The sequence below is a fragment of the Schistocerca cancellata genome, chromosome 9, assembly GCF_023864275.1.
Source record: "Schistocerca cancellata isolate TAMUIC-IGC-003103 chromosome 9, iqSchCanc2.1, whole genome shotgun sequence".
Lineage (NCBI taxonomy): Eukaryota > Metazoa > Arthropoda > Insecta > Orthoptera > Acrididae > Schistocerca > Schistocerca cancellata.
In genome coordinates, this window is record NC_064634.1 from 416,289,940 (window position 1) to 417,443,372 (window position 1,153,433).

At 43.3% G+C, this 1,153,433-nt stretch overlaps 2 protein-coding genes, 1 non-coding gene and 1 pseudogene across 3 annotated transcripts; 2 read left to right on the forward strand and 2 right to left on the reverse strand.

Annotated features, from left to right (window-relative positions):
• The first annotated feature begins 78,763 nt into the window (after positions 1-78,763).
• On the forward strand, positions 78,764-574,898 carry LOC126101459 (hemicentin-2-like). The gene is made up of 13 exons (XM_049912112.1): positions 78,764-78,867; positions 122,212-122,420; positions 249,695-249,805; positions 403,809-404,012; positions 431,781-431,926; positions 434,850-434,994; positions 443,857-443,987; positions 454,940-455,099; positions 517,293-517,586; positions 529,179-529,472; positions 561,688-561,804; positions 568,140-568,270; positions 574,387-574,898. Exons 1-13 carry the CDS (start codon positions 78,764-78,766, stop codon positions 574,579-574,581), a joined length of 2,241 nt encoding a protein of 746 aa, XP_049768069.1. The 3' UTR covers positions 574,582-574,898.
• Positions 376,272-376,389, reverse strand: LOC126102436 (5S ribosomal RNA; annotated as a pseudogene).
• A 130,462-nt stretch (positions 574,899-705,360) lies between the features above and the next one.
• LOC126101461 (basic proline-rich protein-like) lies at positions 705,361-866,166 on the forward strand. The gene is made up of 3 exons (XM_049912113.1): positions 705,361-705,430; positions 784,656-784,866; positions 865,920-866,166. The coding sequence occupies exons 1-3, from the start codon at positions 705,361-705,363 to the stop codon at positions 866,164-866,166; spliced, it is 528 nt and encodes a 175-aa protein (XP_049768070.1).
• Positions 866,167-1,064,416: 198,250 nt separating this feature from the next.
• Positions 1,064,417-1,064,489, reverse strand: Trnaa-cgc (transfer RNA alanine (anticodon CGC)). Its single transcript has one exon. It is a non-coding gene; the product is annotated as a tRNA-Ala (tRNA).
• Between the last annotated feature and the right edge of the window lie 88,944 nt (positions 1,064,490-1,153,433).

The following is a 1,153,433-nucleotide window of genomic DNA, read 5'->3' on the forward strand; positions in this document are numbered from 1 at the left end:
CCCACAAGACCAGAATTGCTACAGAATGGCTCCAGGAAAATTCTTACGATTTTAAACATTCCGCTGGCCACCAAACTCCCCAGCCAGACACGAACATTATTGAGGACATCTGAGATGCCTTGCAACGTGCTGGTCAGAAGAGATCTCCAACCCCTCTTACTCTTACGGATTTATGGATAGCCCTGTAGCTTTCATGGTGTCAATTCCCTCCTGCACTATGTGAGACATTAGTCGAGTCCATGCCAAGTCGTGTTGGGGACTTCTGCATGCTCGTGGGAGCCCTAAACGATCTTAGGCAGGTGAACCAGTTTCTTTGGCTCTCCATTGTATATTAAAAGCTCTTGGAAAGACGAGTATAGTGATAACACTGGTTAATGTTGGAGTTAAATATTTTCTCAAAAGCATCCTAGAAATGTGCTGAAAGTGAAAGGCAAGCTGGCCACAATCGCCTATTGGAGTAGCTCCCGCAGGTTAATTTATGTACACTATACTAGATTTGTGAAAAGGCGACTTCACTGTTTTAGTGTTCTGAACTACTTTGTTTTTTATTTTGTTGGTTGTGTGGTAATTTGTCATGAGCTTGTGTGTTTTAAACAGTTTTGCTAGTTGATATGAGATGTTACATAGAAATGGCACGGAGATGTATTTAGATTTATCTGCTTTTGACGGCTGCGCTGTTGATACTGTTTGGTTGGTTTTTATCTTTACATCTAATTTGTCAACTATGGACAAGGTATTAATCATCCTGATTTATCTTTGTGATGTGGTATGTCCTTTTTTGAAGGAAAAGTGATAGGTGTAAAGTACCTAGCCATGTTGTAGAAACGAACTTTACCAGCAGTTCACCAACAGTACCAAGATGAAGATTGTTTCCTTTTCTCTCTTTCTTTCAACAAGTCGGTGCACTGTCACATTACCAACGAGACGTGCGCTAATTCCTGGATGAGGTGGATAGGGCGCCGAGGAAGTGTTGAGTTTCCACCCACATCTGCGACCTAACGCCGTTCGACTTCTACCTGCGGGGAACTCTGGAAGACATCGTCTACGCCACAAAGCACGTGCGCTTGATCACATGAGAGAGGCGACACTGATTGCCTGTGAATCCATTCCAATGGCAACCATAATATGTGTGTGTGTCTGTTCCGCAGAGCTGCAGGCGCTGTACTGCTGCCGATGAAGGACATTTTGAACATTTTCAAGACTAAAATGTCATCAGTAATGCCGTGACCAACCACGGGACTTAAAAATTTAAAGTTTTTGTTATTTTTGTTCGAGTAATTGAAGTTCAAATAGCGTAAATCCCTTTGTGGGCACCCTGCATTCATACACACACACACACACACACACACACACACACACACACACACACACACGTGCCCTGCCCGACAAAGAAAGGAAACCACCGAGAAGGCAATGAGCGAACGAAATGAAACTTCGCGGATTGGGGGTCTATGCAGGGTGAGTCACGAACTATTGCCACCTAGAATAACTCCGAAAGTACGATAGGAGCTGAAACGTTTGTTGGACAAAAGTTGCATAGGACAACGGGGACCATAATATGACGTTGGTTTTTTGTTGCTGGGTGGGGTCACTTCAGAGATATGAAGGTCGACTTTGTTTTTTTTTCTGTTTTTTTTTAATGGGATGCTATGGTTTGGTATTTATTTTCTGATAACGGCTATCGAAACGAATCCAATGATGCGTAACAGTAAGGTCTTTGAAGGTCAACAAAGGTCAAATAGGTGGCATGAACATCCATTTACTGAATGTGTTCGAAGTGATGACCATTGGTATCAATACAGTGCTGAAATCTTCTTATCATGGATTGAGTGGTATTCCTTATCACTTCGGCACTTATCGAAGCAGATGCTCTGACAATTCTCTCTCGTATGTCGTGCAAATAGTAAACATTCGCCGAATACGTCGTATCCATCTAACGTGTCATTGACATGTAAACACCATTCGGTTTCACAAGGCAACACTAATAGGAACGGTAAGACTAGTACCGTCGAATCAAGCGAATGTGAATGATGTATTCCTTCGAAGAACATGTCTAAATGCTTCTCATTCACAGAGAATGCCAACGAAATTCAGTGAGAGCTATAGACTTATACGCTGAAATATATCCTCAACGTACTCACCCTACACGTCGTACATTTAAATATGTGTATGATAAATGAAGAACAACTGGATCTTTAACGCATCGGAAACATATCCGGCAAAGGAAAGTAACTAACGAGGAAACGGAAATTGGTACTCTTGCCACTGTGATTCGAGATCCTTGTGTTGGTTCGCGTCAAATCGCAAAGGAATCCGGTATGAGCCAGAGTAATGTTGTTCGTGTTCTGCATCGCCATAAATATTATGCTTACCGTATCAGTCTCCACCAGCATTTAGCTGATAGGGATTGTATGCGTCGCACTGACTTCTGCCGATGGGCTCAACTTCAGATTCATAGGGATGACACATTTATTAATTTGCCCGTACCTCGTGGTCGAGCGGTTGCCGGCACGGTACCTCAGCGTGTTCGGTCAGAGGGTTAGCTGCCCTTTGTAATAAAAAAACTGAGTTAACCGATCAACAACGAACTTAAAGCGATGACTTTCGACGTCCGCCTCGAGCAGATGCAACTAACAAAAGAGAAAAAAAAAGCGGTAGCGTTCTCGCTTCCCACGCCCGGGTTCCCGGGTTCGATTCCCAGCGGGTCAGGGATTTTCTCTGCCTCGTGATGGCTGGGTGTTGTCTGCTGTCCTTAGGTTAGTTAGGTTTAAGTAGTTCTAAGTTCTAGGGGACTGATGACCATAGATGTTAAGTCCCATAGTCCTCAGAGCCATTTGAACTATTTATTAATTTGATTTTATTTACTGACAAGGCTACATCACGAAACATGGAAATGTTGATTTGCATAACATGCATTACTGGGTGACTAAAAATCCATGTTGGCTGCGGCAAGTTGCACACCAAAAACCGTGGTCGGTGAATGTATGGTGTGGGATTCTGGAGGACAGGATTATAGGCCCCTATTTCATTGGAGGAAATCTCAATGTTAGGAAGTACACCACATTCCTGCAAGAAACATTAGGTCTGTTATTGGAAGAAATACCTTTAGGAACAAGGAACAGAAAGTGGTATCAACACGATGGGCGTCCGGCACATTTTTCGCTGATTGCTAGAAATGAGTTGCAGAGATTATAGCATCCCATTTAAAAAAAAAAAAAAAACTGACCTTCATATCCTCGAAGCGACCCCACCTAGCAACCAAAAACCAACATCATATTATGGACCCCGTTGTCAAAAAAAAAAAAAAAAAAAAAAAAAAAGGGTTCAAACGACTCCGAGCACTATGAGGCTTAACATCTGAGGCCATCAGTCCCCTAGAACTTAGAACTACTTAAACCTAACTAACCTAAGGACATCACACACATCCATGCCCGAGGCAGGATTCGAACCTGCGACCGTAGCAGCAGCGCGGTTCTGGGCTGAAGCGGCTAGAATCGCTCGGCCACAATAGTTGTGAGTTGATTCACATATGTATTTAACAGTTTCTATACGTACTAGAGAGCATTAACAGTTTGGTGAAAGAACTGTATTACGATGCATACACCCGATATTACGCATCAAACACCAGTTTCGAGATTATGCAACAGCTCTTCAAAATACTGATGAAGTTTTTCTGATACATGATTACGCATGTTCTATGAGTTCAAAAAAAAAAAAAAAATAACAGACATAACTAGACCACATCAGAAAAAATTTGAAACTGAGAACCCATAATTCCTGATTTCGCTTCACTCCAATACCACTCACAGAATTTCTTCTGGACGCTTCAACTCACGCACAACTCTAAAAGTTGTAGATACGGGTGCAGTACCTTTGTCATAATATTTCAACAAGACGATGGAAAATGCACATATAAATAGAAGTGAACTTACGTCAGAATTTGTTCCAGACTTTTCTTCACTCATTTTATTATCGTGAAAATCTTTTCGGATAGTTCTAGCTTTTACTCACTACGAAGCTCCTTTCACGCCACTTCGGCACTAAATTTTGCGCTGCAGACTTTTCGTGAAATTTTGAAAAACACTACTAGTAAAACTCTTGCAAAAGCAGTCCTGCACACGTATTCCGGGAATTGTGTTCCGCATAACACTCGACAGTTTTACTGTGAGAAACATCTTTGTAACATTCAACTGGGCGTCTGCTTTTGTCTGCCACTAAAACATAATTACACAGTGAAGTGCTCGGAACAGCCCACGCAGGAGATGTTAATTTCGTAGATGTCTGACAGCAATTGATTGGTGCATCGTAATCACCGTTTACAGCATTCTCTGTGAACGGCATTTCTCCTGTTCATTAACAACCATCAGTGTCATGTCAGTGTTATAAATACACTCCTGGAAATGGAAAAAAGAACACATTGACACCGGTGTGTCAGACCCACCATACTTGCTCCGGACACTGCGAGAGGGCTGTACAAGCAATGATCACACGCACGGCACAGCGGACACACCAGGAACCGCGGTGTTGGCCGTCGAATGGCGCTAGCTGCGCAGCATTTGTGCACCGCCGCCGTCAGTGTCAGCCAGTTTGCCGTGGCATACGGAGCTCCATCGCAGTCTTTAACACTGGTAGCATGCCGCGACAGCGTGGACGTTAACCGTATGTGCAGTTGACGGACTTTGAGCGAGGGCGTATAATGGGCATGCGGGAGGCCGGGTGGACGTACCGCCGAATTGCTCAACACGTGGGGTGTGAGGTCTCCACAGTACATCGATGTTGTCGCCAGTGGTCGGCGGAAGGTGCACGTGCCCGTCGACCTGGGACCGGACCGCAGCGACGCACGGATGCACGCCAAGACCGTAGGATCCTACGCAGTGCCGTAGGGGACCGCACCGCCACTTCCCAGCAAATTAGGGACACTGTTGCTCCTGGGGTGTCGGCGAGGACCATTCGCAACCGTCTCCATGAAGCTGGGCTACGGTCCCGCACACCGTTAGGCCGTCTCACGCTCACGCCCCAACATCGTGCAGCCCGCCTCCAGTGGTGTCACGACAGGCGTGAATGGAGGGACGAATGGAGACGTGTCGTCTTCAGCGATGAGAGTCGCTTCTGCCTTGGTGCCAATGATGGTCGTATGCGTGTTTGGCGCCGTGCAGGTGAGCGCCACAATCAGGACTGCATACGACCGAGGCACACAGGGCCAACACCCGGCATCATGGTGTGGGGAGCGATCTCCTACACTGGCCGTACACCACTGGTGATCGTCGAGGGGACACTGAATAGTGCACGGTACATCCAAACCGTCATCGAACCCATCGTTCTACCATTCCTAGACCGGCAAGGGAACTTGCTGTTCCAACAGGACAATGCACGTCCGCATGTATCCCGTGCCACCCAACGTGCTCTAGAAGGTGTAAGTCAACTACCCCGGCCAGCAAGATCTCCGGATCTGTCCCCCATTGAGCATGTTTGGGACTGGATGAAGCGTCGTCTCACGCGGTCTGCACGTCCAGCACGAACGCTGGTCCAACTGAGGCGCCAGGTGGAAATGGCATGGCAAGCCGTTCCACAGGACTACATCCAGCATCTCTACGATCGTCTCCATGGGAGAATAGCAGCCTGCATTGCTGCGAAAGGTGGATATACACTGTACTAGTGCCGACATTGTGCATGCTCTGTTGCCTGTGTCTATGTGCCTGTGGTTCTGTCAGTGTGATCATGTGATGTATCTGACCCCAGGAATGTGTCAATAAAGTTTTCCCTTCCTGGGACAATGAATTCACGGTGTTCTTATTTCAATTTGCAGGAGTGTATTTCCTGGGCGAGTTCTATTTGGCCCAGCTTGTATATACACGGGGCGTTCGCAAAGGTATGTCCGATCGAGCGCAAAATGGGAATCACTGCGAAAATACGGTGAGTTTTGCACGGATGTTTTGGGCGGTGTTTTAGGTAGGTGCGTCGATCGAGTCACGTCACTCTTCTGAGCGCACAGTGAGCGTACAAAAATGCCTAGAAAAAAAGTGTCTCCCTCCAAGTATGGGTGCATGTCGTGATATTTCGCCTGATCTCATGCAGTCTGTATTACGTGTCATGTATTCCCTTCTTCATGACAATTCTCGACAGCACACTGTAGGGGCAACGAAGGCGCTCCTGCAGCGTTTTCGTTTGAAGCTCTTTGATCGCCCTCAATAAAGCGCTGTCGTGGCTACCTCTGATTTTCATCTGTGCTCACATGAACCACTGACTACGTAGACAACATTTTGTTACAGACATTGAGATACAGAATAGCGTGGAACATCAGCGGCACGCACAGGCGGCTGCCTTCTGTGATGAGGGTATTGGGAAGTTGGTACATCGCTATGTGTATGTCCGAGCGGCGGCTATTTACAGGGTGGTCCATTGATCGTGACCGGGCCAAATATCTCGCGAAATAAGCGTCAAAAGAGAAAAATACAAAGAAAGAAACTTGTCTAGCTTGAAGGGAGAAACCAGATGGCGCTATGGTTGGCCCGCTAGATGGCGCTGCCATAGGTCAATCGGATATCAACTGCGTTTTTTAAATAGGAAGCCCCATTTTTTATTACATATTCGTGTAGTACGTAAAGAAATATGAATGTTTTAGTTGGACAACGTTTTCGCTTTGTGAAAGATGGCTCTGTAATAGTCACAAATATATGGCTCACAATTTTTGTCGAACAGTTGGTAACAGGTAGGTTCTTTAAATTAAAATACAGAACGTAAGTACGTTTGAACATTTTATTTCGGTTGTTCCAGTGTTATACATGTACCTTTGTGAACTTATCATTTCTGAGAACGCATGCAGTTACAGAGTGATTACCTGTAAATACCATATTAATGCAATAAATGCTCAAAATTATGTCCGTCAACCTCAATGCATTTGGCAATACGCGTAACGACATTCCTCTCAACAGCGAGTAGTTCGCCTTCCGTAATGTTCGCATATGCATTGACAATGCGTTCACGCATGTTGTCAGGCGTTGTCGGTGAATCACGATAGTAAATATTCTTCAACTTTCCTCACAGAAGGAAATTCGTGGACGTCAGATCCGGTGAACGTGCGGGCCATGGTATGGTGCTTCGACGACCAATCCACATGTCATGAAATATGCTATTCTACACCACTTCAAGCGCTATGTGCCGGACATCCATCATGTTCTGTCATGCAGTGAAACATCTTGTAGTAACATCGGCAGAACATTACGTAGGAAATCAGCATACATTACACCATTTATATTCCCATCGATAAAATGGGGGCCAATTATCCTTCCTCCCATAATGCCGCACCATACAATAACCCGCCAAGGTCGCAGATGTTCCTCTTGTCGCCGCCATCGTGGATTTTCCGTTGCCCAATAGTGCATATTATGCCAGTTTTTCCCACGCCCGGGTTCCCGGGTTCGATTCCCAGCGGGGTCAGGGATTTTCTCTGCCTCGTGATGACTGGGTGTTATGTGATGTCCTTAGGTTAGTTAGGTTTTAGTAGTTCTAAGTTCTAGGGGACTGATGACCATAGATGTTAAGTCCCATAGTGCTCAGAGCCATTTGAACCTCTTTATGCCGGTTTACTTTACCGCTGTTGGTGAATGACGTTTCGAACGCGTGCAAAAAATCTGTCATCGTTCAGTAATTTCTATTGTGCCCAGTGGCAGAACTGTACACGACGTTCAAAGTCGTCACCATGCAATTCGTGCTGCATAGAAATATGGTACGGGTGCAGTCGATGTTGATGTAGCATTCTTAACTCCGGCGTTTTTGAGATTCCCGTGCAGTTTGTCTGCTACTGATGTGTGGATTAGCCGCGACAGCAGCTAAAACACCCACTTGGGCATCATCATTTGTTGCAGGTCGTGGGTGACGTTTCACATGTGTCTGAACACTTCCTGTTTCCTTAAATAACGTACCTATCCGTCAACGACCCGGACACTTGGATGATGTCGTCCAGGATACCGAACAGCATACATAGCACACGCCCGTTGGGCATATTGATCACAATAACCATACATCAACACGATATCGACCTTTGCCGCAATTGGTAAACGGTCTATTTTAAGACGGGTAATGTATCGCGAAGCAAATACCGTCCGCACTGGTGGAATGTTACGTGATACCACATACTTATACGTTTGTGACTATTACAGCGTCATCTATCACAAAGCGAAAAAAGTGGTCCAACTAAAACATTCATATTTCTTTACGTACTACACGAATATGTAATAAAAATGGGGGTTCCTATTTAAAAGGAAAACGCAGTTGATATTCGTTTGACCTATGGCAGCGCCATCTAGCCGGTCAACCATAGCGCCATCTGGTTCCCCCTTCAAGCTAGACGAGTTTCGTTCTTTGTAGTTTTTTCATTTGATGCTTATTTCGTGAAATATTTGGCCCGGTCACTATCAATGGACCACCCTGTAGAGAAGTAACTGGAAGGTGTAGGTAATTGTTGAAAATGAAACATTTTTGGTTTCTATATTGGCTTCCATTTCGCGATCGACCGGACCTTCTTTCCAACTAGCCCTGGTATATTGACTTGTGGATAACGTTCGATGTTTCGCCGGACTCGCACACGTTAAGTGGACATTCGCGCGCCGGAGATCGTCGCCTAGTGTTTGTGTGTGGCGTCGTGTTAGTGTTCCAGTGTTTATTCGTTTGTGCTCCAACGTTCGCGTGTGCCATCTATCTTCTCTGTGCGTGTGCACGTGTCTGAACATTCTTATCTTGGACTCTGCTCCCGTGAACGGGTCCGTGTGTTTTCATTTTGTATTAGAGATAAGCAAACTCGTTCATCCTTGGGAACTAGTTCACTGATGATCGTTCTTTTTTGGGAACCGTTCATTTTTACTCGTTCACCGTTCATTTGTGCTTGGTATATGGTTCTTATGAAAAACTGAAAACTAGTAGTGTAAGTGACTGAAGGATGGAGGGCACCAAGAGGGGGCATTTGCCTCCCCCTGGAGTATAGAGTTTTTATTCATTACAGAATTCTTATACACTTTTAGAAGTAATTTCTGTGATTCTGCAGAACCTCTCGTTTAGCCAACCGTAGCCTTGTGTGGCTGATCGCAGGGAAATAATATAGGGTGGCGCACGGAAAACCGGCCCCGAGTACAGACTGCTCGCCAATTACGGACGATGTGTTGCACGTTACGAGCAGATACAACAAACAGACAAACATGTAATAATTAGGCAGTGAAGAAATAACAAGATAATGCTAGCAACAGTGGCGAAACAATCGATGACGATGCGTAGAGAGCTGGAGAAGAGAACATGAAAATCTCACGCGACGCGCATGGGCTATAGCTCATGTATTCTTGTAAACCTGTTGGTGGTTGTTTCCCAACTTAATAGACCAAAAGTGTCTTGTATAAAATTGTTCGTTTCGACTTCCACTACGTAGCTATGCTACGTTGTAAACAATAATCGTTTACACCCTATATATACTTCACGTTGTCTCTGAGTTCGTAGGCGAAGTAGAGACTTTATGGAAGCATAAAATAAAATGTGGTTTTCTCATGCTTGCGTCACACGCTTAGTAAAAATTTGGTTTTTATGTTGCATTATTAAAGATAATACAGCAATAATAATAATAATTAAGTCCGGAGTAATAAAGTTTTTGGTTTGAAAGCTCCTTCTGAGCAAATGTTTTTGACATAATAAGTAAATACGATTTTATGGCAATCTATGTCTTTTCAAATGGAGAGGCACCGCTTTTACTACTGAGCCAAAATGACCAACAAAACACTTTTTTTCCCAAAGATACCTAATTAGCAGGTAATGGAAATCGGAAACACCCAAACTTAAAAATAATTAGAGCCTTCCTAAATGGAATGTTTTGTATATGAAAGATACACGAAAATCGTTTTATATGAGTTTTCTTGCACTACAAACTAAGCAAATTATTGAAAGTTAGCTGCTAAATCAAGTCGATGAAACCAAAAAATGTATATATAACAAAAAAACTTGCCTTATTATAAGTATGTCTTCTGCTGTTCATCGATATAATGAAGTGAGCTGATATGCCCTTTTGTTACCTGAAAAGACGTACCTATTAGATACAACGTAATTTTTATGTAATTTACGTAACTATAAAATACTTTTTGATTACCGGTCGTGGACGCTGAATAGCCAGAACCAAGTGCAAGAACAGTTTGGAACACATGTAAAATAGGCGAGCGCAGTGAACGAAACGAACAACTGGATACTGAACTAACTAGGAGCAGTCGGCAGTGGAACTGAGACAGGTGGACTGATGTGTTGGCAGAAGAGTCAACATCGTATAGCTAGAGGAGGCCGAAATGCACGCGTTAAACTCACGCAGACTGGCGTGAGGTCTGGAACAGTAAAGTAGTTCAGTCTAGTAAGGAAAGAACGTAGTTGCTGGAATACTTAACTTTAATCCGTAACTGGTGTACATCGCTCTTGATGATACATAAGTGCAATCTCAATATACTGGTAATGGTGCCTTGCTAGGTCGTAGCAATTGACGTAGCTAAAGGCTATGCTAACTATCGTCTCGGCAAATGAGAGCGTATTTGTCAGTGTAGCTTCGCTAGCAAAGTCGGCTGTACAACTGGGGCGAGTGCTAGGATCTCTCTAGACCTGCCGTGTGGCGGCGCTCGGTCTGCTATCACTGACAGTGGCGACACGCGGGTCCGACGTATACTAGCGGACCGCGGCCGATTTAAAGGCTACCACCTAGCAAGTGTGGTGTCTGGCGGTGACACCACATGGACATGCGAAGAACGATAAGTGCGGCCGAGGGAGACCGAGACTGAGACGAGCCCGCGACCGAGGCTGGAACGAGAACTGCCGAAGTGACCGCCGCGACCGAAGTGAACTATGAACCGATCGTTCCTTGGAATTCGTTCCTCGGTCCTTTTGTTCATCTTGGTGAACCGTCCTTTGCACTCGTTCGTTCGCGAACTACCCATCTCTATTTTGTATGTCTGCGTCTGTATATCCATCCTGTCTGTTCTGCGATTGTCTTATTTTGTATCATTACTTTTATCTGTGGCCGAAGAGCGGCGTAATCTGCCGCTGCTGGCCTACGTGTATCAGGTTTGAAATTAACAATAAAGGAAAAAAAAAGTTCGATGTTTCGCTAGGCTGTTCGCGAATTATGCTGTTATGTATTTAGCAAAGATGCAAGAAATCTGTAGCGAAATACATGAAGAGCTCCAGGGCGTATGGACTGAAAATTGGCACTCAACGAAATTAAACCCAATGTAATACGCTTAAATAGGCGGTAGGATCAATTACACTGAATTACACTATTGCCGATACACAGATGGAGACAGTAACATACCTAAAATTTCTGGGTGTAACCATCAGGGCACTCCTAAAGCGGAACAACCACAAAACTAATTGTACGAAAAGCATATCCGAAGATTCCGAAATAATGAGCGTTATTGTCCATAGAACCGCAAACCCATATAACAATTGAGTGATGAATGCTTAACTTTTGGTCGTGAGGCTGAGATCCTTACAAGGTAAGAGTAATAGAGTAGCGTTATTTATGTTTTAGATTTCTACTAAATTTTGTATAAAATCTACAGAGACAAAGAGTTAAAAACAGTAGTTCCAAGTAGGAAATATGAGGAATTGTGAAAAGTAGGGTGTCGAAGAATAGGCGGCGATGGTGAGAACGGACGAATCGACATCAGAAATTTGTCCGGAAAACAACAGGTGGTTTGTTATCTGTTACATCAATGTACAGTATTCATCAACAATGAGCACTACTGCAACATACTTCGTTCTGAACTGTCGCGGAACAAGAATGAAATGATGTAAAAATAACAGGAATAAAATAAACGAATAAATCATTAGCAGAATATGTGATGAGGAAGAAATTTAACGCCGCACGAAACATTCTTAACTATAGCGCGAGTGAAGATTCTGAAACACTATATTTCGAATGTGCGTTTGCTGTGGCTTATCACAGGTAGGTGAATGTTACACTTAACGTCAGAATACTAGAATTGTGGGTATTGGAAGTGTTAGTAAAAACGTCAGAGTGCTAGAATTGTTGGTATTGGAATTATTAGTAAAGTGTGAATCTCATAATTCCTTCATCAGCTTTATTACCAACAATATGGTTCTCAAGCTGCCGAAGAAAAGTATCTCATCAAGAGTACTGATTTTCACACCCTGCAGTACGTCCTTCGAGATTATGTCGATGAATAACGAGATCCTGTAAGAAATTTTAGAAACTGTCACCAGAGAAGATCAAAATACAGTCACAATCGAGTCTCTTGTACGGTTTCAGTTTTAGAAATAGGTAATTCTTTTTTTATACGAAAATATGTAAATATTCTTTTATGTATGCATTGTAAAAATGAGTCCAGTTACACAACAATGTACATGTGGGTTTGGGATGAGCTGCTACTGTCTGTGGTAGATCACGCAACGGCACGTGATTTTGGCAGCGGCTGTTTCGAAAGGTTGTTACTGAGTCTCTGACGTCAAGTAACTTTGTCATTGATCTTTGAACTTCTCTGTCGGTGGGTATACCTGGAACGATTCAAGGTCTACTGAATTATAAAACATGGGTGAATTCGCGCACAGGCAACAGGAATAAACGTCTTACAACACGTAGCGAATAGAGGACAATCCCATGGTGAACGTCACAGTAGGCGCATCTCTGAATGAATCACCTCACAATTTATCGTATTTGGACTTTGATCTCTCGTGCACTCGTTGAATCAATACCGAAATAACATGGAGTATGTGTCAGTGGCACACTATTCAGCTCAAAACATGTAAAAAAAGTGTCATATTTCTTTGCTCTCGGTCAATAGCGCGTAAATACATAGATCATGCAACACTAGTTGGAAGCGACTTTAACCTGCCGAGTATAGACTGGGAATGTCTAATATCTTAGACCTTTTAGCCAGAAACAGACCGGAACTTACCCATCGACAATGTCAGTATAGAAACGGGGATTAGCGACCATGATGTCATTATAGCAACTATTATTACGAAAGTTAATAAATGGCTCTGAGCACTATGGGATTAACATCTGAGGTCATCAGTTCCCTAAAACTTAGAACTACTTAAACCTAACTAACCTAAGGACATCGCACACATCATGCCCGACGCAGGATTCGAACCTGCGACCAGCTGGCGAAAGTTAATAAATCGTCAAACAAGGTAGGAGAGTGTTTCTGGTAAATAGAGCAGATAAGCAGTTATTAACATATCACTTAGTCAGTGAATTGGCATCACTTAGTTCCAATAAGAGGGATGTACAGGAATTATGGGAAAAAGCAGATCGTTATGTGCGTAGTAAGTGGATAAAGGATGGCAAAGAGACACGATTGTTTAATAACGAAATTCGACGGATGCTGAGGAATCAGAGGCTGTTGCACTCTCGGTTGACAAGGGAACGCATAAACGACGACACGCGAAGGTTAGTAGAGATTTGTGCGTTTGTATAACAATCTACGCGAAACGCACACATCTACTACCGTCCCTCTTTAGCAAAAGAACTGGCAGAGAAACCGAGAAAATTCTGTTCGTATGTGAAATCGCTAAGCAGATTTAATACTTCCTTTCAGTCCCTTTTTGAAAAGTCTGCTGTGGCAGTTGAAGACAGCAACACGACAACCGAAGTTTTAAATTTCACGTCCAAGAACTCGGTCAAACAGGAGAATCGTACAAAACATACCGTCATTTGACCATCGAACAGACTCCCGCATGGACGACATAGAAATAAGCACACCTGGCGTAGAGAAACAACTGAAAGAGTTGAAAGCAAATAAATCACCAGGTCCGGATTGAATCCCAGTTCTATTTTACAAAGAGCTCTCTACGGCGTTGGTCCCTTACCTAGTTTTCATTTATCGTGAATCTCTCGCCCAGCAAAATGTCTCAAGCAGCTGGAAAAAAGCGCACGTGACTCTAGTATATAAGAACGGACCCGCAAAATTACAGACCAATATCCATAACTTCGGTTTGCTGCAGAATCCTTGAAAATATTCTCAGGTCGAATATAATAAACTTTCTTGAGACTGAGAAGCTTATGTCCACGAGTCAATATGGTTCTAGAAAGCATCGCTCGTGCACTTATCTCACTTGGCATACAGAGAACTGCGGAGTACGGGGAACAGGCAGATCCCTTACTTCTACATTTCAGGAATGCCTTTGACACGGTGCCCCACTGCAGGCTGATAACGAAGGTATGAGCATATGGAATAAATTTACAGATATGTCAGTGGCTCCAAGGCTTCTGATGCAACAGAACCCAGTATGTTGCTCTCGACGGCGAGAGTGAGAGACAAGGATATCATCCGGACTGCCCCAGGAAAGTATGATAGGACCCCTGTTGTTCTCTATATACGTCAATGATTTGGCAGATAGAGTGGGCACCTGTCTGCGGTTGGTTGCGGATGATGCTGTGGTGTGTGGTAAGGTATCGACATTAAGTGACTGTAGGAAGATAACAGACGACAAAATTTTCAGTTGGTGTGATGAGTGGCAGTTAGTCCTCAATGTCGTAAAATGTAAGTTAATGCGGATGAGTAGGAAGATCAAACCTGTAATATTCGGATACAATGTTACCAGTTTCCTGCTTGATACAGCCAAGTCGTTTAAATACCTGGGCGTAACGAAGGAAAGCGATGTGAAGTGGAACGAGCATGTGAGAACTGTGGTAGGGAAGGGGAATGGTAGAGTTAGGTTTATTGGGAGAATTTTCGGAAAGAGCGGTTCACCAATAAAGGGGACGGCATATAGGGCGATGGTGGGATCTATTCTTGAGTACTGCTTGAGATTTTGGGATACTTACCAGCTCTGATTGAAGGAGCACATCGAAGCAGTTCAGAGGCGGGCTGCTTCTGATCGTATGTAAAATCGCTAAGCAGGTTTAATACTTCCTTTCAGTCCCTTTTTGAAAAGTCTGCTGTGGCAGTTGAAGATAGCAAAACGACAACCGAAGTTTTAAATTTCACGTCCAAGAACTTGTTCAAGCAGGAGAATCGTACAAAACATACCGTCATTTGACAATCGGACAGACTCCCGCATGGACGACATAGAAATAAACACACATGGCGCAGAGAAACAACTGAAAGAGTTGGCACTGTACACGCTGGAAGATGACTTTCACCGGTAAGTTCGAACAATACGTAAGCGTTACGGAGATGCTTCAGGAACTCGAATGGGAATCCCTGGAGGGAAGACGACGTTCTTTCGAGAAACGCTATTCAGAAAATTTAGAGAATCAGCATTTGAAGCCGCCTGCCGAACGATTCCACTGTCGCCAACATACACTGCTAGTAAGGACCACTGGCCGTGCGGTTCTAAGCACTACAGTTTGGAGCCGAGCGACCGCTACGGTCGCAGGTTCGAATCCTGCCTCGGGCATGGATGTATGTGATGTCCTTAGGTTAGTTAGGTTTAATTAGTTCTAAGTTCTAGGCGACTGATGACCTCAGAAGTTAAGTCTCATAGTGCTCAGAGCCATTTAGTAACGACCACGAAGATAAGATTGAGAAATTAGGGCTCATACGGAGACGTAGACACTGCATGCGAGTCGTACAGAAAGGGAAATGGGGAGCGCCACGTACCGTACGGTCGCTTGGGGAGTATCTATGTACTACAGATGTATTAAGAGCTCAGAACAAAGTCTATTACTAAGTAAAGACTTAATTCCCGTCCTGCAGCCATAATCACGTCGGCAACCTTTTCACTTGAATCTTCTGAGTACAAACGACAACTTCGCCAATTCACTGCCCTTTTAAACGTCGTGAACGATATACTTCCGCCATCGATATACACTATGTGATCAAAAATATCCGGACACCCCCAAGAACGTACGTTTTTCATATTAGGTGCTGTGTGCTGCCACCTACTGCTAGGTACTCAATGTCAGCGACCTCAGTAGTCATTAGACATCGCGAGAGAGCAAAATGGGGCTCTCCGTGGAACTCACGGACTTCGAACGTGATCAGATGATTGAGTGTCACTTGTCATACGTCTGTACGCGAGATTTCCACACTCCTAAACATACCTAGGCCCACTGTTTCCGATGTGATAGTGAAGTGGAAACCTGAAGGGGCACGTACAGCACAAAAGCGTACAGGTCGACTTTGTTTACTGACAAAGACTGCCGACAGTTGAAGAGGGTCGTAATGTGCAATAGGCAGACATGTATCCAGACCACCGCACAGGAATTCCACACAGTATCAGGATCCACTGCAAGTACTATGACAGTTATGCGGGAGGCGAGAAAACTTGAATTTCATGGTCTAGCGGCTGCTCATAATTCACACGTTACGCCGGTAACTGCTAAACGACGCCTCGCTTGGTGTAAGGAGCGTAAACATTGGACGATTGAATTGCGGAAAAACGTTGTGTTGAGTGACGAATCACGGTACACAATGTGGCAATCCAATGGCAGGTTGTGGCTAAGGCGAATGCCTGGTGAAAGTCATCTTCCAGCGTGTACAGTGCCAACAGTAAAATTCGGAGGAGGTCGTGTTGTGGTGCGGTCGTGTTTCTCGTGGAGGGGGCTATTTTCCCTTGTTGTTTTGCGTGGCACTATCACAGCACAGGCCTACATTGATGTTTTAAGCGCCTTGTTGCTTCCTTCTGTTGAAGAGCATTTCGGGAATGGCGATTGCATCTTTCAACATTATCGAACACCTGTTCATAATGCACGATCTGTGGCGGAGTGGTTTCACGACAATAACATCCCTGTAATCGACTGGCCTGCACAGAGTCCTCACCTGAATCCTACAGAACATCTTTGGGATGTTTTGGAACGCCGACTTCGTGCCAGGCCTCAACGACTGGCATCGATACCTCTCCTCAGTGCAGCACTCCATGAAGAATGAGCTGCCATTCCCCAAGGAACTTTCCAGCACCTGTTTGAACGTATGCCTACGAGTGTGGAAGCTGTTATCAAGGCTAATGGCGGGCCAACACCATATTGAATTCCATCAGTACCGATGGAGGGCGCCACGTAAGTCATTTACATCCTGGTCTCCGATGCTTTTGGTCACATAGTGTAGTGTATCTGTACGTGCATACCACTGTCCCATGACATTTCTTTTTTTTTTTCACCTTGGTTTACTTTCCACTTCTGCACCAACCTTCACGTCATTAGCGAGCGCAACCTCTGGACCTAATAATAAACTTGTTGTGCTCGTAGACATGTGCTGCTTTCCATCACTAGGGCTGGAGGATGAGCGTGACGGGCGGAGAGGGAGAGGGAGAGGGAGAGAGAGAGAGAGAGAGAGTGAGTGAGTGAAGTGAGTGAGAGAGAGAACTGCACTGACAAAATCTCTGCTGCCTCGCTGTCTTCGGTACTATGGGAAGGCAGAAAAGCCACAACACGCGAGCCCTGCGCCGTCTGTTGTGGTCGATACGTGCTATCTGTCCGTCTGTCTGCGTGGCGGCCTGTGGGCGCTGCACACCTGTCAGCGGTCTCTGCACCGCCCCATTAGACACTGACACTTTTCCGCCCACTACTGGGGCGCTGGCGTGCCTGACTTTCCCGCACAATGGGCCCATTGGCGGTCACGAGGACGGCCAGCAATTACACTGTCACCCTAACGAGGCATTCACAAATGATCCACAGCGGCCTTTCCGCTTGTTGACTCATCAAGCAGTGTTTTTTCATCTTGTTCCGTCATCAGGCGGCGATAAATAGGTAATCAAACGCCTACAGAGTCTTGCTCTGTCACCATGCTGTAAAAATCTTTTTTGTTCCTTTGATGGACGTAATGGTCAAAGCAATTTGGGTAATGCGTCCCCTGCTTTTTACCCACACTGGCTCAACATTTTCACTTAGTATTAGCACCTACAGTTTGTATTCTCTTCTTATTATCTGTCAGTTTTTTTGTCGTTGATCTTCTGAAGAGTTTGACGTTTCCCTCATGATTTTCCCTCCTATGCCAACCTCTTCATGTCAGAGCAGCACTTGGCCCTTACGTCTTAAGTTATTTGATAGATGTATTCCTATTTCTGTCTTACCCTGCAGTAGTTATAGTACCCTCTACAGCCTCATCTAGTATCACGGAAGTTACTGCTTTATGTCGTAACACATACCCTATCAGGCGGTCCCTTCGTCTTGACAGTGTTGGCCACATGTTCATCTCCTCGCCAAATCTGCGGAGAACCGCCTCCCTTTTAACTTCATCAGTCCACCTAATTTTCAACATCCCTCTATACTTCCGCACTTCAAACTATGGTCCACTTCTTTTTCGGTTTTCCGGCAGTCCTGTATAAGAATGATTTACCCGGACACCTTATATGTGCATGATGCATTAACCTTAGAACGGTTCACCAATGATATTTACAGTCCTCTTTTTCTTGTGATTTTGGCTCACATCAACGTAGGGTCGGCCGGATGTCCTTCCTGTCGCCACACCGTTATTCACCTCCCGCTCCCCATCCCCGGCACGGAATATATGTACCACAATTTTCCGTCTGTAGTGCTATTTATGTGAAAGTGAGCGAAACCTTTCTAAATGTTTGCGAATCATGTAAGTGAGGCGGGATTTGGAAACCAGTCCCATTATTCACCTAGTGGGATGTAGGAAAATGCCTGAAAACCACGTTTAAGCTAGTCAGTACACCGACCCTCGCCGTTAATCTACTGGGTGGATTCGATCCAGGACTGGTGAATCTCTCTATCCGTATTCTCCGTTATGAAGAAAAATTTTGAGCTGTAAAGAAATTTATGGAATTTTTAGATGTCAAGTATGAAAGCCATTACTTCCTTTTGGATTTGTTAGTAAGCAATCTACACTTATGTGAGAATTTAGACACGTGAGTGATGGATTGTTCATGGACATCATCAACTTTATGAGAAAGAACGGCCCCATTGTCAAACTGAGGCACATTTGTGGTCAGGATAATGTGTGCTGATGGGTCATGGGTCGTCAGACAAACCACGGATTTTCGATATGTTCTAGCTTACAAAAAATCTCCTAATACTGCTGCGACCATTCATATTTTGAGCCTTTCTTGCGTAAATTATTAAGGGATGTGGCGATCTTGGTGACATTTCTGATAAATCTCTGTTGATCCATCATGGACAGGGGACATCAGCTGGTTAATTAATTGTCAATACCAATTAAATTATCCAATGGCTCTGCAACTAATGTGTTATTTTATTTTATTTTGACGACCATTAGTTTCGGCATGCCACTATGTCATCTGCAGCCCCTTATGCAACTCTAAAAATAAACGATAATGCCATACAACTCCATATCTACCTGTATTTCGTGAATTCAAATCATTTTACAAGTGCTTCGTTAGAAGAATGCACTTGTGAAACGGTTTGAATTCACGAAATCCATGAAGACTGAGTCAAATACGTGTCGCTGCAGGTTTGTTGTCTGGGCTTCATCCCCAGTGATCGGTGTTCGAATCCTGAGGCGGATGACGAAAATGATTTCATAATTTCTGATCGCACTTACAATGAACAAGAACGCTGCTTTATGGAATCCACATCACTTTAATCAAAACAGAATATGCACTCCTTTCCTCGAAATACTGCTGTGCTGCATCTGAAATTTCTAAGGTTTTTCCTATTGTAGCACCTTTTCGAGAACACGATTTATTAACTCAATGCCTGTACACAAACTTCTTTATCGGTTGCATATGTTATTATTACACCACACACTAACGATTTAGCAAATGATTGTTTACAGTTTTCATTTTCACACAAAATTAGATACGAGCTCAACTGCCCGTGCAGCGTATGACTCATGTGACTTTTTGCGACAACAAAAAATTTCGAGCCTAGCTGCAACAATATGTGTTCCTGGAAATGCTTAGAGAGCAAACTATGGAGTTCAGAAAAATCTAATCGCTCATGTATACCGAAAGGACGTAGTTTCTGCAGAATATGAAGTACTTGGGGGCCAGCAGATAGCAGAAATACTTTCTGTTTAACAATGACGGTTATGATACTCACCTGAAAATAGAACTGCAGATGTCTTAGTCTTATGTATAAAATGGCCTGAATGGCGGGGATGCATGTGGCTTGATGACTTGCTGTACTATAAGCTGCTGCTTTTGCATAATTTGTGCCGTAGCATTTGAAGTCACAGCTGTTGTTGCCAGTTTCATAAACTCCGACACCATGATCACTGAACGTCTTCTATGATCCTTGCACACAAAACAGTAAAATCTGCTACGGTGCAAAACACTATTTATTTCTCAGAAAAGATGAATACCCTGTAATCACCTGACTGTTAACAATTTCAGTAGATTTTGGGTCGTCATAAACTGTAGACCACATCGAGAGAACACTCCATATAGTCCACTTCCAGAACGAATCCGTTAGTAATTCGAAGAACAGCAATTTAACAGCTGCATTCGAAATCCAGAAAGGCCGCGAAAGTACTAGGTAAGCGAAGTAGACATATGAGGTGTCTTGCAGCCATCTGGCGTCCACGTTTCATGTGCAGCTTAACGCCAGTGGCCAAGGCCATGCGACAGTTCACTGCTGCTTCTTACTGCCTGCTGGAGGAGTCACTGATAACGGACATCGCAAGGTATCGACCTTGCTGTCCCATGAAATATAAATTCTCCTAATATTTGCAGCATACGTCTGAATATTTTCCTTCATTCACAAATCTTGTGTGCAGTCAGTCCCATGTAATAGCACACAAGTTTTACTTATATTAAACATCAACATCCATATTGAACTGTATTGTACAGACTAAGTGGGAAGCTATACTTTTCTGCAGGGTCTGTGTTTTCATAGTTTACTATGCAGAATTCTTTAGATATTTATACCCGTCTGAAGGACATTGCATGATTCACTCTAAACACAGAGACTCTGCTAAATAGTATTACATGCATATGCAGGCCGTGACAATAATAAGATTCTCCCTGTGTAGGAATCACAGAAATTATACACATGCAGGATGTAGACACACAATGGCATATGAAGGTTTGGGCTAGTCCAAGTGGTTAAGGCAAATAAAGTAGGAAAATCTGACCGAGTCCAGTTCTGACACTAATTTTCATATGTCACCAATAAATTGTGCAGCCAAAGTATAATCGCATTCATAACCGTCAATACGTTTTTGCTATTCTTCTGAATGGAATGAGCTACATTTGACGTACAGAACTATTGCTCGCAGCTGAGGAAGGGGGCGAGAATGACATGCTTGCTGACATTATCAGGAGAATGCTGGGAAAAACTTCTTAAATGAATGCGTGTCCTTGTGTGATAAAAGGCAGCGTCATGTAACTTCGTCCGCACCTCGTGGTCTTGCACCAAGCGTTCTCACTTCCCGCGCACGGGGTCGCGGGTTCGATTCCCGGTGGGGTCAGGGATTTTTCCTGCCTCGTGATGACTGGGTGTTGTTGTGTCGTCTTCATCATCATCATTCATCCCTATTACGGTCGGAGGACGGCAATGACAAACCACCTCCACTAGGACCTTGCCTAGTACAGCGCTGCGGGTCTCTCGCATCGTCTCCTACCCTCCTCGGAATATGGGACCTCATCATCATGTAACTTCAATGAGAGTCGCCACGAAATAATTTGACTGGTCAGACAAAGGATCCAAGCTAACCAAGGAAATTATAAAGTGGGTGCTTTATGCTACCCTGGCAGGCTGAGCCTAGTATAATGTCTCCTTTCGTTATAGCTGCTTATTCTCAAAGCCAGGTATAACATGTCTCGTATCGTCCAATGGCACAGGCCGACAAGTGTAATATGATTATTGTTATACAGCTGTTAAATGTTTATGTGCAACAGAAAGTATATGACTGTCTAAATTATTGAATCTTACTGAATTCATGAAAGGAAGCTGACTGTAAGGAAATATATTTGCCTATTCTGCAACATGCGAACTACTTATGTTCCTGAGTCGCTTTCTTTGTCTGAAGAACTATGCTGCAGCTGCTATAAAACAAGTAAGTTCTTTGTTACCTTGAGATGAGCTTCAATGGATTGTGTCGATCCTTTTTTGAGATACGTTTTAGGGCAAATGATTATTGAACTAGGAGAGACCTATACTTATTCCCTTTGATTATCACTTGTTATTCCCTCTGTTGTATTGCGGCACCAACTATTACCAAATGTTTCTTTTTATCTATTACAGAACACGTTTTCTCTATGTTGCACTATGTCAAAGGTAAACTTCTGCGAGTAATTCTGTATTCAAAATTCAGCACTATCTTCTGTCCTCAGAACTGTGTCTGAAAACTGTTAATTATCTCACTATCTCTTACATAATTCGATCTTCCTCGCCACTGTTCAGTCTGACATCCAGATTTTCTCTCGTCCCAAACTCTAATCCACCATTTCCCTCTTGTCACAATTGCCTTGCTTGCTGTAGCTCTACAGGGATACATCTTCTCTGGACACGCCAGTGGATGAAGTCCTTACGTCACATGCAGTATTTTCCTTTATGTTATGTTATGTTAACCAGTGACCTAGAAACGACGGAGAGGCTCCGTCCCCGCCGCAGTCGCAGTGGTCCACAACTCCACTACGGCTACCGCAGTCCACTGTACCCCTCCGCCGCCCCACACCGAACCCAGGGTTATTGTCCCGGCGGACGCCCCAGGGAACGTCTCACACCAGACGAGTACAACCTCTATGTTTGCGTATTAGAGTAATGGTCGTGTGCGCTTACGTGGAGAACTTGTTTGCGCAGCAATCGCCGACATAATGTAGCTGAGGCGGAATAAGGGGAACCAGCCCGCATTTGCCGAGGCAGATGGAAAACCGCATAAAAACGATCCACACACTGGCCAGTTCACCGGACCTCGACACAAATCTGCCGAGCGGATTCGTGCCGGGGACCGGCGCTCCTTCCTGTCCGGAAAGCCGTGCGTTAGACAGCACGGCCAACCGGGCGGGCCAATATTTTCCCTTACTACGACATATGTCTTCACATGATTTAGAGATGAATATAATACTCTTCAAATAATTTCGTTTTCTGAGTGGTACCTTCTTCTAATCGATCTCCTACGCTCTTTTGGGTTTTACTTTGGAGTTCATTACTGTGATCCTCTACCTATACAAAGTTTACCTGTTCGTCATTGGATGAAACGGAAGATGACGTCGGAGGCTATTGCAGACATCGTCACCTTACAAGATGTGTGGGCACACCAATACAAACTACTGTATGTAGAATCTTAGACGAGACATTCTCGTAGTGGGGAAGACAGTGCTACATCTACATCTACATCTACATGCATACTCCGCAATCTACCATACGGTGCGTGGCGGTGAGTACCTCGTACCACAACTAGCATCTTCTCTCCCTGTTCCACTCCCAAACAGAACGAGGGAAAAATGACTGCCTATGTGCCTCTGTATTTTATCTTTGTGGTCTTTCCGCGAAATATAAGTTGGCGGCAGTAAAATTGTACTGCAGTCAGCCTCAAATGCACGAAAAGAACGCCTCCTTTCCTCCTGAGACTCCCACCCGAGTTCTTGAAGCATTTCGATAACACTCACGTGATGATCAAACCTACCAGTAACAAATCTAAAAGCCCGCCTCTGAATTTCTTCTATGTGCCCCCTCAATCCGACCTGATAGGGATCCCAAACGCACGAGCAATACTCAAGAATTGGTCGTATTAATGTTTTATAAGCGGTCTCCTTTACAGATGAAGCACATCTTCCCAAAATTCTACCAATGAACCGAAGACGACTATTCGCCTTCGCCACAACTGCCATAACATACTTGTTCCACTTTACCTTGCTCTGCAATGTTACGCCCAAATATTTAATCGACGTGACTGTGTCTAGCGCTACACTACTAATGGAGTGTTCAAACATTACGGGATTCTTTTTCCTATTCATCTACATTAATTTACATTTATCTATATTTAAAGTTAGCTACCATTCTTTACACCGATCACAAATCCTGTCTAAGTCACCTTGTATCCTCCTACAGTCACTCAACGACGACACCTTCCCGTACTCCAACTCTTCAAAGGAGATAATTTGGCTGATGTGCCAGAAGATAGGCACTGCTGCTTGGCCGGTTGTAAAACATTTCAAAGTCATGTGGTCCACTGCAGCCCAGCCTCAACTGCAACGTGCGATTTTCAAAACTTAGACGGGCTGCCTTTCTCTGAGGTGCAGCACAAAATTGTGCTACTGCTGTGAGATTGACAAACAGACCACCTGGTAATGACATGAATTTAAGTGCGTGTGTTATTTCGTTTCACGATGCAAGGTTCCTTTGCACATGCGTACACCAGGCGAGCGACTTTCAGGTAAAATATCTCTTCTGTAACGGAATATACACGGTGGATGTACGAGTACAGGTTATAGACGCATGGTTGACAATGTATGGAAGTGTGTGTCTGGCTGTGAGACGTGCATTGATTGCGAAATGGTAAGGCGACCATTCGATATAAGCGGGAAATCCTTGTTCGAGTCAGGGTCCGGCATAAATTGTCGTTGTCGTCACTCCATTCTGCAGCTGATGGTTGTTTATTTTCACAATGGCGAATACATTTAACGCATTAAAGTGTTCCAATAACAATCTGGGTGCCGATGATATACTTACCTCAAAACACTACCTAAAATGTAGTAAAAGTAACTCTTGAAACACAAACTCCAGATATCAGATACTCAGCAGGTGCCAAAAGTTATATGTAGGTAGAATATCAACCAAAACGCCGATTTAGTTCGTGCTCTGTGGTATCGCCCAGTAGAACATGCGTAAACGGTAATTATGTAAGGATGGAGTTTTGTTTCTGCTTATTCTAGAATTGAGAACAAATGAGTAAGGTGAAATGACAAGTTTAGTGTCGCACTATTTCTCACCAAATTACAGCTTTTCACATAGTTTTCATCTCGCCAGCATAAAAACAGCGCAATGGATAACCCATCTTGCCAACATCAAAAAGTGGAATAAGTTTATATACTACGATGTTAAATATTAACTCTCTGAAAGAACATTAGTTCTAAACACAATATTATGAAAGTTTAATGGGAAGTATCTTTCCATTAATCCTACGCACAATAATATGAACGTTTAATTGGAAGTTTCTTTACAAAATTCCTCCTACACATACGTTACGATGTTGGTCAGTACTACGAAAATAGTCCGATTCCGGTTCAAAGTTCGGTACTATTTAGGACGATAATCAAATCTACGGTGGATGGTTAACCATATGACAAATTTGAGTGGAAGATTACCCAAGGCCGCTCGAGTTTACAGTGGACGCAAGCTGGTGAACCAACAAAGTTTACGTCTCTGCACACGGTATTTACCTTATGCTGTGATGTGCTGCTGTCTGCAAGGCCGCTCTCTCCCAGTGAAATTCCTACATAACCAATCTGGCCTTTGCTGAACTTTCCAGCAGAAACTTTCCCTGTGTTTCTTGTTATGCGAGAAAACATATACTCAGCCCTAATCTTATTATGTGGCGATATATAGGTGCGTGGTTGGAGCAGCATGCATATTATAGTGCCCTCTCAGTTCTCGCAAGAACAATTAATTAATTTGCCTGGTTCGTTTTTCCACAGTTGGAGCTACAGCTAATTCTTTAGCTGGAGAGCAGCCGCTGTGAATGCAGTGTCCACACGAACTTCTTCTGTGCATTTGAAACGTCCCCTTAGGAAAATTATACATAACTGAGCTTAAACTGACACACAATATTTTTAGCGCAACGCAATCTGATTTTCAAAAATCTCTACTAAAGAATGGCCCTGACTAACATTAACCTATACCTTTCACAAATCACTTAACTCACAAAAATCTTCGTTACTCGAACTACTGCAATACAGCGAGCGCCACTACTGCCAGCGAAATAAAAGATTCAAACTACGGAAGGCACTACCTACTAGTAGGCATAGTTAGCAAATGAAAGATTTTAATAGAGAACAAACAATGTATTTACCTTAACAGTCATAATGTATACAGCAGTTCATGACATCCATTTTGACAAATATCAAACCTCCGCCATTTCTCTCCCCACATCCACCACTGCTGGCGGCTCACCTCCAACTGCGCAACGCTACGCGCTGTTCGCATCCAGCTGCCGCTGCCAAACACTACAATGGCAGACAACAGTGCAAACTAGCCACAGACTGCACACAGCACAGCCAGTGATTTTCATACAGAGCGCTACGTAACGTTGCCAATAAGAAAACATAAACAGCCTACTTACATAAAGAAAACATAAACAGCCTACTTACATAGCCCCCATGCTCCCCACAAAAAATTTTACAAATTGTTTTGGGCAGTGGCCAATAATGATTTGAAAAAATTTTTCATAATTACAATAACAAAGATATCAAATGCACACACTTATTTATACAATGTTGGTCAAAAGCTAAATTTTTCTCACAGTCCATAAAGACAGTCCAGATTGTTCATCACAGTAAAATTTCAGTTTTTTTTTTTCAAAGTCTGAGCAGTAAAAGACAATGCACACGGAAGTAGTGGATTTCCATCCAGTCTTGAAGAAGTAGTGTTATCCTTCCAACTGAGAGACAGTGCTGACTCTTGACATGCTGACAGGTAATGGGCCACAACAGAGCAAACCCACAGCAGAGTCATTCGACGTTTTGAAGAAGATTGGTAGGTAGGTCATCACACAGCAGACCCACTGTAGTCCTGGTAGAGAGTATGGTAATGGTGGGCCACCAGAGGTGCAGACCCACTGTAGTCCTTGTAGAGACGGTCAGCAGCCATCTGTTGCGACTGTGCAGGTGCACAATCACCATTGAAGAGTCTTGCAGATAATATAGCAAGTCCATAAACCACCACTCGTGCACTCACAAAGTTTTTTTTTTCTAATTCTCCTTAGAACCAGCAATGCTGTTAACCGGTCCCTTGCTGAATTATTAACGCACGTGCAAACACAATCAGTCCCTACTTCTCACATGTTGTCCGTGTACTATGACCAACAGAAACGTGTGCAGTGAAATGTAACTTACAAGTTACTTAATTTGAGGAACTGCTGTCAATTACAATTTTATAACATAAGAATACAATAACAAAGGTACAAAATACATCATTAAAAACATAATAATACAGCTAACATTTGTAGTAATACAGGCTTTACAAAAGAATAGAAATAACATATACATCAGTGTTACAGGAATTATGACATGAGTACATACATAAAAGATCAGAATAACTTTCGAAACATCAACTTCACACATGAGCATTAAAACAAACCAGAATAAATAATGTCTAAGCATATTTACAAGGTAAATAACATATTATTAATGCCAATTATATTTGAGGATAACAGTCTTCCTCATCGTAGTGAATGTAGCTTAGTATTAGAAGAAAAAAAATTCTATGAAACTACACAGAGACAGGAAGAACATAAATACACAAGGGTACACAAACGTATAGCGGAATAATACAAGGAAAGGACAGGGTTTGTTTTACTGCAGTATTTTGCCAACAAAACTTTCTTTACTTCTCGGAGATCTCCCTTCGTTCTTCATTATTTCCAAAAGTCCTATCTATACCTGCTTTCTGTACTTTTCTCGTATAGCCCGTCAGTGCATTTCTTCAAATTCATCGCAACTCATTCTCTTATAGGCTACCCCCTCTTAAGCTAACTTAAATCTACTGAGCTCAGTGCTGAACTAAGGGACGAGGCAATGCAGCAGCACATAACAATTTAACACAAACAGCAAGGACAAAAAAATACAAATTGGCAAAGTAAGCAACAATATTACAACTAATATGCAATGAGCAGCAAACAAGAAAAATAAATCAGTAATAAACTGGCTTAGCAGAGTAACATAAAGTCAAATTCAGTAACACTATGCCTGGCAAACAGCAGTAACTTATACCTAAACATGACATAGCTCAAGCAGAAAAAATATTACAGTAAAAACAACAATGCAGATAAGGGAAATGTATATTCAAATCTTAATGTCTATGTAATTAAAGTGGTGCACCACAACTTATTCTACGAAAAATATTACCAAGGGAAATGTCTTTTTGTGCTCCTTCGTTTTTTTTTTTTAGTTATTGTTTACTGGATCTGTAGGCATAAAATATCTATATTAGTACATTCATAAAATTTTATTTTAAACAATTCTGCAGTGCAGCTAGAAACTAGATATTAAAGAAAATGAGCAAATAAATACATAAAGCAAGCCATATGACATTTCTCTCAACTAGAAAGACAGTAGTCATAATCAGGTGTATAGACATAAAAATATTTGTCATTTCATTAGGCATTGCAGTAAATATCATAAATTAGGAGCTCCACAGTGATATCATGTTTTCAAGTTTGAGGGTGTCGTATTTAGAATGCTTTCTGCAAAGGAATGTTAACAGCGAGGATAATGGCCTCCCTTTTTTTTCTACCTGTGCCTCTGGAAAGGCACACCCTAATGGCTTTTTCTCCAGGCGTCTGACACAGCTGGGTGCCCACGACGCATTACATGCAGGTGGTCACTTAACTTTCTTACGGAAATATTTACGACAGCAGTTTCCGCTACAGTGACAATCTCTTATAAAAATATTTCACAGGTCAAGAATTTGCGTTGCAAATGTGTAGAAACAAAATCCTATGAATATAACAGTGTCCAAAAAAATTTCGCCGGCATTGTGATACATTCACGCATATACACACACATTTCATAACTCTTAAAGTACGATTCTTGGTTTCCAACATCCTTTATCACAAGTCAGAGTCCCTAACCACTACTCATTATTCCTTACCTTATTCGTCGACATTTCTTCAATATTTCATCATAACAGATATGTAGCATAATCAAATAACTCATATAGCATCAGCCTATTAATCATGAACATACCTCAGCAGCATAATACACATCGTCGTCGTAATAATAACATCAAAACACCTCAGTCAAATCTCAAAATCGTCGTAGCTTTCTGCAATAATTTCAAAACCTAAAGAAAATTCTCTGCTCATTTCAATAGTGTCATATACCTCAAACATACTTTAAAAATCATGATCCCATACCAAATACATCATTCAAAGCTCTCATAGTATCACAATGGTTCCGAAAAAATATGAACAGTTCACAAAGTACAGACAAAATACAATTTCATAAGTGTGAAGTTATCCAACTGTGTAATTACGTAAACATCTGGCACTGATGTCGTAAAATAAATGTTTCTCTCAGTTAAATGATCAGATAGCTGTGTAATTATGTGTTAGAGAAATATGGTACCGATGGGTAAAGTTGTATAAGCAAATACCATAGTAGCTAGGGCTTCTTGTGCTTGCCAAACACATGGTACACAAAGTAAGCGTGTACCCCTCTGAGGATTATTGTAATTATACCCTCAGGTGTTACAGATTACAGCAATGGAATGAAATGTATCACGGAAAACTTTCTTTGTAATTCAAAAATCTTTAAAAATAAATGTTTTAAGTACAAAATTAATCACTCAAATACGTGTCCTGTAGCGCTAAATGTGCGTCTTGCTGTAAGATAATCTCTGTGGAAGTGTCGTAGTTATTGTCCTCCAAAAGCAAAGTTCTGCAGAAGTCAATGTACTTACCTCATGATAAACAAAAGTGAAATGCTTTGCATATAGATATCTTAGTTATTACGCTTATTGTTGTGATGAAGAAATTACTGTGCTGTAACGTATTGTTGTGCTACGGAAAAGGCTGTCTCATTGTAGTTATACCACAAAAGTTACTATTAAACATGTTTTACTTTCCAGAAGAATTCAGAAAAACTGTGCAGATATAAAACAGATACACCGCAAAAGCAACATTGTAAATTGTCACTCATTAGTAGCGTCATGATAATATCGTGTAGCTGTCACATAAACTAACCACTGTCTCATCTGGTATCTCACAGAAAGTACCTTAAATCCAGAATGTATTTTCAAGTAAACCAAAATGTTGCATTAGAATCTCATTAGCAGTACCAGTATATGTTCTAAGTATGTGAGCCTTATAGTCGTTACATAATCGTGCAACTAACAAGCAAGAATGTACACACACAATAACACTGTGTTGTCTGTTCGCAATAACAATGCATTCGTAATTTCTGTTTAAATAAGTTCTCTTGGTTCTTGACTGGATATTTAACTTCAAGCATTGTTGCATGTTAATAGATTCTAAGTCTGACAATGCATACTAGAAATGTGAAGTGAAAAACTTTATGGCAAAGACTAAGTTATAAAGCAGATTATCTTTCAATAAACGGTTTCACATGTGAAATGTTGTGTAAACCTTTACTCTTCCTAGCACGGAGTATTTCAACTTCGACGCAATTATCATGTGGTATACGTCGGATTCTGTAAGGTCCATTGTAAACTAGAAAGAATTTATGACTCAAGTGTTTCTTCTTATGTGACAATGAATGAGCTTTAATGAGAACTTTCTGACCAATACATAATTTCTTTGCATTTGCTTTACCGTGTAGTTTTCTCCTTTTGCCTGCTGCTGATTTTATATTTTTAAGAGCCAAATCAATTATGTCTTTGTGTCGAAGTTTACGTGTATTCGGGAAAGGTACAAGCTCTCTGATTCTGTTCGGTGGTTCTACATTCTTCAGTACAAGAGTAGGTGGTAAAGCAGTGGAGTCATGAGGCATTTCATTCAGCACGTTTTGAAATAAGTGTAAATATCTGTCCCAATGCTGATGCTTTCTGTGACAAAGTCTGCAAAGCTTATTGATTTCTTTCATAATCCGTTCGGAGGGGTTACAATGTGGTGAGTACAATGAAATAAAAACAGGTTTGATTTTATGATTCCGAAGCATGCGTGACCAAACAGCAGATCTGAATTGCGGTCCATTATCTGAAATGACTTTTGCAACGTGGCCAACTTCACGTAAGAAATTTTTAACAAAGGCGTTGGATACGTAACGGAGTGAAAGAAACAAATTTTGAAGTAAGTTCAACAGCGACTAGAACGTACGAAAATCCATTCGATGTTCTGACAAGGGGTCCCAAGACATCAACAGCAGCAAATTCTTTTAATTTAGAAGGAATGATAGGAAACAACGGAGCACGATGTGAGATAGTAGATGGTTTCGCCTTTTGGCAAAGATTACAAATAGACAAGACCCTTCGAATTCGCTTTTCCATATTGTTAAAATAACAAGTCGTTCGAAGAATATGATAACATTTTCGTGGGCCAAAATGTGCATAGCTGAAATGAATGTACCAAATGAGCTTATTAACAAAATCGTCAGGAAAGCAAAGTACCCATAGCTTGTCATCAACAGTGCAGCGTTTGAACAGTATGTTGTTTCTAACCAGATAATAATGCCGATCTGTGTTTGTGTCTTTTCATGCCATTTGCTCGTGATGTCTTTCCAAATCGGATCTTTATCTTGTTCATGAGCAATGTCCTTTAAAGATGTGGTGATGAAGTTTTCAAAGGCGACTTTCTGAATGTAAAGAATACTGAAATTTTTCTCGAGATTGCCTTCTGTGTTACTTTTCTCAAACCCAGCCGGTGCGCGTGACAGTGCGTCCACAACAATGTTCTCCTTGCCGGGAATGTAGACTATTGTGAAGCGGAATTCTTGCAGAAACAATGCCCAACGTTTTAACCTGTCATGATTTAATTTTAAAGACATAAGAAATAGTAATGCACGATGATCACTGTATACTTTTACGTGCTTACCAGAAAGAAAGAAACGGAATTTGTTAAATGCCCAAACGATAGCTAAAGCTTCTAATTCAGTAACGGAATAATTTTTTTCAGATTTTGTTAGCACTCAGCTAGCAAAAGCAATGGTTTTATGAACAGTAGTGTCATTTTCTATGGCTTCTTGAAATAAATGGGCACCAAGACCGACTTTAGAAGAATCCGTGCTTAGGCAGAAATCTTGTGACAGATCTGGATGAGCTAGTATTGGCGCATTAAGTAGCGATTCTTGCAAAGAATTGAATTCCAACTGTGCTTTTTCGTCGCAGTTCCAAATAGTATTTTTTCCAGTGAGAGAACAAAGTTTTGGTGTAACTAGAATTTGCATATTCAGAAAACGACAGTAAAAATTTACGAGATCTAGAAAACTGCGGACTTGTCTTTTTGTGGATGGAACTGGAATGGCTCTGATTGCTTCTAACTTTTCAGGATCCGGCTGAATGCCTTCAGAAGAAATAATATGTCCCAAAAACCTCACCTTTGACCTACCGAATTCAGACTTTTCCAAGTTAACTGTAATTCCAGATTCTGCAAAAATTCGTAACAAACTGTTGAGGATGCGATTATGTTGTTCCCATGAAGCTTCTGCTATTAGAATATCGTCCACATATAAGGTGATGTGACGTTTTAAGAACTCAGGTAGTATGGAATTTAGCCCGCGAATGAATGCTGCCGAAGAAATGTTCAAACCAAAAAACGCCGAAACAAAGGAAAGCTGTGTATTTTCTACATTCTGGATGAAGTTCGATCTGACAGAAGCTGGATCTGAGATCAATGGAAGACAACACTTTTACACCATTAAAATTTTGAAGAAGTTCTTCCAACGTTTGCGGCCTGTCTGTTTCAGGAATAATGATAGTATTGATTTGTCTCGAATCTAAGACAAGCCTGATCGATCCATTTTTCTTCTCAACAACATGTAACGGATTGTTGTTTGACCTTACTGCAGGCTCAATAATGCCCTCATCAAGCATAGATTGTATTTCTGTTCTAACACGGTCCCTATAATGTGCTGGAATTACGTATGATCTAACACAAAATTTAGTATGCTCACGAAAACGAAATTGGTATTGAAATCCCTTGATTGTTCCTGTTTTGTGAGTAAAAACTGTGGAATGAGCTTGTAAAATCTCAAAAAGGTCCTGCCTATCAGTGTCATTACAATTCTCAATTGTTTGAATTTTATCCTGAATTAACTCATTAGTTTCAAATATGCCATCGATATCATCCCTATCAGTACTTGCAGATTGATTATTAGTGTCTAGTTCCCTAGAAAATTCCGAACTGTTGTCTAATAGAAGGTAAAGCCGATTAATTTCCTCGTCATGGTTTGAGAGCCAGTCTTCAAATTTCAAAGCTATTGACTTACCTTCTTTCTCTAAACTTATTTCAGCATAGTGAAAGTTTAAGATTGCTTTGTATTCATTCAAAAAGTCTATTCCCAGTATAATTTCCGTCGACAATAGTGGAACAATAAGAAAGTTCATAGAGAAGCTGTGGCTTTGACAAAATAATTCTAAGTTGGTTTGTTGGCATACATCTACACTTTTTCCAATGATTGCACCTTGTAATTTAATCTTCCGTAACGGAAGTGTGGGGCAATCATTCGATTTGTTGCACTTGCTAAAAGCTGTTTCACTAATTATTGAAATGGGACTGCCAGAGTCAAGTACTGCCGTAAATTTTACGTCATTTACAGTAATGTGAATCACAGGATATGCAATGTTGTTAAGTTTTACGTCGTGTTCCTGGAGTAAGATGTCCCTAATGTCTTCCATTTTTACGTAATTACTAGCTACGGCAGCTGCGTCGTCAGTTTCATAAGTACGTTTTGTGGCTGCCAGCGGTGTGAGTCATTGCCTATTGTCTCTTTGTTGGCGCACGTCGTTATTGGGATTTGGAGACCTAACTTCTACAAATTCACCATGACGAGACGGGCCTGCCCTGTTTAAATCCCGCCAGTTCTGATGCAGTTCAGGTCTGTCGTTACGATCATATTGTCTGTCGTCATGTCGTTAGATTCCATAGTTTCTTTCTTGTCGGTCACGTGGTGGAGAATTTCTCCCTGAGTCGTAACTGCGCGCTGGACCGTTGCGTCTAAAGTTATTCTGTCTCCCTTGATAATAATTATTTTGGTTCCCATATTGTCTGTTTCTCTGATTGTCTCTGTGATAGTCATTACCGCAGAGAGGTGATCTTTCCCTGTAATTATTACTACTCTGCCATCGGGTGTCATACGGGTGGTGTCTGTTTTGGTCACGATTTACGTTGTAAGAATAGCCTTGTTGTGTCCATTTATTACTTCTGTCATCACGGAATTGTTACGGATGTGACCTGTAATTGTTGTACTCCTGTTTTCGCGTTCCGCGATTGTCAGTGTCAATTTCCAGTTCTTGTAACAGTCCCTGAAAAGCTTCAATGTCGTCTTTGCAACGTCCTGCTAAAATAATATGTCTCAAATGTTCAGGCAGTTTGATTAAGCAAATGCGGATGAGTTCTGAGGGGCTGTATGGGTTTGACAGGTACTGATTCTTGTGCAACATGTCTTCAAAATATTTCACAAGACTGGAAAATTCAGATTGTTCGAAATGTTTCATTATTATGATGCTATGTTTTACTCGGTCTTGTGTACCTTGAGACCAATATGCTGAGAGGAACGCATGATAAAATTCTCCTTCACTGTGGCAATCATGGATGACCGATCACATTCTTACAGCTGGTTCATTCTCCAAGTAGCCACACATAAATTCTAACCTGTGCTCCAATGACCAGTTGGGAGGAAAACAATGAGAGAATTGATGGAGCCACGCTTGTGGATGAATGTCGTTGGCAGAATTCTTAAACGTTTTGAATTTGCGTGTAGTAATGAACAGCTTATAGTCAAAATCATCGTGTCGGCGAGTAGCATATCGGTCATTGTTACGTCGAGTCGTCGGTTCCATCTCAAAATTCGGTGCACCTTGCCAATTTCTTTCATAATTTCCGAAATGCCCTATGTTATTATTTTGTGGCTTTTCCATATTTCTAAGTTCCTCTTCCTGTGTTGGAGCGCGAGTGTCCTCTAAAATATGAAATTTTTGTATTACCTGCGTCAACTGATCCCGGATTTCTCTTTTATACTGTGCGTTGATTTGATTTTGATTTTGTTTGAATTTTCTATTTCGTTCATACTCTTCTGTGTCAGTGAAGGCTACGGGCCTTGTGTCATTCAGATCATCATCTACCTTTGTAGATAAGTTAGTGACCTGATCCGAATGTTCGGCTACTTTCTCCGATAGTGAACACATTTCCCAGTGTGTTTTTCTGAATTAAGTTTCAGAGTGTCCATTTGTGTTGAAATCGAATCAACTGTGTCCTTTAAGGTTTCCTGAGTTTTTGCAAGTTGCGTAACCGAATCGGTAGATGCAACTGAGTCAATTTTACCCCACAAGGTCTCATGATTTTGAGGAGCAATGGTTTGCAGTTCTTTTATGGCTGCTTCGTGATTCTGTAATGCGTTTTCATGCCGCGAAAAAATAGGTTGAAAATGCTCACAAATTTGTGTTTTTACGTCATTACAGACTTTTTGACATTTGGATTCAATGTTATGTAACTCAGTAGTTAAATCTTCACGTGTTTGTTCAAGTGTGGTGTCTAACTTCCGAAGATTCTGTTCCATTGTGTCTAACTTTTGAAGATTCTGTTCCATTGTGTCTAACTTTTGAAGATTTTGTCCAATTTGTTGCATTAATTGTAATAACAATGCATTAGTGTCTGGAATCTGTTCCTCTATGCTTTTCGGCAGTGCATTTGCACCAGCAACATTCACATTTTGACAAGCAGAAAATGTATCTTGACTTATTTGAGAAAACGGTGAGGATGCAAAACCTGAATGTACAGTATTTGCAAAATTGTGTCCTATCATTTCGGATTCCTGAGGCGAGCTATTGCCGAGCGTTCGATCGATAATGCTTCCCTGTTCACTAATTGTTTCACTGCCTACGCCATTGTTAGCCGCCCGCTCCATTTCCCTGTGCACAGTTACCAAATTACTATTTTGAACATTAGTTAATTCATTACATGGTGGCGCTTACACACTGCTTTCGTCTTCACTGTCATTTCTCAGTTTACTTTGGAGCCTAGTATTACGTTTTTCACATGCCATTATTGTCACAATATTTCACAAGACAACACAGAAAAACACAATTTGAAGAGCCAAAATAGGGGAACACATTAACATAGCACTGAAAATAATATCTAGTTAATTGCAAGCGCAGCTGCGAAATACTTGGTGCAAATCTACATGCATGCCACAACTGTCTTACTGTACAAGAATGAAAAACTACAACTACAAAGGAAATTCTCTCTACAATTACGTGCTAGCAATAAACAAAAGCTACACTAATTACACAAACTAGAAGAAAATATCAGAAGATTCCAGTGAAGTATCCTCGGCTAAGGGTCGTCATATGAAACGTCCCCTTAGGAAAATTATACATAACTGTGGTTAAACTGCCACACAATACTTTTAGCGCAACGCAATCTGATTTTCAAAAATTTCTACTAAAGAATGGCCCTGACTAACATTAACCTATACCTTTCACAAATCACTTAACTCACAAAAATCTTCGTTACTCGAACTACTGCAATACAGCGAGCGCCACTACTGCCAGCTAAATAAAAGATTCAAACTACGGAAGGCACTAACTACTAGTAGGCATAGTTAGCAAATGAAAGATTTTAATAGAGAACAAACAATGTATTTACCTTAACAGTCATAATGTATACAGCAGTTCATGACATCCATTTTGACAAATATCAAACCTCCGCCATTTCTCTCCCCACATCCACCACTGCTGGCGGCTCACCTCCAACTGCGCAACGCTACGCGCTGTTCACATCCAGCTGCCGCTGCCAAACACTACAATGGCAGACAACAGTGCAAACTAGCCACAGACTGCACACAGCACAGCCAGTGATTTTCATATAGAGCGCTACGTAACGTTGCCAATAAGAAAACATAAACAGCCTACTTACATAAAGAAAACATAAACAACCTACTTACACATTGTACGGAGCGTTAAGCGCTCTGTTCTGCACTTGACGCCAGTTCAGAGTAGAGCCCGCCTGAAAAATTTCTCTCTTGTCCTACTCATGGCAGAACTGCCTCCCTCCACTTGCGTTCCTTTTTCATGTCATAGATTTTTTCGACCAATAGGAGCGTTCCTCTTGTTTTATAGAAACACACTCTACCAATTGCAATGTCCCTTCTATCAAACTGCGTCGAATCTTCGGTATTTTTCTCCTTCGTAGCGCGTTTACGCCAATCGGACGTGTTGTGCCCGTTCTAGACGCCTTAAGTACATTGACCTTTTCATGTGTCACACTCGCTGGACGAAAATGCGTCACACTTTTGTTCACATCCCGTTGGAGTTCCGAAACGCAGTTTTCTAATGCTTCGTCTCTGCCCCTGTGCAGATGCCCCTCTACAGGCAGTCCTCCGGCTTTAATCACCTGGCTCGGGGACGGTATCCTCCTTCCTGCCATCCATTTGTTTCCGGCGTAACTCCCTCAGCACGGCTTCGCTACGCGGTTGTTGAGCTGGCTTTTCAAAACTAAAAGCGACTCGACTCACGTTCCCTGTTCTACCTTCCGCTCAAAGATATTCTTTGTATAGGAATGGTTTGTTAATTAGCGTTGATTGACCATCATCCCTTTTTGCATTACATATTGATTGGCAAATGTTCTCATAACTGTCGATTTACGTTAGGTGTCATCTTGTAACCTCCCCACAAAAAAATATAATATAATAATTCCTTTATTTGTACTGTTCTGTTATTTCTTCCTGACGTATTAGGTTCGGGATGATACCGACTGTCTGGTTCATTCATGATAATCTGTTGCGGATGATTCTGCTGCTAATAGGACCGACTGTTACACTGAAAACTGTGCTCATTACTTTTACGTCTGTCATGATAATCATTGCTATACGGCGCATTGCGATAGGAATTGAAATGATGTGTTTTCTGTACGTAGTGATTTCCTTGTTGCTGTGCGTTACTATTTGGCGGAGCCGACGCTATACGTGTAGGCGGCGAAACATTAAAGCTTGGTTCACCTTGCAGACTGCATTGTTGACTAGGTATGCTAACCGACTGGTTTTGTTGCTGTTGTGGGGAAAACCCTCTATTGTTGCCAAAGTGTGTCTACGATTGCTGATAATTTTGTATATACTGATGATTAAAATTTTGTCAGTTATTAAACTTATGCTGGTAGTTCTTGTCATTTCACGAGTATCTAATGAAAACTGTCACTTTCGGTAAAACTTGTCATATCAGGTTTTCTTTACACGTTTCTAATCCTAGATAGATCGACAGTTGAAGAGTTGTTTTGATAGATATAAAGGATAGTAAAGAAGAAGGCAGCAGTGCAGAAAACTAAAGATGAAATAGCACTACTACGGCTCGGGGCCCTGTGCACGCTATGGCACATATTCATCGAAGTGTAATGAATCCCCTGAGGTCTCTTACGCGCTGCAAATAAATTTTAGTTTCTGCGTTACAGGCAATGCCGGTGAAAATTCAAAAACAAATTGTTGTATCCAGGCCAATTCTAGTTTCTGCATTACAGGCCAAGCTGATGAAAATACAAAAGCAAATTGTCGTATCCAGTTCAAAGGATGTATTTGTGTTCTGTCACTTTTAAATACCTTAGATTTTTTTACGGATAAAAATTGCTTATAATCAAAATTATCGTCTCTGTATGTATGAACCGGTTCAGGGTTGTATGATAATCTGTTTGTCTGTGACTGTTCGGAATCTAACTCACGTACTCTCTGTAAATTACCTAAATTATACTGGCTGTGTGAGTCTGACAAATGTTCGGAAAGTGGCGTATGCTGTGATGTGTTAAAGGCTGAAATATTTTTCATCTCCGTCAATTCGTGCTGTAAAGATGACAATTTTCTACGTAATGTATTATTGGACGAACCTATCTCACTGATCGTCTGCTGTAAATTTTGGAATTCGGGTCTAGTGACGTATCGTCTGATTTGGTGTCATTATTATTTTCAATAACATCAATACGACTGGCCAATTCATCATATTTTTCAGTCAGTGCTTTTACCTGATCATGATTTTTAGTGTCACAAGCATTAATTTGTTTTTTTGATTTTACGTGTGGTTTTGGTTAATTTCTTAACGTCTGCTTTGATGGCATTTGGGTCCTGTATTAATTTTAATTGTTCAAGTCTGTTGGTCACTGTTTGAAAGTCTGCTGTGTGTGTGTCTGTTTTTGTTTTAAGATCGGAGATTTCATCATGCAATTCGGTGTTCAGCTGTTTGATTTCATCTGATACTGTAGCAATATACGTATGTTTTTGCCTTCGTAAACATTTGACGCTTATCTTCCTGTCTCTGTGCAGTAATTGTTTCCATAACTTGTTTCTTCACTTTGTACTGTTCCTGTATAAATCTACGGTAACGCGTTTCACTGCTTTGTATGTGGTGATTAAAACGTTCGTCAATGTGGCTGGTTTGTTGTTCAAATTTCGTGTCTACTTTCGCATCAAGTGTGCGTGAAAGTTCTGACGACATTAATTTAAACTCGTCGCGTAACTGTGTTGCGTTTTCAGAACATTGTTTAGCGACTGCACTAATTTCATCTCTAAGTTATTTAGTTGTGGCTGCATGTGTATTACTTAATTCTTGTGTCACAGATCTAATTTCTTCACTACTGTTCCTAGCACAAGCCTTAATTTCCTCACGTAATTGTTCTTTAGTATCATGACATTGCACGGCAACGGCTGTAATCTGTTCACTAAGTTGTTTCTTCTGTTCATTAAGTTGTTTGAAATTGTTGTCTTGTTTTTCATTCAACTGTTTGGAATTGTTGTCTAGTTTTTCATTCAACTGTTTGAGATTTTCATTATTTTAATTAAGTTGTTTGAAACTTTCATTAATTGTAGCAATAATTCCATAACTCGATCCATGCCAAAATTAGCTGCTGTATTCTCTGTGCTGTGTGATGGTGTATCTGCATGTGTCACGTTTTGTGTAACCATTTGGTCATTGTCTGATTCACAAAAAGGTTTGCCAATCGGATGTGCACTGTTGGTCATTAGATCGGAATCAAATAAGCTTGACATGTTTTGTGAATATTGTTCATCTTCGTTAAAAACATTTGTCTGTTCCCTGTGTAAACGTTGCAAATCAGGTGTTTCAAAATGGGCAGCGTTCATTGTAACGGAACGTGCCGCGTCATCAATTGTCGTTAAATTAAGTGTGCACATAACTGAATGTGTTTGTTCACCATCTGGAATAAAATCATTACTAGTAATCGGAACGCACTGGTTATCTGTAATTAGAGGATTATCACTATTACACTGACTGTCGCTAGTATTATCGGTCAAATTATTCGAGTCAGCTATTTCACTCATTGCACATCGCGATGTACTGTTAACAGTTTTTCGCGGCATTTTCACAAATCAAAATTAAGCACAAAATGAAACAAAGACAAAGCAAAAATGCAACAAATTCAATTACAACAAAGAGCAATAAATTGCCGATGATCTGTGAAAGAAAGAGTGACAAATTAGTAAATGCGTTGCGCCAGATGCTAATTACATTTAATATTAAGTAAATAAGAGCAAATATATAACTGACTACCTCTCAGAAATTCACAAAAATACGATCCTGGCCGGTTGTCGACAAGTGTAACCTCCCCACACAAAAATATAATATAATAATATGAATAATATTCACGCTTGGTGTAACTACCCAACAGTGAAAATATGTATAGCATTGACATTTACCGTAACCTCTCAACAGTAAAAGTTCCGAAACCTACCAATAATAAAATGTGACTAATCTCTCAATAATAAAAAAAGTGACTCACTTATAGCCTTTCAATAACTGACTATGAATTTAAACTGGTGAATTTTGGACGTCAGCAGTCCTGCGTCATGGCCCTGAAAAATTAATTCTGAATAAAAAAGAGAAAATTCTTACCTCAATGAAGTCGCCGGATAACGCATATATATCTGCTCTTACAATAAATTTTTCTGGCACAGCCCTGTGCAATGCTGGCCGAGAGATTTGTCATTTATGAAAGGAAACAACTGATTTTTCTTTTGCAATAATCGGGATGATCATGGATTGGAGAAATTAGTAAATTCTTTAAATTGAAATGAATAGTTGTTAAAAGTTACTTTTTTATGACAAAGATTATTATTAGGAGATTTTTAAAACATTTACATGGGACTTGAGATAACAATACTACATATGCGCGAGGCTGCTTTTTTACCTTATACAATAATGCTCAGGCTCCGGCATCGCTGCACCAAGACCGGCTCAGCCAACACGATACACCAGACCAGACTGCTCGCTAGCATCTACTTACTGCTACAACTACACAGTTCCTACTGCAGTCAACACTGCTCTCTGGTCTGAGATTCTCTTATACCTTACATATCGCAGACAGCGCGTGAGCAATACATCGAAATTACATCTGTTCGGACCTCTTACAATCTTCACCTTTTCATTGGGATTTGTAGAGGTCTCATGTAAGGTGCAAATCTGACCATTTATTCTGCCACCTTACAATTAATAGTATCAGTAGAAGTACGAAGCACAGGGAAAGTGGAAAATCGTGTCTGTGAGAACGACAGTTTCGTAGACCTCGCGTTGGTGAATTGCTAGAGCGTGAGGTCGTTCCACCAAGAGTCCCGCGTTCAAACCCCACTGGTTGCAAAAATGTTAAAATATGTGTGAATTCCTAAGGGACCAAACTGCTGAACCATCGGTGTCTAGACTTACACACTACTTAAACAAACTTATGCTTATAGCAACACACACACCCATGCCCAAGAGACGACTCGAGCCTCCGGCGGGAGGGGGCCGCGCAGTCTGTGACATGGCGCCTCTAACCGCGCGGCCCCTCCGCGCGGCCCACTGATTACAATTTCCTTTAACTGCTTACAAGCGAAACTGTTATAAGGGCGAAATTTTCCTGACATGTAAAAGCATTTTTCGGAGTTTGTAGCAATGATGCTTTGTCAGTCTGCTGTCGCTTCGTCAGTTGAAAATAGCGAACCTAGAGTACATTTTTACGGATAAGTGTTGTGTTCTGTCGGAAATGTGCTGCAGAATAGACGCCACTCGCGATGAAGCAGCTAGTGCATTTGTAGTTTCACAGAATAAACATAAACAATCGGAAAAATAGAATAAATAAACAATTCCATCACACATGTGGAGATATTAATAGTCCCATACAACACTTTCACGCGTAGTACAGTAAAAAAAATTGTCATCATTGGGGTATGAATCCAGTACCCTGGGTACGACGATGTAACAGTCTACCAACTTCCCCAAGGAAGCTATACGGATTAGTTACTCACAGTTATGCTTTCTCTGTGCTTCGTAGTTCCGGTGTTACTTTCAATAGACGTTAAGCTCGTTCTGCTGGACGACATTCTAAATCGGAGTTCTGTTTGATTGTCGACCTACAACGTTTGGTACCTTTCTCAGTGTCTGACATCTTAAGATTTGGGGGTGAGATATTAACTGATATAGTGTATAAATTACAGACTTTTTTAAAAATTCTTCTGAGTGATGGAGGAATATAAGTTGTAACACAATGTTTACAGTAAAAGGCGCAAGGTGGCCTCTGAAAATTTGTGTAAGAACTGCATTAATTGCAGTACTTCCACTAATAGGTAACAGGGGATTGCTTGCATCGAACTACGAATGCACAATAAGTGCATATAAATCTGCAGTAAATGATGTAGGAAAGTAGAAATAAATTCACAGTAAAAGCAAGAGAAAGGTCGAAATTCTACATCTACATCTACATCTACGTGATTACTCTGCTATTCACAATAAAGTGCGTGGCAGAGGGTTCAATGAACCACCTTCAAGCTGTCCCTCTACCGTTTCACTCTCGAACGGCAAGCGGGCAAAACGAGCACTTAAATTTTTCTGTGCGAGCCCTGATTTCTCTTATTTTATCGTGATGATCATTTCTCCCTATATAGGTCGAGCCAACAGAAAGTTTTCGCAATCGGAGGAGAAAACTGTTGATTGAAATTTCATGAGAAGATCCCGTCGCAATGAAAAACGCCTTTGTTTCAATGATTGCCACTCCAGGTATCATGTCTGTGACACTATCTCCTCTATTTCGCGATAACACAATGCGAGCTGCCCTTCTTTGTACTTTTACAATGTCATCCGTCAGTCCCACCTGATGCGGATCCCACACCGCACAGCAATACTTCAAAATAGGACTGACAAGCGTGGTGTAAGCAGTCTCCTTAGTAAATCTGTTGCACCTTCTAAGTGTTATGCCAATGAATTGCAGTCTTTAGTTTGCTCTACCCACATTATTATCCAGAGATCTCAATTATCCACGGTTTGGATCTTGATTTCCACGAAACATAGAGCAAATTAAGTTGCTAGAGAAAATGGTGAAAACGAGTGCATAATACTTCGGACTGAAAGACAACAATGTGATTCAGTAACCACCTTACAGTTTTAGCAGAACACGTAGACTCTGAACCTCTGTAATATAAGGGGCGAGCAGAACGCATCTGTTCCAGGGCGTTGTTGCAGCGTATATACAACGTATCGCCACACCGATGTGGATATATAAGTACAGATATGTATGCAAGGGATTAGTGTGGTCTACGTGTCTATCTACCGTGCGTGCTTTAAATGCGGTAAAGTGAACTATGGCGCCGTTACTATCAAATATGTCCAAACACGACTAACACGCTGTTACTCTTTTCTTTACTGCCGAATCGGAGAATGAAGAATTTATATGGGGAAAAATGTCTGCCGAAAATCACCGTTGTGGAATGTTGCGACAAAGGGTGCTGTTGCCTCATGATAACGCACGTTTCCGTATTGCAAATGTCGTAAGGCAGAAGTTACACAAACTCAAGTGGGACACACTCGGCCACCAGTACTCCAGACCTAGTCTCTGTGCATGCGATTATCACGCCTCCAGTCCGCTTAAAAAAAGGCCTTGGAAGGTCGACGATTCATACGAAGATGTGCAGCAGGCAGTTACGAATTTGTGCAAGCAGCAGTACGGCAGTACACCATGTTTTACCAAACGGGGTTCAAACTAGTGCGTCGGTGGGATGTTACCTCAATGTTTGTGGCTACATTGCTTGACTGACGTACCAATTCTGGACTGTATGAACTTCGAACGGAAAATTTTTGGTCGCCCCATTATATATCGAGTCAGAATATAAGTTCACTCTCGTAATTCATCGCAAATTGAGCACGCGAAATGACTGTAAAATCAACCGTGAAATACGAATATCACACGTCAGAAGTGTCTCAGAACCTTTCGTATTTGCAGTCATTGCAAATAACTGGAACGATCCCACCAGATACTTCAGCAGCAGCCGCCACCTCCAACTGCTACAGCTCATCGCTCTAAGTGACAGAACAAAAGAGTTTTCAAGTTACCCGTAAGCATTATCCAAACTAACTGCCAGTTTTGCTATGGGATGGAAACGTGCAGAACGCATCAAAGGTAGGCATGCTACCTTGCAGTGACTCACATAAACACCACACTAAGAGACTACACTGGATTTCAATGCTGGTTACCGAAGGTCCTTGTGAAAGTTTCCGTAGGTCAGATTGCAAGTTAACGAAAATAAAATTGTAGCAAAAATTTGGAGCACTATTGAACACACTACTTAAAAGGGCAGCATCTGCCACTCTAAAACTTATATTTTGTGGAAGTAAAACGCTTGTAATGATCAGAATAACATCCCTGCAGCTGGTGCACCTTTATGTGTTGTTCAAGTGTCGCACAGATCTGCAATTATGATACAATCAATAAAAATACTTCGAATTATTTGACCTTTAACATGAGAACCAAAAAAATTCATTACTATAATGTCAAAGGAAATTTGGTGTATACGAAGCAAATGAATAGCGACATTGGAGCATAATGGTTTGTATATGACAGCTACGGTCGCAGCTTCTAATCCTGCCTCGGGTATGAATGTGTGTGATGTCCTTAGGTTAGTCAGGTTTAAGTAGTTCTAAGTTCTAGGGGACTGATGACCTCAGATGTTAAGTCCCATAGTGCTCAGAGACATTTGAACCATTTTTGAACAGATAGTAAATTAGCTGTGATCCTGTAGAACCATCCATCATGATATTTAGGGATAATAATCAATAGACAGCATTTGGCGAGATAAACCTAAATGTGCTTAAAATAAAAAAAAATCAATGAACAGACTCATAATTTGGAAATTATAGTAACAAGTATGTCCTGAGTCATCGTAATTGCTGAGTCTTCTTCCTAAGATGATCTTATCAAAATATACTAAAGTTTCTTCACTAAGTAAAATCAATAACTATGTATTCTTCTGCTACGAAAATGAAAAATAATTTTGCATTACACGACATCATCGTCATCTTCGCGATTGTGTCTATTTCCCATTTATTGCGTGCCTTTGTCCATTAGGCGTTTGTGAAAGAGAACATCCTTTCGACGTTGATACAATGGCCTCTACTTGCAGAATAATATTCTGCCAATCTCAATAATTCGGAATAAAATTATTCATTTTGCTGTGATTTGAAGTAATCTGCCCACTCTTCTTGGACCAAACGCTTTTTAAAGACAGAGTCTTCATTCTTTGCTGCATGAATTACGTGAAATTTTACTACTGATGGAAGAATTTACTGTCAATAAACTTTGCATTTCTTCTACACAAAGTATATACGGTATCTGCTGCATGTTCCCAGGTAGAAACATCAACTAACCTTATCCACTGAAAGTGCTTTAATTGAGTGCTATATTCAGATGTCCCGGATTTCAGGTAACCTTTGCAATTACCTGCGTATTTTTCATGTCTGCATAAATTTTTCCACCTATTTATGAAGTCTCTCTCATGTTCGCCATGAAATTCCTACAACTTTGACTGGAGAGAACGTTTGCTCCAGTCTTTTAGTTATGATATCCATGATCTGTGCGCACAGGTCGATTACTTCACTGCGTGTCTCATCACGGGAAGGAACGTCGCGCGATTGTGGTGGGGAGGATCAGTTTAGCATCGACTCACCGCCACTTTTTACAGTACTTTGCATCGCTCGTCCTGCGCGTATCGTGCCTGTGATACTGAGTTTTAGGTTCGTTCGGTCTACGAAGAAAATAAAGGAAACACAGGTATAACATTAGTTAGTGTAACTACCTTGTACATCCTTATGATATGTAGCCTTATTCTTCATTATACTTACTCCCCGCTCTTACGCATTTAGTGTAGAACATACCTTAGTTATGCGTTGTCTGTTTCATCACTTAAAAGCCAAGCAAAAGCCCAACAGGTAGGACTTGAATATAATTGTCTGAAAGCGAAAGTAAAGAGCAGGATATATGCAATCAAATCCGGACGCCAGGCAATCCCACACCCACACCCACACCCACTCTAACTTCCTATACGTCTTTCTCTACAGGCGACAAAAGCTCATCCCACTCCCTAATGGACGGGACATGTCCGCACCACCTGTGATTTTGGGTCCATACATCGTAGCGATATTGATATCTGAACCCTTACAGCCTTAAGCTACAATTGCAACTTGACACACTGACTGCAAACAAACCCGATAGTATAGGCAGTGCACACTTGCACGTTGGTGTCCGCCCCGGTAGCTGAGTGGTCAGCGTGACAGACTGTCAATCCTAAGGGTCCGGGTTCGATTCCCGGCTGGGTTGGAGATTTTCTCTGCTCAAGGATTGGGTGTTGTGTTGTCCTCATCATCATCATTTCATCCCCATCGACGCGCAGGTCGCCGAAGTGACGTCAAATCGAAAGACGTGCACCAGGCGAACGGTCTACCCGACGGGAGGCCTTAGCCACACCACATTTCCATTTTGCACCTTGGTGCTCGACTTTGGGGTAGCCAGTAAAAATTATTGCGACGGAAGAAATTTTCACTTCCAGTATTTGGACAAAGGAACAAAAGGTGGTAGGGTAAGGTTCCTGATCACCCATTTTTGGAGGACTGCCATGGATTCAGTTTCAAACCTGTTTCCTCATTAGGTGAACATGTGAGACATGGCTAGTGATGACCTACCCATCAGATGGGGACCTCCTATTCGATAGGAGTAGAGCGAGTGAGACCACTGTATCTCAGTCACGTAAGCTGACTCCTGACAGTTGCAATGGGCTGTGCTGCAGTATCGTGCGTCTGCCTCAACCAATAACCTAAAGCAATTTTGCAAACGTCTCTATGACAACGGCTCAGTCACATCTCTATAGACTGCTACTGTTTTCGCCTAAAGCCGTCTGCCCTTCACAGCTGAACGCTGGCCAAAGCACTGTGAGCTGTCAGGCATCTTCGTACACCTACTCGGCTATGGGTTTCATCCTCTTGCTTCTCTCATCCTTATGCATCACAGTACACGCAAACGAAATACAGTCACCTACACTTAACACATACAGTTAAGAAACGAATGTGAAAGTTGTATTGTGCATAGACGAAAAAGCTGATTTCGACCAAGTGGCCAACAGAGTGCATTATGATTGTTTCGTTGCTTCTGTCTTGTTCTTTTTAAGTCCAAATCTGTGTCAATGGGTGGTGACATCTCTTCACTGTGTAGTTTTATACTGCCATACCTGGCTTCACTGGCGAACAAAATAAACGATTCAAACCTCCTTACAGTACTGCCAATTTGACTTCACAAGTGGCAGAAAGCAACCTTCGGGTGACAATGACACTTACATAACCACATTTCTCTTGCAGGTGATGTGGATACAAATGCAGGTGCTAGGGGCACAAATAGAGGTAGTATACATAGCGAAGACGAGGGAGTCACGGCTTGAGAGCCACGACACTATTGCGTGCTGGACTTGCCTGGCTATCGGGTACCGCTCCTTGGTAACGGAGATGCCAGTTCTTTTACTGGCTGATAGTGGTAAAAGGTACCACGGACCGACAGATGCTGTTGCTTTCGTTAGGCAACTACTTTAAAAACTCGTGATGTTCCGAACTGGTGACACTCACGAGAATCAAGGAATGGACTGGAAAAGCGGCAGTTGACAAATTTTTATACATTGTATAGAAAAGAATGCTCCCTCAAATGGTGATCTACGCATGCTTGGGTTAGGTGTCACTTCCGAGGTACAACAGCCCAAAATACAATAACTTTTACAGGAAATCTCCCCCCAGTTAAATATAATTCTAAATGAAAATTGTCGTCTAAATCTGGGTATGAACCCACAATCGTTTTACCGTTGTGGCTCTCCATGACACAAACTGCTGGTTCGAAGATCCATAACTAACTACTGGCCATTAAAATTGCTACACCAAGAAGAAATGCAGATGATAAACTGGTATTCATTGGACAAATATATTATACTAGAACTGACATGTGATTACATTTTCACGCAATTTGGGTTCATAGATCCTTAGAATTCCGTATCCAGAACAACCATCTCTGGCCGTAATAACGGCCTTAATACGCCTTTTCATTGAGTCAAACAGAGCTTGGATGGCGTGTACAGGTGCAGCTGTCTATGCAGCTTCAACATACCACAGTTCATCAAGAATAGTGACTGGCGTATTGTGACGAGCCAGTTGCTCAGTCACCATTGACCAGACGTTTTCAATTGCTGAGAGATCTGGAGAATGTGCTGGCCAGGGCAGCAGTCGAACATTTTCTGCATCCAGAAAGGCCCGTACAGGAACTGCAACATGCCATCGTGCATTATCCTGCTGAAATGTAGGTTTTCGCAGGGATCGAATGAAGGGTAGAGCCACGGGTCGTAACACATCTGAAATGTAATGTCCACTGTTCAAATTGCCGTCAATGCGAACAAGAGGTGGCCGAGACGTGTAACCAATGGCACCCCATACCATCACGCCGGGTGATACGCCAGTATGGCGATGAAGAATACACGCTTCCAATGTGCGTTCACCGCGATGTCGGCAAACACGGATGCGACCATGATGATGTTATAAACGGAACCTGGATTCATCCGAAAAAATGACGTTTTGCCATTCGTGTACCCAGGTTCGTCGTTCAGTACACCATCGCAGGCGTCAAGGGTAACCGCAGCCACGGTCCCCAAGCTGATAGTCCATGCTACTGCAAACGTCGTCGAAGTATTTGTGCAGATAGTTGTTATCTTGCAAACGTCCCCATCTGTTGACTTAGGGATCGAGACGGGGCTGCACGATCAGTTACAGCCATGCAGGTAAGATGCCTGTCATCTCGACTGCTAGTGATACGAGGCCGTTGGGATCCAGCACGGCGTTCCGTATTACCCTCCTGAACCCATTGATTCTAATTTCTGCTAACAGTCATTGGATCTCGACTAACGCGATCAGCAATGTCGCGATACGAAAAAGCGCAATCGCGATAGGCTACAATCCGATCTTTATAAAAGTCGGAAACGTGATGGTACACATTTCTCCTCCTTACAGGAGGCATCACAACAACGTTTCACCAGGCAACGCGGGTCAACTGCTGTTCGTGTATGAGAAACCGGTTGGAAACTTTTCTCATGGCAGCACGTTGTAGGTGTCGCCAACGGCGCCAATCTTGTGTGAATGCTCTGAAAAGCTAATCATTTGCGTATCACAGAATCTTCTTCCTGTTGGTTAAATGTCGCGTCTGTAACACGTCATCTTTGTGGTGTAGCAATTTTCAAATAGTTCAAATGGCTCTGAGCACTATGGGACTTAACTTCTGAGGTCATCAGTCCCATAGAACTTAGAACTACTTAAACCTAACCAACCTAAGGACATCACACACATCCATGCCCGAGACAGGATTCGAACCTGCCACCGTAGCGGTCACGCGGTTCCTAACTGAAGCGTTTAGAACCGCACGGGCACAGCGGCCGGCGTAGCAATTTTAATGGCCAGTAGTGTATCATTATTAGTCACATAACTTCTTCCTGTACAGCAATTGTTTTCTTACAGTTAGTTATGAAGATATAAAATAAGTCATAATGGCTGTCTTGCATATTATGTGGACTATCAAGTCTCAGTATCAGGCCGCGCCTTGAGTACTAGTTCCGCTCGCCGCCTGGTTCTTGCATTGGATTACACAACACTGGCCAAGTGCACCAACTTCACTTGAAAGTTAATCACGGGTGAGTTGGCATTTAATCCTGTTCAGTGCAAAATTCTGGTGCACCGACCTCGATCAAAGTTTGAAACGTCCCCTTAGAACAATTATACACGACTGTGCTGATAAACCTCTTACATTATTTGCTTTTCAAACAGCTGAGCAAAACTGAACGTACTCAAACATTCACTAAAGTGACACACAATATTTTTAGCGCAACGCAATCTGACTATCAAAGATCCCTGCAAAAGAACGGCCCTGAGTAACATTAAACTATACCTTTCAGAAATCACTTACCTCACAAAAATCTTCATTACTCGAACTACTGCAATACAGCGAGCGCCACTACTGCCAGCTAAATAAAAGATTCAAACTACGGAAGGCACTAACTACTGATAGGGATAGTTAGCAAATGAAAGATATTAATAGAGAACAAACAATGTATTTACCTTAATAGTCATAATATATATAGCAGTTCATGACAAATTACAAAACTCCGCCATCTCTCTCCCCACATCCACCACTGCTGGCGGCTCACCTCCAACTGCGCAACGCTACGCGCTGTTCACATCCAGCTGCCGCTGCCCAACACTACAATGGCAGACAACAATGCAAACTAGCCACAGACTGCACACAGCACAGGCAGTGATTTTCATACAGAGCGCTACGTAACGTTGCCAATAAGAAAACATGAACAGCCTACTTACAAGTTAAACAAGGGAGATAATCGCAGCTAAATTTGGTCGTGCGTCATGCCCGGTTTTCTCCAGATGACAAGGTGTTATAAGCACAGTATAAAATGTCTGTGCTTTTCGATGTTATGGATAGCAATAAGGAAGAATTGTTATACCTCGCCCTTTACAACGTGCCCGAAACCGTACTGGATGATTGAGGAGAGGGGAAGTCCTATTGAAGATAATAGTGAAGTCTCATGACAATTTCGTCTGTCGAAACAAAACAGTGTAGTGGTTGTTAAATTAAATTAATGATGTTTTAGAATTTACTGCTGATCTGAATAATCCTATAGACTTTTCATTACCTCGAATTAACTGCCTCTCTCGGCTGCAGGAACAATTATCACTGCTAGATCTATGATAAGGAGAATTTTTACATATCGAGAACACGAAAAACCACTTCGCTAATCTGTACTGTACATAACAGTGGTACACACGTGTTGACGCTTGAGCCAACGATCCAGAAATATCACACATTGTACAAATAGCCAAGCATATGTGTGACTAAAAAGTATCAACAAGAACATCTTCAAAAACTTTATAAGCCGAGATCACATTAATAAATATTTATTATTGACGACTGGTTTCGACAGTTGAAACTGTCATCTTCTGATCTCTAAATAATTTTTGCTTATGAATTGTGTTCCATTATGATTTTATCACTCGCGCCATGTCGTTGTTACCGCATTATGGTGGAGAACATAACGGCGTCGCATGACTGATAAACTCGTAATGGAACACGACTTATAACCAAAAATTTGTCTGAAAGAAGACACGACATCCATATAAGTATATAGTTCTGGCAATACCAGCCATGACTATCTTCTTCTGTGCGGATGTACACATATTCCCCGAACTCTTACGGGACTTGATAAAAATGTCTTCCACGAGTAATGAGTGTGTTGAGGTGGGACACTACGAGTGTAATGTGTGGACATACAAGGTGAGAATGTAGGTCTCACAGGGGGCGTGCGCGAGATAGTCCCTGCAGTCGCACTGTGCTCTGTGCCGTCGGTGGCTCAGAGGGATACAACGTCTTCCATGTAAGCAGGAGATCCCGGGTTCGAGTCCCGGTCGGGGCACACATTTTCACCTCTCCCCGTTGGTATATATCAACGCCCGTTATCAGCTGCAGGTATTAATATAATTCTAATTTCGTTCTAGGCGGCTGCAGGTCAACATGTTCGAAAGAACAGACACCATATCCATATAAACAAAATTGTTAGGTGTTGAGGAATATGGCTATCGTAATAAGAAAATCAAGCATAAAATATATCATGCTGCTCACGCATGAAATTTATGTTTATATTATCTTGGTTTCAGTGAAGTAAACTAGAGTTACACAAAAATTTGTAAGTATTATTTCGTGAATAAGTTGTATCTTAAGTCACCGAATCAGTGGCATTCAACTGTTTTTAGATTTATTTCACGATCATTCGTGTCCCTTGATAATGTAGTAATGCTTGGAGCGAACACTATAATAACTGTTTCTTTAATTAAAACCATACGGCTGGCTTTCTCGCCGCTACGGACGCTAATGTCGATCCAATTGTCAGGCACTAATAATTTTCAAAGGAGTGAGTGTCGCGACCGTATATGTTAGACTTTGCAGTATCCGATCCATATCCGTTAGTCATTTTCAAATAATATCTCAGTTCTCAAAGTCGCTATGCTTTCATATGGTCGCAAGACGTTGCATAGACAACGTGACAGGCATTGTCCAGAACGGGTTAGCTGTGCTGTGTCCGACGATCCCATGGCACCCGTGCTTGAGCGTTAGGTTAGAATGCCTTGCGGCTTGCCAGGGACGTGGCACTATGTCCACTGTTCCCACTCTTCCGCCGAAGACCCTTACCCAGGGAGATATTTTCCTTAAGGTCAAGGAAGCAGGATATCAACATGCCCCCTTCCGACTACTACTGACATGTATGGAACTTACACACTTCTTTAAATGGGCCATCACACGATCTGTGAAATTTTACAGAAGCATGTTTCACCATAACAAACAGGTTACTGATTGGAGCGTCTGATCATTTCAAAAGTGTCTGGGGTACAAGTTTTATTTGTTGGTTCACCTCTACAGTGCACTTCAAATGTCTGCTTATGAGCTATGTTAGAGCTAACTGACTAACGTCCTCTTGTAGAGAAGAGACGTTATGAAAAATGTGGCTGTAGTAAAATTGCGAAGTTTATAATCTGAAACATCAACCAGCGAGCAACATGGTCTGAAAAAGATTATTTATATCAAATCATTGGCGGATTTGAATTATTACAAAGCCTTCTTCTGACGGTTCTTTTGATTTCCAGTTGGGACCGCGTTTTGTGCCTGTTATTTGTTTAATCATAGCCATTCAGTAGAATGCCATATTAGAATTTGTTGTACATAATTTAACTTTTCTTTCCGAACTTTAAATTAATTTCGTCAAAGAGCAATTTATCCGTACCCATGTAGTCTTTCAAGCGATTGTTTCTGTACTTACGTCAAGCTAAGCCACGTTTCGTGAATGTTGAGTGTGCTTGATGCCTTAAAACAGAATGGCGCGTGTTAAAGAAGTTTCTATAAAATTTAATTACACTCACACTGTGTGGATGCAAAAATGTTCGCACAAACACAGGACGAATTCGTCACACAGACTACCTAAGTTTTCACCATATATAATGCTTTATTAACTTCAAAATCATTTCGTATATGTTTCTGTGAAGGACAGGAAAGGAAAAACAAGATCTGCAGTAAGTTTTACATACTTTGAAGCAAAAACGGTTTCTTTATTTTAGCACTCGGACCACTAAACTACAAAACTAAACACGAAGGAAGCTCAGAGGTTGAAGTCCTACAAAACGAGAGCTCACTGGGAAAGTAAAGACATCTTTAAGGCCGGCCGGAGTGGCCGAGCGGTTCTAGGCGCTACAGTCTCGAACCGCGCGACCACTACGGTCGCAGGTTCGAATCCTGCCTCGGGCATGGATGTGTGTGGTGTCCTTAGGATAGTTAGGTTTAATTAGTTCTAAGTTCTAAGGGACCGACGACCTCAGTAGTTAAGTCCCATAGTGCTCAGAGCCATTTAAACCATTTTGAACATCTTTAAGAGGCATCTCAAGACGCATTTGTAACAAATCCGAAACTGGTGATAGTTTGAGTTAAAAGAAATTTTTCAACCATATTTTGGTTGGTTGCTGTTTAAATTGTAAAGCTTACAACGAACTACAATCGAACAGCGATAGAGATGCCATTTTTATTGTGAAGACGTCACAACAGTTCCCAGGAGACTCTCGGCAGGCGCTGCATGAGAGGGTGGAGCAGCAAAGAGCAAGGGGACATAATTGAGCGGCGAGGAGCAGATACATCAGTCTCCTGTGGGGCACCTGGGGGCTTTGTGGGGCAGAGGGACAGAACGGCAGTTACACGGCCGGCGATTCATTACGTCAAGTGGTCCCCAGGGACGGGCCGCGACCTGCGGCCCGGGACACAACACGAGCGGCTTGTGCCGCGCGGCAGAGCGGGACGCAAGTCGGCGCTGCCGCACGCTGCTCCTCCCGGAAGTCGCCTGAGACGAAGACCCCTCCCGGCTCGGAAGCTGAGGCGGCCCAGTCGATCGCGGGGTCGATGAGATTTGCACCAGGGTGGTCGGGCTGCGCCGGTTGACCCGCTGGCAGCGGGCATTAATAATTCATGCGGTGCCTCCGCCGGCCGAGTCGCCGCTCTTTATTTGGCAACGACGGACAATAAAAACAGCGCTGCCGCTGGGCGCCCCAGTGAACACAATTACTGCGCTCTCCGGCCGCAGCCGCGCAAAGAACTTACTCGGGCCCGCCTCTCGTTGACTCAGCCACTCCCTTCCCTACAGCCAACTCGTTGCTATGAAATGAGAGCGGCATGCGGCCGCATCGCATCGCTGGCACGAACAGTGGCTCATCGTTGCGGAAACTCAGTGCCGCCCCTCTGTGCCGTAAGAATAATCTCCGGCTGAAGCGAGAAAGCTTCCGTACCTCTCCGCTCAATATCACTCTTTCATGGTCTGTGAAATCCTGTTCCATACCATCTCTCTGTGCATCCACATCTACGTATGCAAAATATTACGTGACCGTTTCTTCCAAAACTGTCCCGCAACTAATATAAAATGATGACATGTAGAACCACCAGATCGAAATAATTAATCATCACCGAGAAATGAAACGCATATCAGTGACAGCGATTCTCAGTAGTTACTTAACGTAATTTACATTTTCATTTCCGATTTCATTGTTTATATACGTATGCAGCCAGTCTGAAAGCACATTGGGATGAGCTGCTAGCGCTTAGGCGCGCAGTGGGATCACGCAGCCCAACAGGGAGGCCAACCATACCTCCCCCCCCCCCCAAACACTCACACACACACACGCACACACACACACACACACAGGGGAAATCTAAGAAAGGTCGCGCCAGCAGAGATGCAGGTCAATGCCACTCGACTGAGTGGTGACGGGTGCCCGACAGGCAACATAGATTTGTTCTCCCCTGGCGTAAGGCCTCAAGCAGCGACTGACTTCACATTAGGATGTAAGAGGGAAAAGGCTGTCCGTCCGGAGTGGCCGAGCGGTTACAGGCGCTTCAGTCTGGAACCGCGCGACCACTACGGTCGCAGGTTCGAATCTTGCCTCGAGCATGGATGTGTGTGATGTCTTTCGGTTGGTTAGGTTTAAGTAGTTCTACGTTCTAGGGGACTGATGATCACCGATGTTAAGTCCCATAGTGCTCAGAGCCATTTGAACCATTTTGAACCAGGGAAAAGGCTGTTTTTAGCAAGGAGAGGAAAAGAACTATTGTCAACAAAATGTAGAAATCTGTTTCTTTGGAATGCAATGGACGCCATAGATATCATCTAGAAAATGGAGTGAGGGCCTGTAGTTTGCGACATCTTTGTAAATGTGGCACACCGATGAATGCTGGTTCCACAAAACCTGGATGCTTACGCAGTACAAGAACTGCCAGTAAATGAAATGGAAATTAGAGAGAGAAATTCTACTGCGCTGCCGAAGTTCCACTTCATTGGCCACAGAAAGAAACAGAAAGGGAGTGAAATGCCTTTTTTCATCACGAAATGGTAAGAAGTGCATTGCTGGTTAACCGCCTTAAGCAAAACTTGGGGAGGGGGACCAACAACTTTTAAAGAATCTTTTCAGTTGTTGGCGCTCAGGATATCCGTATCCCTGTCAATCTGATTTAACCGAAGAACGCAAAATACAGAAATACGAGTCGTTCTTTTTGCAAGCAGCTAGTACAAGATCACATCTCTGGGAGTCTTCTCCAACAGATTGTAGCTCTGGAAATTTTTGCCACTGGGATCCTTCACCGTTAGACATTCCTCCACTAGCCTTTATTGTCCCCATCTGAGAGGAGATGAGATGCGGGTCTTCAGGCTAACTTGATCTAAGTCGCCAGCATTAGTCTTTGATGGGCCGCCAATGACGGATTCTGTAATAGTTCCATCTACAGATGGATACCGTGAGATCGAGTTGTGATAGCGAGATGGTCTGTAGCGACAGTAAAGTCATTTTATACAATTTCAACAAATTCAAACTTCTCTCTGAAGATATGCTTTCAGATTTGTATGAGCAATAAATCTTCAACTCGCACCATAGATGCAATACATTCAGTTCACTAGTGCTATCTGTCTTCTGTACTAACATTACGAAAATCATGGTACAACTTCGCGAATGTAATGGTTTGATTTTGATACGTGAAGGTTAGAATCTTACCCCCGAGCCGTAAGTGAGCTGTGCCAAGGTTTTATATACGCTGAAGAGCCCAAGAAAGTGGTACTCCTGCCTAACATCGTGTAGGTCCCCGCGAGCGCAAACGTGGAATGGACTCGACTAATGTCTGAAGTAGTGCTGGAGGGAATTGACGCCAGGAATACTGCAGGACTCTCTATATATCCGTAAGAGTTCGAGGGGATGGAGATCTCTTCTGAACAGCACGTTGCAAGGCATCAATAATGTTCATAGTATGAAGGCTTTCACGACCGGATGACACATCTTCTGGTAAACCTTCCGGGATGTAAGGTCGTGGTCCATGAAACTTTTCAGCTCCTAACGTTTCGTCCAGAGCTGCGCTGGACATCTTCAGAGGGGTGTTTCTCCTCCGGTGAGTCTTGCCGACTGATATTTGGACAGTAGCACTACTAGACAGTTTTATCCGTGACGAGATCACGATCGATAGTTAAGTTTTATCTCTGACAAAGATTATCTCTGCATATCACGTGTAACTCTGGCCACGCCCACTTTCTACGATATATAAGTCGCTCTCAGACGTCCGACCCGTCAGTCGGAAAGACTCACCGGAGGAGAAACACCCCTCTGAAGATGTCCAGCGCAGCTCTGGAAGAAACGTTAGGAGCTGAAGAGTTTAATGGACCACGACCTTACATCCCGGAAGGTTTACCAGAAGATATATCAATAATGTTCATGTTTGGTAGCTTGGTGGCCAGCGGAAGTGTTTAAACTAAGAAGAGTGTTGCTGGAACCATTTTGTATCAATTCTGGGCTTGTGCGTTGTCGCATTGTCCTTCTGGAATTCCCAAGTCCATCGGAATGCACAATGGACATGATTGGATGCAGGCGATCAGACGTACGTGTCGTCAGTCAGAGTCGTATCTAGACGTATCAGAAGGCCCATGCCACTCCAACTGCACAAGCCTCACATCATTACAGAGCCTCCAGTAGCTTGAACAGTCCCCTGCTGACATATAGGGTCCATGGATTCATGAGGTTGTCTCCATAATCGTACACATCCATCCGCTCGATACAATTTGAAACGAGACTCGTCCGACCAGGCAACATGTTTCTAATCATCAACAGTCCAATGCCGGTGATGACTGGACCAGGCGAGGCGTAAAGTTTTGTGTCGTGCATTTATCAAGGGTACACGAGTGGGCCTCCGTCTACGAAAGCCCATATCGATGATGTTTCGTTGAATGGTTCACACTCTGACCCTTGTTGATGACCGAGCACTGAAATCTGCAGCAATTTTCGGAAAGGTTGCACTTCTGTCACGTTGAGAGATTCTCTTCAGTCGTCGTTGGTCCCTTTCCAGCAAGATCTTTTTCCGGCGGCAGCGATCTCGGATATTTGACGTCTTACCGGATTCCTGATATTCTCGGTACATTTGTGCAATGATCTTACAGGAAAATCTCCACTTCATCTCGACCTCGGAGATGCTGTGACCCATTGCTCGTGCGCCGCCTATAGCACCACGCTGAAACTCACTTAAATCTTGATAACCTGCCATTGTAGCAGCAGTAACTGGTCTAATAACTGCGCCAGACACTTGTCTAATATAGGCATTGCCAATCGCAGCACCGTATTCTGCCGGTTTACATGTCTTTATTTGAATACGCCTGTCTATACTAGTTTCTTTGGCGCTTCAGTGTAGAAGCACTGTTGCTTGTCAGACGACCTAAGAGGTACTTTACTGTATTACAGCTAATTTCTTGTGATACTTGTTTCATGTAGTACTCTTTGAATTGTTAATTCATTATTTGGGAGGGAGTCTAATTGGTTTATGTCCAATAGCAGGGCTAGTTAGCAAACATATAGACACCCAACCTTTGTCAACCTACAATGACTGTTCTGTAGCTCACACCTAATTGTTTGGCAGAGGACCCATAGAACCCCTTTCAGACTATTTCTCCACAATTGTGCTCTCGAACAGCACATGGAAGAGATCAACACCTAAACCTTTTCGTGCGAGATCTGATTTTTCTCATTTTATTAGGATTGTCATTCCTCCTTTTGTCAGTCGTAGCCAAAAAATATTTTCCTATTCGCAATGCAAAGTTGTTGATCGAAATTCGTGAAAAGATCTCGCAGCACCGAGAAAGCGTTTGTTTTAGTCATTGTCGCCCCAGTAGTAAGGATCCCTTATTGTGCTGCAATACTCCAGAAGCGGACAGACAAGTGTAGTTTATGCAATTTCTTTAGTAGATGAAAAGCATGTTTTAAGAATTGTGCCAATAAAATGTAGTCTTTAGGTCACTTTCCATACAAAATTTTCTGCGTGATAGTTCCAGTTTAATAGAACTTGTTGGTATATGTAATACCGAGATCCGTAACTCAATTGAGAACCTTTTAAGTTGTGTGTTTTATCGTGTCGCCCTTCGACGCGAAGCGATTATTTGGGGTTTAAATTAGTCCCCGCGGTGACACGAATTTGTCTGCTTGTGTCTGACTCTCCAACTTTCGTGAAGTAATATGCTTGTATTACTCATCAATGCCGCCGACTGCGAAAAATCGAAGTTGCAAGTTCACGCAATATCTGCAAAAATAATTCTCTGTTTTACAGAAGTGTTCAACACATTCAGCAGTATTGTGAAACATATCCAAAGGCATGTTTTCCGTAATTCACGGCGGCAAACACGATAAATAATGGCATTTGACAAGTACCGAAAAGCGCTGACAGCTGCTGGTACATCGTCGTCACTGTCAACTTATTCGCGACAGCAAAAATACGGCGATCAAGAACCTGCATGAGGCTGAGATTTGTGAGCCTCCCTCTCGGTATGTCGCAATCAGTGATTTCGATTGGTGGAGCACATTGCTAAATTAATTCAAAAAGTATTCCAAAAAAAGTTTGAGTATGCGAAAACTAAATGCGAGGCAACTGTAAAGAGTGGGTGATTGCGCCGTATTTTTTAGACAGCCTGATGAAAGAACTCAATGGTGTCCCATTTATCTGTGTAGGCGAAGTACGGATGTTTCAAACCATAAAAACGTCGAAAAATTTCCCATGCTAGTGCAGTACTTTCATCCTACAACTGGAATTAACATGAAAATATTAGAGTTACCTGGCTAAATTGCACGCGTTATATGTTGTTGTTGTGGTCTTCAGTCCAGAGAATGGTTTGATGCAGCTCCCAAAGCTACTCTATCCTGTACAAGCTTCTTCATCTCCAAATAACTACTGCAACCTTCAGCCTTCTAAATCTGCTTAGTGTATTCATTTCTTTGTCTCCCTCTACGATTTTTACCCTCCACGCTGCCCTCCAATACTATATTGGTGATCCCTCGATGCCTCAGAACATGACCTGCCAACAGATCCCTTCTTCTAGTCAAGTTGTGCCACAAATTTCTCTTCTACTCAGTCCTATTCAATACCTCCTCATTAGTTATGTGGTCTACCCATATAATCTTTAGCATTCTTCTGTAGCACCACATTTCGAAAGCTTCTATTCTCTTCTTGCCAAACTCTTCATCGTCCATTATTTCACTTCCATACGTGGGTGCACTCCACACTAATACTTTCAGAAACGACTTCCTGATATTTAAATCCATACTCGATGTTTACAAATTCATCTTCTTCAGAAACGCTTTCCTTCCCATTGACAGTCTACATTTTATATCCTCTTTACTTCGACCTTCATCAGTCATTTTGCTCCCCATACAGCAAAACACATTTCCTAATCTAATTCCCTCAGCATCATCCGATTTAATTACACTACATTTCATTATCCTCGTTTTGCTTTTGTTGATGTTTATCTTATATCCTCCTTTCTAGACACTGTCCATTCCGTTCAACTGCTCTTCCGTGTTCTTTGCTGTCTGTAACAGAATATACGTAACTTATTTCACAGCTACATCTAGTACCTAAAGGAATATTCATCAGTACAGTGAATTCGAAACATGTAATTGTTTTGAGCTAAAAGAATGCCTGAAAGAGCTGACGTAGAGCAGACTTACCAAAATAATACAGAAGGTAACTTATTCGATGAAGTAAACTACGTCTCAAATTTCGTGGACCAATGTTCTAAAGATATGGGAAGGGATGAAAAGCAGTACGGAGCAACGGTGGCTAGAGGTGTTCGAAAAATTTAACGAACGGCAAATAAATTGTCTGGTCATCGTCAGTTTAGCAGGGACGAAAGCACCTACCGAACGAGTAATTTCGTTGTTGAATACCGTATGGACATTGAAAAAATCGTCAATTAAAACTGAAGCGCTAATGCATAGCTCAAAGTAACTTTTAATATGGAAACTAGTGAAAAATTTTATGAAATTCAAAATCAGTGCCCAGAATTAATAAAAAATGTCACTTATGTCAAAATTATGAACTTAAAAAGAAATGACCACATTCGTAACTTCGAGATACTCAATGACTTACCCTCTGTCCCCACCCACATCCACAAAATGTCCCGCACTGAGTGTTTGTAAAGTTGATCATTTACCTAACTGTACACTTCTCCCTGTCCTTACTGGATGAAGCTCATGGTCAGAAATACTGTTTCCACGACAGTCTACATCAATGCTTCCTTCTGTTTATTTTATTGCAATTCAGGCGAAACATCTGCTTCACTGTGAGAACTGCTGTTGAACCGCATTATTAGATAAAATAAATATACAAAAGTTCAGGGCGGAATTACAGATGGCCTACTCGTTAGTTTTCGACTTTCCATCCTTCTAGTTATCATAATATTTTTTGTTCTACAAAATTATAGATTACGCATCAATTATGGAAATAAATAATGGAAGTGAATAATGTAATCAATAATCAATGGTCAATAATGGAAATACTTAAGAGAGAAATGTCACGGACTCCCCACTTAGAAGCGATGTTTTTGTTTACACCTATCTTTCTGGTTTGAAAAAAAGAACTATATCGGAGATAAGTAAGCAACAACATGGTGCAACGTTTTCGACGAGAAAGGGTGATACAGTATGTTTCTATTGCAAATTTCCAGAAACAAATTAAAAAGATGACGTTTATTCACAGGAAGGGAAGAAATTATTTGAATGTACTGTAATGTGAGATCATGAACTCTCAACGTGGCGGGTATAGGCCTACTACGTTTAAAGCACGAAATGTACGTAACAATCGCAGTGGCAACAAATGGTAACCAGAGCAATGTCAACCAGTACAAAATTGTTACGGAACGCTGTTATACATATGTTGCAACAAGTACCTTCAACAATCGCCCTCCAGCTGTACTCAACAATGAAACAAATGCTACACACAGTTCTTTTGTGAGCAAGACTACCACACATACAAACGGCGATCGGGGTTTCTCGGAGCCCTATTACTTTTTGGCGAAGTACGTCCAGATCTCCATGGCCGATTATCGCTGAAATAACCGGTTTTAGGTTGTATCTTTTTTTCAACGCTGGTTTAAAACCGCATAAAATAGACGGTTTCTAAAAAAAAATTTCGGTATTTTATTCCTTTTATTTCCTATAATAATCGTAGAAATTGAACGAAGATTGAAAAATTTCGACTCCTCCAGTTTCCAGATATATAGAATCAAAAAATTAAATTACATAGGCAAATAAAAGTTAACTTAGTCCGCCCACTGTTCGCTGCTTTTCTTAAAATGTAGTAAGTGATTGAATGCTACAAGAAATCAGCAGTATTCATCTTTTGATTTTTTTAACGCGGTTCTAAAATCATGTAGTACTCGAGGATCATACCGCTATTTAGGCATTATGTATAGTTTGTGCTAGAGAGTGAAAACTGAGGTGGAAGAACTATTTTTTTATGTTAATTTGTCCGTTTTCAAGGGCTACAGTCAGAAAAGGCATATTATGTATATCAGGCAACAGATACTCTACTTTCGATTATTATTGTAAACTGTGAATGTATATTTAAATTTTATATTTTCACATTAATATGTTGTGGCTCCTTCCGTTCTTAATCTCTTAAAGCAAATAGGGCATTGTACTTCATTGATAGCGCACTCCGTAAAATATTTTCAGACTGGGGATGGTGCCATTCTGTAATACAACTGGTGTCCGACGACAACTACGAGAAACCACTGTACAGGCTAGATGGTGCAAGTATCGCATACTGCATGTACGTGCGTATCATTCAAGAGGCCATGCGACATGGTGACATGTGCTAAAACTGCACCGATCACTCTTCCCTTTGTCTATAATAGTGCAGTATTTCAATATGCAAATTTTAACAACGAAAATTTCTCGTATTTTAAAAAAGGTTTATTGAAACACGGAAAATTTTAGGCCTGTTGCTATGGATAATTGATATTTTGGTTTTTTACCCAGTTATTAATAAAATAAAAAAATCACCAAAAAAAACGGAAAATGCCGATTATTCAAAACTGAACAATCGGTATCGGTTTCAACTGGTTTACATTGGTCTACTCGTAAATCTGGCTCTGTGGAGGGGCAAATGAAAACATAAAATACCGCAGAACAGTACCGCGCACAACGCTTCCGTCGCAATTGAAGCTGACTACAATGTATAAACTGTAAGGTGGGTGATTTTGGAAGGGGGTGGGGGTAGCGGATGGAGAAGGCTCGACGTCCACATGTACAGCCACGGGGTGGGGAGCTGCGTGGAAGGAACAAGCCACGAAACTGAAATCGTCATACCTATTGACTTTTTTTTTAATAAGGATGCTAACAGCAGCAATCGTACACAATTACAGCAAGGAAAGGAAACAGTACTAAATACAGTAAACTGCAAAAAGTAACACAGTATACAACAATGGCGATCACGATTAGCGGTCTGCCAACTAAAAGTTGACACACACTGCTTCCAATACGTAACATACTGCGGTGTTACTTCGTCGTGTCACAAACATGCGTTTGATATCGACCTTCAGTCAATGGCTTGAGACATGCGACAGAGCCCTAATTTTCTTAGGTAATGCAAAACATTTAAAAAATAAATGCGGTTAAAAATGAAAAAAATATTTTACCCTTCAAACAAGACCTCTTTCTTTCCTGTAAATTTTAAACAGGTCGCCAGGACCGTATTTAACCATGCGATTCTAGCCTTTGGCGGTGCACTGTTCACACGTTGAAAGCCTGTCACTACTTCAGATTTTATCACGTAAGTTCATAATATACCATGACCCCGCTTTCATTGGCCTGAAACTTACCCCTATATATAAAATCTGATCCACAAATGAAGAAAGGACGATATGACTAACTTTAGTTTTTATACCCTGTAGCTACTAGGAACTTTCTTATAGTACAATGGAGTAATTAAGGTGTTTTAAAGTAAATTAAACCATGATAACTGAAACCTTATCTTTACGACTGATCCCATGTTGCTACTCCATATCTGTGTTACTGAATCACTCCTTGTAGCGGTAATTCATGCAATGCAAATAGGCTTACATTCTGTATCTTAAAACACGCAATAAATCGAAATCAGCTCTTTTAATATCAAAACATCGGAATCTTCGTCGCTGTAACCACGTTCCTTGAAGCTCCACGGCAACACGCACATAAATTGTCGACAGTAAATTTCGTTTAACTTAAGGAAGTACCTTAACTGCGGAAGATAGTTTATTCTCAGACATCTTTAGATACAATGGAACCGAACGTAGTTCGTTAGTGCACGAATTGTTAAGTGAACGAAAGTGAGGATTTGAATAAAGATCACAGAAGTGAAACTAGCTTTGTAACAATCCCAAATTATACTAATACTGAATATTCTCTAGAAAATGAATACCAAATATTATGTCTTACATATAAATACCCATCAAAATGATATGTCCTCTAGTATTACGGGTAACTCTAAAATATTCCTTTTTGTTGACGATGCAAAGGTAGTAAAGGATGTTGTGTGCAACATTTGCTCGGTTTCAAATAGTGCAGTTCGTGACCTAAGCTCATGGGTTGCTGAAAATAAACTAACGCAAAATCAAAGTAAGACTAAGTTTTTACAGTTTCTAACACACAATTCAACAAAACCTGACGTTTTAATTTCACAGAATGGTCGTATGAGTAGTGAAACTGAACACTTTAAATTTCTAGGTATTCAGATAGAAGGTAAGCTGCCGTGGAAAGCTCACGTTCAGGATCTTGTTCAAAGACTTAATACTGCCATTTTTACTATTCGAACGGTATCTGAAGTGAATGATCGTTCGACACGAAAATTAGTTTACTTCGCTTATATTCATTCGCTTATGTCGTATGGTATTATATTTCAGGGTAACTCTCCCCATTCTAAAAGAATTTTTTTTTTTACTCAGAATCGTACGGTTCGGGCAATAAGTGGTGTAAGTTCACGAACCTCTTGTCGACCCCTATTCACGAGTCTGGGTATTTTGACATTGGCCTCTCAATACATATATTCCTTACTGTCATTTCTTGTTAACAGTATTAGCTTTTTCCCAAGAATAAGCAGCTTTCACTCAGTTAATATTCGGCAGTAATCAAACCTGCATTTGGATCGGACTTCCTTAGCTCTTGTGCAGAAAGATGTGCAATACAGTGCTGCATCCATTTTCAGTAAGCTGCCACTCGAATCCAAAAATCGTAGCAGTAATCCACGCGCTTTCAAATCGAAACTGAAGAGTTTCCTCATGCGTCTCTCCTTCTATTCTTTCCAGGAGTTCCTTGAAAAATTAAGGTGATTCTTGTTGCGTTATTGATTGGTTTTACTTAAACTTATGGACTGACATTTTTCGGGTTCATAAACATTTATTTTTATCTGTTATTACTTTTATGTTGTAATTTCATGTACTGACACGTTCCATGACATTGTAGATTTGTTCCTCAATTAGGTCCTACGGAACTTGACGTGTAAATAAATAAATAAATCAACGGAGCATGTGGCTTGACATGGTAATTCACTTACAAAAGACACTAAAAGTAGTCCCTTATTCATATTAGGGCCCACAATACTACTTAATGAGTGGAAGAGCAGCGAGATAACCATCTAGTAGACACAAATGACTGATTAGAAAGTGGATATTAATTCCAAAGTGTGCTAATGGAAACGTTAACTTGAACAAAGGGCTGTCATTGCGAATATGAAATACAACTGCAAAGTTTCTCACTTAACTGATCTGGTGTGCCTCGTAATTATGATTACGCAAAGGCAGCTCAAGCAAGCAGCCATCTCACTTTAATCCAGCACACTGTTGTTTTAGTTTACCCATTCCTTTTATCTCATGACAAAGCGTCCATACCAAACAGGTTGCCAACGGCTGCAGGCATGAAAACAGGGCGTGTTCCTTAGTCCACAATCAATACTGGCCTTGCTAAGTGGTTCTCCGTGCAAAGCAATACGACAGTCCAGTTAACCTTAGAGTTTAAGCGGCTTCCTTAAGACATGTCTTTGCAGTTCCTAAACAAAGATAAGAGGTACTATAGCACACAGAAAAGTGACTACACGTTCTTTAAGGCACACAAGCGCTTATCGAAAAGCATAGGAATGTATACAGTACCATGAGACGTGTCTACAGAAAACGACTTGCTAGGTGTTACAAAACTAGATGTATGGTCGAAACAGGACGGTTGGTAAAACAGCTTACAAGAGACACCACATAAAGCCTTGTTTAGACGCAGACGACAGGTTGTGAAACTCGTGTCTTGAAACAACCGTCATTAATGACTGTTTACACGCGACTTCGGCATATATTTTTACTTTGACAGTCTGTAAACGCTGGAGTGCCACTGTCCTATCATAAATGAAAATTTTGTTGTTATATCAGTGGTGCGAAGTTCATGTTTGTCTGCTTGGAGTCAGTAAAAAAAGAAAAAGAGCAAACATGTTTAGCTTCGCGATTGGATTAAGAGAAGACATCAGCTCAAATGATAATCGATTTTGTTGGAAGAAACTGTAGTGGAAGGATCCAGATGCTACTTCAAACCCTAAGAATGACGTCAGAAGAATTCACGGGTCTTGTTAACGGTGTTCAAGATGCATTTACGAATTACGGTACTGAATCGTTGAAGCTGATATTGTCGTTCATGTAGCGTTTGTTTTTGCTAGTGGAGAATATCATTCGTCTCTATACTATTCATATCGCGTCGCAAGCACTACAATTGGACGATGTGTTCCTGATATCTCTGATGGTACCTGTTTCGGAAGTCTGTTCCTGCAACATTTAAACATAAAAAAAATTGTTCAAACGTGTGTGAAATCTTACGGGACTTAACTGCTAAGGTCATCAGTCCCTAAGCTTACACACTACTTAACCTAAATTATCCTAAGGGCAAACACGCACACCCATGCCCGAGGGAGGACTCGAACTTCCGCCGGGACCAGCCGCACAGTAGACATCAAAGCTTTTCGCTTTGTGTACACTAAGTTTTGTATTTCCATCATTAACTCAACATTGTATTCCGTGAGTAACTTCCGTATTTGTGCAGCTGCGCTTTTATCGAAACTGGTTTTTCGTCAGTATCTTTAGGGCGACTTCATATTGATCTCAGGCAAGCTATAGCATTTTCCGATTGCATGTAGCGGGCTTTATTTAAGGGATTTATTTTGCTTACTGACATCGACACCCTCAATCCGCTGATGTTAGTATTACGAACAACTATTCAACTAGTTCTTGTAATGATTATCATTAACGTTCCACTAGCACCTCCGCACAGCGTAAATCCGTAAGCCAATAATTTTCTCACTTTCCCACTTCGTGTCGGATTTATTGAAATGCCACCTTAGACAAGCGCAACTGACAGTTTATTGTCGTAAACGTTTGAGTGCCACACAACTGAACAGTTTCATCAACGACTTTCGCCACTGCGTGGCTCATCCCCACTGCGTGGCAGCAGTTTCGAAACTTAGCTTCGCAACGCATTGTCTGCCTGTAAACCAGATCTCAAGGTACTATTCGACTGTAACTGCTCACTGTAGTGGCTGGCAGTTACGGCTGGCAGTTGAGCACTGAAGATTTCATCTGTCAAAACCCGAATGAATGCACGAGGAGAGGGAAGTCCTAACGAAAAACATCAGCGGTCTCAGAGTGGTTTACGTGGAGCAATGTTGGTTGCTTAGGCAATAATGTAGGCACCAGCTGACATGTCTACAAGCTGCTGATGCTTTTTCTGGAATATAGGATAGTGGTGGGTGTTGTCCGTTAAAGTGACGAAATAACTGTCTCTGTAATTACTCGATAGTCATTGTTCACAATACCATCGATTCCCTCTCGAATTGCTGCGGTTCGATGTCTGCCCGTCGAATCTTACGTTCGTTATAACGCCGAAGATTATTTCGACATTAATGGCGATGGATATGACCACAAACATAAAGACTGCACAATTATGGTTAGAAACGATAATGAGTGGAAGGATTTGGAATACGATGTTAGCGTTAGCTCTCGTTAGCGTTGCCTCTTCAAACTAAAAAGCCTGAATGGCATTACAACCCATGTACCGAACTTACACACGTATTCCTTCCACTGAGGTTAATTAAACGTTCGGCATTTACTGCAGGCGGTGACTTTCGGATGCCGCGAGGTAAGGCACAAAGAAACAGTACCTTAAACGGCCCCGAGACGGTCAATATATCTGCACAATAAAAGATATCATGCTTTGTTGGTGACGTTATCACTGGTCTACTCAGTAAAAACATGCAATAATTCTGTGCGATATTTAGTCTGATTCAAAGTGTTGGACGATGAAGATTCTGCTGCTGTAGTAACTAAAAATAGCTCTGAGCACTATGGGACTTAACAGCTATGGTCATCAGTCCCCTAGAACTTAGAACTACTTAAACCTAACGAACCTAAGGACATCACACACATCCATGCCCGAGGCAGGATTCGAACTTGCGACCGTAGCAGTCGCGCGGTTCCGGACTGCGCGCCTAGAACCGCGAGACCACCGCGGCCGGCGCTGTAGTAACTGCTCAGCTCTGTTGCAAGCAGAAGAAAAAAAGTGAAGGAGAAACTGGAATACCTAGCGTTAAAAATTTTACGCGTACAAACATTTTAGGGAACTAGAGGTTAAACGACAGAAATGATTATCAAAATCTTTTACACGTTGATGGTCGAACATTGATACATCAAGAGAAATTGTCGCCACTGTGATAAAAAAAAACTGCTTTCTCTGAGGGTTTTATTGGATTAGTTTCTTTCCTGAAGAATGTTATTAGATACTTTTCTTTTAAGTGGTTTCCCTGTGTATTTAGTAAGCAACAACCTGTAAGAATCCTTCGTGATTTTCCGATTGTGGTCTGACCTTACTTCTTGTTTTGATCTCATTTTAGTAGATAAACACGACTACGGAGACAACGAAGCCCAGAGACATAAGCGACGGGCAAAGATATTGTCAATAGTGCACACGGACGCCACTCAGTAAGTGCCCCGTTGTTTAATTTTTTTGGGGTGATTAGCATCCACATAAAATGCGGAAGGAAAGTGAAACAGAGTAAATAAATAAATAAAACAGAAAGATTGGGGGAAAAACCTAAGCTGTCAGTTCTGCCAATTTTGACGTCGCATGACCTAGCGTCTCTCAGTCATCCAGAAATGACTAGTGCTCAGCGCTACACTCGCGGAAACGTCACGAAAGTTTTCGAACGTTCCGGCCAACGGGCAACGGCTGGCAGAGATTTAAACCACTTGCTTTGCGTCGATAGATATTCACTTACTCATTACCGCTCTTGGCGCAGCGTTAAGTTTTAATTTATATTTAATTTATTGCGCAACAAAGTATCGTTCATAATCATTTACAATTATAATTTATTTAGTTTATTTATTGTACAGTAGATAGCTTTTGTAATGGATGAATTCATTGTTTTCGTCAACGAAGAAAAGTAATTCGACTAGGACACAAGCAGATATTGCTTCAGGTGGTCCCGATTCAGCTGCGGTGTCGCATGTAACAGAGAAAACTGGTCAAAAAAATGAATATGAACAGTCACAACTGCAATAAACATTTTTATATGAGGTTACCGGATGCGGTCTGTTTTCGACCACCTTCAGACCTTGCACCATGATGGTAGATGGTGTCTGTGATCGGAGCAGGCACCACGCCTCCTAGAACGCAAACTGCTCAGTTAGCATTAGCGGAGTTGTAGCGCCCGATCCTATCACATATATCGGCTACCAGTATGGTGCAAGGTCTTAAGAGAATCTGAAACAGACCGAAACTGGTAAATTCATATAGAAAAATTATTGAGGTTGTAATTTTTCATATTAATTTTTAAGTCATAAATACACCCCCGAACTCCAGGAAGTACCAAAACCGGCCATGCTGGTGGTGACCGTTCTTTTCAAAAACAGTGAAAAGACATTTATGAGTCAATGCTATACGATGAGACGTGTGATGACATATGTAAGCAAATGAGTTCCCCTAGTGTGCCTTTTGTGAAGAAAACTCAACAAGAGAAAGATGTGATAAAGACATTCTTTCAATTCGAGTTTTCTTCTTGGAACAAAGCGTTAGATAGGTTTGCTTGTCATGAAAAGCCGAATTGTGCTGTGTATTGCTGTAGTAATGAAAGCGCAGTTGATAAATGTGTGAACGTGTAGTGTTTAATGTCTAAGGGTAACGAGGCAGAAATGAAGTCTGCAGGAGAAACTCTGTTGAGAATGTTATCTCCATTGCGTCATCTCATCGTACAAGGGTTAGCGTTCCGTGGTCACAGAGACAAAAAACCAAATTGTAATGCAGTGTTAGGATTAGCTGCAGAACCTGACTCCGAAATGACCTCCTGGCTTCGGAGTACAAAGTATAGATGGCTTTTACAACACCATCACCACCTGCACGACATGGCAGTAGCTCACTCAATCGAAACACTCCGAAATAATGTACCAACTACCGTGTCAATACTTGTCACACCACAGAAATCCGCAAAGAAATCCATAAGAGGAAAGGAGGCTCTGCACCCGGTCTTAAAAAAATTACACACATGCATATCAAAAACGTGCCCAGGAAAGCGATGGTTCTGCTAACCAGAATCATCGACAGATGCATGCAGTTAAGCTACTTTCCCTCAGCTTGGAAGCTAGCCAAACTGACCACAATTCCCGAATCCGGAAAAGATCCAAACATTCCCGCCAATAATCGACCCATGAGCTTACTATCAACCATGCCCACACTATTTGAAACGATAATCCCGGAAAGAATGCAAACCGCCCTTCTGGAAGACGGAGCCCTGCGAACAGACCTATTCGGCTTTCAGCAAAAAGTCGCAGCCGAAGTACAGATACTTAGACCGACTTAGCATATCACTTACAACATGAGCATAAAAAACTCCACCCCAGCCATCTTCCTGGACTGGGAAAAAGCCTTCGACAACATGTGGCAAACAACCTAACCTGGAAAATAATGCAACAAACTACTGTTCCAGATACCTACGCCGAACTCCTTGATTTCCTCTCCAGCAGGCAATTCGTGGCCGAAATAGACGGCAAACGCTCTTCTCGCAGAATACTCCACGCAGGGATACCGCAAGGAACAGTCCTCTCCCAAACGCTATTCAACATTCATGCCAACGATATCCTTACCATCGAAGGCATAATATCGCCCAATTCGCGGACGATACTGCGTTTTACACAAGCGGCAAAAGACACCGGCTAATACCAGGAAGCTTCAACGTAAACTCGATACAGTGGAAAACTGGTGCCGCCTAAGCAAGACGACCCTCAAGACAGCAAAGAGGATAGTCGTCTATCTCAATAGAAAACGACCCACTCACCTAGAACCGCTACACCTCAACGCACAAGAAACTTCCCTGAAGGAAAGAAGTCAAATACCTAGGCGTTACAGTAGACAGAAAGTTAACTTACCATCAACACATCAACGAGTAGAAAACCAAAGCGCTCAACCATCCTAAAGCCCCATTTCCACTCTGAAAGAGTTAAAACATGAGACAAGAAACCCAAGAGGACTCTTTATAAAACACATGTCCTCCCCACCATGACCTACGGCTGCACATCATGGAGAACAGCCAGCAAAACGATAAAATACTATCTCCAGACAGTCCAGAGTAAAGTCCTTCGATGGATTTTAGACGCTCCCATATGAACAAAAATAACAACCCTTCACAAAACCGTGGAGATGGACCAGTAGAAACCAGTGAAGAAGTTGGCCACAGCGGTCTACAAAAAGGTAGACGTCTAAAGAGGAAATAGCAGACACCTAAGAAAAATTGACGCAAGCAAATCCAAGACGTGCCACAAACAACGAGTCCCACACAGCATCATACAGCCACCAACCTAAAAGCAGGCTCACTAAGAGCAGAAGATACCACACTATTACATATAATCATCCAGGATAGGCTATTTGCTATTTCATGTTAGAAGAATGAGGCGCCAGACAAATTAATGTTTATACAACCACCTAGAATAAGATATTCACTAACTCATGTTAGAAGATTAGGACATCAGGCTAAGTCATGTTGGATCATAAGCACAAGCCAAGAAAACTAGGGAACATTGACCTAGTGACAACAAAGCCGGAAAGTGGATGGAAACGTACAAAACCAAAGACTCATCCCAACGAGGCATAGACCGCCACCTATGGCGGTGAACTAGCGAACTTTTAAGTTCGAAAATTCACGATTCTGTCCCCAAAAGTTTAAATAAAGAGTGTCACCACAGCACTAAAACCGAGTCACACCACAACAAACACGTCAAAAGAACGAAGCCGGTGGGACTGATCTCCAACAAAATGACACGTAAAATAAATGACGCAAGAGAAATTGAACGATAATGTTACCATGCATGTTCATAAAAAGTAAGATATAAACTTGAACATTTACACTGTGGCGAACATTTACATGAAACGATGCACTGTTCGTAGGATCACGTTCTTAATGAATGAGAGAAATAATACAAAGACCTGAAAAAATGAAAAAAACATTATGTGGAGTATGGATTCATTTTTGTAATAACTAAGAAGTGTGAAAAAAGAACCTAATAAACATTAGTTTGTTTATCTTTAACAAGCGTTGCTCATTCTTAAATGCTTACAACTGTATTTTCAGAAGGTTAGTTTTCAACATCTATGAACAGTGATTTAGAACATCCACAATGGTTATCAAATGCCGGTGTCCCGGACACAATACTCTGCAGGTTGCACAATATATGTGTTTTGCACGCTCAATAGTATTCCACAACCTCTCATCCCAACGCCCAGTCGATCAATATTATTTCAAATTCTGAAAAATCCTAAGATCCGCTTTAAGCTGTCAACTGTCCGTTGTTAGTTTAGTATTGTTGTAAAGCTCCTTCCTTACCACTGTCGCCAATAATACCATCATATGCACCGCGCGAACAGCTGGATATATCCGTATGTACTACGCTTCAAAGTTGGTTATTTGTGCAGAGGAAACATTTACATTTACAGATCAATATCACAAGCGGTTCTGGGGTACGAGGTATCGACCCACACTGAAATACTCGTATTAGCACATGGCGCAGCCTCCACGAGCATCATTGCAGGCTCTAACTGGCAGCCAGTCGATCGTACAGGCAGCGAATACTGTACTCGGATACGATATTCCACATCCGCTCGACCTATTTACGTAATTGTCTAAGAGTTGTTGGTTGATGAGCCGCACAAGTCACTTCTCGTCCCTTCATATCCCACACTTGCTCGATTGTAAACAAGCCAGAGATAGGCCAGGTAAGTTGGTGCACGTCTTGCAGAGCACGTAGAATTTCACGCGCAGTGTCTGGGCGAGCTTTATCCTGTTGGAACAACGAATCTCCTTCCTGTTACAATAATGCCAAAAGAACGGGTTTAACAACATTCTGCAAGTACCGAGAGCTAGTGTCTGTTCGAGAAACACCAAAGGTGAACGAGAGTTGTAGCTTATCGTACCCAACGCCAGAAGGCCTGGAGTGGGACCAACATGTCTTCGACGAATGCACTCTACGAGACGGTGCTGACCAGGTGTATGTCGTACGCGCGAACGGTCATCACATGTCTGCAGGAAAAATCTGCTTTCATCGCTGAACACCATTTGGTGCCATTCCATCTTCCAATTGATCCTCTGATGCCACCAGTTGACCCGTGCAGGTCGATGCTGTGGAGTGAGTGGAAGACGGGCTAGAGGTGTTCCTGCCCACACCACTCGGAAGGCTACAATATGATCCATTTTAAGTTCGCTCGGTTGGCTGTCAGCTTGTGTCAGCATGTGCGCGTCTCTGCGCCATGGTTGCCTGCTTACCTCACACGTTTGCACCGTACAGAGTCTTCTGGCTACATTCGCTATTAAAAGGTAGACGCAGATGACGCTATGGTAGCTATGCCATTATGCTATTCGTTGGCGGACGACGCTGAAAGTCGTATCAGTACATTTACTACGTCCCAGGAGGCATATGCCGTCATCAGATGAAAATCGACGTGGTCTTTCCAGATGTATCAATTTTTTTCGGCAGTGTATGATAATAACACGTACCAAAAATCACAGACATATTATAAAGGCTGAGATCGGTGCAACCAGTTTCTTCTCTCATTGCTGTTCGTTCCAGTTCCATGTAATTGTCAAATCCTATCCTCTTCTCGATGCCTTCCAAGTAATTCATTCTAGGCCGTCCTCTTCCTTTCTTCCCCAAGAATATTAATGACTAAGATGTGCCTGATGACATATCCAATAAATTTTCCTTTTTTCTTTTCAGTTTCCTTTGATAATCTTCTCTCTTCGTTGACATTTTCCGCCATGTCCATATTTCAGAAACTTCAATTCGATTCCTTTTCAATGTACGCAGAGCCCAACTTCCACTTCCATAGACCAGTGTACCCCATACAGACGATTCTGCAAAGGATTTTATGAAATTCATAAGTTCGCAGATTAAAACGTTTTCCTTCATAACAAACGCATGCTTTGCCAATGCTATCCTTCTCTTCACTTCCATTAAGTAACTATTGTCCTCTGATTATACTACTGAGATAACAAATTTGTTTCAACTGGCCCGTTCGGTCATATTGGGCTCAATTTTTCCCTTACTTTTCTGTGCTGTCGCCTGCACAATATATACCGAAATGATATTGGACGATTAAATTTACAGGCTTGTTTCTTATATGGCTACATGCTGGCCATTCGCAGTACTCCAAATACTAAAGGGGCTTTAAATTTAATAGAAATGAAGATATTAGTTTCGACGGTACCTAAGTGTTACAGCTAAGTGCAGTTGCTCATCCAAACAGCAGCCAATACGAGCAAACCAGTTACGTGTCTATTTGCGGTTACTGTAATTCAGGTGCTTGGACTACGAACGGCTCTGTTTATAAAGAACAGCTCGATGTAGTCATAGGGTCGAGAAGCTCACGTTTCCTTCATGCCCTGCATCTAATTCTATGCAAATAACAACGTGTACCTGTGATGCTACAGTCAAACAGTCTATGCTTAAGCTAGAATCGCGAATTAATAAATTACACAGAAATAAATAATGAATGATAAATGATTAATTTAGTAACAAGAGTTCTATTTTAACGTCTGTAATTGATAATGACGGCAGCGAACTACGTTTAATAATGTTTATTCAAGAAAGAAAATCTCAAAGGGTTCAAATGCCTCTGAGCACTATGAGACTTAACTTCTGAGGTCATCAGTCCCCTAGAACTTAGAACTACTTAAACCTAACAATCCTAAAGACATCACACACATTCATGCCCGAGGCAGGATTCGAACATGCGACCGTAGCGGGCCCGCGGTTCCAGACTCACGGGCCTAGAACCGTTCGGCGACACCGGCCGGCAGAAATTTCACATAAACGAGATGTGGTCCTACGATATTCAGTTAAAATACATACAGAAAATACACTTATCAAATGCCAGTTGCGTTGTTAGCGATACGTGAGTGGAAGTAAAATTCCCACAGTAAACAGTCATCAAAGACTAGCAAAAACTAGGTCCATTTCGTGATCACAATACACGAAAGATTCGCCAGTTCTAAATAGTTCGTTCAACAAGGTGATTCATAAATTAACATACGCGATACGAAGAGTAGTAATCCATACTCTGTCAAATCTCAGTTCCGTAAGGCAAGCGCCAAAAGTGAGAGTCCTGTTCTGGAGCACATGCAGACCTCTCGAAACATGAAGTCCTTTCAGAAGCTAAGGTACGGTAGCGGCCCTTCACCACCCAGAATCAGTCACTTATACGACTGAATCCCGGATGTTATCTCAGACAGGTCTGCCTTCTTCAAGAGCTCGACATAAAGAGCGTGAAAGTCTGTATCATAATGGTCATCCACTGCCCAGAACCACACTTCTATTACTGAATAAAGCACTGTATCACAGGCAGGTCTACCTGCTTTAAGAACTCCCTACAAAGTGCCCTTAATCGCGCCCTCGAAGTTTTCTCTCGAAAAGTGCCGGTCTACATCCACATAGATACAGCGCAAGCCACCATACGGTGCGAGGTGGAGGGTGCACTATACCAGTACTAGTCAATTCCTTTCCCGTTCTACTCGCAAACAGAGCGTGGGGAAAACGACTACAAGTCTCCGCATGAACTCTAATTTCTCGAATCTTATCTTCATGGTCCTTACGCGCAATGTATATTAGCAGCAGTAGAATCGTTCGTCAGCTTCGAATGCAGTTTCTAAAAAAATTCTCGAAAAGAACGTCGCCTTCCCTCCGGGATTCTCATTTAAGTTGCCGAAGCATCTGCGTAACACTTAGGTGTTATTCGAATTCTGACCCACCGGTAATAAATCTTGCAGCCCTCTCTGAATTGCTTCGCTGTCTTTCTCAATCGGACCTGGTACGGATCCCAAAATTCTAGCACCACTCAATAATAGATCGCACCAGCGTCCTATATGCGGTCTTCTTTACATGTAAACCACTCTTTCCTAAAGTCTCCCAATAAACCGAAGTGAACCGTTCACCTTCCCTAACACAGTTCTCAAGTGCTCGTTCCACATGAAAGTAATGTGTTATAGAATACGTAAGCATTTTGATATCTTAACGTGTAATTATCATCTCGGAGCGACAGAACTATGTGAAAATTTAATTTTGAATGGAAATATGTCGTGTTCACGCTACACGACGCGAAATCCACATTAGTCAATACATCTAAGAGTTCATCTGTGAGAAAGCAATCCATTTTCAGTGAAATTTACATACGTCATCTTACTACAAAAGATTCAGATTAAAATGTTTGCCCTGAATATTGTTAATCTTCATCTTTTGTCTTGCAAACAATCACTGCATCAGAACTGTTATTGTAATTATACAACAAATCAATGTAAAAATTAACGCAGCTGACTTTCTAATCAAACTACTTGAAATTTCACAAGACAGAGCTTGACTGAAACCTAAGCGTCAGAAAGGATACTGATATTTTCACAAAAACGCTCTGACAATCACTGTGTTTTACAATGGACATGAGCTTTGATGGTAAATAGCTTCAATGGCGTTCCTGTGCGCACGGAATGCTCGACTGCTTTGCAACCAGTCACTATTACGAATATTGATGTGGCTGCTCGACACCAGATTTTATTTACCGTGCTTGCGATGTGCAATGAAAGACGGTACCTTAAAAGTTTTCACAAAAATGCTTCGCGATACGCAATGCGATTGTGCAAACACAGCTACGGAACTAAATGACAATAGGGAACTAATCTTAACGACTCATAACTCCAATTTTAACTAATCTTCATTAAGCCGTGACAACAATAAACTCCGTGGCGACAATAAACTTTTTCATAAATTTCTCACACCTAGACAAGTTAGCAACTTATTTCTAAATAACTTTTCTCTGTACAAGTACTTTCCTTGGCACTTGTTTCAGCTACAAGACAAAACCATATGTTTCATCATAAGATTTTGTACTAACAATTAATAAAATCTATTTAATCTCATTTTCTTTCCTCAAAACATAGTCTAAAATCATTTTAAACAATGCTGCGTCCACTGCATTGCAGGCCAGCTTCCATTCTTTTAAAACCAAGTACACAGCCGGACTATCCACCACACACTACTGCTCTCTTCAAAATGCAGTCTCTTAGATAGAATATAATATTACAGAGGTTGAAGACATTTATCAAATTCGAAACTTCAAACTACATTGCAGGCCAGCTTCCATCCTTTTAAAACCAAGTACACAGCCGGACTATCCACCACACACTACTGCTCTCTTCAAAATGCATTCTCTTAGATAGAATAAAATATTACAGAGGTTGAAGACATTTATCAAATTCGAAACTTCAGTCACATTTATGGTCAGGAGTTCCTCGAAACCGTCGTGACAAACAGGTCGGCCCCTTGTGTATTTCATGTTTTGCAAATCAAATGTTCAAATGGCTCTGAGCACTATGAGACTTAACATCAGAGGTCATCAGTCCCCTAGAACTTAGATCTACTTAAACCTAACTAACCTAAGGACATCACACACATCCATGCCCGAGGCAGGATTCGAACCTGCGACCGTATTGGTCGCGCGGTTCCAGACTGAAGCACCTAGAACCGCTCGGCCACAACGGCCGGCTCATGTTTTGCAGCGTTAACCGAACAGTTCTTCCTACTCATCCGAATTAACTTATATTTTTCCACATTTAAAGCAAGTTGCCATTCATCACACCAACTAGAAACTACGTAGGCCGCCTTCTATCTTCCGACAGTTAACTTCGACACCTTACCGCACACCCGACACCCCCGGGATAACAAGGCCGCCCAGCAGTGTTAGTGACGTCACACTAAGCGGCCCATATCCGACGCAGCAGTCCACGGACACCTCCGTACAGACGCGCCTGATGCTAACGATCTTCTGTCCGTCATACAGAAAGGAGCGAACTATAATTCGAACCAAAGACCAGATTATATACAGTATATTCTTGTAAACAGCATAAAGGTTCTTTTCGAAATACCGATTACATATACGGGCAGGAATAGGTTCTAGAACTCCTCTGAAAAGGGTTTGTCTTCAGTACCAGAATGAACATCAAATTGTCAGGTTTTCTAAATAGAAAAGCACTTTGTTAGTAACAGACAGCAATAATGAGACTTGCAGTTGGTGATTTCTACGTGGAAAAGGAAATAAGCTGTAGGGAGATTGAAAATGGTAAGTAAAGAGAGCCTTAGCCTTTTGCTCACATTCTTACATGTAATGCACTTGGTTGTTTTTCATTTCCTTACGTTTCATAACATTTTTAATATTGTTTCAAGAAGTGTATCTTCAATAGCAGAGTGAACTTCAAATTGTCAGGCTTTTTTTAAAGGAAAGAGCAGTCCCTTAGTATCACAGTGCAAGACAGAATCTTGTGTTCAGTGATGTCTATGTTAAAAGGAGATTATTTGATATCTATCTTTTGTTTCCATTCTTTATTACTGGGGATACACTCGTAAAAATTCTTGAAAAGAGCTGTCACCATGAACATATGAGTAAATTCACAATAGTCATGTGTTTTATGAGATAAAGCGAACTCTTGTTACCTTTTTGTAAACGAAAGTTGTGTAGGTTTTGCTATGTATGACAGTGTTTAAGATAATTTACTTTCAGTGTAATAGCTTGAAAATGTTAAGTCCTGCTGTCAGTTGGCATTTGTCACCACCTGTATGTGAGTGTTCTGACAATTATTAAATAGTGGCAAAGTTCCTCAATCGATTAAACTTATTCCTGCCCGTATATGTAATCGGTATTTCGTTATGAATCTTTATGCTGTTCACAAGAATATATATAGTTTGGTATTTGGTTCGAATTATAGTTCGCTCCTTTCTGTATGACGGACAGAAGATCGTTAGCATGAGGCGCGTCTGTACGGAGGTGTCCGTGGACTGCTGCGTCGGCTATGGGCCGCTTAGTGTGACGTCACTAACACTGTTGGGCGGCCTTGTTATCCCGGGGGTGTCGGCACACCACACCATCATCAGCAAACAACCACCGATTGCTGCCCACCTTGTCCGCCAGATCATTTATGTACACAAAGAATAACAACGGTCCTATCACACGTCCCTGGGGCATTACTGACGATACCCTTGACTGATGTACGTTCGCCGTCGAGGACGACATACTGGGTTCTATTACTTAAGAAGTCTTCGAGGCATTTACATGACTGTGAACTTATCCCATACGCTGCAATGAGGCACCTTGTCAAATGCTCTCCGGAATTCTGGAAATATAGAATCTTCTTGGTGCCCTTGATCCATAGTTCGCAGTATACCATGTGAGAAAGGGCAATCTGAGTTTCGCACGTGCGATGCTTTCTAAAACCATGATCATTCGTGAAGACGCTTCTCGGTCTCAAGAAAGTTTATGATATTCCAACTGAGAATGTATTCAATGATTCTGCAGCAAACCGAAGTTAGAGATATTGGTCTATGATTTTGCGGGTCCGTTCTTGTTTGTACCCTTCGTATTTACTGGAGTCATCTGCCTTTTTTTCCAGTCGCTAAAGCATCCACTCGAGTCCTGCCCTGATCCGCCACGGTCCAACTCTTACTGGCTGAAGGTCATCCCCACCAAGAATAGGATATTGTCCTTAAGCTGTACGGATCTGATTCAAATGCTTTCTGGAAAACTGAAATCTGCCCTCTGCCCTTGACCCATAGCTCGCAGTATATCATGTGAGAAAAGGGCAATCTGATAGCACTTCCCGGATTAAAATGATATATTATACTAATATTTAAATAAAGAAATGTCATAAGCATTCCATTATACTCAGATATAAGTAACAGTGGTTCATAAATGAGTAAGCCAGCATTATTGCGCAACTGTTCTTGCGATAAATGGCAAACAGATTGTTCTTAAGTATTGTTTAAAACAATTGGTTATGCCTGCTTGACAGAAGCGTCTTTCGACACTCCTTACAACAATGGTATCAGCTAACACAACCGATTGACCAATTTTAAATTACTATGTTTTTAATAGCACTTGGGGTCAACGTTTAAATAAAATGACTGGAAAAACAGTAAATTTTCATCTAATAGCGACAAATGTATGACAATGTGTGAGGTATTCAAGCTGTATACATTGGCTGTGGGAATGTGAGGAATACGATGTACATACATGACGTCATAGTCAATAAATAGAATAGATACAGGCACGTAGCTTTCAGGGACAATAATTATAGTACTGTCATCTGAGCTATTCTTTGTTGAAAACGCATGAAGCAATTAAAAGTTATTAGAGGGCACTGTGAAAATATTTATTTGCTATGAAATACTAACGTAGATAGTTCTAAAGATATTGATACATTGTTGTGTCACTGAATGCTCCTCATTTATCTGAGATAGCCGATGTATTCAGATTTCAGTTAGTATTTGATATGAGTTATTGTCGAATCACAAAGATCTGTAACTTAATCATCTTTAAGAGTGCCTGACACTCCGACATTTCCTGAAGCATATTCTGCACAAAGGCTAGGCTAGCTTCCGCCATCCAAATCTCAGCTTAGGGATTTTCTTCACATCCGTTAACCCAAGTGGCTCTTCCTGTAGCGGCCGTGGCGGCCCGGCCGGCCGCGTTGCTATCGGCCCTGGGACTGCATGAATGCTTAAATAGAGTCAAGTTACCTAGTACCAATTTTAGGTCACCAACTAATCTTATAAAGACTGAAGAATCTGATGTTAGATAAGAATGACAGCAAGAAAAACACGGCTGGAACGACAGTAAATTTCAGCAAACTTACGTCAGCCGGGTAAGCTACAGATTATCTGATATGTCTGACAAGAAAAACAAATAAGCAGAGGTAGCAGATGGTTATCCTAGATGTTCATTATAGTGAAATGAAATATTTGAACGAATTCCTGCATTCATATAAAATTCAATCTAAAAATTACAGTAACGTGGAAAGGGCTCTATGCATCTTAAATTAACTCCCCCTAAAGGTAATAGAAGCTGTAATTCAAGAATCTACCCTCTTTCACGTTAATCTCTTACAGTGTAGTATAGGCAATTCTCAACTGACCCCTGGTAGCAAGTGTCTGTTATGGCAGTATGGCTGAGGTTAATTGGGCGTGTGACACAGTGCAAGGTTCTACTGCATCCTGTTAACTGGGCTAACTGAATTTAACGGGGCTCACTTACCGGCCTCGCGTATCAGTCAAAAATATTCAGGTAATTTCTCTTTCATACAAATTGCCTTTCTCCAGTCTTCTTTTCAAATCCGAGTCACCGTAGATGGCCTTCAGGTATCTCTGCAGGTAACTAGTAAAAGAAAGATTTGTCGTTAACAAAACAGGAATGCCACCTACACATTTCAACAGATACTAATTACGTAATATCGGCACATATTTTTTAACTCGCGACTGACTGCAATTGTTTCCAATCATTTTTGCGTTGGGGTTCAAGAAATGGACAAACAAAAATTTCATAGTTGTCTACACTTCCAAATAATTTACTATTCATTTAAATATCTCCTAGCTAGATTGGAAACTATTATTAATTCTATAGATTGTTAATACAAGTGCATATAAGCTTCTATTAACGTTTGTTCTCGCGATGTGAAAACCTGCTCTATTGCACTTACTCTGTTACTTGAGAATTTTTTTGAACCGCACCTCTTTTCCGAAGTCCGTTAACAGCATTTCACCAATGAAACTACTAGGGATTCAACATTTATCTTCGGATTCGAAATATTTGTCGTCCTTAACGTGTGATTCATACATGCCTTTTTTTCTGTTAACCACAAACAACTAACTTCGCTGTCGGTCAGAGATATAACTTCATGTATGCTATACAGAGGTTATCATTCCCTACTGTTGTAGAACAAGAAAATCTGTGAAGAGATCATATAGCGGGTAACACTCATTTCACAGTTCCCGCAAACGTGACGTCATTTTGACGCCATACAAAATATCGACCATCACATAATCGGCCACGTCTGTTAGCATTCGATACTGGCGGTACCAGAGATTTACAAAAACACCTCGTTCTTGGAATTATTTATTATAAATAATGCTGTAATAAAATTATCACGTAATGTTTTATCGACAGTTAATGACTTCATAGAATAATTCTGTCTTAAAAGTGTGTTATTATCTTCAATGATCTGCAAATTAAAAATGAAACATACTTCTTTTATAATTTGTAGTATGCCATTTCAATGTAATGGAACATGGAACATTTATCACCAACGCCTCACCATTATCATTAAATGGCACTTAATAACGTATTAACGATACAAGCTTTCAAGATCGAATGATAAACAAGCCCGCAGTTAAACAACACATGAATGAGTGCTAGCCTAATAAATAAGGTCGTGGTTTCTGAAGTCGAAATGTTGTTGCTTCGCATCCCGTTATATGATTTTTTTTCTTAGCGTTGCGAAACTGTTATGTTTTTTTTTCTTACGAGTGTAATATAAGTATGTTCTGCAATATTTGATGCTATTTACATTCAGTCTGATCTGAGAACGAAAGATGAAATAAATATTTAGCGACTTCGGAGTATGTAGTTAGGCAGGAACCTAAGAGGACAGCCTAAATTTCTGCGACTGAAACTGGTAACAATAGAATTAATATTCTTCCTTCTCACAAATATTTGGATCTTTATCTCCGATTATCTCCGCCTTTCGAATGTGTAGTTATGAGAGAGCCTAAGAGGACAGCGGGTGAAAAGGGGATCATTAACATTCATGTTCTTACTTGTCACAAATATTTCACTGTTTATTTGCGAATGTGTGGCGATTTCCGAGGGGTGTGGTTAGGCACGAACCTAAGAGGACACCTGTAATTGCTGCGTCTGAAACGAACAGCAATAAAATTCATATTCTGCCTTTTCGCTAATAATTGGACCTTTATTTCAGAATTATGGAGATTTCCGAATGTGTGGTTAGCCTGGAACCTAAGAGTACAGCTTTAAATGGTGCAAATAAAACGAGCTGCAGTAAGATTTTATTTTTCTTATCTTAAATGTCTGTCTCCTTTACTTCCGAATATGCAGCGACTTCCGAGTGTATGGTTAGGTACGAAACTAAGAGGACATTTTAAACTGCTGTGAGTGAATCGAGGAGAAATAATATTCATATTCTTCCTTGTCATAAATTCGATAGCCGATCTTGCGGTCGTCGATATTGCGCGTGACGTCAAAGTGACGTCACATTTGCGGAAATTGTTGTGGAACGTACATTACCCGCATATCGCCTACATGAAACGACAAATATCTCGTACAATGCTGTTTACGCAGTGCGCTAAGTCCGAGTATGTTACTGTTATTTGTCCTGGTCGTGGGTATTGGATTATTATTAAAAGGAGTGGTGAATAACAGTTAATTCTGCAGACGCAAATCGTAGTACTTGCAAAGAGAAACAGTTATTTTTCATAGATAACTAACGCAGCCTCAGGAGACATTGGAGGTAATGCAGCTTGGCGACATAAATTGTGTTCTGCGAATGTAAATAATCACTTCATAGCCATTCCTACCTACGACTGGTACCACAGGTTCCACTCAAATGACTGAAATCTTATAGTGATACATTAAGTGTGTCATTAGAAATATTCACGTCAAAGAACGTGAACACTGAGTGGGTATGGTGAAAATCACAGCTTAGGAGGACATGGTGCAAAGTAAAGCCTCCGAATTTTTAATGTGAAAACTCTTAAAGATATTTACATAAAAGAAAGTTTATTAGCAGTACACATCTTTATTTTTCATACATACAAATTTATTTCTGAACCTAGTCACGCCGGCGACGAACACATTTCTGCCAACGAAAGAAGAGTTTGTTCATGCTGTTGCTGCAGAATGTTTGGTAATGTAGCCACAAACGCACCTTTGCATGCAACGGTTCATCACTGTGAAAATGAAGCCCTCGAAGAAGTTCTTAACGTTTTGGAAGCACTTTGAGCTCTGATACAGACGCTGGATTAACTGCAACATAGCACATTACAGGTGTGGATAGACTCAACTTTTAACCTTCTATGCAAGTTTTCTGCGGTTATAAACACGATTACAGCATGCTGTTTGTGACGCACTGACATAGTTGCGTTACACATCGCCATCTTACACACTACAATTCAGAGTGCTATAGCGGCAGAACGTTGCAATTTGAGTTACTGAAGGGAGAAAGTCGACCGTCTAATATACATGGAGGAATTAATTTTTAGCATGACCTCGTACATTCATACTGTTCCTATGTCTTGTAGGTTACTACTTTTATACAGATTACCATTCCAGATGTAGAGGTGAGTTTGAGGACATATGTTTGTTGGTACATACATTGGACAGATGTTATTAAAAAAATTGATTCACTACGTTGCTTACTCGATAACATTAAAAATTAGCCATCTCAAGCAGGGATGAAATGTTCTCTGTGAATCCGGGCAGGAATGTGCCGATTACATGTTCTATATTATCTGTGGCTTCTTTTGATAAGAGTCAAACTATCTTTTACTGGGGAATGCATAAGAAGCACCAACGTGGAGTTTCGAGAATATTATAATAGAGCACATGGGGGCATTTCATTTAGTTCGTAGGCTTTGCCTGGCTTCTGATTCTAAGTTTCATGAATATCACTACCAGGTGTTACAGCTCAGAACATATTTCTTCCAAAGCGTTAGAAATTGGTGACAAGATCAGTCACAATTTCTTTTACAATTTACATCTGTTTTTCAATACTGGACCTGGATTATAGGATGGGTGAGGCAATGGTTTCCAACCGAAATTGACGACAAATTCCATTGGCAAAACATCCACGACAATGACATCAACGCGATCATGACTTGCCGGAAGAGTCTACCACTTTGATTTTTTTTTTTTGTGTGTGTTACTGGTGGTGGCTGCCATTTTGTTTTCTCCACATAAAATGATACGTGACAGAAAGGCCACCCCATTTACACAAAACTGTTTGAGCAGTTCTAATCAAATGGCTTGACTTTGAATTTTGTCGTCTGTTATAGGCATTAGTGGAACCTATCTTGAGCAGACCTTGTAGTATTCAGTGAGTCTCGGTTATACCACACGCACATCTAATTCTCACCGATAGCCCTAGAGCCATCCGCTTGCTTAGTTGAGTGGTAACGTGCTTGCCTTCCATGCAGCGGGCACGGGTTCGATTATCGGCCGGGTTGGAGATTTTCTTCTCCCGTGGACTGGGTGTTGTGTTGTGCTCATCATCATCTCATCAACGACGCAGAAGTCGCCCAATGCGACGTCATGTGAAATAAGACTTGCAACACGGCGGCCGACTTCCCCGGACGGACCTCCCGGCCAATAATACATTACGATCATTTCATCTGAGCCCTAGAGCCAACGGTCAGATTACTATGTGGTGGCCCGAACGAATAATGACATCCGTGCGATTCACTGTTTCGAGCAGTGGTTGTGATAGAACGTTCCGAACTTGACAGATCATAGAGCTCAATTTCTGCACTTTTCTGACGCTTTAACTCCGATTAAAAATTGCCCAACAATACTTCCGTCAATTGTTCATTGCCATATGCTCCACACAAACTTTCAGAGACGTTCGGTATGATTCGTTTTTCCGCAACAAAGAATGAAATTACAGCACGTTGCTTCTAATGAGTGTCTAGCATAGACCACATTTTGATGGTTCACAATGGCTCTGTTAACCGTAGGAATTGTTCTAAAACTCGCACATCAGATATGAAACACTTAAAATGATTATTCTCGTGCGTACTTAAAAGTACTCAGCTCACCACCTCAATACCTCAATAATTTGTGCACGATGCCATATTCAGGAAATTTATCTCTAAATGAGGTCAGAAAGCTCAAATCCAGGAGCTTTAAGACATAATGTTATGTACAAAGCTTTGTTGGTCACTTTTTTCCCAATGCTGAAGACAGCACTCCAGCACTTGAAAAAAGTGGACTATACAAAATCACTTGCAATTGTGGCAAACTCTATACAGATCATTCTAGCAGTACAATACACACCTGTTTTTTGGCAACACACTAGAAGTTAGAAACTTACCAAGCAGACTCTACATTCGCAGACCATCTGCTTAAAGAAGGACGGAGTTTGCAACATGATATCCTGCAACATATACATAAGGGGAGGAAGATGAAATGCCTTGGAGTAATGGAAATTAATAAACGTATCTTAGTTTCCCAAGCTTAGTACTGAATGATCAGACACAGTTCTCTTACTCGCCACTTCTAACTGCTGATACCACCCATAATCCCATCCAGACCTCGCTGTAAATTACCCATTATATTCACATGTCCATTTTTCCTTTACGCCATTCATTACAATTGCATTTTCCCTATTAAAAATTCTTACTTTGCGTAATCACACATGTTTCACTCACTCGTTTAATCTTATTTTTATATATTACCTGATTGTAATATTGGAACCACTAAAAACAAGATTATTTTCCCTGCCATTACCGTGGAACGTGTCGCCGAAGTTCCTTGCTCAACTTATTTCCTTCTCAGAACAGTTGTCATAATCTTTATACAGTTCATTATTTTATGTGTCACGTATTTTGTCTTAGTTCAATGATTTTACACATTTTAACTGAAATAATTCCTTTCCTTTTCTGTCCAAAACCAAACATTAAGAACAGTTGTCTTTGGAAACAAAATGCGATATTCTAAAATGCACTAGTTTACAATCTTTGATCCTACAATATTTCACAGCCACCTTTCTGCCTGGTGACTGCGTAGCAACCGAAAACCGGTTTGTAGCATAATAAATAATGTAGGAAATTACACCAGTGTCGCGGCGAGCTTCATTCGTAAGGTAATCTAACTGTTTGCGACCGACAGCTCATAGGATTTCTTTTTAGTATCATCAGCTCATAGGACGTATGAAAAACTACAAATGCCCTCGTATTGCTTCTATACATCCTGAACTAGTCTGGTCATGGATTGTCACTTTCTTTCATGAACAATCAACCGTCTCCAAATAAAGTGGAAAAGTTTCCCAAGGTTCCGTAACACGATAGTCAAGCGTATCGGTAAATAAAAAGTCAGTTGCTAAAAAATAATTATTTTGGTCCCATCAGAAATAAAAACGTGAAAGCCGAAGCCACGCGAACAAGACAGCATTCAAACGATTCCTCGACGTCTTACACTCCTGGTATGGAAGACATAGACGACTTTCATCACCAGGCTAAACCACTGTGGCGAAAATGTGCTGGGTCCCCATCAGGACACTGCACGTAACTCCCGGGTGACTTTCCATGTAGTTTAACTTTCATAGGTGATAATACATAGCTTGTTATTCTAACTGTAACTCAGAAACTGGGCATATCATAATAGCCGTTTAATTGACATTTCATAGAACAAATGAAAAACTACAAATGACCTGCTATTTCTTCTGTTTCTTTGTGAAGGTCTTAGCAAAAAATTGTCCGTATATTACTCCACCTAAAACTTTACCAAAAATGACCCATATTTGGTATCAGATACATTTATCATGGATATTACTTTTAATTCTGAGCCTTGTTCTTAACTTTAATGTTGCATGACACGACATCCACTCTAGTTCTAAAACCAAGCGAAAGTCTGCCTTAGAAATTCATGCATCCCTGCTAGTGCATAAATGGTGGGGAGGAGAACAGCACTTCTAAGCACTTACCTTGAAAATTTTTGTCCTGACAAACAGCTGACTATTGATCAGTTTCGTCTACCTCTTATGCTATTGATGCAGTGATTGTGAGAGTTGTAGTTCTCTCCTCGCTCGCCTTTTTACAGTATCAACAGCTGCTTAATTATCCATTGAACTGTTTATTACCCCAAAATTTGCTACATGTGCAGGACATGCCTCTTCTTGCATTTCTCCCTGGTTATTATCGTATCACGCCTCTCCTCCAGCCTTTCCCTTAGTTTCCTAAATCTTTCATAAATTATACGAGAGGACTTCAAAAAGTAAGCTACACAATATCGTGGCATGATAAGTAACTTTTTATCGAGCATTGCACTACTCTTCAAAGTCGTCACGGAGCCAACAGTCACCCATGGTGTGTGGACGTGTTCGTATAAAAAATCTGTGATTGTTGCAGTTGAGTTCCTGAACGTTGTTGTCTATGATGCAGCGCCATTTCACTCATACGATGTGATGCACATATTCAATATCCTGCAGCAGAGGTTTGTCTGCAGGAGAACCAGAACATGTACTCTCTTCTGACTGAGTGCCACTACTTTTGTGCAATGGTGTTAGCGTCGCATGACATGTATAACTTACTCTTTGAAGTATTCTTGTATAAGTTGCTACTTGATGTTCTAACTTTATTTATAGGATGTGTGTTCCGCCTTTTGGAAACACTTATTTATCTTTTTAGCGAAACATGTTTCAGCACCCTTCTGCCATTATCAGTGCGTTTTTTTGTCTATTGAAAATCTGTAAAAAGTGGAAATATTTTAGGTTATAATTGACTTTACAATTGAGGCCTAAAGAAAGTTTTTGTTATTTTTGCTTCTTACCGTGATTTTACATTATGTGGTTATGCAAGATCAACTCTGTAGTTTCCTGCACTGATAGCTTGTTATCTGCAAACCAAACGATGTAAATGTAAGTTTCATCGGCGATTTAACACATCCCTTGATTTTTCAAAAACGTGAATTTTTGCGTGTCAAAATGTTTACGTGTATATTTGTTACTATTCACATTTTCTTGTGACTGATCCTTCTTCTTTTGGATTCCGTGGACACTGCACACACGTATTAATGTAATTTATTTCTTTATAAACGCCTTTTTACTTCGCGAGATGCGGTGAGCACTATGTTGTTTTTCCTAACCCCGCAGGCGTTCATTTGATCCCGAGAGAGTTTAGCGCCCAAATTGAATTTTGTTTACCTTTCTCTCTCTTGTGCGTCTGTGTGTGCCTTAGCTGTTTCTGTAAAGTACCTTTAATGTGTTAAATAATGTGCCTTTACAGAGCGTAGTGTTTTCATTTAAAACGTGTTTGCTTCCTGCTATTACCTTCTGTGTGTGGAAGTTCTCTTCTATTGTCAGCTAGTGGTATAGGCTGTGTCTGGTTTTCAGTATTTATAAATCTGTTTGGATGGTGGTTACGGGCTGTTAGGTCGTCAGCAAATGTGTTATACGTGCTGTTACGTTTTAGGGCTCTGAGGTGTTCTGAGTATCTTTTTTGAAGTTTCTGAATATTTTTCCTGTATGTAGTGATTGACAAGTGTGGCATGTGAATTCATATTTGGAAGAAAGGGGGAACCCGTACCCTATAATTCAACTGCAAATGTGGAAAGAAAGGACAAGAGCTACAGATCCAAAAGATGATTAGTTATTTACGTATTTTACGTGTTCAGGACGTGAGATTATTACAATAGTGGTAGTACGTTAATAACATACAGAGTTTAGTTACATACAAAGTATCCATTACAGAGAAAACTGAATAAAGTAAAACAGAAAGCAATACAAACGAAAATACAAGAATTAATATGTTCATCTAGAACTTATGAAATACAGACAAAAAATAAAAAAACAATAAAACAAAATACGTCATTCTCCTCACATTGGGTGCAGGGCCCAGTATTCGGCGGCCTTGACTGCTATTTCATCCGCAGCTCAGCGGCAGTACTTTTACCCGGCAGATTTCTGCAAAATAGTAGATTTTGTTCGTCCTATAGGTCACCACACAGCCAAATATCACCACCACTGCATAAAGCTCCACTTCCTGAGGTTGATCCTGCATCTTTGCACCACAGCTCTCCGTATGTTCAGCGTCTTCTATGTCACATATAGCGGACGTGAGCCTGCTGCTGTTCCCTGTTTATCATAAGAGTAAATGGATGCAAACAAACACCAACGCGATGGTTTGTCAGTAGCCGTAGCATACGTACACTGGTGGAGTTACGCTCTTTGTCCTACTTACGTATTAGATATCTTATTACTAAGTCACGTGAAATAGAACTTTAAGATAGTCTAAATTTTGCACAGAGCATAACGTAATCATAGCCAACACTTGGTTCAAGAATCATGAGAGAAGGTTGTATACATGGAAGAACCCTGGAGATACTAAAAGGTATCAGATAGTTTATATAATGGTAAGACACAGATTTAGGAACCAGGTTTTAAATTGTAAGACATTTCCAGGGGCAGATGTAGACTCTGACCACAATCTATTGGTTATGAACTGTAGATTAAAACTGAAGAAACTGCAAAAAGGTGGGAATTTAAGGAGATGGGACCTGGATAAACTGACTAAACTAGAGGTTGTACAGAGCATAAGGGAACAATTGACAAGAATGGCGGAAAGAAATACAGTAGAAGAAGAATGGGTAGCTTTGAGGGATGAAATAGTGAAGGCAGCAGAGGATCAAATAGGTAAAAAGACGAGGGCTAGTAGAAACCCTTGGGTAACAGAAGAAATATTGAATTTAATTGATGAAAGGAGAAAACATAAAAATTCAGTAAATGAAGCAGGCAAAAAGGAATACAACCGTCTCAAAAATGAGATCGACAGGAAATGCAAAATGGCTTAGCAGGGATGGCTAGAGAACAAAGGATGTAGAGGCTTATCTCACTAGGGGTAAGATTGATACTGCCTACAGGAAAATTAAAGAGACCTTTGGAGAAAGGAGAACCACTTGCATGAACATCAAGAGCTTTGATGGAAACCCAGTTCTAAGCAAAGAAGGGAAAGCAGAAAGATGGAAGGAGTATATAGAGGGTCTATACAAGGGCGATGTACTTGAGGACAATATTTTGGAAATGGAAGAGGATGTAGGTGAAGATGAAATGGGAGATATGATACTGCGTGAAGAGTTTGACAGAGCACTGAAAGACCTGAGTCGAAACAAGGCCCCCGGAGTAAACAGCATTCCATTAGAACTACTGACAGCCTTGGGAGAGCCAGTCCTGACAAAACTCTACCATCTGGTGAGCAAGATGTGTGAGAGAGGCGAAATAACCTCAGACTTCAAGAAGAATATAATAATTCCAATCTCAAAGAAAGCAGGTGTTGACAGATGTGAAAATTACTGAACTATCAGTTTAATAAATCACAGCCGCAAAGTACTAACGAGAATTCCTTACAGACGAATGGAAAAACTGATAAAAGCCAACCTCTGGGAAGATCAATTTGGATTCCGTAGAAATGTTGGAACACGTGAGGCAATACAGACCCTACAACTTATCTTAGAAAATAGATTAAGGAAAGGCAAACCTACATTTCTAGCATTTGTAGACTTAGAGAAATCTTTTGACAGTGTTGATTGGAATACTCTCTTTCAAATTCTGAAGGTGGCAGGGGTAAAATACAGGGAGCGAAAGGCTATTTACAATTTGTACAGAAAGCAGATGGTAGTTATAAGAGTCGAGGGGTATGAAAGGGAAGCAGTGGTTGGTAATGGAGTGAGACAGGGTTGTAGCCTATCCCCGGTGTTATTCAATCTGGTATATTGAGCAAGCAGTAAAGGAAACAAAAGAAAAATTAGGAGTGGGAATTAAAATCGATGGAGGCGAAATAAAAACTTTGAGGTTCGCCGATGACTAATTCTGTCAGAGACAGCATAGGACCTGGAAGAGCAGCTGAACGGAATGGACAGTGTCTTGAAAGGAGGGTACAAGATTAACATCAACAAAAGCAAAACGAGGATAATGGAATGTAGTCGAGTTAAGTCGGGCGATGACGAGGGAAATAAAATAGGAAATGAGATACTTAAAGTAGTAAAAGAGTTTTGGTATTTGGGGAGCAAAATAACTGATGATGGTCGAAGTAGAGAGGATATAAAATGTAGACTGGCAATGGCAAGGAAAGCGTTTCTGAAGAAGAAAAATTTGTTAACATTGAGTATAGATTTAAATGTCAGGAAGTCGTTTCTGAAACTATTTGTACGGAGTGTAGCCATATATGGAAGTGGAACATGGACGATAAATAGTTTTGACAAGAGAGAATAGAAGCTTTCGAAATGTGGTGCTAGAGAAGAATGCTGAAGATTAGATGGGTAGATCACATAACTAATGAGGAGGTATTGAATAGAATTGGGGAGAAGAGGGGCTTGTATCACAACTTGACTAGAAGAAGGGATCGGTTGGTAGCACATGTTCTGAGACATCGAGGGATCACCAATTTAGTATTGTAGGGCAGCGTGGAGGGTAAAAATCGTAGAGGGAGACCAAGAGATGAATACACTAAGCAGATTCAGAAGGATGTAGGCTGCAGTAGGTACTGGGAGATGAAGAAGCTTGCACAGGAGAGAGTAGCATGGAGAGCTGCATCAAACCAGTCTTAGGACTGAAGACCACAACAACAATGTATTAACAGTCATAAACGTTTTTCTGAATCACGCTTTATCCATGTAGTTTTTATTTCTAAAATCGTGTACGGTCAAAGACTCTGAACTGATTGAGGCTGCTTCCTGCTCCGTAGTGAGACACGCGTGCCAAGATATAGGTTGTTGTTAATGTTTTTCATAAATTTACAGAAATAAAATGGGCTTTGAAGTTTTCCGAGGGACTGTATTTGACACATTTGAGATACAAATACATATTGTAATCGGTAGCGTAGTAGATTGATAATTTGATGCAGCTCATGGATCGCTGGTTGAAGTATCGCTTTGGTTATCAGTTTTTATTGTCGTTTAATTTGAAATACCAACATTTCGTAATTGTAAAATTTATCATAGTTTTTTATGAATAATGCGCGTCTTCTTGTTCCTAATTACATATTTCACGCAAAATCCATTTTCATTTCAAATTTAGAAGTTTAATTATCAATATTTTATGAAAGATTCTTAACGAAGGTTGCTTAAATTAAGAAAATGTAATAATTTAATTTTTGACAAAAATGAAAAACCTAATACTCTTTAATTAGAGTGTGTCCAATGTTTTTTTACCATAGATATAGTGATATGTGTCGTAGAAACTTGGGAAAAAAATATTTTCGCAGCATCGAGCACAGAATAATACTTTTGGATTTTTACATTTGCCACTGAGCCATTACAATATGAACCCAACACAACTCATCTGGAGCCAAGTTAAGGGAGTTATTGCGAGAAATAACAAGACTATTTAGCTGGCAGACGTACTGGAACGAGCGCACGCAGCTTTTCCACTCGGCACTGCCGAACGCTGGCGTGATACAGAACGGCACGTCATAAAAGAAGAGGAGAAAATGCGGCGCCTGAGTAGTTTCGTAGATTCAGTTGTTGATCGACTCGTCATCAACGTAGCAGATGACAGTCCCAGGACTGAAATGTATTTTTCGGATTTGGATAAGGGAGTAACTAACAGATCACCAGACGACTGACTGTAATTAATACGTTCAATGGTTTCATTGTTTAACAGTACGGTGAAATCCCTGTAGTATGCGTTTGCATCACACCTAGGCCGCTCAGAAAAATTGCCCTGTGCTCAAGCTAGGGATTTTCATCACTTTTATTTATAATTAAGAGTACTATGTTAGGTGGCAACGAGAGCATTTTATGCTTTCCGTCAGGTCGTCTAAGAAGCGTCCCGTAGTGCTGGAGTTCTGCGGAATATTTATTTATTTATTTAGCGTATGGCTCATAACATCACAGTAAAAATTACAGAAACAACACGATTTGAAAAAAAATCACATATGTATAAACAGAGCAATAAATAACAGTTTGTATATAAGGACACCGTCAATTGTAAAGTTACACTCACAGAAGACCAGTCACAAGCAGACGTCCAGCTTAGATAGTAAATAGTCGATTGCCTCTTGGGTCGCCATTAGGAAATCTTGTGGGTCGCCCTCGTATGCCCTTAGTGGGCATTCCTGCACGATGTGTTTGACCGTCTGTCTCTCAGCGCCACAGTCGCAAGCGGCCGAAGGAAGTTTACCCCATCTGTGTAAGGAGTCGGCACATCTCCCACAGTTGGTTCTGATGCGATTAAGAGTTGACCAAACTTTGCGAGGGCAATCAAATCCTTTTGGTTTACTAAAGATGCAGACGTACTGGAACGAGCGCACGCAGCTTTTCCACTCGGCACTGCCGAACGCTGGCGTGATACAGAACGGCACGTCATAAAAGAAGAGGAGAAAATGCGGCGCCTGAGTAGTGCCACTGTGGCAGTTTACTACTGTTCTGCTCTCCCATTCCTCTTTCCATCGGTCATTTATTTTGAAGTTAGTTTGGTGCAGAGCCTGTGCGGTCTTAGGTGGAGGATGCCTAGACCGGAGTCGGTTTCCTTGGATGTCGTGAGTATCTTCATGGATTTGTAATTGAGGGTTGGTCATGATTTTTTGAAATTCTCTAACCAGAGCGTGTTCACGGCGCAGGTTAGGAGGGGCTATGTTACTGAGAACGGGCAGCCACACTGTAGGAGTTGGCCTGATTGTGCCTGATATAATACGCATTGTTGCATTAAGTTGGCTATCTACCATGTGTGTGTGTCTGCTGTTGAGCCACACTGGGGCACAGTATTCTGCCACTGGATACACCAAGCCAAGTGCGGATGTTCTTAAGGTAGATGCTGTGGAGCCCCAAGTGGTGCCACAGAGCTTCTGTAATATGTTGTTGCGTGTTTTAAGTTTCGCTGCAGTTTTCGTCAGGTGTTCTTTGAATGTTAGTGTCCTATCTAGGGTAACCCCAAGGTACTTTGGGTGTTTGTTGTGATTTAGTAATTTCCCGTCTAGATAGACTTGTAGTTCTCTGTTGGCCATTTTGTTGTTCAAATGGAAGGCAGATACTTCCGTCTTTGTAGCACTAGGTTGTAGCCTCCATTTTTTAAAGTAGTCGCTGAGAATCCCTAGGTCACTCGTAAGGATATCTTCGGCAGTTTCTATATTTCTGTGGGCTGTTGCTAGAGCCCAGTCATCAGCATAACCAAATTTGCGCGATCTGGTTGCAGGCATGTCAGCGATGTAAAGGCTGAAAAGAAGGGGCGCAAGGACAGAGCCTTGTGGGAGTCCATTATTGAGTTTTATCTGTTTACTTCTCTCATTCCCCATTATTACTTGGAAGGTTCTATTTGACAACATATCATCAATGAGGTTGGTTAACTTCTTGCAGGGGACGGCACAGATTAATTTGTACATGAGCCCCTGTTTCCAAACTGTATCATAGGCTGCTGTTAGGTCTATGAATGCTGCAGCTACTTTATTTTTCTTCTGGAACCCCGCCTCTATATATGTTGTCAGTGATAGGACTTGATCTGTACAGCAGCGATATGGACGGAATCCTGCTTGTTCGATAGGGATTTTTTTGAGTATAGTCTGGCCTATTCTGTTGAGGAGCAGTCTTTCTAGTAATTTATATACCATACTGCCGAATATTATTTCATTCTCTTTAAAAATTACATTCGAAGGTATATTGTTTCTCTGCTCGTCCCTTTTTTACGTCTGAACTGCAACAGCTCACATCACTGCAGATTAGTATGACCAGATAGCTGGCCAGAGCTGTTCGCGTTAGACGCGCTGGTAACGGTGTTGTCCCTTATTATCGCTCTGTGTGCGTGTATAGTCCGAGCCACGAAGGATGGCGGTTTTGCAGGCGGAGAAGCGGACTGCGGTTGCGTTAATGCTGGTTCCAAGCGACAGTCGCACACACTTGCTTTGCGCTTGGTGTATGTATCCCGCAATTAGGTCTTCCCTTTCTTGTGTAGAATTTGGCGCTTAACGTCAGCATCAACCATGACAATTTACAAGAAATGTAATAAAAATTCACTAACTAACTCGCTACTATCGCTCTTGAAGCTTGCATTGGGTATGAAATTTAAACCATAGCCCTGAGAACACTGCTTAACACTCACTGGCTGTCAGAGAATGCGTGACGTGGGTGCGTAGAACGAGCCTAAACTCGACTGCCCGTCGTTTGTGACTCCAACTATAACACAGCATAAAACGTATCCTTATGATCATACTTCACTGTAATGGAAACAGCTTCGCTTCCGCTCCACGTGAAACGAAATCTAATGAGATTGAAGCAAACGCGGAAGAATACATGGTGTAAAGTTTATCAGATTTAATCTTGTGATGAACATAGCATAGTTCCATTTTGACTTTAGTTCCGTGGGCTTCGAACAGAGAAAGACGCTAATGTTCCACTCGGCGAGTTACGGGAGATGAAGGGATTGCACTAGTTTTCTGCGAGATAATCGTTCTTGATTTGCGTCTTGGCCGTTGAGGCTCGTGCCCAAACGGAGGAGTTCTCTAGTCACTCTCCAGTTTATTCTTCTCCACTTACTGAGCTTATTTCGTACCGGTGGTGCTATAATCACAATTTGATGTGGTTTGCTGACAGGAGCTGGTAGTAGACGTTCAAAATGCCTCCAATCCCGGTCATAGCTGTATCAACCGTTTGATATTCATAGAATTTTGCCAGACTTGCGCAGAACATTCTACTGCGGGGATACATAACGCCAGGTCAGATGTTCGATTTAGGTTGGAGCACTAGGCGGTTCAAATGGTTCAAATGGCTCTACGCTCTATGGGACTTAACATCTGAGGTCGTCAGTCCCCTAGACTTAGAACCACTTAAGCCTAACTAACCTGAGGACATCACACACATCTATGCCCGAGGCAGGATTCGAACTTGCGACCGTAGCAGCAGCGCGGTTCCGGACTGAATACTAGGCGGTTGCTGTAAGTTTACGGATGATGTTGTTCCTTGCAGGCACTTCGAACTTTATTTTGTTGAAGTGGGCTTTGAATGTAAGGGAATAGCCAGTCTCGACTCCTAGGTATCTAGGTATTTGTGAATGTCGCAGTGTAATAGTCGTTCTGCTGTCCAAGTGAGGTTCATTTGTCTTTTAGCTTCCCTATTAGGTGAAATGAACAAACCTGTGTCTTTCTGAGCACTGGCTTCAGATGGTTATCATCACAGAACTTAGCCAGGTCTTCGAGATATCTTACCACTGTTATATCCACGCCATCAAATATTTTGCCTCGGTTAGCAATTGTTATATCATCTGCATAGATAAATGACGGAAATGTACTGGCGGCTGGTGATATGGACATCCATCAGTTGTAAAAGATAATGCAGACAATAAAAATTTGTTTCCGACCAGGATTTCCCGCTTTATGCGAGCGGTTTTTGTTTTGTTTTTGATATCATTTTTTTTATTGTTCGTTGCATTTATTCGGGGCGGACGTCTCACAACACCCGTTCAGATCCAGCATTGATCCGTTCACTCAGTCTTTTATTACAGAGGGTAGCTAACCCTCTGACCGAACACGCTGAGCTATCGAGCCGGGAACCGCTTCAGCTATTCGTACACGGTTCACGGCCTGACCCAAATTTCCATATGTCGTCATTCCTGCGTCACAACCTGTACCCGTGCACGCATCATGATGTAATTCCCATACGGAGGAGAGCATTTTAATCGGAAGTTGTTGTCAGGTATCGGCGGAGAGATACGATATTGCACTGCCTGTGTTGTTAACAAGAACGATGTAATGTTCCTTCGGATATTCATACAACACAGGCTCTGCAATATCGAATAAATAAATGCTTTAGTTACAAAGCTAAGTGTTCGGTCATTTGTGTACATGTTATACAACTGCGGGGAGAATACACTCCCTGAGGGAGAACTCTCTACCGACTCTTCATGTTTTGCAGTGTGTTAAAATCTCCTTTTTTCAGCCAAAATGGATGAACTGTGTCAGGTAGTTGTGTGATCAATGAAAGCCGTATCTCTAACTTGACCTGTTTCATAAACATCCTCGATATGTTAGATCAAATTAACAATTTGTCCACAGTAAAATCTTCCTGGACTAAGCATGATAGCTCTTTTTAGAATCAGTCTCTCTAGTACCTTATGCAAATTCCAGAGAAGTGAAAATGGGCGAAAGGTTTGTTTGAGTCTGTTTTCTCTTTCCCAGTATTTGGAAGTGCTACTAATTTGGTTTTGCGCCAAATCTAAGGAATTTCCAATTTTGAAGTTCAGCTGTTCATAAAATTTAATGTCCACTGTTTTGTAGCAGGTCCAAATGTTTTAAATTGTTCTGTTCGTAGTTCCTCTTGGCTTTCAGATTTATTGTTTTTCATAGAACTTAATATCATGTGCAGTTCTTTTAAGATGAAAGGATTTCCGAGGTAATCTTTCTCATCAGCATACCTCAGGAGACTAGTGTTTATAGTTTTTCCATTAGTCTTACCATTGAGAGGTAACTGACAAGCTAATTGGTCAGAAGCCATCCTCTAGAGATCAGGAGAGACAGTTGGTGGCTCATTGAAAGAAAATCGAAACAAAATTTAGACAAATTACAAAACTAAGGATTATCTGCGCCCTTAAACTATTAATACTTGGTCAAGTGCTGTCGCTGTGCGCTAGAGCTTACTTTAATCCCTTCTGCTGGTGTTCTGCCTGTGCGACGATTGTGAAACTGGCAGCCACCTTCCGCACGTAGGACGTACCATCGTGTAGACTCTGCTGCGATAATTGCTGACGGAAGTCACATTTCCACCTTCATCACGATCCACACATTTCCAGTGCAAAGTCCTTTCCATCACGTACCCTCCTTTCTTCATTTCCGCTCAGAGCCTTTTTCTCTCGTCCTTCTTCCTTCCACAGCTTCTTCAGTACGCGTCTTTTAACTCTGTATACCACTTTCTGCACCCACAAGTCACCTGTAGGCGTACAGTAGCGCTGTAAATCTGGCACAGCCTTCACTAATAAGCAATCACGCTTTATAGCTGTTGACAGAACTAAACACACGTATTCCAAACCCAAAGTTGCGGCAAGTCTCAAAACATTTTCTCGGGAAAGAGTACTACTTGTCAAAAATTTCTCCACCCCATTGCAAGCCTGTCAACTCTTTTGAAATTGTACCTAGGTGTTCATACAAGACTATGCTATCCGGTTTCTGCCCTCAAAACTACCCTGGACAGTGAATACCACCCATTAATAAAGCAATGTGATTTCAAAGTTACAGTTTCCGATATGGCATCGCTAACGAAAAACAGGGGACAGGGGAAGGGGGAGGAGAATGTAATGTAACTGAGTTTTGAACTATAACATGGGCCACATACTTTGTAATGTACTGCGTCAAAGTGTATTAAAACTGGGTCTCCTAGACCCTGTTTGTGCCAGACAAACATTTTGTCACCTGTGCCCTAGACTGCCTGATGAACTGGAAACAGAGCTGAGAGCATGTATGATGGAAGCAATGTAAATTATATATATTTATATAATCGTGTGGCTAGGACCCCTCGTCGGGCAGGCTGTTCGCCGGGTGCCGGTCTTTCAATTTGACGGCACTTCGGCGACCTGCAGTCGATGAGGATGACAGGATAATGATGAGGACAGCACAACATCCAGTCCCTCTGCGGAGAAAATTCTCCGGCCCAGCCTGGATTCGAACACGGGCCCAGAGGATTGACAATCCGTGACGCTGAACATTTGGCTACCGCGGTGCGGACGTAAATTATATGGGACAATCAGTTGAAAACCGAACACTTGCCACAACGGGACCAAAAAAATAGTTCCATTGAAAAGAAATCAAAACACGCGTTAAGACATTTTTCCCACTGGGGGACGAGACGATCAATTCCTGTTTTGTAGAAAACGGTACGCCGCTCATGTATCCATAACTGCGCCCAATTCCCCGAACGACTGAAATGTCTTTCTTCAGGTCGCCAAAGATGGCAAAATCACACGGTGAAAGATCCAGGCTGCACGGAGTGTTCCCCAACCGAATCACTGAAGCGTTGCTTCCGTCAGATTGGCAGGGCGGTGGCATTGTCGCTTAACAGGATGATACCGTCCGACAGCATTGCTGGAAGTTTCGACTTCATTGCGCGCCGCAGTTGCTCCACACTGTCTTCATAGCGCCGCATACTGACTGGTTGCACGCTCGAGGAAATCGACGAGCAGATGGCCCCTGCAGTCGAAGAAGGACCTTGACCGTACCGGAATTTGTGCGAACAGTTTCGGATTCCTTTGGCGGGGGACACGTGGAATTTTTCCAGTATTGGCTTTGCCGTTTGCTCGGGATGACGGAATGTTGTCGGGCGGAATTATCCTGTTGCACGATGTCCACGCACTCGCTCACTGCCTATCGGACGAACGATACGCATCAGATATTTGGTTAGAAAATACGGGAACAGCCTTCTAACAGCCAGGATCGTGCACCCTGTGATTTTCACGTCTTTGGCGACCTGAAGAAAAACATTCACGGACGTTGGTTTCCGTCGGACGAGGAAGCGCAAGAGTTGGTGTGGATGTGAATCTGTCAATCTGTCAGCCACCGACCGCTTTCTACGAAACAGGAATTGATCGTCTCATCTACCAGTGGCATAAATATCTTAATCACGTGGTGGTTACTTCTGAATGGAACCATTTCATGGTCCCGTTGTGGCGGGTGTTCGGTTTTCATTCGATTGCCCCTTATACTAAGCGACTAGCCTGGAAATCGGATCCCGGCACCAGCCGCAGATTCCCGATTTAACGGCTTCCAGGGGCAACAAAAGCTTGATTTTCAATATTTCGCCTGATTATTGGTCGAATTTAAAAATTTAAATTGCACACATAATCTGCTTAATACGGTGTATAATCTAATGTTACAAGTTTAACGCAATAAACATGTATTACACTATGTCTTGAAGCACCCTAACTGACGGCGTGGAAATACCCGGACTTCATTCACTTGAGAATGATAGCACTTGGCAGAAAGCACATCTGTAGAAACATTTTATCGCAGACTCCATAAAACGTGAAGGGAGAAAATTTTATCGCTTTATACACTACTCGCCATTAAAATTGCTACACCACGAAGATGACGTGCTACAGACATCAAATTTAACCGACAGGAAGAAGATGCTGTGATATGCAACTGATTAGCTCTTCGGAGCATTCACACAAGGTTGGCGCCGGTGGCGACACCTACAACGTGCTGACATGACGAAAGTTTCCAACGGACTTCTCATACACAAACAGCAGTTGACCGGCGTTGCCTGGTGAAACGTTGTTGTGATCCCTCGTGTAAGGCGGAGAAATGCTTATCATCACGTTTCCGACTTTGATAAAGGTCGGATTATAGCCTATCGCGATTGCGGTCTATCGTATCGCGCCATTGCTGCTCGTGTTGGTCGCGATCCATGACTGATAGCAGGATATGGACTCGGTGGGTTCAGGAGGGTAATACGGACCACCGTGCTGGATCCCAACGGCCTTGTATCACTAGCAGTCGAGATGACAGGCATCTTATCCGCATGGCTGTAACGGATCGTGCAGCCACGTCTCGATCCCTGAGTCAACAGATGGGGACGTTTGCAAGACAACAACTATTTGCACGAACAGTTCGACGACGTTTGCAGCAGCATGGAGTATCAGCTCGGAGACCATGGCAGTAGTTACCCTTGACTCTGCATCACAGACAGGAGCGCCTGCGATGGTGTACTCAACGACGAACCTAGGTGCACGAATGGTAAAACGTCATTTCCTCGGATGAATCCAGGTTCTGTTTACAGCATGGTCGCATCCGTGTCTGGCGACATCACGGTGAACGCACATTGGAAGCGTGCATTCGTCATCGCCATATTGGCGTATCACCCGGCGTGATGGTATGGGGTGCCATTGGTTACACGTCTCGGTCACCTCTTGTTCGCACTGACGGCACTCTGAGCAGAGAACGTTACATTTCAGATGTGTTACGACCCGTGGCTCTACCCGTCATTCGATCCCTGCGAAACCGTACATTTCAGCAGGATAATGCACGACCGCATTTTGCAGATCCTGCACGGGTCTTTCTGGATATAGATAATGTTCGACTGCTGCCCTGGCCAGCACATTCTCCAGATCTCTCACCAATTGAAAACTTCTGGTCAATGGTGGCCGAGCAACTGGCTCGTCACAATACGCCAGTCACTACTCTTGATGAACTGTGGTATCGTGTTGAAGCTGCATGGGCAGCTGTACCTGTACACGCCATTCAAGATCTGTTTGACTCAATGCCCAGGCGTATCAAGGCCGTGATTACGGCAAGAGGTGGTTGTTCTGGGTACTGATTTCTCAGGATCTATGCACTCAAATTGCGTGAAAATGTAATCACATGTCATTTCTAGTATAGTATATTTGTCCAATGAATACCCGTTTATCACCTGCATTTCTTCTTGGTGTATCAGTTTTAATGGCCAGTGATGTGCCTTTTTCTTGCGCATGCAGTAAAACTTCAGCATCAGATATGACGTTTTAATTTATTACTTTACTACCGATTCTGTTCGCAGTACAGTTTGCAGGCAGTGCCCACATACACCTCTGCAGCACGAGAGCTATTCGGAAACCACAATGAAAATAAATAGTTTTATGTGCACCAGCTAGCTACATCTTCCAGCTACTTCTCTACATAGTCGCCCCTTCGCCTGAGACATTTGTCGTAGGCATTTTACTAGCATTCCTATACCCTATCAGAAAAGGCAGCCGCCTGTTTTTACTTCCAACTCTCTATCTGTCTAGTTGTCTGTGCCAAAATGTTGTGTTCGTAGCTTGCGGCTCATGTGACCAGAGACTTCCCATCAAAGACGCTGCATGTGCGTCCTCTTGCCCTTGCAGAGAGTGGTAGGCAACTGTCATGAAGAAGAAAATGAATGACAGTCTCGTTGTGTGTGCTGTATGAAATGGGAGGAAATTTCTCACAGACACACACACTTAGCGGGAGACATTATTTTCTAGGCATATTTACGTGCTCACTGGGCACTTAGGCCTGAAAAGAGCATCGTGACGCGATCTACTGGCATACTAGAGGCACTGTGGCTTACATTACGCGACCGATCGTACCTTACTTTCCAAATACCTGTAAAGTTATGTCATTGTAAGACACATAGTTCAGGAGATTTTATGTCAAAACTTTGAGATGCGTGGAAAACTAGCTCTTGCTTAATATGGAGCGCAAATCACCCAAATTTCACCAGGTGTTTCATAATGAGAGCAGTTAGCGTGAGAGGCACCCACATGCCTTACTCATACTGTGGCATCAAGCAGTCAGGCCTGCAAGATGAGTGGTCTGCCAAACGGGTGGATTTATTCTTATTTATCGAGTAACATCAATGACTGATTATGAGCTCTAGTACTCACAATTAAGCTACAAATTGTTCTCCTGTTTGAATATTACGCAACGGAAACGGATAACGCACGTCTGACTATTGGGAATTTACACAACTCTGATTGTTCACTACGCTCTGGCAATACCACATTTTCTTTCTTACCTAACGGTTTTGATCAACACGTGGCCATCGCACTGAATATGAATGACGCACACATTATAAATCCTGGTTATCATGACTACCCACTATTCGAATAACAAGGCCACCAATCTTTTTCTTTTCACTATCTTTTTTATTCCGATAAATTCTATTATGATTCAAAGATAACCTAAACACACCATTACATTTTATACAACAATTACGCATGAGAAACTCCGCCCAGTGGGCATGGCTTTGCATTGGTGATTCTCTATCTTATGGTCTCGTAATTATTTAACGCTACAGTGCACTTTATGGATAGGATGGTGGATCTTTTACTATATCTCACACTTCGACTCTCACACCCATCATCATGAAAATTTACTCCAGAGGGAGCAGTACAAAATGGAACATGCATAACCCACTGCCTCTGAACCTATCTTGCTATTCTCCCATGCAAACCACAAATACTTAAATTACATGAAATACATCACACTGGCAACATACAACACATCACAAAGAATAGTCACAACGTTAGAATCACTTCACTTTCAGCTTTCCCACTTCAATTAGTATTCATCCCAGTTTCACACTGCACTGCCCCACTTCGTAACTTTTCTTTCCTACTACCAACTCTGGAGGATATATGCACGTCTTCCTGTGCAATGCAAGCCAAGTGGCGTTGCTAGATAGACGGCTGACTCACCTTGCTTCTCTTTTAGAGTATTAGAGTTTGAATCTAGCGTCACACGGAAACATAACACGCAAAGTAAGACTAAGATCATATTCGTCACACACGCGAGTCCTCAACTGATACCTTGGACGAGTACTTCTCTTTATCCTTTGTCTCATACCCAGATTGAGGCTCACACAGTACTCACCACGTGGAAGCACTCGTCTCCAATTTCAAGCCCTGCACACGCCATTTCTTAAATATTTCCAACTTATAGCACACACGCCAGTAATCAACTTAGTACTAGCACTCGCAAGTATTTCACCTTAGTACTAGCATTCGCAAGTATTTCAACTTATTGCTACAGTGGTTTCACTGCGACTGTTGGTCACTTCCGAAGATTACTACGATCCCCTTAATATTACCTGCCTGTCATTTAATTCTTCCCCCAAAAGTTCCTGAAACAGAGAAATAATTATTCCAAACTACTCTTAAGTATTTCACATGCATACCATTTCCTTCCACTCTTTTGTCTTTACGGAGCACACCTAAGACAGGTCTTACCAACACAAGATCCAGCGTCAGAGTGCTGAAACATTGCCGTTCTTCAGGCAATCCGCACCTCCGCCGAGGTGGGAGAGCACCGTATTGGTCAGCCACATTTCAGGCGCTCAAAGCTCAGGTAAATTTCATCTCTTTGGTTCCACCAAAGGTGACCAAAAGACCGTCTCAAAGATGATCATATATTGCACATTCACTCTCTGCTGTTAACAGACGACCATACATTCATTCATTTCACAGATCTCACCAAATTGGATGTTGGGATTTATTTTGTGGGAGTGCACATGTGATCAATTAAATAAATAAATTGTCATTCTTTCCTACACTGGTATCCGGCTTCGGTGTATTAAGTGAAATTGAGTTATAACTACAAAAAATATGTTGTTCTGACAAGAATAACGAAGAATGTTGTACCTATTTTCAATGTCGGGCGGTACTGTACCATTTCAAGCGACTTCCAACGAACTTTAAACATAATGTCAAACTTTTCTAAATTTTTTCTCGCTTCGATGCTTAAAAGCAATCAGATGTTTGAAGCTCTTTTATGCTTGGGATTTCGATTCTGTAAAGAACCTGAGGTCTAGTGGTAATTTACGAAGATGCGGGCTCTCCCATGGTATAACTCGAAGTACTGCATTACCGATGCCCTATTCGAATACTTTGAAACTTCGTAAGATAAATGCAAGCGCTGTTAACATACGTTACGTAGCCCCTGAGAAAATTGCTATAAAGGTGAATGGAGCAGTTTTATACGATATAAATATTAACACGTGGAGGTAATGTGCGCGTGGTGAATTTGTGAACGAAGAAACGGTGTAAGATAATGAATTCGTGAAGACCAAATGTATAATTACTATAGTTTAATGTATAAAAGATCAGCGGCTGTCAATAAAGAACGTAATGATATTTAAAATCCTTCTACACAAGTACACGAAGTGAAGGAATTCTATTACTTTCGAAGCAAAATATGGGTGACGGATGAATCAAGGAGGATGTAAGAAGCACATTACCGTAGCTTAAGAGGTCATTCCTCATTAAAAGAAAGTTATTAGTGTCAAACATGGTCCTTACTTTGAGGAAGATAATCCTGATAATGTAGGTTCACAGAATAGCATTGTATGCAAGTAAATAATGACTGTGGGATAGCCGGAAAAGGAGCATGGTCCTAAACATGGATGTTGAAAATTACTTGGACAGATAAGAAATGTGGTTCTCTGCAGAATCGGCGGGGAAATGATGTAGAAAACATTGAGAAGAAGAGAGGACACGATAAAGCAAACCTTCGCTGCTTGTCGAATCCGCGACTGTCGCTTTCTTACCCACCCGCATAAAAAAAGGATCCTTACCTTCCAGAGAAGTGCCTCTTTTACAATGACGGTGATAACGTCGGATTTCTTCTCGTACTGGAGATGTTTCTGCCGATCTTGATGTATGAATATAATGCGACGCCTGCTACAAAATGAGGAAAGAAAAGAGTTTATCACTTACTACGTTTACAGTGTTCATGCAGTGAAACTGCCACATCAGCCATGACTTTTAGGAAAAAAACGGATACAATTTCAATGTAAATTGAATGCATTATTCAACAAAAATAAAATTTCGTGTAGTCTTTCCACTACGTTAGCCACTAATCCATAATGCAGGACTATCAGTGGAAACAGACTTGTTAGGCACAGTGGAAATTATTTCAGTTCACGAAGTGTTAAAGACACTGAAAAGCAACTGAACTTACCGCATCAGTTAACACAGAGCAAGGTATCAGTGACCATAAGGCTGTGATAGGTACTATGACTATGGTTGTTACAAGGAATGTTAAGAATGGTAGGAAAATAGTTTCGCTTAGCAAGAGTGACAGGATACAAATTGCAGAGTATCTGAGTAGGCAACACTAAATAGTGCTGAGGACAAACATATGGGGCACAGATGGAAGAAATTCCAAATAATCTTTCAACATATCTTAGACAAGTATGTTCCGAGAAGTGTCTTAAGGGATGGGAAAAACCCATCGTGGTTTAATAGCCGTGAAAACAAAGAGTGCTTCATCACAATTTCAAGAGTAGTGAAAACCTAGCTGACAAATAAAAGCTGACGAAGCGAAAATGAACGTAAGGAGAACAGTGAGAGAAGGATGCAACGACTTTGAAAGTAACATTTTGTCAACCGATCTGACTAACTCATAAGAGGTTTTGGTCTTACGTAAAATCAGTAAGAAATTCGGAATCATCTACTCAGTCACTCACTGAGCATACAGGCACTGAAACGGAAGATACAAAGAGAAAGCCAATATACTGAATTCGGTCTTCCGAAATCGTTTCACCGTGAAACATCTTAATACGGTCCCTCCTTTCAAACTAACGTCGAAATGGCATATACTGAGGTAACCAATTGCGAAACAAAAGGGAACTACAATCGCTTAATAGCAGGAAGTCCTCAGGATGCTATGAGGTACCTGTAAGATTCTACAGATATTATGCAGCAGTACATCGTAGTTTGCTGGAGCAACGGAGCTTATTTATCGACTGGAAATAGGAGCATGTCATTCAAGTTTTCAATAAGGGCCTTAGGACAGTTGCACATTATTATGGACCTCTATCGTTGACTTCAATCTGTGTAGATTTATGGAACTTGTTTTATGCTCAAGGATTATGACTTTTCTGGGGGACAAGAATCTCCTATTTAAAAATCGACATGGATTCCGCAAACAGAGATCTTGCGAAACTCAGTCTTCATGAGATCCATAGCGCTGCTAACAACGGCACTCAGGTAGATGCCGTATTCCTAGTATCCAGGAAGATATTTGTCATCGTCCCGCACTGCTGTTTAGTGGCACATCTTGCTGAAATGCTGAAATGTGAGCCCAGGATAGCTTGCCATAGCAACAGAACGGGGCGTAGAACATCGTTGACATACCGCTGTGCTGTAAGGGTGTCACTGAAGACAACCAAAGCAGTCCTGCTATGAAATTAAATGGTACCCAGACCATCAGTCCTGTTTGTCGGGCGTTATGGGCGACAGTCAGGTTGCTATTGCATCACTGTCAGGGGCACTTCTCGACGATCATCGGGGCTCAGTTCGAAGCGAGACTCATTACGGAAGTCAATTCTACTCAAGCCACTGAGATTCCAGGCCGGATGTGCTCGACACCAGTGCTAACGGGGCGCCGTGAGCTCAGACCCTGTTCTAGGAGCCACCTACTAATGGTCCTTGTGTTCAATGAAGCACCAGTTGCACGTCGGATCGATGATAATGACGAATCAGGGGCTCTGGGTGCCTCTGTGGTCAGTGCTCGTTCCTTACGTTCTGTCGCTTCTCCAGATCGACCTCTTCCTTCTTGACGTTGCGTCGGGCGATGTTTCACCCATTCTTGCCAATATCGAAGAATAGTGTCTCCAGTGAAATGTCGAAAGATTCGCCCATTACTCTAAACGGCTCCTTCGAGCACAACTACACGTCCTCTCAAAAGCCGAATCTGCTTGTATTGTTCACGCACCTCTCTGAGAGCCATATTTCTGTACGATCGAGCACATGGAAGAAAATTCACATAGATTTTATGGCCTGCCATCGACATGTCCCCTGTTTACTATCGTTGCCAACTGCACGGTGAAACTGTGCTGCAGCGCCACACATTCAACCATCGGCCGTCAAAGTTTTCAATGATGCATATTTCGGCGGTAAGGACATGAATATTTGTTTTTTCGAATTTGTATAACTCCTTCGTGGTGCGACCTTATTTTTTTTTTCGTCTTGGAGTGTGTAACACAGGCAGTGTGCTTCCACGATTACAAACACAGCCCTGGCATACCCTTATCACGCCTTTATAGCTGCGGCGAGGACATTTTAAGCTCTTTTGATACCCTCTCCACGTGGCGTCAAAGCAAAGATACGGAAATAAACATCTACCTCTGCAACCGCGTGGCCCACGAACAAAATTTGCACGAAAACCGTTTTTCCTAACAGCCACCGCATTTTTGGCACCCACACATATTATTCACTACTGGCCATTAAAATTGCTACACCAAGAAGAAATGCAGATGATAAACGGGTATTCATTGGACAAATATATTATACTAGAACTGATATGTGATTACATTTTCACGCAATTCGGGTGCATAGATCATGAGAAATCAGTACCCAGGAAAACCACCTCTGGCTGTAATAACGGTCTTGATACGCCTGGGCATTGAGTCAAACAGTGCTTGGATGTTGTCGTGCATTATTTTGCTGAAATGTAGGGTTTCGCAGGGATCGAATGAAGGGTAAAGCCATGGGTCGTAACACATTTGAAATGTAACATCCACTGTTCAAAGTGTCGTCAATGCAAACAAGAGGTGACCGAGACGTGTAACCAATGACACCCCATACCATCACGCCAAGTGATACGCCAGTACGGCGATGACGAATACACGCTTCCAATGTGCGTTCGACGCGATGTCGCCTAACACGGACGCGACCATCATGATGCTGTAAACAGATACCACAGTTCATCAAGAGTAGTGACTGGCGTGTTGTAACGAGCCAGTTGCTAGGCCACCATAGACCAGACGTATTCAATTGGTGAGAGATCTGGAGAATGTGCTGGCCAGGGCAGGAGTCGAACACTTTCTGTATCCAGAAAGGCCCGTACAGGACCTGCAACATGTTGTCGTGCATTATTTTGCTGAAATGTAGGGTTTCGCAGGGATCGAATGAAGGGTAAAGCCATGGGTCGTAACACATTTGAAATGTAACATCCACTGTTCAAAGTGTCGTCAATGCAAACAAGAGGTGACCGAGACGTGTAACCAATGACACCCCATACCATCACGCCAAGTGATACGCCAGTACGGCGATGACGAATACACGCTTCCAATGTGCGTTCGACGCGATGTCGCCTAACACGGACGCGACCATCATGATGCTGTAAACAGAACCTGGATTCATCCGAAAAAATGCACGTTTTGCCATTCGTGCACGCAAGTTCGTCGTTGAGTACACCATCGCAGGCGCTCCTGTCTGTGAAGCAGCGTCAAGGGTAACCGCAGAAACGGTCTCCGAGCTGATAGTCCATGCTGCTGCAAACGTCGTCGAACTGTTCGTGCAGATGGTTGTTGTCTTGCAAACGTCCGCATCTGTTGACTCAGGGATCGAGACGAGGTTGCACGATTCGTTACAAACATGCACATAAGATGCCTGTCATCTCGACTGCTAGTGATACGAGGCCGTTGGGATCCAGCACTACGTGCAGTATTACACTCCTGAACCCACCGATCTCATATTCTGCTAACAGTCATTGGATCTCGACCAACGCGAGCAGCAATGTTGCGATACGATAAACCGCAATCGCGATAGGCTACAATCCGCAACTAGTCGGAAACGTGGTGGTACGCGTTTCTCCTCGTTACACGAGGCTTTACAACAACGTTTCACCAGGCAACGCCGGTCAACTGTTGTGCGTGTGTATGAGATATCGGTTGGAAACTTTCCTCGTGTCAGCACGTTGTAGGTGTCGCCACCGGCGCCAGACTTGCGTGAATGCTCTGAAAAGTTAATCATTTGTATATCACAGCATCTTCTTCCTGTCAGTTACATTTCGCGTCTCTAGCACGTCATCTTCGTGGTGTAGCGATTTTAATGGCCAGTAGTGTAAAAAAGAATGAACATCCATCCCTACCGCTCCCTCTTCCTTTTACACCTGCCCACTACAACTCTACACCTTCCACTTGCTACATGCATTTCCCCCGCCTCCCGTAGGAGGTTATAAACCCCACAGTGCTCTATGTGTGCACGCGCTGAACGTTCCATGTCTTCTGAACCACTGGACGATTTCAACCGAACACATACCAATTAATCGCTGAGGGATAATAACCACCCACTTATTAAGCGGAGAGGGTGCAGATAAAAAAGGAATGTAACCCAGTAGGAGTGAATTCCCAGACTTTATTCATCGAGTATTTGAGAATGAGAGCACTTACTTACCTGAAACAAACTTTACACATAATTTCAAACCTTTCTCGCTAACAGTCTCCACAAAATGATGAAGGAAAAAAGTTTATCGCTTACCACGTTTACTTTGTTCATGCAGTGAAACTGCCACATCAGGCATGTCTTTAATGTTTACGACCTTACTACTAATTATATTCACAACACACTTTGCAGACAATATTCAAACATAGTACTGAATGTACCGGCATAATTACATCACAGTATGACGGATAGCTCAGGAGATACAACGTCATCAACACTGAGAGGCGTGAAACTTGCCACATCGTGCATTACGTTTAAATTAATGACTTCTTTGCTAGTGACTCTATTCACAATTCATCATGTAGATAGTATTCACACATGCCGATGAATGTACCTACAAAATTATGTCATTGTGCACACATAGCTCAGGAGATATGACGTCATAAACATTGTGCTGCGTGGAAATGGAACTGTAGCGTGGAATTACATAGAGATACTGGTGAAACATGGCAAATATATGTGAAAAATGCGTGACATGCGTGAATGCCAGCGAAGTCGTGGATAAAAACCTCCTCCTAAGGCCCTGGATCGATTTCAACCGGTTGGTATGCGTATTATTTGCTAACTGGATATAAAAACTGTGAGGGTAAGAAACAGCTACCTCCTACTGGATTGCTCTAGGCTGATAACGTGGAGTGGGAGGGAGAAAATATCGACAGGTACAGTGGGGAATGGAGGAGATGGACACAGATATGGCGGAGGCGGAGGAAATGGATAGAGAAAGAGGGCTATATAGACCGTGTGAAGGGTGAGGAGGGGATAATTGGAGGAGAAAAGAGTAGGCGGTGGACACAGAGACAGACGAGAAGGAAACAGACACAGCTGTAGGAGCATATTGTCAGAGGGAGAAGGAGTGGGGGGACAGAGAGAGGTGGGAGAAGGAGTCGGACGGGGGAGGGGGGTGTCGGGAAAGAGGAGACGGACACAGCTGGAAAAAGGAGGTTCAAATGGCTCTTAGCACTATGGGACTTAACACATGAGGTCATCAGTACCCTAGAACCTAGACCCACTTAAACTTAACTAACTTAAGGACATCACACACAGCCACGCCCGAGGCAGGATTCGAACCTGCGACAGTAGCAGGCGCGCGGTTCTGGACTGAAGTGCCTAGAACCACCCGGCCACATGGGCTTGCCCGGAATAAGAAGGATATGGACAGATAGAAGTGGATGGAATACATATCTGTGCAATGTCAGGTACTCAACTACATTTAATAAAGGTGATTTATGGTTATAATTATTCGGACATCATTGCCTGATAGTCCAATCCTTCCTCAAGGCATTGATTGTTGGAATATCGCGCATAACTGATTTACTGGATGAGTTTTACATATAAAGATTGTATACATTCTTAGTATACAAGTAGTCTGCCCGTGACTGTTATCATTCGGTTTACAGTTTCGCCAGCAGTCAGAATTCGTGATCTGAATTTAACTGTCGAGATTTATAACTTACTCCTTCTTTGCATGGTCTGGATGTAGTGTTTGCCTTGCCCTCACCAAAGTCTGTGAATAGTCCTTGGAAAATCTGTGACATCCCATCGCTAAGAGGTTAAGGAATAACTTCAAAGCCCTTGAGAGATCCATAGAGGGTAGAGTCTGTAGGGGAAGACAGAGATTGGAATGTAGCCGTCAAATAATTGAGGATATACACTCCTGGAAATTGAAATAAGAACACCGTGAATTCATTGTCCCAGGAAGGGGAAACTTTATTGACACATTCCTGGGGTCAGATACATCACATGGTCACACTGACAGAACCACAGGCACATAGACACAGGCAACAGAGCATGCACAATGTCGGCACTAGTACAGTGTATATCCACCTTTCGCAGCAATTCAGGCTGCTATTCTCCCATGGAGACGATCGTAGAGATGCTGGATGTAGTCCTGTGGAACGGCTTGCCATGCCATTTCCACCTGGCGCCTCAGTTGGACCAGCGTTCGTGCTGGACGTGCAGACCGCGTGAGACGACGCTTCATCCAGTCCCAAACATGCTCAATGGGGGACAGATCCGGAGATCTTGCTGGCCAGGGTAGTTGACTTACACCTTCTAGAGCACGTTGGGTGGCACGGGATACATGCGGACGTGCATTGTCCTGTTGGAACAGCAAGTTCCCTTGCCGGTCTAGGAATGGTAGAACGATGGGTTCGATGACGGTTTGGATGTACCGTGCACTATTCAGTGTCCCCTCGACGATCACCAGTGGTGTACGGCCAGTGTAGGAGATCGCTCGCCACACCATGATGCCGGGTGTTGGCCCTGTGTGCCTCGGTTGTATGCAGTCCTGATTGTGGCGCTCACCTGCACGGCGCCAAACACGCATACGACCATCATTGGCACCAAGGCAGAAGCGACTCTCATCGCTGAAGACGACACGTCTCCATTCGTCCCTCCATTCACGCCTGTCGCGACACCACTGGAGGCGGGCTGCACGATGTTGGGGCGTGAGCGGAAGACGGCCTAACGGTGTGCGGAACCGTAGCCCAGCTTCATGGAGACGGTTGCGAATGGTCCTCGCCGATACCCCAGGAGCAACAGTGTCCCTAATTTGCTAGGAAGTGGCGGTGCGGTCCCCTACGGCACTGCGTAGGATCCTACGGTCTTGGCGTGCATCCGTGCGTCGCTGCGGTCCGGTCCCAGGTCGACGGGCACGTGCACCTTCCGCCGACCACTGGCGACAACATCGATGTACTGTGGAGACCTCACGCCCCACGTGTTGAGCAATTCGGCGGTACGTCCACCCGGCCTCCCGCATGCCCACTATACGCCGTCGCTCAAAGTCCGTCAACTGCACATACGGTTCACGTCCACGCTGTCGCGGCATGCTACCAGTGTTAAAGACTGCGATGGAGCTCCGTATGCCACGGCAAACTGGCTGACACTGACGGCGGCGGTGCACAAATGCTGCGCAGCTAGCGCCATTCGACGGCCAACACCGCGGTTCCTGGTGTGTCCGCTGTGCCGTGCGTGTGATCATTGCTTGTACAGCCCTCTCGCAGTGTCCGGAGCAAGTATGGTGAGTCTGACACACCGGTGTCAATGTGTTCTTTTTTCCATTTCCAGGAGTGTAGGATGCAAATGCTGAAGAGGTTGTCACAGGAGAGAAAGTCTTGATGGCCTCATGAAACCAGCCAGAAGACTGATGTCACAACAACAACAAAAAGTTGTACCATAGTCAGACTTCAGTGAAGTAGGGTCTATAGTTATTCACATCCTTGCAATCCTGCGAACGGGGCCGGCCGTTGCGACCGAGCGGTTCTAGGCGCTTCAGTCCGGAACCGCGCTGCTGCTCGAGTCCTGCCTCGGGCGTGGATATGTGTGATGTTCTTAGGTTAGTTAGGTTTAAGTAGTTCCAAGTTCTAGGGGACTGATGACAATAGATGTTAAGTCCCGTAGTGCTCAGAGCCATTAATCACACATGTCTCGTGAGACACAGGTGTTCGCGCCTCAATAGCTCATGGAACCATCAGCAGAAAAACCAAAACTTCTCTCCAAGTGTTTGCACTATTCAATTAACTTACCTTTTACAATATTTACGTAGAATATTATCGTAGAAAATGGTTACTCTTCCTGAATATTGTTACGTCATACACACCACCGCGAAGACAGTGCCGCTCCTATTAATTTATTCAGGGGAGGCTCGGCTAAGTCTGCAATCTTTAACGACGCCTACGAGCGCGGCCCGGGCCCTGGAAGCTGTCTCCTCAGGGTGCTTCGGAGCGCCTTTTATCTCCGTTCTTTATTCTTCAACTTTTAATGTCCACCCGCGAAACTTTTGCTGCAATTCGGTAAGCCCCTTAGCGCGACTTGGAAGGTAAGCTGCTTCCTCCGCGCCGTCGCATTCGCGTCTCGACTTTCTGGGCGGCGTGGCGAATGTTGCGGTTCTCGGCCACCCTTCTCTTGCCTATTAGCCAGCAGCTGCGGCACGTCAGCACAGAAGCCTGTCGGACATTGCAAATGTTGCATTAATCCGACGTAATGGCGACCGCATCTGAAACCATATAATCTGGGGTGGCAAACATCTGCACAGTGCGCATCTGTACCCTCATGATGTGGTTGTTTGGGGCTGAGGGAAGGAAACTTATCTACATCTACATCTACATCTACATCTATACTCCGCGAGCCACCTTACGGTGTGTGGCGGAGGGTACTTATTGTACCACTATCTGATCCCCCCTTCCCTGTTCCATTCACGAATTGTGCGTGGGAAGAACGACTTCTTGTAAGTCTCCGTATTTGCTCTAATTTCTCGGATCTTTTCGTTGTGATCATTACGCGAGATATATGTGGGCGGTAGTAATATGTTGTCCATCTCTTCCCGGAATGTGCTCTCTCGTAATTTCGATAATAAACCTCTCCGTATTGCGTAACGCCTTTCTTGAAGTGTCCGCCACTGGAGCTTGTTCAGCATCTCTGTAACGCTCTCGCGCTGACTAAATGTCCCCATGACGAATCGCGCTGCTTTTCGCTGGATCATGTCTATCTCTTCTATTAACCCAACCTGGTAAGGGTCCCATACTGATGAGCAATACTCAAGAATCGGACGAACAAGCGTTTTGTAAGCTACTTCTTTCGTCGATGAGTCACATTTTCTTAGAATTCTTCCTATGAATCTCAACCTGGCGCCTGCTTTTCCCACTATTTGTTTTATGTGATCATTCCACTTCAGATCGCTCCGGATAGTAACTCCTAAGTATTTTACGGTCGTTACCGCTTCCAATGATTTACCACCTATGGCATAATCGTACTGTAATGGATTTCTGCCCCTATGTATGCGCATTATATTACATTTATCTACGTTTAGGGAAAGCTGCCAGCTGTCGCACCATGCATTAATCCTCTGCAGGTCTTCCTGGAGTACGTACGAGTCTTCTGATGTTGCTACTTTCTTGTAGACAACCGTGTCATCTGCAAATAGCCTCACGGAGCTACCGATGTTGTCAACTAAGTCATTTATGTATATTTTAAACAATAAAGGTCCTATCACGCTTCCTTGCGGTACTCCCGAAATTACCTCTACATCTGCAGATTTTGAACCGTTAAGAATGACATGTTGTGTTCTTTCTTCTAGGAAATCCTGAATCCAATCACAAACTACGTAAGACCCTAAAAATGTAAGCGAATGAAGTAAGACCCCCTACCTTGATGCATCTCGACCACAGGGCACTTGTTTTATGTGCTTTATGTAGAGGTTAAATTCGGGCATGCTACAGTGATATGTATTGCGATCATCGCTGTTCTGGTTATACACTGATAACTTTGCAGGCAATATTAATAATAACATGAGCCATTTCGCAGATGATTAAATGTTCTATAACAAAATGCTATCCGAAACAAGCTGCATGAATGTCCAGACAGATCATCATACGAGGGTTGGAACTTTAATAATGGCAACTATTTATTTATAGTTCGTACAAAATGGATACGTGTTTCAAAGTTTCACTGACCTTCAAAGTAGTCACCAGTATTGTGTATAACCCGTTGCCAGCGATGTGCAAGTCGTACGATACTCTTAGCAGTGCCAGTAGTGTTGACAGTTCGAGCGGCACGGTCTGTTGCCCGACGAGTTTGTAGCAGTTCTGAAGTGAATGCCGTGAAGTGTTTCTTTCAGTTTAGAAATCGAGTTGAACTTAATAGGGCTTAAGTCAGGGGAGTGCAGTAGGTGGTATAGCACTTAGCAGCCCAATCAGTCAAACAAATCAGTAACAGCTCGCACTGTACGTGCTTGAGCATTGTCCTGCAAAATGATGGTCAGATCCTGCAGAAAGTGTCATCACTTCTGTGTCAATGCTGTTCATTTCTTGAACACAACCTGCGAACATCTTAGAAACAGAAGTAATGACACTTTCCGCAGAACCTGGCCATCATTTAGCAGGACAATGCTCAAGCACATGCAGTGAAAGCCGTTACTGATTTGTTTGACTGATGGGGCTGCTAAGTGCTATACCACCTACTGCACTCACATGACTAGAGCCCTCGTAAGTTCAACTCAGTTTCTAAACTGAAGAAAACGCTTCACGACATTCACTTCAGAACTGCTACAAATTCGTCGGGCAATAGAAGGCACCGCTCGAACTATCAACACAACTAGAACTGCTAAGAGTATCCTACGACTTTCACATCCACCGCAGCGTTCATCACAATCTTCTGAGGTTTTGGCTCGTGAAGAAGAATTCCTCCACAGGCATTCAGAGAACGCCCTGAACGCGTCCCCAGCAAAGTGCAAGCCGTCGTAAAGGTGTAGGGTGGACGTACCTCTTATTAATATCCATTAGTGTTTGTCCTGCTAATTTAGGTCAGAAACCGTGTAGATAGAAGGACAGCACTAATGTTGACAAGTTCATTTGACCCACGCGGAAGCGTCATGGAGTTGCTGAATACATGAACTAGCAAATGCTTGAAGATAGAGGCGAACTATCCTGTGATGACGTACGTAGTAAGTTTCAAAACAAACTTTAAGTGATGGTTCTAGGTATACCCTACAGTACGCTACGTATTACTACCGTAAGGTTCACGAAGGCAAGATTGGACTTACTACAGTGTGCTCCATACATCAAAAGAGCGGAAAGCCATAATAACTGGTAAAATTGGAAGTATCATCTGCCACAAATTTTTAAGTGAACGCACCGCCATTTGACTGTATTGCTGTTTACTTAAATACGACTAAGACTTCGGCCTTTTGTGGCATTTTCAAGTGACTGAGTTTATGTCATTAACATATATTGCACGACGTCAATCTCAAAATTGGCCATCAATTAAAAAATATTCTCTCCCTAGCGATTAGTTGTAATTCGATGTAAAACATCCCATTCCAGGATCATACCAGCCCACCTGAACAATTATAGAACTGTATATCATAAGCAAAATATTTTTTGTTTATTTAACCAGAACTTACTAACGTTAGCAGGCTCTCTCTTATGTCGGACCAGGGTTTCACACATTATCTTTTCCTCATCGCACCTACCTATGAAAGAAAAATTTTAGTATGACATATAGTATTAAAATCAACTGACTGTCTGAAGTGTCTGTGTGACAAAACAGTACTGAATATGAAAGAATAAAGTTATAGTAACAATAATTGTACTACTGCAGCTTGTGCCACTAATGCTGATAATAGCTATAATAATAATAATAACAATGAGAATAATAACGTTAATGATAGCAGCAGATATAAAAAGTATTGAAAGTTGGACAAAATAGATCATTTTTTTATTAGCCTGTTCTGGGTAAAATTGAAGGAGACTCCCACATCTGAGAAAACTAGCATACGAGGAAGATTGGGTTGGAAAGAAAGATGTAGAAGGATAACGGTTTCCTACAGGGACAATAGTAATCCTTATTTTTCCTTAGTAGATATGTCATTAACTGTCTACTGAAGCTAGGGATGTTATTCAGTAGTCTTGTGTAATGCTAGATATTATTGCAGAGCAGGATTCCCGTTGGGAGAAGGACTTCGAGAAATTGTCTGAACGATGCATTGGGACAGAAGGGATCTTGCTCTGATGGGAACAGGTGTTTCTACCGTGTTGCTCTGGCAAAAGTGATAAGGTCGAGGAGAGGTATGAGGATATTCGTTGGCAAGACAGTAGAGAAGACGGACCTTATCGAAATCTCTGTGCTTGTCTGCACACAATCAGGATAGCTGTGCATACGATGCTGAAATATGATCAAAGACTCGAACATTCTAGTCTCCTGAGCTTTCCTGGGAAAGGTCTTGCACGACAACATCGTCGTTATCAATAAATCGAGATATAAGTGTTCGAAGAAGTTTCATTTTCAGATCAAGAAGGAATGGTTTTTTGTATTTTAATGGGGCATGAGGAAAATGCTGATGCCTTCTTGCACATTGCAATTATGTGCTCAGTCCAATTTAGATCATTATCTATTACTATTCTTAGACTCTTTGCTAAAGGAGACAAGCTGATATTTATCACATTTAGGGATAAAGGTGGCAAGGATTCGCGATATTTCGGGCTAATGAGCCTAGAATGACTATCAGTACCGCTTGGGTTTTGGACTGGTTGAACTTTATATCCTTCGCCCATTCTGATCGAGCACACAGGTCGGTGTTGAGATTTTAGATAACTGTCTTTAGTTTTGTTGACTTGCGCTTAGATACGACTGGAAGTCATCAGCGTGCATGTGGTATTTACTGTAGGACGAAAAAGATGACGCTTCATTTACGTACTATGTAAAGAGTATAGGACATAAACACCGAAAACCGTGGAACGCCTGATCCTACCTGCCTGCCTGTATTGTGACTCTATGATGCTGGGCATGGTGCACTGCTAGCGAAACTTGGGGAGAAATTTAAGCTGATACGTTTGGCAAATAAAAATTTCGAAGTCGAAGGTGTCAGAGGCTTTGATGAAGTGTAAGAAGCACACGATAGTCGCCTCTTGCGCATCCATGGGAAGCTACAGGGCATCTGTTACCTTTGTCATGGTAGATGGTGTGCCGCGATTTTTACGGTAAACTGATTAGTGTTCATTGGCTCAAAATGACTCTGAGCACTATGGGACTTAACTTCTGAGGTCATCAGTCCCCTAGAACTTAGAACTACTTAAACCTAAGTAACCTAAGGACATCACACACATCCATGCCCGAGGCAGGATTCGAACCTGCGACCGTAGCGGTCTCGCAGTTCCAGACTGTAGCGCCTAGAACCGCTCGGTCATCCCGGCCGGCGATTAGTGTTCATTTAGTAAGCTATTTGTAGGTAGGTAATTTGTTAGCTGGTAGTGTACTATATATTCTAATGCATTGGATAGTACAGGAAGAATACAAATAGAACGGTAATCAGAGGGCGTTATGTAACTTCCTTTTTTGGTACTCCTTTTGTGATAGTGGCTTAACTAGTCCCTGTTTCCAGGCATTAGGGGAAACACTTGCGGTTAAGGGGTGGGTGAGTGTATCTTTTATGGTCGGCGATAGTGGGTTAATAATAACCTTCATAACTTTAACTGTGATGTCGTCATGTCTAGTAGATGCTGATCTGATATCAATGACGGCAGTTTTGACGGTACTGCAAGTAAAACGCTTTACAGAGAATTTTTCGTAACTACTGTTGTGTACCCTCCACGAAGTAATCAGTGAACCTCTGTTCCGTTTGTGATTCAGTTATGGTAGTAAGTAATGTGAAATACCAGTTCAGTTCTTTCGCTATGACAAGTGGGTTCGGCTCCAGTCTCTATTTGGCCTATACGAAGACATCCCCGATTTTTCCATACGACACCCTGTCGGTTTCTGTTGTTCGTTAATGTGTGGGCATGCTTGATTTTTACATTTCTCACAACTTAACTGTCTGTGTACCGCTTTTGTTTGTGAGCAATGTGATTTCCAGGCAAGGACCGTAGTTTGTGTGCCCCATGTGCAGCGTCTCTGACAGTCATGAGCTGTTTCAGTTCTTCAGTTAGCCAAGATGAAGGTTTACTTTTTATTATTCCGGTCTTAAGGGGAGCATATTTGGCATATACTAGTGTAAGTTTTTTTGTTAACCCATGAAGTTTTTCGTTTTTATACCAGAAGGAAATAAAAGGCGTCTCCCAAACCATTTCTTACGCCTCAGTTGCAAGTTCAGATAAATTAACGCGTTTGAAGTCTCGGCAGGTAGTCAGTTGCGGTTTCTTTCTGGGACTTACTAGCGATGAAACTTATGTGGAGGCCAGACTTGCCTGGTGCAGATATTTGAGAGATACAAATTATTCTGCTTGAGGATTTCGGTGCAAATATATCTATGAGAGTGTGACTGCTGCTCATGTGTTGGGTATGAGAAAGCTTAAGTAGCGACACATTTGAGGAAGAAAGCATGCACTTGAATTTCACACTGGAAGGACTATTGTAAAAATTTATTTTAGTTTCACCAGATATATGTTCGTATATAAATTCGAGACTTGAAACAGCAGTTAAGAAGCAGGCGAACCTGCCTACTTCAGGTAGGCGAACCTGCCTACTTCAGCCAACTAGGACCGCCAGGCACTGCTGCGAGGATGTTCAAATGGCTCTGAGCACTATGGGACTTAACATCTATGGTCATCAGTCCCCTAGAACTTAGTACTACTTAAACCTAACTAACCTAAGGACATCACACAATACCCAGTCATCACGAGGCAGAAAAAATCCCTGACCCCGCCGCGAATCGAACCCGGGAACCCGGGCGTGGGAAGCGAGAACGCTACCGCACGACCACGAGCTGCGGACTGCGAGGATGTCGCGCTCCTCGCGTCCACAATAAGAGCGAAGGGGGGGGGGGGGAGGAGGAATGGTTATTTAAGGCCAATGTGTTCGTCGAGTCGACTACCAGTAGTATTCGAGGGATAATGTAGGGAATTTATTAAAACGACATACACTGAAGCGCCAAAGAAACTGGTATAGGAATGCGTATTCAAATCCGGAGATATGTAAACAGGTAGAATAGGCGCCGCGGTCGGGAGCGCCTATGGAAGACAACAGGTGTCTGGCGCAGTTGTTAGATCGGTTACTGCTGCTGCAATTTCAGATTATCAAGATTTAAGTGAGTTTGAACGTGGTGTTATAGTCGGCTCACGAACAACGGGACACAGCATCTCCGATGTAGTGGGGATTTTCCAGTTCGACCATTTCACGAATGTGCTGTTAATATCAGGAATCCGACATCGCTGTGGCCGGAAAAAAGATCCTGCAACAATGGGACCAGCGACGAATGAAGAGAATCGTTCAACGTGACAGAAGTCCAACCCTTCCGCAGATTGCTACAGATTTCAGTGATGAGCCATCAACAAGTTTCAGCGTGCGAACCATTCAACGAAACATCATGGATATGGCTTTCGGAGCCGAAGACCAACTCGTGTACCCTTGATGAGTGCACGATACAAAGCTTTACCCCTCGCCTGGGTCCGTCAACGCCGACATTGGACTGTTGATGACTGGAAACATGTTTCCTCGTCAGTCTCGTTTGAAAGTGTATCGAGCAGATGGACGTGTACTGGTATGAAGACAACTCATGAATCTATGGACCTTGTATGTCAGCAGGGGACCGTCCAAACTGGTGGAAGTTCTGTAATTGTGTAGGGCGTGTGCAGTCAGAGTGATATTGGTCCCCTGATACGTCCAGATAAGACACTAACAGGTGACACATACGTAAGCATCCTGTCTACCTAAATCCATTCGTGTCCACTGTACGTTCCAATGGAATTGGGCAGTTCCAGGAGGACAATGCGACACCCCACTAGTCCAGAATTGCTACAGAATGGCTCCAGAAACCCTCTTCTGACTTTAAACACTTCCACTGGCCACCTAACTCCTCAGACATGAACAATATTGAGCATATCTGGGATGCCTTGTAACGCGCTGTTCAGAACAGATCCCAACCGCCTCGTACTCCTACGGATTTATGCACAGTCCTGCAAGATTCACGATGTCAGTTCCCTTCAGCGCTACTTCAGACATTAGTCGAGTACATTCCACGTCGAGTTGCGGCACTTGCGTGTGCTCGCGGAGGCCCTACACGGTATTAGGCAGGTGTACCAGTTTCTTTGGCTCTTCATTGTATTTTCAGAACGAAAAAACGTCAAGAATTATTGTGGGTCAAAATGGACGCAAATGTCTTAATAAGGTTAAATAAGTGTCTGTTGAGCAGTTGTGTTTGATAGCCGCTGAATGTCCGCCCCGATAGCTGAGTGATCAGCGTGACGGATTGCCGTTCTACGGGCCCGGGTCGATTCCGGCTGGGTCGGGGATTTTCTCCGCTCAGGGACTGGGTGTTGTGTTGTCTTCATCATCCCCATTCGGAGAGCAGGTCGCCCAATGTGGAATCGAATGTAATAAGACCTGCACCAAAGCGGCCGGACCTTCCCCGCAAGGGGCCTCTCGGCCAATGACGCCAAACGCTCATTTCTATTTCCATAGCTACTGAATCGTGAATCGTACTGATTGGACGGCAAGGTGGCGGCTCGTGCACCTACTTCCGCTCAGTGTTGGAGCCCTGTAGTGAGTGTGCTGTGTGTTTTTGGTGTTGCAGCTTCGACGTGCGCGGCAAGCCGCTTGGCCAGGCGACGCACTGGTCGGATCCCGAGGTGTTCGGCTCGCGCGCCTTCTTCCGCACCGTGTCCGAGCCGGCCGTGCTGCGGCTCGAGGACGTGCACCTGCGCGACGAGGGCGTCTACCGCTGCCGCGTCGACTTCCGCAACACGCCGACGCGCTCCGCCAAGTTCAACCTCTCCGTCATCGGTGAGTAACTGCCGCCGAGGTCACGCACACTTGGACTGCTCTTACACTACTGGCCTAGCCGTGTGGCTGACCCACTGGAATGCGAGACTATTATCAGCTCACTAGCGAGGTCGAAACCCAATGCATCCGACTCAAACTTCTAGCTGAATCTCAGGGACGTACTGTCCGTCCCGGTATCTGAGTGGTGAGCGCCACCAATCCTAAGGGCCCAGGTTCGATTCACGGATGGGTCAGAGATTTTCTCCGGTCAGGGACTGGGTGTTGTGTTCTCCTAATCATTATCATTTCATCCCCATGAACGCACAAGTCGCCGAAGTAGCGTCAAATTGAAAGACTTGCACCCAGCGAACTGTCTACCCGACGGGAGGCGCTAGCCACACGACATAAAAATATGAATAACGCCGGTATTACACTATGAAACTTCTTTGTCCAATATCTTTGTCAAAGAAATTTGATGGTGTAATAGAGAACTTTGTCAAATGTCGTCAAATATTTGATCAAATCTAGGGCTTCGCTGTAGATTTGATCAAAGAAGTCGCTTGTCTTCTGTTCACTGCGATGTGACAGTTACCACGTGGAGCGCTAGCATCGATGCAGCGTCCTGTCATCTGTAGTGTTTTATAAACATTGCCGGTAAATACAATTGCTGTGTACCGACAGCTAAAAAATTGACGGAAATGTATGAACCTGATGAGGCGCTTTACAACGTGAAGCACCCTGAATACAAAAACAGATTAAGAAGATTGGAGACCTGATCTAACCTAACCTAACTCTCTCCTGTAGCAAGGAATCGGAGTGTTACAGTGAGCCTGTCTTCAGCAGATAAAGCAGTTCTTAAGTGAGTATTGTGCTCTGTTATATGAGGATAGACTTCACTGAGCACATACAGAAATACATGCTCATCCATTCTTAAGTAATTGATGCACGACTTGACGTTCTCAACTATAAGCTCACGAACAAGTTTTGTTGAACGCTTTCATCGTGTCGTTGTAAAACCCACGGCTTCACCCGGGTACGTTTCCTTTTTTCCCCCTGCTTCTCTTCCGCATGTTCACACAGTGAACTGCTGCGGTTAATAACAAGTTGTTGTAGTCAGCCATCTTGAACTTTGACGAAAAATATGATGACAGTGTGATACCCATTTTTAGCGCGACGTCAAAGATCTTTGTCAAATATATTTGACGAATATTTGATCACATCTTTGGTCAGATCTTTGATCAAATCGTTGACAAAGAAATGTGATCTTGTAATACCGGCCTAATTGACGAGAGATGTGTACAATGGCGCGAGCCGGTTGCGAAACGTATTTTAGAGATGAAATGCTCCTTTTTGCTATATGATTGAAAAGAAAATACAGCTAGCTACTTATTATCGTGGTGGATATTATTCGGCTTACGGACTGTCTGTATGCAGATCTACATGGTTCGGACAGTAAGAAAATTTCGAATCCTGAAAAACATTACGTAGTCAGAGTCACCAGGTTGAAAATTGTGGGGTTGTAACTACTCTCTCCTAGGGAAAACATCTTTATTTCGTAAAGAAATTTGAACTATTGCCATAACTCCTTTATACATTACAGATGTCCTGGTATTACTTTACAGCAATAATAAAGATGCAAGTAGCATACGATCATAGACAAAGGCCACAAAGTAATTAAAGAACTAATGTAGGTAATGTGTCATGTCACTAAATTCAACAAGGAATATGACCCAAAGGCACTATAAAAGGATATAATGGAACTAAGATACATAATCATTTAATACGTTGAGATTTGCGCAGTTACGGTGTCTGTCAACTGCCTGATACTATGCTCTTTCGCTGTTTTGTGTAGCAGGTTCTACTACACAGAATTTGTCAGTTTATTGCGCTTGAAAGAGGGGTCTTTTTCCTATGGAAACATAGAGTTACACCAGTGACTGTTTTTTTATACTGAAATGAAAATATGATGTTTTCTCTACTACAAATATTTTCGTTTGTATTTCTCTTCCAAACTGGAGATAGAATTAGAAACTATTGGTGCTAAAATTGAAATTCTCCATGAATTTTAATTACTTACGTTTACCTTAGTATGAAATTTTCGAAGCCTTATGGAAAATTATGTCCTATATCACGTTGTTGACAATTAACACGTCATACATTTTCTTGCACTGTTGCAGACTTTGTCTTGTTTCGTCCTGCGGAAACCTTGTATATTCTTTGTGACCATTTGGACATATCTGCAGCCTGAATCAATTCAGGAACATGTTTCCACTGAGTCTTTTTACAGCTGTTTACTGCTGTACTATATTGGGTGGATGTTCATCCAGTCTAGCCTCCCTTGTTCACCAAAGAGCCGACCTGTTGAGAAATGATATCAACAAGGTGTGTGCTCTCGACATTTTACATAAAAGAAATGAATTTACAATCATCATCGCGAAAATGTGGAAAGAAACTTTATTCCAAAATGTCATTTTCTTCCTGTCAAAAGGGAAGAAGTCCATTAGCTGGTCGGTGTGAGCCACACCACCCTTGTTTTGTAACGCAAAACAAAGTAAGGTTTCACCGTCTTTGACATTGCTAATTTAGTTCTGATATAGTTATTGGATGCAGTCTTTTGTCGTCAAAAGGACATTCCTAGTCCCCCCATTTCACAAAGAACAGTCTCGTCTGATAAGAGAAAGTTCATTTTATTTTTTCAGCTTCTGGATAATTAAATCTTTAGCTATTCCTTTTTTTTTTGTTTTTGAGTACTGCACTGTAAGGAAGTCTTGAAATTGAAAACGAAGCGTATAGCAGACAATAATGAATGCCTTTTCCATTGTGTGTGAGACTGTGAGGCTCGGCGTGCGGCAAGAAGATGAACCTCAACATCACAGAGCAAGTAACAAACAATGCCGTCCGTATTGCTACTCCGGCAAAAGGAGTGTAAGTTTTTTTTGCTTTTGTATGTTTTCACGGAACTATAAGCACACAGAATACCTTTATAAGGACGATAAACATAGAACAAATATACTTTTAGAAAGCTGAGAAACGACCAACGTAGGTCCTACGTCTCTCGCCTTCTTGCAGCGTAATCTATGGGGCGTAAGAGGTACGTTGGTCATCTCAAAAATGTTATCACCAGTCAATGCCAGAGTGCAGGAATGTTTCACTTGGAAATTTGAAACAAGAGGCACTGTCCAAAAAGCACAGACACCGATTATGCACACCAACGTAGGAATTATGCAGAAAAATAGGCGATGGTGCACTCCCGTTGACTCGGCTGTGAAGCTGGCTCCATTTTCTCTATGTTGTCCTCCCGCTCGATGGCTATCGGATTGTCCGACCGCTTGTACGCCTTCACGATATACCACCAAAGTGCCAACCGTCTTCCTCAAACCAATCTCCCTAGCGTAGCTCCACTCGTTGCCCACGTCTCCACTGCTCCCTGACAGACTTCACTTTGTCGCTCTTGCTTTTAGCTCGTGGGCACTGGTGGTGCTAGTTCCGGATCCGTCGATGTTTGCGGCGATCTTTCGCTCACAGCGATAAAACTGCCTGCTGATATTGGCGCCATCTCCTAGGCGAGCCGAGACCTCTATTGCGCCAATATTATTGAAGCACAAAGTATGCTGATTGATAAAATAAGTATAAACCCAAGAATGGCAGAAGGAAACGAAATACCCTGAAGGGCCAAAGAAACTGGTACACCTGCCTAATATGGTGTAGGGCCCCCGCGAGCATGCATAGGTGCGCAACACGACGTGGCATGGACTCGACTGGTGTCTGAAGTAATACAGGAGGGAAATGACAGCATGAATCCTGCAGGGCTGTCCATAAATCCATAAGAGTACGAGGGGGTAGAGATTGCTTCTGAACAGCACGTTGCAAGGCATCCCATATAAGCTCAATAATGTTCATGGTTCAAATGGCTCTAAGCACTATGGGACTTAACATCTGAGGTCATCAGTCCTCTAGAACTTAGAACTACTTAAACCTAACTAACCTAAGGACATCACACACATGCCCGAGACAGGATTCGAACCTGCGACCGTAGCGGTCGCGCGGTTCCAGACTGCAGCGCCTAGAACCGCTCGACACCCCGGCCGGCGCAATAATGTTCACGTCTGAGGAGTTTCGTAGCCAGCGGAAGTGTTCAAACTCAGAAGATTGACCCTAGAGCCACTATGGACGTGTGGAGTTTTGCATTGTCCTGCTGGAATTGCTCAAGTCTGTCGGAATGCACATTGGACATGAATGGATGTGATCAGGCAGGTTGCTTACGTATGTATCACCTGTCAGAGTCGTATCTAGAGGTATCAGGGGTCCATATCACTGTAACTGCACACACCCCACAACATTACAGAGCCTCTAATAGCTTGAAGAGTCCTCTGCTGACATCAAGAGTATACGAGTGGGCCTTCGGCTCTGAAAGCCCATATCGATGATGTTTCGTAGAATGATTCGCCCGCGGACACTTGTTGATGGCCCAGCATTGAAATCTTCAGCTATTTGCGGAAGGCTTGCACTTCTGTCATGTTGAACGATTCTCTTCAGGCGTCGTTGGTCCCCTTCTTGTAGAATCTTTTTCTGGCCGCAGCGATCTCGGATGTTAGATGTTTTACCGGATTCCTGATATTCACTGAAACGGTCGTACGCATAAGTCCTCACTTCATCGCTATCTGGGAGATGCTGTGTCCCATCGCTCGTGCGCCGACTATGACACCACGTTCAAACTCACTAAAACCTTGAAGACTTGCCATTGCATCAGCAGTAACCGATCTAACAACAGAGCCAGAAGCTTGTTGTGTTATATTGGCGTTGCCGACCGCAGCGCTCTATTCTGCCTGTTTACATGTCTTTGTATTTGAATGCGCATCCCTGTACCAGTTTCTTTGGAAATTGAGTGTGCAGCTTCACGGATTTAGAGGATGTAACATTAGCTGAATCATAACAGACTTGAATACAATTTACATAAAAGGTGGCAGTATAAGGCCACTAAAAGTACGATGTCACACTTCCTCTGGCCTAGATGTATGATGATTCCTTTGGGTAGGATGTTGTAAGGCCTCTGTATCTTCTCCCGAGTCTAGCTGGTTCATGACTGCTGTAACTGTCTTTGATATCCTGTGTGCTAGCACTGTAATGGAATTAATGTCCGAGCTGTTGCAACATTTTCCATCGATGACAGATCGGTGGATATTGCTGCTGATGGAAATACCTCAACATCACGCACACTGTTCATATAGACGCTTGTCATCTACGGACGAACAAAGTCGTGTTGAAAAATGTCACCACCATATTGTCGTGTGATGTCCTTGATGTACCACTGTGCTTTCAGAGTTTCCGCAGTCACTAATATCATTACCATTATCTGAAGACATACTCAATGGAACACACATCATGACGTCAGGCGTAACAACGCTGTATCTCTCCACAGCACTCGTACAATGTGACCTGACACCAACTCACCGCCATACTCGACGACAGTGGTCGTCCAGGGTAGCGAAGAACCGTAGTTCATCGTTGAACACGACGCGACGCCTTTCATCACCAGTTCATCGTTGTCACTTAAGGTGCTTCTGCAAACGCAGCAGTTAGTGTTATGATGTAAATGGTATCCTACACATGGGCCGGTAATTCTACAATACGGTTGCTGCTAGTCTCCAACCAATAGTGGAGGATAACACAGAATGTTGGAGGGAGTCATTACTTGTTCGCAGATGGCAGGTGTCGATGTGAATGGGATACAATGTGTTCGGTGCACTACATGGCGACCTTGTCTTGCGCTGGTCAGACGTCGTCGACAGGAATCTTGACGAAGAGTATGGTTCAAATGGCTCTGAGCACTATGGGACTTAACATCTGAGACCATCAGTCCCCTAGTTAAACCTAACCAACCTAAGGACATCACACACATCCATCCCCGACGCAGGATTCGAACCTGCGACCGTAGCGGTAGCGCGGTTTCCAGACTGAAGAGCCTAGAACCGCGCGGCCACACCGGCCGGCGACGAGTATGTATGCCCTCACACTGCCATGTGGTCCAATACCGGGTCATTGTCATACCTGAACTCCCCACAAATCTGGATATTGCAGACTTCGACCAACCGGCCGAATGGAGTTCCTCAGTGAGGTCCCTTTCAAACTGTGTCAGGTGATGAGAAGGCTGCCACGCGCGAGTATGCGGCATATCAGTGACCACTCAATATTCTACCAGACCTAATAAGAATATTGTACGCGAAAAACGCCAATGCACTCTGGTGCCCGGTCTACATATCATAGAGAAGTACGAATCTAATACTTTTCAAACCCGGCTATGATGTGTACGTGTACGGTGTTACATTAAGGTCCCCCCAAATCTTCTAGGCGCTTCAGTAGTTTTATGTCAACCAGTACACAACTAATTCGTTTAGAATACAACTTATCTGGTTGTTATGAATCATATGATAAAAATATGCGGGAATAGTTAAACTGCAACGCCAATGAACAAGAATCTGAGCAGCTGCAGGGCGTGGGTGTATGGAATGAAGTGTGTTCGGTAGAGCAAAAGAGTGAAAACGAGGCGATCGAGGGATCTGCTATCGTCCACAGTGAAGCACTGAAACAAGTTGATGCGTTATCAGACACGCACTGTGAGGCTCTGAAACACGTTGAATTGTTGTCAGACCACGTAGGGTGAAGTTCGTTCGACTGCACCGATAATTTTGCACTCGGGAAAAAGAGAAACTACGTTTGGAAATAGTAAACATGGTTATTTCCCGTAAGTTAACTGACAGCTAGTGATACGGAATACAGCAAATTTGTAAATAGGTAATTAGTTTCCGGCTAGTAATGTGCAAGTAATCAGTGGGTTTCCAGATGTTGGATTTAGAGTTTTTTGTAGATACAGTAAATAGTAATTTCCAGAATAAACCGTGTGTATTTGGGACTATCGCTGTTTTTCGCTTTCCCATGCACCGTCTAGTCCGCGTTAACCCGGATAATCGGGACTTATTGAAGCGATCCACTCCATCCGTGTAACTAGGATAATTAGCTCATGGGCAAAGGTCGATTACTTTTCATACCCCACCCCCACCCCCCACTCCTCCTCCACCCATCACCCACCCCACAATCACTACCTAGTCCTCCAAACGCATTCTTTCGTCTGATTATCATCGCTGATTACTCTGTTTGTTCATTCATTGAGATGAGCACGACTTTAGAATCAGAGAAAGATACACGTTTCATTAATTATTCTTTTTCGTGTCACGATATTCAAAACAATACGAATACAGAATCTATCTCTTGCTGTGTATCCGTATTTCGCAGGATATCTGTTTGAAAAAGGCGAACTGTCGTTTGGAGGACCGATGCTTCCTAAGCTCATGTTGATTCATGGGCAGACGGTTTCCTCTGGCATATTCATTGTATTCGAGCTTACTATACGGTGGTGGTGGTTAGTGTTTAACGTCCCGTCGACAACGAGGTCATTAGAGACGGAGCGCAAGCTCGGGTTAGGGAAGGATTGGGAAGGAAATCGGCCGTGCCCTTTCAAAGGAACCATCCCGGCATTTGCCTGACTTACTATACGCTCAAGGATCCTGCAGCTGATCAAAGTAAAAGATGTTGATCTACAGTTTTGCGCATACATAATTTCGCCGTTCCTATATACAGTAATAAACTGCGCATGTTTCCACTCTCTTTGGACTTAACATGGACTATGTAACGGATCAACGCTTGCAATACAGAATTGTAATGAAATTTGGGTCCAGCGCCTTGTTCGTTTCCCATTGACTCCTTGTGGTCTTTGGCTCTTTGATACCAGCGATGGCATCCATTGAATAGTTTATGTAGCAGCTGAACGATGCTAATTTTCAATAATATTCTCACTTCAATAATTTTCGTTTAAATGCTAGATCTGCGACTTCAGTTATACATTTTCTGTCATCTGTTGATGCTTCAGACTGAGTAATAATTGTCTTCGCAATTTTACGTGGAACATTATATTTTTACTAGGGTACAATGCTGGAAAAAGATAATATGTGTTGTCCATAGCTCTCGACATAGATGCACGAATTTTTAACAAATTTTGTTTATCGTCACTGCACCTAGCAGGCATGATGTAAAGTCTGCTTGGAGAGAAGGTGTGTAAGTAATGTCACCTGGTAATGAAAGGCACTAGATCACTCTTATGAATTTCTCGCTTATACCCTTTCGTTTTCTCAAATTTCCAGGAAAGTAACAACGAGATTTTCATTAATGTAGGGGCTTGTTATCTTCCTCATGTTCTACATCTACATTTACATGTACACGATTACTCTGCAATTCGCAATTAAGTGCCTGACAGAGGAGTCATAGAACGTCCTTAAGCTACTTCTACCGTTGCACTCTCGAACAGCGCGCGGGAAAAGATAACACTACAATCTTTGCTTGTAAGCTCCGATTTCTTTTATTTTATTGTGATGATCATTTCTTCCCATGTAGATGGGCTCCAACAAAAGGTTTTCTCACTCTGAAGAGGAAGTTAGAGATTGAAATTTCATGAGAAGAATCTGCAGAAGGGAAAAACCGCCTTTGGTTTTATGACTGCCACCCCAATTCGTGTGTTATGCCCGTGGTACTTTTTCCCCTATTTCTATTTCGGGAAAATACAAAACAAGCTGCCCTTTTTTGAACTTTTTCGACCTCCTTCGTTAGTCGTAACTGATGCTGATCCCAGCCCGTACAGCACTACTCCAGAAAAGGGCGAACAGGCGTAGTGTAATCAGTCTCTTTAGTAGACCTGTTACATTTTCTAAGTGTTCTGCCAATAAGTTACAATCTTTGGTTTGCTCTCCCCACAACATTATCTATGTTATTGTTTCATTTTAAGTCAATCGTAATACTAATTCCTTAATATTTAGTTGAGTTTTCAGCTTTTAGATTTGTGTGATTTATCGTGCAACTGAAATTTAGCGGATTATTTTTAGAGCTCATGAGGATAATTATACACTTTTCATGACTTATAGACAATTGCCACTTTTGCAATTTGTTTTGATCATCTGATGACTTTACTTTGCGGTAAATAACAGCAACAGCAAGGAGCAACTTCTGCAAAAAATCTAAGAATATTCCTCAGATTGCCTCCTGAATCGTGTTTGTAGATCAGGAACAACGAAGGCCTGTAACACTTCGTTAGGGAACGCCAGTAATTATCTATTTTTTACTCGACAACTTTCCCTGAATTACTTCAAAATGTGACCTGTCTGACAGGAAATCAATAATCCAGTCACATAACTGAGACGCTACTTCAGAGGCACCCAATTTAATTATGTTGTTGTTGTTGTGGTCTTCAGTCCCGAGACTGGTTTGATGCAGCTCTCCATGAAAATTCTATCCTGTGCAAGATTCTTCATCTCCCAGTACCTACTGCAACCTACATCCTTCTGAATCTGCTTAGTGTATTCATCTCTTGGTCTCCCCCTACGACTTTTACCCTCCACGCTGCCCTCCAATACTAAATTGGTGATCCCTTGATGCCTCAGAACATGTCCTACCAACCGATCCCTTCTCCTGGTCAAGTTGTGCCACAAACTTCTCGTCTCCCCAGTCCTATTCAATACTTCCTCATTAGTTATGTGGTCTACCCATCTAATCTTCAGCATTCTTCTGTAGCACCACATTTCGAAAGCATCTATTCTCTTCTTGTCCAAACTACACTCCTGGAAACTGAAATAAGAACACCGTGAATTCATTGTCCCAGGAAGGGGAAACTTTAATGACACATTCCTGGGGTCAGATACATCACATGATCACACTGACAGAACCACAGGCACATAGACACAGGCAACAGAGCATGCACAATGTCGGCACTAGTACAGTGTATATCCACCTTTCGCAGCAATGCAGGCTGCTATTCTCCCATGGAGACGATCGTAGAGATGCTGGATGTAGTCCTGTGGAACGGCTTGCCATGCCATTTCCACCTGGCGCCTCAGTTGGACCAGCGTTCGTGCTGGACGTGCAGACCGCGTGAGACGACGCTTCATCCAGTCCCAAACATGCTCAATGGGGGACAGATCCGGAGATTTGCTGGCCAGGGTAGTTGACTTACACCTTGGGTGGCACGGGATACATGCGGACGTGCATTGTCCTGTTGGAACAGCAAGTTCCCTTGCCGGTCTAGGAATGGTAGCACGATGGGTTCGATGACGGTTTGGATGTACCGTGCACTATTCAGTGTCCCCTCGACGATCACCAGTAGTGTACGGCCAGTGTAGGAGATCGCTCCCCACACCATGATGCCGGGTGTTGGCCCTGTGTGCCTCGGTCGTATGCAGTCCTGATTGTGGGGCTCACCTGCACGGCGCCAAACACGCATACGACCATCATTGGCACCAAGGCAGAAGCGACTCTCATCGCTGAAGACGACACGTCTCCATTCGTCCCTCCATTCACGCCTGTCGTGACACCACTAGAGGCGGGCTGCACGATGTTGGGGCGTGAGTGGAAGACGGCATAACGGTGTGCGGGACCGTAGCCCAGCTTCATGGAGACGGTTGCGAATGGTCCTCGCCGATACCCCAGGAGCAACAGTGTTCCTAATTTGCTGGGAAGTGGCGGTGCGGTCCCCTACGGCACTGCGTAGGATCCTACGGTCTTGGCGTGCATCCGTGCGTCGCTGCGGTCCGGTCCCAGGTCGACGGGCACGTGCACCTTCCGCCGACCACTGGCGACAACATCGATGTACTGTGGAGACCTCACGCCCCACGTGTTGAGCAATTCGGCGGTACGTCCACCCGGCCTCCCGCATGCCCACTATACGCCCTCGCTCAAAGTCCGTCAACTGCACATACGGTTCACGTCCACGCTGTCGCGGCATGCTACCAGTGTTAAAGACTGCGATGGAGCTCCGTATGCCACGGCATACTGGCAGACACTGACGGCGGCGATGCACAAATGCTGCGCAGCTAGCGCCATTCGACGGCCAACACCGCGGTTCCTGGTGTGTCCGCTGTGCCGTGCGTGTGATCATTGTTTGTACAGCCCTCTCGCAGTGTCCGGAGCAAGTATGGTGGGTCTGACACACCGGTGTCAATGTGTTCTTTTTTCCATTTCCAGGAGTGTATTTACCGTCCATGTTTCACTTTCATACATGGCTACACTCCATACAAAAATTTTCAGAAACGACTTCCTGACACTTAAATCTATACTCGATGTTAGCAAATTCCTCATCTTCAGAAACGCTTTCCTTGCCATTGCCAGTCTACATTTTATATCCTATCTACTTCGACCATCATCAGTTATTTTGCTCCCCAAATAGCAAAACTCCTTTACTACTTTAAGTGTCTCATTTCCTAATCTAATACCCTCAACATCACCCGACTTAATTCGACTACATTCCATTATCCTCGTTTTGCTTTTGTTGATGTTCATCTTATATCCTCCCTTCAAGACACCATCCATTCCGTTCAACTGCTCTTCCAAGTCCTTTGCTTTCTCTGATAGAATTACAATGTCTTCGGCGAACATCACAGTTTTTATTTCTTCTCCATGGATTTTAATACCTACTCCGAATTTTTCTTTCGTTTCCTTTACTGGTTGCTCAATATGCAGATTGAGTAACATCGGGGATAGGCTACAACCCTGTCTTACTCCATTCCCAACCACTGCTTCCCTTTCATGTCCCTCGACTCTTATAACTGCCATCTGGTTTCTGTACAAATTGTAAATAGCCTTTCGCTCCCTGTATTTTACCCCTGCCACCTTTAGAATTTGAAAGAGAGTATTCCAGTCAACATTGTCAAAAGCTTTCTCTAAGTCTACAAATGCTAGAAACGTAGGTTTGCCTTTCCTTAATCTTTCTTCTAAGATAAGTCGTAAGGTCAGTATTGCCTTACGTGTTCCAGTATTTCTACGGAATCCAAACTGATCTTCCCCGAGGTCGGCTTCTACTAGTTTTTCCATTCGTCTGTAAAGAATTCGTGTTAGTATTTTGCAGCTGTGGCTTATTAAACTGATTGTTCGGTAATTTTCACATCTGTCAACACCTGCTTTCTTTGGGATTGGAATTATTACATTCTTCTTGAAGTCTGAGGGTATTTCGCCTGTTTCATACATCTTGCTCACCAGATGGTAGAGTTTTGTCAGGACTGGCTCTCTCAAGGCCGTCAGTAGTTCCAATGGAATTTTGTCTACTCCGGGGGCCTTGTTTCGACTCAGGTCTTTCAGTGCTCTGTCAAACTCTTCACGCAGTATCGTATCTCCCATTTCATCTTCATCTACATCTTCTTCCATTTCCATAATATTGTCCTCAAGTACATCACCCTTGTATAGACCCTCTATATACTCCTTCCACCTTTCTGCTTTCCCTTCTTTGCTTAGAACTGGGTTTCCATCTGAGCTCTTGATGTTCATACAAGTGGTTCTCTTATCTCCAGAGATCTCTTTAATTTTCCTGTAGGCAGTATCTATCTTACCCCTAGTGAGATAAGCCTCTACATCCTTACATTTGTCCTCTAGCCATCCCTGCTTAGCCATTTTGCACTTCCTGTCGATCTCATTTTTGAGACGTTTGTATTCCTTTATGCCTGCTTCATTTACTGCATTTTTATATTTTCTCCTTTCATCAATTAAATTCAATATTTCTTCTGTTACCCAAGGATTTCTACTAGCCCTCGTCTTTTTACCTACTTGATCCTCTGCTGCCTTCACTACTTCATCCCTCTAAGCTACCCAGCTACCCATTCTTCTTCTAATGTATTTCTTTCCCCCATTCCTGTCAATTGTTCCCTTATGCTCTCCCTGAAACTCTGTACAACCTCTGGTTCTTTCAGTTTATCCAGGTCCCATCTCCTTAAATTCCCACCGTTTTGCAGTTTCTTCAGTTTTGATCTACTGGTCATAATCAATAGATTGTGGTCAGAGTCCACATCTGCCCCTGGAAATGTCTTACAATTTAAAACCTGGTTCCTAAATCTCTGTCATACCATTGTATAATCTATCTGATACCTTTTAGTATCTCCAGGGTCCTTCCATGTATACAACCTTCTATCATGATTCATAAACCAAGTGTTAGCTATGATTAAGTTGTGCTCTGAGCAAAATTCTACCAGGCGGCTTCCTCTTTCATTTCTTAGCCCCCATCCATATCCACCTTTTATGTTTCCTTCTCTCCCTTTTCCTACACTCGAATTCCAGTCACCCATCACTATTAAATTTTCGTCTCCCTTCACTATCTGAATAATTTCTTTTATTTCATCATACATTTCTTCAATTTCTTCGTCATCTGCAGAGCTAGTTGGCATATAAACTTGTACTACTGTAGTAGGTGTGGGCTTCGTATCTATCTTGGCCACAATAATGCGTTCACTATGCTGATTTTAGTAGCTTACCCGCATTCCTATTTATTATTAAACCTACTCCTGCATTACCCCTATTTGACTTTGTGTTTATAACCCTGTAGTCACCTGAGCAGAAGTCTTGTTCCTCCTGCCACCGAACTTCACTAATTCCCACTATATGTAACTTTAACCTATCCATTTCCATTTTTAAATTTTCTAACCTACCTGCCCGATTAAGGGATCTGACATTCCACACTCCGATACGTAGAACGCCAGTTTTCTTTCTCCTGATAACGACATCCTCTTGAGTAGTCCCCGCCTGGAGATCCGAATGGGGGACTATTTTACCTCCGGAATATTTTACCCAAGAGGAGGCCATCATCATTTAATCATACAGTAAAGCTGCATGCCCTCGGAAAAAATTACGGCCGTAGTTTCCCCTTGCTTTCAGCCGTTCGCAGTACCAGCACAGCAAGGCCGTTTTGGTTATTGTTACATGGCCAGATCAGTCAATCATCCAGACTGTTGCCCCTGCAACTACTGAAAAGGCTGCTGCCCCTCTTCAGGAACCACACGTTTGTCTGGCCTCTCAACAGATACCCCTCCGTTGTGGTTGTACCTACGGTACGGCTATCTGTATCGCTGAGGCACGCAAGCCTCCCCACCAACGGCAATGTCCATGGTTCATGGTGGGGAATTTAATTATAAGTCGCTTAAAAGCCTGCAAATCCAAAAATATGGAATCAATTTAACGTTCCTTGCCGATAGCATTCATTACTTCGTGAGAATAAAGAGCTAGTTGTGACGGTATTTTCTGAATCCGTGTTGGCTGTTTCATCTAAATCACATCCATACAGATACTCCGCAAGCCACCGTAGGGTGCGTGGCGGATGGTACACTGTATCACTACTTGTCATTTCCTTTCCTGTTCCACTCTTAAACAGAGTGAGAGAAAAACCGCGGTCTGTATGCCTCCTCAGCTTCAAATGTCGGTTCTCTAAATTTTCTCAACAGTGTTTCTCGAAAAGAACGTCGCCTTCCCTCCAGGGATTCCCATTTGAGTTTCCGAATCATCTCCGCAAATCTTACGTGTTGTTCGAACCTAGCGGTAAATAGCAGCCCGCCTCTGAATTGCTTCGACCTTTTCTTTCTTTCCGACCTGGTACGGATCCCAAAACTCGAGCAGTACTCATGTATATGTCGCAGCAGCGCCTAAATGCGGTCTCCTTAACAGGTGAACCACAATCGTTCTCATCGAGGTGATTCATAGTGTTCGAGCACTTTATGTGTTCCAAAATCCTACTGCAAATCGACGTTAGTGGTATGGAGTTGTAATTCAGTCGATTACTCCTGTTTCCTTTCTTGGGTAGCGGTGCAACTTGTGCTACTTTCCAATCTTTGGGTACGGATCTTTCTACTAGCGAACGGCTATATATGATAGCTTAGTATGAAATATTGTATCAGCATACTCTAATAAAAGGAACCTGACTGGTATAAAATGTGGACCGTAAGTCTTACCTTTAGGCTGCTTCACTAAATTACTTATGTTGCCAGTTATTCTTGATTTCAATTATGGAGTATTTACTTCTTCTCGTTTTATGAAAGCATTTCGGAAAACCTTGTTTAACAACTCCGCTTTAGTGGCGCTGTCATCAGTAACATCGTCATTGTTATCGCACAGTGAAGGTATTGATCGCGTCTTACCACTGCTGTATTTTAAATGCGACCTGAATTTCTTTGGATTTTCGACCAAATTTCGAGATAGAGTTAGTTTTGCTATGGAAACTGTTAAAAGCATCTCGCATTGAAGTTAGCGTTAATTTTCAAGCTTTTGTAAAACTTCGCCAATCTTGGGTATTTCTCTTATTAATTTATAGATCTGTCAATTACTGTTGATACTATTTCTTTGAGAAAAGAGTCAAAGGATACCATCGACTGTAATTGACAGATCTTCACCAAATAAATTAATAAGAGATGATACTGTTCCCCCATGGTTCATAAAACAGGTTGTAACCTCCCCCTTACTAATTGACCTACCCTGCTTGCGATATAAAATATGACCGTGGATCGCGTGTATACCTAATGGAATTTTTATACTTGGATAAGGCTATCTTTGCCGAAGAAGTGATACCGATAAGTAGAGGGAAAGTGTACAACCGATCATTCTGATAGAAAAGTCTACTAAAAATTAAAAAAATAATTAAACCGAACAGGGCTACAATTTGGAAAAATGAAAGTTATTTTGTGCATTCACTCACGAACAACACTGGACAGAAAGGGATACCACTGATCATGAGTTCAAAAGTTACAATAATGAACGAAAAGGAAATAATTACGTTCGCCAGCTCACTAGGGCGATTTACATCCAAAATCCTCTACAAGAAGATGGGAAAGAAAAACATTTATTATTAAACACTGACGTGGCAACTGAAGTTGTCACATTTTTTGGCACTAATTTTAAGGGAGTATGTAATGATAAAGAAAACTGAGAAGTCACTTTTACGTTAAGTTTGGCATTAAATTTTGAAAAAGGCAATCGAGTAATGATTTGAAAATATCCACTTAAACTGTATGTTAGTATTGAACGTCGTTACGCGTACAATGACTTTCAGACACCTCAATATAACGTCATCAAAGAAATTTAGAGAAAAGCAAGCACTTTTTACTTTGCAGTTACTTAATTTTCAAATTGGATTTCATATTATTGTCTGAACAACTGAGCCTTTTTTTACTGAATTGAACAGAAATAAATACTAGAATACGTACTAAACCAAACAGTCATGTGCTCCAAGCTATATGTAAAATAAATAAAACTTCCGCACTCTCAATTTGTGCATTTTCATTAGATTTGGATTTTTTCCGTTGATAGATTCTCAAACTTCGGTTAGCATATAAGGAAAAAAGGGAACAAGGACCCTGCTTGGTAACAATGTCTGGGGGCAATGAGGACACAATCGCCCTGAATTTAACTAATTATTATTTAAATAAAGTTCATTAATCAAATCACATTCAGCTGTGCTGCTGGGTTAGCCGCTAATACTTCTACCAATGAACAGTCATACTTTAGTTCTGTGCGTGCGACGGAACTCGGAACCGACGACGAATCTGTGTTGCTGGAACTGCTGCTGTTGTTGAAGACGGTAGCATCTTGTGGAGCCACGGCTAGTTACAGGAACGGGCAGTCGTAATTAATACAGCCTCTTCCGCCCTTCCACTGTCCTTCCTCCTGCTACTAGTCATCTGGCCGGTGCGCGTACATGATGCCGCCGAAATGCTACTCTCCACTGCGAGAGCGTTAACACCACACACCGCACACTACAAGCGCTGGAACCCGTCTCTCGCTCTCTCCGCGCACTCTGCCCAACAACAAGATTTTACAACGCACAAGCACTGCTATTATCGTTGCTGGTCGATGCAAATAACAATTCCTTTGGCTTTTTCCCAGAGCATATAAGTTTCACAGTAAAACACAGATAAATACTATGAAACGTCAACAGACTTTTACCTAAATGTACACATACAGCGAAGCAATGTCCTTACTTACTAAAAGAAAGCATTCAAATCACAAATATTTACATACAATTAAGAAAAAAATTGTATATCGGTAGCAGGTGCCACGCATCCTGAATTTTCGGTGTTACAAGGTCAGAACACTATTGCAGAAGCAACGAAAAAAGCATGTCATTTTTACAAGAACTCAAAATCCCCAAAATTGGCGTAGTATTGCACAAGCTTGAAATTTAGCGCGAACCTCATTGCGAGAAGCTTTTAACAGTTTCCATAACGAAACCAACTCTATCTTCAAATTTGGTCGAAAATCCAAGGAAATTCTGGTCGTATTTAAAATACAACAGTGGTAAGAGGCGATCAATACCTTCCCCCTCTCTCCGCCCCCCCTTCCCCCCCCCCCCCCCCCCAGCCACCGATCCCGCAGAACATACATCTAAACGCCACACACACATCACCCAACAAAAATTTTACCGCCTATCTTTTCCTGTATGACTATTTGCATAGTTAGAGTGAGGCCGCTATTTGCCGACGGCAACTAGCGGCGCAACTAGCTGTGTAACCAGTCGCCCCGGAGACTCACAGGCCGTTGTATTGCACTGCCGGCCTCAGACATTGCCATGGCAACTTTCAGTGTTTAAAAAGCGCTACGAGGAGGCAATTAGCCGTGGACGACTGGTTGCGCCGCTACGCAACCTATGAGCTAGAGTTAGCGTACGGTACGTCAATCTAGTACAGGGCCGGCCGCAAATTCGGCACACATGTGGAGCTGCGGCACATGTGCAACTTCCTGGTCACAGTGTGCAGTGTTGCCAGACGTGTGAACAGGGGAATGGAACCGTCACCGCTCGTTCAGTGAATGTCTCTAAGCACAGATGCTACGCTTCGCTTTACCCACCAGTTGGGATACACTCTACCTGGATCACTCTCGTGCTCTTTGCGCAGTATCCAGTGCAATCAAGGGAAGGTATCGCGTTATTCAGTAGCCCTATCAAAAAACGTCGTGGTTCTGAAACAAAACAAAAAATATCCCGGTTTGGTTTAGCGTCCACATAAAATACCTAAACGCCTTTCATGGCAAAGGTATCAAACATGCCTTTTAATAATTAATAAAGGATAATTTTAAAGCCAGTAAGTGTACCTTGAACGACAGATTTAACACCAAAATTTTTCAGATGACAATGTTCGTCTATGTAACGTGGAGCAGTACGAGGAACAGTTAGTAAACAAAAATTTTATATTAGAAGAAGAAAACCGAAACATGTTTATCATTGATGATGAGAAACGATTAACTTAAAGCCGGACACAAAATCACGGCACATCGATGAAAGAAAGCAGTTGCGAAGATTTTCGGCACTAATATCGATCGAAACCTTGAGTTATTCATTTTCATTATGGAGGAAAATCTTTTACACACGTAGGGAGATGCCAACATGGACATCACTCTCGCAGTATAGTGATGCAACCGTGGAAATTCTTGGCGTGGAGAGTTTTCGTAGAATTCTTTCGTACTTCGCACTGCAAATAACTTGTCATTGAGCCATGTACTGCACTGCAGGTCGCTCAGTTCCATGTGTAGATGATTCTGTGCGCCTTCGACTGATGCTGCGAACGGTCGTGCAAAGCAGCGAATGATCGGAGACACATTCATATCGTCTACAAACTGCTCCGTAACTATCACTATTATTGATACTTATTCTTCAAGTCTAGCCCTTCTGTGGACCAAATGAAGGGTAGAAAGATGTGCAGTGTTTTCAGACAGTATTTGGGTCTCCCAAAGAGTAAGCTTCCTTTCGAAAGCATATACTTTTTCCAACATGTCAGAAAATAAATTATTTTCTCCTTGCAAAGTGATGTTGATGTGAGGCAAAATGTCCACGAGAAATGCAGGGTCTAATATCCAGCAATCGTCTTCTAATTTCTGTTAACTCTTTCATTTCTCATTTAAAAAATGCACTGCGGCCAAACGTAGATCAAAAAGTCTTTTTATTATTTTACCTCGACTGAGCCAGCGTACTTCGGTATAGTAAGTTATGTCGCTGTACTCCTCTTCAAGAACTACCGAAAATGGTGATGCGTAAGCCCTTGTGTGTTTCAGGTAGTTTATAGTACACACAGCAAATTGCACGACTTTTTCTAACGTTACTGATTTTGCAGGAAGCACCTCTCGATGTAGAATGCACTGACTTCCACACAACGTCTGCTCTGTGCGCCCTAGCTTTTGGCGCATCAGTGCTATGAGTCCTCTCTGATTCCCTCGCATTACCGGTATTCCAGCCATGGTCACTGAAAGTAACCGATTCCAATTCATACCGGCACCATCAATCGCTTGCTCGGCAGCTTGGAGGAAGTCTACACCTAGTCCGTTTCAAAGGCGATATGTCCAAACGGCTTCCGTTACACGCATAGCGTTATCGACAGGTCGTGTGTATGTATCACTGCTGGAGCTGTGTCTGCAAGATCTCTTGCTTCATCCAGCGCAACAGGGAAAGCAACAAAAGTCCTTAGTTTTATTTATTAAATGCCTGTGAACATCGCCGGCCATAACACTTACATGTCCTGTTAATGTTTGTTTGGAAAGGCCGATTTCTTGAAACCTGTTAACGTTCTGGGGGCACAAAAGTTCTGCAGCATCAGTAAGGCAGTCTAACTTCCCTTCGGAAAACAGTTTCCCGAATCTTGCTATTCATAACGTAATTTTGAAACAAGCTCGCAGTGCAGATGTACTGTGATTGAAAACAGTAAAATAGATACGAATGTAACACAGGAAACGACGAATTCAAGAAGTTTCACTTATTATGACTTACATTAAGGAGCTGTTGATGTGCCTCATCCATTTTCTTAAGCGCACTTAATGTGGCTTGTCCTTGTTCACTGTACAGTACACTACACATGTCTTTATGAAATGAGTAGTAGTGTCTTTCATTCGTGCACTTGCGCTGACCGCCTGTTATTCGACGGCACAGAAAACACTGTTTTCACCTACTGCTGAAAAGAAGAATTGCAGGTCGCAGTCGTGTTTAACTAACAGAACACAGACCTCCCGTCCTTTGCTCTTTTACAGAGCTCGGCATTTCTCAGTACGTCTCGCGTTATTCTACAGTCGCCAGAGCGAAGTAAGAGTGAATGTGCTTTGGTCCTCCTGGTACCGCGCAAACAAAGAAACGGAATCGTCTCCGTTCATGTGGTGGACGTGTCTGATCACATATGTCATTGTTCAGCTTTGTCCGCTGGCTGGGATGTGTATACCTGTGGCGCGCTTACATCCTTTCGTAGAGTATGCATCATTTACCCAGCCCTGCCGTTGCGTGTGTCCTCAGTCTCTTAAACCTTCAGTAAATTGTTCAAATGGTTCAAATCGCTCCGAGCACTATGGGACTTAACATCTGAGGTCATCAGTCCCCTAGAACTTAGAACTACTTAAATCTAACTAACCTAAGGACACCATACACATCCATGCCGGAGGCAGAATTCGAACCTGCGACCGCAGCGATCGCGTGGTTCCAGACTGACGCGCCTAGAACCGCTCGGCCACACCGGCTGGCTCAGTAAATTGCCTATTAAAATGCAGACTGCATTGTACTTGCAGATGTGCCATACGATAAGATCAATTTTTAAGAAGTAGTGAAGTACAGCATCAAGTAATATTGTGCGATTTAACATATGAAAGTGCACTGTTTGTTATTTTATAAGTATTCTTGTGTAAATAAATGCTCAGATGTTTGTTTTCATCTATATTATTTACTACTAGTCAAGCGCGAAATATAAATTGAGAGAAACAAAGACTATGTTTCGAGTTACTTTAGCGTGAAGACCAATTGTTGTTTTAGAATGAGATTTTCACTCTGCAGCGGAGTGTCCGCTGATATGAAACTTTCTGGTATGGCACAGGCTGTGGCAAGTCATGTCTCCGCAATATCCTTTCTTCCAGCAGTGAGAGTACTGCAAGTTTCGCAGGAGAGCCTCTATGAAGTTGGGAAGGTAAGGGACAAGGTATTGGCAGAAGTGAAGCTGTGAGGACAGGGCGTGAGTCGTGCTTGGGTAGCTCAGGTGGTAGAGCACATAACCGCGAAAGGATAAGGTCCCGAGTTCGAGTCTCGGACCGGCACACACTTTGAATCTGCCAGGAAGTTTCAATTGTTGTTATGCTGAACAGCCTTTATTTAGTAGTCGCATAAGGAAATTCTGAGAAGGGTTCAAAGGGGGATAGGGGATATGATGAGTGAAGATCAGTTGGGATTCAGGAGCGGATTTGAAACAAGAGAGACGATTGTGGCAGTTACATTGACAGCAGTAATCTAATCGAACTCTTGCAACCTTTTTAGATTTAAAAAAAGTTTTTGAAAATGTTATCTGGAAGAGACGTTGAAAGTGCTGAAGAAAGTGGACCTGAAATACAAAGTTATACAAGTGAAACTATGCCAGTATAGGAACTAAGTGGACGTGACTAACAATTTCCATAAGGAACAAGAAACAAAATTTAAAAAAAAAGCTGAGACAAGGATGTGCTCTATCTCCTCTTACATGCATTGCTTACAGCAGTAATCAATAAATCAAATTCGCAAGACAACTGAGCAGATGATACTGCTGTCGTCGCGGAGATGAAGGTTGATCTAGGGACTGTCCTCAGCGCATCAGCGTAACGTATTTTCCTACACCAGTACCGTATTAGAGTAAAGAAGGGAAAAATTATATTAAGGGTTTGTTTGAGACGAGTGTCATTCAATAAATATTACCTCATATATATATATATATATATATATATATATATATATATATATATATTAACGATAGTTAGTCCCAGATACCGCAGAAGCCGAAATGTTTGCCTGAGCAGAACAGTAAGGGGGACCCCACACGACTGGTTCTATAGCTCGTCAATAGAAAATTTGTTTGCTCTAGGAGGGGTGCCAGGTTCGATTCCTGGACACGAAAAAGATGTCTGTGTATAAGAATGATTATCTCTGACCAAAAAATACTCACAAGAGCTAAAGCCTATCAATTATCTGTTTCAAGGGATGTCTATATATGACAGCTAATTTATTAACGACACATAATGCACCAATTCGTTCTTTGCGTTTGGCAGTATTACACAAATGCTACCATATCCTCGATTGCAGTAAAGAACAATGAATATGATGAATATTATAAATGATGTTCCTTTGAACCCTTGTTATAGACTGAATATCTCTAAAATGCATTTTTCATAATGCAAATGTTCAAGTGCCTGTCCGCCTTGGATGCATTGATGTAAGCGCTTCTCGGTATTAGCATGGGCACCTCTCAACATTTCTGCAAGTACTGAAGCTAAAACATGACGTATTATTCCTTTTAACAGTTCTTTACCAGTTCGGTTTCGTAAACCCTGGCTTTAAGTCAGGCGATCTCCGTCTAAGTTTCAACTCATTCTGTAAGAATCGTCTGAGAGCCAATTACACTGGTCCAATGATGTGGTTCCCTAGAATACCCCATCATATGTTAACATATCAGTGCGCTTCGTAGCCAGTGAGGATTTTCAGGAGCCCGGTAATGTAGTTTGTGTCTGTTGACAGTGGCATCATTGGCGAAATAGCATTCATCTCCCCATTAAAACATGAAACGGTCGTGTGGCATTGATGACCGGGAGGCCCCATCCGGGGAAATTCGGCCGCCGGGTTGCAAGTCTTTTTCAGGTGACGCCACATTGGGCGAATTGCACGACGATGGTGATGAAAGGATGATAAGAACAACACAACATCCAGTCCACGAGCGGAGAAAATCTCCAAGCCGGGTGAGGGGGTCGAACCCGGGCCCGCTGCATGGTTGGCGAGCCAGTTATCACTCAGTTAAGCAAGCGGATGTCTCCCCATAAAATCTGCTTGATGAAATCCGGATTTACGGCTATTTGATTTACGAGATCTTTGCAGGACGATAACATATTTTCGAAACGATTTCCATATAGCTGTTGGTGTAGGTGCAGCATAAAGGGATACCATTTTGATTGCTTCAGAATCCTTCGTACCAAAGACCTTGATATCACCAGGTCTGCTGCAGCTCTTTTTTGTCATTATGACGATGAGAAACAGGTATTATTGGGCGAGATGTAATTATTATTATTATTATTATTATTATAGGTACAAATAATAGCACAACCTAAATGCAATAGCACGATAATACTTTCGTTTATACTGCATTGTATTCACGCGTTATTTTCATTTGGATGTGCTACAAAATACTCAAAAACATTTCGGGCAACATTGGGTGCGTCGCCGATTGGTGTTTCCACGACACGTTGTACCTGGAAGGCTCGTTTCTTAAACCGGTCTCTGTACCTCTAAAAACAAGTGCAGAAGATGGATATGACCCTGAAAAACGTTGTGAATACAGCCTTCGAGCCTCAGTTACCCTGTGGTGCGTCTTCCCGTAGGTCAGTATCATATCAGTGTAGTCTTCGCTAGAGTACATGGCAGTTACTACCTGTTTGACTGTAAGACTTGTCTAACTACAAACAGACGGACACGCGGCCTCATCAGAGTGGAACCAAGAGGAAAACTCACAAATGGCGGCACAGATCGGTGAAGGTTCGCTTGTACGTGCTCTTCCCCTCTGGACTTGAGTGAGGAGGCAACCCTCCTTGCACTAACGTATGAGGTAAACATAAATCTACAGAGGACGGTTTGCATGGGCCACCTCGGGTATACAGAGTGTTACAAAAAGGTACGGCCAAACTTTCAGGAAACATTCCTCACACACAAATAAAGAAAAGATGTTATATGGACATGTGTCCGGAAACGCTTAATTTCCATGTTAGAGCTCATTTTAGTTTCGTCAGTATGTACTGTACTTTCTCGATTCACCGCCATGATTTCATACGGTATACTCTACCTGTGCTGCTAGAAAGTGTGTCTTTACAAGTACGACACAACATGTGGTTCATGCACGATGGAGCTCCTGCACATTTCAGTCGAAGTGTTCGTACGCTTCTCAACAACAGATTCGGTGACCGATGGATTGGTAGAGGCGGACCAATTCCATGGCCTCCATGCTCTCCTGACCTCAACCCTCTTGACTTTCATTTATGGGGGCATTTGAAAGCTGTTGTCTACGCAAGCCCGGTACCAAATGTAGAGACTCTTTGTGCTCGTATTGTGGACGGCTGTGATACAATACGCCATTCTCCAGGGCTACATCAATGCATCAGGGATTCCATGCGACGGAGGGTGGATGCATGTATCCTCGCTAACGGAGGACATTTTGAACATTTCCTGTAACAAAGTGTTTGAAGTCACGCTGGTACGTTCTGTTGCTGTGTGTTTCCATTTCATGATTAATGTGATTTGAAGACAAGTAATAAAATGAGCTCTAACATGGAAAGTAAGCGTTTCCGGACACATGACCACTTAACATATTTTCTTTCATTGTGTGTGAGGAATGTTTCCTGAAAGTTTGGCCGTACCTTTTTGTAACACCCTGTATACACCGGAATCGCGGTGTAATTTCCGGATGCTTACGCAAGGATTGTGGTGCATTGCCACTAGTACAACTGTTTCGTTAGCTTCTCCTGGAACACGTTTACTTTGTTTTCTTTTTGCAATCTGTACATTGTCATCAGACACAAAGGCGTTCACAACTTTATAAAAGAACGAATGAGAGCGAGCTTTCTCTGGAAAACGCTCGGTGTACAAGGCAACAGTAGCTTCCACGTTTCTCCCGCATTCTCTATAAATCAACATCATTTCAATTCAATATTTTAAACATAGCTCACAACAGCAACGGTTTCACGTAGTAAAGTTATAAACAGCCGACCAGTTGCAATGGGTAAAGAAATTCTTTACCTACGTTTCGACAATTATTCTTCTGAAGAAGACAAATTTATATTTGTCGAAGCCTAGGTAAGGAATTTCTTTATCCTTTGCAACTGGTCGGCTGTTTATAATTTTATCATTTCAATTGTTTCTTCTGTGGTTGCAACATTCAACTTCCACTTGCACGTCTGTTGTGCAGATGATAGGTAGGTGAGCAGGCGATAAACACTGCATTAGTATTCTAATGTTTGGCCGGCCGGGGTGGCCGAGCGGTTCTAGGCGCTACAGTCTGGAGCCGCACGACCGCTATGGTCGCAGGTTCGAATTCTGCCTCGGGCATGGATGTGTGTGATGTCCTTAGGTTAGTTAGGTTTAAGTAGTTCTAAGTTCTAGGGGACTGATGACCTCAGAAGTTAAGTCCCATAGTGCTCAGAGCCATTTGAAACATTCTATTCTAATGTTTCGATCGCTATGTGTTCTACATCTGCACGATACGTGAGCTCTAGTCTCAGTGCAACGCCTGTGATGATACTCTTCGTTCGCTACATGGCACCGGTGACGCGTCGAATGTTTGCCTGCTCGATATATCGGAGGAATCCAAAGTTGTGAATGGGGTTTCCAATTTGAAGTTATGAAATAGTACCCTCGCGACATCGAGGTTGGGCCACTAAGGAGAAAGGCATAAATCACGATTGTGTTCCTATTTCTATTCCTCAGATTATAGCGCCTTCCCTGGCGAAATGAAGAAAATGCTACAGACAAAACGTATGTAGATTTTGACGTAGAATCGTAATCTGCAGCATAAAACGGGAGTTCCCATTGAAGGTTTCAAAGTTTCCCCTCATTACCTACGTATGGGGTGGTGTGGGGATCGACTGTGATCCCTTCCGAGACAAACAAATTGGGCCTATAATTTTTTTGATTCGCTGTGAAGTTTTCGAGGTATTTCAATGTCTTCAATTGAAATGAAATATGAAAATTCTCTTCAGGTTGACGTCACTTTTGCATGTGTGTGAAGTTTGTAAGAATTCGAGAGATGGCAAGCCGTTGTGACCCATCAAAATTGCATTTAGGCAAGACACTTGTTGCAAGCAACATACTGTAATTGAATTCTTGGTTCTAAATAAGGAAACCGTGATGAACAACAATTAACATTTGTGATGATGCACCTGATGGGAGCGCCGGCCAGAGTGGCCGAGTGGTTCTAGGCGCTACAGTCTGGAACCGCGCGGCCGCTACGATCGCAGGTTCGAATCCTGCTTCGGGCATGGATGTATGTGATGTCCTTAGGTTAGTTAGGTTTAAGTGCTTCTAAGTTCCAGGGGACTGATGACCTCAGAAGTGCCATAGTGCTCAGAGACATTTGAATCATTTTGAACCTGATGGGAGCACTCTAGGGCGATGGGTAAAGTGAATTACAGCGTCAGGAGCTGCAGAACTGATTCAATGAGCGGAAACGTTCGGGATGCCCATTCACTGCCAGTTATCCAGAAAACTATTCGTTAGGGACAGCTCGGTCCGAAACAAGAATAATTAATGACATTTCAAGATAGCAAAAGTCAATGGCATTGTCTTGTTTCGGATGGGCCTGTATGCGGTCTGGCACACACATTTTGACCACTGATGTCTGTGGGCGCTGTGGCAGACATTACTAAAGCAGTATGTTGATGTTTGAAATGTTGCTGAAACAACTGGACAGCAAATGGAACAGTGTATTTTGTCACTGGAGCTATTATTATGAGAAAGGTCAGGGAAATAAAATCTGGTCCACATTTTCAATACGTGTTTCTGGCTTTTTGGAAATTCAAATATCGTAAAGAGCCACAGAAAACATCTTTGTAATTTGTAGTATTGTATTCAGTATTTGTCTTGGTGAATAATGTTCCTTGCCACAATTTAGTGTATATTTGATCATTTATGTAAGTAACGCGTGAAGTATGGAAATTACAGTATAAATCACAGTTGAACACCATAATCTCAATATCCATTCTCTATCTTGCACTAAGTTCATTATCACTCGCTATCTGGTGTGATATTTGCCTCGACAGCTCAATTTGCGGAAGTGTTATCAACGATTCGATCGCAGCTAGGTATACAGGGTGAGTCACCTAACGTTACCGCTGGATATATTTCGTAATCCACATCAAATACTGACGAACCGATTCCACAGACCGAACGTGAGGAGAGGGGGTAGTGTAATTGTTCAATACAAACCATACAAATATGCACGGAAGTATGTTTTTTAACACAAACCTACGTTTTTTTAAAAAGGAACCACGTTAGTTTTGTTAGCACATTTGAACATATAAACAAATACGTAATCAGTGCCGTTTGTTGCATTGTAAAATGTTAATTACATCCGGAGATATTGTAACCTAAAGTTGACGCTTGAGTACCACTCCTCCGCTGTTCGATCGTGTGTATCGGAGAGCACCGAATTACGTAGGGATCCAAAGGGAACGGTGATGGACCTTAGGTACAGAAGAGACTGGAACAACACATTACGTTCACATGCTAACACCTTTTTATTGGTCTTTTTCACTGACGCACATGTACATTACCATGAGGGGTGAGGTACACGTACACACATGGTTTCCGTTTTCAATTACGGAGTGGAATAGAGTGTGTCCCGACATGTCAGGCCAAAAGATGTTCAATGTGGTGGCCATCATTGGCTGCACACAATTGCAATCTCTGGCGCAATGAATGTCGTACACGCCGCAGTACATCTGGTGTAATGTCGCCGCAGGCTGCCACAGTACGTTGTTTCGTATCCTCTGGGGTTGTAGGCACATCACGGTACACATTCTCCTTTAACGTACCCCACAGAAAGAAGTCCAGATGTGTAAGATCAGGAGGGCTCGCCGACCGTGGCGCGTGTTTGTTACAACACGCAACTGAACGTCGGAGGTTTCAAGCGTCAACTTTAGGTTACAATATCTCCGGATGTAATTAACATTTTACAATGCAAGAAACGGCACTGATTACGTATTTGTTTATATGTTCAGATGTGCTAACAAAACTGACGTGGTTCCATTTAAAAAAACGTAGGTTTGTGTTAAAAAACATACTTCCGTGCATTTTTGTATGGTTTGTATTAACCAATTACACTAGCCCCACTCCTCACGTTCGGTCTGTGGAATCGATTCGTCAGTATTTGATGTGGTTTACGAAATATATCCAGCGGTAACGTTAGGTGACTCACCCTGTATATGATAAGCAAGGGTATAAATGCCATTGCTGCTCGTATCACCCGCAGCAGTTTAAGCTGACCTCTTAGCTTCTTGCCTATTCACACTCTAGAAAATTTCGGCATATTGGGAATAAACAGCAAAATATTCGCAACAAGCAGAGAGTCTTTTACCGCAGGATCATACCATTCACATACAGTTCACTGTATTAGAAGCGTTTACCTTAGAATTTCCCAGAGGGTTTTTACGGACGATGAGTCGTTAACTGCCATTTAATATTAACAATTTGAACCACGAGTGACGTTTCTGGCAAATCTTCAGTGCGCCATTGCCTCGAAAAGGCGTTCTGTCATAATACGATCGTTGTAATACAGAAACAAAGAAATACGATGAATTCCAATGTGACATCTCCAAAGTAGCAAGCGAGGGGCGCCACGGGACCTAGCCCGAATGCCGTGAAATGCTATCGATTACTCTCTCGTGCGGCTGACCTGTCCCTAACGATAAGTCTCCCGAGATGGAAAGCGGTGAAACACAGCTCGACAATACTAGGCTCTGCATCTCTGATGAAAACTGGAAGTGCGTGTGCAACGATTAGATCTCTTGGATATTCAAAAATGAGCCTAAGGTGTGCTCCACGAATGCTCACAACGGACCACAAGATTCATAGAGGAGTCTTTTTATCTGGACTGTTGGTCTGGTTTAAGGACAATAGAGGCGCCTTTATCACAGACCGATGTAGGTGACGAAAACATATTTAACTGAAAAACAAAACAGTCACTGCAGTGGTATCACCGGTAATCACAAGGAAAGAAAAAGTTCAAGGCAGCTCCCTCTGTTGTCAGGATAATAATGATGTCATTCTCATGGATGTATTACCAATAGGATCAAGCATTATTCACAGGTATTTGTGTAGACTCTAAATACTCTCAAGAACCGTTTCTAACGTGTTCAGTCTGACAAGGATCCAAAAGAAAATTTGTTCGAGCAATACAGTGAACACCCACATGCGATTCACAGAACCCGGAAACACATCACCAAGCTTGGTGGCGCCTCATCCACCCTACAGCCCAAACCTGGCGCCATCGATTTTCCGTCTGTTCGAAGCACTTTCCACGTGGGAGACACTTTGAAGATGATAAGAGCGTAATACTCTCTTTCAAATTCTGAAGGTGGTAGGGGTCACATACAGGGAGCGAAAGGCTATTTCCAATTTATACAGAAACCAGATGGCAGTTATAAGAGTCGAGGAGCATGAAAGGGAAACAGTGGTTGCGAAGAGGGTGAGCCAGGGTTGTAGCCTATCCCCGATGTTATTCAATCTCTATATTGAGCAAGCAGTAAATGAAACAAAACAAAAAAAAGAAAATTCGGAGTAGGACTTAAAATCCATGGAGAACAAATAAAAACTTTGAGGTTCGTACAATGACATTGTAATTCTATCAGAGACAACAGAGGACCTGGAAGAGCAGTTGAACCGAATGGACAGTGTCTGGAAAGGAGAATATAAGATGAACATCAACAAAAGCAAAACAAGGATAATGGAATGTAGTCGAATTAAGTCATGTAATGCTGAGGGAATTAGATGAGGAAACGAGACTCTTAAAGTAGTAAATGAGTTTTTCTATTTGAGGAAAAAATTAACTGATGATAGTCGAAGTAGAGAGGATATAAAATGTAGACTGGCAATGGCAAGGAAAACGTTTCTGAAGAAAAGAAATTTGTTAACATTGAGTATAGATTTAAATGTCAAGAAGTCGTTTCTGAAAGTACTTGTATGGAGTGTAGCCATGTATGGAAGTGAAACATGGACGATAAATAGTTTGGATAAGAAGAGAACAGAAACTTTCGAAATGTGGTGCTACAGAAGAACGCTGAAGATTAGATGTGCAGATCACATAACTAATGCCAAAGTACTGAATAGAATTCAGGAGAAGAGAAATTTGTGGCACAACTTGACTAGAAGAAGGGATCGGATGGTAGGACATGTTCTGGGGCATCAAGGGATCGTCAATTTAGTATTGGAGCGAGGCGTGGAGGTTAAAATCGTAGAGGGAGACCAAGACAGTAAGCATATTCAGAAGGATTTAGGTTGCAGTAGGTACTGAGAGGTGTAGAAGCTTGCACAGGATAGAGTAGCATGGAGAGCTGCATCAATCCAGTCTTTGGACTCAAGACCACAACAAGAAGAAGAGCGTAATTCGTGTAGTGAAAATATGGCCACGAGCTCAAGACAAGAGCTTTTACCAGCAGGGAAGACATGCTCTTGCACAGCGCTGGTGGAGGGCCACAGAAGATACACTCCTGGAAATTGAAATAAGAACACCGTGAATTCATTGTCCCAGGAAGGGGAAACTTTATTGACACATTCCTGGGGTCAGATACATCACATGATCACACTGACAGAACCACACGCACATAGACACAGGCAACAGAGCATGCACAATGTCGGCACTAGTACAGTGTATATCCACCTTTCGCAGCAATGCAGGCTGCTATTCTCCCATGGAGACGATCGTAGAGATGCTGGATGTAGTCCTGAGGAACGGCTTGCCATGCCATTTCCACCTGGCGCGTCAGTTGGACCAGCGTTCGTGCTGGACGTGCAGACCGCGTGAGACGACGCTTCATCCAGTCCCAAACATGCTCAATGGGGGACAGATCCGGAGATCTTGCTGGCCAGGGTAGTTGACTTACACCTTCTAGAGCACGTTGGGTGGCACGGGATACATGCGGACGTGCATTGTCCTGTTGGAACAGCAAGTTCCCTTGCCGGTCTAGGAATGGTAGAACGATGGGTTCGATGACGGTTTGGATGTACCGTGCACTATTCAGTGTCCCCTCGACGATCACCAGTGGTGTACGGCCAGTGTAGGAGATCTCTCCCCACACCATGATGCCGGGTGTTGGCCCTGTGTACCTCGGTCGTATGCAGTCCTGATTGTGGCGCTCACCTGCACGGCGCCAAACACGCATACGACCATCATTGGCACCAAGGCAGAAGCGACTCTCATCGCTGAAAACGACACGTCTCCATTCGTCCGTCCATTCACGCCTGTCGCAACACCACTGGAGGCGGGCTGCACGATGTTGGGGCGTGAGCGGAAGACGGCCTAACGGTGTGCGGGACCGTAGCCCAGCTTCATGGAGACGGTAGCGAATGGTCGTCGCCGATACCCCAGGAGCAACAGTGTCCCTAATTTGCTGGGAAGTGGCGGTGCGGTCCCCTACGGCACTGCGTAGGATCCTACGGTCTTGGCGTGCATCTGTGCGTCGCTGCGGTCCGGTCCCAGGTCGACGGGCACGTGCACCTTCCGCCGACACTGGCGACAACATCGATGTACTGTGGAGACCTCACGCCCCACGTGTTGAGCAATTCGGCGGTACATCCACCCGGCCTCCCGCATGCCCACTATACGCCCTCGCTCAAAGTCCGTCAACTGCACATATGGTTCACGTCCACGCTGTCGCGGCATGCTACCAGTGTTAATGACTGCGATGGAGCTCCGTATGCCACGGCAAACCGGCTGACACTGACGGCGGCGGTGCACAAATGCTGCGCAGCTAGCGCCATTCGACGGCCAACACGACGGTTCCTGGTGTGTCCGCTCTGCCGTGCGTGTGATCATTGCTTGTACAGCCCTCTCGCAGTGTCCGGAGCAAGTATGGTGGGTCTGACACACCGGTGTCAATGTGTTCTTTTTTCCATTTCCAGGAGTGTATTTGAGACTGTGTGTAAAAAAAAAAATATTCATTGACGTTGCCACCAAATTCTAACTCTTAAGAATAAATAAAGTATGAGAAACAATTGTGGTGCTTTATTTACTGAAATACTGTCATAGTATTGAAGAAGAATATCAGACTCTAAAAATGAGAATTAGAAGAGAGGAGTCAGAGCTGATATAGAAGTTTATCTATCTGGGAAGGAGGGTCATAAGATGTAGTAGAAGGCATAAAGAATTTATCAGTTAATTACAATGGCCCAAAATTGTTTTTAATTTGGGAAATAACTTATTCACCAGTGATTACATCAGTCTGCAAGTAAAGGAACAAATCATGACAGTATATGTTTGGCAAGTTGTCCTATTTGAGGACAGTAGGTAAACGAGCCAGTGAAGTGGTTAATAAATAAAGAAAAGAGAGAAGAAAAGAATAAGAAAAAAGGTTGAAAATGTGGGAAGAAATCGTAAGTGAAAATGTTTTTTTTTTAATCGTTAATGACCGTGAAAAAAAGGGAAAGAAAGAAAGAAATGCAGATCGGACTTCGTATTACAGAAAAGCTATAGTTGGGGTGCTCCTTGTGGCGTTTTTGAGCAAAAGTTAAACCAATTTCCACTACAAAAATTATTGAAAAGAAACAGAGAATAACAAAATGTAACTGACAGGGGGAAGTGGCGTAGATAAGAGTTCATCCTTTACCAGTTTAATTTGTCTTCTTTCGTGCGGCGTCCAGGTCTACAAAAATCTCCTTCATTTCGGCGTGAAAAGTCTGCTCCGAAATCTTGCAATCGTCCAGGAATCACTAATGTATACCAATTAAAATCATCTTGATACTGTATGCAATTTAATTTACTTTGCTACATCCATCCTCCGAATTTCTTAACAACTTCCACAATATGTCTACACATTAAAATCAGATCAAGACTAGCTAATAAGTTTTTTTAACTTCGGCTATCAAGAGACAATCAAGAAACGAATAGAAAACAAAAAAAGAGTTACAATTTTAGTATTTTCTCTGCCGTCGAGCGCTCATACCGCTGCGACGGGATATTTTTTATCTGAGGGAACGAGTGTAGCGCGGCGGAATTCAAAGTCCCGCTACACCAGAATACGGCTAGAAGCCTTGCAGATGTGGTGCTACGCATGGATTTTGACAATCAGAGTTAACAGTGGAGGTGCTGAAACGAATACTGGATATCAGATCTCTGGATGCCCAAGCAAACAAAAAGAGACAAATTCTAAGGACACAACAACATCAATGAAGTAATAGTAGAAGTAGCAATTGAGGGAAAGAATCGCCGGGACGCCCAGGAATGTCATACATTATGCAGATTGCGAGTGATGTATGGAGAAATGAAGAGGAATGCAGACAGAAGAGTAGAAAGGCATTCTGCAGCAAAGCAACCTCTGAGTTAAAGAATAAAGAGGAAGAAGAAATTTTGTGTGAATTCCCTTTAAATATCCTTTATGCACATATGAAACTAGATTGATCACAATTCTGACGTTAGAAATTAACTGCAAATTTTGCTGTCGTTCTCACTTTTATCGATAATCACTTTTCAACAAATGACGTCACAAGTGGCGCCACAGTTTATATCTGCTTATAGTGGTCTTGCAGATTTGGGCACCCAACATCCAGTGTATTTCGTCTTTCTTTTATTTATAGAACCTACTTTTTTTAAAAAAAGGCTTTAGAGTGTACTCGTCGCTGACGACGTGGCGGTGGTAGCGGAATCCAGAAAGGCTACTGATAAAATTGCGGAAGACTGAAATAGCGAAAACGAAGAATTCGGAATGAAGGAAAGGAATGAAACGAACCATACTCGACGGGAAAAGACCGAAGGCCTAACACACAATAGAAGGCCAACAACTTTAGCAGGACGCAAAGTTCAAGTATTTGGGAAATATTTTAAAAGAAGACTTAAATAGGGAGTATCATGTACCACTTCATACACAACAAGATGGTACTTTGGGACACAGTGTTCACCGAAATCCGACGCACACAGGTCGGTATCTGCATTCTATGAGTTGTCATCCACCACACCAACGCAGAGGCATCCTTAGGACCTTGGTATGCAGAGCATATGCCATTTCTGACGCGGACAGCTTAACCCAAGAACTTGCTCATTTGATGGCTGATTTTAAGGAGAATGGATACTCCGAGTAGCAGATTCGTCAGGCTATGGAGTTTGGACCATCTCTAGAGGTACATGAAGAGGAAAATAGATCGGTGGCCTTTTTTCCTTATGCTGGAGGCATATCGTTTAAGATTGGACGAATTTTGAGGAACTTTAACACCAAGAGCGTGTTCCGCCCACTTTCTAAGATTAGGGCACTGAGAAAGATGATTTGGGGCTTACGAAACCGGTGTATACAAAATTCTGTGTCAATTTGGCAAGGCTTACATTGGCCGTTCGATTCGCACAGTTCATGACAGGTGTTGGAGCATCACCGTCATACGAGGCTACAACAGCCGGAAAAATCGGCAGTAGCAGAACACTGCTTACATGGGGGACACGGTATGAAATTTGATGAAACTGTGGTAGTTGCCAACATTTCCGGTTTTTGGAACAGTGTCTATAAAGAGGCGATTGAAATTAGGTTGGCGGATAATTTAATCAACAGAGACAACGGGTTACCCCTTAGCAAGACTTGGAATGCTGTATTATCTCGCATCAAAATTGAACGTTCTTCGGTGCGGTCCTGAGTGCGATATATCGTTGCCGCCAGTGTTCTACTAAGGGCGGCGCCACCTCCATGTCTTGGAGGGCAGCAACTGTGATGCGCGACGCATGTGCCGAGTACTGAACGGTGGCCTTTATTGGATGTAGATTTGCAGCCTGGCGTCAGTTCTCAGCGGGACTCATCAGCAGAAGCAGCATTCTCCATGAAGATGGCGACCAGTTGGATCACCGAAATATCGAGCCAGGTTGATTTTAGGATCCGGCAGCAAACCCGAAGAAACTTTCAAAATTTTTTAGGGCGGGAAAGCCTACGAAGTCACTTCATACACAACGGTACGAAAAGGTGGGCCATGGGGCGACAGGTGTCGTTGTAGGAAAGCTGAACAGGAGCAGAAATGATAAGCAAAAAAACTTAAAACAGTAAACAGAAGATTTACATTACTTGTATGCCTCCAGCTGTACGAAGACTCATTACAGACAATGCAATAAGAGAGTCCGGTTCACACAACAGGAACAAGGATGAGGCTCTCTGTACTCAAGCACGATCGATTGTGTCGGAGCCACGACTAGGCGGCTTCACTTGGCCTAGTGTCAGGTAGCGAAATGGCTCTAAGTGTGAGTGCGACTGAGTGGCTGTCGCTGGCCGTCCTACACTGCAGCGGTAGCGGGCGCTCGTAGTACCGAGCCACTGGAGACGTGGCTCAGCGGAAGTGCGCCATTGGGCCCACCAGATCCTGCGCAACAGCTATGGTGTCGGAACGAAACTTGCAATTCCATTACCACTAGCAATGCACCGGTATTGTGGTGTTGATGCATGATACCACAGTGACAGAGCATTGAGCCTGAGAAAGGAGACATCCAGAGAAGAGTTGAATAAAAAGAGTAAAATGCCATATGGGACAATATTGGCCAGATGCTACGTAAGGAGCGTTATTTAGTACGATGCAGAGACCTGCACGCTGCGAAAAGGTGAAGGAAGTGGGCTAGTTGTTCCCGAAATATGTGTATGGAGGAAACTAGAGGGTATGTCTTGAGAAGACAGGGTGAAGTATCAGGAGGTTTCGAGATGAGTTGCGCATAAGAGAGACTTTGTAGACACAACAATGAAAAGAATGAAAATTTGACTAAGCCACATACTGAGACACTATTGCGTACTCCAGCAAGGAATTGAAGGGATGGTAGAGAGAAATAAGAAGATATCAACTAACAGGCAGCAACAGAGAGGAAAGCGTTAGATACATTTAACTAGAGAACTACTGATGCTAATGATGATGACTGTCCTTATCACTATCTGTATTTCAAAACAAACACGCACATCGCGAAGGCTACTTTTAAATTAAGACAGTTAAACGCGATCTGTAAGGAAACCACCGGTGGTAAACGCTTACAATTTTTCACCCTCGCTACATTCATGGATGCCTGTACTGTATGTGTGTTTTTTTTTTCTTTTTACTTCGAAAACCGATCTCAGCCGGCGACTCTGTTTGTTAGACTTCTTCAATTACTGGTATATCGAGTATTCCTGTTTGAGTGTTGAGTTCAACTGAACGGACTAGGTAAATAAGAATCGTTGTACTGTTATAGTTATTTATATTTATGTGTTGCTCGGTTCCTAAAGGGTTAGACCTCTACGTGACGTGGGAGCGATATGACTAAGTCTCTCTGTTTCATCTACCTAAAAATTTAGGTTGTAGCTATAGAGTTGTTAAAACCCACAGCTTTCGTGAAAGTGAAAGAATAGACTTTCTATTATTTCTAGCCAGAAATCTAAGGGATCAGTCCAAAACTGTGCTTGTTAAAGCTTTAGCATAATACAAAGTTCTCTTGGTGTCATTATACAAAGGTTGTCCGGAAGGTAAGTTCCAATCGGTCGCGAAATGGAAACCACTGGGAAAATCCGGTAAAGCTTTGCACAGGTGTGTTGGGCAGTGTCTCTAGTATGCCCGTTGATCGTGTCGCGTCGCTCTTTTCAGTTTTGAGTGAACAGTGCGCACGTAAATATGAGTAAGGAATAGCGTCTCCGCCAAGTATGAGGGCCTGGTTGGAGATTTAGCCTGTGTCATGCAGCCCACATAAAACAACTGTCGAGCAGTTCCTTCTTCATGCCAATTCTCGTCGTCACACTGCAGGGGCAATGAAGACGCTTCTGCAGCGTTTCCGATGAGAAGTGTTTGATCACCCATAATACAGTCCGTAATTGGCTCCCCCTCTCATTTCTGCTCAATAGAACCACTGTCTATGAAGACAAAATTTTTACACAGACAACCAGCTGCAGACCAGTGCATATAACTGGCCGAAAGCACAGGATATAGCTGTAAGTTATCAGGAGAAAGAAAACTGGCATTCTACGGATCGGAGTGTGGAATGTCAGATCCCTTAATCGGGCAGGTAGGTTAGAAAATTTAAAAAGGGAAATGGATAGGTTAAAGTTAGATATAGTGGGAATTAGTGAAGTTCGGTGGCAGGAGGAACAAGACTTCTGGTCAGGTGAATACATGGTTATAAATACAAAATCAAATAGGGGTAATGCGGGAGTAGGTTTAATAATGTGCGGGTAAGCTACTACAAACAGCATAGTAAACGTATTATAGTGGCCAAGATAGAGACGAAGCCCATGCCTACTACAGTAGTACAAGTTTACATGCCAACTAGCTCTGCAGATGACGAAGAAATCGAAGAAATGTATGATGAGATAAAAGAAAATATTCAGATAGTGAAGGGAGACGAAAATTTAGTAGTCATGGGTGACTGGAATTCGACAGTAGGAAAAGGGAGAGAAGGAAACGTAGTAGGTGAATATGGATTGGGGCGAAGAAATGAAAGAGGAAGCCGTATGTTAGAATTTTGCACAGAGCATAACTTAATCATAGCTAACACTTGGTTCAAGAATCATAAAAGAAGGTTGTGTACATGGAAGAATCCTGGAGATATTAAAAGGTATCACGTACATTATATAATGGTAAGACAGAGATTTATGCACCAGGTCTTAAATTGTAGGATATTTCCAGGGGCAGATGTGGACTCTGACCACAATCTATTGGTTATGAACTGTAGATTAAATCTGAAGAAATTGCAAAAAGATGGGAATTTAAGGAGATGGGACCTGGATAACTGAGTAAACCAGAGGTTGTACAGAGTTTCAGGGACAGCATAACATCAATGAGTCATTGCTGGAGTTGGCCAACTCATACAAATACCTGGGTGTAACACTTTGTAGGGATGTGAAATGGAATGATCACATATGTTCATTAGTGAGTAAAGCAGGTAGTAGCCTTCCGTTCATTGGTAGAATGCTGGGGAAGTGGAATCTGTCTACAAAGGTGATTGATTACAAATCACTCGTGCAACCGATTATAGAATATTGCTCAAGTGTACGGGACCCATAGCAGATAGGACTAACAGCGTTTACTGAACGTATACGAAGACTGGCGATGCGAATGGTCACAGGTTTGTTTAATCTTTGGGAGAGTGTCACAGAGATACTGAAGGAAGAGAATTAGAAAACTCTTGAAGATAGACCTATACTATCAGGAGACAGTCAGTTAACACAGTTTCAAGAACCGGCCTTATAAGATTACGCTAGGGATATACTACAGACTCCTACATACCACTCACATAGGGGTCGTGAGGATAAGATTAGAATAATTACTCCAAGCACAGAGGCATTGAAACAAGCATTCTTTCTACACTCCGTACGTGAATGGAACAGGACGATACCTTAATAATTGGTACCATGGGACGTTCCCTCGTCATGCACTCACATTGATTTGTGGAGTATAGACGTAGATGTAGAAGTGAAATTAAATTGAAAGAAGTATCATTATAACCAGTTACAAGCTAATACATTTTGAAATAGGAGCTATTGACACTAACATAGATTTCTGTTTTGAAGACGGGAAACATTGTTAAAACTGTAAAGAAACTCAGGTCTTCTGCATTCCTCTTGTCTTCCATGATAGACCATCCGTTTTAACGTACAAGATGGTGCACAACTGATGACTTATGGCTTCATTGTCCACACATACGTAACTAGTTTTAACAATGTACAAAAACTCCATAACTGAAGAATTAAAAATATCAGAGCATTAAATACGAGATGTGATTGGAAAGTTTTCAGAATGAATCCGCTAGTGCTTACTGGTTTGGTGGGCAGGTACACGGAAGGTGGAGAATGAGTCATTGCCTTGTCGTTGAACGCCCTCTGACGGAAACTGCATTTCCTTTGTTCAGTTCGTTGTGGCAGTTGGTCGAGTGCATGTCTCTTAGGGCTTCTTGCCGAAGTCTGTATGTGTCAAAATGGACGTAAAAACAGAGGAACGAGTTTGTATGAAATTTTGTTTTAAAACCGGGAAATCAGCTTCTGAGACTTATGAACTATTAAAAACAGCTTTTGGAGATAATTGTATGAGCCAGTCAAATGTTTTTGTCTGGTACAACAGATTTAAAGATGGCCGCGAATAATTTGAAGATGAACCAGGGTCCGGCCGTCCTTACACCTCAAAAACGGATGGAAATGTGAAAGTTAGCGACTTAGTGCACTCTGATCATAGACTTACAATTAGGGTGATTGCTGATGAACTTAATTTAAGTTTCTATGCAGTTCAGTCAATTTTAACTGAAGATCTGAACATGCATCGAGTGTCCGCAGAATTCATTCTAGAAGTGTTGTTAAGTGACCAGAGACAATACCGACTTGAAGTGTGCGAAGAACTGATTAATTGGACTAAAAATGACGCAGATTTGTTAAATAGGGTAAGTACAGGTTACGAATCGTTGGTATAAGGAATGATCCAAAAGCCAAAGTGCAGTCAGTCAGTAGTGGAAGACGCCAGGTTCACTATGACTGAAAAAAGCTCTGCAAAGTCGGTCGAGGGTGAAGACAATGGTGTTGATTTTTTCGGTTCTACCGGTATTGTGCATCATGAATTTACCCCTGGAGGACAGACAGTATTAACCCGTAATACTTAAAATGTGTCGTTGAGTGTCTGCGCGAAAAGGTGTGGATGAAAAGGCCTGCATTGTGGAAAGACAGGAGTTGGGTGCTACACCATGACAATTGTCAGGCTCATAGTGCCTTCTCCATCGTTGAATTTTTGACCAAATTCAAAATTCCTCTGCTTCCACAACGGCCATATTCCCCTGATTTGGCCCCTGCGGACTTCTACCAGTTTCCTAAATTGAAATTTTCACTGAGAGGGAAGCGATTTTACTCGATTGAGGACATCCAGCCAAATACGGAGAGTGTCCTTAACAAATTTCAGGAACAAAATTTCCAGCAATATTTCTGAAAGTGGAAACACCGTTGGAGTCGGTGTGTTCAGTCAGAAGCGGATTATTTTCAAGGAGATGCATCAGAGTAGCATGTAAGTACCACCTTTATACAATTACAAGCCCATTCTTAAAACTTTCCAATCACACTTCGTATTGTACCTCACTTAAAAATGCAGAACCAGACTTTCAAAAATACCGTTGGCTATTGTAAGTTAACGTCGATTACGGTAGTTTTCCTGGTAGCTTTTATCATTTAAGATGGTAACGACGTCACCAGTACATTATGTGTGTTGCATGCCTAATGGACGCTATCTCATTTCGATCGTTTTGTCTGCGTATGCGATCAGTGTCTTAGTAGACTCCCCAAGAACACCGGAAGCGGTGAACCGTCTAAAAATTGAGTGTGGACATATAAAAGGCCGCGTAATTGAAGAAACCCTTTTGTTCTGCACAGTTATCTACCTGACTGTTAGTTATAAATTGTCATTGTTTGATTCAGGCTTGATTCGAAAATTGCTGAATTGTAACGTAGAGAGATGTTGGAGTAAATACAAATACAAAATTTTGATTTAGCATATGGAGTTAGAAAACGCAGTTTCCTCCAAAAAAAGTTAAAATAATGAAATGCTAAACAAAAACGTATCAAACATCGCTTCAGTATTTCGTCGACCTTATATAAATATGTTTCTCTCTCTGCTAAATAATTTTCGCATTTTTCAGTAACAGTAAACCCTTGTCTTTGATCATGGTGAAGAACGTTCTATTGAGTTTTGTTGTGTTTGTGCATATCAACTGGACTGGCATCATAAGCAATTGTTTTAGTTGCATGCATTACGAGAGAAACTATTTTTTTTACTTGTATAATGCATAATGAAACATATTGTAACGATGTGAAATACACAATGGGTAACAATGAACGATGTGCAGCTCTAATTGTGTGGAACCAAAAAAAAATGAAAACAAACGAAAAGCAGTTCTCTTCTCGCATATTTATTTGTTTCTTTCCCTACCGATGTTGCTACACTACGGTTAATCCTACCATCTACTATGTCATTTATGTGCTGTACCAGAACTACCGAAACGTAGGTTTGGTAGAACAGAGCTCTATTTAGAACTCGTAGTATTTACAGACTCTCAACAAAGTACAACCTTATATCTCGTAACAACAATATAAAATGCCAGAACCTGGTTATGGTGGTCTAGTGCGTGGTCCTTCACGTGATTCTAAAATCGGTCACTCGAGTGAAACATGGACCAGGAAACATCCTGTGTTCCTAGGTACACTATCCTTCAGGTAAAAAAAAACCTTCACTGCTTGAGGCGTAATGAGAGTTAGTGCGATACATGCAGGCAACACGGCTATCTTCCACCGCACTCAAAGCTACATATTCTTCCCTGGCACAACTGGATGTATCGCTTATAATGTCTAGCAAATAATTTACTCGCTGAAGCCCACGAGTGTAGTGAGCTATGCTGTCATATCACCGTGCGCGGGTTTTTTCAGCTCAAACGCGCCAGAAAAACATAGCCGCTGCTCTGAACAACATTTCTGGAGTGGAAGTTTTTTCTCGCGTCTCCTGCCTACGTTGAACAGTTCGTGGGTGCCAACATGTGAGTGTTTGCCGCCAGTTTCTCCATCCCACTCCGGACACACCCTTAAACGCACCGTCGTGTTTTCACTGCTGCTGGAGGCTTGTTATCACTGGCAGAGGGTGCTACGAATGCGGGCGAACGCACTACTGCGTTCCGGTGGCGTTCCCCCGTTTTTCAGCTCTTCTTTTTTTACGGGCGCCCTCTCGCGGGCATTCATCATGCATGACTTTTCTGTATTCAAACATTGTTCCGACCGCGCCCGGGCCGCCTACGCGAGTGCCATCGGTTTTCGATTAAAATGTCCGCCGCGGAAGTTCCCGGCGACAGGTAACAGGGCGAAAATGCGGCGCAGCCGTCCGTTCTGCTGGCGGATACCTACGATGCGTCCATCGCAGTTATTTGTTTTGTGCTGTTCATTTGAGCAGTGCGATCAAATTTCTGAGCCCGTGCAGCTCACATATCGTACTCCACACATCGCATACACGAAACTCAATATCCTACAGACTTCCAGCGGTAGCGTTCGTTTCTGGAAATGCAGAAATCGTTTTCTTTCTTTTTGTTTTTATTTGCTCCATAGTCAGAGGTTAGGCTTGGCCTAATCCAGAGATCCTTTTTCACATTAGCACCTCCATTCCTATTGCTCCTGGTAGCAGGCATCATAATTACTGAAACCTGTTTTTATTATGTGTCACATGCTATAATATACGAGGGTTGACTGAAAAGTAATGCCTCCACCTTCGTAAATCTTTAATACACTACTGGCCATTAAAATTGCTACACCACGAAGATGACGTGCTACAGACGCGAAATTTAAACGACAGGAAGCAGATGCTGTGAAATGCAAATGATTAGCTTCTAAGAGCATTCACACAAGGTTGGCGCCGGTGGCGACACCTACAACGTGCTGACATGAGGAAAGTTTCCAACCGATTTCTCATACACAAACAGCAGTTGACCAGCGTTGCCTGGTGAAACGTTGTTGTGATGCGTCGTGTAAGGAGGAGAAATGCGTACCATCACGTTTCCGACTTTGATAAAGGTCGGATTGTCACCTATCGTGATTGCGGTTTATCGTTGCTGCTCGCGTTGGTCGAGATCCAATGACTGTTAGCAGAATATGGAATCGGCGGGTTCAGCAGGGTAATACGGAACGTCGTGCTGGATCCCAACGGCCTCGGATAGCTAGCAGTCGATATGACAGGCATCTTATCCGCATGGCTGTAACAGATCGTGCAGCCACGTCTCGATCCCTGAGTCAACAGATGGGGACGTTTGCAAGACAACGACCATCTGCACCAACAGTTCGACGACGTTTGCAGCAGCATGGACTATCAGCTCGGAGACCATGACCCTTGAAGCTGCATCACAGACAGGAGCGCCTGCGATGGTGTACTTAACGACGAGCCTGGGTGCACGAATGGCAAAAACGTTTTTCGGATGAATCCAGGTTCTGTTTACAGCATCATGATGGTCGCATCCGTGTTTGGCGACATCGCGGTGAACGCACATTGGAAGCGTGTATTCCTCATCGCCATACTGGCGTATCACCCGGAGTGATGGTATGAGGTGCCATTGGTTACACGTCTCTGTCACCTCTTGTTCGGATTGACGGCACCTTGAACACTGGACGTTACATTTCAGATGTGTTACGACCCGTGGCTCTACCCTTCACTCGATCCCTGTGAAACCGTACATTTCAGCAGGATAATGCACGACCGCATATTGCAGGTCCTGTACGGGCCTTTCTGGATACAGAAAGGCCCGTTCGACTGCTGCGCTGGCCAACAGATTGTCCAGATCTCTCACCAACTGAAAACATCTGGTCAGTGGTGGCCGAACAACTGGCTCATCACAATACGCTAGTCACTACTCTTGATGAACTGAGGTATCGAGTTGAAGCTACATGGGCAGCTGTACCTGTACCCACCATCCAAGCTCTGTTTAGCGTATCAAAGCCGTTATTATTTCCAGAGGTGGCTGTTCTGGGTACTGATTTCTCAGGATCTATGCACCCAAAATGCGTGAAAATGTAATCACATGTCAGTTCCAGTATAATTTATTTGTCCAATGTATACCCGTTTATCATCTGCATTTCTTCTTGGTGTAGCAATTTTAATGACCAGTAGTGTAGCTGGCAGCATAGGTATGTGGCAGGTACTGGTTTTTTTCTGTAGCCTCTTCTCTACAGCTCCAGTTGGCGGGAAGCCTTAGCATTAAACGGTTGTGTTGTTACAGTGTAAAGTATGGAACCCTGCGTAGACGGTCTGTCAGTTTGTTTTAAGCAACGTGCAGTCACTGAATTCTTGACAGCAGAATGTGTGTACCCCAAAGAAGATTCATCAGAGACTGAAAGTAGTTTATGGTGATTGTGTTGATGTGAAAGGAAAAGGGAAATGTTTTCCTGCAGCATGATAACGCCAAACCACCCACTTCACGTGCCACCACAACAGAACTCCAGAGACTGAATCTCACCACCGTACAGCATCCTCCATACAGTCCAGATTTAGCACCGTCTGACTTCCATCTGCTCCCGAGTGTGAAAGACAATCTGCGGGTACATCATTATGCTTCTGATGAAGACGTTGAGAGAACTGCGAGACTGTGGTTGCGGAAACAGTGTGTCGACTTCTTCCGTGACGGCTTCAGAAAACTTTTTCAACGTTGGCAAAAATGTATCCAACTGGCTGGTGATTATGTGGAAAAGTGAATGTTGGTAATTAAACATCACGTTCTAAGGATTATTTCTACGTTTGATTTATTAAAATATTCCCACCCAAACTCAGTTAACGAAGGTGGAGGTATTAGTTTTCATATATATATATATATATATATATATATATAGTGGCGCACGTAAAACTGGCGCCTGCGCTGAAAGGAATATGAAAGAGAAAATCAACGTACATCATTGCTTTCTTGTACAGCGTTATTGTACAGTTTCATTATTAACAATGTAATTAACAGTTTATGTAATAGATTTACTTTTATTAATTTAATAAGCATATTTTAGAAAGGAATTTAAAGTCTGTGTTCAAAACGTTCTCCGCCAACATCCAAGCAAAGCTGTGCACGTCGAAGCATGTTAAGGAAAACGCTTTTCAGTACTCTTTAAGGAATGTTCGAAATTTCTTCACATATGTTAATTTTTTAATGTGTCAGGTGTTCTGGGATTGTTGCGGTAGACTCTAGCCTTTAGAAATCTCCAGAGGTAAAAGTCACATGGTGACAAGTCGGGGGAAGGAGATGGCCACAAGCCCTTACTAATGCTCCTCTCTTCTCTAAAATCAGTATATATACGAGCTAAGGATAAATCCGAGGTCTGAGAAGTTACCCCATATTGCTGGAAATATACAGAACGTTTTTCGTTTGGAGTTAACAGCCAAAAATTCATTTTAGAGTTGCAAGTAAATATGTGTATTGACAGTTTCGTTGAAAAGCAATGGCCCTATAATTCTATTACCAGATACAGCACACCATACACCAATTTTTAAATCGTATAACGGCTTTTGCATCATGCCATGGGGATTCTCTGTAGCCCAGTGTCTTGTGTTTTGTGAGTTAACGTAACCCGACAGATGGAACCGAGCTTCATCCGTCGAAAAAGGAGGAACGGATCAAGAAGTCCCCCCCTAGCGACATTTTCCAGCAACCAATTACAGTAATGTGTACGCTTACCCTTGTCCTCTTCTTTTATTTACTGAACAACACTCACACGGTAAGGTTTCATTTTTAAGCCAAGAATGATGCGTTGACATGACCTGCGAGGTATTCCACATTGCTGTTATAATCGTCATGTTGACTTGTAGGGACTTCTTTCAATGTTTGTCGTCACGTTTGCCACAACTTCAGGTGTACGTACAGTCGGTGCCTTGTTTCTCGCTAGATCCTGACTCGTTGATTTTGCAGGAATATTACTTTCATAAAATGTTTCATGAAAAATGTCACGAACAACTTTAATGGATTCAGATCGCACATATTCTTCAACAATGAACACACGTTATTCATTGGAGTAAGGCATGACAATGAAGTACACGGTTTATATCGATTACTTTCCGCATGAACTACTCACATGCTACTACTGAAGGTGGCAAAGAAACTGACAAGCTAGTAATCCTACTCACGCACGTTCGCATCCTGGTTCGGGCCGGTTTTATGTGGACCACTATATATAATTAGAGCTATTAGAAGCAGTATGTTTGTAAGATGTTTTTAGGTGGGTCAGTACCTTCCGGTACATGTGGCAAGAGCAAGCTACTAATGCTTCTTTCTCCCTCGACAGACGGTGAGGGGTAGAAAAGTGACACGTAGATGCAAAACGAGTAGTCTATAGTGACGGGCGTAGTCCACTTAGTGGTGCAGTTACAGCTGTGCAGAAAACATCAGGTAGTAAATTCAGTGATGTGTTTGCGGGAAAGCAAAGAAAAACAACCAACATATCAAAACACCGACCACATTTTACTGATTTTTGTGTCTAACGCTACCCTTGTTTGCTCTGTTCTCTGGTTGTGCTGTGTTCGGTATTGTAGTTGTTGAGATGTGAGCATTTGATGTGGTTGGCATCGCACGGGAGTGGTGATCAGGACACCTTACATGTCTTTAGCACCAATGTACTTTTCAAAATAAATCTCGAAATTATTCTGTAACTTTCTCGAGCGTTTACGAAAATTCTGGGATCTTAACAAATGATCTGGAATAAAATTTGCAAACATCACATATCCTACTGATCCGCACGTTGGCAAAACCGTCTTAACTGAAGATTTTAGCAACGTAGTGTAGACAGAAGAATAACTCATCCCAAAAGTGTGTCTGTATGTAGAGAAAAACCAAGTAAACATCAGATGGTTGTGTGAGCGAAGAATTTTAGTAGCAAAGATTGACTTCGTTCGACAAACGAATTGGTGAATATTGGAAAGGATGTCAAAGGAAAATAATATATTTAAGTCGATTGATACAATGATGAGGCAAGACGAAAGTGTATAGTTTCCAACTAAATTCCTATATTCACTCAATTTTCCAATGAGGCCCTAGCAAAAATGCTTCCAAACGGTATCATACAAGCAAAAACATCAACCGAAATAAAGACAGAACGGTATTCATACCACAGATTCCTTCACAGTGCCACTGCCCATGCCGACATGTTGAAACCTGCCATGAAATTTTTTGTACAGGAAGAATACACCGAAAGAAAAATAATGTCAAAATTTTAGTCGCTAAGCCACAATGTAAGTTGTTTTTTTTTAATGTTGAAATTTGCCACATTCGTAGCTTGCCAAGCAGCTGGCGAAATGTATACTATTGCCACGGCTGTAGCAGTCAGAACAAACGCAACACGGCGGACACGTAGCCTTGATTGACGACATATCGGTAAAACATAACACGCCTCGACCCGACCATAATTTGTAAAGCGAATTTCAGTTTCGGTTGATAGCGTCTCTGACACAATTGTTCACAGACGCCATTCTCTGTGATTCGCAGCTAATTTAATAGATAGATAGATAGATATTCAGCGATCACAGGCCATGCAGACCACGCGCTGCTTTCACAAACTGCCTCCATTCCTTCCTGTTTTTTGCCCGGTTACTCCAGGTGTCTTTAATTCCCAGGGCTGCTAGATCCTTCGCCAGGTCGTCCATTCAGCGCTGTCTTGGTCGTCCAATGGGGCGTTTGGTGTTTGGTTTCCCCGCTAGTGCCATCTTCGCCTGTCTTCCATCTGGCATAGGGGCTACATGGCCCACCCATTGTGTTCTTTTGTTCTTTATCTCCTGTAGGATAGTTGTTTGTCGCATCAGAAGGTAGATTTCCTCGTTTTTCCTCATCCTCCATTCTCCGTTATCTAATACTCATTACTGTCCTTTCAGATATTAATAGTTTTTCCCTACCTCGCTTATTCATGCTCCATGTTTCTGAACCGTACTTTACTGATGGGCATATCACTGTGTTGTAGATTTTCATCTTAGTGTTCACTGAGATCGATTTAGAACAAAGCGTCTCTCTGAGGGAATGCATGCATTTCGTTCCTACTGCTAATCTTTCCTTGATGTCCATTTTTGTGTTGTTGTCCGTGATAAACCAAGATCCCAAGTATTTGAACTGGTCTACTCTCTTGAACCTCTTGCCATCTGTCTCAAGAAATTCTACCTGCTCTTGTTTTCTTCCTAATTGCATGAACTATGTTTTGTCTCGATTCACTTTGAGCCCTACCTTCTGTGCATTATTGTCCATTTTCTGGTACATTTCTTTCAACTTGAGCTTTGATTCACTTAATGTACTATGTCATCTGCATATGCGAGACAGTTGAAGTTATCGCCCATCTCTTCTCCAGCCCACTTCTGTGCCTACACTCTTTTGTTATTTTCTCTAAGATGACATTGAACAGAACACATGAAAGAGCATCCCGTTGTCTGAGGCCTGTCTCAATCTCGAATGTTTCTGATGTGACTCCTCGGAAACTTACTGCTGCCTTTTACCCTTCCATACAAACTTGCACTATTCTCACTAGCTCCTCGGGGACTCTGAAGTCCCGCATTGCATTGTATATTCCTGTTGATACTGTCATATGCACGTTGAAAATCGACGAACAGGCTGTAGATATGTTTAGCATATTCCCAATGTTTTTTAAAAAATTGTCTTAGTTTGAAAATGTGATCTATTGTCGATCGGTTTGGTCGAAAGCCAGCTTGGTACTTCTGTATGTTGTTCTATATGAATGGGTGTAATTTTTTGAGGATAATGATGGACGGCACCTTATACGTTACATTCAACAAGCTGATTCCTCTGTAGTTACCGCATCCCATTTTGCTTCCCTTCTTGTATATTGGGCATATTAAAGCCAAATTTCATTCTTCTGGAAGTGTCTCCTTCTCCCATATCAACTGGATCAGTTTATATATCTCTAACTGTAAGCTCTCACCTCCCTCCGTGATTAATTCTGATCTTATTCCGTCCTCCCCTGGGGCTTTGTTGTTTCTGAGTCTTTTGATTGCGATTTTCACCTCTTCTTCACTAACTTCCCATTCGTCTTCGTCTTACCTTTCCTCCGTCGTGTTTGCAGGTAATATCCCATCTTGGTCTGGGCGATTCAACAACTCTGAGAAGTATTCTTTCCATCTTTCTACAGTTCTTTCCTCGTTATGTATCAGGTTGCCGTTCGTATCTCTATTGAGAAAAGTTGGGCTCTGAAATTCACGTTTTCGATTTTTTTATGTATTGGAAGAATTGCCTTGAGTTCTTGTTTTGGTTCTCTGCCTCAACTTGTTCTAGCAAACTTGTTAGATATGTTCTCTTCTCTGCTCTTAGGATTCGCTTTATCTCCCTTCTGATGTTGATAAAATGTTCCCTTTTCTGCTCGTTCTCCCTGTCAGCTAGCCACTTCTCTCTCATCTCCCTTCTCTTTTCTGTAGCCTTCTGCCATGTCTCGTTGAACCATTTCCTCTTCTCCGTTAGCTTCTTTCTTCCCAATATGTCCTCCGCTACACTTAGTACCGTGGGCTTTATTTCTTTCCACTTTTCCTCCACGTTATCTATTGGTTCTAGGGTCTCTAAGACCTCAAAAAAGTTTTTTTTTTTCTATAGCATGTTGTTCTTTAATGGCACTTTCTCGTAGTTTCTCAACATTCAAAGCAGGTCCTAGTGTCCCCTTCTTCTTCTTCATGCAGGGGAACATGAGTTTAAGTCTGCGCACAATGAGGAAGTGGTCTGACGCACAGTCGGCTCCTCTATACGACCTGACGTCCATGACTGTATTGGCTATAGCGGCGGTCTACCAAGATGTGATCTATCTGGTTCGTGGTTCTTCCATCCGGTAAACACCATGTTCCCTTATGTATTCTGTTGTGTTCAAAGTAAGTCGAACTTACTCTCAGGTTCTTTGAGATGGCTAAGTTGACCATCCTCTGACCAGTCTCATTGGTCTCATCATGCAAACTGTGCCTTCCTATAGCTGGTATGTAGAATTCTTCTTTTCCTGCTTTTCCATTAAAATCTCCCAGCACTATCCTGATATTTCTAGTTGATGTGCTCTCAATTTTTAGTTCTAGTTGGTCATAGAACTCTTCCTTTTCCTCATCTGTTTTATCCTCAGTTGGGGCATGATGATGATGATGATGAGCGTTTGGCGTCATTGGCCGGGAGGCCCCTCGCGGGGCAGGTCCGGCCGCCTTGGCGCAGGTCTTATTACAGTCGGCGCCACATTGGGCGACCTGCACGCCGGATGGGGATGAAATGATGATGAACACAACACAACACCCAGTCCCTGAGCGGAGAAAATCTCCGACCCAGCCGGGAATCGAACCCGGGCCCGGAGGACGGCAATCCGTCACGCTGACCACTCAGCTACTGGGGCGGACAGTTGGGGCATGAACTTTGATGAATGTGATGTCTGACACTTGGTTTGCAAGTACTGTGTAGGATATTCTCTTGTTAACAGCTTTGAATTCCTTCACCGAACTTGCTGCTTTGTTGTGTATTACAAAACCGGTGCCGAATTCGTGTTTATCTACACATCCGCCGTAGAACAGTGTGTATCCATCCTCTTTGTGAGTTCCTTCTCCTAGCCATCTTGTCTGTTGTACCGCCACCAGGTGCAGTTTATATATGTCAATTTCTGAGACCATAGGTCGGGATGGTTCCTGGTCTATACAGGCTCTGGACATTCCAAGATCCAAAATTAAAATTTCTAAATCGTGTCCCGTTTGTCCTTTGCAGTATTCGTATTCCATTGTATCGATCCACGTCCGAGCAAGTTTGTTTTTCATAACAAAGTGTATTTTACAGGATTGGGGTGTTAGCCCAATGCCCAACCCTCCTCCTTTATCCCGGCTTGGGACCTTCAGTGGCTGTTGCAAGGCAACTGACCCCAGGCGGATTTCAGCTAATTTAATATCTATAATAATTAGTCGTTCCAGAATGAGATTTTGACTCTGCAGCGGAGTGTGCGCTGATATGAAACTTCCTGGCAGATTAAAACTGTGTGCCCGACCGAGACTCGAACTCGGGACCTTTGCCTTTCGCGGGCAAGTGCTCTACCATCAGAAGTGCTAGTTCTGCAAGGTTCGCACGAGAGCTTCTGTGAAGTTTGGAAGGTAGGAGACGAGATACTGGCAGAAGTAAAGCTGTGAGGACGGGGCGTGAGTCGTGCTTGGGTAGCTCAGATGGTAGAGCACTTGCCTGCAAAAGGCAAAGGTCCCGAGTTCGAGTCTCAGTAGGGCACACAGTTTTAATCTGCCAGGAAGTTTCATAATTAGTCGTTGTCGTTGCGGTATCACTAAGTGTTAAGAACGGAAATAATTTTTTTTTGTGATTCTTGCAAATAGCATTTGCCTTTGTGCAGGTTCCAGGGCTTCACAGTAATGTGGAATCCAATTAATGTTTTCAACCTTGGAAAGATGAAATACGCAGAACGTGGTATGCAGTCGAAATCGCCTTCCTCTCCTGAAGACCGAAATATGTGTTATTTACTAGTTAATTTTTTGGCCATTAATTCGAATGAAGCCGACATTTCGTTAGAAATTGCGTAAACGTCAGAAGAAACAATGTATATCTCGGACAATTCTGTCAATTGCGGTTCGAACGGTGATTGCTGTGCTAATTAAAGTCCACAACAAAAATAGAGTACCTTCCAAGTCTAAGGAGAACATGTATAATAACAGCTTTCAGTGACAAGGAAAAGGCTGTAAATTTGTTGATTAAACGAAGGGGGGGGGGGGGGGGAGAAAACGCTTAAACTTAAGCAGTGGGCTTAGCCGTTTACGCTCCCCAAAATCTGAACATGAGTTGCATAAGTGGAAGAAAGGGTAACAGAAACTGTGTAATATGCTCCAAAAAGGAACTCGCCGAAGTGTGAAACAAAAACTATCCGAAAGATTTACACCTTCTCGTGACACATAGTGCACCATTGCCGATGGAGATCTATGAGAATGAGCACTCTTTGAATTACAAGGGAGATGAACATTACTTATTTCCAGGCTTGTTCGACCTGGTCAAACAGGTTCAGGAAATTAGGAATCCGCAAAATAACGAAGTTTACTTGAAGTACACGTGTAGAGGAGATAACTTTAGTAGGAAGTATTATAGAGAAATCGGTAGCTGACGTGAAGACGAAGCTTCTTTCTATCCGATAAAAGCTGCGTACAAAATCTAATCAATCACGTTTTGCAAGCCACAGTGTAACATTTAGATAAAAAAAGTCAGTGTTTCATGTGCAGTCATTGAATGCAATGACAGTTTCATTTCAAATAATGCCATTGATTCTTATCAGTAGATTACTCTTTTCGCAGATCTATCTCTGTTTTCAGGAACTTCAAGCCAAATTAGGACTAAAAATAAATAAAGGACTTTTTATTTGCAAAAGTCTTGTAATTGATATAGCAAAATCTCGAACAGTGAGAACCAATAATTTTCAATGTAGCATGCGAAACGTCTTCTTACCTTTTGCAGAAAATAATGCATTGTTTTTCTTGGCCTCTTGGGCTAGATATAACGACACGTCTTTAGGAGGACGATGAAAAGACTTGATTCGAATTGCACACGGAACTAATAGTGTATTCAGCTTCGCAATAAAATGTTTCAGTAGACTAAGGCATTTTTCAGAAAACTGTCGAGACATTATAATTTCAGGCATCACTTTCTCATTTCAGGGTTACCAGCAGAACATTATTATTAGTCATTTCTGTATTGCCACATTTTACGAATTTAATAAAGCAAGCCGGGTACAGAACACAACGTGCAGAACAACAGCCACAACTATTTCTTACCCCATTCTGTCTAGATAAAACCAGCAATTTCTATGAAATGCCTGAATGCATTAATGTTTCTTTTAAGTAGTGTACATGGTGTATGAAAAATATTTGGTTACGTCATCGAATAGACACTTCACATATTTGTGATGGCTGATACAGGAATTATTATAAAATGTTTAATGTCAAGAAACAAAAGTCCCGTTTAATGGACGTCATGTGTCATGTATATAATGTACACTACTAGCCATTAAATTGCTACACCTAGAAGAAATGCAGATGATAAACAGGTATTCATTGGACAAATATATTATACTAGAACTGACATGTATTTACATTTTCACGCAATTTGGGTGCATAGATCATGAGAAATCAGTACCCAGAACAACCACCTCTGGCCGTAATAACGCCGTTGATATGCCTGGGCATTGAGTCAAACAGAGTTCGGATGGTGTATACAGGTACAGCTGCCCATGCAGCTTCAACACGATACCACAGTTCATCAAGAGTAGTGAGTGGCGTATTGTGACGAGCCAGTTGCTCGGCAACCATTGACCAGACGTTTTCAGTCGGTGAGAGATCTGGACAATGTGCTAACCAGGGCAGCAGTCGAGCATTTTTGTATCCAGAAAGGCCCGTACAGGACCTGCAATATGCGGTCGTGCATTATCCTGCTGAAATGTAGGGTTTCACAGGGATCGAATGAAGGGTAGAGCCACGGGTCGTAACACATCTGAAACGTAACGTCCACTGTTCAAAGTGCCGTCAATGTGAACAAGAGGTGGCCGAGACGTGTAACCAATGGCACCCCATACCATCACGTCGGTTGATACGCCAGTATGGCGATGACGAATAAACGCTTCCAATGTGTGTTCACCGCGATGTCGCCAAACACGGATACGACGATCATGTTGCTGTAAACAGAACCTGGATTAATCCGAAAAAATGACGTTTTGCCATTCGTGCACCCAGGTTCGTCGTTGAGTACACCATCGCAGGCGCTCCTGTCTGTGATGCAGCGTCAAGGGTAACCGCAGCCATGGTCTCCGCGCTGATAGTCCATGCTGCTGCAAACGTCGTCGAACTGTTGGTACAGATGGTTGTTGTCTTGCAAACGTCCCCATCTGTTGACTCAGGGATCGAGACGTGGCTGCACGATCCGTTACAGCCATGCGGGTAAAATGCCTGTCATCTCGACTGCTAGTGATATGAGGCCGTTGGGATCCAGCACGGGGACCCGTATTACCCTCCTGAACCCACCGATTCCATATTCTGGTAACAGTCATTGGACCTCGACTAACGCGAGCAGCAATGTCGCGATACGATAAACCGCAATCGCGATAGGCTACAATCCGACCTTTATCAAAGTCGGAAACGTGATAGTACGCATTTCCCTTCCTTAGACGAGGCATCACAACAACGTTTCACGAGGCAACGCCGGTCAACTGCTGTTTATGTATGAGAAATCGATTGGAAACTTTCCTCATGGAAGCACGTTGTAGGTGTCGCCACCGGCGCCAACCTTGTGTGAATGCTTTGAGAAGCTAATCATTTGCATTTCACAGCATCTTATTCCTGTCGGTTAAATTCCGCTTCTGTAGCTCGTCATCTTCGTGGTGTAGCAATTTTAATGGCCAGTAGTGTATATAATACAGTGCATTGATTTACTTTCCTCTGTTGGTCGTTTGTGTAACATTTTCATCAACAACAGTTTAACTGTCGATATGAACTGCTTTTACCGCTTGCCGCCCTTATCTTATGACCCACCATCTAATTGCTAACGGTGAGTCTTTATTGACAGCCGCTGCGACCGGCGTATGGGCCCTGACGGAGTTGTAACTTCCACACCAGTACCCACATCCGGTCACACCGTTGCCCGTGTCCCGCCACGTTGAGGCGGTTCTTATTTTGATCTTCTTTTGTGTGTATCTTTTTATTACTTTGATTTTATTTTCATTTTAATTTCTTTTGTTTCTCTTAGTTTTCCTTCTTTGGCAGCTTACCCAAAACCATTTAAGAAAAAATTAATAAAGTGTTTTGAAATTCGGAAGTGAAATATAAATAAATAGTTATGAATGAAGAAGAATAGAAAGAAGATAGAAAAGGAAGAAGTTCTAAGTCCCTCCAACGTGGGGCACTGAGGATGAAAGCCTTGTAATTACGCGTCAAGCCGTTAATCCTCTGACTCCAATACCCTTTAATTCAACATACCAGGAAGATCTATGCTATACTAGGGCTACTTCTAAACTAATTACACTACTTACAGGTTTAACGTGACGGTGCTCCGGCACTGTTTATGTATATGTATAATTTTAGATCTATTCCAGTATTGTCCACTTTGTTGGCAACTGCAAGTTACTCAAAAAATTAATGCTTTGAGACATTTTTGTTTCGTTTACGTGTTTAAACTTCACGTGTGAGCACTTTGACCTTCGGCCAATGCGGCGGTACGTCCTCTTTTCACGGCTGCATCTGTTTATTTACCGTGTCGCGCGTTAGTAGTGCAAAAACAAATGCAACAAACAGTCCTTAGTCCGGACAAAAGGGTAACATTTTTTAAAATACTTACATTGCGCTTTAGCAGCTAAAATTCTGAGGGTGCACTTTTTTGGTGTGTTCCTCCGGCGTGAAAACTTCCAGATTAAGTGTCGACATATCGGGTTGGACAATTACCAATATTAGTGGACAGTATGACTATTAATGTTACACGGGAGCAAAAATTCCAATGATACAGTGTGATTTAAAAGACGTGCTGCTTGCAGAGGCAACTATTATATACGGAGTTCATGTTTTGGACAACACAAAAATTATTCTGTTTTGCATACGAAAGAAAAACACAAAACGTGGCTTATAATATTATAATAATAAACTTTGAATACGTTACGTCAAATGCAAATGATGTGATGATTAAGACATTTTTTTCTATTTGAGACAAAAATTAAAAAGCAAAGACCAAGTGAAGGAAGTCATTTTCAGGTAGAGTAAATAACTATTTTTTTATGTAATATGCCCCAGTTACTAGCACTACCAGCTGTCGATTTAGCTAGAAATCATTCGCAGGTGCCTAATGTGACCGTTTCACATTCACCAAAAGCATTCGTAACCGTATATAAAGCCCACGTGCGAGCGAAATTACAACCTAACTGGCAAATGAAGCGCATTATTTCAAGAAACATCCAACAAATGCTAGGTAACTCCTACCTTTTAAGGCATAGAATATTAAACCTGTCGCACGAATAAGACAATAAAATTCCTGACCGATTCTGAACTTTTAAAAAATGTGTTCATGATAAAACCGAGGATCCAAATAGTCTCTAAATGCACTCATTTGGAAACGATGCTCTAAACCACATTTTAATCGGTTTCAGGTATCAGAATTGCGAATTATCTTTCAGTTCTTGTGTTCAATGATGAGAACATAGGGAGGGTGAAGATATTAGAGAGAATGGGCTTTAAGATAGGGAATTTCACTCGAGAAATCGAGAAAAAAGTATTTACAGTGCCTCTCTGCAGCTGGAAAATCAGTTGAAGACCTATTAAAGAAAAGAAGGACAAAACAAGGAACCTGAAGAGAAGCCTTGAAGGGAAAGGGAATTCTGAGTACAGATCTGGGCGTTCTGAAGAGGTGACATAAGGGAAAAAGATAGCTGAGCTTTAAATTGCTCTTCCTGAAAAGTATGTTTCTTAAAGTATTTGTGCTTTTCTCAAAATATCTGTGAAGGCTAGAATAATCAATTTTGTAGACGTATTTCTATAAACCCAATAGATGTTGTCTCAAGAATGGATTTTGAACTTCTGATTGTAATCTGAGATATGATCAAAGTGCTTGAAACTTTTCATGAATTTTGCATTATACTTAAAAAATTATAATAAAAAATTATTAAAATTATCCTATTCAATTTATCGAAAAAACTCTCATGAGAGAAGCTTACTGTATACAAGGAGATTAAACTAGGGTATTTCTGAAGAAATTTCTTGAATAGGTTCTGAGAAAAGGTACATATACCATTTTTTGAAAATAAAATTTTTATAATTAGGTAAGAAAGTTAAATATGTGTAATCCAAAGAACTTAACAGTAAATGTTTAATTTCTTTCAAAGCATAGTAAAAGATTTCTTTGCCGCATCTTCAAAACTGTGGCTTGTTGCATCTTTCAAGCAGTGTGCGCTTTTCACGGACGTCCACACTTTAGAGTAGGATTATTCCTGTGGTATGTTCTGAAGTCTTCATCTGGCTTTACACTGTACAGTAGACTCTTGCATACTTTCCCAGTCACTTTGGGGAAGGGGTCTCAGGTTGTCATTTTCTCTTAAAAGAAGAACGAAAATTATACTTTTACGTTTAGTCGAAGACGAGGTTATTAGAGACAGTGCAAGTACTGGGATTAGACAAGAACGTTGGAGGAAATGGACCCTGACCTCTCTCGAGGACCATTTTGGCAGTTACCTTAAGTGACTCAGGAAAACCACGAAGAAACTACATCTGCATCATCGGACAGCTATTTGAACACCGTTACTCCTGCCAGTTCCTTCTTGACTGCTCACGTTTCTCATAGACACATTTCTTTGTCACTGTGGGGCTTCTATGAAACCTCAATCTTCATATAGTGTCAATTGTTTCTTTTTGACCTCTCAGTGCGGTGCTACATTTTTGACTACGGCACGCTACTGATTTATAGTTGTGCACTTTTGTTGAAAATGCTTCACCAGTGTTTTTCTTTAATTTACGTGAATCTTTTCCTCCTTGTTTGTTTTAACCTTTTTGTTTCAAGCTTCGTTTGCCGCTACCTGCATTTTATTTTTACTGCAAAATATGAATGTTTTTTGTGTGTGTTATTAGTCTTTCCTGAAACTTTATTTGCAGGTACATATTATATTCCGCTGTTTTTTTACGTAATATTGTTTACCGACAGAGAAACATTATTTTTCTTTGTTCGTGTACTCGTTTGAACACTTACACAAACTTACGAATTATACAGGCTACCATCGCTGATTTGACGTTAACGTTATTGACAATATTCCGGAGACCACATGGACCGTGTAAAAAAAATCCTTGATTTTCGTTCCGTTTCCTTTCAATTATTTATTACTCCTCATTAAATACCAGTTGACTGTAACAAGCGATAGCAGTATATTTAAGTCTCATCGTGGTATTAGATAGATATTTATATTAAAAGAATTTCACTCTAGTAGTATATCGTTAAAGATCATTAGTGTCTTCATCGCTCTTTAGTTCCTTAGAATCTAAAGAAAGTAAGTTTGTATCGCTTAGATTTCACACATACCAAATTAATATTTCTTTAAAATAAGTCAGATGATTACTTTATTTCTTTGACTTGTTTCTTAGTATGATTCTTACTTGAGTCCTAATCAATTTAGATTTGTTACGTAAGTCCTGATTAGTTTAGTTTTGTGAGATTCTGCTCAAAATTGCTAGATTATCACGAAGCCACGTTTTTGTGATTTGTGTTGGTATAATACGTAAACAGTCACTTTTAATATTCTGAAACGATTAATTTTCTATACCAGTAACTAATTTTCAAGTTACTGAGAGGTCATCATCAGATAAAGATGTTACAGAAACATTATTTGGGCCTTGAGTAGCTAGACGTTGTGTTCATGGTGATTGATCTGCCTGATAGTGTGTATGACAGATTCATTCTGATGATGTACATACATATACACTCGCGTACAATATTTTCATGGAATTAGTTTCACACTCATTCACGATAATGGACTGTGAAACAAAACACCTGTAAATACAGTAAATGTGTATAAACCGCAAAACGTACATTACCTGAACGAATCTGTTGTAGATACCACGAAGCTTGGGAATCACCACGACCACAGATAAGAGGTAAATGAACGTCGTGTGGTGCCACGGAATGGTGCAAGTCTGTCAGTTGCACGTAACTTCGTCAACTCGCGTGTCCTTAATACCAACAGCACCCGGGTTTCCTCGAAGTTCTGACCGGGCCCAACGATGTTTAACTTCATTGGTCGGGTTACCAATATGACAAGGCCATTGGCATGGTCCAGAAACTGTTCTTATGGTATTTTTATCTGATGATGAGCCTGCAGTAGTTTGGAACCTAGTTAGTGATACAGAAAAGAAGTCATATCAGACTTTAAGAAAAGTGAGTGGTTGCACATTATACCATTGTAAATGGTCAGTTTGAATCACAGTTGCAATTCGCCATCGACAATCGATACAAAAAAGACATGGTTTTCTCTTCTCCATGTTGGGAACGAATATTGAGTTGTTTTCCACTTATTTGTATTCACTATAAGAGCAATTAGCTATATTCGCGTGCTATTACGTGTTATTATTGCTTCCTACATTAATTTGAACCAGTTTAGTATGGTCAAGCCTTGGTTCCCTATAGAATTACTTCCCCCCCCCCCCCTCAGGCTTCCCTTCATTGCCAAAATAACTGTTCCTTGATCGTGAAGGATATATCTTGCCAACCTATCACTTATGTTAGTCAAATTTGTGCCACAAAGCTCTTTTCTCCCCAGTTTGGTTCAGTTACTTTTCACTGTTTACTCGATCTCATTTCCAGTACTTATTGAAGTACTACATTCCAAAAGTTTCTATGCTTCTATTTCCTTCACTGTGAATCGTACATGTTTCACTTTCATACAACACTGCCCGCAACAAGAAATATTTTAGGGAAATACTTAATAGTGAAATTCATGTTATATGTTCACATACTTCTTTGAAATGACACATTGCGTTCCTTTCGCTTAGGCACTTTCGTCAACGAAGGCTCCGCCAACTCGGAGATTAATTTTCACCCTATATATAAACTATGAATTATCCGTACACCTCAAAAAACATACGTTTTCCATATTAGGTACATTGTGCTACCACCTACTGCAAGATACTCCATATCAGCGACCTCAGTAACCATTAGACATCGTGAGAGAGCAGAGTGGCGCGCTCCGTGGAAGTGATTGGGTGTCACTTGTGTCATACGTTTGTATGCTAGATTTTCACACTCCCAAACATCCCTAGGTCCATTGTTTCCTGTCTGATAGTGAAGTGGAAACGTGAAGGAACACGTACAGGCCGACCTCGTCTGTTGACTGATAGAGACCTCCGACAGCTGAAGACGGTCGTAATATGTAATAGGCAGCCATATATCCAGACCATCACACAGGAACTCCAAACTGCCTCAGGATACAATCCAAGTACTATGACAGTTAGGCAGGAGGTGAGTAAACTTGGATTTCGTGATCGAGTGGTGGCTTATAAGTCACACATGACGGTGGTAAATACCAAACGACACCTCGTTTGGTGTAAGGACCGTAAACATTGGACGATTGAACAGTGGAAAAACGTTGTGTTGAGTGACGAATCATGGTAGACAATGTGGCGATGCGATGGCATGGTGTGGCTATGGCGAATGCCCGATGAACGTCATCTTCCAGGATGTGTAGTGCCATCAGTAAAATTCGGAGGCGGTGGTGTTATGGTGTGGTCGTGTTTTTCATGGAGAGGGCTTGCACCCCTTATTGTATTGCATGTCACTGTCACACCAGCGGCCTACATTTATGTTTTAAGCAGCTTTTTGCTTCCCACAATTGAGGAGCAATTCGGGGATGGCGATTGCATCTTTCAGTATAATCGAGCACCTGTTCATAATGCACGGCCTGTTGCGGAGTGCCAGCCGCGGTGGCCACGCGGTTCTAGGCGCTTCAGTCTGGAACCTCGTGACTGCTACGGTCGCAGGTTCGAGTCCTGCCTCGGGCATGGATGTGTGTGATGTTCTTAGGTTAGTTAGGTTTAAGTAGTTCTAAGTTCTAGGGGACTGATGACCACAGATGTTAAGTCCCATAGTACTCAGAGCCATTTGAACAATTTTTTTGTGGCGGAGTGGTTACACCACAATAACACCCCTGTAATGGACTGGCCTGCACAGAGCCCTCACCTAAACCTTACAAAACACCTCTGGGACGTTTTGGAACGCCGACTTTGTGCCAGGTCTCACCGACCGACATCGATACCTCTCCTCAGTGCAGCACTCTGTGAAGAATGTGCTGCCATTCCCCAAGAAACCTTCCAGTACGTGATTGAACGTACGCCTACAAGAGTGGAAGTTGTCTCAAGCACCATACTGAATTACCGATGGAGGGCGTGACGAACTTGTAAGTCATTTTCGGTCAGTTGTCCGGATACTTTGATGATATAGTGCGTGCACCAGTCAGAGTTCTCCATTGATAGGCAGTCCAATTAGAAATCTTTAATGTTGGAGGTAGTTCCTAGTCTCTCTCCTGTCTGCGACGTCAGGAAAGAATGCATTGCTTCACTGATAAGACGAGAACGCAGGAGCTACACATGGTGACAGAGACTCTAATGAAAGGCGCAAAGGCAATGGAGTAAGGCGGGGGAAATGAGCAAGCTGGAAGAGGAAAAGGCTTCCAAGAAGTTCTGCTGTGTGATGCAATTAATTCGCATGCAACGATAGTGAAGATGAGCGGTCCTTGCACAAGCAATCGTGTTCCTTGCCTTCTTGCGTGAGATGTTCGGTTCTGTACTTGTTATTACAATGTTTGTGCTGTTTACCGTGACTTGCAGGGGATAGGGTGTTACCACAAAAGGCATATTTACAAGGAAATGTGGAAAGGGAGTTTAGTAACGCCATATTACCTGTCCATGGAGTAAAGATGTTTAAAAATTTAAACAACATAGCAATTGGGAACACATACAAATTTTAACTAAACAAAGCGTTGTTATTGAATAAGGGTCTAATCAAAATTGACAGCATGGTGTTTGCTCGAAGCAAAACAATGACGAGCAAGGCTCCCTTCATATACAACAACTGTCCACATGTTGGCGCGGCTTTTCTCCAACATTCAGCAGCGGCACCTATCGAAACGGACAGGAGATGACTGAGCAGCGGCTCTATCGATGTCGAGACACTGGCCGCTGTAAAGCTTCCCCGTTCACATTCGTTCGTTGTGTAGCTCACCCACCACGGGGCTCTGGCTACCAACACGAATTGAGAAGACCTCAGGTACTTACTCCACACAGTGCGAATGGTGCGCAGGCTAAGCGCAAGGACCTATCACAGTGTGCAAGGCGCGGCCACATAGTGCGCACACAGCGGACACGCCTCGTGTGGTCTGCCCTTGGTGTCGGACTCACGGAAAACCTGGTACCTCTATAGGTAACAGTCACAGTTTGCGTCCTCTCCTGCTGCCAGGACTTTTCGAAGCAGCTTTCTTGTATTTATTTCCAACATTACTTTAGACTTAAATGAATGTGCTGTGGACGTCTGTCAAAACTGGACGAAATTGAAAGTGGGCAGTGTTTTACTAAGATTTCTGGCTGTACTGGTAGTTTACAAATATTATGCTGAGTTGACCGATAAAAGTTTGGTATTCTAAGGATAATCAACTTTTAGTTAACCTTTCTCATTAAGTGATTCTGAAATCCATCCGTCTTTTCAAGCAGCAATCCTATGGTAATTCGGGAGGAAAGGTTAACTGCAGAACCTCGAACCCATATTAGATACTAAGAGCTACAGCAAATCAAGGCCTTGACAAAGTGATGTTTTCTATATCATTTAGGAAACACTTAACAATGAAATGTCGTAGGCATTTTGTTGGCTGAGATATCTCAATGGGTTTGCCCAGCCGCCACGTGGAAAAGGGGTTCTTTATCTGCTCACAGTTGCAGCTTTCCTTGTGGACGTCGGAGTTGTGTCGTATGTGCAGCTCCAGAGTGAGGCTGAGTATAGCAGATGCGTGTAGACTGTATTACTATGTTTATGTTATATATGCTTTTGAGACAAGGGAGAGGAGGGAACCTAGTGGCGACACAGCTCACTACTCTGGAATAGCACCAAGCCGACAGTGGAGCTTAACCCTCTGACTACCAGAAAATCTGTACAGAATTGCCTACGAGGCCTCTCAGGTCAGTTTCGTTTAAACTACGTAAATTGTCACTATTTTGACTACTTATGATGTGAACGACTCTTGAGGTATAAATACTTTTAAAATAATTTTATTTATTTAAAGTTAGCATTTAAAAAAACACAATTTTTATGCTTTTACTGGTGGCCTTCATTGTTATTGCAACTTTTCGCAGGGTTTACTGACAACAGCTGACTGTTCCGAGCATACAGGTTCGGCGACGTTATAACATATAATCTGGTTATTTATATCTTTCTTCTCAACACTATACGCAGATCTCCTTTCTGTTAGTTGCTTTCCCAAATTGATGATGAAAGTCCATCGTCTCATTTTTATTGGTAGCCAGATCATCCAAATTACGTGTGCTTTCACTACACTTACATAGACCATGTTGAAGAAAACCACCAATGGCTAGTGCTTCTTTTTTTTTTCTTCACATTTTATCATCGTGTCTTCTTGTACCCTTTGTGGCACTGCATGTTACGGCAAGTAGAAAAAGAGAGGGAGAGAGACGGTGATATATACGTGCGTATGATAAACCTTTTCCCTTGAAAATTTCTCTCCTTTATAAACAAAATGGCTCGGAGCACTATGCGACTAAACTTCTGAGGTCATCAGTCGCCTAGAACTTAGAACTAATTAAACCTAACTAACCTAAGGACATCACACACATCCATGCCCGAGGCAGGATTCGAACCTGCGACCGTAGCGGTCGCTCGGCTCCAGACTGTAGCGCCTAGAACCGCACGGCCACTCCGGCCGGCTCTCTCCTTTATAACTTACATTTTTTCCACAATTATGACTAACTTGATAAATTAGGAAGAGTCACAAAGTTTCATTAAAATAAAACGTGTAGCTACTAACAGAAATGCCCGCATCTCGTGGTCGTGCGGTAGCGTTCTCGCTTCCCACGCCCGGGTTCCCGGGTTCGATTCTCGGCGGGGTCAGGGATTTTCTCTGCCTCGTGATGGCTGGGTGTTGTGTGCTGTCCTTAGGTTAGTTAGGTTTAAGTAGTTCTAAGTTCTAGGGGACTGCTGACCATAGATGTTAAGTCCCATAGTGCTCAGAGCCATTTGAACCATTTGAACAGAAAAGATGCTGAACATCACGGACGGGCCTCCTTGGCCTGATGGTAGGTAAAGAGTTAATACCCCAATCCGACGACGTATCACCATGAACAGTGACCCGTCATAAGACATTGGAGAGAGGTTTGGTATTTAACCCAGGACTTTGGCGCAAAGGCTGGTGGTCAGGATCTATACGTTACCACTTCTCCTCTCCTTACCGGGCAATTACTGCCACTAAAAGTTTCATCCAGCGCCAAGATTTGAACTACCTTACCCCTAGTTGAGCGACACCGCACAGGCGCGCGGATATAAGTTCATTTGAATTGCAGTGTCACGAAAATTAGTACGTAGTTTCCCTCGGGGTTTCCTTGCCATCTGAGAAAACATTAGAAGCGTAACTCTCAGACTGCAGACTCTCTCTAGAACGACAACTTACGTCATACCAGTCAGTTCAGATACAATGCTGTAACGGATGAATCAAATTCATTTCGTCTAATAAACGCTGGATGTAGAGTAATTTCTGGGATCGTTATCAGTAGCAACCCTCCGGAAACTGAACGAACTTTTGCTTTTATAATTTGTACACCAATAATTCATCCCTTGGTCTACCCTTGTAATTGAAAACCACAGAGCATGACTGTGTCGTTGATTTTAATCTGAACCTTTTCACGGGTGACGGGAATCTGTAGTGTGGTGTAGCAGTTTTGCAAGCTTTAGCTCGTGTAAGGAGAGAAGCAGAGAGGTTGTGCCACATTGACAGGCCACATGGGTTTTGTCATAAGGTTCCTGTGAAGTTGGCGTCTTCCCGCCTCATTGTTTCAAACCGCGGATGCTGGGCACCATTCAGTCCGAGTCACTCTTGGCGCAGTAGTAGGCAAAGTCAGGTGCCTCCTTCAGACGCTGTGTTCTGGTACAGATCCAGACAAGTCAGTATTTTACGTGTAAGCCATAGTGATGTTTAACATTTATACTTGTGTATGTTAAAGGGCGTTTGTGGTAAATATACCCAACGAGGTAGCGCAGTGGTTAGCACATTGGACTCGCACTCGGACGGTTCAAACGCGCGTCCAGCCATCCTGATTTAGGTTACCCGTCATTTCCCTAAATCGCTTAAGGTAAATGCCGGGATGGTTCCTTTGAAAGGCCTGGGACGATTTCCTTCTCCAACCTGCCTTAATCCGAGCTTGTGCTCTGTCTCTCGTGACTTTCTTGGCTACAGGACGTTAAACGCTGAAGTCCTTCTTGGGGAAAATACTTTCGCCTGGGTTTTTCGTGTGCACTAATTTTTCCGGTATATGTGGGGGATCGTTTGTTTCCAGCCGAAATATTGCCACGTGGTGTGGCAACACGTTCAATAATTAATGCAATGCAGTCCCTAGATGATGGGAAGGTTACTGCTACAGCAGTACATTGGTTCCGACTTTGACCAGTAGAAGATGCCATATGAGCGTACAGACCCTCTCAATGAGATGCTATAAGGCCGTCGCATTAAACGTATATTATGTTGAAAACACAGTTTTGTAGACAAAGTATTGGGGAATAGTATGTTTGGTTGGAATCCTGAATAAAACCAACCCACTTTCAGAAAAAAAATGAGTTGCATTACTTTCTAAAGCCCTTCCTCAACCGATAGCAAAGTTGATTCATCGGAAATTTTTAAAGATAATTCATGGTATATATTTGTAGTTCGTGCCACATAAATTCATTTTACCGTTCTATCAATTTATAGCATGTTACGTACTAGTGGCTTCGTTTCGGTAACACACTACATGGCCATTTGTAGGGACTGAGCCTTCAGGTTTGCTAATAGATATTAAATTCTTGTCCCTTCAACACCTGGTAGTCAAGCATGTGAATTTGCTAGGATTCTTTTTTAATAGGGCAATTTTCCTTTGCCCATATGACTATCATCCACGAGTCTTTCAGAATGTGGACATGTTCATGTAGCGTGTTAACCAAAGTATTACATGGATAATGAAACGGAAACTTAAATAAATTAGTAATTTCCGCTCAGTTAATTAAAGACCAATTTAACGCATTTTTATGAATTTGTGCCTGTCTACAGATGAGGACCCATCCTCTCTGCTGACTTGACGGTAATTGATCAGGTGTTTTCCTATGGAGGGGAATGTATTTTTCTTTCGTTATTGTGTATTAGAGCGAATGTAGGAATGATTTCCATTGCATATCAACCCACTGCATTGAGGCAAGCATTTCCAAAGCTTTCGTGTACCACGTTATAATGTGAAGAGTCATAAACGAGTAGACAATTAGACGTGTATTAATTTCTCTGCATTAGTTGGCGAATAAGATATTTATAGTATGAGATGGGACCGTTACATTGACTATGTCCATCCCTTGTGCTAGCAGTGACTCGTTTTACATTGTTAATAAATCCATGAGTAAAAGATTAATTAGCCCAGTCTCCAACACTAGAGATGAATCACAAATCCTCATTTCAATTCCATGATTTTTAACAATTACGTTACCCATTGTATAGCAGAATAGTTTCATCCATTAACCTCAGCTAGCATTAATTCCTATGTAATTCTGATACTAGCTGAGGTAAGGATTGCTTCAGCTTAATGAAGTATGAAAGAGAAATAGGCAGCTTCCAGTTAATGATAAAAGTAACCGTCTTACAGCCGACGATCCAGCCCCAAAAAGAGTAGGTAACTTACAGTGTGACAGAATTAGATGCAAAATGAGGATGCGAAAAGCAGGTTTTTCGTACCACAAGACGTCAACACACATGGGTTAAACAAAGTCACAAGTGCCGCAACGAGGTGATTTCACAGTCTGGTGATTTCACAGTCTGGATTTTTGGAAAGTTATCGATGTTTTAAATAATCAATAATAATTTAAAAGTTGTCCTTTAGTAAAACTAGTTTTTAGAACTGAGGTATTTGACATTGAGCTTCGACTGAAGTATATCAGTTGATGCAAAAGATCTTTTCTAGAAGAGCAGTCAGAATTAAGACGAGCAATCTGGCTTCGTGGAATTAGTTGCTGGAGGTTTTCTCCATATAACTTACTACGTCACTGTGAACAAGGGGTTGTTCTGACTTTCACAAGATGTTATTGCAGCTAGGGGAAATTTCTAGAACAGAGACCAAATCGGCAAGGTACTGAAACCTTCCAGTCTCCTCTATATCTCTTTTGTTACGCAACCTTCCCTTCTACAATAACCTATGAAACTTTCCCTTGCTTAATAATAACAAATGAAATCTTCCCTTTGAAATGAATTCCCTTTCTCAATAATAATCAGTGCAATCTTCGCATACAAATTTAAATGCTGCATATTAAAAGTGATTTGCTGATTATTTCGAGGAAACATAGTATGCGTCATCGTCGTGGCCCTCAGTTGTTACGTGCAATAACCCAATACTGTTCCTTACCTTTTTTTTTACTTTTACTGGATCGCCGTCTGACTGCTACATCGAACTGAGATACGAATATACTTACTCTGTTTTACTATACTCTATTAGCTGCTGGTTGGCTGTCATAATAAGTGGCTGTATTTATTACCAAAGCTGACGTTATTCTTTAACAGCAAAGCTGGCGTTATTCTTTAATTAATTTGACTGAAGTTACGCATTTCATAGTTAAACTTTTCTTGACAACAATAAAATTTTGCAAAGTTTTACGTTGATGGTTTTTGAGATGGATTATAATCAGTAACGCAATATTGCTGGCAAAAATCAATTACATTCTGAAAACGATTCTTCAAATATTTACTGTTAGTAATGAAATGATTTTACATACGTTCAAATGGGACTTACTTTTTACAATAATCTTACAACTAGCATTGCGCAAACATAGCTTCAGTTGTTTTGAGTTTCTCAAAAAACAATTAATTCAATAATATTAGTTACTCTTGTGATAATAGTTAGCTGATGTCTCTGTACATGCGCTTATCATCTCTTGTAAATCACAGCTGGTGGCTGGAAGGCACACCGCTCCTCTCAACCTCTCGCTTCAGACCTGCTATCGACTCGCTCCACATCTCACTTACTTCTGACTTCCTACGAACGCAAAAGTGCGGTCTCTCCCGCCAACAATTCTTTCTGGTGCAGACAATCCCTGCTACCATTACAAAATGTATTAATGCGCGGTCTTTCCCGCTCTTTTCTTAAAATGTATCCATACGCGGTCTCTCCCGCCCTTTTTAAAATTATATCAATGTGCGGTCTCTCCCGCCAACAACACTTTGGTGCAGATATTCCCTGCTACCACAATTATTTCCAAAATGACAAATATTAATTATTCCTACTTAATCATATTAATAAAATATAAACCACTTTCATAAATTGTGATTTGACAACAGATAATAGAAATATACAAGTCTTACAGTACATAAGAGATTTTTTGTAACAATATATATCGTTTCAAAAAATCTCGTATGTACCTTTCCGATTTACTTCAAATTCTTCCATGTTAAAGTAAAAACGTTACTTTTTAATAGATATGTAAAATTGCGAAATGTTGTTAGCAAACGGAAAGTTGTGATTATAACTTATTGATTTATGATTAAAGTACTACTACGGAATCTGAATTTGCAACAACAATAAACAAGGCTCAAGGTCAGAGAGAGAGAGAGAGAGAGGGGAAAAGGAGATGGACAGATGAGTCGGAGGATATGAACACAGATAGCTAGAAGGAGATGGACAATAATGGACTGAGAGAGATAAAAGAGGGGACAGGAGGAGATTGAGAGAAAAGGAGGAGATGGACAGAGAGAGGAGAAGAAAGTGATGGATAGAAAGGAGGAGAAGGTGATGAACGGAGACATGGCAGAGAAGGAGATTAGGACGTATATCCAATTCCCATTGATATTAGAAACGTGTGCCTTCTCTTTTCTTTCTTTAACATTTAAGCAGACGGAGCCACAGCAAAGCGTGGACTGGAACAACAAGTGTTGAATAAACTATCTTTTTCTGATAAAAAGCATCCCATTCACGAAAAATCATCTGTTTCAATGAACCCTTTTCATTCGACAGCAATAAACTACAGAATAAATGAACTGAAGTACAGTTTTCCGCACACACAAAACAAAGCGCGCAACAGTCACTCTTCTCTTAATTCAGTAATGGAATTTCGCTTGCAGTCAGCTTCCATTTGTAAAAAAGAAACGAAAGGAGGTGCAGTAAATTTGTTCAGTACCCGCTCCAGCTATGAAGGTAGCCCCTGATTAGTTTGCGCTGGCGATGAACTTTCGCGCCGCGGATGGATTAAGACTATGAGGCGGTTCTTCCGCTCAGGACGAGTGCTCCCATGATTAATGTCCTCCGGTAACAAGTGAGACACCCCTCCCAGTCTCTGCCCTTTTATTGCGTCAGCGTCCCACTGCAAAATATACACTGCGCCAGGGAACTAATTCGCGGCGAGTACTCTGCCGACAGCTGCTCTGTCCACTCATTAAATGAGGCGGTCGCACTGCAGTTCCTAACGTCTCTAGAAAATATTGGACTGGCGGATAATAAAAAGTGGACGTAAGGAAGGGCGGGAGGGGTAGCCTGTCCTGCCGCCTGCTAGGACCAGCGCCATCTCTCAGCAGAGCCACTCGTATATTTTCCCTATCTGGCCCTCCCACCCCGTCCCTGAAACCCCAGCGGGTCACAACAATCGCGCCATAATCCTGTCGGGACGCACGCACGCGACGCATTCTGCAGCATAATCTGCCGTTCCCATTCCGGGCCGCTTCCCGGCCGGATCCAATTTGGTGGTGATCCCTTCGTAAGTGCTGCTAGGGGACCCCTCCTGCGAGCGCAGAAGTGCACAGGTCTGCCCCGCAAAGGAGGGAAAGAACCGGCAAGTTATCTTTCCTGCTGTGAAATGTACTTAACTTTCCCTTGCGCAGCACTGCTTGTAGGAAATGTCCATCTTTCCGTAGATATCTTTCATATCAGATCGAGTTTTTCGAGGCTTTAAGACTGATTACAGTAATCCACACATCAGCTGTAGCTGGTCATCCCCAACGGAAGGCAAAAACTGCCGAGAAGAAGGAGAGAAATAGGTGTTGGAAATGAAAACGATTTGCCTAGATCTATGGCAAACCGGCATAGCGACGAGCTGTAGTAATGAATGTTTTCTTTCTTTCTGGGTATATATATATATATATATATATATATATATATATATACTCCTGGATATGGAAAAAAGAACACATTGACACCGGAGTGTCAGACCCACCATACTTGCTCCGGACACTGCGAGAGGGCTGTACAAGCAAAGATCACACGCACGGCACAGCGGACACACCAGGAACCGCGGTGTTGGCCGTCGAATGGCGCTAGCTGCGCAGCATTTGTGCACCGCCGCCGTCAGTGTCAGCCAGTTTGCATACGGAGCTCCATCGCAGTCTTTAACACTGGTAGCATGCCGCGACAGCGTGGACGTGAACCGTATGTGCAGTTGACGGGCTTTGAGCGAGGGCGTGTAGTGGGCATGCGGGAGGCCGGGTGGACGTACCGCCGAAATGGTCAACACGTGGGGCGTGAGATCTCCACAGTACATCGATGTTGTCGCCAGTGGTCGGCGGAAGGTGCACGTGCCCGTCGACCTGGGACCGGACCGCAGCGACGCACGGATGCACGCCAAGACCGTAGGATCCTACGCAGTGCCGTAGGGGACCGCACCGCCACTTCCCAGCAAATTAGGGACACTGTTGCTCCTGGGGTATCGGCGAGGACCATTCGCAACCGTCTCCATGAAGCTGGGCTACGGTCCCGCACACCGTTAGGCCGTCTTCCGCTCACGCCCCAACATCGTGCAGCCCGCCTCCAGTGGTGTCACGACAGGCGTGAATGGAGGGACGAATGGAGACGTGTCGTCTTCAGCGATGAGAGTCGCTTCTACCTTGGTGCCAATGATGGTCGTATGCGTGTTTGGCGCCGTGCAGGTGAGCGGCACAATCAGGACTGCATACGACCGAGGCACACAGGGCCAACACCCGGCATCATGGTGTGGGGAGCGATCTCCTACACTGGCCGTACACCACTGGTGATCGTCGAGGGGACACTGAATAGTGCACGGTACATCCAAACCGTCATCGAACCCATCGTTCTACCATTCCTAGACCGGCAAGGGAACTTGCTGTTCCAACAGGACAATGCACGTCCGCGTGTATCCCGTGCCACCCAACGTGCTCTAGAAGGTGTAAGTCAACTACCCTGGCCAGCAAGATCTCCGGATCTGTCCCCCATTGAGCATGTTTGGGACTGGATGAAGCGTCGTCTCACGCGGTCTGCACGTCCAGCACGAACGCTGGTCCAACTGAGGCGCCAGCTGGAAATGGCATGGCAAGCCGTTCCACAGGACTACATCCAGCATCTCTACGATCGTCTCCATGGGAGAATAGCAGCCTGCATTGCTGCGAAAGGTGGATATACACTGTACTAGTGCCGACATTGTGCATGCTCTGTTGCCTGTGTCTATGTGCCTGTGGTTCTGTCAGTGTGACCATGTGATGTATCTGACCCCAGGAATGTGTCAATAAAGTTTCCCCTTCCTGGGACAATGAATTCACGGTGTTCTTATTTCAATTTCCAGGAGTGTATATATATATATATATATATATATATATATATATATATATATATGTGTGTGTGTGTGTTTGTGTGTGTGTGTGTGTGTACGTGCGGGGGAGGGTGGGGCGGGGGTGCATGAAGTAAATCTCCGTGGTACAGTACTGTAGCACACGGCCAAAGGAGCCACAATAGACCGGCAGTTTGCCAGCGCACTGCGCCGCTTCGCGGTTGTTTGCAGAGTACTGATTAAGATTTAAGTCTCGTAGACATTGCATAAAAAATTTTGTGCAGCAATTTATTTGTAAGTCAATGCGATATCACATCAAACATAATGTAGAGAAATGTACACTTAACAACGCTCAATGTCCAGCGGCGAAGTGATGCTGTGCAGTTTCATGTATGGGGTTCGGGTCCTTAAGTGGCCCAGTTTAGAATCAGAGAGACGATTTTGCTCCGGAACATTCCAGAACACAGAATAAATCAAAATATTAAGACAAATTCCTGTTCTAAGGTTATATATCACATTTAGTTTATACAATGTCACTTGGAGATACGTAATTACGTTAAGATTTTTAATAACAATATCTGACGACAAAGGTTACAAAATTGGAAACGTACAGTTATGTTGTAATATCAATTAGGTGTAGATAGTGAAATAAATAAATAGAAATATATTATATCTCAGCATTTGAAACTGATTGGTAAAAATAGTAAGAATAATAGTTCAGAGTATTTGCTGTTAATTATTTGTCAGCCAATAGTAAGAATAAGGTTAAGAGTATTTACTGTTAATTATTTGTCAACAAGTTTTCATTGTGTGAGACGGTAGTATGAGAATATATCGATATATAAGCGGAAAATTATATTTGGTGAAAAATTGTACCTGCTGACTGGCAAACTCTGTGAACATTCACACTCTGAAATTTATAAATAACAATGAATACCATTTCACATTTGTCCAGAATATAGGTCGTAACGTATGGTTCGTTAATTGAGCAAAAGTTCCGATAGGACTGAAGTTGTAGATTGAGCGCAAATCTCATGGGATAGTTTTGTTCAAATGAGGTTGTAAAGAACTTGTAGTACACATTGACTTCGCAAACTTGTTTCGAATTTGTAATGCAAACTTGTGACACTATTTTAGTACCCTAAAATGGTGTGAAAGATCTACATTGATTTTATGGTAAACGAAATTCCTCTAGAGGCTTTCGATGTGTCTACAATTTACAACTTTCATACGGTCCACATGATGATGTGTTCTAAGACAAGATTTCGCGAATGGTTCCATATGTGCTACGTTATGCTCCGTAACTCAGTACCGCACAAAAATTTAATATATACCCGCTTAGTGCAACGATAGCTTTTAGGCAGAACGGCTACCGAAGTGCATTAATATTGGTTGTGTTTAATGTAGTTACCAGGACTAGTAGCGTATTCAACGGGCTTCAATAGCATCGGGTGTTGCGGAATCACGGATACACCGATTGATGCTGTGAAACACAGTTATCAGCACCTGGCACAGTTTGAAAGTGGCTCCACGGTGGGCCTCCATTTGGCATAATTTTTGAATCCTGCAAGATCAATATTTTTGGAGCATTCGGGTGCAACAGTGTCCCTGTTTGGACTGCATGGGAACGTCACGGCAGGCATGCCCTAGTCATGCTCTGGTCGACCGCGTCCGACCACCGTAGTGGGAGGATCTTCGTATCCTCACCAAGCAAATCTCTTCATGCCATCCTGGAACCCGTAATGGATACTCTCCATCTTTCTGTGTAATCCAAAACTATTGGTCAGAGACTAACAGCAGCCGGAATAGGCAATTTCCTTCCACACCTGGGCTACCATTAATATCACGGGTGGCTGCCTTTGGAGAGAACGTATTCAGCGATGAACCTCACTTCTCCGTCATCTCGGATGACCATCGTCGACGATTATGGCGGCGACCTGATGTACGTTCAACTTTTACAATGTTTTGGAGAGACACAGTAACTGCGTCAGGGCGTGGGGGCCATCTGCTATGGCTTGATGTCGCGGCTAGTAGTGACTGGTGCAACTCTGACGGCAGAACGATACATCACGGACATCTTCCGACAGTATCATGGTGCCAGTTTTGAACTGTAGAATTCTCGTCTACACATGGCACGTGTATGTGTGATCTGTGTGTTTGATGCTGAGATTCTCGTATGGCCAGCGAGATCCTCACAACTCTCCCCGATAGATGTGGAGGACCAGCTCGGACTTAAAATTTGTCCTAGGGCCAGTGTCCAGGATATGGTCCGCCGCTCGTGGTCTCGCGGTAGCGTTCTCGCTTCCCGAGCACGGAGTCCCGGGTTCGATTCCCGGCGGGGTCAGGGATTTTTACCTGCCTCGAGATGACTGGGTGATCGTGTTGTCCTCATCATTTCATCATCATCCAGGAAAGTGGCGAAATTGGACTGTGCAAAGATTGGGTAATTGTACGGGCGCTGATAACCACGCAGTTGAGCGCCCCACAAACCAAATATCATCATCATCATCATCATCCAGGATATGAAGCAACCGTTACAACAGCAGTGAGCCAATTTGCCTCGGAGGAGGATACAATTGCTTTATGGCAGCTTTTCCAACCGAATTATTGGTACTACTTGGCCAGAGTGGGTACGACGTCAAGCTGATAATTGGAATCGTAGTGACAAGTTCTTTGTAAATATGACTTGACCTTGAAATCACTCAAATAACATCACATACTGTATCAAGTTTCGTTTTCGTATCGCCTCCTCTTTTCGGTGCTTCACTATTTTTGCCAGTAAGTATACATTCCCGTGTTTGCGAAAAGGTCGACTACTGTTGGATGAACCTCTTTTTTATTTCAGACACAATCATATTCGATGACACAATCACAATCGGTTTCGGCGTGCACTGCCTATTTGCAGATGCTATTGGTCATAGGCTATATTGATGTCTGACAACGCACGTCATCAACTTTCTTGACCAAATGCCACCACGACCAGTATCATTTTTAGGTGCCCAATTTAGGCCGAAACTAGCTATGATTGTGTTATAGAACGTGATTAAGTCCGAAATAAAAGATCGCTCACAATACGTCAATGATGGATCGCCATCTACGAAATGTCGTTTTCCCGTTGACAATGCTCTTGGTCTGTTGCGTGCTGCAGCAAGCTTTAGAGTTCAACAGTCCTGTCAGTAAAGTTGCCTACACCTGTCCATAATAACGTCCTTAACCGCAAGTCTGCCCACGTAAAACCCCTCTGGTATAGTCAGCCGAATTACCGAAGACGTGGAGTCCAAATCATTTTAATTTTTTTTTTTTGAACTTTAGTCTTCCGACTAGTTTTATGTGGTCCACCACGAATTTCTCTCCTGTATCAACCTTTCAGTGTCAGAGTAGCGCTTACAACCTACGTCCTTAATTGTTTGCTGGATGTATCTCAATCTCTGTCTTCCCCTGAAGTTCTTATTCTCTGCAGCTCCCTCTAGTAGCATCGAAATTATTCCTTGCTGTCTTAGCAAATGTGCTATTGTCCTGTCCCTTCTTCTTGTCAATGTTTTCCATATATTCCTTTCCTCGTGGATTCTGCGGAAAAGCTCCTCTTTCCTTATTAGTCCACCTACTTTTCAAAACGTTCTTCTGTAGCACCACTTCTCAGAGGCTGTGATTGCCTTCTGCTCCGGTTTTCCCGAGGTACATGTCTCACTGCCATACAATTCTGTGCTCCAAACGTACATTCTTAGAAATTTCTTCATCCAGTTACCACCAATGTTTGATATTGGTAGACTTCCTCTGACCAAGAATGCCCCTTTTTCCAGCGCTAGTCTGCTTTTTATGTCCACTTGCTCCGCCTGTAATGGGTTACTTTGCTGCTTAAGTCGGAGAATTCCTTAACTTCATCTACTTGGTGATCACCAATTGTGTTGTTAAGTTTCTCTTGTTCTCGTTTCTGCTACTTCTTATTATTTCCGCCTTTTTGCGGTTTATTCTCAGTTCATACTGTGTAGTCGTTCATTTCATTCCACATATCCTACAATCCTTCTTCACATTCACTCAGGACAGGAATGTCATCAGCTGATCTTAACATTGTTACCCTTTCATCTTGAATTTTAATCCCACCCTTGACCCTTTCTTTTATTTCCGTCACTGGTTCTTTGACGTGTAGACTGAACAGCAGGGGCGAAAGATTGTATCCCTGTCTTACATCTTTCATACTTCGCGAGCTTCTTTCTTGTTCTTTAGTTCTTACCGTTCCCTTTTGGTTCTTGTTCATATTGTATATTACCCGTCTTTCCCCACAGCTTACTCCTATTTCTTTCTGGATTTAGAACACCTTGCGCCATTTCACATAGTCGAACACTTTCTCTAGGTCGACAAATCCTATCAACGTGGCTTGATTGTTCTTCAGTCTTGCTACCGTTAACGACGGCAACGTCAGAACTGCCTCTCTGGTGCCTTTTGCTTTCCTAAAGCCAAAATTATCGTCATCTAGTAGCTCTTCAGTTTTCTTTTCCATTCTCCTGTATATTCTTCTTGTCAACAACGTGGATGTGTGAGCTGTTACACTAATTGTGCAATAATTTTCGCACTTGTCAGCTCTTGCATTATTGGGAATTGTGTGGATAAAGTTTTTCTGGAAGTCTGATGGTATACCACCTGTCTCATACGTCATACACACCAACGCGAATAACCGTTTCGTTACCACTTCCTGTAACGATTTTACAAATTCCGATAGAAGGTTTTCTATCCCTTATGCCTGCTTTGATTTTAAGCCTTCCAAAGCACTTCTACGTAAAATCTGATTCTAATATCTCTTCCCTATTCTGTTAAGTCTTCTTTCACATCATCACATAGGTCCTGCCCCGAAAACACTCTAGCAGTATTAAATGATATGTCACACAACTGTTCTGTACGTGTCGTTCTTGCACAAGCTACCGTTTCCCAGAATCCTCGCAATAAACCGAAGTCGACCATTCGCCTTTCCTACTACCAGCCTTACATGCTTGTTACAGTTCACGTCGCTTTGAATCGTTACGCCTAGATATTTAGGCGATGTGACTGTGTCTAGCACCACACAACTAGTACTGTGACACTGAATTAGATCTTTGCGCATTCAGACCAAGCGAGGGCTATTCGGAAAGTAAGGAACGATCGGTCGCTAAATGAAAACCACAGTGAAAATCCGATAAATTTTTGCACAGATGTGTTGGGCAGTATCTCTAGCATATTTCTAGATAGCGTCACGTTGCCATTCTCGGTACTAAGCGCACAGTGAGCGTGTGAAAACATCTAGAAAATAGTGTCTCCAGCGAAATGTAGGTGCCTGTCGAGAGATTTCATTCAACTGCAGATAAAGTAACTGTCATGCAGTTCTTTCTTCATGACAGTTCTCAGCCTCACAATTCAGGAGCAATGAGAATAGCGCTTTCGACGGGAGGTGTTTGATCACCCGTCATACGCCCCGGACTTGGCTCTCTCTGATTTTCATCTCCGCTCAGATGAACCACTGGCCATTAAGACAACATTTTTGCACACAGAACAAGCTGCAGTGCAGCGTAGAAAATTGTCAGAAAGCAAAGTGTCCTGTCGTCTACTACGGGCGTACTGGAAAGTTGATAAACGCTACGACAGAAGTCGAAGTCGGAGCGGCAACTAGGTACAGAAGTAACAGGTAGGTGTAGCAAAATGTTGCAAATAGAACTATTCTGATTTTAACTGTTGTTCTCAGCTCCTTTCTTTCCGAAGAGCCCACGTAGGTATTGTGTATGAATCGTCCGGTATCCTCCTACAGTCTCTCAGCGACAGCAATTTGCCGTACACCACAGCGTCATCAGCAAATAGTCGTAGTCTGGCGCTCACTGTAGACTATCCGTCAGTTCGTATATGCGCATAGAGAAAAGGAGCGGTTCTATCAGATTTCCATGGGCGACTCCTGAAAATACCCTTCTCTCTGATTAATGTTCGTCGTACATGACAACAAACTGTATTCTATGAATTAAAATTTTTTCGAGCTGCTCTGATATCTGAGTAAGTATTCGTTACGGTAGGGCCTTCGTTAACATTTATAGTGGGCCATTGTGTTAAATGCTTTCCGGAAAAGAATGATTGCGAAATCTACCTGTTGCTCTTCTCCATGGTTCGTAGAAAGTCGCGCTAGAAAAGAGCAGGCTGATTTTCGCACGAGCGATTTTTTGTAAATCTGTCATGATCTGTGGTCAAAAGCTTTTCTGTGTCCATAAAATTTCTTAAAATTTGAATTACAATATGCTGAAGAAACCTTCATCACACCTACGTTAACAATAATGCTCTGTACTTTAGCGGGTCCGTTCTTTTGGCCTTTTTATGTACGAGAGATACCTACACTTTCTTGCAGTTGCTCAGAACTTGTGCTTGGTGAGAGATTCGCGATGAATGCAAGCTAAGTAAGAATTTGAGACGTAAGGATGCGGCATGTTACTTCTTTTTAGAGCAACACACCTACCGACAAAGGTTCTTTGGTGTAGGAAGTAACGACTGTGGAGAAATATTAACGTAGATGGCTAACGACTTATTTCCAAGGAAACGGATTCTGATGTGTGAATACCAATGCCGAAGAGTGCTCTCTGTAAAACCGAACTGGGTTTCCATCCGTATTTTCCGACGTATTTGTTTTCAAGTAGGTTTTGATGTGCGGACTATGGAAGTGAGACATTTTTCCGCTGAGAAACACTCATTTACACCCACTTACTGCTGCGTCATGTATGTTCTACGATTGTACACCAATAGGCAGTTCCAGAAGACAAATGAAGATATATAGAGATTCGCTACAGTGTAAACCAAACGTGTACTAGGCGTCGGCCTGGTGAAAGTTTTATTCGTCACCTCGAGAAAATAAAAAATAAGTATTTAATTATTTATTTACCTGCAAGGGCAGGTAGTCATGCGTGGTGAAAACTGAAATCTCCGCTACACAGTACCGTAGCGCCGCTACATTGGCCGAAACTAATGATGTACCGCAGTTCTACTTTATCAATGGGCTTGAGGCACATATCTGCCTGGGACGTAACTATGCTGGTGAAACCAGGAGAATAACCGGGGCCCCGAAAACAAAGCGCTTCAGACTCACAGAGGAAAACAGAAGAAGTTGTAAGAATTAAAAGGAAAAGGAAGAATTAAAAAGCAGAACACACATCTTTTCTGTTGAAGAAAGTACGGAGCACGTCGATGAACTAGCCGGCCAGGGTGGCCGAGCGGTTCTAGGCGCTACAGTCTGGAACCGCGCGACCACTACCGTCGCAGGTTCGAATCCTGCCTCGGGCATGGATATTTGTGATGTCTTTAGGTTAGTTAGGTTTAAATAGTTCTACGTACTAGGGGACTGATGACCTCATGCGTTAAGTCCCATAGTGCTCAGAGCCATTTGAACCATTTTTGAACGTCGATGAAATGGACTGTAGAAGTGGGCTCTCAATACCAGGTGGAGAGCTTTCAGCCGCTTTGGATAGTACCAACAGGATGCATACAGATGACAAGTATAGTACGAGCACTTAGCTTCCGCTAAGTTCAGTAAGCAATGTCCTCTGAAGAGTAAGAGCGATCTAGTAACATCAATGTGAACACCGCCTGCGTTCGGCGTCAAAGAGCATTAATCTCTCATAGACGGCAGATGGGAGCACTAGCAATGGAGGGCATATAAAGCGTGTCGGAAGGGGGGGGGGGAGGGAGATGCGAGGAATAGTTGAGTCATTGCCGTAATTTATTTGGCGTAAGAATGGCCATAAACATTGGCCAACGGTGGAAGCATTTCCGAAACGGCTAACTTTGTAAACTGTACCCATGAAGCTGTGGTTAAAGCAAATTTACGTTGGGAAATGACTCTACTCAAAACCGGCAGCGGGGCAGCCGTGGTGCACCACGGGATTGGGAAACAGGGATGCACGATGGCTGTGGAGATGCGGAAGCATGTGAGCGCCGAGATGAACCAAGGGACCACCAACAGCGTCTCGTAAACGTTTGTTAAGGAACGTTCTGTGTTCGGGCCACTGCAGCAGGTGCTTGGTTCATACACCCAGGCTCACTAGAGTGCATCTGCGGAAAAGGTTGGAATTTACAACCCAAAACCATAACTTTACGTCCAGTGAGTCCAGGTGGCCTTTTCAGACGAATCACATTTTATACTCCATTTGACAGAAAGTAAGTACCTTCAACAATCGGCAGCAGCGTCGAGGCTGGAGAAGGGAACGTTATGGTCTGGCGACTGTTTTCGTGGAATTCCCGGGGAAGGCACAATGGATCAACACAAGTATGCATGTGTCCTTGGGGACAATCCACGCTTACATACAGTGTGTTACGTCTACCAGCAGGACACAACTTTCAGCGTGCGCGCGAGCACCAGGATGCGTTTACAGTGGACCCTCGGTCACCAAACGTTCCACATTCAAACCCAGAAGGGAATCTATGGGATCAGCTTCATTGCCAACGCCAAGCTTCCACAACCGAAAAACCTAGCGCATCTGGCTACGGCACTGGATCCGACATGGATTCTCATCCCTGTCCGTAATTACAAAAAACCTCATTGACTGTCCCTGCACTTACGGCCTGCAAAAGGTGGTTATTCAGGCTTTTTACAGATGGTATCATTAATGTGACTGGTCCGTGTAGTACGCGTGTTTTCTCAGTATCCTATCAAATGTCTGCCGGCTGTCTCGTAACGGTTAACTGCATCATCCGCAAGGGTTCTCAGGTTGCTATTAAAACTGTCTGCCAGATCATAAACATTCAACGTCAATATAAAGGATCAAATCTGATAACACATTTTGTAAGCAAGCTGTTTAGTTTGTTATGTTCGTAACGCCACGTAGCGTTCTGTATGAAAATCGCTAACTGCACTGTGTGCAGTCTGAGGCTGGTTGGACTCTGTTGGAATATTCGCTAGTGTAGTGTTAGGCAGTTGCATGTGAACAGCGCGTAGCTTTGGGCAGTTGGATATATATATATATATATATAAATATATATATATATATATAATGACTTTTGAACACTATTAATCTTTCATTTGCTAACTATGCCTATCAATAGTTAGTGCCTTCAGTAGTTATAATCTTTTAGTTAGCTGGCAGTATTGGTGCTCGCTGTATTGCGGTAGTTCGAGTAATGAAGTTTTTGTTGAGGTAAGTGTTTCATGAAAGGTATAGGTTATTGTAAGTCAGGGCCATTCTTTTGTAGGGATTATTAAAAGTCAGATTGCGTTGCGCTAAAATATTGCGTGTGGCTTTACACATGATCAGAATAAGTAAAGATAAAACTATCTGAATACGTTCACTCTTATTCAGCTGTTTCAGTATCAGATAACGTAAGAGTTTTTTCCAGCACTGTCATTCTTCATTTTCAAAGTGGATGTTTGCAATTGTCTACGGGCGGCTTGATGTTGCGTGTTCATGTTATGACGACTTTCCATCCAAGATATGAGGTGACCTCCCTACCAAGAAATCTTTGAATTTCGTTTGATACATCATACGACTGTAGTTTCTTTAAAAGCTTCAAGGGCTGTGGGTTGTAGTAGCTACGCAGAAATGAAGTGACTTGTATAGAAAACACAAGCTTGTAGCGCTGCATGAAACAAATGATTGGCCAGATGCCACAACTCCAGGCAATTTTTGATATGTGTAATGATGTGCGAATGAATCGCTATTTCAAGTGTTGACATATCAGGTAGAATAATGAGACGGTTATATTCTGTTTTGCGCTACACCGCTTTCATAAAAATCTTGTTACTTAATTTACACTTTGATCCAAGTAGTGAGAGATTAGCTTGAACAGTGACAGAGATGCCAGCGGAGGGGAGTGAGTGCTGAGACAGTGATAGAGAAAATGTGGGCTATGGTTTCCGGGAGTTGAGCAAGTGGGGGGGGGGGGGGAGGAGGGGGCTGGAATCATATGTTAGGCGTGAATGACTGCATGATTCCCGCCATAGGTACATGCCACCATGTAGGCCAAACAGACAGTAGTTACGTCCCAGGTATCCACATACAAACAAAAATTTAAGTTCCTAACTTTGTTTGTACTAAGTTGTAAGTAAAACTCTATGCTGAACCCTATTAGCTTAACGGTTACATGTAAGATCATAAGCGGAAACGGACTGTTAGTAATTTTTGTATCAAAATTGTATCCGACAACTCAGCAATTGAGAAGGTTTCAATATTGGAAATTTCTAAGGTACGTGTACAACGTTTGCTTTTAGTGAGACTATTATAAACATCAGCTGATTTACATTACCCTTAGTTATTAACTTCGGGAAAGGACGGAAAAGAATTTTTCTTTTTTCTCTGAAATTAAAATTTTTCTTTCAACAATGTGGGCCTCTGAAAACCATGAAACGATGATCTAACAATAAAACATTACAGAAAAATTTCAAAAAGTACAGCTACTGTACAGAGAGTCCCAGGAGTAATGCTCATTATTTACGGATGTGACAGGAACGACCATTCGAAGCAAAAGGGTGTAGTACATAATGGCTTCAAAACGCATATCATAAGAACTGTGAACACTTCTTGAGCTTAGATACTGTGGAACAGGTTAATTTTACTTTAGGCCCTCTGCTTTCCGTCTTTTGGGAGGAAATTATGGTGTCACCGACAGACACCACACTTGCTAGGTGGTAGCCTTTAAATCGGCCGCGGTCCGTTAGTATAAGTCGGACCCGCGTGTCGCCACTATCAGTGATTGGAGACCGAGAGCCGCCACAAGGCAGGTCTAGTCTAGAGAGACTCGCTAGCACTCGCCCAGTTGCACAGTCGACTTCGCTAGCGTTGGTTCACTGTCTGCACACGCTCTCATTTGCAGAGACGACAGTTTAGCATAGCTTTCAGCTACGTCATTTGCTACGACCTAGCAAGGCGCTATATTCAGTAATTAGAGTGAATTCTGAACAGACAATATTGTGAATCATGTACCGTCAAGAGCGACGTTAATCGTTAATGGATTAAAGTTAAGTATCAAACTAATTACGTCCGCTTTCTGAATTCTAATTCCTTGTCATGTTCCAGACCTCACGTCAGTATAGTTCTTCCCTCCTCACGCCAGCCTGCGTGAACTAAAATTCGTGCATTTCGGCCTCCACTAGTAACACGGTGTTGGCTCTTCTACCAACACAACAGACACAATATTAACCAAAACAAGAAAAAAAGTCTAGTAAACAAAGTATCTAAAATACATTCCAGAGGAACTATGAGCAGTTGTTCAGTAGGAGAGATAGTGTTTCACGGTAGCGCGTAGCGATGAGTACCAAGTCCTCATAGCTCTTAAGGTGTGCATTTTAGAGCCCATGTTTACTAGACTCTTTTGCTTCGAATCATCGTTCCTCTCATATCCCTAAACATTTAACATTCCTTCTGGACCTTTCTGTATATTGTGAAATAGCAGCAAAAATAGGAATCTGCTTCCCCACTTCAGACGCTGTCCGTTTACGTAACTTCTTTATAAAGACAGCTCCTTATTTTTTTTAGCTGGGTAGGCAACAAATGCTTAGCAACACATAGGACAATTTCGCTAAGAGCGACTTGCAAACAAGGAACGGTTCAAAACACACAGATAGTATAATCACTTCTGAAGATGGCAATACTGAATGGCGGAGAAATAGTGATTACACATAAAGTCCCTTTAAGGACGTGATATTTCCTCGTAGTGAAACAGATCAGTACACTATAAACAATACAAAGCGCACCTCTTCGTTCTGTGTTCCTGGGAAACGAATGACCTCACAGATTTGTAGCGCCACCCTCCCCCCCCCCCCCCTCCCCCTCCAACAGGCACATACCCACTGAGATATGAATTTCTACCCAGTAATAAAACCAAATTATTTTCCGTTCGAATACCGTCCTACTTTTATCTTCAGTCCTCTGTACGCTCCTCTCTTGGCTATGGTATCTGAGAGGCTTATAATGGGACCAGAATCAACCTGCATTGAACTCATAAACCCATACTACATTTTTCCTATTCGCCAATTCCAAATCATTGGGCTCCATCGTCCAGATGAAAAATAAACTGACAGCTATAGAATCTGCTTCGCATATATCGTGTACGGATTGAAAAATGAAAAGAAAGACAGCAGACATCTCACACTCGAAATTTACCTTTAACACTAGTTTCGAAATATCTCCAAATATTCGCTGCTATGAAAGTTTAATTCAATCTGTCAGGACGATCGGCACGGAAAAACCAGCTGCGTAAGATGGCACAAAAGAAAAAAGGAACACAATCGTATTGACTCAGAGAAACTGTCAAGGAATATACGACTCGAGAAGACTCCACATTAAAACTGAATATTTAACACAGGATAAATGGGAACAGTTCTTGCAAAAGGAAGAGCAAAGCAAGAAATGGAACTTGGAGATATTTAAGCTGCCCCGCTTTTAAACTATAAGTGCTTTTAAACTTCATCGGCCGTCGGCTGCAGCAGTTCGGCTGTTATCGCCTATCAGCTCTACGATGCAAATGAAAGTGTGGCTCTCTTTGCTTTACTCTCCCAATGCTAAAGAGTCGAAGTCGAAATGATCCGTAAGTAACAATCTATACCGGCCAAAATAACTTTTGAATTGGTCCTACCATTAGATGCATGCTTTATTACACAACTGTGCTTCTTTTAGCATAAAACTAGAACTTATCTAAATGAAAATGTTGTAAGGTTACGTGGGAGTGTACAAAACAAAATCCCTCGTACGGTAACGAAAATCTGAAAAGTATTATCTCTCTTAGCTGGAACAGTAAACCCTAAAGATTCGTTAGGCTGCAAAGAATTTCAATTCATGCCATGGGTCAGTTAATAGTCTTCATAAGCATAAAATTAATCTATGTGAGCCGTTGTACATACGAATACGCAAAACATCTAGTGTATAGAACAAAAACCCAGTGTTACCACCATCTGGAGTCTGCAACGTACATTTTCCCCTTCTTTTCGTCTATTAAATTAGCAAATTCCATTCACACATTATGTGGTAGCTGACTACAACCGTTAACATGGTATCGACAGCGGGGTTTTCGAGTATCGGTCAAATGTGTATGTGAATGTGTGTACTCATTTTTACTTGTAATTTTCGTAGAACATAGTGTTATGAAATTTTACGTTTATTTGCTTTATACAGTACATAGCTTTCACTACGTCGCTCATGCCATTCTCTGTGTTTTTACATTATTTATATCAACACTACGTTGATTTTAGTTAGCAGCATTCTTCAAGTACATTTGTTATGTTCCTCTTAACAGACTTTTAGTGATTTTCTAAAAATGGATGTTTCGTATGTTCCCTAGCGTTTAGTTAAGTTCACACGACTGACAGACAAATCTGGTGTTCAATTTTGCTATGTCAGGGTTTTTGAGCTATATGTATCTTTGGATCTTTGAGACCGTAAGTTATATGTGAGCTTCGGCATAAGCATCTGCAGAGCGACTATAATATTAATTTTTAGGCAAATTTGCTTGTGGACCCTGTCCTGTGTGAAATGACGTGTACCACCACTCGGTACTTAATAAGTCTCTAAAATGTTTCAAAATGATTCTGCTGTTCTATATTTATCTAATCTACGAATTCTATACGGTATAAGTTACTTTTCCCCCAATTCAAGTAATATATTCGTAAAGTTATAAATTCGTATATGTAATCTGCTCGGTACTAAATATTGTATCCTGATATAAATTCCAGCCGACGTTTTGGCGCTGCCCTCCTTGTTATGACGTCATTGTATTCCAATACTCCTGCTGTTAAACCGAGCTGTTTTTGCTAAAATTTTGAAGTATTCTTTTTCAACTGCGTTCTCTATTAATTTCTTCTGTGTGTGTTGGAAAACGATCTTTGAACGAAACCAGACACTTATTAAGAAATACATTTAACAACAGGTTACTGTTAGGCAATGTCATTTTTGAACTACTTTTTAGATTAGTTTGAATTTGATAGCGAGTGGGTTACACTGCTAACTCCACCGATATATCAGTAGGAGCATGGAATTGCTGGCTGCCACTGTGTTGCGCTACGTGGAATATGTTGCCAGTGAAGATCGTAAAAGCATGTCAACATGCAGTATTGCGTTTTAATATAATCCATTATGGAGTCGAGGTAGCAGTTGTCGTTATACTGGTTATCACTGTTAGCATTCAACCGCTATGTCATGACATAGATTTTACAACCTGATGATGGGAGCATTGTCTCTTGAAACGCGTTGTTAAAATATATGTATAAGAATCGCGGTTGAATGCTAACAGTGATAACCAGTATTGCGTTATCTTGTTGAAAGATTCCGTCACGGAGTCCTTGAAGGTAGGCCGTAGCCACCGGTTGAAAACGTCGGAAATGTAACAGCTGCTGTCCAGACTACCACTTACGCGAACGGAGATTGATCATGCTGTGTACCCAGTTTCACCGCATACCATGATGCCAGATGTTGAGCTCGTGTGACGATTACGACATCAGTACTGCAACGATAAATGTCCACACAAAGACACATCGATCATGATGCTGTACCCAGAACCGAGCCGTGGTGCCATCTCTGTGCCAATGTTGTCGAAGGGCGAACGACTTTGAGTGCGCCTCTCTATACTACTGCGTCAAGGGAAGCAACAACAATGGCCGTTGTGCAGAGAGTCCATGGCAGTCAGGCGTTGTCGTACTTTCCAAATGATACTTGTCTTGTAGCAAAGAATCCCATTTCCTGTCTCAATCTACAGGGTGGCGCACGAAATGTGTTACCATTTTGTTTTTGAATATAAACTTTATTGTCAATACACTCTTGAAGGAACATATACTACAATAAAGAGCCTCCACAGAGATTTGTTCTAACTAAGCACATGCTCAATATGTCCATCATTTCGTTTCCTAACTTCCTTCAAACGAACACTGAAGTTACTGATTACCGAACGGCACATGTCTTCCGTAATTTCACTGCAAGCTTGAAGAATAAGTCTTCTGAGCTCCATTAAATCACGTGGACGTTTCGGGAACCCCCAAAGAAAAAAGTCACATGGATTGAGATCTGGACTATTGGGGGGGGGGGTCAATTTTGTCCATTGAAGTGACCTGGAAACCTGAGTGAAATGTCCCGCATGTCGAAATGCTCGTGTAAAAACTCCAACACAGTGTTTGCTGTATGTGGCCTTGCTCCATCTTGCATGAACCACTGCGTGGTGAATGGCAAGGCAGTAACAAGAAGCTGTGGGATGAAGCTATTGCGAAGCATGCTCAAATAACGCTCGCTGTTCACAGTTTCTTCAAAGAAAAAGGGGCCAATAAGTCCGTGACTGGAAATTGTTGCCCACACTGTAGTCCTCGGAGCATAATGTTGTCATTCATGAAGCACTTGTGGGTTTTCAGTGGCCCAAAAGCGTACATTTTGTTTGTTAACCACAACGTCTAAATGAAAATGCTCCTCGTCTGAAAACCAAACGTCGTTGAGAGTTTCTTCCCTATCCTCTGCCCACTGAGCAAACAGTAGTCTCTGCTGCTTGTGTTCTTCAGTGAGCTTCTGTGCACAGGTCATCTTGTATGGGTACATGTGGAGGTGACTTTTAAGAATTCGCTGAACGGAGCGTCTGGATATTCCCAGTTGCACTACTGCCTTTCTACACGATTTCCCGGGATTTCTCTGTACAGCAACTCGTACCGCTTCAATATTCTCCGGCGAACAAACAGGCTTAGGCCGAGGTCGCTTCGCTTCCAATACTGTTCCTTCCTGTACAAATTTATCGTACAACCTGTGGGTGGGTTTCTTGCAAGGGACCCATCGTGTGGTCAACTGTTGTCGAAAACGCCTCTGAGTCACAACAAGGCTTTTCGTTCCATGAAAAAGTAACACAATTGCCGATCGTTGCTGTGTCGTGCTTACTGGTCTCCTAGGGGCAGTATTATGAATTACACGTCATTTCGTAACTCATTTGTTTTTCAAGCTCTGCTGGTACTGCTGTAGAGATCCCAGCGGGATATCTAATGTGCGTCGTAAATTGTAAAAAAAACAATTGGTAACACATTTCGTGCGCCGCCCTGTACATGAGGTGGCTGTAGAATCCTTTATGACCAAGTGAACAATATGGTAGTCCTCTCGGGCGCCAGTCGCGTGGGTGGTAGAGATTCACTGCATAGAGCATGGTCTTATGAATCAATCTAGTCCGTATTCACATAACAGTCGTGAGATCTCGACCGACGTAGTCAGCAATATCGTGAAATGATATCCACATTTTCGATAGAGCACTGTCAATTCTGAACACGGTGGTGAACGTTTAGCCGTCTTGCATCTTCTCGGAATCAAGCAACATTTGAATCCGATTTCTGAATGAGAATTCCGCTCGGTAATATTTTCTTATATACGGAAAGTAGGCGCCGATACTCCGAACGGCAAGGGGCGTTCAGTAAGCAATGCGACAATTCTCTTAAAGGAGGTTGGTTTCATTCGTGATTCCAATACACGACACTATTCTTCCCTCTTTTGGATACAAAACTCTGATTTTCAATATAATCTCCGTTCCATGCGACGTCCTCACGCCACATTACGCGAAGGGCCTTTATGACGCGCAGTGCGCCTCTACTGGTCGACGTCGGACCCAACGTCTTGCTGCAGCGTCAGTAACTCTCGATCGTCCACTGCTTCCCGCGGAGTGCATCTTTTAGGTGGGCCGAACAGACTGAGATCCGGGCTGTAGGGTGCGCAGACTTGTATGAGGCCTTGCCTTGTCACGGAGAAGGAGAAGTTCGTTTGTCGTCTGTCACCTCTAATGAGAATGTCTGCACGTCGCAACATTGCAGGAGTGTCTGTGCGGCCAGCTGGCAAGCGGGAGATCGGACATGTTTGCATGATCTTGTTGCGGTGATGACAGACGCCTCGCCCAACACACACCGAGCGTTTGTTCTCTGCCAGATCGCCGTAACATTTTCCAAACCCATATTAATATATGCGGTATTCTGGTTGCATATCTATGTTTGGAATCCACCTCTGTTACAGACGCTATTTTGTGGGCTAAGTACACTCCTGGAAATTGAAATAAGAACACCGTGAATTCATTGTCCCAGGAAGGGGAAACTTTACTGACACATTCCTGGGGTCAGATACATCACATGATCACACTGACAGAACCACAGGCACATAGACACAGGCAACAGAACATGCACAATGTCGGCACTAGTACAGTGTATATCCACCTTTCGCAGCAATGCAGGCTGCTATTCTCCCATAGATACGATCGTAGAGATGCTGGATGTAGTCCTGTGGAACGGCTTGCCATGCCATTTCCACCTGGCGCCTCAGTTGGACCAGCGTTCGTGCTGGACGTGCAGACCGCGTGAGACGACGCTTCATCCAGTCCCAAACATGCTCAATGGGGGACAGATCCGGAGATCTTGCTGGCCAGGGTAGTTGACTTACACCTTCTAGAGCACGTTGGGTGGCACGGGATACATGCGGACGTGCATTGTCCTGTTGGAACAGCAAGTTCCCTTGCCGGTCTAGGAATGGTAGAACGATGGGTTCGATGACGGTTTGGATGTACCGTGCACTATTCAGTGTCCCCTCGACGATCACCAGTGGTGTACGGCCAGTGTAGGAGATCGCTCCCCACACCATGATGCCGGGTGTTGGCCCTGTGTGCCTCGGTCGTATGCAGTCCTGATTGTGGCGCTCACCTGCACGGCGCCAAACACGCATACGACCATCATTGGCACCAAGGCAGAAGCGACTCTCATCGCTGAAGACGACACGTCTCCATTCGTCCCTCCATTCACGCCTGTCGCGGCACCACTAGAGGCGGGCTGCACGATGTTGGGGCGTGAGCGGAAGACGGCCTAACGGTGTGCGGGACCGTAGCCCAGCTTCATGGAGACGGTTGCGAATGGTCCTCGCCGATACCCCAGGAGCAACAGTGTCCCTAATTTGCTGGGAAGTGGCGGTGCGGTCCCCTACGGCACTGCGTAGGATCCTACGGTCTTGGCGTGCATCCGTGCGTCGCTGCGGTCCGGTCCCAGGTCGACGGGCACGTGCACCTTCCGCCGACCACTGGCGACAACATCGATGTACTGTGGAGACCTCACGCCCCACGTGTTGAGCAATTCGGCGGTACGTCCACCCGGCCTCCCGCATGCCCACTACACGCCCTCGCTCAAAGCCCGTCAACTGCACATACGGTTCACGTCCACGCTGTCGCGGCATGCTACCAGTGTTAAAGACTGCGATGGAGCTCCGTATGCAAACTGGCTGACACTGACGGCGGCGGTGCACAAATGCTGCGCAGCTAGCGCCATTCGACGGCCAACACCGCGGTTCCTGGTGTGTCCGCTGTGCCGTGCGTGTGATCATTGCTTGTACAGCCCTCTCGCATTGTCCGGAGCAAGTATGGTGGGTCTGACACACCGGTGTCAATGTGTTCTTTTTTCCATTTCCAGGAGTGTATATAGGGTGTTACAAAAAGGTACGGCCAAACTTTCAGGAAACATTGCTCACACACAAAGAGAGAAAATATGTTTTGTGGACATGTGTCCGGAAACGCTTAATTTCATTGTTAGAGATCATTTTAGTTTCGTCAGTATGTACTGTACTTCCTCGATTCACCGACAGTTGGCCCAATTGACGGAAAGTAATGTTGACTTCGGTGCTTGTGTTGACATGCGACTCATTCCTCTACAGTACTAGCATCAAGCATATCAGTACGTAGCATCAACAGGTTAGTGTTCATCACGAACGTGGTTTTGCAGTCAGTGCAGTGTTTACAAACGCGGAGTTGGCAGATGCCCATTTGATGTATGGATTAGCACGGGGCAATAGCCGTGGCGCGGTACGTTTGTATCGAGGCAGATTTCCAGAACGAAGGTGTACGACAGGAAGACGTTCGAAGCAATTGATCGGCGTCTTAGGGAGCACGGAACATTCCAGCCTATGACTCGCGACTGCGGGAAACCTAGAACGACGAGGACACCTGCAATGGACGAGGCAATTCTTCGTGCAGTTGACGATACCCCAATGTCAGCGTCAGAGAAGTTACTACTGTACAAGGTAACGTTGACCACGTCACTGTATGGAGAGTGCTACGGGAGAACCAGTTGTTTCCGTACCATGTACAGCGTGTGCAGGCACTATCAGCAGCTGATTGGCCTCCACGGGTACACTTCTGCGAATCGTTCATTCGACAATGTGTCAATCCTCATTTCAGTGCAAATGTTCTCTTTACGGATGAGGCTTCATTCCAACGTGATCAAATTGTAAATTTTCACAATCAACATGTGTGGGCTGACGAGAATCCGCACGCAATTGTGCAATCACGTCATCAACACACATTATCTATGAACGTTTGGGCAGGCATTGTTGGTGATGACTCGATTGGGCCCCATGTTCTTCCACCTACGCTCAATGGATCACGTTGTCATGATTTCATACTGTGCTGCTAGAACATGTGCCTTTAGAAGTACGACGCATGTGGTTCATGCACGATGGAGCTCCTGCACATTACAGTCGAAGTGTTCGTAAGCTTCTCAACAACAGATTCGGTGACCGATGGATTGGTAGAGGCGGACCAATTCCGTGACCTCCACGCTCTCCTGACCTCAACCCTCTTGACTTTCATCTATGGTGGAATTTGAAAGCTCTAGTCTACGCAAACCCGGTACCAAATGTAGAGACTCTTTGTGCTCGTATTGTGGACGGCTGTGATACAATACGCCATTCTCCAGGGCTGCATCAGCGCATCAGGGATTCCATGCGACGGAGGGTGGATGCATGTATCCTCGCTAACGGAGGACATTTTGAACATTTCGTGTAACAAAGTGTTTGAAGTCACGCTGGTACGTTCTGTTGCTGTGTGTTTCCATTCCATGATTAATGTGATTTGAAGAGAAGTAATAAAATGAGCTCTCACATGGAAAGTGAGCTTTTCCGGACACATGTCTACGTAACATATTTTCTTTCTTTGTGTGTGAGGAATGTTTCCTGAAAGTTTGGCCGTACCTTTCTGTAACACCCTGTAGAGCCGCCACTCATCGTAACTTGAAATGTTCCTTCCGTTTAGTTGTGCATCGTTACCTTTTTGTATCTCTCTTCCTCTGTTTCCCTCTAACTTTGCTAGAGCGTGCCGCACGTGTATGTGGCCAAGTCGCCTCACTGAGACGTGCTTGCCCTCCTGATACATTGCTCGGAAGGATTGAATTTAAGGGGCCGGCCCGACGTTTAGTTAAGTGATCATTATGTTAATATTGCGCAACGGAAAACGCGGGGGAGGGCTCAAACAACGAAGTGGGCAAGTCAGTAAAGGCCACGCTCTATCATGATCTATAAGGACACCACTTTGTTGGTAACATTGCTCTCTACACGGGACTGGGGCTTGTAATGATAATTAAATTCATGACATCCAGTTTATAGGTCATTTATTGTCTACATCCCAGAAATTTTACAAACTTAATAAGACATCTATTATCTATATTCCCCAAAACTTTACAAATTTAATAACTGCAGCAAACAAAGTCAAGTCAATATCTTCTAGTTTTGTCTCGCACTGAAGGTGCTTAAACTAACAGGTATCTCGTTTCTACTTAAGCACTGGGGAAGAGGATGGGACTACCTTGCTGTCCCTGTGGTTCGTCTGCTGGGACAGTGATCTGCTGGGACCGAATAACAAAAATTCTCTTTGGCGGAATAACGCGGGAACAAAGGAGACACAAACATCTCCCATATTCACAAAAGAAAGCAAATTCTAATAAAATGAAACATCCTGTGAAATACGGCACACGCAAATAATCAAGTAACAGCTCACGTAAGCATCCTCACCTTAACTAATTTCCAAGAACGAACTGGTAGCTCGCTGGTAGTGCAATTCGGCACCACTTGGGTGACCGACACCAACAGCTAATTTCTTTGTACTCAGCCTTCTGTTCGTTCTTGCTTTCTATACTATACAATCAATCACACACTCAACCTATTCTTTATCAAAGTAGTCAGGACGTGCTGCTTGCAAATGGGGGTTAAAAACTAACCGTGAACAAAATGTATTAGATGGCCTGGAAAAATTTTACGTCACACACTTAGAACCTTAAGTATGCATCTCCTACTAGGTTCCACACGAAATCGTCATCCAAATTACTCGTCAGCCGTTACGACCACGTGTTAACTAGGCGGGGTGAGGCCCCAGGTTACTTTAACATCGCAAAAGAAAAAAAAAAAGAAAAAATGCTGCTTCTAAAAGTGAAAGTATACAGTTTTTTAAGAGCTATTGCTGCTCTCTTGTGCTGAAGGCACCAAGTGATTGCAGCACTATAGAGGGATAACGCGAGCCCCCATGCTCGCCTCTGAAAAAGAAACCCTAACTGAAAATTTTAATTGTAAAGGCAAAATTTCTAAAAAAACGAATGAATGGCCGTGACGATACGCTAACTATTTCAATCCTGAAAAACAGTAACAGTGTAAAACATAATACCTCATCCCACGATGAAATTGGCGGCAAAGACGGAGATTGTCCTCGATTCCGTCCGCTGAGTTCAGCCGCTACCCCAAGAGTGACTATCATGGGAGCCCTCAACGGCCGTTTCCTTACATGGAGGGGAGGGGGACCTGTTACCAACCCCGGACTACCCCCTGGCAAACAGGTGCATCATCTCTGTCTTTACTCCAGGCTTATGTTGGCATTAACCGACCTACAGGGTGACCACATCTCTCCCTTGGCCCTACCAGCAAACGAACTCTTGATACAAACCCCAAACTTAATCAACCCAAGGCAACGTAGTGGGATTAGGGAAAGGAAGTGCTTTTATGTAATTATGAACTGAATTAAATAAACAGGTAGTCCACTTCTTCACTCGAGATATCACACTATTCAAACTAAAAAAATGTTGAACTTATATTCAATATAATGCAGCAAAAACTAATTGTAATGAAATGGAACAAACTGTTCCCTCTCAAACTGCATGAAACTATAGAGGCTGAAGCGGGAATATTCCACGGTGTCCCACAACAAATTTCGAAATTGCATTACTTATCGAGCATCCTTCGTACTTGTGCGGTTGCGGTGAGAAGCTAATCATGTCCATATCTAAGCACGTAGTGCACTACATGCCACTTTGACGATTGTTGCATTCTGCCTCTATGGTGTTGCTATTTTAATGGCCAGCACTTTAAAAGCTGCATTCCGTACTGTATCAGTAGTTAGCAGGCGAGAATGTTGCGTGATGCAGCAAGAGTACGATTGAGGAAATTAAGAAAAGCAGCAATGCGTGCAGCTACGGGCGGCCTAAGCGTGAAATGAGGCTCGCGCACGTCGAAGGACGCGTGTGGAGTGTCGGGTGACGGAGTCTGAACGAGCGCAGTCGCGCGCGAACTGTGCGCGCTCGGTTCGTCACCAGGGTGCGGGAGGTCAGAACAAATCCGGAACGGGCTAAGCTTGGCGTGCGCGCGCGTGAAACTTTGAGCAGCGCCGTGATTATTTCGACGTGCGCGGCTATCGGCAGCGCTGGCTGGCTTCCTCTGCCGTATTCCGGGCGCGTAGCGCGGCTGCGACACGCGAACAGCCGCCCGGCCGGGCCATAAATCTTTAAACAGCCGTCGCGCCGCCGCCGGCTTTCCGCTCGCATCTTCGTCTGTCTGTCTGTCTGTCTGCCAAGCCAGCCCCCTCCCCCTACCCAGCCACCCCTCCCCCCCCGCCCCGAAAAAAACCCTTTCCAACAGGTCCCTCTTTCTTCCAAGGCCTCCACCTCTTCCTTCACCCTTTTACATCCAACATTCTGCATAACATGTGACAGAGCCGTGGGGAATAAAAGAATGCATTTCTGTCGGCGGGCGCCTCTCTGCTTCGGAAGACAAATTGCACTTTTCAAGAGCACACACACCCACCCACCCATCCACACACACACTCACACACACACACACACACACACGCGCGCGCGCGCGCCAGCTGAACTATTTCCGATGGTCCCAATTCCCAGAAAGAAGCGGAATAAAACATGCAAAATGGCCCACAGACGATTCATGTCAAATACGACTCCAGAAATGTAAGCGAAACTTTTTATTCGGAGTTAACAGGTTACCAACTTCCGCACGATCGTGAAAGCACTCCACTAAAGCGGAGCTATGGTTAGATTTAAATATCGCAGAACACAACACTTCCCTACGGGCGCGTTCTTCTTGTCGTATGTGCACCGTCGTATAATGCATTATCTCGCGTTAATGTCACTCATACATGACTTCCATACAGCAAAGGACTTGGAAGAGCAGTTGAACGGAATGGATAGTGTCTTGAAGGTAGGATATAAGATGAATATCAACAAAAGCAAAACGAGGATAATGGAATGTAATCGAATTAAATCAGGTGATGCTGAGGGAATTAGATTAGGAAATGAAACATTTAAAGTAGTAAAGGAGTTTTGCTATTTGGGGAGCAAAATAACTAATGACGGTCGAAGTAGAGAGGATATAAAATGTAGACTGGCAATGGCAAGGAAAGCGTTTCTGAAACAGAGAAATTTGTTAACATCGAGTATAGATTTAAGTGTCAGGAAGTCGTTTCTGAAAGTATTTGTACTCGTATGGAGTGTAGCCTTTGTATGGATGTGAAACATGGACGATAAATAGTTTGGACAAGAAGAGAATAGAAACTTTCGAAATGTGGTGCTACAGATGAATGTTGAAGATTAGGTGGGTAGATCACGTAACTAATGAGGAGGTATTGAATAGGATAGGGGAGAAGACAAGTTTGTGGCACAACTTGACTAGGACATGTTCTGAGGCATCAAGGGATCACCAATTTAGTTCTGGAGGGCAGCGTGGAGGGTAAAAATCGTAGAGGGAGAGCAAGAGATGAATACACTAAGCAGATTCAAAAGGATGTAGGTTGCAGTAGGTACTGGGAGATGAAGAAGCTTGCACAGGATAGAGTAGCATGGAGAGCTGCATCAAACCAGTCTCAGGACTGAAGACCACAACAACAACAACATGACTTCCATAGCAAGAGTGACACAAACCATTGAGTTCAGAACTGTACAGATGGTAGGGAATTCGGAACTGAGTAATTTGAGATAGGACACTAAAGATCATAAAAGAATTTCAAATTTTTTATAGGCCTGAAAGTTCTTCACCTTCCTTGGTGGTGGTCTTAAATACGAAAATGTATTCGATAATTGTAAGCTTTCTATCTTATTTTTGTATATGATGAGACTTATGTGAGTTCTCTTTTTATTGAATGGGTCGTTCTTCATACCTGTACACTCGACGTTTTTCAAACAGTAGTCTTTAAAAGTCCATACGTTGCTTTTCATTGGATACCTCTTGGGCAATATTTTATTTAGCTAGTTTCCTGTTCAGTACGTTCTAACATTCATCACTTTCGAGCAGTATCTGGTTTCTGTTGCCACAAGGTAAGTCACGAAAGTCTGTTAGGGCAAGTTTAGCACAAGCGTAAGCACACAGCAAGATTATCTGCAGACAAACATTGCATTTGAAATTATCAGCAGTGTAAGTTCAATTAAAAGTTTATTTCAGTACTCAGTTCTTTCTTCACACATTCCGACTATCAAATTGCTGTGTTACATGTAGCGCTTGTGTCATTCAATATTCGGAGCATTATTCTTTCAGAGTTCGACCTGTAATTTTACGCAGCATTGTTACTCTGTTAATTTGTGTTTTGGAATCACAATACAGGTACTGTGACGTCACGCTACATCTACATCTACATTTACATGGTTACTCTTCAATTCACGCTTAAGTGGCTGGCACAGGGTTCATCGAATCATTTTCATTCTACACTACTGGCCATTAAAATTGCTACACCAAGAAGAAATGCAGATGATAAACGGGTAATCATTGGACAAATATATTATACTAGAACTTACGTGTGATTACATTTTCACGCAATTTGGGTGCATAGATCCTGACAAATCAGTACCCAGAACAACCACATCTGGTCGTAATAACGGAGTTGATACGCCTGGGCATTGAGTCAAACAGAGCTTGGATCTCGTGTGCAGGTACAGCTGCCCATACGGGTTAAACACGATACCACAGTTCATCAGGAGTAGTGATTGGCTTATTGTGACGAGCCAGTTGCTCAGCCACCATTGACCAGACGTTTTCAAAGGTGAGAGATCTGAAGAATGTGCTGGCCAGGGCAGCAGTCGAACATTTTCTCTATCCAGAAAGGTCCGTACAGGACCTGCAACATGCGGTCGTGCATTATCCTGCTGAAGTGTAGGGTTTCGCCGGCCGGGGTGGCCAAGCGGTTCAAGGCGCTACAGTCTGGAACTGCGTGACCGCTACGGTCGCAGGTTCGAATCCTGCCTCGGGCATGGATGGGTGTGATGTCCTTAGGTTAGTTAGGTTTAAGTAGTTCTAGGTTATAGGCGACTGATGGTCTCAGATGTTAAGTCCCATAGTGCTTAGAGCCATTTGAACCATTTGAAATGGAGGGTTTCGCAGGGATCGAATGAAGGGGTCCGCCGCTCGTGGTCTCGCGGTAGCGTTCTCGCTTCCCGAGCACGGGGTCCCGGGTTCGATTCCCGGCGGGGTCAGGGATTTTCACCTGCCTCGAGATGACTGGGTGTTTGTGTTGTCCTCATCATTTCATCATCATCCAGGAAAGTGGCGAAATTGGACTGAGCAAAGGTTGGGAAATTGTACGGGCGCTGATAACCACGCAGTTGAGCGCCCCTCAAACTAAACATCATCATCATCATCGAATGAAGGGTAGAGCTACAGGTCGTAACACATCTGAAATTTAACGTCCACTGTTCAAAGTGCCGTCAATGCGAACAAGAGGTGACCGAGACGTGTAACCAAAGGCACCCCATACCATCACGCCGGGTGATACGCCAGTATGGCGATGACGAATACACGCTTCCAATGTGCGTTCGACGCGATGTCGCCAAACAGGGATGCGAGCATCATGATGCTGTAAGCAGAACCTGGATTCATCCGAAATCATGACGTTTTGCACAGTCGTGCACCCAGGTTCGTCGTTGAGTACACCATCGCAGGCGCTCCTGTCTGTGATGCAGCGTCAAGGATAACCGCAGCCATGGTCTCCGAGCTGATAGTCCATGCTGCTGCAAACGTCATCGAACTGTTCGTGCAGATGGTTGTTGTCTTGCAAAAGTCCCCATCAGTTAACTCAGGGATCGAGACGTGGCTGCGCGATCCGTTACAGCCATGCGGATAAGATGCCTGTCATCTCGACTGCTAGTGATACGAGGCCGTTGGGATCCAGCACGGCGTTCCGTATTACCCTCCTGAACCCACCGATTCCATATTCTGCTAACAGTCATTGCATCTCGACCAACGCGAGCAGCAATGTCGCGATACGATAAACCGCAATCGCGATAGGCTACAATCCGACCTCTACCAAAGTCGGAAACGTGATGGTACGCATCTCTCTTCCTTGCACGAGGCATCACAACAACGTTTCACCAGGCAGCGCCGGTAAACTGCTGTTTGTGTATGAGAAATTGGTTGGAAACTTTCCTCATGTCAGCACGTTGTAGGTGTCGCCACCGGCGCCAACCTTGTGTGAATGCTCTGAAAAGCTAATCATTTGCAAATGACAGCATCTTCTTCCTGTCGGATAAATTTCGCGTCTGTAGCACGTCATCTTCGTGATGTAGCAATTTTAATGGGCAGTAGTGTACTTCTCTACCATTCCACTCTCGAATGGCGCGTGGGAAAAAGAATCACCTAAATCTTTACGTTCGAGTTCTGATTTCTCTTATTTTATTATGATGATCATTCCTCTCTACGTAGCTGGGTGGCCACAAGATATTTACGCATTGGGAAGAGACAGTTGGTGATTGAAATTTCGTAAATAGATCTCGCCGCAAAGAAAACCGCCTTTGTTTTGTGTGACAGGCATCCCAGCTCGCGTATAATATCAGTGACACTCTCACCCCTATTGCGCGATAACACGAAACGAGCTGCCCTTCTTTGCTCTTATTCGATGTTCTCCGTCAATTCTTCCTGGTAAGGATCCCATAAGGCGCAGCAATATTCCAGCAGAGGACGGACAAGTGTAATGTAGGCTGTCTCTTTAGTGGCGATTCTTTTTATCAGTTAGCGTTTACCTCAGCACACCACATGCAGTGTTCAGTTGACAGAACTTCACATTACAACACAAGCACGCTTGAATGTGAAGAATACAACACAAGTATACAAACAAAACAAACAAAACAAACGAAACAGTTACAAGTTCTCCGTTTTCTATGCGAGTCTCTTCATCTCTTGGCAACTACTCTAAATTATATCCCATTAGGCTTGCTTTGGTCTCGCTCTACAATTCCACCCCAGTCTCCTCCCCAACTCTTCCCTTCATTTCCAAGTTGACTGATTTCCTATGCCCCCTTAATCTGTTGGCAACATGCTCCCTTACAGTGTTTGTAATACTACATGTACGTATTTTGCGTGTGTGTGTGTTTGTGTGTGTGTGTGTGTGAAGTGGAGTGGAGTGGAGTGTAATGTCTGTGTTGTATGATGACAATGATGATGATTACGATGATGAAATGGAATGCAACGATCGTGTGGCGCTGATGACTTGGAGTCCCCACCTGGGGAAGTTCGGCCGCCGCTACATTGGGCGACTTGCGTGTCAATGACGAAAAAAGCATGAGGAAGACAAGACAACATCCAATCCCCGAGCGGAGAAAAATCACCGAGCCGGACGGGAATCGAACGCGGTCCTGCTGCATGGCAGTGAGATGAGCTGACTATTCAGGTAAGAAAGTGGACGACGACGATAATAATGATGATGATGATGAGAAGCGACGGGGTTAAATCCTGTGCCGACGCATAGCCTACTTCTCGCGAATACCGCCAAGGTGGCCGTGAAGCTCAGCGTCCCCTTCCGACTGACGGATCACCATCTAAAGTGTCACTTGCCTTCAGTTCATGAGACACTGTGGAGAGGTTAGGAATTTAAATCAGGGCATTGGTGCAATGTGATCAGGAGCTTTACGTTATCACCTCTCCTCCCCTTGCCAGTCAAATACTGGCAGCGAAAATTTTTTCCACCTCCAGGATTCGAACCGGCTTACCTCATCTCTGCTTGCACCGCATCAACACTGTCAAAATGAAGTCCTCCAAGGTGTTTTATAAATTTTGAAAGCGGATGGGTCCACGTTGAGACTGCGAGGCGGATGATAAATTACAGCGAACCGAAGGCGTCTGATTGTTGTAGGTATTGCAGAATTCATGTGTGGTTTGTGCATTGTCATGCTGAAGGGTTCTATATGTGTGGATGAACTCTTCGCTTAGAAACACTATTACAGCACACTGTTTCTCACGCACTGACGCCAAACTCAAGAAGAATGCAAAATCCCCAAGACTGGCTAAGAATCACGGATGATCGAAATTTAGTGCGGACGTTAATGCGAGATGCTTTTAATAGTTTCCACAATGAGACATTGTCTCAAAATATGGTAGGAACCTCAAAGAGACTCTGGTCGTATATAAAGTACACCAGTGGCAAAAAAACAGTCAATACCGTCACTGCACGATAGCGGTGGAAATGTTACCAATGGTGGTGCCACTAAAGTGCAGTTACTAAATACAATTTTCCGTAATTCCTTCACGAAAGAAGACAAAATAAATGTTTCAGAATTCGAAACCAGAACAGCTGTTAGCATGAGTGACATAAAAATAAATATCTTAGGTGTTGCGAAACAACTCAAATCACTTAAGAAAGGCAAGTCTTCCGGTCCAAATGGTATACCAATCTGGTTCCTTTCAGAGTATGCAGACCAAATAGGCCTTTCTTAGCAATCATATACAACCGCTCACTTGATGAAAGGTCTGTTTCTAAAGACTGGAAAATAGCACAGGTCACACCAATATCCAAGAAAGGATATAGGAGTAACCAGTGAATTACAGACCCATATCACTGACCTCAATTTGGAGTAGGATTTTGTAGCATATACTGTACTCGAACATTATGAATCACCTTGAAGAAAATGACTTATTGATACATAACCGACACGGCTTCAGAAAATATCGTTCTTGTGCAACACAGCTAGCTCTTTATTCCCACGAAGTAATGAGTGCTGTCGACAATGGATCTCAGATCGATTCCTTATTTCTGGATTTCCAGAAGGCTTTTGATACCATTCCTCACAAGCGACTATTAATCAAATTGCGTCTATTTCCTCTCAGATAGGTCACAGTTCGTAGTGATAGACGGTAGATCATCGAGTAGAACAGAAATGACATCTGGCGTTCCGCAAGGTAGTGTCATAGCCCTCTGCTGTTCCTGATTTACATAAATGATCTAGGTGATAACTGAGCAGCCCCCTTGGATTGTTTGCACATGACGCAGTAATTTACCGTCTAGTAAAATCATCAGTCGATCAGTTCCAATTACAAAATGACCTAGAGAGAATTTCGGTATGGTGCGAAAAGTGGCAACTGGCACTAAACAAAGAAAAGTGCGAGGCCATCCACATGGGTACTAAAAGAAATCCGCTAAATTTTGGGTAAAATCGCACCCATCTAAGGGCTGTCAATTCGACTAAATACCTAAATATTACAATTACGAGCAACTTAACTTGGAAAGACCACGTAGATAATATTGTGGGTAAGGCGAAACAAAGACTGCCCTTTGTTGGCAGAACACTTGTAACCTCCCCACAAAAATGTATGACAATTATTAAATATAAATGGAGCCAAGTGTTACCTCCCCGTGAAAATTTCTAATGACAGTACTAATGAAAACGTGTGCCAAATGTTGACTTCCAACAAAATTAACGCTAAAATGAACCTGATAAATTTTATAAGGGCAGCTGCGCTGTCCCTCGTGTTTCATAACCCTCCACTGGGGGGGGCAAAAATTTGGCAGCGATGGTGAGTCATTTGGACTTGCCATGAGCAACAAATTTTTTCTTAACTAATTAACTTTACCATTACGGAGAATATACCGATGTAGAACATGAAGTAAATATGGTGCACATGCACCAAGTACAAAATATATCAGACAAAGACAAATGTATACACAATGAGTACAAAACATATTCACAAACGGCAAAGGTGCACACGCACAGTAGTACAGAATATATCAGCAAATGACGAAATGTATATACAATGAGTAACAAATGACATAAGTGCATACGCACTGAAGTGTTGAACATATCAGGAAATCTCAAATGTATAGGCAACGAGTACAAATCATATTAAAAAATGAGAAAAGTGCACAGGCACTGAAGTTCAGTAGAAAACATATTAACACATGAAATACGTGCACATGCACTGAAAAATTCTTCAAAGTTTTCACAACAAATCTCATTGACAAATGACATAGGTGCACATGTACTGTAGTTTAGAACATATCAGCAAATCAAAAAAAATATGTACATACAATGAGTAGTAATCATGTTATAAAATGACAAAAGTTCACACGCACTGAAATTCAAAATATATCAGCAAATCACAAATAGTATATACAATAAGTAGAAATCATGTTAGAAAAATGACAAAAGTGCACACGCACTGAAATTCAGAATATATCAGCAAATTAACAAAAAATGTATAGGTCATGAATAGAAATCATGTTAGCAAAAAACGATTTTCACTATGTTACAAGATTTAGGATAGGAAAGGGAAGGATTGCATCGTAGTTGTAGCACTTTAGGTTGCACGCAGCTGCACTGAAAGTCCATGCCTTTCCACAGAAGTACAACACCAAGTGAGACCACCTGAAGTTCTTTTCCCATAAGTGTTTATCAGCGTAGCCAAGACACTGAAATGTCGTAGTAATATTCCATGTTATCATTTTGGCAGTACATCAGGTACACCAAACAGTGGGACCATAATAACGTATCCATCGCTCACGGTGGTGGACAGCAATTTCGTGTCAACACCACACTTTTACAAGGCACACCAACGTAGAATTAGTCCAAAACCTTCCGTCATCCTACTATGCAATATAACACCTGCTGTCAAAGCAAATTGCAACAAATACTTAAATAACTACATAGCACAAACACATAACTTCAACAATATCCTCATCTGTAAAGAAAAAACTTCATTATCATAACTCCATTATTATCACCACCTGTAAAGAAAAACTTCATTATCCATAGTATCATATTCTTCATAATTATTCATCAGCATTCATTATCATCTGCAAAAAATCACTTCATTACTCATTACATAACTATTCCTTATCTCTAGCATATTTCATCACTAAAACTAAGATGTGTAGTTCTGTCTGACAGCTCGCATCAGTCGCCTTGTATTCTGAAAGAAAAAAATAGTTAAGAGTGCTATTCTACGATGTGTATAGTATATTCTTGTTAATGCTTGTCAATCCTGATCCATTTAGTCTTCATCACAAGGTATTGCATTCTCTTTCGTTTATTCCGTAGGTGAAATTCCCATTTCTGTTTAATTTATTTCCTTTACACGTTATTTCTTTCTGAAAATGATGAACAAAGATTAATGTCTTGCTTTTAAATCATATACCCATTAGATAAAAACTGGTTTATAGTAACATAACTGAGCATACAGCATAACATGACAGAAAACGTAATATGTCAGAAACATAGATAGTGTTCAGAGGCAAAAATGTACACAGAATAGCACCAAAAATGTAAAAATAGTCACGATGTTGAGATATCTTAAGGCAAAATTGTCAAAGTCAACTGGTGTGTTTTGTATCTGAGCTATTTCATAGTGCATACAAAAAAAATGGAAAATGTGCACGGTCTGATGTGCAACGACAAGAAGAGCGACCTGCTAACCTTACCTTGCCGGGCACTTGCCAAGAAAAAATACGATAATCATCAGTAAGTGTTCATGTGAGTATAATTGCATACGTGATCATAAAAATTAGCAAATGGCATTACAGCACATCAAATCATAAAGTATCTTCATTCAATAAAGGGTTTAATGTTGGATAAGTGGTGGTTTCCTTTGGATTTTCTGGTTCTCAAAGTTTCGACGTGCACAACATTGGGGTGCGGAATGCTGCGAATCCGATATGGACCTGCGTATAGAAGTTCAAATTTACTGCACCTACCTTTTATTTTGTTGGATAAATAGTGTGTACGTACTAATATCTTCTGTCCAATGTGAAAGTCACAGCGTATACAAACCTGTTTTTGTTGTCTTCTCCGGCGCTCTGCGGCACGTTTGATGTTGTTCAGCGCAATGTCAATTATTTTATGGTGTCGTAGTCGACGAGATGTAGGAAAGTTTACTAATTCTTTAATTTTGTTAGGTAGTTCAACATTTTTCAGTATAACAGACGGAGATAGCATAGTGGATTCATTTGAAATGGAGTTAATTACATCCTGGAATGAGTGTATGTGTGTGTCCCAATCAATATGTCTTTTATGGCAGTAAATTCTACACAGTTTACCAATTTCTTTCATTAATCGTTCACAGGGGTTCGAAGAAGCATGGTACCTGGATATATAGATCGGAGAAATTTTTCTAGTTCGTAACATACGTGTCCATATACCAGAACGAAATTGTGATCCATTATCGAAAATTACTTTCATCACATGCCCTACATGAAATAAAAAATGTTTTATAAATGCTTTCGAAACGGTTTTAGCAGTGGCTTTGCGTAACGGAGTGAAGGTAACAAATTTTGAAGTGAGTGCAACAGCGACAAAGATGTAGGAAAAACCTCTATTAGTTCTAGGAATCGGACCAAAAATATCTACAGCGGCCATGTGTCTTAGTTTAACAGGTACAATGGGATATAATGGAGGAATATGTGAAGTTGTGTCTGACTTAGCTCTCTGGCAAATTTTACATGTCGCTAAAACTCGTAGAATACGTTTCCCCATGTTCGTAAAATAACAGTTCTGTCTCAGTATAAGAAAACATTTTCTTGCTCCGTAATGTGCGTAGCTTAAATGAGTGTACCAGATTAATTTGTTAACAAGTTCATCAGGAATGCATAATAACCAATTGTTGCTGTCAGGGTGAGAGCGGCGAAACAGAATGTTATTGCGTACAGTGTAATGGTTTCTAATCGTAACATTATTCCTATATTGCCAAAGGTGTTTAATTTCTTTCCACACGTTGTCTTTGCTCTGCTCTTGCGCTATGTCTCGTAATGTAGATGAAATGAATTTTTCAAGTGCGACTTGTTGAATATACATAACGCTAGAATTTGCTTGGCAGAGGTTCGTTGCGTTGTCTTGCTGATAGTTGCTGAGAGAACGAGATAGTGCGTCTGCTATAACATTTTGTGTTCCGGGAATGTGAACAATTGTAAAATTAAATTCCTGTAAATAAAGCTTCCATCTGCTTAATTTGTCGTGAGTGAATTTAGCTGAAAGTAAAAATTGTATCGCTCTGTGGTCTGTGTAGACGGTGGTATGTCTTCCATAAAGAAAGTACCGAAATCTCGTGAAAGCCCAAACAACACATAGTGTTTCAAGTTCAGTAACGGAATAATTTCGTTCAGCAGGTGACAAAATGCGACTTGCAAATGCGATGTTTTTAATTACTGTAGAACCATCTTCTTCAATATCCTGACAAATATGTACTCCTAAAGCGGTGTTAGAACTGTCGGTGGCAATGGAAAAATTTCTGGTAAGATCTGGGTGCGATAAAAGTGGAGCATTCAACAAAGCGTGTTTCAAATAACATTTTCGTGAACAAGATTCTGCGTGTCAAAATTATTGCTTGCGTTACTGGAATATGCAACCTGTGCTGTATCTAGTCAAATTCTATCTGGCGTGTTATTATTTTCGGGAGGATGCTGTGGCATTTCCGCTATTTGAACTGTTCTGTTATTTCTTCCAGACGTATTACGCTCTGGATGATACCTACTGTCTGGTTCATTCATGATAATATTTTGTTGCTGATGTTCTTGCTGCTGAAAAGGTCGACTGTTATTAAATGTACGCTAAAAATTGTGCTCATTATTTTTACGTCTGTCATGATAGTCACTTCTATACGGTGCATTTGCGATAGGAATTGAAATAGTGTGTTTTCTGTACGTAGTCGTTTCTTTGCTGCCGTGCGTTACTATTTGTTGGGGCTGAGACTATACGTGCACGCGGCGAAACATTAGAGTTTGGTCGACCTTGTAGACTGCATTGTTGGTTAGGTATGCTAACCGGCTGGCTTTGATGCTGTTGCTGAGAAAAACCTGTATTGTTGCCAAAGTGCGTTTGCTATTGCTGATAATTTTACACATACTGGTGATTACGATTTTATCTGTTATTATAATTACGGCGGTAGTTCTTGTCATTTTAGGAGTGTCTAATGAAACTGTCTCTTTCGGTAAAACTTTTCACATCGGGTTTTCATTACTCATTTTTCTTAATTCTAAGTAGAGCAATAGTTAAAGAGCTGTTTTGATAGATGTAAAGGATAGTAGAAGAGAAGGCAGCAGTGCAGAAAACTAAAGATGAAACAGCACTACTACAGCTCGGGGCCCTATGCACGCTACGGCACATATTCATTAAAGCGTAATGAATCCCCTGAGGTCAATTACGCGCTACAAATAAATTTCAGCTTTTGTGTTACAGGCAATGGCGGTAAAAATTCAGAAATAAACTGCTGTATCCATACTAATGCCAGTTTCTGCATTATAGGTAACAGCGGTGAAAGTACAAAAATAAATTGTCGTATCCAGTTCAAAGCGTGTACCTGTGCTCTGTCATTATTAAATTCCTTAGATTTTCTTACGGATAAAAATTGCTCGTAATCTACGTTATCGTCTCTGAATTTGAGAACACGTTCAGGTTTGTGTGAGAATCTGTTTGTCTGTGTCATTTCGGATTTCAAGTTGCGTAGCTTTTCAGATTTTAAGTCGCATACCTTTTCAGATTTTAAGTCGCGTAGTCTCTGTAAATTGCAACTTCTTCATTACTGTTACTAACACAAGCCTTAGTATCCTCACGTAATTGTACTTTAGTGTCATGACATTGCACGGTAACCGCTGTAATCTGTTCACTAACTTGTTTGTTCTGTTCGTTAAGGTTGTATTGTTTTTCGTTCGGCTGTTTACTACTTTCATACAACTGTATGAGTATTTCACCAAGTTGTGTGAAATACTTGTCTATTATTTCATTCATCTTTTCGGAAAAGTTGTCAGGTTTTTCATTAAGTGATTTATTCGATTCATTAAAGTTATCTTGTTTTTCATTTACCAATAATGCCTCAACTCGTTCCGTGCCAAAATTACCTACTCTATTCTCTGTGCTATTTAATGGTGAATCTGCAATTGTCACGTTTTGTGTATCCATTTGGATATTTTGTAATTCTTGAAAATGTCTGCCAATCGGATGTGCATTTTTAGTCACTGTACCGGAATTAAACAAATCTGTTGTACTCTGATTACCCTGTTCATTTTCATTAGAAAAATTTGTCTGTACGTTACTTGAATTTTCCAAACCGTGTGTGTTAAGGTGGGCTGCGCTCATTACAATAGAGCGCCCCGCGTCATCAAATGTCGTCAAATTAACAGAGGACACAATTGAGTTCGTTTGTTCATTAAAATAAAAACCATCATTAATGGTTGGAACGCACTGATTGTTAGTGAACGGAGGATTGTCATCAACACATTGTGTGTCACAAGTACTATCGGTGAAGTTATTTAAATCGGTTATTTCATTCATTATACTTTGCGATGCACTATTCACAGTCTTTCGCGGCATTTTTACAATAGTCACAATTATTCACAAAAGAAATAAACACAATGCAAAAAAAGCAACAAACACAAATACAACAGAGCAACGAATTGCCGATGATCTGAAGAAAGAAAGTCATAAAATTAGTAAAAGCGTTGCGCCAAATGATAATTATATTAAGTAGATAAGAGCAGATATCTGGCTACTTTTCAGAAGATTCTCAAAGAAATACGATCCTGGACCGGATGTCGCCAAGTGTAACCTCCCCACAAAAATGTATGACAATTATTAAATATAAATGGAGCCAAGTGTTACCTCCCCGTGAAAATTTCTAATGACAATACTAATGAAAACGTGTGCCAAATGTTGACTTCCAACAAAATTAACACTAAAATGAACCTGATAAATTTTATAAGGGCAGCTGCGCAGTCCCTCGGCCCTGTGCGCGGAAATGTGAACAAAAAAACCAAAATTCTTACATCAGTAAACTCCCTGAATATCTGCTCTTGTTTTGCGGCACAGCTCCGTGCAATGCTGGCGTATATTTAATTCTGATTCTTGGAGGAAATGATAGGAAAAATTCTTTAAAATGGAAATGATTGCCTTTCTTTAGAAGATTTACTTTATAAAAAAATTATTATTGGGTCATTTCTTGAACAAGTTAATTACAATTACAATACATTATTAGCTGAGCGCAATGCTGCTTCATTACCTTATTTAACAATATACCTCGTCCTGAATCGTGACCAGAGACCCATGTCGACCCGCGCCGACTCCTCACACACTACTGTACTGACTGAATACTTGCTCTCGCGACTCGATACGTACAACAACTGCCCCGTAACTCGGAACTGCACACTCGCGCGGTCAAGCGCAGACTAGCAACGATAAATAACTCTCTGGTCAGAGATTCTGTCATGCCTCGCCATCGCTGTATTGAATACACTGAACACATACGTGTTTCACACTTAGAAATCCACGAAACAGGCAGCCCACATTACACTTGTCCGTTGCTGGAATATTGCTGCGCGGTGTGTGATCCTTATCGGGTGGGATTGACGGAGGACATCGAAAAAGTGCAAACAAGGGCAGCTCGTTTCGTGTTATCGCGCAATAGGGGCGAGTTGGGGTGGCAGTCACAGAAACAAAGGTGGTTTTCTTTGCGGCGATATCTATTTACGAAATTTCGATCACCCACTTTCTTTTCCGAATGCGAAAATATTTGTTGACACCCACCTACGTAGGGAGAAATGATCATCATAATAAAGTAAGAGAAATCAGAGCTCGAACGGAAACATTTAGGTGTTCCCTTTTCCCACAAGCGATTCGAGAGTGGAATGGTGGAGAAGTAATATGAAAATGATTCGATGGACCCTCTGCCAGGTACTTAAGTGTGGATTGCAGAGTAACCATTTAGATTTAGATGTAGCGCAGTTACACGCTATGTTACACGCTACAGTTCCTAGTCCTCTACTGCCAGACTGTTGCGACTTGTGACACCGAAACGGCGCAGTCGACCGAGTAATACGCGTGTCATGTAATACATCAGCAGGTTTTGAGAACAGAATGAAAATTAAAAGGTATTACTTTTCAGCACGGTTTTTGCTTTGGGCACAGGGTTATTATACGCTGCTTATAAGAATTAGAGGAACGTGACTTTGAAAGTCTACTGTTCTTCAATGATCAATAACTGAGGACTGTGTGTGTTATCAGATTATACATTTATTTTCCACAAGTAAACATCATTTCATCAAATGCCAAACAGCTGTCAAAAACAAAATGGAAGCAATCGTTTATACTATCGTTCTGCGTACTTTTGATTGGACTTTGACAGCATCAGAAACGTGTGTGCCCGCGATGAGCGTTTATCACCTCATGACACTCACGTGGCCTGCTCCTCATAGGTCTATGGAGGTCACCCTTTGGTACCCGTTCCATTTCTTCGACGAGAGCTCCTGAAACTTATTCGGGGGTCTGTGATGGAAGAGGAGACCACGAACACGTCTGTTAAGCAAGTCCCATACATGCTCGATGGAGTTTAGTTTGGACTCACACAATTGACATTTCTATTACTTCAGTTTCCAGGCTTCCCAAAACATCCCTTTCACGTAACCTGTTCCTTAGAGTCTCATCTGACACTGTGGCTTCAGTGGTCCATGTGAGATGGTCTTGCACTGCTATGGCGGTAGCCGTACAACGCCGAAACGCAGAGATGGCCAGATATCGGTCTTCATTTGGGGTTGTCATGCGTCGGCGGTCTTGTGCAACTTGTCATGTCTACAGACCTGCCTCAGTGTAGCGTGTCCACAATCTGTGGATGACAGACAGTGAGACGTTGGCATCTGCAGCAAAACGACGAAAATTCTATCGCTTTTGGATAAAATCAGACTGTCCTCTTAACTTGCATTGGAGTAAGACGTCGCACAGCATGTATTTGCTTGAATACAACTTCCAAAAATGCCAACTGCCGTTTGTGTATGTCACAAGAGAAAAATGGCTCTAAGCACTACGGGACTTAACATCGGAGGTCATCAGTCCCCTAGACTCAGAAATACTTAAACCTAACTAACATAAGGACATCACACACATTCACCCCGAGGCAGGATTCGTACCTGCGACGGTAGCAGCATCGCGGTTCCCGACTGAAGCGCCTAGTACCGCTCGGCCACATTAGAACAAGGTAACATAGGTAATCACTTTCTTCAGCGGGATCACTTGATAATGTAATGCATAACACATCGAATAGATGGCGAATGACCTCAGTTGCTGCATGCATTGAAAGCTAAGATCCCAAGCTATGCATTGAAACCACAGCTACCGCCTGTACCATGATAAATTTTACGTACCAGTCATTGAGAGACGTGTTCCCTTACGTCTTTTGAGAGCCAGCGAGGTCATCGGTCTCATCGGATTAGGGAAGGATAGGGAAGGAAGTCGGCCGTGCCCTTTCAGAGGAACCATCCCGGCATTTGCCTGGAGTGATTGATGGAAATCACGGAAAACCTAAATCAGGATGGCCGGACGCATTGATTGAACCGTCGTCCTCCCGAATGCGAGTCCAGTGTCTAACCACTGCGCCACTTTGCGCTGTGTATTTTTCCTGAAGTCTGAGGGTACTTAACCTACCTTGCATACCAGGTGGAATAGTTTTACCATCGTTTGTTCTCCCGAGGCTCTCAGTAAATTCAGAGAAAAATGCACTCAAGTCCAAGGGCCTTGCTTTGACTTGTGTCTTTCAGTGTTCTATCAAATTCTTCTCCCAGTAAACACTCCCTCCCTCCCCCCCCACGTCCCATCTCATCTGCATCCACTTTTTCTCACTCAATAATACAGCAACAGCATATGCTCTAAAAAACTATTCAAACTGATAACCTCCAGTGTCAGTACTTGCACTGGAACATAATGCATTGATAGAATGGGACATTCGGTTCAGAATCCTGTGACCACATGTCTGGAAAAGGGTATCTTTGTCCCACCAATACTCTCCAATGTACGTTGCTTGATGACTTTAAATGACCAGTTTGTGGTTACTCGGACATGAATCTTTCCCCTCACGATTCAATGCCGTCTCCTTAAATTCTACTGTACGAAACTTTCTTTCTCGAGATTCGTGGTGGGTTACTTTCTTTGATCCAATTTCCGTCAATTCTCTATTCACAATGATAATAATTTCCCTAATTAGAACGCCTCTTGTTGCTAATCTACGTTCTGAAGATTCAGTTGGCACCAACAAGGGGATCTTACAGTCTCCGAAATTCAGTTCGGGATGAGACTTCGCAGGTTAGTAGTATACCTCAAGCATGCCCGTTCATAAGAGTTGTAAAGCGCATTAACTAGGAGATTATGAAAAATTGGGCTCTAAAGTTTTACGCGTAGCTCATATATCGGTCAATTTACACGCTAGAACGCAAAATGAAATGGCTTTGCTAGTAGCGGACTCATTTGCGAAGCGGCCAGTCCAGGTTCGAGCCTATATTTACGTAATTTTTTATTTTGTTCTTTTAACTGTTTTAAAAATTGTGACAGTTTTTAAACAAAGTTAATAACCTAAATTATCATTAATTAAATTACAACGAATTCTATTTTATTTATGAAATGACTTGACAGCCAATTAACAAAACACGAGTAACAGTTAATATTTTCTTTTTAAAAAGTTGTATAATTTCAAATGAATTTTAATGGAGATAAATTAAAGCTTTAATTACTGTAGTCATTAAAATGTTATTAAAAATATTACGGTATTATAAGCTGTGGCGAGGTTAAAATATTCGTTGTAAATCTGACGAATAGGTTTCTACGTGGAAGAGTAGACTATAGCTGTTGCCCTATTGCACATACAAATAGGCAGATGGTCAGGAAGTTTCATGACCCTCACAGAACAAATCGACCAATGCTCCTTACCTGCTACAGTACGCCATATATTGTTATACCCAACGTTATTCCTCTGGACACTCGAACTACCATGACAGTTCATTTTTTACTTTCGCAGAGACTGGAGCGTTCTTGTGCTGTAAAATATTTTCGGAACTTTTACCATATTGCTAATTAAAAATGTCTGTCAATGATGACATCGCGAATGTATCAGAGGTTGCAGAAGCTTTAATTTATCGCCATTAAAAACGGATTTGAAAGTATTCATCTTTTCAGCAAAAGAGTATTAACTATAATTCACATCTTATGTTAATTAGCTGTAACATTCATTTTGTAACTTAAAATTTTTTAAGGCAATTAAAACACAGACCCAAACTTTGATCGCTTTCATTAAGAGCAAGTTCTCTACAAGTGCAGCCATCATAGTGTATAAATTAATACGCATATGAGCTGCGCGTAAGAGGTTACAGCCGTTTTTCTCGTAATCTTCTGACAAATGCGGTTTACAAATTTTATTCGTGAAGACTGCTGAGCTATACTAACCTGCGAAGTATCATCCTGAACCAAATTTCCGTGATCTTAAGGTTCCCTTGTAAGTTCAGCTACCCTGAACATTAAGTGCTTGTCTGTACGCTCTCGTACAACATCTTTGACGACCATGTAAACATTAATACCTTCAAAATGGAGAAATCATAGGCGAGATTGTCTGTTTCTTTAGTTTTCTCAGGCCGGGAGAGACGCGATTTCTACGATGCCTGACAAGAAAAAATGAAGCACCCCAGGAAACGATCGGATGTCAATGTCCACGTTCGTTGGCGCATATGAAAAAAAGACTAGAGTTCCTATTCTCTGTGACAGGTATAACGACTAACAGAGTACATTAGTGTTGTTCGTGTTCAGCTTCGTTGTCTTGTTAGCAGGCCTCGCAGGGAATATAAGGAGGGTGAACAGAGTCAGATGCATGACAACGACAGCGATACCCAAAACTAGCAACCACCCAACTTTCTATGAACTGTCGCAGATGCCAAGAAATTGCCTACTACTCTTACTACCTGACCAGACAATCGCAGAGGTTTTTTTTCCCTTGGCGCTTGCCTTGGCACTCACACTCCCTTCCACCCTCCGCCCCACCCCTCTTCCCTTGAAACCACAACCCTTCGTTCGCTTTTCGTGCTCTACCTATCTCCTCGACGCGATCGTGTAAGGGGGTAATCCCACCCAGGTGCACGGATAGCAATACGGCATCACATCCCATGAAGTCTTCGATTAGTAACTAACAAATACGGAGGTGACAGTAGGTCTTTTGAGATGGTCACCATGTCGGTGTGGGCGTGGAGTGTCTGCAGCCTTTAAAAAGTCAGATGTTGTGCGATCACTGATAAGGACACGGATAAGCCGTGTACTCATGTGAGACAGCAGTTTCAGCATCTGACAGAGCCTGAAAATAGTCTCATATGACCGGCTGGATGAGTCGTGTGATATCCTCATTTGTGTGACATTCTGATGTGACACGGGCCAGATATTGGATTGCAGGAGAAAATGAGAGCATAGATACTGATCGTCAAGCGTGCAACCGATCCCAACCTACCACCACAACAGAGGATAGCCATATTGCGCAACAGGCACATCATAAAACTTCACATCTGCGCCATTTACCCAAGAGGACGTAATGGTCTCCTTGCAACTTTCTGTGACGTACAGCACAGTTTGTCGCAGACTAGCAGCAGTAGGAGTAGGAAATTACCTTCCCATGCCTAGACTGTCGTCAACCACACGACACAAAAGTTACATTTGGTGTTGCGCCGTGACCGGGAACCATGGACTGCTGATGAATGGCATCGGCTACAAATCACGGTTCTGAACTACCCCGATGATTATCGCCAGGGAGGTCCAATTCTATCAATGTTCTGGAGAGGGATCGCGATGTTACTTTTGGCCTAATGGTGTGGAGAGCCATCAGGTATGACCTCAAGACACGGCTGGTAGTGACTGAGGGAACTCCGACACCGTAAAGGTATGTTAGAGGCATCCTGCGTACTTACCTGTTACATCTCATGCGACAGTGTCATGGTGCCAAATTTTCAACAGAACAACGCTCCTCAATACATGGCATGTGTTGTCTCTGTGAACTGTCCGCATGATGTTGAGATACTGCCATTGCCAGCGAGATACCCAGATGTGTCTCCAATAGGACACCCGAGTAACCAGCTTGGACGTCCTTTCCACCCCAGAGCCAGTATCCAGGATATCAACGACCAGTTACAACACTTGCGCGCCAGCTTGCACCAGGAGGGGATACGACGCCTTTGTGAGATTCATCCCAACCGAATCAGTACATGCATCCTTGCCACAGAGGGTACAATGTCACACTGATATGTGGGTTCATACTGCCAAAGTGTTTGTAAATCTGGCTCGAGTTGGTAATCACTGAAATACATATCATCTCAAACCATGAAGTTATCTTTCGTTTACTCCTCCTCTTAGAGTGCTTCACTTTTTTGTGAGGTGGTATAGTTCAGCCACAATTTTCATACAGGATGTCAATTATTGAACTATATGTAATAAAATCGTCATAACTTCTGAACGGTTTGCGTTAGGACGTTCAGACTGCACGGTTGGCCGCGAGGCATCATGGGAATTAGTATGGTTTTATCTAGCATCGAAACACACTTTCATTTGGATGGGTTCGTCAATAAGAACAATTGGCGCGTTTGGATGACTGAGAATTCGGATTTCGCTATCGAGTTGTCTCTTCACCGTCAACGGGTGACACTGTGGTGTGCAATAACCAGTCACGAAATAATCTGTGCGATATTCATTGATGTTAAGTGACTAAAGGGTGGTACATGCCAGTTTTGGAAGACATTTTCATCCCCATTATCCTAAACGACCACGATTCCGACAAGATATGGTTCATGCAAGACGGAGCTCTACCCCATAGAGTCAGGAGTGTTTGATGACCCCTAGAAGCACTTTGGGGACCCCATTCTGGCTCTGGGGTGTCCAGAGGCCACTGTCATGGGCCCCGATTGGCCGCCATATTCTCCGGATCTGAATACATGGGACTCCTTTTGGTGGTTCTATATTAAAGACAAGGCGAGCAACAATAACACCAAAACCATTGCTGAGCTGAAAACAGCCATTCAGGAAGTCATCAGTAGCACCGATATTCCAACTCTTCAGCGGCTCATGCAGGATTTTGCTATTCGTCTGCGCCACATCATTGCCAATGATGGCAGATACATCGAACTTGTCATAACCTAAACCCGAGTATCTGTGTTGATGTTTACACGTTGAACAAAGTGCGTATCTAATTATCGTTGTTTTCACGTACTTGTCACCCTGTAGATTGATAGTTGTTTTGTTCTGGTAGAAATTTGCCTGGATATACGCCACATTACGCGTAATATTTGATGGCTCTCTCAAATTTAAGAAGCATTTTGTAATGAACAGACCAAAAATTATAATTACCGGGTGGTTATAATTAAATGTTCTCTATTTAACGGTTTATAATATGGAAACTAATTGCCGTATGAGTACCAAACTTGGCAGCATTAATTTCCAGAGTATGGGGTGCATGATTTCCATGCATCACAGCGCCACTGTCCATTTATAGCTATTGCCCCCAGGTGCCGTGATCAGTCATCCTGATTCACAGTCTTACACACTTGAGCAGTCACAGTGCGCTTGTTGACGTGTGAACGTGAGCTTGGACGAAAGGAGCAGGGCATTACTGGTGAATAATAACAAACCCACAGTAATGCTGCAGCTGCAAATCTAGGATATCGCCAGCTGAAAGGAGCATGATAAAGAAGTTCGAACCAACTGGAAAACTGGGCGTCGCATTGGGAAGAGACCGACGACCGATTGCACCACATGTGATTGATTAAATCGCTATTGCTACGGCGGACAACGCTGCGCGCAATTCCCGATTGTCAGGCAGTGCGTGTACTGTATCACTGCAGTTCAACATCCCGTGGTCCACTGTACGGAAAGTGCTTCGAACCATTCTCAAATGGTATCCACACAAGATTCGTATCGTATAGCAGCTTGCACCACATGACGCACAACGACGTGTTGACTTCGCTCTCCAATTCCTCGCAAGGATTGAAGTTGATGATGGCTAGCCCTGGACCATGCAATGCACAGACGAAGCTCATTTTTCTCTGAAAGGTGAGGTGAATAATCAGAATTGCCGAGTATGAGGACCTACAGCTCCAGTTACTGTGCATGAAGTTTCTTCTGTATGGTAAACGTGTGGCTTCACGACTACGTTCAACATTGGCCCATTCTTTTTTGTACAGTTGGCGCTCAAGGATCAACGACGTGCTGTTTGATTGGCCAGCATTTCTGCGATATGCTCCGCCAGCATGTCATGCCCGCTCTACAGGAGAGAGACGCATTGAACTCAACAGTTTTTTGCAAGATGGAGCCCTACCGCACATCACTCGTGAAGTTCACCTGCTTCTCCGAAACACATCTGGAAACGATCGAATTATCAGCCGATCATTTCCAAATGCTTGGCCGGCACGATCACCTGATCTCACTCCCTGTGATTTCTGGTTGTGGGCCTACCTAAGGGACAGGGTTTACCAGGGGAAGATTACAACGTGTGCTGACCTGAAGCGCAGAGGTAGTCAGCATACCTACGGACATGATCGTTCTGCTGTGCAGAATGCAACCCTGCACTTTCAGACTCTTCTGGACGCTGATGGGCGCCATATTCAGCGTATGTTCAACATCAACGTATAACAACCACTTACAGACGGCTGGCGACAGCACGAGCAGAAAAAATCGTGTCTGGGAGGCTCAGAAAACCAGACATTATTACAGATGCGAAATGGAACGATTTATCTCACGTTGGCTTTCGCGCCAAGGGTGGAAGCATTTCTGAAACAGCTAAATTTGTAAACTGTTTGCATGCCGCCGTGTTTAAAGTATAGTGTACATGGCAAAATGGGGCTATTCAAAACGATCGACAAGGCATATATGGTGCATCTTGGTCTGAGATATTTCTACGAAAAGGTTTCCTTTTTCTATGGTTGTCAAATGATCTTTGTTATACTATTTACATCTTTTTCAAATGAGTGTTGCTATGAACTCAGTCATCGAACTGCTTAGTTTGTTTTTCAGTATAATTGAGCTTGTTTACTGCACTTATACTGTGGTAAAACTTTTTAAAGGAAATTTCCACCTTCTCAATGTAGATCATGTAAGGCATCCGGATTTTATAGACCTTACATGAGCTTCATCCATAACAACAGTACGATACAGTATGAGATCCTCAGAAAATATAATAATTCCACTATATCAACAAAAGGCAATTGCAGTTAATCTCATGAACCAAAAACTAACAAAACAATATCTACCAATATATGGACTGGCATGAACAAACAAGTTAAAGTGAAATGCATTTTGGAGACGAATTGAGCTGGTGGTTAATGATATCGTAAAACTCCCATGTAGCAAGAGAATGGCGAGCTTCAGCGCAGCAAGGTATAAGGCCAGAACAATACATTATTTCTTTTAACGTAAATAAGACCGGGACCGAGGGTAAGTGGCTGCACGTCATTAACAGGACTGGGCTGCGACCCAGAAAAATGTTTATTCACCTCTAGCGAGACGGTGACTGGCTAAAGCCATACATGGCGACACAGACACGACACGGTGGGGAGGTCCCCATTATATCAAATCATTTTGAGATCTAAAATTTTCTATCTATCTCTCTCCTCTTGTGGTGGACCACACAATTGTGTGCAAATAAGTGAGGGCATGAAGAGCTTTGCTTTCTGCTAAGTGAAGACGATATGCTTCACGAATCGTGGTGAAAGATAGCAAATTGGTACCGGTAGTTAATTATTCTTGTGGGAATTTTTATGGGCGAAGAAATTTTGCACGTCGCTCCACCCTAGTGTGCAATAGCCTTTATTTCTACTAGGGAAAGATTAACGTTCTACGGCATGCAGGAAAATTACGACTGAGTGAATTCAGTCAAGGCCAGGATTGGGAATTAGCGTTTCAGATCCAGCACGGAGACAACGCAGTTGTAGATGTTGCTTGGTAAATTACTATTGCGCATTAGGCCACTGTAAATGTTGAGTCTAGATTTTGCTCACTCCAACTTGTGTATGCTTTGACCATTTAATATCAAAAAGTAGGATACTAACCAAGTCTCACACTGAGTACATGAGAGTTTTTCATTGGTTCAAAAAGTAATTTTATTCTCCAACAACTCATTTCATTGACCAGCTATGACCACGTAGATTTAAATGAGCTGATGAGGATTTTTAATAATCATTGTTTCCTGTGATAAAAATTTTCATGTGTAGAGGTAAGGATTTTAATAATCGTCTTTTCAATATGTCCAAGTAGTAAATACTTAGTTATTGAGGTCAAAAGTAATTGAACATGATTGCCGTTTATCACTTGACCCCTGAAAGCACAGTTGATAAATTACATGTAGAGTAAAAACGGGAATAGCTGTGTTCTCTTTTTAGAATAGACCCCAAACATTCCCTTTATTAATTCATGCAATCTGTGTATGTGACAGCAGAATTTCTAATGGTTTTTGTTACAATCCGCACCTGATGTTAGCTGCCTTACGGGGCCAAGGTCATATCTGTTTAGAATGTCTGTTTGACAGCCTAGGCTTGAGAAGACACGTCAGATGTTTTGTCCATTTGCGAACTAATTGGTAAGCTAAGTTTACACACATTATTGCACTCACTGTGCAGATACAAAGGTCGGACGTATGACAATCTGTATTCATTTACTTCACGTAAAGATTATTTTGGCTTCCTAGCTATACTCAAGTGCAATTTTGAATCTCAAAAATTGTCCTACACGTCTAAATGACGTGTAATCCACGAAATAAGGTTTATTTGGTCTTATGAACATGTTGTCATATTAAAAGGATGTGAACAGATATCAAAGACACATAATATGGCTGAAACTAAATATATCAAATAAACGATATCAGATTTTAATGCTTGTCTGACAGCCAATAGGTGAGTTGATGTATGAACGAGGTTAATGCAGGTCCCAGGAGTGCATTCGCTCCCAGAAACTAATTACAATGTCTTAATGTTTGATTGCTATGCACAATCTCAGCAATATTACGTGTTTTTGATATATATTCACATCATTTATTACGACGATTTGTTCATGAGATCAAATACATGTTATTACGACGGTGAAATATCCTGACAAGTCGGACATTTTCTCAGGTTTAAAATTGCCCTTGAAAATGTCTATAACACTTAAATCATAACTAAGCAGAATAAATTACTTCAAATTTCTAATCAAATGGTGGAATTTATTTTAAAAAGTTCTACATAACTGTGGTCCCCCAAGAAGGAAAAGTCATTAACTGTGATGAAACCTGCTTTTCTACAGTGACCTGTCTTTGATATCGTCAACTTCTGGTACTTTTTTCAGCTTTCATCTTTCTTCCACTATCCTAGATGTGTTGTGATCTCGTCTTGTTTCCAATCCAAAACAATAGCAACGATCTGCGTTCACATCCTTCCGACGCTGTGGATGTTTACAGTACTTACTTTATAATACGACGTCTCGGATTTCAAGCATTAGCCGGAGTAACTACTCTGTAATAGCCTGCATAATTACTTCTCGATCGTATCTTACTCCGTCGGAATGAGATACTCAGATAGGAGCTATCTCGATAACTGGATCGGCGGAAGTTAGCACACTCCAGGAATTAGAGGTGGAGGAATATCTCCTTACCTCAAGGGTGGGGATATACGAACTATGGCGTCCAGACCTATAATTTACTAGTTCTCTGTCAAGTGGAGCCAGTGCGCTAAGAAACAGAGCTGAGAATATCGTACGTTACTTCATCACTCCCTTAAGTCACGTCCGCGTGTATTTTGTCCTTTTCATTTATGCATAATTTAAAATATGGGTTAACGAAATCATACAGACAACTCATATGAGACTGCCATCGAGAGCCCTTCATCTCTAACACATGTGCCTAAAACAATAAAACGTCATAGTTAAATACGTATCGTGGGCGACTAAAGGCTGTTCGTCATTAATGGTTTATTACATTTGTGGACACTTAAGTAGGAGCAAAATCATAATTTTCGTACAGTCGAACTTCATTCTAAGAGTGCGAAAGTCGACCACTCTCTAATATACGACCAAATATTTATGAACGTTACGACACTGGTGTAACTCAAGTACACGTTCTTGGACGTTTCTATCTTTTGCAGCCTACCCATTACATTAATGTCACCTATGGAACGCCTGCTGAGTTACGTAGTCGAAACCCTTCCCAATAGCCACACTGAGATGCATGCAATCGTAGTTTTACGAATGTGTGTGGACGTACGAGGGCTTACTGAGAAGTAATGACTCTGAATTTTATATATATATATATATATATATATATATATATATATATATATATATATATATATATATTTCTCAACAGTCACTATGATGACGAACACATTTTTCCCAGCGAGGGACCATTAACACCATCATCTTAGAATGTTTGACATTGTTATGGGAGCCCAAACCTCACCTCTGATTGCATCGTTTCAAAGTGAAGTCTTCGAAGATGTTCTTCAAGATTGGGAAAGAGATAAAAATCGGATGAGACCAAGTCAGGCCTGTATTGTGGATGGTCGATGGTAGTGAACACAGGGCGTGGGATTGCTTCAGATGTCGTAGGGCTGGTGTGTGCTTTAGCACTATAATGTTGAAGCAGAGGGTTGATGACCTCTTCGAACTCGAAACCTGATTACAACACGCTGCTCCTTACGCACCGACATACAGTTTACGGCAATAAATATTTCTACAATGCCTTCAAGCCCAGCCTTACAGCACGTCACCTGCAGAACCTTCGTCTGAAAAATAAAATGAATAACTTGCATTAAATGTTTAAAAGTTCTTGTGGTAGAGCGTCCCATTCCTCCGCCGACGAGGCTGACGACTGCTGACTGTCGTTGGTGCATGCAGGCATGCTGCAATACGTCTGCTCAATGCATCTCACACGTGACCGACGGGATTTGAACCAGGTGGGAGGTGGGGGGGGGGTGGGGGGGAACAAACAAGCCAGTAGGTCCGCCGAATATTTTCTCGCCCCAAGAGCTCCTGCGTTGAGTTGATGCATTTGCACACTGTCGTCTACAGAAATGAAGTCAGTACCGAGTGTTCCCAATAAAAGACGCACATGGGGAAGGATGATGATGATGATGATGTTTGGTTTGTTGGGCGCTCAACTGCGTGGTCATCAACGCCCGTACGCATTCCCAATCTGAACACAGTCCAATCTCGCCACTTTCTTCGAGTGATGATGGAATGATGAGGACAACACAGATATCCAGTGCCCGGGCAGAGAAAATCCCCGACCCGGCCGGGAATCGAACCCGGGACCCTGTGAATGGGGAAGGAGTTTAGTACCACAATAACATTGACCAGCAAGTATATCATGTGCAGAGATTTGGAATTCAGTATGTCCATGCAACTCTACGCTTCCCCATACTATAACAGCTTGATCATGAAAACGGTCATGTTGGACACTGTTCCTGGATGTGTTATGTGTTCCCCCTCTCGCAATATTAGTGTACGTATTTCACGCCTGAACACTGTCGAACATCATGTTTACGTGATACAGGTGTTATGGTGTGGGGAGGCATAATGTTGCATGCACCAACGACTTTCCAGCATTTATCGTGAGCATGTTGGAGAGTATGCACAGTCGTTCGTGGCGATCGCCATTTCATTAAGAACCACGTCTCGCGTTTTGCAACATACAAGGGACCGTCATAAATCGCGGTGACTTCAGTGTACTTATTTTTATTTGAATAATAGTGTCATTTCTGTTTATCTCATTGCATATTTCTATGTGTTACCTGTACTGTACTGTAGCAGTTATTTCTATATTTCATACAATTTCCATTTATCTGTATCATTTGCTGGTGACACATTACGCAAATGTTGCGTTCGTCCTTAAGTGTTGCACACAAGTATACTTGAACCAACATCAGTTATAACTAAGAAGTAACAAAGAAAGGAACAGTACATTCACAGCGACGTTGTAAAAGTAGATCATGAGAGTAGAATAAAGTAGAATTGGGTTTGTATTGTTATTATTACTTGGCCCCTCGCCGTTCTGATACGCTTCTGCATCTGTAAAAAAACGGTATCAGTTCTTTATAGTTTAAGTGATTTAGCTCAAGTATCCCAAATTACCTTCTTAGAGTTTACCATCTCGCGCAGCATTTTAGCGTTCTGTAGACGTTTCGGATAGCCCCCACTGTGTGACGTCAGTGTCAGTATAACAGTATTGGGGTTTAATGATAATGACCAGCCATCTTGACGGTTACTTCATTTGTATAGACAATATTCGGGCAAGTGACGTAGCCTTGTTCGCCAAGTGCAGTGAGGAACTGTCGACTTGGACGTGCTCGCTCTCTGTCTCAGCTCCAAGCAGACTGAAAGGTTTTTTCTGCCAAGCGCCTCTATTTATACCCGCGTTCGATTCCAGCCACCAGCCACGCCCCTTGTTGCGCATTCGTTTCCCTGCGGCAGAACGTCTCGAGGTGTTAGTTAAGAGATGATTCCTTGACGCTGTGTGCACAAAAACGATGGAATGCACGGATAGCTACTACGTACCACTGTCAGCTACCTCCACGGCAACCATTTGTTGATACTGTGCGTGACACTACTTCCTCATTCTGAAGGATGCAAGAAGAATTACCACAGAGGTCGATATTTGAACTTCGCGAGGGGTTCTGTTTATGCTCCTGATTTTACTACGGCACCTACAGTCAAAAAATGGTTCAAATGGCTCTGAGCACTATGGGACTCAACATCTGTGGTCATAAGTCCCCTAGAACTTAGAACTACTTAAACCTAACTAACCTAAGGACATCACACACATCCATGACCGAGGCAGGATTCGAACCTGCGACCGTAGCGGTCGCGCGGTTCCGGACTGAGCGCCTAGAACCGCTAGACCACCGCGGCCGGCGGCACCTACAGTCAAAAATGCCATACATTGGTATGGCACAGCCCGCACAAGAAAAGTAGATTTCCACACGTAGTACATCTCTGGTTATAAGACACACCTCACACTCTCGCAGCCTGGGCAGCTCATCGTTGAAGCCAAGTAATGCCGTTGACAAAACGCCGGAATACCAGAACTATCTCAGATATCTTTCTTTGAAGCACCAATCCAGTGGAGTATAATGGGGCTGTACTCGATAGTGAACTAACCTGTTGGCACCACATCAGAGGAATATCATCTATCAAGACGTCACAGCAACTTGGCGCACTCTATGCACTCATCATTGTCAACTCGGGATTACCGACTTTTCGTCCTAACCATGCTTGCAGAGTATGGGAAAAATGTGAATGTGAATCTGAAAAAGCTGCAAACACGGCAAAACATTTACCGCAAAAAAAAGAAGTTTTCGAGCGAAATATATACATGTGGTTGCGGAATAGTTGAGAGACCTGGAAGGATTAGACGAGAGCGATAAACAGCTGTACGAACAGGCAACAGAGTCTGCGAATCGATTCGTAAAACGACTGGGCGGATGAGACGACGGCTGAGATTGCTACAAGTACTCAGTAGCCTTGCTGGACATGGAATGAGGCTACAAGATGGCGACATTAGTGTCACGTGAAGAAATGCTGTAAACATGCCACACAAAAACACGAGAACAAGACAGCAACAATCAGTGCTGTGAGGAAGTGCTGCAAGGTGCTATTGATACAAGTGAAATTTCTGAAGGAACTGCGTCAGGTCCTCTCAATGCGCAGTTTAAGGGAAGACACTGATCCCTAGATGATAGTGCTAGCAACATCGATGCTATATAAGAAAACATTAAGAACGGCTGATGAAGAAAAGGATGCCGAGAAAAAATAAGCAACCAATCGTACTTCTGCCCAATGCTGTTGTACTGACTGGAGAAGCATGTGTGTTGGTGAAGGCAGTGAACTCGCAATTGGAGATCGCCGTGGGCCAGCTACACCTAACTGCAATGGCCATAGCTGCATACAAGTCGCAAAAGAGCGTATATCTTATGTATCTAACCATTTAATATTCGGAATGCACATACAACACACCTGATCTAATTTGTTCTTTGTTTACTACTACACTGTAACATTTACATGAAGCGCTGAAAACGATAATGTTATATCCTTGCCATCGACTGGTGTGAGCTGTTGAATTCTACGAAATCGACATCATTACAATGTAAACTTTCTGACAATATATCCTCTCTAAGAAGTCCAGGAAATTTGTAGTACACAATGAGAGCAAAACAATTGTAGGATGCGATCCTTCACAAGGAAACAAATTAGTAAGATCTGAAGAACATTGGAAAAAGAGCTGCTAAAGACGGGTTGGAATACAAGTGGCTTTTATTAACACCATTTGTTACAAAGTTATGGTGTACAGAAATGAGAGTTACTCGGTACGTGAAAGTGATATACAGTAGCTGCAAGTGAAGGAAATATGGATGGATAGAAAGCTTACGATAACTATTGGGCCCAGGGAAAACGAATCAGGAGGTCTTGAATAGAATAGTTGAACATGGATAACTCATTGGTCGCATCACATAGACGGCTGGGACGTAAAACATTTTGGTCATGTAATGAGAGGTGTTAGATATTTATGAGGTAAAGAGAGCAGGATAAACCCCACAAATAATTCTTTACAGATATTAAAACAACAATGTGATATTAAATTTAACGAGCAGTAATAAGGAGGGGGGGTGGAGGGGGGGGAGACCGAACCCAAATCTTGTGTTGCCAAAGATTGACCTATGGAACGTGAGAACTATGATACTGAACATCAGGGGCGGTTCAATAAATAACCTTGTTTATAATGATGTGTCCTAAATTTTATGAGACACATTATTGACGTTTCGAAATAGTTTCATATAGGAACACTCTGTTTTTCAATTGTTCCGCCTGTGTTTCAGGCCCGCTCCCTCTCCCAGTAAATAGGAACTTTCGCTCTCTCTAAATTGCGCTTCTATTTCCATTATAACTTCGAAATTTGCGTAGGCTTTTTTTACGCTTGAGCAGTTTCTTTATTTTTGTAGACAGGAAGAAGTCACAGAGAACTAGATCGGGTGAATACGACATTTTGGGCACTATTCCTAATGAAATTCGTTCAGTTTTGTGGTGCTGGCGTCCTGTCTTGGTGAACCAGCACGTTATTCTCCTGGAAATGAAAAAGCTTCCTTTAATTTCTTGTAGAATCTGTCGAATATCACACTTTAGTATTTTTAAGTGCTCATTTCTCTCCTTTCTAGATCTATACGATGCGTTTCGCATCAGAAGCTGGCCACCATAACATTGCTGGACGATGGGACCGTCTTGCATGTCTTCGCCCCACAGTATCACGGGAAGTAACATGTCTTCAACAGTGTTGAAACGACTTTCTATTCCGCTTAAATCGTTCCAAACAGTGCTTCAAAGTGGAAAAACCCAACCGATTGTTGTTCACCTTCACCCGTCACGTCACCCTCAGAACTCACAGATGTGTCGTCGACAACCTTCTTCTTCCTGAGTCCGGTCTGTTGCAAGATGCACGGACATCACATAAGCGCGTCGTCTGCACAGCGATTAAAAGTTTTTTAAGAAGTGTGAATCTGGCTTTAAATTATGAAAGTTTCATTTGACGGCTCGAACAATATCCTCTTCTCTCTTGGAAAGTACCGAAAAAGGGTAACACTAGGCACTCGAGAACAGAGGGCGGACTTCTGCCGTTTGTCAGTCGTTCTCCATTCCATATTACTGAGATTGCTGCCGTGCCACGGAAGAAAGGAAAGCAAAAAGAAAGACGCCCTTCTGTCCCGTGCCGACTTCCTTTATTGCTTTCTTCGATATACGGTTGTAAAAGTGGCTGTAGGGCGCATAATAAAATTCTTCTTTCATAATTACACTTGGACGGTCAGTTAAACTTTAATGACACAATTGACACATTTAGTAACACAAAAAACAAGGGAGTATTATTTACGAGCGTCGCATTCCCTTGTGTGCTAGGGTGTGCGGAAAAATAATACTTCCGAATTTTTTTATGTGAAAACTCCTCAAGCTTCTTAAATAACGCCATTAACATTCTACATCTTTTTCCTTCATGTCTACATATTTGGGACCATATGCTGCCAGAGAACACCGAATTGTAGCGTGTAACATGGCGGTGTCCATTGTAACTATACTGAAAAGTGCGAAACAGCTTTCTGTAATCGAGTTTCGAATTCTAAGAGTTCGTCCACACATGGAGCATCCTCTGCTTCATCATAACAATGCCTGACCGCACACGAGCGCTGCGATATCTGCAACAATCCGACGCTTGAGTTCACTGTCGTCGATCACGCTTCATACGGTCACAAACTGGTCCCATCCGATTTTAATGTGTTTCCAAAACTTAAAGAGCACCTTAGAGAACCTCACTTTCATAGTGATGAAGCAGTGCAAGTAGAGGTGTGGTTGCAGATCCGTCAACACAGTCAAACATTCTACAGTGGCAATCAAAGAATTGACCTCTCATTGGGAGAACATCGTCGGGCACCTACGTTGAGAAATAAATACGTAGAAATGAAGAATAAATTAGGAGAATGTTAATAACGTTTGTTTTATTTTAAATCCTCTCAGAGTTTTCACATGAAAATGCAGAGGCGTTACTTTTCAGTACGCCTTCGTACATACAGAGTGGTCACAAATAGCCTGAATGGCTTGTCAGGACTTGCAGGATAAATTGTGTTTGGAAATAATTGTTTGAAAAATAGATATGCTTCACCGTTTCCGGGTTAATTGTCTTTGAAGATGGCCGATCAGGCCGTTGAGTGCGAAAATTCAAGCGGCCCACCAGAGACGGTGTCGCCCAATCTTTTTGTCGTGTTGATTTGCCAAGACCGAACATGGTTCAAATGGCTCTGAGCACTATGTGACTTAACTTCTGAGGGCATCAGTCCCCTAGAACTTAGAACTACTTAAACCGAACTAACCTAAGGACATCACATACATCCATGCCCGAGGCAGGATTCGAACCTGCGACCGTGGCGGTCGTGCGGTTCCAGACTGAAGCGGCTAGAACCGCTCGGCCACACCGGCCGACGACCGGATGGAAAAATTGTACGTGGGACGATAGTAATGATCGATCTAGGGCCAGAAGCTGAGCAGTCCCAAGCCCTGTAATCTACGTTGTGAGTACAACTGACATTAACAGAATCTGGTTGGCAGCTTGAATACGGCCTGACTGATTAATTTTAATGTTAGTTAAGTCCGAAACGGCGCAAAGCATCGAATTTTTTCTTCATTATTACGTCTCAGCACGAACTACCCTGAACATCTTTACAAGCTTTTGGGACCGCTTCAGGCTACCCAGTACAAGGGACGGTATAAATATTTTCATTTGAGCGCTTTGCTGCAGCGTATATGAGACGCAGCGCCACTCAGATGCGAGTATGTAAGCACCGACATGTAGGAAAGGCATTCGCGTCTTTACGACGCGCATGAAATAAATGCGAAAATGTGAACTATGGTGAATTTGTTACCAATTGCGCCCAAACAATACCTACGTGCTGCTATTCTTTTTCTGGCTGTATAAGGAAACATACCGGTAGACAGCCTTCGGAGAATGAAGAATAGGGCACAATACAGGTATGTTTGTAACACTATGCACTAATGTGATAGAATATATGAGGAACTGAATATCGGTCGCTGCTTCCGACATGAGCTCTCAATGTGTGCATTGTTTGCTGTTCGCGTAATTTTATACAAATGTGGCAAGCTACGTAGTAAAACTCAACTTTTTTTTGCCAAAGTTACTGTTTAACAGCCTACAAAGGAATTTAACTAAGGTATCAAGTCTTTTCTGTAGTTAAATTAGAGAGCCCAACGAGATTCTCCGCGGGCCTACTTACAAATCTTTATTCAATATCATCATGCTTTCCCTTCAGCCTACTGATGGTATAACACAGCAGCGTCGGAATTGCACGTTCTGCGAGTGCAGCATCTGTATCTACATCTACAACTATGCTACGAAGGTCGTCCTTCTGTGTGTGGCGAGGGGGGGGGGGGGAGGGAGGGGATATCTGATACTGCTATCGTTTCCTCCCCTTTCTTATTTCAATCGTGAATGTTGTGTGGGAAGAGGAAGTGTCGAGTCGATAAACTTTGCAGGAGTTCTAACTCCTGTGACTTTCAGGTCCTAGTCATATTGGAAGACATGTCTCCCAGGTGTTCCCATGTTGATCCAGTAACATCGTTAATTACGATTGCAGTGGCAACAGGATTATCGTTCCCAGAAAGAAATTTTCACTCTGCAGCGGAATGTGCGCTTATATGAAGTTTTCTTGCAGAGTGAAACTGTGTGCCGGATCAAGAATCGAACTTGGGACCTTTGCCTTTCGCGGGCAAGTGCTCTATCGACTTACCTGCCCAGGCACGGCTCTCGACCCGCCCTCACATCTTTAATTTCGCAGTACCCAATCTCCCGGTTTACAGACTTACCTGGAGCTCCTCGGCTTCACATATTGTGGAGATATGACTTAGCCACAGCCTGGGGAATGTTCCCAGAATGAAATTTTTATTCTGCAGCGGAATGTCCGATGATATGCTTTTATTTTTTTATGCAAAACATGAGTTGCAAAGACAGAAGTTTTAGGGAAACGTATTTTCAGACATCACGTTACCATTGCACCCGATTAACAGACGGCAAAACTATCATTGAAGATGTCTTAACTGAAGAGAAGTGAAGATGCGGCACGACAAAACAAACAGTTCCAGTGTACGTAACTTCTTTGAACAGCGGATACTGATCGATAGCCACAAAACAGACGACTTTTACCGACATTACTGTGGAATAATGGATACCCTCAACAAATACTACTCCAGTTCGCTCGGTATTGCAGATCTTGAGCTTGGGCCGTTCACTGTTTCGATTTTGGTTCTTTCTTCACAGTTTAGTACATCTTCTATGTTCAGTTTCTGACGGGCGGTCCGCTGGACCATCTTACCACTAAATCTGGGGGCGGGGTGCGGGAGGAGTCTCCCTTGTCAGGAGTGGACAGTGGCGTTACGGCCAGTGCTAACGCTGCCCTGTGTCTTGTGTGTTGCAGTGCTTCCGGAGAGACCGCAGCTTCTCGACCGCTGGGGGCGCAGCCTGGGGTCGACCCTGGGACCGTTGCTCGAGGGGGACCCTCTGATACTCACGTGCAGGGTCCAGGGAGGTACGTGACTCTGCTCATAAGTGCATGCTGAGTATGTCAGAGTGGCACCTGCGCCGATGCGTTTTAAGGACCATCAGTAATAATATATTGTGCCTTTGCATCTCCGTAAGTGCTGAAGGCATCATGGTAAGACTGAACCCATTGAAGATGACGTTTTCTTAATTTACTAAAATTTAAAGACTGGATTAAGTCCATATCGATATCATTCTACTTGTGTCGCTGAAGGTCCGCAATGTGAGCCTACCAGGAACTAATTTACCATAAAATGCAGACTTTCTCGACCCCAATTTACGTAATAGGTCATACCGGATTTATTGACTTTGTGTCGTATTGTAAGAAAAGTTTCGTGCCTAGCGTCATGTTTGGAATGGAGATTGCTCAGATCGAAGAAAGACGTAGGTTCTTCATTCTCAAACGTACAATTTATAAGGTAGTCTAAAGTGCCGAACTGATAATGACGTCATCCGACTGCTTCCAACGATTGCAGAGTCTCACCGACCGTGTACTACAAAGCTTCTTCAACAGCATATTCTACACTGTTGGCTTTAGTTCGTATATGAAGAAAGAGCAAGATCAAATAATAATTACAGAAGTGGCTAATAGCACGAAATGACAAATACACTGTCTGATGGAAAATATGAAGCACCCATAAGGAATGAACGAAAGTTTACATGTTGAGGGTGGTTACAAAGTCGAGTCAGATTTAAAATAATTTGACAGTATGAGCTCATTTGCCAGTAAAATACAGTGAAGTTCATGTGACTTTGATTAGCTTGGTATCGTAAAGTCATTGTATTCTCTCTTGAGTCAAGCTGCCCCACAACTGTTATTGCTCAAATGTTGAAATGTGTGTGTGCATTCTTAAGGGACCAAACTGCTGAGGTCATCGGTCCGTACACTTACAAACTACTTAAACTAACTTATGCTAAGACCAAAACACTCACCCATGCCCGAGGGAGGACTCGAACCACCAGCGGGAGGGGCCGCACAGTCCGTGACATGGCACCTCAAACCGCTCGGCCACTCCGCGCGGCTGTTATTGCTGGTTCTTGACATCCTGATAATGTAACTGAAACGTAGATGACGATCAATTTGGGTATTTTACTAGCTACCGGAGTCCTCATTATCATGCAGAAAGTTTATACAGACATGCGCAGTGTGGACGAGCATTGTCCTGCTGAAAAATAGCACCGCAGTACCGTGGCATGAGAAGTAAAACGTGAGGACCGAGGATGTCCGTGACATACAGTTGGGCTGTGACAGTCCCTACAACCACTACCAGCGTTGAGCAAACGTCAGACTCAATGGGTTCCCACACTATGACGTCTGGAACAACAAAACAATGCTAGTACCGGTTTCTTCCCAGTTCACCACCATACTCAATGGCATAAAATGTTGTGCATAACAGCGATTCGTCGCTGAACACAGTGTGGCACCACTCACCAACAGTCCATGCACCTCGGTCACAGCATCACTCCAGACGCAGTCATTTGTGGTATTGTGTTAAACACAGCATACGCACGGGGCGGTAAGTCTCTAGTCCAGCTACTGCTAGTATCCGAATAGCTGTGCGAGGTGCACAAAATACTGCAGTGAGTCCATTACAAGGCGCAGAAGTTAAGGGATTACAATCCTTGGTTATGCCACTTTGTCATTGTTAGACGTGTAATGTTGACGAGTACATCTGATCTCATATTCCCATGCAGTCCAACACTGGGGCTCTGTGAAATGTGAATGCCACCACAAATCTGTGTATTATACAGTTCGACCAGTTTGTCAATTGGAGACACACAATGAAGACAAGAAATATGACGCGGCCTAATAACCCAGAAGATTTTAACTTCAGTGACAACGGCCACGAAATCCTATAGACTTAATTAGTCTTAACTTGTAAACAGGGCAACTGGATTACCGACATTTTTTGTAAGTGGTCAGCCAGTCACATTTTCCGCTATCTTTCCAAGTCCAAAATAAATCTACATTCTTGAAAAATTTTTAAAAACAGAATTTTTTAAACTTTAGGGATAAATATCTTGGGTGGGGCTAAGCAGCAAAAAACAGATTTTGTACACAGCTTGCATCTATGTGTTAGTAAACTACAGTAAAAATTTCAGTGTTGGTATTTGATGCTGAAGCAAATTATAATTTTTTTAAATGTTATATTAATAACGGGACTTTGAAAGTAAAACGACCTTGAGTGCATTACATTTTGTCACTGTAGTTAAGTTATAGCAATTACAGGCATACTTTCGTAAGTCTGATGAAGGTAGGTTGTTTATAACAATACATCGTAATTTTCAATTTCAAAATTGTATACTGTATACCTTTTATTTTATAAATTTAAATGATCATTTACTAGCACACTCCCTTCCTCTGAGGATTTTCCTGGGTTAGAATGTGAACTTACTGTTGCTGTAGTAATTTCAAGAACCGTTATTTTTTGTAAAATATTTCCGAACGGAATCGAAACTCTATCACAGGTTGACGTCTCAAAAGATGTACGGGGTCGTGGTGGATGGTAAAAGCGCTCATGAACATTGTAATGTCCCAAGGTTATTTGTTCTGTCTGATCTTATTACCACTGTCCATAAATACATGCAAGTGTGTCATTATTTTCTGAAGTTCGGGGAACAATTTTACTTGTGCTATGATCCTCATAGTTTTCAGTTTAGATGTCTTGTAGCACCGTATTGTATTTTCTCCAAAAGTGTGACATTTGTGGAAATTTCTTGTACGCCACTTCTCAAGTTTTAAGTTTCCCAATGTAAGTAAGAATTTCTTTTCTGACAGAAAATATATGATACCTTTGATATTTTGCCGGCCGCGGTGGTCTAGTGGTTCTAGGCGCGCAGTCCGGAACCGCGGGACTGCTACGGTCACAGGTTCGAATCCTGACTCGGGCATGGATGTGTGTGATGTCCTTAGGTTAGTTAGGTTTAAGTAGTTCTAAGTTCTAGGGGACTGATGACCACAGAAGTTAAGTCCCATAGTGCTCAGAGCCATTTGAACCATTTGAACCTTTGATATTTTCTTTACAATACGTGTACATTTGATCAATATTCAGAATGTTATCTGTTGATCTGATTTAGTTCTCTCTAAACTGCTCTTACTTACTTCACACTTGGTTGTGTGACCCACTCCATCAAAGGCATTTTTTTCGGCGACGAGAAGTAAAGAAGTGCACTTCGGCCTGTAATTGAAAATACTCTTTGTCATTACAAATATTAGTAAAATTTTTCCTATTCTTATATTGGTTGCCATGTACATCAAAAAATTAAATTAGTTTCTCAACTGTAGATAAGTTTTCTTTGGTATAATTTATCACTTGAGACTGAAAGGCATGTACAACTGTTGTGTTGGGCTGTATATAGTCACTTAACATAGGGATTGAGCTACTTGTGAATTTTCCGTCCTCACTCTTAAATATAATACAAATGTATGAATGTTGCTTGGTCATTGGTCCAATGCTATCCTTGAATTGCATCTTGTAAAATGTCTGTAAAATTTTCTACAAAGTCAACCAAGATTACACATTCAGTATCAGCAAGTCTCACTTTCTTTTCTCTAAAGAACCGTCTTGGAATATTTGAAACAAAGTAATGACATTTTAGATTTATAGCTTTTCAACAAGTGATTCATAATATTCTTCTTGATTTTTTATAACTGTGACCATTTCAGTCCTGTCTGTGGGGGCCCATTGCTTATACTCTACACTGCCTGGAAGTTCCTCAGCTGAGTCGTTTAGCATTTCAAGCAGGAGTCGTTTTCCAGGAAAAATTTTACATAAGCCCATCATACAACCATATTTGTTAATGTCACATTACGTCGAAATAAGTAATTATTTATAGTTATCATTGAATCAGAGGATCATCGGTTTGATTTTCTGATGATGAATACAGACACATGCAGAGTGTGTACCTGACGATCCACCCAAAATGCACCATCTAGGGGGCAGTTCACAAAACTTGGGTCTACCTATTTGACATTTTAGATGAGGTGTTTTAAAAGCCAAGTATAGTTCATTTAAATTGTACAGTACTAAGTGCTTTTGTTTACATCTATAACCCACTGGATATACGGTTTTTTTATCTACTAAGATACTACTGTTTGCATAGCTTGGAAAGAACTGTTTATCTTTCTCTGCAGTCTCTTCACTAACACCTGCCCCTTTTCTACTCCTTGATGTGACTAAAATACCTTTTCCTTTCATTACGTCTCGAGTACGTCCTATCAAATGGTCGGACACTTTAAATTCTGTAGCAAATTTTTCTTCTGACCATGAATCAGGGAGCAAGCTTTATATTTTCACTTTTTCTTCTTTAGATGACACTGAACATTTTTCTTAGTTTTTAGTTTTTTGATTAAATCAAAACACTCTGTGTCTTAATCGCCTTTTTTGTTGTATAGTAGTGCTGTTACTAAGTGTCAAAACATGTTTGTAAACTTTCCCTTAATCTATCACTAGATTTATGAATTTTACATTCAATGTGTTTGCCTCTTCCTTGAACTCAATTTTCTAATTTTAGAAGCAGGATACATCCCAAAAATAAAGGAAGCAGAATCCATGTGTTGTAGAACTTGGTTTTAAGGAATATAGCCATCATCCTGACAGTTTTTGCGATTTAAAACACAGAATTTCACAGCATAAATCTGCCAAAGAGGCTACCCAGGAATTAATTTCTCATTGCAATGACTGATTTTCAACAAAGAAAAGTGTTCAAATTTTTTCTCTCAGATCTGTACCGATTCGTTTCTTGTGTGTTCTCAATGGGTCTAAGCAGTATTTTCCAAAAAGATGGTTATACTAAAGTACATTCTAAGTTTCAAGAACATGTAAATAAATGTCTAAGAAGCCGACTTTGCCTAGGATATTGGACGGGTCACAGGTGGCGGATATTGATGTTCCATCAGATATGGTGGACAGCTGTGAATACAGGATAAGTAATCTCGGACGCTGAAGCAAGTTATAATTTTTTAAATGTTATATTAATAACGGGAATTTGAAAGTAAAACGACCTTGAACGGAAAAAGCATGCGAAATTCAGAAGAACGCGAAATCCCGAATATTGGCTAAAATTTACAGACGCGCGAAATTTGGCACGGACTTCAATGCGAGATGTCTTTAATAGGTTCCACAACGAAACATTGTCTCGAAATTTGGTAGAAAATCCGAAGAAATTCGGGTCGTATGTAAAGTACACAAGCGGCAAGACGCAGTCAGTACCTTCGCTGCTCAGTGCCGATGGTACTGTTACCGACGACTGTGCCGCTATAGCGGAGATATCGAACGCAGTTTTCCGAAATTCCTTCACCAGGGAAGACAAATGGAATACACCATAATTTGAAATACGAACAGCTGCTAGCATGAGTTTCTTAGAAGTAGATACCTTAGGGGTTGAAAATCAACTCAAATCGCTTGATACGGGCAAGTCTTCAGGTCCAGATTGTATACCAATTAGGTTCCTTTCAAATTACGCTGATACAATAGCTCCCTACTTAGCAATCATATACAACCGCTCGTTCACCGATAGATCTGTACCTACAGATTGTAAAATTGCGCAGGCCGCTCCAGTGTTTAAGAAGGGTAGTAGGAGTAATCCATCGAACTACAGACCTATATCATTGCCGTCGGTTTGCAGTATGGTTTTTGAGCATACACTGTATTCAAACATTATGAATCACCTCGAAGGGAACGATCTATTGATACGTAATCAGCATGGTTTCAGAAAACATCGTTCTTGTGCAACGCAGCTAGCTCATTATTCGCACGAAGTAATGGCCGCTATCGACTGGGGATCTCAAGTTGATTCCGTATTTCTAGATTTCCGGAAAGCTTTTGACACCGTTCCTCACAAGCGATTTCTAGTCAAGCTGCGGGCCTATGGGGTACCGTCTCAGTTGTGCGACTGGATTCGTGATTTCCTGTCAGGAAGGTCGCAGTTCGTAGTAATAGACGGCAAATCTTCGAGCTAAACTGAAGTGATATCCGGTGTTCCCCAGGGAAGCGTCCTGGGGCCTCTGCTGTTCCTGATCTATATAAATGACCTGGGTGACAATCTGAGCAGTTCCCTTAGGTTGTTCGCGGATGATGCTGTAATTTACCGTCTAGTAAGGTCATCCGAAGACCAGTATCAGTTGCAAAGCGGTTTATAAAAGATTGCTGTATGGTGTGGCAGGTGGCAATTGACGCTAAATAACGAAAAGTGTTAGGTGATCCACATTAGTTCCAAAAGAAATCCGTTGGAATTCGATTACTCGATAAGTAGTACAATTCTCAAGGCTGTCAATTCAACTAAGTACCTGGGTGTTAAAATTACGAACAACTTCAGTTGGAAAGACCACATAGATAATATTGTGGGGAAGGCGAGCCAAAGGTTGTGTTTCATTGGCAGGACACTAAGAAGATGAAACGAGTCCACTAAAGAGACAGCTGACACTATACTCGTTCGTCCTCTGTTAGAATATTGCTGCGCCGTGTGGGATCCTTACCAGTTGGGATTGACGTAGGACATCGAAAGGGTGCAGAAAAGGGCAGCTCGTTTTGTATTATCACGTAATAGGGGAGAGAGTGTGGCAGATATGATATGCGAGTTGGGATGGAAGTCATTAAAGCAAAGACGTTTTTCGTCGCGGCGAGATATACACTCCTGGAAATTGAAATAAGAACACCGTGAATTCATTGTCCCAGGAAGGGGAAACTTTATTGACACATTCCTGGGGTCAGATACATCACATGATCACACTGACAGAACCACAGGCACATAGACACAGGCAACAGAGCATGCACAATGTCGGCACTAGTACAGTGTATATCCACCTTTCGCAGCAATGCAGGCTGCTATTCTCCCATGGAGACGATCGTAGAGATGCTGGATGTAGTCCTGTGGAACGGCTTGCCATGCCATTTCCACCTGGCGCCTCAGTTGGACCAGCGTTCGTGCTGGACGTGCAGACCGCGTGAGACGACGCTTCATCCAGTCCCAAACATGCTCAATGGGGGACAGATCCGGAGATCTTGCTGGCCAGGGTAGTTGACTTACACCTTCTAGAGCACGTTGGGTGGCACGGGATACATGCGGACGTGCATTGTCCTGTTGGAACAGCAAGTTGCCTTGCCGGTCTAGGAATGGTAGAACGATGGGTTCGATGACGGTTTGGATGTACCGTGCACTATTCAGTGTCCCCTCGACTATCACCAGTGGTGTACGGCCAGTGTAGGAGATCGCTCCCCACACCATGATGCCGGGTGTTGGCCCTGTGTGCCTCGGTCGTATGCAGTCCTGATTGTGGCGCTCACCTGCACGGCGCCAAACACGCATACGACCATCATTGGCACCAAGGCAGAAGCGACTCTCATCGCTGAAGACGACACGTCTCCATTCGTCCCTCCATTCACGCCTGTCGCGACACCACTGGAGGCGAGCTGCACGATGTTGGGGCGTGAGCGGAAGACGGCCTAACGGTGTGCGGGACCGTAGCCCAGCGTCATGGAGACGGTTGCGAATGGTCCTCGCCGATACCCCAGGAGCAACAGTGTCCCTAATTTGCTGGGAAGTGGCGGTGCGGTCCCCTATGGCACTGCGTAGGATCCTACGGTCTTGGCGTGCATCCGTGCGTCGCTGCGGTCCGGTCCCAGGTCGACGGGCACGTGCACCTTCCGCCGACCACTGGCGACAACATCGATGTACTGTGGAGACCTCACGCCCCACGTGTTGAGCAATTCGGCGGTACGTCCACCCGGCCTCCCGCATGCCCACTATACGCGCTCGCTCAAAGTCCGTCAACTGCACATACGGTTCACGTCCACGCTGTCGCGGCATGCTACCAGTGTTAAAGACTGTGATGGAGCTCCGTATGCCACGGCAAACTGGCTGACACTGACGGCGGCGGTGCACAAATGCTGCGCAGCTAGCGCCATTCGACGGCCAACACCGCGGTTCCTGGTGTGTCCGCTGTGCCGTGCGTGTGATCATTGCTTGTACAGCCCTCTCGCAGTGTCCGGAGCAAGTATGGTGGGTCTGACACACCGGTGTCAATGTGTTCTTTTTTCCATTTCCAGGAGTATATTTACGAAATTTCAGTCACCAACTTTCTCTTCCGAATGCGAAAGTATTTTGTTGAGCCCAACCTACATAGGTAGGAATGATAATCAAAATAAAATTAGAGAAATCAGAGCTCGAACAGTCAGGTTTAGGTGTTCGTTTTTCCCGCGCGATTTTCGGGAGTGGCCCGCATCTCGTGGTCGTGCGGTAGCGTTCTCGCTTCCCACGCCCGGGTTCCTGGGTTCGATTCCGGGCGGGGTCAGGGATTTTCTCTGCCTCGTGATGGCTGGGTGTTGTTTGATGTCCTTAGGTTAGTTAGGTTTAAGTAGTTCTAAGTTCTAAGGGACTGGTGACCTAAGATGTTAAGTCCCATAGTGCTCAGAGCCATTTGAACCATTTTTTTGTTCGGGAGTGGAATGGTAGGGAGATAGTACGATTGTTGTTCGATGAACCCTCTGCCAAGCACTTACATGTGAATTGCAGAGTAATCATGTAGATGTAGATGTAGACCAAGGCAAAACAAAAGCAAATCCATTATGCGTCTGTTTTGCAGCGAGCGGAACGGTATCAGTGTCTGTTCACCAGTAATGCAGCTGGAATTTATACCAATATTCTGTAAATAACCCTTCCAGTCTTATCACTCTGAGTTTATTCAGTGATTCTGCTCAACCCCACCTGATTCCAAGTACAGCCAAGTACAGCATTTTAATATTTACAATATTATCCCAGTTGGTTCAAATGGCTCTGAGCACTATGGGACTTAACTGCTGTGATCATTAGTCCGCTAGAACTTAGAACTACTTAAACCTAACTAACCTAAAGACATCACAAACATCCATGCCCGAGGCAGGATTCGCAGATGCGACCGTAGCAGTCGCGCGGTTCCGGACTGCGCGCCTAGAACCGCTAGACCATCCCAGTTGGTTAATCAACCGCCATTATTACTGGCGCAACTGGTCTTCCAGATTCTGGGCGGCCAGGTTAAAATGCAATGTGATTCAGCAGAGGAAGTGCGAGTCCTCTGGCCAACTTAAAGCCAAAACAAATACATTGTTTACAGGCCTAAACATACCAACACTTTTGCAAACAAGTAAGCCTTATAAATTGGTAGATACATTAAAAGAACAGAAGAATCAAATTTTGGCATTTAAAGAAACATAAATGACGGAGTAACACTACGGACTTCGGCAATTAACGTCTATTTAAAAGGAAAATTGTTAAAAGAATACTTAATAATACACCGGACTTGGGAGCTGCTCAAAAATATTTTAAATCCAATGATAGACTAATGGCAATTTCTTTTAAAATGTGCAAATAAAGCTTATACCTTAATTAATGCCTATATGCCAGTCAATGTGGATAACTTTAAAACGCCTGAATAAGTTAATGAAGCTTGGGAAATGTTAGAAAGCATCATCTCGGAAATTCCCTCAAACCACGTTAAAATTTTAAGGGGCGATTTTAATGCTCAATTAGGTATAGAGAAAAAATGTAAGAAAAAATGTTGGGTGGTTTCCTGCGCATAAATTGCCTAACCAAAATTGTCAAAGACTTGTTGATACTTGCAAAAGTTTTAACCTTAAAATCATGCCAACACATTTTAAAAAGAACCCCTCTAAACAAATTATTTGGCAGGTTCCCAATACATTTGTTGGGGAATTTCAAATCGACCATGTAGCAAATTCATACCCTAACTAGAAAGAAATGTTAAATGTCCAATTTAGGAAAGGGGCTAATATTGACTCTGACCATTATTTAACACGAATAAATGTAAAACTTCAATCTCAAAATCTTTTCAAAACAAAAAATGTTTTCCCAAATGTGACGCTGCTAAATTAACCCATACCTTAACAAGCAAACTTGAGAAAAACAATACAACAATTGGCTAAGCCTAATAGAAAAGTTCATCAAAACAGCACAAAATATCATTCCGCTTCAAGAGAAACAAAAACATCCTTGCAAATTAGCAGTTAACTCTAGACATGATGCATTCGAAAACTGAAATAGTAACAAAACTGAAAATACGTGTAACACCTTTCTAACTGTAAGAAAAGAAACATCTAAATTAATCCAACAGACTAAAGGAAACTACAAAAATGCCCAACTTTTAGAAAATGAGAAAGACTTCCATAAAAACAGTACAAGAAACTTTTATAAAGCATTTAAAGCAAAATTAACCAGTTACCAACCTCAAAGACTTTCCTTTGGAAATTTAAATGGCAGTTTGGCTCTTAACAACTAGGAAAATTGTAAGACACTTGCTAATTATTTTGAAAACCTATTAAAATATCCAGAACCAGAGAATAAATTCCAACCACAGCAAACTAATAGCACCAACCCTAATTCTACAGATCCTGATGAATTCGAAATAACTACACAAATTAAGAGACTTAAATACAATAAAGCGTCTGCAGAAGATGATATAATTACAGAACTACTAAACCCAGCTGGACCTAACCATGTAAAGGAGATCGCTCTACTAAAAGGACATATCTGGCAAACTGAGAAAGTACCTGCGAACTGGAAAACTGTCCTATTTCATCTGTTGCATGAAGAAGGGGATATAACCGATGTTAATGGTTACGGAGGAATCTCCCTTCTCCTGCTCACATACAAAATTTTGTCGCAATGATTAGTTGATCGACCCCATGAACAGTTACAATCTAAAACTAGTGAATACCAAGCAGGCCTTAGACCAAACAGATCGTGTTCGGAACGAATTCCTAATTTAAAAGTAATCCTTAGGCACGAAAAAGATTTCCGGTAACGGTGTTATACGTACATTTGTGGATTTTCAAAAGGCCTAAGACTCAGTATATCGTGAATGTCTTTTGAAAATTTTAAAGGAAGAAGGGCTAGATAATAAAATTCTAACACTAATTAAGGAAACGTTAACCGGCACTAGCTCTAACGATAAGCTCATGCGAAAAATTCCTGAACCATTTCATACAAAGAGTGGTGTTATACAGGGACATGGACTCTCCCCGTTACTGTTTAACTGCGTTTTGGAAAAGGCAATTACAGAATGGCGAGAGGAAAAGTCGAGCCGAAATGTAGACCGATCAATCAAGTTAAGTATATATTAGAGTGGATTGCCTTGCCTTCCCAGATGATCTGACCGTTTTAACCAGGAATGTTACCACAGCTCAAAATCAAATTGAAATTCCTAAAGAAGTTGCGGAAATAGTAGGACTACAAATACCATTCGAAAAAACGGAATATATGACATGCAACAAACAAGCACTGAAGTTTTTGAACACGTAATATGGAAAAACAAAGGATTTTTCACTTTAAATACTTGGAGGAAATCATACAAGAAAACGCTCTGGAAAATGCTACAAACGAAGTTCTCTGTCAAAATATAATAACTGCATTGAGATTAACACAAAGTATTTATAATGAAAAACACATTCTAAATTCTGTAAACTTAGGCATTACAGTTCTACAACCATAAGCGAATGTCTTTATGTAGCAGAAACTTTAATTTTAAATAGAGAGAGGGATATTGAAGAAATTTTAAAAACATAAGGTTATTAGGAAAGTATTAGGCCCCAAAATTACTGATGGAGAAACTTACAGGCTGAGAAGTAATAACGAAACAGATGAATACAAAGACATATATGGTATCATAACAAAAGAAAAGCTTAAATTTTATGGGTTCATTAAAAGAATGACACTCACTAGGTTGACAATAAAAATAGTAGACTTCTATGGAAATAGAAGCAAGGCCAAAACTGATTCAATTAAATAATCGATGAGAGTAAGGAGGATCTTAAAGTAGCCGGAATAATTCAGGCGGACGTTACAGATTGGAAAACATCAGACAAAAGATATTTCATTCGAAAGCTGGTCAGAGGGAAATTAGAAAACTGACTGGAACACTGCGGTCTGATAAAAGAAAGAGACTTCATTCTGAAAGGATGAAAGAAATTTGCAAGCAAAGGAAGGCCAACCATCAAAAGCGACATCTATTGATTGTACCTCGTGTGGTCCTACTGGGCTCATACATGAATAATAACAACAATAATAGTAATAAAGTTAAGTACGTATTCTTTTCGCGGTACTCACAGATCGGGAAGACTCGATTCCTCACTCTTAGCTTAAAAAGTTGTAGTACACTATCATCAATCTCATTCAAATGTTTAAGTTCGTTTGAAATCAAATCATAACGAGATATTGGCACACTTCATTAACTAAATGTCCAACAGTACTCCGTTAATCTCTTTAAAAAATAAGTTGCAGAATAATAATGATTGTTCCAGAATTAGATTATGAAGATCATCACACCACAGAATATCATGTTTTAGCTGCATACATTTTCCTTGTAAGGGCCTTCAAGACTTACTCTGTTAATGACTGGGGTGAGGACATTCCGACTGTCAGCAAAATGGTCCTTTCCTCAAGAGCACTAAGCCTGGAGAGATATGAAGTTCTTCTTCGATCCTGTAGTAATTTATAAGAAATTTCAGTTTTAATATTGAAATCATTCTTTTTCTACAGTTGAATTAAAGCTAAATATATACAAATCAAAACCATATAATGAGAAGAAATGAAATAAGTTAAATACTAATGATAGCTAATTTCTGTATTAGCTAAGTAGCAAAATACAAAAAAATATGTAACTTGATTCATAAATAGCAACAACGTAATTTTTGCTGTAATCTACTAACACCTCAATGCAAGATCTGAGGAAAAATCAGATTCTTTTATTTAGCTCCAACAAAGTTATTAAGCCCCCAACCTTTTTTTAAAAAAAGTTTTGCTTTTAATTTTTTAAAGAAAAAGATTTGTTTTGGTCTTGGTACTCAGTCAACGTTATATTGCATATCAGACGTAATAGTGTTAAGAAAATTGGCTGTGCTATTTTATTCCTCCATTGAAATTTTAATCCTTGAAAACAGTATGTTATTCAATTGTGATTGATAGCCATATTTTCTTACTAGGATTAGTTTTAGACTCTTGTTTTCGGATTTGAATTATAGAAGAGACTCTTTTGGACAAAATGGTTTGTGTTTCATTCCTGTAGCATTACCCACTCTGAAGATATTTATCGCAAATGTCTGTATAGTCTCAAATATGCCCGTGCAGGTCAACAAAAGTGGCCGCCTCTCTGAAACGGCTCATGATAAAAAAAATTTTAAGACCTTATTTGAACTCTTTATTTACTATACATTAACATATAAAAATTCATAGAAATCGAAAATGTTCAAGCAACCTGTATTATTTTTTTATCACTTTACATGGATTGATACAGAAATACATTAACGGCCTATTGTTCCTTCCGTGTGTGTAAATTTATTTGTCAGACAATGTAAGACACTAGATGCTGGGAGACATCGAGTTTCTGGTAAAAAAAAAAAACGAGTTGCTATACCAAAACTTCCTCTCACATTCGTAAAAGTATACGTCATAAGCTGTAACAGTAGAGTGCCAAAATGACACGGTATTGACACAGTATTTAAGCAGATAACAAACGTGCATGAATGTTTGAACCTGTTAAGCACATACACCCTCCATTTGGTATGGCACGAGAATACAAAATCCGTTGCACATTCAGTCAAGTGTACATAAGAACTACTAAATGGAGCAAACTGTGGTCTGTGCAGCAGGTATAAATCGGCATTTAGTAGGACCAGCGAAATTTCGAGATCAGTTTTCTGACACTTAAGTTTTGGCAAAGTCCAATCATTACTGATCTAGAACATACAGAGAGACTGTAGAAATTCAGACACACAAACACAACTTTCACAGAAGGAGCGAATGTTGTGAGGTTATAGGTCTTCGTACAAAATACACTAATAAGCCAAAACATTATGACTATTCCCACAGCGACGTTGCATGCTGCTTGGTGGCTTTGCCGGCAGGTAACGTGGTAACAGACGTATGTAAGCAGAGCAGACACTGACGGGGGATCACCCTAGCGAAGATATGGGCTGCAAATGGGGATATCCATTGAGGGAAGTGACTTCGAGAAAGGGCAGATTATTATTACGCAGAGCCTGAGGAACCATATGTTGGAAATGGCAAAGTTAGTCGGATGTTCATTTGCTACTGTTGTGTGCATCTACGGAAAGAGGTAGAAGGAACGACTCTTCACAGAACGTGGGGTTCGGAGGCTTGTCTGCGCTCTAAAGTAGGATAGATGATGATCTGTGGCATCTCTGCCGAAAGAGCACAATGCTGGTGCACACATATGTGTTTCGGAACACACTTTCATCGTACGGTGTTGAACATGAAGCTCCGAAGCAAACCCCTTCTACGCAGGCCCGAACATAAGGGGTAGGGGAGGGGGGGAGGGAGATGAAGTGCAAACCGGGGTATCTTCCCCGCCAAATTCATGTTCATGAAGATAAACAAACCTTGTTTCACAAAACGCCTAGCACCCAGCGCACGTTGATCTCCCGATTAGTCATATGATTTTGAAACGTATCTCTTTTAGATTTTGAACATTATTGAACAAATTATATGTTGATTTCTGAAGTAATCATCAGTTCATTTTGAATGCATGCATAGTGTACGTGATTCTCTGCCAGGGGAACCTCCGTCGCATCAAGAAATAAAAAGTTTTCCAGCAGACAAAAAAGGACAGGGCCATACAAGCTGAGCCGAATAAACCCGAACGGGTGACTGTCAATCGTTGTTTGTTTATATGGTTGATTAGGTCTGCGAATGATAAGCGTTGTTGTAATTACTAGCGGAAACCATAGATTCGCACTACCGGAGACAAAATAAACAACTAATAGGAATAAAAGGTAACAAAGATTACCTGTTATCTTCTCGGTGGCACCACGAAAATGAAATTTTGAAGAAAATTTTTGCCAGAACGCTACGCTACTGAGGGCCAGTTGTAGAGCCCACGGTCAGCAGCCGCTTGAGTTATATTCTCGGAATAGCACGGAAAACGCATTTTATGAAGGCGCAATAACGCCTAGCAGGAGAATAAATGTGGAATAACTGAGCCGGTGATTCCGGCAGCGAAGTTAACCGGAGAATAAGTTTTGACAATGGCAGGAATAGTTACAGAATTAGTGATCAGAGCACCGTTTGTTAGAACGGGGAAGGAGACGAAATGGGGACATCACACAAATTATATGGAAGAACATGACGACTCTTAACACATATAAAAATTTCGTACTGCTACTACTTCTCGATCTCTTGCTCGAGAAACTGGAACATATTCTTGACGTATGAAGCTATTTCCTAAAATAAAACTTTTTGCTTTTGATAGTCCTAACAGGCATTTGATATTGGTACTTCGTGAACTATATTCTGTCTTGTTATTTACGTAAATGAGGTAGATAAAATAACCATTTGTGCCACAACAGTCTCGCTTATTTGGCGCGTATTACAGTTGCTGCAATATTGGAAGGGCTTATTTCGTTTAAATCTAGCAGACAGTGACAAAATATACGTAATCAAATGAAGAAAACACATGAGTATTGGGTAGTATTCGTATTAGCAACTTTTTCAGTATTAGACGGCGTCATTTTGATTTTTCATGTTGCAAAACGTTAGACGAACTTTGATGTTGTAATAGATCTTTCTCAGAAAGGAAAGCACGCCGCGTAAAACGTTAACTAGATTGCAGAAAACAATATGCCAGGACCTAAGGACTGAATAATCGTGGACCGTCTTGCTTGTCGCTTGTCTTTATTGGTTTTATGTTTCCTATTTTTAATTTTTATGTCACACAAAAGAGAAAGTTCCAGAATGAGATTTCCACTCTGCAGCGGAGTGTGCTGATATGAAACTTCGTGGCAGATTAAAACTGTGTGCCCGACCGAGACTCTAACTCCGGACCTTTGCCTTTCGCGGGCAAGTGCTCTACCAACTGAGCTACCGAAGCTGTGAGGACCGGGCGTGGGTCGTGCTTCGGTCGCTCAGATTGTAAAGCACTTGCCCGCGAGAGGCAAAGGTCCTGAGTTCGAGTCTCGGTCGGGCACACAGTTTTAGTCTGCCAGGAAGTTTCAAAAGAGAAAGTTCTTGCCTAATAGGTCATAAAGTGTCAAAATTTTCTGAAGAGTTCTTAATCGCGAGGTCACAAATAATCCCACCCAGTGTTAATTGTAAGTTTTTTTTAAGGGAGTTAGGATGTCAAACCGATCGACTTGGAGTATGGGAGGCACCACACGACATTTTAATTTCCACTGTCATGAATATGGGTTTGATGGCTTCCATTACAAAATACACACGTTTGAATTCCACAGAGTAGAATACAGTGATGTGCGATAGAAGAATGCTGTGTAAAGAGACGTGGCAGTGAACTTTGGCACACTTAAGACCAAATAACATGTCTTACATTCTCTCGAACATAAACGTTTTATATTTTAATCTCTTCAGAACGATGTGCGCTACAAAGTGAACATATATTTGAAAAATCGTTCTTTTTAAAATTTTTGACGTACTATCTCAAACGCTCGAGTGGGAGGGGGATCATTCGGTTTTTGCCCCCGTTTGGAAATATCATAGATCCGGGGTTTGCCCCTACCTGTTCATATGTTGACGCAACGACATCGTCAGTTACGGTTGCAGTGAGCACGGGACCATCGACATTCGTTCGCTGATCAATGGAAACGTGTCGGCTCATCGGATGAACCAGTTTGTGCTACACTAGCTCAATGATCGTCTCCGTATCAATGTGAACGACGTCTCGAAATGTGCAGCCCGGCACAGACGCAGGTTGGTGGGAGACGTATTACGCTACGAGAGACATTCTCTTGTGCCTGCATAGGACCTGCGGTAGAAACAGAAGACACACTGTCAGCGTGAACCACCTGCATCCCTCCCTGCTTGTTATGTTCCCCGACGACGATCTCTTTCAGCAGTATTATTGTCACTGTCTCGGAACCAGAATCGTGCTACAGTGGCTTGAGGAGAATTATAGTCAAACATGTTGATGCCTCGGCAACCAAATTCGCCTGATGTAACTCCTATCGAACCCACCTTGGTGGCTATCGGGCGCCATCACAGCGTACGCCCGTTATTTACGCGAATTATGGGAATTGTGCGTAGACATCTAATGCCACATACCTCCACAAACCTATCAACCAACTTTTGGATCCCTGATACGCAGAATCAGTGACGTATTTCGTTCCGAAGAGGGGCTCACAAGCTGATAAGCAGGTGGTCATAGTGTTCTGGCTCATCAGTGTAAAGCAAATAGTTAAGCTTTTCTACCGTGCTAGCTCGTTTAATGTATACCGATGTGACGATGGACGGATGGGATCAGGAGTCAACCGTTGGATGTCTACATATAAAAAGTTGGGCAGTTTTTGCTAGGAGGATAGGTTTATGTTTGAAAACTAAGTAGCTTCGTCTTTGTAGCCTATATGAATTTGCACTGCAGTACAAGACGAAACGTGTCTTGGACCACGGCCAGAAGCCCACAAAACTGATATCACCAATGAAGCAAGTATAGTATCATAACAAAGAATCTGTACAAGAAATCAGTACAGGAACTACGTTGACAATTCGTAGTTTCTAATTAACCATAACATTACCGGTTTTTTTCTGAAAATCTAGATGTCACGGTGGTCATCCTTAAACGTTTGTATTTAAAAACACTATCGCGACTGAATGTGACGTAAGTCAGTCATCAGAGCGATTGCGTTCGTATTACCACAGATGGTAGGTAATTGTCTCCATAGTTGTGTCTTACGACGTCAAAGCAAAACAAAGGTATTCTAAAAGTCTTCACCAACACGCCGCCTCAAAGTAATGTTTTTGTCCCAGCACAGAAGTAGCACGTGAGTGGGCTGTCCAAGCTGTGTGGCTGCAATGGCACTATTAATAAAGTGGTCAAGGTTCATTTTTAATGAAATGGTAGGTTCTGAATTTTACTGTGATGTCATCTTTTTTTATAATTCACATTAAAGCACACATAACAGAAACTGATCACAAACATGTGCATAAAGCATACACCTACGGTAATCACATTCTAAGATGCTTATCATCCTTACTATGCGCAAATCAATCCTTGTACTCTAATAACACTATGTAAGTAATTGTTTCGCCAATCAGATTATATTTCCTCAGCTCATTTGTATTTTGCATAGTTCTCAGAGTCGTGATTTTCGACGCGCAACGAAATTCATTCATCCTTAGTGTTCAGGACCTCCGCAAAAGACTGAGTTGTTTCGTGCGTCACTTGAAACTGAATTCTGTAGCGCCCAGCTCATCGCTAGGCGGTCATTCGGTGCGAGTCCAACGACAGTGGTTTCTTCTCTGTCTCGTTACTCAAATATTTTCCAAAAATTGATTATAAAATGAAGTTTTGACTACCTGGTAACAGTTTAGTTATAAGAGATTTTCCCCTACTGTTGTAAACAAAATACGAATCGTACTTTAGCAATAATACAAATTATACTTTAGCATTAATAAACTCCTGGAAATGGAAAAAAGAACACATTGACACCGGGGTGTCAGACCCACCATACTTGCTCCGGACACTGCGAGAGGGCTGTACAAGCAATGATCACACGCACGGCACAGCGGACACACCAGGAACCGCGGTGTTGGCCGTCGAATGGCGCTAGCTGCGCAGCATTTGTGCACCGCCGCCGTCAGTGTCAGCCAGTTTGCCGTGGCATACGGAGCTCCATCGCAGTCTTTAACACTGGTAGCATGCCGCGACAGCGTGGACGTGAACCGTATGTGCAGTTGACGGACTTTGAGCGAGGGCGTATAGTGGGCATGCGGGAGGCCGGGTGGATGTACCGCCGAATTGCTCAACACGTGGGGCGTGAGGTCTCCACAGTACATCGATGTTGTCGCCAGTGGTCGGCGGAAGGTGCACGTGCCCGTCGACCTGGGACCGGACCGCAGCGACGCACGGATGCACGCCAAGACCGTAGGATCCTACGCAGTGCCGTAGGGGACCGCATCGCCACTTCCCAGCAAATTAGGGACACTGTTGCTCCTAGGGTATCGGCGAGGACCATTCGCAACCGTCTCCATGAAGCTGGGCTACGGTCCCGCACACCGTTAGGCCGTCTTCCGCTCACGCCCCAACATCGTGCAGCCCGCCTCCAGTTGTGTCGTGACAGGCGTGAATGGAGGGACGAATGGAGACGTGTCGTCTTCAGCGATGAGAGTCGCTTCTGCCTCGGTGCCAATGATGGTCGTATGCGTGTTTGGCGCCGTGCAGGTGAGCGCCACAATCAGGACTGCATACGACCGAGGCACACAGGGCCAACACCCGGCATCATGGTGTGGGGAGCGATCTCCTACACTGGCCGTACACCACTGGTGATCGTCGAGGGGACACTGAATAGTGCACGGTACATCCAAACCGTCATCGAACCCATCGTTCTACCATTCCTAGACCGGCAAGGGAACTTGCTGTTCCAACAGGACAATGCACGTCCGCATGTATCCCGTGCCACCCAACGTGCTCTAGAAGGTGTAAGTCAACCTGGCCAGCAAGATCTCCGGATCTGTCCCCCATTGAGCATGTTTGGGACTGGATGAAGCGTCGTCTCACGCGGTCTGCACGTCCAGCACGAATGCTGGTCCAACTGAGGCGCCAGGTGGAAATGGCATGGCAAGCCGTTCCACAGGACTACATCCAGCATCTCTACGATCGTCTCCATGGGAGAATAGCAGCCTGCATTGCTGCGAAAGGTGGATATACACTGTACTAGTGCCGACATTGTGCATGCTCTGTTGCCTGTGTCTATGTGCCTGTGGTTCTGTCAGTGTGATCATGTGATGTATCTGACCCCAGGAATGTGTCAATAAAGTTTCCCCTTCCTGGGACAATGAATTCACGGTGTTCTTATTTCAATTTCCAGGAGTGTATATGAGTTAAGGCGCGCTGTTCAGATGGTAATCCATCCATCTTCTACCATAGCAACCGATCAGATAACACCACCGTCCAGCTGGCGCAGTTTCTCACAATAGGTGTAGCTGTAATACCATTTGTTTTTCGTACTTCATTCCAGTCTATGGCGGCATGCGTCATTTACTGGGTCTTCGATAATATTAGATGCGCAGCATGGAAATAAAGCTTATGGCTCCCAGATCTAGAAATGTTACAACATCTAAAGCGTGATTCTCAATTTGGTTCCTATCAACTGAGCTTTTCTCTGTATCTTTATACTGGTTTATATCGACTACATCTCGACTAGCTTCCCTGCAATTAAAGTGTGTGACGATTTGCGTCTCTGTTTAGAAAACAGTGTCCCTTGATCGATGAATATGTTTACTTTTTTGTAGCCCTAATCTACAACATCCCAAATTGTAAGTAATTTATCAATTTTCTTAAGCTGTTTTAGTTATGGCCGTCTATCCAGCCTTAGAGTAACGTTGTTGGTAAATACCTACATTCTACGTTCTATTATTTCAGAGTCATTGCTTATGGTCATCGGTTGGATCTCCCTACAAGCAATTACTTCACACCTAAAACTGGTCACCATCATCGTGATCTACAACGCTAAACGTCAGTGACAACCAAGACTCTTATTTGTATAATCACAAGAAGTATATTGTTTCCTGTTAAGAAAAATTCGAGAAAATAACCGATATTTAACATTGTCAACCTGGCGTAATTTAATACCTCCTAATGTTTCTTTTGACCTGTTTTAGGTATTTTTTACCTCTCTGTGGTTGAATAACGGATCCTTTACTGCTGACAACTCAATGCATCCAGGGGGGGGGGGGGGACGAGGGGTGATGAAAAAACAAAGCAAATTACTACAGACTCGCATCAAGTTTAAGTATTACAAAATTTCTTTCAGTAGACAGAAGCCGGCATTAAAATATCTGGGCAGGTGTCGTCATTTAGAACCAAAATAAATGAAGCAGGTTAGTTTGGGCACACGAGTCTTTGTTCATTAATATGTCTGATCCGACTTCGATATACAGAATTTAGAGATACGTTAGCTGTAATTACCACTATGATTCGGTCTTTTTACGTGCAGTGGTGGCTGCTCATACATCGGTACGCTTTACGCAAAAGTGTATTCACAGAGCGTGATTAAAATACGGAGTTTATAATGCACGAACTGGGCCCCACTGCAGTCTGCTGGCATCTACGCGTACCCGAAAATTCTCTCTTTGAACTCATCGAGATGGGTTTTACATTACTCTTTTTTAAAAGCTGTGCTGTATGATATCTTCCACTCCAGTAGCGTTTATGACACCTGAACGGCTTTCCATTAATCTAACGATCCGAAAATTTAATTCAACTATTCGCTCCACTGCTCGTGTAAGCATGTTTTTGGGTAACTGACCAATTATTAGACATCAGTGTAGCGCTCCTAAACAATACACGCTGCAGAGCTTGTTGTACACCCGCCATGCCGATTTTTGTTCGTTTTGTGGTATGCTTTTCCCTTATGCAGTGTGTTCTCTGGGAAGCTAGAAAGTGTCAAGATCATTTTTAACAATACACGTTTTGGTCCTGGGAAAAAGTCCCTTGTTTTTACAGAAAGGGTACTTCCGGCATTAGACGCTAGCGAAAAATCAGAAGCAAGGAGTAACTACGGGTGTTCCGACACCATCAAATTATCGTTACCTACTCAGAAGAGTAGTACTTAAATGGTTCTGCGATACTGCCTATGTGAGTACTTAAAAAAAATCGGCATTTACTCATGTCGGCACATTTTTAATTTTTTATACAAATAAGGTAATGCTGAGTAAGTATGTGAAACAGTAGGGAGCTGGAGAGGGACTGGTAAGGTGCTGGGCAAATTAAATGTGTTACCTCTGAAACAAAACAATCTATAAACAGTAGAGGATATCGATTAAGATGAAAGAGTCGATGACCCTTAACCAAAAAATTCAACTCATAAAAGAATTATGTACAATTTTCTAAATTTTAAAAGTGCAGAACAATTGCACAAGTACGGCAGTGCCTAAAATAAATTACAAAAGCGAGTCAAGGCAACGTTAGCATTTGCGGCCAAGAGCTTCAGGTGAAGTGATAATAATAGTAACAATAATAAAAATCTGAAGGAACTGCTTTAGCGGCTTAGACCCAATCACGTTGTTACAGAAAATTTCACTAAAATGCGAGAAGGTCCACCAAAAGTATGTCTCTTATGTTAATTCATTGCCGGCGGATATGATATAAGAAATACGAGCATAATAAACACCAAGAAAGTTTTAGAGCATTTACTCGAGCATACATATCCCTAGTCTATATAAACACGCAGAGCTTGTAGAGCGTCTAACAAGCCATGTGACACATAGTATGACAACAGAACGCCAGAAGTACAAATGGCAAATTTAATGGTTACTGCAGATTCGCCGCAATTCACGGAACATACTCAAAGAGGCTAGAGATGACACAGTATAGAAACGACCAATGAAAATCACTCGAAAGCTATAAAGGTAACCCAAATGCCTGGGACTACAGCAGTTGTTTATCAAATTCAGAGTTGCTGATCGTAGTTGGAAATGGACTCTCACTAAATATCCACAGTGCTGAAGTGAGGCAGGTTCCGAAGCCAAGTTTGCTTCTTCCAAATGGTTAAAGGGCTGACAGTTTGATTCCCAACCGGTGTTTTGATGCGAACAACATACACCACCAGAAAGGCTGCTGATTCCACGCGATGTTTAGCCCACAGTGATGTCAACACAACAACGGCAGTCACGGGCACTACATAAGTACGTTTCCGTCGAGAAGACAACACTTCTCATGTAAACGACACACGTCCATACATTGCTGCTTGCCCCCCCCCCCCCTCCCGCCGTTGGAATCCTGCCTCGGGCATGGATATGTGTGATGTCCTTAGGTTAGTTAGGTTTAAGTAGTTCTAAGTTCTAGGGGACTGATGACCTCAGCTGTTAAGTCCCATAGTGCTCAGGGCTATTTTTGACTACTATTGATATAAGCGAGCGGTTCCGATACGGAACGCGTACGGCTCATTACGATATTTCACTTAACTGTTTATTTTATGTAGTCTAATAGTTTAATTCATTTAATAACGATTACTCTTAAACAAAAATGTCACCATTGGGGAGCTATACCAAGAAGTACAGTTGCTGCTGTTACAATGACAATAAGGTATTACTGAGCAGATTCGTAAAAACACGGCCACATTTCTTTCATGTTTTCCCATTCAGCAAATGGGATGTTTGTAAAGATATTACAGGTTTTGGCACATAAAGAGATACTTGGTCCTTTGCTGTGTTTCCTATTGCTTTTTGAGTCTTCGCTCTAGCTGTCTATGATGTTTCCAAAAGACATATTCCCGTGTGACAGTAGACGAAGCAGCATCTTCGTCCGATTCATTTGGACCACTTTGTTCCGCATTAACCAACTTTCGAGTTACTGTGCGGCTAACCCGCATGCGGCTGGATCCTGGAAATGCAGGTCTCTATACTTTTCATTTAAGTCAACTGAAGCATATCTTTTCTTCACGTCTCTCTATAAAACTTCCTTGCTTGCTTTGACAGTTGATGAGACTGGTGTAGTAGCATAAAGTTCTGTTAAATATTTTTTAAGTAAAACCTTTTAGTGCCTACATCCCAATTTTCCTGTCACAACTAAAGCTCGAATACTAGTTGCTATCTGCAACCACCTTCAGAGCGTTCGTGCTGGACGTGCAGACCGCGTGAGACGATGCTTCATCCAGTCCCAAACATGCTCAATAGGGGACAGATCCGGAGATCTTGCTGGCCAGGGTAGTTGACTTACACCTTCTAGAGCACGTTGGGTGGCACGGGATACATGCGGACGTGCATTGTCCTGTTGGAACAGCAAGTTCCCTTGCCGGTCTAGTAATGGTAGAACGATGGGTTCGATGACGGTTTGGATGTACCGTGCAATATTCAGTGTCCCCTCGACGATCACCAGTGGTGTACGGCCAGTGTAGGAGATCGCTCCCCACACCATGATGCCGGGTGTTGGCCCTGTGTGCCTCGGTCGTATGCAGTCCTGATTGTGGCGCTCACCTGCATGGCGCCAAACACGCATACGACCATCATTGGCACCAAGGCAGAAGCGACTCTCATCGCTGAAGACGACACGTCTCCATTCGTCCCTCCATTCACGCCTGTCGTGACACCACTGGAGGCGGGCTGCACGATGTTGGAGCGTGAGCGGAAGACGGCCTAAGGGTGTGCGGGACCGTAGCCCAACTTCATGGAGACGGTTGCGAATGGTCCTCGCCGATACCCCAGGAGCAACAGTGTCCCTAATTTGCTGGGAAGTGGCGGTGCGGTCCCCTACGGCACTGCGTAGGATCCTACGGTCTTGGCGTGCATCCGTGCGTCGCTGCGGTCCGGTCCCAGGTCGACGGGCACGTGCACCTTCCGCCGACCACTGGCGACAACATCGATGTACTGTGGAGACCTCACGCCCCACGTGTTGAGCAATTCGGCGGTACGTCCACCCGGCCTCCCGCATGCCCACTATACGCCCTCGCTCGAAGTCCGTCAACTGCACATACGGTTCACGTCCACGCTGTCGCGGCATGCTACCAGTGTTAAAGACTGCGATGGAGCTCCGTATGCCACGGCAAACTGGCTGACACTGACGGCGGCGGTGCACAAATGCTGCGCAGCTAGCGCCATTCGACGGCCAACACCGCGGTTCCTGGTGTGTCCGCTGTGCCGTGCGTGTGATAATTGCTTGTACAGTCCTCTCGCAGTGTCCGGAGCAAGTATGGTGGGTCTGACACACCTGTGTCAATGTGTTCTTTTTTCCATTTCCAGGAGTGTATATCGTCATTGACTGATGAATAGTTCTCAATTTCCAAGTCGAATACTTCCAGATCGTTAGCCTACCTTCAGACCTCCACTTTCGATGAATGCCAACTTCTCACATTTAACGTCCATCACTGCTGGCTGTTCACCTCCAACTGCCCAACAGTACTTCCATCACTGCTGGCGACTAACTTCCAACTGCCCAACACAACTGGCGATTAACTTTCAACTACGAGTCCAACCAGCCACAGAGCCTCTTACAAAGAAAGCGCAGTCAGATATACAATGCAAAGCGCTACACAGCGCTGTCAACACAGAAGCAACCCACTTACAGTTTCTCCGTCCCTCGCAAGGGAATGATCAGACTTGTCACGTTGAAACCTGTGTTGCTTTTTTACCATTGTGAGGTAACGTTGACATCCGTAATCAGTATTTTTATCTGCTGACATGACCTATAAGTCTGCAAAAAGTCTTCATGAAGTAAGATATTTGTCGTATGGTTTCCGCGCTACCTTGTGCCAACACCATACAGGAACAAGGTGCCGTCAGGTACGTGCAGCTCTCTTTGCCACAGCAATGAGACAGCTGATTCACGCTGTGAGATTCGTTAGAAGGAACAATTGATATATTACCAACAACATTCTCTCAAAATTGCTATGTAATAGACACAAATAAATACACGGTTAAGAATACGTCAAAATTTTATTTCTTTTAAGTACCGCAGAAATGCGAAATTTGGATGCTATGTTCCAAACATACATTTTTGGTGCACCAAGAACATACTAGTAAAATCGACTTACATACGACAGTCCTGCGAGTTTCAGATATTAGATTTCCTTATGCAAAACTGGGCCGGTGTTACAAATGACTAAGACCTAATAACGGTATATTTCGATGAGTGCCACGCATATTTCATCAGATTTTGAAGCCGCAGGGACGAAAACTAATAATGTAATACTGACTGAAATTTGAGAACGTTGCCACAGTGATAGACTGGAAACTGCAGTGATGTGTAGACAATAATTTCCTCTCTTAGTTTTCTAGAAAAATGCCCACCAGTGACGGAAAAATTCTCTGGCTAACGGTTCATTTTAATTCGTCTTGCCGAATGGAATCTGAAGTATCTCTGCTTGTTTGAAGGATGAGCTCGAAATAAAGCTTTTAATTAATCAGAGGTTTTACGAACTGCCCTCGAATGTACACTCCTGGAAATTGAAATAAGAACACCGTGAATTCATTGTCCCAGGAAGGGGAAACTTTATTGACACATTCCTGGGGTCAGATACATCACATGATCATACTGACAGAACCACAGGCACATAGACACAGGCAACAGAGCATGCACAATGTCGGCACTAGTACAGTGTATATCCACCTTTCGCAGCAATGCAGGCTGCTATTCTCCCATGGAGACGATCGTAGAGATGCTGGATGTAGTCCTGTGGAACGGCTTGCCATGCCATTTCCACCTGGCGCCTCAGTTGGACCAGCGTTCGTGCTGGACGTGCAGACCGCGTGAGACGACGCTTCATCCAGACCCAAACATGCTCAATGGGGGACAGATCCGGAGATCTTGCTGGACAGGGTAGTTGACTTACACCTTCTAGAGCACGTTGGGTGGCACGGGATACATGCGGACGTGCATTGTCCTGTTGGAACAGCAAGTTACCTTGCCGGTCTAGGAATGGTTTGGATGTACCGTGCACTATTCAGTGTCCCCTCGACGATCACCAGTGGTGTACGGCCAGTGTAGGAGATCGCTCCCCACCCCATGAAGCTGGGTGTTGGCCCTGTGTGCCTCGGTCGTATGCAGTCCTGATTGTGGCGCTCACCTGCACGGCGCCAAACACGCATACGACCATCATTGGCACCGAGGCAGAAGCGACTCTCATCGCTGAAGACGACACGTCTCCATTCGTCCCTCCATTCACGCCTGTCGCGACACCACTGGAGGCGGGCTGCACGATGTTGGGGCGTGAGCGGAAGACGGCCTAACAGTGTGCGGGGCCGTAGCCCAGCTTCATGGAGACGGTTGCGAATGGTCCTCGCCGATACCCCAGGAGCAACAGTGTCCCTAATTTGCTGGGAAGTGGCGGTGCGGTCCCCTACAGCACTGCGTAGGATCCTACGGTCTTGGCGTGCATCCGTGCGTCGCTGCGGTCCGGTCCCAGGTCGACGGGCACGTGCACCTTCCGCCGACCACTGGCGACAACATCGATGTACTGTGGAGACCTCACGCCCCACGTGTTGAGCAATTCGGCGGTACGTCCACCCGGCCTCCCGCATGCCCACTATACGCACTCGCTCAAAGTCCGTCAACTGCACATATGGTTCACGTACACGCTGTCGCGGCATGCTACCAGTGTTAAAGACTGCGATGGAGCTCCGTATGCCACGGCAAACTGGCTGACACTGACGGCGGCGGTGAACAAATGCTGCGCAGCTAGCGCCATTCGACGGCCAACACCGCGGTTCCTGGTGTGTCCGCTGTGCCGTGCGTGTGATAATTGCTTGTACAGCCCTCTCGCAGTGTCCGGAGCAAGTATGGTGGGTCTGACACACCGGTGTCAATGTGTTCTTTTTTCCATTTCCAGGAGTGTAGTTGAAAAAGGGACTTGTTCCCGTACAACAGAAGAGAAACATGATGTGTGAAGACTGTTACTTTTTCATTTCCCATTTTTCCCAAATTCGATGCGTCTACCACAAGAGTGTATGCGTAGAACACAGTTCTTTTGACTCGTGGTTAAAAACGTCTGCTTGATTCTTGAAGAGATACATATATTTTAGGCACCAATGGATCATCCAGACTAATTACGGGCATTATAGTGTACTAATTGTGAGTGCAGTTGTGGATTGCGTAGTTGTCTCTGTATGTTTTTCCCCTTTGCGTTACAGTGTTCCTTTAGTACTTTTTTTTTTTATAATGAGACTGATCTGTATTCTAAACGAAAAATTCAATAAAACGAGCGATCTTTTGCTTTGCGTTCGTAATAAAAACTTCTCTCATTTTGGTTCGAATCACTTCATTTTCCGACCTCCTTCTCGGTATAAATTTTGTGATTTTCCATTCCCCAATTGCATATGATCTTTTGAAGCGATAATCTAATTTTGTGAAGCCGGTAATTATTTAGTGCCTATCGCGTTGGCAATATCTAACGCTCAAGTCACGTAAAGTAGTACCGCTGAGACTTAAATGACTTCTGTCTGGTTTCGGTAAATAGTTCGAAAAGTAGTGCTTTTCAATCTGTCGCAATTTCCAGTCCACTCCTACAGTGTCCAGCGACTTCTTTTTCCATCAATACAATTCACATTCAGACCTTACCGACATGTAGGCGTTTCTTACGACTCTTATTCAACCAATACATCACCCTTCTTCTTCGTCTGATGCGGTAATTTTAGTTCCTGTCGTTATTTTCGGATATAATTGATTGTTATACGTGGCACTGTCACTCGAAGAATCTTCATGAGTATAACTTTCTTCAGTTTCTTCGCAGTATAAGGGTTCGCAGTATACAGTATCAAATATTTCAGGCGTTTCTAGCCACATGTCTGCGCTATTTACATGCTCACTAGAAGTTAAACTACCATTTCGCCCATCACATAGTCTTCACGCATGTTTTCCGTTGACGGCTTCATCTGGCGTCTGTTGTATATCCTGATAGCAAACAGAAAAACATTTGCAGGGTTCACCATCGCCTGTGAGGGTAGACTGAATGTTCAGAGTAAAGTGGCTTATGGAGTATAGATGTGGATGTAAAAAATGTCTTTCACAATTCGAACTATCGTCAGGTCGATATGTTTCGAAATATGAACCAGAAATTAAACGAATATCCATCCCAAGGAAACGAATATTAGTTTCCCTTTTTCACTGAAACCTAGCTGCGATATTCCTGTTTAGTGAACCCTGCGATAGGACGGCCGCACTTCCCGACCACACGTGCAGCGCTCACCACACCAACAGCTCGGGACTCGCGGTTTCCAGACATAGCCAGCACTCACTGCAAGCGCCATCCAAAGGAAAACAGCTGCTTTGCGATTTTGCTTGGTGACTTCCAGTTCATGTCAGTAGCTGCAATCTTGCGTGCAGACCTTTTACGCAGCTAACTAAAGTGGTAAAAATTATCAATACATGTTTCGGTATGACAAAGCTGACCATTCCTTTATAGAGCCTCTGCATGTCCATCTTTATATTGATGGATTCGGGACCTCGACTGTTCAGTAGAGAATGACGAATCAACAAATTCAGAACAAATAAACACACTCAGTTTAACTTGTTCAGATTCCCACAGATGAACAAAATTTAACTTCTTGGACTTCAGCAACTATAGTACTGATTAAGGAATTGTCTCAAAATAACCATTTTAATGTATTAACGGCTGCAACCAGGTGATTATTTAACCTCTGTGACAATCTCAGTCACCACTGCGCTCAGTACTCTTCAATTACTTCTCCAGTATCTGGAGAAATTTTATCACAGGCAGGATAACTACACGCAACTCGTTATTTTATTCCTTTGCTGCATTTCGATCCCCCCCGAGTGGGAGGCGGGCTGGCAGCAGCGTAATATGCCGCTCTATAGCCTACAGAAAAGTTGAAAAACATAATGAGAATATAAACAAAGAATAAAAACGTGTGATAAAACGGTGACATTGTAAAAAACCTTAAAATGGCCGACGGTTGTCGACTTTAAACACGGCGTTGACGATGCAGATGAAGACACACAGTAAGTAGACAGGGAAAATCAAAAGTACACGGCGACAGTCTGGTATCTGTTCGCACGAGATAAAAAACACAACTAGCAACAGTATAGTGGCTGTTTGCCACACTGACATGGAGCACTTTAAACAGCATTATATAGGCGACACAGCGGCAGATGGGGGCGGGGGGAGGACCCAGACCGATGAGGGGGAAAATAGTGGGGGAGGCGAGGAAAAGGGTTGGATGAAGCTGATGGAAAGAGAGGACATAGGAAAGAATTGGGGGCAGGGTGGATGCAGAAGGAGTGAGGAAGGCAGTGGAGGGGAAAGCAAAAGGGGGAGAGAAGGGAGTCAGAGAGAGGGTAGGCAGGGAAGAAACAGGATAGAAAGGGGAGGCAGGAGGAGCCCCAGAAAAGGACAGAGGGAGGGAGGGGAAAGGTGAGGTTCAGAGCTGATAGGAGGGATAAATGGAGGGAAGGGGGGGATTAATGGAAGCCACCTTGGGAAAGCAGATGAAGGGTGTAGAGGTGGAGGGTAAAGGGGACACAACGAAGAAGGTGTGGCAGATGGTGGGGGTTAGAGAGGAGAGGACAACCAGGGGATGAGGGGGATCATGCCAGTGGAAGGCATAGAGGATGCGAATATGTTCGAGGAAATGGAGCAGATGGGGGAAAGGAATCATGTCATAGAGGATTCGCGTGGGGTATGGGAGGCATATACGTAGGGCTAGGCAGAGTGCATGGCACTCAAGGATATGGAGGGACTTATAGAATTTTGGAGGGAGGGATATCCAGGCAGGACTGGCATAACATAGGATGAGATGGATTAAGGATTTGTAGGTGTGGAGAATGGTAGATGGGTACAGCCCCCATGTCTGGCCTGAAAGGAGTTTAAGGAGTGGGCTTTGGATTGGATAAAGAGGGAGCCAGGTGTGGTGTCAGTCAATGGTGAGTGCTAAGTAGGTGATGGTGGCTCAACTCGTTCTCAGACACTCTTCCGTTTTCTTCTTCACCCTCTCGGTGGCAGACAATGAGAGTGCGGTAAGGCTGGTATGCAGGGGCGGCTTCTAAGGTAGTGCTGCTGTGCCGTGGCACCACTTACAGGGTTATTACAAATGATTGAAGAGATTTCATAAATTCACTGTAGCTCCATTCATTGACATATGGTCACGACACACTACGGATACGTAGAAAAACTCATAAAGTTTTGTTCGGCTGAAGCCGCACTTCAGGTTTCTGCCGTCAGAGCGCTCGAGAGCGCAGTGAGACAAAATGGCGACAGGAGCCGAGAAAGCGTATGTCGTGCTTGAAATGCACTCACATCAGTCAGTCATAACAGTGCAACGACACTTCAGGACGAAGTTCAACAAAGATCCACCAACTGCTAACTCCATTCGGCGATGGTATGCGCAGTTTAAAGCTTCTGGATGCCTCTGTAAGGGGAAATCAACGGGTCGGCCTGCAGTGAGTGAAGAAACGGTTGAACTTCTGACACATTCGACGAACTCCAAAGTTTTGAAACTGCTAATCACGACGGGTATCTCGACATCAGAAGCTGAGCGGTGCTTTTCAGTTCTCAAGAGAATTAAAGCGTTCCTACGAAACACCATGAAATAAGAAGTGTCTTAGGGACGTAATAATGGTCACATGGATCGCTGATTCCATCTGGTGCCCTGTGACAGTGCAAGAATGGTCTCTGCACTCATTTCTAAATAAGAAAACGAAACAACCAGCAAGCACAGCTCAACGCAAAGCGGAGCGCACAAATCATTTGGTAACGGCTAGAGAGCAATTGTTCGCTCAGGTTGGTGGTGTCGTTACCTGGTAGTTCAGGCCCGACCTCCATCGGTATCTTAAGCTACTTTACTTCAATCATCCCATCCTTACGACCGCCACGTTAAAGTCACCGAACATACCCAGTGATAAGTGAAGAATTGTGCTATTGATATGTGTGCGTGCGTGTGCAGTTGTGTGTGCGAAAGAGATTTTCGGAGTTAGTGATACGTTTTATATTTCATGCAGACTTGCGAAAAAGACAGGTAAAGCATCTTCTGTCTCTCTCTCTCTCCCTCTCTTATACAAACACTTGCTATAATGTTCTCCCAGAATATATCAATCTCTTACTGTGCAAAAGAAGGGCGCTGTTGTCATAAGTGTTTATTTACGTTTATCAAAAATGGTTCAAATGGCTCTGAGCACTATGGGACTCAAAATCTTAGGTCATAAGTCCCCTAGAACTTAGAACTACTTAAACCTAACTAACCTAAGGACACCACACACACCCATGCCCGAGGCAGGATTCGAACCTGCGACCGTAGCAGTCCCGCGGTTCCGGACTGCAGCGCCAGAACCGCTAGACCACCGCGGCCGGCATTTCTGTTTATCTATACGTTTCCCTTCATATAGTATCTTATGAAATACATGAATTATCGACAAAATTCTGTAATACTTTCGATGCTACTAAACTATTTTTTGGCACTTCCAGTGGAATGTCTCAGCAGTCGCCACTGCTTGTACGTTTTCACATAAGAATCAGAATTTCCCATGGAAATTTAGCAGAGCTCACCATTAAATGAAGGAAGCTCCCAACAAGCGGATTAATGAAGCCGCGTGCGCAGGATGGTCACGATCCAGGCGAGAAGTCATCATAGCACTGCCGTATCGCAACAGCTATGGCTCTCCCATGGCGTGCGTTAGGGGATTCCGCCCGCTGTATCCCACTCCAGCGAATCCTCTCGCGGCTACGCGCTTCAGAAACATCACGTCCATACAGGCGTGCGCTGTCTGTTCGCCACTCATGTCCGTAGCAAGTGCACATCCACCACTAGGGGCGCATAGAGCTGACGCTGTCTCAACGAACGACATCCACTCTTTTTTTTTTTTTCTCTGCTGGTTGCTCACCAAGCCGTATCCGTTAGTCTCCATCATACCTACTGGTTGCAACCAGAGAGCTGATCACTATCGATATGAGGCAAAGAAGATATTGGCGCAAAAGTAAATCGAAGAGCCGTCCTCGGCTCGAAACCCTTTAGAATTACGTTCTTGAATTTACATTTAGGTGTCTCTTCGATGATGTCATAAGAGTATAATTGTCCCAGAACAAAAAATCGAAGTGAATTGTGAAGCAGCCAGGTGATAAAACTACAGATCTTGCTACATTCTTTGAAATATTTGAAATTATTTAAATGAAAGTGTAGCGTTCTTTAAAAAAGGTTTCTTTGTAATACATTGAAGGAAAGCTGAACTGAGAATATAAACAAAACTGGAGTTACCATGTAGCGTGTTGTAACTGCAAGTGGTGTGCCTACTCTGTGTTTTTGTTAGCAAATGGGCAATGCAACTCCCAATACCAATAAAGAAATACAGTCACTGCAAAATACATTCAGCCCCTTAGGTACTGAATCCTCTCGCCCTGTTCAAAACTGATAACTTTGGTCCCTGTACACATAACAAATAAATAAAATTGTCTTACCTCTGAAACAGCAACGGTGGATCGCGATATATTCTGGTCTCTCATGAAGAAGAATACATTTTCTAGCTACAGGCTGAGGGGTGTGTAATTCTGGCAGTAATACTTAGAAATTTACATGAAATTCTCTTGGCTGATAAATAAAACATTTAAGAAAAATTCTATGTCTTTGAAAAACATATGAGCTGGACAGGGAGGCGGTAGTGATTTAGGTGAATTACTAACACTGACTTTTTCATTAGTGAAATTGTATTCGAAGTTGAGTTTGGCTTTTCAAAACTTCTGCCAACTGAAATTACCTGCCGCGCGGGATCAGCCGAGCGGTCTTAGGCGCTGCAGTCATGGACTGTGCGGCTGGTCCCGGCGGATGTTCGAGTCCTTCCTCGGGCATGGGTGTGTGTGTTTGTCCCTAGGATAATTTAGGTTAAGTAGTGTGTAAGCTTAGGGACTGATGACCTTAGCAGTTAAGTCCCATAAGATTTCACACACATTTGAACATTTTTGAAATTACCTTACTCAGAAAAATTACATCCATTTTACTACTTGAGTCACGAACAATGAGATTTATACAGCAAGCCTTATCTAACCTCACTTGAAAAGCATAAACGCAACAACTCTTAGAAACATTACAAGAGGTGAAGGTGTAACTACCCTATACATCAAATCTGTTTACATACATTCTCGGGTTATTCAACAAAGAACTCATTGTTACCAATTATCAGCCAACTCATTTTCACTAAATTTCTGGCAAAACGAAAGTTATAAAAAATTTAACTTGTTTACCTTACTTGCGAGAAGACTTCTGCTTTCCTCATTCATATTTCCAATAATACACGTAATCGTAATTACTGCATTATAATCTAACACTTGGTAGCTTTATAGAGCACGGCACAAAAACTGCCTACTCCATCATCTTTCGCTTACAGACAGCTACCCGCTGCCGTGGTGCGCCAATCGCCCTCTTACTCCAAGACTACAATCTCAGACCAGAAGCTGTATCTTTGGATTTGCAGTCGTGCACAGTCAGCGATCCACTTTATAGAGCACATCAGAGACATACATCGTTTATAATATAATAGCTTCATTTTAGTGTACATTACTATCATTACAACATTCGGGTGCCACATATAAGTATACCCCAGTAGACTCAATTGTAGTGTCCCTTCCTACGTTCGGCGTCAGAACTCAAGTTAAATAGACGATTCGGAGAAGGGTAATAGCCTGGTAACGAAATTTACTTGACAAAATGCACTCAAATAAGCAGAAGTTCCTTTTGGAAAGAGGGAAAATCGGAAATAGGGTCTGTTGACTAGGCAGAAACTTCGTCACTCTGGATACTAGGGCAGCGCAGTTACGTTGTTGATGAGGTTTTATCAGGATTTGCATTTCATATACGACTTCGATCTAAAGAAGATCGCAGTGATGGCCCTCGGCGTTAATCCTTTTTAGCCGGAATACCATTTAACCGCTTGAATACGTGAACATTTCCTTTATCAACCCAATGAGCAAGAATTGGGGCGGAAACGGGAAGGCTCCTATTGCGGGCTAAACTCTGCAAGTTGAACAGAGAGGTGCTAAGAGCGACCAGAAAAGAAGTGTCGCCGGGACAATTAAATAAATGAAATGGCCGGTATTTAGCGACCGGAGATTTTCCGGAAATCGGATTATGGCTCGCGGCGGAAACTTCCGGGGAACAAGCGCAGTGGACTTGGGACGGCGGGAAGCGTTCTGGCGTGGGTGGCTCGAAGGCAGACGTAGGAAAGGGAAGATGGTGGTGGGGGGAGGGAGAGTAGCGGCGGGAGGGACGGAGGGAGCGAACGAGAGGGGGAGAGGGGGTGTACTGACTGCAGGGTGGCTGTAATCCTCTTACGCGGGCTGCGGTGCGCCGCGGTGCTTGGCCCGTCTTAAGCTCAAATAGTTGACCGGCTCGAACGACGCAAACTCGCTACTTTGTCGCGCTTTATTTACCATTCGTCTGGCTCCGATATTATGACTGCGTCGGTGGCGCGTACTTGCTGCTGACAGGCCCCGAAAGTACCGAGCTGTGTCGAAAGAGAGGGAAATGAGACACACGTCTCCGAGGTAATGTGCAGCCATTCTGCCATGCCTCAGAGATCTTGATTCGGCCCAAACAGTGTCTGTGAAACTGCATATCGTTGGTAACGTCAGAGAACTGTTTACAGAATTTTTTTACAATACACACAAAATATATATTTTACAATTCTGTGTGTCTATGGCAATTCGGAAGTCTATAAGTCGAAGTCAACTATAGCTGAGCTTCTTATAAGGTGGCGTTTTACAAATTTGACTACTATCACAGTTAGTATCTGTAAGCCATGATTTAATGGAACTGTTGTCTTGTTATAAACAAATTAATGTCCCAGCAAACAATTCTGTAACGCTATCTGCTTTCGAGAACGCATAAGAAATTAATAGAGTAGCTCACAGGTGTAGAATGTAAAATTGAACATCAGACACTTAAAAATCACTCTGAAGATTCTATAAAAATTACAGGAGTCTGATAGTGACCTATGTATAGTTGAAAAGGGGTTCGTGCCGGTCTTCCTAACAGTACTTATTTGCGAACTACCGTCCGCTGGTAATGCTGCAAATCATTGGTGTAATGATGCGGTTTGAAAGAGCTGAATGTGCTGTGTGCATGTCGATGGAGTATGGCAATCACACTCTAGGAAATCTACCATATAAATTCCGCACTCAGCAGCCGACTACAAAACTTACCTCCACAACTGATATTTGCGTGCGGACCAGGGGACCCTTGTCACTATCAATGGCAATAAACTATGTGGGAACTGAATTATCTCACTATCTGTACTGTTTGCGAGTGACAGTGACTGCACAATGAATCTACACTGCACGTCAGTACTTGGAACAGAATGTCTTTGCAAAAAGTTAGCAAAGACCAATTCATATTTCATTGAAAGCTAGACTGTTGACAAATCGAAAGTGCCGTTTATCACGTAACTTAGAACTTTACCAGGATACATTATGAGACATAAAACTCATAACTGATTTAGGATTGAATTCGGAGACAGTCAATCCCTCAAGGAATAATAAAACTCTAGATTCCACTCGAGCGCTTTGACCATTTCGTAGCGCTCTAAATGAGTTAATTGACAACGATAATAGAATAATATAATATAAAAGTGCACATGATGTGGAATATTTACTGTTCTGTCGGTATACGCCTGTAAAACAAAAATATCATCAAGTATTTTGGTCTTCTTATAGCTGGCTACTTATGGAACGTGTAAAGAAACAACGAGTTCATGGAGGGGTGTGTGTTGGGGTTGAAGGGCATGTTCTCCCATCGCCAAAGAGATCGCATGAACTCGCCGGAAAATGGCAGCACAAAAATTATTTCTCAACAGAAGTAAGGTAGTGAACCATTCTCTTATTTCGTCTTCTGGTGACTGCGCAATACACAACGCAGGCGCCAGTGTTAGAACCTTATAAGATTTGTTACACATCAGCACATATAACCATCAGATGTTAACAGATATCGGCCAGTTGTCTGTTCTTCATGAGTAGAATGCTTATTAAAACATCTTTTAATGATAGGTAGTTCTAGTAGGAAAGGCGAGCGCTACGTAACAGCAGCGATAAATGATATCAAATTATTTAGCTGAAGAGACAATGAATCTGAGCTTGTTGATCTGACATAAGAACGTATTCAGAAAGAATTTTGTGGAACGTCCACGGAGAGAGGAGATGGATGAAACCTCCTGCTGTGGACAATCTGGTAAAATGCAGTATGTGATGCAATTTAACATACGCATGGACGTCGATGACGATGACAATTCTTTGTGACTTTTTATGTCAAACACGTGGCTGCATACTCAACCAGCAACACTTGCAGAGGCGGTATACATTCAGGGCGCTGCACAAGCGCCTCTCAATTGCCGACGCAGTCTACAGACAGATTGCTGCCTGGTACTCAAATACGCTAAGACTACTACGTAGAAGTTCACTTGGCAATGTCCTGTTTGTCAACACGTCGTCACTAGCATCCTGAGAAGCAACATTAGGACTCTTATTGATATTATTATTATGAATTATTAATAAAACGGGCATTTTTAAGATAGTTGCAGATAATTTTCTTTTTGTATTCGGTAACTGCCATCAATTAGAATGTGGTCCGTAACAGATATATCATGCGGAAATAAAGATACTGGTAAATTTCTTTCCTAAACTCCTTCAGTTGGCGCACTCGGTCCGTGTAATTGCTATTGTATGTAAGATTTTGAAGTTAATAACTATTATATAATTTACATTTATTAGCTTCTCATATGACACAGTACCTTAGTTTCACCACCACTTGATTATCTTCTCCATAGGGAGTCAAACAATTTTTGAATTACACACAATGTAGATGTCCCACATGCAATAAGCTTAGCAGTAATTTACTGCACACTCAATCAATTACCCTGGTGCAACACAGACTTGCTGAAGCAGTAAAAGGAAAAGCTGATATAGTTTCTTTGAGCATTCTAGCAACTTCCTCCAAAAAGCTAACATAATGCTGATTTATCTTGAAACTTCCTGGCAGATTAAAACTGTGTGCCCGACCGAGACTCGAACTCGGGGCCTTTGCCTTTCGCGGGCAAGTGCTCTACCAACTGAGCTACCGAAGCACGACTCACGCCCGGTCTCACAGCTTCACTTCTGCCAGTATCTCGTCTCCTACCTTCCAAACTTTACAGAAGCTCTTCTGCGAACCTTGCAGAACTAGCACTCCTGAAAGAAAGGATATTGCGGAGACATGGCTTAGCCACAGCCTGGGGGATGTTTCCAGAATGAGATTTTCACTCTGCAGCGGAGTGTGCGCTGATATGAAACTTCCTGGCAGATTAAAACTGTGTGCCCGACCGAGACTCGAACTCGGGACCTTTGCCTTTCGCGGGCAAGTGCTCTACCAACTTTTTGGAGTTTCTTTCAGGAGTGCTAGTTCTGCAAGGTTCGCAGAAGAGCTTCTGTAAAGTTTGGAAGGTAGGAGACGAGATACTGGCAGAAGTGAAGCTGTGAGAGCGGGCGTGAGTCGTGCTACGGTAGCTCAGTTGGTAGAGCACTTGCCCGCGAGAGGCAAAGGTCCCGAGATCGAGTCTCGGTCGGGCACACAGTTTTAATCTGCCAGGAAGTTTCATATCAGCGCACACTCCGCTGCAGAGTGAAAATCTCATTCTGATTTATCTTGTTCGATACTAAGGTTAATACTCACTTATTCTTCAGTTACTCTTCCTTTCTTTCTCCTTTCCTCTCCTCTCTTCATTAGTTCATTTGTGTTCTAGTGCATTGTTATCTTCTTTCATCTATTATTTCTTTCTTTACCTCGATTGTTGCTACAGTAAACTATGCTTACTCGTGTGAAAAATTTCTGTCATTCTTCTGTTCGCAGTTAAATATCAAACTACAGATATTTCTAATGTTTCTATGTTACGCATCCACAGTCTTAATGTGTAAGAGGCGGCAAGAATGTTTCCGTTTGAAGACATTGCTACAGCGTATAAGCAACACAGCACGGCTCTAATGCGGCTGTATAAGTACCGACATGTAGGCAAGGTATTAGTGTAGGACATACGTGCGGTAATTGCAACTACGTGAACCATCTCGACGTTGTTAGCAGATGCGTCCAAACAGAACGAACGAGCTATTATTCTTTTCTTAGCTGCCGAAGGAGAAGCCGGCTGACATGCATCAGAAGATGAAGAATGTGTGCAGGGCAGCATCTCTGTCGAAAACCGCAGTTGCTGCTGCTCCAAAGTAGCACTCGTCCCCATATTGCAAATGCCGTAAAGTACAACTTACGCCATATTAAGTGGAAGCCACTCGAACACCTACCCTATATCCTGATCACTCCCCATGCCGTATCACTCCTTCAGTGCCTTACAGAAGACCTGAAATGGTCGACAATTCCTGCCGGATGAGCATGTGCAGCATTCAATTACGGACTTCTTCACACAGCATGACAGGGTGTTTCAGCAGACGAGTATCTTCATACTGTTGCGGCGGTTGGATAATCACTTCCATGTTCACGGCGATTTTGCCTGATTGGCATACCGCTATGCGGCCTTCTGTCGGAAGATGGACAAGCACTGAATATACCAAAAGTGACAGTGAAGAAAAGAGACCGCAAATATGCACGAAAATTCTGTTCTTGTGACGTATGAAAAGTTAAAGGAATGGGTCGTGCTGCCTGATAGACATATTTATAGCTTTTGACAAAAATCAATCAGATACAGAAAGTTTCTGTGATCATAATACAAACTATAAGGCATGTTGCAGAAACCAGCTGAATACATTTGAAGAGCCTCTGGGCCAAAAAAGACCGAGTCGAAAGTTACGAAGGCATATGTTTTGCGGAGTAACTCTGCTAGCGGATTGTGAGAACCTAGAGCGATGGAATAAATTACTTTGTTATGTATATAGGAGCTAGCTTTACAGAGTAGGCTGGCTCAGGCAGTATGTAGGCATATTTCATGACATCTTCACTAATGGTCTGTAGGTGACATGAACTTTGTGCATATCGTAGTGGATCCCCAGATAACTCTGCACCACTTGATCTCGAACGCCTTTGCAGAGTTTGTTCGAATGTTCAGATGTGTGTGAAATCTTATTGGACTTAACTGCTAAGGTCATCAGTCCCTAAGCTTACACACTACTTAACCTAAATTATCCTAAGGACAAACACACACACCCATGCCCGAGGGAGGACTCGAATCTCCGACGGGACCAGCCGCCCTTGCAGAGTTTCCTTGAAAGATAAGGAGGAGAAGTTCCAGGTTGGTAGCCAGCTCATTCGAATGACATGATCCCTTTTATTTCCTCTAGTGATGTCACGTGAAAAGTCTTTTTTTTACAAGAGATAAGCAATGAATGAAGAGAATTTCCTGGGAAGAGCACTCGTTGCAAATGACACTGTTCGAACAACATCCAGAGAGAACTTTGTGCAACGGTGTCATGACTCCATAGAAGTTTGAGGAATGCTACTGAGAACAATTGTAGTGAATGTAGGACATTGCGCAAGTTGAGAGAATAAGTAGAATCACCGAATGAATATCACAACTATCCAATGGTAAATTTGAAAAAATTCTCATGTTCACACACAATATTCGGTTCAGTCGTGTCCAGACCAAGTTTCCCTGTCGCAAAGTGATACATTACCATCTTTCCCACTATCCCTCAAGACTTGTGTGATTATCGCAAAATATTCTGTATACGCTTACGACAACATACGAGTTCAACATACTACCAACCGCTCAACATCGGAATACTATCGGTTCTCAGGCTGCTTAACACACCTTTACAGTGTTTTAAGAAATGTTTTACCAGAAGTAAAAAGTCCAATAAGAAAAAGCTATCAGCAGAATACTGAAAATTAGCACCTTGAAGATGTTCCGAGATACTAAATGTGCATGCAGTATGGTTTGATGAAACGTGGGGTAATTTGTATCGTACAAAATTTGCAAAGTGGACGGACGATATGTGCCACTGGTCAGTCTAATCCTAACAAGGGTATGCGGTCACCTTAGTGTTGAACTTGTATACCTAATTAACAGGATAATGCACTATACTATGTTGATATTTGAATTAAAAATAAATTGAAACAATTAATTTAAATTTTCCCTCCGTTATTGTCAAAAGTCAATCCTGAAAGTGATCTTGAAATCGGTAGTGCATCTACTACTACATATTTCTGTATGGTGGACCGAAATTCCATAGCCAAATTATCGCTGTTAAGGTAAATTTTCAGAGTATTTCATCACATGGGGCCCGTAGTCTCTGGTGGCTTGATACAGTATAATTTCATTTCATTTCATTTTTTTATCGCAGTTTATCTTTATATCTGTACTGCACTGCAAATATCTGTGCTTAAACCTGCTACTCATAATACTTCCTTTCTGTTCGGAAAAAAAGGTCAGAGGTATTCATCGAAGCACTTCTAGCATCAATTTATCAAGGGAAAACGAAAAGTACGGACGCCTTTCTCTCTCTCTTCATTACTGTTGTACCTACAGACACTGTTAGTAGCAACATCAGTGTTTCCACTTCTCTGGCATTAAGTGAATTTTATGGCACGCAGTGCATTATCTTCTTCTTCGCCATGTCGTCCACGCTATACGATGGATGTTTTTACTGCTTCAGAATTGCTTCATTACGTAGTCTTTCCTCGAGCGCTTGTACATTAAATGAAAGCAATATTCCTCTTTCGCCGTCTACCACTAATGGTAAATCCGCTCACAGACACACTCGCACACTCGTTCACAGACGCTTGTGTACGGCTGCGACAAAAGAAAGAGGAACTCACTCAACGGGCAGAAGTTCGTTAGGTCACGAATCGTTGTCGTGAAAGTTGTCCGCGCAGTTCTGATGACGCTTAACGACTGTTTTATTACCCGCGCGTCGTTAAGTTATCATCGGGGCCTTCCTTGACGCTCACAGGGCTGCTCGCTCGGGTGGACATGGCATAAAATTCGATCCGGCCTGAGGCTTTGTAGCGCTGTTCGCCCCTAGTCGCCTTGTGTTGGCAGTTCCGGCGTCCTTCCCCGCCGGCCTAAACGGACCCTTAAATGTTTTCGGTTCATATCGCCCACAGTAGGAAAAGACCTTCGGTTTCTTTGGGCGACTATTGCTGTGGATAACGACCACATCGCAGAATGGCTGTCAGAATTTTGCCTCTGACTCACTCAGAATGCTGCAGGTGCGCCGGCGGGAGAAATCTCTGCGTTTTAAGTATGGTGATATAGACCTGAAGAACATCTTTTGGTGCTAATAAAACGCTATTACGGTGTTAGCATTTATTGGTTCAGACGTACCGTACAGCGACTTCTAGCCAGTCTCGGCTCCCGCCTCGTACTAATGACAGGGTGGAATTTCACTGACTCGTTTTGTTACCGAGGTCGCATCTCCAGCAGTTTGGCTGAAGTCTTGCATCTGGCAGACTGCAGGCGAAGCTGTAGTGTGAGAGTATGTCCACACTGTTTGGAGCATCCTTGTTTCCGCTTCAGAAGATGACGATGACTCGCGATGCACCACTGGGATGTACCGCACTGTTGGAATTTACGTAGTTTCCTGACCCCAACCCCACTGGACTGGCAGACTCTGGCATCCAGAAGTGCCTGCTGTGATAATCAACAACGGAGGCACCAGACAGTACCTGCTGGTGATGATGTTAGCACGATATGCACTGCAATATGTACACCCATTGTAAGACCCTTAGTCTCTTCATCGTCAACGTAAAAGGCGGCGACCAATGCTAAGTCCCATGAGTGGCAAGTCATGGTTATTTGGATATTAGCATCTTGTGACTTACGAAGTGTGTTCACAAGAAGATCTGGAATGTCTAATATATGTTCGTCACTACACCATAATGACTGAATTGAGTGCTTTCGGTATGAACGCCCCCATCCTAATGACCAACTGAACTCAGAGCCAAAGATATTTATGGAGACTGGCGTGAGGTAATGACGTAAGGCTCTGTTCGTTATGACCAAATGAGGTCTGCTGCTGTACCAGTTCTCAGCCGTTCTTGTTCTGCTTGATTTGCTAAACAGTTTGTTATGGGCTCTTAACTTCACCGTCAGGCCTCTGAAGGTAATCCTTGTTGCTTCATGTCAGAAGAGCCGCCCCTCTCTCTCAGTTGACACTTTGCTGTACATGTAATTTTTACTTGGCTGTTGGTGCCGATGCAGCAAGGTGTGCTCATGTATTCGACTGACTTACAGTGCTGATTCTTTCTGCTGTTTAGCTGTATCAGCACCTTTGCCTGGCAACACCTGCGACTGCGCTGGTGCGAACTTACGAAAACTTTTATTACTTACTTTTTTTCTTTGGGACGAAACAGTGCAAAGTCGAAGGAAACATTCATCTCATGTAACAGGCAGTTCGTATTTGACGAATATTCCTTAATCTTGGAAGGTTCCTATTATCAGCAATTTTCAGACTGAAATAAAGTAGATTTCAAAGAGGAACTCTCTGTTCCTCATTTTTCATCAGCTTTACAAAGACATTTATACACTGAGGCTTATTGGGAAAGTGAGGAACGTTGGACCATAATAAAACCTACAATATTACAAATACTTTGTGTTGGCAGTTGCTGGTTCCTACACCTCTACATACGTTCACTTTTCATAGCGTTACACTAGTTTCTTCAACTTCTTTGCATAGAATATTCTTTTCTGGGACTTCAAACAGTAGCTTTAGTTACTTTTCCTCTTCAAACCGTTTTAAACCAAAAACAATTACATCATGTAGCAGAAGCAGTAATAGTCACTGCAAATTTTATTTCAGTTAAAGTTCACAAAATTATTTAGTCGTTAGAATCCTCTAGTAGAGGTTAACTGCCAATACGTTTTGATGCATACATGGGCTAACAATGTATGTTTCCATCTACATGTACATACATACTCTGCAAGCCATCAACCAGTGCATGGTGGAGGGCACCACATACCACTACTAGTCATTTTCTTTCCTGTGACAGTCCCAGATTGAGCGAGGAAGTAACGATTATCTGTAGCCTAATTTCTCTTACCCTATTTACCTGGTTCTTACGCAAAATATACGTTGGTGTCAGCAGAATCATTCTGCAATCGACCCAAATGCCGGTTCTCTTAAAGTTTCTCGCTGCTGCCACGTGAAAAGAACAAAAGAACGTCGTCTTCCCTCCAGGGATTCCCATTTTGGTCCACAAAGCAATTGGTCGAAGTTGCCGTAACAAATCTTGAAGCATGCCTCTGAATTGCTTCGCTGTCTTTCTTTAATACGACCTTGCAGAGATCCCAAACACTGGAGCAGTACTAATGAGTGTATCGCACTAGCTTTCTATAGGCCGTCTCCTTTATAGGGCGGTCGCACTTCACGAAATCCTTCTAATAAAACGAAGCAGCTCATTATTGTATTGGAATGTTACAGGACTGTTTTTCCTACTCATCTGCATTGCTTTACAGTTTTCTAAATTGAGTCCGAGCTTCCATTCATCAAACCAACTAGAAATTCTGTGTAACTAGTATCCTTCTAGTAACTCAAGGACATCATCCCGTACACCACAGCGTCATCAGACGTAAATTGCTGCTCACCCTGTTCTTCAGATCATTTCTGTCTATAGAGTATAAGAGTGATCCTATCACACTTCCTTCCGGTCCTACCACACTTCTCTGGGGCACTCAACACGATATCCTAGTCCGTGATGAACACCCGAACTCTGAGACAGCGTACTGTGTTCTATTAAGTGACAAGTGTTCTAGCTACTCATATATCTGGGAACCTTATCCGTATGCTCGAACTTTTGAACATTCTGCAGTGGGGCGCCATGTCAAACGCTTTTCGGAAATCTAGGAATACGGAATCAGCGTGTTGCCCTTCATTCATAGTTCGCAGGATATTATGTGAGAAAAGAGCAAGCCGAGTTTCACACAAGCAATGCTAATTTTGTGGACAGAAGCTTCTTCCGTCTCAAAGAAATTTATTATATTTGAAATGAAAATTTGTTCAAGTATTCTGCAGCGAAGCGAAATTAAGGATACCTAATCTTGTCTTGGGTACGGTAAATGGTAAATAGATATGGTTTGTCGTGCTAGATAAGCAGTTTCATTACCCACTTTGTACACAAATTGCGATAACCCAGCTTTTCCGTTAGAAAAATGTAAATATATTACAGACAGTAAACAGTGGTGCGCCCAACACTATGAAGTGCATCAGCCACAGCATGAATCTTCAATCGCCGTTCCGACTGTAGTCTTTGCTCCACTCGTTGCACGAATCCCTCTGTCTCAATACTAGGGCTGCCATTACCTTCGTAATTATGAGAATATGTACGCTCATTTTCGACGTTTCTACACCTTTCCTCTGCTACTTATTGTAAGGTCACAAATTAGACTCGACTTTGATGAACTGAAAATGATTCTGCACATAAAAATGTAAATCCATCATGCACTTCGGAACTTCGTACAGCGCTTTTCGAAGAAGCTGTTACTTTTTTTCACAGGTAGCGTTGCATTCTTGCATTCTTCTGGGTTTGCTGTGAGCTGCTAACAATCACATCGCTTAAATAAGGTCACCGGGGAAAATATTAGTCATCCCTTTAACAGTTAGAGCGCTGTAGATGGTGTAGAAATGACATTGGGTTGTCATGTGACTCTCCACCATTGGCCTTAGTCATGGCTGTGAACTGACGCGTACTTTTCTGTTGGTTGTATCGAATCAGTTTAGGAGGATGGTTGGACATACAGACGAGACATAACAAAAAGGACCTATTGTGTTAGGAGAAGGCTGTGACTACCCCGTATAGAAGTTCCCTGTTGTTGGCTTATCAGTGTGGGCTGTCCAAGGTTCCTACAAGAAATGGCGTACTACTGGCACTCATGTACCACGGCGGAAGAACAGTGGTTCCAAAAAGATCCTATCTGACTGAGAGGTGACGCGGGGTTCCACATTGATAATAACAATCGGTTTCAAACTAGATAGAAATTGCTGCTGCTATGAATACTGGTCTTTCTCAAGCAGTTTCCGAGCGAACATTGCAAAGGGATCTTGTATGTTATAGATGTAATGAGTCGAGTACCTGGAGAGGCTAAATAAGCACTAAGTAAATAAGACCATTCCTCACATCGGTAAATGAAGCTTCTCTGAGCCAAACACAATAGAAACTGCGCAGTAGCTGAGTGGAGGCGTATCGAGTTCTTAAAAGTCACGAGTTTTCCTCTTTTCAAATGAAGCAAGGCATCATGTTCATCAACCGAGCGAGGTGGCGTAGTGGTTAAACACTGGACTCGCATTCTGGAGGACAACGGTTCAATCCCGCGTCCGGCCATCCTGATTTAGGTTTTCCGTAATTTCCCTAAATCGCTCCAGGCAAATGCCGGGATGGTTCCTTTGAAAGGGCACGGCCGACTTCCTTCCCCGTCCTTCCCTAATCCGATGAGACCGATGACCTCGCTGTCTGGTCTCCTTCCCCAAAACAACCCAACCCATCATGTTCCTCGACAGTCCAAAAAGACGTTTATCCAAGAACGTGTGTGTGGTGGGCGAAGTTCACGATGAGAAAGATTTACGATTTGTTTCTCATACCATGACTTTCTCCTTCTCATAAAGGTTAATGTGGGTATGAAAAAGGATGTTTATTTCAACATTCTTAGAGACTGTGTTTTCCTTTCTTGTACCTCGTATTTATCTTTCGAGCGGTACTGAGACACTTTCTCTGAAGAACTTGGAAAGGCTCATTGTAAATTTTTTTACGTATGTGGGTTGAACATCAGCTTGATCTCTGAATATTCAGGGACGCGCGTAGTAGCCGCGCGGTTAGAGGCGCCATGTCATGGATTGCGCGGGCACTGCCGCGGAAGTTTCCAGTCCTCCCTCGGGCATGGGTGTGTATGTTGGTCTTAGTATAAATAGTATGTAGGTCTAGGGGCCCATGGCTTTAGCAGTTTGGTCTCTTACGAATTCACACAAGTTTGAAATTTTTCTGAACATGTTGTACGTGGCTGCAACAACTGTAGGCAACTTCTTTTGATGACTTCAATCACTAAGTACCGTTCTCCGGGAATGTTAGATCTTGTTAAAGACAATTTTTCCTCTGCAGGTCCAAAATCCTTGTTCACGCTAATACTGCGAAATATTGTGAAACTTTCCACTAACGGTAACGTTAAACACGAACGGCTATTGCTAGGAGTATCCTTCGTCATTTGCCTGTGTTGGCACCCTTGGTAGATTTCCAAGGCTAGGTATGCTTAGTATCCTGCTCAACGTGGGTAATAAAAGTATCACTATGCACGCAGTGGCTTTCTGACCGCTGAAACAAACGGCAGTTCCAAGTGGTCAGTTAAAACTGCAGGGAGTGGTTAAAAATCTGGGAACACAGTAAACATAACACAATCATACGTAATTCAGTGTAGGAAAACCGTTGGCATCCAAAACAGCTTCCATTCGTCTCGGAATGGACAGATACAGGTTCTGTATGGCATGTTCACATAACGATGATGCAAGTGAACCATAAAGCCTCGAAAGTAACGGGATCTGGTGACTGGGAATCAGAGGAGAGGGGACAATTCATCGTCGTGCTGATAAAATCAATCCTGGACGATGTGATCTGTTTGAAAAAGGACCCTGTCATCTTCGATCGCAGCACCACCATTGGGAAACAAACATTGTACCATGGGATGGACCTGATTAGACAAAAGGGACATATAATCCTTGACAGTAATGTGATCCCACAGAGTCACCATGAGGTCCATGGTATAAGACTATGCTGCTGGCCAGATCATTACCGAATCCCCAGCATGTTTCACTTTTGAGATTTAAACTCGGCCAGAAGTTGGAAACAGAGTGAAACAAGACTCATCAGACCAAATTAGTTTCTTCTATTACCCCATTGTCCAGGTTTTCTGACTTCAATTATTCTCCCAGTTCAGGGCGTTCACATCATTGATCAGTGGCTTTGGAGTTCCAGCTCTCAAGTTAATTGCAGTCTTACGGAACTCGCTTTGTGTTTTTGGTGCTGACAGGGTGTGACAATGATACAATCGGTTTCTGCAGTAACTTTAGCAGATGTATACTATGTGATCAGAAGTATCCGGACACCACCAAAAACATACGTTTTTCATATTAGTTGCATTGTGCTGCCACTTACTGCCAGGTACTCCATATCAGCGACCTCAGTAGTCATTAGACATCGTGAGAGAGCGGAATGGGGCCCTCCGCGGAACTCACGGACTTCGAACGTGGTCAGGTAATTGGGTGTCACTTGTGTCATACGTCTGTACGCGATATTTCCACACTCGTAAACATCGCTGGGACCACTGTTTCTGATGTCATAGCAAAGTGGAAACGTGCAGCACAAAAGCGTACAGGCCAACTCGTCTGTTGACTGACAGAGACCGGCGACAGTTGTAGAGGATCGTAATGTGTAATAGGCAGGCATCTATCCAGACCATCACACAGGAATTCCAAACTGTATCAAGACCCACTGCAAGCACTTTGACAGTTAGGCGGGAGGTGAGACAACGTGGATTTCGTGGTCGATCGACTGCTCATAAGCCACACATCACTCCAGTAAATCCAAACGACGCCACGCTTGCTGTAAGTAGCGTAAACAATGGACGATTGAACAGTGGAAAAACGTTGTGTGGAGTGACGAATCACGGTACACAATGTGGCGATCCAATGGCGGAGTGTGGTATGGCGAACGGCCGGTGAAAGTCATCTGCCAGCGTGTGTAGTGCCAACAGTAAAATTCGGAGGCGGTGGTGTTGTGGTGTGGTCGTGTTTCTCATGGAGTGGGCTTGCACCCCTTGTTGTTTTGCGTGCCACTATCACAGCAAAGTCCTACATTGATGTTTTAAGCACCTTCTTCCTTCCCACTGTTGAAGAGCAATTCCGGGATCGTGATTGCATCTTTCAACACGATCGAGCACCTGTTCATAATGCACAACCTGTGGCGGAGTGGTTACACAACAATAACGTCCTTGTAATGGCCTGTCCTGCACAGAGTCCTGACATTCCTACAGAACACCTCTGGGATGTTTTGGAACGCTGACTTCGTACCTGGCCTCTGTGACCGACATCGATACTTCTCCTCAGTGCAGCACTCCGTGAAGAATGGGCTGCCATTCCCCAAGAAAGCTTCCAGCACCTGCCTGAACGTATGCCTGCGTGAGTGGAAGCTGTCATCAAGGCTAAGAGTGGGCCAACATGCTATTGAATTCCAGCACTACCGATGGAGGGCGGCACGAACTTGCAATCATTTTCAGCCAGGTATCCGGATACTTTTGATCACATAGTGTATAATTTTATTTCTCGGCCCAGTCATCTTAAATATCCGTCTGTCACAATCGCTCAAAATACACTTCCGTCCGCGTCGTGACTTAACGGATGATATTTTCCGGCGTTTCCTGAATGCGGTGTGAGCCGTCGGTGCTCCTAGGAACAACAGCCAGTTCAGATACCTTAGTTACGGGAACATCCACTATAAGAGTAGTACCAATTTGTCCACGTTCGAATTAACGTAGCTCCCACATAATTCACTCACAACTACACAGAACTCTGTTCTGACGACAGCTGGCACTTACCGCGTATTGAAAATGCCGCACTGGTGCGGACATGTTCAAATACAACAGCGCATCTTGCAGATTTGGCTGATGTCTACATTTATGTTCAAGCACTCATTTCTCACTGTGTTTTCATATTTTTGTGAAAGCTACAGATGTTACTTAGAAACGGATGTTACTTAGAAACAGACTCGGAGTCACAGCAGGGTTGTCGCAGGCATACAACCTTCGTCTAGAACGAACATCGAAAGGGAGGAAATCGGAAAAAACTCACAGACGAGCACTATCAGATCGCTTGAGGTGACATGGGGCAAGTGGATAGTAAATGATCGCACACGCATTTAAGCACAGAACTACACCAGAGGGCGCTCCCGCTATGCTTTCGGCTTGCTTTCCTCTGTGAAGCAAGGAGGAACCATGTCTGCTTACCGGACGCAGTACTGGAACTCCATATCGATGCTTCGGCTGTTCCGGGAATACAGATCACTGTCACAGCCACTCACTAACTCCTATGTACACTTATTGGTCTGCTTCTGGTTGAAGATCGCGTTTTAAGTAACAACTAAATAAGTTTAAAACTTACCCGATTCTTGTCCTCGATAAGATATGTGTGGTACTGTTTTATAGTTCCTCTTAGAGACTTGTAGGGGCTGTAGGGGGGAATGAGTAAATAAAGATTTCATAAGGAATGCATGTCCGTAAGTGTAACGTTTGGCTATAAAATAAGTTTCATTAGCGGGTCACTTTCTAATCTCCCAACTCACGACACGCACACGGTGGAAACAATGACATCTGACCTGGGTGTCCTAGACGAGCCAGTTGCATGGGAAAAAGTTTGAGTAATCTTGGTTGGGTTCCCGTCTACGTGACGAAGAAAGTAAAACCATCAATTTTTGCAAATCGTTTTTGACGCTTGGGTTCAACGAAGGCACAAACGTAGACAGATGCATGGTGACTGTCTTGAATGGTATTGTTTTGTAGAGAATAGTTTCCGGTATATTACGAAATTTTATTCGCAAATTGAGAATCTAAATTGACTTATTTATTGGTGGCACACGAGAATTTGTGACTCGAACCTGAAATTCAAGCTTATTGCGAATGGTCGCCTTAACCCCCTCGGCTGTCAGAGTATGCCTTCCGGACCGGCCCAAGCTTCCATATGTGTCGCTCGTGAACACTTCTTAATGGTCGCACTCTCATTATTTGATTCCCACAATAGGTGGGACATTCGTTGCGATTGTTGTTTTAACACGTAATACTTACTTTTTTTGTACAGTGTCTGTGTTTACAATTCACAGTATACAATGCACAAAACATTATTATTATTACATGCTCCGACGAATTAAAACAACAACCACAAAGTATGTCCCTCCTTGTCTCAGGTATCAGAAAATGTGTGTGCGAGTCTTAGGAAAGGTGGACAAGTGTAACTGGTAAGCCGACAATGCGGCGCGTGCATGGAGCACGGCAGTTAACTCTTCACGATGCGAATGTGTGGCTTTCTCGCAGTGGGTTGTAGTAGGTCGAAAGTGTTTGTGACATCATATTTACCATCATCTTATCATTGCGTGTGTAACGTGAAGCTGGAGATTTGGAAGTGATTCAACCTTCAAACTTATCTAATCCCTAAATAGTATAAGGGGGGATCTAAAAGCTTCCGTTCGAAGACCGTACAGTCCAGAAACAGGCAAAATCACGGTGAGCAATAAGGCAATCATCGCACGGACGCATCAGACTGAAGATACCCGTTTAGTAAAACACCGTGTCCTCTTACTTTAAGAAGTCCGTCACTACCTGCTGCACATCGTCGTCCAATAGGAATCGTCGACTCTTCAAGGCTCTTTTTAAGGGACCGAAGGTGTGATAATCACATGGAGAGAAATCAGTACCATACGGCGGGTGTTCGAATGTATCGCACTTGAGTTGGCGCAGCTTCTGCCATACAACGTTTGCGATATGTGGACGTGCGTAATCATGAAGCGGCAGCATCCCTTATCGCGGTGGGTTTTCGAGAGACATGATGCCCCATATACACTGCTCATTCTGCGATGGATGTGTATCGGTGTTGATACTTGGGCAGCCAAGAAAAGAATAACAGCACTGTCCTCCTGTATGAACGCAATTGGTAACAACGTCGCCGTAGTTCACGTTTCCGAATTTGCTGCACGCGAGTCGGAAAAACGGGGATAACACACTAATCACTTTCCTACATATCCATGCTTACATACTCGCATCGGAGCCACGCTACATTGTACAGGGTGTTTCAAAAATGACCGGTATATTTGAAACGGCAATACAAACTAAACGAGCAGCGATAGAAATACACCGTTTGTTGCAATATGCTTGGGACAACAGCACATTTTCAGGCAGACAAACTTTCGAAATTACAGTAGTTACAATTGTCAACAACAGATGGCGCTGCGGCCTGGGAAACTCTATAGTACGATATTTACCACATATCCACCATGCGTAGCAATAATATGGCGTAGTCTCTGAATGAAATTACCCGAAACCTTTGACAACGTGTCTGGCGGAATGGCTTCACATGCAAATGAGATGTACTGCTTCAGCTGTTCAATTGTTTCTGGATTCTGGCGGTACACCTGGTCTTTCAAGTGTCCCCACAGAAAGAAGTCACAAGGGTTCATGTCTGGCGAATAGGGAGGCCAATCCACGCCGCCTCCTGTATGTTTCGGATAGCCCAAAGCATTCACACGATCATCGAAATATTCATTCAGGAAATTAAAGGCGTCGGCCGTGCGATATGGCCGGGCACCATCTTGCATAAACCACGAGGTGTTCGCAGTGTCGTCTAAGGCAGTTTGTACCTCCACAAATTCACGAAGAATGTCCAGATAGCGAGATGCAGTAATTGTTTAGGATCTGACAAATGGGCCAATGATTCCTTTTGAAGAAATGGCGGCCCAGAGCAGTACTTTTTGAGGATGCAGGGACGATGGGACTGCAACATGGGGCTTTTCGGTTCCCCATATGCGCCAGTTCTGTTTATTGACGAAGCCGTCCAGCTAAAAATAAGCTTCGTCAGTAAACCAAATGCTGCCCACATGCATATCGCCGTCATCAATCCTGTGCACTAAAACGTTAGCGAATGTCTCTCGTGCAGCAATGGTAGCGGCGCTGAGGGGTTGCCGCGTTTGAATTTTGTATGGATAGAGGTGTAAACTCTGGCGCATGAGACGATACGTGGACGTTGGCGTCATTTGGACCGCAGCTGCAACACGGCGAACGGAAACCCGAGGCCGCTGTTGGATCACCTGCTGCACTAGCTGCGCGTTGCCCTCTGTGGTTGCCGTACGCGGTCGCCCTACCTTTCCAGCACGTTCATCCGTCACGTTCCCAGTCCATTGAAATTTTTCAAACAGATCCTTTATTGTATCGCTTTTCGGTCCTTTGGTTACATTAAACCTCCGTTGAAAACTTCGTCTTGTTGCAACAACACTGTGTTCCAGGCGGTGGAATTCCAACACCAGAAAAATCCTCTGTTCTAAGGAATAAACCATGTTGTCCACAGCACACTTGCACGTTGTGAACAGCACACGCTTACAACAGAAAGACGAGGTACAGAATGGCGCACCCACAGACTGCGTTGTCTTCTATATCTTTCACATCACTTGCAGCGCCATCTGTTGCTGAAAATTGTAACTACTGTAATTTCGAAAGTTTGTCCGCCTGAAAATGTACTGTTGTCCCAAGCATATTGCAACAAACGGTGTATTTCTATGGCTGCTCGTTTAGTTTTTATTGCCGTTTCAAATATACCGGTCATTTTTGAAACACCCTGTATATACGCTGCGGCTACGCCCTCAAATGGAAACCTTATGAACGCCCATTGTATGTTGTTCATGGACTCAGCTAAAGTGTGCAGTGTTCCAATTCTAACATACCTGTGTTCAGACGGATTTGGTAAAGAAATAACAGTAGCGAAGAATAACAGAATAGTTAGCACATAATAAAATGATAATAACACGCGAGTGTGGGACGGTGAGGGCTGCTGTGTCACTGTTTTCTCAGGGAACGACAGACGTAGGAGCTTCAAAACAATGGACAAACGTTAGGGGAAACATCTACTGAAGGCGAACCCGACGTCGCCGGTAGTCCGTCCGAGATAGAAGGGAATGGACACCATCGGGCGAACGGGGATGGACGTCAATCTTGTGCAATAGCAAGCGATCGAGGCCGGCGGAAAAATTTCCCGCTGCACCGTCCAGCGATATACACTGGGGCCCGTTGCGCCTTATTCTCGGTAACAGCGCCCTCGGCACAACAGGCACGTAGCCGAGCGTCTGATGGGTGATTGCCGATAAGAGGAGGAGGCCGCCTCCGGTGATCGGGCGCGGCTGGGGGCGGCGGAGCGTAGCGCTGCGGGGGCAGTCCGCCCCCGCGTCCCCGATAACCGCCCCCATTCCGGGTAATTGGATCCCAGCCCCTGGCCCGACTACGGCGGCGCTCGCCAGCAACAATTTTTGGCCTTAATCTTATTACGCGACTCTTCCGTAATCCGAGGTGGCCGGTGTCATCATCGGCCTCTTGTTGTGCGGCACAGCTGTTGGCGTCGTCGACAGCGGGGTCAGTGTGCCGCTCGTGCATAAAGTGTGAGGGTGCAACGAAACGTAGTTTTTCCTGTGCCATAAAAAGACTTAATAATGAGCATATAACAGCAAAAATGTACCCGTGGTGTAGGGGTAGCGTCTTTGATTCATAATCGAAACGCCTTCCGTCCCGGGTTCGATCCCCGCCATTGCCTAAATTTTGATAAATAATCAGCATTGGTGGCCGAAGACTTTCGGTATAAGTAGTCAGCCTCATTCTGCCAATGGTCTTGTAAAAGAGGGCGGAGGAACGGATAGAGGTTCAGGGCACTCTCTTGTCCTAGGGGTGGGAAATTGCCCCTAAACGCAGAAGAATCAGCAATGATCAACGACATGAGGATGCAGAAGGCAATGGAAACCACTGCATTAAAGACATGTAACGTGTATCCACAGGACATGTGGCCCGTATGTGAAGAAATGTCATGATCTCTGGCAAAAGATTCCGGAATAGTCCCCCATTCGGATCTCCGGGAGGGGACTGCCCAAACGCAATGGAAACCACTGCATTAATGACACGTAACGTGTATCCACAAGACATGTGGCCTGTATTTGAAGAAGTGTCATGATGATCTCTCCATTGGCAAAAGATTCCGGAATAGTCCCCCATTCGGATCTCCGGGAGGGGACTGCCAAGGGGGAGGTTACCATGAGAAAAAGATTGAATAATCAACGAAAGGATAACGTTCTACGAGTCGGGGCGTGGAATGTCAGAAGCTTGAACGTGGTAGGGAAACCAGAAAATCTGAAAAGGGAAATGCAAAGGCTCAATATGGATATAGTAGGGGTCAGTGAAGTGAAGTGGAAGGAAGAGAAGGATTTCTGGTCGGATGAGTATCGCGTAATATCAACAGCAGCAGAAAATTGTATAACAGGTGTAGGATTCGTTATGAATAGGCAGAGGGTGTGTTACTGTGAATAGTTCAGTGACCGGGTTGTTCTAATCAGAATCGACAGCAGACCAACACCGACAACGATAGTTCAGGTATACATGCCGACGTCGCAAGCTGAAGATGAACAGATAGAGAAAGTGTATGAGGATATTGAAAGGGTAATGCAGTATGTAAAGGGGGACGAAAATCTAATAGTCATGGGCGACTGGAATGCAGTTGTAGGGGAAGGAGTAGAAGAAAAGTTTACAGGAGAATATGGGCTTTGGACTAGGAATGAAAGAGGAGAAAGACTAATTGAGTTCTGTAACAAGTTTCAGCTAGTAATAGCGAATACCCTGTTCAAGAATCACAAGAGGAGGATTATACTTGAAAAAGGCCGGGAGATACGGGAAGATTTCAATTAGATTACACCATGGTCAGACAGAGATTCCGAAATCAGATACCGGATTGTAATTACTGGATTGTAAGGCGTACCCAGGAGCAGATATAGACTCAGATCACAATATAGTAGTGATGAAGAGTAGGCTGAAGTTCAAGACATTAGTCAGGAAGAATCAATACGCAAAGAAGTGGGATACGGAAGTACTAAGGAATGGCGAGATACGTTTGAAGTTCTCTAACGCTATAGATACAGCAATAAGGAATAGCGCAGTAGGCAGTACAGTTGAAGAGGAATGGACGTCTCTAAAAAGGGCCATCACAGAAGCTGGGAAGGAAAACATAGATACAAAGAAGGTAGCTGCGAAGAAACCATGGGTAACAGAAGAAATACTTCAGTTGATTGATGAAAGGAGGAAGTACAAAAATGTTCCGGGAAAATCAGAAATACAGAAATACAAGTCGCTGAGGAATGAAATAAATAGGAAGTGCAGGGAAGCTAAGACGAAATGGCTGCAGGAAAAATGTGAAGACATCGAAAAAGATATGATTGTCGGAAGGACAGACTCAGCATACAGGAAAGCCACAACAACCTTTGGTGACATTAAAAGCAACGGTGGTAACATTAAGAGTGCAACAGGAATTCCACTGTTAAATGCAGAGGAGAGAGCAGATAAGTGGAAAGAATACATTGAAAGCCTCTATGAGGGTGAAGATTTGTCTGATGTGATAGAAGAAGAAACAAGAGTCGATTTAGAAGAGATAGGGCATCCAGTATTAAAATCGGAATTTAAAAGAGCTTTGGAGGACTTACGGTCAAATAAGGCAGAAGGGATAGATAACATTCCATCAGAATTTCTAAAATCATCGGGAGAAGTGGCAACAAAACGACTATTCACGTTGGTGTGTAGAATATATGAGTCTGGCGATATACCATCTGACTTTCGGAAAAGCATCATCCACACAATTCCGAAGCCGGCAACAGCTGACAAGTGCGAGAATTATCGCACAATCAGCTTAACAGCTCATGCATCCAAGCTGCTTACAAGACTAATATACAGAAGAATGGGAAAGAAAATTGAGAATGCGCTAGGTGACGATCAGTTTGGCTTTAGGAAAAGTAAAGGGACGAGAGAGGCAATTCTGACATTACGGCTAATAATGGAAGCAAGGCTAAAGAAAATCGAGACACTTTCATAGGATTTGTCGACCTGGAAAAAGCGTTCGACAATATAAAATGGTGCAAGCTATTCGAGATTCTGAAAAAAGTAGGGGTAAGCTATAGGGAGAGACGGGTCATATACAATATGTACAACAACCAAGAGGGAATAATAAGAGTGGACGATCAAGAACGAAGTGCTCGTATTAAGAAGGGTGTAAGACAAGGCTGTAGTCTTTCGCCCCTACTCTTCAATCTGTACGTCGAGGAAGCAATGATGGAAATAAAAGAAAGGTTCAGGAGTGGAATTAAAATACATGGTGAAAGGATATCAGTGATACGATTCGCTGATGACCTTGCTATCCTGAGTGAAAGTGAAGAAGAATTAAATGATCTGCTGAACGTAATGAACAGTCTAATGAGTACACAGTATGGTTTGAGAGTAAATCGGAGAAAGACCTTCGAAGGTAATGAGAAGTAGTAGAAATGAGAACAGCGAGAAACTCAACATCAGGATTGATGGTCACGAAGTCAATGAAGTTAAGGAATTCTGCTACCTAGGCAGTAAATAACCAATGACGGACGGAGCAAGGAGGACATCAAAAGCAGACTCGCTATGGCAAAAAAGGCATTTCTGGCCAACAGAAGTCTACTAATGTCAAATACCGGCTATAATTTGAGGAAGAAATTTCTGAGGATGTACGTCTGGAGTACAGCATTGTATGGTAATGAAACATGGACTGTCGGAAAACCGGAACAGAAGAGAATCGAAGCATTTGAGATGTGGTGTTATAGACGAATGTTGAAAATTAGGTGGACTGATAAGGTAAGGAATGAGGAGGTTCTACGCAGAATCGGAGAGGAAAGGAATATGTGGAAAACACTGATAAGGAGAAGGGACAGGATGACTTCCATCATACTATACGGAGCTGTAGAGGGCAAAAACTGTAGAGGAAGACAGAGATTGGAATACGTCAAGCAAATAATTGAGGACGTAGGTTGCAAGTGCTACTCTGAGATGTTAGCACAGGAAAGGAATTCGTGGCGGGCCGCATCAGACCAGTCAGTAGACTGATGAAAAAAAAAAAAAAAAAAAAAAAAAAGCAGCAGAACTGGTAAATATAAAAGCCTTTTATATAGTCCTCTGTCTGTATTTACAGTTCACATTGTACAAGATTCTTTCAAACATGTATGCCTGACTGAAGGAAGTGACACTGCTTGACGGTATACAGCTGCTTTTTAAATATTATGAAATGTAATTCAAAAATTTCGAATATAAATCGTGTCCAATTGTACTATTTACTGACGACACGCGAAAATTGGTGTCTGACGGGGATTCGAACTAGGACTTGCTTATAGCATGCTGCATCGGCCCTCTACAGCTCCCTCTAGTACCATCGAAGTCATTCCCTCCTTTCTTAGCAGATGACCTATCATCCTGTCCCTTCTCCTTATCATTGTTTTCCACATATTCCTTTCCTCTCCGATTCTGCGTAGAACCTTCCGGACCGACCCAAACCTCTGTATGTTACACTTGTCCACCTTTCCTAATACTCGCACACTGAGACATGGAGGGACATACGTTGTGGTTGTTGTTTTAACTCGTCGGAGCATGTAATAATAATAATGTTTTGTGCATTGTATACTTTGAATTGTAAACACAGACACTGTACAAAAAACGTAAGTATTACGTGTTAAAACAACAATCGCAACGAATGTCCCACCTATTGTGGGAATCAAATAATGAGAGTGCGACCATTAAGAACTGTGCACGAGCGACACATATGGAAGCTTGGGCCGGTCCGGAAGACATACTCTGACAGCCGAGGGGGTTAAGACGACCATTCGCAATAAGCTTGAATTTCAGGTTCGAGTCACAAAATCTCATGTGCCACCAGTAAATAAGTCAATTTAGATTCTCAATTTGCGAATAAAATTTCGTAATATACCCGAAACTATTCTCTACAGAACGATACCATTCAAGACAGTCACCATGCATCTGTATACGGTTGTGCCTTCGTTGAACCCAAGCGTCAAAAACGATTTGCAAAAATTGAGGGTTTTACTTCGTGAACTCTGACTTTAAAGCTGATTTGCCTCATTCATGAAGGAAGTATACCGGGACACTAATGGACAGCACAAATGTGTGTTGATGGCTGAAGAAGTCTGACAATGGAGAAACGGACACTCCAAATAAACTGCACACCGTCCAGTCGACATCTGTCACAGATGTCAATCGAGGACGTCCTGATGAGTGATTGAAGGAGAGAGACGCATTAGAGCTCACAACGAACAGCGAAACCTGTCTAAGGAACCTTAAGAAACTGAAAGAGATCGTGGTGCGTGCCTCTAGACGTTATTTTTCACCACCCAAGCGGTTGCAAAAGGGGGTTAGTCGGCGATGCCTCTTGCACCCTACAGCACTGATTTGACCTCGTTTGACTTCTACCTGTTTGTACCTATGAAAGACAACCTACATACTTGCAGACTCAATCACATAGTTGAGGTTATAGCAGCTTGAAAATCTTGGTCAAAAAACAAAATCGTGGATTTTTCCAAATTGGTTTCCATACCTGGGTGCAACGACGACAAAAATGTGTACAAGTGCATGATGACAGTGTTGAACGATACTGTTACGTACAGGAAACCTCAGGCTGCAATCTGTTTACTCCGCTGTTATTTGTTCATTATTAAATGACGTAGGAGGCGTAACGTAACGCTTTCAACCACACTCATATTCAGCTAAAAAATGTCGCCATAAGTACAATAAAAAACAACAATTCTCACTCCTTTCAAGAAGTAAGCAGTTGAGAGTACCTTGTCATAAATGTTTCATTATACCCGCAAATCAGTTTTTCAGATCAGCTTAAAAATTGTATTATCGACTATAGATTGTGTTACCGAAATGGAAAATGACGGAGATACGACAGAAATACTGAATTCATCTTCTGAAATTGTTTCACCGTGGAATATGAACACGGTCCCCCAGCTAAATCATTGTACGAGTTTCGAAACAGCAGATACTGAGTTAACTGGCCGCGGAATAGGCAAACAACTACAGTCGCTTTGTAGTGGAAAGGCACCAGGACCAGATGAGATACCTGCAAGATTCTACGGAGGTGACGTGAACAGCTCTTCCCCCCACCCCCCCCTTTCACCAGCACTTTATCGTTGGTCGCTGGAGCAAAGAAGGCTGCCTAGCGACTGCAAAAAAGCTCAGGCCCGGAATTAATGAAGCTCAGGTCGTCTCTGTTTCCAAGAACGGTCATAGAACAGATGCACGTAGTTATAGGCCTACACAGTTGACATCAGTCTATTGTAGAATTATGGAACATGCTTTATGCTCATGTATTACGAAGTTATTGGAGAAATCAGTATGGGTTCCGCAAAGAGAGATCTTGCGAAACTTCGATGGCCCTGTTCCTCTGTGAGCTCCACAGCTCTGTAGACATCGGCGGTAAGATTGAAGCCGTGTTCCACGACTTCTGGGAGGCATTTGACACCACCCTGAACGGCCGTTTAGTGAAAAAAAAAACTAGCTTACCGAGTAACAGATTTGCAATTGAACTCAAGACTTCCTTGCAGACAAAACTCAACACGTCGCTTTATCGGAACAAAATCGACAAATGTAAAAGTCATTTCCTCGGTACCCCAAGGAAGTGTGGCAGGACAGTTACTGTTCATAATGCATCTAAATGATCTAGTGGACAGCATCAGACAGTAGTCGTGCAGCTCCTCATAAGACAGACATTTCCGTAGTCAACGCTAAGCGATGCTTGAGGTGGAGTAAAGGGAGACGCCACTGGGCAGTTGACGCCTGGAAGCCAGCAATTTGGAGTCATGAGTCACAAGTGACAGCGCGAGGGTATGGTCTGTATTTGGCGAATCCCTGTCTTCATGGGCTTTGCCAACAGTGAAATACGGAGGAGATGGTGTTGGGGTGTGGGGGTGTTTCTCGTGGTTCGGGTGTGGTCCTATTGTTGCGCTTAAGGAAACGCTAAACGCATAAGGATATCAATACATTTTCCAGCTCTGTGTACTGCGTGCAGTACGCAGACGATGATTCTTTGTATCAGCATGACAATGTACCCTATCATTCAGCTCCATCTGTGAGGCAATGGTTTGTCGACGGTAGCATTTGTGAAATGGACTGGCCTGTCCAGATTCTCGTCGTGAACACAGTGGGTCGCCCTTGGGGTGAGTCAGAACGTCGTCTTTGCTCGAGACCTCAGCGTACATCACTATCTTCTCTACTTTCGGCTCGTGAGATAGAATGGGCTGCCATTCTTCCACAGACATTCCGGTAAATCATTGAGAGTGTCCCCAGCGGAGTTCAAGACGTCGTAAGCGCGAAGGGTGGGCACACCCAATGAGAATGTCCACTAATCGGTGTCCGGATACTTTTGGTAAGATGCTGTACATTCAAAACCACTCATTTTGAACTAAAGAAAATTGATGGCAGATTTTTTTAGGAGTTTTTATGAAATTTGCTCAGAATAATTAGCAGCACAACCACATCACACGTCAACGTTATTAGATATATTACAACGTCGTGCAAAGCAATCTACATAAAATATTCGCTTCTGTGAATCCCTTATTTGTACTTCAACGTACGACGCGATGCCACTTACCCATAATTCGTAGAAGCTTCTACGCGTTCTGTTTTGTAATGCAGGCACATGCTGGAAGTAATTTTGTTTGGACAGTGAGAACACAACGAAGCTAAACACACACTGAATTATTTCCGGAAAGTAGTCGGCGAAATGACTCGGTCGTTATTTGTGGGATTGTATCAGGGCTATATCGCACGGAATAATTCATAAGAGGAGGTTGAGAGGTTCTGTGAAATCAGGCTTCGGCAACACTCTGCAGTAACAGTCGATATATCGACTGTTTCTGTGTCACGTAACGTGAGAAAATAGGCCTTGTGGCATTCATACTAACAATTTCGTTATGAGACGAATATATTGTTTTTATAGAACTTCCTTATGTACGGTATGTTGCAGAATTTCATTTGTACTGTATTTTCTGTTAGGAGTTTCTGAGAGTAAAAATGGTAATAAGCGATTCTCATTTCTTAGACTACAAGGGAATAATGACCCTTATGTCTACAGTTTCACCTTTAGAACTGCGCAGCTGCCTTCTGCGAACGTACTGCGGTACCATTGTGTTTTTGGCTTGATATTTTGATTGCTGTGATACTATTCGTCTTCGTGGTGACACAGTGTAAAATGAGTTCCCTGCCACCTGAGTGCGTCAAGAAAAAACAACAAGTTATGTAATGCCGTAAAGAAGCAAAGTTCTTAGCCCCTGAAGTAAGTATTGGGAGATAGCTACGCAACGACAGGGCAGCCTAAAGTGATGCTGGAAGAGGAATCACGATACTGCTGAAGGTAGACCATTGTCAAGAAGGTTTAGTACCGTCTCTTAGGTGACAGTGGTCGTTGGTGAGTTAGAACTTGGCCCTATCCATCAACCCACGCAGAAAGAGTTTTCTTTTTATTAACTGCGTTCAGAACTGTAAATACATAAAACTGCAACCAGTCACTTTTTCGAATAGTTATTTATTATTCCATGAATCGGTTTTCCAACCTTTTCAGGTTCATCTTGAGATGGTTTTATGGAAGTTACATCACTATTTCTAGCATAATGCTGGTTGGTGGCTTCCGACAGTAAGGGCGGTTTTTTTCGTTAGTTTCCATCTTTCTGCTTTCATTTTGATGGACAGTCGGCTCATCACTTCACACACTTTTACACAATCTGTACTTATTTACACTGTGACATGGAAACTTTACCAGCATCCAGCATATGCTATACAATTGTTGCCTGTAACAAAGATCTATGAAACAGCTATTCAAAAATGGAAGTGGTCGCAGTTTTATGTTACGTGGGGGAGTTGGAAGAAAGTTTCCCCTGACGACTGTGGTCAGAGTTATGTGTGAAAGGGAAAAAAAAGAGAATGAGACATTAAAGATAAGACATTATTTTTCTACATAATTTCCAAGTACATTGAGACATTTGTCATACCGCTTTATAAGCTTCAAAAAGCATTCCAGGAAAAAATCAGAGCGTTGCACACGGAAGAAGCGTTGAACGGCTTGTTTGACGTCAGCATTGCTGCCAAAGCGCCTTCTGCCGAGAGTCTGCTTCCAAGCAGGAAACAGATGGAAGTCACTTGGTGCGAGATCCCGACTGTAAGGCGGATGGTGTAGGCGATCCCAACCAAGAGTTGCAATATGGTTTTGCGTTGCCATCGCCGTGTGTGGTCTCGCATTGTCATCCAACAGCAGAACGCCGGATCTGAGAAGGCCAGGCCGCTTTTCCCGAATCACCTCTTTCAATTTCGACAGAGTGGCACAGTACCGAGTACCACTGATGGTTGCATCCTCCAGAAAGTCCAGCAGCAAAATTCCTTTGGCGTCCCAGGAAACGGAGAGTAGCACTTTACCTGCAGACGGAGCGCTTTTGAACTTCTTTCGGACAGGTGATGGCGGATGTTTGCACTCCATGGATGCGGCCTTCGATTCGGGTGTGTAATGGTGGATCCACACGTATCATCCTCCGTCACAATCGGGTCATTGCCAGATTCATGGTGACGTACGAGCTGTTCCAGCCTGAACGCCATGCGTTGATCCATGAGTGTCGGGGTCAGTTGTCGGGGCACTCATCGTGCGGACACATTCCTGTATGATGATCTTGTGAGCTCGCTCATGTCCGCTTCCAATTTCTTCCGCTACTCCATCGATGGTGATACGCCGATTCGCTTTAATCATGTCATCCACCTTTCTGACATTAGCATCTGTGGTGGCCGTGCGCGTCCGTCCAGGTTTCGGTATGTCCTGCACTTGCTGACGTCCATCACTGGATTGCTGGCACCATGTCCGCACCATTTGCCTCGAAATCACACCGGACCCATACACCTCAACAAGGCGGTTATGAATTTCTGTGCCTGACACTCCACGAGCCCATTCATAGCGGATAACAGCTCTCACTTCCACCTTTGACCACGACTCCAAAACGCACCTTCTCTACATAGCTCCGGGAGAAGACTGCAGAGACTGCGACAGCACCATCTGCTTGATCGCGGTCGACCTCTACCCAATGGTGTATCGGTGTCTTGCACGTGCGCGCTCACCTGCCGTGTCGCCTTGCACCCACATCGCGCAACTCTTCCCACATTCGACAGGGGAAACTTGTTTTCCAACTCCTCCTCGTATTTACATTCAGTTAACAGTCACGGCTTATAAAATATCCGTAATGTATAAGCTTAAGGGGCTCCGGAAAGGCTCAAAATCATGAAAGTTCAATTTTTACTTTTTTGAGTTTTCTGAATCTGCAGACTATTACCTTTTAATAGATATATAATTTATTCAATTCCGAAGACTACAACTATTTTTAAATTTTTTTTGAAATGTGTTCTACATGGGCGTGACCCACTGTGCCGCTGTTAAACTGCTGTCAAATGGTGTTATTATTAACGTCCGTGTTCATCAGGTACATTTTAGTGATGTGAGATAAAGTATGTGTTGTGACTAACCTGTGATGGTTCAATATATATCGCTGGTGTGATTGTCCATTGTTTCATGTTTATTTACTCTGTCGCTATCTCGAAAATATTCGTAATTAATTCTGTTTCTTGAGTCTCTGTTTTGTTGAAGTATAATAATGAGTAAAAGTAAAGTTGCTGTTGCGACTTTCAATGATGGCAACATTGTAAGGTGCAAGGTATTTAGAAATATGGGAATGAAGATAGGTTCTAACATGGTACGAGCGATGCTTGCTTTAGACAAGGAACGCCTTCGGGCTGCAGACAGGGCTGTAAAGAGTCTAAAAATACAAGCAAGAGTAAACAGGAGGAGGAACAAGAGGAAGCTGGAGGAGGAGTTTGCAGAGGATGAAGATAATCCATCCTATGGACCTGGAATGCACTAAAAAGTTAATCCAATCTTTGTCGCTCGATTCCCAAAACTTTTATTTTCTCATACTAATTACATGTTTTCTAAGGATCTTCCAAACATATTTGTTTCAAACTTTCAGTAAATGTTACACAGTACCTTCTGCATAATTTAACACAGCCTTTTTCCAAAAAACTGTATATTTTTGAATATATAAATAAAAAATTGCAAAAAATGTTGTGAATTTTCATTACAATTGAAAAAAAATCATCTTTAATCACTGAACTAAAATTTGGTAAAATCCCTGTGTTAAGTTGTAGCCCATATTCCAATAAATAATCTGTAAAAAGTTCAACTTCCTACCTCAAATACTTTGTGAGGAAAGATGTAATTTATAAGCGTTATTTTAACATTGCAAGTATAGGGCGTTCCGGAGCCCCTTAATTAATGTGCAAAACTGTTCAGGGCTACACAAAGGGGAAGGGAGGGAAGCAGGGCGTGGAGAAGGTTGCTGTCAGATTAACAACGTTACGCACTGTTGAGCTTGGCCAGCACTGGGATGGGTGACCGCCCACGTCTGCCGAGTGCTGTTGGCAAACGGGCTGCACTTTTCAGGCCCAGTAAAGGAGCTTGTTGACTGTAAACCAGTGGCTCAGGTCACGAAAACGGACAACGGACGGGAGGGTGGTGTGCTGACCATAAGGCTAATGTCCCCATGCAGGACGCTTATCGGTTGTAGGTAACACGCCGGTCGGTCGGTACAGTTGGGCCTCACGCGGCTTGTTCGGACGGAGAGTATCGCGCCTGGATGTTTTGTGAGCGATGTCTTCTCCACTGACCTTTCTCACCAGGCACGCCGTGCAAACTTGTTTAACTCTTACATAATTGTGACTATGTTCATGATACTTCATGTTGTAGTCTGTTATTACTATTAACGTAGTTATCAGGTAAATAAATAAATACAGTTGCCTTTATTTAAAAGCTTTATGTGTACTAAGCTTTGTATGAAAAAATTTAGAGCAATGTTTTCTAAAAGTTATGTAGGCTATTTTTTCTGCTGTAGGCGAAATATATACATGTTATAAACTATGGTGAATTTAAGTTCTCTCTTGCGTCTTTCTGACAGCATGTGAAAGCTAATATCAGGAACTACTGTAGAAATTTTTATATTGTTTCCACTAATTGGGTGACTGATGCAGGAGCAGGGCTAATGTATACAATTTATGGATGTTACATAAAATAAAAGATGTGAAAGCTAATCTCAGGGACGACACTAAGGCTTTTAATCCCATTTTCAGTAATAGACAGATTAAAGGGGAAGGCTTGTTTATATAAAATATGTGCTATGCCAATCTGAGCGTCCCGCTATAGATACCTTGTGCTGCCGGCCGCGGTGGCCAAGCGGTTCTAGGCGCTTCAGTCCGGAACCGCGCGACTGCTACGAGCGCAGGTTCGAATCCTGCCTCGGGCATGGATGTGTGTGATGTCCTTGGGTTAGTTAGGTTTAAGTAGTTCTAAGTTCTAGGGGACTGATGACCTCAGATGTTAAGTCCCATAGTGCTCAGAGCCATTTGAACCATTTGAACATCTTGTGCTACACTTGCGAAGGCGTCGCAGACCGGTGGTACTAGTATGAGGCTTGAGGAGGACATCAGCGTCTTTCACCATGTAAAGGGACCGTATCGTCGGAAACCTACGATTCACTTCAGATTTTGACTAAGGTTCAAATGGTTCAAATGGCTCTGAGCACTATGGGACTCAACTTCTGAGGTAATTAGTCCCATAGAACTTAGAACTAGTTAAACCTAACTAACCTAAGGACATCACAAACATCCATGCCCAACGCAGGATTCGAACCTGCGACCATAGCGGTCTTGCGGTTCCAGACTGCAGCCACTTCGGCCGGCTTTTGACTAATGGACAAGTAACTAAAACTGTTACATAGATAAATAAATCCACCCAGATATCAACCTTATTTCTATGTAGAAGTTTGATGGAAAAAACGCCTATAGGAAAAGGAAATTGTTTGAAAGCGTATTGTAATCACGGGTAATTTTGTATCCCGCCTGGAAGGCGGCTCATGGGTCTGCTCCTGAAATCTGACAAAGGGGCCGAATGAAAGGAAGCGAGTACTAGCAGGGAACGTAAAGCTTTCGGTACAGCAAGTAAAGTAAAATTGGTTGTACTATAGTGCAAAAAATTGCAAACATATTACATAACTTTAGGTGATGAGCACGTAGGTGTGCAGCCAAAGTCCAGATAAGAAAGTCTCAACAGCAAGCTAAACTAAAGCGATGATTCTGGGCCGTCTGCTCCTCATGAACTGGGCGCAAGTGGAGCGGCGATCGTTGAGCTGCACAGCGTCGCCTAGAGGGTGCTGTGGTCGGCGAAGATCTTCCGCTCCCGTAGTGCCCACCTACGCTGTGGCATCAGAACTACCGATACCACAGGTAAATCGCATCAAGTTATGCTGCAGAAGTCGGTGAGAAGGATACATGCGACGCCAGGACACTAAAGTGCTGGAGAGGGGACGCAAGCGTAGCGTAGAACACAACGCAAAGGCGTCATTAGGTGAAGTGAGAGTGACAATGGTGAAATATACACGACTGCTTTGCATGTATTTAGGTAATTAATAATTTGAAGAGAATATTAAGGGCACAAGGTAGGTGAAGCGTACAAATAAGATTATTATCGAACAAATTGTCTTTTAAAAGTGATCAGTCGAGTGAAAAAATGTGGGGCAGTCAATGGTGAAGTTCATACGATAGCAATTAGTGCCGAAAACAGTGGCAAACGGTAAGTGATAACACAAAAGAAATAACTGAATGTCCGTTACTTCATTTAATAACTTAGCTACGAATCAGTATCAAGAAACGGTCGAAGCCCTTACATTGAGCTGATAATCAGATGTAACACAGAACAGATTGGACGCATGCATATGAGAACACTGTGTCAGCAGCCTGTCTGTATGTAGGCAGCGCTATAGACTGTGTTAATATCGCTGAAAGCCCTTTGCGCCCTCGGCAAGAGATTCTGTAGTTGGACGGACTAGCAGTTAGCGAATGGGTAGGGAAGTGTACGGACTAGCAGTTAGACAGTGGATAGTGTATGGACATGATATTCTTAGTGGAGAGTCTGTGTAGGTAGGACATGCATTGTAAAGTGAGATAAAATGATGTGTCTGTAAGAAAATACCAACGAAATTTATGAGGATGGATGTATGATTGATATTGCTTGGGCAGTGGAATTATTGATAACTATGTAACTTTTGGAACTGGATGCCGCGTGAAAAAGGTAAAATTTTCTAAATTCATTGTTTGTTCTTAAACAAAATCTTTCTTTTTGCTAACCATATGCCTCCTAGTGTCGTCGTAACTGCCGTCTGCGTCACGTCTGCTGTGCAGCGAACTACGTTAATTTAAGTATTAACTGTATTTATCTTACTTGTCACTTCTTCTTCCATGTGTTTTGGCTTTTAGGAAGCTTTAATTGTCGAGTGCTAGTAATAGTGTTCCATAGATTTAGTGTTTGTTTTGAGTACAGTCAGAGAGAGTCCCTTTAGTCAACCATAGTGCCAGTAGTGCTAGTGTGTTTTGAATACAGTCCAGAGACAGGTAGTGCTATTTTCATTCTTTTCTACAAGAAGTGTCTAGTAACCACAATTTAGTCAACTATAAGTCGCCTTCAGTGAATTAGCAGTCTAGTTAAAAGAACATTAACTCTCTACAGTAAATTGATTTCTTAGGATGGACAGGATGTGTGACTGCTGTGCACGGACGCAGGAGGAGCTGGCCACTGTTCGCGAACAGATGAACATGTTGATGGCCGCGGTCAGCCGTCTTCAGGCTGCTGACTCGGAGTGTAGCGGCAGTGGGGAGTCTGGTGCGTCGCATGGTACACCTCAGGTGTTACATGCTTCACCCACTGTCCCTGCTGTCGAGACATCTTCGCGGGTGCTGGGCGCGGTTGGGCCACCCTCTCCCCAAGGGGAGTGGCAGGTTCAGCAGCGTTCGCGGCGCACGAAGCGGAGGGTCAATGTGGAGGCTTCTGTGTGGCATTGCCCGCTCTGCCTGTGAGTGGACATACGGCCGCTCCTTCAGCAAGGTCCGAGCAGCACACCGGGGGGGGGGGGGGGGGTTAATTGGGTGCTCCAGCGTTAGGCGGGTGATGGAGCCCCTTAGGGAAATAGCAGAAAGGTCGGCGAAGAAGGCCAGTGTTTGTCTGATTGCCGGAGGGTCTTATCCGAGATGTGGAGGAGGCCCTGCCGGCGGCGATAGAGAGCACTGGGTGCACACGACTGCAAATTGTTGCTCATGTCGGCACCAATGACTCCTGCCGTCTGCGTTCAGAGGTCACCCTCAGTTCATACAGGCGGTTGGCGGAGTTGGTGAGGGCGGTAAGCCTCGCTCGCGGGGTGGAATCTGAGCTAACTATTTGAAGTATCGTTCATAGAACCGATCGCGGTCCTCTGGTTTGGAGCCGAGTGGAAGGCTTAAACCAGAGGCTCAGACGATTCTGCGGAGATCTGGGATGCAAATTTCTCGACCTCCGCTATCGAGTGGAGAAATGTAGGGTCCCCCTGAATAGGTCGGGCGTGCACTACACGCCGGAAGCGGCTACAAGGGTAGCGGAGTATGTGTGGAGTGTAATTGTGGGTTTTTATGTTAGAGAAGTCGCTCCCTAGGCCCGACAAGACATCTCCTGAGACGCGGCAAGGTAGGAGTAGGCAAAATGCAACAGGGAATAACAATATTAATCTGCTAATAGTAAACTGCAGGAGCGCCTATAGAAAGGCCCCAGAACTGCTCTCATTAATAAACGGTCACAATCCCCACATAGTACTAGGGACAGAAAGTTGGCTGAAACCAGACGTAAACAGTAATGAAATTCTAAACTCAGATTGGAACGTATACCACAGAGACAGGCTGGACAGTGAAGGGGGAGGCGTGTTTATAGCGATAAGAAGTGCAATAGTATCGAAGGAATTTGACGGAGATCCGAAATGTGAAATAATCTGGGTGAAGGTCACGGTTAAAGCAGGCTCAGACATGGTAATTGGATGTCTCTATAGGCCCCCTGGCTCAGCAGCTGTTGTGGCTGAGCACTTGAAGGATAATTTGGAAAATATTTCGAGTAGAGTTCCCCACCATGTTACAGGTCTGGGTGGAGATTTTAATTTGCCGGATATAGTCTGGGAGACTCAAAGGTTCATAACAGGTGGCAGAGACAAAGAATCCAGTGAAATTTTTTAAAGTGCTTTATCTGAAAACTACCTTGAGCGGTTAAACAGAGAACCGACTCGTTGCGATAACATATTAGACTTTCTGGTGACAAACAGACCCGAACTATTTGAAACAGTTAACGCAGAACAGGGAATCAGCGATCATAAAGCGGTTACTGCATCGATGATTTCAGCCGTAAATAGAAATATTAAAAAATGTAGGAAGATTTTTCTGTTTAGCAAAAGTGACAAAAAGCAGATTTCAGAGTACCTGACGGCTCAACACAAAAGTTTTGTCTCAAGTACAGATAGTGTTGAGGATCAGTGGACAAAGTTCAAAACCATCGTACAATATGCATTAGATGGGTATGTGCCAAGCAAGATCGTAAGAGATGGAAAAGAACCACCGTGGTACAACAACAGAGTTAGAAAACTGCTGCGGAAGCAAAGGGAACTTCACAGCAAACATAAACATAGCCAAAGCCTTGCATACAAAAAAAAAATTTTGCGAAGCGAAATGTAGTGTGAGGAGGGCTATGCGAGAGGCGTTCAGTGAATTCGAAAGTAAAGTTCTATGCACTGACTTGGCAGAAAATCCTAAGAAATTTAGGTCTTATTTCAAAGCGGTAGGTGGATCAAAACAAAATGTCCAGACACTCTGTGACCAAAATGGCACTGAAACAGAGGATGACAGACTAAAGGCCGAAATACTAAATGTCTTTTTCCAAAGCTGTTTCACAGAGGGAAGACTGCACTGTAGTTCCTTCCCTAGATTGTCGCACAGATGACAAAATGGTAGATATCGAAATAGATGACAGAGCGATAGAGAAACAATTAAAATCGCTCAAAAGAGGAAAGGCCGCTGGATCTGATGCGATACCAGTTCGATTTTACACAGAGTACGCGAAGGAACTTGCCCCCTTCTTGCAGCGGTATACCGTAGGTCTCTAGAAGAGCGTTGCGTTCCAAAGGATTGGAAAAGGGCACAGGTCATCCCCCTTTTCAAGAAGGACGTCGGACAGAAGTGCAGAACTATAGACCTGTATCTCTAACGTCGATCAGTTGTAGAATTTTGGAACACGTATTATGTTAGAGTATAATGACTTTTCTGGAGACTAGAAATCTACTCTGTAGGAATCAGCACGGGTTTCGAAAAAGACGATCGTGTGAAACCCAGCTCGCGCTATTCGTCCACGAGACTCAGAGGGCCATAGATGCTGTGTTTCCTGACTTCCGCAAGGCGTTCGATACAGTTCCACACAGTTTTTTAATGAACTAAGTAAGAGCATATGGACTATCAGACCAATTGTGCTATTGGATTGAAGAGTTCCTAGATAACAGAACGCAGCATGTCATTCTCAGTAGAGAGAAGTCTTCCGAAGTAAGATTGATTTCAGGTGAGCCGCAGGGGACTGTCGTAGGACCGTTGCTATTCACAGTATACATAGATGACCTTGTGGATGACATCGGAAGTTCACTGAGGCTTTTTGTGGGTGATGCTGTGGTATATCGAGAGGTTGTAACAATGGAAAATTGTACTGAAATGCAGGAGGATCTGCAGCGAATTGACGCATGGTGCAGGGAATGGCAGTTGAATCTAAATGTAGACAAGTGTAATGTGCTGCGAATACATAGAAAGAAAGATCCTTTATCATTTAGCTACAATATAGCAGGTCAGCAACTGGAAGCAGTTAATTCCATAAATTATCTGGGAGTGCGCATTAGGAGTGATTTAAAATGGAATGATCATACAAAATTAATCGTCGGTAAAGCAGATGCCAGACTGAGATTCATTGGAAGAATCCTAAGGAAATGCAATCCGAAAACAAAGGAAAAGGTTACAGTACGCTAGTTCGCCCACTGCTTGCATACTGCTCAGCAGTGTGGGATCCGTACCAGATAGGGTTGATAGAAGGGACAGAGAACATCCAACGGAGGGCAGCGCGCTTCGTTACAGGATCATTTGGTAATCGCGAAAGCGTTACGGAGATGATAGATAAACTCCAGTGGAAGACTCTGCAGGAGAGACGCTCAGTATCTCGATAGGGGCTTTTGTTGAAGTTTCGAGAACATACCTTCACCGAGGAGTCAAGCAGCATATTGCTCCTTCCTACGCATATCTTGCGAAGAGACCATGAGGATAAATTCAGAGTGATTAGATCCCACACAGAGGCATACCGACAATCCTTCTTTCCACGAACAATACGAGACTGGAATAGAAGGGATAACCGGTAGAGGTACTCAAGGTACCCTCCGCCACACACCGTCAGGTGGCTTGCGGAGTATGGATGTAAATGTAGATGTAGATGTGGTAGTTAGAGGCTACAATAGTTTGTACGTAGCAAATTCTTTCGTGAAGATTACATAGCAGTTTGATTTTATCTTACTAACAGATAAAAAACCCATTGCGCAAATAAACATTTAAAAACTAACACTAAAAAGACAAAAAATAGTTAAAGTCCAGTAGCAGGCACGTTACACCTGACTTCCCGCGCATAGAATTTAACATACAGAAACTGTAAAAACAAATTGCAACGAGAGATTACGTTATAACCAGCTCCTAGGGTTTTCACGCTAAAAACGCTTACATCACTAAACCTCCTGGAACGCTAAACTACCTCCGTTGTTGTTTAGCACTGACTACACTGGGAAGGTATTTCAACAGACCCCTGACAAAACGTAGCACTTTGTAAAATGTAAACGTAAAGTCGCATCCTTGCATTGTTTTCACGTCACCAGTTAGCACAGCGTCCGTTCATAAACAGTAACTTTTCACACTCATAAAAAACCTCTCAGCCACTTTTTGGAAATGCATTATTTGAAGTAACTCAGAATTATACAACAGAGGCGATGATGTAAATCTGTGTTCCTTTGTTTCTAAATATTAGCGCAAACATGTATTGTCGCTGTTACTGCAGTTTCAGTTTTTGTATAAAAAGTTTTCTCGCCTATCAGGCTAAATTAGTTTGTAAAATATTTTGCCTGTAAAATTCTGTTCTACTTCTTTCCGGCAACTTCTCTTTTGTGCTTAAATTTTTCTCTCATTTTTAAGAGCACTGCTGCCGCCTGAGTAAACTCGGGAGAACAGGGAAAAATTTATAGCGGGAACAGCACAGGGTGTCAACTGGAGTTTCGGAATATGTTTAAGCAGGTTAGTTGTCAAATCCCTTTCATAACCCCAGTCAGCAAAACGTATTGATCACACTCAAATACTAGTGACCTAACACATATCGGCACATTTACAAGCAGCTGTCCATTTTTGTTAAGTTTCGTTTACTTAGGAAGTAAGTGATTGTTATTGTTTTTTGTTGTCTGGAAGGATTAGTCTAACTCACGATCGCAGAGCATATTATTATTTTCCACTGAAAACAATCCAGAACAAGCTGTCAGAAACGCTCAATACACTAACATCTATAGTCTAAATCTGCACTTAATCGCCAATTAGCAGGAAGAAGTGACGCTCACGTAAACAACTTGGGGTCCGCTTAAGAACGCAGCGATAACGCAGCAAGTTACTACAGAGAAAATTTTATGACTTAGCTTCTTTGGGCGTTGAAATAATTTGTGACCAGACCGGAACTCGAACCTGGAATCCACGTTTCTCACCTTTTTTGTGGAAGGCTTGATGTTGTTTATTTATTTTAATTTTGTTGTTGTTGTGATTTTCAGTATCATTGTGAAATTATGCGGAACATATGTCATCCACAAAGAAAAAAAATAAACTGGGTAATGGAAAAGAAAAAGAAATAAATAACAACCCCGCATTTACGGTTCGCCCTCCTATTCGCGGAGGTCGGAAGTAGAATAGATCATAGGCGGCTTAAACTCAGACACCAATGGTGGAGGGGTAGGTACCCTCAATTCCACACACTCCCCAGCGTCGTGGAGGTGTAACAAAGACCCCTCGAAGATATTTGACAGTGTCCGGTAATGTGGTGTGTGTTCGAGCGCTGCATGGGCTGTTTGTAAACAGGTCCAGAAGTCGAGGCGAGATTTAGTTCCGTCGCGGAATAGGTAACCGACCGCCCATTGCTTGACCCCCGTAATGGCATGATATTTGGCGGTTGGAAAATGTTAGTCCTCTGGGTACAGAAGCATTCGCGGTTCGATCGTGTTCGGCTCGTATATAGCAGCCTCAGCCATCGGGACACGCTTCCAGTCCGACTTAAACATCCGAGTGCCTGCTCACCATTGATGCCGTGACCATTTACCGCTTTGCTCGCAGCCTCGCTGTATTCCAGCAACGGAATCAGCGTTGGTGTGTATCCGTATTGAAACACTCATATAGCCGTCGAGGATTATCTATACAATTATATGGCCGATGTCTGTTCTTCCGGTCATGTCCGAAAGAACAGATAGTGCGGACGGTGCGCTGTTGAGCTTCCGAAGGGTAGGCTGTGAAATCAGCGTCACATCTGGCTACTGCACTCCTACCCATGATCACTACCGTTTATTCTAGTAGTATTGATGGCAAAAACAGTCTGATTAAAAACAGAGATCGGTATTTTAGTCCTGAGTAACTGGGGTTTTTCTGTAACAGGTCGGGTTTATAAGAGGTAATTTTCTTCTTTACTGAAAATAAATATAAAACGATACACAAATTTGCCATAGCAGTGGTGCTAGAGTGATTGGTTTTAGATAAATCTTTTTTTTAAAAAACAAGTTTGGTCAGACATGTTATGACTTTTGAAAGATTGATATCGTCCTTAAACGATATTTTTCCTGTTGAAAGGAGTCTAGTTATAAATAGAAACATGATACATCGAATATTTATGAAGAGAACGAACAGTAAATTTCGATATTAGGTTAAGTAATTTTTTGAAAGAATATTTTTGTCTTGCCAGCAAAAGAGCAATAATATTGAAATTCCCACTTAATATTGAAGATATACATTTGAATAAGACACGGGTTTTTCATTCGAAATAGCTAAAGAAAAAGAACGCTACAAATTTTACACATTTCTATGAAATAATAAAACACAAAAGAAATTATGCCAACAGCAACAAATTAAAAAGTTAACAATTCATTCACAGTTTATAATAAAAATAGAAAGTAACTGACCAGCAGGCTGTGTCTACATACTATGCCTTTATCTGCTTGTAGCCCTAAGAAACAGACAACTGAAGACGAAAGACAGAGTTGTCCAACCTAAGTTTTCACCCTTTGGCACGGACTGTTCGTAAGGCCCAAACAGTGGTGCGATTCTCGATTACGACTTCGCTTTTAACATAGATTTAAAGAACAAAAAATTATTTTGCCTTCTGGTTGTCTTGGTAGTCATCGCAAGTAATTTGCATAAATGTATTACACGCCAGATATTTACGGGCGTGCGATACGACAATACTGAGCAGGCTGGAAACAATTTCGCCAGTTGCCACGTTTTTGTTTCAGAATGTGATACGAGTGATCCAAAACCACGTTCTTCCTGTCATGTAATCATATTTGCTAACTCCCCCCTTCCCCCCGCCCCCCCTCTTCCCCCCCCGTCTCTACGCTTGGTAAAGCCCATTTTGCTTTTGTAACGCTTTAGCCGGAAGATTGCTCAAATATCAGTTAGCCTTTTCGCGAACATATTTTGAATCGCAGTGTCTCTAGTTACTGACTGAAGATGTAACTAACACACTTTTCGGATATTCAAGTGAATAATTTTGTTAATGCCATTCTTTTTCCTCTGTATTCATTCTTAGGCGTATTCAATTCAGTCACTTGTAATCTCAATTTACAGTTTCAAAATTTTCATTTACTTAATTTATCACTCTGGTCCGTGACGTGATTGGTCACAACTTTTATTTTAATTCTTAACCTCATTGGTAAAATGATATTTTTAGACTTCATGTATAGCTAATTTACTGCAAATGTGGCAGATGTGGCATAGCGTTTTGAGTTCTGAAGTCGGAACAAAATTTCTTGGGGGACAGATTCCAATGAATAAAATAATAGTAAAAAAATATCAACTTTTCGATAGCCTCAATTTCTTCTTACCAACAAAAAAATTATTCCTCTTCCCTTCAGTCTTGATATGTCTACTCTGTAGTCATCCCAAAGATACAAAGTACTTCTTTACTAATTAAGAAACTCGGTATCATCTGTCAAAGATGTAGTCTGTAATCGTTTACGGCACTACGCGTAAAATGCATCTCCTCTCTCAACTAGTGTAAACACACACACACACACACAGAAAATTATATCTTGTGGATGCTAACAGCACAGATGCATTTCGATTCCAGATTTAGGCGTAAAGTTTTTATTTTCCTACTACTAACTGGTTCCGAGGTCGTTATACATAAATTACAGCAGGTGTTATATAAAACACTTGCAACTATTTAGTATTAACACAATATAAAAGTGAAATAGCTTTCAAAATTCTACTTTCAAAGACGTATTATGGCTTTCAACATTTACTTTGTTCTCTTCCTCTCACTGCACTCCTCCATCTCCTTGCCACGGTTCGCGCGGCTCCCCCCGTCGGAGGTTCGAGTCCTCCCTCGGCTATGGGTGTGTGTGTTTGTTGAGCTTAGCGGAAGTTAGTTTAAGTTATATTAAGCAGTGTGTAAGCCTAGGGATCGATGACCTCAGCAGTTTGGCCTCATAGGACCTTACAACAAATTTCCAAAATACCCCTCCATTTTTTCCGTTCTATTGTCATCGTTGTTTCCTTGCACTGATAACGCTTACCCATAGTAAAGAAAGAAAAATCATCTTCGCCTTTTTCTTTCTTGATCTGTTAATGCTTCCTTTTTCCTAGGTAGTTTCTCTGTAGTTAAAAGACGTTACTTCGAGACATCGCATGCCAGACTTCTTTTGAAAATACGCTTAACGACAACTTCACATGGGAGTGTAGATTCTTCTTATAGTGCTCACTTGTATGAGCTTTCATAAGCATATGTTATCTGACCAGGATTATTCAGAATGGGTCATTAATGACAAGTCTGAATGGTCGCGTACTTCAAAAATGGATGACTTCATCAGTTAAATGGACTAAATTCAGCATAATAACACACAGAGAAACTGAAAATACAGTAATGGTTCAATAGGACAAAAATGAAGGTGGGTGCGGCCTTTTACTAGGCTGTTAATGAAAGATATACAGAGTTAAGGAAAGATAAATCCAGGTATATGCAGCGAGCAGGAGGTTTCAACAGGCAAAAAGCTGGCCTATTCTGTGCCATACTATATGAGCTTACGGACAAGATTATAGTCATTTACGATACAGTTGTATATTTTTCTTAAGAAGAGTAGATCGGGAGCACTTGCGCAATAGCGATCTCGTATTTCTTTCGCATTTAATGCGTGCTTTCAGTTTATGATTACAGTCGCCTTGTATAAAATTGATGCAAACACAGTATTAGATTAAACTAATGTCAGTGCACTAAACGTCTACCGGAACGTATCCATGGATGAATCTCTTGTAGCAATCAGTTATTTGCGATCTAGGTTGACAAACTTCGTAAAACCAGAGTCTGGGTGGGATTACTGGCAGAACGCGCATAAATATGTATCCCTGGATAGTTTAGATGCATTTTGATCATCTTGCCACCTTTGTAAATCATTCTCGGTGACAATACAACACAGTTCCGATGGTGAATATTTAATGATGATTGAGGAACCAGTTTTGTGGCTTCCTTAGTAGGAAGATCGACTTCTTCAAATACATTTTTGTAAACTTTAAGCATTACTCAAGCCCTAGGCATTTTCGTTTCAATGTTGACTACAACTGACTCAAAAAGACACTTGATGCGTTTTACAAAAGATTAAAAATTTAAAAAATAAAAGTGAGAGGTTACAAACTGGGAATACCATGCTGAAGGTTGGTTCGCCGGCCGGTGTTGCCAAGCGGTTCTAGGCGCTATAGTCTGGAACTGCGCGACCGCTACGGTCGCAGGTTCGAATCCTGCCTTGGGCATAGGTGTGTGTGATGTCCTTAGGTTAGTTAGGTTTAAGTAGTTCTAAGTTCTAGGGGACTGATGACCTCAGAAGTTAAGTCCCTTAGTGCTCAGAGCCATTTGAACCATTTGAAGGTTGATTCAAATGGCTCTGAGCACTATGGGACTTAACATCTGAGGTCAGCAGTCCCCTAGACCTTAGAACTACTTAAACCTAACTAACCCAAGGACATCACACACATCCATACCCGCGGCAGGATTCGAACCTGCGACCGTAGCAGTCGCACGTTTCCAGGCTGGAGTGCCTGGAACCGCTCGGCCACAACGGCCGGCTGCTGAAGGATGACTTGCTGAGTGTTGATGTAAAAGTTGGCTCAGCGGTAGTGCTCTTTTTCGGCGACCAGCTAGCTGTCTCTTTTGCACTGACTTTTACCGATTGCGTGCCCCATGTGGTGGTGGTGCGTGTGAAGGCGTGGTTGTGAGAAAGCCATAGATCGGTATGGGAGGCGCAGGCCGGGCCGGGCGCGCTTTTAACGCCTTCCCCTGTCAGCCGGTAACCGAATCAAGAAAGCACTCAGGGCAGCGAGCGGCGCCGGCTGAGACTGGGGGGCGTGGCCCTGTGCCACCACTGTCAACCAGTGCCGCGCAGACTGCGGGAACCGCAGCACAGCGGGTGCGTCGTGTTTACTCGGCTGCGGTGGTGTGCGGTCCAGCTCGGTCAGCGAAGACCTACGACGGTGGGACGGAGTGCCATGAACAACACGTTAAAAACCCCCAAAATTGGAATTTGAGCGTGATGGTGAGGGGCGGGAGGTAGAGGGAGGGTGGTGGTTGGCAGGGTGCGGTCTTAGGGCGTTCATAGAAAACGTTTTATATTTTGAATACCTCAGAAAACTGCAGTTCCCAGTGAAAGTATTTACCAGTACAAAATTAAACTACGTTAAATTTCAACAAGATGCCGGCACGGTACCTCAGCGTGTTCGGCCAGAGAGCTGGTTGGCCTCTGTAATAAAAAACTGAGTGGAACGATGAACAAAACGAACTTTAACGGATGTCGTGTGACGTCCGCAACGACCAAACACAACGATCAACAACGAACAAAATGAAAAAAACAAGTGGTCAGGGTGACGGATTGCCGTCCTGCGGGACCGGGTCGGGGATTTTCTCCCCTCAGGGACTGGGTGTTGTGTTGTCTGCCTCCCGGCCAGTGACGCCAAACGCTCATTTCCATTTCATTTCCAAAGGATACATTGTGTTATGAGCGTATTACACGATGAAGGGGACGGGGATGGAGTGTAGAAGCGCGGGGCAAAAGTAAATCACCGGATTGTGGCCATGAAGTTCCCTCGTCCATACACTGAAGCACCAAAGAAACTGGTATAGGCATGCGTATTCAAACACAGAGATACGTAAACAGGCAGAATACGGCGCTGCCGTCGGCAACGCCTATATAAGACAACCAGTGAGAGTTGTTAGAACGGTCACTATTGCTACAGTGGCAGGTTATCAAGATTTAAGTGAGTTTGACGGCGCACGAGCAAAGTGTACCGTGAATATCAGAAATCCGGTAAAACATCAAATCTCCGACACCGCTGCGGCGAGAAAAAGATCTTGCAAGAACGGGACGAACGACGACTGAAGAGAATCGTTCAACGTGACAGAGTTAGCGTGACAAGTGTTAGCGTGCGAACCATCAACGAAACATCAATGATAATGGCCGGCCTCTGTGACCGAGCGATTTAGGCACTTCCTTCCGGAACCGCGCTGCTGCTACTGTAGCAGGATAGAATCCTGCCTCGGGCATGGCCCTGTGTGACATCCTTAAGTTAGTTAGGTTTAAGTAGTGCTAAGTGTAGGGGACCGATGACCTCAGATGTTAAGTCCAATAGTGCTTAGAGCCATTTGAACCATCAATGATAATGGCTTCCTCAGCCTAAGGCCCATTGGTGTACCCTTGAAAACTGCACGACACAAAGCTTAAAGCGTCGCCTGGGCCCGTCAACACCGACACTGGACTGTTGATGATTAGAAACATGTTGCCTGGTCGGACTAGTCTCGTTTCAAATTGTATCGAACTTCATGAATCCAAGAACCCTGCATGTCAGCAGGGGGCTGTTGAAACTGCTGGAGATTCTGTAATGGTGTGGGGCGTGTGCAGTTGGAGTGATATGGGACCCCTGATACGTCTAGTTACGTCTCTGACAGGTGACACGTACGTCAGCGTCCTGTCTGATCGTCTGCATCCATTCATGTCCACTGTGCATTCCGACGGACTTGGACCATTCCATGAGGAAAATGCGACATCCCACACGTTCAGAATTGCTACTGAGTGGCTCCAGGAACACTCTTCTGAGCTTAAATACCTACGCTGGGCACCAAACTTCCTAGACATGAACATTACTGAACATATCTGGAATGCCTTGCAATGTGCTATTCAGGAGAGGTCCACCCCCTCGTACCCTTGAGGATTAATGGAAAGTCCTACAGGATTCATGCTGTTAATTCCCTTCAGCACTACTTTAGTTCATGCCACGTCGTGTTGCGGTACTTCTACGTGCTCACGGGGGCTCTATACGATATTACGTAGGTGTACCAATTCCTTTGTTTCATCAGTGTAGGTCGACGAACTGAAGAGCATGTAGATGATTCACCACTCCATATACATTAGTACGACACAAAATTATACCGACCCTTCGCAGAGCTTGTTTTGAATGACTGATGACGCAAGCAGGCCTCGGGAAGGCCTGCGCAGAGCGAAGATACCGGAGTACTTCACTGGGGCCAGCGTCTACTACAAGCAGCAGGCAGACATTCCGTCGGTCGGTTGGCAACATTCGTGTCGGACGGCTGCTCGTGGCCTGGCCGCCCTCTTCTACCTGGTTTTCATCAGCATCACTCAGTAACCACTGCGACGCAACGTGGATCCATGGTACTACTTGGTGATAAAGGGGAACAGCATTCTGTAATCCTCGTGGCGATTTTTTTCCTTGTCTACCTGCCCTTCTTATTATTTTCTGCTTTGTACCCGACCTTAGAGTTTTACTCGGTCGGCTGTTTGGTAGTAAATATAGGCAGTAGTATTGTACTAAGACACTAGCTGTCGTTTAAAAATTTTGTCTCACTATTATATTGCCTTTCCTTTCTGGTTTGTAAAATTCAGACCACGGTCTCTTTCCACGTTATTTAGGCCGTTCTTCGACGTCCGACTCGTCAGTCGGCAAGACTCAGCACAACCAGGTGCACCTCCGAAAATGTCCAACGTAGTTTTGGACGAAACGTCAGGGATAGAAGAGTTCCATGGACCAAGGCCATACAACCTGGAAGAATTCTCGGCAGCTGAAACATCCGGTCGTGAAAGCCTTCATTAAATGAAAAAAATCGCCGCCCTGACCTACGAGGGCAGTTCAATAAGTAATGCAACACATTTTTTTCTGAAACAGGGGTTGTTTTATTCAGCATTGAAATACACCAGGTTATTCCCTAATCTTTTAGCTACACAACACTATTTTTCAACGTAATCTCCATTCAATGCTACGGCCTTACGCCACCTTGAAATGAGGGCCTGTATGCCTGCACGGTACCATTCCACTGGTCGATGTCGGAGCCAACGTCGTACTGCATCAATAACTTCTTCATCATCCGCGTAGTGCCTCCCACGGATTGCGTCCTTCATTGGGCCAAACATATGGAAATCCGACGGTGCTAGATCGGGGCTGTAGGGTGCATGAGGAAGAACAGTCCACTGAAGTTTTGTGAGCTCCTCTCGGGTGCGAAGACTTGTGTGAGGTCTTGCGTTATCATGAAGAAGGAGAAGTTCGTTCAGATTTTTGTGAACAATTGTGACAGCACTACCAACAGAGATGTCAAGTTGAGCACTGAGTTGTTTGATGATGATCCGTCGATCATCTCGAACGAGTGTGTTCGCACGCTCCGCCATTGCAGGAGTCACAGCTGTGCACGGCCGGCCCGCACGCGGGAGATCAGACGGTCTTGCTTGACCTTGCGGCGATGATGACACACGCTTTGCCCAACGACTCACCGTGCTTTTGTCCACTGCCAGATCACCGTAGACATTCTGCAAGCGCCTATGAATATCTGAGATGCCCTGGTTTTCCGCCAAAAGAAACTCGATCACTGCCCGTTGTTTGCAACGCATATCCGTTACAGACGCCATTTTAACAGCTCCGTACAGCGCTGCCACCTGTCGGAAGTCAATGAAACTATACGAGACGAAGCGGGAATGTTTGAAAATATTCCACAAGAAATTTCCGGTTTTTTCAACCAAAATTGGCAGAGAAAAAAAATGTGTTGCATTACTTATTGAACTGCCCTCGTACAATGAGCTCCCGCCTGACACCACCGAAGTCGCAAATCGCGGTGGTTCGGAGGCAGTGGAATGAACGCAGGAGGGCGTCTGGCTCGGAGCTGTCTCTGAAGTAACAGATTCGTAACATTTCACTGTATCACTGTAGTGCCAAGTGCGACTCACGTTGCTGCTGCAGATGCGGTACGATGTGCCACAGCCGTACACCAAACACGATGGTCTTCCCTCTCGGTAGTACCACGTGGCCGTCCGGAGCCCGGTCTTTTTGCGACCGTACAGTCTCGTGACCGCCGTTGCAGCAATCATGTACAGTGATCACTTTCCTGTCAAGTGTTTCCGAAATATCGCAGAAGGAACACCCATCTTCTCAGAGACCTATAGTTCAATACTTTTATCTTGGCGGTTCGCGCATGCCCGCCCAGACGCGGGAGACTGCTGCGTTGCCAGTTGCACGCGCCAAGAGAAGCAGCGCCATAGTACAGTATAGTTCAGCAAACTTACGTTTAGGGGGGAGCGCGCAATTTATGAAGTAAAGCCACCACGGCTGCATTAACTCTTTCGCTGCTACAGAGAGGTGCTCCCCGCATTCCGCGCTGTTCGCCATTTTGTCATCACTGCACTGCTCGCCTGTGCAGACACATGGTGTTCCGACTGCTTTGACACACTTATCATTCGATTTCACAAAAACTATTTGGTCCAAAAATTTGATTTTTACACATCTTCTTGACTGATACCTTCCCCCCGTAAATGACTTAATTTTGTTTCGATGTTCAACGCAGATATTGTGCAGCATTAAATGTAGTAAATCACGGCATGAAATTTTGAAGAGTTTGCAGAGGTAAAAGTCCTTAGCGTATACTTTCCTCATGGTCGATTTTGGTTGCCACTAGAAATTTCAAAAAATTACATTCGAACGAATAAAATTCATGAAGTAAGACACTTCGATATTGTTTTTAAATAAAGGAAATAGTAATCACCAAACGAGGTTTGAACTCCGAACTTTTCGCTTAGCAGCCAAACACTTTTTTCTTATCTTATTTTGTTCGTTGCATCTGCTCGGTGCGGACGTCGCAAGACACCAGTTTCAGTTCGTCGTTGACCCATTAACTCAGTTTTTTTTATTGCACAGGGCCATCTAACCCTCTGACCGAACACGCTGAGTTACCGTGCCGGCGTAAGTTTAGAATGCAGGAGGATTACCACTAGACCACGGGATCACACAAAATGATGAGTTTCGAACCACAGCACATCTTCCAAGAGCAGCTCACTAATCACAGACGTTACCACTACGCTACGGACGCCACAACATTTTAACCATTACGCTAACGCAGCTCGTCGCGTAACAGATTTCCTGGAGTACTTAACATATCACGCAAAATACAGACAAACACTGTTGGTATGACTATGAATTACTCACGTTTCGTCAAAGAACAATAGGAAATAAACAATTACCACTGTTTTCTATTGCGAAAAAGCGGTTAGTGAGAATTATACAAACACCTTTACTTGCTATCGCCTGAATTAGGAGGCTTATTGCTTGTTTGGTTTAATTAATTAATAGAAAATGAAGTAACTGGTATAAAGAATGCTTTTTCGAAACTTTCTATAAAAGAAATTCTGCTATCAAGACATTGCTTTTGTTCAATTACTTTATTTATGCCTGAACGTTTCTAAAACTGAAGACACTCGTCCGTGCCCTGCACTGCAGTCGAGCTCTGGCAACGTCGTTCTCTGTTCATTGGCTGACTGTGTTTTGTGATGTCAGATGCGCAGAACGAACCTAAACTCGGCAGATGTCGTAAATGACGCGTACTTTAGTATACGACCTCGTTCAAACACAGTGGGGTACTGATAATGGCGTCTTTGTCGCCCTAAAGGCATATTGCCTTACATCAACTAAAAGGAAACTAACGTTCACGACCGTTATTCGTTGTATTTAAACCTGCTTTATGTCCTAGTAGTGAAGCTACTAGCTCGACTCTTACGTGACTGACTAACTAACTCGCCTACCAACTGTAGTTTATGTCGCAAGGCTCCTTTCAGGTGTTGCGACTTTTATCCGTCAGTGTATAAATGGTTCAAATGGCTCTGAGCACTATGGGACTCAACTGCTGAGGTCATCAGTCCCCTAGAACTTAGAACTACTTAAACCTAACTAACCTAAGGATATGACACACATCCATGCCCGAGGCAGGATTCGAACCTGCGACCGTAGCGGTCGCGCGGTTCCAGACTGAAGCGCCTAGAACCGCTCGACCACGCTGGCCGGCCGTCAGTGTATAACATACGCACTTACTTAGTAAACAAACGTTTGTTAAAATGCATATACTTACAGCAACACAAACGGAAGATGACCGAAAACAGGTGTCGACTCTTACCAACAATACGTACACTAAACACTAAGAACCGAAACACCATTTTAATTAAGCAAACAGTGAAAGTTAGTGTTCACAAACGCCGAAAATCGGATATCGTGGTTTCAGCGGAATAACGCGGTACAGTACCAAGGCGAACATATATGTGATAACAAGATCCTAAAATAAAACGAAAGCATGAACAAAGAGTAATTTCACTTTCAGCAACTTGCGCTCCAGAAAATACACTACTGGCCATTAAAACTGCTACACCACGACGATGACGTGCTACAGACGCGAAATTTAACGGACAGGAAGAAGATGCTGCGATATGCAAATGATAAGCTTTTCAGAGCATTCACACAAGGTTGGCACCGGTGGCGACACCTACAACATGCTGACATGAGGAAAGTTTCCAACCGATTTGTCATTCACAAAAAGCAGCTGACCGGCGTTGCCTGGTGAAACTTTGTCGTGATGCCTCGTATAAGGAGGAGGAATGCGTACCATCACGTTTCCGACTTTGATAAAGGTCGGATTGTAGCCTATCGCGATTGCAGTTTACCGTATCGCGACACTGCTGCTCGCGATGGTCGAGATGCAATGACTGTTAGCAGAATATGGAATCGATGGATTCAGGAGGGTAATACGGAACGCCGTGCTGGATCCCAACGGCCTCGTATCACTAGCAGTCGAGATGACAGGCATCTTATCCGCATGGCTGTAACGGATCGTGTAGCCACGTCTCGATCCCTCAGTCAGCAGATGGGGACCTTTGCAAGACAACAACCATCTGCACGAACAGTACGATGATGTTTGCAGCAGCATGGACTATCAGCTCGGAGGCCATGGCTGCGGTTACCGTTGACGTTGCATCACAGACAGGAGCGCCTACGATGGTGTACTCAACGACGAACCTGGGTGCACGAATGGCAAAACGTCGTGTTTTCGGAAGAATCCAGGTTCTGTTTACAGCATCATGATGGTCGCATCCGTGTTTGGCGACATCGCGGTGAACGCACATTGGAAGCGTGTATTCGTCATCGCCATACTAGCGTATCACCTGGCGTGATGGTATGGGGTGCCATTGGTTACACGTCTCGGTTACCTCCTGTTCGCATTGACGGCACTTTGAACAGTAGACGTTACATTTCAGATGTGTTACGACCCGTGGCTCTACCCTTCATTCGATCCCTGCGGAACCTACATTTCAGCAGGATAATGCACGACTGCATGTTGCATGTTGCAGGTCCTGTACGGGCCTTTCTGGGTACAGAAAATATTCGACTGCTGCCTTTGCCAGCACATTCTCTAGATCTCTCACCAATTGAAAACGTGTGGTTAATGGTGGCCGAGCAACTGGCTCGTCACAATACGCCAGTCACTACTCTTGATGAACTGTGGTATCGTGTTGAAGCTGCATGGGCAGCTGTACCTGTACACGCCATCCAAGCTCTGACTCAATGCCCAGGCGTATCGAGGTCGTTATTACGGCCAGAGGTGGTTGTTCTGGGTACTGATTTCTCAGGATCTATGCACTCAAATTGGGTGAAAATGTAATCACATGTCAGTTCTAATATAATATATTCGTCCAATGAATACCCGTTTATCATCTGCATTTCTTCTTGTTGTACCAATTTTCATGGCCAGTAGTGTAATTACTTACCTAACAATTAGGGAATAACGAAAAGATTGTAATATACAATTACATCCCGGGGTCTACTGTCGCGATGTCGCGATCAGGATTCGGACGTGTGTACCGGAAAAACGGAATATTTTTCGATAAGATGTGCCCGCAACATGCCTGATTCAGTTGGGATTCTGAGTGCATCTACCCCCAAATTTGCTGCGCGCGGATGTCATATTTTTTGTTTCCCTGGGAGGGCGTTTTACTGAAAGGTGGACTTATTATGTAGGTGGACTGAACATCTTTTTGAGGATGGTTTCAGAAAGAGTGAAATTTCTTGTTACAAGAGCGAAGCAGTCGTATATGATATCTGTGGAATAGCCCACTTACAGCAGTGATACTAGTATCTCTGAACTCGTGTATCCTTGGCTCATTTGTAGAGTGGAGTAGTAGTCGAGTGTTGTACAGTGCGTAAGCTGGCAGAAATTTCAGCATAGTGCATATCGGAGGAGGATTTTGCTGAAGAAAATCGTTAGGAGTTCATAATCTGATGGAAGGACTTACAGACACAACACTGATGGAACAGAGAGAATGGGCTTGCATTGTGGATGTGTTTTAGGATTTTATTCTTTTGCTGGCGCATACTGATAATGTTAGCGATTCTTGAAACAGAACAGTCCACCTCGTCATATCAGTTCAATTCATTTTAATTTGCATAATTGTAGAAACATTACCTCGTAAGACTTTTGTAAATAAAGTGTGGTTTTTGGTTTTATGCTAGCTCTATGTTCTTTTAAATAAGAGTTTAAAATATAGCACAGTCACTGTAAGGAAGAGGTAGTATTTTCATTTCGACTAAGAGTGTTTTTTATTATGAGAAAATTATCCCAATCTTTCTCGCAGTGGTTTAGTTATGCTTTAGCTTTTTATTTGGCGCGATTTTTTCATCTTGATGTTGTTGGTAGTTACATTCCATACATCTTTGGGTGATCCTGAGATTTTTTTAAAATGTGTTTGGCTGAGCAATCGTTATCATATCATGTTCCCTTTGCACAAATTGGATACTGTTCTCTGTAGTTCACACTTAGAATGGGACAGTGGAAACTGTGTGCTTCATAGTGTTGCTGTGTAAAATTCAGGCAAACATTAAATGCTTATGAACGAACGATCGGGTCACTTCCATTTTTGTTCCGTTTGTTATTAATATTAATTTTGGCCTGGAAGGCGTTCAATAACAGCTTGTTATTTTAGCGATGACTACACAAAATGTGTGAAACCGCTCGCGTTACAGTCTGGAACCGCACGACCGCTACGGTCGCAGGTTCGAATCCTGCCTCGGGCATGGATGTGTGTGATGTCCTTAGCTTAGTTAGGTTTAAGTAGTTCTAAGTTCTAGGGGACTTATGACCACAGCAGTTGAGTCCCATAGTGCTGAGAGCCATTTGAACCAAACCGCTCGCGAAAAAAAAAATAGCGTGAAACGAACCGAGAATCTTTTTATTTCTTAAAAAAAATTATAATAATGCAAAGATTGGTTTAGGCAACCGTTCCTCAGAGAACCGGAGCCGCATTGCCCTGTGGGACTGCAAGTCATTATTTCTTGCCTCCCTCTTTCCATCTTCCTTTTCATTCTTTCATCCCAATCATTCATGTGCATGTGGCAATCTGTTTAATGTGCGCATCTCCGTACAAGAGACAGTACATATGGTTTGACAAATACATTCCAGAAACGTTTAGCCGTCTGAGTACTTCCGAACGTATTCGTACAACGAATTTTGAACAGAATTTAACTGTTCAAGGACAAATTCGAAATCTGTTGACGTACAGACGCCCATATCGTCACACCATTTTACAGTGTCTGTGTTTTGATGTGTGCTATGCAACGTTCTTCAGACTTGCATGCATATCTGAAAAAACAGACACTGCTACGATCTAGAGCTGTATGAAATAGCAGAAATATATTCGCAATTATGAATACCATTAAACTTATTTATTATTGTCTAGAAAAGCACAACTATCGACATAAAAGTTTTCTGGGTTTGGTACCACGTCATAACGTAAAACTACTGCTGCTATAGAAAAGCTAACGTTTCGGCCACGATTGCAGCGGCCTTCTTTTGGGTCTAATGGTGCGTTCTAGCTATGCAGTGTCCTTTATATTTTGTTGTTAGTGTTCACTGCGCATGCCATTACGTCATAATTTTAAAAGGTAGTTACTTTATTAGTCAGTTAAGGAAGAACGAGAGGGATCTTTATTTTAATAGGTTATTGCGGTGGAGGGAGAACCTGACCTCTGTTGTCCATTGGCTCTTGTGTTATGTACCATGATTGGTGGCCACCGTCGAATGAGAAGTTGGCTGCTGTTTACCAACTGCTGGACGTCGGCCGCGCGGCGGCAGTTACTCGCCGGTGGTGCTCGTGCCTCGTGTTGACAGTGCGGTCTGTTGGGCTCTGATTGTTGGCAGCCAAGATGGGGCAAGCCTGAGTCCATCCCCCCTGTTCATGTTGTTATGGTGTTTAAGTATTTCGATGGCCTCTCTGATTTTGCGTTTCGTCATAATTGGCTGCTTGGCCAACACACAGGCTTCGCTGAATTTTATTTCTTTTCCGCAGTCATGGTGGTGTTCTGCCACTGCGGATTTGTTGTGTTGCCCTAGACGAATATAACGCTCGTGCTCCCGAATGCGCGTTGCTATTGGCCTACCAGTCTCGCCGATGTACGCCTCTCCACATTCGCATTCCACCTTGTAAACGCCTGCATTGTGTAATGCATCCACCTTGTTCCTAGCACGTCCTGGATCCTATGACCACTATTGAAGACAGGCTGCGACCCAACGCGGCGAAGGTGTTTGCCAATTCGGTCAGTGACGTTTTTCACATAGGGTAAGCGTACTGTTGGCTGCAGTTTGTCTATTTCCTGCTTATCTTTCTTGCTTTTGTTCGTCGACAAGGCTGTGTTTATCGACTTATGGCTGTAGCCATTGGCTAAAAACGTTGTGCGTAACCTTTTAAGCTCAGGTGTGATGTTTTGAGCAGCACTTAGGAGCTGCGCACGGCTTGCCAAAGAGCGGATCATGCGCTGGGCGGTGGTAGGATTGGGCGTGCAGATACCTGTCAGTATGTGTAGGCTTACGATATACGCTGTGCCCCAGTGTGCCCTCCGTTCTCTTGTACATTTCGACGTCTAGAAATGGGATAGCACCATTCTTTTCTACTTCCAGCGTGAACTGTATCTTCCCGTGCATACTGTTCAGATATTCGTGGAACTTGTGTAGCTTCGTTTCACCATGAGGCCATATAGCGAACGTGTCGTCCACGTATCTAAACCAGCAACGTGGTCGTAAAGGAGCTGAACCGAGGGCCGTTGCTTCAAAGGCTTCCATGAATATGTCGGCTGCCAGCGGAGATAGGGGAGACCCCATTGCTACGCCGTCTGTCTGCTCGTAGTGTTTCCCTTGCCATTTGAAGTACGTTGAAGTCACGCACAACTCAACAAGGTCGCATATGTCTGGCGGGACATGAAGGATGGGGATAGTTTCTTCTACTAGCACGTTCGTAAATAGTGATTTCACGTCAAAGCTGACCATGATGTCCGTAGGCAAAATTGTTTCTCCCTTTAGGCGTTCTATAAAGTGTGTCTTCACATAAGAGTCCGTCTTGCCAACTAGACGTCTTAGTTTGCAGGCTAGGTACTTTGCCAAATTGTAAGTAGGCGAATTGATCCCATTCACTATTGGACTCAGAGGACAAGTTTCCTTGTGTATCTTTGGAACACCGTAAATTCTAGGAGAGACTGGTACTCTGGGAATAAGACCCTTGACTGTGTCAGCTTCAATTCTCGAGTCCTTAATCGCGGCCTGCGTCTTTCCAATTATATTTTTCGTAGGGTCCGCCCTTAGTTCTTTGTAGATGGCATCATTTAATAATTCTTTCATCTTGTCTTCATACTGCAAGGTGTCTAAGATGACAATAGTATTGCCTTTGTCTGCTGTTAGCATCACAATTCCGTCGTTGTTCTTCAGTTCCCTGATAGCTGCTCTTTCCTCTCTGTTAAGATGTGTGCCGGAGTGCTGTTTCCACGGATTCGATTATTTCTTCCGTGGGAATCCGCTCAGGTGTGACGGCATAGTATAGTCCTTTAGCTAGTGCTTCTGTAGCTGCGTTGCTGATGGGATGAGAAGAAAGGTTAACCACTGTTCGAGATGTATCCAGTCGAGGCGTAGTGTTCCGTGTTGTCTTTGCTAGCTGCTCACATTCCTTCTTCTGGCGAATGGCGGCGGTATCAGTAGCTGCATACGCTTGCAGGTGAGTGATTCTCTCGACATTATTCCAGTCGGTGGATGATAACGTAGATGATAGCAGAAGATGTATTTGCAGCAACTGTTTGTTGTTGAAGTCAAGTTCTCTCCGCACCTGCTGAATACGCTTCTTCAGAAGAGATTTACTCGCTCGCCTGTAGATGCTTCTTGCTTTGTGAGTGTCGATGTTAAATTTAAGCTGAAGAAATTTAGGTACAATGTCCTGATCCCAACACCTCTTCAAGTAGATGAGATCGTTGAGAAGTTTCCCTTTCTTCTTCCTGAATGTTTCCAGTTTGCGGATGTTGCTGTGGTTTCCTGCCCATACAAGTTGCTAATATAATTGCGTAGGCTTCCATGGCCAGAGTCAGTCGACATAGAAGTTTTCTGGGTATGGTACCGCGTCGTAACGTAAAACTACTGCTGAACAGTATGCACGGGAAGATACAGTTCACGCTGGAAGCAGAAAAGAATGGTGCTATCCCATTTCTAGACGTCGAAGTCTACAGGAGAACGGAGGGCACACTGGGGCACAGAGTATATCGTAAGCCTACACATACAGACAGGTATCTACAGGCCCAATCCTACCACCACCCAGCGCAGAAGAACTCTGCCATCCGCTCTTTGGCAAGCCGTGCGCAGCGCCTAAGTGATGCTCAAAACATCACACCGGAGCTTAAAAGGTTACGCACAACGTTTTTAGCCAATGGCTACAGCCATAAGTCGATAAACACAGCCTTGTCGACGAACAAAAGCAAGAAAGATAAGCAGGAAATAGACAAACTGAAGCCAACAGTACGCTTACCCTATGTAAAAAACGTTACTGACCGAATTGGCAAACACCTTCGCCGCGTTGGGCTACAGCCTGTGTTCTATAGTGGTCGTAGGATCCAGGACGTGCTACGCTCCACCAAGAACAAGGTGGATGCATTACACACTGCTGGCGTTTACAAGGTGGAATGCGAATGTGGAGAGGCATACATCGGCGAGACTGGTAGGCCAATAGCAACGCGCATTCGGGAGCACGAGCGTTATATTCGTCTAGGGCAACACAACAAATCCGCAGTGGCAGAACACCACCATGAAAAAAAGAAATAAAATTCAGCGAAGCCTGTGTGTTGGCCAAGCAGCCAATTATGACGAAACGCAAAATCAGAGAGGCCATCGAAATACTTAAACACCCTAACAACATGAACAGGGAGGATGGACTCAGGCTTGCCCCATCTTGGCTGCCAACAATCAGAGCCCAACAGACCGCACTGTCAACACGAGGCACGAGCACTACTGGCGGGTAACTGCCGCCGCGCGGCCGACGTCCAGCAGTTGGTAAACAGCAGCAAACTTCTCATTCGACGGTGGCCACCAATCATAGTACATAACACAAGAGCCAATGGACAACAGAGGTCAGGTTCTCCCTCCACCGCAATAACCTATTAAAATAAAGTTCCCTCTCGTTCTTCCTTAACTGACTAATAACGTAACTACCTTTTAAAATTATGACGTAATGGCATGCGCAGTGAACACTAACAACAAAATATAAAGGACACTGCATAGCTAGAACGCCGCTGCAATCGTGGCCGATACGTCAGCTTTTCCATAGCAGCAGTAGTTTTACGTTATGACGGTACCAAACCTAGAAAACTTTTATGTCGACTGAATGTGGCCGCGGAAGCCTACGCAATTATATAAGCACAACTATGTTGCAATGTCTGTGTTTTACGGTGTAATAGGCACGGAAACCACAAAACCTGTGGGGGAGCAGGTTGTGGACACCCGGTGATATATGGAAGTTTGGAAGGTCTGGGGGCCTTGTTTGGACAGCCGATGCCGTTTCCTTTTTTCTTTTTTTATAGGTAAAGAAAAGAGAGGAAAGAAGAAGAAAAAACATTGGTATGATACAAATTCTCAGTGATTTGATCTTTTAGCTTTTATTTTTTTCTTCTTACTTACAGCCTGTCTGTACTTGCACAAATCATGTATCACTATCTGGCATAATTTTATGTACCAGCTTCAAAAAGTATGCGGGTAGAAGAAGCAAAACACGAAATACAATAATGACTGAACACTACCCACATCAAAAAAAGTTTTGTATCAACTCGGTTCCGAGAGTTCCGGAGCCTGTACAGAAAATGGAAATAGAGATCAACATAAACATCATTTCCCCCCTTTTTATTGCTCATGAAAACCACAAATTCCATGTTATACCACCATACACGAGACCTTGCGAGGTGGTGGTCCAGATTGCTGTACACACCCGTACCTCTAATACCCAGTAGCACGTCCTCATGCATTGATGCATGTCTGTATTCGTCGTGGCATACTATCTACAATTTCATCGAGGCATTGTTGGTCCAGATGGTTCCACTCCTTAACGGCGATTCGGCGTAGATCCCTGAGAGTGGTTGGTGGGTCACGTCGTCTATAAACAGCCCTTTTGAATCTATCCCAGGCATGTTCGATAGGGTTCATATCTGGAGAAACTGCTGACCATTCTAGTCGAGCGGTGTCGATATCCTGAAGGAAGTATTCACAAGATGTGCACGATAGGATTGCGAATTGTCGTACATGAAGACGAATGCCCCGCCAATATGCTGCCGATATGGTTGCAATATCGGTCGATGGGTGGCATTCACGTATCGTACAGCCGTTACGCGCGCCTTTCATGACCACCAGCGGCGGACGTCGCCCCACATAATGCCACCCCAAAACAGCAGGGAGCCTCCACTCACTGGGCAGTGTGTCTAAGGTGTTCAGCCTGACCGGGTTGCCTCCAAACACGTCACCCACAATTGTCTGGTTGAAGGCATATGCGATACTTATCGGTGAAGCGAACATTATGCCTATTCGGGCCGTCCATTCAGCATGTTGTTGGGCCCATCTGTACCCATCTGTAACGTCCTGTGGCTGCACGAAAAGCATTATTCAACGTGGTGGCGTTGCTGTCAGGGTTCCTCCGAGCCATAATCCGTAGGTAGCGGTCACCCACTGCAGTAGTAGCCCTTGGGCGGCCTAAGCGAGACATGTCATCGACAGCTCCTATCCCTCTGAATCTCCTCCATGTCCGAACAACATCACTTTGGTTCACTCCGAGACGTCTCGACACTTCCCTTGTTGAGAGCCCTTCCTGGCACAAAGTAACAATGTGGACACGATCCAACCGCGGTATTGACTGTATAGACATGGTTGAACTACAGACAACACGAGTCGTGTACCTCCTTCCTGGTGGAATGACTGGAACTGTTCGGCTGTTGGACCCCCACCGTCTAATAGGCGGTCCTCATGCGTGGTTGTTTACAGATTTGGACTGGTTTAGTGACATCTCTGAACAGTCAAAAGGGACTGTGTCTGTGATACAATATCCACAGTCAACGTCTGTCTTCAGGAGTTGAAGGAACCGGGGTGATGCAATACTTTTTTGATGTGTGTGTTACTTTCGGTATTCTGATGTGACCTACTCAGCGTAATTTCAATGCATGACATGCTACAAATTTAGTGAGTAACACTTATTTTAGCAAATAAAAGGCATTTAAGGCATCTATGATTCGCAGTCGAGGCACATCGTTATAGTGCGGGAGTGCTGTTAGAAGTATATACATTAACGAGCCAAAACATTATGACCACCTGCTCAATAACTTTTTTTCCGTCATTTGAACGAAATATGTCACTGATTCTGCGCATCGCGGTTTTTTTTTTTTTGGTAGGTGGTGGTGGCGGGGGGGGGGGGGGGGGGACTTGGTGTCTCTCTGTTCGGATCCTATTGGAGATGAGAACATGGGGTAAAATTTTTTGATTTAGTCCATATCATTGACATTTTGTAAAGCCATTGAAACATCTGCCGGACAATATGTTACAGCACATAATGTGACGTCCCCTCTCCCCTTTTTGTTGTGGCTGTTGATGTTGAGCCGCTACTGCTACAGCTCGGTCGGTGAAATGGAGACGCGACGTGCAGTGATGGTTGTCCCCATCGGATAACGTGGAACAGCACCTGAAAATCTCTAAAGAAAATTGTTCATCACGTAATGTATGAAAGTCCGTTTTCGAGTCCGCACAGCCTTCTCAGCGATGCGAACTGCTGATTTTAATTGTCTGTTATGGTTTTATGATGATTTGCTATGCCCACTTAGTTATTGCAGTATTGAGTGAATCATTCATCACCGGCGTCGTTTCACACCACTGAAGCGAGAAAAAATTCATTTGCGGTTCAGTATCAGTAGTTGTTGTTACGTTGCTAGGCAGAATTGTTCACTACGGTACGACGCAGATCCAGAGATAATCTATAATGCTATCTTGCTTTCGTGCGTCGTAATATTATTACGACAAAGCACTCCATTCAGTGCTCAATGTTCCTCAAGAATTGATAAATACCTTTGGGTTAAAGTTATTCTTTTCACTAGAGAAAACTGGGAATTGTCTGCTCTTGAAAATGCTGTGTTCTACTTTTAATGAAGAAATACAACTACGTTGTACATAGGAATCATCCTCTATATCCGATTGCGTGTTTATTTCCCGCGGTTCGTTGGTATACGCGCTATCTTGTGTTCGCGGACGTTTCCTCTCGCAGTTACATTTTGACTGGCTACATATATACTCATTTTCTGGTTTTCAGTCATTGGTATGTTATTGCTCGGATGTTTAAACAAATCTTGTTCCTTTCAAGTTGTGTTTCTGGACACAATCTTCAAAAGTTTAGTATTTAATTTGTTGAAATTCATTACAAAAGTATTTATTAACTCGTTGCCATTCTGGGCCTGCTCTTCCACTATTTTCTGTGCGGTTCGAAGTGAGGATCGCACCTTATCGTCAACCTCTACGGTTTTAAGCTCTATCCACTCAGAGAGCTCTTCTTCGAACTTTTTGCTTTGACGTAATAGGTTATTATCTATGTGCTTAGCTGAGTTGGTCTCTGTTTCACTTAGACGATCTGTAATATTACTATTAGCTTCTACCAATGAATTAATTCTTTCTGATACTACTCCAAATTGCTCTGACACTTTCCTGTATTTTATCTACACGGTCATTAATTTTTACTGCCTCCTTTTCCCGTTTACTTAGTCTAGATTCCACATCCTCAATTTTATTATCTACATTACCCTGCTGTTCGGCAAATTTATTTTCAAAGATTTGTAGTTGTTCCCTAATATTGACTTCAATCGTAGCTTATTGCTGCATTTTCTTAGTTTCTAAATTTGCTTATTGTTCAGTTAACCTTTTATCTACGTCAGAAAATTTACTATTTAATATTGCTTGCTGTTCATATCACCCAATATGGCTTGCTGTGCTGTTTATTGATTTTAGCATTCATATCACCCAGATGGCAGTTATAAGAGTCGAGGGACACGAAAGGGAAGCAGTGGTTGGGAAGGGAGTGAGACAGGGTTGTAGCCTCTCCCCGATGTTTCACACCACTGAAGCGAGGAAAAATTCATTTGCGGTTCAGTATCAGTAGTTGTTGTTACGTTGCTAGGCACGACGCAAATCCAGAGATAATCTATAATGCTATCTTGCTTTCGTACGTCGTGATATTATTTCGGCAAAACACCTCTTTCAATGCGCAATGTTCATCAAGTTGCTCTTTAAATTAAAATGTTCACAGTTAATTAATTTTGATTATCAACTGTCACACAGTTCAATTAATGATGGAGCTAACACGTGAAATTTCCATTACTGACGAACAATTTTATTGTTCCTTCTTAGCACTTAGTTTATAATCATCACACCACACGCGCACCGATGGATCAGATAAAATACGATTCTTTTCAATTCGGTGATCGTGACAATTACAACTTTTACAATCGGCGTATTTATATTATCTTCGTGTGGTCGTTTTAATGTTTCCTACCCCAGGCTAACCAGGTACTTCAGTCTTCGATACTATGTCCATTCTTCGTTATAACTGTTCACTTTGATGAATCTCCAATATTTAAAGTTCATTAACTCGTCGTACACTATCAGAATATCACTTCATTTGCCCACATCTCGTGGTCGTGCGGTAGCGTTCTCGCTTCCCACGCCCGGGTTCGATTCCCGGCGGGGTCAGGGATTTTCTCTGCCTCGTGATGGCTGGGTGTTGTGTGCCGTCCTTAGGTTAGTTAGGTTTAAGTAGTTCTAAGTTCTAGGGGACTGATGACTATAGATGTTAAGTCCCATAGTGCTCAGAGCCATTTGAACCATCACTTCATTTCAAGATCTCAGCTCAGAATAACTGAGAACAAAGTCCTCGCATATCTATCACACAATCATTTCTTTTCCTTTTTTTTCTTTTTTTTGAAAAGAAACAATCTCGTAGCGTTCCGTCTGTAGTATTATAACAAACGGTGCTCTCTCTTGACTTCATAGCAAGCAATCTAGCAAGCGACTAACTTATCCATGATCGAGCATTGTAGACGCATGGAATTTCCTTTTCGCCCCGTTTACAACTCTCTTTGACAATAAATGTTATCTCTGTCCGACATATTCTTTGGACTTAACTTTTGTCGTACTGATTTGCAGTTATTACTGAGATGTTTATAGCTAATTAAAAATAACCATTCTTTCTTTCTAGCTTTATATCATGACATACTCAGTAATTATTGAAATTGATGTTCATCAAAACTTTAAGGTGCTATATTATTGTCAAAGTTGTGATACCTGTCAGGATAACACTGTTGCATACTTTAAATTATCATGGCACTCTTATTTGGGTTTTAGGGTTTCTTGGGGTGTTACAATAAGCATTGTTTGAACGACGAATCGGAGCTAGGGCCCAGTTTAACTGTGGGAATCGATGGATTCGTGTTGGCGGCGCGCCAGTGGGACGCGCATACCTACAGCTCCTAGTATGCGCGTCCGGCATAACGTTCCACTGGCCACTGCTAAAATTCTAAGTCCTTATCTAAGGTCAAAGTTCTCTCACAGTATACGAGGTGCATTCTAGTTCTAAAGCCTCCGATTTTTTTTCTCCGGACTGAAAAGAGATAGAAACATGCGCATTGTTTTAAAATGAGGCCGCGTTCATTGTCAATACGTCCCAGAGATGGCAGCACCGTACGGGAGATGGAATTTTACCGCCATCGGCGAGAATGAGAACTGTTTTAAATACTTAAAATGGTGACGTTTTCCTTACTTGAACAGCATGCAATCATTCGTTTTCTGAATTTGCGTGGTGTGAAACCAATTGAAATTCATCGACAGTTGAAGGAGACATGTGGTGATGGAAGTATGGCTGTGTCAAAAGTGCGTTCGTGGGTGCGACAGTTTAATGAAGACAGAACATCGTGTGACAACAAACCGAAACAACCTCGGGCTCGCACAAGCCGGTCTGACGACATGATCGAGAAAGTGGAGAGAATTGTTTTGGGGGATCGCCGAATGACTGTTGAACAGAATGCCTCCAGAGTTGGCATTTCTGTGGGTTCTGTGCACACAATCCTGCATGACGACCTGAAAATGCGAAAAGTGTCATCCAGGTGGGTGCCACGAATGCTGACGGACGACCACATGGCTGCCCGTGTGGCATGTTGTCAATCAATGTTGACGCGTAACGACAGCATGAATGGGACTTTCTTTTCGTCGGTTGTGACAATGGATGAGACGTGGATGCCATTTTTCAATCCAGAAACAAAGCGCCAGTCAGCTCAATGGAAGCACACAGATTCACCGCCACCAAAAACATTTCGGGTAACCGCCAGTGCTGAAAAAATGATGGTGTCCATGTTCTGGGACAGCGAGAGCGTAATCCTTACCCATTGCGTTCCAAAGGGCTCTACGGTAACAGGTGCATCCTACGAAAATGTTTTGAAGAACAAATTCCTTCCTGCACTGCAACAAAAACGTCCGGGAAGGGCTGTGCGTGTGCTGTTTCACCAAGACAACGCACCCGCATATCGAGCTAACGTTACGCAACAGTTTCTTCGTGATAACAACTTTGAAGTGATTCCTCATGCTCCCTACTCACCTAACCTGGCTCCTAGTGACTTTTGGCTTTTTCCAACAATGAAAGACACTCTCCGTGGCTGCACATTCACCAGCCGTGCTGCTATTGCCTCAGCGATTTTCCAGTGGTCAAAACAGACTCCTAAAAAAGCCTTCGCCGCTGCCATGGAATCATGGCGTCAGCGTTGTGAAAAATGTGTACGTCTGCAGGGCGATTACGTCGAGAAGTTACGCCAGTTTCATCGATTTCGGGTGAGTAGTTAATTAGAAAAAAAATCGGAGGCCTTAGAACTTGAATGCACCTCGTATAAGCGAGCGCGCTCTCGCGGTACGCACAGTCTGTGTCTTGCTGCTGCACAGGCAACTGCATTGAACGCCGCCACCATCCGTACAGGAGGTATCGTCGTACCCGCACAACAAAACCATAGAAAACATTGAACTTACAACAACATCAGCAGACAAGATAAATCGCATTCCAGTGAAGAGTGTTGCAGCCCACGCTCTTGTCGTTGGACCTTGTGTATTTCTTGGATGTTCTCTTAATTTTAGCCTCGATATAGCGACACCTTCTCGCATGGAAATGGATGGTTCACCGTTGCCATAGTAAGAGGTGGTAGCGGAGTTTCTAGTGTACCTGGACTTCAAAGTTTTAATGATAGAGATGTAATTGCAATTGGTGTGAAATTAATGCTTAGCTAATCGCACTATTTGTATGTGTACCGTACGGATGTTATGCTGAAAAACATGCAACAAGCACCTTTGTCTGAGAGGTTTTTGAAATCCGCAACTTCTTTTTCTTTCAGTACAAACGAAAACAAATTTTTGATTTCCAGTTGGGAGTGGTTGATTTTTTTTTCCCCGAGGAGGTCGTTTGTCTCGTAGACCCACCGCTTGTTACCATATGGTGAAGGGTGTAAGAACAAATAGACACAAATTTACGTGCCTCTAGAGAGTGTTATGCATCAGTAATGGGAATTATCCGAATTTGGGGATGAATTTGTAATATTAAGAATCCTGGAGTGGGGATGCGTCCTAAACTTTAACGACATGTTCGGTCATATTGCATGACACGACAAATGGACAAATGCCATGTTAACGTGATGGCATATGTTATGTTATAAGGGATGACACCAAGTGTCATGTCACTTTGCTTGACACTACCAGCGTATAGCATGACGTATGTACTAATACTAACAAGTAACAATGCCTGAATGTGTCAGGATGTTTTGAGTTTCTCTTTTAAGCTGCCAGATAAGTCAAAAAGGTCGTTCCCTCAATTTACATCCCTTGCTCTGCCAGGACGCATCTGCCTTTTTTGCACTATGATAGTAGTATTTTTCATTCTGGTGAAAGAATGTTTACATTAAGCTGATCCCACTATTTTTTTTAATTCATCTTTTATTCTACATGTTTGAAAGTTTTACAGTGTGTTGATACGTCCTTTAGGAACAATATTTTCATGTGTCCACATAATTTCCATCCCTCTCAACTGCCTTACGCGGTCTTGGAACCAGCGCGTCTATACCCGCACGGTAAAATTCTGGATCAACCTGTTGGAGTCACTGTTTGTCAATGTGCACAAGGGTGTCATCATCTTCAAAGCTTGTTCCACGTGGAGGGTCTTTCAGTTTCACAAAGCGATGAAAGTCACATGGAGCCATGTGAGGACTGTAATGTGGGTGTTTCAGCGTTGTCCATCCGAATTTTGTGATTGCTTCCATGGTTTTTTGACTGACATGTGGCCGTGCATTGTCGTGCAACAACAAAACATCCTGCTTTTGCCGATGTGGCCGAACACGACTCAGTCCAGCTTGAAGTTTCTTCAGTGTCGTCACATATGCATCAGAATTTACCGTGGTTTCACTTGGCACGGTGTCCACAAGCAAGAGTCCTTCGGAATCGAAGAACACCGTAGCCATAACTTTTCCAGCAGAAGGTGTGGTTTTGAATCTTTTTTCTTGGGTGAATTTGCATGATGCCACTCCATTGATTGCCTCTTCGTTTCTGGTGAAAAATGATGGAGCCATTTTTGTTCACCAGTCACAATTCTACCAAGAAATTTATCTCCACCATTCTCGTACTGTTCCAAGAGTTCGCTGCATACCCTTTTTCTTGTTTCTTTGTGAGCCACTGTCATCCTGGGAACCCACCTGGCATAAACCTTTTTTAACGCCAACACTTTCAGTATTCTGCAGCCACTTCCTTCCTCTATCACAACGTAGTGTGACAATTCGTTGTCTGTGATGCCTCTGTCAGCAATCACCAATTCGTTAACTCTCTGCACATTGTCTGGAGTGTGTGCTGTACGAGGTCTGCCTCTGCAAGGAAAATCCTCAATATTGCCATTCCTGCTTCCATCATGTAACCTGCTTGCCCACCGACAAACAGTGCTGCGATCGACAGCAGCAGCTCCATACACCATTTTCAACCTCTTGTGGATGTTTCCCACTGTCTAGTTTTCAAAGCACAGGAATTCTGTGACAGCACGTTGCTTCTGACGAACGTCAAGTGTAGCAGCCATCTTGAAGACATGCTATGACGGTGCCAGTCACGGGAACAGGTTGAACTAAGTTTGAAAAAGACGCGGGAAGGATGTATCTACACACTGTAAAACTTTCACACATACAGAATGAAAACTGTATTTTTACTGAAATAGTGTGCATTTCTTTCGGAGTGGCCCTCGTACATGTGCCACCGAGAAAGTTCTGATCTACCTCTCCACAATTTGGAGAAGTTCTGTGTAAGGAATATGTTTATATGTCTTTGTCCCATGGCGAGCGTCGATAATTTGATTGCACTGAAACCATGGTGTCCCTTTATTCACAGCGTGGTTATTTTCTTGTTAGAGTGCTGTAAATCTGCAATCCGATCTACAAACTGATACATGAAGTCATTGTTGATAACACTGAACAGATGATTCCGTACTAGAAACAATGCCGATCGCAACTTCTGTCATAATCAAAGAGTTACATGAAGAATAACGTTCAGTGAATATCCTTCACGTAAAGTGGTTTAATGTAATTGAATATCCTGTTTGTGATTTGGACAGCTACTGAAAGTTACCAGCATGAGACAATGGCTCAGATACTTTCCGCATCTGATATGTACCAGGATCGCCCGTTATGAATGTGACTATAAGTCACTGAAATGCACGCTGGTAAAAGTTAGTGATTGTTTGTACAGTTTTAAGATGTTGTTGTTGTTGTTGTTGTTGTTGTCTCCAGTCCTGAGACTGGTTTGATGCAGCTCTCCATGCTACTCTATCCTGTGCAAGCTTCTTCATCTCCCAGTACCTACTGCAACCTACATCCTTCTGAATCTGCTTAGTGTATTCATCTCTTGGTCTCCCCCTACGATTTTTACCCTCCACGCTGCCCTCCAATACTAAATTGGTGATCCATTGATGCCTCTGAACATGTCCTACTAACCGATCCCTTCTTCTGGTCAAGTTGTGCCACAAACTTCTCTTCTCCCCAATCCTATTCAATACTTCCTCATGAGTTATGTGATCTACCCATCTAATCTTCAGCATTCTTCTGTAGCACCACATTTCGAAAGCTTCTATTCTCTTCTTGTCCAAACTATTTACCGTCCATGTTTCACTTCCACACATGACTACACTCCATACAAATACTTCCAGAAATGACTTCCTGACACTTAAATCTATACTCGATGTTAACAAATTTCTCTTCTTCAGAAACGCTTTCCTTGCCATTGCCAGTCTACATTTTATATCCTCTCTACTTCGACCATAATCGGATATTTTGCTCCAAAAATAGCAAAACTCCTTTACTACTTTAAGTGTCTCATTTCCTAATCTAATACCCTCAACATCACCCGACTTAATTCGACTACATTCCATTATCCTCCTTTTGCTTTTGTTGATGTTCATCTTATATCCTCCCTTCAAGACACTATCCATTCCGTTCAACTGCTCTTCCAAGTCCTTTGCTGTCTCTGACAGAATTACAATGTCATCAGCGAACCTCAACGTTTTTATTTCTTCTCCATGGTTTTTAATACCTACTCCGAATTTTTCTTTTGTTTCCTTTACTGCTTGCTCAATATACAGATTGAATAAAATCGGGGAGAGGCTACAACCCTGTCTTACTCCCTTCCCAACCACTGCTTCCCTTTCATGTCCCTCGACTCTTATAACTGCCATCTGGTTTCTGTACAATTTGTAAATAGCCTTTCGCTCCCTGTATTTTACCCCTGACACCTTTAGAATTTGAAAGAGAGTATTCCAGTCAACATTGTCAAAAGCTTTCTCTAAGTCTACAAATGCTAGAAACGTAGGTTTGCCTTTCCTTAATCTTTCTTCTAAGATAAGTCGTAAGGTCAGTATTGCCTCACGTGTTCCAGTATTTCTACGGAATCCAAACTGATCTTCCCCGCGGTCGGCTTGTACTAGTTTTTCCATTCGTCTGTAAAGAATTCGTGTTAGTATTTTGCAGCTGTGGCTTATTAAACTGATTGTTCGGTAATTTTCACATCTGTCAACACCTGATTTCTTTGGGATTGGAATTATTATATTCTTCTTGAAGTCTGAGGGTATATCGCCTGTTTCATACATCTTGCTCACCAGATGGTAGAGTTTTGTCAGGACTGGCTCTCCCAAGGCCGTCAGTAATTCCAATGGAATGTTGTCTACTCCGGGGGCCTTGTTTCGACTCAGGCCTTTCAGTGCTCTGTCAAATTCTTCACGCAGTATCGTATCTCCCATTTCATCTTCATCTACATCCTCTTCCATTTCCATAATATTGTCCTAAAGTGCATCGCCCTTGTATAGACCCTCTATATACTCCTTCGACCTTTCTGCTTTCCCTTCTTTGCTTAGAACTGGGTTTCCATCTGAGCTCTTGATGTTCATACAAGTGGTTCTCTTATCTCCAAAGGTTTCTTTAATTTTCCTGTAGGCAGTATCTATCTTACCCCTAGTGAGATAAGCCTCTACATCCTTACATTTGTCCACTAGCCATCCCTGCTTAGCCATTTTGCACTTCCTGTCGATCTCATTTTTGAGACGTTTGTATTCCTTTTTGCCTGCTTCATTTACTGCATTTTTATATTTTCTCCTTTCATCAATTAAAGTCAATATTTCTTCTGTTACCCAAGGATTTCTACTAGCCCTCGTCTTTTTACCTACTTGATCCTCTGCTGCCTTCACTTCTTCATCCCTCTAAGCTACCCATTCGTCTTCTACTGTATTTCTTTCCCCCATTCCTGTCAATTGTTCCCTTATGCTCTCCCTGAAACTCTGTACAACCTCTGGTTCTTTCAGTTTATCCAGGTCCCATCTCCTTAAATTCCCACCTTTCTGCAGTTTCTTCAGTTTTAATCTACAGGTCATAACCAATAGATTGTGGTCAGAGTCCACATCTGCCCCTGGAAATGTCTTACAATTTAAAACCTGGTTCCTAAATGTCTGTCTTACCATTATATAATCTATCTGATACCTTTTAGTATCTCCAGGGTTCTTCCATGTATACAACCTTCTATCATGATTCTTAAACCAAGTGTTAGCTATGATTAAGTTGTGCTCTGTGCAAAATTCTACCAGGTGGCTTCCTCTTTCATTTCTTAGCCCCAATCCATATTCACCTACTACGTTTCCTTCTCTCCCTTTTCCTGCACTCGAATTCCAGTCACCCATGACTATTAAATTTTCATCTCCCTTCACTATCTGAATTATTTCTTTTATTTCATCATACATTTCTTCAATTTCTTCGTCATCTGCAGAGCTAGTTGGCATATAAACTTGTACTACTGTAGTAGGTGTGGGCTTCGTATCTATCTTGGCCACAATAATGCGTTCACTATGCTGTTTGTAGTAGCTTACCCGCATTCCTATTTTCCTATTCATTATTAAACCTACTCCTGCATTACCCCTATTTGACTTTGTGTTTATAACCCTGTAGTCACCTGAGCAGAAGTCTTGTTCTTCTTACCACCGAACTTCACTAATTCCCACTATATCTAACTTTAACCTATCCATTTCCCTTTTTATATTTTCTAACCTACCTGCCCGATTAAGGGATCTGACATTCCACGCTCCCATCCGTAGAACGCCAGTTTTCTTTCTCCTGATAACGACATCCTCTTGAGTAGTCCCCGCCCGGAGATCCGAATGGGGGACTATTTTACCTCCGGAATATTTTACCCAAGAAGACGCCATCATCATTTAATCATACAGTAAAGCTGCATACCCTCGGGAAAAATTACGGCCGTAGTTTCCCCTTGCTTTCAGCCGTTCGCAGTACCAGCACAGCAAGGCCGTTTTGGTTATTGTTACAAGGTCAGATCAATCAATCATCCAGACTGTTGCCCTTGCAACTACTGAAAAGGCTGCTGCCCCTCTTCAGGAACCACACGTTTGTCTGGCCTCTCAACAGATACCCCTCCGTTGTGGTTGTACCTACGGTACGGCTATCTGTATCGCTGAGGCACGCAAGCCTCCCCACCAACGGCAATGTCCATGGTTCATGGGGGGGGGGGGGAGTTTTAAGATAGCTGTTTAAAATTACTCTAGTAAACTATTAATAACAAAGAAAGGGAAAGTGCTTCAGGTGGGCGTTATCGTATGTAAGGACAAATGAGGTACCGTAATAGCGTCTTAAAGTCAGAATCCTCCTTCCTGATATAAATAATTCCTCATCTGTTCGCTCTATGCAGGAGGTTTCGTTATTTCGAGAAATGGTTTTCTTTTGTTTTCTTATGAGGGTTAATTTTTCTCAACCCAAAGGTAATGTCTATTACGTTTAACTTATGATCTGACGTGAATTGCTAATTATTAATGTTATAATTCCAAGCCTTCTCTAATATGTTCGTCCCGTGGAGGCATTTATTTCGAACCTTCATTCTTATTGTGTTCATTTGTCCACTTTTCTCCGTTGTTCAAGTAGAAAAACAACCATTTATTAAAACTGCATATGAAAAAAAGTGATATCACCTCGAGTGTTGTCGTTCACATAAAATGTTCAGTCACTGAGTCCTCCCACAGTTCTTCAGGTATACCGTTGACTTTGTATTTGTTGTCGGGCTTCACTTTCTGTTCACCAAGTCGCTGGTGTACGGTGGAGGGAGGCAGAGGGGAAAGTAATTTCAGTTAAAATAACCGAGAAACATCACAGAGAGAGCCAGGCTTAAACATAGTTGAAATTTCTGTTTGCTTCGGTGACAAACCATTAGCTCGGTTGATAGAAAAGCGTTGGCATGACGGCCGGCGGTAATGGAGTGGGAAAGTTTCTTGTTAGATGTGTGGCGCAGGATATGGGTGGGAGTTTAGTTTGCCTGGTGTTGCGCAAGCGTCACTTTTAATCAATATTGGCTTCATCAAACAATAGTTTACAATACCAGAACAGATGCGAACACGCCAAACTCTTGCACTCAACCTCTTGCAAGGCACATGGACATAATATACAGAGAAAACAATTTTGCCTCTGCCTGCAAGAGGACACAAAATTAAAGCAGCAACGAACAGGAAGACTAAGTAGAATGTTCTACAGGCCGCTACTACCAACACCTCCAGCGTATTCCAGACAGATAGTAGACAGGACAACATCATCTACAATATGGAACATACTGTATAATATACAGTACAAGGACAGTTCGTAAACAAATAAAACAGCCAGTGAGATATTTTTAGTAGACACTTATTTTGCAATAGTCTGGCCGTATTTTCAATGTTTAAACAATAACCGTATAGTAATATAGTACTACAGCAATTTCTTGTAATTACACTGAATCACGGTTATAGCACAATTTAATTCTCACTGCGTCGCCGTGCTTCTCCACAAAAAAACTAACTATACCACGCCAACTTCACTGGTCCTGACGCACAGCGCCACTTTGTACTTTGCTCGGTCAGAACTCTGACAACTACCATTGCCCCTGTTTTCTTCTGGACGCTGGAAGGAAGATAACGTCTTCCAGCCCAATTCAACCATTCGTATGTTACACTGACTGTGGCTGTCCACTGCTGCTGCTCCCACACTGGTCTCACCTCCACGGCACTCTACTGCTCCAGAGTCTGTTTTCATTGATTACTCTCCACGAACTCCTGGCGCTTCTCCAAACAGGCACTACAAATAAAACAATGGTTACAAACACGACAAGAGATAAAAACATTATCTGCTGCCGGGGCACCAATTAGAACAGTACTACAGAGAATAGCGGGACCGGTGATTGGCATTACCTTGCCATTGCCTACAACAGTGACCAAACAAACACTCAGTACCGCACCCTCGTCGGATGACAAATAATCTACCACAGACAGAAGCAAAGCCACTTTACTGTACAGTGACTCAGTGAAGCTTGCAACCAATTCGTTGCCAATAATGGTGTGCGGTATTCTTTGCCCTAATTGCCCCTTCCCTGTAAGTATGACAGCTGGAATACTTCCACGTCACTCAATCCGAACACCCGTTTTCTTATGTTTAAAGCGACCACGTAGTACAGAGATTCACCGTTTCTGGTATTTAATCTACAGAGAACTCACGATTGTTCATCAATGGTTACTTGTGAGTATAGTAATCTAGAAAGCTGTTAACCCTACCTTCTATTTTCCAATTCTGGTTCTTACAGATCTTCTGCATGATTAACATTGTCACTCTGTATTAAATTCCGATTCCTGCTACTGCTCAGCACAAACGACCTTGATCATATATCCGTGTAATAACATCTACCCCCACTATGTTATGTTTCAATTGATTTAAGATCTCCTTACTCCTTTCCTCTTTAGTAAGAAATTTTGAATCATTTACCCTGTTTACTTATTGTGTAGCCGTAGCATGTAATCTAGGAAACTGAACAAAATAGGACACGTCGCTCTCGAAAAATTTCAGCACCAGCTCTTTCTCACACAGATCTGCTGAATACTCTTTATTTCTTTACTCGCATGCGGCAGCTCCATCAGAGTCGCTTCTAACAGATCTCTCACCACCCGGCGAAGCGATTTGGTTAACTCGGCTGCACTGTTTTTATACAAGAGTAAGCAACAGTCCACTGCTACTAACATCTGAACCACATCCCACATGGTTCAAATGGCTCTAAGCACTATGGGACTTAACAGCTGAGGTCATCAGTCCCCTAAACTTAGAACTACTTAAACCTAACTAACCGAAGTACATCACACACGTCCATGCCCGAAGCAGGATTCGAACCTGTGACCACAGCAGCCGTGTGGTTGCGAACTGAAGCGCCTAGAACCGGCCGGCCACCGCGGCCGGCAACCATATCCTGGATAGACAACACAGTCTAACGCATAAGCAACCTACAGTAGAATCCAAAAGGTAAGTGCAAAACAGGAAAACATAGAATGGTTTATTGCTAGCGATGTCTCACAAAGGCCCTGCCATATTTTCAAATTCAGACAATAATAGTCCACTCATACAACACCACTGGCATGCCGCGCAAGTACAATGAATCACAGCTATGACACAACGTAGTCGTCAAACCTTGGCCGTGCTTGTTCATAAAAAAACCGTATCAGGTGAGCTTCACTAATCCTGACACACACCGCCACGCTTGTATTTTAGTCTGCCATTTCTCTGACAACTACCAATGCACGCCAACCGCAGTTATGGCTCACACATAAGCACATATTACTTTATGCTCTCCTCTGTATGGTAATAGCCAGAACTTTTCACCCTAATTTCTCTTTGTCTAGGTTCCGCTGTCTTCTTCTGGATGCTGGATGGAAGATACCTTATGCTACCCTCACATGTCGTTGTCCGTGTTTCAGATGGTCATGCCCCGCATTGAGAGTTGCATTCCTCCACCGCTGCTTCCTCTCGAATATCTGCTTTTCCCAGCTTCTACTCGTCTTGTTGGCCGTCCACAAACTCCCTGCACTGCACCGAACTGTGGCTCCCAGGAAATCCTTGGACCAGCCATGCGGCCAGTGTGCTATGCAAAGGCCTGTCGCTGCACTGTGGGTTGTTAGCTGGTGTGCACAGCCGCCTGGGGCACAGCCTACGGTCAAAATAGTTGCTTGTGCTCATTGCTGCAGACTCGCTCTGACCTAGCACATGCTTCTTCAGCCTAACGGTTTCAAACAGCCTTGGCCGAAGTGAAATGCTTGTCCCCAGCAATGCACTCCAAAATTAGCAGCTGCTTCCACACTTTGGTCCCAGCACTGGCTACCAGATGATGTCCCCCATTCAGCTCCATGCTTCCAACTGGCAACCACTGTATCGTGCCAACCTACCACTTAGGTTCGGTGTTGCACTGCCTCTGCCCTCTCGCTGCCATATGCATCCTCTGGCTAGTTGAGCCCCTGACCCATGCAGTGGCGATTGACTGGTGAGCAGGAAGAGAAAGCTGCTGCATAATTTCGATTTCATGCCGCAAATGCTGGATTAAAAATCGAATTCTCCTTGCTTTTGGTGTCCACACTATGGTAATGCAAGAGTCATGAAATTAACACAGGGACCGCCAAATGCTGTACACTGTACACTATGCTAAAGCGCGGAAGTGAGACACAGGAGCCCACACCTCAGCCAGCGGGGAAAGCGGAACAGCGACATCTGTCACTAGACACATATACCAAATGAGCTTATTCGCTTCCGCTTTCTGTGGTTTACGCGGTACCAGGAGAACCGCAGCTCGCCCATTTTTGGTTCCCTCTGGTGACAGCAGCCTTACGTGAGACCTACGGACAAATCGCGAGTACTGCAAAAAAGCAAAGAAAGGGAGGTCTGCGTTCTCAGTCATTTAAACAAGATTGCGAACTGCGATTCTTCTTTACAGCAGCAGGTGAAAACTCACAGTGTTTGCTGGTCGCCGAATAATAGGCAGCCAGCGCAACTTCACGACTGAAAGACAAGAAAACTCACTTTACAATCGATTCTTGTGTGGCATTCATATCTGTTTTACTGTACAACGTAATATTTTCAATTTCCTAGGATGGGAATCACAGTATGTCTGTACTGCGAGCAAGTTTCAAAGTTGAATTAAGAATATCGTGATCCGGGAAATTGTTTTCCGATGGGGTGTTTGTAAAAGACTATCTCACTGACGTTGCAGAGCTCTTGTGTCCCATGAACTTTAGGAGCTATCAATAAATCGTTCTTTCCAATCAAACAGTGACACGAACGTATAAGTGTTATGGCCGTTGACGTGCACAGGCATTTACTAAATAAGGCCAAGAACTTCGATCCCTTCTCTGTTGAGTTGGATAAAGCCACAGTTCTTACAGATACAGCTCGGTTACGACCTGTCGATAACGCTCTGTGTGTGACAGAGGATGTTTTGGACTTAGTACCTTTGAAAGGGACTACGACAGGCGTAGACTTACTCCAAGCTGTTGAGCAAGCGATTGATAGTGTTGACATGGACTGGAATCGGTTAATGTGAGTGACCGCAGATAAAGTACCGGCAATGCGAGTCCATCACAGAGGACTCATGCCACTGATGCGCAAAAACCTAGGACGCGCAGAGGATGCATTGTTTGGAATTCACTACATTCTGCGTCGAGAAGCGCTGTGTCCAAAACCAGTGACATTAGAAAACGCAAATTGTTGTGCCTACTGTAAACTACCTGAAGCCACATGGCGTACGTATCACCACTTTCGGCAGTTCTTGGAGGAATTTGGGAAAGGAGTGCGGTGACATATCGCACTATACCGAAGTACGCTGGCCCAGACGACGTAAAATGCAGAAAAGATTTTTTGATTTATGTTTGGCCGTAGTACATTAGTTACATGAGAAGGGAAAGAATAAACCGAAATTAGAAGACCCTTGCTGGATATCACATCTTGCATTTCTCGTGAACATTTCGTCTGACATGAACCAAAATTGTTCAAATGTGTGTGAAATCTTATGGGACTTAACTGCTAAGGTCATCAGTCCCTAAGCTTACACATTACTTAACCTAAATTATTCTAAGGACAAACACACACACCCATGCCCGACGGAGGACTCGTACTTCCGCCGGAATCAGCCGCACAGTCCATGACTGCAGCGCCTGAGACCGCTCGGCTAATCCCGCGCGGCTGACATGAACCGTCTGAGCGTCAGTTTGCAGGGTGAAAATAATTTAATTTCTGACAAATTAGAAAAAGTAAATGCTTTCGAAAGGAAGCTTGCTCTTGGGAGAGCCAACTATTGTCTGTTAATACTCCGCATTTCCCTACCCTTGGATTGGTCCTTGAAAGAGGTAGGTATCAAGAATACGTGTCAATATCTGTAAAATTTAAGAGGCAATTCTGAGCACGATTCATAATGCTACGAATGTGTCACTCGTTGCTTTGCACCGACGTTTTCAGCAGAAGGGCACTTGCATACAAAACTGAGGTATTTGTCTGGTTGGCTGTTTCTCCCACTTTTGTCATATTAAGGATGTATATTACCTTACATTTATTAGTATTGTCTTAAAACATTTCTAGAGAATGTGTTAGTGGTTTTAGCGCTCGCTCGCCCACGAAACTTCCTTACGGGCACGCAGACCCGAAAAAGAACAACAACAACGTCAACGGTAAATTTCTAATTGAAATTAAACCCACTTAGCCAGCTATCTGTGTTTATCACTAACTACATATCATTACACACAACGTTTTACAAATTATGCTAAAGTATGGGAGTAACGATGATATGTAGTATATAATGCTGTGTAAGAATACACAGTTTTCTCGTAGATTACTTAGTGTACTCAGTAGGTACTGTTGTTTTTGTGGTTTTTTATAATGTATTAAAAAGATTAGTCAACGGACTAATCGCAATGGTCTCATCAGTTCCCGTCAGATCACCGAAATTATGGTTGTGGGGCTTGCCTAGCACTGGGATGGGTGACCGTCCAGATCTTCCAAGGGCTGTTGGCAAGCGGAGTGCACTCAGCCCTCGTGACGCCAATATGGAGCTCCGTGACTAAAAAGTAATGGCTCCGGTCACGAAAACTGACAACTGCCGAGAAAGCGGTGTCCTGACCACATGCTCGTCCATATCCGTACCAGTGGCGTTCTGAGGACGATACGGCGGTCGCTCGTTATGGTTTGGCATTCAAGGCCTGTTCGGAGGGAGTATTGCTGAAACAATGCGGGAATTGAAGGAAAAGTGTGACCTGTGAGAACAATTGTAACATATTTCCGAATCGTTTTGTGTATTTTTAAACTTCTGCTCATTAAGAAAAGCTCATATATTGAGGCAATGTCGCACAAGTGCAAGGTTCATCTGTACTGTAATTTTCCACCTGTGGTAGGGTCATTAGTTGAATAAAAATATTGTCTGATGCTGGACAGTATCCTTTATCTCGCTTAACGTCCTTGTTTTAAGGTACTTTTTGTACCAGTAACCAAAGTATAAACAAAATATAGCGACTGCCAAGATAAACTACTGCACTGTGGAACCACAAGCAAACGTTCTCGTGCTACCGTTGCTGCCTTGGAAAAACAGGTCTGCCGCAATGCACTCTGAACGCAGATTTGTTTATTTCGGCATCTACGCTAGACAGGTGACTGCCTTAAGGATGCGTATGTTTCAAAGGTAAATCGTTAGCGACGATATAAAGAAACAGTCCATCATGTAAAATCAAAGATATGCAAATGCTTTAAAATGATAGTAAAAAAATGACTTGCTAATTCGTATGTTTAGAAATATATGTATATTTAATTTATTTGAAACATTATATATTCATTATGGTGCTAAACTTCATGAACGATAAAATACAGGCGTGGCGAATTCCATGATACTTTGCAGTAGATAGCCATTACCGTTACCATTACCGTTACCATCAATTTCCTGGTAAGTAATACAAGCAGTTTACAATTCCGTTTTAATCCACCCTCGTTACATTTTCATTTTTTTATTTTTATGTTCCCCAAAATTTTGTATTTGAGAAAAAACATGACCCTTTTGTAGCACTTTTAATGTCCATACAGACCACATGTCTAATTATATACTGAAGACTTAAAAAGACTGGTACACATACCTAACACCGTTTAGGGCCCCCGCGAGCACGCAGAAGTGTCACAACACGACGTGGCATGGAGTTGACTAACGTCTGAAGAAGTGCTGAAGTGAATTGACACCATGAATCCTGCAAGGCTGTCTATAAATCCGAGAGAGTACGAGGAGGTGGAGATCTCTTCTGAACAGCACTTTTCAAGGCATCCGAGAGATGCTCAATAATGTTCATGTCTGGAGAGTACGATGGCCAGCGAAAGCATTTAAATTCAGAAGAGGGTCCCTGGAGCCACTCGGTAGCAATTCTGGACGTGTGGGGTGTCGCATTGTCCTGCTATAATTGCACAGGTATGTCAGTATGCACAATGGATATGAATGGATGCAAGTGACCACACAGGTTGCTTACGCACGTGTCACCTGTCAGAGTCGTATCCAAATGTATCAGCGGTCCCATCTCACTGTAACTGCACACGCCACACACCATTACAGAGCGTCCACCGGCTTGAACAGTTCCCTGCTGATATGTAGGGTCCATGGAATCATGAGGTTGTCTCCATACCCTTACACGTCATTCCGCTCGTTGATACGAGGCCGATCCGACCGGTCAAAACATGTTGCAGTTATCAACAATCCATTGTCAGTGTTGACGGGCCCAGGCGAGGCGTAAAGCTTTGTGTCGTGCATGATCAAAGGTACACGAATGGGCCTTCGGCTTCGAAAGCCCACATCGATGATTTTCTTTGAATTGTTCACACAGTGACACTTGTTGATGGTGCAACATTGAAATCTACAGCCATTTGCATAAGGGTTGCACTTCTGTCACACTGAACGATTCTCTTCAGTCGTCGTTGGTCCCGTTCTTGCAAGATCTTTTTCCGGCAGCAGCGATGTAGGACGTTTGATGTTTTACCGGGTTCTTGATATTCACAGAACACTCGTGAAATTGTCGTACGGGAAAATCCCCTCTTCATCGCTGCCTCTAAAATGATGTGTCCCATCGCTCTTGCGCCGACTGTAACACCACGTTCAAACTCACTTAAATCTTGATAACCTACTATTGTAGCAGCAGTAACCGATCTGGCAACAGCGCTTATTGCCTTATACAGGCGTTGCCGACCGCAGCGCTGTATTCTGCCTGTTTAAAGGTCTCTGTGTTCGGATACGCAGGCCTATACAAGTTTTTTTGCCGCTTCAGTGAAATATCTTGTACTAACCATCTAGTTCCTACTTCTCACTATCACGCAACACTGGTGGAACCACATCGTTCTGTAAAACTCAGTATTGTGTTTAGGGACTCTCTTGTTCTCTTCTTGCCACGTGTTCCTTCGCACATTCTACAGTACACCACTCACACATCCTGTTATATTTTTTGGGCGACGTTGTAGCCAAAAAACCTAACTCTTGTTATCTGTACTACAGTCGCACAGTCACACTAATCGTCTATCGAATGCAATGAAACCTCTCCTTCACCGTGGCACAGTTTTATTTTCCACAGTTCATATTTCACAGTTGTGTTGTGCCTTTAAGAATGATTCGTAGCAGATGGACAAACTTCTACAAGACATCCTCTGAATCAGGCAGGGAATAGAAAGATATTTATTGCCCTGCTCTGAGATGCATGAATTAATCCCCCATTCCACACGTATCTCCATGAACGCATAAGCATAAGTAGTAGCTAATGGGACGGCGTTGTGATGTTAATTATGTACTAGCCCCCTGTTCCAACCATCACTTCCCTACGATCCCACCAACATTTATTTATCAGCTCTGTATTTGTGCACGTGACTGTAGTAAAATGGATGAATTATTATTAAAATATCATGGTAAATAATTTATTGCGCTTTCAGTCCCTTCTAGGCATTTCTGCCGAGTTCTATTTAAAAAAAAATTTCAATTAAACATAGACTTGAGTGACATCTAAAATTTCACCAGTCACTCTGTCAACCGCTAATACTGCTGATTTGACACTGCACATGTTCGATTTCCATTATTTTTACATGTTACCTACTCATCATTCCCTACACCAGAACCTAGAATTTTTGGATTAAAGCTATTTTGGTAGTAGATTCTAGGGTAGCCTTAGTTCGTGCTATTTCTATTCAGGTAGTAACAAATACTTGTGCAAATTTCGGATAAAGTTTCACCAGGCGTTACAGAGAAACCAGACCCACCCGACCCCCTGTCGTAGGGGTGGAAAGGTTACCTCTCCACAGTTCAGTCTTCCATATAGTTAATAAAAGATGTACTAAATTTAGCTGAATTTTCTCTTGACTTGCTTGATTTATCGTTAATTTTACAGATCACTTTTTGCAACCCCTCACTACATTTCCAAAATCCTGTTGATGTTTGACAAGTAAGGTACTGAGGTATAAGTGTACAAGTTTGTAATTGTAATATGCGTTCGAGAGTTCTAATCTGCTTCCGTCCTCCCCACTTATTTCTCTCCCTCCTGTTAGGGGAGATGGTGGTGTATTATCACGACAGTTATTTTCCAAACTGTACTGCATGTCGCCTGTGCAGCATGTATAGTTGAGTTTACTGCAGGCCTTCCAGAACGACACCTATTCTCAAACTCTTTTTGTTTCCCACATCCTAGATTGCTATGAATGTTAGTTTTCGAAACAAATATTTACGGAAATTAAATCATACTTCCACTAATGTTGGTCGCAATTACTCTGGATGCACAGAGTTGACTGATGTTATGAGGTACCTCCTAGTATCGTGTTGGACATCCTTTTTCCCGGCATAGTACAGCAGCTAGACGTGGCAGGGACTCATCAAGTCGTTGAAAGTCCCTTGCAGAAATACTGATCCCTTATGCCTTTATAGGTCTACATCTACATCTACATTTATACTCCGCAAGCCACCCAACGGTGTTTGGCGGAGGGCACTTTACGTGCCACTGTCATTACCTCCCTTTCCTGTTCCAGTCGCGTATGGTTCGCGGGAAGAACGACTGTCTGAAAGCCTCTGTGCGCGCTCTAATCTCTCTAATTTTACATTCGTGATCTCCTCGGGAGGTATAAGTAGGGGGAAGCAATATATTCGATACCTCATCCAGAAACGCACCCTCTCGAAACCTGGCGAGCAAGCTACACCGCGATGCAGAGCGCCTCTAGGTGCTGATAATTGCGAAACTGTGCCGTTTCAAGAGTTTGTGCACGAACTGAAGTCTCGATTACGTCCCATAAATGTGCGATGGGATTCCAGTCGCTCGATAATTCGCTCGAAGTGCCCACACTGTTCTTCAAACCAAACAACAATTGTGGACCGATGACATGGTGTACTCAAATGGTTCAAATGGCTCTGAGAACTATGGGACTTAACATCTGTGGTCATCAGTCCCCTAGAACTTAGAACTACTTAAACCTAACTGACCTAAGGAAATCACACACATCCATGCCCGAGGCAGGATTCGAACCTGCGACCGTAGCAGCCGCGCGGCTCCGGACTGAGCGCCTAGAACCGCTAGACCACCGCGGCCGGACTCATGGCGTACTGTCATCCATAAAAAGTTCATCGTTGTTTGGGAACATGACGTCCATGAATGGCTGCAAACAGTTTCGAAGTTGCCGAACATAACCATTCCCAGCCTATTATCCGTTCAGCTGGACTAGGGGATGTTGTCCATTCACTGTAAGGACAGCCCACACCGTTATTGAGACACCATCAGCTTGCACAGTGCCTTGTTGATTATTTGATTCTATGGCTTAGTGCGGTCTGCCCCACACTAGAACGCTGCCATCAGTTCTTACCAACTGAAATCGGGACTAACGTGACCATGCCACGGTTTTCCAGTAGTGTAGTGTACTACGGATGTGGTCACGATTCCAGAAGAGCCGCATCAGACGATGTACTATTAGCAAAGGCACACGCGTCGGTCGTCTGCTACCCACTGACACCAAACGGAAACGTTCGCCGTTCGACCCACATTGATTTCTGTGACTATTTCAAGCAGTGTTGCTTGTCTGTTAGCACTAACAACTCTACCGAAACGTCGCTGCACTCGGTCGCTAAGTGAAGGTCACTGGCTACTGCTTTGTCTATGCTGAGAGGTAAAGCCTGTAATTTGGTATTCGTGGTTCACTATTGTCACTGTGGATATTCCCTAACGATTTCCGAAATGAAATGCATCTGTTAATTCCAGTAGTTCGGTCATAATCACGTTGGAAACCTTTTCACATAAACCACCAGAATATAAATAAGAGCTCTGCCACTGCACTGCCTTCTTATACCTTGTGTGCACGATACTACAGCAATCTGTAAATACGGATATCGCTATCGCATGATTATTTCCACCCCAGTGTATAGTATAGTGATTTATGTTACATTACTATTATCATTCAATTGTTCTGTTTCTATTCATTGTATTTAGTGGCATATTTCATTAATGTTGGCATGGATGCATGAAACCCTTATGGGATAGTTTTTCCAACACTCTATAACCCTATTAATGAACCATGATCTCATGGGGAGCAATTTGCTCATTGTATAGATCGTACAGTTCAGATCTCGCATCTAGGGGGTATGCTAAATGCTGAAGCGACACGCATAAAAAATAATGAGAATACCCTCTGCCCACCAAAAGTGAAACACTGTCAACAGTGCGGGCAGCAAACGTGGAATTGACATGGGGTGTACTTTGGAATGTGATATGCAAATGATAAGCATTCTGTAATAAGGTAAAGTGTGCAGTGAGTTTCTCATTCAGGAACCACATTTGAATGATTCTTGTTTGTGATGGCGTAGTGTATTATAAGTAGAAGCGTGTACCAGCAGGTGTCAGAATTCGGGAGTGTAAGGATCGAGGCATATCATGACTGCGGTTTATGGCTGACAGTTGGTCAAATCCAGACGGCTGTGGACTTGGAATCAATGAATTCAGGAGGATTTTATTTCAAAGTCATGCAGGATATTAAGAGCCACATCAGCGTCTGAGATGACCAACAAATTATTCACTCACATATGCAGCCCCGTCAAGAGGGTCTGGAAGTGAACTTGTTTACAGCAAGACAAATATCGTTACCGACAGTGTCACGAAGCCTATAATACTACGGATGATCATTGTTGCGACTTTTCTTGCCGTTGTAGCGGAGAGGCGCGCCGACAACAATGCACTGGAGTGGCAATACATTATCGTTTCAGACGTGTTCGTTCTGTGCACAAAATCACTATTGGGTTACTGCTTGGGTCTTGGTATAGGGAGGCATATAGCATGTCTTCAGTTAGGGCTGGCAGTCATTGAGGTAATTCTAACGGCACTTGATACGTCGAGGACATCCTCATGTGCTAGCTTTCCGCAGATAACAAAAGATGCAAGAGCGCATTTTCGATCGTCGTACGATGCAGGGCCTGATGGCGTGGCGGTAAAGCACGTACTGGGGACCAGAGAGGTCGTGCGATCAAATCCTAGTTGGATCACGGAAATTTTCATTCTCCCTTTAATCTACACTTCACCTCTCAACGATGCGAGGAGTCACTACGGGCGGCACGTGGCTAGGGCTTCAAGTTAATCTCTAGGCCCACCTTATCCGTTTGGATGAGTGGGATAAAAGTGGGGTCCAATTGAAAGACTTGCATCTAATTTACTGGTATCATCGTCATACGGACCCAGTACTGTGCGCATTGGCAAGTATTGCCATTGGGTACACAACAAGATCACTTATCCTTCGCATAGTACGCAATTTGGGCAGGATGAGTTACGTTTCTGAGGTGTTAAGGGCGGTGGCTGTGACCTACCTTTCAGGTCTCACAAGGGAACCTCCCCATCGCACCCCCTTCAGATTTAATTATAATTTGGCACCGTGGATAGGCCTTGAAATCTGAACACAGATCAATCGAGAAAACAGGAAGAAGTTGTGTGGAAGTATGAAAAAATAAGCAAAATATACAAACTGAGAAGTCCATGTCCAACATATGCAACATCAAGGAGAGGGTGAGCTCCGGAGCGCCGTGGCCCCGTGGTTAGCGTGAGGAGATGCGGAACGATAGGTCATTGGTTCAAATCTTCCCACGGGTGAAAAGTTTAAATTTTTATTTACAGTTTATGTCACAAACCCTTATGTTTTCATCATTTTTTTGGGGGGTGATTATCACATCTACAAGAAAACCTAAATCGGGCAAGGTAGAAGAATCTTTTAACCCATTCGCCAGGTGTACAAGTTAGGTGGGTCGACAACATATTCCTGTCATGTGACGCACATGCCGTCACCTGTGTCGTATAGAATATATCAGACATGCTTTCCTGTGGAGGAATCGGTTGACCTATGACCTTGCGATCAAATGTTTTCGGTTCCCATTGAAGAGGCACGTCCTTTCGTCTATCAATCGCACGGTTTTGCGGTGCGGACGCAAAACACAGACACTAAACTTATTACAGTGAACAGAGACGTCAATAAACGAGCGGACAGATCATAACTTTGCGAAAATAATGTAAACTTCTCATTCCAGGGAAGACTTGAACCAAGGACCTCTCGTTCCGCAGCTGCTCACGCTAACCACGGGAACACGGCGCTCTTGAGCTCTCAGTGTCCTGGATGTTGCCTATCTTGCGCATGGACTACTCATTTTGTATATTTTGCTTATTTTTTCATAGTTTCGCACAACTTCTTCCTGTTTTCTCGATTGATCTGTTTTCAGTTTTTCAAGGCCTATCCACTGTGCCAACTTATAACTGAATCTGAGGGGGGTGCGGTGGGGAGGTTCCTCTGTCAGTGACATTACCTTTCAAGACGATAACGCAACAACACATACTTTCGATGCTGACCTGATCTACGTTGATGCAGAGAGTGTTCGACTGTTGCCCAGGCTAGAAAGTTCTCCAGATATCTCACAAGAGAAGTGACTGTGTACGGAATGCTGCAGAAAGCAAGAAGCATAGACTTCTGTTGAATGGCGCCACATTGTGTTCAGTGGTGAACCATGGTTCTTAAATACCCAGGATAACCATCGTATGATGGTGACTCGGGTAGAGGTCCAATTCTTTCGATATTTTGGAGAAACACAGCACTATTACTGCTTGGGTCATGGCATGAGGAGCCATCGGGTATGACTTTAGTTGCGGCTGGTTGTCATTGAGGGAACTGTGGCGACACTTGGTACGTCAACGACATCCTCACGTGCTACCTCTCATGTTGCACTATCGTGGTGCCATTTTTCGACAGGACAATTCTCGTCCAGTCGACATAGCTTTACTTGGTGTTGCGGTACTGACGAAGATAGCAATATGCCTACATCGGTCCCTGAGAGAGCATGTGAAGGATCAACTCCTATGTGAACTCTGTCCTGTCCCAATATCCAGGACATGAAAGACCTGTTAAGATTAGTTGTGGGCCGACTTGCCTCAGAGGAGGATAAAATGGACTTTGGCACTATTCCCACCGCATCATTGCATGCATTGAGGCCAGAGAAGGTGTCACGTCCTACTGTTAAGTGGACTTGTAATACTAACTTTTTTTTGTAAATATGTCTCGAGCCTTTAATGACCGAAATAATGTCAATACCTGTCAAACCGTGAAGTATTGTTTCGTTTTCTCCTCCAGTTCTAGGTGCTTCGCAACTTTTGCCAGGCGGCGAACAGTACTCATCGTGTGTACAAATTTAAATCATGTATTCTTCTTACCATATTATAGTCACACAATAAATAATATGTTGTCATCAGTTAACTTTCTTGATGTTGCAATTTTAATGCCCAGATATGCGAGGAAAATGCGCGTAACGAAATTTCACGAGTATGAAGTGGCATGATGACCGACAGAACGCGTTACCCTGACGAAGTTGTTCCGTCTGCCTGTACTGGGAGAGTGAGTTACGAGGAGAGCCGGCAGGGAGTGAGACGCCTGACCTCGCCGGCACGCCGTAAATCAGGGCTTCGCTGCCGCAGCCGCAGCCGCAGCAGGTACGTGCGTGGCGCGCGGCGGGCCTGCCTCGCCTGCTGCGGAAGGGGACTCGCGCCGCACAAAAAGCACAATTTGGCGCCGCGCTGGCGCCAGCTCCGGCGCCCGAGTATCGCCGACGTCACGGCTCGCGCGTCGGAGATTTCCCGATCCAATTCTGGAGTCGCCGCGCCGTGAGAGCGGCGAACTGGGACTGCTCTCCTGCGGAAGACGCGCTAAGCGGATATATCACCCCTCCCCTCCCCTCCTTTCATCGCAAGCAGTTGATTCGCAGCCGAAAGGCGCGGAGAATTCTTGGTGTTGCTATTGTCCTCCTCACACAATGTGACGTACGGGTGCGGCGATAATCTCAGTTATACAAAATCTAAGGGTATTAGACAAATGAGGAAATCTTTTCTGAACAAGTGAAAACTAACCACGTATTTGAAACTAAACCTGAGTGTTTGTATAAGATTGTGAACTTGGTTTCTGTCCTGAAACCTACCCCAATACGTGACCCATTAATAACGCAATATTGTGAAACCTCCTGCAGTTTCCCAGACTCAGAAAACTAATTCTGAGCCCGCGACATCTCTAAGATCTGGGCTATAAATTTTAACGTACACAATTTGAGTGAATAACACGATTTTTACGTCCCTGGCAGCAGATACTAAAGTAGACATTTACACAAAGAATATTTTAATATGAATGGAAGGTGTCTAACAGAACAATCTTTCAGCTAGCAGATCAGTTTATTCAATAAACATCTTCATACCGAATAAATCATGTAAGTGTGGAAGGTTTACCAACTCTATAGGTATACAAATCTAATTAGTGTGTTTATATCAGCAAAATTTCTTGACTCAGTAATAAAAGTATGCTCTCGTAACGAACTTATCAGTCTGAACGTAAATCTCAGAGTTCGTCAACCCTAAATGAAAACAGTGAGTGTCAACCTACTGGTTAATCAATAAGTCCAAACACTCAATATATCAGTTATGGACCTGATAAAGACCGTAGTACAGACGTCTGAAGTGAGGACCAAGAAATGCCCTATCATTCCGAAACATCTACCTACACTTACCGTAATAATTCATGGATATTTGTGGTGAACGCCGCTGTTGTACGAATGGCTCTGTAATAGAGAAACCAAGGGCGCTTGCTGCTCTCGCAACTCTGGATCACATTTTTCTCTTAGTATGTGCGCTGCTGTCCAACGTACGTGGCTGATATGCACAAGATGTGCACAGCTCCACTTCTCTTCCGATGTACTCTCTAATGCACGTAAAAATCAACTCCACCAATTTTCAGTGATTCTTATGTCCTGTTATCATTTACCACGAAATATTGCAGGTCGCAAATAGAGAAAAATGCGCAAACCATGGCCCAATATTGTGGATAAAAAAAGGCCGCCATAGCTCCACACTTTGACGTCACTGACCAATTTATCAAACGTACAATCTTGTATCCATCAGTTTCCTTGCATCGTAGGTCCTCTGAATAAGGAAAGCAGATCAGAGGCTAGGCCAGTATTTTATGCAAGCCGCGTTTCCTTTCGAAAGTGAGCAAAAATTATCTACAGGCAGCGGTGACGGCAAAGAATCGCTTTTCAGTAACATTCTCTGTTCCAGTTGTCTCTAATCCGTGCTGTGGTTTCCTAAGCACAGAAAAATCATCTCGAAAAAAAGTCATCCCAGCACGATGTTACGTGAAAGGAAATGAAAACATAAAGAGTACACTAGGTCCAGTCTCTGTCATTCGGCATACTTATAGTAAAAACATTGCCCAAGGAATCCAGATTGTTTTCTCCCTCTAATTACCTAATCAATATCTAACTGAATTAACAAGGCTTGTGAAATTGCTTACTGTGGGTTAATGTGACAACTACTGTTTGATGAAGTTTTGGAGATGGCAAAAGTTTCGCAAACTGCAAAGGAATGGGAGGCCTCATTAGAAGTACCACTGCTGGGATTTGAATTTGACTTCAAGCATCGTACTGTACTACCTCAAGGGTAATAGGCTGATCCTTATAGGGTTAACTTGTGAAGGATATATATCTACGTCATTGATAAACTATACTGCATAGGGACTGTTAATCTATGAGTTCGTGTGGTGGAAGAGGTAAGTTCCGATGATGCCATCTGCACTACCTAGTGCATCGAAATCTGGCGTTATGTAATCTTACTTGTGGTGCTGCAAAATCCTCACAGAAGATAATTGTGAGCACTGCACATTCATGCTTCGTTATGATTGGATTAATTGCAAAGAAAGTGAATGGAGTTATCAAACAAATTTTAAATATTCACATAGGAAATGGCGATCATTATGGGGCACTTCATCCAAAATTGGTATAAAGATTTGTTGCTGTTTTGGAGTAAGTCATAATTATAAAAGCTCTGTACTTGGATATTTGCTTTGGTGTAAATGGAGTAAAAAGATTTCTAACCAAAAATAGATATAGAAATAAAAGGTTTTTGTAAGATGTACAATTCGGGGTTTTAAGAAAAGTGTAGGCTGGAGTGGGCTATACAACAAGACAGGCTTTTAAATAAAAAGTTGTTAGTGCGGTTCACAAGCAAATTAATATGTTTATATATCAAAACTGCTAGATAATTATAAAAGAGCTGATTAAATTTCAGCTTGGGGTTTACTGAAAGTGTCAGAATGGATTAAGCTTGTGTAATGAGATTTTCTGTAAGATAGTTTTCGGTGTTCTTAATAAATTTCCCATATAAAACTTTACCCGCCAGTGTTAAATCTAAGACACAGCTTTACAATTTCTGCCACTAAGCTAATTTTCGAAACTCAGTCTTAGCTCGTGGCATCAACCTAGAATGCAATTCTCTCATGTTCGCTGTAAGGAATTTTCCTCAAAAGCTGCTTTGGGAAACCTCTTATTGGATGTTATGGAAGTCAGCTGATCACTTAGAACGATTTAATCTTCTCCGCAGTGAAGTTTTAGGAACATTAGCATGATAGACAACTGTCCTTTCGGTCATTTAGCCTTCCACATTATAAACCGCTTGCTTCACTGCGGTCTTGGATCATTCCTATTGCACATTAAAACGTGGTGAGAAAAGCATTCGACTTGGGTGAGCGGCGTTTCATTATTACGACACAATCTACATTATGCTACTCAAATATTAATATCGGTGCCAGTGTGGCAACATTACTTCTTATCTTTGCTTGTATAAAACTTACAGTGTTCATCATCTTGGATTCTCAATAACAAATAAAATTAGTTAGTGACAAAAACTCAACTGCTATATCACTCAAGTTCTAACTAATGGCGGAGTGACGTATGCGCTTTATTCCAAGCACTTCATGTGTCCACTGTTTTCGAGCAAAACCGAGAAACACCAAGTCGCCCATGCTACTCACTGGTCCGTACTAAATGGCATTTCGCAATAGGGATTTGCGAGAAGTGGTGGAAGTCGTGAACAAAGGAACAGATACGAAATAATAAATTCGTGAAGACCAAACGTATGAAAAATTCAATGCAATTTTTGAAAAAGACAACAGAAATTAAATTACTCGCCACAGGCAAACACAAGTTTCAGATCAAACCGTTAAATATTCCCACTGGACATCATAGCAGAAGCAAAATTCTAAATTAACTTACAAACTTCTGAAACATGATGAAATTAAAAACAAATATCAGTTAACATGTGTTTTCGTTAAATGGAAAGAGTGAAGAAATGCTTAAGAGAATCATATGAAACAAAATGCAACGCGCAAAGACACACAATTCAGCCTGACCTAAGGACGCGTGCATTACCATCAACTAAATGCAAACACTATTACGTTTCTTGCTGCAATCTCACCGTTTGGGGGAAAGTTCTCTCTTGAATGGGCCCTGCTCGCAAACGGAAGACAAGTGTGTAAAGCGTGACCTTTCAACGTACTGACCAGAATAAGAGTGCTTTGTGCTAGCTCCAAGAGGAATCAAAACTGAAATATATGTTGAACAGGCATGGTGTCGATTCGCCACCGTATATACACCGCTGGCCATTAAAATTGCTACACCAAAAAGAAATGCAGAGGATAAAGGGGTATTCATCGGAAAATATATATTTACTAGAACTGACATGTGATTACATTTTCACGCAATGTGGGTGCATAGATCCTGAGAAATCAGTACCCAGAACAACCACCTCTGGCCGTATTAACTGGCTTGATACGCCTGGGTATTGAGTAAAACAGATTTTGGATGGGATGTACAGTTACAAAAAAATGGATCTTAGCACTATGGGACAACATTTGAGGTCATCAGTCCCCTAGAACTTAGAACTACTTAAAACTAACCAACCTATGGACATCACACAAATCCATGCACGAGGCAGGATTCAAACCTGCGACCGTAGCGGTCGCGCGTTTCCAGAGTGAAGCGCCTAGAACCGCTTGGCAACACCGGCCGGCGTACAGGTACAACTGCCTATGCAGCGTCAACTCGATACCACAGTTCATCAAGAGTAGTGACTGGCTTATTGTGACGAGCCACCATTGACCAGACGTTTTCAATTGGTGAGAGATCTGGAGAATATGCTGGCCAGGACAGCAGTCGAACATTTGCTGTATCCAGAAATGCCCGTACAGGACCTGCAACATGCGGTCGTGCATTATCCTGCTGAAATGTAGGGTTTTGCAGGGCTCGAATGAAGGGTCGTAACACATCTGAAATGTAACGTCCATTGTTCAAAGTGCCGTCAGTGCGAACAAAAGGTGATTCAGACGTGTAACCAATGGCACCCCATACCATCGCGCCGGGTGATACGCCAGTATGGCGATGACGAATACACGCTTCCAATTTGCGTACACCGCGATGTCACCAAATACGCATGCGACCATCATGATGCTGTACACAGAACCTGGATTCATCCGAAAAAATGACGTTTTGCCATTCGTGCACCCAGGTTCGTCGTTGAGTACACCATCGCAGGCCCTCCTGTCTGTGATGCAGCGTCAAGGATAACTGCAGCCATGGTCTCCGAGCTAATAGTCCATGCTGTTGCAAATGTCGTCGAACTGTTCGTGCATATGGTTATTGTCTTGCAAAGGTCCCCATCTGCTGACTCAGGGATTGAGACGTGGCTGCACGATCCGTTACAGCCATGCGGATAAGATGCCTGTCATCTCGACTGCTAGTGACACTAGGCTGTTGGGATCCAGCACGGCGTTCCGTATTACCCTCCTGAACCCACCGATTCCACATTCTGCTAACAGTCATTCGAATTCGGCCAACGCGAGAAGCAATGTCGCGATACGGTAAACCGCAATCGCGATAGGCTACAATCCGACCTTTACCAAAGTCGGAAGCGTGATGGTACGCATCTGTCTTCCTTGCACGAGGCTTCACAACAACGTTTCAGCAAGCATCGCCGGACAACTGCAGTTTGTGTAAGAGAAATCGGTCAGAAACTTTCCTCATGTAAGCACGTTGCAGGTGTCGCCACCGGCGCCAACCTTGTGTGAATGCTCTGAAAAGCTGATCATTTGCATATCACAGCATCGTCTTCCTGTCAGTTAAATTTCGCGTCTGTAGCACGTCATCTTCTTGGTGCAGCAATTTTAATGGCCAGTGGTGTATGTACTTTGCGTATTAGAGCTTTGAAGTAACTGTGTCGCCAGACGAAATTTTTCATCGGATCGAGACTCGAACCCGGAATTCCCACATTACGCGAGCGTTCGCCTTAACATAGTTTTATTTTATTTTATTTTATTTTCAGAGGAACCTGCATGGCGCCTTAACAGAGGGTAGAGACAAAGTGGGTGGGGGTCACAATCCGAATCCTGGACGCCATGTCCCGTTCCCAATCCCAGAAACCAAGGAAAGCGTCGGGGACGTGGACTAGAGGTACATCTACGATTTATTTATTTACTTTACTTTTTTATATTCATTTTTTGTCAGTTTTTAAGGTATCATTAATACTACCGAGAATAGGAGGGTAGAGACGTATCTAGGAGGAGGGCGCGGCAAGATGCTAGACAGAGTAAGATTATTGACAAATAGTTTTTCGGAGAAGAAAATTCTGATGATCAGAGAATGTACCGGTTCTAAGAGAGGAAGAGGCTGGGATCAATTACTCCTGGCAGGAACGCCCCAGCTTTGGGGTTGGTTAAGGAAGACATCACAAAAGGAACTGAAGCTAAACTGTCTGTGTGGTTGGGGGTTTGGGACAGCTGCACAATGGTGTTCATTAAGGAAGTGCCAAAAATCAAGAATATTTTTGTCGTCGCAACAAACAAGCAGTAAACTGTCGACACCTTCGGCTATCCGAACACGTCTCTCGTCCGGCCTAAACCTCTATATGTCGCACACTACAGATTAGTGTCCCATGTCCATTATTCGTTAACGGCCCTCTTTTATTCTCTCGGAAGGTCGGACATCAATGCGCATCTGTAGTGAAAACTCGATGTGCCCTCAGGACCATGTTGTATAGGTATGGTGTCTGATCTTTCGGACATGTAGGGTACATGGGCACGGGACACTGTTATGTGCGGCAACAGCATCTTGAGATTTCGGTCGGTGGGATACGTGCTCGGATACCTGAACGGTTAACACGACCGATCACGTAAAGCGCCCCTTCCGGTATAAATTTTCATGTTACTTGGATGTCCCATTGCAAAAAGTTAGAAATCTCTTTCGTCAAGTATGAAATACGTGTGCCCTGCACTATAACTGGCCTGCACGGGTCAAAGCTTCCGCGAGCCTCTAAGACATACCTGCCAAATCCTTTTCAGAAACTGGACCGCTGTGGTCGGACCGCCCTTTGAGTTGACAACTGGCTTCTGCATGGCGCAAGAGTACGCAATCTGAAAGACGTTGTAGTGAAAGAGGAAGTGTTTGACAGAATGTCGTAATAATTAAGCAGACAGTGTAAAGCTGTATTCTTACAAATGCAGCACATCTTACAAGTCTGTACCCCAATTCAAAGTATAACGATTAACATTGACCAGCACTTATGTTCGATTATATACGTACTTCACATGCATAGTTTCACGGAACTTTGAAGCAGTATAATTAGCACTCCGTCTTCAAGCCACAACTGGCCCATCGGGACCATCCGACCGCCGTGTCATCCTCAGATGACGGTGCGGATAGGAGGGGCGTGTGGTCAGCACGCCGCTCTCCCGGCAGTTATGACGGTTTTCTTTGACCGGAACCGCTACTATTCGGTCGAGTAGCTCCTCATCACGAGGCTGTGTGCACCCCGAAAAATGGCAACAGTCCATTGCGGCCCGGATGGTCACCCATCCAAGTGCCGGCCACGTCCGACAGTGCTTACCTTCGGTGATCTGATGGGAACCGGTGGATCCACTGCGGCAAGGCCGTTGCCCCAAGAAGTATTAGATGTTAAAATGAATAAAACTGATGAATATATAGCTGAATGGAAGTTCGTTAACCCAATATAATTGTAATTACTGACGTCTTTGTTGACTTGCGTTGTTGGTGTCGCAACGTTTTTACTTGTACCTTCTGGTTCATCTCGGTATAAAAGTTATCACTACTGTTATTACAGAGAAAAAGTAATTACCTAGTCGGAATTACGTGTGGATTGCATAATGTTTTGAAAAATATGAAAATGGAATTGGATTGACCGGAGTATAAATCTGCTTAACCTTAAATGTAAAGCCATCTTACAAGCGCTAGTATTTCATAATTATTCTAAACATATACTGACGTGTTGCAGACTTACTTACATTGCTGTTACATATAGCTGTTGTAGTTTACGGCTGACAAGGTGTAATGGTCGCAGCATCCTCAGCAATTACAGAAATTAAAATCTGCGTGACCACCGTCGGTGTATGTCGTACCGACAGAAATCCCTACAAAAGTGATAAAGTTAACGTACGTTGAGGTACAAACTTACTTATTATTACTGTTGTAACTTTTAAATGTTTCATCCTGATAGCATGAGTGGGCCTGTAATAAAACCTCTGTTGCAAGATGGTGTCTATCACGGATAGTGACTTAGATCAGAATTAACATCGCAACAACTTTACATAGGCCTACTTTCAACATCCCTGTGACAGCATTACTTCACAGTATAATGTGTTTGTATCCGCATTTCGTACGAATAAACTGCTGGTCGCTTTAATTCTGGCGGTTAGAATTCTCGAAAAAAACTAACATAGTACGCCTATTTTCTGAACTATGTCGACTTATTAGTACCAATACCCACAGGCAGAAAAACCTTGACGCGTAGTTGTGTGTGACAAGAGCTGTGAGGGTTTCGCGTAGTTTGTTGTTATTTGTAGTGTGACTTAGGGACAATGGTAGAACGAACTTGTATTCTGGAGGACGATGATTTCATTTTGTATCTAGGCATCCAGATTGTAAATTCCGTTGAAATGTGTAAGTCGCTTAACGCGAATGCCAGGATAAATCCTTTGAAAGGGCTGCGGCCAATATCTTTCCTTCTCTCTCTACAGTCATAGCCTGTGGCCCTTCTCAAATGACCTTGTAACGGAATGTTTCAGTATGGTGGATACACGAAACTGAGTACCAACTTCCGTCACTCCGAAGTTAACCAATAATCATGAAGCCAGCTGACAGTAAAGCAATTCGGTTTGTTTTGTTAGAATATTCCATTGCAGCCAGCATATGGGGCCCGTCAATGTTTGTACCATCCATCAAGAAATATAAAAAATAAAATATCACACATTTATTCAGAGAAATAAACAATGAAATATGACACAGTACAAAAAAAAGTATTTTATATGATGAAAAGTATGTGCCAGCTCCCTAAAAATTATTTAGTTACGTCAGTGTACCCCATGAAAGTTTGACCAACGCTCAATATACGTCGCCAACTGTATGCAAGCCACTAAATTCGTAAATGGTTTTATTTGTTCTGTCATTTCGCTTGTGAGTCTGATGAAATAATAATTTGATTTACAACTTACAAGAAGCCGTTGTACGTCATCACGAGATATATGATTACGGATAAATTACTGAGAGTGTGATTTTATTTTGTTGTAATTGTATCACCAAAAAGGAGTAGGCTACCTAATGATAATCAACAATGATATTCCATTTTCGTAATTTTATCATTCTGGCAGTTCCATAAATTTGAACGCTATATGAAATATTCAACAGCTAAATTTAGTTCCAGTTTAACCCCTTCAAAAACATAACCAAGTCCAGCAGAAGGAACCAAAATTATGATAAATAAATCAAAATCCTTTGCGATTCATGCATTATATAGAGTTCTCAAGTGTATTGTATTTCCATATTTAAACCGTAAACAGTATATATTTTGTAGGTGGATTTATTTTCACAAAATTTGGCAGCTATTTCACTTTAATTGTATGAATATTTATGAATTATTTGGCTGTTACAAAGGTAAATACAATTATTTATGGAAAACTAAAAAGATACTCTAAATCTGGGACGACCCCGTAATTATAACTTGGTATCTACTGCTTCTGTTTCTTTATTTGTTTAATTTTTTAAAATTTGTTTAAAGAGCTTTTAGAGAGTGGTTACTAAAACGCACGGAGTTTGACATCTACTGAAGACAAATCGTTACAGTGTGGTTATATTATCCGTCAGGAAAGGACAGATGCTGTTTTCTTGAAGCAAAAGGTATGGTGTTTTCTTTCTTGTGAGGTAGTCGTACTTATTTCTTTTAAACATGCTGTTCACAGTAGTAGCTACAAGCCGCTCCAACTGATCTACGATTGAGTTTACTGTATCTCCTGTGACAGGCGAGTAGCTGGACTACATTCACACGCCCACTTCCCAGCTGTGCCGCTTTTGCTTTAACGGCAGTGCTTCACACTAGCGGCAAGCTGTCAATAGATAGGAGCTCCGCCTCGCTACCATTGTGGAACTCTCAGGGCACACAGACTGTCGCTGATATCGGAGGGCGCCGTATTGCCCAGTTCAGCATCGACACCCACATTTTGTTCGCTAAAAGAGGACACTCGCTGTCCACTGCACGGAACATCTCTCTCTGCCAATTATTAATGAATATCCGGCAAAATTTGGACAGCTGTTTCGTTGGTGTCAGAGTTTTACATTTTTCTCGCTTTAATTGGTGATATGTCGTGTAACGTCTTCATATTACAATGTAGGAGCGTGGACGAGAGCATTCCACCAATGTATTTCTCTTGGCCTTCCTCCTTAAAAGTTTACCCTCATGTTTCACCTCATAACTACTCAATTTGTCATTCTGTATGAGGTATGCTTTTCCAAGTGTTACGTATGCAAAGCAATATGGGTTCATTTAAGCAGTTATTTCGTTTATTACTTATAGATGCATGTATTGCTTGTTCGAGGGTCACTCTAAAAGCAATGCAGCATATTATTTTAAAACACCAGCATTGTTCTACAACTTCGCTATTCACGAAGATCACAGAAAAAATCTTACTGCTCGTGTTCAGATTCAATTCGACCTGTTCCCGCAGGTTGAGCTGTTGTATGATCATGTCAGTCGCAGCTGCTCCAATTGGCGTGGACTCATAAAGTCGTTGGAGGTCCCATGCAGAAATATTGTGCCATACTGCCACTATAGCCATCCACAGTAAACTCTCTCAAGTTGGTTCTTATTTGTCTGGAGCAACGTGCTGCAATGCACTTCCTGGGATGTGAGACCGAGACAGTGGCAGATGTTCTCTGCAAACTGAATGAAGTGTATGGGGATGACGCTGTCGATCGTAGTAAAGTTTTGCAAGCAAATTACCTGGTGAAGGTGGACACGTCAGTACCAGGGACCTCCTGCACAGCTGTAGCTCGTGCACCACACAGATTCCTGACAATGTGCAGCGTGTTCACAGAGTATACACTTGTTGTAGCTGGGATTCACAGTCGTAACAATTTTTTTGAAGGACATCATCCTTACGCCAGTGACTGTTATAAGTTTTTATTGCACAGTCTGATTTTGACTGACAAACGCACAGCAGTGACGAACTGCCAATCCAAGTGGAAGCATGAGAAGCGGTTATGTTTAGAATATTGAGACAGTTGAAGATAAAAAAGAGCTGGGCTGACGAATGCTCACAAAGAAACCTGCGGAGAGCTTTCGGGTCAGTACGAAAATTGTGGAGGTGACTACCTTGTGGGGTCTGTAAGGAGGGGGGGGGGGGGGGGGCGAGACCTGGCTGCATCACTTTGAAAATCAGAGAAAAAGGAGTCGATGGGATGGTATCTCGATAACTCGCCAAACAAGGAGAAATTCAAAACGGCGCCTTCAGCAGTAAAATGACGGCTTAGAACCGGATACGAAAAGGCAATCGACGTAATGGCATCTTGAAAAATCGCCAAAGAAGAAGAAATTCAAAACTGGGCCTTCAGCGATAAAATGATGGCTAGTGTGTTTTACTTGTAAAGCTCATGCCGCACGGAACCATTATCAATTCTGCTACATATATGCGTTCTACAAGACTTGCGAAAACAGTGTTTTGATGTTGCATGACAACACCCGGCCACATTTAAGCTAGAAAGCCACTATCGGGAACAGAAACCTTGGGTGCACAATGAGAACTCCCAGTTGGCTTCTTGCCGTTTGTATGTGTATGTGTGTGTGTGCGTGTGTGTGTGTGTGTGTGTGTGTGTGTGTGTGTGTGTGTGTGCTTGCGTTCTTGCGTCTGTGTGTTTGCGGTCACAAGGGATTCAGAGAGGTCAGTGCAGTCTGCATACAACACTCGCGAACGCAAAGCGCAATTAACTTTACCAGCAAATTAGCATGTAATAAATTAAATAGTGAAACGTGTGAGACAGTCGGGGTTCAACAGTAATTAGTGCAATCTGCTTGCACACGGAATACGATTAATTTCACCAGCATATTAGTACCTTGCGAAATTATAACGACGAAGATTGATTCTGAAAAACCCGAACAATCTCTCTGCTACGTGCAGCAGCAGGAGAATTTCTGTTTGCCAATAAGAAAAATTAATAAAATTATACAACCCAGAAATGAAGGAACTGTCTTCTACTGCTTAACCAATAACGTTACAGGTAGTGGCACCTGTTTAGCTCTGGAACACCAGCACACTGAACATACAGTTCGGAGATATAAAACAATCTGACCATATTTGTTTCAAATGAAGGAAGTGTCGCTCATCAAATTAGCTGTAGGACAGCTCGAATGAAAATAATCATTCAAATGAACGTGATTTTTTCTTTAATGCACAGTGTCTGTTTCTTTGAAAGATCAGATACCGGGCAGATATACAAACTGAAGGGTGATAACTGCGATCAGTTGCAGCCGGGCATTAAGAGGAATCAGAGGCGACGAACGAAAATGGGAACTCCTGCTTACTGGGCAGGTGCGGTAACCACTGCGCCATCCGCGACATAGCGTTATCGCAACTGTATGGACTATTTCGGTACGCCTCCCGGCCTATAGAGTCACACATTTTCGGTGCGAATTTTTGTTCGTGGTCGCTGATTCCGATTACTGTTTCACCAGAGCTGATATCAGTGATTCCCATTCAATGTACACAGAACGTGAATTTATTGAGTCAAATTAATTTGATTCACACATCAAGCGTTGGCAAATTCAAGATCTTTTCTCAACCAACTACACTCCTGGAAATGGAAAAAAGAACACATTGACACCGGTGTGGTCAGACCCACCATACTTGCTCCGGACACTGCGAGAGGGCTGTACAAGCAATGATCACACGCACGGCACAGCGGACACACCAGGAACCGCGGTGTTGGCCGTCGAATGGCGCTAGCTGCGCAGCATTTGTGCACCGCCGCCGTCAGTGTCAGCCAGTTTGCCGTGGCATACGGAGCTCCATCGCAGTCTTTAACACTGGTAGCATGCCGCGACAGCGTGGACGTGAACCGTATATGCAGTTGACGGACTTTGAGCGAGGGCGTATAGTGGGCATGCGGGAGGCCGGGTGGACGTACCGCCGAATTGCTCAACACGTGGGGCGTGAGGTCTCCACAGTACATCGATGTTGTCGCCAGTGGTCGGCGGAAGGTGCACGTGCCCGTCGATCTGGGACCGGACCGCAGCGACGCACGGATGCACGCCAAGACCGTAGGATCCTACGCAGTGCCGTAGGGGACCGCACTGCCACTTCCCAGCAAATTAGGGACACTGTTGCTCCTGGGGTATCGGCGAGGACCATTCGCAACCGTCTCCATGAAGCTGGGCTACGGTCCCGCACACCGTTAGGCCGTCTTCCGCTCACGCCCCAACATCGTGCAGCCCGCCTCCAGTGGTGTCGCGACAGGCGTGAATGGAGGGACGAATGGAGACGTGTCGTCTTCAGCGATGAGAGTCGCTTCTGCCTTGGTGCCAATGATGGTCGTATGCGTGTTTGGCGCCGTGCAGGTGAGCGCCACAATCAGGACTGCATACGACCGAGGCACACAGGGCCAACACCCGGCATCATGGTGTGGGGAGCGATCTCCTACACTGGCCGTACACCACTGGTGATCGTCGAGGGGACACTGAATAGTGCACGGTACATCCAAACCGTCATCGAACCCATCGTTCTACCATTCCTAGACCGGCAAGGGAACTTGCTGTTCCAACAGGACAATGCACGTCCGCATGTATCCCGTGCCACCCAACGTGCTCTAGAAGGTGTAAGTCAACTACCCTGGCCCGCAAGATCTCCGGATCTGTCCCCCATTGAGCATGTTTGGGACTGGATGAAGCGTCGTCTCACGCGGTCTGCACGTCCAGCACGAACGCTGGTCCAACTGAGGCGCCAGGTGGAAATGGCATGGCAAGCCGTTCCACAGGACTACATCCAGCATCTCTACGATCGTCTCCATGGGAGAATAGCAGCCTGCATTGCTGCGAAAGGTGGATATACACTGTACTAGTGCCGACATTGTGCATGCTCTGTTGCCTGTGTCTATGTGCCTGTGGTTCTGTCAGTGTGATCATGTGATGTATCTGACCCCAGGAATGTGTCAATAAAGTTTCCCCTTCCTGAGACAATGAATTCACGGTGTTCTTATTTCAATTTCCAGGAGTGTATGTCGGTGGCTTTCCCTCTGCTATGATTCCAGGAAACGCCCAAACCTTTCTCTCAAGATCTTCAGGAGCCGCCCGAAGAATGGCCCAGCACGCAGCAGAAAGGTATCTAGAAGTCCCGACGGCCCAGAGAACAGCCCTCTCGGCTGGCTGTTCTCATGCTGCTTAGACCTCGCATGCGAAAAATTATGGGAAGCAACACTGTTCGACCACAGGAAGCTTCAAGCATGTGGGCGCGCACGCACTTCTCGTCCCACCAGCGCGGAATTTTAGTGCACACAGGATTTCGCCTACACCTGCTTATCCTACCTCCAGAAAGGCCCGGTCAATACAACACACAATGCAGTTATTAAAGCTCGCGTAGTGACATGGTTCAAATGGTTCAAATGGGTCTGAGCACTATGGAACTTAACATCTGTGGTCATCAGTCCCCTAGAACTTAGAACTACTTAAACCTAACTAAGCTAAGGACATCACACACATCCATGCCCGAGGCAGGATTCGAACCTGCGACTGTAGCAGTCGCGCGGTTGCGGACTGAGCGCCTAGAACCGCTAGACCACCGCGGCCGGCGTAGTGACATGTGAGAAATCAGTATCGTCACAATAGCACTGAGACATTCACCTTAACAGGCCTGATTTGGCGCTGAGTGACTCCTACCTCTTCTGTAAACTGAACGAATTTCTTCATGGAATGAGATTTAAAAACGATGGCTCCTTTGTGGAGGCTATTCAAAAGTGGCTTAGGCGTACTGGTCCTGACTTCTGTCACGCTTGTGTACGGGCGTAGTTTCATGGTACGTGAGAGAATTGAGAGGGACGAAGAGTGTGTAGCACAATGACATTTCGACTGTATCAACGTTCTGTAAATACATCAAAAGTATGGAAAATAAATTGGATGTTTAAAAACTTTTGGCTATTTCTTTTCAAATGACTCCTGTATATTGATCATACTCTATGTACATACTAAACAAGCGAAGAGTGCCCAGTATTAACGACATTCTTTCCTGTTCCATTCCAGTAAAGACAGCATGCCTCCCGTACACATTAGATCGAAGCGAAATATGTGATGGATCCAGTCACATTGTTGTCGAGTTTTCCTCCAGTACCACTTCTTTATAAGCTGTTATTCATATTTACCTGGAAGGGTGCAAAAGGTTGAAATAAACAGCTCACATAATGCGCAAAAATCAGCATGTGCCTCAAACTGGGAAGGTATCAAGAACGGCGTCCCACATGTACCAATCTTCTGTTCATTATTGTTCTTGAAACACTCTGTTAACAAAAGTATCCGGAAACCGGGCAGAAAATGACTTACAAGTTCGTGACGCCCCCCATCGGTAATGCTCGAATTTAGTATGGTGTTGGTCCACCCTTAGCCATGATGACAGCTTCCACTCTCTCAGGTATACGTTCAATCATATGTTGGAAGGTTTCATGGGGAATGGCAGCCCATTCTTCACGGAGTACTGCATTGAGGACAGGTATCGATGTCGGTCGGTGAGGCCTGGCACAAAGTCGGTATTTTATTTATTATTTATTGCCAAATTATAGACCTGTTACCTGATGTTTAAAACAGGTCGTACATCTTACAATTTTCGTTTTTCACTTTTTACAGTTTTCTTTCGTTTTCTTATCTACAACATTTACAATGAATGATACCTTTCAAAATAACAATAATTTAAGGTAGAAATATAAATAAAATTTTGTTGTTTTTAGGAAGAATATAAATAGAAGATAGGATAGATGAGAGATTTGTTAGTACTATCACCGAATGTGACTGACGGTGAATACCTCGGAATTGTTTCTTCGAGCCGTTGACCGCCAGTCACACACACACACACACACACACAAATGGTTATTAGTAGAGAAATAATGTTGCTTATCCTATTTGTTACTAATCCTATGTATTAACTACTTTAGGTGCCCATCCATGTACAGCATTTGGTGTTTTCTTGGCTAGATTGCCAGCAATTTGCTTATTTACTGTCACATCTCAGCTTCCTCCTCCTGTTCCTCCTCATTGTCACTATTTTCGTTGTCACTGTGGGTATCGCTGTCCATTCTCTGGAGATTTCTGTTACGCTGCACATAGGCATGTCTGTGATGTCGTGTCCGCATACGCTCTTCATGTGTTGTTTTTCAAATACTGTTTGTCAGTGCGTTTAATTGTGCCCATTGTTCTTCGTTTCTTATTGCTGTGTATATATCTATGTCTGTATCTGTGTAATCTAAGTGTAGTGTATGTCTATTGTTCGCGTATTGCCCGCAGAAAAAGACAGTGTATTCTGGGGAACCTTCTTCCCCGCATGTGCATGTAGGTGTCTGCCTCAGACTCACGCGGTTTAAGTGCGTGGGATAAGGTCCGCGCCCGGTTAAGAAATGTACCATACCGCGGCTGGGATCGATATGTCTCATTCTCAACCGCTCCCTTATGTCAGGAAAGAAGTCGTGCAGTCTCCGTCCCTTATCACTTACAACCCACTCACCTTGCCAAGTCGGTATTCCAAAACATCCCATAGGTGTTCTGTAGAAATCAGACCAGGATTCTGTGCAAGGATGTTATTGTCGCGTAACCACTCCGCCACAGGCCGTGCATTATGAACAGGTCTTCGATCGTGTTGAAAGATGCAATCGCCATCCCCGAATTGCTCTTAAACAGTGCGAAGCAAGAAGGTGCTTTAAACATCAGTTTAGCCCTGTGCTGTGATAGTGCCACGCAAAAAAACCAGGGGTGCAAGCCCTTCTGCATGAAAAACACGGCCACGTCATAACACCACCGCTTCCGAAATTTACTGTTGTCACTACACACGACGGCAGATGACTTTCACAGGGCATCGCCATATAGACACCCTGAAGTGTGTACTGAGAATAATAGTTGTAGCCGAAACTTTCGTATGGCATCATATTTTGGGGTAATTCATCACTATGGTGGTAAGACACAAAAAAGCGTAATCAGAATAATAGTTGCAGCTGAAGCAAGATCAATTTGCCGACTTTTATTCAAGAAACTAGGCATATTGACAGAAGTTTCACAGTATACATATTCACTTATGAAACAGTTATTAATAACCCATCCAAGTTTAAAAGGTATAGCAATGCGCACAGCTTCAACACGAGCAAAGAGGCTGATCTTCGCCATTTTGGGTTAAACCTAACTTTACCTCAGAATGGGGTGAATTATGCTGCCACAAAAGTCTTTAGTCACTTACCAAATAGCATGAAAAGTCTGACGGATAGCCAACCAATATTTAAATACAAATTAAAGGACTTTCTTATTGACAACTCCTTCTGCTCAATAGAAGAATTTTTGGGTATAAATAAGCACTCTTTGTTTTAATGCTTGAATTATAGCATGCACAGAAACCTTTTTGTTAAACTGCCACGTTCCACATTATTACGAAGTGTCGTATTCATGCTCTGTGGAACAAGTCTGTGGCTCCTGCAAGATGCAATTTCCGCACCCACACTACTACAGAAGTCAGACAGACGCTCCTAACGTTCTAAAGAGAAATGCCTGAAAAACTTTCAGCAATAAATATCTGCTGGGGTCGTCCGCTGCAAGGAAATGACACAAAAATTCACAAAATTTCTTAAGTAACTAGTGGGATACTTGGGTACTGGAGTAGTACTAGTTAGTGAAAGAAAAACATGAAACTAACGAAAATTATTATTTTTTTGCAAAAAATCTGAGAAATCGCAATGGCACTTTTAGTTATGAACTGAACAAGTTATTTCCGGTTTCTTATCGGAATGTGAAGTTACCTCTTAATGATAAGATTCGCTAATGAAATTTCTATACGAAGTTTAAGGTTGTCATTGACTTGGCAGAATGGCTGAGAGCCGCGCCTACTCAAAGTGAATAATTATTTGTTAGAATGTTGCTAGGTATGGTCAAGGCTGTTGCATGTGAAATGCAGTGAAGTGTACTGTTGTGGAGGAAATATGGGGCTCGCAAGAGCTGTAGTGCACAATACCGTAATCTGCGATGAGTGCTGTCAGCGCCGCTCGCTGCTGACAAATAAGATAATTCTCGTTCTATGTGGATTGACCTTCACCAATCAAACTCTCCCTACGACCTTGATGAAGTCAAGGACTCCTATTCGCCCCTAGTCTAACTATTGGCGTGGTACACCGGTCAGATAGCCAGTCCACCGCGATGCCACTCAAAAATTCGCTCGCATATGTTTAACTATAACTCTGTCCGTTCACACCGCACAATAAGTGTGGCGCCCAACACAGTGGACAACGCTTAATCGCAAGCACAATATAGAGTCGATTTGCTCTCGACAGAGGTGCTCTCCCAGTGAAGTACTGAGGAGAGACTTGTTCCTCGCTCTTTGAGGACACGTACGAGCGCGCACGCTCTCGTTACATGTTATCGCTCCAAGAATGACAATGGAACGGCCTCTCTCCATGCCAGACGTGAAGGGGTATATCTATTGGTCTCTTCCATTACTTCTTCAGCTCAAGGTGTCAGGAATATCGTCGGCCATTTAGCATTGCTCTTCTAAAACGGGAGAATGACGTTTCGTTTAAGGCGACCAATCCGGAAATCTGTAGCATCAGCGTTTGGCGTTTGCTGTCTCCCTGTGAAAACCTCTGAAACTGCATGCTATGTATGCGTTGGCGGGGCGCTCCCAAACAATGTAGGGGAATTTGCTTTTTAGCCGAACATGGGGTCGTTCTCCCTTTCACTTGGGCGAACGCTTTCTGCTCTACGGGCGGTCGCTGGCCGATGTAGATAGGTTGACTCGTCCTCTGAAGGAACCGGCCTCCTGGCGTGCGGTTTGCCCCTCCCGAACTAAAAGCTGTTGTGACCATCATGTATTGAATGTGTGTGTGTACACCAGCCTCGAGTATTTCAACCTTGGTGCACACTTGCGATTTATTTGTTATTTGCATATCATTTACATGAATTCATACAACATTGACTTTATGCTATCGAGTTTGGGTTCGAATGAAGCGTCTTGATGTGCGGAATATGATTGTGAGGGCGGAATATGTAAGCAATGAGGGTCAGGAGACCACGATGTCTTACACAAGTATTAATCTAATGTAATATGATAAAGCCTTCAGTGTTTCAGGAAAACACTGTAGCTCTTTATCCACATAATCTACATCATTTTCCGCAAGCTACCGAAGGGTGTGTGGTGGAGTGTACTTTTTGTACCACTAGCTGAGCCCTTCAACCGTGGGAGGAATGATTGCTGGTAAGCCTCTGTATTGAATTTTCTACTCACGGTCATTACGCGAGACGTGTGTGGGGAGAAGTAATATGTTGTCCGACTCTTTCCGGAAAGCACTGTCTTGAAATTTTAGTAGTAATTCGCTCCGTGATGCACAACGCCTCCCTTGTAATACCTGCCACTGGACTCTATTGAGAATCTCTCGTGCCGACTACATGCTCCCATGACGAAACGTTGCGCCCTTCGTAGGATTGTCTCTTTATCAGTCCTGTCTGGTAGGGATCCCATGTAGATGAACAATACTCAAGAATCGGTCGCATGAGCGAGTCCTCCTCGACCATCATCAAGTCACCTTTTGACAATGGCCGAGGAGAACTCGGCCGATAGGTCGTGGATTTTAAACCAATGGGCGCTGCTGGAAGCCCGAGAGAAATTTTATCAGTATATATCGCCGCGAAACTTTGCATTCGTATAATGAGTTACATTTCCTTAAGATTCTTTCTATGAATCTGAGTCTCGCATCTGCCTTTCTCACTATTTTACGTCTGCCAGAGCCTGCAGCGTTCATCAATACCCTGCAGGTTGTTCTGCAAATCGTTACTGTCCTTTGGCGTAGCTACTTTGACACATCCGCATCGTCTGTGAAAAGTCTTAGAGAGCATCCGACACTTCCTACTAGATCATTTATATAGGTTATAAACAGTAACGATCCTATAATACTTACTTGGAGTACGCCGGAAATTACCTTTACATCTGTCGATTTTGTTCCGTTAAGAGCCACGTGTTGAGTTCTGTCTGGAAGGAAGTTTTGAATCCAGTCGCAATTCTGCTCAGATACTCGATAAACCAGTATTTTTTTTTTTTACTAAAAGACAGTGCGGAACGGTGTAAAATACCTTCCGGAAGTTTCGGAACGCGGCATCAATATGAGCGCCACCGTCTACGGTGCTAACAAACAGAACTAGCTGATTTTCGAAAGTTTGCCGAATCCATGTTGATTTTTTATAGAGGACATTTTCCTTCTCCAAGAAATTCATAATTTTTTAGCGCAAAGCATATTCCATAATTCTACAACAGATTGGAATCAACGACAAAGGCCTATAATTGTGTGCAACTGTCCTACGACCATTCTTAAAAAAGGGAAATGACCAGCGCTTTCTTCCAGTCGCTAGGTACCCTTTGTTGCTCAAGCGATCTACGATAAATTACTGCTGGTAGGGGAGCAAGTTCTTTCGCATAAACTTTGTAGAATCTAATAGGTAGCTCATCTGGTCCTGGCGCCTTTCGACTACTAAGCGACTCTATTTAAGATTCCAGAGGCACTCAGGTCTCTACAAGACTACTGTGTGTACTTGAAACGAACTCCAAACTCAGCTCCAGTACGGCACATTTGTTCACAGAAAGGCAAAGAATGCTATTTTAGTAACAAATTTAGCAAACATTCCAAAATTCCTCCCATAAAAAGTCTATGTCTCCCGTCTGACTTCCTTGTCATTAATTTCTTAAATTCAGCCAGTTTCATAACGTCTCGTACTAGCATCCCGGATAGTTGAACTAGACGAAAGACTGCACGAATTTATCATTTCTTTATCTTTATTTTGCGTTTATCTATATTTTAGGAGAGCTTTCGTTTGGTACAACTCCAGGAAATACTGCCGGAGATACTGTACATTTTTTGAAATGAACTGACGACATTTTCTTCTAGATATTTTTAATGGCTCTCTCTGGATACACTGGAGCATAGAGTGGTATCAAAAGTATGAAAATAAAAGTACATCATAGGGAAAGAACTGATTTATTGGAACGGATAGTGGTGTTTATCATTTCTCATTGATGGTTGCGGCATAAATAGATTGTGCTCGTGATGAATTTTTCATATATTGATTTTTTATGGAATTGTGAGAGTGCTGTCACAAAAGGTTATCTATGCTGGAGAAAATGAGTGGATTAAGTTCTGAGACTAAGTGACAGTGATACTTAAATGGCACATAGGACGAGCATCCAGTGCGATCTGAAATGATACCGGGCCGCTCGAAAGGTTGGGTATTTTGAAAGACAATTTGAAACGTCCCCTTAGAAAAATTATAAATGGCTGTGCTGAAACTGACACACAATATTTTTAGCGCAACGCAATCTGACTTTCAAAAATCCCTACAAAAGAATGGCCCTGACTAACAATAATCTATACCTTTCATCAATCACTTACGTAACAAAAATCTTCGTTACTCGAACTACTGCAATACAGCGAGCGCCACTACTGCCAACTAAATAAAAGATTCAAACTACTAAAGGCACTAACCACTGATGGGCATAGTTAGCAAATGAAAGATTTTGATAGAGAACAAACAATGTATTTACCTTAATAGTGTTCAAAAGTCATAATATGACAGTCTTACAAATTTACTGTCTCTGATGGACACACGTCCATATCATCCTCTCTCAAAACCGCCATTTCTCTCCCCACATCCACCACTGCTGGCGGTTCACCTCCAACTGCGCAGCGCTACGCGCTGTTAACAGCCAAACTGCCCAACACTACAATACCAAATTCCAACAATGCAGACCAACCACAGCCTTTACACAGCACAGTCAGTGATTTTCACATAGAGCGCTTCGTGGCGTAACCAACATAAAAACCTAAACAGCCTACTTACAAATTTAATCTTATTGAATTATTTGTGGTTGGGGTGTGACATAAGGAGTTGTTAAAACTGAATGATGTGTCTGTGCGGCGGATTGGAGTTTTGCCTTGGTACAGAGTTTGAAAGCTTCGGGAATATAAAATTCGTTGCCCTGCTTTCCTAACAAAAATCATTAGTTCGAAATGAGTTATTGCGGATCAACTTACTGTCAGGGCTTTGACAATGCGATGAGCAACCCGTGAAAGAACACCCGAACTGCCGACAGCGAAAAATGTTGAGAGGCAAAATAAATAAAGGAATTTGATTGTAAGGTTCTTTCGACCGAAACATCAAGCGACACGTGGCCCAGACGCTACAAAGCGATCCTGGAAATTACAGAAGGGACATAGAGGCGGCAAAAGCACGGGGCTGGCGTACGGAGTACCACAGTGGCGAAAGAATCCTTAGATGCGAAATGTAACGGAGGCCCGTCAAAGGCATATTCAATAAATGTCGCTCGTCAGACGGCGGGCAGATCGTCTGCGAGCAGAAAGGAAACGGCTCTGCGACCCCTCCCACTGAGAACTTCTCGTTTCCTTTTTGTGAAGCCAGACCGATAAGCAAGCGTATGGGACACGAAGGTGAGAACGGACATTTTGAAAAAAAAACAAAACCACTCGTTAACCTCCCACACGTGCCCCACAGGACAGATTGTGCCCTCTTTAATTAGGATTGCCGTCCAGTTATACTGCCGAACAGCCGTTATCTTAGATACAAGTGAAACCGAGAATAAGGCTGCGGAATTACCAAGCGCTCAGGAAGGAAAACTCTTGTCACAGTCTTTGTAAGCTTCTGCTCACCAATCACTTTTTTCGTCTTTCTTATCTAGACTCTGCGACGCAAATCTGAGAAGAAAACATATTTGGGTAACACTGAAGGAGAATAATGGCGGTATCGGTGATTAACGTTTTACTGAACACACAAGGAAACACTTTAAAAAGTCTGTTAACAAGTCCACATCTGTTCTACCTTTGTGATAGACTAGAAACATAATTTAAATGTGTAATTCAAGCTATAGTACTTGTCCTCTATCAACTGAGGAAGTACACATTAGATACTTCTGTCCCAGTGTCATGTAAAGTCGATTTGGAGCGTGAGCTGTTTTAAAACTGAATGGCAGTTAAAAGCTGTTGCCTTAAACCGGACTAGAAACTTTGCCTTTCGTGGTCATTGCACTCGCTGATCCAACTAGCCTTCTTTTAAGGGTCGGCCGCTGTGGCCGTGCGGTTCTGGGCACTTCAGTCCGGAACCGCGCGAGTGCTACGGTTGGAGGTTCGAATCCAGCCTCGGGCATTGATGTGAGTGATATCCTTAGGTTTAAGTAGTTCTCAGAGTCATTTGAACCTTCTTTTGAAGTATGTTTCATTGTGCTGAAATACAATAAGCTACAGTTTTCAGATGTGAATGTAAAGCTTAATTATGTATACTAAATTGATGACGCATTATTAAAAAAGCACTTACACCAATTTACATTTCGTATAAAGAGAAATATAATTTCTCAAAGAACAATATACATGCGTTTTAATTTATATTTGCATAACATTTGTTTTATGTTTCCTTTATACAGGCTGTAAGGGGTATAATCGCAGATATTTTTATATGCGGTGCCTGAATATTGTGATGTGTTGGTTGTTTGCTTAACACAAATTTTACTATCTGCTGATTCCTACACTGTCATTCTGCACTACTGAGCGGGCCACGACTGTTAATATAGACTAACAGTTCTGCGTCTATAAGTCCACACTTCAACAACTGACCTGCCCCTGCCACATATACTTTGAGTCATTAGCCAACCTAAAAAGATACAAGTTGTAATGGCTATAATTATTAGGCTGCAAATGACGTAAATACTGATGTAATGTTGTTCAGTACACCGTCGTCCATCGTCAATAGAAATATCTGTGCTTATACCTATTACACCCTGTACAGATACAGAACTGCTTTTAGATATAACTTGATCGTTTTAAACGGTAGAATTGTAACAGTTGCCACAAAATACATATAACCATTCTACGGAATGTCTCCCTACAGTTCCAAGCGACACAGTTTTTCATCATAATCGCCAAGTAACTATAAACAGTGGTCGGACGTTCTATTTATCATTCAGTTCATCTCCTTGATCACAAGGCCTTTCAGAAACGCTGTGTGAGCGTCTTCATGGTTGGAAAATCTGTGGTAGCCGAAAAGATGAAAAGCGCATTGTACAAGATGTGGACCTCCCGTTCATCCCGGAGACATTGTTCCAATGTTTTTATTTACACTGTGTTTTCATGATATGAAACTACCTGAGGTCAGTATATTAAACTGCTCAGGACGGAATTCTTCTGAGGCGGTTGGTGCTGTGCTAACAGCGCTTAATTTGGCTGAGATCTGTGCTTATTGACCAGAGTTTATGATGAATGGTTTTCGTCTGGTCTAATAAATGATGTAGGACGTCTACTCCGTTAGGAAATGATTAATCACGTTTTGTCCACATACCCATAAGAAAGGTTTCAACGGGAGGGAGCAGAGCCCGAAGGTTGCTCTTCAAAATTATCCACGGCGTTACAAATCACTGGTCATAACTGCAGACCCAGGGCAATACTGTCGTTATGTTCGTAATGTTTCCCCCTTTACAGAAAGTAAGCAGTCATCAAAACGGACTGATAATGCCAGTTGTAAAGAGGCCACATAAAAGACGCAACATGTCAGATACGGGTGCATTCGGAAACAAGGAGACAAAGGCATACAGTTTGAAGCTCTTCGCAGTCTAGAAAACAAGCTGAGTCCACAGGGAACGGGAAATTAGGCTAATTTCTTTTAATGCAGGAAATTCTCAAACCACAAAATCACCAGTAGTAGTGGATTTTCGTGTTTATTGTTCCTCCACTCCTCCACAAACACTGAATTTACTTGAATCTTATGCCGTATCTGTTACTGAACTACTATTGGACTAATACTGTGTATCACACATAAGTAACATTTTGTTTTCTACCAACAAACTCGGACGCAGGCGACATGTGTCTTCCCTACTCCGTGGTCAAACGGGCTGTGCTCGTCCCACTCACTGACAATACACAGCTGTTGTCTGTTTACATAAATTAGCTCAGCTGTCGCATGTTTTTTTTGGTCATCAGTCTACTGACTGGTTTGATGCGGCCCGCCACGAATTCCCTTCCTGTGCTAACCTCTTCATCTCAGAGTAGCACTTGCAACCTACGTCCTCAATTATTTGCTTGACGTATTCCAATCTCTGTCTTCCTCTACAGTTTTTGCCCTCTACAGCTCCCTCTAGTATCATGGAAGTCATTCCCTCATGTCTTAGCAGATGTCCTATCATCGTGTCCCTTCTCCTTATCAGTGTTTTCCACATATTCCTTTCCTCTCCGGTTCTGCATAGAACCTCCTCATTCCTTACCTTATCAGTCCACCTAATTTTCAACATTCGTCTATAGCACCACATCTCAAATGCTTCGATTCTCTTCTGTTCCGGTTTTCCCACAGTCCATGTTTCACTACCATACAATGCTGTACTCCAGACGTACATCCTCAGAAATTTCTTCCTCAAATTAAGGACGGTATTTGATATTAGTAGACTTCTGTTGGCCAGAAATGCCTTTTTTGCCATAGCGAGTCTGCTTTTGATGTCCTCCTTGCTCCGTCCGTCATTGGTTATTTTACTGCCTAGGTAGCAGAATTCCTTCACTTCACTGACTTCGTGACCATCAATCCTGATGTTAAGTTTCTCGCTGTTCTCATTTCTACTACTTCTCATTACCTTCGTCTTTCTCCGATTTACTCTCAAACCATACTGTGTACTCATTAGACTGTTCATTCCGTTCAGCAGATCATTTAATTCTTCTTCACTTTCACTCAGGATAGCAATGTCAACAGCGAATCGTATCATTGATATCCTTTCACCTTGTATTTTAATTCCACTCCTGAATCTTTCTTTTATGTCCATCATTGCTCCCTCGATGTACAGATTGAAGAGTAGGGGCGAAAGGCTACAGCCTTGTCTTACACCCTCCTTAATACGAGCACCTCGTTCTTGATCGTCCACTCTTATTATTCCCTCTTGGTTGTTGTACATATTGTATATGACCCGTCTCTCCCTATAGCTTACCCCAACTTTTTTCAGAATCTCGAACAGCTTGCACCATTTTATATTGTCGAACGCTTTTTCCAGGTCGACAAATCCTATGAAAGTGTCTTGATTTTTCTTTAGCCTTGCTTCCATTATTAGCCGTAACGTCAGAATTGCCTCTCTCGTCCCTTTACTTTTCCTAAAGCCAAACTGATTGTCACCTAGCGCATTCTCAATTTTCTTTTCCATTCTTCTGTATATTATTCTTGTAAGCAGCTTCGATGCATGAGCTGTTAAGCTGATCGTGCGATAATTCTCGCACTTGTCAGCAAGTTAACTGTTCCAATCAAAGTAGTCCCACACTCAGGCAATGAGCGGAGGCAAGATTCTAGGGGAAGTAGTTTGGAATTGCGCTCCTCCCCCTTGTTTCGAAGTGTGAAGTGTGTACCTGCATCGTATGGGTGACGGTAATGGCACTCGTACAGTGCGTAGATTTGGGTTTATATTGTAATGGATGAAGGAATGGAACAGGGCGAAATCTGATGGCTGCACATAGCCCACTCCACTTGAATAGCGTCAAGGGAGCCGCTGAACTTAACATCCCCAACGCCGAGGACGGATCACCATCGACAGCGTCACATACCTTCACTTCAAGAGACAATGAGGAGAGACTGCAATTTAAACCAGGACATTGGAGCAAAGACTGGTGATCAAGAACTGTAGGTCATCAGCTCCTTTCCCCTTTTCACCCAAATACTGCCAGTGAGATGTTTTTAGCACTAGGATTCGAGAGTTAGCGATCTCGGCTGTGAAGATGTGTACGTTAACTACTACGTTGAAACGTTTCAAGTTTAACTAACAGCATCCACTGTATTATTTAATGCCAGTAGATGGCAGCGGTTTTCCTCAAAAGTGTTCTGTGAACAACATTTTAGTGATCCTAGATATGGTATCTTAATTTACTGAAGTTTAACACTGACACAACTGTATACAGAAGGAAACAGGGAGTATTTTCATTGTCATATACTTTGCTTTCCGTAGGCTTTAGAGTTGTGACATATATACTGCTATGAAAAGCACTGAAACAACTCCATGTTCGATATAAGAGTTCTTCTTTGATGCTATTTTGTCTGCTTGCGTGACTCTGTCGCTACTTAATTATTCAAAACACCTCCGATTAACCTCCTATGGCAGAGTGGATGCCGTTCGCTGCCTATACAGGGTGATTCTTTCTACCACGTAAAAACCCTCCGGATTGATCGATGAGAGGATAAGGAACAAAAAAAGATCTTATGAACTTATGTCCGGAAATGCATGGTTTCCATGACAGAGACCATTTATTCAAACTTAGATTGTTACATACACTGCGGTCTAATACGCGCTGTGCCATGCAGCCACAGTTACAGTATATGTTGAAAATGGTTTCCATGCTCCTCGACGCATGCGTGTATACGCCGTAGCACATTTTGCCTGAAATGTTGACATCGGCCGGGCTGCATCCGAACAGTGTCAGAGGCAGCATGAATTCCCTGGTCCAGTGTCTCCACGTCAGGAATGTGCTCTGCATACACGATGCTTTTGAGATGGCCCCATAACCAGAAATCGCACGAGTTGATCCCGCGGACGAGCAGACCATGCAACTGGACAACGTCTGAAACGTCCCCTTAGAAAAATTATAGATGACTGTCCTTAAACTGACACACAATATTTTTAGCGCAACGCAAACTGAGTTTCAAAAATCCCTACAAACGAATGGCCCTGACTAACATTAACCTATATCTTTCACAAATCACTTACCTCACCAAAAATCTTCGTTACTCGAACTACTGCAATACAGCGAGCGCCACTACTGCCAGCCAAATAAAAGATTCAAACTACTGAAGGCACTAACTACTGATAGGGATAGTTAGCAAATGAAAGATTTTGATAGAGAACAAACAATGTATTTACCTTAATAGTGTTGAAAAGTCATAATATACATACAGTTCATGACATCCAGTCTTACAAAATTCAAAACTCCGCCATTTCTCTCCCCACATCCACCGCTGCTGACGGCTCACCTCCAACTGCGCAACGCTACGCGCTGTTCACATCCAGCTGCCCAACACTACAATGGCAGACAACAATGCAAACTAGCCACAGACTGCACACAGCACACCCATTGATTTTCATACAGAGCGCTACGTAACGTTGCCAATAAGAAAACATAAACAACCTACTTACACGTCGTCCGACGCATCGACCAGGGAAGGCACGACTGAGATGCGTCCGGACGTTAAGGGCGAAGTGTTTCAAATGGTTCAAATGGCTCTGAGCACTATGGGACTCAACATCTTAGGTCATAAGTCCCCTAGAACTACTTAAACCTAACTAACCTAAGGACATCATGCCCGAGGCATGATTCGAACCTGCGATCGTAGCAGTCCCGCGGTTCCGGACTCAAGCGCCAGAAGGGCGAAGTGGGCTGGAGTACCATCGCATATCAGCCATATAACCCTTAGAATCGTCAGTGGCACTTCTTCCAGCAGGGGATGCAAAGACAGCTGCAAGAAACGCCGATAGTTCCGGCCTGTTAGGCGACGTGAAAGAAAGACTGGCCCCAAAATATAGTCGCAAATTATCCCGTCCCACACATTCCGGCTGCACCGACGGTGATGATTCACCGTCACCGTAATATCCTACAGCAGACTATGTTACAGATGGCTGTTATGAAAGTTGAAGTTACCACTCCACATAAAGGATGGGTGACACAAATCCCGGAATCGTGGCTGCCTGGTGAAGAAACAAGTGACAAAACTCCGCCTGATGTGGAATGTCTGTCGCTAGTAAGCTCTGCACACGCTGATAAGTGTGATAAGGGTAGTCATAACTGTCATGGAGAATGTTCCCCACGGTCGTCTGGGTTATTCTGTTTTGGCGAACCAATTGCCTGGTACTGACACGGCGGTCACCTTCCACGGTGTTAATAGCATTTTCCTCAAACTCTGGTGTCTGAAGATTTCGGCTGCGTCCCTCATTATGTCCTACGTCCTGAAACGATCCTGTCTCGGATAAACACTGTTGACTGTTGTCAACACTGACTGCTGTGATTATTGTCGGCGGGGATGGGTCTCCTGATACAAACTTGGTGCCCACCGCCCGTTGCCATCTACCTTCCGTAAGTAGACACCATGCTGACAAGCTCTCGATTCTAATATGTAACCATTTTTGCGGAACGCAGCATCACATCCACTACAAGGTGATTCAGGAAGAGAAGTGAATCGGACACAACACTACCAATTACTATGGCAGGAGAGCGCGCCAAGGCATGGAGTACGAGGAGCAGTACCACCCTCTAGGAAATGTGGCTGCATGTTACAGCGCCTATTAGACCGCAGTCTCCGAAACAAACTATGATTGAATAAATGGTCTCTAGCATGGAAACCATGCATTTTCGGACAAACTTCAGTAGACCTTTTTTTGTTCCGCATCCTCTCATCGTTCAGTCCCTAGAGTTTGTACACGGTTCAAAAAATCACCCTATATATTTCAAAGAAATCCGTGCTGGTTATGAAAAATCAAATACAGTTGCCTCTGCATTAAATATCGACAAACTTTAATAATTAAACCACAGAGTCAGCGTTGGCATGATTATTCCACTTGTTCGCAACCTCACTTATTTTGCTGCGATAAGAATACGGAGGATGGAATAAAGTACTATAAATTCATTATTGTAATTAAGTTTTTTCATCATGCATGTGACTAGTTTCGAACTACAAAGTTCATTTTCAAGGCGGGCCTATTGAAGCTAAAATACAAAACCTAAAAGAAAAATAGAAACTAGAAAACATAAAAATGCAATTCTTAAAATTTCATTAATTATTCACTGGATTGTAATATACCGGCCTAACTATGCTTGGTTAGGCGCTAGTCAATTTATTTCATGGCCGGATGCGCTGTCAATTGTCTTAGAACTGTTGCTCTACTGTACGTAGTACGCCATGCTGCAGAATGTGTTACTATCTTCCCGCTTTTAACGTTCTCGTAAGCGCAATAAGGGACCGCGTCCTAATCACGAAGAACACTCTCATACCGTAATACCACGTTCCCTGTCTTTCCGTGGAGGCACTACACATGTTGTGAAGTAATGTTGTTCACACATTTGCAAAACCCAGAATCATCCATTAACTCGTCACTTGGTACTGTGTGAAACATCACTTCAAATCACTTGTTTCCACTCATCCACGGTACAATGACGTGTCTCTGTAGATCATCTCAAGCGTCACGTAGCATTGACTACAGAAGTGTCCTGCTCGACCTCTGCAACACTAATACTAACAGTGTTTAACAGTGGTTGGTCCTGCACGTTTTCTCTTCACTGTCACATCACCAGTAATCGACTTGGATAGCTGTGTCACAGTTGAAATGTTCCTGTGCTCTCTGACTTTCCTCACTCAGTACCAGTCGCGACCATACGTCCAACGCTATGGCTTCTCTCACCATGACGCCAGTTGTAACACAGTTGTGCCTCTTTAAAACATTGGAAGAATGCTATCTTTTCCAACGTCCCCGTCATTCTCGCCGACGGTGGCCACCCTAGCTGGTGGAGAACCGAGAGTCATAGCTGAACGCTTCCAAGTGATGACACCACTGCAAAAGCAGCTATTTGTGTCGTGGTGTTAACGGTAGCCTATGCATGGAACGGTAATTCCATAATCTGGCTGTTGTAGCTCCTCTCCGACCAATGGTGTGGGGAGATGCAGATTATGGCAGGGGGTCGTTGGTTCTTACATCACGGCAGGTGCAGATACGGAGGGTTATTATGTGTTTGGTGTACTATACGGCAATCACCCCTTGTAATGCTCAGACATAGTCAGCCGGAAGTAAAATATGGTTGAAATGGCTCTAAGCACTATGGGACTTACAATCTGAGGTCATCAGTCCCCTAGACATAGAACTACTTAAACCTAACTAACCTAAGGACATCACACACATCCATGCCCTAGGCAGGATTCGAACCTGCGACCGTAGCAGCAGCGCGGTTCCGGACTGAAGCGTCTAGAACCGCACGGCCACAGCGTCCGGCCAACCGGAAGCTTGGTGACGAGTACCCCTATGTAGGTGACCGGAAACTTGATGATGTGTACGCCAGTTCTCACTTACTCATTGAATCACAATCATAACCAAGTGCCCAAGAAATCTGGATATTGCAGGATTCAGCCAACCGGCCAAATGGAAACCCAAAATGAAGCCTTTTTAAAACTATGGCAGGTACTGACAGTGATGTTTCACACAAGTATGTAGCATCTCCGTGGTCTTCACTGGTGATGAACCATTATCTGACCCTGTTCAAGCCGCTTGTATATAAGCCACGCACAAAACTAATGCAGTCTGGAAGCCATCAGGTAACTGCAACTCTAATCATTTACATAACTGCTGCTGGCTTGTACGCGTACGAAGTTACATTGACATCCGACCATTTCGTCTGAGTGACTCACTTTTCTCGTCAGGTGGTGTAGTTAAATAAAACTTTGGTGTAAACATTTTTTTATAAAAAAAAGCAAGATTTGTGCTGTCTCCTGCAACATGATGTCGGCTTTCTGTTAATATATTTAAATTTGTGGTAAGTTCCTATGGGACCAAACTGCTGAGGTCATCGGTCTCTAGGCTTACACACTACTTAATCTAACTTGAATTAATTTACTCTGAAGACAACACACACACCGATGCCCGAGGGAAGACTCGAATCTCCGACGGTGGGAGCCGCGGTGTATTGTTATTCCTTGATATGTCAATGGTACAATGTTATCATTTAGACAAAGGTGGGTCAGATGTTTGTCCACATGTGTGTGCGAGTACTGTTTACATCTAGGGCTTTTCCGGGGTAACGAGAGTTGCAGCCGTTCTCAGTTCCCAGCACATCTGATGCAGTAGCGGCGACAGGTGGAAAGTCCGCAATACTTGGATGCGTGAAGGATGAAATGTACGACCACGTTCGCGAAATCGTGGCCCTGTGTACATGAACGATCTAATGGACAGGGTGAGCAGCGAGACTGTTTGTGATGATGCTGTAGTTAATGGGACCATGTAGTCGCTGAATAACGCTAGGAGGTCGATTTGAAGAATTTTTCTTCCGTGTAATGAATGGCAGCTAGCCCCGATGTAGAAAAATATTAGTGAATGAAGATTAGCAGGAAAATCAATCCTATGCACTGGACCAATTAACCCTCATCGGTAGAGTGGTGGTTCCTTTGGTTCACTCCTGGCGGATACCCAGTTGACATTACAAAACATAAGACGGTAGGTCACTTTATTATAACCCGAACAACATAAATGACTCAACATTGTAAGTATCCATGTGAACAGTAACGTCATGAATATTTGTTTCTGTCTCTAAACATCAACGTATCACTTGATACAGAACCAGATACTAGTCTCTTCTTACAGAGGACAGTTGACGATAAACATTTATTCAGAGTCCTCTCTAATACAACTATCGCACTGCTGGCTGGGCAGAGAGTTGAAGCTGTCGTTTTCGGCGACGATTGTAGACTGGGATGAGTGGAGGCGCGCTCAGACGTAAGCAAGCGAGCTGTTGCGGTGGCGTGTGGGAACCCCTACTGGACTGTCTATGCTGACTCCACTCACTTGTCGTTGCGTCTGGCAGCGACTATGCTTACTTTCGGTCTCGTCGAGAGGTACCGACCATGTTTTAGCACCTCGCTCTTCAGACGACACCACAATGTACAGTATCAGTGGTGTGTTACTTGACAGTCATCTCGATTGAATATTCAGGCGTAACATTGTAAAGCTATATATGAAATCGAACGAACACTTAAGGTCGACTGAGGGGAGGGGACTTCAGTTTACTGCGAGAATTCAATGGAAAGTGTAGCTCATCTATATAGGAGGCCGCGTATGGGACATTTGTGCTGCCCATTCGTGAGTCCAGCTCGAGTGTTTAGGATCCTAACCAGGTTGGTTTAAAGGAAGACATCAGAACGATTAAGAGAACTACTGCTAGACTTGTTATCTGTAGATCTGATATACGTGCGAATGTTATGAGAACGCTCCGTGAAGTAAAATGGGACTCCCTTATGAACGAGACCTTCTTTCCCGCGAAACATTATAGACGAAGTTCATAGATCAGGCATTTAAGGCGCTGCAGTCATGGACTGTGCGGCTGGTCCCGGCAGAGGTCCGAGTGCTCCCTCGGGCATGGGTGTGTGTGTTGGTCCTTAGGATAATTTAGGTCAAGTAGTGTGTAAGCTTAGGGACTGATGACCTTAGCAGTTAAGTCCCATAAGATTTCACACACACAGGCATTTAATACTGTCTACAAGAAAATTCTGCTGCCACTAACTTACATATCGTAGAATGAAATTTTCACTCTACAGCGGAGTGTGCGCTGATATGCAACTTCCTGGCAGATTAAAACTGTGTGCCAGACCGCGACTCGAACTCGGGACCTTTGCCTTCTGCGGGCAAGTGCTCTACCAACTGAAGAACCCAAGCACGACTCATGCTCCCTCCTCACAGCTTCAGCTCAGTGGGTAGAACATTTGCCCGCGAAAGGCAGAGGTCTCGAGTTCGAGTCTCGGTGCGGCACACAGTTTTAATCTGACAGGAAGTTTCGTATCAGCGCACACTCCGCTGCAGAGTGAAAATCTCATTCTGGAAACATACCTCAGGCTGTGGCTAAGGCATGTCTCCGCAGTATCCTTTCTTTCAGGAGTGCTAGTTCTGCAAAGTTCGCAGGATAGCTTCTGTAAAGTTTGGAAGGTAGGAGACGAGCTACCGGCAGAAGTGAAGCTGTGAGCACGGGGCCTGAGTCGTGCTTGGGTAGCTCAGATGGTAGAGCACTTGCCCGTGAAAGTCAAAGGTCCCGAGTTCGAGTCTCGGTCTGGCACACAGTTTTAATCTGCCGGGAAGTTTCATATCAGCGCAGAGTGAAAATCTCATTTTGGAGATATAGTTTTGATGTTATTCTATTATATTACAACCAGTTTCAATGTCTCAGTACACAGTCTTCAGGCCTTAATCGACACCGAGGTGGTGAGCTCCAGTCGTATACACGATCCCATCAGTGGGCAACATCTATGAACCGGCTTCTGCAGAATACTGTAACAACGATGTTGTGTCTGTAGGTGGTAGTTAAGGGTTGCAGACACAACATCACTGTTACAGTATTCTGCGGAAGCCAGTTTATAGATGTTGGCCACTGATGGCAACTTGTATACGATGGATTTCACCCCCTCGGCGTCAGTTAAGGCCTGAAGATGGTGTACCGAGTCACTGACATTGATTGCAATATAATAAAAGAACATTAAAATGACGGCACTAGGTGTTTTACTTTATTGCGCAACTGAACGGGTTAAGTCCAAAAAATGGTTCAAATGGCTCTGAGCACTATGGGACTCAACTGCTGTGGTCATAAGTCCCCTAGAACTTAGAACTACTTAAACCTAACTAACCTAAGGACAGCACACAACACCCAGCCATCACGAGGCAGAGAAAATCCCTGACCCCGCCGGGAATCGAACCCGGGAACCCTGGCGTGGGAAGCGAGAACGCTACCGCACGACCACGAGATGCGGGCTAGGTTAAGTCCCACACACCATCAGTTAGAAGGATAGACACACAAAAACGAAAGAGAATGACGAGCAGAACACCTTCTGACGTAAACCGTATGGTGACTTGAGTGGTATATGTGTTAAATATGGGTGCAGAACTACCTAGCTTATTATGTGGAGAAGAAATTGTTTGTTTAACAAGTTGTATCAGACGCTACGAGGTGGAAAGTTGCTCACTTTAGGTTATAAAGTGAAATTGCAGGTGATGTTTAGCTCAGGATCAAAGAAGAATGACGGGCGTGTGTTTTATGTGGCAGGCAAGCCGGAGCCGAGGGTGCGCTGGCTGCTGGACGGCGAGGTGCTGGACGAGGAGTGCGAGAAGAACGCGGGTGACGTCATCGAGAACAGGCTGACGTTCCGCGCGGTGGCGCGCAGCGACCTGGGCGCCGCCTTCACCTGCCAGGCGACCAACACGCGGCTGGCTGAGCCGCGAGAGGCCACCATCCGTCTCGATCTACACCGTGAGTACCGCAAGCCTTCTGCAATGATCTCAAAAAACTGCACGGGGTTTAAAGTCCTGCTGGGAACTCTGAGGAGAGCAATAACGCACAGCCTCAACATTGAGGTCTTTGAAAAAGCCATGGCCAGTGAGCAGTCTGGTCGCGTCTCATAGAAATTGGGGAGGGCTTGTCCACCGAAGTAGGAGGGCTGAAAGTTTTTGAAATACTTCGGAACTCTGTAAGGGCAACAATACAGCACTGCCTAAACGATCAGGCCTCTGCCTGGGCCATGGCACTAAGCAGTCAGGATGTGTGTCACAGAAACTGGGTAAGGTTTGCCCACCTAAGTGAGAGGGGTAGATATTGTTGGGAAGAAATTGCTGGAAACTTTGACTATAAAGGGAACAATGCAGCACAGCCTCAGCTATGGGGTATACACTCAGTCTGGATGTGTCTCACAGCAAGTGGGTTCTCCTTGTCCAACTAAGTAGAACGGTTGATCCTTTTTGGAATTAAGAACACCTAGGCACTGTGGCTATGAGGTAACCATGCAGTGCTACCCAAACCATCATGCCTGTGCAAGACCACATTCAATAAGCACTCTGGACATGACTCGCAGAAACTGGGTGAAGTTCATCCACATATTTTTGGAAAGAAACTGCTGAGAACTAACTGTGCCTATAATGGAACAATGCGGCACTGCGTTTTCTGTCAGGGAGAGAGGCGTCAGTCCATTCGCTGCTTGACACATCTCATTTTATTACCTAAATTACATTAATCAGAGTTACAGTCATGTTTTTGACCCTAGATTTATAGTGGTTGCTAATCACAGTAATGAAGTCAGTGATTGTAAACATCAAGCCATATCAGATAGGAGACGAGGTACTGGCAGAAGTGAAGCTGTGAGGAGGGGGCGTGAGTCGTGCGTTGGTAGCTCAAATGGTAGAGCACTTGCCCGCGAAAGGCAAAGGTCCCGAGTTTGAGTCTCCGTCAGGCACACAGTTTTAATCTGCCAGTAAGTTTCATCAAGACATATTTTCTATAGATCGGCCTCTATGTTATGATTGGGAACTCTCATGCGGAATAGTAAATATCGCTTGTGAGCCTTGGTTTCCTGCGTCATCGTTATGCCACAGCAGGAGCTGTGGGCTGAGGTCCTAGCAGACAGGTTCAAAATGACGGGTGGTGACACCTGAGACTCTTTCCAATAGCGGGAGGGTTATGCCCCTAGTCGGCCTGGGCGCAGGTACTCTGCAAATCAGCATTGCTCTGCTGCGTACTTCTAGTGAATTTTTTTTCCTTTGGAGTGGGTGAATATCTGTCTGAAACTGCGAGAATGAGAAACAATGACAAGAGTCACCCAAAGTAAGTAAATGGCTGTGTTACAACCAGAGCCCACGTCGGTCAAAGTACGCTTCGCAGAGGGTATTCCACTTAGTCCAGTGACTTCCGGGAATGTAGGTAAGCAGATTTCCATTTCTTGCTACAGAGAGAATCGACGCTACTCATATTCGTTTACTGTGTATTCTGTCCCCCACAGAAAGCAAATTCCGTCAGTCTGACGCCATAAACAGTGGTGAGACGATTTCCTCCACCAAAAGGCGGGACGTGTTCTTATTGGACGTTCTTAAAAAACACTCGAGGGTAGGAGACTAGGAGCTGACTTTCTGGCAATCTTGTACGCGGAAAAACCAGGGATTGGCGAAATGAAATAAATTGTATAGGATAGTCAGACAGATCATTCAAGAAATGGTATCGGTGGGAAATCTATTGATAGGAGAACTTTTTACACCAATTGCTCGGTTGTAGAACAGGTAGCGCCTTAATAGTTACATCATTGGCCAGAACCTGGTACACCCTCTTCTATTGGACTGTTGTGTTTCGTGGTGAGCACTCAGCTCAGAGCAGGACCAGGGGACGCGGTGGAGACTTACTTAGGGCTACGACTGCGAGTAGAAGACTCAGTGCTAAGATTTCGAAGAGGACTCGAGCCTTACGGGCTTTAGCGACGAAACGTGGCAGTATGCGGAACTTCTGCTCTGAGAGGCAGCCTGAGCATTGTCTGACGAGTGTAGGTGGCAGCCGTTGATTATGGTTTGGCAACATCGACTGATTACGGAGGAGTAAAGTTAGGTGCTTTTCATTACTCAATTAAATACATCCGGGCTCCTCTGTGACTAGGCGAGGGGATGTAGTTAAATGCCTAGTTTCCTGTCTCTGTTACGATCAGTATGTAAACATTAGTGACCATGTTTCCTAAGTTGTTAGGATATTAATTGTTTTTTCCTACATTTTGGCGGATTTATTGATGATTGTTCAATATAATTAATTAGTTCTAATTAGTTGTTCGATTTGTCGTGTGCCCAATAAAGATCTACGTTAAAGTTTGACGTGTGCACACTGATAACGATTGTAATACAGTCTAAGCAAAAAAATAAAGAAAGAAAAAAAAGAAAAAATCACCGCGAGGGAGTCATTCGAATGGGAAGGACATCGGTAGATGCCATGTTCATGTACAGACCAACAAATCATGAAATATCGGAAAAATTGGTTGATTTATACAAGAGAACAGTTTTACAAATTGAGCAAGTCAATAGCGCATTGGTCCACCTTTGGCCATTACGCAAGGAGTTATTCGGCTTGGCACTGATTGAGAGAGTTGTTTGACGTCCTCCTGAGTGACATGGTACCAAATAGAGTCCAACTGGAACATTAGATGGTCAAAATCCTGAGATCGTTGGAGGGTCCTGCCCAAAATGCTCCAAACCTTCTCAATTGGGGGGTTGATCCGGCGACGTCACTGGTCAAGACAGGGTCTGGCAAGCAGGAAGACAAGCAGTAGAAACTCCAGCCGTATGGAGGAGGGCATTATATTACTGAAATGTAAGTCCAGGATGGCTTGCTATAAAGGGCAACAAACAGAATAGTAGAATAAAATCGACGTACCGCTGCGTTGTGAGGATGCCGCGGATGAGAACTGAAGAGGTCCTGCTATGAAATGAAATGACACCTCAGATCATCATACCTGCTTGCCGGGCTGTATGGCGGGCAACAGTGACGTTGGTAACCCACCACGGAGTCTCCAGACACGCCTTTACTGATCATCATGACTCTTTTGGAAGTGAGACTTACCACTGAAGACAATTCAGACACTGAGATGCCTGGGCGAATGTGTGTCTGAAAACTCTTCGGAGAGTGCTGGGACACCAACTTGACTGTCGCCTGCCATACTACCGAGAATCAGGAGTGATGATCTAGGGTGTCATTTCTTTTCATAGCGTGACCACTTGGGTTGTCATCCTTGATACCCTGAAAGTACAGTGGTACGTCGACGATATTCTATGTCCCTTTCTGGTGCCCTTCATGCCAAGCCAGCCTAGGCTTACACTTCACCCAGATAATGCTCCCTGTACGCAGCGAGAGTTTCTACTGCTTATGTTCGCGCTTGCAAAAACCTAATTTGGCCAGAAAGGTCGCCGGATCTCTCCCCAACTGTGAATTTTTGGAGAATTAGGGGCAGGGCCTTCTAACCATCTCGAGATTTTGACAATTTAACTCGCCAACTGGACAGAATTTGCGAAGTATCACCTAGGAGGGGCCAGCCGCTGTGGCGGAGCGGTTCTAGGCGCTTCCGTCTGGAACCGAGCGAACGCTCCGGTCGCAGGTTCGAATCCTGCCTCAGGCATGGATGTGTTTGATGTCCTTAGGTTAGTTAGGTTTAAGTAGTTCTAAGTTCTAGGAGACTGATGACCTCAGATGTTAAGTCCCATAGTGCTCAGAGCTATTTGAACCTTTTGAACCTAGGAGGGCATCCAGCAAATCTCTCAATAAATGCCAATGCGAAATTGCTTGCATAAGTGCCAGATGTGGATCAACGTGTCATTGACTTTTTCGGTTTGTGAAGCACTTTCTATTGAATAAATCATCGTTTTTTTCTGAAATTGTAATAATTTGTTTGTCTGTACAAGTACATCACATCTACCGATTTCTGTCCCATTCGGATAACTCCTTCGTAGTGTGCCCTCTTTTTGTCTTGGAGTGTAAATTTCGATTTATTTGGGCCAAGGTTTTAAATCAGTAGTTATTGAATCCCTTTTTCTCAGCAGAGTGCCTTTCTTGATATAGCCAAGCGCAACATCGAAGACTGTTTCCTCGGAGCCTTCATCAAATCGGTTACCAATGGTTCTTAACTCAATACGTGAGCTCCTTGGGCAGCGATCTGTTTCTCAGTGACTCGGCTGATGCAGATCCCTGTAGCAGTCGAAAGGCTTGGTTCATAGTTATCGCTTGTAAAGTCTGTGCAAGAGCCGCGCCCAAAAATGTCTGGACGTATATCTCGGAAACTAGGAGCTGTTCTTCCATTGAGTGGGAACGCTGAATGCTTTTGGCAGTTAGGTATTCCTGGAAAATGTAATAGTGTAAGAAGAATGTAAAGCCTTAGATTTATAGCCGAAGACTTACTTTTCATCCCTCACAACATCTGGTCCTGAGGACCACTTTCTGTATCCTACAGCTGCCGCAGCACATGATGGCAGTATGTAACGCAATTGCTACACATATTAAACAGACAGATATTTTTAATAATATGATACAGTTCTCTTTCGCTTCCGGATATTTATTTCACTGTATAGTACTTGGTAATTATGACGAAACGAAGATATTTGACAAATCGGTGTACCTGTAAATCGTTTATTGCCTAAACAAGTGCTTTATGAGCAATTGACCCACAAATATAACTGTTTCTGGACACTGAATGAAGAAGACCATGTCCCAAATTTAATTTTGGTATGCAAACGACTCAGCTGAAGGTTTTGAGTCCACTCATTACAACAACTTGCGGTTCGTCTTTTTTTTCCGATCTAGTAAGTAACCGATTTATTAAGTATAGCTATGTAAGGAAGAGAAACGGGAACATCAGCCACATATCTACCACTACTAGAAAGTGCAAACCTTGACGGCTACTTATTTTTGGAACCATCGGTTCGTAGCTAAGGTATTAAAACTACAGTTTCCTGTCAGAGGTGTTATCTAGAAAACATTCGTACAGTCATACGAGACTACTACTCAAGTTTATAGGGCCCATTCTTCTGACGGTCCATCCATAAACGAAACAGAAAGAAACCATTCATATACGGCGCAGTGAAAACTTCTCGTTACCATAAACTTCACGGGGACTCGTAATGACGTGTGTATGTGGGTGTAGACGATGTCACGTCTCGCACTGTTAGAGGCCTTCGGTACTCTTTGTGAAACATGTACAGAACTACTGAATGCCTACACGCGGGCTCCGCTACACGGATCCCAATAGTGGGTCCCTTTACTCGATAACAATACTGTTTACTTTACTGTAGCTATTGGCAGTACAGTAACAACAGTAACAGTTCTTGTCATCGGACGAGATTACGGCGGAGTATATTCCTGTTTAGGTATGTCAGTAATACGGAATTCCTATCATATCATATGAATAATGTCAACATTTTTGTACACGGTCATATGCAACTTGTACGAATAAGTATAAATTTAAGAAAAATTACTGCGGAATATAAGATTATTCGTTAACGAGCGTCAAATCCAGCTGTTAACGAACATTCACGAATCCAGGTCTTGTTGCGCGTTTGTATTTTGCATTTAGAACCATCAGAAAGCACATATCTCATGCTCTGTTATTGCTATGTGTTTAGTCAAGCTTATAATTCATAAAAATTTAGTTTCTGGATTCATTAAGAATCAGAAATTATAAATATTTAGGAATTACATAAAAATGTAGCTTAGAATAGTTGTTTGGTGAACCTTTTGATTGTTTGTTGGACATATCCCGATCCCCGACTTCGTCTACAATTTTAACCCTTACTTTAACGAATAATCTTATATTCCGCAGAAAATTTTCTTGAATTTATGCTTATTCGTACAAATTGCATATGACCGTGTACAAAAGTGTTGACATCATTCATACAATATGTCAAGAATTTCATATTACAACTTTTACTCTTACGACTCCCTCCGGGACCACGGAACTTATTGTCTGGCGTCCTAACACATGTCTTAATACAGTGTGCTTACTTCTTGTCAGTGTTTACCATATTTCCGTTTCCATGCGGATACTGCAGAGATCCTCTACATTGTTATAATTCCACTTATTTTTCAACATCGTTCTATAACTCTCCGACTCGAACGCTTCGATTTTTCTCCAATTTTCCCTCAGGTCATGATTCAGTACCATACAACGATGTAATCCACACAAACAACCTCTGAAATGTATTCGTCAAAGTAAGTGCTATGTCTGATGCTAATAGACTATTTTTGCCAGGAAGGCCTTCTTTAGCTGTACTATGGACGAGCCAGCCTAAGTTGATCCCTGATAGTTTTGGTGATCTGCGGGCGGCAGCTTCGCGGGCCTACCTCAGCAAGTAACCTATTGCAGTTTCCTAAACGTCCGTATGGCAACGCTTCAGTGTTCCCACAGCTCTATAGAAGACTACAGTTTTCGCCTGCAGACGTCAGCGCTCCGCATCTGAAAGCTGAGAGCAGTGCTGCTAGCTGTCAGCATATCATTATCATCAGCAGATCTTATCATTGAAATCCTTTCACTGTGAATATTAATTGCACTCTTGAACCTTTCTTTTATTTCCATCATTGCTTCTCCTGTCTATACACTGATCACTAGGGGCGAAAAACTGGATCTCTGTATAACACATTTTTAATCCGAGCGCTTTGTCTCCGATTCATATTGACATCCGTTGGTTCTTGTATATAGTATTAAACCTTACTCGTCTGTGGGAGACCCTATTCTTATTTTTATGAGAATTTTGGACATCAAGCAACATTTTTCACCGTCGAATACTTTTATTATGTCGACAACTCGTATGAAGGTGTCTTGATTTTTTTTAAAGTTTTGCTTCCATTACGGTGCGCAATGCCAGAAGTGCCTCCCACATGCCACTTCGTTTCTGAAACCCAAACTGGTCATTATCTAACATATGAAACCAACCCTTAGAAAAATTTATGAATCATTGAGCTCATAAATCTCTAATTTATTTGATTTTCAAACAGCTGAGCAAAACTGAACGTACTGAGACATTTCTCTCTTTACTTATTCTGATCGTCACTAAACTGACACACAATATTTTTAGCGCAACGCAATATGACTTTCAATAATCCCTACAAAAGAATGGCCCTGACTAACAATAACCTATACCTTTCGTGAATCACTTACCTCACAAAAGTCTTCGTTACTCGAACTACTTCAATACAGCGAGCGCCAATATTGCCAGCTAAATATAAGATTCTAACTACTGAAGTCACTAACTACTGATAGGTTTAGTTAGAAAATGAAAGATTTTGATAGAGAACAAACAATGTATTTACCTTAATAGTGTTCAAAAGTCATTATATATATATCAGTTCATGACATCCAGGCTTACAAATTTACTGTCTCTGATGGACACACGTCCAGATCATCCGCTCTCAAAACTCTGCCATCTCTCTCCCCACATCCACCACTGCTGGCGGCTCACCTCCAACTGCGCAACGCTGTCCAGATCATCCGCTCTCAAAACTCTGCCATCTCTCTCCCCACATCCACCACTGCTGGCGGCTCACCTCCAACTGCGCAACGCTACGCGCTGTTCACATCCAATTGCCCAGCGCTACAATAGCGAATATTATAAGAAAGCCACCCAGCCACACACTGCACTCAGCACAGCCAGTGATTTTCATACAGAGCGTTACCTGACGTTACCAATATAAAAACCTAAACAGCCTACTTACACAGAGACTCAATTTTTTCTCATTCTTCTCTATATTATGGTTGTCTGCAATCAGGATATACACTGACGAGCCAAAACATTGTGACCACATGCTTACCGGTCGGTGCGGCCGAGCGGTTCTAGGCGCTTTAGTCTGGAACCGCGCGACCGTTACGGTCGCAGGTTCGAATCCTGCCTCGGGCATGGATGTGTATGATGTCCTCAGGTTAGTTAGATTTAATTAGTTCTACGTTCTAGCGGACTGATGACCTCAGATATTAAGTCTCATACTGCTCAGAGCCATTTGCACAATTGTTTGAACCACATGCTTAATAGCTTGTCTGTCCGTCTTTGGAACGAAATACATCACTGATTATGCGTATCGTAGATCCGAAAGTTTGTTGGCAGTTTTGTAGAAGTTATTGCCATTAGATGTCTATGAACAGGTCATGTAATTCGCATAAGTAACAAGCGGCTTACATGCGAAAGTGGAGGTGGAGTCCGCTAGCAACTTGGGTAGATTCCATCCGTTTACATCAGGCGAATTTGGACGCCGAGACATTAACATGAGGTCACTGTATTGCTCCTCGAACACCTGTAGCACGGTTCTGGCTACGAGACAGGGACAATTATATTGCTGAAACATGAAATCACCGTCGGGGAAGACATCAAGCATGAAGGGATGCTGACGGTTCGCAGTTGTCAGTGGGCCTTATATAACTGCCACAGATACCAGGTAAGCGCAAGAAATGTCTCCCACAGCATAATACTCTCACGCCAGAATATGTCTGTGGGCTGCTGCCCGTTTAGAGCCACCGTCCATCTCGATGAGACGTTTGTGGAGACGACCATCCATTTAGTGTACCAAAAATGTGATTCATTCGAAGAGCTGACATGTTCCCTTTGATTTACGGTCGAATACCGATGGTCTCGTGCCCATTTCAGTCCTAATAGACGAGTCGTTGGGTCAGTATGTGAACACGTAGGTGTGGTGTGCTGCGGAGCTCCGTGGTGGACAGCATACGATGAACAGTATAGGACGAGCGGTGTGCATGCATCAGCATTGTGCTCTTTTGGCAGAGATGTCACAGATCGCCATCTATCGTACTTTGCAGAGCAGACAAGCCACCGAACCCCACATTCTGTGAAGAGCCGTGGACATCCAACCATTTAGCGCCTAGTGGTAGTCCTCCGATCTCTTTCCGTAGATGCCCACGACATGAGTACGTGAACAGTCATGATCCAGTCGTGATCCACCGTCCGTGTCTGCTCCGGTTAAATAACTTTTATTTACCAGGTCACGGGCCCGAAATGCCACTAGGCGGTATCCATGTCGCGGTAGGCAGTGGTCATAATGTTCTGTCTCGTCAGTGTATAAGCTGTTAGGCTGATTGTGCGATAGTTCTAACGGTTACCTGTCTTTCCATCTTCGGGATTGTGTAGGCGATATTTACCCGATTGTCTGTTAATGTTGTGACTTGGCAAGACAGCCAAGCCACTATGACCGATAGCCGAAAGGCACGCGTTTAAGCTCACGCAGGCTGGCGTGAGGTCTGGAACAGGACAATGTAATTAATATAGCCAATAAGGTACGTTGCTGCTGGAATACTTAACTTTTAATCCATAATTGGTGTACATCGGTCTGACGGTACATGCGTCACAAGATAAATAACAATTGATAATGGCGCCTTGCTAGGTCGTAGCAAATGACGTAGCTGACGGCTATGCTAACTATTGTCTCGGCAAATGAGAGCGTAATTTGTCAGTGAACCATCTCTAGCAAAGTCGGCTGTACAACTGGGGCGAGTGCTAGGAAGACGCTCTAGACCTGCCGTGTGGCGGCGCTCGGTCTGCAATCACTGACAGTGGCGACACGCGGGTCCGATGTATACTAACGGACCGCGGCCGATTTAAAGGCTACCACCTAGCAAGTGTGGTGTCTGGCGGTGACACCACAGATAATAGTTGTCAAGTTTCACACCAGTTTGTACAGTCGCTTGGTTGCTACTTCCTGCAATGATTTTAGAAGAAGAGGCAACAGTACATAAAAATTAAGCGGACAGATAAAGAACGAAATTAAAAAGTAGAAAAATAATAAGTAGAGAAAGAAATCTGTGGGAGACCTTAAAACAAAACGTGTGTTTATCCAGCGAACTGTCGGGGATCTCACATCGCGAGCTGACTTTTGTTTGCGGAAAAACGTTGACAGTTGTTAGTTTTGAAATGAAAATAACAGTGCAGTATTACGTGCAAATTCTAGTGCAGTCGTTTTAATGTTCTAGTAATAAAGGGCTTTACCACATAGGAGTGCATTTATAACTTTTGTACAATACTGGCGATGTATTTCTGTTTCATTAAATTTCATTTATCGTGTTACAAATTAAGCCAAGTGTTCCATTATAGTCCGCTTTGCAGTATTACGAACAATTTTGCCCATAGAGATAACTTATTCTCGTTGTTAACAAAATCACCTAAAACCAGTTTGTTGATAGCACTCAATCCGATAAGCGAAACCGGTACTCTTCTGAAGTCTGGCAGCTATTAGTTGTAATTAATGTTAGTGATAATGTGGCCGACTTACTACTGCTTATAATGATCCTGCTTCACGTTTTTGTCACGCATATTTTAAATTTACGGCATTCAAATACACAGTTCTCTTCATTCTCTCCCGATGAAAAGTGCAGTGTTTGATTTCCAACTACCTTGATTAAGTAAAAGGTAGATTAAGCTTTCCCAATCTATGAACAGTGACTTTTTACTGTGTAACATAGAACTATGGAGTGAGCAGCGAAACTTCATTAGACCTAGGGTCTAAGCTTTGTAAGTTTATACTACTACACAGTTCACCATTTAAGGTAGCTGTGATAATATACACTACTGGCCATTAAAATTGCTGCACCACGAAGATGACGTGCTACAGACGCGAAATTTAACCGACAGGAAGAAGATGCTGTGATATGCAAATGATTAGCTTTCCCGAGCATTCACACAAGGTTGGCGCCGGTGGCGACGCTTAAACGTGCTGACACGAGGAAAGTTTCCAACCGATTTCTCATACACAAACAGCAGTTATCCGGCGTTGCCTGGTGAAACGTTGTTGTGATGCCTCGTCTAAGGAGGAGAAATGCGTACCATCACGTTTACGACTTTGATAAAGGTCAGATTGTAGCCTATCGCGATTGCGGTTTACCGTATCACGACATTGCTGCTAGCGTTGGTCGAGATCCAATGACTGTTAGCAGAATATGAATTCGGTGGGTTCAGGAGGGTAATACGGAACGCCGTGCTGGATCCCAACGGCCTCGTATCACTAGCAGTCGAGATGACATGCATCTTATCCGCATGGCTGTAACGGATCGTGCAGCCATTTCTCGATCCCTGATTCATCACATGGGGACGTTTGCTAGACAACAACCATCTTCACGAACAATCCGACGACGTTTGCAGCAGCATGGACTATCAGCTCGTAGACCATGGCTGCGGTGACCCTTGACGCTGCATCACAGACAGGAGCGCCTGCGATGGTGTACTCAACGACTAACATTGGTGCATGAATGGCAAAACGTCATTTTCTCGGATGAATCCAGGTTCTGTTTACAGCATCATGATTGTCGCATCTGTGTTTGGCGACGCCATTGGTTACACGTCTCGGTCACCTCTTGTTCTCATTGACAGCACTTTGAACAGTGGACTGCTGTTCTAGCAGTAGCAAAAATTTGAAACGGCAGTTACATTCCAAATCGAAGAAACAGGAGTAAAGTTACGATGGTCACAGTAGTTGAATAACTTTATTTCTTGTCATGATGGTGAGGTCTTTTTAGACAGTGGTTTCTCTTGGTGCTTGAAGGGAGATGATTGGAGATACTTCGTCTTTGCAGCTGAGCGGTCATCGTAGATGGCTGCCATGCAAAGGTCCGGGATTCGATTTCTGGAACTGCCACTGAACTTTCCTTTGGGGAAGGATCATATGGGGTCCACTCTGCCTCGTGATGCTATTGAAGGAGCTAATTGAATAAGAAACAGCGGCTCCACCGTCACCAAAATGGCCGGGAGCGAGGTGTGGTGACCACATGCATCCGCATGACACCACTAAACACAGGATGAGACTGCGGCTGGTCGGAGTACCTTGAGCCCTCAGGGCCTGAACGAGGAGCTCGTATAATAACAGCCAACTGTGATGGGGTGTTTGAGTGGATTGAGTTATGTCGACAATGTTGTCCAGCGTGACATGTTCTCGTGTTCACTTTTTTGAAATAATTATTTTTAAGAATTCATTATTTATGCTGAAGTAAAATGGTACATATGACGAAAAGAAATACGATACAGATTGCTGAATAGTTCAACAGTTCTACGTCATCTTGGCATTCTTAAATCGGACACGGATAGCTTAGTGGAACTTACGATATGGCACGCAGGTTTACTCAGCTCTGGAAGGAGACGGAGAGGGGTAAATTAGTAGAAGCACATAAAGACCAAGAAATGTAATCAAACTATAGAGATATTGGGTGTAGAGATGAAAGGAGTAGTACCATGCAGGGAGAGATGGAGGTCAGCATAAAAAAAGTTAGTAGCCTGTAAATTTAAAGAAGAGATAGAGAGTGAGAGACGGAGAGATAGCTGGCTCATCATATGCTGCCATACAGAAGCTTTTCGAGAAGAACATAATTAACGTAAGAGTGTTATGTTGCTGTTGTTGTTGTCTTCAAACCGAAGGCAGATCTGACGCTGCTCATCATACGAGCCTCTCCTGTTCAATCATGTTCCTCTGTCTTAACCTGCTTTCTGTAGCAGCGCACTGATCTGCCTCTATACATTTTACCTCACGCACCTGCCTGAGATACTGAAGTAACAATTCCCTGATACTGCTGGATGTATCCACTCAACCGATCCTTTGTTTTAATCAATCTGTGCGATAAACTTCGTTTCGCCCCAATCTGGTGCCGTACCTCCTCATTAGTTAGGCAGTCCTCCTAACAAATCTTCAGTATTACGACTGTGAAACTTGTAATCGTCTTCTTCCAAGCAATAGGTGTCCTAGTCGCCTGTTCCGGTCTCTATCATTCATTCGTTGTTCTATTACGTCGTCGACTAAGTTCTCTTTTTCCAATCGAGAGATAATTCATTATCCTCTTTGGAAGCCTATTTTCTGCAATGCTATCAACGTGATCCTCCTTCAAAATCGTTCAAATGGTTCAAATGGTTCTGAGCACTATGGGACTTAACATCTGAGGTCATCAGTCCCCTAGAATTTAGAACTACTTCAACCTAACTAACCTAAGGACATTACACATGTGGTGTCACCGCCAGACACCACACTTGCTAGGTGGTAGCTTAAATCGGCCGCGGTCCATTAGTACATGTCGGACCCGCGTGTCGCCACTGTCAGTACTTGCAGACCTAGCGCCACCACATGGCAGGTCTAGAAAGACGGACTAGCACTCGCCCCAGTTGTACGGACGACATTGCTAGCGACTAGACGTACGAAGCCTTCCTCTCATTTGCCGAGAGACAGTTAGAATAGCCTTCAGCTAAGTCCATAGCTACGACCTAGCAAGGCGCAGTTAACCATATCTGGAGAGAGTCTTACTTGTATTCACCATAGAGATGTACCACACAAGAGAATAAAGTTAAGTATATGAGACGCTCCGTTCTGTTCTTTATAGCATTTATGAAGTATCCTGTTTCAGACTTAACGCAAGACGGCGTGAGTTGACGCGTGCCCTATCGGCTACTTCATTGTGGACTGGCTGCTCTTGTCAGTCCACAAAAACACACATCCATGCCCGATGCAGGATTCGAACCTGCGACCGTAGCGGTCGCGCGTTCCAGACTGAAACGCCTAGAACCGCTCGGCCACACCGGCTGGCGATCCTTCTTCCATTGAATTCTATTCTTTTCTATGTTATCATTAACTGGGAAGGTTTCTAAATGTGATGTTATTGTTTCTTTCCTTATTTGACCATTTATTGCATTCCCTGACATATTTCATGAACTTCATTTCTGCTGCTTGCATATATGATTTTTCGTTTTTTCTTGTTTTCCACGATTCGGAACCGTGCATAAGAACAGATAGAGCAATTACTTTACAGAATTTTATTGGTGTACATTTTCTTGTTTTAAATTCCAAGGTTTTTCCAATTGTTTTGCAGATAGCTTAATTGTTATTAACCTTCTTCTGAATATCTTTGCCATAATTAAAACTAATATCATATCCTCGATAATTTAAAGGGGATACTTGTTGTAAGATTCTCTCGTTTATTATTATTTGAGGTCTGACAGGATTCTTTCTTTCGAAAGCCATTATCTACGTCTCTCTTGCAGGTATAGTTAAGTTGTAACATATCGCGTTTCAGTTGAAACTATATATACTGCTCTTGTAGTGTGCCAGTGAAAATAAATTCATTACACGTTTTCTGTGTTGTTCCTGTCTCCACCACAGATAATTCTAAAACCGACGACTACGAAGTTTGTGAGAGGCTCTTTGCCGCGACAGGTGCCACACTTCCTGAGCTGAGGAAAGGCACCTCGTGAGTTCAGTTCCAAACAGAATGGCAGTTACGTAAATTCCCCCGGTGTTAGGAGGCCCCTGGGAGAAACTTTTGTGGCGTCAGCTGTCTCACGTTAAACTGCCTTCGCTGCTGACACGACGTGGCGAATGTAAGGTGGACCTGCTGCCTCGCCATCTGCTGTGATGAGCAAAGTAGTCTCGCGGGCGCAACGCTCCAAACATTTCGGCGTAGGCGTAAAGAGCTGGCATGACTATTACACGACTGCAGTCGCTGACGAAAGCCACGGCACGCGACTGGAGTGAGGCAGCGTCGGGCTCTGGCGTGACGGAGTTGGAGGCTTGTTGAGGATCAGCCTACCCCGCGTTGCCTGGTGGTGTTCGCAAAACGGCGAGGCCCGCAGGCAGTGATGGACTGGGCTGTGGCACGGAACCATGCTGCGCTCGCAAACACCCACTCGAGTTTTGCCTCAGGAGATCACAACACGTTCCGTTAAAATTTTTTCTGTAACCACGTCTGTGGATGTTCCATGTGCTGTACTTTTCAGTCGCTTTCTCCTGCAACAACATTTCCGCTACTGCCGAGAGCGAATCCCGAACGATATTTTTCAGCGCCATTTTGTGATGGCTCTCCAAGCCGACGTACTACGGTACTGTGGCGCGGCTATTTTAATGAACACCGGCACTACGGACGTGTATCTACAAAGAAACAAAAAATTAATGACCGCCCCTTGCATACAGGGTGTTTCAAACTCTTTGCGTCGTAATATGTGACTTCATGAGGAACAATTTTGTTAAAGAAAAAAGCTTCGCTGACGCTTCCCAGCGACACCAAAGTCGAATTTTATTTGTTATTCCCATCACAGGTGGTACGCCGTAGGCACTCGTCGGCGGGCGTATGAAGACTGAAGTTCCTGATTCGCTTCTAAAATGTATTTCTCCAATTAGAGAAATTCATTCTTAAAGTTTTCTCTCCGGATATCACTCTTTCGGTTTACTGGTGTAGCTATCAAGCAGCACACGTGGTTAGTAGAGCCTGCCAGTTAAGTGAAATCTCGTCGTCCTGAAACAGGGAACACGAAAGAATACCTAACGTGTCCGGGAATCGTCAGCGTATATTTTGTTTCTGACACAAGTTGTTCCCCATGGCGTAGTCATGAACCTTAGATGATTGATGCAATGACTTTGAAACACCCTGTGGACACGATTCCCGACTGACCCTAATTCTCAAGTGCTGGTTGCCACTGATGTTGTGACCCCATTGCTTTTCCACTTTGCCCGCAGCCACACAGTATTCTCGCTAATGCACAAACAATAGCATGCATCGACATCCAGACAGTGGTACCGCCTGTCGTGGCTTATTTATACAGATGCATACCATCGTTTGTCCCCTTGCAGGAGTGCAGTGAGGCTGCGAGCAGAGGGGAAAATGAAAGGGGTCACAACATCGGTGATGAGCAGCAAGTGGAGATTTGAGTCAGACGGAAAGCGTGTCCGGATGGCCGAGGTGATCAAGAGAAGTGTAAAGTCCTGGCCCCAGTCCCGATCTGGTCACAAATTTTCAAATGAAACTGTTGAATTATTTCAACGGCCAAAGCAAGTAGGTCATATTAATTTCCCTTTAGTTACTGATATCTGGTATACTTACGGCGATTGTTCGTGTCTCTTCCTTCGAACATTTCTGAAAGAAGACACCATACATAGACAATACACTCCTGGCAATGGAAAAAAGAACACATTGACACCGGTGTGTCAGACCCACCATACTTGCTCCGGACACTGCGAGAGGGCTGTACAAGCAATGATCACACGCACGGCACAGCGGACACACCAGGAACCGCGGTGTTGGCTGTCGAATGGCGCTAGCTGCGCACCATTTGTGCACCGCCGCCGTCAGTGTCAGCCATTTTGCCGTGGCATACGGAGCTCCATCGCAGTCTTTAACACCGGTAGCATGCCGCGACAGCGTGGACGTGAACCGTATGTGCAGTTGACGGACTTTGAGCGAGGGCGTGTAGTGGGCATGCGGGAGGCCGGGTGGACGTACCGCCGAATTGCTCAACACGTGGGGCGTGAGGTCTCCACAGTACATCGATGTTGTCGCCAGTGGTCGGCGGAAGGTGCACGTGCCCGTCGACCTGGGACCGGACCGCAGCGACGCACGGATGCACGCCAAGACCGTAGGATCCTACGCAGTGCCGTAGGGGACCGCACCGCCACTTCCCAGCAAATTAGGGACACTGTTGCACCGGGGGTATCGGCGAGGACCATTCGCAACCGTCTCCATGAAGCTGGGCTACGGTCCCGCACACCGTTAGGCCGTCTTCCGCTCGCGCCCCAACATCGTGCAGCCCGCCTCCAGTGGTGTCGCGACAGGCGTGAATGGAGGGACGAATGGAGACGTGTCGTCTTCAGCGATGAGAGTCGCTTCTGCCTTGTTGCCAATGATGGTCGTATGCGTGTTTGGCGCCGTGCAGGTGAGCGCCACAATCAGGACTGCATACGACCGAGGCACACAGGGCCAACACCCGGCATCATGGTGTGGCGAGCGATCTCCTACACTGGCCGTACACCACTGGTGATCGTCGAGGGGACACTGAATAGTGCACGGTACATCCAAACCGTCATCGAACCCATCGTTGTACCATTCCTAGACCGGCAAGGGAACTTGCTGTTCCAACAGGACAATGCACGTCCGCATGTATCCCGTGCCACCCAACGTGCTCTAGAAGGTGTAAGTCAACTACCCTGGCCAGCAAGATCTCCGGATCTGTCCCCCATTGAGCATGTTAGGGACTGGATGAAGCGTCATCTCACGCGGTCTGCACGTCCAGCACGAACGCTGGTCCAACTGAGGCGCCAGGTGGAAATGGCATGGCAAGCCGTTCCACAGGACTACATCCAGCATCTCTACGATCGTCTCCATGGGAGAATAGCAGCCTGCATTGCTGCGAAAGGTGGATATACACTGTACTAGTGCCGACATTGTGCATGCTCTGTTGCCTGTGTCTATGTGCCTGTGGTTCTGTCAGTGTGATCATGTGATGCATCTGACCCCAGGAATGTGTCAATAAAGTTTCCCCTTCCTGGGACAATGAATTCACGGTGTTCTTATTTCAATTTCCAGGAGTGTAGTAATGATATGCCTCGGAGGACATTACATCTACTTCAATGTGGGTGCATTCCGTCGTTCGTCGCCTTGCAGGAATACTGTGAGGCTGCGAACAAAGGGTAAAATGAATGGGTGAACAAAATCAGTGGTGAGCATAACTTTGCAGTTTGAGTTGGACGGGCAGCGTGTAAGGATGGACAAGACGGTACAAGTGACTGTACGCAAGGAGTGGAGTATCCGGATTCGAGTACCAGTCTGGTAACAAATATTCTCGGGGAGCATTTACATGATTCGGCATGAAAATTAACTAAATCAACTGATTTATCAAGGAACCTATGCACTGTTAAGTCATAGTGGGAGGGGGCTCCATCTTGCTACAAGTAGGAACCTTCATTATACTGCTGTAGACGTAATTGTGTAATAACAGTACCCTGCAGCATGTTAATATAAAAATTGTCCGTAGTTAACGGTCCTATGGTAGACATAAAAGGCACGCCTATGCTGTAACCGCTGACTGATTCAGCTTAAAACTATCCTCGTCAGACGAACAAAGTTTTCGCCTTGCACGATCATTTTATATTTCTTGGTTCAGAAGACTCTAAACGCGATATCGGTAACCCTCTAGTAGTCAATGATGTAATCTTAACCGATACACTTACAAACCTAAACGTTGAATTAGACAACTCACCACAGGTTCTCCTTTTGGATTTATCTGGGCTTTGGATAAAAGCCTATGCAACTACCATTTCACCACTCGTTGGCGCATTACAGACACACTCAGTTCGATCACTCTGTTACACGACCTATAAATCTATAGCCTACTTGATGGAGGCTGATGACATTCTTCTGCAAATTTCTATCGAACCTTTTCAACATTCTCTTTTTCCCCAGTATTGTTTAATAACACAGTTCCGTTTCTCGTTGTTTAAATTACCAGCCACGATTATCAGAATATCTGAAAAAAGTAGAAAAGCAATCTTAGAGCAGAAACAAATAGCATACCTGTTTCATACGTACATATTCATCCCCAGGTATACTTCTGAGTGTACTATTCTGTCTATGTGAGGTTGTTAACATATTGCTCATTCAACTGTGCGCATTTTTATCGCGGCTGGGTTCTCTCTTTAAGCTACACTCCAACTATGATCCCTGATGAAGCACGAATTCCATACCGTGGAGAAATTGCACGAGTAATTTGAAAATTCATATATCTTTCGTTGTTGGTAGATGTATGAAATTACTTGACAACCTGGCTCTACAGTTGCCTTAAAATACTCTAAGTGGACATACAAAAACAAAATATTTAATGGCTATTACTTCTCTAAATTAACAGTCGTGGATTTACATCCCTTATTTTGTGCTAATGCTTTCTAAGACATTTCTGGACCAAAATCGTTGTATATAATCCAGTTGAAACTTTCCTCTTCGGAGCCAATCCGAGAAGGTAACGCTTTCAAGACTCGATAAAATAAAAACTGAGGCCGGTATATGTTTTGAGTCATTTAACGATTTCACTTTCAGTCCGTTCAACACCGCAAATATAGAGATTGGAAGCAGTCAGTTTTTCCGACTTCCTGCAGTGACAATCATCTCCTTGTGCGTAAACTAGAAGCAATCGGATGGCGCATTGCTGCTTGAGCTGCTGACACGGAAACTGGGTTATGCAAGTGACGGCCTGATAACGAATTTGAACAGTGAACGAATGTATCTAATGAGGGCCGATAAGCAAGATGTATAACACTCTGGTTTTTTACTTCACTGTTTACTTATAGCGCTTTCAAACTGACGAATGAGAATATTAAGCAATGGAAAATCCAAGATGGAAATAATGCCAATATTATGAGAAAGACATATTGCTACTCAGCATCTTGAGTTGAGGGCAGGGACAACAAAAAGACACCAAAACAAGTAAGGTCTCAGACAAAATTCTTTCTTCTGAAGCAGACAACAGACACACACACACACACACACACACACACACACACACACACACACAAATTCGCGCAAGTACAGCTATGCACACACGTGATCACTGTCTCTGGCTGCCGAGTCAGGCTGTCAAGGAAGGATATGCATCTGTTGTCTACATCAGAAAAAGGAGTTTTGGCCGAAAGCTTGCTTGTTTAGCGGTCTTTTTGTTGCGCCTTTCTGCAATTCAACATGTCTACTGTAGAATGGAAACATGAACTGTCTCAGAATATATCTGAGATAAAAATACAAGTAAGATACGTTAAAGTGGGATAAATATGCATACAAAAAATATTCACGTTCAGTGCTTAACGTAAGAGAGAAGAGAAGTAGACGATCGCTCTCCCTTTCCATTGGCCTCATTGGGCACTGACTAGCATTTTCGCATCAATCGAAAATGGTCTCCCCCCGAAGTATCTACGACCCTAGATCGAGGCAATTGTCGTTATGACTGTACGTAATATACAATTTGTAAACAATATCCCCACCTCTCTTACAGCGATGAACAGACAGGAACGACTTGGATGTGCTAAATGGTATCGAATTTATGCTACTATTTTTTTCCTGTTACCACATAGCGTTTTCAAACTGACCAGTAAAAGCAGTAAGTATTTCACAATATACCTGAGATAATGAACCAAATATGCTACGATCCGTGAACTTTGACCGGTAAGTCCTAACCATCCACCTGAAATAAACGACATTCCCTCAGAATTATTAAGATTAAAGTACCCTCACACTACAAGAATTTCCAAAAACCAAAGAAAGGATGTTATTGACCAGTGCGAGCATTACTGAAACACGAATTTAATAAGTTATAGTTACAAAATACTGAAACTAATTACCTACAACGTATTGAAAGACTGTTGAAACTGATTTCGTGATAGATCAGTTTGGTTTCCAGAGAAGTGAAGAAACATGTCAAACAAACGGTTTTTGAAACTCTTGGTAGTAATACATTCTTTGGAATTCTGAAGTTATCAGGCAGAAAATACAGTGAGCGAAAGGTTGTCTTCAGATTACGCAGAAACCAGTGTGCAGTTGGGACATGTAAAGGAAATCAGATGGAGTCAGTAATTAAGAAAGGGATGTAATAGGGTTTAATTATATTGTATGACATAACGTATTTGTAGTGAGAATAAACCCAGTTCCACAGTTCCACTGTAATACAATCTAAGACAAAAAACAAAGAAAGACGATGCATCACGAAGAAATTATTCGAATTAGACGGAAACTGGTATATATGGTTTACAGGAGCAGACAGGCAAATGATTACAATTTCAGAAGAAGTGGGTGATTTATTGAAGAGAAAGACCCTCACAAACTGAGCAAATCAAGAATGTGTCTGTCTACCTCTGACCGTTATGGGAGCAGCTTTTCGGCTTGGTATTGGTTGATAGAGTTCTCCTGAGGATATCGTGCCAACTTTCATCTAACTGGCGCGTTAGATGGTCAAAATCCCTAGGTAGTCGCTCTGCTCATAATCCTACTAACGTTCTCAGTTAGAGTGAGATCCGGCGACCCTGATAGCCAAGATACTGTTTGACAAGCATGAAGATATGCAATAGAAACTCTTGCCGTGTGCCGTCGGGCGTTATCTTGCCGAAATGTAAGTCCAGGATGGCTTACCATGAAGGAATACAAAATGGGGGTAGAATATCGTCGACGTACTGCTGTGCTATGTGGATGACGCGGTTGACGACCAAACGGGTCCTCGTATGAAATGAAATGGCACCTGACATCGTTTACCTGGTTGTCGAGCTATATGGCGGACGACAATCAGGTCGGTTTCATGTTACTCTCCAGGAATTCACCAGACCGTCTTCGACCTGGAATCCCATTTCCTGGAGTACAACTGTCTTCACGGATGAGCTCCGCTTCGATCTGAGCCCCGGTGATGAGCGACAGAGTGTCTGGAGGCCCACCGGACAGCGGTTGTATACCAACCTGACTGTCTTGGCTAGCAAGGTGGCTGAATCCCTCCCAAATTCAGAACGTTTAGAGCGTTATGGCCAGGACAGTCCAACCATCTGGGTATTTTGACGACCTAAGTAGCCAATAGGACATAATATTGCCAGTTATACCTTAGGATAACCTGCAATAACACTATCAATGCGAAGCCGAATAAATTTTTGCATAAAGACCAGAGGTGGACCAACACGTTGTTAACATGGTCAGTTTGAGAAGCTCTTTCTCTTGAATAAATCATACATTTCTTTGTTCGTTTTTACATGCACAGTACACCTACCGAGTTTTGTTCCATTCTGATAACTCCTTCGTGGTATGTCGCTGAGTGTTATTGTTCTTTTAGTAGAGTGTGTATATTTAAAACGCAGTTGTATGTTCTCCATACACATTACAACTGAGAAACATTCTGACTGATAGAACTAACAGCACGTGCAGAGGCTCTTTATTAATACACTCCTGGAAATGGAAAAAAGAACACATTGACACCGATGTGTCAGACCCACCATACTTGCTCCGGACACTGCGAGAGGGCTGTACAAGCAATGATCACACGCACGGCACAGCGGACACACCAGGAACCGCGGTGTTGGGCATGCGGGAGGCCGGGTGGACGTACCGCCGAATTGCTCAACACGTGGGGCGTGAGGTCTCCACAGTACATCGATGTTGTCGCCAGTGGTCGGCGGAAGGTGCACGTGCCCGTCGACCTGGGACCGGACCGCAGCGACGCACGGATGCACGCCAAGACCGTAGGATCCTACGCAGTGCCGTAGGGGACCGCACCGCCACTTCCCAGCAAATTAGGGACACTGTTGCTCCTGGGGTATCGGCGAGGACCATTCGCAACCGTCTCCACGAAGCTGGGCTACGGTCCCGCACACCGTTAGGCCGTCTTCCGCTCACACCCCAACATCGTGCAGCCCGCCTCCAGTGGTGTCGCGACAGGCGTGAATGCAGGGACGAATGGAAACCTGTCGTCTTCAGCGATGAGAGTCGCTTCTGCCTTGGTGCCAATGATGGTCGTATGCGTGTTTGGCGCCGTGCAGGTGAGCGCCACAATCAGGACTGCATACGACCGAGGCACACAGGGCCAACACCCGGCATCATGGTGTGGGGAGCGATCTCCTACACTGGCCGTACACCACTGGTGATCGTCGAGGGGTCGCTGAATAGTGCACGGTACATCCAAACCGTCATCGTACCCATCGTTCTACCATTCCTAGACCGGCAAGGGAACTTGCTGTTCCAACAGGACAATGCACGTCCGCATGTATCCCGTGCCACCCAACGTGCTCTAGAAGCTGTAAGTCAACTACCCTGGCCAGCAAGATCTCCGGATCTGTCCCCCATTGAGCATGTTTGGGTCTGGATGAAGCGTCGTCTCACGCGGTCTGCACGTCCAGCACGAACGCTGGTCCAACTGAGGCGCCAGGTGGAAATGGCATGGCAAGCCGTTCCACAGGACTACATCCAGCATCTCTACGATCGTCTCCATGGGAGAATAGCAGCCTGCATTGCTGCGAAAGGTGGATATACACTGTACTAGTGCCGACATTGTGCATGCTCTGTTGCCTGTGTCTATGTGCCTGTGGTTCTGTCAGTGTGATCATGTGATGTATCTGACCCCAGGAATGTGTCAATAAAGTTTCCCCTTCCTGGGACAATGAGTTTACGGTGTTCTTATTTCAATTTCCAGGAGTGTACAACATGGTTTCCATGCTCCAGTAAAAAAGCTTGAAATTGTACTATGGACAGCATAAATCTTGTTTTTAGTGTATATGAAGATGAAACTGATAGAGTTTCCTTAGGACGAGTTACTGTGTTTTCAAATATGGTATGTCATATAACCTTTTTTTGTAAATATTTGACAAACCATTTCGCTTTTTAGTAACATACTTAATCTCTAAAAGGGCGCCAAACTTTCAATTGCTTTGATATTTTCTTACGTATGAGAAACTGGTAATCTGGAAATAATAAACAGCGACTGACGGTCTGAAAATAACTGTAATTCTCATTTTAAGTTACATTAATGATTAGCCATATTAGCAGATTACTTTATCTGAACTCTGTTGTAATGAAATCTATACGTATGTACCAAAACCAGTCACAATGTTTAATATCGTTGTTATTATGACGTTAATTTGTGTGCAACGCGTTTCGAAACACTAGTGCCCATCAGTACATAATAACACCAAGTTACGATGTGTAAAATGCTACGTGAGCGTCACTTTTGGATTACATTATGAAAATAGCAAATCGGACGTTATTGGTGCTAAAATAATGCTACAGGAATGAGATGCGAGATCCGCAGCAACAAGTGGAGGTACATACAGTAAGTGTCCTTACTTGACAGCACGTCTTTTGTCAAAAAATGCGCCGTATATTTTTTCCATTTTTATAGAGGGAAGCATGTGCTTTAGATCTAATAAATGCTCTTAAAAATGAAGAAATTAATGACATTAGTAGCTTAAGTGATGTATAACTGACCAATAAGCCTTGATGCCTGATGATGAGCTCTAGTGGGTCGGGTTGCTACGCGAATAAATTAACATCGTATGAATAACAACCTTAAACATACGTCAATTGAAGACACCAAGTCTTTGCAGAAGATTAAGCTCACGACGAACTTACACACAACTTTTTCTGTCTAGATCACCCTATATATCGTGTAATTATGTTACAGCAGACAATTATCATCATATCGATCAGATCAGCAATTTGAATAAACGATACAACGTATTATGGAAAATAGTAAATGATTTTCGTTTTGTTTTAGTCATCAGTTCACTGACTGGTTTGGTACGGTCTCCCACGAATTGTGGCCGAGCGGTTCTAGGCGCTTCAGTCTGGAACCGCGTGACCGCTACGGTCGAAGGTTCGAATTCTGCCTCGCGCATGGATGCGTGTGATGTCCTTAGATTAGTTAGGTATAAGTAGTTCTAAGTTATAGGGGGCTGATGACCTCAGATGTTAAATTCCATAGTGCTCAGAGTCATTTAAACCATCTACCACCTTCAAGTTTATGACAGTGCACGCCTCTACTCGTAGAATATTACCTTTTAATTCACTATTGCATCTTTTCCTCATGGTCACTTCCCCATTGCCAATTATCTCCAGGAGTGGGGGTCTAATTCAAAATTTCTTGGCAATGAACAGATCATCATGACACTTTTCCCATTACAGGGCATATGTCGTGTGAATATACCTTTTGTGTCTTCAACGGAGTGGTTTCCCATGCTTTCTTCATCCTTAGGCAGATTCAGTCGACTCTGAGAATCAGTTTGCCACTACAAAGGAGAGAGTGTCTCCTGGAACTCAGTTTGTTCCTCCACCGTTTTAGACAAGGTCACTGGCAGAACTAGGGTGACTTCTTCTGTCGAAAGTCTTCCACCGCCGCTGCTGATTTTTATTCGGAATTTAAGCAGTTGCTATGTTCGAATTCGGGTTCGATTAGCAGTAAAAGACGTTACCGCTACACTTCAGTTAAGTTGTGGAACCATGTAAAAGCAGGTACTCGGTAGGAAGGAGTTAGCGCTTATATTCGGTAATATATACCACTTGCTGAGTGCGCGCTTTGCCCGGGTATGTATGTATTCCACTTTCCTATTGGTCCTGCTCTCTGTCCATCTCCAACATCATCCTTTCTCTCTGTCCATTTCCTGAAACCTCTCTCATTCTCCTCCTGTCCCTCTCCCTGTCCATTTTCTCCTCCTCCTCTCTCTGCCTATCTCTTCCTCCTCTTTCCTTTCTTTGTCGGAATCCTCCTTCCCCTCCGTCCCACGTTATCACGCTCATCCCAATAGGAAGATGTTGGGACTCACCCTCACAGTATTACTTTCCAAGTCCTAACTAATATGTGTACCAAATTTGATTGGAATCGTTCCAGGGGTTTAGGATGAGCTTCTTACCCTTGCCCTTGGCAGCTTACGCACATGTTAAATATTCCACACATATTTGTACACTTGTCTCTCCGATATCTCTAGCGAGTTTCGTCCTGCGGCTCAATGTTTATGACGTATCTCCTGAACTACCAATCGCACAGTAGTCTATTTTTCGAGGTATATTCAGATGCATATGTGGATACAGTCTGCGGAATTTCTTGTGTAAAGAAATAATAAATCAAACGTAATGCTTGATGCGGGTTTTTTCACATATAGGTACATATGTGGATATAGTCTGCGGAATGTGTTGCGAATACAGGTAGTTGAAAAGAAGTAGTTTTTTATGCATCGCAGTATTTGACGTCATATCTCCTGATCATTGTGTCATATAGTCACACAGTTTTTTCTATATCCGCCACATGTGGATACTGTCAGCGGAAAGTGTTGCTGATAGAGTCAAAAGCGACAGACTAAAATGTTTAAATATTTTACAAGATGCGGTGGTTTGTCACGTATCTAAATGTTTATGACGTCGTATATCCTGAACTATGTGTCAAGCAATGATGCGATTTTTCTAGTACATTCACTATGTCAATACTGTCTGCAAAATATAACGAGAAGGAAGTTAGTAGTAAAGAAGTAATACACTACTGGCCATTAAAATTGCTACACCAAGGAGAAATGCAGATAATAAACGGGTATTCATTGGACAAATATATTATACTAGAACTGACATGTGATACGCCTGGGCATTGAGTCAAACAGAGCTTGGATGGCGTGTACAGGTACAGCTGCACATGCAGCTTCAACACGATACCACAGTTCATCAAGAGAAGTGACTGGTGTATCGTGACGAGCCAGTTGCTCGGCCTCCATTGACTAGTCGTTTTCAATTGGTGAAAGATCTGGAGAATGTGCTGGCCAGGGCAGCAGTCGAACATTTTCTGTATCCAGAAAGGCCTGTACATGACCTGCAACATGCGGTCGTGCATAATCCTGCTGAAATGTAGGGTTTCGCAGGGATCCAATGAGGGGTAGGGCCACGGGTCGTAACACATCTGAAATATAACGTCCACTGTTCAAAGTTCCGTCAATGCGAACAAGAGGTGACCCAGACGTGTAACCAATGGCACTGCATACCATCACGCCGGATGATACGCCAGTATGGCGATAACGAATACACGCTCACAATGTGTGTACACCGCGATGTCGCCAGTCACGGATGCGACCATCATGATGCTGTAAACAGAACCTGGATTCATCCGAAAAAATGACGTTATTCCATTCGTGCACCCAGGTTCGTTGTTGAGTACACCATGGCAGGCGATCCTGTCTGTGATGCAGCGTCAAGGGTAACCGCAGCCATGGTCTCCGAGCAGATAGTCCATGCTGCTGCAAACGTCGTCGAATTGTTCGTGCAGATGGTTGTTGTCTTGCATAGGTCCCCATCTGTTGACTAAGGGATCGAACGTGGCTGCACGATCCGTTACAGACATGCGGATAAGATGCCTGTCATCTCGACTGCTAGTGATACGAGGCCGTTGGGAACCAGTACTGCGTTCCGTATTACCCTCCTGAACCCACCGATTCCATATTCTGCTAACAGTCATTGGATCTCGACCAACGCGAGCAGCAATGTCGCGATACGATAAACCGCAATCGCGATAGGCTACAATCCTACCTTTATCGAAGTCGTAAACGTGATGGTACGCATTTCTTCTCCTCACATGAGGCATCACAACAAAGTTTCACCAGGCAACGGTGGTCAACTGCTGTTTGTGTATGAGAAATCGGTTGGAAACTTTCCTCGTGTCAGCACGTTGTAGGTGTCGCCACCGGCGCCAACCTTGTATGGACGCTCTGAAAAGCTAATCATTTGCATATCACAGCATCTTCTTTTGTCGGTTAAATTTAGCGTCTGTAACACGTCATCTTCGTGGTGCAGCAATTTTAATGGTCTGTAGTGTAAATTAAAACGTCAAGCTTCATGCGGCACTATTACTGCATGAAGAGCGAAAATTTTACAAGAGATAAAATTTTTTCCTTGCGTCATTTGGTGCGAGTTGTCAGTGGGAAAATGTTTCGCAAAGGTTGAAATTATGTGTTAAGTTCGTTGCAAGTCACTATGTGCTGTCATTCTCAAGTACTGGATGACTAAAGTATGGACATATGAACGTCGTGGGCTACACTGCTTTTTCACCTTCACACCTTTGATAGGTAGGTTTTTCCTACCTCCACACAGCTGATTTTCAGACAGTAAGTGATTTGAGTACCAAGTTTGGTTGAAATCGGTCCATTGGTTTAAGTATACAGCCATTTTTATAATATATATGGGTTGGCGTAACCTGTTGTAATGATCTCCTGATGGCAACCTGCCGAAACGCGTTAGTAGATTAAATAAAGGGCAATCTGGACAGAAAACAAAAACTGTGATCAAACTTCATTTTGGAGGTACATTGATATATCATTTATGTTGCATTGCTGGAAAACAATATACTAGTGCTGCAGAGAGACATAGTGACCAGCAGTAGATGGAACGATGCATCCACCCATCCTAGGAAGGTAGTTTCAGACGCAGCTGGAGTGACGCCGTTGGCGTGTTGTGTGCAGTTCGGCCCCTGGAGGTGCGGCTGACGGAGCGGCCGGACCAGCTGGAAGCGGGCCAGCGCTACAAGGTGGCGTGCGAGTCGACGGGGTCCCGGCCGCCGGCGGTCATCACCTGGTACAAGGGCAACCGTCCACTCAAGAGGTTCCGGGTACGTACTCGCAGGTGCATCCTCGCACAGTGTGTGTTGCCCACGCCAGTAGCTGACGACAAACAGGGGGCTCTTTTGGGGAAACTGTCAGACATTGTTAATACCAAAAAAAAAGCACAGTTGCGCCACCAGATATCCGCTGTGGTGTCCTGTGAGCGGCTACCAGCGAAGTTTGTATCCCGGAAAGTCCATTAATATTCCGAATTCCACAATTTGTTCACAGGTAGGAGAGCGAAGGGTTCTTTCGTGACGTTTTACTTTCTAATACATACTGGTGAAGTTCACTGGAGTTGCTTGAACAAGACCTGCAATGCCAAAAGTTCTTTATTCGAAGGTGATCATAATTTTCTATGTACCTCAATCACACAATGTTTACTCGTCGCCATTTCGTCAGAAACTAGAAAGGGTAACATAAAATCCACATTACAAACACGAAAATCGTATCTCTTCTAGATGATAGTGCTTACTTTAAAATAAACGTGGAATAAAACATGGTCCATACCAGGCGATCAACATATTCTGGTTGATGACGCATGCTTTAAAATAAACATGGAATGAAACACGGTCCATACCAGTCTATCAGCACATGTATATAGGATGTACTGTCATTGTATCTAAAAGTCCTGGGATCTGAACGTATGTAGGTCACGCAAGTTGTACACAGCTGCTCATCCCACTCCTAGCGCTACATGCGCGTCGTCTATATGTGACTCCAAAAAGTGAAAATTATTTTTTTATAACTATACTTCTGTATGTAATTGTTAGCATTGCCAAGTGGAATATACAGGGTGTTACAGAAAGTTACGGCCAAACTTTCAGGAAACATTCCTCACACACAAATAAAGAAAAGATGTTATGTGGATATGTGTCCGGAAACGCTTAATTTCCATGTTAGAGCTCATTTTAGTTTCTTCCACCTACGCTCAATGGAGCACGTTATCATGATTTCATACGGGATACTCTACCTGTGCTGCTAGAACATGTGCCTTTACAAGTACGACACAACATGTGGTTCATGAACGATGGAGCTCCTGCACATTTCAGTCGAAGTGTTCGTACGCTTCTTAACGACAGATTCGGTGACCGGTAGGTTGGTAGAGGCGGACCAATTCCATGGCCTCCACGCTCTCCTGACCTCAACCCTCTTGACTTTCATTTGTGGGGGCATTTGAAAGCTCTCGTCTACACAACCCCGGTACCAAGTGTAGAGACTCTTCGTGCTCGTATTGTGGACGGCTGTGATACAATACGCCATTCTCCAGGGCTGCATCAGCGCATCAGGGATTCCATGCGACGGAGGGTGGATGCATGTATCCTCGCTAACGGAGGACATTTTGAACATTTCCTGTAACAAAGTGTTTGAAGTCACGCTGGTACGTTCTGTTGCTGTGTTTTTCCATTCCATGATTAATGTGATTTGAAGAGAAGTATTAAAATGAGCTCTAATATGAAAAGTAAGCGTTTCCGGACACATGTCCACATAAAATATTTTCTTTGTTTGTGTGTGAGGAATTTTTCCTGAAAGTTTGGCCGTACCCTTTTGTAACACCCTGTATACGAGCATTGTAAAATTATATAGCAAGTGAAAAATATTTTAAGAGCACACTTGTTACGATCGTCGTCCGTAGCTCCCCCTTAAAGTTTCTCTACTTCAGCGCTCAAAACAGCTACAATCCTTGTCCCGCCCACTTTGGTACTCTTTATGATATTCGAGTAACTTACATACTGTCCAAATGGCTTAGCCCCGATTGTTCCATATTGAACCTTTAAGCGCACACGCAGGCTAGGCGCACGCAGTCGACACTGTGGAAATTAGAGCCGTACTACAGGTAGCGATTCAAGCGGCCAGGACGGGAAATGTGGACAATGCATATTTTTTTGAACTGAACCGTACTGCTACCTGCCTAGAAGTGGTTACACTAGATCTGTCATACTCCGTCAGTGTTGTCAGCTGCTCCATTATTTTTCAGTTAAGCCTTATCTAATTGTCAGTCGAGTGTTGTAACAAAACCCATTTATATTGTTATTGTTACCTCAGTTACAGATACTGTAATACTTCTTGCCGATATTGATGTTTAAACATCTAGTTTTTTCCTGCAAATTTAGGTCTTTGTTATATTTTTTCGTTTGATCGTTTCACCTGTGGTCCACTAATGCCCACATTCGGTCCCATAGAGGAAAGTGCCTCTCCCCAATAAGAGTTAGACATCTTCATACGGTACATCGGACGCATAATGCTACAGATGAGATTGATTTCTAAGCAGTTTTGTACGTAAAGCTTTCATAAAAATTCCATCTCTTTTGATTATTTCGAATTAATTAATTTATATTTTTTTAAAAACGTCTGTATCCCGTTACATTTAGCCTAATACAAAAATACAGTTCAAAACTGTCTGCTGCAGCCACCTGGTATTGTTTCAGATACTGGAGCGTTCAAGATGTCTAGAAATTATGTACAAAAATCAGAAAAATACGTATAGTTCGTATATATTATTTTATTATTCACTTAAAAAAGTGCTAAGGCTTCAGGGCCATGTTCATTCAACCTCAGTAGCCGATGCTACGAAAAGGAAAAATAGTTGTGCGTCACGAAGTGGTTTACTGGTAAAATTCCGAGGGCGTAAGTTTTTAAGGGAATCAACCAACATACTACATTTTCCTACGTATATCTCGCGAAAAGACTGCGAAAAGGCAGAGATTCGATCTTACACAGAGACTTACCAATAACCGTCCCGCGCATAGCTGGTGTGTGTCAAAAAATGACTGTAGTACACATAGTGCCCTCTGCTGTACACCATATAGTAGCTGGCTGATTATACGATATGTATCTCTTGTAAGAATACGAACCACACATTTTTAAAACACACTGTGTACGTTCTGTGAGCAGCTATTAAGCGCCTCACTCACTGTCTCTTGCTTACAGGAGGAGACTCTCGACAACTCGACGCTGAGCGAGCTCATTTTCGTGCCGTCCACGGAGGACGACGGCAAGGTGCTGACGTGCCGCGCCGAGAACCCCAACATCACCGGCGCCTACCTCGAGACCAGTTGGACGCTCAGCGTGTTGTGTGAGTACCACACGCCGCAGGCACGTCACGAGAAGAGAGAGTGGCACCGCAACTACTCGCGGCTTATCACGAGAAATGGAATCCGATTCTAAATTTAGCTCCTCACACGACACTTTAACTACTTGTTTCTTCTGTATTACGATAGAAGCGGAGAGAATCACCGTACTTCATTAAGGACTATGATTTTTGCCCGCGTTGAATATGTAATAACGTTTTTGATGTTCCTGAGCGACAGTCACATAGTATTTTTTAAAGCAATGAGACAGTATTGTGGACTCGTGCAACACGTGAACTTGCAGTTTGTTTGGTCATTCGTGTGCCACTATTACGAGTCTCTTCACTGTACTGCCCATGCCTATAAAGTTGCATGAGCTGTCGTTGCTTAATTCCACGTGGCCATATCAAATGGTTGTAAAACGGACTGGCAAATACTCGATGTATAACTTTATTGTATTACTCCTAAGTGACATGTTATTGGCAGAGAGCAACAGTGAGAACAGTACGTGTAATTGCGTAATTTATTTGATTTGAACAATCAGTTAAACTGATCAGTGCCCAAACCAGTTACGACATACTAAGCATTAGCAGTACTTGGTAGATAATTTTCATCCTGTGGAAGCGTCATGCCACGTCAAAAGTCAACATTTCCATAATGTTCATATTAGAGGGGTCAGTTATGACGCATTTTCTGTTTCGAGCTAAGCAATTCATTCGTTGATTTCAGTGTTGGTTACAATGATAGTCGTAACACGTAAAGATGAGATAAAAACAAAAATCCAGAAAATCGGCAGCATTCATCATTACATAACCCCATCCAATATATATGAGATTGTTGCCTGGCAATTAACTCTCATAGCAGTGGCAGCACATGGTTGAAAATATTATTAGGATGCAGTCGACGCAATGACCACATATGAGGGCACAGCTCACAACAAGACTTTAGCAACCGGAATCAGACACGACCAGGACGACCAGCGTGAACGATGGGTCTCTGAAAACCACGGAAAAACAGCAGCGATGGATGGACAACGAAGGCAGGCAGAATGACAAGTACGGATATTGAGCCAAATCGAGAATCTATACATAGCAGTGTCTGGAAATAAACAACGGCGAGTACAACGAACCAAGCGAAAGGGTAGTCGGAATACGACTGAGGTCCGGGCCATTTTTTTTCCTTTATTGGTATTTTAATACCTAAACAACAGGTAGGCTGTCAGCGGCATGCTACGCCGCTCTTCAGCCATAGTGTTGACAATAACAGAACACAGAATGGAGAATCAGAATGAACATAGTGACGTGCAAAAAAAAGTGGTCACAGATACACAAAAAACACGGAGCCGTTCACACTCGACGATAACGACACTTAAAACACGCTGACACGGCGCACAGAACACTGGAGAATCCGACGGCACAAGTGAACGTAGAAGCGTGACGGCGGACACGAAAAAACACAAAACGACGTCACACACAAGAGACACTGATGGCGATGATCTGCGGCGCGCGAATGTTCACTGAACGTGTGCGAGTCCGGGGACCTGCCAAGAGAGGAGGAAGGGAGGCGGTGGGAGAGGGAGAGGTGAGAGCAGAGATGCCACGGGCAGGGGAGATAGGGGGAGGGAGGAAGGGGGAGGGGAAGCCCGGGGGAAGAGGGGTGGAGGGAGGGGACAGGGGAAAAGGAAAGAGAAGGGAAGGGAAGAAAGGGGAGGGAGGGTGCCTAAAGGAAAGGACACCGGAAGTGTGGGGTGGGGCAGGGTCAAAGTTGATAGGAGGGGTAGATGGAGGGGAGGAGGACATCATCAGGGAGGGGGAGCTGACGGAAGCCACCTTGGGAGAGGGTAAGGAGGGTGGAGAGATGGAGACCGGGTGGGATGTGGGAATCCAGGCGCGGCAGCGGGCGGGGCTGGGAGAGGATCGGGGAGACTAGTGGGTGAGGAGGATAGAGTTTACGGGAGGTGTACAGGATCCGTATCCTTTCAAGGAAAAGGAGGAGGTGGGGTAAGGGGATGAGATCGTAGTCCGGGCCACTGCGTTGCTGGCTCTATACCGTGGCTACGAGCACTCATAGGCTGACACGTGGGGCGTGGCCTAACCCTAGAGCTGAGGCGGCGACAGCGGCGCTCGCAAATACTAGGAGCGCCACCTAGCGATTGTTGACTAGGTCCAGGCTTTCTGACTCTTTAGATCTCGATGAAAGAACACTAGCAAAGGAATTCATGAAAATATTGGGCGGGTTAAGACAACACGTTGACAGAACAAAATGAAATTTTTACTATCTTTCACAATGGTATACGAATTGCAGAAAACTTCAGATTTTTCGTTCGAGAGGAAAAAGCTCTCCTGTATCACTGGTGCCACATGATAAATTATAAGAATGGTACACCTATATTTCACTGCCGAGTATATGTAGAGAGCTGTGATACAAAATAGTGATGGTAGTACGGAGGTCGTTTCCCTTCCAGAGTTTAAACATGAAAGACGCTATTATTACAATAAAAATTTCTCAAGATATGGTGAATCTATGTCAAAAATTATGGTAAAAAGTCATGGAAAGTTACCATTAAGATGTTCTCAGTGAGGGAGAAATTGCTAATAATGTACATCTGGAACACACAATTGAGTGGTAGTGACTCATGGAATGTGAGAAAACAGAAACAGAAAAGAATCAAAGCAATTGAGATATAGAGCTATAGAAGATTGTTGAAAATAATTAAGAAGAGGAGGTGCTCCACAGAATCTGCAACGCTAGGAACATGTGGAACACGCTGTCAAGAAGAAGGGACAGAATGATATATGTGTTAAGACATCGAAGAATAATTTCCATAATACTTGAATGAGCTGTGGACGGTAAAAACTGTAGAGAAAGACAGAGATAGGAATACATTCCAGAAATAATTAATGACAGAGGTTAGAAGTGCTATTCTCAGATGAAGTGATTAATACAGGAGTGGAATCCATGGCACGCCACATCAGACCAGTCAGAAGACTGACAGAAAGAGTCAGAAATTTCATAATTTCAACACTTATAGTCGATGGCATTCAATGACAAGTGGATAGGATGTCTAACCAACATACATAATAATTGGGATTTATAAGTAGTTATATTGCATAAAGTCTAATGCATCGCAAAAATGCAGAAAACTTGGGGATGATTTGCAATATTATGCAAACTCTGAAGGTGGCAGGGGTAAAATACAGGGAGCGAAAGGCTATTTACAATTTGTACAGAAACCAGATGGCAGTTATAAGGGTCGAGGGGTATGAAAGGGAAGCAGTGGTTGGAAAGGGAGTGAGACAGTGTTGTAGCCTCTCCCCGATGTTATTCAATCTGTATATTGAGCAAGCAGTAAAGGAAACAAAAGAAAAGTTCGGAGTAGGTATTAAAATCCATGGAGAAGAAATAAAAACTTTGAGGTTTGCCGAAGACATTGTGATCCTATTAGTGACAGCAAAGGACTTGGAAGAGCAGTTGAACGGAATGGACAGTGTCTTGAAAGGAGGGTATAAGATGAGCATCAACAAAAGCAAAACGAGGATAATGGAATGTAGTCGAATTAAGTCGGGTGATGCTGAGGGAATTAGATTAGGAAATTAGACATTTAAAGTAGTAAAGGAGTTTTGCTATTTGGGGAGCAAAATAACTTATGATGGTCGAAGTAGAGAGGATATATAATGTAGAGTGGGAACGGCAAGGAAAGCGTTTCTGAAGAAGAAAAATTTGTTAACATCGGGTATAGGTTTAAATGACAGGAAGTCGTTTCTGAAAATATTTGTATGGAGTGTAGCCATGTATGGAAGTGAAACGTGGACGATAAATAGTTTAGACAAGAAGAGAAGCTTTCGAAATGTGGTACTACAGAAGAATGCTGAAGATTAGATGGGTAGATCACACAACTAATGAGGAGGTATTGAGTAGAATTGGGGAGAAGAGGAGCTTGTGGCACAAATTGACTAGAAGAAGGGATCGGTTGGTAGTACATGTTCTGAGACATCAATAGATCACCAATTTAGTATTGGAGGGCAGCGTGGAGCGTAGAGGGAGACCAAGAGATGAATACACTGAGCAGTTTCAGAAGGATGTAGGTTGCAGTAGGTACTGGGAGATGAAGAAGCTTGCACAGGATAGAGTAGCATGGAGAGCTGCATCAAACCAGTCTTAGGACTGAAGACCACAACAACAACAACAGCAACAACAACATGGAGTTGGCCCACAGATTAAGGTTTCCATTCAGATCCTTTGTGGAAGCCACACTCGAGCCCGGCTCCTATTTCTTAAATGAGCTGAATTATGCACCGGAAATCTAATGCACTGGAGTGAACAGGCCAGGAGGTAATGCTGCTCACATGTGAGTAGTTTAGTCTTCCTTCGTTACGTTATTGCTGTTGTAAGTCACTGAAATGCACTGGGAAGTAGTCAGGTTCAAGACATTTGGCTTTTTCATTGTTTTCCCAAACACACTGCGGTTCATGATGAAATGTTATTAATAAGTTAAAATAAACACTTTCCTATTTTTTTTTCTAAAGTAAAATTTGTGTAACGAAGGCAATTATAGTACTGACGGGCCATTATTGTTTCATCCAGTGTATTTTTAATTATGAAACTTCATATTTCTGTGTTGTATTACTCTATTATGTTTGATTCTAACAGTTCTGGCTCTCCAGGCGATGCAGATATCGGACGCAATGAAAATAACGGAAGGAATGTCCTCCAGGGAACTGTTATATTACAAATCCAAAATCAGAACGTACCACTTTTTTATAACCCCGCAGTTGGCTCCAATGCGACACGTAAGTTTGCAGTTTTTCTCAAACGTAACCTTCCTCTTTAATGGAGCAACTTCACCCTCGGGCTCGTATGAGCAACAGGCCGACGCTCTTCACAACGATGGATGCTGCTGACACTCCCCACCCCCACCCCCTTCCCTCCTCCGACACGACGATTAGAATCTGCTCTATGGATAGCGTGGGGCCACAATCCAACTGATATGATCCCTTTGGAGTGTAGTGCGACATCAGTGTTTGCTCTGGTACACAGAGTATAACTGCTAGGCACCGTTCAAAGCCATTCGATGAAATCTGAACGTGATCTGTAGCAGCAAAAGGTGTTTATCCTGTTTTATCTCTCCTGTTTCGCGCTCTCTTATAGCGTGGCCACAGAGGAGTGCAAATTTGCCATGTATGTAAGTAAAATGCAAAGAGTCCCTGCAAGACTCCACACACGAACGTTTGCTGAGAACGTTAATATGTTCATTTCACATTAAAAATTGTGGGCCATTGCTGGATCCAACCACCATAACGTAGCTGTGTCGCAGGTCCGCTAAACGCTGAAACCCTGTAAGGTGCAGTCGTTTGACTATACACAATGGTTACCACAGGAGACCACTAGAGAACTCTGCTCATTATGGCTGTCAGTACACAAGTAAATTAATACTGCGATACAACAAATTTAAGAAAACACATTATTACACATAGGCAGCTTATAAATTAAACTTCATTACAGTAAGTGAACTTCAAAAGTCTTATCACACCCATTAAACGACATGACGGGATTTTGTTCATGATCTGAATTTGAACTCATTGTTCACTGACGTGCACGGTTTGGTCCCAGGCAGCACAGAACTATTAGTTTCATTACCTCTAGCCGAATATGAGCACATCTCGCTGCTGGTGAAGAAACAATGAATATTTCGTAGCTGTAAGTCAATAGCAAAAGCTACCAAGTTCGAATCCTTGCTAGGCAAAACTGATTCTTACAGTCGCTTTAGTTTCTGATATCACGCTATTGGTGAACATAACTAATATCTGACATTTGATTGTGCTTCATATGAGTACTCGGTTCTGCTCTCCATCATACCACCCCTTCGAGGCGTTTCATACTTCTTCATTGCACTTAATTACATACCTTTCGTGGTTACTTCTCAGGAGCAATATAATCGTCAGGGGGTTCCCAGTGCAATGCTAAGCGTGTCGTCATTTATTTCTAGGTTCGGACATTCAGCCTTATGAACTGACACTGGTGACCACTTAGATATTTTATGTCTCTTTACGTCTAGTCGAGTCTCGATCAGGCGCAAGCTTTGTTTGGTTAACAGTGGGTTCAAATTCAGATGATGAATTAAAACTCGTCACAGCATTTAATGGGCGCAGTAAGACTTCTGAAGTGTCACTTGTTGCAATGAAGTTTAATTTACAAGCGTTAGTGACTGTGTCATCTCTAATAAAGTACATCTGGAATGTCTACCATAAAGATCAGTGTTCTCTTGTAATCTCTTGTGGTACCGACTGTGTATGGTAGAACGACTGTACTGCAGTTGGTTTGGGGGACCTTCGAGACAGCTATGGTAAGCTGGTTGCTTATAGTCAGATGTGGCCTACACATTGAAATTCAGAGGTCGCCCACTTCCTGTGCTGTCGAATGTACCTCTCAGAGACTTTGACACCCATTCAGGCGTGTGTTGGCTTGTCACTGCTAGGGCGCCAGAGGGCGCGAAGCACCACCTATGGCATGTCGAACTGGTTGCCTGCTCTACAGTGCAGTGTGTGGGAGTCGATGCCCAAAGGGAAGGCGTTGTTTCATTGACGCCCAATATCGTGAGGGCTTGTCGCGTTGATTCTGAGTGGCGTATGAAATGCTTTCCTGTTACCCACAACAAAGCTGCATGATTCCACGGTTGGTTGTCGCAGTTCCGACATCATCGCAGAGGCGTCAAAGGAAGAGGTGAAATGTGGGTAAGGGAGGATGGGACGACCTTCTCATAGTATGACACGTCCAAAGTGGCTTTGTGCGGAAATATGGTGTAATTTAGTGCCAATGGGACATCACTAACCCACCTTAAGCCCTCGCGAACTTGTGAACTGTCGCCTGTTTTTTCATCTTGTTGTTTGAAGTGTTGCTGAGCCCGGGGTTGACGTCGCAGGGCGCCTCGACTTTGCACCATTGCAGAGGAGAGTTGTAAGGAACTTTGAGATAAATTTCAAACTTATGACTCACAATGGGAGACAATTCCAGGGTTTCGAAGAAAGCGACACAGTCTTCTGCAATGTATTTTATTTTATAAAACATTACCATTAACAGTTTCGACACACTGGCAAACGATATTGTTATATTGGGCGTGAAAACGCTACGCAATCAAGAATATATATATATATATATATATATATATATATATATATATATATATATATATATATCGAAACTATATGGCAAAAACTTACAGAACGGAGTCAAATTGGCTAACAATAATAAGTCCCTGTCGTCATGTGCCATCGGTAGTGAAACATTACAACCATTGTACGCATGGCTAGATGCAAAATCATAATGGTTAAAATTAAGCATTTAAACAAACCTTTCCGTTCTAAGCAAGTAGAAGATACATCATGTACACTAATTGTACTAGTGGAGAAAAAATTAATCTCTTTATCAAAAATGAAACAGTTGTTGAATTAAATGAGCTGATGTGGAAATTAGATGAAACTGAATATTTAACGTAGTACATAAGTTTCAGTGTCTGGGCAGCAAAGTAACTGTCGAGGGAGCTGCTTTGAACAGCAAGGGAAATGTTCCTGAAGAAGTCTTTCGTGATAGTGGAGTGTAGCATTGTACGGAATTGAGACGTGGTCTATTAACAGTACACAAGAAGAGAGCAGAAGTTATTGAAATGTGGTATAGGAGAAGAATACTAAACGTTTCATTTGTAGGTCCCATAACTACTGAGGAGGTTCTGGGTCAAACTGTGGAGAAACTAAGCATGTGCCGCAATGTAGCTCAAAGAGTAGATAGATTGACAGCACACAACCGTAAATGTCAAGGAATACTAAAATTGATAATGTAACGAAGCGTTTGACGGGGCGTAAAGAATATTAAGGGAGACCAAGGCTTGAGTACAGCAAGAAAACTGAAGTGAATGTAAAGATGAAACGTTCTTGCACAACATAGATTTAGCATAGAGATTTGAATCAAACAGGTCTTCGGACCGAAGATTGTAACAAACATAATCTTTCAAATATTTGAAAAAAAATGTTGAAATGTATGTGAATTACTAAGTGACCAAACTGCTGAGGTCATCGGCTCTAGACTTACAAACTACTTAAACTTATGCTAAGAACAACACACACCCATGCCCGAGGGAGGAATCGAACCTCCGGTGGGAGGTCAAATTTTTTAACATTCCAATACGGAGGAGAGTGTTCAAGTAATACGCATACATAATCTGCAGTGTATATGTATTATATACGCTGTCTGGCGCGACACCGAAAACTACCATATAGCTCAAAATATGTGTTCACATTTTGCTATGCTACATCAACCAAACTGCTTTGCATAATTGTATCTACCATTGTACAAGCGAAAGATTACCGTATTTCTCCGAGATACAGGCAGAAAACATCACGACTAGACCGTACACCGCACTCGATCAGAAAAAAACCAAAGCGAAAATTTGGTCACAACTTATCACAAGAGTTTTGCTCACATACATATGCCTTAACTCCAATGAATGATCCATATGAATCAATGCTAACATGAAGAGTATGCACTGAAGATCAAACCGCACTCTGGAGAGAAAAACATCAACTCGAAAGTAGCCTAGGTTTAAACTTAATTATTAACGATGTTGTAAAACACTGTGACTATATGTTGATTGAGGTATAAATACAGATGGCAGCGACGAGACACGTAGAAATTGTTTATTTGTTCCCATTAACTAGTTTTCGAGCGTCTTCAGGCGCCTTTTAAGCTGAAGAATGCAGAGTCTTCGCAGTTATCTGTACTTTCATTTAAAGAAAGCCACGAGTCCGTCGCCTGGGGGCGGACCGCGGCAGCGCAGAGATGAGAATGTAGCGGCGGCCTCGCCTCGTGTGTTGCAGTCGCCCCCATCGTGTCGCTGCGGCTGGGGCCCACGCTCAACCCTGACGACATCAAGGAGGGCGACGACGTCTACTTCGAGTGCCACGTCAGGGCCAACCCGCCGTGGAGGCGTCTCTCCTGGCTGCACGACGTAAGTACCTTTTGAGGCTGACAGGGGGCAGCACCGCTTGTCGTATCGTCGAAACCGTGATTCGTATCAACTGGAGGAGAGAAAAGTACCGAAAAAACAGTTCAACGTTTTGTAAAAGGTTGGTCGAAAATTGAGAAATGTAACAGAGCAGTGAATCGTTTGACACGTCTTTGAATAATGCTCGAAATTATGTACAACAAACGTTTCTCTGATCTTTTGCATTTCTTACCTGTAGACAAATCATTTCACAAAACAGTTGAGCGTATTTTTGTTTCCAGTTTTTTTCGTTTTCAAGTTTTGTTTAGAAAGCATGAAAAATACTTTTTTTGCAAGACTAAACCTCACGTTACTTAACTTGATACCCGTTTTCCCATGTTACCATGCTATGAAAATTCGGACTAAAATAGTTCCTCATACCGCTAATTAAGTTTTTCTTAATTACATTCAAATAACCATACGCTGGTCCATTTTATATTCAACCTGTTTGCTTTCCACTCTTCATTTTGCTATGCTAATTACGTTTTCCTTAATTATCCTGGAATCTTACCAGAAATCTTCTTCGTGAATCTAGACTACGTCTGGTTAATGAGATACCTTATTAGTCCATTCCCCCCCCCTTTCGCTTGGCTATAATAATTAGCTGTAAAATTCGCCAGTAATTTATAGGGGTTCCTATTTTCGCTGCGGCACACAAAAGGACGTATCGAAAATGAATGCTATTTCTCTTGTGAATCTAAGATGAGTTACGATATGTAATAGATGAAGGCTGCATTTGTCCACTTAGGTTGTATTTATTTAAATATTTTACTCACTACAGAATTAGTGTCGTTTTCAAGCCATTATCCAGAAAATACACATTAAACAACAAAAAGTACTAAACAAAAACAGTGCGCCCTATGCTTTGCTAATTTTTGGACTCCATCCCTCTCTTTCAGTCCTTCTTTTGTCTTTCTTGATGCAATAATTTACCAACAGCCGTATGTACTGTAGAAATTCATTTTATGAATTCCTTATGTACTACCAGTTTCGCCATTACATAGATGCCATCTTCAGGCCCCACACGTCATAGTCGTAAAATCGCTATACACGGATCCGTGAATCAAATCACTATGCAACAGCTCTTGGTGGCCAGGCGACACAGACTTGGCCTGTCCCCATCGTTGCTACCCAACCACAGAACCCCTGTTTTCCTACCAATCATTCTCCCACATTATACCCATCCCCACAATCAACCCATATGAACCACATATCTTAATAAAAATTTAACCACCCCAAAAGACTGGTCCTCGTTCCCTTTTCTAATTACTCCCAATAAATGCAAATTCTCCCAGGGGCAGTGTAATATAGTACAGTATTTGTTCTCTCTTTCTCGCAGCCATTTGTTTTTAAACTTCATACTACATTTGTTTATGCGTTACCTCATAAATCACCGAAGATACTATCGTTTTCATATGCATTCTTTCTTTCTTTTGCTACTGACTTTATACCGCATTGTGCGCAGGGCCGGCAGGGTTAAGTACGGATTTGGCATGGTGAATGTCAAGGGGTGGCCAGATGCCCTTCCTGCCGCCACCCCATACCCCCTGGGACAGAATTAGTTTACCCCAGCTGTCTGCGTCTAGTGTAAATCGTGAAAGAATGCGAATGTGTTTCAAATGTCTGCGAGTCGTGTAACTGAGGCGGGACGTGGAGACAAGCCCGGTATTCACCTAGGAGGATGTGGGAAACCGCCTAAAAACCACATCCAGGCTGGCCGGTACACCGGCCGTCGTCGTTAAACCACCGGGTGGATTAGATCCGGGGCCGGCGCGCCTACCCGAGTCCAGGAAGCAGAGCATTAGCGCTGTCGGCTATCCTGGCAGGTTGGTCTCATATACACTCCTGGAAATGGAAAAAAGAACACATTGACACCGGTGTGTCAGACCCACCATACTTGCTCCGGACACTGCGAGAGGGCTGTACAAGCAATGATCACACGCACGGCCCAGCGGACACACCAGGAACCGCGGTGTTGGCCGCCGAATGGCGCTAGCTGCGCAGCATTTGTGCACCGCCGCCGTCAGTGTCAGCCAGTTTGCCGTGGCATACGGAGCTCCATCGCAGTCTTTAACACTGGTAGCATGCCGCGACAGCGTGGACGTGAACCGTATGTGCAGTTGACGGACTTTGAGCGAGGGCGTATAGTGGGCATGCGGGAGGCCGGGTGGACGTACCGCCGAATTGCTCAACACGTGGGGCGTGAGGTCTCCACAGTACGTGGATGTTGTCGACAGTGGTCGGCGGAAGGTGCACGTGCCCGTCGACCTGGGACCGGACCGCAGCGACGCACGGATGCACGCCAAGACCGTAGGATCCTACGCAGTGCCGTAGGGGACCGCACCGCCACTTCCCAGCAAATTAGGGACACTGTTGCTCCTGGGGTATCGGCGAGGACCATTCGCAACAGTCTCCATGAAGCTGGGCTACGGTCCCGCACACCGTTAGGCCGTCTTCCGCTCACGCCCCAACATCGTGCAGCCCGCCTCCAGTGGTGTCGCGACAGGCGTGAATGGAGGGACGAATGGAGACGTGTCGTCTTCAGCGATTAGAGTCGCTTCTGCCTTGGTGCCAATGATGGTCGTATGCGTGTTTGGCGCCGTGCAGGTGAGCGCCACAATCAGGACTGCATACGACCGAGGCACACAGGGCCAACACCCGGCATCATGGTGTGAGGAGCGATCTCCTACACTGGCCGTACACCACTGGTGATCGTCGAGGGGACACTGAATAGTGCACGGTACATTCAAACCGTCATCGAACCCATCGTTCTACCATTCCTAGACCGGCAAGGGAACTTGCTGTTCCAACAGGACAATGCACGTCCGCATGTATCCCGTGCCACCCAACGTGCTCTAGAAGGTGTAAGTCAACTACCCTGGCCAGCAAGATCTCCGGATCTGTCCCCCATTGAGCATGTTTGGGACTGGATGAAGCGTCGTCTCACGCGGTCTGCACGTCCAGCACGAACGCTGGTCCAACTGAGGCGCCAGGTGGAAATGGCATGGCAAGCTGTTCCACAGGACTACATCCAGCATCTCTACGATCGTCTCCATGGGAGAATAGCAGCCTGCATTGCTGCGAAAGGTGGATATACACTGTACTAGTGCCGACATTGTGCATGCTCTGTTGCCTGTGTCTATGTGCCTGTGGTTCTGTCAGTGTGATCATGTGATGTATCTGACCCCAGGAATGTGTCAATAAAGTTTCCCCTTCCTGGGACAATGAATTCACGGTGTTCTTATTTCAATTTCCAGGAGTGTACATTGCCTGACCGTAAAGTGAAACATCCAGATGGGAGGGAGACGTTATTTTAGTGATGACAGATTGTAGGTAAATTTACAAAGAATGTGGCACTTTTTTGAGCCCAGTTATCATAGTGATGTTGTATCCACTCTGACTTCAATGTATGCCTTGGTTGGATTGAGACTGGTATCATAACCGTTGCATCCCCTGCCGAGATGAGCTAACCCCCAACTGTTGCAACCAGTCCTTGATTTCCAGGATACTTGCACTGGGATTGAACTGACATCCAAGCTTCTTCCACACATGTTCACATGTTCATGGGGACAAGTGTCATGTGCCGATGAGGACTGTTCTGTTGAATAATACACTCCTGGAAATTGAAATAAGAACACCATGAATTCATTGTCCCAGGAAGGGGAAACTTTATTGACACATTCCTGGGGTCAGATACATCACATGATCACACTGACAGAACCACAGGCACATAGACACAGGCAACAGAGCATGCACAATGTCGGCACTAGTACAGTGTATATCCACCTTTCGCAGCAATGCAGGCTGCTATTCTCCCATGGAGACGATCGTAGAGATGCTGGATGTAGTCCTGTGGAACGGCTTGCCATGCCATTTCCACCTGACGCCTCAGTTGGACCAGCGTTCGTGCTGGACGTGCAGACCGCGTGAGACGACGCTTCATCCAGTCCCAAACATGCTCAATGGGGGACAGATCCGGAGATCTTGCTGGCCAGGGTAGTTGACTTACACCTTCTAGAGCACGTTGGGTGGCACGGGATACATGCGGACGTGCATTGTCCTGTTGGAACAGCAAGTTCCCTTGCCGGTCTAGGAATGGTAGAACGATGGGTTCGATGACGGTTTGAATGTACCGTGCACTATTCAGTGTCCCCTCGACGATCACCAGTGGTGTACGGCCAGTGTAGGAGATCGCTCCTCACACCATGATGCCGGGTGTTGGCCCTGTGTGCCTCGGTCGTATGCAGTCCTGATTGTGGCGCTCACCTGCACGGCGCCAAACACGCATACGACCATCATTGGCACCAAGGCAGAAGCGACTCTAATCGCTGAAGACGACACGTCTCCATTCGTCCCTCCATTCACGCCTGTCGCGACACCACTGGAGGCGGGCTGCACGATGTTGGGGCGTGAGCGGAAGACGGCCTAACGGTGTGCGGGACCGTAGCCCAGCTTCATGGAGACTGTTGCGAATGGTCCTCGCCGATACCCCAGGAGCAACAGTGTCCCTAATTTGCTGGGAAGTGGCGGTGCGGTCCCCTACGGCACTGCGTAGGATCCTACGGTCTTGGCGTGCATCCGTGCGTCGCTGCGGTCAGGTCCCAGGTCGACGGGCACGTGCACCTTCCGCCGACCACTGGCGACAACATCGATGTACTGTGGAGACCTCACGCCCCACGTGTTGAGCAATTCGGCGGTACGTCCACCCGGCCTCCCGCATGCCCACTATACGCCCTCGCTCAAAGTCCGTCAACTGCACATACGGTTCACGTCCACGCTGTCGCGGCATGCTACCAGTGTTAAAGACTGCGATGGAGCTCCGTATGCCACGGCAAACTGGCTGACACTGACGGCGGCGGTGCACAAATGCTGCGCAGCTAGCGCCATTCGACGGCCAACACCGCGGTTCCTGGTGTGTCCGCTGTGCCGTGCGTGTGATCATTGCTTGTACAGCCCTCTTGCAGTGTCCGGAGCAAGTATGGTGGGTCTGACACACCGGTGTCAATGTGTTCTTTTTTCCATTTCCAGGAGTGTACCACTACGATACTGTCGCAAACGAGGCAACTCATGAGGACGTGAGATGTCTGTGACATCCATTGTGCCATCAGATTTTTCTAAATGACTAGCCGTTACCTGATGTCATACTTGATGGCCCCTACACCATGACACCAGTGACACCGCTTTTCCTCTCCACAGCTTTGTGAGAATGAGACCTCTCATCAGATTATCGGCATATTCACTGACGATGGTCATCCGGGGTAGTGCTGGACCGTGACTCTTTGCTGAGCGTAAGGCTACGCGCAAATTGAGACGCGTATAGCGCCTGTGGCGCGACGCAGCGCAGTGCGCATTTTTTTAACTTCACTGATTCGTATGGGACCGTGTAAACTGCGACGAGAAGCGACTGGGACGCGACTCGCGCCAGCGCCAGGTCGCGCGGCGTTGTGGTTGTGGCACGGTTTATCGCGCCGCGCGAGTATTGCGGGAGGGGTGAAGCGGGGAGCGGGAAGGCACTCTTGCGGTATGTTCACTTCGGCATGGCGCATATGGGCAGTGAAAGTATTCCCCATTTGAAAAATACGGTCTTACTGTATACTGAATTTTATTATCACTAAGTAATGTTTCGTTTGTCGCCGTTTAAGCGCTCCATCTCTTTTCGTTAGTACATAAAAGTTTTCAGTTACATATATCTGTTTTGTTTATTCTTTTGTCAATAACAATCCACAGTTCAATAACTAGTGTGCCATTAGCCACTGCAATGATATCTTCTGCCTCCATAATGTTTTCAGATCTTAAGAACGGACAGTTGGTTCATCGTGAAGGTAGTGAATAAGGAAGTAAAGAATATTATAAAATCAATGACTTAGAAGCAAGGCAGAAAAACAAAACAAGGTTATCAACTTGTTGCCTGTTATGCTGACGTATCTCTACGGCCTGTTCACTGATACGACCCCTTTGTGCATATGGAAAAAATCGTCCAAGGAATGAAGTACATAGTTTCACTGTCGTTACTTGAATATGGATGTAATAAGAGACATTATACACTACTGGCCATTAAAATTGCTGCACCACGAAGATGACGTGCTACAGAACCGGAATTTAACCGACAGGAATAAGATGCTGTGATATGCAAATTAATAGCTTTTCACAGCATTCACACAAGGTTGGCGCCGGTGGCGACACCTACATCGTGCTGACATGATGAAAGTTTCCAAACGATTTCTCATACAAAAACGCGGTTGACTGGCGTTGCCTGGTGAAACGTTGTTGTGATGCCTCATGTGAGGAGGAGAAATGCGTACCATCACGTTTCCGACTTCGATAAAGGTCGGATTGTAGCCTATCGCGATTGCGGTTCATCGTATCACGACGTTACTGCTCGCGTTGGTCGTGATCGAATATGGAATCGGCGTGATGGTATGGGATGCCATTGGTTACACGTCTCGGTCAGCTCTTGTTCGCATTGACGACACTTTGGACGTTACATTTCAGATGTGTTACAACCAGTGGCTCTACCCTTCATTCGATCCCTGCGAAACCCTACATTTCAGCAGGATAATGCACGACCGCATGTTGCAGGTCCTGTACGGGCCTTTCTGGATACAGAAAATGTTGGACTGCTGCCCTGGCTAGCACATTCGCCAGATCTCTCACCAATTGAAAACGTCTGGTCAATGGTGGCCTAGTAACTGGCTCGTCACAATACGCCAGTCACTACTCTTGATGAACTGTGGTATCGTGTTGAAGCTGCATGGGCAGCTGTACCTGTACACCCCATCCAAGCCCTGTTTTACTCAATGCCCAGGCGTATCAAGGCCGTTATTACGGCAGGAGGTGGTTGCTCAGGGTACTGATTTTTCATGGTCTATGCACCCAAATTGAGTGAAAATGTAATCACGTGTCAGTTCTAGTATAATATATTTGTCCAATGAATACCCGTTTATCATCTGTATATCTTCCTGGTGTAGCAATTTTAATGGCCAGTAGTGTACTATGTACAAGTGGACATCACTGCAAGCTAGAAATAGTCGAAAAGCAGTCACAGATAACAATGTTTTAATTGGCTGACCGTGATGAGAAAAAGCATTTCAATTGTTGCATATACATTATCAGCATTAATAAAGTAAGTATACAAGAGGCTACAGAAATGAAAAAAATGTTCCGTATTATTACGGAAGTAGGAGTATTCTGAAACAGTGTGGTGATTAGATATATTTGATTTGTTGAAATGTATTGCTGACAAAGGCAGCTCTACCTTCATGACAATGTTTTTCGAACTCCCGCTCATACGGCACAAATGGCTAGCTTCCGCATTCCTTTCACGCGCATTATGCTCAGCTGCTGAATATGCACTGACCATTGTGTTGTGCGACAGATCAATTGTTTATTTTTCTCAGTAACAACTATTTTATTCGTGAATCACACATTGTCATTTTGCAAGCTGTAGGTGAGAAACCAACGTCTGGCATGTGGCATATCATTCCACCTGAAGGGTATGGTCGTCATTATTTTAATACTGCTCAGATCAGGAGAAGGAATAAAACCCTTTGCTAAGATTCCATTCTAGTCATTCAGAGTTACAAATACGATAGGTTAGGGGGATTCAATCAAAATCCAACAGAATTGGAAATTTTGTGTGAATTTATAACCTATTCTCACTCGAAGAAGCATCACCATTCATGAGTAACGGCCACATTTCTCTTGTTGACATGTTTAATTGTACTTCCTTTGCCAAAACACAGTGTAATTTGCCCAGACTCATCTCACAGCAGCTATTGCGACATAATCTGAAAGAATGTCTCACTAAACAAGTATTAGGCAGTCAAAGAGCTCAATAGCGTACGAAAAACCTCGTACTGTCGGTTTGCAGTAACATAAGAGAAGAAATTTCATGTTTATTTTCATACTAGGAGACTCTTGTTTCACTGGCTGTCGATAATTCTAAAAAATTACAGTGACTGGAGTGAAAACATTAAAAAGGGAAGTATAACTAATGATATGTCACCATACATAAGAAAGTTTCGTGTGTTTATGAAGTGACAAAATATTCTCCTCCTTGTGTACTATCAAACTCTCGTTCCGATGTCTCAGGCGGTTTAGGAGATATGAGAGATAGTTTGAATACTTCATTCTCGCGGGTGTCAGACCAGGAGTGAGCACGCTACATAGGATCCATTTTCTCGAGATTGGAGGCAGATAGAGATTTCCTCCCAAGTCTAAAGAAATATTCAACATGTTAGCTAAATTTCATACGCAGCAAGATATTGTGTGATACGCACCAAACGTAAATCATAGCGCCCCCTATTTTTCATTGCAAATTTTTCGAATTTTCCTTAGCATCTTACTAAAATGTATATACCACAATAAGTATAGCCATTAGTGAGATTATGGGCACTTTGCCACGAAGCTGACATACAGGGTGAAAAGTATTTAAACCGACAAACTCTGGGAGGTTGTAGGCGACATCAAAACAAATATTTTTCCCTAATGTCATTTTTTTCTATGGGGATTATGTAAACCAATGGAGGCCTATTACGCTCTTCAGTTGCTAGAGGGCGTATTACTCTCTTCAGTTGTAGGCAACTGCTGTACATCAGTGTAGTAGTGCATTGTCTCTGTTTACTAATGGAGCGATACACCTGGACTGAGTACACTGATATGGTTGGTGAGTACTACGTAGCGCGCCACAACCGACGAGCTGCACAGCGGGTTTATCAACAACAATATCCTAATCGCCGTATCCCGCATCATATGACCTTTGCTGCTGTGTACCAACATCTGCGTGAGACCGGGTCATTTAGGAGATTACCTCGACAGGGACGCCGTCGCACGGTAAGAATGCTGCAATTTGAGGAAGCTGTCTTGCAGCATGTGGAGCGGGATCCTTCAATCAGCACTCGTGCAATTGCACGTAACATGGGGACGAATCAGACGAATGTAAGAACAGTCCTTCGAGAGCAATTATAACGTCCATTTCACTTACAGCATGTACACAACCTGGAACCAGTTGATTATCCACCCAGAGCACAGTTTTCGCAGTGGTACCTGAAACAGTGTGAAATGCGTCCTACATTTCCATCCTCTTTGTTACTTATCGATGAATCAACGTTCGGCCGTGATGGAGTCTTGAACATGCACAATTCGCATGTTTGGAGTGAGGATAACCCACATGCCACAGTTACTAGCGCTCATCAAGTGCTGTTCTTCGTTAATGTGTTGGTCGGTGTTGTTGGGGACTGTTTAATGGGGCCGTATCTGCTACCTAGGCCATTAAATAGCAGGCACTATTACAATTTTCTCGCCAGAAGCATTGCCAGACTTGCTGGAAGACGTCCCACTCCCTACAAGACAACACATGTGGTTCCAACATGACGGGACGCCGGCACATTTCAGTCGTCGTCTGCGTCTATCCCTGGGCCGACGGTTCCCAGAAACGTGGATTTGCAGAGGTGGTCCTGTACCATGGCCTGTTCGATCCGCAGATATGTCCCCTCTGCACTTTTTTGTGTGGGGAGAGATGCGCAACCTTGTTTACGCAACTCCTGTTGCATCAAATGAGGATCTGGTTGCCCGGATAGTAACAGCAGCAGGAACAATTCAGGATACTCCTGGGGTTTTTGCCCGTGTCAGACAGAACGTGATCCGACGGTGGAAACCTTGTTTACGTGTCAATGGAGGCATTTTTGAAAATCTACTGTAATTGAAATACGGTTGTGTTAATGTGTTGTCTCTTGGTCATAAAATAATGGAAAAGTATTTGTTGGTTTAGTTAATTTGCCGCCAGAGAAATCTTCCTCTACCGGTTTAAATACTCCTCATAGGAAAAGATGACATTAGGGAAAAATATTTGTTTTGATGTCCTCTACAACCTCCCAGAGTTTGTCGGTTTAAATACTTTTCACCCTGTATAACGCTACAAGCAAGGCAAAAATGAAATATTTTTTACTCAATAGTTTCTGTAAAATCGTTTGAGAAAGATTACAGTGTGCTCGCGCTTCGTCGCTGTCAGCCCAGAGCGTCGCCAACCGGCACGTGCAAAGTACGTGTACCTTTCTCAATATGTGTTGGACCCGCGCGACACGTGCGGAACGTGCGCGTCGCGCTGCGTGTCGTGTCACGTCACATATACTATACGTGTCTCGATTTTCGCGTAGGCTAAGGCGATGCCATGTTTTCCCGAGACGGCATTACTTCAAACGCATTTACTAGTTTTGTGGTGATAATTCTAGTACGCCTTGGATGGCTATTCCCTAGTCTGCTGCTTCAGCGGTGGTGCAAGATGACACAGACTGTTGCCTGGTGTCCATAACTCGTTCTCGGAAGCAGGGAAAAATTTGAAGGGGGTATACTGTGCTTCGTATACGACATAAGGATCCTCCATTGTTGTGGTCAGACGTGGTCAACGGAAACCTTGACGACAAGTATATCTAGCCTCTCGTTTCCATTGAATCCAGATTGGGCAGCTGTCACACAAAAATCCATAACAAATCTGGAAATTGCACGATTCGACCAGCCAGCCAAATAAAGATCCACAATGCGGCCTCTTTCAATCTCTGTCAAGCAATGACAACGTTGTTTGACTCAAGTGTGCAACAACTCCGTGTCTTACTGAACGTCTGACGCTGTTCGTTTTCCTTAAATATACTACCAGGCCTGGTAATAACCCTGAAGACGAACAATGCTAACGCACTCTCGTAGAAGTTCTGCCTTTCACAGAGAATTGCAACTCCAACAACTGACATAGCCGCCGGTGGTGTGTACTAGATGACATTGACATCCGACCATGTGTTCTGGCTGCTTCGCTTTTCTATTCAGGCAATATTGTATTGCGTAACTTTTTCTGATTATCTGAACTGTGGTTGTCTTTGTCTGCTGTGAGAACTGCACAGAGTGTAAATCCCGTTGCTGGTCCACAGGACGCGCCGCTGAGCCACAATCAGAGCGCGCACGTCATCCACAGCAACCAGAGCCTGGTGCTGCAGAAGGTGTCTCGCCAGGGTGCCGGCCGCTACGTCTGCGTCGCCGCCAACGAACAGGGAGAAGCCGCCTCCAACGAGCTCGACTTCCGGGTCAAGTGTGAGTACAGCGTTCTACTCTAATCTGCTCTACCCTGCTTTACCGCTGCGCCACGACTGGACATTGCGATATCTCACCTACTTTTCCTTTAAACCAGGCAAAGGTCTTGCCGCAGTGGTTACACCGGTTCCCGTGAGATCACCGAAATTGAGCGCTGTCGGGCGTGGTCGGCACTTGGATGGGTGACCATCCAGGCCGCCATGCTCTGTTGCCATTTTTCGGGGTGCACTCAGCCTCGTGATGCCAATTGAGGAGCTACTCGACCGAATAGTAGCGGCTTCGGTCGAGAATACCACCATAACGACCGGGAGAGCGGTGTGCTGACCCCACGCCCCTCCTTTCCGCATCCTCCAAGGAGGATGACGCGGCGGTCGGATGGTCACGGTGGACCACTCGTGGCCTGAAGGCGGAGTGCTTTTCCTTTAAACCTGTTATTTAGGTTCTAGGACAGACCACAAGATACACATACACTAATGTGACAGAAGAATTGGGACACCTCCCAATATCGTGTCGGATCTCCTTTTATCGGGCGTAGTGCAGCAGCTAGACCTGACATGGACTCGACGTGTCGATGGAAGTACCCTGTAGATATATTGAGCTGTGCTGCCTCTAAAACGGTCATAACTGCTAAAGCGTTGCCATTTGAGAAGTTTGTGCACGAACTGATCTCTCGATCACGTCCCGTACATGTTCGACGGGATTCTTGTCGGGAAATCTGGGTGGCCAAGTCATTCGCTCGAGTTGTCCAGGATGTTCGTCAAACGATTGTGCTCCAGTGACATGTCGCATTGTCCACGCATAAAAATTCTATCGTTGTTTAGAACACGAAATCCATTAATGGATGTGAAAGGACTCTGAATAGTAAAATATAACCATTTCCACACAACGATAGGTTCCGTTGGACCAGCAGACCCAGTTCATTCTATGAAAACACAGCCCACGCCATTGTCAGCCACCGCAAGCTTGCGCAGTGCTTTCTTGATCCTTACGTTCGTGGGCTCATGGGTTCCGTAGCACACTCGAATCCTATCATTAGCTCTTACCGAATAAAATCGGGACTTATCAGACCAGGCCATGGTTTTACAGTCTAGGGTACAACCAATATGGTCGCAAGCCAAGGAGACGTTGCAGGCTTTTTTGTGGTGTTCGCAAAGGCACTCGCGTCCGACGTCTGCTGCCATAGCCTATTAACACCAAATTTCACAATATTAGCCTGATAGGTTCGACGTACGTCTCACATTGGTTTCTGCGGTTATTTACACTGTGATGTTTGTTTGTTCGCACTGATAACTTTACGCAAACGCCGCTGCTCTCGGTCGTCAAGTGAAGGACGTCGGCAACTGCGTTGTCCGTGGTGAAAGTTAATGCCTGAAATTTGATATTCTCGTCGGCAACTATTGACGCTGCGGATGGCAAAATATTTAATTCCCGTCGGTTTCCGAAATGGAATGTCGCATGCATCTGTCTTTCCCCAATGTAAAGTTGTATATTGAGTGTGTCAATAAGTACTTTCCAACTATTCCCGAACACCCATCGTCGTCGCGACTCGCGACTCGCGACAGCACAGATATCGCTTCGCCGTCCCTTCCCCCCCTCCCCTCCCTATTTTTACTAATTTGTTTCCCTGAGTAATTTGATTTAGTTACTTTAGCAGTCTGTATGCATTCGTTGAATCCTATTAAATCTGTTTGTAAAAAGGTTTATCAGCTTCCTTCAATAACTCTTCAATGTTCACAGATATTATTGTCTATGTAATTGCTGATTGTGGAATTTAGTAAATAGTGGGAATGTCTCCTATATTTCTGTTTCACTGACACAATTAAGTTAATGAAAGATGGCACTGGGGGATCAATGAAAGGAGAGTTGATCCTAGTGTGTATTGTTTCTGTATGATAACAGTCAGTCAGTACTACATTCCTTCGTGTACCTATAACCAAAGATATGCTTTCCCATGAAACTGTCCTTTGCCATTAATGTCCAATAGATTATAAATATGTCTCCGGGCCTTACAATGTATAAGCTTCTCAATCCTCACGACACGATGTTAATTATGATTTTGAATTCTTTCAATGTCTGTTCAGCACGAAGTTAGTATTTTAATGGGCGCTATTTTTCACTTCTCGTTTATTAGCGGAATCACCTTGACAACGAGCGGCAAGGATACTAGTGTGCCGGCCGTTGTGGCCGTGCGGTTAAAGGCGCTTCAGTCTGGAACCGCGTGACCGCTACGGTCGCAGGTTCGAATCCTGCCTCGGGCATGGATGTGTGTGATGTCCTTAGGTTTAATTAGTCTAAGTTCTAGGCGACTGATGACCTCAGAAGTTAAGTCGCATAGTGCTCAGAGCCATTTGAATCATTTTTTGATACTAGTGGGATAAGGTCAAAACTATATTCGGTACTGTTTAGTAATTCACATACAGCGAATAAACTCCTAATTCAACATAAAAGTTTCTGTATTGTCAATACATCTCTTCACAACCGTAAGTATACGATCATAGCGTTTCGTCTAACACATACAATCACCATTCACTTGAATATCAATGCTCGTACACCCAATCACTTCCAATTGACTGCGTCTGTGAATTTATCCCAAAATAATCTATTCTCCACCTCTCCAATGTCAAACCCAGTTGTAAGAATGCAATTTAATTAGGCTTCTAATCCCAAAATTCCGACTACCTCGGAAAAACTGCGAACCCACTCGCCACCGCTGAAAACAAAAACTCAAGAGACCTAACAATGCTGCGCATTGGTTTATATATTACGTTCAAAACAAAACGCGGCTCTGTTATGTCTTCCTTGGATTCCCTTTGTACTACTTTGCGTTACTCTAATTATAATATCTACTCCTTGTAAAATTTTAACTAACTGTTACTTCGAAATACAACTACCGTTTTTTGGCTCTTAGGTCATTTCGTATTACAAAATTTAATCTGATACTCGTTTCTGTATAACCACTCTCTAAAAAGCGGTTACACAACCTCAAAAATTCGTGCAAACTTATTAATACAACTTACAAACATGGTTCTAGTGCCATCTTGAGGGAAAAATAAATCAGGTTTTGACTCACGTGGTACACTAGTACAAGATCGCGCCACTTCTGACGCTAGCGGCAATTGCAGCGAAGATGGATGGCTTTACTGGTCCCAAACATGTTGGCTTTGTGTTTTAGTTTGAAGGGTCGCGTCATTGACAAGTGTGATATGTTACTTTCGCCCAGTAGGCCCGTTTTTCACAAATCGCGTAAACGTTTCACTGAAACTAGCTGTTTGGCTAAGACATATTAAAACCTCAGGTCGTCCATACGCATACGACGATGCCCTAGAGCAAGCGAGACAAAGCCTTACGAACAGTCCCACAAAATCGATCCAGTTTGTTTCTAGAGAGCTGGACGTCCGACACATGATTATTTGGCGTGTATTAAGAAATCAGTTGAATCTCTGATGTCTGGGATTTTCTAAATGTCTGCTTTCCAGGTAAGTGGACTTGTCGAGGCGCGCCAATTGCACGACTCTCACATTCACCGGGCCTGACATCTATCTCTTCTTTTCAGGATTCATAAATGATATTTGTTCCATCCTTGACTGGCTTCCTTACGGCAGCTCAGAGCTAGAATTTAAAACGCAATTGAGCAAGTCACACCTGACATGTTGCATTACGTATGGCAAGAAATAGAGTTCAGATGAGATGAGTACTGCATGAAGTCACACTTAACTTGTTTGTGTTGCGTACACCTTCGTAGACAAGGGCAAGGAGACGTGGGATACAGCGCAACTGTCATCATAGGAAAGCTGGACAGGAGCTGAAATGACCAGTGTGCAAGTGACACAGCAAACAGAACATTTACTTAACTTGTATTTCTCAAAACGTATGAAGATTCATTGCAAACGTTGCGACAAGGCGTAGAGTCCGGTTCATACAATAGCAACAACAGTGAAGTTGAAGCCGTGAGGAGGTGTCATCTGCATGGCGTCCCGTAACGAAGTGGCTCCGAAAGTGAGTGGCATGAAACGCCACCGCTGGCCTTCCTGTATTGCGCCGGCAGAGGCCTCTCGGTGTACCGAGCTGCTGGAAGTGTATTCAAAAAAGGGTACTGAAGCTGAAAAGGCCATTGGAGGACAGTGGATATAACAACGCAAGAAACAACACAGCGAATTCGTGAACAGACTTTGGGAAGAGTACGATAAGACCAGGCTAACAAGTTCAATCGGGCTTTTTAAATGTGCATAATTGAGAACGGAAAATAAAAAGAAATTGGTGCAGAAATTTAATTAAGTACGTCGTTAACTCTTTTATTTCTTCAAAACTGGCGAAATTTTTGGGTAGTTGCCCATTACAGAGCCAGTCAGTAACTTATCCTAAGGTTTGAATAACTTCTCATGGTTGGGATCGAGTCATATATTTCTTAAAAGACACAATAGTCGACGTTGACTGTATGAAATGTTTATTATTACGATTGCAATTTCAGCCTTACGGCCATTTCCAAGTAACACTGCAAAAGTTACCTGAACGTAACAAACATACAAAAATGAAGCACAGGGTGTATATATATAAATCAAACAAACAATGCATTAAGATACTAGCGAAATTATTAGAATTGGTGAGAAACATACATAACTTACATTCTCTCAAAATTAATGACTGTCTAACATGAGTACATATCACGTCGAAATGTAGCGTTTTGACTGCGAGAATCCCACAAGATCCGATGGGTACGACACTTATTACATCGTAAAATGTTGTTAAATGTGTGCTGTATTGTCAATGTTACCATCGGTCTAATAATCTATCACAAATAAAAGCTCAGGTGCACTGCCGGCCGTGGTGGCCGAGCGGTTCTAGGCGCTTCAGTTTGGAGTCGCGTGACTGCTACGGTCGCAGGTTCGAATCCTGCCTCGGGGATGGATGTGTGTGATGTCCTTAGGTTAGTTAGGTTTAAGTAGTTCTAAGTTCTAGGGGACTGATGACCTCAGATGTTAAGTCCCATAGTGCTCAGAGCCATTTGAACCATTCTTCAGGTGCACTGAGAACATGAGGAGCTACGTCTGTTGGCGCGAAAATACATTTACTAAAGAAAAAGTCTTTTCGTCTGTCGACATCATACAGCTTTTTTAAATAGTGCTATGATTTTAAGGGTCAGTAGGACAGAATCGGAATATTTATTTATAACATAATAGATGATAACACATGTCTTATCTGTTAAAAAGCTTTCACATTGACTTAAGTGCTCGTAAATGAGATGAAGACAGAGCTCTGATATACACTCCTGGAAATGGAAAAAAGAACACATTGACACCGGTGTGTCAGACCCACCATACTTGCTCCGGACACTGCGAGAGGGCTGTACAAGCAATGATCACACGCACGGCACAGCGGACACACCAGGAACCGCGGTGTTGGCCGTAGAATGGCGCTAGCTGCGCAGCATTTGTGCACCGCCGCCGTCAGTGTCAGCCAGTTTGCCGTGGCATACGGAGCTCCATCGCAGTCTTTAACACTGGTAGCATGCCGCGACAGCGTGGACGTGAACCGTATGTGCAGTTGACGGACTTTGAGCGAGGGCGTATAGTGGGCATGCGGGAGGCCGGGTGCACGTACCGCCGAATTGCTCAACACGTGGGGCGTGAGGTCTCCACAGTACATCGATGTTGTCGCCAGTGGTCGGCGGAAGGTGCACGTGCCCGTCGACCTGGGACCGGACCGCAGCGACGCACGGATGCACGCCAAGACCGTAGGATCCTACGCAGTGCCGTAGGGGACCGCACCGCCACTTCCCAGCAAATTAGGGACACTGTTGCTCCTGGGGTATCGGCGAGGACCATTCGCAACCGTCTCCATGAAGCTGGGCTACGGTCCCGCACACCGTTAGGCCGTCTTCTGCTCACGCCCCAACATCGTGCAGCCCGCCTCCAGTGGTGTCGCGACAGGCGTGAATGGAGGGACGAATGGAGACGTGTCGTCTTCAGCGATGAGAGTCGCTTCTGCCTTGGTGCCAATGATGGTCGTATGCGTGTTTGGCGCCGTGCAGGCGAGCGCCACAATCAGGACTGCATACGACCGAGGCACACAGGGCCAACACCCGGCATCATGGTGTGGGGAGCGATCTCCTACACTGGCCGTACACCACTGGTGATCGTCGAGGGGGCACTGAATAGTGCACGGTACATCCAAACCGTCATCGAACCCATCGTTCTACCATTCCTAGACCGGCAAGGGAACTTGCTGTTCCAACAGGACAATGCACGTCCGCATGTATCCCGTGCCACCCAACGTGCTGTAGAAGGTGTAAGTCAACTACCCTGGCCAGCAAGATCTCCGGATCTGTCCCCCATTGAGCATGTTTGGGACTGGATGAAGCGTCGTCTCACGCGGTCTGCACGTCCAGCACGAACGCTGGTCCAACTGAGGCGCCAGGTGGAAATGGCATGGCAAGCCGTTCCACAGGACTACATCCAGCATCTCTACGATCGTCTCCATGGGAGAATAGCAGCCTGCATTGCTGCGAAAGGTGGATATACACTGTACTAGTGCCGACATTGTGCATGCTCTGTTGCCTGTGTCTATGTGCCTGTGGTTCTGTCAGTGTGATCATGTGATGTATCTGACCCCAGCAATGTGTCAATAAAGTTTCCCCTTCCTGGGACAATGAATTCACGGTGTTCTTATATCAATTTCCAGGAGTGTATAATACTTTGTGTGCGTATGCATTTTACGAATATGAATGGCGCAAAACGCTCGACAGCATTCCAATTCACAGCATAGCACCACAACCTATGTATTTACTTAGTCTTGTTTGCTATAATAGAGCCTGGTTGAAGTTATGTATATTTCTCGCCAATTTTTATAATTACGCTACTATCTTAATGAAATGTTTGTTTAATTATGTACAGGGTGTTTCAAAAATGACCGGTATATTTGAAACGGCAATAAAAACTAAACGAGCAGCGATAGAAATACACCATTTGTTGCAATATGCTTGGGACAACAGTACATTTTCAGGCGGACAAACTTTCGAAATTACAGTAGTTACAATTTTCAACAACAGATGGCGCTGCAAGTGATGTGAAAGATATAGAAGACAACGCAGTCTGTGGGTGCGCCATTCTGTACGTCGTCTTTCTGCTGTAAGCGTATGCTGTTCACAACGTGCAAGTGTGCTGTAGACAACATGGTTTATTCCTTAGAACAGAGGATTTTTCTGGTGTTGGAATTCCACCGCCTAGAACACAGTGTTGTTGCAACAAGACGAAGTTTTCAACGGAGGTTTAATGTAACCAAAGGACCGAAAAGCGATACAATAAAGGATCTGTTTGAAAAATTTCAACGGACTGGGAACGTGACGGATGAACGTGCTGGAAAGGTAGGGCGACCGTATATGGCAACCACAGAGGGCAACGCGCAGCTAGTGCAGCAGATGATCCAACAGCGGCCTCGGGTTTCCGTTCGCCATGTTGCAGCTGCGGTCCAAATGACGCCAACGTCCACGTATCGTCTCATGCGCCAGAGTTTACACCTCTATCCATACAAAATTCAAACGCGGCAACCCCTCAGCGCCGCTACCATTGCTGCACGAGAGACATTCGCTAACGATATAGTGCACAGGATTGATGACGGCGATATGCATGTGGGCAGCATTTGGTTTACTGACGAAGCTTATTTTTACCTGGACGGCTTCGTCAATAAACAGAACTGGCGCATATGGGGAACCGAAAAGCCCCATGTTGCAGTCCCATCGTCCATGCATCCTCAAAAAGTACTGGTCTGGGCCGCCATTTCTTCCAAAGGAATCATTGGCCCATTTTTCAGATCCGAAACGATTACTGCATCACGCTATCTGGACATTCTTCGTGAATTTGTGGCGGTACAAACTGCCTTAGACGACACTGCGAACACCTCGTGGTTTATGCAAGATGGTGCCCGGTCACATCGCACGGCCGACGTCTTTAATTTCCTGAATTAATATTTCGATGATCGTGTGATTGCTTTGGGCTATCCGAAACATACAAGAGGCGGCGTGGATTGGCCTCCCTATTCGCCAGACATGAACCCCTGTGACTTCTTTCTGTGGGGACACTTGAAAGACCAGGTGTACCGCCAGAATCGAGAAACAATTGAACAGCTGAAGCAGTACATCTCATCTGCATGTGAAGCCATTCCGCCAGACACGTTGTCAAAGGTTTCGGGTAATTTCATTCAGAGACTACGCCATATTATTGCTACGCATGGTGGATATGTGGAAAATATGGTACTATAGAGTTTCCCAGACCGCAGCGCCATCTGTTGTTGAAAATTGTAACTACTGTAATTTCGAAAGTTTGTCTGCCTGAAATTGTACTGTTATCCCAAGCATATTGCAACAAACGGTGTATTTCTATCGCTGCTCGTTTAGTTTTTATTGCCGTTTCAAATATACCGGTCATTTTTGAAACACCCTGTATATACACCCTGTGCTTCATTTTTGTGGTTTTTGGTCGACCGGAGTGGCCGTGCCGTTCTAGGCGCTACAGTGTGGAGCCGAGCGACCGCTACGGTCGCAGGTTCGAATCCTGCCTCGGGCATGGATGTGTGTGATGTCCTTAGGTTAGTTAGGTTTAATTCGTTCTAAGTTCTAGGCGACTGATGACCTCAGAAGTTAAGTCGCATAGTGCTCAGAGCCATTTGAACCATTTGTGGTTATCAATGTGTTAAGGTAACTTTTGCAGTGTTCCTTGAAAATGGCCCTAAGGCCGAAATTGCAATCGTAATAATAAATATTTCATACAGTCAACGGCGACTATGATGTCTTTTAAGGAAGATTTTCCTAAAGTGTCAGAAACAAAATGTTTAACATAAAAATTCCAGACACAAAGATTTACAATAACATGCATCCTACTGCTGGTAATAAGTACCTGTTGCGTCTTGATTATTAGTCTTTTTTTGCCGCAGAGACGACAGTGACAGGTGACCCTTTAGTAGTACGTCATTAGACGGTATATGACCTTTGTTGCTAGTCGATCTATTCATCTATTTGTACTATACGAGTGAGACAGCGCCACTTCCAGGCTCCCGCTGACGCTATTTGCCGTGTCTGTGTTTTTGGTGTAGTATGCAAATGGTAAAGTAATGCTTAGACAGAATAATAATAATAAAATCAATCCGTATGTGTGAATCACAGCAACTGTATGCGTGCCGGACTTGGCCACTCAGTGACATGTGAAGTTTTGGGTCGGTCCTGGAGGAGTACTCGGGTAACTGAAGTTGTTTCGGTGACCGCTTGCGTACAGCAGGAAATCCAGGGAGTTCCGGTCGGGCAAAGAGTTTCAGTTGTCACCAGTAAATTGTATGGCTGTAGTCTAATCGTATTTGCAATTCTGAATACATTTGTTTGTGTAACTGTGGCTGGATCAGAAGGCGCCAGGTATTGAACAAAAATGATCCTAATCCATGTCACCGATGTTCTTTGCCAAACACTTAAGAGATACGCTAAACCAAGCGTGGTACATAGGATATAGCAGATACTGTCCCTCAGTGCAATAGACCAAACTATCTTTCCTTAGTGACAGTCTGCAAAACTCGCTGTAAGTATCTCCTTTCTTTTGATCAGTTAGGCCTGGCTGATCGTTCCACCAGTCAAATTATTTGTTAATTACCTTCTTTGCTTTTCTGTGACACTCTTTTTTCCATTTCACGACAAAATCTAGTTGCCCTAATTTTTACGGATGGTTTCTCAGACTTAGTCAGTGGTCATGTCCAGAGATGGACACCAAACAAGTCAGAGTATCCTCCTCGAACGACAACGGCGCTTGGGTTTTCTTATGTGGCATGTCGCAGCGTGACTAGATTGTTTTTGTTCCACCTCCAAAGCTGACGATGTTCTCTAGCGTTTAGTTTGCAATATTTATTGTTTACCTCAAAAGTACATATGGTCATTGCTTATCATTTCCGTAGAGGAGGGAAGACACAGTGAGCTGCTTGTTACCATGCTCAGTTTATTACAATTCTGGGGATAGCACATACAGCATATTAATCCTTAGTGTGGATAACTTGAGTGCTGCTACAATTAAGGGCACGGTTGCTTTGCGAGGACCAAGCGTTGCAGCGACAAAAAGGTGGGACTGCCTTGTTACCCTGCCTGCTGTCATATAGTCCAGGTAACACAGTTTATACCCTGACATGTTTTCTCTCCATTTTCTTACACCGCTAGAAAACCTAAGAGACAAGCAAACGATAAAAAGAGAGGAAACGAACGGCTTCCGTACAAAAAGTGTTGCAGGAAATAGTGCTCCATCGATCGTAGCAAATTTCCGCTGCGCAGCTTCAAGTAAGAGAAACGAGATGCGGACAGCTTCTGGAGAAATTTAATTTGTGTGTAGCACGGCACTGTTCCATTTATCACACCATCTGGTGCAGCCGTATTTCCACTTTTCTCATTTCTTAAATACGCAAGAAATGCTCCATCTAAAGTTTCCTTACCTCTGATTTTCCTTCAACCTACCGCAAGCATATGGCAGCGGAAAGCTCTGCTCAACATTGTTTAAGTATATCACAGTGGTTCAGACCTATTCGTTGAAACGACCCCTTTAGTATTACATGAAAAGGAGTACATATACTGCACACATATCTAATGTTAGCCTTGTTTGCGTACCTCACTGTCTATGAAGAACACACTGTTTCGAAGCGTATAAATATGGACAGCTAGAAAGACACAACACAAAATACTTGCGTGACCTAGTCTCGAGAACATAGTACTATACATTTTGCTGAAAACCATGCAGTGATGTTAGGGATAGGACGAGGCCTCAGTTATACTCATCCATGTACAAAAATTATTGTATTTAGGAGAGTTCTTCAAATTATGTGAGTTCCATCAGTAGCAGGAAACGGACGTCTTTGCGTCTTTATCGATTCTGCACAGACCAATATGAGTGCTCGCCGTTTTCATTTCTTGGGTATCGCCATCCAGTAAAGCCAGTGCATTCCTGGCCAGAAGTCTTTGGGTAACACAATGAAAGCAGTTTGGGTGACACGAAGAAATTAACCTTAGTTGCAGTGTGATGACGTTATACATGTGCTGTCAGTCACAGTCAGACGAAAGCTGTGCGGGTTGGAATGTGTCGGAGTTCGAATGGGACAAAATCGCCCGGGTGCAAATATATATTTGACTGACAGGAATTTGAAGCAGTTAGATGTGGACTAAATCAATAAACTTCCATTGCAGAAACTTTTGTAGTTACTAGAAGAGTCGCAGTCATATAACAGAACATGTCTTTACGAACGCACGGTCACTGGAATGTCTTTCCTTTAATTATTTTATACTTTCACTCCTGTCAGTTTTCCGTAACGATTATTCCAATGTCTTTATAACTTACTACTTTAGGACGTTTTGTTACACTAGGCATCGTTAAAATGCAAGAGAGTGTGGTTTGATGTAAAGTGTATAGAATTCCCGTTCAGTACTAGATCTCAGTAACAGAATCGTACTACTACTGAACATTAATCATTTGGAAACTAGTCATCCACCTGAATGTATTAATATCAAATTTAATGTACGTCTTCGCCTAACTAGATGGGAATTCCGCCTCTTATATTGCAGAAGATTTAACAGAATGCGTAAGCTTCCGCTGCGAGAGTCAACTGACATAAAAGTTTTCTGATTATGGCACCACTCACATATTGTAAGAAGCCAACGTCTTCGTCACTGATTTCTCCAGTATAGCTTTTTATACTGTGACGCGGTGCAGTACACCTGTCCGCAGCTCGTGGTCGTGCGGTAGCGTTCTCGCTTCCCGCGCCTGGGTCCCCGGGTTCGATTTCCGGCGGGGTCAGGGATTTTCTCTGCCTCGTGATGACTGGGTGTTGTGTGATGTCCTTAGGTTAGTTAGGTTTAAGTAGTTCTAAGTTCTAGGGGACTGATGACCATAGATGTTAAATCCCATAGTGCTCAGAGCCATTTGAACCCTTTTTTTATCTAATTGACTAAATGTGATTTCAGCAACCTGTTTCAACTGAACAGCTGCATGCATTCAGTGAAAACAAATAAGATTGACACATTCTGTGTATGAAGAACATGTTGATGCACACCATTCAGTGTAGTATGAGTTGATAAACTGCATGTCTTCCGCAAGACATTTTTACTATCAATGTTTATTACTCCTTTTACTATTTTGTACAGTGAATTTATGTCTTAATTTTGTACATATTCAACGAAAATTTTATGTTCTGGGTCATAGCTCATCACTTGAAAGTCTCTCTCTCTCTCTCTCTCTCTCTGTCTCTCTCTCGCTCGCTCTCTGTCTCTCTCTTACACACACACACACACACACACACACACGCACGCACACGCGTACACTCACACATTAACTTATAATTCTACATCTGTATCTAACTATACAGGGTGGTCCATTGATAGTGACCGGGCTAAATATGTCACGAAATAAGCGTCAAACGAAAAACTACAAACGACTAAACTTGTCTAACTTCAACGGGGAAACCAGATGGCGCTATGCTTGGCAAGCTAGATCGCGGTGCCATAGGTCAAACGGAATAGGAACCCCCATTTTTTATTACATATTCGTGTAGTACGTAAAGAAATATGAATGTTTTAGTTGACCACTTCATTCGCTTTGTGATAGATGGCGCTGTAATAGTCACAAACATATGGCTCACAATTTTGGACGAACTGTTGGTAACAGGTAGGATTTTTAAATTAAAATACAGAATGTAGGTTTTGAACATTTTATTTCGGTTGTTCCAACGTGATACATGTACCTTTGTGGACTTATCATTTCTGAGAACGCACGCTGTTACAGCGTGATTACCTGTAAATACCACATTTATGCAATAAGTGCTCAAAATGACGGTCGTCAATCTCAATGCATTTGGCAATACGTGCAACGACATTCCTCTCAACAGCGAGTAGTTCACCTTCCGTAATGTTCGCACATACATTGACAATGCGCTGACGCATGTTGTCAGGCGTTGTCGGTGGATCACGATAGCAAATATTCTTCAACTTTCCCCACAGAAAGATATCCGGGGACGTCAGATATGGTGACCGTGTGGGCCATGGTATGATACTTTGACGTCCAATCCACTTGTCATGAAATATGCTAGTCAATATCACTTCAACCGCACGCGAGCTATGTGCCGGACATCCATCATGTTGGAAGTAGATCGCCATTCTGTCATGCAGTGAAACGTAGTAACATCGGTAGAAAATTACGTAGGAAATCAGCATACATTGCACCATTTAGATTGCCATCGCTAAAATAAGGGCCAGTTATCCTTCCTCTCATAATGCCGCACTATACATTAACCCGCCAAGGTCGCTGATGTTCCACTTGTCGCAGCCATTGTGGATTTTCCGTTGCCCAATAGTGCATATTATGCCTGTTTACATTGCCGCTGTTGGTGAATGATGCTTGCGTCGCTAAATAGAACGCGTGCAAAAGATCTGTCATCGTCCCGTAATTTCTCTTGTGCCCAGTGGCAGAACTGTCCACGACGTTCAAAGTCGTCACCATGCAATTCCTGGTGGATAGAAATATGGTACGGGTGCAATCGATGTTGATGTAGCATTCTCAACGCCGACGTTTTCGAGATTCCCGAATCTCGCGCATTTTGTCTGCTACTGATGTGCGGATTAGCCGCGACAGCAGCTAAAACACCTACTTAGGCATCATCATTTGTTGCAGGTAGTGGTTGATGTTTCAGATGTGGCTGAACACTTCCTGGCCAAGATGTTCTAGCCGCTACAGTCAGGAACCGCGCGACCGATACGGTCACAGGTTCGAATCCTGCCTCGGGCATGGATGTGTGTGATGTCCTTAGGTTAGGTTGGTTTAATTAGTTCTAAGTTCTAGGGGACTAATCTCAGAAGTTGTCCCATAGTGCTCAGAGCCATTTGAACCATTTTTTTTTTAAATTCCTCTGTCAGTTGTATCTGGTACACATCCCAGTTGGCGTAAGAGGAGATGAGGATGTTTCATTTCGAAGGCCATTCAGTCGACAACCGCTATGCCAATCAAGCAAAATCACTGTGAGAATTGAGGCAATCTTTCCACACCGTGCCATGCTGCGTCAAGAAGTCTGTAACTACTGCTGCTCACCGTCGTCTGATTGGAATCGTCGACCACTGAAAGCCTTTTTTAACCGATAATCGCATGGATATAGTGGGTGAGGCTGATCTTCCAGATCGACTAGTATCTTGTGCTGACTGCAACCAGCACCGAACTTGGCGCATCACCCCCAGCAGCCATTTTCGGCAGACCTGCTGCCTCATATGCATTCTTCATTCTCCGATGAGTGTCTGCTGGCGTTTGTGCTTCGGCAGCCAATAAAAGAGTAACAGCACGTTTCGCTGTTTGGACTCAAATTGTAATAACGTCACAATTGTTCACGTTTCTACCTATTCTTTCCTACATGTCGGTGCTTATATATCTGCACTGGAATCGTGCTATGTTACATATACGTTGTAGTAACGGACTCAGACAGAAACTTGTTGAGCGCCCTTTATATTATTCGTGATTTTCGCCAAGATTACTTCACTCATTTTCTGATTACCGATTACAGTTTGATCATCCTTATCTTCGTCTTCTTAACCTGCGGCGTCTTCGTTTCCATTATTTTCGCTGCTTCACTGCCGTAGCGTATTGGTATCCTCAGTTTTTTGTCGGCAGTCTCTTTTAATTTTTCACGTTGCATGAGATAAATTGTAAGAACATTTTCCCTTGCCCTCTTTTCAAAGTCAGTAAATGACTGCTCTTAAATATTAGTGTACTGTGTATGCGGTAAAAATAAATTAATTTAGGCAAGTCATCAGGCACCTATGATGCTTTATTTTCGTTCCCCGGAGAACTTGTTGCGGATAACCACCAGCAGCAGCCAACCAGACTAAAACTGCAGGAGCCGCATTCATAGGTCTAGCCGTACTTTTCGTATTAGTATTCCAGCTGAGATACACTTTGCTTACTTGCTGGTGCATTTAGCATCTTGAGTTGAGCTTGAGTTACTACACTACTGGACATTAAAATTTCTACGCCACGAAGATGACGTGCTACAGACGCGAAATTTAAAAATGGTTCAAATGGCTCTGAGCACTATGGGACTTAACATCTATGGTCATCAGTCCGCGAAATTTAACCGACAGGAAGAAGATGCTGTGATATGCAAATGATTAGCTTTTCAGAGCATTCACACAAAGTTGGCACTGGTGACGAACCCTACAACGTGCTGACATAAGGAAAGTTTCCAACCGATTTCTCATACACAAACAGCAGTTGACCGGCGTTGCCTGGTGAAACGTTGTTGTGATGCCTCGTGTAAGGAGGAGAAATGCATACCATCACGTTTCCGACTTTGATAAAGGTCGGATTGTAGCCTATCGCGATTGCGGTTTATCGTATCACGACATTGCTGCTCGCGTTAGTCGAGATCCAATGACTGTTAGCAGAATATGGAATCGGTGGGTTCAGGATGGTAATACGAAACGCAGTGCTGGATCCCAACGGCCTCGTCGACATGACAGGCATCTTATCCGTATGGCTGTAACGGATCGTGCAGCCACGTCTCGATCCCAGAGTCAACAGATGGGGACGTTTGCAAGAGAGCAACCATCTGCACGAACAGTTCGACGACGTCTGCAGCAGCACGGACTATCAGTTCGGAGACCATGGCTGCGGTTGCCCTTGACGCTGCATCACAGACAGGAGCGCCTGCGATGGTGTTCTCAACGACAAACCTGGGTGTACGAATGGCAAAACGTCATTTTTTCGGACGAGTTCAGGTTCTGTTTACAGCATCATGATGGTCGCATCCGTGTTTGGCGACATCGCGGTGAACGCACATTGAAAGCGTGTATTCGTCATCGCCATACTGGCATATCACCCGGCGCGATGGTATGGGGTGCCATTGGTTACACGTCTCGGTCGTCTCTTGTTCGCATTGACGGCACTTTGAACAGTGCACGTTACATTTCGATGTGTTACGACCCGTGGCTCTACCCTTCATTCGATCCCTGCAAAACCCTACATTTCAGCAGGATAATGCACGACTGCATGTTGCAGGTCCTGTACGGGCCTTTCTCGTTACAGAAAATGTTCGACTGCTGCCCTAGCCAACACATTCTCCAGATCTCTCACCAATTGAAAATGTCTGGTCCATGGTGGCCGAGCAACTGGCTCGTCGCAATAAGCCAGTCACTACTCCTGATGGACTGTGGTGTCGTGTTGAAGCTGCGTGGGCAGCTGCACCTGTACACGCCATCCAAGATCTGTTTGACTCAATGCCCAGGCGTATCAAGGCCGTTATTACGGCCACAGGTGGTTGTTCTGAGTACTGATTTCTCATGATCTATGCAACCAAATTGCATGAAAATGTAATCACATGTCAGTTCTAGTATAATGTATTTGTCCAATGAATACCCGTTTACCATCTGCATTTCTTCTTAGTGTAGCAATTTTAATGGCCAGTAGTGTATGTACACTCCTGGAAATTGAAATAAGAACACCGTGAATTCATTGCCCCAGGAAGGGGAAACTTTATTGACACATTCCTGGGGTCAGATACATCACATGATCACACTGACAGAACCACAGGCACATAGACACAGGCAACAGAGCATGCACAATGTCGGCACTAGTACAGTGTATATCCACCTTTCGCAGCAATGCAGGCTGCTATTCTCCCATGGAGACGATCGTAGAGATGCTGGATGTAGTCCTGTGGAACAGCTTGCCATGCCATTTCCACCTGGCGCCTCAGTTGGACCAGCGTTCGTGCTGGACGTGCAGACCGCGTGAGACGACGCTTCATCCAGTCGCAAACATGCTCAATGGGGGACAGATCCGTAGATCTTGCTAGCCAGGGTAGTTGACTTACACCTTCTAGAGCACGTTGGGTGGCACGGGATACATGCGGACGTGCATTGTCCTGTTGGAACAGCTAGTTCCCTTGACGGTCTAGGAATGGTAGAACGATGGGTTCGATGACGGTTTGGATGTACCGTGCACTATTCAGTGTCCCCTCGACGATCACCAGTGGTGTACGGCCAGTGTAGGAGATCGCTCCCCACACCATGATGCCGGGTGTTGGCCCTGTGTGCCTCGGTCGTATGCAGTCCTGATTGTGGCGCTCACCTGCACGGCGCCAAACACGCATACGACCATCATTGGCACCAAGGCAGAAGCGACTCTCATCGCTGAAGACGACACGTCTCCATTCGTCCCTCCATTCACGCCGGTCGCGACACCACTGGAGGCGGGCTGCACGATGTTGGGGCGTGAGCGGAAGACGGCCTAACGGTGTGCGGGACCGTAGCCCAGCTTCATGGAGACGGTTGCGAATGGTCCTCGCCGATACCCCAGGAGCAACAGTGTCCCTAATTTGCTGGGAAGTGGCGGTGCGGTCCCCTACGGCACTGCGTAGGATCCTACGGTCTTGGCGTGCATCCGTGCGTCGCTGCGGTCCGGTCCCAGGTCGACGGGCACGTGCATCTTCCGCCGACCACTGGCGACAACATCGATGTATTGTGGAGACCTCACGCCCCACGTGTTGAGCAATTCGGCGGTACGTCCACTCGGCCTCCCGCATGCCCACTATACGCCGTCGCTCAAAGTCCGTCAACTGCACATACGGTTCACGTCCACGCTGTTGCGGCATGCTACCAGTGTTAAAGACTGCGATGGAGCTCCGTATGCCACGGCAAACTGGCTGACACTGACGGCGGCGGTGCACAAATGCTGCGCAGCTAGCGCCATTCGACGGCCAACACCGCGGTTCCTGGTGTGTCCGCTGTGCCGTGCGTGTGATCATTGCTTGTACAGCCCTCTCGCAGTGTCCGGAGCAAGTATGGTGGGTCTGACACACCGGTGTCAATGTGTTCTTTTTTCCATTTCCAGGAGTGTATTATACTGTACACATTGTAGCCATGAGTTTAGATTTCATTAACACAAAAGATTTTATAAGTTAAGAAGAAGGTCCCCCTCTATTTGACCGAGCGAGGTGGCGCAGTGGTTAGCACACTGGACTTGCATTCGGGAGGACGACGGTTCAATCCCGTCTCCGGCCATCCTGATTTAGGTTTTCCGTGATTTCCCTAAATCGCTTCAGGCAAATGCCGGGATGGTTCCTTTGAAAGGGCACGGCCTATTTCCTTCCCCATCCTTCCCTCACCCGAGCTTGCGCTCCGTCTCTAATGACCTCGTTGTCGACGGGACATTAAACACTAATATCCTCCTCCTCCCCCTCTATTTGGGATGTCAAAAGCGATGACTATAGCAACAAAGTGGTGGCTAGGAGGGTAATAACCTTCAATCACATTTGCATCCCTCACCCCCTTTTCTTCTGCGTCTCAAGCCGTTCCGCCTTATGGTTCAAAAAATAGACTTAAAATATTATTCTTAATTACAATTATTTACGCGTATGTGGCTACTACAATAATGAAATTTATTTATTTATTATAATATTATTGAGATACAAGTTCCTGACACAATATAATTTTAATTGTAAGTTCCAGTCAGTTCAGTGAATACAATAATGTGACTTCTTATAGTTAACGTGGTAGTAATTGCACAATGCCCATCAAAAATACAATGCCAGATGAACTATGAGGTCTAACGACATTAACGTTCACGTATCATTTCTAGCAATTACTTTTTTTGCAGCTGCCAAGCCACCTCACTTTCAGAGCTAACGAAGTAGCTTGCAAAGTCATCTCTGATACTGTTCGCAATATTTCCTCCACGAAATAAACGAGGTGTCATGTCCTACAATCCCTGAGTAGTTAACGTATTCTCAAACGACATAAAGAATATAAAACAATCCTTTATCCAGCTGATTATGTAGCTGTGGATGTACGTCTAATAAAAGTTTTTTCTTCATTCTTCTCCTCATTCTCCTCCTGCTTAAAAGTACCAACAAAAGTTCCTCCCCGCTCGAGTCCATTTCATTAACTAATCAGTTGACAATACCTGCGGTGTCGGACACCGATGATCCAGGAGTGCTCACCACAATTACCGGTGACCGTCATTGGCGACCGTCACCAGTGTCCCAGTGTGAAACGGGCCTTAGGTTGCCCTCTCTGCAGACATATCTCTGTGGTATGGTGTCGATAAGGCTACACTCTCTACATTTTTAAGAGTTCGACAAATCTATTCTGTGAAATTTTTCTTTCGTTGGTATTGTTACATTAACTTATTTGTACTAAGTGATCTTACGACTGTTCCTAATACTTTGTCCCAGATTGTACTCTAGTCCTTAGAGGGGCCCTTACTTCTGTTGTTCCTTAGCTGGTATAATTGAGCATGGTTCGATTTCGCAGTGTGCGCGGTTTCGCCGGGCGGTAGCTTATTTCCAGCAGAAATATCCTGATATGGTTCACCTTGGGATGTATTTCCCCCTGTTTTGTTGGCAGTTGGATATTGTCCAGCTTATATGTCTCTACAGCGTCACTCATCGCAGTGCCGGGGTATTTGTTGCCGGACATTAAGGCGATTAGTATCAATCTCAGTATTTCTTCTCAAACTGAATGGCTTTCATTTCTGAAGCTACAGTTTCTCTTTATTTGAGTAAAAGAAGGTACATACAAATGTGAGTGTGTTTGTACTGTTCCGTGTCTCCACCCGGGTGCGATCGTTTTGAAACCACGATATTTCGACAGCGTTCGTTGCCGTCATCTTCAGGTGATACCTGCAGACTGAGCGTCTCTGCTGAACCGTTTATACTCTGATCGCTCCCCACCCCTTTTCCTGCGTCCTGTCACATGCGGATTCGTGGAGTGGTGGTGGGGAGAGGCGGGCTGCTGGATGCGAACTGTGGAGCATCAGATGTTCTGTGGCGTTCGTCGGGCGCGGAAGTCGCTTTGGGGAAGCTATACATCGAGCAAACTGTACGGACAATAGAAGAAGGATGCCGGGAACACAGAAGGCGCACTGAACTAAAGCAGCCTACCAAATCTCCGGTTGCGGAACATTACATGGATACTGGAGATACTATGGAGTACGCGAAAACGGAAGTTTTACGGCAGGCCTCGTCTTTTTGGGACTCTTCTGAGGGAGGCGATTGAAATACGTGTAGCTGATGAACAGAGACGCCGGGTTCAAACTCAGCAAAGCCTGGGACCCAGCAGTCAGCCAAGTAAAAGCACAGCGCCCACCCAAAGCGACTCCGCGGTCGACGATGGCCACAGGACATCTGGTGGTCCACAGTTCGCATCCAGCAGCCAGCAGCCCGCCCCTCCCCGCTACCCCTTTACGCAGCACCGCGTGTGGCAGGACGCAGGGGAAGGGGTGAGTAGCGATCAGAGTATAAAGGGGAGGAGATTCAGTCTGCAAGTATCACATGAAGATGACGGCAGGGAACGCTGTCGAAATATTGTTGTTTGAAAACGACTGCACCCGGCTGGAGACCCGAGAACAGTACAAACAGGTAATGCGCCGGGAAAGCCTAAGATCACAAATGTGAATGTGCTTATTGCATCATAGTGAAATGGTCGTTTTAGCAAGTCTTGTCGTTGTTACGAGAACTAGGACTCCTGCCTACTTCAACTATCCCGAACTGTATTCTGTGTAGTTTCCTCAGACGTTTCTAGGTGAATGCAGGGATGGTTGCTAACAAAAAACACAGGCCGTGACACGCCCCTTTAGCATCTGCGTGAGTTGTATTTTGTGGCTCCAGGCGCTCTGTTTCCTGTACCTTCTCATTGAACCGTTACTTAGCTTTGACATTCGTAAACCATTGGTTAGAGCCAGAAAAAAATGGTTCAAATGGCTCTGAGCACTATGGGACTTAACATCTGAGGTCATCAGTCCCCTAGAACTTAGAACTACTTAAACTTAACTAACCTAAGGACATCACACACATCCATGCCCGAGGCAGGATTCGAACCTGCGACCGTAGTAGTCACGCGGTTCCGGACTGAAGTGCCTAGAACCGCTCGGCCACAGCGGCCGGCGGTTGGAGCCAGAAGTAATTTCCAGATATATAGCTTGAGTCAGGGGGAAAGGTACTTTTATTAAGGGGTGATAGTGCTTCTGAACAAATATCTACATATGGACATATGCCCTGTACTGAACACTCTTCAAAATAGAACACGTGTAATGTAAATTATGATTTGTTTTCTGTAAAATTCAGACGTTGTCATGATTTACAACGAACCACACTATTGTTGAGGAAGTCGAGACGAACAGTTTCGTAAAGCATACTTGTGGTCTATCAAGTCAGGAAACTGTCTAAAAATGGCCCACAAAAACTTCTTGCGACACAGCAAATACGATTTTCGGTATTCCTGCGCTCTCTTCACGCAAACTATTAGACCTAGAGATAAACTGAATAGGACCTTCTTTTAAGAAAATTTAATGTAGTTTAATTTTTTAGTGTGACACGTATTCGCTGGCTGATGCAGTTTGCGAGTTATTCAACGAAAAGTGACGAAAGTGGTACGGAGTATGTTCTGTCTCGCTAACCATTCGGAATAGACCAATGTCTGTATAAAGTTATAGATTAGAATCAGTAGCGCTGTCACTCCTCAAAGCCTATACATTTTCTCCTTGTGGCATCACGTATCAATACCATCCCATGGCATATCAAGGTTGGTAACCGAATGGGAAGATTCTGTCTGTTGCCCGTAGTGGTCGCATAGGATCTGGAGGATCCAATGGTGTGGCCCCGCTGAGCCACCCCTCCAGCGGCTTCGCACTAGGAACGCCCACTGCCGCCGCGATATAGAACAGCCGGCAGCAACCACTTGCGCCACTTGCACCCGGAGCGTCTACGCTACGACACCAACAAAATAGTTCAAATGGCTCTAAACACTATGGGACTTAACATCTGAGGTCATCAGTCCCCTAGACTTAAACCTAACTAACCTAAGGACATCACACACATCCATGCCCGAGGCAGGATTCGAGCCTGCGACCGTAGCAGCAGCTCGGTTCCGGACTGAAGCTACGACACCATCGTTCGTGCTTAGTACAGCGAGCATCTTCCTAGTTGCTGTTGTATGAGATGGAATCTAATTCTTGCTGCATTATCTGTGATGAGACTTCGTACGCTTGGAGTAATACAAGTTAAGTAACTCTTCTGTTTGCTGTGTTAACTTGTTCGCTAATTATATCTGCTCTTTTCCAGCTTTCCTACGACGATAGTTGCCGTTCCACTCTGTAGCCCACCTCTCCTTACCACTGTGTACGAAGGCATAAGCAACGCTCATGACTCACCTGTAATATAAGTCGGAACATAAGGTGGAAGCGTCACTATCAGCGTCGCTTTGCTCATTGCATATACTTATTTTAGGACATAGAGCTCATCAAAGATGTAGACATCAATTGTATGCTTTTGACGATATATACTGACCAGCCAGAACATTATGACATCAAACCTACTGTTGATTTAAGGGACTCCGGAAAAGCTCAAAATCATGAAAAGTTCAATTTTTACTTTTTTGCGTTTTCTGAATCTGCAGACTATTACCTTTTAATAGAAATATAATTTATTCAATTCCGAAGACTACAACTATTTTTAAATTTTTTTTGAAATGTGTTCTACATGGGCGTGACCCACTGTGGCGCTGTTAAACTGCTGTCAAATGATGTTATTATTAACGTCCGTGTTCATCAGGTACATTTTAGTGATGTGAGATAAAGTATGTGTTGTGGCTAACCTGTGATGGTTCAATATATATCGCTGGTGTGATTGTGGATTGTTTCATGTTTATTTACTCTGTCGTTATCTCGAAAATATTCGTAATTAATTCTGTTTCTTGAGTCTCTGTTTTGTTGAAGTATAATAATGAGTAAAAGTAAAGTTGCTCTTGCGACTTTTAATGATGGCAACATTGTAAGGTGCAAGGTATTTAGAAATATGGGAATGAAGATAGGTTCTAACATGGTACGAGCGATGCTTGCTTTAGACAAGGAACGCCTTCGGGCTGCAGACAGGGCTGTAAAGAGTCTAGAAATACAAGCAAGAGTAAACAGGAGGAGGAACAAGAGGAAGCTGGAAGAGGAGTTTGCAGAGGATGAAGATAATCCATCCTATGGACCTGGAATGCACTCAAAAGTTAATCCAATCTTTGTCGCTCGATTCCCAAAACTTTTATTTTCTCATACTAATTACATGTTTTCTAAGGATCTTCCAAACATATTTGTTTCAAACTTTCAGTAAATGTTACACAGTACCTTCTGCATAATTTAACACAGCCTTTTTCCAAAAAAACTGTATATTTTTGAATATATAAATAAAAAATTGCAAAAAAATGTTGTGAATTTTCATTACAATTGAAAAAAATCATATTTAATAACTGAACTAAAATTTTGTAAAATCCCTGTGTTAAGTTGTAGCCAATATTCCAGTAAATAATCTGTAAAAAGTTCAACTTCCTACCTCAAATACTTTGTGAGGAAAGATGTAATTTATAAGCGTTATTTTAACATTGCAAGTATAGGGCGTTCCGGAGCCCCTTAAGCCCGTCCTGGTGATAGCAGCGTCATCTGGGAGGAATAACTACTAGCCAAACATACGCAAGCTGCATGTAGTATGAGCAAGTGTGCTGTCTATGTGTATAACGGGAAAGGCGCGCGATCTATCTGAGTTTCACCGGGGGCAGATTGTGATGTCCCCGAAGCTAGGCACAAGCATTTCGGAAACTGCAAGACTTGTTAGATATTCGAGGGGTTCTGTGGTCTCTTCAACACGTGGAGGAGCGAAGATGAAAACATGTCCAGATGCCGTGGGTTTGGGCGGCCATCCCTCCTTGCACATGTGAGATGTCGTAGGCTGGGCAGGACATGGGGCAAACTGTGGGTGAACTGACATCAGGCTTCAAAGATGGGTGAAGGTTTTTTGAACGCACCGTGCACCGAATACTCCTATGGGCCTCCGCAGCTGATGACCCTTCATGTGCCAATGTTAACACCACGACATCAGCAACTACAACTGAAATGGGCACACGAGCATCACCGCTGGACCTTGGTGCAATGGCAGAGTATTGCACGATCTGATGATTTGCGATACCTTCTCCATCATGCCGATGGGAGAGTGCGAATCCGTCGTCTTCCAGGGCTATAGCTTCTTCACACCTGAACTGTGGGAAGGTGACATGTTGAGGGTGGTTCCACCGTGCACTGGGGAACGTTCACTTGAACATCGATGAGTTCATTGGATTTCATGCAAGTCACCGCAACGGCCAATGAGTATCGTACACTGGTTGCAGGCCAGGTGCACCCCTTCAAGACGATCATGTTTCCCGACAGTAGTTGCATTTTTCACCAAGGTGCTGCGTCATGCTACAAGGCCAAGAATGCGATGGGGTGCCTCGGGGAACACAGTGGCGCGTTCCAATAGTTGTGCTGGCCTCTGACTCACCAGATCTGATCCCGATAGATGTAACTGAACGTGGCGTCAGATATCGTCGCCCTCCAGTCCGGAATTTACGGGAATTATGTGACGTGTGTGCTTATGTGGTGCCAGCTTCATCCAGCGATCTACTAATGCCTCATTCCTTCCACGCCACGGCGCGTCGCCGCTGCTACCGTCTGGACGGGCTTATGTCGCAGTAGCTCGGTGGTCATAATACTATGGCCGATCAATGTATGTTTCATTGGACTGAGCTGTCGATTATAAGCTAATCTTAGAGAGCCCAAGACCATGGTAAAATGTTAATGTAGCCTGTGGTGTTCCAAGGGTTGGATTCAACCGCCTGGAAAAGTGGTGTTCAAAATGGTTCAAATTGCTCTGAGCACTATGGGACTTAACGTCTGAGGTCATCAGTCCCCTAGAACTTAGAACTAGTTAAACCTAACTAACCTAAGGACAGCACACACATCCATGCCCGAGGCAGGATTCGAACCAGCGACCGTAGCGGTCACGCGGTTCCAGACTGCAGCGCCTAGAACCGCTCGGCCATTCCGGCCGGAGCAAAGTGGTGTTCATCGTCCATGTACACAAGCTCCTGTCGTTTTGGATATGTAAGAGTTTTGTCGGATGTGTATTTGCGGAGTGTAGATGAGTGTAACGAGTGCGTCTATAGTGTATTGTTTGAGTTGTATGATGATGAATGAGGGAGGGCACACATCACACTTCCCTGGAATACGATCAAGGAGACTACCGAGTTTATTATCACCATCAATATTGTCACGTACGGTCACTTCGTGGGACACTACGGAGAGTTTTGGTATTTAATCCAGAACATTGGTGCAAACTCGTGATCAAGAAATTTACATCGCAATCTCTATTTCCCTTTCTGACCAAATACTGATGTTGAAAATTTCGTCCACTGTCAGAATTCTAATCGGCGTCCTTAAAAGTCGAGCATTGCAGCAAAAACTTGCGTTACCGACCTCCGCTACGGAGGCGAGTTAAGTCTACAGCGAATTGATGTAATCTTGCCCTAGCGCTAGGAATCGAACTTGCAGTTAATTACGCGATGTAACGATCCTTTCTCACACCTTACCAACCACGCTCTATACCATCCCGTCATTACTTGCAGACCTATTTCCTTGGTCAGTTCTTCATGAAGTGAGCGAGCCTGCAACGGTGTGTACGTTCCCTCGCTCCTGTATTGGATGATCAATTCTCAGGGTAGTCCTCTGGCAGTCGTTCAAATATCAGTAATAGTGGATATTGATGAGCACTGAATTCGCACACTTCGATCTACATCTACGTCATACTCCTCAAGCAACCTAATGGTGTGTGGTGGACGGTACTTTCCGTATCACTATCTGATCCCTCCAAGCCTGTTCTACTCGCGCATAGTGCGTGGGAAAATCATTGTCGGTAAGCATCTGTAATGGCCCTAATTTCTCCAATTTTCTCCTCGTAGTCAATACGCGAGACTCCTGTAAAATGCTGACCCGGAATTTCAGTAGTAAATCTCTCCGTGATGCACAACGCCTCTCTTGTAACGTGTGCTAGTGGAGTTTTTTAGCACCTCTGTAACGCTCTCTCACAAGCTACGCGATCCCGTAACGAAACGCGCCGATCTTCGTTGGATCTTCTCTATCTCATCTATCAGTCCTATCTGACAGGGATCCCAGATATATGAACAATACTCAAGAATCGGGCGAATAAACGCATTATAAACCACTTCTTTCGTGGATGAGTTACATTTTCTTAAGATTCTTCCGATGAATCTGAGTCTGGTGTCTGCTCTTCCCACTATCTGTTTTATCTGTTGAGATATTTTCACAATGCTTTGCACAAACATACAAAAACTCAAAAAGTTTTTTTAGTCATTCACAAATGTTCGATATGTGCCCCCTTAGTGATTCGGCAGACATCAAGCCGATAATCAAGTTCCTCCCACACTCGGCGCAGCATGTCCCCATCAATGAGTTCGAAAGCATCGTTGATGCGAGCTCGCAGTTCTGGCACGTTTCTTGGTAGAGGAGGTTTAAACACTGAATCTTTCACATAACCCCACAGAAAGAAATCGCATGGGGTTAAGTCGGGAAAGCGTGGAGGCCATGACATGAATTGCTGATCATGATCTCCACCACGACCGATCCATCGGTTTTCCAATCTCCTGTTTAAGAAATGCCGAACATCATGATGGAAGTGAGGTGGAGCACCATCCTGTTGAAAGATGAAGTCGGCGCTGTCGGTCTCCAGTTGTGGCATGAGCCAAGTTTCCAGCATGTCCAGATACACGCATGAAACTTGCCCGCACGCGTTCAACTGTTTCCTCGCTCACTGCAGGCCGACCTGTTGATTTCCCCTTACAGAGGCATCCAGAAGCTTTAAACTGCGCATACCATCGCCGAATGGAGTTAGCAGTTGGTGGATCTTTGTTGAACTTCGACCTGAAGTGTCGTTGCACTGTTATGACTGACTGATGTGAGTGCATTTCAAGCACGACGTACGCTTTCTCGGCTCCTGTCGCCATTTTGTCTCACTGCGCTCTCGAGCGCTCTGACGGCAGAAACCTGAAGTGCGGCTTCAGCCGAACAAAACTTTATGAGTTTTTCTACGTATCTGTAGTGTGTCGTGACCATATGTCAATGAATGGAGCTACAGTGAATTTATGAAATCGCTTCAATCATTTGTAATAGCCCTGTATAATCAGTGCAGAGAGGTCATCGATAACTTTGCGCTACTTACAGCAACACCGAATGTTATACGAATCCGTACATTGATTCAAACACGTCCTCAACCGAATCTAGTGGGAGACACACTAGAAAACTATGAATTTTGCTCTGCTGTTGCATAGGGAACTAACTCAACTGCAGATCACAGACGATCAACGCGTAGCCAACACGCCTTTATAAGGCGATGTATATCCTCTTACATAGTGTCACCAGCATTAATTATATTTGCCTTATTAAATACATGGCTTCGAGGAATTATTCTTTAGGAAGATATTTACCAATTCTTTCATATTTGTCGGTTCTTTTATTAAACGACATTTGCAGCGACTGTTTTGCAGATAATTTTTAATAATGTGACAGTATCTGTATAATATACCACGGACTACTTGGTGTGTGGGTAAAGGGCCAGCTGGCCACGTGAAAGAGCACACAACTATGCTACTCTGTTAAAAAACGTTCCATGATCGCCTGACAACATTACAAGGGGCCACAAAGAAACTGATAAATAAATGGCAACATTAGCCACATGTAAATTTATGTGTGATTTATCATTGGTTCTTCATCGTGTTGTAATCTTTCACTCTTATCGGCGTTGTGCATCACATACTAAACCTCTTGAAGTTGAATGAGTGTAATTAAACCTCAAGTGTCCACCAGTTCCACGCAGAAATGTCTTAAATGTGCTACGCGAAATTATTAGTGATTTACAGTGAGCAGCTCACATTTGATATGCTGTTGCTTTTCTGTAAAGAAATGTTAAGTACAGCTGTCAGTCACAGTAACAACGTTTTTATTCACTGCAAAGGCACAATTTCCAAACTACGTCGCTGAAAGCGTTTTGGAACCGGTGTGGAAGGTGCGTAGCACAAAGCGAGTTAATTCATACGGCAAATTCCCCCATCCCCCAGCACATTCAGTTCCGGCGGCTGCAGTACTGTGCCCTGCGGAAAGCCACTCCATTACGGCGGTCGCGCTTATTCCCGGCTGCAAGGCGCCGGAATGAGCCACGCAACAGATTGCCATTAATCCGCTTAGGCGCTGATCTCCAAGTGCACCAAAGCCTGCCATTCACTGGCTGCCCTAACGTTTCAAAAGGCGATTTACTCGCCGAATCTGCAATTACTAACTCAGACTTGGACAGAAGTTACGAGCAATTTGCGACTGTAGGTGTTATCCTGGATGTAAACCTGTAACTCGCGTACATTTCTGTCCTTTATACATCCTTTGGAAATATTTCACCTTCTCTGCCATGTTCAGTTACATATTATTTCATTTGAATGAGCGAAATAGTATAAATTTTCTTGAACATATTCGTCCAACACGAAGGTCAACGCCGTTAATCAACGTTAAAGAACTGACAAGACCTAAGAAACCATAACGGAATATGGTACATGCGACTGTTACTGAGCCACTTTATTTAGAAATGGCGGTCAGTTAACCTGGAAATTTTTAGCAGCTTTATTTTTGTGTATTAAATTCCTGATAAATACAAATCACAACTGTTACTTCAGTGTGAATTTAGTAACATGGAAATCATACTCTAATTCTCCTGCTTTCGAAATATTTGTGGTGTATCCCTCAGCTGTCAACTATTATACTGTTCTCATTCAACACCTCTAGAGATTAACATTTAGTTGCAGCCAGAACTCTAAATCAGGTAGAGCTGAGAGTCAAATGGTTCAAATGGCTCTAAGCACTATGGAACTTAACAGCTATGGTCATCAGTCCCCTAGAACTTAGAACTACTTAAACCTAACTAACCTAAGGTCTGCACACAACACCCAGCCATCACGAGGCAGAGAAAATCCCTGACCCCGCCGGGAATCGAACCCGGGAATCCGGGCGTGGGAAGCGAGAACGCTACCGCACGACCACGAGATGCGGGCAGAGCTGAGAGTCGCCCGTGATAGTGTTGTAAGGCCTGTCTCAGCATAGGTATGTATAAATTTAGGGAAAACGAGGGAAATATGACTGTGAATTAGTGAATTTGGGGAATTAGAGCTGCGTTTTTTCCGAATGGAAGTCTGATCACCTCTTATCACCTTCATCTCTGCATGTAAAAGTAACCTTTTGCAACAATTTGACTCCAGTTTCAACAGCGATCGATAAAAACGCCGTGACTACTGTAAATTTAGCACGCAATTAGTAATATAATGTAGGCTTTCAAGGCCTGTGTCCCTGACATTTCGTTCCTGGCTGTGGGAGGCATCTTCGGAATTAAAGCGACAACTGCATGAATTGCAATATATAGACGCATAGAGGCACCTCCATTCTACACATGAGGCCGACTGCTTGGCTATCTCTGACTGGCACCATCGTTGCCACTTGAAAGTTGTAAATTATCGTTCTGAAACTTCCTGCCGGCCGGGGTGGCCGAGCGGTTCTAGGCACTACAGTCTGGAACCGCATGACCGCTACGGTCGCAGGTTCGAAACCTGCCTCGGGCATGGATGTGTGTGATGTCCTTAGGTTAGTTAGGTTTAAGTAGTTCTAAGTTCTAGGGGACTGATGACCTTAGAAGTTAAGTCCCATAGTGCTCAGAGCCATTTGAACCATTTATTTTTGAAACATCCTTAGAGGTTAAAACTGTGTGCTGGACCGAGACACGAACTCGCTTCTGTAAAGTTTGGAAGGTAGAAGATGAGGTTCTGGCAGAACTGAAGCAGTGAGGACGGGTCGGGAGCTCGGATGGTAGAGCACTTGCCTGGAAAAGCCAAAAGTCCCGAGTTCGAGTCTCGGTTCGGCAGACAGTTTTAATCTGCCAGGAAGTTTCATATCAGTGCACACTTCGCTGCAGAGTGAAAATCTCATTCTGTTTTATCGTTCTGTTGACGCAAAGTCGACATCCATATTTCATGTAACCTAACACTTCCCTTTCTGTGCAAATTATTTTGATGTCTACAAATCTCTATGACCATTCAATTAGGCGCGATGCACAAAAATTAGCGACTGGCAGTAAAGACTTATTTATGAATGGACTAACTTATCTCTGATCTACTGTGTCTGAAATATCTGATAGAATCAGTATGTAGTCACCCATATGTTATATCTTGACTTGTACAGAAAGAATGAAAAGTGCTTTTGTTAGTGGCAGACTATTTACTGAGAATCACTCAGTAAAACTTTTGGGTGTTTCATTTATTGCTGTTTCGTGTTGTTTCAGCTCTGGACTGGACAATGATCCCTACATCATTATCAGGGAGCACTATTCTGTTTTATTAGAAATATGGACTTTCCTTTATGTTAAGTGAGAATATTGCCCTACGTTGTTGACTGGTCAGCACAGCTGACTGCCATGTGGGTGATCCAGTTTCGATTCCCGGTACTGTCAGCGATTTTCTCCTAGTTGATAGGCCTGGCACAGGGTGCTCTCAGCCTCATGAGGCCAAGTGAAGAACTCCTCGACCGAGTAGTACTGGTTACAAGGTCAACAAACATGACAACAACTGGGAGAGCAGTGTGCTGAACAGCGATGAGCAAAACTGCTCTTTTCAGGGATCTGATCAGAACTGCTCACTCACTGAATCGAACTAGCTCTTTCTCATGAGTCATCAGTCACCATTCAGTCAGTAAAGTAAATGAAAGACACGCACTATCCCTTTTTAATTTTACATGATAAGTCATTCAAATCTAAGGACCATAAGTTCAACTAAATACCTAGGAATTAAAATTACAAACGACTTAAATTGGAAAGAACACGTCGGAAATGTTGCGGGGAAGACAAAGCAACACTGCGTTTTACTGTCGGAACACTTAGAAAATGTAACAGATCTGCTAAAGAGACTGCCTACACTACGCTTGTGCGTCCTCTTTTGGAGTACTGCTGCGTGGTCTGGGATCCTTACCAGACAGCATGAATGGAGTACATCGAGAAAGTTCATGGAAGACCCGTATGTTTTGTATTATTGCGAAATAGTGGGTCTCATTAAAAGAGAGGCGTTTTTTGTTGTGGGACGATCTCACAAAATTTCTCCCAAAATTTCAATTGACAACTCTCTCCTCCGAGTGCGGAAATATTTTGTTGACGCCGATCTACATAGGAAGAAACGGTCATCATAATACAATAAGGGTAATCAGAGCTCGTCTGGGAATATATATATGTTGTTTTTTCCGCGTACTTTTCGAGCTTCGTCTAATAGAAAATTATTGTGCAGATAGTTCGATGAACCCTCTGCCAGGAACGTAAGTGTGATTTATGTAGTATCTATGTAGATGTAGATGCAAATGTAATTCAGGGTCACTGTCCCTATAATTTTACCTTATTGTAATCGATTTGGAAACAATATAAGAAGAAAAATTACAGTTTTCCATTATGTCCCTTTTATTCTTAAGACTTTCGAAAAGTCTTACATTTTTCCCTTGTGTAAAAATTAAAAATATCACAATAAAATTCGGTATTAGGATTTGGGAAAATATAAAAATAACTCGTTCTCGTTACATTTCGATAATTTTATCGAAAAAGATGTAATATTGAAAATTAAAATGAATATCAACAACATTTTTACTTCTTGAAATTCTGCAGAATTGTGATTTACATACTGCAGGTTCTGGGTGGTGGCTTCCTTGGAGCAGACCGATTGTATCACCGGACATTTTCGAGACTGAACATTTCCCACCTTTTACGCCTGTAACCAGTCGCTGATTGGTCTTAATTTTAATTTGCTTGTAATTCAGCAAATTTTGGAAATTGGAAATGAGTGGTAAGCCCCTGTGGGACCAAACTGCTGAGGTCATCGGTCCTGGGCTTACACACTACTTAATCTAACTTAAACTAACCTACGTTAAGGGCATCACGCACACCCATGCCCCAGGGAGGACTCGAACGTCCGACGGTGGGAGCCGCGCGAACCGAGGCAAGGCGCCTAAGACCGCTTGGCTACCCCGCGCGGCAGCAAATTTTCTTAAGGGAAAAAGTCTCTTACTGCAAAACTAACTGCACTTTCTACCTTGTTAAAATTTTTCGCTATTCATTTTTGTATTGCGTCTTGAACAGTGCAATGTAAAGAATGTGAAAAACATGAGACATATGGTGTACCCAGAGGCCATTGGCGTGGGCCTCGATTGGCCGCCATATTCTCTGGATCTGAACACATGCGACTCCTTTTCGAGAGCCACATTAAACACTAGAAGTACAGTAATAGCCCCAAACCATTGCTGAGTTGAAAGCAGCCATTCAGGAGGTCATCGACAGCATAATGTTCCGACACTTTAGCGGGTCATGCAGAATTTCGCTATTCGTCTGCATTACATCATCGTCAATGATGCCAAGCATATCAAACATGTCATAACCTAAATTTGAGTACCTATAGTGATGTTTACATGTTGAATAGAGTGTGTGCACGCCGTTGCTTGTAACTAATTCACGTTTCTTTCATTCAGTTCGACAGTTGCCACACCATAACATCTAGCCATCAAAACCTGTAAGAATTTGAATGTTAAGAAACTACAAAAATTGGTTGTACATCCTCTTGATCGCATTTTGAGAAAATGCATTACTCAAATAAAAAAAACTGTGCCACATAAAAACGAATATGACGCATTTGAAAAAAGTTATAGATGTTGGCCTATAATGCATGAAATTAATAGTTTCGTTGAATGTGATTGGCAGTGCAGCATTGACAGATTTCATTACGTGTTGTTGCAAGTTGCAAAGGAAAATTGGTCGGAAGTGAGGGTGTCACAAAAATATACTAAATCAGGGCCTTCCTGGGAACCAAATGACAATGGCAGGCTGCAAACAGATTAGAGACTCTCTTTGATTTCTGGGATTCAGAGTTGAATCTGAAGTGGAATCAGATATTGGTAAAGATAATTCGTGAGAAACAATTTCTTTAATTTCTGCAGAAGGATCCCTGACTGATTAAGATCTTGATAGGCTTTCTAAGCAACACCGTTCCAGAGATAACTTTGGATGCTTGAACTTGCTGGTAGTCACCACATTTTCCTTCTTTTATCCAGTTTGGTAAAATCATATCTTATATTACTTAAAACTCTTGTATGTGGAGACGAAAAGGTTGACTTGCGTCCTGCCGCTTTGAAAATACATCATATGGAAAAATTAAATTTCTTATTATGCGGATGCATTTCTCAAATAGTGAAAATCTAAAATGACAACAAGTGCATATGTACCACATTTTATAATCTATAAATGCATTAATATGTATATAAAATGCAATTTTGTAATATACATACCATTAAAGTTACAATGAACAATGTCCAGTGGCACTCTAATGGAGAGCAGAGAATCGAAGTCAAACTGCAAGCTGAATCAGAGAACGAACCAAGAGAACTACGAGTCAAATCAGTGAATGAGCCAAAGGGCAAAGAGCAGGGTGACACCTGAATTGCCTTGTGATCCACACCACTCCAACTCAGCAGCTCCTTGCACGATGATTTTTCAAACCAAAACTAGAAATAAAAGGTGACAAACTGTTTTCTGTATTATTGCAGTGTCTGAGGGCGATACTTTTCTTTGCTTTATATTCTTTTCATGACTGACATAAGCTGTTCACGGTACTAAGATATACAAAAACACACATAACACACTGTGTGTAATATATTTTTTTCAGTATAGTCTATGTCATAGGGACTAATTCATCATGATGGGTTTCTGCAGCTCATGGTCTAGTGGCTAGTGTTGTTGCCTCTGGATCACAGGGTCCCAGGTTCGATTCCCGGCCGGTTGGGGATTATCTGTGCCTGGAGACTGGATGTTTGTGTTGTCCTTATCATTTCATCATCATAATCATCATTCGTGACAGTCGCTTGATTGGATTGTATAAAACTTGGACTGTGTAAAAAATGGAACTGTGTATTGACACTGATGACTGTGCAGTTGAGCACACCAGACCAAAACATCATCATCATCATCATCATCATGGTAGTTGTAGTACTGTTGCAACAGCTTGCCCTAGAATCTTCGTTCCACAAACTGATGTCACTGGAGAGCGTTTATGTATCCGAAGAGATACTCTCCTTTGTTAGGAGCCAGTGATCTCTCACCCCTTGAAAGAATGTAGCTCTTTGAATCAGTTCAGGAATGGATCGCCCATCTCTAATGCTGACCACAGGTCCCTCCATACTGCATCCAGTGATGGCATTGGCAGAGGATGATACGGCAATCAGTTGCGGCCGATTTGCCTGTCTAGGTTTGGATTGCAGATGTTTGCCTCACACTGTTTAGCAAAAGTAGAACTGTTTCAAGGGTTGAACCCTGTAGAGTACCAGTAATAATTTGTCTCCATACAGAAGATAATTCATCATGCTAATTACATGAACTATTGAGAAAGAATCTACGTCCCTTATGAGTTAAATTGAACAACTTTTTACTCCATAAAAACGATAAAATAAGGGTTTCCTAAACAAGATGTGATTTGCAGACTTACATGCCTTAGATAGCCCACAAAGAATTTTTGTAGGTGAAATCGTATCATTCGGAAATGTCAACACGTAGTGACTGAAATGGTAGAGCCGGCCACGGTGGCCGAGCGGTTCTAGGCTCTTCAGTAAGGAACCGCGCGACTGCTACGGTCGCTGGTTCGAATCCTGCCTCGGGCATGGATGTGTGTGATGTCCTTAGGTTAGTTATGCTTAAGTAGTTCTAAGTTCTAGGGGACTGATGACCTAAGATGTTAAGTCCCATAGTGCTCAGAGCCATTTGAGCCATTTTGAAGTGGTAGATGACATGTTGAACGATATTGTGTATGACAAACAACGAGTGCACCACAGTTCCTGACATGAGGCGCTCCTTGTCATGGGTGTTCCAAGACGTTAATGACACTACTGATAAAAATTAACATCCACAATGAACACAGACAGAAGCGACTGGCAATTAACACACAAAATGGTGACACGGTGATTAAATGTCTCTTCGATATAACTAAAAATTTAATGCCACCAGCGTAGATAGGCTTATGTAATCACAGTTTTTTGTTTAATATGAAGGGCAACAATAATACATGATATCGTGTTTTCGCACTGAAACATCGCTACCATTTAACGAATACTGGAGAAAATACAATTTCAGCCCCTCATATGAACTGCAATAAGTCGCTTCAAATGCGGCTATATTTCTAGATTCCAATAGGATACAACTAGGAACTAAAGATCACGAAAAGCACAAGACAATAACTTGATAACTAATAATTTGGTCACTGATATAACAGAACATATCCTTCGATAACGCTTATGCTCTGTTCTGGAAACAATACCAAAACAATCAGCAGTTTGACTTCTAAAATACCGTAGTACCGTTACACACTTTCAATAAGTGTCTCAAGGAACTTGATAATTAATGAAAACGGCTAAAAGTTCCAGAATATTTAGTAAATGCATTCCATTCCCATACATTCGTCTGTGTGGCGTTTTTAACTTTTAAATTTCGTGTATCTTTGAATATGATGAAGTAAAACGGAAGATATTCGCATGTCAAACTGAAAAAAAAATACATACATTCCGTGATATACCATAATAGCAAGGGTCAAATAGGAAGAGGACGTCCTCTCGCAGACGATTCGCTGTTCACAAATCTGAAGCTAAGCGTTGAAGTCAAAAACAAATGTTTCCTGAGATTCAGCTTGTACCCAAGGCGGAGAAAGAAACTGTAGCTCTAACTGCATAACAAGCAATTTTTTGGCCTTTATCTAGTTCTTGCAGAAACGCTCTCCACATTTTTCTTGACGAGTAAGTAGAGCGGGAAATTAAAGGAAGTGGTCTGACTTACGAAACAAGCTTGCAATAAAAGAACACCGGACTTTGTAAAGTAGTGAATGGAGGAAAGAGATAAGGAAATGAAGGTGCATTTTAATGTCTCTGAAAGCTGTGTTTTTGTCTGCCTGTGCCAAAGCAGTTTAGTACATCAGGGGAAGCTAACAGCAAATTCTGGCGGCCTTATGAACTACGGAGTATAGCTAGGTATAAATAGTTATGTATTACTTACGTTTGAGTGTATTAATCTAACAACAAGAAGCATAATGTTGCTTTGTAAACTTGTCCCCAACAGTAATTGCATCATCACGTATCACTCAGTGTTCCTGGGTTCCTACATAAAGTTATCGGAGGTGACAAGGAACAATTTTATATACGCCCTGCTTCGACGATTTGTGGCGTGAAGTTCGGAAAACTGAGATCAACAAACTGAAGCTTCCAGTAGGCCATTTGTGTATAGTTTCATCTGAAGCGAATACAGATTTTTTACGTTTAGTCAAAAGAAACTCACAGGAAAATGAATATAACGCAAAGGTCCGTAAATGCTGGATTGAAACAGAATGAAAAGAAACTGGAAAGGAAAATAAACGAAAACATCTATGACTTTACAATGAAAGGAAAAGAATGGGAAAAAATTAAAGTGTAGCAGAAATCGACGTAATTAAACTTAGGGAAATGAGAGAAGGATGCTTTAAGGCATGTAACTACGTTAAAGAGGAATAACAACAGCATAACCAACCGTAATTTTCGTTGGACGTATCTTACCCAGATGTGCATTACCGTTTTCACATTCAGCAGGACGCCGTGCAAAAGTATTAGCAATGCCATATGTTTCGCCTGCCTCCATCCTAAACAGTACAGTCCCAATAATTTGATCAACACCTGTATTCATCTGCAACCTGCAATAACCAATGGCAGCACTAGCAGTGGAGGTGATATAAAGCGTGTCGAGGGACAAGTAAAACAGTGCAAGCGTCGTCGTAAAGCGGAAACGGAGCGATTTCTTTGACGCCCAAAATGGAAATGTATTTTATGCGTGGTGCTGTTCAGAACCGGCACAGAAGCACCTTTGGTGCACCAAAGTTCAAAATGGTTCAAATGGCTCTGAGCAATATGGGACTTAACAGCAGTGGTCATCAGTCCCCTAGAACTTAGAACTACTTAAACCTAACTAACGTAAGGACATCACACAACACCCAGTCATCACGAGGCAGAGAAAATCTCTGACCCCACCGGGAATCGAACCCGGGAACCCGGGCGCGGGAAGTGAGAACGCTACCGCACGACCACGAGCTGCGGACGGTGCACCAAAGGCCATGTTGTTGTTGTTCTTGTTGTGGTCTTCAGTCCTGAGACTGGTTTGATGCAGCTCTCCATGCTACTCTATCCTGTGCAAGCCCCTTCATCTCCAAGTACCTACTGCAGCCTACACCCTTCTGAATCTGCTTAGTGTATTCATCTCTTGGTCTCCCTCTACGATTTTTACCCTCCACGCTGCCCTCCAGTACTAAATTGGTGATCCCTTGATGCGTCAGAACCTGTCCTACCAACCGATCCCTTCTTCTAGTCAAGTTGTGCCACAAACTCCTCTTCTCCGCAATTCTATTCAGTACCTTCTCATTAGTTATGTGATCTACCCCTCTAATCTTCAGCATTCTTCTGTAGCACCACATTTGAAAAGCTTCTTTTCTCTTCTTGTCTAAACTATTTATTGTCCATGTTTCACTTCCATACATGGCTACACTCCATACAAATACTTTCAGAAACGACTACCTGACACTTAAATCATTACTCGATGTTAACAAATTTCTCTTCTTCAGAAACGCTGTCCTTGCCATTGCCAGTTTACATTTTATATCCTCTCTACTTCGACCACCATCAGTTATTTTGCTCCCCAAATGACAAAACTCCTTTACTACGTTAAGTGTCTCATTTCCTAATCTAATTCCCTCAACATCACCCGACTTGACTACATTCCATTATCCTCGTTTTGCTTTTGTTGATGTTCATCTTATACCCTCCTTTCAAGACACTGTCCATTCCGTTCAACTGCTCTTCCAAGTCCTTTGCTGTCTAGGACAGAATTACGTCATCGGCGAACCTTAAAGTTTTTATTTCTTCTCCATGGATTTTAATACCTACTCCGAACTTTTCTTTCGTTTCCTTTACTGCTTGCTCAATATAAAGATTGAATAGCATCGGGGAGAGGCTACAACCCTGTCTCACTCTCTTCCCAACCACTGCTTCCCTTTCATGTCCCTCGACTCGTATAACTGCCATCTGCTTTCTGTACAAATTGTAAATAGCCTTTCGCTCCCTGTATTTTACTCCTGCCACCTTAAGAATTTGAAAGAGAGTATTCCAGTCAACTTTGTCAAAAGCTTTCTCCAAGTCTACAAATGCTAGAAACGTAGGTTTGCCTATCCTTAGGGCCATAGATGACATGAATCAACGACAGCTGCGGAGATGTGTATGGGAGAACAGACGTGCAACTGTTGAGCAAACGACCGCCCAGATGAACCACAGTGCTACCAACAGCGTCTCCTCAATGATCGCTCAGCAAACAGTGGTGCATTTGGGCCTCCACAGCAGGTGCCTGGCTCCTACATCCACGCTGACTGCTGTTCGTCGGGGACGAATGTTGGAATTTGCACGTCAGTATCGCAACTGCACGTCCACTGAGGGGTGACAGGTGGTCTTTTCAGATGAGTCACGTTTTATGCTCCATCTGACAGGTACCTCACGTAATTATGAACGTCTCATCACATTAATATAAATAGGTGGGTCTTGTGTAACACGTCGACATATTGGGATTCTGTGAATAGCAGTCGCTCACAGTAGGGGAGAGAGTTGTTACAAAAATTTTTCAACAAGATATTTTTCTGAACTAGTTAGGCATGTGGTCGACCTTCAATCATGGTATTTTACAATCCTGGCGGGGTCGCCATTCTCTAACATTCTGCGTGGTGTCTGTTTGTTCTAAGTCGTGTCTCCCTACCACTTTCGCGCAACGACGCTCTGAGCGTGTTTTTTAGGGAATTGACTAGTTTGAACCTGAGACCTCTTGCTGGTAAGGAGACGCCAGACCACCCGACATGTAGAGTTCAGAAGAGTTCAGTGAGATTTGCGATGATATAATCAAATACTTAATTATTTCACTGAACTCCCTCTAAAAGAATCTTAATACTAACTAAATTTAGTGGAAGGGGTTCAAGGCTCTCCTATTTTTAGTTATCTGGTAAAATAATGTCGAAAAAGCAGTCAAGTTTACCAGTGGAAATATTATTCTACTTACAAAACATTGTTTATAAATTGCACTATTGATAAAAGGAAATGTTTTAATACAGGATGATAAAAACCAACTGCGTTCAACAAAAATGTGAACGAATATTCCCTGAATGGGTTTCCAAGTTCTACAATGGATCGAAGGACGACCAATGCCATATCAAATCTATAATCTAGGTTTAAATTAAGTTTCACAAGAGAGAAAACTATAAAAATGGTCTACAGTGACCCTCAATTATCTTTAATTACTTATCTAACTTGTCGTAAATTACAGTGGCTGATGTGGCTTCTCGGTAATTATATAACAGAAAAATCAACGCGTTCCAGATTTTTACTTCAAATAGCAAATTTGAACACCATGAGATTTAATTGACGATCGAAACTAGTATTACGTAAAAAGGGGATGTAACAGATGAGACTTCTGCAGTTCTGAGTGAAGCCTTATGCGCTTAAAAAGGCAGCATCGCGTGCGTTCATTACCTAATCGGTGTTTAGGCAGGTCAGGGGGCGGTGGGCGGCACAGCTCCATGCACCTCACCATTTCGGAAACAACTCCCTCATACCATCTCCTTACTACAATTTACCGAAGTTGGTTTAAAAAAAGCTATCTGGCTGTGTTTTCAACTGACTAATCAGGGTATCAATGTTAACCTTAAGCTCCGCCTACAAAATTCTGTCTATCCAATGAGAAACGTTATACTTTTCGTCGTGAGGCAATGTTTTTAACATTTGCAACGTAACAGAGATGCGAAAAAGTCTCACGCTAAAACTTGCAGCTGGTGTGGCCCTTTTAATGTTATCGTAAGATCTATACTGTTCTTCTGGAGGGCTCTATTTTGTAACATGGACTGGGGGATGGTTTTGGCTGTCAGCTGGCGACGTGGGTGTCCGTCCCTTATCGTAGGGCCTCCTAGCCTACACAATTCTGCTCTCGGCTTCTGTTCTCGTTTCTCCCCTCGAAACTGCGTCTGTTTCACGGTGGGAAGGTATGACATGCATTTAGGCGTTCTTGTGTTAGTCTGTGGTATTCCATTTGCTCACTCGTTGATCGTATTACTTTGGTTAATTTAATGTCAGGATTTATTTGGAGCTATGTTACATACTGCCGGATTTGCTATCATGTCAAGGTTTTCATGGATGGTGTTGGATTTGCCTGACACCTTACAGTACTTCGGACACTTTTTAGACTTTTGCCTCTAAGCAGACCTGAAGTAAGTTTGATACATTTTGTTATTACACTTTGATACGACAGATTTCATTTTGTGTGTGCCGCAGTATCTTTCTGAAATAAAAAAAGTTACTCTGGAAGATTTTTTTCCAAATGTGAAAACTGTTTCAGGCTACAACATATCATTTAGATGGGAGCAAACATAGCGTTCAGATTTAAATGTGATGCGATTGATAAAATCATGAAATACTGTACTTAACAGTCTCTGTGTTACATTATTACACTCTTATACACCAATAAGTAGTATAGATAACGAAATTAGAAAGAAGTATTATCAGAAACAAGTTGCAAGTTGAAAACATTTGACAATATAAATTACTGTCAAGGAACACAAATTTCTGTTTTAAGGGCAGTGAATATTGTTAAAATGTTAAATAAACTCAGGCCACTTACAAATATCGCGTGTTCGGTGGTAGGAGACCTATTTCAGTTTTCAAGAACAAGATGGTTTACGATTGACGATGTATAGCTTGATCGTCCATGCATCAAGTGCTTAGTTTTAAAAATAAGCATAATTTTACTCGCTATAAAACTTTTTAACCGAAGAATCAACAGTATCCTCGAAATAGCTTTAATATACACTGAAGAGCGAAAGAAAATGGTTCACGTTCCTAATATCGTACAGGCACCAAGAGAACGCTGAGGTGCCGCAGTACGACGTGATATGGACTCGACTAATACCTGAAGTAGTGCTAGAGGGAACTGACACCATGAATCTGGCTGATTGCCCATAAATCCCCAAGGATACGCGGGGTTGAGATCTCTCCTCAACAGCACGTTGCGTGGCATCTCAAATATGCTCAATATAATTCCTTTCCTAGGGACTCTTGTGACCAGCGGAAGTGTTTAAACTCAAAAAAAATGTTCCTGAAGTCACTCTGTACCAATTATGGACGTGTGGGGTTTCGCAATGTCCTGCTGGAATTGCCCAAGTCCGTCTGAATCCACAATGAACATGAATGGATCCAGATGATCAGACAGGATGTTTACGAACGTGTCACCTCATGGGTCCTCAGTCGTTACTGAACCTATCAGGGGTCTCGTATCACTCCATCCGCACACGTTCCACTGTCCATTTTCGGTGTTGACGGTCGCAAGTGAGGCGAAAAGCTTTGTGGCATGCAGTAAACAAGGGCACACGAGAAGGCCTTCGGCTTCGAAAGCCCGTATCAATAGTTACGTTGAATGTTTCGCACGCTGACACTTGTTGATGTCCCAGAATTGAAATCTGGTGCAATTTGCCAAAGGGTTGCACATTTGTCACGCTGAACAATTCTCTTCAGTCGTCATTGATACCGTTCTTGCAGGATCTTTTTCTGGCGGCAGCGATGTCGGAGACGTGATGTTTTACCGGATTCCTGATCTTCACGGTTCACTCGTGAAATAGTGGTACAGGAAAAATCCCCACTTCATCGCTACTTCGGAGATGCTGTGTCCCATCTCTCGTGCGTCGATTATAACACCACGTTCAAACGCATTTAAATCTTGATAACTCGCCATTGCAGCAGCAGTAACCGTTCTGAGAACTGCGCCAGACACTTGTCTTGTAAAGGCGTTGCCGACTGCAGGGCGGTTTTCTGCTGTTTACATACCTCTGAATTTGAATGCGCATGCCTATACCAGTTTCTTTGGCACTTCCGTGAAACAATTACAAACGCTGCACAGAAACACAACCTCGTGCTTCACAACAAAAATAGTAGATAGGACGAAAACGGGATATGGTGGTTTCCAGAGCGCATTTATTTGTGCTATTCTAAAAGCACTCACTAAATAATTATCGCCCACAAAAGCGAATACATCCGTAAAACGGAAATGTTTTTTGAGGAAAATGGCATCGTGCCAATCGAGGTGGACCCCACACCCGTGATCCAAAAAGAGATAAGGTCGGCTCTTAGCGGTACAAAAAAGTTAATCGGCGAGTTTTATAAAAAAATGCCTTATAAACATGAATCCGAAATCACCTATTTTGAGGAGCCAGTTTAAGGGTCATAAAATTTCCCATCCCATCCGGCAGATCGTTGACAGTACCAAAAGTGCATACCACAAACTAGCTACGTTCCTGCACCGTAAATTGAAAGAGAATTTTGTGTTTGAAAAAAATTTCTCCGCCAAAAATTCGGTAGACGTGGCCAGCAAACTTAAAACTTTAGCCTGTTCTGACATCACAAAACTCGTATCATTTGATATTAAAAATTTATACACTAATGTACCTGTTGAACAGACGATGGACATTATAGAAACCAATTTGCGATACCATAAAAAATTATCGGCCCCTGAGATAGATGAACTAATGGTTCTGTTACGCACCACCCTCAAGTACAATTATTTCTCTTTCAATAATAAAATATATTCGCAACCCTGTGGTCTAGCTATGGGCAGCCCGTTAGCTGGTATCATGTCAGATATTTTTATAAACTCAATGGAGCAGATGTTTTTTCGGAATTATCCAGATTTGGCAAATAATATAATATTCTATGCAAGATATGTAGATGACTTGCTGTTTGTGTTTGAAGGTTCCCATGAAGAGCTAGAACTGTTATTTACCACTTTCAATAACCTACATGAAAAAATCAGTTTCACGCAAGAAAATCAGACAGCTGATAGGACCTTAGACTATCTCGATCTGACTCTATCCATTATTGGCAACAAAATAGATTTCAAAATTTTTCGGAAAGCAACCTATCCGACATCATCATCCCAGCTGATTCCACCCATCTTCAGGCCCAAAAAATGGCCTTTTTTCACTCGAGTATCCATCGAGCTCTTTCCATTCCGCTTTCGCCAATCAACTTACAGAACGAATTAAAAGTCCTCGAAAACATCGCTCAGAATAATGGATATAATCCCAGTATAGTGAGACAGTTGTTCAATAAAAAAACACGAAGAAGACTACCACCCTTTCCAGTTCAGATACTCACAATCAACACCAGGCAACGAAATACATATCAGTTCCCTTTATAGGTAACATATCCTATAAGGAAGGTCGTTTATTAAAAAACCTAGGGTGTAAAGTTTCATACTCTACCACCAACAACCTCCAAAAGAACCTAGTTCATTCTCTGGATAAAGGTAATGATAAATCATCGCTGTCAGGTGTATATAAAATCACGTGTGCTGAATGTCCTTCTTATTACATTGCACAGACAGGAAGGGCCCTGTCTGTTAGGTTTAAAGAGCACCTGCCGACAAAAAGCGGTGATGGAACTCGAGGATCTACATTTGCTGAACATCTGGTCCAAAAGGCGCATGCTCCCAAGCCTCTAAAAGACGCAGAGCTTTTGCATAATGAAGTAAAGGGATGTAGGCTAGACACCCTCGAAGAATTGCAAATTTTTAAACATCTTAGTATTGATAGGGACAACTTACTTAATGATCAGCTGCAATTAAAAAATAGAAGTTATTTCGAAGGATTTCAACCTTTACTTCAGTGGAGATGACCCACAGTCCGCCTCGAATGGCCGATGCTGTTTCCCTATCTGCTTTGACCCTTTATTATAATGTGATTGTACATGTGTGTCTTTGTATTTCGTTATATGCTTGGTAATGACACATAGTTGCTAAGGCCTTTTTATGTTAAAGACATTTTATGCTTAGCAGGCATGGTTTTGACACTAATTTTTAGTTACTGTAGCGGGGCTACGCCCTCTTACTATAATATTTAAAGGGAAAAAAATAATTTATACCTTGGCTTTGTAGTTTGTTCTCAGGTAAATTGTTTAATGTTGCTATACCAATAGATAGGTTTGTCCAATTGTAGGACAGCTTTCAGTCACATTTTGTTTATATGTATATTTGCTCTAAGTAATTTTGAGACAGTTTATCTCTCGCCCCTGCGCTTGCGCTTGCGCATGCGCTTGGCCGCGGCCGAGCCTCGCCGCGTAACTGCTCACGACGCCTAGTTTTCGAGCCGCATACGTGTGGTCCTGATTTATGGCCGGCGCAGCTCCGTCTACGTTCGCCCTAATGGTTTTAAGTTTGACTGACATAATCTTATGATTATGCGTCTTTAATGTTTTAATTTTTAATCTGTGACATGGCCAGTGTTTGGCTCACAAAATAATTTTATTTTTTGTAAGTATCACAATTTCTTCATTATTCAATCATTAGACTGATAATGCATTTTAGTGAGTAATATATGTCCGTATGTGGTTTAATTTATAGGTTCTGAAGAAGATTCCATTACTGGAATCGAAACCTAGGTAAACGAGTAAAATTACCTTGCAACTGAAGGCTGAAAAAAATTGTTTATTTGCTGTACATTTCACAGCTGCTGACAGCTGCAATATGTTAAAGATTTGTAAACTAAATAGAAACACCGACGAGGAAATGTCATGTCTTAATAGATACACTATTCTCCAGGTACAACCACATCCCTTACTGTACGAAAACAATCATTCGAAATGCGCTCAAGGACGAAAAGAGACAACTATCTATGGTCCGATTTTAACTATCTGGTATCTGACAGTTATAGGATGGGCTGCTCCTGCCAACAATACAACATTATGAGAATACATTGCAGTCTCTCGGCCGGTCGGAGTGGCCATGCGCTTCTAGGCGCTACAGTCCGGAACCGCGGGACTGCTACGGTCGCAGGTTCGAATCCCGCCTCGGGCATGGATGTGTGTGATGTTCTTAGGTTGGTTAGGTTTAAGTAGTTCTAAGTTCTAGGGGACTGATGACCTAAGATGTTACGTCCCATAGTGCTCAGAGGCATTTGAACCATTTTTTTAACCATTTTTTGTCGTCTGTCGCTGTGTTGCCACTGCCTCTGCTCAAAGCAACTTCGTGTATTATGATGTGCGGCGAAAGTACTCGAAAGAGTGGCACAAGGGAAACAGACAGAAATTTATACCACGCGTGAATATCAGACATGTTACATAATTTTGGTAGAAGACAGAGGTTTTGTAATCTTTATAACTTGTTGCGAGTTAAATACCAACAGGAGTTCTAGAAAAATAAGGTTATACTCATGAAATCCAACATTGTAAAAATCTGTGGCCAAGTAAGTTTTGTATTTATTAAAGAAGAAGAAAGTATTTCATTGACGCCGTTAGTTTTATAGGTGTGGCATAAAATGTATGGGAGCACAAACGTGACCACGATACCTTGGCACGCTGGATCGAACGTCGAATATTAGTTGGGAAGTTAATGCCTCCGTGCAAAATCTCGGCTTGACTACGGCCGTGTAGAGAGTCAGTTTATACGAAGGTAGTAAGTGTCCGGGGCTTGCTGAATTGGGTACTTCTGAATGTTCGAAGTTCTGGGCAGCTGTGCAATATTGTTCGACGCAGGATGAAAAGCAGTGGTCAGATGTGTTATGCCATCGCCTTTGAAAACACGGGGCCAATATCGGATATGATGTTTTGTAGTGCTATCTCTATGCCGTTGTTAGACTCCATTTTAGCAGCTGACGTCGCTGAGGTCATCAGGGTGACGTTTGGGTAGGGAGCGTTTCAAGTGGATGGGCTTGGAAAGTCAATGTAGACGCGGTAACATGACCAACTGAGAGTAGCCTAGGAGCAAACATTATGGGTGACTGCGACTAGTTTCTCGCACATACTAGACTGGTGTAGACCGCACTTCCAGTATTGTCGTCAATGTCCGACCAATTCACTGTAGTGACAAAATCCAAAGATCATCGTCTAACATCATGTCGGACCTCTTTCGCCTGGCGTAGTGCAGCAACTCGACTTAGGATGGTGTCATCAAGTCGTTGGAAGTCCCCTGCAGAGATATTAAGCCATGTTGCCGTCTATAATTGCGGAAATGTAGCCGGTGCAGCGTTTAGGGCAAAACCTGAAATGGTTCAAATGGCTCTGAGCACTATGGGACTTAACATCTGTGGTCATCAGTCCCCTAGAACTTAGAACTACTTAAACCTAACTAACCTAAGGACATCACACATATCCATGCCCGAGGCAGGATTCGAACCTGCGGCCGTAGCAGTCGCGCGGTTCCGGACTGCGCGCCAGGAACCGCTAGACCACCGCGGCCGGCGGCAAAAACTGACTCTTCGATTACGTTCCGCAAAATTTGCGATGGGATTCATGTCGGGCGATACGTTGGAACTGTCCAGAGTGTTCTTCAAACAGACCGCGAACAACTGCGGTCAGGTGGTGCATTGTCATCCATAATATTCCATCGCTGTTTGGGAACATCACGTCCACGAATGGCTGAAAACGGACTCCAAGCACCGAAACATCCAAAGGACCTAGTCAATTCCATATAGAGATAGACCACACCATTATGAGGCGCCACAAGCTTGTACTTGGGTCCACTGCTTTATTGGGTCTGCGCCACACTCGACCCGTAGCATCAGCTCTTACTGTTTGAAGTGGCATGGTGCCTAGTGCACGGTTTTCCAATAGTCTATGTTTCAACCGGTATGATTCAACCTGTATGGCGCTGCAGGCCACGTCATGTGTTAGCAAACGCACTCGCGTCAGTCGTCTGCTGCCAGAGTCCATTAACGCCAAATTTTGCCTGACTGTACTAACGAATCGTTCGTAGTACGTTCCACGTTGATATCTGGGGTTATTTCACGCGGTGATCCTTGTCTGTTAGCACTGACAGCTGTACCCAAACCCTGCTGCTCTCGGCCGTTAAATGAAGACTGTCGGCCACTGCACTATCCTTGGCGAGAGGTAATGCCTGAAATGTGGTATTCTCAGCACACTGTCGATACTATGGACCTCGGAATATTGAATTCCGTAACGATTTCCGAAATTGTTTGTCCCGTGCGTTCAGCTACAACTAACATTCCGCGTTCAAAGCCTGTTAATTCCCGTCATGCAACTACAATTACGTCGGAAACCTTTTCCCCGCCAATGTACTACCCTCTTATGTCTCGTGTACGGTACACTAACACCATCTGTATATGTGCGTATCGCTAGCCCATGATTTTTGTATAAATGTTATACGCGATGCCTTGCCAACTCCTTCATCCTCTCGTGTAATAGCTTGATGATGTGATGCTGGGAATCACAATCTCATACCTGGACTTCCCTGTACCCAACGGGAGTACCCACTTGTTCAGTGTTACGTTTGTGGCTCGCCTGTAATTAGGGTCATATTGCCGTTTCCATTGCTTTGGACAGGTTTTCTGGTCGATCGATGCAAGCTCAGCGTAGTTACTATTTTCTGTACAGTTGGGTCTATTATTATAGTTATCTTCCAGGCCGTCAGAGGGAGTTTCTGCAGCGTGTTCCTGATGTTTTCACAAAACTGCAAACAAAGTGTCTCTTGCCTGTTATATTATGTGTCATTTTGGATAACCATTCTTTCCACCAACCTGTCGTCTTCTAAGGTTGTGTCCCCAGCGCAGAAGACAGCTTGTCAGTCGGCGATGGCTGCTATTCTGTCATCTTGAACTTGTGTTTGTGCTTTTTATGGGATGCCACTTGCCCTGGTTAGTTTCTGTGTCTACAGAGGGCAAGATATCTAGTACTGACAATGATGGTAGGCTACACTTCCCATTAATGTGTCCTGTTTGGTTGTTACTTAAATATTCACACATTTTACGCTGTCTTTTACAACACTCGACATAACTTTCTTAATAGTACGTGCAGTCGAAATACTTAGTCTCCGAGGCGCGCCAAGGCGACCCGTAGGCGTCCGAAGCACTTCTTTTGCAATATCGTTAGTCTTATGTTCCTCAAAACTAGTGAATTTAATAAACGAAAACTATAGACTCGTAGGGTAAACATGAGAGATTGTCTACTGAAAACTGGGTTAAATACAATGAAAATTATATAAATAATTAATAAGAGAAGTTATGCGTTTTGGCGCCTAGCACCCGAATGTACCGACCGATCAGAAGCAAGTTCAGTACAACTGGCGGACTCCCCCGCGGGACTGGTACATACTGTATCATCTGTCGCTTGTATCTCACTCCACTGTTGGAAAATTTGGAAATTTGTTGTAAGGTATTATGGGACCAAACTTCTGAGGTTCGATCCCTAAGCCTACACACTACTTAATCTGACTTAAACTAACTTGCGCTATGGACTACACACACATCCATGTCCGAGGGAGGAGTCGAACCTCCAACGGGGGGCATCTACACGGATCGTGACAGTGCGCCCTAGATCGCGCGGCTACCACGCGAGGCTCTACTGTTGTACCATATACTACTTGGCGTGTATCAAGCTGCATCAGGGCGAGCTTCTAGCAAAATAAAATACTGGCGGCCACAGCCAGGAATATCACACTATCCAACTCCTGATGATAATGCACACGACAGCCCTTCGACACTTGCGTTTTGAGCAGCGGAGTGGCCGTGGGTTTCTGTATGTCTTTTAACAGTTGTGGTGTCTTACCGTGTTGGTTCGCTCGACCGTCAACCGCGAAATTTGTACATTGTGGACAATGGCCAAGCGGGGTTCAGTTCCTTCTAAGAAAACATTAATTTTTATATCGTAAATAATAGCCAATGCGGCCTTTTCCATTTGCCTGTTATTCACCTACGTCACTGTTACTGAAAGATTTCCTATTGTTGTCGCGATTGCACCACAGCGAAAAAAAAGGATCAAATGGATCTGAGCACTAAGGGACTTAACATCTGAGGTAATCAGTCCCCTAGAACTACTTAAACCTAACGAACCTAAGGACATCACACACATCCATACCTGAGGCAGGATTCGAACCTGCGACTGTAGCGGTCGCGCGGCTCCAGACTGAAGCGCCTAGAAACGCTCGGCCACGCCGGCCGGCGCACCACAGCGGTCCCTGATAAAGCAATAACCATTGCACTCATGATATCCCATTAAGATAGAATGGTTTGCGTTCATCGTCTTCTCTTTTGTGTACTGGCCTGAAAGACTAGGCAGGTTACGTCCGCGATTCACGTAGCGGATGGATACCAAGATCAGTCCTAAGCTGACCACCGCAAACACGATACAGAGCGATCATTATGACTGCAAGTAACGTGCGCCAAAATCAATACCGGTGAACAAAGCCAGAATCGCTTAAGAACTCACTATCAGACAGAGTTCCCACTCAGAGGTAGAGAAAGACTAGGTTAAATTTGTCTAGTAAATTGCCATTAAGAAGACTTCAGTTAGGAGGTAAAACGTGATGATTTATCCTCTGGGCCGTGTATATATTTCCATCTCTATCTGACGTTTTTGTCGCAATCCGCAGCTGCCGAAAGTAAAGCTACCTGCAGTGTAAATATTATCGCTGCCACTGACCACGTGTGGCTCTATATCACTGGGCTGCTGGAATATTAGATCAGCCAACAGAAGGCCATGCACTTCATCATCTCCGTTATCAACCCATTACATTATTGTTCAAATGTTTCAAATGGCTCTAAGCACTATGTGACTTAACATCTGAAGTCATCGGTCCCCTAGACTTACAACTACTTAAACCTAACCAGCCTAAGGACATCACACACATCCATGCTCGAGGTAGGATTCGAACCTGCGACCGTAGGAGCCGCGTGGTTCCGGACGGCAGCGCCTAGAACCGCTCGGCCACAGCGGCCGGCTACATTACTATTCCTTGTAGTCTTTTTTATAAATCAATTTCAATATTTACTTATTTTAAGAATACACTACATGACTCCAATATGGTCCTATAGCAAAACGAGCAAATAAATAAATTTAAGGGCTAATAGGAGAGTAATTGGTGGTGTGTATGCCTGCTTTGCGGAATGAATGACAGTAGAAGTATAACTAAGTAATTTTGCGCTTAAGATCTTGGAATACAATTTTATAGATGCAGGGTTTTCGTTCACCGGATGACGTTCTCGAGTTAACAGTAAAGATGGAGACATGATGGGTGTAGCTACCCACTAGAGTCAGCATAGAACTAGCAATTTCAGGCAAATGGCGGTGAAATAGGACTTTTACAGTGGCATATAGCAACAAAGATTGCTTTTATGGTTTACTGCTTTAGTTATTTTCCACGTAAAATTTATTAAACGTACGGCTAACTCGTTTCTCTGCATGCTGCAATTTCAGGCAAATGGCGGTGAAATAGGACTTTTACAGTGGCATATAGCAACAAAGATTGCTTTTATGGTTTACTGCTTTAGTTATTTTCCACGTAAAATTTATTAAACGTACGGCTAACTCGTTTCTTTGCATGCTAACTCTTTGGATATACAGAAGTGTCAGTATTCGTTCTCCTTTGAAGGGCAACAGACAATCACTCAGAATTAGTATGGAGCTCATTCGCCGGCCAGTCAGTAAGTTCCTAGCTCTGGTTCTGTCAGCAGTGGCTCCGTGTGCAGAGCTGCCGTGGTGAGTGGCAATTAACCTGAGCCAGCCGAGTCTGCTCGCAGCGCAACATTACCACTCGTCTCACAATGAGGGTTGTCTGAAGTGGCGGCTAAATTCCCGCTGATTCGTCGGCTCTCTTGTTCCCGTTATAGCAGGCCTTCTCGTACTCCTGCTTCCAGGTAAGGGCGTTCCGTGATTTGGTTGCCCTGCGAAGTACTTTGCATTCATACTCCGGCTATAAAATACACAAGTTCGTACGTAAAGTTCCCGGAATAGATGAATAAAAACGCACACATGGCCGTACAATTTTTTTTATTAAATCTCTGTATTTCATAATCACTAACCATATTAGGATTTGCTTTAGCTGGTTCGAGAGGTACTTGGAACTGGCCGGAGTTTGTTAAGATGGTGGGTCACTGCTTTGTGTGTGCCTGCAATTCTGTTTATAGGTTCCTTTCGTCATTGATAAATAGACATCCGTGTACGTACCAAAAGGGTTAATCGTGGAAATTCGGAGAGGACTGTCAACTAATGTTTCACTAGCGACGTGACGCCGATTCTCGAGGACAGATGACAAAATGGTAGATATCGAAATAGACGACAGAGGGATAGAGAAACAATTAAAATCGCTCAAAAGACGAAAGGCCGCTGGACTTGATGGGATACCAGTTCGATTTTACACAGAATACGCGAAGAAACTTGCCCCCCTTCTTCCAGCGGTGTACCGTAGTTCTATAGAAGAGCGTGGCGTTCCAAAGGATTGCAAAAGTGCACAGGTCATCCCCGTTTTCAAGAAGGGACGTCGAACAGATGTGCAGACCTCATGCAACTACAACCTCTATCAGTTGTAGAATTTTGAAACACGTATTATGTTCGAGTATAATGACTGAAACGTCCCCTTTGAACAATTATACATGACTGTGCTTAAACTGACACACAATATTTTTAGCGCAACGCAATCTGACTTTCAAAAATCCCTACAAAAGAATGGCCCTGACTAACATTAACCTAACAGAAGGTAAAGCCGATTAATTTCCGATTGGTTTGAGAGCCAATCTTCAAATTTCAAAGCTATTGACTTACCTTCTTTCTCTAAACTTATTTCAGCATCGTGAAAGTTTAAGATTGCTTTGTATTCATTCAAAAAGTCTACTCCCAATATAATTTCCGTCGACAATTATGGAACAACAAGAATTGTTCATAGAGAAGCTGTGGCTTTGACAAAAGAATTCTAAGCTGGTTTGTTGGCGTACATCTACACTTTTTCCAACGATTGCACCTTGTAATTTAATCTTACGTAACGGAAGTATGGGGCAACCATTCGAGTTGTTACATTTGCTAAAGGCTGTTTCACTAATAGCTGAAATGGGACTGCCAGAGTGAACTACTGCCATAAGTTTTACGTCATTTACTGTAATGTGAATCACAGGATATGCAGTGTTGTTATGTTTTATGTCGTGTTCCTTTAGTAAGATGTCCCTAAGGTCTTCCACTTTTACGTAACTACTAGTTACGGAAACTGCGTCGTCAGTTTCGTAAGTATGTTTTGTGGCTGCCAGCGGTATAAGTCATTGCCTATTGTCTCTTTGTTGGTGTGCGTCATTATTGGGATTTGGAGACTTAACTTCTACAAATTCACCTTGTCGAGAGGGCCCTGCCCTGTTTGAATCCCGCCAGTTCTGATGCAATTCGGGTCTGTCGTTACGATCATATCGTCTGTCGTCATGTCGGTAGATTCCATAGTTTCTTTCTTGTCGTAACATCGCTGTGGACCGTTGCATCTGAAGTTATTCTGCCTCCCCTGATAATAATTATTTTGGCTCCCATATTGTCTGTTTCTCTGATTGTCTCTGTGATAGTCACTAACATGGAGAGGTGATCTTTCCCTGTAATTATTACTACTGTGCCAACGGTTGTCATACGGGTGGTGTCTGTTTTTGTCACGATTTGTGTTGTGAGGATAGCCTTGTCGTGTCCAGTTATTATTTCTTTCATTGCGGAATTGTGATGGATGTGACCTGTAATTGTTGTGTTCCTGTTTTCGCGTCCCGCGATTGTAAGTATCAATTTCTGATTCTTGTAAGAGTCCCTGAAAAGCTTCAATGTCGTCTTTGCAACGTCCTGCCAAAATAATATGTCGTAAATGTTCCGGCAATTTGATTAAGCAAATGCGGATGAATTCTGAGGGGCTGTATGGGTTTGAAAGATACTGATTCTTATGCAACATGTCTTCAAAATATTTCATGAGACTGGAAAATTCAGATTGTTCGAAACGTTTCATCATTATGATGCTATGTTTTACTCGGTCTTGTGTAGCTTGAGAGCAATACGCTGAGAGGAAGGCATGATAAAATTCTCCTTCCTGTGACAATCGTGAATGACCGATCGCATTCTTACAGCTGGTTCATTCTCCAAGTAGCCACACATAAATTCTAATCTGTGCTCCAATGACCAATTGGGAGGAAAACAATGAGAGAATTCATGAAGCCATGCTTGTGGATGAATGTCGTTGTCAGAATTCTTAAATGTTTTGAATTTACGTGTAGTAAAGAACAGCTTATAGTCAAATTCATCGTGTCGGCGAGTAGCATATCGGTCATTGTTACGTCGTGTCGGCGGTTCCATCTCAAAATTCGGTGCACCTTGCCAATTTCTTTCATAATTTCCGAAATGCCCTGTGTTATTATTTTGTGGCTTTTCCGTATTTCTAAGTCCCTCTTCCCATGTTGGAGCGCGAGTGTCCTCTGAAATACGTAATTTTTGTATTACTTGTGCCAACTGATTTTGTACTTCCCGGATTCTCTTTGATTCTGATTTTGTTTGAATTTCTTAATTTGTTCATACTCTTCTGTGTCAGTGATGGCTACAGGTCTTGTGTCATTCAGATCATCATCTACCTTTGCAGATAAGTTAGTGAACTGATCCGAAAGTTCGGCTTCTTTCTCCGATAGTGTACTTATTTCCTCAGTGTGTTTTTCTGAACCAAGTTTCAGAGTGTCCATTTGTGTTGAAATCGTATCTACTGTGTCCTTTAAGTTTTCTTGAGTTTTTGCAAGTTGCGTAACCGAATCGATAGATGCACCTGAGTCAATTTTAGCTTGCAAGGTCTCATGACTTTCATCAACAGTAGTTTGCAGTTCTTTTATGGCTGCTTCGTGAGTCTGTAGTGTATTTTCATGCCGCGAAAAAATTGGTTGGAAATACAAATTAGTGTTTTTACTTCATTACAGACTTTTTGACATTTCGATTCGATTTTATGTAACTCAGTAGTTAAATCTTCACGTGTTTGTTCAAGCGTATGTTCCACTGAATCTACCTTTTGAAGCTTTTGTTCCATTGCGTCTAACTGTTGCTGTGTTTGTCTCTGGTGTTGTTCCATTGTGTCTAACTTTTGAAGATTTTGTTCCATTGTGTCTAACTTTTGAAGATTTTGTTCCATTGTGTCTAACTTTTGTAGCCTTTGTCCCATTTGTTGCATTAACTGTAATAACAATGGACTGGTGTCTGAAACATGTTCCTCAGTGCTTTTCGGCAGTGAAGTTGAATCGGCAACATTCACATTTTGACAAGACTTAATTGAGACTTATTTGAGAAAACGGTGAGGACCCAAAACCTGAATCTGCAGTATTTGCAAGATTGTGTCATGTCATTCCCGATTCCTGAGGCGCGCTTTTGCTGACCGCTCGGTCGATAATGCTTCCCTGTTCACTAATTGTTTCACTGTCTACACCATTGTTTGCCGCCGCTCTATTTCCCAATGCCCAGTTACCAAATTACTATGTTGTACTTTAGTTATTTCATTACACGGTGGCGCTAACACACTGCTTTCGTCTTCACTGTCATTTCTCAGTTTACTTTGGAGCCTAGTATTACGTTTTTCACACGCCATAATTGTCACAATATTTTACACGATAACACAGAAAAGCACAATTTGAAGAGCAAAAATAAGAAAACACATTAACATAGCACTGAAAATAATATCTAGTTAATCTCAAGCGCAGCTGCGAAATACTTGGTGCAAATCTACATGCATGCCACAACTGTTTTACTGTACAACAATGAAAGATTGCAACTACAAAGGAGATTCTCTATACAATTATGCGCTAGCAATAAACAAAAGCTACACTAATTACATGAACTACAAGAAAAATCCGAAGATTCCAGGTCCGAATCCTGGCAAGATCGCCATATGAAATGTCCCCTTTGAACAATTATACATGACTGTGCTTAAACTGACACACAATATTTTTAGCGCAACGCAATCTGACTTTCAAATATCCCTACAAAAGAATGGCCCTGACTAACATTAACCTATATGTTTCACAAATCACTTACCTCACAAAGATCTTCGTTACTCTAACTACTGCAATACAGCGAGGGCCACTACTGCCAGCTAAATAAAAGATTCGAACTACTGAAGGCACTAACTACTGATAGGCACACTTAGCAAAAGAAAGACTTTGATAGAGAACAAACAATGTACACTCCTGGAAATTGAAATAAGAACACCGTGAATTCATTGTCCCAGGAAGGGGTAACTTTATTGATACATTCCTGGGGTCAGATACATCACATGGTCACACTGACAGAACCACAGGCACATAGACACAGGCAACAGAGCATGCACAATGTCGGCACTAGTACAGTGTATATCCACCTTTCGCAGCAATGTAGGCTGCTATTCTCCCATGGAGACGATCGTAGAGATGCTGGATGTAGTCCTGTGGAACAGCTTGCCATGCCATTTCCACCTGGCGCCTCAGTTGGACCAGCGTTCGTGCTGGACGTGCAGACCGCGTGAGACGACGCTTCATCCAGTCCCAAACATGCTCAATGGGGGACAGATCCGGAGATCTTGCTGGCCAGAGTAGTTGACTTACACCTTCTAGAGCATGTTGGGTGGCACGGGATACATGCGGACGTGCATTGTCCTGTTGGAACAGCAAGTTCCCTTGCCGGTCTAGGAATGGTAGAACGATGGGTTCGATGACGGTTTGGATATACCGTGCACTATTCAGTGTCTTCTCGACGATCACCAGTGGTGTACGGCCAGTGTAGGAGATCGCTCCCCACACCATGATGCCGGGTGTTGGCCCTGTGTGCCTCGGTCGTATGCAGTCCTGATTGTGGCGCTCACCTGTACGGCGCCAAACACGCATACGACCATCATTGGCACCAAGGCAGAAGCGACTCTCATCGCTGAAGACGACACGTCTCCATTCGTCCCTCCATTCACGCCTGTCGCGACACCACTGGAGGCGGGCTGCACGATGTTGGGGCGTGAGCGGAAGACGGCCTAACGGTGTGCGGGACCGTAGCCCAGCTTCATGGAGACGGATGCGAATGGTCCTCGCATATACCCCAGGAGCAACAGTGTCCCTAATTTGCTGGGAAGTGGCGGTGCGGTCCCCTACGGCACTGCGTAGGATCCTACGGTCTTGGCGTGCATCCGTGCGTCGCTGCAGTCCGGTCCCAGGTCGACGGGCACGTGCACCTTCCGCCGACCACTGGCGACAACATCGATGTACTGTGGAGACCTCACGCCCCACGTGTTGAGCAATTCGGCGGTACGTCCACCCGGCCTCCCGCATGCCCACTATACGCCCTCGCTCAAAGTCCGTGAACTGCACATACGGTTCACATCCACGCTGTCGCGGCATGCTACCAGTGTTAAAGACGGCGATGGAGCTCCGTATGCCACGGCAAACTGGCTGACACTGACGGCGGCGGTGCACAAATGCTGCGCAGCTAGCGCCATTCGACGGCCAACACCGCGGTTCCTGGTGTGTCCGCTGTGCCGTGCGTGTGATCATTGCTTGTACAGCCCTCTCGCAGTGTCGGGAGCAAGTATGGTGGGTCTGACACACCAGTGTCAATGTGTTCTTTTTTCCATTTCCAGGAGTGTATTTACCTTCATATTGTTCAAAAGTCATATTATATATAGCAGCTCATGACATCCAGTCTTACAAACATACTCTTTCTTAATGAGACACGTCCAGATCGTCCGCTCTCAAAACTCCGCCATCTCTCTCCCCACAACCACCACTGCTGGCGGCTCACCTCCAACTGCGCAACGCTAGGCGCTGTTAACATCCAGCTGTCCAGCACTACAATGGCAGACAACAATGCAAACTAGCCACAGACTGCACACAGCACAGCCAGTGATTTCATACAGAGCGCTAAGTGGCGTTACCAATAAGAAAACCACCTAAACGGCCTACTTACATGACTTTTCTGGAGACTAGAAATCTACTCTGTAGAATCAGCATGGGTTTAGAAAAAGACGATCGTGTGAAAACCAGCACGCGCTATTCGTCCACGAGACTCAGAGGGCCATAGACACGGGTTCCCAGGTAGATGCCGTGTTTCTTGACTTCCGCAAGGCGTTCGATACAGTTCTCCACAGTTGTTTAATGAACAAAGTAAGAGCATATGGACTATCAGACCAATTGTGTGATTGGATTGAAGAGTTCCTAGATAACAGAACGCAGCATGTCATTCTAAATGGAGAGAAGTACTCCGAAGTAAGAGTGAATTCAGGTGTGCCGCAGGGGAGTGTCGTAGGGCCGTTGCTATTCACAATATACATAAATGACCTTGTGGATGAGATCGGAAGTTGACTGAGGCTTTTTGCAGATGATGCTGTGGTATATTGAGAGATTGTAACAATGGAAAATTGTACTGAAATGCAAGAGTATGTGCAGCGAATTGACGCATGGTGCAGGGAATGGCAATTGAATCTCAATGTAGACAAGTTTAATGTGCTGCGAACACATAGAAAGAAAGATCCCTTATCATTTAGCTACAATATAGCAGGTCAGCAACTGGAAGCAGTTAATTCCATAAATTATCTGGGAGTACGCATTAGGAGTGATTTAAAATGGAATGATCATATAAAGTTGATCGTCGGTAAGGCAGATGCCAGACTGAGATTCATTGGAAGAATGCTAAGGAAATGCAATCCAAACCAAAGGAAGTAGGTTACAGTACCCTTGTTCGCCCACTGCTTACATATTGCTCAGCAGTGTGGGACCCGTACCAGATGGGGTTGATGGAGGAGATAGAGAAGATCCAACGGAGAGCAGCGCGCTTCGTTTCAGGATCATTTCGTAATCGCGAAAGCGTTACGGAGATGATAAACTCCAGTGGAAGGCTCTGCAGGAGAGACGCTCAGTAGCTCGGTACGGGATTTTGTTGAAGTTTCGAGAACATACCTTCGCCGAGGAGTCAAGCAGTATTTGCTCCCTCCTACGTATGTCTCGCGAAGAGACCATGAGGATAAAATCAGAGAGATTAGAGCCGACACAGAGGCATACCGACAATCCTTCTTTCCACGAACAATACGAGACTGGAACAGAAGGGAGAACCGATAGGGGTACTCAAGGTACCCTCCGCCACACATCGTCAGGTGGCTTGCGGAGTATGGATGTAGATGTAGATGTAGATGTAGAATGCACTCAGAAATATATCATACAGAAACCACAGGAGAGGGGGCGCGATCGCCGAACGCTGGGCGCCAACTCCGGTGCCTTAGAGCTAATGCATTCCTCGTAGTGCGCGAAAGTCGCCCTCGGCCGACGTTGTGAGTTTGTGGACCACTGGGTCCCTATTTGTACTGAGTATGAATGCATTGTACTACTCAGGCCGCGGGCCACTTATATTGTAGCAGCCTTCCTTAGAGCGCAATACCGAAACTACGATGTATGTCGTCACTGATCTGTTCACATTTCACAAAGTCCTCTGCAGCTATGCAGCGTTCCGCAACGGCAGATTTTTGTTGTTTGCTTCGGTTCGGAGTGTCTCCTATGCCCCTGGCACCTTCCTTCGACTGCCCAGGCAGTGTGTTTGCTGTAAACCTTATTGTATTATCACGGAATACGTTAGACATCTGATTTACAGAGCCGTAACTTAGCTTACACTGTACCTGATAGGGCACACGATTTCACATGTGACTGGAAAATCCATTTAATATTACGCCGAGTCAAGTTTCTACCGATTTGGTTCGATATTATGCCGGCATACTGTAATTATACCATTGTCTTATCCCTCTCATGTTCTGTCTGTTGGATCTGTAGCTTCTGCCTGAAAGCATGTCACATTTTTCGATCCCAAACAGTTTTCAGGAGGCACACCTTGCGGAGACAAAGTTCACTATCACCCTGTTTGACAACTGATTCAAGGTACGTTTCCGTAGGCACATAAAAATAGAAGAAAATCTCAATTCAGATTATCTGTACGACTGATTCAAGATAGTTTGCCGTATCTACAACTAGGTTCGATCCCCAGTTGATCCTAGGATTTTTATATGTCACCACATCTTTCATCTCTGACCATGTCTGTTGGCCGAGATGCACCATGGTTCGGAATCTATGTTAAATCGTAGGTGCCTCTATAACTGGATGAGTACGTCAGTTCAAAAGTTGGAGGAAGGAAATACAACACCGTCTCCAACAAGACTATGCATAGTAAAGCACTGTGATGTCAGAGGCTATCTTAGATTTGATGAGGGCCATCTTAGGGACACGTAATGGAAGAAAAGCTCTCTACCGCCATTGGACAACTAATTCCAAACAGTTTGCAGTATGCGCACTGTGACGAAAAGTTAGGATGTACCGGGATCTTTTATGGCAGTATCTCGGTTGGAGATCCACATATGAACTAATGAAGTACAAAGCTGTGAAATACTAATGCTAGTTCGTGCAGAATTCCTTCACCTTAGGAATCCAAGAGACCGAGATGGACTTCTGTCTCCGACCCAACACTCGAAACTGTCATCTGTGTGCCCTGCTGCACAACGGACAATCACAAAACTCTGCATATTGTCGTGCACATCTTCAGAAGGAATTGCTGAAAATCCAGGGTTGCCACTGGATAACCAGCTGCAAACGAGTATATGAAAGTCATCTTAATTAGGTACTTATTGCTACAACCGCCCTTAGGCAGTCACACAGAAATATCTGCTTATTCGAGACGCATACGTCAAGTACAGTGTTTATCACTGAACAGAAATACGCTTTTGATTGTCTATTACGAAGCGCATGTTGTATCCTAGGCTAATATATTCTTCTATAATTAACTAGGCCACGAACTGATGGTTGAGGGAAAGACACAAATGCCAAACGAGCAAAGTGTTTGGTGTACCACACTTCATCAACGAAGTAAATCACTCAAACTTGGAGACGTATTTCTGCCCTTCTTCTCCTCTCGAGGCCCCTTTATCTAACAACTTCGCAGCCTTCGTCTGCTGGCATGCTCATCCAGCCAGTAGCTGTGTTGGCCAATCACAATCCGTCACATGTCCCAGCTGCCTCAAGTCTTTATTATTGATTTTTATATCAAATGTCAGTTGTAATCTAATTTGACAGTTCGCATCTAGGCCCTCAGTAGCGTACTTTAGGCCAAAAGAGAGAGCAGGCTGCGTTGCAAGCCGCTGCAGCTGACTCCACTGTGTTTAGGCGTCTTGAGAACGAAGGCATTTATGTCCCCAATGTCGCCTTTGAGGACAGCTTTCACATGGCTACATAAGTGGCGGTGGCCAGTTTTCCCTCCCACAACATGTACTGGATACTTCTCTTCACGAAAAGAGCTCATAACGTTACACCACAGTGGAAAAACATCTCGCTAAGCTGAACAACTTCTCCCAAACAGTTTACGGTAGTCATACTTAGTGGACGGAATACCAGGGACCACTGCTTAGTTGGACAACTCACTCAAAGCAGTGTACAGTGTGCTTTAGACACACATAGCGGAAGAACACAAATCTTCCACAATTCCGTTCGTGTGTACCTTGAAATTGATCTTTTTTGTACACAGCCGGAAAAAAAAATTGGACGTCCTCAACACCTCGATCATTTTGTTCACACGCGAGGTGACAGGTAGATCATCATTGTAGGGGTATTTTATAATCAATTCAGACCACCTGAAACACACATGTCACAGCAGAGGATACCCAAACTGTCGCATCAATACACAGTGTTCCCCCATCTGTTGATAACGCATGCGTGTTTTCTTGAATGGCACCGATGATAAACGTCCTCCGACAGACTGTCCCAAGCAACTTGCACCTTTTGTTGCAGATCGGCAATGGCTCTTGCCGGACCTGCAGAACGAGTAAGTTCCCGCTTCATCGTGTCCCGTGCGTGTTCAGTTCGCTAGAGATTTGATGATCCTGTTGGTCAGGGCAGTCGCTGTCCACCAAAGAAGACCACATTGCGTCGCGGCAGCTGTGTGTGGACGTACATTGTCCTGCTGTAAAAGCACATCGTCTTCCTGTCCAGGAAGTGGTAGTAGCACGGGGATAATAGTCTGTGCAATTTAGTTGGCGCTCGTTACTTTACCTGTAGAAAACCAGATTAGCCGTGAGTTCGTCACTGATGCCACTCCCCCTCGCCCCTCTACATCATATATCCTGTGGTGGGATTTGTTTGCCCTGGGCGAATGCGCTCTTCGGTAGGTAGCTCATCAGAAGAACCTCACAAGCATGTAAGTTCATCACTCGCATACAGAAACAACATAGCCTCCTCACTGGAAACAACAGGGTGCAATTCCACTGTGTGTGTGTGTGTGTGTGTGTGTGACTGGCGGTCAACGGCTCGAAGAAACCATTTCGAGGTATTCACCGTCAGTCACATTCGGTGATGGTAGTAAGAAATTTATCCTATCATCTTTTTATATTCTTCTTAAAAACAACAAAATTTGTAAGTGTTACACATGAAACAAGAGAAAAGAATACTGTAAAAAGATGAAAAACGAAAACTGTAAGATGCACGACCTGTTTTAAACATCAGCTAACAGGTCTATGATTTGGCAATAAATAATAAATAAATTCCACTCTCCAGTCAAAAAAATAGTTCAAATGGCTCTGAGCACTATGGGACTTAACAGCTGTGGTCATCAGTCCCCTAGAACGTAGAACTACTTAAACCTAACTAACCTAAGGACATCACACACACCCATGCCCGAGGCAGGATTCGAACCTGCGACCGTAGCAGTCGCACGGTTCCGGACTGCGCGCCTAGAACCGCGAGACGACCTCGGCCGGCACTCTCCAGTCAACTCTTTCACGAAACGAGAGTAGCCGTGTTTGTCGGTGTTGTGTTATCAGCGACAGCCTGGCCAGAGGCACATGTGACCTTAATCCAGCTGTAAGCAGACTGTTCCCAATGGTCCTGATAACACAGTAGACGCAACATGTGTCCGGATTTCTTCCCTGGATGACGTTCGGTAGACCATTCCTGCTCATAATATACATCGATCTTGGCGCCCGTCTGTGCTACGCAGACAGTAAGAATGTGGTCTACGGATGTGAGTAATGTTCCATAGACGCCGATCCAGCTTCCCGCAGACTCACAATGCGACCTCGTTCAAATGGGCGCAGCTGTTTAGCTCGAGTCACTACACGTCGGTTGGGCGTGCTTTGTACTCAAGAAGGAGTTCACCTTTAACTCAGCACAGCTGCTGGCTGCAGAGTCAAAACAAATGGTGTAGAGTCCGGCCTTCTGAGAGCAGTCTGATCGCGGATGAGCGTGACAAATGAATTGAATCACTAACACTGCAGTTCAATAGTATGCAAATACCTGGAGCTTTTTGCCCTCTAAATGGCGTTGCATTGGAAACCACAGCGTAAGATAAGTTTCTGTACCTGACCTGTGAGGTTAATGCGACCTGTGGCGGTGTGGCGGTGTTGCAGATGCGCCGACGTGCCAGCAGGAGCGCATCATGGTGGTGGGCGCGTCACGCTCGGAGACGCTGGACATCGCGTGCCACGTGGACGCCGATCCGCCGGCGCGCGCCTTCCGCTGGAAGTTCAACAACTCCGGCGAGACGATGGAGGTGTCGGCCGAGCGCTTCTCCAGCAACGGCTCGGAGTCCGTGCTGCGCTACACGGTGCAGTCCGACCTGGACTACGGCTCGCTGTCCTGCTGGGCCGACAACGCCGTGGGCGTGCAGCAGGCGCCTTGTGTCTTTCAGGTAGTGGCAGCAGGTACAACCGGCTGGCCGCTTCACTTCCTACTCTACTGTACTAATAGTTTACTTACTAACTACTCCTAGAACCTAAGTCTACTGCAGCAACACTGCAGCCGCAAAACCACTGGAATCTTTAATGTCCTACGACGAGATGGCAAGGACATTACTAGTCTCCAAGTCGAATACATTAAGACGTCGTGAGCACGAGGCGAGAGCAAGTAGGAGGGGTCTGTGACGTTACTGGAACAGGAAAGAGACTGCTCTGGTGGTTTGTCGTGAATTTTGTAACTGAATGCTGCTATTGCTACAGCCCAAACGTCCATTGTGGCAGAAAAGTGTTTTACTGCAGTAGTTCTTTAAAGGTGGCAGATTGTACTCTTACGAATTTAACCCTTGTTTGACAGTGCATCACTGAAACAGAAATGTGACACCTCAGTAATACAGGGTGTTTCAAAAATGACCGGTATATTTGAAACGGCAATAAAAACTAAACGATCAGCGATAGAAATACACCGTTTGTTGCAATATGCTTGGGACAACAGTACATTTTCAGGCGGACGAACTTTCGAAATGACAGTAGTTACAATTTTCAACAACAGATGGCGCTGCAAGTGATGTTAAAGATATAGAAGACAACGCAGTCTGTGAGTGCGCCATTCTGTACGTCGTCTTTCTGCTGTAAGCGTGTGCTGTTCACAACGTGCAAGTGTGCTGTGGACAACATGGCTTATTCCTTAGAACAGAGGATTTTTCTAGTGTTGGAATTCCACCGCCTAGAACACAGTGTTGTTGCAACAAGACGAAGTTTTCAACGGAGGTTTAATGTAACCAAAGGACCGAAAAGCGATACAATAAAGGATCTGTTTGAAAAATTTCAACGGACTGGGAATGTGACGGATGAACGTGCTGGAAAGGTAGGGCGACCGCTTACGGCAACCACAGAGGGCAACGCGCAGCTAGAGCAGCAGGTGATCCAACAGCGGCCTCGGGTTTCCGTTCGCCGTGTTGCAGCTGCGGTCCAAATGACGCCAACGTCCACGTATCGTCTCATGCGCCAGAGTTTACACCGCTATCCATACAAAATTCAAACGCGGCAACCCCTCAGCGCCGCTACCATTGCTGCACGAGAGACATTCGCTAACGATATAGTGCACAGGATTGATGACGGCGATATGCATGTGGGCACCATTTGGTTTACTGACGAAGCTTATTTTTACCTGGACGGCTTCGTCAATAAACAGAACTGGCGCATATGGGGAACCGAAAAGCCCCATGTTGCAGTCCCATCGTCCCTGCATCCTCAAAAAGTACTGGTCTGTGCCGCCATTTCTTCCAAAGGAATCATTGGCCCATTTTTCAGATCCGAAACGATTACTGCATCACGTTATCTGGACATTCTTCGTGAATTTGTGGCGGTACAAAGTGCCTTAGACGACACTGCGAACACCTCGTGGTTTATGCAAGATGGTGCCCGGCCACATCGCACGGCCGACGCCTTTAATTTCCTGAATGAATATTTCGATGATCGTGTGATTGCTTTGGGCTATCCGAAACATACAGGAGGCGGCGTGGATTGGCCTCCCTATTCGCCAGACATGAACCCCTGTGATGTCTTTCTGTGGGGACACTTGAAAGACCAAGTGTACCGCCAGAATCCAGAAACAATTGAACAGCTGAAGCAGTACATCTCATCTGCATGTGAAGCCATTCCGCCAGACACGTTGTCAAAGGTTTCGGGTAATTTCATTCAGAGACTACGCCATATTATTGCTACGCATGGTGGATATGTGGAAAATATCGTACTATAGAGTTTCCCAGACCGCAGCGCCATCTGTTGTTGACAATTGTAACTACTGTAGTTTCGAAAGTTTGTCTGCCTGAAAATGTACTGTTGTCCCAAGCATATTGCAACAAACGGTGTATTTCTATCGCTGCTCATTTAGTTTTTATTACCGTTTCAAACATACCGGTCATTTTTGAAACACCCTGTAAATACTCAATAACATCTATTAAGAGTACGTTACAATATAGTACCTTCGTGCGGTTTGGTACATGGCACTTGATGTTCTCTACACAAAAACCAATAGAATCTAATTTACACTCGAAGACAACAACAACAATGCACCACGAAGGAATTGTCCACTGCTGTCAGGGGCGTCTCAGGACGCGTTTTCGGTCTGGAATCTCATTGACTTCAGCATAATTGTCTTGAGTGATCCGTCCCGCTTCGAACTAAGCCCCGTTGACCAAGGAAGCCGTGTCTAGGCCCCCTGGACAGCAGTGGGATACTAGCCTGACTGTTGTCCGCCATACGGTCCGACAACCTGCAGTGATGGTCACATTTATTTCTATAGCCAGAGACCTCCTTGACGGACAAACACCGCATCCTTACAGCACAGCAGTTAAATCGACAATTTTCTACGCCCTCTTTGATTGCCCTTCGTAGCAGGCCATCCTGGACTTACGTTTCAGCAAGAGAGTTCCATCCCGCACGCGGCGTTTCTACTGCTTGTCTTCGTGCTCACCAAATCCTACTTTGGCCAGCAAGGTCGCTAGATCTCTTCACAATTAAGAACATTTGGAGCCTTATGGGCAAGGTCCTGCTAGTATCGCAGCATCTTCACGAACTAACGTGCCAATTGGATAAAACTTGGGACGATACTCTTCAGGAGAACACCCAACAACTCTATCAATCAACACCAAACCAAATAGCTGCTTGTATAAGGGGCGGAGGTGGACGAACGAGTTATTGACGCGCTCAGTTTGTGAAACTCTTTCTCTTAAATAACTCATTCAGTTGTTTTAATACTGTAATCAAATGGTTCAACTGGCTCTGAGCGTTATTGGACTTAACTTCTCAGGTCATCAGTCCCCTAGAACTTAGAAGTACTTAAACCGAATTAACCTAAGGACATCACACACATCCATGCCCGAGGCAGGATTCGAACCTGCGACCATAGCGGTTGCGCGGTTCCAGACTGTAGCGCCTAGAACCGCTCTGCCACCCCGGCCGGCGATATTGTAATCCTTTGTTTGTTTGTACACGTACATCGTATCGACGGATTTCAGTCTCACTCGGATAATTCCTTCGTGGCGCGTCTCTTTTATATGTTATATTCCACTTCGCTGCCTCATGGCACTCTGAAATATTTACTGTGACCGAAAATTATATTGCAGACCTTTAATGATCTTAGTTCTCTGCAACTAATGACTGCTAAGCCGGAATGCTGGCTTCAGGCACTGAACTAAACTGTCTAACTGCTGGTTCGGAACTATAAGACCGTCCACGGCGTGTCTTGTTTTGTGGCTGTCTGCTGAAGAGTTTACATGACCGCTAGTACGAGGTAGAAGTTGCGCAGTCTATAATTCACAGCGTTCTCTTTGTCTGCTGTTCCATCAGTTTATTTTTTTCATGAATGAGATAGTACCTCTTAACAAGTTGAACGAGTTTACTGTCTCTTTTTCTGATCATTTATTATTATTTGGCTCGGAATTGGCTCCCGATCACGAAAAATCGTTTCGTTGAGAATACTACAGATTGTATAACTTAATTTCTGGGCATAAAATATCGGTAGAGGTTTGGAGAGTGTTCTCGCTACCAGCAATCATAGTTATATCATCAGCAAACAGATATGTAATAGAGTGAATCCAAGTCATATGTATAAAAATTTAATATACTTACCCATTGCCTCGACATGTCGTATACATAATTTAAAAATATTTCAATACAAACTGTATTCTTGTCTTACCTGCAAATTTTTCCTGCTCTTCAATTTTCCATTTCCTGCAATGGCGAGTTACCATCCTTTGTACATGCTTGTTCCTCTTTCGTTCGTTGTCTCCCATACTTTTCCTCTAGTTTATTGAAAAGTTTCACGTAGTTTATGAATAGTAAATGTGTCTTTTTCTGTTGAAATCTGTTGCTTAATTATTTACCTAATAGCAAAGTTAAGAAGGTAAAATTAGGACATTTATAATAATATGGCGTGCTGTACATTTTATTTAAATACAAAGACAATTAGATGGGATCTTCTGGTTGTTGTAGGGAAGGATTGGGATGTGTGAAGTACCGGAAACAATGTTATAAGGAAAAAGATGTGGGCTGTATATGAGTGAAGGGACTGATGAGCAGGATATGTTAAATGAGTGAGATGCCAACTGGTACGTAAAGGGTAACAATTAGCCTTCCTTCCCCGTGGAGGGGGGGGGGGGGAGAGTAAGGCAATTTGAGATTAGCATGAAGGGAAAATCAAACGGGGTGCTTCATGGTCAGATAGGCAGAATAAGGTTTAAATAACTGTGAGTGCGAACATGGCGATCTCAAGGATGGAGGAGAAGATAGTGTGTTGGGACTGCAGTCTGCCGGACAGCAGGAAAAGCGAAAATGTTGTACAGATGTGTTGCTACTCCTATGCTTGAATATTTACCCAATTCCACTACCTTCAGACTTCGAACATCCTTGCTATAAAAATCTTAAGCTTGAGCATGCATTATTTCCATGAGGAGACTTTAAACAGAAAGTTGCACATTACACTGAGAAGAGAAAAGTGATGGGAGATACCTACTAATACCATGTAGGAGCTCCTTTTTCCCGGTATAGGGCAACAACTCAACGTGGCATGGACTCAACAAATAGCCACTGTACAAATATTGAGCCATAGTACCAGTATAGCCATCCCTAATTGCGAAATTGTTGCCAGTCCTGGATATAGCGCACGACCTGTGATATCGATTATGTCCCATAAATGTTCGATGGGTCACCAAATCATTCGCTCATATTATCCAGAATTTTACCCAACCCAACCGAGAGGAATTGTGACGCATTGCCATCCATACAAATTACGTCGTTGTTTTGGAACATGATATCCTTAAATGGTTGCAAATGGTCTCCAGGTAGTCGAACATAACCATTTCCAGTCAATGTTCAGTTCATTTGGACCAGAGGACCCATTCCACTCCATATAAACACAGCCCACACCATTGTGGAACCACTACTAGCTTGCACGGAGCCATGTTGACAACATGGGTGATGGCTTCGCCGGGAGTGCGCTGCACTCGAACCGCACCATCAACTCTAAGTAACTGAAATCGGGGCTCTCCTGACCAGACCATTGTTTTCCAGTCCTATAGGGTCCTCCCGGTAGGGACAAGGGCCTAGGAGAAGCCCTGCAGGCGATGTCACCCTGTTAGCAAAGGCACTCGAGTCGGTCAACTGCTGCCATAGCCTATTAACGCCAAATTCTGCAGTAGTGTCCAAAGAGGTACGTTCGTTGTACATTTCACATTGATTTCTGCCGTTATTTCACTCAGTGGTGCTTGTTGGTTAGCACTGTTCACTCTATCCTAACGACGCTGTGTTGTCCTTTGTGAGAAGTAGTGTCTGAAATTTGATATTCTCGGCATACTCTTGACACCGTGGATCTCGGAATGTTGAATTCCCTAACGATTTCTGAAATGGAACGTCCCATGCGTCTAGCTTCAATTACCGTTCTGCGCACAAAGTCTGTGAATTCCCATCGTGCGGCCATAATTACGTCGGAAACCTTTTCACGTGAATCACCTGAGTATAAATGATAGCCCCGCCAATGCAGTGCCCTTTTATACCTTGAGTACGCTGTACTACTTCCATACGTAATGTTCATATCTGTGTCCCATAACTTTATAGCCGACCGTAGTGGCCGAGCGGTTCTAGGCGCTACAGTCTGGAACCGCACGTACGCCACGGTCGCAGGTCCGAATCCTGCCTCGGGCATGGATGTGTGTGATGTCCCTAGGTTGGTTAGGTTTAAGTAGTTCTACGTTCTAGGGGACTGATGACCTCAGCAATTAAGTCCCATAGCGCTCAGAGCCATTTGAACCATTTTTTTGACTTTATTCGCCTTCGTGTATTATGATAGACTAAGTAAATTTTGCTAAATGCTACACCACTACATTTCAAAATGACACTATTTTTCAACAGTCTCCAAGTGTATGGAAACAACGGCCGGATCATTATACCAACTGTTCAGTTATTCGATGGCAGAAATGTGCTTCTTGTTCTCCGAGGCATTCGAGAAGTGGCGTGTGGACGCCCTAATCGTTGAAAAATTTCTTTCCCCCAGATTTCCTTTCAGTTTTCCCAACAAATGTAAATCTTACGGTGCAGGAACTGCTCTGTATTATGGACGATTGTGAATCTTGCAGCAGAAACGCCGAAGTAAAACATGTGTCGTCAGTATCATGTGTTTCACTGTCACAGAGGAGAACAATGGCTTATCATCCTGTTCCAAGGCTGATCGGTGTGGGAAGTCACAACTAACGTGGCAAATTTCTGCCGTGACTCATAACAGCAAAGTGGCATGTATGTGGTGGTCGGTGTATGAAATCAGCATAGAAAGATAGGTTGGCATCGAGACACGATGTATGTAAACCTCTGTCATGAGTCATGGCACTGAAGTGGTAATTATACGCAGGTCAGCGTATGGAAACAGCAAAATAAGAAAGGTTGATGTGGTGCCTGGCTTCACGACTGCAACCTGGGAGTCCAAACACTCGCTGCATGTCATACCGCTGACGCTGATATATACTGGTGTGATAAAAGTCACGTACAGATCTTGGTAATATCGCAAACACGAGGTATAAAGCACTGGCGCTGTCAGAGCTGTCATTTGTACTCCGGCGACTCGTGTGAATAGATTTACGATGTGAATATGGTCCCACGACGGGAAATAACACCCTTTGAAAGTGAATTCCATTTTGAAAATCGTTAGGGAATTCAATATTTCGCGAGCTACTGTGTCAAGAGTGTGGCGAGAATACCAAATTCCAGTCATTACACCTCGATACGGGAAACGCAGTGGCCCACGGCCTTCACCTAACGACCGAGAGCAGCGGCGTGTACGTAGATCTGTTAGTGTTAACAGATAAGCAACGCTGCGTGAAATACAGCAGAAATCAGTGTGTCAGTGTGAGACGCCCAGTGCACATATCCTTAGGACAGTGTGGCGTAATTTGGCGTTAATGGCATATGTCAGCAGAAGACCGACGCGAGTGTCTTTAATAGTAGCACGACATCGAGTTAAACGCCTCTCCTGGGCTCGTGACCATGTCGGTTGGAACACAGACGACTGGAAAACCGTGGCCTAGTCGCTTGAGTCACAATTTCGGTTGGTAAGAGCTGATGAGTTCAAGTGTGGCGCACCCCCTACGAAGCCATGGACCCGGGTAGTCAACAAGCTGTTGATATCTCCTTAACGGTATGGGCTGTGTTTACATGGAATAGATTGGGTCCTCTGGTCCAGCTGAGCCGATCATTGTTTGGGTATGGTTACGTTCGGCTAATTGAAGACCATTTGTAGCCATGTACTGGGTCACAGTTGTTAGCTGTTGTTATGAAGAACATTCTGGACAATTCGAGCGAATGATTTGGTCACCTAGGTCACAGGACGTGAATCACGTCGACCATTTATGGGATGTAATCAAAAGGACCGTTCGTGCACAATATCCTGCACCTTAACACTTTCTTAATTATGGACAGCAAGGCCCAAATCAAAGGGGGGGGGGGGGACAAGCAGGGGTGCCTGCTCCAGGCGGCAATTTCAGGGGGCAGCGAAATTCATATTCTTGAAGAAAAAACCTTAGTATCACACAGTGCCTATCGTCCAGCACACGTTGGACTATCGATTATTAATCCTGGTTGGTTTTTGAACATTTTTAAACACATTCCAAGTTGATTTCTGACCGAATCGTAAGCTGATTTTTGAATGCATGCATAGTGTACGTGATGTCTCTGCTAGCGAAATCCCCGTTGCATCTAGAAATAAAAAAAAAAAAAAAAAAAAAAAAACTTTCCCGCAGGTAAAAGGGGACGGGATTATACAAACTGAGCGGAATAAATCCGAACGGGTGAATGACAATCGCTGTTTGTTTTTGTGGTTAATTGTGTGCACGAATGAGCAGCAGTGTTGTAATTACTAGCGAAATCCACAGATTCAGACTACTAGATTGGAAACAAGCGACTAACAGGAATAACTCGGTGTATCCAAGAAAATGAAATTTTGCCAGAAAATATTTGCCAGATAGCCACAGTAGTAAGAGCTAGTTGTGCAGTGCCAGGTTAACAGCCGTTGGAGTTCTATTCTCGGAATAGCGCGGAAAACATCTTGTACGAACACGTAATAACGCCTAACCGGATAATAAACGCGGAATAACATAACCGGTGAGTCTGGCAGGGTTAGTCAACCGGAGAATAAGTTTTCGGAGTGGCAGGAACAGTTATAGAATTAGTGGTGACAAGATTGTTTGTTAGAACGAGGAAGGACAAGAAACGGCCGCATCACACAAATTATGGAATAATATGACGATTCCAAATCTGTATGAAAATTTCTTACTGCTGAGTTCGATCTCACGCTTGAGAAATTGGAGCTTATGAATGAAGTGTGAAACTGTTTCCTAACATAAAACGTTTTGCTTGTGATAGGACTAATAGGGATTTGATATTGGTACTTCGTGAATTATATTCTGTCGTGTTGTAAAAAATGTCCGTTTGTAACAAAACAGTCTGGCTTGTTTGGCCCGTGTTACAATTGCTGCCGTATTAGAAAGACCTATTCCGTTCTATCTAGCAGACAGTGACAGAATAGACATACTGAGATCGAGAAACCGCACCACTCTTGGGTACTATCCGTATTAACAGCTTTTCGGTATTAGACAAAAACATTTTGATTTTTCATGTAGCAAAACGAACTTTGACGAAGCAGTAGATTCTTTCGCAGGAAGGAAGGCACGCCATGTAGAGCTGTAGCACTATTGGAGAGAAAAAAGTGCTGGGACGTAAGGACTGAACAAATGTGTACTGTCTTGCTTGTGTCTTGTATTTACTGGTTTTCTGTTTCCAATATTTAATTTTATGTTACGCAAAAGAGAGAGTTATTAGCTAATAGGCAATAAAGAGTCCAAATTTTCTAAAGTGTTCTTATTCTTCCGGTTACAAATAATCCCATCCTGTATTAATTGTGAGTTTTTTTTTTTAAGTGGGGAAGACGTCAAACCGGCCGACTGGGCGCAGGAGGGGTACCACAGGACTTTTTGATTTTCACAGTCCTCCAAAAAGTTTTAATGCCTTCCACTACAAAATATACACCTTTTAAATCCACAGAGCGAAATACAGTGACGTGCGGCCCGCATCTCGTGGTCGTGCGGTAGCGTTCTCGCTTCCCACGCCCGGGTTCCCGGGTTCGATTCCCGGCGGGGTCAGGGATTTTCTCTGCCTCGTGATGGCTGGGTGTTGTGTGCTGTCCTTAGATTAAATAGGTTTAGGTAGTTCTAAGTTCTAGGGGACTAATGACCACAGCAGTTGAGTCCCATAGTGCTCAGAGCCATTTTTGAGTGACGTGCGACAAAATTTTTATGAATGCTGTTCAAATGGTTCAAATGGCTCTGAGCACTATGCGACTTAACTTCTGAGGTCATCAGTCGCCTAGAACTTAGAACTAATTAAACCTAAATAACCTAAGGACATCACACACATCCATGCCCGAGGCAGGATTCGATCCTGCGACCGTAGCGGTCGCTCGGTTCCAGACTGTAGCGCCTAGAACCGCACGGCCACTCCGGCCGGCAAAGAATGCTGTGTGAAGCGGCGTGGCACTGCACTTTGACACACTCGAGACCAAATAACATGTCTTACATTTCCTCGAACATGCATGATTTATACAGGGTGTAAATTTTAAGGTGACAAACCATAATAACTCGAAAAATAAGCTTCACACAAAAAAAAAGTGTAGTATCCAAAGTTGATTATTTCCGAGGGAGACATCTGCTAGTGCTTACATTAGCTCGCCACCCCAGCCCTCCATAGGGTGGGGCTGAGAGAGAGGAATTAGAGTTTAACAAATTTTGACCCGAATTTCAATTTCTTCCGCAGATTCGAATTTTGGTCAACATTTGTAAAACTCTAATTCCTCTCCCTACGGGGAGAGAGGGAGAGTTTTAGTTTTAGAGAATCAAAATTTACGAAGTAAATAAATATTCTTTATTTATCCGTAACCATTTTTGTCGCAAAAATGAGAACATGGATTTTCTTGAATTACAGCGCCAACTACCAAGAATCAAAACAAATATTTAAGACAAAATGTACGTAGGTTTTTTTATGTAGAATCTGGTTATGCGATAAAAATTGGGGGTTCTCATTTGAAATTTTAAAGTTGCCTCCAATACCACTACCAGGGGGTGGTGGGATAATTTTAGCACTAGCCTCGAAAATAATCAACTGCATTCTACACATTTTTTCGTGTGAAGCTTATTTTTCGAGTTATTTTGGTTTGTCAACTTTAAATTTACACTCTATACATCAAACTCCTCAGGAAGATGCGCGCTACAGAATGAACATATTTTTGAAAATTCGATTTTTTAAAACATTGACGTCCCATCTCTAAATTACGGAGAGGGTGGAGGGGGAGGCGCTACTATCTAGTTCTTGCGCTGGTTCGGAAATGCCGTAGATCCTGGGGTGTGGATGGCTACAGAGGCAGCACGGCACAACATTTCTGCGGAGGACTTCCAGCGGGATGTTGAGATCATGCCACGTTGAGATGCTGCACTGAGACGGGAAAAAGAATGTCCGGCACGATATTAGGAGGTATTCCATGACTTTTGTCACTTCAGTGCAGACTGGTGGTAGACTGGTGGTATACTGTGATAATTTTCAGGGGAACCCGAAAGTGCATATTTGCAGTGATTAAAATTTTGTACAACACCAGTGTACCTATTTCGGCTGCGTGGGTACCGGCCACGTGCAGTAATTAGCCGTTAAAGTGAAGTGGGTAACAGCGCGCACGTAGCTACAGTAGTCGCTGTGAGTTCGGAAATGCCGTAGATCCTGGGCTGTGGATGGCTACAGAGGCAGCAATGCACAATATTTCTGCGGAGGACTTCCAGCGGGATGTTGAGATCATGCCACGTTGAGATGCTGCACTGAGACGGGAAAAAGAATGTCCGGCACGATATTAGGAGGTATTCCATGACTTTTGTCACTTCAGTGTAGACTGGTGGTAGACTGGTGGTATACTGTGATAGTTTTCAGGGGAACCCGGAAGTGCATATTTGCAGTGATTAAAATTTTGTACAACACCAGTGTACCTATTTCGGCTGCGTGGGTACCGGCCACGTGCAGTAATTAGCCGTTAAAGTGAAGTGGGTAACAGCGCGTACGTAGCTACAGTAGTCGATGTGAGTTCGGAAATGCCGTAGATCCTGGGCTGTGGATGGCTACAGAGGCAGCAATGCACAATATTTCTGCGGAGGACTTCCAGCGGGACGTTGAGATCATGCCACGTCGAGATGCTGCACTGAGACGGGAAAAAGAATGTCCGGCACGATATTAGGTGGTATTCCATGACTTTTATCACTTCAGTGCAGACTGGTGGTAGACTGGTGGTATACTGTGATAATTTTCAGGGGATCCCGAAAGTGCATATTTGCAGTGATTAAAATCTTGTACAACACCAGTGTACCTATTTCGGCTGCGTGGGTACCGGCCACGTGCAGTAATTAGCCGTTGCTGTGAGCCGCTCGCTCGCCGCCCCTGGAGACGCTGCGGCGAGCCTGCAGAGTGCGCCGGTGTCCGCAGGCAAGCCGTTCCCGGTGCGCAACTGCTCGCTGAGCAACCAGACGGCCAGTTCGGTGGAGGTGTGGTGCCAGGCGGGCTTCGACGGCGGCCTGCCGCAGACGTTCGTGCTGGAGCTGTTCTCGGGCTCCGCGCCGCGCTACAACCTGACGGCGGCCGACGCGCCCGTCTTCCTGCTGGCCGACCTCGAGCCGGAGGTCACCTTCCGGGTCGCCGTCTTCGCCGTCAACGCCAAAGGACGCAGCCCCGCCGTCCTCATCGAGGAGATCACCTTCCGGGACGCCGAGCGACGCACCGGTCGGTAGCCTGAGTCTTTTCTGTTCCCTCATTAAGTTCGATCTGGTTTGTTATGACATCCTCTTGTAACAGAACATATTAAAAGCTTTACTGTACCGAAGTATGCGATACCCTCCAAATTCAACCAGTTTAACGAGTATTTATGATTATAGAAAAGTTATTGTGTATGTTAACAATGATTGCATAACATGTCTCCATAAACAGTCAACCCATTAAATTATACTGAATAACTGACCCACACAAAAGTTTATATTACTTGATCACTGATACAGCAAATGTCATCATGTAAAAACACTAAGTTCATCTTAAATAATTAATATGAAGTACGAAAAATAGTGGCCAACTTAGGTGTTGTTGGATCTCCTTAAATAAAAATCACCCAGTGAAACCTATTTGTTCACTAGGAGCGTTTTCACTCAGTATTCACGTAAGCAATCCGATTTTAGTCGAAAACCAATGTAATTCTTAATAATTCATGTTATTTACTTATTTATGCAAATTAGAGAAGTCAATTGACAAACTTCTAAAAAGCGGCCTTTTTGTAACAAATAAGTATTCTGTCAAGTCAACAAATCTGTCTGTCATTTTAATAACATGTTAAATTATGTCACTCGATGCAAATTAATAACTTTTCTGCACAAATTATGATAACAGATGTACATGTGACTTATAAACTATATCTCTTTTTAGTAGTTCTTTGACAATGTTATAAATACGAGCAGGAAGAAGGGTCGAGAGGCAGTCGGAATGTCACTTTGGTAAAGTGTGTTTGTGTGTTATTGTTTGAGGTGGATAAACAATGCAAAGAACATGTAACGGAAGTTCTACTTTGTGTTGTCATGGTCTATGGTGGACAGTGGAATTAAGATGGCCACCAGAATAGTAAATATTTGAAGTTTACATATTTGTTGGTTTCGCTCGTTCTTTATCATCAAAAGCACATAAAAATCACGGGACCTCATGTTTTTAACCCTAGACAACCAGATGTAGAGCCAGCATCAGCATCGAGAGACAGCAGCGATCCAGCAAGTAGCAGCGATTACTACAACACAATGCATTTTAATGGCGCCAACCTAACATCAAGTGCTAACAAGCTCCGTAAATGGGAGTGAAATAGTGCGATTATGGCAATTAGCAATATCTACGACCAGGCGACCATTAAACTCTCCTGTTCGAACATCCTACATCGTTTCTAGCTTATATTCCAATCGTTGCCTTTTTTAACATTTTTCAAATGTTAAGGATAATAAGTTGCCGTCTCTTTATCTAAGAATAGATGATGAATGGAGCTAGCCGCTACTTTGTGTAATGTCTTGTATGTATAGACGTGTATCTGTGGCCTTTAAGATCCCTCCACCTTCACACAAATCTATACAGTAAAGTAAGGGCCTCCCATTTCTCGGCTGATCCGTGATAAGACAGGCGAAAAGTTAGACTAATGGAGGATTATTAGTATTATCTCTATTTTCATTCGCTCTCTCTCTTTCTCTCCTTTATCTACACTCCTGGAAATGGAAAAAAGAACACATTGACACCGGTGTGTCAGACCCACCATACTTGCTCCGGACGCTGCGAGAGGGCTGTACAAGCAATGATCACACGCACGGCACAGCGGACACACCAGGAACCGCGGTGTTGGCCGTCGAATGGCGCTAGCTGCGCAGCATTTGTGCACCGCCGCCGTCAGTGTCAGCCAGTTTGCCGTGGCATACGGAGCTCCATCGCAGTCTTTAACACTGGTAGCATGCCGCGACAGCGTGGACGTGAACCGTATGTGCAGTTGACGGACTTTGAGCGAGGGAGTATAGTGGGCATGCGGGAGGCCGGGTGGACGTACCGCTGAATTGCTCAACACGTGGGGCGTGAGGTCTCCAAAGTACATCGATGTTGTCACCAGTGGTCGGCGGAAGGTGCACGTGCCCGTCGACCTGGGACCGGACCGCAGCGACGCACGGATGCACGCCAAGACCGTAGGATCCTACGCAGTGCCGTAGGGGACCGCACCGCCACTTCCCAGCAAATTAGGGACACTGTTGCTCCTGGGGTATCGGCGAGGACCATTCGCAACCGTCTCCATGAAGCTGGGCTACGGTCCCGCACACCGTTAGGCCGTCTTCCGCTCACGCCCCAACATCGTGCAGCCCGCCTCCAGTGGTGTCGCGACAGGCGTGAATGGAGGGACGAATGGAGACGTGTGTCTTCAGCGATGAGAGTCGCTTCTGACTTGGTGCCAATGATGGTCGTATGCGTGTTTGGCGCCGTGCAGGTGAGCGCCACAATCAGGACTGCATACGACCGAGGCACACAGGGCCAACACCCGGCATCATGGTGTGGGGAGCGATCTCCTACACTGGCCGTACACCACTGGTGATCGTCGAGGGGACACTGAATAGTGCACGGTACATCCAAACCGTCATCGAACCCATCGTTCTACCATTCCTAGACCGGCAAGGGAACTTGCTGTTCCAACAGGACAATACACGTCCGCATGTATCCCGTGCAACCCAACGTGCTGTAGAAGGTGTAAGTCAACTACCCTGGCCAGCAAGATCTCCGGATCTGTCCCCCATTGAGCATGTTTGGGACTGGATGAAGCGTCGTCTCACGCGGTCTGCACGTCCAGCACGAACGCTGGTCCAACTGAGGCGCCAGGTGGAAATGGCATGGCAAGCCGTTCCACAGGACTACATCCAGCATCTCTACGATCGTCTCCATGGGAGAATAGCAGCCTGCATTGCTGCGAAAGGTGGATATACACTGTATTAGTGCCGACATTGTGCATGCTCTGTTGCCTGTGTCTATGTGCCTGTGGTTCTGTCAGTGCGATCATGTGATGTATCTGACCCCAGGAATGTGTCAATAAAGTTTCCCCTTCCTGGGACAATGAATTCACGGTGTTCTTATTTCAATTTCCAGGAGTGTATGTACAGTTTTCAATATAATATTTCATTACGTGAAATCAGCCAAATAGGATCTTTGGTGGAGTCCTTCGCCTCGGTAATCAGCGGCTGGCTTGCTGTAAGAGATCTTTACATTTATTATTACTGTTAAACACTGCATTCAGTCGGGAGAATCAATCGTGTGGACAATTTGTTCCTTTTACGAAAGATTGCGAATTCCAGATGTGTACGAAGCCTTTTTGGACGATTTAACACAGACTCAGTGATTGCAGGCTCTCTTCGACACTGCTGAAACTTCCCCACTAATTACAGGGCCAACGTGATCTTCAAATGATTCAGCAAAAACTCATTAGTTCATTCACTCCAGAACAAAAAAGTCTCAAACCTTATTTATGAAGGAAATTGTGTATTAAATCCATCTCCATTACATAGCCAGATCTCCGGTGATTCCACGTCTTAATTATTTTCCGTTTACAGTCTCTTTCTCTTCAAACAAACCGCTAGTGGCACAAATGTTAATTGGCTCGCTTTAGCGAGAAGAAAAGCAGAATATGTATCTCTCAGAAACCCGTCAATCCCTCAACAGATACTACAGAAGCTGTCCTAGTTACCACTCTAACAACCATGGAGAATGCATATATGCATCTCTGTTATTTCAAAGAATAAACGCACTAGAAAATACTTTGGCGTCGTCGAGCTGTCGCCGCATATGTTACGAGAAAATCAGATCAGATACTTTTCCAAAGTGAATGAATGTGGATGGTTTGATTGACAATGATTAATTGGTGTGTGGCAGAGGGTATTTTCTGTGGGGACGTTACACCTTCCCCTACAAGATTGCCCTCTGTTACTCCCACTCGTACCACGGAAGGTGTGAGTAAAGCACCACGTCAGCTCCTGTTAAGGAATACGCCGAAGGAAAAAATCGCAAAGCCAAAAATTTATTAACGTAAAAAAATGAAATATCGGAAATACATCTGTTTTGGAAACTAATGCAAGTGATAAACATTCCAAGCTTAAAGGTTAATGTAAGCGTGAAATAACCCATTGCAAACGTGAAATGCTGATACATTAATAAAGGACTTAATGCCAGAATGTTCAATGACATGCATTGTGCAATGTGGATGCATTGTGTTGTACAGCCGATCGCGATGGCCTAACGGTTCTAGGAGCTTCAGTACGGAACCGCGGGACTGCTCCGGTCGCAGGTTCGAATCCTGACTCGGACAGGATGTGTGTCATCTCCTTAGGTTAGTTAGATTTAAGTAGCTCTAAGTTCTAGGGGACTGATGACATCAGATGTTAAGTCCCATAGTACTCAGAGCCATTTGAACCATTTTTTGTGTTGTACAGCTGCCGGAAGTGAGTTCGTGGGATGGAGTTCCATGCCTGTTGCACTTGGTCGGTCAGTACGGCACTATTAATACTGTTTGTGGTTGAACCTGGAGCTGTTGTCCGATGAGCCCCATACTTGCTCGATAGGAGAGAGATATGGTGATCGATGAGGGAAAGGCTACTTGTCTGTAGTCTGTACAGCATGTTGGGTTAACACAGCGGTATCTTGTTGGAAAACGACCGAGGAATGATGTTGATGAATGGCAGCACGACAGCTCGATCACCAGACTGGCGTACAAGTTTGCAGTCACAGTGCGTGGGATAACCACGGCAGTGATTCTGCTGTTATACGAAATCGCATCTCAGACCATAACTGCAGGAGGAGGTCCACTGTGTCTAGCACACAGACATGGTTGCATGCCCTCAACTTACTTCCTTCTAACCAACACACGGCCTTCACAAAACCCAACAGTCTTCTACTCTGCCCTCCAATGCTTGACACCACTGAAGCCGCAAACGGCAGTGCTTTGGGGTCAGTGGAATGCGCCCTACAGCTACAGTTGAAGTATCGACTTGTAAGAGTACTTTTGTGGCTACTGCTGCTCAAATTGCTGCTGTAGTAGCAATACAGTGCCACAGAGCCATGAGCCGAACACGAATTCGCGTGACCAAAACAGCCAACAGTCATGCACAACGACCGTCTTGCTGTCGAGACTTTCCGCAATACCGGGCGGGGTAGCTGTGCGGTCTCAGGCGTCTTGTCACGGTTCGCCCTGCTCCCCTTGTCGGAGGTTCGAGTCCTCCATCGGGAATGAGTGTGAGTGTTGTCCTTAGTGTAAGCTAGTTTAAGTTAGATTAAATAGTGCGTATGCCTAGGGACCGAAGACCTCAGCAGTTTGGTCCACAAATTTCCAAAATTTCTTTCCATAATATAGCAGAGGGAACATCCAGTTTCTCGTAGCGCTATAACATGACCTCATTCAAACTCAGTGGGGCGCTGATAATTGAGTCATTGTCACCTTAAAGACATCCTTAATTAATATCAACTGACCACGTCCAATGTCAAAGGTATTTAACGCTCGCGACCGTTATAGCGTGTAGGTAAAGTAAACATGATTTGCATCGTCATAGTGGCGCTGCTAGGGCGAAACTTAAGCGATGGTTGCGAACCTTGAATGTATATCATCTGTCACATGTAGAAACACGCCAACCAAGTTTATGTCACACAGCTCCATCTTGATGCTGCGATTTATTTTTCCGACAGCGTACTTTGATTTCAACTGCTAGTTATTTATTTTATTTATTTATTTAACCAGATCCGATTGGGGACATAAAACTCTCTCTTATATCGCACCAGGGTTTCCAATGCATATCTTTTGTCCTCATAGTTATCTAAGAAATAACGTTTTTAATATCACAGTATTAAAATGATCTGAGTGTCTGTAGTGACACTGTGAGCCAATTATTCTGACAATGAATGATTTAAGTTAATACTGCTAGCATTGCTCCTACTACTGCTGCTGCCGCTGGTGCCACTAGTAATGGCAACAGTAAGAATGACTGTGATAATGAAATAATTGTAAAAACGGTTGAAGTGGGAGACACAAAGAGAATTTTTAGGTATACAGGATAGATGCTGTCTGGCTTAGCGAGTTATGGGGAAAGGAAATTTAAGAAGACTGCACCAGGTAAGTCTTCTGGGAAATGAGAAAGATCGGATTGGAAATTATGTACAGGGACAATGGTAATCATTATTTTACTGCAGTGGGTTTTTCGCTAACTGTCTCCTAAAGCTGGAGATGTTATTCACTTCTCTAATATAATGCGGGAGGTTATTCCAGAAAAGGGTTCCTGCTACTGAGAAGTACTTCGAGAAAATGGCTGAACGATGTAGTGGGACAGAACGGATTTTGCTCTGATGGGAGCGCGTATTTCTCCCATGTTGTTAAGGGGGTTAAGATCGATGAGAGACATGAGGGCAGTGTACGTCAATAAGACTGTAGAAAAGTTAGAGGGTAGGGAAATCCCTGCTCTTGTCTGCACTCAGCCAGGATGCTGTGCATAGGATGCTGAAATATACATTTGTAATAGTAGTTATATTTAAAAGCAACAACGTTTAAAAACCGTTACGTTGCAGTATACACTGTTTCATCAAAGTCGAACAGATACAACCAGCTTCCCTAAAAAAGAAATTTGAGGATAATATCACTGTAATCATTAATCGGAAATATGAGATGCTGTAAAAGTTGTTTCAGGTCAAGAGGAAAAAGCTATTTCCATTTTTACAGAGTATGGAAGATGGTAATGCCTTCTTGCACATTACAGTTATGTGCTCGGTAAAATTTACAGTTTGGTCTATTTTTACTCCTAAGCTCTTTTCTAAGGAAGAGAAATAGATATTTGTCGCATTTAGGGTTATAGATAGTATGGTTTCCCGATATTTCTGGCTCATGAGCGCAGAATGACTAACAAATATTGCTTGGGTTTTGGATGTTTTGAGCTTTAACCCTACGCTCATTCTGATAGTGCACACAGATCGGTATTAGGTTACGTTCACCGATTCCACAGCAAGATAACAGAGATACACATTTGTAAAAGTTGTTATCTTTACAAGACAAAAAAATTGTTATCTTAAAATGTATACTGTTTGATCGAAAGTATCCGAACACTCCTATATAATTCTGGATTGACCACTAGATTTCAAGGAAGGGGGATCCGCCAGTGTTAAAGGAAGTGGGGAGTATTGCGTTGTCAGTGGAGAAGCAGTGACACCAGAATGGGGCGGCCAGTGGGGCCCAGCGACTTCGAACGTGGACTAGTCACTGGCTGTTACCTGAGTAACAGATCCATCAGAGCATTTCAACTGTACTGAAGTTACCCAAGTCGACTGTTACTGATATGAATGTGAGGCAGAAACGCATGTAAAGAACAACAAGTGAAGACTAATGTACTGACGGAAAGGGATAGTCGAACAAATCGTATTAAAACCGTGGAAGTGTTTAGTCGTATGTTTCGAAGTACTCCCAGCATTCTAACCAGCACCATGTTGGTGCGTAGCGAGCTAAAAAGAAAGGAGCAGTTCCTCGTAGGCCACAAATTTTTGCAGTGACCGCTAATCAGTGTTTGACATGGTGTAAAGAGCTTCGGTATTGTTCAACGGATGACTGGAAACGAATGATCTAGAATCACGCTATGCCCTGTGGCAATCTAATGGAAAAATTTGGGTTAGGAGTATGTCTACAGAAGTTTACCTGCCATCATGTGCAGTGCCAACAGTGAAATAGAGGAGACGTGGTGTAGAGGTATAGTTTTTTTTTTTCGTGTGTAGGTGGTGGTCCTCTTACTCTGCTTACAAAAACCCTAAATGAGGAAGCATGCGAGGGTTGGAACTTTAATACTGGCAAATATTTATTTACAGCTCGTAGAACATAGATACGTGTTTCAAAGTTGTACTGGCCTTCAATGTAGTCACCAGCATTGCTTATAACCCGTTGCCAGCGATGTGGACGTCGTAGGTTACTCTTAGCAGTGCCAGTTGTGTTGACAGTTCGAGCGACGCAGTGTGTTGCCCGACGAATTTGTAGTAGTTTTGAAGCTAATGCCGTGATTCAAACAAATCAGTAATAGCTTGCACTGTACGTGCTTGAGCATTGTTCTGCAAAATATGGTCACGTCCTGCAGAAAGTGTCATCGCTTCTGTCTCTAAGCTGGTCGTAGGTTGTGTTCCAAAAATGAGCAGCACAGAGACGGAAGTGATGACACTTTTTGCAGGACCTGACCATCATTTTGCAGAACAATGCTCAAGCACGTACAGTGCAGTCTGTTACTGATTTGATTGACCGATGGTGCTGCTAAGTGCTATACTAACTACCGCACTCCCCTGACTTAAGCCCTCGTAAGTTCAACTCAATTTCCAAATTGAAGGTAACACTTCACGGAATTCGCTTCAGAACTGCTAAAACTTCGTCGGGCAATACACCGCTCCACTCGAACTTCAACACAATTGGCATTGCTAAGAGCATCCTACGACTTCCACATCGCTGGCAACGGGTTATACACAATGCTGGTGACTACTTTGACTGTCAGTAAAACTTTGAAACACGTATCTATTTTGTACGAGCTGTCAATAAATAGTTGCCACTATTAAAGTTCCAACCCTCGTATCAACAGATTCTACGGCGTTGTGTACAACGTACAGTAGCGAAACAGTTTGGAAACTATGATCGAATCATCACAGCAGTGCTGCCGCTAATACTGATTTGTAGACAATATCTTCTCTGAAATGCAGGGGCTCACCCAGTGTCCAAACCTGAGACCAATGGAACATCTCAGGATAGCTTATACACTCAACCGTCAAAGAAACTGTTATAGGCATGCGTACTCAAATACAGAGGTATGTAAACAGGCAGCATACTTCGCTGCGGTTGGCAACGCCTACATAAGACAAGTGCCCGGGGCAGTTGTTAGATCGGTTACTGCTGCTGCATCGACAGGTTATCAGGAGTGGGTTTAAACGCTCGAGCGATGGGACACAGCATATTCGAGGTAGCGATGAAGTGGGGATTTTCCTGTGCATCCGTTTCACGACTGTACCGTGAATATCGAGAATCCGGTAAATAAGCAAATCCCCGACACCCATCCGCAAATTGCTGCAGAGTTCAATGCTGGGTCATCAACAAGTGCCAGCGTGTGAACCATTCAACGAAACTTAATCGACGTGAGTTTTCGGAGCTGATGGCCCACTTGTATACCCTTGATGACTGCACGACACAAAGCTTTAGGCCTCGCCTGGGCCCATTAACACCGATTTTGGACTGTTGATGACTGGAAACATGTTGCCTGGTCAGATGAGTCTCGTTTCTACTCGTTTCTAATTGTTTCCTGCTGATGGACGTGTACGGGGAAGGAGACAACCTCATGAATCCATGGATCCCGCATGTCAGCAAGGGACTGTACAAGCCGGTGGAGGCTCTGTAATGGTGTGGGTCGTGTGTGTTGGAGTGATATGGATTCCCTGATACGTCTAGATACGTCTCCGAGTGGTGATACGTACGTTAAGAATCCTGTCTGACCACCTGCATCCATTCATGTCCATTATGCATTCCGTCGGACTTGGAAAATTCCAGCAGGACAATTGCGAAAACCCATACGTCCAGCATTAATACAGAGTGGCTCCAGGAACACTCTTATGAGTTTAAACATTTCCACTGATCACCAGACTCCACAGGCATGAACATTATTGAGCACGTCTTTGACACATTACAACGTGCTGTTCAGAAGAGATCTGCACCCTGTCGTACTCTTACGGTTTTATGGACAGTCGTGTAGTATTCATGGCGCTAGTTTCCTCCTGCACTACTTCAGACATTAGTCAAGTCGATGCCGCGTCGTTTTGCAGCACTTCTGCGTTCTCGCGGGGGCCCGACGAGATGTTAACCAGGTGTACCAGTTCCTTTGGCTCCTCAATTTACAACCTCGGCTTAGCACCAGACGCAATATCTGAGGAAACTACCTTCTCTGGTTTCGGATTTGGAGGGAGCAATGGCCGTCACTCGTTGACGGACATTCAGATACCGCATTCAAAGTGTCCCCAACATAATCCAAGTTGTTATAAGGGCGAAGGGTAAACACACTACATATTAATTTCCACTGATAAGTGCCTGGATACTTATGGTCAGATAGTGTATGTATTAAAACGTATTAAGGAACTCTTTAAAGTTCTCAATACCTCTCATGAAATTCAGCTTCTATTTGTCTCTGTAAGTATACGTATACTCCTTCTCTTCTAACACTTTCTACCTCTATCCTTTGTAATGTTATGGAGGGTAATAAGCTTGTTGAAATGGTTCAAATGGCTCTGAGCACTATGGGAATTAACATCTGTGGTCATCAGTCCCCTAGAACTTAGAACTACTTAAACCTAACTAACCTAAGGACATCACACACATCCATGCCCGAGGCAGGATTCTAACCTGCGACCGTAGCAGTCGCGCGGTTCCGGACTGCGCGCCTAGAAACGCTAGACCACCGCGGCCGGCTAAGCTTGTTCTCTGTATCATTAACGGTACGACATTCTGAAATATTACGAGTTATCTTCTGTCAAATTAACATGTTCCCGGGGCCTTCTGTTAAATCTCCGTCCCGTCTCTGCAATATAACGAAATTCACAATCATTGCATTTGATCCTGTACATCTACACTGATCGAAATTACGCATGTTATGTATGCTATGCACGAGCTGCGAAATCAATGTATGTATTATCAATTAAGAAACTTATATTAACTTTAGTCCTGCGGAAGGCGTATGATATTATACCCGACACGTCGCGCATGAGAGGGTTTATAGCGCGCTTCGTTTTGCTTTTGCGCCCCATAATTTCTTTTACGTCCTTTCGTTCTTACGTCCTTTCTAATATATGATTTTTCTTATTATGCGTTTTATCGACTAATGCAGGATTACATGTGTTGGAACACGCTATCTTCCTTAAAATCTGCAGTACTTCTCGCGTATCATCATCTTACAAAGGAAGTCGTGTGGTTTCTTCTGTCATAGGCTTAAAGTAAGAATTTTTTTGTGCAAGCCTGTGGCAGGAAAACCATAAGTTGTAGTTTATTTTTCTGCAGATATGATTAAGTCTATGTGTGGCATTATTATTACATATACCTAAATCCAAGTAATTTGTACTATTTGTGGAGCCAAACTCAAGAACAAAATTCAAATTATTGTTCTTAATATTTGCTATCAGTCTTTCTCGGTTGCTTTTTCAGTTACATTAATTGTGTAGATAAGAACCAATTCTATCCATCTTATGATGGTGAGACATTTCAAATTTTACCTACCTTAACTTCCCTTTAAACCACAACTGTTTGTATATCTTTTGCATTCAGGATGTTCTCTAGCTTTGTTTACCTTCACACAGGTTAGCTATCAGACTTTGAAGAGTTTTCTGCCGCTTCAACGATTCTTACAGACACAAGCCATTACATTTACTCCATAATGATATTCGAGGTTAATAACGAGACTGAACATAGGATGAATTCATCAACTGACAACCACAATTCCAGATATGGAACTAATTTCCCATGTTTATCATACACACATGTTTTGAAATCATAGTGGAGATTTACATTCTGGTGCAAAAGCGTACCACTGGATATGAGCCGGGAAATCGAGTTACCGAAATAAACTGACGGAAGGGAAAAAATAACAAAACCTAACATTAATTAGTGTAGGGCTATGAGTTTCCGTATACGTTTTCCAAATCCCCCTAGGAGAATACTGGGCTGGTCCCCATTTTCCGACTCAGTTACCCGAGTTGCAGACATTTGAAACACTTTCGCACTATTTCACGATCTACACTAGACACCGACAATTGTGGTACACTGATTCCGTCCTGCTGGGTACGGGGTGGCGGCAAGAACGTCAACCGGCCACCCCTAAAACCAACATTGCCAAATCCGTTGTAACCACGCCGACCCTGCGATCACTGCGGGACTTAGGCGTAAGCAGAAGAAGAACGAGTTTTCGTAAATATACACTCCTGGAAATGGAAAAAACAACACATTGACACCGGTGTGTCAGACCCACCATACTTGCTCCGGACACTGCGAGAGGGCTGTACAAGCAATGATCACACGCACGGCACAGCGGACACACCAGGAACCGCGGTGTTGGCCGTCGAATGGCGCTAGCTGCGCAGCATTTGTGCACCGCCGCCGTCGGTGTCAGCCAGTTTGCCGTGGCATACGGAGCTCCATCGCAGTCTTTAACACTGGTAGCACGCCGCGACAGCGTGGACGTGAACCGTATGTGCAGTTGACGGATTTTGAGCGATGGCGTATAGTGGGCATGCGGGAGGCCGAGTGGACGTACCGCCGAATTGCTCAACACGTGGGGCGTGAGGTCTCCACAGTACATCGATGTTGTCGCCAGTGGTCGGCGGAAGGTGCACGTGCCCGTCGACCTGGGACCGGACCGCAGCGACGCACGGATGCACGCCAAGACCGTAGGATCCTACGCAGTGCCGTAGGGGACCGCACCGCCACTTCCCAGCAAATTAGGGACACTGTTGCTCCTGGGGTATCGGCGAGGACCATTCGCAACCGTCTCCATGAAGCTGGGCTACGGTCCCGCACACCGTTAGGCCGTCTTCCGCTCACGCCCCAACATCGTGCAGCCCGCCTCCAGTGGTGTCGCGACAGGCGTGAATGGAGGGACGAATGGAGACGTGTCGTCTTCAGCGATGAGAGTCGCTTCTGCCTTGGTGCCAATGATGGTCGTATGCGTGTTTGGCGCCGTGCAGGTGAGCGCCACAATCAGGACTGCATACGACCGAGGCACACAGGGCCAACACCCGGCATCATGGTGTGGGGAGCGATCTCCTACACTGGCCGTACACCACTGGTGATCGTCGAGGGGACACTGAATAGTGCACGGTACATCCAAACCGTCATCGAACCCATCGTTCTATCATTCCTAGACCGGCAAGGGAACTTGCTGTTCCAACAGGACAATGCACGTCCGCATGTATCCCGTGCCACCCAACGTGCTCTAGAAGGTGTAAGTCAACTACCCTGGCCAGCAAGATCTCCGGATCTGTCCCCCATTGAGCATGTTTGGGACTGGATGAAGCGTCGTCTCACGCGGTCTGCACGTCCAGCACGAACGCTGGTCCAACTGAGGCGCCAGGTGGAAATGACATGGCAAGCCGTTCCACAGGACTACATCCAGCATCTCTACGATCGTCTCCATGGGAGAATAGCAACCTGCATTGCTGCGAAAGGTGGATATACACTGTACTAGTGCCGACATTGTGCATGCTCTGTTGTCTGTGTCTATGTGCCTGTGGTTCTGTCAGTGTGATCATGTGATGTATCTGACCCCAGGAATGTGTCAATAAAGTTTCCCCTTCCTGGGACAATGAATTCACGGTGTTCTTATTTCAATTTCCAGGAGTGTATTTCCCTAGTTAACATATATAAGTTATTAACGTTGGAAGATCGCACGTTAATGTTAGCGGCAGATAAGCCATTGCGAATGTGCAGTCAGGGTGAGCGGGATAACCACAAGAGTTCTCCTGCTGCCATACGCAATCGCACCCTGGACCAAAACTCCAGGTGTAGGTCCGGCGTGTCTAGTACGCAGACAGGTTGGGTGCAGTCTCCCAGTTTACCTCCTTCTAACCAACGCACGGCCATAACTGACACCGAGACAGAACCAGCTTTTATCAGAAAATACGAGAGATCTTAACAACGCCCTCTAATGACCTCTCGCTTGAAACCACTGACGTCGCAAATGGCGGTGGCTTGGGATCAGTGGAATCCATGCTACATGGCGTCTGTCTCGGAGCTGTCCGTGAAGTAACAGATTTGTAACAGTTTGTTGTGTCACTGTGGTGCCAACAACTGCTCAGATTGTTGCTGCACATGCAGTACGATGCGACAGAGCTATACACTAAACACGATGGTCTTCCCCCTCGGTAGTACCACTTGGCCGTCTAGAGCCCGTTCTCCTTGCAGCCGTACATTCTCGAAGTCACCACTGCCAGCCATTATGTAAAGTGGCTACATTCCTATCAAGTCTGTCTGTAGTATCGTGCAAGGAACATCCAGCTTCTCTTACTCATATTAAACGATCTCGTTTAAACTCGTGGAGGTGTTGATAATGTTATGTCACCTTAAAGGAATTCTTGGCGAACATCAACTCACCACGTCCAATCTCAAAGGAAAATAACGCTCACGACCATTACAGCGTGTACTTAAAGGGAAACCTGATTTGCATCCTTCTAGTGACGCTACTACGCCACTATTATCCGACTGGTGCGAAATTTGAATAGACATCGTCTTCCAGATGCAGAAATATGCCTACCAAATGTCGTTTATGGCGCACAACTCCTCCTTGGTCGTGCGTATCTCTTTTCCGTCAGTGCATTTACAACAAAAAAAGAGAAGACCTCATTAGCCACATGCTCCACAATTTATTAGAAACTTGTACAGGTGATTGTGGTCTGCTGAATAATTTGGGAAATACACTCTTTTTTAAAGTAGCTCAGTACATTAACACTAGCCATAAGTTCTTGTGTGTATACTTTCTAGCATGCTTTACAGAGGTACGCAGCAGTGGTTGCTTCAGCCTGTTAATAGCCTGATTCCTCGCCTACCTTTGAAAACGCTTCTCCATCGTAACATTTACCAAACACGATGTGCGAATGAATAGTCAATGAATGAGTTGGAGACATCCGCGATAACAGTAATGGCATTTCCATTTGTTCATTTGTCAACCTGTATCTTCGCTTCGACAAGTGAAAGCTAAAAGGGCTGAACGTGTTCGCGTGAACGAATGGCTGTGCAGGAAGTTTGTAGTTTCCCACGAGAGGCTGACTCACGGGGCTGGCCGCAGCAGAAGGAGAGGTGGGGGCAGGCGGTCTCGGAAGAAGTTGGCCGCAGCCGCCCCGCCGCTCTCGCGATGCGGGCATTGTTCGTACTAGAGTAGCGCACCCTCCCCCTGAATATGCGATCCGCAAAAGTCATAAATAAACAGAACCAGCGCGGCGAAACTTTTACAGATCAATTGCCGGAAACTCCAGATCCGTACCGCAACGCAGCGGCACGGTTGTCGAAAAATTCTGGGGGATATACTTCCTCTACAGACGTCTGATGGACAGAGCAGGAAGCCCCGGCAATCTTACCGTGCAGCATCTATTACTCCGCTTTTATAATATTACAAAATTACTGTTTGAGTTTATCGATTAATGCGGATACGAGTGAAGCCGGTGCATTGACTTTCCGTCAATGTGACTTTCTATCTGACAGAAGTAGTCGAGTACCCGCTTTTCCTCGGGTGTACATTTGTCCCATTCTTCTATTAGTCCACCTCCTCTTCCCTCTCCTCTATCTGCTCCTACTCCGTCTCTCTGTCTTCCTTCTTTCTCTGTCCATTTCATCCTTCTCTCTCCCTCTGTCTATCTCTCCTCGTCTCTCCATCTACCTACATCCACCTCATACTCCGCCCTCTCTCCGTCCATATCCTCCTCCTTGTTTCACGGTACTCCTACTCCACCCCCCTAGCTGCCTTCTCCTCCATCTCCTCTATCTGCCATATCTCCCTCTCATTTGTTGACCTTTTGCTCCCCCTTCACGTGTAATTCTCATCCTTCTCTTTGCTCTCTTTCGATCTACCTTCTCGTCTTCCTCTCTCGGTCCATCTCCTCCTCCCCTGTGTTCATCTTCCCCTCACATTCTCCATCTCTTCCTCACATATCTCAATGGTTATGATGTTATATGACCTGAACTATGTGTCGTACAATAATTTCGATCCATTAATCTTCTAACTAGTTTAATCTGGTTCGCCACGAATTCCTCTCCTGTGCCAACCTTTTCATCTCAGAGAAGCGCTTGCGTCCCACATCCTCAGTTTGTTGGATTATTCAAATCTCCGTCTTCCTCTACAGTTTTTACCTCTACACCTCCCTCTAGTACCACGGAAGTTATTCCATGATGTCTTACCCGAAGTCCTATCATCCGTCCCTTTTTCTTGTCATTGTTATCATATATTCCTTGCCTCGCTTTTTTGGCGGAGAACCTCCTCATTAACTTTCCTCATCAGTTCACCTAATTTTCGACATTTATCTCACACACTTCCATTCTCTTCTGCTTAGGTTTTCCCACAGTCAATGTTTCATTGCGAGTCATGCAGGGTGTTTCAGCTGTACTGCATGAACAGGGAAAATATAGTAAGCGGTAAACTTGTTTCCTTTCGTCAGTTTGTTTAGGATGCCTGCGAGGAAAAGGTTAGCAAAAGTTTGAAATTATGTGTAAAGTTTGCTGCAAGTGATTAAGTGCTCTCGTTTTCAAATTCTGGATGAATAAAATCTGAATACTAATGGTTGATGGGCTACACTTCTTTGTCACTCCCATCCGCTCCCCTTTCATAGCTACATAGCTACGTAGTTCTTACACCCGTAGCGCTTCTTTCGAAACGGTAAGTGGTATGTGTACGAAGTTTGGTTCCAATCGATTCTGTACTTTAGGGGGAGATGTGTAATATACATTCATACATACATTTTCATAGTCTGTATGGATAATATATACACATTAACCCGAGGCTTACGTAATCTCACATCACCTGTGTAGTTCGTGCTATATGGTGCGATAGCTGCAGTAGCTTTAGTTCGTGAAATGTACGTATGGCAGTTGTGGCTGGGAGAGCCCTCCTGGGACGTTCGAACGCCTGGTGCAATTCTTTTGTTTGACGCCACGTCGGCAACATGCACTTCTATGATGATGAAATAATGGTGAGGACTGCACACACATACACATACACACAAACACACACTAAATGTAAATAATAGATTTCAACTATCAGTCGTCCTTTTGAAATTTTTATTGGCAGATCTAGATTTCAGCAAATGAATTAGCCATTCTCAATGCACTAACATTTTTGATCAATGCATGTAATGCCTGTTGGTCGGGCTTCATTCACAGTTCATTGAATGCGGCAGCCACGAGTGCTGAACGAAGTTCCAGTAAAGCACTCGTGGCGGTCGTGAAGTGGGGCCGAGGCAGTTTCAGATAAGTTTTTACAGTCTGACGATAATTTATGGATTTGTAGTTTTAGCTTGGCGATGTCCACTATGGACAAACGGTAGTTACTTTTATTCTGAAGAAGGTTTGGTTATCCCGACTGAAACGTAGGTAAATTCTAGGCAAACGGTGCAACTGAAGCTGTTAGTTATTAAAATTATAATTAACCTCGAAATCTGTTTTACCTATTTCCGAAAGACATCAGTTGATTTCTTCTACTTCCTCATTTTCATCTTTTCCCGACAACTGATTTTTACCGAACAATTTTTTGGTATTAATAATCTGTTAATGATCTGCAACCGCGGACGTCCATGTAAATTTATGTATCTCTCTATGTTTGAAACGTCATTTTCTATTCGGAATGAATTTCAGTTCATAAAGTCTCATAACATTTGTCCATTCTGACTATGTGCTGAGTCTCCACTTATTCCGATTACACCCCTACTGGCTGCTTATCTGTTCTAACATTCATATCCCCTCTACGAAAATATGGAATGAAGGACACTTCACAAGCTCTTGTAAAATTTATCAGTTACACTATTTCTTGCCTTTTGGGGCATGTACTGATATAATGTTCATCTGCCCTCTATCTATTATACACTGTTCAACCAGAACATTATGACCACCGACCTGCTATCGATATAAACCAGTCCAGGCGACAGCAGCGTCATCTGGCGGGCAATGACCGCTATTGGGACACACGCACTGTGCATGAAGTATCAGTGAGCTCGCTGTCCGCGTGTAGAATGGGGAAGGCGTTAGATCTGAGTTTGATGGCCCGGAGGCTCGGCACGGCATTTCGGAAACTGCACGACTCGTCGAGTGTCCGAGGAGTGTTGAGGTGGGTGTCTTCAACACGTGGCGAAACCAAGGTGAAACAACGTCTAGACGTTGTGTGGTTGGGTGACCACCCATCATAACAGACGTCGGACGTCATAGGCAGGACAGACTGGTAAAACGGGACATGCGGCGAATTGTGGCTGAATCAACATCAGACTTTAATGTTGGGTAGAGAAGAAGCGTGTCTACCGAGCACTCCTAACAATGAGCCACCGCAGTGACTTTGGCAGCTTGCACGTCCACGTATGGTTGTCATCATAGTTCCCCAGAGGAAGGATGAGAGGGTTGTTAGAGTGTCTCGAGTTCCTGTATAGCCGTGTGGCGGTATTCATTGTGAAGATCCACGGTGCGGGTGTAGCGTGAAGCGTTACTACTCATGGGTAGCATTTTGTTCTGTATGATCTGCAGCAGAGGGAACAGGCGTGTAGGAGCTGCATATCCGCAGCTTCGTACGTCATCAGAGGACCAAGCAGTGTCATGTATATGAACTTCAACATCCTCCTATTTAGTGGCTTTCACTGTTGAACATTGGGTAGAGTTGTTTGAGCTTCATCCACACTCTATTGGCAGCGTATTCTATGTGATGCCCCCTCCATGTAAGTTTCCGGTCCAGGCAGACACCGAGGTATCTGACTTTCTCTCGGAATCTCGGAAAAGTATTGCGCACGCATGTAGTGTTATCTGTATACAGTGCTGATGTTTGCGCAGTAGCTTCCGTCTGCGTGTAAACAGAACTGCTTCCCACTTGTCGACGTTATGGGAAACCATTAACGTAGAGGTTGAACAAGATGGACCCCAGAATGCTTCCCTGGGGTACTCCATTTTGGATACCGTGTTGTGTCTATTATTTACCCTGACCGTCAGTGTTGAAACATGTTTGCGAGATATGAGTCCGTTGGGGAAACCAGCATAGCTTAGTCTGCGTATGGGGCCGTTTTGCCAGAGGCTGTCGAAAGCTTTTTCGATCTCCAGGAACTACGCCCTTGTAGCTTTGTTCATTTTGTAACCGTATTTTATATGTTCGACACGTGGAGGAGTTGTGTTGTTAAGTGGTGATTCCTGAAGCCGAATTGCAACGGTCTTAGAATGTCATTGGCGATGCAGTGCCTAGTGATGCGTTTTAGTATTATCTTCTCAACAGTGTTGCTGAGTGAGCACAGCAGACTTGTGGGTCTGTCATTTTGTGGGAGGGAGTGGTCTTTCCCTGGCTTCCTGAACATTGGAACTTTGGCCGCCTTCCAAAAATCAGGGAGGTCTTGATGTTTTAAGACGGTATTCGTTATGTGTTCTAGATATTCTACGGCTCTATCCGTGAACTCCTGGAGGACACGGTTTTGAATGCCATCGTGACCACGGGCTTTCCTAGCATTGGTATGCTTGATAGACGAAGCAATTTCATTTGTATCTGTACGTCTGATTTCGTCGCACGTGGGCTGGGCTACAAGTCGTGTAACCTCCTCGACCGTTTCAAGTGTGAATACTGGATCTAAAGGAGTCAGATTCTGCATGAAGGACGCAGCAAGTATTGTGGCTATAAGCTCTGCCTTCTCCTTCGCGAAATATGCAGGGCACTCAGGTCCTTGTGGAATAGCAATGTAATGTCTCTCCATGGTGAAGTGTCACTCCAGGACATGTGGTATCCTTCGTGTTTCTGACCCCATTGATCGTTACTAAACGTTTGTATCTTCTGCTGTATTTGTTCCTGGAGTATTTTAACGCGCATTTTATAGAACGGACGCCCGGTAAGCTGCGAGTATCACCTGAGGAGGTTGCTCGTGTTGCACAAGGAGGTCCTTATGACGTGCAGATGTCACTATCCACCTAACAAGGCCACTAAGCGTCACCTCCTCGAAGAAAAACGGATCAAGAATAAAGGAACGTGTGTGCTAACACCACACAGTGACATAAGCTGAATGCATTGGAGATTCCCGCAAAACATGTGGCAGAGTAAACCTCATATGCCATAATTCTGTGCGCTCACGGCACCATGCAGAGTAAGTACCTCCTGCATCGAAGGAACGTTCCCCGACCACATAACATCCATTACTGTGCGTGCCATAAAACGAATGGCAAAGTCACGGCGATGTAATCTATCTGAGGCTTCACTTCATGGATGTTCTGGATCTTGTAGGGATACCAGTGTACAATGCTCAGCAAAATCTTTTGAACCGAACACCAGAGAGACAATTCCCTCACAAAGCTCAAATGCTGGCTCTAGAACATGAGGCACGTGCTTCACAGCCGCCTGTTGCTTCGGAAACTTTATGAACAGCTGCCATGGGAAGAGCTCATTCCCCTGTCCCTGCTGCAGTACCTAATTGACGTTTTTATTCTAATTTCTTGATCAAGCACTACTATACCGTCGAAATTCATGCTGTCGAAAATGTATGTGATCATTTGACGACGACACTTCAGGACTACAGAATGGTTCAGGGGAAACACTTTGGCCTCCATCTCCTCCAATGCTCGATCTACTATGTTTATGGTTATGGAAAAACTTGAAGGAATTGCTCGACATTACTCCAGTCAACAACTTCATGATGCTAGAGGTTTGGACCTTCATTTCATGCCAGCATGCATAAAATAGTGGTGTCAACTTCAACGACTACTTAGATCAAAGAGCAAAAGAATGGATAGCCGTGGATGTACACAACAGTCCAGTGATGTTGATGTTCGAAAGTAATAGTGTATGGACCTGTGATTTTTGGATTTATTTTTCTTGTTTCGTCGAGTAATAACACCTCTGAAATTATTCGATACTTTTTAATACGTTGTGTAAGTGGTCTGGTAAATACCGTTCAGAACCCTTTGAGGCTGCTCACGTATTTTACAGATGTGTGTAGAAAGTTCGCAACACAGGGAAGCTGTAGCGTGGTTTTGTAAGTGAACGATACTTGATGGAGGTCGGGGAGTTGATCTTCAAGGTAAGTAAACGCATCGCATCGCACTGTAGTTGGACGAAATGAACCAGTATTGTTGGATTAAAAATGTTTTGTCATGTCTGTTAACACAGTCACATCAGTAAAATATCTAGCAGTATACATTCGTAGTAACTTAACGGCAACGTAATACTTTCTTCGACGTAAGCCTCGAGACAAGAGAACTGTAATAAAACGGGAGAAATCACAGCTGATACGAGGTCTGCTTGCTGTCATTCTTTCGGGGCACTATTTCTTAATGGCACGACGGAAGTTATGATGGTAACCGAAGGACTCTCCAGTGCAGTACGTAAGGTGTCTTACGTTGTTCGTGACTGATGTGGTTCTAGTTAACCACGAGAGTGTTTGTTATGTGCTACCCGATTAACTGTTAGCACAAGCATCGCCGATCCTGGATTTCAAAAGAGAATGTTTGGTGGCAGCTGAAGCTCACCGAGTGTACCCATTCTTTGTTTGTAAGTAAAGATGTAGCAACGGTCGTTGCGTCATAGTCAATTTTATGTTGCTGAATGGGTGATTACTTCTCTTGTTGGTAGGTAACTTCAGCCAGGTATCGCTTTTTGACGACTGTGTTAGTACTTTTCATTAATTTTATTTTTCATTTGATTTCGTTGATTTCTACTGTAGCATTAGTTAGATTAATTCGGTTATCTGTGAAACATTTTGGTTAGGACTGTTACGCAGGGTGAGTCATAAATGATGAAAAATATATCGAGGACCGCATGCTGCTATGTGTAACACGTGACGCACCGTTGTTGATTTCGTTTTCCTCAGTGTACTGCGTACGTAAAACAAAAACACGTATTAACCATTGAACGAGATACCGACGAGCCTCACGATCACGACATGTCATTCACCCATAGATCAACACACGACACACCAATGAGCTGATATCTATTCGTCAGCGTTTCAAAAATACGAGAAAGAACAAATCCCATCGCAGTGTATGGGAGCTTGTATGAGAACTTGTGAATTACACGTTGCCGGCGCTAACAGAGTGTAGAGTCCCATGTTGGGGAATGTGTGTCCTCTAAGCGGAAAGAGTGGTCAACGGCGGAAGTAAAACCGCGGCGTGCATGACGTGTTTACATCACCTCTGCTCTGCTCACTCTGCCCGATACTCGCCGTGTCGACAGCTGCTAACGGCCGCGTCGCAGTGTTACTACCGTACCATCGCAAGTTTCACAAACGAGGAATACGCCGACATCCACCTCATCTACGGGCTTGCAGATGGAAGAGCTGACATTGCAAGGCAACTGTATCACGAAACGTTTTCTAGCCAGCGCCTTCCATCCGCAAAAACGTTTTGCTCTGTGGACAGGCGCTTGAGGGAGTATGGTGCATGTGTAGCGCCTCCAGGATTTAGTGGTCGTGGCCGACCGTCGACGTACAGTGCGGATAACGACGAAAAAGTGTTACAAACTGTTGAAGATGACCGAACAACGAGCACCAAGTGTCTCGCCACTGCGGTCGGAATGGTTCAAATGACTCTGAGCATTATGGGACTTAACATCTAAGGTCATCGGTCCCCTAGAACGTAGAACTACTTAAACCTAAGAAACATCACACACAACCATCCCCGAGGCACGGTCGAACCTGCGACCGTAGCTGTCACGCGGTTCCGGACTGAAGCGCCTAGAACCGGTCGGCCATCGCGGCCGGTGCGGTTGGAATGTCACAATCTATTGTTATGCGAGTACTCCATGGATATCATTACCACCCCTTTCGCATGCAAATGGTACAGGCATTATTTCCGGAAGACTACCAGAGAAGGATGGACTTCTGCAACTTTATCCTACGGCGTCAGACCCACGACCAGCATTTTTCACGAACAATACTGTTCACTGACGAAGCCTATTTCACGAAGGACGGTATAGTGAATTCGTATGATTGGCACGGTACGAGTGGGGGAAAGTACTTATAAACCGCCACTGCAGCTTCTGGTCATGTGTTTCTGTGTTAGTTTCGATTTGTACAGCTGTACTGTATTCGTTTGTATTAACTGCCATTTACCTGTAGTTGTATTTTGTATTCTGCATCTTTGTACTTGTTTCTTAAAACAAAGTCTGGGACACAAAAACCAAATTATATATATACATACAGCAGTGTAGCCGCTCTTCACGTTCCCTTCCCTATGCCAGCGTAACCGGTATGAAACACATGTTGGCGCTGTCACTGCTCGCAGTATCACACAGACCGTCGTCTGACGCCGCATATCTCGCCTGCTCGAGAGCGGCTAGACTACCAACAACACTCGCATGATGCGCCCTGTTGCCGATCTGTCCCCTTGGCCAATGTCGGCGCACAGTAACACCCAAAAGTCCACTTCATACACTCCTGGAAATGGAAAAAAGAACACATTGACACCGGTGTGTCAGACCCACCATACTTGCTCCGGACACTGCGAGAGGGCTGTACAAGCAATGATCACACGCACGGCACAGCGGACACACCAGGAACCGCGGTGTTGGCCGTCGAATGGCGCTAGCTGCGCAGCATTTGTGCACCGCCGCCGTCAGTGTCAGCCAGTTTGCCGTGGCATACGGAGGTCCATCGCAGTCTTTAACACTGGTAGCATGCCGCGACAGCGTGGACGTGAACCGTATGTGCAGTTGACGGACTTTGAGCGAGGGCGTATAGTGGGCATGCGGGAGGCCGGGTGGACGTACCGCCGAATTGCTCAACACGTGGGGCGTGAGGTCTCCACAGTACATCGATTTTGTCGCCAGTGGTCGGCGGAAGGTGCACGTGCCCGTCGACCTGGGACCGGACCGCAGCGACACACGGATGCACGCCAAGACCGTAGGATCCTACGCAGTGCCGTAGGGGACCGCACCGCCACTTCCCAGCAAATTAGGGACACTGTTGCTCCTGGGGTATCGGCGAGGACCATTCGCAACCGTCTCCATGAAGCTGGGCTACGGTCCCGCACACCGTTAGGCCGTCTTCCGCTCACGCCCCAACATCGTGCAGCCCGCCTCCAGTTGTGACGCGACAGGCGTGAATGGAGGGACGAATGGAGACGTCTCGTCTTCAGCGATGAGAGTCGCTTCTGCCTTGGTGCCAATGATGGTCGTATGCGTGTTTGGCGCCGTGCAGGTGAGCGCCACACTCAGGACTGTATACGACCGAGGCACACAGGGCCAACACCCGGCATCATGGTGTGGGGAGCGATCTCCTACACTGGCCGTACACCACTGGTGATCGTCGAGGGGACACTGAATAGTGCACGGTACATCCAAACCGTCATCGAACCCATCGTTCTACCATTCCTAGACCGGCAAGGAAACTTGCTGTTCCAACAGGACAATGCACGTCCGCATGTATCCTGTGCCACCCAACGTGCTCTAGAAGGTGTAAGTCAACTACCCTGGCCAGCAAGATCTCCGGATCTGTCCCCCATTGAGCATGTTTGGGACTGGATGAAGCGTCGTCTCACGCGGTCTGCACGTCCAGCACGAACGCTGGTCCAACTGAGGCGCCAGGTGGAAATGGCATGGCAAGCCGTTCCACAGGACTACATCCAGCACCTCTACGATCGTCTCCATGGGAGAATAGCAGCCTGCATTGCTGCGAAAGGTGGATATACACTGTACTAGTGCCGACATTGTGCATGCTCTGTTGCCTGTGTCTATGTGCCTGTGGTTCTGTCAGTGTGATCATGTGATGTGTCTGACCCCAGGAATGTGTCAATAAAGTTTCCCCTTCCTGGGACAATGAATTCACGGTGTTCTTATTTCAATTTCCAGGAGTGTATTTACAGATTTTTACCATTCGATTGCATTGTCATTTATTGACATAGGAACATGCGGAAAACGAATTTATGTTTGTAGCTCACTGTGTGACAATTTGCACGACATATGTTTTTTCATTTATGACTCACCCTGTACTTAACGCAGTAGTACAACTTGTTTTCTTCTTAATTAAGGATGGACTATCTATTTTTTATTCAGTCTAAATTACGGTTTCTGTCTTATTCAAAAAACCATTTACATCTGCGGATTTTAGTTATCGACACTCGTTCTAGTTTACCATAATGTCAGGCTCAATATTGTCTGCTATCAATAGCACATTTCACAGAATCGATAGCTGAGAAGCACTGAAACGCTTTTTTATGTCCGCATCTCGATGCTTCGAAAGCATCGCTCTAAATCACACTGGCGACTGTGGCCTGAATCCACGCACACTTGATGTCGTATGGCACGCAAGGGAGAGTATAGTATTTAGATCTATATACGTATTCCGCAAACCACCAACAGTGCGTGACGGATTGTACCCCGTACCTCTACTACTAGTTTGCTCTCCTGTTCCATTCGCAAACAAAGCGAACGAAAAACGACTACCTATATGCATCCGAAGGAGCTCTAATTTCTCTTTTTTTGTCATCGTGGTTCTCACGCAAAATTTACGTTGGCGGAAGTACAATCGTTCGACAAGCAGCTTTAGATGTCGGTTCTCTAAATTTTCTCAATAGTGTTTCTCGAAAAGAACGCCGCTTTCCCTGTAGTACTCCCATGTGAGTTCGAGAAGCATCTTCGTAATACTTTGTTAGAACTTATCGGCAACAGATCTGGCAGCCCGCCACTGAACTGCTTCGATGTATTCTTTTCATCCTATATTGTGAAGGTCCAAACCACTCGGTCAGTACTCAAGAATAGGTCACACTGTTGTCGTATATGTGGTACCTTTACAGATGGAACAAACTTTCTTAACAATCTCCCAATAAACCGAAGTCTAACATTTTCCTCACCTACTACAATCCTCACGTGCTCGTTCTATTTCATATTGCTTTGCAACGTTACGCCCAGTGTATAGCAGACACTACTGATGCTTTATTCCAACATTAGGTGTTAGTTTTTCCTATTCATCTACTTTTTTCTACGTTTACAGCTAGCTGACATCCATCGCACAATCAGAAATTTTTATCTTTATCGTCCGCAGCTCGTGGTCGTGCGGTAGCGTTCTCGCTTCCAACGTCCGGGTTCCCGGGTTCGATTCCCGGCGGGATCAGGGATTTTCTCTGCTTCGTGATGACTGGGTGTCTTGTGATGTCCTTAGGTTAGTTAGGTTTAAGTAGTTCTAAGTTCTAGGGGACTGATGACCATAGATGTGGAGTCCCATAGTGTTCAGAGCCATTTGAACCATTTTATCTTTATCATCTGTATCCTGCTGCAGTTTCTCAACGACGTCACCTTCCCGTACGCCACAGCAACATGAGCAACCCACCGCAGATTGCTACTCACCCTATGCGCCAGAATATTCACGTATATACATAATAACTGTAGTCCTACCACACTTCCCTGGAGTATTTACAACGATAACATTGTCTCTGATGAACACCCGTCCAGTATAACGACAGGGCTGTGTTACTTAAGAAGTCTTAGAGCCAATCACATAACTGGTAGGATATTCTGTATGTTCATACCTTCGTTAATAGTCTGTAGTAGTGCACCGTGTCAAATGATTTTTGGAGATCTGGTAATATGGAATCTGCCTGTCGCCCTTCACCCATAGTTCCCAGGATATCATGTGAGAAAATGGGAAGCTCAGTTTCACGCAAGTGATGTTTTCCAAGCCGTGCATTTAGTGAGAAACTTTTATCTGCGGAGTCGGACTTATTTGCTCACCTACGCCATCAGACCAATGTAAAAAAGGATCGACAACTTCACTTTGACCAGCACGACTGGACAAAACGTCTTACAACTCCAAAGTCAACCATTAAAAGCCCCACAGCTATCTAGCTACTCTCAGAAATATTCCAAAATCCTACCACTAGTAGTTTACTATACGGCCATCTAGTTGGCTACTAGCAAAAAAAAAAAAGTTCAAATGTGTGTGAAATCTTATGGGACTTAACTGACAAGGTCATCAGTCCCTAAGCTTACACAATACATAACCTAAATTATCCTAAGGACAAACACACACACACACACGCCCATGCCCGAGGGAGGACTCGTACCTCCGCCGGGACCAGCCGCACAGGCTACTAGCAACTTTCGTCGATAATCTCCATGACAGCGTGACAGCAATACAGTAGGTAAAAGTCACATAAAAGCACCTTATTCCAATTTCGATGGGAAGGAAGCTCGTAAAGTCCATCTCATTCCCTAAACACCAACGTCCAGCCGGCTACTTGCCTCCACCACCTTAGCTCTCTACCTATTGAGCGTCTGTACTTTCGCCACATCCACATGATCACTCGTTAATTCACAATTAAGTGCCTGGCAGAGGGTTCATTGAATCATCTAATTATTTTCCAACATATCGAATTTTGAACAGCGTGAGGGAAAAACCAACAATTAAATATTTCCATGCGATATCTGATTTCTCTTATTTTATTGTGATAATTTCTCCCATGGCAGGTGGGAGCCAACAATATATTTTCGGATCCAGAGGAGGAAGTTGGTGACTGGAATTTCATTAAGAGATCCATTTTAATAACTGCCACCCCAGATCTCGAAGCGGTAACACTCGCCCACAAAGACCAGAATGACTCAACCCGAAATCAGCTGTCAGAATTTTGGGCTTCTCTTAAATTCGGCAAACCGCAAGGACTAACTCGGTTAATAACGAAGTATCCTCTCCTCCCGACTTCGGAAGTACGCTATGAAAGACTCACCTCCGCACACTGGACTCACGGCCTCAACACGCCGTATGTGCTGCCGGCCAAGTCTCGACTTTGCTAGATGCAAACCACTTCACTACGGTATTTAACGTGCAGACGATTCAGACAGTCTGATTCAGGAGCAGAACTTAGGCGTTTTCAGTGGCGTTTCCTGCTCTCCCTAATAGATATTCTGTAAGTTGCTGCTTTCTGGTTGGGCTTTCAGATCTTTTTCAACATCAGGCGTCGTAGAACACCGGCCCTCAATTCACATAGCTTTAAGCCAGCCATTTAGACTCCAGCTACAACCCATTTAGGAGGATTAGGGAAAGACCAGGCCATTACCCGCTCGCTGGAGAACATCTCCCCCCCCCCCCCTCTTAGCCCACCTGGCTAACAGCGATACTGGCTCTGGCGATAACCACCCGACGAGGACTCAGACGTGGGCAGGAAATGATGTGTTACAACACGAGAAGAAAATCTTGTTGGCACATTAATACTGTGTGTTGATCTGTGTGTCCAACTGTTAATTTTTCACAAGCAACGCTTTTACCATCCGTTCTATACACATACCTCTTACAACCCGAACTCACAACTCCAACTGTCTCGGTACCTCTTTCCTAGTTTCTAAATTTTTGTTCCTTTCTTTCATGGATCCTAGTCCAGAGAGACATGCCAGAGGATTTCTCTGAAAAATCACCGGGGAAGGCGATGAGATTCGGTCCAGCAGACAGTATTAATCTATCACACTCCACTGCACAGTGAAAAAATCATTCTAGAGCAAAAAAAAAAATTCAGTTGCACTATATTGTGAATCAATATCTTGTCGTTGGCATAAAATAGTGCCGATGATGTGTACTGCAATTGGGCTGGATCTGAGCGTTACTGACGACCATATATATTACTCCTCAAGTTAACTTCCCTTTTACTCAACACGTGCTGATCGTACGGGTATGAATGACGTATCGTCAGAAAGGTTTTCTAACAAGGTTCTGACATTTCATACAGATTTTGCGCTAAGACGCACTATTTGTGGAAAATTTTAAGGTAAAAGAGTCTTTTAAGTATCATAGGCAGAAAGATGTAACGGGTGATCAGCTTCATACCTATATTTTACGAAGCTACCTCATTCATCACCAATAAGAGATTCCCGTTTCATATTATCTAATTACAAATACAATTTTATTTTTTGAAGTATTTATTAATTGGATGATTTGCGTATCGCAATGTTACAAATAACAACCGTGACGGCTGCAGTAGTCCATTATCTCTGCCCGTCGTACAAGCTGATTTTTCCAAACGAGTATACTTTTTCAAACGACAAACATATTTTTCAGTGGCCACTGGAATTGTGATTTACTTATTGCTAATATTATTGACAGCAATATAATTGCCTATTAAAATTGTTTTTGCTATGACTATAAATGAGGGGCAGGGATAAACAAAAAAATGGTTCTAATGGCTCTGAGCACTATGGGACTCAACTGCTGAGGTCATTAGTCCCCTAGGACTTAGAACTAGTTAAACCTAACTAACCTAAGGACATCACACATATCCATGCCCGAGGCAGGATTCGAACCTGCGACCGTAGCGGTCTCGCGGTTCCACACTGCAGCGCCAGAACCGCGCGGCCACTTCGGCCGGCGACAGGGATAAACGCATCAGAGAGCAGGAGTGTGTTTATAAAATCCCGTCGTTGCTTGTGGACAATTGTTTGCAGCCTTTTCAAGTGTACCTAAATGAACTAACAATTTTTATCTCTAAAAATAAAATTAAAAATGAAAAGTACACGAAGGTTAGCCTTACGTCAAACATTGTTTAAAGCGAGGTATTGCAATGCTCTGTTTCGTTCAAAGTTATGTGCATGGAAATGTATATACAAGAATGTATCATAAATTCACCTTTTCGTTCGGCTCGGTTTTAAAGATGTTTCCACTACATTCCCACAACTGATTTTAACCCATCGACTACAGTTATTCCAAATATCGTCATTATGTGAAACTATACAAGTGCGAAAGCTTCGCACGAGTGCCCTTCTATTAAAATAATTTATACCCGACTTTGTAGAGAAGCAGCATCCAAAGTAGTCACGCCAGACCTAAACTCACACAAGCAACAGAACTGTTGCAAGTAGGTACGAGGAGAGTTCGTACTCATACAGCCCCGAAAAAGTCAAGTGCCGACCGTGAAAGTTGCTGATAGTTTTAGACCTTCCCTACAAGTTGACCCTTCAGTCTTCGACGTGACACGTTTATCTCAACCTTTTAAAACATGGCGAAGACCTAAGCTGAGAAATCTTTATTTTGGCTCGTGAGGAAACGTTCTGCTTAGAAAAAGCACCGCGTCATCGTTCTGCAAATGCCTCCATCGCAAATTTTTTCTGCACTCGATGAAAGAGGAAGAGAGCCAAGTCAGAAGAATACGGACCGAGGGGCTAAATTTCATAGACCAGAAAAGCAGCATCTTCCAATGTGGCCTGTACAGCATTAGAAAGGCTGTTGTCATGACGACAATACACTTTTGGGAAGTTTACCGCGACGCTTCGTCTCGATATCCACCCTTATCCTCGTCCGAAGACGTTAGCAGTTTCCTCCTGCGGCGGTGTGCCCCTTACAAGCAAATTCCGTTAGCAACAAGTTGTGAAAATCCCCCTCCCCCAGAAAAGTCAGTATCAACTTGCTCGATAGCGGATGGGCGTTCGTCTTTCTCAGTGATGGTCAAACCATATACGATTGACGTTCTTGCTCTGCTTCCTTATTTCGGGGTCATACCCAGCACTCAACATTGACGATTAGGCAGCTAAGAAAGTCGTATACATTGGTCTGACGCAGCAGGCATTTTCCTACTGCTTCGATTCCGTAGCTTTTGATGGGGATCCAGCTGGCGACGACCTCTGTCGCTGTCACTATGTCGTGCAACATGTTGAAAGGTAATCTATGATTTTCAGTTTTTCCAGTACCGCTTCGTTTGTGACACGTCCGTCTTAAGGCGTCGTGGCCTCCACTTCTCATGCGAATGTAGCTTCTTCACAGACGGCTTGCGTGCCACGTCGTTCTAATTCACGCACGTTAGTCTAACCACACTGGAAGCGTCCGTGCGGCCTAACCACCATATTGCACAATTATATGTCATAGCTGCACAGCTCCGTTAAATCAGCACTGTGTAGTAACAAAGCGATCCTATGCAGGCACGTCATGCGTTGGGACAAGTACATGTGGATTTGTGAGAGACTACTAACAAAGAAAGAAATCCTGAATAATTAAGGATCAATACCTCTTATATCAGATTCCGGCCACATGTTTAACCACCGACATTCTGATGACATCATTGTTGCGTTACCAACGTTTAGAGGTTCCCCAAACATTAAATGCAAATCAACTCCTTATTAAAACTTCAGATTCATTCCATACTGTATTCACAAACCAGACTTCGGATGCGATCGTTTTCGGAGACATTAGTTATTTTCTCAAGACGGTGGTAACCGTTTTATTGAGATAACCATTCAAAAGCGTGTTTCTCTTTGAGGAGGTGCAGTGATACAAAGAAGACCTGTTTTCGACGTTAGGAATAAAGATAGGATGTGAAAGGTCTGTGGACAGAGAACGTTGTCGTTTCTCTAATTCCCAGCTGTTGGTGCAAGGGCTATTTTAGGTCGGAAACTCACTGTAATGTGGTCTCTCTGAGGTCATAGAACCTCAGGGCGCCGCCGTCCCTGTCCCTGTTCACCAGCTTCTCTTCAGACAAGTGGTACCAGCCTCCGTTAGACTGCTGTATGATCTTGGCAATTGCAACCGTAAGTCACATTACTGCTTGCCTGTTCATTAACTGAGCAGATAGTTTTTCTCACGTAGGGTGTCACCGTTTGCTATCAACGTTCACATACGTCACACTACGACCGTGAGTCGACCCTTAGCCATGTGCTAAGTAGCCACGACAACCAACCGCTTTCTCTCCTCGATTGCTGTCTCATTGCCTCGGCTCTCTCTCACTATGATTCTCGCACGAATAAAATTCTCTTCAACACGTTAATAGTCCAGGTTTTGTTGAACTCCATTTAATAGTAATAAAGGATATTTGGCTATTATAGTTACAAACGAAAAGGGCCAATAGATAACAGTGAAACATGCAAATAACCCAAGACATAGGTTATGCACTGATACGACGTCTTATGACCGAGTGCATGAATACCTAATAACAGAGTCCCCGAGGATCCAAACTGTTTTTATATCCCTTTGGGGCTATTTGGCGAAGTTAGGTAAGAGGTCAGTTGGCGTAGCTATACCTAATAGATCAAATCGAACAAAGCCATCAACGAATCTGTCTCAATGACCTCCTGATCAATTTGAATATATTTAAAAGCATTTGTTTTAGTTAAGTACTACGGCCGTTAAATTTCTGTAAAGATGTCCAAACCGATGGCAAAGACATTCACTTGTCTACCATGGTCAGAAAGGAGAATACAGGAGATGGCCAGACGAGGAAGATTCAGTAAAGTAAAGGTGTCCGAAAATTGGACTCACTCGTTTAAATAAAACCTGGACCTAATTCTGTCTGCGTAACTGCAGGTAGCTATTTTTTCCTTGAAGAGTACATTGTTTCTTCTTACATTTCCGTTCATATTATTGTTAATATATCCAAGCAGAAGTTACTTTTGTTGGTGTATTCTTTCTTCGCAAGGAATTTATTATTTAAAGATTTGTTGTTTGAAAAGGAAGTTACCCCTAGTTTTGAAAAAAAAAAGTTTTCCTCGGAAACTTCTGTGGTTATGCCAACTAACCCTACATCTGAGGTTAGTTGGCATAGTTGCAGGCCTTTAGGAAAAGAATTTAAATATGTATTTAATAAATGAGTTCTACATGATTTGGATTGAAACAGTTAAGCTATCCGCTGCATTCAGCAGAATCACTCCAAGTATTGCACAAAAAATATAAAAATCAAATACCAAAAACTGTGTGAACTAGCTCCAGTAACTTAATGTTTTCGAGGTGATAACTAACTACCGCAACGTGTGTGCAGCCTCAGAGGGCGTGTCGATGTCGCTGCCGCCGCTGCTGGGGGCGGTGGCGGGGGCGGCGCTGTCGCTGCTAGCGGCGGCGCTACTGGTGGCGGTCCGCCTCCGCCGGTCGTCGAGACGCCGTGCCGCCGCCGCCCCCGACAAGCCGCCTCTGGCCGCCGCCGCCCCCAACGCCTCCGCACATGCCGCCTCCGGCACCACCGCCACCGCAGTTGCGGCTGGACATCCCGTCTCCGTCAAACCGCCGCCGACACACCCCACGCTCGACGAGAAAGACCCTGACGTCATCCCCGCCAAATTCGGCGACGTCAGAGGCGAGTACTTACTCCATTCATTTCTATGGTCTTTGTGGTATGCTGACGACCGCTTTTATTCTACTATTTACTTATCCAGACACGATTAGGGGTTACGTAAATTGAGAGTAGAGGAGGATGAAAGGAAGGAAAGTAACTGATAGTATCAGCTGCATATGAAATTTATGAGGAATCAGTGGCGACGAATGAAAATGTGTCGCACACTGGGACTCGACCCCGGGATCTCTTGGTTACTACGCAGTTGCCTTAACTACTGCGCCAGCTAGATACAGTGTTTATCGCAAATGCGTGGACTATCTCGGTACGATCCCCAGCTGATAGACATTCCACCTATCTCCACCTATCCACAGTCCCCATGCATGTCCTCCATCCTAGCTAATTTTAGATTCCCGCTGGTGGTCGAACGTAAATATGCATCTTCAATGAAGGTTGTGCCCATCGAGGTGAATCAGTTATGTGGTCTGTTCTTTATGTGGTGTCTGTTCTTTCTGACATGTCCGAAAGAGCAGACATTGCGCATTCATATAGAAGATCATGTATATTAACTCATGAGCATGTCCCCTTCCTGACTTCCAATCGCCGCCTGTTTAAGGAGAAAGTGACACAAGCCGCCGTTTTGACGATATAAGATTTCCGTAGGGGGAGTGCACAATTAGTAGCGGTCACTGGGGGTGCCAAGCTGACAGGGGCTCCAGGTGAGCACAAGTGCAGTATCTGTGGGTGGTACATACCACGCTAACTGAAACATGTGAGAGTATAAAAGAGGGGAGAGGACGGAAGGGGGACGCCAAATGATAAGTCGCTAATTTCTAAAAACGTTACGGTGTTGCAATGCTGTATTATTCTGATTACATTGCAAAGGTCCTTTGGACCTGCATGCTTGTCCAGACGAAGAGCTAGGCAAAACTGATTTCCACGTGTTTATCAAACACATGTCCTCTTGAAAATAATTTGAGGTAGGCACGGCGGCAACCACAGCCGTTATGAAACACATCAAATGAATTCGCAATTGCGAGTAAGGACTACCATCAGCTGTAGTCGTGCACGGATAGCCAAATGGTGAGGCGTATGACCGCTATATGCGCAAAATCTGGATTCGAGTCCCAGGCCGGCACAAATTTTCATCGTCGTCATTCCATTCTACAGTAAATGGTAGTCCTTATTCGCAACTGTGAATTCATTTGATCAATTTATTAAAATGTCCTCGAACCTGTCCTGCCCCGTCTTCCCCGCCGCCCACTTGCATTTAAGCAGGCATTCTATATAATCTAGATTACATTCATTTCGATGTATGTGTTTTAAGAGCCCTCACACCAGTAGTAGCTACATCAATGTGCTGATATATGGGATGTAACAATACGGTGTGACATATCTTTCAAGGAACATTCCTCACACATAGAAAAATAAAGTATGTTGTATGGACATGGGTTAGGAAACGTTTTATTTCCACGTCACTCCTTATTTTCTGCTTCTCTTCATAACCACATTAATCATGGGAAATACAAAGAAATAGAGCATGCCACGGTTACAAGAAGAGTCGTCTTACATTAAATATTTCTCTTTCAACGTTTGACGCCCAGGGACATGAGGAAAGAAAGAAAGCAAGCAAGATTAAGAATTTAACGTTCAATCGACAATGATGTCATTGGAGATGAACCACGATCTTAGATTTCGAAACGATGGGGAATGAATGCGGTCACGTTCTTTTTCTTTCTAAGGAACCTGGAGGAATTTAGGGAAATAGCGGAAAATCTAAATCTGGATGGTCACACCAGAACTTGAACTGTAGTACTCTCCATTCCCTGGGCTCTACATCGTATCTAATCCCACGAGCCTTTTATATGTGGGGGCATTTGAAAGACCTTGTGTGCGGTATTGAGGTTTGCAACCGGAGTGTATAATCGCTCGAATTTCTCGGTGCATGTACTTTCGCGTTAGTCCGCCAGCTGTCAACACATTTTCTTTGGCTGCGGGTAGCAACTGCACTCGACTTCCATGACGCTCGTTTGAGCATCTGAAGGCGGAACAGCACGACCGTCTACTACAGTTAGCCGAGTGCCTCTCACTTGTCCACTCGATGACCATGATGCGTGAAAGTGAGATATGAGGGAGAGTGCGTAAGCGAAAATTTATACGAAAGACTATATTATGACGGTGGTAGCAAAAATCTTTGAATGACAGGTTTTCGTTATTGACTAATACAGATGTCGGCTACAAGTACTGTGACAACTGCTCCGCTCTGTTATCTTGTAGCCCGCCCTACTGGTTTCATAGTTCTGAAGGTACATGTTTACAGATCACGAAAATGTGTAAGTTATGTAGCATTACCAATTTAAGTGACAACTACGGCAATAAAAAGAAACTGCTTAGAAGTGTGTGCCAGAGGTCTTCTTCCATTTACATTAATATTAGGTATAGGATTGCGTGCGTTACGTCAGGAGGTTGTAACCGCAGGTTCAGAAGTGAGTCATGAAGAAGTCCCTAACGACTTGCCTGATCCTACGACAGTCGCACGAAGCAAAAGACACGCCGATGAAATACGAGCGAGTAAGATGTCCAGCATTATTCCGGCCATAGACGCGAGTGCAAGTGGGTGTTCACCTTGACATGACCAAAGTATGGCATACCTCCTAATATCGAGTCACGCCTTCTTTTTCCCGACGTAGTGCAGCAACTCGACGTGGAATCGACTCAAGAACGTGTTGGGAGTTCTCTTCAGAAATATTGAACCATGCTGCCTCTATAGCCGTTCATAATTGCGAAAGTGTTGCCGGTGCAACACTCTGTGCGTCAGCTGACCTTGTTTTGGTCCAAACTGCCACCTCTCAAAATAGGGAAAGCGAAGAGCTCGCTGTAGAAGAGCTTTAGCTTCACAGAATCGAAGATGAACAACTGTTCATAGCTCTTAAGGTATGCATGTGTACCAGACATTTTTGCTTCGAATGATCATTCCTGTCACGTCCCTGAATGTTGAAGATTCCTTCTGGGACATGCAGTGTAAAATCAGACCGAATTTTCAGTACTACCAAAACGGGTACAGGAACACAAAACGTCTGCACGCGTGAACCACTGCAGCCTAGTACAATTAGTTAATTGGCTGCGGCCCACACTACAATTGGATGAGGTATCCAGTGACAATTTACTTGATGTAGCAGACTCGAAAATCTTTGTATCACGTATCCGTAATTAAAAAAGAAAGAAGCTATGTCGGTGAAACACCAAGTTAGTGTTCGTCAAATCTGTACTAATAACGTCTTCCAGTTTCGTCGATTACGCCAAGTACGAGTCTTAAGCCGGTCGAGTCGACATAGGACGCCGATCGTGCTATGTCGTTGCTCCTCGTGTTTTCGCCTCCTGATCCGCTCAGCTGTCAGCCATCAGATTCTCTTCTCGTTGTAGACCGCTCTCCCCAAATTGTACATCCGACGAGTTCCTTCCTTTTTTTCAATATCTCTGAGCTTTCACATTTACTTTGTTGCTCTGAGTGTGTGACTTTAAATCTGTATGCTAACTATTTTGTTTGTAGATCTTCATGTATTTCTGTACTCCACAAACGATAGTAAATATGTGGCAGAGGGTACATTCCATATTAGTGTCACTTGCTCCCTTTCATGTTCCAGTGGCTCACGATTCGCAGAAAGAAAGACTTGTGAAGCCCCCCCTGAGGGGTCTGATCTCTAATTTTACCTTCATGGTCTTTCGGCGAGATATATGTAGGAGGAAGCATTATATTGGTTAACTCTTCCAGGACTGAACACTCTCTGAACTTTACCAGTAAGCTACAAAGTGATGCAAAACGCCTCTCCTGTAGCGTCCGCCATTTTCCGAGCATCTCCGTGATGCTTTCGCACTTGCTAAATGAACCCGTAGCTGTAGTATCTAATCTATGAACTGACATGCTGTTATGAAAAATGGGTATGTTATTAAGTACCTTAATTACTTCTTCTGCCTCTTCATATTTTTAAAGGAAACCCAGAAGATTATATATGCTCTACACGATTATAAACCTAAACTACAGAACGTAATATCGTAGTACATTCAAATTTTTTGTTCTCCTTTATTAGATATATTATTTATGACAAATTTTATTACCTAATGAGCATATCTGGGAATGAATAATATTTCCAATTCGTTGAACAGGACATTACAGCACATTCTTGTATATGGACAAAAGAATCTTGCCTGGAAAATGCAGAGTTGTTGAAATTATGGACACCATTTCAGCTGGCTATATGTCTTGAATGTGTGTTGTATTTTAATTCTGTAAATTACATTTGATTGTACATGCATGGAAATTTGTAGATGTTCTATATGATCCCTTCGGCTACACAGATAAAATATAGACGTTAGCTTAATTTATCTCGCACTCGATGACGAATGGCTCGCATCACTGAGTGAGTTCACTGCAGCTGTCTTTCATTTTCGTAGGTCACTGAAATATGTGGGAAAATGTGGTATGTAAACGGTGTATTTTACGTACGCTAAAGAGGAATAATCTCAGGATTTGGGATCAGGATACCTCGCCAGATAGAAGAAAATTGTTAAGTCTTCATTCTCTATGCGACTTATCCGTCGTTTAAGTAGCGATTCATTCAGGAAATATCGAAAATTCAAATGCCAAAGGGGTGGAGCTTCGTTCTGTTCGAAAATGTAGTATCTTGAATCTTCATTCTTTTGAGGAACAAATCAGTTTTGAAGTATTCTGAGATATGTTACTTCAGTAACAGTAAAACAGTAATGCCGTAAAGAAAAGGGTATATAAACCGTTGTCAACGATATTGTCGTAACTGTGTTACAGGAGTATTTTGTAGCCCCCATATCCGAACCTAGTGCCTATTGACCTTCCCATTTAGATGAAATCTAGGTTCATCACTAAAAATTACACCAGATTTAAATAATTCATCTTCTTCCATGATTCGGAGCATACGGTAACAAAATTATATGTGCATGACAATTGTTTGCCGTAGTCCATATTCCTACTCGCTCTGGAGGTTGATTTCATTGGGCTACGTTCAAAGCTCAACCGAATGCTCTCCGCGTACTTCTCCGATACATTCGGTTAGCCTAGGCGGTTACCGTCACACAGAGGGCTATTTTTGTCAAAGTCTTGTCGAAGGTTCAACGTTAAACGTACGTCAAAATGCACACTCCACAGCAGTCGCAGACAAGCTGAAGTGCTATTGCATAGTAGCCATCTCGCTTACAACTGACCTGATATGCGCTCCAGGCAGTGCGATATCGGAACAATGTAGCGGTAGCATTTGAAACTTTACATCATTCTCTTTCAAATATACCTGACGGAATTAAAATACAATGTGTAGTATAGGAAACATGATAGCCGGTGTGGTCGATCGGTTCTAGGCGCTACAGTCAACCGCGCTACCGCTACGGTCACAGGTTCAAATCCTGCCTCGGCCATGGGTGTGTGTGATGTCCTTAGGTTAGTTAGGTTTCAGTAGAATGAGATTTTCACTCTGCAGCGGAGTGTGCGCTTATATGAAACTTCCTGGCAGAATGAAACTGTGTGCCGGACCGAGACTCAAACTCGGGACTTTTTGACTTTCGCGGGCACGTGCTCTACCAACTGAGCTACCCAAGCACGACTCTCGCCCCGTCCTCACAGCTTTACATCTGCCAGTACCTCGTCTCCTACCTTCCAAACTTTACAGAAGCTCTCCTGCGAACCTTGGTAGAGCACTTGACCGCGAAAGGCAAAGGTCCCAAGTTCGAGTCTCGGCCCGGCACACAGTTTTATGTTTCAGTAGTTCTAAGTTCTAGGGGAATCATGACCTCAGAAGTTAAGTGCCATAATGCTCAGAGCCTTTTGAACCAGTTTTTGTAGGAAACATAGCCAACTAAAAGTGTCCATCTTTTTGAATCACGCTGTGTTTCATTCATCTTAAGGTAGGCAAACCAGCTTAAATTATCTGCCCCAGTTGTGGATGATGTAAGTGTGGTTACCTATCTCAAGGTGCGCAAAATATTTTCTCAGACCAGTTTCATTTTGTCCACTCCGCATAGACATTCGTATTACACGCTTATGGGCCAGAAAGAGTGTTCGTGTAGCGCTGAATTTCGCTATACATCGTGAGAAACCGAAGGGTGGCGAGAAGTAAGGAGTGAGTGTTTCGTGTTGTCAGACTGCACGGCGGGCAGCGACCAGCTGGTGGTGCGTCGCGTCTCGCCGCCCGCGCGCCCCACGCCGCCGTCCAGCGGGTCTCCAGCGCCGGGTCAGCCGCTCTGGCCGCAGCCGCGCACCTCCTCGCCCCTGGTACGTAACGCTGCTTCTGTCCAGCACCTCACTGGAATCACGGCCATCTCCGGTGCAAGGCCGCATTTACGCACGCTCAAGTTAGGCTGCATCGCAGAAACTAACGCTACAAACCGGTCTGCAGCAGAGCACTGCATTCAAGGGGTGAAGCCACATGAACAGCACCTGTTCCCCGTTAGTCGCTTTGCATGCGGTAAGAACGAAAGCTGCCGGCAGTTTCCTCATCCGCCATAACGCAGGTGCGCTCTCGCTGCGCGTGGGGCTATAAGAGTTACATACTCCTACTGGAGGCAGTACTGGAGAAAGCTAGAAGAAAAGTTCATATAACTGTAAGTCCAGGCACCAGTGCTATTGAGATAGTAGCCTGGAAGAGGTTTCACTCATTTATGCGTTCTATACTGAACGTCATTCTCCTTACCCCTCTCTGTCCCCACTTCATCCTCCCTCTGCCTGACACCTCATCCCCCCACCTCTGTCTCCTCCTCCAAATTCTCAATGTCTCTCCATCTCCTCCTCCTCCACCCTTTGTCCATTTCCTCCAACCCCCTCTCTTACCATACTTTCCTCTCTCTCCCCATATCCTCCTTCCCCTTCTCCTTCCCATTTTCACCTCCCCCTCTTCCTTGCCATTACCCCACCACCTCTCTAAATCTTCCACCTGCAACATGCATCCCTCATCTCCTCCCTTCCTGCCCGTTTCCTCCTCCTCCTCACTCTGTCCATCTCCTTCTATATCCATCTCAACCTGTCCATATCTATGTCACCAGTTCAGTAAAGCCGATACTACTTACACAACACACCTGTCATGCAGGGCAGTCTAAACATCAGGGACTTGATAATCATTTATTTGTATCTGGCACAGAGGCCATCATGCAAAGGAGGTTGATACTACTCCAACAGAACAGGCCTGTCATGCTGATTATCCTATGGGTCTGGGGCCCAGAGAAACCATTTCATTCTCCTGACTACAGGCTACCCTGCAAAGCAGGTTGATTTTGTTCTCACACAACATGCCTGTCATAGAAAAAACATATTTCTCCCTCTCTCTCTACTCCTATTGGAGCCAGGAGTCGAGTTCTGATGCTCGTGAGGCACGCTGTTCCTGTGCTAAATTGGACTGAAATCTACTGATGTGTTCCAGAGAAGATACCAGGCTCACATACACACACGCACACACACACACACACACACACACACACACACACACACACACATATATATATATATATATATATATATATATATATATATATATATATAAAATCAGTCTTATAAAAGGTGAGCCATTTTCCTCGTGATGGGCAACATGTATTACAGCAGCATAGTGAATTACTACAACTCACACATCATGTAGTCAGATGCACTTCTTTGTGTAGTCATGGAAGTAAAGCCACAGGATCGCTTCAGTATCAATGTATGGGCAGGAATTGTAGCTGACAGAGTAATAGAGCTATACACTAGCAAGCAGTCAATGTTGGCTGTGAATCATTGATCGCTGTGTGATGATTTATCCATATTGTTGCAGAATGTTACCCTTGCAGAAAGTCGGCACTACTCCACTTTGTTTGGATCGTGTGGCAGAACTTCACAGCAACGTTTTTTATATGACAGCCTGGTCAAGAAGGCCCGGTTCACTGGGCCTAAATGCTTTACATTGCCGGCTATTGAGACATTTAAACCCATCGTTATATGTCCAATGATATGAAGATACTATGACATGAGCCGCCAGATAAAAGAAAGCCTGAAGTGCTTGCAAGGGTGCTCCACGGTAGGTTCTGGTGAGATATAATAATTTCTTAAGGAAAAAAAAGATGTGTATGATGTGCCGTTTCTGAGTTAATTAGCATTGTATTTAACCAATCAAGTCATTGTGCACCCAACTTCAAGTGGTACGGCAGAGAGGGTGTCGTCAAACGTGTTCTTCTTTTGGTTCCTTAGAACAGCCTGATTGGTTAACTTCAGTAAATTGATTACGAAACACGATTTTTTAAACAGTTTTATCCCAGCTCAATCTACCCTGCCACACGCTCAGAACTTTTGAAACTTCTTCTGACCAACCTGTATAATTGTTCATAGCTATCACTGATGCATGAAATAACCTCAACAGTGATTGCTACGGAAAAATGGAGGAGATACCATTTTTATCGACACACCTGGAAAGATTTTGGTTCCCGTGGCTTGCCTTGTAGGCGATTGAATCTTTCAATGTTTTTGCAATGGTCGCATTGAATCTTGACTGGTTAAAATGAAACTTTTAAGTTCTAGTCTTTTGTAACTGAACGCACAGAAAGTAAATGTACACGTAAAAACCACTAAGATCTGATGTGACCATGCAGTGACGAATTTATCATCTCTATTTCATTGCACAATCTCGTTGATGGGCTACAGACACCACACAGATCCTCTTTGAAGGAAAGGGAAATGTAGTATATCTAATAAGAATTAACTTGCACTGAGAAACCTTATCATTTATCACTGAATTTAATCATCAGATGCAATATGGCCGACATTTACCATCTTACGCTACTTTTAACCTTTACGTATCAATATGGGGAATCCGTATCGATTAGCAACAGCAGAAATGTAATTCTATTCCGACAGACATTAGTGGAGCAATGAAAGTTGGCACTCGTTGAACTCACTAGCGTGAGCTTTGACTAAGCATGCGACTAATCAAATGGTGGCGGGCTGCGACAACATGTCGTCCTATACCATGTTTTTTAATCAGCACTGTTCCTAGAATACTGGAAATTAATTATTCGTATCGCTAGCTAAGCATGATAACCTAAAGGAGTGTGCTCAGGTGATTGGGTGTCACTTGCGTGATGTGTCTGTACGAGAGTTTTACACTCTCCTAAACATCCCTAGGTCCACCGTTCCCGATCTGATAGTGAAGTGGAAACGTGAAGGGACACGTACAACACAAAAGTGTATAGGCCGACCTCGTCTGATGACTGACACAGCCCGCCGACAGTTGAAAAGGGTGGTAATGTGTAATAGGCAGACATCTATCCAGACCATCACACAGGAATTCCAAACTGCATTAGGATCCACTGCAAGTGCTATGACATTTAGGCTGGAGGTGAGAAAACTTGGATTTCATGCTCATAAACCACACATGACGCTGGTAAATGCCAAACGGCGCCTCGCTTGGTGTAAGGAGCGTAAACATTGGACGATCTAACAGTGGAAAAAAGTTGTGTGGAGTCATGGATGACGGTACACAATGTGGCGATCCGATAGCGGGGTGTGGGTATGGCGAATGCCCGGTGAGCGTCATCTACCAGCGTGTATAGTGCCAACACTAAAATTTAGAGGTGGTGGTGTTGTGGTGTCGTCGTGTTTTTCATGGAGGGGGTTTGCACCCATTGTTATTTTGCGTGGCACTATCACAGCCAGGCGTACATTGATGTTTTAAGCACCTTCTTGCATCTCGCTGTTGAAGAGCAGTTCGGGGATGGTGATTGCATCTTTCAACACGATCGAGCTCTTCATAATGCACGTCCTGTGGCGGAATGTTTATACGACAATAACATCCCTGTAATGGACATGTCTGCACAGAGTCCTGACCTGAATCCGACAGAACCCTTTTGGGATGTTTTGGAACGCCGACTTCGTGCCAGGCCTCACCGACCGATATCGATACCTCTCCTCAGTGCAGCACTCCGTGAAGAATGGGCAGCCATTCCCCAAGAAATGTTCCAGCATCTGATTCAACATATGCTTCCGAGAGTGGAAGCTGTCATCAAGGCTAAAGGTGGGCCAATACCATACTGAATACCATACTGAATATCAGCGTTACCGATGGAGGGCACCACGAACTTGTAAGTCTTTTTCATCTGGGTGTCCGGATACTTTTGATTATATAGTGTAGAAAGAAAGGAAGTTTCTGGCTCTGTCTTGTAGCTAAGTCACGATGCCCCTTGTTCATTGAGGTGGACACCCATGGGCTTGAGAATGAGGCTGCTGATCTCCACAGCAGAGTAAGAAAGTAAAATAAAACAAAATGGCCAACAGAATTCCTTTCCCATGCGTCAGCATGTGACAGAAAATATATATATTTAAATAGTAGTATTAAATGAGCTCATAATAAATTTGGGCAACAGGAAATTATGAATGCGGTATTGATCGAGAAGATACTGTAGCATGACTTCGTTCGCCGTATCTGAATGCCTTGAATTTTTGGCTGTGGGGAATTCAAAGACACCGTTCTAGAGTAAACGCATTGACAGTGTACAGACGTTACAAGAATAGGAACGTGTGACCATTGCACGCGACGCATTTCGAATGCGCCCAAGTTTATTTGAAAGAGTGTGTGATTCACTGCGAAAGAAGGTTGAAGGATTTAACGGGAAGGTTGGCAAACGTATGCAGCGTTGCCTATGTAACAAACAAACTTGAATGAGAGATCAGATTGGCTCATACTTTAACAGGCGTTAGTTTCCGGACATGCTTTTTTTTCTAGTTTTGACCAATATTAACTCTTGTAGGAATACGTGGTTTTTAAAATTACTCTGTACAGATGTGTATCAACTGGACGTTTCATACCCTTAAGATATTTATCAGATGTTTACATTTTGATTGCTTGTCGTAATTATTTCATAAAATAACTTTATTCCACATCAAGACGGTTCTATAAAATTTCAGGCGAAACTACGCGGTTTCTCGGTTGTCGAAAAGTAGCTCTCAAACTATTACGCTGCTCCTTACATATTTGGTTACAGTTCTCGTAATTAACACCATGTTCTTCAATAGTATAAAAAATTGAAGATATGAGAGACTTTACCATATTGGTAAATATTCGTCAGTCGTTTTGTATGTCTTACGAATTAAATGAGCGTCATATCAGATTCTGATTGCACTGTACGTCATTCACAGTCTCAAAGGGGGAACGTACCATCCAGTATCTTCAGCATTGGCGAAGTATTTTGTTGTTGAGATTAACATCATAAACGAAGTACTTATATCACTGTTTTATATGTAAAGGACGATAAAGTTTTGGTTTGAGGATATATAAGCACTGACATGTAGGAAAGGGATTAGTAGGGCATTAGTATCTTTCACAACGTCAATTGTGGCGACGTTATTACCAAGTGCACCCAAACAGAACCAACGTGATGTTATTATATTTTTAGCTGCAGGCAGAAATCCATCAAACAACGAAGAATATGTATGGGGCAGCATGTCTGTTGGAAACAAGCCTTGCGGAATGTTGAGCCATGTTCCATACATATCGCGATTCGAGACAGGACGCACGTCTATCTGGATGGCCGACATCAACTGGGAGACAGAAGTGGGAGACAGTGAAGCAACCACTCTATAGCCATGATATCTTCCTTTCCGATCATCACGCTTTCGGCCCCTTAGAAAAGGCCTTGGAAAGTCGATGATAATTGTAGGAAGAGGGCGTGCAGCAGGCAGTGACGGACTTCTCCACGTAGCAGGACACGGGATTTTACCAAACGGGTATCTTCAACCTGGTCCATCGTGGGACGATTGCCTGAATGTTCTTGGCTATTTTGCCTGATTGACATATCGATTCTGGTTTGAATGACCTTAGAACCGAAATTTTATGATAGCCCCTTGTACGAGTATTCGTATGCTTAAGTGTATTTATATTTTTCTGTTTCTGCCTTCATCCTTATATGCATATATGCACATAGGATACATACATGTCACAGAAACTTTCTTGCTGCTGAGACTTGCTTGTATTTGCTGCTTGGACTATATGAATACGTTTTATGCAGAGAATGACACAGTCTCTGGTTCAGGGATCTGAAAACCGCGTAGAAGGACGCGTTCTGATCACAGGAGTTCTGTGAAGCCTGTTTCCATAAGGAAATATTTTTAACGTTGGTTATTAACTCGATAGCTCACAAAAAAGAGGTAATGGAGTTTTCATCGGCCAATTCTCTGAACATTTTGCAGGTCACGCTTCCCTATTTTAGTGTATAGTTTTTTGACAAAGTAAAAATAAATTATACTCTTATGACATTTTCTTGGAAATGCAATGTAGTGATCTCGAAAACAAAGGATATCAACTGAGGAGGCATGCTGTTGGTCAGCGCACACCTTGCTAGAAATGCCAAATGTCGATCGTGTGATCTACTTTGCAGATGACGTCACCGACGGAGCAGGCGACGTCCTCGGCCAGCTCGGAGAGCGGCGGCGCCCCGCGGCCCCGGGACCTGCGCCTCAGCAGGCACTCGCCGCCCCCGCAGCCCACCACCCCCGCGCCGGACCTCGAGCTCAACGGTCACGCCATCAAGGAGCGCCTCATGACGTCACGAATCCCTGAGAGTTGCGTATGATGGGACGGCGCCGGCGGCCGCGCGCCGCTGGTCCGCAGGATGATGGCCGCAGACGCCACCGGCCACTACCTGGCCACGGATGTCTAACAGTCTGCGAGGTGCTGACTGCAGACATCACTGGACGCTGCCTGGCTATAAATCCTGGAAGTCCAGTCTGCAGCCGCTGAGCTGCAGGGAATTGGCTGCTGGCGCCATTGGTTACTAGCTGCTCATGGATGTCTAACTGAGTCGTGTGGGGCTGACTTCGGACACCAATGATGGCTGCTTGGCTGCAGGAGTCCAGTCAGTCCTCACTAAACTCCAGGCTGTCGACTGCTGACGCCTAAAGGTGACTGTCTATCTGGTCTTTATGGTGGTGGAATCAAACATCATTGGAAACTGTCTGGTTATGTTAGTACACAACGACGTTGGCAGAAGATGTCAGTGGTTACTAGACACGTATATTTACCCTGTCTGTGTGCAGCTGGTTTCAGAGACGTCTGGATACTATATAATCACGGAAGTGCAACCTGAAGTTGTTGAAGAGAGTATGGCTACAGGTACCATATGCGACCACTGGACCCAGCAGTGCCCTCTGCAGACGCTGTCATCAGCCGTCCTCGAACGCCTAGTATGTCGTCATGTCGTCTGAAAGATTATTACTGTGGACAGCCAAAGACTGAGTTATATGGGACCCAGAGAAAATCTGCCCCTGACGATGTACGTCGTATATGCGCAGAAGCATTTATCATCCACGGACATAGCCAGTTGGAGCAAGGTTTCCATATTGGTTGCAATGGAGAAGTCGGAACTGTCTGAGTGATTATAGCTATTAACGTCTCATATACATTAGGAGGATTTGTATTCTGACATGCTTCAACCGAAATATCGTATTACGTGCTGGTGTCGTCCTATGTTATGAAGCATGAAAGGCACTACAAGAAAGCGACTACGGCTGATCTTCGAGTTGCCAGAAATGTTTTAATGCAATTCCGTAAAGTAACTATTAAAAGTGAAAGACTACTTGTCGTTAGAACACGGCAAGCATCAAGATTTAATAAGCCCGTCGTTTCTTGTAACTTCATCCTGAACGTACCGACTGTGTTGCCATGATCTGTAGTTAGTGAGCGATTCCTCACGAAGTAGGCACCACCATGGGCCATTACAGAACATGTACTACTCACTGGCAGTGACTGTACCAGATGTGTATCACTCGGTGCACCAGATATGGCTTGACGTCATTTTCAACGGATTTTGTAGAAGCTAATAGGGCGCCCTTTGATTCTTTTTTGTCTCAACATTTGCGCTAAAGCTATTGTTTGAATTACTCTACTCTTCTCACATTTATCAACACGAGAGTGTTTCCCTGAGCCTATTGGTTTTTTATCGTCAGACCGATAATGCTGGCCTTTTTCACTACTTTCTCCTAACAAGAAACTGAAGAGAGCATTATGTTACGTTAATTTCATAAAATAGCCTACAGATCGTGCTAAAATACAAGAAATTCGTTTATGTTATGTGCTTTGTAGTGATAAGAAATGTTTTCCAGTTGTGAAGAAAGGAAGTCTAAATCATATTCAACATTCGTAAAATTTGAAAGTGAAAAATTTAATGTTTTTGTGTGCAGCGCCATAGTACACATTTTTTATTTATACGTTATCATGCAGTTTTCTTTCCTTTCATTGTGCTCAGGCATTGAAACTTGTGGTGTATTACTGACTATAATTACTGGCGGAACTATGGTTAAATTTGTCTATACAGGGTGTTTTTAAACAAATGAACAGTGAGAAAGTTTTCGGGGAAATAAGCAGCTCTTCTAGGTGTGGATCAAGTTGTCGTTAGTTAAATGAAATTATTGTTTTGACGACCTTCAGACGACACTTTTCAAACAGTGAAACGCTGATATCCTATAACCTTAATTCTGAAGAAAGCTGACTGTCCATACTGTAATAAATAAAAAGTACCGAAGTAGCTACCTGGCGTTTATCATTAAATTGGTGCTGTGTATCGAACGATCAAATAACGATGCTGTAACGGAGGGAATAAAGATAAAGGCGTATGTGAGTTCAAATATGAGTGCAAATTACGAGATCAAAACTATATCATTGTATTCTTTGTGTGTGATACTCGGACATTTAACTTATACGTTTCCTGTCGTGCTGTCGATTCATTTATAGTCTGAACTGTGCGCGTGACGAATGATTTGGCAGATAAAAGAAGACGCAGGGAATCGATGATCTCATAGCAACGAACAACAAGACTCTTAATTGGTGAGACTCTATTGATGTTTTATGTGTGTAGTGTTTTATACGTATAATAAAAGACTTGCGCGGCGTTTCCGTAAAAAGAATGTTTTATGTGTTATCACTGTATGAAATGTTCGACAAATGTATATATTATTGACTAATGAAATCGTTAAAACTGATGTGGACAATTTTTGTGTCTAGTTCAGAACTCAAACAATATAAACTTGTGATTCTGATCGAAAATGTGTTTTCCTAATGTATACCCATTACCCAATGTTATGATCCTGACCGGTGTATCAATTTTCTTGGAATGTTCTGTGTAGAAATTACGTGCAAGGTTGAATGAGAGTAAAACGTAAGTCAACAGGAGGCATTTCCTTCATCTCTGCCAAACACTGTTTACACTAAGGTTTCCTCGCACACCAAATAAAGTTTGTTCAGCAAACTTAGGAAGAAACCATTCGAACTTACGATAACTTTTCATTTAGAAGTACACTTTACACATCAGTTTATATTACAGAGGAGCAAAGAATTCAATACAAAATATTTGAAAAATCAGTCTTATATAAAGACATGCTTTCTAAGGTTAAATATGAGATCAAACAATGAGGCAAGCTTACGCACTGCTAAATTAACCCTGGCATCACACACGGTAATTTTAATGTAACTCAAATGTAGGTCACCATGAGAAATTAACGTGTGGTATCAAGGAAATGGAGAGTACTCCAACTTATGATTTTCGTGTATCTCCTTTCGTATTGCACTTTCCCCCGAAAGAAATTAACACATATTCGTGCAGTGATGCAATCTCTCTAAACAATCAATTTTACTTTCATAATGGTTGAATATTCTAGAATACACTCTTATTATGGAAAGTGACTTCATCTATACAAAGAAAATCGTAAGTAGTATTGGTTAAAATAAGTCTTGGTCGCAACTTTAGTTTTTTCATTTTTCAACGACGCGTTTCGCCTTATTTAGGCATCTTCAGGTTATCTTTTCTAGATGGACGCGAGAGTCACCAAGATCTTCATAACCCGCTCCCGTTCACAGGAGCGAGTAACAGAGTAAGATGGGGGCTCAGGTAATAAGCATAATGCACCACAGCCAACCAGTAGGTAAATGTACGTTTGTTTAAGTCGCATATCTCCGGAATTTCTTCACCAGTTGATATGAAGTTCTGTCACAACATTGCATTACAATATGGACGTGTTTTCATATACCTACTGGAGAGCCATTTGGTATTTGAGACGCTGAGAACCAGTAGGGTCTGAAGCACTCCTTAGTCGTATCCATATGAAAGTGAATACGAGAGAAATCAGAGAGACACCTTTTCGTGAACGTTCATAGAAGCAGCTATGGCCTAAGGTACGGATGAACTCACCATAAAATCAAGAGGAGTCAAGAAAATGCATACATGCTACAATCTCAAAATACACGTGGTGTGCTTTAGGCTCTAATGGACCTCACATCCGTTTGTTCAAAATCTTAAATATCCGAAAGTTTTACACCGATTTCTTTGTGACTTTGGCCGTGCGTTGTAATTGAATATACGGGTGTTTCTACACACATCTTTCGCATCACCTCGCTTCCGAGAGTTCCGCAGCCTGTAAAGAAAATTGGAATAGAGATCAACATAAACATCATTTAGGCCCTCTTTATTGCTCATTGAAACCATACACCGCATGTTGTACCACCATAAACGAGACCTTCAGAACTGATGGTCCATATTGTTGTACAAATCGGTACCTCTAATATCCAGTAGCACGTGCTCTTGATTGATGCACACCTGTATTAGTCGTGGCATACTATCCACAAGTTCATCAAGGCACTGTTGGTCCAGATTGTACCACTCCTTAATGGTGATTCGGCGTAGATCCCTCAGAGTGGTTGGTGGGCCACGTCGTCCATAAATAGCCCTTTTCAATCTATCCTATGCATGTTCAATGGGATTCATGTCTGGAGAACATGCTGGCCACTCTAGGCGAGCGATGTCGTTATCCTGAAGGAAGTCATTCACAAGATGTGCACGATGGGGGTGCGAATTGGTGTCGATGAAGACGAATGCCTCGCCAATATGCTGCCAATATGGTTGCACTATCGGTCGGAGGATGGCATTCACGTATCGTACAGCCTTTACGGCGTCTTTCCTGACCACCAGCGGCGTACGTCGGTCCCACGAAATGCCACGCCAAAACAGCAGGGAACCTTCACTTAGCTTCGCTGGCTGGACAGTTTGTCTAAGGCGTTCAGCCTGAACGGGTTGCCTCCAAACACGTCTCCGACGATTGTCTGGTTGAAGGTATATGCCAATCCTGAGCTGTCCATTCGGCATTTTGTTGGGCCCATCTGTACCGCGCTGTATGGTGTCGTGGTTGAAAAGACGGATCTCGCCATGGACGTCGGGAGTGAAGTTACGCATCATGCAGCCTCTTGAACACAGTTTTAGTCATAACACAACGTTCTGTTGCTGCACGAAAAGCATTATTCAACATGGTGGCTTTGCTGTCAAGGTTCGTCCGAGCCATAATTCTCAGGTAGCAGTCACCCATTGCAGTAGTACCCCTTGGGCGGCCTGAGCGAGGCATGTCATCGACAGTTCCTGTCCTTCTGTATCTCCTCCATGTCCGAACATCGATTTGGTTCATCCGAGACGCTTGAACACTTCCCTTCCTGGCATGAAGTAACGTGAACGCTGTCGGACCGCGGTATTGACCATCCAGGCATGGTTGAACTACAGACAACACGAGCCGTGTACCTCTTTTCTGATGGAATGACTGGAAATCGTCGGATTTTGGACACCCTTCGTCTAATAGGCGCGGCTCATGCTTGGTTGTTTACATCTTTGGGCGGTTTTAGTTACATCTCTGAACAGTCAAAGGGACCGTGTCTGTGATACAATATCCATAGTCAACGTCTGTCTTTAGTTCTGGGATCCGAGGTGATGCAAAACTTTTTTGTTGTGTGTATACACCGATTGGAGGTCCGAATGATGTAATCAAATTGTGATATACATGTATCATATATAAATTTATATACCATATAACGCACCCATACGTACGTAAAAACACTCACGTATTCGAATGCAACGTTGTTTCATAATTTCAAACAAGTCGGTGAAAAACTTTCGGAGATTTAAGATCACAAACACTAATACTTACATAAATAAGTGAAATTTTCGTTTATTCAGAATCGTAAATCTCCGTAAGTTCTTCACTGTGAAATTTTGAAACGACGTTGCATTCGAATACGTGATAATTTTTATAGACCTGCTTTTAATATATGTAATATATCGATGAATATGTAATATTTTGGGAGAAAACGTTAATACCAAAAATGTCCAGACGTTCTTGACAGATTTACTTCAAACGTTCATACTGTACCGTAAAGCACATTTGACGGACTTAGGCTACATATTTTAATATTGTTACCTGTAGTGAATGCTGTAATATATATATATATATATATATATATATATATATATATATATATATATATATAGAGAGAGAGAGAGAGAGAGAGAGAGAGAGAGAGAGAGAGAGAGAGAGAGAAAGTTGTTTAGCAAACAAGAAAGTTGGTATTTATGGCTTATTATTACAATATTATTACACAATTTGAATCTGCAGAAAAAATAAACAACGCTAAAGTTCAGAGAGAGAGGAGGAGACCCGACAGAGAAAGGGGGATGTGATGGTGGATTAGGAGACAGGGTAGGAGGAGATAAAGAGAAGCGAAGAGAAGTTGGATAGAGAAAAGGGGGCAGGAGGTAAAGTACAGAGAGATGTGGAAGGAGGGGGAGATGGACAGAGACAGGATCATGATAGGGTGCGAACATCGGCCTTACCTCGTCAGAAAAACTAAATTAGCGTCTGCGTGAACGGGGAGTGATCATATTATGTACACAACGGCACCTGGACATCATGACGTCAGAACCTGGCCCGCGACACGATTACGAATGCGATCCGGCAATGTCAGATATCCTCGGAGCATTCACACGCGGAGTGTCCGCCGTGATACGACTTGGTGCCACTCCGGTATCGACTGGGCGTATCACTATCTACCGTGTTAAAGAAAGCCGCACTTATGATAAACATTCAGAGAGTCGGCGGTGCTTCAGATGTCATCAAACTATTTGCGTCGACAGTTGTTATCCCGCAAAGAGGCTATTTCGTGGCTCGAGACACGTGACGTGGCTGCTCGAACCTGCACGTCCTAGCAAACAACGTCAGTCCTCTAGGACGCTAGTCGAATCGGGTTGCAGACAACCTACATGGCGTGATGTAAGGCCCTTCTGAGCCTAGATACCATTTTCGCGCGACAATCATTTGACTGCGACGAATGCGAGGAACAATATCTCTGCTATGGTGTTCCGACACCTAGTCGTTGATGTTTCACCTTCTCACACGATGTACATCTGATCCTCTCACTACCAAACAACATTCAAATTCGATTGCTGACTGAGAAAGCCTCTGCGTAATTTTACTTGTATACAAAAACAAGATGGCTTTACTGTTACCTCCCTTTTGCTATCATTAGTATACCCAAGAACACAATACACATTTTGCCAGTTTGTTACACGCCGGCTTAATCGCGATACATTTTTAATGAACAGCAGTGTGAGTAATCTTCATAAACTGCTGTAGTCCAAGATTACAGATTGCTGTTCTTCCTGAGGAAAATGACAAGCCAACGACTCTTCAGCACATTTAAACGAGTGTGTAAGTAATTCTCGAAGTTGTGACGGAAACTTTTTTGTCAGCTGGACAATTACTATATTTGCCATCAGTGCACCTAAGTGAATATATAATTTTTCCGCATGTTTTGGAATCACTAACAAATACATGTGATTTAATTGGCATTAGAGATATTTAAAATCTTAGTCACCATGGAGAGCCAACCATAACCCAAGCCCCTCATACAAACCGTTGTGCGAAGTCTTCAAGATAGCCACTGACTGATGAAATTCACCGTTTCGATTGAATCATATACTCAATTGACGTTTAAACATGCAGTCTCGAACCCTTCCAAATATTTTCAATAATACCTATTTTTCACGATAGAAAAATATAATTTTATTTAAAATCAGAAATTACTTGTAAAATTTTCGAAAACTGCAAAGGTTTCAAAATTGCTACATATGTTAAAATTGTGCATATTTGTTCCCGAAACTTCATTTAGTGTACTCTTAGCTTTGACATAGATTGTTTCAGCACCCGAACTTAATTTTGCTTCGAATCGGCCAAACATTTTCAGACCATTTTCGTAAGCTTTCCGAGTCATAAGCAGAGAAGTTCGGCAACTAGGAGTCACGAAGCTTTGCGTATCGTGCATTCTTTTGTGAAGGTTTCAGGATACACGGCAGACTTGCTGCACGTATCTGCTGGAAGAAGCTGTCTTACCTTCGTTGTTCCTTTACCTGGGATAAGACATTCTCGAAAATTTGAAGACAAACGTCTGTACTGACAGTGTTATAAAGAACAAAGGACGGGCAATTTTACTACCAAATCCTGCCCATCATACTGCAGTCTTTTTTAATAAAAAGAAAGAGTAATGTGATGTACGATGTGGGATTATGTACCGGAACAGTAGCGACTGGTCTGGCAGTCTCGGACATGATGGTCTAATAATAAAGCGCATGTGTGGAATCAGAACGACACCTGGTTCGAATTCCACGTTAAACTCTAGCTTCGCTTTGTCCGGAAGTACTATTCGGCTACGCTAGCGAAGTGCAAACAGCTGAAGTAGCACACAATTTAAAGATTTGCACTGGCCTGTTGACCTAAATGGAATCAGATTAATTTGGCTATTTGTATCGCCATAAAAATAAAACCAAGCTTCATCACACATAAAATACAGTGTTGGATCAAGATCGACAACATTTTTGATCAAGCTCTCGCAATTCTTAATCGTCGTTTCTTTATCAGCTAGAACCAATTTACGAACACTTGGAACGAGGTAAGGTTTCAGATATGATGTTTTAATTACAGAACGACAAGATGAACATTTAATACCCAAGTTTGTTGATCTGTCAGTAGCTTTCTACGAGATGTTTCCAATTTCCGATGACGTTAAGAATTAACTGTCGACCAGCCTCAACTTCGTATGTGTGGCCAGGCTACTTGTCTTGCGTAGCGGTAACGTGATGTGCATAAACTTCCATCGTGAGTCAGTCTATCGGTTAGCGAAAACCGCGTGCCAAATCCTACAGTAGCTTCACATATAAACCGAAAAAAAGAGGGGCACTTTGATTTGTAGAGTTTCGGACATAGGAATGCACCTCCGTACCTAAACAGTCAAAGTGAATGGCTGCCCTGTAGAGGACCCGAGTTCTACTCCCGGTGATTCCTAGGTCTTTTCTGTAGAGGAAGGTCTGGTACGGGGTACAATTAGCCTTGTGACGGCAATTGAGGAACTGCTGCATTAAAATTTTCAAAGTCTGGAAAATGGGCAAGACATCTGGGATAGCAGTGCTCTATCCCTCATCGCATGATGCTGCATGGCAGAGGATGACACGGCGGCCGGTTGACACCCCTTGTGCCTTCGAGGCCTGGACAGTGTAATATGTATTTAGTTACATGCGATAAAAGTAGATTCTGGTCAAGCTTCCGTGATCTCTGAACTACGACGGGTGTGTACTGCTTTTACCGCCAGATACCACCTCCTCTGAATCCGACTAGCTCGTACTTCAATCATTGTCAAGAGGTGTCACTCCGAACGCTATAAATTTCAATGATTGGCTTAAATGATCATACGGATATAAGTGTCAAATGCACACTCACTTACTTTCACAAAATGTGACAATACTGGAATAATACAGGGATCGACAACAAAATCTTACAATAACTACAAGCAACAACGAAACCCGCGGCAATTAGCCATACTGATTAGTTTATCGGGCAACGGGAAAACAATATCTATGTGTTGCTTACGAAGCGGTACCCCCTTTGTCTTGGACACAATGTATACGGCGATTCTCCTCCGCCCAAACATACTTGAACGGTCTCCCTCCAACTGCCCCACACTGAGGAGTTCCCCTTAGATGCCTAGGACTGCTCCCAGTACCTATTAATGCTGCTACTGCACCTTATTTCCTCAATCGGACTCTTCCCAATACTCACCTTAGAGTCTCCCATCAACACCCCATACCACAGAGTTAGTTCCCTATTCTACAACTTAAATTCTTCCTTCCCCTTAAATATCCTATTCTACTCATACACTTGCCCAGGATATTTAAACGTTGTGGTAACACTACAATATAAAAACACAAAACGTCAAATCGGAACATCTTCAACAGTCTAAATTCCCAGTTTCATTTGATTTGTGCTACCAGTTTCAGCGTTACATTACGCCGTCTTCCGGTCTCCTGACCGGTATGTAGGAAAAATCCCAAGTCTTGTATAATCGAAATAGGAGACAGCACGCAGTCACTGGTAGCTGTAGATCTGGTCTTAACACAGCGATCTTCCATGACGATCGAAGTGATTGCTTCGAATACAGTGAATGTATGCAGGCCTCAACATTAATTGTACAAGAGATGGGATTCTTCCTACACGTCGGTCAGGGGGCCTAAAATTTGAGTGATGTGACGCTGAAAATGATAGCACAAATAAAAGTAGTGGAAATTTAGACGACTGAAGATGTTTTGATTTGATATTTTATGTTCAACAGCCGAGGTTCCGCAATCATCTTGCATAATTATGGGCCTACGGAAAAATACAAAATATTATAAAATGCTATGAAACAGCTGTCTCTCTGCTTTCAGTCCGTAATTATTCTGGAGGAATTCCAATAGAAGTAAGGAAATGTTTACTGAGTTATACCCAAATATATGATCCACATACTGGAACCGTGGTCTTCAGTAAGATTGCCTATAAGCATCACAATGTTCAAATGTTTAATGAATAGGAAGGGTTTGGAACGTTATCCGACTAGCCTTTTGATGAAAATGAGTATATGCTTAATAAGCAACGAAAGATGTCAAAGAGGAAAATAAATAATCAATGCTATAGGAAATTGCATAAGAAAAGATAAAATAAAACACGACTGCTGTTATAAAAGATCAAAAATGTTGATGTTTTACCATGGTGATCGGAGTATTCGCTCGTTTCCAGATGAGCTATAATTTCTTTATTTGCTTTAATTGCAGGAATGTAAACACTAACAGCAATGATTGACAATGCCGTGTACATGGAATACACATGCATCCGCTTATATCGTTAATTTCACGGAGAGGATCTACGAATGACGTACTGTATGGATTCAGAAAACGCCGGAATTTACTCACTCTTATGTGAAAGAAATTAGGACATAGAGAACTTATGGCTTTGAGGTGATGTAAGTAATGACACAAAGCTAACATATTTTTCGCTATATCGTTCGCATTCAGGAGGTTTAGCACTTTCACAAAATTTCGTACACGAGTCAAATGCTGTCTGATTATAACCATTCTACTTCCCGAGCGCACGGAGGCAACAATTAATTTGCAAAATAATAAAACTGCTGCTCTGACGTTATTCACGTACAAGGGAACCATAATTAATTTTCCGGTTTCGTTCGTAATTATGACGGTGTACTGACTATAAATATCTAATGGAGGGCGGCGGAATTCGCTAAAAGCGGAACATTGGTGAGTGGAATACTCACAAGTCTCTCATCAAATGCGTAGTGAGCACATTCTGCTCTACTTTCTTTCTCTTTAATTAGTGAACGCTGTTGAAAGTAATGCACCAATATATGTATGAAAGAAATAATGTTCGTGAAATCCAGTCGCTACCAATCGAACATAATACTTCCTCTCTCCAGCATATTATAGAAAAACAAGAGTAAAACTTTTGTTTATTACGATGTGAGTGAAGCTCTATAGTATATATCTACACTCCTGGAAATGGAAAAAAGAACACATTGACACCGGTGTGTCAGACCCACCATACTTGCTCCGGACACTGCGAGAGGGCTGTACAAGCAATGATCACACGCACGGCACAGCGGACACACCAGGAACCGCGGTGTTGGCCGTCGAATGGCGCTAGCTGCGCAGCATTTGGGCACCGCCGCCTTAAGTGTCAGCCAGTTTGCCGTGGCATACGGAGCTCCATCGCAGTCTTTAACACTGGTAGCATGCCGCGACAGCGTGGACGTGAACCGTATGTGCAGTTGACGGACTTTGAGCGAGGGCGTATAGTGGGCATGCGGGAGGCCGGGTGGACGTACCGCCGAATTGCTCAACACGTGGGGTGTGAGGTCTCCACATTACATCGATGTTGTCGCCAGTGGTCGGCGGAAGGTGCACGTGCCCGTCGACCTGGGACCGGACCGCAGCGACGCACGGATGCACGCCAAGACCGTAGGATCCTACGCAGTGCCGTAGGGGACCGCACCGCCACTTCCCAGCAAATTAGGGATACTGTTGCTCCTGGGGTATCGGCGAGGACCATTCGCAACCGTCTCCATGAAGCTGGGCTACGGTCCCGCACACCGTTAGGCCGTCTTCCGCTCACGCCCCAACATCGTGCAGCCCGCCTCCAGTGGTGTCGCGACAGGCGTGAATGGAGGGACGAATGGAGACGTGTCGTCTTCAGCGATGAGAGTCGCTTCTGCCTTGGTGCCAATGATGGTCGTATGCGTGTTTGGCGCCGTGGAGGTGAGCGCCACAATCAGGACTGCATACGACCGAGGCACACGGGGCCAACACCCGGCATCATGGTGTGGGGAGCGATCCTACACTGGCCGTACACCACTGGTGATCGTCGAGGGGACACTGAATAGTGCACGGTACATCCAAACCGTCATCGAACCCATCGTTCTACCATTCCTAGACCGGCAAGGGAACTTACTGTTCCAACAGGACAATGCACGCCCGAATGTATCCCGTGCCACCCAACGTGCTCTAGAAGGTGTAAGTCAATTACCCTGGCCAGCAAGATCTCCGGATCTGTCCCCCATTGAGCATGTTTGGGACTGGATGAAGCGTCGTCTCACGCGGTCTGCACGTCCAGCACGAACGCTGGTCCAACTGAGGCGCCAGGTGGAAATGGCATGGCAAGCCGTTCCACAGGAGTACATCCAGCATCTCTACGATCGTCTCCATGGGAGAATAGCAGCCTGAATTGCTGCGAAAGGTGGATATACACTGTACTAGTGCCGACATTGTGCATGCTCTGTTGCCTGTGTCTATGTGCCTGTGGTTCTGTCAGTGTGATCATGTGATATATCTGACCCCAGGAATGTGTCAATAAAGTTTCCCTTTCCTGGGACAATGAATTCACGGTGTTCTTATTTCAATTTCCAGGAGTGTAAATTACTGGCTGGGGTAAATAAAAGTGGCCCTGATGAGTGGATACGATTGAGCGTGGATGTACGTATACAACTACACGTGACGCGTACAGCACGTATACGTCCGCTATGTGATCCACACCGGTTGAGAGCATAGTGAAAAAAAAAAAAAGAAAAAAGAAAAAAAGAAAGGTGAAATGGCTCAGAGCACTATGGGATTTAACTTCAGAGGTCCTCAGTCCCCTATCCCCTAGAACTTAGAACTACACCAATATATGTATGAAAGAAATAATGTTCGTGAAATCCAGTCGCTACCAATCGAACGTAATACTTCCTCTCTCCAGCATATTATAGAAAAACAAGAGTAAAATTTTTGTTTGTTACGATGTGAGTGAAGCTCTATAGTATATATCTAAATTACTGGATGGGGTAAATAAAAGTGGCCCTTAGTTAACCTAAGGGCATCACACACATCCATGCCCGAGGCAGGATTCGAACCCGCCACCGTAGCGGTCGCGCGGTTGCAGACTGTAGCGCCTAGAATCGCTCGGCCACCCGAGCGTAGTGAAGGCTGTGTCAGTGTGAGTGGAGCAGTGCGAAGAGGACGATGGTACTCACAGTCTAGCAACAGGTGTTTGGTGTGAAAACAGAGCCGTGGATATAGCATGGCAAGTTGTTAAACTGCCAGAAAAGAGGGCCACGCAACGCTTAGTCAGAGAATGATGTCAGACAGGATCTGTTTTGAACAAGTCAAAAAACATTCCCAAACGTACCCGCACACCAAAAAATGTAGCTGCAATTCATCAGAGTGCTACCAAATCAACAAGATGCCTGTCGCAACAGGCCGGAATATCACGTGACCATATGGGCGAGTACTCCACCTGGACCTGCGCATGCATCCCTGCCGATTGCCTGTTGTCCATGCAGGAGCTCCTTTGCGCCTCTAGTCTTGTGAGTGGCAGTTCACTGAGATAACAATGAACGTCTTGGATATGGATCTGTTAGTTATGTCTGGTGAAGCCTGGTTTCACCTGGACAGTTATGTCAACTCACAGAATCATGTGTTCGGGGCAGCAGAGAGTCCGCTTAACTTTCATGAAACACCATTGCACGGTCAGACCTCGGTGTATTACATTGTCAACATTTTGAAACCATTTGTGGCAGCAGGCAGAAAGGCTTACAGAATGGAGCAACTGCCCATATTTCCGGCCGAACCTTAGAGCACATTTACACGGTCTTCACTGCTGGCAGAACTGTTAGCAGAGGTTAGTCTGGTCATGGCCTTACTTGGCTATACAGGTCTCCTGATCGGTCAGGGTGTGATTACTATGTCTGGAGAGCCCTCTAGTCTAAGGTATGTGTCAACGGCGCTCACAGTCTTCTGGAACTGCAGCTGAACTTTTCGGATGAGATAGCAGGAATTCCAGCAGTCCAGCTTCTATCCGCCTTCGGAAACTTGCTCACTAGCCACCAAAAGTGCCAAAAAATGAAGCGTGGTCGCTTTCAACATCTTATAGAGTCAAGTTTGTACAGCATTTCCTATCTTCTGCTGTGTTTTTTTTTTATCCTGAAACTCTGTTACCCGTGTCATTTTTATCTGCAGCACTCTATATATCTGTTCACCCCATATAAAAATTTAATTGTAACATTAGGTGTTTACAGTGAAAGCTTTCCACACTCTTCCTCTTTAGAGGAAAGAAATATCAAAAGACTTCAGTACTCGTTGTTCACGTGAGAATATTATTACCTGACCACTCTATGCAAAGCAAATTTGAACAAAAGGACACTGCAGTGATTCAGCACAAGAGCGAGTGAAACTCACACCACATGCCCGTATAAAATCTACTTTTTCATTGTATAGGTTGTATACTTTACGTCAACTCAGCGGTTTCTATAAATTTCGATTCAATGTACTTTACTTTAAATACATACGACATTAACGTCGCCATGCACTATATAACTTTTAACAGTGCTAATGTCTGATACTTCGATATACAAAGTGCCTAGCGCTGATACTGTTCCACTTACGTTCATCCAGTATACTCATGACAGCGCTGACAGCGATCCCAGGGCGTTTGAAACAACGCGAATGGAAGAAAGTTTAGGAATCAAAATGAAGTCTTGCTGACTTCTCTTGACTGCCAAATCTACATCGTTATAAGCGTTTGTCCAGATTTCACGAATTAGTAATTCACCAGGAAGGAAACAGGCAGGTAAATAAAATGACGCGGAGTTTATAAAGATATAACGAACTCTCTATCTCTCTGTTCCATCGCATGGGGTGGACGTGGTGCCCTGCTTGCAAATGTCTGAAAATCTTGTCATTTTTCTAAAACTATCACAGTGTATAAATTGACTTACTGAAGTATTGTAGATGTAAATTCTATGTACCACGCGCACAGACTCCAAGCGATATCTCGGTAGTTTTCTTCACCCAGGGCAGGTCCCTAAGGGAAAACAATTTCGGAGAATGATCTCGCATTCGCTTTCAACTTCATCTGTTGAAATTTGTCCCTACATCTTTGTGGAATGTATAAATGCTTTACATTTCCATGTTCTGTGTTGCCAGGTACCTCGTAGGGTGGTCGTAGTTCAGATGACAGCTGCTGCATTGGGCCGTTGTGTGCCGTTGATTCTACAGTACCATGAGTATCAAGGCCCATATCAGTACACACTGAAAAGAATAATACACTCCTGAAAATTGAAATAAGAACACCGTGAATTCATTGTCCCAGGAAGGGGAAACTTTATTGACATATTCCTGGGGTCAGATACATCACATGATCACACTGACAGAACCACAGGCACATAGACACAGGCAACAGAGCATGCACAATGTCGGCACTAGTACAGTGTATATCCACCTTTCGCAGCAATGCAGGCTGCTATTCTCCCATGGAGACGATCGTAGAGATGCTGGATGTAGTCCTGTGGAACGGCTTGCCACGCCATTTCCACCTGGCGCCTCAGTTGGACCAGCGTTCGTGCTGGACGTGCAGACAGCGTGAGACGACGCTTCATCCAGTCCCAAACATGCTCAATGGGGGACAGATCCGCAGATCTTGCTGGCCAGGGTAGTTGACTTACACCTTCTAGAGCACGTTGGGTGGCACGGGATACATGCGGACGTGCATTGTCCTGTTGGAACAGCAAGTTCCCTTGTCGGTCTAGGAATGGTAGAACGATGGGTTCGATGACGGTTTGGATGTACCGTGCACTATTCAGTGTCCCCTCGACGATCACCAGTGGTGTACGGCCAGTGTAGGAGATCGCTCCCCACACCATAATGCCGGGTGTTGGCCCTGTGTGCCTCGGTCGTATGCAGTCCTGATTGTGGCGCTCACCTGCACGGCGCCAAACACGCATACGACCATCATTGGCACCAAGGCAGAAGCGACTCTCATCGCTGAAGACGACACGTCTCCATTCGTCCCTCCATTCACGCCTGTCGCGACACCACTGGAGGCGGGCTGCACGATGTTGGGGCGTGAGCGGAAGACGGCCTAACGGTGTGCGGGACCGTAGCCCAGCTTCATGGAGACGGTTGCGAATGGTCCTCGCCGATACCCCAGGAGCAACAGTGTCCCTAATTTGCTGGGAAGTGGCGGTGCGGTCCCCTACGGCACTGCGTAGGATCCTACGGTCTTGGCGTGCATCCGTGCTCCGCTGCGGTCCGGTCCCAGGTCGACGGGCACGTGCACCTTCCGCCGACCACTGGCGACAACATCGATGTACTATGGAGACCTCACGCCCCTCGTGTTGAGCATTTCGGCGGTACGTCCACCCGGCCTCCCGCATGCCCACTATACGCCCTCGCTCAAGTTCCAGGAGTGTAATACGCTGACTAAAGTGGAGAACGCTAGACCATGAAAACCTTAAATAAATGCTGCCAACGTAATACCTCTATTTTTAGATTCTTGCGGGACATGTTGATTTTAATTTCATGTTTTTGCGAGCTTATGTTCTGTGCAGAAAAAGCCACTTCTACGGTTGATAAATGTTGGGAGTATTTGATAGCTCCTGGACGTGTATAACATTAATCAATCCTATCAGTTGGAGATCACTTTGCAGCACGCTCAGAGGACTTGCACGTGTTACTGACCGCCAGCTTTCGGTCTAAATAGTTGCGTGAGGGGCATGGTTTCACCGTACGGAAAGATCGGACAGACAACTGGCTGTAGTGAAATGAGTACAGAACGAATGTTTACGTGGTGTACTCAGGAAGATAGAGTGGAAAGGGTAGTAGGCACAGTTCCTTCCAGGAGCCCCAACCTCGCGAAGTATTGTTCGAGTGACTCCAGTGAGTAGACGGATAAATACAGCTGAAATACGGATAGAGGTTACAGGCAGAGAGACACGACGAACCGTCAAGGAAAGGTTAATGGGAGATAGTAGAGATCTCGTGTTGCCGTCCGCCTTTCACAGCAGACACATAACACAGACAACCCGGAGTTTCTGGGTGTAGGGCCAGAGTCATCTAGGACATGGTGATATGTGACGCGTATGTTTTCCAGTTTTTTTGTGTCCATCCTTTTGGCAGCAGGTCTTTGGGACGACGACTCTTTACTATTGTGAGGAGAGGAAACCCCTATAGTCGGACTTATAATTTTATTTATTTTGTAACTACCAGTCCCTGTTGTCAGAGCTGGTGAAACGTTACAGGAAGCAGTGATTCTCGATACCCACACCATTTTAACTCTTGGGAGTATCGTGTAGGTAGGTGTTGGATACGACAACAGAACTAATCTGACAACTGTTGAGGACTGACTGGATGCCGCCAGTTTGAAGCAAGAACCTTAAACATGGTTGATTAGGGCGCCAATGGCGTATTCCAGAAGGATAATGGAAGACCCCATACTGCACTGCTGACAGCGAACGGCTTGAAAAAGACACGGATCCTCGCCTTGTAGGTAGGATCTGCGAAATTGACCACACAGCACGTCAGGGATTACTCCCACAGCGAACGACTTGAATAACCTACGGATCCTTGCCTGGTAGGTAAGGTCGCCTATTTTGACAACCATGCCGTCAGTTAGCAATCATCACAAACGCAAATAGCATGCATTTCAGACAGGCCATGAAATTTCTCAAGATGATTTTCGGAGGCTATTTGTCTCCATGCCACAATGAATACAAAATTCGTCTCAGGGGGTCTCACCTCGCACCGATGTCGATGAATGATATCAATTCCTAATGTAATGAAAGTTCAACCAATTAATACCTGTTATATGATATACGAGGGCAGTTCAATAAGTAATGCAACACATTTTTTTTCTGAAACAGGGGTTGTTTTATTCAGCATTAAAATACACCAGGTTATTCCCCAATCTTTTAGCTACACAACACTATTTTTCAACGTAATCTCCATTCAATGCTACGGCCTTACGCCACCTTGAAATGAGGGCCTGTATGCCTGCACGGTACCATTCCACTGGTCGATGTCGGAGCTATCGTCGTACTGCATCAATAACTTCTTCATCATCCACGTAGTGCCTCCCACGGATTGCGAACTTCATTTGGCCAAACATATGGAAATCCGACGGGGCGAGATCGGGGCTGTAGGGTGCATGAGGAAGAACAGTCCACTGAAGTTTTGTGAGCTCCTCTCGGGTGCGAAGACTTGTGTGAGGTCTTGCGTTGTCATGAAGAAGGAGAAGTTCGTTCAGATTTTTGTGCCTACGAACACGCTGAAGTCGTTTCTTCAATTTCTGAAGAGTAGCACAATACACTTCAGAGTTGATCGTTTGACCATGGGGAAGGACATCGAACAGAATAACCCCTTCAGCGTCCCAGAAGACTGTAACCACGACTTTACCGGCTGAGGGTATGGCTTTAAACTTTTTCTTGGTAGGGGAGTGGGTGTGGCGCCACTCCATTGATTGCCGTTTTGTTTCAGGTTCGAAGTGATGAACCCATGTTGCATCGCCTGTAACAATCTTTGACAAGAAATTGTCACCCTCAGCCACATGACGAGCAAGCAATTCCGCACAGATGGTTCTCCTTTGCTCTTTATGGTGTTCGGTTAGACAACGAGGGACCCAGCGGGAACAAACCTTTGAATAACCCAACTGGTGAACAATTGTGACAGCACTACCAACAGAGATGTCAAGTTGAGCACTGAGTTGTTTGATGGTGATCAGTCGATCATCTCGAACGAGTGTGTTCGCACGCTCCGTCATTGCAGGAGTCACAGCTGTGCACGGCCGGCCCGCACGCGGGAGATCAGACAGTCTTGCATGACATGGCGGGATGATGACACACGCTTTGCCCAACGACTCACCGTGCTTTTGTCCACTGCCTGATCACCGTAGACATTCTGCAAGCGAATATGAATATCTGAGATGCCCTGGTTTTCCGCCAAAAGAAACTCGATCACTGCCCGTTGTTTGCAACGCACATCCGTTACAGGCGCCATTTTAACAGCTCCGTACAGCGCTGCCACCAGTTGGAAGTCAATGAAACTATACGAGACGAAGCGGGAATGTTTGAAAATATTCCACAAGAAATTTCCGGTTTTTTCAACCAAAATTGGCGAGAAAAAATGTGTGTTGCATTACTTATTGAACTGCCCTCGTATATCAGCACAAATTCTGATAAACATCGGACTGGCATCTCAAGGTGCAAAGCTTATCATTTCCGCCAGTGTATAGGTATATTATTCCTAACGTTCTGGAAAATGTGTCCAAACTCATTGACGGCCTCCAAGTGTTGAGAACTGATGAGTCCAATTCATTTTGCGTATAAAGTACAACGATGATAGTCCACAGCAAAAAAGATGAATACAGGTAAGCAGTGTTTATTGTAGCACACTTATATGATTACACAAAATTGTGGAATCTAAGATATGATTAGAAAGACCGATAACAGGAAAGATTTGAAGATGAGATATCTGAGGTACAATGACGGTCCCATTTATATTTTCATCAACAAAATTGCTCAATGTGAGACGCGGTGCGACCTTAACAGCATTAATACATGCTCTTTGCATTTGATATCTTTCTTACGTTACGAATCGATCAAAAACATTTTATCGCTTTTTTCATCCATATTTTATCTTCGTTATCAATACATTCCCGTACTGAGGAGTGATAAGACGCTTTAAAGGCTGAGTTATAATATCGTTGGATGGTATCCTTCCATCTAAAAACAACAGAAATGTCTGTCCTGTGACACTACCTATTATGTGTCTATATGACTAAAGCTAAGAGTCGTGATAGGCAGTGACCCGGAACTTAACCGGTGTGGTACTGCCAGTATGGGCAGTATGGAGCACTGAGACGAAAACGTTGGTACTGCCCTCTTGTAGCACTGGAAGGGGCCGTACGGAACTGCTGGTACTACTGACCTGAGGCGTAGGGCGTTATTTACTTAGCAGGGTCTAGCAGTGGCCTAAACAGAACGGCATGGCGTCGCGAGGGCACGTGACCTAGCGTAAAAAAATAGTGACCTGCCGACAGCGATCTCTGTTGCGTCAGGCAAGCTGCCTGTCGGCAAGGCTGGTGCCCCCCATACGCTGTGGAGGTGACGTGTAACTCTGTGTTAAACAGCCCAAGCCATACAAGAAAAATATCTCTGTTTTGATGAGAGCCGTTTACGCACATCCACCTGCTGAGGCTGTTAACCGCACAGTTTGCTGGTGTGCGGATGAATACACCACCAAGTGGATACAACACTGCTGAAACGGGTACTGTCTCGTGATCAATTACGCTCAACTTTCCTAACAAGATCAACCAGTTACGTGGATTCCAAAAATTCTTAACAAACCCAAACTCTTACTTCCTGTAAATACGGGTAATACAATCTGATAATGTCGACTAAAGCCAAATTTTTCTATAATAAGCTGGTGGTTAAAGCTTCATTTGCTGGCCGGTGTGGCCGATCGGTTATAGGCGCTTCATCCTGGTACTGCGCGACCGCTATGGTCGCAGGTTCGAATCCTGCCTCGGGCATGGATGTGTTGATGTCCTTAGGTTAGCTAGGTTTAAATAGTTCTAGGGGACTGATGACATCAGAAATTAAGTCCCATAGTGCTCAGAGCCAGTTGAACCATTTGAAAGCTTGATGTGTTATTATAGACTACACGTACGCTAGTGCAGCAATTGTAGCTACATCGACCTGCTGTGACTCTTTAACATGATGCAGTCCAACCAGAAAAGTACTTGTAATTAACAGGTAATCTGTAGTGAAACTGCTCACTGTTCGCCCTCCTCCCACTTCACTTCAGAACGTGGAATGTAAAGCGCTCTTACATTCCAAAATAACAACTACATTACTATGGACAAATGTATTTATTACGTCTGACGTCGTATGAAGCTATGAGTAAGAAAACTAAACGTACATTATTACTGTATATTGTTTGGTCAATACCTGCAAGATCTTGTGACTGCAGTTCATACAGTACTGGCCATTAAAATTGCTACACCAAGAAGAAATGCAGATGATAAACGGGTATTCATTGGACAAATATATTATACTAGAACTGGCATGTGATTACATTTTCACGCAATTTGGGAGCATAGATCCTGAGAAATCAAAACCCAGAACAACCATCTCTGGCCGTAATTACGGCCTTGATACGCCTGGGCATTGAGTCAAACAGACCTTGGATAGCCTGTACAGGTACAGCTACCCATGCAGCTTCAACACGATACCACAGTTCATCAGGAGTAGTGACTGGCGTATTGTGACGAGCCATATGTTCGGCCACCATTGACCAGACGTTTTCAATTGGTGAGAGATCTGGAGAATGTGCTGGCCAGGGCAGCAGTCGAACATTTTCTGTATCCAGAAAGGCCCGTACAGGACCTGCAACATGCGGTCGTGCATTATCCTGCTGAAATGTAGGGTTTCGCAGGGATCGAATGAAGGGTAGAGCCACGGGTCGTAACACATCTGAAATGTAACGTCCACTGTTCAGAGTGCCGTCAATGCGAACAAGAGGTGACCGAGACGTGTAACCAATGGCACTCCATACCATCACACCGGGTGATACGCCAGTATGGCGATGACGAATACACGCTTCCAATGTGCGTTCACCGCGATGTCGCCAAACACGGATGCGACCATCATGATGCTGGAAACAGAACCTGGATTCATCCAAATAATGACGTTTTGCCATTCTTGCACACAGGTTCTTCGTTGAGTACACCATCGCAGGTGCTCCTGTCTGTGATGCAGCGTCAAGGGTAACCGCAGCCATGGTGTCCGAGCTGACAGTCCATGCTGGTGCAAACGTCGTCGAACTGTTCGTGCAGATGGTTGCTGTCTTGCTAACGTCCCCATCTATTGACTCAGGGATCGAGACGTGGCTGCGCGATCCGTTACAGCCATGCGGATAAGATGACTGTCATCTCGCCTGCTAGTGATACGAGGCTGTTGGGATCCAGCTCGGCGTTCCGTATTACCTTCCTGAACCCACCGATTCCATATGCTGCTAACAGTCATTGGATCTCGACCAACGTGAGCAGCAATGTCGCGATACGATAAACCGCAATCGCGATCGGCTACAATCCGACCTTTATCAAAGTCGGAAACGTGATGGTACGCATTTTTCCTCCTTACACGAGGCATCACAACAACGTTTCATCACGCAACGCCGGTCAACTGCTGTTTGTGTATGAGAAATCGGTTGGAAACCTTCCTCATGTCAACACGTTGTAGGTGTCGCCACCGGCGCCAACCTTGTGTGAATTCGCAGAAAAGCTGATCATTCGCATATCACAGCATCTTTCTCTTTCGCGACTGTAGCACGTCATATTCGTGATGTAGCAATTTTAATGGCCAGTAGTGTAGTAAACACGATTCTTAAAATACTAGCGAGCATGAAACTACAAAGCTTCACAAGAAAATATGCTACCGTAGTCTAAACTGACACTTTTGCTGCAACTTTTTAAGATCACTTCCGATAAATTCTGAGACTAAGAAATAACAGTAATGTAAAAGGTACAATTTGCTATTTCTGGCCGGTCGGGGTGGCCGAGCAGTTCTAGGCGCTACAGTCTGGAACCGCGCGATCGCTACGGTTGGACTGGAGTCCTGCCTCGGGCATGGAAGTGTGTGATGTCCTTAGGTTAGTTCGGTGCAAGTAGTTCTACGGTCTAGGGGGCTGATGATCTCAGACGTTAAGTCCCATAGTGCTCAGAGCCATTTGTACTTTGCTATTTCTGTTAAATGCTGTGACGTGTTGTATCTTCCATCGTGTCCTTGCCAAGGAAATGTTAATCTATTACTTTTTTTTAGCACTCAAACGTGGTTAGAGGGAATAAGCATCACAATAATTACAGAGTTATGTTAGTTAATAACAGACACTGTTTTCATGTAAGTAATGATGTCTCACAGTCTCTTTTAAATGGTGTGATTACAGATTCTAGATGTGGGAAAGTTTTGAGCTAATAACAAAGTAATAACTCTCATTTTGCAGTTTTTGTGCTCTTATATGCGCGTACGTGGTAGTCTATTATGATGCCGTCTTCACACATTGCAAAACAAAGCTTTCTTCTGTTTATAAATCTCTGGAATATTCACTTGGCTCCACTAGCGTCGTCATTGTGGAGTTAGCGTGTTGACTGGTGTGAGTGCACCCACGGAAGTAAAAGTAAGGGGACATGCGCCGTACTTCGTTCTGAATCTCGTGAACAGGGCCCGCCGCCAGCTTAGATACCCCAAAACATTAACGGACTATGGTTTACAACTGCTTCTTGTTCTTGATTTCTGCCGTGTGCACGTAAAAGTTGTTTTAAATACTGTAGCTTGTTGGGTTTCGTGACACTAGATATTGAGCGTCAGTGACTGAGGTGAGCAAAACCCATTATTCTGTCAGGGATGGCGGGAAGGAAAGCGACCATTTGTGGCCGTGGAATTGGTTCTTTGCTTCGGCTCAGCGGGTGAGTGTGAATGAACCATTGGTGTAGTTAACTGTAGTTAGAAATTATACGCTCGCTGAAGATATCTGCGGGTGACATTCTTGTTAGCTTCGATGTGACATCGTTATTTACTAAAGTCCCACTATCAGATACAATGGAGATCATAAGGGAGGGTGTTGCCCCAGATGTTTGCGACTCAATTGAATTATGTCTCCGTTCGAGCTATTTTAAATACAATGGTGAATTCTGTGAGCAGGCTGACGGCCTTGCTATGGGCTCACCCATTTCGTCAGTTGCAGCTGACCTTTTTATGGAACATTTTGAGCAACAGGCATTAAGTAGTGCTCCTTTGAAGCCTTCTTGCTGGCTCCGCTATGTTGACGATACATTTGTTATATGGCCACACAGCGAAGAACTTCATGCGTTCCACAATTTCGTAAATGGAATTAACCCCAAAATTAAATTTAGCTTGGAGTTTGAGAGTGAGGTCCGTCTCTCGTTCCTAAATGTGTTGGTATACAGAGTGTACAGAAAAACGACTAACACAAACAGGTATTTAGATGCCACTTCAAATGGCTCTGAGCACTATGGGACCTAACATCTATGGTCATCAGTCCCCTAGAACTTAGAACTACTTAAACCTAACTAACCTAAGGACAGCATACAACACTCAGCCATCACGAGGCAGAGAAAATCCCTGACCCCGCCGGGAATCGAACCCGGGAACCCGGGCGTGGGAAGCGAGAACGCTACCGCACGACCACGAGATGCGGGCCGGATGCCACTTCGCACCACCACCCAGCCCAGAAGCAAGCAGTACTCAACACTCTGTCTTCACGTGCCTTCCGTATCAGCGATGATGACAACTTGGAGTTGAATTTTTTAAAGAGGACATTGAAGGCAAATAGGTCTGATAGATATTCAATCGACAGGGCTTTTAGGCGGAATATTTGTAACTCTAGTAATAATGACGAGGAAGTGATTGAAATTTCCAAGAATGCATGTAATTTCAATAGAGAGGGCGGCTATAGGCTTCCGGCATCGTGGCTCCCTGCCATCAATGAAGTGAATACGCGGCCGCTGCAAGTCACCTCGGCGGATAATAATATTTTGGCTAAACATTCCCCCTCTCTTACTTTGTCCTTTTCGAATCCAGCCAATGATGACGACAAACCAATAGCAGCAGCAGGAATTTCAACCATTACCCCTTCTCCAGTGTAAGTGTGGAATAGTGCCATTCTATCCAATGACGACGGGCCGCCAGTGGTATCCACAGATTAGCCAACAACGCCCCTGCTTCTGCATCAGAGCGGGAGTATTAACCTATGACTATGGCCCACCAACGGTAGCCATATGAATTTTAACCAATACTGTCACTTCTCCAGCACGAACGCGAGAAAACTCTCCTTCGTAAGAGGACGCGACACTCGTCTCTGACAGTGATCTAGCAGTAGTGGATACCAGAAGATCATGAGGAAGTACCCAACAGAGGGGTCGAAACGTAGAGCATTTTAGTAGGAATATGACGCGGCATAGTAACGCAGAACATTTTAACTACAGTCACAACGGCCACGAAAGCCTGCAGAATTACATGAAACATTGGTGATTCCACTATCCGTAATTTATTGACACGTAAGTGTCAGAGAGAGAGAGAGTAATACATTGTATTTTAACGTGATCAATTCCTAGCTGCAGCTGTGCGGCGAGGAGTGGCAGCGCGCAAGTCTAGTGACCGCTGGTGCGGTTCGTCTTGCAGCGGAGCGCCAGTGGGCCCATTCTTCCTTTCAGTACCGTACCCGTGAACCTCTGTGGCGGCGGCGCGGTGTTCTCCTTGTGAATTCGCTCGTTGCGTTATTAACAAGAGGATACAGCATGGCGCGGAGTGCTCCGTCCTGGAACCGAACCAGCGACCTTTAGGTTCCGCGTCTTCTGGCGGAGTTCATCAACCTCTAGGTTCACTGGTGACCCATTTGTTGAGGCAGCAGCCAGTTTGCCCTCACCAGCCACCTGGGTAAGTACCACACGAACTTCTTTCTGGTAACATCTGGGATGGCATTTTATTCATTGACCTATTGCCGCGGTACCGACATCTTCTTCTGTCGAACAGCGTAGCAGCTAAGTCGCTGCAGCAAAGTATGACGTCCGCTGATTAACCATCGATCCACCTGTCCAGGCAACGTTTCTCTGTCTCTTCTTTCTCCCCTCAAAGGACCACCACATGCCCATTTGACGGAAGTATTTATTCGGTGTTTTCACCAATATCGCGAAGTTTCTAGGATGGCGACTGACTCTCCGGTCACTGATTTATGCTTCTCGTTTTGGGCAGAAACGTGATCAATGTCGACACACGTGCCAGCTTTCCGTGTTTTACCTCTATGCTGGCGCGGTCGGGCGTTGCCCTATCGTCCTCGTCTGCATCGCCAGATATGTCATGTATGTGAGTTCAGTATGATGACAGTTCTTGGAGCATTGGCCGCAGATGTGTGAACTGCGCTGGTCGTTGTTCTCCTTGGAAGCATTGCCCATCTGCTCGGTCGTTGATCAGTCCAAGTGTTGACTGCTTCTGCGCAAACTCCACTGGTCATTGGTCTTGATCGACTGCTGCTATTCACTTAACCTATAATAAGTCATTAGGTATTTTTTGGCGGATCTCTGCTTTGAAGAACCATAAATAATACATAATTATTATAAATGATTATTAAACACTACAATATTAAGTATTTCAGAGCTTATGTGAATAAGTGTCAGGAATGCAATCTCCAGCGCTTTGTGGCTTTAATATGTGTTTAATCCAGCAATACGACACATTTGGCCTCATTAGTGTAACTGATTTCGTTTCTACATGTAGAATATTCAAGAAGAAAAGTATGTGATACGAAAAGGATACTGTCTAAACCCACTAGGATCCTCTTTTTCTTTACTTGCGCCGATAGCTGATGAAGCTACAATTCCGAATGCAATGCTTGTTTGCCTACTGGTACTGATTCTTATTCGTTTTATTTTCAGCTTTCAACTCATATACACAACATTCTTAATGTTTACATTTGCATAGGACTTCCCTACGTTTTCCTTGTTAGCCTACAAGTGTGTGCAGTGGGGACAGAAGCAAAGCATGCTACCATATCTTGTGCATGTAAAAAAGAGAAAGATTCTTGATAAGTCAACGGCACAGAAATGGATCTAAACATATCACCATGCAGAACAGAGTTCTTGGTTTATTAGACTGTCAGTGCATCAGTACCTCAGAAGTTTACACATCTTCGCACTTCGAAATCTTAGCAGTGAAGTGTCACTCAGTGTGTACCCAGTAATAACAATTAACAGGGAACAACGGATTTATTCTCTATTGAAAAAGTTTCAGCACTGAGCAATTGCTATAAGCCTCACCAGTTGGCAGTTGCGCTTGTATTAATGAACTTTTAAACTAATATCTTCTATTTTAATTAGAACAAAAGACAGCCTTGTGAATAAAGTAATGGTATTAATTTGGAAATTGGAAATTGAGGTAAGTTCCTATGGGACCAAACTGCTGAGGTCATCGGTCCCTAGGCTTACACACTACTTAGTCTAACTTAAACTAACTTAGGCTAAGGACAACACACAACACTCATCCAAGTCTTCACCTTAGGAGAAAGATTTTATGTCGTAATATTATGGGAACTGAATTCAAAATTTATATTCCTCTCGTAGATACTTAACATATGTTTTATGTACCTTTTGCGAGGATGAAAAACAGAAAAAATGAAGGCACAGCATTTTTCCTAATACGCACTGTTGAAAATGATGTGTTACCTGTATCCTCGTCCTTATGATTATGAGAACATACACTCCTGGAAATGGAAAAAAGAACACATTGACACCGGTGTGTCAGACCCACCATACTTGCTCCGGACACTGCGAGAGGGCTGTACAAGCAATGATCACACGCATGGCACAGCGGACACACCAGGAACCGCGGTGTTGCCCGTCGAATGGCGCTAGCTGCGCAGCATTTGTGCACCGCCGCCGTCAGTGTCAGCCAGTTTGCCGTGGCATACGGAGCTCCATCGCAGTCTTTAACACTGGTAGCATGCCGCGACAGCGTGGACGTGAACCGTATGTGCAGTTGACGGACTTTGAGCAAGGGCGTATTGTGGGCATGCGGGAGGCCGCGTGGACTTACCGCCGAATTGCTCAACACGTGGGGCGTGAGGTCTCCACAGTACATCGATGTTGTCGCCAGTGGTCGGCGGAAGGTGCACGTGCCCGTCGACCTGGGACCAGACCGCAGCGACGCACGGATGCACGCCAAGACCGTAGGATCCTACGCAGTGCCGTAGGGGACCGCACCGCCACTTCCCAGCAAATTAGGGATACTGTTGCTCCTGGGGTATCGGCGAGGACCATTCGCAACCGTCTCCATGAAGCTGGGCTACGGTCCCGCACACCGTTAGGCCGTCTTCCGCTCACGCCCCAACATCATGCAGCCCGCCTCCAGTGGTGTCGCGACAGGCGTGAATGGAGGGACGAATGGAGACGTGTCGTCTTCAGCGATGAGAGTCGATTCTGCCTTGGTGCCAATGATGGTCGTATGCGTGTTTGGCGCCGTGCAGGTGAGCGCCACAATCAGGACTGCATACGACCGAGGCACACAGGGCCAACACCCGGCTCATGGTGTGGGGAGCGATCTCCTACACTGGCCGTACACCACTGGTGATCGTCGAGGGGACACTTAATAGTGCACGGTACATCCAAACCGTCATCGAACCCATCGTTCTACCATTCCTAGACCGGCAAAGGAACTTGCTGTTCCAACAGGACAATGCACGTCCGCATGTATCCCGTGCCACCCAACGTGCTCTAGAAGGTGTAAGTCAACTACCCTGCCGAGCAAGATCTCCGGATCTGTCCCCCATTGAGCATGTTTGGGACTGGATGAAGCGTCGTCTCACGCGGTCTGCACGTCCAGCACGAACGCTGGTCCAACTGAGGCGCCAGGTGGAAATGGCATGGCAGGCCGTTCCACAGGACTACATCCAGCATCTCTACGATCGTCTCCATGGGAGAATAGCAGCCTGCATTGCTGCGAAAGGTGGATATACACTGTACTAGTGCCGACATTGTGCATGCTCTGTTGCCTGTGTCTATGTGCCTGTGGTTCTGTCAGTGTGATCATGTGATGTATCTGACCCCAGGAATGTGTCAATAAAGTTTCCCCTTCCTGGGACAATGAATTCACGGTGTTCTTATTTCAATTTCCAGGAGTGTATTTTGCTAAGTTTGTTTACTTTCCAATTTTTCTTGCCCTCAACATCCTCCCAGAGTAATTTCCGATTTGCACTGATAGGAACTCTAAAGACAAATGACAGAAAAAAAACCACTGCCGCAAAAGTAAACAGCACAGTCATGTACAAATAAGAAAATATCGCTTGAACGATTCAATTTACGAATGAAATGCTATTCCATTAAACTTTATATTACGAACACAACTATCAGTACACCCGTAAACGACACAAATTGGCATATTTTATCAATCAACTACGAGTCCACAATTCAAACCACTAAAAGCTAATGTTTTGGGGTAAATAAGATGTCGGATTCAGGTTCGTGACGTCATGACAACTCCCTTTACTTTTACCTCCGTAGGTGCGCCACATATTATTGGCAATCACTGTAACCGCACAAATTGGCGGATGCCACCTTCTGAACCCGAAACTGATAAAATTCAAAGTAAATTCCCTTAATATCTCCGGTGCGTTGACTCAGCGTAGAATTCACACTGTATAATTTCGAGATCATTTCTGAATAGGATGCGAGATTTGATTGTACCTTGTTGAAATGTACAAGACGTTTTGCATACAACAATAGACGAACATACCGTGATATATTTTTCAGGTGTTGCGTCACTCTTATCGACATGTCATATTTAGAAACCCCTTGACCCTCAAAATGATTCAGCCAACTTTTTGTAAACTGGTTCACATTTCAGTACACAAAAACTGCTCTCAGTCCCTACTCGTAGCACAATCTTTACAATGGGCAAAATTAACAGTTTCTACTCTACCAAAATAAGATGGAAACAGTTCGGTATACTTCCGAGGAGAAATATGTATTTACATTCCCTAGATGAAACTGCAACTGGTTCTACGATTCTCTGTGTATTGTGAGCTTCAACCTTCCGTTGTTTTCTGCGCTGAATCGTGAAACTCTTGTTTCTTGCCTTTCTTCTCTCTTCAAAATCTGCAGCTCTTGTGATTCCAATTATGCGTCTAAATATGGAATCACACTTTTTCTCGAAATTTCGGTGTACTATAGTAACAATGGCGATGCAATAGTTTTCTAATCTGTTCTGTGTTCTTCTCGTCGCCACATCTTAATACTACGTTCTTTGTTTCAACGGAACGTTTCTCGGGTTTTTAGAGTTTTTCCAGCAAAAGCTACCACAAAAACTTCTGACCTTTCCTCCAAAATTAATCGATTTTCCATCACTTAACTCCATGTCTGCATCCGTCCATCCACACGCCTCAAGGGACTGATCAAGTTTAACTGTACTTCAAATATTCACATTCTTCACGTTCTTCCTGTGATTCTTTGCTCTAAGAAAAACACCTTTCCCTTGAAAAAGCTAACAGAGTTTTCTACCAGTAATCAGACATCCAACTTCCATCCTCTTAACACTTGTGACTGTCCGTCTTCATTTGTCGCTCTCTCTCCGCAACATTTTACAAAGATAACATTTTCTAATGGACTAAAGCGTTATTACTTGTAGGGTGCATAGCAATTACACACTGCTAAATTTACGAAACAATAATACAACATATTCACACGTATAGAAACACTTTGTAGTCCATTTTTATTGTCTGTCTGTCTGTCAGACTGTTAAGGCCCCTTTTGCTCTGGAAGGGGTGGACGTATCAAGTTGAAATTTTTGTCACGTACTAAGCTTTGCGGCCTCTTGGCGGGGTAACAAATTTAAGCTTCTACGTTAGTGCAGTGAAAAAATACTACCATTTATGTCACTTATTTTGATACTCGCAACCTCACTCATCATAAACTCTAGGGTATGAAATTTGGCAAGAATCAAGACTTCGCAGAATAATTAAGGAAAAAATTTGATATTTATTAATTTGTAGTAATGTCAAACGAAAAAAGGAAATGTTTCTGTCATTTGTTCTCCTACTGTCTGTCCTGTTAAGATCCCTTTTTCTTACGAACAGGACAGCATATCAAGTTAAAATTTTTGGTACATACTATGGTCTACGGTCCTTTTGCCAGACAACATCATAAATTCTGTCATTGTTTCATCCAATTCCGCAATATTTGTTGGAAACTAAAGATGTCGTAGCGACACTTTTAATCTTTCTGTGCATGACCAATAGTTTTTGCACACTTACATACCCTAGACCCATTGGACCCGTTATGTCTAATTAGAGAATTTTGTGGATATTAACATGCACAAATATTTTGTTTTAAGGGTTATCAGTATAATATAAGACAACAGTGATCATTTTAAACACTTTTGTTAAATTAAAATGGGTACATTTTTAATCCTGAATAATTTTCATTAAATAAATTACATTATAAACACTGAAACATAAGCCACCAATATTAGCAGAAACTCAGATTGGCGGTTGTGGTATTCACAAAGAACAAATCACTAAGCGAACGAGGATGAAATCAGTTTTCACACAACACTGCTATGGTCCTGGCACTGTCTTTGTTTTTCTGTCCTTTGAAGCAGGACGCAATGAACACCTTCTCTTCTGTAGACTCACTGTGCTGTTGTTGTTACTACTAATGTTTTGTGTTTTAGGAATAGTAATGAACTTCTCCATATCTAGGTATATGGATTTCTGAAAAAAGGTATTAGACGATCTTCTGATCAATAACGGTTGGATCACCTCCTTGATGAAAAGTCTCCTCTTGTGCAAAAGCCCTTTGTGATACGTGGATGTTGTGTTTTCTTAAGAATAAAGGCATTTAGAGTACATAAATCCTTAAAATTGCACCACAGAGCCATTGACCACAGTTTAGTGAGTCTTTTGCATGTATAATTACGCACTAGTTGATCCATAACATCCACACCACCCTTCGTTTGGTTATAAAATTTCAAAATCTCTGGTTTCCACGTTTAATGATGTTCATCTATAGATTTATCATGATGCATGTTACTTAAGACGATTACACACATGTATTTCTCTGGCGAAAAAGTGACCATCGTCATTTGATTTGTAAATGCAAATAGACATGAATTTGCTACTCTGCTCCTACTTGGCTTCATGTCTTTTAGAATTTCTCTTTTATTCTACCTCATTGTTCCCACAGCAGTGAGGTTTCTACTCAACAGATGTTCTGCGCAGTAGTACACTTGTAAGATAATTATCTATGGTAACCTTTCTGGCTGGACCACCAATATGGTCTCCAAGGTCCTTCACGGTGGCAACGCCCAAATTTTTCGGAGGTGATTCACCTGGTTCTCTTCCCTTGTACACTATCCTGTCAATGGCATAAGCAATTTCAGCTTCGCACATCCAGAGTATTTTCATTCCATACATTTGGCATGTACTGCACAAACCCACAACGGCTCCTAAAAGGAATTAGCTGTTCAATCACTGTAACATTACTTTTAGGTATCATTATTTTCTTCCACTGTCCTGCAATCATGTTCCATACATAGGATTCAGCAGCAAGCTTATCAGCTTATAACCTAGCCACTCTTCTTGTTTTGTAATCGAATCTTATGGACCTTCTTACTGCCTCAAACCGACTCACAGTCATTGTAGCTCTATACAACGTATTGGAGAACTTTCCCAGAAATAGTTCCCTGATTGGAACATCCCGACCCTTATCCTCTCCAATATGAAGTAAAATTCCCCAGAAGGCGAACATTTCGTCTTTGGATACATCATTCTATTTCCCTTGGTACACAAACTGTCCTTACTTTTAGGTTTGTGCTTCTCACAATTTCATCCACAATAGCTAGAGGAATAAATAAATCCCAAGCCTCTTTTGGGATGTAAGTGATTATGCCCCTTGCTGGTCCTGCAATAAATTTCGCCAAATTGTGTGCAGTCATTTTATTTTGCACTGGGAGTCACTTTCTCCTTTGCATATTATTTGGAGCAATTTGTCCAGAGGAATTATTACCTACGTACTCGTCTTCATGATCATCATGATCATCATCATCATCATAATCATCACTGTCATCATCATCATCATAATCATCACTATCATCATCATCATCATCACCACCACCACTACTTTGTTCTTCACTCAAAGAGTTGCACGCCGCTGCCTGAGGAACAACTTCATGGTTTTCATCTGAAGCAGTACTTATATCTGAAAGGAAATCATCATCCTCAGCTACCCATCGACTAATAAATGATTAAAAATTTGTGTTTGATAAGCGTATGCTATGTTCTTTCCTGATCGTTCTTTTACATGTAAATTCTGACATTCTATTTGAAAAAAAATGCGTGAATAAATAATCTCATTACTCTCTTCTTTTGCCGACTGTAGGAATGTAACTGCTGTTCATTTTATTGTTCAGTGTTACAAATGAAAGTTCCTCTCTTCCGAGTTCGTATTGAATATCAAACACAATACTGCCATGCAGTAACCTCCTAAATCACTATATTGATTCACATACTCGTAATAATCCACTACATTATTTCATTCTGTTAAGCACCACACGGGTACGCTATCTGACGGTTGAACAGAGTTGCGAATCGTAACAACACATTTTTTGCAGTGCAACAATGTGCAGGTGTACCAATAATACTTCTCTGAATTCCAACAAAATGTAATTGATTAGAGTCCAACCTAATCTGATGACACAACAACATAAACCAAAGGGTCCATCGGACCCAGGTTATGTAAATTTATGTTATAAGGACGAAAATGTAAGTGACACTTAAAACGGATTTCTAATGGTGTGTGTTACTGAATACTGCAAGAGAGCATACTTGATGAGTTCGGCCACCGTTTTAAGTCTTTCAATTAAAAGTTAAAACACCTGCGTGTCCATTGGAACAAGGGTATGGGTATTAGGATTTAACATGATAGCTCTTATGAAGTGTGCAGAGTAGACGGTCCAACAATAACTAGCCCAAGTCCAGGTTGGGGCTCAGCTGAGTATGTATGCATTAGTTTACTACATCCACTCTTTTGCCAATTAAGCTATAAATAGAACTTTGATGTAATGTTATAAACAACACACAGTGCATCAGGTCGTTATTACATATCTAAACCGCGAATTATGAACAAATGATGTATTATATTTTACAACACTTATTCATTCATAATTGTAAATATTATGTACCAAAAGTTTCTCTAAGTGTTAATATGAGACAATTTTACAGTTAGAAAATAAAAAATAATCCACTGAAAATAGCACAAAAGGTGCTGAAACATGTCTGCGTGAAACAAAACAGAAAAAAAGGTGTCTTTCATAAGGTGGAATTCCTCATCCTAATTTAATTTAATTTTCTATTTTCATACAAACTAATAAAGCTGCGTTTGACCACAGTGTTGCCCGGTCATGAGTGAAGATAAGGCCGAAAACGCTTCAGTCTTCTAAATACCTTATCGCTCTCACCTTAAAAATACCTGTGTCGGTGCTATACGCTCCGGGGCTATTTATTTTCGGGGAAATGTTTATTAATAAAATATCTACTTCCAGTTTCAAGGCCATTTATGTCAGTGGACCAAATTTCATAATTACTTGTGGTTTGAAGTGAAGTATCAGCTTTCACTGTCTATTAGACACTTTGTATTGCACTTACATTACTTTAATTACAATAAATTAAAAATTTAAATGCTTCCTGGGGCCATAGTTCCACAAAAGATTACGCTCACTGCCCTTTAAACTTTGATTTCGCTAACTTAGACATTATTCAATAACGAATTTTAGAAAAAGGTTTAAATAATTTGTGTTGCTAATTAGGAAAACATGTTAATGTATCTCCAGCATTAATAAATTAAGTGAAAAACTACTACAGCATATGTGAAATACACAATAAATTTAGAATTGCGATTAAACCTTTCGCGAAAGTCTTGAAATTACCGGGACTGGTATTTAGCCAGTATCGACATCGCTAACGTGCAAAAATCATCGAAATTTTCGATATTTGGTACGGATGAACTACCTATGTGCATAATTACGTTTTCACGCAATCTTCAGACAGAAAGTTCTACTAGCGCTTGGCCAATTCTTTTATTGTACATTTAACTCAACACCGAATTGGCGTCGCACTCGCTAATGACACAAGAATTGCCGAAAACAACTCCTTTAAACTAAGATGACAGTTTTAACGAGATTAATATTAGGAATTTTAAAGTGATTCAGAACCATTTTACTATCTAAATGTTATGAAAACGGATTACATCAAAGAGTAGGATGTGGAATCTCCTGTCACTTTCAGATAGGTTGATTTGCTTTTACTCACTGGACCGAACTGCTCCAGAATTTTATTTCTAGAATACAAACACGGATGGCTTAGCTCTTCAGGGGAAAATATATTAATTCTCTCAACCAATAAAGTTAGCTGAAACTATTTTCATGACGTGCAACGGAGGATAGATATTTGCTTGTGTGGTATCGAAATCAGATATCTGCAATGAAATCTCATAAATTGTAAAGGGGAAATTTCCAATTTGAGAAACATTCCCACTGCGTTTCTTTGCGGTCAGCCTGCATTCGTAAATCTGGCCTGTGTTGTATTTGGCGAAATTACTAGTTTCGTAGTTCTGTTGCAGCGAAACAGCGAAAGATATAGAAACTTTCTGACAGACTGAAAATTTTTGCCGAACATTCGGGGCGATACTAACAAGCGCTATGGCGTAAGATGTAGACGTAATATCAGTATTAGAGAAGACGAATGAGGTTCTTTAAATTTTGGGAAGGCTTTTCAGAACGGGTAGCGCATATGTAATGGAAAATGGATACAAGGCGTCACTGCGATTTATCACCTTGCACTTTCACTGTCGTTTTCGATGTATACGCGTGGATATGGATCGGGATTTGAGCCGTTTCAGTACGCTAGGGAATTTCTTTACAGAATTTATGTTGTTCAAGTGTGAAAGTGAGCACCTGTATTTCCTATCCCAAGAAAACTGCGTTTCTTTGACGCGTTACACATTTCACACCGTATCAGCAATGACATACACCCACAATTTTGTAATGGGTTGAACTGATTTCGCTGGTAGAGAACGAGATTATCAGCGCCCATTTCAAGTGTAGTGGCACGGGTACCTGAAATCTCGAAATTAAAAGTAAAAAATCAAGCCTACGTACCTGTAAAACCAAACATTAATATGCAATACAATCACTTACAATCATTCTGATCGACTGGAATCCATTTATTTTTTGCATGGTAAATGCAGGGAGTTCTCAGTGTTAGTATCCCCGTAATACAATTCTGGTGTACCAACGTATCTACAGTAATAGGTGACCATACTTCTTACTCTTTGAAGGTATTCGTTTAAATGGCAGGCGAGGAAAATGCATGGGATTCGGTCATTGTAATCTTGAATTCGGACTATCACGTTAAAATTCTACATCTACATCTACATACATACTCCGCGATCCACCATACTGTGCGTGGCGGAGAATACCTCGTACCACAACTAGCATCGTCTCTCCATGTTCCACTCCCAAACAGAACGAGGGAAAAATGACTGCCTATATGCCTCTGTACGAGCCCTAATCTCTCTTATCTTATCTTTGTGGTCTTTCCGCGAAATTTAAGTTGGCGGCAGTAAAACTGTGCTGCAGTCAGCCACAAATGCTGGTTCTCTAAATTTCCTCAGCAGCGAATCGCGAAAAGAACCCCTCCTTTCCTCCAGAGACTCCCACCCGAGTTCCTGAAGCATTTCCGTAACACTCGCGTGATGATCAAACCTAACAGTAACAAATCTATCAGCTCGCCTCTGAATTGCTTCTATGTCCTCCCGCAATCCGACCTGATAGGGATCCAAAACGCTCGAGCAGTACTCAAGAGTAGATCGTATTACTGTTTTATAAGCGGTCTCCTTTACAGATGAACCGCATCTTCCCCAAAATTCTACCAATAAACCGAAGACGACTATCCGCCTTCCCCACAGCTGCCTTTACATGCTTGTCCCACCTCATATCGCTCTGCAATGTTACGCCCAAATATTTAATCGACGTGACTGTGTCAAGCGCTAAACTACTATTGGAGTATTCAAACATTACGTGATTATTTTTCCTATTCATCTGCATTAATTTACATTTATCTATATTTAGAGTTAGCTGCCATTCTTTACACCAATCAAAAATCCTGTCCAAGTCATCTTGTATCGTCCTACAGTCACTCAACGACGACATCTTCCCGTACACCACAGCATCATCAGCAAACAGCCGCACATTGCTGTCCACCCTATCCAAAAGATCATTTATGTAGATAGAAAACAACAGCGGACCTACCACACTTCCCTGGGGCACTCCAGATGGTACCCTCACCTCCGATTAAGACTCACCATCGAGGAAAACGTACTGGGTTCTATTACTTAAGAAGTCTTCGAGCCACTCACATACTTGGGAACCAATCCAATATGCTCGTACCTTACTTAGGAGTCTGCAGTGGGGAACCGAGTCAAACGCTTTCTGGAAGTCAAGGAATATGGCATCCGTCTGATACCCTTCATCCATGGTTCGCAAGATATCATGTGAAAAAAGGGCGAGTTGCGTTTCGCAGGAGCGATGCTTTCTAAAGCCGTGCTTATGCATGGACAGCAACTTCCCTGTCTCAAGGAAATTCATTATATTCGAACTGAGAATATGTTGAAGAATCCTGCAACAAACCGATGTTAAGGATATTGGTCTATAATTTTGAGGATCCGTCCTTCTACCCTTATTATGTACAGGCGTCACCTGCGCTTTTTCTCAGTCGTCCGGGACTTTACGTTGGGCAAGAGATTTGCGATAAATGCAAGCTAAGTAAGGAGCCAATGCAGTAGAGTACCCTCTGTAAAACCGAATTGGAATCCTATGAGGACCGGGCGATTTATTTATTTTAAACCCATTCGTAAAATTAGTTTTGTTAAAACTGCCTATTCCATGAAAATATCAAATTATGAAAATATACACTACAGAGGTCGATAATCAACCCATAAAGCAAGAAGAGCATTATGTTCAAGGAGTGTGTTCACTGCCTCACAAAGAAAGTGGTGCACCCAGATGGGGAGGAGGAAATAAAATGAAACCTCACGGATTGGAAGGACGCTGCAACGGATCTGAACTGGATCCTTGCTCAGATTCGGTTGGGCAGTATGGCATGTAGCAGTTCTATCCTCTCGTGATGAAAGCTGGCCCCCAACTGTTTTGACTGGTCCTTGATATCACTGATACTAGCACTGGGACGGGGTTGACATTCGCGCTGATTGGGGACTGATCTGGGCATATCTAGACCGCAAGAGTACCTCAGCATCATGCACAAAGTTCACACACTCGCCATTTGAGGACGAGTACTGTGCTGCTGAGAAACGGCACCACGATACTGTCGAATGAGATGTTACACATGAGGATGACGTCCCACTGTGCTGTCAGAGTACCCTCAATAACTATCACACGTGATATGAAATCATACCTGATGGTTCCCCACATTATGGCGCCAGGTCGAACACCGCAGCGCCTCTCCAAAACTCTGGATTATCACTGAACACACTGCGACCCAATTCATCCGCAGTCCACGCTTCCCAGCCACGGCACTGCTCGAAACGCAGTGGTTCCTGTTACCTTGTTAACGGTAGGCTGCGCTTGGGACAATAATTCTCTAGTCCGACTGCTCACTAGTCTTCGGCCAATAGTGCGAGATGATGCAGAATGTTGCAGGGTGCAATTATTTGTTCTTTCTAACAGGTGGGAAGGGGTTACATGTGCCTGGTATACAGTCCGGCGATCTTTCCCTATGTTGGTCAGACGTGATCAATTGGAACCCTGAAGAGGGGTATGCCTGCCCTCACCTACCCACGCAGCCCCACATAGCAACCTCGCAAATGCAGTTGCCAAGAGCGGCACGCAAAGGAATATGTATTCAATGGGACAAACCACAAGGAAACTGAATAGAAAGTGGATGGTGTAGAGTTGTCAAATGATTCAAGGTGTCGAGTGCTTTGACGATCGAATATGGCGGTTCATTCACAGTGTGCGAAGGGTTTAGTCCAGGCTGCTGGTGCTTCATTAATTTTGGGGGAGGGGGTTGGGGGAGATGTTTCTTACCATCACTTGAGCCCTTCCATTCCGACTACATAATGAGTGACCTGTCATTGCCTTCTTTTCTGCTTGATCACGATGAGTATGCTGAAGACTCTTCTGTTCTCTCAGATGACGATGACCTTGTTTACAGAGATGCACATAGAGGTTTCTTATTTTCGCGAACAGTCAGGCACCCAACTACACCCAAAATAGCCCGCTTAATCGCCCAATTTCAATTGCAAAGAAAATGTGAGTGACTATCTAGAACCGGTGATTAAAGTAGCAGTGACAATCTCAACAATTTGGTAGCATTGCGGGATAAAGTCAAGAACAAGTGGGTTCAATTGGATACGGCTCACCTGAAGAAACTTGTGGACTCTATTCCACACCGAAGTTGGCCCATTGTGAAAGCTAGAGGCTGTGTTACACGCACAGTATGCTGTGTTTCAAGGACGACTGTTTTCTTTGTCTGACTACCAGTTAGGTCATCCATATTGTGAAGAGCAAACCCTTGCCTCAGAGGATTATTTGCACCCTATCCCTCGGGATGGGAAATACACATAGACTTCCCATGAAATTTCCCCGGATATGTTCTATTACGATTCAGATTTACTGAAGGTTGGGAAGTATTTAAAAAATTCGACTTATTCGTCGGACATTCCAGAGTCCTAGATGGAAGTTGAAGACACCAAGGAAAGGGGCAGGTGGACTTGGCGGTTAGCCCAAACATATTTCTAATTTTATTCAATACTCTTCCGTATCAGACGACACTGAAGACCTGTGTTCGGACGATTTGGCCTCTTGCTTATGTCTGTCTTTTTTGTTCAAGGCATTCCCATTTTGTTGGGAGGTACGCAGACAAGTAGACAGAAATATCCTATTTCCTGAAACAGTCAAGGGTCACCTATTTTTGTTTTACTTATCGGTGTTTTGGCAGCCATACTAACAACAACTCTAGCAGCACCTTCACATACACAAATAGATGTCATAGCACCAGCAGAGGCCATCTTCAGTGAGATACCTGACTTGGTGGCTGACGTATTAATGATTTTAGAGAACGATATGGCAAACAATGGAAGTTGTATAGCCTTGAAAAACTTTTCTGCCCTGTCTATAGTAGCATTCTTGTGATCCATAGCTCCTGGATCTTCTGTTCAGACAAACCGTCAGTTCCTTTGACCATACTGGATGTCTGATACATTCCATGCGATGAAGTGTGTGATGTGCTTTGACCATGAGCTTCTAAATCATGCCTCACACAGCTTGATCACCTTTGCATGAAAGGACTGTAACCCCAAACGCTGGCCACTGAAACTAGCGCACCGGGTTTGGGACATGTGGGCAGATCCTGAGACGTAAGGAGCCAGTTTCTATGTGTTTACGTGATGTGAATGAATTAAAAGGTGAGTATTGAGGCAGGTTCACGATTCACTCTTTCCATTATGTTCTGCATGTCGGTTACAGTTTCTTTTATGTCGTTCCTCTTGAAATCCACTACTAGATATGACACTTTGCAAATTACCTTCACGTATTTGAACCACCATAAATGTTTCTCAGTTCAATTACAATTCCGTGGTAATTGACGTATGTGATATGCAGTATCCCATCAAACGATTTCACGGGAGGCTATACTGGGTAAAGTGGTCCTTTCTTGGATGACCTTCGCGAATAGGAAAGTAGGAATTCCTCCAACCTGTGTTCTGTGAAGCTGTTCTAGAAGATGTCCCCAAAAGGTAGAGCACTGGATTCTTCGGAAGATGGAAGCAGGTGACTTGTGTGACCAGCAAATTTCTATGAAATAATTCCCGGGATACGATTTCAGAGCGTTTATTTCCCAACATCATAAAAGAGTAGCAGTTTGTTATCTTGAAACGATTCCTTCTACAAAGTTAGTAAGTTCCGAGCCGAACAGTATAAATTAACGATATTCGAATACCATTCTACCGCCTGGTATCACATATGAAGAGTCGCGAGTGCGTCCTACCGCTGTCTGGAAAGATTGCCTCGCTGCCAGAATCTCTTGCTTACACTTATTAGCCCCTCGTACATCTTCGTATATCTGTGATACAATATCCACAGTCGACGTCTGTCTTCAGTACTTCTGGGAACTCATTCGTTTACTGAATTTACGGGTTTCCTGCATAGTGTTATAATTGTAGTTAATCCCAGATGACCGGTATGCTCTTCCCAGTACCAGTTAAGCCAAAAGATGGCTTACAGACATTAATACACACACCAAAAAAGTTTTGCATCATTCCTGTTCCCAGAAGTACTGAAGACAGACGTCGACTGTGGATATTGTATCACAGATATAGTCCCTTTGACTGTTCAGAGATGTCATTAAACCCGCCCAAACATGTAAACAACCATGCGTGAGCAGCACCTATTAGACGGAGGGGATCCGACAGCCAATCAGTTCCAGCCATTCCACCATGAAGGAGGTACACGGTTCGTGTTGTCGGAAGTTCAACCTTGCCTAGACGGTCAATACCGCGGTTCTATCGCGTCCGCATTGTTACTTTGTGCCAGGAAGGGCTCTCAACAGGGGATGTGTCCAGGCGTCTCGGAGTGAACCAAAGCGATGTTGTTCGGACTTGGAAGAGATACAGAGAGACAGGAACTGTCGATAACATGCCTCGCTAAGGGGCTACTACTGCAGTTGATGACCGCTACCTACGGATTATGGCTCGGAGGAACTCTGACAGCAACGCCATCATGTTTAATAATGCTTTTCATGCAGCCACAGGACGTCGTGTGACGACTCAAACTGTGAGCAGTAGGCTGCATGATGAGCTTCAGTCCCGACGTCCATGTCGAAGTTCACCTTTGCAACCACGACACCATGCAGCGCGGTACAGAGGGGCCCAACAACATGCTGAATGGACCGCTCAGAATTGGCGTCACGTTCTCTAAACCGATGAGTGCCGCATATGCCTTCAACCAGACAATTGTTGGAGACGTGTTTGGAGGCAAAGCGGTCAGGCTGAACACCTTAGACACACTGTCCATCGAGTGCAGCAAAGTGGAGGTTTCCTGCTGTTTTGGGGTGGCATTTTGTGGCGCTGATGTACACCGCTGTTGGTCATGGAAGGCGCCGTAACGGCTGTACGATACGTGAATGTCATCCTTCCACTGATAGTGCAACCGTATCGGCAGCATATTGGCGAGACATTCTGCATGGACGACAAATCGCGCCCCCATCATGCACATCTTGTGAATGACTTCATTCAGGATAACGACATCGCTCGAATAGAGTGGCCAGCATGTCCTCCAGACATAACCGCTTTCTAACAAGCCTGGGATAAATTGAAAAGTGGTGTTTATGGACGACGTGATCCACCAACCACTCTGAGGGATCTACGCCTAATCGCCGTTGAGAAGTGGGATAAACTGGACCAACAATGCCTTGCTTAACTTGTGAATAGCATGCCACGAAGAATAAAGGCATGCATCAATGCAAGAGGATGTGCTACTGGGTATTAGAGGTACCGGTGTGTACAGCAATCTGGACCACCAGCTCTGATGGTCTCACTGTGTGATGGTACAACTTGCAATGCGTGGTTTTCGTGAGCAATAAAACGGGCGGATGTGATGTTTATGTTGATGTCTGTGCCAGTTTTCTGTACAGGTTCCGGACTTCTCGGAACTGAGGTGATGTGTGTATTTAGTAAAGTATATCTTTGCTGTCGAGTAAGGTCCATTCTCAAAGCTCGGGTTTCCTCCCCGCTCGTATAACTCACCTTCGCGCCATATCTTCCTGCTGCTACGTCTGTCTCCGTCGAAATCAGCACATTCTTGTTTCCAAAGATGGAACAGTGGGTACTCGTTCCTCTAGGTAGGCATTTCGAAAAGAGGTATGTCAAACGACCCAACAGCCACCTGCTGTCTTAATAGAAGAGGGAGCACTAACTGGTTTCTCGTTTCACATCTGTCGGACATGTAACTCATAGTAGATGATTTACTCTACAACTGCGATTGTTGTGGTTATGTATTTGAGGAGAATGCAAAAATGTCTTATTTGTACAATGTTCGCTCTCCCTCATTGTTTAAATATACTGGAAAGGATCCGTCGACAGCTGTTTTGTAGATGACATACTGTTCAACTCCACGGTAGACCCCAGAGGCCAATCCTGTAAGAAAAGACGCACTGAGGCGAGCAAAAAGAATAAATATAGACTAAACATACAGATCATGCCTGCAATCAGTTTACTAGTCTTTTGAGTAAAACGTAGGCAGCTTCAGTATCTTCCTGAACAGTTGTCAGTTGGTACAGTCATTTTTGTAAGGACCTTACTCCAAAATCTCAGGTTTTCAGGAACTGAGGTAAACATTCTGCAGATAAGCATACGGAAGGTAACAGGATGGGCTTTTAATTGTTTGAAGAACAGAATCACATGGATGTTTTTCGTTACTGCGTTACTGCGTTTTGCATTCTCTTTGAACAATGTAAGTGTTAAATCTTGGAATAACGTTCTTTTCTCCAGGTAGTAATTCGTACCCATGGCCAAACTACGTTTTTAATAGGGTTTCTTACTCATACGTTTCCTCAGTATTGTAACTCTAGTCTAAGTACGTACAATATTGTTTCACTAATCGTCATCATCAGCAGCGTTGTTACGTACAGACCATTTCATTAGATCATCATAGAAATACCTGTATTCGTACAGAATATAATCAAGTAAATATTGTATATCTTGCATTTTGTTCCTGGTCCAGTGTAAGCCGTTTCAGAATTAAAAACCATAGACACTTCTGGAAATAAAAGATTTTTGCTACTTTCTCTATTTTACAAACCAATACTTAACGCTATTTTATATCTCAGAACACTGTTCAAAAATAACAACAGTTGAACTGTGAAACATAATGCATAGTGCATTAGGTTGAGAGGTGGTGTTTAAAAACATTGCCAGTTATAAGAAAATTCACATTTTAGATCACAATCTCGGTATTCCCCAGTACTACATTTCGTATATGTGGTTTATGAGTTTTTTATATGGGGAAATTGTGGGCTGAATGTTCTTATAACTGCATGTGTAACCTGTAGAGCACTTGTGCCCGGCGGGCCACAGTGGAGGCGACGGAGAACAGGGAGAGAGACGAACTGGGAGTCATGAATGCTGTGTGAGTGATTCTGGGAAGCAGCACTCTGTGGATCGTACTTGCAGAGGGGCTTCTGAACGAATTCCTCTCCTCCTGCCGCTTTGGGTCGGACAGAAGGCTGCCGGTTCGCAAAACCCTTTTAGCGGGGCCATCCGGCAGTTCATCGCGAAGGTGCCTAGCTGGCGGAAAGAGGCTGGAGGAAACCGTTTAAGATAGGCTGCTGTAAACTGAGCTTTTGTGCAAATGCTGGTAAGGTCATAAAACTCCATGTAAGAGGCTGGGACGATAAAAGCAGAGCGGCTGGTTTAGTGCAACACCCCCCCCCCCTCCCCCCCTCCCCTCCCGATACCAGGAAGTAGCGAGGTTCTTTAAAAAAAAAAAAATGGTTCAAATGGCTCTGAGCACTATGGGACTCAACTGCTGAGGTCATTAGTCCCCTAGAACTCAGAACTAGTTAAACCTAACTAACCTAATGACATCACAAACATCCATGTCCGAGGCAGGATTCGAACCTGCGACCGTAGCGGTCCTGCGGTTCCAGACTGCAGCGCCTTTAACCGCACGGCCACTTCGGCCGGCGAGGTTCTTTCAGCGAGCAGCATAAACATATATTTCACAGGGGAAGCTTAACAGCCTTACTCCAGAAATTGGAAATGGTCGGCCCGGAAAAATTAGGTCTCTCCGTAAAAGAGGGACTGTGGTCCCGTCTACGTAGATGCCTTTTTGCCAAACCACGGCCATGCTCACCCCGTGAGAACAACGCCTCTCTAGTCTAAAACCTTCATTTTTCAGACAAGAGAGATTTGGAGCCACTAATTGGCACCTCTCAGGAATGCAAAGTGGAAGATTGCTCCCCCATAATGGGAGTGTTGTGTCTGGATTGACTACCAGAAGAGACATTCAATGACTAGAGTATAGTTCGATTGGTTTGTGCAATGTGGAGGTTTCGCTAATTCGGCTCCCATGTCGAGGCTGGGTGGAAAGTGGTTGTAATTCTTTGCCTTCTTCTCCTTCCTGGAGAACTCCAGGTTTTTGCCTAAGGGGTGAGACTTCTTGTCTGTGTGTCTTTTGCTGGACTAATAGGCAGTGGCAGTTTCAAACTGTACCGACAGTGGAACTACATATTATCATCTCCGACATATCTTGTGTCACGAGGGTGAAATTATTCGTCCTGAGTTGGCCGAATGACGTTTGGCAATTCCAGCTCGCAACGGCGTGCCTATAATTGGAATTGGTTTGGTCAGACCAGCGAACGGAGGCACCTCATAAAGAAATCTAATTCGGGGCTCTGACAGAGAAGTTTCCCGCGTTCTGTTAATCAGAATGCCAGACCGCGTAGTTTGCAAATTTTCGTGGACGCGTCAGAACATTACAGCTGCAACAGCGCACCGCTTCTTGCCCACAGTACGCCGTTTTCTGCTTCCGCCTGAATCAAAGTGAAAGGGTAAAATACTACTGCACCGGCGTAGGGTTGTTAAACGATATTCACAGCTCCCTGTTCTCAGGTGAAACATAGTTTGTATTGCAGTTGGTCGTAGTTTGTTGGTTTGGGTTGTTTGGGGGAGGAGACCAGACAGCGAGGTCATCGATCTCATCGGATTAGGGAAGGACGGGGAAGGAAGTCGGCCGTGCCCTTTCAAAGGAACCATCCCGGAATTTGCATGGTGTGATTTAGGGAAATCACCGAAAACCTAAATGGCCAGGAGCGGGATTGAACCGTTGTCCTCCCGAATGCGAGTCCAGTGTTCTACCCACTGAGCCACCTCGCTCGGAGGTCATAGTTGATTCCATTTTAATAGAACTTGGCTTCACAACGGATTCATGTAGACGTCAACAAAGTAAGACTGCATTGTAAAAGCGATTAATTCAGGGCAGACGTTGTATTGCTTCCACCCCATTGTACGCTTTGCCAGTCAGACACCATTCCTTTTCGGATTTCTGTTTGTCTGTTTGTCATTTTTATGATTTATCAGCTAGTTGTAGTTACAAAAATGTTTCACTGTTTTTATTTTATTTTGGTGGTACGTGGTTACACCAGAAATTTAAGGTTCAATTTTATTAAATTAACTAATTTTATTATTAATTTGTGTACTAGAAGTGATCACAGGCATAGACAACAGAAGTGCGACGAGTAAATTCACTAATTCAAACACAAAAATTAGCGGTGTGGCTGAGCGGTTCTAGGCGGTTCAGTCCGGAAGCGCGCTGCTGCTACGGTCGCAAGTTCGAATCCTGCCTCGGGCCTTAGGTTAGTTAGGTTTAAGTACTTCTACGTCTAGGGGACTGATTACCTCCGATGTTAAGTCCCATAGTGCTCAGAGCCATTTGAACCATTCGAACAAAAATTAAGGCTGTACATCACGATTAGGAGGTTACTAAGGAGGTAATACTTTTCTTTATGTAAAAATTATAACATTTAGCATCACTGAGACTTATATTTACGATTAAAGCAAGCGACGGCTTGCATAGTCGATTAATGGAATGCGAAGATGATCACCATTTAAGGGTCGTAACCCAGGAGAAAAGCCCTTTCCAAAAAGACGTCTCTCTAATGAGATCGGAAAAACACATTACATTTTCAGATATGACTGCATCAGCTGCCTATAATATGACAGTGTAACTGTACGGGAGAGTGATGTAACTGCACAGGACACGTTGAATTCAAGTGCCAAGTAGACTACGTAATGCAAGTGCATCGTGCATAAAATCAGATGTAGGTCATGCAAATCTCGAAGCAGGTACGTTATACAGGTTTCGTGATAGAAAGTGTAAGAACTAGTGCAATCGTCAGGTACCAGCTATGGATGGGGAGCAACGTTCTGAACATAGCACTGTGCACTGGTGTGCCCAGTTGCGGAGTCGCCGACAGATTACGGCGGACCACAATTACACTGTGCAGATCCGTACTGTTGATGCCGTAGCAACTTCTCGGGTGAGTGCGTATATTCTTAATTTCTGCGAACATTAGCGTGAGGTACGTACGCACAGCCTTGTACAAAGAAACTAGGTATTGGATAACCTTTGTTGCTTGCAGAAGTGTCATGCATTTAGATGGGACCTCTCTGCACATCACTCTAGCGTGCCTTCTATAAATACTTAAGTACTTCTACGAAACTACCTTTAGGAAATTGTTGTGGACCTGCTGACCGTGGCCGTTGTGATCCAGAGTGTGGAACACTAGCCTGCGGTCATGGAGGTCGTGGGTTCGATCCCAGATGGTCCTCCTATTAAATGAATACCAGGAAATGAAAGGTGGTGTCAGAGATGCCCCACTCCTCCCCGCCCCTATATAGCTTCGGCGAACAAAGGCTGCACTCTACCTTCTCAGGCCAATAGACCGGCCCCGGGCTTGCACCACAAAATTCTATTTTACTTTGATGTGCTGGTTAAGCGCTGAGCACCAGATCCCATGTAATGGCGTCATTAAGTTGATCCTTCCCTGAAACAAAAATGCGTGCATTAAACCAATAAACATACATTGTGCTGTTGGTGGCCACAAGGATATTCTGTATGGCAAGAAGAATAATGACTTATGTTTCTGAATTTTTCTCTGACTAAATTAACAGCCATTTAATCGATATGAGTTTTTTTCACACAATTAACATGTAAAGAAACTGACATTGCTTAAATGTGAAATTACCTACGACATTAAATAACTTAACGTCCAACATGACTTTTCCTGAGTGTCTATCGAGGGTGGTACGGCTGAGCAAATTGCTGTTGTCAGGGGTCAGAATTAACTGGTCCTCTTCTGTTGTGCCTGTTAAACACACGCTTCACGCCTCTTGGCGTGTTTGCTTGCCTCTCGCCATCCCAGATCCATACTATTCTCTCCCTCCGCGCCTTCCGCTGCTCGCGATGTACGTGGTCGCAGGTCACAAGATATGAAATCCACTTTTCACTTCCACATTCCTCCACAGAATGCCGAAATCATATCTCACTAGCCCACAGGAACGTATGCCCCCTTTATAGTCACTTTGCTTGCAGAAGACAGCCATACTCCATCTTTCCTTAAGCGATTAGTGGAGAAGACATTTCATGTGGCCACGGTGTGACTTTATATTTGGTGATTGTGGCGTCACCAGTGACTGTTTGTCTTTAGCAGTATTTCACCACGATTCCCGTGAATTTCATGGCACATCCCACAAGCGCACAGAAATTTCCAACGGTCGCTGCTGATCTCTGCGCAGGGCAGCTGCAAGTAGCGACTTTCGCTGTCGTGACCAATCTCCCGCTTGTGATGCCAAACTAATGCACTCTAAATGGAACGCTTTCGTGGTGTTCCAGCCGTCCTGGATAGAAACGAACTGGTGGATCCGTGTGGCTTCAGAAAGGTTAGGGCCGCCCCAACTCTCGCTTGCCGTCAGAAATTAATGCAACTTAGGATTCCCATTCTGGTGGTTCTTAAGAACATGTGATCTGATATCAGAACGACAGGAGAGAATACTTAGTGGGCACTGTGGTTATGGATGGAACATGGTGTTATCATTTCCAGTCAGTAACAAAAAGGATGATCTAGTGGTGAACTTCATCGTTTCCCGCTTATTCACCTGCTGTGGATGCTGAGTTTTATTTTGCTCTATTAGGTCTACGACTTCGCTTCCACCGTTTTTTCCCGAATTACGAGACACTATTGTGAAAAGTTTATACAAAATTAACGATTCAAAGTACTTATGATCTCCCATCTTTCGGGCAGTATGGGAACCCATCGGCAGAATAAGTGGTAGTCTTTTGAGGAGATCCATGAATCGATCCAAGTTAGCACTTCTTATTATGATCAGAAGTGCTGCTCAGCCAGGCGATTTGTCATTCACGGAAAAAAAAGTGGTAGTAACAGAGAACAATGTCTGGAGAATCCGGCGGGTGGGGTGTGACTCCCCGTTTCAATGTCTCCAAGTATGTTTTGATCGGTTTTGCAACTTGTCATCGAGCATTTTCATGGTCCAAAATTATTTTTTCACATCCATCGCTGTGTTGTAGATGTTTGTCTTTCAGTACACAGCTAAGACGGATCAGTTGCTTTCAATAACGATCTCTCGTGAATGTTTCCGCCGGTTTAGTAGCTTCGAAAACCTACTCTCTTCCTCCGTCATGCCGTTCTTCGACGTGAAAATCACCTTTCTTGAAGAATTGAAACCATTCTCTGCACTTTATTTTACTAATAAGTGCCTCACCATAGGCCTCACACCGCATTTAATGAGCCTCAGCCGCAGGTTCCCTCATGCCGAGGCATAAAATTAAAACTTTCCGGAACTGATGAGAATTGGAATCGTAAGTTGACATAGTTAGTGGTGAATAATTTTATGACACAGTCAGTAATCGATATTTACAAATGCTAAGCGTATTGTACGGCATTTACGACCTACCAGCTGCACCACCAATCGCCGCTGCTGCCATCTACTGCAAAATGGCGGAAGCAAAGTTGTAGACTAGTACGTGAAGACATCACAAATGATGAAACAGGTACCCGTCAGGATTGAACTCGACGATCAACACTAAAGAGAAACTTTATCTTCAAATGGCCGCAAGAAGCTACCGGTCAGGAAAAGTCAAAATGTGCGATTCATCTTCACGATTATACAAGGTAGAACATTGCTGATACAATACAGGGTATACTGCCTGTTTCCTCATGGATCATTCACCTCGCACTGCGGATTTATCATCTTGAAAACACGTGTTTAGGCGTTCAAAGATTTCCTTGAATTTCTTGTCATGCGTGACTGCATGGAAATCAGAAATTTGTGGTAAGGTCTTATGGGACCAAACTGCTGCGGTCATCATTCCTTAAGCTTACACACTACTTAATCTAACTTAAACTGACATACGCAAAGGACAACACACACGCCCATGTCCGACAGGGTGACTGTATGGAAAGGTAATTCTACTGTTATCCACTATCCTGCTTCATGGAAGTTGCAGAAAAACCTGTAGGGGAGACCGAAGTGACATGCGGGGTAAGACAACTAACCACTCAGTTTGTCTATCCTTCCATGTAGCATGGACAGAGGGTTAATATCAACGTCTCCCAAGTTGGAATCACTAAGAACTGGCACAGCGAATCCTCTGCCGTTAGTTCGGTTTGCGTTTGCTACGATATCTGATTAAAATCATCGAGACACGTTAGTGGAGATTATTATGGGGTGTGCCTTTATGAAAGGCTTCATTTTTCCGCAAGAGCCGGAATCAGTAAAGGTAATGAATTTGGACGCTGGGTTGTGGAGGGAAATTGACGTTGTAACTCATCCCAAAGGGGTTCCATTGGGTTTACGTAGGGACTCTGAGAAGGCCAGTCGACTTCCGGAATGTTATTGTCCACACACTGTTGGCTCGCAGATGTGCTTTATGACAGGATAGAATGTCATTCGTGTAGAAAGAATAATAGTCTAGAAATCCTTCCTCCCGCCACTAACCTTTTCTTAAGCACAATAAGGGGATCACATCCTATCCAAGAAAAACACAACCATCGGGCACACAGCACTTCCTTCGTATTTACTGTTGGCTGTTGGCAGTCGACACGATTGCAGGGAATTTTCTCCAGGCATTCCCCGAACTTAAACCCTCCAGTTGGATTGCTGCAGAGTGCAGAGTTATTCATCACTCAAACATTCTACTTCCCAGTCATATCTACATCTACATCTACATCTACATCTACATCTACATCTACATGATTACTCTGCAATTCACATTTAAGTGCTTGGCAGAGGGTTCATCGAACCACAATCATACAATCTCCCTACCATTCCACTCCCGAACAGCGCGTGGGAAAAACGAACACCTAAACCTTTCTGTTCGAGCTCTGATTTCTCTTATATAATTTTGATGATCATTCCTACCTATGTAGATTGAGCTCAACAAAATAGTTTCGCATTCGGAAGAGAAAGTTGGTGACTGAAATTTCGTAAATAGATCTCGCCGCGACGAAAAACGTCTTTGCTTTAATGACTTCCATCCCAACTCGCGTATCATATCTGCCACACTCTCTCTCCTATTACGCGATAATACAGAACGAGCTGCCCTTTTTTGCACCCTTTCGATGTCCTCGGTCAATCCCACCTGGTAAGGATCCCAAACTGCGCAGCAATATTCTAACAGAGGACGAACGAGTGTAGTGTAAGCCGTCTCTTTGGAGGACTTGTTGCATCTTCTAAGTGTCCTGCCAATGAAACGCAACCTTTGGCTCGCCTTCCTCACAATATTATCTGTGTGGTCTTTCCAACAGAAGTTGTTCGTAATTTTTACACCCAGGTACTTAGTTGAATTGACAGCCTTGAGAATTGTACTATTTATCGAGTAGTCGAATTCCAACGGATTTCTTTTGGAACTCATGTGCATCACCTCACACTTATCGTTATTTAGCGTCAACTGCCACCTGCCACACCATACAGAAATCTTTTCTAAATCACTTTGCAACTGATACTGGTCTTCGGTTGACCTTACTAGACGGTAAATTACAGCCTCATCTACGAACAACCTAAGAGAACTGCTCAGTTTGTCACCCACGTCATTTATATAGATCAGGAACAGCAGAGGTCCCAGGACGCTTCCCTGGGGAACACCTGATATCACTTCAGTTTTACTCGATGATTTGCCGTCTATTACTACGGACTGCGACCTTCCTGACAGGAAATCACGAATCCAGTCGCACAACTGAGACGATACCCCATAGGCCCGCAGCTTGATTAGAAGTCGCTTGTGAGGCACGGTGTCAAAAGCTTTCCGGAAATCTAGAAACACGGAATCAACTTGAGATCCCCTGTCGATAGCGGCCATTACTTCGTGCGAATAAAGAGCCAACTTCCAGTGTGATGGCTCTTGACACAACCTGAAGCTTTGCTTAGCACTGACTGCAGAAATGTGTGGTTTATTGGGAGCTGCTCGACCATAGTATCTCATTCACCTTAACTCTCTAGGCACAGTTACTGTGCTAACTGGACTGCTGGCAGCACTTTGGAAGTGACGAATGGTTCCTTCTGCTGGTATCGTGCGATATTTTAAAACCACCTTTCTCAACACTGGACGGTCCCTGTCTGTCAGTGCACGAGATCTGTCTGGTATTGGTTTAGCTTTGGTTGTTCCTTCACGTTTCCACTTCAAAGTCACATCACCAGCCGTCGGGTAGCTTTATAAGAGCCTGAAAGTCTCTCACGGGTTTGTTACTCAGGTGACATCCAATGACCAGTCCATTGTCTGAGTCACTGAGCTCATCTGACAGACTCATTCTGCTGTCACTGCGTCTCCACTGACAACTCAATACTACCCGCCACCTTTCATACTGGCGGGTCTGCATCTCACCATTTCTATTGGTCACTTCTGCGTTACATAGAGTGTCCGGATATTTTTATCATACATCATAATTGTCATGTACATTGCTTGAGGTGTTGTAATTTTCAAGACGTTCAACGTAAGCGCTTCTGAAAGAATCGGTTAGATATTTGGTCGTACTTTCCTACACATGGCTGCCCTAGTCCTGGGTTTAACAGCATCTATTTAGTCATGTCCTATTATTGTTAAAAATACTAGATACATCACATTTCAGATAGCCCACTGGGACAAGCTGACTGTGGAAAGTTGACGACCAAGTCACCTATTGAGTACTAGCACTTTTTATTTCAAAGCAGCTACAGTCGATAATGCAGGTAGTTGGTTCAAAGGATATGGTAGCAAGACATACGATTCCGTTGTGTTTAATGCTCACCATTTTGATACAGCGATAACCACTGATCGCGGTCTTGTTAGGGAGGTTGGCGAAACTGAAAATGCTCCTTCTGGGCTTGCAGCACTGGAAGGTTCAAACTTGAGTTCCTCATAACTTATACGTTGTTCGAACAGCTTACGGTAATGCAGCGGGCTGATGGATTTCGTACCCGCCGATTTTTCGGCAGGTGCATACCCCGTTGTTTCCAGTGCACAAATACAACGAGAGGAATAAAAAATGGAAGAATATTTGTCCCGTCGACAGCGAGGTCATTAACGAGCGAACACAAGTTCAGATTACGAAGCAGTGGGGAAAGAAATCGGCCTTACCCGTTTCGTAGGACCCATACTTGCATTTGACTGAAGCATTGTAGGTGAGACGCCGTTCTAATCCCGCAGGACAAGACAGGTAGTTTAAATTGTGGAAAGGGCCCAAAATAAGCGGCTGTCAGTTACACTCGAACATACAACTTTGTTTATTTGACCAAACATTTCAAGAGACAAGAAATTTAAAAAAACCACAGCATTAATTTTTAGAAGTTAATAGCCGGCTGAATACGCCCTACAATCTCATGCCTTAAGGGTAAGACCACTTTAATTAAAGGTCGGCTGAAAGCCAATAACTTAAAACGCGAACCAAAGTCAGTAATTTAAAAGCCAGAAGACCTTATCTTAAACCAGTTCTTTAATTAGGCTGAAGGCCCAAACAATCTGACACCGTAAGAGCAAAACAACTTTAATACAAAATCGGCTGAAGGTCCATCACTTAAGACTCGAAAAAATTAAATTTTTAAAAAGGCCAAAGGCCTCAATTAAAACAGTTCTTTAAATTAGGCTGAAGGCCGAAACAATCTTACAGCTTCAGTGCAAAACAACCTTAATTTAAAAATCGGCTAAAAGCCATACAAATACAAACAACAAGAACAAATAAGAAAAGACAGCACACGCAACGGCGCTCAGAAGTTTTCAAGGGTCGGCCTGGAATTCAAACACTAACGCTCGCTTGAGGTGAGACAGGCATTCGGCCCAGCCATTCTCGAACTGACGACAATCCAACCGACAGACAGCCAACGTACCCACCGACAATATAACTTCCGCTCCACCCAACCAGCACAGAACAGGGAGTTCAATGGAACAACTTAGAAAGTATTGGCGCCCACAAACAATTATACACTGAGCTGTCAGACTACACACCGTGCTGGACTGCAACAACACCATGAGGAAAATACACTGCCTCAATTTACGTCAACGGTCAGGGCAGGTAACCGGCACGTTAACGGCCAAAAGGCAGAAGATTCCTCTGGTGCACTTCCATTCAAAATTACGAAATACAGCTAAACTCCACCAGAGGGTGGCTAAAATTTGCCAGCTTGAAAACACACGTTGTTGCTCGCGGGAATGTCCCAACAGCAGACAACGAAATCCAAACGCCACAATGTGAACAGTACTGACTTGCTGGTAGATTATGTCAAAGCTCAACTTTCGTGTCCAGGATCGGTGAGCCACGGACCTCGTAGCATTGGGAACCAGCACCACACAATCCGAGCGCGCTTGGACCCCTCGAGCGGCCTCTGCCAAACTACGCGCCGTGGAGATTTCCTCGCTGCTTCACGCCAACCGACCAACTGCCCAGGCCCGGAAACGGTTCGTGTGACTAGCGCCTCCCGTCAGGTAGACCGTTCGCCGGGTGCAAGTCTTTCGATTTGACGCCACTTCGGCGACTTGCGCTTCGATGGGGATGAAATGATGATGATTAGGACAACACAACACCCAGTCCCTGAGCGGAGAAAATCTCCGACCCAGCCGGGAATCGAACCCAGGCCCGTAGGATTGACATTCCGTCGCTATGACCACTCAGCTACCGGGGGCGGACCCCGGAAACGGTGAAAGGGCCAAATGTACGTCGGCCGATGAATAGACCAACCGAACGACCAACCACCGGTCGTTCCGCTCCAATCACCGTCCGTCGGACAGCTGATGTGTGTGGCCAGCGGTCGGCGAGCACTGGCTGTCGGCGCCTCACCGGCGCTCCCTCCCCGACTTCACTGCTGCTGCGTCCCGACTGCACTGCTGATCCGTCTCGAACTGACTGCCAGACACACGACGACCCGGAAATACTATCGATCGCTCCAAAGACGGTACGACAGTGCACTTATCGATACGCGCTGCTGCTGCCGCTCACTGGCGAGTAAGGCAGGAAATTAGTGACGCCAGTAAATGGAATAAGAAAACGAGGCGGCGGGACCGTAATAGATGATGACAAATAATAAATGGCATGAACACGAGTCGTGCACGGCTCAGAAGGGAAATCACGGAAGAACTAAATGTGGATGGCCGGACGGGGATTAGAACTGTCGTTCTTCCAAATATGATTTCATTGTCCAACCCCTGCGCTGCCTAGGTTGGTGCAAAGAGAACGCGCTGTGGAAGAATTTTGAAACGCCGGTATATGCAGAAGGATGCCTTCACCGTAATGAACCTGCGCCGCGACAAAAAGGTGACCAACATCAGAAGTTATCGACAGTAAATATTAATGAGTGTGAGCAAGAAGTATTAACTTTCTCTCTTTGTTATTGGATGAGGGAGAGAGCGGGATTCTATCCAGAATTTAAGCAAAAAATGCCATCACTATTTATAGCGTCAGCCGCTAATTTAATGTCAAGTGCTACAGCAACGACAATATCCTAATAGCTGGAAGTGCACGTCATACTCTGTGTTGCTATATTCCATAGGCCGACTAATGCCAAGAACAATTTTCTATTAAAGGTATATGCTTGGCTGTTGAAAGTACGCATGACGCCCATGCTCAACACACTAGTACCACTCGATCCTGATACACTGGTCAGAGGATCAGAATCGGTTGCGGCAGATACCCACCTAACGTAAGCCAAGATCGTCTTTTACACATCCTCAAAGGGCACTTATCCTAGATGGTGGTCGAAAAGCGCGCTCCACACCGTGTTTCCGCTAAATATGACCAGTCATATTGGAAACACTATCTGTTTAAAGCATACAGATTGTAGACTTAGGTGCCACGTCGTTATTTTCATCTCAAACTTTGTTATGTGTTTCAATACAACCACTCTATCGAACTAACTTCCGGATAAGACAACTCAGCTGACGAACTTCGAGAATCTGACATGACGTGGTGCGCATGAATCAGTACTTCTTCACACTGAGCCGCTTGCTGACAACTATGAGCCTGAAGATACAAACCAGTGAGCAATGGCTTCCTGTAAATGGCGTGTCCCAACATACCGTCAAATGGTTAACTCACAGCCACTCCTAATTAATTTCCTTAAGAACAAAATATTGAGCATTATTAAAACTAAAATTTCCTGAAGTAAGTTTCGACTTTGAACCATTGGCTAAAGGAAGGTTGTTTCTGATAAACCGAAAAGACACAGTACCTATTGTTTTAATACCCTCAAATATAATACCGATGGTGACTGATAATAAAGCATACAATGTGGAACAAAATTATTTAAAATAAGAACAACGTACTTTCCAAAACAAGTATAGTACATTGTCCTCTATATGATGAGCTCTATGACGATTCTTACCGGGAGACCGGATAGATAGTTCCAAATACTAGATGTCCTGCGATAAGTGCAGCACAAAATTTGAAGTAGGAACATTATTTTTTGATCTCTGTTAGTGAAAAACACTGTTCTACAATTATATTAATTTCCAAGACAATGTCCTTTTATAAAATGTTGCTCAATAAGAACTTCATGGCAGTTGTTAATGAATTAATGTAATGTCATATTTTCTGAAAATAAAAGAAATATTAAGCCTCTTTTAGGGTTGTTATCTTCCTTGTGGTCAAACTCACCATTCCTCAGCACTGGGGCAAGTTGTGATTTTTGCATTGACTTTTAAAATAGGCTAAATAATTGTGATTATGAAACTTCCTGGCAGATTAAAACTGTGTGCCGGACCGAGACTCGAACTCGGGACCTTTGCCTTTCGTGGGCAAGTGCTCTGGCGGAATTAAAGCTGTGAGGACGGGGCGTAAATCGTGCTCTGGCGAAATTAAAGCTGTGAGGACGGGGCGCGAGTCGTGCTTGGGTAGCTCAGTTGGTAGAGCACTTGCCAGCGAAAGGCAAAGGTCCCGAGTTCGAGTCTCGGGCCGGCTCACAGTTTTAATCTTCCAGGAAGGTTCATATCAGCGCACACTCCGCTGTAGAGTGAAAATTTCATTCTAATTGTGATTATACTAAAAGAAAAATTTATTTACTGAGTTAAAGTGCAGTAAAAGAACATTCCATTGATACACGCGAAAAAAAAATAATTCCAAAACTGGAATTATTAAAACTGCTTAACCGCTAGTATTGCCAACTTAGCCTGTCTCATCTCTCAAGTTGGAAACTGGCTCTTAAGTGGGTGCAATTATGTGTAGCTGGTCCCGGCGGAGGTTCGAGTCCTCTCTCGGGCTTGGGTGTGTGTGTTTGTCCTTAGAATAATTTAGGTTAAGTAGTGTGTTGGCTTCGGGACTCCTGACATTAGCAGTTAAGTCCCGTAAGATTTCACACACATTTTGAGCTATTATGTGTAGACTCTCCCTGGGCCTCGTTGCTATGGTTCTCGATTACAGTTGTGCTCGTTTCTCAACAAATCGCCTGTAATCTCTCAAACCCCATGTACTATTTGAAGGACCCAGACCACACTGAAAATAGTCTAAAATTATCAAACGAGGTGGCGCAGTGGCTAGCACAATGGACTCGCATTCGCGAGGACGACGGTCCAATCCCGCGTCCGGCCGTCATTTTTTATGTTTGCCGTTATTCACTTAAATCGCTTCAGGCAATGGTGAGTGGTTCCTTTGAAAGGACACGGCTGACTTCCTTCCCCATCCTTCCCTAATCCAATAGGACCGATGATCTCGCTTTTTGGTCCCCTCTCCCAAATTAACCAACCAACGTCTAAAATCAGACTTCGTAATTTCATATGTTATAGAAGCTCACGGAAAGTGTCTTCTGTGTTACAAAACATGTCTGGGTGTGAAAAACAAGACATAAACATTATTTAACAGAAGGTTTTTTTTAAACAGGAAGTCACGGGGAAAGACTTGATTGAGCTAAATGTAATATCTTAAAATTAATTCTGGATACGGGAAAATTAAGGATAACCCAGGAATAAGTCGACACATTTCCCTCGACATTGCGCAGAAAAGGGCTCCAACTAGCTATCACTCTCGCTGGCGAGCGCATTCAGGCTCAGGGAATGGAACTGAATCGAATCGTATGTCAACTATTCCAGGAGTTCGTAAAGCTCATGGACAAAGAAATTGGCTTTAGCAGATCAAAGCGCTTCCACTGCTGTGTGTTTTGCGGCGAGACAAACAGCGAAGGATTTCGGCGAAATCGGCCTATGACCGTGTTTAATGCCAGATGTGACACAGTATTTGCCATGGCTGCCGGGGCGGAGCCCTCGCGTCCCTGGGGGCGAACTTTGGAGATACGACAAGAACTCTATCTCTACGTTCCTCCCCGGCTGACTACAAAGTATTTGCTTTTATGTCGGTTTGCTGACTTTTGCTAAACTTCAACACCACTTCATGAAGAGGGAACGGTAGTGAAATAAAGCCATCAGTATGATTATAGGAAACGCAGCAAAGTGTATATTAAGGGGACGGAGCGTTTCGATGAAATTTGTTGTCTGTCTCTGTATTTAATTTTTAATTAGTCTTTTATACTCCACTGCTCTTAAAATTTTACTTTTTGACGTTTCTCTTAGTAATCATTGATGTTAATAGCAGCAGCAGTAAATGACAGTTTAATGGAAGTAAAGTAATCCAATAATGTAGAACACTTCTGAATCTGTCCAAACTCTTTGGAATGCAAGACTGTCACAATAGGTTTGTACCGCATTGTGATTTTCCGTAAAGAAAGTGTGTCACTGATGGTTTGCGAGTGTGTCATTTTCTGCTCAGTGACGGAGGCACAATACCTTTGCAAGAATATACACAAGAAATACTATTTTCTAACATTAGCGTCTAAAAGTTTCCAAGGTTTATATTCTCAGATTGCAGGAATACATTCAACACACTACTGCAGGAAAGGATACGAGAAGCAAAATAATATGAACACTTCACATGCAACACAAATGTAAATAGCAGCACTTTAAGATTGTAATTTATTCCAGGAACACTACGCGTAATGAATTAAAAATGTAACTGGTGAGGTGTTTCAACATACAAAATAATTACTTTCACTGCTCTGTTTGTTTTATTTTTTTTCCTTCCATCCAGCTGTTGCCTTCAAGTGCCCCAAACACGTAATTAGCATTACTACATCCATGATTCTTTCTTAATTTGTACCGTTTCCACTTTGATATATTAGTTGCAAATTACTCCAGTCTTACAACTTATTCTTAGCCTTAAATTCCAACTTGCACTATTATGTAGTTTCATTACGTTTTGAAATTTTCCTGCGCTAGTTGTTACTAGTAAAGATAACGTTAACCATATAACGACGACTGTTCAGATACGTTGCTTTAACATGTAGTAGTTTTTAAATGCGTAGTCTAAGCGTCTGAAATCTTTCTGTAGGACAGCTGACAAGAATTGTTAATATGAAATATCCTTGTCTGCCTGCTTTAAATTACGCATTTCTCAGTGCTCTGATGGAGTCTGGTGCAAACTGAAGAAAATAGTCACGTTACGGTATATCAATAATTTTTACTTATGGACCGTCTGACAGCAACTGAATAAAACACAATTTCAGTGTGCACTAAAATTGTGTTGTATTCAGTTGCTGTCAGACGGTCCATAAGTAAAAATTATTGATATATCGTAATATTGCGCTCAACTGAGGAGGACAGGACTATAAAAGTTGAAAATAGTCACGTATTTGTAAAGGAATTAAGAAATTCATGGACTGCATCTCTACTAGGTGTACTGAAGTGAAATTTCTCATATTCAGAATAAATGCAACACAATGTGTATAAGCAAGAGGAAAAACCTACCAGCCCCAAACTAGGAAATTAGACATACTCTGATGAGCCAAAATATTACGACGACCTGTTAGTAGCTTGTTTGCCCGTCTCTAGAATAAAATACAACACTGATTTTGCGTGTCATTGATCCGACAGTATACTGATAAGTTTGTGGAGGTATGTGGCATGAGATGTCTACGCACAGGTCATTTAGTTTGCTTAAATAGCGAGCCGTAGGCGGCGATGGGGCCCGTTAGTGACCCAGGTGGGTTCCATAGGATTTACGTCTGGTGAAGTTGGTCACCGAGACATAACTTGAGTTCACTTTAATCCTCCTCAAACCAGGGTAGCACGATTCTGCCTCCGAGCCACGGATAATTTTTCTGCTGTAAGATCACGTCGCCATCGGGAAAGACATGAGGTGTAATGGGATACAGGTTGTTCGCCGGGGTGTGTCTTCCATTACTACCACAGATCCCATGTGAGAGCAGGAGAATGTCTCCCATGGCATAATACTACTTGCACCAGCCTGCGTCCGCGGTGCACTGCACATTTCGAGCCGACGTTCGCCTAGATCAGGGCCGGCCAAACGCTGCACAGTGTGCAGACGTGCGGAAGTGCTGCACATGTGCGCACGAGTGCGACCGCGAGCGACAGCGACATCTGTTATTAGACATGTGTCCTAAATGAACGGGGGCGGCTCCACTTCCCTGTTTATGTGGTACAAGCAAGAGCGCAACGTACCCAGTCTCGTTTACCCCTGGTGACCGAAACCTTAACAGAGAAGTACTGAGAAATGGCACGTGCTGTGAAAAAGCAAAGGACGGGAGATCTATGTTCTCAGTCGTTTCGGTCAAGCATCAGCGATGAAAATCTCCCGCAACTGCTTGCGTTTGTCAATGAGCCGTGATTATGTGCCCGATATTAACTATATCATTACCCATGACCAGTGATAAACGTGTTTGGATTTAGTCCTTTCATAATTAAAAATTATTGTTTACTAACTGTGCATTATTGCCTCATTCTGCTCCATGTTACATTATTATCAGGAAAATTGGCCATTAAACCGATTGTTGTATACTTAGATTTAGGGTTTTTTCTTTTAAATGTGTGAAGGGCTACGCTCAGCTGAAGTCGATAAAACATAACATTCATCTAATTGTCGGTTACGATGCAGATTTCAGACGGAACTGATGAAAGATACAGCAATAATGGTACAGGTGATCATCGAGAGGTCTGCGGTTGTCATTCTGTTCAGAGGTCAGTGAGACAGAAATTATGTGGGTGTAACTGAGGGCACCGAGAATTAGTTATAGGAAACCTTGCATTGGTAATGTTATTTGAAATCATGGCTAAGGTTCGTTGGAAGTCGCTAAGTGCTCTATTTCTTCAATACTAGATCAAAAACATTACGCGTATTTACGTGCCGTCAGTCAAGCTGCCTTAATAAAAACCCATGGTTGTTAACTGTATTAATTGTCTTACTGGGTTAAACTGTTAACATAAAAGTAGACGTCACAATGAGTAGACTGTGACAGTATTTTAAATGTTTAATACGCGAAATACCTTCCCATGGTTGGCTTTCAAACTGTGGAAGGAGCACTAGAATGCGCCGGTACAGAGTATCCCAGCAAGTGGATAAAGCGACATCTGTGCGTAGAAACATGCACTACATGAACGCTGACGGCAGCGGCGTGCACGCTGTGACGCGGAAGTTGCACATGTGCAGGAGCACCGCACGCGTGGAGAATTTCTGGCCGGCCCTGGCCTAGATGATAGCTCTTGTACAGACGAACAGCCACCAACTGCAGCAAAAATGTGAACCACCCGAAGAGACTATACGTTTCTATTGATGGACAGTTGAATACCGATGGTTCCATGCGCACTAAAATCGTAACTGACGATGTGGTTGGGTGAACATGAGAACACGGAGGGCTGGTCTGCTGCGGAGCTCCATGTTCAACAACGTACGATGAACTGGGTGCTCCGAAGCACTTGTGCGTGAACCAGCGTTGTGCTTTTGCGCAGAGATGCCGCAGATTACCATCTGTCCTACTTTACAGAACAGACAAGCCTCCGAACCGCACGTTCTGTGATGAGTCGTGGACGTTCAACCATTTAGTGCTTAGTGGTAATTTCACTGTCGTTCTACTACTTTCCGTAGACGCTCACGACAGTAGAACGTGAATATTCGACCAGCTTCGCCATTTTCGAGGTACCCGTCCGTAGGATCTGCGTAATAATAATATGCTCTTTGTAAATAGCGCTTATCTCAATGGATGTCCACAACTGCAGCTCGTATCTTGGCTAGGATAATTCCCGAACGATCCTGCTCCTCTTACACAATATTGTTACCGCCTCACGTGCCCTCTACGCCACCAGATGGCATCCAATGTCGTGAACGTCAGTGCTCATAATGTTTTGCCTTATTAGTGTAAACATTATGGAGGTGGTCTGTACTAAACTGCTCGCCTGTAGAGCTCTCGAAGACATTGTCAAGTACTGTCATAATAACAGTCTAAAGCCAAATTATGGAAGGACACTACTTTTCTCAATTTATCCAAGAAATGGGGAGCCTATTAGGGAGAGTCACATGAAAACCGAATGTTCCCGATAACACACAGTCCGCGTGACGGATGACCCCACTCTTGTTACGTTTCCATACGGTCATTGCTGCTTTAAGGGAACGGCGTAAAGGCACATCAGATGTGCACGCAGTGGCCTTGCTTGTTGGCTTGTTTGTCCAGTGCGTTCTTACAGATCTTGACATGGAGCAATCAAAGACGAGCTGGTGGATGAGGATGCATGTACTGTGAACACTGCATGTCTCTGACGTATGTACACCAGTGGCAGAGCAGATTCCAGGAAGGGCGCTCATCACTGAAAGAAGATCCGCTGTCAAGACAGGCCGTTAGGACGGATGGATGGCATTATCTGCATCTACATCTACATGGTTCAAATGGTTCAAATGGCTCTGAGCACTATGGGACTTAACATCTGTGTTCATCAGTCCCCTAGAACTTAAAACTACTTAAACCTAACTAACCTAAGGACATCACACATCCATGCCCGAGGCAGGATTCGAACCTGCGACCGTAGCAGTCTCTCGGTTCCGGACCGAGCGCCTAGAACCGCTAGACCACCGCTCCCGGCATCTACATGGTTACTCTGCAATTCACACCTCATTGACTGGCAGAGGGTTCATCGAACCATTTCCATACTACTTCTCTATCATTCCACTCTCGAATGGCGCGTGGGAAAAAGAAACACCTAAATCTTTCCGTTCGAGCTCTGATTTCTCTTATTTTATTATGATGATCATTTCTCCCTATGTAGGTGGGTAATCGGAAGATAAATTTCGTAAATAGTTTCAGTGACTGCCAGCGCAGCTCGCGTATCGTATCAGTGACACTCTCACCCCTGTTGCGCGATAACAGGAAACTAGCTGCCCTTCTTTGCACTTTTTCGATGTCCTCCGTCAATCCTACCTGGTAAGGATCTCACACCGCGCAGCAATATTCCAGCAGAGGACGGACAAGTGTAATGTACGCTGTCTGTTTAGTGGGTTTCTCGGATCGTCTAAATGTTCTGCCAACGAAGCGGAGTCTTTGTTTCGCCTTCCCCATGCCTTATCTATGTGGTCTTTCCAATTTAAGTTGCTCGTAATTGTAATTCCTAGGGATTTAGTCGAGTTGACATCCCTTAGATTTGTGCGATTTATCGTATACCCAAAATTCATCGGATTTCTTTCAGTACCCATGTAGATGACCTCGCACTTGAGTGCCAACTGCCACTTTTCGCACCGTACAGAAATTCCCTCTAGGTGATTTTGTAATTGGAATTGATCGTCTGATGACTTTACTAAACGGTAAATTACAGCGTCATCTGCAAACAGTCGAAGGGGGCTGCTCAGATTATCACCTAAATCATTTATGTAATTCAGGAACAGCAAAGGTTGTATGACACTACCTTGCGGAACGACAGATATCACTTTTGTTCTCGATGATTTACCGTCTGTCACTACGAACTGTGACCTCTCTGAGAAGAAATCAAGAATCCAGTAACACAACTGAGACGATACGCCATATGCACTGAATTTGGTTAATAGTCGCTTGTGAGGAACGGTATCAAAAGCCTAGCTAGGAGAACCGAAGAATAATGGCGGATGAAGTTCATGTTGGTATTAGCCATTTCTCAGCGCATGAAATAATCGAAGACCACTCGCATTTCCGCAAATTATGCTCTTAGAGGGTGCCGCTTCACATGACAGAGGGACAAAAGATGGACAGAGTGGTGTCAAGTCTGAGTCATCTACTACGATACCACATCACACTTCTCCCTCGCCAGAGAAATCAAATGCTGTTCACATAAATTCCAGCAAGGTCATGATGACTTCCTTGTTTGACTGCAGAGGCCCTCTGGTCGTCGACTTCCTAGAGTGTGGAATGTCAATCAATGCCCTGTGCAATAAAGAAACTTTGTAGAAATGAAGCCACGCCATAAAGTCAAAATATGAGGAAATGCAGTCGGATGGAATCATCCTGTTGCACGATAACGCCGTGCGCACACTACCAATCGGACAGGGGCTAAGATTCGGAGACTTGCTTGGAAATCTCTGTAATACCCTCCGTACCACACTCATACTTCACCGTGTGATTTTCACATCTTTGCCGACCTGAAGAAAGACATGCGTGGACGTCCGTTCCAGTCCGACCAGGAAGTGCAAGAGTTCATCCGTTAGCGGCCTACAGCGTTCTACGGAACTGGATCTGATCTTCTAGCCTCTCAGCGGAATAAATGTCTTAACGCGTGTGGTGGTTACTTTTGAATGGAGACATTCCAGTTGAGGCGGGTGTTCGAATTCATTTGGGTGCCCCTCTAAAAGGAAATTGTACATCACATGGATACACATAGATAGCTTGTAGTAAAGATGAGGACCCACAAACTTACAAGTACCACCAGAGACGCTTGAAAATCTGCCCTGCAAATATGTTTCTGCACAGCAGAATATTCTGCACCAGTGTCACTAAGTTCTGTAAGTGCCAAACAAATTGATACAGCGTTTAATGAGAGTGAACGCACTGTGCCAGGGTGTTATTAACAGTTCCTGTCAGTAAACTGTACTAAATTATGCGAAGATCACCATCAAGTATTCGCAGAAAAGAAATCGCTTGTTTGGGTATGAACCTCTACAACTGAGACTCAGGTAATGGAAGAGCTTTATGCGGAAAACTACGATAATTCCTTTGATCTCCAGGAGCTCATCGAGTAGAATTTACGCGAGATACAACGAACGAAAGTCAAAGAGAGTTCTGCCAAGTGTTCACACTTGTCTTATCTTACATGAGAGACGCTAAATGCCGGCCGCTGTGACCGAGCGGTTCTAGGCGCTTCAGCCTGGAACCGCGTGACCACTACGGTCGCAGGTTCGAGTCCTGCCTCGGGCATGGATGTGTGTGATGTCCGTAGGTTAGTTAGGTTTAAGTAGTTCTATGGGACTGATGACCTCAGATGTTAAGTCCCATTGTGCTCAGAGCCATTTGAATTTTTTGAGACGCTAAATACATTGAGAACTGGTCACGACGTCGCAGTGTCAACGTTAGGAAAGAGAGATTCGGTTGTGATGGTGAAATCTGGCAAGGACCAACAATACTTGCTAGCCTTCAGAATCCTGCTGGCTACATGTAGCCTTGCTGCAGCTTACAACACAACAACCAAAACCGCCGAATACCGGGCTCTTCACAAAATACGTTGAGCATTATCTTATTATTTATTTGCAGTTTCCCTGTCCACCTGTCTGTATTTTATAATTCTTGTTGTATTTATCAGTCTATTTTTATTGTGGTTATTTCTCCATTTTTCTATTGTCTCAGTAATTAATTCTTCGTAGTTAATTCATCTCTTTGTGCATGTTATTAATGCTGTTACCAGTAATGTAATATTGTCATGCCCTGGACACGTAAACTAAATAAATTTCGCAGGCCTATGATTTCAGCCTTTGTATACATAAATCCTGAGCCAGTAGCACGAAATGATTCACTGCACTGCAAATATCTCCACTCAAATGATAAAATATAAAACAAAATATTTAACACATATTTCACCTTTGAGATGACTAATGTCAAGAAACTCAATGCATTCTTCTGTAGGCGGAGTTTGTCCGCCTGAAATGTGCGTTAGCTCGCTGCAGTGTCTCCAACTAACGTATTGAGGCGATATGAAGGCTTAGACATACGTCCATTCGCGGCGCTGTGTCTACCAGATCGCTGTGAACAGAGGCGCCAGATGCTCGAATCAAGCCTACCGTGCACTCTTGGGTTAGGAACAATGGAAGTAAAGGAAATTAGTTCCCGCATAGACACGATGGGGTGCATATGCAGCTAATTAGGTCTGAAGATGATTGAGTGTGTGTGAAATTAGTCGTATTAAAAAAAATAACAACTGAGACGGAAAAGCAAATGATATGTGAAGTTTTCAAAGAAAAAAATACACACAAGATTCCAGAAGAGGACGGAAGAAATAAGTCTGGTCTGCTCTCTTACGATTCCCGAGGATTTATAAATCGTGCTTCTCTAACTTCGAGAATGACAAGATAGCCGACGTTCTTTGCACTGCCTCATATCATGTAGAAGATGATAGTGTAGAGAGTTTCGGCGAGTTGCCGCCCCCAAAGTCAGAGAAGCTCAGCTCACAAATCCTCGAGAAGCCGAATGAAGAATAAATGATGATACCCTCAGGCATTAGAAGCCAGTTGATAGATACGCTGCTATATTTACGACTGTATCCGTTTCTCACTTTGCTTTGTTTTCTTCCCTACTAATGTCTTCCCTTATTCCAGTGGAAAAACTGCATCCACAACACACAACTAAATACATATCACCAACAACAATGGGGGGATATCTGCGGAGAGGTCAGATAAGAATGTGGTTCCTGAAGACAGGTAGCAGTCATTTCAGTAGTAGGAAGAATTGACTGATCTGTCCTTGTAATACCAGCTAACACGCCCTTATGCTGCTGGTACTGCGACTGGCTGAAACAAAGGGAAAACTACAGCCGTTATTGTACTGAGAACATGCAGCTCTACTGTTTTCTTAAACGACGATACCACTCTCTTGGGTAAAACGTTCTTTTCGGTTCTTTGGGTGGAGACTACTGAGGACAATGTCGTCATCTGGAAAAACTAAACTGGCATTCTACAGGCCGGAGCTTGGAATCAAAGGAAGGAGAATTGGATTAAACGTCTCGTCGAAATAGAGGTCTTTAGAGGCGGAGCGCAAGCTAAGATAGTGTCAAGGTTGGATAAGTATTAGGGCCACGCTAATTCAAAGGAACCATCCTGGCATTTGAGTGGAACGATTTAGGGAAATCACGGAAAACCTAAATCTGGATGGCCAGAAACGGGTTTGAACCATCGTGCTCCCGAATGCGAGTCCAGTGTGTTAACCACAGCGCCACCTCACTCTTTTTGGAGAGTACGAAGTTACAACGTTTAATCGATGAAGCCAGGTAGAAAATTTAAAAAGGGAATTAGATCGATTGAAGTTAGATATAGTGGGGATACGTGATGTTCGGTGGCAGGATGAACAGGACTTCTCGTGAGTTGAGTAAAGAGTTATAAAAATAAAATGAAGTGGAGATTATTGTAGGAGTGGGCCTAATAATGATTAAGAAAACAGGAATGAGAGTAAGGCGCTGTGAGTTGCATAGTGAACGCATTATCACAGCAGAGATAGACACACAGCCAGGATCCACCAAATTAGAACAAGTTTCTGCGTCGACTAAGTCCGCGCTTAGTTTAGGGGATCGTTTCAGACTAATAATCAAAACGTCTTGGTTCTTGGGTTACAACCTAGTCACTGCTTAAATTTTCATTAAAAATCGACAGCAATGGCGGCCGAGGACTTCACCCGCGTTCTGCCAACGGCTTTGTTAAAGAAGACGGAGGAGCGGACAGAAGTTCAGGGCACCATCTTACAGTTGGGGTCGGAAACTAACCCTAAAAGGAGCTTGAATCGGCAATGGTCAAGCAGCAGGAAACTAGTGGAGTAAAGACACACAAGGTGTGTCCACACTAATGTGGCCAGTAACCTAAAGATTTTCATAGTGCTCTCCCAATTGGTAAAGGATACCGGATAAGTCGGGGCGTGGAATGTCGAAGTTTAAACGAGGCAGCGAAGCGAGAAATTATGAAAAGCGCTCAATCTGAATATATTGGGGATAAGTGAAGTGAAATTTAAAGAAGACAAGGATCTGTGATCAAACATAGGGTAATATTAACATCAGCAGAAAATGGTATAACGCAGCAGGATTCGTAATGAAATTAGCGGTTTGACAGAAGAGTGATTTAATACGAACATTTTCGTGATAGGTCTATTCCCATCAAAATTGAGATCAAAACAATACCGACAACAATAGTTCAAGCATGCATATACTGATTAGCCAAAACATCAGAACCACTGCCCACCACGACGTCGGATGCCACGTGGTGGCATGGCGGACACGTCACGCGGTAACAAAAATATGTAAAGAAACCCTAGCGAAGATATGGGCAGCAAATGGGGAAATCCATTGACGTAAGTGACTTTGACAAACGGCAGGAGATTATTACAACATGGGCATGTTTTTATGGGCGCACGACAGCAAGGTATTTAGCGCCCGGATTATTACGCCGACCCTGTGAATGAGTATCTCGAAAACGGCGATGTCGAATGTTCCCGTGCTGTTGTCGTGAGCATCTACGAAAAGAGGTAGAAGGACAGTGAAACTAATACTAGGGGCTAAATGATTGGACGTTCACGACTCTTCACAGAACGTGCGGTTCAGAAGCTTGTCTGCTCTGTAAAATAGGGTAGATGGTGATCTGTGGCATCTCTGCCGAGAGAGCACAAATCTGGTGCATGCACAAGTGTTTCGGAGCTCACCGCTCATCTACATTGATGAACATGAAGCTCGGTAGCAGATCATCCCTACGTGTCCACATGTTGACCCAGGACATCGTAAACTACGATTCCGGAACCATCAGAATTAGACCGTAGATCAATGGAAATGTATCAGCTCTGCGGGTGAACTATATTTTTGCCGCACTAGGTAGCTGGTCGTCGCCACCAACGTCGTTATCGAGGTGAACGGCGGCTCGAAACGTGCACCGCACTACGGACGCAGTCTGATGAGTGCGGTATTACGCCGTGGAAGACATTCTCCTACGCTTGCATGGGATCTGTGGTAGTAATGCAAGATATCATGACAGCTGGGAAACACCTGCGCCCCTTCATACATGATGTCTTCCCCGACGACGTTGACATCTTACAGCAGAATAATTGTCCGTGGCTCGGAGCAGGAATCGTGTCACATTGTTTTGAGCAGGATTATACTGAACTCACGTTATGTCTGGGCGACTAAATTCGCCTGGTGTAAATCCTATAGAACCCATATGGGTCGCTATCGGGCGCCATCACCGCGTACGCAAATCATCCGCCATTTATTTACGGGGATTACACGACAATGCGTAGAGATCTAATGCCACATACCTCCACAGATCTACCAATAAACATTCGGATCCCTGATACGCAGAATCAGTTATGTATTTCGTTCAAAATCCGGAAAAACAGCTATTAAGCAGGTGTTCATAATGTTTTAGCTCGTCAGTGTACCTACCTCTGACAAGATAGAGAAAGTTTATGAGGATGCTGAACACGTAATACAGTACGTCAAGGGAGATGAAAATCTAAAAATGGTGGAGGCTTGTAATGCGGATGTCGTGGGATGGGTGGAATAAAGAGTTACGGGAGAGTATGGGCTTCGTAGTATGAAAGAGAAATCAGAGTCCTGCAATAAATTTCAGCTAGTAACAGTGAACACTCTGTTCTGGAATAGCTAGAGGAACGGTGACACGGTCAGATTCCAGCTCAATTACATCGTAATCAGACAGAGATTCCTTAACCAGATTTGGACTGTAAGGCGCACGCAGGAGTATTTACAGACACACATCAAAATTTAGTGATGATGAAGAGTAAAGTGAAGTTTAAGGGTTGTAGGACGTCAAACGGCCCGACTTGGAACAGAAGAGCCACCACAGGACATTTTAATTTCCCCTATGTATACCTTTCCAAATAAACTCATAAACTTTTGTCAGCATGACCAGGAGGGAGTCAGGATTCACACTCATAGCAGTAGAAGCTCAAAAACACAACAAAATAATTTTTTACGTGTGAAATTTCATCATTTTTTCACTTACTATTGGCTGTATTTGTTGCTATAAGTACACTTTTCTTCATAAGCAAGAGAGATTCTTCGATGAATTTTACACGACATATAAACCATACTTACAGGTGTATGAACCTAGAATTTTCCTAATCTATAAAAAACTGTGGTGAAAACTGAGATACTTAACTATAAAATTTGAGTTTTTTCTAAACATGACGTTTAAAATGTAACAGTTCATTCAGTTTTTCATATATTAAATAAATTCTGGAATTTGTTTGTAAAAGTATAGGCAATGGGCATTAGAAAGGTTTGTGGTGCCTCTCATGCTCCAAGTCGGCCCGTCTGACGTCCTACCCCCCTTAAGTGAATCTTACGGAATAATTATTACAGAAGGAGGTGGGTTACTGAGGTACTGAGCAAGCATGAGACACGCTTGAAGTTCGCTAAAGATGTGGATAGAACTACTGGGAATAATTTTGTAAGTAGTTCAGATGAAGGAAGCAGACATCCTTAAAAACAGCAGTCACAGATATTTATAAAGATCAACATACGTAGTGGAACGGTAACAGCAAAGATATCTTTGAAAACGGAAGAAATAATTGAATTAACCTACGAAAGAAGGAAATAAAAAAGTCCCAATAATGACTGTGGGGACGATGTGGCGTATTCTACACCTTATTTTAGATCTATGTGACGATGCTGTGCTGATTATATTTAAATGTTTTGACGGTGCCATTATGGCCTTATCATTTTAGTACTTGGTGTAGAAAAGATCTGAGGATGGTCATTACGGACTGAAAGAATTGATATTGTGATCAAAGACTGGAATAAAAAACATTTGACAGTATTGAATCACTGTTCGTATACGCGACGATGTCGCACCTGGTGAAATAAAAAACGCTCACGGAATGACAGAAATACAGCAATGTAAGTCACGTAGCAATGGAACAAATAGGAAGTGCAATGATTCCAAAGTGAAGTGGCTGCCATAACATGTAGAAAAGTTAAATTAACCGTCGGTGAAATTAAAGACAACGGCTGCAGCATTAATAGCGTAGTGGGAATTTTGCTGTTAATGCAGAACAGAGAGTAGAAAGGTGGAAAAAGTACGCTGGAGGTTTCTACGAAGGAAAAATTTGTCTGATGATATGATAGAGAAATAAAGTGGAGTCGATATGTTAGAAATAGGGGACACGGTACAAGAATTACTATGGAATAGAGCTTTTGAAAACTTACGATCAAATAAGGCGGAAAAGATACAAAATGTTCCATTGGAATTTCTAAAAGCATTGAGGGATGTGGCAGTCAAATGACTACTCAAGTTGGTGAATACAACCTATGAGGCTGGCGATATAATATATGACTTTCGGAAAAACCTCATACACACTGTCCCGAAAATAGCAAGAGCCGATAAGTACCACAACTATCGCATAATCTGCTTAATAACTCAAGCATCAAAGTTGCTGATAAGAGTAATGCTTAGAAAAACGGAAATTATATTTGTGGATCTGCCACAAGTCGATAAATTGGATTTATGGAAGGAAAAGGCACCAGAGAGGTAGTCCTGATTTTGCGCCTGAGAATGGAAGCAAGACTGAAGAGCCTTCACGAGGCGTTCACAGGATCTGTCGATCTGGAAAGAGCGTTTGCCAGTGTAGGATTGTGCAAGGTGTTCAAAATTTCCGAGAAAAAAGGAGGACTAAGCTATGGGAATGTACGGGAATAACGAATACGGGAATAAGAACCAAGAGAGAGCAAGAACTGAACACTCAGATTATAAACGGTGTAAAACAAAGATACAGTCTTTCGTCTCTACTGTTCAGTCTACAGCGAGATTACAATTCAGAGTGAAAGGATATCAATGATGAGTTTCGCTGATGACATTTATGTTCTCACTGAAGGTGTAAAAGAAATACAGAATGTATTGAATGGAATGTACAGCGTAATGAGTTCTGAATACGCATTGCCGGTAAACCGGAAGAAACACGAGAGTAAAGAGAAGTAGCAGAAATAAGAACTGCCAGGAAGCGAAACAGAGGAAGTTAACGATTTCTGCTATCATGGTAGCAATTTAGCTGACGAGGGACAAAGCAAAGAGAACATAAAATGGTGACTAGCTCAGACAAAAAGGGCGTTCCAGACCAAGAGAAGTCTACTAGTATCGAACATAGGCGTTAACAAGGGGCAGAAAATCTTGAGGATCTACATTTGGAATACATCACTGTATGGTTGTGAACCGTGGTCTGTGTGAAAATCTGAACAGAAAAGGATAGAAATGTTTGAGATGTGGTGCTAAAGAAGCATGTAGATAATTAGGTGGACTGATAAGCCCAGGAATGAGAATCCATGAAGAAAGGAATATATGGAAAACATTGACACGAAGAAGGGACAGGATGAATGGGCCTGTGGTGAGAAATGAGTAACTTTCGTGGTAGTAGAGGAAGTTGAGGAAGGTGAAAACTGTAGAGGAAGGCAGAGACTGCAACACATTCATGCATGTATGCATGTCTAAAGAAACTTTGCTTCATAATTCAGAACAACACAGGCAACACAGTGCAAACGACTTTCAAGTAAATCGTCTCACATGTACGGGAATAAACATAATGGATGTACGAGAACAGGTTGTAGACTCGTGGTTGACGGCGTATGGCAGTTTGGGTCTAGCCGTGAGTCGTGCACGGATATCCAAATGTTAAGGCGACCGCTAGCGATAAGCGGGAAATCCGGGTCCGAGTCACGCTCCGAAGTAAATCTTCTTTCTCGTCATCCCATTCCACAGCTGATGCTTGTCCATATTTGCAATTACGAATGCATGTAATATATTTAATGTAAATGGATGAAAGTTGCAGTAGTTATTCGGAGATGAAGAGACATTCACATGATCGTTTAGCGTGGAGAGGTGCACGAAAATCAGTCATCGGATTGAAAACAAAAAAAGAACATAACATAAAAGAAGGATACATGCAAATCTAATTCTGCTATGGTTATATAGACGTGCTATTTTGTTCGCTTTTGATACCAATGTTTATAGAGGCAAAAAATTAGACGCAAAAATGTCCCTCCTAGAATGAGATTTTCACTCTGCAGCGGGGTGTGCGCTGACATGAAACTTCCCGGCAGATTAAAACTGTGTGCCGGACCGAGACTCGAACTCGAGACCTTTGCCTTTCGCGGGCAAGTGCTCTACCAACTGATACACCCAAGCACGACACACGCCCTGTCCTCACAGCTTTACTTCTGACAGTACCTCGTCTCTTACCTTCCAAACCTTACAGAAGCTCTCCTGCGAAACTTGCAGAAATACCACTCCCCAAGGAAGAGATATTGCGGAGACATGGCTTAACCACAGTCTGGGGGATATTTCCAGAATGATATTTTCACTCTGCAGCGGAGTGTGCGCTGACGTGAAACTTCCTGGCAGATTAAAATTGTGTGCCGGACTCGAACTCGGGTCGTCTGCCTCTCACGGGCAAGTGCAGGAACAACTCAGGTACCCAATTATTACTCAGGAGCTGTCCTCACAGCTTTACTACTTTTAGTACCTCGTCTCCTACCTTCCAATCTTTATAGATGCTCTCCTGCAAGACTTGCAGTACTACCATTCCTAAAGAAAAGGATGTTATGGAGACATGGCTTCGCCACAGCCTTGGTGATGTTTCTGGAATGAGATTTTCACCCTGCAGCGGAGTGTGCACTGCTATGAAACTTCCTAGCAGATTAATACTGTGTGCCGGATCGAGACTCGAAATCGAGACCTTTGCCTTTTGCGGCCAAATGCTCTACCAACTGAGCTAACCAAGCACGACTCCCGCCCTGTATTCACAGCTGTACTTCTGGCAGTACCTCGTCTCCCCCTTCCAATCTTTACAGAAGCACTCCTGCGAACCTTGCAAAACTAGTACTCCTGAATGAAATGCACACTCCACTGCAGAGTGAACATCTCATTCTGGAAACATCCCCCGGCTGTGGCTAAGCGATGTTTCCGCAATATCCTTTCTTTCAGGAATGCTAGTTCTGCAAAGTTCGGAGGAGAACTTCTGTAAAGATTGGAAGGTGGGAGACGACGTACTGGTAAAAGTACAGCTAGGAGGACAGGGCGGGAGTCGTCCTTGGTTAGTTGGTAGAGCACTTGCCCGCAGGAGGCAAAGGTCCCGCACACAGTTTTAATCTGCCAGGAAGTTTCATGTCCCTCCTATCTCTTGACGTATGATGATGGCAGACGATGCAGCACTTCGGCCTTTGCTGGTTTTGCTAAGATGGCGCTGACACTTTCTTGATTTTGCACGAATATAACCCCAATGTGGTTACCGACTAGGTAAATATGGCTGACTCGGACAATTATTATGAAAAGTACAAGTAAGTCCTGAACGATGTATGAGGGAATACCCGCATGGTACCAATACTTTCAGTTCACTCACAATTGCCGATATTTAACATTTGATCGTAATGCCTGATCAATGCCGGATACACAGTCTGTGCCATAAGTTTTGCGGCAAATTTCGATGGGCTGCAGAGCGCGTCTTGAGCAACAAATTGAGGGTAGTATCCCGTGTCCGGAAACGTCATCCAATGCCGCTTCAGAGCGTCGAAGTCATAGGCTTGGCGCCTGCTGCTAAGCCACCCCTTCGGCTGCGAACTCAACTTTTTACTCTGACCGGCCATAGGAGGAACGTCTCGCAATTTTGTTTGCTATTCAGTGATCATGACTGATTTCCACAACCGCCAGTGGAGAAGACGCAGCTACCTGCTGCGCTGACAGGTCTTGTTACCTATGAATGCAATGCTCTGTTGTCATGGTGGATGACGGTTTCGGGCACCTCCATCTTCAGTTTACGTTTCTCATCATACCGAGAACACTGGAGATTTTAGAGGGTACCAGGAGACAAATAAGCTGTGTCTGAAACCACCATCCACCGAGGTAACAGAGGATCGGAATCACTGGAGGCAAGGCCTTTCTATGGAGCTAGCTCCATCTCCTTCACTGGGGATCGTAGCAATCAGTGACGATGACTGAATAGCTAACAACGTTGAGAGACTTTCAGCTTACCTCCTGTCAGCGTACAAAGTCACATTTGCTGCTGAAGGGGTGGCCTAATGGTAGGCGTTGGTATCCTTAACTTTGGTGCTCTTAAGGGTTTCGATCCTTGGTTTCTGTTGTCGTGATATTCAGTCCGAGGTCTGATATGACGCTGGTTTCCAAGGTGATGTATCCTGTGCGAGCGTCTTAACAACTGTATAGCTATCACAACCTACATCCGTTTCAGTCTGTGTATGGCATTCAAATCTTGGACTCCCTCTACAAAGAGATCCTACATAAAACGGAAAAGAAACATGAGACAGTTATATGTACTGTGCCTTCACAAAACTGTTATTTAGTAATCATTAATTTGCATAATTAAGTAAAAAGACAACTCCTCCGTGCCCATGAAACTCTTGCAGAATCTCAAAACCTTTTGTCCCTTGGATGGTTCAAATGGCTCTAAGCACTATGGGACGTAACATCTGAGGTCATCAGTCCCCTACACTTAGAACTACTTAAACCTAACTAACCTAAGGACATCACACACATCCATGCCCGAGGGAGGATTCGAATCTGCGATCGGATCAGCCGCGTGGTTCTGGACTAAAGCGCATAGAATCGCTCGGCCACAGCGGCCGGCGGTCCCTTTGAAGCCCGCTTCTTCACACTAAGTTCATACACCTTTTGACTAACTGTTGGTTCTTGACTCATTTAAATTCATATTTTCATACATTCAACGTGCAGAAAATTCACACCAGTTTTTCTTGTCACTCCGTACGCCAAGGTTCCTTCAACTGTCCGTTATCTCGATTTAACACAGAGTTAAAGTCTCTGAGAATGACACATATGCAACAGAAAACATTCGTGTACCATATTTTCTATGTAAGTCTACACATTTCATACATTCAGATGGCTTAAATGAAAGGAAAATAAATAATGAAAAAAAAATTAGTCAGTTGCTCGTTTGAGAAAAACATTCAGAGTGTCAGTCATTGGTCAGCAGCGATAGCGTGAGATCGTGCTCTAGTTGAGAGATAGATCTCATGTTAGAGAGGAGCATGGCTCAGATCCTCGCACGTCCACTGATATTTACATTTTACTCGAATCATAGCACGTGAATAACAGGATGAATCATTCAAACTTGCCAAACTCGATTTTGTTCCCTGTTTGTGAGCAAACGAACATGTAAGGTGTCGTTGAAGCATCGTTGACCCTTAACATTCGCTTCTTTTTGTTTTCATGAAACAGTTTGCCCAAAATACCATTACAATCCAATAGTGTCTTTGATTCTCTCTGTAATAGTGTTTTCTCTTACAGATCCACGTGATTTAAAATTCTCTAATAAGTTACAAAAAATAAGATTAAAATAAAAATCTACGTGTAATATCGAGTATACAAAGTGGTCTGGCGTTGTCTGCCAATGTCGGTCCCTAAGTAACTTTTGATGTACTCCACAAAGCACTGCTCCTTTTAGCTTTTATTTCCTATTACCTCTGAGCAGGAATTTCCTAGGGCCGCTCGTCTGTTAGATAACTGGGCTATATAACCCCAGAGAGCTATACTGCTTGACTCTCGTAACTTCAACCATTCCGTTTTCAGAAGTTTCTTGTGTTCCTCTTGAGGGCACTGTAGTTCTACTACTATCTACTTCTGAAGCATTAACAGCAGAGAATTTTGCTGTAGTCTAAACGCATCTACTCACGAGAGCATGACAAAAATAATAATATTTGATAGCTCATCAGTAATCTTATCTTACTTTCCCTGGGAATTGTTATGCGGAGCCCCACCGTACGAATAAGATGGAGTTCGTGCAGTTGTTTACATGAGTGTTTATATGACTTACACTGTGACATGTTTATATCATGCATTTTGTAACAAAGAACGAACTAGATAATTACGACGCAGAAACTCTAGAAGAAACACGAAATAAAAATTCGGAATTTAAATTTATGCAGAAAAAAGAGTAATCGGTATTAATTTGATGCGATGTAAAAGCAAATAAACCTAATAACTACCATTGTTTTCATCAGTTTAAGGTAATGCCTATCAACATAGTTGGAAATGAAAGCGTTAGCTATGTTCCCCTATGAACAATTAATGACGTACATCTGATTCACTTAGGTTATTAGTCGCACTGAGATCAAACAAGATCTCGTTTTTGTAGATGCCAGTCAGGGCCCTGGTTTCCCCTTAGTGGTGTCGTATAAAGCAGAATAGTTTCTAATCTCAGATATTTCACAGTGTTCAGGAACTGACACTATTCGACAACATTTCTATAGAAGCTAACAAATTATCTGCTTGAATTATTGTATTACAGAAAGGCAAGATCAGTAATATTAAAACGAAACTGCGACGTGAATAATGCATTTCTACGGTGAATACAGGTTCGTCTGGCTTGGTTAACTACACTGTCGCATTTGATGGTATTATCCAGAGTCTGTCTCATGTACAACGTTTATCATGCATCACAGGAGCTTTGGAAAAGTTTGGAAATTTGTGGTAAGGTTTTAAGGGACCAAACAGGTGCCGTCATCTGTCTTGCCCAAGGTAGGACTCGAACCTCCGACGGTAGGGGAGAAGGGGGGCGGGGGGGGGGGGAGCCGGCGGACGGTGACAACGTGACAAGGTGCCTCAGACCGCGCGGCAAGAGCTTAACATAATTCATTATAGAGCACATTGCGTCTGCACGTTCCATCAGTCGGATCGTAAAAGGAGCCCGTCACCTCAGCCGTAAGATATGCCTGTCAGTTCGCACCGCCTTGACGCATACTCGTGGGCACGAACTTCAGTGGGACAGCAGGTAATGACAGACGTGTCTCACAGGTCCTGCCTGTTCCTTCGGTGCTCGTAAGAGTCGTGGCAGGAGGTACCCGTGGTCTAGGGGTTGCCAGCACGGTAGCTCAGCGTGGTCGGTCAGAGGGTTAGCAGCCCTATGTAATAAAAAAAACTGAGTTAATGGACCAACGACGAACTTAAACGGATGTCTTACGACGTCCGCCCCGAGCAGATGCAACGAACAAAAGGGAACAAAATGAGAGAAAAAAAAGGGGGTAGCGTCTTTGATTCATAATCAAAACGTTTTCGGTCCCGGGTTCGATCCCCGGCACTGCCTAAATTTTGATAAATAATCAGCATTGGCGGCCGATGACTTCCGGCATAAGAAGTCAGCCTCATTCTGCCAACGGCCTTGTCAAAGAGGGCGGAGGAGCGGATAGAGGTTCAGGGCACTCTCTTGTCCTAGGGGTGGGAAATTGCCTCTAAAGGCGGAAGAATCAGCAATGATCAACGACATGAGGATGCAGAAGGCAATGGAAACCACTGCATTAAAGACACGTAACGTGTATCCACAGGACATGAGGCCTGTAATTGAAGAAGTGTCATGATGATCTCTCCATGGCAAAAGATTCCGGAATAGTCCTCCATTCGGATCTCCGGGAGGGGACTGCCAAGGGGGAGGTTACCATGAGAAAAATATTGAATAATCAACGAAAGGATAACGTTCTACTAGTCGGGGCGTGGAATGTCAGAGGCTTGAACGTGGTAGGGAAACTAGAAAATCTGAAAAGGGAAATGCAAAGGCCCATCTAGATATTGTAGGGGTCAGTGAAGTGGAAGGAAGACAAGGATTTCTGGTCAGATGAGTATCGGTAATATCAACAGCAGCACAAAATGGTATAACAGGTGTAGGATTCGTTATGATGAGGAAGGTAGGGCAGAGGGTGTGTTACTGTGAACAGTTCAGTGACCGGGTTGTTCTAATCAGAATCGACAGCAGACCAACATCGACAACGATAGTTCAGGTATACATGCCGACGTCGCAAGCTGAAGATGAACAGATAGAGAAAGTGTATGAGGATATTGAAAGGGTAATGCAGTATGTAAAGGAGGGCGAAAATCTAATAGTTATGGGCGACTGGAATGCAGTTGTAGGGGAAGGAGTAGAAGAAAAGGTTACAGGAGAATATGGGCTTGGGACAAGGAATGAAAGAGGAGAAAGACTAATTGAGTTCTGTAACAAGTTTCAGCTAGTAATAGCGAATACTCTGTTCAAGAATCACAAGAGAAGGAGGTATATTTGGAAAAGGCCGGAAGATACGGGAAGATTTCAATTAGATTACATCATGGTCAGACAGAGATTGCGAAATCAGATACTGGATTGTAAGGCGTACCCAGGAGCAGATATAGGCTGAAGTTCAAGACATTAATCAGGAAGTATCAATCCGCAAAGAAGTGGGATACGGAAGTACTAAGGAAAGACGAGATACGTTTGAAGTTCTCTAACGCTATAGATACAGCAATAAGGAATAGCGCAGTAGGCAGTACAGTTGAAGAGGAATGGACATCTCTAAAAAGGGCCATCACAGAAGTTGGGAAGGAAAATATAGGTACAAAGAAGGTAGCTGCGAAGAAACCATGGGTAACAGAAGAAATACTACAGTTGATTGATGAAAGGAGGAAGTACAAACATGTTCCGGGAAAATCAGGAATACAGAAATACAAGTCGCTGAGGAATGAAATAAAGAGGAATTGCAGGGAAGTTAAGACGAAATGGCTCCAGGAAAAATGTGAAGACATCGAAAAAGATATGATTGTCGGAAGGACAGACTCAGCTTACAGGAAAGTCAAAACATCCTTTGGTGACATTAATAGCAACGGTGGTAACATTAAGAGTGCAACAGGAATTCCACTGTTAAATGCAGAGGAGAGAGCAGATAGGTGGAAAGAATACATTGAAAGCCTCTATGAGGGTGAAGATTTGTCTGATGTGATAGAAGAAGAAACAGGAGTCGATTTAGAAGAGATAGGGGATCCAGTATTAGAATCGGATTTTAAAAGAGCTTTGGAGGACTTACGGTCAAATAAGGCAGAAGGGATAGATAACATTCCATCAGAATTTCTGAAATCATTGGGGGAAGTGGCAACAAAACAACTATTCACGTTGGTGTGTAGAATATATGAGTCTGGCGATATACCATCTGACTTTCGTAAAAGCATCATCCACACAATTCCGAAGACGGCAAGAGCTGACAAGTGCGAGAACTATCGCACAATCAGCTTAACAGGTCATGCATCGAAGCTGCTTACAAGAATAATATACAGAAGAATGGAAATGAAAATTGAGAATGCGCTAGGTGACGATCAGTTTGGCTTTAGGAAAAGTAAAGGGACGATAGAGGTAATTCTGACGTTACGGCTAATAATGGAAGCAAGGCTAAAGAAAAATCAAGATACATTCATAGGATTTGTCGACCTGGAAAAAGCGTTCGACAATATAAAATGGTGCAAGCTGTTCGAGATTCTGAAAAAAGTAGGGGTAAGCTATAGGGAGAGACGGGTCATATACAATATGTACAACAACCAAGAGGGAATAATAAGAGTGGACGATCAAGAACGAAGTGCTCGTATTAAGAAGGGTGTAAGACAAGGCTGTAGCCTTCCGCCCCTACTCTTCGATCTGTACATCGAGGAAGCAATGATGGAAATAAAAGGAAGGTTCAGGAGTGGAATTAAAATACAAGGTGAAAGGATATCAATGATACGATTCGCTGATGACATTGCTATCCTGAGTGAAAGTGAAGAAGAATTAAATGATCTGCTGAACGGAATGAACAGTCTAATGAGTACAGAGTATGGTTCGAGAGTAAATCGGAGAAAGACGAAGGTAATGAGAAATAGTACAAATGAGAACAGGGAGAAACTTAACATTAGGATTGATGTCACGAAGTCAATGAAGTTAAGGAATTCTGCTACCTAGGCAGTAAAATAACCTATGACGGACGGAGCAAGGAGGACATCAAAAGCAGACTCGCTATGGCAAAAAAGGCATTTCTGGCCAAGAGAAGTCTACTAATATCAAATACCGGCCTTAATTTGAGGAAGAAATTTCTGAGGATGTACGTCTGGAGTACAGCATTGTATGGTAGTGAAACATGGACTGTGGGAAAACCGGAACAGAAGAGAATCGAAGCATTTGAGATGTGGTGCTATAGACGAATGTTGAAAATTAGGTGGACTGATAAGGTAAGGAATGAGGAGGTTCTACGCAGAATCGGAGAGGAAAGGAATATGTGGAAAACACTGTTAAGGAGAAGGGACAGGATGATAGGGCATCTGCTAAGACATGAGGGAATTACTTCCATGGTACTAGAGGGAGCTGTAGAGGGCAAACACTGTAGAGGAAGACAGAGATTGGAATACGTCAAGCGAATAATTGAGGACGTAGGTTGCAAGTGCTACTCTGAGATGAAGAGGTTAGCACAGGAAACGAATTCGTGGCGGGCCGCATCAAACCTGTCAGTAGACTGATGACGAAAAAAAAAAAAAAGAGTCGTGGACACTCTAGTGCCCTTTGTACCATTGCTCTGGTTTAGCGCGTAGATAATTATGAAGTTATATTGGAGGGTACTTGAAAGTCTCAATGGAGAACTAAATTTGAAATAAAAGGCTGCCAGACACTACCCTGGGAAACGGGTTGGGCAGATAAGAGACCATTGCACGGCTATGTTACAACAAATATCTGTAATTTTGTCTTGAATAAAAACTGAAATAAACATAAATTTCTCAAATTGTTTGATACTCAATTTGTGAAATATTAAATAATAAGAAATACTAAAAGATTAAATTGTAGCATAATTACAATGTTTGTGGTGCAGAGTGCTCAGCAGGAAAGGAGTGTTCATTTTCATAGCTCACAATTACTGAACTGCTACACAAAATTTGAGAAACAATATAAGGAAATTAATCTCAGCAACTAAAGTCACATTCATTACAATACTACTTTATGGACTCAGTTTAAATGAGCAACAGAATAGTGGGAGGAGCTCTACTCTTACTCTCGGGAGATTTTCGACAAATACTTCCAGCTATTCCCAAGTCAACACCAGCTTAGAAGATCAATGCATGCTTAAAAAAAAAAAAAGTATCTCTGGCCACAAGTACAAATACTGTGACTAACAAAAAACATGAGAGTTGAACTATCGAAAGACGAAACAACTGCACACTTGGCTGAACAACTTTTACAAATAGGCGAAGATACATATGTTACTGGCCAGACGAACGGGCTCAATTAATTCAGAAGTTATTTCTGTATCATATCTCCTACAGAAAACGAACTCACATCGTTCACAATTATACCAGTCCTGATTGGCTGTTTGTACAGGAACTTTGACAATCAAAAATAATATTTTCGACGGTGCGAACTTTAATATTAAAAAGAAATTCCCCGTGAAGAGAGAACATACAGATCGATCAACACGATGGTAAACGTTGAAGTAAGTGTGAATTTCCCTACAGAATTTCTAGTCTTTACAAGTACCAGGAATGACATTATATTGCCTTCCACTTAAAATTGGATCACCGATCATACTACTCAGAAATCTCAACTCACCAAGATTCTGTAATGGAACAAGGATAGCATCAAGCACCTATCGAAGTTATGACTGGGAAGTACAAAGGACAAACACAATTTTTCCCTTGAATACCACTGATCTCTATTGCACAGCCATTTCAACGCAAAAGACTGCAATCTCCAATCAAATTAGACTACAGGTTTACAATTAACAAAGCATAAGACAAACTTTAAAATATTGCTGCATCAGCCTCAAAGACTCCTGCTTCTCTCACGGCGAACTACAAGTAGTTTGCTCTCGATGAGAAAATTATAGAAATTTGTACATATATATCTCAGATAATAATACACAAAATGTGGTCTAAGAACAAGTATTGTAAATAGCTAGTATATATTTTTAATAAAATGTTTTTACCTCTTATACTCTGAAGTTTATCCTTATATTCCAACTACCACACAATCTCATAACAAGTCCCTGAGGTAGTTTACACATATTCAGAAGAGAAATTACAGCAGGTTGAAACAGATCCCTTGTACTGCTCTAGGCGGAAAAGAAATTTTGCAAAAAAAAAGAAAAATAAATAAATAAAAAAATAAATAAAAAAATAGTAAAATTAGAAAAATTCATACGATTTAACTAACAAAGTAAATAAATTGGATATGACAATGAACGAAAATATCATGGCAGGGTAATTTTCACCATTTCGGCGCTTCAAGTGTTCAATGACACCTTCTATGCACCATGAACTACACTGGAAATGTTTATTTACCAAACCCATCCCCAGTAGCACATTGTGCTCCTCTGTGGCGGTGACATGCACCTCACTTATTACGATAGGATCTTAAATATTCCACACAAAATACACACCGATTATGTGGGAATGAAAAGCTCCCTCTTACTGGGAGAGCAACAGGGAGGGCACTAGTGGAAGCTACGACTGTGTAGGTGCGATGCCTCTGTGATCTTGAATGTAAAAAGCAAGGCAGGGAAGCCGATGCGTGCACTACCTTTCTTCGGCAGATAGCGTCAGTGACACAGAAGGGAGGTAAGAAACAAATAGGAGACGGCCCAAAAATTGCTTGTGTAGAATCCGATGGCAACCGCTTGTCGATATTAATTCACAAAGAAGATCGGCCCTACAGACGATTATGGCCGTTCGTCTTCAGCAGGATAAGAAACCGTGTCACATAAAGAACGTCCGAACTAGTCCCGGTCTGTAGTGGATGCAAATCAACACCCTCACAATGCTTAACTACTAAGGAAAGAACGCTGAATATAAGTGGGCACGGATCTTGAAGTAAATACACAAATCCTACATTTATGTCAAAATTGATTCAATGTTGCAATGTTGCTTGATCTTGAGTACATCACTGGAAGAAAAGGCCATTGTAGAAAAATACTAGCGAAAACAACAGTATACCAGTTGGTGTTATACATGTGAACAGTCAGCAAATATTGTAAATCAACTGTTAACAATCCAGCTCGCATAATATTAATGTCAAATGAAAACTTTCATAGAAATTATAAAACAATTTCTTTATTCCATCATAGGATATTTGTAAAAATATTAAGCTGCAAAGTGGTCAGTACTTAAAAACCGCAACAGACCCAATAAAAAATAAGGGTAACACAAATCAGTACAATTATTGTGTAAACAAGTAACTATAAGTTTAAAGAAACTGATAGAACATGTAACGCAAGTGTTTTCAAAATGTCTGTGACTATTATACACTCCTGGAAATGGAAAAAAGAACACATTGACACCGGTGTGTCAGACCCACCATACTTGCTCCGGACACTGCGAGAGGGCTGTACAAGCAATGATCACACGCACGGCACAGCGGACACACCAGGAACCGCGGTGTTGGCCGTCGAATGGCGCTAGCTGCGCAGCATTTGTGCACCGCCGCCGTCAGTGTCAGCCAGTTTGCCGTGGCATACGGAGCTCCATCGCAGTCTTTAACACTGGTAGCATGCCGCGACAGCGTGGACGTGAACCGTATGTGCAGTTGACGGACTTTGAGCGAGGGCGTATAGTGGGCATGCGGGAGGCCGGGTGGACGTACCGCCGAATTGCTCAACACGTGGGGCGTGAGGTCTCTACAGTACATCGATGTTGTCGCCAGTGGTCGGCGGAAGGTGCACGTGCCCGTCGACCTGGGACCGGACCGCAGCGACGCACGGATGCACGCCAAGACCGTAGGATCCTACGCAGTGCCGTAGGGGACCGCACCGCCACTTCCCAGCAAATTAGGGACACTGTTGCTCCTGGGGTATCGGCGAGGACCATTCGCAACCGTCTCCATGAAGCTGGGCTACGGTCCCGCACACCGTTAGGCCGTCTTCCGCTCACGCCCCAACATCGTGCAGCCCGCCTCCAGTGGTGTCGCCACAGGCGTGAATGGAGGGACGAATGGAGACGTGTCGTCTTCAGCGATGAGAGTCGCTTCTGCCTTGGTGCCAATGATGGTCGTATGCGTGTTTGGCGCCGTGCAGGTGAGCGCCACAATCAGGACTGCATACGACCGAGGCACACAGGGCCAACACCCGGCATCATGGTGTTGGGAGCGATCTCCTACACTGGCCGTACACCACTGGGAATCGTCGAGGGGACACTGAATAGTGCACGGTACATACAAACCGTCATCGAACCCATCGTTCTACCATTCCTAGACCGGCAAGGGAACTTGCTGTTCCAACAGGACAATGCACGTCCGCATGTATCCCGCGCGACCCAACGTGCTCTAGAAGGTGTAAGTCAACTACCCTGGCCAGCAAGATCTCCGGATCTGTCCCCCATTGAGCATGTTTGGGACTGGATGAAGCGTCGTCTCACGCGGTCTGCACGTCCAGCACGAACGCTGGTCCAACTGAGGCGCCAGGTGGAAATGGCATGGCAAGCCGTTCCACAGGACTACATCCAGCATCTCTACGATCGTCTCCATGGGAGAATAGCAGCCTGCATTGCTGCGAAAGGTGAATATACACTGTACTAGTGCCGACATTGTGCATGCTCTGTTGCCTGTGTCTATGTGCCTGTGGTTCTGTCAGTGTGATCATGTGATGTATCTGACCCCAGGAATGTGTCAATAAAGTTCCCCCTTCCTGGGACAATGAATTCACGGTGTTCTTATTTCAATTTCCAGGAGTGTATTTCCATTTATCACATCCACTCAATTTTAAACGATCGAAACAAATATGGGTGTAATGTGAATAGAATACCCCACTGCGAGAGCTACAGTAAAAATCATAGACACCGGTTTACCTTTAGCAAACAATAAAAAGTTCCACTGACACTTTCAACATTGATTCAAATCAAATCAAACACTCCTATGTCGCATCAAAATAACTGGTATGGCTGAATGGAAAGTACAACCGAGGGATCAGACACCAATGTCTGACTAAACACTGAACAGTAATGTTTAGCTTCCAAAACTTTTAAATGCGTTTATTTCCTTCACTGGAAATTCACGTTACAACGGCAGTAACAGTCCAACTTAAGTGACAGCTCGCAAAAATTAGTGAAAGGTAAATATTTATTACTTTGTATACCAATAAGAAGGGCAAAATAGCACTACAAACGTTGTATAGAGACCAGGAAAGAACGTATCCATTTCAGAAGCTGTACTAAATACATTATGTTCAAAACATGACATCGCACGATGCGAGAATTCGTGAGTCTCCAGGAACTATCAAACGTCGTGTGTCAACAAAGATTACTCGAAGATAAGGATCAGAGGGCTGTGATAGGCCAATGAATTGTGATGGCTGCCAGAAAGGTGAGAAGAGCTGTCACCTCTTGTAGCAGTCGCTACGTCTCTTCTGGAGGAGGAGAGCAGGCACCACATGGGATGCATAGGGAAGGGGGGAAGAGGTGGAGGAAAGCTCCGTAGGAGAGAAGCACGCGGCTCATGCCACGGTGATTCTCGCAGCATCAGGTGCGTGATCGCTGCCGAGATGACTATGGAAACTGTGTACAATCTGAAGTGCAGCTGGCAACATATGTAAAAAAGGCTTCTACTTATGCGACCATTACAAAGAAAAATATGAGTGATGGCGTCATCCTTTGGTAAGTCACAGCGAACATAAAAACCAAAAGCATTGGGCTCTATTTTCAATCCTTGAGAATAACACGTTGAATGAAGAACAGCAATACGTCAAGACAAAAAGCATATTGAATTTATTTCACAGCAACGCCATATTGAGCTTTGACACATCACTGCGAATTTGAGGTGTAAGTACCCAAGTGAAATATCAGAAATGTAGTCCAAGAAAGTAGATTCTGCGGTAAGATGGATCTGCAGTTCAGCACTTAGCAAATTTATCAATTTGAAATGTATCTCGGCAGTAAAACGTCAGAATCCCTCTGGTAGACACAGTTATGTTTCAGACAAAAATTGTTCAAATGGCTCTGAGCACTATGGGACTCAACATCTTAGGTCATAAGTCCCCTAGAACTTAGAACTACTTAAACCTAACTAACCTAAGGACATCACACACACCTATGCCCGAGACAGGATTCGAACCTGCGACCGTAGCAGTCCCGCGGTTCCGGACTGCAGCGCCAGAACCGCACGGCCACCGCGGCCGGCTATGTTTCAGACAGTTTATATTCTTTGAGACTTCTCGCAAGAAGGTAGTAGACTGCAAACATGAGATTGAATGGGCGCAAACTTTCTGTATTTTTCGGTGATTAGGAATACAAAATACATAGAATACACAAACCCGAAAAAATGGACAAACTAATATTCTGACACGATAGTGACTTCAGAAAATACTGATAATTACAACAATAGAGTTTACGATTTTTTGAATTATAGTTAAAAGAACTGATTCAGACGCGTGGAAGCTGTCTAAAAATCAACTTAAATACTGTATCTCTCGGTATGCGTCCATACACCTACTTTCATACGTCGTTGTTTTCATTAGGCTCTTGTTCGCGCAACGTGTTCTATACAACTGGTTTTGAAGTTGGCGGCCCTGTTAGAGGATGTGCTTTGCGATACTCTTATGTTTCCCTGGTATATCTTAGGTTTCAAGGTTTTGTTTTCTTATAAACTTTGCTATGGTTTGCGCGGCTTCTATTTTGTCGTTCTCGAAAGCTATTGTGCGTGTAATGTGCTTAAATGTGGAGCCGTTAGCAGGTATAAAGTTCTAGGAATATATTCTGGGATTAGCACGAGACAGTTGCTGTTGGCAATTGGTACCCTGAGAATGGCCAGAGCTGAAGAATTCGTCCTTGAGGCAACTAAAGACACCGAAATAGAAAGGACAAAGAAAAAAAGGAGAAAAGAAGAGGAGGAACACATAAATCAAGAAGATTATGCTAAGGGAATGTATCAAGAATAACTGAGGTGAATTATAGATAAAATATAGCTTTGAATTGAACTTTCCGAGAGTTAAAGACGTAGCTGTTTAATGCATTTGCGCTAGAGGTCGGATATTTTTTGGAATGTTTCAGGGTACTGTTTAAAAAAATAGACTACAGACAGTAACGTACTATCAACAGGAAGGAAAATACGTATTAATTAATTATACGAAAAGAAACCTTAATTTGATCAGATAAAATATTTCTAAAATAAAAACTTGTACGTAAAATCAGATGGCCATAGTCTACTTTTCAGCTGCACATATTGTTAATGTGTAAGTACATTTTCAACCATGTAAATGTGTAAGTACAATTTCAACCATGTAAGTACGATAGTTAATCAGTGCATAGATTCGAAGTATGGGCCAGCATATAAGAATGTAATCTAATCTTCACAAAACAACTGTAATGAAATTAGTGTGATTAATTGTACATCAAAATATACAGCAAGAAACATTTCTATTTTCCTACAATTTTCACCTTACTAAGGTTTTACGGTTTTTAAAAAGAACCGTGGAAACTGTATGAAAACTCTCAGTATTTTTTCAGGCGTTTACAGGCAAGTTAACTTAATTGAACACAACAATCATTATATTCACAAGGTCACACACTGCTTGCAAAAAGTTCGTCTTCAAAAGCAAGTTAAAAATAAATGATTTGTATGTTGTGGTCCAGCTACTTAAGTCACTTTACTAAAACTCTGTTTTGATATTGACTTCAGTGGCGTGCTCAAGGTACAAGTTCGCCATTACTTTGTCAATAAACAAATTTCATGAACACATTTATCAATATAAAACCCTTGAGACATCAGAAAACCATCCTAAAGTCCTTGACGAGCAACTTTCATGGTAACTGAAAGTATGGTAGTGGAGGCACGTCTCTTGGCAAATGTTGTATTCAAACTTAACATATGCTTCTTTAAAATTTCAGAGTAGTATGTTACTCCAGAAACCATGATTAAACTCCGACGCACTTCAGGTAACATTAGACCGAATGTGGTGTTTTGTGCTTCGTATCCGGCTCCTGGCTCATTATACGGCTACATCGTCTTATTTATATTGCCATAATGATCATCACTAAACTCTGAAAACGTCATAGAGTCATAATGCACATCTCTCATCACAGCTGGAAGCAATACAGAAGCACATCGCGCATTTGCGCTGCAAACCGAGATTTCGTATTTCGACAATACATGCTTCAGTTCATGTATTATCAGAAATTATCGCTAAAGGGGCTTTGAGTAACGGACAGTTTTATACATGAACGACTCCGACAGATATTAAGTACACAAGTACCTGTATGCAGATACTTTTTTCCTTTTGTAGGCGCTTGCATTGTGTCCGTTCTAGTCTTGAAATGAAACCCTGTTTCCCGAAATGCTCAGGCAATTAGGACCACTTCTCGTTGCACTGATGGTTTTAGTTGCATACTAGTGTTGATGTAGTAGGAAAAAAACGGTGTGCACAAATCTTTAAATTTCTCACGTACTTATTGGTCATGTACAAGGTGGAATTGTACTCCCATCTGTGGTGCAAGGAAAAATCTTGTGTCGATGAGTGGAGAACAACAAATAACAGCAGGTGTGAGTAGACAACAAGTTTATTCTGTCACAAGAGAAAGTCTCGAAGAGGATAATACTATACATTAGAGGACGATCTAGAGCGGCCACTGGGACGGCTATTAGCAGGGATCGTGGATGACACCGAGATTAGGGTGCCGTAAAGCGGAATCACTTGGGTAGTCCAGTTCCAGAGTGGGGCTGACATCCTGATGATGGCGATCAGAATAGTGTGGCATCACCAAGACGAAACGGCTGGAGTGAGGTGCTGCATGCGATTATAAAGTCCCTGGCAGCATAGGGATACGCCTGCTTCGATGAGTCTCCTGCATAGTGTGATTGGCGCAGTACCGTAGTGTAGGTATTTAATGTGGGTATGCTGTTCTGGAGTTGTTATGTTACACCGGAGGCAGCTGCTGCATAGACTGCGCCCGCACTGTCCAACTCGCCAGCACAGCTCCGGTGCCAAGAACGGCTGACTGTGGTCTGTCTGACACGTGACCTGTGTTCATGTGGTGGCTGACACCATGGTGTAGGCATTGATGATACCACACTCTTCCCCCCATCCCTCCCCCAATGTGTTCAAAAATGGTTCAAATGGCTCTGAGCACTATGGGACAACTTCTGAGGTCATCAGCCCCCTAGAACTTAGAACTACTTAAAACTAACTAACCTAAGGACATCACACACATCCATGCCCGAGGCAGGATTCGAACCTGCGATCGTCGCGGTCGCACGGTTCCAGACTGTAGCGCCTAGAACCGCTCGGCCACTCCGGCCGGCCCGCAATGTGTCTCTCCGTGGTGTTGTACTGTGATGGACCACGGTGATGATAGGGAAATCTGGGCCAGAGGCAGGGCAATGAGGTCGGACCACAAAAAGGTCTAGATGGCCAACCCATATTCCAGCATCCACTACACAAACTCCTGGAAAAACCAGAAAAAAAACTGAAAGCAGAATTCGCCTCCTACATGTCTGGGTGAAAGCACTCCTGCAATGCTCATGGATGTTGCCGCAGAAGACGCTGAGGAGGAAGGCAGCTACAGCTAGGATGGCAGATAGGGTGGCAGCGACAGGAGTACTGAGACTGGCAGGGTTTGTGATGACAGAGGCTGTGATCCAGGGCTTGCGGCAACTGGTTGCTGCAGTGGAGGCAGCAGCGCCTATGGCTGAGGCGACTCAGGCTCCACTCGTCCTAAAGAAGGATTTAAGCCATTTGACTCAAAAGTTAAATTCAAAAATGTATTAAGAGACAGTTGATTTCTCGTCAAGCCAAGACTGCAGCTGAAGCTACGATAGTTGCGACACAGGAGCTGCTGGAAAAGACAGTCAGCTTGTATGAAACCTGCCGACTGTGACTGCTACTGGACACGCGATCCACTGGAGCATGCTCTAAAACAGAAAGATCTCCAGCAGGACCAGGAATAGTACGAGAGCCCAGCTGATTGTGGAATCTGTGATGATGACATCCCGAACTGTCCTGAATGTCATAGGCTGCTCTGCCCACAGATAGAACTATAGTCCCAGGTTCCCATAAATGACCATTGTCGAAAACGTTGAAGAACACCTTAAGAGTGGCCCGGAATTCTGAGGAGGATGGAGTAGCATCTGATGAATCTGGAGTATGGAGGAGATGCAGTGTAGTCCTGTGCGACCTGCCACATAGAAGTTCAGCTGGTTACTAATCACTCTGAGGTGTAGTACAGTACATCGAAAAGAAGATAAGCAGAGGATTTTCCTTGGAGTGGGACTGTCTTAATTTCGACATTTGAACCTTTAAGGTATGTATGAATAGTTCCGCCTGCCCATTGTAATGTGGGGAGGATGGTGCTGAGCTGACATGTGTAACGCTGTTGGCTTTACAGAAAGACACAAACTCTGCTGAAGCAAAATGAGGCCCATTATCAGATGCAATGGTAGCTGGTAATCCATGTAGGCAGAATATAGTCGCTAAAGCTCGAATACTGCTGGATGATGTCGTGGGATTCAGAGGAACCACAAAAGAAAACTTGAAAAAAAAAAAAAAAAAGTCCACCAAAATAAGCCACCATGAACCCGAAAACGGCCGTGTGAAATCGATGTCAATTCATTGACAGAGGGGCCTCTGGTCGTGGCCGGTCGAAAAATTGACAGGGAGGGTCTCAGTGCATTCCTTGGAGTAAAAATCATTTATTCAGTGTCCTTGTCCATCCAAAGCCTCATGCCATTTGCCTGGCTCACTGCTTCTTACAGACGATACCCCAATGTCTTTTATGAATTAAAGCCAACACCTGCTGCTGCGGAGATGTGGGGACCAACACCTGGGTTTGTTGTTTTGATGTGTGTAAAAGCCTAACTCCATTTCAGACCAAAGAAACATCCCACTGGAAAAACCAACGCTGAAGAGGCTCATTGGGCAGTGACTTTCTATCAGATTTCCAGCCTGACCAAATAAACTGATGGAGATGGAGAATAAAATCTTGCTTTGTGGCCATGGGATTTTATGGAGTTCAATCAGAAACGTAATCAATGTGGCTTCCTTGATCTGGTCAATGCGAAAGCAAGCTTCCTCAGAAGAATCAAACTCCGCATGTGATCTGGCAGGGAGATGAGGGAAATGCATCTACCTAGGCGTGATATTCTGTGACACTATGGAGAATCTCATAACTGACAACGATAAGCATCCAACGTTGGCGGTTTTGTGCTGTCTGGATGCGCACAGATTTAGTAAAAATGGTGCAAATGGCTCTGAGCACTATGGGACTTAACTTCTGAGGTCATCAGTCCCCTAGAACTTAGAACTACTCAAACCTAACTAACCTAAGGACATCACACACATCCATGCCCGAGGCAGGATTCGAACCTGCGACCGTAGCGGTCACGCGGTTCCAGACTGTAGCTCCTAGAACCGCACGGCCACCCCGGCCGGCACAGATTTAGTAGAATCAAATAAATTTGTGAGTGGCTTGTGGCCTGTAAGCAGAAAAAATTTGCGGTCATAAAGGTACTGATGAAACTTGCAAACGCCGTGGACGATTGCAAAGGCTTCCTTCTCTAGCTGACCGTAATTAACCTGAGCTTTTTAAAGTAGTTTTGATGTCAAAGCGTTTGGGCAGTTCGTGGCGTCGATCTTGAGGGACAGAACTGCCCCAAAGCCATAGCAGGACGCATCCACCATGAAGACCACTGGTTCCTTAGGATCAAAGTGGACTAAACACCTGTGGCTAACCGACATTTTTAATGCCTTGAAAGTTGTTTCTTGCTCACGGGATCTACATCTACATCTACATTTATACTCCGCAAGCCACCCAACGGTGTGTGGCGGAGTGCACTTTACGTGCCACTGTCATTACCTCCCTTTCCTGTTCCAGTCGCGTACGGTTCGCGGGAAGAACGACTGTCTGAAAGCCTGCGTGCGCGCTCTAATCTCTCTAATTTTACATTCGTGATCTCCTCGGGTGGTATAAGTAGGGGGAAGCAATATATTCGATACCTCATCCAGAAACGCACCCTCTCGAAACCTTACGAGCAAGCTACACCGCGATGCAGAGCGCCTCTCTTGCAGAGTCTGCCACTTGAGTTTGTTAAACATCTCCGTAACGCTATCACGGTTACCAAATAACCCTGTGACGAAACGCGCCGCTCTTCTTTGGAACTTCTCTACCTCCTCTGTCAACCCGATCTGGTACGGATCCCACACTGATGAGCAATACTCAAGTATAGGTCGAACGAGTGTTTTGTAAGCCGCCCCCTTTGTTGATGGACTACATTTTCTAAGGACTCTCCCAATGAATCTCAACCTGGTACCCGCCTTACCTGGTACCCAACTGACACTTAACATAGACAAATGTAATGTATTGCGAATACATAGAAAGAAGGATCCTTTATTCTATGATTATATGATAGCGGAACAAACACTGGTAGCAGTTACTTCTGTAAAATATTTGGGAGTATGCGTGCGGAACGATTTGAAGTGGAATGTTAAGGGTCAGTTGCCACTCCCTGCACCAAGTGCCTATCCGCTGCAGATCTTCCTGCATTTCGCTACAATTTTCTAATGCTGCAACTTCTCTGTATACTACACCATCATCCGCGAAAAGCCGCATGGAACTTCCAACACTATCTACTAGGTCATTTATATATATTGTGAAAAGCAATGGTCCCATAACACTCCCCTGTGGCACGCCAGAGGTTACTTTAACGTCTGTAGACGTCTCTCCATTGATAACAACATGCTGTGTTCTGTTTGCTAAAAACTCTTCAATCCAGCCACACAGCTGGTCTGATATTCCGTAGGCTCTTATTTTGTTTATCAGGCGACAGTGCGGAACTGTATCGAACGCCTTCCGGAAGTCAAGAAAAATAGCATCTACCTGGGAGCCTGTATCTAATATTTTCTGGGTCTCATGAAAAAATAAAGCGAGTTGGGTCTCACACGATCGCTGTTTCCGGGTCCATGTTGATTCCTACATAGTAGATTCTGGGTTTCGAAAAATGACATGATACTCGATCAAAAAACATGTTCTAAAATTCTACAACAGATCGACGTCAGAGATATAGGTCTATAGTTTTGCGCATCTGCTCGACGACCCTTCTTGAAGACTGGGACTACCTGTGCTCTTTTCCAATCATTTGGAACCTTCCGTTCCTCTAGAGACTTGCGGTACACGGCTGTTAGAAGGGGGGCAAGTTCTGTCGCGTACTCTGTGTAGAATCGAATTGGTATCCCGTCAGGTCCAGTGGACTTTCCTCTGTTGAGTGATTCCAGTTGCTTTTCTATTCCTTGGACACTTATTTCGATGTCAGCCATTTTTTCGTTTGTGCGAGGATTTAGAGAAGGAACTGAAGTGCGGTCTTCCTCTGTGAAACAGCTTTGGAAGAAGGTGTTAAGTATTTCAGCTTTACGCTTGTCATCCTCTGTTTCAATGTCATCATCATCCCGGAGTGTCTGGACATGCTGTTTCGAGCCACTTACTGATTTAACGTAAGACCAGAACTTCCTAGGATTTTGTGTCAAGTCGGTACATAGAATTTTACTTTCGAATTCACTGAACGCTTCACGCTTACGCTAACTTTGACATCGTTTAGCTTCTGTTTGTCTGAGAGGTTTTGGCTGCGTTTAAACTTGGAGTGAAGCTCTCTTTGCTTTCGCAGTAGCTTCCTAACTTTATTGTTGTACCACGGTGGGTTTTTCCCGTCCCTCACAGTTTTAATCGGCACGTACCTGTCTAAAACGCATTTTACGATTGCCTTGAACTTTTTCCATAAACACTCAACATTGTAAGTGTCGGAACAGAAATTTTCGCTTTTATCTGTTAGGTAGTCTGAAATCTGCCTTCTATTACTCTTGCTAAACAGATAAACCTTCCTCCCTTTTTTTATATCCCTATTAACTTCCATATTCAGGGATCCTGCAACGGCCTTATGATCACTGATTCCCTGCTCTGCACATACAGAGTCGAAAAGTTCGCGTCTGTTTGTTATCAGCAGGTCCAAGATGTTATCTCCACGAGTCGGTTCTCTGTTTAATTGCTCGAGGTAATTTTCGGATAGTGCACTCAGTATAATGTCACTCGATGCTCTGTCCCTCCCACCCGTCCTAAACATCTGAGTGTCCCAATCTATATCTGGTAAATTGAAATCTCCACCTAAGACTATAACAAGCTGAGAAAATTTATGTGAAATGTATTCCAAATTTTCTCTCAGTTGTTCTGCCACTAATGCTGCTGAGTCGGGAGGTCGGTAAAAGGAGCCAATTATTAACCTAGCTCGGTTGTTGAGTGTAACCTCCACCCATAATAATTCACAGGAACTATCCACTTCTACTTCACTACAGGATAAACTACAACTAACAGCGACGAACACTCCACCACCGGTTGCATGCAATCTATCCTTTCTAAACACCGTCTGTACCTTTGTAAAAATTTCGGCAGAATTTATCTCTGGCTTCAGCCAGCTTTCTGTACCTATAACGATTTCAGCTTCGGTGCTTTCTATCAGCGCTTGGTCCCTGCATGTCCTGACTTTGCCCCGCACCCGTTGAGGCTGTTGCCCTTTCTGTACTTGCCCAAGGCCATCTAACCTAAAAAACCGCCCAGCCCACGCCACACAACCCCTGCTACCCGTGTAGCCGCTTGTTGCGTGTAGTGGACTCCTGACCTATCCAGCGGAACCCGTAACCCCACCACCCTATGGCACAAGTCGAGGAATCTGCAGCCCACACCGTCGCTGAACCATCTCAACCTCTGATTCAGACCCTCCACTCGGCTCTGTACCAAAGGTCCGCAGTCAGTCCTGTCGACGATGCTGCAGATGGTGAGCTCTGCTTTCATCCCGCTAGCGAGACTGGCAGTCTTCACCAAATCAGATAGCCGCCGGAAGCCAGAGAGGATTTCCTCCGATCCATAGCGACACACACCATTGGTGCCGACATGAGCGACCACCTGCAGATGGGTGCAACCCATGCGTTCAGCCCTCTGGAATGTCTTTCGCCCCCTGCCACACCTTAAGATGACCTCCCACTCTACCACAGGTGAGGGATCAGCCTCAATGTGGGCAGTATCTCGGGCAACCACAGTCGTAGTCCGATCGGGGGATGCGTGGGACGAGCTGGCCGTCCCAGACAAACCCCCATCCGGACCCCCACAGTGTTGCCCATTGGCAACAGCCTCAAGCTGTGTGACCGAAGCCAACACTGCCTGAAGCTGCGAGCGAAGGGATGCCAACTCAGCCTGCATCCGAACACAGCAGTTGTAGTCCCTATCCATGCTAAAAACTGTTGTGCAAAGAACGTCTGAACTAATCTACAGAGAGCGCAAACGAATCGACACAAAATTTAAACGGTTATTAAAATACAAGATTGCCTAGTAAATGCAGTAAATGCTGCTACATGCGCACTGCTGACACACTGATCGGCGGCGGAAGGAGACTACGCGATTTTACACTATTCAGGTACTAAAACGCGATGCTACAACTCTCAAATACTATAATACGTCCGAAATTTATGAATTAAACAGTGCAAGTACCAAAAACACGCAAAGAAATTAAGAATTAAACTATGTAACCAATGAGTGAGCTGGGAGTATACGACTTGCTGCTGCAGCTGCTCGTCCAACGGCGGCAGGGAGCAGGGATCAGAAGAAAGAGACATTTTTCTGCCGGAGTGCATATAAGGTTGCCATGGCCTGAGCTGCATTTGGTATGAAGCGAAGATAATATGATATCTAGCTGAGAGCAGCCTGAAGTTCACTGAGATTTTCTGGGGAAGGGAGCTTCTGAATAGCCTCCAAGTGTTTGGCAGAGCGGCGAACACCATGGGAATCTAAGACGTGACTGAGGCATTCAATTTTGGTGCAGAGAAATTCTTATTTCTCCCAACTACACCTGAGACTCGCATTCAGGTTCCGGAGGTGATCATCTGGAGTACTGCCAGTAATGATGATGTCGTCCAGATAATTGGATCAGGAAGGCACCTTAGTCGTTAGTTCCTCCAAAAGTAACTGGAAGTTGGTCGGAGGGAAGACACTGATGTTCGAACAGCCAAATGTGAGCGGTGGTGAAGAGGAAAGAGTTCGTTGCGTCATCCAATGGTAGTTGCAAATAAACGTAGTTCGAATCGATCTTCGAGAAGATCATGCCTGCTTGCAACTTGTCCATTAACTTTTCAGGGCAAAGAAGAGGGTACAAATCAGTGACAGACTGGACTAACGGTGGATTTAAAATCCGCGCAAAGGCAGAAGTGCCTGTTAGCTTTCTTGACTATGACAGTGGATGACGCCCACAGACTGGGAGACATGGATAACCGCAGATCGTGCATACGTCTCAACTCTCCCGCAACAACGTCTTTATTGGGATGGGGATCTTTAGTACTTTGAAAAATCGCGGCTGGGTGGTATCTTTCAAGGTATGTCAGGAGAACAGACTTTTGACGTACCCAGAGAAACTTCAGAAACCAGACAGATATTTTTGTCACAGATATTCGTGATGCTTGTAGCGTTTCGTGATGCAAAATCCCAGAAAAATTGAGCAACGGACTATTAATACAACAATAAATATAAAATACATGCGCGAAAGATAAATAATCTGTAGAATTTAAGCATCTGTGTGCGAACTGGAGAAAAAGATATACAGACTATATTAAGCTACGGCAAGGAGATAATTATTCTATGTTGGAAATTCGAAGAGAGATTGCTCTATGTCGGATTGAGAGGAGATTGTTGGAAGCCGCCATCAAGGCAGTAATATATGTTTTATGGCATTGAAGAAAATAAATACATGTAAAACCACAAAAGGAGTATCAGGTGTGTAGAGTTCATAGCCCTTAACCATTTGCGGGAAAAGAAATGTTCAGTGATTATAAAGAAGCAATTCGCTCCGATCTGTTGTGTGGTTTGATGGTGCGAACCTGCAATTTTACACGGTTTTGGGATTTGTCGAGAATATTTCTCCGAAGACCTAAATGATTTCATAAACTAAAGTTAGACGCCACATTCCATACACATGACTCAGCATAGCACTTGACTGTACTGATCGATTTCCGTAGAGCGATAAATTATCTTTAGCGATTTCAGGTGGAGAATAAGTACCGTCTCAAAACATCCTGCTGTCTGGCGAGTTTCCCTGGTAAGCAATGACATCCTGTCCGTCAGTTGAGCGAAATGTGTCGACTAAAATTTAAGAAGTTCGTGGAACAACACAAGTTCCACTTTGTAGGTGGTCGTCATGGAGAGAATGAATAAGTAAGACTAGCACAAAAACAAAGAGAATCTTTCGCAAATTTGAGAGCTCTCTCTCGGAAAAAGAAAACGTACGAAGGTCCCCCGTCGGAGGTGATGAAACGAACACGGAATGCATAGTCGTGCCACTAGGACAGAAAACGGAAATAATACTGGAACCAGTCTCTATCACACTACTTGTTGTATCCATGAATGAAGAACAACAAATAACAGCAGGCGTGAGTAGACAACAGTTTATCCCACAACGGGGGAAAAGCCGAAAGAGAATAATACTATGCATCAATGAATGATCTAGACCAACCACTGGGACGGCTATAAGAAGAGTCCTTGGATGAGACTGAGGTCGAAGTGTCATGAAACAGAATCCCTGGGCACTAAAGTACCAGAGCGGGGTTGAAATATTGATGATGGCAAACCTAACGACCTGGCGCCGTGGTATCAGTGGTAGCGAAGTCCCAGACGAGACTGCTCAAGCGGGGGCAGCGTAGGAATGGTCGATGAGTCTCCCGCGGTGTGGTACAGCGTAATTGGCGCGGTACCGTCATGCAGCTGTTTAACGTGGGTACGCCGACCGGGCGTTGTTGTGCTACCGCGGTGGCGGCTATGTACGTGGGCCACGCCTGCGTTGTCCATCTCGCCGCTACTGCGCCTCCGCTAAGAACGGCTAGCGGTGGCGGCCGGCACCATGTTATAGGAACTGATGGTACCACAAAAAATATTACCCAAATCACGAGAAACAAAGATTTTGATCTACGTTACTCACACTAATCTGGAATTTTTTCTGTCTCCAGGAATTTTCTGTTTCGTCAGTGCTTGACACTGTTTTGCAGGAGCTTAAATGTAGACCAATGAAATCGGACGTTTTGCTATGGGTTTTTCTTCTTCCTATTATTATTTTTTTGAAAAGCGTCGGTTTTATGAAGCAAATTTTTAATTCTGCTTTACTTCATTTCTCTGTTATTTTATGTCTGTGGAGCTACTTTCCAAACTTTGTAATTGGTACCTGAAAGCATAATTGCATGAAACGGAAAAAGAGAGAAAAGAAGTACATAGGATTAAATTTGATGCGGGAAGGGATGAAAATAAAAAACGAGAAATGTAAAAGCCAGAGATCTCGATATACACATTGAAAGTTCTTCTCTTAAAGATTTGCAGCCACTTAAAACCTACGCAAAATATGACAGCCTGTTGTATAAGGGCACACACGGAATGAATGACTTAGGAGTATAAAAATCTAACAGATGAGTTGACCAACATTACTGCTAGTTTCTGGTATTCCAAACCATAAAATACTGAACAGAGAATTAACTTCCTACAAATATAAACTGTCAAGGATAATCGCAATCAATAAAATTCTTCTGGGTTTGAGAACGCATTGTCAGCTGTAAAATTCCGACGTTTCGATGACTGTTGGAAGGCGCCTTAGCAATACACTCTGAGGAAGGCGCCTTGCAACAGTCATCGAAACGTCGGAATTTTACAGCTGACAATGCGTTCTCAAACCCAGAAGAATTTTATTGACTGTCACAACGGCCCCGGAAGCCTACGTTTACATGTCAACAATAAATTGAAATTAACTAAGAAGTAGCCGGCCGTGGTGGCCGAGCGATTCTAGGCGTTTCAGTCCGGAACCGCGCGACTTCTGCTGTCGCAGGTTCGAATCCTGCCTCGGGCATGGATGTGTGTGATGTCCTTAGGTTAATTAGGTTTAAGTAGTTCTAAGTTCTAGGGGAATGATGACAGATGTTAAGTCCCATAGTGCTCAGAGGCATTTGAACAATTTTTTTAACTAAGAAGTGGTCATTTTCAAATTCTGAATACAGTATTTCCTGATGTGTCTCTCATCATAGTGAACAAAGAAGTAAAATACAATGGTTGAAATGGCTGGGAGATCCCGAAAGACAGATTCAGCTGCGTAGTTCGGGCTCACCCGCGCCCGTAGGCACCCATCCTTTGCAAAGTATGAGAGCTGTGTGTGCATATGTAGCTGTTAATTGTAGACGACTGTAGGGACGTGTGTGTAGTGAAATATCTCGTTCGTTTTAGAGATAACGAGAGAGAGGCACATTGCATACTCCTCTTCTCTAAAAACACCAAGATGGCTGCCGAACTTAAGATCACCATCGGATGGACGGATCACCTTCAACAGTACCACACGCCCTCACTACATGAGACACTGCGGAGAGATTTGTAATCGAATCCGGAATATTGGCGCAAATACTGATGATCAGGAATTTCACGCCAACGGATTCCTGAAACCCTGTAATAAACGCGAAGGGAAAATTGCTGCAAGGCGCCTTAGCAATACACCCTGGACGGTCACAAACCGAAGTACTGGCCACGCCAGGTGTTGCTTAACTTCGGTGATCTGGAGGGAACCGCTGTCTCCATCCCGGCACAGTTTCCACAGCGCAATATGAATATAAAACATAAAGTGAGTCTCTTAGCATTTTCAGTTATTGCATACTACATAACAATTTAATCTTCCACAACCTTTTTGTCAGTTCTTTAAAACTCTGGCATTCTTTAGGCAATAAGAAGAGAGTAATAGAGGTATCACACCATTGCGAAGAAAAAGGCGTCAGCTGAATACTGAAATGGAGAAGGAGAAAGAAACTAAAATGAAAAAGGAGAATGAAACTATGACAGAGAAGCCAAACAGGAGAAAATTCAACTGTTTAATCTCACAACCTGGTAGTTCGCACAGCATCCTAGTGCTTTCTGCGAACATGATGCTAAACATATATCATGACTGTTTATGCACCAGATGGGCAATGTCGCATAATAACCTCAGCAATCCTACAGACAGAACTGAAATTGAAACCTCATGGTTTGTGTCTTACCTTCACAGGCCTAGATGGCGGCGTAACATCTGTACGTGAACTTAGAACAATAACTCACTCCCACAAATATTTAAAAATTAGAGTGATTGTGTGCGCTTACAGACAACATCGATTGTGCTCCGACGCAGTGTAGTGAGAGAGGGACGGAGAGGCACTAACCCTTCAAACTCCAAAGTTTTTTCGAGAGTGTGTGTGAGGCAAGGGGAGGGACGAATTTACAGTTATCAGGTACAGAAAAGGTGGTTACAGAAATAGTGACAGGAAACAGGTTTATCATAGCACGAAAGAGAAAGGCAAAAAATGCCATTGTGAACTCGCCTTGTGACCTCTAAGCTATGTCTTGCCTGCTGCAGAGTCCTGGAGATTAGTTGAAAACTTCTTTTACTGGTGCCTTGTACCGCAGTTTTCGCAGGGTCGGTATTGTTACAGTCGGATTTGACGTGGTTAGTTTGAAGGGTTGGCAGGATGCCCTTCCTGCCGCAACTCCATACCCCCCAGCATGGAATCAGTGTACCTCAGCTATCTGCGTCTAGTGTAAATGATGAAATAATGCCAGCGTGGTTCATATGTCAGCGAGTCCTGTAACTGAGGCGGGATGTGGGGACCAGCCCGTTATTCACCTAGTGGGATGTGGAAAACCACCTAAAAACTACATGCAGGCTAGCCGGCACACCAGCTCACGTGGTTAATCCGCCGAGCGGATTCGATCCGGGGCCAGCGAGCCTACCCGAGTCCAGGAAGCAGCGCATTAGCGCTCTCGGCCAACCTGGCGGGCAATTGTCTTACAATGTATCATCTAAACAAAATAATAGTAAGCGGCTAACAAAAGACTGCAAAACCTCGTAACGAGGTGCTCCCTTCTTCCATCACATAACAATAGTAATTGTAGCCAAATTGATGGTGAACCCATTTGTTTCGAAAGTACCAGAAGTAATCTCAAAAATTAATGTTTACAGAGGAATCATCTATAGCTAATGCTTTAAAAGGCAGTGTGAAATATCGGAGGTCTTTGGAAAAGTGATCGGCAACTGTTCGGGCACGCGTGCAGTCTATGTGGCCTCAGCACGCCTCGGCGTCGCAGTAACAGACAACAGTAGCAGCGTTAGCAGAGGCCGCCACTTTCAAGCAAGGCAGCTATTCGCGTCCGCCTCTGGGTGTTACACATCCTTGTTTTTTTTTTTTGTTTTTGTTTTTTTTTTTGTTCATCAGTCTGGTCTGATGCGGCCGGCCACGAAATCCTTTCCTGTGCTAACCTCTTCATCTCAGAGTAGTACTTGCAACCTACGACCTCAGTTATTTGCTTGACGTATTCCAATCTCTGTCTTCCTCTACAGTTTTGCCCTCTACAGCTCCCTCTAGTACCATGGATGTCATTCCCTCATGTCTTAGCAGATGACCTATCATCCTTTCCCTTCTCCTTATCAGTGTTTTCCACATATTCCTTTCCTCTCCGATTCTGGGTGGAACCTCCTCATTTCCTACCTTATCAGTCCACCCAATTTTCAGCATTCGTCTATAGCACCACATCTCAAATGCTTCGAGTCTCTTCTGTTCCGGTTTCCCCACAGTCAGTGTTTCACCACCATACAAAGCTGTAATCCAGACGTACATCCTCAGAAAATTCTTCCTCAAGTTAAGGACGGTATTTCATATTAGTAAACTTCTCTTGGCCAGAAATGCCTTTTTTGCCATAGCGAGTCTGCTTTTGATGTCCTCCTTGATCCGCCCGTCATTGGTTATTTTACTGCCTAGGTAGCAGAATTCCTTAACTTCATTGACTTCGTGACCATCAGTCGTAATGTTAAGTTTCTCCCTGTTCTCATTTCTACTATTTCTCATTACCTTCGTCTTTCTCCGATTTACTCTCAAACCATACTGTGTACTCATTAGACCGTTCATTCCGTTCAGCAGATCATTTAATTCTTCTTCACTTTCACTCAGGATAGCAATGTCATCAGCGAATCGTATCATTGATATCCTTTCACCTTGTATTTTAGTTCCACTCCTGAACCTTTCTTTTATTTCCATCATTGCTTCCTCGATGTACAGATTGAAGAGTAGGGGCGAAAGGCTACAGCCTTGTCTTACACCCTTCTTAATACGAGCACTTCGTTCTTGATCGTCCACTCTTATTATTCCCTCTTGGTTGTTGTACATATTGTACATGACCCGTCTCTCCCTATAGCTTACCCCTACTTTTTTTCTGAATCTCGAACAGCTTGCGCCATTTTATATTGTCGAACGCATTTTCCAGGTCGACAAATCCTATGAAAGTGTCTTGATTTTTCTTTAGCCTTGCTTCCATTATTAGCCGTAACGTCAGAATTGCCTCTCTCGTCCCTTTACTTTTCCTAAAGCCAAACATCGTCACCTAGCGTATTCTCAATTTTCTTTTCCATTCTTCTGTATATTATTCTTGTAAGCAGCTTCGATGCATGAGCTGTTAAGCTGATTGTGCGATAATTCTCGCACTTGTCAGCTCTTGCCGTCTTCGGAATTGTGTGGATGATGCTTTTCCGAAAGTCAGACGGTATATCGCCAGACTCATATATTCTAGAACCAACGTGAATAGTCGTTTTGTTGCCACACACACCCCACCGTCTCAATACGCTCTCCACGTCCATTGCAGGCTCTGATGCTGCAATATTCAGCATTCATCGTCGGTCCTAATAGTGCAATCAGACTGTGTTCACGATAGTTTTTTTTTATTTCCATTCAGCTGTTACTCAGGACAGCTTCATTGCACTTTGAATATTTTCCATACAAGTGTGTTTGTCTATGAAAATCCTAATTCTGTTACTTTGTCGGACTCCAGCATCGCCATACTCTCAAATCCCCATACCTGTGAGACACTGTGATTGTGATTATGTTATTATCGTCGAAGCAGTCGTTTCCTTTCTTGGTCAACATACTTTGTAAAATTTGATCACTGTTTTCCCTGTGTCGGTGTGAGCGACACATCACAGCGCTCTTCCCACTGTTCCTCACTCTGATTAACCAGAGCAGTGTGATAAATGCCGTAGACTCTGCAAAAGGCAAAATAAATATTCATTCTTAACTATGAACCTTATAATGTAATGCTTGTGTTATTCAAATATCTTTTCCAAGCACATTCCAAACACGTTCACTCAACAGGTAAAATATATATTTTCTTAACCTTCCTACGCACATACTGCTGCCCACATCTGATCCACCTATCGAAATAGCACACCAGTTAGAACGACTGAAATTCATAATACAAAGTGCGTTGTGTTTTCGATGCAGTGGCTCACTGGCGGAGGCCCAAAATGGGTACAACACTCACAGCTTCAACAGCTCGACACGATGCGATGGAACGCGGCACGGTACAGTGCAGGGCCCGTGCGGCAGCTGGGTGGCAGGAACGTGTCACCCGCGACACCTTCTGACGGATGCAGAGTGGCGAGGAGGAGACACAGCATTTTGAAAGCACCACCCTTAGGTTGAGCAGGTGGGCTGCTTCGACTGACACCATTCGCGCCATTCACTGCTGAGCGTTGTGCGCTGTGAAACTGGGTGGCAGAAGGGCCAGCAGCCGGCGGAAAGTAAGCTGCAGCTGCAGCTCACTACTGAATTGATACGTTCCCCCCAACGGCGACGTACACAGCTACAACTGGTGGACAACATGGCTACACGTCACATTGGGCTCGGGAGGCCCAGGCGGGGGCAGCAGGCGGGACTCAGCATGAAGTTTGTAGCATCAAATGAGCCGTGTGTCCCAGCAGCAGTAAGCACGGAGAAGCAGTGTAAGGTGTCAGGCAAATCCAACACCTTCCATGAAAACCCTGACATGATAAGCAAATCCAGTAGTATGTCACATAGCTCTGAATAAATCGGGACATTAAATTAACCAAAGTAATACGAGTAACGAGTGAGCAAATGGAATGCCACAGACTAATACAAGAATGCCTAAATGCATGTCATACCTTCCCACAGTGAGACAGACGCAGTTTCGAGGGGAGAAACGAGAACAGAAGCCGAGAGCAGAACCGTGCTAACCGTGCTAACCAGGACCACCCCCCAGCCCATGTTAAAAGATAGAGTTCTCCAGAAGAACACTATAGATCTTAGGATAACACTAAAAGGGCCACACCAGCTGCAAGTTTTAGCGTGAGACTTTTTAGCGTCCCTGTTACGTTGCAAACGTGAAAAACATTGCCCCACCACGAAAAGTATAACGTTTCTCATTGGATAGACAGAATTTTTGTAGGCGGAGCTTAAGGTTAACATTGAGACCCTGATTGGTCAGATGAAAACACAGCCAGATAGTTTTTTTTAACCAACTTCGGTAAATTGTAGTAAGGAGAAGTTAGGAGTAGAGTTGCTTCCGAGACAGCGAGGTGCGCGGAGCTGTGCTGCACGCCGCCCCCTGACGAACACCGACAAGGTAATGAACGCACGCAAAGCCCGCATTTTTGAGCGCATAAGGCTTCACTCAGAACTGCAGAAGTCTCATCTGTTACATCCCCTTTTTGCGTAATACTAGTGTCGATCGTCAATTAAAGCTCATGGTATTCACATTTGCTACGTAAGTTAAAATCTGAAACACGATGATTTTTCTGTTATATAATTATTGAGAAGCCACATCAGCCACTGTAATTTACGACAAGTTAGATAAGTAATTAATGATAATTGAGGGTCACTGTAGACCATTTTGATAGTTTTCTCTTTTGTGAAACTTAATTTAAACCTAGATTATAGATGTGATATGGCATAGGTCATCCTTCGATCCATTGTAGAACTTGGAAACCCATTCAGGGAATATTTGTTCACATTTTTGTTGAACGCAGTTGGTTTTTATCATCCCGTATTAAAACATTTCCTTTTATCAATAGTGCAATTTATAAACAATGTTTTGTGAGTAGAATAAAATTTCCAATGGTAAACGTAACTGCTTTTTCGACGTCATTTTACCAGCTAACTAAAAATAGGAAAGCCTTGAACCCCTTCCACTAAATTTAGTTAGTATTAAGATTCTTTTACAGGGAGTGCAGTGGAGCTGACGCTGAAATCATTAAGTATTTCGTTAAATCATCGCTAGTCTCACTGAACTCTACATGTCACATGTGGTCTGGCGTCTCCTTACCAGCAACAGGTCCCAGGTTCCAACTAGTCAATTCCCTAAAGAACACGCTCAGAGCGTCGTTGCGCGAAAGTAGTAGGGAGACACGACTTAGAACAAACAGAAACCACGCAGAATGTTAGAGCAGCATAGCACAGTACCTGCCACCAAACACGGAGACCACCCGGAAATATGATTTTTGAATTTTTTTCTATGTATGGTACGTGAAGTTCTGAGGTCGAGTATCAATAAATCAAACCAATTCGATGTAACTCTCAAAAGCTCTCAAGCTACTAGGGTTTTGTTCGAAGTTTTTCGCCTGTATTTAATATGCTAAAGAAATGCTCTACGAGCATTTGCGGGAAGGGTGAAGTTCGTAAAGATGAAAAACATTAAGTGAACAATTTTAAATGTGAACAGTCTTCATTAACTATCTTTTATAAGAGACAGATAATTAAGGATTTATAGTTCCAATGGAAACTAGAGTTTAGTATGGCGTATGCAAAAAGAAATAAGAAAAAGCTCGTTTTTCATAAAAAAATAACTATTATGTATATGTTAATTAGCATAATTTTGATTATCTCATATTTAAATGACACAGGTGTTTAAAAAGCTGAATCTGCCGGGAAACCAAACGAGACCCCCAAGAGACAAAAATGCGAAATACGACAGAGACCCTCTGCCTGTCGCAAACTCGACCTCAATTAGCTTATAAGAGATGACAGGAAAACTTCAAAGTGGATTTTATTGAGAATTTTTTGAGCTGGATCGAAATGCTTTCTGCATTTGATATTAGATTTCTAAAGTTCATGTACCATAAATATGAAACATTACACAGATCCGTTTGGCGGGAAGGGTTTGTAAGTCATGCCACAATGAATCATGCAACAATGAAAGGCAGCTCCACAGAACTGATGTTGCTCATGATTTTTTTTTCCGAAAACCATCACACGTAGCAGGAAACCGACATTGGAGGAGGAGACAGCGCCACTTCACACACTCAGTGGAACTATCGACGCATATTTTCTTTTTTGGAAGACAACACTCCAATGTCCAGAGGAGAGTGGGTACCAAGAATGGAAAACGTGGATCAGCTGCTCATTGTAGTAATACCCCAACTCTGGGGTGGGTTAAGGAAAGAACTACAAAGAAAATTAGAGAAAAATTGTCAGTATTTGGGACTGTAGATAACTGCGCAATGTCGGTCATTAACGAAATGGCAAAACTCAAGACCATCTTTCACGAACAAGTAGTGAACTGCGTATCCACAAATCCACGGAGTTCCTCTTCGTTTGTGGGAAGCATCCCAAGTCCGGAAAGAGGAACGTTTGAGGAGATCCTGATGAGGAGTTGTTTGGTTGTTAAAGGCCTTCGCACCAGAACTCCACACCGGGCTATGCTCGACAATGTCCAGGACATCACAGACGACACACATTGGGGCGTCTCCAAGGTGAATCCTGTGAAGCCGTGACTACCGTACTTGCTTCCCATTGACTGTGACGTACCATGTAGACTGGATGTCAGTGGCAACAGGAGGAGCGCACACTGATTCCCAGACGGAGCTCCAGCAGATGTGGGGATGTTTCGCCTCAACCACATTCGTTTTGATTAACTAAACAATAAATCCCCTTCTTGGACAACAAGGGGGTTTACAAGACAGCATTACCGACATATAGAGGGAAAAAAAGTGGAAGTAAAAGACGTGCAACAGGACATCTGAAAGCTGGAAAGGGACTGAGAGAGTGTCTGCAGCAACTGGCTGGTGAGCATGGTGGGACAACGGTGCCACAGCACTAGGGAGTGACGAAACGGGCTATTGCTCTGTCAGGGAGATGATACAGGCCTAAATCGCCCCTGAGCCGCAGGAGGGTGAGAGTCTCGTACGGAATCTTGAACAACAAGCCATGGCAAATGAATCAGCCGAATGCCGCTAGAATGTGGCTGGCCATGGTGCAAACGAGAACGTCTGTGCCATGCAGGGGGCACATGAAACCAAGTATACATTAACATATTGAGCCTGATGAAGAAGATCAGGGGCACGTAATCTATGATCTAGGCACCCAGATCGTAATTGGGCCAGTAGGTGGTGGGGGGTGACGACAATCGTGCATCGCGCATCGCTTGTGAAATCTCATCCCGATTTCGTGGCGAAAGCAAACAACAATGCTGATAGCAGATAGGGGGCAGCCTTGATGTATCAAACGACGGGTCAAGATGGAAGGACTGAGATAGTCATTTAATACACAGAATGTCACTCTGTAAGGAAGAAGCGTAACGACGTTGTCGACGGTATTCAGGATATCCCATACGGTGAAGCACCCTTTATACATAGTCATGATTAACCTGATCGAAAGCCTCGCTGAAGGCAAGTGCGACCAGAAGCCCAAGCACGCGATGAGCTTGAACAAGAGCAATTACCTCTCGCTAGCGACAGAGAACTGTGTAGATGTTATTGGTACTATGAAAGAGGTTTGATCAGGGGAAACCACATACAAGACTATCCATTCAAACTGTGCAGCCAAGAACTAAGTAAAGATCTTCGTATAGCTGTTGAGCAAAGTCAAGGGGTGATAATTGCAATTTATGAAGTACCACAACGCTTGTGGATGGGAGTGTAGATACCATCGAGAAAACCGTTGGGGATTGGAACGATAGGCGAAATAAGATCTCAACAACTTTCCGACCATGCCGCCACCAGCAGGGTAAGAAATGTCTGGGTTCCTATCACAGCCAAGTGACTTGTTCGTAGGACCAGCCTTGATAGCATCATGGACATAATCCTCTATGACATTGGCTAACAGATCCAGCTTTGCATATCCAGGAATAGAGCCAAAGGAGAGTCGAGAAACCGTCAGAATTTTGGCATGGTGGTAGCATTTTACATAGTAAAGAGTAACATAATATTTATTTAGGGCATATGTAATGTTGCATTGGGTATATAAGCTCCGTCCATCAGCACACGTAAGGACATTAATTAATGTCCTCCAACGGTGACGCCATTGCACTATTATGTGGGGCATAGACTGAAGCTCCTGTGCTAACGTGCCACATATGCATGCCTTGACCACCAAGGTAGCGTCGACAGAGGGCAGTAAGCTGCACCTGGCATGATTCGCTATAAACTGTAATTCCCAGGGAATGGAGAAGTAGAAATCCTGGGGTTTTCACTGCCGTATTGTGAACTCTTCAGTAACCAATGAAGGTCTTGTGAAGGGGAGGCTTTTACAGAGGATCCACCATGACAGGGCAGACTGATATGCATCACAGCATTGCTGACAGGCTGTCCATGTGGTCCCGATTAGCAGCCAGCAATTTGGTGATGTAATATGGATTGTGTTCAGTTTTCAAATTCCCTGGCCACACCACACCTTTTGTTGGTAGAGACTCATGGTACAGATAGAGCCATCATGGTCAGAGAATTCTACAGGCCAGACTTCAGCAGCCTGCGCCCCATTGACAATATTGTGGCAGATATAAACGCGACTGAGGCTACTGGAAGAGTGGCTAGTGGAAAGGGTAAACCCTGGATGAGCACCATGAACATTCTTTCAAGAGCCAACGAGGTTGAGGCGCTGGACATTTTCTGCTACTGCCGTACATGGAGTGTGATGTGACAGCTGGTCTCTGGGCACCTGGATGGAGTCGAAGTCGCCTTCTGTGATCAATGCATCCTGCCGACCAAGGTTGAGAGATATGACTGTCTCGGAGAAGAAATTTGAAAATTTCCTGCAGCGACCTGAACTAGATGGCGCTTAGATGTTCATGATTCTGACGCCAGCTAATGCGAGAGCCATATCTCGAGCATCCAGGAGAGAGGCAAATGCATCAGCGAGGATACAGTCATGTAACAGAATCGCTACCCCACTACCGGTAAGGGAAGCATGGGAAACGTGTGCCATAAACCCATGGGGAGCACAAAAAAATGCGACATGCACTTCCTGTTTGAGGCCAACGAGAATATCTGCAGCATGTAACATTTCATGGAGTAATGCTAGTTTATGGCGCACATAAATCACATTGACAATAACTATGGTTGCGCAACAAGTGTGAAAAGCTGCCTTTTCCAGATTAGCAGGCGATGCAAACACAGAAGAAGCACAGGGAATTCCCTGCCAGGCCTCCATGAAAGTGCATATCACTGTGAAAGGGGGGGGGGGGGCGACCCATTGGGTTCCATCGCCCTGTACATTTCCAGAACGTCCACCACCAGCATCGACGTCGTCTCCCGAGGAGACAGACATCAGACTGGGTCGATTCAGTGAAACAAAACACATTTAGTTCACAGGTAGCGTCAGGCGCAGAGAGGTAGGCAACCGCATTAGGTGAGGGAAGGTTGGTGTCTGTAGATGGATTCTGACTGGTCACAGTGGCAGGGAGAGGCCTCACTTCGTCCAGCGCTAGGGCATCGGACGACAGCGCATCATCAGTTGAAGGGTCATCATCCGATACACGCATCTGATGAAGGCAGTCATCAGCAGGGCTTTTACTATTGCTTCTTGACATTATGTTCCATAGTTGATGGTGGACAACTGTCGTCTGACATATGGCCAGCCGGCAGGAAAGCGACGTTCGGTACAGCTCCATGGTTAACAACCACGGCGTCGAGACAGACGTCTTGTCGCTGTCGACAGGCGCCGGTGGTGCTGTAGGAGGTACAGTAAAAACATATCCTACGTCGTCAAGAGGAGGCGAAACCGGTGCCGACTGATTCAGAGTGTGGGCAGTAGACAAACTCGCTGCAGACGCGTATGACAGAGGTAACACTGTGGGCCCCACAGGGAGTGCGACGTTTGCGATCGGCGTCTGAACGGACATGGTTTTCCCGGCCATAACCAGAACACGTGCGCATATGGCCATCGTACATGACTAGAGATCTACAGCCGACAATAACCAAGTAAGAAGTTAGTTCAGTTTTGATCTGATTGACACCACTGACGACACAGTTGATTTCGAACGTCGGGAATGACGACATTGCGGTAAGATTTAAAGGAATCTATCAAAACTTCTGATGCCATCTCAAATGGGAATTCGAAAACGCTCAACGTTTGGAGGCTAAAAGCAGCGTGATCAACCACGACAGCCCATACATGGCCGTCATAGTATCGCTATCTTGATATAGACGGTGCTAACAGATATCGAAAATGATTCCCTAGAACATCTTGTGATGGGAGACACATCTCGTCCCATATAAAACTTTCGACTTTATATGCTTTTGGTCTTGCATGATGCAAAGGAATAGATAACGTAATAATAGTGGGGCTTATAGCTAAACGCTATTATGGTCGATGAATACTGAGACAAAGGCAAGCCTCTACGAGGAAGTGAATAAGCGCACGTTCTCTCACAGGCAGCACAACAGTCGAAACACAACCAAGACGGGCTCGCCTCACCTGCCGAACGTAGATTGATGCACTGGTCGGCATGCAGGTAAGTGTGACGATGGCTACGGTGGACTCGCGCGCTCTGCCCTCCATGGCAGCGTCTGACAATCACACGACACGCATGTTGTTAGCACGCTGTTGGACAGCGCGGCCTGGTGCCCTGTGACAAGACTCCGCCCCATGCAGGCAGTAGGCAGCGAGCGGCATGGTGGGCTGTCCCGTGCGCCGTGGAATGTGCGCGTGTGCTACTCAGGCTGGGCGGCCAAGTGCTGGTACAGCTCCCGGCCTGATACAACGGCAAATTTTCTAATTGGGCACACAGCGTTTATTGCAAGCCATAATTCTGCCGTCACCTTTCAGACTGAACACTGGGTTATATCACTATCCTGACATCAATCGAATAGGATGCGGAGCGGGGACGGCGAGCTTTCAGACGGAGGTGGCGAAATGAAAGAGTGAAGTTTGTTGAAACCGGATTACATTCCTGGTATACGGAATAAAGAAAGGGATCCCCCTAGGGCAGAGGAAATGGTTGATTGTCATTCTAGGAGTCTGGTCAAAAATAACAAATGTTTAGGGGACCTGACAGAAGGCGGTTCATGTCCATATGGCTGGCATTGGTTCTGGTGGACAGGGTTAGAGGCAGATGGTGGAAGCCGTTCACTCTGGATGAGTGGTAGAGTGTCTGCTCTGTTTCCAAGATGGAAATGAAAGTGGCATAAGTGAACTCTGCCCTCTAAAACCGTTACGGTAGCAGGTTCGAATCCTGCTTCGGGCATGGATGTGTGTCATGTCCTTAGGTTAGTCAGGTTTAAGTAGTTCTAAGTTCTAGGGGACTGATGACCTCAGATGTTAAGTCCCATAGTGCTCAGAACCATTTAATTGCTCCTACCCAGGAGGCAGTGTTATGGAAAATATAACAAAAATAAACAGAAAACTAATTCTAAAAACGTATATTAAAGAGAAAAGCAGTACTTACTCTGCCTACAGCCTTACCATTGTGGTAGTATCGGTTCCCGACAGATCAATGAAGTTAAATGCTGACGGACTTTGCTAGCACTTAGATGGGAGACGGTATGGGTCTGCCGTGCGCTGTTGGCAAGCAGGATACACTCGGTCCTTGTGCGGTCGATTGAGGAGCTACTTGAAAAACAGCGCCTCCGGTCGCGGAAACTACGAACGGCTGGGAGAGTGGTGTGCTGACCACATGCCTGAAGGTGACACGGCAGCCAGCTGGCACCGCTGGGCCTTTCGACGCCTGTTTGGATGTAAAGTAGTACTCACTCAAGGATGAAATACGGCGCCCATACGTCGCTGTTTTCTGCTGCAGAACTTACCTGTAACTTTGGAGTTGAAACCCTCAATATTGATTATCACATTCTTCTTAATTCTTCTGCCTCAGCGCACTCTCTGAATTCATGACATATTTTGTCGAAATGGCCAAATACTTGTGACAAGGAAGAATATATGTGGCATAGGTAATCCCAGAATCCGATACAATAACGTAGAAGAAAAATGAACAGTATTAGCATCCTATAGGGTGCAAACCTACTTCCTTCGTTTCCAAAATTCGTAATCTCTAACCACACAGCCACAATGAACACAGTAAACATTTAACAATATTATTATTCATCTTACGATCTCCTGAAGGCTTTTATCACCAATCTGCCATTAACTGAAATTTGATTATACGAAATTGTACCAAATATGTGATACATCTTCAGTAGGCTAAAATGTAATTAGGCTAAGTAGCGTAAACCAGCATGAGGGTGAAACATAACACTTATCAGTTGGAATTACAGTTCTGACTTATTATTGACCACTTAGACAGAGCTCTGACAGTGTGTTGGGAAGATTGTTAGAACCCTTGTTATGTCCATTCTTGCCTCTACTGACATGCTATTGAGAGGATTGCAGCAGACGGCACAACAGAGCATGCACAGTCGAATTCAAAAAATCTGTGGCTCTTCTCATAGTGGACTATATCAGAGCTGAAATCATTTCAGCACTCAACAGTGTGATTTCTATTTATCACGAAGAGAGCGCAACAAAACACGTTTTCTTCCATTTGTTTTCATACTAGTACACATTCGAAGAGGAATGGCACAATGTTAGTACGAGTTTCGGCTCGCATCTGAAGAAAAACAGCATTATTTTAGTGGAATATTTACAGTGTGCTGTTATCACCGGCCACAAGTTTCGGGGGCAGGCTAGCTTAGTGCGATAGCGCTGATGAAGTTAAGTTTTGGTGGGAAAGGGGAGGGGGGGGGTGTGAGAGATGGTACGTGTTACATGCTGTTGCGGGTTTGGGGGTCGAACCTGGGACTCCAGATGGCCGAGCTGACGCCGGGACCCACCGCACTGTATGTCGTCAGGAGGGCCAGCAATTTCAAGAGTGTCGAGGGACAGTGCAGAGAGATAACAGCGGTATGTGGTAGCATCTCTTTATTCGGCTAATTTACAGTATGGCTAATGGGCTAATGGGCGCAGCGTAGTGTTGGCGTGCCGCCAGCAGCTGTGCCGTGAGTCCAGCCGACTCAGAAGACTCCTGGTATGCCGACGCCACTGCTCCGTCATCAACGCCACTCAGCTGGAAGTCGGCCGCGCCCTTCCTGGTGACCGCCCGCCATTGCGTCGCTTCTTGCGCCGTGCTGCTCGCGATTCCGGAGACTGCTACAGTCCCTCGTCGTTGCCGCTCTCCGGCCCGTTTGGCCTGCTCTGACCATGGGACGCAGGTGGATGTACTGGTCACCCTTGGCCCTCGGGCCGCCGCTGCTCCCAGGACAGGACCGGACGCGAACGCCCGCCCTCCTGGACGCTGTGCCGCATCTTGCCGCTAGTGGTACTTACCGGGTGGCAACACCCGCCGCCGTCTCTGGCGCTCTCGCAGCACTGCTGCGCCTCTCGCAGCATATGCCTAGCCAGGACCCTGGTACGCCAGGTGGGAAGCGAACGTCGCCCGTACAGTGGAGTGGAACCGTGCCCCTCATGGACCCTCTGCAGACCGCTGTCACTGTCGTCTTTTAGGCAGACCGTGTGATCTCTAAATTCCAGGCTGCCGCTCAGTCCCGACCCAGTGTTGTGTCCGCGGGGGCGGAACATAGCCCGAACAAGTACATATAAACAAAGTACGAGTTTATACCGAACACTTATAGCACTGCTGCCAGTCTGGCCCCTATAAGCGTAGACCAGCACAGGTCCGCCCCGATGCTCAACTGACCCAGCACACTCTTGTCTCTAGCTAAAACTGCCTGTCTATTTATATGGGTTTTCCCCTCGCTTCTGACGTAGTGTCAGAGAGAGACAGAAAGTATGACAGGGATAAATTCCCACACGTCAGCCACTTGCAAATCGCCCTCTTGGCTCTGGATTAGTGCCCCGCTGCATACATCGCAGTAACTTCAAGCAATGTTGCGGCTTCCTGCCTCAATGTTGCACCACTCAAACCAAATCGTGCGTGCAATACTGCTGTCCCAGCTCCGCGCCCACAAGTGTCCTGTTTATTTTGGCAGGCCTGCTGGCTGTAGTCTGTTACCACACTCTGCCGCCGGCCGGAGTGGCCGTGCGGTTCTAGGCGCTGCAGTCTGGAGCCGAGCGACTGCTACGGTCGCAGGTTCGAATCCTGCCTCGGGCATGGATGTGTGTGATGTTCTTAGGTTAGTAAGGTTTAATTAGTTCTAAGTTCTAGGCGACTGATGAACTCAGAAGTTAAGTCGCATAGTGCTCAGAGCCATTTCAACCACACTCTGCCACTGGCCCCAGATATCATGGCCCAACCGCGCCTTCATTGAATTTTGTTGAATTTCGCTTTCCCTCAAGTAGGATTGACACTAACACAGCAATACAAAGGAAAAAGGCCTGAAATAAAGTTTTAAATAAATTTCTAGATTTCATCTACATCTAAATTCTACATTTATACTCCGCAAGCCACCTAACGGTGTGTGGCGGAGGGCACTTTACGTGCCACTGTCATTACCTCCCTTTCCTGTTCCAGTCGCGTATGGTTCGCGGGAAGAACGACTGTCTGAAAGCCTCCGTGCGCGCTCTAATCTCTCTAATTTTGCATTCGTGATCTCCTCGGGAGGTATAAGTAGGGGTAAGCAATATATTCGATACCTCATCCAGAAACGCACCCTCTCGAAACCTGGCGAGCAAGCTACACCGCGATGCAGGGCGCCTCTCTTGCAGAGTCTGCCACTTGAGTTTGTTAAACATCTCCGTAACGCTATCACGGTTACCAGATAACCCTGTGACGAAACGCGCCGCTCTTCTTCGGATCTTCTCTATCTTCTCCGTCAACCCGACCTGTCTGTCTAGCCATCATGTACACATTATACGAGCTGCGGTCGAAAAATTTTCGTCTTCGATTTTTTCTTGCTCTCTATTTCAGCACAGTTTGGTTCATCGATGAGGAGAGAGTAAGATATAGGGACTGCATTCTGGAGAAAAATATGTATATTAATACAATTTTTTATTTCTGGTAGTTACAGAAATTAATACTTGAGTTTCCGTGGGCTACGTGCAGTGGGATTCAAATCATTAAAATGTCAATCATATCACAAAGAATTTTCCCTCGCACAGTGATGAAACAGCTAGATAAAAGAAGTGTGATCGCAGTAGACAAATATTTCCCTCTTAGCTACATGCCCAACAAAGAAAATTTGTGGCTATTTCTGAATAGTGTGTTAGCAAGTTGCCAAAAGGACTAAAATTAACTGCCTGACCAAAAACGTGAAACACCCAGAAGGGGAGGAGGAATCGAAATGAAACTTAATGGTTTGAGAGTAAATCATATGATTTCAGTACAGTTGCAAATTTATGAAGTACTTGGCAGTACGAGGAAAGTTATCAGTATGACGTCACAGGCCATCTAGACTAGATAGGCACGCTTATTCCGTCGGCAAGCGTGTCCTCTGCTGAGGTAAGCAGGGCTGCAACTGTTGTAACTGGTCCTTCATATCATGGGTACTGCCACTGAGACCGAATAGACGTCCGAGATTGCCGGACACATGTTCTACCGGCAGCAGATCTGGAGATCTTGGTGGGCATGGGAGTACCTCAGCAGCACGTAGACGGTTCATAACAACACATTTAATGTGTGGACAAGCATTATCACAATTGAAAAATTGCATCGTGTTGGTGACACAAGACAGGTTACATATGACGACGCAGGATGCCCGTGATGTTCTGTTGAGTTCTCAGAGTTGCCTTATTCACTACGAGCGGTGACCTGAAGTCATACCAGATGGCTCCCCAAACCGTGACACCAGGGGAACACCACTGTGCCCAGTACCCAATTCGAAAGTTTTAGGTTCCAGAACGCATCTCTTCAACCATACAACGTAGCTGCCGCCCCCCTCCCCCGCCCCCGCTCCCTGCCGTAATAAACCCACTGCTGTAGAGTTATCACTGTTAATTTTATAACAGGTTTTTAATCATACTTTTACAGAATACTTTTGTGAAATTCGACTTTTTCAAACACGATTTCTTATAACCAAAACAATAAAACCACATGGTTTAATACAAACAACAGCTGCTACCGTCTGTCTCGGTAGCAGTGTCGCTTTTCTTCCTAGTTCTGTTTCATACATGTCGGTGCAAGCGGGTAATCTTCGTGAAAGCACATTATACAGACACTTGTGTTAAAAGCTGTGTACTTTATTTATGTTTCATTGATACACGTAACACGAAACGTAGCCACGCTATTAGATCGCTGTCAGTAGTAAACAGTTGACACGAAGGTTACCCATATGAACGGATCGCAATCTCTTAACGAAGCTCTCAACGTATCTTGAACACACATACTCCTGGCGATCGCATCAAGTTGGTCACCCATCGTCATATTCACTGGTGATAGTTCCGTTTCGATTTATTACACGTGTACCATTTTAAATCTCTTGTGCTGACTTCTTCCAGTGACTTTCACCAATGTTCTGGCACGCTCCGGCCAAAATTAAGCCCTTTCTCCAAAAGATTTGACGAATGGGACATATCCCCAGGTCGCCGCCACACTCGCTGATGAAGGTCATCATTTATGCGGGGTACAGCAGATCCATGATTAATGGCTGAAAACAATGTGTCGCATTTCATTAGTATCCCTAAGTTAGAGGCGACGGCACCAATCCAAACGCTGCTGTTTATGATGTGCTCTTGTGCTCTTGCCGTTAGCCTACGCATTGGGTGGTAATTCCCTGTTAATGTTGCTACCAGCCTCTTACCAGTGGTGCAGGATGACTCATGATGTTACAGGAATTCCGTTGTTTGTTCCTCCAGTGACAAGCATGGACGTGTAATGTTTACCAACTGCTTGGTGAACAACATCGACCTCCACCCTTATGGTGGTCGGACATGCTTGACTCGTACCTTGACGACGAGTGTTCCTGGCCTTGTTCAAATGGCACTAAGCACTATGGGACTTAACATCTGACGTCATCAGTCCCATATACTTAGAACTGCTTAAACCTAACTAACACATCCATGCCCGAGGCAGGATTCGAACCTGCGACAGTAGCAGCAACGCGATTCCGGACTGAAGCGCCTAGAACCACTCGGTCACAACGGCCAGCTGCCTTGTGTTGCTATGCTGTTTAACACTGGGAAGACCACTGTTACATCCGGTTGACCCATAAATGGACACGCACAATGAGGCCCCTCTCAATTGCCAATGGTGCCGACGTAAGTGTCTCACACGAATACGCATCATTTTCGTCTTCTTCAAAGTGATCAATGAACATTTCAAGTTCTTCGCGCCTCACACATGACTTATGAGGCCTGTAACAATACTATAGTTGAGTTGACGTACAATTGATACCTGACAATTGCAGCGGGCTGCGCGTGGCTTTGCGGACATCAACCAAAGAGTTTCTAATCGTCTGTATGGCAACGCCTCAGTATTGTCACAGTTCTGTAGACGGGTACTGCTTGTGCTTGCAGCCGTTACCGCTTCTCAGACGGAAGCTGGCAACAGTGCTACGATCTGTCAGGGAACATACTGCGTCGTCTCGACTGAATGCATGTATTCTGGTGACCTTTTACCTGTTACTGAGAACTGCTGCTATTAAATCATTTACTTACCCGGCTCTGGTGTGTACAAGTAGATAGTAACATTCACATCTGATCATACCTTCTGGATGATTCAATGTCACAGAGAGTGTTAGGATAGTGAAATAATGGGGCTTAAGGTTGGGTTGTTTGGGGGAGGAGGCCGAACAGCGAGGTCAACGGTCTTATCGGGTTAGGGATGGGAAAGGATGTCCGCCGTGCCCTTTCAAAGGAACCATCCCGACATTTGCCTGGAGCGATTTAGGAAAATCACGTGTAAGACGTATGCGTTGCCGGCGATGGGCGAGGCATGGCAGAGTCTGACCAGAGAGTAGTATGTAGTTAGTTGTTGCTTGTCGCTAGTCGGCATTAGTCGATAGTAGTCTTCAGTAGTCTGCTGTAGTCTGCAATAGTCGGCACGTGCCAGCGTGTGTCGGCAGTCTGCTCTGGTCGGGACTCTGGAGGATGAGTATTATTGTAGAAGGTAAAGAAGCAGCCTCGCGCATATCTAGTAATGTATATTAACTGTCATTAATTTCTTTTAAAAAAATGCCCTCAGTAATAATTTTTATAATATAAAGTAATTTTTTTAAAGACAAGCATTCATTTCAATTTAAAGAAAATTTCCAATGCATGATCATTCCTTCCAAGAATAAAAAAAAAAAATATATAGGCCAGCATTGCACGAAGCTGTGCCAAAAAAAAAAAATAAATTATTCTACATAATAGCAGATATATTCGCAGTTTTATTGAGATAAGAATTTTTTCCTTTTTTTATTCAAAATACAGGGGCGAGGCGCAGCGCTGCTGTCGTCATAAAATTTACCAGGTTACTGAATTTTTTTATTATTTCCGGGTTTAGGAATTGAATTTTGTGGTTACATTACATGTGAATGCATTTCTGCACAGAGATTATAAATGGGAGCCAATTTTGTTCAGAGGTTACATTAAAATTAATTTTGTTCAGAGGTTACAATATTAAAAAATTTATTTTATCATTATTTCCGTGGGAGGTTACATCATTGTTCATCATTTAATTTAAATATTTTCTGTGGAGAGGTTACACTTGGCGACCCTGCCAGGATCGTATTTCTTTGTGAATCTTCTGATAAGTAGTCATATATCTGCTCTTATTTACTTAAACGTAGTTTGCAGCTGGCGCAACGCATTTACTAATTTGTCACTCTTTCTTTCACAGATCATCGGCAATTTGTTGCTCTTTGTTGTAATTGTGTTTGTTGCATTTTTGCATTGTCCTTGTTTTATCGCGCTTAATTTTTGTTTTGTGAAAAATGCCGCGAAAAACTGTTAACAGTACATCGCGATGTGTAATGAGTGAAATAGCAGACTCTAATAATTTGACCGATAATATTTGCGACACTCAGTGTAATGATAGCAATCCTCCATTTACAGACAATCAGTACGTGCCGACCACTAATATTGGTTTTTATCCTAGTGATGAGCAAACAAATTCAATTGTGTCATCTGTTAATTTAACAACAATTGATGACGCGGCACGTTCTGTTACAATGAACGCTGCCCAGTTTAACACACCCGATTTGCAAAATTTGAATTGTGAACAAATAAATTTTTGTAACGAAAATGAACAGTTTACTCAAAGTACGACAAATTTATTTGATTCTGAGGTAGTGACTAACAGTGCACATCCGTTTGGCAAACCCTTTCAAGAATTACAGAATGACCAAATGGTTACAGAAAACGTGACAAATGCACATACACCATCACATAGCACAGAGAATACAGTAGCTAATTTTGGCATGGATCGAGTCATAGCATTAATGATACAACTTAACGAGAATCTCAAACAAAAATTTGGTGAAAATGTTAAACAACTACTTAATGAAAATTCCAAACAACATAATTAAAGACAAGACAACAATCACAAACAACTTAGTGAAAATCTCAAACAACTTAATGAAAATAATGAAAATCTCAAACAACAACTTAATGAAAAACTAGATAACAATTCCAAACAGCTTAGTGAACAGATTACAGCCGTGGCCGCGCAATGTCATGATACTAAAGAACAATTACGTGAAGAAATTAAGGCTTGTGCTAGGAAAAGTAGTGAAGAAATTAGATCTGTTGCACAAGAATTAAGTAATACACAAGCAACCACAACAGAATCACTTAGAGACGAAATTAATGCAGTCGGTAAACAATGCTCTGAAAACGCAACACAGTTACGCGAAGAGTTTAAATTAATGTCAGCAGAACTTTCACGCATACTGGATGCGAAAGTAGAAGCGAAATTTGACCAACGGAACAGTCAAATAGACGAACGCTTTATTCACCACCTACAAAACAGTGAAACGCGTTACCGTAAATTCATACAGGAACAAAATAAAGTAAAACGACAAGTCATGGAAACAATTACCGCACAGAGACAGGAAGATAAACGTAAATTGTTTACGAAAGCAAAAACATACGTAGACAACAATATTGCTACAGTATCAGACGAAATTTATACTGTCAAACAGTTGAACACCGAATTTCGTGATGAAATTTCCGATCTTAAAACAAAAACAGATACACATACAGTAGACTTTCAGACAGTGACCGACAGACTTGAACAATTAGAATTAATACAGGATCCCGATGCCATCAAAGCAGACGTTAAAAGATTGAACGAAACCACACGTAAAATACAAAAACAAATTAATGCTTGTGACACTAAAAACGATGATCAGGTAAAAATACTGACTGAAAAATATGATGAATTGGCCAGTCGTATTGACGTTATTGAAAGTAATAATGACAGCAAATCAGACGATACTTCACCGATTTCGTTTAATCAAACACCTGAATTTCAAAATTTACAGCAGACGATCAATGAGATAGATTCGACCAATAATACATTACGTAGAAAATTGTCAACTTTACAGCAAGAAGTGAAAAATATTTCAGTCAATAACACGTCACAGCATACGGCACATTCCGAACATTTTTCACGCTCACACAGCCAGGTAATTTGCAGAGACCACGCGACTTAGAATCTGAAGAGACACAGATAAATAGATTCTCACGCAATTCTGAACCTGCTAAAACATACAGAGACGATAACGCTGATTACAGGCAATTTTTATCCGTAAAGAAATCTAAGGTAGTTAAAACTGACAGAACACAGATTCACTCTTTCGACTGGATACGACAATGTGCTTATGAATTTTCATCGGCATTGCCTGTAATGCAGAAACTAGCTTTGGACTGGATACAACAATTTTCTTTTGAATTTTCACCGGCATTGCCTGTAACGCAGAAGCTAAAATTTATTTGCAGCGCGTAATAGACCTCAGGGGATTCATTACGCTTTAATGAATATGTGCCGTAGCGTGCACAGGGCCCCGAGCCATAGTAGTGCTATTTCATCTTTAGTTTTCTGCACTGCTGCCTTCTCTTCTACTATCCTTTATATCTATCAAAACAGCTCTTCAACTATCGAACTATTTAGAATTAAGAATAAGTAAAGAAAACCTGATACGACAAGTTTTTTCCGAAAGTGACAATTTTTCATTAGACGCTCCAGAAATGACAACCACGAGAACTTTAATAACTGACAAAAATTTAATCATCAGTATGTGTAAAATTATCAGCAACAGCGAACGCATTTTGGTAACAATAGAGGTTTTTCACCGCAATAGCAACAAAACCAGCCGGTTAGCACACCTAACCAACAATGTAATGTACAAGGTCAACCAAGCTTTAATGTTTCGCCGCCTACGCGTATAGCGTCGGCCCCAACAAATAGTAACGCACAGCAACAAGGGAATCAGTACGTACAGAAAACACACCATTTCAATTCCTATCGCAATGCACCGTATAGAAATGATTATCATGACAGACGTAAAAGAAATGGGCATAATTTTCAGCGTACATTTAATAACAGTCGGTCTTATCAGCAACAAAATCATCCGCAACAACATATTATCATGAATGAACCAGACAGTAGATATCATCCCGAACGTAATACGTCAGGAAGAAATAACAGAACAGTACAAATAGTTGAAATGCCACAGCATCCTCCCGAAAATAATAGCACATCAGATAGAATTTGACTAGATACAGTACAGGTTGCGTCTTCCAGTAACGCAAGCAATACTTTTGACACAGAGAATCTTGTTCACGAAAATGTTATTACTTTTGACGACATCAGAGACACTCTTTTGCAGGAAAGACCAGTTATTCAAAAAACCATTTCACACCCTGTCATCGAAGTAAAAATTGGATCATCCAAATTTTCAGCAGTAATCGATTCTGGATCTCCTATGTCAGTCATAAATGAGGAAACTTTCAACGAATGTAACAAAGAGAATACCTATCCTACATTACCATTAGGCAAAACGAAAGTAAAAGGAGCAGTATCTGGTAAAGGAGTAGATGTTAAATTAAAGACACATTTATCATTTTCTATTGCAGGTCAAACATTTCACTCAAATTTTTGCATTGTTCCCTTATTGACAACAGACGTTATTTTAGGTACAAATTTTCTGGTACAACACGACGCAATTATTGACTTTCAAAACTCCTATTTAATGTTGAAGGATGAAAATGTACAACTGGGTGTAGAATTTCAGCACTCGTTATCTGCAGAAGAACAAACAATTAATCGTACAGAGGTCATTTCCGCATCACGTAACATAGACTGTCATTCCACATTGTTCACAGATACGTACGTATACAACTATAATACTCCAGACGAAGCCGACTATGACGTTATACAGATGATTTCTGATAAAGTTAAACAGAGCAGTGCAAATACAGACGACGAACGCACGCAACTACGCAAAATTATTTTACAGCAAGCTCCAGTTTTTGACAATGTTCCTGGTACTATGTCCGGTTTTATGTATGAATTTAAAGTTAAACAGCACGACACATTTAAACCGAAACATTATCGCATTCCGTATATTCACAGAGAACAAGTTAAGAAAGAATTGCAAGCTATGCTTGACCAAGGAATTATTGAATCGGCAGTTAGTCCGTACATAAACCCGCTCCATATTGTTAAGAAAAAGGATGGTTCTCTTCGCCTCGTACTTGATTCGCGGCACATCAATGATATTATTATTAATGAAACGGATCGCCCTCAAACGCTAGAAGAACTTCTACAGAAATTTCATGGTACTGCTATTTATTCCACATCAGATATGAAATCAGGATTTTGGCAAATTCAACTCCATCCGAACTGCAGAAAGTACACGGCTTTTCTTTGTTTTGGTGACTGTTATCAATTTTGTAAATTACCGTTCGGTTTAACTATTTCTTCAGCAGCATTTATTCGCGATTTGAATACAATACTTCCGACAGAACTTAAAGACAGAATCACAACGTACGTAGACAACATTCTTATTGCAGAAGCTAACAGGTCTGAGCACCATCTGATTCTTGAACTACTGTAGCAAACTTTTCGTGCACAAGGACTCACAATTAATCTCAGTAAATCGCACTATGGCAAAACTTCTATAACATTTCTTGGACATGTAATTTCAGCAGAAGGCATTGCGCCTGACCCGGAAAAACTTCAAGCTTTACGTGACATTACTGTTCCTACGACGAAGAAACAACTACGCAGCTTTTTGGGTTTAATTAACTTTTTTCGTAAATTTATTCATTACTCTGCTTTAGACACCCCTAGATTATGTCAGATGACAGGTAAAAACACTATTTGGTCCTGGGATAAGCAAGCACATTCTGAATTTATGAACCTGAAACATGCTTTGTTGAATGCACCACTTTTATCGCACTGAGATCTTACTAGAAATGTTTCCATTGCCACCGACAGTTCTAACACTGCTATAGGCGTACACATTTTCCAGGAAATTGAAGAAGATGGTTCTACAGTAATTAAAAACATAGCCTTTGCGAGTCGCATTCTGTCACCTACTGAACGTAATTATTCTGTTACAGAACTTGAAACATTATGTGTTGTATGGGCATTTACGAGATTTCGGCATTTCCTTTATGGAAGACATACGACCGTTTATACAGACCATAGAGCGATACAGTTGTTACTTTCCGCTATATTTACACACGACAGATTGAGTAGATGGAAACTTTATTTGCAGGAATTTAATTTTACAATTGTTCACATTCCCGGTACACAAAATATTGTAGCAGACGCACTATCCCGTTCTCTCAGCAACAATCAGCAAGACATCGCAACAAACTTCTGCAAAGCAAATTTCAGCGTCATGTATATTCAACAAGATGCATTTGAAAATTTCATTTCGGCATCATTACAAGACATAGCACAAGAGCAGAGTAAAGACAACGTATGGAAAGAGATTAAACACCTTTGGCAAGATAGGAATAATGTTACCATTAGAAACCATTACACTGTACGCAATAATATTCTGTTTCGCCGCTCTCACCCTGACAGCAACAATTAGCTATTGTGCATTCCTGACGAACTTGTTAACAAATTAGTTTGGTATACTCATTTAAGTTACGCACATTACGGAGCCAGAAAATGTTTTCTTATACTAAGACAGAACTATTATTTTACCAACATGGAGAAACGTATTCGACGAGTTTTAGCGTCATGTAAAATCAGCCAGAAAGCGAAGTCAGATACGACTTCACATATTCCTCCATTACATCCCATTTTACCTGTTAAATTGGGACACATGGCCGCTGTAGACGTTTTTGGTCCGATTACCAGAACTAATAGAGGTTTTTGCTACATCTTTGTCGCTGTTGAACTCACTTCAAAATTTGTTACCTTCGCTCCGTTACGCAAAGCTACTGCTAAAACTGTTTCGAAAGCATTTGTAAAACATTTTCTATTTCAAGTAGGGCATGTGTTGAAAGTAATTTCCGACAATGGACCACAGTTTCGATCTGCTATATGGACACGTATGTTACGAGCTAGAAACATTTCTCCGATCTATATATCCAGGTACCATGCTTCTTCGAACCCTTGTGAACGATTAATGAAAGAAATTGGTAAACTGTGTAGAATATACTGTCATAAAAAACATATTGATTGGGACACATACATACTCTCATTCCAGGATGTAATTAATTCCATACCAAATGAATCTACTATGCAATCTCCGTCTGTTATACTGAAAAATGTTGAACCACCTAACTAAATTAAAGAATTAATAACCTTTCCTACGTCTCGTCGACTACGACACCATGAAATAATTGACATTGCGCTGAACAACATCAAACGTGCTGCAGAGCGCCGGAGAAGACAGCAAAAACAGGTTTATACACGCCGTGACTTTCACATTGGACAGAAGATACACACTATTTATCCAACAGAGGAAAGAATATATGCAATAAATTTGAGCTTCTATATGCAGGTCCATATCGAATTCGCAGCATTCCTCACCCCAATGTAGTACACGTTGAAACTTTGAGAATCAGAAAAAGCAAGGGCAATCACCATGTCTCCAACATCAAACCCTTTATTGAATGAACATACTTTATGATTTATCACACTGTAATGCCATTTCCTAATTTTTATGACCTCTTATGCAATTATATTCACATGAACACTTACTGATGATTATCGTATTTTTATTGGCAAGTGCACAGTTTCCATTTTTTATGTATGTATGATTGTTTTCCTGTTTGTTTGTATGCACTATAAAATATTTAAGATATAACAAACACCAGCTGACTTTAACATTTTGCCTTATGATATCTCAATATCGTGACTACTTTACTTTTTTTGCTGCTACATTGTGATACTCTGTGTACATTTTTGCACCTGCACACTGTCTGTGTTTTTGACATATTACGTTTTCTGTCATGTTATGCTGTATGCTCAGTTATGTTACTATAAACCAGTTTTTATTTAATGGGTATATGATTTAAATGCAAGACATTAATCTTTGTTCGCCATTTTCAGAAAGAAATAACGTGTAAAAGAAATAAATTAAACAGAAATGGGAATTTCACCTTCGGAATGAACGAAAGAAGATGCAATACCTCGTCACGAAGAGTAAATGGATCAGAATTAACAAGGATTAACAAGAATATACTATACACATCGTATGATAGCAGTCTTAATTAATTTTTTCTTTCAGAATACGAGGCGATTGATGCAGGCTGTCAGACAGAACTAAACATCTTAGATTTAGTGATGAAATATGGTAGAAATAAGGAATAGTTGTATAATGAATAATGAAGTGACTTTTTTGCAGATGATAATGAATGGTGATGAATAATGATGAAGAATATGTTAATATGGATAATTAAGTTTTTCTATACAGGTGATGATAATAATAGAGTTATGATGATATAGATAATTAAGTTTTTCTTTGCAGGTGATGATAGAAATGATAGTGAAGTTTTTCTTTCAGATGAAAATAATGATGATGTTTATATATTTACTGTTAGTTAAGAAATGCTATGTAGTTATTTAGGTATTTGTTGCAGTTCGTTTTGACAGTATGTCTTATGTCGCATGGTATGATGACTGAAGGTTTTGGAAAGGACAGCTAGAGAACATATATATTTTATACACATTTCACTACCTGTTAATTCGAAGTTCACTACTTTTCAGCATAATATGCGTTTCTTCTTTCAGTTTAATAATCCATTTTGTATATTTTACAGGAGAAATTATTCATGAAATTAATGTGCTATAAGCAGTTGGTCATTAAACCTGTGTCATTTATGAATGTGATCACATATACTCTACTTGTTTCATAACCTTGCTACAGCTGACTCATGACGAATGACGTTAATAATCTTTATTTGCAGCAATAAGTCAAATGCAAACATTGTTATGTCCCAGCAATCAATTATCGATCACAACGCAATGCATTGCTAGCATAAAAAAAAATGTATTACCACTCCCAAATAATGCTACCAGTTTAAGAGAGTTCTGAATAATTCTGAGTAACAGACCTTGAATAATAGTTACAGTATGTTACATTATCAATATGTCCTATGTCACTGGAATGATCAGTTCTGAGTAATATGTCATTTGAATGATGAATTCTGACTAATACTGAATGATGTTTTCTAGTCACAGACGTTGAATAATAGTTACAGTATGTTACATTTTCACTATGTCCTATGTCACTTGAATGATGAGTTCTGCGTAATGTTTTTTAACCACAGACCTTGAGTAATAGTTACAGTGTGTTACATTTTCAATATGTCCTATGTCACTGGAATGATCAGTTCTGAGTAATACTAAATGATGCTTTGTAATAATGCATAAATACTATGACAATAATTTCTGTAAATAATATTTTGTTATACACTATAAATGCTATGCCAATAATTGACTCTCATTTTGAATGATAACTTCTGAATAATACTGAATAATGTGTTATAAAAACATAAGAATATTTTGTAACTGGCCAATGAGTGCCAATAATTACTATAACTAAGTGAATTATGTTAATACTATGCCATCTCCTGTTTTCAATGATGACTTCTGATGTTTTGTAACTGGCCAATGAGTGCCAATGATTACTATAACAAAGTGAATTATGTTAATACTATGCCATTCATTAGCTCCTGTTTTCAATGATGACTTCTGATGTTTTGTAACTGGCCAATGAGTGCCAATGATTACTATAACTAAGTGAATTATGTTAATACTATGCCATTCATTAGCTCCTGTTTTCAATGATGACTTCTGATGTTTTGTAACTGGCCAATGAGTGCCAATGATTACTATAACTAAGTGAATTATGTTAATACTATGCCATTCATTAGCTCCTGTTTTCAATGATGACGTCTGATGGTTTGTAACTGGCCAATGAGTGCCTATGTTAACTGTAATCAGATGATTTATGAACATTATTCTGTAATACTTCATACATGGTACAGAAATGTTCAGTAACTGGGCGATGAGTGCCACCAATTACTCAAATCAGTTGTGAGACTAGTGTAATTCTCAATGAAGACTAGTATGTGACTTAATGTCCTTCACCTTCTGACCTAATTACCAGAAATTACTGCAATATCCGTTTGTCCTGTCTATCCTCATGACCATGGAGCACTATATTTGGTTTTTGCACTAATTCTACGTTGGTGTACCTTACAAGAACGTGGTGTTGACACGACATGCTGTCCACCACCTTGAGCGATGGAGATGTTATTATGGTACCACTGTTTGGTATACCTAATGTACTACCAAAATGATAACATGGAATATTACTACGAAATTTCAGTGTCTTGGCTACTCTGATTAACTTCAAGGAAAAGAACTTCAGATTGTCTCACTTGGTGTTGTGCTTCTGTAGAAAGATATGGACTTTCAGTGCAGCTGTGTGCAACCTAAAGTGCTACAACCATGATGCAATCCTTCCCTTTCCTATCCTAGTTCTTGTAAAATAGTAAAAAAGTATATACAGTGCGTGTGCACTTATGTCATTTGTTAATATGATTTTATTCATTGTGTATACATTTTGTCTTTGCCTGATGTGTTCTGTACTACAGTGCATGTGCACTTTTGTCATTTTGTTAACATGATTTGTATTCATTGCATATACATTTTGTGATTTGCTGATATGTTCTGAACTACAGTGCGTGTGCACTTTTTGTCATTTGTTAATATGATTTGTACTCATTCCGTATACATTTTGTGATTTGCTGATTTCCTGATATGTTCAGTACTACAGTGCGTGTGCACTTTATGTCATTTGTTAATATGATTTGTACTCATTGTGTATACATTTTGTCTTTGCTTGATGTGTTCTGTACTCAGTGCATGTGCACTATATTTTATTTCATGTTCTGCACGTATATATATGTATATATTCTGTGATTTTAAACTTAGTTAATTAAGAAAAATTTGTTGCTCATAGCAAGTCCAATTGACTCACCATCGCTGCCAAATTTTTGCCCCCCCAGTGGAGGGTTATGTAAGACATATGCGTTGCTGGCGATGGGCGAGGCATGGCAGAGTCTGACCAGAGAGTAGTATGTAGACTGTTGCTTGTCGCTAGTTGGCATTAGTCGACAGTAGTCTTCAGTAGTCTGCTGTAGTCTGCAGTAGTCGGCGCGTGCCAGCGCGTGTCGGCAGTCTGCTCTGGCCGGGACTCTGGAAGATGAGTATTGTTGTAGAAGGTAAAGAAGCAGCCTTGCGCATAACTAGTAATGTATATTAACTGTTATTAATTTCTTTTAAAAAATGCCCCCAATAATAATTTTTATAATATAAAGTAATTTTTTTAAAGAAAAGCATTCATTTCAATTTAAAGAAAATTTCCAATGCATTATCATTCCTTCCAAGAATAAAAAAAATATAGGCCAGCATTGCACGAAGCTGTGCCGAAAAAAAAAATTCTACATAAGAGCGGATATATTCGCAGTTTTTATTGAGATAAGAATTTTTTCCTTTTTTTTATTCAGAATACAGGGGCGAGGCGCAGCGCTGCTGTCGTCATAAAATTTACCAGGTTACTGAATTTTTTTATTATTTCCGGGTTTAGGAATTGAATTTTATGGTTACATTAAATGTGAATGCATTTCTGCACAGAGATTATAAATGGGAGCCAATTTTGTTCAGAAGTTACATTAAAATTAATTTTGTTCAGAGGTTACAATATTAAAAAATTCATTTTATTATTATTTACGTGGGAGGTTACATCATTGTTCATCATTTAATTTAAATATTTTCTGTGGAGAGGTTACATACGGAAAACTTAAATCTGGATCGTCGGACGCGGGATTTAAACGCTGTCCTCCCGAATGCTTCCAGTGTGCTAACCACTGCGGCACATCGCTGTGTTGACGTAATAATCGATTAATTAATTTGTTATGTGTGTGCTAGTAATGCACGCGGCTTTCGTTATCATCGATTTCCCATCCGCTAGCCGGCCGCGGTGCGCGAGTGGTTCTAGGCGCTTCAGTCTGGAACCGCGCGACCACTACGGTCTCAGGTTCGAATCCTGCCTCGGGCATGGATGTGTGTGATGTCCTTAGGTTAGTTAGTTTTAAGTAGTTCTAAGTTCTAGGGGACTGATGACCTCAGATGTTAAGTCCCATAGTACTCAGAGCCATTTGAACCATTTTGAACCAATCCGCTAGGAGTATACTGGTGTCGCGGTATTTACAATCTCTTGTGTTCCAGCCACGAGTTTCCCATTACCCTATCCAAGGTCCGCCGCCGAGGTCACGTACAGCCGCGACCTTGATGCGCATGCTGACCGCCTCTCGGTCGAGTGCTTCACAAATACACATATAATTACATCTGTTGGCCTATTAGCCTGCACGACAGCGTAGGATTGACACATGTACTGCTCCATAGCTGATTAGAAGGAGAAAGACTTTTATCGCGATCCGCGCTAATGACAGCTTGGCTGCTGCTGTGATGTTAAAACTCCAGAGGTGGTGTGAACGTCTCAGACAGATTGAAACGTCCCCTTAGAACAATTATGCAAGACTATGCTTAAACTGGCACACAATATTTTTAGCGCAACGCAATCTGACTATCAAAGATCCCTGCAAAAGAATGGCCCTGAGTAACATTAGACTATACCTTTCACAAATAACTTACCTCACAAAAATCTTCATTACTCGAACTACTGCAATACAGCGAGCGCCACTATTGCCAGCTAAATAAAAGATTCAAACTACGGAAGGCACTAACTACTGATAGGGATAGTTTGCAAATGAAAGATTTTAATAGAGAACAAACAATGTATTTACCTTAATAGTCATAATATATATAGCAGTTCATGACAAATTACAAAACTCCGCCATCTCTCTCCTCACATCCACCACTGCTGGCGGCTCACCTCCAACTGCGCAACGCTACGCACTGTTCACATCCAGCTGCCGCTGCCCAACACTACAATGGCAGACAACAATGCAAACTAGCCACAGACTGCACACAGCACAGCCAGTGATTTTCATATTGAGCGCTACGTAACGTTGCCAATAAGAAAACATAAACATCCTACTTACAAGATGAGACGCAGTATAACATACAAATATGAACTACCTAGGAGAAGTTTCTGCTACTGGAAAGCAACGAGGTAAACCTGAACCAGAATCTGCAGAAGGTGGGTACGTAAGTCCGTTCCTCCAACTAAAGGCGCAATCAGTACTGACGAACTGCCTTCTGGAAAACAATCCGTATACCGTGGGGAGGGTTCACAGAGTTGTTGACCGACAAGCAGGAACCATTCTACAACCAGACCTTATATTAGGAGATAATCGGACGCTTTGTTTCATTGCTAGGCACTATCTGATGGAAAGCACCAGCAGCCGCTGGAAATTGACATATACCGTGCCCCAAGTTCATTTTCGTAAGTGGTTATTATTCGAGTTACAGTATCCGACCAAGGTTTTGTTCATTTTCACGACAGAAAATATGACGAAAGACATCATTCGCTGAAACTTCGTATTATAGCAGAAAATGTGCACGTCCTGGGATCTAACAGCAAACGGCCACGAGAACTGGTGTAAACGGACATGACAGAATGTCATTGTAAAGGATGCGGATATTTTTCCTCTCTACCCAGAAAACGCAAGTGCATGATAAAACTGGCATTAAAAAAAAAAAAAAAAAAGAAAGGTTCAAATGGCTCTGAGCACTATGGAACTTAATATCTGAGATCATCAGTCCCCTAGAACGTAGAACTACTTAAACCGAACTAGCCTAAGGACATCACACACATCCATGCCCGAGGTAGGATTCGAACCTGCCAGCGTAGCGGTCACACGGTTCCAGACTGGGCGCATAGAACCGCTCAATCACAGCAGCCGGCTATTTACTTGCAACGTGTTCTATTACAGTGTTTGTAATAACACATATAGGCCTATGTTATGTGTGTGTTGGGTGCGTGTGGAGTGAAGTGTAATGTATGTGTTGTATGATAATGACGATGTGAGAAGGGAGGGGGGAAAAGCTGTTGCCGACATAGAGCCTGCCCCTCGCGGAGAGCACAAAGGGGGTCGCTGGGCTTAACGTCCCCATCCGTCCCCAACAGCTGTGTCACATACTCTCACTTAACGAGACACTGCGAATAAGTTTGGTATTTAAACCAGGACAGTGGTCAGCAACTTAACGCCACCATCTCTCCTCCTCTTCAAGAATGAGATTTTCACTCTGCAGCGGAGTGTGCGCTGATATGAAACTTTCTGGCAGGTTAAAAGTGTGTGCCGGACCGAGACTCGAACTCGGGACCTTTACCTTTCGCGGGCAAGTGCTCTACCAGCTGAGCTACCCAAGCACGACTCGCAAGAGAGCTTCTGTAAAGTTTGGAAGGTAGGAGACGAGGGTCTGGCAGAAGTAAAGCTGTGAGGACAGGGCATGGGTCTAGCTTGGGTAGCTCAGTTGGTAGAGCAGTTTCCCGCGCAAGGCAAAGGTCCCGAGTTCGAATCTCGGTCCGGCACACAGTTTTAATCTGCCAGGAAGTTTCTCCTCCTCTTTCTGATCAAATACTCGCAGTGAAAAATTGTTCCACCGCCGGCGTGCGCCCGGGTCGAGCGCCACCACACAACCGTGTGTTGGTGACCTCGGCCACGGAGGCGGGTGAGTAGACTGGAATGAAAAATGTGAGTGTGAATACTCAGCGGCTTAACATCTACATGGGTCATTCGGAACACCACGCAAAAGCCGGTGTAACTATCAGTCGTTATTTGTTACACTACTGGCACTATATTTTATGCTTTTTTCCTGGAAACGTACGCATATTTCGTTTTTTTTTACACACACACACACAACCCCCTTCTCCCCAATAGAGGCACTCGCACACACAGGCACACACACATTATACAAAACGTTACGTGTCAGGATATTTATATCGCAACTGCCGACAAGCAACGAGAGGAACAGGCTAGAAACATAACAATTACATTAAAATTTGTCTTATGGGTGGATCATCAAGAGTGCGAGCACTCCGGTGAAACATATGCTACATGCATTAAAGTTATTATACATGTATTATCAAGGCCTTTAGAAAGGAGGTAGCGGAGTATTACGAGTGTTAGAATGTCTCTAGTCGGATACACCAACGATGGCGGTTCGCTCAGGTCAAGAAACGGGCGGGGACTGCATTGTTGCCGGTTCCAAGTGACAGCTGTGGTACGCGTATACTCGTGCTTTGCACTTGATATAAGCGTGTATCCTGCAAATAATGTCTCTCACTCGATTGTGTAAAATTTGTCGCTTACCACTACCATCAGCCCACGGCAACTCGCTACAAACGGAATAAAAATTCTCTAAATAAGTCTCCTACGACTACGTTTAATTCCCACATTGTCTGTGACATCCACAGCAGAGTCCTCGGAAAAGTAGTGAAACGTCATTGGCTATAAAAGAATGTGTGACGTAGGTGCGCAGTTGTTGTTGTTGTGGTCTTCAGTCCTGAGACTGGTTTGATGCAGCTCTCCATGCTACTCTATCCTGTGCAAACTTCTTCATCTCTCAGTACCTACTGCAACCTACATCCTTCTGAATCTGCTTAGTGTATTCATCTCTTGGTCTCCCCTACGATTTTTACCCTCCACGCTGCCCTCCAATACTAAATTAGTGATCCCTTGATGTCTCAGAACATGTCCTACCAACCGATCCCTTCTTCTGGTCAAGTTGTGCCACAAACTTCTCTTCTCCCCAATCCTATTCAATACTTCCTCATTAGTTATGTGATCTATCCATCTAATCTTCAGCATTCTTCTGTAGCACCACATTTCGAAAGCTTCTATTCTCTTCTTGTCCAAACTATTTACCGTCCATGTTTCACTTCCATACATGGCTACACTCAATACAAATACTTTCAGAAATGACTTCCTGACACTTAAATCTATACTCGATGTTAACAAATTTCTCTTCTTCAGAAACGCTTTCCTTGCAATTGCCAGTCTACATTTTATATCCTCTCTACTTCGACCATCATCAGTTATTTTGCTCCCCAAATAGCAAAACTCCTTTACTACTTTAAGTGTCTCATTTCCTAATCTAATTCCCTCAGCATCACCCGACTTAATTCGACTACATTCCATTATCCTCGTTTTGCTTTTGTTGATGTTCATCTTATATCCTCCTTTCAAGACACTGTCCATTCCGTTCAACTGCTCTTCCAGGTCCTTTGCTGTCTCTGACAGAATTACAATGTCATCGGCAAACCTCAAGGTTTTTATTTCTTCTCCATGGATTTTAATACCTACTCCGAATTTTTCTTTTGTTTCCTTTACTGCTTGCTCAATATACAGATTGAATAACATCGGGGAGAGGCTACAACCCTGTCTTAGTCCCTTCTCAACAACTGCTTCCCTTTCATGTCCCTCGACTCTTATAACTGCCATCTGGTTTCTGTACAAATTGTAAATAGCCTTTCGCTCCCTGTATTTTACCCCTGCCACCTTTAGAATTTGAAAGAGAGTATTCCAGTCAACATTGTCAAAAGCTTTCTCCAAGTCTACAAATGCTAGAAACGTAGGTTTGCCTTTCCTTAATCTTTCTTCTAAGATAAGTCGTAAGGTCAGTATTGCCTCACGTGTTCCAGTATTTCTACGGAATCCAAACTGATCTTCCCCGAGGTCGGCTTCTACTAGTTTTTCCATTTGTCTGTAAAGAACCATGAACCATGAACCATGCGCAGAACGAGCCTAAACTCGATCGCCATCGTTTGTGACTCCAACTATAATACGCTCCTGGTTTCAACATTGTTCACCAAAAGCTTACAATTGTAGCAAGTAGATAAGTGTCTCTCATATTTAACGGACAGAAACGAGTTTCAGCGGCACTAACAACTACCAAGACGGTATGCCGCTCACCCTCCTGCCGTACACTCAGCCTACATGAGAAGTCGAAGTCCGCCGCTCATTATCTAGCGGTTTGCGGTCTGGGGTCATGGAGTATCGGTTTCGATTTCCCTGCTGGATTGGGGATTTTCTCTGACTGCGGATTGGGTGTTCGTTTTGTCTTCATCATTTCATCATGATTCGAGACAATGGCGAGACTGGACATTGGAGAGTTTGTGAATTAGTACGGGCGCTGACGAACACATCGTTGAGCTCCCCACAAATCAAACATAATCATCACGAGAAGTAAAAGGCACTAAATCTCCGCTAGCTGTGAACTTTACCCCGTATACCAGGGAAGTGAGACAGAATTGAAAGCAGATGATAAACTGTGCTTTATCAGCACTTATTAAGAGGCACCACAAACTCACGAGGCGGTTATCCCCAACTTCTTAAAATTCGCATATGTTCCAATTGTTTATCTCAATCTGGCCGGCCGGAGTGACCGAGCGGCTCTAGGCGCTACAGTCTGGAACCGCGCGACCACTACGGTCGCAGGTTCAAATCCTGCCTCGGGCATGGATGTGTGTGATGTCCTTAGGTTAGTTAGGTTTTTCTAGGGGACTTATGACCTCAGCACTTGAGTCCCATAGTGCTCAAAGTCATTTGAACCATTTTTTATCTCAATCTGACTTGTCTCTACCGTATGCTACAAGGTCTCTCTTCTAACGTAAGTTTTAATTATTGGTTTTCTGATCTAATTTTGTATTGCATCTGTTGAGACAATATTTGTTGCGCATCCTTCGCTAGTACCCACCTAGGGGGACAGTTAGGTGTGTTTGCAGCTCACACAGACCCACTTGAGCCATTGTTATGACCTGCAGGGTGGTCATTTCCTATTATCTGCGGTGGTATTGATCTGCAAATGGCACAGATAGATGCTCTAGGCTGTCGCTCTGCCCTTACAGAAAACCCAACGGACAGAAACAAAATGTTTTGATGTATTAAAACGGTTGGGAGGGACTTCTGTATCGTTACATCGTGCGCGCACACACCTACACACACACACACACACACACACACACACACACACACACACACACACACAAACACACACAACCTAGACACGTATGCAGCAACTAACAGCACGTAACAGTGCGCTAAGCACTGACATCGACAACACAATCACGTACCGCACGTAATGAAGCATATGCATTGAGCATAAAAGGCTCTGAACCATAACTATTTGTAGCTTAAAAGTCTAGTAGCGCGTAGTGTAAGTTACAAGTGCAGCAGTTAACTGACAATGTATGTTTATTCCAGCCGCTGAAGATAATACAGTTAATTAAGGAGAAACGCATGGGACGAAAACTGTTTATCGGGCAGAGATATATCTGAAAATCAGAGAACAATGTCAGTTCACTGAAAATAGTAACTTTCACCTACATTAAACGATTTATGCAACACACGCCACGTGTCCGCGAACTACAGCGCCTAACGGGACGTGTATTAGTTAGTTGAGGTTTTTTTAAATTTAGACCTCCTCCCTCTTGGTTGGATTTGGAAAGATGTGGTGGGAGCCCACTGCGCTCTAGTAAGGTTTAACCAATAGTAGCGCAAAAATATGTGAAAGCGATTTGTTTTAACTTTGTTTTAATCATTGATTAAAACACTTGAATCAAATAATGTTTTATTTAGAGAGTGTATAAAAAACGCTAGTATTAAACGTTTTCCAGGATCCCTAAGAAATCGACCTTTTATTGATATGTAAAATCGATGTCATTGAACCATTCGTTACTTTGTTGATGAAACACAACATTCTTAGTACTTACCTTTGTACTGTGTGATCTTCAGTCTCTTGAGTTATACGTTAAGTAAAAGAATTCTTGTCACTGAACTTCATCTTAGCTTCCGTCCACAAACGATTACTTGCATTTGTGTATCGACTTGTCGCCGTTTCACATACGTATTGTAAAAGTTTTGATACAATTTCATGCTGAATACAGGAACATCGACTTTATATGCGTTGCAGAATACCACAAGTGACTAACTGACACACACTGATTTCAGCCGACGGGCAGGGAACCCCCCATATGAAATCTGACACTTCTGTGGCACCTGTTTCAAGTAGAGGATCCCGGGTATGCACACGTTTCAGACATTCAGTTCACTTCAGAATGACAGTAAATACTGGTGGACACTTTAATACTGTCTATGCTCGGTATTAATTTTGTGGAACAAAATGTTATCCATTATAATATTGTATATTCTCTGAATCAAAAATTAGACGTGAGACTTTCATAGCCGTCCCCCCCTCCCCCTCCTACCACTCCATCATTTAAATGTCATGTCGTGAGATTTTGCCGGATGCTTTCCCCGCCCTCCCCCACAGCATTTGGAGCTCAGGTAATTAATGGGCTGCCCTGCAGCAAGCTGTTAAAATTTGAGCCGGGCGCCAAAGGCGCCACTCTCGTTTGTCGGAGGAGTGGTTGCGACAGTCCACGCTATAATATGAAGTATGAAAATCCCAGCAGTAGTTCGTGCGAGTAGCCTTCACACACAGACAGATCAAGCTGGGCAGGGGACTGTTATCATAGTTCAACCAATTTGCTACAAATATTTATAAATTATAGACACGAACCTTCCTCGTGCAGCTATGTGATCAAAAGTATCCAGACACCCCGAAAAACATAAGTATTTCAAACAACTTACGGGAATTCAGCCAGGTAAAATTTACAGCGACCGCCGATATTTCGGGGGCAGTACACCCTGCCATTTTCAAGGCACAAACTGCAACGGACAGGCGATGTACAGGCAAATTTAAAACCTCTGTTATCGGAGTAATTCAGGAAAGACAACAAACACACTGAACGCTAGTGCCCCCAAAGGTGACCAAAGTCAGAGATATCGATAGTGAGACTACGAACTAGCAGGTGAGTTAACATTAATTCTGTCCCTCTGTTTTTTTTGACAAGGGTCAGTGCAGGATTCCAGGCAGAGTTTAAGCAAAAACCTGTATCTCTGTTTACAAGGTTACCCGCAAATTCCATCTCAACTTCCTCCTTAATAACACTGACCCAATGGCTGGACGTGTATGCCAATATCTCGGTATTGTGATATAATACCGGGTGACCAGTATCCAAGCAATGTTCGGCAAGAGCAGATCTACTTGGCTGCTGTATTCGCGTGTGCCGTTTATGCTCAGTACATCGGTCCTTCACAGTGCTGCGTCTCACCAATATATACCATGCCACAGCTACAAGAAATGCGATATACATCCGCCTTACGCAAACCAAAAAATGGTTCAAATGGCTCTGAGCACTATGGGACTTAACATCTATGGTCATCAGTCCCCTAGAACTTAACTACTTAAACCTAACTAACCTAAGGACAGCACACAACACCCAGCCATCACGAGGCAGAGAAAATCCCTGACCCCGCCGGGAATCGAACCCGGGAACCCGGGCGTGGGAAGCGAGAACGCTACCGCACGACCACGAGATGCGGGCTTACGCAATCCAAGATCATCTTTAACTGAACCCCAAAGCACTCTAATTTTAGATGGAGGTCGGAAAACACATCTCATCTCGTATTTCCGTAAAATACGACCGATCTTTTTTGAAGTGCTTCCTACGTAAGGCAAAAAGGCTGTAGACGTAGGTGTCGACTCAGTATTATCATCAGTCACCCGATGCACAGTTATTCGATAGCGCAACGCACGTCCAATTTGTCTTTCACTGCATCCATTTTGACGAAACGTAGTTTCAAGATGGGACAGCTCAGCTGGGAAGGTCTCAGTATCATAAACGACATGTGCCCTGTGTACCAACGTACGAAGTACCCCTTCACGATGAGTTGGATGCTGACAACTATTAGCCTTAAATACAAGTCGGTGTGAGTACGTTTGCTGTAACCTGCATGTCCTAATGATCCATCATCCTTTCTCCTAACCAAAACGACAAGAAAGTGAAGGCAACCATCCTTCTCCACCTCCATCGTAAAAGGAATGTTCGGATGGATCTAACTCAGATGTGCTAAAAAGGCATACAAATTCTCCCTGCCATGATGGCAAACAACAAAAGTATCATCAACATATCTGAAGAAACAGACGGGTTACCAAGGTTCCGACTCCAATACACGTTCCTCGAAGTCTTCCATAAACAAATTTGCGATCACAGGAGACAACGGACTACCCATCGCCACTCCACCTGTCTACTCGTAATACTGGCCATTGAATAAAAAGTAAGTAGATGTTGCCAGCTAGTTCGTAGTCTCATCTACCTAGCTGACTTCCCGTAAGTTGTATGAAAATTGTATACGCCGGGAGAAACTCAGGTCTCACATAAGTTTTTCATTTTAGGTGTACTGTGCTGCCACCTTCTGCCAGGTACTCCATGTCAGCGAACTCAGTATTCATTAGACATCGTGAGACAGTAGAATGGGGCGCTCCGCAGAACTCACGTACTTCTAACGTAATCAGGTGATTGGGTGTCACTTGTGTGATACGTCTGTACGCGAGATTTCCACACTCATAAACATTACTAGGTACACTGTTACCGATGTGATAGTGAAGAGGAAACATGAAGGGACAAAAACAGCACAAAAGCGTACAGGCTGACCTAGTCTGTTGATTGACAAAGACCGCCGACTGCTGAAGAGGGTCGTAATGTGTAATAGGCAGACATCTAGCCAGACCATCACACAGGAATTCCAAACTGCATCAGCATCCACTGCAAGTACTATGACGGTTAGGTGGGAGGTGAGAAAACTTGGATTTCTAGGTCGAGCGTCTGCTCATAAGCCACACAATACAGCGGTAAATGCCAAACGACGCCTTGCTTGGTGTGAGGAGCGTAAACATTGGACAACTGAACAGTGGAAAAACTTTGTTTGGAGTGACGAATCACCGTATACAAAGCGGCGATCCGATGGCAGAGTGTGGATATGGCGATTGCCGGGTGAACGTCATCTGTCAGTGTGTGTAGTGCCTACAGTAAAATTCGGAGGCGGAGGTGTTATGGTGTGGTCGTGTTTTTCATGGAGGGGGCTTGCACCCCTTGTTGTTTTGCGTGGCACTATCACAGCACAGGACTACATTGATGTTTTAAGCACCTTCTTGCTTCCCACTGTTGCAGAGCAATTCGGGGCTCTATCTTTCAACTCGATCGAACACCTGTTCATAATGCACGGCCTGTGGCGGAGTGGTTACACAACAATAACATCCCTGTAATTCACTCCCCTGCACACAGTCCTGACCTGAATCATACGGAAGAGCTTTGGGATGTTTTGGAACGCCGAATTCGTGCCAGGCCTCAGCGACCGACATCGGTACCTCTCCTCAGTGAAGCACTCCGTGAAAAATGGGCTGCCATTCCCCAAGAAACTTTCCAGCACTTGATTGAGTTTATGCCTGCGAGAGTGGGAGCTGTCATCCAGACTAAGGGTGGGCCAACACAATATCGAGTTCCAGTATTATCGATGGAGGGTGCCATGAACTTATAAGTCATTTTCAGTCAGGTGTCCGGTTACTTTTGATCACATAGTGTATTTTTGTATTTCAATACGCATGCGCATACCAGTTTATTTGGTGCTTCAGTGTATATGTGCGTATGATAAACTATTTTCTCTCGTTTGTACCACTTCTTTGTTACCACAGCTCCTCGGATTTTCCATCAGAAAAAAGATGTGATGTGTAACATGTATGGAAGCACAATTTAAGTGTATGTTGATACACGGAAGTGCCAAAAGTTATGGTATACCTCCTTACATCGTGACGGTCATCCTTTTGCACGGCGTATTTCGTCATCTCCACGTGACTTGAAATGTTGCTTTAATTCAGATTGCTCAGCGCTGAATGGTGACACAGAAATTACTGGGAGTGACATGAAAAAAAGGAATTGACCATGGAAGAGATATGATTGTATGCATTATTATGAAAATTCTGAAAATGAAATAGAGATTGACATGAGAGGCAGCTACCTGAACAGGGTGGAAAACTCTGCAAGGAAATTATGTGCTGCATTCCAAGAGATAAGAAAGACTGGTACGTTGTATCCTATATCACCGTAATATAGCCTGGTGTCCCAGGTTTTCCTGATTGGTAGACGCCGAGTCGATGGATGTTAGCTGCAGAAGTATTGAGCCACGCTGCCTCCATAGCCGTACATAATTGCGAAAGTGTTGACGGTGTAGGATTTTGTGCACTAACTGACCTCTCGATTATGTCCCATAACTCTTCCATGGGATTCATGTCAGGCGATCGTGGTGGCCGAATCCTTCTCTCTATTCGTCCACAATGGTATTCAAATCAATCAATCAATCACCAAAAGCTATAGTCTGGTGACAGCGCATTGTCCCATAACCATTTCCAGTCAATGGTCGGTTCACCTGGACCAGAAAGCCCAGTCCATTCCATGTAAACACAGCCCACAACATTACGGATCAACTACCAGTTTACACAGTGCCTTGTTGACAACATGAGTCGAGGGTATTGTGGGGTCTGCACCGCACTCGAACCTCACCAACACCTCCTTCCAGATGAAATCGGGACTCTTCAGACCACGCCATGGTCTTCCAGTCATCTAGGGTACAACCGTTTGTCCATGATCCCAGGAGAGGCGCTGCAGGTGGAATTGTGCTGTCAGCAAAGGCATTCGCATCAGTCGTCTGCTGTCGTAGCCCATTAACGCCACATTTGTCCGCACTGCCCTGACAGTTCTTGTACGTACGTCCCACACTGATTTCTGCGGTTATTTCAGGCAGTGTTACTTCTCTGTTAGCTCTGATAACTCTACGAAACCGCCGCTGCATCCCGCCGTTTTGTAAATGCCGTCAGCCACTGCGTTGTCCGTAATGAGAAGTAATGCCTAAATTTTGGTGCTCTTGTCTGACTCGCGGCACTATGGATCTCGAAATATTGAATTCCCTAATGATTTCTGAAACGGAACGTCCCATGAGTCTAGCTCCAACTACCATTCCGCGTTAAAAGTCTGTTAACTCTAGTCATGTGGCCATAATCACGGTGTAAACCTTTTCATGTGTATGAGCTGAGTAGAAATAACATGTGAACGCGATACTACCACCATCTTTATATGTGCATATCGATATGCAATGAATTTTGCCACCTCAGTTTAAATTGTGGCAATAATACACGCGTCAAGAAAAGCTTTCCACCACCTTGGCTCCGAGAGTTTCGGAACGTCTTCAGAAAATTGGAATAGAGCTCAACATAAACATTATTTAAGCCCGTTTTATTGCACACAAAAACTACACATTGCAAGTTGGTGGTCCAGACTGTCGCACACACCGATACCTGTAATATCCAGTAGCACCTCCTCTTGCATTGATGAATGCAAGAGGAGTTCATCAGGGCACTGTTGGTCCAGATTGTCGCACTCCTCAACGGCGATTCGGCGTAGATCTCTCAGAGTGGTTGGTTGCTCACGTCGTCCGTAAACAGCCCTTTTCAATCTATCCCAGGCTTGTTCGATAGGGTTCATGTCTGGAGAATATGCTGGCCACTCTAGTCGAGAGATGTTATCCTGAAGGTCAGTCACAAGATGTGCACGATGGGGGCGAGAATTGTCGTCCATGAAGAAGAATTCCTCGCCAATATGCTGCCGATATGGTTGCACTATAGGTTAGAGAATGGCATTCACGTATCGTAGAGCCGTTATGGCGCCTTCCGCGACCACCAGCGGCGTCCGTCTACGCCACATAATGCCACCCCATAACACCAGCGGACCTCTACCTTGCTGCGCTCGCTGGACAGGGTGTCTAGGTCGTTGAGCCTGACCGGGTTTCCAGACACGTGTCCTACGATTGTGCCTTTGAAGGCATATGCGACAGCGGTGAAGAGAACGTGATGCCAATCCCGAGAGGCCCATGTTGCGCTGCATGGTATAGTGGTTGCAAATATGGACCTCGCCATGGATGTCGAGAGTAAGTTGCTCATCATGCATCCTATTGCACACAGTTTGAGTCGTAACACGACGTCCTGTGGCTGTACGAAAAGCGTTATTCAGCATGGTGGCGTGGCAGTCAGGATTATCTGAACCATAACCCATACGTAGCGGTCATGCACTACAGTAGTAGCCCTTGGATGGCCTCAGCGAGGCATGTCATTGACACTCCTAATTCTCTGTACCTCCTCCATATCTGAACGACATCGCTTTGGTTAACTCCGGGACGTCTGGGCACTTCCCTGGTTGAGAGCCCTTCCTGGCACAAAGTAACAATGCGGACGCGATCGAACCGCGGTACTGGCCGTCTAGGCATGGTTGAACTACAGACAACATGAGCCGTGTACCTCCTTCCTGGTGGAATGACTGGAACTGATCGGCTATCGGACCCCCTCCGACTAATAGGCGCTGCTCATACATGATTGTTTACATCTTTGGACTGGTTTAGTGACAGTCTAAGGCACTGTGTCTGTGATACAATATCCACCGTTCAGGAGTTCTGGGAACTGGGGTGATGGAAAACTGATTTTGATGTGTGTAGTTTCGCGTGGCCTGAACGTCCTGCTGCAAGTCTCCTAGTTGGATGTCACTTCGGCGACTTGCTCCTCCCTAGACAATTATTCAAGCTCTAGAAGGCGACCTACAGTTTAACATGGACACAGGAACGTAGTTCGTTTCTGGCGAATGTCGACTTCATTTAGCGGTGAGTGCTGCGTCAAAAAGCAGACAAAAGTTCGTAATCCAACCAGCAAGAGAACGTAAATATAGTAATTGAAAAATTTTTCCTTTCATCATTTGGTGATGATTGTCAGCGACAAAAATTTAGTAAATGTTTTAAGATATGTGTAAAGTTTGTTGCAAGTCTCTCTATTCTCAAATCCTGGATGACGAAATTATGAGTATTCTCGCGTCTTGGGCTACACTACCTTTCCATTTTCACCCTTACCTATACCCCTTTTGTTGGCGGTTGGTTCTTAATACCACAGCGATTCATTCCATATACCTGAAATCGGTTCAGTGGTTTAGCAGGTGATGTGAAACATACATACATACATTAATACATAAATGTGTAAGTATGACATTCTAGTACATTCTTTTAACAGGCGACACTACGGTTCGGCACGCTCGACTCTGGAGTAGGATGGCTGACCCAAAGAAAAAAGCAACAGCATCGTTCACAATTCAATAACAATCACAACGACTTATTTAATAAACTATTCAGCAAAACATGAAAGGTAAACTTCTTTATTAACAAAGGAAAATAGCAGTCAACTTACTGAGGCATTTAAAACTACAGAAGGAGAAATGGTTCGCTGATGCCTTATATACTGTTATTATCACAGCAAATTATGATGGTTTGATATCAGTTAAGAGTTAAATATATTACCTTTACGGTTAGTGGTCAATGACCTACCTGTGGCTTTCAACATAACGACCTGTAGTTGGATCATGTGATCTATGTTTATCGTTTTTAATGCTTTCTTTATTATGTTACCGTTTTGTCATTAGCACCTCGGTCTACCGCCTCCAGGTTCACGACCTTCGCATGGAACTTCGCGACAGTACCTTTGTCTACACTGACGGCTCTCGGACTCACCGTGGAGTCGGATGTGCATTCGTCATTGGCACCCGTGTCTTTCGATATCGGCTTCCGGTACACTCCTCAGTATTTACAGCAGAGCTCTTCGCCTTGTATCAGGCCACGGAGTACATCTGACGACACAGCCTTTCCAATTGTGTCCTCTGCTCAGACTCACACAGTGCCCTCTAAAGTCTATGTGCACTATACGCTGCTCATCCCTTAGTGCACCGGGTCCAGGAAAACTGTCACTTGCTCACTCTTCGTGGAGCCAGTGTCACGTTCCTGTGGGTCCCTGGTCATGTCGGTCTGCCAAGCAACGAAGCTGCTGACGATGCTGTCAAGGCTGCAGTCCCCGGACCGCAGCCCGCGAGTACCTGTATTCCCTCCGATGATCTCTGCGTTTCCGTCTGTCAGAAGGTGATGTCCCTTTGGCATCGCCAACGGTCCTACCTTCATCGGAATAAGCTTCGGCTCATTAAGCCTCTCCCAGCGCCTTTGACGTCCTCCTCTCGGCCCTCCCGCCAGGAGGAGATTATTTAACTCGGCTGGGTATTGGGCACTGCGTTTTTAGCTATCGTCATTTGCTAAGAGGCGCTACCGCACCACTATGTTCACACTTCGCCCAGAATATAACTTCGCCATTTTTTAACAATTTACGTTCCAGCTTGGGTATGCCGTCTGAGCCCGCATCTCGTGGTCGTGCGGTAGCGTTCTCGCTTCCCACGCCCGGGTTCCCGGGTTCGATTCCCGGCGGGGTCAGGAATTTTCTCTGCCTCGTGATGGCTGGGTGTTGTGTGCTGTCCTTAGGTTAGTTAGGTTTAAGTAGTTCTAAGTTCTAGGGGACTTATGACCACAGCAGTTGAGTCCCATAGTGCTCAGAGCCATTATTATTATGCCGTCTGATTTATCAGCCGTTTTAGCGAATGGCGCGCGGGCTGACGACAACGTTTTACTTTTTATCCGCCGAAGCAATATGACGAAGGCCATTTAATTTTTAGTTTTGGACCGCCATTTCTGTATGGTTTTTGTGTTTTTAGCCCTTTTTTCACGTGCCTGTTATTAGCTGTCTCGTTCTGCCCATTGGGACTGACGTGTAGTCGTTTAACTCCTCTCTGTGTGCGTGTTCTGTAGTTTTGACTTGGGCGCGTATGGCCCCCAGCTGTTTTTTGCGCTCGAAAGCAAAATAAAACAAAACAAAACATTTGATTTTGCCAGTTTATGTAATTTATTATCATAGTACATATGTGACACAATGCCACCATGTTTACTCTAATACTAGCTAGTAGCAATTTTGTCTTCCTCCCCTGGTTTTATGGGAACATGTCTTAGTAGTCCGTCATCTTATGTTACGAACACATCAGGTTACGCTCCTGTTGTTGCGCTACCTTTGCATCTGGATACTCAGGAATGATGGTTTACAATTTCGTTTAAAGCTGATTAGTTATTGCTACCTAAATTACTATGTATTTTGTATACCAGGTTGTTTGTTATATTCATACACTATGTGACTAAAATTATCCGGACACCTGGCTGAAAATAACTTACAAATTCGTGGTGCCCTCCATCGGTAAAGCTGGAATTCGATATGGTGTTGGCCCACCCTTAGTCTTGATGACAGCTTCCACTCTCGCAGGCATACATTGAGTCAGGTGCTGGAAGGTTTCTTGGGAAATGGCAGCCCATTCTTCACCGAGTGCTGCACTGAGGAGAGGTATAGATGTCGGTCAATGAGGCCTGGCACGAAGTCTGCGCTCCAAAATATCCCACACGTGTTCTATAGGATTCGGGTCAGGACTCTGTGTAGGCTAGTCCATTACAGGGATGTTATTGTCGTGTAACCACTCTGCCACAGGCCGTGCATTATGAACAGGTGCTTGATCGTGTTGAAAGATGCAATCGCCATCCCCGAATTGCTCTTCAACAGTGGGAAGCAAGAAGGTGCTTAAAACATCAATGTATGTCTGTGGTGTGATAGTGCCACGCAAAAGAGCAAGGGGTGCAAGCCCCTCCATGAAAAACACGACCACACCGTAACACCAGCGCCTCGAAATTTTACTGTAGGCACTACACACGCTGACAGATGACGTTCACCGGGCAGTCGCCATACCCACACGTGGCCATTGGATCGCCACATTGTGTACCGTGATTCTCAACTCCACATAACGCTTTTCCAATGTTCGATAGCAAAATGTTTACGCTCCTTATACCAAGCGAAGCGTCGGTTGGCATTTACCAGCGTCATGCGTGGCTTAAGAGCAGCCACTCGACCATGAAATCTCAGTTTTCTCACCTTCCGCCTAACTGTCATAGTATTTGCAGTGGATTCTCATACAGTATGGAATTCCTGTGTGATGGTCTGGCTAGATGTCTGACTTTTACACATTACGACCCTCTTCAACTGTCGGTGGTCAGCAGACGAGATCAGCCTCGACGCTTTTGTGCAGTACGTGTCCCTTCACGTTTTCACTTCACCATCACATCGGAAACAGTGGACCTAGGGATGTTTAGGTAGTGTGGAAATCTCGCGTACAGGCGATTGACGCAAGTGACACCCAATCACCTGACCACGTTCGAAGTCAGTGAGGTCGCTGATATGGAGTACCTGGCAGTAGGAGGCGGCACAATGCACCTAATATGATAAACGTATGTTTTTGGGGGTGTCCGGATACTTTTGATCACATAGTGTATTTTAGATCTCTGAAGATGGAAATAATAATTAACTGCGACGCTGTGACCAGTAAAGTCATTCTTCACCCGCTGAATGACTTTTAATGCAATCTAGCCAGCCTAACGACAGATTTATGCGTTATTACCGAAACATCTCCGTAGAGATTCTATTCATTACGTTACACTAATTCAGCCAGACGGGTGTGCCTTCATGTCAAGGTCATTATTTTATTTCAAAACTGTGATGTTCATTGATTCGACAAATGAAAAGAATTAAAATAATAAACTTAGATTTAAATAACATGATAGAAGAATCGAGATATTAAAATTTTAACATCTTGAAAACTGGGAATTATATGCTATAGCAAAAGAATTATTAAAACAGGAAACATTACCAGCTGAGGTGAGCGCAGTCACGCAGCGAGTATATTAGGTGGTCAAACTATACAAAGCTTGTTTGCCGCCAGGACGGACGGCGACACACGGCTCGAGGAACAAAGGCGGTGCCGCCCGCGAATGGAAGCTAACAAAGGCCTAGGCGATACAGAGCATTACATAAGATACAACAAACTGAAACTAAAACTAGCTTACACCGTTCCTGGTGGGATGAAGCACAAATCAACGTACAGGCACAAAGAAACGTCTAACAAGAGTTCTGTGGTAGTAAGAGAAACCATGCTCGAACGAACCAAGGCCAATTGTAATAGTTGTTTTGCTATACACTTTTCAATACCAGATACCTAAAGTTTCCTCAAGTATTACTATAGATCGAAAAAACTTTTGTTTACTTTTAATTCATTAAGTAAAACCTATACATTATTTTATAATATATCAGGCTATTAAATAGCCACTCTAAAAGATTGACAGAAAGCGCCAAACTTATACAGGCATAAAAAAATGTTTGCATCAACCCTAGAACCCCTGAAGATAGACGTTGACTGTAGATATTGTATCACAGACGCAGTGCCTTTGACTGTTCAGAGGGCCGGCCGAAGTGGCAGTGCGGTTCTAGGCTCGGCAGTCTGGAACCGTGAGACCGCTCTGGTCGCAGGTTCGAATCCTGCCTCGGGCATGGATGTGTGTGATGCCCTAAGGTTAGTTAGGTTTAACTAGTTATAAGTTCTAGGGGACTAATGACCTCAGAAGTTGAGTCCCATAGTGCTCAGAGCCATTTGAACCAACTGTTCGGAGATGTCACTAAACCCGCCCAAAGACGTAAAGAACCATGCATGAGCAGCGCCTATTGGACGGAGGGGGTCCGACAGACGATTATTTCCACCAGGAATGTTGTCTGTAGTCCAGCCATGCCTAGACTATCAATACCGCGGTTCGATCGCGTCCGTATTGTTACTTTATGTCACGATGGGCTCTCAACAAGGGAAGTGACCAGGCGTCTCGGAATGAACCAAAGCGGTGTTCTTCGGATATGGAGGAGATACAGAGAAACAGGAGTGTCGATGACATGCCTCACTCAGGCCGCCGAAGGGCTACTACTGCAGTTGATGAGCGCTACCTACGGATTATGGCTCGGAGGAACACTGACAGTAACGCCACCATGTTGAATAATGCTTTTCATGCAGCCACAGGAAGTCGTCTTACGACTCAAACTGTGCGCAATAGGCTGTCCCGACGTCCATGGCGAGGTCCACCTTTGCAACCACGACACTATGCAGCACGGTACAGATGGGCCCAGCAATATGCAGAATGCACCGCTCAGGATTGGCATCACGTTCTCTTCACAGATGAGTGTCGCATACGCCTTCAACCACACAATCGTTGGAGACGTGTTTAGAGGCAACCCGGTCAGGCTCAACACCTTAGACACACTGTCCAGCGAGCGCAGCAAGGTGCAGGTTCCCTGCTGCTTTGGGATGGCATTATGTGGGGCAGACGTACGACCCTGGTGGTCATGGAAGTCGTTGCGGCTGTACTATAAGGGAATGCCATCCTCAAACCGATAGTGCAACCATATCTGCAGCATACTGGCGACGCATTCGTCTTCATTGATGACAATTCGCACCCCCATCGTGCACATCTTGTTAATGACTTCCTTCAGGATAACGACATCGCTCGAATAGGGTGGCCAGCATGTTCTTCAGAGGTGAAACCTATCGAACATGACTGGGATGGATTGAAAAGGGCTGTTTATGGACGACGTGACCCACCAACCACTCTGAGGGATCTACGCCGAATTGTCGTTGAGGAGTGGAACAATCTGGACCAACAGTGCCTTGATGAACTTGTGAGTAAGACGAATACAGCCGTGCATCAATGCAAGAGGACGTGCTACTGGGTATTGGAGGTACCAGTGTGTACAGCATTCTAGACCACCAGCTCTGAAGGTCTCGCTGTATGGTACAATATGCGATGTGCGGTTTCATGAGCAATAAAAAGGGCGGAAATGATGTTTATGTTGATCATTATTCCAATTTTCTGTACTGGTTCCGGAACCAAGGTGATTCAAAACTTTTTCTGAGGCGAAATTTCAGAAAGCCGCCAGTACTAAGGGAAATAGGCTACAATAACGCGGCCTGCAAATTAATGGCCATTATAGCAAACGAAATAGTAGAGAGCAGGAAGTTCAACTTCCGATCAAGCTTGCAATTAGGGAGGCAATCCATTTGCACCTCTGACGTCACAATGTAACAGGCGTATGGGGACCTTAATCACTATGATTACAGTTGCCAGTTTACACAGTTCGCGAAATAGGGAGCTCCAATTCAGGAATTTCAAAATCATTATGTTCAGCTCGCTGGAATATGGCAACTACGGTCCTTATAGCTGTACTAACTTAAATAGTAGGCAATAGAAATTCAAGCTCACGACGAATTTCACAACTAGTTGCTTCTAGCCTCAAGTTTAAACTGAGACAAAACTCTCTCTTCTTTTGCTTCTTGGAGAGAATCTGGGAGCATATCTAACTGGCTAGTACAGCTCAATTATAAACAACAGTCGAAGAAACTTCGGACACATTCTGGTAGGACGCTTCTCGGGGAGAGAGACAATGATTGTGCAAAAATTAACGACCGCAAGCACTCGTGCAAAACACAACAGTCAACCTGTATCAAAAGCACTGCAGGAAAATTCAGACTTTACCTCTACGGTAAGGCTCCAGAGTCCACAACGTAAAACAGAGTCTAAAAGTCCTCACAAATTTCGTAATAACGTGAACCGGTCGCCCGCTTCCGGCACGGAACATCGGCAAATGCAAGGTCCGTGTTGTTTCTCATATGCTTGTTTCCCAGGACGTAGGTTGCCTGAGACATATAGCTAACACGCATCATGTTCCTGTCACGGCCTGTTGTTTGGAGCGTGCTCCTACTCCCCGCCCATTCGTTAAGCGGGCAATCAAGAGGTCGAAGCGAGCCGTACGGCTATACGTACATTCATTTTTATACTATATATGCGTTCTTTGCCCAGTGGCTCAATACATGGTTTGCGAATGTAGCAACATATCGTGTCCCACCGGAAATGTTATGGAATATACTATTTTCTGAGCAGTCACTCTATACCGTCCAAAAGTGTCCTTTTGCTATCGACAATGCGTGCTAGCAATGGGTTTCACGTTTCCTCTTCAACAGACTACGCTCTGCCGTCTCATATCGGAAGATACAGACCTTCCCCACACTTACATTCAAACGTAGTCATTGATGGTAATGCACTTTCAATGTCGTCGAGTAAGATCACATCTCACTATTCCAGTTTTATAGTAATTATTGTGTTGTAGTTGGGCACAAGGAAAAAAAGGGATTTGCAGTCTGAAAAAGTCGATGAGTATTATTGGTCTGGAAAGGAAAAACTCGTGCTGATTCTCCCATCAGTTTCCCGGCGATCCATCGATATCCTCACTAATTAAGCGTTGAGATAGGAGTGGTGGTACTCAATTTCAGGCGAGACGCTGGCTAATTAGCAGAACGGCTAAACTTACGGCAACGACGAAAAGTTCTGCAGCACAACTAAAAGAGAAGAAATAGTAGCATGTTTCAGTTACGTTACATCCACTTTCCAGGTGGTTTCATGTTTCCCTATGTCTCATCTTTGCAGTGGTTGAAGAGAAGAAATACGACACTGGAGTTAAATATTAATTACCGGAAAATCAGAATAGTGTACACTCAGTATGCTGTTAGGAAAATATACAGGGTGGTCCATTGATAGTGACCAGGTCAAATATCTCACGAAATAAGCGTCAAACGAAAAAACTGCGAAAAACGAAACTTGTCTAGCTTGAAGGGGGAAACCTGATGGCACTATGGTTGGCCCGCTAGATGGCGCTGCCATAGGTCAAAGAGATACCAACTGCGTTTATTTTAAATAGCAACCCCATTTTTTATTACATATTCGTGTAGTACGTAAAAAAATATGAATGTTTTAATTGGACCACTTTTTCACTTTGTGATAGATGGCGCTGTAATAGTCACAAATGTATGGCTCACAATTTTTGACGAACAATTGGTAACGGGTATGTTTTTTAAATTGAAATACAGAACGTAGGTACGTTTGAACATTTTATTTCGGTTGTTCCAATGTGATGCATGTACCTTTGTGAACTCATCATTTCTGAGAACGCATGCTGTTACAGCGTGATTACCTGTAATTCCCACATTAATGCAATAAATGTTCAAAATGATGTCCGTCAGCCTCAATGCCTTTGACAATACGTGTAACGACATTCCTCTCAACAGTGAGTAGTTCGCCTTCCGTGATGTTCGCACATGCATTGACAATGCGCTGACGCATGTTGTCAGGCGTTGTTGGTGGATCACGATAGCTAATATCTTTCAACGTTCCCCACAGAAAGAAATCCGGGGACGTCAGATCCCGTGAACGTGTAGGCCATGGTATGGTGCTTCGACGACCAATCCATCTGTCATGAAATATGCTATTCAATACCGGTTCAACCCCACGCGAGCTATGTGCCGGACATCCATCATGTTGGAAGTACATGGCCATTCCGTCATACAGTGAAACTTCTTGTAGTAACGTCGGTAGAACATTATGTAGGAAATCAGCATACATTGCACCATTTAGATTGCCAAATGGGGGCCAATTATCCTTCCTCCGATAATACCGCACCATACATTAACCCGCCAAGGTCGCTGATGTTCCACTTGTCGCAACCATCGTGGATTTTCCGATGCCCACTAGTGCATATTATGCCGGTTTACGTTACCGCTGTTGGTGAATGACGCTTCGTCGCTAAATAGAACTCGTGCAAAAAATCTGTCGTCGTCCCGTAATTTCTCTTGTGCCCAGTGGCAGAACTGTACACGACGTACAAAGTCGTCGCCATGCAATTCCTGGTGCATACAAATATGGTACGGGTGCTATCGATGTTGAAGTATCATTCTCAACACTGAAGTTTTTGAGATTCCCGATTCTCGCGCAATTTATCTGCTACTGATGTGCGGATTAGCCGCGACAGCAGCTAAATCACCTACTTGGCATCATCATTTGTTGCAGGTCGTGGTTGACTATTCACATGTGGCTGAATACTTCCTGTTTCCTTAAATAACGTAACTATCCGGCGAACGGTCCGGACACTTGGATGATGTCGTCCAGGATACCGAGCAGCATACATAGCACATGCCTGTTGGACATTTTGATCACAATAGCCATACATCAACATGATATCGACCTTTTCCGCAATTGGTAAACTGTCCATTTTAACACGGGTAATGTACCACGAACCAAATACCGTCCGCATAGACGGAATGTTAAAAAAAAAAAAAAAAGAAGGCTCTGAGGACTATGGGACCCAACTTCTGAGGTCATTAGTCCCCTAGAACTTAGAACTAGTTAAACCTAAGTAACCTAAGGACATCACACACATCCATGTCCGAGGCAGGATTCGAACCTGCGACCGTATCGGTCTCGCGGTTCCAGACTGCAGCGCCAGAACCGTACGGCCACTTCGGGCGGCACGGAATGTTAGGTGATACTACGCGCTTATACGTTTATGACTATTACAGCGTCATCTATCACAAAGCAAAAAAAAAAGTGGTCCAACTAATTCATTCATATTTCTTTACGTACAACACGAATATGTAATAAAAATGAGGGTTCCTATTTAAAAAATCGCAGTTGATATCCGTTTGACCTATGGCAGCGCCATCTAGCGGGGTAACCATAGCGCCATCTGGTTTCCCCCTTCAAGCTAGACGAGTTTCGTTCTTTGTAGTTTTTTCGTTTGATGTTTATTTCGTGAGATATCAATGGACCACCCTGTATACTTACAGGATACCTTAAACAGAAAGTGTACATTATCTGATCAAAAGTATCTGAACACCACTATCAAATGTGGAATTGACACTAGATGTCACCTGAGGTGCAACTGCCAGAATAAAGGAGGCGTGGGGGTGTTACACCGTCACTATAGAAGTAGAAGCTGCAGAATGGGTCGTTTTGGAGAGCTAAGTGACTACGGATGGGGACTTGTCAGTGGCGTCATCTGAGTTACAAAGCCGTCGAACATTGTGGAGGGTGGTGGTAATGAAAAGCTAGTTAGAGTGTGCTACCAGTAGTCCTGTTTGCACACAGAGCTTAAAAGAATGTGGTACAATGGTCGGGCAGGTCCTAATAAACGACGCTGTTCTGTAATGAGTGCTAAGCGAAGCTTGAAATGGCGTTAAGTGCAACGTCACTGGACAAAATGTTGAAATGTGTGTGAAATCTTATGGGACTTAACTGCTAAGGTCATCAGTCCCTAAGCTTACACACTACTTAACCTAAATTATCCTAACGATAAACACACACACCCATGCCCGAGGGAGGACTCGAACCTCCGTGGGACCAGCCTCACAGTCCATGACTGCAGCCCCTTAGACCGCTCGACTAATCCCGCGCGGCGTCACTGGACAATGGGTGTCTGGAAACGAGTAACGTGGAGTGACGATTCCGGCTAACTTCTGTGGCAAATCGAAGGAATGTTTTGTGTTTGACGACAGCCAGGAGAACATTAACTGCCATCACGTGTAGTGCCAACAGTGAAGCATAGAGGAGGAGGTGCTACGGTATGGGTGTGTTTATCTCCATTAAGACGTGGTCCCCTTATTGCAGTCAAGATATCGCTAAATGCGGTAGGATATGACCACATTTTACAACATTGTGCACATAATAGAGGAACAGTTCAGAGGCGAGTGAATCAGCACGACATTGCACTCATATTGAGACTATGTACTACTTACGACGGGTTTAAGGCTTCGCACCTACGTGCTCATCGTTACCAAAATGTATGTGTCATTGGCTAATATTCTCTATTAAACGTACTTTTAAGTAAAACGTTGTACCGAGAGATTATCACCTTTTCCTGGTCCTACTCACTTCCTACATTCGGCCTACCCTTCAGTTTACAGGAGCAGACCCACGCGCCTCCTTCCAGGCGGGATACAAACCAGATTGTCTTCTATGTCGTTAATATACACTCCTGGAAATTGAAATAAGAACACCGTGAATTCATTGCCCCAGGAAGGGGAAACTTTATTGACACATTCCTGGGGTCAGATACATCACATGATCACACTGACAGAACCACAGGCACATAGACACAGGCAACAGAGCATGCACAATGTCGGCACTAGTACAGTGTATATCCACCTTTCGCAGCAATGCAGGCTGCTATTTTCCCATGGAGACGATCGTAGAGATGCTGGATGTAGTCCTGTGGAACGGCTTGCCATGACATTTCCACCTGGCGCCTCAGTTGGACCAGCGTTCGTGCTGGACGTGCAGAACGAGTGAGACGACGCTTTATCCAGTCCCAAACATGCTCAATGAGGGACAGATCCGGAGATCTTGCTGGCCAGCGTAGTTGACTTACACCTTCTAGAGCACGTTGGGTGGCACGGGATACATGCGGACGTGCATTGTCCTGTTGGAACAGCAAGTTCCCTTGCCGGTCTAGGAATGGTAGAACGATGGGTTCGATGACGGTTTGGATGTACCGTGCACTATTCAGTGTCCCCTCGACGATCACCAGTGGTGTACGGCCAGTGTAGGAGATCGCTCCCCACACCATGATGCTGGGTGTTGGCCCTGTGTGCCTCAGTCGTATGCAGTTCTGATTGTGGCGCTCACCTGCACGGCGCCAAACACGCATACGACCATCATTGGCACCAAGGCAGAAGCGACTCTCACCGCTGAAGACGACACGTCTCCATTCGTCCCTCCATTCACGCCTGTCGCGACACCACTGGAGGTGGGCTGCACGATGTTGGGGCGTGAGCGGAAGACGGCCTAACGGTGTGCGGGACCGTAGCCCAGCTTCATGGAGACGGTTGCGAATGGTCCTCGCCGATACCCCAGGAGCAACAGTGTCCCTAATTTGCTGGGAAGTGGCGGTGCGGTCCCCTACGGCACTGCGTAGGATTCTACGGTCTTGGCGTGCATCCGTGCGTCGCTGCGGTCCGGTCCCAGGTCGACGGGCACGTGCACCTTCCACCGACCACTGGCGACAACATCGATGTACTGTGGAGACCTCACGCCCCACGTGTTGAGCAATTCGGTGGTACGTTCACCCGGCCTCCCGCATGCCCACTATACGCCCTCGCTCAAAGTCCGTCAACTGCACATACGGTTCACGTCCACGCTGTCGCGGCATGCTACCAGTGTTAAAGACTGCGATGGAGCTCCGTATGCCACGGCAAACTGGCTGACACTGACGGCGGCGGTGCACAAATGCTGCGCAGCTAGCGCCATTCGACGGCCAACTCCGCGGTTCCTGGTGTGTCCGCTGTGCCGTGCGTGTGATCATTGCTTGTACAGCCCTCTCGCAGTGTCCGGAGCAAGTATGGTGGGTCTGACACACCGGTGTCAATGTGTTCTTTTTTCCATTTCCAGGAGTGTAAATCAGGAACAATAGAGGGCCTATAACACATCCGTGGGGAACGTCGGATATTACTTCTGTTTTACTCGATGACTTCCCGTCTGTCACTGTTGACTGTGACCTTTCTGAAAGGAAATCACGAATCCAGCGAATCCAGTCGCACAACTGAGGCGGTATTGCATAGACACGCAGTTTGGTTAGAAGACGCTTGTGAGGAACGGTGTCTAGAGCCTTCTGGAAATCTAAAAATTTTGGAATAGATTTGACTTCCCCTGTCGATAGCACTCGTTACTTCATGAGTATAAAGAGCTATTTGTGTTTCGCAAGAACGATATTTTCTGAATCCGTACTAACTATTCGTCAATAAATCGTTTTCTTCGAGGTGCTTCATAATGTTCGAACACAGTATATGTTCCAAAACCCTACTCCAAATCGACATTAGTGATATGGGCATTTAATACAGAGGGTTCTTACCTCCCGTTTTGGGTATTGGTGTAAACTCTGCAATTTTCCCGTCTTTAGGTGCGGATCATTCTGTGTGTGAGTGGTTGTAACTAGGCTAATTATTTATCAAGAGAGAAGAAGAGGTATATTGACAGTTGTAGATTATTGTAGGCAAGACAGACAAAAAGCCCACGCCTACCACAATAGTAGAAATTTATATGCCAACTAGCTGCGCATATGATGAAGTTATTGAAGAAATGTATGAGATAAAATACATTAACCAGAAGTTAAGTGAGACGAAAATTTAGTAGTCACGGGGAAATGGAATTCGATAACAGGGAAAGGCAGAGAAGGAAAAGTAGTAAGTGATTATGGAGTGGGGGTAGGGAATGAAAGAGAAAGCCGTCTGTTATAAGTTTGCACAGAGCGTAACATAATCATCGCTAACACTTGGTTTAAGAGTCGTGAAAGAAAACTGTATACGTGGAAGAAACCTGGAGACTACAGAAGATTTCACATTGATTATATAATTGTAAGTCAGATTTAGGAACCGGGTTTTAAATTGTAAGACATTTTCAGGGGAAGCTGACCACAATTTTTTTGTTATGAACTGTAGATTAGAACTGAAGAAACTGCAAAAAAGGTTGGAACTTAAAAGGGATGGGGCCTGGATAAACGGAAAGAAGCAGAGGTCGTATTGGGTTTCAGAGGAAGCATTAGGGAACGGTTGACAACAAAGGGGGAAAGTAATACAGTTGAGAAAGAAGAATGGATAGCTTTGAGATGCGAAGTACTGAAGGCAGAAGAGGATCAAGTAGATAAAAAGACAAGGATTAGTAGAAATCCATGGGTAACACATGTGATATTGAATTTCGTATATGAAAGTAGAAAATATAAAAATGCAGTAAGTGAAGCAATCCAATAGGAATCCAAACGTCTCAAAAATGGTATCAACAGGAAGAGGAAAAAGGCCCAATGGAAATGTCTAGAAGGCAAATGTAATGATGTAGAAGCATATATCACTAGCGGTAAGATAGATGCCGCCTACAGGAAAATTAAAGAGAACTTTGGAGAAAAGAGAACCACCTGAATAACAAGAGCTTAGATGGAAAACCAGTTCTAATCAAAGAAGGGAAAGCAGAAAGATGGAATTAGTATATAGAGGGTCAGAGGCTCTATACAAGGGCGATGTACTTGAGGACAATATTATGGAAATGGAAGAGGATGTAGAAGAAGATGAAATGGGAGATACGTTACTGCGTGAAGAATTTGACAGAGCACTGAAAGACCTAAGTCAGGATTAGACAACATTCCATTTAACTATTGATAGCTTTTGGAGAGCCAGCCGTGACAAAACTCTTCCATCTGGTGAGCAAGACGTATGAGACAGGCGACATAGCCTCAGACTTGTAAAAGAATGTAATAATTCCAATTCCAAGGAAAGCAGGTGTTGACAGGTGTGAAAATGACAGAGCTACCGGTTTAATAATTTACGGTTACAAAATACGAATTCTGTACAGACGAATGTGAATGTGGTAGAAGCCGACCTCGGGGAAGTTCAGTTTGGATTCCGTAGAAATGTAGGAACACGCCAGGCGATACTGATCCGACGATTTCTGATAAAAGGTTAAGGAGAGGGAAACCTACGTTTACAGTATTTGTAGACCTAGAGAAATCTTTCATAATGTTGACTGGAATACTCTCTTTCAAATTCTGAAGATGCCAAGGATAAAATACAGGGAGCGAAAGGTTATTTACAATTAGGACGGAGCCAGATGTCTGTTATAAGAATCGAGGGAGACGAAAGGGAAGCAGTGGTTGAGAAGCGAGTGAAATATGGTTGTAGCCTACTCTCTTGTTATTCTATCCCTACATTATGCAATCAGTAAAGGAAAGAAAAGAAAAATTTGAAGTAAGATTTAAAATCGAGGGAGAAGAAATAAAAGCCTTGGGGTCTGCCAATGACATTGTAATTCTGTCAGAGGCTGAAAAGGACTTGGGAGAACAGTTGAACGAAGGATATAAGATGGAAATCAACGAAAACAAAACGAAGATAATGGAGTGAAGTCGAATGAAATCAGGTGATACTGAGGGGATTAGAAAATTAGACATTGAAAGTAGTAGAGCAGCTTTGCTGTCGGGGCAGAAAAATAACTGATGATGGTGGAAGTAGAGAGGATATAAGATGTAGACTGCCGATGACAATGAAATTGTTTTCTAAGGAAAGAAGTTTGTTCATCATTTCTGTAAGTATTTCTATGGAGTGTAGTCTTGTATGGAAGTGAAATATGGAGGATAAATAGTGGAGAGAAACAGAAAATATAAGTTTTTGAAATATGATGCTACAGACTAATGCTGAAGATTGGATGGGTAGATCGCATAACTAATGAGGAGGTACGGAATATGATTGGGGGGATGAGGAATTTGCGGTACAGCTTGACTAGGAGAAGAAATCGGTTGGTAGCACACGTTCTGAGGCATCAAGGGACCACCAATTCAATATTGGAGGGAAGAATGGAGGTTGAAAACAGCATATGGGGACCAAGAGATGAATACATTAAGAAGATGCAGAAGGATGTAGGCTGCATCAGACCAGTCTTTTGACTGAAGACCACGACAATAACAACAATTAGTTTTTAGTCACGAAATAATTAGGTCTATGATTACATAAGTTAATTAATAATCTGATAATTAAAAATGCAAAGCAGCTTAAAGTTTTGAAACACAATAACGATCACAGTTATAGTGGATCAGCAAGTCTCTTAAGAGCTGATAGCAAAAAAAAAACTATAAAAATTTCAATCATAATAGGCTTATTTCCAAAATTGAATTTTGTCTGCGAGAACATCCCAATTTTTCAAGCTCTCGATAGAAAGGGATGTGTAATATTTATGGGTTGGCAGTTATTATATTCAAGTACTAGGAGCTCTTCTTAGAGTAACTGAGCAAGCACCAGCGGGAAGAGGATCTAACGTAGTGTGAGGTAGAGATGACTGATGATTTGCTCGCTGCGGGTGACGTGAGAAAGGCCGCCTAAATTGTCGTCCTTTTCCGCGATTGGATGAAATGATAATTAATCTTATGTTATTAATGTTAGAAAAATTAAACAGTGTATTTACTTTCAGTCCATGTAAAAGTAACTCCCAATAGAAGACTATCATTTCATTATTTCAGAATTGTTAACTACCAGCAGAGTAGTAAACAGTTGCTTGACGAAAAGGGAACCGATCCATTTCGTAAATCTTCGGATCACGCCTAACTTTGATGACGGACGAAGAGGTTCGACTCTAAGATCAGACCTGGTTCGGCAGTCTCGGAGGACAGACATGCTGTACGCAACTGTCGGTAGCAGTTAAGATTTAATATGCAATGTGAATTTTGTAGACCAGAGCTGGTTCGGCAGTCTGGAGAGATCTCTGGTTGTTTGGATATGAAATTGGGGACAGTCTGATAGTAATTAGCAAGTACTCAGTTCATTGTTTTGATTCTTTTTATGAAAGCGTGAAGATCGGAAATTATTTGTGATTCATAAAGTGATATATAATTGCACCATTTACCGTATTCTGCGAGCAAAAAGCGAGTGGCATCCAATGTAAGAAACTCAATTGAAGATGTAGTTCTTTATACAATATCAGTTCCTCACCGTCCGCCTCTTGCAGCTGAGTGGTCAGCGTGACGGGATGTCATACCTAACAGCACGGATTCGATTCCCGGCTGGGTCGGAGATTTTCTCCACTCAGGGACTTGGTGTTGTGTTGCCCTTATCATAGTCATTTCATCCCCATCGACACGGAAATCGCCGATGTGGCGTCAGCTCAAAAGACTTGCAACAGGCGAACTGTCTACCCGACGGGAGGCCCTGTCTACACGGGATTTCCATTTTAGTTCCTCACTAAGAGTTTATTACAGCCTCAAGATACGGACTCACGGTCTAAGTGCTGTTTTCGGCACAGGGGACAAAATTATAGAAGATTTCAGGTTGATGAACATTAATTAGAACTTAACATTCCTCTCACGACGGTGGAAGCAAAAGGCACCTCGCGTGTACTGCCATCTTAATACAAATGAGATCAGTGACACGTCATCTGCCGTAACACAGATGAAGTACGAAGGAGAGGTACGAAGCAGAGAAAGGTTTATCATCTGCACATATAAACTTAAGCACCAAAGAAACTGGAATAGGCATGCGTATTGAAATACAGAAATATGTAAAGAGGCTGAATATGGCACTGCGGTCATCACCGCCTCTACAAGACAACAAGTGTCTGATGCAGTTCTTAGATCGGTTACAGCATTTGCGACATAGCGATGAAGGGGGGGATTTTCCCGTCCTACCATTTCACGAGTGTACAGTGAATATCAGGAATCCGGTGCGGCCGGAAAAAGATCCTACAAGAACGGGACCAACGACGACTGAATAGAATCGTTCAACGTGACAGAAGTGCAAAACTTCAGCAAACTGCTGCATATTTCAGTGCTGAGCCATCGACATGTGTCAGAGTGCGAACCACTCAACGAAATATCATCGATATAGGCTTTCGGAGCCAAAGGCCCTCTTGTGTACTGTCGATGATTGCACGACACGAAGTTTAACTGGGCCCATTACCACCGACACTGGACTGTTGATGGCTGGAGATATGTTGCCTGGTCGGACGATTCTCGTTTCAAATTGTATCGAACGGATGGACGTGTATGGTATGAAGGCAAATTCATGAACCCGTGGACGCTGAATGTCAACAGGGGATTGTTCAAGCTGGCGGAGGCTCTATGATGGCGGGGGGCATGCTCAGTCGGAGTAATGTGCGACCCCTGATACGTCTAGATACGACTTTCACATGTTACACGTACGTAAGCACCCTGTTTGATCACCTGCATCCACCCGTGTCCACCGTGCATTCCGACAGACCTGGGCAATTCCAGTAGGACAATGCGTCACCCCACACGTCTAGAATTGCTACGGAGTGGCTCCAGGAACACTCTTCGAAGTTTAAACACTTCCAGCAGACCCTCCAGACACGAACATTATCGAGCATATTTGGGATGCCTTGCAACGTGCTGTTCAGAAGACATATCCACCCCGTCATACTCTTACGGATTTATGGACAGCCCAGCAGGGCTCATGTTGTCAGTCTCCTCCAGAACCACTTCAGACGTTAGTTGAGTCCATGGCACGTCATGTTGCGGCACATCTGCGTGCTAGCGGGGGCCCTACAAGATATTAGGCAGGTGTACCAGTTTCTTTGGGTCTTTAGTGTATATCTCCCTCTTCATCCCTCTCTTTTTCAACTTGCCATATTATGCATCAATATTTTTACAACAAAAAAGTTCCTGGATGTCATCGAAAGCCCCTGGATTTCATTGACAAAAATTTTTACTTAGAAAAGTATTTTATCCTGTTATGCTCTAGTGTTGCAATCGTTTAGTCCGCAAAGTCAGTGTTTTAATTACCGCTACAAACATTTTTTTTTTACTTTCATTTAATTGAAAGTTTATGCCCGGTTGCTGTGGCCGAGCGGTTCTAGGGGCTGCAGGCGTATTTCCAATCGTGCCTCATACATGAATGTATGTGATGTCCTTAGGTAAATTAGACTCAAGTAGTTCTAAGCCTAGGGGACTGATGACCTCAGATGTAAAGTCTCATAGGGCTTAGAGCTATTTGAACCATTTGAATATTTATGAAACAAATATGGAATTGCATTCTTTCACCAAATCACATTTCTTTCCTGATTACTGGTCACATGAAAATTATATTACTTATAATAAAAATGGTAAAAAATCGGAAAAGACTTATTGTTAATGGAAAAATAGAAAATAAAAATAAAGCCAGTAATAACGACGAAAAGAGCGTGATACAAGTTTGGTAAATCTGTGCACGGCACTGACCATCTTCAAAACCTTTCTGTTATTAAATCATGAATCCTCTGGCGGGTTAGGTGCGGCCCGCCGCGCAGTTCTACTAATAGAAAATTGAGGAGGATGATTCAGTCTTGTGACAGGAATTACATTATTTCAAGACAGCAGGCAGTTGTGTCGGAATTGCGTCTGGAGTTATTCCACATCTACACAGTGGGATAGCGACAGTTGTTACATCTAGGCGCTACAGTCTGGAACCGCGCGACCGCTACGGTCGCAGGTTCGAATCCTGCCTCGGGCATGGATGTGTTTGATGTCCTTAGGTCAGTTAGGTTTAAGTAGTTCTAAGTTCTAGGGGACTGATGACCACTGCAGTTAAGTCCCATAGTGCTCAGAGCCATTTGAACCATTTTTTGATCTGTTGTTACAAATTATATAATTTAAAAAAAAAAGAGTTGATCAGTGTCCACTGATTAACAGTTTCTCGCTGCCAGTGGTGCAATTACGTCGCGTCCGAAAGGCAAAGTGAGCTGGGAAGCTGTGCGGATAATTCTCCTCCGCTTTCCACATTGATGTAGTGAGAAAGAGGATTGGAACACACGGAGCCATTCAAACAGCTCTTCGACAGAAAGCGGCTACAGGATCTACGGTATTAAGTCACCCTAGAGAAAAGACGACTGCTGTAAAAGAGCCCAGCAGACGCAGTGACGCAGCACCTGCTGTGTACCTGGTCCCCGCGACGGTGGCGTATTAATTAGTCGTAATGGCCAAGTTGGCCGCCGTGTAATTCACACGCCGCGCTGCAACCAAAATATATCTCACCCGAAATTAACTGGTCCGGCCGACCGCGGTGGCGAGTATGAAACTTTTACCGGGCGACACCGCGGACTGTGGCGGCAGTCTGCGCACTTTAATTAAAAGCGTCTCTCCTCACCTGGCGGTCGCGAGTAATCCGGGCAGCCAGCAAACACAACCAGAAACTCCGCACCAAGTTGGTAGCACTGCGCGCCGTGGGAGGGGAGACCCCGCCGCGACAGTTAGTGCCGCAGTGGGCTACGTGTTTCAGTTAATGCCGGCGCGCGGCCCAAAGATTATCTCGACAGAGAAAGACGGCGCTCGAGCCCTGCCTTCCCAGGCGTACCAACGCTCACTGTGCTACAAGGCAGTTGGTCAATGGAGCTAGCTAAAAGGTGGGTCCGCAGGAAGGCTGTACTTTTTCTGGTTACCCGGGTGAATTAATCTTGAATGTTTAATAATTTTTTGCGTTTTTTCCCCATACTCTCTAGTTAAATATTCAAACACTTATTTTTTGTATAGGAACGTGGGCATAGATCACTGGACATATTGTTCTTCCCGATAGCTGAGTGGTCAGCGTGACGGATTGCCCATCCTACGGGCCCAGGTTCGATTCCCGGCTGGGTCGGGGATTTTCTCCTTTGAGGGACTGGGTGTTGTCTTCATCATCATTTCATCCCCATCCTGCACCCAGGTCGCCCAATGTGACGTCGAATGTAATAAGACCTGCACCAAGGCTGCCAGACCTGCCCCGTAAGAGGCCTCCCGGCCAATGTCGCCAAACGCTCATTTCAGTGGACATATTCGCTAACTCACAAGCAATTACAATTCAGTCTAGAACGCGACCTACACTGCATATCAGACTGTCAATACAATGTCTGAATGAACACACCGTCATTTGACTGTATTGTTTATACTTAACTACGACCGTTTCGGTCTTTTATGCCATTTTCAAGTAAATGAGTTTTGTCAATTACATACGTCACTTGAAAATGGCATAAAAGGCCGAAACGTGAGTCGTAATTAAATAAAAGAACAGTACAATCAAATGGCGGTGTGTTCATTTAAAGATTATTGTATGATTGTAGCTAAGCAACAGCAAAAACTGTCAGTACAATCTGCATTCTAAAAACTTATACAGGATCAAAATAAGCGTTACACGTGTTCAGTTCTCTTTCCTTTTTCTCACATCTAACGTATACACTACATCATCATTATGTGACAAAGCGGACATCAGGTATCGGTAGGTTCAATTGAACCTAGTCATTGCCCTCCGCAAGAATTTTTGAAAATTGGGGCAGAATTATTTAATTGCCTCTTTCGATATAATGGACAGGGTAGAGAATCTTCAAATACGCGATCCTGAGGAACGACTTGGAATTGAAGTAACTAAACTTTCTAAAAACTTTACCAAAATACAGTAGCTAAAGAAAACATAAGAATATGGTAAATATATGCAAACACTGGTTTGCAAATGGACTGAGAAATGTTTGGTTGGTAGAATATAGCATATACTCCTACGTAACAGAACATATTGGGTTTTGGTGAAACCTGCATTGCTGTCATACCCCCTCCTCTGCCCGTCCTCTGTCCCCCTTGACTTCCCTTTTTTTGATGAGCTGTAAATAACGGGAAATTAAAAAGGGGGAATAGGATGATATCCCGTTGCTTGCGAGAGTTGTCACAGCCCACATGGTTGCCACATTTCCCATGTGTATTTAGGTCGAATTTATTACCCAGTTACGTTAATGGCTATAACTTTTAACCCAAGACGGTCTCCTTATTTTAGTTAGTGTTATTTATATCCAAATATGTATACAACTATCAAACATGGCTGCCTCTATAATTACAGCTTCATTATCTTGATTACTGTAATTTACGATACAATGTGTCCGACTCACTATTATGTCACTATCAGGCTGCCCAGCTTAAGTCAGACACTGTGACATTATAGTGGACGTCTAAAACGTTGAGAAATTAAAAATATTCAAGTAATTATTACGTTAGAACACACACATTGCAGTTCATACACAGAAGGAAACGACTCACTGTACAGCTCTAGTCTACATTTTTAGCAAGTACCACTGGTATTTCTTTCACGTGTGTCCATCATTACCAACACACCACTCTCCCGGTGTTTATCGCGTTTCGTGACCTTTGGACTGCTCCTAATACGTCGAGTAGCTGCTTAGATGATCTCGTGAGGCTGTGTGCACACTGTACCAGTCTTCCCACCAAGAAAAATACCGGAAATCGACCCCAGATCCTCCATGTGGCACGCAACTGTGTAGACTACTCAGTTACGGAGGTGGACTGTGGAAAGAATGATTGGCAGTAAATCTCTGTATTAAATCTATTTTCTCGTTTTCGTCTTTTCGTGAGACATGTGAAAGGGAAAGTGATACGGCGCCGAGAACAATACTCTCGGAATCTCAGTAGTAAACCTCATCTTGCACTGGCTAAATGACAGATGCGTGACACGCTGCACTGGATCTTGTCTCCCTGCTTTAGTAATTAATCCTGATATGGGTGTGAGACTACGAATAATTCTCAAAAGTTGGTCAAATAAATGTTTTGCAATACACATCTTTAGTAGATAAATTTCCTTATGTAGTCGTTATACTTTAGGTTGGTCTGGAAGATTAGTCCCAAGCACTTTGCGGATGTTACCATTTTTGTGGACTGGAAATAACTGCAGTTTGATTGGTTTGCCCTTCACAAAGGACAAATATTGTTACAGTACATCACTGGGTGCAGTTTTCCTCATGTGGAACAACGTCCCTCCAGAATTATACTGTCTATCATTAAGTTTAGAATAATGATTAAACCGAAAACACAACCCTAGGATTACATAGCATCTGTCACTTACATGGAAAAACAACATGTATATTCTCCCAGAAAATCCCATCCCCATCTGGAAACTCAATGATAATAAACTTTAAGGCACCATAAGACTGCCCTTACTCCACATAACATAATGAGAGAGGTTCAACAGCTTTTAACCCAAGATCTCCAGAGTCACCAATGACATATTCACCACTGTGTCCAATAAAAATGTGAGTTTCTTATAATTTATAACATCTACTAAAAAACATTCCACCTCGGCATACTTCGATGCGGCATTTAAGCTTTCTGAGTATGCCCAGCAGCGGAATGGAGTTCCTGTTGTTGGTTAACACTTGATTATGCCACATGCCTTCATTTCGTTTTACATCCCTGCAGTCGTCCTGCTGCTGCGAAATTGCACCAAATTTCCTATGCTGTGGTTTATGACACTGCCTCTGGATGTAACCTAAATTTCCCCATGTATAATACCTTACATCATTAGAGAAGGCGCCTCTTTTATCCAACAGTCACCATGTCTATCGCCTCAAACGTCTTAGCAGACCAGATGGCAGGAGCCAAATCCTTGAGGATTTGTGTCTGTACTTTAACAAACTAGATGGCGGTCCCCCTTAGGAAAGTATATAATACCCTGCGTCCAACCTGCTGGAGAATAACATTCCTTACTTTGACATTCTCCACAAACGCGTATGAATGTGCTTTAATTTTTCTTACAATGTCGACAGAACTTTCACTGTCTCGTAGTGCCACTATGATACCGCACTCAGCTGTTCCCAATAGGATCTTGACCCATTCTGCTTTTTATGGCGCTGTACAAGACCCTCCTTTACTTAGCAGAATGTAAGCGTATTGTATATAACATGTTCCTTTGCTCTCCCTCCCATCACCTCCTCTTTCTTGTAGTGAAGCCTTTGCATTCAGTTTTGTTTTTATATGTAGTCATACTACATTAGGTCGCTACATTTGGTAACTTCCAATTATTTTACGACTATTCTGTTTCTAGAGATTTGTCATCAATATTATAATCATGCCACATTGTGTCTGTTTTCCTATTAATGTGCAGTATTTTACATTACATGTGTCCAACTCTAAGTTAAGTCCTACTCCAGGGACGGCCAAGAATTCGACCTGCAGACACTGCCTTCCCCGTGAGTACCACTGCGATTTGGTCAAGCTGCCCATTTCCTGCACCGCTACACCACGCTGTGTGAGTGATTGACCTGGGATGGTGGGGTACAACAAATTTTCAGAATTACGTAAATAACTGAGTACTTATACAATTTCTATTTGGTACAAACTGTAAGCGTGCCGATCGACGCAGACAATTGCACAAATTTTCGCTCTCAGGTTGCCACGTAATCCAGGATTATTTACTTTCAAAGTCGAAAGAACTTTTTCACACATATGTTGACCGAAATATTGTAGAACTATAGCCGAGGGAAAAATGTAGACGTCCTGTACAATTTTAACGCAAAGGGATTTGTGTTTGAAACGGAAAACACACTGCAGATCAATCACTTATTTCCGCACGTGCACAGCTGCACTTTTCACTGAAACAGCAAATGGCCTCGAAATCAGCTCTAAAACATATGTGTTTAAGCCGACAAACTCTGGAAGGTTGTAGGGGACATCAAAACAAATATTTTCCCTATGTCATTTCTTCCTATGAGGAGTATTTAAACCGGTAGAGGAAGATTTCTCTGGCGGCAAATAAATTAAACCAACAAACACTTCTCCATTTTTATGACCAAGAGACATTAACACAACCCAATTTCAATTACAATAGATTTTCAAAACTGCCTCCATTGACACGTAAACAAAGGTTACACCGTCGGATCATGTTCGGTCTGACACTGGCAAAAACCCCAGGAGTATCCTGAATTGTTCCTGCTGCTGCTACTATCCAGGCAACCAGATCCGCTTATGATGCAACAGCAGTTGCGTAAACAAGGTTGCGCATCTCTCCCCAGATAAATAAAGGCCAGAGGGGATCGAGCAGGCCATGGTACAGGACCACCTCTGCCAATCCACGTTTCTGGGAATCGTCGGTCCTGGAATCGACGCACACGACGACTGAAACGTGCCGGTAATCTGCTAAATGACCCGGTCTCATGCAGACGTTGGTACACAGCAGCAAAGGTCGTATGATGCGGGATACGGCGATTAGGACGTATTGCGCACCAACCATATCAGTGTACTCACTCCAGGTGTATCGCTCCATTAGTAAACAAAGACAATGCACTTCTACACTGGTGGCGAGCAGTTGCCTACAACTGAATATTGTAATACGCCCTCTAACAACTAAACATCATAATACGGCCTCTAACAAGTGAAGAGCGTAATACGGTCTCCATCCGTTTGAATAATCCTCATAGGAAAAAATGGCATAAAGGAAAAGTATTTGTTTTGATGTCCCCTACAATCTCCCAGAGTTTGTCGGTTTAAATACTTTTCACCCTGTAGATACGTTAACAGATACACATACCATCCGTGTTTCATACTTACCTTTCACCGCACTGCTTCATGAAACAACAACAACACCGAAGCGCTAGCACGTTGCGCACCACCTAGCATTGTCGTTTTTACCTGTTTTCATCTGTCAGTAACCTAGTTTTTTCAACCGCCTCATAACAGATACTCGCCTCGTGTGCTTTTCGTACTGAACAAACAGAATGTGAAAAAGTGTTTACCACACTCAAAAACAAGCTGTTAGCACACTGCTTACATAGCGCCACCGAAAAGTTCGATGATCTGTTTGCGTTACACATAGTTACATAAAGTCGTTCACAAAATCTAGTAAAGTCGGAAAACTAATCTGCTGTACCCTTCGGCAAACATCCATGAACCGACAAAATTAAATTCGTCTTTACAGGTCGTTTTCAAAGGGTCTATAGACGTAGTATTACTAGTTGGTAATGATGTGTAAATTCGAAAACAAACTGAGGTCTTTAAAAACTGGCGTCGTATTGGGATGCACAGATATTTGATTTTACAGTATATCATGAAGACTGGATCCCTTTCACGGACCATCTGAATGGCGAAGAAGAGTGTGCATCAAAAACCGTTTAGGTCAAAATCAAACCTATTGTCTGCATGGGCGACATCCTAACGTTACTATAGCTTATAGCAGTTCACGTGCTCGAAAGAAACAGCAGAGTGATCAGCAACAAATTATCTACGTTCACAATACAAACAAAATATTAGGCAGAGATTCTATTCTAATTTTCAGCAACTATGTTCAACACTTAAACACATGCATTACCTCTAGGACGTTTTTCTTCCATGGTGACGATTGTTTGTTACTGCAAACTTGATACGAATCAGTTAGTGTCACCTTGTGGGAAACAATTTGTCTGGGTTGGAGGAACTAGGAGATAATAGTTATAATCGCTTTACTAGGGATGCTGTAAGTATCAGCTGGTTCTGTAGAATGTACAACTTTCGTAATAAAATGAAAGCATCATGGGAAATAGAGATGCCAGCTTCAGGCCATCGAAAGGATCGCATCATCACTGTGTCAATTCAAGCGTTCCTTTTTATAATCTTGACACTTTTATCATATTTATACTTCAAGATTTTGTTTTTAAATGTGATATTTATAAATCATAAATCTCTCACACCATACTGATGCCAATAAAGTATTACTAGTCACTTGTCCAGCCAAAAGAAGCGAATCCTCTCATTTTATAGCACCTTACAGGTCCCTGTGACAGCACTGCATTATTGTAGTTTTAATCAACTGATAGTACCAGAGTACAAAAGGCCTAACAAGTCTGGAACGTAAATAACCATTCATTTGTAACAAGTAAAACATATGATTTTTTTAATTACATGCATATTTAGCAGCCTCAAACGTGACTGTGTTCAGTACACTGAAACTATAAATTCAAAAACGCCTTCAGTCACACCTTCTCGTGCTTTATTAAATACGCGAAGCATTTCGGACCCTGTGGCTTAATCATCAGGTGACGTTTGTCTTAGCATATGCTTTATTTTTTTTCTCTTGAATGAGGTGAAATGTATATTCCTTCCATGGAAAGGTTTGATGTTAAGTTATGACTTTCGTAAGTAAATCGCGGAAAATATGAACGAAACAGTGGAAAAAGTGATCAGTGTTAGCTTACTACACAATCCAAGAAAAGTATTTTTAACTTTTTATCACCATCATACATACTTTTCTCCATCCTTTTGTACATGTCACTTCGTTCAAGGGCACATTAGCACACACATGTTTGTAAACACTTCACAGATGTTTTTGTACATGGTGTTATCGAAGATTAATTTATTCGTAGTGCCAGAGATGTAATTATTAAACAATTGAGATATGCAGGGAATAACTTTAGAACAGGCCTTCAAAATTTAACTGTGGCTTATGAAATCTGTTTGTTCTCTTAACATAGATTCTGGTGTTTTTGATTTTGTGAACGTATATCCCAAGTTCTTCTGACAGATTTAGGGTTTTATCATTATATTCTAGAACCCAAATGTTTTCTAGATCTCGATGACACATTTCGTTTCCAACCTTTGTTTTGCAATAATCGATTTTTCGGAGTGCTTGTGTATGAAAGCATTTACGTACTCTTGAAAACGGGGTTTCGAAGTTTCTGCTTGTTTTTCCTACATAGTTGGCAGGACAACTGTGGCATAATAATTCGTACACTTCACTGTTGTTGTATTTTTGTGTATTTCATTTTATGTTATGCAAACGTAAGTTTCCTAAATTATTAATAGTTGAGAATGCAACTGTTAGATTTGTTCTTTTGGATAAGTTAGCGATTTTTTGTGATATGGGCCCCTTTTCTGAAAACAACGTAACAGAGCTTAAACAAGATCTAACTGTAAAATTCAAAACAAAATCATAGAAAAGGTTAATAAATCCGATTTTGTCTTCACAGAAAAGCAAGCAAAAACATGCACTTTAATGAATCTCACCGCCCCAAGACTGAGAGCTCAGCCTAAGACCCATAAATCCCATGTTGCATTGAGTCCTATCGTTAACTCTAAGAATACCTATCTCCAAAGTCACCCAGTTACTAGACGAAATTTTGAGGCAGTACGATACTTTTGGTAACTCACACCCAGTTAAGAAGACAAATGAATTACCAACTAATATTGAAGATATAAATACTCCTGCAGGTGCTAGGCACTATAGTACTGGATTTTAACTACAGAATTTGCGTTACTGGTTGGTCATGTTCTGTAGCATTAATATCCTCCGCTGACATCAGTTATCTGTATAAATATTGCCTGTATCCACGTATCTAGGCAATTACATTCACTTGCTAAGTGCCTATATACGAGGGCTATCCACAAAGTACATTACGTTTTGGAATTAAAAATAAATAAAGTATTGAAAATTTTTTTATTATATACAAATGAAAGCCACACTTAAATACTACTTTTCTACATAGTTGCCATTTAAATTAAGGCACTTATCGTAGCGATGGACGAGCTTGGTAATTCCTTCGTCGTAAAATTCGGCCGCCTGCGCCTTCAACCACGTGGTTACCTCTGCTTGAAGCTGTGCGTCGTCATCAAAACGCTGCATAGCCAACCACTTCTTCATTGCTGGGAATAAGTGAAAGTCGCTCGGTGCCAGGTCGGGACTGTACGGCGGATGAGGAAAGAACTCCCACTTAAAATATTCGAGAACTTCACGAGTGGCATTTGCCGTGTGGGCCCGGGCGTTGTCGTGAATCAGCAAGATCTTTGAGCCCAACTTTCCCCTGCGCTTGTTTTGTATTCCTCTTCTGAGGTTGTGCAGAGTTTGGAAATACCTTTGAGAGTTTATTGTAGTGCCTCTTTCCAGGAAATCCACAAAAATCACACCTTTTCTGTCCCAAACGAAGAGGTAACCACGTGGTTGAAGGCACAGGCGGCCAAATTTTACGACGAAGAAATTTCCAAGCTCGTCCATCGCTACGATAAGTGCCTTAATTTAAATGGCAACATGTAGAAAAGTAGTATTTAAAGTGTGGCTTTCATCTGTATATAATAAAAAACATTTCCAATACTTTATTTATTTTTAATTCCAAATCGTAATGTACTTTGTGGATAGTCCTCGTATATAGATTTTGACGTTGCTAATTACATCAGAATAGTTTGATGGTACGTCCAGCTGGACCACTGATTCCCATTAGATCACCGAAATTAAGCACTGTCGGCCTTGACTAGCACTTGCATGGGTGACCGTCCAGGTCTGCCAAGGACTGTAGACAAGTGGGGTGCACTCAGTCCTTGTGAGAACAACTGAGGAGCTGCGTGGTTCAGACGTCACGAGAACTGACATCGACTGGGAGAGTGGTGTACTGACCACGTGCCACTCCATACCCGCATCAAGTGACGCCTGTGGTCTGAGGGTGACACGGGAGTCGGTCGGTACCGCTGGGCTTCCCGAGGCTCTTTTGGACGGAGTATGTATGCCTGGTATACATGGCGGTTAATGATGTTAATATTTTTATGTTCTGATATATCACGAGGCTTGTTGAAGATTTTTCTTCAGCTAATTGAACATAGTTTGTTATACCACGCTAATTCTCTTTATAACAGATCTGCAGATAGCAGTGGCCGAAACTTGCAATTATGAATTTTACAATTTATGAGATCTAGACGGAGCTTTACAAATAAAGTGTCATAATATGCTCGCAGATTCTTTTACGGACTTCGTATCTCCAATCGATAAAAGTGATTCATTTGCCACCGTTATCGGCGATCAGATGTCCGCGCACCGTCCGTTTCGCCTTTACTGGCAGTAGCTATGCTAAGTTTAGAAGTGAACAGAGTCTGCTACATTAGCTTTAGGGTACAGCCGCGCCCTACAAACGACAACGTATTCTTGGAGAAGAGATTCAGCCACTTAAAAGGGTCGCATTGTGGGACTTTGGGAAGCTGGGAGTTTGCTGGGAGTTTGCTGTGAGTTTGCTACACATGCTGAGTACAGTGGATTAGTAGTGTGTTACCGATTTCAGCAGTAATCTCTTTAATCTCCCTACACCTGTAGATAACGTTCTGAACGTCTGCGTATTAGAGATGTACGACAGGATAGACGCTTTGCCAGAGCAGCTACAGCCAACCAGATATCAAGAAGGGACTTAATCCGGGCGTATGTATCACCTGCTATGTCAGCAAGAGGCATTGGGTACCGTCTGCATGCAACAAGATTCACATCACATGAGCCTCTAGCCAGACTTCTACTGGCTTCATAGCAACGTCTATTCTGGTGTCGTGAAACGAATGGTTAGTGGAATGGCGCTAAGTTGTTATTAGTGATGGGAATAAGTTCTGTGTGTGTGCGAGTGATGGTCGTACACGTATATACCCGGCAGACTAGCTATTCCAGACCGCCCATGACATTCCTGAATGAGATTTTCACTGTGCAGCGGAGTGTGCGCTGATATGAAGCTTCCTGACAAATTAAAACTTTGTGCCGGACCGAGAGTCGAACTCGGGACCTTTGCGTTTCGCGGGCAAGTGCTCTTCCATCTGAGCTACCTAAGCACGACTCACGACCCGTCCTCACAGCTTCAGTTCTGCCAGTACCTCGTCTCCTACCTCCCAAACTTCACAGAAGCTCTTCTGCATACCTGCATGCAGAAGTTGGGAAGGTAGAAGACGAGGTACTGGCAGAATTGAAGCTGTGAGGACATGTCGTGAGTCGTGCTTGGGTAGCTCAGATGTTAGAGCACTTGCCCGCGAAACGCAAAGGTCCCGAGTTCGAGCCTCTGTCCGGCACACAGTTTTAATTTGCCAGGAAGTTTCACGACACTCCTATCTCACCCCAGGTATCATGGTAGGGATGGGGCGACGGTGACATCAGTTGCAAGTCGCGGTCACATGTGATGTCTCTGCAGTGTAAAGCAACAATTTTTATTGCCATGCTACTGACGTTTCGTGGACGAGAAGGTGATGTGGTTTTGCAGCAGGACAATGCACGTCCACATACGGCTGATGCGACTCAGCGGGAAGCCTATTGTGTGCAGCAACTGGCCTGGCCAGCAAGATCAGCAGATCGTTCGCCAATTGTACACTTACAGGACGTCATTGTCCAGGACCTGCAAGATGCGTCGCCGAATTGGACCTGAAATATTTTATAATTACAAATCTTGAGAATTATAACCCTAAAAATTTTCTCAGATAACGGAGATAAACAAACAAGTAAATTAAGTCTAGTAAATCATGAAAGGCGCAAGGTGCGTGGGACAGTGTAACGCAGGATGCTATTCGGTACCTTTGTGTTCGTTTGCATGCGAGAATACACGTCTGTGTTGCCGCCTACAAAGTGGGATACGGGCGTTGCTTCCCCCTTTACTGTAACATGTGTGTTTCACTTAGTTCGAATTTCTTATCACATACTCTTAAAACTATGAACTACCTGTTATTTCAGTTATCAATCAAACGACATTGCGCTTTAGGGTGTTGCATTTTTTGCCAACAGTATGCTTAAAACAAACGTATTGAAGGCCGCTCAAGACGCTACACAAATATGAAGAAGCGAATTGCGCATGGCAATAAAAGAAACAGCATCTCGTTTAGTTATGTATACTGACCACAACTCCAAGAATACAGACGAAAGTAAGAAACGACGTAAGACATAAACAAACGACGCGGACAAGTATTTGAGGTTCGTGATTGTAGCAAGTCTACCGGTCTTCCACAGCTAGAAACTAGATAAAGCACATTGCCAGCCGGGTAGCATATTACAGCCCTAGGAGGGAGGGGTCGCCGTCACGGAAGCCCGGGCAGGGCATATCGCTGCCCGCCATCTCCTCGTCTCCCGCGAAACGGCCGCTCGTTCTGGGCCGGGCTGGGCTACGTCTGCCGCCGAATTATTGTTTTATCGGCGCAGAGTCTTTTATTAGATTGCCGGCTGACTGGGCGGCCCGGCGGGGCCGATCAATGACGTCGGAAGCCCCAGCAGTAACCCGCTCCCAAAGAACTGCGCGGGTCTGCCAGTGAAGAGCGCTATTGAGTCCGCCTCTAAGGTACAGGCCGGCAACGAAGTCTGCCCTCTCCGAGTGTAGAAGGACCGCGCGACGCTACGTTAACCGTTTGCCCCACACCGTAATATATTCAGCACCACACACAGGCAGATTCTGTATTCCTAGATTTCCCCAGTGCACACTGTTAACGAAGGTCTGAGTATAAGGAATAGTCTCCAGCATATGTCAGTGGCTTGGAGACATCTTGAGTAATAGCATCCTTAACTTGGCCCACGATGCCAAGAAAGTGTGCTGGGACTGTTGTTATTCTCTACTAGCGGACCTATGCCCGTCTGAACGTTTATTGGAGTAACGTGTAAAAATTTGGAGTAGGTCGGTCAAGAATTTTTCGAACGTTTTGCTAACATTACATAAAAAAGTACCTCCGAATGATCATTAGAGTATCGTGTAAAAAATTGAAGTAAATAGATAAATAATACATGGTGTGGCTAGAAAAAAAACCGGACTAGTACTGGTGAAACAATAAAACGAATGCAATAAGGCTGAAAGTCGCGTGGCCTGTCAAGTGACTCTCGCTCCGCCTACTGCTCGAGTTTCATCTGCCTCCTGCACTCAGTCTGCCCGTGGCGTCTGTTTCAAGTAGCTGACGTTTTGTTTGTGCGTCGGAAAATGTTGAGTGTACAGAAAGAACAGCGTGTTAACATCAAATTTTGTTTCAAACTAGGAAAATCTGCAAGTGAAACGTTTGTAATGTTACAACATGTGTACGGCGATGATTGTTTATCGCGAACACAAGTGTTTGAGTGGTTTAAACGATTTAAAGATGGCCGCGAAGACACCAGTGATGACACTCGCACTGGCAGACCATTGTCAGCAAAAACTGATGCAAACATTGAAAAAATCGGTAAACTTGTTCGACAAGATCGCCGTTTAACAATCAGATCAGTGTCTCAGTTGACAGGAGTTGACAAGGAAAGTGTTAGGCAGATTCTTCATGAAAGTTTCAACATGAACAAAGTGTGCGAGTGTCATCACTGGTGTCTTCGCGGCCATCTTTAAATCGTTTAAACCACTCAAACACTTGTGTTCGCGATAAACAATCATCGCCGTACACTTGTTGTAACATTACAAACGTTTCACTTGCAGATTTTCCTAGTTTGAAACAAAATTTGATGTTAACACGCTGTTCTTTCTGTACACTCAACATTTTCCGACGCACAGACAAAACGTCAACTACTTAAAACAGACGCCACGGGCAGACTGAGTGCAGGAGGCAGATGAAACTCGAGCAGTAGGCGGAGCGAGAGTCACTTGACAGGCCACGCGACTTTCAGCCTTATTGCATTCGTTTTATTGTTTCACCAGTACTAGTCCGGTTTTTTTCTAGCCACACCTCGTATATCAAGATTTTTGGTAACAAGCTTTCTCCATTATGCGCTACAAAATGCTAATACATGCGAATGTTAAAAAAATATACAAATGTAGCCTATATCAGTTCGAATGCTCATTACAATATCGTGTAAAAATGTAAATTAAATCGGAGGAGACCTTTTCGAGCTTTTTGATGAAATCGTTAAACAGTGACTTGTCTTCACATATTAGTATAAATACAGATGTACAGTGCATACATGACATGACGGACAGGGTAAACAGCATCTGCCGGTATTTGCTGATGACGCTGTGGCCTACGGAAAGGACTCGTCTTTGATTGACAGTGGGAGGGTACAAGATGACTGAGACATACTTTCTAATTCGTGTAATGAATGGCAGCTACCTGTACATATAGAGAAATGTAAATTAATGCAAATGACTAGGAGGAACAGTCCCATTATGTTTCAATACAGCATTAGTAATGCGCTTCCTGACAGTCACCTAGGTGTAACGTTGTAAAACGAAATGAAACGAAATGGGCGTGTAAGGGTCGTAGCGGGGAAGCTGAATGGTGGATTTCGGTTTGTTGGGAAAGTGTGATTTATCTGTAAAGGACACCATATCTGGAACATTAGTGCGACTCATTATTAAGTAGTACTCGAGTGTCAGAGATCCCCACCAGGACGTAGTAAATGAAGACACCGAGGCAATGTTGGGGCGTGCTGCTAGATTTGTTACAGTTAGGTTCCAACTCCACAGTAGTGTTAGCGGAGATGCTTCGTGGAGTCAAATGGGAATCCCTAAGGTGGAAAACGACGTTCTTTTCGCGGAGAACTTTTAGTTGTTCGTGGCATAAAGGACTCAGATATGATGTTGAATCTGTTTCACTAGAGGAAGAGTGTTAATGTAGTTTTCTATTTTCCTGAAAATTATTATGCAAAGCCCTTGTGAATACGTAGTAATACTGTACTTGGTAATACCAAACTAGTTTTTCCATTTTTATTTTACAGCAAAAATCTTTCATATTTCAGTTTTTATTTATTAAATGAAGGCAAGTTCTGAAAGTTGTTTTAATAGCAGTAGGACTCAAATATTGTAAATTGCATGTACTTGTTAAATTCGAACTGTCTTACGAAATGTACATATTGGAGTAAAAATTTAAGACGTGCAATTTGCTTTGAGACTGTTCTCCAGATTGCATTTATGTTTTACTTTACAGCACATAATAAATACTGAAATGTATCAGGTTAACGTCTTGTACAGTTTTATAACACTACTAATTATTTTTAATTTATAATGGAAGAGATTATGCTGTATCAGAAGACTAGCCAATGACTTGTAGACATGATGACGTGACTGACTATACAAATTTTCCCAACTGTATCCTTTGTCATTTTTCGTTTCTTTTGTGTCATTCGTACGACTGCTGATAGACTGCACCTTGTGGCGCCAGGTATTCATGGGCTTCATGATATTTTGATATTATCTGGGCTACCTTTTATGCTACTGTTTGTAATAGTACACTTTTGCTATTTTAATTTTGTCGTCTGTTTTTACTTTTCCAACTTAGATTTGAAGATGGTCGGCAGAGTAGACCGAAACTAGAGAAACTAGAGAAAGAAACATTGAGCCACACCATGTTTCTTCATTTATTGTAATAATAGAGATTACAGGTAATGAAACGAGTAATGGCAACTAACCAAAGGACATATCCGAATATCTCTCTCTCTCTCTCTCTCTCTCTCTCTCTCTCTCTCTCTCTCTCTCTCTCTCTCTGACAACTGACGCTGCATCTTTAACAATTGTAATTCTCTCTCTCTCTCTCTCTCTCTCTTTCTCTTTCTCGAAAGAGAGAGAGAGAGAGAGAAAGAGAAAGAGAGAGAGAGAGAGAGATATTCGGATATGTTCTTTGGTTAGTTGCCATTATTAGTTTCATTACCTATAGAGAGAGAGAATTACAAATGCTAAAGATGCAGCATCAATTGTCAGTTATGAAGAAGGTCACAGACTAACTTTTAAAGTTCCGATGACAGCTGAGAAAGACATGATTATATAAATATATTTCACTGGTGGAAATCTTCTAGTTTAGTTTCGTTGCCCTGAACCTGAAGACGGGAGCTTGTTCTCTCGAAGTCCCCGAAGCGCCCAGTTCAACAACAACAACAACAACAATAACTTGTGGTTCGAAACCACAATTTGAAGTATTTGCGTTCTCTCAGAACCTTTTCTTCACGTCCATGAAGATAGACAGTGATAAAATCTTAAGAAACTCTCATAGTATGCAGCTTCCTCAGCTGATAATTAAGGAAATCTATCTAGTTTCGTGGTTTTCAGAAGTTTATCTTTTGTAAAAGATTAGGATTTAGCCAGAGCGAAATATTTCTATGACACCGAGTCATTAATAGTACTTACCAACGAAAGAAAAACAAAGGAGCGTAGAGAAATTGTACTATCTTCCGCTGGGAATCTTAAGAGCACGCACAAATCTAGAATCACGCTCGTATTTGCAAAATATTGGAAGAGTGTGAGGTGAATTTATCTTGTATTTGCGTCGCCTACATTAATTTGAAACTGCCATTCAACCGTACCTCTGTTTAAAGCACAAGAATATGAGCCAGTTCATCAGCCAAGGAGGCGGAAGGAAGTGTGTCACAATGTCCCACCGTTCTGCCATTCAACCGTACCTCTGTTTAAAGCACAAGAATATGAGCCAGTTCATGAGCCTAGGAGGCGGAAGGAAGTGTGTCACAATGTCCCACCGTTATTTCCGTCCCTCACCTTACTCTCGCTGCTTCTTTTACGTATTGAGAAGATGGGTGTGACTGTGAGATTATTTATTTTCATTGAATTACAAGTGTGAACTTTCTTTTTTATCAGTAAATGCTAGGTGAAACTGGGAGCGTTGTGTATTGCTAGAACTGACTCTACATTTATTATTCACACCGAGCGACGGTACTTAATTGTAATGGAAGTTGAAACTATCGAAGGGCCCCTAAATCACATATTTTGTGCTGCTACATTTATTAAATGAGGGGACTTTCTCGTTAGCCTACAATAGACAGCTTCACCACAAGACTGAGTACCATAACATACAGATCAACCAAATATACAAGCAAAAATATCTTCCAGAATGAGATTTTCACTCTGCAGCGGTGTGTGCCGCTGATATGATATGGAAGGTAGGAGACGAGATACTGGCAGAAGTAAAGCTGTGAGTACCGGGCGTGAGTCGTGCTTCGGTAGCTCAGATGGTAGAGCACTTGCCCGCGAAAGGCAAAGGTCCCGAGTTCGAGTCTCGGTCGGGCACACAGTTTTAATTTGCCAGGAAGTTTCAAAAATATCTTCATTTAAAAAACCAGATAACAGTTATCTTGATGGATTCGCGAGAGTCTCCACGTCTTCACACTGACTAAGCTTAGACTAGATGTGGCTTAAATTAAAAGAAATAGTATCGACGGAAACTGAGAGACAAACACGAAATACATTAACAAGGGATAATACTGATCACCCGTGGTACACAAAACAGATCGAAACACTGTTCCAGAAGCAACGTGTAACTAGGCTGTTTATGTTTTCTTATCGGCAACGTTACGTAGCGCTCGGTATGAAAATCACTGGCTGTGCTGTGTGCAGTCTGTGGCTAGTTTGCATTGTTGTCTGCCATTGTAATGTTGGGCAGCGGCAGCTTGATGTGAACAGCGCGTAGCGTTGCGCAGTTAGAGGTGAGCCGCCAGCAGTGATGGATGTGTGGAAGGAAATGGCGGAGTTTAGAAATTACACATATTATGACTTTTGATGATATTAAGGTAAATACATTGTTTGTTCTCTATTAAAATCTTTCATTTGCCAACTATCCCTATCAGTAGTTAGTGCCTTCCGTAGTTTGAATCTTTTATTTAGCTAGCAGTAGTGGCGCTCGCTGTATTGCAGTAGTTCGAGTAATGAAGATTTTTGTGAGGTAAGTGATTTCTGAAAGGTACAGTTTAATGTTACTCGTGTTTTCACGTGTGTCAATAAATCAGCAAGGGACTGGATAACAGCATTGCTGGTTCTAAGGACAATTCCAAAAACTTTGTGCGTGCACAAGTGGTGGTTTATGGACTTGCTATATTCTCCGCAAGACTCTTCGATGGTGATTGTGCACCTGCACAGTCGCAGCAGATGGCTGCTGGCCATCTCTACAAGGACTACAGTGGGTCTGCATCTTTGATGACCCACCAATACCATTATTTCTACCAGGACTACAGTGGGCCTGTCTACAATCTCTACATGGACTACAGTGGGTCTGCACCTCTGGTGGCCCACCAACACCAATACCACAATCTCTACCAGGACTACAGTGGGTCTACTCTGTGATGACCTACCTACCAATATTCTTCAAAACGTCGAATGACTCTGCTGTGGGTTTGCTCTGTTGTGGCCCATTACCTGTCAGCATGTCAAGAGTCAGCACTGTCTTTCCGTTGGAAGGACAACACTACTTCTTCAAGACTGCATGGAAAACTACTTCCGTGTGCATTGTCTTTTACTGCTCAGACTTTGAGAAAAACACTGCAATTTTACTGTAATGAACAATCTGGACTGTCTTTATGGACTGTGAGAATATTTTAGCTTTTGACCAACATTGTATCAATAAGTGTGTGCATTTGATATCTTTGTTATTGTAATTATGAAAAATTTTATCAAATCATTATTGGCCACTGCCCAAAACTATTTGTAAAATTTTTTGTGGGGAGCATGGGGGCTATGTAACTAGGCTGTTTATGTTTTCTTATCGGCAACGTTACGTAGCGCTCGGTATGAAAATCACTGGCTGTGCTGTGTGCAGTCTGTGGCTAGTTTGCATTGTTGTCTGCCATTGTAGTGTTAGGCAGCGGCAGCTGGATGTGAACAGCGCGTAGCGTTGCGCAGTTAGAGGTGAGCCGCCAGCAGTGGTGGATGTGTGGAAGGAAATGGTGGAGTTTTGAAATTACACATATTATGACTTTTGATGATATTAAGGTAAATACATTGTTTGTTCTCTATTAAAATCTTTCATTTGTCAACTATCCCTATCAGTAGTTAGTGCCTTCCGTAGTTTGAATCTTTTATTTAGCTGGCAGTAGTGGCGCTCGCTGTATTGCAGTAGTTCGAGTAATGAAGATTTTTGTGAGGTAAGTGATTTCTGAAAGGTATAGTTTAATGTTACTCAGGGCCATTCTTTTGCAGGGATCTTTGATAGATTGCGTTGCGCTAAAAATATTGTGTGTCAGTTTAAGCATAGTCTTGTATAATTTTTCTAAGGGCACGTTTCAAACGAAAAAGCTTGAAAATTTAAAAGAACCAAAAATCTCTAAGACTGATGATGGTTTACTCAAGGGCGAAAATTAGTGGGCACCTCAATGCGAAATGCTTTTAATACCGAGTGGTTTTTAAGTAAAGTGTAGCTACTCACAGAGGTCCTGTGTGGCTGTAGTTATCGTATCGTAATGCACCTTGGTAGATATGCTAATGTGCTGATGTGGAACTGACTTACGCTGGAACACAAATTAGTTCAAATTGTGGCCACCAGTTCCAAATCTTGCGCTGTACGCTGTTTGTATGGTGGTACGATATCCACGCTGTCATTTGACAAGCCATGACGTGTGTGAACAGTGTGGCTATCGACAAGAGAGACCGTGCGCTGTTAGTGGAACTGTTTTATGTGAACGGCAGCTATTACAGCGCTACATTGACAGAGTATCGCCGCCTGGAAGGTCTGAGGAGAAGCCTGATATCATAAATGGTTTATAGAAGACCATAATGAAATTTGAAAACGCGGGTGAGCTTCGTATGGCACCTGGAAGCGGAAGTCGTCCTTTCCCGCTCAAAGTTATATATTATGTTGCTGTTGCTGTAACTGACCGTTAGCACGTACTTCGCGTAGTGCTAATAGTCGGGCGGTGTCACGAAAATGGTTCATCCCGTGGTCAACAGTATTGAAAGTTTTTCGGTCTAAGTAGTACTAGATCCTGACGGAGCAGCAATTGGAACCTCACGATCTGCAGCAGCGTTCTGAAATTGCTCTTTGGTTTCTGGAAAAGATCGCAGTTGACGATATATCATCGGGGAATATTCTATGGAGTGACGAGCCACGCTTTACACAAGAAGATGAAATGAATTCACAGAACTGCCGAATTTGGAACACTGTTAAATCATGTGTTGTACACGAAGAGTCACTGTGGTGTGGATTCACAAGCACCTTTATTCTCGGTCCGTTCTTCTTTGAAGACAGTACACTCAGAGAGCGTTTCAGGTGTATCGTGACGTCGGCACGTTATCGAGATCTCCTCGTACAGCATGTGACTCCTACTTTGGTGCCTTGGAAGAGCACAGCTGTGCGGATACCACGGGCAGCACCTCACGTCACTCGCCCAGTGGAAGACCTGTTTAATGCAGCCTTTCACGAACGTGTTATCTCCAGAGGTTTTCCAATTGCATGGCCCGCAAAATCACCTGATCTGAATCCATCTGACTTTCGGCTCACGGTATATCTAAGAGAACGTGTTTAGCAGGGACATGTTTGGTTTCCACCTGATGAAAAGCCAAGTATACAGGAATAAGTTCCACCGGAACGCCTGCGAGCAACTGTTGTTACGTCTTTTTACTGATGCAACATCTCGTCGACATCTCCGGTGCTCATACTGCACAAATTGCGTAAGATAGGTGAAAAATAAGATCAACATTATTATGCCTTTCTCACAATCCATGGTTTCGGTGTGGGGCGGTGGTGGAGCGAGTGGACTGCTGTAGCCTGTTGTGGGGTTGTGAACCACTGATGGCTACGGCAGGGACGAAGCCTCTTCGTCCTTTCTAGGTCCCCGGTTCAGTACAATACAATACAATGCCTTTCTCTTTTGCTTGACCTTCTCTGCCCAAGTCCCGTTCCTCTGTTACATACGGAAACATTTCAGTGGATCTTTCTTCCATTTACAGCGCCAGGTCAGCGCCTTGTGGCCAAAACTGGAACTAACTTCTTTACAGCTTAATCGCTTCTGCATTAACTCAACAGCATATCTATTAAGTGCCGGTCGCGGTGGTCTAGCGGTTCTAGGCGCTCAGTCCGGAGGCGCGCGACCGCTACGGTCGCAGGTTCGAATCCTGCCTCGGGCATGGATGTGTGTGATGTCCTTAGGTTAGTTAGGTTTAAGTAGTTCTAAGTTCTAGGGGACTAATGACCACAGATGTTAAGTCCCATAGTGCTCAGAGCCATTTGAACCATATCTATTAAGTTCCCTTACTACACTGGACTTCCGTGTGTAGTTGCAGTTTAATTATAATCACCCAGTAGTTTCCACAATGAAACTATGTCTCGAACTTTGACAGAAAATGCAAACAGATTCTGGTCGTATCTAAAGTATTCAAGCGGGAAGACACAGTCAATACCTTCACTGTGCGATAGAAGTGGTAATGCTACAGACGACAGCGTCGATAACGTTGAGTTATTAAACATGGCTTTCCCAAAGTCGTTCACCAAAGAAGATGAACTAAATGTTCGAGAAATCAAATCGAGAACAGCTGCGAACGTAAGTTAGAAGTAGATATCCTCAGCGTAGCGTAGTGGTTTAAATTAAGTTTAAAGGGAAGGCTTCGGTACAAATTGTATACCAGTTGGGTTCTTTCAGAGTACGCTGATATAAAACTCCTTACTTAGCAATCATATTCACAAAACGTCCATACCTATGGACTAGGAAGTTGGACAGTTCAAAACAATACTCCGCAAACGAAACAGGAGTAATCCGCATATCACTAACGTCAATTTGCAGTATGATTTTGGAACATATACTGTGTTCGAACATTATGGACTACTTTCGAAGAATACGATCTATTGGCAATCTGTTAGCACGGATACAAAAATTATCATTATTGTCAAATACAACTTTCTCAACACGAAGTAGTGAATCCTTCGACAGAAAAATTTAGACTGATTCCGTACTTCTAGATTTCCAGAAGGCTTTTAACACAATTCCTCACAAGCGTCAACTAATCAGAAATACGTGCCTATCGTCTCAATTTGTGCGATCAGATTCGTGATTTCCTGTCAGAAGTGTAACCGTTCGTAGTAACTGACGAAAAGTAAGCGGGAAAAACAGAAGTATCATCTGGAGGTACCAAAGGAAGCGTTACAGGCGCTCTGCCGCTCCTAATCTATGCAAGTGGTGTAGGAGAAACCTGAGCAGCGTTCTTAGATGGCATGCTAATGACACGTTGATTTACTGTCTGGTAAAGTTATGAGAAGATCAAACTCAGTTACAAAATTATTTACACAAGACATCTGTATGGTGCGAAAAGTGGCAATTTACCAAAATGTAAACTTTCACGGCCGGAAATATCATGTCCATTATAATTATCCGGGCTGTTATGCCGTGGTCGGTTGATGAATTCTATGGTGATTCCCAACGTTTCGTCTCCGACTGCGGGAGACATTTCGTCCGCCGAAATAAAACGTGCGTTGAGGCAGCCACGCAGAAATCATACTGACGTACAGGCTACTGCAAAATCTAAGGTTTTCCTGCCGTTTGTTAAAAATGTAACGGAAAGAATAGGGAGGATCTTGACGAAGCGGAATATTACCGTAATTTACAAGCCCACCAGGAAGATACAGGAATACCTTAGGCCTGCCAAGGACGCTCGCAAACCATTGGAAAAATCTGGAGTGTATAGGATTCCATGCAGCTGTGGTGATGTTTATGTCGGTACCACCAAAAGAACTGTTTCTACACGTTTGGAAGAGCACAAGGGAAATTGTAGAAGAGGAGAAACGGAACGATCAGCTGTTGCGGAGCATGCTTTCCAGCCAGGGAACCACAATATTCGTTTCGAGGAGACGCAAGTACTAGCGGCCACGAGCGGATACTACGAAAGGGAGCCAATCGAAATCGCTAAACACCCAAATAATTTCAACCGAAAGGAGGAGGGCGTCAAATTAAACGGTATATGGATGCCGGTGTTAAAGAAGATGTGTACCACTCGTCCACTACTGGGTGATGGTAACGGCGATCGACGGCGACGGACAGCGGCCAATTGCACTGACGTTTTCAAAACACGTGACGTCACGCCGCGGCGCGGGGGCGCGCGGACACGGAATTTAGCGGCAGTCAGTAGCGAGCCAGTGTGTGTGTTGGACCTTCCATCAAGCTACGGACCCCCTTGAAGATGTCTCCCGCAGTCGGAGACGAAACGTTGGGAATCACCATAGAATTCATCAACCGACCACGGCATAACAGCCCGGATAATTATAATGGACATGGCAATTTACCGTTAATAATGAAAAGTGTCAAGTCCTCCACATCGGTATAAAGAGGAATCCGTCAAATTTCGATTACAGCATAAATTATAAAAGTACATCGGATCAACTAAATACCTAATCATTACAATTAAATGGTTTTTCACATAGATATTGTTCTGCGGAATGCGAATCAAAGACCGCGTTTCATTGTCAGAATACTGCTTACATTACGCTTTTCCGTCGTCTTATGTGGTATTTCTGCGCGGTGAGGGATCCGCAACAGAAGATTGAGGGAGTATTTCAATAAAGTTCAAATGACGTCCGCTCGAATTTACTATCGCGAGACAGTAGAGACAGTGTGAAGCATGTGATACGCGAGGTGCTTTAGCAGTCATTTCTTTGCTGTGGCAGTATCTCTTCCTGAAAATTCAAGTAACAACTTTTTCCTCCGATTCTAAAAACATTTTGTTGGTGTCCATCCACACAGGGAAAAATAGTCATCACAGTAAAATAACAGAAATCAGAGAACGCACGGAAACATTTAAGCGTTCGTTTTTACCACGTGCTCTTCGAGATTAGAATGGTAGAGAAATAGCTTGGATCAACCTTCTGCCGCGCACTCCATTGTAAGTTCCGCGGTAGGTATGTAGATGTAGAATGTAGAACGGAAAGAAACTGTTAAACCTTGATGATACATTCGGGGAAAGGTGTTTGGGATTCTTGTAATTAAAGTAAATCATTCAGTACCATAGCAGAACCGCCAGAACGTCGGGACCGGACGGCAAACACAACGTCATCAGAATTTCATCTCTTCTGCTGACACACAATCAATGATAGGCCATTTACTCCACTTTCAACTCCAGACAAATATGGGAGGAAGTAATTTGTCACCCGACTCTCCTTCAAACAGTGTGCGCCTTAGGAATCTTAACAGTAACCATATCTGTGATACGTGACGTCTCCCTTGTGGCGCCTGAACAGGTTTCTTGTGTCAGCCTCCCCAGAAACAGCGCGCAGACTCTTCTGTGTACGTGATACCGTTGACGCTAAACTAATGGTTCCTCACGTTATAATGAGATCCTTAGTGGGAACGGCGCTAAGCTACAGAGAATCATTCGATGCGTCGCACTTCCGTTCGGTCCACGCTGATTGTGCACAGGTAAACCAAAACGTTATGACCACTTGCTTAGCAATGCGTCTGTCCACCAATGCAACGGAAAACAGAAGCGATTCTATGCGTCACGAATTCGACAAGCTCCTCGTAGAATTCCGGAGGCGTGTTGGCACCACATACCTGTGACACGTCTCGCAGTTCTCGTATATTACGAGCCAGCTTTCTGTACGCCTGGCACTGCCACTTCTCCTCCCCCCCCCCCCCCCCCACAACCCTCTGCCGCTTCACCCCTCTCCATCCCCCCTCCACTAGCGTCCCAAATCTATTCCATGGGGCTCATATCGCGTAATTTAATAGCCAAGGTATTGACTTGAGTTCACTACCATTCTTCTCAAATGTCTGTAGCACAATTATAGCGCTGTGATATGGACAGTTATCCTGCTGGAAGATATCTTCTTCGCCGGATAAGACATTGAGAGTTGGCAATACTCTCTTAGGATTTAAAGGTTGGCTACAGCGCGCATACACAAGCTCTGGAATCTAGGATATTTTTGTCGCTTTTTGCAGCGGACGGATTAATTAGTCGCAGCTTGGAAGCCAGTGTAGGAGCCCGCCTGCTGTGGTGCGCACGTGTGTTGGGCGAGGGGTCGTCGCCGAGCTGCCGTACTGCCGTGTCCGCCAGCAGCGACACAGGATTTGGTATTGAGCTGATTTTTTTTTATAATTTCCAGCGCGCTTATTAATTTAGAGAAAAGGGATTGTGTATGTGCGTAGCAGCAGACGGTAATTTTGATAATAATAGGAGTTGAATTCTTAAGGGAAACCATTGTCAGACGAATAGATTAAGTACTGGTTTTTATCATTGATTTGTTTTGTAATTGTCAGGGAATTGTTTCACTATGTATATAATTGAGAAGTATTTCAGTCTGTTTCAAGAGTTTGATTAATTTGTAATATTGTTTTAATGCCACTGGAGGCAGACTTACATACGAAGCGATTGTTCAAAGAGCCTCTAGCGTTTTGTTAAATGAATGAGAAAGAATCGCTGTCAGATTATAGTTTTTGAAAAAAGGAATTATTTGTTTGGGTTATCATTTATCGAGTTTAGATTTGACAAAACCCCTTCTCTTGAATCATACACTCCTGGAAATTGAAATAAGAACACCGTGAATTCATTGTCCCAGGAAGGGGACTTTATTGACACATTCCTCGGGTCAGATACATCACATGATCACACTGACAGAACCACAGGCACATAGACACAGGCAACAGAGCATGCACAATGTCGCCACTAGTACAGTGTATATCCACCTTTCGCAGCAATGCAGACTGCTATTCTCCCATGGAGACGATCGTAGAGATGCTGGATGTAGTCCTGTGGAACGGATTGCCATGCCATTTCCACCTGGCGCCTCAGTTGGACCAGCGTTCGTGCTGGACGTGCAGACCGCGTGAGACGACGCTTCATCCAGTCCCAAACATGCTCAATGGGGGACAGATCCGGAGATCTTGCTGGCCAGGGTAGTTGACTTACACCTTGTAGAGCACGTTGGGTGGCTCGGGATACATGCGGACGTGCATTGTCCTGTTGGAACAGCAAGTTCCCTTGCAAGTCTAGGAATGGTAGAACGATGGGTTCGACGACGGTTTGGATGTACCGTGCACTATTCAGTGTCCCCTCGACGATCACCAGTGGTGTACGGCCAGTGTAGGAGATCGCTCCCCACACCATGATGCCGGATGTTGGCCCTGTGTGCCTCGGTCGTATGCAGTCCTGATTGTGGCGCTCACCTGCACGGCGCCAAACACGTATACGACCATCATTGGCACCAAGGCAGAAGCGACTCTCATCGCTGAAGACGACACGTCTCCATTCGTCCCTCCATTCACGCCTGTCGCGACACCACTGGAGGCGGGCTGCACGATGTTGGTGCGTGAGCGGAAGACGGCCTAACGGTGAGCGGGACCGTAGCCCAGCTTCATGGAGACGGTTGCGAATGGTCCTCGCCGATACCCCAGGAGCAACAGTGTCCCTAATTTGCTGGGAAGTGGCGGTGCGGTCCCCTACGGCACTGCGTAGGATCCTACGGTCTTGGCGTGCATCCGTGCGTCGCTGCGGTCCGGTCCCAGGTCGACGGGCACGTGCACCTTCCGCCGACCACTGGCGACAACATCGATGTACTGTGGAGACCTCACGCCCCACGTGTTGAGCAATTCGGCGGTACGTCCACCCGGCCTCCCGCATGCCCACTATACGCCCTCGCTCAAAGTCCGTCAACTGCACATACGGTTCACGTCCACGCTGTCGCGGCATGCTACCAGTGTTAAAGACTGCGATGGAGCTCCGTATGCCACGGCAAACTGGCTGACACTGACGGCGGCGGTGCACAAATGCTGCGCAGCTAGCGCCATTCGACGGCCAACACCGCGGTTCCTGGTGTGTCCGCTGTGCCGTGCGTGTGATCATTGCTTGTACAGCCCTCTCGCAGTGTCCGGAGCAAGTATGGTGGGTCTGACACACCGGTGTCAATGTGTTCCTTTTTCCATTTCCAGGAGTGTATGTGGTTGTAGTAAGCAGCAGCAGCCGCAGCAACAGCAGGAGCCGCCATACAGAACATGCATTGCACTCAGCATGAATAATAGGTTTTTTATGTTTTTGCTAAATAATGGAATGCAGCAGATCAAGCAGTGGCATCAGGAAGACCAAGTAAGTTATTTGTTGCGCACAGGACCAATTTAAAAAAAAATAAGTGTAGGCGATCTCTGTAATAGTAAAGTTAACAAGAGTACAAGCACGAGATTTTCAGTAAAAAACACGAGATAAGCTCGCGACTTTCAACATCAGACACGATGGGATGCACGTAACCTACAAAACTGTTCACTTAGTACACAGCTGTAATGGCGCCTTCGACTACTGCTGCAAGTCCTATGCAAGCTCAGGCGTATGTTACGCATAGGAAAACACTGCCACTACCGGTGTGTGCTCAGGGCGCAGCAGCCGTTCGTCTGAATGGCGGCATTTCTGGGCGCCACTATCGGCCTAGTGTAACTAGAAACGTGGTTCATCCAACCAGGCGGAACGTTTCGAATGGTTCACGTTCCAGTCTCTAGCGATACCGCGTCCATTGCAATCGTGACCGACGATGTCGTTGTGTCAACATAGGAACATGTAGTGGCCGTTTGCTGCGGACATAATTCTTCAGCAACGTGCGGTGAACGGTGGGCTCCGAATCACTTGTGGTTGCACCAACACTGTACGTCAGAAGTGGCGCAGTTCATTCTCTACAATCCTTTATAGAGCGGACAACTCCATGTTCTGTGACAAGGTGAGGACGTGGACGTTGTGGCTTTCTCTTCGTTCGCACTCCTTCAGTCACTTTCCATAGAATGTCACGATAGTAGCGCATGGACAACTGACCACCATCACCGTTTTGGAGACACTTGTTCTCGGGTGCCGGACAATAACAAACTGCCGTTTGTCAAATTCGCTTAATTCAATGGATTTCTCCATTTGCCGTCAATACTGTCGATGCAATAATTTCTCATTCGTCTGTGCTCCGGTTGTCCCTCCCTATGAGCTCTATGTAACGTGCAACGCCTTCAAAAACCACACGCAAGGTTTTCACAGTCTGTCGCGTGCTACACGCAATCTATTAGTACTGTAGAAAAAAGCGAACACGACCTTTAAGTGTGAAATTTAGTGTAATTAAATTCTGTACTGCAATACGTTTTCGTAGGAGGCCGTAGTTTCCGAATTATTCAAGAAAAATTAACAAGAGTGACCTTCGAACGCGTTTCTCTTCAATAACTCGAAAATCTTGGTGTCCTATGGAAACGTATCCCAGTACAAAGTTGAACTACATTAAATTTCCTACAAAAACTGTTCATGTTTTCTGTAGGACTAACAGTTTGTGAGTAGCGAGGGGAAGAAAATGAAAACCTCGCACATGATTTTTGAAAGCTTTGCGCGTTGCGTAAAATCCATAGGTATGGGATCTGAATTAAACTGTTTTCTTTATTCCGTCACTTCAACAGGTGGCAATAGATCTCGCGTTGGGTAGCGGTCACAGTGGTCTATGTATGTAGCTTATGAGACGTCATACAGAGAACAATTCGCCGACAGGCTAGATGAACGCCTAGAGGTAGGGAGAAAGGTGCGACTGGTTAGCATGCCTGATCGAAGCTATGTGGAAACAGATGTACTACCAATTGCTACCACTAAATCAGCAGAGCTATTATGGACAACGTACAAGTCGGGTAAAATGAACATTTGCTTTATGACTGATGTTGAATTGACTCTTTGATCATGAACACCTGTGAGCTCACGTTTGTTGACTGGCTGAACTAAACCTTTCTGACAAAAATGAAAAACTAAAGTTACAAAAGTTCTGGTTCCTCTTCATTAAAAAACCACCACAAGAACCCAAAACGCGAGTGTTCGTCTAAGCAGTAGTAAATATGCAAGGCTACAGATGATGAACATTTCTGATAACGATTCGACACGACGATCTTTTGTATCCTCACTTGCACACATCACTGGCGTTGATATTTCGTCGGACTTCGCTCCTTGCTTTCCTACACTCAAGCAACGTTTTCTGGTGTTCGTTTCAGATAGTTACGCCACTTACTCTCAAGTGAATCCACATCGGGCCACGTTGCCACTAAGTTTTGCATTGTGGACTTCCCTGGAGATTTTGCTTGAACACTACCTGGCTTCTTAAAGGTCACCAATAGCGGTTCGCATAACACTCGACAATCAGTACTTATTTTAGCGTGAGCACCATTTGTTGTTGCTAAACACATCTTCTCCTCCTGCTGACTCAAACGTAATGATACAGTGAAATATTCTGGTCAGAGCTTCCCGGAGATGTGCATGCTCAGATATGTGAGAGCAACAGACTGGTTCCACGGTTTCTGTAGTTTTCTGAGATGCTGAGTTCTTCTCTTCATTAACATGAGTTCCCCGTCAATCTTATAGGCAATATCGGGGCCTTTTTTTAACTCATCCTGTAGTTCTCTTCTACTGAAGCTATCGGGTAGTTGTGACAAGCCAACAGCTCTTCACTTGTGCACACGCCAAGACTGCAGAACAAACTCATCTTAACATGTTAAGTGACTCAAAATTATTCAGTACGCACTTGTATTAAAAATGTCTGTCATCATCATCTTCTTCTTCTTCTTCGTATATACCTTTTCCCTTTTCTCTATACGTTCGGCATTGCTATATGTAATTGGAAGGTGGGAGGGGAGGAAAAAGAAAGGAAAGGAAGAGCTACTGATATCAGCTGCATAGGGACTATGCGGGGTCGGCTACGATTATTGAAAATGTGTGCCGGACGAGGCTTCGAACATGGGATCTCGTACTTACTTGGCAGTAGCGTTAAACATGCACCATCCGGATTCAGTGCTTCTTCGCAGATGCACTGACTGTCTCATGTGCGAAAGTACACAAACCAGAAATTCTTCTAATTGATTCGTCTCGATGAGCAATAAGTCCACAACCTTCAACACCGATGCACAATATAGTTCGGCCTCCAGCGTGAATCTAAAATTAGCGAGCATCGAGGCCATCGACGGGGACTGTGGATGGGCGGCTCTAGGTGGGCATCGTACCGAGTAGTGGGTGCATTTGCGATGAAACACTGTGTCCAGATGGAGGAGTGGTTAAGGTAACTGCCTAGTGAGTAGGCGATCCTGGGTTCGACTCCAGAGCACATTTTCACTCATTGCCACCGATTCCGAATAAAGTCCCGATGCAGGTGACATCAATAACTCCTTCCTCTCCTTTCTCGTCACGTCCCTTCAATTTACAAAATATGTATACCAGCTGCGGATTCCGTGTTGTGTTGTTCTCTTGAATACACCCAAAAGAATAGCACCATGAGTTCATATAATTGCTATATGTGTTAAAGCAATGTCAGTTGGTGGACGGATGATCTTGTTGACACCACAACTCCCCCTGGGACAGAATTCATGCACCCCATATGTTTGTTTCTAGAGTGAATCTCATGTTTAAGTGTGAGGACTTTTATAAATGCTTCCTTAGCGTACGTAAGTACCAGTCGGCTTTCACCTAATGGGATGTGGAACACTGCCAAAAAATTACAGCGAAGCTGACCGACCCATAGCCCTCGTCGGTAATTCGCGAGGCGAACGCGATCCGATGCACGCTGGCGTACCCGTATCCAGGAACGACGCATTAACGCTCCCGTTTTTGTTTTGTTTTTACTTGAGTCATCAGTCTTCAGACTGGTTTGATGCAGCCCACTTGAATTCCTCTCCTGTGCTATCTTTTCTACTTCAAAGTAGCAGTTGCATCTTACGTCCTCATTACTGGTTGGATGTATTCCAATCTCTGCCTTCCTCTACAGATCGCATCCTCTACAGCTTCCTCTAACATCATGGAAGTTATCTCCTGATGCCTCAACTGATGTCCTACCATCCTACCATCCAGTCGCGTATGGTTCGCGGGAAGAACCACTGCCGGAAAGCCTCCGTGCGCACTCGAATCTCTCTAATTTTACATTCGTGATCTCCTCGGGAGGTAAAAGTAGGAGGAAGCAATATATTAGATACCTCATCCAGAAACGCACCCTCTCTGCGGAGAACCACATCATTCCTTATCTTATCAAGTCACCATAATTTTCAACATTCTTCTGTTGCACCCCAACTCAAGGCTTCGATACTCTTCTGTTCTGATCCCCCACAGTCCATGTCTCACTACCATACAATACTGTACTCTAAACGTATATTCTCAGAAATTTATTCCTCAGATTAAGGTCAACGTATGATACCGTTAGATTTATCTTGGCGAGGGACGTTCTCTTTGCTGTGTTAGTCTGCCTTTTATGACCTCCTTGCTTCGTTTGTCGTGTGTTGTTTTGCTTCCGTGGTAGTAGAATTCCTCAACCTCTTCCACTGTGTGATCACCAACTTTGATGTTAAGCTTCTCGATATTCTCATTCTTGATATTTTTCATTATCTTCGTCTTTTTCCAGTTTACCCTCAATCCATATCCTGTACTTATTAGAGTTTTCATTCCATTCATCACATCCTGTAGCTCTTCAGCACTTTCACTAAGGATAAAAATTTCATCGGCGAATTTTATAATTGATATCATTTTACTGTTAATTTTAATCTAGGTCTTGAATTTTTCTTAGCTGTCAGTGCGTCTGCGTTGTATATACTGAACAGTAGAGTCAAAAGACTGCACCCCTATCATAGACCACTTTTGATCAACGCACTTGGTTCGTGGTCTTTCATTCTTATTGTTCCCTCATGATTTGTGTACATTTTGCGTTCCAACCATCTTCACTTTAGCTTACTCTCATTTTTCGTTGAATCTCGAACGTATTGCACGATTTCGCATTGTCGAACACTCTTTATACTTCGACATAGTCAATGAACGTGTCTGTATAGTTCTTCAGTCTCGCTTCCATTATCAACCGCAACGTCAGAGCTTCCTGACTTGTGCCTGTACCTTTCCTAAGGCTAAACTGATCGTCATCCAAATGCTCCTCAGTTTTGAAACTTCCTGGCGGATTAAAACTGTACGCCGGACCAAGTCTCGAACTCGGGACCTATGTCTTTCGTGGGCAAGTGCTCTCCCGACTTGCACTTGCCCACGAAAGGTGAAAGTCCCGTGTCCGAGTCTTGGTCCAGCACAGTTTTAATCCGCCAGGAAGTTGCGTATCAGTGCACACTCCACTGCAGAGTGATATTTTCATTCTGAAAACCTCCTCAGTATTGTTTTCATCTCTTCTGTATATTATTCTATTTACCAACTTGGATGCATGAGATGTGAAGCTAAGTGCCCGATCCCTTTTACACATACGTGCCCTTGCTATCTGCGCAATTCTGTGGATGAAATTTTTCCGAAGTCTGATGGTGCGTCATCAATCTGACACATTCAACACACCAAATTGAATAGCCGTTTGGTTGGCTTTTACCCAATGATTTTAGAAATCCAGATGGATTGTTACCTCTCCCTTCTGCTTTATTTCATCTAAAGTCTTCCAGAGCTCTTCTAAAATCTTTTTGTAACACTGGATCTCGTCTCCAGTTCTTTCTTCTGTCAAGTCTTCATACAAGTTGCCCCCCGCTCTTTCCTTTGCGTTTAGCAGTGCAATGTCCGTTGGACTGTTAGTGTTTCCACTCTCGATTTCACTGAAAGCTGTTTTGACTTTTCTATTCGCTGTGTCAGTCTTCTCTATGATCATTTCTTTTCGATTTGTTCAAATTATTCTTGCAGCCATTTCACCTTGGCTGCCCTGAACTTTTTTTTTTACTTCATTGTGAAGTCATTTAATAGCTGCATTCCTGTCTCTCCGTAAACATATTTTGTTTACTTTTTTTTTCTTTCTTCGTTCTTTCGTCAATTGAAATATTTCTTCTATTAGCCAAGACTTCCTCTGAGCTGCCGTTCTTGTACCTATATCTGACTGTAAAGTATCTATTGTTTCCCCTTTTAGAGCTGTCCACTCTTCTTCAAAAGTCCTTATTGCAGGATCTACGTCCTCAGCGAACGTCAAGCGCGGCTTATCTTTCCTCGGTAATTCAGTATTCCACTTTCTTTCACACTGATTCTTCCGTAAGATTCCCTTAAACTTCAACCTACTATCCATTGTTGATCTCAGTCAGTATGTACTCTTGGGTACGACTTAGAATCCAATCTCTGTATGACCATAATGTAATCCGGTTGGAATCTTCCTGTGTGTTTGTGTCTTTTCCAAGTATACCTTTTCCTATTCTAATTCTTCAACAGAGTTTTGGCTGTCACCATCTGAAATTTTACGTCGTCTTGTTTTCAGGCTTGCAAGAAGCTCTAAACGAGCGCAGAACAGCGAACTGAAGGTCTCCGGTATGGCGGCACTCTGCATTTCCGGCTATGAGAGGCGACGTCACTGACGTGCGACAGACCCATTCGTGACGTTTCCGAGGCAGTACAGCAGTGCGCTGTCCTTAAACACACTCGTGACGGCGACTGAGTCGCACTCGGACACTGACATTGATACTGTGACAAAATGAATAATTCACAATAACAGAATCACCTTCATCGTTGTAGTCGGAATCGCGTACCGCTCTAATGACGTCACTATCCTAGGAATCGTCATCAGAAGCATATAAAGAATCTTTCGCAGAGTCGTTAGAATCTCCGTTCTCACTAGATAAATATGAATAATCATCATCAAAAACCTCCGAAAATAATTCAGATTCGTTCATTTCCCACCGTTTGCTAAACAGGGCCGTCTCTAAAGGCAGGACGCACTTCATGACAAAGATACACAGTTAACGTGACCACCGCCTATGGTCGAGATCAAGTCCAATAACCACTCACAGTCGACAGGTGGCAGCACTAGCAGTGGATGATGTATGGAGCATGTTAGAGGACCGCTAAAAACAGTGTAGTCGTAGTCGTGATAAGGAAACGTAGCGAGTTATCTGACGTTCCAAAGGACATGAGCATTGGCTCTCGGGAAAAGCGTGGAGGCGTTTCCGAAGCGTCTGAGTTTATAAACTGTTCAAGTGCTCCGCGGATAAAATATACAGTGCATGGCAAAATGGCGCTATCCAAAACAGGAGTCGAGGTGACAGTGGTGTACCACGAGTCATAGGGGTGAACGACGGCAGTGGAGATGTGTACTGGCGAGCAAACGTGCAACTTTTGAGCGACTGCCTGCAGAGAAGCAACAAGGCACTACCAACATGGGCTTCCGCAGCAAACGCCTCGTTCGTGCACCCATGCTGACTGCTTTTGATTGGAGACAAACGCTGGAATTAGCTCGCCAGTACCGCAACTGGACGTCCACCGAGTATCGACAGGTGGCCTCCTCAGATGAATCACGTTTCACGCTCCTTCGGACAGCTGGCTATTGGCGTGTACGGCATGCAACAATCGTCATATGCGTCCAGGCCTGAGGAGGAAGCATTATGGTCTGCGGAATGTTTGCAAAGACACAATGGATCAGAACAAGAATGCGTCTATCTTCGAGGACCATATGCAACGCTACATTAGGTTTTTTTTCGTTAGCATGATGTTATCTACCAGTAGGACAATCGAACGTGTCACGCATCTCATCTCTACTTGCGTGGTTCAGAAAGCACCAGGCTTAGTTCACCATACTACTCTTCCCACCAAACTCATCAGATTTAAACACAATCAAGTATCTGTCGGACCACTTCGGTCGGACTGTTCGTAACATGGATCTTTAACTGACAAACCTAGCGCAGCTAACCATGGCACTGGAGTTGGAAAAACTCCACATCTCTATAGGTACCTTCCAGAACCTACTGACTCTCTTCATGCACGTCCACGCCACAACAGGTGGTCACTGAGGCATCTCAAAAGTGTCCACATTAATGTGACTGGTCCGTGCAGTAACTATTTGAAGGATCAAAATACAGTCAAAATGTTAAATAAGCAATACGTGAAGGCAATCAAGCCTGATACATTGATTACTGGTGGAAACACCTACATAGGCGAAATAGTAAAAATGTATCACAGCGGATGATATTTCGAGACAGCATACAGGATACACCAGTTATCTCGATGTCTGTCCGTAACGTATGGACCGCGGAATAAGAGTAAACTCGGGATGCATCCGCAATTTTTTAAATATCGATCGACAGTTGCAAATTACGGTGTAACATAGAATAGGCGGGATGGGAGGCAAGCAAGGTGTACAAACCTTCTGAATGTGTCCCCTGCCACCTCGCAGTACGATATTCTGTTTGCAACGTTGTGCAATCACCAACACTTGCGTCACTGCGGAGGAAATGACATTCAGTATATGAGGACATCCCACAAATGAGAAACAGAAACGAATTTGTCTATTGTGGCAACCACATGGTTATGCTACTCTCTGCGAGGTATCCAGGATAACTTTTGTGTCCAAGCAGACCACGACGTGTCCTGTGTCCAAGAAGACCATCAAGTGGCATCGCCTAATTTTGCTGGCAGCATCGACAGAGCGGCATTATTGATAGAATCGGTTCAGCAACTGTCCCAGCAGACTGTTAGCAATAAAATTAATGCGTACTGGGACATGTTATAGTTTAGAGAGCTATAGAATTACAATCAGTCAAGTATTGGCTGCAAATAACAAGTTCTCATTGAACTCAATTAATTTATCGAACGATAATCAATTTTAACATACAGGTATGTATAACAGGCCTATACGAGGTGCATTCAAGTTCTAAGGCCTCCGATTTTTTTTTTAATAATTAACTACTCACCCGAAATCGATGAAACTGGCGTTACTTCTCGACGTAATCGCCCTGCAGACGTACACATTTTTCACAACGCTGACGCCATGATTCCATGGCAGCGGCGAAGGCTTCTTTAGGAGTCTGTTTTGACCACTGTAAAATCGCTGAGGCAATAGCAGCACGGCTGGTGAATGTGCGACCAAGGAGAGTGTCTTTCATTGTTGGAAAAATCCAAAAGTCCCTAGGAGCCAGGTCAGGTGAGTAGGGAGCATGAGGAATCACTTCAAAGAAACTGTTGCGTAACGTTAGCTCGATGTGCGGGTGCGTTGTCTTGGTGAAACAGCACACGCGCAGCCCTTCCCGGACGTTTTTGTTGCAGTGCAGGACGGAATTCGTTCTTCAAATATTTTTGTAGGATGCACCTGTTACCGTAGTGCCCTTTGGAACGCAATGGGTAAGGATTACGCCCTCGCTGTCCCAGAACATGGACACCATGATTTTTTCAGCGCTGTCGGTTACCCGAAATTTTTTTGGTGGCAGTGAATCTGTGTGCTTCCATTGAGCTGACTGGCGCTTTGTTTCTGGATTGAAAAATGGCATCCACGTCTCATCCATTGTCACAACCGACGAAAAGAAAGTCCCATTCATGCTGTCGTTGCGCGTCAACATTGCTTGGCAACATGCCACACGGGCAGCCATGTGGTCGTCCGTCAGAATTCGTGGCACCCACCTGGATGACACTTTTCGCATTTTCAGGTCGTCATGCAGGATTGTGTGCACAGAACCCACAGAAATGCCAACTCTGGAGGCGATCTGTTCAACAGTCATTCGGCGATCCCCCAAAACAGTTCTCTCCACTTTCTCGATCATGTCGTCAGACCGGCTTGTGCGAGCCCGAGGTTGTTTCGGTTTGTTGTCACACGACGTTCTGCCTTCATTAAACTGTCGCACCCACGAACGCACTTTCGACACATCCATAACTCCATCACCACATGTCTCCTTCAACTGTCGATGAATTTCAATTGGTTTTACACCACGCAAATTCAGAAAACGAATGATTGCACGCTGTTCAAGTAAGGAAAACGTCGCCATTTTAAGTACTTAAAACAGTTCTCATTCTCGCCGCTGGCGGTAAAATTCCATCTGCCGTACGGTGATGCCATCTCTGGGACGTGTTGACAATGAACGCGGCCTCATTTTAAAACAATGCGCGTGTTTCTATCTCTTTCCAGTCCGGAGAAAAAAATCGGAGGCCTTAGAACTTGAATGCACCTCGTATAAATACAAAACAGACCGCTTAAAGGAATGGACGTCATTACAGGCGTTTATATCCGATGTAGCACAAAGACCATATTTACTCAGAAACGCGGAATATGGGATGCAGTTTGCAGGAGCGTGAGCCGTAGACAAGCGTACGTGTTATGCCGTCACAATGTTGCGAGGCGAGCTGGCCTGGCGAAGTGTGGGAACACTTGACACAGCACTATCTATGCAGAGGAGGGCAGAAGCCTTTCCGCACTGGTAGCTGCCACAAGTTTAGCATACAAGTCACGGAAAAGTTCAACCAAGTGCAGCTCAGAAGCATTTAAAAACCTAGCCATTTTATAGTGAAGTCCGTGTCAGGGAAGTTCACCCTGAAACTATATGACGGTCAACCGACCAGCAGCTTTTCATAATACCAAGACACGTAATTTTGTTCGTTAGCTCTTGCACTTAAGTCGGTTCATCAGACCACACATCATTGTTTTGAAAAAGTTAGGATTATGTTCACTACTGATCACATACCTCTTACAGAATTCCAGCTTTAGGTCAGATTCTTCCTTGTTTAGGACGTGTAGTAATGTAGGATTCAGGTGTTTGTAATATTTCTGACATTTTCTTCAAACTTCTTCTTTGGAAACTCCTTTTACAGAATTCTTGGTTGATTGAACGGATGTCTGTGCAACGAGTTACGGATTTTCCTCAGTAGTTACTAATTTTAAGTGGCCATGGTAAGTCAGCTACAGTATTTGTTACCTCGAACCTTCGATTTAATCTCTACACATAAAAGGCAGTGTCCAGACTAACTGTCTGAGTGATTCATCATCACCCAGGCAAATCCGCTAAGGAGAGAAACTTGAAATTTGGAGAAAGTGTGGATCTTATACTGTAGACGTCGTGTAAGAAGGAGTTTTTCAAAATTGCAACCCTAAGAGGGTGAAATAGAGGATGAATGGTTTTTGGAGAAATGTCCCTCTTAAGGCAGTTTTGAAGCTAGACTTTTTGGTTTCTCGGTCAGAAATAAAGAAATGACCGGCCGCTGTGATTGAGCGGTTCTAGGCGCTTCAGTTCGGAACCACGCGGCTGCTACGGTCGCAGGTTCGAATCCTACCTCGGGAATGGATGCGTGTGATGTCCTTGGGTTAGGTTTAAGTAGTTCTAAGTCTAGAGGACTGATGACCTCAGATGTTAAGTCCCATAGTGCTTAGAGCCGTTTGAGTAAAGAAATATATTTTTCAGCAGTTTTTGGAATTTGATCCTACAGGAGTGAAACTGTGGATGAAAGCTTTTTTTTGAAAATATATCATTACTAAAGAACTTCTATATTAACTTCAATGCTACACCTATGAACGCTTATATTTGACTTCTCGGTTACCATTAAAAAATTACGTGTTTCAGTGTTTATGGAAACAGAACTTCTGTGGGGTTATATAGGGGATGGGATTTCTTATGAAAATATTTTATTATGAAAGCAGTTTTAAAAGCAAAATGTATGAAAATTTAAATTTGGTTTCTCAGCTAGAAATAAAAAAAAATAACACATGTTTCACTGTTTTTGGAAATTCGATCCCTATGGGGCAGAAACGGAGAATGAAAATTTTTATGGATACATTTCACTCTGCAAGCATTTTTGAATTTGAATCTATGACAATTTGTATTTGGCTTCTTTCTTAGAAATATAGCATACATATGTCACTGTTTCTGGAAGTTCAACCCCTAAGGAGGTGAAATAGGGGGAGAGGGCTTGGAAAGTTTTGTGAAAATACTTCATTGCGAAAGCATTTTTAAAGCTAAATCTTTCAAAACTGATGACTGGGTTTTCGGTGAGATGTAAAAATACCCGTTCCACTGTTTTGGGAAATTCATCTCCTAAGGGGCTGAAGTACGGTTAGACGCATTCACTGATTCGCCATCGCCTAGCCAAAATCGCTAAGGATAGAAACATTAATTTTGGAGAGTTGTGCATCTTATATTGTGGGCACAGCTCCAGAAGGGATTGTCTGAAATTCCACTCCTAAGGGAGTGAACAGGATATGAATGGCTTTCTGAAAATATGTCGCTAAAAGTGCATTTTGAAGCTACAACAGAGAAAACTGAGGTTTGGTTCCTCAGTCAGAAAAAAATAGGTGTTTCAGCATTTTTCGAAATTCAACCACTAAAGCGCTAAAATAGTGGGTGAAGGTTTATTGAAACTAAATAATTACTAAACAACTACGAAAGGATTTTAATGCTACATCTATGACAACTGGTATTTGAGTTCTCCGTTAGAAATAAAGTAATACGTGTTTCAGAGTTTTTGGAAATTCATCCTACAAGGAAGCGTAAAAGGGGATGAAAATAGTTAAGAAAATATTTCGTTCCATAAAAAAATATTTTAAAGATAAATTTATGAAAATTTCTATTTCACTTATCGGTTAGATACAAAGAAATATTTGTTAGGGGATGAGAGTTGCCATGGAAATACACTCCTGGAAATTGAAATAAGAACACCGTGAATTCATTGTCCCAGGAAGGGGAAACTTTATTGACACATTCCTGGGGTCAGATACATCACATGATCACACTGACAGAACCACAGGCACATAGACACAGGTAACAGAGCATGCACAATGTCGGCACTAGTACAGTGTATATCCACCTTTCGCAGCAATGCAGGCTGCTATTCTCACATGGAGACGATCGTAGAGATGCTGGATGTAGTCCTGTGGAACGGCTTGCCATGCCATTTCCACCTGGCGCCTCAGTTGGACCATCGTTCGTGCTGGACGTGCAGACCGCGTGAGACGACGCTTCATCCAGTCCCAAACATGCTCAATGGGGGACAGATCCGGAGATCTTGCTGGCCAGGGTAGTTGACTTACACCTTCTAGAGCACGTTGGGTGGCACGGGATACATGCGGACGTGCATTGTCCTGTTGGAACAGCAAGTTCCCTTGCCGGTCTAGGAATGGTAGAACGATGGGTTCGATGACGGTTTGGATGTACCGTGCACTATTCAGTGTCCCCTCGACGATCACCAGTGGTGTACGGCCAGTGTAGGAGATCGCTCCCCACACCATGATGCCGGGTGTTGGCCCTGTGTGCCTCGGTCGTATGCAGTCCTGATTGTGGCGCTCACCTTCACGGCGCCAAACACGCATACGACCATCATTGGCACCAAGGCAGAAGCGACTCTCATCGCTGAAGACGACACGTCTCCATTCGTCCCTCCATTCACGCCTGACGCGACACCACTGGAGGCGGGCTGCACGATGTTGGGGCGTGAGCGGAAGACGGCCTAACGGTGTGCGGGACCGTAGCCCAGCTTCATGCAGACGGTTGCGAATGGTCCTCGCCGATACCCCAGGAGCAACAGTGTCCCTAATTTGCTGGGAAGTGGCGGTGCGGTCCCCTACGGCACTGCGTAGGATCCTACGATCTTGGCGTGCATCCGTGCGTCGCTGCGGTCCGGTCCCAGGTCGACGGGCACGTGCACCTTCCGCCGACCACTGGCGACAACATCGATGTACTGTGGAGACCTCACGCCCCACGTGTTGAGCAATTCGGCGGTACGTCCACCCGGCCTCCCGCATGCCCACTATACGCCCTCGCTCAAAGTCCGTCAACTGCACATTCGGTTCACGTCCACGCTGTCGCGGCATGCTACCAGTGTTAAAGACTGCGATGGAGCTCCGTATGCCACGGCAAACTGGCTGACACTGACGGCGGCGGTGCACAAATGCTGCGCAGCTAGCGCCATTCGACGGCCAACACTGCGGTTCCTGGTGTGTCCGCTGTGCCGTGCGTGTGATCATTGCTTGTACAGTCCTCTCGCAGTGTCCGGAGCAAGTATGGTGGGTCTGACACACCGGTGTCAATGTGTTCTTTTTTCCATTTCCAGGAGTGTATCTCCACAAGAACGCAGAAGGAACAACAAGAACTTTGGACTACCAGAATCGCTTTTTGGTCAGAATCACATTCGGAAAAGATCATATTTACATGGCCTTAATTAGCGTGAAAAGCATAGAAGGTGTCACAATTTGTGAACAATATAAAAATAATAGAAAATACTCTCTGCAGCCCATGTAGTCTGCGCTAGAAAATCGCTAAGCTACTTACAGGTAACTTGTCTGCATGGTGCCTGTGTATGCGGGAACACTACAAAGAAAGATCGCCTTACATATGCATAATTTCTATCAAATTTCCACCGCAAATGTGAAACAAACACGCTCTGACATGTAGACAATTTTTTGTTCAAAAAGTACCCTTTTCACCCATACAGTGAATGCACAAATGCCGTCACCGCTCACACTGTCGCTGCTAGTAACAAACCAGTTCCTTCCATGACTCTTTACTCAAATTTCAATCCTAACAAGTTTCGCGATTTTATTAATGTGGGGGATATGAATTGCCTAGCTAAATTTGACCATCGCCGGATATTCGCAACGGCTAACTGTGTTATGTAGCACCTTGAACATTGACGGTAGCAGAAATGTCAGACAGTCTTCTTCAATTTTATGTTCCTTAAGTATAGCCAACAGAGTCTCTTACACTTTCATGTATGCTAGAAGTAAGCTGTAATCCCTTTTCCTTAAATTAAGGAACATTTTTCTAGTTGCTTCAAAATCTATTCCAAAAGTCATATTTAACTTCATTGTAAAATATAGATGCGATTGAAGGCGTAGGGTAGTCTCTTCCCAAAGAGCCATCGTAACACCGAGAGCACACTGACATTATTTACTTTTGCTGTTTTTACGACGTAGCGTTCGATCTGCAACTTCACATGAGAGACAACTTAGGCTGTTAGAGTGTTTAGATGCGGTAATATATCGCGGTAGTAAGAGTCACTGTCGATCTTTTCCAACAGAAAATACTGTCAAATTTTTGTGGAGAATCGCTACAGTCTGGTTCAGGAAATACAAGCTGTATTTTTGCCTGCACTTCAAACAACATTCATTAAGATATTTATAGTCGATCAGGTTGTAGTACAGCAGAACGGTTGTGCTCAGTGAGTTTGAAAATTTTACGATAAGGGTCATCGGCAGTAATCAGTCGCATATAAATCCGTATTTTATTGCAGAACTAGCTATATTTCAAGTTCAGTGTAGCCATCACGAGTGCTAAAAGGAAAAAGAAATATATTTATGAGACATTTGAACTGGATACATCAAGAAGCGTTTTAGCATCTGTGCAGCTTGAATATTACAAGACCAAACACACCGTTTGTAAGCGAGCCTAGTAGACATGTTGTTAAAACGTCTTAAACTTGTCTATAGAGTTCATGTTGTGATTATTTATATTTTATGAGGATATGATGTGTATTGCCACTTGTAACTAAGTGCCAACTAGTATAATGAATGCATGGTGCTATGTATGACGTGCACTGTGGCTGGCTGTGCAGGATTTTAAATAGCAGCCACAATGTTAATTTATCTGTAGGCAGATTTAATTCGTTGTAACATGTTCATTTTCAAGCTATCTTAGTCTACATGACTCACAAGTACACGGCACGTTTCGTCTTGTCATGTAATATCCAAGTTGATCAACTCCTAAAACGCTTCTTGATGTATCCCGTTAAAATGTCTGATCTCTGTGATTCTTATGGTTTCTTGAACTGGTGATGACTATACTGTAGCTAAAATCTGGCTAGAAGTGCAATAAAATACAGATGTGTATGTGACTGACTGCTGTGTTCGTCTATGATGATATACCGTACAGTCGAGTTCGACCCCAGTACACTTACGCCCTTTGATGCTCATTTGTTTTCTGCATCCAGTACTGTTATTCCATAAAACGCTCAATTCCTCGGCGTTTTCCAGTCCTGAAGGATGAGACGGCCGCCGAGATCATAAACTGAGTTACGAACTACAAGCCTGGTTTAAATTGAGAAGTCCGTCAAAGTTTATTAAGTTTTCCGACATACTTATTTCTATATACACTTCAATTACGTTGTCCAAGGAATTTGGCGTTTGCGTAACTGTATGATCTTGCTGTACTTTATTTGAAGCTCGTATTCGGGACAGTTTCGGCGACAGTAGACCATCTCGGTTGTTTTAGTCAAGTGTGTCGCTGTTGTTAGTTGCACACCTTCTTGAGTGTTTTGATGGACCACATAACTTGCACTATACTCTATTCTAGATAGAAACATGTTGTCACGGCCGATTCAACTTTTTTTACATCTGTTAACCGAAAATATACGGTTGCGTGATTATTCGTCAATATTATGGGTTATACTTAGGCGTAGAGTTCGGAATGTAACAGGGCGAGGAAAGTTGTGTAACACTTTTTGAAAATCGGACTGGACTTATAACATTTGAAGGAGATAAAACAAAAGCTGTAGTTTTAAACGGAGTGAGACGGGACTATAGTTTATCTCCGGTGCTTTTCTATCTCTACACTGAGGAAGAAGTAAATGAAACCAAAAAGACATTTGAGAAGGCAACTAAAGTTCAGCGAGAATAAATAAACGCTTTGAGTTATGCCGATGAGATTTTAATTCTGTCAGTGACGACAGAGGACTGCGTTATCAGTTAAACGGTAGGGGTAGTAACCTCAGAAGAAGTTGTACGACGAATATCAACGGAAATTAAACCTTGGGAATGAGATTTAGTTAATCTTCAAAATTCCAAGGGGGTGGGGTAAGGCCCGAACTATTGAAACTATTTTAATCTAATCAGTAACTCCACATTTTAAAAATTCTGAGAAAGTATTTACTGTTTTTAAAGACTTCTTCTATTAACTTCAGTAAATGTTTTAAAGTTTTCATCTAAATCTAACCCAAAGACTTAAGTCTTTGAATAGATGTCACTTTCCACAATGAATGTCATAATCAATATTTTCAGGTGCAGAATCTTACTTACAAATCAGTATCAATTTAAAGAGTAAGTTGTGAGCGAAAGTCAACTACAATGAACAGAATTTGCATTACTTAAAATTCTTTTTAGGGTGGGCTTAAATTATCCCCTTTCGATACCATTCTGGACCCTACTTACACATCGGCATAGGTTTGAAAAGCGTGATGTTAATATAAGTCAACAAGAACTAAAGAATTTTGATTTCTTCATTTTTTATGGGGTAGGCATGAAGTAGTCACCAATTGGACGTTATGGGCGTTACGGAAAATGAACTGATATTGCTGTGGTTAAATCAGACGAAGCGGAGTAAATTATATTAGGAAATGATACAGTAAAAGTAGTAAATTAGTGTCGCCATTCGGGTACGAAAATAATTAACTGATGATGGTCGAAGTAGTACAATTGCAAATGGGAAGAAAGGCGTTTAGAGTAAGACAAGTGACTACATCTACTATAAGTGTTACTGTGACTACCTCTTTTACAGAGGTATGTGTCAGGAACGTAGTCTTGTACGGAAGTGAAAAGCATAAGGTTAACCGTTTAGACGAGAGGAGAATATAAATTTAGTAATGTGGGCCTAAGGATTAGATGGGTATATGGGAGAAGCAAAGCAGAAATACTGAGCAGAATAGAGTGCTGGAAGAAAGTGTGGGTAGGTAATGATGGATAGGGAGGTCAAGACTTGAGAACAGTCACTACATTCTGTAATTTTCAGCATTTATGTAGAGATGAAGGGACTTGGACAGGGTAGATTAGCACAGAGGGATGATTATACCTGTACTCTGACCAAAGACTGCAAAAACAGTAACAATATTTAGGAAGCGAGATAAAACGGGACGTTCAAAAATGGTTCAAATGGCTTTGAGCGCTATGGGACTTAACTTCTGAGGTCCTCAGTCCCATAGAACTTAGAACTACTTAAACCTAACTAAGGACATCACACACATCCATGCCCGAGGCAGGATTCGAACCTGCGACCGTAGCGGGCGCGCGGTTCCAGACTGTAGCGCCTAGAGCCGCTCGGCCAATCCGGCCGGCCGAAATGGGACGTACACGTAAAATCAATGCGATGAAAGACAAAAGGAAAATACAGATTTATTTTTCTATGAAAATAAGGATTATTTGTCTCTGCCAATCCAACTCAATCATACCTGTGCGAGAGCTATTCCTAATTCGTAAATAAATGTATCGACTTACAGGTCTGATCGTATCATTTTGAGCACGTTTGATATTAAATATAAGTACGCCCGAGTCTGCCAAGATAAAAATAATGATTTCGGAGTCAAGATGATCATTTATAGCACATACACTTAAATGATCCTGGCAAGTGATACGTGTTCGCATCATCGACACTGACTACAGACGTGTGCAAAATTAGTTGTAGACTCTATTTCCCCCCTGCTCGAACAGGGCGCTCTTTCCTCATAGTTCCGACATACCTGTTGACATCCGTATTCATGATCTAATCCATTTGTTAACATTTGCGGTTGAACTTTTAACGAATGAAAATGCGTTGTAAATGTAGTTGTATGGATAAAAACTACAGAATTTTTGTATTGCATTATCAATAAGTCAAACATTTACGATGAGAGGTGATTGGTCACCTTGCAGATAACAGCGATCGAAAGACAATATGTAAAAACCACACAGTAAGCTAACGATGGCACTATATTACGGGCCATGAATGGTTGCCATAATATTAATATTTTTCATCCCATTAACGATGACAATCATGACTATATTGTACTTTACTTGTCATGACTATATTGTACTTTACTTGTCTCTTTGGTAATTGCGATTGAAACCGGCCATGGAGTGAAACAAATTCCTGTGGTAATAGACCGTTGTTGTTTTTACATATTGTCAAACATTAACGTCATACATGTTGGTGTCGAGTCTGATGCGAAAGATCCTTTTATGTTTCGTCGGCTAAGGAGCAAGTTCCCTACTATCAGAATTTTCCCACATTCCCACTTCATGTGTATTGACCAACTGCCATTGTGGAGCTGGTAATATACTCCTGGAAATGGAAAAAAGAACACATTGACACCGGTGTGTCAGACCCACCATACTTGCTCCGGACACTGCGAGAGGGCTGTACAAGCAATGATCACACGCACGGCACAGCGGACACACCAGGAACCGCGGTCTTGGCCGTCGAATGGCGCTAGCTGCGCAGCATTTGTGCACCGCCGCCGTCAGTGTCAGCCAGTTTGCCGTGGCATACGGAGCTCCATCGCAGTCTTTAACACTGGTAGCATGCCGCGACAGCGTGGACGTGAACCGTATGTGCAGTTGACGGACTTTGAGCGAGGGCGTATAGTGGGCATGCGGGAGGCCGGGTGGACGTACCGCCGAATTGCTCAACACGTGGGGCGTGAGGTCTTCACAGTACATCGATGTTGTCGCCAGTGGTCGGCGGAAGGTGCACGTGACCGTCGACCTGGGACCGGACCGCAGCGACGCACGGATGCACGCCAAGACCGTAGGATCCTACGCAGTGCCGTAGGGGACCGCACCGCCACTTCCCAGCAAATTAGGGACACTGTTGCTCCTGGGGTATCGGCGAGGACCATTCGCAACCGTCTCCATGAAGCTGGGCTACGGTTCCGCAAACCGTTAGGCCGTCTTCCGCTCACGCCCCAACATCGTGCAGCCCGCCTCCAGTGGTGTCGCGACAGGCGTGAATGGAGGGACGAATGGAGACGCGTCGTCTTCAGCGATGAGAGTCGCTTCTGCCTTGGTGCCAATGATGGTCGTATGCGTGTTTGGCGCCGTGCAGGTGAGCGCCACAATCAGGACTGCATACGACCGAGGCACACAGCGCCAACACCCGGCATCCTACACTGGCCGTACACCACTGGTGATCGTCGAGGGGACACTGAATAGTGCACGGTACATCCAAACCGTCATCGAACCCATCGTTCTACCATTCCTAGACCGGCAAGGGAACTTGCTGTTCCAACAGGACAATGCACGTCCGCATGTATCCCGTGCCACCCAACGTGCTCTAGAAGGTGTAAGTCAACTACCCTGGCCAGCAAGATCTCCGGATCTGTCCCCCATTGAGCATGTTTGGGACTGGATGAAGCGTCGTCTCACGCGGTCTGCACGTCCAGCACGAACGCTGGTCCAACTGAGGCGCCAGGTGGAAATGGCATGGCAAGCCGTTCCACAGGACTACATCCAGCATCTCTACGATCGTCTCCATGGGAGAATAGCAGCCTGCATTGCTGCGAAAGGTGGATATACACTGTACTAGTGCCGACATTGTGCATGCTCTGTTGCCTGTGTCTATGTGCCTGTGGTTCTGTCAGTGTGATCATGTGATGTATCTGACCCCAGGAATGTGTCAATAAAGTTTCCCCTTCCTGGGACAATGAATTCACGGTGTTCTTATTTCAATTTCCAGGAGTGTATATCTCCCTACCGGCTCGGAGAACTAAAGTAGCGAATTTAGTTCTAGTATAGACGTTCAATAAGTAGTACATCATGTATTTTCTCAGACAGTTTGGGTTGATAAAATGCAGAATTTGTCGTGGGACACCGTGGAAATTTCTGCTTCAGCCCCTATGGTTTCGCGAAGTTGCGCTGGGTGGCGACGCTTTATGTAGCCTTGAACATGGTGTCTGTAACGGAGGTATGTTCCAAGCAGGGAACTGTCATTGAATTTACTCTGGTGGAAAATCAGAGCATCGTAGATATTTATAGATCCTTGTAGAATGTCTACGGAGACTTGGCAATGAACAAAAGCACGGTGAGTCGGTGGGCGAGGCGTCTGTCACCGGGGCAACATTGTTGCGCAACCCTGTCGGATCTGTCGCATGCCTGTCGACTACTCACGGCTGTGACTCCTGCGCTGTTGGAATGTGCGCTCATTCTCATTTGAGGTTATCGACGGATCACAATCAAACACCTCGCTGCACAACTGGACGTCTCTGTTGCTGACACACTCGTCACTGTACTGTTGGTCCTGATCCATCCACACATCTCGCATCTCGCACCTTCCGACTTCCATCGGTTTTGCTTAATAAAGGCACTCCGTGAGAAGCAGAACGCGGATGATGGGGAGATTGTTAGCGCAGCAAGACGTTGCCTCCGACATCGACCAGCAGAACGGTATTATGTGGGGGGGTACAGGACCTCCCAACAAGCAGGAGCAAGGGCGTTACACTGAAAGGCAATTACATTGAAAAATAGAGGTATATAGCCAAAAGGGGTGGGGAATAATGTGGTCTGTTGGAATCCTGAATAAAACCAACGTGCTTTCAGAAAAGAGATGTTGCCTTATTTACTGAACGCCCATCGTGTATACGCAATAGTTCACGATCCGCAGTGTGATGTAAACACCATTAGACGATATGACCAGTCCTGAAATACTGCACATAAAATGGAACCGACAAATCGGCTGTACGCATTGCAGCACACCCATTTATCGTGGAAGCGGACTTAATGTGGAACCGCTGTACCAGAGGTGCCGCTGAGGCCGTTCGTTTATCGTTTGACTTGGCCAGCAGGAGTTGCCCGACTGCTCGTCTCGACCGACAGCAGCGCCTGCCGAGCGTCTGGCGTGTGAGCGGCTGCAGTCCCGGTTGGGACAGAAGCGACGCCCGGCGTCGCGACGCCAGCGCCGGCGGCGTCAACCGGCCCCGCCCCTCCTCGCCTCGCCGGCCACGGCCTCCGGTCGCGGCCCACGCGGACGCGGGTCGATAAGTCCGGCGGCGGCGACGCGGGGGCGGCTGTGGGCTGTGGCCCTCAGGCCCGAGCGCTAAGGCTGTCGCCCTCCGAGAGGCGAGCCCCCGGAGGCGCAGTGTGACGGTGGCGGAGCGGCGGAATGCGTCTAGTGTGATGCCACCGGCTAGCCCCTCTCGATCGCCAAAAAATTAGTAACATTAAGGAAACATCACACTAATACCTGCCCCTAGCCTTTATAACGGTCTCCACCCGACGCTTAGGCGAGTCCATAATTTTCTTTACGTACTACTTATTTATACTAAAATTTAGACTTTCACGGCCGGAAATTTCATGTCCATTATACTTATCTAGGCTGTTATGCCGTGGTCGGTTGATGAATTCTGTGTCACTCCCCATTGACACGGAATTCATCAACCGACCACGGCATAACAACCTGGATAATTATAATGGACACTATATATTTAGTTATTTGTTTAAATTGCCTACTATTTCGACAATTTCGCCACCTGCTGCCGGGAATCCGGTTTAGTAAACAGCGCAATAGCCTCTGATCGCAAATATCTTTTTATTCAGTTAATGGCTTCAGTCATTATGATCATCATCAGATTGATCAGAGAAAATGTGCATATTCATGAAAGAAGTACATAAAATTAGGCTGTCAAATATCACAAACAATATCATAATATACATAGTCTGGAAGGTTGGCAAACATACACCAAAGTCACAACAAAGTGAACCTGTCAAAGCCACTGTGAGACGTGCAGGAACAGAGTTGATGAAGCTATGGAAGGTACCGACAGGAATGTAGAGTCATGCCGAGTCCAGTTGAGCGGCCACCTGTGCTAGATTATTCGACTGAGGACCCATGGCGCAAACAACCCGATCTAGGTGGTGACGTAGGTGCTAACCTCCGGTAGTTTGGTGGCCAGGAGAGAGCGGTAAACTGGTGGTCTGCAGACCGCTCGCATACACTGTGAGCTGGGAGATACGTTCAGCTGTCCTTACGGCAGAAGCCATCCTGACGAGGAAAAACGAACTGCATATGGTCATCAAGGACAGATGATACATACGTTGATCCAGTGTGCCTTCCGGAACGACGAGAGTACCCAGGGAATGCTATAAAAACTTTTCCCAGTCCACAACACTACCTTCTGCGGCCTGGACCCTTCCAACGATTGTTACAAGGTGTTTGCTTTCTCTCCGATGAAGAGATTACCTGTCGCCCTTCAGTGGATTCCAGCTGCGGTATTGGTGAGCAAATTCTAGCCTTCGTTGCCGATGAACAACAATCAGCAAGATAGCATCAACATGGCACCTGCAGCTGTTGATTACTCTTGTCACCTATGCTCTGCGGTGCACCACACTTGTGTCGGCGCCGTTTTTTGATGACGCCATTCTACTATGCACGGTTTATTTTAACCACGGCGGCATGCAAATGTTTACAAACAGCTGTTTGCTCAATGTTTCCTCCCTTGACCCCAAAATGACATTATGACCCCAATAACGGATCCACCACACCAACCACTCACAGCCTGCTCTAGCTGGAAGACCCACGTGAGTCGCCTTATAAGTTCCCATTCTATCGATTCTGCCATAGCTGCAAAAAAAAAAAAAAAATAGTTTAAATGGCTCTGAACAATATGGGACTTAACATCTGAGGTCATCAGTCCCCTAGAACCTAGAACGACTTAAACCTAACTAATAAGGACATCACACACATCCATGCCCGAGGCAGGATACGAACCTGCTACCGTAGCAGTCGCGCGGTTCCGGACTGAAGCGCCTAGAACCACTCGGCCACAACGGCAGGCTATCTGGCACATTGTTGGTGACATACCCACTGCTTTTGGTTGTCCTCTGTGTGGGAATTAATTCCAGCGACGGGGAAACCTCGGTCATGTTCACTCGCTCACGCACAGTTCACTTCAGCTTCATCACTTACAATTTGGTAGCTTCTATAGATCAAATGTTTTCTTGTCCCTTTCAGATACCTTATTTACCGATTCGTTCGTCAAGTGCAGTGCCTTTAACAATGTCCCTTAGGATACCAGTGCCATTTATTACACTGGACAGATGTTTGTAGTGTGGGCACTGTAGTGCCATGTGATCTGGTATACCAATGTCGCTGTATGCACGCATAGCTGTCGGGCGTTCTTTATCTTGTATAAATACTCATGGTATGGTCAACGATCTGTCACGCAGCGAAGCATGCCTTTAGATGGATTCATGACCACTCTCTTGTGAATGTTTTGGAATATGCCTCACACCCTGCCACCTGTTGTATTGTCATCGTCTCTTTGCCACTCAAACACTTTCCGTAAGTTAAGATCTCGCTCGTTGTTATTTACTCGTGCGTTATTTGTCTCATATTGAAAACAATCAATTTGTGAAGCCAGTAGAGACATCCTCTGAATCTGACATGATACCTGTTGGGCACATGCCTAGTTTAACAGCGCCTCCACCTGTCTTCGCCCAAAGGCTCCTGTAGGTCTCAGTAACACATTCCTCTATGTAAGCATTAGGAATAATATACTACTCGTATCGCAGTTTGTATGTCTAGACGCTGACTGACGTTGTCACTAAGAAATGCATAATGATAGAGTATAAGCAGTCGCAATGGGACCATAAAATGAATCATTCCCAGTCTTGCCAATTTGCGCAGAACTGTAGTGACTTTCTCACACATCTGAGAGATAGATACAGTGAGGTGACAAAAGTCATGGGATACCTCCTAAGATCCGGTCGGACCTCCGTTTGCCCACTGCAATGCACCAACTCGTCATACATGGACCCAATGAATCGACAGAAGTACCACGCGGATATATTGAACCATTCTGACTCTATAGCCCTTCATAAATACGAAAGAGTAACTCGAACAAGAATTTGTGCAGGCGGTCGATTTGGGTGGCCAGAACGTTCATCAAACCAATCGCGAACGTCTGTGGCCGGGTGAAACTTCCATCTTTGTTTGGGAACATAAACTCCATGAACGGCTGCAAAATGTCCTTAAACTGTCAATTACAACCAATCACAGTCAATTACCGGTTTAATTTGACCACAGGATCCTGCCCATCCCATGCAGACATAGCCCACGCAATTGTGGCGCCATCACCCGCTTACACAGTGCTCTGTTGACAACTTGGGCCCATGGCTTCATGGTGCCTGAGCCACACTCGAACCATAACATCATTTCTTACCAACCCCCATCGGGACTCATTGGACTGGGTAAGGTATTCCAGTCGTCTAAGGGCCTACCGATATGGTCACGAGCCCAGAAGAGGCGCTACAGGCGATGTCATGCGGTTAGCAAAAGCACTCGCGTCGGTCGTTTGCTGTCGTAGCCCATTACCGCCACATATCGCCGTACTGTCCTAATGGATAATCTTGTCATATGTCACACATTGATTTCTTCTGTTATTTCATCAAGTGTGGGCCGGCCGCTGTGGCCGAACGGTTCTAGGCGCTTCAGTCCGGAAGCGCGCTGCTGCTACGGTCGCAGGTGTGATGTCCTTAGGTTACTTAGGTTTATGTAGTTCTAAGCCCAGGGGACTGATGACCTCAGATGTTAAGTCTCATAGTGCTTAGCGCCATTTGAACCATTTTGAACCAAGAGTGGCCTGCCTGTTAAAACTGACAACTCTACGCAAACGCCGTTGCTCTCAGTTGTTAAGTGAAGGTCGTGGTGGTCTGTAATGCCTGAAATTTGGTAGACTCATCACACTCTTGATACTGTGGATCTCGGAATACTGATTTCCCTAACGATTCCCGAAGTGGGATTTTCCAAGCATCTAGCTTCAACTACCATTCCGCTTTCAAAGTCTGTTAGTTCCCATAGTGTGGTCATAATCATGTCGGGAACCTCGTCACATGAATCACATTGCAAAAGAGAGCTCTGCAAACGCACTGCCCTTTTATACCTCGCGTAAGCGGTATGACCGCCATCTATATATGTGCATATCGCTATCCCATGACGTGTCACTTCAGTGTATGTGTTTGAAGGTCACGCTTCTTGTCCAAATGTACGCTCAAATACATCCATACATCAATCCATAGCACAAGCGAGTGAGGTTGCCTGTAAGTGTACCACATCCAGCTGAATTCTCTCACCAATGTTTAGATTCCTTTTTTGGGGGGGTTTTCAGTAAATCGACTAGTTTGATGAGGTCAGTCGCTATTTCCACCCCTTTTCCAACTTCTGCATCCCTGAATAGCACTTGCACTAAGGTCCTGAGTTATTTGGTGGATGTTTTCCAATCTCTGACTTCCCCTACAGGTTTTGTCGTCCAGAGCTCCACATAGGTCAATGTGAATTATGCCTGATATCTTATCCATGTCTCTTCTTCTTGTCAGTGTTCCCCGTAAGTTTCTTTTTTTTCCACTAATTATACGGAGAATCTAATAATTCTATATGTCACCGCTCTTCTGTCTGTAGCTCTCCATCTCAAACTCATTCTGTTCTTTCCCAATTTTCTTGCAGTCCATTATTCACTATATAAAACTGTGCCCAAAATTAAGAGAACGTTTGGTACTAGTAGATGACTGTTGCGCAACAGCCTCCTCTTTCCCTGTGCTAGATTGCATTTTAATTTCTCCTTGTTGCATGCGTTACGTAATATTTTTCTTTCCAGGTAGCAGAGTGTCATCGCTTCATATACTTTGTGTTCAATTTTGATTTTAAGTTTACCGCTAACCCAAAATCTCCTGCTCTTCAATCTGCTCTCATTTTAATCTGAACACTTCGTTTCGGCAATCCTACTCTTACGGTTGATAGTGTTCATTCACCGTCTTTCCCTATAGCTTGCACATGTTTTTTTGAGAAGTTTGACTATGTTAAAAAAGTGCACTGTTGGATGATTTTCTCGGACGGAAAATCTTATTAACGTGTCTTTATTTTTCTTAACTCTTGCTACTGCTGTCAGCTGCAACATCAAAACGGTCTCTCTGATGCTATCACCTTTCCTAAGGCTAAAGTGAATGTCGCTAAGGGATGCTTATTTCCTTTTCTATTCTGCCGTGCATTATTCTAGTCAGTAACTTGGATTATAAGTAGTTAAGCTACAGGCATGATAAATTTCGCATTTATCTGTCCTTGTTATCTTCTTGATTGTGTGAAAGATATTCTTGCTAAAGCCACACGGTGTATCTCCAGTCTCAACATTTCTTCACATCAACATGAACAGCCGTTTAGGTACCATTTGCTGCAATCATTTCAAACATTCTGAAGAACTGTAATAGTTGTCTTCCTCTCCCCCCACCATCCCGCACCATTTGATGGCAAGAGTTCCAATTCTATGTTAAAATCTGATACTGGGTCACTTATGTCTTCCATATCGACTCTCATTTATCTTCTACCACTTCGTCACTTCCTGTAGAAGGCTTCAGTTTACAGTTGCAGGGCAGAATAATGTTGCTGAGCAGGTACAAAATTTTGTTAAATTTGTACCAGACGAGCTCGTAAGTGAGTAGGTGGGCGCTGCACTGATGGGCTAATCGTTACGACACCAAGGCATATCGCCAATGCACTAGCCCTCGGAATGGGGCAGATAGAAACGCAACCACTGACGTCCTACTTCAAAAGGCACTGTGAAGTAACGCCATTTAACTTCATCGCCCGAGCACCGCTACAAAATCAAATGTGGGCATAGGGGACAGACATCAGCGATCCAGAATCCTTATTAAAATCACCAGAGTGAGGCAAGCCGTGTTAACACGACTGGTAACTAAGGAAAAACGCACTCATACATCCAGAGCTAATACCACATAGCCACGGGCTCGTCTTGTTAAAGACAAAGGCTTTTGGAGCAAGAACACATTCTGTCATGCTCCCATTCCGTCTATGTCACTAGAACCAAAGAGAATGACAGAGTTTCAGTGAAACCACGATAGGCTGATCGATGATGACCAGCCTGCTATTTGCTTGTTGACTCCAACATCGAGAAATAGGCCCCATGCGACCCAGCCATTCGGAATACGTGCTGCTGAGTGTCTCAGGGATCTGAATCTATCAGACCTGCTAATACACAGAGGGGGATGGAACGTGTTGCCGCCTCGGTATCTTCAGAGGCTCAAAGTGACTTGAAGATTGACGTGATACAAGAGAACTTGTACTCCAGAATCCTTTTTTAAACCTTTGTTTTCTTCCATTTTATGTATGTACCACAGTTCATCGTTGTTTGTGCAGACAGACACCATCAAGAGAATGTCCTCGGTTTTTCCGTTGTTTTCCCTAATAGGTTTTTCAAAGTGTTAGACCTGAGTTTCTCCTGGCATATACAATTCAGCTGACGGGAATTCAGCCAGGTTATACGAGGGTTGGAACTTACACTCCTGGAAATGGAAAAAAGAACACATTGACACCGGTGTGTCAGACCCACCATACTTGCTCCGGACACTGCGAGAGGGCTGTACAAGCAATGATCACACGCATGGCACAGCGGACACACCAGGAACCGCGGTGTTGGCCGTCGAATGGCGCTAGCTGCGCAGCATTTGTGCACCGCCGCCGTCAGTGTCAGCCAGTTTGCCGTGGCATACGGAGCTCCATCGCAGTCTTTAACACTGGTAGCATGCCGCGACAGCGTGGACATGAACCGTATGTGCAGTTGACGGACTTAGAGCGAGGGCGTATAGTGGGCATGCGGGAGGCCGGGTGGACGTACCGCCGAATTGCTCAACACGTGGGGCGTGAGGTCTCCACAGTACATCGATGTTGTCGCCAGTGGTCGGCGGAAGGTGCACGTGCCCGTCGACCTGGGACCGGACCGCAGCGACGCACGTATGCACGCCAAGACCGTAGGATCCTACGCAGTGCCGTAGGGGACCGCACCGCCACTTCCCAGCAAATTAGGGACACTGTTGCTCCTGGGGTATCGGCGAGGACCATTCGCAACCGTCTCCATGAAGCTGGGCTACGGTCCCGCACACCGTTAGGCCGTCTTCCGCTCACGCCCCAACATCGTGCAGCCCGCCACCAGTGGTGTCGCGACAGGCGTGAATGGAGGGACGAATGGAGACGTGTCGTCTTCAGCGATGAGAGTCGCTTCTGCCTTGGTGCCAATGATGGTCGTATGCGTGTTTGGCGCCGTGCAGGTGAGCGCCACAATCAGGACTGCATACGACCGAGGCACACAGGGCCAACACCCGCATCATGGTGTGGGGAGCGATCTCCTACACTGGCCGTACACCACTGGTGATCGTCGAGGGGACACTGAATAGTGCACGGTACATCCCAACCGTCATCGAACCCATCGTTCTACCATTCCTAGACCGGCAAGGGAACTTGCTGTTCCAACAGGACAATGCACGTCCGCATGTATCCCGTGCCACCCAACGTGCTCTAGAAGGTGTAAGTCAACTACCCTGGCCAGCAAGATCTCCGGATCTGTCCTCCATTGAGCATGTTTGGGACTGGATGAAGCGTCGTCTCACGCGGTCTGCACGTCCAGCACGAACGCTGGTCCAACTGAGGCGCCAGGTGGAAATGGCATGGCAAGCCGTTCCACAGGACTACATCCAGCATCTCTACGATCGTCTCCATGGGAGAATAGCAGCCTGCATTGCTGCAAAAGGTGGATATACACTGTACTAGTGCCGACATTGTGCATGCTCTGTTGCCTGTGTCTATGTGCCTGTGGTTCTGTCAGTGTGATCATGTGATGTATCTGACCCCAGGAATGTGTCAATAAAGTTTCCCCTTCCTGGGACAATGAATTCACGGTGTTCTTATTTCAATTTCCAGGAGTGTAAATAGTGGCAACTATTTATTCACAACCGATACAAAAGAGTTACATGTTTGCACCTGTTGTCCGCAGCTCGTGGTCGTGCGGTAGCGTTCTCGCTTCCCCCGCTCGGGTTCCCGGGTTCGATTCCCGGTGGGGTCAGGGATTTTCTCTGCCTCGTGATGACTGGGTGTTGTGTGATGTCCTTAGGTTAGTTAGGTTTAAGTAGTTCTAAGTTCAAGGGGACTGATGACCATAGATGTTAAGTCCCATAGTGCTCAGAGCCATTTGAACCATTTTTTTGCACCCGTTACTGTCCTCCTGTTGTGTAAAACCCGCGATGTGGAAGGCGTAGTATACCGTTAGCAGAGCCTGTTTGTTGATGGTGCGAATGCAACAGTCTACTGCCTGTCGAATCTCTGGAACAGTTCTGAAGCGAATGCCTCGAAATCGTTTCTTCATCTTTGGAATCAAATCAAAGTCACAAGGACTTAATTCCGCGGAGTATGGTGGGTGGTATAGTACTTCCATGGACAGAACAGAGCAGCCACAGCTTGCACTGTATGCGCCTGCACATTTTCGTGCAAAATGATGGGTGGGTTGCACAGAAACTGTTGCCGCATCTTAAGCAAAGTTGGTCGCAGGTAATGCTCCAAAAACGAACAGTAATACTGTACATTGAAGGTCTGCCGTAGAGGAACGTGATGCGTTAGGATAACACCATCACAGTTGTACACGATAATTACCATAACTTTCACCATACTGGGTCTCTGACGTACTTTCGAATTTCGCGGCGAACCATAATGACACCATTCGTTGGATTGGCGTTTCAGTTTTGGCTCGTACGATGTGGCCAATGTCTCATCCAGTTTTACGATACGGCGTAAGAAAGCCTCTTCTTCGCGCTAAGCGTTCTCGCTTCCCGAGCACGGGGTCCCGGGTTCGATTCCCGGCGGCGTCAGGGATTTTCACCTGCCTCGAGATGACTGGGTGTTTGTGTTGTCCTCATCATTTCATCATCATCCAGGAAAGTGGCGAAATTGGACTGAGCAAAGATTGGGAAATTGTACGGGCGCTGATAACCACGCAGTTGAGCGCCCCACAAACCAAACATCATCATCATCATCCTTCGCGCTCATAGCGCTCCAGTTGCGTCTGAGCAGCGTCGTAACGCATTCATTTCTGCATTCCGTCAAGTCACGCGGAACCCATTGTAATGCAATTTTTCGCATTCCCAGGCGTTCCGTCAGGAAGCGAAGCACAGTCGTGTGCGTTAATCCTGTTTCGTGGGTGAGCTCACGAATCGTATGGCGTCGATCACCGTCCCCTAACGCGGCATCAGCATGCAATTTTTCTTCAGAGACGCTATGATTACCTGCGCGATGCATGTCTGCCACAGTTTGACAACCTTCTTTGAAGGCTTTTACCCAACGTGCAACTGTTGAAGGTGACAGAAAACAAACTGCAGTTACTCAAATCGACCACACATGGCGGACTTCATGTCAGCTCGTTGCTGGAAGAAGGTTCTCCGTATCACGCTGCACATGAGATGTAGCCCTTTAACACATGGCATCCTCCTCCAGATGGACGATCCACCACTCAGTGAGGTTTGTGGTGTACCATTCAGCATGTTTTCACAAAGTGTGTTTTATATACTGATATTAGGGCAGCCTTCAGTCTCGTTAAGATTTGCCCGCCAGCCTCGCCGATACTGATTCCAGTGTTACAAGAGGGGTGACAGTTTGTGAACTGTAAGTCCTTATCCTTAAACTGGTGTGGAAGGGAGGCAGACTTTAATGCATTACACACCATTCCGGGTATGGGGACAGTCTTCGTCCCTCCTCCCATCCCCCTCATGAGATTGGCATGCTAACTTTCGTCAGGGCGTTGACGACCATAATGTTGATTTACCCTCACCTAAAATCATCATCATCATCATCCAAAACCGAGAGGCAGACAACCTGATGCATACCACAAGCTGCCTTCTGATGTGAAGACTGGTGAACAGCCAGCCCTCCTCCATTACTGAGTCATCGTGGACGAGCCGCAAGCTGCCCTCTTTGTACTGACCAGGTGAGGCTTGTCCACACAGCCTCCTGTCCGACATCTGCTGCAGTATTGGTCGATCCATGATGGGTGACCAGAGACTAGCCTCCAAGGCAACCGGCATCCTGGAGCGTAGTCGGCTGTCTCCAACTGAGCACACGATCACCTGTCTTCGAGAGCGCAAAGGTGGAAGCCGTACTGTTCATCACGAAACGTCTGTGTGGGCAGCACCTCCCTCACCCCACCACCGACTCCAGTTCGGCATGCGGCCATAGCACCGACCTATGGTGGAGACGTCATGACCCGCTGGCGAGGCATCACCACCACTCTTTTGCTGCATACACTGATGAGCCAAAACATTATGGCCTTTGCCCACCTCGTGTTTGAATGTCTCCTGGTGGTGTTGTGGGCATGTGACCCAGCAAGGAAAGAATGTAAGCGGAAGAGAGACGAGTTTTCAGTCATTACAGCGAAGATACAGGCAGCAGATGCCTGAATCCAGGACACGTTGTTGTGGCGCTGGAGAGGGAAACGAGAATTTCTCAAACGGCGAAGCTGTTCGCCTGTTGGCGTACTACTTCTTGAGCATCTATGGAAAGTGGTTGGAGGGTGGCGAAATAACGAGTAGACCACATGCTGTTGGACGACCATGTCTGAGCACAAAACGTATAAGTTGCGGGATACTGTACGATATAAACGAGGATAGATAGAGACTGTGGCAGATCTGACGGCAAAGTCCAGTGCTGATGCAGGCACAAGTGTTTGAGATCACGCCGTTCAAAGAGCATTATTAAACATGGAGCTCCACATTACACGACTCCTACATGTTCCTGTTTTGAACCAACGACTCATCAGTTATAATTACAGTGAGCACATTATCACTGAGTTTTCACTGTGGATCAATAGAACTTTTTCGCCTGTCAAATGAATAGCATTTCATGTTACGCCAGATTGATGGTTGAGTCCTTGTACTCCGTCATCAGGCGGATGACTGAGGACACATGCACTGTGCCTCAGATGCAGGTCAGCAAGGACAGATTTATTCAGTGGGATGCCCTGAGTTGGGCTTACATGAGACCTGTGGTGGTAAAAGAAGGCATGAGCAGTGAACTACAAGAACATTATTGCGGATCACCCCCATGCTTGAAGTCCCCCCCTCCCCCCCCCCCCTACGGAGATGACATCTCTCAGCATGATAACTGTCAGTGTTGCAAGGTCGGAATCCTGCTACATTGGTTTGAGAGGCGATATAGTGATCTTAAATTGATGTCTTGGCTAGTAAATGTGTCTGATCTGTACCCACTGCATCCCGTAATTTGAGGTAAATTGCTTGACCTGTGCGTAGACATCTGATACCACATACAGGTACGTCTGGAATCCTATCAAGGACATGAAGAATCAATACAGAGCAGAATCAGTGCTGTATTATGTTTGCATAGTAGACCAACACGCTGTTAAACTGGTGGCCATTATGTATTGCTTTAGCCCAGCCACTAGTTGCAGCTTTGAAGACATGTAAGTATTTGTAGACTCTGCTCGAACAGATATCACTGAATCACTGATGTCTCCGGGTGTACACTGGAACATTCATGCTCATTATGCATTGGAACTACTGACCACAACGCTACCCCAGCACTTTGACGCAACAACATTGGTGCCAAAGTGTGACAGCGTCAATGTTTCTATTCGCTGTCTCTAGATCCCGTACAGCTATCAAATTACGAGGATGTTGGTCGCTACGTTTCGCCGTCTATGCTGAATAAAGGCAGACATTTTCTATGGGATTCATATCATTTGATCTAGCGGGGCAGTCGGGGTGCGATAGGATTCCTTCAGCTCTGTTAACAACCCTGCTGTCTTCGTGGAAGGCGGGAGTGCCCACAGCATGAAGTAGTGCGTACAAGAGACGGGAACTTTGTCACAGAGGATGCTGAAATAGACACCCTGGTTCATATTAACAGTAATTAGAATGGTACCAAAACCTCTTCGGAAACATCACGGAACCATATCTGACTGGAACTACAGTCTCAACACACCGCGGCTTAAGCGCCACATTGGACACTCGGCATACTCGACATCAAATGTGTAGTGCATGGAGCTCCTTTCGCCATGCTCGCTTGGGAATTGGCTGAGAGCGATCTGCATTCAATAATTCAGTGCCAATTCCTGTCTGGTCTCAAACTGATTGTCATTCACAATGTGCCACACTCGTCTACGCCCCTGAGCGTCAGAATCGTTCTACGCTCACTGGTTACATGGGAGAAAATGGAAACTATTCTTTCTAGACATTTTGGACAGTCCTCGATGATACACCAACAAATCGATTAGTTTCATTGAAGTTGTGGTCACGGACACGTCCATACACCATACCACGTTTATGTATGTTAGGTCTCCACGTCGACCTATCTTACAGCTCTTCTTCCATACAATAAACTACCGACGCACACGGGTACATAACTTCACTGTTATCACATACGTCATCGGTGGAGGCTCACCTGACTGCATGGTACCAGTAACTGCAAATCCACTGAAGATGTTGCTACTCTAGATTTATAGTCATTGAGCAAAATTCGAAAAACTCGTAGAAAAATTAGCATTTGTTTTTTTAGTCCCTTCTCTCTCCGTACTTTCAATTAACAAAATATATAAAATAATTGAAATCGTCAACAAAATTCTTCTGGATTTGAAGCCGCATTGCCATCTGTAAAATTCCGACGTTCCGGCGACTGTTGCAAGGCGCTTTCCTCAGGGTGTATAGCTAACTGCAGTACACCCTAGAGGAACAGTCTTGCAACAGTCGCCGAAACGTCGAAATTTTACAGATGACAATGCGGCCTCAAACCCAGAAGAATTTTATTGACTGTGACAACGTAAACGTAACTGGCCACGGTAAGACACCTGTATGATTCTATGTAGTCTGTATGAAAAGCTCCCCCACCCTAGTAGCCGTTTATCATAGGCTACAGAACAACAGAGGGTTCCAAGCGAGTAATAAAGGCGCAGGACCCCGTTTTCGAGAATGGAAAACGGATAGACGCTCATAATTACAGGTCTACATCATTAATGTTAATTTGTTGCTGTGTTACGAAATGCAGTTTGAGCTCACTTGCTACGACCTTTCTGGAGCTCGTAGACCACGTATGTGATAATAGATAGCAGTCACGCGGTTACGGACTTAAGCTCCTAAAACCGCTCGGCCACAACGGACGGCTCCTGAATATCGTCCATAAGACCAAGAACGAGACATACAACCAAGTTCAAATAGACACCGCGGTATATGTGTTCTGAAAGACATTCTATAAAATTCCCCATTTTTGACTAGTGATAAGACGTGAGCCCACACAGTTTAAGGGCAGCTTTGTGACAGGATTAATACCAGTAACAATTAATTACGTCGTCGTTAGCCACGCTAAATCGTTAGCAAATAACTTCAGGGAGATTCCGACATTGTGTGTCAGAATACTAACATATGTAGTGAAAAATAAAGGGCTCATCATTTTTCCGTAGTATACCAGTGAAATTAAGCCCATCCCTGCACGGAGCATCTCCAGAACATCTCCGCTGGTCATAGAGATTCAATTCGAAGCGGAATAATTCTACTCTAGTCAATGAGATCCCAGGCCGAAGACATGTCTGGGGACGCCCAGGACGGTGGTGGGATGCCAGCCTGACTGTTACCCGTCATACACTTCAACAATTAAGAGTATCATTTCTTTGCATAGCAGGATCCCTTTGGTGGTCAACTGCGCCACCCTTCTAGCACAGCTATTCGTCGATGATATGGGTACGCCCCGTTTGGTTGCCCTTCATGGCAAACCGTCATGGGCTTATATTTCAGCAAGATAACGCTCGCCTACACACGGCGAGAGTCTCCTGTGTTTGTCTTCGTGCTTGCAAAACCCTGCCTTGGGTAGCACGATTGTCGGATCTCTCACAATTTGAGAACGTTTGGAGCATTATCGGTGGGGCCTCCAGACAACTCTGGATTTTTACGATCTGAAAAAGACATCAAATTTTTCTGAAGATTTAATTAAATTTACCTCTTTCCGTCCGATGTGGAAAAGTCCTTCTTTTTGTGTGTCTTAGAGTGTATTCTGGCGTTTGGAGAAGAAATTCGTTGATTAAAACTTCTTCAACAGCTCTCGCCGTAAAGTAAAACGTTTTTGTTCTAATGACATCCACACTAGCTTGCTTGTCATGTTTATGCCACTCTCTTCCCTATTTCTTGGAAATACAAAACAAGGTGCCTTTCTTTGCAGTTTCTCGCTGTCCTCCGTCAATCTTTCCTGGTAAGCAACCCACACCACTTAGCAATACTTCAGAAGAGGGCGGACAAGCGTAGTATAGTCAGTCTGTAGACAGCAGGTTTGCTACATCTTCGAAGTATTTTGCCAATAAAAGGCAATCTTTTGTTCGACAATTTATACGAAGTTTTCTGTGTTGTGTTTTAAATTTAAGTACCTAACTGTAACCCCTCGATTTATGTGATTTATAGAATAACCGAAATTTTACGGCTTTTTAGTACTGATGTGGAGTACGTCACACTTTATATTGTTCACGAAAAACTGCCTTTTTTTTACCATACAAGTGTCTTGTCTAAATCTTTTGTAATTCTTTATGATATGCTGTTGTATTAAGTATTCGCAAAACGACAGTATCATCTGCAAACTGAAGGGGCTGCTCAGATTTTCTCCTAATTCCTTTATGTACTTGAAGAATAGCAGAGGCCCATAACTCCTCCTTGGGGAACGTTAAATATGACTTCGGTTTCGCTGGCTAACTTCCGTCAATTTTTACGCACTGTAACCTACTTTACCGGAAATTACGAATGATTCACGAAACAGAGGCAAAATCCCATGCTCACATAATTTGAATATAAACTTCTTGTGAACAACGGCAATGGAAGTGATCTGGAAATTCTGAAATATGGAGTGAACTTGAGAAGCACTGTCAGTGTGACTCATTACTTGTTGTGAGTGAAGAATCAGTTGCGTTTCATAACACCGCTGTAGTCTGAATACATGCTGGCTATGTGCCAAGGATTGTTTCTGCAAGTTACATCATATTATTGGAATACAGTATATATTTCAAAGTGCAATTGCAAACCTGTGTCAATAATGTGCTCTATAATTCGGCGGATCAATTCTGTTTCCTCTTCTATTTACTGGTGTGACCCGTGAAAATTTTTTAGTCGTTAGGTACAGATCTACCATAGCATGAGCAGTTGTTATAATTGCTAAAAATGGAATTGTCTCAACATATTCTGAAAGAAACGTAAATGGTATATATTCTGGACAGAAAGAATTTCCTCTGCCTCACTAAGGCGCGTATCTACTTCCAAATTACCGATGTGGCACGTATTGTAGATACAAATTCTGGAACATGTGCTGCGTCTTCTTTGGTGCAATAATTTTGTGATACTGTACTTAGTAACTCCTCTCTAGTGGCGTTTCGTGCAAGTGTAACCACTCGTGCCACAGAAACATCCGAGAGTCCTACCTAGAACGTTAGTAAGCTGACACTATTAGCGGCAGTAAATCACCTGCCAACAAGGGACACCAGCAGAGGTAGGGCGCATTGCTGTACGGCACTAGCCGCTTTTAGGTTCCTATTAGAGAATCTTCTGTGTGACATAGAAACACAGCAATACGACTTCTATCGCATATTCAGGTCCAGACAGCGGTGTTTAAAACCCCTGGGGCCAGCCTGTTGTCGTCGAAAAGTTGGGCTATGTTACGACGTCAAGCCTCTCCCAGACGACGCCTTGCTGACTAAGTGGCCATCGGCGGGACTCGTACCTTCGACCATTGCCTGACAAGTCGTGTACTTGGCCCCTCAGAAGATCTACGACACCAGGATACAGGCATCTTCGCATGTACCTTGGATCCAACTAAGGACCCCTTTGTCAATTGCCACTGTGGCAAGACTCAGCTTGCCGTACTCTGTGACAGCAGCCGACGCCGTTGCCGGCCTATTGCGGCTGGTTGCTCGAGACGTCTCCTGTCTGTAGACAGGCGTGATCAGTAGGCGCTCGCTACTGCTGATTATGCCTGGGCTGGTAGATCAACGCACCGCGAGCTTCCGCGTCGATGTATTTGCCCGCACTCGCCAGCGCTCACCACTAGAAACATCGAAGACTGAATGACTGTAAACAAACAAAAATACACTGAGGCAACAGACGTCATGGGATATCGACATGCACATTTACAGATGGCGGTAGCATCTGCTTTACAACATGTAATATGCCAGTGCATTGCCAGAGATGTCATTTGTACTTAGTTTATTCACGCGAAAACGTTTCGGCCGTGGTTATCGCCGCACGACGGCAGTTAGCAGACTGAGAGTGGAATGGTAGTTGGCTTTAGACTCATGAAACATTCCATTTCGGAAATTTTCAAGGAATTCAATATTCCGAGATCCACAGTATCAAGAGCGCACCGAGAATATCAACTTTCAGGCGTTGCCACTCACCGCGGAAAAAGAAGTGGCCGACGATCGTTACTTAACGACCTAGAGCGGCAGCGTTTGCGCAGGGTTGTCAGTACTAACACACAAGCATTCCAGCGTGAAATAACCGTAGGGATCAATACGGGATGTACAACGATCATATCTCTTATCACAGTGCGGCGAAATTTGTCGTTAGTGCCACTCGGGGTAGCCACGCGATCTAAGGGCAGCTTGCCACGGTTTTCGCGGCTTCCCCCGTCGAGGATCGAGTCCTCCCTTCGGCATGAATGTGTGTCTTGTCCTTAGCGTAATTCTCGGAACTGATGACCTCAGAAGTTTGGACCCATAGTCCTTCCCACAATTTATTTATTTATTTATTTATTTATTTTTTTTTTTTTTTTTTGCAGTGGCTAAAGACGACCGACGCAAGTGCTTTTCCTAAAAGCACGATATCGCCTGCAGCGCCTATGCTGGGTCTCGACCATAACGGCTGGATCCTAGACGACAGGAAAACAATTCTTTGGTTGGCAAGAGATGATGGTACGGTTCGAGCATGGCCCAGATCCCCTGAAGTTACGGACCCAGTTTATCAACTAGGTCTGTATAAGATGGTGGAGAGTCCATAATGGTGTGGGCCGTCTTTAAACGGAATGAACTGGACTCTCTGGTCCAACTGAACTGATCACTGATTGGAAATTATTATGTTCGTTCCCAAACAACGATGGAATTTTTGTGGATGACAATTCGTCCTGTCACCGAGCCGCCATAGTTCACGATTGGTGTGAACAACATTCTGGACAATTCGAGATAATGATTTGGCCACCCACACAACCCGACGTGAATCTCATCGAACATTTATAGACCATAATCCGGAGGTCATTTCGTGCATAAAATGCCGAACCAGCAATACCCTGTTACACAAGGAACTGGGGTTGAAGTACACCATAAATAAAGTAGAGTGTGAGGCGGCCTTGCAGACCAAGCTACAGCTTCGGCGAGAACGCAACAGCCACCTATTAAACTGGAGGAGGCCTACTGAAAAACTTTCTCCCTTATGCGAAGAGACATGGTCGACGTGGACATAGGATGAACTTCTCACATGAGTGGTTATATCTAGAGTTGAAAGAACAATCTGAAGTTTTCTGTGCTAAAAAGGTATGCGTTAATGCGTAGAAGGACAAACAGTGCTTGTAATCAGAATGAGATTTTCACTCTGCAGCGGAGTGTGCGCTGATATTGAACTTCCTGGAAGATTAAAACTGTGTGCCCGACCGAGACTCGAACTCGGGACCTTTGCCTTTCGCGGGCAAGTGCTCTGCCATCTGAGCTACCGAAGCACGACTCAGGCCCGGTACTCACAGCTGTACTTCTGCCGGTATATCGTCTCCTACCTTCCAAACTTTACAGAAGCTCTCCTGCGAACCTTCTGTTTGCAGGAGAGCTTCTGTAAAGTTTGGAAGGTAGGAGACGATATACTGGCAGAAGTAGAGCTGTGAGTACCGGGCGGGAGTCGTGCTTCGGTAGCTCAGATGGTAGAGCACTTGCCCGCGAAAGGCAAAGGTCCCGAGTTCGAGTCTCGGTCGGGCACACAGTTTTAATCTGCCAGGAAGTTTCAGTGCTTGTAATATCTACCCTTCGTCCCGCTTCTCTCCTGGACAAGTGAGCAAAGTTATGTAAGTTCGTGTTTTATTATGTAAGGACTGGCAGACCTATGATTACTGCATTTCTAGACTTAGGGAAAACCTTTGAAGATTTTGGCTGGAATACTCTCTTTGAAATTCTGAAGGTAACAGGGGTACAATACAGGGATCTGAAAAGCTATTTACAACACAAACAGAAACACGACGGCAGTTATAAGACCTGAGGATCGTAAAAGGGAAACAGGGATTGAAGAGGGAATGGGACGGGATTGTAGCCTCTTCCCGATGTTATTCAGTCTGTGCACTGAAGAAGCAGTAAAGGAAACTAAAGGAAATATGGAATAGGTATTAAAGTTCATGGAGAAGAAATAAAAACTTTGAAACTTCCTGGCCGATTCAAACTGTGTGCCGGACCGAGAATCGAACTCGGGATCTGTGCCTTTCGCGGGCAAGTGTTCTATCATCTAAGCTAGCCACGGACGACTCACAACCCGTCCTCACAGCTTAAATTCTGGAAGTACCTCGTCTCCAAACTTCAGAGAAGCTCTCCTGCGAACCTTGCAGAACTAGCACTCCTGAAAGAAAGGATATTGCGGGGACACGGCTTAGCCACAGCCTGGGGGATGTTTCCAGAATGAGATTTTCACTCTGCAGTGAAGTGTGCCCGCGAAAGGCAAAGTTCTCGAGTCTCGATCCGGCACACAGTTTTAATCTTCCAGGAAGTTTCATATCAGCGCACACTCCGCTGCCGAGTGAAAGTCTCATTCTGGAAATAAAAACTTTGTTTTACGATGACATTATGGTTCTGCCAGAGGCAGCAAAGAACTTGGAGACGCAGTTTGACGGAATGGACAGTGTCTTCATAGGAGGATATAAGTCTAACAACAACAAAAGCAAAACAAGTATAATGAAATGTAGCGTAATTATGTCAGGTGCAGCTGAGTAAATTAGATTAGGAAACGAGACATTTATCAGTGTTTTTATTTGAGCAACAACATAACTGACGGGACCCTGAAATAGAGAGGTTACGAAATGTAGACCAGTAATGGCAAGAAAAGCGTTTCTGAAGAATGAAATTTGTTAATGTAGAACTTAAACCTAACTGTTACGAATTCTTTTCTGAAACTATTTGTGTGGGGTATAGCCACGTATGGAAGTGAAACGTGAGCGATAAACGGTTAAGACAAGAAACGAATAGAAGCTTTTGAAATGTGGTGCTACAGAAGAATGCTGAAGATTATTTGGGTAGATCACATAACTAATGAGTAGGTTTTGAACAAAATTGAAGAGAAAAGATATTTGTGGCACATCCTGAGTAGAAGAATGTGTCGGGTGGTAGTATTCATTCTGGGACATCAAGGAATCTCCAATTTAGTGCTGGAGGAAAGTGTGGAGGATAAAAATCGTAGAGGGAGAGCGAGAGATGAATACAGTAATCAGGTTCAGAAGAGTGTAGGTTGCAGGTGATATTCGGAGACAAAGAGTCTTACACAGGATAGAGTAGCATGGTGAATTGCGTCAAGTCAGTCTTCAGACTGAAGACCACCACAACAATAGCAATGCGGACAAATCAGCAAACGGGAATTACTCGTAACTCACGAGGTGTGGTCTCTCTGACCGTTCGAAAATTTTCGAAATCGCTCCTCAAAGCCAGTTGTTGTGGAATGCTTTTATACTCCCCCCTACCCTCCTTAAATTTCCAAACCTACAATGTTTTGTTTTCGGTTGCGTTATCACTTTCTGTGTATATTGTTCACACGTGTTATTGATAGGTGTTGGGGTCTTCCAGGCCACGCCTCGTGAACTACTTACCTGTTTTCTTCAGAACGGTACCGTATAGCTCAAAATGTGTTTGCACGGAAGTATCAGTTTTAATTTTTCCGAGTTTGATGAAGCTGTTAGTCGGCCTATGGAGGAAGGTGTCAGTGATATAGATCAAGAAAAGAACGAAAAAGACGACGAATTTACACTAGCCATTGATCACAGATCTGCTATCGAAAAAGATTATCATTCAGAGGAAGAACTTCAGGAAAGTTCTGATGGGGATCTGTCTATTTCTTCAACGAAATTCTTGAAGTTTCTGTTAAAACAGAATGTGTTCTGAGTAGTGATAAAAACCTAGGTCCCAGAAATGAATGTCAATTTGACAGACTTCCTTTTTGTAGCTATCGGGTGGAATTTTTATGCTCAAATTTAAACCCTGGAATTTAGTTTTATTTGAAACTTTATTTGCTGCAGAGATTGTACAATTTTTCAGAATGTAAATTTCAGTACTATAACAGTCTATTTAGGCCTAGTATTTAAAAGAACCACAAAAAATTACGTGCTTTTGTCTGATAAATTGTAAAATGCTGCAGGCTTTGTTTAGTGCAATAAAGTAAACTAAAAACATTTAAATAATTGTTATATAGCATAAATTAAAAATTTCAAATGATTTTTGCCTTAAATATCGGTTTAAACATAGGGGTTCCAGAGACCTCACCTCGTGATATACGTTACAGAAAAGTCACCTCGCGATTTAAAGTATAATGCTGTTTATTTTGTTTGTTGTACGTCGCCAAGCGAGAGCGGAGGAGACCAACGGTGTGCACATACTTCTTCACGGAAAACCTGGAAGCCGCTGGCCAACTAAGAGAAGATGCTGCTGGAATTATTTGCGGAGCTGTTATTTAATTACTTTACATCGTTAAAGAAAAATTTATAAAGTGTTAGGACACCGTAAATCATTCAGTTTACGGAGATTCGTTGAAATATTAAGGCTGCTTTATACTCCAGGCTCCTAACTATGCTGAAAGCAATACAGCTCATTATGGCAGAGGGATTCTGTATATTGTATATGATTAATGCTGAAGTATATAATAAAGTTGTTTCAAAAGACTTTTCTCCTGCTAAATCATGTTACAAAACTTTCGAAAATACCAATAAACGGCCGTAAACTATTCAGTGAAGTAGCTTTGCAGCGATTTAATGAATTTTTACCAAGGATAGGAAGTGAATGGTCCAAATTATGCATTCTTACCAATTTAATTTTATGAAGATACAAAGTCTATAATCAGCAACGAAATTCGTGTAACGCAATATTCAGTAATAGCACATCGGCTGAAATACATCAACTTATCGATTACTTTGGAGCAGCAAAGTCAGAAATCATTTTACGTTTCCATAACTAGGGAAACATAAATGGGATGCAAAGAACACTTTTATCGACAAGATTCTTCTCTCATTACGGTAATCCTTTCCGACGTAAATTTCTTCTGGAGGAGGGAAAATTTTTCTTTATGTGGTAACGCCCTTATTCTATTTTTCAATCATTTTAGATGCAAGATTTATACAAAATATGTACCGTTTTCAAAACATGCATTGTTCTCTTGGTTTCGTTCTATGGACTAAAATAATTAATTACGAAATATTCTCTACTGTAATAATTAATAAAATGATGATCCAAATATTACCATGGAAAATAACTATACCAATATTCACTTACACAGTGGAATGTAGGGAACCAACCACATCCGTGTATTACGGTGGAGATGAGATGCTGCGCACCGCTACGCACTTTCATAGTGTTGCCCAAGAGCTGGCAGGACTTAGGCATAAAAAAAAGTGAACAGTCACAATTATCTACCTCAGGTTTCCATTGGGAAAAAATACTTCTGCTGTACACAGGGACTAGAGGGTTAATTCTGCTACAACCAACAAACAAGCTGTGATAATGGTTGAAAGAACAGGTCACAAAGTGCGTTACTTAACCGTATCACCACTAAGTTGGAATCTGTCACAAGAATGTCTAAGGGTGGGGGAGAGGCAAAAATTGCCTTTCACTTTTTAATATTTTTGTTTCTTTTGTTTCGATTATTCAATGAATTATGAATTTCTTTGCTAGGCTGCAACACACTTTCCATAGTTATCAGGAACATTATAACATATACAATTACAAGAAATAAAGTAATGCATATGAGAAATATTTTTATATTTTTATCAAGAAACACTTTCATATACATCAGACTTATATTAAGAAATCATAAAAGAATGTCCAATAGCAAACCACAAACAAAAAAACAGTAAATTAAAGTCAGAAATTACAACTGAGTTTTTCCTTCCTACTCACTTTGCCATTCAATTTCACAACCTTTGCATATGATTGTTTTTGCAGAATGAGTGGAACACGCATAACTTCACCAAACTATAGATCCTTTGTCGTCTTGTCTTTTTCCTTTTTAGAGCTTTTACTCTTCAAACAGATGTGACATCTTCCTCTTGAATAAAATTCAACAGATTGAACAGTTGCAGTAATGATGGGCAGCGTTTTCCCTAGAACACTTTCCACTGCAGAGATGACAGTCTTTTGTGAACCCATGATATTCTTTGCTCTCTCTTCCACAGCTGGCCTAAAGAGCTGTTGACCTAATTCAGCAAATACTACCTTCTTACATTATGCTTCTTCTTAATCCAGTTTGGGTTGTTTATCATGAAATGTATGACGAGATAAAAGAAATTATTCAGGTAGTGAAAGGAGACGAAAATTTAATAGTCATGGGTGACTGGAATTCGTCAGTAGGAAAAGGGAGAGAAGGAAACATAGTAGGTCAATATGGATTGGGGGGAAGGAATGAAAGAGGAAGCCGCCTTGTAGAATTTTGCACAGAGCATAACTTAATAATAGCCAACACTTGGTTCAAGAATCATAAAAGAAGGTTGTATACCTGGAAGAATCCTGGAGATACTAGTAGGTATCAGATAGATTATATAATGGTAAGACAGAGATTTAGGAACCAGGTTTTAAATTGTAAGACATTTCCTGGGGCAGATGTGGATTCTGACCACAATCTATTGGTTATGAACTGCAGATTGAAACTGAAGAAACTGCAAAAAGGTGGGAATTTAAGGAGATGGGACCTGGATAAACTGAAAGAACCAGAGGTTGTAGAGAGTTTCAGGGAGAGCATAAGGGAACAATTGACAGGAATGGGGGAAAGAAATTCAGTAGAAGAAGAATGGGTAGCTCTGAGGGATGAAGTAGTGAAGGCAGCAGAGGATCAAGTAGGTAAAAAGACGAGGGCTAATAGAAATCCTTTGGTAACAGAAGAAATATTGAATTTAATTGATGAAAGGAGAAAATACAAAAGTGCAGTAAATGAAGCAGGCAAAAAGGAATACAGACGTCTCAAAAATGATATCGACAGGAAGTGCAAAATGGCTAAGCAGGGATGGCTAGAGGACAAATGTAAGGATGTAGAGGCTTGTCTCACTAGGGGTAAGATAGATACTGCCTACAGGAAAATTAAAGAGACCTTTGGAGAGAAGAGAACCACTTGTATGAATATCAAGAGCTCAGATGGCAACCCAGTTCTAAGCAAAGAAGGGAAGGCAGAAAGGTGGAAGGAGTATATAGAGGGTTTATACAAGGGCGATGTACTTGAGGACAATATTATGGAAATGGAAGAGGATGTAGATGAAGACGAAATGGGAGATAAGATACTGCGTGGAGAGTTTGACAAAGCACTGAAAGACCTCAGTCGAAACAAGGCCCCGGGAGTAGACAACATTCCATTAGAACTACTGATGGCCTCGGGAGAGCCAGTCATGACAAAACTCTACCATCTGGTGAGCACGATGTATGAGACAGGCGAAATACCCTCAGACTTCAAGAAGAATATAATAATTCCAATCCCAAAGAAAACAGGTGTTGACAGATGTGAAAATTACCGAACTATCAGTTTAATAAGTCACAGCTGCAAAATACTAACGCGAATTCTTTACAGACGAATGGAAAAACTGGTAGAAGCCGACCTCGGGGAAGATCAGTTTGGATTTCGTAGAAATGTTGGAACACGTGAGGCAATACTGACCTTACGACTTATCTTAGAAGAAAGATTAAGAAAAGGCAAACCTACGTTTCTAGCATTTGTAGACTTAGAGAAAGCTTTTGACAATGTTAACTGGAATACTCTCTTTCAAATTCTGAAGGTGGCAGGGGTAAAATACAGGGAGCGAAAGGCTATTTACAGTTTGTACAGAAACCAGATGGCAGTTATAAGAGTCGAGGGGCATGAAAGGGAAGCAGTGGTTGGGAAAGGAGTAAGACAGGGTTGTAGCCTCTCCCCGATGTTATTCAATCTGTATATTGAGCAAGCAGTAAAGAAAACAAAAGAAAAATTCGGAGTAGGTGTTAAAATTCATGGAGAAGAAGTAAAAACTTTGAGGTTCGCCGATGACATTGTGATTCTGTCAGAGACAGCAAAGGACTTGGAAGAGCAGTTGAATGGAATGGATAGTGTCTTGAAAGGAGGATATAAGATGAACATCAACAAAAGCAAAACGAGGATAATGGAATGTAGTCAAATTAAGTCGGGTGATGCTGAGGGAATTAGATTAGGAAATGAGACACTTAAAGTAGTAAAGGAGTTTTGCTATTTAGGGAGTAAAATAACCGATGATGGTCGAAGTAGAGAGGATATAAAATGTAGACTGGCAATGGCAAGGAAAGCGTTTCTCAAGAAGAGGAATTTGTTAACATCGAGTATAGATTTAAGTGTCAGGAAGTCGTTTCTGAAAGTATTTGTATGGAGTGTAGCCATGTATGGAAGTGAAACATGGACAATAAATAGTTTGGACAAGAAGAGAATAGAAGCTTTCGAAATGTGGTGCTACAGAAGAATGCTGAAGATAAGGTGGGTAGATCACGTAACTAATGAGGAGGTATTGAATAGGATTGGGGAGAAGAGAAGTTTGTGGCACAACTTGACTAGAAGAAGGGATCGGTTGGTAGGACATGTTTTGAGGCATCAAGGGATCACAAATTTAGCATTGGAGGGCAGTGTAGAGGGTAAAAATCGTAGAGGGAGACCAAGAGATGAATACACTAAGCAGATTCAGAAGGATGTAGGTTGCAGTAGATACTGGGAGATGAAGAAGCTTGCACAGGATAGAGTAGCATGGAGAGCTGCATCAAACCAGTCTCAGGACTGAAGACCACAACAACATCATGACAATTGTTCCAGCACTGAGGCAGGCAATATCTATGAAGGAGAAAAGAGAGACGATGGCCACCTTCTCGTCCCTCGTTTTATTGAATGATGTCGCGTCATTTGATCAAAGCTGCTTATGTCCCCTCTGCTTTCAATCTAGTGGAGAAAGCTGTTTGTCTTTTTCTTCTCTGTCGACTCATCCACCTTGTCATCATTGTGTTGTGTGGAAAGGAGTAGGAGATTCTTAGTAGGCTTCAATTTGGAGATGTATGAAACCAAGCTAACTGGTGCATTGCCTGTTTTCGGATCTGTGAATTAGAACGTAGAGGAAAATAGCTCTCGACCCTGTGTCTTCTTTATCTGTTCTTGTTTTTTTTCTGTTATTCAAAATTTTCCCACCAAAGTTAACTTGTCATCATTGTAAATCTCCTTGTCTAGGTCTATGGATGTATAATAACGATCTGTTTTTATATTTCTTCAACTTCCTACCAGCGAGTTCACTAATCGTCTAACAACTGCCCTTCCCTGCGTTTCACGGCAGGTCGTTCATCCTCCATTTTTACAACATACCGGGAGTGTGCCTCAGTAACATCCTAATCAATATGCCATACTTCCCAGGCTTGTCTTTCATAAAGACCTTAAATGGACATCTTCCTCGAAATAGGGAGAGCATTTCATCGAGCGTTAGATCTGCACTTGGTACGTAATATTTCACAAACATTTCATCAATTTTGTGGAAGGTATCCCGTTTTCGTCTTTCAGTTCATGCTTCTTTATCATCACAACTAATGAGGGACAGAAGTTCTCCACATAGCTCATTGTAGCTATGTAGATATTCTTTCCCAGTAGTTTCCCCCATAAGTCCTCAAGAGACAGTCTAGTGTCATTATTTGTGGCCATGAGTTTCAAAACACCAGTGAAAGCGTAGATTTCTTCTATGGTTGTAAGTTTTAAGTTCTTATTACGAGCATCCTGCTTTGTATATTCCACGATAATCTTAATTGTTTCGGGAGTTATAAAATTTCTGAAAGATTCTGACACACTAGAGATCAAGCCTTCATGAGTTAAACCTTCACGACAATTCACTATATTTTGTACTTACTTCCGTACTTGCCTTGGAGGTGCAGTAATATATTCCCTACTGCTTTTTGCTGTAAAAATGATGCTGGAAGCAGCTGCATGCTGCTCATCAGAGGATGAACTTTATGGTCTTCACTCATTTTCAATTGCTGTGTCACTTTCGTATGTCACAACTGTATCAATTTCTTCTGGATCACTTTCATCACCTTCACTTGCTTCATTTATTATAGCTGACACCTATTCATCTGTGAGAAACCTCTAATACTGGCGAGAAATGTTATTAGAACGGCGAGTAATGTACAACTTCTCGAACAAAAAAGGAGATTTATTTCAAAACAACAATGGCACCACCATACAGCGGTACCAACAGTCGGGAACGTCATTTCTTTCTGCCATATTGAGAAATGTTTTAATGAGAAAAGTTCTCACACCGATGGCTAAGGGGAACCAAGAACTATCCACACTTAAATTAAACATAACAGGCAGATTTAAATAATTCACAAAAATTATAAAATCATGACAGCACATACTCTAGATATTTTTCTACAACAACCTAAATTCTTGCTTCTTCACTCCAACAAATAGATATATTACACAAATAAAACTATACTGCGGGCAATTTTTGCCCCCCCCCCCCCCAAGTGGGGCTAGGGTTATTATGCTTACGAAATAAATACCTCTAAATAGTGACTACCCCGAGCCAACATTGTGAACGTAACAACGATGTTTTGCTTCCACCCCCATTAGCCTTGTCCGTATATTGCTGCTGCACCTGAAACGAAGGGTATACGTTACATCTCATTAACTGTTCGTTACGTTCGGCAAAATGGTCATTCGAGTACCTTTCGCTAGTAGTGCCAACTGGTGTAGCCACCTTATGGGCGAAAAATATAGGAATTGCTGACAACTATGTTGTTGTTTGGCCTTTGAGATGATTCTGATACGAATAGACTAAATGTAGTATGAATTGTAGAAAGGTAGGAAGGACCATTGCCATATAATAGCAAGATTCGTGATCATTCAATGAACGCAATATAAATTGTAGAATAGTATGGAAAACCCATACGGAGCGACAAAAAATGAAAAATTAGTAGCGGGAGAAGACTAAGCTGCATAATAATTTCAGTGCCCTCTAGCTGCGTGGTGTAACTGCCAGTATTGAGATACACATTTTGCAATAACAATTTTTTGTTAATATGAATAAACTGTATGCATCTTCTGAGAAAGTATCTTCACATAACGTGATAACAGAAATTTCAACCCTTGACAGCGTCTGTCACATGTCGGGCACCAGCAGCAGCAGGTGTTAGTCCCGTATCTGGGGGTTGTTGGGGCTTGTGGTTGGTCAGAACATAGAGCGTAACTGGCCATTGATAAGTGGAGCACAGACTGAATACACGTATGTGGAGGAGTACATGTGAGGACACGTGACCGCGCAGACGCGACTGCAGAGCTGTGTACCGCGAACCGCACGCCACGTATCGGCTCTGGTACCTCCCTCAGGCACTGTGGCGGTTGCAGGAGGCTTGATGATAAACAGCTCAGTAACTCTTCTATTGACGAACATACTCGGGGATGAGACAGGAGCCGTGCCTGGCCCACGAAGCATGTGCATAAATGTGGTCGTCGAATATGCAGGGCCGCAGTTCTGCATCCACTGTAGGAACACTCGTGCTCCACTCACAAAAGAGGAAGGAAGCTTACGAAAAACTCATGAGTGTTGAGAACTGCTCGTTGAATTACTTCTACTGCTCAGCTGCTATGTATTCTGTTGTTAGGAACCGTTCGGTAGTATTCTTGGGCCTAGTGTTACTGTTGTAATAGTACCTTACTAGTAGCGTTTGTAATCGGTTCGTAATTTAGTTTTGTACATTTTTTGAGTCTCATCATCCGACTTGTTTGATGTGGTCCACCACGAATTCCTCTCCTGTGCCAACCTTTTCATCTCAGACAAGCAGCAAACATTCTCAATCGGTTGCTGGATATATTCTTATGTCTGTCTTCCTCTACAGTTTTGCCCTCTAGCATTTCAGATGTGGTGCTACAGACGACGGTTGATAATAAGGTGGACTAATAAAGTAAGGAATGACGAGGTTTTGCGCAGAATCGGAGAGGAAAGGATCATGTGAAAACACTGATAAGGAGAAGGGACGGGACGATAGGACGTCTGTTAAGAGATGAGGAAATGACTTCAATGGTACTCTCACACCATATTCTGTACTCGTTAGTCTATTCATTCCATTCAAGAGATCTTGTAATTCTTCTTCAGTTTTATCACTAATGATAGAAATGTCATCAGCGCATCATAATTGAAATACTTTGGCCTTGAATTTCACTTCTACCTTTCCCGACATTTTAGTCATTTCTTCACTATATGGAGTGGCGAAAGACTACATCCCTGTCTTACACCCTTTTCAATCCGTGCCCTTCGTTCTGGTTCTTCCACTCTTATTGTTCCTTCATGGTTCCTGTACATATTGTATGTTACCCCTCTGTCGCTATAATTGACCCTTATTTTTCTCAGAATTTCGAACATCTTGCATCAGCCGGACACTTTTTCTAGGTCCACAAATCATGTTGTTATTGTTGTTGTGGTCCTCAGTCCTGAGACTGGTTTGATGCAGCTCTCCATGCTAATCTATCCTGTGCTAGTTTCTTCATCTCCCAGTACCTACTGCAACCTACATCCTTCTGAATCTGCTTAGTGTATTCACCTCTTGGTCTCCCTCTACGATTTTTACTCTGCACGCTGCCCTACAATGCTAAATTTGTGATCCCTTGATGTCTCAGGACATGTCCTACCAACCGATCCCTTCTAGTCAAGTTGTGCCACAAACTTCCCTTCTCCCCAATCCTATTCAATTCCTCCTCATTAGTTACGTGATCTACCCACCTAATCTTCAACATTCTTCTGTAGCACAACATTTCGAAAGCTTCTATTGTCTACTTGTCCAAACTACTTATTGTCCATGTTTCACTTCCATACATGGCTACACTCTATACAAATACTTTCAGAAACGACTTCCTGACACTTCAATCTATACTCGATGGTAGCAAATTTCTTTTCTTCAGAAACGTTTTCCTTGCCATTGCCAGTCTATATTTTATATCCTCTCTACTTCGACCATCATCAGTTATTTTGCTCCCCAAATAGCAAAACTCATTTACTACTTTAAGTGTCTCACATCCTAATCTAATTCCCATAGCATCACCCAACTTAATTCGACTACATTCCATTATCCTCGTTTTGCTTTTGTTGATGTTCATCTTATATCCTCCTTTCAAGATACTGTCCATTCCGATCAACTGCTCTTCAAAGTCCTTTGCTCTCTCTGACAGAATTACAATGTCATCGGCGAACCTCAATGTTTTTATTTTTTTCTCCCTGGATTTTAATACCTACTCCAAATTTTTCTTTTGTTTCCTTTACTGCTTGCTCAATATATAGATTGAATAACATCGGGGAGAGGCTACAACCCTGTCTCACTTCCTTCCCAACCACTGCTTCTCTTTCTTGCCTTCGACTCTTATAACTGCCATCTGGTTTCTGTACAAATTGTAAATAGCCTTTCGCTTCCTGTATTTTACCCCTGCCGCCTTTAGAATTTCAAAGAGAGTGTTCCAGTCAACATTGTCAAAAGCTTTTTCTAAGTCTACAAATGTAAGAAACGTAGGTTTTCCTTTCCTTAATCTTCCTTCTAAGATAAGTCGTAAGGTCAGTATTGCCTCACGTGTTCCAACATTTCTACGGAATCCAAACTGATTTTCCCGGAGGTCAGCTTCTACTAGTTTTTCCATTCGTCTGTAAATAATTCGCGTTAGTATTTTGCAGCTGTCATTTATTAAACTGATAGTTCAGTAATTTTCACATCTGTCAACACCTGATTTCTCTGGGATTGTAATTATTATATTCTTCTTGAAGTCTGAGGGTATTTCGCCTATCTCGTACATCTTGCTCACCAGCTGGTAGAGTTTTGTCAGGACTGGCTCTCCCAAGGCCGTCTGTAGTTCTAATGGAATGTTGTCTACTCCCGCGGCCTTGTTTCGACTCAGGTGTTTCAGTGCTCTGTCAAAGTCTTCACGCAGTATCGTATCTCCCATTTCATCTTCATCTACATCATCTTCCATTTCCATAATATTGTCCTCAAGTACATCGCCCTTATATAGACCCTCTATATACTCCTTCCACCTTTCTGCTTTCCCCTCTTTGCTTAGAACTGGGTTTCCATCTGAGCTCTTGATATTCTTACAAGTGGCTCTCTTTTCTCCAAAGGTCTTTTTAATTTTCCTGTAGGCAGTATCTATCTTACCCCTAATGAGATAAGCCTCTACATCCTTACACTTGTCCTCTAGCCATCCCTGCTTAGCCATTTTGCACTTCCTGTCGATCTCATTTTTGAGACGTTTGTATTCCTTTTTGCCTGCTTCATTTACTGCGTTTTTATATTTTCTCCTTTCATCAATTAAATTCAGTATTTCGTCTGTTAGCCAAGGATTTCTACTAGCCCTCGTCTTTTTACCTACTTGATCCTCTGCTGCCTTCACTACTTCATCCCTCAGAGCTACCCATTCGTCTTCTACTGTATTTCTTTCCCCCATTCCTGTCAATTGTTTCCTTATGCTCTCGCTGAAACTCTGTACAACCTGTGGTTCTTTCAGTTTATCCAGGTCCTATCTCCTTAAATTCCCACCTTTTTGCAATTTCTTCAGTTTTAATCTACAGTTCATAACCAATAGATTGTGGTCCGAGTCCACATCTGCCCCTGGAAATGTCCTACAATTTATAACCTGGTTCCTAAATCTCTGTCTTACCATTATATAATCCATCTGATACCTTCTAGTATCTCCAGGATACTTCCATGTATACAACCTTCTTTTATGATTCTTGAACCAAGCGTTAGCTATGATTAAGTTACGCTCTGTTGAAAATTCTACCAGACGGCTTCCTCTTTCATTTCTTAGCTCCAATTCATATTCACCTACTATGTTCACTACCTGAATAATTTCTTTTATCTCATCATACATTTCTTCAATTTCTTCCTCATCTGCAGAGCTAGTTGGTATAAAAACTTGTACTACTGTAGTAGGCATGGGCTTCGTGTCTATCTTCCACAAATCATATGAAAGTGTACTAATTTTTCTTTACTCTTGCTTCCATTAGCAACCGCAACGTTAGAATTGCCTCTTTTGCCTTTACTTTTCCTAAAGCCAAACTGATCATGGTCCTTCACATTGTCAATTTTCTTTTCCATTCTTCTGTATATTATTCTTGTCAGAGCTGTCAAGCTCGTTGTGTGATAATTTTTGCACTTGTCAGCTCTTGAAAACTTGAGAATTATGTGGATCATGTTTTACCGAAAGATGTGTAGTATTTCGCCAGCCACACATGTTCTACACAGCAATGTGAATAACCGCTTTGTTGCCATTTTCACCGATTATTTTAGAAATTCTGAAGGAATTTTAAGAATCCCTTCTTCCTTATTTAATGTTAAGTCTTCCAAAGCACTTTTAAATGCTGATTATAGTACTGAATCTCCTATGTCTTCTATATTAAACCCTTTTTCTTCTATTACGTTCTAAGACAAGTCCTCCAATCATAGAGTCCTGCAGTGTATTTCTTCCACCTATGCGTTTTCTGCTCTGAATTTAACACTGAAATTTCCATTGCACTCTTAATGCTATTACCCTTGCTTGTACTGTTCTTGAAAGTTGTTTATCTACCGGCGTCGCCTAATGCTGAGGAGGCAAAGGCGGGTGCACCCTCAATTCAAAGAAGAACGCGTTAATGACGACAGGCAAAAGTTAGTAGAAATTTGTGCTTTATTAAAAGATATCGATGTGTGCAGCGTACAACAACTTCCACAACCATTAGCTTAGCAAAAAAATCTTGTCGAGAACCCGAGAAAATTCTGGACCTACATAAAATCGCTTGTAGCCTCTCACTCGTTGATCAGTCTGATGAAGGAATAGAAGACAGCAAAAGGAAGTCTACCTTTTAAATTTCGCGTTTAAAAAACTGTTCATATAAAAAGACCGCGAAAACATTCCACCTTTCGATCGTTGCATATTATTCCCTACGGAGGACATAGTAATGGGCATCTCTTTGGTAGAGGACTAACTGAAGCAGTTGAAAACAGGTGAGCCGCCACGGCCGGACACAGGTTTTACAGAGAATACGGCACTTTTCTCCTCCTTAGCTCGAATTTATCGCAAATCTCTTGTCCAGCGCAAGGTTAGAAGCGAATGGAAGAAAGCGGAGGTGACTCTGTTATATAAGAAGCGTTAGAGAACGAACTTTGTTGGAGACCAAAATCCTTAACATTAATTTGCTGCATAATTATACAATGTATTCTGAGTCTGAACATAACGAATGCCCGTGAGACGGAAAAGCTTCTGTCCACTAACCAGCAAGTATTTAGAAAGTATCGATTGTGCAGAACTCTGCTTGACCTTTTCTCGAGAGACAGCCTGCGAACCATTGCTGAAAGACGACAGATGGATACGACATTCAGAGATTCACAGATTTCTGGAAACCGTTTGACACGGTGCATCGCTACACGCTGCTTATGAGCACACGTAATAGATTCCCTCCAATAGAGCGGCTCGAAGACTTCTTAAGTAATAGAACAATAAGTAAGAACATAACGGAGTACGTTGTCCTCAAAGGTGAAATCATCATAGTGAAGAGTATCGTGAGGTGTGCCCCAGAGACGCGTGAAAGGCCTTCACTTGTTCTGTATGAACTTAAATGATCTGAACGATCGGGTGAGCAGTAATCTACAACTGTCTGCTGAGAACGCAGTAATATACGAGGGAGTATCATAATTGAGTTTACGATGCATGATGACTTAGAAAGAATTTCTACACTCATAAATTTCTACACTTATAAATTAAGGATATTTGCAGAATGTGGTGCCACAAAACGTGGCACTACACAAAAGTGGCGATAATAGCATCGGCACATAGGGAACACATACGGCACAGATCTGTAAGTCCATGGTACTGGTGAGAAAACTGTCCCGAAACACAAGTGCTACAAAACGCCACTGTTTCCCGCGCATGTACCCCGACATCAGTATGGGATATGATCACCATGCACACGTACATAGGCCGCACAGCGGGTTGGCATACTCTGGATCAGGTGGTCGAGCAGCTGCTGGTGTATAGCCTCCCATTCTTGCACCAGTGCCTGTCGGAACTCCTGGAATGTGCTAGGGGCTTGAAGACGTGCAGAGATACGTTGACCGAGAGCATCCCAGACGAGCTCAATGGCGTTTAGGTCTGGAAAACAGGCAGGACACTCCATTCGCCTGACATAACATGTTTCAAGGTACTCCTGCATGATGGCAGCTCGTTGGGGCCATGTGTTACCATGCATCGGGAGGAAGGTGGGACCCACTGCACCCCTGAAAAGGCGGACATACTGGTGCAAAATGACCTCCCGATACACCTGGCCTGTTACAGTTCCCCTGTCAAAGACATGCAGGCGTGTACATGCACCAGTCATAGTCCCATGCCACACCATCAAACCACGACAGGTCCCTTTCAAGGACATTAAGGGGTTGGTATCTGGTTACTGGTTCATACCAGATGAAAACCCTTCGAGAATCACTGTTCATACTATACCTGGACTCGTCTGGGACCACTGTTCCAGTGACCATGTACTTTGTTCTTGACACCAGGCTTTACGGGCTCTCCTGTGACCAGGGCTCAGTAGAAGGCACCTTGCAGGTCTCCCGGCAAATAAACCATGTCTTTTCAGTCGTCTGTTGACTGTGTGTCTGGAGACAACTGTTCAAGCGGCTGCGGTAAGGTCCCGAGTAAGGCTACCTGCTGTACTCCGTGGCCGTCTGCGGGCACTGATGGTGAGATATCGGTCTTCTTGTGGTGTTGTACACTGTGGACGTCCCGTACTGTAGCGCCTGGACACTTTTCCTGTCTGCTGGAATCGTTGCCATGATCTTGAGATCACACTTTGTGGCACACGGAGGGACCGTGCTACGACCTATTGTGTTTGACCAGCCTCCGGTCGCCCTAATATTCTACCCCTCATAACGTCATCAAAATGTGTTCTTTGAGACATTTTCAACATACAGTGATTATTAGCACATCAGAAAACGTCTGCACACTTAATCGCTGCACCGTACTCTGACATGCACCTACACACCTCTGGGTATGTGGACTACTGCCAGCGCCACCGTGCGACGACCGCAGGTCAGATGCACCGCATGGTCAGACCCGAAAACCGCCCACCAGAGCGTTGTTTCCCCATAAAACAGCATTATCCATAATTTATGAGTATGAGTTTAGTTGGAGTGATGAATGGAAGCTTGCTGTAAATGCATAAAAAAATGTGAATTAATATAGATGAGTGGGTGAAACAACCGCATTCTGATCTAATACAGCCTTAGTAGTGTGCTGCTTACAGGCGTAACGTTGCCATAGCGATCTGACATGGAACGAGCACGCAACGGCGGTAATAAGGAAAATGAATTTCAGTTGTTAGGGAGAACTTAAGGAGAGCATACCTCATCTACATAGGAAACCGCATATAGAACAATTGTGTTACAAATTCTTGAATCTCACTCGAGCGTTTAGAGGTTCACTTGGTCGTATTAAATGATGACATCGAAGCGATTCAGAGGCGAGCTGCTAGATTTGTTATAGGTTGTTTTGATCAACACGCAAATGTTATGGAGATGTTATTGAAAAACTTGGAGAACTGGCATACGAAGCTGACTGTAGAACGGGTCTAGTGCCGGCAACGTACATTTCGCGTAAGGACCACGAAGATAAAATAGGAGAAATTAGGGGTCGTACAGAGGTTTTGTCTGGGAGTGGAATGTGACTTGAAATAATTATTAATGAGGAGTAGCAACTGATTCAAATTCGGAATCCACTAGTTACCTCCTGTGTTTCCTTCATCGTACAATAATATGCACGAAAAGCAATAATATCATGAGACGAAAAACATGAATACAAGTGCTACAAATAGTTGTTATGTTCTACTGTCCAGCCTCCTTATGTGGTCAATGCTTGACGGCGTAATCATGAAAAACTCGTTTGGATCGCCCTGGTAGATTCTCAATTTACACCCCTCGAGAACGTGCCAGTTGGTCTCGTTCAGTGCTCCACAACCACAACTTGGGCTGGTCTGCTTACGCTACTTGTGCCGGTTGTCAGCGGTTCTAGGCGCTTCAGTTTGGAACCGCTCGAGCACTACGGTCGCAGGTTCGCATCCTGCCTCGGGCATGGATGTGTGTGATGTCCTTAGGTTAGTTAGGTTTAAGTAGTTCTAAGTTCTAGGGGACTGATGACCTCAGATGTTATGTCCCATAGTGTTCAGAGCCATTTGAACCCTTTGTGCCGTTTGTATTGTCATACTTTACGTCTTGTCAGAACACGCTTCCTGTTTTGCCACTCATGACGTGAGATATCAGAGTCCTTCGGTCTCTGTAGTGAGTCAATAAGGTGTCGCACTACAGATGAAGCATTAGAAGTCCAGATTACAATCCCTTTTCTGTAAGTAGTGAGGTATTTGTCAATAATCTGTTGTACCAAATGCAGTGGTATATCTCTTGAACGAAGTCGGTTTGTTGTCAACGTGGGAATACCTCAATGGATGGGATGCTGAAAAGACTATTCATTGTTTTGGAATATTTTTTAGTAGAACTTCTTCTCAACACAGGAGGGCTGTGTAGTCGAGTGTTGATAATCAGTACAGTGGAGTAGTCCTCATTCACCAAGACTTGATTCTCATGACTATATCGAGCTGAATGCGCATCTTACTTACATGTTAGCTGTTCACTAGACAGGAGTAAAATATTCATCCATAGGAAAAATTAAACACAACGCAGCAGTTAGAAGCGTATACTTATAATGGTGCTCCCATACAGTACAGTACAGTAATATTTCTAAGTAAGGTTATTTCCTGTGTTTATTTTCCAGTGTTTCTTTCGAGATGCTTCCTGGATTCCCGGATTCAATGGGAGACTGTTAATGAACCAACGTCTCGTCCATGATGCTCTGTTGTTTAAGTGGAAAGTCGTGACCTTGTGTTTAGAAAGACTGAGTGTGAGTCTCCACATGGTGCTTCTTTGAATTAATAGTTACACTGTTTCTAGCACTTTTGAACTCTTTGTGCAGGAGCGCAAGTGCTAGATCGTTAAATACCATACATGTGATCCTTGGTTGGTACTAAACGAGAAAAAGTGATATGGTAGTTAGAACTATTTTCTCAATTTAAAGCTAACGAGCTCTCCTCAGAGCCACCAGACAAAGAATACTGGGCCTATCATCTGAATGTACCAGCTCAGTATAGAAGGGCCTCCCACACTGTTCTCAGGAATCCCACATCATACTCATTACTGCCTGCACTAACTATAGGGGGGGATTATATTAAATTCTTTTAAGGCTGCCATTGTCCTGCCAATTTCGTCTCAGATAATGGGGAATTGTAGAGCCGTGCATCGGTCTTATACAGGATGTATAAAAAGTACCAAAAAGGCGTCTATGACGAACGGAGCGGCAAAAGGTAACTTGTATTCGGGTATGCATGGCTTTGGCGTTGCAGAATTCGAATTTTGAGGGCGATGGTGTCGACGTCGCTAACTGAGAGACGTGGCACAGAATTATGCGCTGGAATCTTTTCAGATGAGCCGCGGTTCAAATCCACTTCTGTCCATCCCGAATTATTCTTCTGCGATTTCCATTATTCGCTTAGGGTGAATTCTGAGATGTTTCCTTCAAAACACAGTAGCCGTGAGGCAGGATAGCGCAAGCAGAAATCTTAGTATGTTTTATAGTTTGGTACTGTGGTAGAAGCTCGCTACGAAACGATTCGCTAATAGGTCGGTATTCTGTATTTGTTAAAGAAAATCAGTAACAGTTTCACGCTGTACTTCGTGCTACAAAAGAAAACTCAAAAGTTTGGCTATCTCAAGTGCAGAATTTACATTGGTGGTGCAAAAAAGTGAGTCGACTCTGTGGTTACCACACTGGACTTCCATTGTGCTGGTTGACGATTCACATCGCTATACTACCATCCAGGCCTAGGTTTTCCGTAATTTCCCTGAATCGGTCCAGGGCAATTTCAGGATAGTTCCCTTCAGAAGGTCTCGGGGTCACTTTACTTTCCTATCCTTTCGTTATCCGAGCTTGTGCTCCAACTCTAATTGCGCTGTCGACGGGACTAACCAACCTATAGACATATTACTCGTAGTGTCTATAATTATCAGTCAGAAAATAATGCAAATGTTGATGTACTGTGGCGCAGTATACTGTCCCAGCTGGCCTTTGTGGCCGAGCGGTTCTAGGCGCTTCAGTCTGGAACCGCGCGACCGCTACGCTCGCAGGTACTATGTGTGTGATGTCCTTAGGATAGTTAGGTTTAAGTAGTTCTACGTCCTAGGGGACTGATAACCTCAGGCGTTAAGTCCCATAGTGCTTAGAGCCATTTGAACCACTGTCCCAGCTATCGGTAGAAAATCTGCGTTTATACCCGAAACACCCCGCATATACATGAGATTTGACAATTCTATTACAGTCTTCAAGTTATCGTACAGGGACTTAGTGGCTAAAAGTTTGACAAAGAACCCACGTCTGGAAATATACCGTTCGGATGTAAAATAAGTAAGAAGTTCGAATCACTCTCAAATCTCCCGCTCCATGGTATGCTTCAGTGGAGACAAAAAGCTCTGAGCTGGAAAGTCTGCAGGAGCCCTACCACGGACAATGTTTCGAGTACTCGTCCTTGTGTTCTCTTCTAAGTGGTGAAGAAAGTTCTCTTCAAAGTCGAGAAAGCAGTGCGTCCTTGGACCAAAATCAACTCTTCTGGTTGCAAACACACTGGTTTATCGCAGCTATTGTTGCAGTCGAAGAAAATTGTGATGTCGTAGTTTTAACGGAAAGTGGATGTCTGTGCCCTCTATTCATTTTCTTTAAGTACCTCTTGAAGTAAGTCACAGTTTTCCTCCCACGCTAAGACCATTACTCAATAAGAATGGCCCGTTGTCAGGCGAGAGTACATGCTCGCCTGCTGACACAGTTCTCCTGCAGTACAGACAATAGATCATAGTGTGCGACTGTAGTGGTATGGGTATTCCCAAGTTGCAGTACGTGGGACACCACGATTCTTGTGTTAAAAAATTCTTCAGTTGCAAACAGACTCCCCATGAAAGTCTGACTGTACTTGGATCAAATGCAACTGCGCTTCCAGCCTTGGTGAAATGGTGCCAAAAGGCCGTACAGTTGTGATTGATGCTAATCCCGAAGTAAGGCCCTTGTCATCGACCACAGGCTATAACGTCCGGGCAGTCGAGGAACCGATTCTCAGCAATCGCACGTTTTCCAACGATGAGGGCGTTCGGACAGCGGATTTCTATCATGGACGAACTGAACTACTGGCAGACCACAGTTGAAATGTGGTACAGGGTCAAGAAAAGTCCGTTCAGTGAATAAAAACACATAGTACGTATCAAAGGTGAGGAAAATAATAAAAAGAGTTTCCCTGTTACTTACTGGAATGCCTTGGCAATGGAGCCTTATCAGACTTTGGTTTCAGCAGCGAGCCAGTCTTCGCCTTTTTCCGGAGACGTGAGTTGACTCCGTCTGGCTACGCCCTCACCTGCCTAGCGGCTGTCCGTGCCTTAACCCCCCCCTCCCCTCATCGCTCCACCCCAGTCCTGCCTCAGGGAGTTCACTCTGGAGTTGATGCAGCGATATGCAATAAAGTGGAAAAGCCATTTCCATTTCCTCGGGCGCGCAGCCAGCCAATCTGGGCCAGGAAGGAAAAGGGAAGGCCGCACATCCGCTGCTAAGTGAATGAGAACTGTTATGCACGCCACCGCATAGCCCCGCCTCTCTGCTAGCGGGCGCCTCTTTCCGGACCGCCGACGTTCGATATCTTCGCTGATCGCCAGGTGATCGGTCCGACAGTTTTTCATTGGCATGACACCCATATAAGCGTGCATCACAAGCCTTCTCTTTGTGGATTATGGTTGTTCGTCACGATAAAATCGCATTTGCTACAAAACCCACTAGCGCACAGTAGAGTATAAGGTGCAACGTCTTGTAGTGCCGGCTGAGACACAATCGTCTTGAAAGGTCTAAAAACTGTTTTAGGATCTTCTTGCCTGGACTCAGAATCGTAATTTGCTATCAGATATGTCGAGAACAAACCATTGCTTTCTCTGCGTAGTACTCGTTGCAAGTGAAAGGAAGTAACTTCCTCGCTGCAGGTAAAAGGAAGTTCTATTTTGTCAAAATCAGACATTCTGAGCCCGTGGCTGTGTACAAAATGTAGGTTGACTCTTACAGAGAAAACAACAGCAACCAGCCAATTTTTACAGTGCTATTTATTAACTTAAATAGCGCCCTTACCGGTTTCGAACCGAAACGTTCATCTTCAGACGGCCGGTTCGCTTTAAGATATACTTTACATTAGGTTTCACTTTTTGTTTTTCCAAATGATGAAATTTCCTTGGTGTAGTGGTATCCTACAACCAACTGTAATTGTGCCCCATAGCGATCTTAAATAATGCAAACGAATTATTGAAGTGGAGATGTTTAGGTTACTTACGTTAGTAATACATCATCTTAAGTAAGACGTTTTGTTTACATCATTTAAAATCGCTATGAGGCACAGTTAGAGTTGAAAAGACATTGTCTGACATCTTGTTTTGTTTGTATCTTAACGTGAACTAACCGTCTGAAGTTGGTTCGAAACCAGTAACGACGCTATAGATGTAAATAAATAACTCTCTAAAAAGTGGCTGGTTGCCATATTTTCCCCTGTAAGAGTCAACCTATACTGAAAGGAAGCTACTTCCAAAAAGGATCACGCTAATGTTAACCCTGTTTTAACAGTTTTCCCGGTTAGTCTCTTCCATTATGGTCCAGAATAACACAACTTAATGGTCTTACAATACACGAACTCTTTACTTCATTCAATACATCGTTACGCAGCATCATCTCTCATCAGCTACACACATCGTTCAGGTCGTCAGAGTAGTCTATGGATAACACTCAATTAAAAGCCATCAATTAAAATATTTACAGGATCCAAGGATAAGCATGCGTCACTGCTGTTTGACATTTTATGTAAGCGAACACAGACCAGAAACAATGTCGCCAAGTACTGTACTGAAATACTGTTGCCTGTTACCACAGCAATCATTTTATTCTACTTTGAACTACACAAGACGTCATTTCAGTTTAATTTTCACATCGTGTGTGGTACCGGGTGCTTCAGAAATGATTCATCCGATTTCACAACACTACATGTCCTGCACGAATGAAGATAGAAACTTCGGGTCGATTTTAACTTACGCCACGAAACCAAGAATTTAGTAACTGTTAACTGATTAGATTGCTGGTAGGGGTTTACCATGGGCAGCCAGTTCGCTCGTCCAACCACTTATTTTTGAACGTTCGTCGAGTCAACAAATTCTGAAGTAAGAACGTACAAATACACGAATCAGAAAGTTGTCTACAGCTTTTTTGCAAGTACAAGACTGCCATTTTAAGAGCTGAGGGCTTACCTACAACTTGTGGAGAAACAAGGCAGCAGTTATAACAATCGAGGGACATGAGAGACGAAGGTAGCATGAGAAAGAATTTGAGACGCGTGTTGTGCTGTCCCTCATGTTTCCCGATACATTCATTAAGCAAGAAGTAAGCAGAGTTGTGGGGCGGGGGGGGGGGGGGGGGGCGCGTGGCGGAGAGAAACTGAGAAAGTGAATTAAACATAAAGGAGAAGAAGCAGACATTTTCAAACGTAGCTGATGACACTTTAATTCTGTCTGAGATAGCAAAGTACCTTGAAGATAAGTTGAACGTAGTGGTCGTTGCTATGGTAAAAGAGGTTATCACATGAATATCGACGAAAGTGAAACAAGATTAACGAAATGTAGTTCAGTCCAATCAGGCGACGGTGATGAAATTAGATTTGGAAATGAGACTCTGACTCACTGGATGCTCTAGACGAATTTGCTATTACGGGAGCAAAATGACACAACGGAGAAGTAGAGAAGATTTAAACGCAAAATGTCAACTCTAAGAGAAGCTTTTCAGGAGAAGAGCATGATTGTAACATCAAACATAAATTTAAGTTTTAGGAAGTATTTGCTGTAAGTATTTGGACAGAGTCTAGCCTTGCATATAGTAAAATGTAAGTACATACAAGAGTGGAACAGAAGCTTCTGAAATGCGATCTACAGATGAACGTTGAAGGTTGGATGGGTTGATGGAATAACTAATGAAGACTTAAGGACTCGAACTAGTAAGGAAAGGTACTTCCGGCACAACTTTATTAGTAGAAGGGATCGGTTGATAAGACACACCAGAAGACTTCAAAGAATAATTCGTCTGGTAATGATGGGTGCGTGGGGAGTAAGTACTGTAGAGGGAGACGAAGATTTCACTACAGTAAGCAATTTCAGTTCGATGAAGGCAGAAGTTGCTGTACATTGATGAAGAGAATTGTATAGGATAGTTAAGCGAGCAGAAATGTGTTAAACCATTCATGAACCAAAGACCACAACAACAACAACGAATTCAGTTTTTACGTTCACTGAAAGATGTCTTTTCGTGTGCAGCCTGAAATTTAATGCTACGGTCAATGCTGCTACCCTGAGCCACGATGTCTGCTCTTACTCGTGTTCCACCCTGTGTTACCTGATCTACTTTGTGCATATGTAAGTTTCTCTGTTGTATTTCTCATTTTTACAGTACAGGGAGTATAATTAATTGTTCCATACGACACGATTTATGATGCAAGCATCCATTGTTAAGACTATGTTTGCTGTTTTTATCCTAATTAAAATCTGGGATACATTTTCAATGTGTAAGGTATCCTGGCAAATGGTATCATTTGTAGGATTACTGTGTCAGTGCGTCTTAGACGTTGTCAGTTTGCGAGACTGCAGTTTTTACTCGAATTAAACTCTCATTTTGGAAGTTACCTGTAGTGAGAGCTGATGTAATGACTGAATTAGCCTGACAGTAGGCAAAGTAAACGGTCAATAAAATAAAGACACAAAGGAATACTGAATATTACCCGCCAGTGGGCAGTGATTTATATCAATGGGTCAAGTTGAAAATTTGTACCACAGCAGGATTTGACTCTAGGTGGCCCTCTTACTAGGCAGAAGCGCTGACTAACACACCAGTCCGGACACAGTGGTCATCACAACCACACGGACTACCCTAGCATGCTTCCCATCAGACCCAAACTCTCAACTTATGCTACACCCCACTGTGTCCCTGTGTCTCCGTTCATTAGCCTCATTGCTTGCTGCATCTCGCCGATTCCCGTAAGATTTCGAGCCTGGTGTACACCTGCACTGAAAAGATCACTGCCGGCATCGCCGCAATTAGTTAAAATATGTAGTGAATAAAGTAATTAATTCACATTTTTAAGCCCTGGAAGCATATATTACATGACCACAACATTAATACATGTGGGTCATTTCATATCGGGACCACCCGTTCGTGCTCTCCATACCACGCCAAAATAAGACAAATAAGTAACTCAGTAAATATACACTCATCTGGTGCATTTCTGCTGGTGTACCTATAAGCCTGTATACCTTGATGTACGGACCAAATACCCCTCCTATCTGCCTCCTGAGCTGAGGATGACACGGCAGTCAGATGGAGTGCTTTTTAATGCTGTATACCTTGAAGCATTTAAACACTTTTGCCTGCGTCCACAGGAGTCATCAAAATCCCACTCCTCACTAAGACGTTAAGTTCGGTGAACTTACTTTAACGAAGCTGCAAATACAAAAAATGATTAACACAACAGAGAGAGGATTGCATAGTAAATTACATTTCATGGAATAATTATACCCTAACATACGCTGATGATGGTCTCTGTCAAAAGAGAAGGAGATATTACAATTTTTCTAGTGATACCATTCTTGAGGCCTAAATGAATGTATGCACACTTGTTTATTTGAACGTGTCGCTATATGTGTGAGCGTTTTTGGTGGTCTCGGCATGAAAATAATGTTAACTACAGAAGGGTCCCCAGGTCATAAATCCTGTCTCTTTTCGATATATGACAAGAAAAAAATAATGAATATCGCTTCTACAATAATTTCCTACTGACACAACCAAGAAAATACATGGAAGTGGTGTAAAAAGAGAAAATTAACTTGAAATTCACATGAAACAAAAGAAAATAACGAATAACTCTGCTGTGAAATTTACAAGCTGTCCTCACAAAATATTGTCTGCAAACGAGGGTTTATTACAATTTTCATTTGAACGGAGCTGATTACGTCTGGTATAAATACAGATGAGCAAATTGCGAATGGATACAGCTGCCCTTTAGGCTACCTACTGCAAAACCGTTCACAGGATCGGCAAGTCCCTATTCTATATACAACTGCCATTAATACTAAATCATGTGTAATGAGAAATCGGGCAAAGCTTCTGGATTAAAGTAGCTCTGTGAACTAACTGCTAAAATGAATTTAAACACAAAGCATGGCTAGATCTCACAAAATAAAAATCCTTCCATTACAGTCAGCGCAACGGAAATTTTATCTGTATGTGTTTTTCACTCTTGCTACCAGTTTTCACCGGGGTCGTACAAACAACTCTCGAATCTATTACTAGCGACCACGCACGTGCCGAGGAAAACAGCAGTGTATTCAGTCGGCTAGGCAACGACTATTCCGCTCACTTTGGAGATTCCGTTGGCCAGTACATGCCTGCATGGAACTATTTTGCCGCAATAATGAAGCGAGGCTAACCGTCACGTATCGAGATGAAAAGTAGATCCACAAACGGCTCACGTACACGGTAGTTCGAATACATTATCATTCATATAAATCCGTATACAGTAAGAAACTGTGGCTATCGTCTTAGGTGCTACAACAGTGATGTCTGATTAAGCTACTCCACATCACTCTTCAACTAGTAACGTGTAGTTCAAATTGGGAGGCCACTCCTCCAGGTGAAGAGATAGTATCCTAGGACACTGATCAGACTTTCAGCTGAGGATATACTGGTATCATTGGTAGTAAACTTAAAAAAATGTTTATTTGATAGCAGTGAAACGTCTTAGCGAAACCCGGCAGGTTAGCCGAGAGCGCTAACGCGCTGCTTCCTGGACTCGGGTAGGCGCGCCGGCCCCGGATCGAATCCACCCGGCGGATTAACGACGTGGGCCGGTGTGTCGGACAGCTTGGATGTGGTTATTAGGCGGTTTTCCACATCCCGCTAGGTGAATACCGGGCTTGTCCCCACATCCCACCTCAATTCCACGACACGCAGACATTTATAACACTTCCTCACTGTTTCATAGTTTACACTAGACGCAGACAGCTGGGTACACTGATTCCGTCCTTGGGGATATGGGGTGGCGGCAGGAAGGGCATCCGGCCATCCCTAACACTGCCAAATCCGTAATAGCCACGCTGACTCTGCGAACATTGCGGGACGCAGGCGCAAGTGAAAGAAAGAAAGTAACGTCTTAGCGAATGTCAAGTCGGCAGAAGACCCAGATTTTAACTGTTCTGCACATCTAAACTGGCAGCCAATGAGATCATGTCTCCGTATGAGCACCTAACAGTTAGTAACGCTGGATGGTTAAATCTGTTCTCCTCCGGACTGTTCCTTCGCTGCTCGTCAGTGTTTACATTGTTTCATTCATTGGCGCTCGCAGCAATAATGTGTAATGTTTGACTGATTAGATGGTGTGTTCCTCTAATGTTCATGTGACCTAAAATTCCGCTACCCAAAGTAAATGTCCTGTTGCCCCAGCCCCCTCCACACCACCCCACTCTCTCTCCCTCCCTCCCACCCCCACTCCTCCCCACCTCCCTCTTTCTTTATGCTATCCACCTACTAACTAGGTACTGAATCAACACTGGATGAAGACACTTTCTGAGCAGCCAGCTAAAAAATCCGAAGTTACTAAGCAGTCGCAATAATCTAATTAAATTCTGGTATACGTATCAGATTTAATATAGAGCTACAACTGTGTCACTATACGTCAACACTGACATAAAGTAAGGGACTGTGGAATAGGCTTAACAGTTTGGAACGTTTTCCTTCACTCCAGCTACCTACGTTCGTAGAGTAATGTATATATTGTTAATAGTATTACTTCAATCTGGAGTCCACTGTTTATTAGAATAACCATTTTCACTGTACAGTATTGAACATGGCATCGTCTGTTGTCGGATCTTCCCTACAACAAAGTTTCCCAAAGTTTTGCTTTGACAGTTTAGTCGGGGGAGGTGCGGGACAAGGCCTCTCTGTTGGTCAGATACCGTCGAAAATAATTGAACTGCTAAGTTTAAATCCCCAACGGCTCAACAGGTATGCAAGAAATTTTTGCCATATGACATATTCGTTACAGTTCACCATGGCCAATACACGTATAGTGCAAAGTGGTGATTATATTTTAGATCACGACAACACTTAGAAAACTGCCGGCATTGCAAAGATGATTGGCATCTATATCCATGTCGTCCTCATCTAATAGCTCTAAACTGCCTCTCAGAATACTACATGACAGCTTCACTTGCTCGGAATTAGCCGGTCGGAGTGCCCGGTCGGTCCTAGACGCTACAGTCTGGAACCGGGCGACCGCTACGGTCGCAGGTTCGAATCCTGCCTCGGGCATGGATGTGTGTGATGTCCTTAGGTTAGTTAGGTTTAATTAGTTTGAAGTTCTAGGCGACTGATGACCTCAGAAGTTAAGTCGCATAGTGTTCGGAGCCATTTGAACCATTTTTGCTCGGAATTAAAGTTATCGGTGTTGACTGGTCCGACTAAGTTTCCATCACTTCCCAATACATTGGCGCAACTACATCTAGGGGAACACTGTACATTAACTAGCTCTTCAGTCAAAGGCTCAACCATACACAAGGACCTACCCAACACTTCAGTTCCTACATCGACCCACATTAATTTTCCTGTATCTTTCGGTATGGTAACTTGCGAATTCACTTTAAAGGTTTTTGTGCTCAATATCGATTGCTTCTCCTAGTGAAGGGGTGATCCTTGCGAAAGTAATGGTTTCCTGACCATAAAACCGACATGAAATGGTTCCATCCATCTCTACTAAATGTCATTCTGGGTCACGTTTCTACTAGGAAAACCATTCAAAAAGGATACGTCCTTGTTAATAAGAAGACTTATGTTTCTTCCATTTGTCACAATATTTGATGTACATTGACAAATATGGACGATGTCCGATTAATAGATAAGGGAGGTATGGCATCCACACTCTTCAGGGCTCAGTTCTTTGGGTTGTTATCGCTGTGACTACTTCAAGTGCCTACGGCCTTGTCACAATGGTAACGTCGTTTCAAGTCAGATAACTGAAGTAAAGCGGTGTCGAGCTTGACTAGCAACTGGATGGGTGACCGTCCGGATCTGTCGGACGCTGTTGGCAAGCGGGGCGCTCTCAGCCTTTGTGAGACGAACTGAGCAGCTACTTAACTGAGAAATAGCTCTGATCTCAAAAACCGACAACGGCCGGAAGAGCAGAGTGCTGATCAAATGCCACTTCATATCCGCAACCAGTGATGCCTATCAGCTAAGGATGGCAAGGCGGTCGGTTGGTACCCTTGGGTCTTCCGGGGTCTGTTCGGAAGTAGTTTAATTTTAGTTTATAGTACCTCCAGCAGTTGTTTTGTGAAATAAACCTTCCTAATTCGGTACCGTTTCATTAACATATAATGGAATTCTGCGAAACCATTTGACAGTATTCAAAGGTGTCTGCAACGGTGCGAAAGTTCATCGATTTTAGAATGCATGCATGTACGAAGGAAGAAGAGACATTTGATGCTGTTATTGGAAAAATTTGTGGTAAGATCTTATGGATCCAAACTGCTGAGGTCATCAGTCCCTAAGCTTACACGCTACTTAATCTAACTTAAACTTACGCTAAGGACACACCCATGCCCGAGAGAGGACTCGAACCTCTGTCAGAGGGAGCTGCGCAGATATTGTGAGTTACTGATTTCAGAACTTTTTGAAACATTCCAGAGTGAGATTTTCAATCTGCAGCGGAGTATACACTGATATGAAACTTTCTAGCATATTAAAACTGTGTGCCAGACCTATACTCGAAATCGGGACCTTTGCATTTCGCGGGAAAGTTCTCGGTAGAGCAGTAGTGCGGTAGAGCACTTACCCACGTAAGGCAAAGGTCCCGAGTTTGAGTCTCGGTCCGGCCCACAGTTTAATGTTGTGCATCATTCTCTCATTAATAACTAAAAAGGTATTTTTGGTAACTTCTTAAGCGAAAGTTTGTCTTGGTTTTTCATAAGAAATTCGCTCTAAGAAGGTGAAAAAATTGTTTACTACGACTATATCTGCATCCACATCTACGCTCTACAAGTTACGTTATGGTGTATGGTAGTGAGTATTTTGTGTACTGCTGTCAGTACCACAATTCCACGTTGCAGTGTCGAATAATGTGCGGTAAGAACGGTTACAAGTAACTCTGGGAGTGAACTCGAACACTCCAGTCACGCATCTGCGGTCTTTCCAGGAGCCATGCATGGGAGGAAGCAATACGCAGATTGGTTAACGTTCCTGGGGACTTACGGCCTCCGAATTTTGAGCACCATTGTGATTGAGATCTCAACTCTTGTGGTGTCTGCCATTGGAGTTACACGAACACAGCTGTAAGGATTTCTTGCTTAGGACTACTATTGTGGATACACGAAAAACAAATAAATTACATTAATCCAAAGTTAGTGGACCTGGTGACTTTCTACACCCATGACGATGACCGAATAAAGCAAGAAATGCAATAAAAACACCACAGGTATTAGAAGATTTACTGTAATGTTCTCGGGGGTTCGGAACCCAAAGAACCTCAAAGAAAGGAGACCACTCATGAAAATAAAAATGAGTGTTGAGTTGAACGTTGTTTTATGCTTAGTTTCCCACTGCTAATTACCAACCCATCTCATCGAAAACATACACTACCTATTCCAGAGGATGAATCCCATAAATTATGTGCATTAAGAATCCATATTGTTGACTATAGCACTGAAATGAATCAACAGTCAATAAAAATTTGAACAATGGCACCTCTGTGTGTATCTGTCCCGCAACTTGTACACTCAAGCAATATGCAGAATTAAAAAGAAAATTATGTACTTTGCTGCGTAGAATGTACGTAGATCAGTTTGTTATGAAAGGCGAGACTACGAACATGGGAGTTAACTTCAACGATTTCGAATAAATCTCTTCAACACAATGGTAGTTTAAATCACAATTTATGCATATAAGGGGTAAATACCAAAGGCATACAACGCATAAGCACGTGCACCGTAAGTGCTAACCTCGAATTCTTATATCAATTATAAGAACGCATTGAAGAACACAACGTCGTAGGAGAAAGCAAATAAAGAATATGGCAAGGAAAAATGTCAAGGTGGATTAGAATACAAGGTACCCTGCGCCATACACCGTCTGGTGGCTTGGGTAATGTGTACGCATATGGACATGTACATCAGGGTCGAATTACTGGATGGCCAGTACGCAAGTTAAGATTCGCGAAAATCAACTAATGGAAATTCTGCGACAGTAAGACGGCCAGAATGTGGCACTGATTTTGACTGCTAACACAGATAATAGGACTGATCGAAGGCGTCTCGCGAAATATATATAAGAAAGGTTTCATTACACGCAGCTTGCAGCGGAATCTGTCCGGGAGGATACAAAAAGCTTGCGTCATAGTGATGTCATACTGCAGTCATTTTAAGAATATCCAATAATGTAACAGGACAAATCTCAACCCTTATTTGTTGAGAAGTTGAGGAACAAAATGTCATTCCTATTTTCTACTAGACAATGAACCGCAGAAGGTCTGAGAGGGATCGCAAATTCTGTATTAATGACGTCCGAACCCCATGGCTAAATTTTTATATTGCAAGTATGACTGAAGCACTGTAAAATGATTTGCATAGTGTCACGAAGTTTTTAATAACTGAACTGTAAAGGAGATAATGCTCTTTATATGGAGGCCATATCGGTCTTAGCATAAGTGAGCCTTTTGGAGACACCATCTCATGCTGTGAGACGAAACGCGTCGACACAGAAGATACTCTCATTGTCAGTGGATAACACGTGCCGGGTGTCCATCTTTTCGGCGATAAGAATTCGCGTGTATGCTTAGCGGGCGCCACCCTTCGGGCTGCTGGTCGGCAACTAGACGTTACGGGATTGCAGTCGGATCATGATGAGTTATTACCACAATATTTCGGCTGTAAACCGTTCAGCCATCTTGAGGTGTCCGCCATTGGTGTCCGGACACCTTAAGGCGGTTGAACGGCTGCCAGCCGAAATATTATGCCAAGAAGTCAACATGATGCGGCTGCAATCCCGATACCCAAAAGAATGTTCAGTACTCCGGCAAAACCTCAAATATCAGAGCTTCTAGGCTGTCGAGGAAATTTCCTCTGAGGCGAGTATTTGGTGCATGGCCGAGATGAAGGACTGTTGTCGGCTCTGTGACTTGCTGCGATTGACAAGGTAAGGAATGATGAGATTCTTCGCAGAAGCGGGGAGAAAAGCAATACATGGAAAACACTGGCGGGTCGCATCTAGCAAGTCAGAAGACTTATGACTCAAAAAACAAAGCAAATGTGTAGGTCGGGACCGATTCTTCTACTTGCCTCAGTTACAGGAAGCGGTCTGTGGCCTTTACTGGGCGATAGGTGATGCTTGACGTCACCTCCCAAGCTGTTGATCCCGCAGCCACGACGAAATCTCCACTGTAGCTTCCGAGATTACCGTCGCAAATGGATCAACCACTAAAAGATTAGTTCAACAGCCAATAGTAGGGGTTAATAAAACTGACAGATGAACTAGAACAAGTCACTTAGTGCGACACTGGTTACGTTTTGTGAACGTTGTAATTAATAATCGATCTCGACATAGTATATTATTCTAGTGACATTGCACATATCTACAGAGATCTCAGGAGATTATCGAAATATTAACAATACGTGAATTTTCTTTTAGACAGACTTTTACACTTGACGATTGTTTCTCATCCAATTTACGTTCCTACTCGCTCGCGATTTCTTGCATACCAAATTAGGGCTACCCGCCCATCGTAAATTGAAGCTCGTAGCTGCGTTTTAGCTCTCCGAATTACTCCAGTAGTGCGCCGTTTACCTTAATCTCCAGTTCTGGGTGACTCATCCCGCCGCTAGATTTCACACATTAAAATATTTCACTAGAACTGCCATAAATACTGGCCGGTTTCTCTTTTTACGCGTTCTGGAACTGCACGAGACTAATTTAAATGCCAGTATTTCAGCCGGCGGACCCATTTCCCAGACAATGAACGTGTTCACCAACTGGAAATGCTGCACTCGCCGGTTAGGAGTCCGAGTTTTATTATCCCCGTTGAACTTAAAGTAAGATCTATTTAACGTTTCTTAACGTATTTCAGAAACTTCCTCCTCTCTTGTATTTGCATTAAACTGCTATACATTATTGTCTCACTACTTGATAAAAATTCGTTAGAAATTTTCAGAAATAAATGTTGTAAACGTAAATCTTCATCTACATCTACATCTACATGATTACTCTGCAATTCACATTAAAGTGCATGGCAGAGGGTTCATCGATCAATCATACTATCTCCCTACCATTCCACTTGCGAACAGCGCGCTGGAAAAACGAACACCTACACCTTTCTGTTCGAGCTCTGATTTCTCTTATTTTATTTTGATGATCATTCCTACCTATGTATGTTGGGCTCAACAAAATATTTTCGTATTCGGAAGAGAAAGTTGGTGACTGAAATTTCGTAAATATATCTCGCCCCGACTAAAACCGTCTTTGCTTTAATGACTTCCATCCCAACTCGCGTATCATATCTGCCACACTCTCTCCCATATTACGTGATAATACAAAACGAGCTGCCCTTTTTTGCACCATTTCGATGTCCTCCGTCAATCCCAGCTGGTAAGGATCCCACACCGCGCAGCAATATTCTAACACAGGACGAACGAGTGTAGTGTAAGCTGTCTCTTTAGTGGACTTGTTGCATCTTCTAAGTGTCCTGCCAATGAAACGCAACCTTTGACTCGCCTTCCCTACAATATTATCTATGTGGTCTTTCCAACTGAAATTGTTTGTAATTTTTACACCCAGGTACTTAGTTGTATTGACAGCCTTGAGAATTGTATTATTTATCGAGTAATCGAATTTCAACGGATTTCTTTTGGAACTCATGTGGATTACTTCACACTTTTCGTTATTTAGCGTCAACCGCCACCTGCCACACCATACAGCAATCTTTTCTAAATCGCTTTGCAACTGATACTGGTCTTCGGATGACCTTACTAGACGGTAAATTACAGCATCATCTGCGAACAACCTAAGAGAACTGCTAAGATTGTCACCCAGGTCATTTATATAAATCAGGAACAGCAGAGGTCCCAGGACGCTTCCCTGGGGATCACCTGCTATCACTTCAGTTTTACTCGATGATTTGCCGTCTATTACTACGAACTGCGACCTTCCTGACGGAGAAATGAAATAAGGAAAGTGATTGCTACACTGGGGTGAGGGAGGCGGATACATTTTCTCCAAATAGACTTACATCTAAAACGCACGACATGTGGTGAGACGCTGCTCCCACGAAATTGAAGTAATTTCACTATTTTTGTAGAAATAACCACCATTGTGAGGCGAGAGGTAACTTATGCCAATCAAAGTTAGGTCTGCAGTGAAGAAATACATTCCAGTTGTTCCTCTATTTCATAGTCAACCAAAAAGTCATTCCTAAACCGATTTAGAATTCTTGAATAACATGTGCTCAGAGAACAACGCAACAATTCTATTGGATTGTCCTCTGAAACAGTGCCCAGTTTGTAGAAATAGAGGTTCCCGTACTGTGACCTCTCAGGGGATGTTATTGAAATTAGGACTTCTTAAAACGCTATTTTCATGCTTTTATGAGATTTAAAAGTGTAAATACAACATTTCTTTTGCATTACTTCAACCACAGCAGCAGTTCCATCGTGCCACACCGCAAAATCGGCACTTCTGTTTTTTTTCCGTCAGAGGTATCCATACGGCGCACTCGTACGTACTGTCACATATCAAGCACTGCTTTTAGATTTACTAGCAGTGATGATGATATTGATTTATAAACACGATCCTTTTTGCTTTCTTTTGTAGACGACTTTCCACTGGATATTTTAGTATTTCTTAAAAAAGACCTGCTGGGAAGGACGAACCCTAACGCATCAAAGCTGTGTTAAACGCCTCATTTCCTTTCCAATAGCAGCCCGATCTCCTGTTACTGCCTTAGAAAAGCATAATGACACATATTTATATAACTGGTGTTTTTCAGGAAGTTTCAATTAAGTTCATTAAAAGTAGATTAACAAAGATCTCGCAAACGTAAGTAATGACATTTCAGGGAATTAACATTTTCTCCATTCTGCTGGTCCGCAGAAAATGGATGCGACTAATACCGTATTCCTAGTTCAGTGTAACCTAATTGCAAGAACAATGTGTTACTTTTCCTGGGCCCTAACACTACTGTATTTTAATTGATGTATAATCCAGTCGGCTCTTTGTAGACATTGAAACAATTCCAATACCTTTACATTTATCCTCCGCGCCGGCTGCATATTCCTGCACTGAAGGTGTTCTACCAAACTCAGAGGAAATCAGCTTCCATAAAATGTAATGAAAGTGTGCGATGGGCGGGATTTAGGCGGGATACGGATTCTGCTTGGGGGTTGTACAGACGTAGGCTCAGTTTAATGAAAATGTAATTAAACATGGCAGGTATCAATACACTGTATATAAATTACTCTGCTTAAACAATGAAATTCTTTGTAATCCGAATAAAACTTTGTAGAGCGTGAAGAGCAATGTCCTCTTTAAAATAACAATAAAAATAAATAATAAATAGTCTGTCATTTGAATGTCAATCAATACAACATAGCAATAAAAAATAAATGGCCCTTGCCCTTCAGAAGTTGGGCCCTTATTAAGTCCTTTTACTGGAATATATTCACTTACGTAGGATAGAAGTTAATAATACAGCCACCACCTTTTCTAACTCTAGTACTTCTAATTACACACGATCACCAACACATTAACTATGAACAACGATTATCACAACACTACTCAGCTCGCCTGCGTGGGGCTAAATTACCAGGAATACAATTACAATACGACGAAGCAATCACTTAAGACAATAGAATGGATTTTCAGTACACTGAAGTGAAGATGTGGCTCGATAAGAACAAAATCATAGGACAGCTCAAAGTGGCTGTTTAATTCTCAATTAACAACCACGTTCTCACGTGCAGCTTATACTGATATCACAGGACTGCTCTCTGCCCTAAGACTTAACATGCACTGCCACATGACTGCATGTAATCCACAATCAAGTTATTAAAAAACCCTCACTAATTTCCATGTTGTTGTTGTTGTTGTAGTCTTCAGTCCTGAGACTGGTTTGATGCAGCTCTCCATGCTACTCTATCCTGTGCAAGGTTCTTCATCGCCCATTACCTACTGTAACATACATCCTTCTGAATCTTCTTGGTGTATTCATCTCTTGGTCTCCCTCTACGATTTTTACCCTCCACGCTGCCCTCCAATACTAAATTGGTGATCCCATGATGCCTCAGAACATGTCCTACCAATCGATCCCTTCTTCTGGTCAAGTTGTGCCACAAACTCAACTTCTCCCCAATCCTATTCAATACCTCCACATTAGTTATGTGATCTACCCATCTAATCTTCAGCATTGTTCTGTAGCACCAAATTTCGAAAGCTTCTATTCTCTTCTTGTCCAAATTATTTCCATACATGGCTACACTCCATACAAATACTTTCAGAAGCGACTTCCTGACACTTTAATCTATACTCGATGTTAACAAATTTATCTTCTTCAGAAACGCTTTCCTTGCCATTGCCAGTCTACATTTTATATCCTCTCTACTTCGACCATCATCAGTTATTTTGCTCGCCAAATAACAAAACTCCTTTACTACTTTAAGTGTCTCATTTCCTAATCTAATACCCTCAGCATCACCCTACTTAATTCGACTACATTCCATTATCCTCGTTTTGCTATTGTTGATGTTCATCTTATATCCTCCTTTCAAGACACTGTCCATTCTGTTCAACTGCTCTTCAAAGTCCTTTGCTCTCTCTGACAGAATTACAATGTCATCGGTGAACCTCAAAGTTTTTATTTCTTCTCCGTGGATTTTAATACCTACTCAGAACTTTTGTTTCCTTTACTGCTTGCTCAATATACAGATTTAATAATATCGGGGAGAGGCTACAACCCTGTCTCACTCCCTTCCCAACCACTGCTTCCCTTTCATGCCACTCAACTCTTATAACTGCCATTTGGTTTCTATACAAATTGCAAATAGTCTTTCGCTCCCTGTATTTTACCCCTGCCACCTTCAGAATTTGAAAGAGAATATTCCAGTCAACATTGTGAAAAGCTTTCACTAAGTCTACAAATGCTAGAAACGTAGGTTCTCCTTTCCTTAATCTAGTTTCTAAGATAATTCGTAGGGTCAGTATTGCCTCACGTGTTCCAATATTTCTACGGAATCCAAACTGATCTTCCCCGAGGTCGGCTTCTACTAGTTTTTCCATTCGTCTGTAAATAATTCGCGTTAGTATTTTGCATCCGTGACTTATTAAACTGATAGTTCGATACTTTTCACATCTGTCAACACCTGCTTTCTTTGGGATTGGAATTATTACATTCTTCTTGAAGTCTGAGGGTATTTCGCCTGTCTCATACATCTTGCTCACCAGGTGGAAGAGTTTTGTCAGGACTGGCTCTCCCAAGGCTGTCAGTAATTCTAATGGAATGTTATCTACTCCCGGGGCCTTGTTAAGCCTTTGGTCTTTCAGTGCTCTGTCAAACTCTTCACGCAGTATCATATCTCCCATTTCATCTTCTTCTACATCCTCTTCCATTTCCATAATATTGTCCTCAAGTACATCGCCCTTTTATAGACCCTATACATACTCCTTCCACCTTTCTGCCTTCCGTTCTTTGCTTAGAATTGGGTTTCCATCTGAGCTCTTGATATTCATGCAAGTGGTTCTCTTTTCTCCAAAGGTCTCTTTAATTTTCCTGTAGGCAGTATCTATCTTACCCCTAGTGAGATAAGCCTCTACATCCTTACATTTGTCCTCTAGCCATCCCTACTTAGCCATTTTGCACTTCCTGTCGATATCATTTTTGAGACATTTGTATTCCTTTTTGCCTGCTTCATTTACTGAATTTTTATATTTTCTCCTTTCATCAATTAAATTCAATATTTCTTCTGTTACCCAAGGATTTCTACTAGCCCTCGTCTTTTTACCTACTTGATCCTCTGCTGCTGCCTTCACTACTTCATCCCTCAAAGCTACCCATTCTTCTTCTACTGTATTTCTTTCCCCCATTCCTGTCAATTGTTCCCTTATTCACTGCCTGAAACTCTGTACACCCTCTGGTTTAGTCAGTTTATTGAAGTCCCATCTCCTTAAATTCCCACCTTTTTGCAGTTTCTTCAGTTTTAGTCTACAGTTCATAACCAATAGATTGTGGTCAGAGTCCACATCTGTCCCTGGAAATGTCTTACAATTTAAAACGTGGTTCCTAAATCTCTGTCTTACCATTATATAAACTGTCTGAAACCTGTCAGTATCTCCAGGCTTCCATGTATACAACCTTCTTTTATGATTCGTGAACCAAGCGTTAGCTATGATTAAGTCGTGCTCTGTGCAAATTTCTACCTGGTGGCTTTCATTTAATCTTTTACCCCCAATCCATATTCACCTACTACGTTTCCTTCTTTCCCTTTTCCTACTACCGAATTCCAGTCACCCATGACTATTAAATTTTCGTCTACCTTCACTACCTGAATAATTTCTTTTATTTCATCATACATTTCTTCAATTTCTTCATCATCTCTGGAGATAGTTGGAATATAAACTTGTACTACTGCAGTAGGCGTGGGCTTCGTGTCTTACTTGTCCACAATAATGCGTTCACTATGCTGTTTGTAGTAGCTTACCTGCATACCTATTTTTTTATTCATTATTGAACGTACTCCTGCATTACTCCTATTTGTCTTTGTATTTATAACCCTGTATTCGCCTGACCGAAAATCTTGTTCCTCCTGCCACCGAACTTCACTAATTCCCACTATATCTAATTTTAACCTATCCATTTCCCTTTTCAAATTTCCTAACCTACCTGCCCGATTAAGGGATCTGACATTCCACGCTCCGTTCCGTAGAACGCCAGTTTTCGTTCTCCTGATAACGACGTCCTCCTGAGTAGTCCCCGCCCAGAGATCCGAATGGGGGACTATTTTACCCAAGAGGACGCTATCATCATTAAGCATACAGCAAAGCTGGATGCCTTCGGGAAAAATTACGGCTGTAGTTTCCCCTTGCTTTCAACCGTTCGCAGTACCAGCACAGCAAGGCCGTTTTGGTTAGTGTTACAAGGCCAGATCAGTCAATCATCCAGACTGTTGCCCCTGCAACTACTGAAAAGGAACCACACGTTTCTCTGGCCTCTCAACAGATACCCCTCCGTTGTGGTTGCACCTACGGTACGGCTATCTGTATCGCTGAGGCACACAAGCCTCCCCACCAACGGCAAGGTCCATGGTTCGTGGGGGGTACAAATTTCCATAACACATCGAATTCCAACTGACAGCACTTAATGTACCTTCACACAATTGTACTTAAAACTGTACCTCAACTTCAACCCACTGACATCAGGATACGAACAGTAATTGTAAGAGCACCCTGATTGTGACGTTTACTGCTGTATTGTTAGTGTGACCGTAGAAGACAGCATCCAGGTTGGTGTCCACATGACAGTCGCCCTTACTGACCATTGTGCGTCCGATATCGATCCGCACGATCTCCGTGAGACCCGTTGGACTTTGGTCTTTGCAGATCAGCCTTGTACGCGTCTCTTCAGTAACTGACTGCTTTCCTTGTTACTCCTTCTACCAGCCACGCAATTGTTTCCCGTGAGTCAAGCAATGCCCGAGCGCCGACTCACGACTAGTTAGCCTCTGCCCAGAGCGTGCTGTGGCGCTGGCTGAAGGTGAAGTTGCGGTTTCCTCTCGGTACAGAAGACTGATCACCCAACTGCAACACCCTAGGCCCAGCCCGGAGAACAGAGAATTTCGGCCATCGTGCTAATATTTGGCCCCTGATGGACCACTGCAGGAATGCCATCCCCTTCCACTAAGGAAACTCTGGCCTCCACAAGAGGTTGTCAGTTCCTTATTACTCTGCAGACCCACCACTGCCGTCCATGCTCTCTCCTGGCAGCAGTGCTAACGGTGACCACGAGTTGGTTCAAATGGTTCAAATGGCTCTGAGCACTATGGGACTTAACATCTGAGGTCATCAGTCCCCTAGAACTTAGAACTACTTAAACCTAACTAACCTAAGGACATTACACACATCCATGCCCGAGTCAGGATTCGAACCTGCGACCGTAGCAGTCGCGCGGTTCCGGACTGAAGCGCGTAGAACCGCTCGGTCACCGCGGCCGGCAAGTGACCACGAGTCCCACATCATCTGTACACTGGCGGCACTAGTGCCCCATACTAAAGAACACGATCACTGGTGCCAGGAAAAACAGCGGTGCTGTTTCACATGGCACATGGCTAAATGGGTACTATATTTACTGTTCAAAATGTACATCACCTGCGACTGATACTCATTCACGAGTTGGTTAAACTATCCTGCCATGAGATAGTGACACAGAATTTTTGTGTAACCCTAGTTTAAGTCTTAAAGTTTCCCAGCATTAATATTAACGCACCATTTCCTGTTACTCTATTAAGTTATACGAGCCTGTGCAACAAACAAATTTCAATCAATAATCACGCATTCTTATATTCCTGCTTCCCTTTGTTTTTCTTGAAAAAGTGGAAGTTGAAAGTAAGTTGAACGAAACAAAAAGTGAAAATTTCGTTCTTCTTTGAAGAGTTCCTCATAAAGCAAATGTCAGACCACCCCACAGTAACTGACATGTGTTATTCATGTAGTCCCGTGCTCTCAGGCACCCTGTCAGCTTGGAGTTTATGCAGCACTGCAATTTATTGTGTGCATCTTCGTAGCTTCGAAGAACAAATTTGTCGTAGTTTTGCATAATTTTCTTACATTTTATGTGTTACAAATTGTAAAATAATGTTGTCGACAGGTATTGTATACGCTAAATGGTTAATAAATAAATTTTTATATACTCTATCTCTGAAAGAAGTAGGCTGCTGGCGAAACAATAGAATATCAATAAAACATTTCAATTAAGTTTAGGGGTAATCTACCTTACTTAATATGCTGTATGTCCGGGCCTCTTTTACGTTCGTCTAATTTTTAGTTCATCCCTCGTGTGTCCTTACAGTATATGTTTCTGCCATGTTTCAAAGCATTTCTGTAATTTTTTCATGCATGCTTTAATATTTAACACGTTCAGATACATCAGTGTACACATTCTCAACCGCCTAATACAGCAGTGTTAGGATTACGCACTATAATTCTACGCAAATTGTGCATAAATGGTTTAGTTCCTTGGAACTTGTGATGAAATTTTGTTCTGTCTGTAGCTACAGTCACTCCAAGACAAAAAACAGGTGCACAATTTACATTTCAGAAGATAATGCCCGCCCGAACAAGGCAAGGGTATTTTGCTTTTTTCTTCGTGCTTGCCAATCCCTACCTTAGCCTACAAGTTCCCAGTTGAGAACCGTTGGAACATTATGGGCAGGGTCCTCCAACCTTCCCGGGATGTTGACGACCCGACGAGGCATTTAGACAGAATTTGGCACGATATATCTCGGGAAGAAATCCAGTACCTCTATTAATCAATGCCAAGCCGAATAACTCCGAATAAATGTTTGCATAAGACCTAGTCGTGGACCAGCGCATGACCTACTTGTTCAGTTTGTGAAGCTCGCCCTCGTGAAAAATTCATCCAATTTTTCTGACATTTCAATCATTTGTTTGTCTGCATATTTTCATCCTATGTATCAATTTCAGTCTCATTCAGATAATTCGTTTTGTGGTATGTCGTTTCTTTCTTTCACTTAAAGAGTATTTTATAAATTCAGAATATCACGAATTTAACTTGTTCAGGCGAGGTGTATCAATTTATAATTAACTTCAGTGGGGTAGAAGTAGGCGCATGCAACAGTGGGCAACTGTCAGATCCACTTGCCAATAATTCCAGTGGTTGTGAAAAACCTGGGGAAATGATTATCTTACTCTGATCACATTTTGAAGATACTGTATGTTGCAAGATAATTTTTTTGTTTTGCTTGTTTTTTCCTTATTTTTGGTACCAAAGAGGACTGCAAAGGTGTAGGATTTATATTTCTTTCTACATATAAGGCTTGTAACTCCTCTCTGAGGAACTTTTAGTTTTCATTTTCTGCTTCTCCGCGATGATAACGTTTATACATATATAAAACTGTAATTTCGCGTTGAAGATATTAAAACTGTAATCTGTTTCTGTTTATTTACTTTTTAACCACAAAGAGAGTTGCAGCAGTGTAGTTTTGTGTTTATTTCCACATAAGTTTTGAAACTATCGTGTACGGAATTGTTATATTTCATTTTCTGCCTTCGATTGCTAAAAACATTTCTACGAATATAAAATAGTAATTTCGCGTGGAAGTTATAAATATGTATGGAGAGTTCGCTAAGGGAATTGGTAACAAAGAAACATTGGGAAAACCAGATACTGATCATTGTCGAACATGATCGACGAAATATACTCGCAGAAGCAGTTTTAAACTGTGTTTCCACCGTACAACTCGGACTGTTTCGGTGCATATCGTGGACTGTGAAGTTAAAAGATAAATATAATACAGCGCCTACCATTGCTATCATCTCACAAAGTAAACTTCAAAATTATAATGTGCGTACAGTGGGGTAACACAACACAACAATGACACAACTCACTCATCTTGAAAAAGCCCCACCTCACCTAGACGAAAGACCATAACAAAAGCCCATGACATGATGTATAACGCACCAAAACCCACATCCAAAACACCGCAATGGCTACACACCGCACAAAACACACAAGTATCACACAGAAAAACACAACATCAACACACACAAAACACAACAAAAGAGAACAAGAACAATCATGGACTAAGGAAAATATTGTAATACCCAACTCCGAGTACTGTAGTAACAGGAAAGGAGAACCTGTAACGTAGAAGTAAGTGAAAACACAAAAGTACATAACACTCCTGCACAAGCAAGCATGGAAAAAAACAATGTAAACCATTACTCAATGACACATCACTTATCTATTTTTATTTCTATTTCAATTATTTTAACTTATAATGTTACCAATCACCTATTTCAATTATTTTAATTTATAATGTTACCAATCAAGATGACAGCACCGCTGTTTTTCCTGGCACCAGTGATCGTGCTCTTTAGTATGGGGCACTAGTGCCGCCAGTGTCACGATAATTTGTTGATTGTAACTGCGTGTCTGTAGTACAACTAGCCAGAATCGAACTATCGATTGTGTGATTTTGCAAGTGCACTGAAAAGTGACTTAGATCCACTATTAGCGAACTATTGGTAATCTTATGTCTCTCACTGAATATTTTCATTATAATTTTTTTGGATATTATTATTAATGTCGATTCAGAACCATTAACATTTATATTTTATACTTCTGTATTTAAACATGTCTTCACAAATGCCCAGTCACTTCCTTTCTACAGCCTATTTTGCTGCTAAATTTTAGTTATTACATCACAGCAGTCAACAAAGTATAAAGCAGAGAGTAACTGTGGTGATAGTTGTGATGATATTGAGTATTAAAGTCTCAAAAGTGACTATAAATTTTGTCGATCTAATTGTGGGTGATAATAACTAACTGAAACATCTCAAGCAATAGAAACTGATTTTGGAGGTTTAGAAATGAACTTAGCACCAAGTGTTTAATGGACAGGGATTACGCGACTTTCATAAAGAAAAACAGAGAGAAGTTTTATGGGTAAATAGGGAGTCATTTTCCAACAGACCAGGTAAAGTTACGAATTCTGGATGAAAATTGTACATTAAAGGGCCATGATCCATTATCAACGAAAGCTTACTGTATGCTCTTTGTGCAAAGAGAGATATTGTACAAAGAAATGGAAAGGATGGTGAAATATGGAGTTATGGACAGAAATAAAGGTGAATACAATAACTGTGGATTGTTGTGGGTACAAAAAATGATGAAGTAAGATTCGTGATAAAACCTCGAAAGACTTGGGATCCAGTAGAACGAATGACCAACAGTTTTCCTTTTTTTCTTTTTGAGTTTTCAAAAAGTTTGTAAGGGTATTCAAGGCTTGTCTTATCATATCGTATGTTTACTACATCAGTATTTCATAAATGTGTTTAGAATATGAGAATAGAGGAATAATATTTGAAAAATAGTAGTGCAGGAAAATAGTTTGTATAGTAAATAAAATTAGGTTTAGTAACGATCTCTAATATGGAGTTAATTATGTTCGCGATAAGGAGGTACCAAATAAAAGTGGCGCAAACAGACTAGAAGAAAGGACCGGTTGGTAGGACACGCTCTGAGACATCAAAAGATCTCCATTGTAGTAATGGAGGGAAGTGTGTACGGCGACGTCAGTTTGGGGGGGGGGGGGGGTTGTTTCCGTAGAGAGAGCCCAAGTGATGAATACAGCAAGCAGCAGAATGTAGGTTGCAGTAGTTATTCGGAGATGAAGGGGCTTGCACAGTACAGAGTAGCACGGAGAGCTGCCTAGAACCGCTCGGCCTCTGCGGCCGGCCATTGGCAACAGAAACGCGTGGTTTGTGAAGAGCTGCTCGAGCACTGTACCCCATTCACCTTAACGCCCTAGGCATAGTCACTATGCCATTTGGACTGCTGGCAGTAACTGGAACTATCAAGTGACTGCTGCCTCCGATTTCATGTGATTTATTACTGTCACTTTGTGCAACACTCGACCATTCCTGTCCATCAGTACATGAAATCTGCTTGGTCTTCACTCAGCTGTGTTTGTTCCTTCGCGTTTTCACCACACAGTCACATCGCCAGCAATCAATGTGTGCAGATATGGAGGGGATGAAATGTCCGCTATGAATTTGTTACTCAGGTGACATCCAAAGATTCCATGTTCGAAATCACCAAGCTGTCCTAACCGACGCATTCCTCTGTTACCGCTGCTGTACCGAGAAAACAATACTTCTCGTCTCCTTCTATACTGGCGGATCTGTTTCTCGTGACATCTAGTAGTTAAGTCCGCATTACGTGGGCGTCTTCGGATAATATCAGTCAGATAGTTTGTGGTCCATATTTCAGAATTAGTGAAGTAATTCCGTAAGTCACAGTTTATTCGGCAAGCATTTCAACTCTAACAACTCAAAATGCACCTCCGCTCTTTACTGTTATTATAATACAGCTTCCATACAGTTAGTGATATTCATGATTGTTCCTCACGATATTTAACAGTTCTTTTTCATTTAAACAGGTACTATGGATCTTACGAAATTTAGGTAAGTCTCATGAATAACAAACGACTGGTCTTATAACTTACACACGACTTTTAATATTCATGACTTGGGTCAATCTTAATCGCAATACTACTTCTGTAACTATTTTATACCACCTATTTTATTACTTACTTTCCCATCTGTTGGTCTTCTTACCCTTTTTAACCCCCTGTCTACATTATTCTCATATCTTATATCGATTAAATACACTATATCATTGTAATCGACTGAAAAACTGACTCCACTTGATTCAAATGAAACGCTCACAACGAACTCCTTGGCATTCTACCACTCATAACTTCACTCGTTTATGTCTTTGCCTTAATCAGTCAATAAATCGGCGTTTATTTGTTGAATTTATGCAGCTGTCCGCCTGTCTTTTATATTTTGTGAAACATTCATTTTCCGTTCCCACTATGCCAATATTTTAATTAATCAACTAATCATCGTTTTATATTTTAATGTATGCGGATTCCTATCTGTCTTTTTATTGTACAAAACAATCATTTTGTCAACCACCATGTCCAGTTTTATACTACACTTCAAAATTTTTACCTTCACATGGCTGAAGAGCTGTGACGTGTATCTGCTGACAACGCACCACCCACCCATATGGGCGACAGGGATGAAATGACAATAAAGGAAAAGTACCAGTATTGGTGTGCCAGGATATGTTATTGTCAGTAAATACCCACTATCAATTCCATATACATTATTTTTCCTTCCTCTTGTGGTGAATTTTAGTAGCTTAGTACTTGGACATTAACTTTTTTTTTTGTAGACCCAGCATACAATTTCGAGCATCAGGAAGACGAATATATATCTCCTGATTTTTCAGTTTCCATGCAGAACTTATGTGTTGGTTATAACCATTTTCACCTTACCACAGTTTAAAATCCCTGTCATCTGGGTTGAAGCACAAGTGTTATGGCTGAAATTCTCATGTTTCCCATCATTTGAACTCGGAACTCATGCGTCTTATATGGTACGGCTTTACTGGTGGCTGATGGTTTGATCCCGCTCATCTTCCGATGGCAGTAGTGGTGCGCAGTGATTTGGCTCTCAGCTGATTACTGCGGACAGGAAGGTGGCGGACATCTCGACCAGTCTGGCGATCATGAACTTTGCGGCTGCAGAAGTGGAGCCCTCCATGCCAAGGTAGTTGTTTAAATAAAGACAAAATTGTTCGTACTACGCAGCATACAGCTTGGATTTTAACTAAGGAAGTAAGTAGGATTACGTTAGCAGAACGGGCCTGGATCGGAGCGGAGACTGGTAGCTCCACGTCAGGTAATGCCGCGGGCATAGTCTGGATAGATGTCTGCCTATTACACATTACGACCCTCTTCAACTGTCAGCGGTTTCTGTCAGTCAGCAGACGAAGTCGGCCTGTACGCTTTTGTGCTGTACGTGTACCTTCACTTTTCCACTTCACTATCACATCGGAAACAGTGGACCTAGGAATGTTTAGAAGTGTGGAAATATCGCGTACAGACATATGACACAAGTGACACACAATCACCCGACCACGTCGGTCTATCACACCTACACGTCTGATTACAACACTTTCAAACATTGTGTATGTGTTAGAGCGAGTGGTATCGAGCAACTACTAAAGTCGCTAAAATGGAAAATAGAGTCATGACCCGATAGAATCCCCATCAGATGGAATTAGCGGCTTCGTTAGCCTCTCTTCCAACCAAAATCTGCCGTAAATCCTTGGAACAAAAACCCGTGACCGACAGCTGGAAAAAAACATTGATCAAAGCTGTCTACACGAAGGAGAGCAAAAGGAATCCACAAAACTGGTGTGCACTATCATTGACATCAACTTCTTCATGACAGCCATCACTGATTCCAGAAACATCGATCATTCTAAACTCAATTCACCCTTTTTTTATATGAATCCCGAAACCTATGGATCAGGTAGATGCAGCATTTCTCAATTTGCGAGTACCATTTGGCTCTCTACCACACCTATGCTCATTATCAAAAGCATGATCGTGTGAAGTATCATAATAAATTTTATTGGTAGGAAGGACGCAGCCTGTTATTTTAATAGATGTCGAGTTATCGACAGATGTAGAATTAACATTGGCTGTGCCCCAGAGAAGTGTTTTGGGACTCTTTCTGCTCATACTTTACATTAATGACCTTGCAGACAATATTAATAGTAACCTCAGGCTTCACACAGATGATGCAGTTACCTATAAAGAAGGACGTATTGTGTGGAAAAAAGCTGCACAAATATTTAGTCAGATAGGATCCCAGAGAGGTGCAACGATTCGCAGTTTGCTTGGGTCTTCAGAAATATGTAATTTTTCGTGTAAGAAAACGAAAAACATAGCTCCCTTTGCGAAAGGCAAGGGTCCCGAGTTCGGGTGTCGGTCGGGCACACAGTTTTAATCCGCGAGAAAGTTTCTTTAGTGTTCTATGACCACAATATCAACGAGTCGCAACTGGAATCGATCAACTGATACAAGAACCTGTGTATGAAATTTCATGTGGATTTGAAATGGATCAGTCACGTAGGCTCACTTGTAGATAAAGCAGATGACAATAAAACTACAACGGAGACTGCTTAGAAATCACTAGTACGTCGCATCCTAGAATATTGCTCGCGTTCTGGTACTAGTACCAGAGAGGACTAACAGGGGTTACTGGAGATATACAGAGTAGGGCAATACAAATGATAGTGTTTTGATTGACCAGTGGTAGAGTGTCACGCAGACGCTGGAGAAAAGAATTGGCAGAAACGTGAAAACAAACGCATACTATCCCGATAAGGGCTACTTACAAAGTTCGTAAAATCTTCTTTAAATGATAAATCTATGAACATACTGTAAGGTGTTACTCCAGCAGCGAAGGTGATTACAATATTACAATGGTGCGCTCAAAAGTAATGCCTCAGAATTTCTTATGTGAAAACTCCTAGAGATTTTTAAATAAAACAAAAGTTATTGACATGCTACATCTTTATTCTTCATCTCTACACATCTGGCGATGAACGAATTTCTACCAACGAGTGACCAATTTGTTGATACCGTCACCGTAGAATGTTTGTCTTTCTTGACGGGCCCACCGCTTAATCACTAGCAAACCGAAGTCTTCGAAGATAGTCTTTAACTTCTTCACACAGATGGATATACAAATATAATGCTGCCAAATCGGAACTGTATTGTGGATGTCGATGACAGTGAGCCCAAAGCAGATGTAGCGCTCGTGTGCTGTGCGGAATTGTCATGTTGAAGGAGAGAATTCTCCTTGTGTGCACAAACTCTTCAATTCGAAATACAACTGCAGCACTCTGTTTCTCACCCATAGAAATGCTTAAGTTATATGAGGTGTGTGACAAAAGTAATGAGATGACAACAGCGCGAGCGATCTGGCAAAATGGTGTAGTTTACTTGTGTAGTCCAGTGTATTCACCTCTTCTAGATGCTCAGTCCACGTTTCAGCTCCTTACAGGCTCAGTTGACGCCACACTGAGTGATTTGCGTGTTGATGTTGATGAGGAGAACTCAACACCCAGTCCCTGATCCGAGAAAATCTCCAAACAGACCGAGAGTTGCTTGGCATCGGACGTGCGACCACTCAGCTAAGGAGACAGACACATTCGAGAAGAACGGCCAAAATGGTGAGGAAAAATCCCACAACTGAGTAGTACAATCGAAGAAGAGTGTTCGTTGGTTTTCTTGAGAGGATTGCCAATGAACGGGAATAGTTCAGTCGTGTGGTCACAGTTCTGGATTTTTGAGTATGATTCTGAGACAAAGCGGCAAAGTAAGGAGTGTGACACTGAAACGTCTCCTCGACCTAAAAGAGCTCGCATGAGCAAATCAAAGATCAAAACAATGCTGGTTTGCTTTTTTGACAGCAGGGGTATCGTGCACAAAGAATGTCTTCCTCCAAGACAAACTGTCAACCATGTGTTTTACGCTGAAGGCTTGAGAAAACGACGAATCGAGTAAGACCTCACACTACAGGAAAACGGATGCTGCCCCAAGTCACACGGCCAGTTCCATCACGGAATTTTTGACTTCAAAAAGCCTTCCTGATCTTTGTCCTTATAACATTTGTCTTCTCCCGAAATGGAAAAATGTCTTAAAAGGGGTGTCAGTTTGAGACTCTGTAGATCAGTCAAAAGAATATAACCGACGTGTTATAGGCCCTACCAATTTAAGCAATTTAGCATAGCTATCAAGACTGGGAACAACGATTTCGGCTGTGTATACGTGCCGAAGGGAACTATCTTGAAGGGGATAATATTGTTGTTTGAAAAAATAAATTAATTAATTATATAAAATAAAAAATTTAAAAGATAAAAAATAAGTCTCATTACTTTTCTGGCAAACTTTGTACATCGCCATCTCTCGGAACTCTCTAGCGACAAAAGACTGCAAATATATATACATGTTTTGTTCAAAAAGTTTAAAGAGTTTTCACAAAAATTTCGGAGTTATTACTTTTCATCACGCGCTCGTAGATGAATTACAGTGCGCACAGAGGAATTTAAACGGTGGTTCTTTCAGCTCTGTATAGTGAATGGAATGGGAAGAAGTCCTAATAACTGGCACAATGGGAACTACGCTCCGTGATGCACTTCACAGTGTATCGATGAGAATAGATGTAGATGTATAAGCAGATTCAAAGCGACTGTCGAACCGAGCCGACAGGAGAAATGTAACACGTGTATCGTGCCAATAAAATTGTTTCTCTTAGCCGTCTAATTACCGGGGCCAAATGGTGTGTGTATCACGATGAGTTCTAGGTGCAAGAACAGAGTAGTCAGTGGAAGCAAAAGGATTCACTACAGCCGGAATTGTGTGTGTGTGTCTGTGTGTGTGTGCGTGTGTGTGTGTGTGTGTGTGTGTGTGTGTTTAGCTAACGGCGAGGTTATCAGCGCTCTTACAGGAAACGAATGTGGATAAAATGGGAAAATTTGTTGTCACAGAGTGAGGAGAAAACCGAGAAAAGGACACGAGCAAACAAACTTGTTAAGTGGACACTCACTCACTCACTCCAAACTCGCTCGTGGTAATCTACACAATCACTCTATCTGTCAGGTGTTATGGCAATGTAGAAAGGGACAACGGTTCTATTACTGGGATTAAAACATAAGTAAAACGAAATATGAGCTAAAATTATGGCACAGGGTAATGTGACTGGCTGACCACTTACAAAAATCGTGAGTGAACTAATTACTCTGTTAACATTAAAAACATCTCTCTAACAGTTTAGGCAACAAATTGGACGTATCACAAAACTTTACATCTCTCACCCTGCCGAAAAAGCGAAGACCCAACATCACAGGGCAGGGTAATTATGAGTGTCTTTTGGGATAGCCTTGATGGGATGGTCACAGGAGCATACTGCCGAAATCTGACAATATTGCGAAACGCTGTCAAGCGTCCAGTGATTTAAAAAGATTACGAAATGTATTCGAATATGCGAATTTGGACTGACGTTAGCTGTTTGCGATGTATGAGAATTTCTGACGGGCAGGGACTCGAACCGGGACCGAGTGCTTATCGCGAGCTGTCACCTTAACTGCCTTGGTTATCCGAGCATGCATACAGGACCGATAAAAATTTACACATTTCATGGAGTCCACAACCCTTAGGCATACGCAGAGACAAGTATTTTATCGTCATTTTATCCCATCCAGGTATGGATACATTATTGATGGTTGCAATGTCTGTGTTATTCAGTGTGTGTATCTTCACATTACAGGCATTCGTTCATGCACGTCGGAATGACATTGTAATGTTAAGATAAAGGCTATGCATAAACACACACATCGTAACCATGATGGGATTATTAAAGGAAGTGGTTATTGTAATCATTATATGTTACAGTACAAACGACTGGCTGTGAGTCGTTTAGATCTGCCTTACTTTTTTGTTAACTTAATAGTCACAACAGTAAGAAAGAACGGATGTACACTCCTGGAAATGGAAAAAAGAACACATTGACACCGGTGTGTCAGACCCACCATACTTGCTCCGGACACTGCGAGAGGGCTGTACAAACAATGATCACACGCACGGCACAGCGGACACACCAGGAACCGCGGTGTTGGCCGTCGAATGGCGCTAGCTGCGCAGCATTTGTGCACCGCCGCCGTCAGTGTCAGCCAGTTTGCCGTGGCATACGGAGCTCCATCGCAGTCTTTAACACTGGTAGCATGCCGAGACAGCGTGGACGTGAACCGTATGTGCAGTTGACGGACTTTGAGCGAGGGCGTATAGTGGGCATGCGGGAGGCCGGGTGGACGTACCGCCGAATTGCTCAACACGTGGGGCGTGAGGTCTCCACAGTACATCGATGTTGTCGCCAGTGGTCGGCGGACGGTGCACGTGCCCGTCGACCTGGGACCGGACCGCAGCGACGAACGGATGCACGCCAAGACCGTAGGATCCTACGCAGTGCCGTAGGGGACCGCACCGCCACTTCCCAGCAAATTAGGGACACTGTTGCTCCTGGGGTATCGGCGAGTACCATTCGCAACCGTCTCCATGAAGCTGGGCTACGGTCCCGCACACCGTTAGGCCGTCTTCCGCTCACGCCCCAACATCGTGCAGCCCGCCTCCAGTGGTGTCGCAACAGGCGTGAATGGAGGGACGAATGGAGACGTGTCGTCTTCAGCGATGAGAGTCGCTTCTGCCTTGGTGCCAATGATGGTCGTATGCGTGTTTGGCGCCGTGCAGGTGAGCGCCACAATCAGGACTGCATACGACCGAGGCACACAGGGCCAACACCCGGCATCGTGGTGTGGGGAGCGATCTTCTACACTGGCCGTACACCACTGGTGATCGTCGAGGGGACACTGAATAGTGCACGGTACATCCAAACCGTCATCGAACCCATCGTTCTACCATTCCTAGACCGGCAAGGGAACTAGCTGTTCCAACAGGACAATGCACGTCCGCATGTATCCCGTGCCACCCAACGTGCTCTAGAAGGTGTAAGTCAACTACCCTGGCCAGCAAGATCTCCGGATCTGTCCCCCATTGACCATGTTTGGGACTGGATGAAGCGTCGTCTCACGCGGCCTGCACGTCCAGCACGAACGCTGGTCAAACTGAGGCACCAGGTGGAAATGGCATGGCAAGCCGTTCCACAGGACTACATCCAGCATCTCTACGATCGTCTCCATGGGAGAATAGCAGCCTGCATTGCTGCGAAAGGTGGATATACACTGTACTAGTGCCGACATTGTGCATGCTCTGTTGCCTGTGTCTATGTGCCTGTGGTTCTGTCAGTGTGATCATGTGATGTATCTGACCCCAGGAATGTGTCAATAAAGTTTCCCCTTCCTGGGACAATGAATTCACGGTGTTCTTATTTAAATTTCCAGGAGTGTAGATTGAGTAATTACATAGCCTCTTCAACAAATTTTTCTCGGCTTAAACTTCTTTACATTACAGTGTCGCTGAATGGCCTTTCACAAGACAGATTTTTCTGAAGTGAATTTACGACTAACTGATGAATCACGGCAATTTAAAAACTGGGGAGGATAGCAGCACTGTGCTGACAGGGGAGTTGTGTGATAGTGGGTGTATACTTGGACTAAGTTCGTGAAAGTGTGTTGTGATAACCAAGTCTGTCGTGCCCTATCGTGATAGTACATGTGTGGATTCGGCGAGCTACGGAAATCAGCACACCTAGATCGGCTTTATATTACACAAACACTATCGGCACCATCTACACTATAGCGGAATGGCAAGGATTGTTGGATGTGATTGGCTGTAAGCTGCAGAAGATAGATTCAGCTGAAGAAGGAATTTTGTAGTTACAAGGACTACTTTGTTACTGTTTGTTTACAAGAGTTGGACCTTCAAGCTACTGTCGTCGATAGCGAACAAAGGGAATACAATGTTCAGCGTCACCCAGTGTGCCGAACAGAGAGTCGATGTGGAGAAAATACACATCTACACCGGCTTCTACATGATTACTGTAGAGTCCACGATTAAATGCCTAGCTGCGATCTTGCCGAACCACCCTCAAGCTATTTCTCTAACGTTCCACTCTCAACAGCGTACAGGAAAAACGAAGACTTCAATCTTTACATACAAGCTTTGGTTATGTGGTTATTTCTCCCGATGTACGTCGGCACCAAAAATATTTTCAGACTCTAAGGAAAAATTTGGTGACTAAAATTTCATGAGAAGTTCCTGCGCAAGGAAAGACTCTTTTGTTCGCGTACATATCGGTGGCACTCTCTTCCCTGTTTCACGATAACACAGAACGAGCCACCCTTCTTTAAACTTTTGCAACGTCCTTTAACAGGCCTATCTGATGCAGATCCCACACTGCACAGAAATGCTCCAGAATAAGGCGGACAAGTGCAGTGTACGCAGTCTCCTTATTAGACCCGTCGCGTTTTGTAAATGTTCTCCAAATAAATTGCCGTCTTAGGTTTGCTTTTCCCACAACATTTTCTGCATGATCGTTCTAAAGTAAGTTATTCATAACAATAATCTCTAAATATTTAGTTGAATTTACAGCCTTTTGTGTGTTTTCTCGTGACCGAATTTTACCAGATTCCTATTAGTACTTTTGTGGATGAGTTCAAAATTTTCGTTATTTCGAATCAGTTGCCACTTTTCGTGCGAAACAGATATACTCTCTATATCATTTTACAATTTGTTTTGATTATATGATGATTTTACAAGGCGGTAAATGACAGCACCATCTGCAAACAGTCTAAGAGGGCTGCTCGGGCTGCCTCCCAAATCGTTTATGAAGGTCAGGAACGCCAGGAGGCCTCTGACACTTCCTTAGGAAACGCCAGATATTACTTCCGTTTTACTTGATGACTTTCCTGGCAGTTGTTGTGAACTGTGATCTTCCTGACAGGAAATAACGAATCCAGTCAACACAATTGACGCAATACTCCACAGGCACGCAATTTAACTAGTAGTCGCTTGTGAGGAATGGTGTCAAAAGCCTTCTGGAAATGTAAAAATGTGGAATCAATCTGACGTCCCCTGTGGATAGTACTCACTACTTCATGTGAATAAAGAGATAATTGTGTTTCCAAAGACTGATATTTTCTGAAACAGTGTTTACTATTTGTCAAGCGTTTCCTTCGAGGTGATTCATAATGTTTGAACACGGTATATGGTCCATAATGCTACGGCATATAGACGTTAGTCATATGTGACTGTAATTCAGCAGTTTATTCCTATTTCCATTATGGCGTACGACATGCATGACATGTGAAACCTTCCAGTCCTTACTTACGGATATTTTAGACGAGCGAATCTTTGAATATTGTTACTAACTGTATTCTAGGGTCAGTTGCGCCTCGAGTGCCGAGCGGGAAGATTCTTGTTTATCTCACTTGCCGCAGCGTCGCTTGTGTGAACTAACCTCGTTAGTGTAGTTGTGTGTGTATAGTGAGTCGTGGCGCTTCCGCCCCGCCTTAGTTATCTATTGTGTTCGTCTTCTTACAGGGGCGTCGGCCACTCTGCTGTAACTACCATGATTTCCACGTATATTCCACGAAAAGGCACTGTGAGCTTTACTTTCGATAAAACAACGCGACACGTGCTGCCCGGGTCTAGAAAACCACGACTGGCTTGTCGATACAATTCATGTGAACTCAGATTAGGCTGACACCGCCTATTTTGACGCAGACGGGTACGTGCTTTGCGTGAAATTTATGGATCCCCTTCGCGTTCAAATATTACTGTTGCGACCTAGTTCTCAATTCCCGTTCAAGCATTGCTGTAATTCCCTTAGAATGGTGTCACTCGCAGATGATGGTATTTGTTATACCTCTGAAGGTTCAAATGGATCTAAGCAGTATGGGACTTAACATCTAAGGTCATCAGTCCCCTACACCTAGAACTACTTAAACCTAACTAGCCTAAGGACACCACACACATCCTGCGACCGTAGCAGTAGCGCGGTTCCACACCGAGGCGCCTAGAACCGCTCGGCAACGACGGCCGGTGGCTATACCTCTATTCGAGTGCTCCAGAGCTCCAGAGACAGATGAAAACTTTCTAAACGACATATTAACTCCTTATTGTAAGGTGTAAAACGTACGTGGTGAACGCTGGTCCATTCAACACAAATTATAGTGTTATAGTGGAATACGTTCTGTGGAAATGCATGCCAAACGCAATATTCCCAATATTTACAAGTATGTGGTACCGCACTCATTTCTGTATACTGGTCAAGAGGGAACTCGGTCGTAATTACTGCAGTGACGCAAATTAACGGTTGCCTGTCTTCTTCTTTCCAATCCGGAAGTCGGATGTCCTACTTCGGATCGTAATGAACGAAAAGACAGTTCTGATAATCTCGTAAATGAATTTCCGCCTTTACCTCCGCGACAGGATCAGGATTGCCGCAGCATAGAACCTGCAACAGTGACAAACAAGCCACCCTCTTACGATGGTGAGGGTGAGGATTTGGCTGTGTTTTCTTCTGCTCCAACCTCGTCCGCATCGATTTTGTCCACTGCTCCTCTCGATGAAACGGTATCTCCGGTCCGTAGTACGGCGAATGACGAAGTTGTCTCCAGCATCCCTTTTGCTCGCTTCTGAACTGCCTTTGTATGGGGAGTTAGCGGCGTCACCCGCTTCGTCTTTGTGTTCCCCTTACAGTCTGGGACGTTGCAACGTTCTAGTGCTCCTTCGCCTTCAGCCGCTGTCGATTTCCTGAATTTGCTGCCTACAGTGAGAATAAAATTAGCGATAAAGTGTCGCCTGTTGCATTGGTGGCTCCACAGAATGCTTTCGCCTTAGTGACTAGACCTGCATTATATGTTCCTCGTTCAAAGGGGCAGGAAGCTGTGCCTATGACTCCTCCCCCACATTCGTCAGCTGAGGTCGCCATGCCACATAACCGACACAGACAGCTTACGTAATCTGGCCGTGCGGTGGCGCGAAAAGAGGTTTCGTTGATCGGGGATTCTGGTACCCCGATGTCTGATTCATGCGTGGACTCCGCAATGGGTCTTGATGCTCAGGTGTCTACGTAAGTCTGCTCGGTACGTTCGGTACATCGCTATTGAGCTGTGGTCAACGACTGAAGCCTACACATTCATTTGCTTAAAGGTTGACCGTGCGGAATCAGAATTGCAACTGTCTTCGCTGCGTCAATTCATCTATGTTCTATGTGCAGACATAGTACTCTTACAGGAGGTGTTACTTAGGTGTTTCTCCTTGCCTGGTTTTCGTATGATCTTTAATATAGCGTCCGAGTATTCTATGGGGACCACCGTATTCTTCCTGTTGCTCAGGTGGGAATACTGGATTCTGGCAGAGCCATATGTTGTCAACTTTTTAAACTTACCTTGGTTCTTTTATGTGGTCTTTCTGGCTCTGGTCGCTCAGTGAATCGTTCGCGTTTATATAAAGAGGAAACTGTTTATCTGTTTCTTAAGAGTCCACCGGATATTCTTTTGGGTCTTGCGCCCTGCGGATCTGGCTCCAAATTTTAATTACTCTCGTGAATTACATGAATTGTTCCGGTCCTTACGCCTTAAAGACTTCTGGATATGTAAACAGCCAATGTTAATTAAGTTTACCCAGTTTACTGCGACTTCTGGTAGCAGATTAGTTAGGCATTTTTGTCAAACTGCGCACGCGATAGCATTCTTAATGTTGATATAACCCCAGGTTCCTTTATGGATTACTGCGCTGTGTCTATAACTCTCAATCTTTAACGGAAACCAATCAAATTGTTTCGCAGTCCGTGGATATCAAACGTCGCTCACCTAGCTGACCCTTCTCTCACTGACGCGATGCGAACCGTGTGGGAGCGTAATATCCGGTCCGTTGCGAAGTTCTGCTCCATCCTTGACTGATGGACACAACTGGAAAAACCGAGGTTCAGGCACGCTTCGATAATTTTTTGTACTGCCAACGCGCGAGACTTTCGGAATAGTTACGAATACTACTATTCCATCCTGCGTAAACTCTATGATTCTGCGGATCACGCTCCTTTACGAATTGCGGATGTTAGACGAGTAAGGGCCTCGAAGAGGATAAAAATGGAAGGTTTAAAATGCGATCCAAGCCACGTTCATTGGTGACGGAAGAACTGAATTCTTATGTCATTTTCCTCGGCATCAGACACGTCGCCGGCACACGTGTATTCATTGTGTCACGAAAAATAATGGAAGCACCGTAATGGCGCAAGCTGATAAAATACCTGTCTTACGCTGATCCTATATAGACACCTACGACGTTAATGAGTCCAGTGGTACCTAGTACCCCTCCCGCCGGAATTTCGAGTCCTCCCTCGGACATGGGTGTGAGTGTTGTCCTTAGCGTTAAGTTAGTTTAAGTAGTGTGTAAGTCTAGGGACCGATGACCTCAGCAGTTTGGTCCCTTAGAAACTGACACACATTTGTACATTTTTTGTACCTAGTACGACCCACTAGTCAGCACTTTGGATACTAAAATTACACTTCAAACATAATGAAACGCTCTTAGCTGCCTTTCAGCCGGAAGTTTAGAAACTTATTGCGGTATTGCCTTCTCAAAAGTCCACGGATCTGGGTGGACTTCCCTAGGAATTTTACTTGCGCTTTTGTCCGCTGTTAAGTGCCATCTTTACTTCCCTTCTGAATGAAGTGTTACACCGAAGGGTTGTGGGAAAATTGTTTCTGAAACGCCCTGGACCAGCTGCCCTTGATAGCATTCGCTCAGCTACTTTGTTGAACTTCTATTTTAAGACTGTGGCGAGGGCACTTGATAGTAGGATGTCGGCTCTGATCGAAACGATTGTTACAATACCTCGAAGTTGCTTACCCCTTCTTATTATTCTCACCCGTCTAGACGAGTGTAGTGATGGGATATCGGTCGCTGCTGTAACGTCCGTCTCTAGGGCCCTTGCTTTTGTAGATTTTGATACGGCACTTGACCATGTTAACCATGACTTTTTGCTTCGGATTCTGGGGACACTTGGCATTACTGCTGACTCGCGGCGAGTGTTCTCAGATTTGTTTGTATATATTTCAGCTTCGATGGTCGTTAATGGCCAACTGACGTCCGCAATAACTATCCGTCGGGGAGCGCCTCAAGGAAGTTCGCTGTCAATAACTTTCTTTGTGTTGTCTATCGAGACCATATTTCGGATGCTGGCATCCCAGCTGAAAGGTTGTACGCTTTCCGGAGAGACTATAGCTGCTCGTCCATAGGCGAATCACGTGTTGGTTCTACTTCGCAATCCTGTGGATATGCCTCGACTGAAGGCTGTAATCGATGATTATTGTCGAACTTCAGGTGCACTACGAAATGAAGGTGAATAAATGCAGACTTTTTACTTTGCAAGGTTTTGGCGAAGTGGTTGTTCCATGGCCTAGTGCCGTGGATCAGCATACTGGTCTCGGTATCATCATTGGTCGTTGGCCATTCTAAATGGCGACGCTCAACTGGAAGTCTCTTACGGACTACATTCAGGGAGCGATACTAGAACATGAAAGGCGTTCTCTCACTCTGCTCCATAAAGTCCTAATACTGGACACATATGTCTTATGTTAAACTTATTACTTGGCCGAAGTTTATCCGCTTCCCTCTATGATGGCGAAGAAACTGCAACAGTTGTTTGGTCGTTTCTTAAGGAAATGCCATGTCTTTTACTTACGGTACGAGGTGGTTGCAAGCTGCCTTGGTGGAAGAGATTGTATCTCTTTAATTCTGACGAATTTTGCATGTGAACGAGACAGGCACTCGACCCCTTCCTTACCTACCACCTAATTAATTATGCACACAACGGAAACGAAAGGATATGATGGTGGATCCTGCTAGTTGGTAAGATAGGGAGTGCACATTCACTATAATTTAAGAAAAATCATAATCTACTCAGAGAAAGAAAAGGGAACTTTATAATAATAAACAAAAGGAAATGGAATTCTGCATATATCTACGAAATGATATGCGGATTAAATATTACAATGAAATTTGTTATACATCAGTAGATAAAGGCACATGATTATCGACACAGACAGTAGGTTAAAGAATAGGGTATACTTAACTATTATGAGAATAAGAGTGGGCTCGAGAACAAGGGGCTCCTACTCTCTGTGATGCAATAGATTGATGATAATGAATCAAATATTACTCTCCCGACTATATTGCAGTATCGCGATTAGTAGTGACAGCTCACATGGGATCACACGGAGAAACATGCAAGGTGGACTTGTAGCAAAGCGAGCGCGCATGATGTTGAGGACTTCAGTATAACATTAGTAGGTTCTACAAATCTGGAACCGCAAAGTACTTTACCAGTCCTGAAATCTGTAGCATGCCGTCGGTAAGCAGCGTTCTGATGATGTAGGCGCCGACTTCTGCTGTGCAGCAACTCTCTTTCAACCCCTGGCCTCGAAGGCTGTCCGAGAATTCTAAGTTCTGCCGAAAAACTGCGACTAAGTCGCAAGGCCGTCCGACTCCAACGAATATCAGATACCGAATGCACTGCGCCAGCACAAGGCTAGAGTGAAGCCAACATCGCTCAACTCCCTACTATCCTCGAAACCCGCGAATCAACATTCAGTGTTGATTCCAAAATTCCCCCAACACTGTCTCAGAACATCATTCGCGCCAATAGCGACCGTTCCCTCCAATTTCGAGTAGGGCTTTATGACGTCAACTAGCCTCCGTTTAAGTTGACCAATCATGCCTCTGCTATTCAGCGGAGGGTCGTTTGACCGGCTATGAAAACAACATGCCTAGACCACCGGCCATCCGGCGCCAGAAAGTCGTGCCTAGCAGGGCACGGCCCACAAGTATTCTCAGAAAAAATGGTACAAATGGCTCTGAGCACTATGGGACTTAACATCTGAGGTCATCAGTCCCCTAGAACTTAGAAATACTTAAACCTAACTGACCTAAGGACATCACACACATCCATGCCCGAGGGAGGATTCGAACATGCGACCGTAGCAGTCGCGCGGTTCCGGACTGCGCGCCTAGAACCGCGAGACCACCGCGGCCGGCTATTCTCAGAGTCGTGCAGACAATGCAGTCAGTCGTCGCCAGCAGTCTTCGTTCCAGACCCACACACATAAAGTGCGGTGACAGACGTCTCACAGGTCGTTCCGCTCTGCATACAATAGGCGAAACTCGACCGACATCAGTCGTTCCGCCAGGCGCTTAAGCCCACTGATGTACGATCCTCTCAGTATCCGCATAAGTGCATCCCCCAACCGGAAACGTAGTGTGCTGCGTCCTCCAGCTCTCGCCTCGCACAGGCCACCCAGGGAAGGAACCCAACATGAATAGGAATCAAGAGAAAAGTATATTGAGCTCTCAGTACAAATACTTTCATTATAATAACCTTATTCGGCCAGTTATCACCGTACAAAGACATAAAACATTGAGCAAATTGATGAAAATTAGAGGCGACATGCAAAATAGGGCATGGAACCTCTCATGGTAAAGAAGCCTCATTTCTCTGGGGAGTTGGGCCTGACTGATATACAAAGGAAGACGGACGCAGATGCTATATCTGCGACGTACTGTTTTGGTGAACACTGAAGAAACTCACACATTCATGTCTCGTTTATTTCTCTGTGTCTGTCCTGCTAGTATATAACCCCCAACTAATGTTGGTCGCATAAGTTATAAGTTAAAACACATTAATGACTCCTATCTTACAGTTAGCTGTTTAGTGGCTGATACTTTATGGAGACCAGTCCTCACCGTGGAAATCCTACAGTCATTGGGAAGGAATGCCTTTCCCGATTCTCGTTGAAAGGAATCGCCGCAAACAGCCTATTTTGCTGATGAGCGTAGCGTCCTCGGGGTGTAAGGTAGTAAATAACTTGACTCCAACGAATGAGCGACTTTCCCCTATTGGTCTTAGCGACACAGATAGGTCGCAGGTTCGAATCCTGCCTCGGGCATGGATGTGTGTGACGTCCTTAGGTTAGTTAGGTTTAAGTAGTTCTGGGGGACTGATGAACTCAGTAGTTAAGTCCCATAGTGCTCAGAGCCATTTGAATCATTCTTTTGGACACAGATTTATGTATTCGTTGTACGATACGACATCGTTTTATTTGTGGAGATAATATGGAAAACTGGCCTTGGGTCAGGACACAATTGGCCCTCCTTACTCGATCTTCTGAGGGTGTACATTACGGACATGAAACTGCACCTATACCGTAATGTCGTTGCTGGGACACTTCGTTCATTATGTCGTAGAAGACGAGGGAAAAGATCACATACTCTTGAGGCAGTCCATGATCACTGCTTACTGGTCATGCTTGCTACTGTCTCGATACCGAGAGCTCTTCGCCAACATGATGAATCTTGTTTTTCGTCTTCAAGGTCTTGGTTTTTCTGTTTTCCTGATGACAAGCTTTTCCCTTGTGATGTACGTTCCCTTCTGTTTTGCTCCGGCTTGTTCTCTCTTAGTTTACCCGCTCGTTTTGGTTTTCTCTTTTGCTTCAGTATAGCTCCAATTCTACTGTACAACGTGTATAGATGAAGCATATGTACACAAGAGCCTATAGAATCCTTGCAGTTAAACTGGAACTTTCCTCTAGACGAAAGGCTTACTTTGCGATTTAGTATATAATATCATTTCCTTGTCCTTCTGCTTTGAAATTCTATGTAAAACTAAAAAAAAAAGGATATAAAAATAAAAAATCTAAAGAAACTAGATAAATAATACCTTGGTTGTGGTTTGTCGGGTATGTTCACTCCTTTTTCTTTTTCTCATTTTATATTATACTGTTATCATAATAAATTTTTTCTCCCATTTGCAGCTTATATTACTTGATGATCCGACTATGGTCTTCTGAAATTTCACGATAGTACAGGTAATACACAGATAATAATAAAAAATATCCATCAGAATGTACCGATCCCCGTTTAGAAAACCGTCACCGCTTAAACTTTGATTAAAGGTCAGCATTGGCGGCCAAAGACTTGCCTCATTCAGGCAAAGGCTATGTTAAAGCGGGTGAGGCATTCTGCCAACGGCCTTGTCTAAGTGGGTGGAGAAGCGGACAGAAGTTCAGGGCACTCTCTTGTACTTGGGGTGGGAAACTGCCCCTAAAGGCGGAAGAACCAGCAATGATCGACGGCATGAAGATGCAGAAGGCAATGGAAAATAAGGGTAAGCTATAGGGAGAGATCGTAATACCTGTCAGAAGACCGATGACTTAAAAAAAAATAAAAAAGTGGCTCAGGTATCGAAAGAATGTTGCAAACAGCATGTGAATTGCTCAGGTGAGTGTGTCATGGTGGGATCAAAATCAGAATAGATAGTTGTTATCCTTTTCCAGTGAACATTCTTTAAGTATTATGTGCAACATTCCACATTTGCTGAACATTTATTCATTATTATTATTATTTCCATTAAAGATCTGTGAGAAACCGAAATTTATCCCGAGAAGATAAAGGAGGCGGAAATAAGACTTACGTGCAGAAATGGAAGTTTTTAAACACTCAGTATCGTAACATGTTAAGTGATCAATTTAAACATGCGATGAACATGCGAGTCGACAGTTTCTTGAAGATTTTAAATTGATAATCCCACTGCTTGCTGTAGATACAGTTCGTTTGGTGGTCTCTACTTGTCATTCGTTCGTATTAAATTACTGTTTCAAATTTCTATTTTTTTTTGTAAAACATGTTGTCTCTTTCTATTTATGCTCTTTTTTACTGTTACAATTAATTTGTAATATTCCCCCTCCTCCTCCATACCACCAATCTTCGTCCATTTTTTTTTACCAAAAATTTTTTCTCAGTCTCTTTTCGGTACAACGTGATTGATAGTCTGCAGTTTATCAGTCTGCTTTGCGCATATATGTTCGTGCAGGCACGCCACCTGCCTATGTTTCCTATTTCGTGCACTGCGACAACTTTGTCTGTCGCTGCATGGTACCAGCCACATATGGGCATTTAGTGTCGTTACACTGCCTTTCAATTCCACGTATATTTTAATGTGAAGAATTTTGTGCTTCGCGCAGCTACAGTAGAAATGTTTTTAATATATTTTATATGGTATTACTGATGGATAGCATTCCATATTACTTGAAATGAGCCTCTCCACTCTGAGGTTTGTCGTCGACAATGTGTGATTGTAGGAGTAAGTAATTGGTATGGTGTTATCCATTGGCTTTGTACATAATTCTATCTTGATAGTTTTTTTAACTATGGTGTAAAAAATTTCCTCAGTAGGTTCATGTACTTCTGAAGGAGACAATTTTACAATCGTTAGAAGCATAGTCAAAAATTGTTAATGATCCCTCACACCTTCAACAACTCGGCTGATTTTTTGAAGTCGCCCGTTTACATGCACCGTTGCTGAACGATATCTATGTTTAAAAAAAGACTGTGTCTAAGTACTGGGAAACGTTGGTCCTTATGTAATGTCATAAGCCTTCATGTTAGCCACGCAGGCTCCAGCCGAAAACCATTTAGATGATTTAAGGAAAACCAGGTCATCACCCCCAGACAGTGAACAGTTTCCGCAGATAGTGGCTCTGGCGAACACGTCACTCTCAGGTATAGTACAAGGGCACAACCATGAAATGATACAATGTTAGGAAGTGATCGACGACGAGGGACACTAAAGTGCTGATGGAGAAGGGGTGGCCGATCACGCCGGGAGTGCCGATGGACTTCACAGGAGATGCCTAGTTTGTCAGGTCGCAGAGACGGGCCCCGCTTTCTGCTGGAGAGCCCTCCGCCGGCTCGGCTGTGACGCGTTTCCTCGTTACGGCACTGCGGCCGCAGACGCCTCGAGGGCGTCTTAAGGCCGCCCCCGCTGCCACCCCCACCGCCTCCCGGCGCGCCTTGTCCCGCGCCACTTGGAGCCTTCCCGGGCGGCGCCTGCCCTGACGAGCCCCCACACGGCACTTCCTTCCTTCCTTCCTTCCGTCTTACCGGGGATCGGGCGGACGGCGGCGACGGCGGCCACGCACTCGTGTCGCCCTGGCCGGGGTGGGGAGAGGCGGGCACGACTGGGTCTGCCGGCGGCTAACGGCTTTATGAGGGCCGTAACGACGCTCTTGAGTCCTCGACGGCCCCCGGACGCCGCCTGTCCGGCCGGACGCTGCTGCTGCGCACGCCGGGAGCAAACGAGCGCGCATTGACGACGCCTGCCGCCGCCACCTGCCAGATGCACCGCGACTCACCGCCCCAGCCGGCTAGCCCCAAAGCGAGGGGAACTCCCTGCCCCACCTAGAGGGAAACCCCCGGACAATGCCTCGTTACCAGTACTCCAGCCCGGGGCACATTACACGGGTCCACCGCCACTCCTGTCCTCAACGCTGTCAGCACACGGACCATGCTTTCGAACGTCGACATTTACAGTGCCGCGTTCCATGTGCTACTAAATGCACTGAAACGATGCGACCTATGTATACTGTGCATACAGAGCCCAGTTAGAAGAGAAAACCAGTGGAATACTACAAACAATTACTCAGTGGTGTCACAACAACAAAGTCAGATAGCCGAAAACAAAACAACATACACATACAGAATGAGATTTTCACTCTGCAGCGGAGTGTGCGCTGATATGAAACATCTGGGCAGATTAAAACTGTGTGCCGGGCCGAGACTCGAACTCGGGACTTTTGCCTTTCGCGGGCAAGCGCTCTACCAACTGAGATACCCAAGCACGACTCACGGCCCGTCCTCACAGCTTTACTTCTGCCAGTACCTCGTCTCCTACCTTCCAAACTTAACGGTGATATGAAGCACTTGCCCGCGGAAGGCAAAGGTCCCGAATTCGAGTCTCGGCCCAGCACACAGTTTTAATCTGCCATGACGTCTCACATCAGCGCACACTCCGCTGAAGAGTGAAAATCTCATTCTGGAAACATCCCCCAGTCTGTGACTAAGCCATGTCTCCGCAATATCCGTTCTTTCAGGAGTACTAGTTCTGCAAGGTTCGCAGGAGAGCTTCTGTAAAGTTTGGAAGGTAGGAGACGAGGTACTGGCAGAAGGAAAGCTGTGAGGATGGGGCGTGAGTCGTGCTTGGGTATCTCAGTTGGTAGAGCACTTGCCCGCGAAAGGCAATGGTGCCGAGTTCGAGTCTCGGCCCGGCACACAGTTTTAATCTGCCAGGAAGTTTCAACATTCACTTTACTGAAAGGATCACTCCAAAGGAATCCTTCAGTTAAAATTGGGGACACAAACATCAAACAAGCACACATTACGCGCTACCTTGGGGTACACATAGAGGAAAAATGGAATTTGCATGAACACATAAGGCTAAGAACAGACAAAGCAGAAAATATACTACACAAACTGGTGAGGCTAAATTCAAAACAGTACAAACTACCTCTACCAGTCATGCGTACATACCACTGTGCGCTCTTCGAATCAGTACTCAGCTTCGCAGCTAGCACGTGGGCACATAGACTGAACGTGGTCACCAACAAAGTATCGGTCAGACGATGGCAGAGAAGTGTCCTACTTAGGCTATCTGGAGCCTTCGGTTCCACCTCAGCGGATGCACTGTGTGTGTTGCTCGGAATATGGCCCATAGATATCACAATCAAATACAGAGCTGCAAGGTACTGGTTAAAGATGGGGAGACTAGGTAAGGTACACACAATAACCGGTGTGCCGATAGAGACGATACGTTGGATACATGGCAAGGTGAGTGGGATGTAAGTGATAAGGGACGTAGACTGCACGACTTCCTCCCTGACATAAGGGAGCGGTTGAGAATTAGACATATCGATCCCAGTCGCGGTATGGTACATTGGTTAACCGGACACGGACCTTATCCCACTCACTTAAACCACGTGAGTCTGAGGCAGACACCTACATGCACATGAGGGGAAGAAGGTTCCCCAGAACACACTGTCTTTTTCTGCGGGCAATACGCGAACAATAGACATACACTACACTTAGACTACACAGATACAGACACAGATATATACACAGCAATAAGAGACGAAGAACAATGGACACAATTAAACGCACTGACAGACAGTATTTCAAAAACAACACATGAAGAGTACATGCGGACACGACATTACAGACATGCCTATGTGCAGCGTAACAACAATCTCCAGAGGATGGGCAGCGATACCCACAGTGACAGCGAAAATAGTGACAATGAGGAGGAACAGGAGGAGAAAGCTGAGATGCGACAGTGAAACGTCCCCTTAGAACAATTATACAAGACTGTGCTTAAACTGACACACAATATTTTTTAGCGCAACGCAATCTGACTATCAAAGATCCCTGCAAAAGATGGCCCTTAGTAACATTAAACTATACCTTTCACAAATAACTTACCTCACAAAAATCTTCATTACTCGAACTACTGCAATACAGCGAGCGCCACTACTGCCAGCTAAATAAAAGATTCAAACTACAGAAGGCACTAACTACTGATAGGGATAGTTAGAAAATGAAAGATATTAATAGAGAACAAACAATGTATTTACCTTAATAGTCATAATATATATATCAGTTCATGACAAATTACAAAACTCTGCCATCTCTCTCCCCACATCCACCACTGCTGGCGGCTCACCTCCCACTGCGCAACGCTACGCGCTGTTCACATCCAGCTGCCGCTGCCCAACACTACAATGGCAGACAACAATGCAAACTAGCCACAGACTGCACACAGCACAGCCAGTGATTTTCATACAGAGCGCTATGTAACGTTGCCAATAAGAAAACATAAACAGCCTACTTACAACAGTAAATAAGCAAAAGTGCTGGCGATCTAGCCAAGAAAACACCAAATGCTGTACCTGGATGGGCACCTAAAGTAGTTAATATGTAGGATTAGTTATAAATAGGATAAGCAACATCATTTCTCTACTAATAACCATTTGTGTGTGTGTGTGTGTGTGTGTGTGTGTGTGTGAGTGAGTGACTGGCTGTCAACGGTTCGAAGAAACCATTCCGAGGTATTCCCGTCAGTCACATTCGGTGATGGTAGTAACAAATCTCTCCTCCATCCTATTTTATTTTCAATTCTTCATAAAAAACAACAAAATTTTATTTATATTTCAACCTTAAATTATTGTTATTTTGAAAAGTATCATTCTTTGTAAATGTTGTAGATAAAACAAAAGAAAAGAAAACTTTAAAAAGATAAAAAACGAAAATTGTAAGATGTATGACCTGTTTTAATCATCAGGTAACAAGTCTGTAATTTGGCAATAAATAAATAATACTGTACGTGTTCTCTTAGTGGTATACAACATCACCGCACGCTCCGACGGCAGTTGTCGACTGTATCTGGCTCGCACATCACACTGTTTCGAAATGGAGTAGCTTAAAAGTCTTGAATTAGTTCTACTGAAAGATGCTAAGCCCGTGTTGGCTTGTCCTCTTCCATTTTTATGATGTTTGTCACACACTCGAAATATTACCCATGGGGCCGGAACGATTAAGGTCGTGGATTAACGTGTGATCGGGTGCTGTGTACTTTAAATGCATTTGTTCTGATTACCTTCAATGGAGGCTCTGGTATCGTTTCTATATTTTTTAGCCAATCTGTGAGTGTGGCCGCTCTGCGAGAGACGGTGTGGTTGAGGTAATCCCGTGTGGTCGGTCTACAGAGTTCCTAGAAGGCGGCCGGTAGGTGCAAATAGCGGGCTGAGAAAAGAGGCGACCCGTGGGGAACGGTCGGCTGTATGCCTTTTTATCTGCCTGGATATCGAGGCCAGTGGCCCGGCAGAAACTTGGAGCAAGTGGCTGCTGGGTCTCCGGAAAATAGCTTCACTGCTTAGCAGCGCGTACTGGACGCCGTCTCTGCGTCAGACATATGCATTGTGAGGATGGCCTTGTCAACACTTGATTCCTGACACTGTGGGTGTCTGACAGATAGGCACCACAAATCCACGCTGTTTATCAGTTCTCAGTTGCAGTTTCTAAAGGCCTCTGTCCTGCATGAGGCAAAAAAGGAGAGAGATGAATGGAGGGCCTGGAGATGGCTCACGCTTACGTCATAGAGGGCCGCTCAAATGTGGCGGCAAGTATCCCAATGGAGCTGGAGTTTGAGTGGTGGTTTTGGATGGGCTGTAGGTGGTGTACGGTATGGGAATCATTGGCGTATGACTCCGCGCATAACCTACCGAAGTGTAGGAGCGTGGAGGGACCGAGGCTAGCTAATTTTTGAGAGCTGGTGCGTTGAGGAAAGATTTCGGAGAACCTGGTCTGGGCCGCCAGAGAGAGGTCGTGACATCTGTCCTGGACCACCAGAATGAGTGTTTCATCGTGGGGCAGAAGACCAAATTATTGGTCGACATAGGAGTGATTACTGTCACGGCAGTCCGGACAGAGTTTTGCAGACCCCATTCGCAATTGTCGGTCGGAATGAGTTATCTTCTGAATCCATGACCTATTGGGAAATTATCCACGGCTGCAGTTTATAATGAAGGTTTTCAAATCTTGTCTGCAGCCTGCAGGGCAACTCAGTACTGACAGCTATCTACCTACTACCCGGCTTCCGAGTTTGGTAAAGTGTTCACATCCCTGGCAATGTAGGGACTTGTTCATTCATGCTGACGCTCTCACCTAGATGCTCTATTACACTGTGACCACACCAGAAATTATTACACGTGAGTGATCTCACTCGATCACTGCTGCACAGCGTGGTCTGGTTGTTAATCCATTTGAAATTCCATCCTGCTCACTATTGAACGTAGAGTACTGTGGGTACGAGGTAGACCCATTTGACTTTGTCAACAGCTCATTCTCATATACCTCTTTTTGTCGATTATATTACAGAATTATTACGTTGTTGCCTCTCTGTCCTAGGATAATAAATCTTATAGTGATATCCAATCTGATTATCATTTCAGAAGTTAAGGCACCAGGTTTAATTACCTTTCTCTCAATTTTTGGGGGATGTTAAATCATCATCAAAATACACTGGTGTCCAAAATTAAAGAAACAAAAGGAAATTTTGCAAGGTTGCATTTGTTTTGTCACAAAACAGTATAAACAGGTGATAGTAAAGTAGAAACAATGTAGTGAATACAGAACGCAAAATAAGTCCAACATGCATAACGGTAGACAAAAGTGTCCTACGTTTTTTCCAACTTAACGGGTTTGCATACATATCCCGCCAACTAGTTAATGTGCTCAGTACGGGTTGTGACCACCTCTGGCAGCAATATAGATCTGAAAAAAATGGACACGTTAGGAATGATGTCATAAGCCTCATGTTGAGGCAGTAACGCCCAATCTTCCTGCAAAGCTGCTCATAGTCTTGGAGAGTGGTTCGCTGACGTGACGCAAGTCGCATCCCTAGAGCATCCCAGACATGCGCTTTGGAATTCAAATCGGGAGAGCGAGCAGGTCACGTCATGGGTTCAAGAAAACATCATCCACCCACGCTCTATGAGGTCGGACATTATAGTCCATCAATACGACGTCGGGGCCCACGGCACCTCGCGACAACCGCAGATGAGGTCCAAAGATCTCGCCGCGATACCTGACAGCAGTTAAACCTTGCCTATTCACTCGTACTATTTCATGAAGAGGGGTTCGTGTCGTAAACATAATCCCTGTCCACACCATTAGGGATCATTCTCGGTCTCGATCTCTTTCCACACTATTTGGTTCCCGATATTTTGTTCCACGTCCCCTCCAGATGCGAATGCGTCGAGAATCAGTCTCCAAAGTCGGGACTCATCTGTGAAAACAAAATTGGCCCACTCCTCGACTGTCCTGGTTTCATGTTGTTGACTCCACTGTAGACGTTCCCTTCTACCAAGTTACGTCAGAGTTAGACATACAACATACCTCCAGCAATAAAGGCCACTCAGCGAGAAACTTCTCTACACCGTTTTCGTCGACATAATATGTCCACTGGGTGCTGCGAGGTCAGATGCCAGTTACCGTGCAGTATTAAGGCGGTGCCGTCATGCGATTACAGTCAAATAACGGTCCTCTCTATCTGATATCACACTTGGTCGGCCCTGCCCTCGTCTTCGGATACAGTTTCGGTCTCTATAGATGATCACATCCTAGAAACAACAGAACGATTCGCATTAAGCCACCGGCCCAAATAAGTTTTCGACATTCCTGCTTCCTTTCTTTGTATGGCCATCCACTGCAGAGAGTCTGGTAGGCATTTTCTCTGTGCGATACTGCACTATCTTGTGAACGTGGAGCTACCTGGCAAACACAATCTCGTTTCATGCGTGCCCTGACGTAATCGTTGGCATGGTTATCCTTTCTCCAGAATGCCATCTTCCGTGCAGAACTCGACCATACGAACATATGATTGACAGTATGTTTATACCGTGGATTAGACACAGGATGGAGAAATAGCGGTTTGTTTATTTAATTTTTTACACCAGTGTGTATTATGGTGCAAAGTGCAACTTTTAAACTGCTCACTCATGGGCCCAAACAGTTTCGTCTAGCGTTAATTACTATCCACTGTATAAATAATACCCATAGTAGTACCTCAAGGAGGCGGGGGGGGGGGGGCAAAATGTAATTACCATCCTCATGAAGATTAATATAAAATCAGGAGAACATTCTACCTCCTCACCCTGGCACCCCGTGTTATTAAACCACGCATTTGCTCTCTTGAAAAATTAAATATCTATGAACATGTTACAAGACAAAAAAGGAAAGTACCATGTCCAGTCAATAAGGACACTGTTATAGCATTTGACATACAAAACTTAACAAGAAAGTGCAAAATGTCATAGTGCTGGTAGTTCCGATTGTCTTATGGATGAAACCAATCAAACAAATCCACCCCTTAGAGTGCACTCACAATTAAGCGACGTCTAAACTAGTAGGACAATTTTGATATGGACTGATATTGCAAATTAAATTGACCACTTAATAACCCCCACCTCCTGATGAGATCATGGGTTTTCCCCAACCGGCATGTGGGTCCCTTCCCCCAAACCACTCTCGGAAATACTGACCTCTTGCCCATTCCTTCCGTCTCCTCGTACCTCCTCCTCTTCTCCCACTACCCCGCACACCCCTGGGAATGAAGGGAAATCATTCAGTCTGTGTTGAGCTGCCATAATGGGACGATAAAAAAAAAATGGCTCTGAGCGCTATGGGACTTAACATCTGTGGTCATCAGTCCCCTAGAACTTAGAACTACTTAAACCTAACTAATCTAAGGACATCACACACATCCATGGCCGAGGCAGGATTGGAACCTGCGACCGTAGCGGCCACGCGGTTCCAGACTGAAGCGCCTATAACGGCACGGCCACATCGGCCGGCCTGGAACGATCAACATCGAATTTATTTATTTAAAAAATTAGGAATGCCCCCAACAAATGATGTCCCTCCTGAACCGTAGATTTATACTTTCGAAATCTTTTCTTAAAGAATTTACTTTATTTAATAGCGATTCACCAAGAACAATAGCACATTTAATCACACTAGGTGAGCATGGAAGTAGTTGCCAGGAAGTAACTGATGGAAAATAAAATTACGTTTAATAAATGTGAATTTTACTCCTAAAAGCCCTTTCAAAAACAGATTTAAAATTACAATCACAAAAAACCCTCTAAATATCAAGTTACAATTATTTAGAGGCAGAAGAACAATTTTTTTTACGGTAGGAGCCTTCGGGCTGAGAAGCTTCCGCTCCCTTTTAACACGGCCGTAGTCACGACCGCTCACAACGACCTCTGAAAACTACATTGGTGCAAATCTGCAACACACCAGATTGCTTGAAACTAAAAATTTTTACAACTCACACAAACACATTAACTGTGCACCCAGTAAGAGGGATGGAAATGGTACAAACACTCACACTAAGAAATTATTTGCCACCAAAAGTGCAATTTGCTTTTAAAAGGGCTCTTACGGTGGAAGGGTGGCAACTTTTTAAAATGACTACTTAAATAAAACTCATGAAATTCAGACTCGCATCAAGTGTATAACATGCTCTACATTACACATATACCGCCTCGCAAGATGATAGGCAAGATAAAAACATAATTCAGGAATTCGGCCTTTACCTTAATTCTATAAAATCCTTAACACCGAAACCGACAAACATGACAGAGGCAGCCATTAACGTACGGTAGATTGACCCGAGGGGGGAGGGGGGGAGTTACTAAACAACCCGAACCGCAGGTTGCTCTAAACCTCCCCAATTCCACAAGGGAAAAACGGACCACCCAATTCACAAATAACCACCTTCCCACGGGTGGGAAAACGGACAGGAATGGTGGGACGACCCCAAAACAAAGCGGCTGGCGACCTCACTAAGAAAACAAGTAGAATTTAGCAAGTAAATGAAACAACACATCTCCAACCACTTAACTTCTAATAAACTGCGATTTCTGGCGACGACCTGGCGCTGCACCCATAACGCTCTCCCCAACCGTCCGCTGCCAGCCGCTTCAACGGCGTCGCAGCTCGCCCCTGCCAGCTCGATGTCGTGGTTTCGCTCATGTTGCTCTCGTGTGAACCGCGAAGCTACTACCCCTTTCTATACGGCGCTGCCCACTGGACTCACGTGAGACATCACATGCGCCGACGCTCAAGGCGGACACGTCATCTCGTGTCTCAGTGCGCGACCGACCAACCGACCGATCCAACCGCCAATGACAGTTGCCCGAGCAACTCGAGCAGACTGGCGGCCTAACGCACAGACTCAGATGCAGGAACTCAGCCCCGACTGGGCGACCACTAGCTGACTTATGTTACTGGCGGAGTGGCAAGACTCATTTTCTGGCTTTAAAGTTGATCCAAGAGACAGACATACTAGCACTCCGGACGAGAGACAGACACTAACTGCCCAACAAATGCGGACGAGAGACAGACTAGCCAGCTGGGGAAGAGAGACTGACCCAAACTAACCCCAGACTGACTAACTAACTCTGGCGAGCTCATAGCGCCCCTTAAATGCACGTGAACAGGCAACTTTTCCCCTTTCCTACCAGAGGGAGACACCAAAGCTGCGATAGCCACAGGGGCGCCACCGCCAGAAACGGAGGGGGACTGCGTCACACTACGCATTGCAGCGCGCCCTTCAAAACAGCAAATTCAAATTTTACCACGGCTCAACAGGGTTATCCTTTGTCCAGACACGACCATACGAACGTCTGATTGACAGTATGTACTGTGGATTAGACTGAGGATGGAGGAATAGCGATTTGTTTCTTTAATTTTTTACAGTAGTGTATATTATGGTGCAAAATGTCAACTTTTGAACTGCTCACTCAGGGGCCCAAATAGTTTCGTCCAGCGTTAATTATTATCCACTGCATAATAGACAAAGTGTACCTCAAGGAGGTGGAGTATAAAATGTAATTCAATGTAATTCCCATCCCGATGCAAATTGATATAAAATCAGGAGAACATCCTACCTCTTCCCCTGGTACCCCATACTATTAAACCGAGTATTTCCTCTCTTGTCCATATGCTAATCATGTTGTTCTGTCGGTAGCATATACAAATAAAAAATTAAATGTCCATGAACATGTTGCAAGGAAAAAAAGGAAAGTAGCATGTCCAGTAAATAAGAACTTCTTTACAGCGTTTGACATACAAAACTAAATACAAGAAAGAGCAAAATGTCTTAGTGCTAGTAGTTCCGATTGTCTTGTAGATGAAGCCAATCAAACAAATCCACTCCTTACAGCACACTTACTTTTATGTAACATCTAAACTAGTAATGAAATAGCAGATTAAGGACAATTTTATGCAAATTAACTAAATTCACCATTTAATAACCCCCACCTCCCGATGAGATCATGTGTTTTCCCCAACCGGTATGTGGGCCCCTTCCCTCAAACCCCCTGGGAAATCCTGACCGCACGCCCATTCCTTCCCTTTCGCCGTTCCTCCACCTCTCCTCCCACTATCCCGCACACCACAGGGAATGAAAGGAAATCATTGTCTGTACTGAGCTGTCGCACTGGGATGATCAATATCGTATATATTTACTCAAACAGTTAGGACACAGTATGTCCCTCTCATCATACCTTCCTAGAAAAAAAAACTGCCCAAAAAAACTCTGTCTGTGCTGGATTGTTGGACTGTGAGGATGTCACAACAGTAGGCTAATATACTGTCAATCACATTGCATCAAATACTTAAAGGCACTGGAATATACTTTAAATAATGGGAATATAAAATTTAATATGTTCAGGTTCAGAGACAAACTGATGTAGTTCACAACATCACTACCAAAGCGCTATCGGTCCCCTCTCCTTCACTCCCTCGACCCCCAACTTGCGTCTCCTCCTCCACTTTTGATGGGGCTTCAGTCTGTACAGATAGGACATCTTCATTTTGTATGATCTGTTCAATGGACGAGATGTCTGTGTTGGACAAAAAAGAGATTAATAACTATATTAGCTGTAATCATGCAGCTGAGGAATGTGTCCATAGCTGCCTGCACAATTCTAGGAAGGTGATGACACTGGACGACTGTAGGAAGAAGACAAATATACTTCACGAAATAATGAATAAGCAGTGAGATTTGGGTAAGTTACAATTCACAATGATAAATGCTTGTGCTGGAACAATAGACCAGTGTTCCGAAACAAAAGAGGTGAGATGCTTATCCACTACAGTGCAAGCACCCATACGTACAACCGAGGAGATGCGGTTGATGAGCGAGGATTATTTTAATTGCTTTATGCAAGCACACATCTGAAGACTGCATCAATAGCTCCCTACATGAAGAATGGAAAGGGAAGATAACGGATTCCAGTTCCATTTTTTCCCTCATTTAGCTGCATTTTCTTTGTCTGTGTGAATGCTTATTGCTTCTTCTTCTTTGTTCAGCGGTGACCGCTGACGCGTCCAGACCAGCAGCAGCAATGACATGAGGCTTGTCAGGACCTGCAGTGACCTCCGACACATCAGGACAAGCATCAGAATTGGCACTGTGTGATGCTGTTAGACACCAGGCCAGCATGCTGGAGTGGGACAATGATGTGCTGTTGTCTATACCACTCAGTGATAAATACACCAAGACTGTCCCTGAATTGCACACTTGTGCTGGTGATCCTACCCTACATGGTACAGGTCAGTACTGGCTACCACTATATGAGCCATCTCAGAAGATTCTCGTGTCACTGCAATGAGGATGAGGTGCAGACACTTGCTTTTTGCCTCAACATACATTTTAACATCCACAGGTAAAAAACATATGATATCAGTATATTAGCAACTGTAGAAACCAATGAGAGTGGTGTGTTGTTAGAAAATGAGATTTGTCTAAAAATCTTCATAGACAGTCTACTGTGCATGAATGGGATAAAATGAAATGTGCTGGAGCCTGTATCAGTCAGCAGATGGACACCGAGTACTATCCATCTCGTACCACACCAGGCATTAACTGTGATGCTCTAATTCTCAACTACATGATGACCCAGAACTCGTGTGAAATCAAGGAACACAATAATTTATGTGCAACACTCCACCATTACAAACAAATTTGGTCTAGTGATGTCATTATTATGTATGTTGGAAAGATTCAACAGACAGCTGCACTGTGTAAAATGTGTGTATGAAGTCATTGTAGACTATCTCCGAATGTGTAGTGTGCATGCTGACGATTTACATCAGTGTAACAATGAAACTAAAAGACAGTCAATAAGTTTAAGAGAAATTTAAGCCGAATTTCACGCATTCAAGAAACTGTTATTTGCTGTGAATTCTGTACAGGAGCGACGGTGAAGAAGGAACCTGTTGAGTTTTCAGATGTACTGCATCCAATGTATAATTTTCGAATAATACACACATCAAAATAAGTTTTGCATCACTCCAGTTTCCAGAACTGCTGAAGATAGACGTTGACTGTGGATATTGTATCACAGACATAGTCCATTTGACTGTTCAGAGATGTGACTAAACCCGCCCAAAGATGTAAACAACCATGCATGAGCAACACCTATTGGATGGAGGGTGTCCGACAGCCGATCAGTTCCAGTCATTCCACCGTGAAGGAGGTATATGGCTCGTGTCTTCTGTAGTTCAACCATGCCTAGAAGATCAATACCGTGGTTCGATGGTGATCGCGTTGTTATTTTGTGCTAGGAATTGCTATCAACAAGGGAAGTGTCCAGGCTCGTGGAAGTGAACCAAAGCCATGCTGTTCGGACATGGAGGAAATACAGAGAGACAATAACTGTCGATCACATGCCTCGCTCTGTGCATCCAACGGCTACTACTGCAGTGGATGACCGCTACCTGCGAATTTGGCTAGGAGGAACCCTGACAGCAACGGCACCATGTTGAATAATGCTTCTCGTGCAGTCACAGGACGTCGTGTTAAGACTCAAACTGCAGGCTGCATGATACGCAACTTCATTCCCGACGTCCATGGCGAGGTCCATCTTTGCCACCATGACACCATGCAGCGCGGTACACATGGACCCAACAACATGCCGAATGGATGCTCAGATTTGGCGCCACGTTCTCTTCACCGATGACTGTCGCATGTGCCTAGAACGAGACAATCGTCGGAGACATTCTTGGAGGCAACCCTGTCACGCTGAACTCCTTAGACGCACTGTCCGGCGAGGGCAGCAAGGTGGAGGTTCTGTTTCGGGATGGCATTATGTGGGGACGGCGTAGGCCGCTCGTGGTCGTGGAAGGCGCCCTAACGGCTGTACAATACGTGAATCCTCCGACTGATAGTGCAACCATATCGGCAGCATATTGGCGAGGCATTCGTCTTCATGGAGAAAAATACGCGCCCCAGTCGTGCACATCTTGTGAATGACTTCCTTCAGGATAGCGACATCGCTCGACTATAGTAGCCAGCATGTTCTCTAAACGTGAACCGTATCAAACATGCCTGGTATAGATTGAAAAGGACTGTTTGTGGACATCGTGATCCATGAACTACTCAGATGGATCTACGCCGAATAGCCGTTTAGGAGTGGGGCAAAGTTGACCAACAGTGCCTTGATGAACTTCTGGATAGTATGCAACGACGAATACAGGCATGCATCAATGCAAGAGAACGTGCTACTGGGTGTTAGAGGTAGCGATGTGTACAGAAATCTGGACCACCACATCTCAAGGACTCGCTGTATGGTGGTACAACATGCAATGTGTGGTTTTCATGAGCAATAGAAAGTGCTGAAATGATGTTTATGTTAATCTCTATTCAAGTTTTGTGTACAGATTCGGGAACTCTCGGAACCGAGGTGATACAGAACTTTTTTTTGATGTATGTATAGTACTAACGTATTTTGAGTCCAACATATTCCACAATCCAGAAAAAGTTAGTGAGGGGTAATGCAAACCGCAATACAGTTTTCAAAAAAGACAATTTTTATCTAAACACCTTTAGCATGCCTATGTAGGAACCAACATACCATTTTGTGATTTTGCAAAGACATGTGCAGGTTGCTGGAATCAATCACAGATTCTTGTTATTGATAAATTAAGTAATGGTAGGTATAATGGAACTTCCAAGAGTTTAGCTATAAAAAAGTTATGTGTAGCTTAGTATACAATATGGACAAGTTCGTACACATGTCAGACTCTCAGCCAGGCAGGAGAATTTTGCATAGACGGAGAATCACGTCTGTACATATATGGAAAATTAGTCTCTCGAACTTAAAGTGAAGGATCTAGAGATGTATGCCCAGACTCTTCTGAGAGTGATCAACGAATTAGATACTACGGTTAAGGAACTAGAGGCATGAACCAGCATCATTCTGAGAAAGAAGATAGGTGATTTAAGTGTAGAAGTTGATGGAACTGAAAGGAAAGTACATGACTCAACTCTGAAGTTTGAGCGAAATGTACATAAGGGGTAGCCTGTGAAGCAGGCTGCTTAGTATATAGCAAGATATCAACTAAGCATAAGGTCATCGCTGCACGTAAGAGTGTTCGAGAGAACTTATACATGCTAAGGTTAGGACATTCTGATCAAGATCAGACACTGTGATAAACGTTTAAACCAGTTTCTGAGTCTCTCGACGAACTCTCACACAACGACGACGGTGATGCTACTGCCAGTTTCTTTAACTGTTACAGTGATGCTAAGATAGACAAAACATTCGGTGACGTTGATTATTGAATGCCCTCCGTGATTTTTAGTTAATGATTGGTAAGAAATGTGTATTTTCCCGACGCTGTGAGGTTTGTGAGTTCTATTCTCGACGACCCTGCCTGACACAGCCCTGTCTAATTTTACTATTACTCTCGCACGCCTACAGAACCGTTTTGGATGCGCCTCGTATTAAGGAAGGCATGGTAAGTTTAATGAACCGCCCCTGTTCTTACACCCGGCACGAGACTGCTAGGCAAAGGCTACGGCTGTTTCTCTCGGCCAGTAGTTGGGTGTCATCGGAGTAACGCACTCTACGTCGTCACAGCCACCCACGCGCTAACGCCCCAGCGATGCTCGGCTGTCTTCCCGCCCCAGGCGTTCACTCTCCCTTTCTCCATTATATCGCGGGGCGACTGATTCGATTGAGGGTGGTGCCAGCGAGGAAAAAGAAGGGAGGAACGCGTAGGAGTGGGGGATGGGGGACGGTGGCAGCGGTGGCGGCGGGGGCGGTAACGTCTCTCTCGGACGCCAGAAAATCGCTTTCCCGGACGCGGACGCTGGGAAAATAAATCCCTGCCCCGAGAGCAACTCGATCTTCCGCCCGCGGCTATGACACTGGCCGCGGCGGCGCGCAGCGACCCAGACGACCCCCCCTGGGACCGCCGCGCCGCTCTGTCTGGGGAGCAGGCGCTCGACGCTTGCCCGCGCTACACGTACCCGCCGAGCGGCGCCACCACGCGCGCTGCTTCTGCAACTGCGAGCGGATTAATATATTCATTCAGACGAACGATCTAGAATACTGTACCATCAAGTCTATCGATTTTATTCAGTATGATAACATCCTGTGTTTCAGCATATATCTGGCGTGCATGTGGCTCAGCGTTTCACTGCTTCCGATATTTCGGCTAGCAATATTTCGGCTAATAACCGTACATGCATCTTTACGTCGGTCTCTGGTAGACATTAAATCACTTGACACAATACTGTCGAGTATACTAGGGCGCGTCAGAGGTAAAGCTGTCGTCAACAAGTGCGTCTTTCACATATTAAAGCTTTGTGTACGTAAGAGTAAATAAAGCAAGCACAGAGCCGGTAGTGTGACTACTTTGCGGTTACTTGTCCTGTGTGTGGTATTTTCCTCGTTTCTCCTCTGTGAACCGAGGTATTAAATTCCCTTGACATTGCTTCCTCTTTGCAGTTGTGCGTTGAGAATGGCAGGGTGTGCTCCTGCCGAAATATCGGCGGTGGTCGACGACGTCACACGGCAGCAAACCCGTAAATTATTTGAACATTCAATTCGCCGGGAAAAGTTAAGGTCTCACATTGAATTGGCATGTGTTGGAATGCCAGGCAATGACGATTCAGAACAATAATTTCTTTGAGAGTATATACCAGTACGTGAAATAAGTTGTTTAGATCACTTGTTTCGGTTGATGAGGTTGCCTGCTAAGTGTATTTTCATAGCCTAATTTTCCACTGATACCATGCAGCTTGTGACCAGTATTTTGACCGTCCTGTAGAGGTGATAATGCCCACTGGAACTACGACGGCGCGCAGAAAATTAATGCCTCCGATTTTTTATGGGAAAATTCTTAGATCCCTTAAATAAAACAAATGTTATTAACATTCTACGTCTTTATTCTTCGTGTCCACATGTTTTCAGTCCTGAACACTAGAGGATATCGAATTATAGCGTTTAACATGGTGCTGTGTAATGTAACTTTGCAGGTACGTGAGAAACAGCACGCTGTAACCGAGTTTCGAATTCGAAGAGTTCGTCTACTCGTGAATCATTCTTCATCATAACATTATCAGACCCCACACGAGCGCTGCGACATCTGCAACATTCTGAAGCCTTGAGTTCACTATTATCCATCATTATTCACACAGTTCCGACTTTTCATCTGTTTCCAGGAGTTTTAGAGCAGTTTGTACAACTTCACTTTCATAGTGATGAAAAAGGGGTGAGGTTGTTGCTCCATCAACGAAGTCAAACGTTCTACAAAGATGTTATCAACAAACTTGTATCCCGTTGAGAGAAATGTGTTCGTCGTCAGTGTGGCTATGATGAGAAGCAAATATGTGGACCTGAAGATAAAAATGGTGAATATACTATTTTTGCTTTTATTTAAAAATCTTTACACGTTTTCACACAAAAAGTTTTCGTAATAACTTTTTAGTATGTCTTCGTACAATAATCACTCACTGTAGAATTTTTGGGGAACAGAAAGTTGGTGTACCGGCGGCTCTCAGTATACCGTTCGTCTACAGTGCGTCCTTTGTACCATTTACCACGAAGGGATGCTGCACAAAATGCGCAGAACACCACGGAACAAAGAGAACGACATACAGAAGTTAAATATAACAAAACAAATAACACGAGATAACGATTATGATAACCATACGGTACAGAAGTTATACCAGAACATACGTAAATAGACAAGAATGGAACAGTGCAGACTAACACAAGATCTTTCATAATAATACAGAATATGTCTTCGTTTATAGATAGTCAAACTCATACTGACAACAAGTGACACTTCCTCACCTAAAAATATAAAATCGTTCCCCGAATATCCAACGTTTTAAATAAAAGGAGACATCAAATGGTAAACCAAATGACAACTCAAGACAGAAGAAAATCGGAAGACGGGAAACACCCACATATAAAATTCAATCACGCTTGAACAAGCATAAATATAACTCTTGTAAGTCAGTTAACATAGGTCAGACATGTTAGATCTATGAAACAAGAGAGTCAGAACACTTTAGATGCAAGAGCTCCCCTAGCTCATTTGCAGATCACTTAATCTAAGCCAACGATGACCAAACTAAAATATAAACAGATCTAAAATTATAAAAATCTTGTCACAGCCTATATGTGCAATAGAAGAGATGTTCCACTTATGGAAGGCATCATCAGAACGAAAACATATTATCAATGATTACACTACCCGATGCAACGGCACACTGTTTAATAGATTAATGGAGCTGTACAGAAATGACGACACAAACGGATAAATACATGCACACACACACACACACATACACACACACACACACACACACACCCGAGCGCGCGCGTGCACGCACACATGCACAAACGCACACAAGCATACACACACACACACACACACACACACACACGAACACACACGAACACACCCGAGTGCGGCGGGCGCACGCAGAGCGAGCGAGAGAGTTTAACGTAAGGCCCTGATGAAGGCTAGCTGCAACGCGGGCCGAAACGCTGGCGCATTTCAAATTATGACGATGCGGTCTGATACCCTGAAGAATGTTATTGAAGATAAAATTCAGCTTTGGTGCAGTTTTTGTATGCCAACAAGTGTACGTCCTCATAGACTGGAGCAGAAACATAAGTCCTGTTTGTAAGGAGAAAAGAACTACTTGCGAATGAAGCTCCGTAAACCGTGCACGGTGCTTTGTTCGGATTTCAGCAACAAATAAGAAAAGATATTTCGAATCTGTAAACAATCGTAAAATACGGTAGTGATGTTCTTCACACGGAAAAATTACGTTTATAGATAAAGAGATCTATTAGCTCGCCAACCAAACCCGCAGTAATATTATTTACTTGAAGATGACACTGTATCTATACACAGAGTGTCCTACATAGCCTAGCAATATAGAAACAAATAACGTATCGACAACAACATTCAAAACTGTGTCCAGGCCTAATTTCATTACAATAATCATTACTTAAAACATATTTACGTTTTACAGAGCTGAATAAAGAATATCCACTAACGTTGCCACAGACGAACTGAAATATGTTTGGGCTCATATAAAAACATAATTTTGACTAACAGTCCAATAGGAAAACCACTAACGCAAGCCTAGAAAGAAAGAAATAATGGAAACGTATCGTGAAATAGGATAGTACTGGCAGAGCGATTAAGAGCTACATCATACGATTTAAACAGCTGCAGTTTCACAGAATGAGTGGCGGATGTGTTTACTTATCAGCTTTAGGCTTGATATCAGCAGTAATCAGGCTCCATGGCGCAAACAATACAAGAATATTTTATTAAGAACACACACACACATACACATACACACACACATGAACAGCACTGCACGTCTGTTTTTAGCCAGACTGTTGAGTATCGGCACACTGAGAATAATTTCCGTTGTGACACTCTAAAACGCGAACATAGGGGATAAAAATGTAAAGAGGGACACAGTGTATTTCTCTGCATAAAATTGGATCGAATTTTGCACGTTTAGCTAGTTCAGACATTGATGTTAACATGTTATTGACATAAATAAGTTGAAATTATATTTTACGAAACAGAATTCGTTATTCGTACACAGGGAAACTAGAGGGAACCTGGGGGTTCAGGGCTCTTACAGCCAAAATGCAAAATTATTTTTTTAATGAGTAATGGAATTTGAGTATTGGAACATTATTATTCACGACAAAATTAACAGGACCTTTCTGTTTCATCATATTTGATGAGACTACAGCGGTCATATATTGTGAATTTATGGTTTAGTAGGGATTCGTGAGAACATTTATACGACCTTACCAGTTCCATCATATTTGTTGAGACCACAGCGCCAAATACGTTATAAATTGTTGGTTTGGTAGTATACAATTGGTGCTGTACAACATCTTTTTCTTCTCGTTATACAGTACTACGCTACGCTGACAGGATCTAGATATTTTTGTCAGTTCGTATTCTGTCCATTAGTAACAGTTTCATATCTTCTACGCGTCCTATTTGTAATATTTAATATGTTTATTCTCTAGAGTATGGCGTTCCCTTTTCATGTAAATCTTTATCATACTTACAGTAAATATAATACGAGTATAAAAGTATCATGCAAAGGGGACAGCGCAGAAAAGTACCGTAAGTCGATGATCGGACAGTAGGCATTGGGTAAAAGAGTGAGAGAGCGGGACGTGATTGTTGTTATTAAACTTAGCTCTCTGGTGGATAGTCACTAGTCGCTTGTCTGCCGAACATACCTTCTCGACATGTGTGCAGGTTAAAAATAAAAATATTATTCCAGCTGAACGTCTTAATATGGTAACATGATTACCTGATTTTCTGGATTGGCCTCATGTGTTGTGCAGATGGTTTTATTCTCAGGCTGCTGTAGAGGAAAAACAAATCTCGCGTCAAGATTGGCCTGAGGTAATGCGAGGCTGAACTGCACCCCATGATGAGCAAATTGCTGGATTGGCCCACCTTCTCGTAGAGCTCATAGGTACTCTGTCTGAATCTGTCCCTCCTGCAGCAGGATGCCTGTCCTGTGTCTAGCAGAAATAAATACAGTCAAAGTAGGTATACAGCGACCTTGAGAGCCAGATTCAGCATCCTCGCTGATGTGACACATGACACAGATAGACTGGTGACTTCCTTACAATGTTATGCGGGATAATGACACTGTTCATGCACATAATATTTGACAATGACTACAGTAAGAGTAACTTGTGGTGGAAATATACTTTGCAAGTGCGAATTTAAGTATACGACGATATCGACTGCTTCTAGCTAGCATACATTCGGTGGTACACGAATATTGATACCAAGGCCGGGGTTCGAACCCCTGATCACTAGTCAGATAAGTTCAGCACTTCACGCCACCCCTCCACACTGGGTTTCCACAACTGCACTGACTCACTATCAGCCCTCCCTACGCAACCCAAATTCTCATTCTCGCGTCAGCTCAGTTGGTATTCCCCCTAAACTCGAACAGCAAGTGGACTGAATCGTGAATGACAATTTATTGAGGAGGAAGGCTTCCTACGGTAGTCCGTGCAATTTTGCATAGGTGCTGTGCCACTGTGGTGTAGTGGTTAGCGCATGTGCCTTCTGAGCAGGAGACCTGGGTTTGTTCCTGATCTTGCTACAGACTTTCATTTGTCACTTCACTCTGCGTATATATCCCATAGATATTAGAGAACACGTTAAGGAACCACATACTTTCATTTGAAACAGACATTATTTTCATGGTCAATGATGTAATAGTCACTATCAGTAAGTAACGTGTTATTTAAAATATTTCATGCGAAGTTTAAATCAGTTTCTATTTCCTTTTAGAATGTATTTCTTCTTTAAAGGTTTTATCAAGTTATTATTTTGTTACAAATGTGCAGTAACAGTAACTGAGCGAAACTTTAGCATACTAGTTGTTGGTACCTGTATTCAGATTGCGTGGATCCTGCTAACTTTTGACAACGAATCATCTAAGAAAGTATTTCCGGATACGACCTGAATTTTAAAAAAGTATTGCTCCTCATACACAATGTTCTATCAAACCAGTAACGTGATTTGGATGTTAAACACGAATTACTATCAAGGCAGAGAAATCTTACTTTGCACAACGATTTACTACAGGCATTGCGATCGGCAACTGAATTTACATGGACCTGAGTAATCGTGAAGGCCAGTGGCACTGCCGCAGTGGTAACCCCGCTCCCGTCAGATCAGTGAAGTTAAGCGTTGTTGGTCTGGGCTAGCACTTGAAGCTTGATCGTCGATGTACGCCGAGTGCTGTTGGCAAGAGGGATGCACTCAGGCCTTGTAAGGTCAATATAGGACCTACCTATTTCAGAAGTAGCGGCTCAGGTCACCAACATTGACAACGGCCTTGAAAGCGGTGTATTGACCACATGCTCTTCCAATCGGCAAACAGTCACACCTCTCGGCACAGCTGTTGGTCGGTACCGATGGTCCTTCCTTGTCCTGTTCGGAAGGAGTTTAGTTTGAGTTTCAGTGAGATCCTCCATCATAATCTTCGTGAAGCTAACAAAGAAAATAGCCATGCTCGCTGTGAATGGTTAACAAAATCCTATTGTAAGTGTACTCATCAGGCACAAAGCCAAACAGGATCCTAGCACCAAGTAGATCCGCTAAGAGATAACCGCATCATCTGACTCTAAAACAAGCTTTTCGTCAAATTTCACTGTAACACAAGTTCCTCTACAGACTGGCGACGCAGAATGTACTGCGCAGCAGGCTGTCGCCTGTTTGGTCAACTCACCTGTAACTCAAGTGGTTCCAGAATAGTATCCTTGCAGTAGACCTGCGTTAACTAATGAACGAAGAAAACTGACTAGTGAATGTGGCAAAATAAACAGTAAAAGTTCCGAATTTAATAGCCAACAATTAACTTTTTACGTAATCTTGAAATCCCTATTCCAGTCATATTACATAATTACATTTCAAAATACTTTAGTTCGAAATAATTTTTCAGTTTGCATCTTTAGTGACTGATTTTGCCATTGAGCTGTTATTTAGGGGGGTGTACATAGGTCACCCATTTTCATATTATTAACACCTAAAAAAGATTATTGTGTGCGATCTTTATAAATTTTACTCATGTCTGTTATTACGAGGCTGCGGCAAAGTTGAGCGCAGCACATTATTTTTCATGATGGAAAGTTGAGACAGCGCTGGATACCTTGAAAGTGCGAGTTGGTTTACGTTGTGAAACGTACCCCTTTTATTAATTAGCTAAAATTGTTTGTGAACTACCAGGTTCTTTCAGTTATTTGTGAAACATACTACGATTCACGTGAGTTTGTATCACGAAACGGTTAATGTTACTTCATACTCGCTTGTTCTCGCTTCCTAATAGGTAACGTGAGGCGCATGCTTCCATCTCTCAAGCGTTTAATGTTACATTTTTACGAATCAGGCGAGAATATTGTTGCTCTTTTCTGTAAACGCTGATGGAATATACTAAAGTTGCTTCATACAGTCTTACTGTGAATGGGTGTTATAGGGAGTATCAGTCGCCACGAAAGCTAGGATATCTCCGATTCATTACCTATAGCATCATTCCGTAACAAAAGAGTTGGATTTTGAGTGCTGTCCTATTATGAGTTTGTGGCATTTAGATTCAGAATCCGAAAACGCACACAATAATCTTTTAAGATGTTAAGAGGGAAGTCAGCTTATGCTTTGAGGAGATTAACTAGTAGAAAATAATGAAGACGGATTTCTTCTGGAGGAGGTGTAAAAGGAGGTAATTAGTAAATCATAACCAAGTATCGGAAGAAAGTAAAGCTGAAATGCTGGTAAAGAGAGTGTGTTTGATATGATGTTAATGGAAACGGAGAATAAGCTAGATAAATTAGGTAGCAGTTTACGGAAGAAAACAGACGAAGTGCAACACGCTAGAAACAAAACACTGTGAAACTATAAATATATTCAAAATTAAGTGGAAAACAGACTAGGAAATTGGGAAGAGAAACAACGTGAACTGAAGATGGCATTAAACGTTTCAGTCATCATCATCATCATCATCATCATCATTTAAGACTGATTATGCCTTCATCGTTCAGTCTGGAGCATAGTCCCCCTTATAAAATTCCTCCATGATCCCCTATTCAGTGCTAACATTGGTGCCTCTTCTAATGTTAAGCCTATTACTTCAAAATCATTCTTAACCGAATCCAGGTACCTTCTCCTTGGTCTATCCCGACACCTCCTACCATCTACTGCTGAACCCATGAGTCTCTTGGGTAACCTTGCTTCTTCCATGCGTGTAACATGACCCCACCATCTAGGCCTGTTCGCCCTGACTCCTACATCTATAGAATTCATTCCCAGTTTTTCTTTGATTTCCTCATTGTGGACACCCTCCTGCCATTGTTCCCATCTACTAGTATCTGCCATCATCCTAGCTACTTTCATATCCGTAACCTCAACCTTATTGGCAAAAACTAAGTCAAGTAATTGTGTAATTTAAGAAGGCCTTATGTTTTTTGTAGGAGAACGAAAGGGAGCATGAACGAGTATTGTGAGAAACTAGTGAGTACATTAAAACGTTTGGATAGCCCACTGAGTGAAAAGGACACAGTGGCAGTATAGTCCTAGTAAGAGATGAGTCTGAATCGGACTTAAATGTAGTATAAGAGGTTATGAGGTGTGGGTGGTCATTTGTGACTTGATTTAATAGAGGTCCTACATCATCAAGGAAATTATGATACCTCCAACCCATTACAATGTGTGTCTCTGTTGGTACTCCTTTGTAAAAGCCTAAGCCACAGTCAGTTCCAATGCCATATCTGCAGAGCTCAATATCCTGCTAATAGAAGCAAACGTCACCAACTGTCTGCATCCATACTACTGGCCTCATTTGTCATTGACAGATGAAGCCAGTTCAAGCTCCATGAAGCTGTTGCTTCTGCCGTTCCACACACTATGGCCTGACTACAGATGGATGCCGGTCACCGACCATTTTCACACCTTTCAATGGTGACACACACACAGTATGCTCTCACGGAGTCAGCACTGAGCGCTGAATTTGAACCCTACCCTGATGAGCCGTCAGCGACATCGGTGAGCTGGGTAGTATGTAACGTCCAGTCTGTGTCGACCAAGAATCTTCACCGTCACTATGCCGACACTGGGCTGTGAACGAGGCACCTCCGCCTGTCTCAGTAGCTCTGGCAGCCAACATTCCGCCAGCCACCCGCCCCTACCCCTGTGCCACTGGTCCAACTCCGCTATGGGCAGTGCCGTCACCGTGCCACCAGGGTGCGGCAACATACAATAAAGTACAAAATGTCTCTGCCCTTCCCCATACCACCCCAAGCTAAGCCACATGTGGCGTCCGGGTTGTTGCTGTCGTGTCAGCAGCATTGTGTAAGCAGTGTTTTGTATTCATTGACAGTATGTCTGCAACATCACACCTGTCTCCCAAAGACTCGAGCACATCCCGACAAGCAAGAACTACTATTTCTCCCAAAATACTCTGCCCACTACACTGGTATCCACGATGGAATATAGTTTTGCGGCACCTCTAATTCAATCATCTGTAGCAATCTTTATTTAATCAAATTTAACGCGTGTATTGCTTTCACCTACTATAGTTTACTCAAGCCCACAGTCTATTTAGAAGGAAAGCTACAGAACGACTCATCTATTAAGGTAAAATAGCTGCCGTTTCTACAGGGCTAGCAGAAATTTTTATAACACACGGAGGTCGCAAGGTAAAATACTCCTTACGCTCCTTAAAAAAAGGAGCTAGGAGTAAACTGCTGCCAGATAGCGTATGTCACCTGCTTCATATGTATAGCCATCAAACTACCACAGAAGACATAAACAGGACTAAAACAGGCAGCTGACAGAGTGTGTATAACGGTTTGCAAATACAGCAAAGAGTCTGGCCGAGTACAGACGTACTTTGTATTCAGACTAGGGAAGACTATGGGTCGCCAACAACGCTCGTTCTGTCTGTGTACCTATAGAGCAGAATCGCACCAAAGCAGAAGCTGTACATAGGAGCTTAAGAAAACGTGTTCACTGTCCAAACAGATTACGAATTTATCACTAAGGACAGTCTTTTAATTACAGTGTGGTATGGACAATACGGACCATTCCCAACGAAGATAACCATTAGTAAAAACCAAAACATCACAGAACATCATATGGCCCTGTGTAAAATACTATACACGGCGAAGGTAGAGTGTAGGACACACGAACGTTTTGGCACGGGTGGTTCGAAGCGGGAAATTGAGGACGGACCCGTCTTCTCTTTGGATGCCTTAGAATCAGCCGCCCAGTCATTTAATGCACGAATGTATGCAAATTCTGGAACACAGACTGATATACAATATGATGAACGATGTAATAACAAATGAAACTGCCGTTCCCATGTTTGGTAGTTTGCCCTCTTAGAACTCAGTCAGTTTGTGGACAGCACATCGATTCTGGATAACATAACCAAGTGAGATGACGCAGTTACTAGTACACTCATCTCGTACTGGGTAGAAGCAGTTCAAATCCCCAACTAGCAACCCAGATTTAGTTTGTCGATGATTTTCCTCAGTTTATCAAGGAAGATGTCTAGATCCATGTCTAACGGTCTTGTTGTCAATGGGACCTTAGACTCTAAATTCCATTTTGCTTCACTTTCGAATACTAGGGGTATGGAGAAGGGGTTAGCATTTGGAAACACAGGTCAGCTACAGACCATTTGACGTACTGAAGCTAGTTATCGATATGACAGGAAATGGTTTCCTGGTAGTTGGCAATTTTCGCTCTGAAGCACAACTTTACCATTATATTTGAAAATGTACCTGGCACAACAGGAAAACGGAAGATCCGCGATTGTGGTGAAATTGAAGGAAATACGTTACTGTTTTTAGTGAATATGGTATCTGATGCGTCTTGTGTGCGATAGAATAACTTTTTTCATAGTGCAGTTATCACATTAGAGCTTAACACAAATAATCCAACTAATTTCAAAAAAACTTGAGAACACAAATTCCTCAAATACCAAATGAAATGTGTAAACTGTAAGCAGACTGTCCCCACTGCCGAGTAATACGTAGATCACCCACAGCCGCAATTGCACTGCTGGGAGCTGGGACAGCATTGGTTTCAAGCGTTGCAGAGTAATGTGAAGATTGAGCGGATGTAATCTCACAATTGTTTGCAGCACTTTTCGTACGGTGGACCATGGGATGCTCAGCTACCGTGGCGCAGCTCTTGCACTGTTTGAAGATCGCACATGTCTCCAGATCCTCAGCCATGGCAAAATTAACGTCTTCAACAATTTGTGGCGCAGTTGGTCGTTAGTCTCTCTCAGGAGCTAACTGAATCATTGGTCAATCGTTCCAAACGATGTAACCACCGAGATGAACAGATCTGAACGCTCTCATTAGGAATTTAAAGTATATTTGCTTCACTGGTCAAAATACAAGGAGCGGAAAGTTATTTACAACTTGTACAGAAACCAGTTTGCAGTTATCAGAATCAGGAGGCTTGAAAGGGAACCAGTGGTTCAGAAGGAATGAGACGGGGCTGTAGCCTCTCCCCGATGTTATTCAGTATGTACGCTGGACGAACAGTAAAAGAAACCAAAGAAATATTTCGAATAGGAATTAAAGTTCAGGGAGAAGAAATAAAAACTTCTTGGTTTGACAGTGACAATGTAATTCTGTTAGAAACAGTAAAGGACATGGAAGAGCAGTTGAACGGAATGGACAGTTCTTGAAAGCAGGGTATAAGATGAACATCAACAAAAGCAAAACAAGAATAATGGACTCTAGCCGAATCAAAACAAATGACGCTAAGGGAATTAGATTAGGAAATGAGACACCTAAAGCAGTAGCTGAGATTTTCTGTATTTGCCTGGAGTGTAGCGGCGTATGGAAGTGAAACAAGGACGACAAACACTTTTAATGAAAAGAGAACAGAAGTTTTAGAAACGCTGCGATGCACAAGAATGCTGGAGATTAGACTAGACGACCACGTAACTATTGAGGAGGTAGTGAATAGAATTGGAGAGACAAGAAATTTGTAGCACAACTTGACAAAAGAAGGGATCGGTTGATACGACACATTTTATGACATCAAGGGCTCACCAATTTAGAACTGGAGGAAAGTGTGGGTGCTAGACTCGTAGAGAAAGTCCAAGAGGCGAAGAGAGCAAGAAAATTAAGAAAGATTTTGATTGCAGTAGTTATTCGGGGATTAACAGGCTGGCATAAGACAGAGTAGCATGGAGAGCTGCATCACACCAGTCTTCGGACTGAAGACCACAACCCTGGTTGATTAGCTATTCCCCTTCGGCAGGTCCTTACAAGTGTTTTCACAAAGTTTCATTGTGCTTTCGTGGAGGTCCTCTCAAGTTGCAAAATATACATAATTTACGACTGTCACAGTGTTGAAACAGATTTATGCAACGAAATCCACTAAAACTCTCAGACCAGACGGAAACATGGAACCAACATCACATTGGCCTTATCTGTACTACATACTGCGATATTGAAATGATTAGCAATTCAGCGCAACCACACAAAGCAGTAGGGTATAAGGCCACATAGATTCCGAATGCTGGGAAACTTCATCAGCGGCCTTCCAATTCGGAAATCGCATTTGAATACTGATTGTTCGTCAGAAGCTCGTGATATGTCCCCTGTACCAAGAAAAATCGTCTGCCTGCATTTGTCGCAGTTTGGTATTATGAACATTATAGCCTATCGACATACGGATTTGTCAGAATGTGGTATCAGTGTTCACATTTATTGGAACTCCATGACTACCATGCGAATGTGGAATCGACTGATTGAGAAAGGCCTTGCTAAACGCCTTGCGATATCTCAACGGTCCCTTGAGACTACTGCCGGAGAGGTCAGATATGTAGTTCGTTTGGCCATACAGGTTCATGTAGGCAAATTATGTACCTTGTGTCAGGAAAGTGGCTTTTTGGTAGCAAGATAAGTAGCCAGTGGACTGTGCGAAGACGCCTGAAGCAAATTCCATCGGTGCGACAGTAGAGAGAAACGCACCGAGAGCTGTGCGCTGAAAAGTAACACGCACACACCACATTGTATATTCAGAAAAGTCTCTGTTCTGTGTTTGCATAGCTAACAATATGAACATTCGGCGTCTCATTTCTGACGTGTTAAAGCCGTATGTTTGGTGGCTTCATGACACTATCTTTCAACGATGTAACGCAGGACTACACATTTCTCGTGCTTTCAAACTCTACCTCAACACAAAGACTGTTCGACTGTTCCCCTTGTGAGCTCGTTCTAACCCATGTTCACATTCATTTAACATCTCTTGTCAAGAGTTACCCACTGGTTTGGAGGCTGCCACTCTACAATAGCTACGATTCACGAACATAGAATCAGGAAACAAAAGAATGACGTATTCTCATCTGTCATAGAAGCTCAACTCGACTCGCTACCTAGCCAAGTTACTACTGTACTGTCACATTAATGAAAATAATAATTACCTTCTGCAGTGGGGACCGGTGCAGGAAATGCAAGAAGAGAATCAGTAATGTTATGGAAAATACAAAGAGGGTGAGGAGCCATGTCGACTACATTGTCGCGGCAAACTTCGGTAGTTTTTACAGTTGAGGCTCCATGGTGCGAATAACACAATCGATATAATCCCACAGATTCTCTATTGCGCTTAAATCCGGAAGTCTGGTGGCACCAGATGTGCGGTACTGCAAGCTGTTTCCTGCCGGTGCGTACCATCATGTCTGGGAGAAACAAACTGCACTTAGGGGTGTAGATGACCCCCAATTGTAGGTGTATACATGTGTTGGTCCATTACGTTTTCCAGAATGACGAGATCAGCCAGGGAACGCCACGAAAATATTCCTCAGACCATAACGTTCCGTCGTCCAGCATGGACCCTTTCTACGATTGTTGCAGGGTGTCGGCCATCTGTTCAACGGAGCATAAAACATGACATATGAAAAGGCCACTTGTCGGCTCTCAGTGGACGTTCACATGCTGTACAGTCGGGGAAATTCCAACTTTCGGAGCCAATGACCGGCAGGCAGCATGGGTGGACGAAGCAGGTGCCTGCAGCGGAGGCGCACACGTAGCTTCCGTTCGCTGAAAGGGCATTGAGGAGACACCGCTGGTAGCCCCTTGGCTCACCTGAGCGGTCAGTTGCTCAACAGTGCGAAGTCTATTCGGCCGTACACATCTCCGCATCCGTCGTTCATCCCTGTCATCTATGGCCTGTAATGTACCACAGTTGCCTCGTCCCTAGTTTTGAATAGTGCCATATTGCCATAAACGGTTGACTTTAACCGCGATGGTTTGCGAAAAGGTTAAGAACTTAGCTATTTCGGAAATAATTCTGCCCTTGGTCCTAAAGACAATGATCATGCCCTACCTGCACGTCAGATAAATCACTCCGTTTCCATATTCTGACAGCGACTACACTTTTTTCCACGTCCCAACGACGCGCATTATACACTCCTGGAAATGGGAAAAAGAACACATTGACACCGGTGTGTCAGACCCACCATACTTGCTCCGGACACTGCGAGAGGGCTGTACAAGCAATGATCACACGCACGGCACAGCGGACACACCAGGAACCGCGGTGTTGGCCGTCGAATGGCGCTAGCTGCGCAGCATTTGTGCACCGCCGCCGTCAGTGTCAGCCAGTTTGCCGTGGCATACGGAGCTCCATCGCAGTCTTTAACACTGGTAGCATGCCGCGACAGCGTGGACGTGAACCGTATGTGCAGTTGACGGACTTTGAGCGAGGGCGTATAGTGGTCATGCGGGAGGCCGGGTGGACGTACCGCCGAATTGCTCAACACGTGGGGCGTGAGGTCTCCACAGTACATCGATGTTGTCGCCAGTGGTCGGCGGAAGGTGCACGTGCCCGTCGACCTGGGACCGGACCGCAGCGACGCACGGATGCACGCCAAGACCGTAGGATCCTACGCAGTGCCGTAGGGGACCGCACCGCCACTTCCCAGCAAATTAGGGACACTGTTGCTCCTGGGGTATCGGCGAGGACCATTCGCAACCGTCTCCATGAAGCTGGGCTACGGTCCCGCACACCGTTAGGCCGTCTTCCGCTCACGCCCCAACATCGTGCAGCCCGCCTCCAGTGGTGTCGCGACAGGCGTGAATGGAGGGACGAATGGAGACGTGTCGTCTTCAGCGATGAGAGTCGCTTCTGCCTTGGTGCCAGTGATGGTCGTATGCGTGTTTGGCGCCGTGCAGGTGAGCGCCACAAGCAGGACTGCATACGACCGAGGCACACAGGGCCAACACCCGGCATCATGGTGTGGGGAGCGATCGCCTACACTGGCCGTACACCACTGGTGATCGTCGAGGGGACACTGAATAGTGCACGGTACATCCAAACCGTCATCGAACCCATCGTTCTACCATTCCTAGACCGGCAAGGGAACTTGCTGTTCCAACAGGACAATGCACGTCCGCATGTATCCCGTGCCACCCAACGTGCTCTAGAAGGTGTAAGTCAACTACCCTGGCCAGCAAGATCTCCGGATCTGTCCCCCATTGAGCATGTTTGGGACTGGATGAAGCGTCGTCTCACGCGGTCTGCACGTCCAGCATGAACGCTGGTCCAACTGAGGCGCCAGGTGGAAATGGCATGGCAAGCCGTTCCACAGGACTACATCCAGCATCTCTACGATCGTCTCCATGGGAGAATAGCAGCCTGCATTGCTGCGAAAGGTGGATATACACTGTACTAGTGCCGACACTGTGCATGCTCTGTTGCCTGTGTCTATGTGCCTGTGGTTCTGTCAGTGTGATCATGTGATGTATCTGACCCCAGGAATGTGTCAATAAAGTTTCCCCTTCCTGGGACAATGAATTCACGGTGTTCTTATTTCAATTTCCAGGAGTGTGTATCCACCATCTCTAGTATCTACACTTCCTGTCTGTGGTGGTTATTGCACGTCGATGTTGAATATTAACGTGGCTGGACCGTGTATATACTCATAGTAAGTAAAATTTCGTTATTTGCTATCCTCCATTATATTGTAGTTTTAATGACTAACAGTGTTCTAAGCGAGCATATGTATCAGTGTTTGGGATTTCCCGATGTACGAAATGTACTCAGCTTTTCAATCGGTTCAGTTATCTTCGGAAAATGAGTATGTCATATATTTCCAAAACTTTGTATTACAGATCTTGTAGATAGTCACCCAAGAAAATTAAGTATCCGGTGTAAAATATCATTGTTCATTACTGGAATGAATACAAAAATCCTTTCCTTAAACACTGTGAATTTTGCTAAGAGTGTAAAGTATGTCTTACCTTTTACATACTATGCACCGAATACTTGTGTAAGAACCAACCCTAGCGCTATTATTGCTCACTGGTAAGTATCCGTTAGTCATGTCATATTTACTCTCTACGTTTACCTTCTTTCCATACTTATTTATTTAGTCGGAGCCACTGAGAGGCAATATAGATTTACATACAAAGAAAAAAATGCTGTAACTACTATTCTCATTTTTGGGTGAGACTTTCGATCAAGGCCTCGTAAATAAAAGCAAAAATTAGCGTCAAACCCAGATATCGGAGGAGATAGTGATTACATGTTTTATTTATCCTCCTATTTCCCTGTCGTACTGATACAAACTTAGCGGAGTCGGGTTTTACTTTTACTTAAAGTGCCTTTTCTAAAACAGTATTCACTAACGCACGACCGTTACTTTCTTTATTCCAACGAGACAGGAATCAGTAATGGCGGTTGCTGCATTTTCACTCACGCGTGTTTTTGTAGCCACTGTGTTTGCTTTATGTCAGCACATATTTAAATTCACACTCGCTGAGAACATTTGGCTGCTTTGCACACATTCATGTACACATGAAAGCACGACAAGAGTTGGCACTTTTCAAATAAAAGCAACAGGCTATGTTGTTAACAGCGAATATAATATCACAGTACTCAAATAGGCAGTCTGCTAGTTGTTAAAAAAAAATGGACGTATAATTCGGTGCAGTGGATACCCACTCTAATGAATTTGATATGTATTGTGTTTAGCCATCATAGGACCACAATAGCAGTTTATTCCACACATAAACAAGAGAAAAAGGCAGATGATCTATTACGTTAACGGTATTGCCGTTAGCGAGAGGGAAACAGATACAATGAATTTAAATGGAAAGCGGGGAAAGCTCTGAAGAACTATGAGTCAAAATAAAAGCAAGGAGTTTTATGGACTATGTGAGAGAACGGATGGAGAAATACGTGCGCACTAACAGAGATGCAATAACTAGCGCAAATTCTCAGTAAATTACGGATGGGATGTTCAAAGCACGAAAGGAACACACACTTAATTCAAGGGCAAATGAAATTGAGAATAGGAAAATGGAATCGGAGACAATAATTATAAGGATATTACCATTCTTCATGCAAGTACAACAGTCACAGAAAATCTGAGACATGATACAACATTCCACTTCAGCCTATAACAATTGCTTTTTATCCATTACTGACCAATTTCATCTGTTATGCAATTTTCAAAATTGGGATGGAGATTCGAGCAGAAGAAATATCAGTAATAAGATTTGCTGTTGATATTGCTACCCTCAGGGAAACTGAGGAAGAATTACAACTATTGATTGAAAAATGTAGTGAACACCGAATCTAGACTGAAAGTAAACCAAAGTATAAGACGCAGTGGACACTTGTCAAAAATGAAAATACTCAATCAGGTCCAAAGAGGTTGCATTTTTGTGTTGAAGGATAATACCCGCCCACATGTCGCCAAGATTGTTTTGACTACGCTACAGAAGTTTCGTTGGAAGCCCTTGCACATTCTCCATATGCTAAATCCACGAGTAACTGGATACCTGTGTACACGTCAGAAAAACGGGAGAGGAACGATGACGATGCAAGGCGGAAATATTGCCTGCGGAAGGGACTCAAACCCACTCCGGTGTCGGGCAACTGGCCTGACCGAACGGCGGACACGACACAAGAAGAGCAATTCAAGTCACAACAAATCGCAACGAATTTCGACACAACGCTCCCCAAAGAGGGGAGACAAAGCAATGTCGTCGAGGAGTAGCAGTAGTACGGAGGAGATAGAAACGAACGCTGTCAGACGAAATACACGACTGACTAAGTGGTCTAGGTGCTGCGGCATTTATTCCATCCGCGAGGGACACTAGTGGCCGTTGTATTCACGTGGCGAGACGAGAGCGCTCTCACTAGCCAAGTGCAGCGCTGCTGCGACACTGTCATCGCCCATCAAGATCCATTTGCTCCGGTGGGCATTATTACCACGCAGCCCGAGACCAGATCCCTTTACATCTACCCCCAAGTCTGCCCCCCACCCCCACCCAAAGGAATGGGTACATGCGGTGCCGTGGAAGGTGGAAAGAAGATGCAGGCGAATGTGCAGCCTTGTCGACGGTAAAAAGAAAATGCCGTGTGTGCTTGAAGTGGGCGTGCCAGGGGACAGGTGAGGCAAAGGATGTCCACAGTAGCTGCCCGGGATTCTGATCTTTGGGTCACACTCGCACCAGAAGGCTGTGGAAGAGGGGCTGTGAAGAGAATGCTTGTGTCCAAGACTGAAGCTGCTTGTGGTGATTGCGCTAATGGCCTTTTTGTGTTTGGACCGACGTCACTCGTCGCCTGTGGGTGGACACTGTCATTGCTGGCGTTCTAACGTCAGCACTCCCATAGGGGCATGCACACGCCGCCGTGCCAATGGTGTAACCTCAGGTGGATTGAGTGCGGGGTTCAAATGCCGGAGGCGTCACCAGATGAAGCAAGGTCAAAAGCTGATGACCATGGGGGTCATCCGCAAGGCTATGATTGTTAATTGGTGTGGTGCGATAGGGTCTCAAAAGCAAAGTAAGGGCCGGCATTGTGGCAGGAGATTCAATAATCTTCTTCTGCTCCTGATTAAAGGTCTGGACCAAATGTTTACGCCATCTGGAGAGAACTGTGTCCCAAAAAGGGATGTCAGCATGGTTTTCAATTTTACAAAAGCCTGTTTGCAGACCGTGGTCCAGGCACAAGGAACCCCCCTTTATTTGCGCAACTGAATGAGGTATTGTGCAACGTTGACCATAGCATAATAGTTGTGATTACCCAGAAATGCTTGTAATGGGGGAAGGTCGCTGGGCAAGGTAAGGAAGTTATGGGGGTGACAATAAAGTCACCCAAATAATTAATCTAAGCCAGAATATGATGTATCAGCTGTCCCAGAAATCGATGGAACATTGCAGGAGCTGAGGGAATGCGAAAGGAGAGTTGCCCACACGGCCTGTTGAGGACAACAGTAGTCTGCGATGCCTCATCTAAGAGTAGCTGGGAATACACATTAGAGGTTGATGGTTCAAATGGTTCAAATGGCTCTGAGCACTATGGGACTTAACATCTATGGTCATCAGTCCCCTAGAACTTAGAACTACTTAAACCTAACTAACCTAAGGACATCACACACATCCATGCCCGAGGCAGGATTCGAACCTGCGACCGTAGCAGTCGCGCGGCTCCGGACTGAGCGCCTAGAACCGCTAGACCACCGCGGCCGGCTTAGAGGTTGATCTTCGGAAAATATTACATAAGCAGTTTGGCGAGATCTTCTTGCTGCGGAATGGGATAGGTGTCTGCCAGAGATTAAGCATTGATGGTCACCTTGAAGTACCTACTCACATGAAGAGAGCCATTGGGCTTCAGGATTATATCCACAGCCCATTCACTAGGTTTAACAGGTGCGACAAACCCAGCTACGTGCAAGGGATCGCGTTCCTGATTCACAGCAGTCAGTTAGGCCAACGGAATCGGTCTGGCACGGTAAAAACGAGGCGTGGCAGCCTGCTGAAAAGTGAAGTGAGCCTGAAAGTCTGCAGCACACCCCATATCCTGTTGAAAAGAGACAAAAACGTCATGCAGAGGTCATACCATACCTGGAAAGAGCCTGCAGTGGAAACCACCTTGACTTCACCTAAAATAGGAAATCCGAATTTCGTGAAGGCCTCGAGGTCAAAAATTTTGGTAGCCGACGGATGCTCGACGGCAGACAACGTCAAAAGCCGAGTAATGTATTTGTAAGTTGATGCAATCGAGAACTGCCCACGATAAGGAATCGTACCGTCTAAGTAGGCCATCAATTTTGAGGACAAGTCAGGTGAACTCAGTCGGACATACGATGCCTGACTGATCAAGGAGATGGTGCCCCCAGTGTCCACCTGAAAACGGATGCCCTGGTGAGATAGCCTAACGAACAATTTCTGTGTGAAGGGGTCTCCCCGGGGGACTGCTCTCTGCAGCGTGTGTATCGTGTCCTGCTGTGGTCATGGCTTTGGTGGAGGCGGGTCATGCGACTGCGACATACTGAGCATAAGCGCCCCACCTTCCCAAAGCGTGTACAGGATCCCAGCAATCTGGACAGTCTGCTCAGGAGTGAGGGGAAAAACACTGGGGGCATGAAGGAAGCAGACAATTCAGCCGTAGTCGAGGGGCGACTGGAGACTCAGAAGCCTTAGAGACATCGGACATAGACGAACACGATGCTCCTGCAACCAGGTGGTCGTCCTACTTTTACGATGCTGAGGTTGCACACGGGGGGGTGCGTTAACTGCCGCCACTTGCGACTTAACCATGAATCCTTCGTTAGCCGCCTGTGCAATTTCGAACAAATGAACGATGCGCAAGATATCTTCTAACTACAGGCTACCAAGTTTCAACGCCGTCATGCGAACCTCCATGTCAAGCGCTTGTTGAACCACCATCTCACGAATCAGGGAGTCGCCGTAGCAAGCCTTGCAGCGTTAAATGGTGCACGTATTTCCGGCTGAGTCCTTGAAAGTCAGTGACCCACGAGTTAGATAACGTATCGACTCTTCACGGCACTAATTAACTTCTAGCCTGGAGCTCTTGAAGAAGAGGGCGACGAGGTCAGACTGAGGCGCTAGTTTTCCGATGACAAAAAAACGTGTCAGTCGATGAAAATATGTATCCCAGACCTCCATAGCGTCACTGGAAGGCGAAAAACGCGGAGTACGGAATATGGTGTCAAGAGCAGGGGTGCCGGTCCCTGGGGCACAATGGTCTCCTAAAAACGAAGTTTGTCCACCAAGAGATGAAGCGACTTTTGTAACAGGTCTGTCTGCATCTGGTGTTGGTGCAGCAGCTACTACTGTTGCACGAATGGACTATCCAGTTCAGCTTCCATGCTACGAAACAACTTGCTTTTCCTTGTCCTCAACTGCTATATACGTGGTTAGTCGAATACAGGTGCACACATCAGAAAAAAACAGGAGACGAACGATGACGACGCAAGGCGAGAAAACTAGCTACAGACAGGACTCAAACCTACGCCGGAGTCGACTAATAGTGTTGACCGAACAGTGAATACGACATAACAAGAGCACGCCAATAGAAACCTATGCAATAATGAAGTGAAACGAACCTCAACAGGTCAAGTACAAACCAGAGTTCAAGTCGAGACCAAAGAGGAAACAAATACCAAAGTGAAGTTGGCGACGAGTAGTCAGTAGTATGGTGGAGTTAGTAACGAACGCTATCAGACGAAGATGCGGTTAAAGTACGGCGGTATATATGCCGCCTGCGAGGGACACTATTTGCCCATATATCCACGTCACGAGATAGTGGCGCACTGACTAGGTGAGTGCAACGGTGCGGCAACACTGCACTTTACCGTCCATCGAGATCCATCCTCGTAGCGCAGTACCAGACCACACAGTTTCGATCTCTCTCCATATGGCTTCCATATTTTTGGACGCTTGGGAAAGATTGCCATCGATTTGCTCTTGAGGGGGTGTATGCCTGGCATTCATTGTGGTTATTTAGGGTACAGCAATAATTTTTCATGGAACATAATGACTACCTTATCTCACAGCAGGTTACATGTATTGCTATTACGTCTGAAATAATCAACAATTTACAATTTTCCACATGTCTCGTTTTCATTTGGCTGTCGCATATAGCGATAAAGTGATAAAGTGTGGTAGGCATAAGATCAGATGTAACTCGCCATCAACCAGATGGTGCAAACTCTAATGATGACCTATAACCAAAAGTCAGAAACTCGTCAAAACTTCACATCAGCTGTGATCAAGACTGCTTTTAAATAGTTTAATCACAATGAGATAAAAGTATCAACATTTTTTTGAGAACAGATACCTTACCGATCAACTGAAATAGATATATCATTTGTTGATAATTTTTTTATGTAAGTAAAAGAAACCTGATCAGGAACCAAAATTAAGAATTCCTGAATGAAATAAAAAAATAAATGTGGTAAACTTTCACCAAATTCTATTCAATATGCAATCATAGGATCAAGTGAATACAGAAACAGAGTATTATGAATGACAAATATATTCTAGTTCCAAGGTCGTTAAATTGGAATAAAGTTAAACATTTGTACATTTACTCCAAAAGTTTAGATCAGCCAAACTGTTTGGAATATATAAGAAGGGTGTGAAAAATAGAAGAGATGCACAGTGAAAAACTAACTACTTTTGTTGAAAACAACGATTTAATTAAACCACTAAATCAAGGTCAAGAAAATTTAGTTATAATTTTTGACAACTTCATTCTTGAAAACCAAGATGGAGTTAAACAATATTTTACTATAGATATACATAAAAAATAGTCTGTTTTACTTAGACCAAAGTACTGAAAAATAACAAAATGACTAGTAAAACTAATCTTAAATTTTTAAATATTTCCAGAGAGATGACATAATTTGAATTATATTTACCATGAGTTGGATGGAGGCGAATTCAAATTTGATAATTTTAAAGAAATGTGTAGTAAAATTTGGAATGATTACTTTGGATTTTTTACAATAGATATGACTAGAAAAAAGAATGAAGTAAATATAGAAATAAAACAATAGATTTTTAACAAATAATCATTGATCATAATTGCATATCATAATCGTTGAGCATAATCGTTTATCATAATTGTTGAATGATAAAGATAATTTTAAATCACTTTTTTCATCCCCAATAAATGACTCCAAAATACAATCCTGAAGTTATTAAAATGTCTAAACGAATTTGAAAAGAAGTTGAAGAATATAAAGAACAATTCAAGCTTTGGAAAAAATAACCAATAACAGAACAGCAAGAATATAAAAAAGGAGATCAAACTTGCTATCGACACTATTGAACAAGTAAAACAAGGAATCTAGGATTTAGATGATAAAATCATGAAAGCTCTTGCAGAAAACAGAAAGGTTGAAAAGTAAATGGTTCCTTTTCATGATAAAGAAATTTATGATGATATGTTTCCTACACTGTCAGTATCTTCATTTGAAAAATAATTATTTCATATTGAAAATAAATCACCAAAAAGACAAAAGAAACTTGAAGAAATGCTGAACAGGTAGATGAAAAGGAGAAAGGAAAACAAATTTTATCTAAAATTGCATCTTTTGATATAAAAATGTCAACATATATTGTTGCTGTAAATGTTAAAGCATTTGGCTTGCATTTTAAAAATGAATTTAAATTTTTACAATAATAATAATTTAATGAAACATAAAAATTTGAAAGCTACTCATGGTTTAATGAAACATTTGACTAAAAGTAATGTCGAAGATAAATATGATGAAGGTGCTTGAGACAACTATGAAGACATATTAATATGAACTAATGTTGTTCTGCAACATATTGTCCTAATATTAATAAATATAAATCAAGTGGAGATGAGACATATAATTCATTAATGAGTCTGATATGGTTGGAAATAAGGAAACCATGAAGCCCCGAAGAGAAATTGGATGCAGGCTTATTAAAGAAATATTCAGCAAAATACATCAAATATGTAACATTGTATACAGAATTCATAGAGAGTTAGAAAAAGTACACAAAGCTGGTAAAGAACTTCAACTAGATGGAAATGAAGGAGTCCATGCTTCTTATGCTTCATTAGGAGAAAAATTAGTGACTGAAGCAGATGTATAATGCATAGAAAACGAAAATTAGGAATCGGCATTAATTTTGATGAAAGTGGTTGGGGCCTATATAATTATTAATCTTCATAAATTTTTAATCTATATCAATGAATAACTTTTCAATTTTTCATTCTTTGCTACCATGTGGCAGAATGAAACCAAACTGAACTAAAATTAAATGAAACAGTGAACAATTACAAAGGAATTGATCAGTTTTAACTGATGCAGCAATAAGAAAGAGTGAGAGTTATTAAATTAGGTACTCCAGTTCTGGAAAAGGTTATCAAATGTGTGATGGAAAGAAAGACAGTCCCGGATTAACAAAACATAAAGCTGGATTTTTAACCTTACTACTGGTTGAATTACAATATCTAACAAGTACTGGTTCACTACCTGGTGGATCATCAGCAATTGCAGTAATAAACAAGAAAAATCTAATACGAGAAAAAAAGCTGGCACTGGAATAAAATATGTAAAAAAGGATGGAAGAAACAAATAAAAATTATCAAAACAATTTATCTAATTTTGACAAAAATTCATAAACTATTAAAAACTAATTTCTTTTGTTGTGTAGTCATGATTGATGAGTTATCAATAGTTATTCATGGAGAATATGAATATTGAATAGTAAATTTAGATACTTTTTAATCATATTGTTACTCATTGGATTTGTTAATATAAATCGAAAAATTTGAAATTTGTTTTTGATTCATTTGGAGGAAATATACCTAAACAAAAAATGAACTATTTGGAAAAAAATGATGTATGTTACAATACTGAGAAAACACAAAACTTTGATGAAGGAACTATGGTCATTTGTGTCTATATGTTTTATAACTAATATTTGATAATTAGACATTTTTGGAAGTAAGTTGCAGCCTGAAGGTCACACGATTAATGGTAAGGGAAATTTAGAAAACTTAGAAAATTAATCAGACACAAAAACTGATGTAAGAGTGGAAACTTTAATTTAACAATTTCGTAAGTAATTATGTAACATTTTTAAAGTACCAAAAGGGTGTATTGCTTTTAAAGGTCGGACACAAGTAGATTTATCAGCTCCTATGATTGCTAATGATGCAGTTAACAAAAAATATTTAGTACTGTTACAAAAACTCAATACAGGGTCATTCTAAAAAAGCTCAGCAAATATGTCACTACATCACATTTTAATGAAAAAGTTAACCAACTTGATAAAACCAATCTAACTAATTACAAAAAGAGTGGTGAGAGAGCTTTTGCATATTACTTCTCTAAGGCAGATGTAACACCACACATAAATCAGTGAAATAATCTTCAGAAAAGAATGTGTGACAAACAAGAATTGAAATTTCATTTTGTTAGAGGTGGGGATATATTGAAATATGCATTTGAATATGATATAATAATCAAGAGATTTATTTTGTAGCCAGTACACATGGTATATTTGTCATCTACTCATTTTAAAATACAGTTAAAGGGACATAATCTTGACCAATTAGAAACTTTATTTCTAACTCACTTCCATAACCCATTCCTTGAAACGAAATTGAAACATAAAAAATTTGTAACTGTAACTCAGTCAGTTAAAACTCTCTCTAATTCAGGTGAATTACTCATGTCTGGGTTGACTTATGAGGGAATGGAACAACAAGTAAACTTCTATTAACTTTTTATCTATATGGATGGGTAACCATATCTACTGATTGAAGTGTAAAAATTTTGCTGTGACAGCTTAACAAATAAAAAAGGAAGGGAGAAAATTGAAGGTCTTTGTTAAATTTGTAAAAGTAGAAAGACTAAATTCATTTAAATACAATTATATGTAAAGGGCTGAATGAATAAGATGTCTCATCAAATATTTGTGAAGATATTGTTACTGAATTACATAAACTAATGAGGATAAAATTTAAAAGAAGAAATGAAATTTCTCTTCATAACTATGATTTATGGCAAGCTGATTTAGGTAAAATTGATTTAGGTTATCTGAAAGTAGTTTCAAAAATAACTAAAGAATATAAATATTTATAGACTGTTGCTGATATTTTTTAGAATTTGCTTGGGCTATTCCAGTTAGAGGTAAATCAGGCAAGAATGTAGTTAATTCCTGTGAATAAATATTTAAGTCATAATGGTACAGAATCCTATAACGAAGAATTTCAAGAACTGATGAATAAATATCACACTAATTATTATACAGCTTTTATTAAACTAAATGTATCTCTTGCTGAACGATTTAACAAAAAATTCAGAGAAAAGGTGTGGACAAATGTCACTTCGAAAGAAATCAGAAATATACTAACATGGTTTCAAAACTAGTTGATGAATACAATATCACAAAGCATTCAACTACGAAAATGACATCAATGGAAGTTAATGAAAGAATTATAAAACAACTATTAATGTATCTAATGAAAAAGCGAAATTTTAAAAAGTGTAATGTTAGAATTAGTATATTAAAGGAAAAATGTAGAAATGTTATATTACCAAATGGTCGACAGAATTTTTTGAAACTGAATCTAGTAGTTATTCAAACTAAATCACATACAAATTAAAGGCATTGGATGGAGAAGAAAGAAAAGGAAATTTTTATGAATCACAGAAAACAAAATACGCGAATGTATATCTTGCCAAAAAACTATTCAGAAAGGTAGGAGTTAAGGCTTATATTAAATGCTTAGTTTTTGATAAATCACATAATAGTTCGTTAAATAAAGATAAAATCTATTTTTATAAATGTATGAAACAATAAGAATGAGAAAATGAGACCTTTAACAATTTATAACTGTATGATATCCTGGTGATTAAAATATATGTACATTCATAGATCAATTACCTGATGAAAACTTAAATTATATATACAACTAAATGGAGAAGATCTTTCTATTGCATATGAATACTTTAAAAAACAGACCATATGTGCTTCCAAGACATTGTAATTAGAAACTTAGTAAAACATAAAATATCATTTACAATGAACACATTCCTTTTTCTCAAATAATGGGGTTATTCTTAAATGAAAATAACATTTCTGAATTTATATTTTTTTACAAATCTAATAAAAATAATTTCTAATAAGTAACAATATTAAATAGTCTAAAAGTAAACAGACTAAGAGCTTGAGCAAAACAACTAGGAATGAAAGGTTATGCTAAACTAAAATAGGTAAAATCTTACTGCTTCAATTAATTATAATATTGCAAATTTGTATTTTGAGGAACTATATCCATTGAATTCAATATCAACTGAAACATATAGCAGTAATAATCCTAGATTATATAAAAATGAACAATCTATTTAATAATACAGTGTGGTACTTTATACATTGTAATCGAAATTTATCTAAAAGTTTTATTAGAGAGTTTCAAGCCTATTTAATTTGAAATGCAGTTTCATGAAATCAAAAATTATCTGAAAATTTTATTCAAGACAAATTACAGTTGACTGCAATATCATCTAATCTAAATGGAAAATAGGACAAATATTAAGGAAACACCAAATAGAAACAGTCCTTTGCACACCAAATAAAATGCAAGTATTATTGGGAAGTGTCAAAGACGATCTCGGTTTGCAGAAGGCCAACATATACCACATTTCATGTCAATGTGGGAAGACTTATATTGGACAGACAGTGTGCACCATCGACAGATCGTTGGCAAGAACATCAGAGGCAACTCGACTTGGATACCCCAAAAAGTCGGCGGTCGCAGAGCAGAAATGGACTACCAACATACCAGGGACCTGGCACAGACATCTAAAAACTGGGATAGTGTCGTTAGAGATGCTATCGAAATTCGTACCAGGGATGGACTCATCAACCAAGATTGCGGCTACAACCTCAGCAGGGTGTGGGAACCAGCATGAGCCTAATTAAAAAGATGCTCAGCAAAGGAAGCAAATGGGCGACTAGGGCTGAAGAGGCAATTGTATTGACGCCACTACAGATGCTGTCGCCAGCATCTCACCGACCACTGACACGTGGGGCAGACCGTGTTTAGAATGCCTCATGAGGGGAGGGAATATTTTGACAGCCGCCCACCCTCAAGGGACTCAGTTCGTCAGCACACCAGACCATGATGACATGTTTGATCACTGAAATATTGTGCCCATAGGACACTATGGACTGCCCGTACACCTGTGGACTGTTCAAGCAAGAAATACGCTGGGAGTAACTGAAGAATCACATCAAACAGAATTGTCTGAAGTTTAAATTCATGAACTTGATCACTCATTACGTTTATATACATCAGATGTTTATGAATCGATAATGTATTGATACTATAATGTTTCACATTTAGAATTATTTCAAGATAATATTAATTCTATTCAAAATTTGTATGGTAACAAATATTAACACAATTGACTGTGCCAACTACACCAGTTCAACCATCAACACCAACTTTGTACCAATTGAGACATTGAATCATTGTATGAAATTAAGAGTTTCTGTCGCCCTGGAGGGCTGAGTGTGAAGTACGAACACTTGTTACTACCGAACACAATTTTAACAAGTTTTTAAGAAGAAGATGTAGATAGATAATGATATGAATGCACAATTAATTAATAACCAATTGGTTAACATTCTTAGCACAAAATTTACAGACAGTAATTGGTATATATAAGAGACCTAGCAGTGAAATTGTAATACTTGATGACAACAAGAATTGTATTACACATTTACACACATTACAGTTAACTCCAGGATATCCAGAACCACTATCTAGCACAGGATTAGAACAAAATACTGCAGTGACTTGTGTAGTCAACACATATATGGGTTAAACATATTTATTTCTTTAATGATTGTTTCCACACTTAGTTGTATGAATGTAAATATAAATATAAAGTACATGCTGCTATTGCTAGAGGATTCAGGATTGCATATGGGAATAAATTCTATAATCAGATATATTAATGGACTATTTTATATTCCAAGGAAGATACTACTTTAATGAATATATTGATTTAACAAATATGTAGTTAGAGTAGGTACACCAAATTTATCTTTATTTGGTATTGATTGTAATAAACCATCAGGATTAGTTTCTAAGGTAACAAATATATGAAAGGAACCATTACAAAAATTAGAAAATTACAAAAAAATTAAAAAACGTATTTACATATATGGAGTCGATTAAGTGACCAATAAAGCAGTGCGAGATAAAGCAGACTTTGGTCTGTGACCAGTCTATGAGCTGCATCCAAACTAAACTGTGTAAATACTGCAACACTGAGAAGTCAACTCATGATTTTGCATCACAGTAATACACAAAACATGATTATTAAACGATATGTAGACAATGTTTAAGTAAATAACATGTAAATAAATTGTTTGTGTATGTGAAAAATATTTTTAAATATTATTATACACATTTACAAGGAAATGTGATTGAAGTATTATTGATGAATAATAATGAAAATCAAGAACCAATACAAAATAAAAAACTGTAATTGTTGTTAAGAACTTAAAGATTTCAGTTGTTTCTATAAAAATCCTTCACATAAAGATAAACATAATGATAAATGTGAAAAATATATTTTGTAATATATGAAAAATAAGAAAGGAGAACCATCTTGTACCTAATTTTAAAACATCTGTTAAATTAGAAACCTTCAATTTTCTTGGTAATCTAGTATATTTTAATTTCTGTAAAAAGGATGGTCAAATGGAGAACTCACAGTTGTTCAACTTTGTGATTATTGTATAAGAAATAAATGAAGAGGATACATCAAATTAAGGAAAGCAAATCTAATTACATTTATTAATCAACATCAAGTTGCAGACTTATGTCAGAAAGACTGCATCATTAATGCAAGACGGAAGTCTTTGGAAACAGTTATATTGCTTTAATGATGAAATTTTGGTAGTTAATGAAGATAAACACTGATAAATGTTTCCATTTTTACCAACATCTTTCAGAAACAAAAACAACAGAAAACAATTCAGGATTACCTGGATGATAATGCATTTCCGAATAGATTACAAACAATAAAATTTGAAAATAATATAAACTCAATGTAACCTAACCATTTGTTGACCGAAAATTATAAAAATTATAGGAGATAATGTAAAAATACATTGTGGATTGAAGGTAACCTTAGAATTTTTTTGGCAGTACCAAATGTAGATGAGAAAAAATATTATCAAAATTAGCTTCCAGACAGAAAACCGTAGTATTACAATTGAAAGGTAGTTAATTACAAAAAATTAAGAACTTATTGAGAATGGGTAATTTTCAAGCATGAGGATCAGGATGGGCACTAATCAGAATTCTTGGATTGCAATTAGGATTTAAGAGGTATGTTCCATTGAGAGCATCATGTTACATCGAATTACCAAATAAAATAAAATGAAAGAATCCATGTGCTAATGTAAAAAATAAAGATCAAAACTGTTTGCTGCCGTCTATAATATCTGCATTTTATCCACTAGATAAAAATGTAGAAGAAGTTACAAAATATGGGAAAGTTGGTCTTGATCTTGTTGGAAACTAGAAATATTTCAACATCCTGTAGTGGCATATAATTTTCCAAGATTCGAGAGTAAACTTAATATATCTATCAATTTCTATTCATTTGATGAAAATTATTAAATGTAACCATTAAAAACTACGAAATGTAAGAAAGAGAAACATGGAAATCTACTGCAGTGGATGATCGGTACCTAGGGATTATGGCTCGGAGGAAACGTGAAAGCGACGCCATATGTTGAATAATGCTTTTTGCGCAGCCACAGGACATCGTGTTACGACTCAAGCTGTGCGCAACAGGCTGAATGATGCGCAACTTCACTCCCGACGTCCATGGCGAGGTCCATCTTTGCAACCACGACACCATGCAGCGCGGTACAGCTGGGCCCAACAACATACGCTCTTCACCGATGAGTGTCACATATGCCTTCAACCAGACAATCGTCGGAGACGTGTTTGGAGGCAACCCTGTCAGGCTGAACTCCTTAGACACACTGTCTAGCGAGTGCAGAGAGGTGAAGGTTCTCTGATGTTTTGCGGTGGCATTACGTGGGGCCGACGTACACGACTGGTGGTCATGCTAGGCGCCATAATGGCTGTACGGTACACGAACGCGATCCTCCAACCGCTAGTGCAACCATATCGGCAGCATATTGGCGAGGCATTATTCTCCATGGACGATAATTGGCTCACCCTTTGTGCTCATATTGTGAATGAATTCGCTCGGCTAGAGTGACCAGCATGTTCTCCAGACAGGAACCCTTTCTAACATGCCTGGGATAGATTGAAAAGTTCTGTTTATGGACGTCAACAACTAACCACTCTGAGGGGTCTACGTCGAATCGTCATTGAGGCGTGGGACAATCTAGACCAACAGTGCCTTGATGAACTTGTGGATAGTTTGCCATCACAAATACCGGCATGCATCGATGCAAGAAGACGTACTACTGGGTATCAGAGATACCGGTGTGTACAGCAATCTGGACCACCACCTCTGAAGGTCTAGCTGTATGGTATTACTACATGCAATGTGTGTTTTTCATGAGCAATAAAAAGGGATGGAAATGATGTTTATGTTGATTTGCATTCTAATTTTCTGTACGGGTTCCGGAACTTTCAGAACTGAGGTGATGCAAAACTTATTTTGATGTGTGTATAACAAGCATAGGTGATTGGTTGCAAGTTAGCTCAATCCTGCTACGTCAGTCGTTCGAGAAGAACTGCGGAACAAATGACAGAAATGACGAGATTTTTCTATAGCTCTCGTACAAGTTTTACGTCTTTATGATCACGTTCTATAGCAAACTTTTTTAAAATTTAGCAGCAAGGTTGAGTTATTCTCCTGACACTTAATATCAGCATCGTAGTTATTTGAAAAGCTGTAGCTATTTTGACTTCATAAGTGGGGAAACATGTGTTTGCTTTTACTTTCTATTTAGACAGGAGAATTTTTTCCTATGCTCAGAATGCTGGAAATGGAGTCCACGTCCTCAATTAGGTGTATTACCGTAGTGTACTGAGAGAGCACACAAAAGAATTTGCGACAGCGCAGCAGGAACATCGGTGGGAGCAAACCAATCACGCCACCCGCAAGAACCACGCTGCCTGGAGCTGCAGCGTCACTGTAGTTCAATTCTTTTATCTTGGCGGCTCGCGCATGCCCGCCAAGACGCGGGAGATTGCTGCGTTGCCAGTTGCACACAACGCACGCGCCAATAGAAGCAGCTCCATAGTGTAGCATAGTTCGCAAGCTTACGTTTAGGGGGGAGCGCGTAGTTCATGAAGTAAAGCCACCAGAGCCGCATTAACCCTTTCGCTGCTACAAAGACGTGCTCCCTGCATTCCGCGCTGTGCGCGGTTTTGTCACTGCACTGCTCGCCTGTGCAGACACATCGTGTTCCGACTGCCTTGACACTCTTATCAATCGGTTCCACAAAAACTATTTGGCCCAAAAATTAGATTTTACACATCTTGTTGACTGATACCTTCCCCCCATTAATGACTTAATTTTGTTTCGATGTTCAACGCAGTTATTATGCAGCATTAAATATAGTAAACCATTGCACGAAATTTTGAAGAGTTTGCAGAGGTAAAAGTCCATAGAGTATATTTTCTCTATGGTCGATTTTAGTTGCCACAATGTTGAGAATGAAATGTGGACAAGATACCTAAATTTCATATAAAATTTACTGTATAACAACAGCTCATTTAAGTACGACATAGGTGTCGTATGTAATATTGAGAAATATTCCGTCTTTCGCGACTGTAACAAAAGTTTATTTACACTGAGCACGTTTGGCTTTATTTTAAAGCACTTCAATCAATCAAAAGGAAGTAGACAAAATACATTAAACAAAACTGTGGACTTACAAAAACATTAGGACTTGAATAAACCGTCTGTCAGTGAAGTGCTCTGAGCTATGTCAAATACAATTTTTGTGTGTGGCACACACAAACATCATTTATTTGCTAAAAAACTGATCTGCCAACACAAACGTTGAATATTGTGTTACGGCAGCAAAAAACTACGAAAGGTGACTTGGCAATGGAGGAGACAAAATACTGTCCACTAAATAAGCCCCTTATTACAGTTGCAAAAGAGGAATATATTTCAGTACCATTGGTAAAACTGCGACTGTGGAACAAAAATAAGAAAGAGCACATGAGTACCATTGTGCATGTGCCATACCTTTCCTTGATTGAAGTGCGTTAAAATAAAGCCAAACGCGTCCGGTGTAAATAATACAGTCGTGAAAGACGTAATATTTCTCAATATTATATAGGACACCTATGTCGTACTTAAATTAAATGAGATATTGTTATACAGTAAGTTTTATATTAAATTTAGGTATCTTGTCCACATTTCATTCTCAACATTGTGGCAACTAAAATCGACCATACGGAAAGTATACGCTACGGACTTCTACCTCTGCAAACTCTTCAAAATTTCGTGCAATGGTTTACTACATATAATGCTGCATAATAACTACGTTGAACATCGAAACAAAATTAAGTCATTTAATGGGGGAAGATGTCAGTCAAGAAGACATGTAAAAATCAAATTTTTGGGCCAAATAGTTTTTGTCAAAGCAGTGGGAACACCATGTGTCTGCACAGGCGAGCAGTGCAGTGATGACAAAATCGCGCACAGCGCGGAATGCGGCGAGCACGTGTCTGCAGCAGCGAAAGGGTTAATGAAGAGACAAAGCACTAGAAATTTCAAAAAACTGCATTCAAACGAATATAATTCGTGAAGTAAGGCACTTCGATATCGTTTTTAAATAATGAAAATATTAAGCACTGCAAAAGGTTTGAACACATAACCTTCCGCGTAGCAGCCCAACACCCTAACCGTTACGCTAACGCACCTCGTGTGACCAGATCACGCCATGACGAGTAGAACACGTCACGCAAAATACTGACAAACACTGTTGGTATGTTTATGTATTACTCATGCTTCGTCGAAGTACAATAGGAAATAAACAATTACCGCTGTTCTTTATTGCGAAAAAGCGGTTCGTGAGAGTGATACAAACATATTTCCTTGCTATCGCCTGAATTAGGAGTCTTATTGCTTGTTTGGTTTAATTAATTAATAGAATATGAAGCAATTGGTATAAAGAATGCTTTTTCCAAACTTTCTATAAAAGAATGTCTGCTATCAAGACACTGCTTTTGTTCTATTACGTTATTTATGACTGAACGTTTCTAAAACTGAAGACACTCGTCCATGCTCTGCACTGCAGTCGAGATGTGGCAACGTCGTTCTCTGTTCATTGGCTGACTGTGTTTTGTGACGTCAGATGCGCAGAACGAACCTAAACTCGGCCGCCAACATAAATGACGCGCACTTTAGGAAGAGAGACGCGCCCTTACCGTTCACGACCCGATGTTGTCAGTTGCAAGTTTTACGTCAGTCTGAGTCCTAATAGGGAGTTGGTGCAGAGCGTTTGCAGTGTCTTTAGTGGTAGAGCTAGATAGAAACAGTGGCCGATGGATAGACAGTGGTTGGGCTTCAGTACATAAAGAACAGTGAATCGAATTATCGGACGTAGAGACCACCTGCCTAGAGATTTAATTGAGTACTGTTAGTATGGAACTGTTCTCTGAGGAGTACATCTAGATAGAAGATTAGTTTTCTTATGACTTTAGTTGAGAAAATGAGATTTAGTTGGTTCATGGAACTGTAGTCAATGCAGGACACATACACTACACCTGCATTCCACAGTGGCTGTAACGAGCGTTACCACAGTCGAGTAATACATTTTACTATTTACTGTTCCGTATTACTTTCACTGTGTGTATTCTGACCTAGAACCCATGCATCCGTCCTGGCAAGACACTTTTATTAGTCCTTTTCAGCGTCAGCGAGATATTCATTAAAGTGAACGTCTCCAGTCCACAACAACTATGTAGAGGAAAATATGAACATCAATTCATGGAACAGAAATTGACGAGAGTACTGCCTGTGCAATGGTGATACAAGTTATGGCCAGCAGTATGGTGTGCCAGCAGCTTTGTCCAAGTCCCCGTCGCTTACTCACTAGACAGCTGTTGTTGAATTATTCCACGAGTATTGAAATTACGATCTAAGACCTCCTACTATTATGATTACGGAATTGTGCTCCAGATGTCTAAACGCTCCAAGGCCCGATGTTTGATGCTCCTGGGAGCAGAAAATTGGTGTTGACTTGTAGGACACTAGCTACGTCCGTTGGTTGCGAACAGTAGCTAAATGATAATGTGGTTGCTTGAGGAATGAGCAGAGAAATCTGAAACCAGTCGTGGACAATTGAACTGTAGCAGCAACAGGGTGTGGCGTATAGCACTTGGGATTTATTACCTCAAGAAATATCACAATGCCAAACAAAGCTGCTTAGACGAGGTTAATGATGCCACCTCTAAATCAGGATTCTTCTGAACTAAGGTAGCAGTCAGTTCGGTATGGGAGGAAGTCGACAGCTCAATCCGGCAGCGAAAATGAGCAGTTGTCAAAGATATTTCCACTGTAGGTCTTACAACAGTGCAATGAGGAAGGAAGCAGAGCAGTACCTCATTATGTTCCCCAACAAGTAAATGTAGCAAAGATGAGCTTCTTCCTTCAGAAACTATACCGGAAGAAATTTTTTCCACAACCTAATTTCAGGGTTGGGTCTATCCCGAATAAGAAACCACTGAGTTATACAATTAGTATGTGGAATGTGAAGTCATTAGGTTACCCTATAAAACGGTGAAACGTTAAAATGGAAATGAAGAGACTGCAAGTGCATGTCATCGATATAACTAAAACTAAATTAACTGTAAAGGAGGTTTTGTGTGGTGAAGCCTGCGAAGTAATTTTTTGTGGAGATGTAAACAGAGAAACAGTAGTATAAATAATTCTAACTAAAGAATTGGAACAGAAAGTCACTTGCAGTATACTGACAGAATGATGCTGGTAAATCCTGAGGTACAATTATTATTGAGGTTTACATACCAACTACGGGGCACACCAAAGAAGAAGTCGAGAAATTTATGATCAAATTGGAGAAGCTTCAGATCTCGTCAGTGAAAAGAAGACTGGAAATTCATTAGTGGGGAAGAACGTAGAAAGAACTGGTGTTGGGAATTTCCGGATGGGGAATAGAAGTAACACAGGATAGCACCTGGTTAATTTTTCCCAAGAATAGGAAATGAGAGTTTCCAACACAATGTTCCAACAGAAGATGAGGAGGAGATACGCGTGGATTGTGCCACACGAAACAGCAGATATTATATTTATTGCTGTATTGCAGACATAGGTATCGAAAGTAAATCAAAGAGTAAAAGATATAACCTGGTGCTGATGTTTGTCGTGAGCATACATTTTTGTGCATGTAACCTAAACTGCAGCTACAGACAAGATGAAAAATAAAGCCCAGAGTAATTTCGATCTTACAGATCTGAAGAATATTTAAGAGTTATTTACGACTAAGTCTGACTGAAGCGGCAGCCATCACAAAAAAACTGATAAGTGGAAGTCCTGATAAACGCGATAATAGAAACTGCAAGGAAATAACTAATCCTCAACGAACCAACAAGAAGAAGCCATAGATAAATAGTTCAGTAATAAAGGTGAGTGAGAAAGAAGGGAATTCCAAAAGTCTTGGAGTGAGGAAAGTAATTTAAATTTTAACAGTCTCAAAAGTCAGTTCGCTGAAGCGACCAACGCGCGTCGTAAGAGCGCTATCGTTTTCCCATTTCAACATTCACATGTCGAAGCTGCAGCCTCTGTTTGAAAAGAAATTCAATCGTCATCATTATTGTAATATAGAACTAATATTTTGCACTGACTATTAATGTAAGTATTGTTTCTAGTCACTAATTTCGTTGCTTTCCAATGACAACTGATTTGCCACAAGACGAACAATACTTTTTTCCAGCTTTATAGTTACATGGTTTCTTTTCTGATCGGCAATGTATCGTAGCCTTCCTTCAGTTACATTGTACGATGGGCGTTCAATAATTCACACAAAATAAATTTTTCCATGAAAGCAGGTTGGTTTTGTTCAAGATTCCAGTACACCATATTCCCCACTCTCGTGGCTACAAAACCGTAACTTTTAACAGAATATCTGTTTAGTGCGACTACCTCACGGCACCTTAGAGGTATCATTATTATGGTGGAACGTTAGACGCAACGTCATCCTGCATGAATAACCTCTCCATCATCAACGCACCGCTTCGCGCGGAGTGCTTCTTTCATTGGAGCAAACACAGGTGCGAGATCCGTGCTGTAGGATGTATGAGGAAGGAGAATGAAGTTCTGTGAGCGTCTCTCGGGTGCGCAGACTTGTGTGAGGCCTCGTGTTGTCATGGAGAAGGAGCAGTTTTTTACATTTTTCTGGTGACGAACATGCTGAAGTCTAGATCACGTTGGGTGGCACGGGATACATGTGGACGTGCATTGTCCTGTTGGAACAGCAAGTTCCCTTGCCGGTCTGGGAATGGTAGAACGATGGGTTCGATGACGGTTTGGATGTACCGTGCACTATTCAGTGTCCTCTCGACGATCACCAGTGGTGTACGGCCAGTGTAGGAGATCGCTCCCCACACCATGATGCCGGGTGTTGCCCCTGTGTGCCTCGGTCGTATGCAGTCCTGATTGTGGCGCTCACCTGCACGGCGCCAAACACGCATACGACCATCATACGACCATCATTGGCACCAAGGCAGAAGCGACTCTCATCGCTGAAGACGACACGTCTCCATTCGTCCCTCCATTCACGCCTGTCGCGACACCACTGGAGGCGGGCTGCACGATGTTGGGGCGTGAGCGGAAGACGGCCTAACGGTGTGCGGGACCGTAGCCCAGCTTCATGGAGACGGTTGCGAATGGTCCTCGCCGAATCCCCAGGAGCAACAGTGTCCCTAATTTGCTGGGAAGTGGCGGTGCGGTCCCCTACGGCACTGCGTAGGATCCTACGGTCTTAGCGTGCATCCGTGCGTCGCTGCGGTCCGGTCCCAGGTCGACGGGCACGTGCACCTTCCGCCGACCACTGGCGATAACATCGATGTACTGTGGAGACCTCACGCCCCACGTGTTGAGCAATTCGGCGGTACGTCCACCCGGCCTCCCGCATGCCCACTATACGCCCTCGCTCAAAGTCCGTCAACTGCACATACGGTTCACGTCCACGCTGTCGCGGCATGCTACCAGTGTTAAAGACTGCGATGGAGCTCCGTATGCCACGGCAAACTGGCTGACACTGACGGCGGCGGTGCACAAATGCTGCGCAGCTAGCGCCATTCGACGGCCAACACCGCGGTTCCTGGTGTGTCCACTGTGCCGTGCGTGTGATCATTGCTTGTACAGCCCTCTCGCAGTGTCCGGAGCAAGTATGGTGGGTCTGACACACCGGTGTCAAGGTGTCCTTTTTTCCATTTCCAGGAGTGTAGTTCTGCCTCAGTGCCAGTGATGGCCATGTGTACGTTAGAAACAGCCCAGCTGAGGGCCATCAACGAATCTGTCTGCTTGCTAAGCACACTGGAACAGTACCTGGAGTTATGGTCTGTGGAGTGATTTCGTGTTACTGCAGCCACATTCTCGTGGTTATGCTACGCACTCTGACTGCGGATTTGTAACTACATGGCCAAATCGCTCACCAAATATGTCTCCAGTGGACCACACGTGGAACATTATCGGACGGCATCTCCACTGTCAGCCACAAACAGAATTAACGGTTCCTATATTGACCGACCAAGTCCAACAGGCAAGGATCTCAATCCCACAAACCGGCATCCGGCATCTGCACTTTTTCATGCTTTCATTCAGCATTCTGGCGGTGAAAACGGTATTAAAGTATCAGTATTTCACATTTTTGACGGTGTACCTCGTGCTTACAGTAGCCTGTGCTCTTGCGCTATTAAACACTTAAAGATGTTGCCTAGATAAACGTATTCCAAAATTTCGTTACTCTACTTTAATTAAAAATAATTACTAATTCTTCCGTCAGTGTATACGGAAAACTCAATCATAATACTCAAAGTTCTGATTTTTTTTCTTTTTTTAAAAAAAAGAGAGAGCCGAAAGATAATATCTACTTGCGTTCCATACATAACCAATGATTCAAACGTATTTTATTTTGCGCAGTATACCCATACATATTATAAGAATCGATAGTAAAATATGTACGTTCCCGAACCACTGGATCAGTTTCAAGCAAAATTTGTACACATATCACTTACCGGTTTTGGGGGTCGGGCTAGGGGTAAGGGTTGAGAAGAAGTGTATCCTTGATGCGCGAATATTCAGACTTGATTCATCCAGTATTTGAGAATGAGAACACTTACTGACTCGAAAATAATTTAAACATAATTTTGAACCTTTACGAACTGCTTCTCACTGACAAAACCTACAAAAATATGAAAGGAAATTTTCGCTTATCAGAATTTCAGTGTTTATGCACTAAAACTGTGGTGTCACCGCCAGACACCACACTTGCTAGGTGGTAGCTTTAAATCGGCCGCGGTCCATTAGTACATGTCGGACCCGCGTGTCGCCACTGTCAGTAACTGCAGACCGAGCGCCACCACACGGCAGGTCTAGAGAGACGTACTAGCACTCGTCCCCAGTTGTACGACGACTTTGCTAGCGACTACCCTGACGAAGCCTTTCTCTCATTAGCCGAGAGACAGTTAGAATAGCCTTCAGCTAAGTCCATGGCTACGACCTAGCAAGGCGCCATTAACCATATCTGAGAGTCTCATTTGTATTATCAAGAGCGATGTACCACAAGGATGAATTAAAGTTAAGTATTATAGAAGCTACGTACTTTTCTATATAGCATTCATAACGTATCCTGTTTCAGACTTCACGCCAGCCGGCGTGTGTGCACGCGTGCCTTTCGGTTACCCGTCACTGTGGACTTGCTGTCTTGTCAGTCCACAACAAGAACTGTCGCATAAGACATGAGGATTTAATTTATTACCTCTTTACCACTAATCGTTTTCGTGACACCTACTGGAGGCAGTATTCACATATAACAGAGAATCGAACTGCAAAATTATATCATTATACAACACACAGGAGAAATGATCCCATTATCATTGAACTGCGTGACGACCGAACTACAGGGCGAAATTCATTAGAGATACTGGTAAACTACGAATACAAATATGTCTGAAATCCGTCAAATGTGGGTAAAATATGTGCCTACGAAGATAAAACCACTGGTAAAAACTATTCCTATATCCATCGCACGCCCTCAGCCAGTCTTGGTAGACATACCACCTACGATATGAAAACAAATACTGCGTGCGTAAGAACAACCAACCTCTTGGAAGGGGTTAGCAGGATATGGACACAGATAGATGGGGGGAGGATATGGACAGAGAGACAGAGAGAGGGAGAGAGAGAGAGGGAGGAAGTCGACACAAAGGGAAGTGCAGGAGATGGAAGAGAGGAGATATAAGAACATAGAGAAAGGAAGAAAAACTTGGAGTAGGGCAAGAACAGGGAGGAGGAAAAGATGGACAAAAAGAGGGACAGGTGAAATGAACAGGGAGATAGGGGGCAGGACGTGACAGGAAAGGGAAGACGAGGAGGTGCGCAGAAAGGTCACAGTTCGTAGTAATAGACGAAAGGTCATCGAGTAAAACAGTAAAATCATCAGATGACCAAAATAAATTGCTAAATGATAATATACCTGTGTGGTGCGAAAGTGGCAATTCACCCTGAATAAAGAAAAATGTGAAGTTATTAACATGAGTATTAAAAGAAATCCACTAAATTTCGATTACGTGATAAATCACACAAATCTGAAGGCTGTAAATTCAACTAAATACTTAGGGATTACAATTGCAGATAACCTAAATTGGAACTACCACATAGATAATGTTGTGGGTAGAGCAAATCAAAGACTGGGAGTCATTGGCAGAACACTTAAAAGGTGCAACAGATCTACTAAAGAGACTGCTTACACTACATTCGTCCGCCCTATTCTGGTGTATTGCTGTGCGGTGTTGGATCCGTATCAGGTGGGACTGACGGATGATATTGATAAAGTTCAAAAAATGGCGGCTCGTTTTGTATTATCTCGAAATACGGGAGATACTGCCACAGACATGATACGTGAATTTGAGTGGCAATCATTAAAACAAAGGAATTTTTCGCTGCGACGGGATCTTCTCTTGAAATTTCAATCACCACTTTTCTTCTCCGATTTGCGAAAACGTTCTGTTCGCACCCACGTACATAGGGAGAAATGATCATCACGATAGAAATATAAGAAATCAGGACTTGAACAGAAAAATTTAATTTCTCATTTTTCTCGCAAGCTGTCGAGAGTGGATCGGTAGAGAGACAGTTTGAAGGTGGTTCGTTGAACCAGCAAGATCTCCGGATCTGTCCCCCATTGAGCATGTTTGGGACTGGATGAAGCGTCGTCTCACGCGGTCTGCACGTCCAGCACGAACGCTGGTCCAACTGAGGCGCCAGGTGGAAATGGCATGGCAAGCCGTTCCACAGGACTACATCCAGCATCTCTACGATCGTCTCCATGGGAGAATAGCAGCCTGCATTGCTGCGAAAGGTGGATATACACTGTACTAGTGCCGACATTGTGCATGCTCTGCTGCCTGTGTCTATGTGCCTGTGGTTCTGTCAGTGTGATCATGTGATGTATCTGACCCCAGGAATGTGTCAATAAAGTTTCCCCTTCCTGGGACAATGAATTCACGGTGTTCTTATTTCAATTTCCAGGAGTGTAGCTTTATCCAGACTATGCTACAGACCTCCACAGCTCTCGCTTGACCATTGAAGTCGAAAATGGCGGTGGTCTGGGGTCAGTGGACTACACACTAAGGTTGTCTCTGTCTGAGCTGTCACCGAACTAACAGATTGTGACAGTTCGTTGTGTTAAGCTGCAGATGTAGTACGATGCGTCAGAATCATACACCGAAAGCCATGATCTTCCCTCTCGGCAGTGCCACGTGGCCGTCTGGAGCCCGGTCTTCTTGCGACAGTACATTCCGGGACAACCGCTACAAGCAATCACATAAGTGGCTACATTCTTGAAAAGTCTATCTGGAGTATCGCATAAGGAACATCCAGCTTCTCGTAACTCTATTACACAACATCGTTAAGACTCAGTGAGATGCTGGTAAAGACGCCTTTGTCGCCTTAAAGGTTTTTATGACTCCCAGTGACTAAGTCCAATCTCAAACGTAACTAACGCTCCTGACCGTTGCAGATTGTAAGTAAAGCTGATCTGATTTGCATTGTCATAGTGTTGCTAGTAACGCTTGCATTGTGCGACTGGCGCAAAATTGGAATAGACATCATATTCCATAGGTAGCGACACGACACACCACTTTCGTTTATGTCGCACAACCTCTTGGTGTTGCGATATTTTTTTCCGCCAGTGTATATAGTTACATCCATTTTTATAATATGTATGGATACGTCGCACAAGATAAATTACGTTTGGACCCTTATTTGGATACGGACTGAAGTAGATGTTTGTTTTCAGCTCAGCTCCCTTTCAAATAAAGCATTGAGTTCTGAGCATTTAGATTCAGTTGTCCATATATGGCTGCACCACCCCGCCTGATTTTATCGGCAATGAAATGGCCGGAAGGCCCCTTGCGGGGCAGGTCCTGCGGCCTTGGTGCAGGTCTTATTACATTCGACGCCACACTAGGCGACCTGCGGGACGGATGGAGATGAAATGATGATGAAGGCAACACAGCACCCAGTCACTGAGCGGAGAAAATCACCAACCCAGCCGGGAATCGAACCCGGGTCCGTAGGACGGCAGTCCGTCACGCTGACCACTCAGCTACCAGGGCAGATGGTAATGAAACGTACGTATGGCATTTATTGGCCGGGAATCCCCTTCGGGGTTCAGCCGCCGTATTGCAAGTCATTTTACTTGACGCCACTTCGGCGACTTGCATGCCAATGATGATGAAAGACACACACAGCACCCAGTCCCCTGCCGGGAAACGAACCCGGCCCCCCTTGCATGGTAGGCGGTAACGCTGCCGCTTCGCTACGGAGGCGGACATTTTGTCGGTGATTAGGTAGAATGAATATTCAGTGTCTCTGTCGCAGACTTCCGCATCTTCTATTGATGTTTTATAGCCTCAAATGTGTTTGGATAACTGAAATCTACGTAGTCTTATTGCCTTTTACTCATCTTCTCAATATTATCATAGGGTAGACCCATATTAAAGTTGATGCGACGCTAAGAGAACGTTTGAAGTAACCACGTAAAGTCAGAGAGATTTTTTCAGCTTGAAACCGGACATCTAAAATAAATTTGCAGTAGACTGCACTCTTACTAAACATAAATTTCGTTTACAAATTATTACAGGTGCATTCTCCAGTATGTTTGCCCGTAACGGAGTAGCATAAACTAGGCACTTCAGGACAAAGATTACTGTACTGAGGAGCTTAAAACAGTTCGGTAATGATGCCGCAAAGCGGAGAGTGGCAGCGTGGCCGGCCGGTGGCGGCACCACAAGTCACCGCTGATAAGCGTGACGTATTCGGCCGCTGCAGCCGCCGCACCGCCAGCCACGGCCGTCGCGCTCAATTAGGCGCGAGGCTGCTAACGCTGTCGGACAGCCGGTTGCGCCGGCGACGGCTGGGTGATTTATCAGACGTGAATCGGCTGCAGTCACTCTCGATTCTCGCGTGATCGCGGTCATTGCCTGCGCGCCTCTCGATTTCGGCCACAGCCACCAATGTGTATTCGTGTAAGGCTGTGCGTGACTTGCTACAGCAAGATGGCGACAGCACACTTCATTTCCGGTGTGCTGGGTTTCTGAACTGATGATTCGTATTGCGATAGCGACTTGAGATTAAATTCGCACGAAAAGAAGTACACAGTACCAATCCTTGTTTGAACATAGTTCAACGGCCTTTTAGCACGAATTAGATAGATTTGTACTACACACATCAAAAAACGTTTTGCATCACCTCGTTTCCGAGAGTTATGGGACGTGCACGGAAAAATTGAATAGAGATCAATATAAACATCATTTCCGCCCTTTTAATTGCTCATAAAAACCACACATTGCATGTTGTACTACCATACAGCGATGTCTTCAGAGGTGGTGGTCCAGATTGCTGTAAACACCGGTACCTCCAATACCCAATAGCACGTCCTCTTGCACTGATGCATGCCTGTATTCGTCGTGGCATACTATCCACAAGTGCAACAAGGCACTGTTGGTCCAGATTGTCGTACTCCTCAACGGCGATCCGGCGTAGATCCCTCAGAGTGGCTGGTGGGTCACGTCGTCCAAAAACAGCCCTTTTCAATCTATCCCAGAGATGTTCAATAGGGTTCTTGTCAGGAGAACATGCTGGCCATTCTAGTCGAGGGATGTTATTATCCTGAAGGAAGTCATTCAATACATGTGCAGGATGGGGGCGCGAATGTCGTTCATGAAGAAGAATGCCTCTCCAATATCTGGCCGATATGGTTGCACTATCTGTCAGGAGATGGCAAACACGTATCACACAGCCGTTACGGCGTCTTCCATGACCAATGCACCCCACATAATGACACCCGGAAACAGCATGGAACCTGCACCTTGCTGCACTCGCTGGACAGTGTGTCTAAGGGGTTCAGCCCTACAGGGTTGTCTCCAAACACGCCTCTGACGGCTGTGTGGTTGAAGACGTATGCGACACTCATCGGTGGAGAGACCGTGATGCCAATCCTGGGCGGTCCATTCGGCATGTTGTTAGGCCCATCCGTACCGTGCTGCTTGGTGTCGTGGTTGCAAAGATGGACCTCGCCATGGACGTCGGGAGTGACGTTGCGCATCATGCAGACTATTGCGCACAGTTTGAGTCGTAACACGACGTCCTGTGGCTGCACGAAAAGCATTATTCAACATGGTGGCGTTGCTGCGATAATTCCTCCGAGCCATAATCCGTAGGTAGTGGCCATCCACTGCAGTAGTAGCCCTTGGGCGGCTTCAGCGCCGCATGTCATCGACAGTTCCCGTCTCTCTGTACCTCCTCCATGTCTGTACAACAACGCTTTGGTTCATTTCGAGACGCCAGGACTCTTCCCTTGTTGTAAGCCCTTCCTGGCACAAAGTAACAATGCGAACGCTATCGAACTTTGGTATTGATACTAGAGGCATGGTTGAAATGTAGACAACAGGAGCCGTGTACCTCCTTCTTGGTGGAATGACTGGAACTGACCGACTGTCGGACCCGTATTGTTTAATAGGTGCTGCTCATGCGTGGTTGTTTACATCTTTGGGCAGGTTTAGGGACATCTCTAAACAGTCAAAGGGACTGTGTTTTTGGTACGTTATCCTCAGTCAACGTCAGTTCTGGGAACTGGGGTGATGCAAAACTTTTTAATGTGTGTTATTTCGTTGTTGGAGTCCAGTTGAACGATGACAAAACTAAGTACTTCTCTCCTTCAGCACATCTTAACAGCTCATGCAACAACATAATAAAAATCGGAAAAGAAAATTGAAGATCAGTTTGATTTTAGTAGCCGGCCGTGGTGGCCGATCGTTTCTAGGCGCTTCAGTCCGGAACCACGAGACTGCTACGGTCGCAGGTTCGAATCCTGCCTCCGGCATGCATGTGTGTGATGTCCTTAGGTTAGTTAGGTTTAAGTAGTTCTAAGTTTTAGGGGACTGATGACCTCAGATGTTAAGTCCTATAGTACTCAGAGCCATTTGAACCTTTTTTCTATCTTAGTAATGATACCGCCACAAGAAAGGTATTTTCACTGTATAATTCCCTAGCAAGGCTTATTAAAAATCAAGAGATATTTACGTGATTTGTCGGCTTGGAAAAGAGTTTAGTAACGTAAAACTGTGCAAGGTTTTCGAAATTCGCAGAAAAATATGTGTAAGCTGTGGTGTAGGACTTCACACACAACAGTGAGGAGAAGTGGGCTACAGTGTGGTGTGGCAACTGTCGTTGAGCTGTATGGGAACAGAAAAGACCAGCAAACAAATCAACACAAGTAATAGGATATTCACTTGTAATTCTCCACGTGTACGAAGACTCATTACAGATAATGCAGTAAGAAATGGAGTCCAGCTATTACAACGTCAGAAGGAACAGACGGCAAGCAGCAGTTGGATGAGCATCTTGCACTGGGCGTCCTGTACTGTGGCGGCAGAGAGCGCTCATAGTATAGATATGGCGCATTGGGTGTGCACCGTTGTGTCCGCCATAACATGCGTTACCACTATCGGCATCTAACGGAAACTTGCAGTTACGTTGACAACACTGATACGCCGGAATGGTGGTACCGATACGTGATAACACATAGGCTATGGGGAAATATTGGTAATATTTATGAGAATTGTGAGGTCGCAAACATTAAAAACGAATTTTTTCGGTTTAGAAAAAAGATGTAAGACAGGCATGCAGCCTATCTCCAACGTTTTTTAATTTATATGGTGATGAAACAATCACAGAAATAAATAGTAGGTTCAGGACTGCGAAGAAGATTCAAGGTGAAAGTATGTCTATGGCAAGATTCGGACGTGACATTGCTATACTTAGTGAAAGTGTAAATAATCTTCAGAAGATTCTGAATAAAATGAACAGTCTAATGTACATACAGTATATATTGAAAGTGAATTGAAGAAATAAGAAGCTAATGACAAGTATTAAAAATAATAAACTTAACATAAAAATTGGGATCCATTGTGTAGATGAAGCTATGTTCTCCTACCTTGGAGGACATATAAAGCTGATTGGTACAGCCAAAAAGGGCTCTAGTAGCCAAACGAAATCGATTATTATCAAAATTTGGCCTTAATTTGAAGAAGTAGTTTATGAGAATGCTCGTTGAAAGGTATTAGTAAGAACCGGTTCATGATATTTTCCTTGATTTAGCTTGTTACTCCATCTTATTTTGACACCTCTGACCTTCGGTGCGCTCCTTACGTCAACCTGGAGAAAAACTGAAAAGTGGAATATATTAATTCAACTTTAGTTAACGTTATGATGCCAAGACATGTGATCTGCATCAATTTGAAACATATTTATAACTGTATAATTATTATCCATTATTTCCCACCTAACCAGCACATGTCTTTTATCTTACTTGTATCTTATATTCCTATGTTATTGCATTTTCGTTCCGTCTTGGGTAAAAGAATCAGTGAACGTGTGTTTCAGATTTGTATTTTCCATGGGTTTTAGTGTAGCGTCTTCGTCTGCTGTGTTGACAATACGACCGAAATTAAGCGGCTTCACCAAGAATTTAATTCCCTCTGTGTAAGTCATTCGACTGTTGTTAGGTTGGTGGCAGAATGGATCCCTTTGGTCACTTCCTGTTCCTTGGGTGTTTCTCTGGTCACATGCATGTTCTGGATCTCTGCTGATGAGTTTTGGTGACTGACCATTGTCAGTGAGGAACAAGCTTCGTAATTACAAATAGTGATGAGGCTTGTAATCTACCCCTCCCTTCTTTGTTGTTGGCACGGTCAACTGTGGTAAAGTATTTTCAGAAGATTCGCGAGGAGTAAGATTTATAATAAACTTTTTACTTATCTTTCCTAGCACAGTTGGTTACCTTTCTTCATTTCCAGGGGTCTGATTCTTGAAGCTGAAACTCTCACATTTTAGGTTCTCATGATTCAGTTGATCTAAATAATTTTGAAAAATGACGTTGCAAATTGTTTTCTTTACGATAATCTGTTGTCTCACATTTTACTGTCTTTTCAATTTTTACGTTAACAAAGCCGAAGTCACATTGTCGTCCAAAATATAAAAATACGTCCGATCACATCAGAGGCATGCTTACTACTACCTCACTTCCAAAGGGTTTACAGTTTTACTTGACATATAAGTTTCTATTAGTTTAGATTACTGTTTTATAAATGAAGCCAGAAATAAACATAATAAACAGTACTAGATTGTGTAGTAAATTGTTGAAATTTAAAGTATGCCAAACATTACGTAATTTCAAATGCTTATAAAAAAAAATTTTAACTGTACATTCAGAACTAGTACATATCGATTGTAACATCGAAAATAAAGTAATGCCTTTTCATATATTTTAGATTCAAATATAACAGATTGTGCATAAAATTATATGTAAGTTTTCAGGACAGCTGAGATAATTCTGACCTGTCCAAAATTCGAAAAATATTTCTGGTATCGACTACTACTATTAAGCAAAAGAAATGTTAGTGGAGGATGTCACTTTACAAGCTGTTTGTGTTTTCAGACTAAATGAAGGATTTCGTCATTTTATTTTGCAGGTTTGATTTCAGAATCATATTCCATAACTTATTTAGAAAAGGGAGCCACAGAATTCTCATGATTTACTGACTTATTCAGGGACTACCTTTGTTTCAGTGGAACTTTGATGTGTAATAGTGTGAGTCTACTCATGAAGCTTGAGTATGTGAGAATAATTCTTTCTTTGGTGTCAATGATTATGCTGTGTCTCCGTGAAAGTGTAATTCTTTCCCTTGCTATAATTTCAATATGTATCCGAGTTTTCTTTGTATCCTCTGTCCGTGTGTTTTGTCCCATTTCATTCAATGAGGCTTCACCTCCACTTTTTCCTAATTCCAGTTATAATCTTTTGTTACATTGTATTCCGTGTCTTATTTGTGCGAAATTAATCCTTGATTTCCATGTTTCGTGAAACTTGCTTTGTTGTGTGTAGCCCATGCTGCTAGGAACGAGTTTAACTCCCAACTTTTCCGGTTCATTATTTAACTGGCACTACTGAATTTCCCTTAACCTTTTCCGAAGGCGATGTTGCTTATGCATTCAATTTTCAATCGTTTATGATAATTCGGGTACTTGATATGTTTGTCGAATTACTCATTCACTTCCGCTCTTTAATTTTTTTTCCATACTAGTATTCGGATCACTTGTTATAGTTCTGATTTTATCTGTTGTTAACTAAGGTAAGTCGGTACGAATTTTTTAGCTGTAACTGTGTGTGCATTGTAATGGTCTAATTTCCATTCGTCTTTAATGTTTCCCATGTGAATCCAAAGTCACAAGCGAGTTAATCTATCCTTGCCTATAATTTCGTATGTGATTCAAGAAACAAAAGACTTTTGGCACCTACAGTGACTTTATTGTAATGTTATTTCACGAGTAAATTAGGCGCCATCTGCCCTTGGCATTAGGAAGTTCTTTCTTGCATGTTAATGCTACTTTTACGGAAATAAATTTACATTGTAAAAGCTTACAGTTTGTATCACTATATAATTTCCCCAAATTTTCTCACCTCAGTTCCCTAGGCAGCATCCTACGCATTAAAAAAGAGTAGTTCAAGATAAAGCGAGTGTCTTACGTTTCCTGTCAAAATTTAAACTATTTATTTGGAATGTGCTGAAGGAGCAATTATTTTAATGGAAATGACTAATGCCTGTAAGACGTCGATATATTTAAGATTTTATCTCCCACCGAATAGGCGTAGAGTATCAGATGTTGTTTGGTGTAACGAAGATTACCCTCTTAAGTGTTTCTCAATGAGACTGCCGTTTGGGTGCACTGATATTCGGTTTAAATCGTTAATTTGTGCTAGTTGATGTAAGATCTTATAGTGTGCAGTGAATGGCTTCACCACTCAGCACTCAGTTTTATTTCATTTAGTTTTAGCACAGCCAACAACACACATCGCAGCCCACACACACTGACTATTTTCATATAATCAGCATTTCCATACAACCAACCGCTCGTACATAATGTCTAGAGGATATAATTGTATGAAAGTGAACCACAAATAGGGGGGGAAATCGGAAAAAAAGAGAATCGAAGCGCTTGAAACGTGATGCCTTAGAGAGAAGCTGAAAACTAATGTACTAATAAGAAATCTGGAGATTCTCAATGGAATCGTCGAGGTAAGAATTATGTATAAACACTGACAAGAAGAAGGGGAAGATGATAGGACATGTGTTACAACATTAGGGAACAACTTTAGTGTGATTATAGGGAGTTGTACAGCGTAAAATCTCTAAGGGAAACAGACTAGAATATACCCAACAAATAGTTTAGGAAGCTGGGGTTAAGTCCTAGTCTGAGAGGAAGAGACTGGAACAAAGACGAATCGTGAAGGAACACATCGAAACAGAGGACTGCTGAACCAGAAAAATCATTCAGCACAAGGAAAGTACAAAAAATCTTAATTCCCTGTAGCTAACTGTTTACGAGTACTGCCGTCATTCTTGTCTCCTACAAAACATGTCTTAATCTGACTATAATAATATATTGCCGCTCGGAGTGGGCGCTTGGTCTGTGTCGGATTGCGCGGCCTCTCCCGCCGCAGGTTCGAATCCTCCCTCGCACATGGGTGTGTGTTGTTCTTAGTATTAGTTAGTTTAAGTAGTGTGTATGTCTTGGGATCTATGAGCTCAGCAGTTTGGTCCCTTAGGAATTCACTCACACATTAACATGCACATCCCATTCCACTTGTTGATAGATATTAGTTTTTTTCTAACCATAGGAAGAATATACGATGGATGGTAATAATAATTAAATTATCGCTTCTAAAAAGTAAAGTTACGTAATTACTGTTTTGTCTACTTGCTGTAAATGTCTGCAGTTCTGGTCCACATTGGAATTCCGGCGCCACAGTACCGCAAAACGCCGGTAGAAGCGCCGCAATAAAATGGTGTTACCCACCTCTATTATTGCAGTGACTCCGCCATTTTATTTTGTCTTCTTCAGTATCGCGCTGCACGTTGTCAGGACTGCAGGTAAATAAACAAATAAAACTCAACATTATTTTTTCGGTAGGATAATGATGCCTTTATAACTAGTTCTCGTAGAGCTTTGTGCGAGCAGTTGCTAAAGCCTTCTTACTGTCATCGTCCCTACCAAACTAATTTCTAAGAGTTTTTCGTTTTCTCCCTGAGAACTGCCTCGGATTTATGTGGGCATATTATTGAGACATTGTATACGGTTTCCTTAACACACTCTCAGTTGAGCTTTACATAACGCCAATTACACCTCTCGCCGTACGATGAAGCTGGTGAGGTATCACATCTCTCTTCATCGTGTGTACTATTTGCATCTGCAACAAACTGACGTCAAGGGCATTATTCTGTAACTTTGCGTGTCTGTTCATTGCCCTTCTTATACAGAGAAGTCATCTGTGCTCAGTGTGCAAACTAAGTAAGGGACCAATGTCGTGCTGAAGGTATAAGTAGCATACAAAATAGATTATACTACCATAAGTTTACGTTTCACAGTTTTTGTGACAGATAAGAAGACTGAAGAGATGAGATGATTTGTAATAAAAATGGTTCAAATGGCTCTGAGCGCTATGGGACTTAACTTCTGAGGTCATCAGTCTCCTAGAACGTAGAACTACTTAAACCTAACTAACCTAAGGACATCACACACATCCATGCCCGAGGCAGGATTCGAACCTGCGACCGTAACAGTCGCGCGGTTCCAGACTGTAGCGCCTAGAACCGCTTGGCCACTCCGGCCGCCATTATTCGTATCGTGCAGTTGTATACGGACTGGTACGTTGGCTGTGATTCCTTGTAGGAAGACTGGACTGTAATATGAAGGGTAACAACAAGTACAAGGACTGAGGTAAGTAATGTGCAATGCTCTGTTGTATGTCAGGGGTTGTTCCCACTTTGGAAGGTTTTTTAAAATTTTCAATTTTTACGCTACACTGCTAAATAAACTGAAATAATCCTGAACATGCTGTGTTTATTAATATTTTCATAAAAAGCATCAAAAATAAAGGCAAAGGAGACTCTACGATTGCTGATTAGTTTCCAGTAAGGCTCGAACGAGAATATAATATTAGATAGTTTTATTATTTTACATTTGCTGATTTACACGTGGTGGTGTGACATTCATCGTAAAACACGGAAGTAATAATACTCTCGGTATCTGGCATACATTATGAACTCCACATTTTCACAATTACATGGTTATTTTAAAGTTTCTGTAGAAAAACAAGCTTGGTTTACATTGATGGTTCAAACGGCATTAAGCACTATAGGACTTAACATCTGTGGTCATCAGTCCCCTAGACTTAGAACTACTTAAACCTAACTAACCTAAGGACGTCACACACCTCCATGCCAAAGGCAGGATTCCAATTTGCGACGGTAGGGGTCTCTCGTTTCCAGACTGAAGCGCCTAGAACAGCTCGGCCGCAGTGGCCGGCCCGATGAGTGCCAAATACGCACTTCTGTCACTTTTTTTTCTGGCCAAAACCTGCATGTACGATACATCTGGAGGAAGTCGATGGGTAGATGCGGTACCTTGGTTAATGAAGTTCTTAAGATTGCTAAATTCTCTAGGTTACTATTGACGTTCAGCATAACGCGACTGCTGAAGTGGCTTTGCGGTTCTAGGCGCTTCAGTCTGGAACCGCGAGACCGCTACGGTCGTAGGTAGGAATCCTGCCTCGGGCATGGCTGTGTGTGACGTCCTTAGGTTAGTTAGGTTTAATTAGTTCTAAGTTCTAGGGGACTAATGACCTCGGAAGTTAAGTGCCATAGCGCTCAGAGCCATAACGCGACTAACCAAATTTAAGTATCAAAACTAATTACTCTCCATCGCAAGCATTTCCTTTTGACGCCATGTTCATAGTAACTCCCATCACCCGTGTCTCATGAAAGACTGAATTACGTCGAATATAATGATTCCCCTTCAGCTTCGAGTACCACACAGGCAGGTCAGAAACGCCTTCCGCTTCGCACAGTGAAACATCCACCGCGAAAGCCGACGAAGTGCCAGTTACACCGCGACCGCACCTAACGTCTGAAACTGTTGGCAACACCGCGGCTCACATTCATGTGTGGCGAACACGGGCAGCTGGCGGCTTGTGTATCACCAAGTTACTCGCCGGCGTCCAGATCGAACACGGCCCGCTGATAGCACGTCACTCCACGCGCCACGCATCACGGTTGCTGAACTGGCAGTTCCGCAACAACATCGCGGAGTCTGACGTCGCCTCTATTCCAGCCAGTCTGTGGAAGTTCCAGTTGCACATCGGTGCTGCTGTGTCACCAATCAGCAAGGACAATTATTGGCAGCTCAGTTCGCGTTCGCTGCAAAAGGCCCAGTGTCGAGTTGTGTCCTGTTGGCAACAGATAATTCCTTTCCTCGCAGAATAATTGTTTCCGACAGATAATGATATAATGTCGTGTGACGATGGCCTCCCGTCGGGTAGACCGTTCGCCTGGTGCAAGTCTTTCTATTTGACGCCACTTCGGCGTCTTGCACGTCGATGGGCATGAAATGATGATGATTACGGACAACTCTAAACCCAGGCCCTGAGCGGACAAAATCTCCGACTCAGCCTGGAATCGAACCCGGGCCCTTTGGATTGACAGTCTGTCGTGCTGACCACTTTCTTTTTTTTTTAATCTCATTTTCTTCGTTTTCGTTCGTTGTATCTGCTCGTGGCGGACGTCACAAGACACCCGTTTCAGTCCGTCGTTGATCCAGTAACTCAGTTCTTTTATTACAGGGGGCAACTAACCCTCTGACTGAACACGCTGAGTTACCGTGCCGGCACCACTCAGCTACCTGGGGCGGACTTCTGACAGATGACAACGGGATTATACCTGCTCTTCATCTTTTATCCTTCCCCGTCCAGCTGCTCCACCTCCCCCCAGCCTTTCCATCCCCCTCCCACCGTCTGTTCATCTCACAATTACCCCCCTCCTCCACCTCACCGTTCATCTCCTCCTCCCTCCTCTGTCTATTCATCTCCTCTTTCCTTTCACTGCCCATCTCCCCTCTCTCTGTCCATCTCCTACCGTCACCGCTTTCTGGGCTGTCACCTCTCGCTGCCTGTCTCTTCCTCTTTTTCTTTATCTCTTCCACTTCCTTTTCCTGTTCATCTCTTCCTCCTCCATCTCCCTGTCCACTTCCCCACCACCCACTCTCTATCTAGCTATTTCTCAAAGCACTTTGTGTGCCCAACTCCTCCTTCCCCACACCTTTCAGTCCATCTCTACCTCCCTCCATCTATCTACACATTCTCGCATCCACCAAAATAGGAAGCTGACAAATCTTGCCTGCACAATATTTATTTCTAGACTGTAAGTAATACGTGTACAAAATGTGACTGAAATCATTCCAGAGGTTTAGGATGATGCTTTTATCTATAATTTTGCCCACAAACTTGCATGCCAAATACAAACACATCAAAAAAAGTTTTCCATCACCTAGATTGTGAGAGTTTCTTAACCTGTACGGAAAATTGGAATAGAGATCAACATAAACATCATTTCCACCCTTTTTACGAGGGCTGTCCAGAAAGTAAGTTACGATCGGTCGCGAAATGGAAACGACTATGGGAATCCGATAAAGCTTTGCAAAGATGTGTATGACTCTAGGTAGAATTATGTCGCTCTTTTCATTCCTGAGCTCTTAGTGAGCGCGTAAAGATGTTATAGAAAATAGTGTTTCCCGCCAAGTACGAGGGCCTGGTGAGCATTTTCCCCTGAAGCTATGCAACCAACATTACATTACTGTCGTGCAGTTTCTTCTTCAAGACAATTCTCAGCCTCATTCTGCAGGGGCAATGAAGATGTTCCTGCATCGTTTCAATTGGAAATGTTTGGTTACCCACAATACAGCCCGTAATTGTGTCCGACTGAGTTTCATCTCTGCTCAAACGAACCGCTGGCTATGAAGACAACATTTTGGCACGGACAACGAGCTGTAGGCCAGCGTAGAGAATTGGCGGAAAGCACAGGCGGCTGCCTTCTATGATGAGGGTATTGGAAAGTTGGTACAACGCTGCGACGATTGTCTGAGTCAGAACGGCGACTACGTAGAGACGTAGCTGAAAGGTGTAGATAACTGTTACAAATGAAACATTTCTGATTTTCACTGTGATTTTCATTTCGCGATCAATTGTAACTTACTTTCTGGATAGCCCTCGTATTACTTATGAAAACCACACATTGCATGTTGTACTACCATACAGCGAGACCGTAAGAGGTGGTGGTCCAGACTGCTGTACACACCGGTACCTCTAATACTCAGTAGCACGTCCTCTTGCATTGATGCATGCCTTTATTCGTCGTGGCATACTATCCACAAGTTCACCAAGGCACTGTTGGTCCATATTGTACCACTCCCCAACGGTGATTCGGCGTAAATATTTCAGAATGGTTGGTGAGTCGCGCTGTCCATAAACAGCACTTTTCAATCTATCCCAGGCACGTTCGATAGTCTTCATGTCTGAAGGAAGCCATCCACAAGATGTGTACGATGGGGGCGTGAATTGTCTTCCATGAAGAAGAATGCCAATATGTTGCCTATATCGTTGCACTATCGGTCGGAGGATGGCATTCGCATATCGTACAGCTGTATGGCGTATTTCATGACCACCAGAGGCGTATGTCGGCCCCACATAATGCCACCCCAAAAAAGCAGCCAACCTCCACCTTGCGGCGCTCGCTGGACAGAGTGTCTAAGGCGTTCAACCTGTCCGGGTTGCCTCCAAACATGTCCCCAACGAATGTCTGGTTGAAGGCATATGTGATACTCATCAAGGAAGCGAACGTGATGCCAGTCCTGGGCGGTCCATTCGCCATTTTGCTGGTCCCATCTGTAACGCGCTGCATGGTGTCATGGTTGCAAAGATGGACGTAGCCGTGGACGCCGGGAGTGAAGTTGCACATTATCCATCATGCAGCCTATTGTGCACAGTCTGAGTCGTAACACGTCGGTGTCTGTGATACAATATCCACAGTCAACGTCTATCTTCAGGAGTTCTGGCAACAGGGCAGATGCAAAACTTTTTTTGATTTATGTATTTCGCACACGCAGGGCGAACATTAATAAAACCGACAAGCTACAGGGACGGATTCCAGACTGGAAACGGAAGAAAAAAGGTGCTATGAACATGTGTCCGGAATGGGTCGTGGCCACGATAGACGGCGCTGACGGATGAAAGTTCCTCTGACAACGAGCCGTGTGCTCCTTGGTGTTGCAGGCTGCGTGAAAGATGCATCTTACTGCGACAGGCAGATATGGTGTCTTTGTACGTCTTAGCGCATGGGGACGGTCGATGGGCATTACGGAAACAACAAAACAAGTATTGTCACAGGTGCCAAAAAAATGGCTCTGACCACTATGGGACTTAACATCGGAGGTCATCAGTCCTCTAGAGCTTAGAACTACTTAAACCTCACTAACCTAAGGACATCACACACATCCATGCCCGAGGCAGGATTCAAACCTGCGACCGTTGCGGTCTCGCGGTTCCAGACTGTAACGCCTAGAACCACTCGGTCACACCGGCCGGCACAGGTGCCAACAACATCAGTCAACGTTTCAAGTTCTTTTTGGGCCTTTGTGGGATCACGGGTCATTTCAGACAGAAGAAAGTGCAAAGAGGCGGCCCACTGTGCGTACACCATATTTGGAGGATCGTTTTCTACATGGTACTGAGACGAACCCTAGTACAAGCTCCAGTGGAGCAAGTCAAAGTAGATTACGTTTATCGTGAATCACTACCGATACTATCCCTAAGACTTGTAACGTGTTGAACGTTAGTTGTGAGCTGGCTGCGATGCTACTGTGTACTGTGTTCCAGGACGATTTGTTGTCTTTCCTAGACATATGTAGATAGGAGGTTCTTTCCTCATTTCTATGCAATAATACGTCTTAATACGTCATACAGAATGCGGCAATTTATCACGCATCACAGTACATGAAGTGATATCTATATTTATAATATTTCATACGTTTTTTTACACATATTTCACCTGTGTCTCTAGCAAATTTCGCCCTGCAGTTTCAGTTTCACGTAGCTCAATTTTTATGATGTCGTATCTCCAGAACTACATGCCGTACGATATACAATTTTGTAGGTACAACCGGTGGTATACGTCTACTGTCTTTGAAATATATTGCGAATAGAATTAGTAGCAAAGAAATAAAAAATTAAAACACCACACATGATGCGGCACTTTTTTGACGCATTACAGTATCTGACGTCTTATCTGATGAACTGTGTATCGTGCAATGATGTAATTTTTTTGCTACATCAGTCGTATAAGTGAATAATGTCCGCAAAATGTGTCGTGAATGAAGGAGTAATAAATCAAAATATCATCCCTGATGCGAAAGTTTTACTGCCTGAATATCGAAAATGTAGTAAGCGACAATTTTTTTCCCTTTCATGTTTTCTGAAAGATGCCAGAGAGAAAAAGTTTCTTAAAGGTTTGAAATTATATATTATTGTTTTTTCAAGCCACTAAGTGCTCTCAATCTCAAATGCTGGGTGAATAGTTGAGTATTCGCTCGTCGTGGTCTACACTGCCTTTCCATACCCATCTCAACCACTATGGTAGGTAGGTGGTTCTTAGCGCCACAGCGATTATTGCCTAACATATGTTTACCGATTTGGTTGAAATCGACCTAGCGATTTAGGTGGAAATGTGGCAAACACATTTACAACGTCTGCGACTACACTGCAAATAATATCTCCAGCTCATGTGAATCATTCATCACCTGTAAAATAGCAAAAGAGCTGGTACCTAATTTTATACTCCTAGTTCTCGTGCACACAATCCCTTCCTGCAAATTCATTTTCAATCCCAAATTATTTTTGGACTTTCTTTTTCATGTCTTTTTCTATGCAAAAAAAATAATAAGTACCATAAACTGAGTATTATTTTGGTTTATTTGCAGAGTAACTGATGTACAGATTGAAAATAAAAAATATTTCCGCTGAGGAACTCAATCCGTCCCTCTGGTTCCCGTTCTATACTCTTTCCGCTTCGCCAAATGCCGCTTGGAAAGTTGTAACAACAACGACTCTGTCCTACTGTACATATAATTTTTTTTTCCATCTAATTTGTCGATAAACTAGTGTAACAGAATGTTCTGATTTCATTTCTTTTTTGTTTCATGTCATTGTGTTAAGAAAACTGTAAACAAGTTTGAATGTGAATATTAATGTTTATGTCAAATGCCAAGCAGTATTGTAATAGAACTGAAATGTAACAAATGTTGAAACTGTTGCAAGATGTTTAAAATTGTAACTGTGCGTCTGGTCCATACGTAGGCAATGTGTTAGGATATGTATAATGTAAAACCTCGGGTGAATACCCTGTCTGTAAGGCAGCGGTAAAAGGTGGATGGTAGGCGAGAGCGGGAAAATGCACGCGGGCACTGCACGGCACAACGGGCTCAGCAGTGGTAGTTGGAGTTTGGCATTGGCCTGAGCAACACCTTCTGGAGCGAGGAGGCTCTCCTGGAAGACGTAGTTTCACTGAGCCTCGGGTATGCTGTTCCAACGCCCACACAGCATGGCAATATTCCATAGGCACTGAATGGAAAAGTATTGCGACGCTAAGAAGAATTAAAGTGCCGATACGTCAAGAGCCATAGCTGTGGTTGTATGTGTGCTCTGTGCCTCGCCATCTCGCCGCCCGCCAACCGCCGCATCGATACAAGCAGGTTGAAACTTTTAGTACAGTATTCGGATGGACCATAGAGTGAACTGTTCGATAATAACTAAATTTTACCAGAACTTTCCCCTTATTTAATTCTCCTCACAACTAACCTTGACAGGGACCTTTCCTAATGTTGTGCAATCCGAGTGTCCCCAAATGAAAAATTAAATTTTGTGTTAATAATAATTACTTGCAGACCTAGTTATGTTAGAATGATGTTTAAAGAACTGTTTTGTTAATGAACCAGTAAATTAATAACGAAGGTCTAACGAAGTTGAAAGGTAACTTTAATATTGATATAGTAATGAAGTTTAATTATTTCGAGACAGATATAAAGGTATTTAAATAAGAAATAAATAATATAAAAAGAGTAGTAACTCATATATTGGAAATCTTGAATGCATGATAATTTCAGTAATCAATTTTTTAATATAGTGATCATAACAGCTCAGGGTCCCCCCCCCCCTTTTTTTCATTTAAATTCTGAAGTGTTCCACATCGGTTTGACCAGCAAAAGTTAAAGTCAATATATAAGTCAAAATTTATCAGTGTTTTATCTTTATCAAAATTGACATTTTGTGTGTGGCTGGAATGTGCTATTTCTAGGGTAACCTATGCCCGATTTTAATCAGATCAATAGACAGTACGAAGCTTTGTAGTATACATTATAGTGTAGTGTTATGTATTCGTGGTTTTTCCATATCAGTACAGAACGTGAAACTATCAGTTCAATAGATTTTATGGTTCTAAAATTTTACTATATTACGCAGTTTTACTACGTGTTGTTTTGCATGAATATACATCAACTTGTACAGGGAAGAAACTCAGTTAATGCCTAATTAGGCTGGCGACCGTATTATTATCAAATTGGTATCATCTTCAGTGTTGCTTTTGGTACATACTGACGTGTTATTGCATTTTGAACTTACTTGACGGATCATTGTTATTACAGAGTGGGTGTAAGACTTATTTGCCACCATTTAGGTACACGCGGTCAATACCCATACGAAAATCCTGTCTCGTAAGGTGAACCCCGCTCACTTACCATAGTACAGGCTTTAATGAGTATTGTGTGCCCCACGCGCACGTTACAAGTGGCTCCCGGTGACAGGATATCCAGTTGTTGTCGGTTACAAATTGACGTGAATACCGAACAGTGGATGTTAAGTGGCACGAATTGCAATATTATTTAGTAAAGTAAATATCAGTGAACGTCAAGTACGGTAGTGGGGTGTAATTTGCGTTCAGTAGGGACAAGAACGTAGCCACAGTAGATGTGCCGAGCGTAATGGAAGATGCGGCTGGCAATGACAGGAGTTTACGCGGCCAGACAACAGATGGCCTTAGCGGAAGACAATTGGCGTACATTCAATACCACGAACATGTTAACGAACAGATTGAAATGTCGAGATTGCCTCGAACACACCAAGGAATAAAGAAGTAGAGGATGACTTTGTAGATGATAGTGGGGATGTGAACGAATTCACTGATATGTTTGATTCACCACAGATATAGAATGAATTGAAAGAAAATTTTGAAGTAGGGTCGGAACACACCGATTCCGTAGAACAAAACAGTGTGAAAATTTTAAGCATGAACGACTTATTTGAACGATTAACCAAACAAATTGCAGGACAGAATGATCAGCTTAAAACACACGTTGACGAGCAGCTTACAACACAAAGTAACCAGCTCAGAACACAGAATGATCAGCTTAAAACACACGTTGACGAGCAGCTTAAAACACATAATGATGAGCTTAAAACACACGCTGACGAGCAGTTTAAAACACAAGTTGGTCAGCTTAAAGCGCAGGTCGAAGAACAGGGAATTAAAATTAGTAAACAAATAGAACAGGTAGAACAAAAAGTGGGTAATTTAAGCTCTGTAGTAAATACTATGAAGTCTGACACAATTAAGAAAAATATGAATACTATGTGGGGGGAAATCGACAACATTAACAGTAGGTTTGATGTTGAAATTCTCTACATTCAAGAGAAAGTAGAGCCTCTAGTTGAAACAAAAGTAGACGAAAAAGTTTTCGGTCTTAAAACTGAGATCGTAAACGAATGCCAACATGGAATCTCACAATTGAAAAAGGCAGTTTCAGATACTGAAAGAAATTTGGGCGAAAAAGTTATCGGATGTGTGCAAAAGTGTGAACAAAGTACATCGAAAATTCAAGGCAAAATTTTCGATCTCGAGAGTAAAATCAAAAATAGGCCTGGTGTTGTCTGTAATGGCACACCACTTACGAAGCTGTTGGAAGGTGAGGAGCGCTTCTATCCCGCCAAGAAACATAACGGATGGCATCCGTTGGATTTCATCAAAAATTGCGAGAGGATGTTTCCTGAACATTTGTCTGGTCAGGAGAAAATAAACGTAGTAATTAGCGCCTTAGCAGGTGACGCTAAGCGCTGGGGAATTAACTTGAATACCGAATTAATGACGTTCGAAGAGTTTAAACAAAAGTTTACGGAAGAATACTGGTCCGAACAAAAACAGGATCATTTGTGGCGCGAGTTTATCATGGCCAAAGTTCATGATAATAGGGGCAGGAATTCTTCGAGAGATTTCTGCGAATATTGGTACCGAAAGTTGACACACTTAAGAGGGAGAAGATCCGATTCTGAAATCGAATGGGAGCTATATAAAAAGCTTCCAGAAGATTCGAAGAGATATGTGGGAAGCAATCATCGTAGCTTCCAAGCGTTTCTCGAAAGGATCGAAAACAAAGATCATTGGCGCGAAAATCGCGCCAATTATCAGAATTATAGTAACAGGAATAACCGCAATAATGACGAGAGAAATGACGGCGATGGGTTTCGCGTCAACATGATACAGAGAGGTAGAGGAAGAGGAAGAGGGGGTTATCCAGGTCGCGGTAGAGGGTACACCGCGCAAAATAATGACGACGCAGGAAACTGATTTCCGCGAACGTTGCGGGCGAAACGGAAGCGGACAGAACATACCGGCCCCGATTTAAGAAATGTTACCGGACTGACAATGAAGTTATGAGACAGCTTAGGGACAGGCGTGGAACGACGCAGCTTGTTGTGGCGAAACGAGCGTCAGGTGCGTGCGCAGGTGAGTCATCTTCGCCATGCAGAGCGATACATGTTAACAGGCGAGTGGAGCATCAGAGGGCAACGGCCCAGCCTACCAGAACAGCTGTTCAGAGAGAAGCCGCTAGCAAGGCGGCAGAATTAGGTACAAACACTGCCGTAAGAGCTGGCAAATACATTACGAGTGGTAATTCTGTGGCGAAGGAAGTAGTGGATGGAACAATGGATACACAGAGGTGTGCGGTTAGCAGTGTTAGCAGTGAAGTAAATGGCGAGAATGAATTAGCAGAAGTAACTGATTGGCGTGTGCAGATCGACGATCTGTACAAGGGCCTCAAGTAAAGTGAGTGGGAGGATTTTAAGAAGGAATATGAGGCAAGGAGGTTAATTAGTGAAAAAGGAAATAGTAGGGACGTCGATAAGGTGACGTGGCCCGAATTTGAAGAGGAGAGAGTAAATAGCGCCATGCAAAGTATGCGTGCTGCTGATAGGACGATGGTTAAAGATAGGAAGGAATTGAGGATGAAATCCTAAGCACTGATGAGGAAGTAACTTCTGTTAACGATCCGCCAACAGTACAAGCTGTTACCGAAAGGCACCATGGGGAAGGGGCAGGTAATTACCTACGGGTAATTGAAGTCCACGAGGATTACACTAAATATGAAGTAACAGTGGATGTGAGTAAAGCTGATAATGAGGTCGTTTTGCCAAAAGAGGATAGTGAGTGAAAATCAAAGCCTGACGAAAATGCAGAGAAAGAACTTAGTGCCTGTGTCAGAAAAGCTTTTATGTTAGAACTTGAAAGCGATCCAGAATGGTCTGATTCTGACGATGGTTCAGATGACGAATATTTCGGAACTAGTGAAAATAATGGGAATGAAGGCTAATTGCGATATAGTACCTACTGATGACGAAGTTTCAAAACAAAATCCAGATGTTGAGACTGAAAACAGAAAAAAGGAGCCACCGGACGACTCAGTGTCAATGTTACAAAGAGTTCAAGTATTTGATGACTTTGAGCTACGGGAACCAAAGAAACCACCAGATATAGGCGATGTGCAGGTCAAAAGCATATCTTGGGACGATGTTATCATCGACCCAGATTTGCTTAGGGAAGAACACAACAATGAAAGGCATTTGACGGTTAAACTAACTGTAATACCAGTTGAAATTTATAATGTGAAATTGCAAGTACTTCTTGATACAGGATCTCAGATAAGTGTGATCTCCCAATCGTTTTTCGAACACATCTGTGATAAGCCTGGACTAGTAATTATGTCAGTGACTGGTGTACAAATTGTGGGTGCTACCGGCAAGACGAGCAACCTGGTAAAGAACCAGATATTGGTTGAATTTAATATATAAGGACAAAAGTTTGAACACGATTTTTTGGTTGTGCCAGACTTGAGTACTGAAATGATTCTAGGTATAGATTGCCTAGATAAAGAAAAAGTTATTATTGATTGTAACCAGGAAGTGGTCAAAATTAATAATGCATTTACGAATTTGGAAATAAAATTTGAGGAAAATGGAAAGGTGTTCAATTCAGAAATTGGTTCTTTATTGTTGGAGATCGACCAAGGGAATGATGGTTTGACAAACATGTACGAAATGTACCATGTCAAGAGATTAATAGATGAGAGTGACAGGCAGGGGCATGATTTTAAAGAAATTGTGGAAAATTTGAAGGAGATATCTCCTGATCAGACAATAGAATTGCTTGATCTTTTAGAAAGTAATAGCACCGTATTTTCGGACAAACCTGGCCTAGTTAAGAACTTTGAATACTAGATTGAGACATTAGAGCATAATCCTTTCTTTGTAAGACCGTTTTCGGTACCATATCAAAGAGGCAGGCTGGTCAAGTGGAAATAGATAAAACGATAGAATGGGGCTTAATCGAACGGAGTAGCAGCGAATATAATAGTCCACTTACCATCGTGAATGAAAGGGATGGGGGAGTAAGAGTAGTCATCGACGCCAGGACTTTGCACAAAATTGAAAGAAGGAAATACATAGACCTGAAAATCTGGACGAAATGCTCCAAAAGTTTTATAATGTGATGTATTTAACCAGTCTGGACATGACCGCCGGATACTGGCAAATCCCATTGAGCAAAGAATCCCGTAAATATACCGCGTTTCTATTCGGTGGGAAATGCTATCAGTATAAAGTAGTGCCATTTGGGCTCAGCACTTCTGTGGCGGTATGTATTAGGGCACTGGACTTTGTATTAGGGAGAGGATTGAGTTCCTGGCTAACCATTTATGTAGATGACTTACTGATTGCTACTGAGAAATGGCAAGAGCATTGTGAATTATTGCAGAAAGTTTTTGCTGCTCTACAAGCAAGGGGCATGACACTAAAGTGGAAGAAATGTGAATTCGTGAAGTCGGAAATAAAGTTTTTGGGGCATATTATTACTACAACCGGGATTGACAAGGACCCAGAAAAGTTAAGTGCAATAGCGAAGTGTCCAGCTCCTAGAAATAGAAAACAGTTGAAAGCCTTTTTAGGTTTATGTGGGTTCTATAGAAAATTCGTCAAGGGGCAAGTTTTTAGTAGTGCTTGTGGTGTCACTGCCAGACACCACACTTGCTAGGTGGTAGCTTTTAAATCGGCCGCGGTCCGCTAGTATACGACGGACCCGCGTGTCGCCACAGTCAGTGATGGCAGACCGAGCGCCGCCACACGGCAGGTCTAGTGAGTCGTACTAGCACTCGCCCCAGTTGTACAGACGACTTTGCTAGCAATGCTACACTGACAAATACGCTCTCATTTGCCGAGACGATAGTTAGCATAGCCTTCAGCTACGTCAATTGCTACGACCTAGCAAGGCGCCATTACCAGTTTATATTGAGATTATATAATGTATCAACAAGAGCGATGTTCACCAATTGTGGATTAAAGTTAAGTATTACATCAGCTGTGTACTATTTTTGGCTACTATAATTCCTTGTAATGTTCCAGACCTCACGCCAGTCTGCGTGAGTTTAATCGCGTGCCTTTTGGCTTCCTCCAAACTCCGTGAATTGGCTCCTGCCAATTCACAACAGTCCTCATTTGAATAATCTACTTAAGAGAAATAGTGCTTTTGTTTGGTCTGAAGGGTGCATGAGAGATTTTGAAAATTTAAAAAGTGAACTTTTGAATGACAATATTTTGCATCACCACATACTGACAGAACATTTCCACATGAGTACTGACAGTAGTGCTTATGGGATTGGTATAGAAATTTTCCTTAGAAATCTGTAATGGCAAAGATATCGAACACAGGACTATCGCGTTTGCAAGTAGAACTCTAACAAAATACGAGAGAAACTACACTATATCGGAAGAGGAGGCTTTAGCCATTATATGGGGATTAAAGAAATTCAGGAATTATCTGTGGGGCCATACGCTCATCATACATTCTGACCACAAAGCTTTAACTTTTCTTAAAGATTGTCGTTTACTTAATGGCAGGCTAACTCGTTGGGCTTTGTACCTGCAGCAGCTTGATTATGAGATTTGCTATGTTAAGGGTACTGAGAATTACGTGGCAGATGCTTTATCTCGATTGCCTAATGGTATGAGTGAAGTGCCCAATGAAAATGGTGAAGAGGGTACTTTCCAGATAAGGTATATGAAAGAAGTTTCAGGAAAAAGGAAAATTGAGCAAGTATGTAAAAACATGTACCATCAGAATGAGGATCCGACATGGAAATCCGTGAAGGTAAATTTTGACAGTGTGCAGTATCCTCAAATTAAGAAACACTACAAAATCCTTAAAGGCATTTTATACAGGAGAAAAGATTTAGTCACTGAGAAATGGAGAGTATGTTGACCACACCAGTTTGCTACTGATGTCATAGACTATTTCCATTTAGCATTGGGGCATAGTGGACCGAAGAAATGTTTGGATAAACTGAATAATGTAATAGTGATTGCTGGTAGTGTCAGTAAGAAGGTTAACGAACAAATTAAGCCGTGTGATGTCTGTCAAAGGGCCAAAGTACCTAACTGAACTAGTAGAGGTCCAATGGAAAGTACATTACCTGAGGACACCCTAGAATTAGTATCAGTAGATTTGTATGGTCCCCTTCCAAAGACTTCGGGAAATTGTGCATATATTTTAGTAATTTTGGAAGTATTCTCAAAATTTGTAAAATTATACCCCTTGAAAAAGGCAACAGCAAAAGCTGTATTTAATAGGATGGTCGAATACTTCAGAACCATCGGGAAACCCAAGGCAGTACTATCTGACAATGGACCCCAGTTTATATCCAAAATTTGGAAAGAAGGAATGGAGCAAAATGGTGTGGAGGTTAAATATATCTCAGCCTACCACCCAGCTAGCAACCCGGTTGAAAGGTACATGTGAGAAATCGGGAGATTGTCTAGAATGTACTGCAGTCATAACCATAGAGCCTGGGGCAGGTTTATATCGGACTTTGAGAATGTCATGAACACCCTACATCATGAATCTACTGGGTTCCCACCGGAAGAAATTTTGTTAGGCAGCAGAAGTAAAAGTATAATTGAAGAAAAACTAGAGTTTCCACCTTGTACAAGCTTGGGGTTGAGTCAAAAGAAAGAATTAGTCAGAAAAAGGGCAAAGCAAAAAAGCTGACTCTAGGTCTAAAAGACATGATAAAAAACTGAAAGTTTCAAAATTTAAAATTGGGGATTATGTTCTTTTAGAAACCCACGAAAAATCTGGTGAACTGGACCATGAAATTTCCAAATTTAAATATATTTATAATGGACCATATATAATACAGAACATTCCACACGATAATGCTTACTACCTGATCTACCCAAAATCCAAGAGACCTTTAGGTGTAAGAAACGTTGTGGACCTGAAACTGTATGTTCCTAGGAGTGACTGACATAAGTACACTCAGAAAGCAATCTGCAGTAAATGTGCTGTATCTTATGCTGAAACTATTTTATTCTAAATGTAACAAATTTTTATAAATGTATGTGTACCAATGTTAGTGTGCTAATGTACTTACGTGAGTTTCAGATTACCAAATGTACTATAAATGTAAAGATGTATGGAGAAAACGGCTGAAAAGAAAGGATAAATGCTGCAAGCCAAATAAAAGATGGGACTGCCAAAAATCAAAGTGGGCAGTATATGAGTCACAATATAAAGGACTGCCAAACACCAAAGACGGCAGATAAATAGTCAAAGGAGAATTGTAAGTGTGGTACAGGTGATGTGATAAAATTATGCGAAATGGACTGCCCAAATCTGAATAATAGGCAGCAAATATATGTGGGGATTTTTCTAAATAATATTGAGTGTTTATTAGTAAATAAGGGAATGGACTGCCATTCAAAGCAAGCAGCAAACAAATTGTCTTATAGTGTATATAGGTATTTGTATAAGCTTTGTAATTGTGTTTCAGATTTTGAATTTATTTCTCTGAGAAATTTAATAATAAGTAATTTGCTATTTAAATCATGTTGTGATAGGAGGTGTGCCAAAGGCACTTGAGCAAATGATAGGTAAATGTTCTTGATATGTTAAAGAGTATAGACCTATACGATGTGAGTGAAAGGACGTTTTGTGATATAAAATTATATGATGGTGCATTCACACAAAGATTCAGAACCCCTGTATAAAAATAAAGTTCAGTGTTCCCATCAAATTTGCACTTTGTGAAATTTACTGGAAACAGGGGCATGTATAACAACAACGACTCTGTCCTATTGTACATATAAAAAAAAAATTCCATCTAATTTTTCGATAAACTAGTGTAACAGAATGTTCTGATTTCATTTCTTTTTTGTTTCATGTCATTGTGTTAAGATAACTGTAAACAAGTTTCAATGTGAATATTAATGTTTATGTCAAATGTCAAGCAGTATTGTAAGAGAATTGAAATGTAACAAATGTTGAAACTGTTGCAAGATGTTTAAAATTGTAACTGTGCGTCTGGTCCATACGCAGGCAATGTGTTAGGATATGTATAATGTAAAACCTCGGATGAATACCCTGTCTGTAGGGGAGCGATAGAAGATGGATGGCAGGCGTGCGCGGGAAAATGCACGCGGGCACTGCACGGCACAACGGGCTCAGCAGTGGTAGTTGGAGTTTGGCATTGGCCTGGGCAACACCTTCTGGAGCGAGGAGGCTCTCCTGGAAGATGTAGTTTCACTGAGCCTCGGGTATGCTGTTCCAACGCCCACACAGCATGGCAATATTCCATAGGCACTGAATGGAAAAGTATTGCGACACTAAGAAGAATTAAAGTGCCGATACGTCAAGAGCCATAGCTGTGGTTGTATGTGTGCTCTGTGCCTCGCCATCTCGCCGCCCGCCAACCGCCGCATCGATACAAGCAGGTTGAAACTTTTAGTACTGTATTCGGCTGGACCATAGAGTGAACTGTTCGATAATAACTAAATTTTACCAGAACTTTCCCCTTATTTAATTATCCTCACAACTAACCTTGACAGGGACCTTTCCTAATGTTGTGCAATCCGAGTGTCCCCAAATGAAAAATTAAATTTTGTGTTAATAATAATTACTTGCAGACCTAGTTATGTTAGAATGATGTTTAAAGAACTGTTTTGTTAATGAACCAGTAAATTAATAACGAAGGTCTAACGAAGTTGAAAGGTAACTTTAATATTGATATAGTAATGAAGTTTAATTATTTCGAGACAGATATAAAGGTATTTAAATAAGAAATAAATAATATAAAAAGAGTAGTAACTCATATATTGGAAATCTATTTTAACAACAATAATCAGATCAATAGACAGTACGAAGCTTTGTAGTATACATTATAGTGTAGTGTTATGTATTCGTGGTTTTTCCATATCAGTACAGAACGTGAAACTATCAGTTCAATAGATTTTATGGTTCAAAAATTTTACTATATTACGCAGTGTTACTACATGTTGTTTTGCATGAATATACACCAACTTGTACAGGGAAGAAACTCAGTTAATGCCTAATTAGGCTGGCGACCGTATTATTATCGAATTGGTATCATGTTCAGAGTTGCTTTTGGTACATACTGACGTGTAATTGCATTTTGAACTTACTTGACGGATCATTGTTATTACAGAGTGGGTGTAAGTCTGATTTGCCACCATTCAGGTACACGCGGTCAATATCTATACGAAAATCCTGTCTCGTAAGGTGAACCCCACTCACTTACCATACTACAGGCTTTAATGAGTATTGTGTGCCCCACGCGCATGTTACAAAGTACGATGATATAAACCCCTCACGCCTCACCCGAACTGTACCAAAACTGCTTCTTCTATCGCTTGGCCAATGGAACTCCCATTTCCGTCACTTATCTTTCTGGCCGAGCCTAACACACACCATATATTTGGATGGCATCGTTGATGACGAGCGTGCGCGGTTCGCTTATAAGCTCAGAAAGCTCAAGCATGTACTAAAATTGTTAGTAGATAAGACGCCTAACAGTTTTAACATTTTCGGCTCTGTACCTTTACTGCATTTGATTTCAAAATAGTGGACCATGTAAATTTAGTGTATGAAACACTAAAATTTTCTAAATGTAGACTCGCTTTGCAATTGGGCGAACGGCTTTGCCACAGTGGTGACACCGGTTCCCGTCAGATCACCGAGATTAAGCGCTGTCGGGCTGAGCAAGGACTTGGTCTGCTGAGCGCTGTTGGAAAGCGGGGTGCACTCAGCCCTTGAGAGGCAAACTGACGAGCTGCTTGATTAAGAAGTAGCGGCTCCAGCCTAGTAAACTGACACACGACAGGGAGAGCGGTGTGCAGACCACGTGCCCCTCCATATCCGCATCCAGTGACGCCTGGGGGCTGAGGATGACACGGTGACCGTTCGGTACCGTCGGGCCTTCATGGCCTGTTCCCACGGAGTTTAGTTTAGTTTAGTTTGGATTCAGCCCGCATCCCGTGGTCGTGCGGTAGCGTTCTCGCTTCCCACGCCCGGGTTCCTGGGTTCGATTCCCGGCGGGGTCAGGGATTTTCTCTGCCTTGTGATGGCTGGGTGTTGTGTGATGTTCTTAGGTTAGTTAGGTTTACGTAGTTCTAAGTTCTAGGGGACTGATGACCATAGATGTTAAGTCCCATAGTGCTCAGAGCCATTTAGTTTGGATTCACTTCGCAATTCACTGGAAGACAGTTTAGAAGCATCGATGGATTGCGCAAATAAATTTACTGCTGATATCGCTGTGAAACAGTCAGTGGCGCCAAAATTTTGTAGAGATCTCCCGCTGCCATTCTGTGTTACAGATGCTTTCCACACCGAGCTTATACTACTTCAGAAACTAGGCGTCATTTCACCGGTCTCAACCTGTCACTGTGGTTTGCTTTTGCCTATATTTAGAAAACCTAATAGGTATTTACGCATTTGTGCCGATTTAAATACAGCTATCAATGCTCAGTCAACGTTTATCACTATCCTACGTCTCGCCTAGAGGATTTGTTAACAAAGCTAAACGTGACCAGTAATTTCCAAAATGGATTTCAAAGATGTTTAACCACAGCTACCCACCTCATCCACACCCAGTGTCTCACATCATATCGTGTCCCACTCTTCTTTTTACCAAATTGATACTAGTTTATTCAAGGATAATGCCCGGCCTCCCCCCATCTCCTCCCTGTCCCAATTGTGCCCCATATCCTAATAAAATGAGAATAAAATTCCACACAGAATGGAAACCAGTCTGAAACTGAAACTGCCTGTGGATCAAAATTGTGTGCTGGACCAACACTGGAACTCTGGACCATTGCCTCTAGTGAGAAAATATTATACCGATTGAGTTGCCCAAGCATGGCTAACGATCCGTACTCACATCTTCAATTCTGTCAGCATCTCATCTACTACTTTCCAAACTTCCAGAAGTTATCCTGGGAGTCGTGCAGGACTAGCACTCCTGGAAGAAAGGATATTGCCATATTCTGTCTTACAGAATAGGTAGTACCGCATTATGTGTCTGTTTCCTAATGCAATTGTTCTCTCCCCGAAAAGCAGCGAATATTCAACGTGTACAAATGACGGTAGTACGAGTGGTGGCAGGGTATTTTCCCCATCGGAGAGTGTTACAGAAACGTTAAAATGGCTTAATTGGCAGACGCTTGAAGATATATACAAACTATTCTAAAAGAGTCGGGTTATGAAGTTACAATAGTTCTTTATTTAGGTTGAAGGCCCAAGGAATCTGAGATTTTCAGAGCTAACAATTCGATTTCAAATTCGGCTGAAAGCACAACAATTAAGGCAAAAGAACATTAATCTTTTTAAAAACAAAGGCCTTACGTAAAACAGTTGTTAATTAGCCAAAACTCAACCGAAACATAAATTTAAAAAGCAAAGCCTTATCTTAAAACACTTCTTTATTTAGGCTGAAGGCCCAAAGAATCAGACACTTCTAGAGCAAACAAGTTAAATTCAAATTGGCTGAAGGCCTAAAACTTAAAACTTCATAACATTCATTTTATTTAAATGCCAAAGGCCTTACGTGAAACAGTTCTTTAATTTAGGCTGAAGGCCTTAAGAGCAAAACAACTCAAACTCAAAATCGGCTGAAGGACCAACACTTTAAATTCAACAACATTAAAATTTTTAGAATGCCAAAGGCCTTACATAAAACAGTTCTTTGAACTACGCTGAAAGCCTTAAGAGCAAAACAACTCAAACTCAAAATTGGCTGAAGGCCAAACACTTAAAATTCAACATCATTAAAACCTTTAAAATGCCAAAGGTCTTACGTGAAACAGTTCTTTAAATTAGGCTGACGGCCTAAAGAACCTTGCACCTTAAGGTCAAAACAACCTTAATTTAAAAAAAATTGGGTAGAAGCCGTACAAGTACAAACAACAAGAACAAATAAAAAAAAGGCAGGGCACCCAAGGGCGCTCAGATGTTCGAGGGTCGGCTTGAAACTGAAACACTAACGGTCGCTTAGGTGATACAGGCAGTCGGGCCAACCTTTCCCGATCCGACGACAACCCAACCGATCGACAAATGGTTCAAATGGCTCTGAGCACTATGGGACTTATCTTCGGAGGTCATCAGTCCCCTGCCCGTGGCAGGATTCAAAAATGCTACCGTAGCAGCAGCGCGGCTCCGGACTGAAACGCCTAGAACCGCTCGGCCACAGCATCCGGCCACTACGAAACACATTTTATTCTAGTAAGATCACTACACACTTGAATACAGTATAAATAATTCAACAGAGAGAAACTTAAATAAATAATGGAAACTCCTAGCACCTAAATCTGTGTACAGTTACGTCTGACTAAATCTCCACATGTGCCACTGCACTTCATGGTACGCAATACTTAGTAGAAGGAATTGACCTACTCGGTTCTATCGTCTGGGTCCTCGGAGAATGATCTTCTCGCTCACCGTTTTTGAACAGACTGATTGGTGTTCTTTTTGAAATCGGCCATTAGGCGAACACTCTACCCTCTTCCATATGCCAGGCCTCATTCCCTTGAACTTTATTGAGTAATAATTCAAATTTCACACATGATACATCCATCTCCATTCCTTATTCATCTACTTTTTTATCTATTTGTGCTGTTAATTACGAAGATGGATCACTTACTGTTCAAATGACTTCATTATTTGCTAAATCACGATCTTACCGCTAGGACAGCGTGAAGCTTTGTCCTCTTCAAAAAATGCGTTGAACTTTCTCCGGGTGGTGTAGGGGTTTCTGGTTTACTCGCCGCCCAACTGACACGTCAGCAATAAAAAACAAGCAGAGAGCTGGCTGTCAGTCATCCCCATTGTATTCTGTTACCGCCAAGACCTATTGTTCTGCTTTATGTTCCCCTACAAAAGTTACAGAGCAGGAAATTATATACAATTTTGTCACAGAATCTAACATTCTGCATGGTGTCTGTTTGTTCTAAGTCGTGTCTTCCTACCACTTTCGCGCAACGACGCTCTGAGCGTGTTTTTTTAGGGAATTGACTAGTTTTGACCTGGGACCTGTCGCCTGTAAGGAGACGCAAGATCACACATGACATGTAGAGTTCAGAAGAGTTCAGTGAGACCAGCGATGACATAATCAAATACTTAATGATTTTAGCGTCAGCTCCACTGCACTCCCTGTAAAAGAATCTTAATACTAACTAAATTTGGTGGAAGGGCTTCAAGGCTTTCCTATTTTTAGTTAGCTGGTAAAATAACGTCGAAAAAGCAGTTAAGTTTACCATTGGAATTTTTATTCTACTCACAAAAAATTTCACTATTGATAAAAGGAAATATTTTAATACAGGATGATAAAAACCAACTGCGTTCAACAAAAATGTGAACGAATATTCCCTGAATGGGTTTCCAAGTTCTGTAATGGATCGAAGGATGACCTATGCCATATCACATCTATAATCTAGGTTTAAATTAAGTTTCATAAAAGAGAAAACTATAAAAAATGGTCTACAGTGACACTCAATTATCTTTAGTCACTTATTTAACTTGTCGTAAATTACAGTGGCTGATATGGCTTCTCCATAATTATATAACAGAAAAATCATCGCGTTTCAGATTTTAACTTCAAGTAGCAAATGTGAATACCACGAAGTTTAATTGACGATTGACACTAGTATTACGCAAAAAGAGGATGTAACAGATGAGACTTCTGCAGTTCTGAGTGAAGCATTATGCACTCTTGTGCGGCATCGCGTGCGTTCATTACCTTGTCGGTGTTTAGGCAGCGTCAGGGGGCGGTGGGCAGCATAGCTCCACGCACCTCGCCATCTCGGAAACAACTCCCTCATAACTTCTCCTTACTACTGTTTACCGAAGTTGAAGGAAAAGGTATCTGGCTGTGTTTTCAACTGACCAATCAGTGTCTCAACGTCAACCTTAAGCTGTGCCTAAAAAAATTCTGTCTATCCAATGAGAAACATTATACTTTTCGTGGTGAGGCAATGGTTTTAAAGTTTGCTACGTAACAGAGATGCGTATAGTGTCACGCTAAAACTTGCAGCTGGTATGGCCCTTTTAGTGTTATCGTAAGATTTATACTGTTCTTCTGGAGAGCTCTATCTTTTAACATGGGCTGGGGAGCGGACCTCCTGGCGGTTGGCCAGCGACGTGGGTGTCCCTTATCGTAGGGCCTTCTAGCCTACACGGCTCTGCTCTCAGATTCTGTTCTCGTTTCTATCCTCGGAAGTGTGTCTGTTTCACGGTGGGAAGGTATGACATGCATTTAGGCGTTCTTGTGTTAGTCTGTGGTATTCCATTTGCTCACTCGTTGATCGTATTACTTTGGTTAATTTAATGTCAGGATTTATTCGGAGCTATGTGACATATTGCCGGATTTGCTATCTGTCAAGGTTTTCATGGAAGGTGTTGGATTTGCCTGACACCTTACAAGAGTCTATTTTTCTATTACTTTTTTAATTACTCTACAGCTTGTCATACAAAAGCTAAGAACATTAACACAAAAATATACAACTTGTTCTGTGAATGCATATCAATGCGTTTATTAAGTGCATGCACCCATATCAGAATAAAGTAACAGGGAATGTTAAATGTAAAAAACGGAAAAGCACCACGGATAGTGACAGGTCATTTTAATCGACAGGAGGGCCACTCATAAATGATGAAGCACCTGCACTGGCAATAGTGCAGTCCACTGCATATCGCTCTCATAGGGACCACACAGAATATGTGAGACCAATTACTGTACCTACAGAGGAATCTGAATAGTAATTTCCGAGGGCGTTAGAAACAAATCGCCCCTGAGCGTTTAATGGACAAAATACGGTAATACGGAATATCAGACAAACTGTATGACTGGATCGAACATATGCTTGAGACGTGGTACTTAGGGAAAGGCAAGATTCAGTGAGGACGGGGCCGTACTCAGTTGGCGTTGGTTGCTCCATATATGTTTTTTTTTAAATCACGTACATTTTATTTGAAAATAACTGCAAATAAGGTTGACAATAAGGAACAATTATCAAGTTTGACATAGTGTATAATAAAAATATTCTTAAGCAAGTTGCACTCACGGCCGAAGGCCTTATTGACCAGAAATTCAACTTATTTGTCGGCTGAAGGTCCCAACAGTAATAACTCAAAAAACAATTTGACAGCTGAAGGCATAGATAGCAAAATTTTTAAGAACGAGTTAATTTCTCCAAGAGGTACTAAAATATTACAAAAAGGACAATTATCAAATTTATATTGGCAAGAGACAATATATAATTAAAAATTCTTAAGACAAAAATTGCATTCACAGCTGAAGGGCTTATTGGCAATCATCACAATCAGCCAAATGAAGAAAGAAGTGGGCCTCACACAGTGCTCCAAGGATCGACCTGGGAGAGTCGCTCAACTTTGTAAACGATGAGACAGGCAGCCAAGAGTTGTGTTCACTTAACTCGATGGCAACTGAAACTAGTGACAGTTTAAACACGGGCCACCACTCTTGCAAAATCTACCTAACATCTGATAACTAACACAATGATGGGATAACCCAGGCTAGGCGGAACCAGCAGACTGCACGGTGTCTTCAGAATCCAGTGTTTAGAACATCCAAAAGCAGAAGCACCTACTGCGACCAACGTAGTCCAAAGGAAACAAATATCCCAACCACAATCAAGCAGGCTGACGAACTACACTCCATACCAGATAGCAGCAGCAGGGCGAGGAAAGGTATACTGCAGCGAAATTACGCTAACCTCCACTGCAGATAAATGGGCGTTAGCGGCCACTAGACAGAAAAATACCGCTGGTTGATCTTCATCAATAAACACAACGAATCCAATGATCAATAACTCCATTTGTTGCTCTTCACCTCAGTGACCCTGCAAGCAGCAATGCGTGAACAAACGGCCTGATCACAAAATACAGGAGGTTTCACTACTGGGTTCACTCAACTTAAACGTCCTGGGCCCCGTGGAGAACGAGGTTGTCGCCCTCGAAACTACAGCCCCTCGATCTGGCAGTTCCTGCCTGCCACCAGCAGTCCCGGCATGTCTCCACACTGCTGGACCTCACTCCTGCTCCGTCCCAACCGAACTACTCGACACACTCCGACCTGGAAAACACTTGACGCACTTCCAAAGATAGTACTAGGGTAGTAGATATCGATAACTGCTGCTGCTATTGCTACTTGTAAACAGACAGCGCTAGAAAACGTAAATACGATGCCAACCTACCAACGGCACCAACGCGAGACGCAACACGGTTCAATGTTATAAAATGGAACACCACATTTAATTCATGACTGAGGTAAATCTCCTGACACAAAAATAACTTTGGGCGTACCGGGAGACAGCATTAGGGGGCTTTTGTTTTTTACAGTATGCATAAATGACAACTGAACTTCCATGTGGCTTTGAGCAGCTGATACTGTAGTGTACAGAGAATTGGCAACGCTACAAGATAGCAGCGAAATGCAACAAGATGTGTAGAGGACCTACAGTTGGTGCAAGGACTGCTGTTTAACCCTCATCTTAATGACCTTAACAAGGTAGAAAGATCTGTTATTCTACTACTACACAATTGCAGAGCAGTCACACCCTATCTGGCGTTACGCCGTAGGTATGTCAGCTACCAGATTGAGATTTCTTAGTTCTCTTTTCTGTTTACATGATATTCTCAATCACTGTTTGTTCTGTTTCTAGTACACATTCTTTCCTATTTGTTGACGTATTTCTTTTCACAAGGATAGTAAATGTCAAGAATCCTACATTTATGAGAAGTTTATCTGATTTTAAAATTGTTCTAAAGAGACTGGCGCGCTATGCCCAGTTAAGACTAAACATAAACGTAATCTGTGCTTTTAATCAACGGGGACAGTTGAGAGATAATTTTGGAGTGGAGGTAAAGTAGTGTGGACGGTTACAAAATTCCTTTGAAGGAAGTGTTGTGTGGTGGAATTAGCCCCTTGCCTTGTGGAGAACGGAGTTAAAAGAAGTACTTAAACTGTATAGTATAAAATTAAATCATATCTAAAAGACGCAGACGAGTGATAGATATTTTTGCAACGTCCTGGCGTAATAGCGATGCGTTAAAGCTGTTTAGCGAACCGTGTCTTATTTGAAGCGTAGAAGGGCTGTGAAGCTATAAAGGAAGACAGAGAAGGAGACTGAAGTTTTGAATAACTGACGGAGGTATTTATTGGTATGAATAACTAACAAGGAAATGAAGGTCGACGATATTTAGGATCATTCAGTGGCAAATATCGTCTGCGTTAAGTACGAGAAGTTTAGTGGCTGATGGAGACTGAACTAAAATTTATGGTGGGAAGGGGAAGTCTTTTTCTTTTTCCCTTCAGTCATCAGTCTTCTGACTGGTTTTATTCAGCCTGCCGCAAATTCCTCTCCTGTGCGAATCTCTTCATCTCACGGTAGCACGCAACATACATCCTCAACTATCTGCTGGACTTACTTAAATCTCTGTCTTCCTCTACAATTTTTATCCGCTAAAGCACCCCATAGTACCACGAAGGTTGTCCCTTGACGTCTTAACATATGTTCTATCGTCCCGTCCCCTCTTCTTGCCAGTGCTTTCCACACAACTATTTCGTAGCTGATCCTGCGGAAAATGTCCTCATTTTTTACCTCATCGGCTCAACTAATTTTTAAATTTCTGCTGTAGCACCACCACATCTCAAATGCTTCTCTTCTGTTTCTATTTCCACGGTCCATGTTTCACTACCATGCAATTATTCAGTACGTTCTCCGAAATTTCTTCCACAAATTAAGGCCTGTGTTTGGCACTATTAGACATCTCCTGGCCCTTAATGCCCTCCTTTCCAGTGCTATTCTCTTTTTTTAAGTCGTCCGTGCTGTGATCTTCATCTGGTATTTCGCTACTTAAGTAGCACGATGTCTTAGTCCGTCTTGGTGATTCCTAATCTTGATTTGAAGTTTCTTGCTGTTCTCATTTCTGCTACTTCTCATTACTTTCGTCTTTATCCAATTTACTCTCAAACTATATTGTATACTCATTACGCTCTTCATCCCATTCAAGAGATCCTGTAATTCTTCTTCACTTTCACTGAGGATAGCAATGTCATCAGCAAATTTTATGGTTGATATCTATTCACCTTGAAATTTAAACCCACCCCTAAACCTTTCCTTTATTTCTGTCATTCCTTCATCGGTGTATAGACTGAACAGTAGGAGCGAAAGGCTACATCCTTCTCTTACGGCCAGCCGAAGTGGCCGAGCGGTTAAAGGCGCTACAGTCTGGAACGGCACGACTGCTACGGTCGCAGGTTCGAATCCTGCCTCGGGCATGGATGTGTGTGATGTCCTTAGGTTGGTTACGTTTGAGTAGTTCTAAGTTCTAGGGGACTTATGACCACAGCAGTTGAGTCCCATAGTGCTCAGAGCCATTTGAACCATTTGAACCATTTGAACCTCTCTTACGTCCTCTTTAATCCTAGCACTTCGTTCTTGGCCTTATAGCCTTATTTTGCCCTCTTGGTTCTTGTACATGTGGTATATTACCGAAGTTTACGTATAGCTTACCCCTATTTTTCCCTGTACTTAGAAGATCTTGCACAATTTGGCAGTGTCGACCGCTTTTTGCGTGTCGGAGAAATACAAATAACGCGTCCTGATTTTCCGTCAGTTCCATTATCAACCGCAACTTCACAACTGTCTGTCTGGTGCTTTATCTTTGCTGTTGTATTCTCCCTACTCGGTCAAGTATGGCCTGGCTAGGAAACCTGTTTCTCGGATCTCTACAGAACAATTCAAGCAAATCGTATTAAAGAGTTTTATTACGAAATGAATCAAGGACAATACTTAACTTTGACAATAGCACAGAAGGGTCGCAAGCAAAGGGCTACATGCAAATAAGGAATCTCTTCAGTGTACACAATGCTAATACAAGTCAAGTAATATAGTTGACGTTTCTATCCAGGTCGCTAATCTTGACGCTACTGGGCGCGACCAGTCGGGAGCTGCGCTTATTTTCTCTTCGCCTAGAGACCGTTTGTAACACCACAGCTCTAGTGCTCTACTGATTTTTTGTTTTGTTTTACTTAATGTTACATCGTTGAGTTTCTGTAAATGTTGTTTGATTGAATCGATAAGACAAAATTGCATACTCCTTTCTTTGTAAAAAAAACTTTGATGTCATGGTTTGATTCTATGCAATGTAGTATATCTGTCGTTTAAATTCTTTGTCTCATTAGGAGGGAACAAAACTTAATGTATATAATTGTAATTATGTTTAAATAATTTTTTGTAGAAATAGCAATATGTACAAATGTTCTGTTTTAATTAATATGTTTGGCTCTTGTTATGTAATTGCTGATCTTCACTTTGGGTTCTTAGTTATTTTGTATGTAAAAGGTGTTGTGATTCCCCTCGGAAACGGAAGCATGCAGCGCGCGCAAATTGTGGTTGACCTAGGTAGAAGAGGTGGAACGAAGAGTCAGTCGGGGACGAGCTACCCAACTATCAACTGCTCATGTAAAAGTTGTGTATTGTGCTGGTGCCGAGAGAGGCTTTCCGTGCCGCTTTCCAATGCCTCGGATGGATGGATAAAGAGCTGGAACTATTCTGGAATTGACATCTATCATCGCCGCCAAGAAATGACAGAGTCCAGCAGTTCTATCCGCAAATCCACCTACCAACATGCAATCGCCACCACATTGCATAATCACTGAAAAAGGTTCAAAATGGTTCAAATGGCTCTGAGCACTATGGGACTCAACTGCTGAGGTCATTAATCCCCTAGAACTTAGAACTAGTTAAACCTAACTAACCTAAGGACATCACTAACATCCATGCCCGAGGAAGGATTCGAACCTGCGACCGTAACGGTCTTGCGGTTCCAAACTGCAGCGCCTTTAACCGCACGGCCACTTCGTCCGGCTCACTGAAAAAGGAACCAAGGAATTGTAAATATGCAAAGTGAAGGATCAGGTCATTGGATGTTTTAGTGGGCGCAAATATAAGGTAACTTACACTCGAAAAAAAAAAAGTTGTGTCATGGTACGTAATTAACCAAATTTGGTATTTGACTGCACGAGCTACGTAAATCCGGAAGGATGTTTTATACGTGGTTTTTCCGTGGCAGGACTACTTTGCCTGTGATGTCCTTAGGTTAGTTAGGTTTAAGTAGTTGTAAGTTCTAGAGGACTGATGACCATAGATGTTAAGTCCCATAGTGCTCAGAGCCATTTTGAACTACTTGTTCTGTTGGGGCATGGTACGTTATAAACCAAATTTGGTATCTGATTGCACAAGCTACGTAAATGCAGTTGCAGTGTTATACGTTGCTGTCGCGTTGCCGTCCTAGAGAGGGGTCGGTCAGCCTGCTATTGGCTGACGACTTCTTCACAGCCCTCTCTGTTCTAACGTTCCCGACTGGCGTGCCGGCGCTTCACTTTACGCCGGAACGTTTCCTAAGGCCAAACTGATCGAAACCTAACAGATTGTCAGTTTTCATTTCATATTTCTGTATATTATTCTTGCCAGCAGCAGGGGTATAAACAAACAGTTACTGTCAAGAATTAATAAGAGAGCAACCTGTGCACTGACTGTGCCCTATGCCTACAGCCCCTGTGCCCTATGAATGAGCCTCGCAGCTTGAAATATACGAGAATTATAGTTTCGAGGGCGACAACCTCGTTCTCCACCGGGCCCAGGACGTTTAAGTTGAGTGAACCCAGTAGTGAAACCTCCCGTATTTTGTGATCAGGCCGTTTGTTCGCGCATTGCTGCTTGCAGGGTCACTGAGGTGAAGAGCAACAAATGGAGTGTTCGGAGCTGGCGAAATTAATTATCCATCCTCCACCTTTTGTTATTGATCATTGGATTCCTTGTGTTTATTGGTGAAGATAAACCAGCGGTATTTTTCTGACTAGTGGCCGCTAACGCCCAATTATCTGCAGTGGAGGTTAGCGTAATTTCGCTGCAGTATACCTTTCCTCGCCCTGCTGCTGCTATCTGGTATGGAGTGTAGTTCGTCAGCCTCCTTGATTGTGGTTGGGATATTTGTTTCCTTTGGACTACGTTCGTCGTAGTAGGTGCTTCTGCTTTTGGATGTTCTAAACACTGGATTCTGAAGACACCGTGCTTATAAATTTCAGAACAACGTTTATAATGTTTATTGTCCAAAACAGTCTTGATCACAATTTATTTATTACAGTGATCGGTTTTGACCACAACTGTGGTAATCATCAGACCAATAATTAAGAACCACGTTCTGCTGGAAAATCACTATTTGAGTAGTTGAAACCGGTCACTGTAATAAATAAATTGTGATTAAGACTGTTTTTGATAGTAAATATTTGTAACCCATTGATCACTGTTCACTCCCATAATGTATTTAAAAGTTATTAATTTACAATGTTGCTTTTAGAATATAGAAACGACCTGTGCAGTCACAATATAGGCAGTAATAAATTGAGGAGGAGATTACATTCAAACGCAAAAGAAGTTCTGTGTTGTAACGTCCCTTAGCAAAAGACATATTTTGCAGTAAAGAGAAAATATTGTGCATTGTATTCAGTTATTGTATGGAATTATGTATTTTTTTATTATTATTTATATTAGATAATATCTGTGTCGGCGAGTACTGAAACCGCACAGACGATAAATATCATACAGAGATGAAAAATATCCCTAGTATAAATAATACAGAACGAACAGTAATTTCTTTGTCTTCTTCTTGGAGTTACGTGAGAAGGATAGCCTGTGACGTGATATTGTATGCTAGCGTAGCATTCTTTTGTCAAGTTTGTAAGAGGGACGCCATTAGGCAAGATTGTTAAAAAGGTGTGTACTACTCAAATTGTTTAAATGTTTGAATAGAGTTATTTAGTGAAACCTTGCATTATGATTCATGTCAAGCTTGCCTGGTATTTTATCCCATCCCTTTAAGACATTTTCAGTTGTTTAAATATTATTCGTGGTGCAGAGCTGCGCTACGAACGAACAAGCCGCTGCCGCGGCGCATTCAAACTGCATTAAAAGAAATCGATCATACCGCAAAGAAGCGGGAAGGTAATAGTGAAATAAAATCATCTTTTTCAGCTCCCGGACTTGCAGAGCAGAGCAGCAGATTTTATGATGTGTTTTGCAGGTTGACGCGGGCTGCTGATAATATTGCTAACAGTACAAAAGAGATAATTTACCTTCGTAACATAATAGGAATTTTTGTTGTGCTTAGTTCTGGTCTGGCAACCTTATAGTAAAAACCTTATTTTTCTCCGATAATAGTCTCATGTTCTTGTGCTAGTCGTGGTAATTATTGGTGTTTTACGCTTAACAAAAATCCACTGCAAAATTATGATGTTGAACAGTCATTGCGTACTATAACTGCTTTAATAGAAAGCCAGATACTGAACAATAAGAACCCAATATATTCTGTTTTGTTGAAAATTAATGATTATAAAGAAATTCTTGGCACAGCATTACTAAAAGGTATTTCGCGGTTCTTTTCGTAGTAACATATCTCATTTAATATATGAGTTGTTACGCGAATAATAATAATCACAATAATAATAATAAAACAAAAACAAAATAAATAGAAAAGAGTATATATATACATATAATTTACGAGGTACGCGAAAGTGTTTACACGAACACACATTCTCTGCAGATCAGCCTGAAGTAAATGGCAAACGGATGTACGTTATGTGAGAACTGCAGTCTGACAAGTGACTCGAGGCTATGAAATAAATGGAGGGGGCCCAGTACAGATTTTGTGTGGAATGAAATACTAAATACATGTGTACATCTTCAAACGAATAATTATAATCTGGTGTGTTGTGTATACCATTGCAAGATAGTGTTTTCAACAGGCCCACGACAAGTCCTTAACAGTAATTTTCCTTGAATTGGGAATCTGCGTCAAGCTAGTGGATGGACAACATTCTGGAGTACTATTGTGACTTCGTAGTTTCAAAGAAATTTGCTCAAAATGTGCGGCAGGGGGGCCATTTGTGACAGATAAGGACGAATAGCTGTAGCGGGAGAGGATCGGAGGTCACGCAGCATCCAACTCAAGCTGTCGACGTCAGAATGCTAGGAAGTACGATAAAAACATCTCTAGTAACGGAAGAAAAATAATAACAACCCCCACTGTATGAATAACAAACTTTGTGAGTTCTGCGACGAACATTTCTGTCAATTAGGAAAATATGCAACAGGAAGCTTTTGAATAAAATATACGATGTATTTTCTTTTATTCAGAGTTTGATCCGTGGAAATAATAGGTACTGTAGTGAGTTTGACGAGTTTATCCAGATACAATTTAAACGTAAGCCCTTGTTGTAGCAGGAAATTTTTTAATCAATTATATATATATATATATATATATATATATATATATATATATATATATATATATATATATATATATATATAAACCGTTAAGAACCTATTACTTGAAAAGTATATTGAAACATGATTGTGTAACAACACTTTTGCTCCATATTGCGTAACAATAATGTAAAAACAGATGCTTTTTGCTTAGCTTTGGTATACAGAACCTATTAAAGTAAACGAAAACTTGTTAAAGTTTTAGTATGGTAAATAAACTGCATAAAATATTACAAGAATTCATCAGTAACGTTAACGTATCTCGCGTTTAGCTTGTGCGTCCGTCCATTACTTATAATATCGTTTAGTTAATTTTTATTTCTACATCAGATTTGTCCATGCATTTGTTGAATTCCTGAATGTAAACGAGTGTGAACGCTTGTATGCAATCTACGTATTAAAAAGAGGAGAAAGGTTTGAAAGCAAGGCTGGACATCCGATAAAAGTTGATTTCCGTTAGTTTTCCGTGTGTAGAGGGAAACTGAATTTTGTCTAACTCAGATTGAATCCTGGGCAGGTACTAAAGAAACAGCTCAGTCGAGTTCCGAACAGCATGTTGGAACGTCCCCTTTGAACAATTTATACACTACTGTGCTTAACCTGACACACAATATTATTTAGCGCAACGCAATCTGACTTTCAAAAATCCCTACAAAAGAATGGCCCTGACTAACATTAACCTATACCTTTCACAAATCACTTACCTCACAAAAATCTTCGTTACTGGAACTACTGCAATACAGCGAGCGCGACTACTGCCAGCTAAATAAAAGGTTCAAACTACTGAAGGCACTAACTACTGATAGGGATATTTAGCAAATGAAAGATTTTAATAGAGAACAAACACTATATTTACCTTAATATCATCAAAAGTCATAATATATGTAATTTCAAAACTCCGCCATTTCCTTCCACACATCCACCACTGCTGGCGGCTCACCTCTAACTGCGCAACGCTACGCGCTGTTCACATCCAGCTGCCGCTGCCCAACACTACAATGGCAGTCAACAATACGAACTAGCCACAGACTGCACACAGCACAGCCAGTGATTTTCATACAGAGCGCTACGTAACGTTGCCAATAAGAAAACATAAACAGCCTACTTACATAAAGAAAACATGAACAGCCTACTTACAATGTTACATTTGCGGAGAGTATGAAAAGTCAGACTTGGTGTCCCAGGACAAACGGTCAGTATTCAGGGATATCACAGGAACGATCATCTCAAGGAAAAATAGTTAGTTCTAAAACGGTAAACCTAGAGAGCAATGAGTATGTCTTCGTCTTCGATAAACGAATCTCTTGTACTGCAACCTCTTTGCCTTCCATTTTTTGGTAGTTCCCGTCGGATCACCGAAGTTGTCGGTCTAGACTAGCACTTGGACGGCTCACCGACCGTATCTGCCGAGCGCTGTTGGCAAACGTTGTGCACTCAAACCAGTGAGCCCGACTGTGGAGCTACCTGACTGAGAAGTAGCGGCTCTGGTCACGGAAACTAACGACGGCCGAGAGAGCGCCGTGCTGACTACTTTCCTCGCCATGCAATGACGCCAATTATGAGGATGACACGGTGGTCGGTCGGTACCGGCGAGCCTTACCAGCCTGTTCTCACGGAAATGAGACCTTATTACAAAATAAGAACAAGCTATCCAGTAAACATGGGGTCTAAAATGCATACCTGAGAGCTAGGAGCACCTATCATATTTGCTACTGTGAAAGATATCTCTTCTGCTGAACGAGAGCTCATAACTGTCAAGGAGTGCATTTTAGATCAGATGTTTACTGGGAAATGTGTTCTTCTTTTGGTCTTTTCTCCCTCGTCCTCCAAAAATATGGAAAGTAAGCACCCTGCAATAGACAAGATTTGTTTCATAGTATTGAAGATTAAGAAGTGTAGCATTTTAAAGCACATGTTTTTTTTTCGAATGGTTGCTCCTATCATATCCCTAAATACTGACCATTCTTCCTGGGCCACAGTGTATACTTTTTGCCATTTACTTCAGGCTGATCTGCAGAGAATGTGTGTTCGTGTAAACATCGAACATCTTTTGCGTTTGAATGTAATCTCATCTTCAATTTATTACTGCCTATATAGTGACTGCCCAGGTCGTTTCTATATTCTAAAAGCAACATTCTAAATTAATTACTTTTAAATACATTATGGGAGTGAACAGTGATCAATGTGTTACAAATATTTACTATCAAAAACAGTCTTGATCACAATTTACTTATTACAGTGACCGGTTTCAACCACTCAAGTAGTGATTTTCCAGCAGAAGGTGGTTCTTAATCATTGGTCTGAAGATTACCACAGTAGTGGTCAAAACCGATCACTGTAATAAAAAAATTTGTGATCAAGACTTTTTGACAGTAAACATTGTAAACGTTGTTCTGAAATTTTTGTATCTGAGGAATTGTATTTGGAAAAACAAGTACTATCATCTTTATGTGAGTGTATCCATTCAAAAGCTAAGATTATCACCACTATTTGTACTTGGCCATAGTGGAATAGGGCAAGTAGATATACGAGTAACATGGTGCAGCGAGTTTTGGAGAGCGCATGCGGTACATAGGCAGCCATATGCATCATTAGAGGACTAACACCACTATTGCTAGATTGTTACATCAGACACATTGGTGTGGCGTGCGGGCGGGAACCTGTGGTGTAAACATTCTCAGTACCGCAGCGAACGCAATCAAGAATAGTTACTAAACCACAACAACAACAATTTGGCAGTGAACACATGATGTGTCGTGGGGCGATCACTCTGTTTTTAAAATAATTCAAAGCCACAACCGCTTCAATATCGTTTACTAAATGACCTATTTCAGCACTCTGAAGGTGCCATCATCGGATCTGAAACGTGGATTAACATTCATAAAACCATATGGACATCATGGCACATGAGGCAGACCATCTGATAAAAATCATTGTCACAGCCAATAAATAGTGATAATGCTGACTGGTGGTAGGCGAGCAGTGGTAGTTTTATCTGGTGACTTCAGTTTTATATTTTATGGAACGAACGACCGTGAGAGCAGTTTTTTTTATTATTTTTATTGGTTGTGACAATGATTTTTATCACATGATCTGCCTCATGTGCCATGATGTCCATATGGTTTTATGAATGTTAATCCACGTTTCAGATCCGATGATGGCACCTTCAGAGTGCTGAAACCGGTCATCTAGTAAACGATATTGAAGCGATCGTGGCTTTTCAATTATTTTAAAAACAACATTATTTGCTATTCACTGATTACATGCAGGAGGTCTATGGCTGAGGCTCTGGAGCCGGCTGGAGGTAGCGGGCAACCAACGAATATACAAAGTCAGCAGAATGCTACGGCACCATAACAGCGGCTGGCGTCGACGGTACCTTTGCTGACCAAAGTCGAGAGTCATATCCGCAACGGGACCCTTATGCCTGAGCTGGTGTACATTGCTCGCGGCCCTTGGCGGCAGGCAGGAACGAAATGATTTCTTCTGTTGAACGCAGGGCTCTTGGTCTGAAGTATCAGGTGATGAAATCCCTATGCGGACTTCGCCTCGGTGGGTCCCATGTGAAGCCAAGAAGAATCGGCACTAGCTGACAGACTCGTAGACCAGCGGCTTCACTTGGCTGATGACGCTGCTCAATGAGGCTTTAGCTCCTTGGCCAAAACATCGACTAATGACTGACGTAGAGAGTGCACTATTCGAATGAACAGCGGACACGGAACGAAGCTAATGGCAAAGCTGGTAGCAAATGAACTTTATCTGGTCGACAAGACCTAGGTTACCGTGAAGTAGGTAGCTGTGGAAATGTCGCTTGGTGCCACCATATGTAGCAGTGTCGTCCACCACTAACGGTAGACCACCGCGTTGCAGAGTGTTATGCTTTCTATCCTACTCTGGATAGCTAGAACATAGTTTAGAATAGCTCACACTGTAGGTAACATGGAGAGTAGCGGAACAAAGCAGGTAGTTACAGAGGTAAATGGCAGCGGAGTTCACAAGGTGAACGAATAACCAAAATAAGTCCAAGCGTAATAAATTCAAGTACATACAATAATCCAGGGACCAATTGAAATAAGAAACGTAAATTAGTCAATGTCAAAACTCTGCTATAAAATGTTCCATAAATGAAGGATTCAGCGTCTAGCGAGAAACTGGCTAGTAATAGCCAGGCTGCGGTGTTTAGTGATAAACACTCTTCGAATGCAGTGCCACCTCGCGTGCTTGCTGACGCTGCTGCACCATGTGGCTGCAGCCGTAGCCTGGAAGCCGAGTATCTCTAACGGTGTTGTCTCTGTCTGCACTCGTGATAGGCGGGGAATCCGTAATACCGTCTGTTACTAAACTTTGCCAGCATTGTTGGTATTCCTGGCTGCAGAATTACTTCGGTAGCTGACTCACATACTGCTTGGCTGGTCATAATGGTCTGCCTTGTGCCGATGCCACAATTTCTTCCCCCATTGGAAACTGTAGTGTCACATGTCGATACCACCACATCATTACATTGGTAACAGAACAGCAAGTTTCCGTTGGACTCTGATAGTGGTCTTACAGAAAATGGTAGACCCAATCGTGTCCACCCACTGAGCCACATACCAGCAGCTCTGTACTTTGAGCGCCCTCTGCCTCTGGAATATAGGATGGCAAGTGGCAGCAACTCGGGTCTCAGAGCTACCTTTCAACGACAGCTTCATTCGTGTCTTATCCTTGAGGACATTCTCATAGCTTGACTCTATTTCTTGTTGCACCATTTGTAATGAGTCTTCATACGTTTGGAGAAATACAAGATCAGCAAATCTTCTGTTTGTTGTATTACTTGTTCACTAATGATATCTGCTCCTGTCCAGCTTTCCTATGGCCACTCTGTACCCCATCTCACCTTATTTTTGTATATGGAACGGCATACAACAGAATGTCTGGCTGCTGCTGAATCTCTGAACAACTAAAACAGCGTGGTTCTTCCGTGTCTGATTCTTTTTCCCTTGAATCTACATTGTACACCACTATTTACTCTTTACAAATTGTTTCTCTTCCCTAAAGTCTCCATTACAAGGTGTCTGGCACTAATGAACCTGTGCTCAGTCAACTGGAAGATCCAGTGGGTAGAGGGCTTTCTTCTGGAGGTGTATATGGAACTCAAAAGCGATGACAAGGATTAACAAAGTTTCCAAAGACGAAATCCCCTTTACCATGACTCATTGATGGTACTCACTGCCGTGTTGCTAAATATGAAGAACTGTTCTGCGCTCATCATCCATTCTGTGCTGTTGATACCTTTTTGGGTGAAGTAATTATGGCGAAATAAACGGTATTATTCCGGGAGTTTAAGTTTTTGACAAGTAGCATTTAAATAGGTTTATCGAGCAGATACAGCAAGGGCTACTTAGTTTCAGAGCTGTAGTCCATTATATTGTAACTGGAAGTCGAAAAATCGGTCCGGAGATGTTACATTAAGCTACTTATTAAATAAGTCATAGGCTCAATATTGTCGTACATCGTCTAGTATTTCTCCATAATGAAAACTAACCTTTTCTGGCTTGTAGCAATTTTTCGATTCTTACATAAATTATTTTACAACCATGACTGATAAAACAGTTGGTTGTATTCAAACCCATCAACATCCCTCTCCTTTGGAATTAGAAGTTTGTGGAATGTCGATGCTTATGCACATGTGGTGGAGTAGTTTTTAATTTATAACTCTCCCACGGATCTCAATAAATCTAAAGGGTTTCGTTACGACTAAGGACTTTCAGTGCTTTGCCCAGTCCTTCTCGTCCATATCATATAACTCACCACTTTCTCACTTTCTATGATATTGCTTTCATATTCATTTCTCTTGCATAACCAGTCTACATGTTTCTTGGATCTTTCAGCTTTCCTTTTGTTAATACTGGCTTGTCCTCTGAGCTGTTTATATTCACATTGGTGCTTCTCTTTCCTTCAAACTTTATGTATCCTATGCACTTATGTATGTTTTTACAGACTTGGATTTGTCCTCTAGCCATTTCTTTAATCCCTGTTGCACTTTATCTCAATCTCATTTTTTCAGACGACTGTTTTCTCATTCGCCTGCTTCATCTGCTACATCTTTATAGATTCTCAATAAATTCAGTAACTCTTTTCTGTCTTTTACATATTTTATCATCGGCTGCCTTCACTATTTCATCTCTCACAACTACCCACTCGACTTATATTCCTTTACCATATTTCAGTCGGTCGTTATCGAATGCTGTGGCTGAAACTCTCAAAACCGTTTGAATCATTCATTTCATCCACATATCATTAAATTGAATACTTCCTGCTTCCCTTTTTATGTATTTTATCATCCACTGCCTTCAATATTTCATCTCTCACCTATTTGTCTTCTACTGTACTCCTTTATCATTTTTCAGTTATTATCTCATTTACTTCATACCATTTTACAAATCACTTAAGTTTTAATTTGGAGTTCATAACCGATAAACTAAGAACGGAATCCAAATCTGTCCCTGGATTTGTTTTGCTGTTTAAAACCTCATTTAAACATTTGTATCTTAACACTATATACTCAACCTGAAACCTTCTATTGTCTGCAGGTCTCTTTCACACATCCAATTGTTCTCCTACTATACCTCCTTCTATTCGCTTGCCTGCTATTGTGGAATTCAGGTCTCCCTCAAAATTAAACTTCGGTCCCCTTTAAATATCAGAGTAATTCCTTTTATACCATATATTCCTTCAATGTCTTCATCAACTACACAGTTTCTTGTTAAACTGGTGCTACTGTTGGCTTTGTGCCTGTGTTATTCATTACTAAACCTACTCCAGCATTATCGCTAACTGTGATGATAGCCCAGTATTCACCTTATCAGAAGTTCTATCGTACGTACCATCGCAGTTCGCTAGTTCCGTCCCTTTACGTATCCTCTAAACTCCCGATTCCATTAAAGGACCTAAAATTCCACTCTGAAACCCAAAGAATTACAGACTTCTTTTTTTCTAATGTGGACAGTCTCCTGAGTAGTGCCCTCCTGGAGGCCTGAACGCGAGTATATTTTACATACACGGTATTTCACATAAGACGATGGCGTCATCATTTATCCACGCAGTACAGCTACAACACCCAGAAGAAAATAACTACAGTGGTTTATGTTGCTTTCATTTGTTCACAGTAACATCACACCACAACCAAATCGCGTAATGTTCGAAGGCCAGAACAGTTAATTATTCATACCGAAGCCACTACAATCTGTTTGCACCACATTTGCACGTTAGATGTCGTACATCAACAGAAAATGTGTCGTTGGCCAGTCATGCATGTCCTACATTCCCCAACAACGAATCATGGGCCAAGTTTGACCACAGTAGGATGGCGACCGAACCGAAAAGTTTACATGCATGCATTTGCACTAACTAGAAATACGCTCATACTTCTTACAGTAATCAGTAGAGACTAGTAAACACACAGGCAAAATCACAGGTATCTTGCAAATGTGTCATTTCAGGGTTGATATTTACTGGAATGTTTTTGCGCTTTCTTACTTTCACTCGGGGCAGCTTTCGCTACTAATGTTGCACACATTGCATACCTTTGTCTAGAAATATGTTCAAAAATGGTTCAAGTGGCTCTGAGCACTATGGGACTTAACTTGTCAGGTCATCAGTCCCCTATAACTTAGAACTACTTAAAACTAACTAACCTGAGTACATCACACACATCCATGCCCGAGGCAGGGTTCGACCCTGCGACCATAGCGGTCGCGCTGTTTCAGACTACAGCGCCTAGAACCGCTCGGCCACTCCGGCCGGCCTATACATATGTACGTGAGATCGTAGTCTCTGTGAACTTGACCTATTACAGAACAATTCCTTTTTCCTATCTAAGCATTGTGAGTATTCTTTTTTGTGAAAGTCCTTGCGTGTGTGCTGTGAATGTGATATTTGGTTACAGGGTGCAAGCTGTAGTAAATTAACAACAAACTTAATCGCTTATGATTGAAATAAATTACAATTGCATTCGTGGGTAAAGATAACACTTTGAGCAGTATGACATCAAAATTAAAATAACTGTTTGTTTAGAGTTACTAAGAATACATTTTAATTTGTGGATAAGGCAGCCACATACATCATTATCCCATATAGGTGACTGTCAAATTCCATAGTTCTTTATGTACCAGGATAGTACATTTGTTGCCTTGAATTTAAATGAGTAAACCAACTAAGCTTGTCATTTCACTTTTTGTTTTTATTCTCAGAAAATATTACTTAACTGAGCTACACATCGTATGAAGATTAATTTGTTTCTATTTGTAGAGGAAATGTTGTTTTCTGTTGAAATTACATGAATAATTTTAGCGAGGTTTTACATGGAAACTTTCTCCTAGTAGTTATTATTATTATGTTTAGAATATTATAATAAATGGTGTAATGATAGAAGGAACTTTTTGATTCCAGGATCCTATTTGGATAGTTTTGCTTCTGTAAAGCCATTATTCTGTACTAAACAGGAAACATTAGATAAACTAAAATCCTGATAATCATTTGGCTGAAGTAAAGAGTAAAAATACTTCGAGTTATGGCAGTGAGGCATATTTATGCAAGGTTTTTCAATTCCGTACACTTGTTTTATATCGTACTAGCAGTGGAACACGACGAAGAAAGATTTTTGATGGAACTACTGAGCAGGCAAGCAGTAATAAACTTGTGTTAATGTTTCTAAAACCACTACATGTTCTTTTGTTTTAATCTCCGGAATAACAGTACTCTGTCTATGATTAACAAAAATTTAATTAATAAAAGAGAGAACTGATGTGAAACGTTGCTCATCAATAGACGTCAGCAAATTCAGTCTGTCGTGTCAGGCAGCTGCATTATGTAATAGCGTTATCACGCATTACGCCTTTAATGTTACCATTGCATGACTAGCCTATGTTCTGGAAGATAGCACATTACGTAAGAGAGGGAGAACAACAGGTAACACATCGAGAAAGCAATTGTTCATTAACATTCTGCAGGGAAGTTGTTTAGGGACACTTCATTTGACAGAACAGTAAAGAAAACACACAGATCATCATTATAAGTAATGTCATATTATACGAGAACATTTTTTTCGAAGGTCTGTTCCTCCTTGAACTAATGGGGTGTATCTTAGTCGTTGAATATATTTTACCTGTTACGCTCTGAATGGCTTTGATTACTCTAATATACGAGGTAGCCTTCTGGTCTTCTGCAAGTTCTTTTGTGTTGTCATACAATGGAGATATATTTTTTCTTGTGAAATAAAGTAATGAGAAACTTTTTGTATTGATTCTCAAAGGTCAGCAACTATTGCCTGACATTCAAAAATGAAACGCATATGCTGTACTTTAGCCTTTCGTAAACTGTGAACACTGGTTTTAGTTTCTTAGGTTCGTTTTGATAGAACATAAGCTGTGCAAAAATATGAAAATGTGTGAAGGTATGCTGTACATATGTCCCCCTACAAAATCTGTGGGTTTATAAAAATGTTAACTAAAAATGAATTTTTCTGAAAATCTGTATATTCGTCTTCATTTTACTACATGTGGAGGAAATTAACTTTTCACCAGAGCATTTCATAATTTTCGACGGTGCTGGTGTAGGTACGTAATACTACTTTGTACATTAACGACTTTCAGAATTACAAGTGCAGATTGGCTACATGCTAAGAGCAAGCACATTGTATCACAATCTACGCCCCCATTGTTTATGATGTCATCATCATCATCATCATCATCATCAGGAGACAAGTCGCACTCTCCTTATCTGTGACTTCAATCACTTTGCATAACATTTATATGAATGTTGGCGCTTATTAAATTAAAGGGCCAGTCCCATCCTAGTAATTTACTAGTTCTTAAAAGGAAAGAGCCAATCGCAATATAAACCCCGGATGTACCACCTTTGCTACGATCAAAAATATTCAAAGGAACTGATTTATTTTTATACCATGTTGCACTTGTAGAATTTCCACATTTAAAATTCCTAAGCTTTGAAACTTTGTTGGCAGCAACATACACACACACACACACACACACACACACACACACAATTCAGTAAAGTAACAATGGTTACAACCCATATTTCACAGTCAGAAAAGGTATGTAACATAAAACTCCCAATATTGTCACAGTGGCGTAAAGTTCAGGCACACTGACATCAAAATTTGAATATAGAAATAAATAACAGTCATTACAAAAGATACAGCCAATGGCACAAAAGTGATCGAAGTTCAAAGTGGTTCAAATGGTTCTGAGCACTATGAGACTCAACTTCTGAGGTCATCAGTCCCCTAGAACATAGAACTACTTAAATCTAACTAACCTACGAACATCACACACATCCATGCCGAGGCAGCGGTCGCGCGACACCAGACTGTAGCGCCTAGAAACGGTCGGCCACCCTGGCCGGCGTGATCGAAGTCCAACACAAAACTGTAGCTGTTTATTACAAAAAGCTGCAACGGCCTGTCATTGTGTCATATCCGAAAATACGCGCCCTCTTCACAGGAATACCATTAATTACGTTTTTATTACTTTTCTGTGAGATATGTTGCTGATAGTATGTTACTAGTTAATGGAACTAATAATCATATTATGGAAACAGGCTGAAAATTTAGCATCTTGCAGAGTAAAATAAGATTTACATTTGCATTAGGAAATGAATGTTCCATTAACATACTCGATTTATGCAATAAAAATGAGGAAAGCAGACAAAGCTTTGGATATTTCCTGAAGGAATAAAGTACACAGGCTGCATAATCAAATATAACGCAAACCATCACAATCAACGTAAGAGTGTGTTGTTCTTCTTTACATTCAATGGTTAGTTTATCATCCTACTATCACGGAAAGAACATGAAAGTGAAATCAGAGACCATAAACTATGTTGCTAAGGATAATGAGTATCCTGCCACTAATGTGCAGAAAATCTGTAGTAAAATTGCAGATAAACATCTGAATGCAAATCACACTGTAGGTAACAACTTGGTAGTTGAAAGTAAAAATAACAAATTGTATATGACCATACTGCAAAGAACTTAGTTTCAAAATTGCTGCAATTTTTAAGAAATTTAAAGTTACAGTTGCCTTCCAAACCACTAATAATCTGGGACGTATGCTGTTTCATGATGGGAATAATGTTTTACACATCTCAGGAATATATATAATTTCATATGTTCAGTGTGACACCTTCTGCATTAAACAGATGGAACACAGACTGGAGGTCCATTTTTGTGAACGTGTGGCTTCTGGCAGGAAGAAAGTGGCAGATAGGTCATTTGATGGAACTGTAATTGAAAATATTTTACGATATTATACACGAACTCTTTGACGTAATAAATGCAAAAAGAACTGTTTAATTTGTATGTCATTAAATAGTTTGGTCTGAAAAAATTAATGGTTGGCTTGTATGGAGGACATGCATTTCAGACTATGTAATTTTTACTCATACATACTTCATCTGATAAATGTTTTAAATTACAGTTGTTTACCCAACTTAGGTACTTCAAAAACTTTCGTAATATTATACATCTAGAGCTTGATGTAAAATGTGAGGCGAGTTTTGTAATTTGTTTACAAGTCACTGGTTTGGATTATGTAATTAATGATATATCCCTACAGACGGCGTGAATGTTCGGATATGACACAATGAGAGGGCACTGCAGCTTTTTGTAAGCAGCAGATCGTATTTGGTGTTAGACTTCGAACCACTTGGTTTCATTGGCTGTGCTTTTTGTAATGTTTACTATGTGTACTTCTGTATTCAAACTGTGGTTTACATGTGCCTGAACTTTACATCAATGTGACCACACAAGGTGTTTCATAGTGTCTTGTATTTTACATACGCCTTGTATGGCTGTGTGAAACTGTTTGCAAGCACAGTTACTCTACTGATTTTTGTCTTTTGTACTGGTTTAAGCAGAGATGATGAATATTCTAAGGTTGAAACCGATCAGAAAAAAAATTCAGATTTTTTGCTTTTCTTCCTTCCTCAATACACATACTGTTGACATGAACAGTCACAGTGTTATTTTAACATTTAAAATGTCGATAAAAATTCATGAAGGGTGTCACTTAAAGTATTTTAATGTCTGAAATTACCTCAAACAATGTTATAAATTTTTCAATAATGCATCACTTCTCTGATCGTCATCGTAGAGGATATGGTTAAGCTTCATATTCTATGCTAGAATAATATAATCGATGATAGTGTCTGGCTAACATCACTTTTCGTTGCATTTAGTCTAATCATACTTGAGATTTTGTACCAAAAACGACCTTTTGAGTGTGGAAGTGTCATTTATCAATGAAAACTATGGTCATAAAGCTCTCTTCAAGTATATTTCTTAAATCAGCTATTGGATAATATCATAATGTGATCATAATGATCCAAAGTAAGAAGTGAAATCACATATATCATATCTAGAGACATACTAACTGACCAAACTCATCTTTAGGAGGGAGAATGGCGTATTGTATCACAGCCGTCCACAATACGAGCACGAAGAATCTTTACATTTGGTACCGGGGTTGCGTTGACAAGAGCTTTCAAATGACCCCATAAATGAAAGTCAAGAGCGTTGAGGTCAGGAGAGCGTGGAAGCCATGGAATTGGTCCGCCTCTACCAATCCATCGGTCACCGAATCTGTTGTTGAGAAGCTTCGACTGAAATGCGCAGGAGCTCCATCGTGCATGAACCACATGTTGTGTCGTAAAGGCACATGTTCTAGAAGCACAGGTAGAGTATCCCGTATGAAATCATGATAACGTGCTCCATTGAGCGTAGGTGGAAGAACATGGGGCCCAATCAAGACATCACCAACAATGCCTGCCCAAACGTTCACAGAAAATCTGTGTTTATGACGTGATTGCACAATTGCGTGCGGTTTCTCGTCAGCCCACACATGTTGATTGTGAAAATTTACAATTTGATCACGTTGGACTGAAGCCTCATCCGTAAGGAGAACATTTGCACTGAAATGAGGATTGACACATTGTTGGATGAACCATACGCAGAAGTGTACCCGTGGAGGCCAATCATCTGCTGATAGTGCCTGCACACGCTGTACATGGTACGGAAACAACTGGTTCTCCCGTAGCACTCTCCATACAGTGACATGGTTAACGTTACCTTGTACAGCAGCAACTTCTCTGCCGCTGACATTAGGGTTATCGTCAACCGCACGAAGAATTGCCTCGTCCAATGCAGGTGTCCTCGTCGTGCTAGGGCTTCCCCAGTCGCGAGTCATAGGCTGGAATGTTCCGTGCTCCCTAAGACGCCGATCAATTGCTACGAACGTCTTCCTGTCCTGTCGGGACACCTTCGTTCTGGAAATCTGTCTCGATACAAACGCAACGCGCCACGGTTATTGCCCCGTGCTAATCCATACATCAAATGGGCATGTGCCAACTCCGCATTTGTAAACATTGCACTGACTGCAGAACGTTCGTGATGAACACTAACCTGTTGATGCTACGTACTGATGTGCTTGATGCTAGTACTGTAGAGCAATGAGTCGCATGTCAACACAAGCGCTGAAGTCAACATTACCTTCCTTCAATTGGGCCAACTGGGGGTGAATCGAGGAAGTACAGTAAATACTGACGAAACTAAAATGAGCTCTAACATGGAAATTAAGAGTTTCCAGACACACGTCCACATAACATCTTTTCTTTATTTGTGTGTGAGTAATGTTTCCTGAAAGTTTGACCATACCTTTTTGTAACACCTTATATATATATATATATATATATATATATATATATATATATATATATATATATATATATATATATACAGCAAACCGATACGTGCCATATTATTTTAAGAACAGTATCATTCAAATGATCTCCGAAACAAGTAATTAACCACAAGCAAGAAATCAGTTTGTTTGGATGGTTTTGGACATGGCCATGATAGCGGGTCTGGGGCCTACATTGGGCCTGAATCTTCCATTTTTAATTACTGCAGCCATTCCTGAAGTGAAATGTCACTTCTTGAAAAGTGAATGACGTCAAATATTAGTGTGGCCGCTCATGTGACGATGATTATGACTACATAGATAAGTGTCCTTGGCACACAGATGCCCCTTCGCATGTAACAAAAACAAGGAAAAACTTGCAGACTTTATGAGTCTGTTCAAATTGGGCTGGATAGTAAGTAATTGGGCTGGATAGTAAGTAACTATACTAAACATAGTTCAGCTGAGAGATAATGAGATAGTGAGATTATCTGTGAAATTACCTGTATTTCTCAAATACCTGTATAATGCTGCCCATAATATCTCATTGTTACGTTTCTGCGGGAGCACTTGTTTGGTTTTCCATAAGACATTCACTGACAGTTCTTTTAGTGCGTGGGAAGCTTGTATGTCGAATTTAGATGCATGAGGTACCCTGATGAGACATCGTGCACCCAATTATGATGTGATATTTATCAAGTGTATGAAAAAAAAAGATGCCACTGCACTGAGAATTCTGCCAGGAAGTAATTTTTTCGATGCACACTTTTGCGTGAACACGATGAACACGACTTTGGTGCAAGAGAGGCATAGTTCTCATAGCATTTAAGATATAGGCGAAGCCCCTAGAGCAGCTCGAACAATTTCCCTCCAACATAGATGATGATAAATCATAGTTGAATTTGTAAATATAGACTTCAGTAAATTGTGGATAGTATTTAACAATGCATATCCTAAGTGACTCTCAAGATGGTATGACTCAAAGAAATTCTGTCATCATGGCTTGAAAACTGAGAGGTTTTTATTCGTCGTGCCGTTTTTTCTGATTACAGACACATATCTTAAAAGCTCATCCCATTCATTTGTACTCAGATACCAAATATTGTATTTAAGTTCCATGGATTTTACTTATGCTTCTAACTTCAGTACAATCTAGTGGCCAGTAAATAAATAATCATGTCAAAAATAATATCACATCCCAATAGGTATGGGATCTGTTTTACACTCAGCATAACATCTGATCCGTTAAAGTCACTGGTAACAGTAATGTACAGAAAAACTGGAAAGAAAGGTGAGAATCAATTCGGCTACATAGAAATTAAAAACTTAAGAGATGTATCTCACCGTGTTTAATAGTGGAAAAATTAAGACAAATCAAATGGTTTTCATGTAATTTGTCGACCAAAGAGGGTGCTCACCAGCCTAAAATGGCACGAGATGTTTAAAATTGTAAGCATACGCTGTTGAGGGAACCAGTGAAATAAAATGTGTACAAGGAAAGCATAGAAAAATAGGTGTAGGAGATCAAGAGAGATATTCTAGAACCAAAAAGTCTATCTCCATTACTGATCAACCCATGAATCGAATACGCTATGGTGGAATTAAAAGAAAGGTTCAGTAAAGGGACAAAAATTTCGAATATCAATGACAAAATTCACTGACAACTTTGTTTTACTTAGTGAAAGTCAGGAACGGAACCTGTTCAATGAAATGAGCAATCTAATGAGCTTGGAATATGGGATGAGAGTAAACCATATTAAGTTTTAAGAAGTAGCAAAAGTGAGATATGGGATAAATTTTGCATGCAAATAATGGATCATTTAGTAGAGAAGGTGAGATTTCTAGTGCAATGTAAGAAAAATATCGCATTACAAATCATGCAACGTGGGAATAACAAGCAGATTAAAACAGATAAGAAACTGCACTCAGCAGCATCAGTTGTCTACTTGTTTCCAACAGAAACCTTCATTTGAGAAAAAAATTCTTTGAATGTACGACTCACACACAATATTTTGTGGAAGTCTAGCAGGGAATGTGGCAAAAGTTGAATATGGAATCGAAGTATTTAAGAAATGATTGGTGATGAGAAGTACGTGGGCTGATAAGATCCGTTTAGTTTCTCTGAAGAACTGGAAGGGAACTAGAGAAAATGCCGACTGAAGAAGGGTTAAGATCGTGAGACATGTTAAAAATGATAAAGTGGCTAACATGGTGCTAAAGGCAGCTGTGAAGGGCAAAAATTTTAGTGCAAGATAGGGATTAGAATACATGCAAGGAAAAAATGAAATGATCGTATGGCGTTTTTGGCTGGGGGACCCCACCTTGTGTTTGTTTGGTAATATTGTGCAAGTCTTTTCTTTGACGTCGCTTCGGCGACTTGTGCGTTTCTAATGATTAATTGATGAAGAGGCCAACACAACACTCTGTTTCTGGGCATATAAGATCTCTGACCCAGCAAGGAATCGAACTTGGGCCCAGCCATGCTTACTAGCTTTCTCCATCTTTTTCTGATGTTGAGGTCTGCAAAACATGGATATTAGACTGGACATCCCTTTTCTTACAAATAAAGGAAACTGAAATCTTCATGATAGTTTTATCATTTATTGGAGAATGTAGAATTTCTTGGCTTGATTGGCAGTTACGTCGCTCTCCTCAACAAGAGCAAAAAATATGGATCTTTCGTCTTATAAACGAAAATTTTCGGTTTTCATCATTAAAAAAGTGGATTCTTGATCCCCAGTACAAATTTATTTTTCGCTTTGCTGATTAAATCAGGATTCTGAGAATTCAAAAAGAATTCTGTATATCTTACCGTACTATATCTTCGTTACACTATTTATGTTTTTAGATTATCGTAATTTGTGATGTGACATCGCTGTTTTATCATTCAACTGGGTCCTTCACGGCTCCTGCAGTAGCCCTGAGGCACACACAGTACCCACCACACTTCAACAGTAATACTCTACTTTGGCTTGCGACTACATTTTCTGAGAGAGATGACTGTTTAATTTGTTATCTTAAGCCTTGTCATTGAAACAATATACTTAACATGTTTCCATAAGTATTTTAATTCTCTTATCTCGTAAACATTTTATAAAATTCAGCTTCTTCACATAGTTCATAGTCCAGCACACTCTAATGTCCTTTTCCGGTAGTGACATAAGTTATGTAATTTCCAGACAGCCACAACACAACATTCGTTTTCTGAGCAGTGCAGAAAAAACAGCCGGGGAAGTTTAAATTATCTACGGTAATTTCTCTACTGACAGCTCCTTTTTGGACTTGCTTCCATATGTCTTCATATCATCGATGCATAAAACGGTAGGCCAACATGTCAGCTACGTTTCATGTAGTGCATACGTTCGTTGTTTCAACGGTGGTGGGGTACAATTTTTCGTTACTACTAATTACATTATTAAAAATTCTGTACCGTGTCACCTGGGTGTCTGAGGATATGAAATTAGTGGTAAAGTTTTTCCAAATTGTTTTCCAGTCTTAATTTGGATATTTTAATTCCATTTTATTCAGAATTTCTGTGGTTTTTAATCTCTCCATGATCTTCCTGTAGTTTCAAAATTCTTTGTTCTTTAGTATACGATGCATGTAGCTCACCTCGAGGAATAACTGGCCAATACATTTCACTTTATAGTTACTTCCCTCTGTACTTGTGGGTGGCCTTAGATTTTCGAGCCTTAGAAACAGTACAGTATTAAAATGAAATGTAGCGTTACAGTATTAAAATGAATTTCAATAATCTGTAGCAAACTCTTAATGTACTGGTATAATGCCGTAATCCTCCGCTATACTTCACATAGACGTAACCCACCGTCTTGCGGAATAAACTCAACTTACCGATTGCTATTTAAGAAATATTCCCTGTCCAAATAAACCTACAAATCATAAACATAGCGTTTTAGCTATGGGACTGGCGGAATTTGACCTATACACAGTGTACGGTTTTGAATAAAATGAACCAATTAATTATTTTTAATTTTCTTTAAGATATTCAGGTCTGTGGTCTCATTGAGTATTGTCATCCCTCTGATCTATCCATCACTTAACAGTTGTTTGTTATTGTCTGATGCGGACATCAGTAAAAAGTGATGGAGTGATGTACTAATCCACGGAATTTTCTGATCTCAAACGAAAATCATTAACATCTTTGAGAGGTAAGAATCAGCTTTAAACTTGTAAAAGATAGAACCTGTCGCATGCAGTAGATACGTACGCTCGACATTAATCTTCTTGAATCAGCAGTGCTTCTAATAATGACTTCAACGTCTTCAGCATACCCATTGCCGAGGTTTTTAACGCCTGATGGGGTGATGACCTCGAGGTACGCATTCAGTCTCCCCTGAAAGGGTTCTAGTGCAATAGTGTGTACCATCACTGACAAAGAACTTCTCTGGGGAACGCTGGTTTTTATCTACACTACTGGCCATTAAAATTGCTACACCACGAAGATGACGTGCTATAGACGCGAAATTTACGCGACAGGAAAAAGATGCTGTGATATGGAAATGATTAGCTTTTCAGAGCATTCACACAAAGTTGGCGCAGGTGGCGACACCTACAACGTGCTGACATGAGGAAAGTTTCCAACAGATTTCTCATACACAAACAGCAGTTGACCGGCGTTGCCTGGTGAAACGTTGTTGTGATGACTCGTGTGAGGAGGAGAAATGCGTACCATCACATTTCAGACTTTGACAAAGGTCGGATTGTAGCCTATCGCGATTGCGGTTTATCGTATCGCGACATTGCTGCTCGCGTTGGTCGAGATCCATTGACTGTTAGCAGAATATGGAATCGGTGGGTTCAGGAGGGAACGCCGTGCTGGATCCCAACGGCCCCGTATCACTAGCAGTCGAGATGACAGACGTCTTATCCGCATGGCTGTAACGGATCGTGCAGCCACGTCTCGATCCCTGAGTCAACAGATGGGGACGTTTGCAAGACAACAACCATCTGCACGAACAGTTGTACGGCGTTTGCAGCAGCATGGACTATCAGCTCGGAGACCATGGCTGCGGTTACCCTTGACGCTGCATCACAGACAGGAGCGCCTGGGATGGTGTACTCAACGACGAACCTGGGTGCGCGAATGGAAAAACTTATTTTTTTCGGATGAATCCAGCTTCTGTTTACTGCATCATGATGGTCGCATCCGTGTTTGGCGACATCGTGGTGAAGAAACATTGGAAACGTGTATTCGACATCGCCATACTGGCGTATCTCCTGGCGTGATGGTATGCGGTGCCACTGGTTACACGTCTCGATCACCTCTTGTTCGCGTTGACAGCACTTTGAACAGTGGACGTTACATTTCAGATGTGTTACGACCCGAGGCTCTACCTTTCGTTCGATCCCTGCGAAACGCTGCATTTCAGAACGATAATGCACGAGTGCATGTTGCAGGTCCTGCACGGGCCTTTCTGGATACAGAAAATGTTCTGCTGCTGACCTGGCCAGCACATTCTCCAGATCTCTCACCAACTGAAAACTTCTGGTGAATGGTGGCCGAGCAACTGGCTCGTCACAATACGCCAGTCTGTACTCTTGATGAACTGTGGTATAGTGTAGAAGCTGCATGGGCAGCTGTACCTGTATACGCCATCCGAGTTCTGTTTGACCCAATGCCCAGGCGTATCAAGGCCGTTATTACGGCCAGAGGTGGTTGTTCTGGGTACTGATTTCTCAGGATCTATACACCCAAACTGCGTGAAAATGTAATCACATCTCAATTCTAGTATAATATATTTGTCCAGTGAATACCCGTCTATCAGGTGCATTTCTTCTTGGTGTAGCAATTGTAATGGCCAATAGTGTAAATGCGTCAAGTGAAGTGCCTATATATGGAAACCTTTGTTTCTATTCCTTCAGCAATGCTGATTAAAAATCGTAAGAAATTTTCTCTAAAACCCACATGTGTCAACGTTCTCAGTAAATATTAATGGTTGATGCTGCCGAAAGCCTTTTATAGAAATCTATAAGAGTCTTCTACGGATAATGTTGGTAAGATGGCAGTGTCACCCCTGTGTTTACAAGCAACTTTAAAATACTCCTCCCTGATGGACGGCTCTCCCACTATATTGGTATTTGGAAGCAAATCTGTTGCAGCACCGGGATGATGCTGGGTATCAGTACACAATGGACTATAGAATCTGTCAGCTTCACGTAAAATGTCGTTAGGTTCTGACAGAGTCCTGTTGCCTTCTTCTCGGAGTTAATTAATATAACTTCTTCTTATGTATCTTTATTGTCGAATTGACTGACGCAATGAAGCATTTTCCTTCTCCACGGTTGTTCTCACTCGAAATTTTATTTATAATCCCTCCAGCTGTGTTCTATTAATATTCTGAGTTTATCAGCTATCATTTCTATGTTAATTAAATCTCTTCAGAAATTTACTGGTCTAAAAGTTACCTCAGACAGTAGAATTCTACGGTATTGCAAGACCATCTTGCTTTCTCTCACTGTTGCTAGCTGCCAGGGTTGACCTCTATCTTTAGACCATAAGGTCCACTACTCGATACGGGACCTGCATTTATGTTGCAGTAGGAGAGCAGCCTGCCATAACACTTCAGTTTCTCTAACAAGTATAGTCTCTAACCGCACACTGATATTCAGTTCCCACAATGGGTGACCGCAATATTTTCATTTCCTCTTCAGGCTAACGCTGCATTCAGTGTGAGGTGATCGTAGAAGGTAGTGGGGATCACTTCACTTCCAAAATTTTATGTTATAGGTTTGATGTTACATACTTTCTACCGATCCTGCTTTGCAGTCGACTAATAATGTATGTATATTTCACAATCGTTTGGTATTTAACTTCCCACACACCCTTCCACTTCCTGTTTGTCAGCACAGCTTCCAATTGTCTGGTGGAGCTAAAATTTGGCCATTGATCTTTTCTGTTGATTACAGAGCTAAAATCAGCACAGTTTGAGTAAAAAATACGCTTTTAAAAAATTTAGCCCCATTTTCTCTTAGTTGTTTCCCGGGGAAGCATAAATATTTAATACATTAATATTAAAAACTTCCACAACTGAAGCTCCTCAGCATTTTAGGAGCTTCTGGAGCTGTATCTAAGATCTCTTTGTAATGTGAGTGCTAAAATTTACTGATATTAAATCTTAGGAGTAGGGCTATATCAGTATCCGATTGACGTTGATCTTGGTCACATTATATGTTAGTTCCGTTTTCCTGTACATGAGGTAAGAAACTTAGTTAACGAGGGGTACTCCTGCCAGTTTCATTTGTATGTTGTTCCATAATACTTTTTATTTTAAAAAATTTAGATTTCTGTATTATGTGGCTAGACTCTCTCCATATCATGTTCCATTACTTCTTCTTATCTTTTCACACAATCTGTACCTCTTTCCGAAGATAAAAGCCTTATTCCATTAGAATCCTGTCGTCCAAATCTGAGATGTCGAACGTTGCCTGAGTCTGTTTACTAATGTCAAACTGCGAGGGACGTTTCAAAACTAAGTTTTGTCATTGTTTTTGGAAAGAAGGTGGTACGCGAGATGATACAAACAAACTCAGTATGAGTCCACCCTCATTGCTAGTTCAAGGACAGAAAGGGCTCCAGCAATGGAGGAATGACGCTTGCGCAGTGTGCCAAAGAAGAGGGAGTAGCAACAGACCGGATTTTCCGAGGTTAGTCGAATACACATCACGATGACAGTCGACCGTTTACTGACAACTTGGTCGCGAAACGGAAGTTCGCACTGTTATTCGTTGTGGGATTATGGAACCAGTGTGTGTATGTCATCCATCGACATACACACACTGGTTCCATAAGCCCACAACGAATAACAGCGCGAACTTCCAGGTCATGTCTAGTCAAATGGTTGGTCACTAGTGTTATATGATCAGAGAAGGAAAGCAGATTGTGGAATATGAATGTCGACGTGGGGATCCCTCCACATCAACGAATGAAAATAACATTGCTACAGTACAGGACATGGTGTTAGCGGACAAGAGCATGACGAAGTTAGACGTGGCGTCCAAAATGCGTATTGGCGATGCTGAGGGCCATCATACGCTCCATGATGTGCTGTATTACAGAAAAATGTCCCAAGTATGGGTCTCGAGTGACCGGAGCCCAGATAACATGAGTGAGAGAATGGGAATCAGCCTCGATTACTTGATGTGGTACTTGCGAAAGAGATACACCCATTTCATCAGTGAGGAAAAAATTCAATGTATCACCCTCCGCAGGAAAGCTTATGGCAATAGTGTTCTGCCCATTTATTTCTTCCAGCAAGGGACCTTCGAAGCACCACTCTACTGCGAGACTCACCGCCATTCGACGAAACATACCAAGGCTCTTCAGTGAAGGTGAAATGCTCTTGGACGACAAACAGAACTACGCACTGCGAGATCCATACAGGATCAGATTCGTTCCTTCGGACGGGTGAGACTGGACCACCCGGCCTACAGTCCCCGTCTTGCCTTACCAGACTTTGACGTGTTCGCCTCGCGGGGTAGCCGCGTGGTCTCGGGCGTCTTCTAACGGTCCGCGCGGCTCCCTCCGTCGGAGGTTCGAGTCACCTTCGGGCATGCTTGTGTGTGTTGTCCTTAGCGTAACTTAGTTTAAGTAGTGTGTAAACTTAGGGACCGATGACCCCAGCAGTTTGGTCCCATAAGACCTTACCACAAATTTCTAAATTTCCTTTCATCTGTTCCCTGCATACCAAGCCGCACTCTCGGGACGTCACTTCCAAACCAATGCTCACGTCGAGCAGCCTGTGTGACAATTCTTTACCTCTCAAGGCACCCGAGTTTGCCTGCAGTGGTTTCTTCTTCAAACTAACAGCACGCCACAACAAATGTCTCAATATCGATGGTAACTATGTCGAAACAAAGTGCATGGTGTATAGTTCATGACGCCATCGCCTATTTGTATTTGGCAGTTTAGTTCTTGTGTAAAAATCAACATCCCTCGGACAATGGTCAGACTCACACCCCCTTCTAGAAGACTTCCAAGTCTTTCAGATGGGTATTTTTCTTGCAGTGTTTCATTTTCCCCTTAGATTTCTTAATTTTTTTCTCTTAATGCAAGGACCAAGCTCCCTGCTGCTTTATCTGGCAATCTCCTCTTCTTGCTTCTCTTCGAAGACTTTTTCAACACTCTAAAAGAAGATTAATTTAGCGACAGATGATCTATCTGACAGTCTATTCCTTCTTTCTCACCTCTCATCTTGTTACCTTGCGCAGCTACTCCATGGTTGCACTTTCGTCCAGTGATTCTATTCCTCTGGACACTTACCCCAAGTTCGTAATATGTTAACAAGCGGTTTTCTTCTTGCACCCATTTTCCGTTTCTCCCGGTTTAGAGCCTACATACGCATTACTATCATTACCTCCGCTTTTGGCGGCCAGTATGCCTTCAAGTGTCATTTCACGTGTTATAGTGATGGTACTCTTACGTGGCCCTGAATTATGAAGGAGCACGGAAACGTTCGCTCCTGGCATGTGATCTTTATTCGACTCCTTGGAAAGTGTACAGCGACAATACAATCACACAATCTCTATGATGATACAGCTTTGTATTGGTAAAATGGGACATGCCATAGTGTAAAAAACAGCAGCATCCTCTTGAATTTCAGCTTGTTGTTGTCAAACATAAAATGATTGTCTTTTATCGGACATGTGAGCAAATGATGGTAAAGATTGTATTCTTTAACGTTAACCGAGCGAGGTGGCGCAGTGGTTAGACACTGGACTCGCATTCGGGAGGACGACGGTTCAATCCCGCGTCCGGCATCCTGATTTAGGTTTTCCGTGATTTCCCTAAATCACTCCAGGCAAATGCCGGGATGATCCCTCTGAAATGTCACGGCCGACTTCCTTCACCATCCTTCCGTAATCCGATGAGACCGATGACCTCGCTGTCTGGTTTCCTTCCCCAAAAAGAACCCCAACAACACCAACCTTTTAGCGTTATTTCACGTGTCTGAGATATTTGTAATACACATTTGTATGATATCCATTTACAGACACTGATTTCACAGCGAGAGACACTTCCAGGTCGTGTAATTTGTCCATTAAGGTGAAAGAAATTGCTTAACACAGATGGTTTTTCTTCAGAGTTTAAATTGTCCATTTTTCTTTACTCTGATGACAGTTTCGAAACAATGAGGACATTCTGTGGTGGTTGGTAATTTTCACAATAAAACAGTGGCTGATTTTTTCCTGGTTTTATGTAGCGTAGACAAGTATAGGCCTCTAAAATTTGGTCTTATGTAATCGTCAGCAGTGAACTTGGTTAGATGTCGCAAAATAATGAAATCCGAATTGTATCTTACAGTCAAACGTAACAATTATACCGACTTTATTCGTAACACTAAAATGAAACGGACTGAAACTATTCCCATGGAAAAAGAACACTTATGATCGTAGTGCTTAATTATAGGAGGTGCATTTAAGTTAAATATAATTTTTACACTGCAGTGTTTTCACATTCAGAATGAAGGCACTTGCGGGGGATAGTGTGTGGTCTACCTAAGCAGCTGCTCCCTGACGAGTGATCATAAGATTATGAAGGATTAAAGTGATACTGGTCGTTAACAATATTGACCATTGTCCAATGCAATTACAGAAGAGTAATGAACTGATACTGTAACTCAAAGGTAAAGCAACTGGGACAAATTCGTAAGGTAATGATATTTTGTATATTTAAGTGGTATTGTGAAACTTTTTCATAGCAGGATAGCACCAGTTGTGTGGCATGGCCAATTTTTTAGCTGGATCGCTATTTAGGTACTCCTTGTGTGACACTATGCATATAGTTGTGTAATTAGAAGTGATATTTATGATTAATTATATAATTAGGAGATATCATTACCACAATTTCCCAACTAAAATATGTAGAGTACACTAACCTAACCTTCCTCCCGTGCATCTGGACAGTTTCCATATGTTGGTATGGAGGACTTGAAGTCCCTATCCTGAAGGACCATGATTCAAGTCCCAGAAAGACTACTGCCATTTTTAGTTTACCATCAATTCCTGGATGGGGGATGGGGTGGGATGTCAGCACAGCCCTGCACAAAGAATTGCCCACCAGAATTCGCAATTCCGCCATATTCTAAATTCCCGACAAAATTCGAAAATCCTGCAAATAGGTTGGACAGGGAGAGGGGGGGAGGGGTAGAGGTTGAGGACCCATATGCAGGCTGAGGAAAACACATGGGGGTGGGGGTTATGGTGGTGATGGGGGTGTCTATGGAGTGGTGTGGGGTGATCGTTAATTGATCGATTTAATTAATTTGTATATAAATTTGATATCAATTGGATATCAAAATTTCATTCCTGCCGCCATCACCCTACTATTACTTGCTGTCAACAAGGCACTGGCTCCATAATGGTGTAGGTTGCATTTACATGTAGTGGATTGGGTCTCCTGGTCCAAATGAACCGACCATTGACTGGAAATGTTTGTGTTTGGCTACTTGGAGACCATTTGCATCCATTCATGGGCTTCATATTTTCAAACAAGCATATTACATCACCAGGCCGCGACTGTTCGGAATGGTTTGAAGAAAATTCTAGAGAGTTATAGTTAACGATCTAACCACTTAGAGCGCCCAACATGAATCGCATCGAACATTTATGGGGCATAATGGACACTTGACTTTGTTTAGAACGTCCTTCACTGGCAAAACGTTCGCTATTATGGACGGCTATAGAGGTAGCATGGCTCAATATTTCTGCGTGGGACTTCCAACAACTTGTTGAGCCCATGCCATGACGAGTTTCTGCTCTACGTCCGGGAAAAGGAGGTTCAACACTCTATTACGATGTATCTCATGACTTTTGTCAACTCAGTGTGTCTGGCACTTGGAAACGGCCTAGAGAGAGTCTCTGCAAACACCTCGAAATTCTGTGTTTTACTGATTTAAAAATTCTTTGAAGTCTCGCTTTTCTAACATCATGGCCTCACTTTGGGAGCAAATTGTTAAGCGATTACGAATATTAGGAAGTCAAAATTGAAAATGTCGCGGGATTACGGGTTTCTTACGCGAACAGAACAGATTATAAGATTAAAATATGAAATTATTGCGTTTATTACAGTACTTGTTTTTTCCAAATTCACAAATCTCAGGGATGGTATGACTATATTCGGGCACGAATCAGTTATTAGGGGGAGGGAGTGGAAGGAATGAATCAGGTCACCTTTCTTCGTCGCCAGACGCTGGGTCTGTCCGGGATGTCCGCTTGCAGCAGCGGTGGCGAGTCGGCAGACCTCAGCGGTGCCCCACCTTGGCATCGAGGTTCCGCATTGTCCTCTGCACTGAATCGCGTTTCGAAAGCAGTGATATCACGGTGTCGGGAGGCGGATGTTAGGCAAGGAAATTGCAATTCTAAGACGAGTGTTTCATTTCCAAGCACGGGACCGTAAGGATTCGTCGAATTAACATAAAACAGTAAAATAATAACTCAAAAAATCACGACGAACGTTAGTATGGGAGTGAGGATCAGATTCAAAGTGAGCAGACTAAGACAGCTTCATTTTTCAGCACTCCTTGAATTTTTCTCCTCTCGGCTTTGTCATTAGCGGACTAAATTTACCATGTCGCACCACTACTGATTGCCGTTTCGCGACCACGTCTCCTAGAGCAGAGCGGAAATTTTCCATCTCGCATGACTGGTGCGTGACTCGAGAACTAGCGTCTTTCTCAAACGTTCACCGTCGAGGCTGTTTCGAGTAGTGGTCGCACGTTGTTTCGGTGTTATTCCGCAGTCTGCAGTTGCTGCGAAAGCAGCCGTACAACACACCTTTATAACGACTGTCTCCGCGTGTGTCCTGGATAGTCCTTTTTCCTTCGTGTAAGAATCTGCTTGCCTTCATAATGTATAACCATCCTCGTCGATTTTTGGGCAGGCTGACTTCCTCCATATTTCCACAGTTTCACACGTCTCCCAGTACGAATACTTGGATCTTTCTGCCTGCTCTCTATTCAGTAACTGCTGTAATCCATCAATTACCAGCACGTTTCTCGATTTTAAAGCAGGTGAGAACTGCCACTGCCACAAGGCGGCAGTTCTACAAGACTCGAACTGCGCAGTCTTGACGCTTTTTCCTTCGCTCTATCTTATTGCTTGCAAGGAGCCACGAATTATCTGCACGTTTCTCAATACCCGACCTGGACTTTGCAGCCCGCATCTCGTGGTCGTGCGGTAGTGTTCTCGCTTCCCACACCCGGGTTCCCGGGTTCGATTCCCGGCGGGGTCAGGGATTTTCTCAGCCTCTTGATGGCTGGGTGTTGTGTGCTGTCCTTAGGTTAGTTAGGTTTAAGTAGTTCTAAGTTCTAGGGGACTGATGACCATAGCAATTAAGTCCCATAGTGCTCAGAGCCATTTGAACCATTTGGACTTTGCAGGGTCTGATCCTTCTTAGCGAGGCAAGTGGATCCGCCAGTAAGCCCACACCATCCACACTACATGTTGTTGCAGAATGCCCCATGCTCGCATTTCTGATGGCCTCCGGATGAGGTCCGACTTTCCTTTCGTTCCAGGTTGCTGACGCTAGGAGGCAGTGAAAGCGTCCACCGACGGAGGTGTTACAGGCTAAATGGGGGTGCGATGCGTCTGTAGAACAAATGAGTCCTCTTATCCTCTCAATCTTCGATTCCTACCTGCACCTCGTGGATCTGCTGATCTGAGCAGTCTCGTGGAAGGTTGAGTACCCAGCTGAAACTGGGTAGTTGGGCAGACAGGAATTGCAGTCAGAGAAAGGCAACAGGAAACCACCGCTACTTTTTTCCCAATACAGAGTCATGCCTTTACTCAGTCTTAAATTAGATTGATGAGTGTGCCACAAGTCGGATCACAGGAGGCAACATGTTTGGGCCTCTAAATTCACACATTCGTCCAAGCCATCCTTGCGAATCGTTAAAATGATAGCAACTTGGAATATAAGAGGCCTCTTGTAGACAACAAAGGTTATCGTAAAAAATGAAATGGAACTTCATGGTCTAGAGGTACTTAGCAAAATACACTGCAAAATATGAGGCCACTTCGTGACTTACGCAAACAACACAGTGTAATTTTCTGGAAATGAGGCTGTGAATAGGAATGAAGTCGCCATGGTGATTCTTAGAATAATGGTAATGCTGGTATTCGTTATGAGTCCGCTAGAGATGAAATAATCTGCAGTAACATGAAGCTTCTTTTGCAATGTCAACATCATCTAGTTTTGTAATCCCATATGCAGCTTTAGAGCACAAAATAACGATTAATTTTGTGAACTGCTAGAACAGATCACCAGAAAGTACTTGGAAAAGAAATGTTAGTCATCTAGGGCGATGTTAATGTGAAGAAACAGGAGACTATAGACGATGCGTACATGAGGCCTGTAGCTGAACCTTATGGCTTAGATGTGACGAATGAACATGAGAAGTGGTTCCTCGAATCGTGTGAATAACACCTTGTATCTTCAACTTCTGTAGTCCTGTCTTCCTCAGTTGCGTGTAATATTACGGTGTATTGATAATTTCTACTTTATGGGCCGTCTGACTTCAACTGAATGAAACAGAACTTTCGTGCCATTCTCCTTTCGGCTTTATTTTCTGCAAGGCATCTTCAGTGGCCTGGAATATGTACATATTTTTGATATTTAGTTTACATTTTGGTCAATGTACCTATATGTTATAAACAATTTTGGTGGTTGGTTTCTGCTATTATGCTATATTTATAACTGTACTTACAGGATGTGTGAATGATTTTCTACATATTACGCCCCTGTTCCATTTTTGGTGTCGTTCCACTTCTTATAGATGTCACTTGCCGATTTTTTTCCACATTTCACTGCACTAGGAACTGAACACTTCTTTTGATACAAAGTTTTGGTTTGTGTTACCGACTGTCAGATGTTATTACTGAATTTAAAATATTATCACCAACTTTCGAGTGTGGATTTTGAAGTATCTGTGATATGTTTGTGTATGCATTTCTGTCTGTGAGTGTGTGTGTTTCGGCATGATACAATTTTTTTTTCTTTTTTTGTGTGCTGTGTGTGTGTGTGTGTGTGTGTGTGTGTGTGTGTGTGTGCGTGTGTTTATCCCAAAGGTGAGGGTAGATTTTTTCTTGAATTATCCACTCATCATCACACATGGATTTCTCCTGCAGAAAGCGTTAGGGATCAGACTGATTTCATTTTGATGAGGCAACGTTGGCGTGCTTCAGTCCTGCATTGCAAGACTCTTCCTGATGTTAACTGTGGCGGTGAGATACTATGCTGTCCTTGAAAATGCGAGTAAATTCATGAACAAGGTGAGAACAAGACAGGTTCGTAATACAGACAGAAGTAGGCGCAAAGACTTTGGGGAAAGAATAAGCTCTAAAATCAAACAACTAATGGAGAAAGGAGGAGCTCTCTAACATGACACAACATGGAAGAGACAGTCATTTCCTCGCTTTCAGAACAGTTTACTAAGATCTTTGAAACGGAGCAGCTGTGGATATCGAACGCTACACTACTACTGACAGAAGAGAGATCAATACACTGAAGAAGTATAGATATAAATTTCTCGTGATGAAGAAGCATACAAAATACATTGCCGCAAAATACACCGTAACTTTATCTGACAATATCTGTCCAGTATTTGTGGCAAAAGAGAGTAGCATAAAAAGCTAAATAAAAAAGCACAACAACAGTAATTTTCAGCAAAATACCCACTTGACAGAATTCAGACTTATTTATACGGGCTGGAGGCCCTTCATTTACATAAAATGCAATAATTTTTTTTTAGCATTGCCTATAATAGATTACCAACAGACCATTAAACACCCCCGAAAAGGACAGTATAGACAACGGCTCACAGGTGCCTCCTGGAGGGGGGGGTTGCCCTCGAAACATTACTGTTCACTTAGGTAGACGTGTGGTGGGCCCAACTACAATTGATTCGTCAGTAACCCAACCAAGAGACAGTCACGCACCGACCGACCAAACGACTGTCTATACACCAATCGGTACATGAAAACTCAAAGACCAAACCGTTACGGACATGATTATCCACAACGAAATATATATTAAGCTGTCAAAACTACACACCGTGTTGGACAGCGGCAACAGGTGAGGAAAGGACACTGCCTGAAATTACGTTAGTGGCCAGGGCGAGTAAGCGGAATACTAAAGGCCACAAGGAACAAAATTCCAGTGGTACACTTGAATATAAAATAAGGTAATATAGTTAACTCCACCAAAAAAGAACACCGCCTGAATTTACGTCAGTGGCCAGGGCAGGTAACCAGAACACTAACGGCCAAAAGGCAGAAAATTCCGCTGGTGCACTTCAATTGTAGTAAACCAATATAGTTAATTCCACCGTACGGCGGCTCGATTTCACCACTATAACCACTCGGTGTTGCTCACAGGTAAAGCTCGCCAACAGCGAACCACCGAAACGAACGACACAACATGAACGGATGTGGCTTGGGTACTTAATACACTGCTGGCCACCGTAAATGCAACACCCTGAAGGAAGCATCCGAATCAAGTGAAATTTACACCATGAGTTTGCAGCGATGAGATATGCAACTGATTAGAATTTCAGCGCAGACGCACATCACGCGCGCCTGTGGTGCCACCTCATACCGCCATTTAAGGCTTGGCGATTTCGACGAGTTTACGTTCGGCACGTGTGTTTACCTTGTGGTTGTTTCACAAGACGATCAGTTATGCCTCGTAGACAACAGCGAACATCTTTTGATCAAGTTTCCGAGTTCGACAGAGGAAGGATAGTGGCTTACCGAGATTGTGGATTATCATACAGAGAAATCGCTAGTCGTGTTGGACGAAACCAAACAACTGTAATGCGGATATGTGACCGTTGGATGCAGGAGGGTACGACGGACCGACATGGTCGATCGCATTCACCTCGGTGCACCACTGCACTTGCTGATAGGCAAATTGTGCGCATGGCAGTGACGGATCGCTCAGTGACATCCCGAACCATAGCACAGCGCATTGCGCCTGTAACGCAACATCCAGTTTCTGCGCGTACCATTCGACGCCGTCTACAGCAGAGTGGTCTGTCCGCAAGACGTCCATTGCTTCGTCTACCATTGACGCAGAACCACAGACGTCTCCGTCGCCAATGGTGTGATGACAGACGGATGTGGACGGCAGAATGGAATGACGTTGTCTTTCCTGACGAGGCACGCTTCTGTCTGCAGCACCACGATGGTCGGATTCGAGTGTGGACACACCGTGGAGAGAGGATGCTGGACAGCTGCATTATGCACCGCCACACTGATCTTGCACCGGGTATTATGGTTTGGGGCGGTATTGGATATTACTCTCGCACGCCTCTAGTACGCATTACCGGTACTTTAAATAGCCGGCGCTACATATCCGAGGTGCTGGAGCCAGTTGTCCTTCCTTACCTTCAGGGCTCGGCCACAGCCATATTTCAACAGGATAATGCGCGACCACACGTGGCACGCATTGTCCAAAGGTTCTTCGTCAATAACCAGATTGAATTGCTTCCCTGGCCGGCTCGCTCTCCGGATCTTTCGCCGATAGAAAACATGTGGTCCATGGTTGCTCAACGAGTGACCCAGATTACATCCCCAGCTGCCACGCAACGTGTGGAAGCTGCTTGGGCTGCTGTACCCCAGGAACACATCCAACGTCTCTTTGACTCAATGCCGAGACGTGTGGCAGCGGTGATCTCCAACAATGGCGGCTACTCTGGCTACTGATTCTGGCAGGAACCACATGTCACAGACGTCTGTAAACGTAATCATTTGATACTTGGTCAACATGTTATCTACAAAATAAATTTTGTTGTGCTACCTCTTGTCTTTCCTGGGGTTGCATTTACGGTGGCCAGCAGTGTAGACCACTCAACTTTGACGTCCTGGGTCGGTGACGCACGAAGCTCGTAGTATCGGACAGCTCCACACACGCTCCGACACTGTGCAGGGACCGCCAGCAGACCCTGCCGACTGCGCCACATGGAGATATCCTCCCTGGTCTGCACCAACCGACCGACTGCCCTCAGAATGCCGACAACATTTAAAATGGTCGTCAGTGGAAATAAAGCCAACTACACACACAACCTGACAAACACTTGCAAGAAGACCTGAAGGATACCCAACAGTAACTAAGCGCGCATGAAGACAAATTGGGGTCGATGTACACACACACAGCCGACTCATGAACGATCGGCGAGCCAAAACGCGTCGTCCGGTAGGTCGACCGACCGACGAGCCACCAAGACCGTGGCCCGGCTCAAGTGATGCGTGGCGGCAATGGTCGCGCGAGCCAGGTCGACGAAGACCTCAAAGCTCCATCCCGACTGCACTAGCGCTGCGTTACAACTCCCCGACTGGCAGGTCTGGACTGCGCTCCAGACGCGTCCAACTAACTGGCAGCCCGAACTCGCGACCTGAACTAGCTTACAACAGGCAATGACCAGGAAGTAATAGCAGCCCTACAAAGTTACTACGAGAGGGGATACATTAATACGTGCTGCTAGCGCTGCTCACGGTCAGACAAAGCAGCAAGTCAGTGACACCAGTAATTTAAATTAACGAAGTGAGGTGGAATTACATTAAAAACATGAGCCACGCATGGCCCACTAGGAAGACCAGTGACGCATTTTCGATCACGTGTCCAGTGAGTGGTACACCCGTGAGAGAAGTACGCGTTTTGACGCCTGGAGCAGGTACAAAACGTCCGATTGGCGGAAAGGCACTAGGAAGGAGTAAAGAGCAGAAGTTTCGAAACAGTTTGATGGTAGGGCCTTTGTGATTGATAGAGAGAGTTTCCACGAAATAAGAGGAACGCTCCTATCGGTCGAAAGAAGCTGTGACGTGAAGAATGAAAGAACCCAGGTGGTGAGACAGTTCAACTATCAGAAAGACAAGACGCAAATTTTGAGGGAATCTTCTCTAAACTGGCGTCTAGTGAAGAATGGAGAGCATAACGCTCTGTATGACGCAGAGAAGAAATTTGGGTCAACACAGCGTTCACAGCGGCTGACGTACAGCTAGAAATTATAGAAATTAGCTGTAGCATCGTTTAGCTCGAACTCCCGAGAAACAAAATAGCCAATTAGTTAATTGTTCTAGCGAGAAATGAGAGGGCATTATAATATGCACGCTGCTTCAGCCATGCACATGTATATAACCATATTCTAAGACTAGGGATTAGTACAGGTTCTCTCGCTTAACAAGAAACGTAGGGAGAGTTTATGTTGAGAAAAGTCAGCAAAGGTTTTAATTAGTTTCATAGGAACTCCAGAGAAGAGAGGGGATTATCAGACGACAGCTCGTCGCAGCTTAATGTAAACACCACGAGCAGAGACGTAAACTTGTTGGTTCACCAGCTTGCGTCCACTGTAAACGCGAGCGACCTTGGGCAATCTTTTGCTCAATTTGTCACATAACTAACCATCCACTCGATTGTCATCCTAAAAATATTACCGAACTTTGAACCGGATCGGATGATTTATCGTAGTCCTGACCAACATCATAACGAAATCGCAAGAATAATTTTGTAAAGAAACATCTAATTAAACTTTAATATTATCGTGTATAGGATAATGTAACTCTCTGAGGGTCAATATTTAATACTGTTGTGTTTAGGATTATTTCACTTTTGATGTTAATGAGATGCGTTACCTTGACAACTGTTTTAACATTGTCACATGATAAACTGTATAAAAGCTTGTATTTCTATGCTAATATTGAGACATTAAACAAGTCAATACAGCTCACACAATTGCCCAGTCCTAGAATAAGTAACCCAAATATATCACCTTACAGTTAGGCCGAAGCAACACTGTGAAACCTTGTACTGCAAAGGAAATAACGTCGAAGAAGAGAACATTAGCACGGAATCAGATAAGGAAAACGATAGTCCGTTCAGGGAAATCGAAAATGCCATGAAGCATTTGGAAGTCAACGAAGCCCCAGTTATGTACAGTATATCCAAAGAAAAGCTAAGGATGATGGGAAAGGAAGGCATATGTGCTTCATATTTAGTATGTAATATGGTGTGGAAAATTACTGACTGGCCTGAATACTGGCCATCTGTTCTAATTCCTTTCCACAAAAATGGATCAAGAATGTTCCAACTTTCAGGTTAAAACATTAACATCACTTGCTAATAGAGTCCTCCTATTCGTAATGGATGAACACCGGAAGAAATTTCTGCAATCTCAGGTTCCTGCATAACATGGAGATTGTTTAGCAGGTAAAGATGCTCAATGTGCCTATATTGACAGTTATACTGCAACCATAGAGGACGATGGTGAATAAACGGAGTTTTTCAGTGGCGAATGGAGTCACAAAAGCTCTACAGCATCTGTGCAGAGTGTGTCATCAGGAGTACGTTGGATGACTGGGATGGTGAAATTTTAACAACAAAAGGAAAATAAACAGTCCGCTCTTTGCTGATGATATGCTCTCACCGCGAAAACTAAGGAAGATCTTAGCAATTTTTTTTTCTAGTGAAGGCTGATATAAAAGGGGTACTCAAAGGAAATCAGGAAATTTTCTTAAAAATAAGTCCACAACTTATTATTTTACGAGTAAAAGCCTTAACTGGTAATACCTTTGTTCCATTCTGAGAGAGTCCGGTCAATGCCTTCATGGAAAAACATGGAAAAACATTTGTGCTTGCCGACAGAACTGTGACGGTACCCATTCGTGCGAACCTTCGTCCGAAGCAAATCGCCGGCAAAGAATATACTTCTTCTAGACACCAGAGATATGGATATCACATGGGAAGAGAGAGGGACTGTGTGGAGGATATGTAAAGGCATCACAGCGAAACTTCTGCTACTTACTTGAAACAACTTTGGGCCTTAAGCCATTCTACATATACATCTACATCTACACCGATACTCTGAAAATCACACTTAAGTACCTTGCTTCGGTTTCATGGAACCACCTTCATCACAATGCTCCGTTTTTTTTACTGTCGAATAGCGTGATGGGAAATACGAACACTTATACCTTTCCGTGCGAGCTCTGCTTCCCTTATTTCATTATGATAATCTCCTTGTGTAGGTCGGCGTAAAAGAAAATAAAATATTCTGCATTCGGAGAATAAAGTTGGTGATTGAAATTTCGCGAGAAGATAACCACCACAACGAGAAAAGTCTTTGTTTTAATTATGTCCACTCCAAATCCTGTATCATGTCTGTGACACTCTTTCCCCTATTTTTCTATAATACAATACGTGCTGCTCTTCTTTGAATTTTCTTGATGTACTCCATTAATCCTATCAGGTAATGGTAGCACAACTCGCAGCAGTACTCCAAATGAGGGAGGACAGGCGTAGTTTAGGTAGGTTCTATTGCAGATGTGTTGCACTTTATAAGTATTTTGCAAATACAACTTTGTCTTTCGTTCGCCTTCCCCACAACATTTTCTATAATAAATCTAAGATGTTCGCAGTTGTAATTCCTATGTATTTAACTGAATTTCCGGCCTTTAGATTTGACTGATTCATCGTGTAACTGTAGTTTAACGTATTCCTTTTAGCACTCACGTGGACGGTCTCACACATTCCATTATTTAGCTTCTATTGCCAATTTTCGCACCTTATCTAAATCGTTGTGCAATCGGTTTTGAATTTCTGATGACTTTACTAGAGGAAAAACGGCAGTCTCATCTGCAATTACCGTAAGACGCCTGCTCAAATTGTTTTCTAAAACGTTTACGTAGATAAGGAACACTACTTTGAGCAACACCATAAATCAGTCCTGTTTTACGCGATGATTTTTTGTCAGTTGCCACGAGCTGTGATCTGTCTGACAGGAAATCATGAATCCAGTGACATAACTGAGACAATATTCCGTAAAGCACGCAATTTATCTACAAGTTGCTTGTGGCGTACAGTGTCAAAAGCCTTATGGAAATCTAAAAATAAGGAATCAATTTGAAATGTTTTGTCGATAGCACTCAACACTCCGTGTGAGAAAAGAGCTAATTGTGTTTCACAAGAATGACGTTTTCTAAATTCGTGATGACTAAGATAATTCATAATGATCAAACACAATATATGTTCCAGATTCCTGCTGCATATTGACGTTAACGATATGGGCCTGTAATTTTGTTGATTACCCCTATTTCCTTTTTTGAATATTTGTGTGACTATGCAACTTTCCAGTCTTTGTGTACGGATCTTTTATCTAGCGTGTAGGTGTATATGACTGTTAAGTAAGAAGCTGTCGCATCAGCGTACTCTGAAAGGAACATAACTGATATACAATCTGGACCGGAAGACTTGCTTTTATTAAGTGATTTAAGTTGCTTCATAACTTTACTTCGAAATTTCTTATTTGTCAGTTGTTCTTGATATTAATTCTGGTATATCTCCATCGCCTTCTTTGATGAAGGAATTCGGTAGACTGTGTTTTGCAACTCTGCCTTAGTAGCAGTGTCACTGATAGTATTTTCATTGCTGTCGTGAAGAGAAGGCATTGATTATGTCTTGCAGCTAGCGTACTCTACATATCACCAGAATCTCTTTGGATTTTCTGCCAGTTTTCGAGACCGAGTTTCGATGTTGAAATTATGATAAGGGTCTCGTATTGAAGTCTACAATAAATTTCGAGCGTCTGTTAATGATCGTCACTTTTGGGGTTTTTGCGTTCGTTTGAATTTGGCATGCTTTTTTCGTTGTTTCTGCAACAGTTTTCACACTTGTATTGTGTATCATGATGAATCAGCTCTGTCTTTTTTTAATTTACTTGGAATCATCTCTCAATTGCTGCCGACGCTATTTCTGTGAATTCAAGCTACATCTGGTCTGGACCTCCATTGGTTATTTGGAAGTAGTGGAGATTGTCTCTCAGGAAGATGTCAAGCGAATTTTCTTTTCTTTTATGAACAGATGTACTTTTCGTTTATTTTTGGTGTTCTTGGGAGTTACGGTATTCGGTCTCGCTACTACAACCCTGCTTTCACGAATCAATAAATGCATTTTGACTGTGATCAGCTCAGAATTACACTGCCGTTTGTGAATAGTGCAACACCGAGAAGGAATTAACCGAATAGCGCCACACTTGGTTGAAGAGACGACGGGTGCGCAAGCAATACTTGATACGTTTTGCAGAGAGATGGGGTACACGTAGGCCGAGCAGAGCCCTCTCGTGTCGGTCCGACAGGGTCTGTGTTGCGCCTAGTGTAGTCGGTGCAGAGCAAAGGGAGCCATATCGCCATGTGAGCGAGATCGAACGGGGCAGAATGATCTGTCTCCGGGAAACGGGGTTGTCATACCGCGACATTTCGGCTCGCACAGGGCATTCTGCTACGACAGTGATGCGTGTGTGGAAGCAGTGGATAGCGGAAAGGTCGTACGCAGCGACGAGAGGGATCTGGACCACGGAACATGACCACTGCACGGGTTGACCGTAATCTTGTCCGCATGGCCATTACGGCGTCATCCACAGTGTTGGCTTGTCGCTGGAGCTCTGCAACAGGTGTGAACGTGTCTGCCTCGACGGTTCGTCACCGTCTGCTGCAAATTGGACAGGTTGCACGCATGCCATTACGTCGGCTTCCATTGTCCTGAAACCACAAGCTCATCAGACGGCAATGTGAACGTGAATACCGCCACTGGGATGCTGAGTGGTAACATGTAATCTTTTCGAATGAGTCCCGCTTCAAACTGTCCTACGGTGATGGTCGCATACGTGTGGGGCAGTATCGTGGTAAGCGCAACCTGGAGGGGTGCACTGTGGAGAGGCATAGCGGACAATCACGAGGTGTGATGGTTCGAGGTAGCAATTGTTACAACTACCGATCTCGCCTCGTATGTATCTCGAGCACTTTGAACAGCAGCGGATACGTAACGGAGGTAGGGGAGCCTGAGGTACTCCCCCTGCTTCAGGCATCTCCACAGACCACATTTGAACAGGACAATGTCCGGCTACATATTGTGAGGAATGTACAGGCCTTCTTCGAAGAGCTACGGGTACCATTGTTTCCGAGGCCTGCACGTTCGCACAGACATGTCGCCTATCGAACATGTCTGGAATATGACTGATCGGCACCCGTTGCGACACGGATTTTTGGGCTCGGATACAAACTGCGCGGAGGGAAATCCCTCATGAACATATTAAAAACCTTTTTGATTCAATGCCACGGCGTATAGCAGCTCTAATTGCAACGCATGGTGGCCACACGACATACTGAATAGTTGGACTCTAAGGACATGTACAGATTTGAAAAGGTAATCATTTGTTAATTGTCATGCACGTAAACTGTGGTATTAAATTAACTGAATTCATGCGTTTCCTTCTTGGTGTTGCAATTTCTACAAATGTTAGTGTATTAGTTGCTAAGAGATCAAGTTTTTCTCGCAACTGGTTACTATTCCAATGTACTCGTGAATTAAATGCTCTAAATAATTTTCAGGGAACGCGTTTAACACAATTTCTCCGGACTTAAAGTTGTATTTTCGCCAACATGTCTAGGGTAAATTGAAGCCACCACAAACTATAATTGTATGAGTTGCGTATGTGTTTGAAATGAGACTGAAGTATTCTTTGAATATTCTAGAAATTGTATCATCTGAGTAAGGAGGTCGGTAAAAGGATGCAGTCACTACTTTCTTCCAGTGGCCAAGAATGACCTCTGCCACATTAACTCATACGTACAATCTACTTCAATTTAGCTGCAAGAGTAACTAGTTCTAACAGCAACAAACACGCCACTGCCAACTTCGTTTAGTCTATCCTTTCTCAACACAGTTAGGTCCTTCGCAAAATTTTGGCTGAATTTATCTCCGGCTTTAGGCAGCTTTCAGTGCCAATGATAATTTGGGCATCGGTGCTTTCTATTAACGATAGGATCTTTGGTACTTTCCCAACACTGCTACGACGCTTTACACCTGTTGTACCAATGGTTCCTAGAGCTACATCTTTACTGTGTTCGACCTGCACCCTTTCAGACTGAAGCCGTCTCCATGTTTCCCCGAGGTCTTCTAACCTAAAAAGCCGTCCAGTCCACGCCACAGAGGCCCCCGCTACCTGTCTGGTCCACCACTTGGAGCTGGCTGCACCCTGTACTCTTCATGGCATCCAGAAAGTCCTGTTCCACATCTTTAATGACCAAAATCGGTATGCAAACGCCAAAAGATCGTGAGGTTGAACCTAGTGCAACCCGAGCTCGCATATTGGCTTACTAACAATCGTTCTTCCAGCAAACCATTCTCGATTGGAACAGGGAAGATGGAAAGCAGGGTACCTGTGAAGTGAACATGGTTTTTTTAGGCTGGGTGATAGTATGCATAGTACGAGGTCGTTTCATGAACGTCGACAGTGAATAAGCAGGGAGCGAAATCAGATCGCGTAGACAGTAAAGGCACTTCGGCTGTAAAAATTTTAATAGTGGGTTGCCGAAGCATTCGTAATACGAGTCCTGAGCTTAGTGCCTTCCGGGAAAGTTGTGGCACTCAAGTTATTCTCGGAATAACTGGATGAAACCTGAAGTAGAAACATCCGAAATATTTAACGAGGCGTCGAACATATATCAAAGAGATAGATTAGAAGCCGAAGGAGGGGTAGTAATTGCAGCAGACAGAAATGTTCTGTATATCGAGGTAGAAATCGAATCCAACTCTGAAGCTAACTGGACATGGATAATTGGTCTTGGTGAATTCGAGTTAATCACAGAATTATTTATTTTTTTTTTTTTGATCCTTCAGCCAATTCTGCCGTAACTGTTGCAGAAACATTCAAATAAAGTCTGCTCTAGGTAGCACGGAAATACACGAAACGTTAGTTGGAGATCACTTGAACCTGCCGAGTATAGATTGGGGCGACTGTGGATTAACTACAGGTGCTATGGTTTATCAGTATAGGGAAGCCGTTCTGAACACATTTTCCAAAAACTGTCCCGAGCAGCTACTCCGACAACCCAGATGCAATGGAAATATATTGGACCTGGTAGCTACAAACAGACCTGACATTGTCGACAGTGTCGTTATAGTAACAGAAACGACGGTAACCGAAGTTAATAAATCCTTCAAGAGGGCTAGAGGGGTAGTTACGCTGGAAAGAGCAAACAAACAAATGTTAGCATCCTACCCACACTTATGAGCAAACCATACAACAACTTCAAAATCATGCGTTAGAGAAAGATCTTCTCGAGTACCCGAGAAAATGCTGGTCCGACAAAAAATCAATAAGCGGGTCGAAAGTTTCCAACCAGTCACTCGTGGATCAGCCTGGTTTGGCAGTAGAAGATAGCAAGTGCAAAGCTGAAATTTAAATTTTTTGTTTAATAAATCATTCACGCAGGAGAGTCATACAGATATACCACCCTCTGACTGTCGCACAGCCCATCGCGTGGACGACATAGAAACAGGCGTCTCTGGCGCCTTGAAGCAACTGAATGAGTTGGAAACAAATACGTTCAAATGGCTCTGAGCACTATGGGACTTAACATCTACGGGCATAAGTCCCCTAGAACTTAGAACTACTTAAACCTAACTAACCTAAGGACAGCACACAGCACCCAGTCATCACGAGGCAGAGAAAATCCCTGACCCCGCCGGGAATCGAACCCGGGAACCCGGGCGTGGGAAGCGAGAACGCTACCGCACGACCACGAGCTGCGGACCGGAAACAAATAAGTCACTATGTTCGGACGGAATTCAGATTCGTTTCACAGAAAGTACTCCATGGCATTTATTGCGAATTTCTCTGCCACTACAGTCCCAGACCCTTGGAAATAAGTGCAGTATCTCTAGTACATAAGAAGAGCTAAAGAGTGGACTCGCAGATTTACAGAACCAAATCGTTAACATCGGTATGCTGCTGAATTCCTTGACATATTGCAAGTCCGAATACAATAAATCTCCTTGATACAGAATAGCTACTGTCCAGAACTCAGCGCAAATTCAGAAAGCATGGTTCGTTGGAAATTTAGCTTGATTTTCCTCGCACTACATCCTACGATCCAAGGATAAAGGGCAGTTTTCATATTCCTAGATTTCGGTAAAGCGTTTGATACGGTGTCTCACTGCACTGTTAGCGTAGGTCCAAGCGTGCGCAATATGTTCGCAGACAAGTGACTAATGTTAAGACTCCTTTCGTGATAGAACCTAGCACGTTGTCCACGACGAAAAGTGTTCGTCAAGGACAAACGTATCGTCAGGGGTTCCCCAAGGAGGAGGTAGTATCACTGTTATTCTCTCTGTACATAAGTTCTCTGACACGTAAAGTGAAAAGCATTCTGCAAGTGTTTGCTGATAATGCTGTAGTGTGTGGTAAAGCATCGACATTGGGTGCCTGTAGAACGACACAGGATGACTTAGATAGGATTTCTATTTGGTGTGATGAATATCAGGTTGAAACTTCCTGGCAGACTGTGTGCCGGACCGAGACTCGAACTCGGGACCTTTGCCTTTGGCGGGCAAGTGCTCTACCGACTGAGCTACCAAGCACGACTCACGCCCCGTCCTCACAGTTTTACTTCTGCCAGTACCTCGTCTCATACCTTCCAAACTTTAAGCTCTCCTGCGAACCTTGCAGAACTAGCAGTCCTGAAATAAAGGATATTGCGGAGACATGGCTTAGCCACAGCTGGGGGAGGTTCGCAGGAGAGCTTCTGTAAAGTCTGGAAGGTAGGAGACGAGGTACTACCAGAAGTAAAGCTGTGAGGACGGGCCGTGAGTCGTACTTGGGTAGCTCAGTCGGTAGAGCACTTCCCCGCCAGAGGCAAAGGTCCCGAGTTCGAGTCTCGGTCCGGCACACAGTTTCAATCTACCAGGAAGTTTCATATCAGCGCACAATCCGCTGCAGAGTGAAAAATCTCATTCTGGAAATATCAGGTTGCTCTACATGCTGATAATTGTAAGTTAATGCGGATGAGTAGGAAAAACGATAATGTAAAGTTCGAACACGGTATTAGTGGTGTGCTACCTGACACAGTCATCTGTTTTAAATAACTGAGGGTAGAGTTGCAGAGCGATATGAAATGGAACGAGCATATGAAGACCACGGTAGTGAAGGCGGCGGTCGACTTCAGTTTGTTGGAAGAATTTGTGAAAGTGTGGTCTGTCTGTAAGACAGACCGAGTATAGAACACTAGTGTGACCCATTCGTGAGTGCTGCTCGAGTGTTTGGGATACCCATCAGCCGGATTAAGGGAAGCCACCGAAGCCATTAAGCTGCTAGATTTGTTACGGGTAGGTTCGGTCAACATGAATTACAGAGATTCTTCGTCAACTAAGATGGGAATCCCTGGAGGGAAGATGACGTTCCTTTCGCGAAACACTACTGAGAAAGTTTAGACGGCCGGTATTTCTAATAGAAGGCAGAACGACCCTACTGCTTCAATAATACATTTCGCGTAAGGACCTCGAATTAAGAGAAATTAGGGTTTGTATGCAGACCTATAGACTGTCATTTTCCAGCCGCCCCATTTGCTACTGGAAAATGAAATAGCTTGACTGGTAGCGGTACAAGCACACTTTGGCTTGCGGAGTACGTATGAAGGTGTAAAAGTAGATGTATATAAACTAAAATGCTGCGTCAAACACCCTCAGCGACACATGGTAAAAGGTTTAGCCATAGGTGAACAAATGTAAATGGAATTCGAGAATCTGTATCAGTCGGCTGTCAAACAATACGTCTCAGTAAACTACAGCAAGGTTAATGCACTACCGCTACTATATGGGATGAAGCATTTATTCGAAGAACGTTTCAGTCGTGAAAAAATTCTACCCAATGACGCAAATTCTGATAAAACTTACGTTTGTGCTTGGGAGGAAGTTTACGATCTACCAGATAAACGACATCTACAGTTGAACTAAATTTTATCAATAAATCCAGGCTCGAAACAGTAAAAATTATTCACAACGCGGTCAATAAAATTTAGTGCGAGGCATCCGCTACGCTGCGTAAAACGACTGGCGTGTTGAGGAGCAATCTAGGGACGGAACTTGAGCGCAGAATTACTGCTCGCGAACGTTATGGCACAGATAACGCGCGACGCACGTGATTCGAAGATTAACTTGCAAGCAATGTAAATATTTCCTGTAGGTGGCCCATTTAATGAGAGCCGGCCGAGACGCAGACGGAAAATCCCCCTGAAATGCTTTAATGTCTCTGAAAGCAGGTGCGGTAATAGAAAGCAAAGACCACTAAAGCAAATAGGACTTAACGTCTACACAGCGTTTCAGAATCCAGCAGAAGACGTAGGATGTAGTTCATATTCATCGTCGTCATGAGTCGTTTTACTCATTGCTAAGTGAAGTGACCTCATTTCTTCATTCATATAGTAAGTAACTGATTCATCGACTGGGTGTTTCCATCCATAGCGGTATTTAGATCTTATTAGTGCAAAGTGAAGAGATAGGTCGCATTTCTCCAAACGTGCTCGAAGGGAATAGAAGTAGGTATGACTGACACACTAAGATAGCCTTCTTGCGATGCTATGTTCTTCAGTAATTCTCTGGCATGGATGTGTGTGATGTTCTTAGGTTTAAGTAATTCTAAGTTCTAGGGGACTGATGACCTCAGATCTTAAGTCCCATAGTGCTTAAAGCCATTTGAACCTTCTGTAATGGAGGTGTCCTTTATGTCCATGGTAGGCATAATATCGTTCTCCAACGCAACTCGATAGTATCAATTCGGCCTTTGTCAATAGCTTTAACAGTCCAGATCTCGCGGAAGCACGAGTACCAAGTAGGATACTAATGGTTCTACTGAGTGCATCTTCGTTGTTTTGGATAGTGCACATAGTGAGTTAGACTATTGTGGATCCGACTTAAAGGGTCTGGAGACAGTGAAGTATCGTGCATGTATAGAATTTCTGATCACTGACACAAGAAGCTGTGTTAAAGAAGTAATACGATGGCATGTTTCAGAGCTAAACCCTCAGCTTACAAGATTCGGGAGTCATGGAGGGTGGGGTTATTGTTAGTTGGGAACTCCAATATTAGGCGAATTATGGAACCCATTAGGGACAGGGCTGCCAAGGGGAGGAAGAAAGAAAATGAGCACTCCGTTTGCATACCGATTTGGGTCATTAAAGAAGTGGAACAGGACTTTCTGGATGCCATGAAGAGTACAGGGTGCAGCCAGCTGCAAGTGGTGGCTCATGTCGGTACGAATGTTGTGTGTCTCTTTGGATCAGAAGGGATTCTCTCTGGTTTTGAGAAGCTATCAGAAGTGGTAAAGGCTGCCAGTCCTGCAGTATTGTCGACAGCACCGATTGCGGACGTCTGGTACAGAGCCGAGTAGAGGGTTTGAATCACAGGCGGGGACGTTTCGGTGACCATGTCGGTTGCGCAGATACATCGACTTGCGACATAGAGTGGTGTTTGCGGGGGCCTGTGCGGCGTGGACTGGGCAGTGTAACAGGTATCAACATTTTCGTCTACTACTATAGAACTGCGTATGTTCACAATTTTAACAGTAGGCCACACCGCTGTACACTCCTGTCTTCTACTATCTGCCATTTGAGCTGTATGAGCATCTACACTAGCTGATCAAAAGCATCCATACAGTGGACATTCATATGGTGTACTTTCACGATTCGTCCATATGGCGGTTTGAGCTCTGCTCAAGACGCTTTCAGTGAGGTCCCTGAATGTCTGTGAAACGAATGTCAGCCCACTCTTCGTAAAGTGACGAAATCAGAAAGGCAATGACGTTGAAGGCTGGCATCTGAGAGCAGTTTACCTTCTAGCTCATCTCACATGTGTTCCACTTGGTTCAGGCCGGGAATCTTTGCAGGTCAGTCCATTTCAGGAACGTTACTGTCCAGAAACCGTAGCCCCACAGATGCTACATTGGGACAGAGCGCACTGTCATGTTTAGACAAGCATCATCTTCGGATTCTTCTTCTTCTGTACTCAATACATAATGCTGTTCATATCCTCTCGCATTTAGCATTTTCTTAAGCACATTAAGAGAACCACATCTTCGGTGCGAGGAACACTCCTGTACGAGAATAGCACCTTCTCTGAACTTCACTGTTGGCCCTACACATGATACCAGATAACGTTCTCCAGGAATACCCCAAAAATAAATGCTCCCTTAGCACTGCTATACGGTATACAGTGATTCATCACTCCAAATCATTTTTCTCCAGTCATACACTGACCAATGAACTTGACTATATAAACGTGAAGCTCAACCATTTACAAGTTATTAGTGAAAACGACTGTGCTAGCTAGATTGGAGGTAGCATTTCGAAAGTCGCAAGCGAATTTTACAACCAACCTCCGGATTGCTCGTCCTTCAATACATGAGGTCTCCGTGGTGTATCATATTTGTGACTACTGTTCTGCTGTGAGGGAAAAATGCATGCCAGTAATATCTAAAACCAATTCAAAGCACTTTTTGACGTTAACTGGTAACACAAGGAAAAGGTCGCTAACTGAAGGTAGATCACTACTAGAATCTTCTAGATCCAAGAGCTCATCATTTAATTACAAGGAGAATAGCGGTAAAGAAGGGAATACTTTTTAGATTTTACGACAAATGCCTCTGGGTACTATCACTAAGCACCATTTGTTCTTGAATTCTTCACTCTGATGCTAAACTGATAGGTCCGCGTGTGTGGCACTGCAGGATGCGCGTTGGTTTTGCGAAAAATACTATTTTTCTGTCTGGAAGGTTCGATGGGGAGAGGAGGGGGATACGATCTTAGTTATGGGAGGGTGGTGGGAAGCGGCTGGTGAAGGAGTTAAGAAATCTCATTGACGATGCAGTCAAAATTCATTGGAAAGGAAAATAAAATGCTTAACAATGTCACCATCTCACATTCACTTAAGAATAAACTGTCTTTATTCAGCTAGACGACGAATAGTACGTTTCAATACAAAGCGTATTAGTTTATTTATGTAATTTTTTAAAATATTTCTTCCTATAACATGTGATGAGCATGCTACAATGGTTTTATCCAAACTCTTTGTAAACTTGCCATTTTCGCACTAAATGCACCAAAAGCTAATGTTACTCTCTTGACGCAGAGTCAACCTACAGCTGATTTCTAAGTTGTCAAAGGCGAACTTCAGCACGAGGGCGACCCCCTGCTGCATTTCATTATGCAAATCAGATTACTGTGGGAGATATGTATTGCAGACACGCAGTTGTGAAACGATTAACGCAAGGTAGAAGTAGATTTGGGACGTTTTCGATCTAGTCGAGAAATGGACGACTGAAAAGAATGTCATTACGTTTATCTCAATTCTGTTTAGTTTCCTCAAGAATTTTTTTTGTTACTTAGGTCACCTATTCGATTTAACATTTGCAGTAAGTCCTTCTTCTGTAAGCCAGTAACACAATCTCATTTTGTAATGTCAGCATTTATTTCTGTACCTTGTAATTTCATGCCTATAACACAAAATACGGAAAATTCAAATACGCAGATCCTTTATCATCGATAATGCTGTTTCACGGAAAACCAGTTCGTTGCCTCTGGTATCTTTGTGGGTTAAATGGAACAGGACTTCAGGTTTTAACTATAGTCCATAAGTCTGTGCGGTGAAATGTTAACAGCGAGCCAGGTAAACACCGCGAGGAAATGCGAATAGCCCATGTTAACGTCACCACCTTTGACAGTGGGTGCGAGATAATTGCCGGCTGGAACGAGGTGATCGTCTTTGAGTGGCGCCAGAACTGTCCTGTGGTGGGTCGTTTAATTCTCCACTTCACAGACCACACTCTACGCCGCTCGACTTCAACGAACGGAGCTTCGTTTCACGCCGTGCTGCGGAAATTATGAATGCCACAGACGAGTATTTTATGTGAGCTTACTACTAGTTAGTGGCCATCCGCCATTGCCTAGCCTGGGCGGAAGAATTACTAGTCTGATGAGCTTCTCATAGCTGCCTTTGATAAGCAAAGTGGAAAAGTTACCGTCGGATGGCTCATAGAGGAACCGTGAAACACTTCTAGTTTGACACTTTTACCTTGGATGACGAGAATGAAGCGTTGCGGAACTATTGCTAGATGCCGGCGGTAAAAGAACCAAGTCCGACTCAGACCTTGTGTTACAATCATAATCTAGAGCACGAGAACAGGGCCATTAGCGCAAAGGCAAGGCAAATCTAGTACGTCATTGCTATAAAGTGAGCAGAGCCGTAGCAAGGAGCGTAAAAAATGATGTACGACAGTACCCAGAACGTCTATCTGCAAATTCTACAACAAGGAGTAATAACATGACACATCCATGCTCAGCCACTCCAAAGTGTTCTAGTACTGATGAGAAATGCAGAAGGACGGGAAACCGTCCGTAATTGAGATACCACGATTGACACGTCTTTCTGTACTAAAACGATAAAAGCTGCAATGTAAGTAGCTGTGGAGTTGAAGGGAGAACCCATAAACGTACAAGTTCAAATGTGTGTGAAATCTTATGGGACTTAACTGCTAAGGTCATCAGTCCCTAAGCTTACACACTACTTAACCTAAATTATTCTAAGGACAAACACACACGCCCATGCCCGAGGGAGGACTCGAACCTCCGCCGGGACCAGCCTCACAGTCCATGACTGCAGCGCCTAAGACCGCTCGGCTAATCCCGCGCGGCCCATAAACGTACAGGGGCAGCAGCGTTAATAGTTATACGCTCTTTATTTAAGTCCAAAACTCGATTAACAATCACACAATTTAACTGGTTGTAATGATTACAACAAATAACAGATTTAAGATAGTAATCAGTGAGATTTTCAACAACTGATATCACGCATCAGAAAAAGTAAAGACGAGTACTCATCAGCCCCTTTATGCCAAAAGTTACTGTACATTGTATCTCTTAGACGATATTAAATTGAAATTGCAAAGAAAATTTACAGGCAAACGATAGTCATGCTGAGATTGCACTTAAACACAGGGGCTCAAATAATGAATGTTCTCCCTGTACAAATAATTAAAGTTCATAAAAGTCCTCGAAAAATTTAAAAACAAATATGTGACCGAACAATGAAATAATTAATAAACAATAAAATAATTAATGAATAACCAAATTACTGAAAGATTCAGTGCGAGAGTGAATTAGCTACACAGTGGTATCCAGACATATTAATTTTCCCTTTCAGGCTTCAACTCATGCTGTTGAGCTTTTAAAAAATTACAGCAAAATATCAGAAGATATACAGATTTCGTACGTAAGAAAATCCATGGCAGGAGCGGACACAGGCGTTAGCGAGGGCAGCCACGCGGCAACCAGTCACGAAAAACAACTAGCAGGCACTAATGACACGAATACACAAACCCAGTGCAGTGACGTAACAGTGCGAATAAATAAATCGAGGAGGCCGTTATAACAGACACAGGAAAAATATCAGAGCCACTGGCCAGCCAACTCACGTATCTAACCCAAAGCCCGCATTCGAAAATGTATGGTAAATTTTCGATTAAAAGATTGAAATACACTCTTGGCATTTAAAGAACAAAACTTTAGGGTAAAACAACCACAGCCCTGATAAGAATTCATTACGCATGCCACCGATTTAAACGTGCATGAACAGTAACAATGATACACCCTGCTAAACCCGCTGGATAGGACAGAGTTGGAATTGTGGAAAGGGGCCGAAATGAGTGGCTGTCACTTACACTCGAACACATATAACTTCAATTATTTGACCAAACATTACAGTACAAATTCTTGCTCTTATTTGTCGACTGAATACGCCATACTATCTTATGCCTTAAGGGCACAACCACTTTAGTTTAAAAACACGGCTAAAAGCCATTAACTCAAAAATCAGACGCCAAAAGGAATATTTAGAAGGCAGAAGGCCTCACGTTAAATAATTTCTATAATTTGACTAAAGGCCCAAAATCTAACACTTGAAAAGCAACAACCTTCATTTACAGATGGCTGAAGGACGATGATTTAAGGCTCGAGGTAAAATTAAATAAAAAAACACAAGGCAGAAGGGCTTATCTTCAATTAGGCTGAAGGCCCCAAACAGTCTGATGCTCGAAAGACAAATATCCTTAATTTAAAAACGGCTGAAGGCCCCATGACTTAAAACTCAAGGTAAAAAAAATTTAAACAACAAAGCCTTCTCCTAAATTAGACTGAAGCCCCAAACAACCTACCAACTGACAAGCAAGGAACTTTAATTTTATAACGGTGAATGGCCCATGACCTAAAACATAACTAAAATAATTTTTAGTAAGCAGAAGGCCCAAGGTTTTATCTTTAAGCAATATATTACTCAGGCTGAAAGCTCAAACAGTCTAACACTTGAAAATCAAAGAACTTTAATTTCAAAGAGGCTGAAGGCCCATAATTTAAAACACCACTAAAACAATTAAACTTTAATTCAAAACCATCGGCTATAAGCCATACAAATACACACAACAGAAAATAAGAAAAGGCATTGCAGATGACGGCGTTCAGAAGTTACGGGGTCGGTCAGCACTTCAAATACTAACGTTCACTTAGGTGAGACAGGCAGTCGGCCCAACCGTTCTCGATCCGACGACAACCCAACCAACAGACAATCAACGGACCCACCGACAAGGCAACTTGCGCTCCACTCGACCAGCACACAACTGGGAGTTCAATGCAGACGTAAAAGGCACAGACGCCCACAATCAAGCATACATTAAACTGTCGAACTAAACACCGTGCTGTACAGCGACAACATGGTGAGGAAACGACACTGCCTAAATTTACGTCAACGGCCAGGGCAGGTAACCGGAACGTTAACGGCCACAAGGCACAAAATTCCGTTGGTGCACTTCAATTGCAAGTAACCAAATACAGTCAGACTCCACGAGACAGTGGCTAAATCTTCGCCAACTAGAACACATACGTTGTTGCTCGTGGGAATGTCCCAACAGACAACAACGAGAACAAAACGGCAATATGTGAACAGTCTCGACTTGCTGGTAAATTAAATCCAAATTCAACTTTCGTGTGCAGGGTTGGTGAGCTACAGACCCTGGTAATGGGAACAGCCCCACACACTCTGACACTGCATAGAGGCTGCCAGTGGGCCCGGCCAAACCACCCCCCGCGGAGATTAACTCGCTGTTCCACGCCAACAGACCGACTGCCAGACATCAGCACGGAGACAGCACTAAAATAACTGAGCAGTCGACATCACAAGCAATACACAATTTCACTAACACTTGCACAAAGGATTAGACCAGGGCTTAACAACTGGCCGGTTTTGAGCGCGAGTACTCGGGTCTGCTCAGGCACGTGCTCGCGAGCAGGTGCAAGGTCGCGGATTATGGAGGGAGGGGAAATGTGCGCGCACGCTTGAATAGGGCCGCAGCGTGCCTACTTTGCCTACTGAATTCGCGCCTACTGTGTAACGTTTAAAGTACTACGATCAGCTCAGATAACAGTCACTTCGCTGGTTAAGAATCATGTCAAGTCGCCGTTGTGTAACCCCAACCATGCTTTCGCAGTTCAACCGCCATTGGGATGAATTGTATCGGTTTACAGAAAAAGATGGTGTTGCAAAATGTTTAGTATGTCACAAAACGCTGAATTCTTTTAGGAAATTTAATTTGCAGCGACATTATATGTCATACCACGCGAAAGACCACGGAAGAGGAAAATGTGATGGACCAGATCGTGCACAGGAAGTTATTAAACTTAAAAGGAAGCTATCCGAAGAAGATCTGAACGACGAAGAAAAATCAACCGAGGCACGTCTCAGAGTGAGTTACAAAATTGCTTTGCTTTTAGCAAAATCCCTACGCCCCTTCACTGATGGCGATTTAATAAAAGAACGTTTGGTAGTTGCAGCGGAACATTTGTGTCCATCTCAAGTTGAACAGTTTCGGATTATGCCATTATCTAACATGACCATTATGTGTCGCATACAGGACATGGCAGACGACGTCCAGAGCCAGCTTGCAAATATCTGTAAAGATTTTATGGCGTATTCTCTAGCTCTGGACGAAAGTGTTGATATCACTGGAACAGCGCAGCTTGGCATATTTATTAGAGGTGCTAATAGAGATATTCAGGTGAGGGAGGAGCTCCTCGATGTAGTAGCCATGAAGAACACTACAACCGGAGGTGATATTTTAAGTAGTGTTGAAGAAAGTATTGAACATATAGGATTGTCGTGGAGTTCTTTAGTTTCAGTGTCTACAGACGGTGCACCAGCGATGACCGGGAAAAAATTAGGTTTCGTTGCGCTGTTGAAGGAGAAAATGCAAAAACTGACCGTGTCGAATGAAATAAGGGGCGTTCACTGTGTGATCCACCAGGAGAAATTATGTGCAAAGAGTATCGCTCTAAAAAATGTGATGAGTATTGTTGTTCGTACAACCAATTACATAAGGAAGCATGGGCTACAACACAGGCAATTTAAAAGCTTTCTTGAGGATGTAGAAAGCCAGTATGGTAGCCTGCCTTAATACAGCGAGGTCCGCTGGCTTAGTCGTGGCGAATTATTAAATCGATTTTTTTGCCTATTAGATAAGATAAATAGGTTCATGGAAATAAATAACATGCGTGTTCCTGAACTGAAAGAGTCTTCATGGAAATGTCATCTCGCGTTCTTAGCAGATTTAACTAGCCATCTGAATGCTTTGAATGCTCCGCTCTACAAGGTAAAGATCTACTAATTACTCATTTCATAGATCGAATACGAGCTTTTAAAATGAAATTGACACTTTGGTGAGTCAGCTGGAAACAGGAAATCTAGCTCATTTTCCTAAATTATTATCCATGCAAGATGTTCACAAAGACTGTGAACGTTATTCACATAGTTTAATTGCCCTTAAGGAAGAATTTGATCAACGCTTTCAAGATCTGACTGCACTAGACAGTGATTTTGAACTGTTCTCCTCTCCATATTCGGCGAATATTGAAGAGATTCGTCCTGAGCTGCAACTAGAAATTATTGACCTGCAGTGTGACAGAGAATACAGAGACAAATTTCAGAACAAGAAAAACATTTTGAAATTCTACAGACACTTCCCTCAGGATAGATTTCCTCGTTTGCACAAACTGGCGGCTACAATTATATCACTGTTCGGTTCTACGTATGTTTGTGAACAACTGTTCTCTGCAATGTAATGTAACAAGACGCGCCTGAGAAACGCATTGTCTGATCGAAATTTAAACTGCACGCTGCGCCTACAATGCAAAAGAACAATTACTCCGAAAGTAGATGCAATTGTAAAGGGCAAAAAGTACAAGATAACCGAGAATCCCACACTTCAGTGACACCTTTTATTGTGTAACAGTTCACAAATTAATATGAATGTAGAGGCATACACTAAGCTAATAAAATTATGTGGCACGTGTACATTGTCCTTTATTTGTTTCATTTGTCGCAGTAATAATTCGTGAGTGATATCCCTGCAGGTGGCCGCGGATTTACATTGACTGGCGGCAGCTGTTGTGTGCCCCACGTGACTCTCCCCCCTCTCCGTTCTGGTCCAGTAGTGGGGGTAGCGTGCTCGCGCTGCTCCGTGCTCGCGCCTTGCTGCTCACAGCTTGCTCCGCGAGCACGTATGTTGTGAAGCCCTGGACTAGACAATACTGACGGCACCGACTGTGGAATAACAAGGACGAATCACGAGTCGGCCCATGCAGGGAACCCATAAGCGATCGCCGGCCGACATACACATCGTCCGACAAGACGACCGACCGACGAAAAACCAAGGTGGCCCGCATTCAAGTGATATGAATTGGCTACCGTCTGGCGAGTCATGGCCGTCCGGACCCTACTGCAGACGCGCCCCGACTGAACTTCTGCCGCATCCTAGGTCAAATACTGCCAGGTCCGAACTGCACTGCTAGCGCCTCCCAACCCACTGGCAGATCCGAACTAACTACGAACACATGACAACCAGAAATAATAGCAGTCACCAAAGATAATACTCCAGGGCTTATATCAATAAGCGCCGCTGCTGCCGCTCACGGGCAGGCAAAGCGATAACGAGATGGTAGTACAGTAAAAACAGGATGTCAAATGAGATATGGGACGATCACGAGCCACGCACGGCTGAAACAAGTCTTTAGTTTATCAAACAATCTTTAATTGCGGAATATACCCTCACTAGTGTTGCCTATCCTGACTCTTTTATAACTGCTAGAAACTTTAATTCATTCATAGAACAAACCCACAGTAATGAAGCCAATCAGGAGCAGCCATTAATTAAGAATGTGCTGTAAGGTGGAACGCTCTAGCCGCTTCCCAGCAAAGACAGGAGCAGGTCCTGCTCTACGTTCACAGCTTAGCTGCGGTACTACGGCCACACAACAACACCGGCTACCGTCGTACGAGCTGTCAACTTGTCCCGAAGCCAGCCCACACATCGCACCAAGCAGGGTACGTCCACTGTTAACCAGTAACTGTTACTAACTGCACGCAGCTAGGAGCCACATCTCCGAGCTGCGCGAAAATGGCCAGCAGGCGGCACTGCAGTCCATACCTAACTCACGGTGGAACATGACACGAACGTACAAATGACTATGTCACTGGCGAGCCCCATGCCCCGTGCCTCAACGATGTGGACACGGCCCCAGAACGCATGTTTTGGACTACGTTATTCTATCACTTGCCGGATGATTTGACGTGAATAAATTGGGAAGATGTATTTCACTGCTCATTTTTAGGCGTGTCTCAGGAATTTCAAAGCTATTGGTATTGCGTGGGAAGCATCTCTTTCACATGAAGAAACCATAACTGCTACACTTCCGGAACCACAGCTTGATTCAGACGCCGTGCCTCACATTTTACTCATCTGTCCAGGTTACCTATCTTCAGCCGCATGTATTTTTTTTTAAAGTACATATAACACTAATCATGGGCTGAACTATAAAGTTAACGTAATATTTTAACAGAAAAACTTCCTGAAAATAGTGAAAGAAGAATGTATTATTTGTCTGTGGATCGATCTATCTGTGCAGTCCCATTACTTAGTGTATATTGTTATTATGATCATTTGAAAGTGGAGATGTATACAAAATTAGTATCATTAAACCAAATTCTAGTCACTGAATTTCTTCTTGAAGTAGCACTGGTAATAGAAAATCATGTGTATACAACCGACAGTGAAGTTATTATATGGAAATTTGTGAATGTTTTACTAAATAAGTACATAATGTCCCAGATGTTACTAACATTCACATTGCCGAAAATAACGCATTTTTAAAAGAACTTTGCAGGCTTATTTCCACCTTGTGAAACCCAACTCGGAGTTTTTTCACATGACATCATGAGAGTCAGGAAGATACAGTATTTCTCCATTTCCGAAAAGCGTTTGACATCATAACAAATCTAAACATACTATCAAATTTGCGATCGTATGGGGTATCAAGCAAAAATTGTAACTGGAATGTGGATTTCTCTGTAAGGTGGACACAAAATGTGATCTTGGATGAAGAGTCATTGTCAGATGTAGAGTAACTTCGATTGTAAGAGAGCTGGAACCGTCGTTGTTAATGTGCAGTAATAACTGTGCAGACAATATTTTATTGACCTCACACTTCTCGCAGATGATATAGTAGAAATGATGGAGGTACTAACTGAAAAAAAAAAGCTAAGTAATGTTCAGTTTGATTTTTATTAAGATTTCGAAGTGGTGAGAAACTTAACATCTTGCTTTAAATGTTCTGAAATGTAAAGTGGTGTGTGTCACAATGGAACCGGTCAACTCATACGAATACCTGAGTCAACAATTTGCAGGGATATGAAATGTAACGATCATATAAGTTCAATCGTAGGTAAATCAGGGGCGGTTCATTGGTACAAACGAGACTACATACAAAACACTCGTGCGACACATCCTAGAATACTGCTCGAGAGTGCGGGTGGCGTACGAAACAGGACTTAACAGTGTGTACTTAACGGGATGAAGATAGGCAGCACTAGAGGTCAGAGGTTTGTTTGATCATTGGGAGAGTATCACGGAGATGCAGATGAAACTCAACTGGCAGACACTTGAAGATGGAGGCAAACTATTCCGATAAAGCCTAGTTATTAAATTTCAAGAACCAGCTTTAAATGATGAATTTAGAAATATATTAAAAACATATTGGTCCCATAGGGATCTCGTGGACAAATTTAGAATATTTACAGCGCTCACATCATTGATTCAGTGCTTCTTATCTAAATGGAATGAAAAGAAACCCTAATACGAGGTAGAGTGGGAAGTTTCCTCTGTCATGCATTTCCTAGTGATTTTCACGACACGGATATATATGCAGTCTGGTACCGCGCGCCGCGGAATTTGAATCCGCGCCAGACGTCATGGACGTCGAAGACCCATAGAGGTATCTGCTCCATCGCGCCGTAACTTGTGGCGGCGCGCGCCTCTTGGTCCGCTTTTAGTGTGAGGGTGGCACACTGAAACACGTGGTCCCAGCGGCCAACAGCGGCGCCCCTGATAGCATACTTAAGCGCCTGCCTCGCACTTAGCCAGCCCCAAACCCTCCCCCCCCCCCCCCCCACCAGTACACTTCTTGCAATATGCTGATGACACCGCATTCCTCGCCCTCGCTTCTACCCTCCAACGGTCACAATGCCTTCTCCAGAATCACCTTTTTGCCGCATGGTGTAAGCAGTGGCTCCTGAAAATCAATCCTTCCAAGACCCAGCCAACCATCGTAGGTCGTACCACTCGTTCCTTCCGGCTCCTGGCTCTAAAAAAATGGGACTTAACATCTGTGGTCATCAGTCCCATAGAACGTAGAACTACATAAACCTAACTAACCTAAGGACATCACACACATCCATGTCCGGGACAGGATTCGAACATGAAACCATAGCGGTCATGTGGTTTCACTGGCTCCTCGATCTCTCCCTTACCTGTCTGCACCCGTCCTATCCACTTCTCCCCAACCCTCACCTACCTTGGCCTCACCATTGACCGTCACCTCACCTGGATCACTCATCTCCGCTCCATCCATTCCAAAGCCCACAACCGCCTCAAACTCCTCTCTGGCCGGACATGGGGGTTGCACCCCTCTACCATCCTCCACACCTACAAATACTTAATCCGTCTCATCCTCTGTTATGGCAGTCCCACCTGGATCTCTGCCCCCCCCCCCCCACCAAATTCTATAAGTCCCTCCAGATCCTTGAGCGTCATGCACTCCACCTCGCCTTCTGTAAACGCCTCCCGTCCCCCATGCAGATCCTCTATGACCTCATTTCTTTCCCCCATCTGCACCTATTCCTCGAACATATCCGCATACTCTGCACCTCCCGCCGCCATGATCCCACTCACCCCCTGGTGGCTCCTCTCCTCTCCTGTCCCTGCCCCCTGCCACACCTTCACTGTTGTGTCCCCGCTACCCTCCATCTCTACACCCTTCATCTCCGTTCCCAAGGTGGCTTCCATCAACTCACCCTCCCAGATGATGCCCTCTCTCCCTCCATCTATCCCTCCTATCAACTCTGATCCTCACCCCCTCTCCTTTCCTCTGTCTTTTCTCTGGGCTCCCTCTTCTCCGCCATCCATCCTGTTTTCTCCCCGCCAAACCTCTCCCTACCTCCCTTCTCCCCCCCCCCCGAGCGTTTTGTTTTCCCCTCGCCTTCCCCACTCCCTGTCGCATCTGCTCAGCACTCCCCCCCCACCCCTCTTATGGGTCCTCATCCTCCGTCGGCCCCTTTCACCCCTCCCCCCTTCGCTTTTCCTCTCCTTCCACCCTTTTTTATTTTCCCATCATCTGTACAGTTTCCCCCCACCTGCTCTCGGCTGTGGTATGTCACATTTGCCAACTTTTTAGTGCAGTGTTCCAGTGAATGTTCAGTGTTGTTCGTCTTTCTAGTGTTGCAAACAGAAACCATGCTGTCGTTGGGTGTGAATTTTATGTCTTTTGGGGACAGAAACCAGAGTGTCGCAGTGTTTTTTTTTTAATTGTCTGTCTATTATCTCACCTGTCTGCTTCGTATGTATTTTATTAGCATCATCATCCCTTTGTTCTATGTTCTAAGTTGCACGATTTTTTCACCATGTTACTATTTAAGTCTCCGATTTTATTGCCTGTTTTTATTATTTATTCTCTTCATCATTTTAAAACAGTGTCTGTAGGCTGAAGAGTGGCATACTAAGCTGCTGCCAACTCACCCCCTTCTGGGGAAATCGAAATTCAATAACGAAAAAAAAAAAAAAAAAATGCTTAGTCAGCAGTCTAACATCGCATTGCGTCTCAGTACATATCGTATCAGACAGCCTACTGACTTCGTGCTTCTATTCCAGTGGATGTGGTTGTCTTGTTTTGGTTCGTACTCGGTTGTCTGTTGTTGTGTCGTAAGGTCCTCCGTCGGTCGTGTCCATCCTCTCCCGTTGTGTTGTTGTTCGCGGGCCGCTCCGCGGGTCCCGCCTTATTTCCGTCACTACTACCAGTTACAACATGCAGAATTATCGTTACTAAGGGAAACGTTTTCATTTTTAAGTCACATATAGAGGACATGCACACGTAGATCTAGGAGTGGTAGAACATACAACTCTTGCCACCTATACAGGCTGAAGCAAAAGTCCACCGACAAAATTACGCAGTTTCTTCAGCGGTATATTCTATTTTGTTATAGGGCTCCGTAGTCTCCAGTGGCTCATCACAATGTCATAATGTAATTTCGACTTAATAGGCTTTATTATAAGGATTATCTTTGTTTCTGTGAAAAACGTTCACGGCAATAGAAAACGGTGTGATATGCAATCACCAAAACCTCATAACACTAAAGGATGAGGTTATTTGTGTGTGCCTATGTACACATGCAAAACTACTGTCTTGGGGCCGCCGTGGCTGCGGGAACAGCTGATCACAAAGTTGTAGTGCATTCAGTGAATCCACACACAAGGTGCGTATTGCCCAATTTTTCATCAATAAACCTATTCCTATTGTTGTATATCACACTTAACGTACTAACACAGCAGAAAAAACCAACCCGAGACTGGGCCGAGCGGTACTGAATGCAAACTTGAGAACCAAGTGTAAAGTAGGCCGTTTTGCTCTCAACAGCAAATGCCTTGAGTGAACGTGACATGTTTTCTCCAAGCAAAACACACAACGCATAACGTCGGCATTTTTAGTGTTGTACACATATTTTCAGTGCAATACCGGTAGAGCGAATAAGAAATCAAATAAAATGTAATTACCCTGTAATGAACCACTAAATACCACGCATCCCTTCCTGTATACCGAAATACTCGGAAAATATTCCTGGACAACCTCCTAAATTTTGTCGGTGCAGTTGTGGTTCTCCCTATATACATGCAAAATATCCTGTCCATTAGAATGACAACGAATCTGATGCATATGACATGTTAAATATGCTGATCCACGAGAACAGACACTATTTTATTTTGCTTTGTTGAGTAGAAGAGATACTATTTTTGAAAGCCATGTTTTTCATTCCATGTTTTTCATTGTATTTTCTGAAGATGTCGTCGTAAGTAAAATAAAATATTTATTGAGTCTGACAGGAAATAAAAAACAGAAGTGTATAGTCACTTCCGACTGTGAAAATTTAGTCGTTTCAGTTCTTGGTCGAGTATCTCCAGTCCTGTTCACCAGCGCACCACGCAAGGGCGGTCCGCGGTCGGCCCTCGTACCTTCCTCCTGCCGGGCAAGTCGCGGAGTCAGTACGGGGCATCAGTGGACCCTTTCTCGACGTTTTCTGTGTGAAAATTTCTCTGAGTGCAGTTTACAGGACGCTCTGTGCCCGTCGGCGTCGTCCCCTTCGGACCTAGCAGCCTCGCTCCACAGCTTGAACGGCAAAGCGCTCAAGACGGCCAGTTTGAAAACTTTCTCAAACGACTATAAACGAACTGTTCCGGAAAAAATGATTCTCGCACAGTTCATAGCGTAATTCGTCAGCCACATGAGGAACTGGCAATCATTTCCTTATCATGGTATTAGTTATTGTGATATTTCCAGATTAGGTAAAATACTGGAAGAAATTCAAGAAATTTACATTGAAAAGTGGGAATCGCTATGAATTTGCATTTGGTTCATTTGAAATCATCTCTTGGTGCATATGAACTGTAGCTAACACATTGAATTATGATTGAAACTAATAACGATATCGCCATCTGTCCCCAGTCCCGAGAAAATGGATTGTATGTGAAGCGCTCTATCCTGTACGTTCGTACAAGTGAAACAGGCGCAATGAAGTATTCATAATTACCTCATACTTTGAATTTCATATTACATATAAAACTAAAAAAAAATGGTTTGTAGCGATAACTGAAACACCGTCTTTACGGACTTTACAACTGCAGCACCACAGCATAGCATACTAAAATACTTTTTTAACTAGAAATTTTTATCAATGAAATCCAGGGCCTTTCCGTGTTGTATAAATATGGACGCAGAGTAATTCAAGTTAAAAAAGAGAGGGAAAGAGCGAGTGATATATACTAAAGAGCCAAAGAAACTGGTACACCTGCTTAATATCATGTAGGTTCGGCGTGAGCGCGCATGAGTGGCGCAACACGACGTGGCATGGACTCAGCTAATGTTTGACGTAGTGCTGGAGGGAGCTGACACCATGAATCCTTCAGAGCTAAACCTGTACGGGGGGCTGGAGATCTCTTTCGAACAGACGCTGCAAGACATCCCAGATGTGCTCAGTAATGTTAATGTCTGGGGAGTGTTGAGGCCAGCGGATATGTTAACGTCAGAAGAGTGTTCCTGAAGCCGCTCTGCAGCAGTTCTGGACATGTGGAGTGTCCGAATGTCGTGCTAGATTTGCCCAAGTCCCTCGGAATTCACAATGGACATGAATGGATGCAGGTGATCAGACAGGTTGCTTAAGTGCGTGTGACCTGACAGAGTGCTGTCTAGACGTATCAGAGACCGCATATCATTCAAACTGCACGCGCCCAACAGCCCAACAGCATTAAGAGTGTCCACTAACTTGAACAGTCCTCAGCTGACATACAGGGTCCATGGATACCTGTGGGTGTCTCCATACCCGTACACGTCCATCCACTCAATGTAATTTGAAACGAGACTCATCCGACTAGGCAACATGTTTCCAGTCATCTACAGTCCATTGTCAGTGCTGACGGTCCCAGGAGAGGAATAAAGCTTTGTGTCGTGCAATCATCAAAGGCACGCGAATAGGCCTTCGGTCCCGAAAGCCCATATCGATGATATTTGGTTGAATGGTTTGCACGCTGACACTTCTTGATGGCCCAGCATAGAAATCTGCAGCAATTTGAGGAAGGGTGGCATTTCTGTCACGTTGAACGACTTTTGAGTCGTAGTTGGTACCGTTCCTGCAGGTTCTGTTCCCGGCCGTAGTGGTGTTGGAGATTTGATGTTTTACCGGATTCCTGATATTAACGTTACTCTTCTGAAATGGTCGTACGGGAAAAATCCCACTTCATCGCTAATTGGGAAATGCTGTGTCTTATCGCTCGTGAGCCGACTCAAACCTTAATAAGCTGCCACTGTAGCAGCAGTAAGCAACAACTGCGCCAGCCACTTGTTATATTACGTAGCCATTGCCGAAAACATGACCGTATTCTTCCTGTTTATGTATCTCTATATTTGAATAAGCATGCCTACACCAGTTTCTTTAGCGCTTCAGTGTGTATCACAAATGCTTTGAGGGAAAGCGGTCTGCGTGGCTCCACCTAGGGGAGGTGTGTTGCCTTCCGTAACTGGGTTAAAACCACCAGGAGACCCTCTGATTCCCAGAAATCTTCGGACATCTTCCGAAGTGCTCTTGTGGCTCAGAGGAACCTGAGTGGGGCGGGGACTGCAACGTCCTATATTCAAATGGCTCTGAGCACTATGGGACTCAACTACTGTGGACATCAGTCCCCTAGAACTTAGAACTACTTAAACCTAACTAACCTAAGGACATCACACACATCCATACCCGAGGCAGGATTCGAACCTGCGACCGTAGCAGTCGCGTGGATCCGGACTGAGCGCCTTAACCTGCAACGTCCTATCCCGTGGCTTTGACGTGGCCCTGTCGCTCAGTAGACTCCATGGTGGGGTGAAGCGAACACGGAAGGGGCCGTCCATGTTGTTGTTGTTGTGGTCTTCAGTCCTGAGACTGGTTTGATGCAGCTCTCCATGCTACTCTATCCTGTGCAAGCTTCTTCATCTCCCAGTATCTACTGCAACCTACATCCTTCTGAATCTGCTTAGTGTATTCATCTCTTGGTCTCCCTCTACGATTTTTACCCTCCACACTGCCCTCCAATGCTAAATTTGTGATCCCTTGATGCCTCAAAACATGTCCTACCAACCGATCCCTTCTTCTAGTCAAGTTGTGCCACAAACTTCTCTTCTCCCCAATCCTATTCAATACCTCCTCATTAGTTACGTGATCTACCCACCTTATCTTCAGCATTCTTCTGTAGCACCACATTTCGAAAGCTTCTATTCTCTTCTTGTCCAAACTAGTTATCGTCCATGTTTCACTTCCATACATGGCTACGCTCCATACAAATACCTTCAGAAACGACTTCCTGACACTTAAATCTATACTCGATGTTAACAAATTCCTCTTCTTGAGAAACGCTTTCCTTGCCATTGCCAGTCTACATTTTATATCCTTTCTACTTCGACCATTATCGGTTATTTTACTCCCTAAATAGCAAAACTCCTTTACTACTTTAAGTGTCTCATTTCCTAATCTAATTCCCTCAGCATCACCTGACTTAATTTGACTACATTCCATTATCCTCGTTTTACTTTTGTTGATGTTCATCTTATATCCTCCTTTCAAGACACTGTCCATTCCGTTCAACTGCTCTTCCAAGTCCTTTGCTGTCTCTGACAGAATTACAATGTCATCGGCGAACCTCAAAGTTTTTACTTCTTCTCCATGAATTTTAATACCTACTCCGAATTTTTCTTTTGTTTCCTTTACTGCTTGCTCAATATACAGATTGAATAACATCGGGGAGAGGCTACAACCCTGTCTTACTCCTTTCCCAACCACTGCTTCCCTTTCATGCCCCTCGACTCTTATAACTACCATCTGGTTTCTGTACAAACTGTAAATAGCCTTTCGCTCCCTGTATTTTACCCCTGCCACCTGTAAGTAGGCTGTTTATGTTTTCTTTATGTAAGTTTGATGTTTATGTTTTCTTATTGGCAACGTTACGTAGCGCTCTCTGTATGAAAATCACTGGCTGTGCTGTGTGCAGTATGTGGCTAGTTTGCATTGTTGCCTGCCATTGTTGTCATGAACTGCTATAGCTGGATGTGAACAGCAGATAGCGTTGGGCAGTTGGAGGTGAGCCGCCAGCAGTGGTGGACGTGGGGAGAGAGATGGCGGAGTTTTGATAATCTGTAAGACTGAATGTCAATTATGAATATTAAGGTAAATACATTGTTTGTTCTCTATTAATATCTTTCATTTGCTAACTATCCCTATCAGTAGTTAGTACCTTCAGTGGTTTGAATCTTTTATTTAGCTGGCAGTAGTGGCGCTCGCTGTTTTGCAGTAGCTTGAGTAGCGAAGATTTTTGTGAGGTAAGTGATTTGTAAAAGGTATAGTTTAATGTTTGTCAGGGCCATTCTTTTGTAGGGATTTTTGATAGTCAGATTGCGTTGCGCTAAAATTATTGTGTGCCAGGTTAAGCACAGGCTTGTATAATTGTTCTAAGTGGACATTTCATATGTAAAATTGTTCTAAGGGGACGTTTCACACCTTCAGAATTTGAAAGAGAGTATTCCAGTTAACATTGTCAAAAGCTTTCTCTAAGTCTACAAATGCTAGAAACGTAGGTTTGCCTTTTCTTAATCTTTCTTCTAAGATAAGTCGTAAGGTCAGTATTGCCTCACATGTTCCAACATTTCTACGGAATCCAAACTGATCTTCCCCGAGGTCGGCTTCTACCAGTTTTTCCATTCGTCTGTAAAGAATTCGCATTAGTATTTTGCAGCTGTGACTTATTAAACTGATAGTTCGGTAATTTTCAGATCTGTCAACACCTGCTTTCTTTGGGATTGGAATTATTATATTCTTCTTGAAGTCTGAGGGTATTTCGCCTGTCTCATACATCGTGCTCACCAGATGGTAGAGTTTTGTTATGACTGGCTCTCCCGAGGCCATCAGTAGTTCAAATGGAATGCTGTCTACTCCCGGGGCCTTGTTTCGACTCAGGTCTTTCAGTGCTCTGTCAAACTCTTCACGCAGTATCTTATCTCCCATTTCGTCTTCATCTACATCCTCTTCCATTTCCATAATATTGTCCTCAAGTACATCGCCCTTGTATAAACCCTCTATATACTCCTTCCACCTTTCTGCCTTCCCTTCTTTGCTTAGAACTGGGTTGCCATCTGAGCTCTTAATATTCATACAAGTGGTTCTCTTCTCTCCAAAGGTCTCTTTAATTTTCCTGTAGGCAGTATCTATCTTACCCCTAGTGAGACAAGCCTCTACATCCTTACATTTGTCCTCTAGCCATCCCTGCGGCCGTCCATGCATGACATTAAAAGGCCAGCCTTTAACTTGGTGCAATCCTCACTGGTCCACACCGTGAATTATTAAAAGCGGTGGATGCGACATGGTCGGTCATGATCCCCCAGTTCGTGTGAAGGCCCTCTGGGGAACGTAACTCGGGTTTGAGTGCCACACCGTCTCGGTGATGTCAATCTCCACAACATAAGAACCAGGCCATAACATCATAGCATCATCACAACATCATAACATCTCCGGGTTGCGTCGAACGGTGAGGGTTGTCGTTGTGTCAAGGAAGGACGTACAACTCCCATCATGGGAGGACGTTAAACGCACCCAACCCGAGGCGAAAGCAAAGGGTGCGTGGCACAGGGGAAACTGCGTTAGGAGAGACACACCATTTGTCTCTCCTGAGTTGAGCGTGGCGGTCGGGCGAGGGTATAAGGGTAAGTCTAATGACGATCTTGGAACCCTGCGGTCTGGCTGCTGCAGTTCCTCACGTACTGGACGACGTTAAAACTCTTCCAACACAAAGCGAAAGCAAATGATGCATGGCGCAGGGGGAGCTGCGCAAAAGGGACACAACATCTGTCACTTCTGGGTTCTGGGTTGAGCGGCGGTGTAGGGCCGGTGCGGTGCGTTGCTGGTCTTGGCTGAGACATACTGCGCTTGCCCGGCGCTGCTGCCCCCCAGAAGGCAGGAACACGCCACCACCTGTGTCTCTGCACCGGTGGCATGGTTTGCGGTCGTGGGATCTTGTTCCAAGTCAGCAAGAGTGCCTCGTCGTGCCTCTTGGTCTTCCGAGGTGTGTTCCGCCAAGCCCAGGAGGTGGTAACACAGCCTAGGTTAGGTTAGATGAGTGCAGACCTCGAACGACTGGTTGACTGGCCCTCCACCTGAGTAGCAGTGGGTCCTTGGCGGCAAGGTTGAAGCTAGGCTGGTAGGGGGCGAAGGGCGAGATGTGCATCCACCTCTTCGGAGTGCAGGGTGCACTTTCCGATGCAGGGCGAGTGAAATCGGCGGTGACCAGTTACTGAAGGGGACCAGTGCACTGGCAACGGCGCGTTGAATCCGGTAGCTCTAGGGGCGAGGCCGGTGGGCAAGCTGCAGTTAGTCCCGCCTCCCCTGCCAGAGGAGCCAGTCCGGGATAAGAGATGTGGCTCCCAATTCTTTCACTTGTCAATGAATGATGGCTACTGAAGAGACAAGCGATTCTGGCGTCCCCACAAGGGCTTCAATGCTAGCTGATCCCTCTCCAGAAGATGGCCTGCCTCAGGCGACGGAGGATAGCATAATGGATAGGCACAAGTGGATAACCCAGTTCCTTGATCAAAATATTAAAAATTGGAAAATCAGACAGGCTGCAGTCCAGGCGGCATGGGCAATTGCCAATGACAAGTTAGAAGGCAGAATCGAGGAGCTAGAAGAGGAGAACGAAAGGCTTAGGAAACAACCGGTCAAAACATGAGCTGGCGTGGCTGCACTGGCAGCACCAAAGGCCCAGCCAATGCTAAGGTCTCCAAACGGCCGGACACGGTGGTCTTTTTAAGACCAATGCCGAACCAAGTTGTTAAGAAAGTCCAGGAGATATTCGCCACCATAGTAAACCTGGCCAGGGAAAAAGTTAAAATAAATAAAGGCAACTAAAAACGTTGTCACAGTAGACGTTACCACAGAGGAGGACAAAAACAAGTTATTAACTAATCAGAAACTGTGCAAGGCAGTTAAGTGTGAGCCACCCCGGAAACGCAAACCTCTCGTTATTTTGTACGATGTTGCCACCACACTAACGAATGAAGATTTATGTGAAACACTTCACCAACAAAATTTTGATGATATGAACATAAAAGAAAGATTTTAAGCTAAAGTTCAGGACAGGACCTAGAGACCGAGACATAGTCTACCATGTCGCGGAGGGCTCCGGAGCCATATGGAAAAAACTGACACCTATGGGTAGAGTCTGTATAGGATTCCATGCAATAGATGTTAAAGATTATCTAGTGGTACCTCGTTGCCACAATGGCGGGTCATAGACCACATACACAAATACTGTAGCAAGAAGCCGGCCTGCTCCAAGTGCGGTGTTGAGGACCACCTAAGGAAAAATTGTGATAGACCAAGCGTCTGCATATGCACGCGTGGGGGAAAAAGACCTGCGGGTTAACTGGTAGGAATTGCCCAACATACAAAATGCTGGAACAGAGATTAATTTCCAGTATAGACTATGGCTGATGCTGTCTCTGAGACCAAGATCAACAAGAAAATAAAGTCCCTGAGTAAGAGGAGAAGGGATGCAGAGAGAGCACGCAAACTTTCTGTAGTTTTTACCAGAGACGGGAGAACCATGTATAACAATGGTTGATATATGTATTAAGACCGAGCCAGCAGGTCAGGCTCCTTTGTTTCCTCCTCCCTCAAGCGGGGTCGTGGTCAAACAGAGGAAGCAGAAAGATTTATTGAACGACCAGCAGCAGTGTACCGATCAAGGCGGCCAAGTATCATACAACAGCTCGCGTGCTTGTACGGTAAACAGCGTCATATCCGTACAAGGAGGACTTTCAAAACTAATACTGCCCGACATCATAGTTACCAGCACAATACAACTACAGGTAGCTCAAAGAACTTCGGAAGCAGACGCGAGAGGGCTGTACCCAAACTTAGAATTTGCTATGCAGCTATCGTGCTTGGAGCAGCCGGCTGTCTCAACAAATGCTCTCAGACACGTCGTACGCGTAGGACACAAATATGGTAGAAAGACCACCTTATCGATAATGGAGGCTGTGGACAGAACACCTCTCAAGTCGGTGAATCTCCCCACTGACATCGGTGCCCTGCGTGAACTCCTCAAGAAGGTTTTAGAAAGACGAGGGGAAAGTTTTGAATTGGAGGAAATTTACACACAGTCTGTCCTAGCAAACGGACACGTTGCTTTAGATTGGAAAAAGACCTGGGCTATTGTAATGTTCACACTTACTTTCCATAATGTTAAGTGAAATAATGATTGGACAGATCAATACACACAATAGTCGTCTAGTGATGCAGGAGCTGCGAAGGGTAGTGGAGAAGTGGAGGCTGGATGTAATCTGCCTACAGGAGCCATACTCCCAAGCTGGGCAAATTTCTCTTATGGCTGCCACTTGGCATGTAATTTCCACTGGAGAAGAGCCAAAGGCAGTTCTAATTATAGCAAATAAGGTCCTACGGACCATTACCAAAACACAGTTATCAAATAGCCACTGCAGCATCGTGGAATGACAATCACCTGTTGGACCTGTGTACATCATCAACATGTACTTCCAATATGGAGAAAATTTTGAAGAATTCTCGGACCGTCTCACTCGAGTCACCACGGCGTTGCGAGGGCGAAAGATCATCATCACAGCTGACATAAACGCCAAATGCCCCCTATGGCACAGCGGCACTGGAGACGCAAATGGGGAGAAGGCTGAAGGTTTAATCATCGCCTCCCAGCTAGTTGTAGCAAATAGACCAGGGTATCCCCCCACGTGTAGAGGTGAAGGCGGTTGTGGAACAAACATAGATGTTAAAACACCCAGTGCCATCAGCAGCATCAAGAACTGGTGAGTTTTGGATCAAGTCACAACAAGTGACCATAATCTGTTTTTTGCGTTAGTGATGAAGAGTGCCGCTGGGACGTGGGATGGGAGATCCAATACAACTTCAACAAGACGGATTGGGAATGCCTAGCTTGGGAGTATGACGTTCCTCCGTTGCTGGAGGGTGACTTAGACGTGGATAGGTATGCTGTAGAACTGGTGGGGTCAGTAGTTAGAGCTGTGAAAGCTGCCGTGCCAACCAGGAGGAGAGCCGTTGCGGCCTCCCCATCACCATGGACTGCCGACCTCGAACGTATGCGCCAGTCTGTGAGACGGGCGAGGAAGTACTACCAGCGAAGTGTCGTCTGGCAAGAGAAACAATTGTGGCTGCAGGGATACCGAGAAGCCAAAGGTATTTACCAAAAAGAACTGAAGGAAGTGAGGGTTAGAAGCTGGGAGAGATATGTGCTGTACCAACTAGTCACTAACTCTGAGCAAGTCCCCTATAAGCTGGTCAGAGAAAGAATAAGATCTACCGCGGTCCTTTCGACGATCAGAGATGGCAACCGAATGACAGAGTCCTGTCAGGATACTGCTGAGGTCCTCCGGCGGACTCTGTTACCAGATAATGAGGAAAGTGGGGACAATGAAATCCAACACCAGATCTGGAGGGAAGATCATGAAGAGTACACCAACGACACTCTGGTGTACCCGTTTTAGGAGGAAGAAGTGGCGGTGCATATCAGATTCCTCAAGAGGGGGAGGGCTCCAGGGCCAGACAGCATAGTAGCGGAGATCGTACAATTCCCCGCCCCTCACCTAATAGCGCCTAATAGCGTTCCTTAATGAATGCCTAAGGCTTGGTAAATTTCCGAAAATCTGGAAGAGAGCAAAAGTCGTGACAATAAAGAAAGGGAAAGGGAAAGGCAAAGACCCTACGGAAGTCCTACAGGCCAACATGTCTCCTGGATACCTTGGGAAAATTACTACAGCAGCTATTGGCTGACAGACTGACGGCACACAGGATACGGCGTGGGATGAGCGACAGGCAGTTCGGCTTTCGGCCGGGGCGATCGGCGTCTAACGCAATTGCTCTGGTGGCCTAGGTCTGCAGCTCATCCACGCACAAGTATGTAGTAGGCATCGTGGTAGACATCAATGGCGCCTTCGACAACCTGTGGTGGATTCGCTCTTCTCCGGCTTGCTTGTGTTAACCGTAAGAATCGAGGGAGCACCAGTTCTTCGGCGCCGCGAGGCAAGATATCTAGGAGTTTTAATTGATGAAATGTGGAATTACACATCACACATATATACCATATCGCACCGAGCCCTAGAAGTCTTAGAAAGTCTCATTTACATAGGTCATAGAAGATTCCCTCTGCCAGCCGATCTCATCAAACTCTAACACAAAAGCATCTTAACGTCAATAGCAGGATACAGAAGTGGGGTCTGGGCCCACAGGCTCACGAGGGTGATGCCTACCATGACTATAAGAAGGGTGCAGTGGACTATGTTGCTACGATTTGTAACACCATTGACAACTATTCACTCCTATAATGTATTCAAAAGTAATCAATTTATTGCCAAGTCAGGTATTGGGAGATTACAAGACGTTTAGAGGGTTACTACTAAAAGTAGTGATTTACCACCAGTAGGAGGTTCTTACTCATTGGTCTGAAGATGACCACGGCTGTGGTCGAAACTGGTCGCCGGAATAAATAATTTGTGATCAAGACTGTTTTTGATAGTATATAGATCTAACAAGTGTTTTAATTCACCAGAAAGTTCTGTTCAATGGCATCGAACTACTCCTGTAGGGGAGGGGTTGCTTTATTGGTGTTAATTGGGCTGTGTCCATTAGACATTAAGATGCGGGAACAGGCACCATGATATGGGATAACTAAAGGGAAAATTGAAAAGACTAGGGAAATTATGGGGATACAGGTAGGAGACAAATTTGCTGTTAGAAGAAGGGGGGAGGAGCTATGGCAAGAATCATGGGAAAATGAAGAAACGGGGAGAGGGTTATTTCAACTGCTGCCTGATATCAAGAAAAGATAGGTTACTTTGAGCCAGGTAGGCGTCTGCTGCATTTCCTTACAGGACATGGACCATATCCGACTTACCTATGTCTGTTTGGTAAACGGGATACACCAGCGTGTAACTGTGGCGCTCAAGACGGCACACCCGAACACATCATCTGTGACTGCCCATTATATGATGACGTGGCGAATGAATTGAGAATTCAACTACCTAACAGCGACACCTATTTCTTAATACGACGTGCTGACACGTATCATATCCTAAATAGTCTGGCAAACGAGGTATCACATAATATTATGAGGGATTTTATTAAGAACTACAATGTTTAGTAAATAAAAATCGATGAATGTCCGATCGAAGTCACGACCGAGATCCGCCGCGATTTATGATCAGGCAGGCAGGTGTATCAAAATTCATCAACAGTAACAGCACCTCCAGTTAGATAGTAGGTATTAGTAGTATGAGGTAGAACGTAGCCAACCTAACAATACTAACAAGATTAGGGACTGCAACGACTTTACGTAATTCGGCCAGTCCAGTGCCAGGGGCACGCCTACTGGGATTATTTTGGTGCGCAGTCCATAAAGAGTAGGTTTGTAGCCCAACTGGCACACCTGTAACGCTGCATAATAGATTAGTATTAGTGTATTTTAACAGAATAGAATAACCTTGCCCATAGGGTTATGCCGGTCACCAACTAAGAAGAAGCTGCAATTGTTATTTTATTAATTAAAATGGTTCAAATGGCTCTGAGCACTATGGGACTTAACATCTGTGGTCATCAGTCCCCTAGAACTTAGAACTACTTAAACCTAACTAACCTAGGGACATCACACACATCCATGCCCGAGGTAGGATTCGAACCTGCGACCGTTGCGGTCACGCGGTTCCAAACTGAAGCGCCTAGAACCGCACGGTCACAACGACCGGCTATGAATTAAAGACTCTCTACTTAGCTTAGGTGGTGGGTTATTTTGTATGATTATGATTGTGTTGCATTAATAAAGATTTTAAAAATACTAATTAAAATGGTTTGAGGCACAAAAATAAGATTTTGGCAAATGATGACACACAAGGACGAGGGTATTTTGCCATGTGATTAAAACGTGGAAACTCCATATCTACCGCGTTATTCAAGCAAGTACAGATTTTTTTAATGTAATAATAAAGAAAAAAATTGGACCAAGGTTGCAAAGGAATTACATTAGCCTACGTCTATTGTAAGTTTTATTTATTATTTTATTTATTTATTTATTTCATATGTATCTTCATAATAAACATTTGATATTAGCGACGTAAGTTCTTAACTTTGGTAATGGTGCGTTTTGTAGATGCATACTGCCATTGAACAGAACTTTCTGGTGAATTAAAACACTTGTTAGATCTATTTACTATCAAAAACAGTCTTGATCACAAATTATTTATTCCAGTGACCGGTTTCGACCACAGCCGTGGTCATCTTCAGACCAATGAGTAAGACCCCCTACTGGTGGTAAATCACTACTTTTAGTAGTAACCCTCTAAACGTCTTGTAATCTCCCGATACCTGACTTGGCAATAAATTAATTACTTTTGAATACATTATAGGAGTGAACAGTTGTCAATGGTGTTACAAATATTTACTATAAAAAACAGTCTTGATCACAAATTATGTACTCGGGTGGCCGGTTTCGATCACAGCTGTTGTCATCTTCAGACCAATGAGTAAAAACCTCAAAAAAAAAAAAAAAAAGGTTCAAATGGCTCCTAGCACTATGCGAGTTAACTTCTGAGGTCATCAGTCGCCTAGAACTTAGAACTAATTAAACCTAACTAACCTAAGGACATCACACACATCCATGCCCGAGGCAGGATTCGAACCTGCGACCGTTACGGCCGCTCGGCTCCAGACTGTAGCGCCTAGAACCGCACGGTCAGTAAAAACCTCCTTCTGGTGATAAATCACTACTTTAGTGATTTACTTGGAGCAGGCGACAAAAACTGGTTGGTATTCAGTGGTTCCAATTCCTCCTCCTTGGCGAGATCACTGGACGTAGTGTTTCCAGTCGTCAAGTAATTATGCGTGACACATTTAACCTTCCAATTCTACCTACAGTCTCCTGTTTACACTCAAAAGGGCGCATAAACACACGATGTTTCGAACTGAATACGTCGAAAGCACACTCCACAGTTTGACGAGCAAGAGGAAAACAGTAGTTACAAAGTTTGTTTTCGTATTTAGCAGTAATTCTGCATTTAATAATGGAAATGCCTCATCGCCTAGCAAAACGTAAAGGGTGCCTGAGTTGCGAATCATTGTTGGAATCTAAGTCTAACGGCGTAGAGAGACATACAATGGACAATGCAGGGCGCTCTGTGCTTAGCGAGCGCTGGGCCATTTCTGATGAGATGAACACGGCCCAGTGTCACAACAGAATTTCCCACTATCTTCGCTTAATGGAAGAGGACTCAGAATAAGCGAACACGTGTCTCGGCTTATCCATAGATGCTCTACCCTTTCTGAGAAATCGCCGACCAAGTTTTTGATGTAATTCAGATGCCTTTAGGCCGCGCTAATCTCAATACATGGGTGACGTCTTGACTTTTAACTTCTTTTTCGCACTTTTTTAGAAACGTGGCATAGTTTTATTTATTTTATTTAGTTTTATTTTTTCGTTCGCCTACACATGCCCGTAGAAAGTTGCTGCAAGAATGTTTCATTTCATTACAGGTGACATATGGGTGTTATATTAATTGTAAATTTACAAATAGTATTGACAATAAGTGTCATACATTTACTATATAATATGTGTGTCTACTGAATTTTGAAAGACAGTGTTTTTAAATTCCCGTATTTTTATATTTTTTCTTCTATCAATTCTTATATTAATTGCCACATTTTATTCTTATGTTTATTCTTCAGAAAGATTTGGTGCGTACCCTTGGATGATATCGATTGTAGAAACATTCGCAACATAGAAATTCCGAACACCACGAGTATCGTGCAAAAGTAGGTTTGCTACAGCGACATTTCTTCGAATGAGTCTCACTCGATAGTTAAACGTCGTTAACAGTGCTGAAAATTTCACGTGTTGCTAATAACTTCACGGTAAACCACACATAACAGATCACATTACCAAAAAGTGGATCTAGCGATTGATACGAATCGAGATACAGTACTTGAATTTCACCAAAAACGATTACGAATAGTTTTCTCATTCATTCACTGCTTTTTTTAAAAAAAGTTAATTCACCATACAAACAACTAGTAGACGGTTAAGGCTACTGAATTTCAATATTCATTGGAAAATATTCGTGCAGTAATCTTCTACGGACATGGGTACATGAATGAAAAACAAAAAGGGAAGTAATGGTTCAAATGGCTCTGAGCACTATGGGACTTAACATCTCAGGTCATCAGTCCCCTAGAACATAGAACTACTTAAACCTAACTAACCTAAGGACATCACATACATCCATGCCTGAGGCAGGATTCGAACCTGCGACCGTAGCGGTCGCGCGGTTCCAGACTGAAGCACCTAGAACCGCTCGGTCACATCGGTCGGCAGAGAAATTATAATAGAGTTTCAAACACGGGGCCCCAAACTGTGAAACGCCGACGTTACCCACTGCGCCACCACTTTGCCTGAATGATTTACCCGCGAAAAATGACATAAAGTACCTCGAACACTTTGACTGTCGTTTTCTCAGAAACTGCCGAATACCTACGGATAAGTTGAGACACATCTTGGCTTGTGTTGTGTACATAGTTCTGCGTAGTCAGCGCGTACACAACTTTCCCACTAGAGCGCGCCCCACTAAGCACAATAGCGCAGACGCAGCGCTCGTCCGTCTCCGCACTACGAGATGGCGCTGCCTTGGAGACGGACCAAATTCTGCTTCTGCCCATCCGCATATTAATATGTAACGCAGCCAATGAGATTCCTGCTAACGTAGAACCTTTTCTCCTCACGGATCTCACTCGCGCAGTGATACATGAATGTGCGAGGTATTATAACGAGTGTACAGACCTCCGATTAGTCAGTCTTCATTAGTCTGCAGCTGTCAGTACCAGTCTATAGTCAAGTTTCAGTCTGCGCCTAAAAAGATTAACATATTCCTGTACATAGCCATGAAGATAAATGTATAGACACTTTTGTCAAGTATCAGAGATATATGTGAGAATAGGATTAACGTACCAATGTCAGAGGAACTTCAGATTGTCAATTGTAAATAGCATCCAGAACCAAGTTAAGTAATTTGTATGCCTGTTATCATTTTAACAAATGTGTTTGAAAATTAATCAAGTTCTGTTTAAAGTTGGTCACCGTCAATTTGCTACTCTAAGCGTGCAAGTGGCATTTCTATCGTTTGACCTATCAGCAGAAGATAAACACGCCACGATAAGACCCCGAGACATATTGCAGACACTCGCCTACTTCCTTAGAGCGACTAGTCAAATAATCTGATGGTGTGTGTACTGAAGGTCTTACAGTACGCACACCACAGCTTGTGTATTGTGTATTTAAACAGGGACCTAGAGACGATGGAGAGGCTTCGTTCCACCATAGCCCTGAGTGCTTCACAACCCCACAACAGGCCAGAGCAGTAAATCTACCCCAGCGCCGTCCGACACCGAACCCAGTGTTATTGTGCGGTTCAGCCCCCAGTGGAACCCCCTCTCCCTCCCACTGAAACGTCTCATACCAGACGAGTGTAACCCCACTTGTTTGCGTCGTAGAGTAATTAAGGTGTACGCGTACGATGAGGCAGTGTTTGCATAGCAATCGCCGACATAGGGTAACTGAGGCGGAATAAGGGGAACCAGCCCGCATTTGGCCAAGGCAGGTAAAAAACCGCCTTAAAAACTATCCGCGGTCTGGCTGTCACACCGGACCTCGACTTTAACCCGCCGGGCGGATTCGTGCCGGGGACCGGCACTCCTTCCCTCTCGGGAAGCAGCGCGTTAGATCGCGTCGCTAGGGCTCGGTTTACTCCTCTTCCTCCGAGCGCAGTTTCAGGGATATCGGTTTATGGCGATTGCCGTGTTCTCCTGCTCTGCCATGCCTGTGCTGCTGGCAGTGTGCGCTGACCTGCAGACGCTCGCTTTCTCTGCTAGGCCACGGCTCCGCCTCTGCTGCAGTGTGCGGCATGCCTTGCAGGCGTGGAGGATGGTGTCAGTGGATGACAACCCGATGGGTAGCTTCGACACCCAGAGACGGCTGCTGTTGGAGCGGAGAGCGCGGCGGTGTTCCCCAGAGGCCCGCTGCCGTTATCAGTGACGCCAGCGGACGAACAATGATTCACGGCTGTAATCCGCCGCGCCGCTCCGAGCCAGCCTAATCCACGCGCAGTCATTAGCGAAATTCCCAGCCGCCGCCACCACAACAACACGCGGCGCCGCAGCGGGCGTCGAAGCGCTCTCTGCCACGTACACACACACACACACACACACACACACACTACGGCGACCCGCGGCCCGCCGAAAACAAACGCCAAGCGCTGGCCGGTCCGCCCGGATTCTCTCTGGCAAATTAGTTCCTGCCGGTCTCTGTGTCTGCCTGCCGCTGTGCCGAGCGCCCGCCGCCGCTTTTCCCGGGATTATTGAATTAAACAATGGCTAGCGGCCACAGATCCACCACCATTGTGGCCGCTGCTGATAGTCCGCCGCGCGGCGTCGGGTCACGCCCCGCTCTGTTGGTAGGCCTGCGAATCGGGCGGGAAGCGCCCATTACGTTTGGCGTCGGGGATTCCCCTTAACAGTCTGCACTAACAGCGACTTGTACATACAAATGTAGATGAGACGAAAAAAAAGCACGAATGTACGAAAAGATATGAGTGTACATTACAGGACTCGCATGTTCCTCCCTGTATAATCAAGTTCTCGTCAAGGCATTGTTACACAATTGGAGGAAAAATTTGTAATACCTGTGTAACGCATTTTTACTGGCACCTCATGATTAGCGACAAGTAAACCGGATATTTTGCATGATACTTTAAGCCGGATTTTTTGGCAGGTCCATAGCAGATAAACTGCTCGTATTCTGTTACAGCATTTCTCGTGCAGAACACCGGTGGTTTTTAGTAATTCAAAATGAACGTAAACTGTCCCTACGGCAAGAAAATCTTCATTTGTGGTTACCGGTTTCGATCAGTTACTGACCATCTTCAGATCTTATAAGATGTTAGTAGACAGTAGCGGTGAACTGAACAGGCGTTACGAAATCCACGAAACTTAACTGTCCAATTTGTGACAACTTGAGACAGTGTTTAAAGAGGTCAGCTATACGTTTTGCGAAAATACCTATCAACTGTAGCATCGGTTCATTAAGAGGGACCACAGAAAACAGCGAAGATGTCTTCAGGAAAAGGAGAGAAAGCCTGAGGCAGAGAAATGTGCCTATGACAACGGGCTAGCGCCCATTAAATAAAAACCATAAAGAATACGAAGACCGGCAGTGAATGCCTACGTTGGGGTCCCGGCTCTACGATATATCTGAACCGGGGCAAAACTAGATAGTGGCGCCGTCCCCCTCCCCCCCCCCCCCCTCCACCTCCCGCCACCATCACGAATGCTCCTCTAGCGTTTGAGATAGGACGTCAAAAATGTTACAAAATATGTTAATCTGTAGAACACATCTTTCTGAAGAGTTTGATGTATAAAACATATATGTTGGAGGAAACGTTAGACATGTTACTGGGGCTAAAGTGTGCTAAAGTACACTGCCACACCTCTTCACCCAGCATTCTTCTGTCACACGTCTTCGCTCTATGGAATTCAAACACGTGTATTTAGTAATGGAAGGCATCAATCCTATATTGAGAACAATAGAAATTAAAGTGCCTTTGCAACTTCTACTCCCAGTTGGCCGGTTACACATCCTAACCCCTTACAAAAACTCACAGTTAATACGGGGTGTAATTATTTGTGACTGGGGGAATAAGAACTCTCCAGAAAAGTTGCACTCTTTATTGCTTATTAGCTAATAACTTTCGCTTTTGTGTGACATAAAATTAAATATAGGAGACATAAAACTAGTAAAGACAAGAGGCAAGCTAGACAGTACGCGTTTCATCAATCCTTAGGTCCCAGCATTATTTCCCTGCAATTTGATACAGCTTTACATGGCGTACTTTCCTTTCTGCGAAAGAATGTATTGCTTTAACGGAGTTCGAGAAGCGTATCGCAACATGAAACATCTAAATGTTGTTGTCTAATACTGGAAAAAGCTGTTAATACGAGCCGGCCGAAGTGGCCGTGCGGTTAAAGGCGCTGCAGTCTGGAACCGCAAGACCGCTACGGTCGCAGGTTCGAATCCTGCCTCGGGCATGGATGTTTGTGATGTCCTTAGGTTAGTTAGGTTTAACTAGTTTTAAGTTCTAGGGGACTAATGACCTCAGCAGTTGAGTCCCATAGTGCTCAGAGCCATTTGAACCATTTTGTTAATACGAATATTACTCAAGAGTGATGTGGTTTCTCTATTTGATTACGTCAATTTCTTTTTTAACTGTCTGCGAGATAAAACGAAACAGGCCTTTCTAATATTCCAGCAATTGTAACACATGCCAAATAAACAAGAATGTTTCGGCACCAATGATTATTTTTATCATCTTCATTTTCATAAATAACACAACAGAATATAATTCACGAAGTACCAGTATCAAATGCCTATTATGCCTATCACAAGCAAAAAATAGGAAATAGTTTCACATTTCATTCATATGCTCCAGTTTCTCAAGAGTGAGATCGAAACTAGTAGTGGCACAAAAATTTTATATAAATTTGGGATCGTCATATTCTTTACTTTCTTGTCCTTTCTCGTTCTAACAAACAGTCCTGTCACCACTAATTATGTACTGTACCTGCCAATATCAAAACTTATTCCCTGCTTAACTTCACTAACCCTGTCAGAATCACTGGTTTAATTACACCCGCGTTTATTTTCGGGTTAGGCGCTATTGTGTGTCCGTACAAAGCGTTTTGCGCGCTATTCCAAGAATAGAACTTAGCAGCTACTAGCTGTGTGCTGACCCCTAGTAGGTTAGAGATCTGGCATACATTTTGTGCCAAAATTCCATTTTCTTGGATACACCGAGAAGGTAATACTCTCCTGGAAATGGAAAAAAGAACACAATGACACCGGTGTGTCAGACCCACCATACTTGCTCGAGACACTGCGAGGGGGCTGTACAAGCAATGATCACACGCACTGCACAGCGGACACACCAGGAACCGCGGTGTTGGCCGTCGAATGGCGCTAGCTGCGCAGCATTTGTGCACCGCCGCCGTCAGTGTCAGCCAGTTTGCCGTGGCATACGGAGCTCCATCGCAGTCTTTAACACTGGTAGCATGCCGCGACAGCGTGGACGTGAACCGTATGTGCAGTTGACGGCCTTTGAGCGAGGGCGTATAGTGGGCATGCGGGAGGCCGGGTGGACGTACCGCCGAATTGCCTAACACGTGGGGCGTGAGGTCTCCACAGTACATCGATGTTGTCGCCAGTGGTCGGCGGAAGGTGCACGTGCCCGTCGACCTGGGACCGGACCGCAGCGACGCACGGATGCACGCCAAGACCGTAGGATCCTACGCAGTGCCGTAGGGGACCGCACCGCCACTTCCCAGCAAATTAGGGACACTGTTGCTCCTGGGGTATCGGCGAGGACCATTCGCAACCGTCTCCATGAAGCTGGGCTACGGTCCCGCACACCGTTAGGCCGTCTTCGGCTCACGCCCCAACATCGTGCAGCCCGCCTCCAGTGGTGTCGCGACAGGCGTGAATGGAGGGACGAATGGAGACGTGTCGTCTTCAGCGATGAGAGTCGCTTCTGCCTTGGTGCCAATGATGGTCGTATGCGTGTTTGGCGCCGTGCAGGTGAGCGCCACAATCAGGACTGCATACGACCGAGGCACATAGGGCCAACACCCGGCATCATGGTGTGGGGAGCGATCTCCTACACTGGCCGTACACCACTGGTGATCGTCGAGGGGACACTGAGTAGTGCACGGTACACCCAAACCGTCATCGAACCCATCGTTCTACCATTCCTAGACCGGCATGGGAACTTGCTGTTCCAACAGGACAATGTACGTCCGCATGTATCCCGTGCCACCCAACGTGCTCTAGAAGGTGTAAGTCAACTACCCTGGCCAGCAAGATCTCCGGATCTGTCCCCCATTGAGCATGTTTGGGACTGGATGAAGCGTCGTCTCACGCGGTCTGCACGTCCAGCACGAACGCTGGTCCAACTGAGGCGCCAGGTGGAAATGGCATGGCAAGCCGTTCCACAGGACTACATCCAGCATCTCTACGATCGTCTCCATGGGAGAATAGCAGCCTGCATTGCTGCGAAAGGTGGATACACACTGTACTAGTGCCGACATTGTGCATGCTCTGTTGCCTGTGTCTATGTGCCTGTGGTTCTGTCAGTGTGATCATGTGATGTATCTGACCCCAGGAATGTGTCAATAAAGTTTCCCCTTCCTGGGACAATGAATTCACGGTGTTCTTATTTCAATTTCCAGGAGTGTATGTAATCTTTCTTTACCTTTTATACCTATTAGTCGTTTATTTCCACTCTGATAATTTGAATTTACGGACTTAGCTAGTAAGTATAACAATCCAGAATGGTCCCGAGTTTGAGTCTCTGGCACACAGTTTTAATCTGCCAGGAAGTTTCAAGTTTAACAATACTTATCAACCACACACCCTTCGGGTTTATTCGTCTCAGGTCGTATAGTCGTGTCCCCTTTTGTCTGCGGGAAAGTTTTATATTTCTTGATGCGATGGGGATTCCCCTAGCAAAAACATCAAGTACATTATGTACGAATTCAAAAACCAACCCATGGTTCGTTCAGAGATCAACTTAGAATGTGTTCAAAAATGTTCAAAAAGCAACAGTGATGCTTTTCAAAATCATGAATAATCAATAGACCAACGTGCCCTAGATGCTAGGCACTTTGTGAAACAAGGTTTTTTTCTTCAAGAATTTGAATTTGGCGCCCCTGGAATTGCCATCCTGGACAGATACCACAATTTGCAACCCCTGCAAATATGCTGTACGAATGCGTTATTGGCCAATATTTTCTTAAAATTAAATACATGTCAGTTTCATAGTAACAGCCATTCAGAGCATGTGTTTTGTCACACCGGTTGTCCTGTGCACAGCTGTCATATAGCTCTGCTAGCTTAGCTGCCGGTTGCCAGTGAGGTGACAATTGCGACGTGTTGTTGAATTTTTGCCTCGTCTGTCCTAAAAGATTTGAGACTGGAGTAGAAGTAAGCGATAGAGGTTTTTCGTCTATTATATCTTTGCCTGTTGTAACCTAGCAACGAGCTTCTTTTTGTCCCACTAGAGTGATCGACTTGCCGCGACTGCCCGATTAACTGATTTACTACTAGGAGCGCTGTGTCCGCACTTTCGTGCGACTGTGTGTTCCTCGTTCAGTGGCTTTGACTCTCCGTGCTGCCACTGGCCAGTGAACACGGCTGCACGCCAAGCCTCTGCGATGCGCTGTGCTGTTCAGACTGACACCTTCCGAGACCCGCTCAGTGAAGTGCATTTGAGGAGTCGTCAGCCTGTTCATGGCATTGACTAAAGCGTAAGGCTGGTGACAAACCGGCACCGACTGTGGCTAGGGAAACAGCTGTTGTCGACTGCTTTTACTGCACCGCCGGTGGGGTAACTTTTAAAACACTCGCATTCAGATTTGTTGTACAGCACGGCGAAGTGACTTGTGTGTTAACATCAGAGGAACCACAGCTAGAATTTTTTTTAAGTTGTGAAACTTCATTGCTTCCTTCAATGTTCTGTCATTGCGGACTGGCTCCAGTTGTGTTCCTCTATAATGATTATATCTCCCCTCCTAGTGTGTTAATAATTTGTTTATCACTGTCTCTGGATTAAAGAAGTGTTTGATATAGGCCTATGTTTGGGTGCCCTAAGTACAGTGTTATTTCAGTTTTAGTTTGGCACTGACATTAATTAATGCCTACCCTATGGTTATAAAAAATTACAGTCATTTTGCTTAACATTGTCAAATATTCGTAGATATTTATATAGAAATGTGAAATTTTTGCTGTGTATATGCTGTATCCATAATCTGCAGTTCTCTGTTACACTCCTGGAAATGGAAAAAAGAACACATTGACACCGGTGTGTCAGACCCACCATACTTGCTCCGGACACTGCGAGAGGGCTGTACAAGCAATGATCACACGCACGGCACAGCGGACACACCAGGAACCGCGGTGTTGGCCGTCGAATGGCGCTAGATGCGCAGCATTTGTGCACCGCCGCCGTCAGTGTCAGCCAGTTTGCCGTGGCATACGGAGCTCCATCGCAGTCTTTAACACTGGTAGCATGCCGCGACAGCGTGGACGTGAACCGTATGTGCAGTTGACGGACTTTGAGCGAGGGCGTATAGTGGGAATGCGGGAGGCCGGGTTGACGTACCGCTGAATTGCTCAACACGTGGGGCGTGAGGTCTCCACAGTACATCGATGTTGTCGCCAGTGGTCGGCGGAAGGTGCACGTGCCCGGCGACCTGGGACCGGACCGCAGCGACGCACGGATGCACGCCAAGACCGTAGGATCCTACGCAGTGCCGTAGGGGACCGCACCGCCACTTCCCAGCAAATTAGGGACACTGTTGCTCCTGGGGTATCGGCGAGGACCATTCGCAACCGTCTCCATGAAGCTGGGCTACGGTCCCGCACACCGTCAGGCCGTCTTCCGCTCACGCCCCAACATCGTGCAGCCCGCCTCCAGTGGTGTCGCGACAGGCGTGAATGGAGGGACGAATGGAGACGTGTCGTCTTCAGCGATGAGAGTCGCTTCTGCCTTGGTGCCAATGATGGTCGTATGCGTGTTTGGCGCCGTGCAGGTGAGCGCCATAATCAGGACTGCATACGACCGAGGCACACAGGGCCAACACCCGGCATCATGGTGTGGGGAGCGATCTCCTACACTGGCCGTACACCACTGGTGATCGTCGAGGGGACACTGAATAGTGCACGGTACATCCAAACCGTAATCGAACCCATCGTTCTTCCATTCCTAGACCGGCAAGGAAACTTGCTCTTCCAACAGGACAATGCACGTCCGCATGTATCCCGTGCCACCCAACGTGCCCTAGAAGGTGTAAGTCAACTACCCTGGCCAGCAAGATCTCCGGATCTGTCCCCCATTGAGCATGTTTGGGACTGTATGAAGCGTCGTCTCACGCGGTCTGCACGTCCAGCACGAACGCTGGTCCAACTGAGGCGCCAGGTGGAAATGGCATGGCAAGCCGTTCCACAGGACTACATCCAGCATCTCTACGATCGTCTCCATGGGAGAATAGCAGCCTGCATTGCTGCGAAAGGTGGATATACACTGTACTAGTGCCGACATTGTGCATGCTCTGTTGCCTGTGTCTATGTGCCTGTGGTTCTGTCAGTGTGAACATGTGATGTATCTGACCCCAGGAATGTGTCAATAAAGTTTCCCCTTCCTGGGACAATGAATTCACGGTGTTCTTATTTCAATTTCCAGGAGTGTATTAATGTGTATATTTTATCCATTGCCATGTTTAATATGACTTTTTTAACTGTTGTAGTTACTAAATACGGCGAGTATAATAACCGAAGGTTTTCCAAATCACATTTTACTAGGCGACCAGGCGTTCCGCACCTACGCTACAGGATACTGAGACCAGTTCTTTATTGTAGATTGGCTACAGTAACACACGTTGTTTAAAACTCTTCAAGTGTAAGTGTGGTACATGATTAATTCCTTGTCTCTGTAGGTAGGCCTCACGATAGTGAACTTTTATGTATTTAATAGTTTTTGTGTGACACTGACTTCAAAATTAAATAATTAGGTTTTTTTTCTGTAAATGTAGTATTTGGTCTGGCGGCATTCACTTCCAGCCCCTCGCTCCCCAGCTTCGCCACTTGAATGTCCGTTATGTTGTGAAAGCGTTGAAGCGTTGAATCTTCGTGTGCGTTTGTACACTTTGTCATTCGTGGTGGGTTCGTCGTGATAACAAATCTCGACGCGAGCGATAATTTTTGCAGAAAGGAATTTGCCGTGTTGTACTTTTCCATCGAGTTACGGCAGGAGTCCTTGCATGATTGGTTTCGTTCGAGAGTGAAGATGTGCAGGAAAAACTTAGCACGCACTTTGCTCTTTGTCAAAACATTCTCGTGAATGTCCTTAGTATTTGTTTCAGAGATGTTGCTCCACGGCTATATGTGACATAACAACGTTATGTTCGCACGTCAAATGTCTGTTCACAAATGACTCATCGAATGCACATCTATTGTTTACAGTTTACAGTTGTTCGTTAAAGCTGCCTCAGTAAGTACCTCGTTGATGTCAATTATAAAATGAGTCTCACAACCTTTTCCACGGACAATGTAGTTGCTATCTTTATCGTGCAGTATCCTTTCCTTTCTCTTTTTTTTTGCGGGATATGTGAAACTATCTGTGAAATTCCTTAGAAAAGTGATAAAGTCATTAAAGTCCTGCAAAATGAATTTAGATACAGAGTGTTTCAAAAATGATCGGTATATTTGAAACGGCAATAAAAACTAAACGAGCAGCGATAGAAATACACCGTTTGTTGCAATATGATTGGGACAACAGTACATTTTCAGGCGGACAAACTTTCGAAATTACAGTAGTTACAATTTTCAACAACAGATGGCGCTGCAAGTGATGTGAACGGTATAGAAGACAACGCAGTCTGTGGGTGCGCCATTCTGTACGTCGTCTTTCTGCTGTAAGCGTGTGCTGTTCACAACGTGCAAGTGTGCTGTAGACAACATGGTTTATTCCTTAGAACAGAGGATTTTTCTGGTGTTGGGATTCCACCGCCTAGAACACAGTGTTGTTGCAACAAGACGAAGTTTTCAACGGAGGTTTAATGTAACCAAAGGACCGAAAAGCGATACAATAAAGGATCTGTCTGAAAAATTTCAACGGACTGGAACGTGACGGATGAACGTGCTGGAAAGGTAGGGCTACCACGTACGGCAACCACAGAGGGCAACGCGCAGCTAGTGCAGCAGGTGATCCAACAGCGGCCTCGGGTTTCCGTTCGCCGTGTTGCAGCTGCGGTCCAAATGACGCCAACGTCCATGTATCGTCTCATGCGCCAGAGTTTACACCTCTATCCATACAAAATTCAAACGCGGCAACCCCTCAGCGCCGCTACCATTGCTGCACGAGAGACATTCGCTAACGATATAGTGCACAGGATTGATGCATGTGGGCAGCATTTGGTTTACTGACAAAGCTTATTTTTACCTGGATGGCTTCGTCAATAAACAGAACTGGCGCATATGGGGAACCGAAAAGCCCCATGTTGCAGTCCCATCGACCCTGCATCCTCAAAAAGTACTGGTATGGGCCGCCATTTCTTCCAAAGGAATCATTGGCCCATTTTTCAGATCCGAAACGATTACTGCATCACGCTATCTGGACATTCTTCGTGAATTTGTGGCGGTACAAACTGCCTTAGACGACACTGCGAACACCTCGTTGTTTATGCAAGATGGTGCCCGGCCACATCGCACGGCCGACGTCTTTAATTTCCTGAATGAATATTTCGATGATCGTGTGATTGCTTTGGGCTATCCGAAACATACAGGAGGCGGCGTGGATTGGCCTCCCTATTCGCCAGACATGAACCCCTGTGACTTCTTTCAGTGGGGACATTTGAAAGACCAGGTGTACCGCCAGAATCCAGAAACAATTGAACAGCTGAAGCAGTACATCTCATCTGCATGTGAAGCCATTCCGCCAGACACGTTGTCAAAGGTTTCGGGTAATTTCATTCAGAGACTAGGCCATATTATTGCTACGCATGGTGGATATGTGGAAAATATCGTACTATAGAGTTTCCCAGACCGCAGCGCCATCTGTTGTTGAAAATTGTAAGTACTGTAATTTCGAAAGTTTGTCTGCTGAAAATGTTCTGTTGTCCCAAGCATATTGCAACAAACGGTGTATTTCTATCGCTGCTCGTTTAGTTTTTATTGCCGTTTCAAATATACCGGTCATTTTTGAAACACCCTGTATGTATGTAAATGGTTACTCAGTACGGAACCGCTCGACTGCTTGTAACAGCGAACGGGCAACATCATCCCTTTCCACGTTAAACATTTCGTTATTTTGATTTAGGTATAGAGTTCCTTTTCGATAGCTCTATTCTCCAGAGAACCACCCACAAATCCCAGTTGATCATCCACCCTATGTTCAAACTGACAGAAGTGATGTCGCAATTTTTCGTACTGGACAAGTGTTATTAAATGGCTGTAATATTTTCTTTCCAACTCTACAAACATCAATTCTTGTAGTTCATATCTTCATATAAAATAGAGTGTAATCCACCCCGTATCTGGGAGTTCAATTGTGGGTTTGAAGGAGACAAAGATGGTAGTTTATGAAGATTTAATTTACTTCATTGGGTGATTAACACAAATTTGCTAGTCTCACTCTCACCGAACCACACTTCAAGAGACGTAGTGACCGAAAAACGTTGTTATTATGTCGAAAAGCATTAGGTCTTTCAGATATGAAATGCTTTTATTTCGTACTCAGCAATCTGAGAGTCACTAATGACATATGAAAGACGAACTGACGAGTGAAAACCATATGTATTCAACATAAGTGGTCTAGCGCATATGAAATATGGATATATCTTTTAACTGCAGACGTGGTTCAACTATTGTTGTTCCTCATCGGTTACTACCTGAAACAAAATACGCACAGGTATTCGTACGTAGAATTCCCTTTCTCATGCAGCCTATCAAAGCTGTAAACAGAATTAGCCACAAAAATAACAACTGCATTAAAATATGTATCAGAGTGCACAAATCACACACCAGCAGTTAACGAACAAAATCGTTTCAGATCTGCCATAAGAGGAATTATCACCACAAGTGTCCAGCCAACTAACACAGAGGCTTTTCGATGAACTGTGATACATGTTCTGTCATGTATTCTCAGTCTTCGTATTCCTGTGCTGAAACAGCCTTCTTTGTAGTGAATCTCGCCTCTAGCAAATAAAGCCCTTCTGTACCTTCAAAACTTGGCCTAGCTATAGACATGTTTATCATAGTGTATGGAAGCAGACGACAAAGCATAATGTAAGAAACATAGCTGCCCGACTACTGTTGTGGGTACCAAATAAAAATTTCCAAAAGGTCGCGTAAGATTTTCAAGAGGTTACCTGAAACATCAAGGCATAGAAAAGAAAGCAAAAACCATTTGAGAGAACTGTGTAAGAGAAGAGTAATAGTTATGAGATTGTTGAGACAGATAAAAATGGAAAGTTAACTGATTAGAATACAAGACCAGACCACTACGATTTGTAATCCACATTTAAAAATATTTACGAAGGGGAACAACAGAACAAGCTACATCAAATGTCATTTTAGAAGGAGACTGGATCCATAATTACAAACAACATTTTGCCTTTGCACTGTAACAACATTTGCTTAGGTCAGAAGGTCGAGAGAAATTGGTAGACGGGGAGAATTAAGCCTGAATTCCAACTAATGAAATAATTAAATTACATCTGGAACTATGGAGATTCACTAAAATCATTAATATACACACGAAGTATATAGTAACGGAGAAACGACTGTCAAAATTTCATTATTAAATTCTATCTACACTACTGGCCATTATAAATGCTACACCACGAAGATGACGTGCTACAGACGCGAAATTTAACCGACATGAAGAAGATGCTGTGATATGCAAGTTATTAGCTTTTCTGAGCGTTCACACAAGGCTGGCGCCGGTGGCGACACCTACAACGTGCTGACATGTGGAAAGTTTCCAACCGATTTCTCATACACAAACAGCAGTTGACCGGCGTTGCCTGGTGAAACGTTGTTGTGATGCCTCGTGTAAGGAGGAGAAATGCGTACCATCACGTTTCCGACTGTGATAAAGATCGGATTGTATCCTCTCGCGATTGCGGTTTATCGTATCGGGACACTGCTGCTCGCGTTTGTCGAGATCCAATGACTGTTAGCAGAATATGGAATCGGTGCGTCCAGAACGCCATGCTGGATCCCAACGGCCTCGTATCACTAGCAGTAGAGATGACAGGCATCTTATCCACATGGCTGTAACGGATCGTGCACCCACGTCTCGAACCTTGAGTCATCAGATGGGGACGTTTGCAAGACAACAACCATCTGCACGAATAGTTCGACGACGTTTGCAGCAGCACGGACTATAAGCTCGGAGACCATGGCTCCGGTTACCCTAGACGCTGCATCACAGACAGGATCGCCGGGGATGGTTTACTCAACGACAAACCTGGATGCACAATGCCAAAACGTAATTTTTTCGGATGAATCCAGGTTCTGTTTACAGCATCATGATGGACGCATCCGTGTTTGGCGACATTGCGGTGAACGCTCGTTGGAAGCGTGTATTCGTTATCGTCATACTGGCGTATCACCCGGCGTGATGGTAGGAGGTGTCATTGTTTACACGTCTCGGTCACCTCTTGTTCGCATTGACAGCACTCTGAACAGTGGACGTTACATTTCAGATGTGTTACGGCCCGTGGTTGTACCCTTCATTCGATCCCTGCGATCCTGCCTCGGGCATGGATGTGTGTGCTGTCCTTAGGTTATTTAGGTTTAAGTAGTTCTAAGTTCTAGGGGACTGATGACCTCCGATGTTAAGTTCCATAGGGCTCAGAGCTATTTGAAACATTTTTTGATCACTGCGAAGCCCTATATTTCAGCAGGATAATGCACGACCTCATGTTGTAGGTCTCGTATGGGCCTTTCTGGATACAGCAGCCCTGGCCAGCACATTCTTCAGATCTCACACCAACGGAAAACGTCTGATCAATGGTAGCCGAGCAACTGGCTCGTCACAATACGCCATTGTCGAAGCTGCAATGGCAGCTGTACCTGTACACGCCATCCAAGATCTGTTTGACTCAATGCCCAGGCGTATCAAGGCCGTCATTAAGGCCATAGGTGGTTGTTCTGGGTACTGATTTCTCAGTATCTATTTGGCCAAATTGCGTGAAAACGTAATCACATGTTGGTTCTATTATAATATATTTGTCCAATGAATAGCCGTTTATCATCTGCATTTTTTCTTGGTGTAGCAATTTCCATGGCCAATAGTGTAAAAACTGTTTGCATTGACAATGAATTCAAATAGCTTTAAATGTACTGTTGGAAGACCAAGGTGGAGTCAGAAAATGAAGGTGCAGTACTCACACGGCGTCAGAAAAGGCTTCGGAAGGCCCAACGGTACAGACCGACGGCCGTGTCTTCCTCATCCGACTGGCGTTATCAGTTGTGGATATGGAGGGTCGTGGTTCCAGCACAACGCTGTGCCTGCTGTTGTCAGTTTTCGTGACATGGAACCGTTACTACTCGATCAAGTAGCTCATAAGTTGGCGTCACGAAGCTGAATGTTGCCCAGCGGCGCAGCAGAGCATGGCAGCTCGGATGGTCAGCAGTCCACGTGCCAACGTCTCCCGGCTTTGATTAAATTCGATGTCCTGGCACGAGCTGGTGTATCCTCAAATGGCACTTCCTTTGACAATACGTTATGTGCCATCAATAAGTAATACAATGAAGCAAAGGCTATTTTTTTTGCTCTGCGTGGTAGCCATACCTCTGGATTAGCAGACGAAATCTGTTTGGAATATAACAGCATATCGGCATTTGAAGTAACTTTATAAGTACCTCAGATGAGTTCAATTAACACCGTAATAACCATTAACAATAACTTTAAAGAAACGTAATCACGAATTTACTCTGAAATGTCGATTTTATGCTCTAATTTAAGATTTTTGTATCGATAAAATCAGCTGCAAGAAAACGCAATGAAATGAAACAAAAACCAAAATACTGCGATATGAAAATTTGATTTTTTGAAACCAGTCCCTGACAGTAACTGAAAGAAAGAAAAAAACCGTTACAGTTATTATAGACCATAAAAAATAGAATTCCATTATTTGGCATGCGAAATATCAGCTTACTCGTACTACAAAGGTTCAGATACAAATCTCAAGAAATACAGGTGGATAAATGGGTAGATGTAGTGGATGCAGGAGAAAATGAAGTTTCTGATTCCTGTGGTAGGTGTATGCTAAGGAAATCGAATCAAAAGTGTTGTCCCATGAAAATCACTTGTAGCTACAAGTAAAACCCGGGATCATATGAAACAGTACCAGTCAGATTGCTATTACACTTAACGAGAACGCACACTGAGGGGCAATCACTGTAAGAATTCCGCTACACTCCAACAAGATGACTATAGTAGGTATGCTCGCTGATATAATGAGGAAAACAGTTTTTCCTTTGACAGGTCCCTCGTCTTGAAGAAAATGTTCTAAAAAGTATCAAGTGGTTATAATTAAAGTGCAATCACTCACGAACGTCCAGTGTGGGCTGCTATTATCGTGTGTCAGCGAAACTTGGTAGATATTCTGATGCATTAGGGCAGAAGCAGTATACGCTGAAAAATAGAGTTCCAATATTGGCAACTAGGTGCAAATCTAGTACTGTGCAAGAAAGACGTGCAGAAACATTAAATTTGTAATGTATTGGGAACAGATAGTGGATCAGGGAGATACGATACTGCGTGAAGAGTTTGACAGAGCACTGAAAGACCTGAGTCGAATCAAGGCCCCCGGAGTAGACAACATTCCATTGGAACTACTGACGGCCTTGGGAGAGCCAGTCCTGACAAAACTCTACCATCTGGTGAGCAAGATGTATGAAACAGGCGAAATACCCTCAGACTTCAAGAAGAATATAATAATTCCAATCCCAAAGAAAGCAGGTGTTGACAGATGTGAAAATTACCGAACAATCAGTTTAATAAGCCACAGCTGCAAAATACTAACACGAATTCTTTACAGACGAATGGAAAAACTGGTAGAAGCCGACCTCGGGGAAGATCAGTTTGGATTCCGTAGAAATGTTGGAACACGTGAGGCAATACTGACCTTACGACTTATCTTAGAAGAAAGATTAAGGAAAGGCAAACCTACGTTTCTAGCATTTGTAGACTTAGAGAAAACTTTTGACAATGTTGACTGGAATACTCTATTTCAAATTCTAAAGGTGGCAGGGGTAAAATACAGGGAGCGAAAGGCTATTTACAATTTGTACAGAAACCAGATGGCAGTTATAAGAGTCGAGGCACATGAAAGGGAAGCAGTGGTTGGGAAGGGAGTAAGACAGGGTTGTAGCCTCTCCCCGATGTTATTCAATCTGTATATTGAGCAAGCAGTAAAGGAAACAAAAGAAAAATTTGGAGTAGGTATTAAAATCCATGGAGAAGAAATAAAAACTTTGAGGTTCGCCGATGACATTGTAATTCTGTCAGAGACAGCAAAGGACTTGGAAGAGCAGTTGAACGGAATGGATGGTGTCTTGAAGGGAGGATATAAGATGAACATCAACAAAAGCAAAACGAGGATAATGGAATGTAGTCGAATTAAGTCGGGTGATGCTGAGGGAATTAGATTAGAAAATGAGACACTTAAAGTAGTAAAGGAGTTTTGCTATTTGGGGAGCAAAATAACTGATGATGGTCGAAGTAGAGAAGATATTAAATGTAGACTGGCAATGGCAAGGAAAGCGTTTCTGAAGAAGAGAAATTTGTTAACATCGAGTATAGATTTAAGTGTCAGGAAGTCATTTCTGAAAGTATTTGTATGGAGTGTAGCCATGTATGGAAGTGAAACATGGACGGTAAATAGTTTGGACAAGAAGAGAATAGAAGCTTTTGAAATGTGGTGCTACAGAAGAATGCTGAAGATTAGATGGGTAGATGACGTAACTAATGAGGAAGTATTGAATAGGATTGGGGAGAAGAGAAGTTTGTGGCACAACTTGACCAGAAGAAGGGATCGGTTGGTAGGACATGTTCTGAGGCATCAAGGGATCACCAATTTAGTATTGGAGGGCACCGTGGAGGGTAAAAATCGTAGGGGGAGACCAAGATATGAATACACTAAGCAGATTCAGAAGGATGTAGGTTGCAGTAGGTACTGGGAGATGAAGAAGCTTGCACAGGATAGACTAGCATGGAGAGCTGCATCAAACCAGTCTCAGGACTGAAGACCACAACAACAACAGTGTATCAGGAACGAGACATGGACAGATAAGGTCAAACAAGTAAAAGGTATAACGTTGATTTTATTATTAAACGCCGCTTACACAATTTGCTCCATATAAGCATCAGAGGCGTCGAAGAGATGCTGCATCCGTTAAACGGCATGCTGCTCGCAGCAGTTCCGATCGAATTCGAGCAGTGTGTTCCTGTATTCTATACTCACGCCAGACAGAGACCGAAAGTCCCCTTGGTAAAAGAATTCTTACAGATATCCCCAGAGCCAAAAGTCACGTGGGTTCAGATTAGATGATCTGGCAGGCCCTACATCTGGAAAACCTCTGGAGGTAAGACGTTCCTGCAACGTTACACTGAGCAGATATTTCACTGGGCGAGTGACATGAGATGTTACCACACCTTGCATGAAATAACACTGGTTTCTGCGCAGTTGCTTTCTTCCAAAGCACGAATCACATGCTGTACAAGGAGGCCTCGCTAGCGTGCAGACGTCATGGTACACCTGACAACCCTCTGGGTGTTTCCCTTTCAAAGAAGAACAGAACGAGAATAAAGATACTCATGAGTCCTCACAACATCGTCAGTTATCTTCGTGCACAACACGATATTTAACAGTATCCCAGATTTGGTAGTTCTGCGTATTCCTCCTGCAGTGTAAAATGTGCCTCGACACTTCATAGAACATTGCCCGGCCACATGTCATCCACATCAATTCGTGGCAGAAACCAAAGACCAAATTCAGGACGTGGCCTGCTGATGATGCAGTTTCAGTTGCTACACTATCAGGATTTTGTACGGGTTCCAATGTAATACAGACTGCAAAACTTTCTTTACTGTTGACTATGGGATGGACAATACTTGTTGTGACTTGGCAAGACAGCCAAGCCACAATGACCGGTAGCCGAAAGGCACGCGTTTAAGCTCACGCAGGCTGGCGTGAGGTCTGGAACAGGACAATGTAATTAATTTAGCCAATAAGGTACGTTGCTGCTGGAATACTTAACTTTAATCCATAATTGGTGTACATCGGTCTGCCGGTACAGGCATCACAAGATAAATAGCTATTGATAATGGCGCCTTGCTAGGTCGTAGCAGGGGAGATTAGTGTTTAACGTCCCGTCGACAACGAGGTCATTAGAGACGGAGCGCAAGCTCGGGTGAGGGAAGGATTGGGAAGGAAATCGGCCGTGCCCTTTCAAAGAAACCATCCCGGCATTTGCCTGAAGCGATTTAGGGAAATCACGGAAAACCTAAATCAGGATGGCCGGAGACGGGATTGAACCATCGTCCTCCCGAATGCGAGTCCAGTGTGCTAACCACTGCGCCACCTCGCTCGGTATGTCGTAGCAAATGACGTAGCTGAAGGCTATGCTAACTATCGTCTCGGCAAATGAGAGCGTAATTTGTCAGTGATCCCTCTCTAGCTAAGTCGGCTGTACAACTGGGGAGAGTGCTAGGAAGTCTCTCTAGACCTGCCGTGTGGCGGCGCTCGGTCTGCAATAACTGACAGTGGCGACACGCGGGTCCTACGTATACTAGCGGACCGCGGCCGATTTAAAGGCTACCACCTAGCAAGTGTGGTGTCTGGCGGTGACACCACAATCCTCGTGACACTGCACGATCACCAGCACTACCTGGGGCACACCATGTATGGTCAGTTACAGCAACAGCAACTTCGGCAATAACATCCACCTGGATAAGACGCCTTCCTCTTCCAAGCTCACCTGTCTTTTTGAATTTCGTTATCACCACTGAATGATACAGGGGCTCTCCGCAGACTTTTCAGTCGGCGATACTCTACACTGCAGCAGTGTAACTGCAGCCATTCACATAAGACAATTTCACTAACAGCACACCGTCTCTGTCCTCAGCAACCATACAGTTCACTCACATTATGGCTTGTCAAATGAAGTGCGGGTGTCACACAGTTAATATAAGCAGTGGACAACGCCAGACTTGCATCTGGTTGCCACAATTGAAATTTATTTATTGTCTAGTAGAAATCGGTTCCTCATTAACGCAACAGCATCTCTACGACGTTTCACTACCATAGGATAATCACAGCCCATTCTGGGCTTCAGTGAATCGCTGCACTTCAATCAACCATGGTGGCGGTCAGCTTAAACAACACTTACGTTGAAACTATAATTTATAGTTTATTTCATGTATACTACACTTTATAAGAGGGAAATATTACAATAAGCTTCACATGTAGTGGTTTGGTACTACGAACAAATGATATTTGGAGTTACCGTGTATGTGCTATCGAAACGATATAAGAGTTCAAGGAGCCAGCAGTCATGAAATTGTTTGTCTAATACGGGGCACGTATGCCTTCTGACAGCAGAGAGGAACGATAACCACTCTTGAATCTGTGGGAAATCAGAGCTGGAGATGGAAACCGTAACCCACAACTCCGTATGAGACATTTGACCCGCAATATTCTCAAAAATTACCACACGGACTGACATGCTGTGATTACAGAGGTAAAAGTCGCTTAAAATTTACCACTGAGCAATAAAACCGTAACCCTTCGACACTGCTAATCAGATTGAGGATCAGGAGTCTGAAACTTGGTTTATTAGCAAGACACAGGATTTTTCTTTAGCAAAGAACTGACATCACTTTCCTGAAATTTAATATCGAATGTATTTCATTTCCAGGTAGAATGACACCACAATTACGAGCGTACGCTATGTCACTATAATTGAACGTCTGTTGATTACTGAAATGCCAGAGTGTATGAATTATAAATCATCATCACCTCTTTTGTTTGTAAAGGGAATTGTTTGCACTGGGATTGCAATTTTAATGAAAGCTAAATAACCTAATCCGCAGTCTCCGTAGTAATGTCAATGTACATTCACAACTCATATTCGAATGGAACCAATTTACATAAGAAACCACAAACGAATGAACGGTTTATGGCAGATGCCATATAGCCCGTCGATATCGTTTTAGTTCCCTGTTAGTCCATTGTAAATGGTGCATGAGATGAAAGTCGGCTGGAAAAACTTGGTACAGGACCTAATCCTCGTATTTTACAAGGTAAAATATTGTGAAAAATACATGCAATGGAATTTTTTTTGCCATCCTTCACTAATACGAACTTGCGTTCCATCACATCTTCTCAGTTTATTATTGCTGTGTCTCCTTTGTTAATTCTTTTATGTGACGCCTCCATATTGACGAACAAAACTCACGAAACCGTGGAATATGTTTTAAAGCGGCCACCTTATTGTTCTTGGGCTGACGACTGCTTTCTTAAGTACAACATCTGTTTGGTGATTCTATCTTAAATCGTTCCTGATGTATGCCGTTTGATATCTTAGGCCTGTGACTCATTTAATCAATCGATACGTGTCAACTGTCGCTCAGCCCCACGCCCTCACACTCATACATACACACATGCATGCACATACGCAGGCACGAGCGAGCGCGAGGAAGAACGGTTGCGCGCGTGCGCACAGGCGTGAGTGCGTGCGTGCGCGCGCGCGCTTGTGTGTGTGTGAGTGTGTGTGTGTGTGTGTGTGTGTGTGTGTGTGTGTACGTAAAGTCGCTTAGAGCGCTGTTCTGTTTCAAGTTTTCTGAGATAGTACAGCAACTGCCGGCCGGGGTGGCCATGCGGTTCTAGGCGCTACAGTCTGGAACGGCGCGACCGCTACGGTCGCAGGTTCGAATCCTGCCTCGGGTATGGATGTGTGTGATGTCCTTAGGTTAGTTAGGTTTAAGTAGTTCTAACTTCAAGGGGACTGAAGACCTTAGAAGTTAAGTCCCATAGTGCTCAGAGCCATTTGAACCATTTAGTACAATATCTTACGTACTTGGTGTGGTATGTCACGACATTTCTGGAACGCCCTATATATTACTCGACGGTGTTGCAGAGCTGTATGTAACGCTCTGAGAAGGTTACAAGCGCAGCAATCGGACACCGCCTGTCAGCCTTTTCGACTTACATAAGCACGAACTAAATTTCCGTCAATTGGCGCTAACGAAATCCCCTTTTAATGTTACATTACACGGATTTGCTCTTTACAACGACGGTACTGCACGAGCTAAGCATGTAGGCCATGAAACTAGCACAAAAGTACGTTACGGGGTATGGGTATGTAGACGTACGCAACTGTCGTCGAATCCTTCTTGAAGCCCGGAAACATCTTTTCATTAGCAGATACAGGCGACGTTCAGTTGTTACAGACACGAAAGAATCAACAATAACAGGGACTAGTTCACATATAGCAAATGAACTCTAAATGCTTTCTCTCAAAAGATTTAATACAAATAACACGAAAGCTTAGGTATTATGGAATTACATTAGATTTAATATACCGCAACAAGCGGAATGACACCCTTCAGGATGCCTACATTTAAACTAACAAAAGTGATTGTGAGACAGTTGCAGTGATAGCGTTTATTGAAGTACAAAGGACAAATAAAACAGGTAGAAAGCCTACGTTGAAACGTAGTAGTTTTGTATCTAAAGAAGAAATCGAAACCTTTACCTCTAGGTGTGCGCATGAAGAGGAACTGACGCTCACATTCGACGAATAGTTGACTTACATATACCTACTAGAACAGTTAGTATGAGATGGCTGCACCATGGATACAGTGTCTATAAAGTAGCTTCTAAATAAACAACTACTACTTCACAGTAGATTTAAAACGAAAATGTAATAAACAGAGAGATGTTAAACGGAAGGCGTTTGATGCTTTCAAAACTATGATTGCAGGATCTTATCAAAACACCTCTGAAAAGCCGAAAAGAAATGCTAGTCGTTCTAGTCGTATGTAAAGACTGTCAGTGGATCCAAAGTTAGTGTCCAGACACTCTTGAATAACACAATAACTGAAATAGCAGAGCACTGAATACCAAAGTAAAAGCGTTCAACCTTGGTTTCAATGAATCCTATACAAATGAAATAACTGGAGCACCACCGCATTGTAATTTTAGCACACCTGCATAGATGGCCGACCAAAGTGGCCGAGCGGTTCTAGGTGCGTGAGTCTGGAACCACGCGATGGCTACGGCGTTACGGTCGCAGGTTCGAATCCTGCCTGGGGCAGGGATGTGTGTGATGTCGTTAGGTTAGTTAGGCTTAAGTGGTTCTAAGTTCTAGGGGACTGATGACCTCAGAAGTTAAGTCCCATAGTGCTCAGAGCCATCTGAACCATTTGCAAAGATGACTAATATGAATAATAGTTCCACTGGTTCAAAATGGTTCAAATGGCTCCGAGCACTATGGGACTTAACTGCTAAGGTCATCAGTCCACTAGAACTTAGAACTACTAAAACCTAACTAACCTAAGGACATCACACCCATTCATGCCCGAGGCAGGGTTCGAACCTGCGACCGTAGCGGTCACGCGGTTCCAGACTGTAGCGCCTAGAACCGCACGGCCACCCCGTCCGGCGTTCCACTGGTGACGAGAAACACACGAAATCTATAAATCAGGACAAAGCACCAGGGCCAGCTGGTCTGTGTGTAAGTTTCTGTATAGAATTTCCGTCTGAAATAGCATCTCTCTTTTTAACCATCGAAGTAGCTGGAAGATAGCACAGGACACTCCCATCAACAGAAAGAGGAACATAAGTGATGTGCAGAACTACTGTCCATTACGAGTGACATATCTTTTATCACGGGTGTCTTCCATGTTAACTAGCATCGATTCTAGAATCATGGGTCTTTCAAACCCAAGTCGTGCTTTCGTCGCGTCACTTCCTGGAAGACTCGGGGAAAGCCACTAGGAAGATGCAGTATTTTTCCACTTCCGAAACCAGTACTACAACAATGCTTATTGAGAAAGGTACATGAAACATAATTTGTGATTGAAAGAAGATTTTCTTTTGGAAGGAATGATGCATCATCTTCTTATGAACTGTGAGTCATCGACTTATGTTCAAGTAACTTCACGTCTTACATACGGAATTTTGTTAGCACTCTTTCTCTTCACATTCTATAATAATAGGGTGACCGACAATTTTAATACTAGCCTCTTACTGTTTATCTGGCTATTTGTAGATTACTCTCTAACTAAAGCTGGGCTGGTATCCTTTGTGTGGTTGATAAGATTTCAAACTGTAGCATAAACTGGGAACTTACTTTAAATGATCCGAAATTTAGAAAAACTGTATACTTCTCAGAACACAAGATCATAGTTTGCTATAACTAGCCATCAGTGAAAGTGAAACTGTGATGAACTGATAACGAAAACGACAATGAGAAACGCGAACAGGCACTCGCATTCAAGCTGGGTTGCATTTGATTATAATTGTATTCTATAAGCACTCATTGTCAGTCCGTTTCCATGTAGGTTTCGAAATCCCACTGACGGTAGACAGAATGATGGGGCTCCTAACAACAATAGCTGTGTGCATTTTGTCGCTATTTTTAGCCCGACCTCGTACCGACAAGGGGAAGGGGAAGAGGAAGAGACGAGGGAGCATGTTTCATTTAAGCCTAGTGTCCGTCTGTTACAAACTGTTCGTATGCTGGAAGAACGTGTTACCGAAGCGAGGATACAGCGTGTAGTCATTGTAATTCCTGTGTTTCAATATGCCTCGTAAATGCATAAACAGCGCTGAAAATTTTTGCTACAATTTTTGACAGGCTACACTTAAATCGCAAAGGAGGCCAATAACGCCTTATAATAGGAAGACGTGCAGACTATACATTGGCCGTGAAATCGAGGGGCAGGACATGCTCTGGGCTCGTCCAAGGATGTAGCCAGTGTTTTGTCAAAGAGAGTCAAATTTATTAGAGGCGGCATTAAGAAGGCCCATGATTTTCATTTTATTCTGGAAACACATGTATTAATTTATTAATTTTATGTGCCTTAAGCTGTTTTCGGCAAACCTTCATACGTCTTACTTGGGGTACAAAGATTAAACAAGAAAATCCTGACGTAAAAAGTATTATATATGCTCTCAACAGATTATACATACAGGGTGAGTCAAAAAGGAATTTATAACTATGGAATTATATAGAAATTTATTGAAATAGCTCACGGAATTGGTAGACGTGTAGATTGAGGTTGTGCATCAGTACCCCAGTCCACCACCAGGAGCTACCCACAATTAAAATGGCAACTTTCACTGGAGCGTAGTCTGTTCTCTGTGTGTTTTCGTTTAATGAAACGAACTCTGCGACAGCTGTTCGGCATCAATGCCGCATCGAATACGCTAAAGAACCTTAGACCAGGCCTACAATTTATTGTTGACGCAAGAACTTTGTTGAGACGGGTTGTGCATTGCGACATTATAAAGAACCAGGTGGCCCGTGTGTTGAAGATTATGTCGAACGTGACTGGCATTCCACAAAAGACGGGCGAATACAGCGCCGATGTTTACGCCAGAGACTATAGAGATTCACAACGGCATAGCCAATCGCATGGCCACCTCGCTCCCCAGACTTGACACCACTAGATTTCTCTCTCTGGGATTTCATTAGAGACCTACCAAACGCATTAGCCATTCTCAAAAATGGAATCTACTCAGCGGCTTCTCTATATATATATATATACCTACAGGGTGGTTCAAAAATGACCGGTATATTTGAAACGGCAATAAAAACTAAACGAGCAGCGATAGAAATACACCGTTTGTTGCAATATGCTTGGGACAACAGTACATTTTCAGGCGGACAAACTTTCGAAATTACAGTACTTACAATTTTCAACAACAGATGGCGCTGCAAGTGATGTGAAAGATATAGAAGACAACGCAGTCTGTGGGTGCGCCATTCTGTACGTCGTCTTTCTGCTGTAAGCGTGTGCTGTTCACAACGTGCAAGTGTGCTGTGGACAACATGGTTTATTCCTTAGAACAGAGGATTTTTCTGGTGTTGGAATTCCACTGCTTAGAACACAGTGTTGTTTCAACAAGACGAAGTTTTCAACGGAGGTTTAATGTAACCAAAGGACCGAAAAGCGATACAATAAAGGATCTGTTTGAAAAATTTCAACGGACTGGGAACGTGACGGAAGAACGTGCTGGAAAGGTAGGGCGACCGTGTACGGCAACCACAGAGGGCAACGCGCAGCTAGTGCAGCAGGTGATCCAACAGCGGCCTCGGGTTTCCGTTCGCCGTGTTGCAGCTGTGGTCCAAATGACGCCAACGTCCACGTATCGTCTCATGCTCCAGAGTTTACATCTCTATCCATACAAAATTCAAACGCGGCAACCCCTCAGCGCCGCTACCATTGCTGCACGAGAGACATTCGCTAACGATATAGTGCACAGGATTGATGACGGCGATATGCATGTGGGCAGCATTTGGTTTACTGACGAAGCTTATTTTTACCTGGACGGCTTCGTCAATAAACAGAACTGGCGCATATGGGGAACCGAAAAGCCCCATGTTGCAGTCCCATCGTCCCTGCATCCTCAAAAAGTACTGGTCTGGGCCGACATTTCTTCCAAAGGAATCATTGGCCCATTTTTCAGATCCGAAACGATTACTGCACCACGCTATCTGGACATTCTTTCGTGAATTTGTGGCGGTACAAACTGCCTTAGAAGACACTGCGAACATCTCGTGGTTTTACGCAAGATGGCGCCCGGCCACATCGCACGGCCGACGTCTTTAATTTCCTGAATGAATATTTCGATGATCGTGTGATTGCTTTGGGCTATCCGAAACATACAGGAGGCGGTGTGGTTGGCCTCCCTATTCGCCAGACATGAACCCCTGTGACTTCTTTCTGTGGGGACACTTGAAAGACCAGGTGTACCGCCAGAATCCAGAAACAATTGAACAGCTGAAGCAGTACATCTCATCTGCATGTGAAGCCATTCCGCCAGACACGTTGTCAAAGGTTTCGGGTGATTTCATTCAGAGACTACGCCATATTATTGCTACGCATGGTGGATATGTGGAAAATATCGTACTATAGAGTTTCCCAGACCGCAGCGCCATCTTTTGTTGACAATTGTAACTACTGTAATTTCGAAAGTTTGTCTGCCTGAAAATGTACTGTTGTCCCAAGCATATTGCAACAAACGGTGTATTTCTATCGCTGCTCGTTTAGTTTTTATTACCGTTTCAAATATACCGGTCATTTTTGAAACACCCTGTATCAGTGGCCTTGCCGCAGTGGTTACACCGGTTCCCGTGAGGTCACCGAAGTTAAGCGCTTTCGGCCGTGGTCGGCACTTGGATGGGTGACCATCCAGGCCGCCATCCGCTGTGACCATATTTCGGGGTGCACTCAGCCTCGTGATGGAAACTGAGGAGCTACTCGACCGACGAGTAGTGGTTTCGGTCAACAATACCATCATAACCACCGGGAGAGTTGTGTGCCGAACCCACGCCCCTCCTATCCGCATACTCCTCTGAGGATAACACGGCGGTCGGATTGTCCCGGTAGGCCACTAGTGGCCAGAAGACGGAGTGCTATATATATATACATATATATGAAAAAAGCTACAAAGAACGAAACTTGTCTAGTTGTCTAGCTTGAAGAGGGAAACCAGATGGCGCTGTGGTTGGCGCGCCAGCGGCGCTGCCGTGGATCAAACGGATATCAACTGCGTTTCTTTTTTTAAATAGGAACCCCCATTTTTATTACATATGCGTGTAGTACGTAAAGAAATATGAATGTTTTGGTTGATAGATGGCGCTCTAACAGTCACAAACATATGGCTCACAATTTTAGATGAACAGCTGGTAACAGGTACGTTTTCTAAATTAAATTACAGAACGTAGGTACGTTTGAACATTTTGTTTCGGTTGTTCCAATGTGATACATGTACCTTTGTGAACTTATCATTTCTGAGAACGCATGCTGTTACAACGTGATCACCTGTAAGTACCACATTAATGCAATAAATGCTTAAAATGATGTCCGTCAACCTCAATGCATTTGGCAATACGTGTAATGACATTCGTCACAACAGCGAGTAGTTCGCCTTCCGTAATGTTCGCACATGCATTGACAATGCGTTGACGCATGTTGTCAGGCGTTGTCGGTGGATCACAATAGCAAATATCCTTTAATTTTGCCCACAGAAAGAAATCCGGGGACGTCAGATCCGGTGAACGTGCGGGACATGGTATGGTGCTTCGACGACCAATCCACCTGTCCTGAAATATTCTATTCGATACCGCTTCAACCGCAAGCGAGGTATGTGACGGACATCCATCATGTTGGAAGCACATTGTCACTCTGTCATGCAGTGAAACATCTTGTAGTAACATCGGTACAACATTGCGTAGGAAATCAGCATATATTGCACCATTTAGATTGGCATCGATAAAATGGGGCCAATTATCCTTCCTCCCATAATGCCGCACCATACATTAACCCGCCAAGGACACTGATGTTCCACTTGTCGCAGCTGTCATGGATTATCCGTTGCCCAGAAGTGCTTATTATGCCGGCTTACGCTACGTTACCGCTGTTGGTGAATGACGCTTCATCAATAAATAGAACGCGTGCAAAAAATCTGTCATCGTTCCGTAATTTCTCTTGTGCCCAGAGGCAGAACTGTACGCGTCGTTCAAAGTCGTCGCCATGCAATTCCTAGTGCATAGAAATATGGTACGGGTGCAATCGATGTTGATGTAACATTCTCAACACTGACGATTTTGAGATTCCCGATTCTCGTGCAATTTCTCTGCTACTGATCTGCGGATTAGCCGCGACAGCAGCTGAAACACCTACTTGGGCATCATCATTTGTTTCAGGTCGTGGTTGACGTTTCACATGTGGCTGAACACCTACAGTTTCCTTAAATAACGTAACTATCCGGCGAACGGTTCGGACACTTGGATGATGTCGTCCAGGATACCGAGCAGCGTACATAGCACACTCCCGTTAGGCATTTTGATCGCAATAGCGACACCTCAACACGATATCGACCTTTTCCGCAATTGGTAAACGGTCCATTTTAACACGGGTAATGTATCACGAAACAAATACCGTCCGCACTGGCGGAATGTTATGTGATACCACGTACTTATACGTTTGTATCTATTGCAGCGCCATCTATCAAAAAGCCAAAAAAGTGGTCCAACTAAAACACTGATATTTCTCTGCGGCCGGCCGCGGTGGTCTAGCGGTTCTAGGTGCTCAATCCGGAATCGCGCGACTGCTACGGTCGCAGGTTCGAATCCTGCCTCGGGCATAGATGTGTATGATGTCCTTAGGTTAGTTAGGTTTAAGTAGTTCTAAGTTCTAGGGAACTGATGACCACAGATGTTAAGTCCCATAGTGCTCAGAACCATTTGAACCATTTCTTTACGTACTACACGAATATCTAATACAAAATGGGGGTTCCTATTTTAAAAAAACGCAGTTGATATCCGTTTGACCTATGGTAGCGCCACCTAGCGAGCCAACCATAGCGTCAGCTGGTTTCCCCCTTCAATCTAGACGAGTTTCGTTCTTTGTAGTTTTTTCGTTTGACGTTTATTTCGTGAGATATTTGGCCCGGTTACTATCAATGGACCACCCTGTATATGACTTTTGTTTAGAAATGTAGCGTTTGGATTCACTGTTCCGACGATATTATGGTGGTGGTGGTGGTTAGTGTTTAACGTCCGTTCGACAACGAGGTCATTAGAGACGGAGCGCAAGCTCGGGTTAGGGAAGGATTGGGAAGGAAATCGGCCGTGCCCTTTCAAAGGAACCATCGCGGCATTTGCCTGAAACGATTGAGGGAAATCACGGTAAACCTAAATCAGGATGGCCGGAGACGGGATTGAACCGTCGTCCTCCCGAATGCGAGTCCAGTGTGCTAACCACTGCGCCACCTCGCCGTTGATATTATGGAAAATACGCTTCGTAATAGAACATCTTTCCTGTAGTAAATCTTGATGACATGATGCACAAATGAATCATCTTTATGCACAGACACATAGTAGAAAACGACGGTTGCTACCCGCCTTTCAGTGTCAATATGGCTTTTAATGCCAGATGTCTTCGAAGAGATGTTCGGCAGGCTTTCGGTGCAGCTAGTGTCATTTAAGCAGAAAGGCTGCATCTTTAGCGGAATGCAGTCTTCCAGGAAAGAAAGGAGTTCGGAAGGAGTTGGCTGTGGCGTACAGCCAGGGACCACTCGCAGCATTTGCGTAAAATGAAAATGGGAAAGTACCGGAAACTATTTTCAAGTTTGCCGGAGTATGGATTCGAACCACCTCGCCTCCCATATCCGGGAACTGCAATGCTAGCATCTCAAGGCGCAGCGCTATTCAGCTCGATGGAGAATTTGAAAAAACGGGTTGCAGTACACGGTTTCCAAATAAAATAAACTGCATCACAAAAAAAGATGGAATTCAGATGTTGCATGTTTTTCCTTTAATTCTTGATGTTTAGTTGCCGAACAGTGAACGAATGCATTCATCTCTTAAGAATTAATTGTGCAGGCAATTCGTGGCTTCAGTTAGTATAGCATTAAAAAGGCCGCAATACATTATGGACGCAAGGATGGGGAATGTAGGACATCGTCGAGTCGAACAAATTCAAGCAGCCCTTCAGGAAAAATCTTTTAGGAACGAACGAACTGTACAGTGTGCTGTCATCACATACCCCTTCCGCTGTCCACAAAACTGCTCCCCACCGTTCTGTTTCGGAACTGATTTTCATAAACGAGCACCACCCACGTAACCATATTGGACGATATTTTGTCATTAGTGGCAATAATGACAAGATTTTGAGCGAATTTTTTAATTAAATGCATTCATCGGCGTTTGCGCGATATTTTTGTTGATGAACGCGATTTTTGAGAACACAGAAAGTCCAAGTGTATATTTTTGCACTGGTTTCAATTTAATGTTATTTGTAACAACTTTTAACGCTCGGCTCCCTTGTGAGATACTGAAATATTGCAACCCCAGACTTCTACTCGTCTCCATACAATGACTCCAGTGCTAACATTAAACTCCTCTAGAGAAGTAATTACCATAATTAGCACACAGTGCAGAAGAACAAAACGGCAGCACTTGCAGAACTGATTAACAAAACAAAAGCTGAACCCAAGTAAGGCCAACACTGTAGTACTTTTGGACTTTGCTAAAGTATGGATACGTGATATCCGATAGTGCAATCGATTGTTTAGGTATGTGGATGGCCTTTTAGAATACTGATAGTGCGTATCGCTTTTTCGTCGTATGATCGGAAATCAAAATATAAGCTGTGATCAAAAAATTTCACTTCGGTGGCTCATAGTCCAGGATTATGCAGAATTAGTATGCTGCTCAGGCAAATTTGACGTGGGCGTTGAGGAAATCATCCCCTCGACGCACCAGGTTGATGACACTCGATTCGTAAAAGACCGTGTGCTGCTGTGTCTACATCTACATCTACATCGTAACTCTGCAATTCACACTTAAGTGCCTGGCAGAGGGTTCATCGAACTATTTTCATACTACTTCTGTACCATTCCAGTCCGCAGCTCGTGGTCGTGCGGTATCGTTCTCGCTTCCCGCGCCCGGGTTCCCGGGTTCGATTCCCAGTGGGGTCAGAGATTTTCTCTGTCTCGTGATGACTGGGTGATGTGTTATGTCCTTAGGTTAGTTAGGTTTAAGTAGTTCTAAGTTCTAGGGGACTGATGACCATAGATGTTAAGTCCCATAGTGCTCAGAGACATTTGTACCATTCCACTCTCGAATGGCGCGTGGGAAAAAGGAACACTTAAATCTTTTCGTTCGAGCTCTGATTTCTCTTATTATATTATGATGATCATTTGTCTCTACGTTCGTGGGTGTCAACAAAATATTTTCACATTCGGAGGAGAAAGTGGTGATTGAAATTTCGTAAATAGATTTCGCCGCAAAGAAAACCGCCTTTGTTTCAGTGATTGCCACCCCAACTCGCGTGTCATATCAGTGACACTCTCACCACTATTGTGCGATAACACGAAACGGGCTGCCCTTCTTTTCACTTTTTCGATGTCCTCCGTCAATCCTGCCTCTTAAGGATCCCACACCTCGCAACAATATTCCAGCAGAGGATGGACAAGTGTAATGTAGGTTGTCTCTTTAGTGGGTTTGTCGCATCTTCTAAGCGCAGTCTTTGCTTCTCCTTCCCCACAATATTATCTATGTGGCCTTTCCAGTTTAAGTTGCTCGTAATTGTAATTCCTACGTATTGAGTCACATTGACAGCCCTTAGATTTGTGTGATTTATCGTATACCCAAAATTTATCGGATTTCTTTTAGTACCCATGTGGATGACGTCTCACTTTTCTTTGTTTAGTGCCAATTGCCACTGTTCGCACCATACAGAAACTCTCTATATCATTTTGTAATTGGAATTGATCGTCTGATGATTTTACTAGACAGTAAATTACAACGTCATCTGCAAACAATCTAAGGGGGCTGCTCAGATTATCACCTAGACCATTTATGTAAATTAGGAACAGCAGGGGGCCTATGACACTACCTTGCGGAACTACAGATATCACTTCTGTTCTACTCGATGATTTACCGTCTATCACTACGAACTGCGACCTCTCTGAGAGGAAATCACGAATCTAGTCACACAACTTAGACGATAGTCCGTATGCACGCAATTTCATTAGTAGTCGCTTGTGAGAGACGGTATAAAAAGCCTTCTGGAAATCTAGGAATATGTAATCGACTTGAGATCCCCTGCCGACAGCACTCATTGTGAGAAAGTCCGTAACTGCATGCTGCTCATCCTCGTCCGACAGGAACAGTCGAACCTTCAAGGCCCTTTTTTTAAGGAACCGAAGGCGTGGCAATTGCGTGGGGATACGTGATGACTATACGGCAGATGCTCGAGTTTTTCTCACTTGAGTTGGCGTAACGTCTGCATTACGATATTTGCGATATGGGGACGTGTTTTGTCATGAAGCAGCAACCATTCCACGACGCTTGCTTTCGACAGACACGCTGCCCCACACACGTACATCATTTTCCGATGGATGTCTGCCATTGTTTATTCTTCGGCTAAATGGCACTGAGCACTATGGGACTTAACCTCTGAGGTCATCAGTCCCCTAGAACTTAGAACTACTTAAACCTAACTAACCTAAGGACATCACACACATCCATGCCCGAGGCAGGATTCGAACCTGTGACCGTAACGGTCGCGCGGTTCCAGACTGTAGCGCCTAGAACCGCTCGGCCACTCCGGCCGGCCCTGGACTGTTGTGTAATCCAAAGAACGCGAATGTGTTACCAGAACGACCACAACGTCGGAGCAGCTTGTACAGTGAAAGTGAAGTAGGGGAGTTTCAAAGGATGCATTGTCGTTGTACTCGCAGACTCGTCTAACAAAACAAGTGTAGTTTTAAGGGCTCTTATCTGTCATTCCAGAGAGCCCTTTTTCTACAGAGAGTTCGAACACTGTCGAGTCACATTAATGCCAGCACCTATCAAACGCCTGAGTAACCACCTGTATCGCGGACAGCTGCAAAACTTGCAGTGAGTCAGAGAGGCTTTGAAGGCTCCACCATGGATGTGGAGACATACCAACTCCAGTGACGTAGCCAGCTGCGCTAGGTTTCTCGTTCGACGATCCATAGCGCAAACTGTCCGAACAAGATGGTCCCACAGATTCTCGATAGGATTGAAATCCAGTGAGTTTAGTGGCCAGAAGAGTACGGTAAACTCATCCTTCTGCTGTTTGAGCTACGCACCTACATCGTGAGCTGTTTGACACGTAGCATTGTCCTGCTGGTAGGTGCCATAGTGAAGACGAAACACAAACTGCATGTGGGGGTGAACTTGGTCCCCAAGAACAGATGCACACTTGTGTTGATCCATTGTGAATTTCAGAATGGCAAGGTCCCCCAGGGAGTGGCACGAATGCATTCCCCAGATGACAACGCTCCCTCCTGCGACACGGACTCGTGCGACGATTGTTGCAGGGTGTACGCTTCCAGATGCTTCACACCGTACACGCCAACAGCCATAAGTCCGATGGAGTATAAAACGTGATTCATCTAAAAAGACTACCTGTCCAGACTCAGTGGAAGTCCACTTGCCGTATTGGTGTGCAAATTCCAACCATCGTCGCCAGTGAACCGCAGTCGCCTGCTGCTGAAGGCTATACGCAGCAACGTTCGCTGAACGGCCGTTGACGAGCGACTGTTGCTAGCCCCTAGGTTCACCTGGGAGGATCGTTGCTCAACATTTACACGTGTATTCACCCATACATGCAGCCGTTGTTCACTCCTGCTATCAATGGCCCGTGGTACGCTATAGTTGACTCGATGCCTGTTGTTTATAACGTCAATTTGCAGTACGTTGTACAATTTAACCACTGCGGCACTCAAACAAAAAAATGGCCCTGAGCACTATGGGACTCAACTGCTGTGGTCATAAGTCCCCTAGAACTTAGAACTACTTAAACCTAACTAACCTAAGGACATCACACACATCCATGCCCGAGGCAGGATGCGAACCTGCGACCGTAGCGGTCGCGCGGTTCCAGACTGTAGCCCTCTTAACCGCTCGGCCACTCCGGCCGGCAGCACTCAAACAGCTTATAAATTTAGTCGTCACGTAAATGCTTCTACTCTTGCTATAAAAATCAATGATAATTCCCCTTCTGAACTGAGAAAAATTCCCATTACCGCAAAGATTGCCATGTTTTCCGTGTTCCGCCCGACACAGTTACTATAGCTCCCCCTCCCCCTCCCCCTCCCGCACTGCTAATGCTGCCACCTGCCGTCAGTGAGTCATTACTGCACGCCGACGTCGAACATATACGATGATCACATTGACGTATCTGGACCGAGTGTACGTATCTTTAACGTTTTACACAATGTTACAAGCTACTGCTAGGAGATGGATCACTCATGTTTTGAGTCTGACTGTGTCCGTTAAATATTAAAATGGCATCACTGTGATGTACGCCAATTCGGCAGATACATTTTCTTGCTGATGATTCTTATTGCCGCATAGCACGCACGACCAAAGCGTAGAATGACTTTCTAAGCACGCTCACAGACTCATATACTCATCCCTCATTTTCTCGTTCACGCTTGGAGATAAAATGAAGTCTGCTGAAATGTGCCGGAGCGTATGTTTACATCTACCTCAGTTAAATTCGTAAAAGCACGTAGCAATTAGGTGTGGTCAAGAAAATAACCAGAAATGGGATCCTGATCGAAGAAACAAAATCTGTTGCTGGCACGGCTGTGGTGAAATACTTCTTTGAGCTGTTTATACGAGGTGCATTCAAGTTCTAAGGCCTCCGACTTTTTTTCTCCGGACTGGAAAGAGATAGAAACATGCGCATTGTTTTAAAATGAGGTCGCGTTCATTGTCAATACGTCCCAGAGATGGCAGCACCGTACGGCAGGTGGAATTTTACCGCCAGCGGCGAGAATGAGAACTGTTTCAAATACTTAAAATGGGACGTTTTCCTTACTTGAACAGCGTGCAATCATTCGTTTTCTGAATTTGCGTGGTGTGAAACCAATTGAAATTCATCGACAGTTGAGGGAGACATGTGGTGATGGAGTTATGGATGTGTAGAAAGTGCGTTCGTGGATGCGACAGTTTAATGAAGGCAGAACATCGTGTGACAACAAACCGAAACAACCTCGGGCTCGCATAAGCCGGTCTGACGACATGATCGAGAAAGAGGAGAGAATTGTTTTGGAGGATCTCCGAATGACTGTTGAACAGATCGCCTCCAGAGTTGGCATTTCTGTGGGTTCTGTGCACACAATCCTGCATGACGACCTGAAAATGCGAAAAATGTCATCCAGGTGGATGCCATGAATGCTGACAGACGACCACATGGCTGCCCATGTGGCATGTTGCCAAGCAATGTTGACGCGCAACGACAGCATGAATGGGACTTTCTTTTCGTCGGTTGTGGCAATGGATGAGACGTGGATGCCATTTTTCAATCCAGAAATAAAGAGCCAGTCAGCTCAATGGAAGCACACAGATTCACCGCCACCAAAAAAATTTCGGGTAACCGCCAGTGCTGAAATAATGATAGTGTCCATGTTCTGGGACAGCGAGTGCGTAATCCTTACCCATTGCGTTCCAAATTCCTTCCTGCACAGCAACAAAAACGTCCGGGAAGGGCTGCGCGTGTGCTGTTTCACCAAGACAACGCACCCGCACATCGAGCTACTGTTACGCAACAGTTTCTTCGTGATAACAACTTTGAAGTAATTCCTCATGCTCCCTACTCACCTGACCTGGCTCATAGTGACTTTTGGCTTTTTCCAACAATGAAAGACACTCTCCGTTTCCGCACATTCACCAGCCGTGCTGCTATTGCCTCAGCGATTTTCCAGTGGTCAAAACAGACTCCTAAAGAAGCCTTCGCCGCTGTCATGCAATCATGGCGTCAGCGTTGTGAAAAATGCGTACGTCTGCAGGGCGATTACGTCGAGAAGTAACGCCAGTTTCATCGATTTCGGGTGAGTAGTTAATTAGAAAAAAAATCGGAGGCCTTAGAACTTGAATGGACCTCGTAGTACACCAAACTTTGTTTTAGGCTTAATACACAGGTGACAAAAGTCATGGGATACATCGAAAAGCTGGCCGGTGTGGCTGAGCGGCTCTAGGCGCTACGGTCGCAGGTTCTAATCCAGCCTCGGGCATAGATGTGTGTGATATCCTTAGGTTAATTAGGTTTAAGTAGGTCTAAGTTCTAGGGGACTGATGACCTCAGATGTTAAGCCCCATAGTGCTCAGAGCCATTTTTTTGATTCATATAAATCATGTCGGATCTCCTTTTCCCTGGCGTAATATAGCAATTCAACGTGGCACGGTCTCAACAAGACGTTGGATGTCCCTGCAGAAATAATGAGTCTTAGTGTCTATATAGCCGTCCTTAAAACCGGAAGTGTTGCCGGTACAGGATTTTGTACATTAACTGACCTCTCGATTTTTATCCCATAAATGTTTGATAGGATTCATGATGTATGATCTGAGTGGCCAGTTCATTCGCTTGAATTGTTCAAAATGTTCACACCAATCCCGGTCAATTTTGGCCCATTGTCATCCACAAAACATCCACCGTTGTTTGAGAACATGAAGTCCATGGACGGTTGCAAATGGTCTCCAAATAGCCGAATATAGTCATTTCCAGTCAATGATCGGTTCACTTAGATCAGAACACCCACAAGCTACATCATTATGTAGCCACCACCAGCTTGCACACTGCCCTGCTGACAACTTGGAACTTCGTGAGGTCTGCGCCACACTCCAAATTTACCATCAGCTCTTAGCAACTGAGATACGGGCTCACATCACCATATTGTAAGGAGCCCAGGAGAGGAGCAGACGACATCGCGTTGTTAGCAAAGGCAATCGCATCTGACGTCTGATGCCATAGTCCGTTAATGCCAAATTTCGCAGATCTGTCCTAACAGACACCTTCGTGTACGTTCCTTATGTAAGTAGGCTGTTTATGTTTTCTTATTGGCAACATTACGTAGCGCTGTGTATGAAAATCACTGGCTGTGCTGTGTGCAGTCTGTGGCCAGTTTGCATTGTTGTCTGCCATTGTAGTGTTGGGCAGCGGCAGCTGGATGTGAACAGCGCGTAGCGTTGCGCAGTTGGAGGTGAGCCGCCAGCAGTGGTGGATGTGGGGAGAGAAATGGCTGAGTTTTGATATATGTAAGAATGGATGTTATGAACTGCTATATATATTATGACTATTAAGGTAGATACAATGTTTGTTCTCTATTAAAATCTTTCATTTGCTAACTATGCCTACTAGTAGTTAGTGCCTTCCGTAGTTTGAATCTGTTATTTAGCTGGCAGTAGTGGCGCTCGCTGTATTGCAGTAGTTCGAGTAACGGAGATTCTTGGTGAGGTAAGTGATTTGTGAAAGGTATAGATTAATGTTAGTCAGGGCCATTCTTTGTAGGGATTTTTGAAAGTCAGATTGCGTTGCGCTAAAAATATTGTGTCAGTTTAAGCACAGTTTCGTATACAATTCTTCTAAGGGGACGTTACACTTATTGCTTTCTGATGTTATTTCTCGCAGTGTTGCTTGTCTGTTGGGCAATGACCACTCTACGCAGACGCCGCAACTCTCGGTCGTTAACTGAAGGACGTAGGCCTTGTCCTTGGTGGAGATAATACCTGAAATGTGGTACTCTCGGCACACTGTTGCGACTGAGGATCTCAGAATACTGAATTTCGAAACGATTTTCGAAATGGAATGTCCCATGTGTCCAGATCCAACGGCGTTCCAAGATCAAAGTCTGTCAATTTCCGTCTTGCACTGATAAGCATGTCGGAAACCGTTTAGCACGAATTCCGTGAGCAAGAACGACAGTTCCACTAACGCACTGCCCCTTCATACCTTGTGTACGCGATACTACTATCCCATCACTTTTGTCATCTTAGTGTGTATGAAAACGAAGTATCTGTACTGCACTCTGTAGAACCCTTGCAGATTGGGAAGTACGTAAGTCGACGAACGTATCTCTCTCTACTGCCCTGTTTAATGTTGGTAGCCACCATTGCATTGCCGCCATATTCTGCGGAGTTGGAGTGGCCTGTTTGGCACCGCAACAGGCACCGATGCACTAGAACTGCCCCAACGTGGTCCAGTGATGAGTTTGCAGCAAGCTGTGCCGTTGCAAGTGTTGTTCCTAGCCAGGGCCCTAACTAATAGCGCTGCGCGTAGGGATTAATCGCGGACGTAATGGATGGCGGTATTGGCTGGAATAATGGACGCTGCTGCCCCGCTGTTGCTGCTCCGGCGGGGCAGAGCTGCGCACCGTTCATTATGCAGCTGCTTTATTTATACGCAAAGCACTCGCCAGCGGCCAAAGTCGAATTTACTCCTTCGGGGTCGATGTATGCTCTTCAGATGTACTCATCCCGTCCTATCCGCCATCATGTTGCCTCCTGATTTTTCTGCACGTTCTGTGGAATTAAACTTAGTAATTTGAATTTACTCTGAATTGCCAACAACACATAATTTTCATTCCCTTAGATTCTATGGGAAAACATAGTGGGTATTTCAGCGAGCTTTTCGATTCGCAGATTTCACTGATTATCTCTTCCACTTAGTATTGCATTGTTCAAACGGAATGCACTGTCCACTTTTATTTCACTGCATAGATATCAGACTAATCTTCTTGCAAACAAGACAGCGTCTTACATTTCACAGCTGTTGTGTGTAAGAGTCTACTCTACTCCGGAAAATTTAATCTGGCGCAATTTTTACTGGATGTGCATGGACGTCCGCAGAACTGTATCCAAGATTGTAGAAAATTTTTAAGTTGCCATTTCTTATGTAACTGACTTCGTAAATAAGAAAAATGTGCCAACGGTCTTGCCGGAATGTTATCACCGGTTCCCATCAGATCACTGAAGTTCAGCGCTGTCGGGATGGGCTAGCACTTGGATAGGTGACCATATGGGTCTGCCGAATGCTGTGGGCGAATAGGGTGCACTCATCTCTTGCTTGAGAAGTAGTGGTTCTGGTCACGAAAACTGACAACACCCGGGAGAGCAGTTTGCTGACCGCATGCCCTTCACATCCAAATCCAATGAACCTATCGGCTGAGGATGGCATGGCGGTCAGTCGGTACTGATGGGACTTCGGTGACCTGTTTACACGGAATTTACATAACAACATGTATCGAGTTTCAAAAATTAATTTGGACAGGTGGTTCTTTTAACGTACTTTATCCTAAACGTTTGAGGGTTATCCACTCAGTAGACAGTACCTGATAAAAAAAAAGTGAAGCAGTCATAAGACATGGCCCAATGTCAGTCTAAATGTCAGTGTAACATAATCTGTATTTAAGTGATCAGAGTTGCAATTCTCTGTGAGTGGTAGAATGACCACCAGAGTGAATTAGTGTTGTTTGTGTCCTGTTTTGTTACCAGACCTGGCAGGCTATTTAAGGGCCGTGACTAGCACCAGATGTTGGAGGATCACTGTGAAGAAGACGGAGATGCCGCAGACCCTTGTGAAAGGGCCTTATTAGAACTGAGCGAGTTGAAAATACACTCATTGTGCGTCTCCATTTGACCTAATGCAGGAATCGTCCAGTACTAAGATTTGTGGTGCATTCGGACGTGACATTGGCTCGCTGTTGGACTGCATGGGAAAGTGAAGACAAGAATAACCGTCGTCAACGTTCCGAAAGGTGAAGGCAGACACAGCCATCGTCAGTGTTCTGATCGAAAGCGTCTGACCACCGCAAATGAGGATCGCCGTGTTGTGCACCAAGAACATCGTTACCCGTGACATCAGAGCCTGCAATTCGGAAGCAAGTAATTGACTCTCTGCAACATTCTGTCATCTCTCCCTCACTGGTTGGAGTTTATCAGCAGCCGGACTAGGGAATTATCGACTCATCAAAACGTATATCGTCGCATTGCCTTCAGGGATGAAGCATGGTCAGCACTACCTCGGATTACCATCGTTAGAGAATATGGCGGTGAAAGAAGAATGGTCCCATTCTTCAAATGTTTCGGACGGACACGTCACGGTGTGGGGCGGCGTCGGATATAACTTCAAGTGACAGCCGGTAGTCACCGAGGGAACACAAGGATACGGATATTCTGTCCCTCTTGTGTTCATGTGTTAGCCGCGCGGTTTGACGCGTCTTGTCTCGGTGAGTGCGGCTGCCCCCGTCGGAAGATCGAGTCCTCCCTCGAGCATGAGTGTGTGTGTTGTCCTTAGCGTAAGTTCGTTTAAGTTACATTAAGTACTGTGTAAGCTTAGGGACCGATGACGCAATCAGTTTGGTCCCATAAGATCTTACCACAAATTTACAATTTACTTTCATGCAGTTGTAGTTGAATTTTTCAAGTGGAAAGTCTCACCCATACAGGGCAGAAGACCCTATGAATGGTCTGCATGATTTTGAGACTACGGTGGCCGTCAAGATCCCCAGAACTGTCTCCGACAGAAAATATGCCGGACTAGCTTGGACTTCAGCTCCGTCCTAATGCCGATATCCAGGAGAACGGGGAACAGTTATAACTGTTGTTAGCAAACATACCTCAGGATGGGATACAATTGCCTACGTCACTCCTCCCAACTGTATATAGGCTTGTTTGTATGTGGGTTCACGCCATGCTGATAAGTGGGCTCATCATACTACGTTCTTTGTAAATTTAACTCCATTTTATAATTTCACATATAACATCATAGTTTTATCTAGTTTCCTCCTCCACTTATATGTGCCTCACATTTTGTTGTCAGTAAATATTGCAAGGTTACTGTATAAAACGTTAAATGAAAAAGACATTTTTTATAAATATGCGTGTTAGTTGTATTTAGTTAATGTACTCGAATAACATCCTCACATGACAGAATAAAACATATCGAACGAGTTAGCAAATGTACTTAGAAAATATTCAACGAAGATATTACTACTCTTAGATTAATAATGTTGTCTTGCGTTAAAAACTGAAAAATGAGCAGTAGAATGAAATGAACATTAATAAATACTGTAGGATGTCAATAAAAATATCAATCAAAAATACACTGCACTAAACCTTTCCAGAGTGGAACAACAGATAAGAAAGCGTAATAAACGCCTATGTACTGAGGTAACAAAGATCATGGGATACCTCTTATCATCGTGTCGGACCTCCTTTCGTCCGCCGGCCGCGGTGGTCTTGCGGTTCTAGGCGCTGAGGTCCGGAACCGCGGGACTGCTACGGTCGCAGGTTCGAATCCTGCCTCGGGCATGGATGTGTGTGATGTCCTTAGGTTAGTTGGGTTTAAGTAGTTGTAAGTTCTAGGGGACTGATGACCTAAGATGTTAAGTCCCATAGTGCTCAGAGCCATTTGAACCATCCTTTCGTCCAGCACAGTGCAGCAGCACAACGTGGCATGCATTCAGTAAGTTGTTGAAAGAATATGCAGAAATACTGAGTCATGCTGCGTCTACAGCCGTCAGTAACTGCGGAAGTGTTGCCTGTGGAGCATTTATTCATGTCGGCCGGCGCGGGTGGCCAAATCATTCGCTCGAACTGGTCAGATCATTGTTTGAGAATATGAAGTCCACGAATGTCTGAAAATAGTCTCCAAGTAGCCGAACACAAACTTTTCCAGTCAATGATCGGTTCAGATGCACCAGAGGACCCACTCCGTTCCATATAAACACATACGGCACTGTTATGAAGCCACCACCAGTTTGAATAGTGTCTTGTTGACAACATTGGTCCATGGCTTCGTTGGCTCTGCGCTACAAAAAAAATGGCTCTGAGCACTATGGGACTTAACATCTGTGGTCATCAGTCCCCTAGAACTTAGAACTACTTAAACCTAACTAACCTAAGGACATCACACACACCCATGCCCGAGGCAGGATTCCAACCTGCGACCGTAGCAGTCACGCGGTTCCGGACTGAGCGCCTAGATCTGCGCTACACTCGGACCCTATCGTCACCTCTTGGCAACTGAAATCGGCACTCATACGAAAGGCCACGGTTTCCTGGACGTCTAGCGTCCAACCAATATTGTCAAGAGCCCAGGAGAGGCCCTGCAGGCAATGCCGTGGTATTAGCAAACACACTCGCGTCAGTCATCTGCTGCCATAGCCCACTAACGTCAAATTTCACCGCACTGCCCTAACGAATGCGTTCTTTGTACGTCCCACATTGATTACTGCTGCTAATTCATGCAGTGTTTCTTGTGGGCTAGCACTGGCACATCTATACCGATGCCGCTGCACTCCGTTATCACGTGAAGGGCCGTCAGCTGTTGCATTGTCCATGGTGAATTTTGTATATTGAGCTACACCTTGACACTGTGGATTTCAACATATTGAATACCTTGATGATTTCCGAATGGAAGGTCCCTTGCCTCTAGCTCCAACCTCTGTTTCGCGTTCGGAGTGTGTTAATTCCCATTGTGCGACCATAATATTGTCGAATACCTTTTAACATGAATCACCTGACTACAAATGATGGCTCCGCCACTGCAGTGCCATTTTATACCTTGTGTACGCGATGCCACCGCCGTCTGAAAAAGTGCGAATCACTCTCTCATGACGTAGCTCACCTCAAGGTGCAATTTTAAGTACAAACGGTAACTGTACGAATCGTATTTGTTTATTATTTCCGTTGGTGTGACTGGCAGAGCAAAACTAAGGAAATACGATAGTAAAACTTGAGTTGTAGTGCTTGTTGTGATATTATCAGCTAGAGTCAGATGCACAAAAATACACTCCTGGAAATGGAAAAAAGAACACATTGACACCGGTGTGTCAGACCCACCATACTTGCTCCGGACACTGCGAGAGGGCTGTACAAGCAATGATCACACGCACGGCACAGCGGACACACCAGAAACCGCGGTGTTGGCCGTCGAATGGCGCTAGCTGCGCAGCATTTGTGCACCGCCGCCGTCAGTGTCAGCCAGTTTGCCGTGGCATACGGAGCTCCATCGCAGTCTTTAACACTGGTAGCATGCCGCGACAGCGTGGACGTGAACCGTATGTGCAGTTGACGGACTTTGAGCGAGGGCGTATAGTGGGCATGTGGGAGGCCGGGTGGACGTACCGCCGAATTGCTCAACACGTGGGGCGTGAGGTCTCCACAGTACATCGATGTTGTCGCCAGTGGTTGGCGGAAGGTGCACGTGCCCATCGACCTGGGACCGGCCCGCAGCGACGCACGGATGCACGCCAAGACCGTAGGATCCTACGCAGTGCCGTAGGGGACCGCACCACCACTTCCCAGCAAATTAGGGACACTGTTGCTCCTGGGGTATCGGCGAGGACCATTCGCAACCGTCTCCATGAAGCTGGGCTACGGTCCCGCACACCGTCAGGCCGTCTTCCGCTCACGCCCCAACATCGTGCAGCCCGCCTCCAGTGGTGTCGCGACAGGCGTGAATGGAGGGACGAATGGAGACGTGTCGTCTTCAGCGATGAGAGTCGCTTCTGCCTTGGTGCCAATGATGGTCGTATGCGTGTTTGGCGCCGTGCAGGTGAGCGCCACAATCAGGACTGCATACGACCGAGGCACACAGGGCCAACACCCGGCATCATGGTGTGGGGAGCGATCTCCTACACTGGCCGTACACCACTGGTGATCGTCGAGGGGACACTGAATAGTGCACGGTACATCCAAACCGTCATCGAACCCATCGTTCTACCATTCCTAGACCGGCAAGGGAACTTGCTGTTCCAACAGGACAATGCACGTCCGCATGTATCCCGTGCCACCCAACGTGCTCTAGAAGGTGTAAGTCAACTACCCTGGCCAGCAAGATCTCCGGATCTGTCCCCCATTGAGAATGTTTGGGACTGGATGAAGCGTCGTATCACGCGGTCTGCACGTCCAGCACGAACGCTGGTCCAACTGAGGCGCCAGGTGGAAATGGCATGGCAAGCCGTTCCACAGGACTACATCCAGCATCTCTACGATCGTCTCCATGGGAGAATAGCAGCCTGCATTGCTGCGAAAGGTGGATATACACTGTACTAGTGCCGACATTGTGCATGCTCTGTTGCCTGTGTCTATGTGCCTGTGGTTCTGTCAGTGTGATCATGTGATGTATCTGACCCCAGGAATGTGTCAATAAAGTTTCCCCTTCCTGGGACAATGAATTCACGGTGTTCTTATTTCAATTTCCAGGAGTGTATTTTAGTAAGAAACGTAACACACACATTCCCAAGACAAGACGAGGAGGGGTTGTTCAGAACTGCCTTGTAATATAGAACACTTCTATGAAGCCGAGACATAACCAGATACTGGCCTATACCTTACAAGAACCATAAAAGTTAAGACCATGCGAGCTAAGCGGGAATTTCCATATCTTCTCACTGTCTTATGCAACCAGTTTATTCGGCTATTCTGTTAGCATTATTAACTTAGAATTTCCTCTGAGGGTATTTAAAGAACTGGTATTTCTGAAAACATTTTCTTTTCGAGCTAAAATAACTCTCAAAATTACAGTAGCTGCATAGAAAACAAGCCGGATAAACTAAACATTTAATTACTGTTTTTATATTCTTAAGGTTTTTTGAAGTACAATTTATGCAAACGTCAATTACACATTTTACAAGAACAACAAAGGGGTTTTTAATATTCGAGGTAAGGTGTCAAACAAATAAAACACCTTAAATACCGAAACAATTCCAGTTAGATCGATATCTCACGCGACATAGTTACATGAAAATGTACGATTTTTATTGATCTGCAGGGATCGAATGAAGGGTAGAGCCACGGGTCGCAACACATCTGAAATGTGACGTCCACTGTTCAAAGTGCCGTCAATGCGAACAAGAGGTGACCGAGACGTATAGCCAATGGCACCCCATACCATCACGCCGGGTGATACGCCAGTATGCCTGATGTGGCTTACCAACAGAAGTACAAGGATAACGTACCAATAGGGACTAGAAAGGAGGCATGAAGGGCGCCAAATACAGAAATAACAATCATCCATTTATTGCACCATTGCGCATGCACATCATGATATATGAGACATTATAATTGCCATACTCAAATCTACTACGACAAAGAATATGTATCACGAAGGGCACACACAATGGAGTTTAAGAAATTACAATGGCACATCAACTCCGCTGTGACAAACAGTGTGCATAGTGAAGGCCGCACAATTTTACCAATGTAAGAAATTAAAATAATACTAGCATAAAATTAACTAAAATGCCTTGAAGGAAATGTTTATGAGAAGAACACGACGGGGCCGCAAGAGAGGAGGCAACACAATACTTAACTCAGGTGCACCAAAACAAACAACGGACACCAGGCCGCGCCAACAACGGACACGAAAGCCACGCAAGTACTCTCTCCGTTGCGGTTCAGCGCGTTCCATCCAAGTAATAGCTTGGGGCGTGAGCGGAAGACGGCCTGACGGTGTGCGGGACCGTAGCCCAGCTTCATGGAGACGGTTGCGAATGGTCCTCGCCGATACCCCAGGAGCAACAGTGTCCCTAATTTGCTGGGAAGTGGTGGTGCGGTCCCCTATGGCACTGCGTAGGATCCCGAAACATTTTATTACTTGGAACAGTACACTAGTGATCACCAAATTAAAAAAAAACAGTAACATTACATAAAAATACAATAATTTAAGAAAATCACATCATCTGATTGTGAGCTTAAGGTCTTTAGGTAATTAACAGATTACGAAGAAGGTAAAGGGGCATGTGCCAGTATTAAATCTTCCGTAATTACACTACTAAATTTCTCAGTACCCAAGTTGCAATTAACGCAACAAGAATTAAATCATTTAAGTGATAATGTTAATTTAAAATAATAATAAAATCATTTCATACAGCAGTGGACCAATAATGGCCCGATCAGTACACCCCAGTGAAGCAGTTCACACAGATGTTACTCCACGGCTCCGAGCACACAGCCCCATACAAAATGCAACACAACCACAGCGACCCGGCGTACTACCAGAACCACCAGGCAGTAAACCAAAATCGTACTAAGGTTTATAATTTATATAAAAAACAGCTACCAGCCACATGTATGGTTTAAAAAGGTTTATTATCTTCAGAACATGTCCGGTTTAGGATTTATCTTTACAAATCCATCTTCAGATGGCAGATTACAAGCGTTCTTAGTTGGACCTAGTTTTGTTTATGTTATTCATTTGCTGCACTGGGAAAGAAAAGAAATATTTTTGTTGTCATATCGGTAATGGTATTTTTACGAAAGATTTACTTCTTTTACAAGATCTAATTACTCAGAGATGGTTTTTATAAACATTAGTAAACTTGCAGGTTAGTGTACTTACGAGCTGTGTAGTTGTGCCTGACGAAATATTCGTGCGTTTATGTTTTCGAACGCAAGCTTGATACACTTTTCAATATGCACTATGTGAGTGCTATTCCAGTCTATGGATGTCACTTTTAACCTCATCATCTTAATTACACACGCAGCACACACGAATAACGTTTACAAAACGTGGCCTAGCTTCACATTACAAACGAGAACAATATTTGCAAAGAGCTTACAGTCATAACGGTGTTAACTTACAGATGCTGCATATTAGATATGGGTACAGTAAAATATCTCTTTGCTATTGTATGAAATTAATCTAAAACGGAATAAATAAAATTACATACAAATAAGATTACAAACATTATATGTAGTACAGAGTTACTGTGTGTTACTAATTAGTTGTTACAATAGTAGGGGATAAATTCTAATATATGACATAATATACAATGCACATGTTTTCATTATGCAATTTTTCAATGACATATAAACAGTTTTTGGGGCCTGTATACTGAATGTGTTTGATGGGATATTGGGCTTAAGTTATTTTAAAAAAAGTAAAAGTTTCTTCAAAGTTATTTAAGAAGAGGGTGTTAACTGACTCTGTCTGTTCATTCAAAATGAGATCAGGGAACCTGTTTTTATGTGTATGAATCTCAATTTCCTCTAGGAGATTCAATGTGAAACCTTTGTCTTTGAGGTGTAATATCTGCAGGTTATTTTGTATATCCTCAACTGTATGATTGTTTTCTGCAAGATGGGTGGCAAAAGCAGATTTGCTTAGGTTTTTCAGACGTAGGGCATCAAGGTGTTCCTTGAATCTTGTTTCAAAAGCTCTACCTGTTTGGCCTATGTAGAATTTAGGACAGTTGTTACACTTTAGTTTATAAATTCCAGATCTTTTATGGGGTATGCTATTGTGTGGGAGTGAGTGTATGACTCTTTGTTGGAGTTTGTTATTGGTAGAGAAACTAATTTTGACATTCTTCTTCTTGAATAAGTTGGAAATTTTATATGAAAGTGGGCCTATATATGGTGTCCCTACTTTTAAAATAACGAGACCTAGCCCGGGCCGGACAACAGACCAAATGCCGGGAAATCCATACGAAAACTGAGCCAACTTAATACCAAAACAACAATTTGTGGACAATATGCAAAACACAAGACCTCTCGATCCAAAGGCTTCCGTTTAGGCGTGAAGGTGGCTCCGAACCACCTGCTGAGGTGGTTCAAATGGCTCTCAGCACTATGGGACTCAACTGCTGTGGTCATAAGTCCCCTAGAACTTAGAACTACTTAAACCTAACTAACCTAAGGACAGCACACAACACCCAGCCATCACGAGGCAGAGAAAATCCCTGGCCCCGCCGGGAATCGAACCCGGGAACCCGGGCGTGGGAAGCGAGAACGCTACCGCACGACCACGAGATGCGGGCCCTGCTGAGGTGCCAAGCGTCGTACGGAGTGCCGAATCAAGCTTAACCTTCGTTAACGGAAAGTGGAAGCACCACAAGACAAAATGAACTCCAATCTAACTGCGCAAGGCAAATTCTAAGGAGTACCAATCGAAGAATGTGCACTTGAAGATCAAACATAAAGCACCCAGACTAACGTGCCGCTGAACGACGCACTTCCATCACCAGCGTCTACTAGAGTACGGAGAGCAGCGTACCCCGTCGATATACATCCATGGGACGGTAAACGAGGATAGCAATCCCAACACCGGGAAACTGGAGGACAAAATGATATCCCGCCGCACATAAAAGGTATTTCAAACTCAGGCTCGACAAACTACAACACGCTAAATTTTGCTCCCCTTGCGAATCAAGTTAAACGGCACACCACGCCACTGTCCACACTATTAACCGTAAAATCACAGTCCGGTGTCCCATCGGGCCCCACTCGGCGTTCAGACGCAAACAACCCCAGCCGAGCCGAACTGTCTTCACGCCAAGGCAGCCACCTCTCACCTCTTTACACGCCTCCAGCTAAGCTCCGGCCAGCGATCACACACGGAAACAACCGCCTACGGCCAAAGCGCCGTCTGAGTGAAAACTCATCACTAAGATCGATACGGACTTGGAAATAAGCGAGCACCGTACCATGGAGAATTGCACCGAGCATTGACAGTTAACGCTGCGAGCGATTTGAGGCCGACATACACGCTATTCCAGCCAGTACACTACTGGACATTAAAATTGCTAAACCTAGAAGAAATGCAAATGATAAACGGGTATTCATTGGACAAATATATTATACTATAACTGACGAGTTATTACATTTTCACGCAATTTGGCTACATAGATCCTGAGAAATCAGTACCCAGGACAACCACCTCTGGCCGTAATAACGGCCTTAATACGCCTGGGCATTGAGTCAAACAGGGCTTGGATGGCGTGTACAGGTACAGCTGCCCATGTAACTTCATCACGATACCACAGTTCATCAAGAGTAGTGACTGGCGTATTGTGACGAGCCAGTTGCTCGGCCACCATTGACCAGACGTTTTCAGTTGGTGAGAGATCTGGAGAATGTGCTGGCCAGGGCAGCAGTCGAACATTTTCTGTATGCAGAAAGGCCCGTACCGGACCTGCAGCATGCGGTCGTGCATTATCCTGTCTAAATATAAGGTTTCGCAGGGATCGAAAGAAGGGTAGAGTGACGGGTCGCAACACATCTGAAATGTGACGTCCACTGTTCAGTGCCGTCAATGTGAACAAGAGGTGACCGAGACGTGTAGCCAATGGCACCCCATACCATCACACCGGGTGATACGCCAGTATGCCGATGACGAATACACGATTCCAATGTGCGTTCACCGCGATGTCGCCAAACACGGATGCGACCATCATAATGCTGTAACCAGAACCTGGATTCATCCGAAAAAATGCCGTTTTGCCATTCGTGCACCCAGGTTCGTTATTGAATACACCATCGCAGGCGTTCCTGTCTGTTATGCAGAGTCAAGGGTAACCGCAGCCATGGTCTCCGATCTGATTGTCCATGCTGCTGCCAACGTCGTCAAACTGTTCGTGCAGATGGTTATTGTCTTGCAAACGTCCCCATCTGTTGACTCAGGGATCGATCCGTTACAGCCATGCGGATAAGATAGTGATACAAGGCCGTTGGGATCCAGCACAGCGCTCAGTATTACCTTCCTGAACCCACCGATTCCATATTCTGCTGACAGTCATTGGATCTCGACTGACGCGAGCAGCAATTTCGCGATACGACAAACCGCAATCGCGATAAGCTACAATCCGACCTTTATCAGAGTCGGAAACATGATGGTACGCATTCCTCCTCCTTACACGAGGCATCACAACAACGTTTCTCCAGGCAACGCCGGTCAACTGCTGTTTGTGTATGAGAAATCGGTTGGAAACTTTCCTCATGTCAGCACGCTGTAGGTGTCGCCACCGGCGCCAACCTTGTGTGAATTCTCTGAAAAGCTAATCATTTGCATATAACAGCATATTCTTCCTGTCGGTTAAATTTCGTGTCTCTAGCACGTCATCTTCGTTGTGTAGCAATTGTAATGGCCAGTAGTGTAGCTTGTACCGTGCCAATTAACTTATCTAGGAAACAACTACGAGTCTCGTCTTCACCAAAGAAATGTATGAGACTGGTGTTTAACAGTCGAGAGAATTTAGAATAGATTCTCAGGCCCACAACTCCTACCGACGGCAGCCAGTGCTGCCGTCAACGGAAGATAGACACGCGCACTCGCGGTACGCTAGCAAGTGATATTCAATTAACACTCAGAACTGCTGTCGCTTCAGTCTCTTCTATTTTTTTTTTATCCAGCCATGACCTGTAGTTAAAAATATTCACGATTGTCGGGCTTGATTGAAGAAGAAACATGAGATATCCGATCCAACGAAAGGAATGACCAGCCACTGCAGAGTGATTTTATACTCTGAAGTTACTGACCCGTTTTCATAGTGTAGTTTACTTGCAGTGATATTTACGTACCCTATACAGATCCCATTTTCAATTTTGTGTATTTTCACCGCGCATTTTTAGCTTCATTGATATCTCTGGCTCCAATTGCATTTAATTTGTTTGTATTTTATCGACTCCCACACATGGTAATGAACCACCTTAGTATTAAAGAACAGTTAGGAGTTTCGCTTCAAAGATGTGAACATCCAGTATCAATATTTTAACACCCTGTATGTATTACAATTATGATTGATATGTCTTGAAGTCCGAGTAAAATATGAACCTTAAAAACGAAAATCTAATATTTTCGTGTTTTGCTAACATTTAGTTATGCCTGAACCCATACACTAACTTCTGTTAGCGAGAACGTTTCTTCAGTGGGAGTATAGTGAAACTGACAATGAGATCATTGTCTGATTACATCAAAAATGGGTTGAAATGGCTCTGAGCGCTATGGGACCTAACAGTTGTGGTTATCTGTCCCCTAGAACTTAGAACTACTTAAACCTAACTAACCTAAAAACATCACACACATCAGGATTCGAACCTGCGACCGTAGCGGTCGCGCGGTTTCAGACTGAAGCGCCTAGAACCGCTCTGCCACTCCGGCCGGCTCTGATTACATCACTATCCGTACTGCCGCACTCTTCTGAAATCTTCATGGTGAGACTTTGCAGGCCATAGGTTCTACACAAATTCCAAAAAACCTCACAGAGCGTCCTTGCGCAACTGTGGTGGGAAGATAGATCAGAACCAGACACACACGTGTTGCAAAGGTCTATTTTAGCGTAAATGTTTCGTGGTGTGCCTGCACTGTAGCTTATGTGACTTTTATAGGCCATCTTGTGGCTTCAATTAATTGATCGGGGATCCTGGAACACGGCACTTAGTCTTTCAGTGACGTCCACGTACTCCACACCTGTACAGACCGTACAGTAATATTAGAAGTGTGTGGTATTTGTGTTGGGTCAGACTGAAAGGGAGGTCAGTTTGCATACAGGGAGAGCGTGATTGACATACAAAAAAGTCTTACCTGGGAGTCACTCCCAAAGTATCTCGTTAAAATTTAGTGTATTGGCATCCCAAATTTAAATGTCGAATCTCATTCGGCGCCTACGTCGAGATTCTGCAGAGATAGTGAAGACAAAGTTAGTTCGTTCAGAGTCACTCTTCACTTGTCACTGGAATGGGAGGAGACCTTAATACACGCTCCAGTCACATTAATGAGACCTCGTCCTATTTTTGACTTTAACATGGACTTACCGGTGACAGAACGCCAGTGGCAGCACTAACAGTGGCGGCTCGTATTCGTAAAGCGTTTGGATGGCGAGCCGCGGAAAACAGTGCAGTCGTTGTTGCGATGTGCGAACGGAGCGATTTCTCTGCTATCTGGAAGCATTCCCAAACCGGCTACGTTTGTAAACAGTTTGTGTACTGCATTGCCGTGCATGGCAAAAAGGGATTCTCCGGAACCCGCGCTGAGGCAATTGTGGTGCATCACATGCCATAGAGGAAAGGGTTGAGATGTCTAAGGCCGAATATACGTGCAACTGTTGAGACCACCCGAATCAATCTAGGAGCTATCAACAGTGTTTTCTCAACGACCGTACAGCGTACGTCGCTCCATATGAAACTCTGCAGCAGCCCCCTTGTTGATGCACACATGCTGACTGATGTCAATCAGCGACAAGTGGCATTTTCAGACGAATCACGTTTTATGCTTCATCGGACAGGAAGCAAACGCTCTGCAAAAATCGCGGAACGGTTGAGGCAAGAGGAGGAAGTGTTTGGAGTATGTTTTCGTGGCATTCCTTGGATGATCTCGCCATTCTGGAAGACTCATTGGATCAATAAAAATATACACCTGCCCTTGCGAACCATGTTCACGCCCATGTGCAGTTTGGTTTTTCTAGGCACAATGGCACCTACTAACAGGATAACGCAACGTGTCACACACCTTGCTGTGTATGTGCGCGGTTTGAAGAGCGCCAGTATGAGTTCACCGTACTCCCCAGGCCACCGGTTTAAACCTAATCGAGAATCTGTGGGACCACCTCCCCTGGGCTGTTCGCACAATGGATTCTCAACCGAGAAACCTAGGTCAGCTAGCCACGGCGCTCTAGTCATCTTGGCTCCGCATCCCTGTCGGTGTTTTCCAGAACCTCATTAACTCTCTTCTTGCACGCCTCTCAGCAGTCCGCGCTGCAAGCTTTTTAACAGGTTATCGCATTAATTCACTGGACAGTGTGTGTGGTACAGTAAATGCAACCGAGCTAAGGGGAGATGTACACACGAGAAGTGTGAAGAACGATAGTAAAATTTTCGGTACAGAGATAACAGTATTAGGAGGGCAAAGGAATTTCCCTTTTTGATTCACAGGAAAGAGGACATCGAGGTACTGAAAGCATGGTTTTGTAATACACATATCGTGTAAGAAATAAGCGTGGAAAGCACCGGTAAGCGGAAAAAAAGAGGGAAAATAGCACATTCATAAATAAACTCTTATGATTTACGTGTAGTGAGACTACTCGTACACGACTTCATTTACGATAGCAAGAAAAGAAGTGATATAATTCCACTGAATTATCCGAACGTATAGTCAGTCTGCTGTTGGTTACAAGCTCCCGGTCTTGATCTAATTGATTACTTCAGATGAAAAGTCCTTTGTAATGTATAACCTAAGATCCCACGTAATAAAAGTTGGTTCTGACGTAACATAATATACACTTCTTTTGGAAAAGTATCTTCACGCAATGAAGGTTTTTCATGATTTTTTTTCTTGTGTATTCTGTTCTGGTGTATACTCTTTTTATAATAATCCACCAGACTCATTTCTACGTTTTGCACAATGTTAGAATACAAAATAGCATTGACGGATTATTATTAAATGAGTATGAGTTACTTCAACCGAAGCAAGACACCAGAATAAGAAGTTATGAAGTTTCTCTTAAAATATAATCTTTTAATTGCTGTTACTTAAAAGAAACTATATGGCTACAGAGGTCTTTTCAAGTCTCAAACATCTGTGACGTTTATTTACAGACTGAAGCCATGAATGAAAATTTGTACCAAAACTGGGTTCGAATCCGATCTTGATATAAATTTTCGTTCGCTACTTCAGTCTACATAAATACATGCTACTACTTAATTAAGAGAAATATTCATAGATTTGAAAGTGATCCTCTTTTCGAAGTAGTTTTACATCCAAACTGTACATTTCCGAGCAAGAGATCACTAACAAATCTGTATCTAGTAACTTTCCCATCCTCCCAGCCCCCATTCACGTACAGGTTCAATAAACACCCTGTATAGTATTGCTGTTCGTTTTTATTTCTCTTCCGTAACTTTCCTTAGCGTCCTTCAATGGTTCTTCCATGTAGAAGTAAGGAATGACGATTATCGTTGAAATAACAAGCTTTCGGCTGCATCGGTTTTTTCCCACGACAGTTTAACAAGACAGTTCAAACTGATCGGAGATAACCAATTTTCGGATCTTTATTCTTATTATTCCCTGTAAGAAATGTAAAAATCGAACAGAGATTGAAAAATTTGGCTTTCCCAATTCCAAGATAAGTACAAACAACATATTAATTTGAATAGGCAAATAAAAGAAAACTTATTGCATCCAGCGTTCACTGCTTTTCTCGAAAAATTGTAAGCGGTTGAATCTACATAAATCACCAGTATTCTCCTACCGATTCTCAATTTTTGAAACGCTGCTCAAAAATCATGTTTTAACCGATGATCGTATCACGATTTTGGCGTTGCGAACAGTCAGCGCTGACGGGTAAAAACTGAGGTTGAAGATATTAATTTGACCGTTTTCAAGGCCTACAAGCAGATAAAGGCATATTATGTAGACGAAGGCAACTTTCTATTTTTATTGTATACTATGAATGAATTGTTGTTAATTGTTTAATTTATTACTGTCACCATATTTCCTTCCTCTTGTAATTTCAAAGGAATATTAGACAAATCTTGAATCATTTAAGGCCAGTGAACCGTTGTACTTAATTGCTACGTCACTTCCCAAAAATATGTGCCATTCTGTAATACAACGTGTGTTCGGAGACGACAGCGGGAAACTACGGTATAGACCACGTGGGGGAAAGTCCTGCACACTCCACATACGTGACACTGTAACAGTATCTCCTGTTTGGGAGGTGCTGACCTTAAGCCACGACACACGGAAACAGGGACAATAATGTTTCAGCAATACTGTACTAATCCTTATGCCATGTGTTTGTTGCTCGTTTCTGTAGGAATTGTTATTAAAGTAGCACTGATCGGTTCTATCGTTTTCTATCATAACGCAGGATTTGAAACCGATGCGAATTTAAATAGTAAAAATTAATCCTCTTTTGAAAAAGGTTCATTTTAAAAGCGAAAAAATTTAGCAATGCTGCTGTGGCGAAATGATATTCTGGTTTTTTTACTCGGCTGCTAGTAAAAAATGAGAAACACCTGTTATAACCGATACCAAACAAATAACGAAAAATACCAGTCATTCAGAACTAAAATACTGTTATCTGTTTTAAGTGGTCGTTTTTTCCAATCCCTCGTACAAGTAGAACGATAGTGATGATAAGCTTCATCCCTGTCGTGCTTACTTCTCAGCATGCCCTTGTCGTACCTGAGCTGCCACTGTTATTACTCGTCATTTAGGCTATGAAAAATAATTAATAAATATGGTAATGACTTAAGGTGAACTCCGAGCACATCCCTTTAAAAATACAGTAGTTGACAGCGTTGCCTATCATTCATCGATCTGAGTTTGCCCGTCCTTTCTAATTACCTCATCATCGACATGACATTCAAACTTATTGTCCTAAATTTCTTAAATAATGAAAAACGCTTGCCTTTTCTAAGGCAGCTTGGGGTTCAAATTTCCGAGGAAATTATTGCGACCGCTCCACTGGAAGTTAACCTTCCATTTAGCAACGCAAGTTGCACGGGCCAGTCTACAAGCCAGGCGGAACGAGAGTGCTAGTAATTTGAGCGGTCTACAGTAGAAGTAGGCAGGGTAAATGGGAGCATGTTCCTTGTAAGCAACCATGTGCAACAAATAGTGCGCACTTTGATATCAGTGGGGTGGGGGGGGGGGGGAAGGGGAGGAGGGTCCAGGTTAGAATCCACTTTCCGTGGCTTAACGGGCAGCTCTAGTTCCACGGAGCTAAGTAGTTCTACCGCAGGTCTTTTCCTGAGATGCATCGACCTTCACGGAAGGAATCGCCACGGACGCCAACGACGAGTCCTATAGCTCATCCACGACTGACGACATGGCCATGAATTATTCCCTACTCCGGGAAGGTGGTAGCTGCATTCACTGATTTGCACTTACTCTCTGAACGGGACACTGACATACTATAGGACTATTTGTGTCACGATCACATGAGACTTGAGTATTTGTATTACCGAATAAATCAGAGTTTTGGATATAGCCATTTGTAGTTATTTCAGTAAGTGTAATATTTGTTATTTGTGTGGTTGCCTGGTAGTGTTTGTTGGGTGTAACGTCCCTTTTGTAGGCTCTTGTCTACGTACACAATTCACAGTACGAACATCTGTTGATAACGAAGTGAAGTTACGAAAGAAAAAAATGTAATTTACAAGCCTCAGAGAACTAGGCGAGTTCGTCTCTTTTATTAACACCACCTACAAATATCTAATGGCTCCACGGTTTGTCATGAGGTCACTGCTTTTCGATGACAGTTTAACACTGATCTATAAAACGGAAATGTAGAATTCAACAACCATGCACAGGAAAGCTCTTGAAAAATTTTTGTAGGCTCTCTGCATTGGAAGAAATCACTTCGCTGCTAACCTAGAATGAAATGGTAAACACTTTGAAGAACAATGTACCCCTCGCCGTTCCCCTAAAGCACACAATTTACTTCATATACGAGGCAGCACTTATACCATACTCGTAGGCTCCATGAACTACAGGCGCTGCCAGAAACTCTTGAAACACTACCGTCTCCCACACGGGAACGGGAACGAATGCAGTCATTCTCAGAAACAAATTTCCTTCTCCACTAAAGGCACTTCTCTAGATTGTACTGATTTGTCCAATGTTCTAAGGCAGAACGTAGGACTGGGGTTTAACGTCGACAGTTAGGTCGCTGGAGAAGGAGCAAAGATTAAGACAGTGAAGGAACGGAGAAGGAACACTACAGGCATTTGTACCAAGCAACTTAGGGAAAACACAGGAAACCTAAATATCGATGGCCGGACTAGGATGTGAACCTGCGATCTTCCGAATTCACCTGCGACACCTCGATCCATGGCACTTGCCAAAGATGTTAATATGTGCAGAAAACCGAAACAAATGGTGCACAACATCCATGACCTTAATGTGTGAGAGAACCCGATGCAGAAGAGATCACCTACTGTCATGAGAAGCAGTCCCGTTGGGCACTTTACTGTACCGTCTAAGATCCAGTACTTTCACCGAAAACGCCACCGACCCGTCTTGCGGTATTGTTGGTGGTAATGGATGGGACGCGCGCGCAGACACTGGTCGCTCTGCTGTTTGCGAGGCGTAAGGCGCCGCACCGCCGTCGCCAATCTCCGTATGCTAATCGCACATTTTCGGCGCTTATAAGCGGGCACGTATGCGCACAGATTTGCATTCTGGTGGCGGTCTCACCTCCCATCTGTGTCCTAAGGAAAAATGACCTACTCAGATTGCAGATCAAAGAACATGGTGCCTGAGACCGTTTGCACAGCGAAGGAATATGTTAATGTACTTCAGTTCTTCTCTTTATACCGGTTCCCCCCACCTCCATACACTTTATTTTACTAGGTCTCTTACCCATCCCCAAGACTGGAGCCGCAGAAGTGAGACATTTCGTGCGGGGTCGTATATTTCTGTCGACTGTTCCATGAATAATAAGAAGTATCAGGTGCGACTACATAATTTCTCCCGTATAATTTCATGTTTAAAAGATCCTTCCTTCTTTGATTGCCGCGCTGGCGCCATGTAAGAAGAAACTGGGCTGGAAATTTATTCGGGAAAACTTCACAGGGAAGACATCTGTGACGGAACGAGCTCTGAGAGACTGGAGGAATTTTATGCGACGTTTCAAAGTGGGTTCGTCTCTTTATGGTTCTACAAAGTCTGTTTCACATAATGAGAAGGGAGGCACGTGTGTCACATCACCTGGAGCAAGTGGAGCATAAGTCTACATTGGTTTTCTGTGAGTGCTTTTAGAGCCATTTTATTATTGAGACAGCATTAACTGTGTCTAATTTGTCACGAAATACTTCATCATCATGAGAACAGTAAAATCATTTTTGTAGCTGAAGAAATAAGTGGCGATATATAGACATGTCATACATAGCTAATATGCGTTAACACAAGAGAACTGGTAACCAAACTCTTTAATATTAGGCTCTTATACTTTCAGTTTTAAATTGACAATATGTTTTCCAATATTGTGCTGTAAAGTATATTAAACAACCAAGTTCCAACAACTACACCAGTCAGATATCGTTGCATATACACTCCTGGAAATTGAAATAAGAACACCGTGCATTCTTTGTCCCAGGAAGGGGAAACTTTATTGACACATTCCTGGGGTCAGATACATCACATGATCACACTGACAGAACCACAGGCACGTAGACACAGGCAACAGAGCATGCACAATGTCGGCACTAGTACAGTGAATATCCACCTTTCGCAGCAATGCAGGCTGCTATTCTCCCATGGAGACGATCGTAGAGATGCTGGATGTAGTCCTGTGGAACGGCTTGCCATGCCATTTCCACCTGGCGCCTCAGTTGGACCAGCGTTCGTGCTGGACGTGCAGACCGCGTGAGACGACGCTTCATCCAGTCCCAAACATGCTCAATGGGGGACAGATCCGGAGATCTTGCTGGCCAGGGTAGTTGACTTACACCTTCTAGAGCACGTTGGGTGGCACGGGATACATGTGGACGTGCATTGTCCTGTTGGAACAGCAAGTTCCCTTGCCGGTCTAGGAATGGTAGAACGATGGGTTCGATGACGGTTTGGATGTACCGTGCACTATTCAGTGTCCCCTCGACGATCACCAGTGGTGTACGGCCAGTGTAGGAGATCGCTCCCCACACCATGATGCCGGGTGTTGGCCCTGTGTGCCTCGGTCGTATGCAGTCCTGATTGTGGCGCTCACCTGCACGGCGCCAAACACGCATACGACCATCATTGGCACCAAGGCAGAAGCGACTCTCATCGCTGAAGACGACACGTCTCCATTCGTCCCTCCATTCACGCCTGTCGCGACACCACTGGAGGCGGGCTGCACGATGTTGGGGCGTGAGCGGAAGACGGCCTAACGGTGTGCGGGACCGTAGCCCAGCTTCATGCAGACGGTTGCGAATGGTCCTCGCCGATACCCCAGGAGCAACAGTGTCTCTAATTTGCTGGGAAGTGGCGGTGCGGTCCCCTACGGCACTGCGTAGGATCCTACGGTCTTGGCGTGCATCCGTGCGTCGCTGCGGTCCGGTCCCAGGTCGACGGGCACGTGCACCTTCCGACGACCACTGGCGACAACATCGATGTACTGTGGAGACCTCACGCCCCACGTGTTGAGCAATTCGGCGGTACGTCCACACGGCCTCCCGCATGCCCACTATACGCCCTCGCTCAAAGTCCGTCAACTGCACATACGGTTCACGTCCACGCTGTCGCGGCATGCTGCCAGTGTTAAAGACTGCGATGGAGCTCCGTATGCCACGGCAAACTGGCTGACACTGACGGCGGCGGTGCACAAATGCTGCGCAGCTAGCGCCATTCGACGGCCAACACCGCGGTTCCTGGTGTGTCCGCTGTGCCGTGCGTGTGATCATTGCTTGTACAGCCCTCTCGCAGTGTCCGGAGCAAGTATGGTGGGCCTGACACACCGGTGTCAATGTGTTCTTTTTTCCATTTCCAGGAGTGTAGTTTAATAAAGCCACATTTTAACACACATAAAATCTTTGTGGAAAGAATATTTTTCTGAAATGCGAAGATAAGAGTGTAAGTATCATCTCATGCATAGTGAACAGCATATACAACACCAGCAACCAGTATCTGACTGCTCCTAAATTTTCTATAATTACAAATTAATCTTGCTTAATTTCCTCCTTTAACCTTAGCGGCACTGTTTCTGACGAAATTCCTTTCGCCAGCAAAATACAAAAGATAACTAGAATTTCAAGTGGATTGCTGCTGCGAAAAATCCTATCTTGTCATCACTAATACAAGGAATGTAGCTTTGTAACTGTCCAGCTGATGATAATATCAAATAAATTAGTAAGACAGAGATGAGTTCCTCCATGGTAAGCAAAACAAGTCAGAACTTTGTTATAGGAACAATGAAAAAACCACACCAAACTTTAAAGGACGCAAAATCTTCAAGATTGGCGATGTTTCACTGAAACTCGAAATTTATTGCGGACGTTAAAGCGGTATCTTTTTAATAGTATCCACAGCAAAACTCTGTCTCGATATCTGGCAGAAAAACCAAAGAGGTTCTGGTCGCTTCTACAGTAGAGAAGCAGCAAAACACAACCACTACCTTCACTGCGCGATAGGTAGAGGTCTGCACGGATAAGAAAAGTGCAGTCCGCATCCGCACCGCATCCGCAAGTTCCTTATCCGCATCCGCATATATTTAAGTTTTGAATGAGTAATTAAAAGTAATAGACAGTAGTACTTAGAATTATGTTATTTAATGACATAGTTACTGTTAGGGTGCCATTTCTGCGACAACTTAACTACTTTTGACTCCTTAAATGACAGGAAACGCTCTATACCTACTCTAAAGCAGACCATTCCAAACAGGAAAGCATTGGCACTCCGGAGCACACACACTAGCTGCTCGGATCTCTTGAGATTGGAAACGCTATTCAAAAAAATAAAATTCAATATAATAGTATTGAATGATGAAAAGGCGTGTATAGAAACAATTATATTTCGCTGCTCTTGCGCCAAGGCAGCTGAAAATGACGATGGTTTTAAATTGTTACTAGCACATTGCATCATTTACCGACAGTTTTTTGTACTCACTGCTCGGATGTGTCAAATTTCGAAGCCATTCATGTCAGCTGATGATTATATTATAGCTTACGCGTTCAGTCCTCGTCATTTCCAGGTAAAAATATTTACAGTATTAGGCCTACACTGCAAAACGCTGGCGCACCTGTGAAAAAGTTACACTGCCAGCAATAACTGACGTTGTCTGGAAGAAATAACTCGTCTTCCGAAGACTGACAACAAAATCAGTGGTTATAGAAATTAGGAGTCCATTTAGCTTTAACTAAAAATGCGATTGAAATCTCGAACCTCACCTTTTGGCTGATTTATCGAATTCAGACCTAGCGATAAATGAAATGTCTGTTTCATTCTCAACCATACGAAGTTTTTCACACTTTAAAACATCCTCAACATTGGTCTAAACTACTAAGACAAAATTTGCAGTAGATTTCGCAGTTAATACTTTCAATGTTAAAAAATATTTTTTTTCAGAGTTTAATGGAACTGCAAACGATTTCAAGATGTCTATATAAAAATCACTATCCCATAACTTCAAATGTTAGGCACTGTTCCCGGTTAAGCAATACCGAGTTACAGTTAAAATGTTCAATTTTGTTACGAATTTCAGCCCTTATCTTTACTAATTGGCTGGTAAATTAAAAGACACATTATTATTTTGCATGATTTGAATATTTTGTAAGTTTTCAATGTGATCAGAATAATCTTTCACGGGCTATCGCAGTCACAGCTTGTTGGTGGTCGTGAGCCGTAGTTTGAAGCCCCACTTGTAATCAATTACAAGGTCCGCCGTGCCACCGCTACGGTCGGGCTGTTTCACTATTCACAAAGAGCGACAAGGCTTGGCGGCTCCAAATGTTACTGCAGTGGACACTAAAATTTAGGTAGGCACTTATGAGATCATCCTTACCTAGTTTAATGATATTGACGTGTTAGCTGTTGAATGTTCTTTTTGCGAAGAGTAAAAACTTAAAATTGAGCTCTTTAATATGAAAATTACAACAAAACAAATTGCTTGTTAAATATTTCCTTCTTTTACATAATGCTACTTAAATGTTCTTCTTGGGAATAGTAAAAATACTAACAATATGTCGAGGAAATTCTTTACTATCAATATTACAATAAAAACTCACAGGCTTCAGATTAAATATTTTCATCTCCTGCTTGCTTCTGATTTAAATTCTGTAAAAGAAAGAGTCAGATGAAAAAAAATTGTAACTAATTCAGATAAGCCCAAGAAATACAGTGATGTAAGAGAAGCTGTACAGCTACCTTTTTACTTTGGAAGATTACTATGCAGGAACATGATGTCATCAATCGTCTGTTACTCTGTGCCACTGTCTACCAGACAGGTGCCCGTTGCAATTTTCCGCTGCCTTCAGTTAGCGCTTTGTAGTGACCGAGTGACAACGTGCATCGTAGCAAATATCAGTGAGATTTCTTTCTTCAAATGAACACCATATCGATGGATACAATTTCGTCTAGGGTGAAAAAGGTGATTTTACATTAGTGAAGGAAAATTTGGAGAAAATTCGGATATGTATTTGATGGCTTGTTTTGCATGTAAAAAAGTATATTCCTACACTGGAAACAAAAGTGGAACTTCAAATTTGCTAAAACATTCGTGTGAGGCTGGACAAAGTAGCATAATTACTTATTTAAATACCAAGAGAGACGTGAAAGTTCCTGAAGTTCCGCCAAATTTGAAGACAGCAGCGACAGAAAATCTTATCAATCGTGTCAGCAAAGACATTTTACAATTCGAAGTTGCGTGTGGATCTGGGTTTCCGGAGACGGCACAGTTTCTTATTGATGTGGGGGGGGGGGGGGGGGGGCAAGTACGGTGCAGTGAGTGCTAAGGAACTGCTACCTCATCCAACCACCATATCCAGAAATTTGAAGCAAACGGCCGATCGTCTGCGTGAAACTGTCTCCGCAGAAGTGAAGAATATATTCAGAAATATAGGTGGAGCACAGTTCAGACCGATATCACTAACGCCGATTCACAGTAGGATTTTAGAGCATATTTTGCGTTCGAATATTATGGGTTACCTGCAAGAAAACGATCTATTGACACGTAATCATCACGGATTCAGGAAATATCGTTCTTTTGAAATACAGCTTGCGCTTTATTCACACGAAACAGTGAGTGCCATCGACATGGGATCTCAAATTTATTCCACATTTTTAGATTTCCAGATGGCTTTTTCCCACCGTTCCTCACAAGCGGCTTGTAATCATATTGCCTACTTACGGAACATCGTCTCAGTTGTGGTACTGGGTTCATGACTTTCTGTTAGAAATGTCACATTTCATGGTGATTACGAAGGCTTTCTCGACATAGTAATTGATAATATTCCTTACGGGTGTGCAGCCGGATCATAACGTCATGGTCCGGATTGTCTGACCAATATAGGCCTTCCCACAGTGGCAAGGGATCTTGTACACACCGGGCTTCCCCAAACCCAAGTCATCCTTAACAGAGCCTAGAAGCGTTCTAATCTTGGCTGGCGGACGAAAAATACTTTTGATATGATATCATACCACCAGAAGATACCTGCAAATCGGTGGCTTTTTTACCTTTTGCTGGGAGCATTTCCTCGAAGATAGAAAGAATTCTAAAAGAATATCATATCAAAAGTATTTTTCGTCCGCCAGCCAAGATTAGAGCGCTTCTAGGCTCTGTTAAGGATGACTTGGGTTTGAGGAAGCCCGGTGTGTACAAGATCCCTTGCCGCTGTGGGAAGGCCTATATTGATCAGACAATCAGGACCATGACGTTATGATCCGGCTGCACACCCGTAGAGAATATTATCAATTACTACGCCGAGAAAGCCTTCGTAATCACTATGAAATGTGACCATTCAGGACCGATGTGTTGAGTACCAGCGGCACACACGGTTGCTTCAGCCGGAGAGATCTGCAGTGGCGGAGCACTGGTTCACCGAGGGACATAGTTGCTGTATGACGGGACACAAATGGTTGCCCCTGCATCTCGCTATTGGGACTGTGTTTTAAAAGAATCCATAGAGATTCGTTTATCTGATAATCATATTAATAGAGACAAAGGTTACTTTTTAAATAAGACTTGGAATCCGGTGGTATCAGACAATAAAAAACAACTGTCTGTGCTTAGATCGTCGGAGTAATTTTTAATTTTTGATAGTGCTATCTCGATTTCGCGTGTTTCCACCACTGGCGGTGCGGTATGTTTACTTGTGCTAGAGGGCAGTTACGGCACTTTCTCGCGCACGCGTTGTAGGCCTTCTGCGGCCTATATAGGGGCCGCCGCTTGCGGTAAGAAGTCAGTTCCGGCGAGATCGTGCACCAGCATTCTCACCTGAAGATGGGGGCAGTTGGACAAATTAAAATGTTGTGTCAATATGATTTTGTGATCCGGCTGCACACACGAGAATGTGTGCAGCCCGTTAACGTTGCAGCTGATGCTGTCGTTTACCATCCAGTAAAGTAATCAAAAGATCAAAATGAATTGCAAACTGATTTGGCCTAAGTGTCTCTGTGGTTTGGAAACCAGCAATTTAAGTCCAAATGATGAAACGTATGTGTTCGCGCACATGAGTACTAAAATAGATCCATCAAATTTCGGTTGCACGACGAATCACACAAATCTAAAGGATGTCAAACCAACTACATACTTAGAAATTATAATTACGATCAACTTAAGTTGAAACTGTCACATAGAAAAGTTGTGAGGCAGACGAACTAAAGTGTGCTTCATTGTCAGAACACTTAGAAGATGCTAGAGGTCTGCTAAAGAGAGAGCCAGTACTACGCTTGTTCATTCTCTGGTGTATTCCTGTGCGGTATGCGATCTTTACCAGATGGGATTCGCACGGGGCACCGTTTTGTATCATCGTGGACTGCGGGAGAAACTGTCACTGATGTGATACCCGAGTTGTAATGACATTCATTAAAGGTTGGTTGGTTGGTTGTTTTTGGGGAAGGAGACCAGACAGCGTGATCATCGGTCTCATCGGATTAGGGAAGGATGGGGAAGGAAGTCGGCCGCGCCCTTTCAGAGGAACCATCCCGGCATTTGCCTGGAGTGATTTAGGGAAATCACGGAAAACCTAAATCAGGATGGCCGGACGCGGGATTGAACCGTCGTCCTCCCGAATGCCAGTCCAGTGTCTAACCACTGCGCGACATTCATTAAAACCAAAGCTTATTTTGTTGCGGTGACAAGTTTTCACGAAATATCAATCACCAATTTTCTCCTCCGAACGCGAATGGCGCCCATCTACACAGGGAGCAATGATTACCATAATAAAATAGGAGAGATCAAAGCTTGCACGGAGAGCTTGATGTGCTTCTTTGGCTGTTTCAAAAAGGACTTTACAATTTAGAAAATTCATCTAAGTTTATTAGAAAAAGATATAAAGTTGGGTTTAGTGCTATTTTATAGGGAAACCCTTCATTTTTTTTTAACTTAAGCTAAAGATGTTGTTTGTTGCTTCCGTTGGTTATCCAGCGCGCATCGCATCGGAAGTCAGTTTCTTCCCAAACTCACTGTAGCATTACAGATGTAAGTTCCTCAGTAGCGGCTCTAAGTTCAGGTGGAGAAGCCGGCATAGAAGTTACAAACACGATATCCTTGATGGATCCCCATCAAAAAATCTGGTGCTGTCAGGTCTGGGGAACGTGGAGGCAATGCAATTAGAGCATCACGGCCAATCCATTGACCTGGAAAGCAATCACTGAGAAAATTATCCAGGTACACTAACCTGTTTGTGGTTCTCTCACGGAGAAAAAGGAGCCGTACAGTTTGTTCTTGCTCAGTGCACAAAAAATCTTTAGTTTGGGGCTATCACAAACATGTTTCAGTGTTTGATGTGGATTTTCACTGCCTAAATCCTACAGTTACGTGTGTTAACCTTGCCATTTAAGTGAAAAGTCGACTCGTCAGAAAAGATGATTTTATCCAAGAAACGTTCTACATCCCCTTCTACATGGACACTCTGCAAATCACATTTAAGTGCCTGGCAGAGGGTTCATCGAACCACCTTCACCTTCTCTTATTCCAATCTCGTATAGCGCACGGAAAGAACGAACACCGATATCTTTCTGTACGAGCTCTGATTTCCATTATTTTATCGTTTAGATCGTTTCTTCATATGTAGGTCGGTGTCAACAAAATATTTTCGCATTCGGAGGAGAAATTTGGAATTTCGTGAGAAGATTCCGTCGCAACGAGAAACGCCTTTCTTTTAATGATGTCCAGCCCACATTTCGTCCTCATGTTATCAATGGTTCAAATGGCTTTGAGCACTATGGGACTCAACATCTTAGGTCATAAGTCCCCTAGAACTTAGAACTACTTAAACCTAACTAACCTAAGGACATCACACACACCCATGCCCGAGGCAGGATTCGAACCTGCGACCGTAGCACCTCATGTTATCGATTTAACTTATCAACACAGAAGTACTTGAATTGTTGCAGGCAATTTTATCACTGTCATTTTATTGCTTGTATTATCGTCAGTCTTTACGATTTCAAGTGCAAACGGTTTCTTAACGCACGCCAAACAGTCGTATGTGCGATCTGCAGTTCACTAAATGCACGCCGGGTCAGTTTCGTAGGGCTGTTGACAAAACGTTGTCCCACTCGCAACGACGTCGTCAGATGTGCTTGGGCGACCTAACGATTTCCCATATCTTTCCGAGCACCCTGTTTCTACAAAACATTTATGCCATTCATAAATTGTAGGTCGTACTTGGTACGGAAAGTACGCTGTACTGTTGTCGCCGACTTCGATTCTTCAAACCAAATCACACAGCTCGCACGCTCGGGTCCAGTGAAAGCAGCCATCTTTAACGCAACTGCCGCTAGCGCTTCTTACGATGCGATTCGGCACTAACAAACTATGCGACTGAAAACTTGATATATTTCCCTACAAATTGGCACTACAATCAGCTCTGTAGATTCAATGAATTAATTTGTATGATTTTTCAAATTTTAAAGTCCTTTTTGAAACACGCTGTATAGTTTCAATAAACTACTTTCTAAATTACGTTATTTGGATTGATTCATTTATACGTTTTTCTTAAATTGTGTTAGATTTTGCAGTTACTTCAATACTATCGTGACAGGTCTTTCCTATTCAGTAACGATAATATGGTATCGCATATCGATATGCATCACGGGCTTCTTACAGTTGGCAACGGAATTGCAAGTCTTCGTCAGTCACGCGAGACATGGAGAACCCAATGGACTATGCTTGCTGAACCACGTCTCCAACGGCTATGGACAACGACCGCGCTATGCTGCCGCAATACAAGGTGGCCCATGGCAGCCTAACAGTCCACTCTGACTTGGAACTTTTCGCTACGCGATGCTACACAGACGCCACCCAGTAGCGGCTTTGACTTCATTGCTCATGCTTAGTTCAGAGAGCCTCAGCCTTGTTGACACTGGATGAGTTGGACTCAATTTCTTGTGGCATTTTTTGCAATGAGTATTCGTATACTTGTAGAAATACAAGTTAAGTAAATCTTCTGTTTACTATGATGACTTGTTCAGTAGCCATTTCTGTTCCTGACCTAAAACAATTGCCACACAGCTCTGTAGCCGACCTGTACTTACGGTTATGTAGAAAGTTGTACAGAACAGGCTGTTTTATATTTAACTGTAAATATGTATGAGTTTGATATAAACAGTAGTGAGGAGGAGGCTGGATTATGCGCTGTCCAACTTGCTGGAGCCAAAACGCGTCCTGTCGTCTGTAAGCCCAGCATGTATGTGAGTAACCTTTCGTTATCCACTGAATATCCAACACATTTATAACATACTTTTGTCTTACTTATACGTATTTATTAATACTAATACATACTTCATTATCCCATATAGAGCTAGTTTCACATCTAAGTCTTTCATTCTATTCAGACCATCTGGAGCGTCAAATAGTTAATGAAAGTTAGTTGTTACAAAATCATGCTGTCCCCAGTTCTTTTAGCTGTTTTTTTGTAGGACTCATTACTTTTGTTTAAGCTTCGGAGACGTCGAAATAGTATTTTTGATGCAAATGAATCGATTTCAGCTTGTAAGGAATCCTTTCTCTGCTGCAGTATTGACGTGTAGACTAGATAAGTTTGTAATTAAATATTTCGTCTAAGTTTGAATGCTGTTGTTATTTTAAATTTGAGCAAGACTAGAGAATAATGGAAAATAATGTAGTGTCTTCCTGTTTATTAAATTTTCATCTTCTTTGCCTTCTCTGCATTTGCAATAATCTTTGATTGTTTTTACAAATTTTTTCAAAGTTTTATCAATTTCCCTGAATATCAACTATTTTAAGTTGTCGTTCAAAGCTTATTTCTCTTAATACGGTTAAATGATGCTGTAGATTCTTGTGAGACCATAAACGTTAGCCGCTCGAAGCCTCATCTATTTTCTTTCATTTGCTGTGAAAAAAATTACATGATATGAATGTGATCACCCGTGTTTAAGACTGGTTTGTTCCGTCTAATCAACTGTATATGCGATATAATGGGTGCTGCTACGGTTGTTATCCATTTAGAAAGCTTATTACGTTCTGCGTACATTTTCAACGTGTCAATGTGAAATGTTTAGAAACAGGAACTGATACTCTTTCAGCATGCTGAAACTTCTTCTGAGGCAGAATTTCATAATTACGTGCTGAAGAACAGGTTAAAACCTTCAAGATAAGGCCGGCGTTATTTGTTCATTGCTACCTCCGCAACCAAGTCAGTGGAGAGACTGTGCAGACACTGCACTCGAGAATACGTTTAATTCTGAGCTCCTCTCCTCCCTTCACACCTTAAGAAATGACGGCATGTGTAACTTACGACCATCCTACATCGTTAATAAATAACATCTGAGCTCACCTCTAGATTCTGTTGCTGCATCCGCTGAGATCGTGCGATCATTCCACAACAGGCTACATGCTGTTCTGATATAGATGCTGTGCTATACAAATTCCTTAATGTCAGCCCAATATTTTTGTAGTCTCTGTTTCCAGCGGCCTGCGCGTAGATCGTGACTGAAATTGACAATGTCGCTTCTTTTAGTGTGTACTTTTATACTGATCTGACCAGTGCCGACTCAAATGCTCATCTTGAGCCATGCTGCAGAAGATAGACAACAAGATTCACGTTACATAATACAAATCCTATGGGGCACGTATGATTTGCTACTGTGCCTTCATAAAGTTTCCTATGTTTGTTTCTGGAAATTTAACTTTTAGTTGATTCTTAAAATGACCATGTTAGGTTACAAATGAGGTGGCGTGCTTTACATTAACAGAGATGTATTTTGTGGTCAAACATAGCGGTACTGAAGCTTCGTTCGATCTGCGTTTAGCGCGGTGTACTTATTGTTTTCTGTGACGAGGGAGCGGTATACATTAGTACAAATAACTAATAATACACAAGTAAAACGAATACACACCACGAATTAACTCACAAAATAGATGCACACATTATGCAAAATACAGACAACACGAATCTAAAATATCGCTAGCATTGACGACAAAATGCGTCACTGTTAATGTGTAGCACACTGCCCCGTTTGTAACTCAACAAGGGCGTATTAAGAACCAATTAAAAATTAAATTCTGTGGAGTAATCTACGGAAATTCTACGACGGTAAAGTAATAAATTACACGTGAGTACCGTGCAACCTAAGACAAAATTGTGAAGGCATCTCATAACACATAGTATTAGATGTTGTGTATCTTATTTAATATCTTCTGTAAAACAGCTGAAGATGGTCTACAGACCAATACCCGCACAACTAAATTAAACGTAAACAATAAAAAAAGCATCCCTATATATACACTTAGAAAAAGTATATTCTGGTGGAACACCAGCAGAATTATACAAAAGTGATATAGTCAGTTGACTGCAGGCCCATTCAGTGACAAGGAGAACGTAATTATGAGCGGGCGAAAGAGAATTCTGGTTATCTAGGACGAGAAACTAGTGTCTTAACCTCTGCACTATCTCGCTTAGAATATTCGTATTAATCCTGGTCACGTGGAGAGAACAGATCGAATAACTTACAAATGAAAGTCAAAAGAAGACAGATGTAAAAAATAAGTAAACTGTTTATGATATCGAAAGTTGTCGGCATAACTGTAAATACATTTATCCAAATGTGAGACAAAACGGCTAGTGTCTTCATGGAAAAACATAGTAGCCTACGGAAGTATGATTGTACCCAGGCACGCATCTCTTCGTCCGAAGCAAATCGATGACTACGAATGTCGTTCTTAAAGGCCCGATATATCTGGAAATCGGATTGGGAGAGATCGGGACAGTATGTCGGGAAATCTAAAGGCCTCCCAGTGAAACGTCTCCAACGTAAACGAAACGACTTCCGAAATCTACGACGTACTGTATTGTATAGTATGTTAACCGGGGATCTAGAAACGACGGAGAGGCTCCGTCCCGTTCGTAGCTCGTGGTCGTGCGGTAGGTTCTCGCTTACCGCACTCGGGTTCCCGGGTTCGGCTCCCGGCGGGGTCAGGGATTTTCTCTGCCCCGTGATGACTGGGTGTTGTGTGATGTCCTTAGGTTAGTTAGGTTTAAGTAGTTCTAAGTTCTAGGGTACTGATGACCATAGATGTTAAGTCCCATAGTGCTGAGAGCCATTTGAACCATTTTGAACCAGGCTCCGTCCCCGCAGCTGCCGCAGTGGTCCGCAACCCCACGACGACTACCGCAGTTCACTTCACCACTCCGCCGCCCCACACCGGACCACTCTTTAAGGGTTATTGTGCGGTTCGACCCCCGGTGGACCCACAAGGGAACGTCTCACGACAGACAAATGTAACTCCAGTGTGCGTGGTGGACTAATCGTGGTGTACTCGTACGTGGAGAACTTGTTTGAGCAGCAATCGCCAACATTGTGTAGCTGAGGTGGAACAAGGGGGATCAGCCCGCATTCGCCGAGGCAGATGGAAAACCGCCTAAAAACCATCCACAGACTGGCCGTTTCACCGGACCTCGACACAAGTCCGCCGAACGGATTCGTGCAGGGGACCAGGTGCTCCTTCCCACGCCGGAAATACGTGCGTTAGACCGCAAAGCTAACCGGGCGGGAACCTACGGGGTACTCCCACATGTTACCAAGGTTCTTTCGACTACAATCCGGAAGTGTCACTGGAAATCCCTTACATTAGCTCCACGTAGTTCCGATCCCTCCACATGCTATTTCTCTATTTTTGGGGCCGTGAAGAGCGATATTCGTTGAAGTGGACTTTCGTCGGCGAGAAGGTGCACACCTGAGTGCAGCTGAGTCCGATACGCTTCTCACATACACACATCAAAAAAAGTTTTTCATCACCCCGGTTCCCAGAACTCCTGAAGATAGGCGTTGACAGTGGGTATTGTATCTCAGACACAGTCCCTTTGTCTGGTCAGAGCCCGCCGAAGATGTAAACCTTGCATGAGCAGCGTCTATTAGGTGGAGGGGGTCCGACAGTCGATCAGTTCCAGTCATTCCACCAAGAAGGAGGTACACGGCTCGTGTTGTCTGTAATTCAACCATGCCTAGACGGTCAATACCGCAGTTCGATAGCGTCCGCATTGTTACTTCGTGCCAGGAAGGAGTCAAACAAGGGAAGTGTCCAGGTCCCACGGAGTGAACCAAAGCGATGTTGTTTGAACATGTAGGAGATACAGAGAGACAGGAACTGTCGATGGTATGCCTCGCTCAGGCCGTGCAAGGGCTACTGCCGCTACCTCCAGATTATGGCTCGGATGAACCCTGACAGCAACGCCACCATGTTGAATAATGCTTTTCGTGCTGCCACAGCACATCGAATTCCGACTCAAAATGTGCGCAGTACCCTGCATGATGCACAACTTCACTCCCGATTCCCAAGGTCCACCTCTGCAAGCACGAGACCATACAGCGCGGTACAGATGAGCCCAGCAACATGCCGAATGGACCGCTCAGGATTGGTATCACGTTCTCTTCGCCGATGAATGTCGCATATGCCTTCAACCAGACAATCGTCGGGGACGTGTTTCGAGACAACCCGGTCAGGCTGAAAGCCTTAGACACACTATCCAGCGAGTGCAGCTAGTGAATGTCATCCTGCGACCGATAATATAACCATACCGGCAGCATATTGGATAGGCATTTGTCTTCATGGACGACAATTCGCGCCCCCATCGTGCATGACTTCCTTCGGGATAATGACATCGCTTGACTAGAGTGGCCAGCATGTTCTTCAGACATGCATCCTATCGAACATGCTTGGGATTCCAGAAATAGAGCACTTGCCTGCGAAAGGCAAAGGTCCCGAGTTCGAGTCTCGGTCGGTGCACACAGTTTTAATCTGCAAGGAAGTTTCATGCTTGGGATTGTTTGGAAAGGGTTGTTTATGGACGACGTGGCCCACCAACCACTCTGAGGGATGTACGCCGAATCGCCGTTGGAGAGTGGGACAATGTGGACCAACAGTACCTTGATGAAGTTGTGGATAGTATGCCACAAGAATACAGAGAAGCATAGCTGCAAGAGGACGTGCTACTGGGCATTAGAGGTACCGGTGTGTACAGCAATCTGGACCACCACCTCTGGAGGTCTCGCTGGATGGTGGTACAAGACGCAATGTGTGGTTTTCATGAGCAATAGAAAGTGAGGAAATGATTTTTACGTTGATGTCTGTTCCAATTTTCTGTACAGATTCCGGAGCTATCGGAACCGAGGTAATACAAAACCTTTATTGGTGTGTGTATTTCTCAAGGGTAATAATGGCCTTGTTTAAAGACGTATGTATCAGATGAGACCTGGTACAGCTTAAACTCACATTGATGAAATGTACTTTTATTACCCGTGAATAAAGTATTGTATAACTGTTGAAGCTAAACGTAATGAAAATGCACTCACTCAACAGTATTTGGTTTGTGTATTTTGTTTGTCAATTTCTTAAGGTATATTGATTGATGTTTGGTTGGTGTTTGCCGTGTCTTCTGCGGTCTGTTTGTGTTCCAGGTTCTGCGAGTAAGGGTGTGTGGGTGCGGCGCCACGTCCCGCTTCGGTGCACAGAAGCTGTGACGTGCCGTCTAATGGGAAGTGACTCCCGGGTGGGCCGCGGCGTTTAGGTGTTGTTTTGGTCGGCTGGTCTGCTACTTTCGGCATTTAAGTCACCTTTGCCCAGGGCAGCCTGGGGTCACTGCCTATTGGATAAACGTAACACTTTTCTTGTATTGTTTTTATTAAGGTTTTAAATTAGTTGAATATAAACTGTAATTATGTGTTGCGCTGGTTGGGTTTTTGTGGGTTTGAAACGAACTGAAATCAGCTCCATATTGTAAGTATTTTCTTTTATTTTGTGCCATTTCTTTAAATCTGCTTTGGATTGTAATTTATTTGAAATCTCTGTCGGTCATCTCTTTAAGTCTGTTGGTAATTGTTATCTGCTGTCTTCCCTGAGGAGCAAGATACCTGTAATATTTTGTAATAGATGCCCACGTTGACTGTCTCTTGCCTGTTTTGAATAAAGAATGAATTTGGTTGTTGTGGTTTAAGGAGTGACATGACAGGGGCCTTGATCTTCCATCCTAAGTGTACCCCTCATCCCCACTTCCTAAGTCACAATTCCATTGTTCGTTAAGGAACCACTTGATGACACTGTGTTACGACATTAAATGCAAAGGCTTGTTGAACGACTTGGACTTCTTCTAATGGAAAGAAATGAAAAGTTATTATAGAAAATTGCAGAGGCGTTTCATCGTTCACGCAGAAACATCCCGAGCATTCCCGAGGTTTTGCGCTTACCATAGCCTGCCTCATAAGAAAGAATAAGAGCGGTGATGACTTTTTGGTTCACAGTCACATAGAAATTGAATGCGCTCTGCTAAGACACGTTCTATCACGTGTTTACTTATAAGCCGTTTCCCCATTGCGCGAAATTAGGTTAACGACTTTTGGATAGTGCTTAGTTGTTATTTCATCAAATCCAGTAATGTAACAGACAAGGTAGCTAACGTGAAGGTCCAAAGTAATGATAGCTGAGTAAGAGAATGATAATCTTTCAGCTGCTATTGAGTTAATTTGTCTAAACTCAAAACGTCAGGTTAGCTATGGTTTCATCGTTGACGAACTTCCACCCAGTGTCTAGCAGGTAACGGTATACCGTCTTTTTTGATGTTCGAGTGGCTTTGGAGAAATGTAAATTGAGACACGGACAACGTTCCGCTTTATCGCACTAGCAATTCGTCCAATTGCTTTCCTTATATTTTTGCTCATTACTGTTAGAAGGCTTGCTCTTCCACCCGTTGAATTGTATAGCTCCCCCGTGTACTTTCTTTCCGGAAGACGGTTCCTTCCTGTTATAACCCCCCAAGTCTAGGAAGTTCTACTGACAATGGTAGCTATTCATACTGATGTGAATATTACGGAAAACAATTTCTGTTCCGTTGGTAGTGTGGGAACAACCTGTTAACATCACGTTGAGCTCATGGCTACAACGTAACACTATAAAAGAGAAGTCCACTACGAAAAAGACCAACTTTAGTCCACTCAGAGTGTTACTGTCATGAATACTGAGAACTACAGCTCGAAATTTTACATGTCCACGATAGCAAAGTCACCGTCACTCTTTTTTCTGCTGTTAAGCTGTATCTAACGCGTAACTCCGAATTCGCCGTGTTACGTAAAAGGATAAAGATTTAGATAAACGGTTCTCTGCAACTGATAGTAACCAAGCAGGAAGTTATTGTGTTTCATACTAGAGTCTACTTTATCTTTTGCGAGATGGACGCATTCTACGATCTTTTTCTACTTTTGTGCAACATTTTATCTCGTTTTAAAGGCGTTTAGTAGCACATGGAAAGACGAATGCAGTGATATAAAGTATGTTGGAACTTTTCCGGCTACAGTTCATCGAACAATGAGGGCGTGCCGATCAGTAATGCCTCCGAACTTCTTATTTGAAAACTGTAAAAGGTTTTTAAATAACCAAAAAATTTATTAACAACCGACATGTTTATTCTTCATGTCTATATATTTATTTCTGCACGTAGTCACCCTGGCGACGAACGTATTTCTTCCCAATAGCGGCCGGTTCGTTGATCCCTTCACTGTAACATGTGTGACTTCTTTTACAGAGACACAGCCTCACCTCTGCTTGCACCGCTTCACTATTGTCAAAGTGAAGTCCTCGAAATTTTTTTTAAAATTTTGGAGACAGATGAAACTTATATGGGGCCAAGGAGGGACTATAAACAGGGTGATTCACGAAGATATGTTAACATTTAAATAAGTTAATCTAGGAGTAAAGCCAGAGAAAAAAGTTCATATGAACATCGATCCACAAATGTTTAGTTGCGGAGTTACGACAAATAAAAGATTTTGCCTGAAATTTAGCAGCTTCGCTAATATGAAGCCATCGCTAAACTATAGGTCTACAAGGTTAAAGTAAAAGACGATTTCCATTTATTTTGTTGTTTTTTGATCTGGTGCATCTAATAAAACATGTTCCAGACGTAGTTTTCCAGAATATCACGAGAAGCAAACAAGTAATTTCGTATAATTTTCAATTTATTAACTACTTGGCCCAATTTGCTTTTTAAATTTCAGACAACTGCACAAAAGTTGCAACCTAAGTTGTAAAGAATTTAATTTTTAAAAAGTGATGGTAATAACGTTAACTGAAACTGTATGAATGTGCCAGATATTCAGCTTTTATTAATACCATATCCCACGTGAATTCATGTTAAAGTGGAGAAAGCAATGCTCACTGTTAAGGAAGTTGTACAACGTACATGCAATTCCCCAATACATTCACAATAAATGTTCAAAAATGTCTCCACCGCGTTCAATGCATTTAGCTGGACGTGTGTGAACAGATTTTGTTGCTTGTTTCAGGTTAACGGCGTTATTCTCTGTTGTTATTATGTTCTTTCATTTAACAATACAGAATACTAACTCGTTTCAAGGTTAGGACACGTCTGAAACAACTCACTAACAGTTGCCAACAATGACATAAACGTTTCTACATTCTTAATGGAAAGTAAACAAATTTGCTTGTATACTAATCTTTGCTTATCTGGTTGTTCTGGAAAACTACTGCATGTACATGTCTGTTACATGTTTTATTGGATTCAGCGGACCAATAACAACAAAATAAATGGAAATCGTGCTTTACTTTAACCTCGCAGACCTATAGTCTTACGATGGCTTCATATTAGCAAAGTCGCTAAATTTGAGGCAAAATCTTTTGCTAGCCGGAACTCCGGAACTAGACGGTTGCTGACCTATGTTTATACAAACTTTTCCTTCAGTTTTACTTGTAGAATCACCGTCCTACCGAAGAAGAGGGTTATACATTTATGGACGAACTCTTTGGATTCATGCTTTCAGTTTTCTGAGGGTCCCACAATACCCTTCAGAGTTTATGTTTGTGCATTTAGGTATAAATTCAAAATGCACCACACACTGAACACGCAGATTTTGTCACATCCGGGAGAGTGTGCAAAATCTGGAGCAATATGTTTACCATTTGCCAAAATGCATCATAAATAAAAAGGGGAAAACGAAGTGGGTAGCACTGATCTTGGGAAGTAGGCAGTTTGTAAAAACAGACACGGTCCAACAACTGGAGTAATTAATGTCCTCGCTCTAAACGCCCCAAGCAATCAATGCGAATACCGCCGGAGTCTGTCGGTCCATGTCAAAGGTTCGCGATCTCATTACCGCCACAAATCACGGTCACAGGGGACCGGAATATAATTTCGATTTACGGTTTAATTAAACTTAGACTGGGAGAATTAACCATACTTTCACTGATAGCATTCGTATGTTGAAGAAAATTCCCCAGCAACGCGAATCGGCTTCCACTACGGAAAATGTGTCGCAGAAATATCCAATTAAGGTTTTATTTGATTCTTTATTTAACTGTCAAGGACAAGTGCGTGGCAACGTACAGGAAAGCAATTAATTTTAAATGAAACAGGAAATGGAAAGTATGTTTGATGAGTTTTCGTAATACTTCAATATAAACAGGCCGCTACGAGTTTTAGATTCGGTAGCGCGTAGCAGACCTTGATGGGGTAAAGAGAGAGAGAGAGAGTGGGAGAGAGAGCAACGATGGGAGGGTAGAAAGGGGGGGGGGACGGAAGAGTAAGAGTCAGTGCAGAACACAAGGGCTAACATTGCAACATAGCTTTCAAAAGAATTGCCTCCCTGCATGACACTAAACATTGTAAGGTATATGTAAAACAAGGTGTCAGACGTTCCAAGCGACGCAGTTCGTAACAGTAGTTACTGAATTCTAGAGTCCTGAATTTCAGTTTAAACACTTTCGCTCACTATTTATTATTATGTACCTTCCCAGTACATCGCACAGTACTTTTCTAGCTACACTGTTAAAAAAAAAGAAAATACTTTCTTCGCTTTTCCGGAGATTATGAATTGTCATTACTATGAAAATCAGTGAGATGAATTCAAATCTGTTTTTAGATATTTTCTATCAGGCCCAGTTTTTGAGTATTTGCGATTTTAGCTTCTTTACCATTCCTTTACTGTATTAAAAAGACATTAAAGTCAACTGTTTCTAAACCTTTTTGAAGACATATTTCCACTAATAAAGGGAATACTCAATACATCTACAATTGCACATAGAGCTTAAAAACTTAAAATCGTGATCAAAACATGTATATTTTCCCACCATCAAACTTTATACGTTATGAATTATACATTTACACTTTTATTTGTTCCTATTTTGTTGAATGTCTTTGCAGTCTCGAGTTATAATCCAGCAGTAGTCAGCCAGCATGGTACGTATCCATCTCCCTTCGTATCAATGTTCTGAAGTCAAGATGTCCTTAGAGAACGAGCTCCATATTCCTCAGACACGTCGCTGCAGCTTTCTGGGAAGTGATCCAAATGATAGTACATTAAATGCACTTTGAGGGACATTACATCCCAATTTTTGGTATGCAACAATCGTCTAATTTACCAATTCTTTGTAATTCTATGCTGGTTTTTCTGATGTCATCTGGACGTCTTTAAAATTTTGATCCTGCTGGATTTGTCTAATCTGGGGGCCCAACAAATACACCTTTCTTTATCTTTGCGGGAGCATGACAAGGAAATTTATTGGAGAGGTACAAAAATCTTCTTTCACTTTTATGCAGTACCTTAACAAAATGCTTCATGTGGCCTAGTTTGACGTGAAGTGGAGGAAGAAGCATATCTTCACTAGCTACCAGTCTCTTTTATCTCGCGGTTTCGATTTTCGTAGAGGCCATATTTTCATTTAATGAGAATTTCTACCTTGACTGTGCCTCTCACATATAAAACACCAACATTTGGTGTAACCTTGCTGCATACCTAGTATCATGGCTATAATTTTGAAGTCGCCACATATTTTCCATTTATGTTTATTGAATTTCAAACATGTGAATATGTATTCATAAATTTCGTATGGCCCTTTAAGCATAGTAACATAGGCAACTGGCATGGAAGAAATTATGTTCCCATTGTGAAGTAGAACAGCTTTTAAACTAGTTTTGGAGGCATCTGTAAAGCGTCTCCAGTCCTAGGCATTGTATCTAAAGTACAGAGCTCTCATTATGGAATGGCTCTGAGCACTATGGAACTTAACATCTATGGCCATCAGTCCCCTAGAACTGAGAACTACTTAAACCTAACGAACCTAAGGACATCACACAACACCCAGTCATCTCGAGGCAGAGAAAATCCCTGATCCCGTATAATGTATTAATGTAGGAAGAATAGATGCTGAATGATGAATGTATGAATGCAGCTTGCCGCTAACCTTGTGTAATGTCTTGTCTGTATAGACGTGTATCTGTTGCTTTAAGATCCCTTCACTTTCACACATAAATCTATACAGTAAAGTAAGGGCCTCCCGTTTTGTCTTTAGGCTGATCCGTGATAAGACAGGCGAAAAATTAGACTAATGGAGGATTATTAGTATTTTCTCTAATTTTCATTCGCTCTCTCTCTCTCTCTCTCTCTCCTTTATCTATGTACAGTTTTTGATATAATATTTCATTACGTGAAATCAGCCAAATAGAATCTCTGGTGGAGCCCTTCGTCTTAGTGTTCAGCGGCTGGCTTGCTGTAAGAGATCTTTACATTTATTATTATTGTTAAGCGCTGCATTCAGTTGGGAAAATCAATCGTTTGAACAACTCGTTCCTTTGACGAAAGATTTCGAATTCCAGATGTGTACGAAGCCTTTTTGGACGATTTAACAAAGACTCGGTGATTGCAGGCTCTCTTCGACACAGCTGAAACTTCCCCACTAATTACAGGGCCAACGCGATCATCAATGATTCAGACAAAAAACTCATTCGTTCATTCACTCCAGAATAAAAGGGGTCACAAACCTTATTTATGAAGGAAAATGTATATTCAATATATCTCCATTAAATGTCCCGATCTCTGTTGGTTCCAAGTCTTAATTATTTTCCGTTACAATTTCTTTCTCTCTCTTCAAATAACCCGCTAGTGGCACAAATGTTTATAGCTCGCTTTAGCGCGAAGAAAAGCAAATATGTCTCTTTTAGAAACCCGTCAATCTTTCAACAGATACTTCGAAGCTTTCCTAGTTACCAGTCAAACAACCATGGAGAATACATACATGTATCTCTGTTATTCCAAAGAATAAACGTACTAGAAAATACTTTGGCGTCGACGAGCTGTCGGCGCATATGTTACTAGAAAATCAGATCAGATACTTTTCCAAAGTAAATAAATGTGGATGGTTTGATTGACAATGATTAATTGTTGCGTGGTAGAGGGTATTTTTCCGTGGGGACATTACAATGCCCCTGGCAGCGAGCGAAGTTTGTGAGCTTAATTTTGATTTACCGAACACACTTCGCGAGCTATCTATTAGTGTGGATAACCCGGAAGTGATGATTGTCAGTCCTCCGACTGAAAAAGAATATTATGTTTAAGACAGACGAAGAAAAGAAATATTGAAAACAGAAGAAATGAAGAGACAGGTACCGCGGCTGTATTGCTTTTACGTGCATCAAGGTGTTATGTCTGCTGTGCACAACCAAGGAAGATGATCTTTCATGAAACTGTTATCAGGGTCTACCCATTCGGGAACTTTCTTAAGCAGGGAAACCTTGGAAAACCTCTTAAGCCTAGACCCCCAGCCTACGGTACATAGAAGATAGGAAAGCCTATAGAAGAAAAAAAATAATTTTGAAATAGATCTCTAAAGGAAAGATAGGGATCGATTTATAATGATTTGGAGAAGAGTGATTTGTGCCTCTAGCAAAAAAAAAAAACATTTTACAATAAATAACGTGAGTTTTCGTTTTACAATCTTGTTCCTAGGACAATATCTTGCGGTGCTGAAACTCCCCCGGATCTTGCATGTCCCCGACGTCCACATTTGTAGTCGGTCTTCTACGCGGCCCACTTTGTAGTCGGTCTTCTACGCGGCCCACAATGGGAAGAGTAGAAGGGACAGGGATACCAGATTTCACATGCAACATTCATTCCAAAAGAATTAACAATGACCGAAAGGGAAACTCTTCCTGTAAAAGAACTGGTTAGGTTGCACCGTCCAAGATTCTCCTTTTTGAAAACAAAATCCCTATGGCTTCATGCATCCTTTTTCTTACGATGTACTGCAAGGAATTTAGCCATTGACGTAAGTTTTCCATTTAGCCCTTGACTAATGCTGTTCCCAAAAACATCATCATATTTACTCTAGTTTGAATATTCTTTTGGACTTTGCCTCCCCACTTGTGCTTATTAGTCCAAAAATTCTGACACATTTCTGTCAATGATTTATTTTTCGTAATTTAAAGGATTCATGCAACTGACAGTAGATTTTGGATTCAAATCATCGAATAATGGAAAGTGTGGTTCATTTTATACAAAGACATAATCCATCATTTCCTTGAAAAGTCATATAATTTATCTATACTCAAAAAAATTTTATCCTAAATACATATATTTCTCCGCTTAATTGCTGTAATGTAAAAGTTATTAGCATTGAGGAATGCGGATTCACTTCTTTCATTTATTCTCTGATTCATCCGGCGTTCATACATGCACATATATGGAAATGGATTTTTCAAACAAAATTCCAAAACGAACAAGACCCATTAAATAACTACTAATTCTATGAATATTACTTTCTTTTAACCTTCAACAATAAATCAAGAACTCTTAACGTCTAATTATAACACTTTTTTTTTAAAGTTCAACATCAATCAGTTTCCCCTCGCGTTTGATGCGAGTCTCTTACAAAGCATATCTCTGTCGTCTATATCGATTCTAACTCTCGCGCCGACGTCAACTGTTTTGCGCGGGAAATTATCTTTGCGGCGTTAACCGTCACTCGTGATTGACTGCCTAAACGCATACCTTCACACGTTTACACATCTAAGCGTGCACTTGAAATTATATATGAACATTCACTAGGAACCTCTTTTGATTATGCAGCGTCATTTGCGGGAAACATTTCATTCTTCTTGAAGGTCAGTCAGATCCTTTATAAATCTTGATGACATTAGCAATGCTAAAGTTCCCTGTTTACCCAAACACAGATGAAACCTATCTCGACTATCTTCTTTGCAGCACTCGATAGTAATAGTTAGTCACTATTTCTATAATCTGTGTCACTGATTAATTATTTCAGTTTAAAGTTTTCTAACTCTACACACACACAGTTTATTGTTATGTTTTTACGAGCGATCATCTCTGTCACTCGCAACACCATTCCTCCCTATCTTTTAATCATCATTAAATTTTTTCAAGTCATTATGGGAAAATAACCCTTTTATTTTGTTCGATCCCGGATATGCTAACAGATAAGCCCCAGGATTCGGAATTTGTAGAATGATGTATGGGCCAGTATATAATAACTCCCATTTCTTTATACTCTTCTTTATTAAGGATGATTTGGTATGTCTTTTGACTAGCACCTTCTCTCCGACGTGGTACGCCTGTACCCTCTTGATTAATTTGTCATATTGTTGTTTTCTCTGATCAGCCTTTTGGGTCATATTTATGATGGCTTGTCTTATTTTTTCTTCCCAAGGCATCTCAGTTTCCTGAGTTTTGGGCATATGTTCAGTCCAGAAGTTTTCCTCTTTTGCTTCGAACATCAATTCATGAGGTGTATATCCAGTGGAGGAGTGGGGCATGTTGTTGTATATCTGCTCAAACTCTTCCACATAATTTGCCCACGCAGTCTGCTTATTATGGCAATACGTCCTCATAAATCGATTGAACTCTCTAAAAATTCTTTCAACCAAATTGCCTTGTGGGTGGTAAAATGATGTTAGTATGTGTTTCACACCGACTTGAGACAAAGCCTGTTTCCATCGGAGTCCCGTGAATATCTTAGCCTTGTCTGTTATGATCGCTTTAGGTGTACCAACATGTGGAAGATAATCCCTTGTAAATCTTAATACAATTACTTTGTCTGTAGCCGCCTTTATCGGGTATAGCTTTACGTATTTCGTACACACATCGAGAAATGCCAACACATATCTAACACCACCTCTTGAAGTAGGTAACGGTCCACACAGATCGCATGAAATTAATTCTTTTGGTTCTTGGACTAATATAGAGAATAATGGGTGCTTACTCCCTTTTGAATCCGGCTTTGTTTTTTGACAGATTATGCATTTATTTAAGACCTCATGCACTCTGCGCTTTATGTTGGGAAAATAACAGTACCCACTTATCTTATCTGCTCATTTTGTCGCACCGAAATGTCCCCAGGTTAAATGGGTGAACCATACGAGTTTGTCTATTTGCGCCCCAGGTATACAAACACACCAACGGACTTTGTTTGGACTTCCACAGCGGAAAAATACTACGCCATTTACCAGCTTGTAATAATTTGCCATCTGATCCGAAGGTTGCTGTTGTAACCTTTGAATGACACTTCCCCATTGAGCATCTCTTTTCTGTAACTGTGCCATATGCGCACACAAATTGACGTAGTACGCCTTAAATGGATTTTCCTGCAGCAGCAATACAGGGAATTCTGAGTTATTATTTACTTCAATCTCTTTGGTTAAACCCTGCGGTGACCTTGATAGAGCGTCCGCAATAATGTTTTGCTGCCCTGAGACATGTACGATCTTAAACTGGTATTGTTGCAGAGCGAGAGTCCACCTAGCCAGTCTGGGGTGTAACAGTTTACACGTTTGTAAAAACGTTAATGATTGATGATCGCAATATACGATAGTCTTTGACCCATATAGATAATAATGAAATTTTTTAAATCCCCAGACGACCGCAAGAGCCTCTAATTCTGTCGTCGTGTAAGTTCGTTCACAGTTGGACAAAACACGACTACCAAACGCAATCGGACAGAAGGTGAGTTGTCCATTTATCTTACGTACTTGGAAAAGGCACGCTCCAATACCCACATTCGACGAATCTGCTGACATGTAAAATTCTTCTTGCATGTCCGGATGGTACAAAAGCGGTGCATTTACTAATTGCTTCTTTATCTCTTCGAATGCTTCGTGACACTCTAATGTCCAGAGCCAGGGCACATCCTTCTTCAGCAGACCATTTAGAGCTGCTGCGTTCATGGCCTGATTTGTTATGAATCTTCTAAAAAATGAGGCAAGACCCATAAACCCTTTTAATTGCCTCCTATTTCTGGGTGTTGGAAACTTACTAATCGCAATTAGCTTCTCCTTGGTTTGTAAAATTCCCTTTGCGTCAATTATATGCCCCAGGAACTTGATTCTGTTTACTGCAAAATGGGATTTCTGTAGGTTAGCAGTTATTCCCATGGTTTTGAACACGTCCAACACCCGGCTCAGTAAGGTAATATGCTCCTCCCAAGTCTTCGATGCAATAAGCAAATCATCAACAAACACTGTTATCCTGCTTCTGAGTTCTGGGCCTAGTGCATAATCTAGAGCTGCTATAAAGATTCCAGCACTAATGTTGAGTCCGAAAGGAACTACAGTAAATTGATAACTTCTTCCGGAATAAATGAAAGCCGTATATTTCCTTGATGATTCATCCAGCTTGACTTGCCAATAAGAGCTCCGCAAATCAATGCTCGTCAAATATTGGACATCCTGGAACCGTTGTATAAGTTCGTCTATGTTTTCCGGATGTGTTCTCACTGGAATTATGATTTTATTTATTTCTCTGGCGTCGAGTACCAGTCTAACAGTCCCATTTGTTTTTGGCACGACTAACAATGGGGAGCAGTATGGGCTTGTAGAGGGTTCGATCAAACCCCATTTCAACATGCGATCTATTTCCTTTTGAACTTGAGCCTTTAACCTCCAGGGAACAGGATAGAAAGTTCTACAACACGTTTCGTGCGGCTTAACGTAGAGTTGGCATATGTATCCCTTAATAACTCCTGGCCTTTCATCAAACACGTTTTCATACGCTAATAATAATTATTTCAGCTGCTTCTTCTGATCTTCGATAATACAGTCGGATTCATTTAATTTTTCCAACACTAATTGACCGAAATCTTCTTTGACTTGGAACTCATTAATTACATGCTGTTTAGAATTTGGTGCCGTCCTGATTACTTGCACACTGATCCCACAATTATATTTTCTCGTAAGGCTTTCTTTTTTTAACAACTCCAACTCAATTTCTTGTTTATTAACATTCAACCAAATTTTTCCTGTTTTAAAATCTATTCTGCATCCTTATTGACGTAGGCTGTCGACTCCGATAATGCAATCTACCACCAAATTTTTCACAACAAGGAATGTGCTTAATATTGCTACATTTCCGACTTCTACACTAAGTAGTGACTGCACTTTTACATTAGCCGATCTAGCCCCCTCGGCGCCTATTATTCTGCAATTTTGAACTGGAAAAATTGGTACTCGTCTTATATTTCTGATCTTGTTGAATAGAGCCTCCGAAATAACATTTGTGATTGCAGCTGTGTCTAAAACCGCCACTATAGGTACGGTCTCCAAAATGACTTGCACTTCGGCTACTGCCACCTGTTCCTTATCCTCATCTTGTGGTTCTAAATCCTCGGTCAGTTCATCTGCCAGTAATCGTCCATCATTATACGTTAGCATGGGTACACATATCCTGTTGCCCCTCAACCAATTGTTGACCGCTCCTACTGGGCACGAGTGGGTCCTTACAAGTTTGTTGGATTTTGATTTGTCTGTTGGTTGACATCATCCGTCACTTCGGTAATTACCGGTTGATTCGCAGATGTCCGTCCCCACTGATGTTGGTTATTTGAATTCATTCCCCCCGGTTGATTCCACTTTCTATTATTGTTATTATTCCAGGCTTGGGGTCTGAAATTCCTTTCGTTCCCCCACAAGGGATTGTATCTTTTCCCGTTCCTGTTGTTCCTTGGATAGCCCCTCGCAAGACTATTGCCGGGATTACTATTGAGATTTTGAGGGGTTTCTCCACTATTTAACGATCTCTGTTCATTCCCTTGCCTACCGTTTGGCGGAGGTTCTATCTCCCTATATTGGAATCTGTTGTTACGTGCTTTCTGGTTGTCCTCTTCGATAATATCTATATGGTCTAACGTCATGAGGAACGACTCCAAGTCTTTATCGTTGCCGTAAATCAATTAATTCCGGATGCTAGTTGGTAGTCTTGCCTTAAGTATGTTTATTATGTCTGGCAAGGGCATAGGTCTGTCCCAGTATCTTGTTTTATTTATATATTTTTCGAAATACTTCCTAAGGCTTCCTTTTGAAAAGGAGAAAGGCTCTGGGTAGAGCACCTCCTGCCTTAGGCGTTCCTGTACCCCTTCTGACCAGAACTTTGCTAAAAACGCCTTCTCAAAATCGTCATATGTCGAGCAAACAGAAGTCATGTCCGAGGCCCAGATCGCCCCCGAACCTTGTATATATCCTGTAACAAAACTGATCTTCTGCCACTCCGACCAATTTCTGGGTAGCACTCCTCTGAAATTCGAATAAAAACAATTGGATGGACCCCCCCTTTTGTCAGGGTTAAAAATCTGGAATTGCCGATGCTTTATCATTTTTTCTTCGACATGGCAAAGGCTTTCGTAATCTCCGTTAGATAAGAATTCACGCGAACAACTAGCTCATGGCAATTTAATATTTGAGTTACTTCACAAGTCGGTATCGTGTGCGAATGTGCAGTAACTGGCTCTATAGTCGCTGCCAACTTCTGCTGCTGCCCTGTATTCATTTGTTCTGAGCTTTGTTGTGAAGCGCGAATCGACTCTTCTATCGTTTGTTTCCAATGCTCGAAATCAGCACCTAACTGCTGTCGCACCTCCTCAAGTCCTTTCACAAACAAATTCTCTTCCTGTTTGCCTGATAAACTCTGGAATGCAGCCTTAACATTTTGCTCAACGTTTTCACACATTAGCCTTTTGTTTTCTAATGTGATTTCGGATAATTTACCCGTTAATACGTTAATTTGGTGGTCTATAACGTCTTGACGCTCTGTCAGATGTTCAACATTTTCCTTTAGGTTAGTCTGCGTACGTGCCAATTCAGGAAGTTGCGCAATTGCACATGACATGGCGTCTTGCTTTTGTACTAATTGCGGAACCATTTCCACCTGTACCCGTACAGTATCTATCTTAATAGCCACATACTCCTTCATTTCTACACGTACGCGGTGAGTAGATTCCTCACATTGAGCTTTCACCAATTTTATTTGTGCAGTTAATTTTCGTTCCGTCTCTTCGGCCTGATCTTTGAGTTCCTTGGTCTTCGCCTCTATCCACTGCTCTAATTCGGAAAAACTGTCTTGTAACTGCTGCTTAATCTCAGTCTGGACTAATTTCATTTCTTCTTGAGTTTGAGTAACTGTCACTAACTGTGCTCTAATATCGGTTTTCAGATTTTCCTGCCCTTCCGTAACTGAGGCTAATTTCGCGTTCAAATCATTTTGCCCTTCCGTAACTGAGGCTAATTTCGCGTTAATGTCGGTTTTCAAATTTTCCTGCCCTTCAGTAACTGAGGCTAATTTTGTATTCAAATCATTTTGCCCTTCTGTAACTGAGGCTAATTTTGTATTCAAATCATTTTGCCCTTCAGTAACTGAGGCTAATTTTGTATTCAAATCATTTTGCCCTTCAGTAACTGAGGCTAATTTCGCGTTAATGTCGGTTTTCATATTATTCATGCTCTCGGTTATCATTTGCATCTGTCTCATGATAATTACCAATGGATCTAATCCATATTGCGTACTTGCTGTTACATGTCCCTCCGTGTCTACAGGGCGTTCTATTGCGCTATCTGTAGCAATCGGTTCTACAACACTTCTTACTACATCCTCATTATCAGTGCTAACAGCTGAAGGCTGTTGCGTGCTGCTATGCTCTGCTTGACTCATCCTAAACATTGCCCTAGTTAAAACCATATAAATGTTCTACTGTCACTATATATATCTCTCCCTTCTACTGTCACGATATGTAACTCTGTTCACACAAGAGTACTTCTGTGGCTACTTTCTTACTGTACTTATGCAGATAAATGCAACTGGGGCAGGTCAATCCAACTACATCTAGCATAAACACAATTAATCAATGTTCAGATATCCAATAATACTAAACAGAAAAACGTATACTTCATCTATACTAGCAAGCTTTAATAATAAATATAGATTTGACCTTTTGAATGCGCCCAGCGTGCTGTCTCTCGTTGTTATTTGTAGATTCAATTCTATCGTCTGCGAGTATTTCCTGTCCTTTCCAAGCGTCAGTTAAGTTAGCTCGTCGTAGTTCACATGAAACAGAGAACAAAATTATTTTAGCAACGTTCAAAAACGTGTCCTGTCACGGATTGGCCATTATAATGTATAAATGTAGGGAGAATAGATGCTGAATGATGAATGTGTGAATGCAGCTTGCCGCTAACCTTGTGTAATGTCTTGTCTGTATAGACGTGTATCTGTTGCCTTTAAGATCCCTTCACTTTCACACATAAATCTATACAGTAAAGTAAGGGCCTCCCGTTTTGTCTTTAGGCTGATCCGTGATAAGACAGGCGAAAAATTAGACTAATGGAGGATTATTAGTATTTTCTCTAATTTTCATTCGCTCTCTCTCTCTCTCTCTCTCTCCTTTATCTATGTACAGTTTTTGATATAATATTTCATTACGTGAAATCAGCCAAATAGAATCTCTGGTGGAGCCCTTTGACTTAGTGTTCAGCGGCTGGCTTGCTGTAAGAGATCTTTACATTTATTATTATTGTTAAGCGCTGCATTCAGTTGGGAAAATCAATCGTTTGAACAATTCGTTCCTTTGACGAAAGATTCCGAATTCCAGATGTGTACGAAGCCTTTTTGGACGATTTAACAAAGACTCGGTGATTGCAGGCTCTCTTCGACACAGCTGAAACTTCCCCACTAATTACAGGGCCAACGCGATCATCAATGATTCAGACAAAAAACTCATTCGTTCATTCACTCCAGAATAAAAGGGGTCACAAACCTTATTTATGAAGGAAAATGTATATTCAATATATCTCCATTAAATGTCCCGATCTCTGTTGGTTCCAAGTCTTAATTATTTTCCGTTACAATTTCTTTCTCTCTCTTCAAATAACCCGCTAGTGGCACAAATGTTTATAGCTCGCTTTAGCGCGAAGAAAAGCAAATATGTCTCTTTTAGAAACCCGTCAATCTTTCAACAGATACTTCGAAGCTGTCCTAGTTACCAGTCAAACAACCATGGAGAATACATACATGTATCTCTGTTATTCCAAAGAATAAACGTACTAGAAAATACTTCGGCGTCGACGAGCTGTCGGCGCAAATGTTACTAGAAAATCGGATCAGATACTTTTCCAAAGTAAATAAATGTGGATGGTTTTATTGACAATGATTAATTGTTGCGTGGTAGAGGGTATTTTTCTGTGGGGACATTACACCCGCCGGGAATCGAACCCGGGAACCCGGGCGCGGGAAGCGAGAACGCTACCGCACGACCACGAGCTGCGGACTCTCATTATGGGACATACATCATTACAGAATGTCAGTTTGCCATCATTTGAAAAATGGAGAAAAGTGCTTTCTCTATTCGTATGAAAAGTTACATTTCTACATCGTCTTAGAATATTACTTTCTTGTAACCTAGGTCCTAGTAGTCTACCTTTAGCTTGCCTAGGTCCAAGTCGCGGACTAGATAGTTTAGGAATGTCTGAGTTAAGAACCCAAGATTCGATCTCTCATTTCTTGATATGATGTACCACTTCTTTCATCAAGAGGATGGCATATTCTAACCTACACTTTCTTCTTCATTATATGTGTCCAGAAATTTAATTGGTCTTTAAGTCACTGGATCGCTGTCAGAATGTGGCACTAGTCTGATTGCAGAAAGCAAATCTCGGTAACCTAGTAGGCTATGTGTCTCTTTGGCTTTCTGCTTGTAAAGTCTACAACATTTGTGAGACAAAAGCAACAGCTGTTATATGATCTCTTTGTTCCCTCCCAGGCATGAGCGCTGCAAACAACATGAAATTTTTACCCTTCCACTAATTTGTTTGTTTTTTCGTAACGACTAGCACAACACGTGTGTGGTACCCAGTCCTCATCCTGGTCTCAAGGTTCCATTCTAAAGTAATTCTTGTAAGCCTTCCTTATGATGGGCAAAATTTTCTTCCAGCGCCTTATATATGTGTGATCTCCGCAGACGTAACAGAAGGATTCTCGATTATGTTGACACGTTTGTCAATGATACTTTATGTGAATAAGAAATGGTAAAAAACAAAAACCAAGATCTTTCAGAGTACAAAAGGCGATGGGACATTTCATCTGTGCCAAGAAGGAAAAAAAGAAAACGTACTTGAAGCAACAGTAGATTCAGAAAGAGTTAACTGGAACCTGAAGGCCACCTTGAACAGTTATGATGATGAGGCTGAGACCAAATGAGATATACCGAGCGAGGTGGCGCAGTGGTAGCGCACTGGACTCGCATTCGGGAGGACGACGGTCCAATCCCGCGTCCGGCCATCCAGATTTAGGTTTTCCGTGATTTCCCTAAATCGCTCCAGGCAAATGCTGGGATAGTTCCTTTGAAAGGGCACGGCCGACTTCCTTCATCATCCTTCCCTATCCGAGGAGACCGATGACCTCGCTGTTTGGTCTCTTCCCACAAACAACCCAACCCAACCCCAAATGAGATACTACACTACCTTGGATCAACTTTGCCTTTAATTCTTTTCAGCTTGCAGTCCCTAGAGCAGTTCTGGCGGCAGTTATATTTGCTTACATTCATAGTCCGTTCTCCCAGCTTGTGGAGTATGAATGATCTCTTGGCTGTGTGTATTACCTCAGAAGTCATTAAATGGAACTAGGACAATGAGAGGCGCTATAACCAGGAAAGGCAACCGTTCCGAGGCATCTTGGGGGTTAAGGTTTTCATCCGAAATTTCAATGCGGGACATGGATAACATAGTGAAATTACAGGGAAATTGCTCCACGATTTATTGGCCCTTGTTTTATAGTTAGGGTCTGGAAGCCAGTAAATTTACTGATTCATAAACTCACTACTGGAAAAACCATTAAGGTTCATGTTAGCCAGGTGAAGCAGGCTACTTAGTTCCTCCCTGGGTAAGGAAAAGAAGGTAGGGGGATCCTTCAGTTTGAATGGGGAGGGTTGAGCGGTGGCGGCTTCATTTCTTCTTTTCTTCCCCCTTATTTGCTGGCGCGCTGCTAGGAGCCAATAATTATCCTTAGCTTCTTGTGTGTTACAGCTGGGGCAGTGTCACGTACATTTAAAAATCAGAAGATTTTTCTTAATGAAATTTTTAAGTGAGGTGTCTACAAGATACTCTGAGATAACAAAACCTCCTGGGATACCGATATGCACATACACAGATCGCAGTAGTATTTCCTGCACAAAGTACAAAAGGCTGGTGCATTTGTGAAGCTGTCATTGATACTCAGGTTTCCAATATGATTACGGGTTCCAGATGGGAACTGATGGGTTTTGATCACGGGAAGGTAGCTGGAGATAGGCGCATGGGAGAATCCCTTTCTGAAATCGTTAGGGACTTGAATATTCCATGATACACAGTATGGTAAGAATAATGATTTTCAGGCGTCACCCCTCATCACGGACAACGCAGTGGGCGATGGCTTTCACTTAACGACCGAGAGCGGAGTCGTTTGCGTAGAGTTGTCAGTACTGTCAACCAACATTGCGCGGAATAACGGTGGAAATCACTGTGGGACGTATGACTAACGTACCCAATAGGACAGTGCGGTGAAATTTGGTTTTAACAGGCTGTGGCAACAGACGACAGATGCGAGTGACTATGCTAAGAGCATATTGCCTGTAGCTCATATCCCGGACTCGTGACCATGGTGGGAACCTTGATTACTGGAAAACAGTGGCCTGGTCAGATGAGTCTTGATGTCAGTTGGTAAGAGCTGATGGAAGATTCGAGTGTGGCACAGACCCCACGAATCCATGCACAAGACACTTTGAAGCTGGTGGTGGTTCCATATGGACTTATATGGTCCAACTGAACCCATCATTAACGGGGAAATGGCTATTTCTGACTACTTGGAGACAATTTGCAGCCATTCATGGAAGTCACGTTTTCAAACAAACATGCGTCCTGTCACTGGGCCACACTGGTTCACGACTGGTTTGGATTAAATTACGGACAGTTAGATGGAATTATTTGACCATCCAAATACGCCGACATGGATCTCATCGAATATAAATGGAACATACTCGAGGTCTGAGTTCGTGCACAAAATCTTGCACTGGCAACACTTCTGGAATCATGAATTGCTATGGAAGCAGCATGGTCGAACATTTCTGCTGGGGACTTCCAACGGATTGTGGAGTCCATAGCACATCGATTTATTGCACCACACAGGGCAAAAGGAGGTCAGACCAGATATCAGGACTTGTCCCACGCCTTCCATCACCTCAGTGTAAATGTACTGTAATAAAGACTTCTTCTCGTTTCAGAGGATTAGTATAATTTTAGATCGAAACTGATTACAGAACGTAGATTAAAATGGAGGTGACAGTACTTATACAGCGATGAAAAGCCAGTATAGAACATCTTGGAAAGCTGCATCAAAGCTTTTGTGGGTGGTAGGAGGAGGCAGAGGTGAGTTATAAGCTACATTAGGCACACTCTGTCTTCTTCGTCGGACATCATATGGTCCCAACGGGCAGCGACGTCACCCACAATCCATCTCGGGACCTGGCCTAGACAGTGATTGCCACTGCGTACCGAAGGTAGCTGCAGGAGCTCGGCTGTTGCCGTGTCAGCCTCAGAAGGTCCAGTAGTGTCTGCTGCATGCAAGATATGAACTGGTGATAAGCCCTGGATACGAGCGTTCCTGTAACTTGATGAAACAGCATGCAGCTCTTCTTCTTGCAGCAGTGACACCTTTGATCATTTGTGTTTCGAATGTACACACAAAGCACTTATATTTTGCCGTCAAGTGCTAGGTGAAAATGAGCAGTAAATGTTTGTCGAATATCATTGTTTCTGATACGGCGCGTTTCATTAATATGCTCTACTCGAATTGTTCGAAACGAAGGTGACAGGAGCGCCTTACATGGATTATACGTTTTTAAGCACAGGTAGTAGTGGCTCGTAATGTGGTATTCTAAAGTGACCTGTAAACTGTATCCAGTGAAATTTGCCCCATAAGAAATCGAGGAGATGTCCAGTTAACCCATTCGCCCCGTCCCCTCTCCACAACTTGCTCCACAGGTAAAAGGGCCCGCCGCGACGAGCCTTTACGTGGTATGCTGATGCAGCCGACTGGGGATGCTCGAACACTAAATGTAATACCTAAATTTTGGCAATTGGAAGTGATTATATACCTTTTATTTTCTGTAGGGCCCAATTCTTTCTTTCTTTCTTTCGCTTACGCCACAGTCGCGCAGCGATCGCAGGGTTGGCGCGGTTAAAACGGATTTGGCGAGGATAGTTTTAGGGGTTGCCGGATGCCCTTCGTGCCGCCACCCCATACCTCCAGGGAAGGAATCAGTGTACCCCAGCTGTCTGCATCTAGTGTTAATCGTGAAATAGTGCGAACTTGTTTCAAATGTCTGCGACGCGTGTAACTGAGGTTGAACGTGGGGACCAGCCCGGTATTTACCTAGCGGGATGTGGGAAACGGCCTAAAACCACATCCAGGCTGACCGGAACACCGGCTCTCGTCGTTAATCCGCCGGGCGGATTAGATCCGGGGCCGGCGGGCCTACCCGAGTCCAGGAAGCAGCGCGTTAGCGCCCTCGGCTACCCTGACGGGTTGTAGGGCCCAATAATACTCGTAATTTTATTTAGTTACGGCAATATCTTCAGAAAATGCAACGAAAAATATTACAACCGAATTAAAAACGCGGATTTTAAAAAGCATATCTCTTCTACACTGAAGCGTCAAAGAAACTGGTATAGGCATGGGAACTTAAATATACTGATATGCAAAGTGGCAGAATACGGCGCTGCGGTCATCAACCGCATATACGAGTATAAGACAAAAAGTGTCTAGCGCAGTTGCTAGATCAGTTACTGCTGCTGCAAAGTAGGTTCTCAAGATTTGAGTGAGTTTGAACGTGATGTTATAGTCGGAGCACGAGCGATGGGACACAGCATTTCCGAGGTAGCGATGAAGTGGGGATTTTCCCGTACGACCATTCCATGAGTGTACCGTGCATATCAGGAATCCCGTCAAACAGCTAATCTCCGACATCGCTGCGGCCGGAAGATCCTTCAAGAGCGGGACCAACGGCGACTGAAGAGAATCATTCAACGCAACACAGGTGCATCCCTTCCCAAATTGCTTCAGATTTCAATGCTGGGACATCAACAAGTGTCAGCCTGCGAACCATTCAACGAAACATCATCGATATGGGCTTTCAGAGCCGAAAGCTCACTCATGTACTCTCGGTGACTGCACGACACAAAGCCTTAAGTCTCGCCTGGGCCCGTCAACACCGACTTTGGACTGTTGATGACTGGAAACATGTTGCCAGGTCGGACGAGTCTCGTTTCAAATTGTATCGAGTCGATGGACGTGTACGGATACGGAGACAACCTCATAAATTCATGGACGTTACATGTCAGTAAGGGACTGTTCAAGCTGATGGAGGCACTGTAATGGTGTGGGGCGTGTGCAGTTGGAGTGATGTCTAGATACGTCTAGATACGACTCTGACAGGTGACACGTAGGTAAGCATCCTGTCTGATCACCTGCATCCCTTCGTGTCCATTGTGCATTCCGACTGACTTGGCAATAGCAGTAGGACAATGCGACACCTGGCACGCCTAGAATTCCTACAGAGTGGCTCCAGAATCACTCTTCTGAGTTTAAACACTTCCGCTGTCCATATGAACATTACTGAATATATCCGATGTGCCTTGATAATGTGCCGTTCAGAAGAGATCTCCAACCCTCGTACTCTTACGGATTTATGGACAGCCCTGCAGGATTCGTGGTGTCAGTTCCATCCAGCACTACTTGAGACATTAGCCGGGTCCATGTTACATCGTGTTACGGCACTTCTGCGTGCTCGCGGGGGTCCTACACGATATTAGGCAAGCGCACCAGTGTTTTTGGCTCCTCAGTATACATGACAGAACATACTATAAAATGTGGCCTATACGCTTGAATCAGCCTACTTCACATGTGCATAAAATCCGTTATACTTCACACTAAAAGGTCATTTTGTACGTATACTTCACTGAGAAAATTTCAGTCGTTGTCCAGCGGGTTCTGGTATAAGGGATATGTGGTCTCCATCAGTTTGTGACAGAGTAATTGTATTATTATCCCTTGTATCTTTATTGCATTGAAAACGTCTGCTCAACAGTAAACATGTCGACTGTATACACTGTCTACCTTTGTATCTGCTGCTGATATCACTAAGGCCTACTTTACTCATGGTCCTCAAGCTTGCAGTCAGTACTGGTCGCTCCCGTTGGTTTTATGAGCAGTGTTAGTTGTGCATCAACACTGATACGCCACAGATTGGATAGATTTAAGTGGTGAAGAATCGGTCGCGGTGGTAAACGGAACGGATCGAAGCTCTGCTGCTCCCTCAACGTCGGCAGCTCCACAACAGCCATTTTGCATCTGTACATAGGCGTCAAGAAATGTCTTGTACTTTGGTTTTATTGTGTTTTGGTGATTGCATATTACAGCCTTTTTCCCTGTTGTGCAACTCTTTTCGAAGAAACAAAGAGAATTCTCGTAACAAAGCCTATTAAACCATAATTTATAAGGAGCCACCGAAGGCATCGATCTTTATACCAAAATACTCAGAAACTATACCTGAACAGACTCTGGATAGTTTGCCTCTATCTTCAAGCGCCAGCCAGTTCAGTTTCATCACCATCTCAGTGACGGTGTCCCCCTGGTGAAACAAACCTGACACTGTTAGTGCTGCCTTCCTCTTTTTCGTTGTATATCCGCTTCTAGTCCTGTTTGCTATGGCTCCCACATACTTGAGAAATATTCGAGGATGGGTCGCACCCGAGTGTCTTGTATGCAGTCTGATTCGTATCCTGTTAGCATTTCGCTAGCATCCCACCAATGAACCACCATCTGCCCCCTTCTAACCTACGACTGATCCTATGCGATCATTCCATTTCAAATCACTGAGGTGTGTTACACCCAGGTAGTATGAGTTGACAGATTATATGAATCGTTGATATACTCGTAGGATGCCACGTCGTTTTCGTTGTTTGAAGCACACAACTTTAAATTTATCTTATCAAGAGCTAACTGAATATTTGTTCATCTTTTTGCAGATACTTCCTATATCATCTGCAAAATGTCTGAAGTTATTGGAATATTGTCCGAAAAATCATTACTGCTTTAACAACAACTGTCCGAGCACACTTACCTCTGGCACACTCGAAGCTACTTCTACTTCCGCCGATAATGACTCGCCATGCAAGATAACTTACTGCGTCATTCCTGTAAGAAAATCCTCGATCCAGTCATAAATTTCGCTTTATACTCCATACGATAGTACTTTCGACAGGGATGATTTTCGAACAGGAGAAACACTGTATGTACCTGGTTGCCTAGATCCAAGGCTTTCAATATGCACACTGAGAACATTATGGCCACTTCCCTAATGGCCGGTATGTTGGCACGTATGACAGCGACGACGCATCGTGGCATGGGAGCAATGAGGCCTTGGCAGGCTGCCGGAGGATGGAGGTTTCACGGCACCGCAAATGCATACACAAGTCACCTAGTTCTCGTAAATAGCGGGGAGGGGAGCCATGAGCTCTGACGCACTTTCATTCACATCCCAGATGTCATCGATCCGGTTATGGCCTGACGAGTGGTGGGGGGGGGGGGGAGGGAGGGACAGCACATCAACTGAAACTGACGATTGTGTTCTTCGAACTCCATCACAGTCTACGATACTTCTTAGCCGCCAAGTTGCTTTGCACGAGCTCTGCTGGATCCATGGATGTCCGTGTGAATGTTCCCGAGAGCGTACTGTAGCCGCCGACAGCTTGTCTCCATCCCGCAATACAGGTGTCAAGGACTCGTTCAGCTGGAAGGCAACGAATTCGAGCCGTCCCATCGGTATGATGAAGAAAGTATCGACATTCATCAGACGACGCAGCGCTGTGTGACGTTGCCAGCTTCCGTTTGGGATGGTCCAAAAACGGCTCTGAGCACTATGTGACTTAACTTCTGAGGTCATCAGTCACCTAGAACTTAGAACTAATTAAACCTAACTAACCTAAGGACATCACCCACATCCATGCCCGAGGCAGGATTCGAACCTGCGACCGTAGCGGTCGCTCGGCTCCAGAATGTAGCTCCTAGAACCGCACGGCCACTCCGGCCGGCTTGGATGGTCCCTTGCCCATTTCAGTCCAAGTTTACGATATAGTGGTGTTAACATTGCCAGATACATGGATCTTCGGCTGCGGAGGCTCATCGCTAGGAGTGTTCGGTGGCGACGACGTCCGACATCTGTAATGAGTGGCTGCCCAAACCCACAAAGTGTGAACGTAGTTTCTCCTTGATGAAACACCCGGTAAGTAGTGCAATTTCCGAAGTGCTCGTACCGAGCCTCTGGGCTATTACAATCTGCCCTCGGTCAAACTCGGATAGGTTGCGCTCCTTCCCCTTTCTACAAACAGACCACACGCTCACTGATACTACATGAAATGTGCGTGTGTCGACTAGGAGTCATTCCTCGTCAGGTGACGCTGCTACTGATTGGACAAGTTTATATCGATAGTAGGTTTGTGGTTATAATGTTCCGGCTGATCTGTGTTTGTGAGAAACAGCAAGTATGGGGTCGGACGGTCGATGATCGAAGTGCTTGCGATCAATGCTGTTTGGCGTGGAGGAATATAAGATACTGCAACAAATGGATCTCATGAATATTGGATGTTAGTTTTATGGTTCAGTTGTGATACGCTTCTTGTACCTATGTATGACCTGTGCCTTGTTCCAATCACTGGGCACCGTTTTTTTTTTTCTAGGGCTCTATGACAGATTACGGTTAAAAGGGTACTGACAGAGACGGAAATCTGCTGTAGGACCTGATTGAGCATCCATGAGGTGATGAAGCTTTGTTAAATTTCTCAGCACCACTGAGACTAATTTGTGTGTCGCTTCTCTTTGCAGTAGTGCGAAAATTATGTAGGAGCAATGCTCCTGGATGGTTGTGCACATCATTGTCATTACTGGTAAGTGGGAGACACATGGTCATTATGAAACTGGATAGGAAATAAGATACGCTTTAAAGGAACATAGTATTCATCACAACTTACGAAACTTCATAACTTACGTAACTAAAGACAATCTTTTTTTAAGGTGCCTGTGCATAACGATTTTTCATACTAGGACAGAGAGTGCATATACTGTTCCCGATAAGGGTGCCACTAAAGGAGATACACTAAATCCGGTTTTCCGAAATTCCTTCACCAAACCAGGCGAATTAAACAGTCCATATTCCGAATGAAGAACTGCTGCCGACATAAGTAACTTTGGAGAAGATATCGGCCGTGTTGCGAAAAAACTGAGATTACTTAATTAAGGCAAGACCTCCGATCCGATTGTGTACCAATTAGGTTGCTTTCAGAGTATTCCGATGTAATAGCTCCGTATTTAATGATCATATACAAACGCTCGCGCGACGAAACGTCCCTATCGAAGAAATCGGGTAAGTTGCATAAGTCACACCAATCTTCAAGAAAGGAAACAGGAATAATCAGTTGGTTTACAGACGAATGTCATGTACGACGATTTGCTGTAGGATTTGTATACACAACTATGCTCTCTTCGAACATTACGAATTACATACAAGAAACTATCCATTGACAGTCAGCACAGATTCAGTATAAACGTTCTTGTGAAAGACATGTAGCTCTCTATTCTCATGAAGTAATGAGTGCTGTCGACATTGGATCTCAAGCTGATCCCATATTTCCAGATTTACAGAAGACTTTTTATGCTGCTCCTCGCAGGAGACTTCTAATGACATTGTATGCCCATGGAGTATCGTCTCATTTGTGCGACTAGATTCGTAATCTCCAGTCAGAAAGATCACAGTTCGTAGTAAATGATGGAGAGTCATCGAGTAAAGCAGTAGTGATATCTGGTGCCCCACAAGGAAGTGTTATAGGCCCTCTGCTGTTCCTTATCTATATAAATGACTTAGGAGGTAATCTGAGCATCCCTCTTAGAGTTTTTGAAAATGATGCTGTTATTTATCATCATCAGAATATCAAACCCAGCTGCAAAATAATTTAGACGAAATAACGGTATGATACGGAAAATGGAATTGTGGCCCTAAATAATGAAAAGTGTGAGTCACCCTCATGTGTATTAAAATGAATTCGTTAACTTTCAGTTACACGATAAATCACACAAATACAACTAAGTGCCTAGGGATAACATACGAACAACTTTAAGTGTAACGATCACATAGATAATGTTATGAGGAAGGCGTACCAAAGACTGCGTTTTATCGGCAGAAAAGAAGTTGCAACACGTCAACTAAAGAATCTCCCTGCATTCGTTCTTCGTTGCGGCGAGATCTTTTCACGAAATTTCAATTTCCTACTTTTTCTCCCGATTACGAAAATGGTATTTTGATGATCGCCTACATAATAAGAAATCATAGTAATGAAAATAAGAGACATAAGAGGACGTATGGAAAGACTTAAGTGTTCTTTCCCCCACTTTGTTCGACAATGGAACAATAAAGAATTACTGTGAAAGTGGTTCAATGATTTCTATGCGATATACTTAAATGTGAAGTGCAGAGCAGTCATGTAGGTGTAGATACGCATCATAAAAGAAGGAATAGTAAGATGCAAACATTAAAGCAAGTAGAACCAGTGTCATATGCTCTTGTAAGGAGGGATAAATTAGAGCGTCATGTAAACGTTTTCTGGCGCTCTTGCCCTCCTTCCGTCAGTATTCTGTTTATGTTGGTCTTTTGCATGGGGGCGTCGACACCGCTCGGACATCGCGGTGCAGCACTCTACTGAGGCCGGAGGGAGTGGGCGAGCGAGGACTCGGGTGGAGGTAGCCAGTGACGTAATGAGCAGATGGTTTCTAGGTAAACTTGATTCAAATTTCACAGATTTCTGGTTGGGTGCGAATTTCACTGGGTGCAGTTTTCATATCTCCGTTTTTGAGTGAACTACATAGGGAAATTTGGAGAGTGCGTCGATGACCACTAGCCACTTTTCCCCGATGAACGGTTCGGTGTAGTCGATTTGGACGTGTTCCCACGGCAACTGCGGAGTCGGGTACAACGAAAGCGTTTGTGACGGTGTCACATGGGTGATCGTAAAGGAAGTGTTGTCCAGGACAGTGTGGTGTGTATACGGCGGCAGGGATAGCCGTCCCGAACAAACAGCTGAGTGTGCGCCTCTCCGCGATGTTTCGCTTTCAGAAACTGGATGATGCGGGGGCGAAATCGCTTATGAATAACGAAAAAACGCTCGCCCTCAACCATAAAATTGAGAAAGACGTCCATGGTGGGGTAACCTCCCCACAAAAAATATTTCAATGTTTATTATGGATAACGATTCTGAGCCAAGTATAACCTCAGAACAAAATTGGTTCCCATTTATAACCTCCCTACAGAAATTCATTCACATGTAACCACACAAAATTTGTTTCCCATTTAATGTAAGCTCGAAACAGAAAAATTCCTAAACCTCGTAATAAAAAATAAATTCAGTAACCTGGTAGAATTTGGACGACAGCAGCGCTGCGTCATGGCCCTGTAAGATCATTCTGAATAAAAAAAGGAAAAATTCTTACCTCAATAAAAACGGCGAATATATCTGCTCTTATATAAAATTTTTCCGGAACAGCTCTGTGCAATGCAGGCCGATAGATTTGTCATTTATGAAAGGAAGCAACTGATTTTTCTTTTCTAACAATAGCAATGATCATGGATTGAAGAAATTAGTAAATTCTTTAAATTGAAATGAATGTTTTTTAGAAATTGCTTTATATCATGAAGATTATTATTACGACATTTTTAAAAGATTTACATGGGACTTTACATAACATTACTAGATATGCGCGAGGCTGCTTTTTACCTTATACAATAATACTCAGGCTCCGGCATCGCTGCACCGCGACCGGCCCAGCCAACAAGATACACCAGACCAGAGCAGACAGGCGACTGCTCGCTAGCAACAACTTACTGCTGCTGCTACACAGTTCGTACTGCAGTCAACACTGCTCTTTGGTCTCAGATTCTCTTATAGCTTACATATCGCAGGCAGCACATACCTCTTACATAACCCTCCACTGGAGGTGCAAAAATTTGGTAGCGATGGTGAGTCAATTGGACTTGCCATGAGCAACAAATTTTTCTAAAATCTACTTAATTAACTAAGTTGACAGTCACAGAGTATATACATATATATAAGTACAGAACATAAAATAAAATAGAGTGCACATGCACTGAGTACAGAACATATCAAGCAATGACAAAATGTATATGCAATGAGTACAAATCATATTAACAAATGACATAAAGTGTATATGCACTGTAGTACAGAACATATAAAGCAATGACAAAATGTATACGCAATGAGGACAAATCATATTAACAAACGAAATAAAGTGCATACACACTGTAGTACAGAACATATCAAGCAATGACAAAATGTATACGCAATGAGTACAAAACATATTAACAAATGACATAAGGTGCATACGCACTGTAGTATTTGTTTTATACCATTTTACTACAACTAGGATAGGAAAGGGAAGGATTGCATCATGGTTGTAGCACATTTGGTTGCACGTAGCTGCACTGAAAGTTCATATCTTTCTACAGAAGCACAACACCAAGTGAGACAATCTGAAGTTCTCTTCCCTGAAGTATTAATCAGTGTACCCAAGACACTGAAATGTCGTATTAATATTCCATGTTATCATTTTGGGAGTACATTAGGTACACCAAACAGTGGAACCATAATAACATCTCCATTGTTCAAGGTGGTGCACACCATGATGTGTCAACACCACACTCATTCACCAACGTAGAATTAGTGCAGAAACCAAATATAAAGCTCCATGATCATAAGGATAGACAGGAAAAACGTATATTGCAGTAATTTCTGGTAATTAGGTCAGAAGGAGAAGGACATTAAGTCTCATGCTAGTCATCATTGAGAATTACACTAGCCTATCAACCGATTTGACTAATTGTTGGCACTCATTGGCCAGTTACAAACCATTTTTTATACATTATTTAAAAGTGATCATTCAAAGCCAGAGTTAATTATTGGCATACCATTTACATAATTCATCGAGTTATAGTAATCATTGGCACTCATTCGCCAGTTACAAACCATCAGAAGTCATCATTCAAAATAGGAGCTAATGAATGGCATAGTATTAATATAATTCACCTACTTATAGTAATCATTGGCACTCATTGGCCAGTTACTAAACGTATAGCAAGTATTGAATATTACAAAACATTTTTCATCATTCAAGTGACATATGACATATTTAAAATAATTATTGGCACTCTTTGGCCAGTTACTAAACATATAGCAAGTATTGAATATTAGAAAACATTTTTCATCATTCAAGTGACATATGACATATTTGAAATAATTATTGGCACTCTCTGGCCAGTTACTAAACATATAGCAAGTATTGAATATTATAAAACATTTTTCATCATTCAAGTGACATATGACATATTTAAAATAATTATTGGCACTCTTTGGCCAGTTACTAAACATATAGCAAGTATTGAATATTATAAAACATTTTTCATCATTCAAGTGACATCTGACATATTTAAAATAATTATTGACACTCTTTGGCCAGTGACAAACCATCAGAAGTCATCATTCAAAATGAGAGTTAATTATTGGCATAGCATTTATAGAGTATAACAAAAATATTATTTACAGAGGTTATTGGCGTAGCATGTATGCATTATTACAAAATATCGTTCACTATTACTCAGAACTCATCATTCAAGTGACATAGAACATAGTGAAAATGTAACATACTGTAACTATTACTCAAGGTCTGTGGTTAGAAAACATTACTCAGAACTCATCATTCACGTGACATAGGACATAGCGAAAATGTAACATACTGTAACTATTACTCAAGGTCTGTGGTTAGAAAACATCATTCAGTATTATTCAGAACGCTCTTAAACTGGTAGCATTATTTGGGACTGGTAGTACATTTTTCTTTTTGTGCTAGCTATGCATTGCGTTGGGATCGATAATTAATTGCTGGGGCATGAAAATATTTGCTTTTGACTTATTGCTACAAATGAGGATAGGTAACATCATTCGTCATGAGTCAGCTGTAGCAAAGTTATGAAACAAGTAGAGTATATGTGATCACATTCATGAATGACACACACAAATGGGTAAAAAAATGCAAGTACTAGAACGGGTTTAATGACTAACTGCTTATAGCACATTAATTTCAAGAATAGCTTCTCCTAGAAAAAATACAAAATGGATTATTAAGCTGAAAGAAGAAACGTATATTATGCTGAAAAGTAGTGAACTTCAGATTAACAGGTAATGAAATGTGTACTCAATATGTATGTACTCTAGCTGTCCTTTCCAAAACATTCAGTCATTATACCATGGGATATAAGACATACTGTCAAAACGAACTGCAACAAATACTTAAGTAACTACATAGCATCTCTTAACTAATAGTAAATATATAAACTTCATCATTATTCTCATCTGCAAAGAAAAACTTCATTATTCATATTACCAAATCTTAATTACTATCATCACCTGCAAAGAAAAACTTCATTATTCATATTAGCATATTCTTAAAGTAACTATTCATCACCATTCATTATCATCTGCAAAAAAGACACTTCATTATTCATTATTCATATTACCATTTACTTCATATTACTATTCATAGTATAGAGTTTGTTATTTCTAGCATATTTCATCACTAAAACTAAGATGTGTAGTTCTGTCTGACAGCCTGCATCAATCGCCTCGTATTCTGAAAGAAAAAAATTAGTTAAGACTGCTATCATACGATGTGTATAATATATTCTTGTTAATTCTGATCCATTTACTCTTCATGACGAGGTATTGCATCTTCTTTCGTTCATTCTGAAGGTGAAAATCCCATTTCATAGTAATCCACTGTGGTTTGTTTAATTTATTTATTTTACACGTTATTGCTTTCTGAAAATGGTGAACAATGATTAATGTCTTGCATTTAAATCATATACCCATTAAATAAAAACTGGTTTCTAGTGATATAATTAAGCATACAGCATAGCATGACAGAAAACGAATTACGTCAAAAACATAGAGAGTGTTTAGTTGCAAAAATGTACACACAGTCTCAGAATGCAGTAGCCAAGAGTGAAGAATAGTCAAGATATTGAGATATCATAAGGAAAAATGTTAAAGTCAACTGGTGTTTGTTGTATATTAAAGATTTCGTAGTGCATACAAACAAAACAGGAAAACAATCATGCATACACGAAAAATGGAAAAATGTGCACGGTCTGATGTGTAACGACAAGAAAAGCGACCTGCTAACCTTATCTTGCCGGGCACTTGCCAAGAAAAAATATGATAATCATCAGTAAGTAGTCACATAAATATAATTGCATCATTGGTCATATAAAAATCAGAAAATGGCATTACAGTGTGATAAATCATAAAGTATGTTCATTCAATAAAGGGTTTAATATTGGAGACATGGTGATTGCCTTTACGTTTTCTGGTTCTCAGAGATTCGACGTGTACTACATTGGGGTGAGGAATGCTGCGCATTCGATATGGACCTGCGTATAGAAGCTCAAATTTACTGCATCTACTCTTTCCTCTGTTGGATAAATAGTGTGTACGTACAAATATCTTTTGTCCAATGTGAAAGTCATGGCGTGTACAAACCTGTTTTTGCTGTTTTCTCCGGCGCTCGGCGGCCGTTTGATGTTGTTCAGCACAATGTCAATTATTTAATGGTGACATAGTCGACGAGATGTAGGAAAGGTTACTAGTTCTTTAATTTTGTTAGGTGGTGCAACATTTTTTAATATAACAGTCGGAGATAGCATAGTAGATTCATTTGGTATGGAGTTAATTACATTCTGGAATGAGAGTATGTGTGTATCCCCATCAATATGTGTTTTAAGGCAGTATATTCTACACAGTTTACCAATTTCTTTCATTAGACGTTCACAAGGGTTCGAAGAAGCGTGGTACCTGAATATATAGATCGGAGTAATGTTTCTAACTCGTAACATACGTGTCCATATAGCAGATCGAAACTGTGGACCATTGTCGGAAATTACTTTCAATACATGTCCTACATGCGATAGAAAATGTTTTACAAATGCATTCGAAATAGTTTTAGCAGTTGCTTCGCGTAAAGGAGTGAAGGTAACAAATTTTGAAATGAGTTCAACAGCGACAAAGATGTAGAAAAAACCTCTATTAGATCTGGGAATCGCACCAAAAATGTCTACAGCGGCCATGTGTCTCAGTTTAACAGGTACAATGGGATGTAATGGAGGAATATGTGAAGTCGTATCTGACTTAGTTTTTGGCAGATTTTACATGACGCTAAAACTCGTCGAATACGTTTCTCCATGTTGGCAAAATAACAGTTCTGTCTCAGTATAAGAAAACATTTTCTGGCTCCGTAATGTGCGTAAGTTATATGAGTATACCAAATCAATTTGTTAACAAGCTCGTCAGGAATATATAGTAACCAATTGTTGCTGTCAGGGTGAGAGCGGCGAAACAGAATATTATTGCGTACAGTGTAATGGTTTCTAATGGTAACATTATTCCTATCTTACCAAAGGTGTTTAATTTCTTTCCATACGTTGTCTTTGCTCTGCTCTTGTGCTATATCTCATAATGACGACGAAATCAAATTTTCAAATGCAGCATGTTGAATATACATGACGCTGAAATTTGCTTTGCAGAAGTTGGTTGCAATGTCCTGCTGATTGTTGCTGAGAGATCGGGATAGTGCGTCTGCTACAATATTTTGTGTGCCGGGAATGTGAACAATTGTAAAATTAAATTCCTGTAAATAAAGTTACCATCTGCTTAACCTGTCGTGTGTAAATTTTGCGGAAAGTAAAAACTGTATAGCTCTATGATCTGTGTAAACAGTAGTGTGTCTTCCATAAAGAAAATGCGGAAATCTCGTAAATGCCCATACAACACATAATGTTTCAAGTTCTGTGACAGAATAATTGCGTTTAGCAGGTGACAGAATGCGACTCGCAAAAGCGATGTTTTTAATTACTGTAGAACCATCTTCTTAAATTTCCTGAAAAATGTGTACGCCTAAAGCGGTGTTAGAACTATCCGTGGCAATGGAAAAATTTCTAGTAAGATCTGGATGTGATAAAAGTGGTACATTCAACAAAGCTTCTTTCAGATTCACAAATTCAGAATGTGCTTGGCTATCCCAGGACCAAATAGTGTTTTTATCCGTCAACTGACATAATCTAGGGTGTCTAAAGCAGAGTAATGAATAAATTTACGAAAGCAGTTAATTAATCCCAAAAAGCTACGTAGTTGTTTATTCGTCGTAGGAACAGTAATGTCACATAAAGCTTGAAGTTTTTCCGGGTCAGGCGCAATGCCTTCTGCTGAAATTACATGTCCAAGAAATTTTATAGAAGTTTTGCCAAAGTGCGATTTACTGTGATTAACTGTGAGCTGTTGTGCACGAAAAGTTCGTAACAGTGATTCTGTCTTCAAGTTCTGTCGTAAGTATAGTATTCAAACCGCGAATAAATGTTGCTGAAGAAATTGTTAAACCGAACGGTAATTTGCAAAACTGGTAACAGTCACCAAAACAGAGAAAAGCTGTGTACTTTCTACAGTTCGGATGGAGCTGAATTTGCCAGTATCCCGATTTCAAATCTACTGTGGAATAAATAGCAGTACCATGAAATTCCTGTAGAAGTCCTTCTAGTGTCTATGGGCGATCTGTTTCATTAATAATAATGTCATTAATGTGACGCGAATCAAGTACAAGGCGAAGTGAACCATCCTTTTTCTTAACAATATGGAGTGGGTTTATGTACGGACTAACTGCCGGTTCAATAATTCCTTGGTCAAGCATAGCTTGCAATTCTCTCCTAACTTGTTCTCTGTGAATATACGGAATGGGATAATGTTTGGCTTTAAATGTATCGTGCTGTTTAACTTGAAATTCATACATAAAACCGGACATAGTACCAGGGACGTTGCTGTATAAGAATTTTGCGTAATTGCGTGCGTTCGTCGTCTGTATTTGCACTGCTCTGTTTAACTTTATCAGAAATCATCTGTATAACGTCATAGTCGACTTCGTCTGGAGTATTATAGTTGTGTACGTACGTATCTGTGAACAATGTGGAATGACAGTCTATGTTACGTGATACGGAAATAACCTCTGTACAATTAATTGTTTGTTCTTCTGCAGATAAAGAGTGCTGAAATTCTAAAGCCAGTTGTACATTTTCATCTTTTAACATTAAATAGCAGTTTTAAAAGTCAATAATTGCGTTTGTTGTACCTAAAATAACGTCTGTTGTCAATAAGGGAACAATCCAAAAATTAGAGTGAAATGTATGACCCGCAATACAAAATGATAAATGTGTCTGTAATTTTACATCTACTCCTTTACCAGATACTGCTCCTTTTACTTTAGTTTTGCCTAATGGTAAAGTAGGATAGGTATTCTCTTTGTTACATTCGTTGAAAGTTTCCTCATTTATAACTGACATAGGTGATCCAGAATCGATTACTGCTGAATATTTAGATAATCCAATGTTTACTTCAATGACAGGATGTGAAATGGTTTTTTGAATAACTGGTTTTTCCTGCAAAAGAGTGTCTCCGATGTCGTCAAAAGTAATAACATTTTCGTGAACAAGATTCTGCGTATCTGAAGTATTGCCTGCGTTGCTGGAAGATGCAACCTGTACTGTATCTTGTCAAATTCTATCTGACGTGCTATTATTTTCGGGAGGATGCTGTGGCATTTCCACTATTTGTACTGTTCTGTTATTTCTTCCTGACGTATTACGTTCGGGATGATATCTACTGTCTGGTTCATTCATTATAATATGTTGTTGCGGATGATTTTGCTGCTGATAAGACCGACAGTTATTAAACGTACGCTGAAAATTTTGCTCATTATTTTTACGTCTGTCATGATAGTCATTGCTATATGGTGCATTGCGATATGAGTTGAAATAGTGTGTTTTCTGTGCGTAGTTATTTCTTTGTTGCTGTGCGTTGCTATTTGGCGGAGCCGACGCTATACGTGTAGGCGGCGAAACATTAAAGCTTGGTTTACCTTGCGCATTACATTGTTGGTTAGGTATGCTAACCGGCTGGTTTTGTTGCTGTTGTTGGGAAAAACCTCTATTGTTACCAAAATGTGATTCCTGTTGCTGATAATTTTGACGATACTGATAATTAAAATTTTGTCTGTTATTAAAGTTCTGGTGGTTGTCGTTCCTGAATCGTCTATTACCTTTGCTATTGAAATAGCGTCGCTGATCGTAATTGCTGTATGCTTGTTGACTTTGGTTATTATATGAAAAGTTTTTGTTTATGAAGGAATAATCTGATTGCTGAACTTCCAAAAGCTGTAACAGATCTCTGAATGCCGAAATATTTTCTTTCTGCTGACACGTCAAAAGTGATACTCTTAATGATCGTGGTAATTAGAAATACATAATTGGATAAGTGCAGATTCACTGTATGGCTCACTTAAGTACTGGATTTGTTGGACCATGTGTTCAAAAAATTGCGTGACAGTGGGAAAATTTGAGTTCTCATAATTCGGTAAACTAATTAGTTGATCCTTGATTCCGCGCTGTGTCGTCTTCGACCAACACGCTGACAGAAAAGCATTCTGAAATTCTTCTACCGAATAGCATTGTCTCGCGATCGGTCTCATACGAGTTGCCGGTTCGCCTTCCAAAAAACTGCAAATAAATTCAAGTTTATGTGTTACGGGCCAAGTCGGTGGAAAAGCAAAGCTAAATTGTTGTATCCAGTCCAAGGGGTGGATCTGTGTTCTGTCATTTTTAAATACCTTAAATTTTCTCACGGATAGAAAATGCTTGTAATCAAAATTATCGTCTCTGTATGTCTGAACAGGTTCAGGATTGCATGAGAATCTATTTGTCTGTGTCTGTTCGGAGTCTAACTCACGTATTCTCTGTAAATTACCTAAATTATGCTGGCTGTGTGAGTCTGACAAATGTTCGGAGAGTGGCGTGTGCTGTGATGTATTAAAGGCTGAAATATTTTTCATCTCCGTCACTTCGTGCTGTAAAGATGACAATTTTCTACGTAATGTATTATTGGACGAACCTATCTCACTGATCGTCTGCTGTAAATTTTGGAATTCGGGTGTTTGATTAAACGAAACAGGTGACGTATCGTCTGATTTGGTGTCATTATTACTTTCGATAACGTCAACACGACTGGCCAATTCATCATATTTTTCAGTCAGTGCTTTTACTTGATCATCGTTTATATTATCACAAGCACTAATTAGTTTTTGTATTTTACGTGTGGTTTCGTTCAGTTTTTTAACGTCTGCTTTGATGGCATCGGGATCCAGTATTAGTTCCAACTTTTCAAGTCTGTTGGTCATTGTCTGAAAGTCTAATGTGTGTGTGTCTGTTTTTGATTTAAGATCGGAAATTTCATCACGCAATTCGGTGTTCAACTGTTTGATAGTATTAATTTCGTCTGATACTGTAGCAATATTGTTGTCTACGTATGTTTTTGCTTTCGTAAACATTTTACGCTTATCTTCCTGTCTCTGTGCAGTAATTGTTTCCATGACTTGTCGCTTTACTTTATTCTGTTCCTGTATAAATTTACGGTAACGCGTTTCACTGTTTTGCAGGTGGTGATTAAAACGTTCTTCGATTTGGCTGTTCTGTTGGTCAAATTTCGTCTACTTTCGCATCCAGTGTGCGTGAAAGTTCTGCTGACATTAATTTAAACTCGTCGCGTAACTGTGTTGCGTTTTCAGAGCATTGTTTAGCGGTTGCACTAATTTCATCTCTAAGTAATTTCGTTGTGGCTGCATGTGTAGTACTTAATTCTTGAGCAACAGATCTAATTTCTTCACTACCGTTCCTAGCACAAGCCTTAATCTCCTCACGTAATTGTTCTTTAGTATCATGACACTGCGCGGCAACGGCTGTAATCTGTTCACTAAGCTGTTTGGAATTGTTATCTAGTTTTTCATTAAGTTGTTTGTAATTGTTGTCTTGTTTTTCATTCTGTTGTAGCAATACTGCCATAATTTGATCCAAGCCAATATTACCTACTCTATTCTCTGTGCTATTTGATGACGTATCTGTATTTGTCACGTTTTGTGTAACCATTTGGTCATTCTGTGATTCTCAAAAGGTTTGCCAATCGGGTGTGCACTGTGGGTCACTACCTCGGAATCAAATAAATCTAACGTATTTTGACTACATTGTTCAACTTCGTGAGAAAAATTTATCTGTTCACAACTCAAATTTTGCAAACCGGGTGTGTCAAACTAGGCAGCGTTCATTATATCCGAACGTGCCGCGTCATCAATTGTTAAATTTACTGTGGACATAATTGAATTTGTTTGTTCATCATTAGGATCAAAATCATTACTAGTGATCGGTAGGCACTGATTATCTATAATTAGGGGATTATCACTATTACACTGAGTGTCGCAAATATTATCGGTCAAACTATTCGAGTCGGCTATTTCACTCATTGCACATCGCGATGTACTGTTAACAGTTTTTCGCGGCATTTTTCAAAAATCAAAATTAAGCACAAAAATAAAACAAAGACAAAGAAAAAATGGAACAAACAAGTACAACAAAGAGCAATAAATTGCCGATGATCTGTGAAAGAAAGAGTGACAAATTAGTAAATGCGTTGCGCCAGATGCAAACTACATTTAAGTAAATAAGAGCAGATATATGACTACTTCTCAGAGATTCACAAAGAAATACGATCCTGGTCGGATGTCGCCAAGTGTAACCTTCCCACAAAAAATATTTTAATTATTATTATGGATAATGATTCTGAGCCAAGTATAACCTCAGAACAAAATTGGTTCCCATTTATAACCTCCCTACAGAAATTCATTCACATGTAACCACACAAAATTTGTTTCCCATTTAATGTAAGCTCGAAACAGAAAAATTCCTAAACCTCGTAATAAAAAATAAATTCAGTAACCTGGTAGAATTTGGACGACAGCAGCGCTGCGTCATGGCCCTGTAAGATCATTCTGAATAAAAAAAGGAAAAATTTTTACCTCAATAAAAACGGCGAATATATCTGCTCTTATATAAAATTTTTCCGGAACAGCTCTGTGCAATGCTGGCCGATAGATTTGTCATTTATGAAAGGAAGCAACTGATTTTTCTTTTGTAACAATAGGAATGATGATGGATTGAAGAAATTAGTAAATTCTTTAAATTGAAATGAATGTTTTTTAGAAATTGCTTTATATCACGAAGATTATTATTACGCCATTTTTAAAAGATTTACATGGGACTTTACATAACATTACTAGATATGCGCGAGGCTGCTTTTTACCTTATACAATAATACTCAGGCTCCGGCATCGCTGCATCGCGACCGGCCCAGCCAACAAGATACACCAGACCAGAGCAGACAGGCGACTGCTCGCTAGCAACAACTTACTGCTGCTGCTACACAGTTCGTACTGCAGTCAACACTGCTCTTTGGTCTCAGATTCTCTTATAGCTTACATATCGCAGGCAGCACATACCTCTTACAGTGGTTTCCAGCCGCTGTAGAGAGTACACTGTTCAAAGCTAGACAGCTGCGTTGTTGCTCATGTGATTCTGCCATCCATCTATAATGAAGCAGAGGACCTTCCCGAGGATTTAGTCCTAAACTGTCACTTACGCGTTCTCTGGTGCAATGATTGTGAATCCGTCGAAAAAATTCAGTAACTCACCATAAATAGCAAAACACCTCACCTGTTGATTAAAGTACGGATCAGGAGCGATGGGGACTCGATACAGTGTGTCCACATACGACTGCTTTGAGGTGGCTCATTAGTGGGTCTGTTATTGGCATTTGCTCAGGAATGTGGTCCACTATTTGTAATCGCTAAGCTGTGCTGTCCAGAAAATAGCTGTGAGGGCCAAAGAGGCCGACCAGAAGTTCTGGTCCGGAATTAAATGGGATTTCGTTCAATATGAATCATTGCGCTCTTTTCTGATTGGCTAATTGTTGAGTTGAATGTCGTTCAGTGTTTTCGAGGCGCATGTAAATGGATGTTCTGTCTCATGAGAACCGTTATGTGATAAAGACGAGAATTGTTCACACAGGCTATCAAGACCGTAAAATGTCACAACAACTGAAGCCATGTTTATTGAATCATCCGGATGGAAGCAACATGCATGAAAAGGGCGCGATGAAAAATATCTTGAACACAATATGGAGCAATGAGGTATTATATTAATTTTCCTTCGACTTTTTACAGTGAGTATTCAATTTCAGTGACTAGGAAGAAGGATGCGCACTAGGTGCAAATAGACCGGAAACAATTGGACAGATAGAATTGTGAGGGACGCAGTAGTTGCTGTATCCACATAAAACTTTTCGCCGCAGTCATAAATAGTGGGTCTGATCCACATCCGCCGGCCGCGCTGGCAGAGCGGTTCTAGGCGATTCAGTCCGAAACCGCGCGACTGCTACGGTCGCAGGTTCCCATTCTGCCTCCTGCATGGATGTGTGTGATGTTCTAAGTTCTAGGGGACTGATGACCTCAAATGTTAAGTCACATAGTGCTCAGTGCCATTTGAACTATTTTTTTGATCCACATTCTCTACAGCTGCGCTACGATGGGATCTATCTGAAGTAAGGTGACAAAATTATTTTACGTACCGACGCCGTGGCGGAGGAGGTTGTGTGCAGCTTCTACAGACGGCGGCGTGTGGCCAAGCTTGTGACATTCTGACCAACGTGTGTGGTAGTGGGGACGCTGGTGTCAGAGGTGAGTGCGACAGCCATGTTGGCAGCTTGGCAGGGGACCGCTGAAGGGCAGTCTCAATGTGAACGGTATGCAGAATTCTGGTTAACTGATTAACTGTTCAGGCGAATCTGCTTCCTGCAGTCTCTACTGAGATGATTCGAACCGTGGTTCCTTCATATGATATGAAAAGGAAGCGAACGTTGAACGGAAAGACACAGAGCTAGCATCACTAGAAGTTAAGCATTCTTGGTCCAAGTTCCACAATTTTTTTGTGACAACTGGATGAAGTGTCGATAGAAGACTCCTCTTATTCGTCGAACGAGTCATGAGCCTGGCGCAGAACTTCATGAGTCTTAGCAAATTCGAGAACCTTTACTGAAGTTGGACTCCCCACTATAGTGCTTGTAGACACCTGTACTATTCTGGAGCGAACAAAATAATTACATCTCTCAAAAGAAGTTGTGCGTATAATGACTGGAGTTCGAGCTAGTACAAGTAAAATGCCATTTCCTGGATAAATTTTGAAGTTCAACTGTCTTTACTGCATATGATTGTGACGAGGATGTTTGTGACACTCGTAAGTTCTATTCTGGCCCCTACTACATGGAACGTTTGTTCATAATATGAAACAGTATCAGGGCTGATCACTCCCTTCTGTCTTGTTCAGAGGACAACAGATGAAGCTTGGGAGAAATTAGAACCTACAGGAGGAACTAAAATTCATGGTAAGAAAATAGAACTGCTAAGATTTACTGATGATATCGCAGTGTTACGAGAAGATGCAGAACAATTAAAAGCGATGGTGGCCCAGATGGAAACCACCCTCGGCTCTTCCTATAACATGAAAATTAATGATGATAAAACAAAAGCTTAATGGTGAGCAGGCAAAACACCGTTGCCCAATGATCACAATAAGCGAACGGACACCGTAGAATCCTTGGCTACCTCTGGAGTAAAATTACATGAAGTGTAAGGTCAAGGAAGGAACCTACAAGCCGAATCCAACAGGCAAAAGCTTTCTTTTCGCATCCAGAAGAGTAGACAAACATCTCGGGAAAAACCTCATAGAGACTTCTGTTTGGAGCGTGCTGATGTATGAAAGTCAAACATAGACACTCGGAGAAGCAGGAAAACATAAAATAACTGTTTACGATATGTGGTGCTACCGCTGAATGCTCAAGATTTCCTGGTCAGACAAGATGTCAACCGAAGAGGTGCTCCACAGAGTGGCAGAAGAGAAGCCTTGTCTCCTGAAGCTCAGCAAAACCGGGAGGGACACATGGATCGGTCATCAGCTGAGACATGGTGCTACCATCAAAAGTATCATTGATGGAAGAATAGAAGGGAAAAACACAAGAGAAAGACAGAGACTAGAATACATCAACCAAATCATGGAGGGTACCAGCTGCACCACCTATAGTGCTGTCAGGGGGAAGTCCAAAGACAGAAATGAATGGCGCACTGTTGCTAACAAGCCTGATGGTTGAAGACCTGAGAAGAAGAAGAAGAAGAAGAAGAAGAACGAACAGATTTCTAATGCTTCGCTGCCTACAAAGGGCACAACTTTGGGAAACGACCTATACAGTTTAGGATTAGTTGACAGAAGACACGCATATTGCAGCTCCGTATCGAAAACGCTACATGCCTGAACGTCGAGGAAGAAATGCTGATTATAATTACACCATTCATCAGCGTCCGGTTGAAAAAGTGGGAAAGGCGGCGGCTGGTGTACCCGTCTCCGCTGTTCATAGCAGGAGTTGCCATGTCACCTTGGTATTGACTCCATCCACTGCTCCAAGCAAGACCGTAGATGTTGATACTATTGCGGTGGATGTTGTTTCTGTTGCAATTTCAGCTGATGCTGCCTAAATTTAAGACACTCTGGGTCCATATTTGCTCGCGCTGAAGGCTTCGAGTCCTGAGACCTTTCACTGAGGCTAGAATCTTCGTCGCCACTTTTATTAATTGTCATGTGATTTCTGTGTACCAGCGTGCACAGATTTCATTACTTCGCGGTCAAACTATCATAGAACAAAATGAAGTTTGCAAAAATCTTAGAGATAAAAAAAAAAGTTCAAATGTGTATGAAATCTTATGGGACTTAACTGCTAAAGTCATCAGTCCCTAAGCTTACACACTACTTAACCTAAATTATCCTAAGGACAGACACACACACCCATGCCCGAGGGAGGACTCGAACCTCCGCCGGGATCAGCCACACAGTCCATGACTGCAGCGCCTTAGCCCGCTCGGCTAATCCCGAGCGGATCTTAGCGAGCAGGGTTGGCGTGAGGATGGTAATTTAATAGTGAAAGAATGATACCAGAAAGGTCGCATTATTTCAATATTTGTTTTAACAGCTGCAGCTGCCATTTCTCATGTGTCATAATTAGTTTCTATCAATAAAGATTTTTATATATTATTAATCACATACTGTAAAAAGTCAGTTTAAAATACAAAAATAAAAAGTAAACAGTCGTAAGCTGTAATTTTAAGCAGAAGCACTATGGTACACTTGTAGCAACATGCAGCGACAAAATTATGAAGGCCACAGAATGTTGGCTCGAGTAATAGTGCTATTCCTCTTATTTTGCAACTTATGACTGTTGTTTTTAAAAAACTCTGTTTGTTCACAATTAGTGATTAATCAGTTCTCAAGACAATAATCAAGTGCTCGAAACTAGTTGTACTGTCTGACCAACTGCAGCTGAGATTGTTACAGTGAATGTTTTAAAGATATCTGCAGTGCGGCTTCTCTCTTGACAATATGCCACCGATTATTAAGTCTTTAAGTCCTCGAAAAATTGTTAGCAGCACAGCAGCAAATTTCGTTTAGAAAACAGTAACCCAGTTCAGTAGTAGGCAGACAAGTTCCGATACCACCTTCTGAGGATGGTGTGTGCAGTCTTCAAGCGACAGACGACGTGTCGGTGGAGCTCTTGGCGGCTGCTTATAAAGGCCAAGCGACGCTTACACCCAGTGGCCGTGCCAGCAACCTTTTTGGCAATAATCTCTGTATCATTCCTTGGAGGAATGAATATACACTCCTGGAAATTGAAATAAGAACACCGTGAATTCATTGTCCCAAGAAGGGGAAACTTTATTGACACATTCCTGGGGTCAGATACATCACATGATCACACTGACAGAACCACAGGCACATAGACACAGGCAACAGAGCATGCACAATGTCGGCACTAGTACAGTGTATATCCACCTTTCGCAGCAATGCATGCTGCTATTCTCCCATGGATACGATCGTAGAGATGCTGGATGTAGTCCTGTGGAACGGCTGGCCATGCCATTTCCATCTGGCGCCTCAGTTGGACCAGCGTTCGTGCTGGACGTGCAGACCGCGTGAGACGACGCTTCATCCAGTCCCAAACATGCTCAATGGGGGACAGATCCGGAGATCTTGCTGGCCAGGGTAGTTGACTTACACCTTCTAGAGCACGTTGGGTGGCACGGGATACATGCGGAGGTGCATTGTCCTGTTGGAACAGCAAGTTCCCTTGCCGGTCTAGGAATGGTAGAACGATGGGTTCGATGACGGTTTGGATGTACCGTGCACTATTCAGTGTCCCCTCGACGATCACCAGTGGTGTACGGCCAGTGTAGGAGATCGCTCCCCACACCATGATGCCGGGTGTTGGCCCTGTGTGCCTCGGTCGTATGCAATCCTGATTGTGGCGCTCACCTGCACGGCGCCAAACACGCATACGACCATTGGCACCAAGGCAGAAGCGACTCTCATCGCTGAAGACGACACGTCTTCATTCGTCCCTCCATTCACGCCTGTCGCGACACCACTGGAGGCGGGCTGCACGATGTTGGGGCGTGAGCGGAAGACGGCCTAACGGTGTGCGGGAACGTAGCCCAGCTTCATGGAGACGGTTGCGAATGGTCCTCGCCGATACCCCAGGAGCAACAGTGTCCCTAATTTGCTGGGAAGTGGCGGTGCGGTCCCCTACGGCACTGCGTAGGATCCTACGGTCTTGGCGTGCATCCGTGCGTCGCTGCGGTCCGGTCCCAGGTCGACGGGCACGTGCACCTTCCGACGACCACTGGCGACAACATCGATGTACTGTGGAGACCTCACGCCCCACGTGTTGAGCAAATCGGCGGTACGTCCACCCGGCCTCCCGCATGCCCACTATACGCCCTCGCTCAAAGTCCGTCAACTGCACATACGGTTCACATCCACGCTGTCGCGGCATGCTACCAGTGTTAAAGACTGCGATGGAGCTCCGTATGCCACGGCAAACTGGCTGACACTGACGGCGGCGGTGCACAAATGCTGCGCAGCTAGCGCCATTCGACGGCCAACACCGCGGTTCCTGGTGTGTCCGCTGTGCCGTGCGTGTGATCATTGCTTGTACAGCCCTCTCGCAGTGTCCGGAGCAAGTATGGTGGGTCTGACACACCGGTGTCAATGTGTTCTTTTTTCCATTTCCAGGAGTGTAGTTATCTGGGCGAGATTCAAGGGAACGAGATTTCTCTCTGAAGATCACAACAAAAAACAGTGGCATTTATAATGTTGTATGCCACTTGTCTGACTCTGTACTTTTACAGAATTGTAAAAAGAATTGCCGACATCTTATTCCATTTTATGTTGTGAAAAATTTTTCTTTCAGCAATACGTGATATGAGGCGCTTTCATCTCCCGTAAATTTCATTCAAAAAATGGCGTCTCTTGTAATGGACATTCCTTTCGATGTAGTTCTTCTTCAATTGGTCATAATCCCATTCCGGCCCAAGATGCCGGAGTTGACGCTCTTATGTGTGTGTGAGAGGTGTGCTTGCTTGGGTGTGTGTGTGTGTGTGTGTGTGTGTGTGTGTGTGTGTGTGTGTGTTTTACTGACGAAGGCTGTGGCCGAAAGCTATAGCTGAGTATCTTTTAACTGTGCCTGTCTGCAACTTGACGTGTCTTCTTACGGTAAGTAGCAATCTCTCTTGCCCTACACTGCTGATCTTCATAATAAGTATTTACAAACAGCTGAAATTGGGAGGATCGTCCAATAAACTTTCTTATTTTTCTTCTCATCCAAATTTTGGTTGTGTTATGGTACTTTGTTACTGAAACGATGAGAGATAATGGTCTAGTTACATATTTTTCTGACAGCAGGTAAAATAGGCTTCTAATTACTACACCTCCCATAGTCGTTCATACATTTGCTATTCCCGACGGCAGCATGGTGTGTCTCTGTAACTGATTGGGTCAGGTTGTTAGAGACTTTCGAGAACCTAACATGCAGGCACTTGTTTGAGGAGAGGTATTCAAGCAATGTACAGCCATCAAAATGTAGCATGTCCACTGCTTTCCTAGCTCCATTAAGTTGAAGTTCGGTATGTTTCTTTCGAATACGAGGTGTCGCTAGAAAAAAACCAGACTAGTACTGGTGAAACAATAAAACGAATGCAATAAGGCTGAAAGTCGCGTGGCCTGTCACGTGACACTCGCTCCGCCTACTGCTCGAGTTTCATCTGCCTCCTGCACTCAGTCTGCCCGTGGCGTCTGTTTTAAGTAGTTGACGTTTTGTCTGTGCGTCGGAAAATGTTGAGTGTACAGAAAGAACAGCGTGTTAACATCAAATTTTTTTCAAACTAGGAAAATCTGCAAGTGAAACGTTTGTAATGAATCGTGGTTTTTTACTTACGATCCCGAAACTAAACGCCAATCGATGCATTGGAAAACTCCTGGTTCTCCACGACAAAAAAAAGCACGAATGTCAAAATCGAAATTCAAGGCACTGATGATTGTTTTTTTTTTTGACATCAGAGGGATTGTGCACATTGATTGGGTACCAGAGGGACAAACAGTGAATCAGCATTACTACATTAGCGTCCTGGCTACCCTATGTGAGCGAGTACGGAGAAAACGGAACGATTTGTGAAGAAAAAAGTCATGGATCCTTCACCAAGACAATGCCCCAGCTCACAGTGCGTTGTCAGTGAAGACGTTTTTGGCAAAACACAACATTCCCATCTTAGATCATCCACCCTACTCACCTGATTTGGCCCCCTGTGACTATTTTCTTTTCCCTAAAGTCAAGTCAGCTTTGAAAGGTACTAGATTTAAGACTGTTGAAGCAGTAAAAGTAAAAGCGACGGAAGTAATGTATGGACTTACCGAAAATGATCTGCAGCATTGCTATGAACATTGGAAAATTCGTATGGAGTGGTGTAGAGACCGAGGAGGAGAGTACATTGAAGGAGATAACATGAAATTGTAAATAATTGTAAATAAATGTTTTTTCCAGCATCAGTCCGGTTTTTTTCTAGCCGCACCTCGTAATCCAGTGTCAGTTCCCTTACCTGCCTTCCACCTGTGGTGGTGCTTCCCTGCTAATGGCCTGCCTCTGTAGACGGCACGTTAAACCACTGTCCACCTTCCTTCAGTACTTATTGTAGCTCGTCCTGTGTTTGTTATTTGAATCTTTGTTGCCTTCCTATGCTTTTCTGCTGAAGTACTTTTAATCGGTTCACTTTGTCCATAAGTTAAAAGAAAAGGCATTTTACATTTGTCATAGCCGTTCCTCAGTTTATAGTATTCCATTTCGTGGTGTATTATTTCCTCATACTCTGTTGAGTTCCAACACTTTTTTTCTACTAAGGTATATTCTGAAACTCAGCCCAACATTTCTCTTCTAAATGACTCATGTAGACTCATGACTTCTTAC

Bases quoted from the DNA above. Each gene is read 5' to 3' on its own strand.
- LOC126101461 (XM_049912113.1), top strand. From the start codon at position 705,361: ATGAACTACCTAGGAGAAGTTTCTGCTACTGGAAAGCAACGAGGTAAA. The intron at 705,431-784,655 runs GTGGGTACGTAA...CGGTTGGGACAG, and splicing joins TGAACCAGAATCTGCAGAAG to AAGCGACGCCCGGCGTCGCG. The intron at 784,867-865,919 runs GTGACGGTGGCG...CTGCGGCCGCAG, and splicing joins CGAGCCCCCGGAGGCGCAGT to ACGCCTCGAGGGCGTCTTAA.
- LOC126101459 (XM_049912112.1), top strand. From the start codon at position 78,764: ATGAGGCGCGTCTGTACGGAGGTGTCCGTGGACTGCTGCGTCGGCTAT. The intron at 78,868-122,211 runs GTCGGCACACCA...TTGGTGTTGCAG, and splicing joins GGCCTTGTTATCCCGGGGGT to CTTCGACGTGCGCGGCAAGC. The intron at 517,587-529,178 runs GTACAACCGGCT...CGGTGTCCGCAG, and splicing joins CTTTCAGGTAGTGGCAGCAG to GCAAGCCGTTCCCGGTGCGC.